This window comes from Ovis canadensis, chromosome 5, assembly GCF_042477335.2.
Source record: "Ovis canadensis isolate MfBH-ARS-UI-01 breed Bighorn chromosome 5, ARS-UI_OviCan_v2, whole genome shotgun sequence".
NCBI classification, from domain to species: Eukaryota; Metazoa; Chordata; class Mammalia; order Artiodactyla; family Bovidae; genus Ovis; species Ovis canadensis.
The window spans coordinates 35,302,890-36,456,322 of record NC_091249.1 but is presented as its reverse complement, the minus strand read 5'-3'; the positions used below and the strand labels follow the sequence as shown (position 1 = coordinate 36,456,322).

Below are 1,153,433 nucleotides of genomic sequence, written 5' to 3'. Positions count from 1 at the left end.
AGTTCATGAAAATATTCTCCTGTTTTCTTCTAGGAAAAGTCCTATATTTCTCTCTCTCTCTCTCTCTTTCTATGTATATGTATATATATATACACACACATGCATGCTAATTGTCTTATCCATTTATTTCCCTATTTCTTACACTGTATATTTTCTTTGGTCATATACTTCTTGAAACAATCAGACTTAACTTTCAAAAAGGAAGTTTAGAAGGCTGTATCCTACGTAAACCATGAACTTCCAGATGTTCAAGCTGGTTTTAGAAAAGGCAGAGGAACCAGAGATTAATTGCCAACATCGCTGGATCATGGAAAAAGCAAGAGAGTTCCAGAAAAACATCTATTTCTGCTTTATTGACTATGCCAAAGCCTTTGACTGTGTGGATCACAATACACTGTGGGAAATTCTGAAAGAGCTGGGAATACCAGACCACCTGACCTGCCTCTTGAGAAACCTGTATGCAGATCAGGAAGCAACAGTTAGAACTGGACATGGAACAACAGACTGGTTCCAAATAGGAAAAGGAGTACATCAAGGCTGTATATTGTCACCCTGCTTATTTCACTTATATGCAGAGTACACATCATGAGAAACGCTGGTCTGGAAGAAGGACAAGCTGGAATCAAGATTGCCAGGAGAAATATCAATAACCTCAGATAAGCAGATGACACCACCCTTATGGCAGAAAGTGAAGAGGAACTAAAGAGCCTCTTGATGAAAGTGATAGAGGAGAGTGAAAAAGTTGGCTTAAAGCTCAACATTCAAAAAACTAATCATGGCATCTGGTCCCATCACTTCATGGGAATTAGATGGGTAAACAGGAGAAACAGTGTCAGACTTTATTTTGGGGGGCTCCAAAATCACTGCAGATGGTGACTGCAGCCATGAAATTAAAAAACGCTTACTCCTTGGAAGAAAAGTTATGACCAACCTACACAACTGAAGTGACTTAGCAGCAGCACACAGCATATTCAAAAGCAGAAACATTACTTTGCCAACAAAGGTGTGTCTAGTCAAGGCTTTGGTTTTTCCAGTGGTCATGTATGGATGTATGAGTTGGACTGTGAAGAAGGCTGAGCACCGAAGAATTGATGTTTTTGAACTGTGGTGTTGGAGAAGACTCTTGAGAGTTCCTTGGACTGCAAGGAGATCCAACCAGTCCATTCTGAAGGAGATCAGTCTTGGGTGTTCTTTGGAAGGATTGATGCTAAAGCTGAAACTTCAGTACTTTGGCCACCTCATGCGAAGAACTGACTCATTGGAAAAGACCCTGATGCTGGGAGGGATTGGGGGCAGGAGGAGAAGGGGACGACAGAGGATGAGATGGCTGGATGGCATCACGGACTCGATGGACGTGAGTTTGAATGAACCCTGGGAGTTGGTGATGGACAGGGAGGCCTGGCGTGCTGCAATTCATGGGGTCACAAAAAGTCAGACACAACTGAGTGACTGCATTGAACTGAACCTAAATTCTTTACTAGGACTATTTTTCTATTCATGATATGGCTGGGATAGGTTTAACATGACAGTAAATAGTTCACTCTTTTTATAGACCATTCAATTGATAAGGAAAAAAATATTTGTCTGAATATTTGCATCATTCTCCAACTTGGGAACAATCATATATTAATCTTTCATGCAGTACATCTTCCATTAATTGTCTTCACTGATGTTCTTGTATTTTGTTGTGCCTGAGACCGCTAGTTACTAACCAAACATTTATTCTGCTTCTGTCTTAGAATTAGAACTCATTGATTTTTACTATGTGCATGCATGCATTTACAACCTATATTCTCCAGCTTCCTTAACAAGTGAGGTAGTCAATGATACGGAAGCAGATACTAAAGTGTAAGCAGATTTTTACGGAAAATTGTAAGCAGGTTTTTACAGAAAAGTTTTTAAAGAAAAGCTCTTTACCTTATTCCTTCATTCATACTTCAAGGGAGAGATTACTGTCACTAGCATTCCTTAAAGCTATTTTGAGAAAAGAATAAAGGCAAACAGAAGAGAAGTTGGATAATTGTACTGTAATAGTATACTCTGAAGTTGCCAACAATAGCATCCAATTTGATTCTCAAAACTTCCTTTCACAGCTATCTACATTAATTATAAACCACTAGCTCTGTGCATTTGCATGAACAAGTAAGGTTTATGTTTTAAAATATAAAAATTAAAGATGCAGGTTATTGTTCTAAAAAGATAGTTATGTTAATAATTGTGTTATTTAATGAGAAGTGCTAAATTATAATAGTTAATTTGTAATATAAGATCACAATGAGCCTCATTCTTTTCTTCATGGAACATATACATTGGTTTCAGGTTTTTAAAATTATTTTTGATTTGCCTATGTTCCAGAGAACACTTGGTTTACAAATGTAACATGTAACTACTTGCAAACCAGAAAGCAAGTTGTTTCCTTCTTTATTCTATTGTTTGCGGTATTGTCAGCATTCTCACTCCTGCTTGGTTTTTAGCTACTTAGTATTAATCTTTGTCAAGGTTATATCTTATGATATATCAGACTTCGGGTAACGTAAAGAAAATAAAACTATTAATATTTAAACTTGTGCAGTAATCAATATTAGTGAGAATATTTTCCTTTTGCATTAAGAATTTGTGAACTTATTCTTTCAGGGAATTATAATTCTCCATAGTAGAATTTTGAACTCTCTAAACTTCTTCCAATTCTCAAGTATTAGAAGAGTGAAGCCTCATTAATATTCATCCTTGGCTTGAGAACATTAATACTGTTTAAATGTCCATACTACCCAAACTAGCCTACAGGTCTAATACCTATGACAAAATACTATCAAAATACTCATGACATTTTTCGAAGAATTAGAACAAATAATCCTAATAGTCATAACAAGCCACAAATACCCTGAATTGCCAAAGCAGACTTAAAAAAGAATGGAGCTGGAGGTATAATCTTCCCACATTTTAGACTGTACTAGGAACCTGCAAGAATGAAACAGCATGGTACTAGAATTTAAAAAGAAAATGTTAAGTATATGGATGGTAAGTCCTGGTACAATGTAAGTATAAAATTACTTTTTTATGAGTTTGAAATCGTTATAATTCAATTGTTAAAATATTAAAACCAAAACTCATTGAGTTCATGAGTTTATTTTAAAAAATTGTAATAAAATACCAGGGAAAAGAGATCTATTAGAACAGAAGCAAAAAAATAACATTTTTTCCCATTGTTCAAACAGTAAAATCATTCAATAAGGCCAATATCATCTTTTTTAAAAATATAAGTACAGTTTTTGGAAACTTAAGGAAAAAAGGAGAAAAGACAGATTGATGATAGCACTAAAAAGGAAGTATAATACTAAGATGATAGAGGAAAATTATTGTAATAAAAATACCTACTTACAAAAATAAAATGGCAGAGACTATGAATAGTTATCAAAAGAGAAAATAAGTATGCCGTGATGTTAGCCCAACGATGGAGCAAGAATTCTGTGAATAAACTCTAAAATGAATTCAATAAAAATCTAAAATGTATACCAAGCCATTAAATACTGTATAGTCATTAAAATGTCATAGTGTTTAAGGATAGTTTTTAATACAGGGAAAATACTTACAATGTTAAAACATAAAAATTAGCAAATACATGATCTAAATATTTAAAAGTTATAGATAAAAAATAAAAAGGAAATATGCCTGAGTACCGACTAGATTCACCTTCAGTTGATAGGATCATCAGTACTTTCCCCCTTCTTCTTTATAAAATTTTGTTCTTTCTTTTCATATATTCACAAATGTGTTTAAAATTCTAAGCCCTGTCTATACAACATAAAGTCTTATTACTGTTAATTTTTAACATTTTTATTATAAATTATATGAAATCATCAAGCTAATTAGAGCATATTATTGGTGGGGGAAGAGTTGTATGATGCAGACTCATCAAGTGTGATCCAGATGTTCATCTGTGAAATGATGTCCCAGATTAGCAACAAAACACATGACATGTTCATTACAAAATATAATTAGTGTAAGTAACGGAGAGTTCATCTTCTAGAACAGAAAACCACTTGTATTGAGCAGAAATGAGGCACTGGTACTCTGTGGTAGAGTTTTAAAAAAAAACCTGTCATTGAAATGAAGACTCCTATTCGATGACTAACCAGCTGTAATGAACTGTGTAATCACAGCTGGGAGCCACTGGTATAATGAATGACCAGCAATGCTGAAGAAGCTATTTTAAGGCAATAGCAAACGGCTGTTCTATGAGCATTCAGACCATACTTATTTCATACTAAAGTTCCATAATCCTGAGAAATAGACCTGGACAATAGACAAAAATAAAGCTACTTTGTGACAAAGTCAGTGTGAGTCACTAGAAGACATGACATATATTTATGTTTTCTTATTCTGGAAAATTGTCCAACATTAGAAACTGAATATTAAAAAAGAACTTAGCCCATTTATTAGGAATATCACAATTACTTGGTTTGTATGTATGTATCTGTTCAAAACTAGTCAGCCATTTGCTCCTTCAGAAATTGTTCTTCCCTTGATTTTTTTTGGCTTTGCTTGATCTTGATTCTTTTGTCTTATTGTCAAACCATATTAGTTTTCTTCGCAGTATCCTCTTCTTCTGGCTATCCAATATGTGTATCCCTCCCACAATTAAAAAAAAACATATCTTTACTCCTTTTCTCTCTCCATTCCCTTTCCTGTCCTCACCTCTTTTTTTTTTTTTTGCCACCCCTCTTTTTTCCACATATTGTTTCAACTTTTACCTGGATTTATAAATATGTATTAGAGATTCATAGTAGTCTATTAATAAACATTTTTCTAAGTGCTTTATATGTACTATAAATCTCATTCTCTCACTTAACCCTCCCAGCAGCCTTATGAAATAAGTGTAATTATTTCCTCCTTTTTAAGTGAAGCAACAGACACAGAGGGATGAACGTACTTGTTCAGGGTAGCATAGGTGACAGAGCTGAGTTTAAGTGACAAAACTGTGGACGGGTAACTTCCTTGTGGCAAAAATATGTGGTTTTCTTTTCACCTGATTCTGTGATTCTGATGTCCAAGGTAGTAATTAGTAGATTTTCTTTTCACAAGGAAAAAAAGTGCTGCAGATCTTTTCTTTCGATGTGTTTGACTCCCTTATCTCCCATCCGTTGTCATGTATTTTGGCCACAGGTCTGAAGTCAAGATCCTTAAGCTGGTTCAATAGAATCTTTTCCGTTTATAACTTAATCTGATGCAGCGTCACTAATGTCCTTTATCACAGGTACAGCAACGATCCTTGCCACCACTACAGGGTTAGTATGCCTAAACTGTGGGCTTCCCAGGTGGCACTGTTGGTAAATAATCTGCCTGCCAATACAGGAGACGTGAGATGTGGGTTCAATCCCTGGGTCAGGAAAATCTCCTGGAGGAGGACCCACTCCAATATTTTTGCCTGGAGAATCCCATGGACAGAGGAATCTGGCAGGCTACAGTCTATGGGGCACAAAGAGTTGGACATGACTGAAGTGACTTAGTACGCATGCCTAACCCATACTCTGCTTAAAGAAGAGCTACAGTATATGACAGCAACTGTTTATGATCTATAAATTATTGATTCTAGTTTACCCTTTCGAACTTATAAGAGTTACTCATTTTCTAAACTTCAGCTTCCAAAAGCCTAATTCAGTTCAGTTCAGTCGCTTGGTCGTGTCCGATTCTTTGCGACCCCACGGACTGCAGCACCCCAGGCCTCCCTATCCATCATCAACTCCCGGAGTTTACCCAAACTCATGTCTATTGAGTAGGTGATGCCATCCAACCATCTTACCCTCTGTCGTCCCCTTCTCCTCCTGCCTTCAATCTTTCCCAGCATCAGGGTCTTTTCCAATGAGTCAGCTCTTCGCATCAGGTGGCCAAAGTATTGGAGTTTCAGCTTCAACATCAGTCCTTCCAATGAATATTCAGAACTGATCTCCTTTAGGATGGAATTGGATCTCCTTGCAGTCCAAGGGACTCTCAAGGGTCTTCTCCAACACCACAGTTCAAAAGCATCAATTCTTCTGCGCTCAGCTTCCTTGATAGTCCAACTCTCACATCCATACATGACTACTGGAAAAACCATAACCTTGACTAGATGGACCTTTGCTGGCAAAGTAATGTCTCTGTTTTTGAATATGCTGTATAGGTTGGTCATAACTTTCCTTCCAAGGAGCAAGCGTCTTTTAATTTCATGGCTGCAGTCACCATCTGCAGTGATTTTGGAGCCCCTAGAAATAAAGTCAGCCACTGTTTCTACTGTTTCCCCATCTATTTCCCATGAAGTGATGGGGCTAGATGCCATGACTGTAGTTTTCTGAATGTTGAGCTTTAAGCCAACTTTTTCACTCTCCTCTTTCACTTTCATCAAGAGACTCTTTAGTTCTTCACTTTATGCCTTAAGGGTGATGTCATCTGCATATCTGAGGTGATTGAAAAAGCCTGATTAGTCTGAATGTTATCGGCAGGCTGACTTTGCTAATTACTATTGGAAAGAAAACAAGAGTAGAAAACAATTCCTATCCGTAGGCAATTTCTGTTACTCAAAACTTGGTATTGTATGTCTTTTTCAGTTTAGCATTCCTGATGGTTATACATTTGTATCACATTGTAGTTTAAATTTTGGTTTGGTTTATAACTAAAGACAGCAAACACTTTTCATGTGTTTATTGCCATTTGAATATGTTCTTTTGTAAAATGTCTATTTCAGACTTTTTCCTACTGAATATTTTAACTTACTGATGTCCATCATTTTGCATATTCTAGATATGATAAATAATTCAAACATCTTTATCCACCCTGTGGTTTGCCTTTTCACTCTGTTAAGAGTATCTTTTGCTAACAAGTTCATTAAAAACATAGGTTCTTAAATTCAATGTAGTCCAGATTGTGTTTCCTACTTGCTTAGTTGTCTTTCAGAAATGGTCTGGACCTAACAGAAGCAGAAGATATTAAGAAGAGGTGGCAAGAATACACGGAAGAACTGTACAAAAAAGATATTCACAACCCAGATAATCATGATGATGTGATCACTAATCTAGAGCCAGACATCGTGAAATGTGAAGTCAAGTGGGCCTTAGAAAGCATCACTATGAACAAAGCTAGTGGAGGTGATGGCATTCCAGTTGAGCTGTTTCAAATCCTGAAAGATGATGCTGTGAAAGTGCTGCACTCAATATGCCAGCAAATTTGGAAAACTCTGCAGTGGCCACAGGACTGGAAAAGGTCAGTTTTCATCCCAATTCCAAAGAAAGGCAATGCCAAAGAATGCTCAAAACTACCACACAATTGCACTCATCTCACATGCTGGTAAAGTAATGCCCAAAATTCTCCAAGCCAGGCTTCAGCAATACATGAACCATGAACTTCCAGATGTTCAAGCTGGTTTTAGAAAAGGCAGAGGAACCAGAGATCAATTGCCAACATCCGCTGGATCATGGAAAAAGCAAGAGAGTTCCAGAAAAACATCTATTTCTGCTTTATTGACTATGCCAAAGCCTTTGACTGTGTGGATAATAATAAACTGTGGAAAATTCTGAAAGAGATGGGAATACCAGACCACCTAACCTGCCTCTTGAGAAATCTGTATGCAGGTCAGGAAGCAACAGTTAGAACTGGACATGGAACAACAGACTGGTTCCAAATAGGAAAAAGAGTATGTCAAGGCTGTATATTGTCCCCCTGCTTATTTAACTTCTATGCAGAGTACATCATGAGAAACGCTAGACTGGAGGAAGCACAAGCTGGAATCAAGATTGCCTGGAGAATATCAATAACCTCAGATATGCAGATGACACCAACCTTATGGCAGAAAGTGAAGAGGAGCTAAAACGCCTCTTGATGAAAGTGAAAGTGGAGAGTGAAAAAGTTGGCTTAAAGCTCAACATTCAGAAAATGAAGATCATGGCATCTGGTCCCATCCCTTCATGGGAAATAGATGGGGAAACAGTAGAAACAGTGTCAGACTTTTTTTGGGAGGGCTCCAGAATCACTGCAGATGGTGAATGCAGCCGTGAAATTAAAAGACACTTACTCCTTGGAAGAAAAGTTATGACCAACCTAGACAGTATATTCAAAAGCAGAGACATTACTTTGCCGACTAAGGTCCGTCTAGTCAAGGCTATGGTTTTTCCTGTGGTCATGTATGGAGGTGAGAGTTGGACTGTGAAGAAGGCTGAGCGCCAAAGAATAGATGCATTTGAACTGTGGTGTTGGAGAAGACTCTGGAGGGTCCCTTGGACTGCAAGGAGATCCAACCAGTCCATTCTGAAGGAGATCAGCCCTGGGATTTCTTTGGAAGGATTGATGCTAAAGCTGAAGCTCCAGTACTTTGGCCACCTCATGCGAAGAGTTGACTCATTGGAAAAGACTCTGATGCTGGGAGGGATTGAGGGCAGGAGGAGAAGGGGACGACAGAGGATGAGATGGCTGGATGGCATCACTGACTCGATGGATGTGAGTCTGAGTGAACTCCGGGAGTTGGTGATGGACAGGGAGGCCTGGCGTGCTGCGATTCATGGGGTCACAAAGAGTCAGACAAGACTGAGCGACTGAACTGAACTAGTTGTCTTTATGTCCTATGTTTTAAAAATAACTCCCAAACACAGTCAGTGTTTCCTTTCAATAACATTACTGTTTTACCTTTTACTTTTAAATCTATACTCCTGTAAAATTGATTCCCGTGTATGTTATAAAGTGAAAGGGCTAAAGTTCCCTCCATATATTTATTGAGTTGAACCAACAAAATTTATTAAAAAGATTCTCCTTGCCTCTACAACATTACACTGTTGGATTTGTAATAACTCAAGTGTCTGTATGAGTGTTTTTCTACGCCATCATTTCTGTAATAATCTTAAGAACACATAACTTCAAGCAAATAATGAGAAAGCATCAAACAAAAATTACAGGATGTTCTACAAAATAACTAACCAGTATGTTTCAAAAGTGTCACAAAAAAAATAAGGGAAGACTGAGTATCACAAATTGAGGGAAACTAAGGAAGGAGACATAACTAAATGCCACGGGGGATCCCGAATTGGATCTGGAAACAGAAATGACGTTAGCAGGAAAGGCTGTGCTCTGCTGTGCTGTGCTCCGTCACTTGTCGTGTCCGACTCTTTGTGACCCCAGGGAGCCCGCCATTCCTCTGTCCATGGAATTCTCCAGGCAAGAATACTGGAGAGGGTTGCCATGCCCTCTTCCAGAGGATCTTCCCAACATCTCCTGCATCTCCAGCATTGCAGGCGGATTCTTTACCCCACCAGAAAACTGTTGCAATCTAAATTAAGTTTGTATTTAAATGATGATATTGTACTGGTTTTAATTTTTTTATTGTCAGAAGTTTGGAAACCCATTTTTCCCTTTTTCAGGGAAAGGAGCATGTGCAGATTATAGCAGGAGGTCTAAGCCTGTAGCATAACTGTAACGTTTTGTAGTTAATATGATTTTTTTTTCTGGAGGATACACATTCTGTACACCTCTGGTATTATTAAATATCTGGAGAATTTATTTGAGTGTCTTTTATCCTCTTCCAATTATTGTTGTTGTTGTTCAGTCACTCATTTGTGTCTGACTCTTTGCGACCCCATGGACTGCAGCACCCCTGTCCTTCACCATCTCCCAGAGCTTGCTCAAACTCATGTACATTGAGTCGGTGATGCCATCCAACTATTTTGTCCTCTGTCGTCCCTTTCTCCTCCTGCCTGCAATCTTTTCCAGCACCAGGGTCTTTTCCAATGAGTTGGCTCTTTGCATCAAATGGCCAAAGTATTGGAGCTTCAGCCTCAACATTAGTCCCTCCAATGAATGTTCAGGATTGATTTCCTTTAGAATTGACTTCCAGTTTTATTGAGATGTAATTGACATATGGCACTGTGTAGATTTAAGATGTACAACATAATGATTTGACGTGTATACATTATGAAATGATTACCATAATAGGTTTAGTGAGCATCCATAATCTATCATGTAGATATAGCATTAAAGAAATATAAAAATAAATATTTTTACTGTGATAAGAACTCTTAGGATTTTCTGTCTTTCATATATAGTGTACATCAATGTTAATTTTATTTATCATGTTGTACATTATATCCCTAATAATTATTTATCTTGTAACTGGAAGTTTAAACCTTTTGAGTACCTTCAACCAATTATCCTTCCCCAAAGCCCACCATTGGTAACAAGAAGTCTGATTTTTCATTCTATGAGTTTGCTTGTTTTTGAAGTATAGTTGAACTACAATACTATATTGGTTACTGGTACAGAACACAGTCTTTCAATATTTTTATACATTTCAAAATGATCAGCATGGTAAGTCTGGTTGTCATCTATCACTAACAAAGATATTACATAGATATTGGCTGTGTTCCCCATCATGTACACTTCATACCTGTAAACCATTTACTTTGTAACCAAAAGCTGGTGCTTCTTAATCTCCCTCACCCATGTCTGTCCTCCTCCAATCCCTTTCCTCTCTGGCAACCAGATGTTTATTCTGTTTCTATAAGTCTCTTTCTGTTTTCTATTTTCTTGTTTTGTTTCTAGATTCCACCTGAAAGTGAAATCATACAGTATTTCTCTTATTCTGCTTGACTTATTTCATTTACCATCATACCCTCGGGGTTCATCCGTCTTGTCCCAAATGGCAAGATCTCACTCCAGTTTATGGCCGAGTAGTATTCCATGGTGTATACGCACCACGTCCTCTTTATCCATCCGTCTGTTGATGGGCATTTAGGTTGTTTCCCTATCTTGGCTTTGGTAAACAATGCTGCAGTGAGCATAGGGATGCATATATCTTTTTGAATTAGTATTTCCATTTCCTTACCATAAATACCCAGGATTTGAATTGCTGGATTGTGTAGTGGTTCTGTTTGTATTTTATGGGGGAACCTCCGTAGTGTTTGCCATAGTACTTGCACCAATTTACATTCCCACCCAAAGTATGCCGTCCGCTTTTCTCCACATCTTTGTAAGCACTTGTTATTTGTTGTCCTTTTGCTAATAGTCATTCTGACAGATGTGAGATGATACCTTATTGTGGTATCAGGGTATTTACATATCCCTGATGGTTAGTGACAGCATCTTTTCATGTGCCTGTTAGCTATCTGTGTGTCTTTTTGAAAAATTATATATTCAGATCCTTTATCCATTTTTAACTGGATTATTTGGTTTTTTATGTTGAGTTGTATCAGTTCTTTATATATTTTGGATATTAAGTCCTTATCAGATACATCATTTGCAAATACCTTTTCCCATTCAGTAGACAGCCTTTTTGTTTTATTGATAGTCTCTTTCATTCTACAAAAGCATTTTCATTTTATGTAGTCTCATTTGTTTATTTCTATTTTTGTTTTCCTCCCTTGAGGAGAGATATCCAAACAGTGTTAATAAAGGCCAGTGTCAGACAACATATTAGCTCTGTTCCCTTCTAGAAGTTATGTGGTTTCAGGTCTGACATTCAAGTCATTAATCCATTCTGAGTTTACTCTTGTATGTGGTGTGAAAAAGCAATCCACTTTCATTTTTTGCGTGTAGCTATCCCAATTTTCCAGAAAGCCTTGCCAGGTAGACTATTCTTGATTGTAGGTTTTCTGTTTCATCACTTTAAATAGATAGTCCAACTCTGTCTGGTCTTCAGTGTATCTGCTGAAAAGTCAGCTGATAGCCTAATGGGAATTTCTTTTTAGGTAGCTTGTGCTTTTCCCCTTTCTGCTTTTAATGTTCTCTGTTTATCTTTAATTTTTGACCTTTTAATTATAGTGTGTCTTTTTCTGGGCCTTTTTGGGTGGATCCTCTTTGGGAATCTGTGCTTCCTGGGCCTGGATGTTGCTTCCTGTTCCAGGTTAGTGAAGTTTTCAGCTGTTGCTGCTGCTGCTACTGCTGCTAAGTCACTTCAGTTGTGTCCAACTCTGTGCGACCCCATAGATGGCAGCCCACCAGGCTCCCCCATCCCTGGGATTCTCCAGGCAAGAACACTGGAGTGGGTTGCCATTTCCTTCTCCAATGCATGAAAGTGAAAAGGGAAAGTGAAGTTGCTCAGTCGTGTCCAACTCTTCATGACCGCATGGACTGCAGCCCACCAGGCTCCTCCGTCCACGGGATTTTCCAGGCAAGAGTACTGGAGTGGGGTGCCATTGACTTCTTCTCCACAAATATTCTCTACCCCCTTTCTTTTCTCCTGGGACTTCTATAATGATAATGTTAGTGTGCTTAATATTGTTCTAGAGGTCTCTTAAACTGTCTTCTTTTTTATAATTTTTTTTTTCTGTTCAGTAAGTGATTTCCATTACTCTGTCTCCAAGCTTGCTGCTTTATCTGTATCATCTAATCTACTGTTGATTCATTCTAGTATATTTTTGGCTTCAGTTATTATATTATTCAGCCGTTTGGCTCTTGATATTTTCCAATTTTGTTAAAGGCTTCTAACTTCTTACTCTGTTCATCCATTCTTCTCCCTAGTTCTTTGAGAATCTTTATGATCATTACCTTATGTGTTTAATCAGGTGGATTGCTTATCTCCACATCACTTAATTCTCCTTTTGGGATTTTATCTCATTCTTTCATTTCAAATGTATTCCTCCATCACTTCATTTTGTGTAATTCACTATTTTTATTTCTATATACTAGAAATAAATAAGGGAGTCATGGTCTTGATGGTAGCCTGCTGTTCGATGGAGCTGAATCATGTGTGGTAGCTGTCTACAGAGCCCCAGGGGATCCTGGAACTAGTGTGGGCCTACTGGTTTGCAGAGCTGGGTCCTGAGTTGGCTTGCTCTGAGACCAGGGTCCTAGAGCTAGTGTTGGCCTGCTGGTGGGCAAGACCATAGACTTTGGGTGTCTGAGGGCTGTTGTTGGCCCCCTGGTGAGTGCATTGGATCTGAGAACACCTGGCTGAAGGAGCCAAAGTGTCCTGTAGCTGGTGTTGCCCTATTATTAGCACGATGAGGGCTCAGGATGATCCCAGCCTGCTGGTGGACAGTTCAGTTTTAGACACAGCTGATTGCAGGTTTGTGGTGATCCCCAGGCCTGGTTTTGGCCTGCTGTTGTATGGGCCATGGTATTCCAGGTCAGGTATCTATCTGCCCACTAGAGGATGAGGCCAGGTCCTGGAACTTGTGCCTGTCTGCTAATGAGTAAGCCTGGCTCCATCACCTGGGTGTGGGACCCCAGGGCTAGTGCAGGCCCACTGGTTGATGGGGCTGGATCCTAGTCTCTCCAGTAGGCAGGGCTAGGTTGTGGGTTGGCTAGAGGCTCAGGTGTCTTATGGTAGCCAGCTTGCTGGAAGGTGGTTCTTTGTCCCCACCAACCTAGCTGTCCCAGGACTGGTGCTGAGCAGCTGGTGGGCAGGGTGAGGTTCCAGAACTAATAAGCTAGAGGGGGGATTTTAGAGTAGTCTTTGCCAGCCCCAGGGTCCTCATGGTGGGATGAGCTCCCCATAATGGCTGCCAGCAGCTGTTGTCACAATGTGCATTTCCTTGTTCCCTGCATCTCCATGAGGCTTTCCAAGATCATCAAATGGATCTGATGCAGGATGCTTTCAAATTACTGCTTATGCTCAGGATTCTAGAACATGTGAGACTTTGTGTGTATTAAGTAGAGTTTCTGTTTCCCATAGCTTTCTGGCTTTCCCACTAGCCTTGAAAGCCAAGCTTTGTGGGGGCTTGTCAGCCCAGAGTAGGACTACCAAGCTGGGGAGCCCAGAGTGGGCCTTGGATCCCTTGCTCCCTGAGGAGAACCTCTACAATCATGCTTGTCCTCCACTTTGTGGGTCACCTACTGCAGGATTATGGATCTTTACTATTAATATATTGCATCTCTACCCCTCTCGCCTATCGTCTTGTGATTCTTACCTTATGTTTTTAGTTGTAGATAATCCTTATGCTAGTTTTGGGGTCATTCTTATTGATAGTTGCTCCATAAATAGTTAATTTTGGTGTTCTCATGGGAGGTGATGGGCTCAGGCTTATCCTATTCTGCCATCTTTGCAACTCCCCGATGAGTCTTTTATCTTTTTTCATTAATCTTACTCTTTCCATCTGCAGATTTGTGTTTTCCTTCACTTTTTGGAGATTGTATCTCTATACTTATTTAGCCCTTTATTCGCCTCTGACTTTCTTTTCTGTCCTTTTTGAATGGGTGGTTGTTTGCATTCCAGGATTGAGTCTCAGTTTGTTTTCTTGCATAGCTGTGTCTTTGCATGATTTGTTCATTTACTCAGCACGTATTTATTTATTATTAAATGTAGTTGATATATACTTGTTATATGAATTACTGGTGTACAGTGTAGTGAGTCACAATTTTCAAAGGTTATACTCCATCTGTAGTTATTATAAAATGTTTGCTATATTCCCTGTGTTGTACAATATATCCTTATAACTTATTTTACACCTAAAAGTTGTACTTCTTAATCCCCTACCTCTATATTGTCCTACCCTCCTTCCCTTTCCCCACTGGTAACCACTAGTTTTCAACACATAGTTATTAAATGTCTTCAGTTTTAAGGCCTTTTCTTAGAAATTGGGAACATGCTAATAAGAAAAACAGATAAAAATGCCTATGCTTGTGAAAATAATCTTCTAACATTCTTGCACTGTGTTTTCTATGAATTCATCTTCTTAATGAGTTTAATTTTTTTGTCAGTGATTTGTTCTTATTTCTTGATCTTCCCTTTTCTTTACATTCTATTATTCTTAATTACTGAAGTATGTCCTAGAATCCTCTGTCTCCTGAGTAGTCTGTTTTCCCTTTATAGTTATTCTTCTTATTCCTGTTTTTTTATTTCTCATAAATTATTCTCTTCCTCTCCATTGATCTTGATTATCTGTTCACATTATTGATAAAGTATAGCATAATTATTCTTGAAAACGGATATGATTTCCTCTTGCTGTTGTGTGGCTACAGTTAAGCCCATGGCAGACTTCTCCTTTGGAAAGTTACCTTAAGGGAACATATGCTTGGAGCACAATTTGAGACTCAGCACTTTCTGAATCACAGAGTGAGGAAGGATTTTCTCTGGAAACGTACCAGTATCCATATTAGAAGCCATTAAAATAGAGTCCTCAGGCTTTCCATCTGAAGATAAAAGTGAATCTACAAGAGAGTCTGGTAATAAGGGAATGGGGATGTGGGGAGGAAAGATGTGGCAACTGATTTCTATAACTGTCATGCAGAAAGACCTTCCACTAATGACTACCTTTTGTTCCTCTTCTCACTCTTGAAACCATGCTCATAACTACAATTCTGCTTGAAATAGTTTCCATCACCTCTGATATGGGCTCTGGCTTCCTTGCTCAGATTTGCCTGTAAACCAACTTTAATTCACTCGTCTTCTTCCACAAATATATTAAAATTACTTCAATGATTATTTTCTCTTAATCCTCTTGCTATTATAAGCTAATTTTTTTTTGTTTTTCTATTTCCATAAAGTGTTTTCAAGAGGGGCACAGAAGGGTAGAGGAGAGTATTTGTGCATTTTAAATCCATTCCCTAGCCTGTATGTGTATGTATTATGTGCAATATACTAGAAGTCAAAGCAATAAATGATGTAAATGTATCAGTTATAGTTCCATTGTGAAAACCAACATATATAGGACTCTGATGCAAAGACTAATATGAGAATATAAAACATTAAGGAAATGAATCATATAAATCAAATATGAATTCTAAACAGTAAAACATGGAGGTGACAAGGTGAGGTTTTAACTTTCTTTTTTTAAGATAGGCTATGTATGTCTTTCCAACATATGTGTTCCAGCAGAGTATTGAGCTGGTTACAGAGTGCCACACGCTTATCATAAGGCAGCTCAAATCCCTTGTTAAGTTATCCCTAAACAGATGTCACTGGAGACATGGACCAGGAAGTTTTTATCATCTGTTCTATTTCCATTCCTTTTCTCTTTTGCCTGTTAGCTTGTTGAAGGGGATAAATGAATGAAAGTTGGTGCCAGTTTAGGAATATTTGTGTTTCATTTCTCTTGATGCTTGGCAAGTAAATTGTCATGTTGACCTTGAGATGTTGTTACAAACAGTCATTAGAAGTTGTTACATGCATCAATATGTTAAGTACCTTTAGAATGATGAATATCTACCACTTAATAATTAGGTAATTCAGATAGCAAAAGGTTTTCATTTAAGAGTAGTTTTATTCGATAAGATAAATGAGGAGGCTTGTAAAAATCCATCCAGGGATAGATCTCAGACCAAAACACACACACCCACATAATAAATAGTAAATGAATGGATCTCATACTTAAAAATATATGCATAATATATGGAATTCAAAATGACATCATTCATTAAGGGGAATTTTTTTCTTCAACAGTCTCACAGAAATTAAAAAATTCAGTTCCAGAATCAGCATTATTTATGTAAATGTTTTGACCAGAGCCTCTATTGACATTTTTTTAGTGGTCTATTCAAAATGTCTTATGAAAAATAGACATAGAATGGCTTTATGAATCTGGTTAATTTTTTCGGCCTTTGATTGCTCTCTAGCAGTCTCTACTAAACAAAGATCCATAGTGACCACTGAGTATCATAGCAAGAATAATTTCAGATATACTATTTCTTTGGTCATCTAAATGTTTAAACACTGACTAAATCTTGAATTTTTATTATTTGATTTTAAATATTTATCTTTTTAACTCAGGTAAGCTCTGGTGATATTGCATGGTAAGAAAACAAACAAATAAACAAAAAAAAAACAACATAGAATAAAACTTCCAGTGCTAATCTTAGGAATAAAAATTCTATGTCATAAAACTACTAAGTAAATTTCTCTAGAAGACAGTTGATTTTTGTTCAGCATTGTCAATTCTCTACAATAAAAATATGTAGAATTATTTAGTAATAGGTTAATAAAGATATTATTAATATTTCATTTATAGCACTCTATAGTTTTAAGACTTAATATTATTATCTCTGTAAGATTTAAGTAAAACTCTGAGGTAAATTTAAACAGATCCACTGTAGACATGAGGAAGGAGAGTTTAAATAACAATAGGAATCATATCTGAGTTTCTAAAACAAGGAATTTTTTTAATTAATTGAAAATCAAATGCATTCCCTGTTAAAGCTATCTTTATATGGCCTATTGGAACTTGGCATAAATACATTTCAAATTTATTTTAGTTTCCATCTAAATGTTTGATACAGTTTTCAGATAACCCTTCTCATCTTGTTCTGCATTAATGAACACAGAAATCTTTGCATCATACGTTAGCATGGTTTGTGCCATACATATCAAATAGTCATTAGTAGTGCTCATATATCATTTATGCCCAACTTAAGCCACTACTTGTGGCTTTAATTCTTTAACTTCCAGATGGGTTGTACTAAACAACTCCCTTCCATAGCTTTCCCCAAGTTATCTGAGGATGCATTTTCTGGCCCTGTTATCTTGCTTGGACTGTCAAGATAGAGTCCTGCTCAAAAACTGAACAGTTTATCAGAGACACAAACCATACCTCCTTCGTGGCGACAGAAATAGTAATATCTGTTCCTGAAATTTTTCTACTATGAACACTTTTTGTAGTTTTTATGAATACAGTATAGGTTCTGGACATTTAATTTAACCCATGTTGGGAATATAGGAACTTTGAGAAAAGTCTCAACATTGTATATGTTTTTGAAGCCTGTCCATGTGAAGAAATACCAGCTCAGTAAAGAAAAGTTCGTCTTTTCCATTTTAATTTTTTAGAAATTTGCCTTTGCTCTCCACACCTTTTACTTTGCATATATAAAGCAGTTAGTAATGTAGAATGTTGATAATTTACTACTTGGTAAAGATCTCATCATTCAGATGTCTTTATATAGTTCCTGTAAAAGTCTCCTGAAGATGACTTGTCTTCAGCAGAGATAATGTAGAAGATATGATCACTATTAGTTCATCCAGATTGTTTATCTTTATAGGCAAGATAAAGGTTATGATCATGACTGTGTGTGTGTGCATGTGTGTGCATAATTAGCCATGCCTGACTCTTTGTGACCCCCGTGGACTGTATGTGGTCCATGGAATTTTTCAGGCAAGAATACTGGAATGGGTTACCGTTTCCTACTCCAGGGGATCTTCCTGACCCAGGGATTGAACTGATGTCTCTTGTGTCTCCTTCTTTGGCAGGTGGAGTCTTTAACACTGTGCTGCCTGTTAAACTCCTAATTATGGTATAGCAAAGTTTTCCTTTTAAGTTTTCAGTTGGATCTCTGAAAACTATTCTCAGCTAAAGAAAATTCTCAGATTCTGTTTACTTGTGTTCCTTAGACATAATGTTCTATTTTTCTAGCGTAGTCTTTCTTCTCATCTTTGTAAGATTTGAACCTAAGAATTTGGGTCCAGAAAATTTCTTGGTTTTACTCAAGCAGGCTCTCTCCAAATGGCAACAAAGATGGCAATGCACAGCTCCAGGGAAACAATGTCTTTTTAGTACTCAGGCTCTCAGAAAGATAGCTAGCTTCCTGCACTCTTTCATGCATCCAGAACACTTCCTGAAAACACTCTCATTGTCCTTACCTGGTACATGCCAACTTCTGGACTGAACCTATAGGAGTAGGATGCTCTCATTGAATCTGTAGTTTCATAATGCCTTTTTTGATGGAGACATAGACTCAGTGATTGAAATTCTAACAAGATGAAAGAGAAGCAGTTCTCATAAGGAATAACGAGTTTCTCTTACTGGAAAATGGAAGAATGGGAAATGAACAGCCAAAAACATTTGTCTCCTTTATGCAAACATCTTTCAAGAGGCAAGGAGTAGCATCGTCTGTATTTAAGTCTTCCCCCACTGAGGCATGTAAAAATCGGTCATTTGTCTTCCTGAGATGCCTATGGAATATGTTTGAGTAAACATTCATCACAGCATAGTATACCACTTTTCTGCTACTCTCCCTCCCTCTCTAGACTGTGATTCCTTGAGGACACAGGCCAGCTCTTAGCCATTTTTGTATGCTCAGAGTGTTGTGGTGTTTAGGACAAAGTATATCGTAAAATTGTTCCTTATATTAGAACAGGATAAACACAAATTCTCCTGTCATCTTCTCTTGCACAGAGTTCAAAAGCAGACATGCAAAAACAATCATTTCATCTGTGTAGGGAAAAAAAAATCTTTACAGAGATTGATTTAAATGTAATGAGTTTGACTTTAAACAATAGATGATATGAGAAAGATTTCTTTATCTTTTATAGACTAGCTCCTGATAACACAGTACATTATATTCATCAGTGTCCTTTTTGAAAGCTTATATGGAAGTATTTAAAATCTGACAGAGATAAATTATGCTTCAAATTCATTGCTCTCATGAAATATGCCTCTATCATTTGTTATATCTTCTATTTCTAAATAGAAATTCAGTATTATTTGCTTCTATTTGGACTATCAAGAAACAGAAAAATAAAATTTAAGCCTAATTGTTTACCCTGATTTAACCTATTGGCTTCCCTGATAGCTCAGTTGGTAAAGAATTCACCTGCAATGCAGGAGACCCTGGTTCAATTCCTGGGTTGGGAAGATCCACCGGAGAAGGGATAGGCTTCCCACTCCAGTATTCTTGGGCTTCCCTTGTGGCTCAGCTGGTAAAGAAAGTGAAAGGAAAGGAAAGTGAAGTCGCTCAGTCGTGTCCGACTCTGCGACCCCGTGGACTGTAGCCTACCAGGCTTCTCCGTCGAACCCGGGTCTCCTGCATTGGAGGCAGACGCTTTAACCTCTGAGCCACCAGGGAATCTCCACCTGCAAAGGGGGAGACCTGGGTTTGACCCGTGGGTTAGGAAGATCCCCTGGAGAAGAGAAAGGCTACCCACTCCACGACTGAGCAACTTTCACTCACTCAAGCTATTTTCTAGTATAATTGTTTCTTAACCTGATTCTCAAATGTATCACAAAAAAATCACCCAAGGATCTTGTCAAAATACATTTCTTTACCCCCTGTGATTCTGATACAATCAATTATTACCTTGCTTGTTTTGACGTTGCTGCTGCTAAGTTGCTTCAGTCATGTCCGACTCTATGCGACCCCATAGATGGCAGGCCACCAGGCTCCCCCGTCCCTGGGATTCTCCAGGCAAGAACACTGGATGCATGAAAGTGAATAGTGAAAGTGAAGTTGCTTAGTTGTGTCCGACTCTTAGCGACCCCATGGACTGCAGCCTACCAGGCTCCTCTGCCCATAGGATTTTGCAGGCAAGAGTACTGGAGTGGGGTGCCATTGCCTTCTCCAATTGGCAAATAAATAAATGCATATTTCAACTTCTAGGATATTCATTAAATGTAAAGGAACACAACACATTTCCAACAGAGGAACAAAAAAATGAATGATTTAAAAAAAAAAGAAAACATGATTCAACCAATCTGAAAGATATCCAGAAAAAAGAGACAAAGAAAATAGCCCCCTTTGGGTGAATGGAAAGAGATATGTAAAAACGTATGTAAAAAGTTTTCCTCTAGAATATTGAGCTGAGTATTAATCAGTGAATGCATGTAGAGAAACTACCAGAAATTGGGGAAAGAATAACTAGAAAGAAATGAAGATAAAACTACCTCCATATTGAAATATGAGAATGGAGGATTTTTAGCAAGTCTTATTAAAGAGAATGGATTCAAAAATTGAAAGCAAAATAAGAACTCAAATGTAACAGTGTGTGAGAATGAGAATAATACCAGAAAAATAATTCTAACAAATATTAAGAAATAATTGATAAAATTCAACCCCCATTCATGATAGAAATGTTTGACAAATTAGGTATAGAAATTATATTCTTTACCCTGAAAAAGTGTACTGAGAAACTATTACCAAAAAATCATCTTAAATGGGACAGTATTAGAAATATTCCTTTTGAAGGAAAAAATGAATGAAACAATTTTGTAAATTTCTGGCTTGACAGAGAGTGAAGGGAAACAGGATGTAGGGGAAAAGTATAAATATCTTCCTGAATACATCTTTTAAAATGCCTTCAGAGTTGTGTTAACATGCTTTATGTTTTTTAAACTATAATTGTATCAAAAGATATGAGAAATATATATATATACACAGATAGGAACAAATGACTCTACATATATATCAAAAGCATAATATAACCACATCTTAAGCGAGATTTGGTAAATTTTGTTGGTTTGTTTCATATGTGTGTGTCTGACATATGTATGTGTACCAAACAATTAACAGAAAAACTCCTGGATCTCTTAAGTGATTATAGCTATGTTGTAGGATATACAGTTAATATACAATAGTTATTTACTTTCTTATATACCAGCAACAAAGATATGGAATATGAAGTTAAAACACATTTTACATTTACATTTCTCCAAAATGAGAGTATTCATTTTGGAGAAGTATTTATATATAAGTACTTCTTTTAAGTATACCAAAGTATTCAGATATAAATCTAGCAAAATATATGGAAGAGGAAAACTGTAAAACTTATAACATCAAAGAAGAACTAAGTAAGTGAAGAGATACTCCATATTCATGGATAAGAAGACTCAGTATTGTCAAGATGTCAGTTCTTCCCTACTTGGCTGATAGATTCGATGCAATCTCTGCAAAACCCCTACAAGTTATTCTGTGGATATTGACAAGCTGACTTCTCAAGTTTTTATAGAGAAGAAAAGTCCACAAATAACCAACACAATATTGAAGAAGAACAAGGTTGCAGGATTGACACTACCCAACTTTAAGACATACTGTAAAACTACAGTAGTCAAGACAGTGTGGTACTGGTTTTAAAAAAAGACAGATCAGTGGAGCAGAATAGTTACTCTTACGGTAACTGATTCAGGCAAGGATCATCAGTAGCTGTTAAATAACTAAATGAAAATTTATGGGCAACAATATAATAAAAATGTCTCAAAATATCTCCCAACTTTTCACTTATAAACTATTAAGGGGAGATATATATTTTATAATGGAAAAATCTGACTGATAATACCTTAACCAAGAAATGAAAGTTAACAATCAATATGACTGATATCAAATGCCTACTAACATGATGCACTGTGAAAGTCACAATATTACTTACGTAGAATTTCTTTCAACATAAATTAGAAGACATTGTAAAACAAAATAGAAGCTTTATCCTATTAACTTTTAAAATGTCAGTATTGTAAAAGACAAGGATAAAGGGAGTATCCTAGATTTTATTTTTTGTGTGTTAGAACTAAATTAATTTATTTTAATTGGAGGCTAATTACAATATTGAATTGGTTTTGCCATACATCAACATGAATCCACCACTTGTGTACACGTGTTCCCCATCCTGAATCCCCCTTCCACCTCCCTCCCCATACCATCCCTCTGGGTCATCCCAGTGCACCAGCCCCAAGCATCCTGTATCCTGCATCAACCCTGGACTGGCGATTCGTTTCTTATATGATATTATACATGTTTCAATGCCATTCTCCCAAATCATCTCACCCTCTCCCTCTCCCACAGAGTCCCAAAGACGGTTCTATACATCTGTGTCTCTTTCACTGTCTCTCATACAGGGTTATCATTACCATCTTTCTAAATTCCATATGTATGCATTAATATACTATATTGGTGTTTTTCTTTCTGGCTTACTTCACTCGGTATAATAGGCTCCAGTTTCATCCACCTCATTAGAACTGATTCAAATGTATTCTGTTTAATGGCTGAGTAATACTCCATTGTGTATATGTACCACAGCTTTCTTATCCATTCGTCTGCTGATGGACATCTAGGTTGCTTCCATGTCCTAGCTATTATAAACAGTGCTGCGATGAACATTGGGGTACACGTGTCTCTTTCAATTCTGGTTTCCTCAGTGTGTATGCCCAGCAGTGGGATTGCTGGGTCATAAGGCAGTTCAGTTTCCAGTTTTTTAAGGAATCTCCACACTGTTCTCCATAGTGGCTGTACTAGTTTGCATTCCCACCAACGGTGTAAGAGGGTTCCCTTTTCTCCACACCCTCTCCAGCATTTATTGCTTGTAGACCTTTGGATAGCAGCCATTCTGACTCACGTGAAATGGTACCTCATTGTGGTTTTGATTTGCATTTCTCTGATAATGAGTGATGTTGAACATCTTTTCATGTGTTTGTTAGCCATCTGTATGTCTTCTTTGGGGAAATATCTGTTTAGTTCTTTGGCCCATTTTTTGATTGGGTCATTTATTTTTCTGCAATTGAGCTGCAAGAGTTGCTTGTATTTTTTTGAGATTAATTCTTTGTCAGTTGCTTCATTTGCTATTATTTTCTCCCATTCTGAAGGCTGTCTTTTCACCTTGTTTAGTGTTTCCTTTGTTGTGCAGAAGCTTTTAATTTTAATTAGGTCCCATCTGTTTATTTTAGCTTTTATTTCCAATATTCTGGGAGGTGGGTCATAGAGGATCCTGCTGTGATTTATGTCGGAGAGTGTTTTGCCTATGTTCTCCTCTAGGAGTTTTATAGTTTCATCCGTTTTGAGTTTATTTTTGTGTATGGTGTTAGAAAGTGTTCTAGTTTCATTCTTTCACAAGTGGTTGACCAATTTTCCCAGCACCACTTGACTAAAGAGATGAAAGAAACCTTCCCTGGTGGCTCAGACAGTGAAAGCGTCTGCCTACAATGCGGGAGACCCGGGCTCAATCCCTGGCTTGGGAAGATCCTCTGGAGAAGGAAATGGCAACCCACTCTAGTACTCTTGCCTGGAAAATCCCATAGATGGAGAAGCCTGGTAGGCTACAATCCATGGAATGCCAAACAAGTCACACACAACTGAACGACTTCACTTTCTTTCACTTTCAAAGAGATGAAAATCACATTGTCTGTGTTCCCTTGTACTGGATCTTAAGAACAATTTTTATAAAAAACTGTATAGTAACAATAGAGAAATTTTTAGTATGTATTACATATTAGATAATAGTATTATAAAAATACTCTTGATTTTTCTCAATATGGTTAATTATTTTGGTTATTTCTTAGAAGTATTTAAGAGTGAGAAGTCATAACGTCTGAAATTTATTCTCAAATGGTTTGGCAAAAAAATATTTAAGGTTGAAAATTATGCTTACTCACACATTCTTCAGATTTTATGTTTGAATTTTTTCAGACATAAGGGCTTAATAATAGTTTAAAATATAACTAACAAAAGGAGGATCACACCATTGCCATACCTGTGTATTATTTTTCTCATGGCCTTATCAAGTACAGTTTAAAATATCAAAGTGTTAGAAATCAGAAGAATATAAAATTCTCATCATTTACAGATGACATGATTACATTAAATATTAGCAATGATATATAGAAAAGTACTTTATTTTAGTAGTCTTAAAGATTACACTTCTATGTATCAGCAGCAATTCAAATTGTAATCTTTTAAAAGCATCATTTATAATGGCAACAAAGTCACAAAATACCTAAGGTTAAATTTAACAACTATGTGTAAGACATATATACATAAAATTGTAAAATTTCCTAGGAAGAGACTATAAGTGCTAAAGAAAAACAGAGAGATATCATATGTTCATGGATGGGGACACTTGTAAAGATATCAGTTTTTCCTAATTTGATCTATACAGTCAAAGTATTTCCAGTAAAAAGCATATGAGCTTTCTTTTTTTTCCCTCTTGGAACTTGAGAGAACAGTTTTAATGACTACATGGAAAAGCTAAACAGCCATTACTAGGAAAAAACACTCCTGATAAAATAAGAGAAGAGAGAATGGAGAAGATCAAGACAAGAGAATGAGGCAAAATTTTACCTATTATATATCAGGACTTATCGAGATATAGTAAGTTTGACACTTGACAGTTTGCATGACTGATCAGTGGAGAATGGAGGAAAGCATTCAGTAAACAAAGGTTGAAAAAACAATTTTCTACTTGGAAAAGGAGAAATTGGATCCCATCCTCACTTCATGCACAAAATCAAATCCAGATGGAATATAAAATTTAAAGTGAAAAAGAAAAAACTTTAAAATTTGTTAGAATATATAGTTGAATAACTTTCTGACTTTGAGGTAGAGAACAGTATTTTAAGCAGGACACTAAAAAGCAATAATTCTAAAAAGAAATTAACCAGTTTAACTATATTTGAGTTAAAATATTCTGTTTATGAAAAATACCATAAATAATATATAAAGGAAACTTCATACTATAATGTTTTTAACAAATATGATCAACAAAGGATGAGTAACAGAAATGAACATCGAAGACAGTCAGTCATGCCCAACCACTGGCCTTCTTGGAAGTGCCCCCAAGCCTGGCCCAAGTCTGAACAGGGGCTCCCCATCCACTGGAGAACCCGCGGCTCTACTATAGTTACAACCCGCATGCTGGACCAAGCTTGTTTGGCTTCCACTGCCTCAGCTAGATCCTGAATGTCATATATGTGTCCATTTGTTAAGTTTGAGGAAAGGGAACTTGGGGTGACCAATGTGTTCTAGAAGAGAGCATCTAGACTCACAGATAAGATGCTAAACACATTAGCAAAGTGATTTTGATTGTTTGTTGAAGACCTTGCAAGCAAACATTACATGTTTAAGCACTCTTCATTCTTCAGATGCCTTACTGCCAAGATTACATGAAGACTGACTGGCTGACCTCATCATCTTTTTTGAACTGAGACTCTTTAAGAGGTAACATGAATGGTATCACACCCTTTTGAAAACATAAACACTTCTAAACCCTTTTTTAGTATCAAAGTCAACTTGAAATCTTCAAACTGAAATCCATCCCCCATTTGCTCTTTGTGACTGCCAAAATGTCCAGCAAAGGATAATCCAGGGCACATGGTGAGGCTTCTTCCATATATGCATGTTTATGTAAAAACATGTACAGATAGTCCCCATCTTGCTGTGCTCAGTCACTTCAGTCATGTCCAACTCTTTGCGACCCACGGATGATAGCCCATCAAGCTCCTCTGACCATGGGGTTCTCCAGGCAAAAATGCTGGAGTAGGTTGCCATGCCCTTTTCCAGAGGATCTTCCCAACTCAGGAATCAAACCCATATCTCCGGCATCTCCTGCATTGCAGGCAGTTTCTTTACCCACTGAGCCACCTGGGAAGCCCTTTAGCACACTAAGACCCCCTAAACCTTGTTCTCATTAGCTCATGGTGTCAGAATGTGGAGAAGCAAACCTACAGATCTGTCTCCTGACGGCCTTCGTAAAGCATGTAACTTGTCTGTTACCAACTGCACACAGGCCTGCTGAATGCATGGTTTCTCCAGCCCTGCAGAGCCCCTTAAACTGCTACTGTATGTGAACAATAAGCAGTAAACAAGGGCACCAGTATAAAGACATACGCTAACTGAATAGTATCAGAGCAGCATTTCACATACTTCCATCAAGCACAGGATATGAAGTAAGCAAAGAACAGAATCAGGAGAAATCCATGTCCTAGAGCAGGGCTGGTAGGCATTGTAAGTCCCCAACTTAGTGTTTCAATTTAAAATATTTTGACTTTATGATGGTGTGAAATACGCATTCATTAGAAACTGTGCTTTAATATTCAAATTTTGCTCTTTTGTAGGCTAGTAATACGTGGTATGGGGAAGTACCAGCAATCCCAAACTCCCAGTCAGTCACATGATCATGAGAGTAACCAGCTGATATAACCATTCTGTACCCATACAATATTTTATTTTTCACGTTCAGTTCACTATTTAATAAGCTACATGAGATATTCAATACTTTATTATGAAATAGGCTTTGTGTTAGATGATTTAACCCAACTGTAGGCTAAGTCAGGTGGTCTGAGCATTTAAGGTAGGCTTGGGAAGGCTGAGAGCCGAAGAATTGATGCTTTTGAACTGTGGTGTTGGAGAAGACTCTTGAGAGTCCCATGGACTGCAAGGAGATCCAACCAGTCCATTCTAAAGGAGATCAGTCCTGGGATTTCTTTGGAAGGAATGATGCTAAAGCTGAAACTCTAGTACTTTGGCCACCTCATGTGAAGAGCTGACTCATTGGAAAAGACTCTGATGCTGGGAGGGATTGGGGGCAGGAGGAGAAGGGGACGACAGAGGATAAGATGGCTGGATTGCATCACCGACTCAATGGACATGGGTTTGGGTGAACTCCGGGAGTTGGTGATAGACAGGGAGGCCTGGCGTGCTGCAATTCATGGGGTTGCAAAGAGTCTGACACAACTGGGCGACTGAACTGAACTGAACTGGCTAAGCTATGATGTGTGGTAGCTTAGGTGTATTAAGTGCATTTTCAACATGGTATTTTCAAGTTACAATGGGTTCATTGGGATGTAACCCTATGGTAAGGCAAGGAAGAGCTTTGTGTGGCGGGGGGAGGGTGTATATTTTAAAACTTAAGTTTCATTTAGTAACAGCTGCCAAAACAGTAAAATTTAAGTATGCAGAAGGATCTCCAAAGACTTTTCCAAAGACAAAAAGTGGTGGCGGGGTGGTGGCGGGGGGGGGGGGGGGAGGGCGGTGGCATGGTGGGACAGGAAGTCATATCTATAAACTGAATGATATAATAATCAAGGTCATGGAGCTAAGGAGGTGCTCTGTAAACTGACATGGGCCAGATAGATGAAACAGATATTCATATTGCGGGAAGAACCCTGATCCCAAACTTGGCTTAGTCCTAAAGTATTTGTCTACCTATGGCAAGTTTCAAAAACTCCTAGGGCCTCTATTTTTGTATCTGTTAATTGACCGAGATCAACTGGACAGAATATAGTTGATTTCTGCTTCAGATATTCAGTGTGCTCAGGCGGCCTAACAGGCTAGCTTTAATTCCCTCTGGGTAAATGAGGGAATGACAGCAATTTTCAAAGTTATGTGGCAAATATATTGTTATGGGTATTGCTCTATTGGAAATTTTGTTTTATTTGTATTAAAATAATCATTTTCTGCTCCCCTAATGTGCTAATAACCCTGTTACATCATGTTACAGTACCTCATCTTTATCTTTACTGACCTGCATTTTACATATGAAGAAATCAAAATTTTAATTAAAGCAAGTCAACCAAAGTTAACTTTTTTTTCTGGTTTTATTAGATTTATTAGTGGTAGATCTATATGAATATGTAGAAGATTTTGTAGTGGGTGAACAAAAACATACTGCATTATAGAACTAAAATTTTGACAATAGAAAAAAAATTCTAAATGAGAGTTTGCAGTATTTTTTTTAAGAAAGGAAAGTTTCTTTGAGTCCAGTGGAAATTTTTAAGTGTGCTAGGTCACTGCCTGTGGAAAAAAACTAATTAAATCCTATTTTTGGTGGGGGGGAGGAATATAAAATTCCTACAGAAAAAGTTTTTTTAAAAATGGACAAAATACACAATCAGCCATTTCATAGGAGAAATATATGTATAATCAAGGCAGGAAAAGATGTTCAGTGTCACTAGCAGTAATGGAAATGTGAATAGAAGTACATATGATACCATTTTGCACTCATGAAAATAGTATTGAGAAGTATGAACAGTAATAAGGTTTTGGGAGAATTTGAATTACCAGTCTTTCTTTTAAATTACTATTAAAGTATAAATTGATAAAATTCTTTGGAAAGCAAGTTTGGTCTTTTCTTGTAAAATTCAATATTTATATATTCTCTGACTTAGCAATTTCACTTTTATGTAAATATCCAAAAGAAACTCACACATGTATATTCCAGGAGACAAGGAGAAGAAAGTTCAGAGCAACACGGTAAAAGCAAAAACCTAGAAATAATTCAAAGGCCTATTAATAGAAGAATTGATAAATGATAATATATTCACACAATGCCATGTTATGCAACAGCAGGAATGAATTAACTATATCTATGTGCACAATATGGATAAATCTTAGGAATTTCTACACTGTAATGTTTTTTGATATAGTCCATTATTTGGCATAATGAATACAGTGAAATTAAGGGTACTTAATATTTTAGACATCTAGAGTTTTTATATATAGGTGTTTTTAGTTGACAGAAAATGACAGTATGGTTGGCTATTGTGCCTTGTCAGGTTGGTAAAGCTAGAATGTCACAGAACATAGACTTCTTAGGAAAACAAAAACAAATACCAAGTACAACTTAAGCAAAATAAAGCACAGCATTCACTTAAGGAGTGAATCTTAGCAGAAAATAGGCATTTTTAAAAGACATGTTTTATTATATATATGTGATATATTGAATTTTATCTCCCCTTTAGAACCTTATTTTAGCAAACATTTATAAATTAAAATAGCATCTTTTAAGCAATATTCCTATTTGGTTTTTATGCAAAAAAATCTAGTCAACATAGTCATAAGTTTAAGTAATATAATCAGAATATTTTTCAATTTCAGTTAACCCTTTCAAATGCCTTGCAAAATATGAGTAGGAAAAATTAAAATATCTTTCCTTGAACTAAAAACTGCTTATCCCAGTGGTTTTCAAAGTTCAGTGTACCTTAGAATGAACTGCAGGGCTTATTGAAACACAAACCCCTGGGCCCCCATCCCAGAGTTTATGATTCAGTAGCTCTGGAATGGGACCTGTGTATTTTCATTTTTAGCAAATTCCCGGGTGCTGCTGATGCTTGGGCTAGGGGACCAAATTTTGAGAACCAGCATCTATAAGTTTTTGGAGTCACATACCACTCGGCTCTTTTCCTGGAGTCAGTGAGCTACAGGAGTCTTATGTTGCACTGGAGGCCATGCAGCCTGAGTCCTGCCCACTGATGTGCTCAGGCTGTGAGGGCCACAGTATCAGCATCTACACACACACAAAAGAGGTTGGGTCCAGTGGTCTCTGAGGAAATTTCAGTTCTAAAACTTTATGAGCCTACTCTCTTTCAGAAAGTCAGCGAATTTTCTTATTTCTTGATATTTGTTGTTATGTCATAGGCAATATGAGTTTATAGAAACTTTGGTAATAGGTAATAAGACTTGTGAAAATCAATGTCCAGGAGAAAATTCCACATTGCAAATTCTATTATTTTCCTATAAAGTCTTGGTCAAAATAAGTGGTAGATATTTGTGAAAATACACTTAGGCATTTGTTAAAGGCCAACTTTAAATTTTTAGTGGGCATCATACCTCATTATGATATGGGAAGGAGTTCACCCTGTCTAAAAATGTGTCAAGTAACTTGTAGTTTATTTCCAGCATAAATTTCTCCTGGATGTTGACGTAAGTGATACTGAGCCCATGGTCAAGAAATTTTCTAAGTCTCAGAGATGAACAGTTGACTTTCAAAGGCGAATGAGAGTCTCCCTAGCTCTTCTACTGAACATGTACTGTAGATAACCTGAAGACAGAAGTCTAATGCTAGCTTTTGTATCTGTTTTTTGTGTCTGTTAAGGTAAATGAACCTAAAGGAATGGGTATCTTCTAAGTGGGATAGAGTCACTTTGGAGGGAAAAAAATGTGCAATAGAAGTAATATATGTAGGATGTTTTTACAAGCAGTTTATATTACCTCATAAATATGCTCCCTAAGAATCTATTAACATCTTTATATTTATAGATGCCATCAAGAGAAGATGAACTACTAGGTCCCCACATAGGTGTGATAAATGATAACTCGAGCAATGATGAGAATGCAAGCCAGACTTTAGTCATTTATTTCCAGCTTTACTGCTTAGAGGTTTCAGTCAACAATCTTACTAATGTCCCTTGGTGATTAAAAATGTCTGCAGGGGACTAAAGATGATTTGAGGCGTGAGAGTTCAGAATACTGATTCTTGTTTAACCGTATTTCTTGCTCCTTTATTATATTTCGTAACAGATTTGACATGGAACATTGTATGTGACTCTGATGCCACATACAGGCACGATTTCAAAATTATGAGAGTAGAAAACATTTTTCCAGTGAGTAGTAATTCTCTCCAGATGAGTAGTGAATTTTTATTTTTTAAAAGACTAATTTATAAGAAAAAACACTGCCTAGTAAAATTTCCACTCTTAAAAATGCATCAAATTTTTTTTGTATATCATGCTTCCCAAGTTATAAAAGGAAACATCATAATTTTGTGACTTGTTTTTAGGGCTACTAATTGGCCCAGAATAAGCTGCAGGAAATGAAGAGTGTGTTCAATAGTTCTACATCATATTATCATTTACTCCCAAATCATTTCTTCTCAGGTGAGCAATCTGCTGACTATAGCTTATTTTTTCTTCCAATTGCAGGCCTGGCTAAGCATCCAGAAGAAGAATAAACATACTTCTGACTCCTAGTGTTATCCATGAAACTAACAGGTTTGGAGTTCACTTCCCTATGTATTTTAACCCCTGATCAGTTTAAACCACACATGGGCATGTGGGTATATGTGTATATGTGTTTAGTATATGTGGGAATGTGTAGATGTATATGCCTGTGTGCGTGTAGTTGTGTTGTATCTATGTATGTATATGTGTCTGTCTTTACAGAAGGGCTAACCTTTCTCTGCAGTAGACTGAGGCAGTATCTGTAGATTTCTGTAGCCTACAGAGGATCTATGGACAGAGGTTCATGACATTGTACAAGAGACAGGGAGCAAGACCATCCCCAAAGAAAAAGAAAGGCAAAAAAAGCAAACTGGCTCTCTGAGGAGGCCTTACAAATAGCTGTGAAAAGAAGAAAAGCAAAAAACAACAGAGAAAAGGAAAGATATACCCATTTGAATGCAGAGTTCCAAAGAATAGCGAAGAGAGATAAGAAAGCCTTCCTCAGTGATCAGCACAAAGAAATAGAGGAAAAGACTAGAATGGGAAAGACTATGATCTCTTCAAGAAAATTAGAGATACCAAGGGAACATTTCATGCAAAGATGGGCTCGATAAAGGACAGAAATGGTATGGACCTAACAGAAACAGATGATATTAAGAAGAGGTGGCAAGAATACACAGAAGAACTATTCAAAAAAGATCTTCACAAGCCAGATAACCATGATGATGTGATCACTCACCTAGAGCCAGACATCCTGGAATGTGAAGTCAAGTGGGCCTTAGAAAGCATCACTACAAACAAAGCTAGTGGAAGTGATGGAATTCCAGTTGAGCTATTTCGAATCCTGAAAGATGATGCTGTGAAAGTGCTACACTCAATATGCCAGCAAATTTGGGAAACTCAGCAGTGCCCAAGGGACTGGAAAAGGTCAGTTTTCATTCCAGTCCCAAAGAAAGGCAATGCCAAAGAATGCTCCAACTACTGCACAATTGCACTCATCTCACATGCTAGTAAAGTAATGCTCAAAATTCTCCAAGCCAGGCTTCAGCACTACGTGAACCGTGAACTTCCAGATGTTCAAGCTGGTTTTAGAAAAGCCAGAACCAGAGATCAAATTGTGAACATCCACTGGATCACTGAAAAAGCAAGAGAGTTCCAGAAAAAACATCTATTTCTGCTTTATTGACAATGCCAAAGCCTTTGATTGTGTGGATCACAACAAACTGGAAAATTCTTCAAGAGACGGGAATAGCAGACAGCTGACCTGCCTCTTGAGAAATCTGTATGCAAGTCAGGAAGCAACAGTTAGAACTGGACATGAAACAACAGACTGGCTCCAAATAGGAAAAGGAGTACGTCAAGGCTGTATATTGTCACCCTGCTTATTTAACTTATATGCAGAGTACATCATGAGAAACACTGGGCTGGAAGAAGCACAAGCTGGAATCAAGATTGCTGGGAGAAATATCAATAACCTCAGATATGCAGGTGACACCACCCTTATGGCAGAAAATGAAGAACTAAAGAGCCTTTTGATGAAAGTGAAAGAGGAGAGTGAAAAAAAATGGCTTAAAGCTCAACATTCAGAAAACAAAGACCATGGTACCTGGTCCCATCACTTCATGGCAAATAAATGGAGAAACAGTGGAAACAGTGGGAGACTATTCTTCTGGGCTCCAAAAATCACTGCAGATGGTGACTGCAGCCATGAAATTAAAAGACACTTACTCCTTGGAAGAAAAGTTATGACAACCTAGACAGCATATTAAAAAGCAGAGACATTACTTTTCCAACAAAGGTCCATCTAGTTAAGGCTATGGTTTTTCCAGTAGTCATGTATGGATATGAGAATTTGACTATAAAGAAAGCTGAGCCAGTACTTTTGCACTGTGGTATTGGAGAAGACACTTGAGAGTCCTCTGGACTGCAAAGAGATCCAACCACTCTATCCTAAAGGAAATCAATCCTGAAGATTCGTTGGAAAGACTGATGTTGAAGCTGAAATTCACCTGATGCGAAGAGCTGACTCATTGGAAAAGATCCTGATGCTGGGAAAGATTGAGGGCAGGAGGAGAAGGGGACGACAAAGGATGAGATGGTTGGATGACATCACCGACTCAATGGACATGAGTTTGAGTAAACTCTAGGAGTTGGTGACCGACCGAGAAGCCTGGAGTGCTGCAGTCCATGGGGTCACAAAGAGTCGGACATGACTAAGCAACTGAACTGAACTGAACAGAGCATAACAAGCTATTGCTACTCAGTAATATATAAATCCAGTACCAAAGAGAGATAGCGCACATGCCAGGTGTAACATTAATAATCCTTAAAACAAAATGTTTTGGTGTTTGTTAAACAGAAATGAAATGTTAGTTGCTCAGTCATGTCTGATTCTTTGTGACCTCATGGACTGCAGCCCACCAGGCTCTTCTCTCCATGGAATTCTCCAGGCAAGAATACTGGAGTGAGTTGCCATGCCCTTCTCCATTGTTAAACAGAGTGCCCCATCTTTTCCAAAAAGAAAAGAAAAAAGTCTAGATGTCTGTTGGGACTACATAGAGAAAAAAATCTGTAAAACTGAAGGTTCAAATTATCATTTACTTCCAATAATGCCTTTTCTCTTTCACTGTCTTCATTGGTTATATCATTGAATGAGGTATATGTGAATTTTCTGAGCTGCTGTGCTCTACTGAATGTCTGAGCTTGCAATTCACTGTTAGGAAATTGAATAACAGGTCCCCAGATTGCACACAGAGACATACACAGTCTACGTACAGGATTAAGGTGGGCCATTCTCTGTAGAAATTAGTTAAGAATTCTGAGCAAGGTTTTGAAAGTGGTAGCCATGCTGTTGAAAACATAGATTTACCACACATGCATCGATTTCTGTATTAGAAACTAATGATGTTTACTGACTGCCTGTACCCAAAACTTAAAATGTTAATTGCATAGATATGTATTTAGGAATTTTTACCATAATCTGAAGAGAGAAAGGGAAATCTATTTCTTGTAGAACGATGGCAGAAGTCATCTCTGCTCACATTTTGTGCAGTAAGTGGTGAGGACGTTTCCCAGATCTTATGATTATATAAGAATCTAAGTTAGCACTCTTGCAGTCATAGTCATCATCGTCATCAATCCCAAAGTAAACCAGCACTTTCTTCATCGATATCCTCATGACTTCATTTGTGATAAGCCCCCCTGTAACACCTTTTCTACCACTTCCTTGGGTTGACCATGAGAGTTGGACTGTGAAGAAGGCTGAGTGCCGAAGAACTGATGCTTTTGAACTGTGGTGTTGGAGAAGACTCTTGAGAGTCCCTTGGACTGCAAGGAGATCCAACCAGTCCATTCTGAAGGAGATCAGCCCTGGGATTTCTTTGGAAGGAATGATGCTAAAGCTGAAACTCCAGTACTTTGGCCACCTCATGCAGAGTTGACTCATTGGAAAGGACTCTGATGGTGGGAGGGATTGGGGGCAGGAGGAGAGGGGGATGACAGAGGATGAGATGGCTGGATGGCATCACGGACTCAATAGACGTGAGTGTGAGTGAACTCCGGGAGTTGGTGATGGACAGCGAGGCCTGGCGTGCTGCGATTTGTGGGGTCGCAAAGAGCTGGACACGACTGAGCGACTGAACTGAACCGAACCACTAATTACTTAAAAATAAGATGTGTTCTCTTACTTCGCAAAGTTTGGTTCACAAGATTTCTCACTTATCCACCTGGAAAGAGAATTCTTTCAATGTATGACAGTCTAGCTTTACCCTCAGAAATTTTACACTGCACTTATACTAGATTATAAGTAAATATCATGGACCATACTAAATATAGTTGAATTGCTTAGACTTTAATAAGGCTATCACACTGTGTAAAGTGTTCACCATTCCCTTTTATACATTCTTTAACAGATTTTGTCTTTCTCATTTTGTAAACCGCTTATTCTGTGTCCAACTCTTTGAATTCCAGTTCTATTATTCTTCTATGTATCTACCCCTAAATGTTGACACTGTACGTACTGTCTAAAACCCCAGGCCTTGAAATATTAGGAAGTTTGGACTTGGGCCTAAAATCTTCACCAACTAGATCTGATATATAGTTAACTATTCACTTTAAAGCAGTTTAAATGGTAAGTAAACTTAAAAAAATTTTTTTTTCACATTCAATGGTGGGTCAGTCTTAACTCACATAGTACTTGTTTTGAATACCGAGTGGTGATGTTTATTTTCACTACCATGGGATCATCAGTTTTATACAAAACCATTTACTGCTGAGGTGAAAAGAATTTGAAAATTACTAATCCAATTTTGTACTTTTATATGAGTCATAAAGTCAGGTAAGAATTTCACTTTAAATGGACACCATTAAAATGGCATTCTGTCTTCCTCAGTCAAATGTTAACATTGTTAGTAGTTGAGAAAGAGAGGGGATTAAAAAGAGAGACAAATACCTCTTGCTTAGTAGATTTTGCTTTGGAAAAGAGGAACACCTCGCTCAGCTCTTTTTATACTCAGAGACTAGTACTTACTGCTGAATCATTTCTCTGCCATCTAGAGAAACAAAGACAACATTACAGGCATCCAGCCATCAAAAGCTGATTTGATTCATCATGGCTCAACCAATGAGACCTGAGATTCTCTAAAGTGCAAGAGAGGTGTCACTAGTGAATAAATGTAGAATCACTTGAGGCATGTCAGTTTTCTTAAGAGCCTCATTTTACACGGTGGATGGGCAGCACTGATACCATTACTTTTTAATTGTTCCCTCTGGTAGACAGGTGTCACCTCTTTGCTTGAAATAACTCTAGAGATTATAGATCCCTCAGCCTCTGTCTTGACAGTCTCATATTACAAAAGTATTCATGTAGCTGAATGGGTTTTTTTTATTTCAACTGTTTTCTCTGCTTCACTTTAATTACTTATTATTTTCTACTAATGACAACTTGTGCTTGTAAACTCAGTTCCTCCGTGCTTGCCTGTTGCTGTTCCCTTCTTTGCCAAAGACTTTCATTTCACTTTGCCATTTATGTGTGTGGTTTCTATGATGACACATATGCTCTCTGATGATTATATTTCAAATTTTAAAATTGTTTTAAGGATTTCCTCTTTGGGTTTTGTGAATTCTTTATGCTAGATAGAATGTTTTATCAGATATATGAATTGAAAATCTTTCCTCCTTAGTCTTTGCCTTATATTTTTGTTCCCTTAACAGTTTGTTTCACAATGCAAGCATTTTTAATTTTGATGATGTTCCATTTCTCAATTTTTTCTTTTCTGGATCATGTTTTTGGTGTCGTACTTAAGAAATCTTTGCCAGAATCATGTCACAAAGATATTCTGCTGTCTTCTTTTAGGTTTTACATTTACATCTGTGATCCGATTATGAATAGATTTTTGTATAGTGTTCAAGGTATGGGTTGAAGTTCATTGCATATAGATAGCCAACATATGCAGCACCATATATTGAAAGGCTTTCTCTGTTGGATTTCATTTGTACCTTTTAAGAAAATCAGTTGTCCATCTATGTGTGGTCTATTCCTGAAGATTCTTTTCCTAGAGCCATTGATATATTTTCAGGTTGACACAAATACCATACTGTCTGGACTACCAGATGTCCTGAAAACAGGTAAAGGTCATCTTCCAACTTTGTTCTTTTGAAAATTGTTTTGAATTGTAATTTAAATTGTAATTGAATTTCTATATAAATGTTAGAATTAGCTTGTCAGTTTTAAAAAACATCTTGCTGGCATTTCTGTTGGGATTAAATTGAATTTATTGAATAAATTTGGGAAGAATTTATGTTTGATAATATTATTGAGTCTTCTGACCCAGAATATGTCAGTGATTGGTATTTTTAGGGTTTAAGTCTTAAACATCTATTGTCCATTTTATCCCACAGGGTCTCCTACTCTCAATGTATTGTAAATAATACAATCTTTTTATTTCTATTTCTGATCATCTGTTGTTAAAATATAAACACAATTGTCTTTTAAAATATTGATCTTATATCCTGAACCTTTGCCAAATCACTCATTCCTTCTAGTAGCTGTTTTGGTCAATTCTAACAGATTTTCTGCATTGTAGTCTTAGCAGTTATGGTCTGCTGGTTTCAGAGAAAATGCTATGGCAATTCAGAGGTGGAATGTGGCATTCTTGACACATGGGTAGTCTTTAAACTGGCAGAAGGTAGAGCAGGATAATAAAGAACATCATTTACATTAACCTAGATGTATAAGGTAACATGGTAGTAAGAGAGTTAGATTCGGATCAGTTTTCAAAAGTCCTTGATTACCCGTCTAAGAAAGACATATCACAAATATTCCTCTAAAAAGTGACTAAAAGTCAGGTGTTGTAATATTTTTGGCAATTAGAATCTATGAATGTTGTTTTGGGCTAGTGGAGATAACCATGGTAGATTAAATGATTTCTAAAATGAGTCAACACAGCAAAAAATGGTTCTTACTTATGGTCCTACTACTGCCAGGCATGGAAGATTCATTATTCAACTGCAGACTTGTTTGACGCCAATGATCAATCACATGGATAGGGTCCACTGTGAGGTAGAGTGACGTATGTTCAAACATTGCTCATCCATCCTAGTCACTTTAACAAACCTGGGGTTCTAGTCAGATAATGACTGGTGGGTATTCCTTTTGATTTTGTCATATAATTCTATAAAGAAATACTGTGGAAAATTATCATTTTCAAATTTCAGTTTGGTCTCTGTCCTCTGCATACCTACCCCCTGCAACCTACCACTTATTACTGTATGTATTGATGAAATATAAACTTATTATCACATAAAAGGCAATTTGAACTTACTAGATCATGAGACCAGAACATGAATTCTCTACAGATTCGGTGTATGTCATATATCTGTGTCTTCAGATAATGCATTACTGTTTTTATCATTATCACAGAAGAAAAAAGCTTAGGTTTTACTCTTTGGTCTGAGAAATTCTGTTCTTTTTCCCTTAGAAGGGACTCTGTCTCTCTTTTGGTTTCCCGTGAGTGGGTTAAAAGTATTCCACTTGAGAGAAGGGATTCTTTGTGAGAGTCAGGTGAGAGCTTGTGAACTTTCTTTGCCTTTGGAATAGGGATTGATTGCATCTACAATATCTCTGTGCTTATAGAGGTTGAATTACTATCATGCTATAAAGATTATATTTGGCTCTTATGCAGTTCTTAGATTACTCTGTTTTGAAATACAAAAAGCTCCTGTCTTTGTGTTCATGAGCTCCCTGCCACGTAATCACACTACTACCCTGTAGATGCTGCTGCTGCTCCTATTGGCCAGCATTTATTAGACTATATGCCAAGTATTATGTAAGTGACTTTATAAAGGTATCTGTATTATTAAATCCTGTGTAGCAAGTTACACCAAATTTTAGCAGCTTAAAACAATGAATGTTTACTTTGTTGTTGTTCAGTTGCTCTGTCATGTCTGACTCTGCGATCCTGTGGACTGCAGCACACCAGGCTTCCCATTCCTTCACCATCTCCTGGAGTTTGCTCACACTCAAGACCATTGAGTTGGTGATGCCATCCAACCATCTCATCCTCCATTATCCCCTTTTTCTCCTGCCTTCTATCTTTCCCAGCGTCAGGGTCTTTTCTAATGAGTCAACTCTTTGCATCAGGTCTCCACAGTGTTGGGGCTTCAGCTTCAGCATCAGTCCTCCCAGTGAATACTAAGGTTTGATTTCCTTTGTCTCATAATTTCTGATGATCATAGATCTGGGAGTCATTTAGCTGGGTGGTTCTGGCTCAGGTTCTCTCACAATTGTAATAAAACTATCAGTCAAAGTCTGGAGGATATGTCTCCAGGCTTATTTACATGGCTGGATATCTGATATAAGACTCCAATAACTTATTAGATATGAGCTATTAATGTTCTCATATTACAGAGATGGATGCAGAGGCCTGTGAAGGAACTCACCCCAGATCTAATGCCATTGTCTTTGGTTTTAACCATAACGGTTGAAACTCCTTGTAGTTGGAAAACAAAATTCTTGGGTGTTTATAACAATTTTTTCTTTTGTTAGATAAAATAAAATGTAAATTTACTGTAAAGGGGGATCTGGCTTCTATTATTCATCAGAAAAAATTATTTGAGTACTTTTGAATGTTTAATATTGATATGTATTCATTTTTTCCTTAATACATATATGTATATGTATGAGGTATTCTGAATCAGAGATCGATTTCTTATTAAATACATTGCACTAAATAATAAATGATTCATTCTCCCATTGCCCTAGTCCCTACCTCTGGAGTGACAAGATGAGAACCAAGTTGGTTGTCTTATATAAGTGGATAGACTCATCCACAGGCAAGGAAGGAGAAAAAAAATTAAGTTTCTATGCTTACAAAGTGGTAGACGATAGATGTCTACTCATTTCCCGACAGGGTTTTCTTACTCCATCCCTTTGGTATGTAAATAATATCTTTCTAAAAGCCAGACACTGACTCCAAGTTCCTCAGCCTCATTCTTTCTTTAAATGAAAACACCTAGAAATTTCAGTCTTCTGGCATGTTGGGGATTTAACATAGGAACTTCTTGTTGCAGTTTTTCTTGTCAGCATAAGAGTTTTATTATCCTTTTGAATCAAAGCAATTTACTACATGAATGCCTACAGTTCTAATTCTCACGGTCTCTAAAGAGTCTCAGAGGGCTAGTGTGTTTACGAGAACACTGAGAAAGCAAGAGCAATTTTATTTCCCTATAGGGACCTACTGAGAGGCTATGGGGCCTCTGTCTTCTGAACAACTATGTTTTTTCCCCCTGTGTGTGTTTTTTTTAAATGATAGATACTAAAAGGGCTTATAAAATTTTACTTATGTATCACTTTGCATATAATTTGTTAATTAGTACATATGCCTGTGTGAAGTCCATCATTTATCATTAAAGCATTTCACAATATTTTTGCACATTCAGTTGAGTTCAGTCACTCAGTCATGTTCGACTCTTTGTGACCCCGTGAATTGCAGCATGCCAGGCCTCCCTGTCCATCACCAACTCTTGGAGTTTACCCAAACTCGTGTCCATCGAATCAGTGATGCCATCCAGTCATCTCATCCTCTGTCGTCCCCTTCTCCTCCTGCCCCCAGTCCCTCCCAGCATCAGGGTCTTTTCCAATGAGTCAACTCTTTGCATGAGGTAGCCAAAGTATTGGAGTTTCAGCTTTAGCATCAGTCTTTCCAATGAACACCCAGGACTGATCTCCTTTAGGATGGACTGGTTGGATCTCCTTGCAGTCCAAGGGACTCTCAAGAGTCTTCTCCAACACCACAGTTCAAAAGCATCAATTCTTCGGTGCGCAGCTTTCTTCACAGTCCAACTCTCACATCCATACATGACCACTGGAAAAACCATAGCCTTGACTAGACAGACCTTTGTTAGCAAAGTAATGTCTCTGCTTTTGAATATGCTGTCTAGGTTGATCATAACTTTCCTTCCAAGAAGTAAGATGGCTGCAGTCACCATCTGCAGTGATTTTGGAGCCCCCCAAAATAAAGTCTGACACTGTTTCCACTGTTTCCCCATTTATTTCCCATGAAGATGGGACCAGATGCCATGATCTTCGTTTTCTGAATGTTGAGTTTTAAGCCAACTTTTTCACTCTCGCCTTTCACTTTCATCAAGAGCCTTTTGCACAATAGTCACTTAAATATTTATGTTATTGGTTAATTAGGATGATTGATACTGAGTGAGTGAAACTGAAAGTCGCTCAGTCGTATCCAACTCTTTGCAACCTCATGGGTTTAGTCCATGGAATTCTTTAGGCTAGAATACTGGAGTGGGTAGCCTTTCCCCTTCTCCAAGGGATCTTCCCAACCCAGGAACTGAACCCAGGTCTCCTGCCCTGCGGGTGGATTCTTTACCCGCTGAGCCACAAGGGAAGCCCAAAGTGAAAGTTGCTCAGTCATGTCCGACTCTTTATGACCCCACGGACTATATAGTCCATATACTTCTCCAGGCCAGAAACTGGAGTGGGTAGCCTTTCCCTTCTCCAGGGAATGTTCCCAACCCACGGATAGAACCCAGGTCTCCCTCATTACAGGCAGATTCTTTACCAGCTGAGACACAAAGGAAGCCCAGAAAATACAGGAGTGGATAGCCTATCCCTTCTCCTGTGAATCTTCCTGACCCAGGAATTGAGTCAGGGTCTCCTGCATTGCAGGCAGATTCTTTATCAACTGAGCTATGAGGGAACCCAGCTATGAGGGAAGCCAGCTATGATTGATATTGGTATCTAAAAAGTGATCTCCCGATGTATAACTTGGTGTCCTCATCTCATTTTCTTATTAATGTGAATAATAATAGCAAATATTTACCACTTACTACATGCCAGACACTGTTCTAGGTATTTTACAGAAATTTATTAGTTTAATGGTCATAATTGCACACTAACATATGAGTAATGGTTTATTGTTATTTCTGTAATGAGTAAGCTGAAGTATGGAAAGTTATAAACTTGTTTAAGATGGCATACCTGAAAAGTTACGGTCTAGATTCAAATGCAGGTACTTTGGCTCCAGTTTGCAAGCTCTTGACTATTGTATGAGTTATATATGATTCATTATTTCATAAACAGACATGTATCTAACACCTTTTATAAAAGAAGCAGTGTTTTAGGTACTATGAACACATCATTGAACAAAATGCTCACAGCTTTTACATACATGGAGCTTGTTTCCTGGCCATTGCTAGGATAGGCAGATAAAGAACAAAAATTAAGCAACAAACATATTTATCATATAATGTTAAACTGATAAGTGGAGAAAAAATTAAACAGAGTAGGAAAATAAAGACTAAAGAAGCTACTCTTTTACAGTTGTCTCTGAAGTCTTAAAAGACACCGTTTTTGAAATATGAGATTCTACCCAAACTGTGGATGGTGTCATAAATTTAGTAAATCAAGAGCAACATTTCTAAACAAAGCATAGACTAGAATTAAATCAATTTAAAAAGAAGGTATCCGAGTTCACTGTCAAAGGAAATGTAGTTTTTCATAAGATATGCCCTTCACAGCATGTAAGTGTGTGTACTGGCTCACGATGTCACCTGTATTTCTGTGCATGAGTCATAACCAACCCCCCCAAAAAAAGGATATTTTGTTTGTTTGACATCCTGGGGAGCCAGCAAGGAGGGCACTGAGGCTGGTGCTAGGATTGAGAGTGAGTGAGTGGAAGTGAAATCAGAGAGGTGAGCAGGGACCAGAACACATGCAGAGCTCTGTGAGCTGTGCATGGTAAAATGTTTGGCTGTATCATAAGTGAGGTAGTAAGTTATCTGAGAGTTCTAAGCAGAATAGACATCTGATTTACATTCTAGAAGGGCCATTTTGGCGGCTGTGTGAGAAATAGTTTTTGTGGGAACAGAAATGAATTGAAAATGGAGCGTAATTTCACACGGCTGAGTTGATGGGAGCACAGATGCAATAGAGAATTCCTGACTCTTGAAATCACCAAAACAATTTTAGACCCGGAGTAGCCTAAAGAATACTTACCTACCCGCCAATTCTCTAACCAAAAGCTTTCCCTAAAGATGACTGACTGTGCCTCCGTCATTTTACTGCTGAAGATGAAGGTGTTCTGTATCATCAACTGAAAAAGAAACCCATCAGAGCAATAAAGTAGTATGCCCTGAAGGTCAGGATCAGAGCTGCAGAGGGAGTAGTATTGAAAATTATCAATGTGCTTTTTCTTTTACCTTTAGGAGCATCCATATCTGAATGGAGATTACAGTCTATTCAAGAAAGAATATAAATAAAAAGCTAGAATATAATTTTGGCTTCCAATTCTCAGAAACATCATTTTGAAGATAAGCAAGTTTATTGTAGAAGAATTGTTTCAAAATCCTTGACTTCTTGCTTTGATACTTCAAAAGAAAATATGGTAGGCAAGCAAAGAAGAGAAAGGGGAAAGGACCATTTGTTCAGTTATAATGAAAAACAAAGGGAGAGAGAAGAACAAAGAACATAAACTCATGCCTGAAAGTCCCATAATTCAGATTTTAACAGAGAGGGAAACATGTGTTAGGTAAGTGAGGGTGACTCAAGGGTAGGGAAGTTTTTAGCTCTTCAGTTCAGTTTCTCAGTCATGTCCAACTCTTTATGACCCCATGGACAGCAGCATGCCAGGTTTCCCTGTCCATCACCAATTCCTGGAGCTTGCTCTAACTCATGTCCATTGAGTCGGTGATACCATCCAACCATCTCATCCTCTGTCGTCCCTTTCTCCTCCTGCCTTCAGTCTTTCCCAGCATCAGGGTCTTTTCCAGTCAGTGTGTTCTTCACATCAGGTGACCAAAGTATTGAAGTTTGAGTTTCAACATAAGTCTCCAATGAATATTCAGGACTGACCTCCTTTAAAGTGAACTGGCTGGATCTCCTTGCAGTCCAAGGGACTCTCAAGAGTCTTCTCCAACACCAAAGTTCAAAAGCATCAATTCTTCGGCGCTCAGCTTCCTTTATGGTCCAACTCTCACATCCATACATGACTACTGGAAAAACCATAGCTTTGACTAGACAGAATTTTGTCTGCAAAATAATGTCTCTGCTTTTTAATATACTGTATAGGTTGGTCATAACTTTTTTTCCAGGGAGCAAGTATCTTATAATTTCATGGCTGCAGTCACCATCTGCAGTGACTTGGAGCCCAAGAAAATAAAGTCTGTTTTCATTGTTTCCCCATCTATTTCCCATGAAGTGATGTGACCAGATGCCATGATCTTCGTTTTCTGAATGTTGAGCTTTAAGCCAACTTTTTCACTCTCCTCTTTCACTTTCCTCAAGAGGCTTTTTAGCTCCTCTTCACTTTCTGCCATAAGGGTGGTGTCATCTGCATACCTGAGGTTATTGCTATTTCTCCTGGCAATCTTGATTCCAGTTTGTACTTCATCCAGCCTGGCATTTCTCATGATGTGCCCTGCATATAAGTTAAATAAGCAGGGTGACAATATACAGCCTTGATGTACTCCTTTTCCTATTTGGAACCAGTCTGTTGTTCCATGTCCAGTTCTAACGTTGCTTCCTGACCTGCATACAGATTTCTCAAGAGGCAGATCAGGTGGTCCGGTATTCCCATCTGTCTCAGAATTTTCCACCATTTATTGTGATCCACACAGTCAGTGGCTTTGGCATAGTCAATAAAGCAGAAGTTTTTCTGAAACTCTCTTGCTTTTTCTATGATCCAGCAGATATTGGCAATTTGATCTGATTCCTCTGCCTTTTCTAAATCCAGCTTGAACATCTGAAGTTCTCGGTTCACGTACTGTTGAAGCCTAGCTTGGAGAATTTCGAACATTACTTTGCTTGTGTGTGAGAAGATTGGAAACAAAAAGTCCTGTCACAGGCTACAACTGCCCCACCTGGGGCATAGCCACATGAACTTAACAGAACAGAGGTCAGGCAGAGGCAGGAGACTTCCCACCACACTTGTTTCCCGTGTGGCGGAAAAGCAGCTGAGAATCTGTCTGAAGCACTTACCAGAGTGTGTCCGTACTGGGCGGAGGAACAAGGAAGGTGACAGTACAAGCCATTGAACATCTCAGCCATACTTCAGAATTGCCTGTGGCCCCAGTGGGAACTGAGACCGAGGAATATGTGTAATGACTACCAGGTCCTATGACTATAATGGGATAGCCCAGATCAGGACTGAACAATGATTGTCCAGCAGGACAAGCGCATCCAGGTGGACCCCCGTCCAGAAAACCAGAGAATGATGATGGCATCATTACCAAGACTCAGAGTCTTCTCTACCCCTTTGAAACCATGCTATAGGGATGATGAAGGGGATTCTCAGAGAATCCAGGAATTTTTATCTGAAAGAGTTGGAACACTGCTATCTAAAGCATCTTTCTAAATGACCAGAGAGAGCTTGGACTAGTTTTAAATAGGGATATCCTCACGAACAAGAAGATAGTGGCTTAAGAGAAAGGATTAGATTGTTTTCTGATATAGTAAACAAAGTACATTTTTTCTGCGTATCCAAGGTGCAGTGTAAGTTAAATATCATAAAAGCATTACACAGTTTGCTACCTTTTATTGGATGTTTAATATAAGCCTGGCCTGATGGACCCCAAAGTCAGTTGCCTTAAACACCACACCCCATTGCCTGTTTAACAACAGAAAGCAAGAGATGCGTTACAACCCAAGAGCTGTAGGAGTACCTACGCTGGATTCATGGAAATACCTTCAGTTAGATAGACTTAGGCATGGGGACAGGGGAGTGAAATAAATATGTCTTTAAACACAAACATCTGGAAAGATATCAAATACATGTCTGAGAGTGTCCAAAGCGGGAGGAAGTTCAGAAGAGTTATTACGAACCTTCCACATGCCTGGAATTCCATCTGCAGGAATGGGGCATCCTGAGGGAGGCATCTTGAGGTTGAGAAACCCAGGTCTTCATGGAAGCCCACGGCAGAAGGTCCTGCTTTTTCTTCCACTGACAATTCCCCAACACAGCCTTCTAGCACCATAGCCTACACTAGGCTTCTCACTCATGCAGAAAATTGAGTCACTCTGAAAAAACAGATTATTTTTATCTTTAGGAGAATACATGTGAGCAAGCCACTCATGATTTTAGAATTGCTATCCCTTAACTCTCTCAAATAGCTCCCGCTCTACCAATTAAAAACTATTATTAGATTTAAAAAAAGAAGTTTCATTCTACAAGTAGGGTTAAAAGACTTACTATGTGAATTCCAGATTAATATATAAAATGGGGGAAATCACACTGAAATATAATCAGTATATAAGCATAAGCAGGTTTCTCATATTCTTTCTCTAGTTCACTGTGGTAGAAAGAGTGAAGAGAGGAAGATGCTAGTGGGTATCCTGCAGAGAAGAGAGGAGGGGTAGTATCAAGAAAGCAAATATTTCAACTTTATTTTCTTTCCCAGTTTGCTTTCAGTTGAGCCAAAGCAGAAAGAAACTGCCACAATCACATATTTGGAAGATTCAACTATGCTTGATTTACTGGTTTTGTTTTTTAACATTGAATCTCATCATTCAAAGGAAACTGTAATCCCACAAAAGTATCACAGTATTTAAAAGTAATCTTTTAACTTCCTCCTTACTTTTTCTATAACTTTACTTAGTATCAAATTTCCTATCAAGTTTTGGAGAGGCACATAAGACATCATCTCAAATTTCAAGGGTTTCACTATGACAATATCTAAGAACCCAGTGTTCCTCCATAAATGTGAAAGACTGTATATAGACCAAGGCATTGTAGAAGACAAACCCATGGGATTCAATTCAAGTCTTTTACTAGAGGGAGAATGAAGAAATCCAAAACCATTTGGAGAAAGTACATCTTTCCAGTTTAGCTGGGATGCATTCACAGACTGGGAAGGAAACATGGAATTTTCCTTTTGATGTTGTGACCTCCCATCTGTAACTAGTTTCATGTTGGGTAACATGTTTTCCATGGGACTGGTCATCTCTCCTGCCCTGCCAACTTCTCCTATTCACCTGGGATTACATCTAGAAAAATATGAAGGATAAGCTCGTCATTAATAAGGAAAACACTATAGCTACAAAGCAGGGAGTTTTAAACAAGGATCTTTAACGAACAAAAATTTCATATTAATTCTGTGTTAAAGGATGATGGTCTGTTATATTCATTATATTTAGTTTCCTTTAATTACATTTAATTATATTAATATAAAAATTGTTTTTATTATTGCAATTTAAAATTTTCTGTTTATAACAGAATAATCAGAAAAATAATCCCTAGTATGGTCTGGAAAACAATTAAAACATAAAATGGAAAAATAGAGAAAAGTATGGTTATATGTCTATGGGAACCTGAAATAAAACCATCACTGTAACTAATCATTAAGGAATAAATTAATAGCACCTTCTTGGCCCTGAAAGGAGACTTTAAGAGATAGATTCATCAGGTGGTTTTCCAACTTTTGAGGCTTCCCTGGTGATTCAGATAGTAAAGCATCTGCCTGCAATGAGGAGACCTGGGTTCGATCCCTGGGTTGGGAAGATTCCCTGGAGAAGGAAATGGCAACCCACTCCAGTACTCTTGCCTGGAAAATTCCATGGATGGAGGAGCTTGGTAGGCTCCAGTCTGTGGGATCACAAAGAGTCGGACACAACTGAGCAACTTCATTTTTGTTGCTGCTGTTGGCTCAGATGATAAAGAATCCCCCTGCAATGCAGGAGACCCAGATTTGATCCCTGGATTGGGAAGATTCCCTGGAGAAGGGAATGGTAACCCTCTTTAGTATTCTTTCCTAGAGAACTCCACAGACTAAGGAGCCTGGTGGACTGCAGTGCATGGCATCCCAAGGAGTCGGACGTGACTGAGGAACTAACACTTCTTTGGCTTCTAAATAGCTAATCTTTATTTTCCATCCAACAAATGCAAAATGGTATATATGTGACCTGGTAGTAGACTGAGGAAACCATGACTAAACTGCACAGATGTGAACTTTCTTTTTAAAAATGTATCAGCAGATGTTACTGTTTCCAAGGGTGTTAGCTTTTAGTCGTTAACATTACTTAGGAACTATTAAAGTGCTGATTTAGCATTCTGTTTAAAACTTGTCAGTGGATTTTTCAGGTGTGAGCATAGTGGAACACTCTGAACTATACCATGATATGTTTAACAATAGCCAACAAATCATACATTATGCATGAAATCATGACTAGCAACAGCTACATATTTTTTAATATGATAATTTTTTGAAATCCTAGATGCCCTCTGTACCTAATATATACCATATTACTTTCCAAATGTGGAATACTCTTCTTTGAAACTAGAAAACTGACGAAATAGTTTGTAAGTTTTGCCTTTTAAATTAATGGAAAATTTCTTTTTCTGAACTTCACTTTCCTATCAGCATTTTAAATTTAAGATGTATTTCATTTTCCATGAAAAAAATTTAGAACATTCTCTATCTAAAATGTCAGTGTATTTATATAAAGTATAAATTCTTAAATTTAAATTACCTTATAATTCACAAGATTATCAGAACTTCAGTGGTATTTTTTTTAATTAAGACTAAATGTACAAGGTAAATAATCCAGGAAAAACTTAATTATTTTAAACCACATATTTTAAACTTCAGAGCAATAGTTAACCATATTTTACCTTCTAAGTATAACTAAAATCACATTTTAGCATAATTTTGAAAAATAAATATTTTATATTAGGATTATTTCACATCCATGCCTATAGAGTACTTTCTTTAGAATGATTTTCAGAACATGGTAGAGCTTTTCAAAAATCCTGTTAAGATTCTAAATTGTGATAAAAGAAATTCAAATCTATTCTTTTATCTAAAATATAGTTTATAATTTTAACACTTTAAGAAACACTAGAAGTTTAAGGAAATATTTTGTAATCTCCAGGAATCTTATTTTAAACATATTTAAAACACGAGGGGAAAAAACAGCTGAAATTGGTACATTATTTTTTTTTCACTATACAAGCAATCAGCCAGTCAGGATTTTTTGTTTGTTTTGTATTGTAAGTACCTCTGAAACACCAGAGCTTTTTTAATGTATAAATATTAGGAAGGATTAATAACTATTAAAATTGTGTACTTACTTTTGTTTGTTGGTGTTTATCTACAAAGCTGGAGAGAAGTAGATTTCTCACTCCTGTTGAGAGTGGAAATGTTCTTGACAATGAGTAATAGTTTACTAAATGGTTGGCATGGAAGATCATTTATTTTAAGAATAACCTAAATCCAGAATGCTTCAGGATAGGGCAAAGGCAGATTTTGAAAGGAAATAGTCACAATGTTAATTTAGATCCGGTATTTAAGTGTGAACACAGAATCAATTTCTGCCCATACCTTTTACTGATACTAATTAGTGATCATCACTCTTCCTTCAATAAAATTTGAGGGGAAAGCTAATGCATTCCTTACTATTTGCAGTTATTTTTATTATCCAACTGCTTTGTGTTGGATGAGTGGGAATTCCTAAGAGGGTTCATCTATCTGCCTGACTTTCATAAAACTAAACACAAGCTTATATTCTAAAATTTTGATAGACTCCTTCAAAATATTTCAGCTTTATCTATAAAACAATAGGAATGATGTAATAATATTTACATCATAGAGTGAAGATTAAATGAAATGACTCAGTGCCTGGCATAAAGACTCAATAACTGTTAAGCTGAGTTTTTTTCCCCTTCTATCCTATAAGAATTGGAACATGTTACGGTAGACATTACCTTATCTCAAACATGCACACCATTAATAGGCACTTGATTGGTATTTTGCATTACTTAATAATATAGAGAAATTATATGGAGAAAAGTATTTTCACTGTTTGCTGTTAGGATCAGTAAACATTCTTTGATTCAATTAACAGGAATCCTTACAGAAGGAAAATGACTTATAGATTCTATTCATTACCTAATAAATTTATAGTAGTGATAATTTATAAGATTAATGTAATATTTTTCCAAGTTTCTAATATCCCAAGTTAATATACACTTTCCTAGTTTGTGTTTATAAATTCTGGATTTGTTTCTGAAGAATAAAAAATGCTCCTGTAAAACAGATGGCATACTTATTTAGAGTTTTGGGCCCTAAATTCTACAACAAATTATTTCACAAGTACATATAACTGTAAATAGCAACCCATGATTTATTAGGGGCAGTTTCTTCTAGTGTGCCTTCCCATGCAGCTAAAAATTTACTGCTGCCTAACCCAGACATTAGTTTTCACCCTTGGTTGTTAGGACTTTTCATAAGCTTGTGCTTTTCAAGAAAGAGAGACAGAGAGGGAGAGAAAGGGAGGTGGCAGGGGTATAGGGGGTAAAGGAGGAAGGAAGGGTAGAAAAAGCAGTTTCTCCTTTATCAGTTCCTCTCAATATGTGTGCCTACTATGCCTTGGGATTTCTAGTGAATCTGTTTCAAGTCCTGGATATCCTCTCTAACAAAATAGATTGATCTCTGTGCATTCTCCAGGAGACTAATATACTACCAAGTGGGATTATGCATATAAAAGTATAGGAAGAGAATTAAAGATAGGAACAAGTATTTTTAAAAAATAAAGAATTTATAAATACAGTAATTCTTTGGAGGGCAAAATATCATTTGCAGTTCCAAATAAATGTGTAACTCAGACCATGCCTACACTTGACATACTAGTCTATTTTCCTCCCTGTGATTAATTCTTCAAGCCTCCATTTTATCCAGATAACTTTCTGTAATCTCTAGTTTAACCAAGCCTTAGAGAATTTTCTGCTGCTAAACTGTCACTTGGAGAACCATTGGCATATGGCCAAACATCCCAGGTTATGCACTAATGCGCAGAAAACCTTCATCTCTGCACAGCACTATATATATCCTTGATCAAACCACACTCTCTAACTTCCGTTCTTCCTAAGTCTTCCTCTGTCTTTTGGCAACTTGGGGTGTATCTTCAGGTAACTCTATGTTATCTCGGATACTGATTATCTTGCACTAACTGTAACCAGTGTTCTCTGATGACATGACTTCCGTTTCATCTCTCTCACGTGTGGGCTGCTTTCCCAATACCTTACAGTTTTAGGGTGAACTTTCCATGTTCCAAACATTTCTCCCCCTACACTCTTCAAAAACATCATTAATTTGAATCTTATTGCATGAGTTTTTGCCACAAATGAATGCTACTTAACTGCTGTTTTCTGCTGACCTCCTGCTCAGCCTTTTCAATCATTGATGACTTTAGTATTGACTTATTCTTTCTCATTACCTTGTCCTGTTTTTCTGCTTGGTAAATTGAACATTCACAAGGAGGACCCATCTGACCTCTACTGTCTCTTTTCTTAATTTTCTCTCAGTTAATACTATTTTCCTATTTACTTCATACCTCAGCCGCTCACTCTCATGCTCATCTCTTTGTTTTATCAACAACTATATGTTGATTTCAAACACGCTCATTCTCTGTTATTTCTTATCCTTCTAGCTCCCTTAAGTAATCAAAAATTCATCAAATGAATCAAGACTTCTGTTGGTCCTGTCACTTTTCTGACATTTCTCCTTAACTAGGCTGTATTTCAAAGTCCATTATTTTAATGAAATTTTCTGAATACTTTAGACTTACCTCCTTGTCACTCTCTTTATCTGCTCTCCTTACCTAGTAACATCTCACCTCTAATTGAATGCAACAATCTGTTTTTCTCCATCTGTATCTGATTAATGATTAATGTGGACAAAATTATAGAGACCTGCTAACAAGTTTCACTGTAGATTTAGGAACACAAATAACTACTCAACACTATTAACTAATTCCATCATATTCTCTATCTTCGAACTTCTAAACCCCATCTTAATTCAACCTACCTAATTACTTCATTTCAGTAATCTAAGGTTAAATAGAAAGATTCAAATGCGAGCTTCCTCGCTTTCTGAAACCCACAGATAAAACATCCTTTTTGTATTTGTATCCACGTTCTCTGCTTTTCACTTGCTGATGTAGTTTGAAACCCTTCCATGTGTATTCCCTTCCAAGAAACGAATTTCCACAATCATCCCTCCTAGCAACCCACTCCAGTGTTCTTGCCTGGAGAATCCCAGGGACAGGGGAGCCTGGTGGGCTGCTGTCTATGGGGTCGCACAGAGTCGGACACCACTGAAGCGACTTGGCAGCAGCAGCAGCAGCAGCAGCAACAGCTGTATATCATAAATTTCTCTGCTCTGTTTTAAAATTCTTAATGTATGGTTCTAGTGTCTTTCTTCTGGCTATGCACCATTATTTTCAGCCTCTCATGGCAAAATTTCTTGAGTCTATGTTCACTTACTCCAGATCTTTCCTTCCTATTTTTTTTCTCAGTGACCCCAACTAGATTTTCACTCCCTTCATTCCATGATTACAGAAGACATTGTTGGTGCCCACAGTCACATTGGTCGTTTTTATGCTTTCATCTTACTTGAATTTATAAGCAGCATCCAATGCAGATGACCACTCTCTTTTTTAAAATCAGTTTTGGGGTTGTCCAAGATTCTGAGAAGCTTCTTTCTCCCAAATTTATTCCTATAAATTTCTCTTTCTTAGTGTTCTGAGAAAATTGGTTCTTCTTCCTAAGACTAGCTTGTAAATGTTGGAGTGCCTGAAGGATAGGTTCTAATTTAACCTTGTTCATCTGTGCTGATCTCCCTAGAGGACGTCATCAGTGACAAAGAATTATATTCCTCGAAAATAGGCACTCACTTTTGCAAATAAGTTATTTTTTTGCCCCTTTTTAGTGAGGTAACATTAATATATAACATTATATAAGTTTCAGATGTAGACCGTTATAATTAGTCCTCTGTACATTACAAAGTGATTGTTACTTTGTAATAATTACCATTCATCATCACACAGTTGTCCCCTTCATCCGTTGCAGCCATTTTCCCCACCATTTAAAGTTATTACAAAATGATGGCTGTATTAACCCTGTACTGTACAATATATCCTTGTTGCTTATTTATTTTATACACAGGAGTTTGTACCTCTTAATCCCATGACCCTATCTTGCCCCTTCCCTCTCCCCACTGGTATATCCACTAGTTTGTTTTTTTATTATATACATTTGGATTTTTTATTTTTTAATTTCTACATTTGTGTGATAACATATAGTATTTATCTACTGGCTTATTTCACTAAACATATCATCTGAGGTCCATGCACATTGTTGTAAGTAGCATTTCATTCTTTCTATGGCTTGGTAATATTCCATTGTATGTGCACATATGCATATACCAAAATATATTCACACAAGAATCATAAATATAGTGTATACATTTACACATATTGTATATACGTATACAATATTCTGCATCTTCTTTATCCATTCATCCGAAAATCAACACTTAGGTTGCTCCCATATCTTGTCAATTGTAAATAATGTTGATGTAAACCTTGGAGTAGATGTATCTTTTCAAATAAGTGTTTTTGTTTTTTCAGATATATACCCAAGCGTGGAGATTCCAGGTCAAATGGTAGTTTTTTTTAGCTTTTTGAGAAACTTCCATATGGTTTTCCACAGTGGCTGTACCAGTTTACATTCCCACCAACAACAGTGTATAAAGATTCCTTTTTCTCCACATTCTTGCAACATTTATTACTTGTGGGTTTGTTTTTTTTTTTTTTGAGGGGGGCGGGGATGATAGCCATTCTAACAGGTGTGAGGTGATATTGTAGTTTCGTTTTGCATTCCTTTGATAATTTGCAATGTTGAGGATCTTTTCATGTGCCTATTGGCCACCTCTATGTTTTCTTTGGGAAAACATGTGTTTAGATCTTCTGCCCATTTGGGGGGGGCGGCGCGGGGCGGGGGGCTTCCCTGATAGCTTAGCTGGTACAGAATCCACCTGCAATGCAAGAGACCCTGGTTCGATTCCTGGGTCAGGAAGATCCGCTGGAGAAGGGATAGGCTACCCCCTCCAGTGTTCTTGGGTTTCCCTGGTGACTCAGATGGTAAAGAATATGCCAGTAATACAGAAGTCTTGGGTTCAATCCCTTGGTTGGGAAGATCCCCTGGAGAAGAAAACGGCTACCCAATCCATCATTCTGGCCTAGAGAATTCTATGGACCCATTTTTTAATCAGACTTTTTTCTGAGCTGTATGAGTTCTTTACATAATTAGGAAATCAATCCCTTATTGGATATATGCTTTAAAAATATTTTCTCTCCTTTTGTTAATAGTTTCCTTTGCTCTGCAGAGGCTTTTTAGTTTGATTTAATTCCAGATATTTATTTTCTGTTTCCTTTGGTGTTTGGTGTCAAATCTAAAATTGTTTCCTTTAAAATACACAGATGTATTTTGTTTTATCAAGAATTTAACTTTTCAGAATAGTTTTTAAAATAGCTGTGTTGAAATATAATTCACATACCATAAAATTTACTCATTTTAAGTGTACAGTTCAATGTATCCTCATAGAGTTGTGCAGTCCTCATAATCTAATTATGGAATATCTTCATGTTCCAGAAGAGAAACCGAGCGTTGACTGTCACTCCTTACTGTCCCCCACCTCTAGCTCTAAGCAGTTGCTAATCAACTTTTTGTCTGTATTGATTTGCCTATTCTGGACACTTCATATCAGTGGAAACATATGAATTGTCATCTTTTGTGACTTTTTTTCATGTAGCATAATGTTTTCAAGGTTCATTCATGTTTAGCATGTATCAGTACATCATTCCTTTTTATTGCTAAATCGTATTCATTAGCCTATACATTAATAATGGCCATTTGGTTTTTTTCTACTTTTTACCCATTATGAATAATAATGTTATGAAAATTCATGTGTAAATTTTTTTCATGGACATAGTTTTATGTTCTCTTTTGTATGTATGTAAGAGTGGAATTGCTGGATCATATAATAACTGTATGTTTAACTTTTGAGTGGACGTCAAACTGGTTTCTATAGCACCCAAACCATTTTTACATTCCCACAAGCAGTGCATGAAGTTTCCAGTTTCTCCATATCCTTGCTAATACTTGTTATTACTTGTCATTTTGACTTTTGTCGTCCTAGTGGAAATGAGGTGTTGTCACATTGCAGTTTTAATTTGTGTTTATTAACGGCAAATGATGTTGAGCATCTTTTCATTGTTTTTCATTTTCAAAAAAACTATTCAAACTGTTGGACTATTTAAAATTTGGGTTTTTTTAATCAAGTTTTACGTTTCTTTTATATGTTCTTTATATAAGTCCTTTATCAGATATATGATTTTCTATATTTTAGAAATATTTCTAAATATTTTCTACCAATCTGTAGTTTTGCTTTTCACTTTCTTGACAAGAATTTTAAGTAGAGTTATTTTATAGTTTTACCAGTGTCGCCATCAATTTATAGGCCAATAAACAAACATTCCAAAATATACTGTACTAAAACAGTATATTTCTTTGTATACCTCATGTTACTTTTACAAGGTTACAGTGGAATAGCTAGGGGTAAAGGGTTGCTTCATGTTCATACTCAACTAGAGAATATCTGGATGTTGAGATTTAATATGAGCTTTGTATTTGTTTTATGTTTTGCTGAATTTCCTATTAAGAAAAGGAAAGACTTCAGAACTGGTGGTAGTTTTTTGCTTATAGTGAAAACTCGAACAAATATAAAAGCAGGCAGAATCTATCGCTAACCACGGGGGAACTCTTATGTAGGTACTCAGTTGAACTTGAGGCTGGGGGACAAAAAGCACAAAATGCCTAGCTCATTGTAAGTGTTCAGTAAGTAACAGTTAAGTGGATGCATGAATCAATGATAGTATGTGATTTGGATTCCTTAGGGCCCTAGGATTCTACTAGTTGAAACTGCGTGATCTTGAAAATACCTATCTAAAATTAGTGTGGACTTGGGGAACAAAAGATATTTCCATGGCAACCTGGAGTGTCATAAATAAGTAAACTGTTCAACAGTTACACAGAATGAGACTTTATTTTCTGAAAACTTTGGTCTGGGCACTTAAAATTTTTTAGCTTTTGTAAAATCTAGCTGGAGTAATAATCTTCTGGGTAGTTAATGCGAACTAAAAGACTTCCTTGGTGGTGAGAATTTCCAGAAATACTGCAATTCAGGGTGATATTGGAGCAGGATGTCTAAAGTGGTATAAATGGTCTTTGTGAGGTCTCAAGGCCAGTTTGAAGTCAGGGGCCAGTTTGGTACATGTAGGATGACACTGAGTGATACTGCATTAATTAAAGGGATCAAATAAATACTTTCTGGGCATATTCTTAAACATAATACTTTTAATGATACAAAACCTCCACTGGTAATAAATGTAGCAAGAAAAATGGTCCTAGTACGTTATATCCATTACTTTGATGTTCTATACCAAATGTCCCTTGAGAACATAGTATTTGGAAAAAAAATCATCTTCTGAAGGTATTTTATAAAAATTATCTGTTACTTTTGGCATTTTTTAGTGAATCTTAGATAACATATAGTTATGTTGCTGAAACACTGATATTATAAGAAAAAATGTTTTGAGGAGGCTTGACATCCTTCTGAGACTGATGTGCGTAAAATGAGTAACAGAATATTTGTTTGCCTTTGTTTGAAACTATTTCTTATAACTCTTCTCGAAACACTGCGAATTTCATTCTATACTGGTCGTGTTTCTATTGATTGCCTGGTCATAGACCAAGCAGTGATAAGTGTACCACCTGATCATTAGCCATCTCACTAGCCGATGGCATTCCTGAGCATGTCTGATGCAGGGTGAAACAATTCTAGCTCTTTAGTTCTCTAAGAGCTTTGCCCTGAAAATACCTCGGGACAGAAAGACATAAGGCCAAGGCTAAGATAAAAATTGAGGAAGTAATGGGTGTTTTGGGCAAATTAATGCCACCATGCCAATAGACTGATTTTGTTTTTCCCTGACCTCAACAGGTCCTGAAGCTCTGTTCCAAGAGTATATTTTTGTTGTGCTCAACTGGAACCATTGAAATGTCAGGCTAATAAATGTCACCTCACTAATTTGTCTGGATGTAGCTATGAAATTCATTGAAACTGAATCAAATCAAGAATTGTTGAATTTAACTGAAGTGTGTACAGTGTAGGACTTAAATTATTATTGCTCAAATACATTTTCCATTAGTATAGTTTGCTTTATAATAGGGTCTCAATTTATATTGTGTTAGTCTCCCTTTTATAAGCAGGTTTGATTTTAGTCTTACTGGAAAGAGACAATGTCAATTAAGAAGGGTATTTTTTGTCTTCAGTTTTTAGAAATTTTGATGGAAAAAAAAAGTTGCTTTTAGTGATATGTTCTTACTTATGGTTCTTATAGTTGCTCAGTAGATTAACTGAGCTAAAACTGAAGGCAGACAGTAGTGATACTAACACTGTTATAGTATATTTAATATTATAGATATACTATTATAGAATATTAGTAATGTTATAAACTGTTCCCTTACTAAGGGAATAGTGTCTTTATCCTCTCCAGTAATATGGAAATAAAATATATTGCTACCAAAAAAAAAAATAGAATGTTAGCAGAAAAAGTCTTAGAGCTCAGGGTTGATTTAGCTTTGCAAATATATATATGTATGTGTGTGTATGTGTGCATTTGTATTTTCAAATTAGGTTAAAAATTACATAAAGTGAAATGCTCAGATCTTTACTGTAACCTTTCAGTCTATTTTGATGAGGGGATATCAATAAATAGAGTATTTCCATCATTTTGGAAGTCCCCTCTGTCCCTTTCACAGTCAGTCCCCTCAGGAACAACCACTGAATTGACTGCAAAACCTCTGATGTTGGTTTGGATTAATCTAGAATTCATATAGTTGGAATCATACATATGTACTTTTTTGTGTCTGTTTATTTCACTTAGCATAATATTTTCATAGCTCAACTATGTTTGTGTATGTCAGTGACTTACTCCTTTTTATTGCTGAAAAGTGTTCCATTATAGGAATATCCTATAGTCATTTTTTAAAGAAAATCCCTTCTCTTGTTGGTGGTCATCTGGGTTATTTCCAGTGTGGGACTGTTGTTAATAAAGCTGCCATGAACATTCATGTATAAGCTATTTTTGTATATATATGCTTTCATTTCTTTGGGGGAAAAAGTTAGGAGTGGAATAGTTAGAGGAGTTCTGGGTCAGAGGATAAGTGTATATTTAACTTTTAAAGCAAATGCCAAATGGTTTTTTGAAGTAGTTGTAGCATTTTACCTTCTGACCGGAAATTCAGAATTTCACTTGCTCCATGTCATTTCAGACTTGGTGTTGTCAACCATATTTGGCCAGTTTTATCTGTTATGAATATTTTCTTCCAGTTTGTGGCTTTTTATTGAGTCATGCTTTTTTTTAAGAGCAAAAAATTTTAGGTTTTAGATAGTTTAGAAATAAAGCTTTATTGTTTTTGTATATAAATCTGTTATTCATCTTGATTCAATTTTCAGTATGGTATGAGGTAAATACCGAAGTTTTTTAATCCCTAATGGATAATCAGTGTTTCCATACCATTTATTGAAGAGATTGACCTTTCGCTCTTAATTTAGTTCTATTTTCAAATATCAAGGCTCTGTTTCTAGACTGTTCAGTTGCAGTTGATCTATCCTTTTGCCATACCATGCTCTTTTGGTAACTATGAAAATATGAAGGTGAAAATCACTCCGTCATGTCCGACTCTTTGTGACCCTGTGGACTACACAGTCCATGGAATTCTCCAGGCCAGAATACTGGAGTGGGTAGCCTTACCCTTCTCCAGGGGATCTTCCAAACCCAGGAATCAAACCTAGGTCTCCTACATTGCAGGTAAATTCTTTACCAGCTGAGCCACAAGGGAAGCTCAAGAATACTCGAGTAGGTAGCCTATCCCTTCTCCAGCGGATCTTCCTGACCCAGGATTCCCTAATAGCTTAGCTGGTAAAGAATCTGCCTTTAATGCAGGAGACCTTGGTAACTATAGCTATATAAAAAGGCTTAAAATTAGGTGGCATATATTTCTCCTTCTATTTCTAAGGCTATTTCAGGCTATTTTTCTTTTTCCTTTTTTTTTTTTTGCATTTTTTCCGCTTTAGCAGGTTGTAATTGTTATTTTGTCAATGGTTTCTTTTGCTCTATAGAATCTTTTTAGTATGATGTATTTTCATTTGTCTTTTTTGTGTTTGTCTTTGCTTTTGTTGTTAAATCCTATTTTAGTTATTTTTCATCCTTTACCTTTTAATATACATTTTTAATTGCCTTGCGAATTTAAAAAAATCTTTAATGGATTTTAATTGTGATTGCATTTAATCTACAAATATATTTGGAGGGACCAGATATGTTAACACCATTGAGTCCTCTGATTCATAAACATAGTATATATTTATTTGTTTGTTTAGTTTTCTCTAATTTCTGTCAGGAATGTTTTATAGTTTTCAGTGGGCCAGTGGTTATCCATCATTTGTTAATATTTATAAGTTTAGGAAAATATTTAGAAATATTTTTAAATATTTGGTGTTTTGATGCTATTATAAAAGATTTAAATTTTTATTTTCAAGTAGTTTATTTTTAACTTACTTATTTTTGGATAGTGAGTTTATGCTTTGCCATATTACTAAATTTGCTTATTACTTTTTGTGGTATTCTTAAAGATTCCTTAGGATTTTCTTTGTACACAATTATGTTATCTGAAAATAAAGACAGTTTATATGTTTGTAATCTCTATAGCTGTTTCTTGTTTTACTGCAATGACGAGGACCTCTAGTTGAATATTGTTTTAGATCTTTCTTTTATTACGGGAAGAATATAATTTTTTCTTTTGGGTCAACAATAGCAGAGACTATTGTCAGTTGGGGTGAGGGGAGCTTATGTCCCTTGTGCAGCATGGGAAGCATTGCCAATATATCCGAGATTGGTAACATGAAAATCCTATGTAATCCAGGCAAGTGCAGGGAATGATCAGTTTTCTTTCTTTTCTCTAGCTGGAGTTAACTCTTCTTTCTTTGTTTTACAGATATAATAAAAAAGCTAAAGTAATTATCCATTTAGTTCTACGTGCATACTTTTTCCCCCCAAAAATAAAAGTTTTCCATGCGAAGGTCTTTTTGTCAGATTTGACTTTTTGTCAGATCTATCTAATTTCTAAGTTTTTCCTTCATTGGAAGCCTTCAAAAGTCAGTTAAGCCACTTTGGTCAATGACTCTGGAAGTTGTCATCTCAAATACTTATATAGGGCAATATAACCTTTGAAAAATTTACCATCTTTGAACTTGTTTCCTCATCCCTCTGAAAAAAGAAAGAATAATAGAATACTTTCATTAAGTCGTAATATAGAAATATTTATATAGTTAGTGCTTTGATGGAGAACAGAGTTACAGAGAGTTAACTTCTGGTATTTATCTGGTTCAGTACCTATGTCAGAGAGACTTAAGTAATGGTTTGTATGACAGTTGTTTATCTCAATAATCAACTTCTAAGGTGTTGATTTGTAGTTTTAATTTGTATGAATTTAGTTATCAATTGCTACATTTGCTTGGATAGAAAACAAAGCTTTTTACAAAGCTATGCAAAGGCATAACTAGAAAGGATTCTTATAAATCTTTCTCAAACACATTTTTAGTTCAAATTAATAGTGTATTTATTTGGATCTTTATAATACTGTTACTCTACGTAGGAGTAGGTTTAATGCTTTACCTGTTTTTGTTTCAGTATTTTCATATTTGGTTTAGACATTTAAGTATTTGAACTTGCTAAAGTGGAGTAAATTAATTTTTAAGTATATAATTATTATTCGTCAGTCTTTCTAGTCAATAATTTTAGATGAGATACTTGCTACTAACTGTAATCTATTTAGTGCTGTGGGTTTGTTTCCTTTCTATTAGTGACATTGCTGTTTAACATGCCTCTAAAGTAGGGTCCTGAAGTGCTATTTAGTGTTCCTTAGCACATAAAAGCTGTGCTGTGATACACAGAAAATGCATGTGTTGAATAAACTTTATTTGCCATGAGTTACATTGCTATTAGCTATGAATTCAACGTTAATGAATGAACAATACATGTTAAGGTATCTTCAAAGAGAAGATATATAAAACAAGAATATATATTGATCAGATGATGAAAATATTGTGACCAGAGGCTTACAGGAGCTGAATTCTTTATTTCCTCTAGGAGCAATGATTCATTGTCTGCTAATTAGTGTTTTCAGCAACTTTATAGATTATAACTACCATGGATAACAAGAATTGACTCTACAGTTGACCTTTGAACAATGCCGGTGTTAATCTGCATATAACTTATAATCGGCCCTCTGTATCCTTGGATTCAACCAACCATGGACCCCATAGTATTGTAGTGTATACTGTTGAAAAGTATCTGTGCATAAATGGACCGATGCGGTTCAAATCCACGTAGTTCAAGGGTCAACTGTATTTCAGTTGTGATGGTAACTAAGCTTCTGTCTGTAACAATTTACACTGTGATCAAAATACGTAAGTGGTTATTTATTCACACTTTCATCAACAGTGTATATAAGGGAACTTTCAAATCTTTGTCAGATAGGTTCAAAAGGTATCTTACTGTTGTTTTAACTTCCTGTCTGGAGTTATATACATTTGTATTGGTGTGTGTAAATATGTGTGTATGAAGCGTTTGCCCATATCCTTTCTCCATGTTAACAATTACATTATTGGTGTTTTTCTGATAAATGTCTAAAGGCACTTAATATACAGAGGAAAATTATCCTTTGTGGTGTTAGTTGAAGATATTTTTTCCTCAGTGTCATTTGTCTTTTATCTTTGAGTAAGGTTATTTTTCTTTGTTTAACCATAACAACTCTAAGTTTTTGCATAGTGAAGTTTATCAGTCTTCTTTCTGATTTTTGTGCTTTTCTTAGAAAGACTGTCTCTAATAATGGAAATAAATTTTTTTTAAGTTTTAATATTTTCTTCCAGTCCTTTTAAATTTTATTATTTAGTGTTAAAATATTTTATCCTAGCTTATTTTTTTCTCTTTTTAAAAATAGCTAGTTGGTTGAAACAACCACTTTTCAAAAAATCTATTTTCTCCATCAATTCAAAATGCCATTTTGGTGTCAATATATCAACTTTCACTATATACTTAAATGTATTATTTTTGTACAACATATTTCCAATTTTGTAAAGTATACTCGCACAGAAGAGACCAGAAGAAAAATATGTCAATACATTTATACAAAATAAAAGAAAGTGAAAGTGAAGTCACCCAGTCGTGTCCAACCCTCAGCAACCCCATGGACTGCAGCCAACCAGGCTCCTCCATCCATGGGATTTTCCAGGCGTGAGTACTGGAGTGGGGTGCCATTGCCTTCTCCGACAGCAGTCCTAGTGAGAGGTAATTAGGGTGGTGGCGCTGGGCTGAGATAGGAGTTGTTTAGTTGGTAAGTCATGTCCAACTCTTCTGCAACCCCGTGGACTGTAGCCTACCAGGCTCCTCTGTTCATGGGATTTTCTAGGCAAGAGTACTGGAGTGGGCTGCCATTTCCTTCTCCAGGGGATCTTCCTGACCCAAGGATCGAACCCATGTCTCCTGGATTGGTAGGTGGATTCTTTACCACTAAGCCATCTGAGATGGAACCTAGTGAGCCCAACTGGGCTGGCATATGTTGTTTTCCAAATGTTTTAACCTATCATTTCTGTGGGAGATTCTGAAACCAGTAGAAAATTAATATCAGATGATGCTTCAATTCTTAGAGCTTTTGGTTGAAAGTAAAACAAAAGTGTCTTAAATTTACCAGTATAAATTTTATGAATTCTCTATATGCCGTTATTCCTAACAGGTCAGTATGGAGAAAAATAATTCAGTACTACATTCCTAACATTCAGGTCCAGTGAAATGGATTCACTTTCCTTAGCTAAGTCTCACATTGTTTGGAAATGCTAGTTTATTACACAAAAATCCACATTAACCTACAAGGCCAGTAATAGCCTGCTAAATATAACAAACCCCACACATCCCTGTAATTCTCCAAATTAATGGTTTCATACATAGAGAGAACCCCTACCACGGTCAAGAAACCCAAATTAGTTATTCTGCCTGCCTTTTCTAAAACTGAGCCGTTGAGGAGGTGACAAAGATTAGTGATATTGAGCACTAATAATGATGATCCTGCTGACAGCCCTCCAATTTTAAAAATAATTAGGTTTTTTTTTTTAATCCAGTTTTCTGTGCAGTGTTAAATGTTCACAGCTTCTTAAATAGCTATGTGACACCATTCTTGGGAGATATTTAAGACATTACCCTCCCTACTCCCCAAACCCCAGAACCAAACCACAAAGGAAGTAGTAACAGAAGTAAGATCTTATGGAAGGTTTTACATAGAGGCTTCCTTAGAACTAAAGTTAGCAATATTCTGACTCATTTTCTGCTGAGCGGCTGTATCGTTTTTGAGTAACTTAGATTTTCCATACGCTTAGTGATTTCACCAGCATCCACAACAGGCCTGAAAGCAGTTCATCAACCCAAGTGTTCTCTGTTAACACAACGAGGGGGTAGAATAATTAAGTAGATCTCTTTTGAGAAATCAACTCCAATTTATAGAGGATAATTTGTTTATCAAGTCCTGGTTGATTTTACTACCAGCTTGGTTGGAACTTATACACCAGTACTTCTAGGAATAACTTTTTTTTTTTACTTTATTTTACTTTACAGTACTGTATTGGTTCGTAGCTGGAGACCCGGTGGTTACTTGTGGTTTTGTTAACGGCAGCATCTTTACTTGCCTTGTTATCATACATATCAGAAAAAAAGCTTGATACTGACTGTTTGCCACATTACATTAATTTAGGTCTTCTCTTGGGTCAGTTAACGATCTGTCAGAAGCTGCTGGAGGTATTTGCTACTGAAAGCATTTACTGGATCTATGTAATGACTGAGATGTTATCGTTCAAATTCTCTGAACACTGGATAGAGAAATACCATGTTCTGTGCAAATCTTTTCTAGTGTCTTTCCCTCTGTGGGATTTGGTGAAGGATAATTAGATGGGGTTGAAGGCTACGCACATTCTTCTCCCAAAGATGGACTCTACATGGTGTTTCAGTTATATACCGCTTTGCTACACAGAGCCCCCAAATCTGGTTTTAATAAATTAAAACAGCTTATTATTATCTGATGTTTCTGCCCATTGATGGTAGTGGACATTTGAAAATCTAAATAGTTTTTACTTGCCGTCTTTCATGTGGCTACAGTCTGGTGAGTGGGCCTGGAGTCATCTGAGGGTTCTACTAGACATTCAAGGACTTCCTTCACACACCGAGAGCCTCTTCAGGGATGATTGGAACCACTTGGCACTGGTCAAGCAGACCTCTGACTAGGCAGATTTATGAAATCAAGACACGTGACTTAATCCATCTTTAGCAAATTTCTTCTTATCTAACTGTGATTTCAGTCCTGTTCCCCCTGCCCTGAAGTTTCATGCACTTAAAAGTTAAAACCTATTCTGTAAGACCTTTGATGCCTTTTAAATAGGTTTGAAGAGTCGCTCTAGAAATACAGTGGGCAAAGTCTTTCATTTTGTTTCAAATTGCACATGCACATTTTTACTGATGCTGCAAACTGAAGCCTTGGACACAATGTTTTTTGAGTGTTTAGAGGTTTATATTTCTTTTTATGGAGAATTAACAAAATTTTCTCATGAGCTCCAGATGGACGTACCCTTTAAAAATTCTTCTAAAAATAAAAATTACTAACTTTTCTTTTGGTATACTGATAGAAATTAGATTGTAACTGTGTTGAACTTAATTTTTTTATATTCAGTTTTTCTTAATTGTCTCAATTTTTGCTTGCAAGGAACTGTTACAAAGTCCAAGCTCACTCTGCTCACAGCACGATAGGCCAATAAATCCAAGCGGAGGTGTTGGGCAAGGAAGGGACTTTATTCAGGAGCCAGCTGACTGAGAAGATGGCAGGCTAGCACTTCAAAATAACCATCTTGTCCAGCCCTGGTTGCCAGGTTCTTTTATGGATCAGGGATGGAGGGAGGTGAGGAAACAAAGTAAAAAGACTTACTCAGTCTTTGCAAATGTTCCCTAGAATGGCAAAACTCAGGCAAGAGGATGTGTTAGTTTTATTTCCTTACAGTCCTTCACAGGTTATCTCCCTTGAGGCAGGCCATTATGTATGCCTACAGTAAAAAAAAAAAAAAAAAAAAAAGGCAGCAAGATGAGGGTTAAAGTCTTAGAAGCAGATCCAGCATGAATTCAAGATTAACCCGACTCGGTTACAGAACCATATGTGTACAAATTATTTGTTTCCTCTGGACCTTGACATCTTGGTTATTTCTATTCTTTGAGATTCATTTGTTTTTGAAGAATTACTGAAAGGCAAACTATGGTTATCACTATAATTTTTTCTTCATGACACCAAGACAACTACTACCTGGAGTAATTTTAAAATTAGATGTAAATGTGCTGCATCTTTACAATGCAGCAGAGGTTTAGTGTCATTACTGGTTTTGAATCATCTGGAAGGAAGGATTTTTGTGTGAATTAAGCTGTATGTTTTACCTTTGGGCTGATCATGTCACCTTTGCTACCATTTGGTTTGATATATCTAGCATGTCTAATCTTTAACACTTGAAAGTTTGAGGCGCTTAACTAGAAAGAGAAATGATATTTCATCTGCCTCTCCAGGCTTTGTCAGATGGGGGAATACATATGGTAAAAAATGTTTACCAAAGGAAGAATGAAAATTTTCAAGGGTGTATTCCCAAACTAGGTTCTAGTGATCACTTTCCTTTGCTAGTTCATTTGTGAGAGTTTTCCTGGATTTGAACACTTTGGTAAAAAAAAAAAAAAAAATGTATTAAAAAACTAAAGGCCTGTGTTGTGCCAAACTCACTAGCTATTCTATTTTGTGACTGACATTTCCTTGGCCACTGTGTTAGTGCAAGCATGATTTAAGTTTGGCAAAATAGTAATATTTTCAGAAACTGTCTCAATGATGACACATTGGTAGTGAAATAGTGGTTTTGAACATAGGCTGTGGACAAAGTTGAGTGCGATATGACTCCTTCACTTAGTAACCATCTGACCTTGAACTGGTTAATCTCTCTAGACCTCAATTTTCAATCTGCAAAATGTAGATAATAAGAGTTCTTACACAAAGTAAGAACTTTGGGCTTCCCTGGTGGCTCAGACGGTAAAGCATCTGTCTGCAGTGTGGGAGACCCGGGTTCGAACCCTGGATGGAGGAGCCTGGTAGGCTACAGCCCATGGGGTCAAAAAGAGTTGGACGTGACTAAGCGACTTCACTTTCACTTTTTCACACAAAGTAAATAAGACACACATGTGCCTCATTTGCCCCTCCAGATCCACTCTCTACCCTTCTCCCTGCTCTCTTTCCCAGGAAGCTGACCAGCATGGACCACAGGAGGCTTCCTTGCCCTTGCCTCGGTTGGTTTGGACAATAGAGAGCCCGGACAGAAGAGCAGAGAGAGGGCTGAAGCGAGGTTGGGCATTTTTTCTGAACCGTTGCCCTGCAGCATTCCCTTAGGCTTACTGTTTTTCCCCAGAAACTCAATTGGTAGAGTGTGTGCTTATATAGTTTCTTATACATTGTAAATGCTCCACAAAGTGATATTTATCCTTTAAAAGAGTTAACAGCCTGTAAATTAGTGTTACAATATATACAACCAGTATGTTGAAGAAGCACAGTGCTTAGATTGTGGTAAAAGCACAGCGTTATTTTATTTACCACTGTGTGTTGAAACGTCACTTAGAGGAGACATCTTCCTCTTTCCCTGGAGGAAAACTCCAGCAGTCTGCTGATCTCTGATTTCTCTGCTCACTGTTAAATGGCAACCCTATGGTCACTTTAGGCCACAGTGTGTGCCTGGTCATTCAGTCGTGTCTGACTCTTTGCAACTCCATGGACTGCAGCCCACCAGGCTCCTCTGTCCATGGAGATTGTCCAGACAAGAATACTGGAGTGGGTTGTCATACCCTCCTCCAGGGGATCTTCCCAACCCAGGGATCAAATCCAGGTCCCCCACACATTCACAAATTAATAATTAGAATGCCCTGGCCATGTAGCAATAAAGATCTGACCTTGGTCAATTCCTCTCCCATTTTGCAGGTTATATCTGGCTCTGGGCTAGTACCTGCTATTGGTATGAGGCGAGGTCCTGGCTCTCTCCCATCTCACTCCTCTGTGTCTCACTAATGCTATTTTAGAAATGCCAGAGTGTTAAGGATAGGAGAGAGCACTGCTTGGTTAGGAGGCTTCACTCTCTGTGGACTTAACAGAGCTGGTGCCCCAAGGTGGGCCTTGAGATGGATAAAGCTGCTTCTTCTCTCATGGATTCTTTTTGAGTTCTTCACACCTTTTCTGCTGGGGCTTCTCTCTCACAGTTCCCTTGGCCAGGACATAGGGTTACCTCTCACTCCAGTTTGCTCTGTCTTAACATATATCTGATATGAAACATGGAGGTATCCCTCCCCTGACTCCTTCTCTTGGCTTCTTCAACCAAGCTCTGAGTGTATAAAATACCAGGCAGGAGACAGACCCAGCCCCTAGCCCACTTGAGCTTTGAGGCACCAGGCATCTTTGTCCTCAATGGCTGGGTGCACATTTCAAAGCTTCAGTGCGGCTGCCCTGAAGCTCCCCCACCAGGCCTGGAGATAGAAGGCAGCACACCCCAATCCATCCTCAAAAAGTGTTGAAAGTGAAGATAGTTCACTCCAAAGAAAACATCACCATATTCTTAAACCTGCCAGCTTCTCTGGCCCCTTTTGTATCCATGGCTAGACTGAGGGATTCAAGAGTCAGGGACAGATACTGGTAGAGTTCTTGCTTAGTAAATCTGCATTAAGTAATTATTTGGTGTATGTTGAGTGTTTCCTTGGTGGCTCAGATGGTAAAGAATCTGCCTGCAATGCAGGAGAAAATGAGAAAGTGCTAGTCGCTCAGCCCTGTCCAACTCTTTTCGACCCCATGAAGCCTGCCAGGCTCCTCTGTCGATGGACTTCTCCAGGCAAGAATACTGGAGTGGTTAGCCATTCCCTTCTCCAGGGGATCTTCCCAACCCAGGCATATTCATTACAGTCTGAGGCGCCAGGGAAGCCCTCAGGGCAGCAGACCACACTCCATCTCTGGGTCGAAACAGTCCCCTGAATAGAGTCGCAAAGAGTCAGACACAACTTAGAGACTAAACACAGCAACAACATCATCATTTATCATATCAGCCTTATTCTAATACAGGAGATTAACACGCATTTTAATACATTTGGCAGCATTGTTTAGTGTTTTCTTTTTTCTTTAATTTTTATTGCTTAGTACAAAACTTTAATAATCAGGACCTGGCTAGAAGATAAGAGTTTTCTGATTGGTGGTTTGATGGTGCTGTTTGTGTTATTTTTGTTCTGCATGTGTTTGAGTCTTTTCACTATGGGTTCCGACTGAAGATAGGGAGCTAGGCTGAGGCAGAAATAGGAATGATAATACTGCAAACATCTAGAGTGACTGGTACTGACATCTGGTGCTAGATCTGTGGGTGAGGCAAAGGCACAGAGAGGCATCTTGCACCCCGGAATTTATAATGCAAAGGGGGAAGTAGAGAGGAATCAGTGTCACAGAAAGTAGCGTAAAGTGCCGTGGGAATTTAGAGGGAAGAAGGCGCTCATCCAGTCTGAGGATCTGTGGCCAGAACATACTTTTGCAAGTTTTTAGGTCATAGAAGATAAAAGGAAGCACTTGAAAGGCCCCAAACCTGACTCTTTTTTGTGGCATCTGTGTTTAGCTTAGCTGATAAAAAAAAATCCTCCAACTCAAACCCCTTCGAGCCAGCAAACATGGTCTGTGACTAAACAAGGATGGGTCTTTCCTAATCACCGGATATGGCAAGCATCCGTTTCGCATAGTGGACTGATAAAAAGTTGAGCTTAGACCCCAGTCCTGATACTTCCTGTGTGTGTTTGCCATTCCTAGATTTCCACAGCAGCAACAGGGTGTTTCAGTCGGGCAAGAGGATGAAACACAAGAATGGAAGCTCAGAACTCTTGACATTTTTTGAAGGTGATGCTCAGATGTTCCAGATGTGAATGCTTTTAGAAAGAGATTGAAGGCTGCATCAATTAATGTTAAGAATTGATGCAATTGATCATTCTTATTATATAATTGATATAATTTTTAATATCAGATATAAGGTCTGATTTATCCTTGTTTACGAAAAAGGGTGTTTTCTAAAAAATAAAATGTGTAAATTTTAAAATATACACAAAATAAAGACAGTGATCTAATGAACTCCCATATAGTCATCATCCTGAGAGCTCCAAAACAGTTGATATAATTATATTTTGTCCTAGGTTTTTTACTCTTCAAAAATACATACTACAAAACATAGATAATCTAAATGAAAAATATAAATGACACTGAAACTGAAATGTACTAATTAGTATTCTCACAAAGATGACCATTTTAATTTCAAAGATTAATTTATGATTAATCATTTGTACAAAATTTCTTTTGATAAATTCAACATGGCGGCATGATGTCTGATAAATCTGATTGCATGGCTAACTTTATTCTTCTCTTTATATATTAAAATTTTTTAAGTATATGGAATTAGTAAGCATATATCATTCTCATATTTACAGCACTTTTGTTGAGTAGTCATTAGATTGTCAGCTTAATTCACCAAAGGACAAACAAATGATGTACTGAGACTTCCCATTTCATCAGCCTGTGATATCTTTTCTTAATTATTCAGCAGTCAGTCACCAAGATTCCTCATTCTTCACTCTGCCTCCCTATGGCACTTTACATTCACAGTCCCTCATTCATCAAGCCTCAGTTTGTAACAGTGCCTCCTTAGCTGGCTACCCTTTGGCCTTGACTACCCTTCTTTTTCCTTAGACATATCATTTTAGAATTTAAATATTCTAGTCACAGCCTTCCTAGAGTGTATAGCATGAGAGGAGGGCTCTACATGGCTTAAAGAAATAATGTTTCATTACTCAAGATTGACTCCTCCCCACAAAGCAAAGACAAACAATAAATTTTAAAAATAAAACCCTGAGCTTCTAATACAGGAGATTAACATTAACTGTCATTGCCCCAATTTCCTGTGGGTCTTATTATAAAGAAAGCAACAGTGGAATAGTCTCATCTCAGACTGTGACCTGCCAATTAGGCATTTCTTCTCATCCTTAAAACTGTTCTCGGTACTCATTCTAAACAGATTTCACCTCTGTAATGTTTTATGATTTGCGTTAGTCAACAGTGTGTGATTTACCACTACATTCACATTTCTTCTTTTATTTTTGAGAGGCAGAAAGTGAATAGTCTAGGTTTTGATAGTGAGATCGGCATCTTTAATTAACCACCTTAGAAAATTTTAAGAGTCCACAATTTCCATCTCCCCAGCCAAGGTGGAAGACAATGTTTACAGTGTAATGAAAGATCAAGAAAGAATGATCTCAAGTCCACTTTGTTAAAAAGAACAAGTTATTGGAATAATAATTTGAAGTACAAGTAATCTAGAGAATATGAACAGATTTCCATGATGTTTTTGTTTTTGAAAAAACAGAATTGCACTGGACTGAAGTATGTTGATTCACTTTGTTGACTTACATGTTGGAAAAACCTGATGTAGTTAAACTATTTTGATGATGTTAGTAATTCTTAAGTCAGATATAGAATACTAACCGTTTGGTTCTTGATCACTGTTATGAGGGGCGGGGGATGCAGGACATCAGAGGAATGGCAAATTGTTAATGTTGCTTAGACCAGACCATGTAATTATATACATACAACAGTTGGAAGAGAATGCTTATAGGTGACATTCTGCTGTGTGGATAAAGAAGTTTTTTAAAGTTTGGGGAACTATAAGTAAAGTGAAAGAGTCTTCAGAGATTAGTCATACAACAACAGGTGAAAACATTTTAATTAGCATTTTTAATAACTTGCATTTGTCTCCTTCATGTGTACATATTTTAAGTGGGAGTAAAACTTTAAACATTGCTCAATAAAGCTGTTATGCACGTTTTCTCTGCTGTATTGAACTTTCCCTTTCTGGAATGCCTCTGTCTCCATTATAACTAGTTGTGATTATTCCCTCTGCTGCATTTTAGGCAGTGACACATGTATGCTTCCCATATAGGCCACGTGCTCCTCTTTACCCAGCCCCATGCATCGTATGGGGTGCAGTTATTTGTCCTCATCAAAGGGAATTGGGCAGAAATGATGTGTTACTTTTTGTATGAGAACACACCCTCACACCACACACAAAAATAAACCCAAAATGGCTTTATGACTTAATCATAAATCATGACACCATAAAACTCCTAGAGGAGAATATAGACAAAGCATTCTCTGACATAAATCATACCAGTGTTTTCTTAGGTCAGTCTCTCAAGGCAGTATTAATAAAAACAAAAATAAACAAATGGGACCTAATCAAACTTACAAGTTTTTGTACCTCAAAGGAAATAATAAAACAAATTATACACTCAATAACAACAACAGCAACAAAAATCCATTCGGAAAATAGGCAGAAGACCTAAAGATTTATCCAAAGAAGACATACAGATGGCCAACAGCCACATGAAAATATGCTCAATATCGCTAATTACTAGAGAAATGCAAATAAAAACGGCAGTGAGGTATATCACCTGACACTGGTCAGAATGGTTATCATTAAAAAGTCTACAAATGATAAATGCTCGAGAGGATGTGGAGAAAAGGGAACTTTCCTGCATTGTTGGTGGGAATGATAATTGGTTCAGTTCCTATGGAAAATAGTATGGAAGTTCCTCAAAAAAACTAAAAATTGAGTTGCCATATGATCCAGCAATCCCACTCCTAAGAAAATATCTGGAGAAAATTAGAATTTAAAAATATACGTGAACCCCTAAATCCCTGTATTCATAGTAGCATGATTCATAATAAGCAAGGCATGGAAACAATCTCTAAATATACAAACACAAATGCAGTATTATTCAGCCATAAAAAAGAACATCAGGAACATGGATGGACCTAGAGATTATACTGAGTGAAGTAATTCAGAAAGAGCACTACCATGTGATATCACATATTTAAAATCTGAAATATAACCCAAATTTATCTTCGAAACAGAAACAGTCTCACAGACATAGAGAACAAACTTCTGGTTGCCAAGGGGGAGTGGGAATAGCAGAGGAAAGGACTGGGTATTTGGGCTTAGCTGGTGCAAGCTATTATACATGGAACGGATAAACAGCATGGTCCTACTATTTAGTTCAGGAAACTATATTCAGTATCCTGTGATTAGCCCTAATGGGAAAGAGTATGAAAAAGAATGTGTGTGTATAACTGAATCACTTCACTGTGCGGTAGAAATTAACACATAGTAAGTCAGCTCTACTTCAATAAAATGCTTTTATTTTTTTTAAAGAGTATTGCAAACCTTCCCCTTGCTACTTCAGGTAACTGGGGAAAAAAAGACTGAAGACGACAAACTTGCAACAAGATGGGAATATTAGCTGGTCCCTGAGTCACTGGTAAAGGCAAGCCACTTCACTACCTATGTTTGTGATATGAGTGAGAAAGAAACCTTTATTATGTCGAGTTGTCAAGATTTATTTGTTACTGTAGCATGATCTGCTGTTACTTGAGTAACATGCAGGCACATTATTACATTACTGTGCTCAGTGCTAAATCATGTCTGACTGCATTACTAAGAAGGGTGTAAAATGGAATTACCTGTTTTGAAAGTAAGTTATCATTTGATACACTGGTTCTTTTCTGTTTATTCTGTTTTGACCTTGAAAATCTACTCCTAGAATTATATCCCAAGAAGATATAAATGTGCTGCTTTCATTCATCGAACTTGTATACTATATAATTCCAATTTTATTTTAAACAACCCATTATATGTCTATGCCCATATGAATTTTTGCAAATACATATTGCAAAAATTAGAAATACACAGAGTGTGTCATTATGGTTTTGTTACTGGGCCAGAAAATGTAATAGAAATTCAGGGATTTTTTTAATTAGAAAAATATTCTATGTTTTTAAAAATCCATTTAAAAGCATTAGTTTTATAATAAAGATATAAAACAACAGTCATAAAAGAAAAATGTTTAAAGTTAAACTGAAATATACACCAAAGAGGATATACAGATGACAAAGAAGCACAAGCAAAGATATTCAACATAATTAGTTATTCAGTTCAGTTCAGTTCAGTCACTCAGTCATGTCCGACTCTTTGCGATCCCATGAATCACAGCACACCAGGCCTCCCTATCCATCATCAGCTCCCACAGTTCACTCAGACTCACGTCCATCGAGTCGGTGATGCCATCCAGCCATCTCATCCTCGGCCGTCCCCTTCTTCTCCTGCCCCCAATCCCTCCCATCATCAGCGTCTTTTCCAATGAGTCAACTCTTCGCATGAGCTGGCCAAAGTACTGGAGTTTCAGCTTTAGCATCATTCCTTCCAAAGAACACCCAGGGCTGATCTCTATTAGAATGGACTGGTTGGATCTCCTTGCAGTCCAAGGGACCCTCAAGAGTCTTCTCCAACACCACAGTTCAAAAGCATCAATTCTTCAGTGCTCAGCTTTCTTCACAGTCCAACTCTCACATCCATACATGACCACTGGAAAAAACATAGGGAAATGCAAACTAAAACCATTCTATAATACCACTATATACCTAAAGTGTATAATATATACTCTATATAATGTATAGTGTATTATAGTGTATAATAGGTACTGTCTTTGTGAAATAACTAGAATTTTCTTATACTGCTGGGTAGGAGTATAAAATGGTACAGCCATTCTGGAAAATTATCTGGCAGTTTCTTGTCAAGCTAATGCTAGATTACTTAACCATACAGACCCAGCAGTCTTACTCCTAGGCATTTACTCTAGAGAAATGAAGTTATGTTTACACAAAAACCTCTGCACAGATTTTTATAGTGATTGTATTCACAGTATCCAAAATGTGAAAATGATCCAATGGACTTCAGTGGGTAAATAGATCAATCTACTGATCCATAGAACTCAGCCCCTCCCAGCAATAAAAAGGACTAATATATCAATATATGCAATAACATGGATTTATCAAAGGCATGTTGATTGAAACAAGCTCATCTCAAAAAGTTGCACACTCTATGGTTCCATTTATATAACTCTTGTAAAGGCAAAGCTATGTGATAAAGGTATTGACAGAGAACATATGAGTGATTACTAGGGGTTACTCGGAGGTGTTCTAAGGTGACGAAACTGTTCAGTACTCTGGTTGTGGTGCTAGTTATACAAATCTATTATTGTTGTTTAGTTGTTAAGTCATGTCTGATTCTTTGCAGCCCCAGAGACTGTAGCCGCTAAGCTCCTCTGTCCATGGGATTTCCCAGGCCAGAATACTGGAATGGGTAGCCTTATCCTTCTCCAGGGGATCTTCCCCACCCTGGGATCAAACTGATGTCTCCTGCATTGGCAGGTGGATTCTTTACTACTGAGCCACCAGGAAAGCCGATACAAACCTATACATGAGTTAAAAACCATAGAACTGTGTACCGAACAAGTTAATTTTATTGCATGTTAATTAAAGATAAAAATAAAAATCTGAAACAAACCAATAAATAATGCTGATCCTTCAAGCTTCACTGTCTTCATCACACCTACTTTTCAAGTTCAGTCTAGTCCACTTGAATTGCCCTTTTCTTCCTTTAAAGGGTATTAATGATTGCATCATTTATCATTTGGTTCTTAACAATAGAATTCACTTCCTAGATCAATAATTATACTTAAAATAACAGTGTTTACTGTCTACATCATTTATCAATGACACATCAGTTAATTGGTTTTACACTATTGCTTAGTCTTAAGGTGTTTGAATACTTTGGTTGGGCTCTACCCTTGTCCCTTAGACTCAGTGTTGGACTCTGATATGGCCAATTGCAATGTGGTTAAGCTGAAATAGCTGGGAAAATGATGTGTGGACTGTAGGGGCCAAGCCTAGGCTTGTTTCTTGATAATTGTATTGGAAGTTGGGAATCATATTGAAGAACAGAATAGAATAAAAGACCTGAGAAGTATGAGATTAGGCTCTAATGCCCTATGTCATTCATTGTATGTAACAAATTAATTTCTCTCCTATGATTTTGGAATGTGGCTAGTTGGTATCATCCTTGTTAGAACTGAGGAAATAATCACTCAAATTATTTTTCTGAATTCTATAAGTTCAAATGAGGATTCTCAGTTGAGAAAGACTAGAAATAGGGAGTTAGTAGGAGTGAAGTTCATGCTCTTCCATATAAGGGAAGGGAATTTGGGATAGATAGAAGGGGAAAGTTCTCTTGAGTGAAAGGAGAGGCCAGTACCACCCTGAAATCCACATGTTGGTGAGTGGTGGTGGGCAGTACTTTCATCTTGCTCTATCCACTGGCTGATCTGCCCAGTGCCCAAGTAGGATTAGGAATGTTGTTCTCCTGGGGTTGGCATCCAAGGCTTGAATTTATTTTTCATGAGCTCTGAGCAAAGTTCTTTGGTCTCAAAGGTGTCATCTTTCTTTTCTGTGGTATACAGTATAGTAAAGGATAAAGCTAAGTAAAACCACCTAGAAAGTTGTGCTTCTTTTAATAAGCCTTTACCAAGGTGTAACCGCAAGGTTTTCTGTGAAATCTTGCCTCTTATTTTTGCTGCTGCTGCTCAAATGTTCCAGAGTCGAAAACAATAGGACTTTGTGGTTTAGAGTATTATAGATATTGAAATGTCACTGTTAGAGGGCTTTTGTTCCCCTCATCAGCTTTGGTGCTATTTCATTCACATTGCAAATAGCTGCTGTATATCACTTTTCCCTTTCCCCTCAGCATCTGCCTTTCTGTGCTTAGATTTCCCAGATTTCCCTTATGTAACATCTTTATGTTTTACCCTATGTGCTGTTCTGTCCACATAGTATAAAATATCGTCCCATAACAGTCCTTCTGCTCCCAAAGCCCATTTTCTTTTTCTGCCTGTATTTTCAGCCTAGAACCTTTGCATTCTTTTTCCCTCTTCATGCCACTGGTGCCACACCTTAATCTTGTATCATTGACGCATGTAATTAATTTACTTCTTATATTTTGTTAGTTCATTAATGAAGACATTGAACAAATATATGTTACATCTTATTCTGTAACTGTTCATTTTTACTCTTTTGAACTCTTCTAGGCATTTTCTCTAGCTATTCACTCTTAATGACTCCTGACTTTTATAACAGCTGTAAGTATGGAACTAGTCTTGTAATGGGGTTACAGTCCTATCTATACTATTTATGGACGTGGGGAGAAATCATTCACTTTGGACTCAGAGGGAGAGGGAGAGGGTGGGATGATTTGGGAGAATGACATTCTAACATGTATACTATCATGTGAATTGAATCGCCAGTCTATGTCTGACGCAGGATGCAGCATGCTTGGGGCTGGTGCATGGGGATGACCCAGAAAGATGTTATGGGGAGGGAGGTGGGAGGGGGGTTCATGTTTGGGAATGCATGTAAGAATTAAAGATTTTAAAATTTAAAAAATAAAAAACTAAAAAAAAAAAATTCAGCATTCAAAAAAAAAAAAATAAAAAAAAATAAAATAAAATAGCCTTCCCTTTAGTATTATCTTTACTTTTAAAAGCTACCTGGGATTTTATCAACTGGGGAACTGGATATATGTAGACAATATACCCTTTACATATAAAGTACTCTTGGAGGACCAATGTAGGAAATAAATTTAATGATTAACCAAGTTGAACATTAGCTTGAAGTTTAAAGAAGACCTGAGGAGAAGGAGAGTTCTGATAAGAGAAGGAGAAATGAACATTACTTCTGGAATTTGGGCAGGGTACTGCTGTGAAGGGGAGGCAGGGGTCCATCTGCTTGGAGAAAGGAGAGAGCAGATGTAGCAGAAGAGAAAGGAAGGAAGATACCAGGTGATGGAAAAAATGGAAAAAGAGGCTACAAAAAATGAAAGTTCTGGTTATTTTTCTTAGCATTCAGAGTATAGTCATGGCCAGGTATAGAGAAAGAGAAAGTTGCACTTTCCATGGTACATATCAGGAGGGTTCCACCTCAGCCTGCAGAATAAAAATCTAGTGAGTGAAAACTTACATTTTCAGTAGTATCATAGATTGGATAGTTTATGAACTCTGAAAATGCTTCACAGATACACATACCCTCATACATGCACATAAATCTCTTTACATGCATAGCTGGGTCGACAAGGATGTCAAGGTAATTGAATTAAAAATGATAGGTATATATTCTCACAATTGGCCAATACTGAAGCTGACAGCTGCCCCAGTGGCCTGGAGCTTTAGTTTTGATAAGTCAAGGATGGGACACAGAGATCTGTGGGTTTATCAGAGACTCCAGGAGAAAATCAGAATCCCTGAAAAGTGATCCTTAGCAAAAGAGAGTACAAGAAAAAATTTTCTGAAGAGAGAGATAGTAAGGAATCTTGCCTGTCTTGACTGTGGCTCTGGTGGAGGGAAAACATCCATGAATATTTTGTAACTGTAAATCGGCCTTCATGATTATTTGAAAGCCAGAAATCACTTCACCTATGTGGAGTAATACACCTTAAGCCATGTATTTTGTTTAACCTGGTTATGTAAATACACATCCTCTCTAGAGGATTATACACTCAACTTACACTTCAAAAAATCTAATAGAAAGGTCTCAAATGTGAACTACCTAACCCTCTATCTCCTCTGGAGTTAGAAAAGGCAGAGGAAACAGAGATCAAATGGCAAACATCCGTTGAATCATCGAAAAAGAAAGAGAGTTCCAGAAAAACATCTACTTTTGCTTTATTGACTATACCACAGACATTGACTCTGTGGATCACAACAAACTGTGGAAAATTCTTCAAGAGTTGGGACTACCAGACCACCTGACCTGCTTCCTGAGGAATCTATATGCAGATCAAGAAACAAGAGTTAGAATTGGACGTGGAACAACAGACTGGTTCCACATTGGGAAAGGAGTACATCAAGGCTGTATATTGTCACCCTGCTTATTTAACTTCTATGCAGAGTACATCATAAGTAATGCTGGTCTGGATGAAGCACAAGCTGGAATCAAGATTGCCAGGAGAACTATCAATAACCCCATATATGCAGATGATACCACCCTTATGGCAGAAAGTGAAAAAGAACTAAAGAGCCTCCTGATGAAAGTGAAAAAGGAGAGTGAAAAAGTTGACCTAAAACTCAATATTCAGAGAATGAATATCATAGCATCCGGTTCCATTACTTCATGGCAAATAGATGAGGAAACAATGGAAACAGTTACAGACTTTATTTTTTTGGTCTCCAAAATCACTGCAGATGGTGACTGCAGCCATGAAATTAAAAGACGCTTACTTCTTGGAAGAAAAGTTATGACCAACCTAGACAGCATATTAAAAAGCAGAGACATTACTTTGCCAACAAAGGTCCGTCTAGTCAAGGCTATGGTTTTTCCAGTAGTCATGTACAGATGTAAGAGTTGGACTATAAAGAAAGCTGAGCGCCGAAGAATTGATGCTTTTGAACTGTGGTGTTGGAAAGGAGATCCAACCAGTCCATCCTAAAGGAAATCAATCCTGAGTATTCATTCGGAGGACTTATGCTGAAGCTGAAACTCCAATAATTTGGCCACCTGATGCGAAGAACTGACTCATTGGAAAAGAAGCTGATGCTGAGAAAGATTGAAGAAAGGAGAAGGGGACAACAGAGGATGAGATGGTTGGATGGCATCCCCGACTCAATGGACGTGAGTTTGAATAAGCTCCAGGAGTTGGTGATGGACAGGGAGGCCTGGCATGCTGCAGTCCATGGGGTCGCAAAGAGTCAGACACGACTGAGCAACTGAACTGAACTGTCTCCTCTCACTCTCCTTCCGTCCCCCTCCTTCCCTCCCTCCCTCCCTCCCTCTCTCTCTCACACACACACACACACACACACAGATCACAAAGCACATGGAGAAACAAACAACTATAGGTGAGAATTAAGTGTAAACAACCCGTTGTAGAATTAAAACATTCAAGACCTTAGATATTGGAATTAATGGAAATAGATTATAAAATTATGTTCAAGTTTACTCTTTTTTTTTAATTTTAATATCTTTAATTCTTACATGCGTTCCCAAACATGGACCCCCTTCCCACCTTCAAGTTTACTCTTGTTTTTCTGCTTTCTTAGGTTGTAAAGTTAGGTTGTTGCTTTGCCATCTTTCCTGTTTTTTTTGTGTGTGTAAGGATTTATGGCTATAAATTTTTGCCCTTAACACTGCTTTCACTGAGTCCCTTAAGTATTGGTATATTGATTTCATTTTCATTCATCTCTAAATATTTTCTAATTTACCTTGTGATTTATTTTTGAATCACTGGTTTTTAAAAAATATATTGTTGTAAAGCAATCACCAATCAATTAAAAATATAAATTTTTAAAAAGTAGATTGTTAATTTCCACAAGTCTGTGAATTCTCAACTTATACTGTGTTATTCATTTTTTATATTGAGGTATGGTTGATTTGGAATATATTATCAGTAGTTTCAGATATAGGACAGAGTGATTCAAAATTTTTATAGATTATACTCCATTTATAGTTATTATAAAATGTTGGGTATATTCTTTGTGCTGTACAATATATCCTTGTATTTCCCTCTTATTTCCCTATCCCTATCATGCCCCTCCTCACTTCCATCTCACCAGTGGTAACCACTAGTTTGGTTTCTATATCTGTAAGTCTGTTTGTTTTTTGTTATATTCACTCATTTGTTTTATTTTTATCAAAGTATAGTTCATTTAAAAGGTGTTAATTTCTAATATATAGCACAGCAATTCAGATTGATATATATTTATATTATATATATATGTTGTTTGCATATATATATATATACATATATATATATACACTTTTCCAGATTCTTTTCCTTATAGGTTATTATAAAATATTGAGTACAGTTCCCTGTGCTGGGCAGTATATCCTTGTTGGTTATCTGTTCTATATATGTCTGTATATGTTAATCCCAAACTCTTAATTTATCCTCCCCACCCCCATTCTTTCCCCTTTGGAGATCATAAGTTTGTTTTCTTTGTCTATGGGTCTGCTTCTGTTTTGTAAATAAGTCCACTTGTATCTTTTTTCTTGATTCCACATATAACTGATATCAAATGATATTTGTCTTTCTCTCCCTGGCTTACTTCACTTACTGTGATAATCTCTAGGTCAATCCATGTTGCTGCAAATGGCATTATTCTTATTTATGGCTGAGTAGTATTCTGTTGTGTGTGTACGTTTGTGTGTGTGTATATATACATATACACATACATACTATATCTTCTTTATCCATTCATTCATCAGTGGGCACTTAGGTTGCTTCCTTATCTTGGCTATTGTAAATAGTGGTATAGTGAACATTGAGATGCATATATCTTTTCACTTATAGTTTTCTCCACATCTGTGCCCAGGAGTGAGATTGCAGGCTCATATGGTAACTTTGTTTTTAGAGTTTTGACATTGATACCATCAAAATACAGAATATTTCCATCACTACAAAGATCCTTCAGGTTGTTGTTTTGCAGCAATACGTGCTTTGCTTCTACGCTACTCCCTTCTTAATCCCTAATAACCACCAACATGTTCTCCATTTCTATATTTTTACTTTAAAAAATGTTGTATAAATGAAATCATAAAGTATGTAACCTTTTGGGGACTTTTTTCACTTTGCATAATTTCTGTGGGCATCCATCTGAGTGGCTGCATGTATTGGTAGTCTGTGTATCATGTAGCAGTGTTCATGTTGCATGTACCCATTGAAGGGTCCTTTTTACTGCTGAGTAGTACAAGGCAATGGCACCCCACTCCAGTACTCTTGCCTGGAAAATCCCATGGAGGGAGGAGCCTGGTAGGCTACAGTCAATGGGATCAAAAGTTAAAGTGGGAATTTTTTTTTAATTATTTATTTTGCTGCATCAGGTCTTAGCTGCACACAGAATCTCTAGTTATGGCACGCTGGTAGGCTCCGGAGTGCTTGGGCTCAGTAATTGTGGTGTGTGGGCTTAGTTGCTCTGCAGCATGTGGGATCTTAGTTTCCTGACCAGGGATCAAACCTGCGTCCCCTGCATTGCAGGGTGGATTCTCAACCACTGGACCACGAGAGAAGTCCCATGTTCATTTTCTAATTAGATATTTTTATACTGTTGAGTTTTGTGAGTTCTATATAAATTTCAGGCACTAGTCCTTTTATGGATACATGACTCGGCAATTTTTTCCTAGTCTGTAGCTTATCTTTTTTATTCTTTAAATAGGGTCTTTCATAGTGGAAAAAATTTTTAATTTAGATAAACCTCACTGTATCAGTATTTCCTTTTATGAATCGTGCTTTTGATTTAAAGAATCAAAGAACTTTTTGCTTTGCTCCTAGATCCAAATTTTTCTCTTCAGTTTTTTCTAAAAGTTTTATGGTTTTTACATTTAAGTCCATTTTGAGTTCATTTTTTAAGGTATGAGATTTGTGCCTGGAATGCTTTTTAAAATTTTTTTGTGTATAGATATCTAATTGTTTGGGCTTCCCATGTGGCATAATGGTAAAGAATCCGCCTGCCAGTGCAGGAGACACAAGAGATGTGGGTTCAATCCCTGGGTCGGGAAGATTCCCTGGAGGAGGAAATGGGAACCCACTCCAGTATTCTTGCCTGGAGAATTCCTTGGACAGAGGAGCCTGGTGGACTGCAGTCCTAGGGGTTGCAAAGGGTCAGACACAACTGAGCAACTGAGCACATTGTGTATACACATACAATTGTTCATGCACCAGTTATTTCCTCCACTGAATTGCTTCTGCCCCTTTGTCAAAAATCACTGGACTTTTTTGTGTGTATCTGTTGTTTGGTTCTCTATTCTTTTTATTGATTTATGTGTCTATCCCTCCTCCAAAACAGTTTGATGACTAAGTCTTGAAATTTGGTAGACTTATTCATTCTACTTTATTCTCCTTTTCCAGAATTGTTTTAGCTATTCTAGTTGCTTTATGTTTTTATCTATATTTCAGAATAACCTTGTCCATATCTATTAAGAAAAACCTTGTTAGCATTTTTATAAGAATTGAACTAAATCTATTATCAGTTTTCCTCAAATTGATATCTTTTCTGTATTGAGTCTTTCAATTCATAAAAATGATATGTCTACATTAATTTAGATCCTCTATTTATCTTGTCACCATTGTCTTTTACAGCATACATGTACATGCTTTTTCAGAATTATGCCCGTCTTTCCATTTTTTGAGATTGTTAATTGTATTTTTTAATTTTGTAATCACATACTCATTGCTAATATATAGCAATTAATATAATTGATTTTTGTATCTTTATCTTATATGCAGTAACCTTGCTGAGCTTACGTACTATAGTTGACCTTGAACAAGATAGATTTGAACTGCAAAGGACCACTGACAAAGGAAATTTAAATATACATATATATATATACACACACACTATAGTACTATAGCCCACTGGCTTCCCTAGTGGCTCAGACAGTAAAGAATCTGCCTGCAAATGCAGGAGACCTGGGTTTGATTGCTAGGTTGGGAAGATGCCCTGGAGAAGGGAATGGCTACGCACTCCAGTATTCTTACCTGGAGAATTCCATGGACAGAGGAGTCTGGTGCACTACAGTCCATGGGGCCACAAAGAGTCAGACATGACTGAGCCGCTAAACGTAGCATAGCACTATATGATCTGTGGTTTGTTAAATCAAGAATGTGGATTTGCACATGGAGAGGACCAGTTCTAAAGCTGTATGCAAATTTTTCAGCTGCACGGGTGTCAGTGTTCTTACCCACCATGTTGTTAAAGGTTCACCTGTAGTTTGCCATGTTTGTGGGTCTCTTAGAACCTTTTATGCAATCATGTCATTCACAAACATGGAGAGTTCTGTTTTTTCCTTTCTAATCTGTATGCCTTTTATTTCCATTTCTTCCCTTGTTGTACTGGCTATAACTTCTAGCTCTATTATGAGTAAGTGGGGAAATCAGAAATCCTTGCCTTGTTCACCATCATAGAGGGAAACATTCCACCTTTCATCGTTAAGTATGATGTTAGCTCTAGATTTTTTGTAGATGCTTGTTACTAGATTGAGGAAGTTTGCTCTATTCTATTTTTCTGGATTTTTAAAGTCATGAATAAGTATTGAATTTTATCAGATACTTTCTCTGCATCAACTGATATGATCAAGTGTTTCTCTTTTTTAGCTTGTTGCTGCTGCTAAGTCGTTTCAGTCGTGTCCGACTCTGCGACCCCGTAGACGGCAGCCCATGAGGCTCCCCCATCCCTGGGATTCTCCAGGCAAGAACACTGGAGTGGGCTGCCATCTCCTTCTCCAATGCATGAAAGTGAAAAGTGAAAGTGAAGTCGCTCAGTCGTGTCCGACTCTTCGCAATCCCATGGATTGCGGCCCACCAGGCTCCTCCGTCCATGGGATTTTCCAGGCAAGGGTGCTGGAGTGGGGTGCCACTGCCTTCTCCGTTTTAGCTTGTTAATGTGGTGGAATCCATTGACTGATTTTTGGATAGTGAACCAGACTTGCATCCCTAAGATAAACCCCTTTGTCACAGTATACAGTTCTTGTTATATATTGCTAAATTCTATTTCCTAATATTTTTAAGGCCTTTTGTTGTCTAAATAATATGGTGGAAATGTTGGTCTATAGTTTTCATTTTTTTGTACTTTTTCTGGTTTTGATATCAAGATAACAGCCTCACAAAATGCTTTGGGAAGTAGTCTTCCTCTTGTGCTTTATGGAAGAGATCATGTATAACTAACATTAAGTTGACTTTAACTATATAGTAGAAATCTTCGGTGAAACCATCTGAATGTGGTACTTTCTTTTCTGGGAGTTCACAAATTATGAATTCAACTTTCTTAATAGCTATAGGGATTTTCTAATTATCTATTTTATATTGAATGAGTTGTAGTAATTAGTGTTTTTCAAGTTATTAGTCCATTTCATTTAAGTTGTTGAATGTATTTGTTTAGAGTTTTTTGTAGTATACCCTTGTCTTTTTGAGATCTGTGGAGTATGTACTGATACGGGCTGGTTTTATTCTGATACTAGTAATTTGTTTATTTTCTCCTTTTGTCTTTGTCAGCAGTCTTAAAGACTGGATTTTTGTTTTATTGATTTTTTTTTCTATTTCTCTCTTTTCGATTTTATTATTCATTTCTGTTTAAAAATTTTTAGTCATTGCTTTAGAATAGATGTGCTTGCAACAATTCTTTTTTTTTAGATTTTTTTAAAATTTATTTTTATTGAAGTATAGCTGAATTATAATGTTGTGTCAATTACTGCTGTACAGCAGAGTGACTCAGTTATAAAAGTATACATTCTTTTTCATATTCATTTCCATTATGGTTTGTCACAGGATATTGAATATAGTTCCCTGTGCTGTACAGTAGGGCCTTGTTTAACAAATTATTTTAGTTTAATCCATCTGAAGATGTCTTGATTTCTGCTTTATTCTTAAACTATAGTTTTGCTGAATATAGTATTCTGGGTTGATAGAATCTTTTCTTTCATCTCTTAAAAAATGTTGTAGCATGTTTTTCTGGCCTCCATGGTTTCTAATGAAAAATCTACTGCCCCTTTGAATTGTTTTTCTGTATATAGATGCTATCTCTCTCTTGTTATTGTCAAAATTTTTCCTTTGTCTTTAGTTTTCTGAACTTTGACTATGATGTGTCTTAGTGGGGATTTCTTAGGTTTATCTTGCTTGAGTTTACCCAGATTCCTAAATCAGTAGGTATGTCTTTTTTTTTAGCAGTTCTGAAGATTTTTCAGATGTTCTTTCTTTGAGCACTTTTTAACCCCTATCCTCCTTCTCCTCTCATTTTAGGATTCTTAAAACAGGAACATAGACCTTGGTGGAGAAACTTGGACTAAGTCTTAACTTTGCTTCCAGTACTCAAAATTGACTGTGTAAATTCCAGTTCGAAAGTTCAGTGTAGCAAATATATTTCTGTTAGTGTATGTTCTGTTAGAGGGAAGAATAGTGCCTTTTCACTATAACAGCTCTGAGTGTTTACAATTGTCTTATTCAAGAGCAGAAAGATTGGAAAACAATTACATATATCATTCAAAATTTGGAGAATGGAGATATTTCCATTAGAAGAAGAAACTGGATTATTTTAAAATTTTTCAGTGTTAACCTGACTCATCTGAAGGTGGTTAGAAGCTATTAAAATCTGTTCTCAAACTTTATTGAGAGTCTGAATCTCAGGAGTGGCATGCATGACTTTTCAGCCAGCTAGGATGAATGGGCGAAATTTAGCAGCAGTTCCAACTTCTGACATTTTATTGAAAAATGAAGACCAAATTCTGGCACTGCCTTTTTGCAGCCCCTCAGAATAGCACACCAGTTTTGATGTATTATAGCACATACACTGTGACTGGTATAAGGGACAAGAACACAACAAAGTTTCCCTTGAAGATAATATCCTTGAAAAAGTCGCTTTGAGATTTAGTTACCTTATTTATAAACAAAGTTAATAATATCTGCCCATTCCTTCTATGAGGAATGAAGAGTAGGGGTGGATGCTGAGTTATACATTCTGGGAACAGCTTAGCAGTTTGTCTTAGATATAGCCTTGAAAGGAGTGCTTTGTATGTATTGCAAACATTTCCCTATTTTTGTGACAGCTACATCATTAATATTGCTCTCCTAATATTCATTTCTTTTCCTCGGATTTATGTTTGACTACAGTAACTACTCTTTACAAAGTTTTCTCAGGAATCACAGTTTTTAGAGAGATTGTTCACCTTGTATACAGAGAATAACATTAAAGAGTTATATGTGACTTATCCTTTAGTTTTGTGATCAAGTTCTGGCTAACAGAATTAGCAGGAAAAAAGTGTAAACTTTATTCTTCAATAACCCTTTAAATACTAGTCAGTCTTAAGCGTTCTCTGAACAGTATATGAATATGAGCTGGATCAGTGTGATGAAGACATTGGGAAGGGAAGAGTGTTGGCAAGTAATATGGTGCACTTTTATCAATATAAAAAAATACTAAAATAAACCATTTGGAATAAAACAGAATAATAGTAGTGTTAGAAATAGTAGTAGTAGTAACAATAATAGCAACAACACTTTGGAAAAGGTAATTTATTATTACATTTGTGTTTTTCACCCAAGCATGGCCAAGATTGTATTTCCTGCTTATTCCAATGGGATGGGGTTTAGAATGAAATTAAATTGGTGCAAAGAAGAATAAAACTGTGTTATTTTTTCCTGCACAGCTAAACTTGTAGACCAAGTTAATACTCACTGTAACTTACTGAATTTGCCCAATGTGGGGGAATGTGCTTGTTGGGAGGCACAATTGCCATGGCCCCAAGTGCTTTTCGGAGAAGGCAGTGGCACCCACTCCAGTACTCTCGCCTGGAAAATCCCATGGATGGAGGAGCCTGGTGGGCTGCAGTCCATGGGGTCGCTGGGAGTCGGACACGACTGAGCAACTTCACTTTCACTTTTCACCTTCATGCATTGGAGAAGGAAATGGCAACCCACTCCAGTGTTCTTGCCTGGAGAATCCCAGGGACAGGGGAGCCTGCTGGGCTGCCGTCTCTGGGGTCGCACAGAGTCAGACACGACTGAAGTGACTTAGCAGCAAGTGCTCTTGCATGTTCTTGCTAGAGATGTCAGAGTGCAAAACCCTCTTTACCCAGGTCATTTCTCAGGGTTATGTTTGCAGCAAGTCACCTCGAGGGATGAAGTAATATCTTTCCCTAGACAAAGAGAAGGGTGGCTTCCTCTTACCATAAAAACAGTGACTATGTTAAGTTCGGTGTTCTTCTTCCAGTGAGACACAGAGATAGAGATAAGTGGCATTATATGTTTATCTTTCTTGGTCTTACTTCACTTAGTATGATAAGCACTAGGTCTGTCCATGTTGCTGAAAATGGCATAATTTTGTTCTTTTTTCATGGCTAAGTATTCCATTGTATGTATGTATGTATATATATTCATTCATCTGTCAATAAGCATTTAGGTTGCTTCCGTGTCTTGGCTATTATAAATAGCCTTAGCACATTTTTAAGTCACACTATTAGGTTTTTGTTAATAAGTTGTAGGAATTCCTTACATATTTTGGAGATCAACCTCTTATCAGACATTTTTGCAGATATTTTCCCCATTCTGTAGGTTGACTTTTCACTCTGCTGATTGTTTCCTTTGCTGTGCAGGAGCTTTTTGGTTGGTGTGGTCATACTAGTTTGTTTTAGGTTTTATAACCTGTGCTGTTGGTGTTATATCTGTGTAAGTATTGCCAAGGCCAATGCCATGAGGCTTTATTTCTATGCTTTCTCCTATGTTTGCCTATAGACCTTTTTAACAGTTTCAGCTCTTACTAAGTCTTTAATCTAAGTCTTTAATTTTGTGTTGATTTTTGTGTCTGATGTAAGATAAGAGTCAGATTTAATTCTTTTTTCATGTGAATATCCTATTCAGCTTTCCCATTACCGCTTGTTGAAGAAGATATCCTTTCCGTTTCATGTATTGTTACCACTCTTGTCAAAGACCAATTGACCATATACTTGTGTATTTATATCTAGGTTCTGTATTCTATTCCACTGATCTGTCGGGTTTTATGCCAGTACCATATTATTTGAATACTGTAGCTTCATAATATATTTTCAAATCAGAGAGAATGATACATATGACTTTGTTCTTATTTTTCAAGATTGATTTGTCTATTCATGGTCTATTGTGTTTCCATATGAATTACAGAATTGTTTTTTCTATTTCTGTGCAAAAAGAACTCTTTGGGATTTTGATAGGAATTGTGCTGAATATGTAGGTTACTTTGGGTAGTATGGACATTTTATTAACATTAATTCTTCTAACCATAAACACAATGTCTTTCCATTTTCCTCTGTCTTGTTTAATCGCTCTCATCAGTGTTTTCTATGTTTCTATATATAAAATTTTCACCTCCTTAGTTAAGCATATTCCTAAGATTTTATTCCTTTTGATACTATTGTCAATAGGATTTTTAAAAATTTCCTTTTCAAGGAATTTGTTGTTAGTTAGCTGTAGTTTGTTGCAGTGTATCGAAATGTAAGTGATTTTTGTTTGTTGTATTCTGCAACTTTACTGCATTTGTTTACTAGTTTAAAAGGTCTTTTTGCTTTTTACCAGTGAGTATGGTTTTAGTTGTGGACTTTCCGTCAGTTCAGTCACACAGTCATGTCTGATTCTTTGTGACCCCATGGACAGCAGCACGCCAAGCCTCCCTGTCCATCACCAACTGCCGGAGCTTACTCAAATTCATGTCCATTGAGTTGGGGATGCCATCCAACCGTCTCATCCTCTGTCATCCCCTTCTCGTCCTGCCTTCAATCTTTCCCAGCATCAGGGTCTTTTCCAATAAGTCAGTTCTTCACAACAGGTGGCCAAAGTATTGGAGTTTTAGCTTCAGCATAAGTCCTCCCAGTGAATATTAAGGATTGATTTCCTTTAGGATGGATTGGTTGGATCTCCTTGCAGTCCAAGGGACTCTCAAGAGTCTTCTCCAACACCACAGTTCAAAAGCATCAATTCTTCGGCGCTCAGCTTTCTTTATAGTCCAACTCTCACATCCATACATGACCGCTGGAAAAAACCATAGCCTGACTAGACGGACCTTTGTTGGCAAAGTAATGTCTCTGCTTTTGAATACGCTGTCTAGGTTGGTCATAACTTTTCTTCCAAGGAGCAAGGATCTTTTAATTTCATGGCTGCAGTGATTTTAGAGACCAAAAAAACAAGGTAGCCACTGTTTCCTCATCTATTTGCCATAAAGTGATGGGACCAGATGCCATGATCTTAGTTTTCTGAATGTTGAGTTTTAAGCCAACTTTTTCATTCTCCTCTTTCATTTTCAAGAGGCTCTTTAGTTCTTCTTCGCTTTCTGCCGTAAGGGTGTGTCATCTGCATATCTGAGGTTATTGATATTTCTCCCGGCAATCTTGATTCCAGTCTGCGGATCATGCAGCCCAGCGTTTCTCATGATGTACTCTGCCTAGAAGTTAAATAAGCAGGGTGACAATATGCAGCCTTGACGTACTCCTTTCCCAATTTGGAACCAGTCTGTTGTTCCATGTCCAGTTCTAACTGGACAGATTTCTCTGTCCAGAAATCTGGACATACATATTTCTCAGGAGGCAGGTCAGGTGGTCTGATAGTCCCATCTCTTTCAGAATTTTCCACAGATTGTTGCCATCCACACAGTCAAAGGCTTTGGTGTAGTCAATAAAGCAGAAGTTGATGTTTTTCTGGAACTCTCTTGCTTTTTTTGTGACCAAGCAGATGTTGGCAATTTGATCTCTGGTTCCTCTGCCTTTTCTAACTCCAGCTTGAACATCAGGAAGTTCATGGTTCATGTACTGTTGAAGCCTGGCTTGGAGAATTTTGAACCATTACTTTGCTAGTGTGTAAGATGAATGCAATTGTGCGGTAGTTTGAGCATTCTTTGGCATTGCCTTTCTTTGGGATTGGAATGAAAACTGACCTTTTCCATCTGTTGGCCACTGAGTTTGCCAAGTTTGCTGACATATTGAGTGCAGCACTTTATCACAGCATCATGTTTTATGATTTGAAATAGCTCAACTGGTTCCATAACCTCCACTAGCTTTGTTTGTAGTGATGCTTCCTAAGCATCTTTTCATGAAAGGACTTTTCATGTATAGCTTTTATTGTATTAAGGTATTTTCTTTCCTTTCCTAGTTTGATGAGAGTTTGTGTCATGAAAGATTATTGAATTTTTCCAAGCATTTTATCTCCATTTAGATAATCCTGATTTTTAATCTGTATTCTGTAATCTGTATTAATTAATGTAATCTGTATCTGTAATCTGTATTAATTGATTTTTGTATGTTGAACTGTCTTTGCATTCCATAAATTTCAAGTGGTTGTGATGCGTGATTCTGTTAATGTGCTTTTGTGTTTGAGTTGCTAGTGTCTGCTCTGTTATGTCTTCTTGGAGAATTGACCACTTTGACCCCTTTATCATTAAGTGAGTCCCTTCTTTATCCATGATAACTTTCCTTGCTCTGAAGTCTGCTTTGTTTGAAATTGATATAGCTATATCTGCTTTCTTTTAAATAGTGTTAATGTGGTATTTTTCTCTATCAGTTTACTGTTAATCTGTGTAGGTCTTTATATTTAAAGTAGGTTTCTTGTGTACAGCAAGCATATAGTTTAGTCTTATTTTTTGATTCACTATGAAAATGCGTGTTTTTAAATTGGTGAATTTAGACCAATTAAAGCTGGAGTTGGTAGTAGAAAGGGAGGTTGGGAGTGAGAGTGATGTTTATATTTCTATTCTATAACTCTTCTGCTGAATTAAATTTTTGACTTGGAATTAATTTTAATTAACCTCTTTGTGCCTCATCTTAATCTTTGTGTCTGTTTCCTCATCTCTAAATGGAAATGATAAAAATTGTATGTACCCCCATAGAACTGCTAGAAGTATTACCTGAGTTCATATTTGAAAAACACTGAAGAGTATAGCTTAATACATAGAATATATAAATGGTAAATATTAAATTTGAAATGACTTTAGCTTTATGTGTTTCCTCTATTTTTTTTCTATGAAAAGCTTTGAGAGTTTTTTTACACAGATAAAGAATCATTTAATGGACTTGAGGGGATGTGTATATAACACTGGAATTATAGTTTTGCTAGGAATTTTTGTAATATCACACAGGCACTATTATACCGGTTAGACATCCCCTTTTTCATTCAAATGTAATGTTTGGTTCTTGGTATTAATTTGTGTTTTCTGAAGGTTTTGCTGTTTTAGGGTGATTTAGGAAAATGCCAAGCTAAAGTGACAGATCTGCATTTATTTTTGAGCTTCTGGGAAATTAGAGTCAGGTTAACAGTTCTATTATAAGGCATTCAGTGTCCTAGAAGTAATCTGTCTCTGGTGTGGTTCATACTCTGCAAAATCTTCAGGAATTAAGTAGTGGCAAACTTATCTCAAGAAAGAGAGCATTTGAAACTTTATAAAATATCCTTCCTTTTAATTGATATGCAGATATCAAAGGTTGCAGATAGGACTCTGACAATGTGAGTCAATTTTATTTAATGGAATATACCACTTCCTTACTAAATTATTTTATTCTTCTTTCTACATGTATGAAATTTTAGATACAAATTTCTTTCGTTACAACTTTTTAATGAGAGCTATGAAAATACCCATAAAATATTTGGAAATCAAAAAAATGTGTTCAGTTTCTAAAAATGTTTCACTCAAGGTGTAGTAGCCTATAGAAATGCTGACATGTTATATTGTATTGGCATAACAAGAAAGTTGCCAAGAAATGCCCTGATAAGAGATTAGCATGCCAAGGTTTTGTCAGTGTTATGATGAAAAAGATGATATTGGCAAAAAGTAAAACCTCAGCCTGTGAAAATTGCTTCCAGTACTGAAGCTGCTATACCTTTGATTTTATTTTCTAGGTCGTTGTTTCCCAAACTACATGTTGAACTCCTAGTGGGACTGTGAAGATATTATGAGTGTTCCTGGTGATCAGAGCAGAAGAGATCCAGCAGTGGTAGGTGGCGGTGAAGGAATGCAAGCTGTTATATAAATGAACCAGATGCCCTGTCTCCTCTCGTTCCTCTCGTTAACTCCAAATCAGCCTTTTGTCCTAGTCTTTTCAGATTTTCTACCTTCCTCAGAGATGAATATTGGTAACTTTCCACTTACTTTTTTCTCTTTCCTTAATATTACAGCTAATGACTATTGAGTAATTGCTTTGTGTCATGAGATGGTGTACTGGGTGTATTATATAGCTTATTTCATTTAAACCTCAGCAGAATTCTTGAAGATAGGTACTGTGTTTTTTGGTTTTTTTTTTTTTTTTTTTATCCAGTTCATAAATGGAGAAGCTGAGGCTTGGGGAATTTCAGTGATTTGTATAAGATCATTTGGCAAAGAAGAGATGCTGCCAGTTTTGAACACAGGCAGCCTGAATATAAGATCCAGAGTCTTTTCTCTCTCTTCTCCTTTTGTTTATGTCACTGAATCTAATTGGATGAAACAGTTCCTCTCTCATTATTAACTATTTCTGAGGATGGAGAGCAACCCCTTTCAGTGGGGCAGCTCAGATAGCATATTCTGAGAAGATTTTTCAAATGGCAAAATGCTTCCTACAGAGATTAAGAAATGTCCTCTAAAGGACATAAAGAACCCTTAAGTTCTGCCTAAGAATTAGGCAGAAAGAGAAAGAGAAATTATTATTTTAAAACTCAGCAGAAATAAAGGGCATCAGTTCTGTCCAGTCACTCAGCTGTATCCGAATCTGCAACCCCATGGACTGCAGCATGCAGGCTTCCCTGTCCATCACCAACTCCTGGAGCTTGCCCAAACTCAGGTCCATTGAGTCAGTGATGCCATCCGACTATCTTATCCTCCGTCATCCTCTTCTCCTCCTGCCTTCAATCTCTCCAGCATCAGGGTCTTTTCCAATGAGTCAGTTCTTTGCATCAGGTGGCCAAAGTATTGGAGCTTCAGCATCAGTCCTTCCAACGAATATTCAGGACTGATTTCCTTTAGGATTGACTGGTTTGATCTCCTTGCAGTCCAGGGGCCTCTCAAGAGTCTTCTCCAACACCACAGTTCAAAAGCATCACTTCTTCAGCACTTAGCTTTCTTTATGGTCCAACTGTCACATCCATACATGATTACTGGAAAAACCATAGGGTTGACTAGATGGACTTCTGTCAGCAAAGTTATGTCTCTGATTTTTAATATACTGTGTAGGTTCTTCCAAGAAGCAAGCATCTTTTAATTTCATGGCTGCAGTCACCATATAAAGGGCATAGAGATTGTCAGAAGTTTAGAAAACTTATTAGTTAATTCTCTAGTTTCTCAGACTGCTTTGACATAGTTACATTATTTTTGGTGAAGATGATATCATTGTATAAGAATTCTTCAGTCTCTCTTTTGGAAAAAGTGTTTCCCTCTTGCCTCCTCATTGCTTCCTTCTGCTAACCGCTGCTTCTCAAGAAGATGACTGTATGATACTATGGTCACTGTTAAGAATTAAGGGACACATTTAACAGCTGAATTCTTCCAAATGAATTACAAAGTTAAATAGAAATGGGAATTCCAAAAACGATGGCAAAACTACCTGGGTCAGTTCCTTTCATAAACCATAGTTTAAAACAAAACTGGAAAATATTATTAAAAGCAGTTGGCTAAAGGCTGATAAATGTCCAAAAGCAAATAGAAACTGAGAAAAGGAAGTTCTTTTGGAGGACTGTCCTTGCATTGGTAAAAGTTGCACGTTTGTGGCTTTCTCACCTGCTGTGCATGCGTGCTCAGTCATTAAGCTGCATCGTGAACTGTAGTCTGCCAGGCTCTAGTTCTACCTAAACTGAATTCTAGCACAAGAAAAACCACACTTTGCTAGTATAAAGAGGCTACGTGTCAGAGTTCAGAGCAGGATTCCAAAAGTGAGAAAGCCACGTTTACCTAACAAGTGTTTCATTTTCCCCCTCCAGTAAAATTTTGGGTGCTTTCTTCCTGCTGATGGCCATTCTTTCAATGCTTGAAGATAGTCTGCAATTTCTGTAATTTTGGGGCTGCGTGCTAAGTCACTTCAGTCATATCTCTTTGTGACCCTATGGACCGTATGTAGCCTGCCCGACTTCTCAGTCCATGGGATTCTCCAGATAAGAATACTGGAGTGGTTTGTCATTTCCTTCTCCAGGGGATCTTCCTAACCCATGGATCAAACTTGTGTCTCCTGAGGTTCCTGCATTGCAGGCAGATTCTATCTCTTTCAAAATCGGAATTTTCTTGAAAGATTACATACATGTTGGGGTTTTTAGGGCAGAGCAGGCATGTCTGACCTTTATGTTTAACTTTGGTGGTGGGCTAAAGCTTTCCTTTGAGAGGTAAAGGTTTTAAGAGTATACACAGATACATTCTCTAAAGGAAAAACTTGTCTTTAGCCACTGTGACCATACTTTTGGTTGTTCGTATACAAAAATATCTACCAGAATCCATTGGGTACCCAAGTGTTATGTCTTATTAATTTGGATAGTCCTAGAATAAGCTGGGATGTCATTTATGCTTAGGAAGGTCAGTGGCTTGGAAAACTAAGATGTTCTTTGGAGTTGCATCAGTTTGGGGGCATTCTGTTAACTTAGATACACTTAGAGGATGAGCCTGACCTGGGCTCTTTACTCACCCTCTGTGCTTCATGGCCATCGAGTTGGCTAGATCTACACACATACCACTACACTAGAGACCCACTCAGTCTCTCTGGATGAAGGTAATAGGGTTCCTCAGAGAAACAGAACCAGTCAGATAGATACATAGATAGATAGATATGAGGAGGGCAGGAGGAAAGGAAGGAACAAGAACATTTATTATAAGGAATTAACTTTTGCGATGATGATATCTGAGAAGTCCCAAGAACTGCAGTTAGTAGAGACCCAGAAGAGCAGATGGTTTACTGCTAGTCTGAACCTCCTGAAAACCAGGAGAGCAAGTAGTGTAAGTTCTAGCCCAAGTCTGAGACTAAAGGCAGGACAAGACTAGTGTTCCAGCTGGAAGGCTGGCAGAGAGAGAGAGAGAGAGAGAATTCTTACTCAGCTCTTTTATTCTGTTCAGACTTTCAACAGATTGGATGAGCCACACCCACATTGAGGAGGGCAGTCTACTTTACTCAGTCCACCAGTTCAAACCTTAATCTCATCCAGAAACATTCACAGACACACCCATAGCATGTTTAACCAAATATTTGACCATCCCATGGCTCAGTCAAGCTTATATATAAAATTAAGTATCACAGTGACTCAGAGTGAACTGTCTAATCACTTTGGCCAAAGAACTGACCTTGGTTAGAAAAGCACATCTTATAACCTCCTGCTTATGGTGAAACAAAGGTTGGCCTGGACTAAATTCTTGTTACCTGACGGTTCAGTAACTACAGTGAGGATATTACAAAGCCATCCAGGCGTAAAATAAACTAGTTAACATTCCTGGTTAATACTCAGCCAGAAATATGGTTTAGATTTAAAGGTTCTTGAGCACATTATAATCTGCTTGGAGAAATACCAAGTAAACTATACCACAGGATACTCTTGATAAGGACCACAAGAGAGAAAGAGTACTACAGGAGTTCAGGGTGGGGATAGATAGAGGAAGGCATTTTTTAGGTCTGAATATTTTTATTATTTGTCTTGGCCTTTAGCTTGCTCAGTTGGGGCAACTTTTTTAAAAATTGAGGCATAAATAACATACCATGAAACCCACCACTTCAAACTGTAAATTTCAGTGACTTTCAGTGTATTCACATAGTTGTGCAACCATACCACTGTCTAATTCCAGAACATTCTTTTCATCCTCAGGGTAGCTTTTTGCAGCAGATAACATTTTCTTAAATTTTTTACCATCATACACACATCTTACAAATGCTACAGCACAAATTTATTGATGAAATATTGATATTTTGACTTAGCAACCTGGGGAAAGAAGCAGTTGCTTTCTAATATATACAGAACACCTATCTCATGTGATATGTTTTCAGTAAGTCATTGGGACTTATCGAAGTATTTGGGAGTGGAACCTTTTCAGCCTCTCATGCTACTTCTTTGCCCTAACATTTTTACTGTAATTTTGCGTATTAGTGGTATGTTCACATCAATTCTGTGACTTCTGCTTTTTAAGGAAGGAAGTTCTGTCATTAAATAAGTTGCGTCCTGAGCTTTTTTACTCAAAGTTTTACCCTGTTTTGAGTTTCCAGTTGTCGTTTAAAATAATAGCATCTTTACTTATTAAATGTCTGTAACTGTTTTTTCAATTTTCCTGGATCTACCACAGTAGATGGAAGCTCTTTGCCCCAGACCACATGCAATGGAAAAGAGCAACTTGACCCATTTAAAACCTGTGGACAAGTAGCTTTCAGTATAAAGATAGAATTTTTTTCCACTGTGTCTCTACTACAGTAGAGCAGCAAAATGGCTCAGAAGATTATAATTATTTATCACTAATTTTATCAGAATTTTCCATTAACATAGGCCTAGAAACCTTTTTCTTCTCAAAACTTGTCTTCAAAATTCATCGCATTGAACTCTCATAAATGTCTGCACAACACAAATACTATATAAAACAAGAAATTTTCAAAAAACACCGTGCAGTACAGTTTACTTCAGTTGACTTAGTGTATGCTTTGCACTGTTTACAATAGCAAGGTGTCAAGGGAGAGAGCTGAGCATGTGGAAGATTCCTTCTTTAGACTGAAAATTCCTGTTTGATTCTCTATTACACGGGCAGTGACTGTTGGCATTGGGTAAAGGGAGGCTAGGGGAAGTTATGAGTGAGAGAAGCTACTGTCTACTGTCCTCACTTCTGGGCAATATTCACCCTTTGTTACTGGCTGTCCCTTTCTCGTGTCCATGTCGGAAAAGGCCACACCCAAGAGTCCTGTGTTACCAGTTTCTAATACGTTTATTATGTATTTATTTAATATTCAATGCTGATACTTTTGAACCGGTATCAAATATATTTGAGTTATTTTTCTCCTCATGCTAATAAGTATCATCTGAGTTGCTGAGCCGTCTCGCCTTACATGCTGTGTGCTCGGTGGTGTGTGACCTAGATGGAATCATTGGGCCTCGGAGGCAAAGATCAGATAAATAAAAAACTCATTAGGACCTGACACTGACTTTCCTTTAGCACTTACCAACTCTAATTGTCTGTTTACTTGTCTCTCTCTTTTCCCCACTGAATTGGATCTTCCATGAAGGAAAAGTATTTGCTTATCTACTATTAATTTCCCAGTATGTTACATAACATCCCATAAAAGGTAAATGTTCCATAAGTGTTTGCTTTTGAGTAAATACTGAACTCCTTAAAACATCCACATCTTCCTGCTTCATACTCATTTGTGAACTATTCTAACAAAATGTCCATAATAATTTTATTTTAATAGCAACAAACCTAGTTAGGCACTGAATAAGAGCCTAACTCTGAAAAACGTGTTAAAGTCTCAGTTGCTCTGTGGATGGCAGAATAAATATAATTTTTCCTGGTGAAACAGAGGCAACTCATTGTTTTGTTTTGTTTTATTTTTAAGTAGTTCGGCCTGTGGGCTACAAACAAATGAAAAGTAATTTTATCCCAAGTAAACAATCACCTTTGGGGAATCCCAGAGCCTGTGGTATCCTGAATTGCTGAAAATATCTCAACTCTGTGGTCTCCTTAAGACATACATCTGTAGATGCTGCTCTGCCGGTGGGGATTATTTAGTTATTTGTAACACTGCATCATAGGAAGGGCACAGAGTGTTGTCCTCTCTTGCCTTAGACTCTGGGGATATTTGCAGGAAATTAGATACTTTACCTCTGAGAAAATTCACTGGCTCTAGTTGTTTGTTTCTTAGTTCAAAGCATTCCTTTGCCTTTGCCATGGGATGTTGTGCCCCAGGGCTTTTTTTTTTTTTTTTTTAATCAGAGCTACCTGTGTTGTCTTTTACCCTCAAGAACAAGTCATGCCCTGGAGGGGTAAGAGTTAAGAACTGAACCACATGTGCTGCAACTTGTCATGGCTTTACTTTAGTACAGTTTGGCCCATTTGTCTTCCTTAGTCTCTCTGATGTCTTCTTGATCAGATTATTGCTAATCATCTTGTAAATGTCTATTACCATTCCTTTGCTGATATTTCTTTTTTAACCTGTTTTGTGTCGATCATCTTCCAGGTTTACTATTTCTATTCTGATATCAAATTCTTTTTTCCAGCCCTTTTTTCTTTCCTAATTTGTGGATTTCTCCTTTTCAGAATTATACTTTGCACAAACTCTCAGGTCAGGTTGACTTGCTTCTCACCTGAGCTCTTGTTTAAGATGTGCTTGATTAAGAGCTTCCTCAACCACATTACATCTAGATCATGTGGATCCCTAGAAAAAATATTTCCTGAACTTAAAAAAAATTAAAGGGTGACTGTGGCTTTTCTCTCCCTTGAAATTGCTCAGCATTTGCCAAACCATTTTCATAACTCTGTGTGAACTTGGCCTCCCTCAGAATGTTAAGGATGAGAAGGAAGGAATAACCCATCTTTTCTCTTATACCAAAAATGAAGTGAATAATCTTCAAGAAATCCTGTGACATGGCTGCTATAAATAGCACCATTTTATGGCTGTAGAGATACCCAGGTCCTAGAAAGAAGGTTAACTTCCAGTCTATGTGGCTAAAAACTGAAGCAACTGAAATGCTAGCCAGGCAATAGAATTTCCAGTCCCAAACCCTACCTATTAAATCTCCAGGGCAGGTTTTAAACAAATGCATTTTCCAGTGATATAATTTTAGAAATAATCGGGAGAGGAAATGGGGAAAGAACTAAGTCAAATATTCATATATGAATATCTTATTAAATATTAATTGAGTCCAAGACTCTTGAGAGTCCCTTGGACTGCAAGGAGATCCAACCAGTCCATTCTGAAGGAGATCAACCCTGGGATTTCTTGGAAGGAATGATGCTAAAGCTGAAACTCCAGTACTTTGGCCACCTCATGCAAAGAGCTGACTCATTGGAAAAGACTCTAATGCTGGGAGGGATTGGGAGCAGGAGGAGAAGGGGACGACTGAGGATGAGATGGCTGGATGGCATCACTTACTCAATGGACGTGAGTCTGAGTGAACTCCGGGAGTTGGTGATGGACAGGGAGGCCTGGCGTGCTGCGATTCATGGGGTCGCAAAGAGTCGGACACGACTGAGCGACTGAACTGAACTGAACTGAAGGGCCAACAGTCCTAATGGATGCTGGGAATAGCTCAGTGGACCAGGCAGACCAGACTTGCCCTATTGGACTTTGCATTCAGAGAAAAGAGGCAGATGTTAATAGACAAGTAAACCACGTAGCAAAACAAGAAAGAACCAGACAGTGGTCAGAGCTTTGAGGGAAATAAGGCAAGGTGATTTTAGAAAACCTCTGGAGCAATGCTGTAGTAGTGGATGGCCTGGAAATAGCTTACAGAGGAGGTGACATTGGAGCTGAGAAGTGCATAGTTGGTGTTTTAGTCATTGTTGTTAAGAATTAGAAATAAATGTTTCCAAATGTGCCAAAAAGTTCTTACATAAAATGAAATCCTTCCAAAGCCAAAACAAAACCAAACATTGCTGAAACATCTTATTTTACCCCAGATAAATGGAGAAAAGCAAACTTCAAGTCTCTTTTCTCTCTCAAGTTTATCTTTCTCTCTCTCTGTCTCTCTTTTTGAGGATGAAGATTCAAAGTCACATATATTATGTTCAATTTAATACAACAAAGGACATTTATTTTTCTGTTTCATTTTTATAGGTAACATAGACAAAGTTTAGGAAGTAAGAAAATTTTCCTTAAAAAAGGAAAAAGAACTGTCTCCTGTTGCACCTGTCCCCACCTAAGATTCCCACACTGCAGTGATAATCACACTCAATCTTTGTTATTTTCTTAGATTTTTGCATCCATTACTGTAAAATAATGCATTTATACACTGTTTCTTTCTTTTTCAGTTTTATATATTATATATTCATTTATTCTTTTAAAAACTATAGACCCAGAGAGTTGATATGAGGAAGGTGGTGGGAGGGGGGTTCAGGGTTGGGAACTCATGTACACCTGTGGCAGATTCATGTCAATATATGGCAAAACCAATACAGTATTGTAAAGTAAAAAATAAATAAGAAAAAAATTTTTTTAATAAAAACTATATTTTTATGTTATTCTTTCCTCCCATATCTCTTCTCTCCCACTTTCTTTTAAAATAGTTGTATCATTTGTTTTAGTTAGATCAGTTAAGATCTGTTAATCTAGATATATTAAATCTGTTGTCAATTAGATCATGATTTAATGGCTCAGAGCTTAAGTTTAATGATGAATGATACAAATATTATTCACATATAGGCCATATTATTTACAATGATTATATTTCCTTTCTTGCATATCCTTTTCTCTTCACAAGTTTTAATAATCTGACTCATTTTAATTTTTTTTTTTTTACCAACCTATCATTAATTCATACCCAAACTCTTCCTCAGAACTATGAATCTCCTTTCAAATGTTCAAAGATCCATATGTTAGTGGTTTATCAGTTTCGGCTTCTTGGAAACATTTCTCTATAAGCTCTCCATTGTCTCGCTTTAATCTGAACTGGTTGATTATCTATCATTCTGACCCCCTCACCCCTTTTTTTTAATTGGAGCTCTGCTTCTTGAATTTAATGTCTGCCTTTTTCTTGGGTATGGTAAGCCAAATAATGACCCCTCAAAGATGTGCCCATCCTGACTGTTAGAACCTGTGTATACGCTGCCTGACATGGCAAACAGGACTCTATAGATATAATTAAGGACGTTGATACAAGGAGATTATTCTGAATTATCCAGATGGGCCCAGTGTAATTACCTTATAGAGGGGAGTAGCCGAGTCCTGTCAGAGCCCAAGAAAGAAGATGTTACGCTTCTGCCTTAGGAGATAGAGGAGGAGACTGTGAGCCAACATACGCAGGTGGCTTCTAGAGTGGAAGCAAGGAGACAGATTTCCCCCTTAGAGCCTCCAGAGGAGCACAGCTCTGCTTACACTTTAAATTTAAGACTTCCAACTTCTGGAACTGTAAGATAATAATTTTCTATTGTTTTAAACCACTCGGTTTGTGGTAATTGTTACATCACCCATAGGAAACTAATGTGGTGGCTTATTCTCTAATTTTGGCAGTCGTCTGACATCTTGAAAAAGAATGGATGGAAGATATCTTTTTGATGCTCCATATATCAAAAAATGGGCTTCCCTGTGGTGCTAGTGGGAAAGAGCGTTCCTGCCAATGAAGGAGACCTAAGAGATGCAGGTTTGATCCCTGGGTCAGGAAGATTCCTGGAATAGGAAATGGCAACCCAATCCAGTATTCTTGCCTAGAGAATTCCATAGACAGAGGAGTTTGGTGGGCTATAGTTCATAGGATTGCCAAGAGTTAGACACGACTGAAGCAACTTAACACACACACACATATCAAAAAATGTCTTCACTTTTACCTAAGAGTTCATCCAGGATGGAAATAGTTTTCTATCAGCATTTTGAAGGTATTTCAGTCCTGTATTCTTGCTTCCAGTCACAAGTTTGACGCCATTCTGATGCCTGATCCATTGTTTTGGCCCATTTTATTTATTTTTCTTTTAGGAAGCTTGTAATACATTCTTTTTTTCTCTAGTGTTGAGAAATTGCCTGAGGGTATGCTTTTGCTTTAGTGGGAGTCATCTTCTATCTATTGTATTAAGCACTAGTAATATGGAAACGATGGATGTGAGTCTGAGTGAACTCCGGGAGATGGTGATGGACAGGGAGGCTTGGCGTGCTGCGATTCATGGGGTCGCAAAGAGTCGAACATGACTGAGCGACTGAATTGAACTGGACTGAATATGGAAACATAACCTTTTCATTCTGGAATATTTTCTAAATTATGGATTTGATAACTTTCTTCTCTTTCTTTTCTCTCCTCTCTCTTTCTGGAACTCCTATTACTTGACTTTTAGACATTCTGGACTGATCCTTGGGGTTTTCTTTTCCTGCTTACGATTTCTGTTTCTGGCTTTGCTCTGCTTTCTAGAGGTTGCCTTATCCATATGCTCTAACTCTGCTGAAGTTTATCAGTTCTTCTGTCTGATTCTTCATTTTCAAGAGATTTTTCTTAAGGTAAAGTAATTAGCCTCCAATTAAAATAATTACTTTAAAAAAAGAATTTTTTTGATCTTTGAGTTTTCTTTAAAATTTGCCATTCCTTTTTCATAAAGATAGGATTTTCTCTTCCCTTTGAAAGGAAAATAATTAAACTGTTTGACTCTGTTATGAAATCAGTTTTGCCTTCCCAGTGATTTTGGTTTTTGCATCAGGTAGGAGGCTTTTCAAAATGCATGATGTTCCTTGTCTACCTAGTCACGTTTAAGACCAAGGCACTGGAAAACTGATTGGGAATTACATGCATCAGTTTGTATGCGTTTGTTTGCACCAGAGACATAGGCTGCTGATCAGTGCTCTTCGCTAAAGGCTTCTTTGGCTTGGCTCTTTCAGGAATGAAATTTTTACAGTTATCATAGGTCACCCTATCCTCCCAAATTTTGCTGATCACTTATTTCAGAGTGATCGAAATCAAATCCCGTATGACTGTACAGTGGAAGTGAGAAATATATTTAAGGGACTAGATCTGATAGACAGAACTATGGATGGAGGTTCATGACATTGTACAGGAGACAGGGATCAAGACCACGCCCATGGAAAAGAAATGCAAAAAAGAAAAATGGCAGTCTGAGGAGGCCTTACAAATAGCTGTAAAAAGAAGGAACTGAAAAGCAAAAGAAAAAAAGAAAGATATACCCATTTGAATACAGAGTTCCAAAGAATAGCAAGGAGAGATAAGAAAGCTTTCTTCAGGAATCAGTGCGAAGAAATAGAGGAAAACAATACAATGGGGAAGACTAGAGATCTCTTCGAGAAAATTAGAGATACCAATGGAATATTTCATGCAAAGATGGGCACAATAAAGGACACAAATGTAGGGACTTAATAGAAGTAGAAGATATTAAGAAGAGGTGGCAAGAATACACAGAAGAACGGTACAAAAAAGATCTTCACGACCCAGATAATCATGATGGTGTGATCACTCACACTCATCTAGAGCCACACATCCTGCAATGTGAAGTCAAGTGGGCCTTAGGAAGCATCACTATGAACAAAGCTAGTGGAGGTGATGGAATTCCAGTTGAGCTATTTCAAATCCTAAGAGATGATGCTGTGGAAGTGCTGCACTCAATATGCCAGCAAATTTGGAAAACTCAGCAGTGGCCACAGGACTGGAAAAGGTCAGTTTTCATTCCAGTCCCAAAGTAAAGCAGTGCCAAAGAATGCTCAAACTACCACACAATTGCACTCATCTCACACTGGTGGCTCAGAAGTTAAAGTGTCTGCCTGCAATGTGAGAGACCTGGGTTCGATCCCTGGGTCAGGAAGATCCCCTGGAAAAGGAAATGGCAACACACTCCAGTATTCTTGCCTGGAGAATCCCATGGACAGAGGAGCCTGGTGGGCTACAGTCCACGGGGTTGCAAAGAGTTGGACATGACTGAGCGACTTCACTTTCACATGCTAGTAAAGTAATGCTCAAAATTCTCCAAGCCAGGCTTCAGCAATACATGAACCGTGAACTTCCAGATATTCAAGCTGGATTTAGCAAAGGCAGAGGAACCAGAGATCAAATTGCCAACATCTGCTGGATCATGGAAAAAGCAAGAGAGTTCCAGAAAAACGTCTACTTCTGCTTTATTGACTATGCCAAAGCCTTTGACTGTGTGGATCACAACAAACTGTGGAAATTCTTCAAGAGTTGGGAATACCAGACCACCTGACCTGCCTCTTGAAATACCTGTATGCAGGTCAGAAAGCAACAGTTAAAACTGGACATGGAAGAGATTGGTTCCAAATAGGAAAAGGAGTGCGTCAAGGCTGTATATTCTCACCCTGCTTATTTAACTTCGGTGCAGAGTACATCATGAGAAATGCTGGGCTAGAGGAAGCACAAGCTGGAATCAAGATTGCTGAGAGAAATATCAATAACTTCAGATATGCAGATGACATCACCCTTATGGCAGAAAGTGAGAAAGAACTAAAGAGCCTCTTGATGAAAGTGAAAGAGAAGAGTGAAAAAGTTGGCTTGAAGCTCAACATTCAGAAAACTAAGATCATGACATCCGGTCCCATCACTTCATGGCAAATAGATGGGGAAACAGTGGAAACAGTGTCAGACTTTATTTTCTTGGGCTCCAAAATCACTGCAGATGGTGATTGCAGCCATGAAATTAAAAGGCGCTTACTCCTTGAAAGAAAAGCTCTGACCACCCTAGACAGCATATTAAAAAGCAGAGACATTACTTTGCCAACGAAGGTCCATCTAATCAAAGCTATGGTTTTTCCAGTAGTCCCATATGGATGTAAGAATTGGACTATAAAGAAAGCTGAGCGCCAAAGAATTGATGCTTTTGAACTGTGGTGTTGGAGAAGACTCTTGAGAGTCCCTTGGACTGCGAGGCGATCCAACCAGTCCATCCTAAAGGAGATTAGTCCTGGGTGTTCATTGGAAGGACTGATGTTGAAGCTGAAACTCTAACACTTTGGCCACTTGATGCGAAGAGCTGACTCATTGGAAAAGACCTTGATGCTGGGAAAGATTGAGGGCAGGAGGAGAAGGGGACGACAGAGGATGAGATGGCTGGATGGCATCACTGACTCGATGGACATGGGTTGTGTAGACTCCGGCATTTGGTGATGGACAGGGAGGCCTGGCTTGCTGCAGTTCATGGGGTCACAAAGAGTCGGACACGGCTGAGCAACTGAACTGAATTATTTCAGAGACGACTCCTTTAATCCCTTATCTGGGAGATATAAAGTGTCTGCTGGCATTCTTAAAGACAAATGGGAGAAGGGACCCATACATTTCATTGTTCACTATATACACTCCTTATTACCAAATTCAGACTTAAATTGAAGAAAGTAGGAAAAACCCCTAGACCATTCAGGTATGACCTAAATCAAATCCCTTATGATTATACAGTGGAAGTGAGAAATAGATTTAAGGGCCTAGATCTGATAGATAGAGTGCCTGATGAACTATGGAATGAGGTTCGTGACATTGTATAGGAGACAGGGATCAAGACCACCCCCATGGAAAAGAAATGCAAAAAAGAAAAAAGGCTGTCTGAGGAGGCCTTACAAATAGCTGTGAAAAGAAGAGAGGTGAAAAGCAAAGGAGAAAAGGAAAGATATAAGCATCTGAATGCAGAGTTCCAAAGAATAGCAAGAAGAGATAAGAAAGCCTTCTTCAGTGATCAATGCAAAGAAATAGAGGAAAAGAACAGAATGGGAAAGACTAGAGATCTCTTCAAGAAAATTAGAGATACCAAGGGAACATTTCATGCAAAGACGGGCTCGATAAAGGACAGAAATGGTATGGACCTAACAGAAGCAGAAGATATTAAGAAGAGATGGCAAGAATACACAGAAGAACTGTACAAAAAAGATCTTCATGACCCAGATAATCATGATGATGTGATCATTAATCTAGAGCCAGACATCTTGGAATGTGAAGTCAAGTGGGCCTTAGAAAGCATCACTACAAACAAAGCTAGTGGAGGTGATGGAATTCCAGTTGAGCTGTTTCAAATCCTGAAAGATGATGCTGTGAAAGTGCTGCACTCACTATGCCAGCAAATTTGGAAAACTAGCAGTGGCCACAGGACTGGAAAAGGTCAGTTTTCATTCCAATGCCAAAGAAAGGCAATGCCAAAGAATGCTCAAACTACCGCACAATCGCACTCATCTCACATGCTAGTAAAGTAATGCTCAAAATTCTCCAAGCCAGGCTTCAGCAATATGTGAACCGTGAACTTCCTGATGTTCAAGCTGGTTTTAGAAAAGGCAGAGGAACCAGAGATCAAATTGCCAACATCCGCTGGATCATGGAAAAAGCAAGAGAGTTCCTGAAAAACATCTATTTCTGCTTTATTGACTATACCAAAGCCTTTGACTGTGTGGATCATAATAAACTGTGTAAAATTCTGGAAGAGATGGGAATACCAGACCACCTAACCTGCCTCTTGAGAAATCTGTATGCAGGTCAGGAAGCAACAGTTAGAACTGGACATGGAACAACAGACTGGTTCCAAATAGGAAAAGGAGTACGTCAAGGCTGTATATTGTCACCCTGCTTATTTAACTTCTATGCAGAGTACATCATGAGAAATGCTGGACTGGAAGAAACACAAGCTGGAATCAAGATTGCCAAGAGAAATATCAATAACCTCATATATGCAGATAACACTACCTGCCGGGGGCCAGCGTGAGGAACTCCACCCATGGCAAAGGTCGTGAGGAAGGAGGTTTGGCATACGCAAAGGCGTGATCAAGCCTCAGGAAACCCCCTGTTCCCGAGCATCTACCCCCAAACCAGAGTCTGTTTTATGCTCTCCCCCATAGCCGTTTCTCTCGGAGAAGGAGTAAAAGTGCAGCTCCAAGGCAATAAAAATTCCTGGGCGTGACAAGAGTGTTTCAGCTTAGCGACTCCTCTGAAGGTTATCTAGCCCACCTGTATAGGTTCGTCTGGCCACATGTGATTGTTTACAGCCTCCCAATCTGAGAGGCACGAGATGTTTTAGACTTACTAAAGGCAAATTCTTTTGGGGAGTTGGAAATTATTAGTATAGTGGGTTGGTTAGGAATTATATTGGTGAAGGGTTTTTCATTTGTTGTGTCAATAATTGCTGCTAATTCCCTGCTCTGGGTGGGACAAGGATGTTTCAGCTCAAACCTCTCTGCTGACAGACTAGCTTGTGTGACAGGATTATCCGTACTCTTGCCACATGATTGTTTACTACCTCTCAACCATAAACAGCACAGAGAGTTTTGGAGTATTTTGAAAGTCTTAATTAGCATAGGGCTTTTTCTTCTTGTTGAATCAATGATTGCCGCCAGGCCTCCATATCTTTAGGCACCTGGGAATATATTAATCAATGTATTTGGAATATAGAAAAGGAAATATAGTAGTTTTTGATGTTAGCAATACTAGACTTTTTGAGTTAATGAATTTTCTCTTTTGTAATAGATCACTGTGTATTGTTGCAAATCACTGTGTCCTTGCTATGTAAAAATGTAACTTTATCATATCTTAAGACTAAATGGATCTTAAGGGGAGCATTGGTGAAAGGATTTTCATTTGTTGGGCTGATGTTTGCTGCTAAATCTCCATGTTCCCTGCCCTTATAATGAATATAACTAGCATATAGGAGAAATAAGTATTAACCTTTAAGCATATAGGAGAAATAAGTATTAACCTTTAAGATTAATCATGTTAACCTTGGGTTAAATAAATTCCTTTCTTGATTGTAACTCACTACACCCTCACCCTATAGGAATGTAACTTTATTTGGAGGGTGGTGCCTGGTTTAAGAAAAAACACCTTTGGAAGAAATAAGTTTTTTGGTTATCAGAAAGAAAGGATCATAAAATCCCTAAGACCTTTTTATGTAAAGCACCTGATTTTGATAAAGGTCAGGACTGCTGACCCCCACGTGACTCTCTATTCATCCCTATATGTAACAAAAGGTATATAAGCAAACCTAAAAATAAAGAAAATGGGATGAGTTTCCGGAAAGACTGATTCCTCCGTGTCGCTTCTTTCTTGCTCCTGTTTCTCTGGCTGAATTCCCATCTGGATTCAGCCTCCTTTTCTCCACTACACTGTCTCCTACTACACTATCTGTTTCTAATCTCTCTATATATCTGTAATTAAATATGTATTTTTCCAAAGACACCGACGCCGTCCCCACCTTCAAATTCCCTGGATCCACAGGGGCTGGACCCCGGCAACTACCCTTATGGCAGAAAGTGAAGAGGAGCTAAAGAGCCTCTTGATGAAAGTGAAAGAGGAGAGTGAAAAAGTTGGCTTAAAGTTCAACATTCAGAGAACGAAGATCATGGCATCTGGTCCCATCACTTCATGGGAAATAGATCGGGAAACAGTGGAAATAGTGTCAGACTTTATTTTGGGGGGCTCCAAAATCACTGCAGATGGTGACTACAGCCATGAAATTAAAAGACGCTTACTCCTTGGAAGAAAAGTTATGACCAACCTAGATAGTATATTCAAAAGCAGAGACATTACTTTGCCGACTAAGATCTGTCTAGTCAAGACTATGGTTATTCCTGTGGTCATGTATGGAGGTGAGAGTTGGACTGTGAAGAAGGCTGAGTGCCGAAGAATAGATGTGTTTGAACTGCGGTGTTGGAGAAGACTCTTGAGAGTCCCTTGGACTGCAAGGAGATCCAACCAGTCCATTCTGAAGGAGATCAACCCTGGGATTTCTTGGAAGGAATAATGCTAAAGCTGAAACTCCAGTACTTTGGCCACCTCATGAGAAGAGTTGACTCATTAGAAAAGACTGTGATGCTGGGGGGGATTGGGGGCAGGAGGAGAAGGGGACGACAGAGGATGACATGGCTGGATGGCATCACAGACTCGATGAACGTGAGTCTGGGTGAACTCTGGGAGATGGTGATGGACAGGGAGGCCTGGCGTGCTGTGATTCATGGGGTCACAAAGAATCGGACGCGACTGAGTGACTGAACTGAACTGAAATCCTTCTGGTTTTCGATTTGCCTGGAGTCCTGTAGAGTCTCCCTGATTTAATTTCTCCACGTCATCTCTGAGGATGGAGGATAGAATCTTTGTTTTCTACAGCTTCTTTAAAAAATTTCTTTGCAGTCTTCTGATATCAACTCCAGCTGTACCCCTGTGATTCCTCTCCGCATCTGAGAATTTCTTGGGTTATGAGGTCCAAAACAGCCAGATTCTCGTTTCCTCCGTTCACAGGTTTTCTTGCTCTCTAATTTTCCATCTCACTTCCAGAATTAGAAAGCTGTCATTCCGTCCTCTGTTCACTTTATTCTTATGGATTTCGTTAAATCTTTTCACTGTCATTTCACTAAATTTCACAAGAGAGCAGTGGAAACAAATTGTGTTTAATCTTTCATGTGTAACTGTAGTTCAAGAATTCATCTTTCTTTTTTTTTTTTTTTTTACAATCGTATTGATTTCTAGCAAACACATTTCTGTGGGCTCCTGTGCTTGGCTTCTAAGTCAGAAAGTTACTCCCTTGTTTACTGAGGGACATGACAGAATAACTGATGAGCCTGTAAAATTATATAGTCCTCTACCAATTTTCTGGCTTTGTTGACCATTGGTAATTTAAGTGCCTGTGGCAGCACCAGGGGCATCTTGTGCCCTGTCATTGCCATATCCATGTGTCATATAACAATGGTTTAAAATTGATGATTCAAAAATTAGAGAGTTTTTCTTAGGGATATATTTTACTCAAAGACTGCAAAAGATGCAATTTATTTTAATAGTATTGAGAAACCATTTCATTGTTTTCTTCTTTCTTTAGTAGAATTTTGTTTTTTAAATTTTGTTTTTTAAAATTCTAAGAGAATTTTCCTGATACTCCAATCTAATTTCTTTCCTTTTTAACTTTTTATTCCACAGTCTTCTGAATGTATATTTTCTGATTAAGAGGATACACTCTTCATATTGGGCCGTTGGATTTAGGATCTGTCCTATAACCACATTTTTAAGTTTCAGGAGAGGGCCTAGTTCTAATACTTTGGGATAAATTAAAGAAATTCTTACTTAACTTACTCATGTTTGGGGGATATTTATCTCTATGGCTCCTTAATCTTAACCTTTTTACAAGGGACGATCTTAATTCCTTTAGTCTGTGTTCAACTGACATCTTTTGTCATTTTAATTTTGTGTCTTTGGACCTTCTCCAGCTTCATTACATTTGTTTTAAGGTTCGTTAACCAGAAAGTCATATGGTAGTTCTGGTGTGAATGCTGTATGAGTTTTTAATCAGGATATAATTTTGTTTTCTGTTTGGCTCAGTATATTTCCTGATGAGATTCAGAGATGTTTTTGTTGTTCATGAACTTCATTTAAAAGTCTTCAGAGCATCTGATGGTAACTGGATTGACTTCCAGAACAAAAGTGGGATCTTTAGGTCTGTCATTTTTATTTAGACTAAAAATGAGAGACTGGAAGGCTTCTTAGGCGTCCTGTCACACAGTTTCATGTGAGGGAACAAAAGAGAGGATGCTAAGGATGAGCATAAGGATGTTGTGTTAGTCACTCAGTTTTGTCCAACTCTTCACGACCCCAGGGGCTGTAGCCTGCCAGGCTCCTCTGTCCATGGAATTCTTCAGGCAAGACTGCTGGAGTTGGTTGTCATTCCCTTCTCCAGGGCTCTTCCTGACTCAGGAATCGAAACTGGGTCTTCTGCATTGCCAGCAGATTCTTTACCGTCTGAACCCCCAGGTATAGGTCCCTCAAAAACCTGGACTCTTGGATCCTAACCAGGAATTTTCTCACTGCATACTTCTGCCTAGTAAATCATCGGTGGCTCAGACTGTAAAGAATCTGCCTGCATTGCAGAAAATATGGCTTTGATCCCTAGGTCTGGAAGATCTCCTGGAGGAGAGAATGGCAAGCCACTCCAGTATTCTTGCCTGGAGAATTCCGTGGGCAGAGGAGCCTGGTGAGCTACAGTCCTTGGGGTCACAAAGAGTTGGACATGACTGGTCAACTAACACTTTCACTTTCATGAATGAATTCAGAGTGCCATATACTGTTCTTTCCTTCCCTAATATTACCTACATTATTTCTATCCTCTCTAGTTTCCTTCCCTCTTGTCTGTTTATAGTTCTTGTAACTTCTCATACTTCTACCTACGATTTCCGTACTTCTCTCAGTCCCGCCTCCTCTGAATCTCTTATCCTTTGTGAATTTTTGTCCTCTCTGAAAATAAGAGGATTAAAGATCAGAGCTCTGATTTGCCTGATTTCCATTTTTGCCCCATTATTGTCTGTGTTCCATGCAGCAGTTTGAGTGTTTATAAAAAATAAAAAATCTAAAGAGAAAAAGCAAAGAATAAGGCAGATTCACTAAGATAAGCAGGAACTAGAGTTGGAGATGGCACCCCACTCCAGTACTGTTGCCTGGAAAATCCCATGGACAGAGGAGCCTGGTGGGCTGCGGTCCATGGGGTCGCCAAGAGTCGGACACAACTGAACGACTTCACTTTGACGTGTCGCTTTCATGCATTGGAGAAGGAAATGGCAACCCACTCCAGTGTTCTTGCCTGGAGAATCCCAGGGACGGGGGAGCCTGGTGGGCTGCCGTCTATGGGGTCACACAGAGTTGGACAGGACTGAAGTGACTTAGCAGCAGTAGCAGAGTTGGAGAGAAAGCCAGTGTGTGTTAGTCGCTCAATCGTGCCTGACTCTTTGTGACCCCAAGGACTGGAGCCCACCAGGCTCCTCTGTCCATAAGATTTCTAGTCAGGGATACTGGAGTGGGTTGCCATTTCCTTCTCCAGGGGATCTTCCCAACCCAGGGATTGAACCTGGGTCTCCTGCACTGCAGGCAGATTCTTTGCCAACTGAAAGCCAAGATGACTCTAATTCTTCCCAGGACTCAGCTATACTCTCATGTCTTATGATTGCATAAAACATCCCTCTCTCCTTATAATATATTTTGCTTCTGTGCTTGTGAAAGTTCATTTCAGTACTAGTAACTGAATCATCCTACTTAACACCCTCTGTTTAAAGAAAATGATGAACTATTTGAATGTTTGTATGTTGAAAATAATATTATGAGCTAAAACACCACCTATAATGTTGTTTCTGTAGGGAAAATGTGTGTAGTGTAAATAATAATGTAAATGACTCTTTGGAATTGAAACCTAAATTCCAAATTTAGGATTGCTGATTTTATTAACTGGGCCTGCCTGGTAGCTCAGCTGGTAAAGAATCCATTGGCAATGCAGGAGACCCCGGTTTGATTTCTAGGTCAGGAAGACCCCCTGGAGAAGGGATAGGCTACCTACTCCAGTATTCTTGGGCTTTCCTAGTGGCTTAGGCAGTAAAGAATCCACCTACATTGTGGGAGACCTGGGTTTGATCCCTGGGTTGGGAAGATCCCCTGGAGGACAGCATGGCAACCCACTCCAATATTGCCTAGAGAGTCCCCATAGACAGAGGAGCCTGATGGGCTATTGTCCACAGGGTCACAGAGTCGGACACTACTGAGCAAGTAAGCACATTTTTATCAATTACACCTTTAAAATCACATGTTAATGTCTTTTCCCCCTTTACTTTCTGTCTGTAGTGGGGGCTAGGCCCCACGTTCTGATCCTCAGAGGCAATCTTTAGCTGTTGTTGACTGTTAAAAATTCTGCCTTGGCCATCAGTCTATCCCAGTGAACTTATTAACATTTAAGGAATAAGTCAGTATCAGTTAAAAATTTGTCATGTGAAGAAGCACAGCATGATACTGAAGGAGAAAAGGCTTTTGCAGCATCTACTGCCCTCTTACCCAAAGATCCTCTTTGCCATAAAATTTTTAAAATGCACAGTGAAAAAAAAAATAAGATGGAAAATCTGGGCTTTAAATCAAATTGGCTCAGTTAATAGTCTCTGAATATTCAGCCTTGCTTTTAGGTAGCTGAGTTTTAGTGCATGATGTGTGTATATATGTGTGTGGCAGAGGGAAGGGGACTGGGGGTAAGCTTTGAGTTGCCAGTGAGGCATTTTAAGTCACATAAGGAAAAAAATAGATAAGCACTGTCTGTTATTGCTGAGGCAATATCCAGTGAACATCAGTTAAAACAGAAGGTTTTGAATCAGGGAAAAATAATTTTAAAGAGAGCTGTTGTTTTTCTTAATTATAGGGTAAGAATGAAGCTAATTCACTGCTTCCCACTCACCCCCCACCCCCCACCCATAGATAAAGGAATCTCAATAGCATATCATTCAGTACAAGAACTTTACCATCAGTTTTATTCATCAGCAAAACCAAAGAAACAATTGCAGGATGTTCTCTATTATTTAGTACGGAATGCCTGTATCACTTTATGTCCTTGTCTGACATTCCTCGTTGTTTGTTTCCATTAAATGTTTGGCTTTTAGTTTCATAGTGCAGTGCCAAATACTTAAGTCAGCACATAGGAGTTTATATTACTTAGAGCTTTACGTCAATGTCACCTCTTGCTTAAAACAGTTGGTCGGCACCACCTACTAAGTTGAGTATAGTGGAAACCATAGAAGGCCATTATTACTTTGGAAAGCAAAATGAATAGTAAACTATATTAAAAGTATTATTGAGAAGGAGTTGAGTGGCAGACTATCTGATACCAATGATGATTTCATTTTTAAAAGGTATAATAAAATCCTAAAACTTTCCATATGATAACATGTTAAAAGTTAATCTTTTTTTCTCCTTTTGCTACCTGTACAAAAGTGAAGGCAAATCCTTTTGCTGATAGCCAGGGGTGGAGGGGGGAGGACGTTTCAAAGAATTGCAAAGCTAATTATTCTGTTGTCATTTTTCTAAATTATTCTAATGTGACTTTCAGAACATGCCTTCCATAGATCATTTATTCATTTAGTAGTAATGCTTATGAAAGTAGATAAGCCAGATTTCCTTATGTGATTTTATAATTTATAAGGACAATTTGGCGATGATAAGTTTGGATGCTTCCCTAAGACACTTCGGCTATTTTCCTCTAACCATATGACAGGCCTCATTTCACATACCTTTCAAATCCCTCCTCTAAATCTTTTCCTTTGGGGATGATTTCAGCCTACAGTAAGAACCGTTTGCTTCTGAAAGTGGTTGTTTGGGACTAGATGCTGCTTGGGAGTTCCTTTTCTTTCTTTCTCTGTGGACTTTTAAGTGGAATGTCCTTGAAATTATAATGATACATAATTCTTTTTTCTACCATGTCCAGGATATTCCTGATAATTTTCAATTTACATTATTTCTAGATGCATGTACCAGTTACATTTGTATTAATTGCTCTGCATATCCTTCTTAAGTTTTTCTCACCTCTAAAGTTCACAGATGTAGAGAACAAACTTCTCGTCTCTACATCCCCCATCTCTGTAATGTAGAGGGGAATGGGATGAAGTAGGAGATTGGGGCTAACATATGTACATATTATGTATAAAATAGATAACTAATGAGACCCTAGTGCCTAGCGTAGGGAGCTCTACTCGATGCTCTGTGATGAACTCTAAATGGGAAGGAAATCTAAAAAAGAGTGGATATATGTATACGTTATGACTGATTCACTTCACTGTATAGCAAGAAACTAACAAAATGAAAGTATATTTCAATAAAAATTAATTTTAAAATAAACAAGTAAGATTAAAATAAAGCCAAATTATAGACACAATGAAGTTTGAATCTAATGTGGCTTATTTTAAATAAGTCCCTCCAAATAACTACTTTGTTTTTAATGTATTTTTATTTGCAAGCCTGTATTATCCTTTATGGTCTATGATTCACTGGCTTCCATTTCAGTTTTAAATAATCAATTGGGGTGCCTTTCAGTTGCTGATACTTCTGTTTATGTGACTTTTGTGTTTTTAAAATTTATACAAGACAGTATCTAGTGTTTTATATCTTGGAAGATTATTTTTTTGGTTTCCAGTACCAGAAACTTCTTTTTATTTAGAGCCAATTATCATGAGTACAGGGCTTCCCTCATAGCTCAGTTGGTAAAGAATCCACCTGCAATGCAGGAGACCCCGGTTTGATTCCTGGGTCAGGAAGATCCACTGGAGAAGGGATAGGCTACCCACTCCAGTGTTCTTGAACTTCCCTTGTGTTTTAATAATCAATTGAAGAATCTACCTGCAATGCAGAACACCTGGGTTCAGTCCCTGGGTTGGGAAGATCCCCTGGAGAAGGGAAAGGCTACCCACTCCAGTATCCTGGCCTGGAGAATTCCATACAGTCCATGGGGTCACAAAGAGTCAGACACAACTGAGTGACTTATGCTTTCACTTTCATCACGAATACAGATTTTTGTCCCACTTCATACTACTGTATTTTATAAGTTCTCTTTTTAAGACTGAAACTACGTCTTTTTGGCTAAATAGCAGTTTCCAGAGCATTGCGCCATTGTTGAGTCAGTATTTCTTGAACCTACATCGTCTGTCCAACCTAGTCTACTCACTCATCCATCCTCTTAGGTGATAATTTCATACAGCACATCCTTCCTGAATATCATTCTTAGCCTCTTATTTCACTGAGAAAAATAGAAGCAATCAGAAGCGAGCTTGAGCCAGCCACTACATCTATTCACTCACTTGTGTCTTTCCCCATACATTCTGCCCTCTCTGTTTATCCTAATTAACTCTTTATGTTCCAAGGAAACGTCAACATCTCTGTCTTGTGACGATCCTTTTTTTTTTCCTTGCCTACTTGAAATAGTTGCTCTAGAATTCTTTGCTGTTTCTCACTCATTCATAAGTTTTCCCCCTCAAGTGAATTGTTCTTATCAGCCTACAAGCATAAAACTTAGTTGTCCTACATCCTCTTTCAGTTACCATCTTGTTTCTATATTTTAATTTTTTTTTAATGTGTATATGATAAAGTTCACTCTTTCAGTCTGTTTTCCAGAGTTCCTGTATCATTTGCATTCCCACCAGAGAGATATACAGCTGCTCTGCTTTCTTGCTAGTATTTGGTACTGTCAGCTCCTTTTCCTTTTATCTTTCACCCTCTTGTTTTCTTCTTCCTCCACCTCCTCTTTCTTTTTAATTTCATATATTCTAATAGGTACATAGTGGTATCTCATTGCAGTTTTAATTGACATTTTGCAAATTAGCAATGACATTGAGCATCTTTTTGTGTGCTTGTTTGCCATCATATATTTTCTTTGATTAAATATCTGTTTACATTTTTTCTCCATTTTATGTTGTTTGTTTTCTTACTGTTGAGATTTGAGAGATTTTAATATACTTTACAGACAAGTCTCTGTCAAATATACTATTTCAGAATATTTTCTCCCAGTCTTTAGCTGCTCGTTCTTTCATTCTCTTATTATTCTTTGGTTAATATTTTTTTCAGAGGGAAAAGGTTTTAATTTTAATAAAACCCAATTTGTCTCTTTAAAAAATAAGAAATCACATTTTTGGTATCAAACCTAAGAACTGTTTAACACAAGATCAATACATTTTTATTCTCTGTTTTCTCTTTAATGTTTTATAGTTTTACACTTCACATTTGGGATTAATTATTTAGCAATAGGTGAGGTATAAGTTGAAGTTTGTAATTTCTTTTCATATGGATGTTCAGTTGTTCCAGCACCATCTGTTGAAAGCACTTTAGTTTTTCTATTTAATTCTGTTTGCATCTTTATTAAAAGCCCATTGTATCCTAATCTGTGCAGAACTGTTTCTGAATTGATTGGTGTCTCCCTGATGATCAGTGTGGTGTAGAGTATCTTTTTTTATGGCTATTGGCCATCTATATGTTGTCTTTAGAAGTGTCTGTTCAGATCTCGGGCCCATTCTTCACAGATTATTTGTTTTTGTTGTTGAGCTATAAAAGAATTATTTGCATATTTTATTAACTCTTTCCCTGATATATCAGTTCAGTTCAGTTCAGTCGCTCAGTCATGTCTGACTCTTTGTGACCCCATGGACTGCAGCACGGCAGGCCTTCCTGTCTATCACCAACACCTGGAGCCTACTCAAATTCATGTCCATCACGTCAATGATGCCATCCAACCATATCATCCTCTGCCATCCTCTTCTCCTCCTTCAGTCTTTCCCACCATCAGGGTCTTTTCAAATGAATCAGCTCTTCGCATTAGGTGGCCAAAGTATTGGAGTTACAGCTTCAGCATCAGCCCTTCCAATGAACATTCAGGATTCAGGACTGATTTCCTTTAGGATGAACTAGTCGGATCTCCTTGCTGTCCAAGGGACTCTCAAGAGTCTTCTCGAACACCATAGTGCAAAAGCATCAATTCTTCAGCACTCAGCTTTCTTTATAGTCCAACTTTCACATCTATATGAGACTACTGGAAAAACCGTAGCTTTGATTAGATGGACCTCTTTTGGCAAAGTAATGTCTCAGCTTTTTAATATGCTGTCTAGGTTGGTCAGAGCTTTTCTTCCAAGGAGCAAGTGTCTTTTAAATTTCATGGCTGCAGTCACCATCTGCAGTGATTTTGGAGCCCCCCGAAATAAAGGCTGTCACGGTTTCCATTGTTTCCCCATCTATTTGCCATGAAGTGATGGGACCAGATGCCATCATCTTCGTTTTCTGAGTGTTGAGCTTTAAGCCAACCTTTTCACTCTCCTCTTTCACTTTCATCAACAGACTCTTTAGTTCTTTACTTTCTTCTATAAGGTTGGTGTCATCTGCATATCTGAGGTTATTGATATTTCTCCCGGCAATCTTGATTCCAGCTTGTGCTTCATCCAGCCCAGAATTTCACATGATGTACTCTGCATATAAGTTAAATAAGCAGAGTGACAATATACAGCCTTGACATACTCCTTTTCCAATTTGGAACCAGTCTGTTGTTCCATGTCCAGTTCTAACCGTTGCTTCTTGACCTGCATGCAGATTTCTCAGGAGGCAGGTCAGGTGGTCTGGTATTCCCCTCTCTTGAAGAATTTTCCACAGTCTGTGGTGATCCACACGGTCAAAGGCTTTGGCATAGTCAATAAAGTAAAAGTAGATGTTTTTCTGGAACTCTCTTGCTTTTCTGATAATCCAGCAGATGTTGGCAATTTGATCTCTGGTTCCTCTGCCTTTTCTAAATCCAACCTGATACATAGTTTGCAAATATTTTCTTCTGTTCCATACATTGCTTCTTCATGTAGTTAACTGTTTCTTTTTCTTTGTAGAGTTTTCAATTTGATATAGTCCCATAGTCCCAACTGTTTATTTTTGCTTTTGTTGCCTATGTTTTTGGTGTCATATCCAAGACATAGAGAATAGGTGGAAGTGTTCCTTTCTCTTCAGTTTTTTGGAAAAGTTTGAGAGAAGTGTCACAAACTCTAAATGTTTGGAAAAATCACCAGTGAAACCATCTGGTATGGGATTTTTCTTTGTTGGGAGGCTGTTGACTACTGCTTTAGTCTCCTTACTCATAAATCTATTTAGACTTTCTATTTCTACACGATTCAGTCTTGTCAGGTTATATTTCTAGGAATTTATCTATTTCTTCAAAGCTACCCAATTTGTTGGTGTATAATTTTTCATTCTGGCCTCTTACAGTCTTATGTATTTATGTGATGTCAGTTGTGATGTCTTCTCATTCATTTACAATTTTGTTTATTTGAAACTTCTTTCTTTCTTGTTAGTCTAGCTAAAAGCTTGTCCGTTTTATCTTTAAAAAAAATATTAGTTTCATTAGTATTTGTCTATTGTTTTTCTTATCTCTATTTCATTTATATCCTCTCTGACCGTTGTTTCTTCCTTCCTTCTCCTAACTAGGTTTAGTTTGTTCTTTTTCTAATTCCATGAGACATAAAGTTAGATTGTTTATTTGAGTTTTATTTTCTTAATGTAAGCATCTGTCACTATAAACCTTCCTCTTAGAATCATTTTTGCTGCATCTCATAAGTTTTGGTATGTTGTATTTTTTTCATTTCTTTCAGGATACTCTGTGATTTCCTTTTTGATTTTTCCTTTGATCCATTAGTTGCTCTGGAGTATGTTGTTATATTCCACATACTGGTGAATTTTTCAGCTTTGTTCCTGTTATTGATTTCTCATTTCATACCTTTATGGTTGTGAAAAAGAAACACAATATTATTTCTATCTTCTTAAATTTGTCAAGGCTTATTTCATGGCCCAGCATGTGATCTATCCTTGAGAATGTTCTATGAAGAGATGCTTTAGAAGTATTTTGATTGCTTTGTAAATATTTGTTGGATGAAAGAATGAATCTACTTTTATTTATTTATTCCTAGGTCAAATTCCCCAGTAATCCATTCCCCATCTAATAGCCACAGTGATATTTTAAAAATATAAACTCAAAGATTTCCCTGATAACTTGGAATGAAAATAAAATTTTTAACCAGGCCTGAAAAGCCTTAAATGATCTGACCTCGCTGCTCACCTTGAAGACTGAGTCACCGTGGTTCACTCACATCCTTTTCTGCAATTCCAGCCACCTGCCTTTCTTTTCTACTGTTTTAATGTTTATTGGAGCATAGTTGTTTACAGTGTTGTTTATTTTCTGCCGTGCTGTGTGCTTAGTGCTGTGCTTAGTCGCTCACTTGTGTCTGACTCTTTGCAACCCCATGGACCGTAACTTGCCAGATTCCTCTGTCCATGGAGATTGTCCAGGCAAGAATACTGGAGTGGGTTACCATGCCCTCCTCCAGGGAATCTTCCCAACCCAGGGATTGGTCCCGGGTCTCCCACATTGCAGGAGGATTCTTTACTGTCTGAGCCACCAGAGAGCCCTTTTCTCCTGTACAGCAAAGCAAATCAGCTGTATATTTATAGGTATCCCCTCTCTTCTGAATTTCCTTCCCATTTAGGTCACCACAGAGCATTAAGTATAGAGTTCCCTGTGCTATACAGTAGGGTCTCATTCGTTATCTGTTTTATACATAGTTATATATATATATAATAATTATATAATATGTATATATATATGACATATATATAATGTATATACATATACATATACTATGCATATGTGATATATATATTACTATGTAATATATATAACTATATATTACTATGTAATATATATTACTATATATAGTACATATAGTATATATGTATACTCTATATATAGTTATATATAACTATATATACATATATTACTATATGTATATATAGTAATATGATACATATATAATATGTACATATATTAATGTATAAACATATAGTACATATAGTACATATGTATACTATATATATTACTATACATATATACACACATATATACATACATATATATATATATATATATATATATATATGCCATTCCCAATCTCCCAATTCATCCCACTCCTCTTTCCCCTTTTGGTGTCCACACTTAAGGTTCCTTGTGCTGTGCTGTGCCTAGTTGCCCAGTTGTGTCCGACTCTTTGCAACCCCATGAACTGTAGCCTGCCAGGTTCCTCTGTCCAGGGGGATTCTCCAGGCAAGTTGCTGGAGTGGGTCCCCATGCCCTCCTCCAGGGGAATCTTCCTGACCTAGGGATTGAGCCCGCATCTCTAAATGTCCCCTGCATTAGCAAGCAGCTTCTTTACCACTAGCGCCACCTGGAAAGCCAGAGCTTCCTTGAGGACACCAAATTCTTCCCCACCTCAGGGCCTACCCTTGCTTCCTGCCTGGAATACTCCCACTCCCTACTAGTCTTTAGGTACATTTATTCTCAGTCAGATCTTAGTTTCAAATATAAGCACTTTACTGTTAATACTGTTTTTTTTCTAATGTTAAAAAGTAACACTCAAAGCATCAGAAAATCTAGTGACAGAGAGTGTGGTGTTTCCTAACTTCATTAATTTTATTCAATGTGTTTAATGGTTTTCATCTTTATTGAGGATTTCAGTGTTTTATTTAAAAATACTATAGATTTTCACTTTAGGGTAATTATAGATACATTGGAATATCTCTATTTGTGGACAGAAGATTGAGAACAGGAGGAGGAGAGGGTGGGAGAGATGGTAAGATTGAAAGAAGCAGATGCTGTTTTAACCAGTCTCCTGCTTAAGCTAACAATATAAAGTGGAAAATGGTGCAATTTTTTACAAACAAAAAGAAGTATCTTTTATGCTCTGATCTTAAAACTGCCATATAATATTACTTTATTGATCTTTGCAATGTCAGTAAAGTAAGTAGGTGTTAGGAATTTTGACTTGCAGCTAAAAAAAGACAACGAAGAAGAAAAAGAGACGTTTGGAATTGAGCTTGCTGTGAAGACTGAATAAAAGATACTTTAATTTCTAACTCCTGCTGTGGCACTTCTTGGGTCTTATTTCAACTCTATTTGATTAAAATATTAATTTTTTTTTCTGCTAGTGTTTGGGGGAATACAAAGCTAAATGAATGAGTTCAGCCCTTAAGGACATCCTAATCTAGGTGAGGAGACAAGCACCTACAGCTAACCACACGTATATTAAGCGCTTTAGTCAGTGAATGTTGGCAGCAAACATGATAGAATAAGAATTTAGAAGCAATTCACTTGAACTGAGGAGAATTAGGAGGTATTTTACTACAGAAGTGGTTTTGGATCTTGGCCTAACTGAGGAGTTTGACAGATAGAGACAGAAGAGTGTTTTTTACCCTCTCAAAGTATGTGGAGTTATTCACAAGTATGATGTATTTTATGGAAGAGAATAAAATCTGGTGCTGCTGAAGCATGGAGTGTGTAGAAAGAGATGAGTTTTTCTACTGCCTACTTTGTTCCTCATGAAAAATTCCCTAGGCCGGAATATTCCTCCTCCTCTTGTTCCACGGGACATTTTCTGTAAGATGTTTTGTTGACTGTGTGTTTTCATAGAACCTGTGTTTCCTCTTTCATTTATTTTTCAGTCATTCACTCATTCACTTTGTAACACATTTAATTGAAACCTGTCATGTACAGATGATTTTGCTAAGTTAGCCTATAGGCACAGTGTTAAAGATGACAGACATAATCTCCTCTGGAGTTCATAGTCTAGTGGAAAAAGATAAGTAATAGAGGCTATTCATTTATTCAAGCAATATTAATTGTTGATCCCCTACTATGCATGATAAGAGGCGGAGATACAGCAGTGAACAAAATGGACAAAAGTCCCTGCTTGATGGAAGCAAGTGATAAAGCGATCTGACCTAGTGTGAGAATTGATGGAAAGTGCCCTCTAAAAGACCTTTACTTTGAAACTTGATTGTTGTGTTGTCTCCCCACTGTCTAGCATCTCACGCGAGGGGAACTGTTATACAAATGAATAAGAACAATTACACTACTACATAAACATTAGCTATTAATAGAAGGCATAAGAGTCGTAGTAGGGTAATCCTTATTGTGAGTTAGTTTACGCATGTACTCTAATACAGTTTATCATTTATTCCTTACCATTACCTTATAATGTAAGTATTATTATTCTTCCAACTTGCCAGTGCAGAAAATGAGTCTTAGCATGTGAAGACTTTTCCCCTAAGATGCCGAAACTTGTAACTAGGAAAGCTAGAAACTTGACCCACATTAGGTGACATCACATCAACATGAATCTAGAGTACATTCGCACGCTTTGCATGTTGTATAAAGTCTGCATTTGTCACCGTAGCGCTTGTCAAAGATCTCACAAGTGTCCTGAGGTCCCTTTGATGATATGAAGTAAGGGTTTAGAGAAGACATGATGAGAAAGATGTGTGCTGTGTATCTTCCCCACCCTCTAGAAGTTTCTGAATATCTCCTTGCCCAGTTAGGTTTTTAAAGGGTAACAGTGTAACGCTTTAGATTTTGAAATGAATTGGACTTAGTAATGAACTGGGCTTAGAATTCCCGGGATTATGAGTGAACTGTGTCTTCTGACATCACTTAATGGCAGATGCTAGCTTATAGCTCTGTGAGAGCAGGAACCTTCTCTGTTGCGTTCATGACTGCTGCCCAGTATCAAAGTCACTGCTCAGTAAGTGAAGCCCTACTACCATAATCTATAGCCTGAGAAGAAAGCATGCCTCATCCTGGGACTGAGTGTTCTTCCATGAGGGTCTCAAATATACTTAATGAATCAAAAGAATGCCATGCAAATATTGCTTTACTTTAGGTTTGAGAAGCATGTTCCAACCTATTCTGACCATGAAAAGGTGAAATTAGAAGTGGCTTCTATTCAGCTCATTGTTTTCTCCAATTGATCTGGAATCTCCTCTTTTAATATCCATGGCACTTACAAGTTTCCTTTCTCTTTCCATAGAGAAGTCTCCTCCCTTTGTAGTTTCTCTCTTTTCCACATGTCCCCTCTGTAATTTTACCCTTTGGATATCCTGTCTTTCTCTTCATTCTGCTCCTCTGAGACTTCAGGCTCTTAAGGAATTGTCAGATATTGAATTATATCTAGTACTAATAAGGAGCTGGGTTGTAGAAAGATTAACAAGATAAGCCCTTCCTGGGACTTATGTTAAGAATTTTATATAAAAGAAAGTCATGCTTATCAGTCTATAAAGGTTAACTTTCTTTTAATATATCTCCTGTACGTTACTTCAAAAAAAAAAATTCTGACCCATTTGTATCTCTGTCCTCAGTTGTAATACTAAGGATCCCTTTCCTCAATTTGACATGGGCTAGACAGATGTGACTGCAGCCATGAAATTAAAAGACGCTTCCTCTTTGGAAGAAAAGTTATGATCAACCTAGATAGCATGTTCAAAAGCAGAGACATTACTTTGCCGACTAAGGTCCGCCTGGTCAAGGCTATGGTTTTTCCTGTGGTCATGTATGGATGTGAGAGTTGGACTGTGAAGAAGGCTGAGTGCCGAAGAATTGATGCATTTGAACTGCGGTGTTGGAGAAGACTCTTGAGAGTCCCTTGGACTGCAAGGAGATCCAACCAGTCCATTCTGAAGGAGATCAACCCTGGGATTTCTTTGGAAGGAATGATGCTAAAGCTGAAGCTCCAGTACTTTGGCCAGCTCATGCAAAGAGTTGACTCTTGGAAAAGACTGTGATGCTGGGAGGGATTTGGGGGCAGGAGAAGAAGGGGACGACAGAGGATGAGATGGCTGGATGGCATCACCGACTTGATGGACGTGAGTCTGAGTGAACTCTGGGAGTTGGTGATGGACAGGGAGTCCTGGCATGCTGCGATTCATGGGGTCACAAAGAGTCGGACACGACTGAACGACTGAACTGAACTGAGACAGATCTAAGAAAGAAGAGGAAGATGGATGAAACAGATTTATGCCATCACAAAAATAATCATAAAGTGAAGAAAGCAATCCTCAAATATCTAAGAGAAATTAACATTCTTTATTCTGTCAGAATTGAGAGAAAATAGGGAAAGTATTAAATACAGGTGCTTCAAATTTGGAAGTCCTAAAACTGGGCTAAATTGTATGCAGAAGTTAGATTAAGCTGACGAGTCAGTGTTTATTTTACGTTTCTTGTGCACCAGATACTTCATTGAGTACAGATGGCATAAAGATGAAGAGATCATTCATGGCTATGCCGATTACAGTCTAACTGGGAACAATATGTGTAAACAGATAACTTCCATACAACACGAGAAGGACTAATATAAAATTATTCTGAGGACCTCCACAGTAAAACTCCAAACTAAATCAGTAATCATTCCTGGAGAAAGTGATGCTGAAGTGAGTTCTAGCCAAGTGAAGAAGATATGAAAAAAGTGAGTTGTAAGCAAGGAAAATGAAGTAGACAAAGGCAACGAATTGTGAGCAGGAAAAGTATGCACAGGAAGCTATTATTAGACATAAAGTTTAAAGGAAAAAGTGACAGAAGATGAGGATGGAGAATGGACAGGAGCAAGTTCACAGAGGATCTTGTGTGTCATTCTAAGAAGCTTGGACTTATAAATGATGAACCATAAATCAGGAACGGCGAAGTTTTGCTCTGGTTACAAATAACTCCCATTTTCACTGGCTTAAAATAGCTTATCTTTCTTTCACTGTACGTCTATCACAGGTGAGCAGGGGGATTCTGCTTGTTGTCACTAAGGAATCCAGGCTATTGAAATATCTTGAATGGTGGAAGTTACCTTGTCAGAAGGGAAAGAGAATTCTGGAGTGTTTCACATTAGCAACTAAATGTTCTTCGAGGTGACACAGATCCCTTCTACTCACAGTCCCCACATGTGCAGAAGGAATACATTCTGTATGTTTCTAGAAAATAGTACTAATGACTACCACAGTTGGCCTTTCTAGTCACCAAATATTTGATCTGTCCTCCGCCTAGCATGCAAACTGTGTTCACCTCCTCCCTAAGGGAGACGCATTTAGTCATGGCATCAGCTGGGTCTGGGGTCTTACAGTAGCTTCTGCATTAGGGTATAGTGTCTAGAAGTTTACCTGAGTTTGGTCCAAAGACTTTGAGGTAAGGGGACAAATTATCAGTTCTACTCCCCAAACCCAGTATCCACTGTTGGAATAGAAGTAAAACAATCACAGTACATAAATGCACACAGTGGAAAGAGAGAGATGCACCGCAGCTACTGATTAGTAGATTTCATGAAGTTCTGCTGGAGTAAGAGAAGAAACCTGTGCCCTGAAGATGAGATTGAGGTGGGGGATGGGGAAGAGTGCTCCTTGGTTAACTCCTAATTCTGACCCTTGAAAATGTCTTCCCAGTGCATTTCTCTGTGGCTCTATTCTCCACCCTCGCAGCTGCTTCCTCTTCATTATTCTCTTTGGGTTATGGTTCTGTGACAGCTACCTCAAATATTTAGCCAGCTTCTTATCTGTTTCATTTTAGTTATCTCTTTGTGCCATTAGCCATACCCACAGTTCTTTTTGAAACACAGTTCTCTCTCTCAGCATAGTTATGGATACTTTACTACTTATCGGTCTTTGGAGAAAGGAGACATAACTTCTGTCTCTCTTCCTTGAACCATTCTTGTCTAGCTGGGAAAATGTATTGGGCACACCTTGATCACATGGTTTTAGCAGTCATGCCTTTGTTTTGCTTGCAAGGCTGACTTCTAATCACCTTTTGCCACCCAAAGCCTACTCAGTTTTATATTTTACCAATGGAAAGGAAAACACAGTTGCTTCCTCCAACCTGAAAAGTCCCCTGATAATTTCCATTCTCCCTATTTATTTTAGGCTTGCTTATTGTCATTGTTGTTCAGTCCTCAGTCATATCTGACTTTTGTGACCCCATGGACTACAGCTCACCAGGCTTCCCTGTCCTTCACTATCTCCCAGAGTTTACTCAAACTCATGTCCATTGAGTCAGTGATGCCATCCAACCATTTCATCCTCTGTCACCCCCTTTTCCTCTTGCCCTCAATCTTTCCCAGCATCAGGGTCTTTAGCAGCTAATTTTTAAAATTAATTTTTATTGGATTATAGCTGATTTGCAATGATGTTAGTTTCTGTTGTATAGCAGAGTGAATCAGATTTATACACACACTCTTTTTTAGATCTTTTCCCATGTATATTATAATGGAGAACACTATTGAGTAGAGTTTCCTGTGCTATATAGTAGGTCTTTATTAGTTATTTATTTTATATATAATAGTGTGTATATATCAATCTCAGTCTCCCATTTTGTCTCTTCCTCCTTCCCCATTGATAGCCATGATTTTGTTTTCTACATCTGTGACTCTATTTCTGTTTTATGAATAAGTTCACTTGTACAGTTTTTTAGATTCCACATATAAACAACTTCATAGAATATTTGTCCTTCTCTGTCTGACTTAATTCACTCAGTGTAACAATCTCTGGGTCCATTCATGTTTCTGCAGGTGAAGCAGCCAATTTGTAAAGGTTGTTTTTTACTTATAATACCTGACCAAATGTAACCAATAGCAGTTAATGTATGTTACTAATGTTCATATGTCTAATCCTTGCCTCTAAGCTGCTAGTTCATTAGATCCATTTTCTGTACCTATCAGTTTTGCCAGTTGTTTTATCACTGTATTAACGGCCTATCCCACTTTCAATTTCTTCACATCCCCTCTCTGGGCCCCCAGACTAATCCTGTTTCTCAATGTTATTGTTCAGCAGCATCCTATTTCTGGAAACCAATTTTCATTTCAGTCAGGATAAGATAGGTTGTACTGTGTTAACGGGTCAATTAACTCGGTGTCTTAAAAACAACAAAAGTATAGTTTTTTGCTTACACTACATATCGATCATGAGTCATCACTCACAGATCTAGAGATCAAGGACCACCATCTCAAATATTGATATTACAGTAAGGGAAATAAGAGAGCCCCAGCTGGTCTTTCCTCAGCAGCTAGATGCTGTGGTTAAAAGTGACGAAACTCATTGTTCAGGAATAGTCACGTGGACTCTAATCCCAGCCATAAAGAAAGCCAGGAATTCCAATCTTACTATGTGCCCAGAAGGGGAAAGAAGTGGAAATATCTCCTGAAAACGTGAGCAGCTCTCACAGATGGTGAATCCCTGAATGGTTTTATACAAAAGTAGCACCTGGCAAGATTTCTACTTTATACGATTCTCTCTGGTTTTAATCAGAGGAAGTATCTGTAGAGAACAAGATGGGAAATAAACCATGCTAATTATGAAGCCACACTGTGATTTGGGAAGACTTAGTGATGAGATAAACAAGGATAAAAATGATTTCTGTGTTTCTGGACTTCAGTGACTGTGTCACGATTGGTACCATTAATTGAAGGGGCACAAGCAAAGCAGTAGACATGAAACGACAGAAAGACGCTGCGCCAAGCTGTAGATACACTAAGTCTTACGCATTTGGAGTAGAGACAACAAGCATTGGGTGATACGTTTCTGATGTTCAGGTAGAGGCCATTACTGGATATAAATTTGGAAGTATTAGATTTTAATTACAAGCCATGAAAAGGAAATAAAACCCCCAAGGGAAATCCTGGGGGAACCTAAATTTAGATGCTGGGAAGAGGATGAGAAGGAATAGAAGAAAGGTCAGAAGGCAATCCAGAGAGAGCTGTGCCACAGCTTAAAGGAGGGAACAGGCTTCCAAGGGGAGGATAGTCCACAGGTTAAGTGCTGAAAGGGAAATTCAAGATAAAAGATAGACTGAAGTATTGGGTTTGGCAATGAGAAAGTAGAAGTTTTGCAAGCATAGTCTCACTGATGTGTGTGTGTCTGTTGAAAGGGATACCTTACTTCAGTGAGCTAAGGAACAAATAGGGAACGTGAGGAAGTAAAGATGAGATGATAATCTTTCAGGAATATAACCTAGAGCCAATTTTGTGACTTCTCAGTAATGCAGTATTGCCAGTAAAGGAAAGTGGTGATTCCTCTTTAACAGTTTCTAACATAATATCCCTCACTGAGTGACTCAGGAGATCAGTGAATTCTGCCACTTGCCAAGTATGTCTATTCTGGGTTTAAATTCAGGAACTAGGAAATACCACTGGGTGAGTCCATGACCCTAGTTGGCCCAACTATGAGACAGTCTCGGGGCAAAACTCCATTTATTACCTGAGTACTATGAGTTTTTTTCTTTGGTTGCTGGACTGATATTTTTGGTTCACAAAAATTAGTATCAATTCAGAGTTAGTGTCTAACTCTGAAAGAATCTGTATATTTCCTTCCCCTCAATGCACAGTCTCCCTGATTTGTTAATGGCCTCAGGTACATTTGGAAAAGGCTTGGAGGAAGATTCATAGTTATTACATATGTCAGTGCTTCAGGATTTTGTTTTAAGGAGACCTCGAGTCCTTCCGGCCTTTCCTAGTAGCTCAGATGGTCAAGAATCTCCCTGAAATGTGGGAGACCTGGGTTCGATCCTTGGGTTTGGAAGATCCCCTGGAGAAGGGCATGGCAACCCACTGCAGTATTTTTGCCTGCAGAATCCCCATGGACAGAAGAGCCTGGCAGGTTACAGTGCTTGAGGTCACAAAGAGTCAGACACGACTGAGCAACTTTCACTTTTTTCCACCTGAGTCCTTTCAGTCAAGAGACACAGTTAAGAGGTTCATTCTCACCATGGAGGCTCAAGGCAAGTTTCTGGCCCCCAGATTTTGGAGGTTTTTCAGTTAGATGGATCACGTAATATTTTAGTAGGCTGCTTATCTATTTCATTTCTAGGATACCATAATCAATTAGCCACTGACAAAGATCCTTGTGGTCAAAACTTTGACTAACACTTTGTGGTAATTAGTTTCTACCACTGGGATTTCCATCATCCCCAGTGAAATCAAAGAGCCTCCTCAGTGGCAGTTTTGAGATTTTAAAGTGTAGTGGTGGTCCTTTTTAATTGTGTTTCTTAACTCTTTGGTGAAAGGAGTGTTCTCTGAGCCCCCTGGGGCGGCGTGGTTCCTGGAAGACAGCTATAAGTCATGCGTCATAAATTCATGCCAACATTCCTGTCTCCCTGAGGCTTTAGGATTCTTCCTTTATAATCTGGGGGATTTGTGGCATATCAGTCTCACATTAAATACATAATCTCTGGTGAATGTACTCATATCAATAATTTAGACCCCATTCAAAGTTATGTCTCAGCCTCGTCAACCTAGCACTCTTAGCATCCATGTTCATATATTGTCCAGTTTCTTTGTCAAAATAAATTAGCTAAGTTTTGTTTATCCTCTTGGGGTGTAAGTGATCTCCTACCTTGTCAGGCATTACATTTTCCCCCTTGAACCATTCAGCTCTAGTGGTAGGAGGGGATGTCCTAGAGAGGAATGGATGTGAACGTCCTCTTACAAGGCATCTGCTTCAGAAGGATTATTACAGGGTCTTAATGATCTCACCTAATGAGAAGATACATCTTCTCAGAAGACGCTCAGAGACTTGAGAGTTCAGGAGTCTCATTTTTATCTGTGTCTACCTAGATGTCCTCATGTCAGAGATCCAGGACCCACTCTTTTCCAGTGGATGCTCTGACTTTCACAAAGGAGACTCCAGGACTCAGTGAAATAAATTTATATTGTCATTCTTCAACCTGCAAAATTAAATTCTACATCTGATTTTAAACAATGCTTATTCTACAGCTATAAGAAATAAAAGATTATCTTAAGACTGCCTTAGAAGTTCTCTTTTTTCTTAAACTGAAAGTTTAAAAATTCTGAACTTATTTACCTCTTCTGGTAAATCCTCCGACAGGCATAAATAAAAAATGGTGAATTCTATCCCACTGTTTTGGAGCTATTGCTGTTACCGTAAAGGTCAAGTACAGGAGCCCCCTGGCTTCCCAAGACACTTGCTTTAATAGGCACCTTATTTTATTTATATTTACTGTAGTGATAATTTAGTAATTGTGATACCAATACATGGCAAAGATCCAGTTTTTAATTTGTATAAAGCTTGACACAATATTGAAGGCTAGGGGCATAACCAAGTTGGTCATAGGGTTTGTTGGTTTTTTTTTTTTTTTTTTTTTTTTGAGGCTTTGTTTCACTACCTCATTCATGGTACCATTTGCTGTATCATTTGAGTACAGTTAGGAAAAGAAATCACACTGGGAATTTCTACACCCTGGGTTTAACACTAGAGTTGAATACATAGATATAGGAGATTGACAAAATGATAACAAGGAGGTTATCAAATAAAACAATTTGAGGAAGCAGATGCCAGCCCAGAGCCTAGGTGGGATGGGGGGAGCTACCATAACCTAGGATTTTGGACGAGCAGCCCTATAGAACTGAATTTCAGGCCTTTGAGGAACAGGCCCCGCTGGCTGCTGCTAGTATGTCTGAGGTTGGTTCTGTGAGTGTTCAAAGTGGTTGGTGCCTGGAGCCAACTGCTGCTACCGAGGTGAGTTGCCACTGCTGTAACAGCACAGACAGGAACAGCAAAATAAAGGAATAAAGACCCTTCTCTATTCCTGCTGCCTTCCAATCTCGAATGCTTCCTGTTGACAGAATCTAATATGAACTGGCTAGCGAAAGATTCTGAAAACTGTAATTTGCCAAGTCCCAACCCAAGCATTATGTAAAACAATATAGAAGAGTGGCTTTGGAGCTGAGCTGCAGTAGATATATAAACAGCTTGCAGGATGTCAACGAGGATGTTATGGAAGCTGTGCTTTTTAAGCTGTCACCTAGAGGCTGAGCCTACCAGGCTTCTCAGTCCATGGGGTCGCAAAGAGTCGGACACGACTGAGCGACTTTCCTTCCTTCCTTCCTTCCTTAGAGGCTGAGAAGGAGTTAGGCCAAGAGGAGGGGAAAATGTTTCAGTCATAGAGGATGATATATGCTAAGGCCAGAAGAAAGAGAGAATGGAAAATTAAGGCAGGTGATAAAAATTCATGCCATTTTCTTTATATAACCCCAGAAAACTGGTTGATGAGCTTTCCTACTTAAAGATTAACATCAAAACAATGGTTCTTACATTATTAATGATATATCCCTGATATGATTACAATACCAGAAACTTATACGTTTACAGACCTTTTACATTTCCCAAGTTTAGCTCCTAAAGAAGCTTTGAAACAATTTGGCTGATATATGTAATTTTGTTCTTACCTGTATTCTTTTCCTTTCTAACAAATATTTGTTTTGAGGAATTTTTATTGAGAAATAATGGGTATAAAATACTGTGTTAGTTTCTAGTGTAAAAATAATTCAATATTTTTATATATGGTGGAATGATGACCACAATAGATAGTTTAAAAAATTTTTTTTCTTGTAGTGAAGACCTTTAAGATCTATTCTCTTAGCAACTTTCAAATATGCAATACAATATTATCAGTACTGTAATTGTATACTGCATTCCCATAACATCATTATTTTCTAACTGTTAATAGAAGTTAGTACCTTTTGACCTGTATATCCCATAGGAGAGTTCTCCAGTCTCCAACCCCTACCTTACAATCACCAGTCTGTTCTCTGTGTACCTATGGGCTTGTTTTGTTTTTGTTTTTGCTACTGTTGTTGTTTCCAAATTCCACATATAAGTGAGATCATATGTTATCTGTCTTTCTCTTAGTTATTTCATCTAGCATAATGCCGTGCAGATCTGTCTGTGTTATCACAAATGGCAAGGTTTCATTCTTTTTATGGCTAAGTGACACTCTGTTGTTGGTTTTGTATACCACGTATTCTCTATCCACTCATCCACCAGTGGGCGCTTAGGCTGTTTCCATACCTTGGGTATTGGGAATGATGCTCCAGGGAACATAGAAGGATACATAGGTCTTTTTGAATTAGTGTTTTCATTTTCTTTAGATAAATACCCAAAATGGGAATTGCTGGATCATATGATAGTTCTATTTTTAATTTTTTGAGAAACCTTCATACTGTTTGTCATAGTGGCTGCACCAATTTACATCTCCGCTGACAGTGTAGGAGGCTTCCCTTTTCACATCTTCCCCTGAGCTTGTTATTTCGATGATATTCATTTTAAATGGTATGAGATGATATCTCATTGTCATTTTGACTTGCGTTTTCATGATTATTAGTGACGTAGAACAATTTTTCATGTACCTAAGGACCATTGGAGGGCTTCCCTGGTGGCTCAGAGGTTAAAGCATCTGCCTCCAATGCGGGAGACCCAGGTTCGATCCCTGGGTCGGGAAGATGCCCTGGAGAAGGAAATGGCAATCCACTCCAGTATTCTTGCCTGGAAAATCCCATGGACGGAGAAGCCTAGTAGGTTACAGTCCACAGGGTCGCAAAGAATTGGACACGACTGAGCAACTTCACCTTACCTTACCTTAAGGACCATTGGAAAAGACTCTGATGCTGGGAGGGATTCGGGGCAGGAGGAGAAGGGGACGACAGAGGATGAGATGGCTGGATGGCATCACTGACTCGATGGACGTGAGTCTGAGTGAACTCCGGGAGTTGGTGATGGACAGGGAGGCCAGGTGTTCTGCGATTCATGGGGTTGCAGAGTCGGACACGACTGAGCAACTGAACTGAACTGAACTGAACTGGAGGACCATTTGTATATCTTCTTTGGAAAAATGTCTATTCAGATCCTCTGCCACTTTTTCACTGGGCTATTCATTTTCGTTATGTATTTTAGATATTAACCCATTGTCAGATACATGATCTGCCAATATTTGATTGCACTCTGTAGGTTGCCTTCTCCTATGCAGTGGTTTCCCTTGCTGTACAGAGCTTTTTAGTTTGGCATAGTTCCACTTGTTTATTTTTGCTTTTGTTGCCTTTGCTTTTAGATTCAAATACAAAAAAATTATTGCCAACATCAGTGTTGAGCTTACTGCCTGTTTTTTCCTCGAAGTTATTTGGTTTTAAGTCTTACATTTAAGTCTTTAATTCATTTTCAGTTTATTTTTTGATGTGGTTTGGACACCTCATGTGAAGAGTTGACTCATTAGAAAAGACTCTGATGCTGGGAGGGATTGGGGGCAGGAGGAGAAGGGGACAACAGAGGATGAGATGACTTGATGGACGTGAGTCTGAGTGAACTCCAGGAGTTGGTGATGGACAGGGAGGCTTGGCGTGCTGCAATTCATGGGGTCGCAAAGAGTCGGACACGACTGAGCGACTGAACTGAAGATAGTGGTCTAGTGTCATTCTTCGGCATGTGGCTGTCCAGTTTTCTCAAAGAAGCTGTCCTTTGCCTTCTACTCTTAATCCTCTCTTTCCTTTGACTTGGGAATAGAAACTTTAAGCAGTAAAAATCAGGTTCATATACATTTTCACTTTTTTTGTTTTGTTTCAGAGATTTATTTTTCATAGGGAATATTCTATGAATGGTTAATATGCCTTATATTTCAAAAGTTTTCATCTATTTTTTCCTCTCCTGATAAGAAGTGCCATCTTACCCACTTTTAGGGTATAAAATGGTTTCAGCTTACGTGACTGCATCCCAGTGTTTTCAGAGGTTTTAATCACCACACACTTTTAATTAAATCAAAGACTGCATATGCAGGGGTGAGCCCCTGAGAACAGGGGATGTATAACTCATGCACTTGATCTGCTGTGCCTGCCTACTTGAGGAAAGGGGAGCAGTGCCCTGATTGGTCGTCTAACTTAGGTCACTGTGTTCTACCATTTAAATCTGTGCCTAAATAGACTTCCAGAATGGATACTTTGGTAGCAATATCCTATGGCTAGTAGTGTCAGGCAGGCCATATCTAAATTTTACTCTCTTTAGAAATCATTGAAACCTCAAACTTCTCAGAGTTGGCTTGTTTTGTGTACTGCATACATGATACATGATGCACCAGCCATAGAATGGTGTGCCAGTTTATGACTTTATGACTTTGTTCAATCATGTATCATTGCTGACCCTCAGAGGTAATGGTTTAATGTGGTTCTATGACTTCTTGGCATCTCTGTCTCTTTGTTTTTCGGATTCTCCCCCCAAAATTGGCATTAATCTTGTTTTCTTTCTTTTTCTTATTGTAACCTTGTATGCATTGGCTACATTTAATTAATAAGAGCTTTTTGAATTATACTATTTCCTTTTTCAAACAATATGAAACTAAGGCATCCAGCTTATCTAATTTTCTCCTTTATTTTAAAGCAAAAATAAGTTCAATTAGAAAAAGGAAAGAACCCATCATGTTCCTTCCCAGGTGTCTGCACTTATTAGAAAAGATTGTTTTTAACAGAATTGGGAAAGAGAGATGAAAACACATATTTTAGGATGACTGGGTTAGGGGCTTAGTGAAAGTGTGACCATCTCTTCCTAGACAATATATTAAAAATCTTAATTGTTAATTATTGGTTGGCCCTGAATAATTAAAACATCAATTAGTAGGAGTAGGAATTGCTGAAATTCCAGTGAGGAAAAATTATACTAATGAATAAATAAATGTGTTCTGATGAATAAATGAACACATTCACGCTTTACTACATCTGAATTTCAATGATGAGTTTCATAGACAGTCATCAAGCATTTATTAATAGGTACATCACACACAGTGTACTCAAAGCAAAACACTTTAGGCTGTATTCAGTACAAAAGATTGTGTTGAAAGTGAAGGAACTGCTAAGTAGTTCTCCACTGTAAAGCAGGTCATTAGACATATTCCCATAGAACTTGATATGAAAAAACGACATCAATTTCTTTACTACACCGGTCAGACCTCTTTGCATGTCCTTATCAGTCTCCCTAAGTCTAGACCAGAGAATAACTGTGTTAGCAGCCTGTGAGAGAGTGCTGTACATTTTCCTCTTCTTCTCTTGAAACAAGGCAGGGATTATTTTGCTTCAGGTCAAGTGAGGAGGGCGGACACTTTAAGAGATGCACTCACAGAAATAAGGAGTATCTGAAGAAAATGTGAGTCACATCTGAATTACAGGCTGGATTTTGCTTAATGAAGTGGATTTATTAATCTCCCTGTGTGTCTATTTGAAAACAAATGTGGAAAAAGTAAGAGTAGAGGGAAGAGGGTCAAACACTGGGAAGTCACACTTTTGACAGTTGAGTAGATGAAGGATGATGATCCTTCCATGAACCAGGTAGATACCTGAAGAGGAACCAGGTTTCAACCATGTTGCTAAAAACCAGAGGTTACAGAATGTATCACAGAGTGAAGGTGGATTGGATGAGGTCACATTTGGTAGATGGTCTACATCAAGGAACTGGCTGTCCTCTGCAAGGCTTCCTATATAATCCTTGTATGCTCCTCACATGAGAGAGGGAGCTCTTGACTGTCAGTAATCAGGATGTATTCACAGTTGAGGAGGCCCAGCAATGATACCAGTGAAGTCAGAGTGCCCCCTTGCCTCCTGTCTTCCCCAAGACTTCAGAACCCTTGAGGAAGAAAGACTAGAAGAGGGAGAGGGAGGAGGTGGACAAATGAAACTGCTGATAGGTGTCCATCAGCCTCTGCTAGGGAAGAAACAAGCCACTAAACTACATTTGAGGGTTACGTTTTAGATTGTGCTTAATTCTACTAGACTGGTTTGTTTAATGCCTGAGATGGGTTGTAAAGCTATAAATTCTACCCGAAATGCCACTAAGGAAAAGGAATAGGGGCTTTATATAATATGTACAGGAGCAAAGGTTGGAGACAGAAAAGCTTTCCCACTCTGTACTCCATTGAGTCAGCTTCTTCGACACAGCCATGGGGAACTGCATCATCTTATTCCTGGCCATTTCTCTGGCTTCATCTTCTCCTTGCTCTCCTGAATTCAGATCATTTTAGTTTCACTGGTGCCAAGGTCTGTCTCACCTTGGGACTTGCTGTTCTCTCTGCCTGGAATGTTTTTCCTGGATCTTCACAAGGCTGGATCCAGGTCAAACATTCCTTCCTCAAAAAGGAATTTCCTGACTGTCCTATCTAGTATTGCTCCCCTCCCTTATTGAGTTACTTTATCCCATGCCTGGTTTATTTTTTTCATGATATTTAAACCATTTCTAATTACATTAATTACTTATTTGTTTACTTGTATATTGACAATCAGTCTGTTTTATGTCTGCATATCCCAATGTTTGAGCTATAACCACTCATTAAACATGTATTAATGAACAAATGACAAAAGCCTCAATAATTCAAGAGAAACTTAAGGTTACTGATAAACAGTCATAATCACCATGTCACCCTCTCACAAATGTAAGCTGATGTCTAACGACAAAAACTAATTAGACCTCTTTTCCAGGGCCTTCAATATAAGGAAATAGGTGCTTCAATCCACTCTCTTTTCCTTGTGGTAAGATCATTCCCTGAGAAAAGCAAAATACAGTAACAATTTATATTTACTATGTACCAGGTGCTTTAAACATTTACTCATTTAATTTCTAAAGCTCTTTAAGGTCAGTAATGCCATTTTACAGATTCAGAGTATAATGTTTCTGATGGGTTATGGGACTAGAAATTCATTGTGCCAACACTGCATTCAAGTCCGTTTTGCTCTGAAGCCCATGGTCTCCCTGGAACATCATATTACTTTCCATCTTAAAACTCTCAGGTCACTGGCGATAACATATATGACTTCATTAATGGCTTTATGGAGTTGAGATGCTTCTAACTCACTGTTTATGACTTTGACTGTAGAATCAGGGACCCATTATAACAAAGTCTTGGGTTTGTTTGATCTTTTCTACATGTATTGTTTGGACAGAACCATAAAGACCCACAGAATATAAACCATAGATTTGTCCTTCACAGACTGAGACAAAGATTGTCTGCAGAAGTAATTTACCAGTAAGTGTTCCCAGGAGAAACTGGTAAGGGCAGTGGTGGGGTAGGGGGAGAGGGGGAGCAGGACATAGCAGAGCAGAGTCAAACCAGGAACTAGACGCAGGTCAAGTCCCGAGGAGGGATTAACCAGTTCTGGCGGGTCAGGGTTGTCCTGACCTGAGGTTAAGAGATTGACTTCTCTAGTCCCCTGCCGGTCATTGGCTGGGGGAGGAAGGTGGAGAGGTGCAGACTGGAACTTGCGGGTGCTCTGGCTCTTTGTTTCTTCAGCCCAGCTATGCCAGACAGTCCTGTGTCCAGGCCTTTGGAAGCAAAAGCCCAGCAGAGCCTGAGGAAGGTTGTGCAGCAATGGCAGAAGGGATCCCAGGAGACCTGAGTGAAGCACTGACCAGTGTCCATTGTACTGATCGTAACTGTCTAATCTTCAAGGACAATTACATACATCCCTCCTGTACAAGGAAAAGTTGAGGGCTTATTTTTCACCAAGACTGGACTGTTTAATTTAAGCTCTAGTGATAATTCATCTCAGTTGAGTATTTTGAAATGAAGATGTAGGGTGATACGGTGGTTGCCAAATTGGATTTCACCAGAAAAGGAATATGGTTCTAGTTGAGACATGGGCTTCAGGAGCAAAGGATCAGAAAATGCATCATCACCAATTTATACACAGTTGACTGCACTCTGACTCTGTCCTTATTGTTTCCTCAGCCCTAAACCTCGGCACATTATTGCTTCAGAGGCCAAATGCCCTAAGGCAATCTATGGGATGCCTCTCTTTCCAGTGTCTTCTTTAAAGCTTGAAAATCTTTACAGTCCTTTCATTACTCCCAGTTTGACTTCATTTCTGTTTTGTAGTTTTCCGATCTTCCCCAGCAGTTTTTCCTTCAACATGCTGGAAGAACCTTTGGCTCTCTTATTGCTTAGCTGTCCCTGTTTTGTGTCCATTTATGTGTTCGAATTGCCATTGTGCCCTTATTTTTAGTGAAAGAACTTAAAATGACAACCTGGATAGTGCCACAATTAACCTTTATTTCTTTATATTCTTCCCCAAATAAAATACTTGCATTTTTCCTTTGAAGTGTGAGTTACTCTTTAATACTTTCAATTGATTTGCTTTCTGTTTTTGTTGCAGGTCAAATTAATTGATGTTGGGAAAGCCTAAAATTAAGTACAGTGGAATTCAATGGTTATTTGTCAGAGCTGAGTTCAATTTATAGTTATTTACCAGTAGTAATTTTTTATCTCAAAAAGAGATAAGCATATCATTCAAAATATTTTCATGTATATTTTGCAAATTTTTAATGAATGCTTAATGAGCTTGCAATATTATTAAGTACCCTACTATAGTGGTTATTTTTACATGTCAACTTGTCTGAGCCATCGTATCCAGATATTTGGTCAAACATTATGATTTTGTGAAAGTATTTTCTAAATGTGATTAACATTTAAATGATGAACTTTAAATAAAGCAGATTACAAAAAAAAAAAAAGCAGATTACCCTCCATAATGTGGATGGGCCTCATTCAGTCAGTTGAAGACCTTAATTTTAAAAAGAATGACATCCCTGAGCTAGAAGGAGTTCTGTCCCTGGTGGTTAGCAGACATTTGCTCTCTCCAAAATGTCTGTAACACATTTGGCCTTTGCCAAAATGTCCTTGATATTTGCTCCTGTTCAAATCCATATGGCATCCAAATGTCTTATGGACGTTTTGGACAAGACCAAATGTTGTGCAAGGTCCCTGGGGCTCTAGCCAGCCTACACTGCACATTTAAGACTTGTGATCCACAATCACATCAGCCATTTCCTTGACATAAATCTATCTATCTATCTATCTATCTATCTATCTATCTATCTATCTATCTATCCACACCCTACTGATGGTGTTTCTGTGGAGAACCTGACTAATATTCCTATCTATTTTAAATGGCCCTGCTAAAACCCCATCCTTTTATAAGGGAAAAAAAGAAATTTATATGTAAGAGCTAAATCACCAGTAAAATTACTTTAGAAATGATAAATGTGGGTGTGGTCTATTTTTGATGACCTACAGGCACACACAAACTATAACAAAGTAGTGTCGAAAGCTATTCCCTACCCTTCTTAGCCCTGACTGATTGAGTTTTATGCTGTGTCACCATTCAGCTCTCTCAACAGTAAACAGACTATGGACCATTTGTTCAACTTCTGAAAAAAGGCTTTATGTTGATTTTTTCTCATATTTATTTGAGTAATGTATAGGATTTTGCTAAAGAAAACTCCAGCATTGAACTATAGTTTTTTAACTAAAATAGTACTTTACAGAAAGAGAATCCTTCATCTTCAGTTGTAATGGAGAACCAGGTGGCTACATCTGTGCTTATATTTCTACTTTTATCTATATCTGTTTTTCCTCTTCTTGATCTAAGTAGGTTGGAATTTCTGCTTGAGGCCTGTACTTTCACACTAGTTAGGAACAACTACTCTTTGGTGACAGGCCGAGGAGGAATTCAAAGTGAGCACCACAGTGGGGTTGGGATGGATCATGTTAGAAGTTTTCCCTTAGAATTTTTTCTGTGGGAGACACTGATAGCACACAATTACTTTTAAATATTATTCCAAACCGGGCAGGATCCGCCTATGGATATGGCTTCAATTTGGAACCAGTAACTTCTGAAACCTTTTACATGCCTTAGCTCCTGTACACTCCCATGGAGTATAGAGCTAGAGAAAGAGGTCAGTATTTCTCTCAAGTCAGAAAGTGTTGCTGCTTCTTGAGATCACAGCTATATTGTTGCAGTTTTATGAGGCTGCAACTGCCGTACATGTTTTATGCTCCTATTTTTAATTTTGGAAAGTAGGTTCTCTAGCTACTGCTGTTCTACACTCTAATCCTGATTTTCTCTTTTTAATGTTTCATACAGAGTGATGTTTCTTTACATTACACAAGTAACTTAAAATGAAAGCACTGATCTCCAGAGGTTTTAGATCTTCTGTATTTTCCCCCTGTTTCGAACAAGAAATCTGTTCATGGAATGCATTGGCTTATTAATGAAGTTTCCTGGGGCTTTGGACCATGCTACTTTGAATTTCCTGCATTCTTTCTTTTTTGACTGTATGTGTGTGTGTGTGTTCTGTGCACCTTGAATATAGCATCAAGCTAAGTATTTTGAAAAAAATCAGTGCAAAGGATGTACCTCTCTGGAGAAAGGAAGTATGGGTAAATGGTCTCACTGGTTTTTCAGGCGCATTATCGTCTGTACTCCCTTTGTTGAAAACATTTACTTCCTAATAAATTGCTGTTCTGTGTTGTGCTTAGTCGCTCGGTCATGTCCGACTCTTTGCAACCCAATGGACTGTAGCCTGCCAGGCTCCTCTGTCCATGGGATTCTCCAGGCAAGAATACTGGAGCGTGTTGCCACGCCCTCCTCCAGGAGATCTTCCCAACCCTGGGATCAAACCCAGGTCTCCCACATTGCAAGTGGGTTCTTTACTGTCTGAGCCAAACAGGGAAGCCCTAATAGATTACCTCTAATACAATCTTTAAATGGCATTAGCTAAAGCATGGCATTTTCAAAAAATCACCCATATGAAATTATTTGAGGGAAGCTTATTAAAGTGAGAATGATAGTTAAATGATCTCTAATGATTCCTAAATCCTGAGCTAATATGACTCCCCTTTGCTCTGTACCCAGCAGTTTGAATTATTGGAGCGAGGTAAAAGCAGCATGAAAGAATGATTAGCATGGGTGGTTTCTGACATGCAGAGTTCACTTCGGCCCAGAGAAACAGGACAACAAAGTGGGAAAGAGCTCTGGCTCTGAGCTGGGCATTCCCAAGTTTGAATTCCTAGACCTGCGCTTAGGGCTACCTTGGGCATATTACTTAGATTCTCTGGGTCACAGTTTCCTCATCTGTGCAATTAGGATAGTGATACCTAGTCCACCAATGAAATACAAGCTTTAGCATTTAATGTGGTAGCTGACACATTTTTGTTGCTATGGTTAAAAAAAAAAAGTTATTGATTTCATTTGAGTTGTAGTACGAAGTTTTATTTTTCTTAATAGTAAGGAAGGAAAAGCAGAAGACAACTGAGTTGAGAAGTACAGGGAAGTACAGGACCGGGAAGCCTGCAGTGCTGCAGTCCATGGAGTCAGAAAGAGTCGGACATGACTGAGCGACTGAACGACAGCGACAACAAGCTGACGCTTTAAAGCGCTCAGTGAAGAAATAAAGGCGTATTTCCTCAGGAATAGCACCAGCGAGTGCAGGGGTGCAGGCTGGCCTTGCAGTACTTCTCAACTCAGTTTTCTTCTGCTGTTCCTTTCTCAGTATTAAGAAAAAAACAAACCTTGGCACTACAATTCAAATGAAATCTCTTAAAAGTCTGATTCTTTACCAGCTGAGCCACAAGGGAAGCCCTAGAAGTCTGAGGATTATTTAAATCAATAACTTATGTTGTTCTTTTTTTTTTTAACATTTGCTCATAATGCATATACCCTCCGAATTGTTGGAATTGCTTTATTAAATAAAATACCCCCCCCAGAAAAACTACTGCAGACATCCAGAATTGCATAAATCTACATAATACCTTTTTTTGTTACAAGAAGCGTGCATACTACTCTCAATATCATTAAAGCTCCTATTAAATAATTAATTTGTTATAAATAGTATTAATATAATTTTATTTATTTTAATAACAGTAGCTTGCATGCATTGCAGTGTGCCAGGTATAAATGCATCATAAGAATTGCAGTCTCACAACATTATTCTTTATTATATTACCCTGTTAAATTTGAGAAAATAATCTAAAAAAGATCAAGCTGTGGAGCTGGCATCTGGCTGGCATTGGCTTTAGAGTGTTCCCAGTGCTGAACAGGCAACTATACCAATCTGCCCAAACAGTGTAATTTATGGCAAACACTAGCTCTCCATCTGGTAGCCTAGGATTTTAGTAACTGAAGCTGGGCAGTGAGTACATGCAGGACCAGCCCCCAAAAATAGTGGGATCTGAGTCTTACCCAGGCTTCCTTGTACAGAAACACTGCAGATGAATAGCTGCATGTCACTGCTTGGAGAGAATGTGGTGTGTGTAGCCCCTTCAGGGAGAGCCTAAGAAACCTCCAGATTCTGCCTAGTTTATCTTTATTCCCTCCTGATCTCTCTGTGTAGCTCTGCTGTGTTGCTGTGTGTCTTGCCATGAGTGCAGCCACATGCTGAGATCTGTGCATCCTTCTTAGGAAGGACCAGATGTGTGGGTGGTCAAGGAACTGCTGAAGAAAGCGGAATCTGAAGTGTTGACGTAGGTGTTGATATAACTGCTGAGGAGAAACATTATCTGTGAGTCAAGGAACTGGCTTTAAATTATCTTCCTGGAACTTGCAAAGGTATTAGTTAGTAGGTCAGAAGTTGCAGCTCTTCTAGAAGTTTCCGTCCCAATGTCTTATCTTGGGTCAGTTCTGTGGCATATAATACGTATCTTATAAAACATATGCATATGGACACAATGGTTAGAAGATAAGCCAGTTTGTTTAACATCTGTGTACTTTGTATGTTCTGTGTTTTTATTGTTTTGCAGCAGAATGCCCAGTACTAAACATAATTGCTAATACCCAGCTGTACAAAAGGAGGTGGGACCTAAGTACAAATGGGAGACATGATTTTGAAAAATAAACGAAGCTAGTGTCCTGCAACACATGATTAATAGGTCTTTGTAGCTGAGCTGACTCACCTGTGAGCCCACAGTTTGTCAGGATATGTCCCTCCTCCCCACTATAATCAGTACGTGAAATTCAGGGGGCAGTGGTTGAATGTGTTCACACATTTCTAGAACTTTCCCTAGCACTTTACAGACAATTGCCTTTTTAAAGAAATTAGATGTTTTTGTTTTCTTCTTTGCATTTCCCTGTTATTTTCTAAACCACATACAATGTGTGTACATTGTTCTTATAATAAGAAAACCTGACATTTAATGATCAGTGTTATAGCATTTTGAATATGCCAGATGATCACAACTAAATTTATTTTTATATATACCAGACTGTGAGAAGGTAAACAGTAAAAAGTAACAAATAAAATCTCTAGGTCATAAGATTATGAAAAACCTGTTCTCACTTCCTACTTTTCAATTTTTCACAATTTTCATAAATGTTACTTTCACAGTGAAAAATCTTATTGTTATGAAAGCTAGAAATCTGCTTTGATCTTATGAAATTTATGCACATTTATCAAAATATTTCTTTTGTGGAAGAAGTTTTCAAGATCGTAGGTCCAATAATATGTGGATATGAGAGTGTGGAAGGAGATTGGAATAAAGACTCATGCCCCATAGAGAAGATAGCAAAGGATGCCCACAGCACAGCGTGTGAACATCCAAGTGGACCTTTCGGTGTGTGCTTTTAAGATTGGTTTGATTGAGAAAGTATCAATCAAGCTATTTAATAAACTTGCGTTTTCCAGTCACTAGTAAAGTGCTTTTATTTTGTAGGTTTTTATAATAGAACTTTAGGAAATATTTATGCTGATAAATACTTATTTTCCAAGATGGAAAGCCTTACACCCAGAGATTAAATGCTTTTCCCAGTGAATAATGGAAAAGTGGCAGGATCAACCTAGAATCGCGTTTGCCTGAATCCTCTATGAACGTTCCAAGCACTGCATGTGATCCTGCCTTGAGTAACACTCTTCACTAACAAAATGCCTAATTGACTTAGCTACCCTCTAGGCATTGCAGACCCAGCACAGGGAAGTGTTTCTTATTTTTGCTTCCAGTTGTCAAACCATCTGAACTAATTTACTCTTTTTATAAGAGGCTACAACAAATAGTTCTCAGCCTCAAGCCTAAAAATGCTGAAGCTGGACACTTGGAGAAAATAGAAATGGAAAATGAATCAGAAACAACTGATAAATTTTAGAGAAGTAGATCAAAAATCAGCAGGACAATTGATGTGTGATGTGAATTGTTCAAGTCAAGCATATGTGAACCCCAGTCGCTCCCAGTCACCATGAATTCAACTATACTGGTGTTGTGTTTGCAAAAATGTTTTTGCACAGTGCAAGCTGCCAATGTCCAAGGTATTAATGGTGTTAATAAAGAATAAATTCTCCCTATAGTTGGATTAGTGATAAATTATTTTTAATGATTTTTTCAAATTATGATTGAATCAGAAAACCATCATTTGACTTGTCCTATTGACTAAATAGGAGATCCAACCAGTCCATTCTGAAGGAGATCAACCCTGGGATTTCTTTGGAAGGAATGATGCTAAAGCTGAAACTCCAGTACTTTGGCCACCTCATGAGAAGAGTTGACTCATTGGAAAAAACTCTGATGCTGGGAGGGATTGGGGGTGGGAGGAGAAGGGGTCGACTGAGGATGAGATGGCTGGATGGCATCACTGACTCAATGGACGTGAGTCTGAGTGAACTCCAGGAGATGGTGATGGACTGGGAGGCCTGATGTGCTGCGATTCATGGGATCGCAAAGAGTCGGACACAACTGAGCGACTGAACTGAACTGAACTGACTGACTAAATGTTAAATGAATTACAGTAAATCTGTATCCACATTTTCTGGAACTTAAGAGTCAAACACATATCCTATTTCTGTCCTTATTTTGGGTGTAAGGAGCTTATGTGGCAGATTCCCTGGAACTGGACTCTCTTTTCCATTTCTCCTCCTCTCCTATCTCTCAATTTGTTAGCTATTTAAGTATTTAATGGCCATTCTTATTATAGATGCTTTAGTTTCTAAATTCCAAAGAGCCTTGGACTACTGAAAAATTTAAACCAAAACAGTTAAATGAATTTTGGGGAATTCATAAAGTTAGAATTTCAGTATAAAAGAAAAGGAAAAGACCCTTGAATGGTTATTGACTATGGTTTCATCAGATGTGTAATATAAATCACGTATGCGTTTTTTTCTGTCTGATGTTATGTGCTTATAAATTCATAAAAAGGCAATTCATAAGATGTTTTAACTCCTAGTTTGGGATATCTCTTTTTCCATAGAAGTACTAGAAAGTAGCAAGCACACCAAATTTCTCAGCACTTAATTTTGAATAATAACCGCAATTTCTCTCCCTCCACATGAAACTAATATAAGTAACCTCTTGGAAATTGGAATGGCCATGTTTTGAAGCACCATGTTCTCCATCTAATTGCTTTATGTTCTGTGGAAAGTAGTCAGAAAGAGAGTCAAGAAATCTCTTAGGCTGATAAGAAAGGATTTTCTTTTTTTACACTCTCTACAAGTATTGTCTTTCTTTATAAATTGTTGGAATGGTGCTTATTCTAGAGTATAGAGATAAGAGTTGTGAAGGAGGGAAAGGGAGATGGACTGGGTGATTTTAAGTTTTAACCTGCTCTGTATTGATTAGCAAACTATTTAAATATGATTCGGAGCATCTCTTGACTTCATTTATTTATATATTTATTTTTGACTGCACTGGGTCTTTGTTGCACAAGCTTTCCCTAGTTGCTGCGACCGTGGGCTACTCTCTAGGTGGGGAACTCGAGCTTCTTACTGCGTTGGCTTCTCTTGTTCTGGAACATTGGCTCTAGGGTGCAGAGGCTTTGGTAACTGTGGTATATGGGCTTAGTTGCCCCACTTTCCCAGCATGTGGAATCTTCCTGGACCAGGGATCAAACCTGTGTCCCCTGCATTGGCAGGTGGATTCTTAACCACTCAACCACCAGGGAAGTCCTGTGTTTTCTTATATTTTGATTTTTGACTCAGTTTGATTCAGTAGATATAGTCAGGGTTAAATCATCTAATTTTGTCCTTGATCTGAACCTTTAAGACACTTTCACAAAAAAATACCACATAAAAATATAACACAACAGTCCAAATAGGCAGTAATAACCTTCCAATAAAAGATATTCCAGTATTTAAAAGAGTAAGTCAGGAATGAATCCTAACATTCCCCTTTTTAAGACTTAGTCTCAGGTGGCACAGTGGTAAAGAATCCACCTGTCGAAACAGGAAATGCAGGAAACATGAGTTCGATCCTGGGGTTGGGAAGATCCCCTGGAGAAGGAAATGGAAATCCACTCCAGTATTCTTGCCTGGAGAATTCCATGGACAGAGGATCCTGGCGGGCTACAGTCCATGGGGTCACAAAGAGTCAGACAGGATCAGGTGACCAAGCAAACACATACATAGATTTCAAACAGAATGGCCGCTACCTGCTCTGGCAGACCCAAGAGAATTCCAGGAGTCTCCTTAAAAATCAAGACTGTTACAATTTAAAATTTGCATATAAACTTATAAAGGCAAGATCAAGGATTCCAATTTTGGTTTATATTATTATTTTAGAAAATGACTCAGAACTGTCTATTTCGTGACTAGCCAAATTATAGTGGCTTAAACATGATAGAAGCTTATTTCTCTAGCAGACGATCGTCCCAGGCTGGTATGACCAGCTGTCTTCTTGAGATCATCCAGAGACCAGCCTCTGCCCAGTATTTCTCTCAGCTTTCCCTGCTTGTGGTTCACTATTCTCTTGGTAAATGACAGAGTTTTGGTTTTATACCATCAGTCTAGCAGCAGGATGAGGGAAAGATACGTGGTATGGCCTCTACTTTAAGGACGAGTCTAGCAAGAGTCGATCACTATTAGTCTATTCCATAAAACATGGCAGTACCCAACAGAAGAGGCTGGGAAGTTTGGTTCTTATTCTGGGTATCCAGAAAGCCACAGAAATCCAGGATTCTATTCCTACAAGAGTAAAGCGGGGAATGGATCTGCGGGGAGCAACTAGCAGTCTCAGTGATACTGAGTCTCAGGTCTCAGTGATTGCTAGAGTCACTTTGGGAACTTTAAAAATATGTAATCCTGGGCCTCACCCCAGAGACTCTGATTCAGTGGTCTGGTTTAGGCTCAATGGCCAAATTATTCCCAAGCTGTATCTGAATGATAAGGTAAATCATCTGAAAGTTACATTTCAGTAGAATTTCCTTTGCAGAAGCCTATTATGCTCTCAGCTTTCAGAAGGAGAGATAATAAATAGCCATATGTAAGCTGTCTTTGCACCTTTTCATAAGAACTTTTGTCAAGGATATTATGCATCATGTTGTTCAGTCCTTCTGATAGAAAGATCCTTGTGACTAATTTCTTTCAGCACTCAAATCCAGGTAAACTCCTGGTTTAATTTTCATCCTCCTGAATATTTATTCTGCTTTACTAAATGATTGGACCCATTTTGCACTGAATTTTTCTTTCACCATAGCTGAAGAAAGAAAAGACCTTTGTTTTCATTCACCTATTATAGCACAGCTTAGTATCCGTGCAGTCAATTTCTTCTGACCTGTTTCTCTTAAATGTATTCAGTATTATTGGGTTTGGCCTTCTGTTTCTGTGCATCTTTTTATAGGTTTCCTTAAATTAAAATCAGATTTAGATTAGTCATATAAATAATAAAAATAAGAGTTTATAAACTGTACATTATAAATAATGACAATGACATTAGCTTTTTGAGTGCTTACCATGTGTGAGGCAGTAATAAGCATTTTACAACATAAACCTATGTGATGCCAACTCAAGAAATTCAAATAAATCCTGAGACCCAAATGGTTCAGATTATACACAGTGTAAGCTTCAAGAAAGCATAATTCACTTAACAAATACAATTAAACACAAGACCTAACCTTTATGTAGATCTCTCAAAAATGAATATTAATAGATACTGCTAATTAAACACAGCAAAGTTCCCTAGATTTTACTTTCTCCTCCAATCTCTTGCATCCTTTAGAGCTCAGCAATTGACAAATTTCCAAAATATAAAAGCAAGTTTTTTTTTTCTTTTTTTTTCTTTTCCTCATTCCTCTGTAATGCTTTGCATTATCTCCTTGTGAAAGAGAACAGAAGGCAAGATCACAGTTGTTGGCTAAGAGATGACACTCTAGGACACTCTAGGATGGCTGGAGGACCAGGCAGCTCTGTGCTCTGGGTGTTGCTTACTTCCCCACAGAGAGAATTTTTGGAATCCTCTGAATGCACTGATCTCCTCTCAGGGCATTCTTTCCCTCCTTACTCTTTTGAGGTAGCCCCTTTTTTATAAGACTCTGAGGCTTTATAAAATTAACCAACTTCCCCAAATTGCAAAGTCACTCAGCTAAGAGTATTGAATATAACTTCAAGGTCTGTATGCTTGGACACTCTATTCTGTTGTTGTAGTTTGTATGACTGGACTGATGGCACATTTATTCTTTCTATAGTTTAAAAGCACTTCCAATATTATCTGCTAGAAGCAGCTATCAAATTACTTATCACATTTTATTTCAATTGATTTTTTTGTTCCTATCTGCCATTGCACCTGGAGAAGGCGATGGCACCCTACTCCAGTACTCTTGCCTGGAAAATCCCATGGACGGAGGAGCCTGATAGGCTGCAGTCCATGGGGTCGCGAAGAGTCGGACACGACTGAGTGACTTCACTTTCACTTTTCACTTTCATGCATTGGAGAAGGAAATGGCAACCTGCTGGGGTCCAGCCCCAGTGGATCCAGGGAATTCGAAGGGGAGACAGTGTTGGCAAGAAGAGACTTATTTATTTAGAGCTATAAAGAGAGATTAGGAAAGAATAGTGTAGTGGAGAAAACAGAGGATAAAAGAGGCTGTATTCCTTGGTTTACATAGAAAGCCAATAAAGTCCCAAGACAAGGGACTTGCACCATCTACGTAGGCCGCAGGCCCCCACTTGAATAGCAGAGGGTGCTCCACCTTGGGCTCCCTCTCGTGTGGGTCTTAGAAGCCCAGGCAAATAAGTAGACATGGCGAGCCTCTATGCTCCAGGTGGGAATTCAGTCTGAAAAGGGAGAATAAGAAAAGAACAACATGGGGAAGCCAAGCATCAGTGCAAGACCCACAACTTTATTTTCAAAGGCAGCTTGTATACCCCAAGTTGTACATAAAGAAATAATGGAATATGCAGAGTTATGCAGGGGCAGCAGTCCTGACCCTTATTGAGATGAGGCTTTCTGTTTGCATACCTTCCTGCATACAAAAGGTCTCAGGTGATTTACATTATCCTCTGGCCAAGAGGCTTGTTAACATTTTTATGGCTCTTTTCCTAGATAAATGTCTGTCAACCAGAAAACTCATTTTCCCTTTAAGTGTTTTTTCTTTAATCTGCATCACCCTCAAAGTACTAAATAAAGCTACATTCCTGTAGAACAAAGGTGCAGTGGGTTATAACAAAGAAAGTACTTAACTCAAAGATCTAATGTTGCTAATGCCAGGGCTACTACCTATTTTTTCTACATACCAACTATATCTACAAATAAAAGACATGAAAACTTGGCAGCAAGTATTGGCTCAACAATTAAACCCTTAATCAGTCCTATTCTAATGATTTTGACTCCTCGGAAGCCCCTACATTCCTAGGATGTTTTAAGCTTCCTGTGCCTCTCGCAGTCGGAAGGCTGTAAACAATCACATGCGTAGCTGTAAGAGTCTGGATAAACCTGTCAGGCAGGCTAGAAAGCCAAAGGGGGTTTTGGGGTTGAAACACTCTTACTATGCCCAGGAGACTTATTATCTAAAAGCTCTAAATTAACTTTTTCCAGAAAAAGGTGGTGGGGGGACAGCCCCCTGTTAATGTCAGAGGAATTGGTGAAAGGCATAATACAGTAAGGCAGACAGATTCTGGTTTTGGGGTGGATGCTTGAGTAGGTCCAGGGAGGTTCCCTCAAGATCCGACTAGCCTTTGCCTGTCGGGTCTCTTCCTCATGACCTTTGCCATGGGCGGGATTCCTCATGCTGGCTCCCGGCAGCAACCCGCTCCAGTGATCTTGCCTGGAGAATCCCAGGGACAGGGGAGCCTGGTGGGCTGCTATCTGTGGGGTCGCATAGAGTCGGACAGGACTGAAGTGACTTAGCAGCAGCAGCAGCAGCCATTGCAATTATTGTAAAGTCTCTTCACTACTAATTATCACCTCTATATGCAGTATTTTGTACAGATAATAAATAATCATTGAATTAGTGACTGGATGACTGGATGAAAATAAAGTAAGCTGAATTTCTATGTGACCATGGACTTTTTCTGTCAGTAATTTACCCATCTCAAGACTCTTTGGAAATGAAAAATAGTTCTACTCACAAAAGTCTCAGAGATGTTTGGTGTATTGTAGTGAGTTAGCTTTCTTTCATGGCTCATAAATTGTTTCTGAAGAAAATTTCAAGAGGATAGTTCAAAAAAATGTTTTTGAGTAGTGGCAACGTTATATATTCTGTTATGACTTTTTAGGGGGAAAAGCTAGAATTTAGAACCAGAAAACTAAAGTATGAATCCTAGCTGTGAACAATATTTGGTAAGAATATTAAACAATTTAAACCTCAAATTTCTCCTTTTAAATTGAAAATACTACTTGCTGTAATTCATAGAGCTTTTTAAATGATCAAATGTTGGATGATGCATGAGAAACTTATTTGAAAAATCTTAGTATGATTATTATGTGAACTATTCAGTTTCCAATTTGTTTGTTTAATTGTCATAAGTAATAATTATCTTTGAGTGTAAAAGTGCACATTTGTGCCCCATCTGTGTTTCTACTGTTTTTACATTGCAGTTTCAGAAGGAAAGAATAGATGGGGCTTTGTTTTTAACTTTTCCATGTATTTTTGAATAATTACACCATCTGGACTTTTGGAAACGTATTTTGGTTGTGTTCTATAGTGTTATGTAGGGTATTTAAAATGAAATATTATTAATTGCAGTAAACAATTAGCAAAGTAAAAATCATTTTCTAATTCCTCATTTTTGCAAAAAGTAAAATGTTAGTAATATATAGAATATATCTCCATTTTGGTAGAATTGAACAGTTACAAATGTTTTGTTTCTTGTTTTATCAAAGACATTAAAAACCATTATGCATTAAATCTTTATCATAATAAAACATAATTTTCACCAAATGAACAATAAGTATACTTCTCCAGTGTCAGTAGTTCAGAATGTGTTAAATGAAATTAGGACTCAAGACAATTACTTTTAGTTAGGTTACAGAATATAAACCATAAAGAGGTAGGCAGTCCTCTTGTATTTCACTAGCAGTTATATTAAAAAGGTTACTTGAAAACAAATACAAGAAGGATCTAATAAAAAGAATAAACCCAGAAATTTCTTTAATATGAGTTTTGTGAAGTTCCAATTTTCATGGTGTTGATACTGTTCTTTCAGTGAATTCCAAGAATCTGACCACACTTTTATCCCATGCAGTGCAATGAAACAGTTGGCTTTCCGCTAAAAGTTATGGGAAAGCACAATTGCACAGAATGTTTGATATCCTTGTAACTCACTTTCGAAACTTAGTCATCCTGTGTGTTTTGCTAGTATAATACACACTGAAGAAGTGCACATGTCCAAGAGAACTACCTTACAAATATATATCAACTAAATCACTGCTGTCTTGGGTCCTCCATATCACTTTTTTTTAAGATAAGCATCATCCGTCCAGATTGCTTCAGAATAAAGGCACAACTCATCTCAATTTGTCCCCTCCCCCGCCCCCACAATGATCTTTATTATTAGAGCTTACCTGATTTATTATATATTATCTTTATAAATCTAGAAATTCCCAACAGTAGTAAGTCTTGTTTAGGCATCATTTCGTAAGGTTTGAACTTTCTAGACATTGAAGGATTCATTTGGTTAATCCTTCAAGGAGGATTAGACACACACCATGGAATAATGTACATAAAATAGACTGTTAATTTAAATGCACGTATGAAAAGACCGTAAATAGTTATATCTTCTAGATTTCTGTCGACCCATTACTAAATATCTCCTAATTAGGAGTGGGTAAGACCAAGTCTGTGTTTTCTGTTTATGTTTAGTACTTTGTTGTTAGATGGGGAAGTTTTTGCTTAGCATCATTTGTTCATTCCGTGGCTCACCTTCATTCACATCTCACATCATTCTGTGATATTTTACAGTAGACAGATATATTAGGTAAAGTTTATTTTATTGCAGTTAACAGAGAGAAAATGATGCTCAATATTTCAAGGAGAAAATGGATTTATTGGAGGGAGCTACACACAATCTGAAAAAGCCAAGCAATCATGCTTCCTGGGAGACAGGAATGTGAGTAGGGTCTCAGATCTCAGTAAGTGGTCCTAGCGGAGCTTCTTTCAGAGTGCTACTGTTGTTTTGACTCAGCACATGTCCCCATGGGGCCCCATGTCTTTCTGTTTCAACTCTAGATTCTCAGGAGAGAAGCCCTGGCTCATTTGGTTTTGTGTTCTCTTATCTGTACCTCTCTGTTCATCATCATCATATAGTTAGAAGGGTAGTGAGGTGAGGTGAAGTCGCTCAGTTGTGTCCGACTCTTTGCAACCCCGTGGACTGTAGCCCACCAGGCTCCTCTGTCCATGGGACTCTCCAGGCAAGAATACTGGAGTGGGTTGCCACTTCCTTCTCCAGGGGATCTTCCCGACCCAGGAATTGAACCCAGGTCTCCTACATCGTAGGCAGATGCTTTAACCTCTGAGCCACCAGGGAAGGGTAGTGGAGTTGCAGAAGTCACAGTAGTGCTGACATTGCTCTGATCCAGGATGCACTCTAATTTTGTGCGTGTCACAGTTGGTCACTCTCATCAGGGCTAATACGATCTCTGAAAGAATCTCTCTGCCTCATACCAGTCATTTCTCAGAGTTAGGTATTTGAGCACAGAATCTTTATCGAGTCTATGTCCACAACTCTACTTATTTCTGTTTCTGTCAGTTCTTGCTCAGATTGTGCAGTGCTACACTTATGACTGCTGCTGCCATCTAAGATAAAATGTTTGCTCCCATCTGTGCTTCTGGGGTTCCAGGTGGCGCCAGTAGTAAAAACAAACAAACAAAAAAAAAAACGCCTTCCAGTGCAGGAGACAAGGGTTCAATACTTGGATTGGAAAGATCCTCTGGAGGAGGAAATGGCAACCCACTCCAGTATTCTTGCCTGGAGAATCCCATGGGCAGGGGAGCCTGGCGGGCTACAGTCCATGGGGTCACAGAGTTGGACACGACTGGAGACTTAGCACATGCTTCTGAGGCAGGATGAACTCACCTGGCTATCTGAAAGAGTCTCCTGTAGAGAGACTTCTTCCTCAGAATAATTTATTTCTTACTCAGAAACATGTATACTATCATGTAAGAAACGAATCACCAGTCTATGTTCGATACAGGATACAGGATGCTTGGGGCTGGTGCACAGGGATGATCCAGAGAGATGATATGGGGTGGGAGGTGGGAGGGGGGTTCATGATTGGGAACTCATGTACACCCATGGTGGATTCATGTCAATGTATGGCAAAACCAATACAGTATTATAAAGTAAAATAAAGTAAAAATAAAAATAAAAAAAAGAAATAATTTACCCTGTGGTTAATTCCTATCTCCACTATCAAAAAATTTCCCCCAAATGTTAGAATATTTCTTCACAATAGCCTGTTGGCTTCTTAGGGGTTTTTTTTTTTTTACAACTTAATTATTTTATATTGATTAAAGCATGAAATTCATCTGAATAGTGCTTAATTTCAATCCATCTATAAGACCCTGGAGAGATTACTGAATATGACAAGCTTTGTTTTAATGTTCATTCGGTTCTTTCATGTCCATTTATTGCAGAGAAAAATGACTGAGATGAATAGTGGCCCCCTGGCATGATTACTCACTCAGGTGGGAAATTATTGCTGCAGCTTTCAGAAAAGCTTTCAAAGCTACATTAAGGCCATATCCCTATAAGTTAAAATACCAGAAAATAAGTCTATATATGCTATAAAATGAATTTTTTTTCTTTTTGAAATCATGTTCCTTGATCATTTCTTTCATTTTTATAGCTTTCTAGTTTTAATTGACTCAAGATGGCATTTTTGTTTTTTCACTTAAGGAATAACACTGAGAAGACAGTATCTATTTCTATTTCTGACTCATTTCATGATCTTAAGTCAGTCATTTGAGCTTTCAAGCACTCTGTTAACAAAATGAAAGTATTAATATTTATCTTTTCATGAAAACTAACAGAATTTTTATAGAAAACATCATTGACATGGTTGAGAAGGTATTGGTTGCTCCTACAATCCACAATGTTCCAATTTTCTTCATATTTTCAAATTATTTGACATTATTGCTGGCAACCCACTCCAGTGTTCTTGCCTGGAGATCCCAGGGACCGGGGAGCCTGGTGGGCTGTTGTCTCTGGGGTCGCACAGAGTCAGACATGATTGAAGTGACTTAGCAGCAGCAGCAGCAGCCTATTTTACAATATTTTTCTTAGTGAGACAGTTCTGCTGACTCTTCATGTTCACTTCATTGTTGTACTCAAGAGCTGTACATAAAGCAATTTGCCATATGATCCTTTAGTTTTCTCCAATATTAAGTCATCATTGCGCTTCCCTGGTGGCTCAGTGGTAAAGAATCCACCTACCAATGCAGGAGACATGGGTTTGATCCCTGGATCAGAAAGATCCCCTGGAGAGGAAACGGCAACCCATTCCACTATTCTTGCCTGGAAAATCCCATGAACAGAGGAGCCTGGTGGTCTACAGTCCATGGGGTGGCAAAAGAGCTCTACATGATTTAGCAACTAAACAACAACTACAAAGTCATCATTGCTTACCCTCAGGCTATAGATTGTAGGGTAATTTTGAATGGTTATAAATAACATGGTTTCTTGATATGAAAATCCTTTATTTCTTCCAGAGCCACATTAAACTTGATCATATTGATTATATTTTAAATGTTTCTTCTCCAGGGGATCTTCCCAATCCAGGGATTGAACCCAGATCTCCCGCTTTGTAGGCAGACACTTTACCATCTGAGCCACCAGGGAAGCCCAAATGTTTCTATGCAGCATGCTAAGTCACTTTAGTCGTGTCTGACTCTTTGTGAACCTATGGACTGTAGCCCTCAAAGCTCCTCTGTCCATGGGGATTCTCCAGGCAAGAACACTGAGTGGGTTGCCATTTCCTCCTCCAGGGGATCTTCCGAATCCAGGGATCGAACCCTCCTCTCTTAAGTTTCCTGCATTGGCAGGTGAGTTCTTTACCACTAGTGCATAATTCTCTCTATAATAAAAAGGTTAAAAACCAAAGATTACAACAAGCTGATACTAAAGTTGTATTTCTTCTGAACTACATTCTTTTGTCCTTTAGGAGTTTACAGTCAAATGACATTTATATCTTTTTTTTACTATCAGATTACATAGAATTTAATTGTATATACTACTGATGTTGTTCTTTGCTGTAGATGTTCTAGAATCTTGAGAACATTTAAATATTAAGAGTGATTTAAGAAAGACTAATACAGTAGAAGTATAGATCAGTGAAACAGACTATAGAATCCAGAAATAAACCCATATGTATATAGTCAATTAATTTAAAAAATGAATCAGTTCAGGTCACTTCAGTCACTCAGTTGTGTCTGACTCTTTGCAACCCCATAAATCGCAGCACACCAGGCCTCCCTGTCCATCACCAACTCCCGGAGTTCACTCAGACTCACGTCCATCAAGTCCGTGATGCCATCCAGCTATCTCATCCTCTGTCGTCCCCTTCTCCTCCTGCCCCCAATCCCTCCCAGCATCAGAGTCTTTTCCAATGAGTCAACTCTTCGCATGAGGTGGCCAAAGTACTGGAGTTTCAGCTTTAGCATCATTCCTTCCAAAGAAATCCCAGGGTTGATCTCCTTCAGAATGGACTGGTTGGATCTCCTTGCAGTCCAAGGGACCCTCAAGAGTCTTCTCCAACACCACAGTTCAAAAGCATCAATTCTTCGGCACTCAGCCTTCTTCACAGTCCAATTCTCACGTCCATACATGACCACAGGAAAAGCCGTAACCTTGACTAGATAGACCTTAGTCGGCAAAGTAATGTCTCCGTTTTTGAATATGCTATCTAGGTTGGTCATAACTTTTCTTGCAAGGAGTAAGCATCTTTTGATTTCATGGCTGTAGTCACCATCTGCAGTGATTCTGGAGCCCAGAAAACTAAAGTCTGACACTGTTTCCACTGTTTCCCCATCTATTTCCCATGAAGGGATGGGACCAGATGTCATGATCTTCGTTTTCTGAATGTTGAGCTTTAAGCCAACTTTTTCACTCTCCTCTTTCACTTTCATCAAGAGGCTTTTTAGTTCCTCTTCACTTTCTGCCATAAGGGTGGTGTCATCTGCATATCTGAGGTTATTGATATTTCTCCCAGCAATCTTGATTCCAGCTTGTGTTTCTTCCAGCCCAGCATTTTTCATGATGTACTCTGCATATAAGTTAAATAAGCAGGGTGACAATATACAGCCTTGACGTACTCCTTTTCCTATTTGGAACCAGTCTGTTGTGTGGTCCACTGGAGAAGGGAATGGCAAACCTCTTCAGTATTCTTGCCTTGAGAATCCCATGAACAGTATGAAAAGGCAAAATGATAGGATACTGGAAGAGGAACTCTCCAGGTCAGTAGGTGCCCAATATGCCACCGGAGATCAGTGGAGAAATTACTCCAGAAAGAATGAAGGGATGGAGTCAAAGCAAAAACAATACCCAGCTGTGGATGTGACTGGTGATAGAAGCAAGGTCTGATGCTGTAAAGAGCACTATTGCATAGGAACCTGGAATGTCAGGTCCATGAATCAAGGCAAATTGGAAGTGGTCAAACAAGAGATGGCAAGAGTGAACGTCGACATTCTAGGAATCAGCAAGCTAAAATGGACTGGAGTCTGAAAAAGAGTCTGAAATGCAGTATTTGGATGCAATGTCAAAAATGACAGAATGATCTCTGTTCGTCTCCAAGGCGAACCATTCAATATCACAGTAATCCAAGTCTATGCCCCAACCAGTAACACTGAAGAAGCTGAAGCTGAATGGTTCTATGAAGACCTACAAGACCTTTTAGAACTAACACCCAGAAAAGATGTCCTTTTCATTATAGGGGACTGGAATGCAAAAGTAGGAAGTCAAGAAGCACCTGGAGTAACAGGCAAATTTGGCCTTGGAATGCAGAATGAAGCAGGTCAAAGACTAATAGAGTTTTGCCAAGAAAATGCATTGGTCATAGCAAACACCCTCTTCCAGCAACACAAGAGAAGACTCTACACATGGACATCACCAGATGGTCAACACCAAAAACAGATTGATTATATTCTTTGCAGCCAAAGATGGAGAAGCTCTATACAGTCAACAAAAACAAGACCAGGAGCTGACTGTGGCTCAGATCATGAACTCCTTATTACCAAAAAATGAATCCGAAGTATACAATGAGGAAAGGATAGTCTCATCAGTAGATGGTGTTGGAGAAACTGGACAGCCACATCCAAAAGAATGAAACTAAACCATTATCTTACACCCTATGCAAATATCAACTGAAAATAGGTTAAAGACTTGAATATAAGATGTGAAACCATAGAACTCCTCGAAGAAGACATAAGCAGTAAGCTTTGTGTCAAAAAGCAGCTTTTTGACAGTGATCTTTTGGAATTGACACCAAATTCAAGGAAAACAGAAGCAAAACTGAATGGGAGTACATCAGACTAAAAAGCTTCTTCACAGCAAAGGAAACCATCTGCAAAACGAAAGGGCAACTTACTGATTGGGAGAAAATATTTACAAATTATCCAAAGTATATAAAGAACTTCTACAACTCAATAGCAGGAAGAAAGAACAGTGTGACTGAAATATGAGTAGAGGATCTGAATAGACATTTTCCCAAAGAAGACATGTAGATAGCCAACAGGCATGTGAAAAGTTGCTCAATATCACTAATCATCAAGAAAATGCAAATCAACACCAAAGTGAGATATAACCTCACACCTGTTAGAATGACTATAATAATAATAATAATAATAAAAGAAACAACAAGTATTGGTGAGGATACAGAGAAAAGGGAACAGTGGTACACTGTTGGTGAAAGTGAAAGTGAAGTCGCTCAGTCGTGCCCAGCTCTTTGCGACCCCATGGATAGTAGCCTGCACCAAGCTCCTCCGTCCATGGGATTTTTCAAGGCAAGAGTACTGGAGTGGGTTGCCATTTCCTTCTCCAGGGAATCTTCGCAACCCAGGGATCGAACCCAGGTCTTTCACATTGTAGACAGACACTTAACCATCTGAGCCACGGTAAATTCGTACAGCCACTATGGGAAGTAGTTTAGCAGTTACTAAAAATATTAAAAATAGATTGATTGTGATCCAGCAATTCTACTTCTGCATATTTATTCAAAATATATATATATATCCCCATGTTCATTGCAACAGTATTTATGGTAGTCAAGACATGGAAACAACCTAAGTGTGTATTGAAAAATGAGTGGATAAAGATCAGTATATGTGTGTGTGTGTGTATTTATATGTATATAAGCATATACAGACAGTGGAATATTATTCAGCCATCAAAAATGAAATATTGCTATTTGTGACAGTATGGATTGACCTAGAGTATATTATGCTAGGTGAAATAAGAGAAATACAAATACTCTATGATCTCACTTACACGTGTAACCTGAAAATAACAAAACAAACTCATATATACAGAAAGCAGACTGATGGTTGCCAGAAGCCAGGGGCAGGAGTGTGTTTGGAGTAGGGTATGTACCTAGAATTTATACCCACACAATTATGATCAATTAATTTATGAAAATGGAGAAGGACATGGCAACCCACTCTAGTTTTCTTGCCTGGAAAATTCCATAGACAGAGGAGTCTGGCAGGCTACAGTCCATGGACTCGCAAAGAGTCGGATATGACTGAGTGACTAACGCTTCCACTTTCAATTTATGAAAAATGAACCAAGAATATACAGTGAGGAAGGAACAGTCCTTTCAATAAATGGTATTGACCATAGTCAACTATTGGAGAAGGAAATGGCAACCCACTCCAGTGTTCTTGCCTGGAGAATCCCAGGGACAGGGGAGCCTGGTGGGCTGCCGTCTATGGGGTTGCACAGAGTCGGACACGACTGAAGTGACTTAGCATAGTCAACTATAGCATGGTGACTGTAGTTAATAATACCTTATTTTTTATTTACTCAGAGAGTAGATCCTAAAAGTTCTCATCATAAGAAAAAAATTTGTGACTATATGCGGTAATGGGTATTAACTAGAGTTCTTGTGGTGATCATTTCACAATATATACAAATATCAAATATACAAGTATCAAATATCAAATCATTCTGATGTACACCTTAAACTAAAATGATGTTTTATGTCCATTTAAAATTGCTTGTACAAAGGTTTTTGAAATCTAACTTTATAGTCTTCTATTCCAGTTTTCATTTTTAAAAACGCATTTGCTATGCTTTCACTGCTTATCTTTTTGAGTAACTTCATTTGTAACAATCACAGATACTATATCATGATTGACAGGGATGTGATAGGAACTGTGCTAACTATTTACACACATTACCTAATAGATAGTGCCACTATCTCAGTTGTTAAAGGGCAAGGTTATTATTCCATAGGCATTAGGTATGTGCTAATAACTAACTAACTAAATAACAAATAAGTATTATTTATAAATGAATAATAATTATTTATAAATGAATAATAATAAAATTATTATTTGTGATTGTGTTATCACTCTAAGTGGAAAATCTACTCAATGTTAAGAATACAGTAATAATAATTATTATTATTAAGTTATACTTTTATCTTAGTCTTAGGATAATTTTTGGTGCATAATCATGCATTAATAAGAGAGGACTATTCTGTTATAGGGCTTTTCCAGGGGGTGTTAGTGGTAAAGAACCTGCCTGCTAAGGCAGAAGACAGAATAGACACAGGTTTGATCCTTAGGTTGGGAAGATCCCCCTGGAGAAGGGCATGGCAACTCACTCCAGTATTCTTGCCTGGAGAATCCCAGGGACAGAGGAGTGATAGCTTATGGTGAAAGATGTTAGATTCATGATCTCCAAAGAAGATGATTTAGCTTCAGGACCAGGAACTAGGCTTGATCACTCAGAGCTTTTGTGTGACAGAAGTTTTATTTCAGTGAAAAAGGAGAGAGAAACCTTCTGACATAGACATGAGAACAGGGAAGGAGAGTGCCCTATCAAGTCTTATCAAGGCCTTAAATACTTTTACCAGACCCATTCCCACAACATACATTTAAATGAACAAGATTAGAACTAACAATAGAAAGGTCTTACCAGAGCCACTCCCACAACATACTCTTAAAATAACAAGATTAGTCAGAAGTTTCCTGTTAAGAAGAAGAAACATGTCCTTAAGCAAGATACATTGTTGTTATATAATCATTAGGTGGCACAGAGGTGCAATGTGGGAGACCTGGGTTCGATCCCTGGGTCAGGAAGATCCCCTGGAGAAGGAAATGACAACCCACTCCAGGATTCTTGCCTGGAGAATCCCGTGGACAGAGGAGCTTGGTGGGCTACAGTCCACTGGTTGCAAAGACACTGAGTGACTTTACTTTCACTTGAGGGAAAACATACCCTCAAGCAAGATGAGTTGTTTTGTTGTGTAATCATTAGCTCTGGGCTTAAAGAAAATAACATCTTATATGACTAAGATGAAGGAACATAGAGAAAAAAAAAAATCCTGTCCTTTTCTCCTCCTTGAGAGCCCTGGACACCTTTCTCTTCCTCAAGAGCCCTGGATCCCTTTCTCCCCCTTGGGGGCCCTGGACTTCTTATCAACCTACCAAAGAATTAACTCTCTCAGGAGCCTAGCAGGCTATAGTCCATAAGATCACAGAGTCAGACATGACTTAGCATGCACATTCTGTTATATTTTAAAACAGTTTTCCTAAGCTCTTTGGCTGTATTTAACTACCTGGCAACAGCATTCTATGACATTTAAAATTGTAGTTACTCATAAACTGCTTGATCTTATGGGGCTAAATAAGGAAATGTAGGTAAACAAATATTTTTGGAATAAACATTGCAGGAACACAGATTCCTGTTATGAACTCATGGATGTTTAATCTTATTCCAGTTGGAAGTCATTTTAGGAAATAGTTAAGTACATATAATCTGAACTCATATACTTAGGTTGAGTACATGAGTTCTGGACTAACAACTTATATTGAAATTTATGCTCTCACTTTCTTGCTCTATGACTGGGGAAATCCCATCACCTTTGTATACCTCATTTTTCTCATCAGTATAATAGAAACAGACACCTCTCCTTAATTGGTCTATTTTATATTACTGCTCTCTTTAATATGTGTTACACAGTTTCATTGGTTCCTTATATCTCTCATGATAGAATTCAACATACAATAGGCTAATCATAAGAAGCATGACACAATTAAAACTATTGTATCACTTGCAGTTCAGTCAGCAAAGTGGAACTACTAAGAATAATATGGAATGAGAGATTATTCTAGTAAAAATTTAAGAGTGTTTTCTACATGAATGGATTTTGAATTCTAACTAGTGTTTTGTTGCTTATTTTGTGATCTTGTTTGGTTTCTATGAATTCAGTGGATTAGAGAGTTAAGATAAAACATTAGAACTATCCCAGGTACATTTGAGGATATATTGTATTATAAAATTGGCATCTCAAATCACTGTAGAAAATATAATTAATTAATAAATTGTTTTGAGGAAATTGATTAACTGTCAGGAAAGAAATAAGGTTATGCTACAAGCTATTCACAAGAACAAATCCTACATATAATAAGGACTTTATATTTTAAAAAACTATAAAAGTAATAGTATAAAACATATGACTGTGTCTGTGGCTTTTGTAACATAACTCTAGAGACAAGGCCCAAAAGCCATAAAGAAAAAGGCTGATAAATCTGATGTCAAATTTAGAAGCTTCATTATGATGGAATGATATAATAAATAACAGACTAGATTTTGTAATGTATTTGTAGCAGAAATCAGATTTATATCAAGTATGTGAAAGTGAAAGTTGCTCAGTCATGTCCAGTTCTTTGCGACCCCATGGACTGCACAGTTGATGGAATTCTCCAGGCCAGAATACTGGAGTGGGTAGCCATCACTTTCTCCAGGATATCAAGTATATAAAATGCTAAAATTCAACAAGAAAAGATAAATTAAAATAGAAAGGCAGGTAAAAGGCTATGACCATAGTACATAAGGAGTTGATAATAGCGGTGTCCTCTGAGGAGGGACCTGGGATTTGGAGTGGTAATAAAAGGGAGATTTAATTTTGTGTATAGCACTATGATATTTTTCACAAGGACAATATATTCATGAATTACTTGTTGTTTATATATTCTAGGTGTTAATTCTTTGTCTTTATATAGAGAGCAAATAATTTCCTATGCTTTCCGAACAGGGACAATTAGTTAATTTCCAAATCTTTGCTATCCAAAGATTATTGCAATAAACACTCTTTATATATTGCCTTAAAAACCTGAGGGAGATTTTTCTCCTAAACTGGCTGTAGAATGGAATTGCCAGCTCATAGTGTACACTCACGTTTTAACTTTAGAAGATATGGCCAAACTGCTTTCCAAACTGCCTGTCTGTGACAGTTTACTGTTAACAATCAGTGTATGTCTACTGTAGTTTTTCTACACTCTGGCCAACAATTGAAATATACATTCAAAAAAGAGATAATATGACACCTAAACAGAAATATCAGCAAAGTCTCTGAATAATCATTTAGAGAAAAATAAACATCATGGGCAGTAAACGTATGAAATAATGCTTGTTTTCATGCCTAATCATGAAAACATCAATTATAACAACTGTGAGGTCCCTTTAGTCAACCATCTGTTTGGCAAAAGTGAAAAAGTCCTTACGATTCTAGAGAACGCATTCCAATATGTTCACTGTCCAGAAAAGTGAGATAAAAGACTTCCAGTGTTTGAAATTAGAAAAAGAAGTTTTATTTAAGGTAGTAGAGAGAAGGCCCATGGAACTTGTACAGAGAAATGAATAAAGATTAATCAAATGTTGGTGGAAGCCTAATACAGCCAAGCTCTGTCAGCAGACCGCAGGCAGCAGGGCCCTCCACAGTCTTTCTGTTATTACAATTAGACTGAGTGGAAGCAGAAAAAGCAGAGACAACTTAGTAAGAATTGGCAAAAAAAAATAATTGGTTAGAAGAGCTCAAGTCTTAGTGGTCAGTGTAGAAGATGTTGTGGAGTCAGGTTGAAATATTAGCATCCATGGAGGGGAAAATCCATTCGTGGATTTTTTTTTTTTTTTTTTTTTTAGTGGGGAGGAGCAGGGGAAAGATACTCCGAAGCAAATTCAGAGAGTTCTCTTAGCAATAAGGTCCTCTTTTTGTAACCAGTGTAAGAAAGACACGTATTTAATGGCGTACTGCATGTACTGGGGAGTTGTTATAATGTTGAAAAAATTGCAGAAGAGTTAGGGATATTGGGGAAGTGAGCTTGGCTCTGAAGGCAGTGTTTTCAGGGCCCTGCAGTGTTAGATTAAATCTTACAAAATTGTCTGGGCTATTCACTTGGAATTACGGCCGAGACGTTTCAGGATATTTCTTAAAAGATCAGTGAAACCACAAGTCTTACATTAAGTGAGTTGTACTAAGCGGTATTAGACAGTAGTTTCCAATCACATCACATTTTTAAGATTAGAGATCAGCCTGTATCCTGGATATACGGTGGACTAAAATTTCCAGAGAAGATTGTGGAGTTGAGATAATTAAGCTCATATCTGAGATGACATGTTCAGATTTCCACAACCCAGTGAGGCACAGGTGAGCTCATTGGGCACAACCTGAGCCTCTTCCAATCTGACTTTGCCGTCGGCAGAGTGAGGAGCGCATGTGGCTACTTCCCTAAATATTAGCCATGTGCTAGCATGAAACTGTAGATTAAAGAAAGAGGAAAAGGAGGAAGCTTCTCATGTGTCCAGTCTGGAAGTGGAGAATGGAGATGAGGTTATAAGTTAAATTCAAAAAAGAGGAGGATGGCCATTCTCCATAAATGGAACGTGGTGTTGTTGTTGTTCAGACACTCAGTCACGTCCGACTATTTGCCACCCCATGGACTGCAGCATGCCGGGCTTCCCTGTCCTTCACCATCTCCTGGACATTGCTCAAACTCATGTCCATTGAGTCAGTGATGCCATCCAACCATCTCATCCTCTGTCATCCCCTTCTCCTCCTGTCTTCAATCTTTCCCAGTATCAGGGTCTCTTACCATGAGTCAGATCTTTGCATCAGGTGACCAAAGTATTGGAGCTTCAACATCAGGCCTTCCAATGAATATTCAGGACTGATTTCCTCTAGGGTTGGCTGGTTTGATTTCCTTGCTGTCTAAGGGACTGTCAAGAGTCTTCTCTAATATCACAGTTCAAAAGCATCAGTTCTTCGGCACTCACCCTTCTGTATGGTCCAACTGTTACATCCATACATAACTACTGGAAAAACCATAGCTTTGACTATACAGACCTTTGTTGGCTAACTAACGTCTCTGCTTTTTAATATACTATCTAGATTGGCCATAGCTTTTCTTCCAAGGAGCAAGCATCTTTTAATTTCATGGCTGCAGTCACCATCTGCAGTGATTTTGGAGTCCAAGAAAATAAAGTCTGACACTGTTTCCATTGTTTCCCCATCTGTTTGCCATGAAGTGATAGGACTGGATACCGTGATCTTAACTTTTTGAATGTTGAGTTTTAAACCAGCTTTTTCACTCCCCTCTTTCACTTTCATCAAGAGGCTCTTTAGTTCCTCTTTGCTTTTTGCCATGAGGGTGATGTCATCTGCATATCTGAGGTTATTGACATTTCTCCTGGCAATCTTGATTCCAGCTTGTGCTTCATCCAACCCAGCCTTATGAATGATGTACTCTGCATATTAGTTAAATAAGCAGGGTGACAATATTCATGGAACATGGGCTGTGCAAATGGTGAGAGACACTGAATAGACCTGTAATGCCATGAAATTCTCTATACCAGTCTTCAGAGGGTCACTTTCAGAGGGTCACTTTCAGAGGGTCATTTCAGAGGGCCACTCACATAAGTCCATAAGATTAAGAAACCATTTTATACTGGTGTTTCAAAATCCTAGTGTATACCTAGTAAGTGTGTGTTATTCTGAAACTCAAAGTAGTAAGATTTGTTACACCTGACTTTACCCTTTACCACGAAGGGAGACGTGGCAGTTTTCTGTGTTGTTTTTAAGGAGGGCATATTAGCAGTTACATTTGGCTGAGGAAGGTAAGTCAGTTTTCCTTCAGATTTATCTCAGTGGAATAAATTTCATAGTCTTTTTTTTTTCTAAAGCAAAGTTATATTTCATTAGTTGAGAAAGACAGATTTAGGCTGTAAAGAGCTTTGGAGGTGCTGGTGTGATTAGATAAAACCGGCGTACTTGAGACTTCGAAGGAGCCCTGGGAGAAACAAGTGAAGGCCCCAGGAGCTGTGAGAAGCAAATCATAGCTCCTCTATGTGTAGGGGAAGGGAGGAAGGTTAATTTGTTTATTATTTGTTGAACTATAGAAACTTCTCTGGTGGCTCGGATGGTAAAGAATCTACCTGCAATGCAGGAGACCCAAGTTCAATCCCTGGATTGAAAAGATCCCCTGGTGAAGAGAATGGCTACCCACTCCAGCATTCTTGCCTTCAGAATTCCATGTGCAGAGGGGCCTGGCAGGCTACAGTCCTTGGGGTCGCAAAGAGTTGGACAGAACTGAGTGACTAACACTACTATGATAGTTGATTTGCATGGAGTTGTAACTGAGAAAAAGCACAGTTCCAGAACAGCGTTAGAGATGTAAAACTGTTTATGGGACTCTGTAGATATCTTGAATCAAAGAAGATTCTAGATAAACAAAAACATCTTGCTGAGTTGCCTCAGGCATACCTTACCAGTACAGGGCCTTCCCTCCTATGAGTCTGTAGCCAGGACATTGAAAGTGAGGTCCATGTTGGTGGGTGTACAATAATTCATATGTATAATGAGATTGAAAAAATTTTATATACAACTGAGATTAAGATTATATAAGCTATTTATTTGACTTTTCTTACTCTTTCCCCCATACAGGCATGCTACCCCATGCCTCCCCTCCCCACAAATAATCCATTCTGACAATTTCCCATCTTTTGCTCATGGAAAACTCTGTGAATTTGGTACAACTCTAATTTGTTTGTTTTCATGCCTGCATCATACTTCATGCTGTAGATGTAAAAATGTATTCAGTCATTTTTCTGTTGATAGGTATTTTATGTGTTATCCATTTTGTCCAAAATGAATAATACTACGGTGAATATCCTCTGCAAATGTCCCTTCAGAATGGAATATTTTATTTCTATGACATAGGTTCTTAGAAGTTGAAAAACTAGATTAAATGGTATAAGTAATTTTAATAGGTATTTACAGTGTGATGGTTCATGCTTAGTACTATATGAGAATACCCTTTTCTTCACAACCATACCAGAAATAATTATTCAAGCTCTTTTCAAGTTTGTTGGTTTGGTGGTTGTGATGTGGCATCTCAGTGAAGCCTGTATATGAATTTCCTGTCCATGTATACAGTGCTACTAGGAATGCCACCACTGAGTCTCATTTTTCAAAGTTTAAGTAAAGCCCCTGGCTCCCCAACCTCTGGTTTTGGGTATGTGACATGGGAACCAAAGGGACTCGTTTCCTTAAGTATATACTTCTAACTTAAGCACTAAACTCCAAATGGTAGTTGTGTTAGTTGTTGGATATGCTGGGTCAGCATAACAATATGCAACAGAAAGAAGAAAACCAAGCACTGTGACACCAGGATCAGTGACCTGGAGGCTCGACTCTTGCTGTGGAATTTAGGCTTCTTGATGGGCATGAAGTAGCTGTCTGTTGGAGGGTCTTTGTATCCTATAGTGAGTTGGTTAAGTTCCCTGTCACGTATGAATAAATGAGAGGGCTGATGTGGGACATGTTCCTTTAAGAGTGAAGAGTGGAAGATCCAGTCTTCATAGGACTTCTGTTAATATTCATGCCCAGATTAACAGGCTGACTTCTCCGTCTCAAGAGAAAAAGAAACTATTCTCCTGAAAAAGAAGGTAGGCTGATGATAGAAGATGTGGGACTTGATCTTGGGTAGGAGTGGGAAGCTCGACGTTCAATACAGTTAGGCAGAGGTGGACCCACCACAGCGCTTGAGCAGGATAGAGTGACAGTAGAACCCAAGGGACCAGCCAGTGTATCTTGGACAAGGTAATGGAGATCGGTTTTGGGAGACTTTAAAGAACTCAAAAGTAGAGAAATAAGTGGAAGATCCTGCAGCACAGCCTCTAAGAGTTGAACATACCAGGAGCTTAGGTTACCCTTTCCAGGCGCATATTGCTCACTGCCTGGCAGGCCAGTAAATCAAGAGACAGGTTGTTGAGGCAAAAATTAGTAACTTTATTCAAAAGCCAAAAGACTGAGAAGGTGGTGGGCTAGCGTCCCAAAGAGTCATTGTCTCCAGACTATACTAAAAGGGGAAGGGGTATGGTTGGTTGGTAGAAACTTCTTGGTGCCCGCATCCTTTGTTCTTGCAGCTATCCATGTGGGTCAGGTCATGATGTACCTGTAAACCTCCAAAAAGACAAATATTATTCTCTGTTCTACAACTTTTTATCTCTGTATGAATGGAAAAGTTCTATACCTTTAAAAAATCAGAGCCTTGAGAATGGGCTGTCCTGCATATTTCTTGCTATAGGCAACATTTTTAACTTTAAGCAAAAGCAACAGAATACAAAGGTTAAAATAAAAGAAACAGACCCAATATATGGAGTCATATTTGTTCTTTGCTGTTACACTTATCCCTGGTGTTAGGGCACAGACCACCTCAGCCTATCTTTAACCATTAGGAAGCAGAGAGCTATACCTCCCTCTGTAAGAGCTGTGTGAAGTCCATCAGAGGAGCCGTGGCAGGATGGGACTTTTTCCTTTTCAGCATTCACCCTTTCCAACATACACAAGCACAGCATGACGGGAAGAAGCCAGAGAGGCAAAGGATCTCTTGTAGTTGAGGAATGGATTGAAGTCTTTAAATATTGTAACTCATAGGAGAACTGCTGAGAATGGCCCATCTTGATTGTCTCAAAAGTCTGATTACCTCAAGTTCCAAGGAAGCTTGAACCCTCTTTGCCACACTCACTTGGTTACGTTCACTGGTTGATGGGCTGAACTTTTGTTGAAAGCCTAAGGGATCCTAACCCAGAACCTCTGTACCCACGAGGTTTTTGATGCTGGAACCTGAATTGGAGAACTATTTGAAGCTCTTCTGGACTTAGTGTGAATACATAATCAGCTAACAGCCAAGTTGTTATATAATGGAATATACTCTTCCTTTTCCCATTAAGCATATGGATCTGGAGCTTTAGTTGTATGATAAATGCTGTTGAATGTTTTCTGAGAACTGGAAATTTTTCTAGATACCTTGCATACTTTATATCATGTCATTATCACCAGGTGGCTCAGCTGGTAAAGAATCTGTGCGCAATGCAGGAGACCAGGGTTCATTCCCTTGGTTGGGAAGATCCCCTGGAGAAGGCAACGGCTACCCTCTCCAGTATTCTGGCCTGGAGAATTCCATGGATGGTATAGTGCATGGGGTCACAAAGAGTCAGACACGACTAAGCAACTTTCACTTCGCATTCACTTCAGATTATATATAGGAAACTAACCTCTGAGAGAGTAAGCACAGGTCCCTAAGGTCACACAGATCATGAGTGACAAAATAGAGTTTCACTTGCTGTTCAGCGTGACCCCAGCTCCATGTTCTTGCAACATTCTTTCTTCCAAACCATGTACAAATGCAGCAGCTCCTGGTGCTCACAGAGGGAAACCCCTGCAACTTCAAATAATGGATGCAAGGGCCTTGACATCCCTGCCTAGTGCCCAGGTGCACAGGATTCATAGCAGAACTCCGAAACAGTGCTGTCTTTGTTCAGCACATTGAATTTCCGAGCATAATATTAGCGTCTCAGGAAATCCTTCCCAACAAGTTATTTCCAGCCGGCAACCAGTGATTTATTCCAAATGTCTGAATGAGCCGAAGAGAGTTTCCTCTGGTCTGAAGTTGCTTGTCCTGGCAGACAGATGTCTTCACTGCTTCTTACTTTTTAACAAAATTTGTCTCTGCCACAAAGGCTTACAAATCTTTCCCACCTTTGTGCTGTTTACCTGGAGACAACAAAATAATGAATTTAAACATGAAACAGAGCCTATCACTACTCCCTTCTAAAACCGTTTTTCTTATTTTTCCTGACACAGTGATTTTATCTTCATTTGTGTCCCTCAATATGGATGTTTCTTTTACTTCACATGCAGTATTTAGCATTGGCAGCATCAACCCTACTGTTTGAAAAGCTCTTGGAATTTGAAGCAAAGCCACAGTCAGAGTTGACTTTGGCAGTTGTGTGTTTCAGACAGCAGCTCTCTCCAGTTTCCCTAAAGGTGTCTAGGGCACCGAGATGAGACCATGTCCTGAACAAGACACAGACCTCTCAATAGATGTGATGCATGCTCAGAGACAGTCTAAACACCAGACGCTTTTAAACTGAAGCAAATGAAGTATCTAAAGTGGCTCCCTAAAAACCAATCATTGCCTCACAGCTTCTGGAATTTGCCAAGTAAAGCAACTAGTGCTTGTCTTGAATAGGATATGCCTAGGTAATTTTCTGGTACTTTTGAGAGAGGGAACGATGCCATCATTTCATTAGGAAAGTTTCTGGGTTTTTCTTATTGGGATGCTGTAGAATGGGAGTTATGGATAAGTATTGTCAAGTATACTAATTAGCTAATACTTTGGATTCCCTCCAATCAGATTTCTTTGTAATCTGTGTATACATGTTTGTGAATAATCATATTTGCCTTTCCATCCTGACAGCACAGAGAAACCTGAGTCTTTTCAAAAGGTCTTCTAAAGGGGTTACAAGTCACCCATAGGATCCTGTAGGGTCCTGCAGGGAGCTTCTGATGGACGCCACTCTCAGGGCTCCTGCGATCACTGCAGCCCCCTGTGCTTCTCTTCCTCCCAAACCTTTCCAGGTGCCCTCTGATGCTTTTGTACACAATTGACAAATTCTACTACCCTTTCTCCCACTTTCTGGAACTCTTTGTTCCATTTTTACTTTAACTAAAACCCGGTTCTCCCTGAGGACCCTTCCTCTTGCATCTTTTTCAAGTGAATGCTGCTCCTTCTCACAATCACCCATATCGGCCCTGGCAGTAAAACTCACATCTTTTGGTTCCCCAGTGTCAACTCTGAGCTCCCATTCTTCTACTCCCCTGAAAAACATCCCGGTACCCTGATGCTCATAACCTTCTTTCACATGATTGCTTCTGATTGTCTGGTCAGTCTCTGTTGGGTGATGTACGTTTTGGTATCTGGCTCACAGAATTTCTCTCTGTCCCAGATCATGTCACTGCACTGACTTCAGAGCTTATAGAGATTGCCATCCAAGACAATATTCTTGACCTCCTCGATGTCACAGTCTTAAAACTGTGAGTATCAGCCCCTGTCCACAATGTAGACACTCTATCATTCTGGATTCCATAACAGGAATTACCAACTGTAATCAGTTCAGTTCAGTTCAGTCGCTCAGTCGTGTCTAACTCTGCGACCCCATGAATCGCAGCACGCCAGACCTCCCTGTCCATCACCATCTCCCGGAGTTCACTCAGACTCACGTCCATCAAGTCCGTGATGCCATCCAGCCATCTCATCCTGGGTTGTCCCCTTCTCCTCCTGCCCCCAATCCCTCCCAGCATCAGAGTCTTTTCCAGTGAGTCAGCTCTTCGCATGAGGTGGCCAAAGTACTGGAGTTTCAGCTTTAGCATCAGTCCTTCCAAAGAAATCCCAGGGCTGATCTCCTTCAGAATGGACTGGTTGGATCTCTTTGCAGTCCAAGGGACTCTCAAGAGTCTTCTCCAACACCACAGTTCAAAAGCATCAATTCTTCGGCGCTCAGCCTTCTTCACAGTCCAACTCACACATCCATACATGACCACAGGAAAAACCATAGCCTTGACTAGACAGACATTAGTCGGTAAAGTAATGTCTCTGCTTTTCAATATACTGTCTAGGTTGGTCATAACTTTTCTTCCAAGGAGTAAGCGTCTTTTAATTTAATGGCTGCAGTCACCATCTGCAGTGGTTTTGGAGCCCAAAAAAATAAAGTCTGACACTGTTTCTCCATCTATTTGCCATGAAGTGATGGGACTGGATGCCATGATCTTCGTTTTCTGAATGTTGAGCTTTAAGCCAAGTTTTTCACTCTCCTCTTTCACTTTCATCAAGAGGCTTTTTAGTTCCTCTTCACTTTCTGCCATAAGGGTGGTGTCATCTGCGTATCTGAGGTTATTGATATTTCTCCCGGCAATCTTGACAGCCTTTCTCATGATGTACTCTGCATATAAGTTAAATAAGCAGGGTGACAATATACATCCTTGACGTGTTCCTTTTCCTGTTTGGAAACAGTCTATTGTTCTATGTCCAGTTCTAACTGTTGCTTCCTGACCTGCATACAGATTCCTCAAGAGGCAGGTCAGGTGGTCTGGTATTCCCATCTCTTGAAGAATTTTCCACTGTTTATTGTGATCCACACAGTTAAAGGCTTTGGCATAGTCAATAAAGCAGAAATAGATGTTTTTCTGGAACTCTCTTGTTTTCTCCATGATCCAGCGCGATGTTGGCAATTTGATCTCTGGTTCCTCTGCCTTTTCTAAAACCAGCTTGAACATCAGGGAGTTCACGGGTCACGTACTGCTAAAGCCTGGCTTGGAGAATTTTGAGCATTACTTTACTAGCATGTGAGATGAGCGCAATTGTGTGGTAGTTTGGGCATTCTTTTGCATTGCCTTTCTTTGGAATTGGAATGAAAACTGACCTTTTCCAGTCCTGTGGCCACTGCTGAGTTTTCCAAATTTGCTGGCATATTGAGTGCAGCACTTTCACAGCATCATCTTTCAGGATTTGAAACAGCTCAACTGGAATTCCATCACCTCCACTAGCTTTGTTCATAGTGATGCTTTCTAAGGCCCACTTGACTTCACATTCCAAGATGTCTGGCTCTAGATTACAGTTATCACATGCCAGGACACTGAGCCATCACCTCTAGATTGATTGTTTCATTTAATTCTGAATCCAACCCTGAAAGGTAGAGACCATAATAACTCCCATTTTACTAAGAGGGAAACCAAGGCTCTGACTGTTTAAGTAAATTGTTTAAAGCCATACAGTAAGTAAATGACATAACTAGGGTTAAAAATAAAAAATGTTTGCTTTTAAAAGTTCAAGATTTTAATTCCCACAGTGTTAACAGTCTGCTTCTTGATCCTACCTCTCTCTCTCTCCTTCCTTCATTTGGTGCTGTCTTACCTGACCCTGAATCTCATGGTGAACACTAAGAGCTCCCAGGCCTGCCTGCGTCTCTCGACATGTTACCTTCTCTCTTTTTCATTTTCTTTCCTGGTAGGTCTAGATTCTGTGAAGTGTCATTGAACTGTGCTCTTTGCTGTGTTATCCCACCTTCTCTCTTGTTGTTCTCCCTTCACATCTCTAACCCACGAAAGAATGTCTAATCACAGAGAGGATCTAATCCACTCCTCATATGGGTTGCCAAGCACTTGAGGAAGAAAAAAAACAACACTCAAACTGTAAAAGATGCAGGTCTTGCTCCCCTAAATTAGTGTATACCAAAAGTGACTAATCTGCCTAATAAATTCGTTTCTAATTTAAACTCCCAGTTCACTGGGCAAGAAAAATTGTGTCTCTTTAAATATCTCTTTAAAGACTATACCTAAGTCACTTTAGGTATCTTTCCTCTTCTCCTGATTCTATCACATTTTCAAGGGGCTCACACATGCTAAAGTCCGTGGGATGGGAAAGGGAGAAGAGAACCTTTCCTTGGAATATTCAGAAACCCACGCTGGGATCCACTGAGATATCTTCATTCAGGGTGACTTCTGGCAGTTGTGGCAGCGCCCTGCTCACCCTGCCTCATTCCTGCTCCAAAGCCTCTATAGCTCTGTCACCCCTGGGCCATTTATCCATGGTAGGCTGTGGCACCAGAGGACCCAGTGACACCCAGCATGACATGGGTAGATCAGCAGTGGGTAGGTGATGCGTCTATGCACACAAGTGCTAAGCCGACTTAGAGCGCCCCTCCCACTGTGCTGCCAGCTGTGTCCCTCATTCCGCTCCTCTAGACCTTTGGACCTTGGTGCTCTTCAGATACCTCCAGGCACCAACTTTTTTATTTTATCTATGTCAGTCCCTCAGTGAACCGGTTGCTAGTGATGGTTTTTTGTTTTTTTTTCAAGTGGTTCTGTTTGTCTTTAATTCCCTAACCTCCACACGTTCACCTGTACGGAATGTCCTCATCCTTTGACATAACCTTAGAGCTCAATTTCCAGACCCCCTGAAACAGGATCATTGCTATCTTAAATGTTTCCATCAGCTCTTATCATGCTGCCTTATGAACACCTGTCCATTTGTCTACATCCACCTTCTTAACTATCCTAGGAGCTAGGCATCATGTGGGTCTTGATTATCATTAAGTCCTTTCAGAGAGTAGCAGATAGAAACCCAGTAATTTACATTCCTTTTTTTTTCAACTACACAAAGTGTAAGAGAAAAATGGTCTTAATTTTTACATAAGCTTCCATATATTTAATGAAAAACTTGTTTCTTGTTTCTGTTGAAACATGTTTTTCAGAAAATTGGTATGTAAATTTCTGTCATAGAACTTATATACTTAATATTCTTAAAACAGCAATAAGATATACTTTAGAATAGTTAAAAATAAAAGATTGATGCTAAATATTACCAAGGATTGATGAGGATGTGGAATCACTGTAACTTTCATACATTGCTGGTATATAAATTCGTATAATCATTTCAGAAAATTATATGACTCATCTACTAAAACTGAGTATTTGCATACCCATTAATGAGTAGTTCCCAATGGGCTTTCTTGATGGCTCAGTTGTAAAGAATCCACCTGAAATGCAGGAGACTCAGGTTCGATCCCTGGCTGGGGGAGATCCCCTGGAGAAGGAAATGGCAACCCACTCCAGTATTCTTTCCTGGAAAATCCCATGGACAGAGGAACCTGGTAGGCTATGGTTCATGGGGTCACAAAAACTCAGACACAACTTAGTGACTAAACCACCACCACCATATGTGCCAAAAGATGTGGATGATAATGTTCATAGGAACATTGCTTGTATTGTGGCCATACTGGAAACAATGCAATTGTACATCCACAATGGAATAGGTGAATGAAATAGGGTATGTTCATGAAATGCTATGAAATGCTATGCTGCAACAGGAATGAATGGACAGTCAGTTCAGTTCAGTCACTCAGTCGTGTCTGACTCTTTGGGACCTCATGAATCGCAGCATGCCAGGCCTCCCTGTCCACCACCAACTCCTGAGTTCACCCAAACCCATGTCCATCGAGTTGGTGATGCCATCCAACCATCTCATCCTCTGTCGTCCCCTTCTCCTCCTGCTCTCAATCTTTCCCAGCATCAGGGGCTTTTCCAGTGAGTCAGCTCTTCGCATCAGGTGGCCAAAGTATTGGAGTTTCAGCTTCAGCATAAGTCCTTCCAATGAACACCCAGGGCTGATCTCCTTTAGAATGGACTGGTTGGATCTCCTTGCAGTCCAAGGGACTCTCAAGAGTCTTTTCTAACACCACAGTTCTAAAGCATCAATTCTTCTGTGCTCAGCTTTCTTTATAGTCCAACTCTCACATCCATACATGACCACTGGAAAAACCATAGCCTTGACTAGATGGACCTTTGTTGGCAAAGTAATGTCTCTGCTTTTGAATATGCTATCTAGGTTGGTCATAACTTTCCTTCCAAGGAGTAAGCGTCTTTTAATTTCATGGCTGCAATCACCATCTGCAGTGATTTTGGAGCCCAGAAAAATAGTTAGCCACTGTTTCCACTGTTTCCCCTTCTATTTGCCATGAAGTGATGGAACCAGATGCCATGATCTTAGTTTTCTGAATGTTGAGCTTTAAGCCAACTATTCACTCTCTTCTTTCACTTTCATCAAGAGGCTCTTTAGTTCTTCTTCACTTTCTGCCATAAGGGTGGTGTCATCTGCATATCTGAGGTTATTGATATTTCTCCTGGCAATCTTGATTCCAGCTTGTGCTCCCTCCAGCCCAGCGTTTCTCATGATGTACTTTGCATATAAGAATGGACAGTAGCTATACACATAAACATAGCTGACTCTTGCAGCTGTTTTCATTTATGTGAAGTTCACTAACAGACAAAACTAACCTATGGTATCAAAAGTGAAGAGAGGATTAACCTTGAAGAAGGAGTTGTGATTGTGAAAGGGCAGGAAAGGAAAATTCTGGGGTGCTAGAATGTTCTGTCTCCTGACCTGGATGGTAGTTTATGGTACATTCACTTTGTGATCGCTTATATTTTGTGATTTGTGAATATTTCTCTGTGTGTGTTATACCTCAATAAAAACATTTTTAAAAATTCAAGCTGATGATTACATATCAGAGTGCCAGAGATATTACTGTACAGAAGTTAGAGGAGGTTGCCTTTACCATGTTCTTTATACAAGTTTTACCAGTGTAAGTTCATTGCTCTCCTTTGGAAACTCCACAGGACTCTATAATTGAAGTTGTAGCATAATTGCAATGTAAGCAGGAAAGCATTATACTAACACAGGGTTTCTTATTGTTTTTGATTCCTTGGCTGATTTGGCATGTCCTATAAACTTCTCATAAAAATGTTCTTAAATGCACAAAATAAGATTAATTCCCCAAAGGTTATAAAGGAAAACCCATTGTAGAAGAATTAGCAAAATATTAAAAATGGACTTTTACTAACACATTAAATAACATGATAGTGCTTTTTAAATACAACCAAGTCAAAATTTACTTTTAAAAGACAAAGTAAAGGCTATTTACACATTCCAGTGCAACATTAACCCCCTGTCCTGGTGGCTCAGATGGTAAAGAATCTCCCCACAGTGTGGGAGACCCAGGTTCAATCCCTGGGTCAGGAAGATCCCCTGGATAAGTGAATGGTTACCCACTCCAGTGTTCTTCCTTGAAGAATCCCATGGACAGAGGAGCCTGGTGGGCTATAGCCTATGAGATTGCAACGAGTTGGACACAACTGAGCTACTAACACTTTCAAAGACACAGATATTTGTGTTTACAGGGAGTTAAGAAATCTCATTTGAACTATCCAGTCAAACATCCAATCCTGGGTCACTAGGATGAGGATTTGCTACCATTTGGCAACGGAAAGACTGACTACTCAGTGCCATGTAGTTGTCCAGGCCTACAGGATGAGCAGCTGTAGGTAGAAAGATCACAATCACATATGATCTCCTGGCAGATGTAATAAGCCATAACTTTAAGCAGTAGTGAGGAAAAAGACAAATTTGAAGATACGTTAACAGCTGTAAATTATTACGTATAGTATCTTTTTGTGTATGATATAAAACATCTTTGGTTTCTATTGGTCTGTAAAGTCACAGGTACTGCTGGTACTTCCATGGTTTGTTGTCCGTATTTATAATGAAAGTAATGCTCCATGTTCAAAAGCCCCAGGTGCTTGATGGTGCATTTAGAGATTTCTAGCACCCTGGGCTTTTATAGAGAGTGAGCCCTGGTGGGCAGGTTTGGGGCTCAGTCTTTGTCAAATGCTGCTTGTAACAGTTTTGGTGTGCAGAATCAACAGTAAATGGTATACAAGGGAATGGGAAGAGAAAGTGATGCTACATTTTAGTTAGAGGTTAGAAAAGTAAAATTAAGACTGAAGTAAGGATGTAATTTTTTCTCATCCAAGTTATGAGTTCCCTGAATTGTATCTGGGGTCAGAACTGCTATTCTAAAGTAAAGGTGTGAATTCCTTGAAGAGGAATTGACTTTGTGTTGACTTTCCTTAAAGAGAAAGGTTGTAGGAAAGAGGCGATACAAGAAGTTTTCAATAATCACAAGTGACACTTCAGGCTTTTTTTGTAGACAAAATGAAGAACTTAGGTCAAGATTAAAGGGAAAACAAACATTTCATATGCTCAGAGCCCTCAAGAGAGTTAAACTTCAGAAAAAGAAGTCAGTGGCCCTGTTCCTTCATTCTTTATGCTAGAGCAGCTCTATGGGTCAGGACACTCAGGAGCATAAACTGATGAATAGAAACATTTATTTTTTATTTTTCTTAGATGAGGCCTCTTCATATAAATGAAGACTACAGTATAAGATTTCAAAACTTCCTTCAAGTCTCAGCTCAGCCTCCATGTAAGCCTTCTCATGGAGCCCTTGTGTGCACAGAGTGCCTCCAACTTCCCTCTGTGTAGCACTTACCACCTTGATAATACTTTTTAAATTTATTTCCTTTCAATTGAAAGATAATTTATTTACAATGTTGTGTTGGTTTCTACCATACACACCTTGATAATGTTTGGTTGAGGATTTGTTCTTTAATTTCACCAGGTTCTAAGCTACCCACAGACAAAGACAAATATCTGTCTTATTCATTGCTTTATCCCTAGCAATTGGCATAGTGTCTGGTATGTGGCAGGCACTCACCAAATACTTGCAGAGCAAACAAGTAAACAAACAAGTTATCAAATGCTCTTTGGAACCCTCTCTCTCCTGTTTGTTAATCAGGGTAAAAGAATCACAGGGAAAGGAATGAACCACAGCCCCATGTTTACAGCACAGTGGGAGTTTCGATTCGCAAACAGCACTGACTTAATGCAGAATGACTACTCGTAACAAGGGCTTTCAAAAAATTAGAGGTTGGAACATCAACACATCAAGCAGACACGACAACTTCATTGATGGAAGTGCCACAGAATTGAAAGTAAAAATGCCTCTTCTTTGATTTCCACAAGACTCAATCCTGTTGAGTTTTTCCTCAGTTTTACCTAAGAGATAGAAATTTTTATTATCCTGAATAAGTAGGTAACTAAGTTAATAAAATGTAGAACTGCATTTTGATGAAAGTAGCTATTTTCAAAGGGTCACTGAGAATTGCATTGCTGAGTGAATTAAATTCACTGTAGAAGGAGATCGACTGTGACTAATCTGAGTCTATTTTACCCAACATTATTCCTTGATTTATTTGTCCCAACTCCACCAGACAAAATCAGCTTTCCTCCTGAGTGATTGTGATTCATGTTTTCATGCAAAAAGATTTCTTTGTATTCCAAATGAGTAGCTCGTGTAAGGGATGGGATCTTTTTTTTTTTTTTTTTTCCCCACCCCTGCTGGTATTAACCAGTAGACAAGATTTGTGGCCTTAATACATAAGGCCATGTTGTTGCATGTTGTAAAATATGTATTTTTATAACACTACATGAATTAGGACAAGGGAGAATGACCCTAGGCACTATTCTTACCTTTAATTTTATCTTGCAACTTCATTGTTTGATATTCCTTTTATAACTTTATTGCTTGATTCTCATTTTAGATGAACTGGACCTATGCCCTCAATCCTTAAAGAAGAGCAAACATTTGCTGCCGTGTACTTGCAGTGTTGTTTACCATCATGAGCCAAGAATAAAGTCAAAAGGTAACTGACCTTCCCATCCACCTGCTGCCACAAAGAACTCCACAGTTTGAATTAAACAAATGTTTCCTGTGGCAGGTATTCTTCAAAATATGAAAAGCCAGTAATGAATAACTCTGCCTTGCAAGGAAGCTTATTTTCTGATCAGAGAAATACATTTATATATGGTGTAAAATTCATGAAGATGAGAAATATGTACCAAAGGAAAACAAGTAACGTTTGCCGCCATCTGGGGGAGCTGTGACTGGTGGTACCCCACATGGAAAACATTTCTTGATTCAGGCATTTCCCATGATCCATGAGGCTGGTTTCTGAGAACTCCTTTTAACACTTAGTTGTTCAAATGCTAGTATTAGTCACTCAGTCATGTCTGACTCTTTGTGACCCCATGGACTGTAGCTCACCAGGCTCCTCTGTCCATGGAATTCTCCAGGCAAGAATACTGGAGTGGGTAGCCATTCCCTTCTCCAGGGGATCTTTCTGGACTCAGGATCAAACCCAGGTCTCCTGCACTGCAGGCAGATTCTTTACCATCTAAGCCACACAGAGTGGCTAGACAGAGTCAAATGTTAAATCAGGTCCAAAACTTCCCAAAGAGGATCTTGGTCATGCAATTACTCCAGGGCTATACTTCCATATAGATATTCTTCTGTGGGAGAACACCAGCTAATTGTAGTTGGGTTTTATTTTTAACTTAGCAAAACCTTGCAAACTCTACTACCTGCTCTGTTGGTCTCCAGAATTAACAGGTTTCCTCTCAGGTAGCAATAAGCAACTCCATTACACTCATCACATCACTGAAATATTATGCAGCATCAAGTTAGCTGCTTTTCCTCCAGCTGAAATGACTTCCTTTTGTGGAAGGAATTTGGACGAGAGGTACCATTCGTCTCCTGTTGGTGCTCTTGGTCCTAGTCTGTGGTTCAGTTGTTAGTCATGTCCAACTCTTTGTGACACCACAGACTGCAGCATGCCAGGCGCTAGTCTAGGCTCCCTTTAGTCCTGAGATAGCTATATATCAGGATCATATCCACTTAGCTATTTATAGAATTATTTTCACCAACTTGTGCCTTCATATATTCCTCAAGGTTTTATTCAGGATTGTTTCAAGAAACAACCAAGCGGTTTCTTGTTTTTACTTCTGTTGCTATTTTATAAAGTGAATGCTAACAGTTAATTTTTGTAAAACAACACTCCCTGTATAAAAGTTCCACTAAGAAATCTATTTTAGAATTTATTAGCAGGAAAAAAAGTTTAAGCCAAAACTTTGTTTCCTCAGAAAAAAAGAAACTGTTTTGCTTCCACTTCTTTTAATGTACATTGTGATACCATATTTGCTTTTTTTAAAGATAACTCCTAGAAGGCTCAGAATTAAATTTAAGGTACAATTATAGTAATTATATTGAACCTTACATCTAATACATTTTGATATACTTTTCATTGGTTTCTATTTTTCATCTTCTATTGTGTTACCCAGGTATATATCAGAAACAATTCTTACCAAATTATGTTGGAAAGAAATTGTCTATTGTACTCCCAACTGACAACCTCCCACCCCAGACTGAAGGGACATGTATTTATTTAATGTATGGAAGAGAGCCTGGCTATTCTGGGTACTAACTGGATAAATATTGTATGGACAAGGTCTGTAATCAATGCATAAATCTGTGTGTCCGTGGAGGCTTGCTTTTCAAGATGGTATAAATGAATTAGAAACCCAAGAAAAGGAAGTAGAAAATTAGAGTGCTGAGGGAACTAAGAACATGTGCAAAGCCAGTAACACATGTCACACTTATGTAACTTACTAGAATTACAAAAGAGTGAACCCGAAGACAGCTTTCATTCAGAAAGAACTTTAGCCACTTTTAAATAGCAAAGGACAGGATGACAGATTGCATGTGTAGATGCTTATGTGTGTGCAGTTGTGTACATTCTCATACATGTGTATGTTTTTAGAAGATTAGAGGATGTTTAGAGAAAAAACAAAACGGTAAAATACAGCATTTTTATGACACATACCTATTCAGAGTGAGTTCATGTGCATGCAGGCTCAGTTGTGTCCAACTTTTGCAACCCCATGGAGTATAAGCCAGCTAGGCTCCTCTGTCCATGAAATTTTTCAGTAATTTTTAAGATTGCTGGTGTGGGTTGCCATTTACTACTCTGGGGGATCTTCCCAACCCAGGGATTGAACCCATATCTCCTGCATTGGCAGACAAATTATTTACCACTGCACCACCTAGGAAACCCATTAAGAGTGAAGGATACCAAAAATTAATTCTGTTCCACATAAGAAATTGTTCAGTCATTCAGTCATATCGGACTCCTTGCAACCCCATGGACTGCAGCACACTAGATTTCCCAGGCCTTCACCATCTCCCAGAGTTTGCTCAAATTCATGTCCATTGAGTCAGTGATGCCATCCAACCATCTCATCCTCTGTTGCCCGCTTTTCCTCCTGTCTTCAATCTTTCCCACCATCAAGGTCTTTTCCAATGAGTCAGCTCTTCACATCAGGTGGCCAAAGTATTGGAGCTTCAGCATCAGTTCTTCCAATGAATATACAGGATTGATGTCTTTTAGGATTGACTGGTTTGACATCCTTATGGTCCAAGGGACTCTCAAGAGTCTTCTCCAACATCATAGTTTAAAAGCATCAATTCTTCTGTGCTCGGCCTACTTTATGGTCCAGCTCTCAATCCATATATGACTACTGGAAAAACCATAGCTTTGACTAGATGGATCTTTGTTGGCAAAGTAATGTCTCTGCTTTTTAATATGCTGTCTAGATTGATCATAGCTTTTCTTCCGAGGAGCAAGTGTCTTTTGATTTCATGGCTGCAGTCACCATCTGCAATGATTTTGGAGCCCAAGAAAATAAAGTCTGTCACTGTTTCTACTTTTTCCTTATCTGTTTCTCATGAAGTGATGGGACCAGATGCCATGATCTTCCTTTTTTGAATGTTGAGTTTTAAGCCAGCTTTTTCACTCTCATTTTTCACCTTCATCAAGAGACTCTTTAGTTCCTCTTGTCTTTCTGCCATTAAAATGGTATCATCTGTATATTTGAGGTTATTGATATTTCTCCCAGCAATCTTGATTCCAGCTTGTGATTCATCCAGCCTGACATTTTGCATGATGTACTCTGCATGTAAGTTACATAAGCAGGGTGACAATATACAGCCTTGACGTACTGCTTTCCCAATTTGAAACCAGTCCATTGTTCCATGTCCGGTTCTAACTGTTCCTTCTTGACCTGCATACAGATTTCTCAGGAGGCAGGTAAGGTGATCTGGTGTTCCCACCTCTTTAAGAATTTTCCACAGTTTGTTGTGATCCAAACAGTTAAAGGCTTTGGCATAGTCAGTGAAGCAGAAGTAGATGTTTTTCTGGATTTCTCTTGTGTTTTTTCTATGATCCAACAGATGTTGGCAATTTGATCTCTGGCTCCTCTGCCTTTTCTAAATCCAGCCTGTACATCTGGAAGTTCTCAATTCATGTACTGTTGAAGCATAGTTTGAAGGATTTTGAACATTACCTTACTGGCATGTGAAATGAGTGCAGTTTGACTCTTAGGCAACTTCTGTGTTTTTCCCTTCTGGATACCTGACAAGAAAAAGTGTCATCTGTGTTATTAGGAAGCCATTGCTTCTGGTAAAAATGACCTTAGATTGGTAAATTACATCTGGACTGAAAAAATTATAAAGATCTAATAGTGTACTGAAACTCTGGGCCTCTATGGACATGATGACACTTACATTTTGACATGTCCCTTGGAAGACCTATGGAATTGTTCTAGAAATCCAGGGTCTCATGGGGCAGGAGGCTTTTAAGCCAGTGTAGTTCATCCCATTGCACCTGAACTGTCACCTTAGGTGACCCAGATGGCCTTAACATACCCTTCAGCTTCACTAAACTTCTGACAGATTTCTTCCTGAAAATAGGCCCGTGACCTCCGTTTTCTTAGAGCATTAACCTCAGAAAACTTGTAAATTCTTTGTCCCTTTGAAATGTAAATCTTCCACAACCCAAGAATGTCTTTTTCGAGGACCTAGAAGCCCTTCCTTTGAGACGTAATCATCAAGAAGGATAGGTCCCCTCTCCCCTGTCTGTTTGGCAGATTAGGAGCCTAACTTCAGTAAGCAAGAAGGGGCAGTTAGCAAGCAAAGATGGCATAATCATATCAAATAAATTCCCAGTTAAGAAGCTCTAGTACTTTCCCTTTAACTCACCCCAGTATTTGAAAATCTTTTCACCTTTTGTTTCAGGGGAGCTGCATTCAACAACTCTCTCCCCTACTGCAGTAGTCTTGAATAAAGTCTTCCTTTATTCAGCAAGTCCTCTGTTCAATTCCTTCACTGTTTTTCACAAGTGACCAGTACAGTTTTTCTTTTACAGAGGTGAGCTGAGTGAGCACAGTGGCAGTGTGGACTGCTGCAAGGACTTCAGCTGAAGAAGCAGCCCAGTGCTGCTCTTGAGTGAGTGAAGTCACTCAGTCGTGTCCAACTCTTTGCGACCCCATGGACTGTAGCCCACCAGGCTCCTCTGTCCATGGGATTTTCGAGGCAGTAGTAAGTACTGGAGTGGATTGCCATTTCCTTCTCCAGGGGATCTTCCCGACCCAGGGATCAAACCCGGGTCTCCCGCATTGTAGACAGACGCTTCACTGTCTGAGCCACCAGGGAAGTGCTCTTACCTGCTAGTAAATGGGGCTCTTACCTCTTACAGAGTCAGCTGGGGCCAGAAGGCCTCACAGTCTTACGAATCTGAATGTTTAGTTGAACGTTAAGACTCCCCTAATGGTTGGTGCTCTTATGATGACTCTCTTCTACCGTCTTGCTACTGGTTTTATTTTGTCTTCTAATGGACTTTACTTTCAACCAGTAAGGCAGGTTTTAACCAGGAAGTAAAATGTTACGTCCTTACTACCTTCTCCGTAGTTTGCAGCAACCCAGTCTTTTTTGTCGTTGTGTGATCATGAATTACCATTTTATGGCTTTTGAGAAAACTCTCCTGGAACCTTATAATGCTTGCTTCTACTGGGACTTTGAAGACCAATTCAGGCATTTTAGTTATAAGCAAAATAGCAGCTTATCCAAATGTAAAGGCAATAACTACTATACTGTCACCAAAGAATATGATTTATAAGTAACTGGGTAGAAGGTTAAAAAAAAAAAAAAAAGCCCTCAGGGATTCTGGGATCAGTGAGGCTTGTTTCTACATTTTGGGGGATGGTGATGCAAGTAAAACTGATGGCCTGGCAGCAAGTAAAGAGGCTGTTCTGGACAGTCTGCAGGCTGGGTGGGGTAATCTCATAAAAAATCAAAAAGCCAGTTTCAATTGTTTATGGATTCTTTGAAAAACCTTGAAGATCTAATGTGCACTGTCTCTTTGTATTGTCTGCTAAAGTGTTTTCATTGCTACCTTTCCTTTCATTCCCAAGTCTATACCATTTCCTCATCAGGATTTCTCAGCACATTTAGACAGCCTTGGCTTGGTCAGGATGATAGAAAACATTCCTTCCTGAGGGCTGAATATATTTTTCAAAACAATTATATACATTCAATTGATCAAGCCAGAAACACGGTTCAAAGATCTATAGACAGAACAGGGGAAAGCTAAAGAAGAAAAAAAGGAACTTTTTAACTCATTTTAACCCTTTTAATGATTCTCTAAGTGTAGTTCATATAGTTGAAGGGAAGTGTGTTTTGGACTTGGGGAAATTATTTCAAATATATTCTAACTCTAAAATTAAAGTACATCCAGGAAGATAACGTACTGCTGCAAAACTTTTATACACACTCTATCTAAAGAGCTGTCAAGAATTTATAAATGAATCCCACATTGTCTGAAGTTCTTAGAGAATACAGACAGCTTCCTTGGACTAATGCTAGCTGTCAGCTGTTAACGCATAATAATTATGTCTTCACTGATAATTCTTCCAAGAACTTGTTTTCTGTATCTTCTTATAATTCTTTTTCTTCTCCACCACCTCCTGCTTTTAACCTTTACTTTTCTGATTTTTATTGTGCAGTCTATGCAAAGATGGATTCTCTGGAATATGAAAGGATTTAATAGATGATAGGATTTGTAGAGACATGGATGGCACATTTAAATCTAGAAGACTGGCATTAGCTTAAGTGAGAAAAATAAGAAAAATCTTTGAAAATATTCCAGACATTTTTACATGTGACAAATGAAGGACTGTGTAATATTGTAGGAGAAATTTAGAGTTAAGCTATGAAGATATGGGACCCTCTCAGAAATTCAGTGAAGTTCAACGACATTCCCAAGCTCAGTGCAAGCATTATGATAGGAATTTGTGATCAAACTGAGTTCCTTACTACAGGAGTCCTCTCTTTGAGAGAAGAGGTAACTTGTAGGCATTTTAACCTAGAACCTAGTTCAGGGTCAGTCAATGACCAGGAAATAGTTACTGAACTGAAGCATGCAGAGTTGCCTTATGGAAATAAAAACGTGCGTTACCTAAAGTACTGAGTTACTCATAAGAAAACTGTCATCATGATTAACCAAGAAGTCTTCCCTTGTAGTACCAATAGCCTTTAAAAAAATATATCTCAGCTCTTTCTCTTTAACAGAAGCATCATCTTGATCTGAGAGATGAGAAAAGAAAACTAAAAGTAAAATAATCACTTGAGTCCTTATATTGCACTTAGCAGTCTACAAGGTGCTTTGCGTGTTTCGCCTGACCTTATTCTCACATCATTCTATGAAGATACTATGAAGAAACTGAAGCGCCTACCAGTAAATAATTTTTGCAGAATTGTTGTTGTTTGGTCATTAAGTCATGTCTGACTCTGTGACCCCATGGACCACAGCACATCAGGTTTCCTTGTGCTTCACTATCTCCCAGAGTTTGCTCAAATTCATGTCCACTGAGTCAGTGATGCCATCCAACCATCTCATCCTTTGTTGCCCCCTTTTCCTCCTGCCCTCAATCTTTCCCAGCATCAAGGTCTTTTCCAGTGAGTCAGCTCTTTGTATCAGGTGTGGCCAAAGTATTGTAGCTTCAGCTTCAGCATCAGTCCTTCCAAAGAATATTCAGGATTCATCTCCTTTAGGATTGACTGGTTTGATCTTCTTGCTGTCCAGGGGAGTCTCAAGAGTCTTCTCCAGCACCAGAATTTGAAAGCATCAGTTCTTTAGCTCTCAGACTTTTTATGGTCCAACTCTCACATCTGTACATGACTACTGGAAAAACCATAGCTTTGACTCTGCAGATATTTATTGGCAAGGCAATGTCTCTGCTTTTTAATACACTAAGTTTGTCATAGCTTTTCTTCTGAGTAGCAAGTGTCTTTTAATTTTGTGGCTACAGTCATTGTCTGCAGTGATTTTGAAGCCCAAGAAAATAAAATCTGTCATTGTTTCCATGTTTTCCCCACCTGTTTGCCAAGAAATGATGGGACTGGATGCCATGATCTACATTTTTTGAAGGCTGAGTTTTTTGTATAAATTTATTTATTTTAATTAGAGGCTAATTACTTTACAATATTGTATTGGTTTTGCCATACATCAACATGAATCCACCACGGGTGTACACGTGTTCCCCATCCTGAACCCCCCTTCCACCTCCCTCCCCATACCATCCCTCTGGGTCATCCCAGTTTTAAGCCAGCTTTTTCACTCTTCTTTCACCTTCATCAGGAGGCTCTTTAATTCCTCTTCACTTTCTGCCATTAGAATGGTAACATCTGCGTATCTGAGGTTGTTGATATTTCACCCAACAATCTTGATTCCAGCTTATGATTCATCCAGCCTGACATTTCACATGATGTACTCTGTATATAAGTTAAATAAGTGTGGTGACAATATACAGCCTTGACGTACTCTTTCCAAATTTAGAGCCAATCCTTTGTTCGGTGTCCAGTTCTAAATGTTGCTTCTTCCCCTGCATACAGGTTTCCTGGGAGACGGTAAGGTGGTGTGCTATTCCCATCACTTTAAGAATTTTCCACAGTGTAATCCACACAGTCAAAAGCTCTAGCATAGTCAATGAAGCAGAAGTGGATGTTTTTCTGGAATTCCCTTGCTTTTTCTATGATCCAACGGATGTTGGCAATTTGATCTGTAATTTGAAGAATTATAGAGCTAGTAAGGGAAGAAACTAGGATTGTAGCTCTGTTTTCTTTAACTCCAAAGCCCATATTCCTTCCATTGGTTTTCGCTATTTCTGAAAGGTGAAAAAATTACAAACAGACACTAAATACATGCTTCTAATAAGCTAGAAACTTTGACAAGTGCTCTTATTATAAAGTCAATGTATTCAAGACTTCCTGGGAATTGCTCACTGATAAAAAGTAAGGTATACTTTGATTTTCCTAAGTGAGCGATCTGAAGCTGATATGTGAGACAGCTGTTCCTCTCGTTTCCAGATTCCATTTGCAGTATGTGTTATGGCAAAGTATGTGTGAATCTTGACTGAGACTTCCAAATATAGGAGGGTCTGTACACCAACAAAGAATGGAGGAATAGTAAAGAGAATGGAAGTTAAAGCTCTAGGTGTTTTACTCTGTGCAAGAAGCCAGTAGTAACCACAGGATTTAATCTTCAAAAGCCATCTTCTGACCTTGAAGCCAATTTTTTTCCCACTCTACTACACCAGTTCCAAGAAGTTGCTAACAGATCTGACAGTTGAGTTGCGCTAGCTCCAGCAGAATCTAGCTGCAAATTTAGGGGCAAGTCTCTAAGCAACAGTGTACTCATCTGTAAAATGGGGATAATGGTAATGATTATCTCATACAGTTTGAGGATTAAATCATTTACTTTGCCAATCATCATGCCTAACAAATAGAAAGCCAGCCAGTCTTTCTATGACACTGCAGCCTAGTATATGTCCCATTTTACATTAGTCTAAATGAAATTAAATAAATCTTCAATTAACATTTGTATGCCAAGGTTGGCTGTATCTCTAAAATCAGTAAAATGTAAGAGTCCTATTCAGTTCAGTTCAGTCACTCAGTCGTGTCCAACTCTGCAACCCCATGAATTACAGCACACCAGGCCTCCCTGTCCATCACCAACGCCCGGAGTTCCTCCATTATATGGAAATAAGGTCCAAATTTTGCTCAGCTTAAAGAAAGTGAGGGGCACGTTCTCCTGTTTCTGTGGCCATAGTGTCTGCCCCTTGTGTTATGTGCTGCTCCACACAGCTCAGGTTGCAGGGAGGCCATGTTCTCAGCCTCAGACATCACGATGTCACTGGAGGGCCCAGGTCCAAGCTTCCTAGCCTACAGCCCACATCATCTCTCATGTGCTGTCCCCATCAGAGTTCTGCCAGCTTCGAGGAGCCCAAGGGGCCCAGGTAATGGAGGAGGTCATTGAGATCACTTGATGGCTGTTGACCCGTGATCTGGATCCAAGTAATTGGCGCCTCCTCCCAATCCTTGTGCAGGAGAGTGAATGTATGTTCTGTCCACCACTGTCAACAGTGGGCACCATTGCAAGGATGCAGCCTTGAGACAACAGTGTGGTATGTAGACCACCAGAATGGCATGCGTGACTGACTGCTCATTTTGTGACCGAAAGGCACTCCTTGTTTGTGAGTTCTCTTGCTTGTTAGAGCTGCTACCTATCAATCTGGAGTGCTCTGCCTTCTTCTTTGATCTTCCCTTGCCCTCCAAGTATAGGGGCCAATTTCAGATTTCAACCAACACCAAGTTGCAGCCTTCACCTCTCCAACCCTAGTTAAGAAGGTTGCCCATCTGGCTCCTTTTCTGTCAGGGACTCTGGAAGTCTCCACACCCTCCTCACTCAAACAGAACCAGGTCCTCCTAATAGCCCAGACTTTGTGAAAGGTGAGGGCACGTTTCTGCAGAGTTGCTTAATGTGAACTTTCCATTTCAAGTTTGAAACCCTGAGACATTATTAATAGACTCCCCCCATTCCTATCTGCCACTCTGTTCTCCGCACTTACCTTACCATGAATTAGTAATGCCTGTCAGCACACTGCATTTTGCATACAGCACAGCTGTACATACTTTTTATCATAAAGATTAATTTGGTTTTTGTCCATTTAACATTGGTGTCATGGAGCTCTTTCAATGGAAGTCCAAGTTAGAGCAGTGTATAGACCACATGAAACTCAGTAAAAAGAAAACATTTCTGTAAAGATATGTCTGAGGTTGTTTGTAACACAATATTGCCTAGTAAAGGCTGACTGATACACATATTTCTACTTGTATTTCATAAATATCATCTAGAGTCAGTCAGTGCTAATTACATTTCCCTGAAAACAAAGAAGAAAATTAATATTCTTTCCTGCTTTATTTGTTCAACATTGTTTTTCACACCCCAGTTTTTCCTTGTGAATTCTCTTTTCTTTTTGCTGAAATACATGGAAATACATGGTAAGATAATTCTTTCAGAGAAAGTCTATGAATAGTAAACTGAGTTCTTGTCTTAAATTGTTGAGATTTTGCCCACACACAAGTTTATTTGTACAGAAGTATCTAGGTGCAGAATTACTGCTTCTCAGAACTTTTGAGCTATTGCTTTTTTTGTCTTCTTGAGTTTGACATTGTCAGTGAGAAATCAGATGTCAATCTCGTTTTCATGCATTCCTTAATCTTATATTTTGATTCAGCATTGATTTGGATAGATTTTAGTTTCAGGTAGTTTTTTTATTCTCCTTAAGACTGTTTTTATGTGTGCTCAGTTCCTGTGTATTTGATAATGTATGCCAGTTGCTGTTATACCTGAAGGGTAATGTCACTGTTTTAAATGATTGGATGATACTTTATTTTCTTATGATGTTGTAGATATGCCTTCCTGGACTCCTGGCATGAGAAGTAGCTACTGAGAAGTCTGAAGTAACCTAACTTTTCCTCTATAAATAGCTTCCTTTTTTGTTTGGATGACCATATAGGTAAATTTTTTTCTAAGGTGATATCTTCACACAGCTAAATTCACAAACAGGATATAATTTAGTGTCTGTTATATTTTAAACAAATTTTCTTGAGACCTCTGGGAGATAGAGTGATCTTTAGATATGCAGATTAATACTTAGCTACAATTAAAATTTTTTAAAGATTTTTTTGGTGTTGTTTTTGAATGGTTTTTTCAGTTCCATTCATTATAAATTCTGCTTCCAAGCACTAATTATACATGTGATGGCTTTCTGTGTGGCCTTTCATCCTCCACCTCCTCCGTATTTATTCTTTTCCATTATTCTTTTTTTATAATTTAATCTAGGCATTCAACATCTACCTGGATGTGATTTAAGTCATCTTTATCTTATTTTTATTTGTTTTTAATGTATCTTTTTTCTCTTTGTGTATTTCTTTTTCATTTTATTGCTATACTCAACTAGCTCACCTCTTCTCTTCTGCTGTCTTAGGAACTCATTTCTCTCTTCTATGAGCTTTTGTTTTATGGACAGATAATTTCTTTGAAATTTATTGGAGGCCATGGAGGATTATATGTCTGAACTCCTACTCTATTGGGCAACTGTTCTTACAATGTATTTTCTTTACCTGCCTGCGTTATATTTTCCCTCCCTACTGGTGGAGTGTCACTGCATATTTAAATTTTTTGTTCTTCTTTTAATTGATCAAATTGTTTGAAGAATATACTGGATAACTGCATAGAGGTGGGAGTGATATGAGTTGGAATGCTGTAGGTTTAGATTTCTCATCTTAAAAACACTCTTGGAAGACCTGTGATTTCCTCTGCCCTGGGACGCCTCTGATTTCAGCTGAGTGTCCTAGCGGTCTTTATGACATATAAAGTCTTTTATGTCACAGCTCTGCCACTGAGGTCTGGTGGTATGTAAAACTGTTTCTCCTCTTGCCTTAGTCCTATTTTATCTGTCCATGAACTGTTCGGGTTGTAGACCAGAAAAACGACTTGTCAGCACAGTCATTCATTCTGTCCCACATTCCCTGTGTCCCTGCCAAGTTGACAGTCCCTGTTACTTTTGTTGGCCTTCCCATCCTTCCAGATCCTGTTACTCATTTAGGACAGAGTCATTTTCTTTTAGACAAGCGTTTCTTGTTCACAGTGTAAGCCAATGTGCACCTGTTCTTAAAATACTCCCTTGTCTTAGTCTAGATTTCCCAGTATGGCAAATATACCTCATATTTGTATAATTTAATTAAAGATGACAGTTTTTGGTGGGTCTCATGGAGTTGGGAATACATTAAAAAAAAAAAAAAAACACTTTTCTCCATTATCTTTAACTGAAATACCAAAACAGTTTTTAAAAGGTTGAATTGACATGATTAAAGCTCTCTCCTAATAATTCTCATTGATATAAATTATAGAGATGTTCAAAGTATAGAATCAGCAGAATTTGCTGATACACAGAATATAGAATCTGAGGAAATGAGAGGAATCAAAGACTATCATTACATTTTCTTGACTTGAGATACTAGGATGATGATGGTGTCAGTCTTTTGATGTTGAAGACAGGAAAACCAGGCTGCCATGGAGAGTGTATTAGAGGTTCTCTCCTGATGTATTATCACTGAGGAATGTCTGATATATCCAAGGGGGGATTTCTTTTAGATATGAGTCTGGAGCTTGGGGAAGAGGTGGATTAGCCTAAAGTAGATTAGCCTAAATACAGTAATTAGAGCCTGAAAGATGGATAAACTGATCATGGAGGTTATATAAATAGTGAAGAATAGAAGCCAAGCTCTGAGATATTCTTATCTATAAATCAGGTACTAGAGAAAAAGGAAAGGAGGCTGAGGTTGGAGGGAAAACAAAGAGAGTACAGTGTCTCTACAGGAAAAAGGTAGTATGATTTTGAGAGGATAGTTGATTGTATTAAATGAGTCTGAAAGGTGGAGTAGAATGAAGAAAGAGAGTTGGATTTGGCAACATGGAACTCACCAGTGACCCTGACAAAAGCAGTCTCAGTGTGTTGTTGGTAAGAAGCCAGATTGCAGTGGCTCGAATTAATGAGATAGGTGGAAGTGAGGAAGCAGAGGGAAAGTAGATAACATTTTTAAGAGGTTTATCTGTGATTGGCAGTTGACAAATAGCTGGTAAGTTGTGACATCAAGCTTTGCTGTTCATTTGGTTTTAATATGAAAGTTAATATGATGCTGCTGTTAATATGATGAAAGTTAATATGTTTGTGTTCTACTAGAAATGACACATAGAGGGGAAGAGATTAATCATGCAAGAGAGGGATGGATGAATGACATTGTATAGTCTTTGGAAGACAAGAGGGAATTTGATCCAGAGCGAAATTCTGTCAGTGGACAGAAGCACAGTCAGATCATTTGCTGAAACAGGATAGAAGAGAAAATATGGATGTTAATGTTAGAAGTTTCTCAAATTTGATGATGGTAAGATGAAATTTCTTTTTGATGGCTTCTGCTTCTCAGTGAAATTTGAGAGGAGGTCATCAGTACTCTTGCCTGGAAAATCCCATGGATGGAGGAGCCTGGTGGGCTGCAGTCCATGGGGTCACTAAGAGTCTGGCACGACTGAGTGACTTCACTTTCACTTTTCACTTGCATGCATTAGAGAAGGAAATGGCAACCTACTCCAGTGTTCTTGCCTGGAGAATCCCAGGGACGGGGGAGCCTGGTGGGCTGCCGTCTATGGGGTCACGCAGAGTCAGACACGACTGAAGCGACTTAGCAGCAGCAGCAGCAGCAGCATCAGTATGCTGAGGGAGAACCATTTTGAGAGCCTTGAAACAATAAAGATGTTAGAAACCCTCTCATTGTTACAACCTCAAACCAGCTGCCCTGTTAAACATGTTATATTTAAATGATTATTTTATATTCAGTGATTTTTCTGGAAAATAGTTAACAAAACTATAAAGCAAGACTAAATGCCTACCTATACATTGCGTTGAGTTAGTGCCTCTTAGTGTACCACTTTTACAGGTTTAAAAACTTGAGCCATGTGGATTTTAAATAATTTGCTCAGCGTGATATAACTGAGAGGTGAGGGAACTCAAAGTCAGTCCAAACTGATCTTAGAGCCTGTGCTGCTAATCACCACATAGAGTGCCTCTAGTCATCACTGCGTTTAAATCACCACCCTCACACATACAATGAAAAATGTTGTTTTTTTTTTCTCATTATTGACTTTACCTCTGTTTCAAAAGTTCATGTGACTCACTCAAAAAAAAAGTTTATTTAGATATTCTGGGTAGAACGAATACCTCATTTCTATACTACTGAGGTCAAGAGTTAGAAATAAAACTATACATTCTCACCTTAGCATTTTCCATGGACATTAAAAGTTTTTATTTTTAATCTTTAATAAATAAGCCATGATGAAATAACTAGAAATTTGACAGAACTCTGTAACTTACAGTGTTCATTTGTCTTCATGAATAATCTCTTCTCTCAATCTGGTGTTAATATTTGCCTTTATGAACATGTTAATTTTTTCATTCAGTGGTTTTCTTTCACTTTTTTTAATAAGACAAAAACAAGAATTCAGACATTTGACAGAGTATATAATGCAGAGAAGAACAAAAAGATACTGTCTTGGCACTGAGTTAATGAAATTGTTATTCAAAAAACCGTGAAAGGTGTTGGAATAATGTGGGTGTGTTATTCATGAATCCTGTTTAATTTTTGTTTTTCTTTGCTTAAGAGTGCTATCTACGATTGGAATGTGAAAAGTTTGATGCTTCAACTGCTAAAGATAATTTAAGAGCAGAGAGCAGATCTTCAAGTAAAGAGGGGAAATGCAGTACAAAGGAAGAAATCATTAACATGGGAAGGATAAAATAAGGAAACTGACAAAAGTTTCTGTGATTCCTGAATTTTATTACAAAATTCTGTGGAAGAGGCTTAAACTATTACTCTATTTTATGAAAGAGGAAAATAAAACCTCATATACATACCTATAATTTGTATTGGATACTCCAAATATTTATAATTTGGAGTAAATAGTATATTAATGACGTGTAGCACTTAAAATGTACGTCTCTCTCATTATTTTTCTAACATTCATTTTGCTTTTGATTCACAAAGTGTTGGTTATGGATAGGTTACTATACTAAAATTAATACTTGAAATTCATACCTGCAGTGGGAAAAATACAAAGATAATAATTAAAATGCAAATTTAACTAGAAGAATTTAACTATGGAAGTAAACTCATCCTGGAATTTCAATGATACTTTGATGTATTACTCAGTTTTTAAGACTGTCTTTTGCTGAGGAGAGAGTAGACATTCGGCCACACGTGTGGAGAACAGAGAGCAAGTTAAGAGTGCTTTATTAAAGGCTGAAGTGCCAAATTTGCTTATTTTACTTTTCTTCTTGGTAGACTGGCTCTGCCTGAGACCTATGTTATCCTAGACACCAGGACCCACTACAGGTGGCTTAAGAATGAAGAGCCTTAGACATATAGAAGAGAATCATATAATCTGCATTTCTGGGGATAAGGAGGAAGTCCTGAGCAGAGTCATGCCCTATCTGAGGTTGAAGCTTCCTGATTCTGCAAAAGGGATTTTTTTTTTTTCTTTCATAGGAAGTAACCACATCTTGGCCACATAATTTCACTTTGATGACATAGACTTTTTAAAGAAAAGCTAATTAAAGCTTATATTACTCATATTTTCAAAAAGCCCTCATGTAGTATACTATGTTTCAAGGTCGATTAATTAATTCATTCTTATAATTTGGTAAAATGAGAGTTGAATTTCATAATTCAAAAAAAATAAAAGGAGTCTAATAACACACTGATAACCACATAGAGATATTTATTTTATTGTCTCTGGCCTCATTGGAATGTCAACATGGCAGATGTGTGTGTGCTTTGCTTCAGGCTTTTGCTCATAGAAACTCCTTATCCAGAGAAATGTTGAAAAAATACCCCATTTTTTCCCTTTAAAAAATAGATATCAAAAAAATCAGAGGGCTACATTTTTAGTTATTCCACTCTTATCTCTTACCAGTATTCTTGATCTTGGATGTGCTACTTAAAGTTGGCTTTTGAGAGTCAAAACTTTGGGCAAGATTCAAGCCAACAAAAGGAGGGAGCCTCCTTCTCACTGAGAATGGAAGTAATTTTCCTGAATCAATAATGTTCGTTTCTAACAGATGATCCTTGAGATTGATAAAAGTTGATAACCCAGGAAATAGGAAATGCTTAAAATGTGACATAACCTAAGGGATTTAAAAGTAGTATCTAGGATTCTTATATATTCTAGAATCAGAATCGGTTCTTGTATCTTGTAGATAAATACTATTAGAAGAGATTTTTTTTTCTTTTAGACTCATGCTCTTTGTTATTTAAAAATTATTTCAGTTTAAACTAGTTTACTTATGTTTTTTCATATCAAGCCAATAAAATAAGTATGAGTTGGCATTATCATAGAAAAGGAAATCAAATTTCGCTTTGAGGTAAATCACCTCAAGGAGATAGTAAGAATTAATGGCAGCTCCAGGGTGTCAGATGTTTGAAATGCTCCCCACAGCCTCGGTTCATATACTTTCTTGTCACTGATCGAGGAGTAAGATATCAGTAAGCTAAAGATCAAATAAGCAGCACTGAAATTGAAGGGGCTTTAGAGAAAATGATGCATCCTAGAAGCTGAGCCTTGGGAGGAAATGGATAGATTTTATTTTCTATCCAGAATCGTGCCTCTGCTTCTTTGATAATTAAACTGTAGGCTAAAAGGAGTTGGGGAAGATAGTGGGGGGAGAAGACACTCACATGATAAAAGTTCAGACTAGCATCTATGATTTTAAATATTAATTTAAAATAGTTGTGCAAAGTATTAGCTTTAGATAGCATATTGACTTTCTGACTTTCAAGACAGAAAAGAATGCTATCTTCCTGTGCCTGAGGGGATGGTAATCAAGCTGGCACACTGGCAATCAATGTGAATTCATTAAAGAAAACAGAGTAGATAGGTGTCTTTAAAATTCTATCTCTGTTTATAAATTCTTTCAATATGAAATAGTTTTGATGTTGAAAATCAGCCAAAAAAGAAAAATGCATGGAAAAAGGCAAGGAAACAAATGGAAAAATCCTAAAAGAAGTCACCAGTCTCCAAAACCATTCTGGCTACCCAGCTCTTCAAGAGATACATAAAGCTTCTCTTAACTAATTCCATCCTTTATACATATCCATTTGCTGCTTTTTTGTTAATTACCAAAATCAACATACTTAGTGTAGAAAAAAATAGAGAAAAGCAGAAAGAAACTATCCACACTATCTTCCCTCAGGTATAACCAACTTTGATGTTTTGTAAGATATTCTTTTGTGTTTTTCCCTCATTTCTTTTTTCCCAAATTGCCATGAAATGCAGCACATTTGTGTGTGGATTGTCATGAGCAAATATACAGTTGATGTTGTTCAGTCGCTCGGTCATGTGCGAGTCTTTGCAACCCCATGGATGACAGCATGCTGGGCTTCCCTATCCTTCACCCTCTCCCGGAGTTTGCTCAAACTCGCGTCTATTGAGTCGGTGATGCCATCCAACCATCTCGTTCTCTGTCATCCCCTTTTCCTCCTGTCTTCAATCTTTCCCAGAATCAGAGTCTTTTCCATTGAGTCAGCTCTTCGCATCAGGTGGCCAAAGTATTAGAGTTGTAGCTTCAGCATCAGTCCCTTCAATGAATTTTCAAGATTGATTTCCTTTAGGATTGACTGGTTGATTCTCCTTGCAGTCCAAGGGATTCTCAAGAGTCTTCTCCAACACCACAGTTCAAAAGCATCACTTCTTCGATTCTCAGCCTTCTTTATGGTCCGACTCTCACATCCATACATGACTACTGGAAAAACCATAGCTTCGACTGTTTGGCACACACACAGAAATCCACACAAAATAATTGATAAGAATGAGAGCACAATATTTTAATATATACAATATATTATATTTAATAAATATTAGTACTCTTTCATATATTTGGATGCATCATAAATTACTTAACTATTCACCAGGTAAAGGACATTTAGAATATCTGTAACTTTTCACTGTTACAATGAAACTGTAACAGTGATACACTGGGCATATTTGTACATATCTGTGCCAGTTAAATTTTCTTCACATTTTCCATTTTTTTACCATTTTGCCATTTATTTTCTTAAATAAGTTCTTTTGTTCAATCTGCCATCTCACCAAATCATATTTTATCTGTTTCTTATTTTTAATTCATTATTGTATGTTTTTAAATTTCAGCACTCATTTGTGAAACTATAGATATATGTATGTATGTGTATCTACATACATTAAATATTTCACATATATTACATATATTTATATTATATAAGATTTGCATATAGATATATATATTTATATTTAAGCTATATGAAATAAATAATGTACAAATATGTATTAATAAAAATTATATATATTTAATCTCTACACAGCAGTATTTTAGAGCAGGTTTCTGTTATCATGGACAAGAAAGCCTCTCTGAGGGTATTAATTATATTTATTTAGAAAACTGGAACTATCAAAGGAACATTTCATCCAAAGATGGACACAATAAAGGACAGAAATGGTAAGACCTAATAGAAGTAGAAGAGATCTAGAAGAGATCTAGAAGAGATGGAAAGAGTAAACTGAAGAACTATACAAAAAAGATCTTAATGGTCCGGATAACCACGATGGTGTAGTCTCTCACTCAGAGCCAGACATTCTGGAGTGTGAAGTCAAGTGGGCCTCAGGAAGCACTACTGCCAGTAAAGCTAGTGTAGCTGACGGAATTGCAGCTGAGCTCTTTGAAATCCTTAAAAATGATGCTATTAAAGTGTTGCACTCACTATCTCAGCAAATTTGGAAACCCAGCAGTGGCCACAGGCCTGGAGAAGGGCAATCCTCATCCCAATTCCCAAGAAGGACAGTAGTAAAGAATATTCCAACTACTGGACAGTTGCACTCATCTTTCATGCTAGTAAGGTTATGCTCAAAATCCTCCAAGCTAGGCTTCAGTATTGAACTGAGACCTTCCAGATATTCAAGCTGGGTTTACGAAAGGCAGAGGAACAAGAGAACACATTGCCAACATTCGCTGAATCATAGAAAAAACAAGGAAACACCAGAAAAATATCTACCTCTGTTTCACTGACTGCTAATGCCTTTGACTTTGTGGATCATAAACAAATTGTGGAAAACTCTTAGAGATGGTGATACCAAACCATCTTACCTGTGTCCTGAGAAACCTGTATACAGGTCAAGAAGCAACAGTTAGAACTCTGTATGGAACAACTGACTGGTTCAGGATTGAGAAAGGAGTACGATAAGGCTGTTTATTGACTTATTCCAGGAGAACATCATGCGAAATGCTGGGCTGGATGAGTTACAAACTGGAATCAAGATTCCCAGAAGAAATGTCAATAACCTCAGATATGCAAATGATACCATTCTAAAGGCAGAAAGCAAAGAGGAACTAAAGAACCTCTTGGCAAGAGTGAAGGAGGAGAGTGAAAAAGCTGGCTTGAAACTCAGTATTAAAAAAACTAAGATCATGGCATCTAGTCTCATCACTTCATGGGAAATAGAAGGGGATAAGGTAGAAGCAGTGAGAGATTTCCTCTTCTTGGACTCTAAAATCACTGCAGATGGTGACTGCAGCCACAAAATTAGAAGATGCTTCATAACTTCTAGGAAAGTGATGTCAAACCTGCACAGTGTGTTAAAGAGCAAAGACATCACTTTGCCGACAAGGGTCCGTATATTCAAGGCTGTTGAGAGGGTAACAAGCAGGAAGGCCAGGGGTCTCCAAACGGAGGAAATAGCCTGCAAGTGTCAGACATTTTTGTCTCTCTTGAGCGGCAGAAGGAAACACACTAGCAATATTTTTTCCTTCTCTATACAAATTTAAAAGGAGGTTTCTCTTAAAATTCTGTGTTGCCATAGTGACACTTGGTTTCACCTGAAGTTAACCAATGCCTTTTTCTTATGGAAATATTTATCTTAAGCTATGCTAATATATTATGCATTTACCCCAAACTCTGTCTTCAAGTCGGTTCCGCCTTTTGGGCTCAGAACCTCCTTGATAAACCAGTATGTTATACTCCTATACTGTTCCTCTAATCTATGTAAATGAAACTATTTGTATGGTGCTCTGCCCTTCTTCAAGATTCAAGTTAATCATTTTATGGCCCAAGATAAACCATTTGGTGCCAAGATTATCCCAAAATATATCTTATGGGTGAGGGGCCTCCATTCTGAGTTTTGAGACATTCCTTTCTTTCATTAACAGACTGCTAGTGACTATATAACATCCAGCTGAAGACTAGCAGGGGGTTACTCTTTCTGCCCCCTTCTGATGCCTATGTCAGAAGCTTTCTCTATCTCCTTCATACTTTAATAAAACTTTATTACACAAAAGCTCTGAGCGATCAAGCCTCATCTCTGGCCCCGGATTGAATTCTTCTCCGGAGGCCAAGAATCCCGGCGTCTTGATTCAACAACAACCTTTCACTGTGGTCTTTCCAGTAGTGACATATGGATGTGAGAGCTGGACAGTAAAGAAAGCTGAGCACCAAAGAATTAATGCTTTCGAGCTGTGATTCTGGAGAAGACTCTTGAGAGTCCCTTGGAAAGCAAGGATATCAAGCCAGTCAATCTTAAAGGAAATCAACCCTGAATACACTTTGGAAGGACTGATGCTGAAGCTGAAGCTCCAATACTTTGGCCACCTGATGTGAAGAGCCGACTCATTGGAAAAGACCCTCATGCTGGGAAAGATTGAAGGCAGAAGAAGAGGGCAACAAAGGATGAGATGGTTGGATGGCATCACCAATTCAATGACATGAACTTGGGCAAACTCCGGGAGATGGTAAGGGACAGGGAAGTCTGGTTTGCTGTAGTCTATGGGGTCTGAAGGAGTTGGACACAGCTTAACAACTGAACGACAGCAAAAACTTTTGTCTTGTTTTTCTCTATTGTTGTTTAGTCACGAAGTTGTGTCCGACTCTTTGATCTCTGGTTCTTCTGTCTTTTCTAAATCCACCTTGTACATCTGGAAGTCCTTGTTTCAAGTACTGTTGAAACATAGCTTGAAGAATTTTGAGCATAATCTTGCTGGCATGTGAAATGAGTACAATTGTATGGTAATTTGAAGATTCTTTGGCATTGCTGTTCTTTGGGATTGGAATGGAAACTGACTTTTTCCAGTCTTGTGCCCACTGCTGAGTTTTCCAAATTTGCTGGCATAATTAGTGCAACACTTTAACAGCATCATCTTTCAGGATTTTAAATAGCTCAGCTGGAATTCCATCACCCCCACTAGTTTTGTTGGTAGTAATGCTTCCTAAGGCCCACTTGTCTTCACACTGCAGGATGTCTGGCTCTAGTTGAGTGACCACACCATCATGGTTATCTGGATCACTGAGAACTTTTTTTGTTGTACAGTTCTTCTGTATATTCTTGCCACCTTTTCTTAATTTATTCTGCTCTTGTTAGGTCTTTGCCATTTTGGTCCTTTATTGTACCTATCTTGCATGAAATCTTCCCTTGGTATCCCCAATTTTCTTAAAGAGATCTCTAGTCTTTCCCATTCTATTGTTTTCCCCTATTTCTTTGCATTGTTCACCTAAGAAGCCTTTCTTATCTCTCCTTGCTATCTCTGGAACTCTGCACTCAGTTGCGTATATCTTTCCCTTTCTTCTTTGCCTTTCGTGTCTCTTCTTTTCTTAGCTATTTGTAAGGCCTTCTCAGACAACCAGTTTGCCTTCTTGCTTTTCTTTTTCTAATCTCTTTAATGGGGCTTCCCTGGTGGCTCAGAGGTCAAAGCATCCGCCTGCAATGCAGGAGACCTGGGTTCAATCCCTGGGTTGGGAAGATCCCCTGGAGAAGGAAGTGGCAACCCACTCCAGTATTCTCTCGCCTGGAGAATCCCATGGACAGAGGAGCCTGGTGGGCTACAGTCCTCGAGGTCGAAGGTGAGGGATGGGCATAGTTAGTTGTTGCAGACTTCTCCTCACTGTCAGATCCTTTGTTCTTGAGGTCAGTTCATGGTCAGGTAGCAATGTTCCTATAAATCTTTACCAAATGAATGTTATTCTCTGTCCTGACAAGAAAGAGCAAGGTCCCAAAGCACAACTTTTACCCTCCCAGGTCCCAGTCCTGGCTAGGAGGAGGCAGAGCTCAGCTGGCAGCTCCTTCGGGCCAGGTTCCCACATCCTGCCCAGCTGTCCTCCCTGAGAGCCAGGCATCCTTCCCAGCTGGTCTTCAGTCTCCTTCCTCAGGCAGCCCAGATGGGGAGACCAGATCTCACAGACTGTGACCCAGACAGCCGGCCACTGCTAGGAGGTCTCAGAGACAGGGATAGAGGAGAGGTTCACGACTGCCTCAAGCCCAGGGCCCAGCCAGTGGGCGGTCTTGGTGAGGTCTCTGGAGCCCTGCAGGATGTAGTCTCCAGTCTGTTCCCAGAGCCCTCAAGCTCACCCGCCTGACCCAAGGCTGGATAAGCTGGAGGGCCTCCAGGAGAAGACCTGAATCTGCCTCTTACCTCACTCTCCACCCGATGAGCACCAAACCACCGACCCTTGACTGACTCTTTTCCCCAACTGTCCCTCATAAACGGTTGCCTGGGGGCAGGGCCCACAGCAGCGCTGCCCAGTAGCTGTCAGTGCTGGGAACGGAGTCTGTTATATCTGCTTAATTGTGATATTAATATTCTTGTAATTTAGATTTGGCAATTCTAGTGCCCTTAATCCTTACCAAGCTTTGTTGTCTTTTTTTGAATATCTGAAAATTCTTAGGAAGTCTAGACTGCAGGTTGAAAGGCAAGGAGCATTTCTTTGGTTTTCATGAGGGTCTCTGAGGCTTTGCAGTGAATGTTGCAGTGAAGGTTCTGACTACTGGAGATGCATCTTTGCTGTGTGCTCATGGTTAGAGTACTAGGGCAGGCATAGCCTGTGAGTCACTTATCTTCAGGATACCTCCTCCTCGAAATGTGTTTGTGGCTGTAAGGTGCTTGGGACACTGCTCAGATTCATTGTCCCAGTCTGAGAGTGTATAGTGTGAAAATGTCTCGTTCACAGAGTTGTGCCCTTTGGTTTATTGTGAGTTGCCTGGGCAGTCCTCGGAGTCAGTTATTCAGACAGTAGAGAAACTAGTTCAGCCAAAATGTGCGTTTCCCCCAGTGTCACTGGAGTCGAATATCTTTACATGTATTCACTGAACACTAGTGTTTACGTTTTTACGAGTCATATGTTTACATTCTTAACCATACTCCCTTGTTTGCATTGTGTTTGTTCTTAAATGATCCTAGGGAATATTACCGACTTTATATGTTTAAAATATTTCTTCCCACTTTATCACTCATATTTCACGAGTCATTTTCTTTTCACCCTTCAGAAGTTTCAAATTTTATTGAAGTTAAATGTGTCAGTAGTTCCCTTTGTGAATTTTTAATTTTCTAGCTTTTGCTTTTGAACATGTTTGAGACTTTCTTTCTCGCTAAGAGTAAATCATATAAGTTTTCATCACAGGAAAAAAATCTGTAACTATATATGCTAACAGATGTTGTAGTAACTAGACCTATTGTGGTGATCATTCTGCAGTATATACAAATATATACTTAATATATATTTGAATCATTATTTTGTACATCTGAAAGTGATATTATAGTCAATTATACTCCAATAAAAAATAAATACAAATTTAGGACTTTAATCTTCCTGGAATTTAATTTGGTAAATGGAGTAATAAAGCAAACAGTAAACATTTTATTTTTCCAAATGTGTAGTTAATTTATTGACCAGTTCATAACTTTCCCAGTGTCTTCTAATGTCATCTCTATCATAAACTGCATTTCTATATAATCACAAGTCTTAATATTCTGGACTTGTCAGTTTGATTTTGTTTACCTATTATTTAAGCATCAAAAGTTCTCCAATTTTATAATTTTCTGTGGGGATTGTACTTAGTTTTATTCCTTGATATCCAAATGTTTGTAGCTATTTTGAATAGATTCACTTAAATTGTTTATTTTCTAATGTTTATTGCTGATATAAAGAGATGCAGTTGACTTTGTAAATTGACCTTTTTCCTAGAATCGCTTGATAATTCTAATAATTTGTCACCACTTATTATTTCTAATGATTTAACTTTAGCTTTTTTAATTTTTGCATGTACAATTTTTTTTGAAATATTTCTTTTTTTTCTTCTAGTTGCACTGAGTTGTAATTGACATACAGCTCTGTATAAGTTTACAAAGTACAGCATATGATTTGACTTACATACATTATGATTACCACAATACATTTAGTTAACATCCATCATCTTGTATAGATACCAAATTAACTAGAAAAAATATTTTATCCTTGTGATAAAAACTCAGGATTTACTCTATTTCACAGCTTTATGTATAATGTGCAACGGTACTGCTTGTATTTATCATGGAGTCTATTACATATCTAGTTCTCATTTATCTTATAACTGGAAGTTTTTACTTCATTCACGTCTCACTCTTCCAAACCCCCACATCTGGTAACCACAAATCTGTTCTCTCTTTTTTAATGTGTTTATTTGTTTCTTGTTTTTGAGGTATGATATACCTATTACACTATATTAGTTCCTTGTATGTGACATGGTGATTCAGTATTTCTGTACATTTCAAAATGATCACCACAGTAAGTCCAGTTTCCATCTATCACCATACAAAGATACTACTTAGTTATTGACTATACTATAAATGTACTATGTCCACTGTACATTTCATCCCCATGAGTCATTTATTTTGCTCCTGAAAGTTTGTACCTGTTAATCTCCCTCATCTATTTCTCTCCTTCCCCTTTCCCCTCTGGAAACCATCTGTTTACTCTCTGTATCTATGATTCTTTCTCTTTTGTTATGTTGATTCCTTTTGTTTTTTAGATTCCTTGTATAAGCGAAAATATAAAATTTGTCCTTCTCTGTCTGACTTATTTCACTTATACCCTCTAGATCTATCCATGTTTTCACAAATGGCAAGATTTCATTGTCTTTATGGATAATATTCTACTGTATACATAGACCATACCTACTTTGTCCATTCATCTCTTGATGAACAATGCTGCTTCCATTGCTTCTGTAAATAATGCTGCAGTGAACAGAGGGGTGCATATGTCTTTTCAAATTAGTGTTTTCATTTTCTTCGAATAAACACCCAAACATGGAATTGTTGGATCATATGGTAGTTCTATTTTTAGTTTTCTGAAGAATCTCCATACTGTTTTCCATACTCGATGCACCAATTTACATTCCCACCAACAGTGTACAAGGATTCCTTTTTTCTCCACATCCTTTTCAAAATTTGTTATTTGTAGACTTTTTAATAAGTGAGGCTAGATCCCATTGTGCCTTGCTGAGGAGCTCAAGGTCTCCAAGCTGGTTTTGGCCTATTGGTGGACTGTACTGTAACCCTGGAGGATTCTGGGCGTGGCGTCAGCCTGCTGGGCAAGGGCCCAGGGAATCTTAGGCATGGTGTCCTCCCCCTGGTGGCCTGGGCTGGGGCCCACAGGGTCCTAGGGCTAATGCTGGCTCACTGGTAGGTGGAGCCATGTCCCAGGGTCTGTGATTACAGCACACTGAGGGTCCTAAAGCTGGAGCCATCTCCTGATGGGCAAGCTGAACTCTGACATAGCTGAGTCCTGAGATCATTAGCTTGCAGGGCTCCTGGGCACCAAAGTTGAGGTCAGCCTGTTGTTGGGGGTCGGGGGGCAAGTCCCAGCTGTTGACTTCAGAGCCCAGGGATCCTGACGCTAGTGCTGGGGCGCTGGTGGGTGGGACCAGGTCCTGAGTCCTCTGGTGGACAGTTAGGTCCTGGAAAAACTGAGAGGTCAGAGGGTGCTGAAGCAACCAGCCTGCTGGGGGGCTGTGTCCCTGCCTGACTGGCTGCTTGGTCTGTCAGCCCAGTACTGATGCTGATAGGCTGGCAGGTGAGGCCAGGTTCTGGCACTAATAAGCTAGCGTGAGGATTCCAAAATGGCCCTTGACAGCACCAGTGTCCTTGTGGTAGAAAATGCTCTCCAAGAGCTGCTGCCAGTGTCTATGTCCAGAAGGTAAATCACAATTGCCTCCTGACTTTCCAGGTGACTCTCCAAGATCAACAAGTGGGTCTGACCCAGACTCCTTTCAAATTATTGCTTCTTCCCTGGATCCTGGAGCATGTGAGAGTTTGTGTGCTCAATAGAGTCTCCACCACTCTCTGGCTCTGCCGAAAGTAAGCCCTACTAACTTTCATAGCCAAAAGGAAGTTCTAGGGAGCTTGCCTTCCCAAAGCAGGAACCCCAGGTTGGGATGAACCCCAGGTGGGACTTGAACCCTTCACTCCTTTGGGAATAACTTTTGCGATTATAATTAGCCTCCCATTTGTGAGTCATCCACAATATGAGGGCTGTGTCTCTGCACCTCCCATTCTGCCTTTTGTGATTCCTTCTTTCTATCTTTAGTTGTAGATGATTCTTTCTGCTAGTCTTCAGGTCATTTTAATAAATAGTTACTTTCTAAATAGTTGTAATTTTGATGTACCCATAGAAGGAGGTGAGCTTAGGGCCTTCCTACTCTACCATCTTTACTAGGTACTTCTATACGTGCACAATTGAATTGCCTGTAAATAATAGCAGTCATATTTCTAATTCTTTTACATTTTATTTTTCATATCTTATCAAATTAACTGGGACTACCAGTACAGTGATGATTTGGGGCATATTTGTCTCATTCCCAGTTTAGAGGGAAAGCTTTCAACATCACTGTTTTGAATGATATTCTCTGTACATCTTTTCATAGATATCCTTTATCTAACAAAAGAAGTTGTTTATTTTTTAATGTATTTAATATATATATTAGAATATATGACATATTAGAATTGATATTGAGAAAATGTTTTTCTGCATTGACTGCATCTACTGATGGCTGAAACTCCAGTACTTTGGCCACCTCATGCGAAGAGTTGACTCATTGGAAAAGACTCTGATGCTGGGAGGGATTGGGGGGAGGAGGAGAAGGGGACGACAGAGGATGAGATGGCTGGATGGCATCACTGACTCGATGGATGTGAGTCTGAGTGAACTCCAGGAGTTGGTGATGGACAGGGAGGCCTGGTGTGCTGCGATTCATGGGGTTGCAAAGAGTTGGACACGACTGAGTGACTGAACTGAACTTAACTGATATTTTGATAGTCTTCCTTGATTGTGGTGATGTGTATGAATGCACTGATAGACTTTAGGGGAGTAAGTCTACGTTGATTGAGTAAAAGTCACTCAGTCATGTCCAACTCTTTGTGACCCCTTGGACAGTAGCCCAACAGGCTTCTCCTGTCCAGGGAATTCTTCAAGCAAGACTACTGGAGTGGGTTGCCATTTCCTCCTCTGGGGGATCAAACCCAGGTCTCCTGCATTGTAGGCAGATTCTTTTCCATCTGAGAATAATCCCTATTTTGTCATTGCATCCTGGCAGGAAAGCAGTGATTCAATGAAATTGAGTGTTTTGAAGACAGATAAACAAAAGGGTGGTTTAAAAGGATATGGATTAAGAGAACGAGATAGCGGAGGAGTAGGTGGATGTGGAATACAACTTTCTCCACAGATTCATCAGGAATACAACCTCGGACTCCGACGTGCATGCAGAACACCAGCCGAGAGCGGACAGGAGTACCTGACCATTGGAAAAGAATATATAGACTCACACAAAAGTCGGTAGAAGAGGGAACTAGGGGGAGAGATCGGAGTGTTAGTAGGACTGGACCTGCCCTCAGCGGGTGGGGGAGCTGAAGCAGGGGCCCAAGCTCCATATCCGGGCAACTGTCTGAGTCAGAGGAGAAACTTTTAAGGCTGAGAGTGAAACAGCTGATCCGTGGCAGGCTAAATGGAATGAGAATCAGACAGTCCTTGCCGCAGACATACATACCCCAGACATGGACACAGGTCCCCTGGAAGGTGCAGCTGCTGGGAGCTGGAGTTTCGGGGTTGTGGAGCAATCCCAGGACGAGGGCTGCTGTTGACTGCGGAGAGAGGGATTGAGGGGATGTGAGGAGACTGTGGTGGGAACTGCCTTCGGAGGAAAGCAGGGCAGCCATGGAAGCAAGGCGATACTGCCGAATTACACATAGCAGGTGGAGCCATCACCATAGCCTCTCTCTCCCCACACGCCAGCACCAGCAGCTGTACAGTAGAGAGACTGGCCCATCAAACACATGGCGCACTGAACTGCAGAGTGGGACCCCACCCAGGGTGCCCCTTTAAGTGACTGATGTGCTGAACTACAGAGTGGGACCCCACCCAGGGTGCCCCTTTAAGTACCTGACACGCTGACCTACAGAGTAGGACCCCAGCCAATGGGGCTCCTCTATGTGCCTGATACTCCGAGCAACAGAGAAAGACCCCAGGCAAGGGAGCCTTCTAGTGCCTGAATGGGCGGAGCTACAGAGAAAGACTGGCCAAAGAGGCCTTCTGACTGCCAGCTACAAGAGGCTCGGAAAAAGACTCTGATAGGGCCATAACTCCTGCGGCAGAGGCAGTCCCTGTCCCTGCACACATGGCGCCGCCAGGGTCCCTGCAAGCCAAGTAGCTGTACCACCTTCATGCTCAACTCTCACTGGGGCAGAGCTGCCACAGGCAGAAGAAGTCTTGCATCTATGCATGCAGGGTCACTTCGGTTGTGTCCAACTCTTTGTGTCCCTGTAGTCAGAGGCCTGCCAGGCTTGTCTGTCAGGGGGTTTCTCCAGGCAGGAATCCTGGAGTGTATTGGCCAATACTGGTTGCCATATCCTTCTAGAGCACTATACTTCCTGCTGCCCTGACCACCAACTCCCCTGAGTACCTGGTGCTGCCAGAACCCCTGCAACCTAAGCAGTTGCACCTCCACAGCTGGCCCTCACGAGGTAAACCCAAGTCCTCCAGAGCAACCTCAGGAGAGAACCCCAGTGGACGACCCACATGCAGAGGTGGAAATAAAACCACAACTGAAACCCAGGGGCAGTGTGGCTAAAGAAGAAGACCCAAAACCCTCCCACCAGCTATATAAGCTACAGATTAAATCCACATGATCAACTAGGCAGACTCTGTGTCTATGGAATATGAGAACTCCCACAAAAGAAAATGCACTAGTTCTGATAGCTGGGACATTGGAGGCAAGAACACACAGGAATAGGACCAGATTAGAATCTGAGCTGCCCCCACATCAGGTCCAGAGATCAGCACAGTGTTGTAGGGCATCCTAGGGAGGTGAGGTGGATTATAACTCCCAATGAGGGAAAGGACTCTTAACAGCAGTGACTCAAGAAAAATGTTTATTATTCTTATGTTTTGACTTGTTCTGTAGATTCTTCTGGATTTTTTCCCCTTTTTTGCCCCCCTCTATTGTAGTTGTCAAATTTTATTGGCACCATGAAATCTAATTATGCTTTTGAGCTTTTTTTTTTTTTCCCCTCAGTCACATTTTTTATTCTTGTTATAAACCTCTGCCTCTCATATATTGGGCTTTTGCAGTTCTGTGGAGTTTTCCTTTTATTCCCCTCCCTTTTTTGATTTTGATTTTTTAATTTTTTAAACCTGCTATTATGTTTTCTACATTTATTCCTCTGTTTGCTTTTTCTACTGTTCTTTGCCCCTTTCAGTTAATCTTTAATGTTTATAAAACTTCCTTATCTACCTCTGTTTAACTTTGCAAATCTATTCTTTCTTTCTTTTCTTTCTTTCCTTTCCTCTCAACATATTTTTTGGTTTTATCTTCATTGCTTTATTCTCCACTTGGCACCTTGCTTTATTTTTGTTTTACAGTTTGTGCTTTAGTTAGTTTTGTTCTTAACTGGTAGATATAATTTTTTATTTCCTTTGTTTAGTGAGTCAGTCTCTTGTATTTTATTTTTTTGGACTGTTTTGATTTTGCTTATGGGTGCATGTATATATATATATATATATATATATATACACACACACATATATACATATATTCCATTATTTTAAGTATTATTTGCCTGATTTGTAACTGTCATTTGTCTGGGGTTCATCTTTAGTGTCTCGCTTTTGGGTATTTGTTTTCATCTCACTTAATGCCGCAACAGACTACTTGTGGATTCTTTGTTCCTGACTGGAGATCAAGCCCTGAGCCTTTGGAGTGGGAGCACTGACTCCAAGACCTTAGACTACCAAAGAACCAACCCTAAGGAGTACCAAATAGTGAGAACTCACTCAAAGGAAATCACTTGAATACAAGACTCAGCATCATCCAACCACCAGAGGCACCCTGTGCAGGACACCTCATCTAGACAACAAAGATACAAATGGAATCATCAGCAGACAGGATTAGCACCTCACTAAGCCTTGCCCATCAGAGGGAAAACAAACTAACCCCAAAAAATAAATAAATAAAAAATAAAACTCAGTACAAATCTCAACCTATATGAAGCTTTCACAAACTACTGGACCAACCTTAGGAGTGCAGAAACAAAAAGGAAGAAAGGATTCAACCTTGAAGCTTGAGAAAAGGAAACCTCAAACACAATAAGTTTTAAAAAAAATAATGAAAAGGCATAGAAACACTACACAAATGAAGGAACAAATCAGAAACACTGACGTCCAAATAAATGAAGAAGAAATAGGCAAACTACCTGAAAAAGAATTCAGAATAATGATAGTAAAGATTATCAAAAAACCTTGAAAACAGAATGGAGAAAATGTAAGAATCAATTAACAAGGTCCTAGAAGAAGTAAAGAATACAGAGACAAACAATGCAATTACTAAAATTAAAAATACTCTAGAAGGAATCAATTCAGAATATCTGAAGCAAAAGAATGAATCAGTGAACTGGAAGATGCAATGGTAGGAATAACTTCTGAAGAGCAGAATAAAGTAAAAAGGGTGAAAAGAACTGAGGATAGTCTCAGAGACCTCTGGAACAATATCAAATGCACCAACATTTGAATTATAGGGGTCCCAGAAGAAGAAGAGAAAAATAGTCTCAAAATTTTTGCAGAGATCATAATTGAAAATTTCCACAACATGGAAAAGGAAATAGTCAGTCAAGCCCAAGAGGAGCAAGTCCCATACAGAATAAGCCCAAGGGGAAACACACCAAGACACATAGTAATCAAACTAACAAAGACTAAACACAAAAAGAATGTTAAAAGCAGCAAGGGAAAAGCAAAAAGTAACATACAAGGAAACACTATATGTTTAACAGCTGATCTCTCAGCGGAAACTCTGCAGGCCAGAAGGGAATGGCAGGATATATTTAACGTACTGAAAGGGAAAAATCTACAACCAAGATTATTGTACCCGGCAAGGATCTCATTCACAATTGATGGAGAGATAAAAAGCTTTTCAGAGAAGCAAAAGTTAAGAGAATTCAATACCACCAAACCAGCTTTACAACAAATGTTAAAGGGACTTATATAGTCAAGAAATATGAGAAGAAAAAAAATCTACAAAATCAACCCCAAACAATTAAGAAAATGGCAATAGGAAGATATATATCAATAATTACTTTAAATACAAATGGATTAAATGCTCCAACCAAAAGATACAGACTGGCTGAATGGATACAAAAACAAGACCCAGAAATATGCTGTCTACAATAAACCCACCTCAGACCTAAAGACACTTATAGACTGAAAGTAAGAGAATGGAAAAATATATTTCATGAAAATGGGAAGCAAAAGAAAGCTGGAGTAGCAATCCTCATATCAGACAAAAGACCTTAAAATAAAGAAGAGTACTAGAGATAAGGAAGGACACTACATAATGATCAAGGGATCAGTCCAAGAGGAAGACATAACAACTGTAAATATCTGTGCACCCAACATAGGAGCACCTCAGTACATAAGACAAACACTAACAGACATAAAAGGGGAAATTGACAGTAACACAATAATAGTAGGAGACTTTAACATCCCACTCACTCCAATGGACAGATCATCAAACCATAAAATTGATAAGGGAACACAAGTCTTAAATGATACATTAGAAGAGATGGATCTCATTGATATCTTCAGGACATTCCATCCAAATACAGAATACACTGTATTCTCAAGTGCACATGAACATTCTCCAGGATAGACCACATCTTGGGTTGCAAATCAGACCTCAGTAAATTTAATAAAATTGATATCATATCAAGCATCTTCTCTGACTACAATGCTGTGAGACTAGATATCAGTTACAAGAAAAAACTGTAAGAAAACAAAACCATGGAGATCAAACAATACATTTCTAAACAACCAACAGATTACTGAATAAATCAAAAGAGAAATCAAAAAATTTCAGGAAACAAATGACACTGAAAACACAACTTAAAATGTATGGGATGCAGCAAAAGCAGTCCTAAGAGGGAAGATGATAGCAACACAATCCTACCTCAAGAAACAAGGAAAACATTGAACAGACAACCTAGCTTTACACCTAAAACAACTGGAAAAAGAAGAACAGAAAACCCCAAAATTAGTAGGAGGAAAGAAATCATAAAAATCTAGCCAAAGTAAATGGAAAACAAATGAAAGAAACAATAGTAAAGATTAATAAAAATAAAAGCTGGTTCTTTAAGAAGATAAACAAAGTTGACACACCTTTAGCCAGACTCATCAAGAAAAAAAAAAAAGAGAGAAGAATCAAATCAATAAAATTAGAAATGAAATGCAGGAATATCAACTTTGTTTATCTTCTCAAAGAACCAGCTTTTATTTATTTATTTTTTAAATTAATCTTTACTATTATTTCTTTCAAACAACTATAGGCTTCCCTGGTGGCTCAGAGGTTAGAGCATCTGCCTGGGATGCGGGAGACCCAGGTTCGATCCCTGGGTCGGGAAGATCCCCTGGAGAAGGAAATGGCAACCCACTCCAATACTCTTGCCTGGAGAATCCCATGGAGGGAGGAGCTTGGTAGGCTACAGTCCATGGGGTCACAAAGAGTTGGACACGACTGAGTGATTTCACACCATTCAAACACCATGAACAACTATATGGCAGTTAGAACTGGACATGAAACAATGGACGGGTTCCAAATCGGGAAAGGAGTACATCAAGGCTGTATAGTGTCACCCTGATTATTTAACTTATATGCAGAGTACATCAAGAGAAATGCTGGACTGCCTGAAGCACAAGCTGGAATCAAGATTGCCAGGAGAAATATCAATAACTTCAGATATGCAGATGACAGAACCCTATGGCAGAAAGTGAAGAACTAGAGAGCCTCTTGATGAAAGTGAAAGAGGAGAGTGAAAAAGTTGGCTTAAAACTCTTGAAAACAAAGATCATGGCATCTGGTCCCATCACTTCATGGGAAATAGATGGGGAAACAGTGGAAACAGTGGCAGACTTTATTTTGCGGGGCTCCAAAATCACTACAGATGGTAACTGCAGCCATGAAATTAAAAGACACTTGCTCCTTGGAAGAAAAGCTATGACAAACATAGACAGCATATTGAAAAGCAGAGACATTACTTTGCCAACAAAGGTCTGTCTAGTCAAGGCTATGGTTTTTCCAGTAGTCATGTATGGGTGTGAGAGTTGAACTATAAAGAAAGCTGAGCGCTAAAGGATTGATGCTTTTGAACTGTGGTGTTGGAGAAGACTCTTGAGAGTCCCTTGGACTGCAAGGAGATCCAACCAGTCCATCCTAAAGGAAATCAGTCCTGAATATTCACTGGAAGAACTGATGCTGAAGCTGGAACTCCAATACTTTGGCTGCCTGATGTGAAGAACTGACTCATTTGAAAAGACTCTGATGCTGGGAAAGATTGAAGGCAGGAGGAGAAGGGGACAACAGAAGATGAGATGATTGGATGGTATCACCGACTCAATGGACATGAGTTTGAGTAAACTCCGGGAGTTGGTGTTGGAGAGGGAGGCCTGGTGTGCTGCAGACCATGCAGTTGCAAAGAGTCGGACACAAATGAGGAACTGAACTGAACTGATATGGCAATAAAATAGATAACCTGGAAGAAATGGACAGATTCTTACAAAAGTTCAATCTTCCAAGACTGAACCAGGAAGAAATAGAAATTATGAATAATCCAATTACAAGTACTGAAATTGAAGCTGTAATCAAAAATCTCCCCCAAAACAAAAGCCCAGGACCAGATGGCGTCACAGGAAAATTCTGTCAAACATTTAGAGAAAAGCTAATGCTTATCCTTCTAAAACTCTTTCAAAAAATTGCAGAAGAAGGAACACTTCCAAACTCATTCTCTGAGGCCACCATCACCCTGACACGAAAACCGGACAAAGACAACACAAAGAAAACTACAGGGCAGTATCACTGATAAACATAGTTGCAAAACACCTCAACAGAATTTTGCAAACAGAGTTCAGCAACACATCAAAATGCTCAAGACACCATGATCAAGTTGGATTTATTCCAGGGATGCAAGGATTCTTCAATAAACATGAATTAATCAGTGTGGTACACCATATTAACAAATTGAAAGATAAAAATCATATGATAAACTCAACAGATGCAGAAAAAGCCTTTGACAAAATTCAGTACCCATTTATGATTAAAACTCTTCAAGAAATGGGCACAGAAGGAACCTACCTCAACATAGTAAAGGCCATATATGATAAGCCTACAGCAAATGTTATTCTCAGTGGGGAAAGGCTAAAAGCATTCCCCCTAAGATCAGGAACAAGACAAGGATGTCCACATTCACCACTATTATTCAACATAGCTTTGGAAGTCCTAGCTACAGCAATCAGAGAAGAAAAAGAAATAAAAGGACTCCAGATCAGAAAAGAAGAAGTAAAGATCTCAGTGTTTGCAGATGACCTGATATTGTACATGGAAAACCCTAAAGATAGTATCAGAAAATTACTAGAGCTAATCAGTGAATTTAGCAAAGTTGCAGGATATAAAATCAATACCCAAAAATCACTTGCATGTCTATATACTAAAAATGAAAAATCAGAAAGAGAAATTAAGGAATCAATCCCATTCACCATTAAAACAAAAAGAATTAAATATCTGGGAATAAACTTACCTAAGAAAACAGAATAACTATACACAGAAAATTATAAGACACTGATGAAAGAAATTGATGATGACATAAACAGATGGAGGAAGAATCAATATTGTGAAAATGACTATATTACCAAATGCAATATACAGATTCACTGTGATCCCTATCAAATTACCAATGCCATTTTTCACAAAACTAGAACAAAAAATTTCACAATTAGTATGGAAACAAAAAAGACCCCAAACAGCCAAAGCAGTCTTCAGAAAGAAGAATGCAGCTGGAGGAATCAAACTCCCTGACTTCAGATTATACTGCGAAGCTACAGTCATCAAGAAAGTATTGTACTGGCACAAAAAGAAAAATATAGACCAATGGAACAAGACAGAAAGCCAAGAAATAAACCCATGCACCTATTGGTACCTTATTTTTGAAAAAGGAGGCAAGAATGTACAACGGGGCAAAGAAAGCCTCTTCAATAAATGGTACTGGGAAAACTGGACAGCCACATGTAAAAGAATGAAATTAGAACGCTTCCTAACACCATACACAAAGATAAACTCAAAGGACCTAAATGTAAGACCAGAAACTATTAAACTCTTAGAGGATAACATAGGCAGAACACTCAATGACATGAATCAAAGCAAGATCCTCTATGACCCATCTCCTAGAGTAACAGAAACAAAAACAAAAGTAAACCAGTGAGATCTGATTAAATTTAAAAGCTTTTGCACAACAAAGGAAACTAAGCAAGGTGAAAGGACAACCCTCAGAATGGGAGAAAATAATAGCAAATGAAACAACCAACAAAGGATTAATTTCCAAAATATACAAGCAGTTCATATAACTCAATACCAGGAAAAAAAAAATCAAAAAGTGGGAAAAAGACCTAAACAGACATTTCTCCAAAGAAGACATACATGGCTAACAAACACCTGAAAAGATTGCTCAACATCATTCATTATTAGAGAAATGCAAATCAAAACTACAAGGAGATATCAACTCACACTGGTCAGAATGGTCGTCATCAAAAAATCTACAAACAATAAGTGCTGGAGAGGTTGTAGAGAAAAGGGACACTCTTGCACTGTTGGTAGGAATGTAAATTCATACAGCCACTATGCAAGATGGTATGGAGATTCCTTTAAAAACTAGGAATAAAACCGCCATATGATTCAGCAATCCCTCTCCTAGGCATATACCCTGAGGAAACCAAAATTGAAAAGACACATGTATCCCATTGTTCATTGTAGCACTATTTACAATAGCTAGAACATGGAAGCAACCTAGATGTCCATAGACAGATGAATGGATAAAAAAGTTGTGGTACATATGCACAATGGAATATTACTCAGCCATTAAAAAGGAAAACCTCTGAGTCAGTTCTAATGAGGTGGAAGAACCTAGAACTTATTATACAGAGTGAAGTGAGTCAGAAAGAGAAAGATAAATATTGTATTCTAATGCATATATATGGAATCTAGAAAAATGGTACTGAAGAATTTATTTTCAAGGCAGCAGTGGAGAAACAGACATAGAGAATAGACTTATGGACATGGGGAGAGGGGAGGAGAGGGTGAGATGTATGGAAAGAGTAACATGGAAACTTACATTACCATATGTAAAGTAAATAGCCAATGGGAATTTGTGGTATGGCTCAGAAAACTCAAACAGGGGCTCTGTATCGACCTAGAGGGGTGGGATGGAGAGGGAGATGGGAAGGAGCTTCAAAAGGAAGGGGATATACGTATACCTATGACTGATTCATGTTGAGATTTGACAGAAAGTAACAAAATTCTGTATAGCAATTATCCTTCAATTTAAAAAAATTAGCCTCCAATTAAAATAAATAAATTTAAATTTTAAAAAAAGTTAAGTAATTTTAAAATTACATTTTAAAAAAAGGATATGGATTAGAAAATGAAGAAACCACAAGAACTCTAATAGTGCAGCCCTCTCAGTCTCCCCCAATCTGAAGGCATGAATGTTGAGAGTGGTTACAGAACTACAATGAAGAGAGCTGATGGGAGAGGGGTGCCTGACAGAAGCTGAGAAATTAATAAACCAGCTTTAGTCTCCTTTCTTCTAATCTCCAATAGAGGTTTACCACTGGCCAAATTCAGATGAAAGCTTAAGGAAAGAGAAGTTCATTGATGCAGTCCTTGAGGGATTTTTTTTCCCATTGTACCAAGTAGGGGACATCTGAAAAAATGTTTAAATATGTCAAGTATGGTAATGTGTTGTTCTTTGAATTTATAATATTTCTGGCTTCAGTTTTTTCATTTACATTCAAGAATAAATTGACCTTGAATTTTCCTTTCTCATAATTTCCTTTATGCTGACCTTATAAGTAGGAATTTTAAATATTATTCTTTTCCCTCAAAAAGTATTCCTTGGTGGTTCAAACGATAAAGAATCCACCTGCAATGCAGGAAACCCAGGTTGGATCCCTGGGTTGGGAAGATCTTTTGGAGAAGGGAATGGCTACCCACTGTAGTATTCTTGCCTGGAGAATCCCATGGACAGAGGAGCCTGGCAGGCTGCAATCCATGGCATCCATGGGGTCACAAAGAATAGGACATGACTGAGTGACTGACACTTTCACTTTTTTCACACTTTTCATAAGTTGGAATTTTAAATATTTTTCTTTTCCTTTAAAAAGTGTTTAAAGATTGGCATTATTTATACCTTAAAATTTTCTTATAATTGACTGGTTGAAGACATCTTATATCAGTTGTATTTTATTATTATTTTTACATTGGTCTAAATAAGTGAGGTAGAAATCAGTAGGTAAACAGTGTAGAAATCTCAGAGAAGGCAATGGCACCCCACTCCAGTACCCTTGCCTGGAAAATCCCATGGACAGAGGAGCCTGGTAGGCTGCAGTCCATGGGATGGCGAAGACCTGGACACGACTGAGCAACTTCACTTTCACGCATTGGAGAAGGAAATGGCAACCCACTCCAGTGTTCTTGCCTGGAGAATCCCAGGGACAGCGGAGCCTGGTGGGCTGCCATCTATGGGGTGGCACGGAGTTGGACGCGACTGAAGCGACTTAGCAGCAGCAGCAGTGTAGAAATCTGAGACCTCAGTCTTGTCTTCAGTAAAAATCCTGCTCCATTGTCCCTAATTCCTACGTAGAGTCTTTGGTCAGATGAATTATCAGCACTCAGATCCAGGGAAGGGCAGTAATTAACTTCTATTCCATATTCCTGAGGAAAAACAACTGGTGATCAATTAGTCTTAAACCCATACATCTGATCCATTATAAAGTGCCCAAGGAGTTAGCTGAGTCGCTCACTCGAGTCCGACTCTTTGCAAACCCATGGGCTGCAGCATGCCAGGCCTTCCTGTCCATCACCAACTCCCAGAGTTTACTCAAACTCATGTCCATCGAGTCAGTGATGCCATCCAACCATCTCATTCTCTGTCATCCCCTTCTTCTCCTGCCTTCAATCTCTCCCAGCATCAGTGTCTTTTCAAGTGAGTCAGCTCTTCGCATCAGGTGGACAAAGTATTGGAGTTTCAGCTTCAACATTAGTCCTTCCAGTGAATATTCAGGACTGATTTCCTTTTAGGATGGACTGGCTGGATCTCCTTGCAGTCCAAGGGACTCTCAAGAGTCTTCTCTAACACCACAGTTCTAAAGCATCAATTCTTCAGCACTCAGCTTTCTTTATAGTCCAACTCTCACATCCATACATGACTACTGGAAAATCCACAGCCTTGACTAAACGGACCTTTGTTGACGAAGTGATGTTTCTGCTTTTTAATGTACTGTCTAAGGTGGTCATAAATTCCCTTCCAAGGAGTAAGTGTCTTTTAATTTCATGGCTGCAGTCACCATCTGCAGTGATTTTGGAGCCCCAAAACTAAAGCCTGCCACTGTTTCCTCTGTTTCCCCATCTATTTCCCATGAAGTGATGGGACCAGATGCCATGATCTTCATTTTCTGAATGGTGAGATTTAAGCCAACTTTTTCACTCTCCTCTTTCACTTTCATCAAAAGGCTCTTTAGTTCCTCTTCACTTTCTGCCATAAGGTTGGTATCATCTGCATATCTGAGGTTATTGATATTTGATATTTACCATCTTGATTCCAGCTTGTGCTGCCTCCAGGTCTGCATGTAAGTTAAATAAGCAGGGTGACAATATACAGCCTTGACATACTCCTTTTCCTATTTGGAACCAGTCTGTTGTTCCATGTCCAGTTCTAACTGTTGCTTCCTCACCTGCATACAGGTTTCTCAAGAGGCAGGTCAGGTGGTCTGGTATTCACATCTCTTGAAGAATTTTCCACAGTTCATTGTGATCCACACAGTCAAAGGCTTTGGCATAGTCAATAGAACAGAAATAGATGTTTTTCTGGAACTTTCTTGCTTTTTCAGTGATCCAGCAGATGTTGGTAATTTGATCTCTGGTTCCTCTGCCTTTTCTAAATCCAGCTTGAACATCTGGAAGTTCACGTTTCACATATTGTTGAAGCCTGGCTTGGAGAATTCTGAGCATTATTTTGCTAGTGTGTAAGATGACTGCAATTGTGCGGTAGTTTGAACATTCTTTGGCATTGCCTTTTTTAGGGATTGGAATGAAAACTGACCTTTTCCAGTCCTGTGGCCACTGCTGAGTTTTCCAAATTTGCTAGTATATTGAGTACAGCACTCACAGCGTCATCTTTTAGGACTTGAAATAGCTCAACTGGAATTCCATCACCTCCACTAGCTTTGTTCGTAGTGATGCTTTCTAAAGCCCACTTGACTTCACTTTCCAGGATGTCTGCTCTAGGTGAGCGATCACACCATCGTGATTATCTGGGTCATGAAGATCGTTTTTGTACTTCTTGTGTGTATTCTTGCCACTTCTTAATATCTTCTGCTTCTGTTAGGTCCATACAATTTCTGTCCTTTATTGAGCCCATCTTTGCATAAAATGTTCCCTTGGCATCTCTAATTTTCTTCAAGAGATCTCTAGTCTTTCCCATTCTATTGTTTTCCTCTATTTCTTTACACTGATCACTGAGGAAAGGCTTTCTTATCTCTCCTTGCTATTCTTTAGAACTCTGTATTCTAATAGGTACATCTCTCCTTTTCTCCATTGCTTTTCACTTCTCTTCTTTTCAAAGCTATTTGTAAGGCCTCCTCAGACAGCCATTTTGCTTTTTTGCATTTCTTTTTTTGGGGGGAATGGTTTTGCTCCCTGTCTCATGTACAATGTTATGAACCTCCATCCATAGTTCATCAGGCACTCTGTCTGTCATATCTAGTCCCTTAAATCTATTTCTCACTTCCACTGTATAATAGTTATGGATTTGATTTAGGTCATACCTGAATAGTCTAGTGGTTTTCCCTATTTTCCTCAATTTCATTCTGAATTCAGCAATAAGGAATTCATGATCTGTGCCACAGTCGGCTCCCGGTCTTGTTTTTGCTGACTGTATAGAGCTTCTCCATCTTTGGCTGCAAATAATATAATTAGTCTGATTTCTGGCGATATCCATGAGTAGAATCTTCTCTTGTGTTGTTGGAAGAGGCTGTTGACCAGTGCATTCTCTTGGCAAAATGCTATTAGCCTTTGTCCTGCTTCTTTATGTACTCCAAGGCCAAATTTTCCTGTTGCTCCAGGTGTTTCTTGGCTTCCTACTTTTGCATCCAGTCCCCTATAATGAAAAGGACATCCTTTTTCGGTGTTAGTTCTAGAAGGTCTTTAGGTCTTCATAGAACCATTCAGCTTCTTCAGCATTACTGGTTGGGGCATAGGCTTGGATTACCGTGATACTGAATGGTTTGCCTTGGAGACGAACAGAGATCATCCTGTCATTTTTGAGATTACATCCAAGTACTGCATTTCAGACTCTTTTGTTGACTATGAGAGCTACTACATTTCTTCTAAGGGATCCTTGCCCATGGTAGTAGATATAATGGTCATCTGAGTTAAAATCACCCATTCCAGTCCATTTTAGTTTGCTGATTCCTAAAACGTTGACATTCACTCTTGCCATCTCCTGTTTGACCACTTCCAATTTGCCTTGATTCATGGACCTAACGTTCCAGGTTCCTATGCAATATTGCTCTTTACAGCATCGTACCTTGCTTCCGTCACCAGTCACATCCACAGCTGGGTGTTGTTTTTGCTTTGGCTCTGTCTCTTCATTCTTTGTGGAGTTGTTTCTCCACTGCTCTCCAGTAGTATATTGGGCACCTACTGACTTGGGGAGCTCATCTTTCAGTGTCCTATCTTTTTGCCTTTTCATACTGTTTATGGGGTTCTCAAGGCAAGAATACTGAAGTCGTTGGCTATTCCCTTCTCCAGTGGACCACGTTTTGTCAGAACTCTCCACCGTGACCCGTCCATCTTGGGTGGTCCTACATGGCATGGCTCATAGTTTCACTGAGTTAGAGAATGCTGTGGTCCATGTGATTAGATTGATTAGTTTTCTGTGACTGTGGTTTTCAGACTATCTGCCCTCTGATGGAGAAGGATAAGAGGCTTATGGAAGCTTCCTGATGGGAAAAACTGAGGAGGAAACTGGGTCTTATTCTGATGGGCAGGGCCATGCTCAGTAAATCTTTACTCCAATTTTCTGTCGATGGGTGGAGCTGTGTTCCCTCCCTGCTATTTCAGTTCAGTTCAGTCCTCAGTGTCCAACTCTTTGCGACTCCATGAATCGCAGCACGCCAGGCCTCCTTGTCCATCACCAACTCCAGTTCACCCAGATTCATGTGCATCAAGTCAGTGATGCTATTTACCTGGGGCCACACTATGGTGGAGGTAATGAAGACAATGGTGACCTCCCTCAGAAGATCCCATGCATGTACTGCCACACTCAGTGCCCCCTACCCTGTAGCAAGCCACCACTGACCCCCGCCTCTGCCAGAGACTCCCGGACACCCACAGGCAAGTCCAGGACAGTCTCTTGTGGGGTCACTGCTCCTTTCTCCTGGGTCCTGGTACACAAAGTTCTGTTGTGCTCTCTTAGAATCTATTTCCCAGTCCAGTGTAAGTTCTGGCAGCTCTATGGTGGGGTTAATAGCAACCTCCTCCAAGAGGGTTTATGCCATACCCAAGTCTCTGCACCCAGAGCCCCTATCCCTGTGGCAGACCACTGCCAACTTGTACCTCCACAGGAGATACTCCAACGCAGTTCTGTCTCAGTCTCTGTGGAGTCCCTGGGTCCTGGTGCACACAAGGTTTGTTTGAGCCTTCTGAGCATCTCTGGAAAGAATGGGGTTTGATTCTAAGCATGAATTCGTCCCTCCTACCATCTTGCTGGGTCTTCTCTTTTGCCCTCAGACATGGGGGATCTCCTCACAGCCACTCCAGCGCCTGCTGTCTTACTGTGGTTTCTCTGACCTTGGACTTGGAGTATCTCCACATGGCCGGTCCAGCAAAGTGCTGCCGCCGCTCCTGACCTTGCACATGAGTGTCTCCTCACAGCCCCTGCTCCTGACCTAAAATAGCCAAGGGACAAGAAAAAAGGGTGGTGACGTAATCTGAAGATCAAGAGAGGCCATAAAGATGTTAAGTGTCTTGACATTTAAACTGATTGTTTAGAAATAACATGATTTAAGAACAGGAAACAACAAAAGCTGTACAGATTAATACTGGTAAAGATGTAAAACTGCAGTAATCCCCACCTTCTGGGGGACTCTTTACCCCCCCTCAGTGTCTATGCTGAGAGTTTTGGACTTTCCTCCTCTGTGATAAATCCTATTCTCTTTCTACCATGAGTGTCTGTGTGTTTGTGGATTCCATTCTTTGTTCCACTGACAGGATCTCGGATTCCTGTTTCCTAAGGACGTAGGGCTTCCTCAGTGGCTCAGTCATACAGAATCCGGCTGCAATGCAGCGTATGCAGGTTCAATCCCTGGGTCCAGAAGATCCCCTGGAGGAGGAAATGGCAGCCCCCTTCACGATTCTTGCCTGCAAAATTCTGTGGACAGAGGAACCTGATGGGCTGTAGCCCATGGGGTTGCAAAGAGTCAGACACAACTGAACTACTGAGCACATAAACAAGGACTTAACAATTTGATTAGTGTTATTGAGGTGGGAATCTGTGTTCTTATCTGCAGAGCCAGCAAATGCAATCCACAAACACACAAACAGGGTAGCAAGCAAGCAGAATTTATTAAACAGAAGGAAAGTACAAAGCTCTCAGCAAGACATGAGAGGGGTAAACAGTACCCACCACCCCCCACACACACCAAGGTGGGACTTACATAAATTTTTATGAGCTCCCTTAAATCACATTATTTCTAGCCAATCAATTTAAAGGTCAACATACATCACTATGAACAAATGACACAGATATGCAGATGACACCACCCTTATGGCAGAAAGTGAAGAGAAACTAAAAAGCCTCTTGATGAAAGTGAAAGAGGAGAGTGAAAAAGTTGGCTTAAAGCTCAACATTCAGAAAACAAAGATCATGGCATCCGGTCCCATCACTTCTTGGGAAATAGATGGGGAAACAGTAGAAACAGTGTCAGACTTTATTTTTTTGGGCTCCAAAATCACTGCAGATGGTGACTGCAGCCATGATATTAAAAGACGCTTACTCCTTGGAAGAGAAGTTATGACCAACCTAGATAGTATATTGAAAAGCAGAGACATTACTTTACCAACTAAGGTCCGTCTAGTCAAGGCTATGGTTTTTCCTGTGGTCATGTATGGATGTGAGAATTGGACTGTGAAGAAGGTTGAGTGCCGAAGAATTGATGCTTTTGAACTGTGGTGTTGGAGAAGACTCTTGAGTCCCTTGGACTGCAAGGAGATCCAACCAGTCCATTCTGAAGGAGATCAACCCTGGGATTTCTTTGGAAGGAATGATGCTAAAGCTGAAACTCCAGTACTTCGGCCACCTCATGTGAAGAGTTGACTCATTGGAAAAGACTCTGATGGTGGGAGGGATTGAGGGCAGGAGGAGAAGGGGACGACCGAGGATGAGATAACTGGATGCCATCACGGACTTGATGGACGTGAGTCTGAGTGAACTCTGGGAGATGGTGATGGACAGGGAGGCCTGGCGTGCTGCGATTCATGGGGTCGCATAGAATCGGACGCGACTGAGCGACTGAACTGAACTGAGGCTTCCCGTATAGCTCAGTTCGTAAAGAATCTGCCTGCAATGCAGGAGACCCAGGTTCAGTCTTTGGTTTGGGAAGATCCCCTGGAGAAAGAAATGGCAAGCCACTCCAGTATCCTTACCTGCAAAATTTCATGGACAGAGGAGCCTGATGGGCTGCAGTCCATGGGGTTTGCAGAGTCAGGCATGACTGAACAACTAACACTTGTGCATAATATCTGTATGACTTCTCTTGATCCTTGGATTAAGTCACCACCCTTTTTCATGCCCTGTGGCCATTTTACCATGGACCAGATGTATGAATTAAAGATTAATGATTGCAGGTTGGTTTTCCTCAATCATATGGAGCAGAATTTAATTATTGCCCTTCCCTGGAACCTAGACAGAGTGCCTGAAAAACTATGGACTGAGGTTTGTGACATTACACAGGAGGCAATGATCAAGACCATCCCCAAGAAAAAGAAATGCAAAACGGCAAAATGGTTGCCTGAGGAAGCATTATAAATTAGCTGAGAAAAGCAACAAAGCTAAAGGCAAAGGAGAAAAGGAAAAGTATACCCATTTGAATTCAGAATTCCAAAGTGCTGGCGACGGAATGAAACACCAACACTGCAGATTGGTTTAAATCTTTATATTTTAACACTTGCTTCTTACAGCTGCTTTATTTTATATCCCTTGCACAACAACCTACAGGGCAAGCTGCCAAGCACTATGATTCAGAGACTATACAAGTGCGCAGGCGCAGGGTGAGATAACCTTTACCTTGACTTATTTACTGCAGCTAAGACTTTGTTTTGGGGAACTTCCTAATCAACTTAGAATCCGTTTTGTCCCAGGGTCTGTTCCTTTTGAGGAATCAGAGAAACATCCTTGTGTGCAAGAAATGTTCTTTTCCCATGGGAACAAACAGGATTCTTAGCTGAACATCTCGTTTGCAAGAATGTTTAACTCAGGTTGAGAGTCTCGTTTGCAAGCACTTCTCAACCTTCTTTATACCTTGTTCCCTACGCAAAGAATGGCAAGGAGAGATAGGAAAGCCTTCCTCAGTGAACAGTGCAAAGAAATAGAGGAAAACAATAGAATGGGAAAGGCTAGAGACCTCTTCAAGAAAATTAGAGATACCAAGGGAACATTTCATGCAAAGATGGGCACAATAAAGGACAGAAATGGTATGGACCTAACAGAAGCAGAAGATATTAAGACAAGGTGGCAAGAATATACAGAAGTATATAAAAAAGATCTTCAGGACCCAGATAACCACGATGATGTAATCACTCACCTAGAGCCAGACATCCTGGAATGTGAAGTCAAGCGGGCCTTAAGAAGCATCACTATGAACAAAGCTAGTGGAGGTGATGGAATTCCAGTTGAGCTGTTTCAAATCCTAAAAGATGATGCTGTGATTAAGTGCTGCACTCAATATGTCAGCAAATTTGGAAAACTCAGCAGTGGCCACAGGACTGGAAAAGGTCAGTTTTCATTACAATTCCTAAGAAAGGAAATACCAAAGAATGTTCAAACTACCACACAATTGCACTCATCTCGCATGCTAGTAAAGTAATGCTCAAAATTCTCCAAGCGAAGCATCAACACAGTACATAAACCAAGAATTTCCAGATGTTCAAGCTGGTTTTAGAAAAAGCAGAGGAACCAGAGATCAAGTGTCCAACATCTACTGGATCATCAAAAAAACAAGAGAGTTCCGGAAAAACATCTACTTCTCCTTCATTGACTATGCTAAAGTCTTTGATTGTGTGAATCACAACCAACTGTGGAAAATTCTTCAAGAGATGGAAATACCACACCACCTGACCTGCCTCCTGAGAAATCTGTATACAGATCAAGAAGCAACAGTTAGAACTGGACATGAAACAACAGTCTGGTTCCAAATTGTGAAAGGAGTATGTCAAGGCTGTATATTGTCACCCTGCTTATTTAACTTCTATGCAGAGTACATCATGCGAAATGCTAGGCTGGATGAAGCACATACAACACTTATATATGTTTAGAGATATTATAATCAGTGTTAAAAGACAGGTAACAATCTAGAATTACATAAAAAAATCAAACCCAACTAATCAATTAGGAAAAGGTAAACAGCCAACCTCAAAATGGTCAAAGGATTTAGAACACGTCTCATTTACACTTTCTGAAGGAAAAATAAGGAAGTGAAATAATGTTTAACATGATTATTATTCAAGGAAATTCAAATTATATCAACAGTCAATCACCATTAACACCACTGACAAAAGCTAAACCCTGACAACATCAAATATTGCTTAAAACACTCAAATACCTGGTGATATAAAAATAGTTAATTTTTAATTAACTATTTTAATTTTCTTCCTCTGCTGACTTTGGGCTTCATTTGTACTTGTTTTTCTTATTTCTTTAGCAAGAAGTTGTTTATTTGAGATTTTCCTTATTTCTTGAGGTAGGCCTGTATCACTTTAGTGATACAATCACTACAATGTGATACAGTCACTACAATGTGATACAATACTATCAAAGGTAGTATTGCTTTTGATTTCTCCCGAAGATTTTGGAAGCTTGCATTTCTACCTTCATTCTTCTCGTTATTTTTTATTTTCTCTTTGATATGTTTACTGGTTGAATGAGTTTTTTCAGTAGTGTGTTGTTTAGTCTCCAAGCGTTCATTGTTTTTGTTTTCTTTGTGTTTCATACCATAGTTGGAAAAGATGCTTAATATGATTTCAGTTTTCTTTAATTTATTGAGACTTGCTTTGTTGCCTAGCATGTGGACTAGGTGATCTGTTCATTGATATAAGTGGACTATTATTATTCTGTTAGTTAATTATTCCCCTTTTATGTCCGTTAATATTTGCTTTATAAAGTCCCATGCTGTTAATCTGTTAATTTCCCCTTTCATGTCTGTTAATATTTGCTTTATATATTTAGGTTCTCCTATATTAGGTGCATTTACAAATGTTATAGCCTCTTCTTTGATTGCCTCTTATATCATTATATAATGCCTTTTTTTGTCTTTTGCTATAGAGTTTGATTTAAAGTCTGTTTTGTCAACTGTGAATATTGCTCCCCTAGGTTTCTTTTCATTTCTACTTGCATGGAATATTTATTCCACCCCTTCATTTTCACATGTATGGGTCTCTCAGGTCTGAAGTGAGTCTCTTGTGTGCAGCGTACCGAAAGGTCTTTTTTTTTTTAATCAATTTGGCTAACCTTTCTTTTCATTGAAGCTTGTAGCTCATTTACACTTAAGTGATTATTAATAGGCATGTACTTATTGCCATTTTAGTATTTATTTTCTGGTTGTTTTTGTAGTCTTCTCCATTATTTTCTTCTTTTTTCACTCTTTTCCCTTGTGATTTGATTTTCCCTTGTGGTTTTCTTTAGTGTTATACTTGGGTTCCTTTATTTTTATTTTCTTTTTTGTATCTGTTGGATAATTTTGATTTGCAGTTACCAGAGGTTAGTATGTATATATGTATATATATAATAGATATATAAATTATAAATATATATATAAATTTATATATGTATTAAACTGATAATTATTTAGTTTTAAACACTGTCTTAAATCTCTACTACTTTAGTCTCCCCTCCCATGTTTTATGTTTTGGTTTCATAGTTTACATCTTTATGTGTATTCCTTAGCTGTTTATTATAGTTATAGTTGATTTTACAGTTTTTCTTTTAACCTTTAGATAGCTTATTTAAAATGTTGATCCACTGCCTTTATTATATGTTTGCCTTAGCCAGTTAATTTTTGCCTTCATTTATTTTCTTATTTCTTGTTATAACCCTTTCTTTTTCACTTGAAGAAGACCTTTTAACATTTTCTTATAGGGCCAGTTTAGTAGTGATGAAGCTTCCCTGGTGGCTCAGGTAGTGAAGAACCTGCCTGCAATGCAGGAGACCTGGATTCAATCACTGGGTTGGGAAGATACCCTGGAGAAGAAATTGACTACCCACTCCTGTATTCTTGCATGGAGAATCCCATGGACAGAGGAGCCTGCCACGTTGCAGTCCATGGGGTCGCAAAAAGTCAGACATGACTGAGCAGCTAAGCACCTTAGTGCTAATGAACTCATTTAGTTTTTTAGTGCTTATCACTCATTTGAATGATAACCTTGCAAAGTAGAGTATCCTTGGTTGCAGGGGCTTTAATTTTTCTTTTAAAAAAAATATAACACACCACTGCTTTAAATATATCATGCCACTCCTTTCTGGCCTGAAGATTTCCTGCTGAAAAGCCAGCTGATAGCCTTATGGTGAGTTTCCTTGAATGTAACTCTTTTTCTTTTGCTACCTTTAAAAGTCTTTCTTTTATGATTTTAATTAGGATATGTTTTTGTGTGAGTCTCTTTGAGTTTATCTTGTTTGGGACTCTCCATGCTTCCTGGATCAGAATATCTGCTTTCTTCTTCAAGTGAGGTAATATTTCAGCCATCATTTCATCAAATACATTTCCTGCCTCTTTCTTTCTCTCTTCTTCTTCTGAGACCCCTGTAATGTGAATTTTAGTATGGTTGATGTTTTCCTAGAGGTCCCTTAAACTATCCTCATTTAGTTTTTCTTTTCTTTTTGCTATTCTGATTTGGTGACTTCCACCATCCTGTCTTTATATATCTCATATTCTTCTGTATCATATAATCTGTTGTTAAGTCCTTCTAGTGTATTTTTTATTTCATTGTTGTATTCATCAGCTCTGGTTCATTTTTAATGTATTTTAGTTCTTTGATGTTCTCACCATTTTCTGCCAAGTTCTGTGGGCATTTTTATGACCATTACTCTGAATTCTTTATCAGTCCAATTAGTTATTTCTGTTTCATTAGGGTTTGTTCCTGGAGTTTTATTCTGTTCTTTCATTTGAAAAAGTATTCTTGTTTTCTCATTTTGTTTTACCTCTCTGTCTCTTTGAAATTAGGAAAAACTGTTACCCATCCCAGTCTTCAATGCACATCCTTGGAGGGGAGTGTTTTTGTGCAGTCTGTATGTACCCAAGTGGCTTTGATGGGAGAGCTCAATCTAAAGCAAGCACAGGCTGAATCTTCCCTCAGAGTGCACTGGCCACCATTGCCTTGGCAGAGAGTAGGGCTGGAGCCTGAGGGCTAGAGCTAGTGCCCAGTTCTAGCTGGGACTTATCACCTGTGAGGCTGGATGTCATGGCCTTGGCAGGGAGCAAGGTTAGAGCTGGAGGGGCTGGAGCCTACGCCTGGTGTGAGCCACAGCTTCTCATGCAACCTGGTAATGTTTGTTGCCTTGGTTGGAGAGGGGCCAGGGCCAGAGTGTCTCGAGCAGCGGCTTAATGTAAATTTGTCATCTCCCCAGCATGATGGTGTTTGCCACCTTGGTGGAGAATGGGCAGGAGCTGGAGAAGCTGAAGCCTGAACCTGGTGTAGGCTAGGGGCATGCTGGGGCATCCTGGCAGGCAGCCAGAGCACCATGCCATCTTCAGTCTGCTGCTTCTGGGACCAGGAGCAAACAAGTCTTTGTGTGCCCTGTTCAAGAGCAAAGTCTTAGTTTCCCACAGCCCTGTGTTACGCCCCACTGGTTTCAATCCAGCGAAGGGGAGTGTTTAGCAGTCTGCTTCTTCATTTCCAAATGTATGGCCTTTGTTTTCTCTTTTACTGTACCTTTCCTTGTTTGATTTATTATTCCTAGTTTAATTACACTTTGATCAGAGAACATATATGAAATATGTGTGACTTCAGTGCACTGAAATTTGCTGAAACATGCCTTCTGACCTGGCATTGGTGTTTTTCTAAATGTTCTGTGTGTGCTTGAAAAAAATATTTATTTTATAGTATACATGTCCACTCAATCAATTTTGTTTATTATATTCAAATTTTCTATTTACTCTTTTTTCTTGATATGTCAGTTACAGACAAAAGTGTGCTTTACCTTCAGGAATGAGAAATGTCTTATAACTGTGAATATATTTATTTCTCCTTATAATTCTATCAGCATGAACATAGATGCAAAAATCCTCACAAAATTCTAGCAATCAGAGTCCAACAACACATTACAAAGATCATACACCATGACCAAGTGGGCTTTATCCCAGGGATGCAAGGATTCTTCAATATCCGCAAATCAACCAGTGTAATTCACCACATTAACAAATTGAAAAATAAAAGCCGTATGATTATCTCAATACATGCAGAGAAGGCCTTTGACAAAATTCAACATCCATTTATGATAAAAACTCTCCAGAAAGCAGGAATAGAAGGAACATACCTCAACATAATAAAAGCTATATATGACAAACCCACAGAAAACATTATCCTTAACAGTGAAAAATTGAAAGCATTTCCCCTAAAGTCAGGAACAAGACAAGGGTGCCCACTTTCACCGCTACTATTCAACATAGTTCTGGAAGTTTTGGCCACAGCAATCAGAGCAGAAAAAGAAATAAAAGGAATCCAAAATGGAAAAGAAGAAGTAAAACTCTTACTGTTTGCAGATGACATGATCCTCTACATAGAAAACCCTAAAGACTGCACCAGAAAATTACTAGAGCTAATCAATGAATATAGTAAAGTTGCAGGATATAAAATCAACACACAGAAATCCCTTGCATTCCTATACACTAATAATGAGAAAGTAGAAAAAGAAATTAAGGAAACAATTCCATTCACCATTGCAATGAAAAGAATAAAATACTTAGGAATATATCTACCTAAAGAAACTAAAGACCTATATATATAAAACTATAAAACTCTGATGAAAGAAATCAAAGAGGACACTAATAGATGGAGAAATATACCATGTTCATGGATCGGAAGAATCAATATAGTGAAAATGAGTATACTACCCAAAGCAATTTACAAATTCAATGCAATCCCTATCAAGCTACCAGCCATATTTTTCACAGAACTAGAACAAATAATTTCAAGATTTGTATGGAAATACAAAAAACCTCAAATTGCCAAAGCAATCTTGAGAAAGAAGAATGGAACTGGAGGAATCAACCTGCCCGACTTTAGGCTCTACTACAAAGCCACAGTCATCAAGACAGTATGGTACTGGCACAAAGACAGACACATAGATCAATGGAACAAAATAGAAAGCCCAGAGATAAATCCACACACATATGGACACCTTATCTTTGACAAAGGAGGCAAGAATATACAATGGAGTAAAGACAATCTCTTTAACAAGTGGTGCTGGGAAAACTGGTCAACCACTTGTAAAAGAATGAAACTAGATCACTTTCTAACACCACACACGAAAATAAACTCAAAATGGATTAAAGATCTAAATGTAAGACCAGAAACTATAACACTCCTAGAGGAGAACATAGGCAAAACACTCTCTGACATAAATCACAGCAGGATCCTCTATGATCCACCTCCCAGAATTCTGGAAATAAAAGCAAAAATAAACAAATGGGATCTAATTAAAATTAAAAGCTTCTGCACAACAAAGGAAAATATAAGCAAGGTGAAAAGACAGCCTTCTGAATGGGAGAAAATAATAGCAAATGAAGCAACTGACAAACAACTAATCTCAAAAATATATAAGCAACTTATGCAACTCAATTCCAGAAACATAAATGACCCAATCAAAAAATGGGCCAAAGAACTAAATAGACATTTCTCCAAAGAAGACATATGGATGGCTAACAAACACATGAAAAGATGCTCAACATCACTCATTATTAGAGAAATGCAAATCAAAACCACAATGAGGTACCACTTCACACCAGTCAGAATGGCTGCGATCCAAAAATCTGCAAGCAATAAATGCTGGAGAGGGTGTGGAGAAAAGGGAACCCTCCTACACTGTTGGTGGGAATGCAAACTAGTACAGCCACTATGGAGAACAGTGTGGAGATTCCTTTAAAAATTGCAAATAGAACTGCCATATGACCCAGCAATCCCACTGCTGGGCATACACACCGAGGAAACCAGAATTGAAAGAGACACATGTACCCCAATGTTCATCGCAGCACTGTTTATAATAGCCAGGACATGGAAGCAACCTAGATGTCCATCAGCAGATGAATGGATAAGAAAGCAGTGGTACATATACACAATGGAGTATTACTCAGCTATTAAAAAGAATACATTTGAATCAGTTCTGATGAGATGGATGAAACTGGAGCCGATCATACAGAGTGAAGTAAGCCAGAAAGAAAAACACCAATACTGTATACTAACACATATATATGGAATTTAGAAAGATGGCAATGATGACCCTGTATGCAAGACAGCAAAAAAGACACAGATGTGTATAGCGGACTTTTGGACTCAGAGGGAGAGGGTGGGATGATTTGGGAGAATGGCATTGAAACTTGTATACTATCATGTAAGAATCTAATCGCCAGTCTACGTCCGATGCAGGATACAGCATGCTTGGGGCTGGTGCACAGGGATGACCCAGAGGGATGTTGTAGGGAGGGAGGTGGGAGGGGGGTTCATGTTTAGGAACACATGTACACCCGTGGTGGATTCATGTCAATGTATGGCAAAACCAATACAGTATTGTAAAGTAAAATAAAGTAAAAATAAAAGTTAAAAAATAAAAAATAAAATAAATAAATAAATAAAAATAATAATTATATCAGCAAAATGTATGATTTTCTTAGTTTTTTTTTCAAGCTTATTGGGGTAAAGTTGTATATAGTATTCTATAATTTCCATGAGTTCAAATAGCAAAACTAAGGAGTACTTTTATTTTGATACACAAGAATAGAATTGTATGTGATCATAATAAACCTACATGGTGTTAAAATGGCAATCTTGTTCCTTCAGAGGAAGAGACATTGAAACAGTCGTTATTAACGTGTCTTTTGCTGAAATGCTGCCACAATTTCTTCCACCCCAGTATGTGTCCTTTTGCAGTGATTAAGCAATTAATTAATGCTCCCTTAACCTCTCTGCTAAACTAAATGCCACAGTGATTGAGAGGCTTTGAATTGGTTTATACTACTTTATCCTTCAAGTCATATGTGGTTCTTATAAACTGGTGGTGTTCTTTTTGACATTATACTTACCTATTAGAAGGATCATAAAGGTAGAAAAGACACATGGGTTTTGAGGTTTTTGGTTCGTTGTGTCTTTGTGTAATTTGACCCATTTTCTTATGAAGTTAGATCATAATTGATGTTTCCTGTGATTAATGATTTATAGGTCTAAGAAACTACAGTAGATTCCTCTTACCAGCTAGCATTCTCTTTGCTTTGTCTGTAGATATGTTGAATAAGAGATGTAACTTCTGTTGATCAATTCTGTCTTTTCAGATTTTTTATAGTATTTCAGTTGCTACATAGCAAGACATATGTTATACTTATAAAGCCATACCAGCTTGATAGTAAAGCTTATTGTATGTCTCAGGGGCATCAAAGCAGTGCAATCAGCTTTTAACCTTTGGAACAGAAAGCAGTTCTAATAATTAACTCATTGCATAACTGTATTTATAAAGGGACCTTCTTTGCTGTAATGCCACAGCATATTAATCTGGAAAGCCTTATGAACACTTGGCCTCATCACAGTGAAGCAAGCAACCAAGGCTGCCAAGAATGGAGGACACTGGTACTCAACAACCCAAAAGAAATGGCTTTGGCCTTGAGAGAACGTTGATGAGCAGAGAAATGACATATCAATGGGAAAACTGTTGATAAAGCAATAACCGTTATCCTTGAACTATTTAATCTGTCAGAACAATTTTATGGTTTCTTAGACCTGAATCATTTTAAATGACTCATAAACCTGTTGAATAGAAGTAAGATCATTTGGCTATTATTAACTTACCTAAAAATATTTTACTCAAAGGCAACCAGATTGCATGTCAAACAGGACTATGTAATAAAAATGCATTTTTCTACTCATTCGTACAGTGCCATTCAGGGACCTTTAGGTTGAGTGCCGTGTAATTCAGGTACATTTAAGGGAATGAACAATGAACATATTGTCATTAGAGAAATGTAGCCTCTCAGAATTACCTTTCTAGAATATATTAGGTTACACTGTTTTACTACAGTATTCAGTCAGTTGCCTAAAAAATTAAGTTCAAACTCTTTTAATTTAGTTTTCAAGTCTCTGTATAATATGACCACAATTTGCCTCTCCAGCTGAATTTCCTGTTACTCCACTCTGTATTCTGATCTAGCATTCTGTTGTATTTTCTGTTTCCCTTTCCTGTCAGATAATTCTGTATCTCCTTGTACTGCCTATACTGATTTCTCACTCTGCAGTGCTTTTTCTTTTTCACCATGTTCCCTTGCCCAAATGAAACGTTAGCTTTAAGCCTTGCTGGTTTCTCATGATTCAAATGCATAGCACAATGTTTGTATTTTCATTTGATGCTTATTTCACTGTTTTTTCCAAAGATTTGAAGGTCTTTATGAGTAATTGACGTTGTATTCCCAAAGCTTAGCAATAACTAGCATTTATTTTTTGGTCATTCTGTACAGGATACTATTTACTTAGGATACAAATATGAAAATACATTGTTCTTGTGTTTGGTGTTTAGTAAATATATGTGTAACTGAATGATGAGGGAGGGATCTTAGTTCTCAGTCACTTATAATGAGTTGCCATCATCTTAAATACTGTATAGTTCTAGAAAATCTTATAAACATTTTTATAAGGGGTAGAAATTTTTAAATATTCCATCTGGGAGTTCTTGTAAAGAAAATACATGCAGTTGGGGTGTCTTGAGATGAAAGAGCCTTGGATCACTAGTTTGGAGATTTCCTGTAACTGCTTTATAATGTAATTTGACAAGGGAAATTATCATTCATTTGGCTTGAGTCTTAAAGAAAAGAACCTGAAGACTTTTTCCCCATGGATGACTGAATCTTATCAGTCCCATACATAGTATTTTGGGGAATTTATAGCTCTTAGCCCTTGTGAAATTTTTTTTTAATTGTGAAAAAAAATTTTTTTAATTTTTTATTTTAAAAAAACATAACTTTTTTTATTTTAAAAAAAACTTGAAAAATTTTTAAGATTGTGATCATATTTACTTTTTCCTGAAAGTTGAATCATTCATTGAGGAAGCTGCCTGAAATATATGAGTTTGTAAAGTTTAGTGCCAGACAACATTGAGAAGTTAGTTTGGGGATATAGTACTGAAGGTTTTACTAAGGAATTTGAGTTTTTAATTAGCAGTAGTGATATGGAAAAAGCTTTTTCAAAAGTCCAGGCTGTTGTTCAAAGTATCCAAAAAGAATTTGAGTAAGGAGCACAAAGGAAACAGACACACATGCACACTGAGGAGCAAAAAGGACAAAGAAGCAATTTATTCAGGGCAAAAGTGAAAGGACACACAGAGAAGAGTGTGGATATCCTGGTGAGTGAGGAGCACCCTGAAGGGTTGTTGATCCCCTTTTTATATCTTATTTTTAGCCCTTTGAATGGGTAGGGTCTTTTTGACCAGGGGTGGGATATTCACTGAGGGGAGGGTTGGCATGTATCCTGGATTGCACTTGGTTGCATCAGCTCCCAGGCTTACATGTTTGTCCCCTGAAACCATCTTACATGTGCTCAAGGCTGTTTTCCCTTACTAGTTGAGCACACACGTGGAAGGTCATCCAGGGTCATTAGCAACCTGCGCATGTTTGTTGTGTATGCCCCATGGATTTCATGGTCAGAATCTCTTGCTCAGATGCTGTAGAGTTTCTGTGTTAGATGACATTCCTTCCTGTGTCAGGGCCTCATTAAGAACAAGGCAAGGAGGTGGCTTTGCCTTCTGCCTAATGCCTGTATCTGAGGAGGCTGTCCTTGGGCCTGGCCCTGTCTTTCCTGCCCCAGTAGCAAAACAGTGAGAGTTTGAGCAGTTGGATGACCTCCTGTCCATATATGCAAAGCATGTCACTGTGCCAAAAGAAAGACTAGCTATACAAAGTAGTGAATGGAGAGTCAGAGACCAGATATGAATATAATTTTATAGTTGGCAACAGATGATGAAAATCACAGTGAGAGCTACTTTGGAAATTTGAAAAAAAAAAATCATACAGCTGTTGGAACCCTTTCAGAGAATTAATCGATAGAATCTAGTCATTGGTGAGTCACGGGGAAAGGAATGTAATAAAAATGACAGGCCTGAGTGCCTGAGAGTGCCTTTTATCAAGAGAGACAGCACAGGAGGAGGAAGAAAATTACGAAACAGGAGTTTATCAGTCAGGGCGACCTAAGTTATGTTGTGTTAATGTTAACCTTTAAATCTCATTGAATTAAAATAGCAAAGTTTCATGGCTTTGCATTGTCATGTGACCATTTTGGCCTGGCTGAGGGTTTTGCTGCACATTTTCCTCATTCAGACAGATCAGCCACTGTCTAAAAAGCTGGCAGTTGCTGTGGCAGAAAAGAGAGTGCTACTTACTCCAGCAAGTAAATATTCTGGCCTAGAGGTGACACGTGTCATTTCCAACCACAGCTCATTGACCAGACTAAGCGCAACCCCTAGGGGACTGGCTACAAGTCGAGTCTTCCAGGTAGTGAGGAGGAAAGGGAAAGGGCAGAGGGGCGTGAGTGAGAAACTTGTTAGGTCTCCTGAGAGGCAGACCTCAGGATGCAATTAAACAGGCAAATTTTGTTTGTGAGAGGAAATAGGAAGGAAGGCTGAGAAAGCCATCAGACTGTCATTCACAACTTTCTAGTTTCTGAGGAAAGCTCCCAAGACTGTCAGGGAGTTCTGGAGTTAGTCTTCTGCAGAAGAATCCTGTGTTTCTGAGAACAAACCTCTCCTCCTAGCCTTGTTGTGCTCAGTCGTTGGTTTGGGGCAGCCTGTGAGAAGGGCTACAACTCCACGCATGCAGCCGTGGAGCTGAGAGCACAGAGCTCTGACCCTTGGTCAGTTGGGGGTCTGCAGATGGCATATCCTCATGGTAGCCACAATAGCCCCCCTCGTGGCTATCTCTGGAGTTAATAGAGTTTGATTTACACATTTTTATCTGAGATTCTGAGCCAGGGAATGTAGGGAAGGACAGTATAAGATGGCAGCTTTATTGTAGTGATGTCCAGCAGAAAGGTGACGATAGCATATGCAGCTTAGACAGAAGCTCTGGGGCACTAATTTGAAAGCCATAGGATAGGGATGTGGATTAAATTAACGAAAAATGCGTTCACAATAGCAAGGAAATTCCATATACTCCTGAATACAAAATTGAGCCTGAAAGCGCTAGAGTCTCTTGCACAAGATGTTGGTCACGTACCTGGGAGATGGAGGGACGTCTTAAGTAGGTGTTCACATGTCTGCCTAGACAGGGGCAAGCATGTCTGAGCAGAAGAAACGAAACTGGACTTCAGGTTCCTTGGGGCCAAGGAGGAAGGAAAGAGTATGTTTACACAGGTCAATGGAACTGTAGACGGGAGACTACCAGCAATGGAGAGGTTCTCCAAGTGCCCAAAGCCAAGTCCTCAGAAAGAAAACATCAGCTTTAACTCCTTTCAGGTAAAGCTTGTCTTTCCATAGTGCCAGTCAGGTGAGATAGACCCTGCTCATTCCCCTCGCCTCTCCTCTGTTTTGAACTTGGTGTATGAGAAACTGTAATTCCCATTGAGAGAGGAAAGGTTCACATCATAAGATGGGGTAGAAAGGAAAGGCCTAGACCTTCCATCTCCTGCTTCCTCTCTGCCAAAGACTCCATCTGGAGGAGGAGAGATTTAGTCTTGAATGAAACTAGAAGACTTATTCCATTGGATTGGATATTGCAGATTTCAAATTGAAAACTTGCCGCTTAAAGTACCCCAATGCTTTCTAGAACCAAAGAGTACCTATGGGATCTGAGTTTTAAGAACAGGGTATATGAACTAGCCCTACCGAACAAATTTTACACTAACATCTAGGACATAAAACTAAACTCGTCTTCATTACATCTTACTACTTTTGCTTTTTTAATAAATCTGTTAAATAAAAAAAGCATCATAAGTAAGATCTGATGATTGGGACAGCCTTGACTGCTATTTTCTAAATCATACAGGAAGGCAAAGTCTCTCAAATGCCTTGTTCCAAATAAGAAGATAGTTACGCACCAGTGAATTTTTTTTCCAGATTTATTCTTCTGGACGATTTTTCTCAATTGAATTTAAGTTCACAGGTTGTGAACTTAAGTATGGTCATTGCCATACTTAGTTGTATCCTGATGAAGCTGAAACTAAGATCTCCATCAACCTTCCTTTTTTTAGAAGCCATGAATTTTCTGCTACAGCCCTTGGCTTAAAAGAGTAACCAGATACCTAGAATGTAATTGTGCCTGGGATGATTTATTAAGTACTAGGGATTGGCTTTTTCTTTAAGTTAATGGCTGTTTTTCAGTTGCTGGGAATCTTTTGTGTTTTATCAACTCATTGGACTCCTCAAAATGTCAAACATATTTGAAGATTGATGTAACCTAATTCAAGATCAAGGGCACTGCAAGACCATTCACACCAGGGAGACAACACCAAGTGTTCACTGTTAGAAGAATTTCTGATTCTACCCAATCATCAGGAACTTTCCTGACTGAGAAGAAGTTGAACAGAGTAAGAATTTGGGTAAAACTTTTATTTATTTGGATATTAATTCATAATGGTTTGTTGGACAGTAACATAAGAATTTGGAGTTTCTACTTCTTTAGAACTTTAATTGTTGGATTCTAATTTCCTTCAGAAAGGCGTTTATAGCTTTATGTCTCTGTGAGACCTTTTGATTTTATTGCCAAACAGTTGATGTTGGGCAAGGCTGGAAATAGTTTTGCTTAAAAAATAGAATAGAGAGTGAATTGTCTACATTAATTCCTAAGTAGCTCTGGGGTTGATTTAATTAATATGTAGTTCTAGCATATTTCACTGTCTTTTGGGAGCAAAATTTTACTGTTCAAATATGGTCCAAAAAGGATGAGCAAAAGGGAAAGTTGTCTTAATAAGTAAGAGTAGATGATTTCAATAGACTGTTGGTCCCTTCCCTGGAGGGGTATGTTCCCACCCCTGCTTATGCATAAGCTCGTTTAAGCCTGAAAGGTAAAGATGACAGAAAAGCTGAGGAGTGGTAGGGAGAAACTCTTGTCTGTTGCCAAGTGTAGGGACATCCTTCTCCGCTGTGCGCCTTGCTTCTCCTTAAAAGAAGAGAGTGAACTACCCTCATGGATGAGTTTGGAACAACAAACAGGGCATGCTTGGCCTACCACTTTCTTCCTTGAGATTTGTTTCTCTGTAGAAACATGGGCTGCCCTTGGCTTTGTGGAAGAAGGACTGTCATTGTTCGCTGCTGCTAATTACTCAGGGGTATCTCGGGACAAGGTTGTTTTAGGAAGCTCTTTGTTTTCCAGAACCATGTCTCCCAACCCAGTTTCATTTACAATAAACTCTACCTAATATTTTGGTTCTTTGTTGACTTGCATCTAGCAGGGAAAAAGAAATATTATTTACTAGCATCCTTCAAACCTTGTCAAAGTTATTATTGGTAGTGATACAGTTTGTAAACCAACTGGTTGATCAGTGCTGGGAATGCTTAGGTGAAATTGGTGAATGTTTAATTTTTGGAACATTTTCAAATACTATTCCTTATTTTCAGAGGTTTCTAAAGAAAGATATTCAAATTCTTTGGTTGAACAAATAAAAGCTTAAGCATAAGGACAATAAAAGTCAAAATTACTCAGGACTTTCATAAGTGCATTTCTCAAACTCAAGGATGGTTTTGAGAGATTAGCTTTCTGAAAAAGGAAATGAATGAAGACTTTCTTATGTAATTGTGCAATGTCTGTGAGCAGGAGGAGGCATCAGTGATTGGAAGAAGAATATGAATGTGGCTTAGTGTAAGAATGCAGCTTTGTGTGAGTGTATGTGATTATCTTTGTGGGCATGTGGGTGAGTGTGTGTGTGTGTGTGTGTGTATTTGTGGCTAGGAGTACAGGTGAATGTGTATGGTTGTCGGTGTGTGTGATGTATTTTTGCATGGAATTCTATAGATGTGCACTAGTGTGTCACCAGGTTAGTGTGTGGATACTTGTGTGTGTACATGCACATGCTTGTGTGTGGGCATATGGGTATCAGTGGCTGGGTGAGTGGGTATAGATATGTCTAGGTGTGTACGGATGTGTTTGTGTGTGTGTGTATTGGTGTGAAAGGTACAAAGTGTGCAGTAGGAGGCAGATGAAACCAAAAGTTCTTAGAGAACAAGAAAATAACTGGTTCCTCAGGAAATTTCAAGATAAATTGTAAGGAAACATCAAAAAGGTCTTAACTTTTCAGAAATTTACATTTAGAATTTCACCTGAAACATTAGAATTTTAGTTAATCAGTTGTTGTTTTGTCACTCAGTCATGTCCAACTCTTTGCAATTCTTTGTGACCTCTTTGTGACCCGTTGAGACTTCTTTGTGACCTCTTTGCAGCATGCCAGGCTTTCCCATTCCCCACCATCTCCCAGAGCTTGCTCAAACTCATATCCATTGATTCAGTGATGCCATCCAACCATCTCATCCTCTGTCATCCCCTTCTCCTCCTGCCTTCAATCTTTCCCAATATCAGAGTCTTTTCTAATGAGTCAGCTCTTCACATCAGGTGGCCCAAGTATTAGAGCTTCAGCTTCAGCATCAGTCCTTCCAATGAATAGTCAGGATCGATTTCCTTTAGGATTGACTGGTTTGATCTTGCACTCCAGGGGACTCTCAAGAGTCTTCTCCAACACCACAGTTCCAAAGCATCAAACCTTTGGTGCTCAGCCGTCTTTATGATCCAACTGTTACATCCATACGTGGCTACTAGAAAAACCATAGCTTTGACTATATGGACCTTTGTCGGCAAAGTAATGTCTCTGCTTTTTAATATGCTTTCTAGGTTGGTCATAGCTTTTCTTCTAAGAAACAAGCATCTATTAATGATTGAAGTCACCATCCACAGTGATTTTGGAGCACAGGAAATAAGTTCTGTCACTGTTTCCATTGTTTTCCCATCTATTTGCCATGAAGTGATGGGACTGGATGCCATGATCTTCATTTTTTGAATGCTGAGTTTTAAGCCAGCTTTTTCACTCTCCTCTTTCACTTTTATCAAAAAGCTACTTAGTTCCTCTTCGCTTTCTATCATAAGGGTGGTGTGATCTGCATATCTGAGATTATTGCTATTTCTCCCAGTAATCTTGATTCCAGCTTGTGATTCATCCAGACTGGCAATTCACTTGATGTACTCTACATGGAAGTCAAATAAGCAGAGTTACAGTATACAACCTTGACATACTCCTTTCCCAGTTTGGAACCAGTGCATTGTTCCATGTCCAGTTCTAACTGTTGCTTCTTGCTCTACATACAGGTTTCTCAGGATGTAGGTAAAGTGGTCTGGTATTCTCAATTCTTTAAGAATTTTCTATAGTTTGTTGTGATCCACAGAGTCAGAGGCTTTAGCATAGTCAATGAAGCAGAAGTAGATGTTTTTCTGGAATTCTCTTGCTTTTTCTATGATCCAACGGATGTTGGCAATTTGATCTCTGGTTCCTCTGCCTTTTCTGAATCCAGCTTGAACATCTGTAAGTTCTCAGTTCACATACTGTTGAAGCCTAACTTGGAGAATTTTGAGCATTACTTTGCCAGCATGGGAGATGAGTGCAATTGTGCAACAGTTGAACATTCTTTGGCATTGCCTTTCTTTGGGATTGGAATGAAAACTGACCTTTTCCAGTCCTGTGGCCACTGCTGAGTTTTCCAAATTTGCTGGCATATTGAGTGCAGCACTTTATCACAGCATCATCTTTTAGGACTTGAAATAGCTCAGCTGGAATTCCATCACCTCCACTAGCTTTGTTCATAGTGATGCTTCCTAAAGCCCACTTGACTTCACATTCCATGATGTCTGGCTCTAGGTGAGTGATCACACTATCATGATTATCTGGGTCATGAAGATCTTTTTTGTACAGTTCTGTGTATTCTTGCCCCCTCTTCTTAATATCTTCTGCTTCTGTTAGGTCCATTCCATTTCTGTCCTTTCTTGTACCCATCTTGACATGAAATGTTCCCTTGGTATCTCTAATTTTCTTGAAGAGATCTCTAGTCTTTCCTATTCTATTGTTTTCCTCTATTTCTTTGCACTGATCACTGAGGAAGGCTTTCTCATCTCTCCTTGCTGTTCTTTAGAACTCTGCATTCAGATGCATATATGTTTCATTTTATGCTTTGCCTTTCACTTCTCTTCTTTCCTTAGCTATTTGTCAGGCCTCCTCAGACAACCATTTTGCCTTTTTGCATTTCTTTTTCTTGGGGTTAGTTTTGATCACCACCACCTGTACAACGTTACGAACCTGCATCCATAGTTCTTCAGGCACTCTATCAGATCTAATCCTTTGAATCTATTTGTCATTTCCACTGTATATTTGTAAGGGGTTTGATTGAGGTCATACCTGCATGGCCTGGTGGTTTTCCCTACTTTCTTCAATTTCAGTCTGAATTCAACAATAAGGAGTTCATGATCTGAGCCACCATCAGCTCCCGGTCTTTTTTTTTTTTTTTTGCTGGTTGTATAGAGCTTCTCCATCTTAGGCTGCAAAGGGTACAATCAATTTGATTTCGGTGTTGACTATCTGGTGGTGTTTGTGTGTAGAGTCATCTGTTGTGTTGTTTGAAGAGGTTGTCTGCTATGACCAGTGTGTTCTCTTGGCAAAACTCTGTTAGCCTTGGCCCTGCTTCATTCTGTACTCCAAGGCCAGACTTGCCTGTTATTCCAAATATCTCTAGACTTCCTACTTTTGCATTCCAGTCCCCTATGATGAAAATGACGTCTTTTTTGTGTGTTAATTCTAGATGGTCTTGTAGCTGTTCATAGCACCATTCAACTCAGCTTCTTCAGCATTAGTGGTTGGGGCATAGACTTGGATTACTGTGATACTGAATGATTTGCCTTGGAAATGAACCAAGGTCATTCTGTTGTTTTTGAGATTGCACCCAAGTACTGTATTTCAGACTCTTTTGTTGACTATAAGGGCTAGTCCTTTTTTTTTTTTTTTTTTAATCAGTACAGCTAGACAAAGCCTAGTCAAAGAATCTTGTGAATGGCTGTGTGGTTTCTGGGTGGACTGCCCAATTGCTTCTGGGAAGGGTGGGAGTAGGAACTGAAATCCAGCTGTATATTTGCTGAACCATGGGTCCTGCCCCCAGAGAGGACACCTTCTTTGTATTTTCACCTAGATGCCCTGAGGTCCTGAACAGCACAGCACATGGGATTTTCACACTTTATTTTCACATGTGTGACTTCAGTGCATACCAGCCTCTCTCTGAAAGTCCCTTTCAGTGGGTATCATTTCTCCTGGTCTTGAGGAACAGGTCTGTTCTCAAGAAAATGAAAGACTGACCTGGCATCTGAGAAAGTTGAAAAAGCTTACTGACAAGGACTTTGAAAGCCTAAGAGGACATTTATCCTTGGTCAAGGAATATGTATATGCTGCCTTTGAATTCCTTCTAGAGATTCTATCACCTTTTTCCTAGCTTTTCCCAGGTACATTTTATTTAATAACAGTCTTTGAGTTTTGCATTTAGAGAAGAAACTCTGGAAAAGTAAAACCCCTAAGAATATAGAATTGAGTTTCTGGTTGCAAAAAAGCTTCATGGGAGTGTGATGTTGGAGAATGGATGGGCTTCTGGATTTTCCGAGGGCCCATGACTCCCATAGTGACATTGATTTGCTCCTCCTAGGATATACAGATTCCATGTATTTTCTCTGGAAGTCCTGAGGAAGACACCTGATAAGTCTACCATTCAGGAAAGCTGACTTCAGATAACAGATGAGTGGAAGGTTTGGAGGCTAGAAAATGAATATGATGACGCAGCCAAGTATTGTTAGATGTGTCAAAAGTAAGACCAAGTATTTTGAAATTTTGAGCATGGAAAACTAATGCCTCTAGGAACTCTAAAGGGAAGATTACAGTTGAAAAACTGAGCTGGAGGTGCAATAGATCATCCTAAGGAGGTGTTTACCTTTCCCAGCCTTCCCAATGTGCTGAGCCTAGTGCAAAGAAAGTTTCCAAGCTTCATTTATCCTTTTATAGCACATTAATAAAGTGATTCACTTGTTTGTCAGCACTTTTTACTCTATAAAGCCTCAGATTGACATCAATCATACATGCCAAGGTGTACAGAATAATAAATGCACTTTCCTCCAGATCTAACTGCACTTGATTCATTCAGCTCCTTTTAATTTATTTTACCTCTGCCATATATTCTAACTCCTTAATGGGACCAGCTTTCTGCATGGGTAAGCAGTTACATGAAGGACACAGGATTGTTGCTTTCACCTCCCCCTTTCATCTTTCAGCTGTTCTTTCACTGGTATGTCACTGACATATTAATTCCTGTTGTGAATTATGTCTATGTCTGTGTTGAGGAACTCTAGGCTGCTGCATGATGTAGTATAAGAAGGTGACTATGTCAATATTGGACACAAGTTTAGGGCTGAGTCCTCACTCTACCAATTGCTAGCTGTTTGACCTTGAGCAAAAGTTTAAATCCACTGAACCTCAGCTTCCTTACCTTTGACACTGCTGTAATAATTCCTAAATTTCAGGGTTATTTTGAAGATCAACCTATGTGTGAGAATTATGGTGCATAATTCTCAATACCTGACACTATGGTAGAAATATATATATAACGAAAGTTGTAGAAACTTCCCATTTTTTGTAAATGTAATAGTAGAAGTGCCTCATTTTTACAAACACATTATTCCCCCTGGAATTTTACTTAAAGTTTATAATGCTGTTCTGTGTCCCATATAAATTTAGTAATTCTATTATTTTAACTGAAATGCTAGTATTTAATTGCTTTGCTCCTACCTTTCATCCTAAACTGGGGAATGTTCCTCTCTGTGAATCCATATCAGAGCACTCATCACATTGATTAATAATTTATCTATTTATATCACCATCTCTTGTCTTACGGTTAGCTCTTTGAAGATGTTTATTTTTTTTCTGCATCCTTTTTTCCCCAGATTCCTAAATCAAATATTTACTTAATGGATCATTATTTTTTAAAACTTGTTTCTTGCTTGGGTCTATTTCACATAAGCCACAAGGTACAAAATGGATAGGTGGACAGATTTATGTATAATATATTGACTCTCACAATAGCCAAATTTATTAATCTTTAATAGCTTCTGATTATGTGTTGTCAGGAAGATTCAGGGAGGACATCTTTAGAAAAAAAAAAAAAAAACAGCAAAAATAACAACAAAACCCTTCCCTGGAAAGAAAGCAGGAGGTCCAAGGTTTTAGGAGGATGGGTTCACTGAACAAAATATATGCAACCAGTATTTAATGATAAAGTCTGCAGTGTTCTGTTCATGGTGGAAAAGACAGCCCTTTTTTCACATGATTGTCTTACTCCCAAGGATCTTGACGTATCTTCATATGTCAGCATTGCATAAGTTAAAGATTGTTGTGAGAGAGGAAATAATAAGGGAGAAATGCTCCAAGTTGCAGACTTGGAGGGATAGAACTTGCCTGGGGACCCTGGGCTTGTGGCGCTGAGGGTGATGGATGCTATGGTTTACCTCAGGGACGTGATCAGGGTAACAGGGCCATCAGTCCCGTTCAGCCTTCCTCCTCATTCAAATCTCATTCTCTGAGTATAGGTATGACTACATAAGGCTGTTTAGTCATTTTTTAACTCAGTGTTACTAATTTGCTATTTTGGTTTTAGAGAGTATAACATGCTTGGTTAGAATTTTAACTCTCTTTAAAATCAGAGAACCTGAGAATCCTTCAAGGGCACTTTTTCTCATCCTAAAACATGCCATAGTTATTTAATTCTCCCTTTATAGTTTTATGCAGATTATTTATTGAAGTATTAAAGTAATAAAATGTACAAAAATCATGTGTACCACTTAATGCATTTTTACAAAGGGAATATACTCATGGAAACAGATTTAAAATCAAAACAGCACATGAAAACCCAGAAGTGTTTGTCTGCCCCTTTGAATCACTACCTTACCTTTTCTCCCTTACATCAAGGGAAATCATCACTTCTAACATGACTTCTAACATTATAGCTTAGTTTTTGTTCTTTTCAACTTTTATAAATAGATTTATACAATATGTACTCTTGTGCCTGACTTCTTTTATTCATACTATGTTCATTAGTTTTATCTATATTATGTGTAAATGTAAGTCACTCATCCTCACTGTGTGGTATACCATTCAACACAATACTATACTTAATATATCTGTTTCCTTATTGATGGACATATTGGTTTTATGAACATTTCCAGGTTGAAGTAGTTATTATGACTAGTGCTGCTCTGAATATTCTAGTGCATATCTTTTGTTGTCCTTATATTTCTTTGGGGGAAAATTTTCAATAATGCATTCAATATCTTTATTAATCTAGGATTTTTCAGACGCTCTGTTTGTAATTAGTCAACTTGGCTAATTATTTTTTAGGCATTTGTTCATTTCATAAACACTTGTAATGATCTTGAATAAAATTTCCCCTCTTTTTCTTGATCAATCTTGTTATAGGCTTATCGGTTTTAAAAGACCAGTGTCTGGTTTTGTTGATTTTCTTTTGATTTTTCTCTGTAGTTGATTTCAGCTCTTTTTGGTTATTTCTTCACTTCTCCTTTTTTAGGTTTAATATACTGTTTTTTTTTCTAATTTATTGAAATTGAATCTTAGATCATTATTTCTTAAATTTTTTTCCCTTTTTAATACATGTCTAAGGATTCTCATTTCCATCTAAAGGCTGCTTTAGTTACACCCACAAGTTTTCATTTTTGGTATCTTCTTGTAATTCAGTTCAAAGTATATTTAAATTTTGGATTTGATATTCTTTTCATACCAGTGAATTATTTAGAGTCTAGCTTTCAATTTCCAGCAGTTGGTCATTTTCTAATTATCTTTTTAAATTATTTTTTTTTTTTTTGCTGAATTTCACTGTACAATCATGAAATCATTGAGACTGGCTTTATGTTAAATTCATGACCAATTTTAGCAAAAGAGTTAAGTGGACAAGCTCTGGAATCAGATATCCTGGCTTCAGTTAGCCTCTGCTGTTTTCAAGCTTTGTCAAATTATTTAACATTTCACATTTGGTTTTGTCATAATAAAACATATCTTAATATTACCTACTAGTTTGTTAGCACTGTCATAACAAAATGTCACAAACTGAGACACTTAAACAACAGAAATGTGTCTTCTCATGCTTCTGAAGACTAGAAGGCCAAGATGAAGCTGCCAGCAGGGTTGGGCTACTCTGAGCCCTCTCTCCCTGGCTGCAGATGGCCACCCTCTTGCGGCCTCTTCACATGGCCATCCCTCTGTGTGCAGGTGCGCTTCCTGCCTCCTCTTCTTATGAAGACACTAGCCATCACGCATTAGGTGGTGGTGGTGCTAGTGGTTTAGTCACGAAGTCATGCCCAATTCTTTGCAACCCCATCGACTGTAGCTTGCCAGGCTCTTCTGTCCATGAGATTTCCCAGGCAAAAATAGTGGAGTGAGTTGCCATTTCCTTCTCCAGGGATCTTCCCAACCCAGGGATCTTCCCAACCCAGGGATCAAACCTGGGTCTCCTGCACTGCAGGTGATCTCTGCATTTGAGGAAGATTCTTGACTGCTGAGCCACCAGGGAAGCCCGTAATGGATCAGGCTCCGACCCTAATGGCCTCTTTTAACCTCATCATCGCTTCGAAGATCTTTTCTCCAAAAAAAAAGTCATGTTCTGAGGTATTTGGAGTTAGAGCTTCAATAAATCAGTTTTGTGGAAGGAACACAATACCTACCTCATAACTTGTTATAATTACATGAGATAATATATACTACATGGTTATATTAGTTGCCTGGCCCACGATAAGCATTCAAAAATATAATTGACTTTGTATGTTTATATTTATTTGGGTTTACACATGTGATCTTATATGAGTTTGTTTTTATAGTCAAATTTGTTGGAGTGACATACATCTTTGTTGTTAGCTATGTTATTCATATTTTACATTTTAATTTCTGAGGTTTTAAGTTTTATTTCACCTTATTTTCTATTACTGTCTGGCTGTGTTTTAACTGCTTTGTGCATGTGCATTTTCTTTCTCATAATTTGAAAGAGTAATAATTTTTTTCTTCATAACAACAAACATCTTTTATAGAAGCACTATAAAACAAATCTCCAAGACTATCAAAATGTTCTGTGTCTGTGCTGTTCAGTGCAGTAGCTATTAACCACATGTTGAATATCAAGTACTCGAAATGTGGCTACTGTGAGTGAGAAACTAAAATTATAATATGAAAGTGAAAGTGGCTCAGTCCTGACTCATTGCAACCCCATGGACTATACAGTCCATGGAATTCTCCAGACCAGAATACTGGAGTGGGTAGCCTTTCCCTTCTCCAGGGGATCTTCCCAACCTGGGATGAACCCACGTCTCCTGCATTGTAGGTAGATTCTCTACCAGCTGAACCACCAGGGAAACCTAAGAACACTGGAGTGGGTAGCCTATCACTTCTCCAGGGGATCTGCCTGACCCAGGAATCAAACTGGGATCTCCTGCATTGTAGGCTGATTCTTTACCAGCTGAGCTAATATAATTCATTGTAATTAATTTAAATTTAGATACTCACATGTGACTAGTGACTACCGTATTGGACAGCAGAGATCCATGGTATACTCATTTCTCTGTTTCATTAAACAGTATTCACCACCTCCCATCTATGAATAAACTTCCACTTCCTCCCATCTTTCTTATTTTCTCCACTTCCTAATTTTTCTCATTGCTTTTTCCTAGCCATTTTGGTGTTGTTTTTAATTTACTTAAATGTACTTAGGTCTTGATATGGTAGTGATCAGTGCTCTTTACATATTCCAATTATCTTATTCAAAAATAAGAAACTTTTCCAAAATTTGAAACTTTTTTATAACTTTGTGTTTTAGTTAAGTTCCTGGGATGAATTCTGGCTGATGAGTTGTGAGTAGAAATTGAGGTTACCAGTCTGAGACCCTTGTCACTACCATGAAGTCTGTTAATGTTTCAGGTTGTAATCCGCTGTCATTTTGTGAGAGTGAAGATAATAGAGAATAGTGTATCACTGTACCCATGATTGGCATCTAGCATGAGTGTGAAGTAAACATTCATTATGTTAAACCCTGAGATTTGGGGCCTAGTTGTTCATGTATCATAACCTAGTCCAGTGTCCCACAGGTTTTGGGTTGTTGGGTTTTCATTTTCATTCATTTCTAAGCATATTTTGATTTCTTTTTTGATTTCTTCTGTGATTTGTTGGCTATTCAGCAGCGTGTTGTTCAGCCTCCATATGTTGCCATTTTTAATAGGTTTTCTCCTGTAATTGAGATCTAATCTTACTGCATTGTGGTCAGAAAGAATGCTTGGAATGATTTCAATATTTTTGAATTTACCAAGGCTAGATTGATGGCCCAGGATGTGATCCATCCTGGAGAAGGTTCCGTGTGCGCTTGAGAAAAAGGTGAAATTCATTGTTTTGGAGTGAAATGTCCTATAGATATCAGTTAGGTCTAACTGGTCTATTGTATCATTTAAAGTTTGTGTTTCCTTGTTAATTTTCAGTTTAGCTGATCTATCCAGAGATGTGAGTGGGGTATTAAAGTCTTGACTGATGAACTCTGTTCCTTGATTTGTTAGCATGAAATCTGTTGACATTTCTATAGAAGAAATCAATTTATTTGCCAAGCTGTCAATTTCTCTTCTTTCTCTTTTCCACATGTTGTTAGTTATATTATTAAGTAATAATATTGTTAAAAATGTTGTTCTCTTCTGAGCTATATCTTCACAGTGATTTTATGCTTACAACTAAATGGATGCATTTGGCCATAGTCTCTATATCTGTCTTTCATTTAGGAGAAACATGGAATGATTCTTAGAAAGCAGTAAGAATTACTTTACTCTTGGTTACTTAATGGTGATAAAATAACAAAAGGCGGTAAGACTGAAACATTAAAAACTGGGAAGCCATAGGGACACTGTGTGGCAGTATTCGCTTAGTGATCTCCGAGACAGAGAATAACCTAATTTTTGGTGAAAGCTTCATGGAATTAAATTCCTTGATTATTCAAATGTGTGCTTAAAAGACAATTGTCTGGGTATAAAATTTTTGAGTTGACCCCCACTTTTGTTCTCTAGAGATGTGTAGGTATTTCTCTAAATTATCTAGCTTTCAATCAGTTTGAAACTCCCAGCTGATGTTTTTGCCTTGATTAGTAATTTAATTTTGTTTTCTGAACATCCAGACTGTCCTTCATTTTTGAAACCAAATAATTTTACTCATTTATGTTTCGATGTTGATTGTTCTGTGTTTGTTTTCCTGTGACAGACTAATTCCTTTTAATTCATATGTTCAACTGTTCTTTTATTTATGGAAAATTTTATTGATGTATATTTTTATTTCTAAATTTTTTGTGTTCTATTAATTCAGTTACCATCTTAGGAGACTCATTTATACTTATTAGATCTTGCATATCTAACACATTGTCTAATAATTTTAAGCTCCTAATTTGAATTTTTCCTAATTTGAGTAAAGAAAGCTGAGCGCCGAAGAATTGATGCTTTTGAACTGTGGTGATGGAGAACACTCTTGAGAGTCCCTTGGACTTCAAGGAGATCCAACCAGTCCATTCTGAAGGAGATCAGTCTTGAACGCCACTGGAAGGACTGATGTTGAAGCTGAAACTCCAGTACTTGGCCACCTGATGCAAAGAACTGACTCATTGGAAAAGACCCTGATGCTGGGAAAGATTGAAGGCAGGAGGAAAAGAGGACAACAGAGGATTAGATGGTTGGATGGCATCACCAACTTGATGGACATGAGTTTGAGCAAGATTCGGGAGTTAGTGATGGACAGGGAACTCTGGTGTGCTGCAGTCCATGGGATCGCAGAGTTGGACACAACTGAGCGACTGAACTGAACTGAATTTGAATTTAGTTGTGTTCACTTTTCTCAATCTATGCATTATAAATCTCATGTATCTTCAGAATTATTTATTCCACTTCAATTTACTCCACACTTATTATTTCAGTTCTGCCAGTTCCTATTTTATGTTTTATTTTTTCAATAATTTCTCAGAATTCTTGATTATTTCATCAAGTTCTTCAAGTTAATAGTGTTACAGTTGGTCATGATTTTAATCTGAGTGGTTTCATCGATTACTGTATATACCTAACTCAAGTGATACTGACCACATCATCCTTTATAACACTCACTATAACCCAGATTACCTATGTTCTCTTTTTTTAACCTGTTCATTACATGTCTTCCCAATATAATTAAAGATTATAGACAGAAACTCTCTTTGTCTTCACATGTAACACAATATCCTATAAGCTTAATTAGGACCTACACATATTAGGCCTAATTAATGGGTGCCTTCTCAGTAAATCCTAACTATGTGTGTGTGTGCTTAATCGCTCAGTTCTGCTGCCCCATGGACTGTAACCTGCCAGGCTCCTCTGTCCATGGAATTTTCCAGAAAAGAATACTGGAGTGGGTTGCCACGTCCTCTGCAAGGGGATCTTCCCAACCCAGGGAATGAACCTTCATCTCTTGCTTCTGCTGCATTGACAGGTGGATTCCTTACCACTAAGGCCACCTGGGAAGCCCCAATCTTAATTATATTGAGGTTCATTTTGATGCATAAGAGTCACAATACTTCCCAAACTATTGTTAAAGATTTGAAGGATATCAAATAATCCACAACATGGAGAAAGATTGTTACTTATTTTTAAAACAGTACTTGTAAATATTAATATAAAAGTTTCAGTCAGTGTTGAAGCATTGCATTAAGGAGGAATAATAACACACTTTTGTGGAACTCTAGCTAATGGAATGTTTGATGTGGCAATTCTAGGTACAACAGTTTTCCTCAAGAGGTCCATAAGCCAAAACTTTGAACTGGTGGACTCCCTTACCTACACAAATTGAAAAAAACATAACTACATCTCTATTTTATGAAAAATGAAATTCAATATCAAATCCTTATATTTTTCCATATACCATTTTTTCATATCATAAAAATTTGAATATACTTATTTAAGTAAAAGTAACATTTTTGGAAATCTACTCCCTTTCAAGTACTGGTATAAAAACCTTCTTATCTAAATAATAATAATAATAGTTTAGTCTATAATCAGTGTAGATTACTGGTAATATGAAAATTAGAATAGCCTATTTTCTATGGGCACAAAGCTAGCAAATAGAAGCATAAGATTCAGGCATACTTATGAATTAAAACTTGGTAAATGGCCTTTTAAAACTTGGTAAATGGCCTTTTTAATTTAGGTTTACATTCTTAGGTTTAAATTTTCTTCCAAATGAATATTGATTTTTATATATATTATTGACATAAAAAATTATTAATGGTTAGTAAACAGGTTTCTTTTATGTAGGCTAAATAACCTTCTAGTTCAAATATTAAATCTGTACTTTGAAAATAGCATCTATTTGCTCCTATTGGCTCAAAACTTTGTTAGCTCAAACCCAGTGCTCTGTGACAGTGTAGAAGGGTGGAATAGGGTGGGAGATAGGAGGGAGGTTCAAGAAGGAGAGGACATATGTATACCTATGGCTGATTCATGTTGATATACAGCAGAAACCAATATAATGTTGTAAAGCAATTATCCTCCAATTAAAAATAAAATATTTTAAGTATTTAGGAAAAATAAATATAGCTCCTATTAATCTTAAGTGGGTTTTTTTTTAATACAGAATATTGGATCTACTTGTTGCTGTAATTTTTTTTAATATTTACTATTTGCATCAGGTCTTAGCTGTAGCAGTTGGCATTTTTGTGGCATTATGTAGGGTCTTTCGTTGCAGCATGCAGACTCCCTAGTTGTGGCATGGAGGATCTTAGTTCTCTGACAAGGGATTGTACCCACATCCCCTCCATTGCAAGGCATTATCTTAACCATTGGACCACCAGAGAAGTCCCCTTGTTGCTGTAACTTAAGAGCAGTAGCAAGGGTCATAGTTCAGTTCAGTCGCCCAGACGTGTCCAACTCTTTGCGACCCCATGAATCACAGCACACCAGGCCTCCCTGTCCATCACCAACTCCCGGAGTTCACTCAGACTCACGTCCGTCGAGTCTCTGATGCCATCCAGCCATCTTATCCTCTGTTGTCCCCTTCTCCTCCTGCCCCCAATCCCTCCCAGCATCAGAGTCTTTTCCAATGAGTCAACTCTTCCCATGAGGTGGCCAGAGTACTGGAGTTTCAGCTTTAGCATCATTCCTTCCAAAGAAATCCCAGGGCTGATCTCCTTCCGAATGGACTGGTTGGATCTCCTTGCAGTCCAAGGGACTCTCAAGAGCCTTCTCCAACACCACAGTTCAAAAGCATCAATTCTTCGGCACTCAGCCTTCTTCACAGTCCAACTCTCACATCCATACATGACCACAGGAAGAACTATAGCCTTGACTAGACAGACCTTAGTCAGCAAAGTAATGTCTCTGCCTTTCAATATGCTATCTAGTTTGGTCATAACTTTTCTTCCAAGGAGTAAGTGTCTTTTAATTTCATGGCCGCAGTCACCATCTGCAGTGATTTTGGAGCCCAAAAAATAAATTCTGACACTGTTTCCACTGTTTCCCCATCTATTTCCCATGAAGTGATGGGACCAGATGCCATGATCTTAGTTTTCTGAATGTTGAGCTTTAAGCCAACTTTTTCACTCTCCTCTTTCACTTTCATCAAGAGGCTTTTTAGTTCCTCTTCACTTTCTGCCATAAGGGTGGTGTCATCTGCATATCTGCGGTTGTTGATGTTTCTCCCAGCAGTCGTGATTCCAGCTTGTGTTTCTTCCAGTCCAGCGTTTATCATGATGTACTCTGCATATAAGTTAAATAAGCAGGCTCCTTTTCCTATTTTTAACCAGTATGTTGTTCCATGTCCATACCATAATGTTCAACTATACTATTCTCCCAATAAGAACATATTTCTGCCTTTCAGGTCTTTTTCTTCACACATTCCATTGACCTGCATGGTAATTTCCATAGGCTTCATTAATTGTTTAGTATGCTGCTTATGTGTTGGATAGATATAACAATATTCCCAGCAGTATTAGAGATGTATTTACTGTTTTATTTTATAAAGTTATTTTTCTAAATAATGTGGGTTCATAAAAATGCTCAAACATTTTAAAGTATCTGTACTAAGCAATATATAATGTTTATAAATGTTTACTAGCTAACATTTTTATACCAATTATTATAAGCCCATATCAGTTCCAATGTGTGTTATGAAGGCACTTGATTAATCCAAACTTTTCTGTAAATCATCCCCTTGTAATAAGTACAGGCTACTTTTGCATACAGTGAACTGTACATGTAATTTTAGGACTGTCTAGAACTTGTCTGGTTTCTGAGGGGTTCATTAGCCTCTCTGCTTTCGTTGTTACTGTTTCCCAGATATCTGGTGCAGTCTCCTGGGAAAGGCATGTGGGCGTGATCCTTGAATATCTCTTCAAATTTTGTCTTTTATTCTTTCCACTAGTACTGGCACCTTCTCAAATATTCCCTTTAGTAAATTCTCAGATCAGTTCCGTCACTCAGTTGTGTCCGATTCTTTGTGACCCCATGGACTGCAGCATGCCAGGCTTCCCTGTCCACCACCAACTCCTGGAGCTTGCTGAAACTCATGTCCATGGATTTGCTGATGCCATCCAACCATCTTATCCTCTGTCGTCCCCTTCTCCTCCTGCCCTCAATCTTTCCCAGCATCAGGGTCTTTTCCAATGAGTCAGCTCTTCACATCAGGTGGCCAAAGTATTGGAGTTTCAGCTTCAGCATCAGTCCTTCCAATGAATATTCAGGACTGATTCCCTCTAGGATCAACTGGTTGGATCTCCTTGCAGTCCAAGGGACTCTCAAGAGTTCTCCAACACCACAGTTCAAAAGCATCAATTCTTTGTCACTCAGCTTTCTTTATAGTCCAACTCTCACATCCATACATGACTACTGGAAAAACCATAGCTTTCTAGACCTTACATTTATTCTAGCTTTGAAATAAACTAAGCACAGCTATTCAACGCCAGAGATAATGTTTGTGACTAGAGGTCAGTGCTGAAACTAATGTTTCTTTGGGCTGAAAGAAAAAGGAAGAGGAAGAAATACACACACAGACACAAACCCTTTTCCTCTCAGACACTTTTAAGAATTCCTTATTCCAAATAGCCCCACTATGAAGTTTAAACAGCCCTTTTAAATGATGGTCAACCATAATTGTATTTTCAAATGATTTGAGAGGAGAAGTATATTTCTTAAATATGAATAAACATAATTTGAGTTTCACTTCTGAAGATATGCAGCCCACAGTTCCCCAGCACTATAATCTCAAGCGCCTAAGAAACCAAAGATTTTAAAAATTTGCTTTCTTTTTATTTCTTAAATATAACTGGTCTACCTTAAACGTCATCTCATTAGAGTTATACAGAGACGGATTTAGCTTTCATGGTTGACTTTGGATTCTAGCAGTCACCTTTTTCCAAATCATTTTTGTCTTTTGCAGTCTTCTTAATATCTACTCAGTTGAGTGAAATGAATGTCAAAGAATAGTTAGACAGAATGATAGCTTAAATCTACAAGCTAAACAAATTCTGATATGTTCCATTTGTGTTGGCTCGATCAGAACACCACTGCCTTCTAGTGTTCATTTAGTAACACTTTTTTGTTGCTTCCAGAAATGCCTGGTTTACTCTTTTCTGATTCTGAGTTGCCCAGATGGCATATTCACATTGCTAACTCTCCATTCTCTATACACACTGACGGCTTCTACTGCATGTATTTTTTAAATTGGGTTTAGTTGCTTTACAATATTGTTAGTTTCTGCTATACAGTGACGTGAATTAGCTATTCAGTTCAGTTTAGTCATGTCCGACTCTTTGCAACCCCATGGACTGCAGCAGGCCAGGCCTCCGTGTCCAACACCAACTCCCAGAGTTCACTCAAACTCATGTCCATCGTGTCGGTGATGCCATGAAACCATCTCATCCTCTGTTGTCACCTTCGCCTACTACCTTCAATCTTTCCCAGCATCAGGGTCTTTTCCAATGAGTGAGTTCTTCACATCAGGTGGCCCAGGTTTTGGAGTTTCAGCTTCAAAACTAGTCCTTCCAATGAACATTCAGGACTGATCTCCTTCAGAATGGACTGGTTGGATCTTCTTGCTGTCCAAGGGGACTCTTAAGAGTCTTCTCCAACACCACAGTTCAAAAGCATCAATTCTTCGACGCTCAGCTTTCCTTATGGTCCAACTCTCACATCCATACATCACTACTGGAAAAACCATAGCCTTGATTAGATGGACCTTTGTTGGCAAAGTAATGTCTCTGCTTTTTAATATGCTGTCTAGGTTGGCATAACTTTTCCTCCAAGGAGTAAGCATCTTTTTATTTCATGGCTGTAGTCACCATCTGCAGTGAGTTTGGAGCCCCAAAAATAAAGTCTGACACTGTTTCCACTGTTTTCCCATCTATTTGCCATGAAGTGATGGGACCAGATGCCATGATCTTAGTCTTCTGAATGTTAAGCCTTAAGCCAACTTTTCCCCTCTCCTCTTTCACTTTCATCAAGAGACGCTTTAGGTCTTCATTTTCTGCCATAAGGGTGGTGTCATCTGCATATCTGAGGTTATTGATATTTCTCCCAGCAATCTTGATTCCAGCTTGTGCTTCTTCCAGCCCAGCGTTTCTCATGATGTACTCTGCATAGAAGTTAAATAAGCAGGGTGACAATATACAGCCTTGACGCACTCCTTTTCCTATTTGGAACCAGTCTGTTGTTCCATGTCCAGTTCTAACTGTTGCTTCCTGACCTGCATACAGGTTTCTCAAGAGGCAGGTCGGGTGGTCTGGTATGCCCATCTCTTGAGGAATCAGCTATTATGTATGCATGCATTTCCTCCTCCTTGGACCTCCTTCCCACCCTCCCCTCATCCTCCTATCTAGGTCACCACAGAACATTGAGCTGAGTTCCCTGTGCTATAAGGCAAGTTCTCACTAGCTGTCTGTTTTACACACAGTAGTGTGTATACCCACTCCAGTGCTCTTGCCTGGAGAATCCCAGGGACGGGGGAGCCTGGTGCGCTACCATCTATGGGGTGTCACAAAGTCAGACACAACTGAAGTGACTTAGCAGCAGCAGTAGCAGTGTTATATCAGCAATTCCACTACTGGGATACCCTGAAAAAAACAGAATTGAAAAAGACAGATGTGCCCCAGTGTTCATTGCAGCACTTTAAAATAGCCAGGACATGGAAGCAACCTAAATGTCCGTTGACAAATGAATGGTAAGGAAGATATAGTGTATATGCACAATGGAATATCACTCAGCCATTAAAAGAAACAAAATTGGTCATTTGTAGAGACATGCATGTATTTTTTACTTTCCTTTAGAGAACTTTCCATGGCATGCCTAACCCCTTCTTGGGGCAGGTCAGATGTTGGGGAGTTGATACCCTCAAGACAGACTCAGCCAATGAAGAAGGCAACTGAAGATACCAGTTTCCTCATCCTTCAGGTGACCTTACTGAGGAATGATCTCATCACTCAGAGATTCCCAGTGGGACTGAACCTCAGTCGCCCACACTGCTTACCTGCATAGTATCTTACTTTGTATTAATTTCCTTTCATTCCCTGTCTTCCTTTACCATCCCCAGTGGTGCTGCAGGAATCGGCTCCCTAATCAACCATTGTACTCAGGTCATTATCTCCAAGGTCTGTTTGTCGGGGAACTCAATTTAAGCTACTGGTTTTATTGGGTTACCTTTAAGAATGCTCAGTACATTTGGTCAAGGTCTTGAATTTTAAAAAAACCTTCATTTTAGATTAATAGTGTTGAGTGTGAAACAGATAAATGTTTTGGTTCTGCCAGTTTGCCTTTTAAGGACTCTCTTGCTGGAGCTCTCATACTCTAGAATATAAATTAACCCCCATCTAACTTGCTAATTTTGGAATCTGGATGTTAAATTGATCATATTTAGGGCCTCTTCAAATTCATGCCTTTAGGCTCTTTTGGACAAAAAAAAAAAGATAAATTGGTTTGACCCCTCTGCTAAGTGAAGCCCCAAAACTCAAGAGTCACAACACACATACATGTAGACACATTTACCATGAATGCATCATTCATTCTCATCAGCATTGGCTGCTGTTCCTTACAGAGCACTTGCAGGCAAAGGTCAACACATCCCTCAGAGAGTAACTCCAAGGTCAGCCCGTGATAATCCTGCCAAGCCAGGAACCTCTCCAGGTCCTCTTCTCTCGGAGGCGGGAGTAAGAAAACAGGATGCTGGGGCCCAGAAATGAGGAGCTTTAGCCCTGCAAATTGTCTACGCTTTGTTTTATCTGCTAAGGGGATGAGGAATGTTGTTACTGCTGCTATGACCACTCCTCTCTTCTGCTGCACCCAAGACAGATTAGATACAGTATACATGGTGTTGCTGATTGTTGAAACACTGACATTCTTCTTAAATTATTTGTAAAGAAGTGCTGCCCCGAACTCAGAGTAACACCCTGCTCCAGGGTCCACCCCAGACTTCCATAGTCCCTGCTTCAGTTCCAGCCATGATCAGGTTAGCCTGGCACATCAGGAAGCCTCCAGACCCTTCTGGTCCCCTTAATATTTGGAAGTACCAATTTGAATGCCTCTCTGAGTTATGTCCTCTTTGGCTTTCAGGATAGTGCAGAATATTTCAGGATATTGCTTTCCATCTGGAGATGTTTGATTGTCACTAAAGAGTATTGATAAATAAATATTGATCAAGGAAAACAATGAATGCATAGAACAGTATTCAGTAGCATTTTATACAGTTAATTTAAGACTTTTCAAAATTCTGACACAGTATATAATCTTGTAAAATGGTTTCTGATTTCTTATTCATTCAATGCAAGCCCTGAACTTTGGGAAAACCAGAACTTCTTGATTGGTTCTCCAAAGAGTAGCAAAAGTTGCAACTCAGATATGCAGGCATGTTAATTAATTATATGACTATCTCACCTTGCTCAATAGCCCCCATTCCCAGTCAGCTGTTGTTATTTAGCTTTAAGTCATGTCCAACTCTTTGCAACCCCATGGACTGCAGCATGCCAGGCTTCCCTATCCTTCACTATCTCTCAGAGTTTGCTCAGATTCATGTCCATTAAGTTGGTGATGCTATACAGTCATCTTGTCCTCTGTCATCCCCCTTCTCCTCCTGCCCTCAACCTTTCTCAGCATCAGGGTCTTTTCCAGTGAGTCAGCTCTTCGTATGAGGTGGCCAAAGTATTAGAGCTTCCGCTTCAGCATCAGTCCTAATGAATATTCAGGGTTGATTTCCTTTAGGATGGACTGGTTGGATCTCCTTGCAGTCCTCAGGACTCTCAAGAGTCTTCTCTAGCACCACAGTTCAAAAGCATCAATTCTTCAGCACTCAGCCTCCATTCAGTAGCAAACACTAAACCACCTTCACCACAAAACAGCCCATTCAAGATGACTCATTCTTTTTCATTTTAAAATACATTTTATTGGGGGGCGGGTGCTTAGTCTTTCCGGACACCTTTCCTTTTCTTTCTGTGAGGTTTCTTGACGCAAGGAGTCCGGGTAACACTGTGATGATGGGAGGATATATGTCTAGACCTCAGGTAGGCCTCCCTGACTTCAGACTAGGTGTGTGTCTGAATGGCTAAACCCCTGAGAGTCAGTGCATTTTCCACCTGCTCTCCAGCCACTTTCCACCCCATTTATTTTCTCCCAAAACCTCTGGAAGGCAAATTGCTTCTTAATTATTAGCTACCTGCCAGATTCCCCGTTCTCCCTCCAACCCGCACCCCATCCACAAGGCAGCAGATGAGTGAGTGCCTGAACATGCCGGTGTCTGCTCTACCGTGGCCAATCCAAGGGCTACAGGACTACTCTGAGGCTTTTTTTTTTTTTTTTTTTGGCTATAGCCTGAACTGGGAAAGCAGTATGTTCTCACAACTTTTCACTTCCAGCTGTCTCATTCCCTCTCCCTCCATCTTTGGTCCAGGAGCATCTGGCTCCATCTCAGGGACTCGGGGAGAGTTACTCTAATTTCATCTCCTCCAGAGCTCTCAAAGTCCTCTGTACACTAGAAAGGCTTCTTCATCCTTTATGTCCAAGACTTCCCCGATATCCTTCCTTCTCTGTATATTAAGACCGAGGGGAAAAAAAAAAAGAACCTCTGACACACTCGTTTTGCTTTTGCAATGTAAAAAGATTTTGCAATTTAGAAAACATATTCCTCCCAGAAAAGCTTGGTTCTCAAGACTATCATCTGACTGTGAACTCAGGAATAAATTAATTTTTGAAGCTCAAAGTTGAATAATGACTTACTTGTTCTAGGAAGTCTCCAACAACTCCCTGAAATAATGACTATTACTCATATAATGGGTGGGGAGTCATAGAGAAGTGGATTTATAGTGAATGAAAAATACACTGGATTCAAAACTATTATCCCTTTAAAAAATGTTATTTCAGACAGTGTGTCTTAAAATAGACTCTTATTCACATATCCTTTGATGAATAACCCAAATAAAACAAAGTATGTGAGGCTGACAATACTTAACTTTATAAAATTACACAGCATATAAATGTTTTGAATAAAAGAGGCAAATTTATAGTCTTTTCTGCTAATCTTGGCTGTTATTGCTAAAAAGTGTAATATACAAATGCATTCAAGTTTGTCCTTGAAAAATTAAAAGAACATCATTTTGTAAACCTTGAACCCTGTCTTTACACACAAAAATGATGACTCTAGTTGTGGTCAGAACAAGAGTTTTAACAAAAATAAAAATAAAAAAAAATAAGAGGGCACAAATTCTAAAATTTTGTTCTCTCTAATGTGTATATCTGCATTAATGCTTTGATGTTCATCTACCCCAGAAATGGGTGTTGTTTAAGCCACATTTACAGACACTTATGCACTCCTCTGTTTATTTCAGCCTGACTCAGTGCTTCTGGAGTAAGGAATGAGGACGTGAGAACTGGTCTGCTTCACAGCTGCTGTGTGGATGAAGTCAGGTAATATGTGAAAGGGGTTATGCTTCAGTGGAGGCCTGCATCCTGGTGAGGCACGTAAAGATCTGACAGGGAGTTCACATTTATTCAGCACCTCCTATCTGCCAAATGCTTTTGAAGAAGAGAGAGAAAGATTTCACATAACCTTAAAGACCAAGAATCCTTTTTAACCTAGAAGTTGGAAATATAAACAGAATGAAAGAGAGAGCTATCGTTAGTTGAGGGTCTACTGTATAGGTGTTGTGCCTACATTATCTTATTTAATCCTCAGAGCAATCCCATACAACAATTTTGCTCTACAGATGAGACCCGTAAGAGTTAATGGACTTATTAGGACCACATTGGTGGTAACTGACAGGGCAGAGAAGCCCCAGCAAGATGATAGGCACTGGAGCGGTGGCTGCATGGTGCTGGAGGGATTTTGAGAAGATACCTCACATCCAAGGGCAAAGGAGAAGTCCCAGCAACATGGTAGGAGGGGCGAAATCATGTGTAGGGTCAAACCCCATACCTGCCAGAGACATTCAGAGGGCTCAAACAAACCTTGTGCACACCAGGACCCAGAGAACCCGCAGAGACTGAGACAGAACTGTGTTTGAGTGTGTCTTGTAGAGGTGCAGGTCAGCAGTGGACTGCCACAGGGCCAGGGGCTCTGGGTGCAGCAGACTTGGGTATGGCATAAACCCTCTTGGAGGAGGTCACCATTGACCCCAGCATAGAGCTGCCAAAACTTACACAGGACTGGGGAAATAGACTCTTGGAGGACACAACAGAACTTTATGTGCACCAGGACCCAGGAGAAAGGAGCAGTGACCCCACAGGAGACTGACCCAGACTTGCCTGTGAGTGTCCAGAAGTCTCCGGTGGAGGTGTGGGTCAGTGCTGGCCTGCTGCAGGGTCAGGGGCACTGAGCGAGTGCATGGGGCCTTTTGAAGGAGGTCGCCATTATCTTCATTATCTCCACCATAGTTTGGCCGCAGGTAAATAACAGGGAGGGAACACAGCCCCACCCACTGAAAGAATATTAGATTTAAGATTTACTGAGCATGGCCCATCTGGTGATGTCCATGTGTAGAGTCTTCTCTTGTATTGTTGGAAAAGGCTGTTTGCTGTGACCAGTGTGTTCTCTCAGCAAAACTCTATTAGACTTTTCCCTGCTTCATTCCGTATTCCAAGGCCAAATTTGCCTGTTATTCCAGGTATTTCTTCACTTCCTACTTTTGCATTCCAGTCCCTAAGAAAAGGACATATTTTGGGGGTGTTAGTTCTAAAAGGTCTTGTAAGTCTTCATAGAACCATTCAACTTCAGCTTCTTCAGCATTACTGGTTGGGGCATAGGCTTGGATAATCATGATATTGAGTGGTTTGCCTTGGAAATGAACAGAGATCATTCTGTCATTTTTGATACTGCATCCAAGTACTGCATTTCGGACTCTTTTGTTGACCATGATGGTTACTCCATTTCTTCTACGGGATTCCTGCCCGCAGTAGTAGATATAATGGTCGTCTGAGTTAAATTCACCCATTCCCGTCCATTTTAGTTCACTGATTCCTAGAATGTCAATGTTCACTCTTGCTATCACTTACTTGTTTGACCACTTCCAATTTGCCTTGATTCATGGACCTGACATTCCAGGTTCCTATGCAATATTGCTCTTTACAGCATTGGACCTTGCTTCTATCACCAGTCACATCCACAGCTGGGTATTGTTTTTGCTTTGACTCCATCCCTTCATTCATTCTGGAGTTATTTCTCCACTGCTCTCCAGTAGCATATTGGGTACCTACCGACCTGGGGAGTTCCTCTTTCAGTATCCTATCATTTTGCCTTTTCATATTGTTCATGGGGTTCTCAAGGCAAGAATACTGAAGTGGCTTGCCATTCCCTTCTCCAGTGGACCACACTCAGTCAGACCTCTCCACCATGCCCTCCCGTCTTGGGTGGCCCCACAGGGCATGGCTTAGTTTCATTGAGTTAGACAGGGCTGTGGTCCGTGAGATCAGATTGGCTAGTTTTCTGTGATTATGGTTTCAGTGTGTCTGCCCTCTGATACCCTCTTGCAACACCTACCGTCTCACTTGGGTTTCTCTTACCTTGGATGTGGGGTATCTCCTCATGGCTGCTCCAGCAAAGCACAGCCGCTGCTTCTTACCTTGGACATAGTCGCCCCTCCTGACCTTGAACATGGAGTAGCTCCTCTCCGCCCTCCCGCACCCACACAGCCACTGCTCCTTGGGTGTGGGGTAGCTCTTCTCAGCCGCTGCCCCTGACCTTGGGCGTGGGGTAGCTCCTCTCGGCCGCACTTCTGCGCTGTCGGTCACAGCCAGTGCGCTTCTGCGTGGTCTGTTGCAGCCGGCAGACCCTGCTATTTAACTTATATGCAGAGTACATCCTGAGAAACGCTGGGCAGGAAGAAGCACAAGCTGGAATCAAGATTGCTGGGAGAAATATCAATAACCTCAGATATCCAGATGACACCACCCTTATGGCAGAAAGTGAAGAGGAACTAAAAAGCCTCTTGATGAAGGTGAAAGAGGAGAGTGAAAAAATTGGCTTAATGTTCAACATTCAGAAAACTAAGATCATGGCATCTGATCCCATCACTTCATGGGAAATAGATGGGGAAACAGCGGAAACAGTGTCAGACTTTATTTTTGGGGGCTCCAAAATCACTGCAGATGGTGATTACAGCCATGAAATTAAAAGACGCTTACTCTTTGGAAGGAAAGTTATGACCAACCTAGATAGCATATTAAAAAGCAGAGATATTGCTTTCCCAATAAAGGTCCATCTAGTCAAGGCTATGGTTTTTCCAGTGTTCATGTATCAATGTGAGAGTTGGACTGTGAAGAAAGCTGAGCACTGAAGAATTGATGCTTTTGAACTGTGGTGCTGGAGAAGACTCTTGAGAGTCCCTTGGACTACAAGGAGATCCAACCAGTTCATCCTAAAGGAGACCAGTCCTGCGTGTTCATTGGAAGGACTTATGCTGAGGCTGAAGCCAAAGTATTGGTGGCTCAGAGGTTAAAGCATCTGCCTGCAAGGCGGGAGACCTGGGTTGGGAAGATCCCCTGGAGAAGGAAATGGCAACCCACTCCAGTATTCTTGCCTGGAGAATCCCATGGATGGAGGAGCCTGGTGGGCTACAGTCCATGGGGTCACAAAGAGTCGGACACAACCGAGCAACTTCACTCTTCACTCATGCTGAGACTGAAACTCCAATACTTCGGCCACCTCATGCAAAAAATTGACTCATTGGAAAAGACCCTAATGCTGGGATGGATTGGGGGCAGAAAGAGAAGGGGATGACAGAGGATGAGGTGGCTGGATGGCATCACTGACTTGATGCACATGAGTCTGAGTGAACTCCAGGAGTTGGTGATGGACAGCAAGGCCTGACGTGCTGCAATTCATGGGGTCGCAAAGAGTCGGACACGACTGAACGAGTGGACTGACTGAGCGTGGCCCAACACATCAGAAGACCCAGTCAGTCTCTCCCATCAGGAGCTTCCATAAGCCTCTTATCCTTCTCCATCAGAGAGCAGACAGACCAAAAGCCACAGTCACCAAAAACTAACCAATCTGATCACATGGACCACAGCCCTGTCTGACTCAATGAAACCATGAGCCATGCCGTGTAGGGTCACCCAAGACGAACGGGTCAAGGTGGAGAGTTCTGACAAAATATGGTCTACTGGAGAAGAGAATGGCAAACTACTTCAGTATTCTTGCCTTGAGAACCCCATGAGCACTATGAAAAGGCAAAAAGATAGGACACTGAAAGATGAACTCCCCAGGTCAGTAGGTGCCCAATATGCTACTGGAGATCAGTGGAGAAATAATTCCAGAAAGAATGAAGACATGGCACCAAAGCAAAAACAACACCCAGTTGTAGATGTGACTGATGATGGAAGCAAGATCTGATGCTGTAAAGAGCAATATTGCATAGGAACCTGGAATGTCAGGTCCATGAATCAAGGCAAATTGGAAGTGGTCAAACAGGAGATGGCAAGAGTGAATGTTGACATTTTAGGAATCAGCAAACTAAAACTATTAGAATGGGTGAATTTAACTCAGATGACTGTTATATCTACTACTGTGGGCAAGAATCCCTTAGAAGAAATGGAGTAGTCCTCATAGCTAACAAGAGAGTCTGAAATGCAGTACTTGGATGCAATCTCAAAAGTGACAGAATGATCTCTGTTCGTTTCCAAGGCAAACCATTCAACATCACAATAATCTAAGTCTATGCCCTGACCAGTAAGGCTGAAGAAGCTGAAGTTGAACGATTCTATGAAGACCTATAAAACCTTTTAGAACTAACACCCAAAAAAGATGTCGTTTTCATTATAGGGGACTGGAATGCAAAAGTAGGAAGTGAAGAAATACCTGGAGTAACAGGCTAATTTGGCCTTGAAGTACAGAATGAAGAAGGGCAAAGGCTAACAGTTTTGCCAAGAGAACACATTGGTCATAGCAAACGGCCTCTTCCAACAACACAAGCGATGACTCTCCACATGGACATCAAGAGGTGGTCAACACCAAAAACAGATAATATTCTTCGCAGCCAAAGATGGAGAAGCTCTATATAGCCAGCAAAAACAAGACCAGAGGCTGACTGTGGGTCAGATCATGAATGCCTTATTGCCAAATTCAGAATTAAATTGAAGAAAGTAGAGAGAACTACTAGAGGATTTAGATATTACCTTAATCAAATTGCTAACAGTTATATAGTAGAAGTGACAAACAGATTCAAGGAATTAGATCTGATAGACAGAGTGCCTGAAGAACTATGGACAGAGGTTCGTGACATTGTAGAGGAGACAGGGATCAAATGCAAAAAGTCAAAATGCATGTCTGAGGAGGCTTTACAAATAGCTGAGGAGAGAAGAGAAGCGAAAGACAAAGGAGAAAAGGAAAGATATACCCATTTGAATGCAGAGTTCCAAGAATAGCAAGAAGAGATAAGAAAGCCTTCCTCAGTGATCAGTGCAAAGAAATAGAGGAAAACAATAGAATGGGAAAGACTCGAGATCTCTTCAAGAAAATTAGAGATACCAACGGAATATTCCATGTAAAGATGGGCACAATAAAGGACAGAAATTATATCAACCTAACAGAAGCAGAAGATATTAAGAAGAGGTGGCAAGAATACACAGAAAAACCATACAAAAAAAGATCTTCATGACCCAGATAATCACAATGGTATATCAGTCACCTACAGCAAGATTTTCTGGAATACGAAGTCAAGTGGGCGTTAAGAAGCATCCCTATGAACAATGCTAGTGGAGGTGATCGAATTCCAGTTGAGCTATTTCAAATCCTAAAAGATGATGCTCTGATAAAGTGCTGCACTCAATATGCCAGCAAATTTGGAAAACTCCAAGTGGCCACAGGACTGGAAAAGGTCAGTTTTCATTCCAATCCCTAAGAAAGGCAATGGCAAAGAATGCTCAAACTACCACACAATTGCACTCATCTCATACGCTAGTAAAGTAATGCTCAAATTCTCCAAGCCAGGCTTCAACAGTACATGAACCATGATCTTTCAGATGTTCGAACTAGATTTAGAAAAGGCAGAGGAACCAGAGATCACATTCCAACATCAAAAAAGCTAGAGATTTCCAGAAAAAACATCTACTTCTGCTTTATTGACTATGCTAAAGCCTTTGACTCTGTGGATCACAACAAACTGTGGAAAATTCTTCAAGAGATGGGAATACCAGACCACCTGACCTACCTCCTGAGAAATCTGTATGCAGATCAGGAAGCAACAGTTAGAACTGGACATGAAACAACAGACTGGTTCCAAATAGGAAAAGGAGTATGTCAAGGCTGTATATTGTCACCCTGCTTATTTAACTTATATGCAGAGTACACATCATGAGAAACGCTGGTCTGGAAGAAGGACAAGCTGGAATCAAGATTGCCAGGAGACGTATCAATAACCTCAGATATGCATATGACACCGCCCTTATGGCAGAAAGTGAAGAGGAACTAAAAAGCCTCTTGATGACAGTGAAAGAGGAGAGTGAAAAAGTTGACTTAAAACTCAACATTCAGAAAACGAAGATCATGGCATCTGGTCCCATCACTTCATGGGAAATAGATGGAGAAACAGTGGAAACAGTGTCAGACTTTATTTTGGGGGGCTCCAAAATCACTGCAGATGGTGATTGCAGCCATGAAATTAAAAGATGCTTGCTCCTCGGAAGGAAAGCAATGATCAACCTAAACAGCATATTAAAAAGCAGAGACATTACTTTGCCAACAAAGGTCCGTCTAGTCAAGGCTAGACGCTGGTCATGTATGGATGTGAGAGTTGGACTGTGAAGAAAGCTGAGTGCCGAAGAATTGATGCTTTTGAACTGTGATGTTGGAGAAGACTCTTGAGAGTCCCTTGAACAGCAAGAAGATCCAACCAGTCCATCCTAGAGGAAATCAGTCCTGAATATTCACTGGAAAGACTAATGCTAAAGCTGAAGCTCCAATACTTTGGCCACCTGATGCAAAGAACTGACTCATTTGAAAAAACCCTGATGCTGGGAAAGATTGAAGGCAGGAGAAGGGGATGACAATAGATTTTGGATGGCATCACTGACTCCATGGACATGAGTTTGAGTAAAATCTGGGAGTTGGCGTTAAACAGGGAAGCTGGTGTGCCGCTCTCCAGGGGGTCCCAAAGAGTTGGGCAAGACTGAGTGGGTGAACTGAACTGAACTGAACTGGTGGTAACTGACAGACTGAGAGTGGAACCCGTGTCCATTGGATTTCAATGTCAGGCTTTTTACCTACACCAAAATGAGTCTAAACATGCATTTGCTTGGGGGTTTGTTGCTGTTGTTTTCCATTTGTTATTTTTTTATTGGAGTATAATTGGAGAAGGCGATGGCACCCCACTCCAGTACTCTCGCCTGGAAAATCCCATGGAAAGAGAAGCCTGGTGGGCTGCAGTCCATGGGGTCGTGAAGATTCAGACACGACTGAGCGACTTCACTTTCACTTTTCACTTTCATGCTTTGGAGAAGGAAATGACAACCCACTCCAGTGTTCTTGCCTGGAGAATCCCAGGGACAGGGGAGCCTGGTGGGCTGCCGTCTGTGGGGTCACACAGAGTCGGACACGACTGAAGCGACTTAGCAGCGGCAGCAGCAGTTGCTTTACGGCGTTGTGTTAGTTTCTGCTGCATTTGTTGTTTCTCACCTTGGCTGCGTTGGTGTATTTTTTGCCTGAGAGGTCAGTTAATCAGGATGATTCCACAGTATGGAATGGGGATGCCAGCATGGTTGTTGACTGATCTTGTGGAGACTATGTGAGAACTGGAACTCAATATTCCTTAATAAAAGTCCTGGGAAATTGCTGTTAATACTAATAACTAACTGGAAAATCTTAGAGGCTTTAACATAGGAATTGATTTTTTTCTCCAGATTGTCATGGCTTATCTGATAAGTTTTGTTAGTTTACAGAGTACAATATCTAACTTGTGCTCACTGATAGCTATACTCAGAATTTATTATGCCTGGACCATTATCCAGCACAAACATGAGTTTTTATGTGGCTTGACCATGTAGAAACTATGTCTATGCCATAAATGTACTAATGGAGATGATTATTTCCATATTTCAGTCCTGTTTTAAACTTCTAGTAGGTTATAAATTATAATACATTAATTCAAGACAAAATTAATAAACCATTAATTCATACATGATGTATTATCTAATTAGAGCAGAAAGATGCCACATGCCGTTGGAAGTATATAGGGTTTGAGTCTTGCCCATAACTCATTTTTGGACTGATTTAGAGGTATAAACTTCTGAAAGTTAAAAAAATTTTTTTTTTCCTCTTCATCATTTTTTCATTTAATTTGGAGATGGTGTACTTAGGCAGATAAGTTTCATGTCGGAAGATGACGGAAGCAAAAGTAGTAGGTAGAGGAAGAAAATGAGAAGAGTAAGAAGGAAACACCCCACAATCAGTCCTACCTCGGACTTAAGGAAGACATTTCATATAGAAGCAGTGCTATCATTCTTACCTCCACCTTACCCTGCCCCGTAAAAGAAAGAGAGAAAAATCCAGAAAAAAATTATAATGCACTCAACTTTACCATTCAGAAAGACTGAATTCGAATAGTTGACTGCACCTTTAGCTTGATAGTTTTCCCCTCAGCTGATCACTTTAGTAGACCCTATAAGGTACTGTAGTAGGTTTCCTTTTGTAAACTTCTCGGTCTGGGGTGGCATCTGGAAGAGGAGAATTACACTTCAGCTTTATAACCTTACTGTGCAGCTTTTCTGAAAAGTCACTTGGCTTTATTTACACCTGCCTTGAAAAAATAAGCACTCAAACAGCAATAAACCAGATGGAATCAATAATTTACATATCTCCAGGGGACTCTGACAAGAAGCAAAAGAAGAAGAAATGATTGACCATTTTACAGAGATTATCTGATTTTAATATGTATGAGATACCCATATTTTGACTGAATTTAACCGATTCTGGTTTTGCTTTCAATTAATTGCCTATTACTGGGCACCAGTACACTGTGATAGAAAGGAAGAAAGAAAGAGAAGGTGAGAGGGAGGGAAGAAGGAGGAAATGAATCAGAAAAACTTAATTGAGTGTATTCCTTGCTCATGGTGAGTCTTTTCCTTGCCAGGAAATTTTCCAGTCCCTATGACTTAATTGCTTTGATCTATTCACTGTAACAACTGGATAAAATACCATGATTTCCCACCCTGTAAGAAAATAAATGTGGCCGTTTAACTTCTTCATATTGATCTCTAAATAATTGATTTTATTCATAAACATACGTTCAGTTGAGCTATTTAGAAAGGTGGCTATAGATACGTTATAAGCAGTTCTGAAGAACTAGCTCCTGCTTTGTGGAGAGTAAAAATTCCCTGCTCTTATTCTGCAGAGTCACTGTTTCTTGTTTTGGTTTGTTAGTGTTTTTTGTTTTGTTTTTTTTTCATTTCTTTGTTTCACTCTCACCCTTAATAGGTGTTTCACTGATCATAAACTGATTCATCCTAGCAGAAGGAGAGGCTGTGTCTCCAGCTGCCACTCTCTTATTCGTATGGAAATTCTGTGTTTTTCCTGTTGTGGCTCTAGGTGCAACTCATAGGGAATAGGTCTTCATGTTAATGTTATGCTACAAATTTAATCCCTGGGTTTACACTGTAATTTACCAAAAATCAGGACACCATTCTTTGGATCTAGCTATTTTTATTTTATTTAAAGATTGTTTCCTTTTTGTTTACCCTTAATAAAATTTGTCATATCAACAGAGAATGTACTTGAAAACAATATTTGTTTTTCCTACCTAACTGATTTGCTTAAAGGGACTCTTCTTCAAGACTGTGTAGTAGCACTAAAAACAAACAGCTGAATTTTCAGCAGCTCTGTTGTCACATTTGTGCTTTCCTCACCACCACTCTACTGATCGTTACCCTTTCCTTAATGCAAACACCAGCCTCTCTTCTTTATGTTGATCGTGTGTGGTTAAAGTCTCAGATCCATTTTAAAATAATGGGTCATGAAATAAGCTAAATTCCCATTGACTGAATAGAGTCTCTACAGTTATAAGTCATTGGCCTTGATTGGAAGTCATTTGAGATTTGTTGAAGTATATCACAAACAATAATTAATAAATCAACAAATTCAAAAGAAGAAACAGAGGAGAAATGGAACAAAGAAAAACAGGACAAATAAAATCAGGTAGCAAGATGACAGACTCAGACTCGTAGTGAGATGCCACGCACACCCGCTTGAATGGTTAACATTAAAAAGACTAACAGTATCGAGTTTGGGCAATAATAGTGGATAACTGAAACTCTCAGTGTTGCTAGTGGAAGTACAAAACATTACAACCACTTGGGGAAGTTTGACAGTTTGTTAAAATGTTAAACGTATACTTACCATATGATGAGTGCAACAGGGATGAATCTTGAAAGTATTATGCTAAGTGAAAAAAACCATACTTAAAGACCACATGCTTTGATTTCCTTCATGCGAACTTTTAGAAGAGGTGAAAGTATAGTGAAAGAAAGATGAGTACTTGTCACTGGTTTGGGTGAGGGAAGTGGATTGACCGCAAAAGTGCGTGAAGGAACTTTTAGGGATGATGGAATTATTCCATATCTTGATTGTAATGGTATTTACCGTTGTATACATTTGTCAAAACTCACTGAAGTGTACACTTGAAATTGTACACTATTGCATGTAAATAATCCCTCAATAAAGCTGACACAAAATAATGGAATAAATTGTACTGATCAAAGAGAATTTTCAGAAGGAGAATCTATTATGACAAAGGAAGGAACAGTATTTGGAAGGAGGGGAGAGAGTGAGAGAGAAAGATAAGACTATGCTTTGCTTTACTGCAGTCATGAAATTGTGGTCATATAAGAACACAGTAGGAAGTTTGTCAAGCAGAATTCAGTCCTCTCAATAAAGACTGAATCTTCAAATATACTTCTGTAGTGGGATATGTATTATGAGAATGAGGTTAAAATGAGATACTATTTGCAAACAATATAAATGCTAGTGAAAGGCAGAATTAAATGTGGTTCAATCAGTTCCTTTTGAAAAGATTTGGGGAGGAGTTGTTTTTCTTTGGAGATTTTTTTTTTTAATTTGTGATTGACATGCAAAAAGCTGTACATATTGAATATTTGCGACTTGAGTTTGGACATAAGTGCACATTCATGAAATCATCACCACAATGAGTGCCATAAACATATCCATCACATCCAAAAGTTTCCTCCCACCTTATTTATTTATTTATTTTTTATAAAACAGTATAAGATTTGATTTGACCTCTTAGTAAAAGTTTAAGTATATGGTAGGAGAAGGCAATGGCACCCCACTCCAGGACTCTTGCCTGGAAAATCCCATGGACGGAGGAGCCTGGTAGGCTGCAGTCCATGGGGTCGCTGAGGGTCGGACACAACTGAGCGACTTCACTTTCGCTTTTCACTTTCTTGCATTGGAGAAGGAAATGGCAACCCACTCCAGTGTTCTTGCCTGGAGAATCCCAGGGACGGGGGAGCCTGGTGGGCTGCTGTCTCTGGGGTCGCACAGAGTTGGACACAACTGAAGTGACTTAGCAGCAGCAGCAGCAGGGGAGTTTGAGAGGCCTTTGTACAGAAAACGAAGTGGTGATCCTATGAGGGAAAGAATTTGGAGTTTATTTAAAAAAAAAAAAAAAGGAGTGGATTTAACACTAAAGCCAATCAAGAAAAATCTTTGGGGGTTGTAGTACTGTTTGTCCGTTGGCTTTGTTTGGCTGAAGTCTAATATATCATGTTGTTTTCTTTATGCATTGTTTCTTCTGATCCACTCAGTGCATTCTTCATGGAAGAGCCTTGAACTAGAGAATGGTTGAAGGTCACCATGCTGGAGCCCCAGGTAAGTTTGCCAGAACTAGAACTACTCTTGATATTTATGGCTGAGTTTGCTGTCCTTTCCTTACTGCCCTAGAGGACTAGTATTGTCCAGAACAAGAACAGAAGAAGATGCTTTCTTCCCTGGTCTTTGGCAGTTTCCTATTTCCAGAGGCTTGACAGGATAATTCACTAATCCTCAGAATATTCTAAGTAACGTATTTATAGGAGAATTTGATTCAGTCCATTCTAATTTCAAGAACGGGTTTGGGTTTTTTTTTTTTAATCACACTTGAAATCTACTCAGTGTCATGGTGAATGAGAATTCTTTTTTTTTTTTTAAGTAAACTTTCTAGAGCAGTCTTAAAATCACAGCAAAATTGAGCAAAAAGTATAGGACATCTTACACACCCTGTCGCCATAAAGGCACAGCCTTCCCAGTGATCAACATTCACAACCAGATGTTGAGGTTAGCTATAGCCAAAATCAAAGCCCCCCCAGAAAAATTGTTTGGTGAATTACTGATTGTACTAAAAGATGAATTAACTTATTTTCTTGAATATTTCTAAAAGACCAAAGTTCTCTAAAGTAGACATTACCTATATATATTTTTTATCGTAAATCAGTGACTTTATCTAATGTTTGCTAAATTTGCTAGGCAGAGTTGTGATTTCTCTGTAAAACAGGGACACCATGTTTTTATCAGTGTTTGAGAGAGTATGTTGCTTCATGAAATTTAAGCAGAGGGGTGTCTGCAACTTCTAATGAAATGCTTGCTACTGTGACGTTTGTAATTATGATTTCACTCCCTACCACTTCACTCTCCCCATTAGGTAGAACAGCACAGTGATGATAACCTCTGGGATGCTAAACTGGAAAGTTCACTCTAGGAAGTCTCACTCATTCCCTTCCAATATGCAGTACCTTGAACGTTCAGGGTACATGGGAGCAAAAGAGTTGGCTAATACACAGGAGGAAAATGATTGCTTCTCTTTGACTGTAAGCTGAAGGTTCTAGAGTTCTTCCATATTAACCCTCCAGCATCAGTATGACTGTGGATTTCCTGGTTATTGTTTAGGCCTTCATAATAAAGGCTACAGATCTTCTCAGTCACCTGATCACTCAGCTTTCTAGTCCTATACATAATATGACTGGTCCTTTTAATTCTTTTGCCTGAAAAGTTAAGCACTTTGGGCTTCCCTGGAGGCTCAGATGGTAAAGAATCTGCCTGCAATGCAGGAGACCCAGGTTCAGTCCTTGAATTGGGAAGATCCCCTGGTGAAGGGGTTGGCAACACACACCAGTATTCTTGCCTCGAGAATCCCATTGTCAGAGGAGCCTGTCAGGATACAGTCCATGGGGTCATGAAAAGTCAGACACAACTGAGTAACGTTTTCACTCTAGGAGTCAGAGGGGACACCTTCACAGTATTCCGAAATCGTCAACCTAATTCTAGACTTCACACCAATGGATGGCTGTTTGATCTATGAACTAAAAAGCTACAAAGAGTATGCCTCTGGAGAACCTCTGTGATCCTCTGTGATCCTCTCAACCAGTCAGTGTCCTGGATCTGCCCTATGTAATTTAGGTTCCCTCACACAAATTGTTTTACCTTTCAGATTTAATTTTATGATTGTGTCAAGTAGATATTATGCTTCATGATCTCTTTCTGTGAATACTGAGTATCTTCATTGTTCAAACTCTCTCTTCTATCTCATTAGTCAGAACTGGGTCTTGGCCTGACTCCAGACCACTTACTGCCAAATGAAGTGAAATTTCCATGGCTAACATAGACCAGTTATGATTCATCCTCATGAACTGTGGGTGGAGACTCCCTTCCTCTGAGACCACTTGTTAATTCAGGTCAGTCACTCAGTTGTGGCCGACTCTTTGCAACCCCATGGACCACAGCACACCAGGCCTCCCTGTCCAACACCAGCTCCTGGAGTTTACTCAAACTCATGTCCATCAAGTTGGTGATGCCATCCAACCATCTCATCCTCTGTTGTCCCCTTCTCCTCCTGCCTTCAATCTTTCCTAGCATCAGGATCTTTTCCAATGAGTCAGTTCTTCACATCAGGTGGCCAAAGTATTGGAGTTTCAGCTTTAGCATCAGTCCTTCCAATGAATATTCAGGACAGACTTCCTCTAGGATGGAATCGTTGGATCTCCTTGCTGTCCGCAGGACTCTCAAGCGTCATTTCCAACACCACAGTTCAAAAGCGTCAATTCTTTGGTGCTCAGCTTTCTTTATAGTCCAACGCTCACATCCATACATGACTCCTGGAAAAACCATAGCTTTAACTAGATGGACCTTTGTTGGCAAAGTAATGTCTCTGCTTTTTAATGAGCTGTCTAGGTTTGTCATAGCTTTTCTTCCAAGGAACAAGCATCTTTTAATTTCATGGCTGCAGTCACCATCTGCAGTGATTTTGGAGACCAAAAAAATAAAGTCTGTCACTGCTTCTACTGTTTCCCCATCTATTTCCCATGAAGTGATGGGACCAAATGCCATGATCTTAGTTTTCTGAATGTTGAGTTTTAAGCCAACTTTTTCACTCTCCTCTTTCACTTTTATTAAGGGACTCTTTAGTTCTTCTTTGCTTTCTGCCATAAGAGTGGTGTCATCTGCATATCTGAGGTTACTGATTTCTCCCGGCAATCCTGATGCCAGCTTGTGCTTCTTCCAGCCCAGCATTTCTCATGATGTACTCTGCGTATAAGTTAAATAAGCATGGTGACAGTACACAGCCTTGAGGTACTCCTTTCCCGATTTGGAACCAGTCTGTTGTTCCATGTCCAGTTTTATCTGTTGTTTCTTTACCTGCATACAGATTTCTCAGGAGGCAGGTAAGATGGTCTGGTATTCCCATTTCTTGAGGAATTTTCCACAGTTTGTTGTGATCCACACAGTCAACAGCTTTAGCATAGTCAATAAAGCAGAAGTAGATGTTTTTCTAGATCTAAAACATCTAGAAGTAGATGTTTTTCTTGCTTTTTCAATGATCCAACTGATGTTGGCAGTTTGATCTCTGGTCCCTCTAAATCCAGCTTGAACATCTGGAAGTTCACGGTTCATGTACTGTTGAAGCCTGGCTTGGAGAATAATGAGCATTACTTTGCTAGTGTGTGAGATGAATGCAGTTGTGCAGTATTTTAAACATTCTTTGGCATTGCCTTTCTTTGGGATTGGAATGAAAAATGACATTTTCTAGTCCTCTGACCACTGCTGAGTTTTCCAAATTTGCTGGCATATTGAGTGCAGCACTTTATCAGAGCGTCATCTTTTAGGATTTGAAATAGCTCAACGGGAATTCCATCACCTCCACTAGCTTTGTTCATAGTGATGCTTCCTAAGGCCCACTTGACTTCACATTCCAGGATATCTGCCTCTAGGTGAGTGATCACACCATTGTTATTATCAGGTCATGAAGATCTTTTTTGTATGGTTTTTCTGTGTATTCTTGCCACCTCTTCTTAATATCTTCTGCTTCTGTTAAGTCGATACCATTTCTATCCTTTATTGTGCCCATCTTTACATGAAAATTCCCATGGTATCTCTGATTTTCTTGAAGAGATCTCTAGTCTTTCCCATTCTATTGTGACTGGTGATAGAAGTAAAGTATAATGCTGTAAAGAACAATATTGCATAGGAACCTGCAATGTTAGGTCCATGAATCAAGGAAAATTGAAAGTGGTCAAAAAGGAGGTGGCAAGAGTGAACATTGACATTTTAGGAATCAGCAAACTAACATGGACTGGAATGGGTGAATTTAATTCAGATGACCATTATATCTACTACTGTGGGGAAGAATCCCTTAGAAGAAATAGAGTAGCCATCATAGTCAACAAAAGAGTCCTAAATGATGTACTTGGATGCGGTCTCAAAAATGACAGAATGATCTCTGTTGTTGTTTCCAAGGCAAACCATTCGATATCACAATAATCTCAGTCTATGCCCCAACCAATAATGCTGAAGAAGCTGAAGTTGAATGGTTCTATGAAGACCTACAAGACCTTCGAGAACTAACACCCTAAAAAGGTGTCCTTTTCATGATATGGGACTGGAATGCAAAAGTAGGAAGTCAAGAAACACCTGGAGTAACAGGCAAATTTGGCCTTGGAGTACAGAATGAAGAAGGGCAAAGGCTAACAGTTTTACCAAGAGAATGCACTGGTCATAGCAAACACCCTCTTCCAATAGCACAAGAGGACACTCTACTCATGGACATCACCAGATGGTCAATACAAAATCAGGTTGATTACATTATTTGCAGCCAAAGATGAAGAGCTCTATACAGTCAGCAAAAACAAGACCAGGAGCTGACTGTGGCTCAGATCATGAACTCCTTATTGCCAAATTCAGATTCAAATTGAAGAAAGTAGAGAAAACCACTGGACCATTCAGGTATGACCTAAATCAAATCCCTTACGACTATACAGTGGAAGTGACAAATAGATTCAAGGGATTAAATCTGATAGACAGAGGGCCTGAAGAAGTATGGATGGAGGTTTGTGACATTGTACAGGAGACAGGGATCAAGACCATCCCCAAGAAAAAGAAATGCAAAATGGCAAAATGGTTGTCTGAGGAGGCCTTACAAACAGCCATGAAAAGAAGAGAAGCGAAAGGCAAAGAGAAAAGGAAAGATATACCCATTTGAATGCAGGGTTCCAAAGAATAGAAAGGAGAGATAAGAAAGCCTTCCTCAGTAATCAATGCAAAGAAATAGAGGAAAACAATAGAATGGGAAAGACTAGAGATTTCTTCAAGAAAATTAGAGATACCAAGGGAACTTGTTAATTTTAGTTCCTTTTATAGGAAAGAAGGTTGTCCCATTGATCTTGCAACAAACTGATTCTGCCGTAGATATATCCTGCAAAATGTTTATTTCTTGGACTGGATGTGGAGAGATCTAGTAAAAAGATAAATGACCCAAAATGAGAAGGCAAGAAAGGCAGCAAAATAACCTAGAACACAAAGAATTCCTATGTAGAATATGTTGTAACAAAATATGTGGTTAAATTTTGCTTACTTAAATATATATTTAAAGAGTGAAATTCCTAGATAGACTGGTTATTATGTTTATGATTTTCTAGCCAAGGGTTCTACATGACTGATGAATTGGTGTCAAGCAAGAAAATTAGAAAGAAAAGGCAAAATGTCTCATCTCAGATTCTTCACTTCTATACTCACCTCTGAACTTCTGAATTGATGAGGTTCTATGGGGGCAGGGGAGGGTCTCCTATTTAATAAATCTCTAACTTTTTTTAATCTCTTCCTCAAAGAAAATCAGAGAGAAAGGAAGTTACTTTGGTAGTTTCACTAACATGACTGAGAAATCAGCAGATGCACATAGCCACGATCTTGCCTCTTGCCTCTCTCTTCTAAGGCAAATATTTATGCTGAACAGGCATGTGGGATTGACATGTAATGGCAACAGGTACACCCATTTCATGAAACACCCTAAAAGACTTCAGCAAATAAAGTGAAGTCTGACTAGTTGTAATTATTTTTCTTCTTTAAAGTGGTCTGAGTGTTCAGAGATGCTGATATCCACACCTGATTATGGAATAGAATGACATCACCAAATATTACTTACTTTGGAGGAGAAAATGTGAATGTGAAACTGTTAGTCACTCGGTGGTGTCCAACTCTTTGCAACTCCATGGACTGTAGCCCTCCAGGCTCCTCTGCCCATGGAATTCTCCAGGCAAGAATACTGGAGCGGGTTGCCATGCCCTTCTCCAAGAGATCTTCCCAACCTAGTGATCAAACTCAGGTCTCTTGCATTGCGGGCAGATTCTTTACCATTTGAGCTACCCAGGAAGCAGCTCTAGTTGACTCTGTACTCTTTGTGTCTACCACCTCTTCGTACTAACTTTTATTAGTCTACCGGAAGCCAGAGTTTATGCTATGGTCGTAAATCTTTTAGACTAAAATTTATTTTATAGCAAATAATATGCCAGGGATCACTGAAGTTTTTAAAACTATTTTAAAGTGGTTTTATATTTATATATGTTCATGTTTTAAACGTTATAGTTTAACCCAGTGTCAAGCACTTTGACTAGTATTATAGAAGAAAGAGGGCAAAAAAACCTGCCACAGAAGACACTATACCAGGACCATAAATTGATAGGGGGATATATTGGCATTTAAGTGAAAAAATGTTAAATCTGAGAGCTCCTGTTTAATGTTTATAACCATTGTATGACTTTCTTATTTCCATAAACTAATTAGTAACTCAGAAGACATGATTTAGTCATGGTTGAAGTATTGGTGTTTATAGTGAAAAGACAAGGAGTTGGCCTAGATAAGTAGTTCTCAAACCTTAGTGTTCATTATTAGTACCATTTAGAGGACATGTTAAAACATGCATTGTTTGGCCCCATCCCCAGATTATGATCCAATAAGTGTAAACTGGGATATGAAAATTGGCATTTTGACAAGTTTCAGATGATGCTAATGTTTCTGGGCCAGGGTCCATAGTTTGGGAACCAATAGTTTAAAGTAAAAAGTGGCATGACTGCATGATAAAAAAAGCAGTGTGGCCCAGATTTTAAAGTTATGCTTTCCTTGCTCATTTATGAAGTGAAAGTGAAAGTGTTATTCACTCAGTCATGTCTGACTCTTTGTGACCCCATGGACTGTAGCCCACCAGGCTCCTCCGTCCATAGAATTCTCCAGGCAAGAATACTGGAGTGGGTAGCCATTCCCTTCTCCAGGGGATCTTCCTGACCCAAAAATTGAACCCACGTCTCCCTCACTGCAGGCGGATTCCTTAGCATCTGAAGTACCTTTACTCTGACTTTCTTGAGGCCAGAAGCACTGTATTACTCCCCATCTTTCACCAGTGTCTACTGGGATGTCTGGCACATAATAGGACATAGTTACTGGATAACTACCCTCACTGGCACCCTCTGTTGGCTCCACTGATAACAGATTAGAAGTCCCAGAATGTTTCTATTTAAAGCAGTTCAACCAACACAAAATTCTTCAAATTGCAGTTCAAAAGAATGTCCCAAAGATCTTGTCTTTGATTCCACTTTGCATTTTCTCCAGTTTGGGAACAAAGGGTCATTGCTGTGGTTAAAGTAAAACAAAATACAACTCTTAAGGAGTTGTTTGGGTGTAGATAAAAATAAGAATCTTCACTCCAAAAAGCAATGTCACTTGAATATCCAGACTATTTCATAAGGTATAATAGAAATTGATCATCTCTACCATCAGAAAGAACACAAATAACAAGTGTTGGCAAGGATGTGGGAAAAAGAGAGCCTCCTACAATGTTGATGGGAATGTAAATTGGTGCAGACTGTGGAAAACAATATAGAGGTTTCTCAAAAAAACTGAAAGTATGACCTAGCAATTCCACTCCTGAATATATATCCAAAAAAATAACCCTACAACACTAATTTGAAAAGATACGTACACCAGTTGTTCATAGCACCATTGTTTATAATTGCCAAGATAAGGAAGCAACCCAAATGTCCAACAGGTGAATAATTAAAGAAGATGTAGTATACACACACACACAAATACACACACACACAGTGGAATACTACTCACACAGAAAAAAGAATGAAATTTCTCCATTTGCAGCAACATGGCTGAACTTGGAGGGCCTTGTGCCAAATGAGATAAGTCAGGGAAAGAGAATTATTGTATGGTATCACTTATATATGCAGCTTTTAAAATGCAGCAAGCACGTGAGTATATTTAAAAAAAAAAAAAAACAGACTCACAGATACAGAGAACAAACTAGTGGTTACCAGTGGGAGGGTGGGGCAACTTGGCAGGGGGCGGGGAGATACAAACTATTGGGTATGAGATAGGCTCAAGGATGTATTGTACAACATGGGGAATATAGCCAATATTCTGTAATAATTGTAAATGGGAAGTAACCTTTAAAATTGTATAAAAAACAAAATAATTTAAGCTCTTAAATTTCAAGCTACTTCACTTTAGCATTTTTGTTCATTTATTCAACTAGCATTTCTTAAACTTCTTCCAGATGAGTTATTCTTTCCTTATCCTTCTTTGGTGTTTGATAACATCTCTGTTTTATCACTTATCACACCCTATTGGGGGGAAAAAGAACACTGTTTAATGCCTGTATCCCACAGCAGTTGTGTAGGCTCTTTGGGAATCTCTGTCTGGATTAGGCTTGACACTTGAAATATAAAAAAGGTATGTCACACAGTCATTCGCTTAAAAGACTTTCCAATTGAGAAGATGAGACAAAAGTGTACATTAATATACTCGTTTAGAACCACAAAGGCTTGTAATAGTCTATGTATATTATTACTCCGCTAGAAATTTCAAACTTTTTGGAGAAAAATCCTAATCATCTTAAACGCAAGGACAGACCATCTCATGTAGTTTTGTCCTATTTATAGTTAACGCTCATTGAGTCTTTGTTGGATATAATGATATAATTTGACAGACATATAGAAGGCTTCTAAGGTCAGGCACTATATCATACATACATACATCCTTTCCATCTTATATAATGTCCTGCATATAGTTAGGCAGTTATTAAACCTGGCAGTTCTCAGGAGAACTAACTTAACTCCGAAGTGTTTTAGCTCTATAAATGACTGATTAATCCAAAAAAAAGAAAGTCCTGGCTAATAATCTTTAAATCAGGTGCCTTGCCCAGAAACTGGGCAGGGCTGCATTTAAAACAGCAGCAAGTAAGTGAAATAGGGAGGTTAGAGTCTAAACTGACATTAAAAGAGAATGTGTTCAGATGAAATTATAGCTGGATAAGGGCACCAAGAATTTTATCGGGTCAAATTGTTCCCATAAATTATAGATGTTTTGCTGGGTAAAATGATCCCATGAGTCTCCTGAGCCACTGTGCTGAATCTGGCCCTTGAAAACCGGACCTCATTGTGCAAGCAAGGAATAGAATGATTAAAAGGAAACGAGAGCAAAGATAGAGACTTATTTCTGCTCTCTTCTGTAAACCAGAGGATGAGTGAATGCTGAAACTGCAGAAACGTTCACTGACTATTTCTCTGGCAGAATTATTCTAGAGTCATATTTCATTAGCTTTGGCGGTTTTCTTTTTCTGTTTAAGTTCAGGACAGGCTGGTATGCCAGGACTGATGATACTGAAGAATGCTTTAAAAAAGTCTGTCTCAAATTGCTAACTAACAAGGAAGAAAGATTTTTCGTAGCTACCTCTAAGTAACTAAAAACGTACTGATGTGTTAAAACAAAAACTAAAGCATATGAAGAAATGCACTATATTCTTCATTTTACCATGGAACTGAGATCGTATCAGTTTTTATATTTATAAATCACAGCACGGAAGGAAGGATCAACTATGCATATTGACCTAATTTGCTTTGTTTTCTGGAACTTGCTAGTGGAGCTGCAGGTGAGCTTGGAAACAGCCTGATTCTAAACATTGGCATTTGGAACCTCTTATGATCTATGCCACTGACTCTATGTGGTTGAATGTAGTGTATACCATCAACTTCTGAAGGTCTGGTCTTGAAGTACCAGTACTTTCAGGATATAAATACCCTGGACTAAATGAGAATAAGTCGTTTATCTGGTGAAAAGAAAAGTATAGAAACTTTAGATACTTAAACTTTGCAATCAGTTACACACCCCTGGTGATATCCATTCTGTCCATTTTCTATCATAGGAGACCAACTCCACTGTGAAACAAAACTGCATTGTAAATTACATGAATGTATCCTGTATCCTATATAACAACCATTAAACTTAGTAGTGCTCTCACTGCTATATACCTCCTCACTTTATTTCTTTAATCTATTAAAAACTCCACAGACTTTTTTAATTTTTAGAAATATTACCTTTTATGACATAGAGGTTATAGAAACTTGTAGTTTATAGAAACCAAACTTATCATCATCATTTGTTTTGCTACTTAATGTACCTTCGGTGGCCACAAGACTGGAAAAGGTCAGTTTTCATTCCAATCCCAAAGAAAGGCAATGCCAAAGAATGCTCTAACTACCGCACAATTGCACTCATCTCACATGCTAGTAAAGTAATGCTCAAAACTCTCCAAGCCAGGCTTCAGCAATACATGAACTGTGAACTTCCTCATGTTCAAGCTGGTTTTAGAAAAAGCAGAGGAACCAGAGATCAGATTGCCAACATCTGCTGTATCATGGAAAAAGCAAGAGAATTCCAGGAAAACATCTATTTCTGCTTTATTGACTATGCCAAAGCCTTTGACTGTGTGGATCACAATAAACTGGAAAATTCTGAAAGAGATGGGAATACCAGACCACCTGACCTGCCTCTTGAGAAATCTGTATGCAGGTCAGGAAGCAACAGTTAGAACTGGACATGGAACAACAGACTGGTTCCAAATAGGAAAAGAAGTATGTCAAGGCTGTATATTGTCACCCTGCTTATTTAACTTCTATGCAGAGTACATCATGAGAAATGCTGGACTGGAAGAAACACAAGCTGGAATCAAGATTGCCGGGAGAAATATCAATCACCTCAGATATGCAGGTGACACCACCCTTATGGCAGAAAGTGGAGAGGAGCTAAAAAGCCTCTTGATGAAAGTGAAAGAGGAGAGTGAAAAAGTTGGCTTAAAGCCCAACATTCAGAAAACGAAGATCATGGCATCTGGTCCCATCACTTCATGGGAAATAGATGGGGAAACAGGGGAAACAGTGTCAGACTTTATTTTGGGGGGCTCCAAAATCACTGTATATGATGACTGCAGCCATGACATTAAAAGACGCTTACTCCTTGGAAGAAAAGTTATGACCAACCTAGATAGCATATTGAAAAGCAGAGACATTACTTTGCCGACTAAGGTCCGTCTAGTTAAGGCTATGGTTTTTCCTGTGGTCATGTATGGATGTGAGAGTTGGACTGTGAAGAAAGCTGAGCACCGAAGAATTGATGCTTTTGAACTGTGGTGTTGGAGAAGACTCTTGAGGGTCCCTTGGACTGCAAGGAGATCCAACCAGTCCATTCTGAAGGAGATCAGCCCTGGGATTTCTTTGAAAGGAATGATGCTAAAGCTGAAATTCCAGTCTTTGGCCATCTCATGCGAAGAGTTGACTCATTGGAAAAGACTCTGATGTGGGGAGGGATTGGGGGGAGGAGGAGAAGGGGACGACAGAGGATGAGATGGCTGGATGGCATCATGGACTCGATGGACGTGAGTTTGAGTGAACTCCGGGAGTTGGTGATGGACAGGGAGGCCTGGTGTCCTGCGATTCATGGGGTCGCAAAGAGTCGGACACAACTGAGTGACTGAACTGAACTGAACTGTACCTTCAAAGTGCAACTTTTCTAGCCTGTGGATGCTTGAAAGCACTTTTCACTTTAGGAGGATTTCTCATATTCTGAAATACAAGATACCTTGGAGGTGGTGTGGGCTGTCAGAAGCATGTCCTGTGTGCGGCCATGCCACCTCCCACAACCATAGCAGATGCTGATTCTTTTTTTGGTAGCTTCAGATTCAGAATCCTTTTCTATCCATGCTTCAGGCAGCCACCATCAGTTGGTTAGTGGTTAACATTAAAAATCAAAACATTTTAAACACTGGTTCAAGGTTTCTATCTCTCAAGGATCAAATTTTGCCTTTGAGATCCAAAGATGTACCTACAAACTCAGACCCCCCCCCAATAAAAATTGATAAAACTGTAAAGCCCACAGGATTTTCCTTTCCATAAGAACTCAAAAAATACTTGGCACAATTTGCAATAAAGGGAAACAAATTTGGCATATTTTTACCTTTTCTATCCAACTTGGAACTGTGTGTTTAATTGCTACCCAGCCTAGATAGTGAATTGACATTTAGTTGATAATTTTCAACAAGTTCAGCAAGGTCAGCATTGTTGTTCTGAAGAGAGAAGAGAGGAAATTAACACTGAATATCTTCTATTTGTCAAGATACTATATTTTTTCAATTTTTATATTTTTTCCTTATAATGGTTTCTAGGAGAAATAAGAAATCTTGTTTACTCTTGAGGAAATTGAGACCTAGAAGATTAAATTACTTACTCAAGTCATACAACACTTGAGTGGCAATCCAGAATCCAAACAAATTTGTAACTCTCAACAAGGACCTTGGCTGTTTTATGAAACCTTGAATATTATGTTTGTTCATTTGTTTGAATTCTGTGTATTCCTATATAGAGCTAGCAGATTCTGAGTAAGTAAATCCATAGATTAGAAATTCTGGGTTGGTCTCACCAGTTCCTAGAGATCTCAGTTACGCTTTGCTCCTGTGTGTGAGTCACAGACAAGGAATTAAACCCTCCACTGATGTAAAAGAAATAAAATTTAATTTAAAAATGCCATGTAAACATAATGCCATGTAAAATAACAATAATACTCAATGTAGAGGATTTTCTTTTCAAATACTAGCTGTTTTTGTTTTATGAATTATTTAAATCTTAGAATTACCTTTCTCAATGAACATAAAAGTACCTCCTGGGATTTTGATTGCATAGAATCTATTGATTAGTTTATGAAGAATTGACATAGTTATGATATTATGCATTGTCTATATTTACTTAACCTTCAGTGATTTCTGTTTGTAATATTTTATAGTTTTCTATGCAGAGATTTTATACCTCTTTTGTTAAATTTATTCCTAGAATTTAAGGATTTTTATGTGTTTTAAAGTTTTATTTTCTACTTGTTTCTAATCATATAATAATTAATATTTTATATTAACCTTTTATCCAGCATGCTTTCTGAGTTCACCTATGAATTCCAGATTATAAATCTTTTGGATTGTGTACTTAGAAAATATGTAATTTGTGAATGCCCTTATACTTTTTGCTTTTTCTAGCTCATGTCATTTTTTAGGCCTGCCAGCACAATTTTTAATAAAAGTGGTAATATCAAGCATCTCTATCTCCTTTCTAGTTTCAGAGGGAAAGCTTTTAATATTTCACCATTGTTTTTTCATGTAGGTTTTATGTTGGCACTCTTTATTAGTTTAAGAAAATTCCCATTTTACTGTTAGTTTGTTAAGAAATTTTAAAATTATTTTAGCCATACGCATGCTAAGTTGCTTCAGTCATGTTCCAGCTCTTTTTGACCCTATGGACTGTAGGTTCCTCTGTCTGCCAGGCTCCTCTGTCCATGGGATTCTCCAGGCAAGGATACTGGAATGAATTGCCATGGCCTCCTCCTGGGGATCTTCCCAGCCTAGGGATCAAACCCACATCTCTTACGTCTCTTGCATTGGCAGGCATGTTCTTTACCACTAGCGTCACCTGGGAAGCCCCAGTTTTAGCTGTGCCGCTGCAAAGTTGCTTCAGTCGTGTCCGACTCTATGTGACCCATAGACAGCAGCCCACCAGGCTCCCCCGTCCCTGGGGTTCTCCAGGCAAGAACACTGGAGTGGGTTGCCATTTCCTTCTCCAATGCATGAAAGTGAAAAGTGAAAGTCAAGTTGCTCAGTCGTGTCCGACTCTTAGCGACCCCATGGACTGCAGCCTACCAGGCTCCTCCGTCCATGGGCTTTTCCAGGCAAGAGTACTGGAGTGGGGTGCCATTGCCTTCTCCTAGTTTTAGCTGTAGGTAGGTGTTAAATTTTATAAATTCTTTTTTCTTATCTGTTTAATTGATCATATGATTTTTATTTGTTAAAGTGAGAAATTACATTTGCTTATTTTTTTCATGTTAAAATAGTTTTGCATTTCTAAAATAAACCCTGCTTGGTTATGACATACTACTCTTTTTTTTTCTTAATTTGCTACTGGGTTTGATATCTTTTAAGATAAAATTGCATTTGTGTTCTTAAAATAGAAACCTTTAGTTTTCTTTTCCTATAATGTATCTGACAGGTTTTTGTAACAAGATTATCCTTCTTTTATATAATGAGGTAGGAAGCATTTCTTTCTTTTCTGTTCTCTTTAGAATATAAGATTAACCCTGTTCTTTATAGAGAGCAGCAGATGTGTTGGTTAGATAGCATCACTGACTCAACGGACATGAGTCTGAGCAAGTGCCAGGAGATAGCAAAGGACAGGGAAGCCTGGTGTGCTGTAGTTCATGGGGTTGCAGAGTCAGACACAATTAAGCAACTAAACAACAACAATTATTTATAAATATTTGGAAATTTTTACTGGTGAACCATTAATGACTTCAGTCAGTAGAGGTTTTGTCATGAAAAGATTAATTTTTACTGCAAATTTAGTTTTTAAAGTAAGTATAGAAAATTTTTAATTTTCTGAATCTTCTTGTGTAAGGTTTGGTACATTATACTTTTCAAGCAACTTGTTCTTTTTATGTGAATTTTTTAATTTAGTGGATAAAGCTAAATATCTTCTTTTGATCCTTTTAATTGAGTGCATAAAGAATCTGGAATGATATGTTACAGATGAAATGATTCATTTCTCATTTTGGTAATATGTTTGTTCTTTTTCCCTTTTAAATATTTTGCTAGTAACTTATCATTTTTATTAGTCTTTTCCAAAAAATCAACTCGTATTATATACTTTTGTTATACATTTCTTTCTATTTTATTTACTTCTGTTCTCAAAATTATTATCTCCTTTTAACTTCTTTCAGTAAAATTTCATTTATTTTCAAACTTCTTCAGGAAAGATACTTAAATAATTAATTTCAGGATTTTCCCCTTCATATATTTGGTACTATAAATTTTTTTCTAACTATATCCAAAAAAGTGATATATTTTCATCATTTTTCAGTTTAAAATTTTCTAATGTTCATAATTATTTCCCCATTGATTTAATAAGATGTATTAAATATTTTGAAGTATGTTTGTAGAAGTAGTTAGAAACTTTCTCGTTTTTTTGATTCTGTGTGTGCTCCATCTCTTAGTCATGTCTGGCTTTCAGCAACCGCATGGACTGTAGCCCACCAAGCTTCTCTGTCCTTGGAATTTTCCAGACAATGATACTGGAGCAGATTGTCATTTCCTACTCCAGGGGATCTTCCCAACCCAGGCATCAAACCTGCATTTCTTGCTTTGGCAAGTGGATTCTTAAATTTAGCTTAATTCCACAGGGGTCAGAAAACATATCTGAGTTAGTTCAACTTTTTAAATTGCTGTGACTTTTTCCCTGTGGCCCACCATTTTATCAATATTAGCAAGCTTTTCGGATGCACCTGGAAGGAATGTACACTCTGCCATTCTCAAGTGTAACATTTCATACATGTCATATCAAGTCTGTCAATCTTGTATTCAGATGGATCTTGTCTCCACTGATGTTATCTCATCCTATCACTTTGTGAGAGAGGTGGGCTAAAGTTTCCTGTTAAGTTTGCATATTTGTCTATTTCTGTTTTTAGTTCTTTTAAGATTTACTCTGGTATAATTTGCCTTACGTGTTTTAAAGTTTAGAATTATTACATCTTCCTGAAGGCCTGAACCTTTTAACATTATAGAATGACTTTTTTTAATTTCTAAAAATGCCTTTTGCTTCCATATTTACAGTTTCTACAATGGTTTTCATTCGGCTTTTTAAGTTACTATTTGTGTTATGTTCCCCTTTTGCTTTTACTTTTTGTTGTTGTTGTTCTTAAGCAACACATAGTTATTTTTAATCTTGTCTGAAAAATGTTTGTCCCTTAATGAGAGCATTTAGACCACTTACAATTGATGTAATTATTAGCATCTTTAGGCATGTCTACTGCCAGTGGTTTAATTTCTCTTGTTCTGCCTTTACATATTTCTTTTTTGCTTTGCTTTTATTAAACATTATCTTTTTTAATTTATTCATTTTAATTGGAGGCTAATTACTTTACAATATTGTAGTGGTTTTGCCATACATTGCCGTGAATCAGCCACGGGTGTACATGTGTTCCCCTCCTGAACCCTCCTCCCACCTCCCTCCCCATCCCATCCCTCTGTGTCATCCCAGTGCACCAGCCCCAAGCACCCTGTCCCATGCATAAAACCCGGACTGGCGATCTGTTTCACATATGATAATATACATGTTTCAATACCATTCTCCCAAAACATCCCGTCCTCGCCCTCTCCCAAGAGTCTAAAAGACTGTTCTATACATCTGTGTCTCTTTTGCTGTCTTGCACATAGGGCCATCATTACTATCTTTCTATTTTATCTTTATTAAGTTCTCTTGTTACACATCCTTTTACTTTGCTTTACCTATATTCTTTATATTTCTATTTTCAGTAGAGGTTACAACATGAATCCTTAGCTTTATTTAGAATCTAATATAAATAAACATTTTTGCCACTTCCTAAATATTTTTACAGCCTCAGATCCTTCTATTACCATTTACTACAACTGCCTTTTAAAATTAGTATTCCGTTGAATTTTAATTTCTGTATATATTTTAAATCCTGCCAAATATTATTACTCCTTTGTGTGATCAGTATTTATTTTTATCTGTGAATATTTTTGTTCATTCTCTTGGTCTTTATTTCTTTCTACAGTCTTGTATTTCCATCTAGGATCAGGACCGATTTTCTTCTCCCTGAAGAACTCCATTTATTATGTCTTTTCATACTCTTGCCTGGAGAATCCCATGGACGGAGGAGCCTGGTAGGCTGCAGTCCATGGGGTCGCTGAGAGTTGGACACAACTGAGTGACTTCACTTTCACTTTTCACTTTCTTGCATTGGAGAAGGAAATGGCAACCCACTCCAGTGTTCTTGCCTGGAGAATCCCAGGGACGAGGGAGCCTGGTGGGCTGCTGTCTATAGGGTCGCAGAGAGTTGGCCACTACTGAAGTGACTTAGCAGCAGCAGCAGCAGCAGCAGTCCATTTCTAGTCTTGACAAATTCTCTACTTTTTTCTCTCTGGAAATGTCTTCATTTCACATTCACTTTTTAAAGATATTTTTGCTTTGTATAGAAATCTGGATTGCTAGTTTTTTCTCTTTCAGTGCTTTAGGGATATTGTGCCATATCTTATGGCTTCAGTTATTTCTGTTGAGAAAATGTGTCTTTTATTCTGTGGCTATTTTAAGATTAACTCTTTATTTTGATGTTCAGCATTTTGTTATGTTGTGCCTAGGTAGATTTCTTTTGTGGTGAGATCATACTGCCTCTTAAATCTATAACTTGACATCTTTTTATAATTTTGAAAAAAACTCAGCCAAAATTTTTCTCGTTATCGCTTTTGCTCCATTTTCTCACTCCTCTCCATCTAGACTCCAGTCACATATTATTAAAAGTTTGCATTATGTTCTATATGTCTTTTATGCTCTGTTTTTTCTTTTTTTGTTTTTTTCTAAATCTTGTGCTTGAGTTTTGATATTTTCTATTAATTAATCTCTCAGGTCACAAAATCTCTTGAGTTCTGTCTACTGTTAAACCCATTGAATAGACTTTTAAAATTTAGTCATTGTGCTTTCTGTTCCTCAGCTTCCATTTGACACTTGTCATTTATTTTCTTGACTACATTAATAATCCCAGTGATATTTAAAGTCAGTGACAGATAGTGCCAATATCTGGGTCAACTGTAGATCTGTTTCTATTGCCTGTTTTTTTTCTTGATCCTGCTTCTTGCTACACTTGGAAATTTTGAATAAATGTGGGCATTGCGTATGAGACTTTTGAGGCTGTGGATGTTTTCTTCCTACTGGGAAGATTCTCCCATCCTCTTGCTAATATCAGAGGGGAAAGTTATCTCTACCCTGCAAGAACCTGAGCCATCTTGTAGCTCTTTTGAAATCTTTGTATGTGTCTTACTGTTTCTTTCCTGACTCCCCATTAGGAACTTCAAGGTTCCTAATAAGAGTTTAGGGTGCCCCCCACGGACCTTTTGTTCAGTAAGTCATGAACTCCAATTTTTATATCTCCAATACCTTGAGATTGTCAAAACCTTCTCTGTAGTTTTTAGCTGCTTTTTGTGGTCCTCTTAACCTTTTGCCCTATATAGTAAATGTCTTGAAAAGACAGCAGGTATTTGATATTGGCTACACTCTTTTGTGTGTATCTCATATCTAAAGATGGAGAAGGCAATGGCACCCCACTCCAGTACTCTTGCCTGGAGAATCCCATGGATGGAGAAGCCTGGTAGGCTACAGTCCATGGGGTCGTGAAGAGTCGGACATGACTGAATGACTTCACTTTCACTTTTCACTTTCGTGCATTGGAGAAGTAAATGGCAACCCACTCCAGTGTTCTTGCCTGGAGAATCCCAGGGATGGAGGAGCCTGGAAGGCTGCCGTCTCTGGGGTCGCACAGAGTGGGACATGACTGAAGTGACTTAGCAGCGGCAGCAGCATATCTAAAGAATATTGGCATCCTGGCTCACATCCACCGCCCATAGCAGCCTAAACCTCAAATTCTGTCTCTGTATTCCTGAGTTTGCGTAAAACTCTGATGACTTCTCTCCCACCCTTGTTCTGTAAGCCTGATACAGGTTTCTAAGAATTGGCAACTCCCCTGAGAGGAAAAGTGGCCTGAAGGAAATTGTGCTTCTCATCTTCTGCAGTGTAGATCCTCTTGTCTTGGTTGATTCATCCTGTGGTCATGTATGGATGTGAGAGTTGGACTGTGAAGAAGGCTGAGCGCTGAAGAATTGATGCTTTTGAACCGTGGTGTTGGAGAAGACTCTTGAGAGTCCCTTGGACTGCAAGGAGATCCAACCAGTCCATTCTGAAGGAGATCAACCCTGTGATTTCTTTGGAAGGACTGATGCTAAAGCTGAAGCTCCAGTACTTTGGCCACCTCATGTGAAGAGTTGACTCATTGGAAAAGACTCTGACGCTGGGAGAGATTGGGGGCAGGAGGAGAAGGGGACGACAGAGGATGAGATGGCTGGATGGCATCACGGACTCGATGGGCGTGTCTGAGTGAACTCCGGGAGATGGTGATGGACAGGGAGGCCTGGCATGCTGCGATTCATGGGGTCGCAAAGAGTCGGACATGACTGAGCGACTGAACTGAACTGAACTGATCCTTCAAATCATTTCTTTTTTGTAGCTTTTTTTTTTAGTTTTTCTAATTGTTCTCAGTGAAAGCACTGCTCTTCTACAAGCTACTCTTTCAAGCCAAAAGCAGATGTCTGTATAGTTACATTTTTTCCTCTATGCATGCTTCAGTTAACTAATGAGTTCTGAAGACTTTATTGTTGCTCCAGACCTCAGGACTCCTAAATGTTCTCTTTGCACGCATGTAAGAATTAAAGATATTAAAATTTAAAAAATTTAAAATTTAAAAAAAAAAAGAGAGTAAGAGATAATAATTCTTTATAGAACTAAACCCACAATTGCAGATACTGCTCAAGAGTGCCATTAAGGATGTAGGAAGGGTCAGAAGGAAGGCCAGTATTGCCTCATGACATAGGCCAAGAGGGGACATTTGCCTTTCCAACCTCCTGTCTTTATCTTCTATGCTTCCTTTTACCAAACTAATTAGTGTAGTGTCATTCTTTCCAAATTTTATCTTCTAGGGCACAGCCTAGTCTTGGTGACAGGAGATATGTTAAAGTGTTTATTTATATAGAGTATTTTCCAACAGATACCAGTTACATAGATTATAATATGAATGGGAACGCCAATGCTCATGCAGTTCAGTCCAGGGTTTTCCTTACTTAGATCATCCTAGCACAGTGTTCTGTGCCCCGCACCATGGTCCTTTATATCAGTTCCTCCTTGCCCCTTCCCCTGTTCCTGTCTGTACTTTGCCTTTTGTTTGCCAGTGACTAGAATGTTAAATTCTGTAGCTAATAGATAACGTAATCTTAATAGGTTAATATGTTACACTTCTCAATTTAGTTTTTTAAAGAGTTCCATTGATAGTTGAAAATTTTACAGTAAAAAAAAATGACTTTCACATTATCTGATTTTTATCCTGCATAATGATGGAGACAATAAAGGCTTTAGGTTGAATATAAATGGTGACTATTTCATCCCAAATAATTCCAAGTGGCGCTAATGGTAAAGAACCCACCTGCCGATGCAGGAAACTTAAGAGATGTGTGTTCAATCTCTGGGTCAGGAAGATCCCCTGGAGAAGGAAATGGCAACCCGCCCAAGTATTTTTGCCTGGAGAATCCCATGTACAGAGGAGCCTGGTGGGCTACAGTCCATGGGGTCACACAGAGTCAGACATGACTGAAGTTACTTTGCACATTTAATCATACTGGCAACCAATTATGCCATATGTGTCTCTAAGAACTAGCAAGAAGATGGATAGTTATCTGTTTTTAGTTTATTTCTCTTCAGTTTACTTTATTTCTTTTCAGTTCCCATACAATCCAAACAGTTGGATTTAACAGAATTTTACTTACAAATTTTTGAGTATGTATGGTAATGTTTAGTTTGTCATATTTTTTACTATACTAAGCATAATAGACGTTTATTTTTGAATATTTTGCAGCACATTTGTCAATGTTTGTGATATTTTTAATCATTCCAGTCAACTTTTCAATCACTTGTCCTTCTTTATCCTAGTACTTAATTATTCAGAGTGTCGGAAACTTAATTTAATTGCTGTACAAGGTAAAATTGAATCGCAGACTTCATGAGAAGCATATTATAAATGTCCTATTGCATTTAATAAAATGAATAACCTTGTAATCAATTTTGATGGCTTCTGTAAAGAATTATTTAGAACTATTTTTAAAAAACAGCTACATACAAACCACTAAGTGAAGTAAGTCAAAGACAAATATCATATGATATCACTTATATGCAGGATCTAAAAAAAAGTTATATAAATGAACTTATTTACAAAACAGAAACAGACTCACAAATTTAGAAAACAAACTTACCAGGGTGGAAGAATGGGGAGTAGGGATAGATGGGGAGCTTGAGATTGACCAGTACACACTGCTGTATTTAAAATAAATAACCAACAAAGACCTACTGTATAGCACAGGGAACTTGGCTCAATACGCTGCAATAGCCTAAATGGGAAAAGGATTTGAAAAAGAATAGATGCATGTATATGTATAACTGAATCATTTTGCTGTATACCTGAAACTAACACAACTTTGTTAACCAACTATATTCCAATATAAAACAAACAGTTTTAGAAAATAGTTGCCCACAACACAAATACTTTATCTAGTTCTATATGTAAATAACAAGTGAAAGAAATCGTGTCATCAGAAGGGTATATGCAGATATCTTTTAGTGAATCTGGAAATGGTATGTACCTTAATGTGGTGACATAGGAAGGTACTGAATATCAGGAAAAAGATGGTAAGATCTTTTCCATTCTTCTGAAGGTCAATTTTCTGCAAAATTAAATGTCGATATATAACCTTTGATGCATACTTATTTATAAAAACCATTTTTAAAACACAGATTAAGAAGATTAAACATAGATTAAGAAAACAGCTTATAGCATAATGATTATAATATTATGGATTTTTATAATGCTACAACATGGATTGTTATACATAACATAATGAATTGTTAAGAGGTGAGCCAATGCAAAGATCAAAGAATAGAGCTTTGGCAGCCATTCCAGAAGCTCTCCACATTCTCATTATCAATCACAAATCCTTCTTTCCTTCATAAAATTTACCTGTATTCTGGTTTTCATAGTGAAGCAACAGTTAGAACTGGACATGGAACAACAGACTGGTTCCAAATAGGAAAAGGAGGACATCAAGGCTGTATATTGTCACCCTGCTTATTTAACTTCTATGCGGAGTACATCATGAGAAACGCTGGCCTGGAAGAAACACAAGCTGGAATCAAGATTGCCGGGAGAAATATCAATAACCTCAGATATGCAGATGACATCACCCTTATGGCAGAAAGGGAAGAGGAGCTAAAAAGCCTCTTGATGAAAGTGAAAGAGGAGAGTGAAAAAGTTGGCTTAAAGCTCAACATTCAGAAAACGAAGATCATGGCATCCGGTCCCATCACTTCATGGGAAATAGATGGGGAAACAGTAGAAACAGTGTCAGACTTTATTTTTGGGGGCTCCAAAATCACTGCAGATGGTGACTGTAGCCATGAAATTAAAAGACGCTTACTCCTTAGAAGAAAAGTTATGACCAACCTAGATAGCATATTCAAAAGCAGAGACGTTACTTTGCCGACTAAGGTCCGTCTAGTCAAGGCTATGGTTTTTCCAGTGTTCATGTATGGATGTGAGAGCTGGACTGTGAAGAAGGCTGAGCGCCGAAGAATTGATGCATTTGAAGTGTGGTGTTGGAGAAGACTCTTGAGAGTCCCTTGGACTGCAAGGAGATCCAACCAGTCCATTCTGAAGGAGATCAACCCTGGGATTTCTTTGGAAGGATTGATGCTAAAGCTGAAGCTCCAGTACTTTGGCCACCTCATGGGAAGAGTTGACTCATTGGAAAAGACTCTGATGCTGGGAGGGATTGGGGGGAGGAGGAGAAGGGGACGACAGAGGATGAGATGGCTGGATGGCATCACGGACTCGATGGACATGAGTCTGAGTGAACTCCGGGAGACGGTGATGGATAGGGAGGCCTGGCGTGCTGCGATTCATGGGGTCGCAAAGAGTCGGACACAACTGAGCGACTGAACTGAACTGAATGTCTCTGCATTTCTTTAAACATTTCTACCCGAATGTGTGTCTGTGAACACTATAATTAATTTTGCCCATTTTAAAAATAGTATTTTAAAAGTATTTCTTAGTCTAAATATTCTCCCCACATCTCTTTTTATGTTCTTTATTAATTGGCTAATCCTAGGTTCTTTGACCTGTAGAGATCCTCCACTCTAGATTTTGCTGATTACAATGACATGTCCTTGTTTTGGTGTGTTAATTGCTTCCCAGAATGCTGTTAGGCAATTTGGAAGAGCTGTGAACTTTGGACTAATAAGAGAAGCCATTCATCATTCACTAGCATCTATACATTGTACAAAATCTTTTTGCCCAGTCACTAAAAAGCAGCGAGTGTGATTCAAATGGTCAGTTTGTGTGACACTTTCCAGCAATCCTTTTGTGAGGTGATCATAAATGAATACGATCAATGAAGCTTTCAGTTTAATAAAAGGCTAAGATATGTGTGCTTATGCACATGGACTTGATTTTCTGACTCCCCCTTCTTCCTGGCTGATTGCTCATTGTGTCAGTTAGGGAGACAATAAGAAGTAGATTAACAGAGTGAATTAATATCCCCTGGGACAGTATTTCTCAAAATGTGTGTTGGAGAACACTAATGGCCGTTGGTATATTAATACATGGCCCCCCAAAAAAGTCATCTATAGTTAGATAAGTTTGGAAAATGCCAAGTGACACTGCTCTTGAGCATATTAATGTTGCTGAAAAATCCTGCATTAAATAAAATTGTTTAATTTTGGCTAACTTATTTTTCCAAATTTCTTTGGCCAGGAAGGGTTTTGTTTGTCTGTTTACCCTGATTATCTCATGATATCTTATGATACACAAATTAACCATAAATTCAGTTGGAAAATTATGATCAAGATTGTGTTGAATCTATAGAGCAAGTTGAAGAACATGGCCATGTTACCAATATTAAATCTTCTGATCCATGAACACCAGCCTTTCCACTTATTTATATCTTCTTTAATTTCTTTCAACAATGATTTGTGCTTTTCAGGCTACAGGTTTTACACTTTTTGGTTAAATTTATTCCTATATATTTTATTATTTTTGATACTCTTGTAAGTGGAATTGTTTTCTTAATTTTCTTTTGGGATTATAAATTATAAGTGTACAGAATCACAGTAAACTTTTTGTGTGTTGAGAGTCTTTTCTGCCTCTTTTCAACCTTTTGGACTTACTTGTTGTAATGATTATTAAACAATTCCCTAGGCTTTTCTATACACAAGGTCATGTCAAGAATGGCATTTTATTTCTTCCTTTCCAATCTGGATGTCATTCACTTCATTTTTTTGCCTAATTGGCTTCATTAAGACCTTCAGTGTAATGTGGCATAGAAGTAATGAAAGTGGACATCCTTGTCTTGTTCCTGATCTTGAAGAGAGAGCATTCAGTATTCACCATTAGGTATGAATATTTTAGCTGGATTATATTCAGCTTGGTCATGGTATATAATCCTCTTTGTGTATTGCTGGACTTAGTTTGCTGGCTATTCTGTGAGTAGTTTTTTACCTATATTCTTAAGAGATACTGGTCTGTAGTTTTTTTCTTGTGATTTTTTTGTCAGGTTTGGATTACTAGAGCTTCATAGAATGAGTTGGGAAGTGTTCCTTCCTGTTCTATTTTTTATGAAGAATTGATATCAATTCTTATTTAAACATTCGGCAGAATTCAGCAGTGAAGCCATCTGGGCTGGGGCTTTCCTTTGTGGATAGTTTTTTGGTTACTAATTCAATCTCTTTACTTGTTATAGATCTATTCAATTTGTTTATTCCTTCTTGAATCAGCTTGAGTAGTTTTTATCTTTTCAGTAATTTGTCCATTTCATCTAAGTTATCTAACTTATTAGCATACAAGGTTCATAGTATTCCATAATAATCACTTTATTTCTGTAAGATGAGTAGTAATGTCCTCTGTGTCATTCCTGATTTTAGCGATTTTAGTCTCCTCTCTTCATTTATTAATAAGTCTTGCTAAAGTTCTGTTCATTTTTTCTATCTTTTTTGAGATATGATTGACATACAATATTGTATAAGTTTAAGGTATGCAGTGTGTTGATTTGATATACTTATTTATTATAAAATGATTACCACAGTAGCATTAGCTAAGATATTCTTCATATCACATAATTATCATCTATTTTTTGTGGTGATAACACTTAAGATGTACAGTTTTAGCAACTTTCAAGTGTAAAATACAATGTTAATAACTATAATCACTATGTTGTGTGCTAGATATCCAGAACTTACTCATTGTGTAGCTGGAAGTTTGTACTCTTAAAGGTTGTCAATTTTGATCTTTTCAAATAACCTACTTTTGGTTTCATTCATCTTATCCATTTTTTTCTATTCATTTCTTTTTACCTCTACTCTGGTCTTTATTCCTATATTCTGTTTGCTTTGGGTTTAGTTTGTCTTTTCTCTCGAGTGTCTTAAGGTAGATGGTTATAGTACTGATTTGAGATCTTTCTTATTTTTTTATTATAGGCATTTATGGCTATAACTGTCTCTCTAAGCACTGCTTTTACAGCTGCATTTTGTTAGTTTTGGCGTTCTGTGTCTTCATTTCCATTTATCTTGAAAGTATTTTGTAATTTCTTTTTTGACATATTGATAATTTAGAACTGTGTTGTTTATCTTCCCTGGTGGCTCAGAGGTTAAAGCATCTGTCTGGAATGCGGGAGACCTGAGTTCGATCCCTGGGTCAGGAAAATCCCCTGGAGAAGGAAATGGCAACCCACTCCAGTACTCTTACCTGGAGAATCCCATGGAGGGAGGAGCCTGGTAGGCTACAGTCCATGGGGTCGCAAAGAGTCAGACACGACTGAGTTTTGGCATTCTGTGTCTTCATTTCCATTTATCTCAAAAGTATCTTGTAATTTCTTGTTTGACATATTGATTATTTAGAACTGTGTTGTTTAATATCCATGTATTTGTGAACTTCCCAAATTTGTTTCTATTATTGAATTCTGATGTTATTTTATTATGGTTAGAGAATATTATGAGGTTTATTTTATAGCTTAGCATGTCACCTACCCTGAAAATGTTCCGCATGCATTGGGAAAGAATGTATATTCTGTTGTTGTTGAGTGGGGTAGTCTATTGCTAAGTCACTTCAGTCGTGTCCGACTCTGTGCGACTCCATTGACAGCAGCCCACCAAGCTCTGCCATCCCTGGGATTCTCCAGGCAAGAACACTGGAGTGGGTTGCCATTTCCTTCTCCAATGCATGAAAGTGAAAAGTGAAAGTGAAGTCGCTCAGTTGTGTCTGACCCTCAGCAACCCCATCGACTCCAGCCTTCCAGGCTCCTCTGTCCATTTCTAGTCAAGAGTACTGGAGTGGGGTGCCCTTGCCTTCTCCGGGGGTAGTCTAACAGTTCAGTTCAGTTCAGTCACTCAGTCATGTCTGACTCTTTGCGACCCCGTGAATCGCAGCACGCCAGGCTTCCCTGTCCATCACCAACTCCCGGAGTTCACTCAGACTCATGTCCATCGAGTCCGTGATGCCATCCAGCCATCTCATCCTCGGTCATCCCCTTCTCCTCCTGCCCCCAATCCCTCCCAGCATCAGAGTCTTTTCCAATGAGTCAACTCTTCACATGAGGTGGCCAAAGTACTGGAGTTTCAGCTTTAGCATCATTCCTTCCAAAGAAATCCCAGGGTTGATCTCCTTCAGAATGGACTGGTTGGATCTCCTTACAGTCCAAGGGACTCTCAAGAGTCTTCTCCAACACCACACTTCAAACGCATCAATTCATCGGCACTCAGCCTTCTTCACAGTCCAACTCTCACATCCATACATGACCACTGGGAAAACCATAGCCTTGACTAGACGACCTTAGTCGGCAAAGTAATGTCTCTGCTTTTGAATATGCTATCTAGGTTGGTCATAACTTTTCTTCCAAGGAGTAAGCGTCTTTTAATTTCATGGCTGCAATCACCATCTGCAGTGATTTTGGAGCCCAAAAAACTAAAGTCTGACACTGTTTCTACTGTTTCCCCATCTATTTCCCATGAAGTGATGGGACCGGATGCCATGATCTTCGTTTTCTAAATGTTGAGCTTTAGGCCAACTTTTTTGCTCCCCTTTCACTTTCATCGAGGGGTGGTCTATAGATGCCTCTTAAGTCTAGTTGCTTTGTAAGTGTTTTGATGTTCTCATTTCCTTGTTCATCTTCTGCCAGTTATTTTATTCATTATTTAAAATGAAATATTGAGGCCTCTAACTATCATTGTTTAATTGTTTACTTCTCCCTTATTTTCTATAAGTTTTTGCCTCATGTATTTTGGTGCTCAGTTACTAGGTACATATCTGTTTATAATTTGTTGTATATGCCTGATGGATTAACCCTTTTATAAAAGAATTTACTCTTATAAAATGCCTGTACTTATCCCTAGTAATATTTTTGTTTTAAAGTATATTTTGACTATTAACATAGCCACCATAGTTTTGTTATGGTTACTGTTGCATGGTATACAACATGCAACACGCCTTTGCCTTTTAATCTATTTGTCTCTTTAAGTCTAAAGGATGTCTCTTGTACATAGCACATAGTTTGATATTATTTTTTTATCCAGTTGTCTTTTGCATGAATTGTTTAATCCATACACATTTCATGTTATATTGATATAGTTAAGATTTGCATTTGCAGTTTTGCTTTTTGTTTTTTGTATGTCTCATGTCTTTTTGTTCCTCTACTCCTTCTTTACTGCTTTCTTTTGCTTAAACATTTTCTAATGTAATGTTTTCATTTCTTTAATGATTTTTTACAGTTCTTATTGGGGTTTTTTTCTTATTTATTGCTGTAGGGCTTAATATATACATCTTAAGATGTCAGCATCTACATCAAATTTATGTTAACTTAATTCCAGTGAGGTACAGAAATTTAATTCTAGGAAATCTGGTTTATTGGTTAGGCTAGTAATTAAGCTACTAGCTTGCTCTTAACTGCTTTCCACCAAAATCTCCATCATTTGTGAGTGCATCCTTAGGCTTAAATTTACTCACATTCTGTCTCAAAAAAAAAAGTTCTCTTGGGTAGAGCTTCAGCCCTCTCTAGTCTATGGCCTGCCTCTTACCCAGGGCAAAAATCTCTGAGCCATGAGCTAGAGCTGGGTTTAGGGACAAGTGGTATGCTTTTTCTCTGAGTGAGACTCCTGCTTTAATGGCTGGGTACTGGATGGAGGGTGATAGCCTCTGGTCCTCTTTGTTGCCTTTCCTAGTCTAGAACCTCAGACCTATGTATGAACTGGGGACCTAAGTGTTCTTAGGGTGTCATGCATACATAAGTAGGGCCTCTTCCCATGAGTAGGAGCTGGACAGAAAAAGGGAGGCCCCAAATTCTTGCTGGCACTTACCAGGAACTTAGCTATGCCACAAACATCTGTGAGGTGGGATGGGAAATGTGGCTGTTCTGCCCTCCTTGGAAAGACACTATAGCCCTTGACACGTAGCTGCAGCAAGAAGGAGTCCTGTGCTCCTGGCTGCCTAGAGTGGTATTTCTGTTACGTTGGACAGAGAAACAGGGAGAAGGAAGTGGGTTGTGGTTCAGCTAGCACAGATAATTGCTGTTCTTGCTGAGTTTTAGTAGATTTCTTGAAGATATGATTTTTCCTTTTCTGCATGTCTTTAGGATCATTTTTAGCAATTTTAAATGTTTTTCTTTTAATGACTTCAATAGTATATTGAACACCTATGCCTTTACCAAGAAACCTAAGAATTAAAACACTACAGAGGTGATCATAGTCCTCTCTATTCTTCTTCCTAATCCCATTTCTCTCTCTTTCTCCAGAAATAATCAATACCTTGAATTTAGAGTTTCACATTCCTATCATATGTTTATCTTTTATTATATATGTATACATTTTGAAACAGAAAACACATGATTCTTTAAGGTTTATATATGTATAAAGATATTGAGCCTGTATCATTAAAAAAGAGAAAGAAATTCAGCTCTTGCTTTATAAAACACAGATAAACACAGGAATATTAGCTGAAACTATCCCTTCAAATAAATTGAGCCTTAAAGTTCATCATTTGTGACCTAGAAGTAATTGTCTCATTGTTACGTAAAAATATCTGAAATAACATGATGACCTGCTGTCACTAATTGATAACCACATCTGGACTGTGAAGTGGTAGAGGTTTCCTGGAGTTACAAGGCCCCAGGATGACACTATAGATGGTTAATATGCATCTCTCTCAATACCTACCCAGCAAATTCCACTTTACATGGACACATGAGGCCTCAACATAGCAGTACTAACCTGGGAAAGTGGTGGGTGATGGTTTTCTAGAATAGAAAGCCATTCGAGGGAGACTTATTTTAGGAGGTAAATCAAGCAAGAGAGGAATGTATGGAATTTCAGAGTCAGAACTTTTGAAAAGCTTGAGTTGAGAACCAGAGAAAAAGTGGGATAAGAAAATGACTTAAGGTCTCTCTGTGACCTTATTAACCTGTGACATATTAACCTGGCTGAAAAGATAGATGGAGACTGGAGAAGAAAGAAGGTCTATAGTTTGTTGGGCATTTTATGTTTAAGGAAAGGGATGGGAGTCAGTAGCAAGTTCACTGGAAGGGGCCTATGATAGACCTGAGATAATACCCAATGACCAGGGTTCTATTCAATCCCCTAATGTGTACAGAGAAGGCAATGGCACCCCACTCCAGTACTCTTGCCTGGAAAAGCCCATGGACGGAGGAGCCTGGTAGGCCGCAGTCCATGGGGTTGCTAAGAGTAGGACATGACTGAGCAACTTCACTTTCACTTTTCACTTTCATGCATTGGAGAAGGAAATGGCAACCCACTCCACTGTTCTTGCCTGGAGAATCCCGGGGACGGCGGAGCCCCGTGGGCTGCCGTCTATGGGGTTGCATGGAGTTGGACAGGACTGAAGCAACTTAGCAGCAGCGGCAATGTGCGCAGTGTGAATGGAACCTGTTCATACGATGAGATATTGCTCCTATGGTTATATTATATGGAAGAGGTGAAGAAATTTTGCTAATGGGCCTGACATTATTAGGTGATCCACTTGAAGGCAAGCTCCCCTGCTGGCCTTGAAGAGGCAAACAACCATATTCTGAACTGCCTACAGAAATGGGTGGCCTCTCAGAGCTGAGGACCTCAGTCCTATAGTTACAAGAAGTTGAACTCCACCAGCAACTTGAGTAAACTTGAGAGAGGACTCAGCTCCAGAGGAGGATGCTTCCCAGCCAACATTTTGGTTGTAGGTTTGTGACACCCTGAGCAGGAGACCCAGTTAGATTATGCCCAGACTCCTGACCCACAGAAACTGTGAGATAATTAGTGTTGTTTTAAACCACTAAATTTGTAGTAATCTGTTACATAGCAATCAAAAACTAGCACAGATCTCTTTTAAAAAGTTTGCTTGAGACATCAAAGTACCTAATCAGGCTTCTAGAAAAAAATATCACAATGACTTGGATCATTTTGAAGTATATTTCACCTATGTGATTATCCCATTGGCCTGTCTATTCCTTTATTCCCAAGGCATGAGAAGTGCCAATCTTGAGCTAGTTTTTGAGACCATGTTTTAATTGCTTAGTTTTGTAGTGTTTTACCTATGGCTATCGACAAAAGGTTTCAGAATTTTATAGTAATACTGTATTTTCTGTTTACTAAATAATGGTATTTAAAAGTGGTAACTTTATGCCAAATTGGTTTTTCTTTTGTCAAAGGCTGACATCTTCATTTATGTAATTATGTTTTCAGTGGTCTCTCCTGGCTTCTTCCAATCACCCAATGGGTTCCGTCCTACAGCCATTGTTATTGAAGGAAACAAAAGTAAATGTCTTAATGATTTTCCCCTTAGCACTTCAGGCGATTCTAAGATGGATGGTGGAGAGCTTGGATAAAGACACAAATTCTTGGTGCTGATAAAATAAAAAGAGATATATGCTTCAGAAATTACTATTCAAAGGATGGTTTCGTTCACTTTTACCTTTAATCTTTAAAATTGGATTCTTTTACCCAGAATCTATTGGAAGCTTTACAGTCCCTGTATAACATTATATATTTAATATAAGGAAGTATTCTTTAATTTGGGTTTTTAATTCATTTTGTATGTGAAAGGAAAACAGTTTTTTCATTAAGGAATAAAGGAATCAGAAAGAATCAGACTTGCTCTGCCCTTTATATCATTTCTTCTTAGACCAGTGAACTATCTTCTAAAGAAACAAGGTTAAACAAATTTCTCTATTGATGAAAATGTTATATTTAGGTTTGTCAGGATGAATCTTATGTTTTAAATTTAGAAATTTACTGCATGCTAATGACACTGAATGACACTGAATTGAGAGGAGGCTGCTCCATCTATGGTGAGGTTGCTCATGAGTAAAGCAAGTTAACAAGTGGAGTGGCCAGGCATATACAGTTTATATATCTGCTCTTCCTTCTTTTCTATACCATTTCTTGCAAAGAAGTAAAGGTGGCAAAAATATCTCAAAATCTAGTGCCCCAAAATGCAGTGCAGAATCGCAACAGCAGCTCAGAAAAGCTCTGAGAGGTAGAGGGAAAAGTGCTCAGAAATGATGCTAGATTATCAGCACAAGAATTTTGAGAGAGTCACTAAATTGTAAAGCAGTCTGTTTCTAACGCTGCAAGGATTTTTCAAGTTGTAGTTGGGTGACTTAAAGTGACATTTGTGGACACTTAGGAGGTATGTGACGGAGAAGGCAATGGCACCCCACTCCAGTACTCTTGCCTGGAGAATCCCAGGGACGGGGGAGCCTGGTGGGCTGCCGTCTATGGGGTCACACAGAGTCGGACACGACTGAAGTGACTTAGCAGCAGCAGCAGGAGGCATGTGAAACAATTGTCATTGTTAGGATCTTAAAGAAGTTGCTGACCTGAGTACATGTAACCCTCTCATTAGAAAAAAAATAAAATAAAATCACCCCAAGTGATCCAGAGACACAGCCTTTCTCTCCAAGGGAAAAAGATACAGCAATACCCAAAGCATGGCTTCTGGTGAGACAATGAACTCAAGAGTCAAAAGTTAAGCTGCACCAGAGAGAACTAATGGAGCAGAACAGAATCTTTAGAAACAAGTCCCTTTTTGTTATTCTCGAGTTTCAACAACTCATTCTGCTTCCTTCCTACTTTCTGGTGCATTGGTAGAGACGAAGAACTGTGCCTTCGAAATAACCTGTGAAATAAATAGTTCAGTACCACTGAACTAAATTCACTGCAGTTTGTAACAGGTAACATTCTTTGCCAGCCTGTCCTACTTCAGCCAGGAGGATTTAGTGCACTAGCGCATATCATGTCGGACCACCTAGAAAGCAATAGTTTAATAATGTCAATGAAAATAATCAATAAAAAACCTATACTAGGAGTAGAAAAGAGTTTGATCTGAGCCACACTGAGGAATATAACTCAGAAGACAGTCTCTCAGAAAATTAGGAGAGTCTACCTCGGAGAAGCATTTTCAGCACAGTTTTATATCTTATCAGAACTAAAGAACATCAAACAAGTCAGGAATACATTCCTTCGGGGCTTCAAAAAAAGGAAACACAGATCAACATGTACACAACATTGGCACTGGGGAAGCTAGTCTTATAAGACTGAAGGAATACCAACATTGGACTCTCAGGAAGGGAGGCTTTTTATATTTATTTTCAGCATGGCTATTCTTTACTTCTGGCCAATGACAGCATATGGACAATGTATGTTTGATAGACCACAAACAGACTGCTTTAGTTAACATAAAATTCAAGTTAACTCATGTATTAGTCAGAATGACTTTCTTGTGCCTCAGTATGTGAACATTTCTTTTATCCATAATACAAGTAGAAAATAAAATTATACTTAGGACTATAAGTACATAAATGTTAATATTTGTAATACTCAAAGATCAAATTAGAAATAGCATGTCAGTCAACTTAAAAAGCTCACAAAAATACTTCATTTCAGAATTTGCATAGCAGATAAAGAAACCTCATTTTGTTGCCTCCCTTTTCTGTGTCCCAGGACAGTAGAGATACATAGAACATCCCAAACCCTAACTTGGTTAGTCAATTCAGAGTGCCTCCAACACAGTGCATCTTGAACCCCAGAAAGAAAATACCTTGTTTTTTTTTATTGTATAATGTTAAGGCTTTTCTTCTCTTGGCATTCTTGTGTAGTTCTATGAGCTAACAGTGTTGGAAATGACTTTGTTTAGGTAATTTACTTGCTATCACCACGGAGACAACTTGAATCTAAACTTGAATTATGAAATAAACTTCAGTCTTTATTTTTTGACTTTATCTACAAAGTACAGATATTTACATTGGATCCAAATAATTGTTTTTTCCTTGATAACATAGGTGAAATGCTTCTCTCTTCATAAATATTAAATGAAAGAAGAAGCCCAATGATGAAATAAATCAGCCATGTGTTTAAGCTTCCAACTTTGTCATTATGTTTTATCACATCTGGATCTTTTCCCAAGAATTCTTTCCCATTTTTATCCCCATGTCAACTCTAATTAATTTATTCAATACAGTTTGTAAAATGTTAGGAGGAAAGGACTTTTCTGGAAGCAGTTTTAGGTTTACAGAAAAATGAACGGAAAGTAGAATCCCCATATATGCTCTCACCACTCTCCTCAGTTTTTCCTATTATTACCAGTTTGCATTGGTATGATACAGTTGGTACAAGCAGTGAGACAATGTTGAGACATTATTGACTGAAGTTTATAGTTTACATTAGGGTTCACCTTTGTGTTATACATTATGTTGGTCTTAACAAATATATAATGACATGTATCAACCATTACAGTATCATAGAAGGAATCCAGGTATGACTTGAGAGTGTCACTTTTCTGGTTCTATAGATACTGTAAAACTTGTAAACAACAACAACAAAAAAATAACTATATTTGTTGTGATCAAGAAGAGCTATTGTCAAGTTACCTCCAAAGGTTAACTCCAGCACTGTGTATTGCTTCTGTTCAATGGAGCAAACACTGATGTAAAAGGAATGATTTTTCTCTAGCTTTTTCTATGCTGGAGATGAAAGCTACCTTGTGTAGGTTATCAGTTCAGTTAAGTTCAGCCATTCAGTCATGTCCGACTCTGCGACTCCATGGATTGCAGTACGCCTGGCCTCCCTGTCCATCACCAACTCCCGGAGTTTACTCAAACTCATGTCCATTGAGTTGGTGATGTCATCCAACCATCTCATCCTCTGTCATCTTCTTCTTCTCTTGCCTTCAGTCTTTCCAAGCATCAGGATCTTTTCCAATGAGTCAGCTCTTAGCATCAGGTGGGCAAAGTATTGGAGTTTCAGATTCAATATCAGTCCTTCCAATGAACATTCAGGACTTATTTCCTTTAGGATAGACTGGTTGGATCTCCCTGCAGTCCAAGGGATCTGAAGAATCTTCTCCAACACCACAGTTCAAACGCATCACTTCTTCGGCGCTCAGCATTCTTAATAGTCCAACTGTCACATCAATGCATGACCACTGGAAAAACCATAGCTTTGACTACATGGACCTTTGTTGGCAGAGTAATGTCTCTGGTTTTTAATATGCTGTCTAGGTTGGTCATAACTTTTCTTCCAAGGAGTAAGTGTCTTTTAATTTCATGGCTGCCGTCCCCATCTGCAGTCATTTTGGACCCAAAAATATAAAGTCTGACACTGTTTCCACTGTTTCTTCACCTATTTGCCATGAAGTGGTTGGGACTGCATGCCATGATCTTAGTTTTTTAATGCTGAGCTTTAAGCCAACTTTTCCACTCTCCTCTTTCACTTTCATCAAGAGGCTCTTCAGTTGTTCTTCACTTTCTCCCATAAGGGTGGTGTCTGCATATCTGAGATTATTGATATTTCTCCCAGCAATCTTGACTCCAGCTTGTGCTTCATCCAGCCCAGCATTTCTCATGATGTACGCTGCATATAAGTTAAATAAGCACAGTGACAATATATAGCCTTGATGTACTCCTTTTCCTATTTGGAACCAGTCTGTTGTTCTACGTCCAGTTCTAACTGTTGCTTCCTGACCTGCATATAGATGTTGTCTCCAGGGGCAGGTCAGGTAATCTGATATTCCCAACTCTTTCAGAATTTCCCACAGTTTCTGTGATCCATACAGTCAAGGCTTTGGCGTAGTCAATAAAGCAGAAATAGATGTTTTTCTGGAACTCTCTTGCTTTTTCGATGATCCAGCAGATTTTGGAAATTTTATCTCTGGTTCCTCTGCCTTTTCTAAAACCAGCTAGAACATCTGGAAGTTCACGGTTCACATATTGTTGAAGCTTGGCTTAGAGAATTTTAAGCATTACTTTACTAGTGTTATGTAGGTTATAAACAGATATAAATGAGAATTAAGAAGAACAAAACCATCCCCAAGAAAAAGAAATGCAGAAAGGCAAGACGGTGTCTGAGGAGGCCTTCAAATATCTGAGAAAAGAAGAGAAGTGAAAGGCAAAGGTGAAAAGGAAGGATATACCTATCTGAATGCAGAGTTCCAAAGAATAGCAAGGAGAGATAAGAAAACCTTCCTAAGTGATCAGTGTAAAGAAATAGAAGAAAAGAATAGAATGAGAAAGACTAGAGATGTCTTCACAAAAATTGGATACACCTAGGGAATGTTTTATGCAAAGATGGGCACAATAAAGGACAGAAATTGTTTGGACCTAAAAGAAGCAGAAGATAGTAAGAAGAGGTGGCAGGAATACACAGAAGAACTATACAACAAAGATCTTCATGACCCAGATTACCACAATGGTGTGATCACTCACCTAGAGCCAAACATCCTGAAGTGTGAAGTCAAGTGGGCCTTAGAAAGCATCACTACGAACAAAGCCAGTGGAGGTGATGGAATTCCAGTTGAGCTATTTCAAATCCTAAAAGATGATGCTGTGAAAGTGCTGCACTCAATATGCCAGCAAATTTGGAAAACTCAGCAGTGGCCACAGGACTGGAAAAGGTCCGTTTTCATTCCAATCCCTAAGAAAGGCAATGCCAAAGAATGTTCAAGCTACCACACAATTGCACTCATCTCACACTCTAGCAAAGTCATGCTGAAAATTCTCCAAGCCAGAATTCAACAGTGCATGAACCAAGAACTTCCAGATGTTCAAGCTGGATTTAGAAAAGGCAGAGGAACCAGTGATCAAATTTCCAACATCTGTTGGATCGTAGAAAAAGCAAGAGAATTCCAGAAAGACATCTACTTCTGCTTCATTGACAACACTAAAGCCTTTGACTGTGTGGATTAAAAGAAAGTGTGGAAAATTCTTAAAGTGATGGGAATACCAGACCACCTTACCTGCCTCCTGTGAAACCTATATGCAGATCAAGAAGCGACAGTTAGACTGGTTCCAAATTGCAAAAGGAGTACATCAAGGCTGTATATTGTCACCTTGCTTATTTAATTTATATGCAGAGTACATCATGTGAAATACTGGACTGATGAAACACAAGCTGGAATCAAGATTGCTGGCAGAAATATCAATAACCTCACATATGTAGATGACACCACCCTTATGGCAGAAAGTAAAGAAGAACTAAAGAGCCTCTTGATGAAAGTGAAAGAGGAGAGTGAAAAAACTGGCTTAAAACTCAAAATTCAAAAAACTAAGATCATGGCATCTGGTCCCATCACTTCATGGCAAATAGAAGGGGCAAAAGTGAAAGTAGTGACAAATTTTATTTTGGGGGCTCCAGAATCACTGCCGATGGTGACTGCAGCCATGAAAATACAAGACGCTTGCTCCTTGGAAGGAAGGCTATGACAAACAGATGTATAGAGCAGTCTTTTGGACTCTGTGGGAGAGGGAGAGGGTGGGATCATTTGGGAGAATGGCACTGAAACATGTATAATATCATACAAGAAACGAATCGCCCAGTCTAGGTTTGATGCAGGATACAGGATGCTTGGGGCTGGTGCACTGGGATGACCCAGAGGGATGGTATGGGGAGGGAGGTGGGAGGGGGGTTCAGGATTGGGAACACGTGTACACCCGTGGCAGATTCATGTTGATGTATGGTAAAACCAATACGATATTGTAAAGTAAAAATAAAAATAAATAATAAATAAATTAAAAATAAAAACCAGACACATCACTTTGCCAACATAAGTCTGTATAGTTCAAGCTATGGTTTTTCCAGTAGTCATGTATGGATGTGAGAGTTGGACCATAAAGAAAGCTGAGCACTGAAGGATTGATGCTTCTGAACTGTGGTGTTAGAGAAGACTCTTGAGAGTCCCTTGAACAACTAGGAGATCAAACCAGTCAATCCTAAAGGAAATCGATCCTAAATAGTCATTGGAAAGACTGATGCTGAAGCTGAAGCTCCAGTACTTTGGCCACCTGATGCAAAGAACTGACTCATTGGAAAAGACCCAGATGCTGGGAACGATTGAAGGCAGGAGGAGAAGGGGATGACAGAGGATGAGATAGATGGAGGGCATCCCTGACTTGATGGGCATGAGTTTGAACAAGCTCTGGGAGTTGATGGCAGGCAGGGAACCCTGGCTTACTACAGTCTGCAGGGTCACAAAGAGTTGGACAGGACTGAGTGACTGAACTGAACCAATTAAGTCTTGCTTTGCTTATGTGAGGCTTAGTACAAGTGAATCCACTTTGGCCCTGTTATTTCTTTTTAGAAATCCTCCCCCACCCCCCAAAATCCTCCCCTTTTGTTCAGACCCTCAACTCAACTGCGAAATGCAATCAAATTATAAGGCAATAGGGGCACTCTCAGCTACTGTTCTGTAGTTCTCAAAGCTTTTGTTGATCCTGTATGTGGTATCCACTGGTCATGACATTTCGCTTAATCTCTGTAATAAATGACAAGCCGCAACTTCAGGTTTTTTAATACGGTCATTCTCTTTGTTCTATTTTTGAAGTTCCAGTTATGGAGATCATTTGCTTAGAGGCCAATGGCTGTGAGCTTACATTTAAAACCTTTAAGAACCCACAAACTAACAGAAGGTTACTGTGTTTCTTATAAGCAGGATAATTCCAATCTGGATGCAGTTTGGAGCCATTGTCCCCAAGACCCAAACCAATCAAAATCAAATAAGTCAAAGGAAGTCCCCATTGAAGGAGTCACCTTTATAAGCCATGTGACTTGCTCAGTGATGTTATGAAACAGCTTTATCTTGCCCAGAAACATTAAACCAGGTATAGCAGATAGTATTGGCCACAGCATATATAACTCCTTATTCAGTTAAAAAATAATGGGCTATTGTATTATCAAGAAAACTTAGGCCAGAGAGTCTAAGGATTTTGGGGGTCATTTGTTGCTTTACATTCAAGATTCTGCAAACTTTCAACAGTTAAGAAAACATTCCTTATGTCTTCTTTGGAGAAATGTCTATTTAGTTCTTTGGCCCATTTTTTGATTGGGTCGTTTATTTTTCTGGAATTGAGCTGCATAAGTTGCTTGTATATTTTTGAGATTAGTTGTTTGTCAGTTGCTTCATTTGCTATTATTTTCTCCCATTCAGACGGCTGTCTTTTCACCTTGCTTATAGTTTCCTTTGTTGTGCAGAAGCTTTTAATTTTAATTAGATCCCATTTGTTTATTTTTGCTTTTATTTCCAGAATTCTGGGAGGTGGATCATAGAGGATCCTGCTGTGATTTATGTCTGAGAGTGTTTTGCCTATGTTCTCCTCTAGGAGTTTTATAGTTTCTGATCTTACATTTAGATCTTTAATCCATTTTGAGTTTATTTTTGTGTGCGGTGTTAGGAAGTGATCTAGTTTCATTCTTTTACAAGTGGAAGACATACGGATGGCTAACAAACACATGAAAAGATGCTCAACATCACTCATTATTAGAGAAATGCAAATCAAAACCACAATGAGGTACCACTTCACACCAGTCAGAATGGCTGCGATCCAAAAATCTGCAAGCAATAAATGCTGGAGAGGGTGTGGAGAAAAGGGAACCCTCCTACACTGTTGGTGGGAATGCAAACTAGTACAGCCACTATGGAGAACAGTGTGGAGATTCCTTAAAAAATTGCAAATAGAACTACCTTATGACCCAGCAATCCCACTTCTGGGCCTACACACCGAGGAAACCAGAATTGAAAGAGACACATGTACCCCAATGTTCATCGCAGCACTATTTATAATAGCCAGGACATGGAAACAACCTAGATGTCCATCAGCAGATGAATGGATAAGAAAGCTGTGGTACATATACACAATGGAGTATTACTCAGCCGTTAAAAAGAATTCATTTGAATCAGTTCTGATGAGATGGATGAAACTGGAGCCGATTATACAGAGTGAAGTAAGCCAGAAAGAAAAACACCAATACAGTGTACTAACACATATATATGAAATTTAGGAAGATGGCAATGACGACCCTGTATGCAAGACAGGGATAGAGACACAGATGTGTATAACGGACTTTTGGACTCAGAGGGAGAGGGAGAGGGTGGGATGATTTGGGAGAATGGGAATTCTAACATGTATACTATCATGTAAGAATTGAATTGCCAGTCTATGTCAGACGTAGGGTGCAGCATGCTTGGGGCTGGTGCATGGGGATGACCCAGAGAGATGTTGTGGGGAGGGAGGTGGGAGGGGTGTTCATGTTTGGGAACGCATGTAAGAATTAAAGATTTTAAAATTTAAAAACTAAAAAACTAAAAAAAAAAAAAAAAAAGAAAACATTCCTGGTTATAGCCTCATTTGCCTTTACTCCAAACTAAGGAAGTAGGGCCCTGCCATTGGGAGCAAATCCTGAATCATGAATGCCTTGATAATTTCTGTTTAAACCTATGACTCAGGACTGGAAAGGAGACAGCCATGGAGGCCATAAAATTTTAAGGGTCTGTAAACCACACAAGCGGATATCCCTGGTGGTCCAGTGGCCAAGACATCTGTGCTCCCAGTGCAGGGGGCCTGGGTTCAATCCCTGATCGGGAAACTAGATCCTTCTTGCTGCAATTAAAGATCCTGATCACTATCAACCACAACAGAATGATCTCGGTTCATTTCTCATAACTAATTTTTCAGCGTGCCGCAGAACATATTTACTGATAGATCTTTCTACTTCCCTGTAAAAGGAAAATAAAAGTGGATAAACCTGTGTTTAGTAATTAATAACTCATTTGGAAATGATTTGTATATTTAATGACTTGTTGTTCAGTCCTTCGGTCATGTCTATCTCTTTGTGACCTCATTGATGCTAGGCTTCCCTGTCCTTCACTGTCTCCCAGAGTTTGCTAAAATTCATGTCCATTGAGTCAATGATGCCATCCAACCATCTCAATATTCTCTTGCCCCTATCATTTAATTTAACTTAGCAAAACTTTGTTTCAGGATCTTAAAAAGATTTGTGAAAAGTTCACCTAAAACTCTTTATCGTACTTACATCTATTCAGTACTTGTTCTTCAGCAGTTATGTTTATGTTACCCACAAAAACTTCATGAGCCATTAGACAACATCAGCAATCATCCCAAATTTTTTTGTTGTGTTTAGTTTGACTCACAAATTTTCTAAGCTCTGACATGACCTAATGGACTGTTAATAAAGCTAGGTTAGAATGAAAGTTGTATGTCAGAATTATTTTTAATGTTGATAACCCTAAAGACATACCTATTTAATTTAACCAACAAACAAACTGGCTTTATTTACTAAAGCTTATCATCTCAGGTCATGTGAACCTGAAAAGTATTGCACTATGTTTTATTGTATTTTTAAGAATTTTGTGAATATGTAATTCATATAAGCATTTAATTTTCTTTGGAACAGTTAAATACCTTTACAGATTAGTTTTGGCATTACCAAGTGGAAGTACAAAGTACCACATATATACAACATGTATGGAGACACGTGTGAGCATATTGATGCATGAAGAGACCTCATAGCTTCAGTACACTTAAGACATCTCATTTGCCCACGTTTCAAGTGACCTTTCCCCAGCCTCCTTTTCTTTCACTGATAAGAATTGCTTCCTTGAAGTTTGTACTTTATCGTTTACATCTCAAAGGTACAGGGTAAGAACACAGGTTATAAGTCATTTAAGAGAAATAGAGGAGGTTTTGAAATTGGTAAAAAGGAACAGGTAAACTTTGGATTGCCTCTGCAGCTGCATTTCTAGTTTTGCAAAGATTTTTAAGGACCATTGCTCTCAATTCCTCAAGGAATTGGCTTGCAACTTAAATGACATCATAGGTTGACCCACCCATAAATTCTTTTACAGGGGCTTTGAAAGGTTTCTCTTTCCCTCTGGATATGTCGTTTTATTTTAGTTTAAGAGAGAAGGCTTTTAAAATGTTTCTCGTAGGCTTTGCAATTTGGCCAATTTCTGACCGCAGAGCTACTTTGTAAGTTTTTTAGTTAGGACAAACAGTAAACATTTCTGGCAATACTAAACAACCCTTTGGACTCAAAAAGCATTCCCAATGAGGTTGCAAAAGATATTTTATTTTCTTCTTTCTACTGAGTACTACAGACAGAGATCCAAGGGAGCTGATTCTGGTAAGGAATCTTACCCTTAGCTGGCTTGTCAGTTTTCTGAGGATCCTGTTGGCAGACTTTAGGCAAGTAAGGTTTAAACTAGGGGGTGTAGCTTCAGTGTTCCAGAATTTGACAAAGTTCTTCATTAACTTTTAGTTTACCTTAGCTGTTTAAGGGAATACCATAGCAATTTACCAGAAAAATCTCTCAGAGTTGTATCAACCCTGAAAGGGGCCAATAGGAAGGTTCTCCTTTAAGGGTAGATTAAGAAGGCATGTGAGTCGAAAAATTTGCATAACCCTTGGAAGATAATCTCTTTTCATGAGTTCCAGATGATAATAATTGAGACATTGATCCCTGGACCAGCATTTTAAAGATCAACCCCTTGGAGTGTGCAGTGTTGGGGATCCAGGTGTTAATTTTAAGTGTCTGACGGAGCTCTTGTAGCTGTAGAGTTAATGACTTGCTGCACTTTTGTTTCTGATCTTGTATTTTAAATTCTCATTAGCCTTTAGCAACAAACTTTCTAATGAAGTTCTTTGGGAGTCTTCCTTTTGAAATTTTTTGTATACCAATTAAAATAAGTATTTCATTCCATTTAATATGAAAGCCTATAAAGTACTTTCAGGTACACTACTTAGGCCAATTATCTTGTATATTTGAAATATGTACTACTGTGGGCAAGAATCCCTTAGGAGAAATGGAGTAGCCATCATAGTAAACAAAATTTTGAGTCTGACATGCAGTACTTGGATGCAATCTCAAAAATGACAGAATGATCTCCATTCATTTCCAAGGCAAACCATTCAATAAAACAGTGATCCAAGTCTGTGCCCCAACCAGTAATGCTAAAGAAGCTGAAGTTGAACCGTTCTATGAAGACATACAAGACCTTCTAGAGCTAACACCCTAAAAAGATGTTCTTTTCATTATACGGAACTGGAATACAAAAGTAGGAAGTCAAGAAATACCTGGGGTAACAGTCAAATTTGGCCTTGGAGTACAAAACGAAGCAGGGCAAAGGCTAATAGAGTTTTGCTGAAAGAACGCACTGGTCGTAGTGAACACCCTCTTCCAACAACACAAGAGAAGACTACACATGGACATCACCAGCTGGTCGATACCAAAATCAGATTGATTATATTCTTTGCAGCCAAAGATGTAGAAGCTCTATACAGTCGGCAAAAACAAGACCAGGAGCTGACTGTGTGGCTCAGATCATGAATTCCTTATTGCCAAATTCAGATTTAAATTTAAGAAAGTAAAGAAAAACACTATTCAAGTATGACATAAATCAAATCCCTTACGATTATACACTGGAAGTGACAAATAGATTCAAGGAATTAGATCTGATAGAGTGCCTGAAGAACTATGGACGGAAGTTCATGACATTGTACAAGAGGCAGTAATAGAGACCATTCCCAAGAAAAAGAAATCCAAAAAGGAAAAATGGTTGTCTGAGGAGGCCTTACAAATAACTGAGAAAAGAAGAGAAGTGAAAGGCAAAGGAGAAAAGGAAAGATATACGCATTTGAATACAGAGTTCCAAAGAATAGCAAGGAGAGATAAGACAGCCTTCCTTAGTGATCAATACAAAGAAACAGAGGAAGATAATAAAATGGAAAGACTAGAGATTTCTTCAAGAAAATTAGAGATGAAAAAGGAATGTGTCATGCAAAGATGGGCTCAATAAAGGACACAAATGATATGGACCTAACAGAAGCAGAAAATATTAAGAAGAGATGGCAAGAATACAGAGAAGAACTATACAAAAAAGATCTTCATGACCCAGATTACCATAATGGTGTGATCACTTACCTAAAGCCAGACATCAGAATGTGAAGTTAGGTGGGCCTTAGGAAACATGAACACGAGCAAAGCTAATGGAAGTGATGGAATTCAAGTTGAGCTATTTCAAATTACAAAAGATGATGCTGTGATAAAGTGCTGCACTTAATATGCCAGCAAATTTGGAAAACTCAGCAGTGACCACAGGACTGGAAAAGGTCAATTTTCATTCCAATCCCGAAGAAAGGCAATGCCAAAGAATGTTCAGACTACCACACAATTGCACTCATCTCTCACACTAGCAAAGTCATGCTCAAAATTCTTCAAGCCAGGCTTCAACAGTATATGAACCGTGAACTTCCAGAAGTTCAAGCTTGTTTTAGAAAAGGCAGAGGAGCCAGAGATCAAATTGACAAAATCCACTGAATCATTGAGAAAGCAAGAGAGTTCCAGAAAAACGTCTGCTTTATTGACTACGCCAAAGCCTTTGACTTTGTTTCACAACAAACTATGGAAAAATATTCAAGAGATGGGAATACCAGACCACCTGACCTGCCTCTTGAGACATCTGTATGCAGATCAGGAAGCAACAGTTAGAACTGGATATGGAACAACAGACTGGTTCCAAATAGGAAAAGGAGTACATCAAGGCTATATATTGTCACCCTGCTTATTTAGCTTATATGCAGGGTGCATCATGTGAAATGCCAGGCTGAATGAAGCACAAGCTGGAATCAAGATTGCTGGGAGAAATATCAGTAACCTTAGATATGCAGATGACACCACCTTTATGGCAGAAAGTGAAGAACAACTACAGAGCCTCTTGATGAAAGTGAAAGAGGAGAGTGGAAAAGTTGGCTTAAAACTCAATATTCAGAAAACTAAGATCATGGCATCTGGTCCCATCACTTCATGGGAAATAGATGGGGAAACAGTGGAAACAGTGACAGGCTTTATTTTTCTGGGCTCCAAAATCACTGCAGATGGTGACTGCAGCCATAAAATTAAAAGACACTTGCTCCTTGGAAGAAAAGTTATGACCAACCTAGATAACATATTAAAAAGCAGAGACATTACTCTGCCAACAAAAGTCTATCTAGTCAAAGCTCTGGTTTTTCCAATAGTCATGTATGGATGTGAGAGTTGGACCATAAAGAAAGCTGAGCACTGAAGAAGTGATGCTTTTGAACTGTGATGTTGAAGACTCTTGAGAGTCCCCTGGACTGCAAGGAGTTCCAATCAATCCATCCTGGAAGAAGTCAGTCCTGAATATTCATTGGAAGGACTGATGCTGAAGCTGAAACTCCAATACTTTGGCCACCTGATGAGAACTGACTCATTGGAAAAGACCCTGATGCTGGGAAAGATTGAAGGCAGGAGGAGAAGGGGATGACAGAGGATGAGATGGTTAGATGGCATCACCTACTCAATGGACATGAGTTTGAGCAAGCTCCAGGAGTTGGTGATGAACAGGAAGGCCTGGCGTGCTGCAGTCCATGGGGTCACAAAGAGCCGGACACTACTGAGCAACTGAACTGAACTGAACTGATTTGAAATGTTTCACATAATGGGCATAGTTCCTAGGTTGTGTCCTTGGTAGGACTTTGCCATGTTTGTAGATATTTCTAGCTTTGGGGACCGTAGTTATTAGACAAAATAAGCAGGTGTGCCAGCAGGTGGCATACTTAACATTTTGGATTTTGAGGATCCCATTTTTCACTTTGTTATTATTTTAATTACTTTTAGCTAAGCCTTTGTGTCTCTCAGAGCCAAACTAATACCTTAAAGTGATGTGCCACACAATTAGGAATTGTGTGATGTTTCACAGTTTACCTGGCATGGAAATTTTCTTCAAGTTGGCAGGTGACCTAGGATAAATCCAACTTGTTTTATGACCAACTTATTCTATGTAGTAAATGCTCTATGAACTCTTAAATACTCAACCAGTGCCCAACTTTTGTGGTTTTTTCCCCAAAGATTTCCATTAACAATAGACCTTGTCTAGACAAACCAAGACAAAGAAACATGCACCTTAAGATACCAACAATAATGAAGATGTTAGTGGACTAGACAAGAGAAAACCATACACACCACCACCAATTTCTAGTGTGAAGCAAACCAGCATTCTCCAGCAAATGTGGCCTGGAAACTAAAACTGGGGGAGTTCCAATCCGACTGAACCAAAGGTTTGGGACTCAGATTGCAGATGGAACTGTCTGCCAGCTCAAGCTGATCCGCTAAGCCCTGAACTGGAAAGACAGTTAGATCAGGAGCTCGACACAACAGAGTGGAGCTCAGAACCCTGCTGAACTTCGCCATGGTCCTAGAAAATGGCGAGAAAATGGCGATAATAAAGATAGTGAACTCAAAACGGGGTTCTAGGGTGCCACACCTGTGTTTCTCATTGTCCTTGAATGCCGTAAGAAGTTCTCCTTGGATGCCGTTGCTGCTACCAAACCTGTTGACAAGAGAAATGCAACTGGATAAAGATAAAATTTACTTCATTAAATGATTCGGGAAAGGGGCAGCATCCCATATAGCAAATAGAGAAAGACTCTCCACCAAGCTGAAGGAAAGGAAAGGCTTTTAAAGGCAGAAAGGGATTGAGTGTAACAGGAAATTATTAGCAAAAAATGCATTGTTTCAGGCAAGGTCACCCTTCTCAAGGGAATGGGAGGAATCTTTTGGGTAGATTATCTTACTAGTGCTGACTGGGTAATTCCAAGTTGACTGGTTAACGGTTACATTCTTGACATGGGCTGAAACAGCATTTAGGTTAGGTATTAAGTCTTGGTTTCCTCATGTAGGGCTTAGCAAAAGTGTCTCCATTTGGGCCTATTATTTCTTTTTAGCACCATGTTTATTTTGAGCTTTATTTTCTTATGGTCAGCTTCTGCCAAGTTTCAATATTTCCTTCTATAAAGCTACTGTGCAAATACCTCTCAAGTTTAATGTGTATCCAGATCACCTAGATATCTTTTTTAATGCAGATTATGTTTCAGTAAGTTTTGATACATGACTAGCAGGTTCTCAGATAATGCTGATACTTCTAGTTCATAGAATACACTTTGAGTAGCAAGGTCCCATTCCATTATTTCTATAGACTTGATAATAAATCCTGACCTTCTCTTTACCTGTTCCTTACTAAGTGGTCCCAACTTACGTTCACTATAACAGTAGCCAACAGTTTGGTGGTTTTTTTTTAAAAAAGGCTCAATCTTATTTAATCCTCACAGTACCGTCTCCGGTAGATTGGAAGTTTGGTTGGTTTGCCCAGTGAGAAAAGTGAGCCCAAGAGTCCAGTGACGCTTTCCAGGCCCTTCTCAACCTTGGCTTTTCTCTCATACGTCTCTGTACCAGCTGTTTCCGAAGGAATTGTGGACATGTGCAGAGCGTGGACAACTCCACTTGAGGTAATTTGCCTGAGAAGACTGTTTCTCTCAGTCTGTTGTGTCCTTATTTATCTCATGAGCTTGTTCTGCTTGCCTTTGGTGTTTTTTCTTTCAGATTGAGGTGGAAATTGGCTTGACCTCCCATGAAGCCCTCTAGTGACAGTTTTTCTGGGTGTTGATTTAACATTCGGGTGTCTCTTTCCAGCTGACTGGTTGGCATCCGTGAAGCTCCATTTTTTTTTTTTTATTACAGCTTTCTCTAGTGGGTTCCTTGTTATGCTCCGAGCCCGTATCTCCGAACCGACCGAGAGAGCAAGTCCACCACAGTGTTGCAAACGCAAGAAGGGAGTTTGTTTATTCCTAGCGCGCTAGGGCCCAAGTCTCATCCCACACAAGGGAATCCAACAAGAGCCCCGAACAAAGGAGTATGGTGGCTTATATACAGACAGTTCTTTGTCTCAGTTACAGGAGTAGCTGGCGTTACATGATTGGCCAGGCAGGATGAGCGCATATTCTGTCTCTTTCTGGTAAACATGACTCAAGTCCTAGAGACCATCGTTTGGTCCCTAACATTCCTAATGTGTGTTAATATAATACAAGTTTAAGGAAATCTTCAGTAAAGAAATCCATTTCCCTATGTTGAAACCTATATATATTTTTTAAACTTACATGGCCATATAACTCTTGGTTTTGGTGGCAAACACATTCTTTTTCCTTTTGCTAATGTTACTACGTTTTATATACAGATACAAACATATACTTACCAACCACTTTTCTAGATTCTCATTAAGTAACAAACGTTATAGTGAGTACTTTAAAAGACATTATGTCTTTTATACCCACAATCACCCTCTGAAGTATTATAAGCTCTTTTTGACAGGAGAGAATTAAATCGAGGCTTAATAACTTACACAAAATATTTAGCTAATTCAGGAAAGAGTTTGAATTCAATTTAGGATGCCTGGTTCGAGAGTGGGTTATATATCTCTTGGGAATACCTTAGTGCTTTTCAAGTACCCAGCATTGACACTTTCCTTAGGACTAGGACCATTCAGCTAATTCTGTCCTTGTTTAAAATAAAAAGATATCAGGGTGGAGGTACAGTTAGTGAGAGTTGTGGGAGAATATTGAGCTTTTGAGCATACTTGACTGATAAAATGAATGCCCAGAAGGGTGTTTGTCACATAGTAAATGTGGCTCGGTCCCAGAGAAAAATCATTCTCAGAAGAGTTTTTAATGCATTTTACAGGTGTTTCTCTGCTTGCCATGGCTCTTTCCCCAGGGCGCCTTTGCAAAACTGATGAATAAGAGATGACATGGCTGGGGATGTCTGACTGGCACACCTTATGTGAAAAGATGGAGAGCTCTGCTCTTAGCCAGTAAAGTCACATCTAATTTCTAAAAACTAAATTAGAATAATAGTGACAATAAAAGACCCAGAACACTACTTTATTACAACCCACAGTAATTATAGTTCTTGGCAACAACAGGGGGAAAAAATCCTGCGATCAAATTAGGGTGATCTGCACGACAAAAGTATCAGCCCAAGACAGCAGAAGCAGGAAATTGTTGATGGTTTTCGTTATCTGTAATACTGCTGAGAGCTTAGTTTGTTTTCACCTTGAAGCTTTGGAAAATCTGACTCTCCTTGGCATCATTAGCTTTTTCGACTGAACCATCTTGCTATTTAATAAGCATCAAGCCCTTGAGGTTACTTTTGAATGTTTTCCTTTCCCGGTGCCTGGGGTTTTCTGTTCCTAAAAGAGATACATTTGAGAAAATCTGGGAGGTTCTAGGTGCTGTTTATTATTTAGATGAACATTTTTTAAATCACAAGATTCCAGGGAACGTGAATGGGATTAAGAATGTTGGCTTCAACTGCAGTGTCTCACATTATAATGAGAAATGCTGGGTAGTTAACCTGATCTTGGTTTCCTCCCTGTGATGTGTGAGCATAGTACCTATCTCACTGGGTCGTGGCAAGTATTTGGAAGCATCTCTGTGATATCTCCAGCCACATTAGGCGTTCCATGATTAGTCACTTGTTTCTTGTAACAAGCCTAGTGAAACTGTACTGAGCGGAAGAACGTGCTCTGTTCTCCTGGACAGAGCTAATAGTCCAGATAATGGCCATGCTTTAGAGATGAACTTGGATGGTTCTTACCAGCTGGTATTTCTGTTTTTTCAGAGGTCAGAGATACATATATGAGCCAGTTCTGGGAGAAAATTGAATGCAAGAAGAATAAGCAATTATCAAGATTGACCAGAGAACTGGTTTTACACATATTGGACAGATATTCAGATTGCTTTTTGTATCTTTTGGGTTATAAGTCTTTACCATTCATGCATTAATAAATTTGTACAGAAGCAGAGTTTTTTAATATCTTTCTAAATTTGAAGTTGTCGCTATCATAGCATTGGTTTAGATGTAATTAAATGTCTCAGTTCCTTTCTATTTTTCTACTGTCTCTGATTGAGTTTACCAAAGTTAATACAGCAGGATTAAAAAGGATGGTTCTAGATAAGATACTCAGGTAAGCTAATTTCCAGTCTTTTTCAACATCTTGCCTTTTCTTTCTATTTTCTAACTTTTGAACATCACAGAGCTCCCGTCTTGGATACAGTTCTTTAAATTATTTATTCTCATTTATCTGTAATTTGGGAAACTGTCTGATAAGGTCATTTTGGCTTAGAGTGGTTCTGTCTTGGGAGGAGGTGGTGTCTATCATACCCTCCTCTGCTGCTGCAGGCTGGCCCCACGATTAGCCAACCAAGGCAGAAGAAACATACTTTTCATCATTGGAAAGCATGGGCTGAGTTGGACTATCACTTGAAACCAGAAGCTCCTACATAGCAACTGAAATTTTTCACATGGATCGCAAACACCAGAGCTGAGGGTGGGTGTTCCTAGGCCAGATGCTTAGAATTATAAAGGGAAATTTAAAAACTATATTAGGATCCTGAGAGATGAAATAAGATTCTGCTTTTATTTATGGGCTTGAAAGTTCTTCAAGCCCTTGTAAATCCAGACGTTAAGTACCTGAGTGCCTGTATATGTGTGTACATGTACATGAGCGTGTGTGTGTACATGTACATGAGTGTGTGTGTGTACATATGTGTACCTGTATGTAACAGTGTATGAAGTTGGGTGTGTGTGCATATGTATCTCTCAGCATGTGCATGGTCCCATATAACTGACCTGTTATTTGGAGAGTTTAAGCTCAGAAGTATCATAAACAGTCCATCTTTGATTCTGAGTATTTACTTTCTCTTTCTGATAATTTACAGTAATTACAAGTATTTCTATTGTTGTTTAGTTTTATGATATATCAGGAAATCAGAGTCCTGTGCCCACCACAGCTCTATTTAGCAACCCTTTTGCCCCAATATTACCAAATTTCTATCCGTATTATCCCCTTGGGAGGCCACATAGCAGTAATGTGTGTGGTCTGTGCCTCAGAGAGCTCTGTGTTAAAATCTCTGCTACTTAATGGTTGTATAATCTTGGACAGAGGTTCATTCATTCTTTACTTCATTAAAATTCACTTTCTTCATTTTCAGAACAGAGGAAAAGCTTGCTGTGAATTCTGCATTAAAAAAAGCCATATAAACTAGCAGAGTGTGGCATATATTAGGTGCCTAATAAATGTTAATTGGACTTCCTAGGTGGCTCAGACAGTAAAGAATCTGCCTGCAATGCAGGAGACCAGGGTTCAATCCCTGGATCAGGATGATCCTCTGGAAAAGGGAATTCTCCAGCATTCTTGCCTGGAGAATTCCGGGGACAGAGGAGCCTGGTGGGCTATAGTCCCTGGGGTCACAAAGAGTTGGACACAACTGAGTGACTAACAGAAACAACAATATCAAATGTTAATTAACTGTCTCCAATCTCTCTCTGGTATTAAATTTAAACTCACGGAATGCTAATTTTTCCCATATCTTTTTTCCAAAAGGTTAGTTGAGGGTCAGAATGTGTAAGTAAATTTTCCAAGGCCACACAACTTGTAAGAGGAAGATGGATGATTAAAACTGAAGCTCGTCTGATATGAAAGGTTTCTGGTGACTAAAATGCTGGTCTGAAACACAAACTTAAGGAGTACATATTTACATCTCCTTTTTCAGCAGGCCTATACCTACGCGATCTTAGCATCTTACCTCCCGCTCCAAAGTCTGAGAGCATTAGACACAGTTAACCGCTTGCAGATGCAATGGAAGAGGGAGAAGAAAACAATTTAACAAAAGGAATTAGGAAAGGGAAATCAGAATTTAGAGAGGCTTTTTTCTGTTTGTTTTTCATTTTCAGTTTCTACAGTCTCCTACTGTTCATTGCTAAAGATTTTCCGCAAATACTGAGAGCTGTTTTTCCCTCCACAGATCTTGTTCACTCTCCATCCCAGTAAAGAAGTATCCTTCTATTGTATTATTTTGATGTATACTTTGAATATGCTTGCATCTAAATACCAGATGCTGTTCATAATGTTACATAGACAGAAGAATGTTTAGTTCTGACCCAAGGTGAAGAACTAGCACTAAAACCTAACTTTTAGGGGGATGAATTTAATAAGGCTGGAATGGCAAGTTAAACTGTTTGTTATCAATTTCCATGGGAAGAAAGAATACCTTTTGTCAGTTTTTGTTCTGTGTCATCTTTAGGTGACAATATCTTTGATAAAGGCATTTTGGTTCTGTTTTCCTGAATTTAATCCCTTCTATTGCCAAGGAGAATCACCAATATGTTAAATGGTAGAATTAAATAGAATTACTCAATTGCCAAGAGTTGCCAATATGTTAAAATAGTCTTTATTTTTGCTTTTTACAATTCTACTTCAGTAAAAAAAAAAAAAAAGAGAGAGAGAGAAAGACAAGGTTGCTGATAGTACCCAAATATAATACTCTGGTACATAAATATGTGTGTCAAAACAGCCTTTCACAGTACTTTAGTAAGCCTGATATATATCAGGAGACTGCAGAACCCTGCTAGGTGTGTCCATCTCTAATGGTGACTTGTATGTGCTCAGTCATGTCCGACGCTTTGTGACCCCATGGACTGTAGCCTGTCAGGCTCCTCTGTCCACAGAATTCGCCAGGCAAGCAAACTGGAGTAGGTTGCCATTTCCTATTCCAAATGGTCACTTGGGGCCAGGAATATTCCTGTGATATTAAGTGTTGTGGAGAGGCTTGCATCACCTGTGAATGTAGTTTTTAGGACTTGGGGTCATGCGGGATGTTACCCTTGAGAGTGGCTAGAAAAGGAAAGCCTAGAGCCAGTGGCTGACCACTGCTAACTTATTTCCTGACCCTACCAGCAAAGTCACAGACTCCTCACTGGTCACGGTATATGCCTCCAAGTGCCTTGGTGTAGCTGAATCCTGGATCCAAACCTCCGGTCAGCGTTTGCCAAGAGAAAGTACTAGAGTTTGGAATAGGCTAGCCTCCAAGGAAGCTTTTGACAGCAGCTCTGCCCATGGCCATGCTTCCTGCTTCCGTGTCAGGAGGTGCTTAGGGAGGAAAGGGCAGGAACCTCCTGGATTTCTGTCGCTGTCCCTTTTCTTCCCACCTCCGTTGGCCTCCTGTTCTCTGGGAACTGAAATAACTAGAAATTTGCCTTAAATAATTGACTTCTTTTATTTTGACCCATTAAAGAATAAGAGAGAGGTCATAGTAGTAGGTAGTGGGAGATGTAGGAGAAGGGGAAAAAAATCAGTCTTTGTTGCATTCTTGCTTGTTGTCACACATTTTATGTACATGCTTATTAAGGTCTCATATAACGTAGGTAAGCATTCATTCAGTCATCCATTCATCTACATTTATGGTGTGCCTGTTGTATGCCATGCACCACTTTAGGCGCTGATTACTAAAAATTCTAAATTCAAAGAGTAAGAATCTGAGAGGTCAAGTAACTTGTTCAAAATTATACAGATAATAGTGGAGAAGCAAAATTCTAATCCAGGATAGTTCTTTCAAATGACCCCTAAGGATCTCCTCTCTTTAGGTGAGAGGCAGTAATTGTTAAGAAATTGAATGTGAAATTTAACTTGCCTTTATACAAGTTATAAAGACCCCTGTTAGCCTGATCAATTTTTCCTGAATGCTTAAAGCTGAAAGGATATTTCCACGCAGTTTATGCAGTGTGTGAAGAACATGACTGTTTCATTTTCTTTCTTTGTTTTCAGTTTCCTTCTACATCATCTCCACTCTCCTGATCTCCACTACTAGGGGCACCTGTGTCTTTAAGACCCCTCGACATCCCCCCATCAACTTTCCATTTCTTCTTCTTAGATGATGCAGATAGGTCACAGATTCTTAATGGAGTACAGAGTGCTTTGCAAGCTTAGCTTCAAGATCCCCTTCCAACCATATTATTAACCCCTAAAACCCTTTTGGGTAGAAGTTTGGAGATCCTATTATGAGTTCATTTGACTGATTCACCAAATAAAGTTCCATATCAAACTTTTCGCTTAGAACCAAAATAATTTGTAATTTGTTGCTGTGCTGTGCTTAGTCTCTCAGTCATGTCTGACTCTTTGCAACCCCATGGACTTTAGCCCGTCAGGCTCCTCTGTCCCTGGAGATTCTCTAGGCAAGCACACTGGAGTAGGTTGCCATGCCCTCCTCCAGGGAATCTTCCCAACCCAGGGATCGAACTGGGATCTCCTGCATTGCAGGTATTTGTTAAGCAAATAATTTCTGAGTCAAACTTGTTGTGTATTTGAATGATTCTTCTATTGACACTTTTCATCTGTAGTAATAATACTCACTGTGATTTGTGACATGTGGAAAAACATTAGACAAGTTTTTTTCTGCTTATGTTGTAGAAGAAATGAGATATTTTGTTCACTGTTTTTAAATTTTTTAATTTAAACTCTTGATGCATTTGCTTGGTTTTGATATTACTTATTAGCTACTCTTTCTAGATTAAAACCATTTGGCCATGTTTTTTTTTAATGGATTATTTATTCAGGATTTAGAAGAATGGACCTATTGCTTAGGCATATTGAATAACACAATGACACAGTCAGTCCTTTAAAATGGTAACTTTAAAAAATTTCTTTAGAGATTTAATGGGATTTCTCAACTACTCTGTTTTAATAGCATATCAAGAACAGCTTTGGTAGTACAATTCATAAACAGTTCTTTCATGAACCAAATGAATTTTTTATTGCTTTCAGAAATGAATCTCCACCCAGGAAACACTTATGGTAACAGAACAAATGAAAATTCAGTGTTTTTGAAGTAAAAATGCAGTGTGGGAATAGAACCGTACGGTATTATAGTGAAGGTAAGAAGGTTCCTTAGCATCTAACATACAACAGTAGTTCAAGTTGTTTGACCGTTGGATAAGAAACAATGCTTGTGAAAAAGTTCGCTGATTCATAAAGCAAGAAAAGGCAGGCAGGGCCTTCTGCCTCAGCTGGAAACCTGAAAGGGACTCTCTAGGTTATTTTTAATTTTTCCGATAAAAGTTATTTTTCACAAAGAAACAGGCAGGTGGTGAAGAACATAGATTTGCCTTGATTTTGCATATCACTTGCATCTCTGTCACGCTTATCTCCAGCTTCTGATCCTATCCTACAAGCAATGCTTATGTCATTGCTAACCCATGTCTTTACCAATGCATTAACACATTCTTTATTTCCCCAAACCACCATCACTTGTAAAAGAAATAGAGACCTCCAACTTCTCTGTTGGTCATAAATATGCCACAGTAGCTTCTGAAATATTATCACTGAGACAGGCAATGAGTGTTTTCTGTTATTTAGTCTAAGAATGTTAAACCCTAACTGAATGTTATTATATATAGTATTCATTAATTAAAAGTGAGATATTAGAAGTTTCTGAAATGAACATCTGCCTAAAACCAATATTTAAGTTGTAGTCTGTATCTATTCCAGTATCGAACAGTTTAGATACAAATCCTTCTTCTGTTGACATGGAAGAAATTTTGCCATTCAGTCTTTGAATAGAGTAAATGGAAATCTTAAAAAAGTAAATACAAGGAATTCACAGAACACATTCTATTTTCTAAAGAAATTAAGCTTATCTTTCTTAACCTAAATTTCTCAATTTGGAATATTCTCTGTGGGGTTTAAATTTAATCAGTAGAATTTTTTAATTTATAAAAAGCTATTTTTGGGGTGATTTTGTCAGGTGACCCAAAGAAAAACTACAGTTGCTTCTATACATTGGGTTAATCTTTTAGGATAAATATGTAGAGTTTGGGAAAGGGTAGAGGAGAGAAAGGTGAGCCCTTACCTAACATCTCATTAGATCTTAACGTGACCTACTCTAGGTGAATTACTTAAGTTCTTATTTTAAACAGAATGAATATTGAAAAATGCTTGCTGAATAAATTAATTAAATATAGGACACAAGCCATTGAGATGTTTGCTTAACTCCATATGACTTATAAAGGGATTTTTTGAGGTTTTTTTTTTTTGAGGTGAATAGCCCTTTACGCACGATATATCACTAAGCTAAAATAAATAAATTTAAAAGGTTTCATATAGACCAACTCTAAATTACTGCCCTATGTCCTACCCTTCACTGTATACATAGATTACTGCAGACAGTGTACAATGTTGGTGTCGTTGTATAGAATCAATAATAATTGGGTCTGAATATAAAACACCAAAAAAGACACACAAGTGCACAAGCAGAGGTGTACACATACCCAGGCATGTGTAAAATATGTATTCTCTCCATGTTAATACATACAGATTACATAGCTGTCATATTTTTCACATGTATCTGAATCACTTTATACCAGCATGAGCTTGGCTCAGCAGTTAGGTTGATTTAGACAGCCAGTCTCACGAAAGTGAGCATTCACTTGGTAAATTTCTGCAGATCCTAGGATAATGGTCTGCATTATCATTTCTTAAACCTAACTGCATACCAGGGGACTTCTTAACATCACAGGATGTTTAGTGATTGGAACCTGGGGCTCTGGGTATTAAAAAAAAATCTCCAGGTGACCTGGATGCACATTATGTTTGGAATGTTTTTTATATCATATCTGAGAATTCTATGAATTCCCTCTTTGACTTCATTTTTGGCCCCTAACTCTTTCTTTTTGGGGGGGAAAGGGATCAAATCATTTTAATGAGGGGCTTTGGGTAAGCTCAAATGGCTGGGAGGATAATGAGATCTTATGTCCTCAGCCTGGCTGGGATCTCCCAGCTTCATTGTTGCTGTAAGCCCCTGACCATTTCTTAGTTTCTTGGCAGATCAGGGAAGAATTTATACGGATTAATATTTATTTTACTTTTTTATTATTTTCAGTGGGCTTGGTACTGATAAACATAGAAGTCTAAGCACATATTCTTGGTGTGCTACCACAGATCGTTTCTGTGGATGACTTGAATGGTGATCTAACCACCTTCCTGGGATGGAAGAGGGGGAATACTTAGGGACAGAACATATATTTATATTTCACTGAATTATTTAGTCTCAATAAAAATCATAAAAGGAATGAAAATGGCACACAAGAGCAATAACTTTTAGAAATTTGCAAGTAAAAGTATTTCAATCAAAAAAATTAAAGATTAGGGAAAAGAATCATCACTTTATGTGAGTGATGAGAAGATTCCCTCAGATCCTTCTTTGTTGTTTCCTTTGGTGTTTCTATTCAAATGTGGCTTGAATTTGTCACATATACGAATTGCTGTAAGTTTTTTTTATTCTCCACTCTTCATCAGACTTTCTCCTTTTGGCGCCATGTGCTTATTTTTTTTCCAATCTTCTACTTCCTTTTAATTGATTCTGCTTAAAATTTACGGGGAAGGAGGAGGGAGGGGGGTTCAGGATGGGAACATGTGTATACCTGTGATGGATACATGTTGATGTATGGCAAAACCAATGCAATATTATAAAGTAATTAACCTCCAATTAAAATAAATAAATTTATATTTTTAAAAAAAACTGGTCTCTCAGTCAGTTTCCTTCTCTCTGCCCGTAGTAATTCTCCTTCCATTTGTTTCCTTCTCACTCACAGACACACTAGACAGACAGTTTGATCAGACATTTGCTCTTTCCCTTACCCTGTCTCCAACATTTTTATACTTCTCCTTTTCTTGAAGGAAAAAAAATGATTTTTATAGAAATGTTTCTCCTCCTTCTTCTCAATAAAAAGCAGGCAGCATGTAAAAAATCTTAGAAACCTGAAAAAAAATTAAAATCTTGCTGAATAACAGTTATTTTTAGAATGAAGAATGCCTGATAAAAGCACAGATCTCTCAGATTTCAGAGAGTGAAATCAATAGTTTTCTCCATGCTGTTTCAGTGTGAAGGTGACAAAAACAAAGATCTAAAGTAATAGCAGCAAGAGAGCTCACGGAACAGAATCGATTCTTACTGCTAACAGTCATGTAAACTGAAATGGTTGCAGGCCTCTGAAAGGATCTTGAAGAATATAGATCGATGCTGAGAGGCAAAAGTGAAAATACTGGACCACCATCTTTGGTCTCCTTGAGAGTAAATGCATTTCTAAGAGTAAAATGTGATTTTAAAAAACTACAATTTTGTGGAATCTTCTGTATAAACATTTAGATGCTTATGGTACTTTGCAAGTCATCACTGAATTAACACATTTAACTCACAGCTACTCCTATAAGACAGATTGTTTTCCCTTTCATTTTGCAGGTGGGGAAACTAAGGCATAGATCTGTTTGCCAATTTACTCAGGATTATGAAGCTGATAGGTGGAAGTGCCAATATTCAGACACAAGTAAGGAAATAGCAACCCACTCCAGTATTCTTGCCTGGGAGATCCTATGGACAAAGGAGCCTGGTAGGCTATAGTCCATAGGGTCACAAAAAGAGTCAGACATGACTTAGAAATTAAACAGCATTAACTGTCTGACTCATCTCTTCATCAAAATGCTGCCTCAGTCTTAAACCAAGGGTAGAAAAGAAAATGGCATCATGGGTGATGAGTGATTTTATGCCTTTGCACAGGATAGAGTCCTCAGGTGCCATATTTAAACTTAAATGGATCTTAGAGCAAATCTTGTCAGTCCTCATTTCATAGACAAGGAAAATAATTCTCAGAGACTAGAAAGAATTAGCTCAAGGATGTCCTTTGTCTTTGTGAGATTAAAACCCCGAATCCCTCTGATGACAAAGCCTTGACTTTTTCAAGCCCTATTCCCTATTCCTTCCCACACACTATCTTCTCCATTGATTTCTTACAACACTAGAAAGCCCACCACTGAGAATACTTTTCAATAAAGGTAGTGGCATTCAGAAATCTTCAACTGACACATGGATTTGTTACCCTGAGGGAACCGCACAGAGTTATTGTTTTTCTCTGGGTTTATAGTTCCATCAGAGGGCCGCTTTTCTGTTTTACTGGAGAAAGAGGCAGGGGAGGACACCCTGGGCCTTTACTGTCCCCGTCCACTCACAGATTTCCTGCCTTGGAAAAAAAAAAATGTACCTATAGTTGCTCTCTCAGTGAACAGGTTACTTGTTGCAAAATTGTTCTTGAACATTCAGAACATTGTGCTTTAGAGAATGGTAGCCTCTTAAGTGCAGGCATTGTACTGTTTGGGTTTTGCTTTGTTTTGTTTTTTATGTTGAAGAGGTTCTTTATTGTTGTTTTCGGCAACTACACAGATGAAGGTACAACCAATTCATTCTCACTGCATGACCGCACGGAGAGCTGGAGCATTCATGTTCAAAGAAAACTCTTTGAATTGAGTCCACAAAGACTTCCCTCCAAGGAGACAGAGCTCTGTAAGTTGAACTTTCTGTGTTCACGGAAAGTTGTGAATCAAGTGACATCTTCCAGTGATTTTCTCTGGCACCCTCATACTTCCCAGACTTTGTTGGACCTCCAAAGTAGTCATTTTTTCTATTATAGCTAAAGATGCCAGCCGTATATCCAATAGAAACCAGTACTGTCAGGAAACATGCTCTCTGTGGATCTGAGGCTCTATCGTTAGGCCTTTTAGATGGGCAAAGGCATTTCCCAATCAATGGAATGTCTTGATAAACAGTTCTGACACGTACCAGGGAAACATTCACCACAGTCATGACTCCAGGGAGTAGATTTTTACTTTACTTCAATCTGCATCAAGGAATCTGCAAGTTATCCCATATACTCATATATATACATACATCCCATATACTCATTTTTCTTGAACCACTTAGGTAGAATAATTTACATGGTGAGTGAAGGACTAGTTTAAACAGTGTTCTCCTTAGAACTATGACTGCTAACAACACTGCAAAAACAATACATATTGATTCCTTTTTTTGCTTTTTTGTTTTTCCTTTTGGCAGATTTCAGCAGGGTAAGATTCCTTCACAATAAAAATGTGATTGAATCATTAACCTTGCTCCACTCCACAGATGAATGTCAGTTATTGTCTGCTCCCAGAACATTGCTAAAACGTCTGAATTACTGTAATTTGGGACTCATCTTTCACAGCCATTCTTCAGGGCGCACAGGGCCGTGGCCAAGGGGCCTCGGCTTCCCTTGAAGAGAAGCACGGGCTGTGGCAGCGAGGCTGAGGCGCTGAGCTCTGTGTTTGTGGTTCCCTTGAGAGCTGCGATATTATCCTCAACTCCTCCCAATTTAAAGTGAAAAGGCCTGCTTTTAAATCTGCACTGTTGTTGATTTCAGTTCTTTTAAATCCACTAGAGCAGGGATTTTCAAAGTGTGCCCTGTTTCTCTATATGTTGGATTAGGGGAGTAGGAAGAGAGAGGGTCCCAGGAGAATCATTCTGTGAGAAACTGCATGTTTACTATATCAATGTATGTATAACTTTTTCTAATAGTTCAAAGTCACTTCTTTTTTATCTTTTTTTTTTATTTAGGTACACATCTACAGTTTAGTTTTTATCCTATAGCAGACATGCTTAGAATAATCGAACGCCACCAGAAAAAGTATAAATAGAGTCACTTACAGACAAGAAATGCAATATTTGTGTGTGTGTTTTTGTTTGTGGGTTGTGTGTGTGCCTTTGTTTGTGGGTTGTGTGTGTGTGTTTGTTTGTGGGTTGTGTGTGTGCCTTTGTTTGTGGGTTGTGTGTGTGTGTTTGTTTGTGGGTTGTGTGTGTGTGATTCAGATAAAAAGGTTTGCCTTTGACAAGTTGCCAGTCTCACCATAGAGTTTACTTAATATGTAAACTTTTCTTATAAACTTTTCTATAAAATTTTCTTTCTTCTATTATTTCTCTTTGTTTTCCTTCATTTAAAGAAAATTCAGTTCACCCCTTTACAATGAGTCATTGGCTACAAACTATTACTTTATTATGAGTTGTTATACATGTTACTTAAATGGCAATAGATTTTTTAAAAACCTATGTATATAATTAGAATACTGTGGCATAATCAAGTTTCTGAAGACATTTATTTCCAACATAAGGGAAACATTAAACAGTTTGAAAATTCTTGGTCTACAATTCATGTAACTATAGCTTTGGTCTCACAGTCTCTAGTTTAGAAACTTTTTGCACTGGTCTGCTTTCTTTTCACAATCTTTTACCACTTCCTTCTCCATCAAACTGACCTTTTATTTTAATGGGTTTTCCAGAGAGAACTTGCTGTAATAGAGGCAATCTATTGTTGGACATGATTTCGGATGACAACTTTGCAGTTTTGATGTACTTTATGTTACTTAATTGAACAGGAATAGACAGTTTAATGAGGCATTCTCTATATTATTTTATTTTTAATTGGCAAAACCAGGATGACTGACACCCAGGTTTTAGGTAAATATTAAACTAAAGAGACAGGAGGAGGTTGAAGGAGGAGTGGTTTCTGGTTTTGCCAAGATGATGAAATAACAGGTTTCAAGTTCTGTCCTCCTAAATGAATGCTGCAGAAATCATAGAAGCACAAGGGAACTATGAATTTAAGGAACTAACAGAGGAGAAACATTCTCCCCAGCCTCAAAGATGGAAGACCTTCTGAGAACTAGTCTGCACAGGATAACTGGGTGGTAGCAGCCTGGAGCAGAGGCAGAAAATGGGAGAATGGGATAGAACAGTGGTTCTCCAACGTGCTACAAAGACCAATAGCATCAGTATCACCTCAAACTTATTAGAAATGCAAATTATTGACTAATTCCAAACTTACTGAATCAGAAAGCTAGTAATACCCAACTATTTATGTTTAAACAAGCCTTCCAGGTAATGTGATACATGCTAAAACTTGAAAAAAGAAAGTTTTTATTGTTTATTTTTTTCCTTGTTGAGCTTCACTTGCCTTTTACTTGCTTTGAAGGCCTCATGTTGTGTTTTGCTACAGACGCCTGCCTTTCCCTGGCAGCTCAGAGGATCGGTGCTGTTGCCAACTCAGGGAGTAGTTCAGCAGTTTGAGGAAGGCCTGCTCCAGCCGTGAGTTACTCACGTAGGTGTGGACTGGCCAGCTCTTCTGCTGCATTTAGTTCCCTCTTAACTCTTCAGTTTTCAGCCTCGAGAGCAGAGTGAACCTGCCTCTGTTGATTCACCTCTATCATTCACTTTAAAGAAACCCTGATTGGAGTAGCTGCCAGCTGGAGGGCCAGCCAAAAGGTCACCAGGGATTCTGTATAGCCTGAGATACTCAACTGGGGGGACTCATCTCTGCCTCCTGAACTCACCTGGACTGATGGATTCAGTGTGTAATCTTGTGCCATTTTTCATAAACCAGACAGAATAGCTGATACCCTCAGGAAGACCTGGGTTCAGCAGATCCAAGAATGAGACCTCTGGAGAGTAATGTCAGCACGATGGTGACACAGGTGGTTTCTGACTTGGCTGTCCCTCAGGAGAACTGCTGACAGCTATTTATGAACAGGACACCCCTGAGAAAATCTTGAAACATGGGAGCATGACACTGAAGCACCCCGCTGCACCACAGAGGCTGAGACAGGCTACATTCCGAGATAAGAGAAGCGGCTGCAGGCTCACCACACTGCCCCTGTTGTGGCCAGCACACGCCACATGGGGAGCTCTGCTCTTAGTCTCTGGGGCCTTTGGGGCACAGCCAGCCCCTAGCCCTGCGGGCCGCATTGAGGGAGTCCCTACCGATGCTGGTCTCACTCCATGGGGACTATAGGGGAATCTATGATGGAGACTTCCAAGAACGGGTGGATCCAGGATTATGAGGCCTGTAAATTATACCATTTTATAGCTTACAAAAAAGAGAAACAAAATTACAAATACACAAAATCAGGTGTGAAAATGATTATCTGTTTAGGCTGATACAAGAAATAGCAATAAAGTACACATATTTAAAAACTGACAGATAAATATCACTAAATCTCAAAAAATTATTTATATTATTTAACCATGGGTTCAGTCCCTGGGTTGAGAAGATCCCCTGGAGAAAGAAATGGCAGCCCACTTCAGTATTCTTGCCTGGGAAATCCCATGGACAGAGAAGCCTGGCAGACTACAGTCCATGAGGTCACATAAGAGTTGAACATGACTTAGCGACTAAAGAACAACAATAACAGCAATAACTAGGAGACATATTCCTATAAAACTAGTTTCCATTTTTTTGTTTCTTTGTTTATTCTCTTCATTCACCTCTTTGTCAACAATTGTATTATCAAAGATAATTGCACTCAAAAATAAATATATTTTATCCTTTTCTATATGATTGTTCAAATTTTGATTTTCTTATTGATACCTGGCCATAAATCATACAGCTTCACAAACTTGACATGTTTTTGGTACTGCAATAGTTTGTGCGTTATAGTCACAGCACATCTGATTAATCCTATTTTGCATGATTGTGTCAAAAAAAGATAAATTGTATGCTGCACTTGAGATTATGTATTTTGAATTTTCAAGTATATTTCAAAGAACAGAGAGCTTCCATTTTGACTAGGCAGTCATTGGAAAACAAATTCTCATATAATTTTACATATCTGATGATTGGAGTCATTGTTTACATATTATTTTCTAGATTTGTGTACTTCGGACCACTTCCTTCATATTCTCAGTACTGGACACTGAAGCACATTCTCACATTACAGCACGACCTTTTTCACGTCATGATACAGACAGGATGAGTTGGCATGGTGCACTAACCTAGTATTCCCAGAAGCTTTTTTTCTTTTTAATATTTATGTATTTATTTTTGGCTTTGCTGGGTCTCCATTACTGCGTGCGGGCTTTTTATAGTTGTAACACCTTGCAGTGCTAGGGCTTCTCATTGCAGCGGCTCTCTCACTGCAGAGCACAGGCTCCAGGGTGTGTGGTCTCAGTAGCTGGGGTGCACAGGCTCAGCTGACCCCCAGCATGTGGGATTTTCCTGGACCAGGGACTGAATTATTAACCACTGGACCACCAGGGAAGTCCCCCAGAGCTACTTCTACACAGGTGTAGCTAGTAATGACTGTTCTCAGGATTTATTGTGACTCATATGTTTTAGAATAGAAATGGAAAGAGAGGAAAGAGACAGAACTCTTATCTGGTTCCATATTAAATATCTTACTTTTTCAAGATGTACAAAAATATACAACCATTTGGTAGTGAGAGTCCATGACTCAGGCTGTATTAGTGTATTAGTCATGGTTGAACAGAGAGGCAAAATCCATAGGAGATAAGTATGTATGGAGAGGGGGAGAAAAGGGGTGAGAGAGAGAAGAGAGAGTAGGATTTGTTTTAAGGAACTGACTGACTTAATGGTGGAAGCAAGCGCATAATCGGCAGAGTAGCCTGAAGACCCAGGGAAGAGCTGATGTTGCACTTTGAGTTCAGAGGCTGTCTGCTGATGGAATTCCATCTTCCTATCGGGAGGTCAGTCTTTTCATAAAAAGACCTTCAGCTGATTGGATGAGGTCCACCCACATTTTGATCTATTTTACTCAAAGTCTACTGAATTAAATGTTAACCTCATCTTAAAAATTTCCTTAGAGGAAAACAATAGAATGCAAAAGATTAGAGATCTCTTCAAGAAAATTAGAAATACCAAGAGAACATTTCATGCAGAGACAGGCACAATAAAGGATATAAATGATATGGACCTAAGCAGAAAATATTAAGAAAAGTGGCAAAAATACCCAGAAGAACTATACAAAAAAGATCCACATAACCCAGATAACCACGATGGTGTGATCAATCACTTAGAGCCAGACATTGGAATGCGAAGTCACATGATCCTTAGGAAGCAACACTACAAACAAAGCAAGTAGAGGTGATGGAATTCCAGTTGAACTATTTCAAATCCTAAAAGATGATGCTGTGAAAGTGCTGCACTCAATATGCTAGCAAATTTGGAAAACTCAGCAGTGGCCACAGGACTGGAAAAGATCAGTTTCATTCCAATCCCTAAGAAAGGCAATGCCAAAGAATCCTCAAACTACAGCACAGTTGCACTCATCTCACACACTAGTAAAGTAATGCTCAAAATTCACCAAGCCAGGCTTCAATAATACGTGAACCATGAACTTCCAGATGTTCAAGCTGGTTTTAGGAAAGGCAGAGGAACCAGAGATCAAATTGCCAACCTCCACTAGATCATCAAAAAAGCAAGAAAGTTCCAAAAAAAATCTGCTTTATTGACTACTCCAAAGCTTTTGACAGCGTAGATCACAACAAACTGTGGAAAATTCTTAAAGAGATGGGAATACCAGACCACCAGACCTGCCTCCTGAGAAATCTGTATGCAGGTCAGGAAGCAGCAGTTAGAACTGGACATGGAACAACAGCCTGGTTCCAAATCTGGAAAGGAGTACAGCAAGGCTGTATATTGTCATCCTGCTTATTTAACTTATATGCAGAGTACATCATGCAAATGCCAGAATGGATGAAGCACAAGCCGGAATCAAGATTTCCGGGAGAAATATCAATAACCTCAGATATGCAGATGACACCACCTTATGGCAGAAAGTGAAGAGGAACTAAAAAGCCTCTTGATGAAAGTGAAAGAGGAGAGTGAAAAAGTTGGCTTAAAATTCAACATTCAGAAAACGAAGATCATGGCATCTGGTTCCATCACTTCATGGCAAATAAATGGGGAAACAATGGAAACAGCTGACAGACTTTATTTTGGGGGGCTCCAAAATCACTGCAGATGGTGACTGCAGCCATGAAATTAAAAGACACTTACTCCTTGAAAGAAAAGCTATGACCAACCTAGACAGCATATTAAAAAACAGAGACATTACTTTGCCAACAAAGGTCCGTCTAGTCAAGGCTATGGTTTTTTCAGTAGTGAGGTATGGATGTGAGAGTTGGACCATAAAGAAAGCTGAGCACTGAAGAGTTGATGCTTTTGAACTGTGGTGTTGGAGAAGACTCTTGAGAGTCCCTTGGACTGCAAGGAAATCAAAGCAGTCAGTCCTAAAGGAAATCAATCCTGAATATTCATTGGAGAACTGATACTGAAGCTGAAACTCCAATACTTTGGCCACCTAATGCGAAGAGCTGACTCACTGGAAAGCACCCTGATGCTGGGAAAGACTGAAGACAGGAGGAGAAAGTGAAGTGAAGTCACTCAGTCGTCTCCAACTCTTTGCAACCCCATGGACTGTAGCCTACCAGGCTCCTCCCTCCATGGGATTCTCCAGGCAAGAGTACTGGAGTGGGTTGCCATTTCCTTCTCCAGGGGATCTTCCTGACCCAGGGATCGAACTTGGGTCTCCCGCATTCCAGGCAGACGCTTTAACCTCTGTGCCACCAGGGAAGATGAGAAAGAGATGCTGGGAAAGACTGAAGGCAGGAGGAGAAAGGGACGATAAAAGGATGAAATGGTTGGATGGCATCACCAACTCAATGGACAATGAGTTTCAGCTAGTGCCTGGTGTTGGTGATGGACGGGAAAGCCTGGTATGCTGCAGTCCATGGGATCAGAAAGAATCAGACACGACTGAGCGACTGAACTGAACTGAACTGAGAAACCTCTAGAATAATGTTTGACCAAATATCTGGGTACTGTGGCCTAGTCAAATGGGCACATTGTTAAGCATTACAATGGTGACCCTTCCTCTTTACCTGACAGGTTCAACTGCCTCAAAAGGAAAGCAATGAATAGAATAGTATATGTAATCTGAAACATAGGCACTGTCACAGAAGGACTCTAGTGGTGCGTAATGTTCATCCATATCAACTTCTTCCCTCCCAGTAAATAGAGTAATTGCCCATTTCCCCCTTTACAGTTAGGCAGGATCATGTGACCCGTCCTGGGCCACTTCTTTATAAGTCTGAGTTATGATTTATTACTTCTGTATGAAGCTTTTAATTGCCAGTTCAAAATTCTCGAGAGCTCTTTTCCCCTGCTGTGCTGGCCAAATGGATTGCATGCTCTAGACAGTAGAACTGCATGGTGGCCAAGCCTCCATCCCTCGGGGTTGGTGAAACACCGCATGCTGTTGCCTTGAAGCCCTGTTGGGGCTTGTAATGGACTTTGCTTGCATTTAACCACTGGGGCTGGGACTTTTTACTACTACATCATAATATGTTCTAATACATGAACCAATAAATTAAATAGCCATACTAATTTTAAAGAGATAAAGGATGACAATAGCAGTGTAAAACACAACTAGAATTATAAAAGGAGTAACCAAGTAGAAAATTTAGGTATAAAAAAATGAAGTATGGAACCTAATGTATGGGATGAATGTATCTGGTGGATATAGCTGAAGAACAATTTAGTTGAATTGGAAAATCAAATTCAGCAGCCCTCCAGAAGTCATTTGTTGTTGTTATCTAGTCTCTATCTCCAACTGTTTGCTACCCCATGGACTAGAGCACATCAGGCTTCCCTGTCCTCCACTGTCTCCTGGAGTTTGCTCAAACTCATGTCCATTGAGTCGGTGATGCCATCCAACCATCTCATTCTCCCTTCTCCTCCTGCCCCCAGTCTTTCATAGCATCAGTGTTTTTTCCAGTAAGTCGGCTCTTCTCATCAGGTGGCCAAAGTATTGGACTTCAGCTTCACCATCAGTCCTTCTAATGAATATTCAGGGTTGATTTCCTTTAGGATTGACAGGTTTGATCTCCTTGCTGTCCAAGGGACTCAAGAGTTTTCTCTGGCACCACAATGTGAACGCACCAGAAGTCATTAGGAAACAATAAATAGTTGAAAAATCTAAAAGAAAAGGATGAAGAGGTATGAAGGATTGGAATAGAAGATATAATGGAGGCTTCAGAAGGAAGAAGAAAAAGTAAAACTGGAGAGAAGAAAATATTTGAAGAAATAATAGAAGTAAATTTTCCAGAATGGAAAAAAAAAAAGCTTCAGATAAAAAAGGGTTCTATAGAGCATCAAGAGAAGACATAGAGAAAACTGAATATACTAAAGAAACCAAGAGAGTTAGTATTAAATTTGGATAGTAACAATTTTTACTTATCTCTCTACAGTTTGTTTTTACCTGTTGCTCTGTTTATGTTTCTGAGGTCCGTAGATTTTTTATTTTTTCAACACAGAATGAATCCATATGCCTAATTTCTCACTATTTCTGCAATGGCATGCAGCCTGCCTCTCTCTCTCTCTGTCACACATACACACACACACACACACACACACACACACAAATAATGAGGCCAATTATATTTATTTTCCTATCTGGATGATTGGATTGAGTTGAATTCATTTCCATGTGCCCACAGTTAAAGGTTTTCAGACTGACTTGATCCCTCCTTGTCTCATTGAATACATTTATTTTCCATTTTTAAAAAATTTTTTATTTATTTTGTCTTTTTGGCTGTCTGAATCTTAATTGTACCACCTTGGATCTTTACTTGCATCATGCAAACTCTTCGTTGTGGTATGTGGCATCTAGTTCCCCGGCCAAGGATTGATCCTACACCCCCTGCATTGGAGACATGGACTCTTAGCCATTGGACCACCAGGGGAATCCCTCCATTTAATTTTTAATGCTAATTCAACAAGACATCAGGGAAGCCAATGAATATAGTTAGCTTCTGAGTGAAAATATTCTCACTAGAGTAGTGAATATAAACCAACCACGGGAACTGCTATAGGTAGTCCTATGTATAATCACTGCAGATATCTGTAATTACAGATACTACTCTATAATCACTATGTGACTACTGTAGACACTTGCTACTAATATTAAAGGCAGATAAAATTTTAAAATTTATATCTATAAATTCATATAAATACAAAATAAGTAAACAAATATATGGAGAAGGCAATGGCAACCCACTCCAGTACTCTTGCCTGGAAAATCCCATGGACGGAGGAGCCTGGTAGGCTGCAGTCCATGGGGTCGCGAAGAGTCGGGCACAACTGAGCTACTTCCCTTTCACTTTTCACTTTCATGCATTGGAAAAAAAATGGCAACCCACTCCACCATTCTTGCCTGGAGAATCCCAGGGACGGCAGAGCCTGGTGGGCTGCCGTCTATGGGGTCGCACAGAGTCGGCCACGACTGAAGCGACTTAGCAGCAGCAGCAGCAGCAAACAAATATATATAAATTCATACTTTTTACGAGCAGAGAAAGACTGTTATTGTCAATTTATAGATAAGCAAATTGAAGTTCAGAGTGGTTGCTTTCCTAAGAGTCCAGTGTGAATATAAGACTTTCTGATTTCAAGTTTGATGCTCTTTATCATGCTGTGATTTCACGCAAAGTAGACTGAATATGTTTTTACTACTTTTGACCTTTCAAGCCAAATTTAATCAATCTTTAACATTCAGGTTTTCGTTTAAATCTATGTCTCTGTGACCACATGTGTAAACACAGGCATATACACACCTAAACATAAGTTCACATTCTGCCTGAATACATACCCAGAAGATGAAGAGAATGCATAATTTACCTAATGATTTTTTTCTTCCTTTATAATGAAGACCATAATTTACCAGGTGACTTTATATGCCAAATGCTTTATATATTAAATAATTCTTCTATAATCTTAATCCTATATTACTTATAGACATTAAGTCACTTACTTAAAGTCTTTAAGCTAATAAGAAGCAGAGCCAGAATTCAAATCAGTACTGACTCCAAATCCCTTGTGTTTAGTAACTTGGTCCTGCAACCAGCTGAACATAAATATAAAGCTCTGGGGATCAATTTTGTGAATGAGTTGAGAAACAACATACTCAAGAGGTGAAATTTGGAGAGACCAAGTCCACGAAGGACTTGGTCCTAACAGGGACAGTTCTAGGATAAGCCTGTGGCCTGGGCCCTCACAATCGCTGGCATAGACTTAGATCCATGCACAGAAGACATTCCAGGGTCTGGGCATCTGGACAGAGATAGTGGGGCACACAGACTTTACGTAGCATGTCCTCTTGGGCCCATGGATTCCTTGCTTTGTAGAGAGAGGTGCAGTCACAGAAGGGCCAGGGCCAGTTTCCAGGATAATAGGGGTACATGGTAAATATTTCACTGTCCGATTTTTACTAAATAGAAGGAAATGAGATTTCTTATTCCAGATGAAAAGACAACTTAATGGGGACTAAAATATTTTAAATTTTTTTACTTAAAAAAACTTCATGTTGGAATATAGTTGATTAACAATGCTGTGTTAGTTTCAGGTACACAGCACAGTGATTCAGTTATACATGTACACATATCTATTCTTATTCAAATTCTTTTCCCTTTTAGGTTATTACAGAATGTTGAGCAGAGTTCCCTGTGCTATACAATAGGTCTTTGTTGATTACCTGTTTTAAATATAATACTGGGTACATACATGTCAATTGCAAACTCCCAGTCTATCCCTACTCCCTAGCTTTCCCCCTTGGTAGCTAGTTCTTTTTCTAAGTCAGTGAATCTGTTTCTATTTTGTAAATAAGTTCATTTGTATCATTTTTGGATAGACTTTTTTTTTAATTTTTATTTTTACTTCATTTTACTTTACAATACTGTATTGGTTTTGCCATTTATTGACATGAATCCGCCACGGGTGTACATGAGCTCCCAATCCTGAACCCCCCTCCCACCTCCCACCCCATATCATCTCTCTGGATCATCCCCATGCACCAGCCCCAAGCATCCTGTATCTTGTATCGAACATAGACTGGTGATTCGTTTCTTACATGATAGTATACATGTTTCAATGCCATTCTCCCAAATCATCCCACCCTCTCCCTCTCCCTCAGAGTCCAAAAGTCCGTTCTATACATCTGTGTGGATAGACTATTTTAATTTCAAGAAATCTTTTTTGGAAATTAGATAATCAGAGATAGAACATTTACCATATGTAAATAATCATTAAGATAAATTAACCTCATTAGTGATGAAAGAAATGTAGATTAAAGCAATAATAATGTCATTTCTCCTCTTTCAGATCAACAGTCTCCTTTAGAATAAAACTAAGGCTTCCCAGGTGGCTCAGACAGTAAAGATTCTGCCTGCAGTGCAGGAGACCCAGGTTCAATCCCTCTGTTGGGACTATCCCCTGAAAAAGGGAATGGCAACCCACTCCAATTTTCTTGCCAGAGAAGCCAATGGACAGAGGATTTTGGTGGGCTACAGTTAGTGGGGTCACAAAGAGTCAGACACTACTGAGTGACTAACACTTTTACTTTCAAATGCTAGTGAGATGGAAATAAGGCTGTCACTCAAATGAAAAACTAGTGGAAGAATTATCGGTCATAAATTCATTTGGAAGGTAATTTGGGAATTTGAACATAATGTCTGAAAATTTCCCTTGTTTTTTGGCCCAATAATTTCATTTATGAGATATAGCCTAAGAAAACTATCTGAAATGCCTAAAACCAAAATATATGTAGATATGTGCATCATAGTACTATATATAATGACTTAAAATGGAAGTAACCTAGTAAATGATAATTAGGAAGTAGGTATATAGGATTTAGTAAACAAACTAAAAGATGACGTGTAAAAGTTGTTAATAATGAATATTTATATTCTAAATTTAAATTTCAAAAGCAATGATAGCTTTTTTTGTGCACAATATTATATCTACTCCATAAAAATATTGATAGATTAAAAAAACTAGAAGCAATTATATTAAAATCATAAATAAAAAGGATAATAATTAAACCCCATAAATGGTGGCCAGTGAAGCAGTTGTGGATCATGAAGTCTGTGTTTTCCACTGTTAGGTATCCATGAAATAAAGAACATATTGAGATTTTAATTTTGTGAACAACAACAACACAATAGGTATACTACTAAGCATTTAAGCCACTTTAATCATTAGGATAAGTTTCCACTGATTTGGATAGGATGATGTATGAGAAATGATCATTTTTATTGCCTATTTGCCTCTTAGAATAAGGGTTTCATGATTGATATCATAGATAGCAAGCTACCCTTTATTTTCTATTTATATTATACTGACATTAAAGCCATTGTAAAAATCCATGTTCTTTGACTGTTGAAACTTTATTTAAAATTTTGAGACTAGTTGGTCTTCAGTAGTTTTTATTACTTTATTCAACAAATCTTTATGAATATTTAACAAATCTTATGAAGCATTATATTCCAGTTACCTATAAAATACAAACAGAAATGGTCTGCATATTTTGGAACTCTTTAGAATTAATCTACCAAATGTAAAACTATTCCTAATAAGTTCTGTAATCGTATTAATTATTCCTCACAATTGTTTGAGAGTGTCGCATTTTGTGGGGACAAAAAATTACCAGATGAAAACTACCGGGTGTCATGGTGGGCAGAGAGAGGAGGTCTTGTCTGCCTCACTCAAAGGCAGTAGCTTCAGCATCTACAGACTGGGCTTCAGAGAGATTGCTTTTTCTTTTAATTTATTTATTTAGTTGGTGGATAAGTACTTTATAATATTTGATAGTGTTTGCCATACATCAGCATGAATTGGCCATGGGCATACGTATGTCCCCCTTCATCCTGAAACCCCCGCACCTCCCTCCCCACCCTAGCCCTCTGGGTTGACCCGGAGCACTGTGATGGTAATGAACTGGCTACTGAAAAAGACAGAAAACCTTGATTTTTTTGTTGTTCATAAGTGACCTTCACTGTGATCTTTTTTAGCTTGAGTTCCTCCGTAAATCAAATCTGTAAGTATATATCAATAAAGAAAAATTTTTTGAAAGCTGAAGGGAAATATCATAAATGAAATTATTAATTAAAGCATGAAAAAGATCTGGAAGAGTGGTAATTTTTCAATGATTCAGTTCTTAAAATTCAGTGTATTCTCTATGTGGATGCTCTATGTATTCGCTATGACTTTCACTACGTATATTCTTCATATAGTCTGAAGCCCTAAAAATGTGACATAATTGAAGCATCAAAAACAATTTTTAACCATTTTTATACTGAAGCATAGTTGATTTACAGTGTTGTGTTAGTTTCAGATATACAGCAAATTCAGTTATACGTACCTGTTGTTGTTGTTGTTGTTTAATTGCTAAGTCGTGTCATCTGCCAGGCTCCTCTGTCCATGGGATTCCCCAGGCAAGAATACTGGAGTGTGTTGCCATTCCCTTCTCCAGGGGATCTTCCTACCTAGGGGCTAAACCTGCGTCTCCTGCATTAGCAGGTGGATTCTTTACCACTGAGCCACCGAGGAAGCCCTATGCATACATACATGTATATATGTTATTTTCAGATTATTTTCCATTCGACATTATTAAATGGACTTTATACATATTAAATATAATGCCTTGCGCAATACAGTAGGTCCTTGTTTTTCTATTTTTTATATAGTAGTTCAGTTCAGTTCAGTCGCTCAGTCGTGTCCAACTATTTGCGACCCCATGAATCGCAGCACACCAGGCACCACTGTCCGTCACCAACTACCAGAGTTCACTCAAACGCATGTCCATCGAGTCAGTGATGCCATCCATCCATCTCATCCTCTGTCATCCCCTTCTCCTCCTGCCCGCAGTCCATCCCCGCATCAGGGTCTTTTCCAATGAGTCAACTCTTCGCATGAGGTGGCCAAAGTATTGGATTTCAGCTTCAGCATCAGTCCTTCCAATGAACACCAGGACTGATCTCTTTTAGGATGGACCTCTTTGCAGTCCAAGGGATTCTCAAGAATCTTCTCCAGCACCGCAGTTCAAAAGCATCAATTCTTCAGCGCTCAGCTTTCTTCACAGTCCCAACTCTCACATCCATACATGACCACTGGAAAAACCATAGCCTTGAGTAGACAGACCTTTGTTGGCAAAGTAATAGCTCTGCTTTTTAGTATGCTATCTAGGTTGGTTATAACTTTCCTTCCAAGGAGTGAGCGTCTTTTAATTTCATGGCTGTAATCACCAAAGTTTAAGCCAACTTTTTCACTCTCCTCTTTCGCTTTCATCGAGAGGCTTTTTAGTTCCACTTTCTGCCATAAGGGTGGTGTCATCTGCATATCTGAGGTTATTGATTTTCTCCCGGCAATCTTGATTCCAGCTTGTGCTTCTTCCAGCCCAGCATTTCTCATGATGTACTCTTCATAGAAGTTAAATAACCAGGGTGACAATATACAGCCTTGACGCACTCCTTTTCCTATTTGGAACCAGTCTGTTGTTCCATCTCCAGTTCGAACTGTTGCCTCCTGACCTGCATATAGATTTCTCAAGAGGCAGGTCAGGTGGTCTGGTATTCCCATCTCTTGAAGAATTTTCCACAGTTTATTGTGATCCACACAGTCAAAGGCTTTTGTGGTTTTTCTATTTTTTATACAGTAATATGTATATGTTAATCCCAAACTCCTAATTTTTCTCTCTCCCCAACCCACACCCCCGCCTTTTTCATTTTGGTAACCATAAATTTGTTTTCTATGTCTATGAGTCTACTCCTGTTTTGGAAGTAAGTTCATTTATATCCTTTTTTTTAGATTTCTCATATAAGTGATATCATATGATATTTGTCTTTGTCTGACTTGCTTCACTTAGTATGATCATCTCTAGGTCCATCCATGTTGCTGCAAATGGTACTATTTCATTCTTTTTATGGCTGAGGAAAATTCCATCATATATATGTACCATATCTTCTTTATCCATTCATCTGTTGATGGATACTTAGGTTGCTTCCATGTCTTGGATAAAAAACAGTTTAACATTCATTTGCTTAATATTTGTTACTTCATCTAGCAATGATAAGAGAGTAAGTAGCCCTTTTATTTTTTAATTAAAAAAAATATTTCAAATGATTAAAACATACTTAATGATTTTTTTGGTATTAACGTATTCTAACCAAGTAGTTACAAATGAAGTACTAATTGACTTCAGAGGAGAAACTTAGATTTTTTGTCTCCAGCAAGGTGGAACAATAAACTAAATTCCAATTTTTTGACAGTTCAATGATAAATACATTTACTCAGCAAAAGTATATCGTGTAGCTGTGACTGTAGCAGAAGTTATGCTGCTTGTCAATTTAAATCATATTATTTAGAAGAGCTCCTACATTGTGAAATTTAGTGTCATAAGTTGGAATAGTTTATTTTGAAATAAAAGTAAGTCTCATCATTGAAATATCCTTGTAAGCTCACCAACAATATTGACAAAAACAAACACAAAAATAAAAGAAAAACCCTAAGCTTTTTCCCTATTGAATTGACTTCTTAAACTATCATGAAAGAATATTTTTTGTGAATAATATCCTATCACAATTACTTGGTAGAGAGTCATGACACTTTATTAATAAGCAGATGGCATAGCATTAAAAAATATGCATTTTATACATACACAACAGACAGAGCTTAGTGATGAACCCATCTTATTAGTTGAAATTCTATTGAACTGAAACTTTTAAGCTCTTTGGTATTCATCCAGCTTCACCCATTACATCTTTTTTTTTTATGAGTTATAAACATTTTATCTACTTCTCTAAATGAGATTCCTTTAAAAATACTGCTTGTAGTCAATTTTCATCAATCAAGTTCTATGTCTTTCTTATCAGTTCTCTCCTAAAAAAAAAAAAAAAAAAACACAAAACCACCATTGTTTTGGATTACATTTGGTTCCTCTCAAAAATGTAATCACTTAAAGGAATTTTAAAGAATATGAAAGAATTTGTTGTGAGCTTCATCCATGGTAGATTTGACTACAAATAATCTACTTTTATAAAAACTCTAATTTATCCCAATACATTATGCTATGGTAGACTGGATTATTAGTCCAGCTCCTCACTTAGCATCTCTCCCATCCCTGCTCTGGCTGCTGCCAGTTCCCGAGAGGGCTGTACCTCTTCATCCTTGGCCACAGTACTTTTCAGTGACACCTCCCTCTATGACTGGAGTATATTTTCTTATCCTAGTGATGCTGGGATTGAGCATGTAACTTGTTTTGGCCAGTAGAAATATTTAAAAGGCATCATGTGTTTTTACTTGCCCTCTTATGCCAAGGTCATCACCATGAGATGGACATTCTTTAGTTAATTCACTGGTCCTGGGAAAAGGATAAGAATGAAGCAGAGCCATCCCAATTGACCTGCAGAGCTGTGAGAACAAATGACTTAAGCCACTGAAAACAAGTGGGTAGTTTGCGGGTGGTTTCTTTCACAGCATTCTTGTGGCAATATCTAACAGATTCCCTTGCTGATAAGCAACATTGAAGAAATTTCTGCAGTGTATTTTTTCTTTCGGTAGATATTTTAAGTAACCCCTTTCCATGGAGTTTTAAAAAAGAGTAACTTTTAGGAAACAAGAGACCTGGATTCTTGTCTTTTCTTAGAAAATAAGTGGAATGATCTCAGCTAAGTCTCTTAATCTTCCTGTGCTTCACTTGTAAAATGAAGATAGTACTACTTTGACATCTAAAGGCCAAGACCCTAAATTTGGTGATGTCCAGAAACAGATTTTGTGACTTGAATATTCTTATGAAATAAAGCCATATTGTTATTTAAGGACAGTCCAGCTCTATTACTTGATATGGTTGCATAGCAAATTAGTCTTTTGGAACTGCAGGAGTCCCGAAGCAAGACTTCAGGATGGGTGTGAAGTAGGAATACCCACCAGATAGGGCCAACCACAGACATTGAACTGAGATTTAGGGAACCAAGGTGAACAAAACTATTCTGGTGTCTGTTATAAGATCCAAGATCAGATTTGGCAGGAGGAGATATAGTTTTCTGAACCTTGCTTCTGACACTTCTAAATCTGTGATATATGCTTTCTTAACTCCTCTCTCATCTCAGAAGAGCGTGGATGTCTTGTGAGAAGTATATTGTAGCAGAAGATCATCTTTAGAGTTACAAAGCTGATTCCAGACGTGTTTGCTCTTTTTTGTCTTTTTGGTTATGGTTCATGGTAAGAAATGAGCGTATATGCATATGTTAAGGTCAAACAAACTTATTTTGCCAACCTCCGTCACCCCTTGTTCCAGAGGTCAGGCTAATGCGGTTCTTGGCTGAAAAGTAAGATATTACCGTCTTTCTGATGACCCTATATGCAAGACAGCAAAAGAGACACAGATGTATAGAATGGACTTTTGGACTCTGAGGGAGAGGGAGAGGGTGGGATGATTTGGGAGAATGGCATTGAAACATGTATACTATCATGTAAGAAACGAAGTGCCAGTCTATGTTTGATACAGGATACAGGATGCTTGGGGCTAGTGCATGGGGATGATCCAGAGTGATGATATGGGGTGGGAGGTGGGAGGGGGATTCAGGATTGGGAGCTTGTATACACCCGTGGTGGATTCATGTCAATGTATGGCAAAACCAATACAGTACTGTAAAGTAAAATAAAGTAAAAATAAATAAATAAATAAAATAAAATAAAAATAATAAAAAATAAAAAGACACAGCAAAAAAAAAAGATATTACCATCTTTCTAGGCTGGTATATCAAAGAGGTAAGCTTACAGATAATTTTTTCACATGTATTTATTCATCCTCCATTAGATTTTGTAGAAGATTTGAGGCAGGGAATTGCCACACGTTAGGGAGACTAGGGAATATAGGCTTTTAACTAAGTGGTAAGCTGCCCAGATAAAAATGAGCAGGAAAGGAGAATGGGGATTGAGAAGCAATTAACCATTTCTTCCATAGTGATAAATCTCTTATGTTTTGCTCCTAAATTTATGGCACTGTAAAAAAAAAATCTTACTTTGCTCTGACCTAAATTTCCATTTATTCAACATGTTCATTCTTTCAGATTGTAGCAGTTTGTAAGGGTGCACACCCTACGGTGCTATATTCTTATCCTGCATAGGTACTTCTCATCACACTAAACACATATGAGAGATGCCTGAGCAAAACAGTCATTCAGGTTTAGGACTTTTTAAGTCTTTTTGTAGCACACTATAGACATTTAGCTAGGTGACTTTATTTAAGATCATCTGCAGAGTGCTAGAAACAAAAGGAAGTTACCTGTGGCCATTTAATAGACATTATGAATGCTAAAGGCTACCGTGTACATTGGTATAATGCAGGCAGAGCATAAGCCAATGAACTGTTGATTTTCTAACTAAATTGTGGAATAATTTTACAGTTTGACCCACTACAGACAATTGTGAAGAGCCATTCTTTTCCCCTAATTTCACAGGGGAGATTTCTCTTCCCTCTGCAAGAGAATCCTAAGATGTTATACCTATCACACAGTCTCTGGTTTAGTCTTATGAAGTTAATGGCATGGGATAGAAAACTCAACATTATAAGCAGTGAAGTTATTGTAGGAATGTGCTCTAGAATGCTTCCAATAGAGGACAAGTTAGGAAAGGCTTTAGGACACCATGAAGCACAGCCTTAGGAAAGAACATGGTGCAGTAAAATGCTGAAAAAGTGTAGTAGGTGTGATTTTGATTGCTTTGTGCACATGGAGAGGGGTGAGTCCTAAAAAAAGAAATGTGGGTCTTGTTCTAGATCAGTGTAGTTACCCAGAACAGCAGTAGTAAATAACTTAATACTACTTTACATGTGTAAGAGTCCTTTCACATATATCATTTCAGGTTATGTGTTGTTATTTACAGATCACAGCCAAGGAAATTGAGGTCCCTTGCCTTTTCCAAGATCATGTAAATATCAACCAGTGCTTTGACAACATCTTGCCAAAATAGAGCCAGCCAGTGCCCAGGGTGCCTGTTGAAAACACCAGGCACCAGAGACTCAATCTCTTGCAGAATTAAGTTTTATCATCCTGTGTCTTTTCGGATTCTGAACCCCAACTTTTATCTACACAATTTCTGGCTCTCCACACTGAACTTCCATAGTAACTCAGTCCATTGCCCCCGTGGACTCTGGTGCTATGCCTTCTCTCCTGCTCCCCAGCCCAAGCTCAGTGAGCACTAGGTGCTTTCGGACCTTTTGTGTCTGTTACAGCAGCAGTCCCCTACCTTTTTGGCACCAAAGACTGGTTTCATGGAAGACAGCTTTCCACAAACCAGGGGTTAGGGGATGTTTTCAGGATAATTCAAGCACATTGCATTACTGTGCACTTTATTTCTATTATTGCATCAACTCTACCTCAGATCGTAGGCATTGGATCCTGGAGGTTGGAGACCCCTGTGTTATGGCATTAGCTACAAAACGATTAAGTGAAAGAGCTAAGCACCGACCCAAATCATAAACACCAAATCTGGTGTTTTTGCTGATTTATCATTATACTTTTCCGGGTCAGCAATATGATTGCCATTACTATTTTAAACAGAAGTATGACTTTGAGCAGATTTTGATTCACAGATGAAGGCAAACAATTATGCATTCTTATGTCATTTAAGTTGAATATCCTGCCGTTGCATTTTCAGTCTTCCAGTCTATCTTTTTCCCCTTCAAAGTAACATTTTAAATGTTTTTGAGATCAAGTCATGATCAGAGCCAAAGCCTGCATTCACTTAATCACTCATGTAGTTACCTATCACAATTTATATTTTTGTTTAGTCAGTTTCCAGTTTTTATTCCTTTCTGAAGCTGTATTGTATTCCATTGTATAGATATGCATAATTAATATCAGTCTCCTACTATTGAATATTTAGATTGTTTTCTTCTGTTTTAGCTGTGAATAATGCTGTACTGGTATATGTATAAGGTAAATTCCTAGAAGTTACATTTCTGGTTAAGAGGGTATATGCATTTGTATTTTTTAAAGGATTGCATTTTACTTTATTTTTAGATGGGATATAAATTTGTCCTTTATTCTTGGATGAGATATAAATGCATACTATATAAATTCAAAAGGTTAACAAAAAGGAAATAGTAAAAATATTTCTAGCTCTTCTTTTGACAAGCAACCACTGTTACCAGCTCCTTAAATATCCTGACAGAGATAATCTATGCAAATACAAACACTTATGTATATTAGGAATTAGGAAACTCCTCTTGTTTTGAAATATTTATGTTTTCTTCTGAGTTGGGCTTGTAAGAGCCCAGAGGGTCTTGCTAAGACGTTGGCTGAGAGAGAAGTACTCAGGCTTTTATGTTGCCATTCAGTTAGAAGCATATTTCTGTATTGTTTCATCAGTCAGTGTCTGACATACGTCATAATTATTGAAGATCCTATTTTTTAAAGTTGATCCATTGATTTGCACTATATCTGTCCATTCACTCTGGAGGGAAGGATGGCCATGGATACAGGGAGCAACAATGCTTGTCCACAAGTTTTAAAACATTATCCAGGCTAGACTGTTCTCTATGGCAGATTCTATATACAATATCACAAAGCCTTCTTTTCCTTTCTTCAATAATAGAAGAATTTAAACTGGACACATTGTATAACTAGGAAGTATATTTTGTAAGCTCGCTTCTGATAGATGTGATCATGTGACTAAGTTATTACTTACGGTCTAAGAGTGGAAGTGAGATGTGTAAATGACTAATTGTTTAATCTGAATTTATGCTCATTCTTTCTCCACAAGCTAATACATAGATATATCCTCAAGCTTTGAGTGTTTAGAATTGTCCAACAATCTGGATGAGCAACAAGGCAGATGGAAAGAGGGTCCCTGTATGACTGTGTGAAGCACAGATGTTCCACCAACCTTCATTGCTCAACTTGGAGTGTTACATGGGAGAGAAATAAATTTCTGTCATTTTAAGGCCACTATATTTGGGAGACTAGTTTATTACAGAACCCATCCTGTACCTTAAATAATTCAGAGCCATGCCTGGTTCTCAGCGGACAACCTAGGATTCATTTGTCTCTGCTGTATCTCTCTTAATCTGTTTCCTCACTTTGAAAGTGGAATGCAAAATATTGTCATTGTTTTTATTTGTGCATGTTTGAAAATATCTTTATTTGACACTTCTAGTAGGTGGATAGTTTGATTAAGCCTGGAATTCTAGCTGGAAAATGATTTCCCTTTAGAGTTTTGAAGTTATTACTATTTTCTTTGTTATTCTAGAAAAGTTCATTTTGATTTATTAATCTTTTTTCTCGCTTTAATAGAAGGTTTCAAGATCTTCTTATTCTGAAATTTCTTGGTACTATATTTTAGTATGGTTCTATCTTTATCCATTGTGTTTGGTGTTCAGTGGGCCCTTTCATAATGCCCTTTAATCCTAGGAAATTGACTTTAATTACTTGATGGATGATTTTCTCCTGTTTTCTTAGTTCTTTCCTTCTGAACTACTATTTTTTGGATGTTGAAACTCTTAAATTGCTCCTATTTTCTTAATTTTCCCTATCCCTTTCATCTCTTTGTCTTTTTGCTCTATTTTCTATGAGACTTCCTCAAATTAACCTTCCGTCCTGTCCGTTAATGTTTTTCTTTTCTGCCATCAAGTTTTTAATTTCTAAAATCTACTTTTCTGTTCTTTGAGTACTATTCCTTCCTGATTATTCCCTGATGTGGTCATGCCATCCTTATATTTAACAAGGTATCAGTAATAGTTGTTTTTCTTTTGTTTCCTTTTCCCATACAGTTCTTGTCCTCTAAGTGGCTTTTTTTCCTTAGTGATTATGATTATTTGATTGCTAACTTCTTATTTGGAGAAGGAAATGACAACCCAGTCCAGTATTCTTGCCTGGAGAATCCCTTGGACAGGGAAGCCCAAGGGACTACAGTCCACGGGGTCGGAGTACAGACATGACTGAGCAACTGAACAACTTCTTGTTCAGTTCAGTTCAGTTCAGTTCAGTCACTCAGTTGTGTCTGACTTTTTGCGACTCCATGAACCACAGCATGCCAGGCCTCCCTGTCCATCACCAACTACCAGAGTCTACCCAAACCCATGTCCATTGAGTGATGCCATCCAACCATCTCATCCTCTGTCAACCCCTTCTCCTCCTGCCCTCAATCTTTCCCAGCATCAGTGTCTTTTCAAATGAGTCAGCTCTTCGCATCAGATGGCCAAAGTATTGGAGTTTCAGCTTCAACATCAGTCCTTCCAATGAACACCCAGGACTAATCTCCTTTAGGATGGACTGGTTGGATCTCCTTGCAGTCCAAGGGACTCTCAAGAGTCTTCTCCAACACCACAGTTCAAAAGCATCAATTCTTTGGTGCTCAGCTTTCTTTATAGTCCAACTCTCACACCCATACATGACTACTGGAAAAACCGTAGCCTTGACTAAATGGACCTTTGTTGACAAAATAATGTCTCTGCTTTTTAATATGCTGTCTAGGTTGGTCATAACTTTCCTTCCAAAAAGTAAGCGTCTTTTAATTTCATGGCTGCAGTCACCATCTGCAGTGATTTTGGAGCCCAAGAAAATAAAGTCAGCCACTGTTTCCATTGTTTCCCCTGTTTCCCCATCTACTTCCCATGAATTGATGGGACCAGATGCCATGATCTTAGTTTTCTGAATGTTGAGTTTTAAGTCACCTTTTTCACTCTCCTCTTTTACTTTCATCAAGAGGCTTTTTAGTTCTCCCTCACTTTCTGCCATAAGGGTGATATCATCTGCATATCTGAGGTTATTGATATTTCTCCCCGCAATCTTGATTCCAGCTTGTGCTTCTTCCAGCCCAGCGTTTCTCATGATGTACTCTGCATAGAAGTTAAATAAGGATGGTGACAATATACAACCTTAACATACTCCTTTTCCTATTTGGAACCAGTCTGTTGTTCCATGTCCAGTTCTAACTGTTGCTTCCTAACCTGTATACAGGTTTCTCAAGAGGCAGGTCAGGTGGTCTGGGAATCCCTGTTCCTTCAGAATTTTCCGCAGTTAGCTTTCCTTAAATGTTTGAGATCCTTTCTTGTCTACTTACAAAATGAGGGTTTAAAAGCTGATTGAATGCTGTGAGTATGGGAACGGAGCTTGCAGATTTATAGTTTCACAGTAGGGTGGTCTTGACAGATCATTAGCTGCCAAGATCCAGATGTCAATGTCTTTATAAATTTCCTTCTGAATTGATCAGATGTCCCAGAGAAAGATCTCCCAGTCTCCAACCTAGATGTTAGATTTAGCTGCCAGAGTTCTGGGAGGTGAGGAGAGGATGAGGGCAGGGCTGGTGTTTCCGGCATTCAATAGCTCTGTTTATCCTCCACTTAGTCCCCCTACTTTTTTATTTTATTAATTTTTTTTATTTTAACCATGCTGGGTCTTCTTTGCTGTGTGGACTTGTCTCTAGTTGCAGCGAGTGGGGGCCACTCTCTAGTTGCACGGGCTTCTCACTGCTGTGGTTTCTCTCACTGCAGAGCACAGGCTCTAGGGCACGCAGGCTTCAGTATTTGCAGTGTGAGGGCTCAGTAGTTGCAGCTCTTGGGCGCTAGCGTACAGGCTCAGTAATTGTGGACCGCAGGCTTAGCTGTTTCACAGCATGTGAGATCTAACCATATCGCACATTGAACCTGTATCTCCTGTGTTGGCAGGTGGATTCTTTACCACTGAGCCACCAGGGAGGCCCAGTGCCCCTGCTTTTATTATTTTCCAGGCCCACAACTGTGCTAAGTATGACCAGTCCAGAGATCCAGAGATTCTCCACTTAAAACTTTTCTGAAGAATGATCTTTCATATTTCTGTTGGGGTAGGGGAGGTGCATTCACTCTATAGAGTGGAGTCTGGAAGGACATCTAGGGTTTTAAAAGATTCTCAACTTTTGCCATGTTTTTATTTTATTCTTTCACCCACTCAGTGTTCCCTTCACTATCATTTCCAGAAACACTGGAGGTCCCTGACACTGCCAGCAGCTGAACCTTTTGAGTGTAAGTTAGATATGTTTCTAGCTATTCTTCACTGCAGCTTTTGGAGTTTGTCCGTATTACATCTGCTTAATTAGTGGCCATTCATTTATTTGACTTTCAATTCAAAAATTAGTAGCTATTTTCCTGACATCTTTTTTGTTTGTATTTGGGGATTTTGGTTGTTTTTTTTGCTGTTGTTGTTTTTAAGATCCCATTTTGTTCTACTTCAGAAAGAAGCGAATTTAGGTGTGTATTTTCCATCTACCATTTTAACCTAGAACCTTAGTTATTGCTTTTATTAGTCATTCATTTTTCTCTTAAACTAGCAGAAAAGTTTAAAATGATTTATGTTGCTTTCCATATATTCATCTATGAAAAAAGAAAGTGAAATTTTATTATGAAAGCTGATGGAGATTATTAAGAAATAGTTATGTTCTCTTATTCAGAGAATTAATTTTGGACAAGAAGAATGCTATGAATGGGGATGATAAAATCTTAATCAATCTTTAATAACTTTCAGACTCTACCATTTAGTTGTCCATTTATTTAAAAGGACAGAACTTGTGCTAAACATATACTTGGGATAAGAAATGAAACTAGAAGGCTGACAGTAAACTGGTCAAATACAGAAATTCACTCAGATAAAAATTATGTAAAAGAAGTTAATCAAATGGATCAAAACTCAGAAAATGGATTTGTTTGCAGGCAGTAGTACCTCTACAGCTGACAAATTTGCAATAAAGTCTAAAGATATTGGGAATGCTTTCTCTGTTCATTAGTAATATGCCTTCTAGAAAGAGTCTGCCTATATGGATCCAAGTGAAAGAGAACCAGATCTATTTCTTCTACTTTTCTCTAAATTTTTTGTCTTCGTTAGTATTAGCCCCTAAATGTTTCTCTGTTTTAGTTCCATGGTGAGGCTACTGAATCACACTGACCAATGTAAATAAAGTTTCCATATCCACTTGCCGCTTTCAAATGAGAGGTTCCATGGTGTTCAGAATTACCTGACTTTCTGAAACCCGTTAAAAAGCATGTGAGGTAGAGAGGCTGTAATCACCCAGGTCCAGTATAATCAGCTGTCCAACTACTCACAGCTTTAACAGCAGCTATACCCCCACTGCCTCCTGGCTTCTGAGAAGCCTCTCTGAGGATCAGTCACATCTGCCAGGCCAGGAAGGAGAATGAATGAACTGGATTTGTAGTGTGCAAGCCAGCTATCCCACACAGGATGAGATCATTTCTAACAGAGGAGCAGGTGGGTCTTCTGATATTTGCAGGCTGTTAACCATTGGCATATTTGAAGTGGGCTCTGGGAACTTGAAACAGAGAAACCTAACATGGAATCCATTTACAGTCTCCTTCCAGGCTTATGAAGTATCAGTGAAGTGTAGTTCGTCATGATAACACTCTTTCTAAAACTGTATGAATGATTCACATGATCACTCAGTAGGACCCACTAGAATCTGTATTGTGTCCTGTTAATCCCCCTTTCCTGTGAGTGTTGTTCCAGAAAATCTGGCTACTTGGCTACTGAAGGGAGATAAAATATAATTCAAAAGGACCATTTGCCTTCAGGAACCCAATATATTTGGTGGAATATTTAGAATATTTGGAACACAGAGACATAGATTATGCCACTTGGAAAGACATTTTTAACCCAGACCTACCATAGTATTTTGTGCTTTTCAGTGCTTCAAGGTTATTCATAACGGATAGAATCTATTTACTGGTGGCTCTGACGGTAAAGAACCTGCCTACAATGTGGGACACCTGGGTTCAATTCCTGGGTGGGGCAGGTCCCCCAGAAGGGAATGGCTACCCACTCCAGTATTCTTGCCTGGAGAATTCCATGAGCAGAGGAGCCTGGCAGGCTATAGTCCATGGAATTGCAAAGAGTCGGACACGACTGAGCGACTAACACTCACTTTCAGAGTCTATTTCCAACAATCTTAGAACAGTTTTAACTAATCCCAGGCTGGCACCATCTGGAATGAAAAAGAAAAACAGCCTATACTTTTCACCATAGTAGTCTCCCCTTCTAGGTTGTCCAGGGTTGAAGAACCTCCCTTTGTACCTTGTGCAGACTGGCTTTCCCCTCTCTCTCTCCTTCTGTGACCCCTATAGCGTGAATATTAGTATAGTCGATGTCCCAGTGGTCTCTTAACCTGTCCTCATTTCTTTTCATTCTTTTTTCTGTTCAGTTTCAGTGACTTCCGCTACTCTGTCCTCCAGCTCACTGATCAATTCCTCGGTGTCCTCTAGGCTACCATTAATTTCTCCTAGTGTACTTTTCACCTTAGTTATCGTGTTCTCCATCCCCATTTGGTTGTTCTCTGTATTTTCTAACTCCTTGTTTAAAACTTCTAACTTCTCATTCTGTACATCCATTCTTCTCCTGACTTCTTTGATTTTTCTTTACGGTCATTACTCTGAACCCTTACTTGGGTAGATAGCCTATCTCCACTTCACTTAGTCCTTCTGCTGGGGTTTATCGTCTTCCTTCATCTGGAACCTATTCCTCTGCTTCATCATTTTGTCTGCACTGCTATTTATATTTTTATGTATGTATGTGTTAGTTACATTTCTCATCCTTTTATGTGTGTGTGTTACATTTCTCAACTTTGGAGAAGCGGCCTTCCGTGGGAAAGGTCCTACACATCCATGCGGTGCACTTTTTTCCTCTTGTTGCCCCAGGTGTATGCTCTATGGGTTCCCCTTATGAGGACTGTGTGGGTCCCTCGATTGTGGTGGGCTGACTAGGTGGGTGGTCTGGTAGGCTTGACTGGCCCTGAGCCTGGTTGGTTGCCAAGCCCTGCCTTGTATGGATGCTGCTGGCTGCTGTTTAGTGGGGCCTAGTCATGAGGCAACTGGGTGCAGAACCCTAGGAGGCCAAGGGGCTAGAGCTAGCTCGCTGGTGGGAAGAGTCAGGGTCCTGAAGACTCTGGGGCTGTTGTCTACACACTGGCAGGTGAAGCAGGACCTGGGGTTAATGCTGGATTACTGGGATAAAGACTGGTTGCAGTGCCCAAAGATCCCAGAGTTCATTTCAAGTCATCGGGGATTGCAGAGGGAGTTCCTGACACAGTTGGGCATGAGGTCTGGGATAACCCACTAGAGGACAAGGCCAGGGCCCAGCTGGTCCTAAGGTAGGATCTGGCCTGCTGTGGACAGACTGTGTCCACAGGCTACAGGATCACAGTTTTCTTGTGTCTAGTTTCTACCCTCTGCTTTGTGAGGCTGGTCTAGAGTCTTGTGCAGGCTTCCTGGTAGGAAAGGCCAGGGCCTGCCCACTGGTAGGTGGATCTCGGTCTTGGTCCTGCTAGGGTCATGTCTAGAGGTGTCTGTGGGCTCAGGAAGTCTTTAGGCAGCCTGTCTGCTGATGAGGGGGACTGTGTCCCCACCCAGTGAGGTGTTTGGCCTCAGGTGTCCCAGCATTGGTGCCTATAGGCTATTGGGTGGGGCCAGCTCTTGGTGCTAATGAATCAGTACAGCAGGAACCAGCAACAGTATTCACATGGTAGAATGGTCCTAAGTATGGCTGCCACCAGTGAGTGTCTGTGTCCCCAGAAAGGGCCACAACTGTCCCTTATCCCTCTGAGAGATTCTCCAAAGACTAGCAAGTGGTATATCCCAGACTTCTATCAAATTAATGCTTTGTACCTGGGTCCTAGTGCTCATGAGATTCTGTGTGTGCCCTGTAAGAGTGAAGTCTTTTATTTCTCCCAGTCCTGTGAGGCTGGCAAAATTAAGTCCCACTGACCTTCAAAGCCAAATGTTCTGGGGACTTATCTTCCCCAAGCAGGATCTTTGGGCTGGGGAGCCTAATATAGGGCTCAGAACTCTCACTTCTATGGAGAAATCTCTGTAATATAATTATTCTTCAATTTATGGATATGGGATTTGATTATATCTCAAGTCCACCCCTACCTGTCTCATTGTGGCTCCTACTTTATATGTTTAGTTGTAGAAAATCTTTTCTGGTAGATTTTGGTCTTGCTCATCAATGGTCATTCTGCAGAGTGTTGAGATATTCATGTGCTTGTGAGAGGAGTTGAGCTCAGGGTTTTTCTACTCTGCCATCTTTGCCATTCTCTGTAATGTGATAATTTGAGGCTGTGTGAATACCTCTTCCTCAACAAATTTCCATTCAGTGGGTTGAGCATTCATTAAGGAGGACGTTCCAGAATCCGTTATCAAATTAGTAGCTGTAAAACGGTGATTTTATACTTTATCATTTATTGTATATTTATTAGTTTACATTCTTCTGTAAATCACTTCTTCATCTTACTAAGACTCATGAATTCTTTTATGCAATATGTCATAATCTATTATTAATCTTTTTTTTAAATATTCAAATTGTCGAGTAGGAGCTCTTACAACAGAATTCCTTTGTCCTTTTGTCATCTCTTCATCAGTGTTTTGACACTTCCTTAGTTTCTTTACAATTTATTTCAGGCTTACTTTTAACATTTCCTAGCTCGTGTCTGGTATTAATTCCAAGGGGTCCTGGTTCCTTTTAGTGAGGAATTATATTTAGAATCATATATATATATATATATATATATATATATATATATTTCACATCTTTCTTGCAGAAGAGATAAAATAAAGTTTGATCCTTTTTACCTTAAATACTTTGCTTAAAAATATATTCCAGCAATTGCTTTGTTTCTATTCTTAGAGATCATTCTTATTTTTATATACAGCTGAACTGCATTCCATGAATCATAGTTTTTTCTCCTGTGTTTGGGCTTTTAGGTTATTTCCAATATTTTTCTATCGCAAATAAACTAAAATCAGTTAATGTGTGCTGCTAAGTCACTTCAGTAGTGTCTGACTCTGTGCAACCCCATACACGGCAGCCCACCAGGCTCCCCCATCCCTGGAATTCTCCAGGCAAGAACACTGGAGTGGGTTGCCATTTCCTTCTCCAATGCATGAAAGTGAAATGCGTTAAGTAAAGTTGCTCAGTCATGTCCAACTCTTAGCAACCCGATGGACTGTAGCCTACCAGGCTCCTCTGTCCATGGGATTTTCCAGGAAAGAGTACTGGAGTAGGGTGCCATTGCCTTCTCCAAGTAAATGTGTACATAAGTATTTTTAGATTATAGAAGTTGCAAATCATCAGTTCAGTTCAGTCACTCAGTCGTGTCCGACTCTTTGTGACCCCATGAATTGCAGCACACCAGGCCTCCCTGTCCATCACCAACTCCCAGAGTTCACTCAAACTCGGGTCCATCGAGTCAGTGATACCATCCAGCCATCTCATCCTCTGTCATCCCCTTCTCCTCCTGCCCCCAATCCCTCTCAGAATCAGGGTCTTTTCAAATGAGTCAACTCTTCACATGAGGTGGCCAAAGTACTGGAGTTTCAGCCTTAGCATCATTCCTTCCAAAGAACACCCAGGGCTGATCTCCTTCAGAATGGACTGGTTGGAACTCCTTGCAGTCCAAGGGACTCTCAAGAGTCTTCTCCAGCACCACAGTTCAAAAGCATCAATTCTTCAGTGCTCAGCTTTCTTCACAGTCCAACTCTCACGTCCATACATGAAAAACCATACGGAAAAACCATAGCCTTGACTAGACAGACCTTTGTTGGCAAAGTAATGTCTCTGCTTTTCAATATGCTATCTAGGTTGATCATAACTTTTCTTCCAAGGAGCAAGCATCTTTTAATTTCATGGCTGCAGTCACCATCTGCAGTGATTTTGGAGCCCAAAAAAATAAAGTCTGACACTGTTTCTACTGTTTCCCCATCTATTTCCCATGAAGTGATGGGACCAGATGCCATGATCTTCATTTTCTGAATGTTGAGCTTTAAGCCAACTTTTTCACTCTCCACTTTCACTTTCATCAAGAAGCTTTTTAGTTCCTCTTCACTTTCTGCCATAAGGGTGGTGTCATCTGCATATCTGAGGTTATTGATATTTCTCCCGGCAATCTTGTTTCCAGCTTGTGCTTCTTCCAGCCCAGCGTTTCTCATGATGTACTCTTCATAGAAGTTAAATAACCAGGGTGACAATATACAGCCTTGACATACTCCTTTTCCTATTTGGAACCAGTCTGTTGTTCCACGTCCAGTTCTGTTGCTTCCTGACCTGCATATAGGTTCGCAAGAGGCAGGTCAAGTTGTCTGGTATTCCCGTTTCTTTCAGAATTTTCCACAGTTTATTGTGATCCACACAGTCAAAGGCTTTGGCATAGTCAATAAAGCAGAGTAGATATTTTTCTGGAATTCTCTTGCTTTTTCCATCATCCAGCAGATGTTGGCAATTTGATCTCTGGTTCCTCTGCCTTACATCTGGAAGTTCACGGTTCATGTATTGCTTAACCCTGGCTTGGAGTATTTTGAGCATTACTTTACTAGCATGTGAGATGAGTGCAGTTGTGTGGTAGTTTGAGACTTCTTTGGCATTGCCTTTCTTTGGAATTGGAATGAAAAATGACCTTTTCCAGCCCTGTGGCCACTGCCGAGTTTTCCAAATTTGCTGGCATATTGAGTGCAGCACTTTCACAGCATCATCTTTCAGGACATGAAATAGTTCAACTGGAATGCCATCACCTCCTCTAGCTTTGTTTGTAGTAATGCTTTCTAAGACCCACTTGACTTCACATGCCAGGAGTCTGGCTCTAGGTGAGTGATGACACCATCGTGATTATCTTGGTCATGATGATCTTTTTTGTACAGTTCTTCTGTGTATTCCTGCCACCTCTTCTTAATATCTTCTGCTTCTGTTAGGTCCCTACCGTTTCTGTCCTTTATCGAGCCCATCTTTGCATGAAATGTTCCCTTGGTATCCCTAATTTTCTTGAAGAGCTCTCTAGTCTTTCCCATTATGTTGTTTTCCTCTATTTCTTTGCATTGATCGCTGAGGAAGGCTTTCTTATCTCTTCTTGCTAGTCTTTGGAACTCTGCATTCAGATGCTTATATCTTTCCTCTTCCTCTTTGCTTTTCACTTCTCCTCTTTTCACAGCTATTTGTAAGGCCTCCTCAGACAGCCACTTTGCTTTTTTGCATTTCTTTTTCTTGAGGATGGTCTTGATCCCTGTCTCCTATACAATGTCATAAACCTCCGTCCATAGTTCATCAGGCACTTTCTCTATCAGATCTAGTCCCTTAAATCTATTTCTCACTTCCACTGTATAATCACAAGGGATTTGATTTAGGTCATACCTGAATGGTCTAGTGGTTTTCCCTACTTTCTTCAGTTTAAGTCTGAGTTGGTAATAAGGAGTTCATGATCTGAGCCAGTCAGCTCCTGGTCTTGTTTTTGCTGACTGTATAGAGCTTCTCCACCTTTGGCTGCAAAGAATATAATCAATCTTATTTCAGTGTTGACCATCTGGTGATGTCCATGTGTAGAGTCTTCTCTTGTGTTGTTGGAAGAGGGTGTTTGCTATGACCATCGTGTTCTCTTGGCAAAACTCTATTAGCCTTTGCCCTGCTTCATTCTGTACTCCAAGGCCAAATTTGCTTGTTATTCCAGGTGTTTCTTGACTTCCTACTTTTGCATTCCAGTCCCCTGTAATGAAAAGGACATCTTTTTTGGGGGTTAGTTCTAAAAGGTCTTATAGGTCTTCATAGAACCATTCAACTTCAGCTTCTTCAGCATTACTGTTTGGGGCCTAGACTTGGATTACTGTGATATTGAATGGTTTGCCTTGCATATCATGATAGGGTCATAATTGTGGGATTTCTGGGTGAACAAATACATGTTTATCTAGTTTGCTAGATATTTCCAAGTTCACCTTCATAGGATTGCACAATTTGTACTCCAGCAAGTACATATAAGCAAGTGCTGTTTCTTTGCAACCTAATCAGCAAAATGTGTAATCAAGCTTTTAAATTTTTGCTAACTTGATAAGTGAGAAATGATATTGGTGTGGTTTAAATATGCATTTCTTTTACAGTGGGTCAAGTGCAGCAGTTTTTCATATATCTGAGCTATCTGTATGAAGTATAAATTATACCATACTAGAGATCTTTATGGGACTTTCAAAGTGGTGCAGTGGTAAAGAATATGCCTGCCCATGCAAGGGGCAAAGGTTTGATCTCTGGGTTGGGAAGATCCCTTGGAGAAGGAAACGGCAACCCACTCCAATATTCTTGCCTGGAAAAGGAGGCAAGGTGAGCAGCAGTCCATGAGGTCACAAAGAGTCAGACATGACTAAGTACAGTGTACTTGCCTATCACCAGCATTTACTTCTAATTAAACTTAAAAGCTTTTGCACAGCAAAGAAAACTATAAACATGGCAAAAAGACAACCCTCAGAATGGGAGAAAATAATAGCAAGTGAAACAACTGACAAATGTTTAATTTCCAAAATATACAAGTAGCTCATTTAACTCAATACCAGAAAAACAAACAACCCAATCAAAAAGTGGGTGGAAGACCTAAACAGACCTTTCTCCAAAGAAGACATACAGATGACTAATAAAAACAAGAAAAGATGCTCAACATTGCTCATTAGAAAAATGCAAATCAAAACTACCCTATCTTACTCAAACTCTGCCAGAAAATAGCAGAGGAAGGTAAACTGCCAAACTCATTCTATGAGGCCACCATCACCCTAATACCAAAAGACAAAGATGCCACAAAAAAGAGAAAACTACAGGCCAATATCACTGATGAACATAGATGCAAAAATCCTCAACAAAATTCTAGCAAACAGAATCCAGCAACATATTAAAAGGATCATACAGCATGACCAAGTGGGCTTTATCCCAGGAATGCAAGGATTCAATATTTCCAAATCAATCAATGTGATACACCACATTAACAAATTGAAACGTAAAAACCATGTGACTATCTCAATAGATGCAGAGAAAGCCTTTGACAGAATTCAACATCCATTTATGATAAAAACCCTCCAGAAAGCAGGCATAGAAGGAACATACCTCAACATAGTAAAAGCCATATATGATAAACCCACAGCAAACATTATCCTCAATGGTGAAAAATTGAAAGCATTTCCCCTGAAGTCAGGAACAAGACAAGGGTGCCCACTCTCACCACTACTGTTCAACATAGTTTTGGAAGTTTTGGCCATAGCAGTCAGAGCAGAAAACGAAATAAAAGGAATTCAGATTGGAAAAGAAGTAAAACTGTCACTGTTTGCAGATGACATGATCCTCTACATAGAAAACCCTAAAGACTCCCCCAGAAAATTGCTAGAGCTAATCAATGAATATACTAAAGTTGCAGGATATAAAATTAATACACAGAAATCCCTTGCATTCCTATACACTAACAATGAGAAAACAGAAAGAGAAATTAAGGAAACAATTCCATTCACCATTGCAATGAAAAGAATAAAATATTTTAAGTAGGTAGGAATAAATCTACCTAAATAAACAAAAGACCTGTATATAGAAAACTATGAAACACTGATGAAAGAAATCAAAGAGGACACTAATAGATGGAGAAATATACCGTGTTTGTGGATTGGAAGAATCAATACAGTGAAAATGAGTATACTACCCAGAGCAATCTATAGATTCAGTGCAATCCCTATCAAGCTACTAACAATATTTTTTGGAGAACTAGAACAAATAATTTCACAATTTGTATGGAAATACAAAAAACCTCGAATAGCCAAAGCAATCTTGAGAAAGAAGAATGGACCTGGAAGAATCAACCTGCCTGGCTTCAGACTATACTACAAAGCCATAGTCATCAAGACAGCATGGTACTGGCACAAAGACAGAAATATAGATCACTGGAACAAAATAGAAAGCCCAGAGATAAATCCACACACCTATGGACACCTTATCTTTGACAAAGGAGGCAAGAATATACAATGAAGAAAAGACGATCTCTTTAACAAGTGGTGCTAGGAAAACTGGTCAACCACTTGTAAAGGAATGAAACTAGAACACTTTCTAACACCATATACAAAAATAAACTCTAAATGGATTAAAGATCTAACTGTAAGACCAGAAACTTTAAAACTCCTAGAGGAGAACATAGGCAAAACACTCTCCGACATAAATCACAGCAGGATCCTCTATGACCCACGTCCCAGAGTAATGGAAATAAAAGCAAAAATAAACAAATGGGACCTAATTAAACTTAAAAGCTTTTGCACAATAAAGGAAACTATAAACAAGGTGAAAAGACAGCCTTCAGAATGGGAGAAAATAATAGCAAATGAAGCAACTGACAAAGAATTGATCTCAAAAATATACAAGAAGCTCATGCAGCTCAATTCCAGAAAAATAAATGACCCAAGCAAAAAATGGAACAAAGAACTGAACAGACATTTCTCCAAAGAAGACATACAGATGGCTAACAAACACATGAAAAGATGCTCAGTGTCACTCATTATCAGAGAAATCAAAACCACAATGAGGGACCATCTCACGCTGGTCAGAATGGCTGCTATCAAAAAGTCTACAAACAATAAATGCTGGAGAGGGTGCAGAGAAAGGGGAATCCTCTTACACAGTTGGTGAGAATGCAAACTAGTACAGCCACTATGGAGAACAGTGTGGAGATTCCTTAAAAAACTGGAAATAGAACTACCATATGACCCAGCAATCCCACTGCTGGGCGTACACACCGAAGAAACAAGAATTGAAAGAGACACATGTACCCCAATGTTCATTGCAGTACTATTTATAATAGCTAGGACATGGAAGCAACCTAGATGTCCATTGGCAGATGAATGGATAAGAAAGCTACAGTGCATATACACTACTCAGCTATTAAAAAGAATGCATTTGAATCAGTTCTAATGAGGTGGATAAAACTGGAGTCTATTATACAGAGTGAAGTAAGCCAGAAAGAAAAACACCAATACAGTAAATTAACGCATATATTTGAAATTTAGAAAGATGGTAATGATGACCCTATACATGAGACAGCAAAAGAGACATAGATATAAAGAACAGACTTTTGGACTCTGTGGGAGAAGGCGAGGGTGGGATGATTTGAGAGAATAGCATTGAAACATGTATATTATCATATGTGAAATAGATCACCCATCCAGGTTCGATGCATGAGACAAGGTGCTCGGGGCTGGTGCACTGGGATGACTCTGAGGGATGGGATGGGGAGGGAGGTGGGAGTGGGGTTCAGGATGGGGACACATGTACACCCATGGCTGATTCATGTCAATGTATGACAAAAACCACGATAATATTATAAAGTAATTAGCCTCCAATTAAAGTAAATAAATTAAAAAAAAGACTACAATGAGATATCAACCCACACCGGTCACAATGTTCATCATCAAAATATCTATAAGCGATAAATGCTGGAGAGGGTGTGGAGGAAAGAGAACCTTTTTGCACTATTAGTGGACATGTAAATTGATATACTGTTTTAATTACAGATAATTTCTAGCTTGCTTTACTATCTTACAAAGTTAGTCCTAGAGTTTGCCTACCTTTTCTCATATATTTTTTACACATGAAATCACAATGAATCTGTTCAGATCTAGAAAAAATAGTATTTTTATTTAGATCACAGAAAATTCATATATAAATTCAGGAATAATTGCTCTTTTTATGATGTTGAATCTTTCTGTCCAAGAAAAAGGAATGCATTTATTATATCTCTCAGAAGTGTTTCCTGGTTTCCTCATTAACTGTTATACATTTCTTAAGTGTATTTGTAAAGATTTTCAGTTGGTATTGTAAATGGGATTTTTTTTCTTCTTTGTAACTTCTAATTGATCATTGTTCCATAAGTGAAGGCTTTTAGTTTTTGTATATTAAATTTATACACTTCTAACTTAGTTAATTTACTGAGTAATGTTTACCTTTGATTTGTTGAGTTCTCCTGTTAGAACGTCATATCATCTTCAAAGAGATCTATTTCATTCTTCATTTCCAATTCTTTTTCCTCTGTTTTTTTCTTATTTGATTTCATTGATCAGTGCCCCAAGTACAATGTTTAATAGAGATGGAGATGGGGACTATGCTTACTTTGTTCCTTACTTTAGTAAGAATGACTGTTGTTTCCCACTAAGTGAGGTACCAACATTAAATAAAAATCTGGCTTCGTATAAAATCTCCATTTCCACCTCCACCTTTATTCCTATACCTATCTCTACCCCTGTCAATATTGTCCTCATTGTCTTCCTTCTAAATGGATAGATAATATCCAGAGTGGGATTGTAAAAGCATGCTCTATACAAAGTGTAGAACCTATGCAGTACTAAAATTATTAATAACTAAAACAGTGTAGACAATAGCAAAATATAGGTTCTGTTTTTGGAATGATCTGAGACTGTCAACATAATCTTCAAAATGTCCTTTCTCTCCCTTATAAAGGTGTCTTCTGGTTTGGATTTAGCATACAGACTTTTAAGGAGTGTATATGTAACATTACTTGAACAGAAAATCATTTCAGCCAAAGCAGACCCATCGTGTGCCCCTTTAAATAGCTTGTGTAACTTTTTCCAATAAATCATGCCCTACAAATCCATATCTGAATCGACATAAAATAAACAGTTATTCTACTGAAAGATCTATTCTTATAAAAGTATTTTATAGATAAAGACTCTTTATGGTCTTTCTGCTAGGAAGTACCACAGTTGTGTTTGTAGCAGATCAGCTTGTTGGCTGATCATTGGCTGAGATTGACTGGGTCACTTTTTTTTTCCTTTCTCAAAAATCTCCAGTAAAAAAAGAAGAATATGGTACAAACTTGTTGCATTTTTTTTTTAAACAGGACAAAGAAGTACCCTGTTGTTGAATGCTTCCATAAGGAATAGATGTTGAATTTTTTCAAAGACCTTTAAGCATCTTTTCAGATAATTATCTCATTTTTCTCCTTAAGTTTCTTAATTTAATGTATTGGTAGACTTCTACTGTTGAACTGTAGTCATTATAATTAGTTCATTGTGTGTTAATGGTGTTTGTGTGAGTGTGTGAGAGAGGAGATCTTACTCAAGTTTAGGTATTAGTGTTATATTAATATTAGCTTCATGGAAGGAATTTGGGAGTTATTTTTCATTTTTCTATCCTGTGGAACAATGTTTAAAATGTATTTTTTAGTTGTTCAGTTGCATAGTCATGTCTGACTCTTTTGTGACTCCATGGACTGCAACACGCCAGGCCCCCCTGTCCCTCACCATCTCCTGAAGTTTGCCCAAGTTCATATCCATTGCATTGGTGAGTCCATCCAGCCATCTCATCCTTTACCACCCTCTTCTTCTGCCCTCAGTCTTTCCCAGCATCAGAAACCTTTCCAGTGAGTTGGCTGTTTGCATCAGGTGACCAAAATACTGGAGCTTCAGCATCAGTCCTTCCAGTGAGTACTCAGGTTCCTTAAGATTGACTGGTTTGATCTCCGTGCCTTCCAAGGAATTCTCAGGAGTCTTCTCCAACACCACAATTCAAAGGCATCAATTCTTTGGCACTCTGCCTTCTTTATGGTCCAGCTCTCACAACCATACATGACCGCTGGGAGACCATAGCCTTGACTATACATACCTTTGCTGGCAGAGTAATGTCTCTGCTTTTCAACACATTGTCTAGGTTTATCATATCTTTCCTGCCAAGAAGCAATCATCTTCTGATTTCATGGCTATAGTCACCATATACCATGATTTTAGAGCTTCTAAGAAGGGGAAATCTGTCACTGCTTCCACATTTTCCCCTTCTATTTGCCATGAAGTAATGGGGCCAGATACCATGGTCTTAGCTTTTTAAATGTTTAGTTTTAAGCCAGCTCTTTCACTCTCCTCCTTCAACATCATCAAGAAAGTTCCTCTTCACTTTCTGCCATTAGAGTGGTATTATTTGCATATCTGAGGTTGTTGATGTTTCTCCCACCTGTCTTGATTCCAGCTTGTAACTCATCCAGCCCAGCATTTCCCATGATGTGCTCTGGGTATAAATTAAATAAAGGGTGCAGCAGACAGCCCTGTTGTACTCCTTTCTCAATCCTGAACCAACCAGTTGTTTCACATAGGGCTCTAACTATTGCTTCTTGACCTGCATACAGGTTTCTCAGGAGACAGGTAAGATGATCTGGTATTCCCATCTCTTTAAGAGCTTTCCACAGTTTGTTATGATCCACACATTCAAAGGCTTTACCATAGCCTATGAAACAGAGGTAGGTGTTTTTCTGGAATTCCCTTGCTTTCTCTATGATCCAGTGAATGTTGGGAATTCACTCTGGTTCCTCTGCCTTTTCTAAACCCAGCTTGGACATCTGGAAGTTTCTTGGTTCATGTAATGCTGAAGCCTAGCATGCCAGATTTTAAGCCTGACCTTACTAGCATGGGAGATGAGTGCAACTGTCTGATGGTTAGAATATTTTTTAGTACTACCCTTCTTGGGAATTAGGATGAGGATTGACTTTTTCCAGTCCTGTGGCCACTGCTGGGTCTTCCAGATTTGCTGACATGTTGAGTGAACACTTTGATAGCTTCATATTTTTTAAAACTAGGTTATATTTCCCTCTGAAATCATCTGGGCCTTGTGCTTATTTGGTACGGTAGAAATTTGATAACTTTATTTCTTCTGTGGAAAATGATTTGCTCAAGCTATCTTTATTGGACTCAATTTTAGTAAATTGTACTTTCTTAGATAGTCATGGGTTGTTTTACGTTGATATTAATTTTTTGCATAAGCTATATAGTCTATTTTGATTGCTTTATAGCATAGAAATTTCAGATTTTATTACCCCTTTTAAGAATTATTTCACACAGTGCTTCCATCAATAAACATCAAAGAATTTTCTGATTTTGTTATTAATTTTCTGTTTTCATTGCATTGTCATCAAAGAATTTTTTTCTTTTTTTTTAATTTTATTATTTTTTTAAATATAAATTTATTTATTTTAATTGGAGGCTAATTACTTTACAATATTGTATTGGTTTTGCCATACATCAACATGAATCCGCCACAAGTATACATGTGTTCCCCATCCTGAACCCCCCTCCCCTCTCCCTCCCCGTACCATCCCTCTGGGTCATCTCAGTGCACCAGCCCCAAGCATCCTGTATCCTGCATCGAACCTGGACTGGTGATTCATTTCATATATGATATTATACATGTTTCAGTGCCATTCTCCCAAATCATCCCACCCTCTCCCTCTCCCACAGAGTCCAAAAGACTGTTCTATCCATCTGTGTCTCTTTTGCTGTCTCGCATACAGGGTTATCGTTACTATCTTTCTAAATTCTGTATATATGCGTTAGTATACTGTATTGGTGTTTTTTTTTTCTGGCTTACTTCACTCTGTATAATAAGCTCCAGTTTCATCCACCTCATTAGAACTGATTCAAATGTATTCTTTTTAACGGCTGAGTAATACTCCATTGTGTATATGTACCACAGCTTTCTTATCCATTCATCTGCCAATGGACATCTAGGTTGCTTCCATGTCCTGGCTATTATAAACAGTGCTGCGATGAACATTGGGGTACAAGTGTCTCTTTCAATTCTGGTTTCCTCGGTGTGTATGCCCAGCAGTGGGATTGCTGGGTCACAAGGCAGTTCTATTTGAAATTTTTTAAGGAACCTCCACACTGTTCTCCATAGTGGCTGTACTAGTCTGCATTCCCACCAACAGTGTAAGAGGGTTCCCTTTTCTCCACACCCTCTTCAGAATGGGAGAAAAAATAGCAAATGAAGCAACTGACAAACAACTAATCTCAAAAATATACAAGCAGCTCCTGCAGCTCAATTCCAGAAAAATAAACAACCCAATCAAAAAAATGGGCCAAAGAACTAAACAGACATTTCTCCAAAGAAGACATACAGATGGCTAACAAACACAAGAAAAGATGCACAACATCACTCATTATCAGAGAAATGCAAATCAAAACCACAATGAGGTACCATTTTTTTCTATTTTTATGTTATGGAACTTACTGAGATTTCTTTATGACTTGATATTTAGTAAGTTGCTGTGCATATTTCATTTGTGTTGAAGAAAAGATATTCTGTATTTGTACTAGAAAGTGAAAGTGAAGTCGCTCAGTCGTGTCCAACTGTTTGCGACCCGTAGACTGTAGTCCACCAAGCTCCTCCATCCATGGGATTCTCCAGGCAAGAATACTGGAATGGGTTGCCATTTCCTTCTCCAGGGGATCTTCCCAACCCAGAGATCAAACCCAGGCCTCCCACATTGCAGGCAGACGCTTTAACCTCTGCACCACCAGGGAGGCCCTTAAATACAAGAATATAGTCTCTCAGAAAACCTCCTATAGAGACACAGAACTTCAGATCCAAGTACTAACATCAAAGATTTCAAGGGAGGAAAGGAAGCCAGGTTGAAAGAAGAAGGGGGAGGAGGCGGGAGACTGGGGGGATGAAAGAGGTGGCCTTACAGACATCTCCTGCCACCTACAGATACCCAGGCATTATGGGACTTTTCCCTGGGCCTCCAGAGAAGGGAGGACTGGAACTCGGCCCTACCAGAATTCAAGTTCTCTGCCAAGAGGAGGTGATCAGTCTCCAATCCTCAGCTCAGGCTGAGGGCCCTTCGACCAGATTCCTGGACCGGGGAACTAGAAAAACAGGGAAGAATAGGAAGGGTTAAAGAGAGGAAAGAGAGAGGGAAGGGGAGAGAGATCAATAAAGTCTCTTGTTCCTTACAGATCGGAGCATTCTGGCCAGTTGTCCACGTCAGGAGGAGACCAGGGACAAAAGTGTCCCAGTTGCGGCTGCTGGGTCTGGTCCATTGGCAGGCAAGCTGGCCCCTGAGTACCCCAAGTGGTCAGGATGTCAGTCTCAGTGAAGAAGAGTCCCTGCCAGAGTCGCCATTTGTTGCAGGAAAGGGGACCCAGTCCAGGGCCCAAAACTGGGTTCTTGTCTAACACTCAGAAATTAATTTTCCGAGGAGACACATATGCTGACAAAGCAAGAGATTTTATTGGGAAAGGGCACCTGGGTGGAGAGCAGTAGGGTAAGGCAACCCAGGAGAACTGCTCTGCCGTGTGGCTCGCAATGTCGGGTTTTATGGTGATGTGATTAGTTTCCGGGTGGTCTTTGGCCAATCATTCTAATTCAGAGTCTTTCCTGGTGGCGCATGCATTGCTCAGCCAAGATGGATGCTAGCGAGAGGGATTCATTTGTGTTGAAGAAGAGATATTCTCTATTTGGACTTACATAGTATCTGTTCTAATATGTCGACAGTGTTGCATAGGTCTTATGTATCCTTACCTACTTACTGTCTACTTGATTTTAGACTGAGAGTTTAGACAGGAGAGTTACGACACTCCCCTTTTTAGTGGTTTCTCTCTGTTTACCCTTTACTTCCTTTCAATTTTTGCTTTATGAAAATGATTTCTGTGTACATAGATTTCATGATTATTGTATCTTCTTTATGAATTTTGGCTTTTAGTTTGTCCAGAAAAAGTTCAGAGAGCTTTGCTTGATGTGAATTTTTTATTGAGCAAGGAACAAACTGTTCACAAAGAGGAAGACTTTAGATGGGAAAGTGGTATGAACTTCAGAGGCTTGTTATTACAGGATGGCTTATAAAATGAAAATGAATAACGTATTTAACTTCACAGTGATTGCTTTTCAGAATGATGTTTCCAGACAGCAAAGAATTGGTTAAAAGTTATTTTCTTCTATCACTTTAGGATGATGACTTATGTTTCCTTTGTGATTGTCAGAGGTATTTATAAGAAATAATCTAAGTTCCACTTTCATTCATTTACAGTAACCTATGTAAGTTTCACATGCATTAATTAGATTAAGTTTTGCATATGTGGCTAAACTAGTTTTGTCTGCTTGTGGGTCTTCAAGCCTAATTTCCACTTTATTTTAACAAGTGTTACGTGTTGAATTTTTTTAATTTCCAATGCCTTTTGGTCTGAATTTTAGTCTATTTGACTAAAATAGATTATTTGACTAGTCATTTCCTGATGGAAACAACTCCTATTTTCAATTGTTTTCATTTATCTTTCATACCTTTGTTCATCACTTTATTTTTAAGCATTCTGAATTACTTTATTAAGGGTAGTATCTCTTACATACAATATGAAGTTGGGTTTTGCTTTGCAAAAATTCCATGTTTTATTAAACAGATATCTAGGCAGTTGTCATTTTGTCTTACGGCAATGAGGTGTAGGGAATTGCAGGAATCCTGATAATTGCAGGGTTATCAATTACTTGCAGTAAGAAGAATGCATTATCTTACCACGTTGCACTGTTTCTTTCCCTTAATATATGTTATGTACTTGGTTTTAATTGAGTCAATTTAAAGGCAGAGTGAATTTTTTTAAGTTTTCATTTTGCAGGAAAATAAGCACCCAAAAAAAAGAATGAAAAATGGATTTGGAACATATTGCTCTTTTATATGAATATAAGGAGCTTAGAATAAGGGTGAATCTCAAGGGATATAAAGGGCTTGAAAGTTGGGAGATCAATATCTACTTCTGTACTCTCTATTTACTATCAATAATCTTTGGATAATCACTTTAACTCTCTAAACTTCAGTTTCATTATAGAGAAACTGAGGATAAATTTTGTCCTGCTACCTTCCTTTCAAAAAGTGTGTACCCAACAAAATGTCTGTGCTCGTTATCCATTTTTCTTTTCTTTTCTTTTTTTTTTAAGGTGTCATTCGGTTACCCAAACTCAGGTCTGGCTGCTTGCAGCCCAAAAATCAATACCTGAGAGGTAGTTGTTGATGGAGAGAAAAGTTCACATTTCATCAGAATGCCAGCAATCTGGGGAGAAAGGTAGACTCATGCCCCTCAAAAAAACAACTGCAAAGATTCTGCTCAGCCATGAAAGTTTTAAAGGGAAAGGGGAAAGTAATCTCAGCTAATCGTCAAGACAGAGGATCAGACTGGGAGCCATCTCCCTCTGCATGGAGGTTTGTGAGCTCCTCACCATCTTTATTTAGATGCTGTCCCTGGTGGCTTAGAGGATAAAGCGTCTGCCCACAATGCGGGAGACCTGGGTTCGATCCCTGGGTAGGGAAGATCCCCTGGAGAAGGAAATGGCAACCCACTCCAGTACTCTTGCCTGGAAAATCCCATGGACGGAGGAGCCTGGTAGGCTATAGTCCATTGGGTTGCAGAGTCGGACACGACCGAGCGATATCACTTCACTTCTTCACTTCTTGTTCACACAGTTTGTTCATGAGATTACTGAAGGGGAAGTCTGGGAAGAAAATTGATCATCTGTTAATTACTTATTCCTCATTTCTACTTCTTTGATCTCAGGGAAAAGTCAACAAGTTAGGCGAGGTATTCTGTGATCAAAAGATTTGAAAACTATGTTTGGGCCAGACATGAGTGGAGTGTGAGAATGTCTGGTTTAAGGTTAGTTATAATATAGCTTTGCTAAGGTGACGGGAGAAAACCGGTTTTCTGCTGAGGGTGGTTTCCTGCAAACAGCTGCTTACAAATTCCTCTCATCAGATATCATTCCTGTGGAATGGAGGAATTTCTGTGGGATGAGGATGAAGGTATATCTTATGTAGCTGTTAACTGCTTCAAGCTGAGAACGGACATTGAGGTCTTAGAGCAAAAGATACCGACATGGGTTTGAGGCATCTCTTTGCTGACGGTTTTAATTGCCCACTTAATATACAGGCAGAAAAAAACCTATAATATTTTGATGCCCACAAAGGTATAGATTGTCATGAGTTACAGTTTTAATCCCATTCTCTTAACACCAGTTCTTAGAATTGTGCTAGGCACAGATGCAGTACTATTCAAGATGGAGCAGTTTATGTCATGGCTATCGTCTGGTCAACTTGCAGTTAGCTTTTTCCCTCTGGTGGCAGTTATATGTGTGCTCAGCCACTTCAGTTGTGTCCAGCTCTCTGCTACACACTGGATGGTAGCCTGCCAGGCTCCTCTGTCCATGGGAATCTCCAAGCAAGAATACTGGAGTGGGTTGCTTTGCTCTCCTCTATAGGATCTTCCCAACCCAGGGATCAAATCCACAGCACCTGCATTGCAGGCAGATTCTTTACTGCTGAGCCACCAGGGAAGCCAAGTGGCAGTTCTAGTATCTATAAAATAACTCAGGAATACGCATCAAACACTGAATCTGTGATTCTGTTGTCCTAACCATTAACTGCAGTCCACAACTAAGCAACTTCACGTTCACTTTTCACTTTCATGCGTTGGAGAAGGAAGTGGCAACCTGCTCCAGTATTCTTGCCTGGAGAATCCCAGGGATGGGGGAGCCTGGTGGGCTGCCATCTATGAGGTCGTGCAGAGTTGGACACAACTGAAGCGACTTAGCAGCAGCAGCAACCATTAACTGCTTGAGCCTGCTCTTTTGTAACTCGGGGAGGCCTCGTAGATTTCAGCTTTTCTACAAACAACAGGCCAGGGAACATAGAGGCATAGAGGGCCTTTGTAACTAGTCAGGGCAGGGTGGTGGGGAGCCGGTATGTTGGGAGTTACAGGGTTCCACTTGGTTCCAATTCCCCAGCAAAGATTTGGTCATGCTACTTATCAATCTCCTATAATGACTTTCCTTTGTCCTTATGTGTTTAAAAAATTAAAATATTTTTATGAAGTAGTAAATCTAAACACCTTATCCTTGTTAATATTCTGCCCTGCACTTTTTCTGAGCTCTAGTCCTCTGGAGGTAAATACTCAGAATTTTCTGTTTTTAGTTTGGGAGAGGCAGAAGGGGTGCTCATTTACCTTCATTCCTCTAAGTAATATAAACATACTACCATACCTTGGCTTATCAGTTGGAGATAGTTGCTTCCTATTGCTTCTCTACTATGGAAAATGAGGTTTAATTCAAATGGAATAACATTTTTCCTTCCCTTCCCAATATTTAATAGTTATAATATTGTTTTTATTTTTATTTTTCCTACTTCTAACTTTAAATAATGTGCTTATATCTCTCCTTATTGCTCCATCACCTTATAGGCACAGGCAAACTTTTTCCTTGCTCCCTACCATTTACTGTCAGCATCCCTTCTGAATTATGTCTTCAACTCTTTCAGCTCTACCAGCCATAAATATTGTTATGGTTGATACAATCCACATTCTCCTCTGTTATCATAAATAATTATTTATGGAAGAGTCTTAAGAAGAGATTGTTTTTAAAGGATGAGCTCAGATGAACAGTACTTATATTATTGCCTTATTTTTATATTAGTAATATGTTCCAGTTACATTCCCTTTGCTGGGTTCTAATACTTGTGCATCTCAAAGGAGCATGTTCCTAGGATCAAGGTTAAATACTCTTTTCTTTTAAAATCTTCTTTCTTAGCTTGCTTCATTTTTGGACTATGAGTTTCTTACATTTCTGTTTTCTTGTTGAGAGAAGTAATTTTATTGTATCCCAAATATCTTCCAGTAGTTTTTCAGGAGTTACCAACTGTGTGACTCCATTTCATCTTTCTTCTTAGAGATATTCTTTTAGGAACTTCACTTTCTCTTCAAAACTGGATCCATTCAAAGCTGGTGTTCACCAGTACAACTGTACCCATTTTAAAATAATAAAATACTTGTGTATCAGAAGCAAAATATTTTAACAGTATCCATAAAAAATGGTAAAATTAGTTAGTAACATAAGTTTACATACAAATGCATTAATTCAAGCATTGTCACAAATGTTGTGATAACCACTGTAAATGGACCTGCCTTCTGTCAGAGCAACATCTAAGAAGCTGCCTGTCGCTCAGACCCAGGTTGGAGGTATAGCATTCTTTACAACACGCTGCAGTTTAAGCTTATTGTTCATTTTTATATTCTAAATAATCTTATACTCTGTGTGTTAATACTGTAATCCTGGCACAAAATTGTTAGCGAATTGTTTTGATATTTGTCAAATCATTAGAAAAGTACTGTATTTTCCCTTTTTTTTTTTTCTTTTTTTTGCCTCCTGGATTAGTGCCACCATTTCACTTAATCTTCAGATTTTCCTTTTATTTTCCAAGAGTACACCTGAGGTCTTCTCTTCATTAAGAAAATGAATAGATGATAAAATCTGAATCTTTGCTCTTTTGAAAATGTTTATCAAATATTCAAACAACTGATAGGTGGGCTGAACATAGAATCATAGGTAAAATATCTTTTTTTTTTCACACTCTAAAGGTATCACTTCATCATTTTTTAGCATCCATTGTTGGTGATTCTCTTAGCGGATCCAGATTGTTTACCTACTATATTTTAGGTGCTGATGCTAATCTGATCCTGATGGTTTTGATGGCATTGCTCAATGGGCCCTTTCAGTATAAATATTATGACTGAGATATTTTCTTGTATTCAGTTCAGTTCAGTCACTCAGTCATGTCTGACTCTTTGTGACCCCATAAATCACAGCACACCAGGCCTCCCTTTCCATCACCAACTCCCAGAGTTCACTCAGACTCACGTCCATCGAGTCCGTGATGCCATCCAGCCATCTCATCCTCTGTCATCCCCTTCTCCTCCTGCCCCCAATCCCTCCCAGCATCAGAGTCTTTTCCAATGAGTCAACTCTTCACATGACGTGGCCAAAGTACTGGAGCTTCAGCTTTAGCATCATTCCTTCCAAAAAAATCCCAGGGCTGATCTCCTTCAGAATGGACTGGTTGGATCTCCATGCAGTCCAAGGGACTCTCAAGAGTCTTCTCCAACTCCACAGTTCAAAAGCATCAATTCTTCAGCACTCAGCCTTCTTCACAGTCCAACTCTCACATCCATACATGAACACTGGAAAAACCATAGCCTTGACTAGATGGACCTTTGTTGGCAAAGTAATGTCTCTGCTCTTCAATCTGCTATCTAGGTTGGTCATAACTTTCCTTCCAAGGAGTACGTGTCTTTAAATTTCATGGCTGCAGTCACCATCTGCAGTGATTTTGGAGCCCCCAAAAATAAAGTCTGACACTGTTTCCACTGTTTCCCCATCTATTTCCCATGAAGTGATGGGACCGGATGCCATGATCTTCATTTTCTGAATGTTGAGCTTTAAGCCAACTTTTTCACTCTCTTCTTTCACTTTCATCAAGAGGCTTTTAGTTCCTCTTCAATTTCTGCCATAAGGGTGGTGTCATCTGCGTATCTTGTATTACTTGTTTGATAAATTCCTCCCTCTTTTTTTCTCCCTTCTTTCTTTTAGACTTCCTAACAGCTGAATTATGAAGTGAGATCCTATCTCTCATGATGATGTATTTCTCAGTATTTTCATTGTGTTTCAGTTTTTCCTTCACATGCTGAGAAATAGGTGCCATGAAATTATCCTGTTTTCTGTTAAATTTTTCATTTTGGAAATCATTACTTCTAGTTAATTATCCACTTTCTCATTGTCCCCTTTCCACAGCACAATGTAGAGATAAGCAGTAGTCCACTTACGTGCTACCTGAATTTGAAACCAGGCAACAAGTCAGCAGAATGAGAAGTATCCTAGTAAGAGTGTTTCACAACTTCTTTTCTTAAGCACATTATCTACTTTTCCTTTTCATCTAACTCCTTCATTTACTCTGCTTTTTAATTTTTTTCATTCTTCATCTAAGATCTCTAGTTTCCTTTCATTCTCTATAGAATTCTCTTATCCATTTTTTTTGTTTATTTCTTTAATGTTTGCACATAGTGGAATATCATGAAATCCAGAGTAGTGGCTATCTTAAAATGATTATGTATTCTGCATTTTATTTTTTTAGTATAACTTGACACAGCCTCTTCCTTTTTCTCCTTGCTTCTTTCAGTTTGAGTGTGAGTGAATCTTTGTGTGGAATTTTAGGCTTCCAGTGTCCCAGTGTTGTTTTGCAAAACACTTAGCAAATTTTCTGTAAAAGATGACTTAAGGACAGTTATAATATACATACTTTAGGTAACCTAAGGAAGCTTGGAAGCATTGAAAATGAGTACTGTTTGGGACTTCCCTGGAATCCAGTGGTTAAGACTCTGTGCTTCCAGTGCAGGGGGGCACAGATTTGATCCCTTGTCAAGGAACTAAGATTCCACATGCCACACAATGCGCAAAAAGAAAAAATGAGTACAACTGATTTTAGAGTAATTGTGAATCAGGAAGGGCATTTCCTATTGAAACAACGCATTTAATTTTAGAAGTTTGAGACGTTTTTAACTCTATTATCATGGCTTTGGAAAATCTGAATAAAGACGTAGGAAGTGACTTTAATAAATTGAATTTAATTATACATATAACTTTTTTATTTTCCTGGAAAAGTCATAATTATCTATTGAATATTATCTTCAATTAGGAATAGTTTTTTTCCCATTTCTGTCTACATTAATTTACATCACTGTTTTGCAATAAAGTAAGATCAGAGAACCACTGAGGAGAATAATCTTTTCTAACATACGTTAGTTGAAAATTGCCTTAATTAAGTCCAAATTACATACCTAAACACAAAATAACAGGTATCATAGCAGGCCTAACTGAAGGCCAAATGCAGTCCACGCATCATAATTACTAAATGTTGGCGTTCAAATGTCTCCTTCCTTTCTTTCCCTCTAAAAGTCGTTGCTCCTTTGATGGTCCTTCTGCAAGAGGTGAAATAAATGCACCAAAAAACGATTCGATAAGAAACCAACCTTTTGACTCCACTGCTTCACAGAGTGTTAACAGGAAAATTCACAAGAAAGCAGTACCATTAATCGTTGCCTCAAATGCCTCAGGACCCCACCAGAGCCTGCCAAAGGTCATCGTAAAGAACATACATCACAGTGCCATCTGATATCTCTTTATAGCCTGTTAAATAGAAGTTACCTATTTCAGTTGAGCCACAAATTCAATTCCCTGCAGTAATTTGGGATAAATTTCTTTAGTGCTCCTTGTATTTTCCCCAGTTTGTCATTTAAGACAGAGCAAAGAGGAATAGTTTGTGTAGCTGAATGCCTGGACAAATTTAAAATGAGGCAATGTATATGATTATTCCTCCTCCATGTGTGATATCGTCTGGCCCACAAAAGATGGTAATTCTTTGCTACTTGGAGCCATGAATTCTGCCACCAGATGAAAACTGCACTAACCGTCTGATGGACCCATCACCCAAACCTCAAAAGAGATGGAAACACCTTTCACCCCCAAGGTCCTTGAAATGTGATAGAGATACTGGCTGAAGGCATAGGTTTCTTTGTATTGTTTCAAGAAGAAAGATATCTTTCTTCAGGACAAAGATGAGGGGAGTTTGTAGCACTGATCTCTTACATAGCAAGTGAAAAACTTATTTCCTAGGGTACAGGGAAAAGGGAGTAAGAGAAAACTTGGCAAGAATCAGTGTCTGTGTTCCATAACTCAAAGACCAAGATGCAGTATCTTTCACTAGAAGATAAATGATTAAACTGCTGCTGCTCCTTTCTCTTCTCTTCATCTGGGTTCAAATTAATTATGGTTTTAGTTCAGGTCTATGATGCAGTGAACCTAAAATTCTCTTATCTACAGAGTCAGGCATTCAGGTCTAGGCTCTGGTGAGAAGTGCTTATCATGCTATATATTTCTCTTTAAAAGCATCTGTGCATGTGTGCCAAGTCATTTCGGTCATGTCCAACTCTTTGCAACCCTATGGACTAGAGCCCACCAAGGTCCTCTGTCAGTGGGATTCTCCAGGCACGAATACTGGAGTGGGTTGCCGGGCCCTCCTCTGGGGATCTTCCTAACCCAAGTATCGAACCCACATCTCTTAATGTCTCTTGGGTTCTTTAAATCATCTGTATTCATTTCAAATTTAGAGATTCCCACCCCCCCACCAAGATTTTGCTGGTCATAATTCTCAGGTAAAACCCCAGTCAGTGCCTATTTGAGCATCAGATAATCATATGAAAACCTGGGCACAGGGATTTTTAAACTGATGATCTGGATACGTTATCACTACAGACACACTGACCACATTGAATGTTTCTACCTCACCCACACTGACAAGTTTAGATGCCACAGGCCTGACCTGGTAGTTGATGCCAAGCATCCAGTATGAGTGTCCCCTGGACAGTAAGGGGAATCCCTTCCTGTCTCAGCTGGATCCAACACCTGATGTTGGAGAAGTTGTTGAGTCTGAGATTGCTCAAAATCTTCAGGAGCACAACTTCTCTCTATTTGTATTTGTAGAGAAAAAAAAAATGTGGTTCTCAGTTATTCTAGGCTCTGAATGCAAAAGCCTCCAGGAATCACATGAAAACAGTGCCTGGTTTTCTTTCTTTCTTTCTTCTTTTCTTTTTTATTAAAGTTGCTGCTTTCAGGACTCTGACAGGTAGTGTTTGGCTTGAGACATGAGTACAATTCAGAATATTTATCTATTCAGTCTTTTAGAAATCAATTTTGGAAGCTTTACAAAGATGACTCCTATTTTAAACTTAATGATACTTAAATATAAGAATTGGGTGTTTTTGATAGAGACTCCTCTGTAAATTGTTTTTAATAATGGAAAAGTATATGACTCTATGTCAAAATTTTAATCATTGGACTCAAATGTGATGTCTTAGAAGAATTACATTGCTGATTGTGTTTTTAGTGAAATATATTCATTCACTTATTTGATTAATATTTAGAAAGCAGTGAAATAAACACTTTTTGTTTGTGTACTATGCTAAGTCGCTTCAGTCATGTCCAGCTTTTTGTGGCCTGATGGACTGTCACCTGCCAGGCTCCTCTGTCCATGGAACTTTCCAGGCAAGAAGACTGGAATGGGTTGCCATTTCCCTCTCCAGGGGAATCTTCTTGACCCAGGGATTCAACCATGTCTCTTGTGTCTCCCGCATTGGCAGACTAGTGGTTTCTTTAGCGCTAGCGACACCTGGGAAACCCCGTAAAGAGCTCTAGTATGGGTATAATTTCTGTTTCATACAGGTAGCTCAGAGGAACCAATTCGAGCAGCAACTGCTTTCTGTTTGCTGTACCATCATTTCATTTCTTTGATATAGAAGGAATTATAGGATCCCTGGCAGACCTTCATCAACCTTGCCCACGGAATACTGACTGCTTTGCTAGTAGCATGATTGGTATTACGTTTAACATGTTTGATGAATTCTAGCTGTGACAACTGAGTTTTTATGTTCCTGTAAAATGGAAGGTCTCTGTAAACAGAAAGATGATTTGTTCTGTCTGAGAAGGAACAGACAAATGTTTTCACAGGCCTTCTTTTTCTTTCTTCTTTTTCTGAGTGGGAATGAAAAAAGAAACTGCCTAGGTGGGTGCTGTTCAGATTACACTGCCACCGTTACCCTGCATACTCTCAAACTGAGGTGCGGGCATGCATGTATTCTTGGCAAGTTAGAGCCAGTATCACCTAGCTGAGTACTGCTTTTCACAAAATACAGGGATAAAACAGCTTACCGCCTTAACTAACTTCCTAAGCAAGAGCATAAACACATGGCATAAATAGTAATTCAGAATTGACCTTCACAAAAAATCTCTATAAACTAATGCTTCACCCAGATGTTCTAAATTTAAAGATCAAGTGGTTTATAGTAACACAAAAGTACTAGACTCTGGTTAAACATTAGAAATCACTCATCAAGTCTATTATTCTTTCCCATCCTAAGAACAAATAATTTAGATCATGTTCTTGTTCCAGCTTCTCTACAATACGATCGCTAGGATATCTAGTTTTACCTCCACACATAGTAAGAGCTCTCTCTCAAGGCACATCAGAAAGTATTTTCTATGAAATTTTGTGATAAACACTGTAATAGAAATTCTGTTACTGTAATAAGGATAATAGACATCTTCTAGTTGACAACTCTGATGTATTAGTGGGAAAATGAATTGTGATTTGGAGTACAGTGAGTTAAATCAGCTGTAGATTTGACTTCTGTTTGCTATGTCACTGAATATTATTTTCAAACAGTATAAATTACTAAGAACAACTAATAATTTTAAAAGATTTAATATCATACAATGACAGGAAAAATACGGAACATGTGTAATGGCTCATTCATTTGTGCTGAATTCAAATTGAATTCTGTACGAATCTACAGATTCATTGGGGAGTTGGTTTTAATCTTTGCCACCATAGTGAATAAAATAAATCAATGATGGAGCACTGAGGATGCTGTCACAAGTGTTATTATGTCCTATAGGAAAGCAGCTGCTCATAAAAAAAGTTTCTTTGCAGGCAAAATGAAATTCATAATTGACAGCAAAAAGGCAGAAAGAAAGACAGTGTTTTGGAAGCCTTTTGCTCAGAATTCTAAATTAGAAAATCTTTCCTTCCACACTTTAACACCGTGGAACCTATTGAACCTCTATTTTTGTATCTGAAGTTCACTAATGGGAAGGTGCTGCAAAAAAAAAGGTAGAAATTTAGACTGCAAGTTTTAGGACAGAATATTCACATACATGCAGAGGCAAACAAATGCAAAGCATTTGAGGGCAATTGTGAGAGATTCTGGCTATCAAGCAGGCCCTACTCTAAGGTCAGGCCCTTCCAAGGAACAAACACACCTCTTTGACCCCAAAGTTCTGACTTCTTTCTTCTGATCCCATCAGCTTTTAAAATTTGATTAAAACTGGCAGGCCATCTCTCCTTTCTGTGATCAGACTCCTGGATTTTAATTTGTCGTCCTGTTCTCTTTGCTTCCCTTTCTTTGTTTTCTCTTGAAAGTCTTACCTGTCCTTGACCTGATGCAAACTCATCCGCTCAGATTCTTCCTTTCCAAGGAACCTGTGCCTCTGACCAGGTGTCTCTACACAACTATGTGTATGGTTGTAGCCACTGGGGCTTCCTGTTCTCCTCTGGTGTCTCCACCTCTCTTGAATGAATTCTTCAGGCTTAGTTTGGTGTTAACTCTAACTACACAAGGGTATATCTGGAAATGAGAAGCAACTAATACAAAAATAAAGGCTTGTGGGAAAGATGTGTAAATTCACTTAGAAATGTTAAGCAAATGTCAGTTTATTATTTTAAGCTGAAATGCAAATACATCCCTTCTTGATTTCACCTTAACCACTTGCTGAAACTTAGTGAAATTACTGGCATGTTAATGGATTTTCTGGCAGGTATTTCCCTTCTTCCATGAAACAACCTAGGCTATTAAAGCTTTCAGTAAATGATTGTGAGTCACTTACACAGGTTTAAATATGCATAATTAAGGCTTTTCTTATACTACATGGATTGCATGGAGATATAGATATAGTTGGCAGTTTAAATATTCCCTGAGTGGTTCCTTTATGAATTAGGACAGTGATGACATTTTCACTTTGAAATGGAGAGGAACAAACCTCACATTCAGCCATTGTCTTTCACTCATTTTGAGTTTGTGGATCTGTATGTTTAGTATTTTGTAAGAATAAAAACAAAGTATGAGAAAAAAGCTTAACAGGGAGGAAAATTAAAGAAATATTTGCTACTAGTAAGTTAGTTATTTTCTGTAACAAATGTATACATATATTTTTTTTTAATATATGTATTTGTTTGTCTGCACTGGGTCTTAGTACTGTCATGCAGGATCTTTGATATTCGTTGCAGCATGCAGGCTCTTTAGTTGTGGTATCTAGTTCCCTGACCAGGGATTGAACCTGGGCCCCCTGCACTGGGAGCATGGAGTCTTAGCCATTGAACCACCAGGGCAGTCCCTAGGTATATATTTTAACAAGCTTTCTCAATTTAAACTCACCATATAAAACTTATCAGTTCAGTTCAATTCAGTCGCTCAGTCGTGTCCGACTCTTTGCGACCCCGTGAATTGCAGCACGCCAGGCCTCCCTGTCCATCACCAACTCCTGGAGTTGGCAAAGTAATAGAAACTGACTATTTCTGGAATATATCCCAGGATGGTACTTACTAACATTTTCCTAGGAAAATCTGCTTTGACTTAAGCCTAAACTCTGGATCAGATATGTCTAAAAGCTATGAATATATGGATTCTTTGCCAGAGTAGGACTTTTTAGAAGTTGTTCATACATAAATGTCCCATCCTTCATACATAAACCTGAACTGAAAGTAAACCTGCAAGGTATTCATGACAATTCATGCAGTCACAATTATGCAAAAAAAAAAGGTGCACCCTTGCATACTAAAAATGGAAAACACTGTCTCTACCCAAGTCCCTGCTCACTTATAAGACAGGCAGCCTTTAGCAGTAAAAAGCTTTTCTTAAAGAAACTCAATATGCTTATTAAGCATCTGCACTTGGTGTCCCTTAGGGAAAGTTTACCTTCTTAGACTGCTCCTCCGTCTTCCTTCAGATTCTTAACTCTTCTTGATTACTTTCCCTCATTTTTCTGGGAATGTGCTGATTTTTTTCTGCCTGTGCATTTTTCTCAAACCATATGGAGTGTTTCATCATTAAAAGACCTGCTTATATTTTTCCTCTACCATGAAGCTCTGGCAGATCAACCCAGAGCTTGTTCCTCCAGCTGCATGGATGGGCTCTTGTGGTCTACACAGATCATTTATCGGCCCTTTATCATTAATGCCTAAGTATCACTAGATGTTTTGGCATTAGATTTTCTCTCCATTCAGATGGTAAAATTCCTAAAGTGGGCAAGGATCCTGATTTTTAAAATCACCACCGCCTTCTGTTATAGTGCCTTATTTGTTATGTATACAGAATAGACTCTAGTTTTTTGATTGATTGCAAGAAAGGATTAAAAACACCCTGACCATGTTGAGTCTAGCTTGAACTCTGCTTAGACTAAAATGTTAGGTATTTATTCAAACCCTGTGTGTTCAGTGTTACTCCAAGAATGCCCTGCAGACCCCTACCAGCATGAACGGTTTGCTAGCCATCCCTACCTGGATAAGGAGCTTCATCAGAATGTACATAGACTATGCCACTAAACACACGGTAGTGTTCAGCTAACTTTTTTTTTGAAGCAGGACTTTCTCAGTGAAGAATGCAATGACACACTGAGATAGAAATTCTGCTTTTATAATGAGGATAACAGACGCCCTCTAGTTGACGATTCTGATATATTAAAGGAACAGTGAATTGTGATTGATTTGATTCACATTCCTGAACAGACTTAGCTCATGGTGAACCCATAATAAGTGGTTCACCACTGCCACTTGAACAGCGCTGGTCTTACCTGATGAGTGCACAAGAGGGTGAACATACCATGTATAATTTGCACAACGCTGTGTGTAAATTGTACTTTCTTGAGTGTATAATTTCTTAAACCTCATTTCTTCATCTGTAAAATAAGGATAATCATACTTTCTTTACAGAATTTTCTTAAGGATAAATAATGTTTGAATATGTGAACAGCTTTTAGCCTGGGATCTGATATGTATTAACACTAAGTGAATAGACTCTATTTTTTTTGATTGATTGCAAGAAAGGATTAAAAATACCCTGAACATGTTGAGCCCAGCTTGAACTCTGCTTAGACTAAAGTGTTAGGTATTTATTCAAATCCTATGTGTACAGTGTTATTCCAAGAGTAACACTAGTGTTACTATGATTACTACTATTATTATTCATCATAACCTATGATTATTATTTAAGTTATATCCTATGTGCCATGTGCCATCCTAGCAGAATATGTGTTAGTTATGAAATGTTAACATATTTATTATTATATTTAATCATTAACATAATTAAAAGAAAACATTTAAGTCTACTGAATATACTTTTGAGAAATCAGCAAACGGTTTCTCATGGCAAGATACAGCCTTTAGAATATGTGAACAGATTCCATCAAACCTTAAACTTGTTTTTATAAAAAGGAAATCCTACCATATGCAACAATATGAATGAATTTGGAAGACATTATACTAAGTGAAATAAGCCAGTCACAGAAGGACAGATATTACATGATTCTACTTACATGAAGTGTCTAAAGTAGCCTTACTCATAGAAATATCAGGTAGAATTGTGGCTGCCATGAGCTAGGAAAAGGGGAAGTGGAGTGTTGCTGTTCAGCAAGTATGAAATGTCAGCCTTGCAAGATGATTTAGTTGTAGAGATCTGCTGTGCAACATTGTGCATATAGTTTAAAAGACTTTATTGTACATTTAAGATTTTGTTAAGAGGGTATATTTCATGTTGAATGTTCTTACCACAATTGTTTTGAAGGGTGTGTACAGCATTGTAGGCACCTTTACGCAGTACCTCAGGTTCAAAAATAGGTGAAACTATATTATGTATTGTAGAAATTCTAAAGTAAATTTTTAAATTTAATTTTAATTTTTATTTTTAATGAGGTATTATTAACATATAGCACTGTATCAGTTTCAGGTGTACAGCATGATAATTCCATATTTGCAGATATCATGAAATGATCACCCCAGTAAGTCTAGTTAACATCTAGTTAACATCCATTGCCATACATAGTTACAGAATTTTTTTCTTCTGTTAACCTTTAAGATGACTCTTTTTTGTACTTGTATTGCAAATTTGTATTGCAAATTTCAAATATGCAATACAGTATTATTAGCTGTAGTCACCATGCTGAATATTATATCCCCATGATTTATTTACTGCATAACTTAGACTTTTGCACCTTTAGACTCCCATCACCCTTTTGCCCCACCCCCCACATCTAGCAGCCATCAATATGTTCTATGCATCTGAGATTGGTATTTTGTTAGTTTATTTAGATTTTACATATAAGGGAAATTGTACAGTATTTCTCTTTTCTCTGTCTGACTTACTTCATTTAGCACAGTACCCTCATAATTCCATCCATGTTATCACAAATGGCAAGATTTCATTCTTTTTATAGTTGACTAATATTTCATTGTGTATGTGTTTCTGTGTATGTGTGTATACACACCACATCTTCTTTATTCATTCATCTATTAATGGACATGTAGGTTGTTTCCAGATCTTGGCTATTGTAAAGAATGCTGCAGTGAACATACAGGTGCATATATCTTTTTGAATTTAGTTTTTACAAAAGTAGAATAGCTAGACTATGTGATAGTTCTACTTCTGATTTTTTGAGGACCTCTATACTGTTTTTCTGCTTTATTGACTATGCCAAAGCCTTTAACTGTGGATCACAATAAACTGTGGAAAATTCTGAAAGAGATGGGAATACCAGACCACCTGACCTGCCTCTTGAGAAATCTGTATGCAGGTCAGGAAGCAACAGTTAGAACTGGACATGGAACAACAGACTGGTTCCAAATAGGAAAAGGAGTACGTCAAGGCTGTATATTGTCACCCTGCTTATTTAACTTGTATGCAGAGTACATCATGAGAAACGCTGGACTGAAAGAAACACAAGCTGGAATCAAGATTGCTGGGAGAAATATCAATAACCTCAGATATGCAGATGACACCACCCTTATGGCAGAAAGTGAAGAGGAACTGAAAAGCCTCTTGATGAAAGTGAAAGAGGAAAGTGAAAAAGTTGGCTTAAAGCTCAACATTCAGAAAACAAAGATCATGGCATCTGGTCCCATCACTTCATAGGAAATAGATGGGGAAACAGTGGAAACAGTGTCAGACTTTATTTTGGGGGGCTCCAAAATCACTGCAGATGGTGACTGCAGCCATGAAATTAAAAGACACTTACTCCTTGGAAGGAAAGTTATGACCAACCTAGATAGCATATTCAAAAGCAGAGACATTACTTTGCCAACTAAGGTCCGTCTAGTCAAGGCTATGGTTTTTCCAGTGGTCATGTATGGATGTGAGAGTTGGACTGTGAAGAAGGCTGAACGCCGAAGAGTTGATTTTGAAGTGTAGTGTTGGAGAAGACTCTTGGGAATCCCTTGGACTGCAAGGAGATCCAACCAGTCCATTCTGAAGGAGATCAACCCTGGGATTTCTTCGGAAGGAATGATGCTAAAGCTGAAACTCCAGTACTTTGGCCACCTCATGCGAAGAGTTGACTCATTGGAAAAGACTGTGATGCTGGGAGGGATTGGGGGCAGGAGGAGAAAGGGACGACCGAGGATGAGATGGCTGGATGGCATCACGGACTCGATGGACGTGAGTCTGAGTGAACTCCGGGAGCTGGTGATGGACAGGGAGGCCTGGCATGCTGCGATTCATGGGATCGCAAAGAGTCGGACACGACTGAGCGACTGAACTGATCTGAACTGAATACTGTTTTTCATGGAGAAGGCAATGGCACCCCACTCCAGTACTCTTGCCTGGAAAATCCCATGGATGGAGGAGCCTGGTAGGCTGCAGTTCATGGGGTTGCTAAGAGTCGGACACGACTGAGCGATTTCACTTTCACTTTTCACTTTCATGCATTGGAGAAGGAAATGGCAACCCACTCTAGTGTTCTTGCCTGGAGAATCCCAGGGACGGGGGAGCCTGGTGGGCTGCCGTCTATGGGGTCGCACAGAGTCGGACACGACTGAAGTGACTTAGCAGCAGCAGCAGCAGCAGCATACTGTTATTCATAATGGCTGCACCAATTTACATTCCCACTGACAGTGCACAAGGGTTGCATTTTGCTCCACATTCTCACCAGTAGCTGTTATATCTTGTCTTTTTGAAGATAGCAGTTGTAATAGATGTGAGGTGATATCTCATTTTGATTTGCATTTCTCTGATGATTAATGATATTGAGCATCTTTTCATGTTCCTGTTTGCCATGTGTATGCTTTCTTTGAAAAAATGTATATTCAAGTCCTTTCCCCATTTTTTAATCAGATTGTTCAGGTTTTTTTCTGGGCCATGTGTGTTCTTTATATATTTTGGATATTAGTGCCTTATCAGATATGTGATTCTAAAATATTTTCTCCCATTGGGTAGGTTGCCTTTTCATTTTGTTGATGGTTTCCTTGGCTGTGTAGAAGCTTTTATAGTTTGATATAGTTCTAACTTGTTTATTTTTGCTCTTTGATTTTGGGGTCAAATCCAAAACAATGTATTGCCAAGACTGATATCAAGGAGCTAACTGCCTATGTTTTACTTAGAGGTTTTATTGGTTTTAATACATTTTGAGTTAATTTTTGTATATGATGTAAGACAGCGATTGTTTCTTTCTATTGTATGTGTTGTGTGCTTAGTTGCTCAGTCGTGTCAGACTCTTTGCAACCCCGTGGACTGTAGCCCACCAGGCTCCTCTGTCCATGGGATTCTCCAGGCAAGAATACTAGAGTGGGTTGCCATGCCCTCCTCCAAGGGATCTTCCCAACCCAGGGATTGAACCCAGGTCCCCCACATTGTAGGTGGAATCTTTACTGTCTGAGCCACCACGGAAGCACAAGCACAGCACGCATTTACCAAAGAGACTGTACTTTTCCCATTGTATTAGGTTCATTAAAGAAACACATACCCAATATGTCTGTGTGTCTGAAATCGCTGGGTAACCATCATGCCTCAGACATTTAATGTGTATAAAGCAGACATTGTATAATGCCTATCAGTGTGGCCAGACTGGTTATTATGTAGAAGGTAGAGATTTAATCATAAGATATTTATTGAATACCTATCCTGTGCCAGGCATTATTCTGGGACCTTCCTAGTGAATAAAAAGTCCTAAGTCCCTTCCCTCACACAGCCACTCTCATCATTTTTGCATCTGCAGTGGGTTACGGTGGCCACCAACAGCCCTTGTGCCTAGACTCATTAGTGTCTGGAAGATTTAGCCTGGGCTAGTGAGGTTTGGGCCTTGTCTTTGTATTTCTGTCTGTTCGGCTACTAGGCCTGGATGAAGTGTCCTTCTTGGCTGGTGGGCTGGTGGGACTGTAGACCAAAGACAGCCATTGCTGGGGTGTGGGGACCGGGGTGTGAGGCTTCAGGTTCCCACAGGGACTCAATTCCATGCCTTCCCTGTCGCATCCACTTAGCTCAACCCAAAGCAACCCCTTATTCCCAAATCAAATTCCTTTAGTCCTTTTCTTTTTGCCCTAGTGAAGGTTAAAGTACTTTTTCAGGTGGCCATTTGTAGACCATATCATCTCTTCTAATGCACTGTACTTGATGATATATGATTATGTGTACTGGCTCCTGGATGTTTTAAGGATCATGCTTTGCCCCACAGAGCAGCGGTTTGGTGGTATATTAAGCCCATCAATGAGATCAGACTAGTTATTATGTAAAAGTAAAGATTGCTTTCTTTGCTAAAAAACAGTGTTTATTTCCTAAGCCAATGGAATCTCTTGGATTTTAAGTCTATTCACATGAAATCACTAGGAAGTAATATCTAGGGATATATATTTGTATCTCCATTTTGCAATTTAGAAAATTGATAAACATATATATACATACAGAATTTCTCCCTCCATGCATATTACATCTTGTCCAGAACTATTGAAAATTTTATTTTACAAGTCAACTATGAATCAAATGCTAGGATACAAGAACCTAGGAGTAAGCATGTGTTTCTCTGATTTCTATTTGGTTATACTATTTAAAAATATACATTTTAAGCTGTAAATAAATTACTGCAGTGATTTTGTATGTTTTCCCTTTGTAGCTGAAAATTTTTAACTTGGGTAAATGTCATCTTTGCTAGTTTCCTTTTCTCTCCTTATTGGAACAATGTCACACACTCAAAGTGAGAGACTCCTCAAAGAAGATACATGAGTATCTGTGGCTTACCTCCAAAAGTGTGACAAAATTTGTGTTAATGGACATCTCTGGTGACAGTTCAGGGAAACAAAATAAGTAGAAGATTGTCAGATAATGTGTTACAGTCATAATGATACTTTCAGAATTACATAATACCAAAGTAAATGTCATTGTAAGCAGGGGGATAACAAAGAATGAGTATCTACTTTTTCATTGGTAATTAAACAAAATCAAAGTCATTGAGATCTCTGGGGATGATTATAGGCTAGAAGCACTGAAGACTAGGTTACAGGAACAGGCTGATTAGAATTTTAAAATATCTAATTACCAGTCCTGTTGTTACACTGCATACTGCCGACACACATCCACCAAGTTTTAGTGTTTCTTTACAACAAAGCAAAACCATAAAGGAAATAGGAAGGTATTTACAATCTGTGTTAAGGACTCTGATACCCAGAGATAGACTCTAAGCTCAAATGCCAGGGCCTTGACCAAGCTGTAGATAACATTTCACACATTTGAGAAGTTCCACCCAGGTGCAAGTGTGTGTTTCAGCATCCTTCTAGAAACATACGTCCCTCAAGGAAATCATGACATGTATGAAAAGGACTGCTGTCTGATATGCTCAAGTATAAACAAGGTAGAATGAGTCACCCCTGGAGGATGAGTGACTGAGGGGCCATTTGGAAGAAGGCATAAGAGCATGAGTCATTTGTGGGTGTCTTGGAAAAGGAAGAATACATCATATGAGGTCCTAATTTTGAGACCTAGAATCTGACCGCCGCAGATGTTGCTGTCTTTTAGCATTCACAGTGCACCACTGCAGTCTACCATAAGTCAGGATTGCTTTTAGTCATCAATTTTCAATCCTGAGACTCACACTCTAGCACACAGGATTTAAATCCAGTCTTCCACTGGGTCCTAGGTGGACCAGTCTTCCACTGGGTCCTCCTTTTTTTCCACTTATGGAAAATGCAGGAGAAAGCCTGGAAATTCTTCAAATACTACCCTGAGAGTAGCAGCAAATTTGAGAGATTGGTAACCCTTAAATATAAGATCAAAAATATGAGCCTCACCAGAGAAGTTGTAGAGTGTATCACAAAATAAATTATGATTAACATCCTTAAGTGACTCAGTAATGGCATGCTGCATGCTGAGCTCAGTCGCTTCAGTCGTGTTCATCTTTGTGCGACCCCATGGACTATAGCCCACCAGGCTCCTCTGTCCATGGGATTCTCCAAGCAAGAATACTGGAGTGGGCTGCCATGCCCTCTTCCAGGGGATCTTCCCAACTCAGGGATTGAATCCACTTCTCCTGTGTCTTCTGCATTGGCAGACAGATTCTTTACCGCTGAACCATCAGGGAAGCTCCAGTAATCCCATATATGTGTGCAAATGGCACATTATTATCGATATTCCACATTATTATTCAATTTCCCTATCCCCGCTCCAAGCCTAACTGGAGAATATTCATAACTCAGCAACTCAACAACCACACTCTCTCTTCTTCTGTTCCTGGGATCCCTGAAATACCTCACATATGCTCCAAGTCAGCAGCCTCATGCCCTCCTTTCAGTGATTACCCCTCTACCTCCCACTCCCCAGGTGCTGAATAATGCACCACCTTGTCACCTTCCCTCTGCTCCTGGAGCTGTCTTGCATTTGATTTTTTTTTTTTTTATTTCTCCTATCTGATTTCAATGGCCACAGTGTTGCATTTGATTTAGAAATGGGACAGTGGCTGCCCTGAAGTTGCTCTTAAGCTTGAACCCTTGAATTCCAAAGCAGCATGGGCCCTGAGTCTGTTGTAAAAAAAACCTTCATCTGCTTACTGCTCTCTCTGAGAATCAGACCTAGTACCTGAGACCGCCTAGTGGTCTTCATGGGCGTAGCTTCCTTATCTGTTACCTGGCATCCACACACTAATGACAGATTTTACCCAGGGACCCCCTAACCCCCTGCTTACCAACTGAAACCAAGTTGGGCCCCAGTGATACCCTGCTGTCAATTCAGCATAGTAAGCTGATGCCACTGAGCCTACACTAAGATGTAAAATCCACAGATCCATGTGGACCAGTAAACTTTTGTTGTGGCTGGGGTTAGGCAAGCATGGAATGAATGAGGAAGGAGAAATGATAAAATATGGGGTGAGAAAATGAATTAATTTGAGGCAACACTATTAAGGCCTTGAACACCATGCTGTGCTTGAATATTACATCTGGTAGATAAATGGAAATCATTAAAAACTTTTCATACAGGTAACTATTATGGTTAATTCATTTTTCTTTAAAAAAAAAAGAAAGATATTCTTGGCAGCAGTGTGAGAATGATTAACCTGGGGACATGGAAGGAGAATAATGCAAATACTTATGTGATAGTGCAAGTAACAAATGATGAAATTTGATAAAAGGCATGTGTTTGTATTAATAAGAATGCTGATATTTATTGTTTACTACATGGTAGATATCAAGCTGAAAGCCCAAAATAAAAAATGAAGGGTAGACTAGGTTTGAATTCTGGCTGAACAGAATTACTATTTATGTGACCTTTGTTGAGCTCTTCAACCTCTGTTTATCAGTTTTCTAACCTATAAGATGAGATTATCAATAGGATCTATCTCATAACTTATAATAATTGAATTGATATGTGTGAAGTATTTAGAATAGTGCCTGGCACAGAGCCTCATTCTTATTTGTATTCTTATTTTAATTATTACCATTATTTCCCAAGATCACATAGCTAATAAACAGTGGGACTGGGATTTACATTTTGGTTGTCTTGATTTCAAGTCTCTACTCTTAAATCCTCTGCTTTACAGTAAGACAAATCAGAGAGAGAATTAAAGTAGTAACATACACCAAATATAAAACCTAGGCCAAAGGGAGGTGTCCTGAATACCTTAAGGTTTCTTATTTGGGCAGCTTTCCAAAAGAAAGGTGAAAATAGAAAACCAAGGGGGGAAAAATACTCATTAAAAAATGAATTGATTAACCATGTCATATGCAGTGGCATATGGCAAGTTCAATTAGTGCTAACAAGTGACTAGATTTCTGAAAGGATAGATGGAAAGAGAAGTAGGTGTCCTTGATCAAAGAATTATATGTGTGTATACCATGTTTTCTTTATCTGCTGATGGGCATTTAGGTTGCTTCCATGTCTAGGCTATTATGAATAATGCCGCAGTGAACACGAGAGTGTGGATAGCTCTCTGAGATCCTGATATTAATTCTTTTGGATATATCCCCAGAAGTGGGTAGGCTAGATCATATGGTAGTTCTATTTTTAATTTTTTGAGGAATCTCTGAACTGTTTTCCATAGTGGCTACACCAATTTATATTCCCACCAAGAAAATTATCTTGCCAGTTGCATTATTTTTGTAATGAACCCTCATGAGATCTTTAACCATAGCCATTTTAAGTCTGATGTCATCCGCAGATTTTTTTACTCTGATGTTTCCCTGAATTTGGGCTGAGTCCAAATTTCCTTAACTGTAGTAGAGATGCTGATGGGCTCATGAGAATGCTAACCTAGGACAAGAATGCTAACCTAGCAGGGCAAGAATTAGTTACATAGTACTGAATGAACTGATGAAGGAAGATTATGGGTTTTGTTTGGAATATTGTTGATATTTTCATGTTCTCTTTTCTCTTAATCTATCTGTAACATAACAATTTAGTAGAATATAGTTGTATAAACAGAAAAAAAATTCATCTTTTTCTCCCTGGCTGATTCCTCCAGAATTCAGAAATTCTTATTGAGATTACTTATTTTCATTGCAATATAATTATTTTCATTGGTTCAATAAGAATCTGTCATCCTTGTAGCAGGACATAATTGGAAACATTGGTTATGTAACCAAGGCTTTAACTGGAATGGCAAATCTGAGAATGATGTGCATAGAATTAGATATGAACAAAGATATTTAAGAAAACAGGGTTTACTTTATGGAGCCAATGCTTACAAAACTCTCTTAGGAACTCTGGCCTGGTGTCTAGCTTACAGGATGCCCAGCCTTAAAGTGAGTGAGAAAGATCATTTCCTCTCAGGAACAGGATTCTTAGGGTATTTAGGGAACCCCAAGAAGAGAGAGAGTCACCCAAATCTATAGGTGTGTGCATGCTAAGTCACTTCAGTCGTGTCCAACTCTTTGTGACTCTATAGACTGTGACCCACCAGGCTCCTCTGTCCCTAAGACTCCCTAGACAAGAATACTAGAGTGGGTTGCCATGCCCTCCTCCAGGGGATCTTCCCAACCCAGGGATCAAACCCATGTCTCTTAAACCTTCTGCATTGGCAGGCGGCTCTTTACCACTAACTAGCGCCACTACTGCAGGTGAAACCTAGTAATAAGTTTTTGCTTAGCTTTCTAGTCTCGCTGCTTTAAAAGACCAGTCTGAGAATTTTTTGTGACAAATCCCAGGAAAGTAAATTTTAAAAGGTCTATGTAGTCAATTACATATGGGAATACCAGAGCACCTGACCTGCCTCTTGAGAAACCTATACACAGGTCAGGAAGCAACAGTTAGAACTGGACATGGAACAACAGACTGGTTCCAAATAGGAAAATACATCAAGGCTGTATATTGTCATCGTGCTTATTTAACTTATATGCAGAGTACATCATGAGAAACCCTGGGCTGGAAGAAGCACAAGCTGGAATCAAGATTGCTGGGGGAAATATCAATAACCTCAGATGTGCAGATGACACCACCCTTATGGCAGAAAGTGAAGAGGAGCTAAAAAGCCTCTTGATGAAAGTGAAAGAGGAGGGCGAAAAAGTTGGCTTAAAGCTCAACATTCAGAAAACGAAAATCATGGCATCTGGTCCCATCACTTCATGCCAAATAGATGGGGAAACAGTGGAAACAGTGGCTGACTATTTTGGGGGGGCTCCAAAATCACTGCAGGTGGTGATTGTAGCCATGAAATTAAAAGACGCTTACTCCTTGGAAGGAAAGTTATGACCAACCTAGATAGCATATTCAAAAGCAGAGACATTACTTTGCCAACAAAGGTCCATCTAGTCAAGGCTATGGTTTTTCCAGTGGTCATGTATGGATGTGAGAGTTGGACTGTGAAGAAGGCTGAACGCCAAAGAGTTGATGCTTTTGAAGTGTGGTGTTGGAGAAGACTCTTGAGAGTGCCTTGGACTGCAAGGAGATCCAATCAGTCCATTCTAAAGGAGATCAGCCCTGGGTGTTCTTTGGAAGAATGATGCTAAGGCTGAAACTCCAGTACTTTGGCCACCTCATGCGAAGAGTTGACTCATTGGAAAAGACTGTGATGCTGGGAGGGATTGGGGGCAGGAGGAGAAGGGGACGACCGAGGATGAGATGGCTGGATGGCATCACGGACTCGATGGACGTGAGTCTGAGTGAACGCTGGGAGTTGGTGATGGACAGGGAGGCCTGGCATGCTGCGATTCATGGGGTCGCAGAGTCAGACACGACTGAGTGACTGAATTGAACTGATATAGTCAATTACCATTCTTGCTGCATCTACACAAATAATCAAATCTAATGAGACTAGACTTTACTTTGAGGATAACCTTACTTTATCTTTGAATGAAAGCTGGACTGTCAAGAGAAATTTTATATTTCAATAGAAAAACTATAGCTTGCCTTTGTGAGTTATTAAATTCTAGTCCTGGTTATTGCCTTTGATCTATTATTTACCTCTCTGTAAGTAAAATTATTTTGTTACCTACCTATACATTTTACATGAATTGTCAATTCTTATCAAATTTAAATTTTCTACAGTTGCCTTCAATATCAGACTCTAGGTCTACAGACTGATGTTTCCAAATTTTCTCCCATTCTCCTGACTTGGCATCATTGAGAACTAAAATCTGCCCAGATCTTTATTGGGATTCTGTAGTGTTTCACAGCTGGCCTGTCCCCCCAGGACCAGAAGTAGTCCTGAGAACTGAAGCTGGCTGACTTGAGGTTTATATCAGAGCAGATCACATAAGGGCAGATTTTATGCCTGAAGTTGCTGTTCTGTGGGCCACTCAAGAAGTCCATTGGAACTGTTTGCATCTTCCATTCTCTGCTGCAGAAAACCCAGGCCTCTCTGATGTTTCTGTCCTCACCAAAAACTTTCAGAGTGCAAATCAGAAAATGCACTGAATCACCACTGAATCTTTTCAACTATGTCAGCTTTGGTCTCCAAAACTAGGTTTGTTTTTTCCCAAACTTTAAACTTTTCATTTTGTACTGGGGTATAGCCAATTAACAATGTTGTGGTAGTTTCAGGTGAACAGTGAAGGGACTCAGGCATACATATACATGTATTCATTCTCCCTCAAACTCCCCTCCCATCCAGGCTGGCACATAACATTGAGCAGAGTCCCATGTGCTATACAGTAGGTCCTTGTTGGTTATCCATTCTAAATATAGCGGTGTGTACATGACCTTCCCAAAGTCCCTGACTGTCCATCCCCCCCCCACCCCGCAACCGTAAGTTCGTTTTGTAAGTCTATGAGTCTCTTTCTGCGTTAAAGTCTGCTCCAACCACTAATGTTTGTTTTTCGTTGAATTTCTATTGAAACCCCTTCATTAAATGCTTCATTGCTTGTACCATCCAGCAAATATTCTCTACTATCCGGGCTCAGCAGATGGTTCAACTAGGTCCTCAACAACAGAAATGTGCTGAAATCAGCTCCATGAACTAGCTTTTCTCAGAAGTTCAATGGGGAACTTAAATTCCCTTGAGCAAAAAGAGGGGACTAACCAAGATGATATTAACCTTCTCCTCAGTTTGGCCAGTCTTTGGATAGGATTTTTTTCTGCCTCTAGATCCCTGACCTCTCTTTGCTTAGAGCATTTACTTCAGAATACTGATAATTTTAAATTATTTTCTGTTCCTTTAAGTTGTAAATATTATTCAAAAGCCTCTTGTCAGTTTTACAATCCAGAACTGTCTTTCTCAAGGACCTGGGAGTCATCCTTTTGAAATGTAATCATCAGTGAAGATAGCAAACTATTTTCCAGTAAAGATAGAAACTATTTTCCAGTTTCTGTGGAAGAGTAGGAGCCTGACTTCGGTTATTACTTTCATTCAAATTATAAAACTACTTTCTGTCACAAAGATGCAAGAAAGTTTATTTTTCCTTTGAGTAAAGTCAGTTAGCAAACACAGCTGGCCAATGTTCTGCTGCTCACCTCAGCATTTAAAAACCCTCCTGCCCTTTATTTCAGTAGGGGTGAGTTCAGACAGCTTGTGCTCTCTCTTCCATATTGGTAATAAACTTGAATAAATTCTCTCTTGCCTGCTAACTTTGTCAACTTTTGCTTTGACATCATGAAACCCACAAGACCTTTTGGTTGTCCTCAGATGTCCTTAGGTGTCATATCAAACATATAAATTATTTGGGATCCTCAAGTCTAGAGTTTAAAATTTAGCCAACTATAGGCAATGAACATTTCTAATTCAAATAAAGGAAATTACTCACAAGACAGGTAATTTTTTTCTTTCATTTACTTGTGGCTCCATATTACCATATGGAGTGCTGTTTTTCAATCCAAGCAGGATTATTTGTGATTTGGACAAAAATATTTGTACTTCCTTTTTTCTCTAAATGATGGAGTTGAGGTTTTTGAAACCCTGAATGCTGCTTCTTCATAAGCATCAGCACCCACCTGGGTCCCTGAAAAGCCTATGGGATTTGATCACATACCTGGACTCCTACCTTAGCTAGTTGTGATGGCATATATATATGTATGTATGTATGTATGTATGTATGTATGTATGTATGTATGTGTGTATATGTTTATATGTATATATATAAGCCCCAATTTTTCCTTTCATTCTTGATTATAAAGCTTAACATGAAGGCAGACTCATGAAATCAGCCTTAATGTTTAACACCAGCAATATACAAAGGATAAGGGAGCGGGTAGGTGGAATGATGCAGGAGAGAACAGTAGGGGAATGTATACTGTGCAGTGACATAGCTCCTTCAGCTCAGTTCAATTTATAACTCATTTTCACTGCCCCCTTCATTTAACACCCAGGCATAATTTCTTTTCTGTAAGGGTTGAAAGTCTGATTTTGTAGAATGCATCATGAATAACATTTGAACAATCTTCCATGAGAAACTACTTCTAAGACTTTTGTAATAGTAATATTCATTACCTGTTTTTAGTGTTTTGTCTTTAATGCTTAATTTTCTGTCCTAGCTTATACCCTCTTAAATTTTTTACTTGCTCTACTCCATCTTCTGAATGCAAGATTTTTTTCACTGTTATTTAGTTATATTAATTGAATCCTAAAATTAAAATGAATTTTTCTAAATGTTATTTAGTATAAATATAAATTTGGTTTTCCCATAGGTGTTCATAGGAAAGACTACATGATCAATGCTTTATGAAAAAAACTCAGCATAATCAAACTACAAATGCCGTTCTAATAAGCAGCAAGGCAGCTGCAATGATTCATTCCCTTGAGACTGGAAATCTTCACAGAATTCAACACTTGCCAAGAGAGACTTTGAAAGATATAGTTTTGTTTTCTTTGCAGCTTTATTTCTTAAACTACACAAACTACTTAAGCAATTATTCATTGCTCCTTCGCAGCCATTTCCTTCTTGATGAGCAGTTGACTTGTCTGATAATTTCATTAGTCAATGCATTTAAATGGACATGCTTTGAGAAATATTAAAGGAAAAAGCCAAACCAAATGATTTTTCATTGATTAGCACATTGCTTTCTCCTAAACTTGTTGATCTCATTCTCTTCCTACCTCCTCTCCTATTTTCTTGTAATACCTATTTATACCCTGCAGTTATAGTATTCTAAAAAACATGCTTCTGGAAACACTGAATTAGATACAGTCAGTCAAAAAATAGAATAACTTCAGGCACATTTTTTCATTAACATTCTTTTGTTGAAAATATGCAATTTCAGTTCAAAATTACCTGACAGCATTGTAGCAAAGATAGTAAGGAGAGAGAAAAACACAGTGCATTTGTTACGCAACTGTGACTGAATTTTCAGGGTGTCTGTACTTTACTGGGAAACTAAAGATTCAAAATTGGATCGTCAGCATCGTGCATTCAGTTGTTCAGTTTTATCAGCTTCATTCATGCCCTGTGAACATGAGTCACATGACCAAGCTCTTGAGACTTCAATTTAGAAAATGAATTATTACTCATAATTAATGATATATTTTTCTAGTCCATAAAAATGCTTTATATAATACATATTTTTCAAAATATTTCTTTTATCTACAATGAAAACATTTCTTTATTAAATGATCTATTAGAGACTTTATTTCATTAATCGCACTGTGATTTTTCCAGGAAGAAATATCAAATATGCAACTTTAGCAGTTTTTGTGGGATAGACTAGAAAATATCTCTGATAACATTTGGGAGTTAAAGAAGTCACTGATGTTAACGTCAGACCTTTTTTTCATTTTTGTCAGTGAAATTAAATCTGAAATCTAAGGCCTAATTAGAAAACAAAAATTAGAATGGGAAGTAGTCCTGTAACAACTGGCATGACATTTTGAAAGGCCTTGAGAACAAAACGAGGCAGGCCCCAAGTAAACTTACGGCCCTCCAGATCAAAAAGGTAGGTGACCCACTTCCTAACAGACCACCTATTAACTAGGACAGCTATAGATATTATAAATAAAAAGAGCACTAGGTAAAAAACATTGATCCATTTTACAGAAGAAAACCAAGACAGAAAAATCCCTCGATTCAGATCAATGAGAATACTCCAGGAAAGGAAAAAGCACCCAACATACTGCCTTCATCTGACACACTTAAGGTGAATCAACTGTAAATGCAAACAGTCAGCTTCATCAGTACTTGGTAGATACTAGCACTGCTCTTTCTATAGCAAATCCTGCCCCCTTTGCTCAAGCTTTTCCTTGGAGTAAACATACCACGCAGGTCATGGATATTTTAAATAACCCACAGACCCTTCCCTTTTTCTAAGTCCTTGGGTAATGACTAAAAAATATTTCTTTCTGCTTCATGACACAACTCCTCCAATAGAGATAGGCTTGCTTTGCAAATGGAATTGTCACACTAACTACACACCAAAGGGATTGTTTCTAGGGGTTCCAAAGGACTCTTCTATCCATAGTCAAATGTATCTGCTTTGTTTTCTTTCTTTCTTTTTTTTATTTTTTTGGCTGCAAGGCATATGGGATCCTAGTTCCCCAAACAGGAATCGAAGCCACACACTCTGCATTGAAAGTGTGACATCTTAACCAGTGGACCACTAGGGAAGTCCCAAGTGTGTCTGCTCTGGATATACCTTTGTCTTCTCAATTACATTTGACCCCTGTTGTTGTTCATCTGTAATTATCCTATTTCTCTTTTCTTTTCTCTCTCTGCTGTTAGGTCAGAACAGTTATTCTAATGCCTTTCTTAGGTCATCCCAAACAGTAGCCACTACTTTTAATCTTACCAACTGCTGGATATGCCATCAGACCCCCATGACAAGGGGAAAAAAAAAAACTGCACAATTCTGGTCTCATTAAATGAGACCACAGGAAATTGTAGCCAGTAGCATTTCCACTTGCACCTACATAAACAAATGACCTTAAAAATCTACCTATGGACTTTGATGGTGACCCCCTCTCAGAAAATGGACCAATTATTACAACTAATCAGTTAGAGGTACTTTTAAATCTGAATTCAACAACCTCCACTGAATGATGAGCCAAGAAATTGTCACTTAGAACAGACTAATAGAGATCCAAATATGTAATCAAACTAGTGGAAGGCCCAAGTTCTGATCTCATGTATGGGACAACTCCTTTTCTCCTGTGCTCCTCCTGGCTACCAATTCCTTTACAGCCAGAACCTCTGGTCCAGTTTGCCTCAGAGTAGCACCTCGTGTGCTTTAGGAACACTCTGAAATATAATTATATAAATCACCAAAGATGAAAATTCCGACTTAGACGTGAGTTCCAAAATGTGACTACCCCTGATTATTCAGACACTCTACCTGAAGGAGTTACTAACTCAGTGTTTGTACGGTAAGAGCAGCATTCCCAGTGGTGAGCATCTTACAAATAGAAGAGTCTGAAAGAAACTTGTCGCGAAGTCTGGCAGAAGTTATTAATGGTACCACCTCTTCCTTAGATGGACTATAAATCATTCTCAATGGATTGGCATGAGTAATTCTAGATTTCTTGTTGACTAGTCATGGTGACATTTGTGCCATTGCTAAAATTTCTGTGGTGGTTGGTCCGTTAGGAGCTTACTCTGATATGCCAAAGAAGACACTCCTGGAATAGATATACTATATATTGGAGATGCTTAGATTTATTATTTTTTCATTTGTTTATTAATTGTTCATCTGAAGTTTGGGGAAAACACTGTTCTTTTCTAGCTGTTCTGGAGTGAAACAACATGTAGACTAACCCTATATGTGTTTGTTATTTTTTATTCAGCTTCTTATTCTGTTTTGCTGTTCAGTTTATCAATGCTCATTTAATATCACACTGTCATATTTACAGTGAATGTCGTAGTCACTTTCTCTTTGCAATAAGTCTTGATATCTGGAAATACAATATCTCAAGCTTTATTCTGCTTTTTCAGGGTTATCTGTATTCCTTTTAGTCCTTTGCATTTCCATATACATTTAGAAAGAGCTTGCTAATTTCTGCCCAAAAAAATCCTACTTGGATTTTGGTTGAGATTATACTGAATCTATAGACTTCTCATTTTTGAATCTCCCAATTCGTGCACCTGGTATATCCATCTAAGTCTTTGGTAGGTTTTTTAAAACTATGTAGTGTCTGTCTCCAACAAACTACCTTTATTTTCCTTTTTGTTGACTTTTTTTAATATGTCCTTCTGCTGAAAGTTTAAAAAGCTGATTGAAAGCCCATAATGAGTAAATTAACTTGTGGAGTTTAACCTTTTAAAGTACAGTGATCTAGTAAGTTGTTCACAAAACTCTAATGTACAGTATTTGTTGTTGAGAGACACTTATTTGTTTGTTGAGATCCTCTGAGGTACAGTATTCCTTATATTTAGGAAGATGGATTAGGCCTTGCCCAAATCAAACTCTGGGCCTAATCCGTTTTCCTAAATACAAGACTTTCACCTTCTCTTCGGAGGGTACAGTGCTGTCTATTAGAGTTCTAGGGGATGAGGGAAATTGAGGTCTCAGTAAACAATCTGCATAAGATCACTTAAGCTACCTATTTTTGTTACGGTCCCAATGCCATTAACTCTGCCTTATGTTCCCTAGGCTAGAGGCCCTGTATTTTACTCTCTCCAGTCCTGAACTGTCGTGGGTAGAGTGGAATCCATTGCCCAGAAACATATAATGGTAACTTCAGAAATATCTTTTTCATTCAGTTTTCATCAAATCAGTATTATTTAACATTCTCTTTGAGCTCCATTTCAGAGGTATTTTGTACTTTCAGTTTATGAGTCTTTGAATACCCTGCAATGAAAATCAGATTGTTTCTCAGTTTTTGCTCTTACTGGCTTAGTATTCAGCTCTGTACTCTGCTAAGTTGCTTACATGTATCTGTCTCTTTTCTAGCTTCCAAAATTTTGTGTACATTTTCTCTTTTTTTGTGTTCTCACTGTCTTTCTTTATCTTTTAAATCCCTTTAAAGCATTCCTTGCTGTTTAAGCATGCTAAAAAAAATGTTAACCCCTTACTGAATTTTTAGTTGCATTTGAGGAAGAGTAAAATTTGATACCTTTGTTCAGTTAGCCACCTTAATTTGGAATGTAACATCTCCATTATCAGGGATGTTCCTAAGACTCCTTACTGAGATGTACTTAACATCCTAGTCATACCATTGTTGTGCTTACAAATTGATGTTTAAATTAGCTATATTCTTTTAACAGGGAATCAGATATCCATATTACAATCACCTCTATGCTGTTTAAAAGGGGACAGTTTTTGACCTTTCTCTAAAATTTCAGATGTATGATGAGGTTAGCTCTTATATTTCCCTCAGCACTGCCTGCACACTCACACACCAACACACAGACACACACAGACACACACACACACACCCCATATAGATTGTCACTTTTGACTACCACTTACTTTTTAGTTTTTATTGCTATTGTAATTATATGAGATTAAATAATCATTTCAGAGGTCACTAGTATTAAAAACAGATACTATTTCTGAAGTAAATAAATAATTGATCAAATCATAGTTGTTTATATTATTTACACATAGCAAGAGTATGTCATATTGAAGATGTTGAGTTATAATTGTCCATCAGTAATACTGTCTTGTTTAACAAAGTAGTGATTATAGAGGTCAGGATAAAAAATTATATAAGATAGATTATAAAAGGCTTCCCTCATAACTCAGTTGGTAAAGAATCTGCCTGCAATGCAAGAGACCTCAGTTCGATTTCTGGGTCAAGAAGACCCCTGGGAGAAGGGAACAGCCCACTCCAGTATTCTGGCCTGGAGAATTCCATGGACTATACAGTCCATGGGGTCAGAAAGTCAGACACGACTGAGCAACTTTCACTAAGATAGAAAAAAACGTAGTTTGGGCAAAGAGTGAGGTGGGCAAATTCAAGAGGTATTTTGGAGGTAGACCCCAAAGTATTTGCTGATGGATGTGGAAGGTGTTAAATGGAGAGAATACAAAGATAACACCTAGCTTTTAGTCCTTGCCATTGAGGGGACGGTGCTACCATTTATTAGAATGGAATAGACTGTGAAAAGGTAACCTGGGAAAGGATTAAATTAACACTTTGTTGTACTGATAATTACATTTAAGGTGCTTTTTAGACACTAAGAGATGTGAATAAGAATCTTAGGGGAAAGGGACTGGGATTTAGAGACAATCTCCTCCTCTCTTTTTCTCTCTCACCTATGTATATAATATATATATATATAATACATATAATTTGCTGCCTTTATAAGTATATTAAGAGAAACTACAACTTCTGTCTTCCCACACACCCAAGAGACAGCTTCCCAGGTGTGGTAAATCAGATGCGGTGCTACTCAGAATAGCAAAACCATATGAGCACACAAGCCCAAGGAGGGTGACAATGATATATAATGAGGCAAATTTTAAAAAAGGAAACTGCTCCCGCACACAGTCACTGTTTGCCTAAAACCAGTTTTCTACATCCTTTAGTACAGATCAATACAAAGTTTATATGAAAACTTTAACAGCAAATATCAGGCTGAGTTTCAAGCAAATCCTGCATCGTGAGATCTGGGCTGATAATATAAAACTCATTATTGTTCCAGAAGAAAAAAAAAATGAGAAGTCCCCCAAATCTGCATGCATCAGATGAGTTTAGAATCAGTCTTGCCTTGTCTCTTATTCCTCCATCTATTTGACTATGTGAATTATAAAATTTATATTAATAACTTCAAGTTGAAAGCAACTAACTTGTGATTAAGACTTATATTACAACTACTGGCATTTAAGACATTAAAATAGATCCCAATTTACACAATAAAAGTGCATTTATTCGTTCCTTTTACAGCTAAAGAGTAGAAATGAGTGCGGTGGCTGTGCCTACCTTTTTGGTTTTTACTGTTTAGTATTTCACTCTTTCAGTACATCCAGAATTTTATGGTTACTCACTCCAGATAATTGCATAGACTAAGAGTTAAGCACAATTCCCTGAAAAATAGTTATAACCCAAGCCCTTCCTCAAGCCTGATTCCTACACCTTACTGGGCTAGGATACTTCTGTGGAGGACTACTGATCTAGGTGAGAGAAACAAGCATGTAAATAATTCCAATAAAGTGTTAAAAGTTCAAGGGCATTGCAATCAAAATCAATAGAATCTCTCAACCCAGCCCACTTAGACATTTCTGGCATGTGCCTTCCCTCCCTGCCACTTCAACGCTGTTAGACAGAAGCAAGTAATAAGTCAGGGTATAGGACGAAGAAATCTGACCAGAAACTCATCCACTGAAGCATCTGTGGAGCTATGAGGGAGCTGGGGAGTGAGAAGACTGCAAAAGTGGCTTGTCTGAAAAGCAGTCCTGTGGATTTTGAATTGAAAGTGAAAGTTGCTCAGTTGTGTCCAACTCTTTTCAACCCCATGGACTATATACTCCATGGAATTCTCCAGGCCAAAATACTGAAGTGGGTAGCCTTTCGCTTCTCCAAGGGACCTTCCCAAGCCAGGAATCAAACACAGGTCTCCCCCAGTTTCAGGCAGATTCTTTACCAGCTAAGCTATCAGGGAAGCCTGAATTTTGAATTGGGTCTCCTTTAATGTTCTTCATGAGACATAAATGAAGATTCAAAGTAATTTTCATTACTTCTGGTTGATCCAGTTCTTTGAATGTGACAGTGCTGAGGCTGGCAATGAGGAGCCTTTGGATTCACTCAGGTTATAAAATAAATACATACGAAGGTCTAGGACATGATGAAGAGAAAGAGTGGAAAGGAAAAGTCAAGAAGAGCAAGTCAGGTTCTTCAACATGAGCAGTGGCAGAGGTGAAGAGGCAAAGAATGGTGAGCTATGACTCAGCTTCATGGTTCATGGCTCAAGCCAGACACAGCGAAAGAGATAGGGGAGTAACAAGTCAACAAGCCTAGCAACAATCGATAATGTTCCTTTTCCTACCTCCTCTTTAGAAAAGCACATATTTGAGTGTTCTGGGAACACTCTAGACTTAGCAAGAAGCCAAGCCACCTAGAAGGACAGATAGTGGAGACAAGCATGGGTGAGACTAACCTATGTCTATTTGATGGCCCTAATCCACTCCAGTACTCTTGCCTGGAAAATCCCATGGGTGGAGGAGCCTGGTAGGCTACAGTCCATGGGGTCACCAAGAGTCAGACACGACTGAGCGGCTTCACTCTTCACTCTTCAGTGTGTTTTAACTAGAGCATTTGTAAGCCCGACAGGACAAACTCAGATTTTGCTCTTCCTTTGAAGAAATAACTCTCTATAAAATACCAAAAACTCATTGGAGAATTAAGAAGAAACTAAAGTTCTGTCAGAGGAAGCTAAAACTGCTGTAATAGGATCCTGGGCATCCATCCCAGTTGCTTTTAATGGCACCAGGAAACAAAGATAATCCTCTTCCTCCTCACTTTGGCTAATTTTACCAGCCCTGAGTCTTTCTGAAAACCAGCCCTTTCCACTTTTGTCCAATAGCATTTCTTTGTGTTTAGCTGACCAGTTTAGGTTATTTCCTACCTCCTTGGGATTTTTCACTCCAACTCCCCTATAGTTTTAAAATTACATTCTTACAACCAACATTTATCTTTCATTTTCATAATCAACTTTTATTCACACTTTACACCTAATCACACAAACTAGAAACCAAAGAGTCATCTTTGCCTTGCCTTTCTCTGTTGCTGGACTTCTTCAGTCAAGGGAATTTAACCTCCTGAGTATCTCAGATTTATCCCCCTGCCCCCACTGCCTTGGTTTAGTTCATCATTGCCCCTGGTTGAGTGCAGCCACAATCATGTCACTGACCTTTAAATCCTCTAATTCTCTCCCACCCTACAGGGCAAAATCTCAGGCCTGGTCCCTGTATCTTCTGACACACTCCCTCTGTGAGTCAGTAATACTGAACCTCTGGAGATTCTCCACGTGCACCTGCTCCTTCCTAAGCCCTGCGCTTTTGCACATGCTCTTCCCACAGCCCAAAGTGCCCAGCCTCAATTGTCTGCCTTCAGGTGACAAAACCAGCCTAGTTGCTCAAGTGGATTTAGGAATGTCCCCCTGAACTCCTCTCACCTCATGTCTACTCTGCTGCTGCAGCACTCGTCACCAGTAGTGTCATTATCTGATTGTGAACTCGGGTTTTTCTCGCACCGTGACCTCCTTAAGGGCAGAGACAGCATGGTGCACAGCACAATTGTAGACTGAGTAAATAAAAGCAGAAAGGGGAACACATAGAACTCATAAAGGCAGTTTTATCACAGACCCAAAGCCTCAGTTCAGAGTCCCCAGAGATCAGTGACACATCAGAGTGATGGCTTAGGGTTGTCCCTATGTCTTTAAGGAATAAAATCTAGACAGATGGTCTCTGACATGAGCTTCTATATGGCTCTTGTTTGAGTCTATTAGATCATTTTTATGGTCTCTTGTTCCTTGCTCATATTTTCAGGTCACCCTTTTTTTTTTTTTTTTTTTTGAGGGAAAATTTATAATAAAAACATACCTTGTCTCTTCTACCTGCTGTAGCAATCACAATAAAAGTTCACAGTCACTAAGGTTGAATAGATTCCTTCAGGCTAAACCACTCCCCAGGATTTCTTCTTTCACTTTATTTTTTGGCTTCTTGGATTTTTTTAATTTCTTGCCATCTCAGCAACTCGTTTAACAGGGTGGTTGTGTTGTATTATGTAGCTTTTACAGTCATTTCATTGGAAAACTCCTTTGGATAGCTAATCCACAAGCTTGCCTTCCATTTATCCTTGTAAACACACCCAGACCATCCTAACCGTGGAATAGACACATAACCGAGACTGAGACACATAACCGTGGGGTAGACACATAACACAGACTGAGACTTAGTCTCCAATCTCTGGGCCCTTGATTGCTCCAGACTGAGCATGTGTCCCAAGTGGAAACAATCAGAGACCTTCCCCAGGAATTTTCTAACCCCAGCCAAGAGGTAAAGGATGTTTTTTTCCTTCCCTCTTGTTTTAAGCTGTGAGAATGTGATACCAGTCCTTTTGGTACTGCCTTTCCCCTGCCATGAGACATCATTTAGCAATATATACATATATCAAATCCTTATGTTGTGTATGCTTTAAATGAATACAGTGTTATTTGTCAATTATATCTCAGTAAAACTGGGGGATAAAGAAAATAATAATTTAAAAGCTTTTTTTAAAGGCTCAGGAAACTTCAGACTAAAAACTTCTTTTGCAACCTCATATTATATATGTGTATGTGAGTCTGGGATAAAAAAGACAGGGATTTTTTTTCTAAAAGTCCCCAGGCAACCAAAATAAAAAATAAACTGTAACATAGTATATGTCTAAGAGGCCTTTTACTGAAAAAGCATCTATCAAGAAAATGGACAGAGGAGTCTTACAGGCTACACAGTCCATGGGGTCGCAGTCAGACATGACTGAGCGGCCAACACAAGAAAATGTGAATATTGCTAAACTGAGAGGGACGGGAAGCCCCACACAGTAAGGCAGGCAAGACAGGTTTGACCCAGGAAATAATAGGAGGGGTGGTTTGTAAGGGGTGCTCAGGGTTCTTGATGGGCACCACAGGGAGAAAGGCTTGTTTGATCACCAACGTATAGAAGGTGTGGGTGGCGGGGGGGTGGTGGTGGCGGCAAGAAAAGAACTACTAAACAATTTGTGAGTGAAGCAATCTGACCGTCAATCCAGAAGATGTTTGTCCTAAGAAATTGCTTCTGGGTGAGGAATAAGGCTTTGCATAACTCTAGGAACTCATTTTGCGTAAATGTCCATATTTTACATAAATCACAAGAGACTATGAAGTCTATGAAGACTTCCATTCATAGAGAAAGGAAGAGAAACAGTACAGTTGATGATCCTAGACGAGAACCCAAAATCTCAATTACTCTAGATTGGTACCCAGCTACTTAAGCTTGGAAAAGAAATGAATTCTATATTTCATGCTGTCCAAATCTGTGGGAGAGCAAACTGTCCCATAATAGGATTTTTACTGCATTAAGCTTTGTTGCAATCCATAAGGCTAAGCCATTGATGTAGGGTGTGTGTGTTGTGTTTGGGGAAATAGTGCAAACATACTACATGCAGAAGCAATTTGAGATTTCACAGTTTGTTGTGGATAAGTCATGGATTGGATAACAAACCTACTGATAATTTTGGTTTGGTTGTCTTAACATTTCCAAGGGCCCGTGAGAGCTTGGGATAAAATTACTATGGAAAGTTGAAGTTAATAAAATATATTGTTTCAATTGCAGGGGCTTTGGGTTTTGTTTTTCTCCTTTCTATTTCAAGTATAGAAATAGGATATACTCTTTTTTTCTGGTGTACATGCTTAACTCCACTTCTTTGATGGGTAATTTTCACCTCAAAAACATCAAAGGACTTTCCCACCTCATCTAAAACTAGAAAACTTGTAACCTATGTTTTCAGAGATTTTGGAGTATAAACTACATCCAGCTGTAGGAGCAATGTGGAAATGGATTGATCACAGTTTGAAAAAATCAAGCTAGAAAAATCTCTAGCCAAAACCTGTAGTTGATTCTACTATCCCATTGGTATTATGAGCTATTAAAAAGTGAAGAGTCTCCCTGACTGCAAAATAAGTATGCCAGTTCCCCACTTCATTCCATTTCTGGAAACTTCACAAAAATATAAATGCACAGAGGGAGAAAATATAATAAATGTGCTCCCTTGGTGAGAATGGAGGAAAATTTAGGCAGTAAATAACTCAGTGAGTTCACTGTAAATAAAACCTCTCAGAATCATATTCTTTTAAATGCAAACTCAAAGCAAAAAGGGAAGTTTATCTCAGATTTGTCATTCATGACAGCAGTATAGGGGGATTAATAAGTGTTATGAGACTTCCTGAAAAATAAAGGCACTTTTCAGAGTGAATGAAGAGTACTTTTAATAGATACCATTTTCATCTAAGTTTTGGATTTCCCCCAAGGTGAATACAGAGATAAAGGAGACAGCCCGGATAAACAGTTGTAGTATATACTCCAATATAAGTGGCAGTTCAGGGGTTCAGTTTTCAGTATTAATTGACATTGTACCTTCTCCATCTCCACACTCCCTGTTTCTAACAGTTTCTCCCTTCTAACCAAGTTGATGCTTGAGAAGTGAAGCCCAGAACACTTGCTTCAAACCTCCACATATATTCTTTTTTGAGGTGGTGTGTTGCATAGAGAAGTTTTGCAAACCTCTGGACCACATAATGAATATCCCCGTGGCCTGGGATCCTTGCATGAACATTCTCACCTCTATGTGAGGCTTTGTTGTCAGCTCGAATGAGGCTTGTTAGTTGATTCTCTGCAATGTAAGCCTGTGGTCTCAGATGGAGGACTCTTAGAGCTCTTTTTTTTTTTCTTTTATATTCTTCATGATATAATGTCACCAAATGAATATGCTTCAGTTGCATGGAACTTTTACTTGCATCTGGGATGCATCTGAAGGTGATTCATTACTGTCTCTATTTACTTCAGAATATTTACTAACATGTACCATTCAAACATCCACGTAAACCCTCTTAGGAGGGTTTTTCATGTACATATTTCAAATGCTTGGGAATTATTCCAAATTATACAGAGCCAAATAAGGTCTGCTAGTGTATGACAAGGTCGATATGGGGCTGAAAGGCTCAGTTATCTAAGAAGCATTCTTGAAGTATCAATACACCCTAATTTATTGCATATTTGTCTCTTCTGTAATCTTTCTTGAAATTGGTATGTCTGGATTCATTCATTCTCACTCAGGGGAAAATTGAATTGGGTGAAGCTGGAAAGGAGTGACTGTGAGTGATATTTCCTGCTTATGTGGAAGTAAAGCAACAGATAAAACAGCTTAATGAATACAACCCATATAGTCAACTTATATGTTTTTGTATACATATTTTTTAGCATGATGTAATCTATATGCCATAAAATGCACAATTTTAATGTGTGCAATTCAGTAGTTTACTAGCACATTCACAAAGTTGTACAACCATTACCACTATTTAGTTCCAGAACATTTTCATCATCCTAGACTTCTTTTTGACCTTAAAGTATACATGCTTTGCAGCGGCTTAGGTAGAAGATCGTGTTTTTGGCAGAATGATGCACCCCACCCTAAATGTCTATGCTCCTGATTCCCAGAGCCTGTGAAGGTGTTAGGTTACATGGAAAAGGAAGGTTAAGATTGCAGATGGAATTAAGGTTGCTAATCAGCTAACCTTGAGGTGGGGAGATTACCCCAGTTTATCTGGCATGGGCCCAGTGTAGTCATGAAGGTTCTTAAAAGTGAGAAAGGAAATCAGAAGAGTCTTTGTCAAAGTCAGAGAAGATGTGATGACGAAAGTAGAGGTCAGAATGTTGCAGTTGCTGATTGGAAGATGGCTGGAGAGGCCAAGAACCAAGGAGGACAGGTGACCTGTGGAAACTGAAAAAGCTGAAGGGAAATATTCACCTCTAGAGCTTCCAGAAGGAACGCAGCCTTGCCAACATCTCGGTTTCTTCCAGCAAGGCCCATTTTTTGATCTCTCACCTGTAACATAACACATCTGTGTCATTTTTAGCCACTAAGTTTGTGGTAGTTTGTATAAGAAACCAGTACCAGTGGGGAAGAATAGTAGGTGGGAGAGCAAAGAAAGGAGAGAGAGAGACAGCGTCAGGTACTGTTTGCATATCTAGCCCCTTTGATGATGTCCCAGACTAGGAGCTAGCTTTGTCTTTCACTTAACCTTGTATTTCTTTGGGAGAGTGCGTAAGAGTAGAGTCACTTTCTTCATAGGCTTGTAGATCATTTGATGTGCTTTGCCTGGTGAGGGTGTAGGAACTCCACAAATGGTGGTGAAAAATGAACTAGAATTTTGACTGGCCTTGAGCATTTACTGGATCTCTCAGAAGCTGTTAGGAAATTGAGCAAATTAGTCAAGGAGAAGAAAGCGGTACACACTTCCGTCTCCACCTACTGACTCCACTTCATGTGACGCTAACTGCACGAGGGGAAACCCCTGACAGCATAGGGAGTCAGGTAGCTAACTTGATTATAACACTGTGACTCAGTTCATCAACTGTCTAAAACCTCAAATCTGAAAACCTTAGACTTAGGTTAAACTTAAAGTAGAAGCAATGTGACTACTGATGTAGTGTGCTTCTCATTTCTCTTTGAGAAAATCTGAAAGGCTTTGTAAAAAAATCTAGTGTTCTTTTTTTCTAAAAGCAAAAAAGAAAAAAAGGAATAATCTTGAAATTATTTATTTATATACACTTTTGAAATCATGTTAAGTATTCATCATGAATCAAGATAATACTTAACAGTCACCATGTTAAATGAGTGGTTGAGATGGCAACAAAGTAAAGAATCTACAAAAGGCAGAAAAATAAAGTGAAAGAAGAAAATATAAGGAATGATTTAGCCTGAAAAAATTCATCTGACCCTGGTGATCTAGTGCTTCAAACAAGCATACTGGGTTAGGGAAACAGGATTGCAGGAACCCAGGCTGACAGCATCAGAGCTGTTATCAAGCGGTGAGGACAGTGAAAGGTTAGCAGAACCCAAAGAAGAAAGAATCATGAAGAGTAAGCCATTCAGTGGAAGCAAGGACCTTAGTTAAGGCACATAGCCCTTGCAGAAAAGAATCCATGTGAATAATTAGCCTCAGTCTCTTTCTCTGATCTCCAAGTGAGTCTTGGTCAAACTCTACTGAAGCCAGTGGGTATGGGAACACTGTTGAAGTAACTCATAATCAGTTTGGGCACAAAGAACAAGTCAGGGTATAAGGTAAATCTTTAGGGGCAAACAGAAGATGTTCAGTACATATATGTCCTAACTGGCCTGTTTCTAACCTTCTCTGTTCCCACATCTTAACAGCAACCAGAATGATCTTTCAAAATAAAGTTTACTTCCTACCATAACCCTGATTAAAACCATTAGTCTTTGCATTTTACCTTGAATTCCATAAAGAGCAATTTCTATACCTTGTCCTCCAAGATTCAATAAACATAATTTAGATCATCCCCACTTTTCCCTTTTCCCTTAAGATCCAGCTTATCCGGTTTCACTTTTCCTTTAAGATCTTGGGAATCTTCTCCTTGGCTTTTCACATGTCTAGCTTCTTTATAGCCATCAAGTCTCAGTATAAATGTCCTCTCCTCAGAGAAGTCTTCTGTGACCATCCAGTTGAAATGTAGAGTTATTTCCTTCACTTCAGTTCACTTCAGTTCAGTCGCTCACTCGTGTCCGACTCTTTGCAATCCCATGGACTGCAGCACACCAGGCCTCCCTGTCCATCACCAACTCCCGGAATTTACCCACACTCATGTCCATTGAGTTGGTGATGCCATCCAACCATCTAATCCTCTGTTGTCACCCTTTCCTCCTGCCTTCAATCTTTCCCAGCATCAGGGTCTTTTCAAAGAGTCAGTTCTTCCCATCAGGTGGCCGAAGTATTGGAGTTTCAGCTTCAAAATTAATGAACACTCAGGACTGATCTCCTTTAAGATGAACTGGCTGGATCTCCTTGGAGTCCAAGGGACTCTCAAGAGTCTTCTGCAACACCACAGTTCAAAAGCATCAATTCTTCAGCACTCAACTTTCTTTACAGTCCAACTCTCACATCTATACATGACTACTGGAAAAACCATAGCCTTGACTAGACAGAGCTTTGTTGTGAAATAATGTCTCTCCTTTATAATATGTTGTCTAGGTTGGTCATAACTTTCCTCCCAAGGAGTAAGCACCTTTTAATTTCATGGCTGCAGTCACCATCTGCAGTGATTTTGGAGCCCCAAAAAATAAAGTCAGCCACTGTTTCCACTGTTTCCTCATCTATTTGCCATGAAGTGATGAGACCAGATGCCGTGATCTTAGTTTTCTGAATGTTGAGTTTTAAGCCAACTTTTCCACTCTCCTCTTTCACTTTCATCAAGAAGGTTTTTAGTTCTTCTTCACTTTCTGCCATAAGGGTGGTATCATCTGCATATCTGAGGTTATTGATATTTCTCCCAGCAATCTGGATTCCAGCTGTGCTTCATCCACCCAGAGTTTCTCATGATGTACTCTGCCTAAAAGTTAAATAAGTTAATACAGCCTTGACATACTCCTTTTCCAATTTGGAACCAGTCTGTTGTTCCATGTCTGGTTCTAATTGTTGCTTCCTGACCTGCATACAGATTTCTCCTGAGGCAGGTCAGGTGGTCTGATATTCCCATCTCTTTAAGAATTTTCCAGTTTATTGTGATCCACACAGTCAAAGGCTTTGACATAGTCAATAAAGCAGAAATAGACATTTTCTGGAACTCTCTTGCTTTTTTGATGATCCAGCGGATGTTGGCAATTTGATCTCTGGTTCCTCTGCTTTTTCTAAAACCAGTTTGAACATCTGGAAGTTCAGGGTTCACGTATTGTTGAAGCCTGGCTTGGAAAATTTTGAGCATTACTTTGCTAATGTGTGAGATGAGTGCAATTGTGTGGTAGTTTGAGCATTCTTTTGCATTGCCTTTCTTTGGAATTGGAATGAAAACTGACCTTTTCCAGTCCTGTGGCCACTGCTGAGTCTTCCAAATTTGCTGGCATATTAAGTGCAGCACTTTCACAGCATCATCTTTCAGGATTTGAAACAGCTCAACTGGAATTCCATCACCTCCACAAGCTTTGTTCATAGTGATGCTTCCTCCTAAGGCCCACTGACTTTGCATTCCAGAATGTCTGGCTCTAGGTTAGTGATCACACCATTGTGATTATCTGAGTCGTGAAGATCATTTTTGCATAGTTCTTCTGGGTATTCTTGCCACCTCTTCTTAATATCTTTTGCTTCTGTTAGGTCCCTACGATTTCTGTCCTTTATTGAGCCCATCTTGACATGAAATGTTCCCTTGGTATCTCTAATTTTCTTGAAGAGATCTCTAGTCTTTCCCATTCTGTTCTTTTCCTCTATTTCTTTGCACTGATCACTGAGGAAGGTTTTCTTATCTCTCCTTGCTATTCTTTGGAACTCTGCATTCAAATGCATATGTCTTTCCTTTTCTGCTTTGCCTTTCACTTCTCTTCTTTCCTCAGCTATTTGTAAGGCCTCCTTAGACAGCCATTTTGCTTTTTTGCATTTCTTTTTGGGGGATGGTCTTGATCCCTGTCTCCTGTACAATGTCACGAACCTCCATCCATAGTTCATCAGGCACTCTGTCTATCAGATCTAGTCCCTTAAATCTGTTTCTCACTTCTACTGTATAATCATAAGGGATTACATTTAGGTCATACCTGAATGGTCTAGTGGTTTTCCCTACTTTCTTCAATTTCAGTCTGAATTTGGCAATAATGAGTTCATGATCTGAGCCACAGACAGCTCGATAACACATAAAACAATGTGGAGTTATCTTATTTATTCCCTTCCTGCCTGCCTATAATCTAACTTGCATGGTACAGCATAGATCCATGAAGGCAAGGAATTTTCTTACTTTATTCAGCATTGTATCCCCAGTTGCTCTAATGGTACTTGGCACAAAGTAAGTGCTAAGGAATTATTTGTGGAATTAATGAATGGATGATTCCTTGTCAAAATGATCATCTTTAGTATCCCATACGTTGTGTCAATCATTTATTAATATTGCTAATTTTTTCATGTGCTTCTGTCACCATGATGGTGCTGATATTAAGCAGTCATCTGTTTCAAACTGACAAACTCATCAGAAAGCATAGCACCCTGGAAATCCTTCAAGACTAGGAACCGTAGTACAGTTCTTCAGGAAGATTTTTTTAGAGGAAGAGGCTGAGCAAACACATTGCTTTTGCTTGGGCTTTAAAGCAGCAGCAAAAGCAGAGGTTCAGATACAGTGATCTTCACTGAATTTCCTAAGAAAAGGAAAAACAAGGAAAATTTACAGGATCAGAATACCTGCTGTTGAGAACATATAAATCATGTATTTATTCTTTGTTTATTGTGGAAGCCCAGCCTCACACTAATTCATTGTCAAAGTGTCAATAAGGGCTCCTTTCCTTCCCAAACAAGAAATGTGTGAAGGGGGAAAGGAAATCCCCTTTATCCCACTGTATAGAAAGGCAGCATAATTAGAACTCCTACAAGTCAATTTATTCAATCAATAACCTCACAGATCAAAGCAGTGCTGCTTATGAAAAGTTGGCCAAGGGGAAATATCCTAACCATGTACACAGATAACTGGTTAGTAATAGAATGAAGATCTTCAGTCCGATTCTTTATTTCCATTTTGGAACCTCAGTACAGTAAAACAATCTAAAAATAAAATAGAATAAAATAACTTTTTAATATTTCATCATGCTTACTCTATACAAATGTACAAGCCTAAATGATAATAGTGTCAATAAAGAAGATACAAAGTAAGTTAATCAATTTCCCTTTCAATCCCATTACCCTTATGAAGTTATTCAGTAAACATTCATGTACTCTGTGGACTGTTATGGTGTGCTAATCCAGGCAGATAAACTCTTAGCCTTGTACCCCAAAGTAATTCTCATCACACCATGCCCTTGGACATGGCATGCCCTAATGACAAGGTGTTCCATACTGAAGCTGACAGCTCTAGTGATGAGTATTCAACACAGGTCAGTGGATTTTTGTCAAAATTTCTTGACCGAATGCGGAGGGAGGCTTGGTGCCTTCATGGTAGAGGCATTTCCCAGAAGCCTGGGAAGAAGATCAAGGATATTAAATTTTGGTTTTTGATTTTCTGGGCAGGGCAAAGGCAAATCTTGAGCTCTTTATTTCTCTGTGAATGTTTTGTATTCTTTGTTGATTCTTCAGAGACTTGAGGCTCAGAGAGATCTAGGACTACAAGTGTTCCTTGGGCACTCCAGCAGAAATTTCCTAACTCCCCAAACCTTTCATTTCCTTCAGAAGAACAGGTGATGCCTTCTTCCTGACTTGACTACAGTCCAGTCAAAGCATTTGGGGAAAACATAAAGCCATTCTTGAAGTTTTAAGTGGTCAAAATCATATTCAAGACTTTGAATTCAAGTCAGTTTAGCCTAAGTTTTCATTCATTTTCCATTTATTAAATCATTCTTTCAGTTGGCTGATCAACAGATACATGCTGAGAGCTGCTTTATGTGCCACAGAGGATATAATGAGCAATGGAAAGTCTCCATTTAAATAGGAGAACTATAAACATCATACATACAAAAAAAAAAGCCATATATAAGCACAGGCATTGCTATTGATTCTGCCAATGGGAAAAGATCACTGCAAACAGAGCAGTTAAAGAAGATTCAACTGACTTCCCTGGTGGCTCAGATGGTGAAGCGTCTGTCTACAATGCGGGAGACCTGGGTTCGATCCCTGGGTCGGGAAGATCCCCTGGAGAAGGAAATGGCAATCCACCCTAGTACTATTGCCTGGAAAATCCCATGGACAGAGGAGCCTGGTAGGCTACAGTCCATGGGGTTGCAAAGAGTCAGACACGACTGAGCGACTTCACTTTCACTTTTCACTTTCAACTGAAAAAAGCAAAAACAAAAATGATACCAGGGATCTGCTTGGACAGATGATTAATATGTAAATGCAGAGAAAAAAAACCAACAGATAAGCAAAATGGGGAAGAGTTCTAGGGCACAAATGTGCCGTCAGACATGTTGCAGAGTCCTGATGTGGGCACAGTGGAGGACAGTATTAGAGATATGTGTTTGAACCAGACTGGAAATCCTTGAATGCCAATTTACGCTTGATCTTCTAAATAACAGGGAAATTCTAAATGTTCTTGAATAATGGAATTATAGTATCTTTGAACTAGAGGTACCTTTAGAAGTCTAAGTAGTGCTCTCAGAAGATTGCTATGAAAAGGATGGCTAACGAGATTAAAGGACAGAGTGGAAGTGAGGGGATAAGACAGATGATAGGAGCTTAAACTTAGAGTGGGGACTCCAGAAGTCAAAAGGAGTCTAATACGAGAGAAGTTGTGAAGTAAGAATTGACAGTCTTTAATGACAGATCATGAGATATAAGGAAGAAGAAGGAGTCTAAGATAACTCCAAAGTTTCAACCTTAGGTGAGCACAACAATGGTAGTACTCATCATCAGAGAAGTCTGTTGGGGACTGGGGCTGGGGGCAGATGATAATGATACTTATGGTTAAGTTCAGCTGAGGTGAGCAAGGATATCCAATGTATTTCCACTGAGTGGTTGAATTTTTTTACTGGAATTCAGATGTGTTCAAAGCTAGGGATGTGGATTTGGAAGTCATTTGTGTGGAGGATTGTGCCAATATTGAAATTACAGTCTGAGAATAACCTCTGACTTCTAAGAAGCCACAGATATTGTGGCTCTCTTATGTGGACACACAAGAGAATCATTTCCTATGTTTTTGTTATCCCAAGAGAGAGAATAGTAGGCAGAGTATATTCCACAGTTAGTACTTTTCCTTAGAAATCACAATAAATATAATAAAGTCAATACATATTATATAGAATAGTAAAACCTATTTCATATTTGTCTTTGCATTCCCTGTACCTTGTACACAGTATGGCCCCCCAAAAATGTGATGATTAACTTAAAAGCTAGCTTTTAAGATCGTATCCTTTGAAAAGGCATTAGGAAGGGTTTACATTGCTCAGTTTTTATCCTAAGTACTTTTTGTTGAGAATATAGTAAAAAGCCCACAGAAAATGGAAAAACTCTGGTTATTTTTTCCAAGCGGAATGAGAAATATGAAAATTCTTTCTTTTACATCTTAATTTATAGTTAGTAAGAGTTTGAGGGGCCAGAAAAATCAACCTTGAATCTTTATTGTTACTGTTAATTTTCCATGGTAATGCTGATGCTTTGCCATAAAAGTTAGGACCTGCTTATATATTCTTTTTATTTGTCCTATAAATCATAGAATCAAAATTTTTGAACTGGAAAAATCTTAGTGCTTGTCCACTTTCGATGGTAAAAAATGTAGAATGCTAATAAATGTTTAACATCTATAAGTCTTACCTCCTGTGTCTTATCTCTCAACCCCAATCTGGACATTTTTAAAGTCTACATTCTTTGCTTGTTTGAAACCCCCTGTATTAGCAGTGTATTTAATACATGGTGTTTAACAAACACTTGTTGACTTGCATGCAAGTCTGCCAGACAGGCCCTAAACATGTAATCACACACATATACACCAGGATACACACAGTAAAACTTGCTCAAAATAGGGACTAGAAAACCATTAAGGGTGGCTTTTAATTAAACAGTAGTAAAATACTGTTGGTGTCAGTGAAGGTACTAGACTTTTTGGAGAACAGGGTAGCAAATAAAACGCTATCTTTCACAGGAACTTTTCTGAAAGCATTGCCAAGCAGGATTGAAAAAAATAAAAGTTTCATGATATGGTTTATAGCTTGTCATTGAAAAATTTTGCCCATATATTTTCATTTATATAGTTACTTTTTATTTCTTTAATTTACCAGTGTTTCTAGAGAAACCTACCTATAGATTGCTCTAGAAGTAGCAAGTTGATAGTTTCTCAAACGAATGTTCTCAGTCACAAAAGCAAAGGCAGTGGCTCTCCCAAGCATGAGGCCGGGTTTCTGTTACCCTTCCATGGAGGATTGCATCAGACAAAATGAAAGGCAGTTCTACATACTAAACAGTAAATTGTCATCCTCTGATTCTGTTGAACATATACACACACAAAATGCTCAGAGGGTATGAACATTTTTCAGAAGGACCTGTGACTTTAATAAGCACAGCTTCAGACAGAGCATTTGCAGGGTCTCCTATGAGCCTGCAGAATCCAGTAAGGTGAGGGCCAGCCGACACGCGTTCTAACGGCTCAGCCTGAGTAGTGTTCATTTTATGGTGCTGCTCTGCCCTGCTGTGGGAACACTGAGAAGTACATGAGGGGATGGTGCTCAGAACTCGGAATCAGCGAAAATAGATGCCTTTCGTCAGAGAAATAGGCAGAGCACAAATTAAAAAACAGAAGCTTCTCTTTTAATCAGAAATCCACACTAAATATTCACATTTTATGAATATAGTATTACTATATGCAAAAAGATAAAATACAGGTAACTTAGAGGAAAAGTGATTTGCCAACATCAGATGGCTTTTAAGTCATCCACTTACAAAGCTGAATTCAATGTTCAACTTATCTTCTGATTTTCCCAAGGTGAAATGTTTTTTGATGGTGTACAAAAGAAGGTATGGGTTTAAATGTAAGTAAGGAGAATAAAGATAATTAACGTGTGCTGCACAATGACTACACATCAGGAACCAAATAAATGCTAATTTGTTTAATCTTCACAGCAAACCCATGAGATGAGTACTAGCTCTCTGTACTTTTCCAAGTGTTTTCACTTAAGTGTTTTCTGTTGCTCCTTACACAGTCCTCTGAGGGAGATCAAGAGTCTCATGGTGCACAAGAGACCTCGAAGACCCTGAGACAAATAAGTAGGACCCAAACTTGCCGTGAGATTCCGAATCTGAGTTCCGGTACCCTAGTTCCCAGCGCAGCATTTACTTCACTTACACCAAGATGTACGGTTTACAGCCCTGAAGAAAAACTGTTTACCAGACTATCTTAATTAAGAAACACCCATCAAGATCAAATAAACAAAAAGCATTATGACTGCATCTTACATGTTTTCTGTGTACTATGTTTAATTTTTACCACTGTCGGAAAAATGATGCAGACTAAGTTATGAAAACAGTAAACCATAATTATTTATTTATTATTTACTAAGCAGACTTGTTTTCAGGTAAGTTAATTAGCATTAAGTCCCATATAAAGGCCAACAGTAAACTTTTGAACTTTCTCAAAGCTCCTCCCCCCTCCCTATTAGTCTGACCTATTTATTTCAACCCTGTTCCTAAAATCTAGACATGAGATTTCCCAAGGGACTAATATGGCTTGATGCTAACCAGCTATTCACTTCCAACCTGGTTTTTGTTGATTTGGAGGTTTGTTTATATTTTTGTTTTGTTTTGGTTTGATTTTCTGTTGCATTGGAATGAACAACTACCACCATTTAGATTTGTAACCTTCAATCTTGTGGTAAATTGTATTTGAAAACTGCATTCTAAATTTAGCTTGATTTCACCAGCAAGCTTCTCAAGATCAAGATAGTTTATATATTTTCAGACAGACTGTGCTCATGTGAGAGTTTACAGTGACAGCCACATATTAACAAATGTGAGGGCAAGGATCAAATTAACATGGACTTGACAGAGCAGGGTTCCACACTTATAACCGGGCTATGAAAGGTTATCTGCAGGTTAACTGTATGGAAACTGTTATGTGTTTCCCACCTAAAAGTTAGTATTAAAAAACATTTATTTTAGCATTGCATTTTGTGTTACAAAATTATTAACCACTGGATCCCTGCAAGACCTATGCAACAAGGGGCCCTGTGTGAACTGTGAACCTTCATTTGGTTCACCTTTCTGCGTGGAGCATGGAGCAATGTGTCCACAAGGCCACGAGGATGAGCCCACCCAGAGTCTGTTACCATCTACTGGCACCTGGCTCCCAGTTCACTGGGGATGAGGGTGAAGGGATCTTTGTAGGGAGGTGGAAGGAGTGTGGTTATGAGAGCCAGGGTATAGACACCCTGTGCACTGCCTCAGGGGAAAAGGGAAAGAAGTGGGAAGCCTGTAGACCTAAAGCCAGGCTGAGGACCAGCCCTCCATGCAGTGCCATGCTCTAGGAAACTGAACTTAGCCTTCCAGGTCCTTAGGAAGGTGTATCAGCCAAGAAGAAGGCCAGAACAGAAAATTTTGTTGAAATTTTATTAGATTAAAAAAAAAAGGAGCAAACCAACAAAACTTGGCAAAATACAGAACCAGGCAACATACATTAGAAGCACTCATAATACCTAGTAAGTACATAAAAATGTGTTCAACCTGGACAAAGTGCAATACAAATCAGTCAGTGAGACACTTTTTCTGCCTATCGGATTGGCAGTAATGAAAAGATTGATAAAATGTAATATTGGAGTGAAAATACCTCACTCAGAATGGGAAAAAAATATTTGTAAACCATATATCTGATAAGGGACTTGTATCTAGAATGCATAAAGAACTTAAAACTCACTAGTGAAAAGATCACCCAAATGATCAGCTGTCATTGAGGGGTGTATGTGTGCTGTGTAATCAGCAAAAAGAAACACAGGAATACACACAGTAATAAGTCTTAACTAAATTCATTGACTAAAGTTCCTAGTAATAAGCAATACATAGTGGGGAAGAGAAGAGTCCCGAATCTGCCACTTAGCCTCTGAGGAAGAGGAGGAAGAAAGTAAAGGTGACCAACTGGCCAGATGGGCAGCCTTGGGTGAGCCCCCCAACCTGGGCGTGCTGCATATCTCCCCGACATTGTGGGTCACCCAGGTGAACAGCTAGTCCTGCACCCCTTCCTTCCTGAGGTTTGCTCCTCTATTTAGTCTCTCACTTGAACCTCACAAGATGCTACATTTCTAGCCTCTTCTATGAAGAAAAACAGGTTAATTACAGCTTCCTATCAGATCTAGTAGTGAGGAGCCTGGCAGGCTACACCCGTGTGGTCACAAAAAGTCAAACATGACTGAGAGACTAACACACACACGCACACACACATGAAATTTAATGAGACCCCAAAGTACATGACTATGGTTTATGAATAGCACTCACCAAAAGTGTACTTGTTCTATATAAGAAGTGGCCTACTAGAGCTTCTAACCGTATACTGCACTTGGAAAAAAATTACACTCTAGAAAATTGACACTCTGCTACAAACTATGAACAAAATAAAGCCTTCTTTGCTCTACTTTGAGTTATATCTTTATTAATTATTAAGGCTCTGTCTTCCAGTTTGCAGCGGAAGCAGAAATTCTCTAACCTCATTAGCCATTCGGAGAAACTAAAGGAGTTCACAAAGCCTCCGGGGATGATTCCCTCCATCTAAAGACTGGCATTATCTATAAGGTGAAAATCACTGTTGACAAGTGAAAAGATGTCCATAACCTGCAATGCAATTGATATAACAAGAAAGATGTCCTCTCAAGGCACAGACACACCTTCTCCAAGATAAGAGCTCCAGAAAGCATAGGGCTTCCCTAGTGGCTCAGTGGTTAAAAAAAAAAAAAAAATCTGCCTGCAAATGCAGGAAACCTGGGTTTGATTCCTGGGCTGGAAAGAGCCCCTGGAGGGGGGCATGGCAACACACTCCAATTTCTGCTTCTGCTTGCTTGGAAATGCCATGGACAGAAGCGTCTGGTGATGCTACAGTCCATGGGGTCACAAAGAGTCTGGCTTGGCTTAGCAACTAAACAACAAGCATCAGTTCAGTCACTCAATCATGACCAACTCTTTGTGACCCCATGGACTGTAGCACGCCAGGCTTCCCTGTCCATCACCATCTCCTGGAGCTTGCTGAAACTCATGTCCACAAAGTCGGTGATGCCATCCAACTATCTCATCCTCTCTTGTCACCTTCTCCTCCTGCCTTCAGTCTTTCCCAGCATCAGGGTCTTTTCCAGTGAATCAGTTCTTCACATCAGGTGACCGAAGTTTTGGAGTTTCAGCTTCAGTCAGCATCAGTCCTTCCAATGAATATTCAGGACTGATTTCCTTTAGGACTGACTGGTTGGATCTCCTTGCAGTCCAACAGACTCTCAAGAGTCTTTTGAACACAACAGTTCAATAGTATCAATTCTTCGGCACTCAGCTTTCTTTGTGATCCAACTCTCACATCCATACACGACTACTATAAAAGCCATAGCTTTGACTAGACAGACCTCTGTTGGCAAAGTAATGTCTCTGCTTTTTAATATACTGTCTAGGTTTGTCATACCTTTTCTTCTAAGGAACAAGGGTCTTTTTAAATTTCATGGCTACAGTCACCATCTGCAGTGATTTTGGAGTCCAAGAAAATAAAGTCTGTCACTGTTTCCATTGTTTCCCCATCTATTTGCCATGAAGTGATGGGACCAGGTGCCATGATCTTAGTTTTCTGAATGTTGAGTTTTAAGCCAGCTTTTTCACTCATCAAGAGGCTGTTTAGTTCCTCTTCACTTTCTACCATTAGGGTAGTTATCATTTGCATATCTGAGGCTGTTGATATTTCTCCCAGCAATCTTCATTCCAGATTGAGCTTCATCCAGCCTGGAATTTTTCATGATGTACTCTGCATAGAAATTAAATAAGCAGGGTGACAATATACAGCCTTGAAGTACTCCTTTCCCAATTTGGAACCAGTCTGTTGTTCCATGTCCAGTTCTAACTTGCTTCTTGACCTGCATACAGATTTCTCAGGAGGCAGGTAATGTGGTCTGGTATTCCCATCTCTAAGAACTTTCCACAGTGTGCTGTGATCCATAGTCAAAGGCTTTGGTGTAGTGAATAAAGGAGAAGTAGTTTTTCTGGAACTTTCTTGCTTTGTTGATGATCCATCAGATGTTGGCAATTTGATCTCTGGTTCCTCTGCCTTTTCTAATTCTAGCTTGAACATCTGGAAGTTCTCGGTTCATGTACTGTTGAAGCCTGGCTTGGAGAATTTTGAGTATTACTTTGCTAGCGTGTGAGATGAGTGCAATTGTGCGGTAGTTTGAACATTCTTTGGCATTGCCTTTCTTTGGAATTAGAATGAAAACTGACCTTTTCCAGTCCTGTGGCCACTGCTGAGTTTTCCAAATTTGCTGGCATATTGAGTGCAGCACTTTCACAGCATTGTCTTTTAGGACTTGAAATAGCTCAACTGGAATTCCGTCACCTCCACTAGCTTTGTTCGTAGTGATGCTTTCTAGGGCCCACTTGACTTCACATTCCAGGATGTCTGGCTCTAGGTGCATGATCACACCATCGTGGTTATCTGGGTCATTAAGATCTTTTTTATATAATTCTTCTGTGTATTCTTGCCACTTCTTAATATCTTCTGCTTCTGTTAGGTCCATACCATTTCTGTCCTTTACTGTACCCAACTTTGCATGAAATGTTCTCTTGGTATCTCTAATTTTGTTGAAGACATCTCTGGTCTTTCCCATTCTGTTGTTTTTCTCTATTTCTTTGCATTGATCACTGAGGATTGCTTTCTTATCTGTCCTTGCTAACAAGCATAGAGCCCAGTATTAACAAATCATCCTTCTATAAAAGGAGACAGGAATTCTGTTGTTGACTATCAGAAACATCCTTGCAAAACGTACAAGGACAAGATGCTGAACTGTCAGGGACACTGGCCCCGTCTCCAAAGATCAACCTCAAGAATGTAGAGAAGGAAAATTATGAGAAATCCTTTATAGCAGGAGTGCTTTAAACTGGCCAGTGCAGGGTATAGTGGCTTTAGCCTTAAACAGAAGGCAGCCCCAAATGGGACACATTAGAGCTCCGGTTCTATTTCTCCTCTGCTGTTGTCTTGGAAGAAATACTGCGCATTCCCATGCCTGAAGTGACTCAGATCCACTGGTGTGCTGAAGCTGGTACAGGGGTTCTCAATAGCCAATTGTTAAATTGTCAGTAATTTTGCAAACTAGTTTTTAAACACAGCCATTGTTAAAAATTAAATTATACAAACTTACAATTAAATAAGTTATATTAAAAACAAAGGCAACATTCATGTTCATAACAGCATTATTTACAATAGCCAAAAGTAGAAACAACCCATGTAGCTATCAATAGTTTATGTATAAATAAAGCATGGTATATACATGCAATGGGATAGTATTCAGCCTTAAAAGGAAGGAAGTTCTGACACATCCTACAACATGAATGAACCTTGAGGACATTATGCCAGTGAAATACGACCGACACAAAAAAGACAAATTCTATCTTTTCTACTTAAGTGACATATACAGAGCAGTTGAAAAACCATCGCGTAGAATGGCGGTTTGCCAGGGCTCAAGAGGTAAGAGGAATGGGGAGTTGTTTAATGGGTATAGTGTTTCAGTTTTGCAAGGGAAAAATTCTGGGGATTGGTTACACAATAATGTGAATCAACTTAAAACTTACTGAACTATCCACTGAAAATGGTTAAAATACTGTTTTCTATTATGTGTATTTTACAGCAGTTAAAAATTTAACAATTTTTTAAAAGCAAAGGTAATACAATCTCAATTTCCTGGTTTCATAATAGTTGATAGTTACGTAAGGTATTACCTTGGGGGAAATGGGTAATGGGTACACAGAACCCTCCTCTGCTATTTTGCAACTTCTGTGAGTCTATAATTATTTTTAAAAGATTTTTTAAACAATATATACTCAAAAGTTATCACTTCCTAATTATTATACTACAGTTTGCAATAATCTATATTCTTGAGATTATTTATAACTAGGTGGAAACTCTAAATGTTATGCTACTGCACATCTCAGTTGGCAGCTTAAAACTGGCCCTGATTTTACACCATGAAAATCAGCAAACCCTACTGATCAGGGCTTCCCCCTATCAACCCCTAACTGGTTGTTACACCTTTACCAGCAGCCCATGGTCCAGGGGCCCTCATATGAAGTCCTGGGCTTTTAAGAGGATGAGACAAATAAGGGGACTAACAACCTCAAGCAGTTGCTTAGAAACTTCAGAGTTGGAGAATTACAGCCAAGTTAATAGTTAATTAAGCTGTGATAGTTAATTCTGTGTGTCAACTTGACTGAGGTAAGGGATGCCCAAAGAGCTGAAAAAAAAAACATTATTCAGGGTGCATCTGTGAGGGTGTTTCTGGGAGAGACTAGCATTTGAATCAGAAGACTTAGGAAAGAAGACTCTTGCTCAGGAATGTGGGTATCATTTTACCATATCATTTTTCAAGGAGAATTCTCTCTCCTCCTCTCTCACTCTCTTCCTCTATCTTTCCTGTCTGTCTACAGGAGCTCGGACTTCTGTCTTTTCCTGCCTTCGAGTGTTAGGCTATCAGAGCTCCTGGTTCTCCAGCCATTGGGATTTATACCAGTCTCCCCCTTGTTTCTTAGGGTTTTGTATGCAGACTGAATCATACAGCCAACTCAGTGGTTCTCCAGCTGGCAAATGACAAATCATGGGCCTTCTCGGCCTCCATAACCATGGTGAGTCAATTCTTATATTAAATCTCCTCTTAATCTCTTTATCTACATATATTCTATTGGCTCTGTTCCTCTGGATGATTAGTAGAGGCAAAAGAGAAAGACCTGACGAGCAGGTTTGTGAGAGGTGAGGGCCGACTGACTGTGGGTTTTCTTGGCAGTGGGTTTTCTCCTGCTCGGAGCTTTATACCCCGGGGCTCATCCACTCCCTACCCCGAGTTCACTGGCACTAAAGCAGTGCATCTGGCTTCCCCCTATTTCCTGCTTTTGGAGTGGAGATAATCTTTTTAAAATTTTGGTTATGATGGGGCCTATGGCCACTTTCGGAGAAGGCAATGGCACCCCACTCCAGTACACTTGCCTGGAAAATCCCATGGACGGAGGAGCCTGGTGGGCTGCAGTCCATGGGGTCACGACGAGTCGGACACGACTGAGCGACTTCATTTTCACTTTTCACTTTCATGCGTTGGAGAAGGAAATGGCAACCCACTCCAGTGTTCTTACCTGGAGAATCCCAGGGACTGGGGAGCCTGGTGGGCTGCCATCTATGGGGTCACACAGAGTCAGACACGACTGAAGCGACTTAGCAGCAGCAGCATGGATACTTTAAACTTTCTGAAGTAGGAGATTCAGGAGAAATTTGGCTCTGAACAGGGATTACTTCTGAAATTCTGAAGAAAATATACTCCTTCCATTAGAGCTTCAGGAAACCATTGCTATAGAAGGAACCCCAGTCCCGCTCAAGCATCTAGTCCCTCACTAAAACCAGTAGGAAAAGAAACTTGAATAATTTTAAACTTTGTGGACTTTTAAATCACAAGACCAAGAGATTTGATTTTGGGTTTTAATTCCTTTATTCAAATTGTCTCTGGGCTTAATCTTATTAGACTTTCATTTCTCTCTGAGAATTTGATAACAAGAAAAGACTAATATTCACATTATATATAGTTCCATATTTTTAGAGTTTTTATTATTAGAATACCTTACTATTTTTATTCAGTCTTATGCAGAACCTCTGATGTGCTGTGTTGGCGATATAACTGGACATAGTTTGGCATGGAAATATGAAATTATTTTCAGCCTTTGAAATGAATTATCTTTCGTGTTGACTGATTAGTGTATTTTCTTACCCATTTCCTAGCCTTCTGGGATCAAAATCTACACTCCCACCAACAAATCCAGAATAGTGCCTAAAAGAGAAGTAGTTAGTTTGGCAAGAGCAGCTTATGAAAGGGCAACAAAACTGCGAACAGCCTATGGTGGACCACAAGCTTAATAATTCAGCCAGTGGATTAGAAAAACAAAAAGCCAAGGAACATGGGAATGGAATTCCTTTCCTCGACTCCTGGCTTCCATGAGGAGGGCTGAGGTTGGAGTGATTTCTCTGACTGGTAAATCTGTAAAGAATAACCACCAATGCAAGTTCTCAGCTCTGTCCTTCCTCTTACAAGCCAACGGCCCACAAGAGGCTCACATCCCCTGCTACCCCACCAAATCCCTTTACCCCTCTTTGGGTTAATCTCCTTAATTGTGGGTTAAGTATTAGCAGGGACACATGGTTACAGACCTAGAGCCACATCCTCCAACCTCCCAACAATAATGAAGATGTGATTAAAATGTTGGCCTCTATATTTACCCTTTTGTTTTCTCAGTTTGCCCAAAAGTTGGGCAAGGAAAAGGGGTGTTAGTTATTTGGAATCCTCTAGGGAACTTAATGCAAAGTATTTCCTATCTTCCAAAGAGAAATGCTATTCATTAGGCTTTCAAGAGAGTAAATAACAAAAGCTATTATAGAATCATAAATACACCTCGTAACTCAATCTCGACACACAGTGTCTTGAGTAAGAAGGGTTATGTCCTCCATTTAGCAAACATGAGCTTTCTCTGATAGCTGTCTCCTTTCTCTGAAACATTTATAACATATTTAATGAAATAATATAAACTGCAAAATACATCCTACATGCAGAATATGCTTAATTATTTCCAACAGAAAAAAAATCATCCTTTGTCTTCTGCCTAACCATAGTTAGTAGGAAACAAGTTTGAATGAGACATTTCATAAACTTTAGAAAAGAAAATGCAACTCCTATTTACTAATAATATAGCATATTTTTTTAAATTCACAGCATTAACAAAAGTTCTGAGAAAGACCTTTTGAAGTGGAACATAATTTATTTTAATAACAAAAATGTGCTCCATTAAAGTCTTACTGAATGACAAAATGCAGTCCACCAAAAACCTTAATACCCTCCTGAATCAAACCTGTACTGTGTGGCCAAATATAAGGTGATGTGATAAAATACAATTTTAAAAGGATAAACTCTTGCTCTCAAGAGTAACATTCTTATCAGTCTCATAGCTGGTGATGGCCTTTGGACTGTTTTATTTTTAGATGCTGCTGATGCTGTTCACAGAAGAGCAGATACATCATATAAAGAGGAAATAGGAGAAAGAATAGTGACAGGATGTCTTTTTAATTTTATTGGAGTGTAGTTAATTTACAGTGTTGTGTTAGTTTTGGACATAAAGTTACTCAGTTATACATATACATATATTCATTCTTTTCAGAGTCTTTTCTCATATAGGTTATCACAGAATACTGAGTAAAGTTCCCTGTGCTACACAGTAGGTCCTGGTTGGTTCTCTCTCTTACATGTAGAAGTGTGTGTATGTTCATCCCAACCTCCTGCTTCATTCATCCCCATCGTGTTTCCCATTTGGTAACCATGTGTTTGTTTTTGGTGTCTGTAAGTCTGTTTCTGTTTTGTATGTAAGTTCATTTGTATGTTTTTAAAATTAGACTCCACCTATGAGTGATATCATATGATATTTGTCTTTGACTTACTTCACTTAGTATGATCATCTCTAGGTCCATCCATGAGCTTGCAAATGGCATTATTTCATTCTTTTTATGGCTGAGTAATACTCCACTGGGTATGTGTACATCCTCTTAATCCATTCCTCTGTCAGTGGACATTTAGGTTGCTTCCATGCCTTGGCTATTGTGAATAGTGCTGCAGTGAAATCACATGGTTTTTATTCTTCAGCTAATGTGGTATGTCATGCTAACTGATTTGCAGATATTTAAGAATCCTTGCATCTCTGAAATAAAATTAAATCTCACTTGATCATGGCACATGATCTTTTAATGTACTGTTGGATTCAGTTTTCTAGCATTTTGTTGATTATTTTTGTGTCCGTGTTCATCAGTGATATTGGCCTTTAATTTTCATTTTTAGTGGTATCTTTGTCTGGTTTTGGTATCAGGATGATGGTGGCCCCATAGAAGGTCGTTCTTTCTTTCTCAGATGTTCAGCAGTATTAGAAGCAATCACAACACCTGTACAATCCTGAATTCTGCTCACCTTTCATATCTTCCTGGGGCAGTAGGACGTGAAGTCCAGTCTTGCCCTCATTTGACATATTTAGTACAGATGCTCCATGGAATGTTTTAGCTATTTTAGTACTAGTTACCATGGGCTGTGAAAATCCATTTTGTTAATGGAATCTGGATTCTCCCTGTCTTCATCTTAAAATTGGCCAAGTAGCTAATCTCAAGTCTCCACCACCTCACCCCATCCTTCCTTGAGTATCTACTGCGTGCAACCTTTCATGGTAAAAATTTCTCCAGCATTTAAGTACGTATATCAATTTTTAATGTCTAGCTCACAGATTACTGGTAAAACAGGCAAGAATCAAGAGAACCTGTGCAGATAATACCACAGCCAAAAACAGAGCCAGAAAGGTCGTCTGTTGGGGCCCTTCTGCTGCTGCCACTGCACACAGGAACTGCAGCTTGCTCTGCTATCGTTCCTGGATCTAATACTGGATCCGACAGTTGGCAGCACAAACGCTGTTGTGTCTGCCAACTGGATGCTGCTGCCACTGACACCAGAAAGCAATCTCCACTGTCTTTGTTTCTTTGTGTCATTAGTTTCAAATTCAAAATCTCAGGTGAATCCATCTGATTGGCAGGGCCTAAGTGAAGGGCTTACATCCTAGCTGGCAGAGGAGCTAGAATACTAGATGTCTTTTCACTTGGGAGATAAGGAATCCCTTAAATTCAAAGGGAGTTTAAATGGTGAACATCAGAGATTACAAGTATCCATTACGCATTTGGGCTTCCCCGGTGGCTCAAAAGTTAAAGAATCCACCTACAATGCAGATCTGGGTCTGATCCCTGGATCAGGAAGATCCCCTGAAGAAGGGAACGGCAACCCACTTCAGTATTCTTTCCTGAACAATACCATGGACAGAAGAACCTGGTGGGCTGCAGTCCATGGGGTCACAGAGAGTCAGATACAATTGAGCAACTAACACTTTCACATTACACATAAAATTTCTGAGTAAATGCTGCAGGATGTTATAAGATGAACAGTTTGGTTTTTATCGATAATATATTTAATACATAGAGCATAGTGCATATCTTGTCGGTGTTGTTGTTCAGTTGCTAAGACCTGTCTGACTCTGTGACTCCGTGGACTGTAGCATGCCAGGTCTCCCTGTCCCTCACTATCTCCCAGAATTCACCCAAGTCCATGTCCATTGAATCAATGATTCCATCCAACCATCTCATCCTCTGTCGTCTCCTCCTCCTGCCTTCAATCTTTCCCAGCATCAGGGCCTTTTCTGGTGAGCCATCTCTTCACATTGGTAGCCAAAGTATTGGAGCTTCAGCATCAGCCCTTACAATGAATATTCAGGGTTGACTTCCCTTAAGATTGACTGGTTTGATCTCTTTGCTTGGACTCTCCTTGAGGGTCCAGCACCACAATTCTAAAGCATCAATTCTTCAGTGCTCCGCTTTCCTTAAGATCCAACTCTCACATCCATACATGACCATAGCTTTGACTATACAGACCTTTGTCAACATTGTGATGTCTCTGCTTTTTAATACACTGTCTAGATTTGTCATAGCCTTCCTTCCAAGAAGCAAGTGTCTTCTAATTTCATGGCTACAGTCACCATATGCAGTGATTTGGGACCCCAAGAAGAGAAAATTTGTCACTGCTTCCACGTTTTCCCATTTGCCATGAAGTGATGAGACCAGATGCCATGATCTTAGTTTTTTGAAAGTTGAGTGTTAACCCAGCTGTTTCACTCCTCTTGCACTTTCATCAAGAGGCTTAGTTCCTCTTCACTTTCTACCATTAGGGTAGTTATCATTTGCATATCTGAGGTTGTTGATATTTCTCCCAGCAATCTTGATTCCAGCTTGTGCTTCATCCAGCCTGGCATTTCACATAATGTACTCTGCGTAGAAGTTAAATAAGCAGGGTGACAGTATACAGCCTTGACGTACTTTTCAATTTGGGACCAGTCCATTGTTCCATGTCCAGTTCTAACTGTTGCTTCTTGAACTGCATACAGGTTTCTCAGGAGGCAGGTAATGTGGTCTGGTATTCCCATCTCTTTAAGATTTCCAGCTTGTTGTGATTCACACTATCAAAGGCTTTTGTGTACTCAATGAACCAGATGTTTTCTGAAATTCTCTTGCTTTTTCTATGATTCAACAGGTGTTGACAGTTTGACCTCTGGTTCCTCTTCCTTTTCAAAATCTAGCGTTGGAGAGGGAAATGGCAACCCACTCCAGTGTTCTTGCCTGGAGAATCCCAGAGACAGGGGAGCCTGGTGGGCTGCCGTCTATGGGGTCACACAGAGTCAGACACGACTGAGGTGACTTAGCAGCAGCAGCAGCAGCAGCTTGTACATTTGGAAGTTCTTGATTCATGTACTGTTGAAGCCTAGCTTCAAAGATTTGGGGCATTATTACATTTTAAAATTTTGTATTTTTATTTATGTGGGGGGCTGCACTGGGTATTTGTTGCACGTGACTTTTCTCTAGTTGGGGGGGGGGCAGCTACTCTCTAGTTACAGTACGCAGGCTTCTCATTGTGGTGGCTTCTCTTGTTGCAGAGCATGGTTTATAGGCACCTGGGCTTTAGCAGTTGTGGTACATCAGTTTAGTTGTTCTGCTGCATGTGGGATCTTCCCAGACCAGGGACTGAACCTGTGTACCCTGCACTAACAGGTGGATTTTCAACCACTGGGTCACCAGGGAAGTCCCATCGTTATTACATTTTTTACAGGGGCACAAATCCCTCCAAAAGTCCTCCCCTGCCCCAGACCTTCCCTCATAAAGTAAGTCATAAAAATACATAAAGCTATACGGTATCAGGGGAAAAAAAATTTTTTTTAATAAATCCCCCTAGAGTGGGAAAGACTTTTAAAAATGTGAACTGAATTAAAATTTGATACATTAACTTTATATTTTAAATACCATAAACAAAATAAAAATGACGGAAAAAAAACTCCCTTGTAAGATATACAGCCAGTATCTCTAATCCACCCCCCCCAAATTTTTTTAAATCACCAATAAATTATAAATCTAGAAGAAAAACAATTCGTAATAAAATGTGTCAAAATCTACTAAAATGGTCTTGGGGATTAAAAATGGAAGGAACTTATAAAGAAAATGAGCAAAGAGACAAAAGCAGACAAGGAATATTAAATAAATTTTAGAAGCTGGAAAGTGCCTGTGTTAAGGAAAGCAGAGAAACAAAGCCATCTGCCCTGTACAACCTCAGAAAGGCTAGGGTATGTGGCAAGACCAAAAATAAGAGTCAGTCTACATAAGATCTCAGATCCTGAGATTTACCTACCTCAATTCTACATAGCCAGATTCGTGCAAAACTTAAAAATATTTTTGCTAGTGTGCACATATACATTCAAAACAATGAGTTTTCAATTTGGAGAATTAATTCTAAATAATATATTTTCAAAGTCTTTATAATAAATACTCAGAGTAATAAGGAAACACTACTGTATACCTTCATATGATCATCAAAGTTTCTGTGAGAAACCTACTTTCATCCCTTCCAAATTATCTCCAATAGTCCAGGGAAAACATGTGAGCTGGACACCAAGCATTTGTAGTGCCTCAACTGTCACTTTCTAGATCAATCACATCACTTCCTTTGTTCTTAGAAAAAAAAAAAATTGGATTAGATAATCTTCTCCTGGACTAATATTTTACTCTAAAAAGCATATTTCAAAGATGAAGCTAAGTTTATGAAATTTTTTAATTTGTCTTCAAAGATCAGTCACACCATTATAACCACATACACAATGCTGAGTCCTCCCTGGGGAGAAGAAACAAAACCTCCTCAGGTATGAACTCTACCTTCAAACATTCCAAAAACATATTTTTAAAAGTAAGTCATATACAGAATTCAGGCCATGCAATGATGTCTTTTATTATGTATGGGTTTTTAAAATTATTTTTGCAATATCTCCATACACAGGCAAAAAAAAAAAATTGTTTAGCATATTGGAACTTGCAAACCTGATCACTGCATAGAGAAGGCAAAATTATCCCTATAGCACACTTAACCAGGAGGCCAGTTCATCTGCCGACCTCCAAGAACATGGAGATGAACATGATAGACAGACTGGCCCCCATCTGAACCTTCATTCACCACCATTCGATAGCCCTTCTTCAGGCCCAGATCAGCAGCACATTTCTTGCCAACAATCATCAAATGCCCAAGAAGCTGGAAAAAAAAAAAAAGTTTCTCAAGCACTAGTAATTTATGGCTTTATAGTTTCTTGTCCTCATGTAACAAACTACCAAGTTGAAAAATTTAAAAGCTGCTAAATTGAAACAGACTTTGGGCAAGTATTTGGAAACATTTTGAATCCTAATATAATCCTATTAGGTATTTATTAATTACTAATGTCAATAAACAAATTACAGGCATAAATCTGCTCAATTAAAACAATTTTAAGATCATACTCCAAGTGGTAACTTACGTTTTCTTAGTAAAGCAGACACCTTGCTTGCTTGTTATGGGGGCATATTATCAGTTGGGACAGATTTGGTTATGCTGTGGTAACAAACCACCCAAAAACCTGGTTTACATCAAAGATACGTTTCTTGTGTTTACTCCATGTTGATCACAAGTTGACCAGGCTATATATTGCAGATCTTTTTCACTTTGAAACCCAGGTTGATGGAACAGTCTCTATATGATCACAGTGGCAGAGGTTAGAGAATAGGGCAGACCAGGTATTAACTTCTTTCAAAAGACATGTATCACTTCTGCTTGTACTCATTGGTCAAATTAAGTCATAAAACCAGGCCCAACATCAATGAGGCCAGAAGTATAATATACCCCTACAGAGAAGAGTGAGCAGTTATGAACAATTACATGATCTACCACAAAGAGCACTAAGAAAAATTTTAATTGAGGCCTGTACATCCTGGTAAAATCAAATTAATTTTCTTTCCTTTAATGGCATTAATAGAAGAGCTAATGAACTCTCTCCTGTATGATACACTATTTCTTATTAAGGAAAAATGAGTCTCACCAACTAATCCTTGCTTAGAATCCTTTTTGCTTAAGAATTTGTGGTGATAGATGTTAAGAAGACTTGCTGTGATAATTTTGTTGTATATACATAAATCAATATGTTGTATACCTAAATCTAATATAATGTCATGTCAATTATATCTCACTTTAAAAAATGACACTATTTATACATTGCATTGAAGTCCTAATGATTTTCTATTTTTCCTCAGTATGCCCTTAGAAAAACAAACATGTGACATAACCTTAAGGGCAATATTTTGTCTCCCAATTTAAAAAGCAAAAAAAAATTAATGATGTTAATAAATGTACTTACACTTTCATCATCATCTTCTGCTGCAGAAATCTGGGATATATGTTTCTTGGGTATCACCAGAAAATGTGTTGGTGCTTGAGGGGAAATGTCATGGAAAGCAAGACACTGGAAAAAAAGGGGGAAACAAATCAAAGTTTCCATATATAGTCTTACAGCCTAAATTTATCACTTTCACACTAACCCCATGGGAGAAACACTGGGGTTCCCCAGTGGTAGGAGATCAGAAGTGGACACAATACTTTTCATGGAACTTTTCATGGAACTTACAGTCTAATGGGAAGACTGACTTTAAACACATAAAAGTATACTTAACCAAAGATTGGACATGTTATAAAATACAACAATAAAGATCCTACAAGTTACAAAGGAAAAGGAACAAGTGCAGTAAATGATTATCACAGAAAAACCTAATTTTGATTGGGTGGTCAAGGGCAACCATTCTGAGATAGCTACATTTTAACCAAGATCCAAAGATTAAGAAGCAATTAGGCATGCTAATCATTGTCTACTATTCCAATATATTCTCATGCAACTTTTCCTGCTCAAGTCATACTGTCCACCTCTCTCCACCCTCAAGGCTTTCTCAACTGATTTTCCCTCTACTGCAAAGATCCTCTTTTTCTACAACCCCAACTTTTGTCTAACTTAAACTACTATTCATTCCTCAGCTAGTAGCATATACATCATTTCTAAAGGAGATTTTTTTTTAAATTTTGAATTTCATATTTTTTATTGAAGTATAGTTTGGAGGGGGGTTGGCTTTCCTGATAGCTTAGTTGGTAAAGAATCTGCCTGCAATGCAGGAGACCCTGGTTCAATTACTGAGTCAGGAAGATCTGCTGGAGAAGGGATGGGCTACCCACTCCAGTATTCTTGGGCTTCCCTTATGGCTCAGCTGATAAAAATCCGCCTGCAATGCAGGAGACCTGGATTCAGTTCCTGGGTTGGGAAGACCCTCTGGAGAAGGGAATGGCTACCCACTCCAGTATTCTGGCCTGGAGTAGTCCATGGACGTATAGTCCATGGGGTCACAAACAGTTGGACAGGATTGAGCAACTTTCACTTTCACAGTTGATTTATAGTGTTGTGCCAGTCTCTGCTGGACGGCAAAATGATTCAGCTATACACATACACATTCTTAATACTCTTTTCCATTATAGTTTATCCCAGGATACTGGATATAGTTCTCTGTGCTATACAGAGTAGGACCTCGTTTATCCATTCTAAATGCAATAGTTTGCATCTACAAATCCCAAACTCCCACTCCACCCCCTCCCTCCCCTCTTCTCCTTGGCAACCGTAAGTCTGGATCTCTGTCTGTGAGTCTTATTTCTGTTTTGTAGATAGGTTCATTTGTGCCATATTTTAGACTGCACATATAAGCGACATCATATGGTATTTGTCTTTCTCTGACTTAATTCACTTAATGTGAAGATCTCCAGTTGCATCCATGTTGCTGCAAATGGCATTATTTCCCTCTTTTCGTGGCTGAATAGTATTCCTTGTATATACATGCACCACATCTTCTTTATCCATTCACCTGTTGATGGACATTTAGGCTGTTTCCCTGTCTTGGCTACTGTGAATAGTTTTGCTATGAACACAGGGGTGTATTTGTCTTTTTGAATTATGGTTTTGTCTAGGTATATGCCCAGCAGTGGGATTGCTGGATCATATGGTAATTCCATTTTTAGTTTTCTGAGAAACCTCCATACTGTTTTCCATATGGCCATACTAACAGCCTAAGACAGTTCCCTTTTCCCCATACCTTCTCCAGCATTTTTCAGAGTTTTTAATGACAGTCATTCTGATTCATTACAGTTTTGATTTGCATTTTTTAAATACTTACTGATGTTGAACATCTTTTCATGTGCCTACTGGCCATCTATATGTCTTTGGAGAAATGTCCCTTAAGGCCTTCTGCCATTTTTTGACTGGGGTATTTTCTGTTGTTGAGTTGTATGAGCTATTCATCTATTTTGGAAATTAAGCCCTTGTCAGTTGCATAGTTTGCAAATATCTTCTCTCAGTCATAGGTTGTCTTTGTTATGGTTCCTTTGCTATGCAAAAGCTTGTAAATTTGATTAGGTTCCATTTATTTTTTTTATTATTTATTTATATGGCTGTGCTGGGTCTTTGCTGCTGCATGCAGGATCTTTAGCTGTGGCATGCAAACTTTTAGTTGCAGGATGTGGGATCTGTTGTGTGTGTGCTTAGTCACTTAGTCGTGTCTGACTCCTTGTAACCCCACGGGCCCCATGGACTACAGCCCGCCAGGCCCTTCTGTCCATGAGGATTCTCCAGGCAAGAATACTGGAGTGGGTTTCCATGCCTTTCTCCAGAGGATCTTCCCAACCCAGGGATCAAACCCAGGTCTCCGGCAATGCAAGCAGATTCTTTACCATCTGAGCCATCAGGGAAGCCCATTCCCCGATTAGGGATCAAACCCAGGCTCCCAACATTGTGAGTGCAAAGTCTTAAACCACTGTATCTGTTTATTATTTTTATTTCTATTGCCTTGGGAGACTGACCTAGGAAGACATTGGTATGATTTATGTCAGAGAATGTTTTGCCTTTGTTCTCTTCTAGGAGTTTTATGGCGTCATGTCTTAGGTTTAAGTCTTTTAAGATATTTTGAGTTTATTTTTGAGTATGGTGTGAGGAGGTGTGGTCACCTTCATTGATTTACATGCAGCTGTCCAACTTTCCCACAGAGTCCAATACAACTGAAGCGACTTAGCAGCAGCAGCAGCAGTCCAACTTTCCCAGCACCACTCAAAGCAAATCTTTTGATTCCAGTGCCCCCCCTTCCAGAGGGTGGGAGCCCTAGTTGTGCAATTTCCTGGTTTTTTCCTTTATGGCAGTGGTCACTTTTATAATGAGAAATTTGCTGATTATCTAACACTGATTTCTTCCCACTTTACTCAACTACTTAGGAAATATATCTATTTTGTAGAAATGAAGAGGATAGATAACATTTAGACTAATTACATACCCCTTGAATAGTTTTGAATCTTGTTCTCTAGTGAAAGCAGAAGCTTCCTAATAGAACCTTTTCCTGCTTAACTGTCTCCAGGTAATTATACTTGGTGCTCTGTACAAATATGCTGTATCATGATTGCTTCTTGCTGTTATACTGTTGGAACTCAGATGGTTCAAAAGTCAGTATTTCAACCATCACTTATTAAAAGCAACCAGAAGTATTTTTGGAGAAGGCAATGCCCACTCCAGTACTCTTGCCTGGAAAATCCGATGGACCGAGGAGCCTGGTAGGCTGCAGTCCATGGGGTCGCTAAGAGTCAGACACGACTGAGCGACTTCACTTTCATGCATTGGAGAAGGAAATGGCAACCCACTCCAGTGTTCTTGCCTGGAGAATCCCAGGGATGGGGGAGCCTGGTGGGCTGCCATCTATGGGTTCGCACAGAGTCGGACACGACTGAAGCGACCTAGCAGCAGCAGCAAAAGTATTTTTAAAGAAATACACATTTTCTAAAACAAAAGCATTTCCCTAACAGATAAAAAGGGTATTTAAATAAATTCACCTCGAGGAATTACAACTTAGGTGTTTTGACTCTAAGAACACTACTAGTAGCATGTTTCCTTATAGTCTGTATTTCATAGTGAATTTATTAAAAAGTTTACAAAACTTTTATGTAAATCAGCCATCCTGTCCAGCTTTATCTGAGATCCAAAATATAACCTCCCACCAAATATTTTACACAACATGTCTCAAAGTCAAATGAACTCGGCCTTTCTAAAACAATTTCAACCTACAGTGAGGTCAAGAAAAACGACACTCAATCTTTTGGCATAAAACTACTTCCTGTAAAATACTGAAGGAATACTTCGGTATTCCTTCCTGGGAGGGACTAAAGGAAAGCAAATCCCAGAAGCAGGTTCACTCTTGGGAGTTCGAGGCCCAAGAAGAGGCGAAGGAGAGTAGGGGTCAAGGGGTGGCCGTCGGTGAGCGTCCCTCGCGGAGGCCCAGGGCGTCTGCGCCGCCCCCAGGCCGTGCGCCCCCGGCCTCTAGCGCAATGCGGCGGGGAGAGGCGCCCGGAAACGTCCCCTGCTGTGAGCGGGAGATCGCGGAGATTGGGCCCGAGTCAGGGTGCGATCGGGTTTCTCCCTGTCAGGCAGAGCGCTGGCGAGATTGTCAGATTCCTTAAACAGTCGAAGTACGAGGCAGCCCGGGAGCCGGCGGGCGCCCGTGCCGAGGACCCGGAGCGGTCCCCCCACCCACAGCCCAAAGCGCCCAGACCCCGCGTTGCGGGCCCGCGAGCGCCCGGCGGCCTGGCCCGCGCCCCGGGCTGATAACGCGTAACCGGAGCGCCGGCACGCGCCGGCCGGCCACCTCGGAGCGACCGCGGCCCTGCCCGCTGGCTGGGGGCCCGAGGCCGAGGCCGCAGGAGAGGGCCCCGTGTCTTCCCTTCTCCCCGGCGCCCGCCGACCCTTCCCATCCCTCCCCTCCGCGGGAAACCCGCGTGTCCACAGGCGCCTGCCCCGCCTCAGCCCACGAGCGAGGCGGCGCCCGGAGCCTACCTGGTCATCCTCATAAATGATTTTGGCTGGGATTTCCTTGCGAATGATCTTCCCGAAGATCGTGTCGCCGCCAGGCCGGGCGACCTGAGCCTTGGCGATCTCATCTGCCATCTCTGCCTCCCTCCCGTGCAGCCGGCGGGGGAGAAGGTCGGGAGGAGGGAGGAGCCGAGGGCGCCGGCCGAGGGCGGGAGCGCGCCGACAAGCTTGCGCAGGGATCGCCGCTAGCACGCCCCAGCAACTCGTGCGCATGCGCACTGGCGACTTGCGCTCGGGTGTTGCCTTGCGCGCCGGAGCTCTAGGGGAACCCGGGAGCGAGACCCAGCCAAAGAGAGGTTTTCGATATCAGGACCCAGCAATCGGCACCAAGGTCGTTTTTCTTTCTTCCTTTCTTGTCTCTCGAGGAGCGTAGTTACTGCAGTAAGCCCTTCGCTTGTCTTATGGACGCTTGTAGGAAAAATTGGATACTGTAACTGAAAAGATTTGAAACTTAAGCAGTGCTGGCCGTTTTTGCTGGCAGAGACACCGTGATACTTGGTTTCTCAGCTACATAGGTCTTAGCTCCAGCAAGTAAGCCCCCTGCATTAATTTTCTTTTTCTAGCAGTGGTTCACAACCTTGACTGCACGTTACAGTTAGCTGGTAGCATGTAAAAAAATCTCTGAACTTCGCCACACCCCAGATCAGTTAAATCAAACTTTGGAGGCATCAGTAGTTTGTAAACCTCCCTAGGTGGTGGTGGTGGTGGTGGTGGTTTAGTCACGAAGTCTTGTCCGACTCTTGTGACCCCATGGACTTAGCCCACCAGGCTCCATGGGATTCTCCAGATAAGAATACTGGAGTAGGTTGTCATTACCTTCTGCAGGGGATCTTCCCCACCCAGAGATGGAACCCATGTCTCCAGCGTTGCAGGCAGATTCTTTACAGATTCAGCCACCAGGGAAGCCAAACCTACGTGGACTGTTCTGCAAAGAATTATTCCCAGCGGTAATCAACATAATGTAAGATGCCCCACCGTAAAGGAGCAACACCTTTCTTAACCCCCACATACCCCTCCATATCTTTGCTCCTTTTAGGAAGAGTTTTCTATATATTTTGTCTACTTTATAGTTCTTTTTTGAAATTATTTGCCGTTTATCAAGATCACTAAGGACCTCCACTTACAATATCCTATTCAGTTCAGTCGCTTGGTCCTGTCTGACTTTGCGACCCCATGAACTGCAGCATGCTTCCCTGTCCATCACCAACTCCCAGAGCTTCCTCAAATTCATGTCCATAGAGATGGTGATGCCATCCAACCATCTCATCCTGTCATCCCCTTCTCCTGCCTTCAATCTTTCCCAGCATCAGGGTCTATTCCAATGAGTAAATTATTTGCATCAGGTGGCCAAAGTATTGGAGTTTCAGCTTCACTATCAGCCCTTCCAATGAATATTCAGGACTGAATTCCTTTAGAATGGACTGGTTGGATCTCCTTACAGTCCAAGGGATTCTCAAGAGTCTTCTCCAACACCACAGTTCAAAAGCATCAATTCTTCAGCACTCAGCTTTCTTTAGAGTCCAACTCTCACATCCATACATGACTACTGGAAAAATCATAGCTTTGACTATATGGACCTTTGTTGGCACAGTAATCTCTCTACTTTTACTATGCTGTCTAGGTTGGTCATCGCTTTTCTTCCAAGGAGCAAGCGTCTTTTAATTTCACAGCTGCAGTGATTTTGGAGCCCCCCAAAATAAAGTCAGTCACTGTTTCTCTTCTTTCCCCATCTATTTGCCATGAAGTGATGGGACTAGATGCCACGATCTTCGTTTTTTAAATTTTGAGTTTTAAGCCAACTTTTTCACTCTTCTCTTTCACTTTCATCAGGAGGCTCTTTAGTTCTTTGCCTTCTGCTATAAGGGTAGTGTCATCTGTGTATCTGAAGTTATTGATATTTCTTCCGGCAATCTTGATTCCAGTTTGTGCTTCATCCAGCCTAGCATTTTGCGTGATGTACTCTGGATATAAGTTAAATAAGCAGGGTGACAACATACAGCCTTGACGTGCTCCTTTCCCAATTTGGAACCAGGTCACACAACATCCTATAGGCAATTCCAATTGCCATTATACTTGACCTCTTGGCAACATTTGCCTCTGTGACCATTCCTTCTTTTCAGCAACAGCCTTTACCCTCCTACCTCTCTGGATGCTTTTTTTCCTTCAGAGTGAGCCTTCTGTTCCAGGCCTCTCAGTGTGGATTCCATTCCTGGCCCTCTTCTCTAGCTAACACCTAATCTCCAAGTGTCCCTATTATGAAAAAGTACACCTTTACCACTTTGCCCTGGTGAAATTATTGATGGTAGCCCTCTTTAATCACAAAAGTGTCTCATTTGGTATTTTTGGTATCAAAGACATTCCTGGAACAATTTGTGAAAGCTAAATAATGTGTACCAATTAGGAAACAGTTTTGAAAATCTTGTGAATTTTCCCACAGACATACAGCAAAATTATCAAAATCAGTTGATGTGGGGTGGGGCCCTGTAATTTATTAGTAGGTTTCTAACAGTTTCCAGGTGATACAGTTGCTGCTAGCTTGGGAACTACACTTTGAGAACCACTGATGCCAGAGAATGTCTTTTTTTTTCTTTCAGAAAGACACCTACTGAAGTGTTTAGGAGTAGAGGGGTATGGTGTGTGCAATTCACTGTACAAACAGTAAAGTGAAAGTGTTAGTTGCTTAGTCGTGTCCAATTCTTTTCGACCCTTGGGCTGTATTCCCCGAGGCTCCTCTGTCCATGGAATTCTCTGGGCAAGAATACTGGAGTGGGTTGCCATTCCCTCCTCCAGGGATCAAACAGTAAAGACATCCTCAAAAATGTCAAGATACAGATAAGTAGAGAAAAGAGGACAAAGCAACTGTTGTAAAATGTTAACATTAGGGAAAACTGAGTGAAAGGTGTTTGCACATTCTATCATTCCTGCAACTTTACGACTGAAATTGTCAAAGTTAAAAATGGAAGAGTTTGTACGGGTTTGTGTAATAAATATTATGGTCATCTTTCACTAAATCAGAGGCTTTATCATCTACAGAGTAATGACTGTCTAGTATTTATCTCCCAACCTCTTAATTCCAGATTGGTGTATGAAGCATATTTCTGCCTACTCACTACCTTCAGTAGGATGTCTACCAAGCACTTCCAGTTTATTTTCACTCCCTCCACAACAATCTAAAAACCTATTCCAGCAGCCTTCTGCCTCTACTGTAGTACCGTTCACCAAAGATTACTCAAGCCAAAATCCTTGAAGTCATCAACTCTTCTTTGTGGATTTTCAACACAGGTGAATCTAATCACTTCTCACATCCCCTTCTCACTCCTTCTTTCCAAGTCACTACCATATCTTGCTTGGAGTACTTCGAGCCTCCTGGTTTGCCTATTTGCTTCTACTATAGTCCATTTGCTATATACTACCCAAAATGATTTTTATATAATATAAATCATATAATATTTTTATATAATATAAATCATGATGTCAGTCTCTTGCCTGTAAGGCATTTCATCATAGAATTAAATATAAAGTCCTTAACTTGGCTAATAAGCTCTTAAGTGATCAGGCCCATTGCTGCTTCTCCTACTTCATTTCCTTCCATTTCATCTTTATTGATAAGCTTCACCCAAACTGGTATGGTAGGCACATGATTTCCATGTTTTAATCCCTGGAGCCTGTGAAAATGTTACTTTACATGGTAGAGGGGATGTGCAGATACAATTAAGTTAAAGGTCTTCAGGTGGGGAGATTCCTCAGTTATCCAGATGGGCCAAATATAATCACAGGGGCGCCTTTAAATAAAAGAGGGATACAAGAGAGTGAGACTCAGACAAGGAGATTTGATGATGGGAGCAGGTGTGAGAGTCAGTGATTGAAGATGCTCTGCTGTTGGCTTTGAAGATGGAAGGGGCCACAAGCCAGTGACATTCTGGAAGTCAGAAGTTCAAATTGGGTTTTACTGGGCTTAAAATCTTGGTGTCCACAGGGCTGCATTCCTTCTAAAGTCTCTAGGGAAGAATGGTTCTCTTGCCTTTTCTGGCTTCTAGAGGCCACCTGCATCCTTCTTCCACTTCCTCCATCTTCCAAGACCCCAGGGGAGCATCTGCAAACCTCTCCCTGACTCTGCTTCCTGCTTCCACTTACAGGTATCCTTGTGATTATTACATTGTGCCCATCAGACAACCCAGGATAAACTTCCCATCTTAGCACATTATCGACTGGGGATTTTTGCAGAAACTAACTTAACGCCTGTAACCAGAGATTTATTATGCAAGTGAATATTGAAACACTCCAGTCAGTAATGTTTGGGTAACAAAAGGCATCATAATATCTCTGTGGTCAATAAGTTGTTAAAATACTTAATCATATCTGCAAAGTCCATCTTGTCATGCATGGTAGTAATATATTCAGAAGTTCCTAGGATTTAAAGAGGGGCATCTTTTGGAGGCCATTATCCTGCCTACCACATAGTTCCATGACTTCCTATAATGAATATGTTGGAATTTCTTATTCAGTTCTGGGTCCTACACTTGGAGATGCCAGCAAACCAGGACCTATTCCCAGAACAAGCAGAATAGTCATCTCATTTATGGAACAGTTCAAGAAACCATACAGATTTACTGAAGAGAAGAGAAGCTTGAACTGAATTGATTTGGGCACTATGAAAACTGTACTTTCAAATTTTGGCACATAAGTAGTTTTGAGTAACTGAATACAGGACCCTGCTGCAGCTGCTGCTAAGTCGCTTCAGTCATGTCCAACTCTGTGCGACCCCATAGACGGCAGCCCACCAGGCTCCCCCATCCCTGGGATTCTCTAGGCAAGAACACTGGAGTGGGTTGCCATTTCCTTAGCCAATGCGTGAAAGTGAAGTCGCTCAGTCGTGTCCAACTCTTAGCGACCCCATGGACTGCAGCCTACCAGGCTCCTCTGTCCATGGGATTTTCCAGCCAAGAGTACTGCAGTAGGGTGCCATTGCCTTCTCCATACAGGACTCTAGTTAGCCAGAAATTATAACAATAAATTATGAATTTCAGGAAACTGGGCTGTGATTCTAGACTGAAAATGAAAATTAGCATCTTTGAATCATTCATTAGCAATCAAAAGGCAGTACTATACAGTATCAGAAGATCATCTAATTTATTGTTTCCTGAATAAGACTGTATTCAGTATATTTGGCTTAATTGCTTATGGTTAAACACTCTTTTGCAACTCTGGTGCATTTTATTTTTTTAAAAATAATATTATCTTGTTATTCTCATGATGACTTGGAATATTCTGTAAAATGACATAAATCACAGAGAAGGAAAGGGGTCTTAAAGATCCATTGGTCCAAATCTTCATTTCTAATAAAAAGCCAATTTTACCTAAAGGTTAAGCTGAAAAAAAGTTAATTTTACCTAAAAGTTTAACTGCAGGGAGTAGGGAAGACAATGATTATGCAATGGGAGAAAGGTTGAGATTTTTTTTCTTGATGCTTGCAAAGTCTTAAGTTACATGTAGTTAAACGTTTTATGATATTTTATGATCGTGATGCTTCTAATAAACTATTTCCAACCTCTTGACCAGCAAAACGGAATAGGGCATGTTGAATAGAGAAGTAACTCAGACTCACCCTCTAGAGGAATGAAGTGGGATAAAGTGTGAACAGTGCTTTTGGAAGCCGGCGTTCCAATCAACACCTGCGATAGTTGTTAGGGCTTGGCTCTTATTTGTGCACTGTTGCAAAGACAAAATCTGCAACTCCGAAACGTTAAAATAATGGTTCCTTAATAGATAACCCCAACCCCCAAACAAGAGGTAAGGTCATAAAGTACCGAAGCTATTTATCAACCAACACTCTACCACGAGAAGTTGCTTCAGAAGCGGCCGGAAGTGCCTCTGCCCCTAACTAATATGGCGTTCATTTTATTTCCGTTCTTGTCTTTGCCGTAAATAAGCTCGGCGGCTCCTCCCGGTTTTCCCAGAGGCCACGGTCTTACCCAACTCTCTTAGCTTGTTCCTTCGCGGGGGGGCGGGGCTACGAAGGAGATGCTTTGTGGTGATTGGTTGCGGTGAGTTAGGAACAATACTACGGGGCGGGGACCGGCGGATGATGAGCAGTGATTGGTTGCCGGGAGGCGGGGCGACTCCACCGCTGGAGAAGTGGCCGCAAGCGGAGGCGAGAGCCATGGGTCAGGCGGCCAAGGTGACTGGGTCCGGGGAGGGGTTGAATGCGATGCCAGCGGGGAGGGTAAGAGAGCGGCCTTGCGAACATAGTCTGGAGTCTCTGTAACTGAGGTTCAGGACCCTCCGTGGAGGATGTGGCCTTTACACCTGAGAAGCCTGTAACCAGCCCTGGGGGGCAGGCGAGGGTTTGTGCAGGTGCGGAGGAGGGAGGGCGGTACAGGTGGTCCTACTTCCTCGTCTACCAAGTACAGAAGGTTTATCCGTGATGCACGCCAGTGACTTGGGTCCTGCCCTTTCCATCTCCACACCGGGCGTTTCTGTGAGGGACCCATTTCGCGTCCTTGCGAATTGTACAGGACCCCAAAGTCCTACGCTGAAACCATCAGATGAGGTAAAAGGTTTCGTCAGATAACCAAAATGTTCATAGGTAACCAAGGATACCGAATCCCGGCAAAAACACTTGTTTAAAGTAGCACTTAACGAAACAGAGCAGAGACCTGAGATTCCTGAGTGCTCTGAACGAGCTTTGGGAGGTGATGCCCCCTTCAGGATCGAGATCACAAGTTTCTTATCAAACTGATGCGCATTCCTGGCTAGCGTACAATTCTCTGGGACTAGCCATCCCTAACCAACATTAAGTATTATCAGTATGGCCGGTTGAGACATAAACATGGAAAAGGGAAATTGACCTGCTATAGTATAGTGAGAAAAAAAACAAACAGTGCTTATAACTGGTTGGTCAATAACAGGGAGCTGCCAAGAGTTCTCTTGTACCACTGAACTCTGTTCCTAGTACATTTTAATATATGTCACAGGACTGATAGAATTGTAAAGGGTTATTCTTTCAAAAAACTTTCGGAGTGTCCATAATAGCTTTTAGTAGCACTTAATGGCCAGCATTTAGCTTGTACTTTCTAGGCATGGTGGATGTAACAGTAACTTCATACAGAAGTCTGGCAGGTAGGAAGAGTTTAAACAATTACTTAATTACAAGTATTTATTCACTATTTTGAATTGAAAATACAGTGTATTTTTGTGCGCATACAACAGGTTTATCCTGTCTGGAGAGATGCAAAAGAAAAAAAAAAATCCCTCATGTAAATTGAGACCTGAAGTGTTATTAGAAATTAAGTAGGACTGGAAGAGAGGTTTAAGAGGGAGGAAACATATGCATACCTATGGCTGATTGATGTTGATGTATGGCACAAACCAACACAATATTGTAAAGCAATTATCCTCCAATTTAAAATAAATAGTTTGTTGGGTTTTTTTAATAAATTACCTAGGAGAAGAGAGGAAGGAGTATTCTGTAAAGAGGAAGTGGCGTATGGACCATCCTTTAAGTGGGAAGTTGCTTGGAAAACTTGAATACAATGAAATTAAATAGAATTCATTCCTAAAGTGCTTTTGATGAGAACGATCATGTGTAGAAGACACTTGTGCTAAGTGGAAGATACAAGGTGACCAAGAAGCCTTTCAGGAAGTAGGGGACACTTAAAGAAAGTGTAGTAAGTGCCTAGTACTGTGGATGTATTCATGAGGGGAATATAACCCATACTTAGAAGACAGAAATGATAACCAGCTAAAGTGAAACCTAGTACAGAAATTATATCACCCACCCTTAAAACTAGCCTATTATTCAAGAAAATTGAAGCAAAAGGCTAATTTGCCTAAGCTTAAAATAAGTGGTAACGTCAGATTTAAACTGATCTTACTGCAAAGAATTGACTTTCCATATACACTACCTAAATTTGTTTAATCAGTATAAGTACATCAAAACAAGAAGACAGTCTGACCTAGGTTTCTTTACTTTAATAAAAGTTTATTAACTCCAAGGTGATATTAGTTCCGAGGCAGTAATGAAGGCATTTTCTTAATAGTAGTTCTTAAAGTAGGGATACTGGTTGTTGTACTAAGTGAATTGCTTTCTTTTTTCCCTAAATAGCATGTAAAATAATTAGGCATACTTACTTTTCACTTCCTTCTTAATCCCTTGCAGCCTCTTCGACTACTCTTGTAGTATTAAACTCCCTGGTTTTCTCTGACGTTCCACTACCTTTAACAACCCTGTTTGCCAACAGTCTTTTTCAAGATAATCTCGGCCTTCACTATCAACCGCCTCAAAAATTTCCTGTCTCAGCGTATTGCTCAGTTTCAAAGTCACTGCTACATTTTTAGATATTTGTTAAAGAAGCATCCCACTTCCAGTAGTAAAATATGCATTAGTTTCCTATGGCTACTCTAACAAGTTACCACAGTTTTTATCTTGAAAATACAAAATAAGGTCACATTTACGTGTACTGAGGATTAGAACTTCAACATGTCTTTTGTGGGGACACACAATTCAAGCCATAACAAAATAGATACACCACATTTTGTTTATCCATTTGTGTTCTTTCATGCTACTATGAATATTCATATACAAGTTTTTGTATGAACATATGTTTTCATCTTGGTTGTCTACCTAGGTGTGGAATTGCTGGGTCATATGATAGCTGTGTTTAACTCTCTGAACAACTGCTAAACTGTTTTCTAAAGCAGCTGCAAGGTTTTCTATTCCTATCAGCAATGTGTAATAGTTTCAGGTTTTCCACATCTTTGCTAACACGTGTCACTGACTGTCTTTTTGATTGTAGACATTCCACTGGGATGAAGTAGTATCTCACTGAGATTTAGATTTGTATTTTTCAAATGGCAAATTATGTGGAGCATCTTTTCATGGCCTTAATAGCTATTTGTCTGTCTTCTTCTGAGAAATGTCTATTCAAATCCTTACCTGTTTTTAAATTAGTTTTTTTTTTTAATTTTAAAAGTTCTTTTTACGCTCTATGGATAGTAGGCCGCTATCAGATATATGACATAAATATTTTCTTTCATTCCATGGGTTGTCTTTTCTTTTTGTTGATAAGTGTCCTTTCTCTTTCTCTTTTTAAATTATATATATTTTTAGTTTTTATAAAGGAAATAAGTGTATAAAATTTAAGAAGTCAAATGGTGTTATGCAGAAACCAGTAGGTATCTACTTCTTCCTATATACTCCCAATTCCTGCTCCCCAGATAAGCACTTTTTAATCATTTTAGTTATTTCTTCTTAGATTTCCCTCCATGTTTATAAATAACATGTTTAAACTACTATTGATTTTTTTTTTCCTCTTTGGAGTTATTTACTGACCTTTGTCTGCAAAAGTTGAGGATTTTGTTGTTCAATTGCTCAGTTGTATCTGACTCTTTGTGACCCCATGGACTACAGCACACCAGGCTTCTCTGTCCTTCACTGTCTCCCAGAGTTTGCCCAGACTCATGTCCGTCACTTCTCTTCCAAGTGATGCCATCCAATGATCTCCTCCTCTGCTGCCCCCTTCTCCTTTTGCCTTCAATCTTTCCCAACATCGGGATCTTTTCCAATGAGTTAGCTCTTGTCATCAGGTAGCCAAAGTATTGGAGCTTCAACTTCAGCATCAGTCCTTCAAATGAATATTCAGCGTTGATTTCCTTTAGAATTGACTGGGTTTGATCTCCTTGTAGTCCGTGGACTCTCCACAGTCTTCTCCAGCATTACAGTTCGAAAGCATCAGTACTTTGGTGCTCAGCCTTCTTTATGGTCCCACTCTCACATCCATACATGCCTGCTGGAAAAACCATAACTTTGAATATGTGGACCTTTGTTGTCAAAGTGATGTCTCTGCTTTTTAATGCCTTGTCTAGGTTTGCTATAGCTTCTCTTCCAAGGAGAAAGCGTCTTTTAGTTTCATAGCTGCCATCACCGTCTGCAGCGAGTTTGAAGACTGCTGCTCCTGCTAAGTCACTTCAGTCGTGTCCTACTCTGTGCAACCCCATAGACGGCAGCCCACCAGGCTCCCCCGTCCCTGGGATTCTCCAGGCAAGAACACTGGAGTGGGTTGCCATTTCCTTCTCCAATGCATGAAAGTGAAAAGGGAAAGTGAAGTTGCTCAGTTGTGTCCGACTCTTAGCGACCCCATGGACTGCAGCCTACCAGGCTCCTCCTACCTAGGCTCCGTCCATGGGATTTTCCAGGCAAGAGTCTGGAGTGGGTTGCCATTGCCTTCTCCATTTGAGGATTAAGTTCCCCCTAATACCCTGTTTCAGTATACAAATTTTGGTGAATCTGTTTTCGTCTTTCATATAATTATACAAAATTTGTCCAAAGCTGAGCCTTCTAATATAAATATATGATTATGTTGACTTTTTTTCCTAAGTCTTAGTGTTTCTTGAAGTTAATAACTGCTTTGTTTTTATTATCAGTTTTCCTTCTTATCTATTCCCAAACTATGAGCAAAACTGTTATCTACTAGCTTCATTTTTTTTTCCTAGCATCATCATTTCTGAATCCAGCCTTTTGCTCTAGTCCAGAATAGTTGCTTTCTTTGCTGGCTACACAAATGCTGACCTATATTTGTCCTTTACCATCCTCTCTGTCTCTCTTGTGTTGGATCACCTGTCTCCCTCATTCCCACTGTGTGTGTGCCCGCGTGTGTGTGTGTGTGAGAGAGAGAGAGAGAGATAGCCCCTTGTTTTGATGGGGCACAGTCGTCTTCTATAGCTTTCCAAGAAAGAGCATATAGCAAATAAGAGACTTTGCATTTCTGAAAATAGCAATTTGTAATTGCAGTTAGGTGATAGTTTGGATATGTAGCTTGAAGATTTTGTACCATTGTCTTCTCACAGTGATGCTGTTTGGAAATCAGGTGGCTTTCTAATTTTCTTTTTTTTTATACGTGGACTGTTTTCTTCCTCCAGGATGTCTTTATTAGCATTGTGCTGCACTTACATCATGATATGCTGCAGCACGGGTTTGTGTTGAGCACTTGGTGGAATCTGTGTTCTCGGTTCTCTCTTGTTGGAGATCCTGTGACTGTAACTGTTGGGCCAACTCCTTTAATTTTATTTTCCTTTCCTCAACTGCCCATTCTACTTTCTGGGCCGTTTTTCTGAACTTAATCCTTGCTGTCACTCATTTGATATCCAAGAGCTTTGGGGCATTTTCTGAACAATCCTTTTTAGATTTACTATAACTTCTTTTTTGTTGTTATTCTGTGTTTGCAAAAACTTATGTTTCTGAGAAAGTTCTTTGGTTAATTTTTGTTTAATTTTTATGTTTTCTGCCTCCTATTTCTCTTTTTGTATCTGCCTATGATGCTATAAGTTTTCTCATATATGTAAAATGCTTGAATCGTGCCTAGCACATAGGATGCACTCAGTCAAGTTTCAGTATTGTTATCTGGGAATGGTGGCAGAGTGGCAAATCTTTGTCAGTAGTCCAAGCACAAGATAGGGAGAGATCTGAATTTAAATTGTTTTGGGTGATGGAGAATATCCAAAAGATTAGAGAGAAATCCCTACGGTTTCTCCGTGAGGAGTAAGGTAGATTTAAAGAATGACCTAGAGATTTCTGGCTTCAGAAATTCATTGTTTTCCATACTGAAATTGAGAGGACAGAAGAGAGAACAGTGTTGGGGGGACAGTATTGCATACGCTTTTGTTGTTATTGTTTAGCACAGTCTAAAATATTCAGAAGTCTCAGCATTCTACTTCTTTTTTGAGAAATCACAATTAAACTTTCCTAAATTATCTAAAACATCTTCCTTCTGGGCTCTTTTAAGATGTAGTATATTCTTGAGTTTGTATGCATGTGTATATGACTTTTAGAGCAGATGAAGGTCTATGTTAAGAAAAATGAGAACAAATACATACCACACTAGCAAAGTTGGTTACCTTAACAAACTAATTTTGGCAGGGGGATCATTAACTTTTTAACCATTCTCATATTATTTTGTTTGAAAGAATTTTGTTTTATTTTTGTAAATACATAAGGCTAATTTTTTAAAATCTAAAGATAAATAATCAAGGGAGTTATTTTGACCAACTCTTGTTTTCACCAGCTACTTTGAAAAATAATCTAAGAAATAAATGCTGTTTAATCCTTGTAATTATGTAAAATGTGAAAATTTTTTCTTTTGAGGTGTGAATTCTGATTTTCTTTTCAGGTTTTACAGCTCTTTAAAACATTGCACAGGACCAGACAACAGGTTTTTAAAAATGATGCTAGAGCATTAGAAGGTAAGTTTATACTTTGCCACTTTGAAGCAAGTCCAATTTTCAGTTGGCTGCTAGTAGTCCAAGAGACCCTGTAAGGTTAAGACCTGCCTTGGGCGATGAACCTTCACTATCTCTCTCTCAATGTTTGTTTGTTTTAATGAGTTTATATTACACTTGTTTGAGAAGTATTTACTTAAAGAAAAATTGTAAAAGATCATGTTTTCATAAAGAATAAGGAAAAAAAAAAGGATCAAAATTTCACTGTGCTCCATTGCTTACCTTACATTCAAGCCATGGAACTCATTTCCCTATTATATAATCAAATTTTCACATTCTCTAGGACCAGATACTACCATATTGTTAATGCCTGTGTCTTTCTAGAAGTGGCAGCAGCTATGAAACTATGAAAGGGAATCTATCACAAATGGTTCCAGATTCAGTATTTCACTGTTCAAAGTGGTTTCTGTCTTTTCTGGAACTCAGAGCTCTAAAGTACAAGTTCTGTGTTGGTCATACTCAGTTTCTAAAGCTGTTTAAGAGGATACCTTAGGAGGGAGAGTATATAAGTTGGGAGATTGTTACTGACATATGCGTACTACTGTATATAAAATAGATGAATAATAAGGTATGGGATAACTAGTATAACACAAAGAACTTTACTCAACGCTCTGTAATGACCTGTATGGGGAAAGAATCTAAAAAAGGGTAGATACATGTATATGTGTAACTGATTCACTTTGCTGTACAGCAGAAACTAATACAACATTGTGAATCAACTGTACTCCAGTAAAATTTGTTTTTAAAAATTCAACCTCCATTTTAAAAAAGGGAAAAAGAAAAGGGCATCTAGGTAGTGTCCCCACTGTCCCTATGAATTCAAGTTTTTGTAATTTACCAAAAACATTTCTTGAATATTAAAGTATATGCTTCATATTATATGTATGTTACACAAATTCCTTATTTAATTCTTATCACAGACCTGTTAGGTAGTCACTATTATAATTTCTAGTTTTGCAGATGAGAAAACTGACAGTAATGCGAAAAGATAGGTGGAGCTGGGATTTAGCTTCAGCATTCTGGCTCCAAAGCCTGAACTCTTAACCACATTACATGTTGACATGTATTGAGCATAAAAGGAAGGTTCTATGGCTTATCTACATCACCATAGCATATTTTTGTGCCTTTAAATGTTTTTAAGTGAAATAATTATAAGAATAGCTAACAGTGCATATTTACTATCAAATGCTCACAGCAGCAATATAAGGCAATTTATCACTTATATTAAATTATTCTGCTGTAGTGATGCCAAAGCACTGGATTATATGAACAAAAGTTTCATTTGTTCATCACTTTACTTGTCAGCCAAGGCACTCAAAATTATTTACATATCCTCTTTGCTGCTGTATCTTCATTTTAAGTGTTTTGGAGGAGGGATAGTTAAACATGCTTATATGTATTGAGTTTTGCCATCTTAAAAACAAAAAGCATTTTAATTCAGATCCTTATATTTACAAAAGCAAAGTATCAATTTGAATTTATTAGGATCTCACAGCTAGAGGGTCAAATGAAATTAGAAATAAAAAGCAGGAAACAAAAATATTAGAATGCTGAAAATATATATTAGGTTTAATTACAAATTGCCAGCCTGTAAAAAGCTCTCCAAAAGACTTTTAAAATAAATTTCTTAGTTTTTACTTTGTTTTACACATGGCAAAATTATTTTTTTCTGTTAGAGAAATAATAGATATATATGTATATAGCATATTGTACTGTAATATAATGAATACTATGTAAGTTATTGGAACAAGAATTATAAATTAGAAAAGCAGATAACTATATGCATACTTTTTCCTTTTTCTAGCAGCCCGAATAAAGATAAATGAAGAATTCAAATGTAATAAAACTGAAACTTCTCCTAAGAAAATAGAAGAGGTACAGTATTAAATGTTTCAATTACAATAAAACTCACATTTTAGCAACTAGAGGAAATGATAAAAATGGAGAGACTTTATGAAATAAAAACCATTAGTTGATAGTTAAAGCCATCACAACTGTAAATGACCTTCACTTGTTTGGTATGGCTCACCTCCTCAAGGGTCATGTGCCTACAACTATAAGATAGCAAGTTGCCTAGTGAAAGGAACATAAGTGTAACCATGATCAAAGCCAGAACAGCTGAACCAACCTAGAAACTCACAGAGATGCTCTCTGTCTAAGGCAAGTGACAAACCAAGAAGAGTGAGTGTGATAACTCTCTCTTAAGTTATGCAGAGAAAACTTCTACTCACTTAGGTCAGCTGGACAGAATTTTTTTTAATTCATATCTTGGCTGTGGAAGTTGAATAGCTGGGGTTTATGAACTGTTCTCACTTTACCTTCTGTATTTGCATTTTAGTCACTTCCTTAGTGGAAGATAGTCTACTAACATTATTCTGTGAGCTCCCTAGTATTCCCAGTGCTTGTTCATTGAAAAAGTGCACACTGATTCTTTTCTTGTGTAAAGTCATATGCATACATACATTGTCTCTGTCTTAGGAAGGAACACTGCTTCCTAAGTGGTCCTGGACCTAACTTTGTATAAATGTAGGGGAAAGGACCCTTAGGAAGAAAATGAAAAATTATTTGCTGGGTTAATTAAGATTCCAAGAATTGGTTTAGTAAAGAAGAAGGTACAATTTAGAGAAATTCTTCTATGTTTAATAGAATTTCCACATAATGAAACAAAAAATTTTATGCAAATACTTTTATACTTAGTAGAGAAAATGCTATTTTTGAAGTAGTGAATATCTGTAATACAATAATGAGACAAAATGAGATAGCCTAAGGATTTCTTTCCCTTTAACATAAAACAGGAGAGATTTAACCTAATCTTATGATAGGACAAATGGGGACTGTGTAATTTTTATCTATGGAAGCAGTTAAAATGACATTATAATCAAGTCATGACTTGAAAAGAAGTTTAAAGATGTACTGCTATTCAGAAAACTGATTATTAACAATATGGTACATGTATACCTCATTTTATTGTGCTTTGCTTTATTGCGCTTCACACAATCTGCGTTTTATACAAATTGAAGGTTTGGGGCAATCCTGCATTGTCAGATGCTGGTTAGCATTTTTTAATAATAAAGTGTTTTTTAAGTAAGATATGAATATTGTCTTATTTATTTAGCCACGTCAGATTTTATTTGTGGGATCTTTTGTTGCAGAGCTCAGACTTAGTTGCCCCAGGGCATGTGTGATCCTAGTTCCCTAGGGACTGAACCCACATCCCCTGCACTGGAAGGTGGATTCTTAACCACTGGACCGTCAGGAAGTCCCCATTATTTTCTTTTACACATAATGCTGTTGCATACTTAATAGACTAGTGTATATTGTAAATATAACTTTTATAGACAGTTGGAAACCAGAAAATTCATGTGACTCACATTATTGTGATATTTGTTTTATTGTGGTAGTCTGGAACTGAACCTGCAATATCTCTTGAGATATGCCTGTGTTTCTAAATTTTGAGGTCATGATTTTAAAAATATTGCAGTCAGTTTATATCAACTAAACTGGAAAAGTGAACTATAATCTCCAGATTAATTTCACATATAGAGCACTAACAGTAAGCACTCTTGAAATTAGATACTTGTTATATGTATATATATATACACACACACACACGTGTGTGTACATATATCTATATATTTTATACTTTCATATATTACATATTTAGTAATTTGTAGGTAATTAGTTACATTGTCACATATTGTGATGAAGTCTTGGCACCAAAAGGAATCCTAGGTGGCCTCTCAATCAGCAGTTTTCAGACTTTTGGGTCTCAAGACCACTTTACCTTCTAAAAAACTGAAGACTCCAAAAAGTGTTGTATGTATGTTATACCTATCAATATTTACCATAATAGAATTTAAAACTGAGAAATTTTTAAAATATGTTAATTAAATAATTAAAATTGATGTTTATTATGTGCTAACATATATAGTCTTCATGAAAAATAACTATTTTCAGAAAAATATAGTGAGAAGAATGGCATTATTTTATGTTTTTGCAAATCTCTGTAATGCCTGGCTTAATAGGAGTCAGCTAAATTCTCGTATCTGCTTCCTTATTCAACCTGGTGCAATGTGTTTTTCAGACTCAATTATACAAAGAAAATTCAGCCTTATATAGATACATAGTTGGAAGATGGTAGGTGTATATATTATCCTTTTCAAATAATTGTGAATATTCTTTGATACCATACCTAAACAAGCGGTAACTTTCTTTAAAGGTTAGTTGCAGTGTGGAACTCTGTTATCTGTTAGACCAATGGATGGGTGTGTGTATTTACTTGCTTGGCTGGAGTGGTTGGGAGGGAGTTCCAGTTCTCATACATAACCACATCCTGCTTATCCCCTCTCTTCTCCCCTAATCCCTTGTTTCTGATCTAGCTTTGTTTCCAGCCTTAAACCTAAACCTCAGCTCAATTTTTGCACCTCCAGTTAGTGAGAAGGCTCATTGTTTTGCTTTCTCTACCCTACTAAGCCCCTTCTCAGGTCTGTCAGGAGGTGAGGCTTTGCCCCCTACAGCATTCTCCATGTCTATTAATGGCAGCTTCCTCCTTTTTATGTTCAGACCAAAAACCTTGGTGTTCTCTTTTGTGACTACTTTCCTTCTCTCACATCTACATACAACCTGACAGCAAATCCTATTGACGTAACCTTCAAAATATACCCAGACTTTGACCATTTCTTATCTTCCCAGTATTATTTCCTATTTCAAGCCACCATTATTTCTCACTGGATTTTTACAACAGCCTCCTAGCAGCTCTTGTTGCTTCTGCTCTAACTCCCTGCATCCCAGTCTCGATACTTAAAGACAGTGAGCCTTTTAAAAAGGCATATCCCATGGCTCCTCATCCCATTCAAAGTAAAGTCTAAAGTCTCTGCCGGCCGTGACCTTTAGCACTGCATCATCTGACTCCTGTTAACTTCCCACCTCAACTCACCACGTACCTTACTCATCCAGCTTAGTGCCTTCTTTGAGGATGCTTTAATTTACCAAGAGCTTTCTTGTCTGAGGCCATTTATGCTGTGGCTTCTTTCTAGGATATTCTTTCATATGTCCTCATGTCTTCATTTCGTAGACCAGTAGATTTTAATGTTTTTCCCGTTGAGTGGGTCTTTTTACCCATGCATGGCTTTGTAACGTCATGCACTAATGATGTGAAAAACATAGGTTTACCACATAATGCAGACCTTCCAAATATTGACATAGTTCAGTATGTAATATTTTTAAATTGCATCTGTTAATATCCATCTCATCAGAAAAATCTTGAAGTATTGGGAATTTGTGAGGCTTAAAATTACAGATAGAAGTTCTTCAGAATTGTGATTTTTTTGCTTAAAAGCTTAAATGTTGTCATTGTCAGCAAATGACTGTCAGTTGTTTTCTTGAAGTAAGGTATTCATATCACTCATCTTCAAGAAAACATCTGCCAGTTACCCAAATCTGAATAATCAGAGTTTATCTGTCAGTGGTTCATTCAAGTATAAATGGTTTTCCAAAGAGAAAGCTCTACTGCTCACAGCTTAAACAGTACAGATGGCTCTAGTATTATGAGAATAATTTTGACATTATGCCTTCCCTGAAAGGGTCTCAAGATCCTCCCAAGGATCCACGGCTCTGAGAATCACTGTTTTAGCCCGTTCTTCATTTTGGGATGATGAGGTCTGAAACTTAAAGAGAGTAGATATTAACCCACGGCCACACACTCAATGACAGAGCCAGAGCTGGAGTCCAAATATTCTGACTCCTAATACAATGCTTTTATTAGTGTTCAGAACATCCAACTCTATAGTATAAGAAAGATTCAGAGGCACTCAAAAGAATAACAAGAAAACTGCACATTTTAAGCGTATTGTAAAATATATGTTATAACAAGAAATATTCCAAATCTGTTCTGGATCAAAATATGGAATGGATAGATAAAAGGTAAAAGTATATGCATGTCTAAGCTTTCTATAAGCTTGGAATGGTTACAGAAAGTTAAAGGCAAGGAAATTCCCCATCAGTCTGATGGTTAGGCTCCACACTTCACTTTTGGGGACTTGGGTTTGATCCCTGGTGGGGAACTAAGATCTCACAGGCTGCAAAGCACAGCCAAAAAAAAAAAAGGTTAAAAGCAAGTATCACCTAAAAAGAAATTGTAGTAGTAAACCTGTAGTATTCAAAAACAGTACATTAATGTGAACCATTGAAAAAATATGCAAAGGATTTATTCTTTTTGTTTTGTTTTCTTAACAGCTAATAAAAATAGGTTCTGATGTTGAATTGATACTCAGAACATCTGTTATACAAGGTATTCACACAGACCACAATACACTGAGTAAGTAATATTGAAAAAGAATGTTGCTTGCAATGCATTTTAAACTATTGAGCAATTACAGTGCATTTAATGCTAATTAGTAAAACATTTTGATTTTGCCAGTGTGGTATATATTGTACACATTTGTAAGGCTGTATTTAAAAGTGCTAAATTACGAAACTTTGCTTTACTAGACATTTTTCTTTTTCTTTTGTTGTTTTTTCTTTTTAATCTTAACCACTGGTTGTATTGCAAAACTTCAGTTACAAAGACAGTACAGGCATACTTCAATTTATTGTACTTCCCAGAGAATGCATTATTATAAACTGTCAAGCAGGCAAGTCAAGCAAGACTACTGGTGCCATTTTTCCAACAACATTTGTTCACTTGTGTCCCGGTGTGACATTCTGGTAATTCTTGGAGTATTTCAAACTTTTTCCTTATTAACTGTGTTTGTTATAGTGATCCATGATCAGCGCTCTTTTATGTTACTAATACAACTTGCTGAAGTCTCAGAATATGGTTAGTATATTATAATAAAGTCTTTTTAAATTAAAGTATTTGGACATAATACTATTAGACATTCAGTAGACTATTAGTATAGTGGAAGCATAACTCTTACATGGTTCAGGAAACCAAAAAATTTTTGTGATTTGCTTTATTGAGGTACTTTATTTGTAGTGGTCTGGTACCAAACCTGCAATATATAATGGGTTTGCCGGTAGGACTGTTTTTGTAATAATTTATTTGGCATTATTAATTTTCATAGTATAATTTGTCACCTATCTAGACTAAATCTGTTTCTTTATCTTTTCTTCTGTGATTCAAGTTATTTTAATTTAGGAGAATTGGGGTTATACAAAATGGGAATATAGTTGAGGATCCTCTATTATACCTCCAGACTCCTGGTGGGGCTTCTCATTTTATGTAATACTTGGTTTTCTTAGTTTTCATTCCTTAAAGTATTTGAGGGGACAATAACAAAGATACAAACAACATAAAAACAGAAAAGTACACAGTTTATAATAGTACAGCTCAGTGAATTTTCACAAACTAAAATACCTATGTAACCAATCTCCACATCAAGTTATATAATGTTGCTGCTATCCCCAGAGACCCCTCATGCCCCTCCAGTCAGCCCTTCCCCCGCAAGTATAACCACGGTCTTGACTTTCAACAGTATCAGTTTTTAACCCAATATAATAAATTGGAATCATATAGGATTTCTATATTCTCTGGCTTCTTTCTCTTTCTTTGTGCCATTCATCTGTATTATTGGATATAGCAACATTTCTATGAATATTATATGAGTGAAATGTCCGTGTCATATGGTATATGTTGATTCAGCTTTAATAGGTACTGCTGACCAGCTTTCCAAAGTAATTAGACTAATTTACATTTCCAGGAGCAGTGTCTGAGAACTCAAGTTGCTTTATATCCTAACCAGCTCTTGATACTGCTGCTGCTGCTGCTAAGTCACTTCAGTCGTGTCCGACTCTGTGCAACCCTAGGGACGGCAGCCCACCAGGCTCCCCTGTCCCTGGGGTTCTCCAGGCAAGAACATTGGAGTGGGTTGCCATTTCCTTCTCCAGTGCATGAAAGTGAAGTCACTCAGTCTTGTCCGACTCCTAGCGACCCCATGGACTGTAGCCCACAGGCTGCTCCGTCCATGGGATTTTCCAGGCAAGAGTACTGGAGTGGGGTGCCATTGCCTTCTCTGGCTGTTAATACTAGGCATCTCTTAATTTTAGCATTTCTGGTAGTTGTATAATGGTACCACATTGTGATTTTAATTATCATTTCTCTGGTAATTAACAAAGTACTAGCACTTTTTCAGGTGTTCAGTTGTCATTTGGATATGGCTGTTCAGGTCTTTTGTTCGTTTTTCTAAGAGGTTACCTGCCTCTTTATTATTGATTTGAAGGAATTCTTTATATGTTCTGAATATAAATCCTTTGTTGGATATATATATTACAAGAATCTACTTTTAGCTTTTTCATTTTGCTGTTTATTTTTTATTTTTGTTCTCTGTTTTTTATCTTTTGGCCACACCACATGGCACGTGGAATCTTAATTCCCCAACCAGGGATAGAACCTGCACGCCCTGCACTGGCAGCACGAAGTTTTAAATACTGACCGCCAGGGGAGTCCCTCGTTTTGCTGTTTTTATCTTTTGATGAGAAGTTCTTAATTTTAATGTAGTCCAGTTTAATCTCATTCTTCTTTTATGGTTAACATCTTTTATGGTTTTTTGTCTTGTTTAAGAAAATTTTGTCCATCTCAAGCAAGGTCATGAAGTGATCATCCTGTGCTTTCTTCCAAAGCTTTATTGTTTGATATTTTTCATTGGTTGTGTCAACTAGAGTTGATTTTTTTATATGGAATAAGATAGGAATCAAGATGTAGTTTTTAAATATCTGAATATTCAGTTGATCCAGCATTATTTATTGAAAAGACCACTCTTCTCCCCCTGCACTATAGGGTCACCTTTAGCATAAAATCAAATAATAAATATTTATGCATCTGTTCCTTGACTTCATAATTTCTCAGTTAGTTTGCTTTTCTGTCCTTGTATCTCTACCATAATGTCTTGATTACTGCAGCTTGATAAATCTGAATGGGCTTCCCTGGTAGTTCAGTGGCAAAGAATCTGCCTGCCAGTGAAGATGTTTGATCCCTGGGTTGGGAAGATTCTTTGGAGAAGGAAGTAGCAGCCTACTCCAGTATTATTGCCTGAGAAATCCCATGGACAGAGGAGCCTGGGGGACTGTAGTCCATAGAGTCACAAAAGATTTGGATACAACTTAACTAAACAGCAACAGTAAATCTGAATGTCCAGTACTCTAATTCCTGTACAGCTTTCAAAGTTATTTTTAGTTTATGAGCATCATCAGAAATTATTTGATCTAAGTAATATTTCTAAGGGCAGCAAACATGGTTAATCCTAAACTGAAAATTTATAGTCATTAGCTTTAGTCTTAATAATAATCTTTAGAGTTTCTGTGTACTATAGCAATTATAGCAAAATGTAATCTTTATTACATGAATAAAAGTTTAGTTAATATCAGATAGCTAAATTTGATAACTGTATTTCAGAAGCCTAGTTTTAAGTATGATAATATTAGTTTAAATTTCTTTTTTTTTCTTTTACCTTTCTGTATATTTAATTTTGCCCCAGGATTGGAAACTTTTGACTCTTACATGATTATAGGGTATAATGCTATATTGCCTTAATAATGGCCTCCTTCTTTCTGTTAAATTATATATGGATCTCTTCTTTCTACTTAATGCCTGTGGGTTCAAGACAGAACAAATTTGATTCTCTAATCTCTGTTTTAAAAAGTTACTCTAGCCATGACAACATTCATTTCATGAACGCCTTCAAGAAAACAGTGGTGCTTTTTTATAAAGCTGAAGTTCTGAGTGAAGCACGCATTCTGAAGTGGTATAAAGATGAACGAGGGGAAGTGACTGGTTTCATGCTTCTGCATGTGACTGTCCAGTTTCCCCAGCCCTGTGCATTGAAGAGACTCTTCTTGCCTCACTGCACATTCCTTACTCCTCTGGTGTAAATGAATTGACCATGTATGAGTGGGTTTATTGCCAGACCCTCTGTTCTGTTCCATGGATCTATATGTCTGTTTTTATGCCAGTACCATACTGTTTTGATTGTGACTGATTTGTAGTAAAGTCTGAAAGAAGAAGTGTGATGTCACCAGTCTTGTTCTTCTTTCTAAAGATTTGTTTTGCCTATTTAGAGTCTTTGTGTCTCAAATTTAGGATTGTTTGTTCTGTTTCTGTAGAAAATGCCATTGAAATTTTGATAGGAATGGCATAAAATATGTAGACAGGTTTTGGTAGTGTGGACATTTCAATAACAATATTAATTCTTCCCATCCATGAAAACACAGTATCTTTCCATTTGTTTGTGTTTTCAGTTTGTTTCATCAGTGTCTTATAGTTTTCAGGTTAATAGTCTTTCACCTCCTTGGTTAAATTTATTCCTAGCTATTTTATCCGTATGTACGTAAATAGAATGTTTTTCTTAATTTCCCTTTCTGATATTTATTCTGTTTATTATCAGTATATAGAAATGCAGCAGGTTTTTTTGGTATTGTTTTTGTTATCTCACAACTTTACCAAATTTATTACTTCTAACAGTTTTTTGGTGGAATATTTAGGGTTTGCTATATGTTATGTCATGTCATCTTCAACTAGTGACAGTTTTACTTGTTTCCAATTTGGTTGCCTTTCTTTCTTTTTCTTGCCTGTTTACTCTGGCTAGGACTTGCAAAATTGTATTGAATAAGAGTGGTGAGAAGGCATCCCTGTCTCATTCCAGATTTCGGAGGGAAAGCTTTTGGGTTTTCACGATTCAGTATGATGTTAGCTTGTCATACATGGCCTTTATTATGTTGAGGTTTATTCACTCTTTACTTACTTTGTTGAGAAGTTTTTGCATAAATGGATATTGGATTTTGTCAAATGCTTTTTTGGCGTCTGTGGACATGATCATATGATTTTTATTCTTCATTTTATTAATGTGGTGTATCACATTGATTTATTTGTGGGTATTGAAAAATCCATGCATCTCTGTAGTAAATCCCTTTTCATCATGGTGTATGATCTTTTTAATATATTGTATTTTGGATATTTACCAGTTTTTAAATAACCTTGTTGTATTTCAGGGATTTCCATCTCTATGAGTTCTAAATTCCCAAAACAGAATCTAGAATATTCATTTCCTTAGTTCCCTTTGCAGCTCAGGCATGGATATGTAGCACACTACATTACCCATATTCCTAAATGAGCTTGAGAAAAGAGACTTGGCACAAAACCCATTTTTCTGGCAAGAGTTAGCATCAGTGGTTGCAGAGTCAAGTTACTGTTCCAGAAGTGTCATTGGTATAGCAGGAACAGATGTATTAAAGTTGAGTTTCTGGCAACATCCTAAATATAGTGTGTTGTGCTCCACGAGTGTAGAAATGGTGGTAGTTTTTTCTAGTGCCCTGTAGGCAGTAGCAGTTTTCATCATCAGACCAGTTCGTGATATTGCTTTGGACAGTGTTCCTGAAAGCTTAGCCTCAAGCCTGCCTGATTCTTAAGCCCTCACAGTAATTCCTTGAGTTAGACCAATAAACTGTTAATAAATGCCTTTTCTGCCTAATTAGCCAGTCAGCTTTTGTTACTTTTAACTAAGAACAGTAAAAGCTGTTGCCAAGAAGTGAGATACTTGAGATTACACAACATAAAATATGAAATGAAAGCAGGGGTTGGGGGGAGTGTTGTTAACATGGACCTGACCATCACAGGCCTTAAGCTGGTGGCCCTTGTTATGTAGTGATGAACATACCACTTCCTGTTTCTTAGGAGTACAGCTACAGCAATAAGCAGTGTAATCAGAATGTCAGTATGTGCTCGTTATTTCTTTCTACTTTCAGCAAAATATTGAAAAAGAGGATTAATGCAGATTAAGCTAGTCAGTCTGTGAAGCAAAGATGAAAAGAAGTACAGCTTTGCTAAGGGACATTTCTCGCCCCATCCTAAACTCTAATTGATTGAGAGCCCTTATAATTTAGAGCCTTGCAGGCCTGAAAAAATGCCAGCTGCTACAAAACTAAAGCCAGTACAAGCAAGGGACCTCTTAGCTCTAATATGAAATAAGATCGGTATCCCAAATCTTTCTCATTTGCTGGACAAAGATCAGATATAGGGTACATTTATTCACCTGAGCCTGTAGATTTTCATTGTGTTAAGACATGTCCATTAAACGACGGGGTAGGGAGGTTTGGGACAACACAGAGACCATTGCCAAAGGATGAAAATATTCATGCTTAGTAATTGTCAGGATGTTTGCCTGTGGCTACTTGTACATGAAAATGACTGGGAGAAAATAGATGTGTAGCTTATAAAATTTTTGAGTAAATTGTGTGGTCAGAAACCCCAAGCATAGCTAGGTCTCGTCAACTCTTAAAGGCTATCCTGATCCCTTAACTCATATCAACAGGACGTAAACTATGAAAACTTCCGAGTGTCAAAGAAGAGCATTTTCCCTAATATCCCCACATCTGGATCCCCTAGAGGACAGACCAGGAGCCTTGAAGGACAGTGGATAATAGAGGGTCTTTGGGTCTCCCAGAAAACAGGATGAGCTATTGCCAGTTTGGCTGACCAGAATTTATTGCTTTGCCATGAGCAAGGAGCTCTTGCTCTTCCTGTCCAGAAGGATTTAGGATTTGCTGTGGAGCAGTAACTGCCATGTATTTTCCATTCCAGGTTTTTATTGCTGTGTCCTGTTTGTTCTTTACTGTGGTCCAGTAGGCAGCTACTGTGTGAACCTCAGCTGGACCTAATGGAAAGGCCATAGCATATCATCTGCAGATCCTGGTTTTGAACCTGGATGAGACCTTAGGGGTCAGGTAGCAAACAGATGTAGCTTTCTGCGTGTGGGAAGAAGGATGTCTATTCACGTTGTGCAGCCAAAAGGGTGGTAGGCTTGTTGCCTCTCCAGTGTCTATTCTTTCTTACTAACTGAAAAACTGTGTTCAAAGTAGAGTGTGACAGGCAGGGAGAGGAGGGGGATGATTTTTCAGACCATGTAACACCTTTCTGGCCAGTGCAAGCAGCTGTCTGCTGAATGTTGCTTCCAATAAAGCTATTGTTTTTCAGTTAAAAAGGCATAGGCCAAGCCAGCACTCCGCTTTTTGGCCTTTCCCCCCTTCCTGCCTGGAATGCAGAGGTGATCTGGCAGCAGCATTGAAGGCAGACACCACACACGAAGAAAAGGAAGAGAGCCTGGGTCCTTGGAGGTGGCACTAAGGACCTGCCTTAGCCTAGGGTCGCCTTAATCTGTATTTCCTGATAAGTGAGAAAATTAAATCTCTTACTTACTTAAACCATTTTTTGTTGGACTTTTGGTTAATCTGTCTTTTCCACTAGCTTGTGAACTATTTAAAGCTGAGGAGGCTTTTTTTTTTATATATAATTGAGGTGTAGTTAACATGTAACATTATATTAGTGTCAGGCATACAACATAATGATTCTATATTTATATATATTTTGAAATAATCACCACAATAAAGTGAGTTAATCTGTCCCCATACATACTAACAAAATTTTTTTTCTCATGATGAGGACTTTTAAGACTCTCTTAAGCAAGTTTCAAATATGCAATACAGTGTTATTAACTGCAGTCACTGTGCTGTACTGAGGTGACTATTATATATTCATCTGTGTATCTTTCTTTCTTGATGAAATGCCCAGGAAAAAATAGGCACCTATATGTTTGATAAGTGAAACAATTCAGTCGTTAATAAGTTAAAACCTAAACTGTAATATGCTCTCTGATGAAAGCTGCAAAGATTTGGAAGCAGCAAGTGAGATATAAAAAATGGCTAAATAACGCTTATTTAACGGGTTCTCATTTCAGTAAGCCAGATTTACCATGTGGCTCATAAGAGTATTTTCTCTAGTCAGATCGCTTCTCTTTTTTGTAAGAATTTCAGTTTTCCTTTTGAATTGAATTCATTGTAAGAGTTTTTTAATGATTCAACTTTATAGAAAAGATACAAGAAAAGCTGAAGAATATGTCCATTCCCTTTATCCAGATTCTACAAATTCTAGCAGTTTACCACATTTGCTTTATCATCTCGCCCTCATTTTTTCCCTGAAGTTTCTGAAGGTACATTGCAGACAAAATGTGGCTTTTTTCCCCCCAAATGAGCATTTTTCAGACCATAACAGTCTGCTTGAGTTTAGAGCTAGAGAAATACTTCAGTGTATATTTCTTTAAAATACTTCTTTGTGTATTTCCTAAATTAGCAAAGGCATTCTCTTACATAACAACAGTATAATTATCAAAGTCAGTATATTAATGTTGATTCAGTTCTTTTATTCAAATTTTTCTGTTTGTCCTAACAGTGTCCTTTATAGCAGAAGAAAAAAAAAATGGATTGGATAGATCTCTGGTCTAAGATCCAGTTGAGGATCACACAAATGGCATTTAATCATCATGTTTTTTAGTCTTCCTTTAATCTGGAGCAGTTCCTTGGTCTTTCTTTGTCTTTCACAACCTTGTTGTTTTTGAAGAATATAAGCAAGTTACTTCATAGAATTTGGTGTGAGCAGCTTTGATTGTAACAGTTCCCTTGATTCCACTTAACTCAGTTCTTCTCCTTAAAGTTTTGTATCTTACAGGCTTTACCTCTGTTGACTTCAGCAGGATGTCTTACCTAGGGCTCAGCATTCGTTGTCATCATCATCATTGTTGTTGAACAGTGTTTCCCAGTCAGGCCCTACTGTCATTTTAAACAGCGAGTTCTTCACTCCACAGCCTGTCCCGCACATACCTCGCTCCTCCCTGCTAAATTCCAGGAGCACTCTTCAGTTACTATAACCACCCAGAACACCTCCAGTTGAGAGCCACAGTTCCGTCAAATTTGCAATTGCGTGTGGGATCTTAGTTCCACCAGGCAGGGAAGTGGCACCCTGCAGTGAAAGTGCAGAGTCCTAACCCCTGGACTGACAGGGAATTCCCTGAAATCTTTAAATTAGAAAAGTCGTCGTGCTTTTTATAGAGTTGGTACTATAAACTAATTTTCCAGTTGATAGTTTTAATTATCATTAACCTGCAATCTGCTACTGACAAGGTGTTTTGTTGTTATTTAATTATATTTAATAATGATAAAACGTTAAGTTGGCTGTGTATGTTTTTATATAACCTGAAATGACAATCCTATTAAACTATCCATTTAATATAAAGAACACCACCTTAGAAGGTAACTGAAATAAAATATCACTGGGAAGACTTATCTTAAAACTAGATATTTTACTGTTATAAATTTTAGGGGGAAAAGAGTTTATTTGAATTTAATTTTAATGATATTAAATGCTCTCTTTGTTTTTCTTTCAGAATTGGTCCCTAGGAAAGACCTTCTTATAGAAAATGTGCCATATTGTGATGCACCAACTCAGAAGCAGTGATTTTTACTAAAAAAAAATAAAATCAAGTCTTTGTCATTTTTTAATTTTAAAATATACAACTCTAACCAAACTCCTGGAAATGCAGATATTTTCCTCTAAAATGGCGTATTGAAAATGAGTGAATTATAGTTTCATAACTAGCTTTCATGTTGAAAGGACATTGCTGAAAACTGTGGAACATAGTTAAGTATTTCTAAAGAACATTAGGTAAGAAGACATTTCATTTTCATTGAAAATCAAACTGCATAAAGTGAAATATATGGCTGGGGAGTTATATGTACTTCTCTTTGACCTTGATGAGCATTTTGGTTTTATCATAGCTATTTGAGAATGAAGTGTTTTGGCAGCCTGGTGGCTTTTTTCCCACGTGAACGGAAACTATTAGATTAAAATTACTAGATTAAATGAATGTTTAGTCTCCCAAAAGATTAAATGGGTCTAAAAGTCACAGTTGTGCCAACACTCCATAAAAGGTGGCCTTTGTTTCCTAAAAGACTGAAATTATATCAGTAGCTAAGAAATAACAATACAGTTTCGTTTTAGAGACAGAGTATATCTCTGTGTTCCTAAAAGAAAACTTTGAATCAGTCTTCTGAAGATAGATGAATAAAATGTCAAAATCATGTATGATAAAAGGAATAAAGAAATCCTAATTTCTTAAGGAAATAGCAGCCATTGATCAAACTGCATAATATAGGCTTAGTAGAGTTAGCTGCACTTAGACCACAGCTAGACCTTATTGTGAAAATATAATATGTGGTGCTTCCTCTCCATTATAAACAGTAAGATCTAAATAGCTTTTTTTCTTCAATGTGTTTCTTTCCTGACAAGACTGACAGTATCACAAAACAGCTTGGCATTCTACCATCTAATGGTGGGAACTACAGAATTGTATTTAATATTCTTCTTGTTTCTCTTTTATCTGTACATCTTTACCATTCTGTTTGCTCAGTGAACAGTGTGTTCTCTTCATTCACTGGTCAGTTCTCCCGTTTGATGACACAGGGTTTTTAATTTTTACAAGATTCTCAACGCAAAATGCTTTGTTTGTTGGCAAAAACATATTGGTGTAGTCATACTGAATATAAATGTCATATTTTAAAAATTATTTAATTTTAGTAAGTAAATTGTTGAAATTGTTTTGACATAGTATACTTAACAGTAAACCATAGAAGATTCATTACATAATTTTTATCTCTCATACATATTTCTTATTGTGTGTATGGAAATTAAACCTACATAAAAGTAAAAGTTGCTTCACATTTGAAATTTGCCCTTTTAAGAAGATGCTGAAAGTCTTCTTATACAGTCACTGAATTCTCTGACTTGCTATTATTATTACCGTTATTATATCTCTAAATGTCTGTATTTTATATATTGGGGAAAGCTGAAGAAGTTTGATATATATTTTAATTGTTTCAGTATTATTTAACATTTTTAGAAGTTTCTGTCTAGCTTTTTTCTTTAATCTGAATCCCCTTGTTCTGTTCTTCACTCATGTTAATTTAAATATCTCATCAAAAAGTAGTTCTTTATTTTTGCAATGTAGTTTGCATTAGGAACAATAGAGATTAATAATTAACATGTAAAATAAAGTAGTCATTTAAATGTTTATTAAAGCTAGTAGCTTAGACATTTTAAGACATATACTATATGTGTATAATATATTCATCATATATATGTATATACATTACATATGTGTGCATGTGTGTATAGACATGTGTGTATGCATTATGTCTCTGTGCCTTAAGACTCTGCCATAAATTTCATTTGTAATAGACCAGGATATCAACAGTAGGTTTCACTGTCATGACATTTTTAGATTTGGCACCCCATCCTTAAATAGCATGTATTTATATTTCAAATGAATTTTAACATTGTTTAATAGTTTTATTAGTTCAGTTAAAACAATTTATGAGATTTTGGCCTGTTGTGAAACAAAGATTTTCAGTACTCTAGAGAGTAAATTTTGAGAATGATGAATACCTTAGTGCCTCACTTCTCAGGTACGATGTCAAATTTAATTAAATCTCTTTTAGTTAGTTAAAAAAAAACTTCCTATGTTTCCAAAGGGAATTACCCACATCTAACATTTCACTTTGACTGTTGAAACCTATTGAAAGAAGATGGTACAAACTCTAATTGCAGATATCTAGGCTCAGAGGCCCAGCAGGACTTTGTAAAACAATCTTTTGGCAGAAGTTAGAAAGGGTGTATGGCAGGAGAATCAGATTTGGCAGGCATGTATGAGGAAGAATCCTCCACTAAAGATTTGAAGCTAAGGGAAATACGAGAGAGAGCTTGCATAACATTTGGTCCAGAACATTGAAATAAAGACTTGAGTCTAATTGTGTTTAACTTGGTCCTCATTTTGCCTGCAGTTGCATATTTTAGCATTAGTACAATGTCCAAAAAAATGCAAAGTAATAAGAATAGGTAGAATAACAATCATTTCCCTGTAAGCACAAAGCCATAGATCAACAAAGAAATGGAAATTCCAATTCTTAAGCAGAATTTTCTAAAGTGAAAGTAGATAAATACAAAATTAATTTAACTTTACTATATATCAGGAGTAACCTATGAGAAGTGAAATGGAAAAAAGATCCTGTTTATAATAGCAAACAAAACTATAAAATAAGAAGCAACTTTATATATATATATAGAACTAAAAAATGAAAGACAAACTCTGTTTTCCTAGATGGGATAATTTGTAGTTGGTGGATATCATTCCCATACTTATTTTATGCTTTTATTAAATGTGTGTGTATTTAGAACAATATGTAGTTTTGTTCTGTGGCTTTAAAATGCAAATGAATAGTGTTATGCCTCATATATTCTGCAGCTTACTTTTTACCACACATTAAGTTTTGAGATTTATCTATATTGTTGGATAAGTATCTAGGTATTTCAGTTTTGTATCTTATTCCATTGTAACAATAAGCTAATTTATTTATCCATGTCTCTTGATAAGCAATAGCATTGTTTCTTTTTTTCTTTGATATTGCAAAAAATTTGCTGAAAATGCTGGCACATGGATTCTTGCACCAATGTAAAAGTTTATCTGAATATATACCAAGAAGCAGAACTGTTAGGCATAGTGTATGTACATATTTTAGTCTTCTAGGAATTTAGTAACTTTACCAATTGATACTCCAATAACATGTGTAAGATTGCTTTTCTCCATATCCCCACTGTTGTTATATATGACTTTTCTCACTTTTGTCAAACTGATAAATATGAATAGGTATCACATTGTTTTAATTTGCATTTCTGGATTACTGATGAGGTGGATCGTCCTGTCATGTTTTTGGTCGTTACAGTTTTCCATTATGAATGTGTACTCGTATCCTGTGTTCACCTTGCTCTGTTGGGCTATCTGGCTTTTCTTACTGCTTCCTTATATGCTCTTGCTATTACTCCTGTGTTGGTTATCTGTGATGCAACTGCCTTTTTCCAGTATGTAATTTGTCTTTGAATTCTATGATAAGCCTGTAGTTTGGGGCTTTATTTTTAGTGTATTCCTTTAAAAAATATTTTCCTTTATTAATTTTGCATTTATAGCTTTTTAAGAAATTCTTTTCTACTCCAAAGCCATTATAATGTTCTAGTGTACATTTTCCTATGAATATTGATATTTTGCTTTTTATGTTTGGGCCTTTCTTCCATCTAGAATTTATTTTTGTTTATGATATGAGCAGGATATATATATATATTTTTTTAATAAGGTGACAGTTTGCTTCACCATCATTTATTGAATAGCCCCCTTTTTTTTCTGGTACCATGTAAAACTACTTTGATCATATCCCAAGTTACTATTGAACTCAGTCTAACCCTCTTAGCTATTCAGGGACTTTGCTCCTACAATTCTCCTCTGTCCTTTGCCAAATATTTTTTCCCCTCTGTCGACTGGATTGTTCTCAACAGCATTCTGAAATATTTCCCATCTAAAAAATTTTTTCTTGAACCCCACCCTCAAGCTTCAGTACCACTATTCTGCTCTTCCTTGTCCTAAGAAGTTTCTATATTTACTGTCTCTTCTCCATACCCATTCTCTCTTATACAGACCTCAGTCAGAATTTAATCCCAACCACTCCACTAAAACTCTTCTTGTCCCAGTTACTGTTGACCTCTGCTTGGAAAGTCTAAAGGTCAGTTCTCAATTCTTGTTTCATTCATTCTATCATCAGCAACTGGCATCAATTGATCATTCCCTCTCTCTTGAACAAAGACCTAGACACATGTCTATTGTAGACTTACCACAAGTAGGATACAGCCATGAACCAAAGCAAAAAAAATGCCTACCTTGTCATCTGTTTATAATTTTAGATACACTCTCAGCCCTTCTTGATGCTGCTCTTAGCCTTCTCTGGGAAGAATCACCTGTATGAACTGCCTGAAATGGCTCCTGTACCCTATGAGCTATGATTGGTTCAGCCAATGGGGGACCCTGAACCAGAGATCAGAAGGAGGGAAGAGAGCAACGGCAGGTATTTCTTTTCCTGGCTCTGTCCCTGAGAGATTGCCTCACGGGGTGTCCCTCAAAGTTTCTCTCAGGGCGACCTCTGTGCAGTTCTTTCCTTCCTGCTTGGATGAAAACTTCCCTCTCATCTTCAGATCTGGGGGAGCAACATCTTATCTGCTACTATCCATGTGAGTTCCTTTACACATACAGTTTTGTAAACAGTCCCTTTATAAATAAATCTTCCACAAACATAAATACAAGTAATCATTATTTCCTTTTGAGACTGTCACTAATGCACTTCCCTGGGAGAACTTAACTTTCTGTAGGTGAGAGACATATTATAATAAACACAATTTTAAAATAAATTAGAAGGTGATAAGTAATATGGAGACAGATAAGGCAGAAAAGGGAGAGAGGAAAGCTAGAACAGTGTTGCAATTTTAAGTCCTGAGATCAGGGAAGGTCCAACCAAGGAAGTGATAGTTGAACCAAGATGAAGGATCTGAGAATCGAGCCCTGCAGATATCTAAGGGATGAGCTTTCCAAGTAGAGGAAACTGCTAATACAATGTTCCTGAGACAGGTTCTCGTCTGCTGTGTTTTAGGAGTCAGGAGCAAAATGATTATAAGTGGGGAGTAGTAGGAGACAAAGTCATAGAAATGATACGGCAGAGGAGAGTAGATGCCAGATTATATAGACCGTTTTTAAGGACTGGTTTTTGCTCTGAATAAAATGCAGAGCCATTAGATGGTTTTGGGAAGAGGAGCAATGTGATCTGATTTTAAGTTTTAAAAACATCATTCTGGCTGTTGTGCTGAGAATAGATCATGGTGGCAAAGATGAATGCAGGGATTCCAACTAAAAGTTTCTCACATATTATTCTAGGTAAGAGATGATAGTGGCTTATACCAGAGTGGCAGTAGGAATGGTGATGAGAAGTGGCAGAATTCTATTTCAATAGAGCTCCTAGATTTACTGATGGATTGAAATGAGGCGAAAGAAAGGAGTCAGGCCTGAATCCCAAGGGTTTTGGCCTGAGAAGGTGAAAGGATATTGTTGCCATCAATTGTAATGTTGAAAAAAACAAGATTTGTGAAAAAAAAGATGAGGTGTTTCATTTTGGGCATGTATTAACTGGGTCAGGAAGATCTGGAGTAAGAAATCGCACCCCACTCCAGTATTCTTGCCTGGAAAAATCCATGGACAGAGAAGCCTGGCAGGCCACAGTCCATGGGATTGCAGTGTCGGACACTACTGAGCACATACATACATTATTCATTGAAATACCTGAAAGATGATCCAAGTGTAGATGTTAATAAGACATTGGGTTAAGATCTGTAGTTCAGAAAGTGGTCTGGGCTGGAGATACAAATTTGGGAGCCATTAATATAAAAATATTTGCTATCATGATACTGGATATAATCACCAAGAAATTGATTTTATATATATAGAAGAAGAAATGGAGAAGGAAATGGCTACTCACTCGAGTATTCTTGCCTGGGAAATCTTACGGACAGAGGAGCCTGGCAGGCTATAGTCCATGGGGTTGCAAAGAGTCAGACATGACTGAGCAACTGAGAATGCATGCACAGGAGAAGAAAAGTCAATGATTGAGTCTTTTGGGGCACTCTGATGTTAAAAGTTAAAACCATAAGAAATAACAAGCACAAGAGACAAGTTTCCAATAAGGTAGGATGAAAACAAAGAGAATGTAGAGCAAAAGTTATCAAATTATGGCTCACAGGGGCCAAATCTGACCCACTGTCTTTTTTTGTAAATAAACTTTTATTGGAATACTACCAAACCTAACTCATTTACATCTGCTCTTTGGCTGTTTTCATACTACAGTGGCATAGTTGAGTCATTTCAACAGAAACTGTGTGATCCACAAAGCCCAAAATTGCTATCTGGCTCCCTTACAGAAAAAGTTTGTTGGCCTCTGGTGTATAGAATCTTGGAAGTCAAGTCAAAACAGTGTTTCATTGAGAGGGAGTGACTGCATTGTGATCATGATTAAAATTCCATTAGAAAAACCAACTTGGAGCTGACTTTGGTGACCTTCAGCAAGATAGTATCAGTGAAATAATTGGAGAAACATACTCTTGTTGATTATTCCCACGTCTCTAAATTTATTGTAGTCACAGTTAAAATTGCAATAGCTTTTTTGTAAGGAACTGGTAAAATTTACTCAACTTTATGAGGAATAATAAAGGTTCTTAATCAGCTAAATCAGCTATGACAAAAGAGTAAAATTGGGTATCTATATGCAAAAAAATGGAGCTCTGGTCCATGCTTGGCACCATATACAAAATAATCTCAAAATCAATCATAGATCTAAATATGAAACCTCAAACTGTAAAACTTACTGAATTAACAGGAGGGAATCTTTGTGACTTTCTTTAGGCCAAGATTTCTGAGCTATGACACCGAAAGCACATACATAAAAGCAAAATGAATGGGATTTTGTCAAAATTCAAAAAAAACTTTACTTTGTAAAAGATAGCTGTTAAAAGAATGAGAGAAAAAGCCACAGACTGGGAGAAAATATTTATAAATCATAAACTAATAATAAACTTTTATCCAGAAAATATAAAGAACTTTTAATCATAAGATAATAAAAAATTTTTAAATAAATATTTAAGTAGATACTTCATCAGAAAATATATAAATGGAAAGCACATAAAAAGATCTCAACATCATTTGTCATTACAAATTAAAATCAATGAGATACTTCTACATATTTAGAAGAGCTAAAATTAGAATGACTGAACATATCAAGTCTTTGCAAAGATGTGAAAGAACTGAAATCTTCATTACTGGGAGAAATATAAAGTGGCAGAACAACTTTGGAAAAATATTCAGCTATTTCTTACAAAGTTAAATGTTCACTTCCTTTATAAGTGAAACCTCTCACTCCTAGATACTTACCTAAGAGAAGTGAAAGCATAAAGATTTACAAGTTTATATTACACCACAGAGGAAACCAACTAAATAAAAAGGCAACTTCCAGAATGAGGAAAATGTTTACAAATAATATATTGGTAAGAGGTTATAATATAAAGAACTCATACAACTGAATAGCAAAGAAAAGTAATTTAAAAATGGGCAGTGAATCTGAATGGATGTTTTTCTCCAAAGAAGACATTCAGACGGACAACAGGTACATGAAAAGATGGTTTTGGGGGTTTTTTGTTGTTGTTGTTGTTGTTTTTGCCGAGCTATGTGGTTTGAGGGATCTTAATTCCTCAACCAGGATTGAGCCTAGGCTCTCAGCAGTGAAAGTATGGACTCCTAACCACTGGACCACGAGGGAATTTCTGAAAAGATATCCCATATCACTAATCATCAGGGTAATGCAAATCAAAACCACAGTGAACTATCATCTCACACCTGTTAGAATAGCTGTTAACAAAAAGGTAAGAAATAGCAAGTGTTGGCAAAGGCAGCTCTTGTGCACTCTTAGTGGGAACGTAACTTGGTGCAGCCACTACGGAAAACAGTATGGAGGATTCTCAAAACAGTACAACTGTATGACCCAACTATTACATTTCTGGGTATTTATCTGAAGAACATGGAAACACTAATTTGAAAAGATACATGCACCCCTGTGTTTATTGTACCATTATTTATAATAGTCAAGATATTGAAAAAGCATATGTGTGTATCAGTGGGTGAATGGATAAAGATGTGACTTACATATGCAAAAGAATGAAATCCTGTTGCAACAACATGGATGGACATTCCTTGAAGGTATTATGTTAAGTAAGTTGGAGAAAGACGAAACACTTATGATTTCACTAGTATGTGGAATCTTAAAAAGTAAAACAAAAATGAACTCCTAGATACAGAGATTAAATTAGTGGTTACCAGAGGGAAAGGGGGCCAACTTATGGTGATGAATGGTAACTAAATTTGTGATGGTGCTCATTTTGTAGTTTATACAGATGTTGAAGTATAATGCTATACTCTTGAAGTGTATATACCTTTTTAAAAATAGGCCTACACCATATGATCCAGCAATTCTGTTTCTGGATGTTTATCTGAAGGAAGTGAAAATGCTAACTGGAAAAAAATATACTCATCCCCATGTTTGTTGCAGCATTATTTATTATAGCCAAGACATTGAAGCAACTTACGTGTCTTTTAATGAATGACTGGATGAAGAAAATGTAAATATGTGTATATATGTACATGTGTGTGTGCATATAGACAATGGAATATGATTCAGCCATTAGAAAGAAATCTTGCCATTTATGACAACTTGGGTGGACCCTGTCTGCTGAGTCAAATGGAGAAAGAGATATCAGATGTGCTTACTTATATGTGAAATCTAAGAAGAAGACAAAAAACTCAAACTTGGTTTGAGGAGTGGGAGAAATGATAGAAGAGAATCAAAAGATACAAACTTAGAGTTATAAAATAAACCATGGGTTTGTAATGTACAGCATGGTGACTATAGTGAATGATATCGTATATTTGAAAGTTGCTAAGGGTATGTCTTAAAAGTTTTCATCACAAGAAAAAAAGAATCTGCAGCTATGCATGGACTTATATGTACAAACTGAATCATATTGTGTGCCTAATATTAGTATAATGTTGAATATCAATTATATCTCAATTAAAAAAAAAAAAACTTGCTTATAGCAACTTTGTTTGTAATGGCCCCAAACTGGAAACAATACAAATATCCATCAGCAGATGAAGAAAGAAACAAATTAGTATATCTATACACTGGAATACTTCTCACAAATAAAAACAAATGAACTATTGCTCAGTTCAGTCACTCAGGCATGTCCAACTCTTTGCGACCCCATGAACTGTAGTACGCCAGGCCTCCCTGTCCATCACCAACTCCTGGAGTCCACCCAAACCCATCTCCATTGAGTCGGTGATGCCATCTAACCATCTCATCCTCTGTCATCCACTTCTCCTCCTGCCCTCAATCTTTCCCAGCCTCAGGGTCTTTTCCAGTGAGTCAGCTCTTAACATCAGGTGGCCAAAGTATTGGAGTTTCAGCATCAACATCAGTCCTTCCAATGAACACCCAGGACTGTTCTCCTTTAGGATGGACTAGTTGGATCTCCTTGCAGTCCAAGGGACTCTCAAGAGTCTTCTCCAACACCACAGTTCAAAAGCATCAATTCTTCTGCGCTCAGCTTTCTTCATGGTCCAACTCTCACATCCATACATGACCACTGGAAAAACCATAGCCTTGACTAGATGGACCTTTGTTGGCAAAGTAATATCTCTGCTTTTTAATATGCTGTCTAGATTGGTCATAACTTTCCTTCTAAGTAGTAAGCTTCTTTTAATTTCATGGCTGCAATCACCATCTGCAGTGATTTTGGAACTATTGCTACAAACAAGAAAATAGATGAATCTCAAAATACTTACCCTGAGTGAAAGAAACCAGACAAAAACAAGTACATATTTTATGATTCCATTTATGTAAAGTTCTAGAAAACGAGAATTAATTCATAATCACTGAAAGCAGATCAGTAGTTCCCAGAGAAAGAGCAGGGAGATGGGTGGAGGGAGGGATTGAAAAGGTGCATGAGGAAATGTCAAAGGGTGATGGATATTTTTATTATTTTGATTGTGGTGATGGTTTCATGGGTGTATGTACATTTTTAATATGTACAGTTAGCTATTTCAATCATAATAAAACTGTTTAAAAAGTACTGCAAAGGTGTAATGATCTTTTTTTTTTAAATTGTTGTCTTGGTGAAAGAACTAAAGAATGGTTAAGCAGTTGACCAGAAAAGAGAGCTCAGGGGTAAACTTACATACTCTCTTTCTGTACTAATATATACATTTTATATTCTATACATTGTTAATAGTTCTTTCAGTGGATCTCTGTGTGAAAACATGTGTTTTCACCCTTTCTCTTGAATAATAGTTTCACTAAGTACAGAATTCTATGGCACCATTATTTCCCTTAGCACTTCACAGATACTGTGGCATTGTCTTTTAACCTCTTATTTTACTGCTGAGAAGTCTATTGGCAATCTAATTGCAGTTCGTTTTGGCTAATTTGCCCTTTTTTAATGATTGCTTTAAAGATTTTTGCCTTGTCTTTGGTAGTTTAGGCAGCGATTTTCTTTTCATTTATCCTGCTCAACACTTGGTGTACTTCATCTTTCTGAAGATTGATATGTATCAATTATGCAATTTTTTTGCCATAATATATTCAAATGCTGCCTCACAAGCACCCTCTCTTTCCTCTTACTGGAGCTCCTGTGAGGCCTCTCATGCTGTGCTTCCCTCTGGTCACTTTCCTTACTTTCACTGGCTTTCTCTCTGTTCTGGTTCACCACCACTTTCTTCATGGCTCAGAGGTTAAAGCATCTGCCTGGAATGCAGGAGACCTGGGTTCAATCCCTGGGTTGGGAGGATCCCCTGGAGAAGGAAATGGCAACCCACTCCAGTACTCTTGCCTGGAGAATCCCATGGAGGGAGGAGCCTGGTAGGCTACAGTCCATGGGGTCAAAAAGAGTTGGACATGATTGAGCGATTTCACTTTCACCACTTTCTTCAGCTGCAGCTGTCTTATCTGGTGTTTGTCCACCCCATGTATTTCTCTTTTAATTTCAGTAACTTTATTTTTCATTTCTAGGCACTGTGTATGCTTTTTATATCAAATGCATTGTTCCTTTCTCACAGTAATATGTTCCTTATATCTTTTACATCTTTTTTTTGTACTCTTTCAGAACATGCTGTTTTGTCAAGCATTTAGGTTGTCAATACTCCTCTTTGTTCATGACACAGTCTTTCCTCATGTGTTTTATAGTTTTTGATCGTATGTCTATCTTGAAGAGCAGTTCCTAATTCACTGAGGATCCTATATGGAGCTGTGGGCTGTGATATAGGTGCTAGAGATTCAAAGAAAAGGTAGTTTAGCAGGAAAGACTCTCAGAAGGTAGACAATTATAGTGTAATTAATGCTACACAGGAAATAAATAAAATTTTAAGAATATAAATGTATTAGTGGTTTGCAAAATATACAAGATAGTACACTTTTAATCTCTTAAAGAAGTTAACATAAAATAACTCATACCTAACACCATTTAAAATATATAAATTGGAATGAAAAAAATAGATTTTGTGAGGCAGGCATAAGTTTGGGGGAACCTTAAGCTTTATGCCACAAACGTCTTTTGTACCTTTTTTGTCCCCTTGTATCTTTTACTCTGGCAACAGAGTGAAAAGCATACTGTTTTCAGTAAGATTTCCAGAGAAATAGATGTCGAGACAGATGTTGAGGCAGGAGGTTTAAATTAGAGAGTACAGTCAGGAATAACCTCTGTGAGAGTGAGAGTAGCAAGGTTGGGCAGAGGGAGTTGTTGAATTCTGCAATGCAGCTACAACGGAGCCCTGGAACTAAAGTGGATATCAGACTTGTTCTGAACTAAGGACTGGGCTATTATTCTTTAGTATCAATAGTCATTGAAGGTAGGGCAACGCCAGGGAAAAGAAAAAACCTTAGTAAGGCAGTTTCCTTCAATGGGACAACTCCTAGAAAGAACAGTAGCTGTTAACAGCCCCAGAACTAGGGAAAAGAATGCCTCCTTCTGAAGGGGACATCTGGGCCATGCACAGAATCCACTATACCAAATAAGGCTTTTCCATAATTAGCTCAAACTGCTTGAGCAAGAGAGGCAAAATTCTAAAGCTGGGTGTTTCTCTTCTGAGAAATAAGTATCCCAGGGATAGTTTAGTACCTATTCAGACCAAAAGAAGATGGCATGCCCATAAAAAAAAAAAAAAAAGCTAATTATGAGTTGAGGTTCAAAGTGAGATAATGTATGGGGTCATTATTCATTTAATAAATTATCTAACATCATCTGGAGATAAGCCTACTATAGAGTGAACAGGAAACTAAGTTCGGATAATAGCTCTTTCAGTGAAAATTGGGTCTTTGAATAAATCATTTATCATCCCTAGATTTCAGTTTTTTTGAGGAATCTCTCTACTTTTTCATGGCTGCTGTATCAATTTACACCCTACTAAAAGTTTTTAAGGGTTCCCTTATCTCCACATCCATGCCCACATTTATTTGTCATCTTCTTGATGCTAGCCATTCTGACAAGTGTGAAGTGGTATCTCAATGTGGTTTTGATTTGCAAAGTGATTAATCATCATTTTGATGATTAATTATTTCAAGCATTTCTTCATGTGCCTGTTGACCATTTGTCTTTCTTGTGTGAAAAAAAAAAAAAACACAACTCTTCTGAGCTTCTGCCCATTTTTATTTCATTTGGTTTTTTGATGTTGAGCTCTTTGAGCTGTTTCTACATTTTGGATATTTGGGTATTGGTCATATCATTTGCAAATATTCTTTCCCAATCAGTAGATTGTCTTTTCATTTTGTCAATGGTTTCCTTTGCTGTGCAAAAACTTTTAAATTTTATTACGTCCTATTGGTTTGGTTTTGCTTTTCTTTCTTTTACTTTAGGAGACATATGCAAAAAAATATTGCTACAATTTATGTCAGTGTTCCACCTATCTTTTTTCTGGGAGTTTTATGGGTCTTTATCTTGTTTATTTTTGTGTATGGTGTAAGAAGATGTCCTAATTTCATTATGCTACATATTTTCCCGGAACTTCTTATTAAAGAGCCTGTCTTTTCTTCATTGTATATTCTCATCTTTGCTGTAGATAAACTGATCATAAATGTGTGGATTTATTTATTTATTTCTATCCCGTTCCACTGGTCTGAATTTCTGTTTTTGTGCCAGTACCATTCTGTTTTGATTACGGTAGTTTTGTAGTCAATGGCTTATAATTTTCTCTTTGTGATATACTTGTCTGATTTTGGTATGAAGGTGATGCTGGCCTCGTAGAATGAGTCTGGAAGTCTTCTTTCTTCTGCAGTTTTTTGGAATAGCTTGAGAAAGATAGGTGTTAACACTAAATGTTTGGTAGTGAAGCCTTAACCTGTGAAGCCTTCTGGTCCTGGACTTTTGTTTGTTGGGAGTTTTTCAATTACTGATTGAATTTCACTATTGGTAATTGGTCTGTTTGGATTTTCTGTTTCTTCTTGGTTCAATCTTACAAGATTGTACATTTCTAGGAATTTGTCCATTTCTCCTAGGTTGTCCATTTTATTGGTATATTGTTCTTACTAATGTCTAATGATCCTTTATATTTCTGTGGCACCAGTTGTAACTTCTTTTTTCATTTCTGATTCTATTGGTTTGGGCCCTCTTCTTTTCTTGATGAGCCAGGCTAAAGGTTTATCAATTTTGTTTATCTTTTCAAAGAATCAGCTTTTAATTTCATTCATCTTTTATATGTTTTTTTTTTCAGTCTCTATTTCATTTGTTTATGCTCTGATCTTTATTATTTCTTTCCTTCTCTAACTTTGGATTTTGTTTCCTGTTCTTCTAGTTTCTGTAGATATAATGTTAGTTTGTTTATTTGACTTTCTCCTTGTTTCCTGAGATAGGCTTGTGTCACTGTGATAAACTTCCCTCTTAATAACTGCACACAACATAAACAAGCAGAAATCCATGAGACACTAAAAGGCCCATGGGGTTTTGAGGCTACTGCTGGCTCACTGGTTGGCAGACCTAGGCCCCTGGATCTCTAACTTCAGGGTCCCAGGGGTCCTGGAGCTGCTGTTGGTCCATTGGCGGGCTGGGCAAGTTCCTGACACAGCTGGCTGCAGAGTCCGAGTGTCCTGGAGCTTGTGTCAGCCCACTAGTGAATGAGGCCAGGTCCTGGGGCAGCTGGGTGAGGACTCCAAGGTGTCTCAGAGCTGGTGTTGGCCTCCTGAAGGGTGGGCTAGGTCCTCTCACAGAAGGCTGTGGGGCTGTAGTGGTCCTGGAATCAGTGTCTGCCTGCTGGGTGGGGCCTGAGCCCAGGAAATCCTGGGCCTGGTGCCTGCCAGTGGTGGGTGGAGCTGGGTCCCAGGCTCTCTGGCTTCAGGGCCCATTGCTGGATCAGGCTGAGGCCTGAGGGTCTAATCCCAGGGTTACTGCCATCTTACTGGTAGGCAGAGCAGGGCCAGATCCTATAGCTTAAGCTAGAGGGAGGATTCTAAAGTGGTTCTTGCCGGAACCAGTGTCTACGTGGTTGAACAAGCTCCCCAAAATGGCTGCTACCAGAATCTGTGTCCCCAGGGTGACTCCAGTTGCCTCCATGTGTCTCTGGGAGACTCTCCAAGATCAGCAGGTGGGTCTGACCCAGGCTCCTTTCAGATAACTGCTTCTGCCCTAGCTCCCTGAGCATGTGAGATTTTGTGTGCATCCTTTAAGAAAAGAGACTTTTATTTCCTACAGCCCTCTGAGTGTCCTGAATGTAAGCCCCACTGGCCTTCAAAGTCAAACGTCCTGGGGATTCATCTTCCCGGTGCAGGACCTCTGGAATGGGGAGCCCAGTGTGGTGCTTGGACCACTCACTCCTTGAAGGAAACCTCTGCAGTTGTCATCATCCTCCCATTTGTGGGTCACCTGCTCAGGGAATGGGTATCGACTATTCTGTATCTCTGCCCCTCCCCTGCACATCTTGTTGTGGTTCCTTTATAACTTTAATTGTAAACCATCCTTTCTACTAGATTCCAGTCTTTCTCATATTGATGAGAATGTGAGACTGATCTCATTCACAGCTGCTCTGTGAATAGTTGTCATTTTGCTCTGCCCATGACAGGTGAACTCAGGGTCTTCCTACTCCACCATCCAGGCCAACGAAAGTTTTTATTTAAAAAAAAAAACACAGCACAAGTATGTTACATTGTAAGTCCCTATGATCTTGGCATAGTGACTTGAACATGATGTAGTCTAAAAACAAAAGAAATTGTTGTTGTTAATAATGGTGACAAAATAATGATGTACATTATATCAGTAAGTGGTCAACTCAACTATATCTATTATATAGATATAATCCTGCTGTATTTCAAAATTTTTAAATAATCAATTACCATTCAACTAAGTCTGGCACCAGGAAGCTCCCTGATTGATAGCAGCTTATATATAAGCCCACATTTGCTTCTAATTCTGAATGTATCTCAGTATACCCTTTCTGAAGCCTGAAGTTCTGACCTTTTACATTAAAACATAAGGTCTGGCCATTTTTCCAGAAACTAGAGATTTATTACTTCCCTCCATAATAGCGAACCAGTAAGGCTGAAAAATAAGAATTTGGTGAGATGGGTCAGTAACAGTTGTATTCAGGACTTAAACTGCAATAGACACCATTTGCAAACACGTCTTGTTATAGCTTTGATACACAGTGCAGGGAAAGAAAAGCTGTGGGTGGCCACAGCATCTATGATGTTAGTGTCAACTGGAATAAGATCTTGATTAATTCTGCTTATGATTTCTCTAATTCATCTGTATTTTATATCAGTGTGGCTGTGTAATGTTTGGTACAGGAATTAGAAGTACTGAATTTCTATAAACGAAACCTATCAGCACATCATGCTCTGATCACATGCTTGCAGTTAATGATGTCATTTGTTTTAGGAATAACCCAACTTAAAAAATACTTTTGACTTTTTTCTCAGAAAGTATTTCCAAGCAAGCAGCACATAACACTTCATCTGCAGTGGCACATTTAGCTAATGTGACTTTGAAGTACCTTTATAGAACATCTAATTATAGATATAGAAAATGGGGTAGAATGGCAGGAGATAATAAATCATTTAAGATCACAAAGTGAATCAGGGAAGAACTCTGTTGTTGGTTTTGTTCAGGACAAGCCATTCTCAAAGTGGTAGTTTGTGAAACATGTCCGACGCCTGATCGCTTGAGCACAGGTCTACGTTATCCGTGCCCCTGTGTATTTGACTTTAATCTTCAAGTTGTACACACTTTGTGTGTCTCCAAGGCAGAAGTATTTCCAGGAGTGCCTCACTTGAGACTTAAGTGTTTTGCTCATCCAATCTTATCCAGTGTAAATTAGTCAGGGTTTTCTAGAGAAATAGAGTGATACATTTAAATCCTGATGTTTATTATAGGAATTGGCTCATGCCAAGTTATGGAGGCCAAGTCCCATGATCTGCCATCTCCAGGCTGGAGAACCAGGAAAGCCGGTGATATGGATTCAGTCCCAGTCCAAAGGCCTAAGAATAGGAGTGGGAGAACCATGTGGTGTCAGTCCAGATTGGAGTCTGACCAGGGCCAGGAAGTCCGTGTCTGAGGGCAGGAGAGGATGGATATCTCAGCTCCAACAGAAAGCAGATTTGTCCTTCTTCTACCTTTTGTTCTGTTGGCCCCTGCCTCATTGGTAAGGAAAACCATCTTTACTCACACTGCTGACTCAAATTCTAGTCTCTTCTGGAGACATCCTCACAGAAATACCCAGAAGTAGGGTCTTACCAACTATCTGGACATCCTTTAGCAAATCAGGTTGACCCTTGAAATTAATCATCACACTCAGCCAACTCAGCATTTATTAACTACACCCTCTCCTATGCAAAGTACCAGATACTATGCAAAATATGCATGAAGTGAGAAATGTAAACCTTAATTACCCTCAGAATTTACAATGCAGTACCCCTTTGTGTGAGCGCACCATCAGTGGAAAAAACAGTCACAAGGCCCAGAATACCCAGTTTCCCCAGAAAATGACCCTTTCATGAACTGCTTGTGTTACAGGCAGGAGGACCTTCATGCCCAGCAGAATATCCTCTGACTTCTTTGTTTCGTTTTTCCACCTCTATCTATAGTTTATAAGATAGGAAAATATTTTTACTTACTTGCAGAAAATGAGCTTTTCTTTCTCATTTTTTTTCTCTATTTGTAGCCCTCTTTTTTCCCCACTTGGCATCAGTTGTTTTCCATAGGTGAACTGTGTGAATTTTAATGTTTTATTAATTGTTAAATACTGGTAATTGAAAAAACACAGCAAGTCAGCATTGATTCACATGTATACATAAAGTCAGAAATAGTTTGAATAGTTAAACTGCACCTGAAGCATTATTCACAATAAACGTTGTACCATGTTGTAAGTTTAGTGTGATAATTAGCAATATAAATAATGTGTCACCCCCAAACCTTTCAAGCAGTTCTGACTCATCATTACATAAGGCTCACAATCGTTAACAATCCCAGAAAATTGTTTGGCTGCATAAGAAACAGTTGCTAAGTTTTCCTACCTTTAAATCTCGGTGAAGACAAGAAATTTCCACTCAGTCAAATTTCAGTATTGAAGTGGAATCTCATAATACAAAGATAAAACAGATTGTTCACAAACCCACAAAGTAGTAAGAAGTTCTTAGCAATCCGGAAGTCCCTGAGTCCTGAGATAGAATATTCCAGAGTAGATGAGATCACTGGCTTTTGTCACTAGACTGCATGGACTACTCCCAGCTTACCCACCAGCTCTGTGTGCAGTGTCTGGTTATCTAACCTCTCTGTTCCTCAGCTTCCTCATCTATAAAGGAGAATAATGGTCCTACTTGGAATTAATTAAATACATTTTAACTACTTAGAGCAGTGCCTGGTGCTGTTCATAATATGTTAGCTGTTATTTGTGTTATTTGATGACAGTTAAAGAGAACAGAGCTATTGCTAAATTAAATTTTAAACAAGATGAATGCAGGTGAAGACTCACACATCACTGCACTTGTATTTGCATTTCTACTCTTTGTCGGTTGCAGATGAGTACCCTGTGATCCCGTTTGGTATCAGATGACATACTGTCTGCTTCTTGTCCAGATCTTGTACTTCGTCAGGCTTCTTTAACAGAGTGATGGTGACTGGCATGAAAGCAGGGAGGACGTGAGTGTGGGGCACAGCACCCTTCACTTCTCAGTACCATTTCCAGCGTTTCCCTCAGAAAGACAATTACAGATTGCGGTGTCATTTTCTACCTTCATCCTACGGCTTATCCAGCCTTGGCTTCTTACTCTGCATGCTACCAAGCTTCTAGATTTGTCCAAGATTCAAGTCTTCAGGCCTCTCTCCCTGAAAGGTACAATAGCGCTGACTGGTTTCTTAGCTAATGTGATGAAGTCATTGTTGCCCCATCCATTTTCTCAAAATAGCAGGTTATTTTCTTTCCTTCCTAGCAGTGTTTCTTAGCTAATTTATTGACTCATCATCACCCTATTTACTTAAAATAGAAAATTGTTTCTTTCTTCTTCCTTTCTAGTCCTAAATGGAACTCAATTGACTGTAAAACTTAAGTGTTTCTCTCCTCGTTTTCACTTGATGTTTTAATCAGCTCAGGAGCATCTTCAAATCAGAAGTGAATGTCAGTGTTCACCGTAAAGACCTTTCTTTGGCCTTCCCTAAGTGTGCCTGGGGCCTCGACATCCCCTCGTGGAACTGGGCATGTGTGTGCAGGGTGAGTGCTGGGGGAGGGTGTGTAGGGGCACAGCTGCCAACTTGAAAAGCTGACTGTCCATGGATCTGACAAACACTCTGCTTGCTTAGGACCAGTAGGATAAACCATATTTTAAAAATACAATTTTCCATATAAAGAAAAATGTCCTCCTCAGTAACTTATTACCATAGATGAATTATTCATGCTCTGTTTGAGTCCATTCTCTCAGCTTATGTACCAGGTCTTATTCCCTCTCACCCAATAAAAGATATCATGCTAACAGTTTCTGTTCCCAAGGCCCTGTTACCAATTTTTCACTCTCTACTAAGTCATTCCCATAAGCCTACAAGGGTGCTAATATTTTTACTGTCTTCAATAAAGTGAGCAAAACACCTTTGACCTACTTTTCCTTCCACCTGTCCAATTCTCATCCCATTTCTTTACAGTTAAACTCCTCAATAGCCATTTATAGATTCCCTCTAATTTTTCCCTTTACACTCTGTATTGAGCCAACTTTTGTGAAGGTTCTGCCTACACTACTCCACCAAAATTGTTCTTGTCAAGGCCATCCAGTGACCTCATATTGATCATTCCACTGGTCAATTATCAGCCCTCATCTTTCCTGACCAGCAGCATTTTATGGCATTGGTCACGCTCTTCTCTTTGAAGTACTTTCTTTCGGCCTCCAGAATACCACAGTCTCTTAGTTTTCCTCCTACCTTCTTGGCTATTTCTTCTCAGTTTCTACCCAAGTTGATGTCTTCTCTCTAATCTTGTAATGTTGGAGTGCCCCAGGCTCAGTTGTTGGGCCCTTTCTTCTTTATCCAAGCTCACTACCTTCATGATCTCATCTGTTCTCTGGGCTGTAAATGCCACCTCTTATCTGACAACTCCCAGATCCCTCTCTTCAGCCCAGTTCTCCCTCCTGAGTTAAATATCCAACTGCCTGTTTAACATCTGCCTGAATATCTAAGAGGCATCTCATACTTTACAGGTCTCCAACAGAACTCCAGATTTTTCTTTTTAAACTTGGCCTACCGCAGCGTTCCCAATCTTGGCATCTTGAAAGTTCATGATGGTGCCTTCCTTCCAACTGCTCAGGTAAAAACCCTCGAGTTAGCTTTGACTCCTATCTGTCTCTTATGTCCAGGTTGTTGGACTATGTGACTATCCCTTCAAATATTACCAGAATCTGAGTGCTCGTCAGCTCTTTGGTTACTCCCTTGGTCTGAGCCATGATCCTCCATCATTTGGACTAATCTCATAACTTCTTCACTTTCTCTCTTCCTATAACCTGTAAACCTCATAGTTAGAAGCCAGAGCTTTAAGAAATGTAAGACAGATTATATAATTTGCTTGCTCAAAGCCCTCTAAAACTTCCCACTTTAGTCAGAGTAAAAGTGAAAACCTTTATAACAGGTTCAAGGTCCAGCTAAAGCTGGCATCCCGTTCTCTCTCTGGCCATGTTTCTTTCTGCTCTGCCCTCCTCTCTGCTTCACTCCTCTTCACCAGCTCCCTTGCTGTCCCTCCATTACTCCACACGCATACTCTTGGGGAATGACTGCTCCGGCTGTGCCCTCTCCCTGAGATGGTCTTCTGAGCTAACTTTCTCTTTTCCCTCTTGTCTTCCCTCAGTGAGGGAATCTTCTCAGTGAGACTTGCCCTAACCAGGTGGTTCACTACTGCAGCTCTGCCTGTGCATGCAGGCACACACACACACACACGTGTACACACACCACTGACACTTCTGGCTATCCTTAACCCTGTTCAACTGTTAACATTTTTTTCTGCATCCATCAGCTACTAATACATACTCTACTTATTTATTGTTGTTGTTGCTGTTTAGTCTCTCAGCTGTGTCCAGCTTTTATGATGCCATGGACTGCAGCATGCCAAACTTCCCTGTTCCTCACCATCTCCTGGAGTTTGCCCAAGTTCATGTCCGCTGAGTTGGTGATGCTGTCTAACCAGTCTCATCCTCTGTCACCCTCTTCTCTTTTTGCCTTCAATCATTCCCAGCATCAGGGTCTTTTCCAATAATTCGGCTGTTTACATGAGGTGGCCAAAGTATTGCAGCTTCAGCTTCAGCATCAGTCCTTTCATTGAAGGACTTATTGCATTTGTTATTTATTGTCTGTCTTCCCACTAAATGTAAGCTCTTTTTACATAAAGAGCTAGTAAGATGAAACAAAGGTCTTTGTTTTGCTGTAGATATACTTGGAGCATCTGTCACAATCCGTGTATTTGACAAATGATTGTTGATACACACACAGATAGACATACACACACATACATATAAAATAAAGTCATTTCCTTCTGATAAAGCCTAATGAGAGTTTCAGATCCCACCATGGAGTGACTGTCTATATTCTAGAGTGGAGCGAGGCCCTCGCACAGCACTGGGTCTGTTTGTATACACTGGCATCTTTGAGGACAAGCATTTGAACTGTGCTCATGACGGGAACTCAAAGTGAGTAGAAAGTAGGTAAAAGAGAAGTAGGTTATGCAGCTCCTGTTAAGAAATCTGGCGCAGTCTTAAAGGAAAGAAGCCTAGCACAATAAACTATGCTCAGTAATAAGTGAGTCAACCAAACTAAACTAAACTCAGTAACAAGACCTGTGATTTCAGGAGGATTTCTGGCTGTAGCGCAGTGCCTCTGACACAGACTCCCCACAAGCTCTATTGCTGTCCTAATAACCAGCGTGATTACCCTGTCCATGTCACCGTACAAAGACAGGGAAGTGCGCAGATAACACCGAAGACTTCTTAAACCGTTCACACCTCAGGCCCCAAGCAGCCGTGAGGCAGGATTCTGTAAGAGGACAGAACACAGGCAAGAGGAAAGTGTTTTTCTGCCCATTTTATAGAAGGTGGGTACTAGCAGCGTAAGGCAGGTTGGCGAGGACAGTGAAGGGTGTTGACTGGCTGCAAAGCATAGGGTGACCACAGCAGAAGCAGGAGCCGAAGCCGGAGGCCCGGCGGTGAGTAGGACAGAGCAGCAGAGCATGCAGAAGGAGCACAGCGGGCCCAGCAGCAGCCCGCATGGAAAGGCCGGCTGCACCAGCATGAACAGCAGCCCAGGGGAAAGGGCTTGGGTATCTGGGGGAAGCAGCTATGGCAGGCAAGACAGTGTGTGAGTACTGGCCCCGTGTCATCAGTGGCTTAGGGGGAGCTCAGGGAGCTTTCAGAGGAGGGCCGCGGTGCCAGCTCCAGCCGCAGCCTGCTGGGAGTATGGCGTGGTGGCCCAGAGCCAACTGAAAGCAGTGCCACACATAGTGGCCAAGCATGCCTTGTGACACTGTGTGACAGCCTGCAAAAACCCCAGAGACATGTCTGTAAGAGAGAACCTCAGCAGAGGCCCAAGGTTTTACAGTTATGTATGTGAGAGCTTTCAAACTAGGGGAATTTGGTTTTTAATATTAAGGTAACTTTGTTTGTACAAGCCACGGAATTCTAGGGAAGTTCAGAATTACAAACTTGTTTATGACTGTCCTGAAAGAAACTCTTATCTCATGCAGAAGCAAAAGTTTCTGAATTTTTTCTGAAAAACAAAAGGCTAATCCTGTGGGTGATTAAACTAGAAGGCAAATTGAACTTATCACTCTCATGGGGTCTTTTTTTGTTCAAGTTGGAGCATTGATTGGGAAGAAGAGGGACTTTGAAAATTGCCAAAGAGGCTTAATGGGCAGATTTGAATGAAACTTAGTCCATGACCTTTAAATTCTGCCATACCTTCTATTCTAGTAGAAATAGCCCTTCTTTCTGCACAAGAAGGTCAGTCTCCCCTTGCCCAAAGAACCTGAGAGAGTGGTTTTGCAGGAGGCAGAGCCTCCTTAGAACTTATCCCCACCCATCCCTCATTGTTTCTCAAACTAGATTTAGACTATAATCCTGGCAGACCTTAGGAGGTCACTTATAAAATAACCTATAAAATGAGGTCAGTTATAACATGAGAAAGAACCAAAAACACCAAAAGAATAGCAAGATTTTGCCAATTTCAACTGATAAAAATGTAGAATATGTTTGGGATTTTAAGTGTTAGATCAGGGTTTAAAGAATGTAAAGAAGGATCAGGTCAAATTTATTAATTTGGGTGTACAAAGGAGACATTCTGGATCTGATTTGTTAGGCTAAGAAACTAAGAGTGGATTTCCAATAGGTGACTCATTGGTTCACTAAAACCTGGAACCAAAGGATGATAGGATGAAATGACAATGCTTCATTGCCAAAGACAGGGTGGGCATGGTTAATATAAAAGATGGATGTGGTTAATATAATGGCAGCAAAGCCCAAAGCAGTCATCAGAATGAGATGACCCCTAGAGATCTTTGTGTGCCTGTGTGCTAAACCACTTCAGTCGTGTCTGACTCTTTGCAACCCTATGGACTGTGGCCCTGCAGGCTCCTCTGTCCATAGGATTCTCCAGGCAAGAATACTGGAGTGGGTTGCCATGTCTCCTCCAGGGAATCTTCCTGACTCAGGGGTTGAACCTGAGTCTCTTGCATTGGCAGGCGGGTTCTTTACCTCTAGCACCACTTGGGATGCCCCATAGAGATCTTTGGTGTTGGCTAATTGCTCATGGTGTCCTTCGGTCAGAATTAAATAAGCAGTGTACTGAAATCTTCCTTCAGTAAATTACTGTCATTTGTATTTAATATGATTTGGATAAGCAGGAAACTCTAGCTCTGATGAGTCAAAGTCACCTAATACAGAATCTTGGCTCCTGAAGCAATCCCCAGACCTGAGCCAATTCACAGACCCAGAGGCCTTTAAATAAATGGAAGACCAGGTTCCCCTGGGAACAACCCTAATACACAGCCAAAATATACACTGTAAATCTTGCTCCTAAACTTACCCAAAGGGACCTGCAGTCATTTACCAGGGTGATGTGCATTGAGGAAGGTGAAATAATGAAACTTTCATTGGCTCTGAACTGTCACTAATTCTTAGAGAACCAAAGTACCAACTGTGGTCCATCAGTCAGAGTAGGGGCTTATGAAGGTCAGATATTTATTGGAACTGGGTCTCTAGTCCATTTCACTGCAAGCTCAGTTCAGTTCAGTTCAGTCGCTCAGTTGTGTCCGACTCTTTGCGACCCCATGAATCGCAGCACGCCAGGCCTCCCTGTCCATCACCAACTCCCGGAGTGCACTCAGACTCACGTCCATCGAGTCGGTGATGCCATCCAGCCATCTCATCCTCTCTCATCCCCTTCTCCTCCTGCCCCCAATCCCTCCCAGCATCAGAGTCTTTTCCAATGAGTCAACTCTTCGCATGAGGTGGCCAAGTACTGGAGCTTCAGCTTTAGCATCATTCCTTCCAAAGAAATCCCAGGGTTGATCTTCAGAATGGACGGGTTGGATCTCCTTGCAGTCCAAGGGACTCTCAAGAGTCTTCTCCAACACCACAGTTCAAAAGCATCAGTTCTTTGGCACTCAGCCTTCTTCACAGTCCAACTCTCACATCCATACATGACCACAGGAAAAACCATGGCCTTGACTAGATGGACCTTAGTCGGCAAAGTAATGTCTCTGCTTTTCAATATACTATCTAGGTTGGTCATAACTTTTCTTCCAAGGAGTAAGCGTCTTTTAATTTCATGGCTGCAATCACCATCTGCAGTGATTTTGGAGCCCAAAAAAATAAAGTCTGACACTGTTTCCACTGTTTCGCCATCTATTTCCCATGAAGTGATGGGACCAGATGCCATGATCTTCTTTTTCTGAATGCTGAGCTTTAAGCCAACTTGTTCACTCTCCACTTTCACTTTCATCAAGAGGCTTTTTAGTTCCTCTTCACTTTCTGCCATAAGGGTGGTGTCATTTGCATATCTGAGGTGATTGACATTTCTCCCGGCAATCCTGATTCCAGCTTGTGTTTCTTCCAGTCCAGTGTTTCTCATGATGTACTCTGCATAGAAGTTAAAGAAGCAGGGTGACAATATACAGCCTTGACGTACTCCTTTTCCTATTTGGAACCAGTCTGTTGTTCCATGTCCAGTTCTAACTGCTGCTTCCTGACCTGCATACAGATTTCTCAAGAGGCAGGTCAGGTGGTCTGGTATTCCCATCTCTTTCAGAATTTTCCACAGTGTATTGTGATCCACACAGTCAAAGGCTTTGGCATAGTCAATAAAGCAGAAATAGATGTTTTTCTGGAACTCTCTTGCTTTTTCCATAATCCAGCAGATATTGGCAATTTGATCTCTGATTCCTCTGCCTTTTCTAAAACTAGCTTGAACATCAGGAAGTTCATGGTTCATGTATTGCTGAAATTCACTCTATGGTTTTTTCAGTTCTGACATGCACCGTTGGAATAGACATACTCAGGAGCTAACAGTAGCCCCACTTTGGTTGCTGTATTCTTGGAATAAAGACTGTTGTAGTAGGAAAGGCCAGATGGAAATCCCCACAAACTCACCTCTACTTACCAAATAGATACTTACTGGTTTGCTTGTCTGAACAAACCCTAACTTATACAATTATTCAGACCACTTTAAAGCTGACTTGGAATGCTAACATTATTCTGGCTACATATATTTAGAATATCAGTCAGCTCAGGAACTGGCTGTTCAGAAGGGCACCATTACCATCGGTAATATGGTATTTTTAAAAAAGATCCTTTTACAAGATGTGGTCTTATAAAGAAGTAGTACTTTATAGTTATGAAATCTAACTTCTATATTTGGTAGTTAATGACTCGTCATCAGGTTGAATACATTGCTTTATAAAAACTAAAACTGAGCATTAATTTATAGACTTTTATTTTTACTTTTGTATTTGTCTCCATTAGCAACCTTTCTCACCAAGTATAAAAGTGAAAAATTCTGTTTATTTGAATTATTAAAATCTTGTGTCTTTCGAATATGGTATAGTTCACCAGTTTCTAGAATCCTGGAATTAAAGGTAGTACAAAGAAGTTTGGAAAAGGAAACTTTAGAATTAACAATAGCAGCCACTGTTTTACTAATATTATAGTAATTGTGAGTAAGTTGAATATTTGTTAGAAATTCATAACCAACTTCATGGTTAGTAACGGTGTTAAACGTGTCTTGTATTGTCTGCCCAACCTATAGCACCGTATAAAGCTGCTCCATAGACTGTAAACGTAGAGCAGCCCTGGTTTCTGGTGGTTCTCTAGTTCCCATGAAATCCATTGGAATTTTGGCTTTGGTCTTTGGTTTCTGTGAGACTTACATCCTTTATCAGAGTTATTCAGGGTCTCTGTTCCCTTCAGTAAAGGACACTTGCCTCTAAAGGTAATTAAAAAATTCCTTAGTTTTAGAGTGCAAACACAAACAGCCTAGCTCCTTGCCCCTTTTCAGGGCACATATCCTTGCTATGATTGTGTCCCCCTCAAATTCATACTGATGCCCTAACCCCTGGTGTGGTATACTTAGGACCTCTGAGGAAGTAATTGAGGTTGAATGAAGTTATCAGGGCAGGGCCTTGATCCTGTCAGCTCAGTTTCCTAGAGAACCCCTGTGCTCCCCCTAATCACTAATGGTGCTTGTTGCAGAGTCTGGTGGATACCTGTATCAGTTATTAGTCAATTTGAAAACCAGAAACTAGTTAGGGATGTTCAGAGGGACGTTAACACAGGGAACTAATTACAGAATTTTTGGAAAGGTTAAGGAGCAAAAAGGTGAAAGTGCTGTTAACTCAGAGCCCAGGAATGCTGTGCTTCTGGGCAGCTGGACTCCAGCTGTTCCAGCTGCTCCTGCTGCTAAAGCTAGAAGCAGGAGAAGGAAACAAATAGCTTCTCTCACTTTGCCCCCTTTTAAATCCTCACTGTTGTCTCCATTGGCAGAATCTAACCAAACCACAGCCAGGGTGCATGGGAAATAACAGTTGTCAGTCTTCCAGCTCTCCTGTGATATAGAGAAGAGAAGCAGGAATGAAGCTAACAGCTAAAAGTGAAAAAAGCTGTACAATGTCCTTACTGAGATTAGGAAAGTTTCTACTTATTTATAGTCTTCTAGGAGTTTTCTTTTCCTGCACCTAATGAGATAAAATGACTTTTAAAAAAAATCTTTTAATGAGGACAATAATGAATTATGTTAAAGAGTTGTCATTGTTGAATCTGCTTTGCATTCTTGCTATAATATCAACTTTCTCATGATAGATGTATAAACATATATACACATATATTAAGGGTTCGGTCCCTGGGTTGGGAAGATCCCCGGAAAAGGAAATGGCAACCCACTCCAGTATTACTGCCTGAAAAATCCCACAGACAGAGGAGCCTGGTGGGCTACAGTCCATTGGATCACAAGAGTTAGATATGACTGAATGACTAAACAGTGCACATATATATGTTTTCTGTATATATATGTGTGTGTATGCTAGATTTTATTTGCTAATATTTTGTTTAGGACTTTTGCATCCATGTTTATCAGCAGAATTGACCTTTAAGTTTTCTTTCTCCATATTCTTCTTGTTTAAATTTATAACAAAGCTACACCAATTATACCAGGTTGTGCCTTTTCCCTACTTTTTAATTCTCTGGGAAGTAACTGTTACTGACGTTTGATTTTTTAAAAATCTCATGTAAACTCTAAACCTAGTGTTTTGAATGAAGATACATTTTTAGATAAATAGTTTATATTTGTTTATAGTTTCACTTTCTATCACTTTAAATCTGTTTCTGGATGGAATTAATCATTTTCCCCAAAATTGTCTTTTTTACAGATTTTTAAAATGTATAAGCACAAAACTGTGACAAGTATTTTATTATAATTTTTAAAGTCCAAACTCTATAACTTCTACTGCAAAACATAATGGCTTACCATATATTATTGTTCTCATTTGTGGGTTACCTGCATGGTCTGTTCTGGTCTTGGCTAATTTGACTGGGATTAAATGATCTTAATGTGACTTTTCTTGCATCTTTGGTGATTGGCAGCCTGCTCAATCAAAAAGAGCCTATTTGAAGTTACCTTGTCTTCTGCTTGTGACTTTCCATCAGCTTACACTCATTTTGATTTCTGATATATTTGACTGTATTACTACCAATCCTATTCTGTCCCTTTTATTTGGTTCTTCCTTTTTGCCTTCTGCTGAAGTAATTAACTTTTTTTCACTCATTTTCTACTTTAAAATTGTACATTTTATATCTGTTCTTAGCAATTGCCTTATAATTTTATCCTGCATACATGTCTTTAAATTATTTCGGGTTTAAAAAGGTATCTACTCTCTTCTTGGTTCTTTCTCATAACTGCATTTCTGCTTAACTCCCACCATCTTTCATATTATTATTGTCTGGTATTTTTGTATATTTTTACGTATTTTGTTTTGACTAGGATGTACGTAATGAAAATTATTTTATTGATTGTTGGCTGTGCTGGGTCTTCTGTTGCTGCGTGCAGGCTTTCTCTAGTTGTGCTGCGCAGGGGGCTACTCTCCAATTAAGGAGCATGGGCTCTTGGACACGTGGGCTTCAGTAGCTACAGCCCCTGGGAAGGCTCAGTAGTTGTGGCACATAGGCTGTGATCCTGGACCAGGAAGGAGCCCATGTCCCCTGCACTGGCAGGTGGCTTCTTAACCACTGGACCACCAGGGAAGTCCAAAAACATTTTTTTTTTAAAGCTACAAAAAGCTATACAGTGAAAAGTTTATTCGCATCTCTGCCCCTTGCCTTCTAGGACCCCTCCCTAGAGGCAATTATTAGTATCAGTTTCTTGTATATCTATCCCAGAAGCAATATATGCATATACAAGCATATAAGGTGTGTACACATTTTTCTTTTTTTTTCACTTTACAATATACATTTTTCTTTCTGATGTAAATGACAGCATATTACCCACACTGTTCTGCATGTTGTTTTTTATCTAAAAAGATTTCTTTGAAATTATTTCACATCAGTACATATTCAGATCCTTCATTCCTTGTAGTGATTTATATAATTATTATTTATAATATAAATATATTTTTCATACTAATTATATAAATATAGTATAATGGCTTTGTAATTCTTATAATAGCCATTAGATACATGTATCATAATATATTGAGCCAGTCACCCTACTTTGGATATTTAGGTTGTTTAATGTTTTTTGCTACTGAAAACAATTTTGTAGTGAGTATATTTCTATAGACTTTCTTTTCCACATGTGTAAATATAGTATAAATTCTATGATATTTCTGTAGTATAAATTCCTCTAAGGGCATGCATTGACAGGCATGTGTTTTTTGAGTTCAATAAATTCTTCTCCAAAAACATATAATTGTCTTCCTATCAGTGCCCCATTAAAATGCCCTATTGTGAACTGAATGTTTGCAAACAGTCAAGATTTGTTAAGTTGAAAGCCTAATCTCAGTGCAGTGGTAATTGAGATGAGATTTGGGAAGGGGACTGGATCATGAGGATGGAGCACTCATAAACAAGATTAATACCCTTATAAGAGCCCTGAGAAGTAGCTCCCTCTTCTTCTGCCATACCAGAAGTGAGCCATTTGGAATCCAGAAGAGGGTCTTATCAGAACCCAGCCACGTGGGCATCTTCTTGATCTCAGACTTTGCAGCTTCTGGAGCTATGAGAAGAAAAATTTTGATGCCAAAGTCACCCAATATATAGTATTTTGTTAGAGCAGCCCAAGCTGGCTAAGACATTTCCCATTCAGTCTTCTCCATGTTCTTTCTGCTTTCTTTGGCTGGGTGTCACTACTCCAGGCAATTTGGAAAGCCACTTTTTGAAGAAACAGAATTACTGTCAACTTAGGTCCCTGAGTGACTTCATGAATGATCAGACCTCCACTCCTATACCTCCCTTACTCCCCTCACTAGGAAATCCTGCACTGGACTATTTCATGTATAAGAAGTATACTTCTCTTGTAAGAAAATGAAATTATGGATTCTATCTGAAGCAGCAATTAACATTTCCCCATCAAGTTACTTTCAGTTTATCAAGTACATTTTAAGCAGAAATGAAGGAATGAATGAATAAAAATTTTAAAAAAAGATTTACCTATTCCCTTGTTAACAATGTGTTAGAAACTCTTTTGTTGCTTACGAATTAAATAGGTGAACAATCCATCATATAAGTTTCAAGTTGCATTTCTTTTATTATAACTCAAGTCAGAAGTCTTTTTGGGAAGTTCCCTGGTTCAGTGGTTAAGACACCACACTGCCAATGGAGGACACCTTGGTTCCATCCCTGGTCAGGGAACTAGATCCTGCAAGCTGCAACTAAAGATGCCGCCTGCTACAACTAAGATCAGATGCAGCCAAATAAATAAATAAATAATTTAAAAGTTTTTTGTATGTTTACATATGTTGACAACCATTGGAATTTCCTTCTCTGTGAGCTGTCAGTTCACGCCTTGTGGCCATTGCCCATTTTTCTGTAGGATTGTTGGGTTTTCTTTTGTTTATATGAATTGCAAGTATTTTTTCCTGTTTGTCACTTGTCTCTTTATGTATTTTTTTAATCAATTTCTTTTAGTGTCTGAGGTGGTTTTTTTTTTTTTTTGTCAGTTAAAAATGTCTTCTCCACTTCAGAGTTTTTAATAAGTATTCTCTCATATTTTCTTAAAGATTTTTTTTACATTTTGGTCACACTACACGGCATGCGGGCTCTTAGTTCCCTGACCAGGGGTTGAACCTGTACTGCCTGTGGTGGAAGTGTGAAGTCTTAACCACTAGACTGCAGGTAAGTCCCTCTTACAGTAGTTTTATAGTTTATTTTTTTTTAACATGGAAATCTTTGATCAACATAAATTTTATTTTGCTGTGGAGTTTCAGGTAGATAGAAATTGAATTTATTGTTCCCCGATAGCTAACAGTTATTCTTGCACACTAATTGTTTAATCTCGCTTTTCCACAAGACTTAAAGTGCTACCATTGTCATATACTGAAATCCAGCATATGATACAACAGTTTCTGTGCTTTCTAATCTGCTCCACTGATTTGTCCGTGTCACATTATTCTGTTATCTCTATGATAATATTTGAATGTCTTGTAGAGTGTGTTCCCACACTGTTCTTCTACTGTATAATTTTACCAACTCTTTTGGCTTATTTTCCATATAAACTTTCAAAAAGGTTTATCTAGTCATCTCAGATGCTAGTAAAGCAATGCTCAAAATTCTCCAAGCCAGGCTTCAGCAATACGTGAACCATGAACTTCCTGATGTTCAAGCTGGTTTTAGAAAAGGCAGAGGAACTATAGATCAAATTGCCAACATCTGCTGGATCGTGGAAAAAGCAAGAGAGTTCCAGAAAAACATCTATTTCTGCTTTATTGACTATGCCAAAGCCTTTGACTGTGTGGATCACAATACACTGTGGAAAATTCTGAAAGAGATGGGAATACCACCACCTGACCTGTCTCTTGAGAAATCTGTATGCAGGTCAGGAAGCAGCAGTTAGAACTGGACATGGAACAACAGACTGGTTCCAAATAGGAAAAAGAGTATGTCAAGGCTGTATATTGTCACCCTGCTTATTTAACTTCTATGCAGAGTACATCATGAGAAACACTGGACTGGAAGAAACACAAGCTGGAGTCAAGATTGTGGGAGAAATATCAGTCACCTCAGATATGCAGATGACACCACTCTTATGGCAGAAAGTGAAGAGGAACTAAAAAGCCTCTTGACGAAAGTGAAAGAGGAGAGTGAACAAGTTGGCTTGAAGCTCAACATTCAGAAAAAGAAGATCATGGCCTCCGGTCCCATCACTTCATGGGAAATAGATGGCGAAACAGTGGAAACAGTGTCAGACTATTTTTTTGGGCTCCAAAATCACTGCAGATGGTGATTGCAGCCATGAAATTAAAAGACGCTTACTCCTTGGAAGAAAAGTTATGACCAACCTAGATAGCATATTGAAAAGCAGAGACGTTACTTTGCTGACTAAGGTCCGTCTAGTCAAGGCTATGGTTTTTCCTGTGGTCATGTATGGATGTGAGAGTTGGACTGCGAAGAAGGATGAGTGCCGAAGAATTGATGCTTTTGAGCTGTGGTGTTGGAGAAGACTCTTGAGAGTCCCTTGGACTGCAAGGAGATCCAACCAGTCCATTCTGAAGGAGATCAGCCCTGGGATTTCCTTGGAAGGAATGATGCTAAAGCTGAAACTCCAGTACTTGGCCACCTCATGCGAAGAGTTGACTCATTGGAAAAGATTCTGATGCTGGTAGAGATTGGGGGCAGGAGGAGAAGGGGATGACTGGGGATGAGATAGCTGGATGGCATCACTGACTCGATGGATGTGAGTCTGAGTGAACTCCGGGAGTTGGTGATGGACAGGGAGGCCTGGCGTGCTGCGATTCATGGGGTCGCAAAGAGTCGGACACGACTGAGCGACTGAACTGAACTGAACTGAACTGAGTTCTCAAGAAAATAGCACCTGTTTTTTTGTAAGGGAGGGGGAATCACCTTATTTTAAACATCCAAATTAGTCATTTTTATTGTTTTCTTTGGTCAACTGTTTCCAGTCCTTTGATAACTGTTACTTCTCACATCTTACTCTTCCTTAATTCAGTTTTCTTTTTTGTTAACAAAGTTCTTTCTATGAACCTCTGTGAGAGGCAAACGCCCTTAACCCACCTGTCTAAAATGCCATTATTTCTCTTTCTCTTGAGAAGAAAATTCTTACTTGATAGAGACTTGTATTCTGACAGTTATTTATCTTCAAGACTTTGAAAGTATTTATTATGCTCTGCTCTCTGGTTTTTGTAGTGGCCATTGATATATCATTTGTCAATGATATTGTTCTTCCATTGCCTTTCAGGGTTTTCTTTTTATCTGAGAAATTTTGTAGTAATCATTTATCTCTTTTGTACTATCACTGTTATGTGTCTGGATATGATTTACTTTTATTTATTTACTTTTATTCTTCATCAGTCTTCTCTGATTTGGAAATTTATATATTTCATCATTTCTGGAAAATCTCTTCCACTATGTTTTTATATATGGCCTCTCCTGTATTTATTCTGGTCTCTCTAAAACACTTTTCAGACTATACTGGGGCTTTCAGTATATTCTTCATGTCTCTTAATCCCACATTCTTACTTTCTATCCTTTATCACTCCATAACATATTTTGAAAATTTCCCCTACTCCATCATCCATTTTGCTATTTTGTTTCAGCTGTGTGTAATCTGTAATTTATTAACAACAGTAATAGTAAATGTATTGCATTTTTCAATTCAAATGACTGTTCTTCATTTCTAGAAATCATATTTTTTAAAATCAAAGTTACCCATTCTCTTTCATATGTATTATCCTATAATTTTGGTTCATGTTTTTTCTTTAAAGATTCTTTATTATTCTTTAAAAATTAATTTTGTATAATTTTTAAAACACTTTGAAAGGTAATAATTTTGCAAAATATTTTTCTATAACTTAAGTTCATAAGGTTGCTTGTGTTCCTGTTTGTTATGTTTTTGTGAACTATAATCTAATTGCATATGTTTTGTCATTTTTTATTGTGAACGCTGAGTGCAAATTTCATGTGACCACTGTTGCAGAAGCATCCCTGTAGAGTGATTTGGGGTTTGTTACTGCTGGACATGGAACAACAGACTGGTTCCAAATAGGAAAAGTAGTACATCAAGACTGTATATTGTCACCCTGCTTATTTAACTTCTATGCAGAGTACATCATGAGAAACACTGGGCTGGAAGAAACACAAGCTGGAATCAAGATTGCCGGGAGAAATATCAGTAACCTCAGATATGCAGATGACACCACCCTTATGGCAGAAAGTGAAGAGGAACTAAAAAGCCTCTTGATGAAAGTGAAAGAGGAGAGTGAACAAGTTGGCTTAAAGCTCAACATTCAGAAAAAGAAGATCATGGCCTCCGGTCCCATCACTTCATGGGAAATAGATGGCGAAACAGTGGAAACAGTGTCAGACTTTGTTTTTGGGGGCTCCAAAATCACTGCAGATGGTGATTGCAGCCATGAAATTAAAAGACGCTTACTCCTTGGAAGAAAAGTTATGACCAACCTAGATAGTATATTGAAAAGCAGAGACATTACTTTGCCGACTAAGGTCCATCTAGTCAAGGCTATGGTTTTTCCAGTGGTCATGTATGGATGTGAGAGTTGGACTGCGAAGAAGGATGAGTGCCAAAGAACTGATGCTTTTGAAGTGTGTTGTTGGAGAAGACTCTTGAGAGTCCCTTGGACTGCAAGGAGATCCAACCAGTCCATTCTGAAGGAGATCAGCCCTGGGATTTCCTTGGAAGGAATGATGCTAAAGCTGAAACTCCAGTACTTTGGCCACCTCATGCGAAGAGTTGACTCATTGGAAAAGATTCTGATGCTGGGAGGGATTGGGGGCAGGAGTAGAAAGGGATGACAGAGGATGAGATGGCTGGATGGCATTACTGACTCGATGGATGTGAGTCTGAGTGAACTCCGGGAGTTGGTGATGGACAGGGAGGCCTGGCGTGCTGCGATTCATGGGGTCGCAGAGAGTCGGACACGACTGAGCGACTGAACTGCCAGGGGCCCTCAGTGGTTTTCACTAGGGTCCAGCTCCAGTGTTAATGTCTTAGCAGGGAGTTTCCACACTACAGGTGTAGAATAAATTCTGATTCCATATCTGAGAGAGGAGCTTAGCTTCATTTTGTTTTCTCAGTTGGGGAATGGGATCTTTATCCCAGAGTCCTGCTAAGAGTAAACTTCCTTCACTCTTCTCTGGTATGACAGTGTTTCTACTCAGAGAGGAAATCCTTCTGCAGGTCGTTGCTTTTTTATAGGAAATAACAGTTTCACAATTCTGCTTTGAAAGGATGAAGGCGTCTGTTGTTGTTACATTCTCTTATGATTATTAAACCTCAGTCTCTGGTTATGAGAGTCGGCATTTTTATCCAGTAATCTGCCTTAGTATCACTTAATACACTTCCCACTCTATACATGAGTTATCTTTAATTTCTGGCACCTGGAAATTTCTCTCTCTGTGTGATAAGCTTAATTACAGATTTTAAACATTTCTCTGTTTTATGCAACATTTTTTCTGAATTTCAAAATTCATGTTATGAGTTTTTATTATGTCCTGTCTTAGCTCAGAATATATTAATAAATACTTTTTAATTTTATTCTTTCATTCATAAACACAGCAGAATTATGTTTTTCTACTGTTAACATTCCTTGTGTGTTTATTTTTGCCTAGTTACCTCTCAAACTGCGTGTATAATTTTTACTGACAGTTTTTTTCAGGACGTTATAAAAGCTGTCAGGAAAGTGCATTTATATATACTGAGGGGTAACTGGCTAGATCTTATTCAGAATTTAGGAAGATTCTCTAAGAGTAAACACTGCTATATTGTGTGATCGTCACAAAACAGGTGACTTAGATCCTTGTTTACCTGTAATCTGATGTTGTGTCCTCTGGTTTACAAAATTTTATATACCAATTCCCTAATTTTAATTAAATTATGGTAAAAATACTATCTATTATGTTATCGAATTCCCCTTTAACATAAAAGGCTTATGGTAGATTTGTCCTACAGTTAATTCTAACAAAATAAGTACTTATATCAATAATTTTATATATATTCTTATAGAATAACATGAATAATATATGCCATAATGTATGTAATTGTTGCCTTCACTGCCAGGGACCATGGAGTCCACACCAGCGTTTATCGACAATAAATAAATTTCTGTTGCATGCTAGATAATTTCTACCCCCTGAATTTCCTTCATATATTCTATGTTTTTCTGTTTTCGACTTAATTTTATTGAAAAACAGTTGATTTACAGTGTTGTGTTGATTTCTGATGTATAGCAAAACGATTCAGTTTTATATATACATATATATACTCTTTTTCATATTCTTTCCCATTATGGTTTATCTTAGTTTCCTGTGCTATACAGTAGGATCTTGTTGTTTATCCATCCTATATATACTTATTTGCATCTGCTAATCCCAGACTCCCAATCCTTTCCTCCCCCATATGTTTTTCTTAAGATTATAAAATTATGGTCTGATTTTACGTGATGCTTCTTTTATAAGCTGTGGTACTAATAATTCATTAAACACTGTCTTTGCCTTTATTATTCTCAATAAGCTCATTTTTCCTTTATTCCTTTCCTTATTCTAACTTCAGCTCTCAAATTATATATTCTTATATTATTACCTAATGCATTTTCTTTTCTCTACTAATATCATCCTTTTTTCCTTGGCCTTTGCCTTAGGTCGGATAGGATTAAGGTTGCCAATATCACCTTAACTCTGTATGAAAGTCAGTAATCTACAATTCCCCTTTTAATTCTGAATTCATTTTTAGGTCAATTTCTCTGATCTCAGAAAATGAATTGTCTTTCTCTTTACAGGGCCAGATCCTTAATCTATATGTCCCTTGTTCCACGCCCTTACCCCCTCGCAGACCATCTTTCATGATTTATCTCTTTTCTTTCAATCTCTTCATATCCACAAACGTACTCAAAATTCTCATAGTACCTACATCTACTTCAAGCATTTCCTCAAATGTCATCTTCTCAGTAAAACCTACCTTGACTATCACCCCTTTAATCCTTCTTTGCTTCCTATTCCTTTTAACTGCTTGTTTTTCTTATCACACTAATATCTGATATATACATTTACATACCTACATATATGTGAGGTGGTGGTGGTTGTGTTGTTGCTAAGTCATGTCCAACTCTTTTGCAGCTGCGTGGACTGTAGTTATTATTTCCACAGTGAAATCCAAAGAAGTAGCTATGGGAAAATGTTTAAAAAAACATAATTGAATTCCAAGATATTTTTTCCTTCCACCTTCTACTAAGTGATAATATTTGTAGTAAACTAATCTCTTCACCTCTTTAACATTTCTGCTTATTTACTGTAATTAGGATAAGTTGTCTTCTGAAGTCAGTAGCTGAGAATTCATTTGTGTATTCTTTCTAGAGAAGTCCATGTATGTTTACAAGAAGGTTATCAATTGCTTTCCAAAGAGTTTCATGACGCATTTTTTAGTATCAGCTTTCTTCTTTGAATTTCACTCAATTCCTAATGGAACAAATGGCTCCGTTTGTACAGAAAGGGGATTCAGCTCAGCAAGCAGTGTCCATCTCACTCGGGGCCAATCTCGTGGTATGCTTCCTGTGCAGTCACACAGGCCCCGTGTTCAGAAGGAGGCTAAACGTGGTTTAATGTTCTGCTGTCACTGTCTTGATATTCTTAGTTTTTTAACAAAAAGTCACACATTTTCATTTTGCAGAGGGCTGCACAAATTATGTAACCAATTCTGACCTCACAACTTAGTCATTTCTACCATATTTGTTTTTCTGGTTTAGCTCAGCAGGCTTATTATAACTTTAGCCCATAAGAAAGTACATTTTTTTATCTATGAACGGTTGTTCTGAATTGTCTGCTGCCCAAGTTTATACCTGCAGTGTTTAGCCTTTAAAGGAGCCACAGTTAGATCCCTACAACAACAGAAGTCAGCAAACAATGAAATGATAGATTTTATGTACTGATCCAAATAGCTGTTAAATTAGAACTCAATAAACTCCCATTGTTTTGAACAGAGATCTTAACGTTGAAAGCAAAATAATGGCAAAAGTTAGACCATACAAATACTAACCAAATGAAAGCTGATGTAGCTTTAATATCAGGCTTTAAAACAAAAAGTACTACTGGAGATAGAGATACACTGCTTAATGATAAAAAGTCCAGGCCCCGTTTGCTAAGAAGTACACCATGACTTCATGAAGAACAATCAAAGTTATTCCTGTAATACACAAATAAAAGAGAGAGAAAGAAAAAAAATTGACTATTGATGACTCCAACTTGAGCCAGCCAAATAGGTTGATACAAATAGCTGGAATGGATTTTGTTGCTTCTGTAGAGCACATCCACAGACAAGCAAATAAGCTGATGGGAAGACCCAGAACAGAGTAAGAAAATTATGGGACTAGGAAAGAAAGGACAAGGATTAAGTTAGTCCTCAACTCCTCTTCTTCCAAGAGGAGACCGCAAAGACATTCTTAAATTTGAAATTTGCTGGATACCAGGGCTTACAGATGATTACCTCTGTGTTTTTGTTTGTTTTCTAACTTATTTGATTTTTGGTCCTGTCTATGCTCACTGTTTCTTTCTTTCTTTTTTTTTTTAATCAGTCTCCATGATATGGATGTTCCAGATACAGGGTGTACTGTTTGGATTTACTCATTGTAACTCTTATTGGTGATTTCTATAAAATTGTCCAGATTCATAATCAAGAACAGCTTATTCTTGCCAAGATTGTATACTAAAATAATATCTCATACAAAGGAGGAAAAAATACTTAGTTTTCTCATACAGGATTTTACTCATGGATTATTACACATTGGTATCTCCTTGTTCAACTGCCCGGAGACTGGTAGAAATCAATAGTGTTTGATGTACTTACCATGTACAATTGAGGCTTGAAAAGGAGAGTAAATAACATTATTCCCATAGTTCATAGTGGTTCCTAAATCTAGCTACCTATTAGAATCACATGGACACATTTTAAAAATTCCCAATGCCAGATGAATTTTCTTAAACATATTACTTGAGTCTTTATCTTTTCCCTTCCTGTCCCAACTAAACAAGCAGTTTAAAAGCAGTTGTACTTCTCTTGCTTTTATACCTGAAAAGCAATTTACTAGGCATAAAATTCTTGAGTCACACTTTCTTTCCATAAGGACTTTGAGTTCTTGAGGACATTATTTTACTGACTTTAATCAGGGCTATGGAGAAATCTGAGACGGTTATTGTACCTTAAACTTTTGTCTGGCAAACTAAGGTTTTCTTTCTTCATCTTCGATTCTCAGTAACTTTTTTGCTAGGAATATGTCTCATATTATTTGATCCACAACGGTCAAAATACCTTTTATTTGGAGAAAAAGTTGTCTTGATTTATGTGTTTAAAAACTTAGGATGGTCATTTGTGGGGGAAGAGTTTTTAATCTTTGAGGATGCCAATTATATATATGTTGGGTCTACTTTCTTATCTTCCTTAACTTGATTAAGAGTACTATAGATGATCTAATGGAGAAGGCGATGGCACCCCACTCCAGTACTCTTGCCTGGAAAATCCCACGGGCGGAGAAGCCTGGTAGGCTGCAGTCCATGGGGTCGCGAAGAGTCGGACACGACTGAGGAACTTGACTTTCACTTTTCACTTTCACGCATTGGCTAAGGAAATGGCAGCCCACTCCAGTGTTCTTGCCTGGAGAATCCCAGGGATGGGGGAGCCTGGTGGGCTGCCGTCTATGGGCTCGCACAGAGTCAGACACGACTGAAGCGACTTAGCAGCAGCAGCAGCAGCAGCAGCAGATGATCTAAAGCAAGCATCAGTCCAAGTGGAAAAATATGAGAAACATTCCCTTACAAAACAGGTATAGAAAAAAATGTTTTTCTCTGCTAAACCTTAGACTGGTAGTCCTAAGCAGTGTGGAGGCATAAGAGTTGGCAAGGAAGAAATTAAGTGGTCAGTTGATATGCCATTAATATGATTATTGTTTACGTAGACAACCTAAAATAATCTAAAATTAACAAGATGTTTTATGTAAAAATGAGTTACATTCCTATATACTATTGGTAGCAAACAACTAGAAACATAAAGAAAAGTAACTTCTAATGTAATATTAGAGAATATCAAGTGTGTGTGTGTGTGTGTGTGTGCGCGCGCGCGCGTGTGTGTGTGTGTCTGTGCATGCACTCAGTTGTGGCCGACTCTTTGCTACCTGGTAGAGTGTTGCCGACCAGGTTCCTCTGTCCTTGAAATTTTCCAGGCAAGAATACTGGAATGAATTGCCATTTCCTACTCCAGGGGATCTTTCCGGCCCCAGGGATCAAAGCCTCATCTCTTGCATTGCAGGCAGATTCTTTCCTGTTGAGCCACCAGGGAAGCCCTAAGGAGTAAAACTAACAGAAGGTATCCAAGAACTCTTAGAGAAAAATTCAAAACTTTGTTGAGAAAAATATCATTCGTAACAAATTACACCACACTAATGCAAGGTGTTAATAACAGGGGGAGCTGGGGTGGAGGATGAGAACTACATGGGAACTCTGTACTTTTCAGTCAGTTTTTCTGTAGACCATAAAAAAAAAAAAAGCTCTGTTAATTTTTTTGTTGTTCATTTTAGAAATGCACTTTTAAAGACTATGTAGAGATGCACAAAACAAAGACAAAAATAATGAATAAACATAGCTGCTTATCACAATTCTTAACAGTGACTTTTAATATTTTGTATCTCTTATTGATTTAATATATATCAGTTAATAGAATATAAAAGTAGAACTGAGTAATTTTTGATGAGCAAAAGGATATGCTGGGCAGATCTTGTCTAGAGCAGGAAGGTGTAATTAACATCTTTGAGTCTCTTTCACTTTTCTAAACCAGGAAATGACTATGGAAATCATTCTCTTTATTAAGGATAACTAGAAAAAGGAAACAAACTTTCGTTTTCCCCAGTTGAGGAAATTCCCATGAATATGTCAAATGGCTAAGATGTTAATATCACCCACCCCCAAATAAGTTAGTTTTCTTTCTAAGATACCATTCTCTTTTCAGAGAGTCTCATATTTTTTTTCTATTTGTATTTAACCTATTTTTAATAGAGTATGCAATTTATACCATGATAGAAGAGAAAAATGAAAAAGAAAAAAATTGTCTAGGAGACAATACATGAATAGCAAAGTAACTCATGGAATTGACATTGACCCCTGAATTTCAGGTATGTACAATTATTGTTCATAAGGAGACAAACTTTAGTTAATAATAAAAACTGTTCAGATTAATGGGAAATTAGGAAGAAATCAACCTTCACATGCTTTTTTAAAAGCAAAACAGATAAGCATGAAATAATCGTGTTGGTACTATAATTCCATTTCAGGTTTTCACATACTGCCCTTTATGAGTAAATGCTACATGCAGCTTGTCAAGTAAGTAATCAAAACAAGGATATTTTGAAGTTCAAAGGTTATATATGATACACTGATGATATGTCCATATATGTAAACTTTATTCTTTTAAAGCAGCATCTTTGGTACATTTTGTCTTTCTGCTCTACTTCTTATCATCTTCTGAAAAAATCTAAACTCCTTCACACGCTCTAGCCTCTTTCGGTAGGTCCAGAATCATTTTCTCTCTGTGCCCACAGTAACCCTTCTCTGAACTGCTCTCATTCTCTGGTTCCCTAAAGGCATCGTACTCTCATCTCACCCTGATTTCAATCAGGTTGTTTTTCTATGCCCCCCCCCCAAAAAAAATTTCACCCTTCCTTTCATTCATGGATAATTCTTCTCAAGCATCTGCTCTCTTTGGAATCCCTTTCGTATCATCACAGGCTGAGTCAAATGTCCTCCACTAGAACTATGTCTGTGATAATACTTAGCAAACTGTGCCCGACTTCCTCTTCACACCCGGGTAATGCTGGAGCCGGAAGCTGTGGTGGCAGCTTCTTGCTTCTGTAGCTTCCTGACTAGAGCTAGAGCCGGAGCTGGGGGTGAGCAGAGTCTGTGTGATTGCATGGTGAGGGGTCAGAGGATGAAATACCTCTTATTCTGGAATCCCACATCCTATTCTAGATGAAAGGTCAGAAGCAGAGAAAGAGATAAGAAGTTGTTTGTAGGTTCCAGAGGCAGAGCCTTGAGAGACTTCAGAGGCCGAGGGACGTCAGAGGCAATGTGAGATGGAGAACGTGATTGGAATCCAGAGCAGTGCTGTATTGCTGGTTTTACTTGTCCTGTACCATTCCTCACTCCCATCCAGCTTAAATGCAGACTTGCATCAATAGATCCTCCCTGCCTACAATGGTGCCTTCCACACAGTAGGTTGGCAACAAGTATCTGTTGAATTGAGCCCTATTAACCATCCTTTAAAGACCATTCTTTAAAACCGCTCACAAAGAATACTTTGCTAGGAAACCTTTCCTATTCCCCACCGAGAAGGATTCTGTTTTTACCAGTACTTGTGGTGTGTTTTTTGGGTATCTCATTTTCTTGCCGTGTTATACCTTGTATTATATGTGTTTGGCTATGTCCTGTGTTTTCCTGTGTATCTGCTCTAGGAGCAAGATCACTGTCTGGCTCATCTTTGAAGATCCTCATAGAAGTGTCACAGAGTTCTGGCAAGTCCTTCCATGGTTGCTGTGCAGTGCCTACTGTTTTCTATAGTTCTGATTTGCTTTAGTCCTCATTCTCACATAACAGAGACAATGGCTTAGAAAGGAAAAAGAAAAAAAAGCTTCTGTAGAATCCGAAAGTCTATACCATTGTCTTCAGAGAAAAAGCAAAGGAAATAAATATATAATCTTTTATTAGAGTTACTTTGAAAATCAACAAGTATTCTTTTATGTGAGATAGGTTTTTGTTGTAACCCAGCTCTCATGGTTGCCCGGTATTTTTATTACTTTGACTATGTAGCTCTGATTTGCGGTATGTTTTGGAATTTAAAATTAGAAACCCATGTACCACTGATACCCTGCTCCGCTGACTGAAATATGACTCACTGCAACTAAGAACTGATGGTAAAACAACAATGACAAAAACCCAAATCATCTGGGTTTGGTATGTGCCAGAGTATAATGTGTGTGCGTATATGTTCTCATACCTCTGTAATTACCTATCAGTCACCTATTTATGTTTATTTTAGATTATTCCAAAGAGTAGAAGAGAGCTAAGCGAAATATTTATCTAGAGGTCTAGTACTGAGCCGTCCAGTACTGTAGCCACTGGCTACACGTTGCTATTGAATACTTGAAACACGGCTGTACTGAATTGAGATGTGGTATTAGTTCCATGTTTTTACTTTTTTCTTCCTGTGACTACTAGAAAATTTTAAAGTGTGGCATGCATTATATTTCTGTAGGATGGTATTAATTGCATATATGCCATAATAACTAGAAACATCGCAAAAGGCACTGTGAAAAGGGTGGCCAGTGGTGAAAAAAATCCACCTGCCAATGCAGGAGACACAGGTTTCATCCCTGGGTCAGGAAGATCCCCTGAAGAAGGAAATGGCAACCCACTCCGGTGTTCTTGCCTAGAGGAGCTTGGCGGGCTACAGTCCATGGAATTGCAAAGAGTCAGATGTGACTTAGAGACTAAAAAACAATGGAGATAAACTATTGATAATCTGCTGTGCACAGGCACTGAGGTTTTACATGAGCTATTTTATTTAATTCTCCCCAATCTTATTAGATAGTTGTTTACATACTTTAAGATAAATAGTCTTGGGTTTGAAGAGGTTAAGAATATTTCCAATAAGTCCATGATCAGACAGCTACTAATCTGCAAAACATACTCATATCCACTTGTCCCAGGAGATCATTCTCTTTTTACTGGAGAACACCACCGTTCCTCTGTCTTTTCTTTCTCTTATGCTACCTGAAATTCTAATAGCACCCAAAACTGGTAGTCTCACCATCCAGTTATTTCGAAATAAGGTCATATTTCCTTTTTTACCCAAGTGAAAATAATATATAAGTCCCTCCCAAGCCAAGTTATCAGGAATTCCAATCTTTTCCCTTAATTCCCCTCCTCATATATTCATAAGTGACACAGGCTTATTTACTAATGCCTGAGAATTGATCCATTTGTCTATGGATTGACCAGTGGCAGTTCCTAGAGTCTTGAGGCTGGAGCCTGTCTAGAGAAGGGTTAATTCAGTGACAGGCATTATGTTAGTTTTCTATTGCTGTGTGACAAATTACCATTGGTGGCTTAAAACAACACTCATTTATTAGCTCATATTATCTGTAGGTCAGAAGTCCAGCATGGTATGGGGTTGCTGAATTTTCTGCTCACAGTATCACACAGCTGAAGTCAAGGTGCCTGCCAGTCAGAGTTCTCATCTAGAGACTTGAGGGGGTGGAATCTGTTTCAAAGCACATTTTTGTTGTTGACAGAATTCAGTTTCTTATGGGTACAGGACTTAGGTCCCTGTTTCCTTGCTGGCTACCAGCCAGGGGCCACACTGTTTCTAGAAGCCTTCTGTATTCCTTTTCATGTGCCCCATTCCCTGTCTTCATGCCAGCAATGGCAAATTGAATCTGTTTTGTGCTTTAAATCTCTCTGGCTTCTTTTTCTGAAACCAGCCATAGAAAATTCTTTGCTTTTAAGGGCTCAGGTAATGGGATCAGGTCCACCCGGATTGTCTTACTTTAAGGTCAACTATGACGTAACTCCCAGGTAGTGCAGTGGTAAGGAATCCACCTGCCAATGCAGGAGATGCAAGAGACACAGGTTTAAACCCTGGGTTGAGAAGATCCCCTGGAGAAGGAAACAGCAACCCACTCTAGTATTCTTGCCTGGAGAATTCCATGGACACAAGAGCCTGGAAGTCTACACAGTCCATGGGGTGGGTCACAGAGAGTCAGACATCACTGAGCATCCACGTATGAGGTGTGACATAACATAACTGTGGGAATGATATCTCATTCTGCTTACAGGTTCCCAAATTTAGGGAATGGGATATTGAGGGTGGAGTGGGTGATGTGTTCTCAGCCAACTGCCTGCCTACTACAATCCCAGGGATACACAGCACATGGACCCTACTACAGAGGTAATGACAGAAAGCAAGCAGTGAGAATCCTCCCAGCTGCTTAGCTTAGCTAATCCCAGGGCCAGAAGCAAGAGCTGAAACACTATTAGGCAGTAACACTCACTGGAGGAGAATGGAGGATGGGATGTGAAAGTTCCTAACTTGGCCTCCTATTTCTTTCAACTGTACCGCCAAATTTTACTCACCATAACCTTTCTTAATGAAAACACACATAGTTCTCTGTGCTAGGGGGAGGTGTACCATGTCTGTCCTGCCTGTTTTAAGTGCAGCCGTGTGCAGGCACTTTGAGGTATGTGGAGTCTCCATGTCCCATCTTGCTGGAGCCCTGATAAAACACAGAGATGGGAGTCCCCCTGGTGTCTGCTGAATGGCTTCCCAGCAGGTTCTGGGGGCCAGTTCTGCTAGTTCCTCTGGGCCAAGGAGCTTCCTCCAGGTGCAGAAGGAGCACTCCCCGGCCTGTGGCAGACTTCACCCCCTCTAGGTTACCCGAATTTTGAAATCTTGCTTTCCCCATGCTTGTATGCCAGTACTCAGCTCAAGATTCAATATGGCTCCCGCTCTCCCTGGGAACACACCTTTAATGTGCCAATTACGGAGCCTTGGCTCGCCAAGCTTTGTACTCCCTAAAGTGCCACATCCCCTTTCTCTTTATTGCCTCTCTTGTTGACTTGAGAGATTTTTTTTAGCTGATTCATATTTTAACCTTAACAGACATATAAAAGAAACTTTGATTGCTATCACATGTGGGAAGTCTGAATTACCTGCCATATATAACAGTTATCTATAAAAGAGAAACAAAAAAAGAAATTCTTCATTCCTTGTGGTCTCTCACCTGACATAGCAGAGTGATTCTCAAAAGGTTCCATTCCTCCTCTCTGGTTGTCCCCAGAAGGCATTTCTATTACAATTCCTAGCTCTCTTTCTGTTTGTTTCTGTTGTGTTGTAAGCTAAGGAGCTACAATGTAATTCTATTATAGGCTACATATTGAAGCTCTGTGAGCTGCATGTATCCCAGGCTACTTCCCCTCTTCTTTTCACCCCTACCCCTCTTAAGTGTGCTACCTGAAGTCATCTCCCACGCCACCAGAGATGTACAATCCACAGTTTAGAAAACACACACCTGGCCTTTCTTCTTCCCAGAGACCCACCTCAAATTCCTCTCCCTCTAAGAAACCAGTATAGACCTCAGCGATCCCCTCAGCTACTACACTATCTAATTATTCAAATGTTGCTGTGTGACATTTCATTAAGGACAAAGACCATGCTTTATACTAAGTTTCCCCCCTCATTTGGTATGCTACCTGGCAAACAGCAGGCATGTAACGGATATTTGTGGTTTGATGAGCAGCAAGGGTCAACTCTGGCTAAGAGTGTGAAGCGGGAGTCTGACTTAGGTTCCTCTCCTACCTGGTTGCTCCACTCACAGAAGGGCCATGGCCTGTGGTCCTCCTTTGAGGCATATTCTCCTTTCTCAGTAAGTTCCGTGTGCTTTGTGATTTTCCTCAGTCTTCCCAAACCACACTTTGTGTGCTGTGTCCCATTATCTTGTTGACAAATTAGCTAAGGAATGTGGTGTTGACAACTAGATTTTATATTGCTTGATTCTGTCTTGTAAATCTTTTTGTTATTCTCTATCACACCAAAGACAGATCACATATACTTAGTAGATGCTCAATAGATATTTGTTGTGTAAATAAATGAATACCAGTTGTGTAGTTCATGTTTTGGAGTGTCCATGATATACCTTCAGGAAAAAAATACAAGATCCTCAAGCTAAGTCATATAACATTGGTCAAAGGGATTTCCTAAGTTTGTTTACAAGTATGGAAAAGTTTTGACTCAGAACAGAACAAATGAAATCTTCCCTCTGCCTTTTCTCCCTCCTTTGATCCACTTCGCCAAGTTAGATATTCATTTCAAGGAGCTAAAGCCTCTTCAGCTTTACATGAAACTTATGGTTCCTTCTCTGTACACCAAGCAATTTATACATACTTGTCATTCAAACCTGGATGTATTGAGAATGAGAGTGAGCACAAATAACTTTTAAGCCAGGTCGAGAAGTACACTGAAGTGTACAAGGAAGTATGGCCATACTATTTTGAAAGTAGTTATTTGGTAGTGGTGTGTCTCCTTTCAGTTAACTGTTAAGCTGTTGCAGGTCTGGGCCTTATTTCTTTTAGTTTCCTTTGTTGCCTAGAACTGTGCCTGGGATGTAGTGGTGGTAAAAGAAATGTTAGTGCAGTTTTTAAAAATATTCATGTAATTGCATATAATACTATCTTGATGTAGAACTCAAACAGTCCCATTTGGGGCCTATTATGAACCATTTTCTCAGTATTACAAATATAGGGGAATGAGCTTAATTACATGCTTGTGTGAGGATAATAGCTAGCATTTACCAGCACTGAGCATGTGCCAGGCCCAGGGCTAAGAATTTTGCTTGAGTTTTCTCATTGATTTCCTGCAACAACTCTTGGAGGTAAGTACTACCCCCCATTAAATGAGAAGAAAAGACAGGTTTAGAAAGGTTAAGAACTTTGGTCAGGGTCACCCCGCTAATTATGCATCAGAGTTTGAACTCCAGACTCTAACCCTATATACCATCTCTCCTATATGTGATAAATAGCTGGTACTGAATTTTGGAAAGCAGTTTAAAAAAAAATACTAGTATACTTCTAGGAAAAATCTACTTCCTGTAAAAATTTTAAAGGAAAATTTGCTTACCTAAGAGATTGCATCATTAGGCTAGTGTGGTAGCTACGCAAGCTCATGAGTAGTGATAGCAGTTCGTTAGACCAACAGATTGCTTTTTGTTGTCCTTGGTATTAATGTTTCCATTGGTTAAGGCACAAATACACCATGTTAGTTTTGTTGAGATCATTTTCTTGTTTGTGGACTAGTACGTGTGGAAAACATTTTATTTTGTACTGTAACAATTGCATTTAACTTAAGCAGTATGTGGATGAATTATGAACACTGTCTATTTTCTATTGTGTCTTTTTAAAATTTATTTTTGGTTGTGCCATGTCTTCATTGCTGTGCAGGCTTTTGTCTAGTTGCAGCAAGCAGAGGCTACTCTTCCTTGCAGTGAGCAAGGTTCTCATTGCAGTGGCTTCTCCTGTGGCAGAGCACAGGCTCCAGAGTGAGCTCAGTAGTTGCAGCCTGAGGGCTAAGAGTTCCCCGGCTCAAGAGCGCAGGATGAGTCATGGTGGCACAGGGGCTTAGTTGCTCCAAGGCATGTGGGATCCTTCCGGACCAGGGATCAAACTCTCTTCTGCACTGGCAGGTGGATCCTTTACCACTGAGCCACCAGGGAAGCCCCCTACTCTGTCCTCTTCAGATAAGCTTTTACTTATCAACAATTTAAAGAACAGTACAGACACATCATCATAATGACTTCAGAAAAAATTGTTTGGTACTATTGTAATTACAAACCATATTTTTACATTAATGAAATATATAATCAGTGTTTTTTCAAATAAAAGCAGTTTATTCAATTTTATATAAAAGTTATCTAAATTATAAGGGATCATCTGTAGCCTTAGTTTTAAATCAGAAAGGATAAATTATATATGTGAAGAGACTATGCCATAAGTATAATATTGAGCAAATAATCATGCACAGACTTTCATACAAAATGTATCCTTTGATTGAATGGAATTGTCTTCTTAACTGACTTTTTTTTCTACTGGCAAGCGGTATATAGGAATAGCTATAGCAACTGAAATTATGTTAAGATATTTGATCACACATGATGTGTTATAAACTAAGTATGAAATATCTGGAAATAAATAATTTTATATAATAAGTTTACATAATAAATTCTATCATGAATAAATGATAGGAAATGTTATTACTTAAGGCCTTCACACAAAATGACTACATTTGTAATTCAGAGGAAGGATTATAAATGTATATATCAAGTTCAGGAATTAGCTGTTTTCTTTTTGTCATAGGACTTTTTTAATTTTATTTTTTAATTGAAGTATAGTTGATTTACAATGGTGTGGCAATCTCTGCTGTATAGCGGAGTGACTCATATATATATACATACATATATATATATACATTCTTTTTTTAATATTCTTTTCCATTATGGCAAGATATGGACATTTTTACAATTAATATGTCTTTTTAAGTTTTACACCAGAAAGTTTCCTCTAATTTATGTTTGTCTTCTCCAGTGAAATAGGATACCATGATCTCAGTGATTAGAAAAACTGCATTGAAGGTCATCACTGTACTGAGAGTAATCAGAAAATCAAAATGCTTGTGTTATGATGCAGATAGGAGTCTTGTGGTTAATTGATATAAACAGGAAAATATAAAATTGGTCATTTTTTGATGCTTTGTACTTTTTATTACCTAGAAGACCTAAAATTTTTTTTTTCCATTTAGGCACTTGATAGATCAGTTGAACAGAACAGACGAAAATCTCATCTTCTGTTTGGGAAGACAGACATTAAAAAATAAACATACATAGATATATTATAAAGATTTTTGTAAGATTTTAAGTGTCATGGGAAGAGAAGGAGCAAGCTGGGAGGATTGAAAGTTGGGTTTGAGGTGGTTACAGTTTTTTTATTTTGGCTGCTCTGGGTCTTAGTTCTGGCTTGCCGGATCTTTACTTGTGGCATGTGGGATCTCTAGCTGCGGCATGCAAACTCTTAGTTATGGCATGTGGGATCTACTTTCCTGACCAGGGATCAAACCCGACCTGCTGCATTGGGAGCATGGTCTCTTAGCCACTGGATAACCAGGAGAATCCCTTGGTTAGTTTTAAATAGTGTGGTCAGGCTAAGCACCATCATTTAAGATAAGATTTGAGCCATGGGAAGAATGTTACCTGCCGAGAGAAAGCTCTGCCAAAGACCGTGTCCTGGAGTATACAGGCGATTGGAACTGGAGTCAGAAAATAAAGCAAAAGACCAAATCCAAGGGCTTTGTAAGTCACTGTAAAGACCTTAGCTTTTACAGTTTAGGAAATAGGGAGGCAATGGAGGATTGTGACCAGATGAAACAGCAGCTGACTTTTCCTGTAGGAGGATATTCTGGTGGTGGTGGTCCTTGTTTTTTTAGTTCTACCAGTTTATTGCTACCAACCCAAATCCCTCCAACCCTCTTCAGGTGTGCCTGCTCAGTCGCCTAACCCCATGGACTGCAGCCCCGCTAGGCTCCTGTCCATGGACTTTTCCAGGCAAGAATACTGGTTGGGTTGCCATTTCCTTTCCATTTGTCTTTCTCTCTTTTTTTGGTTGTTGTTGTTTTTAAATTAATTATTTTGACTGCCTGGTCTCTCCATTGCAGTTTGTGGACTTCTCTGTGTACCAGCTCAGTAATTGCCTGGGCAGATTTAGTTCCCCCTGTCCTATTTGAGCGTGGGACCTTAGTTCCCCTGCTGCTGCTGCTGCTGCTGTTAAGTCGCTTCAGTCGTGTCCGACTCTGTGCGATCCCATAGACGGGGGCCCAGTCTCTGGGATTCTCCAGGCAAGAACACTGGCGTGGGTTGCCATTTCCTTCTCCAGTGCATGAAAGTGAAAAGCCAAAGTGAAGTCGCTCAGTCGTGCCCGACTCTTGGCGACCCCATGGACTGCAGCCTACCAGGCTCCTCCCCTACCAGGGATCAAATCCTGTGTCCCTGCATTGGAAGGTGGATTTTTAACCCCTGAACCACCAGGGAAGTCCTTTGGATGGTTGTTTGATAATAGACTGCAGTAACAGTGGGCAAGATCATTTAGTAGGCCACCAAAATATAGGTCAGAGAAGATAAAAGTGATGCAAGTGAGAAGTGGTCTGAGTCTGATTTATTACAAGAGACCTTCTTGACAGTTTGGAGCTGAAGAGAGAATGAGGAGCCAAAGACCAAAGTTTTTGACTTCAGTAACTAACCAGAAGGACTGCAGCATGGTTTTGAGTTGCTTTTTGAACAAGGGAGAACTGACTATAATTTAGGGGGAAAAGAAAACTCATGTACTAATATCAGTCAAGATGGGGAAGACGTACTACGTTATATTCCAAGTATTGTAGGCATTTTGGTGGAGGGTTGGCTGCTAGAAAGGGGCACTCTTGTGTTTGATTTCTAAGACATATAAAATATTACAGATAAGGGAGTCTCACAGATCCAGTGTGTGCGTGTGTTCGTCACTCAGTCGTGTCCGACTCCACGAACTGCAGTAGTCCCCCAGGCTTCTCTGTCCGTGGAATTCTCCAGGCAGAAATACTGGTCAGTCGCCTGCTCATCCCTTCCCCATTGGATCTTCCCGACCCAGGGATTCGACCCTGGTCTCCTGCATCGCAGGCAGATTCTTTTATGCCCCGAGCTACAGGGAAGTCCTAATTTTATGCATATCAAATGCCAGGTGGATACTCTCGGCCTTAAGACAGGTAATGATGGATGCAACAATTCTTAAGTTTCCTTTTTTTTTTTTTTTAAAGCGTGGTTTAGTGATTTCAGGGCATGTACCTCTCAACTGCTACTGAGAGGCAGACAGCTCAGCGCCGACCCTCGCCCGCCTGGGAACGTCTGCACTACGAGTGCAGGCGCCGCCTCTCCGCGCTGTCTGGGGAAGGGGCGCGAGCCGCCGCTGCGGGCCGCCGGCCTGAGCGTGGGGAGGGGCTCCCGAACGTTCCCACCCAGCCCCAGTCGCCATCTTCCGGCGCGTTCTTTCCCGCGCGGGCTCCAGCCCGGACTCTGCCCTCTGCTTGTCCAGGAAAGGGCTTCTAGCCCGCGGAGGTCGCGGGCGGGGCGCGTCGCGGAGGTGCGGGCCAGAGCCCATCCCCGCAGGCGGGGCAGGGGGCGGGGCCAGCCGGCGGCAGCTGCGCGGCGGCGCGGCCCTCCCGCGGCTCCCGGAGCGCGCGCCGCCTCTCGCCCCGCCTGCGCGCGAGCCTGGGCGTGGAGGGAGGGGCCAGGAAGCGGCGAGCGCGCCGGGGAGCGCAGCTGCGGGCGTGGGGGGACAGCAGCCGCGGAGCCGGCGCCGAGAGCGGCTGCTGCCGGAGCGAGCGGCGGAGACAAAAGGCTACGGTGAGTGCATCTCCGGCCCGGGGCGCGCCCCGGGCCTCCCACCTCGCCCTCGCGGCCCCTGGGGCGGAGGCCCGACGCCCCGAACCCCTACTGCCTAGGGCTCCGGGGCGAGTGCGGCCCGGCCCTGCCCGCCGTGCGCTGCGGGCTGAGCCTGCGGCTCCATTTTCAGGTTTGGGCGACGTCCTCCTGCGGACCCTGGCTTTGGTTTTTCTTCCATTCCTTCTGGGAGAGGGTTCCAGACTCTGTTCCGGATTCAAGGCTGGCGGACGGGTGAGAGCCCACTGCCCCCCTGTTGTGAAATGGAAATGAAGGCTCCCCCTCCCCCAAACTTTGCCGGTCTGGAAGTCGGGAGGGTGGTGCAGGGGGCGGGTGGAGAGGGCCCGGGTCCTCCAGGTGAGCGTTTCGGCGGGGCGGGGCCCGCGGCTCGGAGTCGGACTCTGGCCAGGGGCGTCCGGCGCGAGCCGCCCGCGGGTCTCGCCGCGGTTCGCTTTGGGCAGCGGAGAAAAAGCCCTGACCACCTCCGAAGAGGAGCTCGTCCTACTCTTACAGGTTGTTTTACCCAGCGCTTGCCGCTTTGCTAGTGATTTTTTGGTAGCGGGTGTGGTAGTTAGCGGCTCGCTGATGCCGCATGAATAGTGAAAAGAGCCTCGATACGTTGACTTAAGGTGTACCGGAAACATTGGGAGTCCTCTTTAGCTGCTGCTCTTATTTTAAGTGACACATTTTTGAAGGGGACTTTGGTGCTAATGTTCAGTTTACAAAATTAACATTTTGTTAAAGGGCCTGGCGTATAGTAGATATTCAATAAAACGCATGAAAGTGAATTTTGAAATGTCAGACAAAGCTGATCTCATAGCTAGTAAAAATTTAGGCACAGAACCTCTAGCTTCAGATGAAGGAAAAAATTGGCAAACACGTTATTTTGGTTTATAAGCTTGTTTTTTTATTTCATCCAAGATAGTGTTGAAAAATCAGTTATTTCCAATATTAGGAGCATAGAGAATACGTTTGAAATGTGAATTTTTTTTTAATTTTGAGGAAAGTTGGTAGACATTTTGATATTTCTTAAAAATCAACATTATTGATCTAATTTTGTTTTGAAAGAATAGAGAAGGTGAAGAGGAGTGGCTTGTTTTCTGTTGATATTTGATTCTTTTGAGACCCAGCTTTATATCTCATTATGAATAGAGAAGTTTATGTGCTTTTGAGGGAATCTGGCATGGTTTTGAGTTGCTTTTTTGAGGAAGGGAGAACTCTAAAGGGAAGAGAGCTAATGTTGCTGTAATATAATTAAACCTCACCACTTACTCTACAGATATTCATTAAGCACCTATTTTATGCTGGCACCTGTGTTGGGTGCTGAGTCTTCGGAGCAGACAAAACCCACAATTATCTTTTTCTTAAGCTTAAGCTGAGTGTGTTCTTTCCTCATTATTGATGTTGCAAGGACTGTCTGTCTTACACCCTTAGTGCCTATTTAAAATTGGAAAAGATGGCAGGTGAACAGGAGGAAGTGTAGATTCATAGCAGTCTATTTAAAGGTTAATAAGTAACTTTATAGGGCTAAGATTATTACTGGGTTACATTTTCCTATTGTCAGTTTAATAAAATCCATGTTTTTTTAATGAAGGGAAGAAGACTTTTAACAAACTAGTATTTCTATTCTCTATCCCATATTAGATGTTTTTGATACAGTGTATTTACTGAATAGTAATATATTTCTGGTTCTGTTTTATGTAAATAATCTTTGCAGTACAACATGTTCTGCTTTTAAAAATTTCCCAGGGGCACTAGTGGATTCCTTTTCTATAAGAAGTATTTTTAAATAAAGCACTTTTTCAAAAGTTTTATTTTGACGTTTTGGTCACTGTTTGCAAATAAATGTAGTATTGCATTGATAGTAGTGACAAGTGAAGGACTCTGAGTAATGATTTGTGGTTCCACATTTGAACTTTCCATCTAGTATTAAAACTGGTAAAACGTGCTAAAAAGAGAATGATTGGTAGTACTGCATTTATTCTTAACATAAAGGTTGTGTTGTCTGCTTTTTTCTTATTTACATATAATAAGAAGGTACTTATTTTTATTTGGATTCTTCAGAAGTCCAAATTAATGTGGTGCAGAGTCAACCTTGATAATTACAGTATAAAGAATATTAATTTTTTTACAGATAACTTTTGAATTTAGGTGGACATTTTTGATGTGTTAACACCTTATTTGTTGAAGATTTTGTGTGCATTTAAATAGAATTTTCAGATTTTTAGACTTTACTGATAGTTTTGTATGGTTCCTACAAATAATAGGGAGAGTAATCTCTTAAACTTTACTGTTAGAGTGGTGTATTAGTTTTTCTTTAAATATGTAGTTCTTACAGAAAGAATGAGTTGGTAATGCACATGTGTACTCCTTGTAGTCTGTTGAGAAACCTAGTGACAAATGATAATAGTGACGGTAGGAATAATGTAAGCATTATATGTTGAGCAAAAAGTGCTTACTCTATTTTATTTGGGGTAAGAATTTTATCAGGGTTCTTGACAGTCAGCAGCATTGAGACATGTTAAAATAATTTTACCAGTAAATTATAGCTCATAATGACTGGGTTTTTTATTGTTGTACCTTAAAAAAAATACTGTATTTTCAAGGCATTATTCCTACCTTGGAGTAATTTATAATGTTCTGAGGCTAAATAAATCTGAGGATCATTCCGCTTCATAATTGTTGGAACACTTGACCTGTGTTGATGCTTTTTTTGTCAAGATACGTTTGACTTGTAGGCAGTTGTCTTTGTTGTTGTTGTAATATCCTTTAGAATAGTTTAGAAGGTGTGTTCGTTATCAGATGTAGTTAGTAAAGTTATTAAGAAGCACACTGGTGAGACATCGCAACTGTGCCCATGTTGTCGGAATAGATTGTGAGAGACTATCAATTAACATTCGTAAAGTGCTTTAACCTGATGTCACGTTTATTCAGTAGGATCGGTTGTTAGTGTGTTTTTAGGTCCCAGTTGTCTCTGTTGTGAAAGAAGATAATCATGAAAGATAACGCGTTTAGATTTCTCATCTGCTTTAGGATGAGTCTCAAATACTTTGTTAAGGCTCCATAAGACTTTTGTCTCAGTTGCAATATTGCTTTTCATCTATTTCAGTGTTCTTAATCTCAGTTCTTATGAAAATAATATTTTAACATTTATTGAATGTTAATTGTTAGTAAAGTTTTACGTCTGTTTCAGAGGGGGACGTTATGGGTTCCGTGTGCATTCTTGAGAGGAACTGAGTGAAACATGGTGCTTATCTTCAATAGTTTGGTGAGAGCTTTTATTCTGATTTTTTTCGTACTACCTGGAAAAACTTGGAATTTAGCTTGTTAATTATTAACTTTATACATTCTGCTACCTCAGTTCAAAGCTTAAGTATAGTTGCACTTTCTATAATACTGACAAGTAATGAACAGGGCAAGATTTAGCTGAAACTGCTCTGGGACCTCATCCAAAAGGAGTTTTTGAACGGAAAGCCCCAAATTTGATGATGAGTTATCTTTATCATAACACCATTAAAATACCTGCAAATCTGTTTTAGTCAAAATGGATTGTAATAGAACAAACTCCCTCTTTTTCCTAGAAAGCGTTAGATAATGCTGTATTCAATTTAGGTGTATTTGAGGATGACTGAATTTTGAGCACTGTTTCCATTTGGAAGCTTACCCAGAAATTCATGCTAAGATTGCCTTTTTTTTTTTTGTCTATTATAATTTCTTGAATAAGTATTGATTATTTTATTTTTTAATGAGCATTTCTTTTTTTAAAGTTATTTCCTTATTTATGTGCATCAGGTCTTAGTTGTGGCATGCAGGATCTTTAGTTGCAGCATGTGGGATCTGGTTCCCTGACTAGGGATCAGATTCGGGCCCCCTGCATTGGGAGAGAGTGTCGTCTCAGCCACTGGATCACCAGAGAAGTCCCAACAAATAAGTATTGATTTTAAATGTGTTTAAATTAAGCTTGTAATTCACAAAGTTAGAAAAATAACAAAAGAGTTTCAAGAAAGGAGAAGACTAAGATTTTTTGTTAAATCTTTAGAATTGAATATATGTAAGCATCTTGTACTAAACCAAAATCGTTTTGTTTCATTTAATTTAGTCTGTGTTTACTTTTTGCTCAGTAAAGCAAAAATGAATTTTTTGGATATATTTAGTACCTAATAGTGGGAGCCCTTTGATATTTGTAGGGATGCAATGGATGGGACTTGATAAGAGTTTAAGCAGAAAACTACTTTCTCTCACTGTACCTTCAAGGCCTCCCTAGAGATTGTCTTTCCCTGAATTTCCAGCCCTTAGAAAAACCAGGTAGCTTGTCTAGTTCTAGGTGGTAAAAAGTCTGCTTATTTGTCAGTAATAGTCTTATTTTAGGGGCTTCCTTAGTGGCCCAGACAGTAAAAAAGCTGCCTGCAATGCAGGAGACATGGGTTTGATCCTCGGATCAGGAAGGCCCCCTGGAAAAGGGAATGTCTACTCACTCCAGTATTCTTGCCTGGAGAATTCCATGGACAGGGGAGTCTGATGGGGTCGCAAAAAGTCGGACATAACTGAGTGACGAACATGTACACAGTCTTATTTTTGTCATTAGAAGCCGTGTGTTAAGAATAACAATGTATTCAAACTCTTAACCATGCCATAGAACTTTTCTTCGTAGCTCCGAACTGCTTCAGAGCAAGAGGTCTACTTTGGAGGAAAAGTCCTGAGAATCAGCTTCTCTTTTTTACTTCGCCAGTTCCTCTTTAGTATGCTGTTGGAATCACCTGTCCAGGGTCCAGCTCAGTGGGGAAAGGGGCCTGGGGGGACAGGTGTGGTTTTCATGTGGCCGCTGTGCCTTCTGAGTTGGACAGTTTGTTAAAAACTGGCTCCAGAGGAGTGCTGGAAATGGTTTTCTTGGGGATTCCATGTGTGGGAACCTCCAGCTACGATTCCTGTGGTATTCTTCAGCTCCAGTCCCTTAGGCTTCTAGTTACCCTCATCTGCAGGCTCACTTTGCCTGGGGAGAGGTTTTGCTTTAGTCTTTAAAGTAGTTCTGTTACATTTTAACCAGACCCACCTGTACTTTATTATTTCACAGGACACACTTTCAAGCATTCTATCAGGGCTTCAGCCTGCTCTCTCTAGCTCCTTCTGTTGAGGACCCCCCAACTTGAACTGTGCTTCTGTGTCTGGGACCTACGATTCATTGCTGCTGCTCCCTTTTTAGGTGCCCTGAGCCCCCTTCTTCTACATGCTTACTTGATTATTTACCGTACTTTGAATCCATAGTCCACCGTTAAAATTTTTCGGTTTTGTATATCAGTTCTCTTTTGGACTTCCCAGGTGTCAAAGAATTCACCTGCCAATGCAGGAAATGCAAGAGGCGTGGGTTCAATCCCTGGGAAGATTCCCTGGAGGAGGGCTGGCAACCCACTCCAGAATTCTTGCCTGGAGATTCCCATGGACAAAGGAACCTGGTGGGCTACAGTTGATGAGGTTGCAGAGGGTCTGGCACGACTGAGCACGCAGATCCAGCTCTTATTTAGCGCCTCTCATTTCATGTGTACCTGGTAATCACCAACCTCCCTCCTCCCCCTTCCCCCCCCCCCCCATCCAGTTCTCCTTCCAGTCCAGCTGATACCTGGCAGCTGGGCTTGAATCAAGGAAGACATTCCTATGCTGACTTGTTGTCCATTTGTGTTGGCCAAGGAAGGTCCTTTGTGCTTAATCGTAGTATCAATGGATCCCTGGTGGAATTACTCCGCCAGCTGCCCAAATGACTATTTTGCACATCTCCACAAACCTTTGGTGCCTCTTTTCTCTTCATTTTCAGCTGATGACCTTGTTTCCTGTGTATTAAAAATGAAAGCAATCAGGCAAAAACTTTTCATGTCTCCTCGCATCGATACCCAGACTGTATGCGCTTCCTGTTTGCTGTGATCATCACCTCTCTTGCTCTTGGTTCTGTCCACTTCCTGTCAGGACCGTGGCACTGCCTCAGGATTCATCCCATTCTCCTGCCAGCCAGTGAGCTGTCTCATTAGTGTTTCCCATTTGTATTGCATTATTCCTGTCAGCATGTAGATATGCTAAAATATCTCCCATCTTTAAAAACAAACGTACTCCAATAGCACATTTTTCTTCAGCCGCTGTTCTTCAAAAGAGTTGTTATTTGTGGCTACCAGCACTCCCTCTCTGTCTTGGATGCAGCACAAAATTTCTTTCTTTTTTATTTTTATTTTTCCATCTTCCCTGCTACCTAAACAGTTCTTGTTGAGATGGCTTACTGGTGACCTCCTTGGTAACAAATTGCCTAGTCAGTTCTCAATCTTAATCTCACTGGATGTAGCAGCTAAAGCGTTCTTTGAAATCTTTCCTCCCTTTGTTTCTGGGGCACTACTGCTTATTTTCACTTTCTTTTACTGTTCCTTTTTGTTGCCCCAACTTCTGAAAAATAAGGCAGTGTCCTAGACCTCTATGTTTGGACCTCTTCTGTATTTATGCATAGTCTTCTGTGATTTCATCTCAGCCTCTAGCTGGAATTATCATGTATTTCAAGCTAAGAATGTTATCTCTCACCTGGATCTCCTTCCTAACCTTCCTAACCTGGCTAGTCAACATTTTCAGTTAGATATCCCAGATTTAACCTGTCAGAACTGAACTCCTCATTCTCCTTCTCCCTCTCCCACTCCAGTGATTGTTCCTATTCCAGTGTGCCTTATTTTATTAAATGTCAACTGAACCCAAGCCAGGCTTCAACAGTACATGAACCGGGAACTTCCAGATGTTCAAGCTGGATTTAGAAAAGGCAGAGGAATCAGAGATCAAATCGCCAGCATCCGATGGATCATCAAAAAAACAAGAGAGTTCCAGACAAACATCTACTTCTGCTTTGTTGACTATACCAAAGCCTTTGATTGTGTGGATCACAGCAAATTGTGGAAAACTCCTAAAGAGATGGGAATACCAGACCACCTGACCTGCCTCTTGAGAAATATGTATGCAGGTCAGGAAGCAACAGTTAGAACTGGACATGGAACAACAGACTGGTTCCCAGTTGGGAAAGGAGTATGTCAAGGCTGTATATTGTCACCCTGGTTATTTAACTTATATGCAGAGAACATCATGAGAAATGCTGGGGTGGATGAAGCACAAGCTGGAATCAAGATTTCCAAGAGAAATATCAATAACTTCAGATATGCAGATGACACCACCCTTATGGTAGAAAATAAAGGAGAACTAAAGAGCCTCTTGATGAAAGTGAAAGAGGAGAGTGAAAAAGATGGCTTAAAATTCAACATTTAGAAAACTTAAGATCATGGCATGTAGTCCCATCACTTCCTGGCAAATAGGTGGGGAAACAGTGGCAGACTTTATATTTTTGGGGGCTCCAAAATCACTGCAGATGGTGACTTCAGCCATGAAATTAAAAGACACTTCTTCCTTGGGGAAAAAGTTATGACCAACCTAGACAGCATATCAAAAAGCAGAGACAGACATTACTTTGCCAGCAAAGGTCTATCTGGTCAAAGCAATGGTTTTTTTCAGTAGTCATGTATGGATGTGAGAGTTGGACTATAAAAAAGCTGAGTGCCTAAGAATTGATGCTTGTGAACTATGGTGTTGGAGAAGACTCTTGAGAGTCTGTTGGACTGTAAGGAGATCCAACCAGTCCATCCTAAAGGAAATCAGTCCTGAATATTCACTGGAAGGACTGATGTTGAAGCTGAAACTCCAGTGCTTTGGCCACCTGATGGGAAGAGTTGACTCATTCGAAAAGACCCTGATGCTGGGAAAGATTGAGGGCAGGAGAAGAAGGGAATGACAGAGGATGAGATGGTTGGATGGCATCCCCGGCTCAATGGACATGAGTTTGAGTAAGCTCCAGGAGTTGGTGTTGGACAGGGAGGCCTGGCATGTCGCAGTCCCATGAGGTCACAGAGAGTCTGACACAACTGACTGAAGTGAACTGAATCTCTTGTTTCTCTGTAACCTTGTAGACATTCTTGATTCCTCTTTCTTACACATTCACGCTAATTCAAAATAGTGTAGCACGAGAATGTGTCCTTTATTTACCTTAAAATCTACCATAAGAATAAATATGGGAACTTCCTGGTGATCCAGTGGTTAAGAATCCTTCCAATGCAGGGGATGTGGGTTTGATTCCTGCCCCGGGGGAGTAAGATTCCATATGCCATGGGGCCCATGTGCCACAATGAAATTTTGTGTGTTTTGCCAGTACAGCAAAAATACAAAAAAACTTTTTAAAAATTAAAGAATAAACATGACCACAGCTTTCTGTCTTCATCTGCGCCCTCCCCCCCCATCCCCACCCCCGCCCCGAACCCCACGGAGCCATCATCTCTCACTGTGTTATTAGTCATCTCCTGTCTGGTCTCCCTGCTGCTTTTGCTCTTCTCTTTTCTCATGAACATAGCAACCTGGGCAGTCCATTTGAAATGAAAGTCTAATTATTTTGCTCCTGTATTCAAAAACACTTTGGTGATTTTCCCATATCATTTAGAGTAAATGCCAGAATACAACAGTGCCTACCAGGTCTTCCATCACCTGTGTGGCTGACCTCTCTGATGACGTGTCCTACTAGTTTCTCCTTGGCTTGTCCCACACAAGAAACGTAGGTTTCCCGGTACCTGCCAAGCACAATCCTGTACCTGATGGGCAGTCACATTTGCTAAGTGAATGACTGCCTATTACTCATGGCTTTGATAACAGTTTATATGTATGTTTCTCTTAAGTAAAAGTATTTCACCTAAAACCATATAGTCCCATCAGAATTAAGTAAACACAAATTTAGATACAAGAGAAAATGGTAAGTTTGACATGGATTTTTATGTGTAGAAGGTGAGAATACCCAGGAAAATGGTAAACCACAGAGGCGATGAGAAAGGAATGGAAAGAGAATAAGGTAAATGGAATAAAGAAAAGGAAAGCCAGATTTCAAAGTAGGGACCCACTTTAAAAAGAAAACTATTGTTTATTGTTGGCTTGCCGCATATTTCTTTTGGGCTTCCCTGGTGGCCTGCGGTGCAGGAGACACAGTGCAGCGTCCTGCAGTTAGAAGACACAGGTTCGATCCCTGGGTCGGGAAGATCCCCTGGAGGAGGAAATGGCAACCCACTCCAGTATTCTTGCCAGGAAAGTCCCATGGACAGAGGAGCCTGGTGGCGTGCAGTCCATGGGGTCGAAGAGAGTTGGATGCGACTGAGCACGTATTTCTTTAGGCTTTGTTTCTTGAATTCTGAGTCTTGTTGGTTTACGTAGATGTAGACACTGGGACTGCACTTACCTTTGTTTTATCAGGAATATGGGCTCAAATGAGACTTGAAACCAAAACTAATTGTTTTTTTGTTGCCAAACTCCTTTTATTAAAGGAAGGCAGTTGCCATTACCAAAAGAGTAGTTTTCCTGACAATATTCTTAGCTTTTTTTTTTTTTCCTTCTGTAGACCGCTCAAGCAGAAATCTCAAGATTTGCAGGAGGGATGTTTAGGGTTCAAAAATTTGCTACTGGGCCTTCTCCTTTCGGTACTGCGCTGCCTGTTTACTCACCCTCAAAGGCGAGGGGGAATCTCTCAGCACCGTTAACTGTATTCAGTGGTGAAGCAGCAGCTAGGTATGTTAGTGTACATGCCTGTTGAGTCATACTATATGTATATTTGTGTTCTTAATGAAAGATACTGAATATATTTAAACTTCAGCTTACCTGCTGTTTAGGTAGGAAATGAGAGTTCAAGAGTATATGCAAACTATTTCATTCTGATGAGACAAGATTTAAAAAGAATTTTTTTTCTGAGTTACAGGTCTCATTTCCTATTGATTTAAAAAAATCTTCTAAAATAAATTATTGAGATAGGTGGCTTAGGTGCTCCTGAATGAGTAATTTTTTATGTGCAAGCATATATTCCCTATAGACCAGTCTTAATTTGTGTAATATGTAGTAATTTCTGTCTTGATTGTCTTGTCTGACAGATTGTTCTGTGGCCAATAATATGGAATTAATTTTCATGATCACAGAGGTGTAGACATGTATGTATCTTTACAGATTTTGTAGTATGCAAGTATAATTTAACTTGTTTATGCTTGTTACATACTTTAACTCCTAAACAATAATATCTATAAATCAGGCTTGGTATTTTGTTTTTCTTTCACATTAAATATGAAATTAAAATGTAATTTATATGAACACATATGACTATTATAATTTTTTAAAAACTTACCTACTGTGTAAAGTCATTTCAGATGACATGCTAGCAAATGTTTTCCTACAGTACTGAATTTGTCATTCCGTACTTTAAGCAGCTATCTGAATTCATATGTTAGTATTTCACATATGAAATAACCATCTTGGATTAATAAGATAATTATTTCTGAACTGATGGATAGTCTGTTTTGTTTTGTTTTGTTTTGAACTTGTTTCTGATGGATAGTCTTAACCACTATGTTTATTTCAGCTATATTCATAGGTTCATGCCCATCATACTTACACTGCTTTAACTTCATAGCGTTCTACATAGATTGTGAAGTAATCAGAATGATTATATTGAGAAGGGTAATAAGATTAATAGGCTTTGACCTAAGTCTCATAAGGGATTGTTAAAATGATTCACTGAAGTGTGCATTCATTCGTTCTTTTAACATTTATTGAACTACTGTGTGCAAGTGCCTCCAGTCTACTCAGTAGAGTACAAGCTATACTCATCCAGGAAAGAGAACCACGCTGTGTATACGCCGCAGCCCTGCCACCCTCTCAGGAGTATTTCATCTGTGCTCACTACGTGCTTGCCACGTTAACGCTTGTTTTCTTAAACATGTCCTGCTTGTTCTTTCCTTATTAAGGCTTTTACATGGGTTGTTTCCTCTGCCTGAAATAGTCTTCCCCCTACGGTTGGCCTCTTATCTTTAAGATCTCACTGAAATATCAACTCATTTCCTCACTGCTCAGTTTAAAATAGCCCCTGCCCCCTCATCACTGTTTTACTTTCTTCATAGCATAAGTGGGAAACTGGATAATTCAGGCAACAGATTGTTTTAGAGAAGGAGAAGATTTTAGGAGCCATGCTGATGATCCTTTGATCAGAGCATTCGGTGGAACCAGTGGTGTGTTGGAGCTGGTGAACTGATGGTGTGATTGTGTGCGTCTCTCCAGCTTCCTGTTCAGTGATGGTGTATTGATAAGCTACAATGGAAAATGGGCAAAAGCTATAAACCAGGGCCTTTTTTCCGCCAGAGAGATGGTGGTTAAATATCGATCACTAGACCTCTTGAGTGGGACCATATGAAATTGCTGTTTTCATAGATTTTTAAAAAATGCTTGAATATTGGCCGTTTCTTATGGTTTATCTTAGTGGAGTTACTTATTATGGTTGAAAGATATTTTCTTTATGTGAGTCAGTAAAATTAGCTTTGTGCTTTTACCCTGTGTGTTTTTTCAAAACCGCATTCCCTTCACATCTGACGATTACTTCTAGATTGATTTAATATGTAAAAATTGGCTGTTTACATATTAATTGCTTAGCTGTTTACCTCGTTTTTAACTAGTTCTTTCCAAAAGTAGGCACAAAATGTCTTGAGACATTTCTTAGGGTGGTGTTGGCTCTGCTACTGAGTCTTAATTGAAAGGCATGCTTTTTCTGGTGAAGAAACCAGAGTTGGTTCAATTTGAGTTATAAATTGTTAGATAATTTTTAAAATTTGCTTTTCAGAATGGTTTGCATAAATATACGGGCATTCCGTTTTTTCTGGCTTTTTCTTTTTCCCATTATCATCCTGTAGGTATTTACTATCTCTAATTTATTTATTTTCTGCTCTTCTGTGATTTCCTTTACGAATCAGTGTCTAAATCAATGAAGTTATTTTGTCTTGTTTCTCCAGTGTTAGTAGTTTTTCCCTATGATCTTCCTTATCTCTGGTCACCTGGGCATTCCAAGCCATTTTCCACCTTTACCCACCCAGTTGTAAAAACAGACATGAAGTTACATCTTTCTTATAGGCACCATTTTCCTGTTTGAAGGAATTTATTGTTTAAAAACTGAACCTTGTTGACTGAGGAGATTTCAGTAACATTTCTTGAGTTGCATTATCTTAACTCTGAATATATGGGTTTGAATTGGTGGTATTGAATAAAACGTGGCTCACAGGTTTCTTTTAATTCAAATTGTTCTGTCTTAAGAACAAGCTTAAAAAAATAACGTGTTAAATGCAGATAATCAGAATACACATAAAATCTAAAAAATAAAAGCACATCCATAATCCTTAAGATAACTGCTAAGATAACTGTTACTTAGTCAGCATAACTGCCTGAGATATCTACTAGTTTTGATGAATGTCCTTCCAGACAAATCAACAAATAAGTGTTTTTCTACAAAACCAAGATCTCAGTACATATACTATTCTGTAATGTCGTACGTTACCAGATAGTGTGATCTTTATAAAAGCATTACTTTTTATTATTTGTTTGAAAGGATCTTACAGAGTGGAAATTTTGTTGATACAGGGTACAACTAAAGTTGTGATTGAAAACAGTGGTGCTTATGGAGAGTAGAATGTCGAAAGTTACCTCCAGACAAGAATTATTTCAGCATTAATTTTTTTCTTAAGGGCCCTCTTACCATTGCACAGTAGCCTGATTGTATTATACCAGCTCAGGAAAACAGTACATGAGTCTATGTAAGTAGAATTATTTTAATAATAGCCCTAGTATAAAGTAGGGGGCTGTACCTAAGTTCCTATGTTTTGGTTTGCCCCAAATCATATTGATACTTTAATACTAAGATATTTTAAAAGAAAAATGTGTTTTATTGAAGGACTTCATCTAATTTTATCAGATAATGCTACCCTTTTTAAATGAAGAGTGAATGAGTTCTTGGAAAATGAAAATGTTGGTATATGTACTCTTGTCTTAATGCTCAGGTTACTTTTTTGTTTCATGAGTGTGAAAATCTTTGTGGGATTGTAAACTGGTGTCTTGTATCCTTTGGATGTCAGTCCTACTCTTGTCAGGTAGATGGTTTGGTCTTAAAATAGCAGTTTTTAAAGCTAATGAAGGGTCCTGTAAGAGTTGTATAATTCAAATGACTTTTCTGTTACCACAGTGGTATCTGTTACATAGGGTAGAGTAGATGATTTCTTGGTCTGATTTTGTTCTTCTCGACCTTGTCCTGTTCGGTGTTGTGTTACTGCTTGCTCACCAGGCCCTGAAGTCTTTATCTCTTAGGTAGCTAATATAGCCATTTCTGCTGCTCCACACGGTGCTACTTCCTGGATGGTACATATATTGCTGAAAACATCTGTCATGTGGTAAAGGAGAATAAAAAGCAATGTAGTTGATGTGGCTTTTTCTGCTGAAAAAATGATGCATAGGTTGGCTAAAATGAGGACTGGCAGTCAGTCCCTAAAAAACGGTTTTTCACCGAGTGATCCACATGTTTGTAAATGGATATGCAAGGACCTTTGCTTGTTGGTAGGTATCTTGGATCTTGATAAATTCAAGAAAAGTGTTTAGAATTATTCCATCTTGCTGTTTTAAAAATTGGTATTTTTAAAAAGTTCCATTTTGCAGTGAGTTTTCAAGCCTCCCATTTTTATATTCATTTTGTGACTAATGACTTTGTTTTTGTAAAAATGACGCATATACACTGAGGAAGCTTAGAAATGATTAGTCGCGTTGTGATCGGCAGAACTCGTATTGAAAGTCCTGTCTAACTGAGCTTGGGAAGAGCTGTGAAGTGGCACGGAGAATGTGGACTGGAGAATCAGGCACACCTCAGCTTGATTCATGACTTTGCCGCGTATTTTCTGAATGGCAGGATCTTACCCTGGATTTTTATGTTCTTTTTAGATTAAGTGAGGGTAGTAGATTTGTTAGGATTAAATGAAGTACACAGTACTTCTACTTTGGCCTGTAGAAGATGTCAGTAGTTTTTTCTTTTTTACTGCTCGGTATTATTTGAGAGTATCTCTGTAGGTCACTTTGGACAATTACCTTAACAGTGATTTGCGTTCAGGAAGGTGGAAATACATGTAATCGAAGTGGACTCATGTTGTAGTGCCACATCATCCTGCCTATTTGAGGGGGAGAGTGGTTACTGCAACTTTTTTAAAGAGTATTTTGACCTCAGTTAGCCGCTCAGTCGTGTCCGACTTTGCGACCCCATGAATTGCAGCTCGCCAGGCCTCCCTGTCTATCACCATCTCCCGGAGTTCACTCAAACTCACCTCAAGGAAAACTTTAAAGTTAAAGGCTGAAGTAGAACTCAGGATGAGTTAATTATTGCTGACCAGAATGGTAAGAAAGTAACTGATCTCTCTGTTTAGTGAGAAAAATGTTTATGTGTAACAGTTGCATACATAAAGATGTCTGTATTAAAGGCCAACAACTAACCAGCTGACCCTTTGCAAAAGAAAAATGTGACTGAAATAGGGAAGAAGTGTTCAACTTTAATAATAATCAATAGCCAGTCTCTTTTTTTCATCTTTGAGAAATGGTGCTTTTTCACCCCAGTGCAGTGACATAGATACTAAATACTTTGCTGGAGAGAACATATAAATCTGTAGAACCCTTTATGAATACAGTTTGGCGCATATCATATTTGCTAGTCGTATTTCTGCCTCTAAGAGTAAACCCTCAGGAAGTAACCTTCCTCTAACGCCCCACCCTTTTTTTTTTTGGAGGGAGGATGTTAATGTCTTTTTTCGTAACAGCTTTATTCGGATACTGTGATTTGTAATAAATATTTATTTGGTCTTAGTCCCTGTTTCTGGCACTGAGCTCCTAAAACCATTGGGGTTTGGAAGAATGAGGAGAGCGGGTAAGGTGTCTTTTGTTATGTTAATGAATGACTTTGAAAGGCTTGTGAGGTTGGGGAATGGTTGCCAGGGAAACCGAAGGAGTGATTAGAGGAGGGTTGGAACTTTCAGTCCTATACCCCTCTGACCTGGAGAGGAAGGGGGTTGGAGGTTGAATCGCCAGTGCCATGATTCAGTCAATTTCCATATAGTGAAACTTCCATAAAAATCTGAAAAGATGGGATTCGGTGAACACGTGGAGGTGCTGAATGCGTGGAGTCCTCAGAACATGGAAATGCTGTGCCCTTTGCCCCATGACTTGCCCAGTGTATCACAGGACTGTTCTTGAATTATACCTTTTTTTTTTTTTTAATAAGCTGGTAGTCTAGTAAGTGAAATATTTCTCAGAATTCTGTGAGTAGATCTAGCAAAGTAATCAAACCTTTGAGGAGTTTCGTGGGAAGCTCAGAGTGACAACCAGGGTTTGTAATTTGGCTTCTGAAGGGCAGGGGAGCCGTCTTAAAGGACTGAGCCCTTAACTCACAGGGTGTGCTGCTGTCTGTAGGTAGATGCTGTCAGAATTGAAAGTGTTGGAGAATTGCTTGATGTTGGTGTTCTCTTCACGTTGCAGTTGGTGTCAGAATTGTAATTTATAAATCATAATTCACCTTTTAAGAGTATATATGTAAGTTCTGTGCATGCATCACCACTATCTAATTTCAGAATATTTTTATCACGTCTAAAAGAAGTCAGCAGTCATTCCCCATTCCCCCCTTCCTCCCAGCCGTGACAGCCACTAGTCTGTTTTCTTTCTGGGTTTACCTCGTGTGGACCTTTTATGTGAGTGAGTTCATACCATTTGTGGCCTGTTGTGCGTGACTTTCTTCACGTAGCGTTATGTTTCAAGGTTCATCTCTCCTTACCATTTATCAGCACTTCATTCTCTAATATGGCTGAATGTTACTCATTTGTATGAATCTATACCACATTTTGTTAATCCGTTCATCAGTTAATGGATATTTGGTTTGTTTCCACATTTTGGCTATTATGAATAATAGTGCTATGAATATTTACTTCGAACTTAGTGTGGGTGTATGTTTTAATTTATCTTAGATATATACTTAGGAGTAGAAATGCTAGGTTATGTTGTGACTTGATGTTTAACATTCTGAGGTACTTCTGAACTTTTTCAAAGTGATTGTACCATTTGCGTTTTTTATAACTGGCTTCTTTCATTTAATGTTTGTTTTTCAAGGTTCAGCCATGTTTTGGTGTGTGTAAGTAATCATCCCTTTTTGTAGTGAATATTATTCCTTTGCATGGATCAACCATGTTTCTTTTATCCTGAAAAAAGCTTTCTATCCAGAAATGTTCAATGATGCATTATTTATATTGAAGAAAATTGAAGATTACCTAAAAGTTTTAGTAAAGAGAAGTGGTTAAATTAGGTACACCTCATGTACCATCTATTTTGGAGCGTTTCAAGGGGAAGTCGTCATCAGAGTGCTATGGTAGGTACAAGGTTGTACACGTACAACTGTTATTCAGTGTCTGTAGCTTTGGGGGACAGTGAATACCAAATTTTAAAACATTTCTATATTTTCACAATATACAATAAAAAGTATATTTCTTTACTTATCACAGCATCTATTTCTTTATCAGAGTAAAAGAAACATTAGGAAAAAATGACCATAGCTATAGCTCTGTATGTTACTGATACAAATTTGTTCAGCCAAGAAAAGCAAGCTCACTCACTGTTCGGAATGTTACTGTTTTGTGTTCAGCCAGTATCATATTATCATATTATAGCATTTCAGACTACTGTTAAAAAAGAACTTTTGGTTCTTCATAATTACACCAGATTGTTAATTCATAAACGTAGTGTGGAACAACTCTAATTCTTGGGAATTTTATTTCTAAAATGGGGAGGAGGAGGATAAATATAGGCTGTGCACTTGTTTGTTTGTTGGCCACACTACTCAGCATACAGGAATCTTAGTTCCCCAACCAGGGTTTGAATCCATGCCTCCTGCATTGGAAGCCTGGAGTCTTAACTGCTGGACTGCCAGGGAGGTCCAGGCAATGCATTTTTAAAAAGAAATTATTGGAGTATAGTTGATTTACAATGTTGTGTTAGTTTCTGCTGCACCAAAGTGAATCGGTTTTTATATATATATACATATACACACACACACACACACACACTCACACACATATCCACTCTCTTGTAAAGATTCTTTTCCCCACCTGTGTCATTAGGGAATACTGAGGAGAGTTCCTTGTGCTATGCAGTAGGTCCTGATTAGTTATCCATTTTATATATAGCAGTGTGTCTATGTCAGTCCCAATTTATCTCTCCCACTGCTCTTTCCCTCTTGGTAACCAAATAACAAATACAGAAAACAAACAAATATAAGTGTGTTTTTGACAACTGTGGCTGTTTCTATTGATATTTTGTAAATAAGTTCATTTGTACCATTTTTTTAGCTTCCACACCCATGGTATTTGTCTTCCACTGTCTGACTGACTTCTCAGGGAGAAGGCAATGGCACCCCACCCCAGTACTCTTGCCTGGAAAATCCCATGGATGGAGGAGCCTGGTAGGCTGCAGTCCATGGGGTCGTGAAGAGTCGGACATGACTGAGTGACTTTACTTTCACTTTTCACTTTCACGCATTGGAGAAGGAGATGGCAGCCCACTCCAGTGTTCTTGCCTGGAGAATCCCAGGGACAGGGGAGCCTAGTGGGCTGCCGTCTGTGGGGTCGCACAGAGTCGGACACGACTGAAGCGACTTAGCAGCAGCAGCAGGTCCATTCATGTTGTTGCAAATGGCATTATTTTGTTCTATTTTATGGCTGAGTAATATTCCACTGTATATATGGACTTCATCTTTATTTCTTCCTCTGTGAAAGAATTTAGCTTGCGTCCATATCCTGGCTGTTGTAAAGAGTGCTGCAGTGAACATCGGGGTGCATATATCATTTTGAAGTTACGTTTTCTCTGGATATAGGCCCCAGAGTGGGATTACATACAGTTCTATTTTAGTGTTCTGTGTTTCCTTTTTACTTTTTGCTCTTCTCCATAGCAGTTATACCAGTTTACATTCTCATCACACTTTCCCCAGCATATTTTATTTGTAGATTTTTTGATGGGCATTCTGATTGGTCTGAAATTATACTTTCATGTGCTTTTGATTTGCATTTCTCTCGTAATTAGTGATGTTGAACATCTTTTCATATGCTTTTTGGCCATCTGTATGTCTTTGGAGAAATATCGGTTTAGATCTTCCACCCATTTTTTGATTGCACTGTTGTTGTTTTTTTTTTTAAATATTGAGCCGTGTGAGCTGTTTGTATATTTTGGAGATTAATCCCTTGTCAGTTCCTCCATTTTCACCCATCCTCTGGGTTGTCTTTTCGTTTTATTTCTGGTTTCCTTTGTTGTGCAAAGGCTTTTAAGTTCAGTTAGGTTTCATTTTTTTGTTTTGTTTTTATTTTCATGTTTCTTGGAGGTGGATCAAAAGAGATCTTGCTGCAATTTATGTCAAATAGTGTTCTGCCTTTGTCTCCCTCTAAGAGTTTTGTAGTATCCAACCTTTATTTCAGGTTTTAGTCCATTTTGAGTTTATTTCTGTGTATGGTGTTAGAGAGTATTCTAATTTTATTCTTTCACATGTAGCTGTCCAGTGTTCCTAGCACTGCCTGTTGAAGAGATTGTCTTTTCTGCATTGTATATTCTTACTTCCTTTAACCATAGGTGCATACGGTTATCTCTGAACTTTCTATCCTTTTCCATTGATTTGTATTTCTGTTTTTGTGCCAGTACCACACTGTCTTGATCACTGTAGCTTAATAGTGTAGTCTGAAGTCAGGGAACCTGATTCTCCAGCTGTTTTTTTTCCCCCCCTCAAGATTGCTTTGGCTATTTATGGCCTTTTGTGTTTCCATACAATTTGTAAATTTTTAAATTCTAATTCTGTGGAAACTTAAGCAGTGCATATTTTGATCTTGAAATACCATATGCATCAGAGTTCGTTGCAAAAAACAAACGCTATTTGCCGAAAACCTTGACCTCATGGATTCTGCTGACTCATTTTCATGGAAAATGTTGCTATGAAACTTGTTAGTCCTTGTTGTCAAACCAGCCAAAGTGGATATGTTTTCTTGTCAGAAATATCTACTTTTTCAGTTCTAATAAAAATGACAATTTCTGCACTGAACAACCACTGGATAACTACTTTCACTTGTGAATTCTAACACTGATTGATTAGGTAAGGAGTCTTGCCATTAATTGATTGATCAGGTAAGGAGTTTTTTGCCATGAGTTTCTTTCAGTATTTCTTTCTTTGCTTGTATGAGACTCTTCCGTATCCTCCCAGTTATCCCTTTGGTGCCCTGGCAATTTCTTGGAAGCAAAGTTCCTTACTAAGCTTTATGACAGGTAAAAAGTATGACTGTCTTCTGTCACGTCGGGAGAGCTACTGTGAAAGGGGAGGTGGTAAGAGAATGAATGATGCGCATCGGGTTTAGTAAAGGGTACAGGAGGGAGTTGGAGATCTGGAGATTGATCTCCTTAAAGCTGTCCAGATCTGTGTCTGTACCTCCTCCTGGAAAGTACCACACCTTGCGCTAGGTTGCAGATCCTTGAGTTAGCAGAACAACATTATCTTCTGCTTTAATTGGTGTTGTGCGTTTATCCTTCTAAGTAAATTATCTCATTTGCTTTAAAATTTTGCCTTGAAAGCTTTGACAAATTTATAATTGACCTTTATGGTGAGATAGAATAGTCTTTATAGTAGTTCATGGAGCATTACTTTCCCAACAAAGGTCCGTCTAGTCAAGGCTATGGTTTTTCCTGTGGTCATGTGGTCATTTCCTGTGGTATGGATGTGAGAATTGGACTGTGAAGAAAGCTGAGCACCGAAGAATTGATGCTTTTGAACTGTGGTGTTGGAGAAGACTCTTGAGAGTCCCTTGGACTGCAAGGAGATCCAACCAGTCCATTCTGAAGGAGATCAGCCCTGGGATTTCTTTGGAAGGAATGATGCTAAAGCTGAAACTCCAGTACTTTGGCCACCTCATGCAAAGAGTTGACTCATTGGAAAAGACTCTGATGCTGGGAGGGATTGGGGGCAGGAGGAGAAGGTGACGACAGAGAATGAGATGGCTGGATGGCATCACGATGGACGTGAGTCTGAGTGAACTCCGGGAGTTGGTGATGGACAGGGAGGCCTGGTGTGCTGCAGTTCATGGGGTCGCAAAGAGTCGGACACAACTGAGTGACTGAACTGAACTGATGGAGCAGTGAACATGGTAATCAGAACCTCATGGAAGAGATTGCTAAAATAGAAAAATTAGGAGAAGAAGAAAAGAAACTGGATCTCTATCTCATACGGGACAGCAGGATGAATTTTTGATTTTCCAGAGATGAGTATAAAAAAAGAAAACCTTAAACATATTAGATGGAAATGTATCAGCATAAAAACTTTTGGGTGTTGGGAAAGCCTTCATAAGCAATCCAGTAACACTCCTTTTTCTCATCAAAAAAGTCTCTAAGTTATTGTTATGTGGCCATAATTGTTTTCAAAAATATGTGAATTATTTTTCAGAAATCCAATTTTCAGAATGCATATAAGATCAAGATTGTCGTTTACATCTAAGTTACCTTGCAGTTTCTTATATCATGTTTTCCCTTCTGCTCTTAAGCATAAAGAACTTTTCAAAGTGCTGCTGTTGTAATAAACATGACCCAATACCCATGAACCTTCCTAATGATTGCTTTGCTAGATTTAGGGGTTACTTGGCTCTTGGTTGCAGACATGATTGGTTGTATTTGTGCAGAAATGTGTGGAATTAAAGTTGTTAGGAAACCAGTCTGCTGCATTCTCTTGAAATAAACTATTGGTTGCTGGTCTTCTTTCAAATGGAGGTCTTCGTAGTAAATAATAATTATATATATACCTATAAAGTTGTATATTGGACAGTTGAACCTTTAGAGAGTTTTATAGTACAAGCAGCAGGTTTGTCAGATTTTAATCTAAAAATGGCTAAGAATCTATTTTCTGTTTGTTGTTATTTTTGTTAAAAGTCTCCCCCTGGCCCCCACAATTTTCAGTTCTCAATGAACAATTTGTTGTACTTTTAGGCCCTCGTGTGCTTCTCTGCAAGACAATGATGCGACTTATCACATCTTCATTCCTTATTGGGCAATTGGGACAAATTAAAGATGTTCTGACTTTCTCAGGATGAGTTGAGATTTCAGCCCCCTCTGCACTTACCAGAAATAGCGCCATACTGAGTCACTCTCTGAGAAGGCACAGCTGGTGGAAGAAACTGCATGCTGATGATGGTGTCAGTACAGGAGGGCCGCGGCATGTAGCGAGGCAGACTCAGTTGAGCGCCTGTTATTTGGGTTAATGTTCTGAAGGGGCAGAAAGCATCCTTGGTCAGATGGGCTCAGTTAAGTTCACAGGGTGTGTCGAATCTGAGTCAAACTGAAATGTGACAGCTTCATTTGACACGATGGAAAATTAATACACGATAAAGAGGACAAGTTACTGATGCGTTTGGAAACTGTGGCTTATTTTGCCTTGAAAGGAAGATGTAGTTTTTAGTTACATAGTGTTTTTTTTTTGGTATATGTGCTCCCTAAGTGAGCACTGTGTTTTTCTTATGTGGGCTTAAATAAAACATTCAGTTATTCAGTAAACACTAACTGCTTTAGCTGTGTGGGAGTCACTCAGGTATTAGGTGTTCAGCTGCAAACTATAATAAAAATATGTCTCTTCATAAGACCCTACATTCTGGGGGGTGATGAAAATAAGTGAGTTGTATTTAATACATACATTATATATAATGCATTTACAGTGCCAAACAAAACTGAAAGCACTGTGAAGAAAAAGGAAAGCATGGGAGCAAGATAAGGAGGGCCAGGCTAGGGAGTAGGGAATGCCATTTTAAATAGGCTAGCAAAGAAAGGGCTCAGTGGAAAGATAACAGAGATGGCATCATTTGGATTACTGTTGGAAACACTGGCGGCAATCTAGATAGCCATCCCTGTGACATTGGTTGCACGTGTGGTGCATCTGTAGAGTGGAGTACTGCGCGGCAAATAAGTCCTCCACACACAGGACGATCGCCACGTGCACGAGGCAGTCAGAACAAGGTGCAGAATAACACGCGGAGTAGGTTACCCTGATGTCTCTCAGGTTCACGATACATTTTTCCGAATGAAGGGAATCTCAGAGGAAAGATACATAACCGATTAATGGTCATCTTTGGAACGAAGGGTGTTCTGTGGGCAGGAGAATAAGGGTGAAACATGTTCTATCCCATTTTACTATGTATTTGTACCGTCTAGTCAAAATAAGCGATTCAGATATAAGTACGTGGAAAACTGTCCAAATAGAAGACGATGGAAAAACACACACATTTGTAAAACCTAGTGGCCTAGATAGCCATCTCTCCTAGATGATGAGTAAATGGGATAGTGAATAGGGACGTGCGTTCACTTCTGTGATGACTGGAGGCCTTGTTGGCGGTGACTGTTCGAAAGGAAGGCCACGTCCTGTTTTAGCTGGCTGATGAGTCACAGTGATTATGACTGTAACATTGAGCTTTCTCTTGACTTTTTCACTCTTCTAATCAATGGAAGCTATATTTATTTCCTGGAGTTTCCACAGTGAAGTATCACAGAAACTTGTTCTCTCACCATTGTGGAGGCTGGAGGTCAAAAATGAAGGTGTCTGCTGGGCCACGTTTCTCCTGAAACCTGTCGGAGAGCCCTTCCTTGCCTTGCCCTAACCTCTGGTGGGTTGCTGGCAATCTTTGGTATTCCCCAGGCTTGCAGTTGCATAATTCAACCTCTGATGTCAGCGTGTGGTTTTTCCGTTGGTGTTTTTCTTCACAAGGCCAACTTCTCATAATGACACTGATCATATTGGATTTAGGGGCCCACCCTACTCCAGTATTACATCACTAACAACCCTGTTTCCACATAAGGTCACATTCAGAGGTACTGGGGGTTAGGACTTCAACATATTTGAGGTGGGAGGGGTGGGCTTAGACAGAGAATGGGACAAAATTCAGCCCACAGCAGTCTTTCCCAGTGTAGGTTGCTTCCGTGTTACAGCCTGTCTTATATGCAGAAGTGTTTTGGAAAGTTGTACAGAAAGATAATGTTTTACAGTTTATTTTACTCTTACTGTAAAGTTGTTCTCGTGGAGAGGAAAAAAAAATCTCATCATGCGTAAGAGTGCAACATATTTATTGAAGCTGACGTTTTAATGAAAATAAATTTTTTTTTCCTATGTGGTAAAAGGAGAGTATAGAGATTATAAGTAGTAATGCGTTAAACATGACAGTGAGTTACTAACTTAGACATTTTATGTGCTCTTTTTTCTTAAGTCATACCATGAGGATAAATACCTTATATTCTTTTTTTGCGTTTTTATTCTCACTCATGCAAAAATGGCTTCCTTTTCAGAAAGGACAAACCCCCTCCCCCCCCATTCTTAGTAGTTTTTCTTGTGCCCATAGCCATTACACTTCTGTGAAACATTAGGAAGCCTTTTAAAATTCTCCCTTGCCTTTTTCCTCTTTCCCATGTATAAATCAGAAACCAAATACTTGTTAGCCTCCAAAATCTTCTTAAAAGTTAGTATGTCCCAAATAAGCCTTTTTAGATGCTGTTTTACCCTTGGAGAAATGTGTTGTATATAAACAGATTGACAGATTGGCGTTTCGGTGTCTCTTTTTTTTTTCACAGAGTCAAAAGAGAAAGGAGACTCTCCTTTCTTTCATTGTAATTGAAAATGTCTCATTTTTTCCCTTTAAAGAGTTCATTTAAAAACAATGTATTTAGTTATTTTTATGATTAATAATTCCTCTGATTTTTTTTTTTTTTATGAAACAGGCAGTTAAATCTCACATCTTAGAAAGTTACTCTTATTTGGGAGGGCTAAGTAATGTAGTTTAATTCAGTTGCTACCTAGTCATGTTCTAAATATTTTATGAATTTAGGTGTCTTAAAATCTTGAGGATTCATTTGGTCTTTAGATACTGTCTAGTCTGACCTGTAGGAATATTTTTAGTGTCCCTGATCTATAAAATTTCTAGTGACTGTGAATTCACTACTTCTCTAGACAACCCAGTATCTTTTGGAGGCCTCTCTGAAACTTGTACGTTAATGGCTCTTGATTCATCTTCTTTGACAGTCAACCCACAGTAAGTCTTTTTTTTCTCTTTTCACATGCTGTATACTAAGACCCACGATTATTTGAAGGCTGTCGTATCTTTCCCTGTGCTTTTTGCTAGGCTAACTCTCTTACGTGACACAGCTTTCAGACTCTGCACAATCCTGCTTTCTCTTCTTTGGATGCATTCTAGTTTGTTAATGTCTCTGAAGATGGGGCACCCAAAACAGGATGGCATATTCTCGAACTTCTATATCAGAAATTCTGGGCCTAAGTAACACCTCCTTTCCCGGTTTGTAGGTACAGCCAGAACTGATAAACTCTGCAGTGTAAGTGCCCACAGGATACATGGGAAGAGTGCCCATCATAGGTTTGGAGGGTTGGAGAAGGCTTCCTAAAGGAAGTGATGGCCATGTCAAGTCCTGAAGAGTATGTCCTGCAGAGGTGGTCAGCAAATATGATGCTCCAGAAGCGAGCAAGAGAGAGAGTGAGCCTAGTGTTTTTGAGAAGCAAAGAGAAATTGAGAATGGTTGAATACTGAAGAGGCAGTAAATGAGGTTGAAGACCAAAATGGGGACCAAATCATAAAGGCTCTTGGAAATCATATTAAAGAACTGAATTGTTCTTAAGGATAATGGGGAGTCATTAAAGGGTGTATTAAAGTAGGGAGAAAACACAATCAGCCATTGATTTTAGAAGGATCATTCTAGCTGAAATGGGAATGAATTGGAGGGACCAAGACAGGCAACCAGGAGATCAGTTCGCAATTATTATGGAACTTTTCAGACATAGTGGTGGTGCCCAGACCTTGACTAGTGGCTTTGGGGTTGAGAAGAAACAGGTTAGAAAAACTGTTGAGAGAATTTGGTGACTTGGCTGTGGAGGGAGAGAATGAAGGGCAGGAGGCAAGGATAATAAATACCCTTGTTTTTGGTGTGGGGAACTGGGTAGATGAGGGAGCTGAGTGGGAATGCAATAGAGCTGGCGGGGAGGAAGCTCAGTGAAGCTAGAGGCAGGGCTGAAGTGCTGGACGCAGCTGGGCATGTGAGGCTGCAGAGCTCTGTGCTGGAGATGGGACTTGCATCAGTATCTAAATAGTAGTTGAACTCACGGGTGACTGAAATGACCAGGGGAGTGTTTGTAGCATGAAAGGAGGGCCCTGGACACAGCCGTCAAGAACTGTTGTCTAGTATTTGAGCTGCAGCCTTTGGTGTCTTTGGATTATTTGGGAACCTGCAAAGAAGGAGGAAATCCAGGCTTACGACATATGTATTTCGTAGAAACCCACCTAAATTTTTTGATTTGTGGAAAGAAAATGGTCCTCAAATGATCTTCCCTACTCACCTGTCACAGTAACTGAAATTCATGTTATTAAACATTCTCTTCTTTGGATTAAGGTATCATCTCTCTAGGAGTTAAAATGCAGATATCCCTAAAGAGCGCTAAAGTTTTAATACTTCGGTGGTGTTTTTAGGTTCTTCAGTTCAGTCGCTCAGTCGTGTCTGACTCTTTGTGACCCCATGAATCGCAGCACGCGGCTCCCTCTCCACTGATATCCAGTAGCGCGTTGGGCACCTACTGACCTGGGGAGTTCCTCTTTCAGTATCCTATTATTTTGCCTTTTCATACTGTTCATGGGGTTCTCAAGGCAAGAATACTGAAGTGGTTTGCCATTCCCTTCTCCAGTGGACCACATTCTGTCAGACCTCTGCACCATGACCCGCCCGTCTTGGGTTGCCCCGCGGGCGTGGCTTAGTTTCATTGAGGTTTTATTTATTTATTTTTTAATTAAAAAAATTTTTTTTGGCCGTGCAGCTTGGCATGTGGGTTCTTAACTCCCCTGACCAGAGACTGAACCGCCACCGCTGCAGTGGAAGCACAGAGTACTAACCACTGGATGGCCAGGGAAATCCCAGCTCCCCAAGTTTGGATCTGGAATTCAAATCAGAAGAACAGATAGGGATTTCAGAAAGATTGGTTTCGGGAAGTGTGACCTTGCTGAGGTGTATGAGACCAGAGAGGGAGCGGGACTTGAAGCACTGAGGTCACCAGTCACTTGGATAAGGAGATGAGAGCCTGGGTGAGTACGTGAGTGTGTGCGTATTTGTGTGTGGAAAGTGGATGGTGCTTTGAATAGCAAAGAGCTAGTGTCCCTAAAAAGGGAATAAGGGCACATTAAGAGGATGAAGATCTAGATAGAGGGAAAATGTTGAAAGTATTTTAGTTACATATTAGGGTGATCATATAATGTATCATCTAAACTGGGACGTACTGAGATAGTTTATCATCTTAAACTGGGACATACTGTGATAGAAAGGGGAGTGGCTTTTAATAATTACTTTGTGAAAACCTGTGCAAACTGGGACAATCTAAGCAAATAAGGAGTGGATGGACAGTTAGTAATGCTCTAGTTGTAATGTGCTCACACAGTATATACGTATTATATATATGGACCTGTATACAATAATAGCATAATGAGATAGTATCAGTTTGTAGGTACCATGTGCCAAGCGTGTAAACACTTGATACGTGTTATTTCATTCTTACAAGAATTCTCTGAAGTGGCCTTGTCCTCATTTATAGTTGATGAAACTGTCATGAAAGTAAAATATTTTGCTGCAGTTCTCTATGGCAGTCAAAATGGAAAATAATGAAATGGCTTAATACTAACCATAAACAAAATACAGGTAAATTCTTATCAAACACTACATCATACTGCAGTTGCTGCAAATCCGTATATGTATTTAAAAATGTCCTGTGACTTGCTGGGAAAATTACTCTCGTAATGTTGTATCATGTGTTAAACCCTGTTCCCCTCTGATGTCCACATTCCTGAGGGCTTACTTTATGCCAGACCATGTTTCAAGCACTTTACATGTATTAACCTAATTGAGACTGCAAAATTGCCTTATGAATTATACCCTATTTTACAGTTTAGCAAAGTGAGGCATGGTGAATAACTTGCCAAAACTCAACATATCTAATAAGTGGCAAAGCCAGAACTCAAACTTTGGCAGTTTGACTCCAGGATCTATTTTCTTATTGAAGTGTAGTTGATTTACAGTGTTGTGTTAATTTCTGCTGTACGTCAGAGTGGTTCAGCTACACATATGTACTTCTTCGTATTCTTTTCCATTACGACTTGTCATAATGGAATTACGACAGGACATTGAATGTCGCTCCATGTGCTGTGCAGTAGGACCTTGTTTATTCATTCTGTGTATGACAGTTGGTGTCTGCTGATCCGAGCTCCCAGTCCTTCCCTCTCCCATCCCTCCTCCCCCTTGGTAACCACTAGTCTGTCCTCTGTGACTCTGAGTCTGTTTGTTTCTTCGGTATGTTCACGTGTATTTTGGGTTCCACATATAAGTGATATCAGGTGGTATTTGTGTTCCTGTGACTGACTTTGCTTAGTATGATAATCTCCGGGTCCGTCCGTGTTGCTGCATATGACATAGTTCTTTTTATGGCCAAGTAATACTCCATTGCATATGCATTACCACGTCTTCTCTATCTGCTCACCTGTCAGTGGACATTATACTGCGGCAGCGTCTTGGCTGTTGTGAGTAGTGCTGCTGTGAATATAGGGGCCTGGATATATGCTCAGGAATGGGATTGCTGGATCACATGGTAGTTCTGTTTTTAGTTTTTCTAGGAACCTCTGTACTGTTTTTCATAGTGACTGCACTAATTTACATTGTTACCAAAAGTGTAGTAAGGTTCCCTCTTCTCAACACCCTTGCCAACATCTTTTAATGGTAGAATTTTTGACGATGGCCATTCTGACTGGTGCGAAGTGAAATCTCATTGTAATTTTGGTTTGCATTTCTCTAATAATTAGCAATGTTGAGCATCTTTTCATGTGCCTGTTGGCCATCTGTATGTCTTTGGAGAAATGTCTGTTTAGATCTGTTCTTTTTTTATTGAGTTGTTTGTTTTTTGTTGTTGTTGAGTTGTATGAGCTGTTTATATATTTTGGAAATTAAGCCCTCAACGGTCACATCATTTGCAAATATTTTCTCCCAGTTTGTAGATTGTCTTTTGTTTACGCTATGCAAAAGCTTATAAACTTGATTAGGTCTTGCTTATTTAGTTTGCTTTTATTTCTATTGCCGTGGGAGACTGACCTAAGAGAATATTGGTATGATTTATGTCAGAGAATGTGTTGCCTCTCTTCTCTAGAAGTTTTTGGTGTTTTATATTTAAGTTTCTAAGTCATTTTGAGTTTTTTTTTATGTTCAGTGTGAGGGTGTGTTCTAACTTAATTGATTTACATGCATGAAATATATATACATATAACTTCTGAAAGAGTTATTTCTAAAGAGAGATTGTGACCATAATTTTCTTTCTTTTTAGTTTTTCTGAAAAGTTTTTAAAGTTTTGTATTGGAGTGTAGTTGATTAACAATGTTGTGTTAGCTTCAGGTGTACATGTGGCCATGGTTTTCAAACTTAATGCATTAAAAGGGTTCTATTTTTCATATTAATCAGTCCTGCTACCGATTACTGACTTGCAATGAATTAATTTATCTTAAAATTAATTACATATATTGAAAGTATGCCATTTGGTTAATTTATACACACCCACACACCTCCCCCCCCCCGCCCCCCGCCCCATGAAACTATCACCACACTCAATGTAATAAAAACATCTCCAGCAAAAGCTGTTTGTAGGCCTTTCCTCTTCTCTTGGCCACATACCCTGCCTGTTTCCAGGCAGTCAGCTGAACTGCTTTCTGTCACTTGTGGTTCTGGAATTTTATATAAATGGATTCTATACTGTATACTCTTGGCTTCTCAGCGTAATAATTTTGAGATCCATTCATGTCAGTGAATGTATAATATTTTTTACTGCAAGTAGTACTGAATTGAATGTCTTTATATTTTGTTTATGTACTCATCTGTTGGTGGAAAGATGAGTTGTTTCTAGTTTTTGGCTCTTAAAAATAAAGCTGCTTTGTAGATGTACACTTTTTCTTAGATAAATACCTAGGAGTGTAATGGCTGGGATATAGAGTAAGTGAACAAATGTTCTATAGAAAAGAATTGATTTTTGAGTATTGATTTTGTATCCCGTAACCTTCCTAAACTCATTCCATTAGTTCTGGTCATCTTTCTATTTTCTTAATTATTCAAATTAAGCATAATGACCCATCTTATTGTCAGCTTAGCTTCCCTGGTGGCTCAGATGGTAAAGCATCTGCCTGCAGTGCGGGAGACCTGGGTTCGATCCCTGGGTTGGGAAGATCCCCTAGAGAAGGAAATGGCAACCCACTCCAGAACTCTTGCCTGGAAAATTCCATGGACAGAGGAGCCTGGTAGGCTACAGTTCATAGGGTCACAAAGAGTCAGACACGACTGAGCGACTTCATTTCACTATAAGCTTATAAAATGTAATGTGTCACTTTGATTTGTAACATCCCCAGTATTTTCTTTTTATGGAATACTAAATATTCCTTACAATATGGGACCTTGAAATTTCAAGCTATCATTATTTAAATAGTTGAATTTATAGGCAATTTCAAGAAGGTAACTGATTCTGAGGGAGGAATTGCTGTTTGTTTTTATGGTTTTTATGAGACTCTTAGAATCTGTTCAAATTATATATCTAGAGAATCAACCATTTTGATGATTTTTGGGAGGATGAGGGAGAGTATACGATAAAGACTTTGAGGTTTGCGTCTGGAACTGAAACTGCAAGGATTCCAGGCCAGTTTACTGAAATGAGAAAGACTGTCAGAAAGCAGTGGATTTGGGGTTACCAGTGCAGCCTGGACATGTTGGATTTTAGACCTGTTGTTTGTTGACTGTTTTAAGTGCTTATATGTTTATTTGGAGGACTATAAATGAAGAAGTATATACTTTAGGTTAAAAACAGACCTGAGATCACATAAATAGTTACTTTGCAGCATTAGATCTCAAACCTAGCGACCTCTGACTCCCGAGCCAACGTGGTTATTCTTATGCTGTATTGTATCCACAAGGCAGAAAAACAGATTTGGCTTTGATAGTAATAAATATTTCCCATGAGCTATTATAAATATATAGCAGAGTTTGCAAGTTCAGATGCTAGCAGACTCCAGACAGATAACCGTGAGCTGGATTATGATAGAAGAGAGTGATGACATGTATGCTGCTGCTGCTAAGTCGCTTCAGTCGTGTCCGACTCTGTGCGACCCCACAGACGGCAGCCCACCAGGCTCCCCCGTCCCTGGGATTCTCCAGGCAAGAACACTGGAGTGGGTTGCCATTTCCTTCTCCAACGCATGAAAGTGAAACGTGAAAGTGAAGTCGCTCAGTCGTGTCCGACTCTTAGCGACCCCATGGACTGCAGCCTACCAGGCTCCTCTGTCCATGGGATTTTCCAGGCAAGAGTACTGGAGTGGGGTGCCATTGCCTTCTCCGGATGACATGTATGGAGAACTGCAAAACCCATGTCCCATCTGAAAGATTAGCTGCTGATCAGCTCCAACAGATTATTACCAGGTGGGAAAGTGGGCCCAATATTGCCAGATCTTCTGGGTTTTTTTCTTTTTCCCTCCAAGAGAGATCAGATAATTTGATTTTTATGTGAAGTCTTCTAAGTGTCGGCAGCTCTCCTTTAGCCCCCTATGTAAGCCAACCCTGTGTGCTGCCACCAAACACAAATGTGTATTGGATTCCACCCGGCACACGAGAGTTCCACCTGGTATATTGTGGACACTACAGTAAATTTACATGATGGGAAAGGGTGGTAACTGTAATAAGCACGTTACACCCTTTGAAGTATAAGTTGCTTAGTTCGAACATTGGACTTAGTGAATCTGGTGTTTAAATTCAGTTTTCACGTGGATCAGTTAATCATAGGTGGGTGGGGGAGGAAGGAATTGCTCCCGGCAGCTTTTTGCCTCCTAATTGCATGCTTTCATTTGCAGATAGGACCAGCTGTGAGTGTGTGGATTTTTGAGTAAAACCTCGAACCCAAATGAACAGAAACCATCAAGGAACAACTCCCACTGACAGTGAGTCTGCAGTCATCTGTATGCATAATACGGAATGTTCTCAACCCAGAGAGAGCTCTTTTGAAAGGAGTGAGTGGTGAGTCTGACTGTCCCCACTGGTGATTAATCTAAATCCTTCCCATAAAGAGAGCGCTGCTCCTCGTGCATGCTTAGCGTTTACTGACTGTCGAATAGTAAGCTAGTCTTTGTGTTACAGAGAATGACTCCAGCATGGTTTCAGAGAATTCTTTACTGCTAACAGTATGTTTAATGTATGTTTGCAATTCGACTTTCTTCTTCAGTTAGACACATCCCTTCCTTTGCCTATGTATTTTCTGTCATTTTTTTTTTGTCACCAGTCCAAATCATACCATCTTCCAAGGCTTGTCTTCCTTGATATATTCAGCCATCTTTAAAGAGATGGTCCTCATAGTTACAGCATCCAGTCTAATCTTCCTTACGTAGGTCTCATTGCCTTTGGAAGTGATTGTTCCAAAGGACTGGGCATGAGATCCAGTTTTGGAAATAAAAGGAAAGTCAGAGAGAAGCTATTGGGAAAGGTTTTCTTGCTTTTGAGAAAGAGGAAAAGAAGTGGTCCCTCCTCCAGAGTTTGTTTTGTTTGAATGTGGCATCTGGAACTGTTGCAGCTCTTGTGCTGCCAGCCTGAAGGGTTATCCCCTTACCTAAAGGAGGGCAGAGTTAGGAGAATTACAGAGAAGTAGAACCGGGCCACCGGAGAAGGCAGTGGCACCCCACTCCAGTACTCTCGCCTGGAAAATCCCATGGACGGAGGAGCCTGGGAGGCTGCAGTCCATGGGGTCGCGAAGTCGGCACGACTGAGCGACTTCCCTTTCACGTTTCACTTTCCTGCATTGGAGAAGGAAATGGCAACCCACTCGAGTGTTCTTGCCTGGAGAATCCCAGGGACTGGGGAGCCTGGTGGGCTGCTGTCTATGGGGTCGCACAGAGTCGGACACGACTGAAGCGACTTAGCAGCAGCACTGGGCCACGTTCACTATTCCTTCACATTCAGTACTCTTCACAGTAGACTCCTTTATTATGTGGTAAAGGAAACTGTCTTACTGTTTAAGCAGTTGTGCTTTTAGATTTTCTGTTACTTGCTGTGGAAATCATCCCAGTTCACTGATTCTCCTCTTTGTTTTTACGCACTGGCATTTATACGTCATTATGTTCTGAACTGTCTAGTAATGTTTGTGTGTATTGCCTTTGTAGCACATTACACACTCTGTGATGTCAAGGACTGTGTTTATGTCCCTGATGTGTGTGACACATTTATGTCTTCTTAAAAAAGTCATCATTGTACATTTAACTGAACTAAATTATTTGAACAGTAGAGAATTTGGAAAGTCAGTTCATAGATTTAAATCATTATGTTCTTTTTATGCACGTTTCTTTAACCACACTGCTTTCCTCTAGTGAAGTTTGGCTTATGATTTAAGATGACTTGTGTGTAACACATTTCCAAGTGGTTAGTTCTACTCAATTTGCTGTTTGTTTTTATTCAACTTTGCCATGAAAATCAGCTCCTCTCTTATATGTTTGGAAATTGGCTTTTAATCCCATGAGGTGAAGAGGTGAGGTCGCTCAGTCATGTCCGACCCTTTGCAACCCCATGGACAGTAGCCTGCACCAGGCTCCTCCATCCATGGGATTTTCTAGGCAAGAGTACTGCAGTGGGTTGCCATTTCCTTCTCCAGGGAATCTTCCCGACCCAGGGATTGAACCCAGGTCTCCCACATTGTAGACAGAAGCTTCACCATCTGAGCCACCAGGGTTTTGCGATCTTCTCTGTCAGTAGAGATGGAATCCTTTACCTTCTGTTTTCTGTGCTAGTTATAGGAATGAGACATAGTAAGAACTTCATAAATGAGGAATAATTTGCATTTGGCTTTGCAATGCACATTGACAAAAAGACTTCGTGATGTGTGCATCTCTGTTCTGTTTTTGTGCACAGGGATTGAGGAAGGAGGGTTGATGATGATCTAGTGTCTTTGAGGAGCCTTGAGTCACAGGATGGAGTATTTAACTGATTCTATTTTAAATTTATTTATTTTATTTTTTAATTTTTTGGCTGCTTCTGGTGGCAGGCAGGATCTCAGTTCCCCAACTAGGGAACAAACGTGTCTCCTGCAGTGGAAGTGGAGTTTTAACCACTGGACCCAGGGAAGCCCCAAGATGATTCTATTTTAAAACTCATTAAAACCTCCTTTCCTCCTCCTCTAACTCAAGATATCCATGTAGTTGTTTTCTTTAGATTCTGCTATTATAATCTTGAAAAAGTGAAATAAGAACCTTGTTTTCTCCCTGAAAATCTAGTTTTGATTTCAGCTTTGTTAAGGAATATCATAAACCTTTGTTGTAGTCTGCCAATATATTCTGAATCCTTCAAAATGATTTATATTCAGGGAAGAATTTACTTTTTTATTGTTGTTCTGTGATTAAATGGGGGGTAATAACTTTTTAAGAAGATAGGGAAAGTTGAATAATGTGCTTGAACCATTATTTTTAATTCAGTAATGTCATTATTTAGTAGAATAAGTTCAGATCACCACAGTACTTTATTTCATGTAGGAATAAAACATGTCTTAACTTCTGGCAGTCGTGGCAGACATGATCGAAATCAGTCAGAATGATCTTCGGACATTTGCTAGAAATACTGGGATCAAGGTCCCTTTTTTCCTGCTGAATTTCAGCCCGGCAGCTATCTTCCAACCATAAAAGGAAAGTCAGTTGAGTAAGAAGCCAACAGGGAAGGAAGAGAGAGCAGAAACACACGCTGATCACCTTTGTTGAGATGCTGAAGCAATTCTTCCCTAAAGATAGTATAAGTGAAGTTGCTCAGTCGTGTCTGACTCTTTGTGACTCCATGGACTGTAGCCTACCAGGCTCCTCAGTCCATGGAATTTTCCAGGCAAGAGTACTGGAGTGGGTTGCCATTTCCCTTTCCAGATGGTATACCTAGACTTTATGCAGTTACATACGCCAATAAGTCCCAAAGCATTATAGCATCAGTTCAGTGCAGTTCAGTTTGGACTCTTTGTGACCCTGTTGACTGCAACACGCCAGGCTTCTCTGACCATCATCAACTCCTGGAGCTTGCTCATACTTATGTCCATGGAGTCGGTGATGCCATCCAACCATCTCATCCTCTGTTGTCCCCTTCTTCTGCCTTCGATCTTTCCCAGCATCAGGGTCTTTTCCAGTGAGTCAGTTCTTCACATCAGGTGGCCAAAATATTGGAACATACACATCATAGCATATACATCTTTGTTATAACGTATTCTCTACCATATAATGATAACTCAAAGGACTTGCTAAGACTTGAATTGTGAATTAGGCAAGTCTCTGATACAGGTGTGCAAGGTGGCAGATAATGCAGTCCTTTCTTTGATTTTTTTCAGGTATTAAGTACAAGAGTTAAGGTGGTAAACAAATATGTAATCTGTACCATTACTGGTGGAGCTTAATGTGACGGAAAGAGGCTGACAGTATCGGAACAGCCCTCCTAGTGAATAGGTTCCTAACTGTGGTTTAGTCCTAGAGGAGAGGGAGTAGCCATCATCCATACTGATTTAGCTCTTTGGGGGAGACGCTTGCTGAACCCTTGACTCCTTTGGAACTGTAAAATAGTTGTGCAGAACCAGGGTTTTGGTTGACTTTTTAAAAAAGTAATATGTTGTTATTGGGTTTTTTTGTAAGAAGACATGAGAAGCGTACAGGACAATCATTTATTCCAAATCTTGGGGCCAGCTGTAGTTTGAAATTTTGTACTTTTTTAGATTTTAGAAATGTTCGTGTATGTTTAATGTAATACCTCTTTTATTTATGGAAGGGGCACGTAACTTTCTATTATTGATAATACAAATAATAATGTCTTTCATTAAATGACAGGCTTGGTGTACTTTTCAGCATTGTCTTAACTGTTTGATAAATTACATTCATTTTTACACTTGAGAAAATTAAAGGCGTTAGGTGACTTCAGCTAGGAAGTAGTAGAGTTGAGATTTCAACTCATATCTGCTTGACTCTGAGGTCTGTGTCCTTAACCACAGCTCTACTGTCTCTTTAGTGTGCTATTACAGCTTAAATTTATCTGTGTATTGCTAACATTAGGAAGATTATTACTTTTCGATAAATTTCATCTGTTAATTAAATTCACTTAGAATTTCTGATACACTTAGCTTTTCTGGGAGTGCAGTCCTTATTTGTAATGAAACATAATTTGCTTTATCCTTTCCAGATTTTATATCTTACGTGGTTTGCTTACCAGCTGCATTGGCTGGAGCTCATAGAACATTGTGATTACAATGAGCATCTTGTCTTGTTCATCAATTTAATGCCTCTGATGTTTCACAAAACATTACATTAATTGGAACGTCTGCAGTGTTCACCGCTGAGCATGAAGCCAGCCTTTTGGTTTTCTTTATAAATCAAATGTTAAAGAGATCAATTTACTTCCATTTTATTAAGAAGTTTTTAAAATTCTGTTTTAACTTCTGTAAGGGCCATATTTCAAAGTGTTGATTGTTGCCATGTCATAATTGCTCAAAATTAAAAGTTCAGTTATTTCTATCTACTTACCCTGTGTTTCCATTTTAATCTCTGATAGTCTTTAAACGTATCTTTGGTAAATTATTAGTATGCATTAAAAATATGTTTATTATACTTTATAATTTGCTGACTTATATTTACATATTGTTTTTTAAATATGTGAGCCTAGCATATAATAGGAGCTCAACAAATATATGTTGAATAAGTTAATTTTTGTGATTATCTAATTAGGCATCATGATAGCATGTTTTCGTTAGTGATAGGGAAATGTTATATTAATTTTACCGAGTGAAAAAAATCAAGAAAATACATGTTTAATATTAAATTGTGGTTTTCTGATTTTTTTGTTCATGTGACTGATTTCTCATCCTATAATTTTCATTCTGAGTGATAGCATCTTGCTATAGGATACTAGCCTACTTGAAACTGTCAGGTGGTTTTAGGAATCACACACACACACACACACACACACACACACGAGGAATAATTTGCTCACCAAATGTGAAAGAATGAAGAAATGTGTACCTTATAGAAAATGATTAAGCTGTGAAGGTTGAATAGTATATTCATTTAAACAGTGCCTCTGAATGGCTCCAAGTTTCTCCTATAGCTTGCAAATATCAATCAAGAAGGAGCTTAGGTTGCCTGGAAGATCCCATGGACGGAGGAGCCTGGAAGGCTACAGTCCATGGCGTCACTGAGGGTCGGACACAACTGAGCGACTTTACTTTCACTTTTCACTTTCGCATTGGAGAAGGAAATGGCAACCCACTCCAATGTTCTTGCCTGGAGAATCCCAGGGACGGGGGCTGCTGTCTTTGGGGTCGCACAGAGTCGGACACGACTGAAGTGACTTAGCAGCAGCAGCAGCTCTTCAGTTTTGGCAATGAGAGCCAAAATATCTATCCTTATTTACGGCTAGAAAATATTATTGAAAGTCTGATTAATTTTTTTTAGTTTTGGGAAATGGCAATTGATATTAAGTCTCTGGTTTTTTGGTTAATGGTCCAGGTATAAGCACCCAGAAACAACTGCCATCTGAGGCGCAATGCCATGCTTATGTGAATAGAATTGGTAGCCCCAGCGTTGGACCACTTAGCAGCTAACATCCACATATATCATAAGCCTTATCGCAAGAGAAGACTCTACACATGGGCATCACCAGATGGTCAACACCAGAATCAGACTGATCATATCCTTTGCAGCCAAAGATGGAGAAGCTCTATACAGTCAGCAAAAACAAGACCGGGAGCTGACTGTGGCTCGGATCATGAACCCCTTATTGCCAAATTCAGACTTAAAATGAAGAAAGTAGGGTAAACCACTAGACCATTCAGGTATGACCTAAATCAAATCCCTTGTGATTATACAGTGGAAGTGAGAAATAGATTTAAGGGGCTAGATCTGATAGACAAGAGTGCCTGATGAACTATGGACGGAGGTTTGTGACACTGTACAGGAGACAGGGAGCAAGACCATCCCCATGGGAAAGAAATATAAAAGACGCAAAATGGCTGTCTGGGGAGGCCTTACAAATAGCTGTGAAAAGGAGAGACGCTAAAAGCAAGGGAGAAAAGGAAAGATACACCCATTTGAATGCAGAGTTCCAGTGAATAGCTAGGAGAGATAAGAAAGCCTTCCTTAGCGATCAGTGCAAAGGAATAGAGGAAAACAACAGAATGGGAAAGACTAGAGATCTCTTCAAGAAAATCAGAGATACCAAGGGAACATTTCATGCAAAGATGGGCTCAATAAAGGACAGAAGTGGTATGGACCTAACAGAAGCAGAAAATATTAAGAAGAGGTGGCAAGAATACACAGAAGAACTGTACAAAAAAGATATTCACAACCCAGATAATCACGAAGGGGTGATCACTCACACTCACCTAGAGCCAGACATCCTGGAATGTGAAGGCAGGTGGGCCTTAGAAAGCATCACTACGAACAAAGCTATTGGAGGTGTGGAATTCCAGTTGAGCTATTTCAAATCCTGAAAGATGATGCTGTGAAAGTGCTGCACTCAATATGCCAGCAAATTTGGAAAACTCAGCAGTGGCCACAGGACTGGAAAAGGTCAGTTTTCATTCCAATCCCAAAGAAAGGCAATGCCAAAGAATGCTTCAACTACCGCACAATTGCACTCATCTCATATGCTAGTAAAGTAATGCTCAAATTCTCCAAGCCAGGCTTCAGCAATACGTGAACCGTGAACTTCCTGATGTTCAGGCTGGTTTTAGAAAAGACAGAGGAACCAGAGATCAAATTGCCAACATCTGCTGGATCGTGGAAAAAGCAAGAGAGTTCCAGAAAAACATCTATTTCTGCTTTATTGACTATGCCAAAGCCCTTGACTGTGTGGATCACAATAAACTGTGGAAAATTCTGAAAGAGATGGGAATACCAGACCACCTGATCTGCCTCTTGAGAAACCTGTATGCAGGTCAGGAAGCAACAGTGAGAACTGGACATGGAACAACAAACAGACTGGTTCCAAATAGGAAAAGGAGTACATCAAGGCTGTATATTGTCAATCTGCTTATATAACTTATATGCAGAGTACATCATGAGAAATGCTGGGCTGGAGGAAGCACAAGCTGGAATCAAGATTGCCAGGAGAAATATCAGTAATTTCAGATATGCAGATGACACCACCCTTATGGCAGAAAGTGAAGGGGAACTGAAAAAGCCTCTTGATGAAAGTGAAAGAGAAGAGTGAAAAAGTTGGCTTAAAGCTCAACATTCAGAAAACGAAGATCATGGCATCTGGTCCCATCACTTCATGGGAAATAGATGGGGAAACAGTGGCTGACTGTATTTTTCTGAGCTCCAAAATCACTGCAGATGGTGATTGCAGCTATGATATTAAAAGACGTTTACTCCTTGGAAGGAAAGTTATGACCAACCTAGATAGCACATTAAAAAGCAGAGACATTACTTTGCCAACAAAGGTCCATCTAGTCAAGGCTGTGGTTTTTCCAGTAAGTCATATATGGATGTGAGAATTGAACTATAAAGAAAGGTGAGCGCCAAAGAATTGATGCTTTTAATTGTGGTGTTGAGAAGACTCTTGAGACCCTTGGACTGAAAGGAGATCCAACCAGTCCATCCTGAAGGAGATCAGTCCTGGGTATTCATTGGAGGGACTTAGTAGAAGCTGAAACTCCAATACTTTGGCCACCTGATGCAGAGAGCTGGCTCATTTGGAAAGACGCCAGTGCTGGGGAAGATTGAGGGCAGGAGGAGATAGGAACGACAGAGCATGAGATGGTTGGATGGCATCACCGACACAATGGACATGGGTTTCGGTGGACTCCGGGAGTTGGTGATGGACAGGGAGGCCTGGCGTGCTGCGGTTCATGGTGTCGCAGAGAGTCAGACACTACTGAGCAACTGAACTGACAGCACCTGGGTTTTATTGTAGCTGTTGCTCTATGTCGTTACTGTAAAGGCCGTGATTTCCATGAGGAAATCAAAAAAGCAGCCCTCCTTTGGTTTTGATTAAGGAGTATTTTCTGGCAGCATGAGAAAATACACTCTTCTGTGCTTTATGGATGGAAGACATCCATTTCTTCTTTGAAGAGTAGTCATGCAGGATACCTATTTTCATTTATTACTACTATTTGTTAATATTCATGAATGCTTTTAGTGCACATGTTTGCTAAAAAATGCTTGTAGGGAATGATACTAGATGAAATGTGTTAATCTTAAGGTAGAGATAGGCATTTCCTGTCCAAGATCATATTCCCATGGCTCTCTATTTCTGTAGTTCTCTTTAAAGATGGTTGCCTTAAAAAATAAAAAGTTGATCTGTAAAACTCAATGAAAAGTTCAGTGCTGTATATTGTCATTGAGTTTTAATGCCCAATAAGAAAGACTAAATATTGCAGCGCTTTCATACCTAATTATTTAATATCTTTAGACCCTTCAGACTTTTCTCTGATTCCCTCAGGTACTTCAAGCAGTTAACAAGGCAGATTTATCAGTAGAGCAAACAAATCTTTTTAAAATTTATAATTCTGAAAAGTTTTAATAAATTAAACTTGGAAATTTAGCATATCAAATTTTATTGTCTTTCAAATATCTTAGTAGATAGAGCATAAAGTACGATAATAAAAATGTTACTACGGATACATTTAATAGCACGTGACTATTAATACTGATTGATTTCTATACTTTCCCAGAGTTAGAGATTTATCCACCCAAATGTAAAAAGTTACTGTCTTAGGCCAGTTAAATCAGTTTGATTAAAAATCATAACTATGATGCTGATGTAGATAAAACTGTTTGGGTCAAAAACTATAGAATAAGAGTAGATTTCTGGGGAAAGAAATGTGAGACTAGCAGAGGCCTAGCCAAGACTTAGCTGGCGATTGTTAGGATGAGTGCTTTTCTTAGGCTGCAGATCAACCCTTGTAGTCTTACTCAGAATTGTAGATTTTAATTTTATGGAACTCAGTATATTTACCTGATATACTGGTGTGTTTTTTTCGTTCTCCAGGGAAGAAGTTTTTTTCCCTTTAAAATGCTGGAGTCGGGAGCCTTTTAGGATTGGTAATACAGATGTTCTAATGTGTTGCTTTTTTTTGTTTTTTAATGTATTTGTTAATTTTTGGCTGCACTGAGTCTGTGGCATGTGGGCCTGTTAGTTCCAGGGATTGAACCCAAGTCCTTGCACTGGAAGGCAGATTTTTAACCACTGGACCACCAGGCAAGTCCCTCTGATGCCATGTTAGTGGGAGTGTACGTATGTACATTTTCTTAGAAGATTTGGAAAATATCTGTCAAAACTTAAAATGCCTCCCCCAAATTAAAATATATAAACAGACCCTTTGATTCATCAGTTTCACTCCTTGAATTTATCCTAGAGATAAATCCCACTGTCTCATATCCCACATTTGTGAATTTACAAGATAATTTCTTGCAGCATGATTGTAGTCGTAAAAAAAATTAGAAACAACACAACTTCTCACCTGTTGACAGTGGGTTACACCTGTAAGACAAAATACAGCCTTTCAGAAGTGAGAGGCAGTATTTTTTAAAGGTTCTGAAACTGCGTGATTTCCAAGATAAAGCGTTGAATCAAAAAGCAGGGTGACAAATAATGTATTTGGGCCCTTGAAAATATGTTTTAAAGGGAAAAATACGTATTTATATTCTTGTGTATCATTAGAATTTCTGTGAAAGGCTATTTATACCAGAAGCTAATATTGACAGCTGTGCCTTGGGAAGATAATTTTTGTGGCTAGGGATAGAGATGAGAAGAAAATTTAGTTTTCATGATTTACTTTTGTTTCCTTTGAGTTTTACACCATGATGGTATATTACCTACATACCTGACCAAAACAAGCAAAAACCCAGATTAATATGCAGTACTTAGTTTAAAAAAAAGTTCATTCCATTTTTCATGTTTACTAACTCATGAAAGTCTGTAAGAGTGAGACCTCCAATTACTTTAAAAATGCTTTTTATTGTGGTAAAAGACATGTAACATAGAATTTACCATCTTAGTTTTAAGTGTATAGTTGAGTAGTGCCAAGTATTGTCACATTGTTGAGAAACAGATCTCCATAACTGTTTCATCTTGCAAAGCTGAAACTCTATACCCATTAAACAACTCCCTTTTTCCTCCTGTTGCCAGCCCATGGTAACTACCATTCTGCCCTGTTTTCTGTGAATTTGACCATTTTAGCTTGGGCCTGGGTTCAGTCCCTGGTCAGAGCGCTAAGATCCTACAAGCCATGCACGCAGTGTGGCCGAAAAGAAAAGAAAACAAAACAACTTTGAGTATTTTACACCTCTTGTAAGTGGAATCAGATGGCATCTGTCTTTTTATGACTGGTTTATTTCACCTAGCATAATATCCTCAAGCTTCATCCATCCATGTGATAGGATTTCCTCCTTTTTAAGACTCCTCTGTATGTTTGCATATATCACGATAATACTTTGTGTATATCGGATTTCGTTTATCTGTTCATTGGCTCAAAGACATTTGCCTTGAGGCAGCCTCTTGTTTTGGGTGGATCGTGCTGGTGACAGCATGGATGCACAGTACTCTTCCAGACCCTGCCCTCGGTTCTTCTGAATACGTGGCCGGGCGTGGGAGTGCTGCTCCATACAACAGAATTATTTCTACATTTTTGAGGAACCACCTTATTGTTTACCATAGGAGCTGCACTGCTTTGCCATTTTACTAACAGTGCACAAGGGTTCCTTCCAGATTTTTCACATCCTCATCAACACTGCTATTGTCTGTTTAATTTTTTTGATAGTAGCCATGAAAATGGACAGGAATTGATCTCAGGCAGCATTTTTAACAAGTTTAAAGTCGTTATATAATGTACTTCTTCTGGTACATTTATTTATTTTCAGTTCGGTCATCAAAAATGCAACGAGTGGTTACTTTTTAGAACTCCTTTTTTTTTTTCTCCAGTGTGATTTGTTGCTGTAACTTCAGGTCTGTGTTGTATAATGAGGTCCTCAAAGGTCTCTGCCTCCCTCTCTCTGCCTCCCCTATTTTTTTCTTCTGTTTAACCAGGAATGAAATACGCAGGGAACAGACTAGCTATATTAACCCCAATGAATTTTGCTAACTTTACTTCTTTTCTCTAATATAGTTAAAATTTGAAGGTTCTGCATGTTACAAGAATCCCAATGGTGTATCAGCATTAAAAATGTTACGTTTTGATTTTAAAAGAAACCTCAGTTTTACTTTGCAACAGACTGACTAACCACTCTTAATAGTTTCCATTGAAAATAGTTTTACCTTCATGATCTTGACAATCTTGTGTTAACTTTTCTCATAAGATGAATTTAGTCACAAATTGTCTTTTAAAAGTACAGTTAAGCAGTGTTTAAGCAGGGGATTTTTTATCCAGAGCACGAAAGTACATGAGATTCTATTCTAGTAAGAAAAGGAAAAATTGTGTAAATTGTTCTTCAGGTTTTTTCTTCTTTTACAAAAAAATTTTAGAGGCATGAGTAGTTCTACAACAAAATTAAGAAGAGCTAATAAGGTATTTTACAATTTGAGTAAATTACTTGCAGTTTTTTTCTTAACTTGAAGTTTCTGAAATTATCATCACATAAGTGTGTATTGTCTTGCAAATGTTTGTTCTTTAGAATTATTTAGTAGTAGTGTTTAGAAGTGTTATTACTCACATTGTGTGAGTATCCAGCTATATAATTACATCATACTCACTGGAAGTCACTTTGAAATAATTATTATACATCGTATGTATTTGAAGTCATTTAAAAGTATTTTTTGCTAGACATTAAGTTCTTTATTATGCAGTTCTCCTTTATGAGTTATTTGAGTTATTTAAAACAGCTGCTGCATTTGTTATATTTGATGTGTGAGTTGATGGAGAAGGCTGCTAAGTAGTGGAATGGCTTGGAAAGGTTGGGGATGTAATCCTCGCTGTGAGTTTTGAGAAAAGATAATGAAATCCTTTATGTCCCTTTCCATAGACCAGCATTTCAAAGACTTACATTTTAATAAGAATTGGTTGTGCAGCTGCAACCCTGGCAACAAGGCCTGGGAGAGAAGAATTGGGGCAGCCTTCCAGAAATCGAAGGCAGGCAGTAGTCTCGTGTGGAGCCGAGCTAATGAAAATGATAAAACTATAAAGCACTTAGTAGAAATAAGACCAAGTACTTTCTTTGGCAGAGTAGATGTTGAAATTTTCCATACAGTATTTTATTAGTTATAAAGTCCAAAAGCTGCCATAAGCTACTCGTGTGCAATAAAGAGTAGCTATATTATATTCTCCTTTAGTATAAAGATACCATAAATACTTTCAGAAGCTAATGTTTCTGTAAATTCTATCTGAAATACGATTGTTATTGGCTGTTTCTTGATGAAGTCTAGACATTATCAAAACACAAGCTACCAAGCTTATCAGATTTTTAAAAGCAAACTTTTAAGTTTTAATAATTAGAAAATTAAATACTCATAGTAGTTTTAATGTAAACTTCTCATGTTGTTTGGATTTTTTAGATCCCACTCAAATAGTAAAATTTGTTAGACATACCCTCTTTTCAACACTATGACGATGGCTATAAATACATCCTTAAACCATGAATTATTGCCTGGTTGTTAGGTATTTAGGTTGTATCTGGGAGTTTCCCTCTTACCGTAGTAAGTATTGCAATAAAACATATTTTTGGCATATAGGGTTGTTGTTTTTTTTTCCTGAGTTACTTGGGATTACTTCTGGATTTCCAAAAGTGATATTTCTGTATTACATGTAAATTTTTAAAAGTACTGTCAACTCACACAGTATTCTTAATATTACTGATGGCTCAGATGGTTAAAAATCCTCCTGCAGTGCATGAGATCTGGGTTCGATCCTTGGGTTGGGAGGAACCCTTGGAGAAGGGCATGACAACCCATTCCAGTGTTCTTGTCTGGGAAATCCCATGGACAGAGGAGCCTGGTGGGCTACGGTCCATGGGGTCTCAGCGTCAGGCATAACTGAGCAACTAAACATTTGAACTTTCAAGCTCAATATTTCTGGGAATGAGCTTTTTCTTACATGTTTGGCTCTTGACACACTTAAATCTTCACTTCTGTCTTTAATTCTGGGAAATTTATTCTCATTGTTTCCTAATATGTTTGTTGTTTTTTTGAAACGTTTTATTTTTTCCCTTCCTTCTGAAACTCCTATTATCTTGATGTCTTCTTTTCATACTCAGTACTTCCCCTTGATTCTTCTTTTTTCTAAGATTATCTTTTAAAAAAACATTATTTAATTTGGGTACTCCAGTTCCTAGTTATGGCACTCAGGATCTTCTGTCTTTGCTGTGGCTCTTGGGATCTACCTTCTCAACCAGGGATCAAAGCCGGGCCCCCTGTGTCGGACATGCGGAGTCTTAGCCACTGGACCATTAGGGAGGTCCCTCCACTTGATTCTTTTCCCTAGATTCTTCTGAGTTCATACTGCTCATATCCCCCCTCGGTCTCTTCATTCCTGGAGCATCTAATCCACTAATTCTGCATTAGTGGTTGGGTTGTTTGGTGTTATTATATGCCTTTTATAACTGTTTTATGGCTTGCTCCAAATACTTACTTTAGCTAGTAAGCTAATAATTCTTTGGGAAGGAATATTATCCACTTAGTCTAATAATATGGATTAGGGAATGGCCAACAGCCAGACCTTCATTTGTATTGGTCTGAGTGAGTTTAAGAGAGGAAGGGCTTGATCTCGGGTCAAATAGCCACCTGGCATTGAATTGCTGTTGTTTTTCTGTTGGCTGCTACTGCGTTAGGCTGCTTCTGATCGGGGGTTTGTTTTTTAAACTCTTAGAAATTTTAAGAGGTGGTTTCCTTGTATCCTAATTCACCGCCAGTTCTCTAGTGTTTTCTGAGAGGAGAAGGACTGAGAAGAGTAAATGGCTTCAGGGTAGTCTGTTTGTACCAGTTTTTATGAACTTTCCCCTCTTAGGCCTTTTGTGCTGTCCTGATTTCACCCTGCTGACAAAGATATGAGCTGTTCGGCTAATTTCTGGTAAGGGGCAATCAAGGGAAGGATACAGGCAGACTGAAAAAAGCTTTTTAGTTTTTTAAAAACTAAAAAAAAACAAAAACGAGAAATCTTGCCTTTTGACTCCTGCCGCCCTTTGCTCCTGACTAGAGGCCTCAACACAATCAGTGGAAATTTCTCCCCATCAGTTTTTGTGCTTTTTGTTATGCTGGTCCTGGAATCCAGACTGACTGCTTGTTTTCTTCCCTCAGGGCTTTATTTTGGGGGATGAGGCCAGTAGCACATGATTGATTGTCATCTTGATAGAAATTGGGTGACCTCATCTGAGTTAATAACGATAAATTTTAAAGATTTTCTTTAAAACATGTGAAACTCTTTAATGGAAAGGTAGAACTTCACTGGTACTCCAGTGATGGCGAGTCTGCCTGCCATTGCAGGGGACACGGGTTCAATGCCTGGTCCAGGAAGATCCCACGTGCTGTGGGGCAGGCAAGCCCGCACGCCACAACTGCTGAAGCCAATGCCCCCAGAGGCCGAGCTCTGCAGCAAGAGAAGGCACCACAGTGAGAAGCTTGTACACTGCAGCTGGAGAACACTCACACAACTGGGAAAAGCCCGCGCACCATGGTGAAGCCCAGCGCAGCCATAAATCAATAAGTAAAGTTGGGGAGGCAAATGTCTCTTGGGGGGAAAAAAGAAGACAAGTATATGCATGAAAAATAGAACAAATTATGTGAAAACAATTTATCTGAAACCTTAGTGGTTTAAAATGACAGCTATTTTATTAAATTTAGAGGATCAGGAATTTGAGCAGGTCTTGGCAAGTCTTCTCTTATATGAGGCATCAATGAAGGTCATTGGATAGTTTTAGCTAGCACGTGGTCTGGACTGGAGGCTCATCCACCTGTTGCTCTGGCTAAGGAGGCTGGCAGTCCGGGCTCAGCTGGGACTCCTAACCTCTGTGCCTACACTTGTGGCCTTCCCAGCATGGCAGTCTTAGTGTTGTTGGACTTCTGAGCACAAGGTACCAGGCTTTTTGTGACCTCATCAGTTCGAGATCATGCCTTCAGCTTCATTCTTTTGGTGAAAGAAGTCACCTAGGTTGTTTGAATTTAAGGTAGGAAATTTCTTTCTCTCTCATTTGGAGACATGCAGCCATCTTTACTAGACCACATAAAGTTACTCGAATTTTGTGTTGCTGATTGTTGTTTTCAGAAGTATTTATCAGCGGCTTGGCTCAGGAAATTTTGCCCTTCTCCCATCTCAAGGGGATTCTCTAGAGTAGAGAAAATCACATACTTTTCCAGTTCATTTTTATAATTCTTTTACCTACAGCAGTGGTTCTTGAATACTCCATTCTCCATCATTTTGACTGGAGACAGTGTGGTTGTCACAACTGGTAGAGAGGGATGCTACCGGCTTTTTGCCAGATAAGGGCTAGTGAAAGTGAAAGAAAGTGAAGTCGCTCAGTCGTGTCCGACTCTTTGCGACCCTATGGACTGTAGCCTACCAGGTTCCTCTGTCCATGGGATTTTCCAGGCAATAGTCCTGGAGTGGGTTGCCATTTCCTTCTCCGGGGGATCTTCCCCCAGGGATCGAACCCGGGTCTTCCGCATTGTAGACAGACGCTTTACTGTCTGAGCCACCAGGGAAGTCAGATATGGGCTAGAGATGTTGCTAAGTGCCTTTCAGTGTACAAGACAGTACCCACCCCCACCAAAAAAAAGAATTATCTGGCCCCCAAAACTAGCGTGGAGGTAGAGAAACTAACCCTTTGGTGGTGTTGTTCAGTTGCTCAGTTGTGTCCTAACTCTTTGTGCCCTATGGCTGCAGCACACCAGGCTTCCCTGTCCTTCACCATCTCCTGGAGCTTGCTCAGACTCATGTCCATTGAGTTGATGATGTCATGCAACCATCCCATTCTCTGTCGTCCCCTTCTCCTCCTGCCTTCAGTCTTTCCCAGCATCAGGGTCTTTTCTAATGAGTCAGTTCTTCGTGTCAGGTGGTCAAAGTATTGAAGTTCCAGCTTCAGCATCAGTCCTTCCAGTGAATATTCAGGATTGATTTCCTTTAGGATTGACTGGTTTGATCTCCTTGCTGCCCAAGGGACTCTCAAGAGCCTTCTCCAGCACCACAGTTCAGAAGCATCAGTGATTTGGTGCTCACCCTTCTTTATGGTCCAACTCTCACATCCATACATAACTACTGCAAAAACCATAGCTTTGACACTGTGGACCTCTGTCAGCAAAGAAACCAACCCTGTCTCACAGTAATCTTGAGTGTTGGTATAATCCTTATGAGAGAAAACTTTTAACGCAGAGAGGTTATAGACTAATGCCACTCAACTAATAAGTGGTAGAACCTAGTTTTAATTCATTGTTGTTTTTTTTTTGCAAATATTGGGGCACATTACCATGTTAAGTGCTTTAAGAGATAATAGTTTGGAGTCTGTCTTGATGGAGTTTACAAGAATCTGTATGTCATAAATGTTATTTAATACAGCATTGAACTATACCTTAAAAAAGTAAGAGAAAGTGGTCTGCCATTAAGTTACTTAACATATCTGAGCTGTGGTTTCTTTATTTCCAAAGTAAGGATGATACTTAACCTCTTAAGGTTATGGAAATTAGATAGTGTTTATTGAAATACACAGTGTAATATCTGACTAGTGCTCTTTTTTTTTTTTTCTTTATTAGGGGTTTACAATTTAGTTGAACCTTTCTTTATAATTTTCTATCAGTGATTTTTCTTATATAAAACAAAAACAGACTGGAAAAATCCAAGAATATTGAATTTCTCATGTATGACCTGCTATGATTTCAGTTTATGGACCAGAAATAGTCCAAATTTTTTTCATTTTTTAAAAAAGATTGAAGTATAGTTGGTTAACATTTTTTTTGGCTGTGCCACTCTCCTTGTGGGATTTCAGTTTCCCATTAGGGATTAAACCTGGGCATGGCAGTGAGAGCCCAGAATCATAACCACTAGGCTACCGGGGATCTCGATGAACAATATCACATCAGTGTCAGGTGTAGAAAATAGTGAATCCAAGAAAAAGTAGTGTTTTTATAACTTGAACTCAATTTAAAGTCACTACAAAACAAAGCTATATTTCCCTGTGCTGTTCAGGATATGCTTGGTGCTTGTCTCGTCCATGTTGTTGGGTGGTATTTTCTGTTTCTGAACTCATTTTCATCATCATACCATCGTTATGAAAGTTTCTATTACTACGTGCTTTCCTTTGAATATAAAAATGAAGATATTGTTTTAAGCGGAATTAGAAAACTCCCGCCATTACTGTTGAGAGTTATTTTATAAGGTGATTCAAAAGGTTTGAACATTTAAAACATTTATTATTTAGTTACTGTGTTATACTTCGGCAAGTAATCACGCTTGTACTAAGGGACTGCCATGGCTCCTGTAATGCTCATTCGGTGCCTTGTGTGAAACACAGCACGTGGCTGTCTTGTGGTCTGATTCCTCCCCGGCTTCTCGTCGGTAGCACATGACCTTTGATGGTTGAAATGGCAGCCAGGTTGAAGGCCTTTAGTCCCTCAAGTCTGTAAGGAATATGTGGTCCCAACTCGGTGGTTTTCTTTTTACATATCCCCACTAGAAGTATGGTGTAATAGTTGTGAATGCTGATGGCTGTTATTTCAAAGGCAATCCAAACTTTGGATCAGAATGGCCAGTCCAGTGTGATGATGGGTATTCGTTAAAGAGCCTCAGGATTGTGTGAGGCAGGAGAAATTTTCCTGTTGGAAAATGAAGTTGTGGAGACTTACATAGTTGTAGAAAAAAATAGCAATTTTTTTCTCACTGTGTTTTTCTCTACAAAAAAGAATGACTGAAAACCCAGTGTGCAATATTATATGGCACAAAAACAGTAACTTTTTGGTGAATTCCTTGTATGCTCAGTTGCGTTCAGTTCTCTTTCATTGCCACATATGCAGGCATTCTGGAGATTTACTTTTCCCCTTAAATAGAGCTTTGTCTTCTCTTTGAACCTTGAGCAACCCTACAGTTATCCATATGATTTTTATCTTATCTGACTCCATCAGGGGCTGAAACAGATGGGAATACCAAGAATTCTATGTCCGTACTTCAGTGAATATGCCCCAACTGTGAACTACTTGAATGCCTAGCTCTCCTTGTCAGAGTCCTGGGACTTAACCGAATAAAACCTAAAAGTGAATTAGAAACAGAAGGCGACCCTGCAGTTCGGTGCTTACTGCGTATTTATGTTCAGCCTGGTTAGTGAGTAATAAAATTTTTAAAACTTTTAGTTCTGTTCTGACTACTCCCTTTTGATCATTACCGTGTTCAGAGGGCCTAGTACATAGCAGTTGCTCAATAGTATCTGTCAGATACAGGCATGTGGTCAGTTGACCCTTGAACATGGATTTGAACTGCTTGGGTCCACTTATATGGGGATTTTTTCCCCAGTAAATATGTCCTACATGATCCATGGTTGATTGAATCTGTGGATGTGGAATTGTGTATGAAGCGCTGAGTCTAAAGTTATACTCGGATTTTCTACTATGGGAAGGATCTCAACCCCCTAACTCTTTGCCTTGTTTAAGGGTCAACTGTATTATATCAATAATACATGTATCCGTGTATGGTGAAATCCTGCATTCAGAATGCATGCTAAAGTTTATTTCTGTTATTCAGTTAACAGGTGTTACCACAAAGGTATTGATTACCTGCTTTAATTTGAAGAAAGAAATACCAAAAAAAGAAGCTAAATGTACATGTGCTTCTTAATTTCCTTATGGTTACACTGCACTTACAGTTTAATAGAGCAATGGAAGACCCTTTTTTCAATAGATAATACACACAAGTATTATAAATTTTCTTTGTGGCAAGGTGTTCTTTGTGTTGCCCCCAAGTTGAACTACCTTCACTATTACATTTGAGATTAGCATTCTTTAAGATGACCTGTTTTAAAACATCATTCCTGTATTTATGTTTACATGTAAACTGTTAACACTTTTTATAGAAATATATTAAATTTCATTCTGGACCTGAAAGATAAAAAGGTGATAGAGAAGTATTTTTACCTTACATTGTTTTGTTTAAGCAACCAACAAGACTTTTAAACCACCAGCTGGAACCCCACATAGATATATTTTCAACTTCTTGTTTAACGTCACAGCACTAACTTGTCCGTAGTCAAGTCTGTGAATGCTTTCATAGGCCTTTCAAGTCTCTTTTATATAGTCTGGATGCTCAGTGTTGGTTTATGTAAATTCCTTTTTTTTTAGTTAAAAGTACACCTTATTCTTGAAATTCTGTTTGGGCTTACCAAGGAGAATAGCAGATTGGTTTAATAATTTTTTTCAAGGTATTCTGAAGATCATTTAAAATATGAAAATACCTTATTTTAACTTTTGGGAATGTTATTTTACCCTGTTTTTAAAAAATAATTATATAACTTGACTTATGGTTTTGATAAGAAAACTTTTAAAAGCTAAAATAACAGCAAGTTTTCCCCTGAAGAGCTTAGTGATTCTTCTTTTGGAGAAACACAAACTCGTTCTGAGTAAGGGCAGCCTATTTCTTCTGTGTGCACCTTAGAACACAGGTCAGAATACCAGGTGCCTATTCGTAATTGAAAGCATTGATTCACATTTTCTCTGGAAAATTCCCAAGGGGTTTTGGTGTGGTATTTTCTTTTTTTTTTTTTTTTTGGTGTGGTATTTTCTAGATTTTTTTTTTTTAACCTGTAGATTCAGTTCTGTATGTATGTGTGGATACTTTCTTGTTCCTTTTTTAAAGTCATTTGGCTCTTTTAAACTGTAAATTTTATCTTACTACTTGAAGCAGTAGTCCAGTTACCATTATTGATTTTGTTTGAGGATTCTAATGGTTTGTATTTGTAAGCAGAGTTTGACTTATTTTGATAGGTTTTATTTGTAGTGAAGTTAATAGCAGTGTATTTGTTGAAATCTTCTGGAATTTTCCCCACTTGTCACTTCAGTCCCATGTGACTCTACTAAGGGCTTATCTTTTCTGCATTGATTTCCTTTCTTCCACACTAAGAATAGGAAAACCTGTTTAGTCTTAAGGATAAGCTTGTGGAGACCTAAGCAACTGTGGGAAAAAATGATAATTTATGGTAAGTTTGAGAGTGCCAAAGCTGTATGTAAATTGGTAGTCTGACTAGTCTTTAGCAAAGGACATATGTTTGTCTTGGGTATTGTTCATCTGTGTGAACTGTATAAGTAAAATGTATTCTATGTGGCTTTTTTGTTTGTGCTAGACGTTTGGCTTGAGAAGAAGCTTGATAACCTAATAACCTTAGTCATCTCTTGTAGGGTATTATAGGCACTTTGATAATACAGTTTGAAGTTAATTTTTGTGGCAGTGTTGGAGCAAAGAAATTTGAACAACTAAGTGTACTCTTTAGCTTGACATAGTTCTGTTATTATAACAAATCATGTAAACTTTTTTCTCAGCCAGAAAATATCACTGGTTGCTGAAAATATATCATCCCACCTCCTCCAGGAAAAATAGCAGGTTGACAAAAAGTCCCGAGGCAGTAGTCTCAAGGCAAGTAGCAGTCAAATGGAAAGCACAGTGAGCTTTGATGCTCTCTGGGGATGAATCTGAAACACCGTATCAAAGCCTGGTCTGAACCTTACCTTGTTCCACACCCAGATAAATGATTGTACTTTGTGCCTAATCAGCTTTCACATTCCCAAGGGATGGATGGGGTGGTACTCCATGCTGGACCAGGAAGCTTGGATTACATACTCCTCATTCTTCAAGCCTTTAATTAACTGCCCTCCTCCTCTTGCAAAACAGACAAGGCAGCCAGTTCAGGTAGTAAGTAGGTATTGTATGCATTCCCCTCAACAAGTTTAATCTTCTGATATACATAGCCTTCTACACTAAGTGAAAAACCTTACTAAATATTATTTATTATGAGTGTATTTTTTTTGTAATTAGTAAGTGACAGGTAGAGTAAGGTAGAATTCCTTATTCACCTATCAACTGAAAACCCTCTATTAATCTTACTGTATGCTCTACTACCTTAGTACTGCTTTTGCTTTACTTATCTTAATACTTGCCCTCTTAAATATAAAATTATAATAAACATACTCAGGTAGTTCTGTATGCATGCTGCTTTGTCTCAGAAAGATAGATGAACTAGAAAATCTTTGTCTGCTTGCCTAGATAAGCATCAAGGAAACTCGTCTCTGCTCAGTTCTCTGGGCCTCCCTGGTAGCTCAGCTGGTAAAGAATCTGCCTGCAGTGCAGGAGACACTGGTTTGATTCCTGGGTCCGGAAGATCTGCTGGAGAAGGGAACGGCTACCCACTCCAGTGTTCTTGGGCTTCCCTTGTGGCTCAGCTGGTAAAGAATCTGCCTGCAATGCAGGAGACCTGGGTTTGATCCCTGGGTTGGGAAGATCCCCTGGAGAAGGGAACGGCTACCCACTCCAGTATTCTGGCTTGGAAAATCCCATGGACTGTATAGTCCATGGGGTCGCAAAGAGTCGGGCACAACTGAGCGACTTTCACTCTCACTGGGGGAAGGGGAAGAAAGAATGATGGAGTTGTGATGACAATGATGATCATTTGTTTTTTGTTCAGTTGCTAAGCCATGGGATTCTTTGCGACCCCTATGGACCGTAGCACTCCAGGCTCCTCTGTTCTTCACTATCTCCTGGAGTTTGCTCAGATTGATAGCCGTTGAGTCAGGGATGCTATCTAACCATTTCATTCTCTCCTTCCCCCTTCTCCTTTTGCCTTAAGTCTTTCGCAATATCAGGTCTTTTCCAGTGAGTCAACTCTTGACATCAGGTGGCCATAGTATTGGAGCTTCAGCTTCAGCAACGTCCTTCCAGTGAATATTCAGGGTTGATTTCCTTTAGAATTGACTAGCGTCATCTGATCATCTGATCATGCTAACAATGAAAACCTATGCTGTTTTTTTAAATTTGCTGTATACGAGGCATTATTCTAAGCAGTTTAAAGTTATTCATTTAATTCTCACACACACCTTTAAGGCAGATAGTTAAAAACTCCATTTTATAAAATTGTGAACTGAGATACACAGAGGTTACGTAACCTGCCCAGGATCATTCATCCAAAGCATGGAGGAATGCAGGATTCCTATGTAGGCTCTCTAGTATCTGAGCCTAAATTCTAAGTCACTACATTATTACTGTTTCTGAGCTTGCATGTAGATAACAGTGTGTAATATGAATGTGACTGTACATGTGATGTGAGAATCTCAAGCTGAGAAATTAAATTTAAAAATGTAAACTTGAATTTTATACTTCACTTTATGGGTTTCTAAGCACTAGAAAGTGCGTACGGTGTTTCATGGGTTGTTCCTCAACCAGGCAACACTAGGCTTTAACAGAATAATCTGAAAAACACTGTAAGTCTAAACTGTCTGAATGAAAGACACTGAAGGAAATTAAAATTGTGATTATTGAAATGAAAGTCACTAGCTGGGGGAAAATATTAATAGCAAAAGTTAAATAGCAGTAGAAACAGGTAAAAGAATCATACATATATAGAAATGAATCTGAAGTTAGAGAGTCAGTGAAATTGGAGTCAAGTGCAGACAATCTTAAGCGCCTTCGTAGCGAAAAAGTAAATTTATGTTTAAAGGATGGTAAATTAGATTGACAGTTGACTTCTCATCAACAACAGTAGTGGTCAGAATAACGTGTAAAGGACTGAAGGAAAAACACCGTCAGCCAAGAATTCTGTACTTAGCTAAACTGTCACACCAGACTAAGGACAAAAGACAGACCTTGAGTTAACAGTGTCAATTGAGTGAAGGGTACATGGCATATTTCTGTTCTGTTTTAGTAGTTGTATAAATTATTTCAAAATTAAAATGAAAAAGAAAATCCACAATGTTAGAGAGACAACTGAGAAGCTTACCACTTGTAGCTAAATATTTAAAAAGATGTCCTTCCCAGATGGCGTTAGTGGTAAAGAACTGACCTGCCAATGCAGGAGACAGAGGTGTGGGCTCAGTCCCTGGGTGGGAGATCCTCTGGAGAAGGGCCTGGTAACCTGTTCCAGCATTCTTGTCTGGAGAACCTGATGGACAGAGGAGCCTGCTGGGCTACAGTAGAGTCTCAAGAAGTGGACACATCTTAAGAGCCTTAGCATGCACACACTACTGAAAAAAAGTCTTAAAGCAGAAGAAGGAAGTTGAAAGGAAAAATTGGGAGGCAAGAAAAAATGGTGATCTAAAAATTGGTAAATGTGGATAAATATTGATAATCATCAATATCATTTACACCTACCTATGCTAAGCATGGGCTTCCCTGGTGGCTCAGAGGTTAAAGCGTCTGCCTGCAATGCGGGAGACCTGGGTTCGATCCCTGGGTCAGGAAGATCCCCTGGAGAAGGAAATGGCCACCCACTCTAGTACTCTTACCTGGAGAATCCCATGGAGGGAGGAGCCTGGTAGGCTACAGTCCATGGGGTTGCAAAGAGTCGGACACGACTGAGCGACAAAGTGCTAACTACTATGCTAAGCATAAGTACTTCGTGTAATTCTCTCAACAACCATGTAGTATACTTAGTAATATTTTTCTTCAGTTTGAAAGAACTCATCCAGTTCCCAGCACAATGAATGAAAAGGACCAAACCAAGTTACATCGCTGAAAAACTTGAGAATTCCCAAAGTAAAGAGAAAATATTTCAACTTCCCAGAGAAGGGAGAAATATGTCACCAGAAAAGAAAAGAAATTATGTCCCCAGACTTATTAGCAGCTACTCTTGAAAGTAGTTAATAGTGAAACATGGCCTTTAAAATCCTGAGTAAAAGATCCTTAACTTGATATTCTGTGTTTAACCAGTCAATTAGATGTCAAATGCAAGCGTTTAAAACGTTTTTCTTCCCTGTACCCTTTCTTAAGAAGCTACTAGGATGTGTTGTTCACTCGCCAAGTCATGTCAGATTCTTTGCCACACCATGGACTGCAGCATGCCAGGCTGCCCTTCGCTAGGGAGATAGTGAACTGGAATGTGTGATTCTCTACAAAATAAGCTGAGGAGGATGAAAAAAAGGAAGAGGTGATTCTCAGAAAGAGGCCATCAACCTAGGAAGGGGACCAAAGGAAGTATGCCTGGAGAGCAGCTAGTAAAGACTGAAGCAAGAGGCTAGATAGTCACGTGACGAAATCGAAAGAAAGTTTGACTCCGTGCATCTACTCACATGTTCAGGTATTTGGAAATTACAGGTCTTGTGGAGAGCTAATTAAAGTGTTTTGCAGTCCCTGGTGCCTCAGTGGTAAAGAATCCACTTGCCAGTGCAGGAGATGCGGGGTCAATCCTTGGGTCAGGAATCTTCCCTGGGAGAAAGTGGAAACTGTTAGTTGCTCAGTTGTGTCTCTTTTGTGAACCCACTGAGCTATAGTCTACCAGGCCCCTCTGTCCATGGGATTTTCCAGGTAAGAATACCGGAGTGGGTAGCCATTCCTTCTCCAGGGGATCTTCCCCACTCAGGGATCAGACCTGGATCTCCTGCATTGCAAGCAGATTCTTTACCATCTGAAGGAAATGGCAACCACTCCACTATTCTTGCCTGGAAAATCCCAGAGAGAGAGGGACCTGGTGGACTACAGTCCCTGGGGTCACAAAAGCGTTGGACATGACTTGGTGACTGAACAGTTCTGGTATATGTACAAAGAAAAACCAAGCAAACACAAATTCTCAGGAGTTATTAACCACAGAAAAAACAATGATTATTTAAGAAAAAATAGCTAATTCTAATAGATGACTTGTTTCAGCAGTGGCAGTTGTAGTAACAAACATTGATTATTGATTCAACCAAAAACTATTAATTATCAGTGTTGATAAGTAAAAGGTAGTTTGAGGGTAGGCAGTGATTTTAAAAAAGACATATTCTAATCTATTTTAACAGAAAATCAGGTTAAATTATCTAAAAGTCAATAACAAGAATTAGCAGTTGTCGTCTTATTCATAAATACCAGAAGAAACCCCTTGATAACTTAAAGATGCCTACGAACAGAGAGGTATGTGCTAAGTCACTTTAGTTGTGTCCAACTCTTTGTGACCCTGTGGACTTTAGCCCTTTCAGTCTGCTCTGTCCATGGGATTCTCCAGGTGAGAATACTGGAGTGAGTTGCCATTTCCTCCTTAATTGAGCTCATATCTCTTATGTCTCCTGCGTTAGCAGGTAGGTTCTTTACCATGAGTACCACCTGGGAAGCCCAAAGAATTGTATTACAACATTTCCTGTGCCATGACTGTGAAAGTGAAAGTACTAGTTGCTCAGTCGTGTCCTACTTTTTGCAACCCCATAGCTGTAGTCCACTAGGCTTCTCTGTCCATGGAATTCTCCAGGCAAGAATGCTGGAGTGAGTAGCCATTCCCTTCTCCAGGGGGTCCTCCCAGTCCAGGGATTGACCCAGGTCTCCCGCGTCGCAAGCAGATTCTTTACCATCTGCGCCACCAGGGAAGCCCATGAAGTGTTGGTCGCTGTATGTCATGCTTGCCATTTTAAACAGCTTCTTATTGCTCACCCATACTTTAACGATCTTTGTGCTTGTATTAATTTTTTAGTAAGAGTAAGGTAATATGGATGTGCTCAGTCGTGTCTGACTCTCTGCAACCCCATGGACTGTAGCCCACCAGGCTCCTCTGTCCATGGGATTTTCCAGACAAGAATACTGGAGTGGGTTGCCATTTCCTTCTCCAGGGGGTCTTCCCAGCCCAGAGGTCGAAACCATGTTTCCTGCATTGACAGGTGGATTCTTTACAGCTGCGCCAGCTACGAAGCCCCAAATAAGAGTAAAAATTTGTTTAAATATAAGAAAGTATTTTACAGTATGATTTTTAATTCCCTGAACTGCTGGTAGTGGAATAGAATTTGAGTATGTATTGGCTTGGTAAACCTTGTATGATGATGTCACCCACCAAGAAAGGTAACATAGGCACAGATGTGGGGGGAAAGACAGTGAATTCAGTGTCACAGATAATGTTAGCAAGGCGACCACATGAGATGTTCATTAGGAGGTGGGTATAAATATCTACCTAGACTCAGGAGAAAAGATAGCTTTCAATCCATGAGCTAATAACTGAGAACCTACTCTGTCACAGAATTGTTATTTCTAACTCTGTATCGCTAATGAAGGGTTTTAGGACAATGGATGAAGAGATAGAAAAGGGAGAGAGAGAAACTGGAAATAGGAAAGAAGGAGCGTAGCAGGAAAGGAAAAGGAGGATTTATTGTTAAAGCTAGAAAAGGTGGGCGTGGTGTTTGTTCTTATACGAGGGTGAGAGGTGTGGGCGTTCAGAAGGGAACAGTAGTTTTCTTGTGTATTTCTCTGTTTACATTGCAGACTCTGTCAGGTTTGAGCCAACATAAGAAGCCCTCCTGTACATATGTATATGTTTAGGTTAAGTACTTGAGTTTTAATTAAGGGGAAAAGGAAGATGTTAGAAAGGAAAAGCCTGGGTAGACTGAAAATGCTACCTAACTACACCTATAAAATATTAATGTCCGAGATAATTTGTAAAAGTAAACCTAAATGAAACTATGTGGGATGATAGCTTTATTATCCTGGGAAAGGTAAAATAAACCAATTCATGATGAAAATTTGTCAAAAGTAAGATAAACCCCCTAATCTGTGATGAAAATCGACTTTTGACTTTCTGACTGTCGAGCTTTCATACGGAGAGTTCCCTGGCTGTCCAGTGGTAAGGACTCTGCACTTTCATCCAGATTCAGTCCCTGGTCAGGGAACTAAGATCCATAAATTACGCAGTGCAGCCAAAAAAGGAAAAATAGAAGCTTTCTGAGGAAGGCTATAAACAAAGTTCAAAAAACAAAGTGATGCAATGGAAAATACATAGGAAACCTGTACAGTCTAGACTTTTGGATGTGCCATGTTAATGGACTGTTGCTGTTTAGTTGCTAAGTTGTGTCTGACTCCTTTGCAACCCTGTGAACTGCAGATGCTAGGTTCCTTTCTCTCTGGAATTTTCCAGGCAAGAATGCTGGAGTGAGTTTTGCTCTTTCCTCCTCCAGGAGATCCTCCCAGCTTAGGGATGGAACCCATGCCTCCTCCATTGGCTGGTGGATACTTTACTGCTAAGCCACCAGGGACGCCCCATGTTAATGGTTTAGATACTCAGTATTGTTAAAATGTAAATTTCCCAATGTCAGGAAAAAGTGCACTCCCAGTCAGATTCAGAGGCAATTTTTTCTATTTTGGACATTGACAAACTGATCCTCAAACGTGTATGGAAATGTGAAGCATCTAGACAATCCAAGGTAATCTTGTAAAAGAATGCTTGGGAAGATTTATCACTGTCTGACTAAAGTCGTAGTATAGAACTACAGCGGGCTTCCCAGGTGGCGCTAGGGGTAAAGAACCTGCCTGCCAGTGCAGGAGGCATAAGACACGGGTTCGATCCTTGAGTCAAACCCTTGGGTTGGGAAGATTCCCTGGAGGAGGGCAGAGCAACCAACTCCAATATTCTTGCTTGAAGAATCCCATGAATGGCGGAGCCTGGCAGGCTACAGTCCATGGGGTCGCAGAGAGTCGGACACAACTGAAGAGACTTAGCATTCGCAAACATGTATCAGAAAGGCAGTCTGGTTCTGGTATAGGAATAGGTCAGTGTAATTAATAATCAGCCCAGAAATAGACCCAAACTTAACAGTTATTTGATTTTCAGTAAAAGGTACCAAATCAAGTCAATAAGCAAAGGGATGCATCAGGAAATGATCTGGAGCAATTGTATATCCATGTCAAAAAAAGGAATCATTAACCTTTACTTTGTACTACCACTAATAACTAAAAGAGGATTATAGACTGAAGGTAAAAAATGAAAGTTATGGGTGAAAAAATAACTGAAGAAAAGCTGTTTGGGGGAATATGCAAACATTTCTTAGAACACAGATCATAAAAGATGAAATAGATAAACTTGACTTTATTAAAAAAATAAACTTAAACTATCTGAGATCTCTTGTTTTTTGAAAAGTGGAAAGACAAAGACCAGGAAAAAAATACTCACAATATACTATCAGACAAAGGACTAGATCTAGAATATGGAAATAGCACAACTGGAAAAGCACATAAATTTAAAAAATGGGCAAAAGATCTGATTATGCCTAGCCAAAGAAGAAAATATATGAATGGCTTGCTGTCACAGCAAGATAGTACCTCATACACAGGGAATGACTGAAATTAACAAGGTTAACGACACAACTTGTTGGTAGGAAGTGGAACAGTTGGAACTCATACGTTGCTGGTACAAATGCAAGATAGCCAATCCATTCTCAAGGAGATCAGCCCTGGGATTTCTTTGGAAGGAATGATGCTAAAGCTGGCCACCTCATGCGAAGAGTTGACTCATTGGAAAAGACTCTGATGCTGGGAGGGATTGGGGGCAGGAGGAGAAGGGGACGACAGAGGATGAGATGGCTGGATGGCATCGCTGACTCGATGGACGTGAGTCTGAGTGAACTCCGGGAGTTGGTGATGGACAGGGAGGCCTGGCATGATGTGATTCATGGGGTCACAAAGAGTCGGACACGACTGAGCGACTGAACTGAACAACCAAATTGGAAAACTGGAAAACAGTTTAAAGTTCAAACTGTTCTTAAAATATGACTCAGTAGTTCTCTTTCTAAATATTTACCCAGGAGAAATGAAAATTTCTGTTCACATGAATATTTGTATATACTAATTCACAGAAGCATTTCTAATAGCCAAACCTGGAAATAACAAGTAGAAGCAGTTACATTGTGCTGTGTCTATACAGTGGAAGTCTATATGAATTAGCTGATGGAGGCATCATGGAAAATCTCAGAAACGTGCAGAATGAAAAAAGCCAGATTTTTTTTTAATACTATGTGATTATATTTACATGAAACAATGGGAAAGAATAAACCTTAATCAGTCATTCTAAGAAGAAAAACTAACCTTACTTCAGTAGTTGCATATGCCCCCAAAAGTGCCTTTTATAACTGAGTTCAGGGAACAGTGGCTTAATTTTGAACTTTAGCCACAGAATAGTAGGTCTGTGATAAATGCATAGTTTGAAAGCTCTTTACAGAATGTTCCCCCTTGCCCACCCCCCCACCCCCCACCGCTGCTGGAAGAACTTTGTACCACGAGTCACTATCCAAAGAATGATTTTAACTAGATTGAGACAGATTCAGTGCTGGTGAAGCTATGATATAGCTTTACTGAGAACTCAGACTTGGTCATGGGTTAGTAGGTTCTGCATTTCTGTTGGAGACCTCTTTGGCATCTGGTAGAATTTCAGATCTTACTACCCCTCTCCCCGCCCAAACATCCCAAATTTTACCAGGTCCTTCAGAGTCTCTAGTAAGGATGTTCATTTTTATTTGATTTTTTTTTTTTTTTTTGCATTTCCGTGACTCCAACAACTTAAAATTGTTAGTACTTTCTTCTGTTACTTATTTATTTAAATTGTTATTTAAAGATATATGTAGAAAATTGCATGGACCATAAATGTACATTTAATACAAAATTATAAAGCAGGTACTCGAGTAACTACCACCTAGATCGAGAGGTAGAATGTTATCAGCATTCCAAGAGCCCTTGTGCATCTCTTCCTATTCTTAATTCCTGCCCTCGGCCGTAGAGATAACCACTTTCCTGACGTGTATTGTAATTTTCTAGCTTTACTTTTTTACACTTCCTTATGCATCTCTACACAAAATAGTTCAGTTGAAGTTTTCTTTTTGAACTTTCAAACTTCTTTTGAAGTTTTCTTTTTGAAGTTTTGTTTTTTGAAATTCATATACATGAGGTCTTTCCATGTGCATTATTTTGTCCTCGGTAACATGGTAGTGAGAATTGACCAGTGTGTTAGATGAAGCTGCCATTTATTGTAGTATTCTTTTGTGTGAATGAAGTACAGTTCATTTTTCTTCCAGTTTTTTATTGAGGTATAGTTGATTTACAGTAGTGTGTCAGTCTCTACTGTACAGCTAAGGGACTCAGTTATACGCAGTTACATATTCTTCTTTATATTATTCTCCATTGTGGTTATTTAGGATGTATAGTTCCCTGTGCTGTACAGTAGGGCCTTGTTGTTTATCCTTTCTATGTGTAATAGTTTGCGTCTACTAACTCTAAAGTCCCGTCCAGTCCTCCCCAGCCCCCATCCCTCTGGCAGCCACAAGCCTCTTCTCTGTGTCTGAGTCTTGCGACATAGATACGTTCGTTCGTGCAGTGTTTTTGGTTCCACGTAGAAGTGATAGCGTACGGTATTTGTCTGTCTCTTTTTGACTTACTTCACGTAACGTGATGATCTCGTTGTGCCGTGTTGCTGCAGATGGCATCATTTTGATCTTCCCTGTGTCTGTAGTATTCCATTGTATGTATGCACCACGTCATCTTTACCCATTCATCTCTCGATGAAATTTTGGTTGTTTTCATGTCTTGGCTATTGGAAATAGTGCTGCTGTAGAGATAGGAGTGCGTGTGTCTTTTTGAATTATAGTTTTTTCAAGTATATGTGCAGGAGTGGGATTGCTAGATTATATGGCAATTCTATTTTTAGTTTTCTGAGGAACTTCTATACTGTTTTCCGTAGGAAAGTGAAAGTGAAGTCGCTCAGTTGCGTCCGACTCTCTGCGACCCCATGGACTGTAGCCTATCAATCAGGCTCCTCCGTCCATGGGATTTTCCAGGCAAGAGTGCTGGAGTGGATTTCCGTTTCCTTCTCCAGGGGACCTTCCCAACCCAGGAATGGAACCCGGGTCTCCTGCATTGCAGGCAGACGCTTTACTGTCTGAGCCACCAGGGAAGCCCGTTTTCCATAGTGGCTGTACTAATTTGCATCCTTCCTACAGTGGAGGAGGGTTGCCTTTTCTCCATACCCTCTCCAAAGTTGGTAGCCTTCTTGATGGTGGCCATTCTTACCGGTGTGAGTTGGTGCTTCACTGTAGTTCTGGTTTGCATTTCTCTAATGATAGCAGTGTCAGGCATCTTTTCATGCACTTCTTTCATGTGCCTGTATTTCTTCTTTGGAGAAATGTCTCTTGAGTCTTCTGCCCATTTTTTGATTAAGCTGTTTTTGTTGTTGTTGAGTTGTGTGAGCTGTTAGTATATTTTGGAAATTAAGGCCTTGTGGGTCGCATTGTTTGCAAATATTTTTTTCCCACTCTGTAGATTGTGTCAGTTCTTTAAAAATTGTTTTATTCTTTTTGTGTGTGTGTGTGTGGTGGGGAATGTAGACTTTCAGGTTGTTTGCTAAAAATTCATGACTGTTACACATTCTTTTTGTTATGTCATTGTACTGTTTGCTATTTTAATTTTCATAACAAGTAAGAGCATCTTATATCAGTGTAACTCTTTGTAATATATGCACTACCCTTACGTACATCCTAATTTAGCCCTCATTTCAGACCTGTGACATTGGCAGTGTAGTATTCCATTTTTATAACTAACAGAGCTCTTCAGTTCCTCAGGCTAACATTGTGAAAAATTAAGATAGTTTTAACAATTGCCACCGTTATTTTATTTCAAAGTCTGAATTCTAAATTTTATCCAATTCTATTTCACACAAACTAAGCATGCTCTGTACCTCAACTGAGTCAAAGTATTTCACAAAAAAAGGAAAATAAATTATTTGGTTAGAGATATGCCTCGTTGCCTTGTTTTTATTTTTCTGAGTCATGGCCTTACTGTTTCTTTGGAAGTTGACCTAAGAAGTTTTGTTTTATTGATTTGTGTGTAGGATGCTGGGACATAAATTCTTTAAATTGTCAGCAGTGAAACTGTTGACACAAGTATGAAGCTTATATCTGCAGCATTTGATTTAGGTGTGGAAAGGGAGGACAAGGGGAAGGGGCTGAGGAGGTTATATTTTTGCCAGAGCATACTGCTTACTTCTATACTTTTTTTACTCAACGCCAGTCTCTGAAAGTCAAGAGACTGAGCTTTTAATGCAAGGAAGCTCTGCAAATCACTAACTAGCCTGACAGTTCACATAAGCTTTTCTAAAACCTTATGTCTAATGAAACTATGGTTTGTGAAATGCTCTGGTGCTGTAGTCCAGTATGACCCCTAATTTATGTGTGGAATCTGCTGAGTTGTGTTTAAAGCCAAGTTTAGTTGTTGATGTTGCAAAGTGACACTTCTTTTGTTATCTTAAGGTATTAAAAGTAAGGTTTTCAGTGTGGATGTGATTTAAGCAACACTGAGCTCAGGAAGTGAAAGTAACTATGAGTATATTTATTATTAGTGTCTGGAAATTTTTGTGACAAATTCAGTACTTCTCTAAAGGTGTTATGTATAAATGTGTTTTAAGAATATACACATTTGTAAAAAATTCTAAAAAGAACTTTTGTTTAGAAAAGCAAGAAGATGGAAAGTATATTGGTATGATATTCCAAGGCGTGTTTGAAACATTTTTAGACTTAAATGTTTACTTAACAAATAAAAACCTGTGGAGCTGCAAACATCCCCTTGGTTTGAAAATATATTTCATCCTATCTGTTTTCTAGGTGATACACTTAAGTATCTTTTATGTCTTATCTCTAGCAATATAAATTCTTATACTTTAAGCAGTCATTCTTCAACTAAACATTAAGAATTATTGTGAATATCACTTTCAGAGTAGTACATGTAGTGGCAAAGATAAATTATAAGTAAAAAGGGTGTTGCCTGGCATTGTATGTAGATGAGAAAATATGATGATAGAATAAATCATATAATAGATTTTAAAACCTCAGATTTCAAATCCAGTAGAGTTGAAACATTAGAGTAATTCAGTGCTTGTATGTGCTACAGTAGCAGTGGTGAGCATAAAGAATTTCAGTGTCAAACAAAGGCATGTTTGTTTTCATAGAATTGGTTAAAAGAGATTTCACAGTAATTTTTTAATGGCCAAGATCTTTGATTCAGGGTGGAATTAAGCTTGTCAAGTAAATAATAGCTGAAATAATGTTGATGATGTTGTAAGTACAACCCTTTGCTCTAATACTCTTGCTGAGGAAATAAATGAAACGCACTTTTCTTTTGAGCTTATAAACCTTGATAGTATTTACTCGCTTCATTGGACAGAGTCAGCTGCAAGACTGCTACTTCTTTGTTTCAGAGTTTGGGTGAGGTGAGAAAAGTTCCTCTCTCCTTGAAAATGCATTCAGTTTCTGAATTTTAAGTGTGGTGATAGTGTACGTTTTCTTCCTTCTTATCGTCTCTGAACGATAGAATGAGGGTCCCAAATTCATGCCCTGTTACGGCCTGCGTTTGTGCCATTGAACGTGTATGCATTAATCTTCACTGAAGATCTTCTATGCAAATATAAAGACAGCAGTCATTTATGTCTTCCTGGTTTAGAGTCATGGCTTTGGGAAAAGCTTTTATAGCCACAAAACAGAATGCTCTGTGAAGGCAAGGATTACTGTTTCCTTTGAGTTCCTATGTTACTAATACACGACACTCAGTACTTAAATATTTTTTTGTTGAGTGACTTATCAAAGTCTTGATTTTTTTTCAGTGTTTAGTGTTTTTGAAATAATTTTATCAGAGATTTAAGAAATAAGCTTCTAAGGATAAGTAAAGTAACTTGTTTTCTTTCCTTCTTTTTTCTTTTTCTAGACCACCTGTTGAGGCCCTGAGTCAAGACAACAATTTTTATACTTTTCCTGGTGGTTCAGAAACAAGTCTCTGTAGAACCAGAAACAAAGAAAGGAAATAATCTGACCTTTTCTTTATTAGACTGACTGTAAAAGATACTTGACTTCCAGGAACAAGCACAGAGAAGTAATAATTATTTTGGCATCATTGGACGTTGATCACATTGAGAAACGTGCTTTGTGAAGCTTCCCGAGTTGAGATTTGGAAACCTCATTGGTGCTCGTTTATAACTTGGACTATCAGCATGAGTGAATTCTGGTTGTGTTTCAACTGCTGTATCGCAGAACAGCCTCAACCCGTAAGTATGAAGTGATATACATACAAATTGGGTGGGGTACTTGTTATGCGTACTGTCGATTCTCAGGTTAAAACCAGGATCCCAGTAGTGATTGCAGGGCAGTTCCAAGGCCTGTCAGTGAAATCCTAAACATCTGGTTAAAGAAAGAAAAAAGTAAGTTTGCTTTTGAGTAAATGCTATGTGTGAAGAACTGTGCTAGACTGCCGTGTGTGATTGAGAAGTTGTAGGCCACCTTCTGGTGGACCCGTGAGAGGGGAGGGAGACACCCTGCGGCAGAACAGCCGAGTCGGCTTCGCAGATCAGTGGGTGGAAGACGGCGAGCCAGGGCTGACCGTCTCCTCTTCCTCACAGCAGTTCTCGGGGGAAGATGCCGTTACCCTTATTTCTCTGTAGACGTAGGTTCCAGTTTTTTTGCCCTGAGTGGACAGTAAGTCGTCTTCGCTGGCCATTTCTTGGTACCGGCCTCACTTTTGTCCCTTCTGACCTGTGCATTTTGTCACCTCTACCAAAATTCTTCCTCCCCCTCCAGTGTCCTCTTCGTCTTTTAAGATGCCTGTGTCGAATGTCAACTCTGTGAAATCTTCCCCAGCCTTTTCCTGACGTAGGGGAAAATCCCTCAGCAATATTTCCAGCAGCTCCTTTGGTTCATTTTCCTGGGCTAGGATGGAACTTCTTGCGCAGTAACCACCTTGGTCTCTTCTTTAGGGGCTCTGACCGTGTTTACCCTGTGTCTTCAGGATCGCATCTGATGCCTTGGAGAATGTGGTCATACATGCTAGCTGGTTTGCTGGCTGACTGGCTGAATAAATGAATTTCTATTGTATTCTGCTTGGCTTAACATTTGTAACAATGTGAAAGGAAGAATGAGGTGTAATCTTAAGGTCTCTTCAGATCTTTTCTGAGCCTTTCCCTGATCATACATACACAGTCACTTTTTAATTTTCCTTGTATATGCGGTTGTTTTTGAATGTCCTAGTCTTTAATGTCTGGCTCTGGAAAAGGGAAAATATGAAAAAGTGAGGGCAGGGAGGAGAAGAAAGGGCACTGGCCTTTTAAACCCTCTGAAAGTCACTGCAGCCAGAGGATGAGGGGCTTGCAGCAGCTGTGGAGTTGAGCACCAGCAGTGGCGGCCCATCTGCTGGTCTGGTCCTCTGCGATCAGAAGTGGAGCTGTTGGGAGGCTGGCTCCCCAGAGGTGGTGTGCATAGACCTCAGCTATGGGAGGAGGGGAGCCCTGCTCTGCTCCTCTGCTGAGAGCTGACGCCGACCAAAACTAGCTGCAGTTTACCTTTCAAGTTTTCCCCTGGAAGTGGCCAGCCTTAAAGAGACTCCAGAGTTCCAGAATAGATACAGCAGAAAGATAATGCCTGTACAGTGGTGGTGGGGATGCAGATTCCACCATCTTCCCTTTTACTACTTTTGTGATACTGTTTTTTACATTTAGCTCTTTGATCCATGAAGTATGGAGAGTTGCTTTGTGTGGGATGAGGTAGGGGTCTGACTATTCTTTCATGTTAAGTCAGCTATCTAAAAACAGTTTATTAAATAGCCAGTCTTTTTATTAGAGATATGAAATGTCACCATTATTATACACTACATTTTCATACGTTTAAAGAGACTACTCTTGAAGCCTGTTCGGTTCTTTTGGGTCACATATGTTTACACCTGTGCCATTGTACCTGCTGCTGTTCCTTAGTACGTAGCTCTTCTTTTTAAACTATCTTGATAAGTCTTATTTTTAAGCTGGATTGTTATGACATGGGTTTTTGCTGTGTTATCTTTTGTATTTTTTTCTTTGAATGAGATATATCATGCATCTTTTAAATCATTTAGGTGTTTACCTTAGAACTGCATTGAATCTAGATGTAATTGGATGAGAATGGACACCTTTCAAATTTTGAGTAATTCCATTGAGAAGCATAGCATACATCTTCATTTGTACAGACCTTTTCATATTCTTTTAGTAAGTTAAATTTTTCATCATGTAAGTTTTGCATATTTCTTGCTCAGTTTTTTATAGATTTTTAAAAATGAATTTTCCTTGCTATTCTGAATGAAATTGTTTTGCTGTTACATTTCCTAGTGGATTTTTTTTTTTTTTTACTATTTTGTAAGCAGTTAATTTTATACACCAATTTTTTATCTAGATACTATACTGAGCACTTTATATTTCTTAAATTTCTCTTATATTTCTTAAATTTCTCTATATAGTGACATTTTGTTTGTCTTAATTCTCATATGTAAACTTTCTTCCCTATTGAAATCTTTCTGCATTGCTTAGACCTCCAATATAATATTGAATAGTGTCAATGATGGTAGAACATTCTTGCTTCTCCTGACTTTTAATGAGAAAGGTTCAAATTTACTTAAGCATAAAATGAATATTTATTCCAGTAACCATGTTTACCTGTGCATTTGTTATTGTATATAATTTATCATTTATGACTTATATTGCCAATGATTGCATTTTCAGCAGTTTTGAAAGATTTTAGAATACTTGAATCCTGTCACTGTACTGTTTTTACTATGCCTTATAATTTTTGTTGAAAGTCGTTTGTGATAATATGCTGAGTGAAAGAAACTGAGGGTAACAGGTTTTTATATTTATCTGTGGGGGATTAGGCTTTGCTTATTTCTTTGCTTGTAGTTGTAGGTGACCCAGGATAACATTTTCTGTGGTGTCCTTGCTTTGTGCCCTGTTGTCTTAGGTTTCCCTAGGACTTCTGTCTAAGTAAGGTCTGAGAGGTCCAGCGCTTTTGGTCGTATTTCCCTGCATTTTCACACAGGAGTGTTGTTGATGTACTGGTGAGGTGTTGGAGACGGGGAAGCGTGACACTGCTCTGGTTAGGTCTCAGTCTTTTAGTGAGCCTGTGCTCCTGCACTGTGACCTACACAAGTGCTTCTCAGTTTTGTTTTTTTACTCCTTAGTTGAGACAGGCTGGAGGAGGCTGCAGTTGGATGTTTCCCTTCCCCAAGGCTGGTTAGTTTCTGATACAACCCCAGTCAATTAGGAGCTGGCAAAATAGGTTTCTTTTGAGGGGAGGCTTTGTTAAGAACAACAGGCAAATTTCCATAGTGCCAGATTGCAGAAGGGTGTTATATATTGCACTTCCCTGGTGGCTCAGTGCTAAAGAACCTGCCTGCCCATGCAAGAGACGTGGGTTTGATCCCTGGTCCCAGAAGGTCCCTTGAAGAAGGAATGGCACCTCCCTCTAGTATTCTTGCCTGGAAGAGTTCCCATGGACAGAGGAGCTTGGTGGACTACAGTCTGTGGGGCTGTAAAGAGTCGGACACGACTGAAGTGACTGAACAGCAGCAACGATTGTAAGTTGCTGTGAGAACCCTACCTAGGGCCTGTGTGTGGCAGTGGTCTAGGTGTGGTTTTTTGGTGTGGTCTGAGTCAGAGTTCAGGCGAAGTGTCAAACCTCCCCTGATTGCCTTTAGTTCACTGAGAATATGGAGATTGGATTGGGTGAAGTGTTAGTTACCTAAGATGATGCAAGTTAGCCTAAACCATAGTGGCTTAAAACAGACTTGTTACCTCACAGATGCACTTAGTTGGTGTTAGTCGCTGAGTCTTATCTGACTCTTCGCTGCCCCATGAACTGCAGCCTGCCAGGCTCCTCTGTCCATGGGATTTCCCAGGCAAGAGTACTGGAGTGGGTTGCTAGTTCCTTGTCCATAACTAAGATGATGCAAGGTAATCTAAACCATGGTGGTTTGAAACAGACTTTCATTATCTCGCAGATTCTGTGGGTCAGGAATCCAGGCAGTGTGCAGCCAAGTCCCCTGAATTAAGGTATCTTCTAGGTGACAGGGTGTCAGCTGAGGCCATAATTACCTCAGGGTTCAGTGCCAAGCGGACCTGCTTTCTAGGTTACTGAAGCAGTTATTGGCAGGGTTTGCTACTGCTATTGCTAAGTCACTTTAGTCATGTCCGACTGTGTGACCCCATAGACGGCAGCCCACCAGGCTCCGCCGTCCCTGGGATTCTCCAGGCAAGAACACTGGAGTGGGTTGCCATTTCCTTCTCCAGTGCATGAAAGTGAAAAGTGAAAGTGAAGTCACTGAGTTGTGTCCAACTCTCAGCAACCCCATGGACTGCAGCCTACCAGCCTCCTCCGTCCATGGGATTTTCCAGCCAAGAGTACTGGAGTAGGGTGCCATTGCCTTCTCCGGTTGGCAGGGTTTAGTTCCTCTCTGAATCCTGACAAGAGTCTCGGTTGGAATAAGGGCCTCGGTTCCTTGTTGGCTGGAGGCCTCCCTCAGTTTGTCGCCCACTGGTCTCGCCATCGGAGAAGGCGATGGCAACCCACTCCAGTACTCTTGCCTGGAGAATCCCAGGGACGGGGGAGCCTGGTGGGCTGCCGTCTGGGGGGTCGCACAGAGTCGGACGTGACTGAAGTGACTTAGCAGCAGCAGCAGCAGGTCTCGCCACAGAACAGCTCACAGCGTGGTGACTGGCTTCCGCTAGCGTGAGGAAGAGGGCAGGCACGGTAGACGTCAGAATCTTTGTGACTTGCCACCACTTTTTGCTGTACTCTGGCCTGTAGAATTAACTTGCTAACTCTAGTTCACACCCAAGGGAAGGGAGTAGACAGAGGCATGAATTCCAGGAGACGGGGATCGTTGGGACCAACTTCACAGGCTGCCTACCACAGATTCCCTCCAAGGCCCCTCCCAGCGCTCACATTCTGTGAATGCTTCCCTCTCTCCCCCAGAAAGAGGCCACGCATTCCGTTTCCAGCCCCAACTTCAGAGACTCCCAGTCAAGTGCCTGGATAGCTGTGACACATTCTTTAACTGTAGCTAGCCAGCATGAAAAATGTAGTCAGAGAGGAAAATCATCTTATCTAAAAGAGTTAGACTGTGGAAGGAAAGAGGTTGGATCTGATCTGTTTCAGTGGCATAGCTCCCATCACAGTACTCTCTGGATAGAAAAAATACCCTTTTAGAGGAGACGGGGAAGGTAGGCATGTCTCTGTTCAGATAACAGCAGAACCAAGCGCATTGAACCAGCGTATAGTGTTATAGCTTATTTTAAAATGTCTGCCTTCCCCTCCACTTGGCTGAAGGAGAAGGAGAGTTTTCTCTGGCATTCACTTTGAGAACACGGTCGAGTTCCTGGTGGTGAAACTCGCAGGAGCATGGGGGCTCTCCTGAGACAGGCCCTCCTAACGGCTCCAGCTGCCCGCACCCCTCACCCAGCAGCTCCTCAGACAGTCTTCGGCTGTCCTGCGCTGGTTCTGCATGACCTGGAGGTTTCCACTCTAGACCCTGGTGGTTTTCTGTGCAGGCCTGTCTCTCCAGTTCTGGAGGCAGCGGTTGGTTCTGTGATCTCAGTTTTCTAAAGGACCTGAGAATTGTTGATTTTCAGTTCAGCTTTTTGATTGTGTAGATTGGCACGACATCTTCTAAGCCCCGTACATGTCAGACAGGAAACCACAAGTTCTGTTTCCATATTGTTTAAGGTTGATTTGTTTATTGCCAGCATTCATAATGCGGAAAACATTCTGTTTTAGAGGTATACTCAAACTAGAAAGGTACAGATTGGGAATTTTAAAGAGTGGGCGCATGAGACTTTAGAATTGTAAGTACAGGACATTAGAAATACATTTTCTGATACACAAAGTGTTTGCAGTTTGAGTGTTTCTGTGCACATATAACATGTCTGTCTTGTGTTATTGTTTAATAATATGTAATTGTATGAAACATTCCACATTTTTGACTCGCTGAGAAAAATGACACACTTCACGGGGCCACATGGTTACTGTAGTGGAAAAACAGCTGGCTTGTTGGCATTAGGAAAAAAATGGGTGCGTTAATAATTTTGTGTGTGCTTAGAGCCTACAAAAAAAAGCATACCTTGCAGCTCTAGTCGACAGTTTCAAGAGTGCCTTATTTGGAAGCTGCTTGGTCATCTCTAAAGCTAAAGTCTGTACCAAAATTGAGTGCTATGCGCCGACTCTCCCACTCCATTACCACCCCTGCTCTTGCGCATTCCATGTGTGGAAAAGGAACAACTCAGTATTGCGAAGAACTTAGAATGCATTTTTCTGAGTAGTAGCATAAGAATCATACTTTCCCTTCCTACTCTTTAGTTTTAGCACAGTATAGTACAGAATAAAATAGAGTCCCATTTTTTTGAGCCATCTAAACCTTTAAAATTGGATGTAGTGTAAATGCTGCGGTTGTTGCTGCTACATATATGCTAAGGTAGGAATCTTTAAATGGTTGCTGCTTTGCACCTTAATCTTTTTAAAAAACAAGATCTGTCAGCTGTTTACAGGACTTTAGTGAATTTTTCACCTACTTCTTATTGTGCATTAAAATGCTAGTGGACTTTTTCACCAGCTCTTTTTGGAGTCATAGTTGGTATACCCGAAAAACTGTGTGCAATTAATGTATTCTATCTGAGTGTGAATGTATGTACACACATGCTGCCATCACCACGGTTACGGTAATAAACTTCTGCGTTATCCTCAGAAACAGTAAATACTGATTTACAACCTCCCCCCATTCTATTCACATTACATGCTTTCCCTATACAGTGTTTCCCCACACGGTACTGGTGTTTTGTAGTGGTGTTTATCTCTGAAATGTGTTACTTTATTTAGACACCTATGCCAGTCGTCATATATTAACACCGGTACTTCTCCAGCAAGCCAGGTTCTGGTGAAATAACAGTGGGCAAAACAGACCTTATGACTTAATTCACTGTCATTCTAGTGGAGGAGATATTCAGTGAATCGATAGGTGTCTGTGATGTCAGGTGATGGTAAATGTTTTGTGGGAAAAGAAAGCAGAAAAAAAGGTAGAGAAGGGGAAATGGGGGAGGGATTAAGAGTGTACAGGAAAGACCTCTTTGATGAAATGGTATTTAAGCTAAGATTTAAGGCACACAGGTAGGTAGGGAAGCGCGTTTCAGTCTGAGGGACTTGAGAGTACAAGAGTTCTGGAAGCGCAAGGGTTGTATGTATAAGAGGAATATCAAAGAGGGCGGAGCGGCTGTGAGCCAAGGCCACAGTGGTGGGAAGTGAGGTCAGAGATAGTGAAGGGCCAGGTCATGTATGGCCTTCCAGGCCACGGAAAGACTGGTTTTTACACTTTGGAAATGGGAAATCATTGGATGGCTTTGTTCTTTGAGCGGAGCGCGTGTGCTTTTCTCAGTGGGTTGACTGTTCCTGTGTGCCCAGACGGAGAGGCAGTGCTGCTTGACCCTACTGCATCCTGCAGCAGCGCATTACCTGCTCCTCCTGCGCTGCCAGCCAGGGAGTCCTCCTCTGCCGTCCTCAGTCGTGTGCCTAGCATGTTCTGAAATAAGATTGCTTATTTCCTGCAGTAACTTTTCTTACTTCCACCTTTATTGTTATTTTGATGTGCAGTTCTAATCCATAATAGTAGGGGTTGTGAATGTAAGTGATGAAGTGGTTACTGCCATTAAAAAAAAAAATGAAGGGCACTGTTCTCTGTGTATTAGAGTCTGAGGTTTCTTCAAGGAAAATAGGTGAAGAGTTGGAGGGAGATGGGGTGGGTCAGTAGACAGAGGCTGCTTGCAGACCTTAGACCTAGAGGAAGAGCCAGTAATAGTTCAATGAAAGGTGGCTAGAGGAAGCTCTCAGTAAGGGCACTCTGGAATTTCAGAGGATTTATGCCAGGCAAGACTGTTTGCTCAAGTGTGATGCGTCTCCATCAATACTGTGCGATGATGACCCCAGATGGCATGATTCATGTAGAACTTCCTTTTTCAGGAATCACATTCCCAAACACCCTAAATGAGGTGTGAATTTGATTGATATGGTGTCATTTTTCCCTTTTCTGAAAATGCACATATGCATGCTCTTAATTTGTTTAACTAAAAAATTCACGTCTAACTCTAGTCCTCTCAAACCATTTAACAGATGAAGTTATGTAAATGAAAATTAAAAATCACCCTTATCAGGAGAGAAATAAAAAAATGTTCCTATGTTGTAGAAAGGGAGTGCAGAGGACTGATTCAAATGTCTTAACCATCTGCTAAACCTGGAAATGAAGCAAGATTATCTTACTCACTGGAACTGCCTGTCCTGTCTGAGGAGCAGCTTCTGATTTCCTCCTAGAGACAGTAAGCTGCTCTCAGATACGGTGGGTGGTACTCCCTGTGTCCTTTCATATACCTGTGGGGAAAGTGTGGATTTGTGTACATAAACTTTGAAGACAAACCAGAAAGGCTCTTGGCATGAGGTGCGCCTGTCCCGTTTTGTGCTGAGAGCACGGTCAGGAAGTGCTCAGTTCGTGTCCCTAGCATTCCATGTGGATGCCAGCTGGAGAAGCGCACGGATGCTGGCGGGTGCGAGGCGGGGGGAACGTGGTAGCAGAAGGCCATTTTTCTTAGAAACTAGAAGGCTTTTATGTTTGTTGATGTCAGAAAGGAAATTGTTTTCTTTAATGCTTTTATTAAGTTGCTCTTGATTTAATTTCAGTTGGAGTTTTTTGATATACACAAGAAAATAAAGCAAGCTATTCCTTAGCAAGCCATGAGGTTGCTGCCATTTATCATTTCTTAAAAAGTGGCATCAACAAAAATAATAATTCAAAAGTAGACGGTAGTATACTCAACCTCATGCACTCAGCTTCAGCAACATCAGTTCTTATCTGATCAGTGCGTCTACTTTGCCTTGTTTATATTTTGAAGTCAAATTCCAAGCATTATTTCATCTTATCTATAAATATCTATAGTTTTTATCTCTGAGGTAATGACTGTTATTTAACATAAGCACAGTACCATTATCATACCAAAAAATAATTTAAAAGTTTCTTTTACTTATAAATGTACTATATAATAAACAGTTATAAAACAATTGTATTATGAATCAACCCAAGTCAAAAAGTGGAGCATTGCCAACACCCCTGGAAGGACCCTAGCATTCTCATTTACATCTCTTCTCCAACAGTTGGAGGAGCTGCTGCTCTGCTTCTTATGGAAATCATTTCCTTACTGTGTTTTATGATTTTACCATTTGTGTGTGCCCTGAACACTATAGTTGGTTTACCTGTTTTAACTTTAAATGAGTGGTGTTGCACTGGATATAATTGTGTTTTCTTCTTTAATTCAATATTAAATTTAAAAGACTAATCTGTATTGAGATCGTTCAGTTCAGTTCAGTCGCTCAGTCGTGTCCGACTCTTTCTGACCCCATGAATTGCAGCACACCAGGCCTCCCTGTCCATCACCAACTCCCGGAGTTCATGCAAACTCACGTCCATCGAGTCGGTAATGCCATCCAGAGTCGGTAATGCCATCCAGCCATCTCATCCTCTGTCATCCCCTTCTCCTCCTGCCCCCAATCCCTCCCAGCCTCAGAGTCATTTCCAATGAGTCAACTCTTCACATCAGGTAGCCAAAGTATTGGAGTTTCAGCTTTAGCATCTGTCCTTCCAAAGAACACCCAGGACTAATCTCCTTTAGAATGGACTGGTTGGATCTCCTTGCAGTCCAAGGGACTCTCAAGAGTCTTCTCCAACACCACACTTCAAAAGCATCAATTCTTCAGCGCCCGGCTTTCTTCACAGTCCAACTCTCACATCTATACATGACCACTGGAAAAACCATAGCCTTGACTAGACGGACCTTTGTTGGCAAAGTAATGTCTCTGCTTTTGAACATGCTATCTATGTTGGTCATAACTTTCCTTCCAAGGAGTAAGTGTCTTTTAATTTCATGGCTGCAGTCACCATCTGCAGTGATTTTGGAGCCCAAAAAAATAAAGTCTGACAGTTTCCACTGTTTCCCCATCTATTTCGCATGAAGTGATGGGACCAGATGCCATGATCTTCGTTTTCTGAATGTTGAGCTTTAAGCCAACTTTTCACTCCTCTTTCACTTTCATCAAGAGACTTTTTAGCTCCTCTTCACTTTCTGCCATAAGGGTGGTGTCATCTGCATATCTGAGGTTATTGATATTTCTCCTGGCAATCTTGATTCCAGCTTGTGTTTCTTCCAGTCCAGCGTTTCTCATGATGTACTCTGCATAGAAGTTAAATAAGCAGAGTGACAATATACAGCCTTGATGGACTCCTTTTCCTATTTGGAACCAGTCTGTTGTTCCATGTCCAGTTCTAACTGTTGCTCCCTGACCTGCATACAGGTTTCTCAAGAGGCAGGTCAGGTGGTCTGGTATTCCCATCTCTTTCAGAATTTTCCACAGTTTATTGTGATCCACACAGTCAAAGGCTTTGGCATAGTCAATAAAGCAGAAATAGATGTGTTTCTGGAACTCTCTTGCTTTTTCCACGATCCAGCAGATGTTGGCAGTTTGATCTCTGGTTCCTCTGCCTTTTCTAAAACCGGCTTGAACATCTGGAAGTTCACGGTTCACATATTGCTGAAGCCTGGCTTGGAGAATTTTCAGCATTACTTTACTAGCATGTGAGATGAGTGCAATTGTGTGGTAGTTGGAGCATTCTTTGGCATTGCCTTTCTTTGGGATTGGAATGAAAACTGACCTTTTCCAGTCCGGTGGCTACTGCTGAGTTTTCCAAATTTGCTGGCATGTTGAGTGTAGCACTTCACAGCATCATCTTTCAGGATTTGAAATAGCTCAACTGGAATTCCATCACCTCCGCTAGCTTTGTTTGTAGTGATGATTTCTAAGGCCCACTTGACTTAACATTCCAGGATGTCTGGCTCCAGATGAGTGATCAGACCATCGTGATTATCTGGGTTGTGAAGATCTTTTTTGTACAGTTCTTCTGTGTATTCTTGCCACCTCTTCTTAATATTTTCTGCTTCTGTTAGGTCCATACCATTTCTGTCCTTTACGGAGCCCATCTTTGCATGAAATGTTCCCTTGGTGTCTCTAATTTTCTTGAAGAGATCTCTAGTCTTTCCCATTCTGTTGTTTTCCTCTATTTCTCTGCACTGATCACTGAGGAAGGCTTTCTTATCTCTCCTAGCTATTCTTTGGAACTCTGCATTCAGATGCGTATATCTTTCCTTTTCTCTTCTCTTCTTTTCACAGCTATTTGTAAGGCCTCCCCAGACAGCCATTTTGCTTCTTTTATATTTCTTTCCCATGGGAATGGTCTTGTTCCCTGTCTCCTGTACAATGTCACAAACCTCCGTCCATAGTTCATCAGGCACTCTTGTCTATCAGATCTAGCCCCTTAAATCTATTTCTCACTTCCACTGTATAATCACAAGGGATTTGATTTAGGTCATACCTGAATGGTCTAGTGGTTTACCCTACTTTCTTCATTTTAAGTCTGAATTTGGCAATAAGGGGTTCATGATCCGAGCCACAGTCAGCTCCCGGTCTTGTTTTTGCTGACTGTATAGAGCTTCTCCATCTTTGGCTGCAAAGAATATAATCAGTCTGATTTTGCTGTTGACCATCTGGTTATGTCCATGTGTAGAGTCTTTGCTTGTGTTGTTGGAAGAGAGTGTTTGCTGTAACCAGTGTATTCTCTTGGCAAAAGTCTGTTAGCCTTTACCCTGCTTCATTCCGCATTCCAAGGCCAAATCTGCCTATTACTCCAGGTGTTTCTTGACTCCCTACTTTTGCATTCCAGTCCCATATAATGAAAAGGACATCTTTTTTGGGTGTCAGTTCTAAAGGTCTTTTAGGTCTTCATAGAACTGTTCAGCTTCTTCAGCGTTACTGGTTGGGGCATAGACTTGGATTACTGTGATATTGAATAGTTTGCCCTGGCAACGAGCAGAGATCATTCTTTCGTTTTTGAGATTGCATCCAAGTACTGCATTTTTGACTTTTTTGTTGACCATGATGGCTACTCCTTGAGGCCGTTGGCTGAACTTAATTTCCTCTTCTCTGATGTGTTCTGTTGTACGACTACACCATGTACATCCATAGAGTCCTTTTGAAATTCTGAATTTCAAATATGGGGCTGTTACATATTAATATTACATATTACCAATATGGGGCTATTACGAATAATGCTCTTTTGGGCCTTTTTGAATGTGTTGCCTGGTGAACACATGTAAAAGTTTCTCTAGAGTTTAATGGGTGAAATTCCTGTTTCTAAAGTCTTAAGGACACTAGTGTTTACCATATAAGACACAATTGTTTTCAATGTTATTGTTAATTCAAGTTGCTAAGTCATGTCCAGCTCTTTGTGACACCATGGACTGTAGCATGCCAGGCATCCCTGTCCTTCACTCTCTCCCAGAGTTTGTTCAGTTTCATGTCCGTTGAGTCAGTGATGCCATCCAACTATCTCATCCTCTGTCACCCCCTTCTCCTCCTCCAGTCAGTCTTTCCATATCAGGATCTTTTCCAATGAGTTGGCTGTTTGCATCAGTTAGTCAAAGGATTGGAGCTTCAGCTTTAGCATCAGTCCTTCCAATGAATAGTCAGGGTTGATTTCCTTTAGGATTGACTGGTTTTATCTCCTTGCAGTCCAAGGAACTCTCAAGAGTGTTCTCCAGCACAATTGAAAAGCATCAATTCTTTGACGCTCAGTGTGGTCCAGCTCACACATCTGTATGTGACTACTGGAAAAACCAGAGCTTGGACTCTTCAGACCTTTGTCACCAAAGTGATTTTTAATATGCTATCTAGATTTGTAATAGCTTTCCTTCCAAGGAGCAAGCATTTTTAATTTAATGGCTGCAGTCACCTTCCTCAGTGATTTTGGAGCCCAAGAAAACAAAATCTGCCACTGTTTCTAATTTTTCCTTATCTAGTTGTGTTAAAGTGATGGGACCAGATGTCATGGTCTTTTGTTTTGAATGTTTAGTTTTAAGCCAGCTTTTTCACTCTCCTCTTTGACCCTCATCAAGAGGCTCGTTAGTTCCTCTTCACTTTCTGCCATTAGAGTGGTATCATCTGCATTTCTGACGTTGTAGCTATTTTTCCTGGTAATCTTAATTCCAGCTTGTGATTCATGCAGCCTGGCATTTTGCATGATGTACCCTGCATGTAAGTTAAATAAGCAGGGTGTGACATATGACCTTGACGTACTCCTTTCCCCGTTTTGAAACCAGTCTGTTGTCCTGTGTCTGGTTCTAACTTGCTTCTTATCCTGCATAAAGATTTCTCAGGAGACAGGTAAAGTGGTCTTATATTCCCATCTCTTTAAGGATTTTCCAGTTTCGTTGTGATCCACTCAGTCAAAGGCTTCAGTGTGGTCAGTGAAGCAGAAGTAGGTGTTTTTCAGGAATTCCTTTGCTTTCTCTATGATACCCAGAGGATGTTGGGAATTTGATTTCTGGTTCTTCTGCCTTTTCTAAACACAGGTTGTATATCTGGAAGTTCTTGATTCATGTATTGTTGAAGCCTAGCTTGAAGGATTTTAAGCATTACTGTGCTAACATGTGAAATGACTGCAATGGGGCAGTAGTTTGAATATTCTTTGGCATTCCCTTTCTTTGGAACTTGGATGAAAACAACCCTTTTCCAGTCCTGTGGAAAACGCCAGTGCTGAGTTTTCCAAATTTGCTGGCATATTGAGTGCAGCACTTTAACAGCATCATCTTTTAGAATTTGAAATAGCTCAGCTGGAATTCCATCACCTCCACTAGCTTTGTGTATAGTAATGTTTCCTAAGGCCCACTAAGCTTGACACTCCAGGATGTCTGGCTCTGGGTTTTTGACCACACCGTCATCGTTACCCAGGTCATTAAGGACTCTTTATATTCTTGCCACCTCTTCTTAATCTCTTTGCTTCTGTTTTAAATGTGTTTTTACCAAATTTCGTTCTTGCCAGCAGTTTGAGCGGACCAACCATTGTTCCATAAACTCATCAAATGCATGATATTTTCAGACTTTCAGTTTTTATCAGTCTGAGAGGAAATGTTTAATTTTGCATTTTAATTTGATGAGAATGAAAAGTAACCTGATTTTTTTTTTTTTAAACTTCTGGTTGTGAGTTTCAGGATTATACACAAATCAGAGATTTCTTGAAATGAAATTCTCCGATCTAGCTCTTCCACACTGTCCCCTCTGCATATTGGTATTATACCATGAGTTCTTTGAGAGTACACAGAAAGACACATTTAGATGATTTGAAGCAGAGTAAGTCAAGATATTATGCTATAGGAGCTTTCATTCTTTCATTCTAAGCTTTCATTCTTAGATTCAAGTATGATTAAGTATTAGTCTGAGTGTGTTCTATTTACTGTGTTTCTAGTAACTATTATAGAAGTGCACTGAGAAACCACCAGGCATGTCTGTCATCCTGTATACTAAATATTAGTAAAATTTAATTAAAAAAAAAAAAGATGAAAAGTAAAAATAGAAGGTTAAGTCTTTCCCTCTAACATTACAACACTCCCAGGTGAGCGCATTCACATTTGAGACCTGAATACAGAACAAGTCAGGACGTGGAGCTCTGGAGGTGAGAAGCAGGATAATTTTACCTTTTTTGCGATAAAAATAATTATCACTGGGGGAAAAAAATAGGAAAGAAACTCAAGGAAATATGTTTTCGTGGAGTAGGAAGAGAAAAAAATATTGTGGTCAAATAGTTAAAAAAAAATATATATATATATGTATGGTGGATAAGTCCTAACAATTTTTTTCTCTATGCTCATTACAAAATACTGTCTCTATCTTCATAAAGAAAATGTTCCTCATCTTTGAGGTCATTTTTTTTTTTTGGAGGTCACGTTACGTAGCTATCGTGAGTGAGCTCCTATGAACTGGCAGCTTATGTGAATGCTGAAACATTTCTTAAAAGATCCTTTTTGCAAATCATCTCACCATCTGAGAGAAGATAGGAAACCCTTTCTTCAGTACATGGTCTGTCATTTGTGTAAATGCTGTGAAAGTCGGCATCTTTTCATAAGGCATGGAATTTTTAAAATGGCTAAAACTAAGGTTCTTCTGAAACGTCAATAGCATGAACCTCTGCATTGTTTTGTTTTTTACTGATTGTTGGGTTTTATAAACGCAGAAACAGCAAGGATAAAGAGGATTAAGCCTTTATTTGTCCAGAGTTGGTGGTTTGGGTCCTGATTCTCACATGGCCTTGGTATATACAAATGGGATAGAAAGTTAAGGACCTCAATTGTATTATTTTTAAAATCAGAAGAAAAAAGAAAGAAAAGAAGGCAATGGCACCCCACTCCAGTACTCTTGCCTGGAAAATCCCATGGACGGCGAAGCTTGGTGTGCTGCAGTCCATGGGGTCGCTGAGAATTGAACACGACTCAGTGACTTCACTTTCACTTTTCACTTCCATGCATTGGAGAAGGAAATGGCGACCCACTCCAGTGTTCTTGCCTGGAGAATCCCAGGGACGGCAGAGCCTGCTGGGCTGCCGTCTATGGGGTCACACAGAGTCGGACACGACTGAAGCGACTTAGCAGCAGCAAAGTCTAGGTAATAAACTGTTCATAGCTGTAGAAGAGTAAAATGTTTATGCAAACTTTATATAATTTGTGGTTAAAGAGGAATTAGAATTTAAGTAATTTCTGGGACCTCATATTGTACTGTAGTAATATTTTAGTAATTTATGGGACATATTTATAAGTACCATGTAAGACCTTTTTAAAAGCACTTAATCTGTTCATCTGCGACATAAACACATAAAAGCTAGTCTGTTTTTCATCTCTCTCTGCTTTAAACATGTTTATGATGGGTAGAAGATGCTACAGATCAATTTTGTTAGCTCTTGTATGCAAAACAGATTCTAAGATCTCACCCAGTAGCCCCTTTCAGTACTGAGTGAAGTTTGGTTTCTTATCACCTTTGTACATAGTGAAGTGCTTCCAGTTTTTTAGGAATTTCCAGGGCTCGTGTGCCACCTAGTCTTGTGGACTCACCATTCTTTCAGTTGTTTGAAGAGGTGTTTCAGTGCTTATGTCCCTGTTTTAACTGGTTGGACCACATTTGTTTTATTTTTATGTGTTACTTGTCACTTGTTTTCATTTGTGAGTTGAGAATAATTTTCATACAATCATAAAATTATAATGCATTACACACAGATTTGGAAACTACTAAGAAGTGAATTAGTAGACTGGATTAAGGCTAGTGAATTAATGGGCGGAACCCTACCATTTTCAGACTAGTTTTTTACTAGTATGTGTTTCAATAAATTAAATGGAAGTTATAAACACATTGGATATCGACCTTGAGCAAATTAGTTAAATCTCAGCAAACAGAAATATTGACACAGTAGACTTCAGTATATTAAAGTAGATGTTGTATTTGTGACCCCATGGACTGGAGCCCACAAGGCTCCTCTTGTCCACGGGATTCTGTAGGCAGAAATACTGGAGTGGGTAGCCAAACCCTTCTCCAGAGAATCTTTCCTACCCAGGGATCCTTATCTCCTCCAGCCCCCGCATTGGCAGGCAGATTAAGTACTTAGCATAGTGCCTGGCTTGCAGTTAAGTGCTCTTTTGTTTTTCTTAATCTGTATTTATTTGGCCGCATCAGGTCTTAGTTGAGGCAGGCGGGATCTTTGTTGCGGTGTGCAGGCTCTAAGAACTGGGGTTCAGTAGTTGGGCTGCATTGGGCTTAGTTGCCCCGTGGCATATGGGCTCTTAACTCCCTGACCCCGGGGATCAGAGCCGCACCCCCTGCACTGGAAGGCGGATTCTTAACCCCGGACCATCAGGGAAGCCCCATTAGTGTGCTTTTTATGGGTGCTGAGTTGATGAATTGTAGTTTGCTCTCATTTTAAATAATGGTTGTTTTTGTTTTGTTGTGCTTTAAATCTCCATTGGTAATTTTCAAGCACATTCTATCTGAAATGAGTGGGACCTTCAAAGCTTGAAAAATTGGCCTCTTTCTAGAAGTATTTTGCTTCGGTTTGGTTTTCAGTTACCAGGAAGGGAGATCCAGGTATGTAACAGAGAGAGGATATTGGACCAAACACATCCACACTCAGTCGTCTCCCTCCTGAAACTGCGCTTTGTATGACAGTAAAGGAGTCTGAGGACTTCCCTGGTGACTCAGTGGTAAGGAACCTGCCTGCCCACACGGGAGACGCAGGTCTGATCCCTGGGTTGGGAAGATCCTCTGGAGAAGGAAATGGCAACCTACTCTAGTGTTCTTACTTAGGGGATTCCGTGGACAGAGGAGCGTGGCGGTCTACAGTCCCACGGGGTCACAAACAGTCGGACCTAGGGACTAAACAGTTGCGACCACAGAGGAGTCTAAAATACAGAATGGAATTCTTTTCCACCAGGAAGAGAATTCAGAGACAGCAGTAAGCATGAGTGACAGGTGATAAAACAGGTGATAGACTGGGAGTTTACAGAACATAGCCACACCCAGCTGTCTGCAGAGAGGGATACTGACCTGAAGCAAACCGGAGGCTTTAGCTGCCTTGTTCCTGCAAGGCCTGAGCTAGGTTTGAGCTGCCCAGGCTGGCCTGAAGCAGGTTGTTCCCTAGAGAACTGACTCTACAGAAAAGACCCAGTGATGTGTGTAGTTGTGGACTCCCCAAGGGAAAAGTCAGTTCACCATTATTTCATCTGTTGTTGAACTCAACAGTCAGCATGCCTAGAGCCACGTGTACTAACCCTCATGTGCACGGCCCAAATAATCCTCAGGCATGAGGAAAGCTAAAGGAAATTCACTGAAAGCATGGAGGAAATTGATGATACAGGAAATAAAAAAAGAACTACAGTGAAACTGTCAGTATTCCTCAGATGGTTGAGATGTTAGGCCCGTGAAACAAGAGCAGTGTGCCTCCAAAGGAGGGAGGGCGATGAGAGAAAGAACGAGTTGAGAAGAACACATAGTGTTTGGAAATGATCAGTATAGCTGAAGTAAGCCTCGTAGGAGGACTAGAAGATAAATCTTTTTCTAAAAAGTAAAAAGTAGAAACACAATTAAAAAAAAGAAATAGGTGGGAAGTACAAGGGAAAGGTTAAAAAAATTAGATGGTCAATCCTGAAAGTTCAGGTCTGCCACAGAATTGCACAAAGTAGAAAATAGTCATTAAGGAGAATAAGTTATCAAAGTAATAATACAGGAACATTACCCTGAAGTTTTTTTGTTTGTTTGTTTGTTTTTTCTAAAGATGTTTGGGGCCTTTTTAAAGGTCACTTGAGTGAAAGATACTCATTCATTTAGTGAAATTTCAGACTATATGGGTTAGTTGTTCAGCGTTTTAACTGCAAGAAATTTGTGGATGGTGTTGAAACAATACGTTGGTTTCATAGGAAGTTAAGCAAATAAGAAGTTCAACACAAAACGTAGTACAAGAAAAGTAATTATAGAACATTGCTTGACTTAATTGTGAATAATATTTACAAAAAGTTAATACAAGCATTTTATTTTCTTTTTCTATTTTACATATATTTTGGGGGGGATTACTTGACTATTTCTGAAACACCAAGGTGTTTACTTTTGAGTAACTGTGCATGTGGTGGTGGAAAGAAAAGAAAAGAGGACAGGGAAGACTCCCAGACCTGCTTTCGTTGCTGTGGGTCCTTGGCCAGCACTATGCCCTCTCTTGGTACAGTATTGTCCTGTGGCTTGCGGTAGGAGATTATCACAAGCTTAGTGGCGTAAACAACACGGATTTATTATCTTTACTTCCAGAGGTAAGAAGTCCAGTTCAGGGTTCACTGCTGTAATATCAGTGTGTTACTCCACATTTTCTTTGCTCAGTGTACAGTCATTTCCTGAAGTTAGCTCTTCTTGGTTAGTTGCTGAGTCATTTCTGACTCTTTTGCGACCTCCTGGACTATATCCCCGGGGTCCTCTGTCCGTGGGATTTCTAAGTCAAGAATACTGGGAGTGGGTTGCCATTTCCTTCTCCAGGGGATCTTCCTGACCCAGGGATCAAACTTGTGTCTCCTGCCTCGGCAGGTGGGTTCTTTACCACTGAGCCACCAGGGAAGTAACTATGTAACTCAGATTGGGACTCCAACCTGGCCAAAACCCACACACCCGATTTCAGGACTTAATGAAGCTGAGGTTCTCGGTTGTCTCATCGCAGAAATAATTCAGTAAGAAACAAAGTGATAGGTAAAAATGGATTTATTTAGTGAGAAACATACTCCACCGACAGTGTGGGCCATCTTGGAAGGTGAGAACATCCCCGAGATATGGCTGGTTAGTTATTATGGGTTGGCGTGGGAGGATTATCCCCACTGTTTCAGGGAGGGGGGTAGCAGGGATTCCCAGGAATTGGACTACTGCCCACTTTGATTAGCCTCGAAACTGTCGTGGCATAGGGTGTCAGTTAGCTTGCTGATGCGTTACAGTGAGCGTACACTGAGGCTCAAGGTCAAGTGAAAGCTGACTCGCCTGCCCTTCTGTACCTGTTTGGTTCTGATCAGCTGTGTCATGTCCTCAGGCTTTACCAGTCTTCTGATGTGCCTGCCCTGCCCCCTTCCCTCCCGTTGCATGCGCATGCGTGCGCTCACACACACCCGCACCCCCGTATACGTATGCTTGCATGTACAGGGACAGTCTCAGGTGGGCGTGTGGTAGCAGAAACCAGTGTAAAGACTTCAGCACTCTTGAGATTGCAGAGTATATCACTAGTACTTAGAAGAGCTATTTCAGGCTTGTTCTGAAGCCTGTTTTGAGTTTCAGTATTCATACTTGCAGTATGTGGCTTAAGCCAGACACTAACTGAAGAGAAAGGGAAGTCACTGTTCACTTGAGGTTTCTCACTGAGAGATGACAACAGCCAATTCCTCCAGTTTTGCATTTAACAGTTCTGCCCTTGAAAAGATCCCTGTAAACTCACCTTGAGATTCCCTATAAAAAACAAATTTGGGGGCCTCCTGTGAACTTCTCATCTGTTACCAGCTTTGAAATTTATACTAGGTGGGAAAAGGCTGTTTCTCTGCTCAGCTCTGAAGGGCCAGATGAAGACAGCACTTAGGACTGAATTTTGAGTGTGTTACCAGCAACCCACCTGTGTGTGAATATTTCCAATATGAAATCCCTTGCCTTTCTGTGCCTTGGCTTAGGTCTCAGTCCCTGTTTGTAACGCTAGCTGGGAGTTTGGATTTCTCTGTGGTGATTGATGACATACCTCTCATCTTCTGCAGAACTCACTCTTACATAAGCCTCTGCACCTGAGGACCACTGCCGGTGTTCCAGCGCGTGCGCACACTCTGGAAACCAGCGAAGTAGAATTACCGCTTATTCCCAGAGTGTATCTTCATACAGTACAAGTCGGCATACCGAAAAGGTTTATTATTTTCTGAAACTTTGGCAGATTTTTTTCCCTTCAGTCTTTGCAGTCTACTCCTTGCTTCTCTCCATTTTTCTTACTTATCAAGGATCAATACTAATTCTGACATATTAATTAGAGATTTTTCATTATGATCTTAGAAACCAAACTCCCATAGGTGGTGGTATCAGTGTATAGACTACCCACAGGAAAGCTGGATCTGGCTACTTAAACATTTGTTTAAGAAAAAGAAACATTTGTTTAATAAGAATCCCCAAGACCTGGGGCTTCTCAGCTCTCTTGATTCTTACTTTCTGACGAGAGGTGAGTGTTCTGTTTCCCGTGGTTGCCCTCAGCTCCAGGCTCATCATCTCACTTTAGCAGCCATGAGGAGGAAGGGGCATCTCCCTGCTGGACAGTCCTTCCCGGGGAAGGACTCTGGCGCGGACTGTGTCCTGCGCACACACCATGGTCATGGTCGTGGACTGCTCTGGTTGACACCCTAGCAAAATCGCATGGTGGGAGTCAGGAAGAGGCGATTTCTCCAAAGGAAAGGAAGTGGGTTTTTGCTTCTAGAAGAAAGTATACAGAAAGAAATGGCATATGTCCACAATAAAGACTTATGCTTATTTATGCAGGATAAAAATAAAATGTCACTTTGTTGGTCTGAATACCTATTAACTACTCTCGTAAATAGATTATATAGGGGACTGGAATGCAAAAGTAGGAAGTCAAGAAACACCTGGAGTAACAGGCAAATTTGGCCTTGGAGTACAGAATGAAGCAGGGCAAAGGCCTGTAGAGTTCTGCCAAGAGAATGCACTGGTCATAGCAAACACCCTCTTCCAACAACACAAGAGAAGACTCTACACATGGACATCACCGGATGGTCAACACCGAAATCAGATTGATTATATTCTTTGCAGCCAAAGATGGAGAAGTTCTATACAGTCAGCAAAAACAAGACCGGGAGCTGACTGTGGCTCAGATCATGAACTCCTTATTGCAAAATTCAGACTGAAATTGAAGAAAGTGGAGAAAACCACTAGACCATTCAGGTATGACCTAAATCAAATCCCTTATGACTATACAGTGGAAGTGAGAAATAGATTTAAGGGACTAGATCTGATAGAGTGCCTGATGAACTATGGATGAAAGTTCGTGACATTGTACAGGAGACAGGAATCAAGACTGTCCCCAAGAAAAAGAAATGCAAAAAAAGCAAAGTGGCTTTCTGAGAAGGCCTTACAAATAGCTGTGAAAAGATGGGAAGCGAAAAGCAAAGGCAAAAAGGAATGATATACCCTGCATTTAAATGCAGAGTTCCAAAGAATAGCTAGGAGAGATAAGAAAGCTTTCCTCAGCTATCAATGCAAAGAAATAGGGGAAAACAATAGAATAGGAAAGACTAGAGATCTCTTCAAGAAAATTAGAGATACCAAGAGAACACTTCATGCAGACATGGGCTCGATAAAGGACAGAAATGGTATGGACCTAACAGAAGCAGAAAATATTAAGAAAGGTGGCAAGAATACACAGAAGAATTGTACAGAAACGACCCAGATAATCATGATGGAGTGATCACTCACCTAGAGCCAGATGTCCTGGAATGGGAAGTCAAGTGAGCCTTAGACATCACTACGAATAAAGCTAGTGGAGGTGATGGAATTCCAGTTGAGCTACTGCAAATGCTGAAAGATGATGCTGTGAAAGTGCTGCACTCAATATGCCAGCAAATTTGGAAACCTTAGCAGTGGCCACAGAACTGGAAAAGGTCAGTTTTCATTCCAATCCCAAAGAAAGGCAATGCAAAAGAATGCTCAGACTACCGCACAATTGCACTCATCTCACAGGCTAGTAAGGTAATGCTCAAAATTCTCCAAGCCAGGCTTCAGCAATACGTGAACCGTGAACTTCCAGATGTTCAAGTTGGTTTTAGGAAAGGCAGAGGAACCAGAGATCAAATTGCCAACATCCGCTGGATCATGGAAAAAGCAAGAGAGTGCCAGAAAAACATCTATTTCTGCTTTATTGACTATGCCAAAGCCTTTGACTGTGTGGATCACAATAAACTGTGGAAAATTCTTCAAGAGATGGGAATACCAGACCACCTGACCTGCCTCTTGAGAAACCTGTATGCAGGTCAGGAAGCAACAGTGAGAAGTGGACATGGAGCAACAGACTGGTTCCAAATAGGAAAAGGAGCACATCATCACTGTGCTTATATAACTTATATGCAGAGTACATCATGAGAAATGCTGGGCTGGAGGAAGCACAAGCTGGAATCAAGATTGCTAGGAGAAATATCAATAACCTCAGATATGCAGATGACACCACCCTTATGGCAGAAAGTGAAGAAGAACTAAAGAGCCTCTTGATGAAAGTGAAAGAGGAGAGTGAAAAGTTGGCTTAAAGCTCAACATTCAGAAAACGAAGATCATGGCATCTGGTCCCATCACTTCATGGCAAATAGATGGAAACAGTGGCTGACTATTTTTCTGAGCTGCAAAATCACTGCAGATGGTGACTGCAGCCATGAAATTCAAAGATGCTTACTCCTTGGAAGGAAAGTTATGACCAACCTAGACAGCATATTAAAAAGCAGAGACATTATTTTGCCAACAAAGGTCCATCTAGTCAAGGCTATGGTTTTTCCAGTGGTCATGTATGAATGTGAGAGTTGGACTATAAAGAAAGCTGAACACCATAGAATTGATGCTTTTGAACTGTGGTATTGGAGAAGACTCTTAAGAGTCCCTTGGACTGCAAGGAGATCCAACCAGTCCATTCTAAATGAGATCAGTCCTGGGTGTTCATTGGACGGACTGATGCTGAAGCTGAAACTCCAGTACTTTGGCCACCTGATGGGAACAGCTGACTCATTGGAAAAGCCCCTGATGCTGGGAAAGATTGAGGGCAGGAGAAGGGGATGACAGAGGACGAGATGGTTGGATGGCATCGACTCAATGGACATGGGTTTGGGTGGACTCTGGGAGTTGGTGATGGACAGGGAGGCCTGGCGTGCTGCAGTTCATGGGGTCTTGCAGAGTCGGACACGACAGAGCAACTGAACTGAACTCTGGTAAAACGTTATAGTGAAAGTGAAAGTCGCTCAGTCATGTCTGACTCTTTGCAACCCCATGGACTATACAGTCCATGGAATTCTCCAGGCCAGAACACTGGAGTGGGTAGCCTTTCCCTTCTCCAGGGGATCTTCCCAACCCAGGATTGATAGCAGGTCTCCCACATTGCAGGCAGATTATTTACCAACTGAGCCACAAGGGAAGCAAAAAATGTTACAAAGTTGCTTTAAATCCTTTAAGAACTATTTAAAAATTTTAATCACTGTAGGTCTAGAATACCCTAAGCTATTGTTTAGATGTAAAAAATAAAATGAGAAGTTAATCCAAATCAGTAAAATAAATTAAAAACTAAGGATATGAGAATTATACAGCTTTAAGAAAGAACAGTTTTGAATGTCAAAACGTTGAATATCTAGCGATGCTGAAGTAAAGATGGATAGAATTGTTCGGTTCTAAGTTGTATCTCTTTGTGACCCCATGAATTGCAGCATGCCAAGCTTTCCTGCCCTTCACCATCTCCCAGAGTTTGCTCAAGCTCATGTTCATTGTGCCAATGATGCCATCCAGCCATCACATCCTCTGCCATCCCCCTCTCCTCCCGCCCCCAGTCTTTCCCAGCAGCGAGGTATGTCCTTTGTGTCAATGATACCATCCAGCCATCTCACCCTCTGCTGTCCCCTTCTCCTCCTGCCCTCAGTCTTTTCCAGCAGCGGGGTCTTTTCCAGTGACTGGGTGTTTCGCATCGTGTGGCCGAGGTATTGGAGGTTCAGCTTCAGCATATGCTCAGGGTTGTTTTCCTTTAGGATTGATTAGTGTGACCTCTTTCTGTCCAGAGGACTCTAAGTCTTTTCCAGCACCTTTCAACGCAAGTTGAAAGCATCAGTTCTTTGATGCTCAGCCTTCTTTATGGTCCAAATCTCACATCCATCCATGACCGCTGGGAAAATCGCAACTTTGACGATACTCACCTTTGTTGGCAAAGGTGTGTCTGCTTTTTAATATGCGTTCTCGGTTTGTCATAATTTTTCTTCCAAGGGGCAGCCCTCTTCTGTGTTCATGGCTGCAGTCACCAAAGTGAAAAGTAAAAGGCGGCTGTATTCAGTGCTGGTTATGTACACCTTCATCAGCATTCTAGTTAAGCTCAGGTCCATAAGCACTTACTTCAGTTGTCTGTTGGCTTTTGTGCCATGTTAATTAAACTTGATATAAAGATAATGAGCAAAAGGTAGAGGCCTATATTAAGCTGTTTATTCACATGGTTTTCATCCTCTCCCCCAAATCATAACCACTGCATGTCATTTTGAACACTCTTATCAGAGCTCATCAAATATTAATAGGTAATAAAATCCTCTGTCAGTCATATATTTTTGTATATTTTAAAGTCATGTAATCATGTCTTTTCCCCACAGTACTTTATTATGTCTAATGGTTTTTCATGTTTCCTTTCTCTGTTATGTTTTGCTTACGATTTATAGAATATAAGGTAATGTATTTTATATATTGCCTCCAGTGTTCATCAGACTTGGCATGAACTTGGAGTTCGTGGACACAGATAGGAGATAGTGAGTTTAGTAACTCAAGTCATCACTGGTACCTGTAAATAGATACATGAACTCTGTAATCATCTTGGTATGCTCAGGACGTATCCAGTCGTTACTGGAATAAAACCATGACTCACGCTTGTGGTGTGTTTGTGGAAATCTTGGTAGAGTCCAGAGGTAAGGAATGAATATGGCGAGAAGCAGATCATATGAGGGTGATGGAGCTAACGTTTATTTCACTACTTCCGATCTGTAAGTAGGACAAGGTCCCCACATTCCAGTTTTATTGAAGTAATTAACATATAGGATTGTGTTTGTTTAAAGCGTACAACATAATGATTTGATATATGAATATATTGTGAGATGCTTACCACAGTAAATTCAGTTGACACTCAGCACCTCATATAAATTTTTTGTTACTTTTTATGACAACTTTTTAAAGATTTATTCTTAGCAACAATCAAATATACAAGACAGGATTGCTAATTACAGTCATGTGCTGTGCTTCATATCCCAGAACTTACAGTGGGGAGTTTGTACCTTCTGGCCCCTTAACCCGTTTCTGCCACCTCCGCCCCCGCCCCCGTCCCTGACCTCCTGCCTCTGGCCACCACCAGCCTGTTCGCTGTTTCTGTGTTAGTTTTTTTTTATTTTCAGATTTCAGGTACCAGTGAGATTGCACAGCACTCATTTTTTCTTTCTAACTTAGTTTCACTTAGCATCATGGCCTCCAGTTTCGTCGGTGCTGTTGTGAGTGGCAGTGTTTCCATCTTCTGTTTTATAGCTGAATAAAATTCCAAAAAATCATTGCCAGGAGTGATGTGAAGGAACTTATTCCTGGTTTCTTCCAGAGTTTAATGGCTTCAGGTCTTGCATTCAAGTATTTAATCCATCTTGAATAGATTTTTGGATGTAGTGTAGGGTGTTGGTCCAGTTGGATTCTTGTGCATGTGGCTGTTCAGTTTTCCCAGCACCATTTATTGAAGAGACTATCTTTTCCATTGTTCCATTCCCCCGTTCATAATTTGCTTATGAGTTCCAGCAGTTTTTTGGTGGAGTCTTTAGGGTTTTCTGTATATAATATCATGTCATTTGCAAATAGAGACAGTTTACTTTTTCCTTTCCAGTTTGAATGCCTTTGCCCCTCTCCCCTTGCCTAATTGCTCTGCGTAGGATTTTCAATACTATATTGAAAAAAAAGTGGTAAGAGTGGGCATCTTTGTCTTGTTTCTGATCTTAGAGGAAAAGCTTCTTGCTTATCACCACTGAGTAAATGTTAACTGTGGGTTTGTCACCTACAGGCATAATAATGGAAAAATATATATATTTTTTCTTTTTTGTTTTTAAAGTTTTATTTTTACTGTATTTTACTTTACAGTACTGTATTGGTTTTGCCATACATTGACATGAATCCACCACGGGTGTGAAAGTTGCCAAGATATGATACAGAAACACAAAGTGAACAGATGTTGTTGGGAAAATGGTGCCAATACATTTGGTCAGTGCCTAGTTGCCACAAACCTTTACTTTGTGAAAAATGTGGTATCTGTAGGGTACAATAAAGCACAAAGTACAATGAAATGAGACATACCTGTACAGTCTTTTTTATGTCAGAGTATGTTCTTGCTGCATACCTACTTTGTTTGAGTATCCCATCATAAATGGATGCTGTGTTTTACCAAATGCTTTTTCTTCCTTGAGATCATGTGACTTTTTCCCTTCATTTTGTTAATGTGGTATGTCTTATTTTGTGATTGCAGATGCTGAACTATCCTTCTGTCTCTGTAATAAATCCCACTTGACTATTGAATTCAGTTTTTTAAGATCTTTACATCTGTTTTCATCAAGATTATTGGCTTATAATTTACTTCCCTTCGTGGCCTTGTGTGGTTCTGGTATCAGGATTATGCTGGCCCTGTAAAACGAGTTTGGAGATACACGCTTTTATTTTTTTTGAAGACTTGGAAAGGATTGATATTGATTCCTTTCGTTTATTTTTTAATTCATTATTTGCTCTGGGGCTGTGCTGGACCATGCAGGGTCGTCTGTGGCTCTTACTTCCCTGACGAGGGATCAGACGTGTGCCCCCTGGATTGCAAGGTGGGGGCTTAACCACTGGGCCACCAGGGAAGTCCTGGTATTAATTCTTTTTAAATGTTGGTAGAGTTCACTGGTGAATCATCTGGTCCTGTAGTTTGTTGGGCGGTTTACTGATTCAGTCTCCTTACTTGCTGTTAGTCTGTTTGCTGCTGCTGCTGCTAAGTCGCTTCAGTCGTGTCCGACCCTGTGTGACCCCGTAGACGGCAGCCCACCAGGCTCCCCCCACCTGGGATTCTCCAGGCAAGAACGCTGGAGTGGGTTGCCATTTCCTTCTCCAGTGCATGAAAGTGAAAAGTGAAAGTGAAGTCGCTCAGCCGTGCCCGACTCTTCGCGACCCCACGGACTGCAGCCCACCAGGCTCCCCCGTCCACTGCTTAGATGTTCTGTGTCTTCATGTTTTAGGCTTGGTAGATTTGCATGTTTCTGGGAAGTTACTCCTTTCTTCTGGGTTGTCCAGTTTTTTCACATGTAATTGTTCTTAGTAATCTTGGTGATTCTTTGTATTTCTATGGTTTCAGTTGTGATGTCTCCTCTTTTGTAACTTAATTCTTTCTTTGATAAGTTTAAAGAGTTTCCTATTTTTAAAAGTAGCTCTTTGTTTTGCTAATCTTTTCTGTTGCCTTTTTATTTTATTTTTCATCTACTTCCACTCTTATTTCCTTCCTTCTGCTAACGGTGGGCTAATTTATTCTTTTTCTAACTACTTGAGAGGTGTGTGTGTGTGTGTGTGTGTGTGTGTGTGTGTGTGTGTTGCTCAGTCGTGTCCAAGTCTTTGAGACCTCATGGACTGTAGCCTGCCAGGCTCCTGTGTCCATGGAATTCTCCAGGCAAGAATACTGGAATGGGTTGCCATTCCCTTCTCCAGGGGATCTTCCCAACCCAGGGATCGAACCCTGGTCTCCTAAATTGCAGGCAGATTCTTTACCATCTGAGCTACCAGGGAAGTGTCTCAGCTGGTAAAGAATCCACTTACAGTGTGGGAGAACTGGGTTCGATCCCTGGGTTGGGAAGATCCCCTGGAGAAGAGAACAGCTACCCTCTCCAGTATTCTGACCTGGAGAATTCCATGGACTGTATATTCCATGGGGTCTCAGAGAGTGGGACACGGCTGAGTGACTTGAGGTATAAAGTTACATTATGTGTTTGAGTTCTGTTGTTGTTAGCGTAGTTGTTTCTATGAACTTTTTTCTTAGTACTGCTTTTGCTGCATCCCAGAAGATTGGTATGTAATATATCCATTTTTGTCTCAAAATGTTTTTTGATTTCCCTTGGAAAAGTTTTGTAACATTTATTTTGTTTTGACTTTGCTAGGCTGAGCCTGGCGGGCTACCTTCCGTGAGGGCTTATTCTGGCTGTGGCGAGCAGGCTCCTCGTGGGGGCGGCTTCCGTGGTGCACCAGCTCTAGGCGCGTGGCTTCAGGAGCTGTGGGGCCTGGGTTTGGTTACCTTGTGCCATGTGGCACCTTCCGGGGCCAGGATCCAGTGCCACCTGCGTTGGCTTGGTTTCTCTCTCAATTTTTTCGGTGACCTGTTGGTTAGTCAGTAGTATGTTAAGTGAGTTTCCCACTTTTTTTTTGTAACTGATTTCTCATTTCATATTTTCATGGTCAGATAAGAATGCTTGATAGGACCTCAGTCTTTTTAATTCATTAATACTTGAACTGTGATGTAACACATGACCTGTCCTGTAGACTGATCCATGTGTACTTGAGAAGAACGTGTGTTCTGTTACCGCTGCGTGGAGTGTCTGCAAAGGTCTGTGAAGGCCGTCGGACCTAAAGGGGCATCTAAGCCCAGTGTTTCCTGGCTGATTTTCTGCCTAGGTGATCTCTATATTGGAATGTGGGTTATTGAAGTCTCCTACCGTTATTGTATTGCTGTTTCTCTCTTCAGGTCTGTTAATATTTATATATTATAAATATATATAAATTTATATATAATATAAATAAAGATTTATATAAATATATTAAGCTTTATATATGTTAGGGGCTTCCATGTTTGGTGCATAAATACTTAGAAGTATTGTATCCTCTGGCTGGACTGACTCCTTTTAATGACCTTCTTTGTCTCTCATAACAACCTTACCTGTTTTGTTTGATATAAGCATAGCTATCCCTGCTTCCTTTTGGTTTCTATTTGAACAGAACACCTTCTTCTCTTCTCACTCTCAGAGCTGAAGTGCTCTTGTTGCTAGTATATAGCTGAGTCTGTGGTTTCTGTTTTATTCAGCTCCTCTGCGTCTTTTGACAGGAATGTTTAGTTCATTTACATTTAAAGTAATTATAGGCATGAACTTAGTATTGCCATTTGGTTGTTTTCTGGCTGTTTCATAGCTCTGGTTTCTTCTGTTTCTCTTCCTTTGTGACCTGATGATTTTGGTCCATTCTCTCTCTGTCGTGTGCATCCATTGCAGGGTTTTGTTTTTGGTTTGTGGTTATGATGAGACTTGTTTAAGACATCTCACATTTATCACAGTCTGTTTTAAGCAGGTGACGACTGTAGATTGAATGCATCCTAAAGCTTAATATTGTTGTTCTCCCCATTTTATGTTTTTGATGTCATAATTTATATATTTTTACCTTGCATAATGTTTTAAAAATTATGATAGTTCTAGTTCTTTGTATTAATTTTGTCTTCTAATGTTTATACTAGATTTATAAGTATTTATAAGGATAAATTATTGGTTTATCCACCATCATTAATTGTGTATTTACCTTTACCAGTGGTAATTACACGTTAATATGCTTTTCTATTAGTAGCTATCATTCTTTTGTTTCAGTTTTAACAACTCCCTGTAACTTCTTTTTGTCTGTTCTAGTGATGATGAATTTCTGCAACTTTTGTTTGGCTGGAAAATTCTTTGTCTTCCACTTCTGAAAGACAGGCTTGCTGGTAGATAGTCTTGGTTAACGGTCTTTTGTTTTTTTCCTTTGGCACCTAAAATATACCTTCCCACTAGATTCTCTAACATTTCTATAAGGGATGGAGGATTACTTTATATTACAAGTTGCTTTTCAAAAATAATTTTTTTGGGGGGGTTCTTGCTCCTTGTGTGTATCTGTATGTCTTTAAGGTTTGGCAGTTTAATTGTAATGTATCTCAGTGTGGGTCTTTTTATATTAATTTATTTGCAACTCTCTAGGTTTCCTGCATCTGGATATCTGTCTCTTTTCACCAAGGTTGCAGATTTTTCAGCCAGTATTTCTTCAGATAAGCTTTCTGCCTTTGACTCCGTCGTCTTCTGACGCTATATAACGCGCATACTGGCCTGCTAGATTTTGTCTCTTGTTCATTAATCTGTCTTCACTTTTCCTTCCTTGTTTTCTTCTCCTTCTGTCGAATTCCACTGCACTGTCTTTGCGTTTGCTGATCCCGTCTTTCACATGAGCTTGTCTTTCGTTGGCCCCTTCTGTTGAGTTTTCCAGTTTAATAACTGTGTTCTTTCAGCTTTGTGATTTCTGTTTGGTGCTTACATTTTCCGTTGCTGTTGAAACTCTCACTCTTTTCCGGTGCTGCCCTCCTGATGTCAGCCAGCGTCTTTATGACTCTCAGTTTGAATTCATTATCAGGTAACTCACTTATCTCCATTTTGCGAAGGTCTGTTTTTCGGGTTCTACTTTGCTCTTTTCTTTGGGACACGTTTCTGGATTTTCCTGGACACTCTTGGTTTCTTCGGTGCGTTTTATGCCGCCTCTTCCGGGTGTGACGTGCTGGCCACGTGCAGGGGTTGAACATTATCCTCAGCCTGGTCCAAGTTCTTGGCTGGCTCTCACACCTAGCGATTGTCCAAAGCCACATTCTTTGCTGTTGAGGGTATGCCAAAACCTCTCAGTGTTCAGAGGGGAGGATCTCAGCCAGCACCTTGCAGTCACCTGGATGCAGGCAAACTGGAAGTCAGACCCTCAGGCAGCATCTTCTGAGCTACAGAAAAGCTGGGAGCTAGGGATCTGTCTGTTCTGTATGCACTGAGATGTTGCGGTGATAGCTAGGAAAGAATTAGTCGATCGCTTTCTTGTTCCGGGACCCATGACCTGGAGCCCAGCTGGCCACCAAAGCCAGGCAATCAAAAAGTGTGTCCTCTGGGAGACACTTGGGGGCCTGGAACAGGCAAGAGGAAAACTGTGGAGATGGTGCCCACTGGCCTCGTTTCTGAGCAGTATCTTAGTCTATCTGTGTGTGTGCTAAATTAGAAGCTTGACCCCCAGGTAGCAGCTGTTAAAGTATACAAGTAGACCTCTCCTCAGGAAGGACTCGGGAGATGGGCAGGCCTGACTGCTGCCTGTGCCCTGAGCCCTGTGGAGTTCGCAGGTTCGGAAGTGTTTCTTTGCTACAGTGAACAGGCTCTTCTTTTTGGTGGAAACTGTGGATTAAAACACATTCTTTGGTGGCTGGGTTCTTGTTTTTAATGAAAAAAACCATTCAACCCAATGGCTTTCCAAATAATTTAAACACACACAAACTTTAAAATAGTGTTTAAGAGTTCAAGAGGTTAACTAATGTGAATATAAGGTGGGAACGTGAGCGCTGGCCGAGAGATTCCAAGTGAGGGTTTGCCAGAGTTTCTTGGATTTGAAGGGAGTGTTAAAACGTAGCATACTTCTTTTCAAGGTATTATCAGATGAGTTCCTGTATTTAAAGTGCTTAGAAATATGCCTAGCATATAGTAATACTCTTAAGAATTGCCTATTGTTTTAAAATATTCAGCTGTAAATCTTCAGAGTCAGTATTTCTAAACCATTGAGCCATTGATATCACTGTTAGCCTTGAACATTCCAGGACCTGCCCCAAACTTGGTGAATCTGAAATTCTGCAAGGAGAGGTCAGCAGCCTGTGTTCTAACAAACCCTCACAGAGATTCTGATGCACAGTAAAGCTTGCTTTCCTATTAATAGCCAGCATAAAAGCTGGGACAGTAATGACGGTGCAGCTACTCTCTGGGAGATAGCATTATTGTGACGCAAAAGCAAAAAACCCAACAAAACAGTTAAGTAATTTTCTTGCGCGGAAATATAAAATCCACTAGAATTTTCATCTTTTTTTTCTTTTTTTAACATCTTCCATATGTGGTAGGTCCTTGAGAAATATTTGGTCATACTATCGGATAAGACAAACAGTTTTTAGAGAACTGAGCTGACATTGTTTCTTTAAAATCCTTTTATTCAGCAGCCATTGTCCAATGTGTCAGGCACAGCTGTGGTCAAAGAACTCTTAGCATGGTAGGAGAGTCCAGCTGTGGGCAGATAAATTATAAGCAGTATTTTTAAGCATTAAAATTGAAATAATGAGCCTTGTGCTCTAAATGCTTAGACCAAGGAACGCCCAGCAGCCTCATCTCCGAAGGTCGTGTTTGAGCTGAGTCTTAGGAGTGAATAGGCAGTGCCACACAGCGGGGGTTTGGGAGAGGGCATTTCACATAGTTTGTTGATGTTACGGCCGTCGCTGCTGCTTTCATTTTTGTGTGAGACCCACTAGCAAAATCCTTTTCCTTCACTATAAAAAATACCAAATCTCTTTTTGTGTTACAGCTTTTTCTAGCTTTCGTTAGTCGTATAGACTGGATGGATAATAGGGTGCAGTTTGAAAGTACTTAGGGCATCATGTACTGTCGGTGGCATCATAGGGAAAGTCACTGTTTGCTTTAGAAATGCCCAGTGCCTAGTGACGTTGTCGATCCTTCAGAAGGTTAACCTAGCTTATTTCAGGGGCTCCCAGACTTTTGTTTTTGTTTCCCGTAACACTTCAGTAATTTTTTCATGGTGTTCGCAGGGCATTTGCTTATTAGGTTTGGTCTAAACAACTTAGTATTTACGTTCTAAAAACTGAGCTGTCATTTGAAAAAGTTATACACGTACATAGGAAGAAAATAAGTTTTTATTTCCCTCCCAAATAACCATGATTACTTACGTGTGTGCCTGTGTGGCGTGATAGAGCTCTTCAAACTCTGGGATCAGGCGGGACAACCCCAGCGCCTTCTCCGGTTCCGTACCTACTTCTCTCCAGTACTGGACTTCATGCACAGCGGCTGCTGAATAACTCTGCTTTGCAAATACATGTCATTGTGAAAAGTGTGTGCTCTAAGATTGGAATTTTGAGTTATCTTGGACTGGTTCACACAGCGTTGTACATATATCAAGTATCATTGTGCTTCCCTCACTCTGAGGATACCCCACGGGGCCCCTGGATGTTTGCCTACTGCTCGACACAGTCTGGGAATCATGGGTTACTTGATACATTCACAGGTAGGGGATTTGGTTATACTTCTCTCTCAACTTTCTCTCTCCAGGTCATAAAGTTAAGTCAGTAGTCTGTCTTTGTCTTTTAGCCTCCCGAATACTTGGTCCACTTGGGTAAGTGATTGCTGTCTTGCAGCCTGAAAGGGCGAGCCTTTTTCCCTTGCTCCGGCCGGCAGGCGCTCGTGTTCTTCCTTCATGCTTCGTGTGCGTTCCTTGAAGGACCTGAGGCTGTTCCACCTGTGCTTTTACCTCAGGCCTCCTGTTGCCTCTGGAACCTGGCCTTAAAGTGCTCCTCAGTGGCATGAGTTTGTGCATGAAGCTGTCCAGAAAAAAGTCTTAGAGGGACTATTAAGTGATTAATCACTTCCTGGAAGCTATATTTGATCAACATGGGCTTCCCAGGTGGCGCTAATGGTAAAGAGTCCACCTGCCAACGCAGGAGCTAGAAGAGAAGCAGGTCTGATCCCCGAGTCGGGAAGACCCCCTGGAGGAGGGCAGGGCAGCCTGCCCCAGTGTTCTTGTCTGGAGAATCCCATGGACAGAGGAGCCTGGCAGGTCACAGTCTGTGGGGCTGCAAAGAATTGGACACGACCAAAGGGACTTACCACGCATGCATGCACATGGAAACGTGAGGGAGGTGGGACGTTTTCATTACTCCAAAAATGTTTAAAAAGTTAGGCCTAAAAAAGCATGTGATTGTGATGTTTATATATTCATAAAAAACCATGTAACTGTGATGTTTATATATTCATAACAGTATTCATTCAGAAAACGTGTGTTGATGAGTTGCTCTGTGCTGTGGATGGCGCTGGCCCTTGGTGGGCTGACGTTTTATATGCCCTCTCCGTGAGGAACACATGTGCCATCCAGTGGACACTTTAAATTTGGTGTGAGATGCAAATTTTACTTTGGTAGAGGTGAACACAAGGTTCTGTGGGTACAGAATGGAGGAGCATGGAACCTCAGAGCAAGGGTATAGAGAAGAGGTGCCCGAGTTAGCCGCGGAGCAGTAGGAAGGGGCCTTCAGGTCGAGGGCAGAGAAGTGAGAAAGTTTGATCATAGCATATTTAAGGAACTTCGAGTAGCAGACCGAAGCTTAGAATGCAAGAAAACATTAAAGGATGAGGCTGGAGAGAGAAACAGGATTTCATAGGCTTCGAGATTTTGAGTTTAGCCTGCAGGTTTCGGAAAGCCATTGAGGGATTTTTAAAGTGGTGTGTGCCGTCAGTTTTGTACTTTGGAAAGGCAGATCTAAGTACAGGGCAAGGAGCATCGGGCAGGGAAGGCAGGCTGTGAAGCTCTGGCAAATCAGTTAGGCAGCGACTGCAGCGATGTAGGTGGAAGGCGGTGAGGGCTGAAGGAAGGCTGTGGCAGTGCCGGGGGCGGCGGGGGGAGTGGAGAGAGTAAGGGGAGCCTGGAATCGCATCCCCAGGTTGTGCTGTGACCTGATGTTGTGAGGAGGAGCAGGAGCGAGGCAGAGCCCTCAGCCCCGGCTTGGAGTACTGCTAGGAATGTTGCCTACCCCAGGGGGCATGGAAAGGAGGGCCAGGCTGCAGAAGCAAGGTTACACGCTCACTTGTGGACACTGGAGGAGATGGCGGCCCCCTCCAGCATCCTCGCTGGGGAATCCCACAGACAGAGGAGCCTCGCGGGCGGCGGTCCCTGGCGGCACAGGAATTAGACACGAGCTAGTGGCTAAACCACCATCACAAAGTGGGATTCCCTGGCCACTCAGGGACCCTGCCTGCAATGCAGGAGACCCAGGTTCGACCCTGGGACACATCCCCTGGAGGAGGGCATGGCAGCCCACTCCAGTGTTCTTGCCTGGAGAATCCCATGGACAGAGGAGCCTGGCGGGCTGCCGTCCGTGGGTCACAAAGAGTTGGGCATGACTGAGCGACTAACGCTTTACACTTTGTGAACATAGGAAGTTTGAGTATCCTGTCAGCATTCACACGGGCGTGTCCAGTAAGCAGTTGAATATGTGTCCAATGCTCAGAGAAGAGAAAGCAGACTCATGAATCTGTTAATAAGGGGAAGGCATGGGGAGGAGGGAAAAGGGACCCTAGGACACCCTGGAGAAGGCCGCCGCGCGCAGGGCACACAGGCGCAGAGGGGCGGAGCGGGCATCAGAGGCGAGCGGGAGACCAGGGAAGAGAGATCCTTTGGAAACATAGTCTCAGCGTGATCCTTTGTCCGAATTTTATATTCCAGATTTTTACTTCTGTATTGGCCTGCTGCTGCTGCTGCTGATATTGGCCTAGTAGTTTTTATTTTCAGAGAAGGAACATGATGGGAGTGCGTGAATGATGCATATAGATAGCAGCGTTTTAAACTAAATGGGTACTGCAGTTCACCGTGTGTTGATGTGGTAGCTCTGCAGTGTATTTTTTAAAAACTTCAAATATATCTCCTAAATAATCTGTATGTCTCTTAGAGTTAAGGGAGGAAGACAGGAAGTGCATAGTGAATTTTAGAATTGTAAGGCCTGAGAAAGAGTACAGATAAGATTATGTTCTAATGAAAATCAGACCTGAAAGTAAATGTTTACTGTTCATATTTGTGACACAACCATTTTTGCTAGTACTCAGTGCATACGTTTTTATGTAAGTTGTAGACTAGGAGGAAGACAGAATGAACCAGCATATCTTTTTAAAAACTTATTTTTAAAAACTAATGAGGGAAAGGAGCGCCTCCCCCCACCCATGTGTATGTCCAGCTTCAGTTGTTATTGATGGGGGAATCTGGTTTCACCTGTGAACCCTCACCCGCTCTGGATACATAAAAGCAAATTCTGGATATCACATTTCCTGGAACAAGTGTTTAGGATGTAGGATTTCGTCTCTAAGATTGAAGTAACGGTGGTGGCGGTGGTGGTGTAGTCGCTAGCCGTGTCTGACTCTTGTGACCCCGTGGCCTGTAGCCCGCCAGGCCTCTCTGTCCATGGGATTCTCCAGGAGGGACAGAGTACCGGAGTGGGTCGCCATTCCTTTCTCCAGGGGATCGTTCCAACCTAGAGCCCAAACCCGGGTCTCCTGCATTGAAAGCGGATTATTTTATCAGCGGCGCCACCAGGGAAGCCCTGAAGAGGTTTAATGAAGTGTAGTTGACACACATTGAATGGGAAGAGACATTTTCCCTAATACAGCTACTCATTGGTTTTACCCTTTGGGCCTTGGCCTTACGCAGAATAACAGTTAATATTTTAAGGGTGGCAGGAATTATTCAGAAGGTTGACAGTTTTAGTAAAGTTCCCTATAAGGAATAAAGAAGAATAAAGCATGTTTCCAGGAAAGACTGTGACTCTGCTACTGACAACAGTGAGTGCGTACTGAGTGGAGCACAGCGTTTCCTGTTTTTCTTTGCAGAGGCCTGACTCTGGAATCCCCCTGTTTGCCCACGGTTTAATCCTAGTCTCTGCCCTGTGCTCTCAGTACAGCACACCGGAGAAGTGGGCTTTTCTTCACATGTCTGACTTGTGCCTGAGAAATATTTCAGTTTTGTGTCTTTAAATACTTAGTTATACTTGGAATCTAGGTTTTTGACTCAGAAAGTAGTAACAGAAGTCTGAACAACACCTCAGCCCGGGTGTGGCTCCTGTCCTTCCTACCTTCTCTGGAGCACTTATAATATTGATAACCCTTCATTTTTCTTCACCTTCCATTTCTTTTCTGATCTATCACATCAGAAACTAAGCAAAATCAAGTCTTTCTCATCTTGAAGGGAAAAAATCCAGTCTGTGCTGGTTTCCTCTTCTCCCTTGAACTACAGCTGTCTCCTCCCCGTTCAGAGGCCAGTCGCTGTCCCAGCCTCTGTGTTGGAGTCCTCACTTCCCCGTCTCCTGGCAGCCCCTCACTCCCCTGATGTCTGGAGCTCCCGTCACTGTGGGCACAGGATCACCAACGTGCTGAGCAGGCGCTGAGCCCAGGGAGCATGCTTCTCTTCTCCTGGCCTCCCCCCAGCTTTGCAGCGCGCCACTGAATCCCCCTTAACGCCTGGAAGAACCCACGCCTGACTTTGCTCCTGACTTCTAGGCTGTTCCTTGCTGGCTCCTTTAATGGCTTGTTTTCCTCATCCAGCCTTATAGGGAGTGTTTTCTGTGCACTTTTCTTCCTGGGAGGTCTCATCAGCTCAGGGCGCTCTATTCTGGTGACTGCTTCTCATCTCTAGTTAGCCCTTCTCAGAACCCTGTGTCTGTGTACTCAGGGCACTTGAACGTGAGGCACGCTGAATGTCGTTTGACAGGCCTCACTTAAATGCCTCATCGATATCTCAGACTCGGTGTGTCTTTTTCCCCATTTGTTTGTTTGGCTCCCCGGGTCTCAGTTGTGGCCCGCGGGATTGTCCGTCTTGGTTGCAGCGTGCGCAGTTTTTGACTGTGGCACGGGGACTCTTGGCTCTGTAGAAGCTAGCTCCCTGACCAGGGATGGAGCCCAGGCCGTCTGCACTGGGAGAGTAGAGTCTTAGCCATGGGCCCCAGGGAAGTCCCAAATTCAGTGCGTCTTAAACGGAGTCTTTCATCTCCTTCCAGTGTGGCCCTTCCGGCAGGGCTCTCCCAGTCTTCTCTCATCCACTGGATCCTGTGCTCTGTATTCAGATCTGAAAGCTGTGCATCTTTCACAGCTCTCACCTTTCCCTCGCTCTCAAATGGCTTTGATTGTAGCTTCAGTCTGAATTCATTTCGGTTTCTGCTACTGTTAGCTGAGATTAAGCAATCTCCTTTAACCACCATCGCTATGATGACTTTTCCGTTGGTGCCCTCCACCGTACTTTCCATTATAGCTATCATGGAGTAGCCTTGTAGAACCATTCTGACCATTCATTCCCCTGCTTAACAAGCTGGGCTCCTTCTACCTTAAAGAAGGGAGGACTGAAACTTCTGCTTTTTTACCCTAAAACCAAGGTTAGACTAGATGTCATGAAGTAAAGTCTAAAGGAAAAGTGTGATGCCCAGCTCCAAAAGGTCAAGTTGAAAAGTAGTCGTTATTTTCAGATTATGAATTAGCCACGCAACATAATCACTATGATACAAGCAGGTTGAGGTCTTCCTGTCCTTTGAGTCAGTTCAGTTGCCCCTCCTGAGCCTCCTCTCTCAATCAGCATGCCTGTTGTGTCGCTGTTGATGAGTGCATGTTACTATGCCTGCTTCAGGAGCACACCGATCTACAAGCACACCGTTCACTGACCTTTCAGGGGACGTTTCTGGGTGAGATGGCTGGTGGCCTCAGTGCACCATGGCGACTGCGCTCTCCCTGCATCTCGCAATAAGTCAGCTGTTGGAATAACTCACGTAATGTGGATTCATGGGCCCGGTGTAGCCACCTGCTAAGCCCCAGACACAGCCTTCTGAAGGAGGAGATGTGGATTCGGAACTTGAGGAGTCTCGTGTATTCCTGGGGCAAGAGTGATACGGAAGTAGACCTTATTCTCTGAAATGCGCTGGTCTGTGGCCTGCTTTAGAGGGCCCTCTGGCTGAGCCAGGTGGCACCCTCCGTACTTGGGAGCTGCGGCCCCTTCAGGCTGGGGTCTGCACAAAGTGCGCAGTCCCCAGATGCCACGAGTCCAGCGAACGTAACTGCTGACCGTTGTCTTCATCTGTAGACATCTCCCCTTTCCTGCGTATGTCTGGAGTGTGCCAAGAACCTGGAAGCCGCCTCCTTTACTGTCAGTCAAGGGGCATCCTGGGGAAGAAACCCCAACAGGTTGTCCTGATCTGGTGTCAAGAAAGTTCGTGTCCTGTTCTGGTGCTGGTGCACTTGGATGTAGAAACATGGTTTTCTAATAAGACGAGTTTACTGGAAACGTAGCAGTGTATTATCGAGAAAAAATAGGCACAAAACTAGTATTTGCATTGCCTTTTCCCTTCCTTAATCCCAGGAGAGAGAGGCAGCACCGCTTCTCAAGGATCAGTCAGGGACTTGCGCTGTAGCGTTTCGGATGGGAATAGTATGAAGGGAACTTTGTTGAATTTGGTGGATAGAAATAGACTCAGAGTCTAGGGGCAAAATAGGGAACCGGGTGGAAGAGACTGCGTTGTGGCACTTGGCCTCCCGCCTCGAAGGAGGGCTGCGGGTGCCAAGTCTGTGGTCGGGGCATCTGTGAGCTTCCTTAAGTGGCACTGCGTGAAGATAGCAGCAAGGTGGTATGTTTGCCAAGAAATAGAAGATTGAAGAACACAGACAAAGGCTCTAGACCCGTGTCTGGCTTGCTGCCAAGCCTTTTAACCTGAAGTCTCTGTATAACCCCAGGGGACAGGGCCCCAAGGATGGTCGACTCTTAACCCTTTAAAAGGGGGCTTGGAGTAATTAAATTCGGAGAAGTAAAGGAATGGATATTTTACTCCTAGGTGTTACTGTTGTTGTTCAGTCGTGTCTGACTCTTTGCGACCCCGTGGACTGCTGCGTATCAGGCTTCCCTGTTACCATCTCGTCTGATCAAACTCATGCGCATTGAGTTGATGTTGTCATCCAACCGTCTTACCCCCTGGCACCCCCTTCTCCTCCTGCCCTCAGTCTTTCTACCATCAGGTTCTTTTCCAGTGAGTTGGCTCTGAGATTGTTATAGACTGTAATACCTGTTGTTACAGACTCTTAATTTATTCAGTCAGGCATTTTTGCAAGAAAATTGGAAATCATATAATACAAAGTCTCAGATTAGAAAATAACTGCAAACAAAGAACTTCCCCCCAAAATTATAATGGATAAAATAATAACGTATCTACCACTGAAAAAAAATCCTGATCTAGGGCTAAGGTCACTAAACCAGAACTTGCGAGCCACCCTTTCTTGTGCTTAAAAGTTAAATGGAGCACTGCTATTCTCACTTGCTCTCTCAATGTCTCCAGCTCCTTACCTGCTGTGATAACCGCGGGGTCAAAGCTCTGCCAGACTGTGTGGCCTGCAGGCTTAAAATATTTACTCTCTGGCCTACAAGAACACATGTGGATTCCTAAAGAGGATGAAGTGGAGTTATTTTCTAACACAGTGAAATACACAAAGGACACAACTGATGAAACTAGGAAAATCACACACACTCTCCCTTCCTCCTCACCCTGCCCTCCTTAGGTACACAAGCACATTCAGATAACAGAAGCTCTAGAAATTGCAAACAAAGAACATAAGGAGAAGTATCAAAGACATAATAGAAGAAACTTTCGTACACTGTAGCAAAATTTGTGTGCAACTAGAGAGGGATCCCCATATGCCATACAGAATACTGGAAGGGAAAATCAATGAACCTTGAGATGGTCAAGTCACTGTTGAACTCTGAGACTTCTTTTGGGATTCTGTGGCAATACAACGTAGAGACAGTAAAATAATACCTATTTTAGCTCTAAAATTAATGTGTGAACACGCCACTTCCGTGGTTCTACAGAAAGTCACATTCTGACCCTGAAGAGCTGTCACTTGGATAAGTTTTTAGGGTTTATCACATGCATAGCAACATTTCAGGGGATGGCAACATGAAATACTATGTTCGGAGGCAGCCTGACCTAGTTCCACTAGTTTGCAACTTGCCTGAGTTTTGATGCAGGTGATGTTTTCAGGAGAAGTATTCTGTTGAAAGTGAAGAAGATGGGGCTACTCAGAGTTGGCACTGGGACACTAAGCGAGCTGTGCCCGTGGCCTCTTTCAATCAATCACAGAATCTAAGGCGTCATGGAAAACTTGGGTCTACTTTAAAATTACCTTCATCTCTTGAAAAATCTTGCATGGTTCAGTTGAACACAGCAGCAGGGTGAGGAAGTGTCCCTAGTGCGGTGGAGCAAGGACGGCTGCGGCCTGCAGCTGAAGTCCTGGGGGGCTGCTGGGACACGGGTGTCAGGAATGCAGGGGAGGCGGTTCGTAACTTACCAGCCAGAAGAGACTGGAAGTCAGTGGCTGGACTAGAGCCGAACCTACCCCTGCCCTGTACCACCAGCTGACAGATTCACTCCAGCAGGAAAGGGCAGTTGGCTACAGTCTAAGTAATAACCATCAGAATAGCTCAGTGTTTAATGACGGGATGTAGAATTCAGTACTTATGTCATACTGTCGTCTTTGTTATGAACGATGGTTACAGATGATACTTCTACATATCTTTTTTTTTTAGGAATAAAACTTAAATGGTTATTATACAAATACATAGATGGCCAAAGATAGATCAAATAATCTATTTTAAATTCTAAATATTACTTTGCTTTGCCTTTTTTTTTTTTTGGTGCATATATTTCTCTGGGGGGTTCAGCATAGTAGATGGTTGCAGTGATACCAAGATTTAGGTATTTTTCTGTCCTGGGCAAAAACATTTTTCATAGTCATTTGTGCATAAAGTATAAATCTACCAGAATAAGTTGTTGTTACCAAGACCATTTTCTGAACATTATTTCTTATATTTTAGAAGAGGCGCCGGCGGATTGACCGAAGTATGATTGGAGAGCCCACAAACTTCGTGCACACAGCTCACGTGGGGTCAGGTGACCTGTTCAGTGGGATGAACTCTGTAAGTACAAGGGTGGACCAAGGGGGTGGGGCCTTGGGGCGAGGTCACATGTGCCTGTCTGGCGAGTGCGTGCATTCCTAATGACTGCACTGTGCCCAGTGAGTTACAGACGCTTACTGCGCATGCTTGATGTGAGCGTGAAGAGAAGGAAATGAACAGTGGGGAAATCTCTTAGTTTGCAAAGCCATGTGTTTTTCTGTTTTTACTAAATTCTTTGTAGCTACATTTCTTCTGAATAACTGCTTTAAAATTTTTAAAGGATTTGAGTTCAGAAAGGAAGTTACTGTCACGTGGATTCTCATGCCACCATTCCCCCATCCCTTCTACCCCCCACCCCCCCAGCAACTTTGAGGTCAGCTTTTTAGTAATATTTAAGCTCCTTTTTGTTCTCTTAAGTTCAGTTGGTTGCCTTTGCAAATGTATTTGTCCCATTTACCTTAGAAAATATTATCCTGTATCTGATGTTACAATGTTTACAGTTTATTTATTACTGTAACATAAGTTCTCATGCACTTAGCAGAGGATTAAAATTTGTACATATTTGCCCTTTGTTACAGAGGTTTCGGTGAACTTCAGAAGAGACTTTAGATACACTCAGTTGAACTCTTACTCCCTAATTTGCATCTAAGAGAAACAGAGAGTAGTAGTAGCCAGTCTCTGCGGGGGTTTTGATTGGGGCTGTGCCTCATCCTTGCCCTGAAGCAAATGACCGTGTATCCAGAGCTGCTTTCCCCCCAGACCTCAAGTACACACGTGTGTCTGAACGTTCCCTCAAGTGTTTAGAACCAGAGTCAGTAAGGCTTTCCTAACACAGATACGCTGCCTTGTGTGCTCACTGCCTGGACACTGTTCACAAAAAACTGAACAGGAGAACAGACTTGCAAAATAGGTAGATGGGTATCCTGGATACAGCAAACAAGTCTGTCACTGCAGTTACTGAGTAAGCTAAGGGATGACATTTGTAGCTTCCTGGAAAGGAAACAGCTTGTTTGTTTTAAGTCTGTAGGAAAAGTACACTGAACGGCTTTTGTGGAAATGTAAGAGGCGTCAGGTTGCTGTTAAAATACAATTCAGTAGCTTTGTTTCCTGGATCAGTGTGGAATGATGAGCCGTTGTTAATATTAAGGTCATTGTGACAAAGATAAATAGAATGAATGGTTTCAAATTTATTATAACTGATGAATTTTATTTCTCATCAGCACGTCTTCTTCCCTACTTGTGTTCATAAAAATCTAACTATGTAGGCAAAAAAGAGCTTCCCTTGTAGCCCAGTCGGTAAGGAATCCACCTGCAGCACAGGAGACCCGGGTTCGATCCCTGAGTCAGGAATATTCCCCTGGAGAAGGAAATGGTAACCCAGTCCAGTATCCTTGCCCGGGACATCTAATGGACAGAGGAGCCCGGTGGGCTCCAGTCCATGGGGTCGCAGGAGTCGGAAGAGCCCAAGAAGAGGAAATCTGCCCTGTCCCTGCGTCCACGTTTTCCCCTTCTACCTGCCATGAAATGATGGGACTGGGTGCCATGATCTGACTTTTTTAAATACTGAGTCTTAAGCCAGCTTTTTCACTCCTCTCCTTCACGCTCACCAAGGGGCTCTTTAGTTCCTCTTCACTTTCTGCCATTAGAGTGATGTCATCCACTTACCTGAGGTTGTTGATATTTTTCTCGGGAATCTTGATTCCAGCTTGTAACTTATCCAGCCCGACGTTTCACAGGAGTGATGAGGGTTACTTACTGGAAATCCAAATTCTTTTGTTTGAAATTAAAGAATTGACTTTTGGAAGAACCAAGTTTGTGCCACAAAACCTGGTGTTCACAAAACCTGGTGTTGCCAAAAAGGAGCAGAAAGTGAACTGACAGGCGGTGGGCCGTAGCCTCCTCGGGCGGAGCAGGTTTGCTTAAGCAGCCCTGTAGATTTTAGTTTCTTTTTTAGGATACTCTCACCTAAACTAGTTGTTCAGTCATGTGACTATAGATGTTGCAGTAACTCATGTGGTATCACTGGAGTTAATTCCACGTAAGTGAATTTTTCAGTGAATGAGTGCACTTACCCATTTAAGATCCAGTCACATGTTCTCGCCTTAAACATACTGGACCCGAATAAGCTGTGCACTTTATGTCCTGTTATTACCTTCAATTAGAATGTGTTTAAACCTGCCTCACTCTGAATCTGTTGGGCCATCACCTCCTGTTCCTCCTGCTCCTAGCAATCTAGCGTGACTCTCATTCTCTGTTTCCAAAAAGCTTCTGACTGGTAACAGACTAAGATAGGATATACTAAGAGCACTTTTGAGTTTGCAGATAACCTTGTGCCTTTGTTTTGGTGAAGTAAGAGAATACCTCACTGGGACTTCCCCGGTGGCCCAGTGGTTGAGACCCCACTCTGCCACTGCCAGGGGCCGTGGGTTTCATCCCTGCCTGGGGAATTACGATTCCACATGCCACACAGCACGGCTGGAATAAAAAAGAAGATAGCCCAGCATTTTTACATCTCACTAGAATGGTTAGGAGAGATTATCATCTTTAATCACTTTACAACTAGGAAACCTGATATTCACAGAAGATAAATAGTTCATCCAGAGTTACAGTATTAATGAATAAATCAGGATTACAGTTGAAGTCTTTGGATTCTACTTTCGGAGTGTAGTTGGTTTACAATATTGTGTTAGTTTTGGTGTAGAACGAGGTAATTCAGTTATACATATATTCTGTTTTACAGTCTTTTCTCGTATAGATCATCATGGAATATTGAGCAGACGCCCCTGTGCTGTTCAGTAGGTTCTTGCTGATGACCTGTCTTAAATACACTAGTGTGTGCGATTTATCCTTTCCTCCTGTGTTTCCCCTTTGGGAACCATTAGTTTGTATTTGGTAGCTGTCAATATTTCTGTTTTATCAATAAGTTCATTTTTTTAAATTAGATTCCGCATGAGTGATAATATTTGTCTCTGATTGACTTCACTAAGTATGATAATCTCTAGGTCGGTTCATTGGACTGTGAATGGCATTATTTCATTATTAAAATTATTTTATTGGAATATAATTGATTTACCTTGTAGTAGTTTCAGGTATACAGCAGAATGAGTAAGTTATACACATATCCACTTTTTAAGATTCTTTTCCCATATAGGCCATTATTTTTAAGTTATCTATTTTTTACATAGTCCCAACATCCCAGTTTATCCTTCTCACCCCCTTCCCCCTTGGTAACCATAACATAGTATTTTCTACACCTGTGACTGTTTTGTATATAAGTTCATTTGTACCATTTTTTAAAAAGATTCTGCATATAAGAGATATCATATACTTGTCTTTCTTATTTTGCTCAGCATGACAATCTCTAAGTCCATCCATGTTTCTGCAAATGGCAGTTTTATTCTCTTAAACGGCTGAGTAATAAAAATCCGTTGTATATATACACCACGTACTCGGTATCCACCCGTCAGGGGACACTTAGGTCGCTTCCGTGCCTTGGCTGTTGTAAATACTGCTGCTGTGAACACAGGGGCGCATGTGTCCTTTTGTATTCATTTCCTCGGGACAGACGCCCAGCCAGGAGTGGGATGGCTGGGTCATACAGGAGTTCTCCTAGTTTCTAAGGACCCTCCGTACTGGTCTCTGTAGTGGCTGTGCCAGGTTACATTCCCATAAACAGCAGGAGGGTTCCCTGTTCCCCCCACTCCCTTCCCAGCAGTTACTGTTTGAAGACTTTCTCCAGTGATGGCCATTCTGACCCTTGTGAAGTGGTAACCTCGTCGTAGTTTTGATTTGCATTTCTCTGATAGTTAGCAGTGTTGAGCACCTTTAAATGTGCTTTTTGGCCATCTGTGTGTCGTCTTTGGAAAAAGGTCTGTTTATATCTTCTGCCCACTTTTTGTTTTTTTTTGTTTTTACATACAACTGCATGAGCTGTTTGTATATTTTGGAAATTAATCCCTTGTTGGTTGCCACATTTGCAAATATTTGCTCCCATTCTGTGGTTGTCTTTTCATTTTGTTTATGGTTTCCTTTGCTGTGTAGAAGCTTTTGAGTTTAATTAGTTAGGTACCATTCATTTATTTTCTTTAGAAGGTGGATTCAAAAAGATCTTGCTGCAATTTAGGTCAGTGTTCTGTCTTTTCTTCTAAGACTTTTATAGTGTTTGGCCTTACTGCATATAAGTCTTGACCCATTTCCAGTTCATCTTTGTGAGCGGCGTTAGGGAGTGTTCTGATTTCATTCTTTTACGTGTAGCTGTCCAGTTTTCCCAGCACCGCTTACTGAGGAGACTGTCTTTTCTCCAGGCTGCACTCCTGCCTCCTGTGGTGGATCAGGTGGCCACACACGGGTGGATTTATTTCTGGCTTTTTATCCTGTCCCACTGATCTGTGTTTCTGTGCCATGCCATATTGCTTCGATTACTCTTGCTTTATAGTAGTCTGAAGGCAGGGAACCTGTTTCTTCCAGCTTTGATTTTCTTTCTCAGGATTGCTTTGGCTATTTTGGGTCTTTCCTGTATCCATATAAATTTAATAACTTTGTTCTAGTTCTGTGAAAAATGACACTGCTAATTTAATAGGAATCGAATTGAATATGTAGATTGCCTTGGGCAGTATTCTCATTTTGACAGTGCTGATTCTTCCAAGAACATGGTACATATCCTTCTATCTGTGTCATCTCTGATTTCTTTCATCAGCATGTTACAGTTCTTAGAGCAGAGGTCTTTTTTCTCCTTAGGTGGACTTATTCCTGTGTTTTTCATTGTTTCTGATGCGGTGGTAAATGGGATTCCTTATTTTCTCCTTTTGGTCTTCGTTGTTGGTGTATGGGAATGAAAGAGATGCTGTGTGCTCCCTTTGTACCCTGCAGCTTTACTGGACTCATTGATGAGCTCTAGTAGTTTTCTGGTGGCATATTTAGGATTTTCTGTGTATCATGTCATCTGCAAACAGTGATAGTCTTACTTGTTTTTTTCCAGTTTGGATTCCTTTTATTTCTTTTTCTTCTCTGTCATGGTTAGGACTTCTGAAACTATGTTGAATAAATGTGACAATGGATTGTGACATAGATTTACAGATGTTTAAAAAGTCTTTTAACCCTGGGATAAATGTCACTTGATCATAGTATATGATCCTTTTAATATAGTTGGAGTATTTTTGCATCTGTGTTCATCAGTGATATTGGCCTGTAATTTTCTTTCCTTTTTTTGTGTGTGGTATCTTTGTCTGGTTTTGTTATTAGGGTGAAGTTGGCCTCATAAAATGACCTTGGGAGTATTTTTCCTCTTCATTCTTTTGGAAGGAGTTTCAAAAGGATAGGTGTTAACTCTTTTCTCAACATGTGATGTAATTTGTCTGTGAAGCCATTAGGTCCTGGACTTCTGTTTGTTAAACATTTTCTAATCATTGTTTCATTTTCATACTCATGATTGGGTCTAAGGTTTCCTTGCTGCTGCTGCTGCTAAGTTGCTTCAGTCGTGTCTGACTCTGTGAGACCCCATAGATGGCAGCCCACCAGGCTCCGCTGTCCTTGGGATTCTCCAGGCAAGAACACTGGAGTGGGTTGCCATTTCCTTCTCCAATGCAGGAAAGTGAAAAGTGAAAGTGAAGTCTCTCAGTCGTAACCCCGTGGACTGCAGCCCACCAGGCTCCTCCGTCCATGGGATTTTCCAGGCAAGAGTACTGGAGTGGGGTGCCATTGCCTGCTTAGACAACCACTTTGCCTGGCTGGATTTCTTTTTCTTGGGGATGGTTTTGATCATGGCCGCCTCCTGTATGGTGCTACGAACCTCCATCCACAGTTCCTCAGCCACTCTGTCAGATCTATTTCTCACTTCCACTGTATAATCTAAGGGATTCAATTTAGGTCATACCTGAATGGCCTAGTGGTTTTCCCTACTTTCTTCAATTTAAGCATGAATTTTGGGATCAGGAGTTCATGATCTGAGCCACAGTCAGCTCCCGGTCTTGTTTTTGCTGGATGTATAGAGATTTTCCATCTCTGTCTTTCATTACTTTGAATATATAATGCTACTCCCTTCTGGTCTGCAGAGTCTATATTGAAGAGTCAGTGGATACATTTCCGGGGGTTCCTCATATATCATGTGTTGCCCTTCCTTTTTGTGTTGATATTTTATCTTTTGTCAGTTTGATCAGTGTGTCTCAGTGTGTTTCTCCTTGCGTTCATCTCCTGTGAGCCACTCTGCACTTCCTAGACATGAGTGTCTCCTTTCTCATTAGGGAAGTCTTCAGCTATAACGTCCTCATTTATTTTCTCAGGCTGTCTCTGTCTTCTCCCTGTAGCACCCCTGTAATGTACGTGCTGCTGTGTTTTATGTCCCAGAGGTATCTGAGACTCTCCTTGTTTCCTTCTGCTGCTTTCTCTTCGGTTTGTTCCTTAACAGTGATTCTTACCATTCTGTTTCCAGCTATTTATTTTTCACGCCTCATTTATCCTGCCGTTGATTGCTTCTAGTGTATTTTTCATTCCAGGTATTGTATTCTTTGTATCTCTTTGTCTTTACATCTTGTAGCTCTTTGTCAAACATCTCTTGTAAGTTCTCAATCTGTGCCTTATTCTTTTTCCAAGATCTTGGACCATTTTCACCATCATTACTCTAAATTCTTTTTTTTTTTTTTTTTTGGTAGCTGTCTCTTCATTTAGCGGTTTCCTGTTTTTATCTGTTCCTTCATCCCAAACATTTCTCTGGCATTTCGTTTTGTCTGTGTTGATGGACTCCTTTATGCTGGCTGCAGGATCATAGTTCCACTTCCCCGAGTGGTCCTGAGGCTTGTGGAAGCCTCCTGGCGGCAAGACCGGTGCTTTCCGCCTGGTGGGTGGAGCAGGGGCTTGTCCCTCTGGTGGGCAGGCCTGTGTCAAGGGTTTGTCCTGGAGGGTATATGGCACACCTGGGGCCACACAGCAAGGTCACAGGTAGAGGGAGTGTGCAGGCCTAGGGTTCTGCCTTTATCAGGGTTGAGGGTAAAATGCCTAGGCCTTCACAGGTTCACTCTTCACTGCTTCCCCTTGGCACTGTTGTGAGGGTTACATGCTGTCATATTTTGAAGGGATTCTGTAAACCTGAGAGCAGCCTATTCTGAGGGGATTAACTCATTATTGACTAGAGATGTTTCAGTCTTCTCTTACATAACCAATTGCTGGCCACAGGTTTCTGCAAAAATGCCCCAGTGTATTAAGGAGACATCATAGGCTCAGCAGAGGATGAGTCGAATAAAGTTCAGGGGCTCTAATCATGTGATAAAAGCTGGAGAGGATGATTCCCCTGGGCTCAGAGGAGAAAAGGGTATACCACTCAGCTCCTCAGTATGCAGACTCGGCTCTTGGGGTGTGGCCTCTGGCTAAGCTTCTTTTGAATATTCCACGTCTTTGAATGCTCATTTGAATTCTTACACCTTTTCATTGTATTAATTTTACTGACTATATTAGGGCTTCCCAGGTGGCACTAGTAGTAAAGAACCCACATACCAATGCAGGAGATTCCTGAGAGATGCAGGTTCGATTCTTGGGTTGGGAAGATTCCCCTGGAGGAGGGCAGGGCACCGCACGCCAGTATTCTTGCCTGAAGAATCCCAGGGACAGAGGAGCCTGGCAGGCTGCAGTCCATAGCATTGCAGAGGGGAGGACATGACTGAGGTCATTTACAGAATAAGAATACTTCCATTATGTGAATTTTACTACGTGGATTTTTAAAATTTATCTTAGGTTCACTTTCCTACTTTTTGTATCTGATTCTAATCCAAGAAATTGAGGTGATTGAATATGTGAGGTGGTTGTAAATTAAGGTGGTTGAGCAACAAAGTTGAATTCATCAATTCATCTGTATCCTTTTGACTGGTTTTGAAATGTAGCCAAGTACCTTGTGAACTACAAAACTTTTTTGTAATAGGGAAGTGGAGTTGGGGGCTGTTTTGGCAAAAAAAAAAAAAAAAAAGAATTGTTCAACCACCAGCACTCCCCATATAATGAAAACAATTTCTAAGTCTATAAAAAGATATATATATATATATATATAATTTTTTTTTTTTCTATAAAAAGTACCCTTCTGGGAAAAGCAGCCCAGCCAAACTGTTAAAAGCACTGACTGGTTGCATTGGCCCCAGTTCCTGACCCGTGCTTCTCCTTTCTTGTCTCAGGTCAGCTCCATTCAGAACCAGATGCAGTCCAAGGGAGGCTACGGGGGTGGCATGGCTGCCAACGTGCAGATGCAGCTGGTGGACACGAAGGCCGGATAGCCCCGGACTCCTCCTCAGTGAGTACCTCAGAGCCCCATGGCCCCTGACTGCAAGGAGAAGCTTGGTTCAGACTCCAGTTCAAAAAATAAAAGTCTTATTAAAAAAAATTTGTGAACTTACTGGAAAAGGCAAAAACAGTTTGTTCATAGTCAGTTACAGCATTTGGGTATTAGTTTCAGATTGCTGTTTCCCTTATGAGAAACTTTAAATGCTTTCAGATGTCTTGCTCTGAGGGAGCCTCTGACTGAGATTCTAGTGACAAGATCTCTCTTATGTGTTCTTTAAAGATGAATGAAGTTACTGAGTACTGATACTGTGTGAAATCCCATGTGTGGTGAAGTAATTTTATATTTAACACATTATGGTAAATCATTCATAATAAATTTTTCAAATTTAAAAGACAGCTTCTAAATGGAAGCATGAAACTCCTAAAGTATAAAAATAATTTGGCTTTTTCTTTTGGTTTTATAGGTCATTGTGAATTTCTGTGTTTTGTTCCAACTGTTAATTTTTTTTTTTTGTCATGGTTGCTTTTCTTTCAATTACAAAAAAAGAAGTGTGATGGCGTCTTGTTCACCCTGTTGTGATTGCTCCAGTGACACGTTCCTGTTCTGCTCTGAAGAAACTTGTCAGAAAAATCCTGCATTTCCTTCAGCTGGCATGCATGCCTTTGGACTCATGGACAGAGTTCTTTGGATTGTGGCTTAATTCTTGATTTTTATGAATATGGGTCTGATTTTAGCATGATCTTCTTTTGTGAATGCTAGCACTGTTTTGCATTCTTCCCCCCACAGTTTTCTTTCCGCCTTCAACCCCTCTGCCTTATTGATTTTATTGGTAAGCAAAGACCTGCTTTTATTTGTTAATTTGTCGTCATTTATGTATATTTTGGAAGGTATGCGGCCCGTAAGCACAATGGTCATTTCTATTCACATGAAACTGCAGCAGAGTAGCGTCTGCATGCTCTGTGAAACTGCTTGTGTGGGACCCCACAGGATGCCAGAGAGGGAGAGTGCCTGGCGGCCATGGGTGGATGATACTGCTGCTATTAGAGAAAGGTGAGCTGTGGCGCCGAGTCACATCAGTTTCACAGAAAAAGGCAACTTGTAGCTTAGTTTAGAAGTATGACTTTAATTTAGTTAGAATTATAATAAAAGAAAAGCTTGCATTCATAAGGCATTCATTCTGTTGTAAATGTTCGATCTATTTATTTGTGAGCAAGGACCTGGGATTGTAAACGAGTGTGTTTGAGTGTGTGGTAATACCCTCCTCCAGTCTGACTCTGAGCATCATGTTCTTAGTAGCTGTCCATTTCTTTGTGCGCTTGGTCGCAGTTTTTACTTGTTTATGTTGAATACTGTGGTATCCAGCTGGCTTTCAGTAGCTGAGTTTCTTAGCCTCTACTTCTAAGCATGGACCCTGGAGTCATTGGCCTCTCCATGTTCACATTTTGGGACAGTGGAAGTTTCCAGGAGCAGCGGTTGATCTGGCTGTGTGGTTGCCTGTGAGAACAACCTGCATGGTGACTTAAGGTATTGCCAAGAATGCTTGGGCTTCAAAGTGTGTGTTGTTCACAAATTGTATGTCTATAAATGCTCCTCCTAAGGGTGTAGTGCTAACCATTAGAAATTTAAAATCCTATGTCCAGAAAACAGTAAGGAATTAGGTAACTGCGTAGAGCGAGATCGATCTACATCTGTTCTCTTCACCTTAGACATAAGTTCTTACTAAATAGGTAAGCGAATAAATACTGGGTTTATAGAGGTGAAACATGGCAGGATTTCTTCCCCCAGTTCTTCCAAGTTACCCTATATAGCAGGCACTAGATTATTCAGTCCTTTATTTCTGCAGTTTTGATCTCCATAGGTGTCAGTCTCAGAGAATCTGTCAAGAAAAAACATTTATGCTTAGCAATCAGAATAGGCATTTTGCAGTTTAATACCTTCTAAACTTGAATTCATTCAGTGCCATCAGTTGTGTTGATGCGACGTTCGGGATGTTGCCTGACTGCCAGTGTCCTTGTGTCCAGCAGTCAGGGTCCTGACGGGGACGCTGCGGTGTGCGCGCTCTTTGAAAAACATGGGTTGTTTTAGTGTTGTCAGTGATAATGCTAGTCAGTCTGCTTCTGTTTTGACTTTAGTACAGAGTTTATAATTGTGTAACTCCTAGAACAGTACAGGGAGCCCTGGTCCCTTTTCCCTACTTGATGATTTGATGTTAGTCTTTTTCTCAATCGCTCACTTTCCTGATTCTCCAAGGACCAAATTCTCCACTGAGCACTGGAGTGTGTCTCTATGGTGAGCCGAAGGCTGCACTCTTCAGCCTCCAACTGTTCTGCAGCTGCCTCTGGCAGGCACAAGTAGCCACACTGTGTGCAGGAACACATGCCAAGGAAGGTGCCAATAATGACTCAAGAAAATTACCAAGAATTTTAAGATACTAACCTTGGACACAGTTTTTTAAGGGAGTCCACTTTCCCCTGTTGATAAGTAGGTTTTTAAACCTTGGGATGTCATTTGCTCCTGATAACAATGTGTCTCCTTTGAAAATTGAAGCTAACTAAATAGAATTGACTGTTAATATTTTGCTGAAACATGTGCTAACAACTGTTAACTAATGACAGCATTCTTAAAAGAGGTGCTTTCCTGTGATGTAGGCGTGAAGTGGTGCCAATGAGCATAGAGTGGAAATGTGAACTGTGCTGATTGGGTTCAGCATTTCCGATGCAGCATTATCAGTGGGCCTTTAAAGATACTTTGTGAGTATATATTAGCTCTCACTTTTGTTATTAAATTATAGCAGTTCTATTATAGAAAGCAAGTTTGCCTTGATTTTGTTTAAAATGACTTCTGCTCAGCACCCAGGAGATAAAATTGACATATTTTTATAATATAAGCATACTTTTTTTGTACATTGTGTTCATTCTTGAATAAAGTAAGTTCAGTGTTGGCTTGTAGATAATAAAAAAGTATTTGATTTTGATTCAATAAATGTTTTTCAATCCTGACTTGGTTATTTTCTTTTTAGGAGATAAATGCTAAAACGGTGCTGTAAGTGAATTTTGAGTTATGACTACTAAACAGAGGTAGCTACCTCAGTGTTTCATGCTGAAGCATTTTGTCCTCACAGTATAAATGTAGGATTTAATAGTAAAGGTAAGAATTCTATTTCCCAGTCACATTATCGTATTAGAGAGTTACAGAATATTTCCATTGTCACAGAAAGTGTGGGCAGTTTTGAAAATGGCTGGAGGTACTTTTTGTTGTCGGAGTGCCCTAGTTGGGAAACTGTGATTTAAAACAGAGCACATCTATATACTCACCAGATCACTTAGGTGTGCCGTATCATGATATTCTAAAATAAAAGCATCAGAAAATGGTTTCTTAAATCTTTCCTCATCTCACGGCCAGGGACTCTAAAGGGAAACTGGGTTAAGTGAAAGGATGTGAAGAAAGTCCTGTTGGTATATTAATGAGGAACTCTATTTGGAGTGCATGTTTTCAAGGCATACGCATAACATGTGTGCAAAAAGTAGGACAATCTATAAACAGTATCAGAATGCAAAACTCTTACATGCCTTCTGCTTCAAAAGATGCTTTTAGCAGACTGGAGAAAAAGCAATTTAAATTTCACCTTTAACTTACTGTCTCCATCCAGACTGGTCCAGTAAGAGAACTTAATCTGACTATTAATATTTAAGTACCTAAGCTTTGAGGATGTTTCTGAGATAAGGGTTTTGTTGTTGATAATTTTACCAGCTACAAGGAGCCTGTGGGTTGCTTTCGCCCCTACCCTTCTCTTCTCCATCTCCTCATCTTGATAGTTTTAGCTGGTCTGTGTACTACAGGATCAGAAGATCCGAGTGTTTGATCTGGGACTTAACACTTGCTGTAAGAATGGTGATCCTGGTATTAAAGGATGGTTTTAGGCTCACTGAAAGGTAAGAGCAAGAGAATAAAAACTGTCAATTCTAACCCCAGATTCTCTCCTCTGTAAATCCAGGCTCCTGAGTTCACTACACCTCTGTTCACCACCTTTAGACCAATGATACGCTGAACACCTAGGCACTGGTTTTTACTCCTTTATAGGAGCAGAAAGTAAGATGCTTTTCTAGAAAGAGCTTGGCCTGATTACCTTTTTTTGTAAAGTTGCTAATAGAAGCCATCTAAACACATCCAGCTTTTAAAAATCTGTGTGCCTTGCCAACGTCTTACCTTTACCCCGGCCCACCCACCTCTGAGGAGGTGCCAGGGCCACGCTGTTGGCTGCAGTGTCAGGAAACATTAAAAACATTGTAGTTTTCAGAAATAGCAAAAAAAATTTGTTGTTAGGGATCTTGAAATAACCTAGATTCAGGTGGCTTAGGAACAAAGTTACTTCTTAGAGCTCTGGAGGTGTCCATGATCAGGGTGCCAGTGCAGTGAGGGCCCTCTGCCAGGCACTAATCCCATTCTTGAGAGTTACTTATGACTGAAGCACTCCCAAAGGCCATACCTCAAGAACTTCAGTGTGAGCTCCAGGGACGGGGCACACTAACATTCAGATCATAGCAAAACAGGAATACAAAAAAAAAAAAAAGGTTAAAAAACTCAAAGTAGGATACAGGAAAAGGCAAAGTTAACAGCTCTCACATCACACATGGCATGATCTTATTAAGCAGAAAGTCCTGACAATCAGATCACACACACACACTTGTTAGAACAAATAAAGTGACAGGATACAGGATCAACACAGAAATTATGTTTTTGTATACTAAGGAATAAATTTAACGCAGGAGGCAAAGCTAGTGGAGGGGATGGAATTCCAGTTGAGCTATTTCAAATCTTGAAAGACGACGCTGTGAAAGTGCTGTTCTCAATATGCCAGCAGTGGCCATGGGACTCAAAAAGGTCAGTTTTCATTCCAATCCAGAGAAAGGCAATGCCAGAGAATGTTCTAACTGCCGCACAAATGCACTCATCTCACACATGCTACTAAAGTAATGCTCAAAATTCTCCAAGCCAGGCTTCAACAGTATGTGAACTTTCAGATGTTCAAGCTGGTTTTAGAAAAGGCAGAGGAACCAGAGGTCAAATTGCCAACATCTGCTGGACGTGGAAAAAGCAAGAGAGTGCCAGAAAAACATCTATTTCTGCTTTATTGACTCTGGCAAAGCCTTTGACTGTGTGGATCACAATCAACTGTGGAAAAATCTGAAAGAGATCGGGAATACCAGACCACCTGACCTTCATCTTGAGAAACCTGTATGCAGGTGAGACGTGGACATGGAACAACAGACTGGTTCCAAATAGGAAAAGGAGTCCGTCAAGGCTGTATATTGTCACCCTGCTTCTTTAACTTCTATGCAGAGTTCATCATGCAAAATGCCGGGCTGGAGGAAGCACAAACTGGAATCAAGATGGCCGGGAGAAATATCAATCACCTCAGATATGCAGATGACACCACCCTTACGGCAGAAAGTGAAGAGGAACTAAAAAGCCTCTTGATGAAAGTGAAGGAGGAGAGTGAAAAGGTTGGCTTAAAGCTCAACATTTAGAAAATGAAGATCATGGCATCTGGTCCCATCACTTCATGGCAAATAGATGGAGGAACAGTGGTACAATTTATTCTGGGGGCTCCAAAATGACTGCAGATGGTGACTGCAGCCATGAAATGAAAAGATGCTTACTTCTTGGAAGAAAAGTTATGACCAACCTAGACAGCATATTCAAAAGCAGAGACATTACTTTGCCAACAAAGGTCCATCTAGTCAAACTATGGTTTTTCCAGTTGTCATGTATGGATGTGAGAGTTGGACTATAAAGAAGGCTGAATGCTGAAGAATTGATGCTTTTGAACTGTGGTGTTGGAGAAGACTCTTGAGAGTCCCCTGGACTGCAAGGAGATCCAGCCAGTCCATCCTAAAGGATGAAGCTGAAATTCCAGTACTTTGGCCACCTCATGCAGAGAGTTGACTCATTGGAAAAGACCCTGATGCTGGGCTGGGAAAGATTGAAGGTGGGAGGAGAAGGGAACAACAGACGATGAGATGATTGGATGTTATCACTGACCCAGTGGACATGAGTTTGGGTAAATTCCAGGAGTTGGTGATGGACAGGGAGGCCTGGCATGTGCAGTCCATGGGGTCGCAAAGAGCTGAATGTGACTGAGCGACTGAACTGAACTGAAGGAGGCAAAAGACTTGTATGTTGAAAACTACAAACCATTAGTGAAAGAAAGTTAAGACTCGAAGAAATGAAAAGATATCTTGTGTTCATGTACTCTATAAAAATCGATCATTACATTCATGTGGAATCTCAAGGGACCCTTGAGAGAGCCAGAATAATCTTCAAAAAGAACAAAGTTGGAGGTATGATACTTCAGAACTTCATACAAATCTACAGTAATTACCACAGTGTAGTACTATCATAAAGAGATAGATAGACCAGTAGAACAGGAAGCCCAGAAATAAACTTTCCTGTGTCTGGTTCAGTGACTTTCAACAAGGATGCTAAGGCCAGTCTCTTCAACAGATGGTGCTGGGGAAGTTGGATATGCATACAGAGAAGAAAGGTGAACCATGTCAATCTGTTCAGGCTACTACAGCAAAATACCACAGACTAGATACCGTATATAAACAACAGAAACACATTTCTTACCGTTCTGGATGCTGGGAAGTCAAAGATCAGTGCCAGCGTGGCTCCTGCTGAGGGCCCTCCTTCCTGGCTCACAGCAGGTGCCCTCTTCTGCGTCTTCACAGGGTGGAAGAGCACGGGATCTCCCTGGAGCCTCTGAGAGCAGCAGTTCCATTCAGGGCAAAGTCCCCAGGATGTAAACAATTCCCGAAGGCTGACCTACTAATACCCTCGCGTTGGGCATTAGGGTTTCAGCATACCAATGTTGAGGAGGACACAAGAGTGGACTATCAAATACACAACACACAGAAATTGGATCAAATACATTAACCTAAGACCTAGAACAATGAGACTCTTAGAAGAAAACATGAGAGAGAAGGTTCATGGTGTAAATTTGCAGTGACATTCTTGGGTAAGACAAAGCTCAGGCAACAAAAGTAAACAAAAACCAGACCACTTCAAAATTACCTTCTGTACATCAAAAACATACAATCAACAGAAGAAAGTAACCTACAGAATGGGAGAACATTGCAAAGCTTGCATCTGACAGAGGATTACATCCATTGTATACAAAGAAGTACGAGTCAGTAACAAAAAACACAACTAAAAAGCGGTTGAAGAGTAGACATTTCTGTAAAGATAAACAAATGGCTAATAAGCACATAAAAAGATGCTTAATATCACTAATCATGAGGGAAATGCAAGTCAAAATCACGAGAGAGCACCTCACACTCGATAAGAAACATGGCTTTGGTTAAAAACAAAATTAAAAAACCCAGAAAATAATGTGTTAGTGAAGATATGGAGAAATTGGAACCCTGTGCATGCTGCCGGGAGTGTAAAATGGTGCAAACGCCATGGAAAACTACAGAGGGTCCTCAGATAAAACTTGAAAATACCACTGTATGATCTTCTGGTTACATATTCAGAAGAACTGAGCAGAGTCTCAGACATATTTGCACACAAGAATATAGCAGCATTATATACAACAGCCAAGCTACAGAGGTGGCACAAGGGTTCACTGACAGCTGAATGGAAAATGTGCAGTATATACTAAACAAGGAAACACTCAGCGTTAAGGAAAAGCCTGACACATCCAACAATGTGAGTGGACTCTTGAGGATGTGACCCTGAGATTGTAAGTGACTGAACTGGAACAGGAGCCACTGGGGTAACCACACAGAGTGAGCAAGGGCACCGCCAAGTGGGGGACAGGCCGCCCACGTTCTGCCTGCTCTCCAGTCCATGAACCTGCCCTGGTGTTGCTCCATTTAAGGACCCAAGCAGCTCCTCCTGGGGAGGCAGGCAAGGATATGTTTCTCACTTTGACTTGCTTGTGCTACAATGTGAGCTCTGATAAAGCCTTGCTTGAAATTCTCAGGCCACTTACCAGTGTGAATTGATTGGAGTCCAAGAGCCCAGGTTGGTAACAATTTTCACTTAAGCCAGCTGCCTCAGGAGCTCCGTGAGTGGCATGTAACAGACCTTCTTGACTTGGGTTCTACAGTGCGGGCCATTCATTTTGTCCCCTGATGCTGGCTCCTCTCTCTCTGCGTGGTAGTGGTGACTGCATCCTGCCTCGCAGCCTCTGCTATGGCTCTCAGATACAACCACCACGCAGAGAGCAGCAGGTGTGAGAGTCTAGCTCAGCGCCACCCTCGGTGGTTCTCAGAATGAAGGACTTCCCAGGCTTTGTATGAGAGAAAGTCAGTAGCGTAGGCTTCCGGTGAAATAGGTGGTAAAAACAAAACTATGATTTCTATTTTCTTGCCAAGTTTAAGAAATATAAACTGTCTTATCTATCAGACTTCAGTTAGTTCCAGATTGCCAAAAGCACTTTACATTCCTAGCCTCACAGGGAAGGGAGGATGGTCTGGCTGTGGGGCTATGTAAGAGGATGGGGCACTGGAGGGAGAAGCTGAGGAGACATTTAGTAAATACTGGTCGCCTGTTAGGCTTGGGCTTGGCTCATTCTCCAATCCATCCTCGTACACAGTTTTACTCTTCCAATGTCATATATAGGTGATGGAACAGATGATTAGAGGATAAATGACTTGCTCAAGGTCAAATAAGCCAATAGCTGGTCATAGTTATCTTACCGTTTCTGATTCAACATCACGGGGTCACACAGAAAACTGGCCTTGACCTCCAGGCTAGGAATTCTAACGAACACCTCACACAGACCCGCATGCAGCCACATACCCACGTGTGTGTATAGGGGCAGGTGACTTTGACTCTCAGTCCCACCCAAACCCCATGGACTGGGAAAAGAATAGTTGCCTTTAAAAGAAAAATGGAGAGTTCTAGTAAGACAAACACAGGAAATCTTGTAGGGCAACATGCAGGAGGGGGTTAAGACCTTATCTGCCAGCTGTCTATTAGTGCTTGTTTCAAAGAAGACAAGATTTACAGGTGAGAAGAAAGACAAAGAGGATTCTAAGCTACTCTGCTGGACTCTCAGCTCTCCCTCCCTGTCACCCAGATGAAAAACACCCAGCTCTGAGGCCTCAAACCCTTTGCTTCTCAGGACCCCAGATCTAACACTGTATTCAGACCCTGGAGACCTGGGAGGATGTCATACTCTTTAAACCAAAAGGTATCAACAAGATAGGGTTCAGGATGACCCAATGCAAAATATTTTTTAAATTGGAAAATTAAAAATACTGAAAAGAAAATAAGTAGTAACCCAGAATGCCAGGAACCACCTAGCAGCTGAACCTACCCTGAGTTCCAGGTTGCAGTGGGCTTGCCAGCTGTGGGAAGGTCAGAAGCCAGAAAGGAGGCTCAGTGTTTGGGTGCCAGCAGTGAGAGAGTCCACACGGGATCCCCAGCCTCCCACCATGCTGAGCACTTGGGTCCCCAGCCGATCTCCAGACGACGACTCAACACCTACCCCTTGTGTGCACTTCCTGGGACAGAAAACCATTCTTTAGTTCATCTTGCTTATTACTCTGCCTCTCAAAGGAAGTCGTGAGCTCAAATAGGATTTAAATATCTAACATTGGTGATGATAGAAAAATAGCTGCTTTCAGGTTTATTGGCTCCTCAGCATTATTAAGCCCCAGGGTCTTAGTGAAATGATTGCTTGACAAGCTGAAGTTAAAACCCAAGGTCAAATTTCCCTATGAGTTTTGGCCCTTGCTGCAAATCTCAGTGCTGACCAGCAACTTGATCTCTAGTGCCCTACAGATTTTATGGATGAGACCCAGGAGGAGAGAGCGTTTGGAGTTTGGATTTATTAGGTGTATACAAACTGCCCTTAACATACTTCTGGTCTCCCAGGAGTTGAAACCCTCTGTTAACGCAATGAGTTTTCCTCTCCTCCTCTAGCAGCCACCACAAATATTTCATTTGTTAATCTTTCTTGGGTTAGATTTTAAGGGGGCATTTTAAAAAAAACTGGTAAAATACAATCTGATTTCGGTGTTGACCATCTGGTGATGTCCATGTGTAGAGTCTTCTCTCGTGTTCTTGGGAGAGGGTGTTTGCTATGACCAGTGCATTTTCTTTGCCCTGCTTCATTCCGCATTCCAAGGCCAAATTTGCCGGTTACTCCAGGTGTTTCTGGACTTCCTACTTTTGCATTCCAGTCCCCTAAAATGAAAAGGACATCTTTTTTGGGTGTTAGTTCTAAAAGGTCTTGTAGGTCTTCACAGAACAGTTCAACTTCAGCTTCTTCAGTGTTACTGGTCGGAACATAGACTTGGATAACTGTGATACTGAATGGTTTGCCTTGGAAACGAACAGAGATCATTCTGTCGTTTTTGAGATTGCATCCAAGTACTGCATTTCGGACTCTTTTGATGACCATGATGGCTACTCCATTTCTTCTAAGGTATTCCTGTCCACAGTAGTAGATATAATGGTCATCTGAGTTAAATTCACCCATTCCAGTCCATTTTAGTTCGCTGATTCCTAGAATGTCGACGTTCACTCTTGCTATCTCTTGTTTGACCACTTCCAGTTTGCCTTGATTCATGCACCTGACATTCCAGGTTCCTGTGCAGTATTGCAACAAAAACAAGACCAGGAGCTGACTGTGGTTCAGATCATGAACCCCTTATTGCCAAATTCACTTAAACTGAAGAAAGTAGGGAAAACCACTAGACCATTCAGGTATGACCTAAATCAAATCCCTTATGATTATACAGTGGAAGTGAGAAATAGATTTAAGGGACTAGATCTCATTGAGTTCCTAATGAACTATGGACTGAGGTTCATGACATTGTACAGGAGATAGGGATCAAAGACCATCTCCATGGAAAAGAAATGCAAAAAAGCAAAATGGCTATCTAAGGAGACCTTACAAATAGCTGTGTAAAGAAGCAAAGCGAAAAGCAAATGAGAAAAGGAAAGATATAAGCATCTGAATGCAGAGTTCCAAGGAATAGCAAGAAGAGATAAGAAAGTTTTCCTTAGCGATCAATGCAAAGAAATAGAGGAAAACAACAGAATGGGAAAGACTATAGATGTCTTCAAGAAAATGAGAAATACCAAGGGAACATTTCACACAAAGATTGGTTCAATAAAGGACAGAAATGGTGTGGACCTAACAGAAGCAGAAGATATTAAGAAGAGGTGGCAAGAATACACAGAAGAACTGTACAAAAAAGATCTTCACGACCCAGATAATCACGATGGTGTGATCACTCACCTAGAGCCAGACATCCTGAAATGTAAAGTCAAGTGGGCTTTAGAAAGCATCACTATGAACAAAGCTAGTAGAGGTGATGGAATTCCAATGGAGCTGTTTCAAATCCTGAAAGAAGATGCTGTGAAAGTGCTGCCCTCAATATGCCAGCAAATTTGGAAAACTCAGCAGTGGCCACAGGACTGGAAAAGGTCAGTTTTCATTCCAATCCCAAAGAAAGGCAATGCCAAAGAATGCTCCAACTACCACACAATTGCACTCATCTCACATGCTAGTAAAGTAATGCTCAAAATTCTCCAAGCCAGGCTTCAGCAATACATGAACCATGAACTTCCAGATGTTCAAGCTCGTTTTAGAAAAGGCAGAGGAACCAGAGTTCAAATTGCCAACATCTGCTGGATCATGGAAAAAGCAAGAGTTCCAGAAAAACATCTATTTCTGATTTATTGACTATGCCAAAGCCTTTGACTGTGTGGATCACAATAAACTGTGGAAAATTCTGAAAGAGATGCGAATACTAGACCATCCAACCTGCCTCTTGAGAAATCTGTATGCAGGTCAGGAAGCAACAGTAAGAACTGGACATGGAACAACAGACTGGTTCCAAATAGGAAAAGGAGTATGTCAAGGCTGTCTATTGTCACCCTGCTTCTTTAACTTCTATGCAGAGTACATCATGAGAAACACTGGGCTGGAAGAAGCACAAGCTGGAATCAAGATTGCTAGGAGAAATATCAATAACCTCAGATATGCAGATGACACCACCCTTATAGCAGAAAGTGAAGAAGAACTAAAAAGCCTCTTGATGAAAGTGAAAGTGGAGAGTGAAAAAGTTGGCTCAACAGTCAGAAAATGAAGTTCATGGCATCTGGTCTCATCACTTCATGGCAAACAGATGGGGAAACAGTGGAAACCATGTCAGACTTTATTTTTTTGGGCTTCAAAATCACTTCAGATGGTGACTGCAGCCATGAAATTAAAAGATGCTTGCTCCTTGGAAGGAAAGTTATGACCAACCTAGATAGCATATTAAAAAGCAGAGAGACATTACTTTGCCAACAAAGGTCTGTCTAGTCAAGGCTATGGTTTTTCCAGTGGTCATGTATGGATGTGAGAGTTGGACTGTGAAGAAGGCTGAGCGCTGAAGAATTGATGCTTTTGAAGTGTGGTGTTGGAGAAGACTCTTGAGAGTCCCTTGGACTGCAAGGAGATCCAACCAGTCCATTCTGAAGGAGATCAGCCCTGGGATTTCCTTGGAAGGAATGATGCTAAACCTGAAACTCCAGTACTTTGGCCACCTCATGCAAAGAGTTGACTCATTGGAAAAGACTGATGCTGGGAGGGATTGGGGGCAGGAGGAGAAGGGGATGACAGAGGATGAGATGGCTGGATGGCATCACTGACTCGATGGACGTGAGTCTGAGTGAACGCTGGGAGTTGGTGATGGACAGGGAGGCCTGGCGTGCTTCAATTCGTGGGATCGCAAAGAGTCGGACACGACTGCGCGACTGAACTGAACTGAAGGTGTCAGCTGGGCTGTGCTTAATCTGGAGGCTTCACTAGGGGAAAAGCCACTTCCAAGTTCAGGCAGGTGGTTGGCAGGATTTTTTGCTTGTAGAACTGAGGGTCCCAGCTCATCGCTGACTGCTGGCTGAAGAGATACCTGCTTCTCCATCTTCATTGCAGCGTTACTGACAAAACCTGCCAAGATTTGGAAACAATGCAACTGTCCGCTGACAGATGAATGGATAAAAAGTATGGGGCACGTGTACATAGTTTGCTGTGCATACACACAGTAATGTTATTCTGCCTTAGAAAAAATCCTGCAATTTGTGACAACATGCTTGAACCTGGAGAACAATATGCTGAGCAAAATAAGCCAAGCACAGAAAAATCCTGCATGATGTCACGAATATATGCAATCTGGTGTTTACTCAGGGGTGAGGGGTGAAGGGAAATGGAGATGTTGATCAAAATGTGCAGAGACTTAGTTATGTGGGATGAGTAAGTTCTGGAGTGGTTCTGTATACCATGATGGCCACGGTCACTACTACTTACTGTGTTACATACTTGAAATCTGCTAAAGAGAACCTTGAGCGTTCTCACCACACACACATGTGAGGCGATGGATATGTTAATTAGCTTAACTATAATAATCATTTTACAATGTATACATGTATAAAATCATCACACTGTACAGTGTACACTGCTATACAATAAATCTTTGTGACTCCTGCCCCCAGTTTCATATGTTGATATCCTAATCTCTGAAGGTGATGTTAGAAAGTAGGGCCTTTGGAGGTGATTAGGTCATTATGGTGGAGCCCTCATGAATGGGGTTAGTGCCCTTTATAAAAGAGGTCACAGAGAGATCCCTCACTTCTTCTGTTCCCTGAGGAGATACTATTTATGAACCAGAAAGCAAGTTCTCACCAGACCCCAAATCTACCAGCATCTTGATCTTTGACATCTCAGCCTTCAGAACTGTGACAAATTTCTTTGTTCATAAGCCATCCAGTCTGTAGTATTTTGTTACACCAGCCCAAATGAACTAAGACACACATCTAAAGCATACACAATATTTATCCGCCAAGTATTTAACTCAATAAAGCAGGACAAGAAAAAAAATACTTCGAACACTTAAAAATAAATCTTATATGAGAATATGAAACCCTTAACCCAAAACAGTTAGAACAGTGACAGCAATAGCAAATCTGCGTAAATGGAGACATACACCGGGATATGGGAGACTACATTTTATAATGATGGCAATTTCCTTCAAGCTGATATACAATTTCAAGAAAATCCCACTCAAAACTTCACATGCTTGTGTGTGCATATGTATGTATATAAGCTGATAAGCTGGTTGTAAAATTCATTTGGAAATGCAGTGATACAAGAATAGCTAACATATCCTTGAAAAAGAACAGTGTCAGAAAACTTTCTCTACCAGGTATTAGTACGTATTACAATACTAGAGTAACTAAGACAATGAGGTGTTGGGAAATGGACGAACAAACAGGCTGATGAAAGAGAACATACCCCAGATGTACTCTCATATACATATGGACAGCTGATGTCATTCAGGTGCCAAGAACTTATCTTTTCAACCTGGCCTCTACCTCAACAATACACACAAAAACCTATTCCAGATATATTTCGGAGCTAAATTTAAAAGGCAAAACGTCCAAGTATCTAAAAAATACAAATATGTTGGAGTAGAGGAAGACTTCTTTAACAGATTACAATGCACTACCCATAAAGGAGAATAAATTTCTCTAGTCCAAAGTTAAGAACTTCATCAAGTGACACTATTAAGGCTATGAGAAACAAGCCAAGAGAGAGGATATCTGCCACAGATGTAACAGATGAAGCAGCCATATCCAGAAACATATATATATATACACAGAATAGTTACGAATTGATAAGAAAAATACTCATAAAGCATTCATAACAGTACAAATTAAGTGGTTCACATAAATATGAAAAGCTCAACTCTGCTAACAATAATGGAAATGAAAACTAAAACCACAATAAAACACCATTACATACCCACCAAAATGGTCAATGTTAAAAAAATTAAAAATACCAAGTAGGCAGAACAGATGAGCAGCTGCCAGGAGTCTGTGGAGATGTTGGTCAGTGTAGATTTTTAGAAGTTTAATTGGCTCCTTTGTCTGCTTCTCATTCCTGGTCAGAGTTGGCCATTTGTATTTTCTGGAAAATTTCCCTTGGGGGGCCTGGAGAAAACCACCACTCATTAAATATTGCAAGTCCTATGTTTAAATGTACAAACTGTATTAGGAAATAGCTATATTCACACTGACCATTATCATCTGAAGATTTTGCAAACAGAATATCTAAAATTCTGTATTTCCTCATTGGAAATGCTTTATTTCATTACCTCTGTGAAGAAGTCTTCTGAAATATTTCACTACGGAACACAGACATATCTGGAAACATCATTAAGAAATTACCTTGTTCTACCTTTTTTGTTTTTGATGAATTACATCACTTAGCAAGCAATCTGAGGAAGGTGAGCTTGCTAAAGAGATGAAAAAATTATTACTATATGTACACACACATTTTCCTTATCCATTCACCCAGGAATAGATACTTAGCTAGTCTCCTCCTACTGTGAATGCTGCTGCAAAAACAAAAAAGATAACTATGTGAGATGATGAAATGTACTGACTCTGGTTATCCATTTCCCAATGTGTATGTAAATAAAATTACATTATAAACTTTAACAATTCACACTGCACAACCTAAATAAACAAACTTAAATATAAGGACAAGTCTGGCTCTCACTTTTTTAAACTTAAGACCCCAGGCAGAGTCACATTGTAGCGTGGCGCCATCTGGTGGTTCCTGTGCACTGTACAACTTCCCCTAGATTTAGCCCTGTTACTGTTTCTTCCGAGAGTAACTTTGGACTCACCATCAGTTCAGTTCAGTCACGTCCAGCTCTTTGCGATCCCATGGACCGCAGCACGCCAGGCCTCCCTGTCCATCACCAACTCCCAGAGTCCACCTAAACCCCATGTCCATCGAGTCGGTGATGCCATCCAACCACCTTATCCTCTGTCGTCCCCTTCTCCTTCCGGCCTCAATCTTTCCTAGCATCAGGGTCTTTTCTAATGAGTCAGCTCTTCACATGAGGTGGACAAAATATTGGAGTTTTAGCTTCAGCATCAGTCCTTCCAATGAACACCCAGGACTGATCTCCTTTAGGATGGACTGGTTGGATCTCCTTGCAGTCCAAGGGACTCTCAAGAGTCTTCTCCAACACCACAGCTCAAAAGCATCAATTCTTCTGTGCTCAGCTTTCTTTATAGTCCAACTCTCACATCCATACATGAACAGTGGAAAAACCATAGCCTTGACTAGACGGACCTTTGTTGGCAGAGTAATGTCTCCGCTTTTTAATATGCTGTCTAGGTTGATTATAACTTTCCTTCCAAGGAGTAAGCATCTTTTAATTTCATGGCTGCAATCACTATCTGCAGTGATTTTGGAGCTCAGAAAAATAAAGTCAGCCACTGTTTCCACTGTTTCCCCATCTATTTCCCATGAAGAGATGGGATGATCTTAGATGCCATGATCTTAGTTTTCTGAATGTTGACCTTTAAGCCAACTTTTCCCCTCTCTTCTTTCACTTTCATCAAGAGACTATTTTTTGTTTAATGGAATGCATTTTTTAAAATTGGAGGTTAATTACTTTACAATATTGCATTGGTTTTGCCATGCATCAGCATGAATCCACCACAGGTATACACGTGTTCCCCATCCTGAACCCCCCTCCCACTTCCCTCCCCGTACCATCCTTCTGGGTTGTCCCAGTGCACCAGCCCCAAGCATCCAGTATCATGCATTGAACCTGGACTGGTGATTTGTTTCATATATGATATTATACATGTTTCAATGCCATTTTCCCAAATCATCCCACCCTCTCCCTCTCCCAGAGTACAAAGACTGCTCTATACACCTGTGTCTCTTTTGCTGTCTCGCATACAGAGTTATTGTTACTATCTTTCTAAATTCCATACCTAAGACCAGAAACTATAAAACTCCTAGAGGAGACCATAGGCTAAACACTCTCTGACATAAATCACAGCAGGATCCTCTGTGACCCACCTCCCAGAATATTGGAAATAAAAACAAAAATAAACCAATGGGACCTAATTAAATTTAAAAGCTTCTGCACAACAAAGGAAACTATAAGCAAGGTGAAAAGACAGCCTTCAGAATGGGAGAAAATAATAGCAAATGAAGCAACTGACAACTAATCTCAAACGTATACAAGCAACTCCTGCAGCTCAACTCCAGAAAAACAACCCAATCAAAAAATGGGCCAAAGAACTAAATAGACATTTCTCCAAAGACATACAGATGGCTAACAAACACATGAAAAGATGCTCAACATCACTCATTACCAGAGAAATGCAAATCAAAACCACAATGAGGTACCATTTCACGCCAGTCAGAATAGCTGTGATCCAAAAGTCTACAAGCAATACATGCTGGAGAGGGTGTGGAGAAAAGGGAACCCTCTTACACTGTTGGTGGGAATGCAAACTAGTACAGTCACTATGGAGAACAGTGTGGAGATTCCTTCAAAAACTGGAAATAGAACTGCCTTATGACCCAGCAATCCCACTTCTGGACATACACACTGAGGAAGCCAGAATTGAAAGAGACACGTATACCCAATGTTCATCGCAGCACTGTTTGTAATAGCCAGGACAGGGAAGCAACCTAGATGTCCATCAGCAGATGAATGTACATATACACAATGCAGTATTACTCAGCCATTAAAAAGAATACATTTGAATCAGTTCTAATGAGATGGATGAAACTGGACCCGATTATACAGTGAAATAAGCCAGAAAGAAAAACACCAATACAGTATACTAACGCATATATATGTAATTTAGAAAGAGGCTCTTTAGTTCTTCTTCACTTTCTACCATAAGGGTGGTGTCATCTGCATATTTGAAGTTATTGGTATTTCTCCCGGCAATCCTGATTCCTGCTTGTGCTTCCTCCAGCCCAGCGTCTCTCATGACGTACTCTGCATAGAAGTTAAATAAGCAGGGTGACAATATATGGCCTTGACGTACTCCTTTTCCTATTTCGAACCAGTTGTTGTTCCATGTCCAGTTCTAACTGTTGCTTCTTGACCTGCATACAGGTCTCAAGAGGCAGGTCAGGTGGTCTGGTATTCCTGTCTTTCAGAATTTTCCACAGTTTATTGTGATCCACACAGTCAAAGGCTTTGGCATAGTCAATAAAGCAGAAATAGATGTTTTTCTGGAACACTCTTGCTTTTTCGATGATCCAGCAGATGTTGGCAATTTGATCTCTGGTTCCTCTGCCTTTTCTAAAACCAGCTTGAAGATCCGATCATCTGCCACCAAACCTTAAACAGGAGGCAGCATGGCTAATACTTCCTTCATCATTAATTCCAAACTTATGCAGAGCTTTTCATTAGAAGACTAAGCACTTTTTCATGTTTATTGCACAGTCTTGCCTCTTAATGAAGTGCTTATTTCTTTTACCCATTTTTTTTTTAAATTTAGGTGCTCTTTTTCTTTTGATAGAAAGAAGTACTTTATATATTTTGGATACCTGTGTGCTGAAGTGGAGAAGGCGATGGCACCCCACTCCAATACTCTTGCCTGGAAAATCCCATGGATGGAGGAGCCTGGTAGGCTGCAGTCCATGGGGTCGCGAAGAGTCGGACACGACTTGAGTGACTTCCCTTTCACTTTTCACTTTCACGCTTTGGAGAAGGAAATGGCAACCCACTCCAGTGTTCTTGCCTGGAGAATCCCAGGAACGGGGGGAGCCTGGTGGGCTGCCGTTTATGGGGTCGCACAGAGTTGGACACGACTGAAGTGACTTAGCAGCAGCAGCAGTGTGCTGAAGGGCATATGAATTACAATATATTTTCCAACTCTGGCTCTTTGTTCTTTTAAATGGTTATTTTTTGATGAACATGTTTTTAAGACAGTGAAATATCCCATTTCCTTTATTGTTAGTACTTTCTCATGAGAATCTTGTTTAAGAAATCCCTACTGTTGCTGAGATTTTGTTAGCAATACCAGTGTTACTTCTTTTCTAAGTGTTGGGTTTAAGTTACAGACAGTGCCATCCAGGACAAGTTTTCTCAATGGAAAAGCTTTTAAATGAGACTCAACTTTAGCAGTTATGGGCAAACTGAATTTTCCTTATTACAGTGTTGCTAAGTTTTGTTTTCCTGTGTTTATTTCATCCACATTTTATTCAAAGTGTCTAATGACTATAATAATGTTTTGTTTCTAACATTGGTTAGTTTTCCTTTTTTTCTTTTTCCTTGATCATTCTCACCAAGAGTTTAGAAATTTTATCGGTCTTACTGCTTTGCTGGTCCTTTTTTGTCATGTTACATATTTCACTAATTGCTATTATTTTTTTCCATCTATTTGAATTTCATTTGCTATTATTCTGGTTTCTTGAGGTTTTGCTAATTCCTTTTTAGCCTTTCTGCTTTCCTAATATGTGCACTTTAATGCTACACTGTTCCCTTTAATCACATCCAAAAGGTTGTGACATGATATTCCTGTTTTCATTTGGTTCAAAATAATTTCTACTTTCTCCTGGTTATTGGGAGGTATATCCTCTTTAACTTTCAAATTTTGTCATTTTTGTTACCAATTTCCCATTAATTCTGCTGCAGAGAGCCTTCTCTATGAGAATCCAATTCTTTGAAATTTGTTAATAGTTTCTTTATGGCCTAACGGATAGTCAGCTTTGATAAATGCTCCATAATCACCTCAAAGTAATTATCCTTACACTTTTTTTGGGGGGTGGTGGTGGGGGAAGACTGTGTCTGCTCTCATTTACTGAGAGAGCTGTATTAAAATTTTATTATTTTTTATATTAAAATGTTAAATATGAACTTCTGTTTCTGATCAGTATGGAGAAATTAGCACTTCATCTTCCTCCCTAAAACAAAATACTAGACAAAATATATAAAACAAAGCCACAACCACTTAAGACCCTTGACACGAGGCACTAAAGCACGTAATCCTTCAGCGCATAAGCCCTCCACAGCCCCAGCTCACTACCTGTAGAAAATTTCCAGAATACAGAAAATTCAGAAGACTCTAAAAGCTGCTAGAATCAATAAATGAATCGAGCAAGTCATTATAAAACAACTGTATTTCACTACATTAGCAACAAATAAAAAACAAAAGACCTAGAGACACCTCACAAAAGACAGTATCCAAATGGCCAATAAATTTGAAAAGATGTGGCTTCCCTAGTGGCTCAGAGGTTAAAGCGTCTGCCTGGAATGCGGGAGACCTGGGTTCGATCCCTGGGTTGGGAAGATCCCCTAGAGAAGGAAATGGAAACTCACTCCAGTACTCTTGTCTGGAGAATCCCATGGGAGGAGGAGCCTGGTAGGCTACAGTCCATGGGGTCACAAAGAGTCGGACACGACTGAGCGACTTTCCTTACTTTTACTTATTAGCATTACTAGTAATTATAGAAATTAAAGTTAAAACCACATAAAGATAGCAGTACATACTTACCAGAACTCGTGAAAGTAGAAAGAAAAACAAAAAATATTAACCGTGGCAAGCACGATAGCAGCTGTCCCTTCTGTAAACACTTGGAAACACAACAGGCTGACCAGCCAGTTGGAAAGGAAGCCTCTGGGCCTCTCTTACCTTTGTTTAACAAATGCTTCTTGAAGGCAGTGAGATGGGGTGGTTCCCGTGGTGTACTTATGAACACTATATCCTTTACTTTAGACAAAACCAGTAGCAGCCATTAGTTTTCTAGGGTGGCCATTAACACAATACCGAAAGCTGAGTGGTTAAAACAACAGGCCAGAAGACCAACAGCAAGGTGTTGGCTGGGTGGCACTTCCTCTGAGGCTCCAAGGAGGGATCTCTTCCTAGTTTCCGCTCCTTCCTGGTGACTGTAGGCATTCTTCCACCAGTGGCCACAACTCTCTGCAGACTTCAAGTTGCCTTCCCCTCTGCGTTACTTTCCTTTGCCTCTCTAAGGACACTCAGTACGACAGTTTTGAGGTGACAGGTAAACAGAAATTATGCAAGTGGAGTTCTTGAAAAGCTGTTTTGCTAATAAAAGGGACACACATTTGCACCTTTGCAGCAAATCCTTTCTTCTTGAAACACTTGGTGGCGTCCTCAGGTGTCTCAATAGCATGCAGAATCTCTGTACCAGCCCGACAGAGTCCGCTGGCAGACTCTTCTGTTATAAAAGAAAAACAAGCTCCAACAGGGTTTAAGCCACTGATAAAGCTGGTTTGTAGTTGAATACACTTTTTAAACCATACTTGGCTGCATCAGGTCTCAGGGGCACCATGTAAGCTCTCTGGTTGAAGGCATCGACTCTCTAGTTGTAGCACGTGGGCTTCAGCTGCTGTGGCCCTCAGGCTCTGGGTCACAGGAGCTGAGCAGCTGTGGTGCATGGGGTGAGTTGTTCCCCAGCAAGTGGGATCTCAGTTCCCTGACCAGGGGTCAGACCTGTGTCCCCTGCACTGCAAGGTGGATTCCCAACCACCAGACCACCTGGGAAGTCCCCGAACACACTTTTAAAAAACTAAACAACAGCTAGGTGTTTGACAGATACCATAATGTCAACTGCAATTGGACAATTCCAATTTCTCTGGAGACTAAAAACAAAAAATGCCTTCATACCAAGGCAGGTCCCAGACTGGTCCTCTTGAGTGACTGGGTATAATTACCTGACCGGCTCCCACACATTAGCAATAACGTGCAGAGACGACTGATTAGATTCTTTATTGATTCCACCAACGTATTTGTAGATATGATAATAAATGGTACTTTTACATTCTCTTAACCAAAAATATAACAAATATTTACACTCAATAAAAATACAAAAAGCATACAGAGGCACTGTCTTTCTAAAAGACATAAGTTTAAGAGGTATCAAAAAATAGGAGACAAACATTGCTTGTTACAGGATACTTTACAATCACTGAATTGTGCAGTATAATTGCTATTTGATTATTATGACTGTGCAGTTTTGTCTTTTGCTGATAAGCTCACGTTTTAATTTTAAAAGGTCAAGTACAACTGCATTCTGTGTATCAAAAGTAAAGAAGCCTTAAAAAAGTACAACAAAAATTAAAGATGAACTGGGGTTCAAATTTAAATCTGAAAATGTACTTTAACACTTTTGAAGATTTATCCCTTTGCTCTAGCCTTTATGGTAATACTAAAGGGATACATCTATTTTAATATCACATGTTTTAGAAACATTTATCAGAATAACAATCAGTTTTAAATACACAAGGAAACTCTCCCCTTCTTCTTGAAGGGGAGAGAACACTTTATAAAACTTAGGTTTGGATATCTCCATGATTACTGTCATATTTCAAGCCTGGGAGATTTTCAAGGTGGTTATGCAGACTTATCACCCTCACAAAAAATCATTTAAAGGTTTTTCTCTCCCCAAATACCATACTAAAAGTAATCATTTGGAGAAAGTAATAATCTATTAAATTACAATAAACTTTTATGGAAGTACATATTGGAGTTATTAATTCTCCATATCTTTCATTATGAAGAGTTTTTTTGTTGTTGAAATTCATGATTTGGCAAAAGTTGCAGCTTCAATATTCCTGGCTGATTCAGAGTTGTGGTGTGATGAGGGCACAAGTCTCTTTAGTATGCTTATAAATTCATAACATAAAAACAAAAACAAATGGGGACTTAGAACGGGAACAACTACAGTTTAAGGCTTCTCTTGTTCTAGTCATGTGACAAACTAAGAGAAGGCAGGAATGTACCCGATATCAAAACATAAAGATCAAAATGCCACGACGTTTTTAAGGGATACATACATATCAAACTACAAAGCATTTGGCTAGTTCCTGATCAATGTGATCAGCTAATCCAAACACTCACAGTTCAAGCTACAGGAAAACAAAGGCAGCTACAAGATGCAAGTCCAAAACCACAAGCCTCTGACTCTGTGCAAGATGATTATCGATAACATTAAGGACAACAATTTGAAAAGACCTGTTAAAAAAACAGATACTGTGCAAACAGCACATTTTTCTGGGGAGTGGATACAAAATGGTGAGAATAAATACCCAAACTTGAAAAAGATGGTTATAGCAAAAATATCTCTCACTTTCTTTGTTTTGTTCTGGACATGAAAATAATATTGTGTAAACCAGAGAAAGAAAAATGTATGATCAAAGGACCACTGTTTATAGATCACACCTTTACAGTGTGACTTTCAAACTATTATTAGATTTTTGATCCAGGTTACTTTCCATTTCAATGGGCCAAGATAGCTATGGAGCCAACTAGCCTCATTCTAACATACCTTAAATTTCTAAGGCTTAAGTTTCTGATTTACAACTTTTTGCCCATGGTAATTTTTCAGACATGTGATCTTTCCTAAGATGAAGAAACTGTCATCTTGATAGAAAAGATGGACTACTGCCATTTACCAGCTGGAACTGATTTATGATTTTAAAATAAAGGAAATAGGAGGATGATAGAAGGGAGAGAGAGCTAGGAAAAAAATGAGAACAAACTTTTCAAAAGGAAGTCATAAGACAACTAAATCCTATAAATTCACATATGGACAACCACTCAGAAGGAAACCTATTTTTGGTTGCAAGTTGATCCGGGTAGTGCACATTAATGGCTTTGGCTTTTGTTTTTTTGGTAGTCACAGAAGTTTATTAAACTTTCATTTGCCTTTTTACTAAAAAACAAATGAAAATACTTAAACTAAACATATAGAAAACATTATACCTAATTTTTTTAAATGTTGGAAAGTCTGCTTCATCCAGTAAACAATTACTGAAATTTTAATTAAATATTTAAGCGTGTCATGCCCAACAGGAGATATATTTTATATATATATACATGTGTATACATATACATTTTATATGCATATATGTATATATGCATATAAAATGTATCTCCTTCCTCTCAAGGCCTGAAGTGAGAACCAAGAAATAATCATTTCCATAATTCTAGCTCCTCTTTCCCCCACAAAATTTTCAACCAATCATTGGCTCTGGCATGTTGAGCTTTATCTACAGTCAGCTGGGAGCTGCAGTGTTTACCAAGATTGAAAACAGCCTTGTGCTTTGAGATGGAGGTGGGGGTGGGGAATGATGCAGAACACTTAGCACAAAGCTAAATTGATCTTCATGATTACTCTGCCAACTATAACACATCCATTAAGAACGAACTCCATATCTGAGTTGTAAAAAATTTTAGTTACAGGTTCCTACAGCGTGGAACTGTCTAGAACTCAGTTTCCATTTATTGGATTTATACTTACAGTTAGATAGAGCATGACGTTCACTTCAGAAAGAATTTCTATACGTGTTAGGTAAGATAAAAATTTCATTCTCTGGAAATTAGAATTGCTACACATGCCATCATACCCCCTCCTTTTCCTAAAAGGCTGTTGACTCTGTGGTAGCTTCATTCGGCTTTCCAAATCCTAACCAGCAGATGGCAGTATTTTTCCTTCCTAACATCTCAACAGCAAAAGGATTCCTGTTCCATTCAAACAGACCCACACTGCATTGGTGCTATACATGATTACATATAGTCAAAGGTATTATCATCCTGTAAAGATGGCTTCTGTTTGGTCAGATCAGAGACAGTTTTATGGCCTCAAACGTGAACATCAATTAACAAGAGTTCCTAAATACAAAGAAAACCAGAAAACTTCAAATAATAAGTTACTTTTCAAATACATAAAAATATCCTTGGCATTGGCAGACATTCTGAATTTGTCTGTTAACCCAAGCTATGGCTGGAAAATACTACCACTCTACTATCTTAAAAATAATGTGTTAAAGGAAAATCTATAGTGATATATATATGGGTAGGACTCGAGTTTGAATTTGTTCTAGTAACTGTGGTCCCAAGGCAGATCTGGTGTGCAAAGCGGAGACTGGTATCCAGGCACAACATCCATAGCTGTGGAAACTATGCATCTGCAGGGATTAAATAAAAGGAAACATGATTCAGGCTGTCTCATTGCTCAGAGTACAGGAACAAAACCTCTGGGTTAGCAGCAGGAGCAGCGTGCTATGGGCTGGAAACGGCCTGCAGAATCACGCGATGGTTCTGCCCACTCCTCCTTCCAGGACTTTCAGTAGACTTCAACCAGGTCAATACAAAGGCTACACTGCTGAAACTTGTTCATTTTCTGAAAACCAGAGAAACACAGTTAAGTGGTAGATCTGCATATTAATAAAGATCAACTAACAATCTAGTTATCTTTTAGAAAATTAGTCAATTTCAACAAAGAAATCTTCTCAAATATCCCATCAGAGGCCAGATTTTACTGTAATGTCGTTTTTGAGTTCTGACCACATTGAAGACTGACAATCAACTGGAATTCCAAAGTGCTTTGTAACCACTTTATTACTACAGTTTAAAAGGATAAAATTCATTTATTGCCAACTTTGTCAAGTCAGTCAAGTTTTGCTAATAAGAGGAACTCTATCAAACAGCATGGCTTCAGATAATTTGACACTGGGATACTTGCAGTTTCAAGTGCCCAGCATTAACATATAATACAGCTCCACCAATGTCATGTGTCTTTCAAAATTATCCCTTTTGGCTGAGCTGCCATCTGAAATGTAAGAATACTCCATTTGAGCTGGAAAAAGGGTATCGGGCACAGAGAAACAACAAGCTTATTCTCTCTGTTTACAAAAACACACCATCATATTTAGGCTTTTCTCTTTTTTTAAACAGAGATTTCTAAAGCAGTGAAGAAAACATCTCTGATTACATGAATACCAGAGTAAAGATCATTCAAAGTGTTAAGCAATTTATTTAAGAGCTACTAAGGTAGTTTGTCAACATACCATCTGCTTCACTATCTGCATCAGTCACATCTGGTTTATGCCTCTGAGGCTGAATTACAATCTTCGATGGAACACAGGCCACAGGGCTGCTACTGAGAGAAGCTGGTGGCAGTCTAGAGAGGCTGTTATGCATCATCTTTGACCTCTGCACCGCCACACTATACTCTGGAGGTTTTAGGTGGAGGTGGGGTCCTTCCTTTAGGTCCGCTAAAGAAATCCCCATGTATCCTGGAGGAGTGGGAGGTGGCTCCCTATACCTATCCTCCTTCTTGGGTGAGGTGACACAGTACACTGGCATGAAAAATAAGCAATGGAAACGTTAATGAAAAACAGAAGAAATGAAAATAAAAAACACAAAACTTATTACAATGATAAAACAGAACTTAAAAAACTGACAAAATGAATATATTTGAACACAATGGCAGTAGATTAAAAACTTTTTAATAAGCTTAATAAACTTGATACTTAAATGTGTTTAAAATACATAAATTACACTGGGTTTTACAAACATTAAACAGCGAGACAGTTGAAAGCGATGACCCTGACGACAAACTTCTTCCTTTCACAGGTTGGCCTGCGAATCACAGAGGTGCGTGACAGACTCCTCAGGACACCAGCCCCAAAGGGAGTCAGAAACACTTACGAATTCATCCTGAATATCTGAAGTGCATTTAATGGGGAGATGTTCAGAGAAATGACATTTAGGCCCTCTACTTAAGTGCTATTTTTCCCTTCCTCTGACATGAAACACAGTTTCCTGGCACTCCAGGGTAGATAAGTTGTCATTGCTGGCATATAAATAACTTTAGAGAGGAACTAATTCCTTCTAGGACCTTATTCCTAACCTCTGCTTTGTGCTTAAGTGAAGAAGAAAAACCATAATTTTAGGAAATCTACTTTAAGTTAACTTTCTCTGATTTTCTCAGTGGGCATTAAAAATAATAGTGACTTAAAATCTTTTCCCCTACGTTTGTACACCCTCAGTCTAAAGCAAAGCTTCAAAAAGCACCAGAAATAGGTTAAACAGGAAGGTTTCATGAAATTAAGACCAATCCATAAGACTCATAGGACCAGTAACTCTGAATGTCTTGATGATATCAGTAACTTTTAAAATACAAACACTATCTATATATGGGGAAAGAAATGGCTGCCTACTCCAGAATTCTTGCCTGGAGAATTCTAAGGATAGAGGAGCCTGGTGAAGAGTCAAAAATAACTGAGCGACTAACACAAATCTATATGCAATAAGAAGAGACTAAATTCAAAAGGATCATTAAAATCCTCCCTACAGAGAATCAAGTTTATCCATGCTGAAATTTCTACAACTCTACCAGCAAAATCTGCAGATAATATCAAAGTCAGAAGGATTTCCATTCCCATCTGAGGAGAATGGAGGAGAGGGTAGAGAGGTTGTTAAGAGAACACAAGCATGAAGAACATTAAGAGATTTGCCCAGAGTCAACTAGAAATGAACAACAACAAAAGAACACAAAAAAAACATTTTAAATCTATTTTCCCAAATGGATAAGAGAAAGATTTTACATCCATGCACACACATGCTTGCATATCAGTACAGTGGTTACCTAAAAGGCTTTAATAAAAAAAAACCGTTATGGGGAGGGAGGTGGGAGGGGGGTTCATGTTTGGGAACGCATGTAAGAATTAAAGATTTTAAAATTAAAAAAATAAAAAACTAAAAAAAAAAAAAACACCTTGGAAAAATGAATGAACTAAAAACCCAATGTATAATGAAATGAGCAAAAAAATATGCTATAAAAACCATATCTTTTACATTTAGTAATTTAAATTGATACCATGAATATGATATAAAAGTAAGAGTTGATTATAATATTGATTCAAAACAGTCACTTCACACAAAAAAAACCAGGTGCTATTATGTCCCAGGACTTACATAACTCAAGAAAGAAAGGGGAAAATTTATTTGATAGGCAAATACTACAAGAATACTCCAAGAAAGCTGTGCGCAGTTACAACAGAATCCACCACAGGAGTTGGCACAGGCATAATATGCACTAGGCAGGTATAATGAAAAATGTTTTGGACTTCTTTCTTTGCTTTTGTTGGCCACGCTGCGCAGCATGCACGATCTAAATTCCCTGACCAGGGATCGAAACTGTGGTCCTTGCAGTGGAAGCTCAGAGTGTTGACCACTAGACTGCCAGAGAAGTCCCTGCTTCAGACTTCTTTATCACACATTTTCCCCCACCTGTAATACCTAAAAGTTTTATCAGATTCAAAGCTTCTAACCATGTATGCAAAGCAAGAGGGGTTCAAACAATTTAAGAGGTAGCAAAGAGAATAATCCCTTTATTACTACTGCATAGTAATGTAATATTTCTTAATGAAACCAAAAAGATCCCCAAAGCAAAACCAGACATATAAACCTGTCTCCCTAATTAAATTACTTCATGTCACCCTTTTCATTTTAAATGGCTTGACTATCTGCCCCAAAGCCCTTGAGAAATCATGAACTTTTTGAAAATAATTTGCATATGGAGGGAGGAAAGAGAGAGTAGAATAAGAGAAAGGAATTTTGCAAGAATAAAGTTCTGGGCCATGGTCACGGTTTACCACTTAAATTCTAGACGCCACACATATGACAAAGAACACATAACTTACCAATCAAGCCCTTTTCTGTACTTGAAGTAACAGTTTTATAAACTGGATCGATGCCCTCTTTGTGGTCCAAGCCTTCAGATGGTTCAGCTGGGGTGTTCTCCAGCACTCTCCGTTTAACTGTCCCATAGTTTGGTTCATATGTGTCAGACAGAGAACTAGAGGAAGCCCAACTCTGCCTCATCTGATTAGTCTCTAGGCTTCCTTTACACTGACCACAAGTTCGAGAACAGCCTTTGGGACAGCTGTAGTGCTCACAGTCAGTGGGTTCAACTTCAGCTATGGGACCATCCAAATGGGTAGGTCGGTAAGAGTTCAAAAACTCCCAGCCTTTGGGGTTTGGAAGACTTTGGAAGTTGTCATGGGAACTGCTTGAGCAGGAAGTCCAACTTCCACGACCACTATCAGCTGTTTCTATAATGATGTGCTCATGAGAAATCTCTTCACTGCTCACAGAAGATGAGACAGCAAAACTCTTGTTGATTAGAGATGGCTTTGAGAGTGTCCACCTATAATCAGAGACACACAATTAAAAGTAATTTACTGGCTTAAAGGAAAAACTGCCTTCTATCGACTGCCAACAAGAGACTATAGAACACAGGTCACAAGTCCTTAATGGCCACATAACCTTGTGAAAAAATGTCACTGTAATCAATCATCACTGAACTTCTACTGGCATTAATGTTTATACTTAGCTAGGGACTCAAATACTTAGCAAGGTTTCCTCAGCATTCTTCTTGAATAAAATTAAGTATACATTTCCATTCTGGGCCACACAATGCTAGATTCTCTCTATGCACACAGAATTAAGAATTTCAATTACAGGAACCATGTTTTATTTTTCAGCATGTCTCTGAGGTACCAAGTAAACAGCAACTTCCCCAATTACCTACAACTAAATGAGTTCTATCATTTCTAGCAAGGGTTCTCAAACTTACATTCATGGGCCAAATCCAGTCAAGACTGTTTTATTATGGTCTTGGGCAAAGCATGGGTTGTTTGTTTTTTTTTTTACATTTTTAAACAGTTTAAACAAAATAGAACAAAATACTCCACAGATTTTGAGACAGGGACTGTCTGCAGTCTACAAAGCCTAAAATTTGTACTCCTTTAAATGGGCCTTTACCCGGTCATCCCAGATAAGGTTTGTGAAGTCCTGATATTTGGTACAGAGGATAGACCAGGATCTGCAAAGTGGAGCCCAGGGGTAAATCTGGGCCTCAAAACCTGCTTTTGCATATGAAGTTTTACTGGGACACAGTAAAACTGTTTGTTTACAAACTGTCAAAGGCTATTGTGATCCAACAAGAGCAAGGTTGAGCAATTGCAACAGAGACCTTACCACCTGCTGTGTCTAATGTATTTACTAACTTTTACAGAAAAAGTTTGCCGATTCCTGGTCTAGATAACCACTGTTTAGAAACCTTACAAATATGATAACGCTTTACTATTGAAAGTATACCAGATTTAACAATATCAATTCACAGTGGACTTTCTCAATGCTTTCTGAAGACTTTTTTGTTTGATTCGAAATAGAAATAGAAGACATTTTGTTTGATTCGAAATAGAAATTTAGAGTTCACTTTTTTTGGGGGGGATTGCCTTTTCATAGCTGGTAATTCTTATGCTCCAAATCACACTTCGCAATAACAGGGATCAAGGACTAGTCCTACTCTCACAATCTGTCCACAGTGTGTATAGCACTTTGAGGGTACTTCCCATTACACACTCTGTTTCCGAGCAGTCTCTAACCTTACAGCCAGAATGCAAGACACTTCCCACATACCAATAGCATCTTCACGTGGAATTCTTGTGGATCAAAAAAATATGAGTTATGTGATTTTGGTAACACTTAAAAAATGAGCACCAACACATCTTTCAAAACAGTCCTTATTTTCATACAAGTATATATAAGATATCCCCTTTGGCGGGGGCGTCCATGGTCAAATTAGGGAGCACTACTTGCTGTAGCCACTTGGCTTGAGTTTCGTGATGTGAACACTGGCAAGGATGTTTACCCAGGGCCAAGCTGACTATGGTCTCCTATCCCTGAGGAGTGCTCTGTCTTTTCCAGTGTTCCAGTGGATTCAGGGACTGCCACAGCCTGGGAGGAACACCGTTCATCCTGTAGAGCTGTAGACATGGAGTCAACAGAACAGTTGCTCACAATGCTGGACCGTGAAGAAATCTCACTGTGGCTGGAGTCAGACAAGTTGTCAGATTTAGCTGATGGTATAAGTGTATAACCTGAATGAGAGAAGACAGCTGATCAGACTACAGAGCAACTGAACTGGGGTGGGGAGGGTCAGGGAGAGGATTAAAAAAACATAAAAAAGAACAAAAACATAAAGTGAATATCAGTGTCAATTTCCATCTACGGAGAAGCAATGGTGCCAATCTTCTATCCATGTCCCCTTACATATCCATTCACCTACCTAACTTCATGGCACCAATCTAATTCAAAATTCAAGAAACAGAACATTAAAACACAGTATTACTGGGAAAACTAGTTCAAAGGTAAATCTGCCCCTGGCTCTCACAGAGCTACAAGCATTTAATAGAATAAGAGGCATTAAATATATTACAGAACATTAGAAAGAAGACATCCTGAACGTCTCAGCTTCTTAACTCTATGTCCCCTCCCCTATGATTAACATAAATATTTCAAGGCCTGACTTAAGTGTTCAAAACACCACCTTGGTCTGGGGGTATGTAAGGGGAGTTAGGACTCAAGGGAAATAATTTTTTTTTTTTCAAACTGCAAATACTTACCCTAGATACTTTGCTTTAGTCACCTAAGAAGTCTTGCCCGAGCTGAAAGCCACTTGTTTTAGTATTTGTAAAGAAATTGTTTTAGATTTGTATTAATTTATACCTAGTTTCCTTTTTCTTCACCAATTTAGCAGAGTATTAAACAGCTGAACTGACAGATTTAGAAAAATGCATCATGAAAAAAACCAGCATCTACCTGTTTTAATTAGTTCTATAACTTACTGCACAGCAGATATAACTAGAGAGATTTTCTTTAGCGTTTTCTGGAATGAAGGGGTGAAGATGGAGTAAAGTAGAAGGATCCAAAATCAAATCTGCAGTGTGATACTTAATGTACTCAGTCATCTGTTTTGGTAATTGTTAGAAAAGTGCCAAACTTCTGTTGTTGTGAAGTAAAAGAAAATGCTGTAGTGATCCCAGCAAGGAGTAGGTCGCAAAGAAGTAAGCAATTATCTTCTGGTTCACTATGAGAATGAGGTTCTATTAGATGCATGACCTTTGGGTCCACTCCTAGAAACCTTAAAAACTGTAGCCTCTATACTCACACATAGTTCAACAACCAAAAAATGTGTTAATCAATAACCTAATTAAGTAGTTTCATTAACTACTTCAAAAAAGAAAAATTAAGACTCAGAAAATGCGGGCCAGGCACAGGACAAGCCAAGACAAGTCAATCATTTGACTCCTCCCCAGTTCTCTGATCATGGGATCACTGCTATTCCTCAGTGTCCCTCATGAAGTGATGGGTCAATTTTCAAGAGGACCAAGAAAATGGATGTGGTAAATTAAAAACAAAATTAAAAAATTCTTCCTCAAAAGAAAAAGTCACTATTCTTTTATCCTGGGGCACAGACTTGCTTTACTGTTTTAAAAATAATTTCATTCCTATGTCTGTTAGATCAGTATTTCTCAAATATAATTAATTTTAAGAATCATCTGGAAGGCTTATTAAAACACACATTCTTGGGCCAACTTCTAGCAATTCAAATTTATGAGGTCTGCAGTGGGACAGTAACTGTATTTTTTAAAAACAAGTCTCCCATATATTTTTTAACTTGCCAGGTTAGACTATCTCCTCCTCCTCTAACCACAGTGTATATGAAAAGTGGATGATTAAAACAAAAAGTTTACATGGACAAGATATTATATAGTTTCTTGCCTTCCAAACACTTCTCTTTAGCTTATAACGTAGTTGCAGTAATAAGAAAGCAACACACTTATGTAAGGCAAAGGTTTTGATCAGATCATTACCAGGGTTTTAATGTAAAAGTAAATACTGGTTCCTAGAAAGCCTCCTCTACTTGCTGCACTCACAGACCCAGCTGTTACCAGTAGAAAATAAAGCCAACCACAGAAAACGAGAATATTAAGTTTACTAACATTAGCAAAATAACATACATACAAATAAGGCACTTTAAATGAATACGATTTGGTTGCTGGAGGATACTAATCCATAAAATGCTCAGAGAAAATATTTTAGTAGGTTGGCTACCTCAGCCTTGTTTGAAAAATGACTTAATTTAAGCTACATTTACATTAATAAATGAAAACAAATTTCACACTAAAATTAAGTAAAGAACTTCATCAGAGTGTCTTTCTCCTTTTAGACGTGAACCGCGTATAGAAGCAGCTTAAAGTGTTACTGTTGCCTCGGCTATTTGAATTGAAGACGTCACTCCCTTTCTCATCTTTGATGTTGCTTCCAACATCCTTCTCTTTCTCACAGCTTTCTGTAGCTTGATTGTGATCTGCGTCCTCTTTTCTGCTGTTGGCTAGTCTCTCCCTTGAAAGAGTTCTTTCCCTAAATCTTCTAAACGGGGATGTCATTCTTTTTCTGGCTGTGTTCTCACAGCTTGTCCTGTCTCTATTCTCCTCAGTGGCCTTCTCAGTCCTGTCTGTTCTTTTGGCTGTGCTCCTGGTAATCTGAAGGATTTTCTTTTGCAAGTAAACCCCACCTATTCCGGGGCAGCTCTGGCCACTGATGTTGGTGCTGGACTCACGGGGAGGGGATGAGGAAGACCCTGAGAGGCGCAGCAGGATGCTGTGATCAGATAGGATACTGCCAACTGGAGGGAGAGATGCAAAAACCCTGTCATGGTCAATTAATTCTTTCCAATTAATCACAATTTACCTGGTTTATATAACATTTTACTATTAAAAAACTTTAACATCTTGACAATATCTGAAAAATTAAAGTTGAGTAACATACTTATACTACATGGAGTCCCTACTACATAGCATAAATAAGACAGAACACAGGAGAAAGGTTACCTTGATTAGAATAAGCTGGTAATAAAAAACTGCTGAAAGTAACCCAAGCTGCTAAAATCATAAGCTAAAATATGACAAGAGTACCCAATAACCAGAAATATTTCTTGAAAGTAACTATGTCTAGAATTTCCAGGCAGATTCTACTAACAAAAATTAGACAGGACTTCATCAGAGTCTCTTTCTTCTTTTAGACTTGAATCGTGTATAGAAGCAAAAATCAGAAAAGATATATAAACAGGACATACAATATATGTATTTATAAAGCACAATGTCCGATCCAATTTTCTCTCCAAGGTGGAGAGGTTCTCTGCCTTAAGCATCAGGGAAGATAAAGGTTAAGGTCTCTTGACGTCTCACTTTTTCAATTCTTTGTTTAAATTCTCCTGTTAAAAATCATGAGTGTAGGCCTTTTCTCTTTTTTTTAGTTGAAAAAAAATTTTGGCTTATTTTCTCAATTGTTAGAAAACAAAGAACTATTTCAAAGCATAGCAAGAACCAAGAACAGATTCTAATAACTTTTAGTTTAATGGCATTAGTTTAATTCTTTTAGTTTAATGGCATTTTTGTTCAGTCACTGACCACTGGCAAAAATCTGTCTATGGAAATAAACCACCAGAAATAGTTTTGAAGAAAAGACTTTCTTCAGATTTCTAAGACTTTGAAACATCACTATGTTTCTCACAAATCTATAAATATCATGGTCACAAATCTATAAATATCATGATCAATTGTTGGCCACCCACTGAAAGACACAACAGAGAGAAGCCTTCTCTATTCCAGTGGTTAAAATGGATTTCTGTTGGGAATAAAAGCAGTGGGGAAATTCCTGTTCTTGACCTCTTCCCTCAAGTCACACTGATGCATAAAACAAAAAATCCAATTCAACTAGTTTCCCGGTTAGAGAACTGTCTATAATGAGACCACTGGAGGGTGTGAAGGTGTTCGTGAAAGAGCATTAAAAGCATACAAACACTGTTCATCTGGAACCATGTGTGTGAATAAGGCACCGTTCCCAGCCCCAATCCTTGGGACCTGATTACCCACTCGATATTGCCTGGAGAATTCCTTGGACAGAGGAGCCTGACAGGCTGCAGTCCATGGGGTTGCAAAAAATCAGACACAACTGAGTGACGAGTGCTTTCACACACACACAAGGGATACTCTGGCCAGGAAACACACACAACAGGAGAGGAAAGAGATCTGTGTACTTTCCTAAATCATATACAAGCTACATACAACAGGAACAGAAAACTGTGCTTTATAAACACATCTATCGTGAATACTTTTATATGTCCTATGTGATTGTTTACTAAGTTTTTCTTAGTAAAATCTGAAAGAAAATTCTAGCCAGTCTCAGCTATGTGAAGAAGGTCAGTAATGGAGTTATATTGCCCTGGTGTGGCAGCAGTGATAAAGAAGAGAAATTCCAACTTACTAAACACCCACCATCTATCAGACATTACAGGTATTATTTCATTTAAACTTTAAATAAGGTCCCTAAAATAGGTGGTCCCTATTCAATCTTGCAGACAGAAGACCTGACCTTATAAATCTGTTGTTTCTAGTAACACAGCTATGACCGGGGACAGAGTCAGGAATCAAACTAAGGTCTGACATCACTGTACCACACTGCTGTCACAGAGGTAGCAAAAATAAAAAAGAATCCTCAAAAGTGAAAGGAAACTTAGAACACAGGAGCTAAGGAAAGCTCTGCAAGTTTTCCTTCCTGCTAGAATTCATAAACTTGTCCTCCCTCTGACCATGTATTATTCTGTACTGTGATTATTCAAAGACATAAATCTTTTATATCTGTGAAATTCCCACAAATCATGTTCATGCATACACACCAAATCCAATTCAACTAGTTTCCGGTTATGAAACTAAGGAGTCTTTTCACCAGGGTACACAGAGAATGTGGAGGGGCCAGTGGAAGAAACATACACATTATTTAGAATGCTACATTTGGAGCTGGTGTGAAATGGCATCTTACATTCATACTACCCAGGCTAGTCAGAAAAAAAAAAAAAGCAAAGCCTCGGTCTGAATTATGAAAATATAGGTAAATAAACAAGAGAAATTTCACATTTTTTTTTAAACTCAAGAGGTTCTATATTAGCATAAATGTAAAAATCCACAAGGGTACTGTGCAGATTATTGTAAATTTTGATTAATAAAAAGGTAGCAGCAACACTCCATTAGAAAGAAAGGAATGTATTACCCTAAATATTAGTTTCATTTCCTAAATCTTGTAAATGGGTTATAAACAATTTCCTAAAGAAATTCTTACTTTAAAATACTTCATAGAATTATCTGAATTAATCGGTAATTTGAATAACAACATCAAGAATCTGCACAGACCAAAACAACTGACTTCTGCCTTCATTCTTATCTATGCTTGTCCTCTACCAAAGAAGGGCCGCACGCTGAGTGCACGAGTCCTAGCTCCACGCTGCATAACACCTGGAAGCCATGGAAATGATGCAGTCCAAAACATGAAAATTCAGGAGGTAGTGTGAGCTTCACTTTTCTTCACACTTTCTAAATATTATCACCACAGACCAAAAGCAAACTGTGTGCCCCACAGTGTTGTCTGGTGTTAACAAGAGCTCAAAGTGTTTTCCCTCACCTTTGCGGGGGGAACCCTGAGGAGACACAGGAGGGCTGGAATGTAAGGATGATGCCACAGAAATAGTATCTTCTGTGTGTTTCTTACCACCACTTACTTCTTCAGCTGTTCCTAAAACTTTCTGAGGTAAACCTGCACCTAAAAATGAAATCAAAGAGGTAAATAAGCATCACTTCACAATTAAAATGTCTACAGTTGCCTCAATTACTACATAACTAAAAGCCACGATCCACAATGGCTAGTGCAGTCAACTGAAATGCGTGCATGACAAACGGGGACTAAATGACTGGGTAATGGCACACAGAGATTCTCACCTCTAGGTCATTTGTTCAAATTCAGCCAGTCAGCACAGATCAGATTAGAATAGCTCTTTCTTTGCTTGTTGTGCGGCATAAGGGACATGGATTTAACAGTCTGGGTATAGTGTGCCACCCCCCACCACTGACACACGTGTTGGAAGTCTCAATAGAGAAGGCATGGATTCAGACTCTTCCTTCCCCTCTAGAGGTGGCCTCTCCAAGTCAGGGCGAGGCATGTGGCAGGGGCAGCGGAGGGATGTTGGCACTGTCACTACCTGTGGTGCATCTGTGCTGTGGGGATACAGAAGAAGCTGCAGGGCTGCCAGTCCAGCCCTTTTCAAGAGCACTAAATTCACACTACAGGAGAGAAGTAGACAACAGAAAGATTCATGAATTTATAGGAAAAGAGTATGGAGCCTACTGGAAACATTCCTGCAAAGTTCTGTCATCACTCTTGTCCAACAGCTGGTCCTTTTTGGCATAGGTCAAACTTACCAATGTTTCCACTGTTGAACCAGTAAAGAAAGCCCAACTCTGATGAGTACCCAGCATAGTAACAAGCACTCCTTTAATACTGAAAAAATTTAAAACTTGGTATACTCACACTACTCTTAGTGAAGTGCCATTTTAATATGTTTATCACATAACTAATAGGCATATTACAGGAAGAAGGAAGATGGCTACCTGGCACAAATTATTCTGCCTCTCAGGTGATGACGTCTAAGTAAGAAATCAGAGTTAGACTATTCTCATTTCTCATTCTCATCACCAAATCAACTTCACCCATTTTGCATCCAATTTTCTCTTCATTCCACAGTCACCAAACTAGATCAGGTTTTGGTCAACTTCCCATTGCTATATCAGCTTTCCACTCAGACTCCCCATCTCCAATCTCACGCCACTTTCCTACTATACACCTCCTCAAACATAAACTGGACCAGACCCTGCCTTGCTCAAACTGCTTCCTATAGGTATCTATTGACAACTTTCCTTCAGCATGTCATGTTCTAATTTTGGCATGTCTATGGCTTGACTTCTCCTCATCCTGGGACACTGTTTGTTTAGTACAGTGTTAAACGTAAGGACTTTGAGCCAGTTAACCTGAGCTCAACTTCCAGTTCCATCTCTTACTGAGGATGCTTTAAGTTATTTCGATCTTCTATGGAATGAGAGTATTCTTTATCTTTAGAGTTCTTAAGATTCAATGAACATATATACATAAAATAGTAAAAGCACTTGAACTGTGTCTGGCATTCAGTAAGTGTTCTCTAAGTGTTACAATTAATTATTATTGTCCCTCAACACTCTGCAGCTTTGTACTCAGAATAAATCACCTGTAGCTCCATGTAGCTATCAAATTCTTCCTCTGCCTGAAGCAACTTCTCTGGAATTTTTGCTTAATTACCTCCTTCCTAGGCTAAGCTAAGTCACTTCAGTCGTGTCCGACTCTGTGCGATCCCATAGATGGCAGCCCACCAGGCTCCCCCGTCCCTGGGATTCTCCAGGCAAGAACACTGGAGTGGGTTGCCACTTCCTTCTCCTCCTTCCTAGTCAACCTTTCATACTCTGCTTAGGTGTTATCTCCAAAAAGTCTTCTCTAGAGCACTGTCTTACCTCTCTCAACCCTAAGAGCCCGCTCTCTTTTGTTCTTTTCTATGCTCTATACATGCTCCTGCAGTAATAGTGGACACATCACATATACTGAAGTTATCTATTTATGTGAATGTCGTTACCACCAGACTGAAAACCTGGCAAAGGAAGAGGAATTCCTTATTTACCTTTGGATTTCAAAGCAAAATCAAGTTAAATTCTCAAGGTTCTACTGAGTATATTCTATGTATAATGCATGGGCTAAATGATAATGTTGGGAACCAAATGTAATCTAGCTTTCCACCTGAAAGCTAAAATAGTGATACTGCTAAAACAAGTAATGAAAGTAATTTGGACCACACATCTCGTGGTCCAACAGAGGAAAAAAGAGTGTGACCTATACTTTGTGTATTTTACCCTGTTTCTTTCTTGTTTCCTAGCTAGGTTTCCATAAGTGGTCATTAATGAAAAACCAACATACAGGCTTTTTTTTTTTTTTTTTTTTAAAGAAATAAGCAATTTCATTCTCAGAGATTGCATTTTCATTAGATAACTGAGTATATATATCACTAAATGCAGTAAGCCCTTGGTACTCAAGTAAAAATAAGTTTTTGGTTGATATTATAGGAACTCCCACATCAACATTTAAAATATGCATGCAGTCATCAAAGACTTATAGGCAAAAAGAAGCATTTCTTGACTCATGAGTGCTGCTTATACTACACAAACCATGACAGCAGATCTCCAAAGCATTTATAATTACTTTCCAAACTAACTCGCCTGGAAATTTCAGTTAAATGAATGCAGTATTAATTGTGTATACTCACTCAATGTGGCAGGGTCTTTTCCTTGGCCCTTCTTCCTGATAGGGTGCAAATTTACAGCTGGCACCTGAAGCACCTGGCTTACTCTGTGGGGCTGATGCAAATGAGCTTTAGTTGTTTGGCCAGCTGACCTCAATGGCACCGGAGACATTTCTGATGACTTCATTGATTTTTTCTCATTTAAATTCTTGGTCACTAATAGGAGAGAGTAACAAAAACATACCTCTGTACTTTATAAGGCCAAGTTATATGGGATGTTTTCGTGGTGTGGCTCCTAAACTTGGGCATGTGTGCACTAAAGCCCTGAAGCACTTGAGACCCAAGCAGTTAACATCTTCTCATTTATAATGTTGAAATGCTCTTTTCACTCTATCAATTCTAGCATGCCTTCAAGCCATTCTCCATACATCAGCATGATGACCCTTCCATCATGAAAATCTGATCTGATAATGCTACTTTTCTTCTACAAATGCCCTGCACAAACCTTCAGATGACTTGCCACTGCTCTCAGGATAAAGACAAATCCTTAAAGCAAGGTCTATTAGACCCTGCATGATCCAGCTTCCGCAATAACCCACACTCTGTTCTCAAGACATCCTGTATCCTTCCTTCACAGCAGTGATAATTATAATACAATTATCTGTGCAATTAATCAATCAATGCCTCTTCCCTCCACAAGGCTATAACTAACAAGGTTATAAGGATGGTATATCTTGTTTACAACTGTATGCCTATGTGTTCAGTGATATAAGTAGGTACTGAATAAGTGAAATTATTTCAACAGCTATACACAGGAATACCAAATTTGCTAGAAGTGTTCAAGATATTGTTTTTATATCAACATTTACTGAATGGCTCATTACCCTACATTTGAAAGTTAACTGTGAATCTGAATTTTAAAAACACTACTTAGTTGTATTTCCATTTTATCTTTTCTACTCTATTGACATACTTGTCCCATTACTATGCAAATACTATACCATTTATCAATCTCAGGGTCAACTCATGATGACTGCCATTTCTCCCTATTAACTAGGAACACGGAAATAGAAAATCTGAACCTACCCGCCCCCTATACTCTGTCAACACTTAAATCAATTTCTATGCATTATATTGGGATTTTCACTGGCGTAACGTTTAATCACATATCCAGATAAGTAACACTCATAACAGATGTACGGTCTTTGATTTCTTCTTTCACAACTCATAATGTCTTTGACCCAGAGATACAGGCATTCTACTGTTTGTACTTAATTTAAATAATTGAGTATTGAGAATAGGCTCTATTTTGTTCATCACATTTTCTATTCATAAATAACATCAGAAAAGCTAAGATTTTTCTTGTTTTTACCTTCGGTACTGATACCTAAAATTTATTATATTTTTTCAGTTGGTAAATATCTGTAAAATTCTTAGTAGAGGGGAAATTTTCACTTATTTTACTCTTCTTTTAGGGATGAAAGTAAGAACATTCTCAAAGAGAAGGACTCCTCTATAATGTTTCAGTCTCTGAGATTTTATAATGCTTTTCAAAGAACTCTATTTAGACTCCATTTCCTGCACAGAGAAACCATCAGGAATGGATAAGAATTCAGTATCTGACTAACATGATGACATGATGCTTAAGGTATGTCAGTAAACTTTTGTGAGCGAAAGTTAATTTTCTTGGGACTTCAGCATAATACTAGAAAAATAAATTTCTATTTTGTTGTGCTGTTTAGTATCACATAAGTGAAAGCCTGTACTTACAGGTACCATATGCAGGCTCCCACTGCAATGACATCATCTGGAACTTCTCTTCATCTGTCTCCACATCCAGACTGGAAAGATACTGCTTCACTTTTCTTGCCATTTGGGCATCTTCATAAAGCTTCTTGGCATTAAGCAGAGAGCTACGGCGTGCCCTCTTTTTGTGACCACCTCCCTGAACATCCAGCATGTTTGAATTTGTGCTGCCTTGACTCAGTGACCTATAGGATGAAGATCACAATAATGGACTATAAAGATGAGAATTAAGTATGGCAGACTGAAGATTAAAAAAATTCTGTTCTGTTAATGCGATTGCATGCTGATGCAAATGAGTTAAAAGATGAAAAGCATTAATGCAAAGTAATATGTCACACACGGCAATGTTCTGAGTTTTAAGATTCAGCAAAGTGAAGAACTCAAAAGGATAAGTTGACAATCCCCCACAAAGCAACAAATTCCATCAGACCTATGTTTGGTGCCTTCCAACCCCTAGGACAATTGTGACAACTGAAAGCATTCCTTGGCCCTGTGGCCATCCACACTCTGAAGATATGTCAAGAGCCTAACTGGGCAAGTGCACCCTGAGCCAGATCTCTGCACCAGGGTTCTTCGGCACGGGAGTTTCTAGAGCAGCTCTGGTTGTATGTGCTGCTTTGGACGTGCTACTAACATCATCATTTCTGTGTACAGCAGACCTACTCTGAGCACGCTCCAATGTTACCTGTAACCAGATTTTGGCCAAACTTTAAAGAGAACAACCAATAAGAAAAATAACACCAGTTATAGTCAAGTTAATATAGTCAGAGATCAGAAATAGCAGTAAAAAGCTATTCAACGTTTCCACTCACATATGAATTGGTGAGGCAACATGTGACCTCTAGGGCTGGGGATATGGGATCTTTCTTCTGTAGTGCCTCTAAATGTGATGGAACTACAAGCTGGGTAGGAATTACTACAATTCAAACAAGCTAATAAAGTTTCACATACAACTCTACTCTTTTCAGCAAGATTTCTTCTACAATAACTATATCTAGAACCACTGGAAAACAGGAATTGCAATGCTATTTGTCCTTTGTAACAAAGATAGCAAACACAAGGTTCTAGATGATTTTTATTTTAAAGGCAGTTGCCGTTCTAAAATAATAAAGGTATCTATGGGTTTTCAATGTTAGCCTCCCAATTACCCAAAGATATTAAAAATTGGACCACAATCATATGATGTTTTTTCCGTGTTCATATAGCCCATTTAAAAAACACACTAAAATCCTAATATTTTCACTTCAGATTAAGTGAAATAAAGCTGTAAAAAATGTTATTTTTCTTTCACAATTTTAAGATCTTTAAAAGACTGTCTTACAGTGGATGGAAACTTGGAATTGTTACTGGTCAGGCAGAAACTGTGATATGTTTGTTGCTACTTACACAGCAGAAATTTCAAAATCTGCAGAACAGTTTGGAAAAAATCCAACAGCATTAGTGAATACTCCCTTAACCTTCAGGAACCAAAGGATTATAAGGCTGTAGTGACTCTAAAGTTCAATAAGATTCCTGAATCAAGTGTCAAAAGGAAGCTAGCCCTGAATATTTGCAAAGCCAGCCTAAGAGCCCAACATCAGCAGCTTTTTGTTCTTTTACGGCTTGTTTAAAGAAATGTGGCATTACCTAGGGCTCTGATGGCACAAAAGGCAACACTGTGCATGGGAAAAAACCCCAGAAGCTAACAACTCTAAAAGTGACTCAGAAGATTCATATTCTAAATAGCAAAAAGTTTTAGAAAGACCTAAACCAATTTAATTTGCTTAATTTTTCCTTTTTATTAATGCAAAAAAGGTGTTATGTGACAAAAATACATACCTAATTTATATAAGAACTCTTAACAAGTAAAAAATTCTGAGTATTAAGAAGGCATTGCAGTGATTTTTCTTAGTGGTACATAAAATAGTAGTGGTCCTGACAACTGATGTTGTCTTAGATTCAAAGAAATGCAGTAAAATCAATTCCCAATATTTGAGTGCAAATTTTAATACAAATATTTAATAATTTTACCTAAGTTGATATAAAAAGGTGCCTAGAAATCTAGGATACAGACAAAATTTCAATAAATGAAACATTGATAAATGACAAAGAAATGTCTTTTAATCTACTTTCAAAATGCTTTGATATAAAAAAGAAAATGTCTAGTGTCTGCAAACACCATACAATGCAATCAAATGTTGAATGAATAGTGAGTGTGTTACACAAGTCATTGAAACACCCCAAATACCCACTAAGATACAGCGTCCAAGTATTCTTCTTCATCACAGTAATGTTAGGAATCAATTTCTGTTTTCAATTAGAAGAACCAGAAAGACCAAGACATAAATGTACAGTACAGAAGAAAACACACGAGAAACACACAGAGAAGGGAAGAAGAAAGTAGAAGAAAATTCAAGTTTACCAAGCTTCAACAGAAAACAAAAGACCACAAATAAGACAAGACTCAAAGTGGCTCACAAAAAACCTTTCATATATGTATTATAAAAGCATCTAACTTCATGATTCACTGTAATCTTAAAATAGCACATTCTTATTTAATCCATTCATCCACATAACCCATCTTTTCCTTCAACTGAAATTGAAAAGACTAGATATATGACTTATAAGATACCTAACGAACTACGACAGATCTGTAAGTGGAGATCTGAAACTACTTGAAAAACAAAAGGTGTCATTTTCTGAATCTATTTCAGTTTAAAGAGAGGTAAGGGAGCCTTTAATTAAAAGTGGTAGGAATTTAAAATAAAATTCTATCAATGCTGTATATCTCATAGTATTAGTGGATCTGAGAAATTAAAATAATCTTCTATTTCAATTATTTACTATCTCAATTCTACAGTATAGTTTGGATAAAGGCTATAGCTGATGGAAAACGTACCCTTTATAAACAACTTTCTTATCCATTTTAATTCACTTAAATATTTATTTTTATAAACATGGCATGTAAATAAAATGGTGTGGACTCTGGAATCAGACTATCACCAATAATGAATTAGAATCCACTATAGTAAGCACTAGGAATTAGGACAATTCTGTCTTCCCCAATTGTACCATGGGAATACCAGTATCTATTTCACAGAGCAGCTACAGAATTCAATAATTCACATAGAGTGCTTAGAAAAGTATATAGGAAGCACACAACAATATATGCTATCATCATCATAAAACTGACCCGCTAAATTAAAATCTAAAGGGACTTACGGGATGTCAATAATGGAAAAGTAAAGGGAGAAAAAAGCTAGCTCTGTCACTATTTTCTCCTTGTTAGCAAAAGGCATTTGGTCAGGAATGTAGGTTGACAGGGTTAATAGAACACATGCTACTTTACGTGCGTGCATTAATGAAGAGGATGCAGGATGCGTTAAGAGCTGAGCAACCTTCATCCCAGGTGCATTCATCTCTACACTTACCCCAGACTCCGCCACCTCTTCTTCCTGTAAGCAAGAGCCACAAACATTGAAGCGTGTGTTTGAATAGGAAAGCACAGAAAAAAAGACAACAGTTGAAAGTCAGAGAAACTATGGAGACAGAACAGAACAGAAAAATTTTACTAGAAAAAAATGGTAGCTTAACAGTTAAATGACTTTAATGGAATACAAGGTGGTAAAATGAATTATGACATGTACTGAAGGCCAAAAAACTCCACAATATTTAAAAGTGTGCTTTCAGACCAATTATGTTTTTAATACCTAATTAATTTAGAGGCTTATGTTAATAACAAACTTAACGGAAAATATTTATTACAAGTTTCCAGGGAAACTTTAAAAGATAGAACTTTTGAATTTTTTTCAAAGGTATTTTTGAGCCATTCATTTAAGTCAGAGGATGAAATTACAAGGAACATAAAGATTTATAATTTCATTTTTAAGTGCAGAAATTTCTCTGACAATGTATTTGTTCAAGATATTTTGAACAAAGCCAACTTAAAATATAAGTATTAATATATCATGAAAATCTTTATGATCCTGTATCTCCTTATACTATAATTGGGCTGAATCAAGATTCTTTATAACATTTTTATTCTCATTTTTTTGGCACTTTCCTCTCTACCACCTGATTGGTCTGAGCATATCCCAGGCTTGTACCCAATAAGCTTCAGCTGTGGCCAGCCCCAAATCTGTTTTTTCAGTCAGCACACTGACTACTGTTGCGTTACTTTGTCCACACTATATATTACCAAAATGGCCAAATATTTGCTTAAAGAAAGCTACACGTTTCAGTACTAGCTGACAAAATCAATTTATGAAAAGCTCAGTCTAATCTAACTATAAATGTTTTATTTTTTCCTATACTGTATTCTACTCTAGGCTAGGCCATTCAAGGGAACAGTCAAGTTTATTGATTTTCTCCTTTGCTCATTTCTGAGACATAGCTGGTACCTAGAAAATTATCAACTGGTCTGGCAGGCTCACAAATTCATTCAGGAACCAGGCTGCTAAAATACATGAGTAGACGAATGTCTGTGTAAGGTAACAGGGAGTGGTGGAGCCACTGTACAGGGACATATAACAGAAACAAAAACTCAGAAACAAAGAAACAAACAAATCCTCCAGGTTTGCTTTGGTCCCTGGTTCTTAAGTCTTCTGCTTCTACGCTGCTGAGCAATGGCACCTCTCATTACATGCAGTGATTCTCAGGGGCAAAAGTGGGCAACCGGGTAGGGATGAGGAGATATGACACACTCCTTCCTTCATACTTTGAAGAATTTCTAAACTAGAGCAACCATCAGGTCAACTACTCCTAAAGACAGACTCCTGAACTGTGGTTTAAACAAAACAAAAATTAAGAAAACAATCCTGACATACGCTGATTCTATCGGGTTACAACAACTCCATGTCTAACTTTTTGTTTCCTTAGCAGACTGTATTTCTTTTAAGCCACTGAAATTGTGTCTGCTCTGGCAAACATTTTGTTTTTAAAGTCCTTAGGTACTAAAGCTATACACACAGGCCCAGAAGAAAATCAGATAAAAAATGGAAACCCTAGTATCTTTTCATCCTAAAAATTACTAGGAAAAATAATTTAAGTTTTATATAATTTGAGGAGGCATTTGTTACTACATGAAAGGTGAATTTTAAAAAGCACTCATAGAAGATCAGGTTAATAGTGAACACAATATTTTCATTTTTATTAAAGATACAGCATCCTTAAATCTGCACTTTCTAAACTGCTGAAGAATTTACATAAGCACCATGACTTGAGACAAAGGAATATATTTTAGAAGAATAAAGCAGAACTTATATAGATATGGAACTTTAAAAATATTTGATAAAAATCAAAGACATGCAGACTAATACTTCACATATTTGGTTAGAACCAGATGAAAGTGTCTGTTTTCTCTGACAACTTCAGTAAAGATCAGCAACTTACTTATATTTAAGTTAGATGACATTTTAAGTAACAATAACAATACAGATCTATGTACTCAAAAAAATTAATAGAGAAGTAGGGTTCAAATCTCAGTAATTTATGTCATCCTGGACACATTATCTAATTGCTCTGAGCTTCAGTTTCTTTGTATGTAAAGGGCAGGCCAATACTACCAACCTTTAAAGGTTTTTATAATACACTATTATTTGAGATTGACATCTATAAAGCACTTAATACAGTGCACAATAAAAGGCAGATGGTCAATAAATGAAAAAGATCACTTTCAATGCCACTCTGTAACACTTACACACTTCAATGCCATACCTCTGTCGGAACATCATAGCTGGGTCCATGTTAGCAGAAGTCATTCGAACAACCTGACGAATTTCCTTGGCAATCATTCTGAGTTTCTCAAAATTTACCAAACCATCAACTTTGGAATCATTTCCTATAGAATAAAAGTAATTTTTTTAACTCCCCAAATTAAAATATCTATATAAAGGTAGCAGAAGTCAAGTCATTATTCCGGGAGGCACAAATCAGAACCTTTATCAAACTGCCACTTTTGGTTTTTAGAATTGATAAACCCATATATGGTTTAATCCTGCTCCCAAGGAATGACCTAATAGGAGGAATTCTATTCCAATGGAAATAATGATTACGAATATTGGAAAGTGATGAACTGTGTATAGCTTCTAAAAGCCATTTCTTCATTGCATTGTAGGCACACCTAGTAAAAACTGCAGCCCCTCAATTCTAGCTCTCCAGACGCTTGGTTCACTCAGGCAGGTACCTGCATCTATTTTTTTGGCAGCAAAGTTAATAAGCACTTGAAAACTTAGGTTTCCACCAGGGGTCATAAAGAGTGACCTTTGGGCTTACCTAGTCCAATATGGTTGCTACGGTTTACAATGATTTAAAAAATTGTAAAATGATTTGTCGACACTTAAGAAGTGGAAGGCATGCCATGAAAATAAGAATTTCTGCGTTATATGGAAGAAAAAGAGAGCGGAATGTATGTGGGGGATTAAATAATAGTACGTCTGTTTTCCAATAATTCGTTAAAATTAAGAGAGGGATGGCTCATAGGGACAGACATCTTCAAGTCTACCATGCACATGCCCTTCCCCAGAATTTGAATTTACAATCATGACTTCAACCATTAAATACAAATTTGCTTGTTCATAAGTTACATAATTTTTGTTTGTTTTATTAAGTAGTTCTCTGAGAAAAAAATTCACACAACTTTCAAAATGGTCTACTTTTCTTTGACAAGAACAGGAATGACACCAGACTTAACCCACACGTGGGCTTAAGCAGTTCAAACCACAAGGCAAAAAATTATATGTTCAAAGGGTAATCTAACTGTCTTTTTTCCACACCTGTCTTTAACACTTGGTGTGACCCTATTTATTTCCCATGGTGGGCCCTGAGGTGTCCCTGTGGAACACCAAGTCCCTGAAGCCAAGATGGAAAAAGACATGTATCTGAACACAGTTGGGCTCCCTTTTTGTAGTAAATGGTACCTATCTATTGGACATATAAACTGTTCAGGGTCTCAAAATGAGATGGAAACAAAATGACAACGCAAAATACTTTCAAGTCATATAAACATGTTTTGAGGGAACATGTAAGGAAATATATATTTAAAGCCTCTAGTAATATTTTCTTAAGAAAAAGAAGTAATAATGAAATTAGGGGCAGTATAATTAGTTAATTGGTACAACACACCTGATGAGAACAGTTCAAAAAGTTCAACAAAAATAGAAGAAATACGCTGAGTCATAAAAAAAGCTGTCAAGGCAGTGAGGATCTGAAGAAATAATGAGGACGTGTGGCAAGTCGAACATTTCCAGTGCTCCACCTACAGGCCTCTGCTGATTTCAGAAAAGTGATCCTGAGCTGCAAAACTGAGCAGTGCCACCCTGACTTCTGAAGTTAGGGAAGAACTGAAGTCTAGATAAATCTTCAATTCTTTGGGTTGGGGTCTTTAAGAGATACACACACACACAGACACACACACACACACACAGACACACACAGAAACACAGACACACACACAGACACACACACACACACGTATATCCTGGAACTAAAGATTAACGAAATGTAGACTGGATAAAAGTTCAGTGTTACATTATCTCAAAATGTGAAAATGGTTTAAAGTGATATTTGCGTTGCTAGCACTCCTAGCTGCCTGGCAGAATCAAGTTTTAATTCTCTTTGGAGAAAGAGAATATTGTCTGAAATCCTAGATTATTTCTGTAATTTTTTTTATATACAACATCCATTTGGCCAAAAATAACCAGGTACATTTGGTGAAAATGTAACATGATTGAAATGCAAGGGGAAAAAAAAAAAAAGACAGAAAGACTCATTAAAAAAAAACACACACACCTAGATTACAGAGTTACTAGAGACAGACATTAAAGTAACTGGTGAATATGTGCAAGGTTATAAAAAACAACACTGACAACTCTGGTAGAAAACATGAAGATAAAAAATGAATTTAAATTTTAAGTCTGGGGGGAAAGCCCAATAACTTAAATAAGGAATATGATGTTGAATTTAACAGTAAGTCAGACATAGCCAAAGAAATAATTTAAAAACTGGTTATTAGGCTAGGAGGAAATTCCAGAATAAATAAAAATATCCAGGTGAGACAAAATCAAAGTGCTGTACACAGTCATATAATAGCAAAACTAGAGAAAAACAGAGATAGAGAGAAGAGAATGTTTTCAAGCAGCTATTAAAGGAGGGTTGATTATTGTCAAAGGAACAACAAATAAGACTGACAGTTGACTTCTAAAAATAACAGTGGAAGTCAGGAGATAATTTTGTTATCTTAAAATGTTGAAAGATAACTGCCAATCAAAATTGTGCCTTAAGAATGAATATTAATTAAAGACATTTTTTCAGATAAACAAAAACTAAGATCTTATCACCAGCAGACTTGCACATAAGAAAATAATAATCACTGTTCTTACAGGGAGAAAAGTCCTCAACCACAGGCAAACTCTGAAATTCAAGAAGGGGAAAAAACAGTAATAATATCATCACACTAAATAAATATCGACTTTACTAACCAATATTAGTACCAAGTGGGATTTAAAGGCATGGCAACAACTGTATATAAATCGAGAGGTGACAGAATGGGTATTTGAATGGTCTAAGTTCTTGCACTGCCTGACACACAGAAAAGTACTAATGGATACTACTCAAATTAGTATAAGTATCAATGTTGTAATGTATAGTGTAACACTAGAAAATTAGCAACATAGCGTGTAGTCAGCAAGTTAATGGAGGACAAATACCACTCACAAAAAAACAATTAAGAGAAGTATAAACTACACGGCTGACTCTGGACATGAGTCTGAGCAAGCTCCAGGGTTTGGTGATAGACAGGGAAGCCTGGCATGCTGCAGTCCATGGGGCCAAAGAGTCAGACACAACTGAGCGACTGAACTGAGACTACATGGCAAAAGACTAACGAATTAGGTTTTTAAAACTCAAAACATGTTGTTCATCAGAAGATAATCTTAAGAGAGCCAAAGGCAAGTCATACTATATATATATACACATATAGGACTTACACAAAATCCTTAAAAGGTGTATTAGAGAAAGAGAACCTTATGAAACATAGGCAAGAAATTGAACTGAATGGATAAAAGAGGACAAATAAATATACAGAAGGGTGTCCAGCCATATTAGTAATCAGAGAAATGAACATTAAATCACATCAAGATATAATTACACACCTACTGAAATGGGTAGAAATAAAAAGAATGATTGACCAGGTACTGGAGACAGCAAGGAACAATAAGAATGTCCGTGTCACTGCCAGTGTTCCACTTTAGTGGATTAACACCAAACTGTCTCCCAAAGTTGACTGTATGAATATTCATAAATTTCACTGTTAATTATATTGAACAAAAATGCATGTGTACTATGAGATATGTGAAAGAATATTCACAGCAGCATTATTTGCAACGAGTAAACAGTGGAAACTATCAAATGCTCATCAACAGATTGAATGAATCCACTGTACTGCATTTATGTAATGCAATGTCAAATAGTTTTGAATAATGAATTACAATTGCACTCAAAAACATGTAAGAATCTCATCACGCAAGTCTAATGTTCACCAAAATAATCCAGAAGCCAAACCAAAAACTAAAAAAACAAATGTACTCTGTGGACATATAAAGCTCAAGAACAGGTAAAACCACCATATTAGAAGTTGACACAAGTATCTTTGGGGAAGATGAAGGTGGTAACTGGAAAGGGGCACAAGTGGGGCAGCTGGGAGGGAGGCAATGTTTTTTCTAGACTGGGTGTTGGTTACCTGGGTGTTTGCTTTGTCATAATCCATTAAGTTGTTCACTTGTTTGCGGTACTTTTCTGTATATGTTCAGTAACTAAAAAAAGAAGTTGGGAGTCTGATCTTGGTTATGTGTGAACTGCATTGGGTAAACACCGACATCTGTTCTTATCAATAATGTGGGTTTTTCCTAAGATTTACTACATTTAATTGGGTAAAGCTTTTAGTGACTTATAATCAATAGACTGAAAAATATATTAAATACATTATAATTCTGTAGAATTAGCTGAAGTTAAGCATGCTAATTTTCAAGTAACTTTCAAATACCTTCATGTAGAAATGTCATATCTTTCTTGACAACAGGAAAGAGTGGAATAATTGGAGGCTGCATGCTTTGACTACTAAGAATATTTCTGTATTTTGCCATGTTTCTGGATGGATCAAAAAGGTCTTGCAGATCTTGGAAGTGTTTCTCATACTTGCTTGGTAACTTTTCCCAAGTACCTCTGAGTCGTGCTACAGATGCCAAGTTCAAACCACTGCCGAAGATGAAAATAAAAACATTAAAGAGAGGCTTGCAAGACAGGCAGGACGCAGGTCAGGTTAAGTGGATAAAGCAATTTTTTTGAATGAAGCTAAAGTAAATAGACACATTTTATATAAACAGTAGAACCATAAAAATAAATAAATAAAAGGGACCCCTTGATCTTAAAACAAGAAAAACTTTCTTCAAAGGAAAGTGCCAATGGTTGTATATAGCCTTTTTTTAAGGATGCATGTAAATGACAAATATGGTAAATCCATTAAACATACATTTAACTTAAAAATAAACTTCAAGCATCACAATGTTTTTGTATGTTTTACTTAGGAATAATTTTATGGAGACATTATTTATTTGAAAGTGGTATAAGTGATAACAAGTTCTATATAAATAAAAGTGAGTCAAGTTCTGAGACTGAAAACCTCCTTTCTTTGAGATTTTGGCCATTCATGTCCCTGATTTCAATACTTCCATAGGTTTTAATCCTGTTGTCTGTCAGGCGTCTATATACTCAATGTCTCTTTTGTTCTTGGCTACCTAACTTTTACCTATACCACAGAATTTAAAATGTTCTCTTGACTTATGATTTTAAACTGTGGAATTAGGATATCTTTGTTTCCTCTGTTTCTCAGAAATCATCTCAAAAACTATAAGGATGAAAAAGAGAAATGCAGACTTCATTTCCACCAAAACTTAAGAGATATGTGTAACTTCTAAACACATTAGAATGGCTATCAAAAAACAGTCAAGTCAAATCTAAGTATGCAAAATGCTGAAAAAGGAGGCCTGCCACTGAAGATTTCAACGAAAGCTATAAACGATAGCACTCCAAAGCAGGTAACTTACTCCAAAGACAAAACCAGCAATCCCCTATTTGGAACAACAAAGCAGGGTCCATAGACTGATAGAATTAGGAAGGGGCTGGACTCTTGTTCTTCCCCAGGGAATGTCAGGAAAAGTAAGATTTAAAACAGTGTATGCAGTGATATAACATCTTGGCAAGAAGCAGTTTAATAGTGACACAAGACAGCAGAGAGAAACTGAGTTGTAAGCAGCCACAAAACTGTGTATCTCCATTTGCTGGAGAGAAGTTATAGGTAAAAAAAAAATTCACATGCAAGCTCTACTTCTGCTAGCCTGGAATACTTCCCTGGCTCTTCTCCCATGTGAATCTCCTGCAGATAAGATGGTATAGGAAAACTCACGTCCTTCAAAAACAAAGAATGAATAAAGGAGCCATAACATGCTGCTACGAGGAAAAACACAGACCATAAAGAATCCGACAATAAAAACTGGAACTGACTAATGACCCTAGTATCCATGATTCAAATGAATTAATAAAGTAAACAAAGAGCAATGAAGTGATATAAGAGTTTAGGGAAAATATCTATTGATTTAAAAAATTAACAAGTTCAGGAAAAACTGGAAGAAAAACCACAACTATCAGAAAAATGAAGGCAATACTGGAACCTACATAAAGAAAAAGATACTGCAGATCTTGAGCAAGTATCTTAAAAGGACTGACAAAACCAATCAATGGAAATGGTCACAGTTGAGAAGAACGACAGAGAAAATGAGCTTCGCTGGTGGCTCGGATGGTAAAGACTCTGCCTGCAGTGAAGCAGACCTGGGTACGATCCCTGGGTCAGGAAGTTCCCCTGGAGAGGGAAACAGCACCCCACTCCAGTATTCTTGCCTGGAGAATCCCATGGACAGAGGAGCCTGGCGGGCTACAGTCCATGGGGTTGAAAGGAGTCGGACACGACTGAGTGACTTACGCTTTCACTTTCTTTTCAGAGAAAAAATAATGGATATGGAAGACAAAGGCAATCTAAAATTTATATAATTGGTATCCTTGAAGCAGGAACAAAAATAAGGGAAGTGAAAAAAATCTTCAAAAGTACAATTTGAGAAAACCATCCAGGAACAAAAGAACAATCTATAGAATAGGTACCACAGTTTCAGAGAACCTGACACAGAACTAAATGAGATGTAGAAACACCCATGTGAAGGTAAATGACTTCCGAGATAAGGGAATAAAATGAGAAGTAAACTCTGAAACCTGCACAACTATATAAAACACTAGCTGTAGAGCAATTATCTATGAGGTTCCCAAGAAATAACAAGTTAGAAAAGAACTTTAAAGCCAGATAAAGTGACAGCGAAGTTCAAAAGCAACAGAAAAATATTTTGAATATGCTTAGGATAAATCATTTCCAAAAGCACTTTTAAGAAATCACTAGAAAACAAAATCCAATCAGGAGATAAGGGGAGAGAGTGATGTCAACATTATAGTGTCATAAGACATCCCTACCCCAACAACAAAAATTCAGCATCTATCCACGAACAGTGGGACCCAGAAGCATGGACCAAGGGACCGGAGAGGAGACTTACCCCCCAGTGTACTGGGTAATAGGCAGGCAGATTTGGGTATGGGAGTGGGGAATCTAGAGGAGACTATGAAATGGTTCTGGCCCCTTTCAGCTATGGACTGGGAACATATGCAGAACACTGACTTGGGTGGTCACCTTCAGACAAGAGGGACTTCGTGAAGTCCAGGTTTCCAGAGGAGAAGTTTGAGCACTCCGCTGAAGTAGACCAGAACAGAAGAGTGTGAGTGCAACGGGATAGGAACAGCTTGACTTTGTTGGCATCACTCCTCACCCAAGAAGCATTATTGTTGTTGTTCAGTTGCTTAGTCATGTCCGACTCTGCGACCCCATGACTGCAGCACGCCAGGCTTCCCTGTCCTTCACCACCTCCCGGAGCTTGCTCAAAATCATGTCCATGGAGTCAGTGATGCCATCCAACCATCTCATCCTCTGTCGGCCCTTCTCCTCCTGCCTTTGGTCTTTCCCAGCATTAGGGTCTTTTGTAATGAGCCAGCTCTTCTCATCAGGTGGCCAAATTATTGAAGCTTCAGCATCAGTCCCTCCAATGAATACTCAGGATGATTTTCCTTTAGGATTGACTGATTTGATCTTGCAGTCCAAGGGAGTCTCAAGAGTCTTCTCCAACACCACAGTTCAAAAGCATCAATTCTTTGGCACTCAGCCTTTTTTATGGTCCAAATCTCACAACTGTACATGACCACTGCAAAAACCACAGCTTTGACTATACGGGCCTTTGTCAGCAAAGTAATGTCTCTGCTTTCTAATATACTGTCTAGGTGTGTCATAGCTATTCTTCCAAGGAGCAAGCATCTTAATTTCATGGCTGCAGTCACCATCTGCAGTGATTTTGGAGCCCAAGAAAATAAATTCTGTCACTGATTCCACGTTTCCTCTTCTATTTGCCATGAATTTGATGGAACTGGATGCCATCTTAGTTTTTTGAATGTTGAGTTTGAAAGCCCACTTTTTCACTCTCCTCTTTCACCTTCATCAACAGGCTCTTTAGTTCCTCTTCACTTTCTGACATAAAAGTGATGTCATCTGCATATCTGAGGCTGTTGATCTTTCTCCCAGCAACCTTGATTCCAGCTTGTGCTTCATCCAGCCAGGTATTTCACGTGATATATTTTGCATATAAGTTAAATAAGCAGGGTGACAATACACGGCCCTGATGTGCTCCTTTCCCAATTTGGAACCAGTCTTTTGTTCCATGTCCGGTTCTAACTCTTGCTTCTTGACCTGCACACAGGTTTTGCAAGAGGCAGGTAAGGTGGTCTGGTAGTCCCATCTCTAACAATTTTCTGGTATGTTGTGATCCACACAGTCAAAGGCTTTAGTGTAGTCAATGAAGCAGAAGTAGATGCTTTTCTGGAATTCTCTTCCTTTTTCTATGATCCAATGGAGGCTGGCAATTTGACCTCTGGTTCCTCTGCCTTTTCTAAATCCAGCTTGAACATCTGAAAGTTCACATACTGTTGAAGCCCAGCTTGGAGGATTTTGAGCATTATTTGCTAGAATGTGAAATAAGTGCAATTGTGTGGTAGTTTGCATATTCTTTGGCATTGCCCTTCTTTGGGACTGGAATGAAAACTGACCTTTTCCAGTCCTGTAGATACTGCTGAGTTTTCCAAATTTGCTGGCATATTGAGTGTAGCACTTTAATACCAGCATCTTTTAGGATTTCAAATAGTTCAGCTGGAATTCCATCACCTCCACTAGCTTTGTTCATAGTGATGCTTCCTAAGGCCCACTTAACTTTGCACTCCAAGACGGCTGGCTCTAGGTTAGTGATTCCCACCATTGTGGTTATCTGGGTCATTAGATCTTTTTAATATAGTTCTTCTGTGTATTCTTGCCACCTCTTTTAATAGCTTTTGCTTCTGTTATATCTGTACCATTTCTCTCCTTTATTGTACCCATCTTAGCATGAAATGTACCCTTGATATCTCTAATTTTCTTGCAGAGATCTCTAGTCTTTCCCAGTCTATTGTTTTCCTTTATTTCGTTGCACTGTTCACTTAGGAAGGCTTTCTTATCTCTCCTTGCTTCTCTTTGCAACTCTGCATTCAGATGGGTATATCATTCCTTTTCTCCTTTGCTTTTTGTGAAAGGCAAAGCAAAAGGCAAGGAAGCATAACTCAAGCCTAAACTAGATGGCTCTTGATCTCTCCAACAGGGGAAAGGGAGAGCAAGCTGGGAATGTCTGGCTGCTCAAGCCATGTGGGGTGTTGCTAAAGACACTCATTCTCTCTTCCAGCATCCAGAACACTAAAGTGGGAGCTCCATGAGTGGGAGGAGGGAACAGATCAGAAGAGTAGCATGTAAGATTCCAAAAGGATATTAAAGGAATGAAGTTCCTGCTAACTGCCTCTGGATTCCAACAGGAAGCCCATCCAGAAGACACATAAATTGAGTGTTAGCTGCTCAGTTGTGTCTGACTCTTTGCAACCCTAAGGACTGTAGGCCACCAGGCTCCTCTGTCCCTGGGATTCTCCAGGCAATAATACTGGTGTGGGTTGTCATTCACTTCTCCAGGGAATCTTCCCGATCCAGGAATTGAACTCAGGTCTCCTATTTCAGGCAGATTCTTCACCATTTAAGCCATCAGGGAAGCTCCCCAGGAGACAAAGGAAAACCTCAATTGTAAATCCTCCTGATGTACCCAAGAGTAACTGCAGCTCACTGTGCTCAAACCCACACCTTCCACCCCTCTGATACTGGCTCCTGTGCAAGGTGCCAAAAGAAAGCTCTGGAAGAGAGGAAAAACATACAGAAAACAGGCTGTAGTCTGTGGGTGAAGAAGAAACCACAAATCTGAGCTGTAGCAATACCTTTAGGAAAATAAAAGAGACATACTGGCATTTGACATGGTACATCCTAGGATACAGAGAAAACATACAAGCTTCAGAATTCTGCCCAAGAGGGAACAAGAAGCCTGGAGCAGGTGTATCTACACAATGCCAGAAAGAAAGTCTCAGAATCTGTATTAGGAATGACAAAAGGATTTTTTTCTCCTGAAGGCAACTCATAAAAATTAGAGAAGATGAAAGCAATTTCAAATGCAGAAAAAGCAATGCAAAACTCCCTGAAACATGAAAAAACAAGGAAACATGACATCACCAAAAGTTCACAATGATCTTCCAGTAATCAAAGACACGGCAATCCATAATTTACCTAATAAAGAATTTAAAATAGGTGTTTTAAGAAAACTCAATCAGCTATAAGAAAACAGAAAGATGAGTCAATGAAATCAGAAAAACAATACATAATCAAAATACAGACATCACAAGAAAGAACCATGTGAGTACTCTGGAATGGAAGAATTCAGTGAATGAAATGAAAAAAACTGCAATAGAGAGTAGCAACATCAAGGAGACCAAAGAGAAGGAAAAATCATAAATGATAGGAACTTTGAAATAACTCAGTGTGAGGAGGAAAAAAAGCATGAAAAAAAGAAAAAAATGAAGAAAGCCAATGAAGAGAAAAAAGAAAAAGAATGAAGAAAGTTGGGAAACCATTATGGAAGAAAACCCAAAACACCCAAGATACAAACCCCTGGGGTTCCAGAGGGAGAAGTGAGGAGAAAGAAGACCACTAAAGAGGCACAGCTGAGAAATCTCCAAACCCGGGAAGAGGCCTCGACATCCAAGTTCATGAACCTAACAGATGACCCCATTATTTCGATCCAAGACAACTTTCTCCAAGACACATAATAATAAAACTGTCAACGTGAAAGAAAGAATTCTACAGGCAGCAAGAGAAAAGAAGACTGTAACTTACAAGGGAACTCCCGTTAGACTACCAGTAGACTTTTCAGCAGAAAACTTACAAGCAGGAGAGTGGACTAATACACTCAAAGTGCAGAAAGGAAAAAATTATCAGTCAAGAGTACTCTATCTGGCAAAGTTATCCTAGAGAAACAGAAGACTTTCCCCGGAAATCAAGAGCTGAGAAGTTCATAATTACTAGATCTGCCTTATAAGAAATGCTAAAAGAAGTTCTTAAAATGAAATGACACTAATAATGTGAAAACATATGAAAATATACAATGCTCTGATAAACATAAGTATACAGTTAAAAAATACTCTCAACAATGAAATATGATGTCATATTAACCACTAAACCAGAGAAAAAAGGTTAAATGATGAGAATATAAAAAACAACACTTGCTATTACAATCTGCAAATGAATACACTACATAAAAAGGCAAACTGTGACAATGAAAACATAAAAGAGCGGGTAGAGTTGGATGTGACTGGAATTTTATCAGTGTCAAATAGACTGTTACATCTCTAGGAGGTTTCATGTAGGTGTCATGGTAACTAACCACAAAGCAAAAACCCATAGTGGATTCACAAAAGGTGAAGAAAATAAAATCAGAGCATACCACCAGGAAACTCAGTTCACAAAGGAACACAGCAACAGAGTAAAGAAGAAAGAAGGGAATTACAGAACATCCAGGAAACAGTACGATGGCAGCAGGAAGCGCTTACATAGCAACAGCTGCTCTAAGACCCCCCAGCAATGCAGTGGCAAGAATCCACCTGCCAGTAGCGGGGACTTGGATTTGATGACTGGTCTTCAAGGATTCCACATGCTGCACAGTGGCTGGGCCTCAGCGCCACAAATACTGAGCCCACGCTCCAGAGTTGTGAGCCTCAGCCATTTAAATCTGCTTGCCCTCCCATGGGCTCCAACTACTGAGCCTGTGTGCTACAACTCTGAAACCCACGTGCCCAGAGCCTGTGCTCCGGAACAAGAGCAACCACAAGGAGAAGCCTACACACGGCAACAAAGTGCAGCCCCCACATGCTGCAATCAGGGAAAGCCCGCAAGTAACAGAGGAAACTAAGTCCAGCCAAAAATAAATGAATAAATAATTTTTAAAAATTACTCTAAATGTCAGTGGACCGAATTTTCCAATCAAATGGCACAATTACTGGTAAATAAAAAAGGATCCAACTATATACTGCCTACTCAGCTCAGCCCAAAGGATACAATCAGGTTCAAAGTGAAAGGATGCAAAATTATATTCAATGCAAATGGAAACCAAAAGAGAAGACTGATTTATACCAGATAAAATAGACTTTAAGCCAAAAATTGGTAATTTGAGACAAAGGAGGTCATTATATACTGATAAAGGGGCCATCTCAGCAAGACATAACAAATGAAAATATGTATGCACTCAACAGCACAGCACCTAATTATCTTAAAGCAAATACCAACAGATCTGAAAGGAGAAAAAAACAATACAGCAATAGCAAGGGACTTCAACACCACACTTTCAGCAATGCATCAATCACCCAGACAAAAATACCAACAAGGAATTGCTGTGGATTTCAGCCGTACTCTAGATCAATGGACCTATCGGATGCTGGAAAGATTGACGGCAAGAGGCCAAGGGGTGGACAGAGGATACGATTGGGTGGCATCACCGACTGAATGGCCATGAGTCTGAGCAAACTCCGGGAGACAGTGATGGACAGGGAAGCCTGGCGTGCTGCAGTCCATGGGGTCACAAACAGTTGGACACAACTGAGTGACTGAACAACAGATACATAAAGGGTATTCCATTCAATAGCAGCAGAACACACATTCTTCTCAAGCACACACAGAACATCTTTCAGGTTAGGTCATGTAGGCCAAAAACAAGCCTCAGCAAATTTAAGACTGAAATCATACCAACTATCTTTTCTGATCACAATTTGTGAACTAGTTAGTAACAGCAAGAGGAAAAATAAAACATCTACAAATATATGGAAATTAAACAATACTCCCTTGAACAAACAATGGGTCAGAGAAATCAAAGGGGAAATTAAAATCTGGGGGATACTTCAAGAGCAGTTCCAGGATCTAAACTGATAATGAGCAGTTCCAGGACCTCAAATAAATTACTTAACGTATGTAACAAGAAAAAGGAGAAACTAAGCCCATTTGAGAAATAACAAAAATCCAAGTAGAAATAAATAAAAGATCAGAAAAAAAAACAAACAGAAAAGATCAATGAAACTAAGAAAAAGTATTCGGAAACAATAAATAAAACTGACAATTCTTTAGCTAGACTTAGGAAAACGAGAACTCAAATAAATAAAACATGCTATAAATTCCAGTCATAGGTGACTGATTCACCTGTTTCATCTCAGCTGTAAAGTTAATATGTCCTTTATATGTTGTAATGCATTGTGATATAAAATGTAGGAATACTAAGCAATTAACTTTACATGAATTTAATGTTCTTCATAACAAAACCAACCTAACCAAAGCAAAGCTTCCTAACCAAAGGTCTGGCCTTTTTTACACCCATCTTGGGGCTGCTCTCCACCGTCCTCTCTCATTCTACTTCCTTGACTTTAATGACACTATCCTAACTATGCTGTCTACTATCTCTTGTATTAGTACTCTAGTTCTTTGGATGGACTCGCTTCTTTACCCTCACCTTGAGGATGGCCTCTAAGATACGGTTTTTAGCCCTTTGCCATATTCTTTGGACACTCTACACAGAGATCTCTTCTGGAGTCAATCAGGTTTTTTTTTTTTGTTTTTTTTTTTTAATGGAGTACTCCAAAACTGAGCTGGTAACTCTCAGATTCTTTACTCCATGTTTCCTATACGAACAGTTTCAATTTCTACCCTTCTAATTGTTTATCGATGGAGTCTGTGTTCCCTTGTTTTAGACTCAGCTGTTAAAAACTGTGAGGTAGTTGGTGTAAGTCCTGAATTCCACAAGGAGAAACTGGTCTTCAGTTTTCTCTTGACACACCGCTACCACATGGAAGAGGCAAGATTCAAATACAGATGCACCAGATTCTAAAGGCCACTCTATTAATCTCTAGTCAGCGCTTCTTCCACAATGTCTAGTTCTACTGCATCCACTGGTTAAATTTCATAAAGGAATTTTCTATTACCATGGCAGATTTATGATTTAGAAGTTGCTATAAAGATTTTAATTTTATCTCTTGTGAATACTAGAAAGAAATCACAAGTAATTTTTGGGAGAGTATGCACAGATGGGATTAGTTACAGTAGTTATTATGCTACCACGTACAAGTACATGACCTTTAAAAGGACCACACTACTACTACCGTCCACCTTTAAAATTAGACTTGTTTTAGGAGGAATCCTTCTGTGATCAGCATTGTGCTGGATGAGGGTCAGAAAATAAAGTACCTACACCTAGATTCTCATAGTAAGTGAAGAGAAGGAGGAAGGTTCCTAGAAGCTCATGTAACCACCCACACTTCCTGGGTTTATAAACTTTGAAGGATTTTCATAATTCTAATGGTCCAGCTTGTCTGAGTGGGAACACATTCAATGATACCTCATATAGTCTGTGAGAAACAGGAAGAGGTCACCAAATGGTTACCGTTATTATCTGTTGCTGTTGTGGTCACTTCAAAATAGCAGTTTTAAATTAGTGCATTAATATCAACAATTTGTAGTGCATTGATTTTTCAATGTCAAATCACAGTGAATCAGGTAATGCCTCATGCACAGTAGGGCATATACCCAAGAGCGTATAATCCCCCACGGGGGAGAACACTGGGCAGGGAACCACCTATACTTACCAAAATTGTTTAAGTGACTGAAAGATGGAAGAAACAAAAGGAGAAAAAACCAGTATCGCCAAAACGGAAAATATGTTCAATCTAACAACACTTATATAAAAATATATTCACTGAACTTTTCTTCTCCTGCTCATTTAATACCTAAGAAGAAAACCAGCTTCAAGTTCAGTATCATGACAAAATCATACAGAAATATTTGTACAAACTTACCTTATTATTGCAAACATGGAATTGAAGTTCTTACATTCTCGACAATGAAGTGCAATTTTAATAAAATGTTTAATAATCTTCATTCGTTTAAGCTGATTTGATTCAGTTAAAATTTCTGAGGCAACCCAGAATGTCTCTTGGTTTACAATGTCTTCAAATTCTTTCAAGTGAGTATTTCCTGTTTTGGACTCTAACTTAAAAAGGTCATCAATATATTCAGTAGGCTCAATATTACGAAATAAATCAAAGTCCCTCATTGACAGCTGAGTGGCCACCTCAATAGTACTTAGTTGTAGCATGGATAGCTGGCTTTCCTTAACTAGTTCTTGAGCATCTTCATCTGAACATAGGGTTTCTGTTTCCATATTATTTTTCAAATAATACCTAAAAGGAAAAAATTGCTTTTATAAGTGATTCCACATTTATAAGAGCACATTTCCTCTTTATCACTGTTGTCAAAACATCATTATACTGTTAATGATTTTTTGTCAGAAATGACAGCAGAATATTTATTTAAAAATAAAATGGAAAATTAACATTTTAAATGAGAAGACTTTGAAGAAGTTATCTTATTCTACCATTTAACATCTATGAATTTAAAGTGTAAAAGTAATGTTGATTACACTGTAAAACTTAATGATTTTTAAGAAATTATTCACATGCTGTGTGAACAATCATGTGTATACTCTTGAGAACCAAAGTTTTAATCAGGGCTCTATAAGGATGCAGGACACATAATAGGTACTATACAAAATACTTGTTCATGGACAGCATGAGTAAACTCCTGAATCAAGACTGTCTACAGTTCTATTTGGAAGGTGTTGCTACGCTCACTTTCTTCTTAACTTTAAATTTTCAAGAAAAGCAAAGAAGAATAAAACCCATACAGAATGGAAACTTCCACTACTGATTTCTCCCTTGATAAATCCAAAAATTCATTCCAGCAAATGGCATTGATTGGTAGCCATAAAAAAGATCTTCATTTGCCTTTCATCTTTTTAGATGAACAATTTTATGACACTTAAAAGCTAAGAGACAAGTAAAGAATTCATAATTAGGAAATATCTTCTACAGGACTGTTGCTGCAGAAGAGGTTACATTTTGTATCACAAGTGGTTTTTACTTCATTCTTTTCTATTAATAATATACAACTTGATCTAAGCCTGAGTTGTGTCCATCTATTTTATACTGTCAAGGAACTATATTTATTTTTCTTCTACCTTTTAACTATTCACATGCCTAAGAGATTACCATAAATAATGAGTTGAAACTCATACTGTAGATAGTAAAATCAGATCTAATTATGTTATGTTTATTAACTCAATTCTCTTAACATTCCTCTGCAGTTGGTTCTATTACTATCATCCCATTTTATGATGAGAAAATTCAGGCACAGAGGAACTAAATAACTTGCTCAAGATCACACAGCCAGACCAGGGATTTGAATCTGGGCAGTCTTGCTCCAGGATACAATCAGCAAAAGCAGAGTTAACCTATTCTCTCTTAATAGCAACCACAATGGATAGTCATTTTAAGGCTTCTAAGGATCTCATCCTACATATGAATCTGGGTTCACTAAAAAGATTGTATTATTGCCAGAAAAAAATCACGAAAATACAAATGTTACTGAAACTATTTCCAAGTTGAAAATAATTTTCAGAGCACATTTAAAACATTTTTAGAGTTTTCATATATTCATAAAATGAAAAATACTTAAAACAATTATGTAAACTATGGTTTCTTTTCCCCAAAGTCCATACTGATCATTTAAAAAGCAAATGTATAAATTAATATATATATTACTCAGATACATATAATAAAGATATGTATCATCTCCCTCTGTAAAAAACAGAGTTTGGACTATACCACTGGTTCAAAGACTTTATTTTAGCAGGAGGGCTAGAACATTTTGATCCTTTCTCTCACTTCTGGGTAGCACTTATGAGTGCTAACACTCTTAAGATCCTATTTACATAATCATGGAGACAACAGAAGGCTAACAAAAAAAAAAAACACTATGTTAATTTTAGAGAGAACTCAGTGGCCCTAAAACATGATGTTCCTATTCAACGTTATGTCTTTTAACATGGAATCTTCAAAAACACATGCAGAAATGAGTATTCATTAATAAGCACATTCACCTTCCATTGAGCTGAATTCTATCAGCTAATTTGGAGAATTGGTCTGGAAGTCTTCTCTGTTTTATAACACCCTCAGGAGTAACAGAAACTTCACAGAGAGAGTATGTGTCAGATGCACCAGTCAAACCAAATTCATGAATAGCTTGACAAACAACTTCTTTAGCTGTAGTGTCTTTACTGATGATAATGTAGCAACTTTGCTGATCTGCTTTGAAAACTCTTATAACTTGATCAGGAATATCTGTATAAATACAAAACAGTATTCTGTTATTCTACAGAAAATGACTCAAACTCTTCAAAACATAATTTAGAAAACAATGATCTCTCTAAACAGTTAAATATATATTTCTCTTTCAAGGACGTTAAAAGAAATCATAGCTGCACTTATTAATTTAGGAAGATGGCAATGACAACCCTGTATGCAAGACAGGGAAAGAGACACAGATGTGTATAACGGACTTTTGGACTCAGAGGGAGAGGGAGAGGGTGGGATGATTTGGGAGAATGACATTCTAACATGTATACTATCATGTGAATTGAATCGCCAGTCTATGTCTGACGCAGGATGCAGCATGCTTGGGGCTGGTGCATGGGGATGACCCAGAAAGATGTTATGGGGAGGGAGGTGGGAGGGGGGTTCATGTTTGGGAATGCATGTAAGAATTAAAGATTTTAAAATTTAAAAAAAAATAAAATAAAATAAAATGTTAATACTCATAAAGAAAAAAAAAATAAACAAATACTAATAGAAAATAAATAAATAAATAAATAAATGTACCTTTTCTGGTGTCAAAATACTAGTGTATGTTCACAGAAAAACACCAAGAAAAAGAAAATAAAGCCATACTATGCATATGATTTGAAAGCCATGAAATTTTCATTTTTAGATACATTTTATGTCATAAAATATTCTTCAACAAAACTTTTTATGGAGGCATAGGACTCCACAATCTGTATTTCCTAATTTGAAATGAATCAAGTCCTAATCACAAATCATTTAGCTTGCATATCACATTCCTTTATCATAAGTAAATTATGATAAATAATTTCCCTCCATCTCAAACTCTCCTGTAGATAAATCTTTGTAATCAATCTGATTTATTTCCTCAGGGAAAATCCAAAACAAAGAGAAATGTTGAGTTAGAGGGCATGCATACTGTTACGGTTTTGGAAATATACTTCTGAACTGTTCTCAAAACATTATAATGTTTTATCATCCTAGGGTATAAAGACAGCAATTTTAGTCACATTCTTATCAAAACTGTTTATGAATTTTTTTTTCCCATTTTGAAAGCCCTATGCATTTCTTCCCTCCAAAAATGTGTCATTATTTTGTATTTCACTTCTTTGGTTCATGGTGAAACTCACTGGTTTAATGAAACATTATTCCTTTTTAAAAATATTTTTTGTTATTCTTTATGCTTTTTCCTACCGAATTATACTAGGTGCCAATAGAATCTGCTATAAAGTGGCCAATGTCTTTTCAGATTTTATATTTATATATTTTAACACAGGAACATTTAAAATATTCATGTGGTTAAATCTCAGTGTTTGTGATGTTTGCTATTAGTAGATTAATGCTACTTTAAAATAAATGTTCATGCAGTACAAACATGTAAATAATGATATTTCCCCTTCCTACTCTACATTATTGCTTTTTCTATTCATATGGCATTGGCTAAAGCTTCCAGAACAAAGCTTCCTGAACAATTAGCCCATATGATGACAGTGGGCTAATTTTTAACATAATTAAATTGAAAAGTGATTTTACAACACAAACAACTGCTAAATATTTCTTCATGATAATAAATTACAAAAATTTCTTCCATTTTTAATTAGGAAAAATGTATTGTTGTGGATATTTGTATCATGTGTGTAATGGGGATGAGCTAGGAATATTTTGGTGGCTCAGGTCACTGTATATCATTTGTGTAGCATTACCTTCTTAGCACTGTATACACTGTAAATCTAAGAGGAAAAGAAAAATTAGAAATTTGTCTCAAAACCACCAGAGGCATAATTCTAGCTAAATGAAAGAGAAAAGTAATGAAACAGATGTGGGAGGAAATAATTTCACGGAATAAAGTTCGCAGTGAGGCTACCACACAAAGACTGACCCCCAGTATTGGAAGAGTCAACTGAATACATGTGAATACAATTCCAGGAAAAGGATTCTTAGCTGACAAATGTTGAATGTTCTGGGTTTACTGTCAAACTGGAAGCACAATGCTTCATCTATTCAGGCCCCTTTTGTAAGATATACACGCCAAACTGCCTTTTTTTGAGGTATGCAAAGGTCTGAGTCACCAAACACCTCTTTGCCTCCTGTTCATACATCTCTGAAAATGAGTCAGTCCTTCAGATGTTGCTGACATTATCAGGTTTCTAAGTCTACAGGCATAAGGTAGGCTCTTATGGCATGCTAACGAGATTGCTTCTCTATTCTGGGCTAGAAAATGCAGGAAGTTGGAAATTTCAGTTTTCCAAAAGAAAGATACTGGACAAGAGTTTCATTATCCCTTTTAACCCAATAAAAGATGTCAAAAAACTACTTATTATCTGTATTGTTCCTATCCTCTTCACAAAAATAGGTCTCAGTTGTCCAGGGCTTAGAGGTACATTTGTTTACTAGGTTTTTAGGGGTTGAGCAGCTGCCAGCCAAGCTGGCTGACCATGAGGGAATGAAGAGATGCTCTGATTCCTTTTATTAATTTCTTCAGAGAAATTTATTCAAACAGACAGATTGGGAGTTTGCACACATTTCTTCTCTTGCTGCTAACATACTACGACATCAGGGAAGGAACCTTGTGCATCCTTCCAAACGCTGTATTCTGTTACATTCTCTTATATTCACACTGTTAAAACCACTTGTTTCACATGCAAAGGACAAACTGTCATATAGTCATATAAGAAGGATTCAGGCATCATAAATGGATAGCTCTAGAACAGATCTGCAAATGGAATTACCCAAAGGATATTACATAACCCAAATCCTGGTGAATTTGCCAAGATAATAAATGCCAATTTTGAAAACCAAACTTGAAAATTTGAGACACATTAGAGGAAAAAATATCTCCACACTGATATCAGTGTTGGGGTAAATCTCTCTTTCCATTTTAGAACTGTTACCTGTATAATACATATATTTTCTTCACAAAAGTATTAGTGGGAAGACACCATAATTAATGCTAAACATAATATTTGAAACACGGCAGACACTCAAACATTAAATGATTAGTTAAATGATAAATATGAAGTTAGAATAAAGTTGAATCAAGAACAAAAACGATCTAATCATTTCAAATTTTAGGTATGAAGCTACAATACACATAAAAATATAATCCTGTAAGGAAAACAGACATTTAAAAACAATCTTGGAGAAGTACAGCATTTATTAGTCTTATGATTAATATTCCATACTAAAATTCTTACATAATAGGTAAATGAATTCAAGAACTGAAATTCACATATATCCATACTTTCAACCCAAGGCAAAATTTCTAGTGTTAAGTAAAATTTAAAAGTGAGATAAGGACACATGTTTTGACCCTGTTGTTATTTAGTTGCTATGTCGTGTCTGACTCTTTTGCAACCCCATTGACTGTAGTCTGCTGATGATGTAACAGGTACTCCATAAATATTTGTATAGTGATTAACAACTTAAAGCAGAATGAAGAGGCAGTCTTTTGCTGTGTTTTTTTAAAGATCATCTAAAATACCTAAAAAGTTCTTCTATTTTTAGTGTCTGACCCTGACATTATACTAAAAATGGAAGAAGTTTTTAGGTATTTAAGATGACCATTAAAAGAAAAACAAAAAAACAAAGGAATACCTCTTCATTCTGCTTTAAACTGTTAATCCCTGTACAAGTATTTATGGAGTACCCGTTACATCATCAGTGTTCCAGATGATGAAGCGAAAGTAACAAATGAGATGGAGAAAGTCTCTGTTTTGCAGAGATTTTCTTATATTCAAGAGAGTAGGTGGTAGTTCAAGGAAAGACACAATAATGAAGTAAATAAGACAATCCATACAGTAAAAAGTTCACAAAGCAAACACAAGGTACAAGTATAATGATATGGTTTAAGGACTGGCAAACTCGTTCTATGAAGGGTCAAAAAGCAAATATTTTAAATTCTGGAGAAACTTAGATAGATAGAAAATAGATAATATTTCATAGATACTTATATAACAAGAAAGAAATTTATGACAAGATTTTTTGACAAAATTCAAAGTATATTAATAATGTAAATCTAAAGCATGTAAAGATATGTAATCCCAGAGGTTTAGGCAAACATCCATTAAAACAGAAATGGTTAAACAGAATGTTCAAGATATTGTGGCAAAATACATCCTGCTGCAGAAAGGCATTTAGGGTATATTACTAGGTGAAATGGGCTAAATGGAAAAGAAATTATATCATTTGGAGTGAAAGAAACAGTACATACATTTTATGTGCTCTGAAATTTCTGAAAGGATATAGAAGCAAATGAACAACTGTTAATTCTGGAAAGCAGAGACTTTTATATTTTATCCTTTCTCTGCAAATAAAAACTGTAATATATGTTCCTTTACAATTAAAAATTAGTTAAAATAACTCAGACTTGCAATGCAAAATGAGTATGAAGTTTACTGAATATTAAAGATGTCAAATTAAAAGTTTGTGCTATTAAATGAAAAAGAGTAAGCAAAAAGTTCCATATGCAAACTTAGAAAAAAAAATCAGTTTTCAAATCCTTTTAGCTACACTCTGAATTATTTTAGGCCTCATGTCACATTAAACCCAAAATTCTGAAACACTTTTTACAAGTTACAGAACAGTATGTCTACTCTGAGTCAATGGGTATAAAAGACATATATATTCAAAGAAAATGGCTAAAAGAATATATGCCAGTTTACACTGGCAACCTTTGAAGTGTATGGAGTTCTGCTGCCTACTTCATTCAATTCTGTATCATTTGACTTTTAATCATATAGTAAAACACTACACACAAACATAAGCAAGAAAATACCAAGTCTTCAAGATACTTACAGTACAAACCAACAGCTGTAGGCAGCAAAAACAAAGCAAAACCATAAAAAAGTCAGCAAACAAAAGCAAAGTATTAAACAGTTCTGTAGCTTTGTCCTTACTTTCTAATAACAATTTAAAATATGCAGCAAAAACATAACTGAGATGTAGACTGATAAAAGTTAGTCATACTTGGCTGATGTCACACATGTACTACAATACACATATGTGATGTACACAGCTAAACTAAAATTCAGTGCTGTCATTTATGATTCACCAAGCTGAATTTGGAATTGGTAATAAATATTTTATTCACCATAAATATAAACAGCACTACAGAAGGCTTTAAATAAAGTTGCTTATCTGGAGATTTAAAAATATAATTTGAAGTTAAATTCCTCTTCTGTGTGTTCATTCATATTGCTGATATGGACAAAGGCTGCAGACTGAGCTTTGCAGACTGACTTTCTCTGAACAGACAGTAAAAGGGCATCTCCAACACTTTCAACATGTTCTCAAAGAAGGAATTATGCCATCAATCTTGAATAGTATATCCTCTTCAGAGATCAGAACTTCAGTGCCATGGGGTTTACAGTTTCTAAATTTTAATAATTCTAACCTCTTTCATTTCCCTAGCTAAATCCCCAAATTCTCTCTCTCCTCTCTACCCATCCTTTACCTCCCACCCTGCCTCACTTCTAAATACACCAGTGGCAAAAATACAAACGTATAACTGTAAGTCAATCAAGTTATAAATCATACATCCCTAAATACTTGTCTTATGAAAGTACAGATGAATATTTAATTTGTGCTTTGGTAGTATTTAAAATTTTATTTGTGAATGCAGTTTAAGAAATACTGCTATGGAACATACGCACACAGACACAGAAATAAATTCCCATGCTACCACAGGACAAAGTCAGACAGACAATGATAATGTGCTAGAAAAGGAGAGAGCAATTCTGCATCAGAGGAACCTGAGATCCCCAGATGAGGTAACCCTTGGGCTCAGCACTGAGGAATAAAAAAAATTTCCTGGGATATGCAAGGAGAAAACACTAGAGGTAGCAAACAATATATGCACAGAAAGAGAGTTCTGAAGGTATGTCCCATAATCAGGAGAGACAGAGAAGTAACAGTTTGGAGAATGGTATAACAGGAGGCTAGAAAAGGGGTTTATAATTATCCTGTAAAAACTGGATACCAGCTGTTATTAAGTTACTGTGTTTAGGCTCCAAACCTACAACTACCCTGCTACAATGGGGCTGGGACTCTGCAAACCATATTTTTTTCTTGCCAAAAGGGAGCACCGAAGGTAGACTGCAAGGTTAAGTATGCGACCTGCTGCCTTATTTTCTTACGTGTGGGTATGTGGCTCCTGTATCTCTCAAATGATACTCCTTCACCCTGGTGGTGGCATTTCCTTCATGCACCAGAAGCTGAATCCACTTTGCAGCTTCCTCACTGTGACACTTTAGTGCTTGCTTTCTTACCTTTTTATGTAAAACAGTTTACTTTATACTTGGTAACAATATCTGATATTAACTTCTGATCAAATACATGGAGTGGTTTCCATCTCACGACTGAATCCAGAACAAATAAAAATCACTAGACATTTCTAAGTCAAGTAACAGGTCATTAAAACCTTCATTCCAGAACAGGGGTCCTCAGCCTCCAGAACCTAATGCCTAATGCTCTGGGGTGGAACTAATGTAATAACAGAAATAAAGTGCACAAAAATGTAATGTGTTTGAATCATCCCATAACCATCCCTGCCCCCTAGTCTATGGGAAAACTGTCTCCCACGAAACCAGTCCCTGGTGTAGAAAAAGCTGGAGACTGCTGCTCTAGAAAGGATGCTGGTAGTCACGTAGAGAGTAGGATGTATCAAAGACAGATCACTGGGCCTAGGAATCTCTCGAAACAGGTGAAGAATAACAGAATTCTTCCCTTTTCCCACTAGCTGTTAGAGCTTTAACATCAAAACTGAAGCTTATCATAACTATATGCATCTTTGAGGAGGTGCTTTTTTCCCTCCTCTCCTTGGATCAAATATATGCTTCAGTTTTTAACTGTATGCATCTTTTATTGAAAGCCATCTCAAACCCATTCAAATAGTAGATATATAAATAAATCTTCAAAATGTTCCATCCTTATAAAGAAATTTTAGGTTACACAGTTAGATGACAATTTCTGCCTCTGAGCGTAAATAGATACAGAAAAATAAACTCAATGCCCCACACCAAAAGTATGAACACCAATGAAAAAGATGCTACAGTACTTTAACAATATTGGATGTAAAAAAAACGTTGCAGGTAGTGGAGAGAAAAATCAGTGTTTCTAAAAAACTGTTAACACATTTCTGTACATCACAGAGGAAGGTAAGTGAGACAAGTTAGATTAAAATAATTTGCTTTATTCCTTTCCACACTCTGGGTAACATGTTTCTTGATTGAGAAGAAGTATCCCTGTTTTCATCCACTGCTTGGATTAAGGTTACCAAAAGATACGTACTTCTCTTTCATACTGAAAGTACCATCACTCCAGTTTAGAGAAAAAGGCATCATCTTTTTAGTGTTTCTGCATTAAGTCAAAATATGGAGGTGAAAAAAGAGGGCTGCCAGCAAATCTAGTATTTGTTACACATGGCTCAACCATCTACTTATCTATTCAGTACAAATATGGCTGTCTAAAATAAGCAACAATTACCTGAGGGATTAGAAAAATCCAGCATGCTGGTGGTAGGCTGGAGGAGGTCGGGGCTGCTGGACGAGAGTGTTCCAGGGATAGGCATTATGGCCAGACTGTGCCTGCAGTGTCTTGTCCCCACAATGCTGTCATCCTGTGACTGGCTCAGGCCTCCATCACTTCAAAAGAATGCCACATATCACTTTAAAGTATTTGAGGAGCCTTAATAGTAAACATTTTTGTTCTCTGTGCACAAGGCATAATAGGACCAATTCAAAGTGGTGATTTTTAAAAAAAGGCCACCCCAAACGCAGCAATATAACCAAAAGTAAATAAATAAATAAATAATAAATTAATTAATTAAATAGTATAGCAATTAAAAAAACAGGACAGGTATAATACTGAAAACAACACTAAATTATTTTTAATAATTATACTCAAATAAAATTTTATTTATACATCTAGATAATTCTATTATGGCTGACCCCTGAACAATCCAAGTATGAACTAAGCCGGTCCACTTATGCACAGATATTTCTCAGTGGTAGTCAGCATTACAGTACTACACAGTCCCTGGCTGGTTGAATCCACAGATGTGAGGAACCACAGGTGAGCAGGGCCAACTATAGATTTTACATAATTAACTCCAGTGTTTTTCAAAGGTGGGATCTACATGACACAGAAATGCTTCTATTTCGTATTTAGTTTCTGCTGGTTTTGGTAGAGAAAATGAACCTGAATAGGAAGATCTTGAGATTTGCCAGCTTCATTAGACACTAAGATATGTATCCAACAATGCACAGCCACACCACTGCAAGGTTCTTCCTTTCGAAGGAAAAGCTTGGCAACCTTTGAGGCAAAGGATAGAGCTGGTCTGCACCCAAGACAAAAATATGGCAGATTGTAGAAAACAAGGGGGCTAGGCTCAAGTGACAAAGTAAGATAGGTCTTCAAACATATGAGTAACCTGGGAACCGCTTCAGTCACCAAGTACAGAGAAGAGAAAACAGGAAGATGACACAGAGAACAGCAGCAAAGGACAGTGGCGGTATATGTGACAAACCGAAAGCAGAAGAGAAAAGGCGACCAAGGGAGAGAGACACGAAGAGTTTCACAGGCTCTAGCTTATTCTAAGGGCGCATTATTTCTTGTGTGATCTCTCAAGTCTAATTACTTGGCTGTTCCCTAGATGACACAATCAAAACCAAAGCAGAAAGCCAGCCATTGAAAGTTAATTCCCTTTAAAGGTTTCAAAAACAAGTAACATTTATTAAATGGCCATGTTAAGCAAATACCCTTCCTTTAAAATATTTCAGAGGTGTTAAACAGGCAATTCTAAAACCAAGAGAAAAAATAAAACCAAACATAACCCTGTTACTTAAAGTTTAGATACCCCTCAAATTCTATAAAACACAGGGTAAGAAAAACAGTTCCATACAAACACAGGACAGTAGTGAAAAGTAGATTCCATTAGCATCAACAACCAAAATACTACTTATTTCTAAGCACTGGTTAAAATAAATGTTTTAGGTTAATATTAATTGCCATCTATATATATTTTTTTTCAGTGTAGCATTCTACCCAGTATTTGCTACATATACAAATAATTATCACAGAATACTTACCTATGATCTTGGGATGGATTAAGATCTGAATAATATAGGGTACTTCCTAGATATGTTAGGAGTTAAAAATAGGACTTAGACAGATTAGAAAACTATGCAAGATGGAATTTAGAGGATTGCTAAATAAACAGCTAAAGGACTGTTAGTAGCCAGCAAAGGAAGAGAGCCAGGATAAGACAAAGAGAAGTCAGGGAGAAGCATGAGAACACGGAAAAAAGCAGTTAAGTGTTTCAAGAGCAAGCTATGTCAAACAGACCTAGGTTATTAGCTGTGTGACCTCACGGAAATTTCTTTGCTTCTTGGTTACCTCATCTAAAATTGTGAATACTACTACTGATACCCTAGGACTATGGCAAAGATTAAATAAAATAATGTAGGTGAACATTTTGGCACAGAGAAAAATAGGATTCCTACTTTTTAGAAGATAGTAGCACTTTTACTGAAATGAAAATAGAACAATACATATCTAGAAAGGATTTTACCTAATTCAAAATGAAAAACAGAGGGGGTAGTATGTGCATAACAGGTAAAGGCACTACAGAGAGAGGAAATGCTTTCCTGGGGGAAAGAATGCAGTCTAATCTTATGATAAGGCAAAGGGAATCAAATTTCTTATTTGATAAGAAATTTTTATTTCTGCTAAGTTGGTTCCTTATAATTAGGGGTATAACCCTAAAGATCAGAGCTAAATAGCTCATGATAAGAGAAAATACGGGGGGGTGGGGCTTTCGCACACATCTTATAGTTTTGTTTAAATATTTCGGCAACAATTCACACTTGCTGCTATTGTTGTTTAGTTGCTAGGTCGTGTCCAACTCTTTTGCAACCCCATGGACTGCAGGCTGCCACCAGGCTCCTCTGTCCATGGGCTTTTCCAAGCAAGAATACTGGAGTGGGTGGCTATTTCCTTCTCCAGGGGATCTTCCCAACTTAGGAATCGAACCCATGTGTCCTGCATTGGCAAGTAGATTCTTTACCACTAAGCCCAGGGAAGCCCTACAATTCACACTACATAAATAATAAAGAATTTAAAAAAATACAAGTCTTTCTTTGATTTCTGAAAATAACCTGCCAGTTCTTGGACATAGTCAGGTTAACTAAATCCAAGGAAGCAAACTGTTAAAAAGATTAGCTGTTTCTACTAATAATCAAAGTCTAAACAATTTTAACAATATTAAAAAGTTACAATTTACTATTTCGGGAATTGGCTGTCACTTGCAATAAACTCAGAGAAGGCAATGGCAACCCACTCCAGTACTCTTGCCTGGAAAATCCCATGGATGGAGGAGCCTGGTAGGCTGCAGTCCATGGGGTCGCTAAGAGTCAGGTACGACTGAGCGACTTCACTTTTTTTTCACTTTTGCAATAAACTAGAATTTACTACAGAGACTAAGAAGTACATGAAATACTAAAAGTCTTTTTCTCTCTTACTGATGTTATTTAACATTACTTTTGCTTTTTAATAAGCAATAGATACGACATGGAAAAGCTATAATAAAGTAAAGCTGGTAACAAATTCATGGTAACTAAGGTGAAAGCATATACAAATGAAAACTATACTAATGTTATGTACAACCCATGCTATGACATGAAACAGTATCTAATTGGCAAAATATCCATGCTTGTTTGGAAGCTGAATTAATAATGCCTATTTGCAAACATGTCATTTCTTACCAAAACAGTCTCCTGAGAAGATGATGCAGTAACAGAAACAAGATAGTTTTGAAAAATTCCTCAGTAATTCTTGATACTGAATTTACTTAAAAGTATATTTTAGTTTCAGAGTATGAAACCAAAAAGGCTGCATAAACATCAACAGTTTGCAAACAAAAATAATACCAATATTAAAAACAAACACAGAATGAAAGCTAACAATAAATGGAGAGGAAAAAAGTAATTTCTAATAACCAAACAAGGCAATCTACTTCCGGGACTGTTACAATGAATTAGATACTTGATTGGGCAATCCGTGATTAAATAAAACAAAATAAAAGCTATAATTAAAAAAATAATAGGAGATCAGATTTCCTGATTTTCAGGCCAAGAAAATGCACATTGCTATGTCTTAATTTGAGGATATTATTCAAAATCAGTTAGACCTTTTTTTCCACATGTAATTTTTAGGAGCATTCTTTCATTTTAAAATGTCATGGTTAGGTATTTGGGGAATTACTGAGTCTTATATTCAGTATCCTTCCTCCTTCCTTATATTCAGTATCCTTACTCCTCTTATAGATGTGGACATTCTCTCTTACAGTATTTCTATGACAACTCTCGTGCTACAAAAGCCAGAGCCAAGTGCCTATTCCAGAAAGTCCAGACACAGAGAAGCCATACTGGAAACTGCGGAATTAAGCTCATGAAAAATTCTTCCTAATTAAAAAATAAATATTCAAACCAAAAAAAAAATTTTAATACAAAAAACAAGGAAGCAAGCAAGAAATGGAAAATTTACCTATAAAGCTACTTAGAGAAAACTATAATCAACCTTTTTCCTTCTAGTCATTTCACAGTAAATAGCACAATTTAATTTAACCAGTTTCTTGTAGCTGGACATCTCCCGAAAATTTTGCAATTTTATTATACTATGGATAAAGAACAACTAATGATGACGATGATCATTTTAATTTTTTGGCCTTGCTGTGCAGTTTGTGGGATCTTAGTTCCCTGATATGGGGTTGAACCAGGGCCCAGAGTCTCAGGGCTGTGAAAGCGCTGAGTCCTAACCACTGGACCACCAGCAAATTCCCTATTCTTGATTATTACTGATGCAGAACATCTCATTCGTGTTCTGTGCCTACTGAACTTCTACTCATCTCCGTGTGTGCATGTGTGTGTAGCAAAAGAGGTTGTCTGAATTCATCTAATGATTAAGTACCAAGAAATATGACATATATAAGTATCTAATCTAAAACAAATTCATTTTCCCTGCAAAATAGGGTCCAGTAGAAAACTGTTATGATTGCTACCAAAATAATCTGGTTTTTTGGGGGGTATTTTTACAGTTGAAATTATTAGCATTATGTTTAGAAGAGATGATCCGTTTAATGTTAACTCAAGAAAGGCAGCATTTTATTCATATTTTATTCACAGCCAACAAACTTCTGCTGCCACAAGGGAGAGACTCAATAAATGCTTGCTGACTAACAACAAAAATCCCTCTGAGTTTAAGTAAAATAATTTTTACTAGATCTTTCATTTTAGAGGGGTCCTAATATAAACAAACAGTGCTTGAACACACTCAAAAGACTGCTCCCAGCCAACTCAATTTCCATGCCTCCTGCTGTAGGCAAAGATAGACACCAACTGGAGTAACCAATTCCCACTTCCTGAAGGAAACACTATAGAGATGAGATATTGATTTAGATGCCCGACAACTGAATATAGCTGGGTGAAACGTGACAAACTAATTGCAATCATGGTGTTCTCTGGCTTTTGATGACACATGTCACAACTATGCCACGAAGTGCTCAAAATGAGACTGTTACAGGAAATACATGTTTTCCAGATCAAACACCCCAAGGGCTTCTGGAAATGGAACTCTGGGCATTACTCCTGAGGAACGCCCTGTGTGAATTCTTCTCCCTTCTGACCTTCCATTCCTTTTCCTTTTCCTCAGTGTGTTCATGCAGACTTCTGGTCATCCCAAACTGTCTCCAATCTCTTCAGTGTGAGCTGGTCCCTCTAATAATTTCGTTATTGAAATCTCATTTGTGAGAAAGTTTAGTCTTATATAAAAGTGTTTCCCATGCTGCTATCATACTACAGTATGCTCATATTAAAATAATTTTGCTAAAGTTATGATTTTTTTAAAGCCTCAAGGAGAACAGTCACTCAAAAAAGAATGACTAATAAATTTTATAAAAACAAGAAACATTATGAACACAGCTCAGGATGTTTCAATTTTCTGTGAGCTCCAAATTAAATGAAGAATAAATGTGTTTCCCAGAGTTGAAAATAAAAACTGATGAGGCATTTTCTGATCAGAAAATTCTTAAACATTTTTAAGTAAAAGATAAGAGCTGACATTCACCTCGTTCCTAGTTAATCTTGCTGTTATTGCTATACTGTGTTGCACTGTCAACCCCAAATCACTACCACAGCTAAAAGATCTTCAAAGAGTAAATCTTACCACATCACATGTCTTTGATGGCCCCCTATTATGACATGAAGTCCATACCTTTAGCATAATATTCAGTCATTCACTAACCTATCTATAATGCTTCATCGTTAGGTATGCACTGAGAAACACAGTCTACCCAAATCTGCCAAGCTTGTTTCTGCCTTTGTACGTATCAAAATAATTACCACCCTGTAATGGACCACTTGCTCATTTTCCGTTTTAGATGACCAGGTCTTACAAGGGTAAAAAACTCGTTCTACTTTCACTATTTCTATCTCTGGATATTGTGCCTAGTTTATAATAAATGTGTGAAGAATAAAAGGGTCCTGCTATGAATCCCCTAAAGGCAGGGACTACCTCTTTGCAGCTCTGTAATTATCACCTGGCACAGTACAAGGTACTCTCAAGAGCCAAACTCAGTATTTTCTTTGAATACACTTTCTTTCCTTTCACTGATTCATTGCCTTACTTCAGCAAATATTGAGTGACTACTATGTGCTAAGTACTTTATTTGATTTTAACTTTTCTGATTACTTTAGAAAGTGGACACTATAAAATATACACAGATATAATATGTATTACAGTAATTCCCAGTCATGACACTGGATTCATTTTATCAGCATTTAATCTGCATTTAAAATCCTGAGGTTCTACTCAGATTTGGTGATATTTTGTTTTGAAAACAGAAATAGATTTGATATAAAAGGTTAGCTTTAGAATTCAAGAGGGAATAAATAATGCAATAAAAGAAAGATTTGAAAGACAAAAAAAAAAATAGTATCAGTGAATATGTCTCAAGTTTGAAGATGTCCAAATTTGTAGATCATGGGACTGACAGTGGACCAAATGTATACAAAAAAAGAGATTTCATAAAATAAAATGAACAGTCTTTTCTAAAATTCAGATCAAGGTTAATGGAAGACTATATAATCTAACAATGATAACTTCATGGAAGTAATGAGACATTTAGAATTTATTCTTAATTATTTATGGATTGCTTATAGATTGCATGATGCAATAGCTGTATAAAAACTAAAAGTGACCCAACTTCCCTTTTTCCATAAAAAACTTTATAGTCAATAGGAACATGCCTACATTAGAGATTGTCATTACCTACCTAAACAGTTTTGGAGGCAAGATACTAAATCGTGTTTTATCCAAAATTTTCCTGATTTTGTTTCTTCCACCTGAAACAGTATTTGCTTTTATTTTCTTATTTCCTTTCTCCTGTGATGTCTGTTCAAGATCTCCTGGTACATCCTGGATTGAGTGGCGATTACTTTTTTTTTCAGCAATTTTGGGAATATGAGGAACACCAGATTTCTCTTGTTCAGTTCTACTAAGTAACTCTTTGAACACTGTGGAAATAAATTAAAAAAACTGTCATTTCTTTTCATTAGAAAGGTTTTATATCAATGACAAATTTTAGATAAACATAGTTGTTTTCTATCATCCGGCCTTTCACAGCATTATTCATTAAATCTCACTGCATTATAAAATTTATACTCACTCTTCATTAATCAGCTATATTCACTTTTCATCTTTTATACCTGACTGCAATTCTGATGCTGACCAATAGTGATAAAAGAAATTCACTGGTGAAAACAGAAGCGAAGTGGGCAGATTGCCAGCATGTTTCAAAAGCCCAAGGTCTCCTATTTAGGTAATGAACAATTTAATTGCTAATCAATTCAGATTTTATAGAAAAAGGTACTTAGATTCTATGATTTATATTTTATCCCTTATCATTTGAGATGAGATGTAAATACTACAAGTCAGGCCTCGTTTTGCAAACTTTAACCATCAAAATACAAAAAAAGAGGAGGAGCCCTTCTGGACCTGCTTTTACCAGAAACAAATAATACTAAATTTTGTAATATATGACAATTTCCTCAATGGAACATCTATGAGACTTAAGTCACTCAGCAAAGTGAAAGTCACTAACAAGCATTTACTATAGTGGTCTGAAGTGAAAAACCAAGCATTTGTAGATAACTTCCTATCAATCCTAAGTCTGGTGAGTTATATTTCATCCTCAAGGAGGGTGCAAGCACAGTGGAGAACTTGCCTTTCCAGCAATCTCTTTGCTGAGATCCAGTTTTTCACCTTGTAAGAGGGCCTGTACCTCCCTGGGATGAGATAAAACAAAGATAAATCTTTATAAAGCTCTATATCTAGAAGTTTTAGGCATCTCATTTACCAGTTAGGAAAATCTATGTGAACTGCTTTTCATTAACTAATGTCACAATAGTTATTCTTTGGCTGTCCTGTCCTAAATGTGTTCTCAAAGAAGACAGATCAACTGCTACAGGGGAAGGAAAACAACAACAACAACTAAAAAGATAAATGCTAAAGTAGAAGACAACAGTCCTGAAGACTGATGATACCTGGGAGGGATGGTGGCTGCATACTTTTGAACATGCAGGTCTTTAGCCACCTAAGACTCAGACCTCAGCTTAACAGGAAGTACAGCTATGAGTAGTATGACTCTGTACCGTTATAAAAGAAAAGCTATAAATTATATAAATGTACCCACTGAAATCTCAAACACAGCAAATTGTCATCTTTTCTGTTGTTTCTGGAATAAATCCATAGTTTCCTAGAACATCAAAGGACTTACTAGTAAGACTCAAGTAGAGAAAGCCACTGAAACATTACAACGTGAACAGCTTGGTATTTAATTATTGACTTGACCATTTTAGAAAGTTTCAACCAGGATGATATCACATTACCAAAGTACATTGAAAGCTTATGAAAAAGCACATTTTCTGTCTTCAAGAAACTGGAAACCTTCAGGAGTCACCTTTCAAAGATAGGTCAACTTCTAGAACTAACACCAAAAACAGATGTCCTTTTCATCATACAGAAATTGGAATGCAAAAGTAGGAAGTAAAGAGATCCTGGAGTAACAGGAAAGTTTGGCCTTGGGAGTATAAAATGAAGTAGGGCAAAGGCTAAGAGAGTGTTGCCAAGAGAACACACTGGTCATAGCAAACATCCTCTTCCAACAACACAACAGAAGACTATACACATGGACGTCACCAGATGGTCAACACCAAAATCAGACTGATTAAATTCTTTGCAGCCGAAGATGGAGCAGCTCTATAACTGTCAGCAAAAACAAGACTGGGAGCTGACTGTGGCTCAAATCATGAACTTATTGCAAAACTGAGACTTGAATAAAGTAGGGAAAGCCACTAGGTCCTTCAAGTATGACTGAAATCAAATCCCTTACAATTATATAGCGGAAATGACAAATAGGTTCAAGGCATTAAATCTGGTAGACAGAGTGCCTTAAGAACTGTGCATGGAGGCTCATAACACTGTGCAAGAGATGGTGATCAAAACCATCCCCAAGAAAAAGAAATGCAAAAAAGGCAAAATGGTTATCTGAAGAGCCTTACAAATAGCTGGGAAAAGAAGAGAAGTGAAAGGCAAAGGATAAAAGGAAAGATATACCAATCTGAATGAGGAGCAAGGAGAAATAAGAAAGCCTTCCTAAGTGAACAATGTGAAGAAATAGAGGAAAAAAATAAAATGGGAAGATGAGAGATCTATTCAAGAAAATCAGAGATAGTAAAGAAACATTTCACGCAAAGATGGGCACAATAAAGGACAGAAATGGTATGGACCTAACAGAAGCAGAAGATATTAAGAAGAGGTAGCAAGAATACACAGAAAAACTATACAAAAAAGATCTTTATAAGCCAGATAACCAAGATGGTCTGATCGCTCACCTCGAACCAGACAGCCTGGAGTGCAAAGTCAAGTAGGCATTAGGAAGCACCACTACAAACAAAGCTACTGGAGGTGGTGGAACTCTAGTTGAGCTGTTTCAAATCCTAAAAGATGATGCTATCAAAGTGCAGCACTCAATATGCTAGCAAATTTGGAAAACTCAGCAGTGGCCACAGGACTGGAAAAGGTCAGCTTTCATTCCAATTCCAAAGAAAGGCAATGCCAAACAATGTTCAAACTAACGCACAATTGCACTCATCTCACACACTAGTAAAGTAATGCTCAAAATCCTTCAAGTGAGGGTTCAACAGTAAGTGAATGGAGAACTTCTAGATGTTTAAGCTGAATTTAGAACCAGAACCAGATGTTTAAGCAGAAGAACCAGAGATCAAATTGCTAACATCTGCTGAATCACAGAAAAAGCAAGAAAATTCCAGAAAAAACATCTACTTTTGCTTCAATGACTATGCTAAAGCCTTTGATTGTGTGGATTACAACAAACTGGAAAATTCTTCAAGAGATGGGAATACCAGACCACCTTACCTACCTTTTGAGAAACCCGTAGCAGGTCAAGAAGCAAAAGCCTGAACTAGACATGGAACAACAGACTGGTTGAAAACTGGGAAAGGAGTATGTCAAGGCTGTATATTGCCACACTGCTTATTTAACATAAATTCAGAGTACCTCATGTGAAATGCTGGGCTAGTAGAAGCACAAGCTGGATTCAAGATTGCCGGGGGAAAATAGCAGTAACTTCAGGTATGTAGATGACACCACTCTTATGGCAGAAAGTGAAGAGAAACTAAAAAGCCTGCTGATGAAGGTGAAAGAGGAAAGTGCAAAAGCTGGCTTAAAACTCAACATTTAAAAAACTAAGATCATAGCATCTGGTCCCATCACTTCATGGCAAACAGATGGGGAAACAATGGAAACAGAGACAGACTTTATTTCTTGGGCTCTGTTCTTTGGAAGGAATGATGCTAAAGCTGAAACTCCAGTACTTTGGCCACCTCATGAGAAGAGCTGACTCATTGGAAAAGACTCTGATGCTGGGAGAGATTGGGGGCAGGAGGAAAAGGGGATGACAGAGGATGAGATGGCTGGATGGCAACACCGACTCGATGGACGTGAGTTTGAGTGAATTCCAGGAGTTGGTGCTGGACAGGGAGGCCTGCCGTGCTGCAATTCATGGGGTCGCAAGAAGTCGGACACGACTGAGCGACTGAACTGAACTGAAAATCACTTCAGATGGTGACTGCAGCCATGAAATTAAAAGACTTGCTCCTTGGAAGAAAGCTATGACCAACCTAAATAGCATATTAAAAAGCAGAGACATTACTTTGCCAACAAAGGTCTGTACAGTCAAAGCTATGATTTTTCCAGTAGTCATATTTGGATGTGAGAGTTGGACCATAAATCAGGCTGAGCGCTCAACAACTGATGCTTTTGAATTGTGGCTTTGGAGAAGATTCTTGAGAGTCCTCTGGACTGCAAAGAGACCAAACCAGTCAATCCTAAAGGAAATCAACCCTGAATAGTCACTGGAAGAACTGATGCTGAAGCTGAAGCTCTAATACTTTGGCCACCTGATGCAAAGAGCTGACTCATTAGAAAAGACCTTGATGCTGGGAAAGACCAAAGGCAGGAGGAGAAGGGGATGAAAGAGGACCAGATGGTTAGATGGCATCACCAACTCAATAACATGAGTTTGAAAAAGCTCCGGGAGGTGATGGACAGGGAAGCCCTGCATGTTGCAGTCTGGGGGTCACAAAGAGTCGGATACAACTCAGCAACTGAACAACAACAACAATGCAGTTTCTAAAAAAAATTCACTTTAAGTCATGTGGTAAAAATAAAAATGCTTTTTTGAGCTAAAGTCAAGATACTGATTCATTCCAAAAATATTTACTGACCTTTGAATAGTCGAAGACTATGCTTGATGTTTGCAGATTGTTTCAGTTATGAAACATACAATCAGTCAATGATAAATGGATCGGACAGAACACAACTAGAGGAACTAGTTAAGACAGCAAGAGAAAGAAAATCTTCCTTCATTAAGTCACCATGTAAGAAGAGATCAGTAAAGTGAGTTGATTTTAACTAGGCAAAGGGAGTAGGAGGAGTAATTCTAGGTAGAGGAAATCTCAAGTTTAAAGCACCTGTGGCAGAAGGAAAGTTTAAGAAAAAAGATGACCGAAGAACAAGGAAGAAAAAGGGCCTGATAAAGTTACTGTAAGGTGTTTGAACTTCCTGTTAAGAGCAACAGGAATTTGCAGGCAGCAGATATCGCTGGCTGCAGAGTGTATGTAAGGTGATTCAAGAGTTTACAAGGTAATTTATATCTTTACTGGACTTACGTATATAATATTAAGTAAAATTCTGCATCTTTTGTGGATAAAGAAATGATTATGTTAAACTAAAAAAATAGTGAGGAACAAAAATTAATGGACGGAAAACTAACATAATTAGAAAACATTAAGCATCAATATTAGATATAACATATGAACGTAAGATGAAAGTGTCCAAGAATAAACGAAATGCTTAATAAATTTGACTATACAAAAACTAAAGATTTCTTAGTGTCTATATATATGTTTATATGTATTTACACACACAAACCAAAACAAATGAACATGGAAAGTCAAAAGATAACCTGGGGAAAATATGTGCAACCTACAGACACAAGAAAACTTTTCTTTACTTATTAGACATTCAAACAAATCAATAAAAGATGAATAACTTAACATATAATGGACAAGTCAAAAAGACTGTTTGTAAAAAAGAAATGTTAACACATAAAAACGGAGAAGGCAATGGCAACCCACTCCAGTACTCTTGCCTGGAAACTCCCATGGACGGAGGAGCCTGGTGGGCTGTAGTCCATGGGGTTGCGAAGAGTCAGACACGACTGAGCGACTTCACTTTCACTTTTTTTTAAAAAAAAATTATTTTTTAAAATATTTATTTATTTATTTGGCTACACCAGGTCTTAACTACAGCATGTGGGATCTTCAGTCTTCATTGCAGCATCCAGGATTTTTTAGTTGCAGCATGTGGGATCTAGTTCCCTGACCAGGGCTTGAACAGGGGCCCTCTACATTATGAGTGCAGAGTCTTAGCCACTGGACCACCAGGGAAGTCTCCACTTTCACTTTTCACTTTCATGCACTGGAGAAGGAAGTGGCAACCCACTCCAGCGTTCTTACCTGGAGAATCCCTAGAACGGAGGAGCCTGGTGGGCTGCCGTCTACAGGGTCGCGCAGAGTCAGACACGACTGAAGCGACTTAGCAGCACATAAAAAAGGTGCTCAACTTCCCTCATTATTAAAGGCAATAATACGAGAAATTAAAAAGCTTATTAAACCCACTGCAGAGGCATTCTTATACACTGATGAATGAAATTTATAAACAGATTGGGGAACTTTAACAAAGTAAAACCAAAGTAACTATAACGGTAATTCCACTCAGAGAAATTTATCTTATATCTATATCTACATAAACATAAAAGATAAATACAAAGGATATTTATTACATCATTGTAAATAGGAAAAACTATGAACAATCCTAAAACATCCAGCAGCATGAAACACCAGATTAATAGATTATGGTAACAGTGTGATGGAATTTGATGCAGTAACAATTATAAAAGAAATAAACTGGTACAAACTACTGTGGAAAGGTATAACACACTGTACACCCAATATGGTCCCACTGGGTGTCCTTCTTTAGTATAATTTGTAAAACATGTATGTATTACTTTTATTAAATGATTAAAATGCTTATCATAAATTATCTGAGTGGTGGGATATTTACAGATGTTAGAAAGTTGCAGAAAGTAAGAGGAACAGATGAATGCAAACTCCAGAGCAGGAAGAGGGTAAACAAGAGACTGCCAGCTGTTTTCTTCTCTGGGGACATTTGCTGAGTCTAAACATAAACAGGAGGTGAGGATCAGGTAGAGGGACTCCTAGAGGCAAAAGAAGCTTTGATGGGTGCAAGCAATGGCAACAAAACTGGAACACAGAGAAGCACCAAAGCAGCGTCACTTCTCTTCATGAAATATCTCTACTGTAAGACAAGGCATGAGGCTGGAAATTTCTTAGAATCTCATGGTACTCGGGAAACAAAATCACACAACAGGGAGAGACGACCAACAAACACACAACAGATTTATTGGCTTGGGGTGGGAAGCTGAAGAGCTAGGCTCAAAATCTCTGAAGGAAAGAATTATGAAAAAGGAGACAAAGCTACCAGATTCTGAATCAAGAGACTTTGGAGGTGGGGAAGTGGTTGGGAAGACAAAGGTGAAAAAGCAGTGAAATTTTTCAGTCTCTGCTTAGAGACCAAGTTCCACTAGAGAAGGGGCCTATATCAAGCACATGACAAGTTTGCTGTCATCTTGAAACCAATGGACACAGCTTAAGTAATTCTGCAACTCAGCCTGACCCAGCTCAATTCCCCTTACTCTATGTGATTAAACAAAGGAAATGGCAAATCCTATCTGTGAAAACTAACTTTACTACTAAGGTTTCTTTATATACAAAGTACAGCATACAGTAAAAAATTTTAAGATTCAAGGAAAGAAAATAGCCAGAGGGAAAAAAAGAGTAAAAGATAATCCAAATGTTAGAGTTAATTCACAAGGATTTTATAATCTTTACATTGAAGAACACAGAGGAAAAGAGATAAAATGGATTAAAAGATGAAGAAGTGCAACAAAGAACTGAAGTTTATAAGAGATTCAAGTAAATATTCCAGAACTGAAAAATATCTAAAATTAAATTCAAGGCATGCATTTATCATCAGACTGGGTACAGCAGAAAATGGTGTAACTTTCTTAAACACAGGTCATTAGAAAATATCCAAACTGAAACACAAAGCTAAAGTTAGAAAGAACAGAACAGAATGTAATAAATAGTTGGGACACAAATATTCTATTATATAAGTGACTGATTTCCCACATGCAAAGGAAAGAAAGAGGGGCAGTAGTAATTAATAATGGCCATGAAATTTTGAAAACTGATGAGTAACATCAATGCAAAATTCAAACGCTGAGCAAACCCCATATAAAATAAATACAAAGAAAACTGTAACGAGGACTCCTTGCTACTGTCAAAACTGCTGAGTCCTATCTGCAACCTATGGAAAATGTGGGTATTTCTGCTTAGCCTCCTTTGAGTTGCGGTCCAGTGTTTAATTTTCAAACCCACTGCAGTGCTATACAGATGAGTCCACTTTGTACCACCTAGTGCTCAGGCGGGGACCTAAGCAGAGGTCTGCTTGTGCCAGTTCTCAAAGTCCATGATACGCTAAACAGAACCAGATTCATGTACCTATAGCATGTGGGTGAGCCTAGGATTTCATAAACAACTTTATGGGATTGCTTCCTTCATGTCAGTTAACAACCTGGTACACTTTCTAGTTCCTTAGGCCTCCAAACTGTCTGCTGCAGTGCCTCAGGGGCCAAACAGAAGAGGACAGTGTGTGTGTGTGGGGGGGGGGGGGGGGGGCGGGAGGGGGTGTGAAGGGGGAGAAGCAGTGACCTTGGCCTTGCTTTCTTGAAGCCTCAGCTCCACTAAGGGGTGAAGAACATTTTGTGAGGCAATGCCACTGGATTGCTTGGAGGCTGGGGCCTGAGAGAATGGAAAAACAAGAGTCGGGGAAGGAAAAAAAAAAAAAACCTGTGGGAATTTTCTAACTCTGTCTGAGCTTTAGGAGTTTCCCTTCCCATTCCTTGTCAGGCTTCTTCTGGGTCCTTTTTGGTCTGCATTATAATATTCACATATGGGTTTCATGTTGCCTTGAGTATAGCCCTGGGGAAAAAACATCCTTTTGAGGGGGAGTGTACAGTCTTAGACAACTGGTAACAGATCACACACATCCAGTTGCTTTTAGCAACTACAGGATTCAAAATCTTTGCCCTTTTCCTGGGAGTCTATTGCTAAAAAAAAAAAGGCTCAGTCTCTTAGTTGCTTTCCCTGTATTGTACTGGTAAATGCTCTGCAGCAGATTTAATGGCTCCAGTTTACCTCTCTGAGGTCTAATTTCTCTGTTTAATAACACGTAGCTCTTCGCTAGCCAGCCCTTTCAGTTGTTCTCAGTCAACACCAGAAACAGTAAGTTGACAAGTTTTTTAAATTAATTTTGCTCAGATTACAGGTGGCTCTTTGAATTGGGAGTCACGTCCTGATTTTTCATTCTGACATGGCCTCTGCCATTGTTTTCTAAATACTTTCTTCTTCATATTTTCTTTTAGATCTCTTGGAATAGTACTCAATTGCATTTTGTATTTTTTTGTTCCATAAAGGTGATTTCTTCAACTCATCTTTTCCTTCTATTCAGTGTCTGTCTTTTTTTTACTAAAATATGTCTCTGCATGCTTTAAGACTTATTTTTCTCAGTAACTGTCTTTCATGTAATGCCAGAGTTACTGGGACTTTATTCCAGACATCACAGCCAGACTAAAATACTTCCTTTCAGCAAGTGTTTTACTTATATTACTTTGAGATACTCTTCAGCATTCTGCATGGGGAGAACGTTGGCTGACTACACTCTGGCTGGGGCAAGTAGGGAGCTCTTGAGGGTATGGGCCGCCTTCTGTGGCACCACAGAACTCTCACGCTCTGCAACATTCAGTCTAGGGTTCTTTGGGCAATTGTTTCTCACTATTGAAAGAGTTCGGAGGCTGTGGTTTCTCTTCCTCTTGCATCCTTCAGATCAATTTTGTTTCCCAGGGTCTATGATGTTAACCACTACATTATACTATCTCCATGTTTTTATACACAACCACATTTGATACTAGTTAATAATTATTATATGCCAGGAACAAAAAAACTTTAAAAGATATTGATGTTTTTAAACCTATGAAACAGAGCTGCAGAAACGGAATTGAGAAACTAATTTGCTTTAAGTGTCAGAATAACCTCTGCTTCCATATTTTTCAAAATTAGAATCCTTTCAGTTTAACCCAAAAGATGGCACTTCTAGATACTAGCCCAAAGTCTAGGAAATTCAAAAACTATGAATTTTTAGCATAGGTTTATTATGCTAAAAATAAGTAAGCTTATACAATATTTGTAAATTCCTAATAGACTGCTATATGCCAGATTTAGCATGATGTCATTTAATAAAAGGGACTCAAGTAAAAAGAGGAAAAACACCAAATGTTTCCTTTTCCATTATGACTAAGTGCAGTATTAGGAGAAGCCAAAGTGAGGGGAAACGTACACACACACACTTTTCCATAGGCAGAGCTTTCAAATTCAACTCTTATTTCTCAAAATTCAACCTAAATAATGTAGAGAATTTTTTCATTCTTACTACGTAAAGACTCTTAAATTTTCTTTGATAGTTTCCAACTGTTATATTGTTTTTACTGTTGCCCTTCTCAAAATTTGAGAGAAAATCCTATGAAGACTAAGTTGCAGTCTTTCTCAAAAGCTTAAAAAAAAAAAAAAAACCACCAAATAGTAGATTAAGTTAAAAGCAGAAGCTTAGACTTGCTGAATTCAAATAGTTACAAAATCAAAACACACTTAAAGTACCATACTGAAATCAGATTGATTATATTCTTTGCAGCTAAAGATGGAGAAGCTCTATTCAGTCAGCAAAAACAAGAACAGGAGATGATTGTGGCTCAGATCATGAACCACATGATCTGCCCAAATTGCCAAATTAGGACTTAAACTGAAGAAAGTGGGGAAAACCACTAGACCATTCAGGTATGACCTAAATTAAATCCCTTATGATTATACAGTGGAAGTGAGAAATAGATTTAAGGGACTCGATCTGATAGACAAGAGTACCTGATGAACTATGGGTGGAGGTTCCTGACACTATACAGGAGATAGGGATCAAGACCATCCCCATGGAAAAGAAATGCAAAAAAGCAACATGGCTGTCTGAAGAGGCCTTACAAATAGCTGTGAAAAGAAGAGAAGTGAAAAGCAAAGGAGAAAAGGAAAGATATAAGCATCTGAATGCAGAGTTCCAGAGAATAGCAAGGAGAGATAAGAAAGCCTTCCTCAGTGATCAATGCAAAGAAATAGAGGAAAACAACAGAATGGAAAAGACTAGGGATCTCTTCAAGAAAATTACAGATACCAAGGGAACATTTCATGCAAAGATGGGCTCAGTAAAGGACAGAAATGGTATGGACCTAACAGAAGCAGAAGATATTAAGAAAGGTGGCAAGAATACACAGAGGAACTGTATTAAAAAGATCTTCACGAACCGATAATCATGACGGTGTGATCACTCACCTAGAGCCAGACATCCTGGAATGTGAAGTCAAGTGGGCTTTAGAAAGCATCACTAAGAACAAAGCTAGTGGAGGTGATGGAATTCCAGTTGAGCTATTTCAAATCCTGAAAGATGATGCTGTGAAAGTGCTGCCCTCAATATGCCAGCAAATTTGGAAAACTCAGCAGTGGCCACAGGACTGGAAAAGGTCAGTTTTCATTCCAATCCCTAAGAAAGGCAATGCCAAAGAATGCTCAAACTACCACACAATTGCACTCATCTCACATGCTGGTAAAGTAATGCTGAAAATTCTCCAATCCAGGCTTCAGCAATACATGAACTGTGAACTTCCAGATGCTCAAGCTGGATTTAGAAAAGGCAGAGGAACCAGAGATCAAATTGCCAACATCTGCTAGATCATCAAAAAGGCAAGAGAGTTTAAGAAAAACATATATTTCTGCTTTGACTGTGTGGATCACAACAGACTGTGGAAAATTCTTAAAGAGATGGGAATAGCAGACCACCTGACCTGCCTCTTGAAAAACCTGTATGCAGGTCAGGAAGCAACAGTTAGAACTGGACATGGAACAACAGACTGGTTCCAAACAGGAAAAGGAGTACGTCAAGGCTGTATATTGTCACCGTGCTTATTTAACTTATATGCAGAGTACATCATGAGAAATGCTGGGCTGGAGGAAGCACAAGCTGAAATCAAGATTGCCAGGAGAAATATCAATAACCTCAGATATGCAGATGACACCACCCTTATGGCAGAAAGTGAAGAAGAACTAAAGAGTCTCCTGATGAAAGTCAAAGCAGAGAGTGAAAAAGTTGGCTTAAAGCTCAACATTCAGAAAATGAAGATCATGGCATCCGGTCCCATCACTTCTTGGCAAATAGATGGCGAAACAGTGGCAACAGTGGCTGGCTTTATTTTGGGGGGCTCCAAAATCACTGCAGATGGTGACTGCAGCCATGAAATTAAAAGATATTTGTTCCTTGGTAAGAAAAGCTATGACCAACCTAGATAGCATATTAAAAAGCAGAGACATTACTTTGTCAACAAAGGGTCATCTAGTCAAGGCTATGGTTTTTCCAGTAGTCATTTATGGATGTGAGAGTTGGACTATAAAGAAAGCTGTGCACCGAAGAATTGATGCTTTTGAACTGTGGTGTTGGGAGAAGACTCTTGAGAGTCCCTTAGACTGCAAGGAGATCCAACCAGTCCATCCTAAAGGAGATCAGTCCTGGGTGTTCACTGGAAGGACTGATGTTGAAGCTGAAACTCCAGTATTTTGGCCACCTGATGTGGAGAGCGGACTCACTGGAAAAGACCCTGATGCTGGGAAAGATTGAGGGCAGGAGGAGAAGGGGACGACAGAGGATGAGATGGTTGGATGGCATCACTGACTGAATGGACATGAGTTTGAGTCAACTCCGGGAGTTGCTGATCGACAGGGAGGACTGGCGAGCTGCGGTTCATGGGGTTGCAAAGAGTCAGACACAACTGAGCGACTGAACTGAAGTGAACCAACAGTTTGACAAAGAAAGGCAGAGTATATTGCTCTTAAAAATCAGCAATTCACTGATTAATTACTTCAATGTTTCACTCTATTCATTTCCATAAAACAGCTAACTGGCACTGATAATGCTATTTCACTAGAGGTAGACTGATTTGCACGTTAGCAGGAAGAAAAAAAAGCCTATGACTTCTATGTTTCATTGAGTATTTCCAGGCGAAGTACAGTGCATAATACTGAGTAGACATTTCATAAATGACTAAGTGCAGTTGTATACTTATTTTAACAAAGAATTCAAAATAATCAAATACAAATAAAAAATGAAAATTCTAGAATACAGAATATTATATTCAAACATTAAAGATCCTATAATTTTCAAAAAGCTTAGATGGGAACATGTTTTAAGTATTTTTACTATCCTCCTTATCATTGTTGACTTTTTCTATTACCAAAAAAAGGGGTCAAATAGATTTTTACAACAAAACTCACCAAAAATGTTGGTCTTTACAGTAAGTGCAAGATGAGTATTATTCCTCAAAATTTCAAGGGCCTTCACAAACGTTATATTCTCAAAATTTTGTCCATTTACTTCCATTATCTTGAAGAAAGTGTTCAAAAAATACAAAGAAAGACAGAAACAGTATTAGTTATTTCTGCAGCCATAAGTTTAATGGGTAAAAAAATAAAACTTAAATAAAATGTACCTATATGTGAACAATAGTTATCTGTGAGAAGTTAAATTACTGTCTAATAGCTTTTCTCTATATTGTGGTATTTTCCTAAATCTCTACTAAAAACATTATTTTTTTTCAGTTCATTTCCTCTGGGATAATACTGGAAAAAAATTTAAAACATAATGTTATCAGCTCATAAAAATTATCACCTGTGTGTATGTGTATACAAATTTTAGTGAAGTATTCTAAATGCAAATTTATTGCATTTAAAAAAGAGGTAAATTCATTTAAAAGTGGTATTCTAATTATAGCTCATACCATTTCCTGCCACTGACTGAATCAGGCAGTCAAAAAGCAACAAGCACAACTGTTATGGGCTCTTGTTCCATCTGACATTGTTGATCGTTCATACCAGGGCTTCACAAATCTGGCTGTACCTCAGAATCATTAGTTTATTTAAAAAGTACTGACTCCAAGGAAAAAGGATAAAGAGGTAAGACATGAAGAGGGAAAAAAAGGCAGCACAGAGGATAGATCTTGAGGGCTGACACAGAGATTTCAAAAGGATAAAAAGGAGTGAAAAAAAATATTAGGAAAAGAAAAAGAAAAAAAAAATCACAGAAGTTAAATTTCCAGAGTTTAAAAAAGTCTAAATACTGTCATGGATCATCTAATATCAGGGAATAAAATTAAAAGATCTATTTTTTGTTTTTAACAGATCACTTGAATATTCTGAATTCCAGGGACTTAGAATAAAGACTCTATAAGCATCACTCTTGGGGATTTGTGGAGGTGGCCAAAGGCACCTAAAAAAGGAACAGAATGGCTTAGGCTTCTTTGGGACCATATTAAGATGATGTGATACCTTTCTGTGCTATCAATGTTCTGAGAGAAAAATGACTGTGATCAAAGATTTTTATCCTTCATTGAACAAAGATATCATTAGACATGTAAGGGACACAAAGCTAGAGTACTCATTCGCCCTTTCTGAAAGAAGTCCTAGAAAAGGTACCAGAAGTACAGGAAGACAACTATGAAATAAATAAAAATAATGGCACCATGTGGCATAGACGAAGTAGAGGTGATCAATGCAAGCAGTATGCAGGTGCAAAATGATTCTTAGTAATAAGCTTATGAAACTTTATGCAGATGCCAAAGTACTCTTAAAAAAGAATATTCACAATATTAAAAAATGACTTATTGAAAATCTCAGATAATTTCAACCATACTTGGAAGGCCTGAGGGAAGAAGTAAAGTAACAATAAATTTCTCTCCTCTCTCAGGAATGAAACTGCTGAAGTATTCTTTTCTTTTTCTTCTTTGAAGAATGAGATTCTTAAACATATTTACGAAAAAATACTTGACCAATAAATATATGACTCCAAATTCCTGGCAACTAGATATTCTTAATGAGTAGTCTGAGTAAAGCCCAGAAATCTCTATTCTAAAAAGCTCCCTTACAGGAAGGAGAGTATCATTAAAACTTTGTGTCAGAGTTTCTTTTTTAAAAGTATATCATTTATTCTTAAATTTTAAAGTATTTTATTATAACATATGATTCACTTATATTAGTTTCTTAACTCCCTGCACTACTGATATTTAGATACTGATATTTGGGCTGGATAACTGCCATGTGGCTGCTTTGTCACGGGGTGTTCCTGGCTATTCAGCAGTATTCCTGGCCTCTATCCACTACATGCCAGTAGTAATTCCCAAGTCATGACAATCAAAAATAACTCCAGACATTACCAAATGTCTCCTGGGTGACAAAATTACTGCTGGTTGAAAGCCACTGTTTTGAAGTACAGAACTTTTAATAATGTGAATGCATGCCTGCTTGCTTGATTTATGTCATGCCATGTGGCATGTGGGATCTTAGTTCCCTGACAAGGGATTGAACCTGTGCCCCTTGCAGTAGAAGCACAGACTCTTTTAACCAGTGAACCACCAGGTAAGTCCCTGTGAATGCCTTCTTAATTAAAAAACAAAACCCACCACGGTGTGGTTATAAGTAAAATAAAGTCACATTCTAAATGAATGCATAAACAAACAAAAATTTTAAGTGGAACAAAGTCAGCTTTCCAAATGATTTAGCTAGAAGAGAAACCACTCTGGTATACATGAGACTTTGAGAGCTTTGTTCAAAATACAAATGCCCAGTCCTTAACTCTGCAGAATGTGATTACTATGATTACTAAGACTGAGGTATTGTATTTTTTTTAGTAACAAAGTTGTCAGCAATTTCATTTTTGAAAATATATTTTTCTATAGTTTACTAATGCCTCCATGGAGAGAATAAATCCCTATCTACTTACTCCCAGTATCTCCCCTTCCTTTTCCTAATCCTTCAACCAGCTCACTCTACTTACTGATGTACCGAATAGTTTTGTTACCATATGAACATTATTTAAAACAAAACCATCATTTATGGTAAATCTTTGGCCACTTAATTTTAGAGTGGTATGGATAAAAGTGCTTACTCCTTTAAAACATGCAAGGGTGCTAACTCTCTTACTGACCTTTCTGGAATACTGTGAAGTTGCCAAACGACAGAGTTTCCTAATACTAGGAGGATGGGCAGGACCATTCAGATTGATAGTGGCCAGACTACCAGGCTGTTTCTGGACCTGCTATATCGAATTTTCCAGTAAGAGTAATGGATATATGACAAACACATTTTAAAAATAAACCATTTAAAAATACCACCTCTAAAAAAAGGTTTCAAAGGTATTTCCTTAAATTGATCATGCTTACTAGAATATTAGCATATAAGAAAAGTAGCACTCCTATTACTTATAAAAAGGCTTTAAATGGTTGTTATTTACTTACTTGATCACCACGTTTCAGTCCTGCATCAGCAGCTTTGCTACTAGGTTCCACACTTTCAACAAAAATACCAAATCCCTTCTCACTCCCTCCACTTAGGCTGAAATGCAGAGGTGACTCCCGGGAAGCTTTCTGCAGAACAACCTGTCTCCATTTAGCCTTTGCAGCACATGCAATATTCAATAACCGGAGATGACCATTCATTTTCTACAAAGTAGAAAGGGGTAACATATATATATATATATATAAATGTATATTATTTTTTTCTAAAGGCTTTAAAAAATATAACCTAAAATTATTACAACTAGAGTAAATAAAGAATATATAAGTATGGGTAAATAAAACTGAAGGAAAGAAACACTTCCACCCTAGAGCACTCTCAAGAATAAAGATCCCTTGATATGGTTTTTTAAAATTTCTAGATAATCACAAGTTAGAAAAGATTTCAAAGTGATGTCTTACTCAGATAGTGATGACAAAAAAATTTCTTCATTTTCTGAATCTAAGTAATAACACATTCTGTATTACCATCCTGCTTATCTCCTAGCTGTTACATAAAACGAGAATATTTTTAAACTTTTATTTAAAACCTTAAAGGACTTCAACCACCTTCCCAAACATTGTCTAATACTCAGACACATGCAAGTCTCCATCTCTTTCAGAAATATTATTCTTATAATTTAGATCTTCATCTTATAATTTTAGATCTTCATTAAGCTCAGCAATATTTTAACTTTCAAGTTCTATATCAGTTTAATGTATCAGCTGAGAATTCAACTATTCTCAAATAGTGTATCAAATTAAATCTCATGTCCATAACAAAAAGCTAAAGTTTTTCTCAGGGTAGAAACCAAGTTTTACACCTCTTCTGATCCTATATAACAGCTTGGAGTATACAGCAGAATTCAGTAAATATTTGATGACTGACTTGATAACTGGGGGAAAAAAATCCCATGATTGCAAGATAGTTTCTATTTTTCATAAGTCCCTGGAATATTTATAGAGCCAGCAATGGAAGCACCAAATGATGTTGGTGAGCCTCAATGGGCCTCTTAATCAAGTTCCCTGTTCACTCTCCCCATTTTGCATAGAGCAGATGTGCTGCTGAATAGGCTACAGGAACCAAGAGGTAAGGAAAGAGACAAAACAATCTGAAATTTCCCCTTCTTTCTTCAACTTAATCCACTTCTACTCTGTAATAACAATGGTGCCGTGCCAGGTTTTGTTTGCAGATTCTTATATTCATAGCTCACTATAACCCTCAAGACAATCCCAACAACCTAGAGGCTACTATCTATAAAATAAGACAATGGAGGCATATAAGGTTGGACAATCTTTCCAAGTTCACGTATCTACCAAGTGGTAAAGTCTGAATGTTGTTAATTCAGGCAATCTAACTCCTGAGCTGCATTATTATTTATTTCCTAAAAATTTAAGTTGCTTGGAACAGACAACTGAGTTGCAGTTCAAAGTTTTTATATCTAATATGAAGAATAAATAGATTTATAAATAGCTACCATCAAAGTTAAGAAGACCTTGAGGGTATTATCTGAGGTGTTGTATATTAAAAACAAATGGAATCACATGCAGAAGGGAGATTTAGAAAGTCTAATGTAGGTCTGATAAATATGTGTATTTGAATGCCTAAATCAGTGAAGACTCTGGAAGAAGCATGATCTTTGTTTGGGTTGAAGCAGCAGAGGATGAGCCCAAGTTTAGAATACAGATTTGAAAGTTCTCAGAAGACAGGAAAAGATGAAAGCTATTCTGAGTTGCAATTCTTCAGCAGGGGGACAGAAGAGATTGGTAAGAATCCCCAAACCCTGAAGAAGATAAAATTCTGAGCCTTACTGTATCTTCCAGATTTTTTTCAAATTCCTCTAGAAATCGAGTCATAGCAGGATCACCTTCAAAATCATTGAAATGATTATTTACCCATAATAATACAATCCGTGTTACCTGTGGAAACATGGAAGAAGCAGCATACGATTATATGAGAGGAATTCTTCCTGCAAAAATAAAGTCCTAAAAGCAAGTCCTAAACTGAGGAACAACTGAGCTTTATGGCTAAGCCCTCTGCCCACCCTCTCACACATGAAAGGCTCATTCTAACAGAGAGGAACATTTTAGTTTGAGCTTTTGCTTCCTTATATAATAGAGAGAACCAAGCCTCTGCTTTCACTGAGAAGACAAGCCTGTACACTAACATGTAAGAAGTACATGGGAATGCAAACTTCTAAGGGCAGGCAAATGTCAAGTATTTCTTTAGCTGAGAACATTTCACTGAAATTATAACAAAAATTTGAAATCTCCTTTGTAAACACTATAATTTTCAAAGTTGGGAATTTATTCCTTTGTTAACCTGTGCTACAGATTAACAAAAAAGTTAAAAACAAACAAATGAATGTTCAATTAAATACTGTGCTTACAGTGAACTCTACTCAATGCTCTGTGGTGAACTAATATTGGAAAGAAATCCAAAAAAGGGGGAGATATAGGTATACTTATATCTGACTCACTGTGCTGAATCAGTACAGCAGAAACTAATACAACACCATAAAGCAACTATAGTCCAACAAACATAAAAAAAATTAAGAATATTAAGAAACATTCTGAGCATTAAGAAAACACAGGAGCCAAGATAAATCTAAAGAAATAAACCAGAGATTTCTCCAAAATCCAGATTTTAAAAAAAGTGCCTAACAATACAAATAATTTAAGTCACACACTTTTAAAATTGCGGTAAAATAACACATAAAATCCACTATTTTAACCATTTTAAAGTGCACGACCCAGTGGCATTTAGCCCATTCTCAGTCGTGGACAGTCATCCCCAAGTGACCTAGTTCCAGAGCACTATCACCACCACAAAAGAAAATCCCATTCCCAATAAGCAGCCACCTACCATTCTGGCCTCTTTCCAGCCCAGAACAGCCTCTATTTGCTTTTCTGCCTCTCTGATTTGTCACTCAATATGTGATCTTTTATGACTGGCTTGACTTAGTACATTTTCAAGGCTTATAACATGTTGCAGCACGTATCAGTATTTCATTTTTTTTAATGGTGGTGGTTTAGTTGCTCTGTGTCCAACTCTTGTGACCCCATGGACTGCAGCCCGCCAGGATCCTCTGTCCATGGGATTTTCCAGGCAAGAATACTGGAGTGGGTCGCCATGTCCTTCTCCAGGGAATCTTCCCTACTCAGGGATTGAACTCGGGTCTCCTGCACTGCAGATTCTTTACCAACTTTTTTATAGCTGAATAATATTTCATTATATAGTATGCAATATTTTGCTTATCCATTCATCAGCTGATGGACATTTGGGTTGTTTCCACCTTTTGGCCATCATCAATAGTGTTACTATGAACACTTGTTTACAAACTTTTGTTTGCACACCTATAACCTATTTTGGCTATATACTTCAGGAGTAGAACTACTGGATTACACCGTAATTCTATGTTTAACTTTTGGGAGAACTGCTGAGCTGTTTTCCATAGCAGCTATACCATTTTACATTACTACAAGCAATGTATGGGAATTTCATTTCCTCCACATCAACATCCTTGAAATCATTGGTATTTCCTTTTGTAAGTCATCTTAGTAGGTATGAAGCAGGATATCACTGTGGTTTTGATTTGCATTTCCCATGTTTAATGACACTGAACACCTATTGCATGTGATTGCTGGCCATTCATATCTCTTCTTGGGAGAAAAACCTATTTGAGTCCTTTGTCTATTTTTAAATCATACTGGCTTTTTGTTGTTGAGTTGTAAGAGTTTTTTCATACATTCTGAATACTAGATCCTTGTCAGACATACGATTTGCAAACATATTTTCCTATTCCATGTGTTGTTCTGCTTTTCCTGATAGTTCCTTTAATGTGAAAATGTTTTAATTTTGATGAAATTCTATATATCCATTGCTCAAGTCTGTGCTTTGCACTAAAAAACTATCGTTTAATCCAAAGTCTTTTTTTTTTTTTAACTCCTTCTTTTCTTTGAAGAATATTATAGTTTTAGCTCTTACATTACGTCTCTGATCCATTTTGAGCTAACACTGAATATGGTATAAGGTAAAGGTCAAACTTCATCCTTTTACACATGAATATTGAGCTGTCCCTAAGTCATGTTTTTGTTCATTCTCTAGCATGCCTTTATTTCCTCAGCAATCTAAGTAACTATATATAATTTCAAAAACAAGGGAAAGGCAAGCCTGTAGTTTTGGACACTTACTGTATCTAACGTATTTCCTTTAAAGTATAACTCAGAGCTTCCCAGGTGGTGCTAGTGGTAAAGAACTCGCCTGCCAATGCAGGATACAAAAGAGATTAGGGTTTGATCCCTGGGTTGGGAAGATTCCCTGGAGGAGGGCATGGCAACCCATTCCAGTATTCTTGCTTGGAGAATCCCATGGACAGAGGAGCCTGGGAGGCTACTGTCCATAGGGTTGCATAGAGTTGGACAGGACTAAAGCGATTTAGCACAAACTAGAACTCAGAAAGATATGCCAGGCAACTATGGCTCTACTTTTATTTTTCTTAAAATAACTAACTTCCTATTACTGAGGTAGTTTATCGGTAGTTATGTACCAGTAAGCTGAAGTATTACTAGTTTTTCCATGAAAAGTATAAACACTCCATTAAAAAGTTAAGATAATCTATTTAAATGTTAAATGCAAAAAAAAAAAATCCTCAATGCCACAACTAAATGTGTTACAGCAGTGATAAACTCAAAAAGATAAAGTTTTTAAATGATTATGAAGTCTTTTAACTCAGAAAAAGCAATGTTTTTCTATTTAGATTGTTTCTAAGCCTTCTTGAAAAAATGTACTTGGTGAATATTCTTTCCAAACTTTTAAATGTTTTACTGATTTCTGAAACCACCAAGTATTTTGATTGCTGCTGCTGCTAAGTCACTTCAGTCATGTCTGACTCTGTGTGACCCCACAGATGACAGCCTACCAGGCTCCTCCGCCCCTGGGATTCTCCAGGAAAGAACACTGGAGTGGGTGGCCATTTCCTTCTCCAATGCATGAAAGTGAAAAGTGAAAGTGAAGTCACTCAGTCATGACCGACTCTTCGTGACTCTGGACTGCAGCCCATCAGGCTCCTCCAACCAGGCGATTTTCCAGGCAAGAGTACTGGAGCGGGTTCCCATTGCCTTCTCCAAAAGTGCAAGACTATTATCCTGCATCTTCTGAATTTATAACTACAACACAGCCTGATTTCAGTTTCTGCCTTTTAGAAGGCAAAATAATCTACTTTTTACAAGCTATTTTGTCATAAAAGTAACCAGATATGTCTACTGATTCACTATTTTTTTAGGTGAATTGAATCTTATCAAAATAAGCATTTAATTTGTCAACTGCAAAAGGTTTTGGGGGAATATAAAGGTTAAAATCACTTTCATGCCCTTTATAATACCAACCTTATCCCTTAAGCTGTCAATTTTAAACCATTCCAACAGTTTGGTCCCAACATCCAAAGGACTTGCAAGAAATGTTCTATAAGTTAATAGGAAATCTTCTATATAAGTTGGGTCCACAATGGAATGTTCTTCTATTAAATGCATGATGAGACGCTCAGGTGTTCCCTAAAAATCAAAACAAAGAAAGAATTAGAAAATAAAAAAGTAGCTCAGGAACCAAGTAACTCCTATTGATTACTTCCCTTTGTAGCTCTCGATTATAAAGTCCTCAAAGTAAAGTTTCATCTTTAAAACTCTCAGCACTGGAAGCAGGTAGTGTCTCTAGGTCGTAGACCATCATCACGGAGAAGTTTAGAGAGAAATAAGGCAGAGGAATAAACATGCACAACAGCATTACCTTGGCTATAGTGGTTTCATCCGTATTTCATTATAGCTATGGGGTGATGATATAATGACGATCTTGAGTAAAGAGAAGGAAGAGGGACGCCCCTGCTAGTCCAGGGATTAAGAATCTGCTTGCAAAGCAAGGGAAATCGGTTCAATCCCTGGTCTAGGAAGATCCCACATGACATGTTGCAACTAAGCCTGTGCACCACAACTACTAGCCGTGCTCTAGAGTCTGAGAGCCCTAACTACTGAACCCACGCACAGCAACCGCTGAAACCTGTATGCCTGCAGCCTGTGTTCCACAACAAGAGAAGTCACCACATGACAATAAGAAGCCTGCACGGAACAATGAAGAGCAGTCCCCTACTTCCACAACTAGAGAAAGCCCCTGTGCATCAACAAAGATCCTCCACAGGCAAAAAATAAAATAAATAAGTAAGAGAAGAAAGAGGTGAGAGTTAAAGAAAATAAATAAGCAAAGCTTTCTTCCGAATTTAATCATCCTAAATTCCCTTCTGTTCCAGGTTATGGGAACAACAGAGTTCAAGATGGCTTGTTTTATTACTGCCACTTCTTGAACAGAGGTTTCCTCTTCTGTGTTTCTCCATTCCCGTTTGCCAGAGGAACCAGAAGTCCTACAGACATTTTTTACATGCACTCAGTTTAACTGCTTGCCTGTTTCCCAATTTATAAGAAGGAATGAAAGTAAAATTTATCTGTTGCTCCTCTCTGAATTCCTGAATCACTGTTAAAATTTATTACCCTAGCAGCATCTTAAAAAATGGGTACACAGAACAAATACAGAAATAAACCAGGTATTAAGCCAAATATAAAAACCAATTGTTGTCCATAATGTGAGATTTCAGTTTGGTGCATTCATCCTAACGATTTCATTGGCCAGAATTACTGCATGACAAATATACATTACTACTAACAATGTTCTTGTTTAAAAATTTATTATAAGATTAAAAAAGGGTACCCACTGCTAATCAGGTATGTAAATCATTTCTCTAGAAGGAAGTCAGAGGAAAGGCTCTTCAAGTTACCTATTTAAGGGACAAGACAATCACAGGTCATTCCTATTCTTCTCCCACCTTCAAAAACATTCTAAGAATTCCAAATTGTGTCTGTCATTCAGGCAAATCACAATTTGACATCACTCAAATCTGGTTCTCAGATCATACATAGCTACGTCAGTGGTGAAAATGATTGACATATTAAAGAAAAGCTGTTATTCTGATTAGGTAAATAACTGAGGAGGGATATCTGTGGAGATTAGGTTGTATTTTAAAAAGCAGTATTTAATGCCAAGTTCCATAATCATGCAGAGGCACCTACCAAACTGCTCACTAGCATCCAATACGGTGGGATGCTGGGAGACAGGTATGCCGAGTGGGCAGGTGAAGGAGATGGCTAGCTGGTAGAGTTTGGTTACGATGAGCAAGCAAGTAAATATACAGAGCATAACAAGAGCCACTGTTATTTACAACGAAGGAAAGGAAAAGGCTACAAAACTGACTCTGTGGGACAGTACTAGAACTGGGAGTCCTGGTATAAGCTCATGACTGAGACAGACAGATATATAAAGGTACAGATGTGCATGAATTTACAGCAGTTAGATACATATTCCTACCTCCCTGGGGAAAGGCTTTAGAAGTAATGACACCACAGTAGCAGTGAACAGAGTGAGTGCCCCGATTTGGGTTTTTAAATGCTATTATCTACTAGGAGGATCCAGGGCTCTTTGGAGCAATGACTGATTTCTAAGCAGGGGCAGGAAAAGTAAAAGATGACCCTGGAAAATCTTGTTTTGCCAGGTAACAAGGAAGCTCTCAAAAATGATGGGAACATATCAGAAGAATATAGGAATCAACAACCTTAAGAGGGTCCCACCAGCTAAATCTGGGACAATCAGATAATCAGAACAATGCTGATGGTAAAGAAATAGAAAAATCACCATTTCAGGCAGGAGTAGTCAATCTAAGAAAGACTGGTGAATAGAGGTCTGCAAGACATACTAACACTATCCTAGAACATAAATGCTTCAAATGCTTATCAATTACAATGGGTAAAATGGTGATTTCACAGTAAGGAAACTTGACAGACACCAACAGGACCAGGTGATTAAGATTAACTTCACTAGTGGTAGCAGGGGTGGACACTGTGCCCCCTGAGAAGATGTACTGAGAAGAGCAGGACATTATTTCTGCGGGGTTCCAGCCAGGAAAGTATAACTTTAGTCTGGGCATGAGGAAACACCGCACAGATCTAGTCGGGGATCATACTGCACACTATAAGGTCTATATTCATCAAAATTGCTGAGAATGTGACAAGGGAATAACTATTCCTGGAGTAGACTTAAGTGACATGACAACTAAATGCAACTGTGTGCCTGGATGAGACTGAGCCAAAAATGAAAAAAAGCCAAGTTTGGGGGAGAACTGGTGAAACTCTAAACGTGGTCTGTGGGCTGAATGGCTTTACTTTATCAATGTTCATTTCCTAACTTGAAGGGTTCCATGGTGTTTATGTAGGAGACTGTTCTTCTTAGGAAGTACACAATGAAATATTTTAGATTAATTATGCATCACATTTGCAGATTGCTCTCAAAAGACTGGAAAAAAAACTGATGAAAATGGAGAAAATGCAGGGAAATTGTTAACAGTGGGGGAATCTGAGTCAGGATACTCTATACTGTTCTTGCAACTTTTCTGTAAGTTTGAAAGTATTAAAAAAAGGGGGGGCCTCAACATGAGCCTTCATAAAGAGACAGCCTGTGACAATCCACACATATATTCGAATTTTTTCCTACACAGAAAGCTTACACTCATCAGCTTAGGAAAAAGAGTGTTTAGAAATAGCCTGACTCTTAAAGAATATCTGATCTGACCAACCAGTCCCTCTTATTGTTAAATAAACAGTTGCACTTATAATGAAAAATAACACATTTAGTTATTTTGCAACCAAGACTAGCTTGAAAAGAAAAAAAAGGTCAAGCATTTATTTCCTGTCTTCCAACTATAATTGCTCTATTTTACATCTGTGTGTGCTCAGTCATGTCTGACTCTTTGTGATCCATGGACTGTAGCCCGCCAGGCTCCTCTGTCCATGGGATTTTCAAGGCAAGAATACTGGAGTGGGTTCCCATTTCCTTCTCGAGATTCAGATGCCATTAAGACAGGCAGATGGGAGAGTGGAAGGCAAGGGGGCAAGGATCAGAGGGGAGAGGGAATCAGAGAAGGGAAAACAACATGGGTATTAATACTTAGACTTACAGCATGCTAAGGCTTTTGATTTGCCACATTTAGCCCTAATAAAGACCTGCCATAGCATCCCCATTTTCAGATAAGAAAACTGAGGTTCAGAGAGGCTAATGTCTGTTTCAGTGACAGAGATCCCATAAGCACTCTCCATCTTCATCTAGGATTCTTGTATGCTGATGGCTGCTCCTTTCAATTTCTGTTTTGTTTCTAAATATTGCTATCTTTGATGAAATTAACTCCCATTATTGATGAATCATAAATTTGAGAAGGAAAATTTTGATTGGCATATTCTAAGTAATATCCTTTCATACTGATATTACACGGCAGTGCCTTCCTTACCCAATAAAATACTGTTAAAAACCAACTAAGAAAAAGTCAAAATTTCACATTTATATACACTGGATCCCAAAGTTAGTGAATTACCTTGCACTACTTAATAAGCACTTCAAAGTCTTTTAAACAAGATGAAGGTTTTATTCTATCGATAAGAATAGTAAGTAAAACACACTCACCTTAATTACAATGTGTCCTTTCCTGGTTCCACTTCGATCCAGTTCACGATGCTCATGTACCATAACAATTTCTCCCTTTTCCTCAACTTTATGGGTATTTTTTTCAACATGATTTAAAATTCTCCAATAATCCTGCTGGGCTATGCAGACAAACTGTCCAAGAACAACGTGGGGACAATTAATAAACCTATAATACATAAATATATCACTATGCACCAAGGCAGAGCACAAAGGTAAGAACTCAAGTGACATCAGTTCTTTTTTATTTATCCCCTTTACTCCTTAACAAAAATCAAGGTAAAAAAGAAAAATAAATCATGCACAAAGAGACCAAAGAAGTTAAATCCGTGTGAATTCTGTTCTAAAAGGAGAAGTAAGCATATACTTCTTTCAAAACTGACACTATGCAAAGAAAACATGAAGCAGGAGTAAGTTAGAAACAAAAAACTCAGAAGTTCCTATTTCTTCCTCCACTGGAAAAAAAAACAAAAAGGAGACTGAGCTGGCTAATATCACATAGATATTTAACAAATAAATTATTGGGTATACTCTCTTTAAAATATGTATAGTTTAATTCCACAAATATTTGGATCAGATATAAAATCTACTTTCCTTTATTAACTGTGAGTTTTTCAAACTTGTAATTCTCAAATCAAGCTATTTTATTTTGAGGAAGGAAAAAGGCTCAGCCATTTAAAATCAAGAAACAGGAGAACCAAAAAAAAAAAAAAAAAAACAAACCACCCCAGAAACAAAAGAACATACACTGCTATATTTAAAACGGATAACCAACAAGGACCTGCCATACAGCACAGGGAACTTGGCTCAATGTTATGTGGCAGCCAGGGTGGGAGTGCAGTTTGAGGGAGAGTAGATACAACGTTTATGTGCGACTGAAACTATCCTTCGCTGTCTACCTGAAGCTATCCTAAATAATCCCCTTTACTCCAATATAAAATAAAAAAAATTTTAAAAAAAGAAACAAGAGAACATGACCAGAGATAAGCTTACCTGACAGTCATCTACTTTAGTCCTAACAACTCCATGCATGTACTGTTTATCCAGAGTGGGTGTGATTCCAAAACTATTTCCCATAAAGAGATTGTCAACTTTTCCATCTGGATAACTGATTTCCACAGTGCCATTTAAAATAACATACCATGAATCAAGCTATAGAGAAGACGACAAGTTTTAAGAATTGTTGAGAAAAGATGATTATATGTTAACTTTGAAAAACAATCAATACATATAACTCGTAAAATTTATAAAAGATCTCATTATATTATCAAATATTCCATCAGATCAGAATATATTACTAAATAACACCCTGTTTCTGTTAAGCAAACGACTACAGTTTATTTTACTCTTTCTTCTTTTAGTCACCCAATGAAATCAGGGACCCTTATAACTGACCAAAATACTCTAAGACAAAATAACGTTATGGCTAAGGCCATAGTTTAGTCACTTAGTCTTGTCTAACTCTTTGAGACCCCATGGACTGCAGCATGCAAGGCTTCCCTGTCCATCACCAACTCCCGAGCTTGCTCAAACTCATGAGCAAGCTCATGAGCAAGCTTATCACCATTGAGTCGGTGATGCCACCCAACCATCTCATCCTCTGTTGTCCCCTTCTCCTACTGCCTTCAATCTTTCCCAGCATCAGAGTCTTTTCCAGTGAGTCAGCTCTTCACATCAGGTGGCCAAAGTGTTGGGAGTTTCAGCTTCAGCATCAGTCCTTCCAACAAATATTCAGGACTGATTTCCGTGAGGACTGAGTAGTTTCATCTCCTTGCAGTCTCAAGAGTCTTCTCTAACACCACAGTTCAGAAGCATCAATTTTTGGTGCTCAGCTTTCTTTATAGTCCAACTCTCATATCCATACATGACCACTGCAAAAACCATAGCCTTGACTAGACGGACCTTTGTTGGCAAAGTAATGTCTCTGCCTTTTAATATGCTGTCTAGGTTGGTCACAGCTTTTCTTTGAAGCAGCAAGTGTCTTTTAATTTCATGGCTGCAGTCACCATCTGCAGCGATTTTGAAAATCACCAAGAAAATAAATTCTGTCACTGTTGCCATTGTTTCTCCATCTATTTGTGATGGACCGGATTCCATGATCTTAATTTTTTGAATGTTGAGCTTTAAGCCAGCTTTTTCACTCTCCTCTTTCACTTTCATCAAGAGGCACTTTAGTTTCTCTCCACTTTCTGTTATTAGGGATGTATCATTTGAGTATGTGAAGTTATTGATACTTCTCCCAGAAATCTTGATTCCAGCTTGTGCTTCATCCAGCCCAGCATTTCACAAGATGTATTCTGCATATAAGTTAAATAAGCAGGGTGACAATATGCAGCCTTGACATACTCCTTCCCATTTTGGAACCAGTCTGCTGTTCCATGTCCAATTCTAACTTGCTTCTTGACCTGCATACAGATTTCTCTGGAGGCAGGTAAGATGGTCTGGTATTCCCATTTCTTAAAGAATTTTCCTCAGTTTGTTGTGATCTACACAGTCAAAGGCTTTGGCATAATCAATAAAGCAGAAGTAGATGTTTTTGTGGAATTCTCTTGCTTTTTTGATGATCCAACAGATGTTGGTCATTTGATCTCTAGTTCCTCTGCCTTTTCTAAATCCAGCTTGAACATCTGGAATTTCAGGGTTCAAGAACTGTTGAAGCCTGGCTTGGAGAATTTTGGCATTACTTTGCTAGCGTGTAAGATGAATGCTATCGTGTGGAAGTTTGAACATTCTTTGGCATTGCCCTTTTTTGGGACTGGAATTAAAACTGACCTTTTCCAGTTCTGCGGCCACTGCTGAGTTTTCCAGATTTGCTGGCATATTGAGTGCAGCACTTTCCCAGCATCATCTTTTAGGATTTGAAATAGCTCAACTGGAATTCCATCACCTCCACTAGCTTTGTTCATGGTGATGCTTCCTAAAGCCCACTTGACTTCACATTTCAGGATGTCTGGTTCCAGGTGAGTGATCACACCATCGTGGTTTTCTGGGACATGAAAATCTTTTTTTGTATAGTTCTTCTGTGTATTCTTGCCACCGCTTGTTAATATCTTCTGCTTCTGTTAGGCCCATACCATTTCTGTCCTTTATTGTGCTCATCTTTGCATGAGATGTTCCCGTGGTATCTCTAACTTTCTGGAAGAGATCTCTAGTCTTTCCCATTCTATTGTTTTCCTCTACTTCTTTGCATTGATCACTCAGGAAGGCTTTCTTATCTCTCCTCCTTGTTTCTGGAACTCTGCATTCAAATGGTATATCTTTCCTTTTCTCCTTTGCCTTTAGTTTCTCTTGACGTACTCCTCTGGAAGTAAGGCCACAAACTCTCGGAATTTGAATCCACTGACCAGCTGAATGAGTCTGGGAAAGTTGCTTCAGTTTCTCTACTGCTATAATGGGTGTAACAATATCACCTATCACAGAACATTTGTGTCAATTAAAAATGAGTTTATTACAAATCAAGTAATAAATAGCAATAAATTCCAGACTGGAATAATGTCTGGCAACATTATTAATGGCAAACATTGAAAAGGAAAAAAAAAAAGGAGCTACTGATTAAGAAAAGCTATTAAAAACCTGAATTTTAAGGTATACCTAAAAATATACCAAAAATTTCTAATGTTAAGAAAATACTGCTCTCAATTTATACCAAAGTATTTAATGCTCTAAAGAGACATATTGTAATGCCTACTGCATATCCATGAAAGACTACTTGTTCTCATTTAATATCCCTTTTATTAGTCTAAACTTTCAACAATTTTAATGTGATTTAAGGAAAATCTGGATTATCAATTCTTAAGAAGAATCAGTGGCAACAAGAAATATTTTTTCAAACCTGTGGGGTTTTGTTATTTCAAATATAAAATATAATTATTATGAAATTTTACAATTACACAAATTACTTAAGGATAGGGCCCGTGTTGGGTTTTCCACCACTATCCTCAGTGTTTAGAATAGTAACTGGCAAAAGCAGGCACACAACAAAGTTTTGCTGACAGAACTGTAAAAAATTAAAAGGACAAAATTTGTGGAAAAGTTATTTAAAATCCTACTGTTTGTATAGTTGTCATTAAAAGCTTAGTATTTTCCTCCCATGCTTATCTTATCTCACACTGTTGAACTTTTATTCTATGCTTTGAAAAAAATTTAATACTATATTCATTTGTTTAAGCTTTTTTTTTTTTTTAGTATATCCCATGTGCTAAATGTTTTCTAGGATACGGGGAGAAAGCATGTAAATGAAGCTAGAGGTAAGGCCCCACCTTCAAAGACTTCTATCAAATCAAAGATTTCTATTATGATAATTTGAAAATCTATATGATATTATAACCTGTGGCCATATACTCATTTAGCTAACCACTGCTTATTTGGGGGATATATTTTGGTTATTTTCAATTTTTAATATTATACATACGTCACAATGAATACGTTTTGCCATAACTCTGAGTTTTATATTGTCTGGAGGAGAGACAGTCAGAAGGGTAATAATAGATCAGAGACTGTTAAAAGCCCATGTTAAAAATTGCTAAATGATTTTCCAGAAATACTGCTTATATTCCTGTTAACAGTATCCATGACAATGTTCACTGACTGATATCTCACTATCAATTTTTATCAGTTCAATAAGAAAACCAGTGAAGTGCTACCTAATAGCAGTAACACATTTCAATTCCTCTGAATCCTCCCCTCCACCCATCCATAAGTTGCCATCCAAGCATTTTTGAAAACAAAACTGCCACATAAATGCCTCAACTTACAGCAGTTCACTAGAAGGCACAGGTATGAATACACTTCCTTCGTTTAAAAAGAAAATGGGTAAAATAAAAAGGGTAAGGAGATTAAATACTTGATAAACATTTAATAATACTATAAATATACTAATAAAATAATAAGTAAGAATATCTTCAAGTCCTACAACTTAATTTGAGAAGTTAAAAACAAATTTGGTCTAATGAATAACTGAACATCTATTCTGTGTAAGGTCCATGGCCAGGAAATCGAAATTTAGACAAAATCAAACAAAATGAAACTCATCTCTTCAGAAATTGTAACTACCCCCAAATCAGCATTCATTTAAAAAACTGTGTAACTTTTAAGTCAAGATTTATACAAGTTTATGAAAATTAAACATTCTAAAAATTAGCTCCCACAACCAAGTAATGTGTAACAGTTATTTGCTAACCTACCTCTTGCCCATCTTCAAGAATAACAGCTCCAGCCTGCTCTACCACTTCAAAAATCATCACTGAGCAGAGTTCTCTCCTTACAGACATAGTCATATTTGCAAAAGCAGGCAGCTGGTGCATAAACTCCAGCAATTGTTCTGTTCAAACACAGAAATTCTAGTTTAGTGCTCATCAAGGACTACAGTTTAAAGATACAATAAAATCTAGAATCCAATACCCAATTTCCTAATCAACTTAGGAATTCATGATGCTTACTTAACTAGAGAAGCCAAGATGCAAGATTACTGTTGCTTAAAAAAGTCTGGTTAATGGATACATTCTGACTCATACAAAAATATAGGCATAATGGAAGACACCAGAATTCACAACCTCTAGAGAAAACCTGGAAACTATAGGTTCAAATGAGGCTGGAGAGTTTAGCTAATTTTCCTTGCAGGAGATGCTATTTCATGGTGGTTAGCTTTAGTGATGCCCTTTGAGCTAATAAATTACTGAAAAGAGCTTTTGTCTGTTTCTTATGGGCTAGAGTTTTAAGTAGTTATTAATAAATGTCAGTAAGTAATTAAATCAGGGATAACAAATGTGAATACTACTTTAAGATTTGTCAAAGCAAATACAACGTAACTGTCTAATTTAACCAAGAAATGTTTGAGTGCCTAAGTCTCTTTCCTTGTATAGATATGTGAGCAACAAAGACAAATATAAAGAAAAAAAGATACATTTAAGCAGTCAGCTAAAGCTGAAATAGAGGAAAATTATAAGAAGTTATCAACCCACAGAAAACTGTAAGTTAATTATATTTCATTTTTTAAATAAACCTTGTAAAAAGTGCACAGTGTACAATTCTTTATCACCACTGAAAACGCACTTACAGTTTCTGTCCAGAAAGCATTCACAACATGAGTCTCAACTGTAGGCTGCGTAACTATATGTTATTACCATGATAAAGAATGTTGAAACGTACTGATCTTCACTCCCAGACTATAATTGTTACTAGCAGTATTTCCTGATCTGAATCACAGCAATATAACTCTTTTAAAAGAGAAATCTAGGATAAAATCTTAAATGAATCATAATATATAATGATACTAAGTAATCTTTGTCCTTAAAGATGACATTAGCATCTTTAGTATTATTCAATCTCTAATGTAAAGTACAAGAAATTAAAGAAAAATTCATAAAATTTGAGCTGGAGAGGCAAAACTATGATTTCCTTTTTTAAATAACATTTGAAATCTTTTAAAATTCACAGACACTGGACACTGATGTCCTGTGTTGTAAATGTCTTATGGACATGAAAGGGAAAACCACTTTAATGCAATCAAATCTTTTGTTTTATAAACTGGGGCAAACAGAATGTTAGGCCTCTCATCACCCAAAGATCATCAGGGTTGATTCAGCTGATCTGGTTGTCCAGGCAAGTGTCCCCTTTGTCCCTCACCGCTTCAAGCATGTGTCCCTCCTGAAGTTGTACGCTTAGTCAAGCTGCCCGTTACAGGAGTATCTTGAAGAGAACATTCCCTGACAAAGGGTAACCGTCCTTTGGTTACGGGTATAGGAGGAGCTACGTTCCACAGCTATTACCTCCGAACAAGCTCTCCTATCAGGGCAGCTAGCCTCAAAGATGTCCCTAAACAAATCCGGCCTCTTGATGGTGATGTCTGGATGCAGTCCCCTCCCTTACTGCATGAGGGTTGCTTTGTGTGACAAACATAATTGGGAAGAAGCAATGACGTGTCATTCCTGAGGCCAGATCAAAAAAGACACTGTGGCATCTTCCTACTTCTCCCCTGAATTATGGCTTTGGGAGAAACCAACTGCCATGTTGTGAGAATTTTTAAGCCATCTCTGGAGGGGCCTGCGTGGAGAGGAACTGAGGTTCTATGACCAAAACCACATGGGCAGCCACCTTGGAAGTAGATCCTCTAGCTCAGCCCAGTGAAGCCTCAGATGACTGTAATCCCTTCCACATTCTGACTACAACCATATGAGACAGAATGAGCCAGAATCACTCAGCTAGGCTACTCCTGAATTTCTGACCCACAAAAAATTTTCAGCAATAATCTGTCATCCACCAACAGGTTAACTATATATAAATTAAACTATAAAATTCCTATTGTGAACAGATGTATTTCTTACCAATGTCATCATCAGTTTTATCTGCAGGTTCTTTTTCAAGACATTCTCGGACAAGATCCCGCCCCTGCAGAGGATCTGTTCGATCAATGTCTTCATCTTCCTCTTCTTCATCTTCAGAATCAACAGGTCCTTCTGGAAGACGTGTTAAATCGACATCTCCTACCTCACTTTCGGTAGCCTATAGGAAGAAATCTTGATCACATCACTTCATGTTATAGAAATTATGTATTATAATTATGAATAAAATAAAACTATCCCTTCTACTAAATATCATCAAGAATTAGGCAACACTGTATGTTGTACCAAAAACAAAATGATACTTATTAATAAACAGTTCTCTGCCCAAAATACAGGCCATCATTTCAGTGTGACATCTAAATTGATAAGTCTAAGCCAGTAAGTATAAAATGGTCAAGAGATTAACACATCACTAAATGTATTAATACTTTTTTCCAAAAAAACACTTATATTCCTTAAAAGTACATTTCTTAAAATATGAAGTGAAAGAAAAAGACAGTTTACTAACAATCATTTTAGGAGTACCTTGTTAGTTTATGTTGGCTATTTTAAATAAGGTTATTATTCTTTCACCACAGGTTTAAAGTCTAGTAGAGGAGGAAGTCACATAAATTAAGAAATAAGTATAAAACAGGTAAATAACAGTACTGAAAACTGCTAAAATGCAACAACTATGAAGGACTGAACAAATACTTATCTCTTTCCAATACCTTATTACGCAATCTAACAATAAGCGTCACTCTAGGCAATCTTGAAGAAAATAAACTTATACAAACAAGCTGAACTTTGCAAATATACTGGTCTCAGATATTTGTAAAAGGATTACCAGATTGTAAAAAAACTGTAAATGTCACTCATAGAAAACAATGAGAATGTATTTTGGGAAATAAAACTCTGCTGAAGTGGACTATTTGGCAATATTTCTAAACATTATACTCACTTGATTCATATTATAACTGAAAAAGCATGAATACTGAAGCAGATATGAAAAAAAGTGAGTAGAACATACAGGAATTTTCATAACAAATAAGCACTCATATATGAGTATTAACTGAAAACTACAGAACCTTCATTCAAATATTTAAGTCTCATCTCCTGTATCAAACATCCACTCACTTGTTCCTCTCCAACTTAACCATTTCAAAAGGAAACAGTGCCCTGTTTCCGGCTAGGTAAGCTAACAGAGAAAGTCCTTTCCTATGGATTTTTGCAACTGGAGCTGGAGAGTAGAGCATCTTTTCTTCCCTGGTTGATGAACTGGAAGAATGTGATGCAGGGCAGCCCACAGCCACATGGGAATGCCTTTCTGTGGTAGGAGAAAATGGAATCAGCTGGCAGAGAAAGGGGTAGAGGAAGGCAGAGGAAGAACACTGAACAAGAGAGCAGACAAAAAAGAAATCAAGACAGACACAAAGCAACAAAAATGAAAAATCAAAAATGTGTCATGCAGGACAGAGATGGACAGGGCAGAGCATGTGCAGCTAAGATGACCTCTGACAGCAAATGTCACAGAGGGCGAGGGAGGAAGAGCAATCAAGCTTCCAGGAGTGAAACGACTAGACAGACAGGGGCAGACACACTTGCAAGCGTCCAGGTTCCTTGAGGTTGGAGCTGCCTCTGCTTTCTCTGGGGATCAATAAATTATCCTTTCTGGCTTTTGTTAATACAAGTTAAGGCTCTGATACCTCCAACTCAAAGAGTTCTGATTTGTTTTAGAAGACCATGTTCTATACTTCCTGCACAGCTTTCAGTAAAAGTTTTAACGAACAGTTAAACTAGATTAAAACACTTGGCTTGAAATCTTTAAGATTAGACAAGCTGGCTCTTAAGGATCATAGAGGGGCAATCCAATCTTACATTGACTAGCATGTTCTCTTAAGTCATTTTGACTATGAAACGTTAGTATTCAAGTGAAATGCATTTCTAAATGATGTATCTTTGGAACTAAAAACTTGCTAGCAAGTTACAACCTCTTTTCAAAAATAAATAATCCCACTGCTGGGCATACACACCGAGGAAACCAGAATGGAAAGAGACACATGTACCCCAATGTTCATCGCAGCACTGTTTATAATAGCCAGGACATGGAAACAACCTAGATGTCCATCAGCAGATGAACGGATAAGAAAGCTGTGGTACATATACACAATAGAGTATTACTCAGCCGTTAAAAAGAATTCATTTGAATCAGTTCTGATGAGATGGATGAAACTGGAGCCAATTATACAGAGTGAAGTAAGCCAGAAAGAAAAACACCAATACAATATACTAACACATATATATGGAATTTAGGAAGATGGCAATGATGACCCTGTATGCAAGACAGGAAAAAAGACACAGATATGTATAACGGACTTTTGGACTCAGAGGGAGAGGGAGAGGGTGGGATGATTTGGGAGAATGGCATTCTAACATGTATACTATCATGTAAGAATTGAATCGCCAGTCTATGTCTGACGCAGGGTGCAGCATGCTTGGGGCTGGTGCATGGGGATGACCCAGAGAGATGTTGTGGGGAGGGAGGTGGGAGGGGGGTTCATGTTTGGGAACGCATGTAAGAATTAAAGATTTTAAAATTTAAAAAATAAAAAACTAAAAAAAAAAAAAAGTAGTTTTAATTTAAATGTGTAGATACTAAAATGCCTTTTCCAAAACCCAATCTATTTACAAACACTGATTTTAACCTAAGAAATGAGTGTTAGAAAACCACTGAAGTAATATTTTTCAAACAATTAAATTTTTCAGAATTTAAACACTCACCTCTGGTATAATAGTCTTTTTCTCTTCTATCAAGTTTTAAGGATAATCTACCTTAAATTTGAGTTCTTAACTACCTTGTCTTCAACTCAAGCTCAGGTTTTCATCCTCTGACCCAGATTATTTCAACTCATCTCATTCTTACCTTTTAGATTTTTTCTGATAAAAAGATGGATAACTCACAATATTAATAAAGGCAAGATGCAATTCAGTTCTGTGGACAATAAGGAAGTCACTTGCATCACTTGCATGAAAAATGAAGGTACTAAAGAAAATAACTTTTTAGGGAGAATGAAAATCATGGGTAGGGACTGGGAGAAGGCTACTAAGATAACTCTTCAGAACTTTTTAAGGCCATCTGAAAAGGAAAGAAGATAACCATTTTTATCATGTCTTCTTTTACTTGAACATTTTTTCAAAAGAAAAAGAATAAATAAAATTAGTTAAGAGAATATATTCAACTGCTAAAGCATTCAGAGCCTATAAGAGGGATGATGTGGTAAAATAAGAATTAAGAATAAAAAATAATCAAAGAGTGACCAGAAAAATGCTAGAAAATTAAAAAGGTTTTCTAATAAGCAAACAAAAAGTTCGATGTAGAGTCCAAGGTCTTAATCCCTGACTAAACAAAGAGAACCTAAATCTTTAAGGTAAAGGTAGGTACGATGACCGTCAAGACTGGAAGTCACTATATGATGCTGCTCAAGATGCAGTTCCTAGGAATGAAGTTTCTTTAATAATTAAATAGTGACCATAACCTGGAGAAAAACCAACATAAAAATATCCAAGAATGATGAAATTAGGAGACTTGAATTTTTGACATTTAAGTAAATTCAGGGATTTAAGGTCTGGCCTTTGAACTATTTTATCCCAGAAGCTGGGATATAGCAGACCCTCAGAAAGATGATGATAAATGGATTAAGCCCAGGGGGAAAAAAGGTATACTGGTCAAAGGGCTAAAAAGTATTACACTTTTATGTTTTTCTTTTCTCATAGTATGAATGTGTCTCTGTGTATATGTATAAATATAATTTGGTGAGGTAGACAGTCTGAGATGGTTTTCTCTTGACTTGGCCTTCTCCAAATAAACCACCAGAGGATATTCTTTCTCTGTCTGCATCTACATAAACAAGAAGCTACTATGAGAAGAACAGATTAGAATGAGCAGTTACACAAATTATAGAAGCCACATTTTCAAATTTAGAGCAAAGATTAAGCAGAACCTGAGATTTTCAGTGCTTATCTTTACTGAATTCCCATTTGCAATATTTCATTCAATCTTTTTCATGGATCATTTACTCCTTAAGTTTCCTCTTAGTCTTTCTAGTCAGGGCAACATGAAATTAATCCTTCACAGTAATGCATTCTAGGCTGGCCCAGTCCAGTATCTCTACAACAGGTCAGGTAGGAAGGCAAGGTCTCCTTTGTTCTGGTTTATCAGTTAGTAGTATCCTATGCATTTTCCCTGGAAACAATATTGATTTCTATTTTCAAATGTAATTCAACTAAAAAATTTCTAAATTGCTTCTTAACTGCCAACACTGTGCTTAACTCAGCATGAGATACAAAAGGAAGAAACTGCACACTAAAAATAAATTATGATGATGAAAAGATCAAGCTTACAGGTCACTACACTAAAAAGTTACACTATAAAGTTTCATATAGTCAAACCTATGGTTTTTCCAGTAGACATGGACAGATGTGAAAGTCGGACCATAAAGGCTGAGTGCCAAAGAAATGAGAGTCCCTTGGACTGCAAGGAGAGTAAACCAGTCAATCTTAAAGGAAATCAACCCTGAATATCCACTGGAAGGACTGATGCTGAAGTTCTAATACTCTGACCACCTGAGGTAAAGAGCTAACTCATCGTAAAAGACCCTGATGCTGGAAAAGAACTGAAGGCAGGAGAAGGGGATGACAGAGGATGAGATGGTTGGATGGCATCACCAACTCAAGGGACATGAGACTGAGCAAACCCCAGGAGATGGTGATGGATGCCAGGGAAGCTTGGTGTGCTGCAGTCCCTGGGGTCGCGAAGAATCAGACTCAACTTAGCGAATGAACAACATCAACAACAGCAGCACAACATAAAAAAGCAGAGTGAAAAAACTGATAAGACCCACAGAAAAACTGCTGTGGGTTCCAACATGTGAGAGGCAATACAAAAATGTCATCTACATGGAGCTGCAGGAAGGACAAAATTACGAAAGTAGGACTAGGTAAAGATAAGCTCATTTGGGGAATAGCATATGTATTTGTCATGGACTAGAATTTAGAATGTGTTAAGTGGAAAACAGTGGAATATAAAACCAGACTTGCAGATTGTGGTTAGAAATTTCGAACTGGAACTGAGGCTTGTGATTTGAATATAAATTTAAAATGAAGAGTGTAAATTAGATAATGGTGAAGCACTGAAGATTTCTAAGTAGAGAAGGAAAGTCATATTCTTCTTACAATGAAAGTGGAAGTTTAAGAAATGGAGATAGGCAAAGGTAACTGAGACTTTGACACAGATAATATTCTTAATAGAAATATTAAGACAAGTGGAAGAAAACATGTAGCAGCTCAAAGTTAGCTGAAGTATCAAGGAACTTCCTGGTGGAAATGTGGCACCAGAGTTTTGGAGAGATTGGCAGCAGAACTCTGAGTTAAGGAATCATGCTGCCATGAAGGGGGATTTTAGCATCACATTTCCTTTCTACATCGAAATCAAAAAGCTAAGTGGGGGATGTATGCGTACCTCAAGTTATTTAAAAATAGACTGATGCAAAGTGGTTTAGTTCAATAATTAACTTTTATATTCATCCAGCTCTTAGAAAAGGAATCCAGAAGGTAACACTTACACTCCTTATTTCTCCTCAGTATTCTTTTAAGATACATAAAATACTCTATCCAAGAACATTCTAACATCTTAATGCATCCTCTTGGCTAAATTTTAAGTTAATCTGATTAAAAACATATTCATACTGAACCAATTACTTGCATTTTTTCCAAACTGTGATAAATGCTTTATTTTGAACTTTGAGATCTACAAGCGTTTTATTTTTAAACAAGAACACATGAAAGCTCTCAAGGAGGAAATGCATAGGTGCATAGTCACTCACTGAGTTCAGTTGCTCAGTTGTATCCGACTCTTTGCGACCCCATGAATCACAGCATGCCAGGCCTCCCTGTCCATCACTAACTCCCAGAGTTTACCCAAACTCATGTCCATTGAGTCAGTGATGCCATCCAGCCATCTCATCCTCTGTTGTCCCCTTCTCCTCCTGCCCTCAATCCCTCCCAGCATCAGGGTCTTTTCCAATGAGTCAACTCTTCGCATGAGGTAGCCAAAGTACTGGGGTTTCACCTTCAGCATCAGTCCTTCCAATGAACACCCAGGACTGATCTCCTTTAGAATGGACTGGTTGGATCTCCTTGCAGTCCAAAGGACTCTCAAGAGTCTTCTCCAACACCACAGTTCAAAAGCATCAATTCTTCGGTGCTCAGCTTTCTTCATAGTCCAACTCTCACATCCATACATGACCACAGGAAAAACCATCGCCTTGACTAGACGGACCTTTGTTGGCAAAGTAATGTCTCTGCTTTTTAATATGCTATCTAGGTTGATCATAACTTTCCTTCCAAGGAATAAGTGTCTTTTAATTTCATGGCTGCAATCACCATCTGCAGTGATTTTGGAGCCCAGAAAAATAAAGTCTGACACTGTTTCCACTGTTTCCCCATCTATTCACACATTAGGTCATAGAAAATGGTATAAATGATGTTCCTGTTAAGAACTGTTCTTAGGATGTATCTCTTCTCTTTCCCTCATTCCTCCAAATTAAAAATACAGCTGACTCTTGAAACACGACTGGTATTAGTAGCACCAACCCCCCCACCCCAATTTGAAAATCTACATATAACTTTACACTCCATCCCCTGTATCTGCGGTTCAGTACATGTAGCATCTATTTACTGAAAGAAAAAAATAATCCACTTATAAGTGGACACGTGTAGTTCAAACCTATTTTGTTCAAGGGGTAAATGTACCTGCACATTTTGTAAGGCTCTGCTTAGACTGTTACAAGCCATGACTGATAGAGGAACTCACTTTTAAAATCTCTCAAATGCTGAAATTTGGATAACCAGGAAAACTACTTCACATGATGTTGGCCAAGTATATCAGGCAAAAGTCTGGGCTAGATAAATCACAAGCTGGAATCAAGATTGCCAGAAGAAATATCAACCACCTCAGATATGCAGATGACACGATTCTAATGGCAGAAAGTGAAAAGGAGCTAAACAGCCTCTTGATGAGAATGAAAGAGGAGAGTGAAAAAGCTGTCTTAAAATTCAACTTTCAAAAACTAATATGGCATCCAGTCCCATCACGTCACAGCAAATAGATGGGGAAACAATGGAAACAGTGGCTGACTTTCTTTTCTTGGGTTCCAAAATCACTGTAGATGATGACTGTAGCCACGAAATTAAAAGATGCTTGCTCTTTGGAAAGAAAGCTATGACAAACCTAAACAGCACATTAAAGCAAAAATACCACTTTGTTAACAAAGGTCCATCTAGTCAAAGCTATGGTTTTTCCAGTAGCCATGTCCGGATATGAGAATTAGCCCAAAAAGAAGGCTAAGCGCCAAAGAACTGATGCTTTTGAACTGTGGTGATGTAGAAGGCTCTTGAGAGTCCCTTGGACTGCAAGGAGATCACACCAGTCAATCCTAAAGGAAAGCAACCCTGAATATTTACTGGAAGAACTGATGCTGAAGCTCCAATATTCTGGCTACCTGATTCAAAGAGCTGACTCACTGGAAAAGACCCTGATGCTGGGAAAGACTGAAGACAGAAGGAGAAGAGGGTGGCAGAGGATGAGATGGTTAGATAGCCTCACGGATTCAACGAACATGAATCTGAAAAACTCCAACGAGAGAGTGAAGGACAGGGAAGCCTGGTGTGTTGCAGTCCATGGGGTTGCAGAGCTGGATATGATTTAGTAACTGAAAAATAACTATAATTCCACAATTTTATTCAACTTTTATTTTTAACTATATACTCTATGCCCTCCTTAAAAAACTGTAAATGTAAAAATAATAAAGTCCATTGAGAAAAATACAAGAAAAGCTCAAGAAACTTACTAAAAACTACCCACAAACCTACCATCAGCAGAAAACAGGTATCATTTGGTAACACATCTCTTGAATTCATATTTACATTCCATGTATGTAAGACAAATATGTATATACTTAAGATTCTGATTTCTTTTCCTTCTGTTTTTATTTTCGTCCATTTGTTTAGTTTTAACCTTTACACTGTTTCTATCCTTTGGCTACTATTCTGTGCTTACCTTCTTTGGCTACACTTCAAAGAGCTTATCTTACATTTTTGCATATCTTACTTTAGTATAGTTTTCTTCTTTAAAATTTCTGAATTTCTGGTTTAGTTCTTGACTTTCATTATTTTGGCTCATCTGTTTACTCTCCCTCAATTATTAAAACTTATCTTATTGGTTACTTTCTTTGTTTCCAATACCACCTTTTACCTATGTTTTCATTCATGTGACCTTCTAGAAAATGTTAAACTAAAAGGGCAGAATACAGATTGATGGCTGCCAGCGCTGAGGGATCAGGAGAAGGAACTGACTAAAAAGGAGAATACAAGATACTTTTTCAGGTGATAGAAATACTGTATGTCTTCATGTAGGCTATACTACAGAGGGTAAATTTTGTTATTTGTAAATTATATCACGGCATCAATCATATATACAAACACACTGATGCAAGAAGAAGTGATGTGACTTAATGGTGAATTATGACGATCAGGGGATGAGGCCAACGCTAACTTTCAGGTTTCTGGGGACATGAAATGGTATCTTCTTCATTTTGCAATGAAGGGACTTCTTTGCTGTGCAGGAAAGCTGGCAAAGGTATCTGTCCACATTTTATGCTATGTTAAAATGAATCACTTTAAAGGTAGAATGAACTGTGGAAAGTACTACTGAGGAAGGAAAACATATAAAAGGTTGAAGCAGGGCAGCCATACTCATGGTCAGGGTCCTACAGGAGAAGACTTCAACCACCCAGCAAACAGGCTCTAGCCCCAGCCTCAGGTGGGCCATTCTGTAGGCGAACATCCTATAGATGCTCATGTAAGCACAATTCTTCAGAGGCTCCTCCAAAATCTTGCCAACGATACAGAATCCTGTTGTGTACAGCCCATCTTTTATTAATAGTTCAGGGTAAAGAACTGGTCTTTCCAGGTGACCTTGAACTTCAATTTGGTGCACTATGCTTTTGTCCCTTTTCTCATAACCATCGAGGGCTCTGCTCCTTGCTCCAAAAAGGGGATCACATCTGGTCAGAGATGGATATACTAGTGAGATCAGGTATCATTAACACTACATCTCTGCTTTATGGTCTCTTTTTGCAAGGTCCAGACATTCTCACCAATCTTGAGAAAAATCTACAACCACATCCCTTAACTTCACTAACCCAGGGTCAATCTTCCTTAGGGTTCCTTCTCTAGGAAAAACAGAGTCCAGAGAAGCACAACTCTACTCTGACTTTTAGGTATGCAACAATTCTAACTTAATGCACAAGATATGTCTTTTTGGGAGAAGGTGGGAAACGCACGAAATCCAACAACTCCATGAACACAGTAAGTGGCCCCTGAACCACCACACTGTCTTTAAGATAATTTTTTTAAAATTCCCTGTTCTATCTACAATAAAATGCTGAAGAAGGAGAATTCCTTGTTCTACTAATAAAGGGCCAAACAATGGGACATAGATGGCAAGATCACAACAATAATCTTTGTAGAGAAAAACCTCACACGAATCAAACACAGAGGCTTTTTTCCATTTTGCACCTGCCTGAAAACTTCCCTTAACAGAGGAATGTAAATTAAAAAAAAAAAAAACAAAAAAACAGCTAAATCCAGGTAACTGAACAGAACCACAGTCTAAAACGTTTTCCTTAGATAGCAATGATTGTATTTCAAAGATCAGTACTATATGGTAACCATTAGTCACACGTGGTACTCGAAATGTGCCTCATCTGAACTGAGACATGCTGTATGTCAATATTCTTTGCCTTTTGAAAACTTAGTTTGAAAAAAATAAAGTATCACATTCATAATTCTTAAAAACTGATTACATGTTGAAATAATAATATCCAAATATACTATGCTAAAAATATATATTATTCAAATCAATTTTATTTGTTTTAAACTGTGGCTACTACAAAATTTAACAGTCTCTACAATACAAAGGCAACTCTAATTTTCTTCATGACTTTACTTACAGAAGACTTAAACAATCAACTATCATAAAAATCAGTCTTTTTGTAAGTTCAGTTGTCTCAAGAATCATTTTCTAATGAAAACAAATATATATTAATACAGATTCACCTGGGTAGAAGAAATTAAGAACACTATATTCACATACTGTTGGACCATATTTAATCACTCTCAAAAGATAGATCACCTCTTTCATTAGCCTTGTAAATCTGAAACGTAAATAAAGCACATTTTCTCAAATACTTTATCTCTGAATTTCATAATCTAATTAAAAGATATATGAACACCTAAGGCATAAGCACAAGGTATTTTGCAGAATTTAGAAAAAACATAAGCATAGCATATAAACTCCTAAAGCATTACCTGATAGATATCAGATAAACTGCTGCTTCCAGAGTCACTGGCGATGCTACAACCAGACTGACTAGAAGACACATGAGTCACCTGTGGATGAGGGCTGTCTGCAATGTGCATCTTGGTAAGATCGGCTGGAAGCTGAAGACGAAGAAAAATAGTTTACAATAATCTAAATATCAAACATTAGCATTAGAGAGTTCTTGACACACTGTGTAACTTCTGCAACAAATTTATATGTACATTTCTCTGCAACCTAATTTCTAATCTAAATTCTCCATTTTTAGAAAAATCTCAAAAAATGGTAAGAACCAAATTAGTATTCTATTAAGCAAGCCTACAGTGGAAGCTCATTGATCAGTTTTCAAAAGAGATTACCATAAATAAGGGTATTTTAGAGGGAAAAACTGCCTTTTCCTTTTCTTCAAATAAAAATAATTGGCTGTTGCTTCTTAAAGCATAAGAATACTATCCCCTCCCCACCCATAAGCACACACACCCCTAATACAAAATGGTTGGAATACCAGAATAAAATAGCAATATCTTGGATTAAAGTACAGCATCTAACATCAAGACTTCAGAAAAGCAAGCATTCAATATTCCAAAATTTTAGTAAGCCTTTTTTTTTCATTTAATACTGTATTAGCTTATAGTTGGCCCCTAAAAAAACTTGTTAGTAATCATAATGATGTAATGAATGTCTCTGCTAGGTATATGGCTACAGAGACACAGAACCCAATGCTTAATCCCTCCATCTCATCTTTCATATGATTATGCTTTTATCAGGGATGAAAGTTGTACAATATAATTCACACCATAAAACATTAATAAAAAATTTTACAAAATAAATGCTATAGGAATTGAGACAAGATACAAACCACTGTGGTCCAAAGCAGTGAGAGCTTTACACTGCAATTTGATGACATATTTTCCAAATAATTTCTCTGCAACTTGCTATTCAGGACCATTGAGAGAAATCTACATTTTAGAGCAGGGTTTCTCACTGCTTTATTATACAAAAATGTTAAAGAAACATGTGAATGATAGTGGAAGCTAAATATACTCTAAAGAAAATGTCCAAACCTATGGTCAAATACTAAAAATTACACACAAAAAACCTACATCACTAATGTCCCCTGCTGGGACAGGTGATACAGATGAATCCTGTAATGCTTTGGATTTGGACCCCAGGCACTATTTGTTGCTGTTGTTTAGTCGCTATGTCATGTCCAACTCTTTTGTGACCCCATGGACTGTAGCTGGCCAGGATTCACTGTCCATGGGATTTCCATGGGGTGGGTTGTCATTTCCTTCTCCAGGAGGTCTTCCAGAACCAAGGATCAAATCTGAGTCTCCTGCACTGGCAGGCAGATTCTCTACCACTGCAACACTCAGAAAGCATGTTATACCCTATCTGGAACCAAGATTGCTAGGAGAAATATCATCAGTCTCAGATATGCAGATGATATGACCCTTATAGCAGAAAGCGAAGAGGAACTGAAGAGCCTCCTTCCTGATGAAGGTCAAAGAGGAGAATGAAAAAGTTGGCTTAAAACTAAACATTCAAAAAACTAAGATTATGGCATCTGGTTCCATCACTTCATGGTAAATGGATGGGGAAAAAAATGGAAACAGTACCATTTTTTTATTGGGCTTTATCTTCTTGCGCTCCCTGCTGTTCATGACTACAATCACAAAATTAAAAGACATTTGTCTGCTCCTTGGAAGAAAAGCTATGACAAACCTAGACAGCATATTAAAAAGTAGACATCTCTTTGCTAACAAAGGTCTGTGTACTCAAAGCTATGGTTTTCCCAGTATTCATGTATGGATATGAGAGTTGGACCATAAAGAAGGCTGCATACTGAAGAAGTGATGCTTTCAAACTCTAGTGCTGGAGGAGATTCTTTAGAGTCTCTTGAACTGCAAGGAGATCAAACCAGTCAATCTCAAAGGAAATCAACCCTGAATATTCATTAGAAGGACTGATGCTGAAACTGAAGCTCAAATCCTTTGGCCACCTGATGTGAAGAGCCAACTCACTGGAAAAGACCCCGATGCTAGGAAAGACTGAGGGCAAGAGAAGGGGGCAGCAAAGAATGAGACAGTTAGATAGCACCACCGATTCAATGAACATGAGTCTGAGCAAGTTACGGGAGATAGTGAAGGATAGGGAAGCCTGGCGTGCTTTAGTCCATGGGGTCGCAAAGAGTTGGACATGACTTAGTGACTGTACAACAAGAACAAAATAAGTGTGATCCAAAAGAAAACTAATGTTCAATTTAAAATCATCTCAATCCCTGATTTTGAATTAAAGTTACATAGGATTAATAGTGCTTCCAGTTAGCTACTGAAAGCAAACACAAAACTTTACCGTAGGAAAAAAAATCATCCTGGGCTATCAAGATAACAGGACTGCCTGGTGGCTCAGCTCCTCCAATGCAGGAGGCACTGGTTTCATCCCTGGGTTGGGAGATCTCCTAGAGAAGGAAAAGGCAACCCACTCCAGTATTGTCTAGAAGATCCTATGGACAGGGGCACCTGGTGGGTTACAGACCATGGAATTGCAAAAGAGTAGGACACGACTTAACAGCTAAACAACAGGCCTCAGATTAATTAAAAAAGAAATTCACGCACAATATCCATTGCTCAAATAAAACCAGGCACATTAAGAGACAAGATGGCATTCATGCAAACTAAGTAATAAAATCTAGAAATCCATGAAGAAAAAACTTTCAAATAATGGAGTTATCAGATACAGATTCTAAAACAACTGTATTTAATAACAGATATCAGGGGTAGACGGTAAAAGCATCTGCTAGCAATGCAGGAGACCTGGGTTCAATCCGTGGGTCAGGAAGATGCCCTGGAGATGGAAATGGCAAACCCAGGCAGTTTTCCACTACTCTTGCCTGGGAAATTCCATGGATGGAGGAGCCTTATAAGCTACTGTCCATGGGGGTCGCAAAGAGTAGGACATGACTGAGCAACTTCACTTTCACCTTCACCAGGGGTTGGCAAACATTGTCTTTAGAGGACTTAAGAGTATGCATTTTAGGTTTTTGTAGGCCACATAACAACTCTGTGGCATTACTTCTTCTGACATTTTTTTTTAAAAAAGAAATCAGCAAAATGGAATTCCAATTTACTGTTGAACAACACTGTCTCACAAACACATTAAACAGGCCAAAAAATAGAAGGCAACTTCAGAGACGAAAAAAAAAAAAGAAAAGAACCTTTTTATCTTTGGCCTTTCTAGCCATCTCAGACAAACCAACTACTTATTCTACAGCTAAGTACATACACAAAATGCTCAGAATAAAATTGTTTTGTTATTGCTGTTTTTGCTTTTTTTCACAAGATGTTTTTCTCCTCTGAGATCATAATGAACATGATCGCACCACAAGTGAAGTCAGAGGTAGGACAGAGACTGCTCCTAAGGCTGGTTTGGTCATCCAGGGTCATGAAAAATGACTCACTCCTAACAACATGAACAAAAATATAAAATGTAAATGAAAACACAAATTTTCCTTTAAAAAGCACTTTAAGAAGAAAAGCAGGGCCTTGGAAATTTGGGTTCTTTTTCCCTTCCCTGCTGCAGATTCATGTTTGGCCGGGTTGGAGAGAACCTGTGTCACCTGCAGGGGGCGCTGGCGTGGCAGGAGGGCAGGCCGGCAGGACGCTACTGGAAGCCGGCCATGTTTAGACTGAGACAGGAAGTGGAGGGTGAACAGGTAGGTCATGGTGGCCTCTTTCTTTAAACTTTTGTTTTTTTTTAATGTGGACCATTTTAAACGTTTTTGTTTTTTAACTGAATTTGTTACCACCTCACTTCTGTTGCTTATGTTCCAGGTTTCTGCCCTGAAGCATGTGGGATCTTAGCCCCCCAACCAGGGACTGAACCCATACCCCTTGCACTGGAATGGAGAGCCTTAATCACTGGACCACGAGGGAAGTCTCACGGGTAAGTTTAACTTTTCCCTTTTTTTTTTTTTGCTGTCTAGTCATCCTCATCAGTCTTGGTGTCAACACCATCCTCCTCATCATCTTCAGCTGCCCCTTTGACCGTAGCTGCTTCAGCCTCCTCACCTTCATCTCCTTCCTCTTCCCCACCATCACTTTCCTCCTCCTGCTCTCCCCTCCACACCTTCTTCCTCTTTTTCATTTACCTCTTTGTCAACCTCCTGCTCCCCACTTGGTCATTAGCAGGTGCTTCTCCCCCATTCTCTGCCTCCTCCACAGCTCCCCCCTTCTCCTTTGAGTCCCTGTTGTTACATTGAAGCTGCTGTCCACAGCCACAGCTGACATGATGGGGCAGGCCAGTGATCCTATGTAGTGGTTTAAGAGGAAAGAAAGCTAGAGTCTGAGGAGGCTCTCCAGAAAGCTGCTGGAGGCCAAGGCAGAGGTGGCTGAAGCACATGCGAAATCAGACAAGGGAACAATGTAAAGATGGCATTTCAAAGCAGCCAGTGGGGCAACATATTTTTTTTAAACAATCTTTAAAGAAAAAACAAAAAAACAAAAAAAAAAAACAACTTGGCTGTGCCATGCAGCACGTGGGATCTTAGGTCCCTGACCAGGAACTGAACTTGTGACCCCTGAATTGGAAGAGAGGAGTCTTAAGCACTGGCCCACCAGGAAAGTTTCATAAACAACCTTTCAAAAACGTAAAACCTGGGCTTCCCTGATGGCCAGTGTTCAGGAGTCTGCCTGCTTGTGCAGCAGACATAGGTTCAATCCCTGGTCCGGGCAGGTCCCACATGCTGAGAGGCAGTTAAGCCCATGTGCCACGACTACTGAGCCCGTGCACAGTAACTGCTGAGCCTGTCTGCTGCGACTACTGGGCCTGTGTGCCTAGAACCCACGCTCTGCAATCTGAGAAGCCACCGTGCTGCAACAAAGAGCATATCCCATTCAGAGCAGCTACAGAAATCCTGTAGACAGCAGCAAAGAACTAGCAGAGCCATTAGTTAATTAATTTAGATGGGCACTGTCCTTTAAAACATAAAACTAAATAAAAATGTAAAAGTCATTCTTAGCTCAAAAGTAATTAACAGCTCAATGGCAATATCTGGCCCAGGTTAGCAATTGGGACATACATAAAGAAACATAGGTCTAAGAACTTTAGCAAAGAAAAAAACTAACAAAGAATGAAATGAAAGTTCTAGAATTCAGAAATACAATTATGCAAATTTTAAAAGTGAACAGCTAGATTCGGTAACAAATTTGACAGAGCTAAGAAAGAAAAAAAGAAAATAAAGATTGGTTTCAAAAAATGTCCAGTAAGAGACATGAAGAGGAAGAAGAATGAAGTTAGGAAAGAAGGGGCAAGAGCCACAGGAGATACAGTGAGAAAGTAGCATCAGAATAAGCAGAGTCACAGAAACAGAAGAATACTTAATGCACAGAAATGATGGCAGAGCAACTTGCAAAGTCAACAAAAGATACAAAGCCATGGATCAAGTAGCTTTAAAAATTACCAGTAACATACATAAAAGCCAAACCATATTATATACACCAGGGTAAAAGTGTCGGGGAGGGGAGGGGGGCAGTCAGAGAAGAAGTCTTAAAAGTAGTCTATAAAAAGAGAGGTTACTTTGACAAGAACAAAATTAAACTGACAGCTGACCACTCAACAATTTGGAAGCCAGACAATGGAGTGTTATCTTCACGAGCTAGAATTCTACACCCAGTAAAAACAGTTCTCAAGATGAACAAGATAGTAATTTTCAGAGAAACAAAAATGAAGAGAAATACTCCCACAGTATACCTACAGTGAAGAAAATCCACTAGGAGACAGAAAATGATTCTAAATGAAAACTTCTAGATGAAGGAAAGAAGGAAAACCAATGAAAATTGGCAATGTGTGGGTAAATCAACATGAATATTGATTATATGAAACAGTAACACAAACCAAAAGAAAGTTTATATAGTTTTATTAATGTCAGATAAAGTAGACTTGGAGGCAAAAGCATTAACAGAAACAAAAGAGGATATTTCATAATGATAAAAAGTTTGACACTAAATAGATATGCACTTAGTGAGTAATATAGCCTCAAACTGTATTAGATAAAATAATGATAATAATAAAAGGAGAACTACATGATTCTACAAATATGCTATAAAAACTTTACCACAGATCTCTCATTAACAGAATAAGTGAATAAAAAAACAAGTAAAGATACAGAAGATATGAACAAAATACACAAACTTAAAGGGTATATACATAAAACGCTGCAATCAAAAACTACATTTTTTTTTAGGATTCATACATAAACATTCATAAAAACTGACAATAAGGCAGGCCCCAACATAATTCAAAAGCTTAAAATCACAGAGAGGCTATCCCATGATTACAGAGCAAGTAAGGCAAAATAATAAAACGATAACTAGAAAATTATTATGCACTGGGAAAGTATAAAACAAACCTCTAAATAGCCCAATTTGACTGTGTGAATCACAACAAACTGTGGAAAATTCTTAAAGAGATGGGAATACCAGACCACCTGACCTGCCTTTTGAGAAATCTGTATGCAGGTCAGGAAGCAACAGTTAAAACTGGACATGGAACAACAGACTGGTTCCAAATTGGGAAAGGAGTAACCATCTCATCCTCTGTCGTCCCCTTCTCCTCCCTCCTTCCTGGCATCACCGACTCAATGGACATAAGTTTGAGTAAACCCTGGGAGTTGGTGATGGACAGGGAGGCCTGGCGTGCTGCAGTCCATGGGGTCATAAAGAGTCGGACATGACTGAGTGACTGAATTGAACACTGAAATAGCCCCCAGGTAACAAAGTCACATCAGAAATCAGAAAATATTTAAACAGAATTAAAATTAAAATGCCATATATCAAAACTTGTAGAATAAGCTACAAGTTATTAATGATGAGAACTAAAAAAAGAAGCAGAAAAACAAAGAGCTGCCAATAATACAGATATGGTTTCAATAAAATGGTTTCAATAATACAGAAGATAGGAGTATATTTAAGCCCAAAGATCTTCCTCTACTTAGTTTCTACTGTTTAGATACAAAAAAAAAAATCTTATCTAGTCGTGAAATAGATAGAAAGGCAAAGACTGAACATATTAATAGTTTTAAAATGACAAATGACAGGTTGGGGTTTTGGGATAAGAAGATAGAATTCTATATTCCAAGATTCCTACAGAGGTAAGACCAAGGAGGAGGTCATCCGTAAAAGTAACACAGTGAACCAAAGCCACAAGAGCATGTCTACAAACTAGCTTGGTAATGATGCTTATACTGTACTGAGTAACTGTCATCCTTACTAGATCCTAAACCTCAAGCATTATTATTATCATCCCTACCTTTCTGATGAGGAACTGAGGCAATCAGATTAACCGACCTGCCCTAGATCACACACTCACGAAAGCTGTGTAGCTGGAATTCAAATCCAAGTTTATCTGATTTTAGTACTCTCCGCTATTCTCTTACTTTATGCCAGAACTCTGCTGGTAACATAAAGATGAAAACAGACGGTTCTTATCTTTAAGGAGCTCAGTCTAATAGTGGAGAGAACAAATTGAGTTATATGCTTTCTAATTCATGAAGAAAATGCAGATCTTCATATAGGAATCCCCTTAATCTTGGCTACCCGATGGGAATAATGATGATGGTGAGTAAAGCTAGCATTTGAGTGCTCATTATATTTACCAGATATGTAAATTATAGCAATTAAATCCTTCTACATGCTTTTTACCAGTCATTTAATCTGAGTAATGAAATGAAAGTGAAAGTTAGTCGCTCAGTTGTGTCCGACTCTTCGTGACCCCATGGGCTAAAGCCCATCAGGCTCCTCTGTTCATGGGATTTCCCAGGCAAGAATACTGGAGTGGGGGAGTGGGTTGCCATTTCCTTCTCCAAGGGATCTTCTTGAACCGGGGACTGAACCTGGGTCTCCTGCTTTGCAGGTGATTGTTTACTAACTGAGCCACCAGTAAGGGTTATTGCAAATTCAAGCACAGTGAGTAAAACAAGAATGATAAATGTGATAAATGAAGAAATGTGAAAAATGAAGGCTGTAGTAATGCTTATAAAGGCTAGGGTTGCCCAGATAATTATTATTTTACCCAATTTACAGATTAAGAAACCAACACCCAGAGAAGTTTATAAAAGTTGCCCATCATCACATAGCTAGGAAGCAGGAGTATTAAAAGCTGAAACTCAGGCTGCCTGACTATAAATCTGTTGCTCTTTCCGATGAAGTTGTTTCCTGATATTAAGTTGAAAGTTCATAACACCCAGAACTTACTATTTTCTTTATAACAAAGAAAACACAAAGGAAAAAGTTTTCTTCCCATAGGAATTCTTGATTTCTTAAATCTTCTCCACTGTCTTTCAGCTCATCTGCCCTTTTTCCTTTCCTGACTGCAGCCAGGACTTAATAGCTGACTTTTCATTAGCAACCTCAATTCACTTACCCCATCATCTTCCAGCCTACCACATCTGGCAAAATCTCCCATTTTTCCACACACATTTTCTATACCTGAGCTTCTGAGCTCTGTTGGAGCTCACTAATCCATGAAGACTAGTGTCAAAGTTTTGTTCGGAGGTTGAGAAGGCAGCTTAGCTAATGGCTTAAATACAGACACAGATTATGAAAGTACATAGTTTTTTGAAGGGAAATGCTTATTACATGAAAAGGGAAAGCGATGTATTAAGAAGAGGCTAAGAGGCAGAACATAAAAAATGTCAAGCTACGTATTATGAAATTCATTTCTATAGCCACAGAGAACTATTGCAATTTCTGTGAAAAGCAGTGATGTAAGATCTACATAGTATGTCTCTGACAGGCTTAACTCAGCAAAATGTATTACTCTGCTGACTCAAAATACCCTATCAGTTCAGTCGCTCAGTCGTGTCCAACTCTTTGCGACTCCTTGAACCGCAGCACGCCAGGTGTCCCTGTCCATCACCAACTCCCGGAGTTCACTCAGACTCACATCCATTGAGTCAGTGACAGATCCAAGTAATTCTCCGGGCAACTGTTTCACATGCAGATACTCAGACATCCGGGCTGCTTTGGTTTCTTGGCTCTGCTATCTTAACATGGGGTCACTTAAGCAATCACAACAGAAGAAAAAAAAGCTGGAAAAGAGTCAACACTGCCATCAATCACAGAAATAAAAATTAATACAAATAAGCTTTTCCCCCATCAGAATGGGAGAAAGAAAATTTGACACTACAAAATATGGGCAAGATAATGGAGGAAAACAATATTCTTATAAATTGCCAGTGGGAGTTATGAACTGATACAGCTACTCACAGCTACTCTGGAGAGTCATTTGGGGAGTAGCCACTTTGAGGGAGAAAATGTAAGGAAATGGGCTTATTACATTTAAAATATATAAACTTTAATCCTCAAGAACTCCTCTTTGGGTACCTACTCTAAAGCAGCATACATGTGTCTAAGAGGGAATGTACCAAGACATTCATTACAATGTCAGTAATAGTTCAAAAAAAGAGATAAATTTAACAGGAAGAACAGCTAAATTACTATATAGCTCATTATGGAATAAAAGTAATATTTCAAGGTATAAAATAGATCTATATGTTCAAACCTGGATAGTTCTTGACTGAAAAACCAAGATTCATGATAAATGTAGACAATATGACTCATTTTTTTAAAAACATAAACACAGTATCATGTATTTTCTGGATATATACTTATCTAGGTTTAGGGGGAAAGATTTGGAGGAAAGTATACTAGATAGACCAACAGGAGCACTCTATAGTGAAGGTGGAAGATTGGGGCTGGTGGTCTAAAAGGAATTTTAGTTTTATTTGCAAAATCTAGCTGAGATGTTATTACTTCCATATGGAGGAAAAACTTCCCTATTTATTTCTAAAAATAAACCTTTTGAAAAGTTTCAGAACTGAAAACAAATATATACAAGTGAGTACAATAATTTCCCACCTTCCCATTTAAAAGTGTCCACAAACACTGGAATGTGCTGAAATTCTGTAACCCTTAACAACTAGGGGTTGCTATACACACAGTATACATTTTTTATAAATGCTGAAATATTAAGATCCAAAGATGAGTTTTATCAGAATGTCTTGTGAGAACATGACAAACACTGATATACTTTATTGAAAGTAGAGCCCAGAATGAACATTTAACTTAAAAGCACTGGAAACAAAATAGAAAGTGATATAAAATTAGATTTACAACACAAACTCCCAACATAAGGACTTGAATGTGAAGCTGAGAAATGAAGTGAAATAACCCTACGTTTTCACTTCACTCCTTTGAATGCAGCATTCACTGTATATATTCCTATTATATATCACATGTATAAACATTAACATATTGTTATACATATATATTTCACTTTTACTACCTAATGAAAGCCTACCATAGTGATGCCTACCCCACATATATCACCTGCTCATTAAGTATCTGTAGAAGAATGGAGGGAATATTTGACTTCTAAACACTGTCACTATTGCTCAGATGGTTTCCATGGATATCTGAATAGATAAAGTCTTAGCACATACACATTCAGTATTTCAGGGTGAGTAGCATTTCCTAAACTGTGTACTGAGTTTTCTGGATCTATTGGGGAGGTAGGGGAAGGGCAGGGTTTGATGGCTGAATAAATCAGCAAATAATGGTATAATGGTATACTTAGCTCTTGACAGCAAGCATAAGTGTATTTATGGAGGGTCAAAAAGTTCATTACTTTGCCAACAAAGGTCCATCTAGTCAAAGCTATGGTTTTTCCACTAGTCATGTATGGATGTGAGAGTTGGACTATAAAGAAAGCTGAGGGCCAAAGAACTGATGTTTTTGAACTATGGTGTTGGAGAAGATTCTTGAGAGTCCCTTGGGCTGCAAGGAGATCCAACTAGTTCATCCTAAAGGAAATCAGTCTTGAATATTCATTGGAAGGACTGATGCTGAAGCTGAAACTCTAATACTTTGGCCACCTGGTGCAAAAAACTGACTCATCTAAAAAGACCCTGATGCTGGGAAAGATTGAAGGTGGGAGGAGAAGGAGACAAGAGAGGATGAGATGGTTAGATGGCATCACCAACTCGATGGACATGAGTTTGAGCAAGCTTTGGGAGGTGGTGATGAACAGGGAGACCTGGCATACTGCAGTCCATGGGGTTGCAAAGAGTTGGACACAACTGAGAGACTGAACTGAAAGAAGTCTGACAAAGTAGAAATTTGTTTCACCCAGCATTTTCAAAACTTCTTTTCCCCCAATATTCATCTTATCAACATTCTGCCAATATAAGAAATCATGCTATGGGCCAATACCATCCATCTATCCAAGAAACATTTATAGGGCAATTAGTTTGGGGAGCAGTGGCAAGGATCTACTTGAACTTAGACTGGCATGAATACAGGTCTAAGTATAGCATAATAATACACAAATGAACACAGTACATATATATACATCTATCTATCTATCTATATACTGTATACTTGCCAAAACTCAGGGGTACCTGGCAGGTATTACACAAATGTTGAAGACTGTACTACATATATTAAAACTTGGTCTGCAGGAATAACCTGCCACAGCTAACAATCATAGTAGGGAAGATGTACCCTTTAACAAACTGCTATCTGAAACATTTTGCCCCTTATAATCCATACCCAAGAGTTATTTCATTTAGAGAAGGGCATTCAAAGGGCTTTATTAAATACAAAATAATATTTACTATTAACTTTAAAAATAAAGTTTAAAAATTATACAATTTCCGAACAGAACATTATTCCTCAAAAGTTACTATTAAATTCCAAACTGCATTGTTATTACTTTCTTTTCAAAGTGTAGCTACATGTTACAGAGGAACTGTGCCTATCCAGAAATCACTTATCCATTAACTTTAAAACTGTCAAAGAACAAAGATGATTTGTGGGCACATTGCAAAGACTTTAAGCTCCTTGTGCTACTCACAGTAAGACATTTCAGAACCACATACTCATTTACTGAATATATAAATAAATTTCTAACAAGCTTAGTGGTCTAATTTCCTAATTACTCAATAAACAGCACTTTGTGTATATCTAATGCTAGTCATAACATTAGTTGGTATCATGGGTTTGGGGAGACTTTAAGAAACAATTAAATACTAAAATAACAAATGCAACTTAGAAAGAAAGACCTCATTCTCACTGAAGGTAAAGAGCAGATTAAATGTACTAAAGAGTCCTGACAAAGACCCAGAATCACAATGTTCATTGTGGTAGCCCTAGTCAAACAGGGCTAAGTGAAATGTGACTAGTCAAACTGAGACATGTTCTAAGTATAAAATGCAAATTTGGATTTACTAAAAACAAACAAAAAGCAAAATCTCATTAATAATTACATTACATATTTTAAAAACTCAAATTTCACCTTAAAGTTATCTTAGAAAATAAGGTAACCAGAAGGTTTAAAATTACATATGCAATCCACATTAGGCCAGGAAACAGTACGCAAACCAGTATAGCTCAGGTAGAGATGTATACTACAGGAGCATACAGGAGACGAAGGGCCGGACACAGCATTTTGGGGTGCTTGGATTCCCGGTACTAGAAAAGAGCGATTGTAGAGTGTTAAGTAAAAAAATGACTAGAAGAAATATAGCTTTAGAACATATTACTCTGGAAGCATAGAATATGAAAAGGAAGAAAATCATACATACAGGAGACAAGAAAATTAGTCAAGGCACAAGAAGATGGAAGTCTTACAGTTAAAAAGCAAGACACCAAATTATACAGTACTAGACGAGAGTATCAAGTGTTAGCTGACAGTGAGAGAGAGAGAGTTAAAAACAGATCCTAAGGCCCCCAAAGCCGTTTGGAGCCTGTTTTACAGAAACTGAAGTGTAAACTTCTCAAAAGCCCTGAAGGAAACAGCTATAACTAATCACAGCAGCCTGGGGTATATACAGCAGCACTGTGCCTGAGGCATGTAAAATTGCATTTCTAACTCATTATTTTTACTGAAAGATGAGGATGGGGGGTATCACTGTTAAATAACAATAAATATTAGTTATTCAAATTTGAGACACATTTCTCCCCACTTTTTAACATTTTTAAAATCACAGAATTCAATCAATATTTGCAGTTAACAGTGGGTTTGTTTAAAGGGCAAATAGAATTTTTGTGAAAATAGGAAATCAGTTTAAGAGTACCTGGCAATATTAGGGAGACACAAGGAAACTGATGTAGTTGGAGTGAACAAGGAGAAGCATAGGGGAAGATGAAGGGAAGAAGAGACCACATTGTCTGGCAAGTCATGGTTGATTTCTACTCAAAAGAAAGAGTGTCAAGGAGGAAGAAGTCATCAACTGTTCAAATGCTGCAGACAGGTAAAATAAGGGAAAGGTCAAGAAACAACCTATAGAAAAAAAAAGAAACAAGCTATATAGATTTAGCTGTGTATGAAAGTGAAAATGGCAGCACTTTCTAAACCGGTGACTGCAGGCGCACCTCAAGAAAGAAGATGGAAGCCAAGGCAGTAACACCTCTCTTGTCCAGCAGTCACCTTGGGCAAGCAACTCTAACAGAGCGGATGGTGAGCTCTTAACTAGCAATCAGTCGAGAAAGGTCAACCTCACCAAAGAAAAACAAAAACAAAAAAGCTCACCTAAGAGAAAAATTTAAACTTAAAGAAAGAGCTAGTAGACAATCAGGAAAAAAGAACAGCATCCATAAAATGAAAACAAGTTATTAAACAAAGGTGGTTATAATGAAGCATCACTAAGAGATTTCAGAAATGAATAACACAATTATTAAATTTAGAAACTTAAAAAATACACAGCAGGACAGAAACTGATCACAAGTGGAGGATAAGTTAATGAGCTATAATATCAAACCAGGAACACACAGAATGAGAAAAAGTACGAAACAAACGTTGAGAGACATTATGGACAGTCCAGAGTTCCAACATACAGAGTGACAAGGGAAAAAAAAACAAGTTGCTGCTTTCAAAAAATAACATAGTTCCCACAACTGAAGACAAATGGGAAATCTTCAGTGTGAGAGAGACTTCCAAATGTCAAAAAGGAAAAAGAAAACAAAAAATTAGATAATCCATAATAAAACTTTATGACATCAAGAATTAAAAAAAAAGCAAAACACAAATAACAACCAACTAGGAGAAAAGCAGATTTCTTAACACAGGAACAAGAATTACAAAGATCCCAGACTTCTCATCTCTAGTAATGGATGCCAGAAAACAGTGCATTAACTTTTTCAAAGCACTAAAGGGAAGAGACTTTAGATTTATTATTTCACACACAAATAAGCAACTGTTTGAAGGGTAAACATAAAAGATGGCATTTGAACATTACTGCTAAAACTATTTATTGATCAAGACAATAAATCAATTCAGAAGTAATGAATCTGAGTACTAAAATGGGCAAAATACATGAATTAATGAATAAAATGTATTAGAAAACCAAAAGCAACAAGTATGAAAAATTAATCACAAGTTTAATTAATCACAATCCAGAGTTAAAATTCCATCAACAGTGAAATGAGAGTTGGGGGCAAGGGTAGGAGACATGTACTTTATCCTAAATACTTAATTTACTCAGTAAATTAACAATCACAAAATCCAGCTCAGATAATATCTGCTGTCATTTAATGAAACCTTAGAATTTAATGTTTAAAATCCTCTTTGGGTCTTCTATACTTATTCAATCTTAAATCAAATGTAGATTATCAGTATCTCAAAAGGCTATTTTTTGTTAGTATTCTAAAGAATAACCTCTATATCTCATTCTTTTGTTTCAATCTTTTTCACCTGGTTTCCTCCATTTCCTTTCTATGTGTCATTTTAAACCTCAGTGCCAAGTACCAGCAATGCATGGGCCCCACAGGTGGCATCTGCACTGAAAAGATCATCCAGATTACAGTACAGATGAAGTGTGAACCTAGGCATCTTTCTATTCTTTACATTTCAGTCAGCTGTTTGCCAAAATGGAGAGTGAATTTAAATGTCCTTCCAGAAGCTGCCTTTAAGGGAGATACCCAATGAGCTATCTTTCAGATGAAACAGTACACCATGATGCTATCATAGTATTTCTTCCTTAGTCACCATCAATAGGACAACCTTTAAACAAAGACATGATTTCAGATCATCCTAAGAGATGCTTCCATTGTGTCTGTCTCTATCCAACAGAACCATAAAGCAATCTTTAACATAGTTACTGTTACAATTAAAGTGTTTTCTAAAACACTTGGTTTTATACAAAACTAAAAATTTAGATTTTACTGTTTTTGTTTTGAAATTTATATAACAGGAAAGATAACTTGAGTGGCATCAAATTCCAGATCTCTATATTAATAACCACTGTGAATACAATTTATTAAATTACAGTGTATACTTTCCTAAAACCTAGCAAATCCTTCTGTGTAGCAATTTTGCTTTTTTGTGAGTTAACATGCTTGCTTTAACATGACAAGTATAATAGACAGTCCTGAGCAATTCCAAACTACTAATGGTTCATTTACTACTATTTTGAAAATAATTAAGATCATTATTAAAAGATTTTTATATAATTACTCTTCATAATGAGTATTCTTCATACCATTTGGCTGCATATGAATTATTATCCAATATTTGTAAAATAATACAATTCAACAATTTATTTGATAGTACCATATTACCGGAAAATGTTGTATAACACAGACTAAAGATTAGACTAACATAGCTAAATACATCAACCCTTGAAGAAAATGAGGAAATACAATATATTCAAGTTAGAGTATGATCACAGAGATGTATAGAAATAGGCATAAACAAATGATCATTCAGTCTGAAAACAGTATACTTCAAATGCACTACACATTTTGAGTCTACAGATTAATTAAGAAAGTATTTTCAAATCCTCTTAGAGGTACATGAAAATATTTAAGAGATTCTTACAAACTGAAAAACAAAAATGGCCACGAGAATGAGTTTTTTAAACTGCTCTGCAGTTCTTAAAGTTTAAAAAATGTAACAGTATAATACAGCTTATTTAAAATTCAAAATAGAATTTAAATGTAATAGTGAGATTATATCACTCTCAAAGAAAATAATAATTACTTACTTTGGAGGCCCATGGCTGAAGACAATTGGCATAACAGCGAACAAGAAAAGCCATTTCCTGAGCTGCAAAGGATAGTTTCCTTTTCAAACCAGAGCCACACCGACGAGTATGTTGACAAAATTCTGTTAAGTTTCCTTTTTATAAATCATACACCATTTACAGTGTAAACTGCAGTATAAAGACAGCTTCTCCAAATCCCTTTCAAACTGAAATCAGGATCTTTCAGTACCTTAGAACTGAGCTTCTAAATTACTGGAGCAGTTTTCATCAAAATGTTCACTTTTAATAAGCAAGTCACAGTAAATCAAGATGTTTGCGTTTCTGGCTCAGAACATAGAGACATACACATGCTTCTTCAGGCACCTGGCACAGACATGCACACAGTGGTAACACAACAGTTAATACTGTATCAATCAAAGCAAATAAGGCAACATGCACCAAATCTGTGTTGCTAGATTCTGAGAAACCTTTCCAAAGACAGCTTTGTCTTTTCTTCAATTTATTTCATTCTGTAGAGCAAGCACTGCAGTAATTCTTCTGCCTCAGAAGCAAACCAGAACACTGTATCCTTAAGATGAAAGTTTCTTCTTTATATTGTTAACCATCAGAGGTTAAAAAAAAAAATCAGCCACTGAGCAAGCGGTAGTTAGAAGATGTATGTTCTAACAGGTTTGTCCCAAAGAATGCCTGAGAATCTTCAAAATTAAAAATTTCTCTATGCACAAGCACTATTTACAGCTCTGCAGCACTGCTCCTTGTTCTAATGCATCAGTAAGACAGTACTGTGGATCTGACGTGCTGGTTGAAATTTTATATATGATAGGGTACAAAAACACTACATCGTCTGCTCAAGCAAGACTATATGTTAGCGTCGTAATTCCTACTGTCCTTGCCTGTTTCACAGAAGCTCCCTAAGGAGAAGCTCCTATTGATTCTATGCTCTGCAGTAAGATGAAATATCTAATAAGAAGGAAAGAGAGTGGGAGGAGAATAGAGCTAAAAGGATGACATCACCTGTATAGAAAGCCTTCAGAAACTGCATTAGATCAATTGGCTACTGTATCTGCAGATGTAGCCCAAAGAGCAGTTTACTGAAAACACACACACACCCTTCTATGAGACCTGTCAACAAGCTAAATTCTATAAGAAAAAAATTGGCTCAAGCATCTCTGTTTCAGTTTTAAAATTCATTTTTATTTTTAATTCTGTTCACTGATGCACAGCTTTATTTGGGAAGCCATATTTCCTAATACTACTATTCAAATTTAACATAGGCTTATCCTCCCAAGAGAAAAACAATCAGCTCTAGTAAGATACTCTTGCACTGCAAATACAGAAGGCAGCCTAGTTCTCAGATGTCACATATGTATTCGGCTTGTAAAACTTCCTATTTATCAAGTTAACTGTTCTGAAAGGTGTAACCCTCAAGATTATTCTAAATTAACACTAAAAACATCAAAATTGGCATGAAGATTTATATGTGAATAATAAATTTAAATGGAAACAACAGAATTTCATTGTGCAAAGGGAAACTGGAAAAAAAAAATCACAAGCAAAACAGCTGACATGTAGCATTTACCAACTCCCTCTGAGGAAAAATCATCTATGCAATATGGTACTTTCCTACAGCCCAATGCTAGATTCCTAGAAAGAGACAAGCAGTAAGTAAAATTCAGAAACAATCAGAAAAGAAAATGATTCAACCTGCTTCCAAATTGAGCTTGGACTAAAAGGAAGCATCATTTTTCTATAAAAATTATAGGAAAAAATGAATTCTTGTCACACCCTCACCAATCTGAAAACACAATTCCTCTAGTACCCACCCTACTCTTCAAGATTTTGTCACAAGGCATCTAAATGCAGGTACTACCACAAAGAGTTTCCACTAAGCTATAATGGTGCTTTCCAATAGCCAAAGTAAAACATAGTTTCCAGCGGTTTAAAAAAAAAAAAAAAGGTACCACCCCTCCAGGCAGTAAAATTATAAGAATAACATCAGTATATAGCTCAAAGTAATAGAACTACCTTGCTTTATTGACCTAACACCATTTTAAGGGGAAGAGTATGTGCAACATTAGAGAAATTATTACCTGAGAGACAGGTGTTATTACAAAGGACTCTACTGTCAAAGGGATAAATACCTCATTATTAGCCAAAAAGAAAGAGGCAAAGTAACAAAAGATTTCCAATACCCCTGGGCAAAGTATAAGTCACTTTCTGAACAACACTTTGCTGCCAATCTGAATTATGTTGCTACTTACAAGAATAGAACTGACTTTAGTAAAACTGTTATTCTGACCAAAATCGTATTTTCACAGTAAGTGATTATAAATGAATCTGGGTTTCCATAAAACTTAAGAATTACTTGCTTTCTGAAAATATTTCAGAAGAACATACAAAATGTACATATAAACATATAACTAAGTCTAGCAAATGAACATGACTCTGGCTTTCAAAGCCTGAAACGCAGGAAACATTGACAGGCTGACTTTCCCGCACCAATGTATTTTTTCAACCCAATTAATTTAAATAAACTACAATGAGTTGGAATTTCAACAAAAAGTTAAGTATTCAAGAATAAATTAACTAACATCTAATTTTAACAGTCATTTTTAAAAACAGGATAATGATAGTAGGTATCTTGTATGTAAATGAAGCTGAACATTTTCTAAAGATAATTTCTAAAAGATATTTTGTACATAAACATTAATGCCGCTGAAGAACATTGTAGTTTCAATGTGAGCTAATAATTCTATTCATGTATAGAACCAACAGGATAAATTACAACCAAATCAAAAAGCAAAATCCTAAAGGGCACCTTTTCCCCTTTTTATAAATCATGATGATAGTGCACAAAGAAGGACCTCAAGCTGAGCGAGAGAGAGACAGCCATCTCTTAGCTGCTTTAAAAAAACACCCTGCCCTGTATCTGAAATGCAATCCACTAAGGCCATATGTTAGAATTACTGTAGTAAACACTGGCTCAATAAAGGAACAACTCTCTTTTCCTTTAGTTTGGCCTGGGAGTGAAGATGACATCATCCTTTCCCTTGTTCTACCAATCGTCTCACAGCATCTGCCATTCTAGGGAGCTGTGTGGTGAGCCTGGCATGAAGACTCTCCTTGTGCAAGAACACTATGAGAGAAGCAGGTCAAATTTTATAGTTAGCATGTGAGCCCATCGCCCCTCTGATGATGCACTTTACCACAGTTTCTTCAGAAATAATGACTCACTCTCTTAACTACTGATCAAAAATATAAGCATCCTTTAAAAAGTCAGTAATTTATCAAATAACTAAAATATATGATTAGGTGAATAAATGACTTTTCACTTTCATTACTTAAAAATTTTTATCATGGAGGTCATTCCGTCACCTCATCAATTCAAATAATTGAAGTAACTCAGGCAAGGGAGAATGCCCTGATGTACACATTGTCTAGGAATCATCAACATAGGATAACTATTCAAGAACACATTTTCCCTGCACGTGAAATGCCATAATGATGCTAAGCCACACTGACGAAATCTTTAGCTTTAAAAAAATCTTTCAAACTACTACCAAATAAAGCAATCAATGTATGCATCTGCAAAGCTTCAAACCATTTAAAACAGATTTATAAAAATGTAAATGCTATATAGTTAATAATTATTCATATTATAAATTACACTGTGTAAACTAATTAAAATATATTACCTAAACCATTTCTAAACAAAAATACAAAGCAGAACATTTGAAATCATATTGTATAGAAAGCCAAATATGAAGTTCTAATAGTTATTAAACTATAAATATACCTTTTATTTCAATAAGTAACAACACAGAAAAGGAACAGAAAAAAGGTAATCATGGAAAAAGCGATCAGAAAATTAAAAATGAGAATAAGTTATCATTTTGAGACATTATGGAAAACAAAAACCCAACATTAACAAAAACCAGGTTTAATCTCAGGCACAGTCATACATAACACTTTATTCCTTATCTGCAAAGTGAAGTATTATAACCAGAGTTTAGAGAAGTCAAACTCAAAAGGAGATGAAGATTAAAAGAAAAATTATGTAGTTTTACAAAACAAAACACACAGGCCACTCAGTTCTGTATTTTAGTTGTAAGCATTTGGTCTTTAAAATATAAACTATTAAATGTGCTTATATATATAGTAAAAAATACTTTAATCCTTTTGAAAAATGAATGAATAGATGACACTACCATAACGTCTGAGGCAACATGCAAGCCCTTTTAAAGGATCACAGTAAGCTTTCCTGCTCCCCCCCAGCTCCTGTCCCTTGCTTAACTTCAACATTTGAAATGAATTTTTGTAGTTATCAGACATGGTTAACTCTAATTACTGGTGCCCTTCAGGAATTCCTGCTTTGAAACTGCATCCCCTCTGTTCCTCAGCCTTTTTGGAGACAGAAACGCCACAGTGGCAACCCTCTCCTTCTATTCTATAAGGAATAGTGTGCTGCAGCGTCCTGTCATCTACGCCCACTAAACGACCAGCATCACGCTGCTGAAAGCCCTGTCAGAGCCACCAGCAGGACACACATGCACTATGAAATATCATCCTCCCTTCGGGAGTGATGGAGGAAGAAAAACCAAAGAGGGAGAGGGAAGCCTTCATCATCAACTAAGGTGATGTAAGCTTCTATAATTAGAATCAGTGAAACCGAAGGAACAATAAAAACGCACCACTAAGCTTCTACTTCCACTATAGAGTGCAGTCGAAGCAAGCATTTTTTTTCACTCACACACACATACAAAAACACACTATGCATTTATAGTAATCAGTCAAGTATGCTATATACTGTATGCAAAGTTAATGCAAAGTTTTAATCAAAGGTATTGTTGTCTACAAAAAATGAGACCTGCCCAACAATGAAAATAGATACCTGTATCTATAAACATGAATGAAAAAAGAAATCTCACTAAAAAAAATTAAACTACTGAGAATATTCTGTCCATCTATAAATTCCTGGAATATATTAGAGACTATTTTTGTTATCACTTCTGTAATTTTAAATACTGCATTTTCTGATATTACAAAAGCTAAATGTTAAACAGTACAGTTACTGAGTAGATAACAAATCAAATTAAAAGGCAGTAACAGTCAGGATTATTAATCTATTTGCAATGTCTGAGTAGTTATTTCCCTTGGAATGCTCTAAAAAATCATTATCTTAGGCCATTGGTATGTGTATATAGTATCAGACTTGTTTCACACAATCTTCCAAAGAGCTTTCTATAAAGTGTTTCATGTGTGATAAATATCTTTCCGATTCTGGTTCCCTGGGCAGATCCACAGGAATCAGTGTCATCTTAACAAAAGAAAGAACTGTCTCAGAAAAGCAGAGGGGCATGCCCCTGCCCTCCTTCCAACGCTCCTGAAGCTCATACAGGGTGAATGATAAAGTTTTTTAAACTACTAATTAGAAGTTAGAAATATTTATGTAAAGCATTAAAATAACTTTCATACCCACATGAAAAATAATTTTCATACACTGTGAATCAATCCTAAGGGGAAAAAAGATCAGTCACAGATATATTCATACAAGTTGTAGTAGGAGGGAAATGAAACTGCATGAGAATACTCTGTTGTAATATTAATATTAAAAATAATGTTCAGGGAAAAATTTAATTCCTTGAGAAGTAGAAAGACAGGATAACTAAATATTCAGCATTATCTAAATTAGTCAAAAAGATATTGATGATTTAATCAAGAAACATACATTTAAAAATCATTAGCCACATTTGCTATCTCTGGTTTTGAGGATTACAGTAAACTTATTTCCTTTTTAATATTCTTCTATATTTTTCGACATTACTAAAAGAAACTTTTTTCCCCCTGTGAGACACAAATTTTTTAAATCTGATTTAGGCAGGCATTTGTCCTACTTAGTTTAATTACAATAACACCCCTTTGCTTTTTCTCTGTCCATGTCTGAATTCATGACCCTGTAACTAGGTACAAAAACCTTCTATTGAGAATTCTACATTGTTTCACAGAAGACAATTGAGAAAAATTCTCCTAGGAGACGATAGATGCCCATGAATAAAAAGAGAAAAATCCTGCTCTTTTTTTTAGGTATAAAGCACCATAAAGAACTTATCTGTCCAGAGCACTTTGGCTTGCAAATAGGGTGAAAAGCAATACTGAAAAGCTGCAAATTCTCAGAGGTTGGACTCCAAATTTCTCAGTAGTAACCTGGTCAACACTCACTGTGTTATACACAAGTCAGACTGGCAAAGGCTCCAGATATACAATCTTTACTTCAGAAGTGATAGAAGATTGTTTACTCACTTATCCTTTCATTCTACAAGTATTTACCAAATACAAAATATTTATTTAAGAACAATCAGGATCCATCAAGTGTACAAATAAAGTTCACACTGCTGGACAGTTTCTTTATCAATCAGTGACTATGACTTTAGCAGATCAAGCTTGAAATTATAATAATATATGCAGCAAGAGTGTATATACTTCCTCCATTTTGACTTGAATAAATGATTAAACTAGTTGTTCGCTGGTGCTGTGCTATGGTCTAAAGGCCTGCATTCCACTCCCACCCCTCTCCCCAACCCCCCTACCTCCTTCTGCAAATTCCAGTGTCAAAAATCTAATCTTCAAAATCATGGCACTAGGAGGTGGGGCCTTTGGGAGGTGATTAGGCCATGAGAGATCTGGAACTAGGATTGCATATAAGTGCTAAGTCACTTCAGTCATGTCCAGCTCTTTGTGACTCCTTGGACTGTAACCCACCAGGCTCCTCTGTCCGTAGGATTCTCCAGGCAAGAATACTGGAGTGGGTTGCCAGGCCCTACTTCTGGGGATCTTTCAGACCCAGGGATCGAACCTGTGTCTCCTACAGCTCCTGTACTGCAGGCAGATTCTTTACCACTGAGCCACTGGGGAAGCTGAAGCTGGGATTAGTGCCTGTATAAAAAATGCCTCAGGGAGCTTCCTAGCTCTGTTCTACCACGTGGACACAGAAAGGGGTTGGCAGTCCATAATTAAAAGGGACCTGGTAGCTAGTTCAATTCCTATACATGATGCAGGGACTGAGGGTCTTAAAAACATTGAAAATTAGCACTTGAAATAGAAAAGGAATTCATATCATCTGATTCCTAGTTTAATGTCTATTATATCATATTAAATTGAGGGATCTGGCTCTTATAAACCTGACCATTTCAAGGATGTGATTTATTTCAAAGTCCAAATGGGTGGTCCTGAGACAAATACTGAGATGCCCCTATGAAAGTCTGTGTTCCTGCATAATTCACATACTGAAATTCTAATTCTCAAGATGATGGTATAAGGAGCTGGGGTCTACAGAAGGTGATCAGATTATAAGGAAGGAGCCCTCATGACTAGGGTTAGTGCCCTTAAAAAGGAGGCTCCACAAAGCTCCCTAGCTCTTTCCACCATGTGAGCAGAAAGCAAGAAGTAAGCAGTATACTATCCAGAAGAGGGCCTTTACCAGAACCTGAACATGATAACTGCTAGAACCATGATCTTGGGCTTCTTAGCCTTCGTAATTGTGAGGAATAAAGTTCTGTCATTTTTTTAGTCACTCAGTCTGCTACCCTGTTATAGCAGCCTAAACGGACTAAGACTCATTCCATGAGATGATCTCAGCAATCACCCTCAAACTCTTATTCAGGAGCACTGACAAATGTCTTAAATCTCTCTCTGTACACTATAAATCCAAACAAAACAAGGAGCACTGCAGGAGAGAAAGGAATATAAGGCACAATTACATAAGCAGCAAATGAGAAAGAAATACTTGTTGCATTACTAATTTGTGAGCCTAAAATGAAACCCTAAAGACTCCACCAGAAAATTACTAGAGCTAATCAATGAATGTAGTAAAGTTGTAGGATATAAAATCAACACACAGAAATCCCTTGCATATATATACTAATAATGAGAAAACAGAAAGAGAAATTAAGGAAACAATTCCATTCACCATTGCAACAAAAGGAATAAAATACTTAGGAATATGTCTACCTAAAGAAACTAAAGACCTATATACAGAAAACTATACAACACTGGTGAAAGAAATCGAAGAGGACACTAATAGATGGAGAAATATACCATGTTCATGGAATGGAAGAATCAATACAGTGAAAATGAGTATAATACCCAAAGCAATCTATAGATTCAATGCAATCCCTATCAAGCTACCAATGTTATTTTTCACAGAGAGAGAACAAATAATTTCAAGATTTGTATGGAAATTAAAAAAACCTTGCATAGCCAAAGCAATCTTGAGAAAGAAGAATGGAACTGGAAGAATCAACCTGCCTGACTTCAGGCTCTACTACAAATCCACAGTCATCAAGACAGTATGGTTCTGGCACAAAGACAGAAATGTAGATCAATGGAACAAAATAGAAAGCCCAGAGATAAATCCACACACCTATGGACACCTTATCTTTAACAAAGGAGGCAAGAATATACAATGGAGAAATGACAATCTCTTTAACAAGTAGTGCTGGGAAAACTGGTCAACATTTGTAAAAGAATGAAACTAGATCACTTTCTAACACCATACACAAAAATAAACTCAAAATGGATTAAAGATCTAAATTTAAGACCAGAAACTATTAAACTCCTAGAGGAGAACATAGGCAAAACACTCTCCGACATATATCACAGCAGGATCCTCTGTGACCCACCTCCCAGAATACTTGAAATAAAAGCAAAAATAAACAAATGGGACCTAATTAAACTTAAAAGCTTCTGCATAACTAAGGAAACTATAAGCAAGGTGAAAAGACAGCCTTCTGATTGGGAGAAAATAATAGCAAATGAAGCAACTGACAAACAACTAATCTCAAAAATATACAAGCAACTCCCGTAGCTCAATTCCATTAAAATAAACAACCCAATCAAAAAATGGGCCAAAGAACTAAACAGACATTTCTCCAAAGAAGACATACAGATGGCTAACAAACACATGAAAAGATGCTCAACATCACTCATTATCAGAGAAATGCAAATCAAAACCACAATGAGGTACCATTTCACCCCAGTCAGAATAGCTGCTATCCAAAAGTCTACAAGCAATAAATGCTGGAAAGGGTGTGGTTAAAAGGGAACCCTCTTACACTGTTGGTGGGAATGCAAACTAGTTCAGCCACTATGGAGAACAGTGTGGAGATTCCTTCAAAAACTGGAAATCGAATTGCCTTATGACCCAGCAATCCCACTGCTGGGTATACACACCAAGGAAACCAGAATTGAAAGAGACACGTGTACCCCAATGTTCACTGCAGCATTGTTTATAATAGCCAGGACATGGAAGCAACCTAGATGTCCATCAGCAGATGAATGGATAAGAAAGCTGTGGTACATATACACAATGGAGTATTACTCAGCCATTAAAAAGAATTCATTTGAATCAGTTCTGATGAGATGGATGAAACTGGAGCCGATTATACAGAGTGAAGTCAGAAAGAAAAACACCAATACAGTATACTAAAGCATATATATGGAATTTAGAAAGATGGTAATGATAACCCTGTATGCAAGACAGCAAAAGAGACACAGATGTATAGAACAGTCTTTTGGACTCTGTGGGAGAGGGAGAGGGTGAGATGATTTGGGAGAATGGCAATGAAACATGTACAATATCATATATGAAACGAATCGCCAGTCCAGGTTTGATGCAGGATACAGGATGCTTGGGGCTGGTGCACTGGGATGACCAGAGGGATGGTACGGGGAAGGAGGTGGGAGGGGGGTTCAGGATGGGGAACATGTGTACACCCGTGGCGGATTCATGTTGTTATATGGCAAAACCAATACAATATTGTAATTAGCCTCCAATTAAAATAAATTTATATTTAAAAAAATAAAATGAAACAGTAGATTCTAGAGTATCACACCATGCTTACCACCTGCCATACTATGCTAAAACAATGAACTGGGTGGTAGAAAACATGTAAAGGAGGGTGAGCAAAACAGCAGAGGATGCGATGGTTAGACAGCATCACTGACTCAATGCACATGAATCTGAGCAAATTCCAAGACACAATGAAGGAAAGGGAAACCTGGTATGCTGCAGTCCATGGGGTCTCAAAGAGTTGGACATGACTTAGTGACTGAACAACAATTAAAAATTCAACTCATTACCTATGAAAAAGGTTCACCACTGTAGGTTATTTAAAACACAGCAGTCAACTTTCCATAAAAAAACACATACACTTAAATTCTTAAGTAAGTTGTGGTGGCTCAGATGGTAAAGAATCCGCCTGCAATGGACATGATCTGGGTTCGATCCCTGGGTTGGGAAGATCTACTGGAGAAGGGAACGGCTACCCTCTCCAATATTCTTGCCTAGAGAATTCCATGAATAGAGGAGGCTGGCAGGCTATAGCCCATGGGGTCGTGAAGAGTAGGACATGACTGATCGACTTTCCCTACTCTATCTTCAGAAGAGAACATAATTATGAGCAAATGCATATAAGTATGTGTATCATCTTATGGGTTCTACTTCAATCAGAAGCAGCACAGTCTAGGAACATGGAAGTGTTAGGGAAGGCTTCTCTAAAGAGTTCATGGATGACTGGAGTTGTAGGAGCTGAGCAAGACTTTGTCAGGAGGACATGGTAGAGGCCATTCTGGATAAAAGGAGCAAATAGCACGCTAAGATTCAAACTGAATCATCAAAGGACAGAATCACATTAACAAAGAGGACTGTAAGAAACTACCAGGGTGAGAGAAGAACCAAAGGAAGGAATAACCTACACAATAATGGGGCCAGAAGGCTGAGAAGGTAGGCTGGGGGCAGATGAGAACGGGTTTTACATATCAATTAATCTCAGTACTTTAAAAATTAAATATTTCTGAGCTGTATTTCTTAGCTATATAACTTACTCATAAATTAATACATTACCAATATATAATTTATTTATTAACACATAATTAATACACATATTCTAAAATATATAATCTATTTATAAATTACTACATGTAAAAACATGGTTAATAAATATTTATAAATTAATATGTGAATTTATACATGCATTAATACATGTAGTATCAGCAAAAATGCTTTGTGTTCACTGTAAATAAACAGAAAAATGTACACAAAATCTTAAGAGGATTACAGTACACATAAACTCTATTTTCTTCCCATGTCCCATTTTGCAAACTACATTTTAATGACCTAATTACTAAAAGAAAAAAGGTCTTCAAGTCAATAATTCCAAAACCAGTCATCAGTTTCCAGCAGACATCCTTTGTCATCATTTAATTGGCTTCTAGTCATTTATTATTATATGTTGTAAGGCAATTAATTCAGCGACTTTCATATACATTTATATAAGCACTCTATCTTGTAGGGTTGAAAAAATAAATTATTTAAAGTGAACCACAGCAAGTACAGGCTACAAGAAAATTGTGAAAGGCATAGGTGGCTGATTGCTGCCTGCCTGATTTTATATTTCCTACCTTTTTTCTCCCTTTGATACTTTATCCTACATTTTTCAGTTATCTTTACATTTATACATATTTTGATAAACATGTTTTATGGCCAGGAATCAATAAATAATAAAATTGTTAGTAACAGGAACAAACATATTTTTTGAGTATTTTAAATAACAGTAACAGGAACAGGAACTGTTGACATTACTGCATGTTTTTCAATGCACGAGACAATGAGCAGAGCCTCTTATACATAAAAAATCACTAAGAAGGATACACAACTTGCCCAAGTTACACAAGAAACCTCAACAAGCTTATAAAAACAGGCACTCTCTTTTCTTTAACAGGCAATATGCTCTGAGGAATATAAGCATGATGGTTCCCATTTTCAAAGCATGTACACTCTGATGGGAGAAACAGACATATGAATAAAAAAAAGTACAATGCAGTATAATAAATGGTAACAGGTATATACACGGGATACTACAGCAATGTAGATATGTATACCTAATCCTACCAAGAAAAATTCATAGATTCCTCCCATGAGATGATATAAAGTATTTAAATTAAAATTTTAATTTTAAATTAAAATTCTCAGTCATACCAGCCACATTTTAAATGCTCAAAAGCCACATGTGGCTGGTTACTATCAGTTTGAAAACCACAGATATAAATCATTTGCATCATTGCAGAAAGTTCTATTAGACAGAACTGGTTTAGCCTACATGCCAGATAAATATTCTAGATCATTAGACTTTCTAATAGGTGGTAGTAGGCCATAAAAAGACTTAAGAGTTTAAAAGAAACAACACTGTTAAAAGATTCTTTTAGGACTGATAAAAGTAAAATGAATGAATTATTTGGTAGCAGGGGATAGTGGAGTACATAAAGAATAGGGCTAGGAGTACACACCAGAGAGAAGAGAAAAACTGAACTTGAAATAAACAAAATGATTAAACTATTTTAAAATGCCAAAATTATATAATACTTTTCAATTAAAAAAATTTTAAGTTCTTAAAATGAAAAATTATTGCTTTTACAATAAAAGTTGTTGGTGGGGGGGGCGGGTTGTTGGGAGATGCTTCTACAACATTTCTAAAAAGAATGACAGTGAACACTAAAGCAATGACATGTGGAAACTGAGATAAGGGCACAAACATCTGAGAGAAAGAACCTAGAGATATCATTAACTGATTAAACCTCGAGTGTGCACATATGTTCTATCAGACCATCATGCAAGACAGGCAAACTCAATACTGTCATCCTCATTTTTAGAGCAAAGCAACCAAAGCATTAACAGTTCAGATAAAATGCCCCAATCACATAATAAATGAAAGGAGAATTCAGAGAGATGGCTCATCTAAATAAAAGACTATTTTTACTTGTCTTAATTACCTATCCTATTCACTGAATATTGCTTCCAATCACCTTTATGCTATTTTCAAATATCAAGTATATCCTCCCCAAAGATTAAAGTCCTGAAATCACTGAGAATATCTGAAGATATTTAAATGTGTTGTGAGCTCTGAGAGCAATACCCAAAGGAGTTTCAATAATGTTATTACTGTTATAGAAGTGCTCTTTTAACACTAAAAAAGAAAAACTTTTTAAGTTTAGAGTGTGGTTCTCATCTTTATACAAAGCAATGTACATGAGTAGACTGAAAATATTTCATAAAAATGAATCTTTTTTTTCAATCATTCTAGGCATTCACTTAGAAAGTATCTTTCAAACATATGCAAAATTTTTAATGCTCATAAAATTTGATGTACAGGTTTGGATTAATGATACTTAAGAAAACTACTGTAAAAAAATATTCCATACATCTTTAATAATTTTTGACCTTTAGCACTCTAGCAAGAAAAAGTTGATGGCTTGCAAGTGCAAAAAGAAACTGTCAAATTTCCACTGCTATCTTAAATAATGATTCTGGGACTTACATGGTGGTCCAGTGGCTAAAAACTCCATGCTCCCAATGCAAGGGGCCCAAGTTCAATCCCTGGTGGGGTAACTAGACCCCACATGCCAGTTAAGACTGAACATGCATGTGCCGCAACTAAGACCTGGTGTAGTCAAGTAAATATTTTTTTTTTAAATGAGTCCTCCTGATCTCTCTGAACTGCTGATAATACCCACAAAAGAAATAAAGATCCTATGGTAGTCATAAAACCAATTATCTACTGTATCAATACTGATTAAGACTTTTGCTATTAAAACTTATACCCATCCTTATCTAACTATTCCAAAATAGAAGGAGGAACACTGCCAAATTCACTGTAGTAAGCCACAATCACACTGCTATTAAAAGCAGCCAAATACACTATAAGAAAAGAAAATTACAGGCCAATATCTTTGATGAATACAGATGTTAAAACCCTCAAAAAATATTAGCAAATCTAATCCAAAAATATATAAAAAGGATCATACAGAATGATGAAGCTGGATTCATTTCGGGGTTTCAAGGATGGTTCAACATACACAAATCAATCACTGTGATATACCACACTAAACAAAAGCAGAGAAAAAAAGATGGAAAAAAAAAGCATTTGACAAAATTCAACATCCCTTCATGCAAAAACTCTCACCAAAGAGGGTAGAGAAAGAACATAGCTTGACATAACAAGAGTCATTTATAACTCTTATAACAAAATTCATCACACTCAACAGTGAAAAGCTGAAAATCTTCCCACTAAATTCAGGAATAACAGGAGGATGCCCACTCACCACTTCCGGACAACACACTATTGGAAGTCCCAGTCATAGAAATAAGACAGGAAAAAAAAAAATAAAAGGTATCCAAACTGGAAGGGAAGAGGTAAAACTGTTACTATTTCCAGATGACATAATACTTTCTATAAAGAGCCCCAACTTTTCCACACACAAACCCTTTTAGAACTAATAAATATATCTGGCAAGGCAGTAGTATACAAGATTAAAATATAGATATTGGTAAAGGAAAAAAATTCCTGTTTAAAATTATGTTAAATAAGCAAAATACCTAAGAATAAATTTAACCAAGGAAATGAATGACCTATACACTGGTAACTATAAAACACTGATATGGGAAAATGAAGATGACACAAAGAAGTGGAAAGATAGCTCATGCTCTTAGACTCCAAGAATTAATATTGTTAAAATGGCCACACTATCCAAAGCAATCGACAGATTTAATGTAATCTCTACCAAAATACATAGGAAATTCTTCGTAAAATTAGGGGAAAAATCCTAAAATTCATATGGAACCACAAAAGACCCAGAAAGTTCTATCCAAGAATATATAAAATGTCATTAGTAGTTCCATAAGTGAGTGATGGGACTAATCAACTTTTAATTTTTCAAAAACAGATAATCATTTGTGCAATAAGTCCAAACTTAATTAAAACTTGAATTAGCTAAAATTAATTAGTGACAGGGAAAGTTACTATATAAAACGTGGGAATTCCCTGGCAGTCCAGTGGTTAAGACTCGGCACTTTCACTGCCATGGTCCCGAGTTCAATCCCTGTTCTGCAAACTAAATGGTACAGCCAAAAAACAAAACAAAAAAAATCATCAAATAATAAAAACAGGAAATGAACTTTTATGTAATAAAAATGTGAGGACTACTTCATATGTTATTGCTTATTGTCAGAATGTGTTCAATCAAAGAAATTAGGCAAATAATGACTAAATCCTTCAGTTTAGTCGCTCAGTCGTGTCTGACTCTTTGCGAGCCCATGAATCGCAGCACTCCAGGCCTCCCTGTCCATCACCAACTCCCGGAGTTCACTCAAACTCACATCCATCGAGTTGGTGATCCATCGAGTTGGTGATGCCATCCAGCCATCTCATCCTCTGTCATCCCCTTCTCCTCCTGCCCCCAGTCCCTCCCAGCATCAGATCCTTATAGCTGCTCAAATTTAACACTCTAACACAAACAACTCCCTAAATAATCCTCCTTATTCCTAAGATGGAATGAATTTCTGTTTCTGACAACCAAAAGAACATATACCCTTGGGAATTTTGATACCCTAAATCTCTAGGCTGTTTTTATATTTTGGGGGATCAAGTTTCCTTTGAAAACTTATAAAACACACCTGGATTTATTCTTTCTTAAATTATCCTTATTCCTTGATTCAACTATTGGATCATTCAAAAAGTTTCTTCAAGTATTTCCCGTAAGATCGTATGGGAAATTCTGAAAAAACTTTTTGGCCAACTCAATACTTTTCAATCTGAAAAGCAGCATCTATCATTACAATATTAAAGACTTAAGAAGATTTTCTGGTTTTATGGAAGTTGTTTATTTCATCATCATCTTTCAGTAATTGCCTGTGAAAACATACCTTTAACAATTGCATGTATTTCTGCACTAGCATACACTAGCATAACTGTCCCACACCTGAAGGGAAGAACCGACATTTTCTAAATTTCTTTGGCATGCCTTAGTTCATAAAACAAAAAAGCTCCCAAATGAGTCTGTTTTCTGAGTTCTCTTGGCACACATACACTCAGGGCACACCGTTCAAGCAACAGAAAGGTAAGAAAATCCACAAGCATGTCTAAAAAGACACATTTAAAAAATTCTTTTACACCATTTAAACAAAAACAAATATCCCACTGGTAAGACTATTTCTATCAAAGCCAACACAACAGAAACATTTTTAAAAATTATATAGATATCTTTACATGCCCCAAACTTTTATCTGTAGTGCCCAAGTGTTGATATTACCAAAAATATATGCTGATATTACCAAAAATGTTACGTTCATACTGTATATGAACATTAAGGAATATCAATGAAATGTTCGTAAATATACTCACAGAAAGATAGTTGTTAACATCCACATCATCAGTAATAGTCTGGCGTTCTCCTTTACAATTAATTTTCCGAAACCTTCTTCGAGACTGTCTGGCGGGAATTTCTCTTTGTAGAATACTATCTTCATTATCTTTGGAATTCTCTACCTGAAACACATGTTCACATTCCTGATTAAACATCCAATTTTTCCATATTACTGACAGTCTGTGGAGTTTTAACAGGCTCATAAGGAGGCTTCATTTACTTCAAGCAAGAAAACTGCCTCAAGAAAACAGTCTGTATAGGACAATGCTCATGAGTACAAAAAGATTAAAGGTGACATTATAAAGATCTGGAGACCACAATTTCCTCCCAGGAAATAGTCTCTCTTGCTTACATGAGCATACATCCTCCTAAGTCACTTACCAGAAATGAAGGCTGTTAACTACACCTACACATATCACAACATCTGAGTTAGTCTAATTACAAACTGCCTGGTTATACACATATTTTATTTAGCAAACAATCATGGTTATGCCTTCAGTGAACTGCTAAACAATGAAACAAAAATGCTTTATGTGTTATTCTTTGATGTCCATCTTAATGTGTGAAAACAGTCAAGAGTAACTAAGGCTGGCATCTTCTACGGAGGAAGGGAAAACTAACATTTACTGAGGGCTTTAGGCCAGCATGTATATACATTATACTATATAGTTTACACAACAGCCCTGTAATCAGATATTCAGTGCAGTTGCTCAGTTGTGTCCGGCTCTTTGCAACCCCATGAATCGCAGCACGCCAGGCCTCCCAGTCCATCACCAACTCCTGGAGTTCACTCAAACTCATGTCCATCAAGTCCGTGATGCCATCCAGCCATCTCATCCTGTCATCCCCTTCTCTTCCTGCCCCCAATCCCTCCCAGCATTCAGGGTCTTTTCCAATGAGTCAAATCTTCACATGAGGTAGACAAAGTATTGGAGTTTCAGCTTCAGCATCAATCCTTCCAATGAACACCCAGGACTGATCTCCTTTAGAATGGACTGGTTGGATCTCCTTGCAGTCCAAGGGACTCTCAAGAGTCTTCTCCAACACCACACTTCAAAAGCATCAATTCTTTGGTGCTCAGCTTTCTTCACAGTCCAACTCTCACATCCATACATGAACAGTGGAAAAACCATAGCCTTGACTAGATGGACCTTTGTTGGCAAAGGAATGTCTCTGATTTTGAATAGGCTATCTAGGTTGGTCATAACTTTCCCTCCAAGCAGTAAGCATCTTTTAATTTCATGGCTTCAATCACCATCTACACTGATTTTGGAGCCCAAAAAAATAAAGTCTGCCACTGTTTTCACTGTTTCCCCATTTATTTCCCATGAAGGGATGGGACCAGATGCCATGATCTTAGTTTTCTGAATGTTGAGCTTTAAGTCAGCCTTTTCACTCTCCTCTTTGACTTTCATCAAGAGACTCTAGTTCTTCTTCACTTTCTGCCATAAGGGTGGTGTCTTCTGCATATCTGAGGTTATTGATATTTCTCCCAGCAATCATGATTCCAGCTTGTGCTTCTTCCAGCCCAGCGTTTCTCATGATGTACTCTGCATAGAAGTTGCAGGGTGACAATATACAGCCTTGACGTACTCAGGTGTTACTATTTCCAATTTAAAGGTGAACAAGGGAAAATCCAAAAAGATCAGTGACTTCCAAGTCTCATAACAGTGATACTTATTAAAGGGGATCTAGAATACAAGCCTGTTTCCAAAACTTATGCCACTGATACAAGACTACATTGCCAAGGGAGGAGGGGAAGGATAGAAATAGCTCAGGGATATTAACAGGTACAAACATCCAGCTGTAAAATAAATGACTCATGGATATGAAATGCACAGGGTGAAGAATATAGTCAATAAATCTGTAATAACATTGTATGGTGACAGATGGTAATAGGACTTATTGTGGTGATTATTTTGAAATGTACAGAAATACCAAATCACTACTTTGGGTAAGAGGAACTAACCTAACACTTAAGTTAGTTTAACCTCAGTGTTCTGGGTTGATTTTACTTCAAAAACAAACAAACTCACAGTAAAAGAGATCAGATTTGTGGTTCCTAGAGATGAGGGCTGAGGGAAGAAGAACGGAACTGGAGGAATCAACCTTCCCAAATTCATACTATACTACAAAGCTACAGTCAACAAAACAGTATGGTACTGGCACAAAAATAAAAAAATAGATCAATGGAACAAAACAGAAAGCCTGGAGATAAATCCTTGCACCTATGGATACCTTAACTTTGACAAAAGAGGCAAAAATATACAATGGAGAAAAGACAGTTTCTTCAACAATTGGTGTGGGAAAACTGGTGAACTACGTGTAAAAGAATGAAATTAGAACACTTTCTAACACCATACACAAAAATAAACTCTAAATGGGTTAAAGACCTAAATGTAAGACTAGAAGCTATAAAACTCTTAGAAGAAAATATAGGCAGAACATTCTCTGACATAAATCACAGCAACATCCTCTATGACCCACAACCCAGAGTAATGGAAATAAAACCAAACAAATGGGACCTAATTAAGCTTAACAGATTTTGCATAACAAAGGAAACTATAAGCAAGGTAAAAAGATGGCACTCAGAATGGGAGAAAATAACAACAATGGAAACATCTGCAAAGAATTAAATCTCCAAAATATGAAAGCAGCTTACGCAGCTTAATATCAGAAAAACAAACAAGCCAATCAAAAAAGTGGGCAGAAGGCCTAAACAGATGACATACAGATGGCCAATAAACACATGAAAAGATCCTCAACATTGCTTATTATTAGAGAAATGCAAATCAAAACCACCATGAGGAATCATCTCACACTGGTCAGAATGGCCATTATCAAAAAGTCTACAAACAATAAATGCTGGAGAGTGCCCAGAAAAGAGTTGTAGAGAAAAGGGAACCCTCTTACACTGCTGGTGGGAATGCAAACTGATAAAACCACTATGCAGAACAGTATGAAGTTTCCTTAAAAAAACTAGGACTAAAACTGCCACACAACTCAGCAATCCCACTACTGGGCATATACCCTGAGGAAACCAGAACTGGAAAAGACACATCACATGTATCCCGATGTTCACTGCAGCACTATTTACAATGGCTAGGACATGGAAGCAACCTAGATGTCTACTAGCAGATGAATGGGTAAGGAAGTTGTCATACATACACAAAATGGAATATTACTAAAAAGGATGAAAACGCAAAAGGAATATTACTCAAAAGCTATAAAAAGGAACACATTCTAGTCAGTTTTAATGAGGCAGATGAATCTAGAGACTATTAAAGTGAAGCAAGTCGAAAACAAAGATAAATACTGTAAATTAATGCATGTATATGAAATCTAGAAAGATGGCATCAGTGATCCTACATGCAGAGTAGCAAAGGAAACACAGATATAGAGAACAGACCTTTGGACTCGGTGGGAGAAGGAGAAGGTGAGATGATTTGAGAGAATAGCACTTAGACATATATGCTACCATATGTAAAATAGATAATCAGTGTGAGTTTGATATATGACACAGGGCACCCAAATCCAGTGCTCTGTCACAACCTGGAGGGATAGGGTAGGGGGAGGTGGAAGGGACACATGTATAACTATGGTAGATTCATACTGACGTATGACAAAAACCATCACAATATTTTAATTATCCTCCAATTAAAATAAATAGATTTAAAAAAAGAAAAAATAAAACAGAAACTTCCAGTTATAAGGCAAATAAGTACTAGGGATGTGATGTCAACACGATAAATAAACACTATTGTATACAACTCAGTGACACACATGTTATATATGAAAGCTGTTAAGAGTAAATCCTAAGCATTCTCATCACAAGAAAAACATTTTTTTCTATTTAACTTTCTATCTACATGAGATGATGGTCAGTCATTAAATTTATTGTGCTTTATCACTTCATGATGTTAAGTCAAATCATTATGCCTTAAACTTATACAGTTGTATATGTATAAATTTACATATATAATAAATAAAACTGGAAGGATAATAAAATATTTATTATTATCCCTCAATATAACTGGAAGGAAAGAAAAAGACTATCTTGCCTATCTACTAAAAATTACAAATTATATCATAACTTTAAAAAATCACTTTTGCAAAGGTATACTGACATGTTCTAAAGTAGACTTATAATTAACCTCACATTCAATAAATAACAAACAACAATTTCAGCTTTTTCCCACAACTACTTCTCCTGCTAAAATTGTATCATTTGCTGATGATATCAAAAATATCCGAGTCATCCAAGAATGAAATTTCAACATTTCCAATTCCTCTGCTTATCTTCCAAATCTTATCTTCAATCATTTCTTCAAAACTGTTGAATGGGTTTTTTAGAAATCCCTTTCATGATGCCTTTTCATTCCCACTATCACCATTCCTTAGTCAAGCCTTCACCACTTCAGTCCTAAACTTACTGCTTCTGTCACGGTCTTCTGCAATTCCATCTGGCATGGTCAGGTAAATCACCTAGATAAAACAGTATGTCGTCCCCTGTTCAAAATGCTACAGTGGACCTCTAATGGATACCAAATACATTTAAACTATTACATTTGCTATCCCAAGCCATATTTGCTCCATTGCCGAAATATTTTTAGCACTTTATCTTACACAAGGAAGTCTGGAGAAACTGCTCCCACATCCTCCTCCTCACAAAAAATCCTCTCACTTAAAAGCTCCAATGAGATATGCAAAACTTCCTGATGATTTCTCAGAAAGAATCAATGTCTAAACAGTTCTGTTTCCAATGTGAGTGTTCAGGAGTAAGTAGCAGTCAAAACACTGACTATTCATGATTCCCTACTTTGGCCACCTGATGTGAAGAACTGATTCATTTGAAAAGACCCTGATGCCAGGAAAGATTGAAGGCGGGAGGAGAAGGGGATGACAGAGGATGAGATCGTTGGATGGCATCACGGACTTGATGGATGTAAGTTTGAATAAATCCCAGGAGTTGGTGGCGGAGAGGGAGGCCTGGCACGCGCAGTCCATGGGGTTGCAAAGAGTCAGACACGACGGAGCAACTGAACTGAAACATTAATAAGTTACATTCTGCTAAACAAGTTTACCTACTTCAATTTCTGTTATTCTATCCATTTTATCTTCATATGCTACCAATCATGTGAGAACATCTCAACTGCCATCTCTTCAATGACCACGAGACATTCCTGACTGGTTGACTACGTGTACCTGACCCAGAGTTCTCATAAATAGGACTGCTTTCAGGCCTTTGCATTCATTTGTATTATTTCTGCCTAAAAGTCATTCCTCCTCTGCTAAAATCTTGGCAAGCTATATACTTCTCATAACCCAGTTCAACTAACCCTACCTCTGCCCCAAGAAGGTATCACCCCTTCTACAGCACTAAGTATATTAGCCATAATTATTGGATAAGCCCACCTCACTACAAGTTCTCTAGTATAAGAACTGTATTATATTCATATTCATCTTTGCTCACTTATTAAAAATCTTTGCCAAAATGGGCATTAAATTCTTTCTCCCTACAGATTTTAAGCCCTTTCAAGTATGTGTAAGATACTCAACAAATACACAGGCAGGCAGGATAACTTACTGAATATTATTTTTTTGAAAGGTAAAATCCAGAAGACTCATGTGTTGACAGCCTAATTCAAAACTACAGAATTTTGTAGAGGCAGTAAATACATGTCACCTCCTTGACATTAAATTTCCTCTTTTAAAAAATGATCTTATTTACTAAATCACTACATTGGGCCAAGTATCAGAAACTATAAGTTATATCCTTTAAGGCTCACAGCACAGCTACTCTTTCTGTTAACAGATGCTATGGAGCCTCATAAAGCTTTTTATTTCACACAAATGGATGAGCAAAAATTCAAAAATTAAGTGTGACTGAAAAGTTCATTGCCTTCATACCATCCTATTGCACAGGATGTTCTAGATTATTTAGGTGAAATACCAGTATAATGATTCTTAGATCTTTTATTATCTACCATTTATCTAGCAAAAACAGTGATTTAAATGATAAAGGATTTTCAAGACAGAAATAGTAGTAAATTAAAATTAGGAAAGGAGTTTCTAAGCCTCAAAAATGTGGGGGAAAGTACCAAATGAAAAAAGCAAACAATGTATAAATGATTAAACGCTCACTGAACACAACGGAAATGTGAGATTAGATTTAAAAGTGAAATCTCATAAACACATACTGAAATGGCACAAAAGTAGGAATCCTAATGCAAAGAATGAAGTGAAGGCAAAATACCAGGAAACAGGCTAGCAACAAAGACCCAATCTATCAGATGATTTCTCAACTTTAAAGGCAAGACTTTCCACTTTGATGGTTAGTTCAGTACAGTCACTCAGTCATGTCCGACTGTTTGTAACCCGATTAATCACAGCACGCCAAGCCTCCATGTCCATCATCAACTACAGGAGTTCACTCAGACTCAGGTCCATCAAGTCAGTGATGCCATCCAGCCATCTCGTCCTCTGACGTCCCCTTCTCCTCCTGCCCGCAATCCCTCCCAGCATCAGAGTCTTTTACAATGAGTCAGCTCTTCCCAAGAGGTGGCCAAAGTACTGGAGTTTCAGCTTAGCATCATTCCTTCCAAAGAAATCCCAGGGTTGATCTCCTTCAGAATGGCCTGGTTGGATCTCCTTGCAATCCAAGGGACTCTCAAGAGTCTTCTCCAACACCGCAGTTCAAAAGCGTCAATTCTTCAGCGCTCAGCCTTCTTCACAGTCCAACTCTCACATCCATACATGACCACAGGAGAAACCATAGCCTTGACTAGACGGACCTCAGTCAGCAAAGTAATGTCTCTGCCTTTCAATATGCTGTCTAGGTTGGTCATAACTCTTCTTCCAAGGAGTAAGGGTCTTTTAATTTCATGGCCGCAGGCACCATCTGCAGTGATTTTGGAGCCCACAAAAATAAAGTCTGCCACTGTTTCCACTGCTTCCCCATCTATTTCCCATGAAGTGATGGGACCCGATGCCATGATCTTTGTTTTCTGGATGTTAAGCTTTAAGCCGACTTTTTCACTCTCCTCTTTCACTTTCATCAAGAGGCTTTTTAGTTCCTCTTCACTTTCTGCCATAAGGGTGGTGTCATCTGCACATCTGAGGTTACTGATATTTCTCCCGGCAATCCTGATTCCAGCTTGTGCTTCTTCCAGCCCAGCGTTTCTCATGATGTACTCTGCATATAAGTTAAATAAGCAGGGTGACAATATACAGCCTTGACACACTCCTTTTTCTATTTGGAACCAGTCTGTTGTTCCATGTCCAGTTCTAACTGTTGCTTCCTGACCTGCATATAGAGTTCTCAGGAGGCACGTGAGGTGGTCTGGTATTCCCACCTCTTTCAGAATTTTCTACAGTTTATTGTGATCCACACAGTCAAAGGCTTTGGCATAGTCAGTAAAGCAGAAATAGATGTTTTTCTGGAACTCTCTTGCTTTTTCGATGATCCAGCAGATGTTGGCAATTTGATCTCTGGTTCCTCTGCCTTTTCTAAAACCAGTTTGAACATCAGGAAGTTCACGGTTCACGTATTGCTGAAGCCTGGCTTGGAGAATTTTGAGCATTACTTTACTAGCGTGTGAGATGAGTACAACTGCGCGGTAGTTTGAGCATTCTTTGGCATTGCCTTTCTTAGGGACTGGAATGAAAACTGACCTTTTCCAGTCCTGTGGCCACTGCTGAGTTTTCCAAATTTGCTGGCATATTGAGTGCAGCACTTTCACAGCATCATCTTTCAGGATCTGAAATAGCTCCACTGGAATTCCATCACCTCCACTAGCTTTGTTCGTAGTGATGCTTTCTAAGGCCCACTTGACTTCACATTCCAGGATGTCTGGCTCTAGATGAGTGATCACGCCATTGTGATTATCCAGGTCGTGAAGATCTTTTTTGCACAGTTTTTCTGCGTATTTTTGCCACCTCTTCTTAATATCTTCTGCTTCTGTTAGGTCCATACCATTTCTGTCCTTTATTTTGCCCTTCTTTGCATGAAATGTTCCCTTGGTATCCCTGATTTTCTTGAAGAGATCTCTAGTCTTTCCCATTCTGTTCTTTTCCTCTATTTCTTTGCATTGATCGCTGAAGAAGGCTTTCTTATCTCTTCTTGCTATGCTTTGGAATTCTGCATTCAGATGCTTATATCTTTCCTTTTCGCTTCTCTTCTTTTCACAGCTTTTTGTAAGGCCTCCCCAGACTGCCATTTTGCTTTTTTGCATTTCTTTTCCATGGGGATGGTCTTGATCCCTGTCTCCTGTACAGTGTCACGAACCTCATTCCATAGTTCATCAGGCACTCTATCTATCTATCAGATCTAGGCCCTTAAATCTATTTCTCACTTCCACTGTATAATCATAAGGGGTTTGATTTAGGTCATACCTGTATGGTCTAGTGGTTTTCCCTGTTTTCTTCAATTTGAGTCTGAATTTGGTAATAAGGAGTTCATGATCTGAACCACAGTCAGCTCCTGGTCTTGTTTTTGTTGACTGTATAGAGCTTCTCCATCTTTGGCTGCAAAGAATATAATCAGTCTGATTTCGGTTAGTACCATGTTTTTGTTTCTGAAATTGTCATTTTGCTCCAATACCTTTCTTATGGCTGCTCCATCTGTCTAGTTATATTGTCCACATTTTCTGCTGATACCATTACCATATTAATTATGGTTTTAAATTCTGTCTTATGTTGATCTGGGTCTTAATTTTCATCAATGCTCTGTTGATTGCTTTGTCTCTTGGCAGTGGATTGAGTAGTTTTTTAAAAATTGTTTTTATTTTTATGTGAGTTACTGTTTTGTATTTGATCCTAAATATTGTGTGTTAGGGCAGTAAAGACACAAGGTAGATAGTGTTTAGGCCTGGAGAGGAACACATCTTTTCTGATAGAATTGAGGTAGAACAGTAGTTTCAATTTTCTCTACTGTTACTTTTGTGTTCAGGGCTGAGATTGGTTTTCTGAAAAATTTTTCTGAGTGTTCGTCTTCCACCCTCACTTTTAGGCCTTCTCTGTGCCCTTGTGTTTCAGACAGGATATATCTCCATGTTCTCATCCTTGTTTCTAATGTAGACGGCTATTTCTTGTTACTCACCATTTGCTAGCCTGGCGGTTGGGAGGGAGGGCACTTGGGGAGGATTTTTTTTTCTGGTCTTTATCTGTTTGGTTGCTATTCATAATCTCTGGCTCATTTTCAACTTTTTGTTTGTTTGTTTAAAGTTGTTTTTTTCTTTATCATAGCTTTATATTTTCTGATACTTCCAATATATTGGAATATTTGCAGATGTGATTCTTTTACCTTTTCTGTCCATAGTTGTTCATCATGTCTCTTAGGTTTTCTTGCAGTTGAGGTTGTGTGTGTGTGTGGTTTTTTTCTTTCCGTTTTTAGTTTTGGGGTTTTTGAGGGGGTCAGTTATTTGTGACTTCATGTGTCTTGAACTTTTAGGTGTGGGGATTCTTTGGTTTGGGTTAAAGTTGCATTCTTGCAAAGAGGTTTTAGATTTGCTTTTGTCTCTTGCATGTATGTTTTTTTTTTTTTGTCCTAAAATTCTTTGCGTTTTCTTATACACTTAAAGTATAATGAATTGAAACTATAGACCTGCACTAAGGATGGCCTCTCTCTTGAATTTCCCCAACCCTCAGCAGGTCTTTTCTCAGTGCCAAGCAGTTTTTCTTCCACTCCCTTCTTCAGGATAGACTTAAACCTTACAGTGAGCATGGAGCTCTTTGCGATGAGTGAGTCTCTTATGCATTCCCTGTCTTTGGTGGATTCTCTAACCATCAGTGTGGGATAGTTCCTCTAGGCCTTCCTGCACCCGCGCAGTGGTGGCTGTGCGGGCACAGGAAGGCATAGAGGAGCTATCCCACGTTGAAGGTCAGGAAGGGCGGTGGTGAGGAGATACCCCTCGTCCAAGGTAAGGATCAGCGGCTGCGCTTTACTAGAGCAGCCGTGAAGAGATACCTCACTCCCAAGGTAAGAGAAATCCAAGTAAGATGGTAGGTGTTGCAAGAGGGCATCAGAGGGTAGACACACTGAAACCATACTCACAGAAAACTAGTCAATCTAATCACACTAGGACCACAGCCTTGTCTAACTCAATGAAACTAAGCCATGCCTGCAGGGCAACCCAAGATGGGCGGGTCATGGTGGAAAGATCTGACAGAATGTGGTCCCCTGGAGAAGGGAATGGCAAAACACTTCAGTATTCTTGCCTCAAGAACCCCGTGAACAGTATGAAAAGGCAAAATGATAGGATACTGAAAGAGGAACTCCCTAGGTCAGTAGGTGCCCAATGTGCTACTGGAGATCAGTAGAAAGAATGAAGAAAGAAAGGAAGAAAGAAAGAATGAAGGGATGGAGCCAAAGCAAAAACAATACCCAGCTGTGGATGTGACTGGTGATAGAAGCAAAGTCCGATGCTGTAAAGAGCAATATTGCATAGCAACCTGCAATGTCAGGTCCGTGAATCAAGGCAAATGGGAAGTGGTCAAACAAGAGATGGCAAGAGTGAACGTCAACATTCTAACAATCAGCGAACTAAAATGGACTGGAATGGGTGAATTTAACTCAGATGACCATTATATCTACTACTGTGGACAGGAATCCCTCAGAAGAAATGGAGTAGCCATCATGGTCAACAAAAGTGTCTGAAATGCAGTACTTGGATGCAATCTCAAAAACGACAGAATGATCTCTGTTCGTTTCCAAGGCAAACCATTCAGTATCACAGTAATCCAAGTCTATGCCCCAACCTGTAACACTGAAGAAGCTGAAGTTGAACGGTTTTATGAAGACCTACAAGACCTTTTAGAACTAACACCCAAAAAAGATGTCCTTTTCATTATACGGGACTGGAATGCAAAAGTAGGAAGTCCAGAAACCCCTGGAGTAACAGGCAAATTTGGCCTTGGAATGCGAAATGAAGCATGGCAAAGACTCATAGAGTTTTGCCAGGAAAATGCACTGGTCATAGCAAACAACCTCTTCCAACAACACAAGAGAAGACTCTACACATGGACATCACCAGATGGTCAACACCGAAATCAGACTGATTATATTCTTTGCAGCCAAAGATGGAGAAGCTCTATATAGTCAACAAAAACAAGACCAGGAGCTGACTGTGGTTCAGATCATGAACTCCTTATTACCAAATTCAGACTCAAATTGAAGAAAACAGGGAAAACCACTAGACCATACAGGTATGACCTAAATCAAACCCCTTATGATTATACAGTGGAAGTGAGAAATAGATTTAAGGGCCTAGATCTGATAGATAGATAGAGTGCCTGATGAACTATGGAATGAGGTTCGTGACACTGTACAGGAGACATGGATCAAGACCATCCCCATGGAAAAGAAATGCAAAAAAGCAAAATGGCAGTCTGGGGAGGCCTTACAAAAAGCTGTGAAAAGAAGAGAAGCGAAAAGGAAAGATATAAGCATCTGAATGCAGAATTCCAAAGCATAGCAAGAAGAGATAAGAAAGCCTTCTTCAGCGATCAATGCAAAGAAATAGAGGAAAAGAACAGAATGGGAAAGACTAGAGATCTCTTCAAGAAAATCAGGGATACCAAGGGAACATTTCATGCAAAGAAGGGCAAAATAAAGGACAGAAATGGTATGGACCTAACAGAAGCAGAAGATATTAAGAAGAGGTGGCAAAAATACGCAGAAAAACTGTGCAAAAAAGATCTTCACGACCTGGATAATCACAATGGCGTGATCACTCATCTAGAGCCAGACATCCTGGAATGTGAAGTCAAGTGGGCCTTAGAAAGCATCACTACGAACAAAGCTAGTGGAGGTGATGGAATTCCAGTGGAGCTATTTCAGATCCTGAAAGATGATGCTGTGAAAGTGCTGCACTCAATATGCCAGCAAATTTGGAAAACTCAGCAGTGGCCACAGGACTGGAAAAGGTCAGTTTTCATTCCAGTCCCTAAGAAAGGCAATGCCAAAGAATGCTCAAACTACCGCGCAGTTGTACTCATCTCACACGCTAGTAAAGTAATGCTCAAAATTCTCCAAGCCAGGCTTCAGCAATACGTGAACCGTGAACTTCCTGATGTTCAAACTGGTTTTAGAAAAGGCAGAGGAACCAGAGATCAAATTGCCAACATCTGCTGGATCATCGAAAAAGCAAGAGAGTTCCAGAAAAACATCTATTTCTGCTTTACTGACTATGCCAAAGCCTTTGACTGTGTGGATCACAATAAACTGTAGAAAATTCTGAAAGAGGTGGGAATACCAGACCACCTCACGTGCCTCCTGAGAACTCTATATGCAGGTCAGGAAGCAACAGTTAGAACTGGACATGGAACAACAGACTGGTTCCAAATAGAAAAAGGAGTGTGTCAAGGCTGTATATTGTCACCCTGCTTATTTAACTTATATGCAGAGTACATCATGAGAAACGCTGGGCTGGAAGAAGCACAAGCTGGAATCAGGATTGCCGGGAGAAATATCAGTAACCTCAGATGTGCAGATGACACCACCCTTATGGCAGAAAGTGAAGAGGAACTAAAAAGCCTCTTGATGAAAGTGAAAGAGGAGAGTGAAAAAGTCGGCTTAAAGCTTAACATCCAGAAAACAAAGATCATGGCATCGGGTCCCATCACTTCATGGGAAATAGATGGGGAAGCAGTGGAAACAGTGGCAGACTTTATTTTTGTGGGCTCCAAAATCACTGCAGATGGTGCCTGCGGCCATGAAATTAAAAGACCCTTACTCCTTGGAAGAAGAGTTATGACCAACCTAGACAGCATATTGAAAGGCAGAGACATTACTTTGCTGACTGAGGTCCGTCTAGTCAAGGCTATGGTTTCTCCTGTGGTCATGTATGGATGTGAGAGTTGGACTGTGAAGAAGGCTGAGCGCTGAAGAATTGACGCTTTTGAACTGCGGTGTTGGAGAAGACTCTTGAGAGTCCCTTGGATTGCAAGGAGATCCAACCAGGCCATTCTGAAGGAGATCAACCCTGGGATTTCTTTGGAAGGAATGATGCTAAGCTGAAACTCCAGTACTTTGGCCACCTCTTGGGAAGAGTTGACTCACTGGAAAGGACTCTGATGCTGGGAGGGATTGCGGGCAGGAGGAGAAGGAAACGACAGAGGATGAGATGGCTGGATGGCATCACTGACTCGATGGACCTGAGTCTGAGTGAACTCCTGTAGTTGATGATGGACAGGGAGGCCTGGCATGCTGCAGTTCATGGGGTCGCAAAGAGTCAGACACGAATGAGCGACTGAACTGAAAGATGAGGAATGCCTTTGATCACTAGACCTGATGCAATCAAGTAAACAGAAATTACCCAAAGTGAGAGAGAGAAAGTAAAGAAAAATGAAGAATAGGTCTTTAGATAGTCAGATACTTACAGCAGCCAACTTTATGAGCCCATTTCTTATATCTCATATCCAGAAAAGCACTAACATCCTCATGAGGAGCTTCAGACTAGCTCCTCTAGCAGACTAGAGGAGTCAGTCTGCTCCTCCTGACTAGCAGAACGCTTCTGCACAGTAACACATGCTTGACTGCAAGGATTCTCCCTTCACCCAAATCACCAACATACTGACCTTCCTCCCTGCCTCTTTGGAGCAGTTTATCAGAGCTATCTGAGGTGCTATCTCCTGGGTTACAGTCCTCATTTTGCCCAAATAAAACTTAACTCGAAACCCTCACATTGTACATTTTTTAAGTCGACATTAAGAAGTAACTAAACAGAGAATTCGGAGAAGGCGATGGCACCCCACTCCAGTACTCTTGCCTGGAAAATCCCATGGACAGAGGAGACTGGTAGGCTGCGGTCCATGGGGTCGCGAAGAGTCGGACACGACTGAGCGACTTCCCTTTCACTTTCATGCATTGGAGAAGGAAATGGCAACCCACTTCAGCGTTCTTGCCTGGAGAATCCCAGGGACAGGGAAGCCTGGTGGGCTGCCGTCTACGGCGTCACACAGAGTCGGACACGACTGAAGTGACTTAGCAAACAGAGAATTAGTGAACTAGGAAAACAGAGCTAAAAAATAGCAGTATGGAGTACAAAGTGAGAATGAGATGAAAAAGAAGAAAAAAAAATCTTAAATACAGAGAATTAGCTGAAAATATTTAACATATTTAAATAAAGTTCAAGAAGGTGATAATAGAAAAATGAAGATGATGTCCAAAGAGAAAATAACTGAGATTATTTTTACTAAGCTATTCTAAAATGTCCATGAAAGGGAATTCCCTGGTGGTTCCGGGGTTGAGAATCCACCTTCAAGCACAGGGAATGATTGTTTAGTCACTGGTTAGGGAATTAAGATCACACGCTCTGGGGTAACTAAGACCACGTGCTCTAGAGCCAGTGCTCCATAACTATAGAAGGCTCTGTGCCACGACAATGACCTAGCACAGCCAAAGTGAAAAATAAAACAGCTCAAAACTCTCCAACAAATCTGAAGCAGTGTACTTATGTTAGGTAGTCAGAATAGGAAACAGTAATCCAAACCGGAGGACCAGAGTGAGGATCTTGGGGAGAACAAACAGCACTCCTGGCTAGCCCAATTTACATAGGGCAGGCCCAGGGGGAGGAAAAAGCATATAAAGAGAGGAGCCAAAGGGCTCTCGCTCTCTCTCCCCCTCTCTCCCGTGCGCTGGTTCACGTTTTTGGGTCGGCATCTCCTCACGCCTGGAGGATGGCATTCTCTTGCTATTTTCTAAATAAAATAGAGCTGTAACACTGATTTGTCTAAGAGCTATAACACAGTCTGTTCGAGACCTAAGAGCTATAACATGGTCCGTCCAAGACCTGAGAGCTGTGACGTGCCGAGGGCTTTAATGTCCGTCACTTCAAATCTTTGTTGTGACGCAACAGAACCAAGAAGAATACACTCACCTGACACTTATAAACTACAACTGCAAATTCACACAGAAAAGATAAACAGATTTTCAGTGCAGCCAGAAAAAAAATAAAGATCAGCTATAAGGAAGGGCAATTAAAGTAATAACTGACTTCTCAAAAAACAATGGATACCAGAAAACAGAATACATTAACTGCTGATAAAAAAAAAGATTTTTTTCTCCTAAAAGTGCATTCATAGCAAAATAATCCTTAATAAAAAATAAAGGTATTTCCAGGCAAAAGAAAGAAAAAGTAAAAAACAATATACCCAACTGAAATGTTTACCTACAAAACCCCTTTATTAAAGAAAAATTTAAAAGGATGTGCCTCAACATGTAACACAAATGGCACCATAAGTAAAGTCTCAAATCCAAGAAATAACTAAAAAGAAACGTTAAATACATGGTTAAACTGAGCAAACAAAGGCTGCATAAAATAATACTATCAGACAAAATTTGTGAAATCAGTATGTATTACTAAAATACTGGTCAAAAGCAATTATGTTTTGTTAATAGTCACCAGTAATAACCTTTTATCAACTTTGCTAACTTATTAACTTTAGTTATTTTTAAGTAGCCTAGAATTAGCATGAAAAGAACAGACCAAATACACTGTATCTAAAGGAGTATTGGGGGAGGGAGTTGAGAGTGGAAAAAAGAACACACTATCTTATATAGAGAACAAAAATAATAAGAGGGAAAAAAACAGAATATATACAAATGACAATGTGTTAAAAGTAAACCCAAACCTGTCAGCAATCACAATGGATGTAAATGGAAGAATCTTTTCAAGTTAAAAAAATAAATCTTCCATCAAATGCAGAAAAAGAGTTAACAGCCTTCAAGTACTAAGGCCGACAGAAACTGTTGTTTAGCTGCTAAGACGTGTCCGACTCTATGCAACCCATGGACTGTAGCTCGCCAGGTTCCTCTCGTCCATGGGGTTTTCCAGACAAGAACACTACAGTGTGTTGCCATTTTTTTTCTCCAATAGATCTTTCCAACCAAGGGATCAAACCAAAGTCTCCTGCATTAGCAGACAGATTCTTTACCACTAAGTCACCTCTGAAGCCCCAAGGCCCACAGAATCTGAATACATAAATGAAAGAGAGTCCTAGAAAGGAAATCACAAGGTAACATCTCACTGCGAAATAATGAATGCAAGAATCCTAAACTCAGTTATCAAGTTAAACCTAGAAGAACAGAAAAAATATAACAAATAGCTCAGGTCAAGCCTTTACTGGGTATATAAGGGGCTTTCCTGGTGGTTCACTGGTAAAGAATACGCTTGTCAATGCAGGAGATATAGATGTGACCTCCCAGTTGCCAAGACCCCCTGGAGACGGAAATGGCAATTCACTTCAGTATTCTTGCCTGGGAAATTCCATGGGCCGAGGAACCTGGCAGAGTGCAGTCCATGGGATCACAAAGAGTTGGAGACAACTTAACAACTAACCACCGCACATTCCCCATCACTAAAAACAGACTACTCAATGTTGAAAACAGTGTTACCATTAACAGTCATGGTCTGCGTTAATGGGATTTGTGTCTGTTAAATTACACCACAGCCTTTAAGCAGTACAAGAACAAAGGGTAGTTTAATATTATAAAAATCTATTAATAATAATATTAAGAAATCAAAGGAGAAAAAGGCACAGATCACTGTAACAAATGTAGAAAAAAGGTTTTAATCAATTTCAATATCCCCTCTTGCTAAAAGCTGCCCTGGTGGCTCAGACAATAAAGAATCTGCCTGCAAAGTGGGAGACTCAGGTTTGATCCCTGGCCTGGGAAGATCCCCTGGAGAAGGACATGGCAACCCACTCCAGTATTCTTGCCTGGAGAATTCTATGGACAGAGGAGCCTGGCCGGCTACAGTCCAAGAAGTCACAGAGTCAGACACCACTGAGTGACTAACACTTTCTGCTAAAAAATTTTAACACTATTTTTTGATAGTCAAGCTATCCCTTTTAAGTTACAAACTTCTGATGAATTCTCGATGGTTTTTTTGATATTTCTTTGCTTTCTGACACGAACTGCTAGCCTAATACATTTCCTACTCCACATGTGACATATAATCTATTTTTTCCTTGGTGGCTCAATTGGTAAAGAATCTGCCTGCAATGTGGGAGACCTGGGTTCGATCCCTGGTTTGGGAAGATCCCCTGGAGAAGGGAAAGGCTACCCACTCCAGTATTCTGGCCTGGAGAATTCCATGGACTGTATAGTCCATGGGGTCGCAAAGTCGGACACGACTGAGCGACTTTCACTCTCACTATATCCTTTTAGTGGGGAAATAATATTTACCGACCATACTCTGGGCTCGCTCTTATAGCCACAAAAAATTAATAAAACTACTTCTAAGCTTTTTCAATGAACAGCCCTAAGAAACACACTTTTTCATAAAGTGAACCAACCTGGGAAATAATTTTAAGACAAATGATGATATATTCAAATTTTGCCCTATAGCTTTACTTAGTCATTGGGGAAAAATGACTCTTAAAGATCTTAACATACATATTACTGTTTTATATTAATTACAAATCTTAATGACAAATCATTTCTCTTCATACTATACACATGTATATTTACATACGTAATAGCTTTAACCATATTAACATTACCATCAATTTCCTGATACTACATAATCTTGGTTCCTAGTGATGTATGTATAGATGATTTATAAGTTTATGTATATATTGATTATAATTACATGTGACATACACATATGTGATTATGTGTGTCTCTACAGACACATATAAAAAACTTCTATAATACTGCCATTACTACTAAAAATTAAACTACTGACTCCTTCACTCCTCATGGATATCCCATTAAAAAGACATGGACAAAATAGTGTTTTTTAAAGTCAGCAGACTACATCATGCGAAATGACAGGCTGGATAAAGCAAAGCTAGAATCAAGATTGCCAGGAGAAATATCAATAACCTCAGATATGCCGATGACACCACCCTTACGGCAGAAAGTGAAGAGGAACTAAAAAGCCTCTTGATAAAGGTAAAAGAGGAGTAAAAAGGTGGCTTAAAACTCAACAGTCAAAAAACTAAGATCACAGCATCTGGTCCCATGACTTCATGGCAAACGGATGGGAAATAAATGGAAACAGTGACAGACTTTTATTTTCTTGGGCTCCAAAAATCACTGCAGACAGTGACTGCAGCCATGAAATTAGAAGACGCTTGCTCCTTGGAAGAAAAACTGTAACAAACCTAGACAGAATCCTAAAAAGCAGAGACATCACTTTGCCCACAAAGGTCCATATATTCTAAGTTATGGTTTTTCCAGTAGTCATGTACAGATATGAGAATTGGACCATAAAGAAGGCCGAGTGCTGAAGAATTGATGCTTTTGAACTGTGGTGTTGGAGAAGACTCTTGAGAGTGCTTTGGACTGCAAGGAGATCAAACTAGTGAATCCTGAAGGAAATCAAACTGAGTATTCATGGGAAGGACTGAAGCTGAAGCTCCAATGCTTTGGCCACCGGTTGCAAAGAGCCAACCCACTGGAAAAGACTGATGCTGGGAAAGATTGACAGCAGGATGAAAAGGGGATGACAAGATGAAAGGGCTGGATGGCATCATCGACTCAATGGACATGAGTCTGAGCAAATTCCAGGAGTTACTGAAAAACAGGGAAGCCTGGCACGGTGCGGTCCATGGGGTCGCAAAGAGTCAGACATAATGGAGCAACTGAACAACAACAAAGTCACCAGAAATAAAAATTCCCGGTAGAATTAAACCAACTATTTTACATATATTAAATTCACTCAGGTTTTTTAAGAGTACATTTTTTTCCCCTTTTTTTTTCTGAATTATTTTAACTATTTTTAAAACTTACTAGGTCCCACAAAAGAGCTCCTTTTTCTCAGGTTTGTTCAAGCTCTTGCTTTTTTATTGTTCCAAATGTATTAGGCACAAAACCACCACCATTCTGATGGTAGTTTTCACTGGACTCTAATTAAATTTACAAGATAATCTAAGGAAAAGAAATACCTTTATGAATGATAAAGGTCCTCCTTATTTGAGGACATGAACAGCAAAGTTTTTGAAAATTGTTTGGTTTACACCAAAGTATTATATATGCATGCATGCGTGCCTGCGAAGTCGCTGCAGTTGTGTCTGACTCTACGACCCCAAGGACTGTACCAGGCTCCTCTGTCCATGAGATTCTACAGGCAAGAATACTGGAGTGCGTTGCCACGCCCCACTCCAAGGTATCTTCCAGACCCAAAGATTGAACCGGTGTCTCTTTTATCTCCTTCATTGGCAGGCAGGTTCTTTACCACTAGTGCCACCTGGGAAGCTTAGTATTAAATACAGTTACTATAGAAACTATTACCTGACATAAACATTGGGTTGGCCAAAAAGTTCACGTTTTTCTGTAAGACATTATGGGAAAACCCAGGCAAACTTTTTGGTCAACCCAATTTTATGTCAGGTCAATTTCTTAATCTCCATAAGACAATCTGCTGGGATTTTCATGGGGATTACATTGAATTTTATATCAATATGGAGACAATTTATATCATAAAAATGGATTCTTTCAACTGACTTAGAGCTAAGAGCCCAAATTTTGTTTATGGTTTTCTTCATAGAGATCTCCTATACTTTTGTTAGATTTATTCTGATGAATATGGATGTTTTGGCATAAGTGATTTGCCTACTAAATTCTATTTTCCTAATATTTTATTACTCGTAAATACAAATAGAATTGATTTCTGTATATGAACAAGTACTGAAAGACCTTGCTGAAATGATTATTAATTCCTAGAGTTCACATGTGGCTTCTGATTTTCTATACGCAAATCACATCATTTGTGAGTTTTATATTTTCATTTCAAATCTTTTTCCTCTTACCTAAATGCACTCTATAAGGTTTTTAGACATTGAATTTGGAACTGGTGAGCTCTAACATATTCCCAAGTGCCAGGAGAAGGTTTTGAATGTTTACTGTAGAGTTTGTGCAGATACTTTCAATAAGGTTCTGAACATTTCCCTCTTTTCCTAGCCTGCTAAAAATTTTAAAAGTCTTCATGAATGAACTCGGAGTATTATCAAGTGATTGTTTTTCTATCAATAGAGATGATCATCTCACTTTTCCCCCTAATGATATTAATATAATGAATCACACTGATTTTCAAATGCTAAATCAATCCCATAGCTCTGGAAATAAATTCAACTCTGCCATATGTATGGATATATGTATCACTAGGATTTGATTTTCTAATATTTGAAAATTTTAAAATATACTTTCATCAAAAAAAAAAATGACCTGTAATACTTTTTGAGTAATATTGCTAGGTTTTGCTTTCAAAGTGTTTCAATTAAAAGAAATTAAACTGGGCTAAGGAAACATATTCAATTTTTCTGTTTTCTGTTAGACTTTATGTGTCATTTCTTCTTTAAATGTTTAAAAAATTTATCAGTGAAACCATGTGGGTCTGAATTTCTAAATGAGAAGCTATTTAATTTCAGGTTCATTTTCTTTCTAGATATTGGATTATGCAGATTTTCTATTTGTGTAAGGGTGTGTGCCAGTTCTGTTAAGCTGTGTACTTTGAGGAATTTGACTCTAAAATTTCAAACTTATTTGCTTAAAATATTCATAATATCCTTTATTACTTTTTTTTTAAGTTCATTAGATCCATAGCACTATATTCTTTTTTACTCCTGACACTGGTTATGTAGTATCTGTTTTGTTCTTGATTATTTTTGACAGGGATTTATCAATTTTATTATTCTTTTTGGAGAACCAACTTACGCCTTTGCTGATTCTTAAGTCTGCTTGACAGGTCATTGATTTTAGTATTTATCTTTATTATTTCTTTGCTTCTCATTTATGTTGGTATAGTTTGCTGCTCTCTAATTTCATGATGTGAAAACTCATGTAATGTCAGCCTTTAATCCTCATAGCATTAAGGTTTAAATGCTACCTTTCTTGCTCAGCAAGAACAATGTAAGCTGAATTCCACGTTTTCATATGTCATCTTCATTCAGCTAAAAATATTTTCTCATTTTCACAGTGATTCTTCTTTGACAACTGATTTAATATACACTCCTAAATTTCAAGTTGTATTCTGTTGCAGTTCTGTTTTTGTAATTGTTTTTTAAATTAATTCCATGGTGGTCAAAAACTATAAATTATAAAATTTAAAATCTTTTTTGAGTCTGATGTTCCACCTATGGTCAACTTTTAAAAATATTCCATGTATACTTGAAAAGCAGATGTATTCTACTGTTGATATAGTGTTCTCTATATAACTATTATGCAGAGTGTTGTTTCCCTAAACTTCATGAACCAACCTCTGCTAGCCTCAAACATGTCTTCTGCATCTTTCTCACTTCTTTTAGCCTTTTAGCTAAAAGAAGAATTCACAGAATTAAAGACAGTTCGGACCTTGCACTAGATTATGTTTTGGCTTAAGGGAATGTCATAGTTGGTTTGATATTCTCTATAGACCACTAAAACTTTCACCTTATAAGCAATAAGGCAGTTTCATTTTCTTACTGTAGTGCTATGTTCACTGTACAGATTTTTCATTTCCTTTGAGAACTTGTCCTTTGCCATCACAACTTGGGTAAGTGTTTGTAAGAAGCCTAGCTTCCAGCCGATCTTAATTTCAACATGCCCTCCTCATTAAGCTTAATGATTTCCAGCTTTTGATTTAATGTGAGAGATGGACAACTGTTCCTTTCACTTGAGCACATAGAGGCCATAGTAGGGTAGTTAAATGACCTAATTTCAATATTGTTGTGTCTTAGGGAAGAGGGAAGCCTGGGCATAGGAAGAGAGATGGGGGAACAGTCAGTTTGGTAGAACAGTCAAAACACAACATTTACCGGCCATCTTATATGGCTGTGGTTCATGGTGCCCCAAAACAAGCATAATAGTAACATCAAAGATCACTGATCACAGATCACTGTAACAAATATAATAATAAAAATGGCACCAATGGACTAGGTTGATGTGGGGCTGCTACAAACCTTCAATTTAAAAAAAATTATTAGGAATATGCAATTAAAAAAAAAAAAAGCATACCTGTAGGCAACACACATTTGAAAGCAAAAAGTGTTAGTTATTCAGTCGTGTCTGACTCTTTTTGACCCCATGGACTGTAGCCCACCAGGCTCCTCTGTCCGTGGGATTTTCCATGCAAGAACACTGGAGTGGGTTGCTATTTCCTTCTCCACAGGATCTTCCCAACCCAGGGATTGAACCCAGGTCTTCTGCATTGCAGGCAGATTCTGTACTCCCTGAGCTACCAGGGAAGCCCAACACACATTTACATGTACCCATATATTTATTTTGTCCACTGTCCTTTGTTCCACATCTCTGTGCTTCCATCTGAGATTCTCTTCTGCCTGAAAAATTTTCTTTTAGTAAAATGAGTTCTGGTCTACTAATGAAACATTGGATGTGAGAGTTGGACTGTGAAGAAAGCTGAGCGCTGAAGAATTGATGCTTTTGAACTGTGGTGTTGGAGAAGACTCTTGAGAGTCCCTTGGACGGCAAGGAGATCCAACCAGTCCATTCTGAAGGAGATCAACCCTGGGATTTCTTTGGAAGGAATGATGCTTAAGCTGAAACTCCAGTACTCTGGCCACCTCTTGGGAAGAGTTGACTCATTGGAAAAGACTCTGATGCTGGGAGGGATTGGGGGCAGGAGGAGAAGGGGACGACAGAGGATGAGATGGCTGGATGGCATCACTGACTCGATGGACGTGAATCTGAGTGAACTCTGGGAGTTGGTGATGGACAGGGAGGCCTGGCGTGCTGCAGTTCATGGGGTCGCAGAGAGTCGGACACGACTGAGCGACTGAACTGAACTGAATGAAACATTTTCTTAGCATCTATGTGAAAATCTTTAAATTCTGTAACTAATGAAGGTAAAATCACTGCTGTATTTTACCACTGTTCCTTTGGAAGTGTTTTTTCTTCTTCTGTCTTTCTAGCTTTATGACTTTCTCTTTACTTTTGTTTTCAATAGTTTTACTATGATGTGCTTATGCATAGCTTGTATTTATCCTGTTAGAGTTTATGTTCATCCTGTAGAGTTTTTAAATCTGTGAGATGACATCTTTTTGGTTTTGGAAAAATCTCTTACTTATAATAATATGGTTATTCCCTCCTGTCCTCTATGACTCCAATTATACAAGAATATGACCTTTTCACTCTGAGTCTCCCAAGGAATAGAAATAAAAATGAAAACAAACAACTGGGACCTAATCAAACAAGCTTTTGCACAGCAAAGAAAACCATAAACAAAACAAAAAGACAACCTATAGGATGGGAGAAAATATTTGCAAATGATGTGACCGACAAGGGCTTAATTTCCAAATTATACACACAGGTCATACAACTTGACAACAAAACAACCCAACAGATCTGGAGACATTTCTCCAAAGAAGACATACAGATGGCCAACAAGCATGTGAACAGATGCTCAACGCTACTAATTATTAGAGAAATATAAATCAAAACTATAATGAGGTGTCATCTCAGAATGGCCAAATAAGTCTACAAATAAATACTGGAGAGGGTGTTGAGAAAAGTGAACCTTCCTACAGTATCGCGGAAAACAGTACAGATGTTCCTCAGAAAACTGAAAATAGAATTACTATGTGATCCAGCATTCCCACTCATGGGTATCTAGCCAAACAAAACTATAATTCAAAGCATACATACATGCATCCCCCTGTGTTCACAGCAATACTATTTACAACAGCCAAAACATGGACGCAATCTAAATGTCCATCAATGAATGAATAAGGAAGATGTGGTACATACACACAATGGAATACTCATGCAGCCGTAACGAGTAAAATGCCATCTGCAGTAACATGGATACAACTGAAGATTATCATACTGAGTGAAGTAAGAAAAAGACAAATATCACGATATCACTTACATATGGAATCTAAAATAGGACACAAATAAGCTTATCTATGAAACAGAAACAAAATCACAGAGAGAGATTAGACTGGTGGTTGCCAAGGGGAGAAGTGTGGGAGAGGGATTAACTGGGAGTTTGGGATTAGCAGACACAAACTGGTATATGCAGAATGGGTAAACAACAAGGTCCTACTGTATGGCACAGAGAACTGTACTTAATATTCTACAATAAACCATAATGGAAAACAATATGAAAAAGAATGCATATATGTATAACTGAGTCACTTTGCTATACAGCACTAACTATACAATTAACTATATTTCAATGTTTTAAAAAATTAGTCCAGAAAATAAAATGAGGGGAAAAAAAAAACAAATGACTTTTTCACTGTATTGCCTGTCTATCTTCCATTCTATTTTATTTTTCCTTGGACCTGTATACAGTTGACCCTTCAGCATTGCGGGGCATAGTAGCACTTGACGCTCCATGCAGTTTAAAATCTGTGTATAACTTTACAGCTGGTCCTCTGTATCCTTAGCTCTTACATTCACAGATTCAAGCAACTGTGGATCACGTAGTACTGTAGTATGCACAAAATGAAAATATACATGTAGGCGGACCTGCCCAGTTCAAACCACTATTGTTTAAAGAGGTGACTCTTATCTTCTTCCTGCTTATCATTCAATTCCCTAAGTCTCTATTCAGCTAAGTTTTACCTTCTCTTTAACCTACATGAGATTTTAAGTTATGTTTCAAGTTGTAGAGTTTGGGATTAATTTTTTCATTTTATATTTTCTAATCTTCCGCTGAAATGTCTATGTGTTATCTGTAATATTTGGATCTCCTGAGAGTTGGTTCATATTGTCTGCTTTTTATTCCCTTTAGTTTCTGAGCACTTTTAGATGTATTCCATAGGTTGATATATTCCATAGGTTGATAGTATATTTTTACTATGGTTATTTTGCAAATTCTATCAATTCAGTGTGTATTCACTTATCTTTTGACAGAAAGTTGTTTGATAGGTTTAAAATTTTCAAGGTGTAGCCTTAAGGTGGATTAAGCACATTCACATTTACTGGTATGACTAATCTATTTTCAGTCTCAATTCTGTGACAATATTTTAGGTGTATTTTGTTATACTTATTTCTCTGAGAAACAGGTATTCCTTGCTTTTTAATAAAAAAAAATATTTTTTGGTGCCTAGGAAGACCTGTATTTTTATTTTAGGATCACTTCTGTACTTAAACATTTAAAATGTCCTTTAATCCTTGTATTGTTTTCCTTATTTATTACAATTATTTCTCACACTATTTTCTCTGACACTTTTTTTCCAGTTTTAAGACTAACAGAACAATGTATACTTAAGGTGTACAACACTGTTGATATATTTACATATTACAAGGTGATTACCACCATAGCTTTAACTAAGAGCTCTATGTCACACAATTACCATTTTTGTAGTGAGATGGTTTAAGATTTGCTCTCTTAGTGACTTTCAAGTATGTAACCATATTTCTGACACTTTTACTTTATCCTGTGTGTCATTTTCATTTACTTGGTTCTTTCCTGACCTTCTTTGATACACCTTATTAAATTTTCATTTGACTTGATTTTCCCTGGGAGAAGCTTACAATTTATTTTTTTCTAAAAGATTTGTTATCCATTCCTTACTAAATTTATACTTTTTTACTCTTTTTTTGGAGGGGGAGGGGAAGCATTTTCTTTTCTTGGTTTTTAAATTTCTGATTCTACATGCTTTTTGTTTTTTTAATACTTCAATTAGTTGACTGAATATATTTAATTCTGTCTGGAGTGCAGCCATACTTTTCATCTGCATGACTAGGATAGGGAGAAACTTTTTCTTAGCTGACATGTAAGAATTATCATGTTTATAATATTGATACATAGATTTGTCAAGTTTCCTTTTTTACCTTTTTGTGATACTAGGATGTCTTATGAAATCCCTCATTTAATAGCACCTCTTTTGTCAAACAGGCCTCCTTGATAGCTCAGTTGGTAAAGAATCTGCCTGCAATGCAGGAGACCCCAGTTCAATTCCTGGGTTGGGAAGATCCCCTGGAGAAGGGATAGGATATCCATTCCAGTATTCTTGGGCTTCCCTTATGGCTCAGCTGGTAAGGAATCCACCTGCAACACAGAAGACCTGGGTTCCATCCCTGGGTTGGAAAGATCCCCTGGAGAAGGGAAGAGCTACACACTTCCAGTATTCTGGCCTGGAGAATTCCATGGACTCGATAGTCCATGAGGTCACAAAGAGTCAGATGTGACTGAGTGACTAAGCACACTCCACTTTTGTCAAATACTTTGAAGGACAGATGTTTTAAGCTATTTTTTTCATTTTGCTAGTGGAAGCAGAGGTGCAAAACCCGATTTTGTGTTCACTTCAGCTTGCAGGAAACTAAAATTTACCCATGTGCTTCTTTAGCACTTAAATGCCAAAGGGAGCTTGTTCCCTTTTTTAAACCTTTTGTCTTAATCCTGAACTCTGCATGTAGATGACTATTCTGCAATCACTCATAATTTCAAATAACATAGTTTCTGTTCTGACCCACGCACAGGTACACGCGTATTTCACACTTAGTGTAGAATTAGTCTTCTTGCAATGTAGGCCAACCATTTCTCCATTTACTAGCTTCCATTTTCTGGGTTTTCTATAGATCTGGATGGTTGGCCTTTACTCATCATAAAGTTTTGTTGGAGGGTTGGGAGTAGAGATGAAGTGAGAGATAGCAAGCTGGGAACTGGTGATTTCTCTCTTTATATTTACAACTATTTTCAAGCTTGTGGGCACGGTTTGTGCATAGATTTCTTACACCCTGCTTTTAGTACTACATTGCTTTTGGAGGAAATTTATTTGGAGACAATTAAGTGTTTACCACTGTCTTCAGTTGCCCAGAAGAAGTTAAGACTTAAAAGTTTACTTAAAACAATGAACTGATAAAATTCAATAAAGTAATACAGATTTTAAAACTTCAATAATCCTGTCATCAGGTCTTTCTAGTATGACTTCAAACCAAAAAGTTGTAAGAGTTAAAAAACTCAGTAGATTAAAAAAAATAAATTGTAATAGACACAAAATTCACTTTAATTTTTTGAGAGTTATGTTTTACTTGGTAGGAATTTTTTAGGACTTCAAGCCTGGGAGACAGCATCTCAAGTAACCCTGAGAGAACCTCTTCAAGGAGCAAAATTCACTTTAGACTAGTTATAAAATGATAAACAACCTCTTATAACAAAAGTGTTCATTTATACAGTAATAAAAAGTTCTTATGAACACAAATAAAGAGTAACCCAAGTAGAAAAACTGGAAAGAGACATGGATAATAAAAATAAGCCTTCTGTAAAGCGTATGAGAATATGCACAAATTAAAATAAGATTTCATTATTATGTATCAGATTGAGATGATTAACCTATCAGGTAACAAGGAAGGTGTTCAGAAACAGGCATTCCCAATCACCAGCAGTTACTCACGACATTTGTAGAAATATATACATAATAAAACCATTTGATAGCACTTGTCAAAATAGTAAACATGTTACTTTATGTATACTCAGACCAAATACCTATGTACATACTTGTCCAAGTACACACTGGGACCAAGCATTTTTATGAACTGTAAATAATTTCACCTAAAAGATACACTGAGGTATCAAAGATCTGTACTGTTACAAAATGTTAAGTACAATTTTGTATTTCAAGGATGTAACAGTAGTGAAAAACTAAAAAACAAAATTAAGATTCATAAATGGTGGAATGAAAATAAAATCCTCAAGAACTTCAGAAAGAAAAATCTTAATATTATTTTAGATTATTTTCTATTACTCATAATGCATTTTTACCTATTCAATATGATAGAGTTATGGAATTAAAAAATTACCAATCATAAAGATATACAGTTGATGTGACTTTTGGGGTGATTTTTAAAATTGTATATATGCACATACTTTTTCTGAAACACTGAGCATAAATTGAAGAGAAAGTGATTCTTGACCCGAAAATGTATCAACATGTATTTCCTTAGAACAAAGACTTTACCTTATACAACCCCCAAAAAATAATCAAAAAGAGGAAATTCAATAGTATCTAACTCAGGTACGCCCAACCTCTGGGATTTAATGCCTGATGATCTGAGGTGGAGATGATGTAGTAATATTAAGAGAAATAAAGTGTACAATAAATGTAATAGTTTGAATAATCTCAAAACCATCACCACCAACCCCAGTGGCTGGAAAAATTGTCAGCCATGAAACTGGTGCCAAAAAGGCTAGGGACCACTGACCACAGTCCAAGTTCAGATCTCAACTGTGCCAACATCATCATTTATAGCTACGACCCTCTCCTGCCTCCAAGATTTAAAGCAAGATAAAAAGCATTCCATTTAGTTATATCTTTTTTTCTCCTTTAACATGAAACAGTTTCTCAGTCTTTCTGTGATGTTTCTTGACATTGGGATATTTGAAGAACATAAGCCAGCAATTTGAAAAATGTCTTTTTGGTCTGATACTTCTTAGTGATTAGTTTCAGGCATGCACTTCCAGCAGGCATATTTCTCAGACATAATGTCCTGTCCTCTTCAGTGCACTGTATCAGGAGTAGTATGGTATCACGTTGTGTCTATACTGATGGCAGGAGCAATAATTTTTGTTACAGTGGTATCATATCCTTCTGTTTCCCCATCAAAAATTTGGTAATTTTTCCCTTCATAAATGATTTGTGGGGAGATAAAAAATGAGATTATGTAAGTATCCCATTTCTCAACGAACATTTGCTTTCCTTGTAGCTCAGTCGGTAAAGAATTTGCCTGCAGTACAGAAGACCCGGGTTCGATCCCTGGGTTGGGAAGATCCCCTGGAGAAGGAAATGGCAACCCACTCCAGTATCCTTGGCTGGAAAATCTCATGGACAGAGGAACCTGGTGGACTGCAGTCCATGGGGTTGCAAAGAGTCGGGCATGACTGAGCGACTAACACACAATTATTTTCTAACTGAGTCATTCCTTTAAGACATATTAGTTGGCATTTGACTATCAGGAAGAAATTCTCCTTTTCATTCATTCATATTAGAATTTATAAATTCTTTATTATACAGGAAGTTACCATTAGTTACTACACATTTCTATTTGGATTCTCATAGTTCCATATTTGGCCAAAGGGAGATCCTTTAACTTAGTTCTCTCACTGGCCTTTCTCTGTCATTCTGCAAAGCCCCTATAATTCTCTGAATATTTCCTTACTTTGTAAGGTAGGTGATGCAAATATTTTATATTCTGATAGACAGATAGGTTATAAGTGGTACACATTTGTAGTATCAATAAATTGTACACCTGAAATAAGTATATATGTATATGTTAATACTCTAGTTAGTGGTACTTTCTACACTGTTATGAGCAAGCAATTTTAAAACTGTCTTAGGTAAATATTTTGATGATAATGGAGACCAAGTTTCTCACCATTTAGTGAAAGAAGGTACAAATAAAAGAATATGAGAATTAACTCTAGGTTTTATAGATATATATAAAAGAAATAAATACAGAGGTGTATATGTAAGTGTGTATGTATGTGTGTGTATATATATACACTCAGATGTATATTTTCTAGCTCTGTTCACTGAAAGGCCTTACAAGCACTGAGGTACCTGAAGCAATGAAAACAATCAGCTACCAGATTTTGGCATCTTAATACTGCTTTCCACTAAAAGCAAGCAGATCTCCTCATAGAAAAGGTTAACTCCAGGCTTGGGGCAAGATAAGTACAATTCTTCCCTTTAATTAAAAATGAAAATTGATAGATATAAATTTAATAATTAACTTAATAAATTGAACTCTACATTTAAAAATGGCTAAGACAGTAAATTCCCTAAGTGTATTTTACCACAATAAAACAAAAGTATGTACAAGGTGTTGCTTAATTCACATATAACTTATAGTCTGCCCTCTGTATACATGATTCAACCAACCACACTGTAGTATTGCAGAATTTACTACTGAAAAATACCTGCATAAGTGGACTGAGCAGTTCAAATCCATGTTGTCTAAGGGTCAATTGCATACAAAAACACTATGGCAAAAGCACCATTCTTTTTCCATAAAGCATGAGAAACACACATCACAAATAAATGAGAAAACCCTACTGCCTGAATCAGTTTTCCTAGCATGTCTCTCAATGCACTTATTTAAAAGAAAGAGTTCTGAGGCCTTAATAGATATGCCATGTATACCAACACTTAAAGAAAATAAACATAATACAATACACAGTTTAAGCCTTGAACAAACTTGAGAACCAGTAAAATTTACTGAACATTTATTTACTATATTGGAAGTACTCTGCAATACTATCGAAGACACAAATGGAAAAAAAAAAAAAACTGATCTCAGCCTTTTAGGAGCTTAAAATCCAGTTGCTTATATGAAATTTAGGACACTAAGCTCATGACAATGTAGATGATCCAATTTGGCAAAGAGATCACAGAATCTAGCTGAAGATGTCAATCTGACTATAACACTATGAAATAAAGTAGTTTAGTTTTGAACCCTGATATTAAAAGGCTATACTAAGAATTCAGCCTCATTTCTCAATAGTTTAAATCAAATCAGATGACACGATCATCTACATGAGACGCTAGTGGGACAAAGCGTCCATTCAGTATTAGCTGTTTCCTAGTAAGGTCATCTCAGAACAAGGTAAAAGAGAGCTGTGTTCTGGATTCTTCAAATGGTGAGGGAAAAAAGTCTTATTTTCTAAAGTTAAATTAACTACCTAGCTTTCTTGGGAAAAAGTAAAGAACTAATCCTTAAATATACTCTTAAAATATTAAAATGTAAAGCATTTCTTAGATATAATTGTCTCTTTTTTTCTATCTCTTTCTCTCTAGTCCAGGGTACAGAACACAGATGCTCAAAGATTATTACCTATATTGAATAGGAAAGTCAGGGTTCCCTTTCAGAGCTCTTATTTAAATTTTCTGGTGAATGTAGTAAAGGAATTACCAAATTGGTAATACTTTAGATATAACTGCATCATGTTTCAAATTCTCTCAAGAATCAGAAAAAATATTCTAAGTGGGTGAAAATGCATCAAACTAGGTATATATAAATATATACGGTTTGATGCTGCTTAGTAAAACATTTAAAAAGTCACATTAATGGAACCTTTTTGAGTATTTAAAAGATCACTACATTTAAAGATGAAAGTCAAGCGTAACAAAAAGGAATTCAACATTTTTTAAAGTTCTTACCACAATCATTTCTGAAGGTTCTAATACAAGACAATCACATCCTCTTTTTCCTCCAAACTGCTTACCAAAACTATAAAAACAGAAAAATATTTCTTTAGCAAAGGTTATAAAATGTATCAATACAGAAAAAAAAAATGAACCAAAAAAACTTAGATGTTAACCAAAAAATTGTGATTCTATCACTTCAAGATTTTCTTAAAAACAAACAAAAAAACCCCCCTTCTTTTACTTGCCCAGATATGTGGCCTCAATACACAGTGTGATAATTATTTTAAAAATTCTGCCTTTAACCATTCTCTGAAACTGATTATAAAAGATATCTACCTAATCTCAAATTTTGAACATCTATTAGTATGTGTTGAATTAAAGAAAAACCACACTTGCTGCTGCTGCTGAGTCGCTCAGTCATGTCCGACTCTGCGACCCCATGGACTGTGGCCCACCAGGCTCCTCTGCCCATGGGGATTCTCCAGGCAAGAACACTGGAGTGGGTTGCCATGCCCTCCTCCAGGGGATCTTCCCCACCCAGGAATTGAACCTGGGTCTCCTGCATTGCAGACCGACTCTTTACCACTGAGCTACCAGGGGAGCCCCAAAACCACACCTACTGAAGAGTAACGCTAAAATTATGGAAGATTTTTTTTAATAACAAATTTTTGAAACTGATATTAGATAACAGACATAAAAAAACTTTAAAGATATTATTACTTGAATATATTAAAAAATGAAGTAAAATACAGAAGTGACTCATTAAAAAAAAAAAAAATAGTGTTAGAGGCCCTGGATAGCTCTTTGGAAAAAATAAAAATGGCAGCAGTACTCAAAGAAAATTTGAGTTTTTATGTATTTGTCTGGAAGAAAGAATTCTATGCAAATCAAAAGAAGAAAGCACTCAAAATACTGGTATTTTCATTTGAAAAGATGAACTGAATTTTTTTTAAAGGTGGGGTATAAAAAAATACTAGACACACAAAAGGTTAACATACTTAATATGTAATAAAAGCAATCTAAAATACTATAAAATAGAAATTAAGTACCATGGTTAATTATAAAATATATAAATAAAACACTATAGAAATAACTTTAAAATTCCACTAATAATGTAAGCAAAACTATAAATACCAAAATATAAACTATTTAATAAGGAAATACAGAAATACTTATAAAAAACTATACAATTCTATTGATGAATTGAAAATAGGGCTTCATAAAAGAAGTGATATAGCATATACTTACAAGGAAGCTATTATAAAAATGTCAACTTTCCACAAAGTATATGATTATATACAAATATTAGTTTACAACAAAATACTAATCAAAATCCAAATGAACTTACTTTTTAACATAACAAAAAAATCCCTGCTGTTTTTTCTTAAGCACTAGCCTGTATTTTTTTGTTGTTGTTCTTCCTCCCACCAAAACTCCTACCTTATGTAATACATAAAACAATAAAAGCAAATATGTGAAAGTTTACTTTCAAGATGGAATAACAGGGAATAGATTTACTCTCCTACATGAAAGAAAAAACAAAAAACAACAAAAAAGGAAAATCAGACAAAACACATTAAGCAACAGTTTCAAGATTCTGGAAAGTTGGTAGGGCATGTATATGGATGCTTTAGAGAGGAAATTAAAAACCTAAGATGACCCTTACAATATCCCAATTTTACTAATTACAGGTAATCTCCAGGCCACAATGCAAAAAGGGAGAAACCGAGCAGAGTCTGCCAGTGTCACTGAATTGAAAAGACAGAGACAGATTTGGGGTGTGGAAAGACCGGGCTTCCCGGTGGCTCGGATGGTAAAGAGCCTGTATTATGTATTCTATATAACTTGTATTATGTGGAAGACCACATAATACACAGGACATTGGGTAGGATCTTCAGAAATCTATTTCCTTTGCAATGTGATAAATTAGTCTAAAGAAGTGCTGCTAAGTCAACCCAGTCGTGTCCAACTCTGTGCGACCCCATCGATTGTAGCCCATCAGGCTCCCCAGTCCCTGGGATTCTCCAGGTAAGAACACTGGAGTGGGTTGCCATTTCCTTCTCCAATTTATGAATGTGAAAAGTGAAAATGAAGTCTCTCAGTCGTGTCCGACCCTTAGCGACCCCATAGACTGCAGGCCACCAGACTCCTCCGTCCATAGGATTTTCCAGGCAAGAGTACTGGAGTAGGGTGCCGTTGCCGTCTCCAAAGAAGTGCTACACTCACTCAAACAAATTCCAATTAAGTGAACTACATGTCAGAAGAAAGCCTAATACTACTCTGCTGCTAAGTCACTTCAGTTGTGTATGACTCTGTGCGACCCCATAGATAGCAGCCCACCAGGCTCCCCCATCCCTGGGATTCTCCAGGCAAGAACCCTGGACTGGGTTGCCATTTCCTTCTCCAATGCATGATAGTGAAGTCACTCAGTCATGTCTGACCCTCAGCGACCCCATGGACCGCAGCCTTCCAGGGTCCTCCATCCACGGGATTTTCCAGGCAAGAGTACTGGAGTGGGGTGCCATTGCCTTCTAAAATACAGCAACACAGAAATCTGTTTTGGAATACAGCAACACAGAAATCTGACATCCAGTAAAACAAAAAAATATCATGCAAAGAGGACTATATGATCCATAGCCAAAGAAAAACCAATCTATAAAAACAGATCTACAGCTGTCAGCAGTGAGAGAATCAACAGACAACACTGAAACAGCTATTTCTAAGTATGCTCCAAATGTTTAAGAAAGTGAGATAAACATGAATTCAACAGAGAAACAGAAGTTTTTTTTTTTTAAGACCTAGTGGAATATTCTACCACATCACATAGGTAGACACATAATGTCTGATTGTGCCAGTTTTTAGTAGTGTTAACAACAGTGAGTGGTTTCAGACACTGTCAATTTAATATGCCCACAATACTATAAATCTTCCTATCAATTTTCCATCTATTAGATTTAGTATCCTTTTTTAATTGGTGACCAGACCTCAAGTGTTATTAGGGGCTACTGAAAAAGCCATTTTATAATTGTATCATTCCTTCTGAATTTATCAGCTAAAGTACTGACGTAAAGCAACATTCTCCAACTATTTGAATTCCTAGAACAATAACTTAAACAAGAAAGGCATGAGAAAAGCTGCACTGGAGATGACATGACTATACATTAAGTAAATTCTATACATTCTGTTTTCAGGGAATTCCAGTCCAGTGGTTAGCGCTCGGGGCTTTCACTGCTGTGGCCTAGGTTTGATCCCTGGTCAAGGAACTAAGACGCTGACTGCAAGCAGTGTGGCACAAATTAAATTGGTATGGACAAATTATTATTATTATTTTTTAAAGAAACAAGTGAATTTACCAAGATTGAAGGCTTCAAGCTCAATATTAAAAAATCAATGCTTTTATTGTATATTATCAATGAACAATCTGAAAAAAAAAATTAATTCCATTAAAGATAGAATGAAAACCAGAATACTTGAGATAAGTTTATAAAAACATGCACAAAATCTCTATAAAACTGCCAACTAAAAAATCTATAAAACACTGACAAGAAAATTAAGATGTCCTAAATAAGATATACTTCATTTATGGGTGGAAATGTTCTACAAACTCAATGTAATCAACAAGTTGCCTTAGAGACACTGACATGATGATTATAAAATTTACATAGAAATGTAAAAGATCTAAAATAACTAAACTAATTTTGGAAAACAAGAAGATGGAATGTTTATGTTACATTTCATGGTAATTTTATAAAGCTAGATGGTAACCCACTCCAGTATTCTTGCCTGCAGAATCCCAGGGGTGGGGGAGCCCGGTGGGCTGCCGTCTCTGGGGTCGCACAGAGTTGGACACGACTGAAGCGACTTAGCAGCAGCAGAATACTCAAGACAGTATGGCATCAGATTATTTTATAGATCAATAACACAGGACTGAGAGAACAAAATCAGACCCACACATATATGTTCAACTGATTTTTGATAAAAGTGCCAAGGGAATTCAATGAGGGAAAAGATACTATCTACAAGTAGTAATCCACTCCAGTGTTCTTGCCTGGAGAATCCCAGGGACGGCTGAGCCCGGTGGGCTGCCGTCTATGGGGTCGCACAGAGTCGGACATGACTGAAGCGACTTAGCAGCAGCAATAGCAGCAAGTGACAAAACAACCATATATCAATACAGAAAAAAGGAAGATTTTAATACCATAATCAAAAATTAGAAATGGATCAGAGATATAAATGAAAAAATGGAAATTAAAAACTTCTCACAGCAAAGAATTTTTGTACATGTCCTAGACAAGGGTTACTGAAGAAGTTTCCTTCCATATAGTTAACTTTAAAAAGTTTTATCAAGAACGAGTTTTGAGTTTTGTCAAATTTTTTTTTTCCTGCTTTCTGAAAGGATCATGTAGCTTCTGTCCACTCTTTTACTAATGGAGAATACTACATTAATTGTTTTATGGATTTTAAACTTCCTTGCATTCCTAGGATAAACCCAACCTGATCACAAATGTCTAATACTTCTAATATATTCATGGATTTGGTCTGCTATTATTTTGTTAATTTCTACATGTATGTTCATGAGAAATGCAGTTTTCTTACAATAGTACATCATCATGATAATACTATATTCATAAAGGAGACTGAAAAATTCCTTCTTCCATTTCTCAAAAAAGTTTACATATGTATTAATGTTAATAATAATGCTTCATTAAATATTTCTCTGTGGGGCCAAGCTGGCGTGAGCGTTCGAGGCCCATTTCCAGCGTTGTCCCATTGGTAGAGCCTTTGGCTATCCCCAGGAGGGTGAGTTGGTACTAATGGTGAAGTATTAGTGGGTCGGGGCAGCCCACATGGTCCTCACCCTCTGGCTAAGAGGTCTCCTACCCACCCTTGGGTCCTCCCACCTCCGCTGCTGAGGGCCCCGTGCTCCCCCAGCCTCTCCACAGGGAAGCACTGGTGAACAGGGTGGCTCTCAGACCCCACTGGCTCTGAGAATTAAAACTGAGTCAACCTGGAATCAAGATGCTGGAAGTATCAATAACCTCAGATATACAGATGACACCACCCTTATGGCACAAAGAGAAGAAAAACTAAAGAGCCTCTTGATGAAAGTGAAAGAGGAGAGTACATGTTTAACTACTTGAGTATCACCGACTCAAGGGACACGAGTTTGAGCAAGCTCTGGGAGTTGGTGATGGACAGGGAAGCCTGGCGTGCAGAGTCAGACACGACTGAGTGAACTGAGCTGAGTTCTGATAAAAGCTTGTTGTCTAAAACATATAAATAACTCTTAAAACAAAGATACAAAAACAAACAACATAATTTAAAAATGGGTGAAAGACCTTAACAGACACTCAAGCAAAGAATGCAAATTAAAGTAACAAGATACACTTTATCAGAAACACCGAAATCCAGATCCCTGACAATACCAAATGCTGCAAAGGACGTGGAGGAACAAGAACTCTCATTCATTGCTGCTAATAATGCAAAATGGTACAGCCACTTTGGAAGACAGTTTGGCAATTTCTTACACAACTAAAAATACTCTTACCATATGATTCTGTAATCATGTTCCCTGGTATTTACCCAAAGGAGCTGAAAATTTATATCCACAGAAACACTTGTACCTCGATGTTTATAGCAACTATTCACAAATGGCAAAATATGGAGGCAACCAAGATACTCTTCAGCATGTGACTGGATAAACAAACTGTGGTACATTCAGATGACAGACTATTATTCAGTGCTATAAGAAATGCACTATTAAGCTATGAAGAGACACGGAGGAAGCGTATTATGTATTTCTAAGTGAAAGAATCCAATCTGAAAACACTATACATGGTATGATTTCAACTATATGACACCGTGGAAAACGCAAACCTATAAAAAAGCCAGGGGTTGGTAGAAAGGTGGAATTCAGAGGAATCTGAGGTCTGGGAAACTACTCTGTATAATACTATCATGGTGAAAATACAGCTTTATATGTTTGTCCAAACACAAAGAATGTACATTACCAAGAGTGAACCCTGATATAAACTGTACTTTGGGTGAAGTTCATCACCTCTAACAAATGTACCACTTCTGTGAGAGTAGCTCATAATGGTGTAGACTATGCATGAGCAGGGGCAGAAAGTACATGAAAAATCTGTACACCTTCCACTCCATGGTGTAAACCTAAAATTGCTGTAAAAAAGTCCATTATGAAATAAACAATTTTTTTTATGAGAATCCTATCAGGATTCATAAAACAAGCATATCCTTACATTCATATGGAAAAACAAAGAACCTAAAATAAGCAAAATCACTCTAAAAATGAACAAAGCTGTAAGACTCAAGGTACTGATTTGACAACTTACAACAAGCCACAATCATTAAGGTAGAAGATTAGTACCAAAATAGAAATATAGTTAAATGAAAGAGAGTAAACATTAGTTCAGCAAAAGCAAACAAACAGACATACATATGGTCAACTGATTTTCAACAAAAGCAATTCAATGCCTTCTAAAATGGCAATGGGTCAACTGACTATTCTTAAGCAAAAACACAAAAAAAAGAGAAACAAAACCAAAAATGAAGTCATAATGGACTAGACCAAACTATAATAGCTCAAACTGAAAACCATCCAGAAAAAGTCATAAGAGAAAAGCTAAACAAAGATTTCCTAGATACACCACCAAAATCTAGGTCCTCAAAAGGAAAAAAAAAACTGAATCTCATGAAAACATAAAACACTCATGCTTCAGAAGACACTATTAAGGAAAAAACAAGCCACAGAAAAAAGAAAATACATGCATATCATATATCTGACAAAGAACTTGTAACTTTTATCTAAAATATCTAAGTTCTTAAAACTTGGTAAAAACAAACACAATTAAAAATCATACATCTCATGAAGAACTTATATCTAAAACACAAATTCTTACAACTTAAGACATAATATAAATGAAAAATGGAGAAACGCTTTGAACAGACATTTCAACAAAGGTACAGGAATGCTTAATAAGCACATAAGAGCCTCAACAGTAACAGTCACTATACTGAAATACAAGTTAAAATCACTGAGATAGTTAAACACATACTAGAAGAGTAATAATCAAAAGACTGTCAATACCAAGTGAAGGAGAGGATGCAAAAAATGATATCCATGGTATGTTCTTGGTCCGTATGTAACATAATAGTGATCTTTTAAGCAATTTGGACCTTTCCTCAAAAATTAAATATATATTTATATGACATAGCAATCCTCTCCTACATATCTACAAAAGAAAAAATAAATACACAGCCCATGTAAAGACATGTATTTGAATCTTTATAGCAGCATTATTCATAAAAGCCCCTAAACTAAAACAATAAAATTTCTAACTTTTCATCTTCTCATGAATGGCTAGACAAAATGTGAAATCTTCTTAGAATGAAATACAATTTAACAATTGAAAAAAATACACATGCTACAACTGTTATAGTCTAAAACAGCGATGAACCTCAAAGACATTATGCTAAGTGAAAAATGCCACAACAAAGACTACTTTTAAATATCTGCACAAGGTAGATATTGAGACAGAAAGTCTGTCAGATTTTAACTGCAAAAGAGCATGCAGAACTTTTTCAGGTAAAGGAAGTCTAAAACTATGGTGTACCAATGTATATATTAATCATAAATTATTAGAGTAAAAACTTATGGGTGAATTTTATGGTATGTAAATTATACACCAGTAAAGCTAGTTTAAGAAAACTGTCTAAGAACACACAGAAGAGAATATTTACAAACTTGGAATAGGCAAAGATTAGCAGAACACGTTTAAGTACTTCAAATAAATTAGTAGAACACTTAAGTACTTTGGACCTCTCACACTTAAAGAAGTTATCATTGAAAAACAAAAAGGCAAGACATAATCTGGGAAAAATACTGAAGAATTGATGCTTTCAAACTGCGGTGGTGGAGAAGCCTCTTAAGAGTCCCTTGGACAGCAAAAAGATTAAACCAGTCCATCCTAAAGGAAATCAACCTGAATATTCATTGCAAGGACTGATGCCAAAGCTCCAATACTTTGGCCACCTCTTGCAAAGAGCCAATTCATTGGAAAAGACCCTGATGATGGGGGAAAGACTGAGGGCAGGAAGAGAAGGGGGTGATGGAGGATGCGATGGTTGGATGGCATCACCTACTCAATGAACTTGAGTTTGAGCAAACTCTGGGACACAGTGAAGGACAGGGAGGCCTGGCATGCTGCAGTCCATGGACTGCAGAGTCTGACATGACTGAGCGACTGAAGAGTTAACTACTTCAAATTCAGAATGACAATGGGTCACAGTTTAAAGGTGAGTTAATACAGGAGTTGCCCGGGAACATAATATACAATGGATCTTTCATATTTCTTATTATCCTCAAGCTGCTGGTTTGAAAGAATGAATGGTCTGCTTACACAGCAACTCATTAAACTTGGAGAGGGCTCTTATAAAAACCAGAGGACTAACTTAAATACTGACTTCAATATTTCAAGTAACAGCCCTATAAGAGAATCATAAACTCCTTGGATGAAGATGACTATACAAAACTCACAAATTCATAGAACAGACTTTTGTCCTGAAACAACTGAGTACTGAGAAATTATCCCAGGGGCATTAGCTTCTTTCTGAGCTACTCCTGAGGCCACTGGGCTGGATTTGACTCCATATCCAAACTTGGCTTTATTAAAGTTTTGATATGGGCTATTCCAACTGGTATAGGAATTAGAATGCCTTGGGGGCACTTTGGATTAATAAAAAGAACACTTCAGTTTAGTATTAAAAGGGATCTGTGTCCATGGGGGCAGTTACAGACCCAAGCTACAGACCCCATTTCTCCTTACTACCAAGGAGTAATTCTACAAAATGAAGGAAAAGATGATTTACTATAAACATGATTTACCAACTGCTCATTCTTCCACATGTAACTGACAAAGTACAAAAAGGAGAATGTTCCTCCTTACTAACAGAGGTGATGGAGGGTTTGGATCCACAAATGAAATACATGTAATTGAAGCTAAAGTCTGAGTAACGCAGCCTAACAGTCCTCCCTTACCTGCTGATTTTACTGAGCAGGGGAAGGATAATACCGTATTAGTAACGATTCCTGGACAAGAAAAATGAAAATACGTGCCACTAACCCACTACTATTCTTGTGAACAGACATTCTTGGAAGTCTGACCGTAATGTGGAATGTCATCCACGTCTGAACTTCTGGCCACTGTGCTAAGAGAACATAAAGAAAGTCACCGGGGAACCTATAGCTGGAGAAATGTGAACCAGACCTCAACTCAAGGTAACTCTGCCTGCCCTGCAAGCAAGGCCTGTCCTTTCTTAACTTTGACTTTTTATGGACAAAACTTATGTCTACTAGATCACACTAATTTCACATGTTATCCATTGTATCTGGGGAAGAGTACTGGTTGACATATTTTACTGGAAATTATCTGGACTTTATTAGTCATACCCACTTACTGATAGAGTATGACAAGGCTAGCAAGGGATTGCTATGTGGATCAAGATCTTGCATTTGGGAACCCTAATTATAGGAGAACTCCATCAACTATTGTGAATGGACTATCTTCCCTAAATCCTATGGTGTTTGAAATAGCCCCTTAATTTGTATGTACTGTAACCAATGAGGTAGAAACTACTACTACCTATCAGTTAGGAACCCCTGTTTCCAGATGCCTAACACATGCTGATCATTTGTATTGGAAGAGAACCACCTACTACTGTCCCCTCATGAGAACTCAAGTATTATGGATTCAAACATTATTCCCTACTCTTTCTGTTCCCAATATTAGCTTCCTCTTAGAACCATTATGGAAGATTTTGCAAGGAACCAAATAGTTGAAAAATGTCACAGATACACATAATCATATCTTGATAGAACATTCTGTTCTTACTATTATTGCTATCAGTAAGTTAATGGATGTAGGAATTGATGCACAAAAACATACTTCTCATTCATGGTGGAACTTTTTCTTTACTAAATCCTCTACTGCTCAAAAATTGTTTTCTGCATTATTTAACCCATTACTTGTTTCTCTGATCACTTTATTTCTACTGACTCTCTGGAACTGTTATTTGACTTACAGAATTAAGGAGACTTCTCATGTTACTTAGCTTATTTCTATGCTCTTCAGCCTGAACAACCGTGAGGCCGTCTGTTAAGGAAATTAAAATGGAGGAAGTCTTGTTCAGAAGCGAGAGAGCAGACCTCTGACCTGCTTCTGACTTTCCCGGACAATGCCCATATTCTGTGCCTGCCCACAAGCACAGAAAGTCAGGTGGCACTTTAGATAAGAAAGGGAGTGGGTTTTGGAATTCTTGAGCCCCTGGAAGTCTGGCCAACATCCCTGGGGAATATCAACATCCTGTGACTCATAAGATTAAACATACAGCACTGTAACAAGGTTAAAGTAAAAGGAGAGCTGCAGTTTTGCTTGTAAACTGATAATGATATCAGTTTGTGGCCTGAGATTATAAATCAAAGCCCCCAAAGCTACAATTTGAAGTCTCACCCATGGGGTGGATGAACTACCCAGACTGCTGTTAACAAGGGACTTCCCAGCACTGTTCAAGGCTGAATGCCGATTATTTATGCTGGACCTTTTCTATCATGGAGGAGGAATATATTTGTCCTCATTGGAACAAACACATATTCTGGACATGATTGGCTTTTGCCATCTACAATGCTTCTGCCAGAAGCACTGTCCACAGGCTCACAAAATGCCATTGATAGCCTCAGCACTCTAGACAGCATCATTTTCAATCAAGGTATTCATTTTGCAGCAGCAGAAGTATAGCAATAATTTCTGTCTGTCCCAACAGGCAGAATACATGGATTTCATATTCAAGGCATGGAAGTAACAGTGGTTCTTCTCAATGTTATTATACTTAATAACTCATTCACAGAATTTATACTTCCTCTTCCTAAAACTTTGAGCTCTGCTGGTTTTGAGTCTTAGTCCTGCTAGATTATTTCTAGCAGGAAACACAGCAAGTCACTGAATTAGTGACTTCCACCTGGGCACTGAACCGAAAGGCAGAAAAGGGGCTTATTCTACTAGCCTGAGTGATTGATTACAATCACCAAGGAGAAACTGAGTTGCTGCATAAAATCGAGGCCAGCAGAACTACATCTGAAGCCCAGGAGGTTCTTTTGGACTCTGTCCAGCGCTTTCAAGTCCACTATTAAAGTTAATAGAAAACTAACAGCAACCCCAAGTGGCGGGTGAGGGGTGGGGTGGGCAGGGAAGAACCAAACAAGGCATAATTAAGGACCCTTAAGAAATGAAGGTTCTGTGCCCGTTATCAGGTAAAGAACCCGGAACAGCTGAAATTCTGGTTGAAGGCAGAAGTACTGAATGGGTGGTAAAAAGAGGAAGCAAGATCAACTACGGATTTGTGACCAATGATGGAAACAGGACTATATGTGGTATACATGGTCCGGGGTTGTATATGTTAACCATTTCCTTCTTCCCTCTCTTCCCCATATCTATTTTATATATAAGTTGTTGGAAGTGAACTTTATAAGGTAGTCTGGAGTTAACAGAATATTCAGAGGCACTGTGATGAAAAGTATAACTAATACAGCGAACACTGACGATTGGGACTGTGCATCCCCTTGTTTCAGGGAGATGGTAAGAACTTCTTTACTTACATGAAGGATAGCCGTATCTTGTTAAATGAAAAGAGAATTGGGTAGAAGCTCAAATGTGTTCAGAAGCATTCATATGAAAACTGAGTAACCAAGGGAGTGGACTGTACCGGGGTCCCCAACCTCTGGCATCTAACGCCTGATGATCTGAGGTGGAGCTAATGTAATAATAGAAACAAAGTGCCCAATAAACATAATATGCTTGAATCATCCTGAAACCACCTTCTCCACTCTGGTCTATGGGAAAACTGTCTTGCACAAAATCTGTCCCTGGTGCTAAAAAGGTTGGAAAGCATGGCACTGTACCATTTATTTATTGCCTCTCAAGTTCAAATGTATTTGCTCTCAGTTTCAAATTTACTTTATAATAAAGGATCTGGATTTAATAAAGATTCTCCTTTGGCTGGCTGTTAATATCAAAACTTCGTCAGTAGAGGGGGCTAGTACAAAGAAATGGCAAATACTTTCCTACACTTGGCAGGGTAGGCGTGTGTAAGGCAAAGGGAAGTCCCATCTCCAGCCTCAGGACCCATCTGCACCCTGAGTGGGCTGGGGGTCAGGAAGGACTATACTGTTTACCAGTCCTAGTCAGACTTTCTCTCCCTGACAGCTTTGACCCACTAACCATGGACAGCTCTGGCCCAGAGCAACCAAGTGAACTTTGTCATTAGCTACTGGGCTACAAGCAACATATTCACCAACAAAAGTTCTGAATTTCAGTTTTGGGGAGAAAGCTCCCCTTTCAAGTTTATTCCTTCCTGGGGTACTCTCCCTTAGCACCTTTATTCTTCTTAGTACCTAATTTCTTGAAAATTAATAATTCTTTGAAGGGTCCCTGTTCAAATTACCATGTGGTTTCTGTCTATTCACTGATAAAGCAGTAACAGACAGCTTGATAGCTAAAGAAACAGTTTATACTTTTATAAACAATACTATTATTCCTCTTATATTCAGTTCAGTCGCTCAGTCGTGTCCGACTCTTTGTGACCCCATGAATCACAGCATGCCAGGCCTCCCTGTCTATCACCATCTCCAGGAGTTCACTCAAACCCACGTCCATTGAGTTGGTGATGCCATCCAGCCATCTCATCCTCTGTCATCCCCTTTTCCTCCCGCCCCCAATCCCTCCGAGCATCAGAGTCTTTTCTTTTATTAGGGAGTGCTATATTCTATAGATTATCATAATGATGACATCTCAATGCCATTATATTTGCAGAAGCCAAAAATCATTTGATGTTTACTATATGCTAAATCATCTACATCATAAGACGGCAGAGCAGAAGGTCGTGTGCTCATCTTCTCGTGCAAGAACCTCAAAACTGCAACTGGCTGCTGAACAACCGTCGACAGGAGAAAAAGAACTGCAAAAACATAAAATGGTTGTCTCAGGAGGCCTTACAAATTGCTGAGAAAAGAAGAGAAGAGAAAGGCAAAGGAGAAAAGGAAAGATATACCCATTTGAATGCATAGTTCCAAAGAATAGCAAGGAGAGATAAAAAAGCCTTCCTCAGCGATCAGAGCAAAGAAATAGAGGGAAAAAACAGAATGGGAAAAGACTAGAGATCTCTTCAAGAAAATTAGAGATACCAAGGGAACATTCCATGCAAAGACGGGCTCAATAAAGGAAAACAGTATGGACCTAACAGAAGCAAAAGATATTAAGAAGAGGTGGCAAGAATACACAGAAGAACTATACAAAAAAGATCTTAATGACCCAAAAAAGATCTTAATAACCATGATGGTGTGATCATTCACCTAGAGCCAGACATCCTAGAATGAAAAGTCAAGTGGGCCTTAGGAAGCATCACTGTGAACAAAGCTAGTGGAGGCAATGGGATTCCAGTTGAGCTATTTCAAATACTAAAAGATGCTGCTGTGAAAGTGATACACTCATATGCCAGCAAATTTGGAAAACTCAGCAGTGGCCACAGGACTGGAAAACGTCAGTTTTCATTCCAAACCCAAAAAAAGGCAATGCCAAAGAATGTTCAAACTACCGCACAATTGCACTCATCTCAAATGCTAGCAAAGTAATGCTCAAAATTCTCCAAGCCAGGCTTCAGCAATACGTGAACAGTGAACTTCCAGATGTTCAAGCTGGATTTAGAAAAGGCAGAGGAACCAGAGGTCAAATTGCCAACATCTGTCAGATCACAGAAAAAGCAAGAGAGTTCCAGAAAAACATCTACTTCTGCTTTATTGACTACACCAAAGTCTTTGACTGTGTGGATCAAAACGAACTGTGGAAAATTCTTAAAGAGATGGGAATATCAAACCACCTTGCCTGCTTCCTGAGATATTTGTATGCAGGTCAAGAAGCAACAGTTAGAATCGGACATGGAACAAACTGGTTCCAATTTGGGAAAGGAGAACATCAAGGCTGTATACTGTCACCCTGTTTAACTTATATGCAGAGTACATCATGAGAAATGCTGGGCTGGATGAAGCACAAGCTGTAATCAAGATTGCTGGGAGAAATACCAATAACCTCAGGAGCAAAGAGGAACTAGAGAGCCTCTTGATGAAAGTGAAAGGGGAGAGTGAAAAAGCTGGCTTAAAACTCAACATTCGAAAAACTAAGAATCATGGCATCCAGTCCCATCACTTCATGGCAAAGAGATGGGGAAACAATGACAGACTATTTTGAGGGGCTCCAAAATCACTGCAGCCATGAAACTAAAAGATGCTTGCTCCTTGGAAGAAATGCTATGATAAACTTAGAAAGCAAAAACATTACTTTGCCAACAAAGGTCCACCTAATCAAAGCTATGGTTTTTCCAGTAGTCATGTATGGATGTGAGAGTTGGACCATAAAGAAAGCTAAGTGCCAAAAAAATGATGCTTTTGAACTGCGGTGTTGGAGAAGATTCTTCAGAGTCCCTTGGACTGCAAGGAGATCAAACCAGCCAATTCTAAAGGAAATCACTTCTGAATATTCATTGCAAGGACTGAGGCTGAAGCCCCAATACTTGGGCCACCTGATGGGAAGAACTGACTCATCAGAAAAGACCCTGATGCTGGGAGAGATTGAAGGTAGGAGGAAAATGGGATGACAGAGAACAAGATGGTTGGATGGCATCACCAACTCGATGGGCATGAGTTTGAGCAAGCTCCAGGAGTTGGTGATGGACAGGGAAGCCGCCACGCTGCAGTCCATGAGGTTGCAAAGAGTTGGACACGACTGAACAACTGAACTGATATGCTAAATATTAATCTAGGTTATTTTATTTGCATTGACTCATTTAATCCTAACAATCACCCTCCAATAACCTCTCAAACAAGCATCTCCCAAACACAAAATATAAATCTCCTACACAGGAACTGTTCTCTAAATGACAATTAAATACACTTCTATAATCATCTTTGCTGTGAAGTTCATGATGGTTACATTAAAGCATACCATGGCTTTGTTTTAAAAATCTCATATTATTGGGAGTTCCCTGGTGGTTCCATGATTAGGATTTGGTGCTTTCGTTGCCATGGGCCCAAGCTCAATACCTGGTCAGGGAACTAATATTCCACGGGCCGAGTGGTACAGCCAAAAAAAAAAAAAAAAAAAAAAATTCAAACAAAAAAACAAAACACTAACAAAAAAGAAAACCTCATACTATCCATTATTTAAAACAAACTTCAATGTCTTGGTTACAAACTAACGGTGAATCATTGTGACTGATTAATGGCTTGATAAAGTGATCACAACAAATTCTTAACTACTCATTAACAGCAGAAAAGAGTGATAAAATAGTCAAAAGAACAGTACTAGTAATCCTAAAATAGAACTGTAATCCACATCAACCAAGCTTATTCTATTTCATGAACTAATTCACTCACTACAAAGCACTCAAGTGTCTTTCAGAAACATAGGGGAAAGGAACAACAGCCAAAAGGGTTAAATAGGCAAGAATTATTATGTATTTTATTTGTAAAAATAGTCAACAATATGTTTTATACTACTAGTCAGGAAGTACATATTTCATTTAACCAAATATTGATGATAAAGTTTCAAGACTAAAGACATAGCTTTAAAAATGGCCTCAGAACTGAGATGTTCCGTACTATCTATCTAATAGAATGTACCTTGATACTTAAAATATTTTTAAAACTAAATTAATTGAGCTGCAATTAGAAGTCCTACCTTAAAAGCCTAAAAATCTCTTCTCAACATTACTAGAGAAAAGTCACCAAAAAGTTGTATTTTTATGTCACCAAATTATAATTTCAGGCCCCCAAATCTTAACTAACAGACCACATTCTCTAAGAATATTATATCTAATCATCTTGCCAATGACTCTTCTTTTACTTACTAATTCTGGTGATAATTAAAAATTACTTATAAAAGCCAGGCACTGTTCTAAGAGCTATAGATATATAAACTCACTTATTTCCCAAAACTGGTTTATGAAATACATCTTATTATTGTTCCTATTTTAGAGGTGAGGAAACTGAGCCACAAGACAATTAAGTAATTAACCCAAAAAGCAGTAAAGCAAAGAGATGAACTCAAGCAGTCTAGCTCTAAAATATCAACTTGTACAAACTTCCACTGAGAAGTATGAGTAGTAGCTTGCTATAACCTCATAAAACACATAAGTGGGTACTATTAGTATCCTTATTTACACAGGAAAACTAAAATTTGTCCAGATTCAAACATCTAATAAGTGACAGAATCAAGACACTAGCCAAACTCCTGTTAGTCTAAAAGATGATTTCTTAACTATAAAGCTATATTGCCTCCCTATAACTAAGAGCAATGAATCCATGAAACATCGGATAAATGATATCAAATCTCAAACAATACAATAATATGTCATGGGATAAACAAAAGATTACACCCCAGACACAGGTGAAAGAGGAGAGTCATAGAGCTGGCTTAAAATTCAACACTCAAAAAACTAAGATAACGGCAACTGGTCCCATCACTTCATGGAAAATAGATGGGGAAACAATGAAAACAATGACAGACTTCATTTTCCTGGTCTCCAAAATCACTGCAGATGGTGACTGCAGCAATGAAATTAAAAGATGCTTGCTCCTTGGAAGAAAAGCGATGACAAACCTAGACTACTAAAAAGCAGAGACATTACTTTGCCAACAAAGGTCCATCTATTCAAAGCTATGGTTTTTCCAGTAGCCATGTATGGATGTGAGAGTTGGACCATAAACAAGGATGAGTGCTGAAGAACTGATGCTTTTGGACTGTGGTGTGGGAGAAAACTCTTGAGAGTCCTGTGGACAGCAAGGAAATCAAACCAGTCAATCTGATAGGGAATCAATCCTAAACATTTTTTGGAAGGACTGAGGCTGAAGCTCCAATACTTTGGCCACCTGATGCGAAGAGCCGACTCACCAGAAAAGACCCTGATACTGGGAAAGATTGAAGGCAGGCAAAGAACAAGTGAGATGGTTGTATGGCATCACTGACTCAATGGACATGAATTTGAGCAAGCTCCAGGTGGGGGATGGTGAAGGACAGGGAAGCTGGCGTGCTACAGTCCATGAGGTCACAAAGAGTCAGACACAACTGAGCCACTGAACAACAACATATTCCAGAAATATGAACTATCAGTTGATTCTTGCCAAGTACTTCGTGTATTATCAAAAGGCAAAGACATCTATAAAATGTATCATCTACTAAGATAAAATACATATTCTACATAAAATAGTTTAACATAAAACATTTGTAAACTTTGTCTGTCAAATACACTAAGCGGCCAATGTAAACATACCTGCAAGGAGGCAAAACCATGGAGTCTTTCATAAGCACAGATCCAGAAAGCAGGATATACCAACATCTGGCAATAGTTTCTGAACTGTTTAAGTGAATAAATAGATGAGTAAATAAAGATACATATTCAAGTGTATATATGAATACAAAATACAAAACATGAAAAAAATTCAAGTATTATTATAAGTAGTTAAAAATTAACAGTCCTTGGAAATTTCACTTATCGCCGAAGGTTTCATACAGACCGTGTTCACATCTTACATAATAACTATCCTAAGGTATAGGTTTCAGAAATACATTTTTTTTGGTTCTTCATTATTAACTTATATCAGTAACTTCCCATTCCTCATTTTTGTGTACTGGATCACCATATTTGATGAAGATCAACTCAAATAGTATACTAGATGTACATATTAAAAAGTTCTATTTCTGGTAAGTTTAACGTATATTAAGGACAGTATTGTTTCGAATTCACATCAATGTTCCATCTTCATGTTCAACTATAATATGGGTCATAATGATCTACTTCTTTCACTTTAATTCTATTCTGACATAAAAAAATGTCTACCCAACCTTTCATTTTATGTGTTTCTGAAGGATAAAAAATATCAGATGACTTGAGTTCATCATCAGTTTTAGTTCAGTTAAATCACCAATGGAAACCCAGAATACCGTTAGATGTTAAGTTCATAATCTAATCATTTTGTTTTTCATATATTTTAAATTTACCATACCTACAACTTCAATTAATTCCAATATGTAGACAATTCTTAATTTTATATAAAAGAAACATTCCCTCTGAGCTGGAGAACTGTATATCTACCTAGCTATTGATACGTCAACGTGCAACTCAACCTCAACATGTTCAAAATCTACCTATCATTTCCCTCAAGCTTGATTTTCTTCTAGGGTTCTCTGTTCTCAGTGAATAATATCATTCATCGTCCAGAAATCTAAGCATCTGAACCATTCTATGCAACACCCAGGGTGAGCTTTCCAGGTAAATCCTATTGCTTACCATGAGAAGGAAAAATTAACATCAACTTTCTAGAAGATATTTTAAAGTTCTTAATATCCCTCCCCTCTGTCTTCACTGAGGGAAAATACAAATGGCTGAAAGTCTCCTACTTAAAGTTCTTTGTTTGGAAATTCCTTCTAATTCTTTTGAAATATGACTTTCATACAATCATAAAGGAATTAAAATCAATAAAAGAAAAATTTGCCCAAATCAACACATAAGAAAGTTACGATTAAATGCTACCACAAGTCTTCAATTTTTATCTCTTTACTGAAACAGTCAGAGTTGTCAGTAAATTCTACTATAAATACAAGAAAACTCCTGATGTTCACTCCTAACACCAAGAGAGCCATGCCAGCTCGTCAATCAGAAACGGTTCAGACCTTGCAGAGAACTCCACCCTTCGCGCACAGTCTGGCACGGTATCTGATGAGTAAACATAAGGAAAGTGAAAATTTTTAAACATGGGTCCACCTATCTCCTTTCTTTGCACAAGTGAATAAATCTAACAATAACCTAGCCTGGCGAAAAGTGCCATACATAATCTTGACAGATTTTACTCCTGCAAAGGCTTCACACTGCTTCTAAAATAAAGAACAAAAACTATTACGGTGGCCTCTACCTACCTCTCTCCAGATCTCTCTCTTCCCATTTCCTCCTCTCTGCTGGTGGCACTGAGCATAGTGGTTTATTTTCACTTTTTCTATCATGCTGCTTCCCAGTTAAGGTCAACTATATGCATTTTTCCCTCTGCCTCCACTAATCTCTGAATTTAAACTCTTTAATTTACATATTCATTTTTCTAAAAATTCTTTGGTTTATGATTAGCCAGATAGATTTGGATAATTCTTAATATTAATTTTTAAACAGTTAACTGAGGTATAATCTACAAACCATAAACTCACCATTTTAAGTATACGATTCAACGCTTTTTATGAAGCTGAAAAGGACTGTGCAAACATCCTCATAGGGAGACCCCTCATGCCTTGTTTGCAGTCTATCCCTGCCCCAGGTAAACAATAATCTGCTCTGTCTCTACAGATTTCTATTCTGGATAGTTCATGCAAATAGAATCATGTAATGTGATGCTTCTAACATACATCTTCCATTTAGCATAATTTGTCTGAGCTTTGTCCATGTTGTAGTATTTATCACTTTATTCGCTTTTATTGACAAATAGTATTCCACTAACCAGATGCAGAGCATTTTATCTACCCATTCACTGGACAATTTCCAGTTTTAGGCTACAATGAATATTGCTACTAAGAAAAAACATCTGTGTACAGTCTCTGTACGCACATTTTCATATTTCCTTGGTAAACATATAAAGGCAGAATTACTGGGTTACATGGTAATATTTTAAGAAACTGCCAAACCATTTCCTAAACTGGCTTTGTTGACACTTGGGATTGTCATATATTGTACCACAAATATAGGACAACCCCAGGTGTCAACAAATCCTAATCAAAACTTGTTACTGTCTACCTTTTTGACTATAGCTATTTTTCAAAATTTGTTTTTAACTGAAGTAATATGGGTTTATCAGTTCAGTCGCTCAGTCGTGTCTGACTCTTTGTGACCCCATGAATCGCAGCAAGCCAGGCCTCCCTGTCCATCACCAACTCCTGGAGTTCACTCAGACTCACGTCCATAGAGTCCGTGATGCCATCCAGCCATCTCATCCTCTGTCGTCCCCTTCTCCTCCTGCCCCCAATCCCTCCCAGCATCAGTCTTTTCCAATGAGTCAACTCTTTGCATGAGGTGGCCAAAGTACTGGAGTTTCAGCTTTAGCATCATTCCTTCCAAAGAAATCCCAGGGCTGATCTCCTTCAGAATGGACTGGGTGGATCTCCTGGCAGTCCAAGGGACTCTCAAGAGTCTTCTCCAACACCACAGTTCAAAAGCATCAATTCTTCAGTGCTCAGCCTTCTTCGCAGTCCAACTCTCACATCCATACATGACCACAGGAAAAACCATAGCCTTGACTAGATGGACCTTAGTTAGAAAAGTAATGTCTCTGCTTTTGAATATGCCATCTAGGTTGGTCATAACTTTTCTTCCAAGGAGTAAGTGTCTTTTAATTTCATGGCTGCAGTCACCATCTGTAGTGATTTTGGAGCACCAAAAATTAAAGTCTGACACTGTTTCTACTGTTTCCCCATCTATTTCCCATGAAGTGATGGGACTCGATGCCATGATCTTCGTTTTCTGAATGTTGAGCTTTAAGCCAACTTTTTCACTCTCCACTTTCACTTTCATCAAGAGGCTTTTTAGCTCCTCTTCACTTTCTGCCATAAGGGCGGTGTCATCTGCATATCTGAGGTTATTGAGATTTCTCTCGGCAATCTTGATTCCAGCTTGTGCTTCTTCCAGCCCAGCGTTTCTCATGATGTACTCTGCATAGAAGTTAAACAAACAGGGTGACAATATACAGCCTTGACATACTCCTTTTCCTATTTGGAACCAGTCTGTTGTTCCATGTCCAGTTCTAACTGTTGCTTCCTGACCTGCATACAGATTTCTCAAGAGGCAGGTCAGGTGGTCTAGTATTCCCATCTCTTTCAGAATTTTCTACAGTTTATTGTGATCCACACAGTCAAAGGCTTTGGCATAGTCAATAAAGCAGAAATAGATGTTTTTCTGGAACTCTCTTGCTTTTTCCATGATCCAGTGGATGTTGGCAATTTGATCTCTGGTTCCTCTGCCTTTTCTAAAACCAGTTTGAACATCAGGAAGTTCACGGTTCACGTATTGCTGAAGCCTGGCTTGGAGAATTTTGAGCATTACTTTACTAGCGCGTGAATATTGGTTTATAGCACTGTGTGTTTCTATTTCTGTATATCCTATAGCATGCTCACCATCACAGAAACACACAGTGATATTGGTTTATAGCACTGTGTGTTTCTATTTCTGTATATCCTACAGCATGCTCACCATCACAAGTTTACTTTCCACCTATTACCATATATATGATCCCTTTTACTCATTTTGAACCCCTGCAACTGTAGCTATTCTACTGGGTTTAAAGTGGTATCTCAGATTAACTTTCTGTATGTAAATACTCTGTACCATTTATTGAAAAAACTGTGCCTTCCCAACTGAAATGCTTTAGTACCTTCATCAAAAACTGTTCACTGGTGGTTCCTTTTTAATACTCAGTTGTGTTATACCCACATTGTGTGCATATAGCTAGCTAGGTAGCTAGAGGTCCATTAAAAAAAAAAAAGCAGAGACTATTTATAAATATAGGAGGTTATTTTTGGGCTCTCAATTCTGTTCCATTTATCTATAAATCTATACTTTTCCTTGATAGCTCTTATATATGTGTAGTTATTTTAATGAACTTTTTCTCCTCCATTACATGTTAGACTCTAAGGACAAATCTCATATCTTTTCACCATTTTATACCAGCCTAAGCATAATATAAATAAACATTTACTAATAAGTTAATGAATCAACAACTGAACAAATAAAACTATAAAAATCCATATGAATCCAGAAAATACTTAGAAATAATGATAAATGCAATGTGCAATGAAACACTGCATTCAATACCAGAAAAGGCAGAGGAACCAGAAGTCAAACTGTCAACATTTGCTAGACCACAGAGAAAGCAATGGAATTCCAGAAAAACATCTATTTCTACTTAATTGACTATGCTAAAAGGCTTTGACTGTGTGGGTCACAACGAACTGTGGAAAATTCTTAAAAAGATGGAAGTACCAGACCATTTTACCTGCCTCCTGAGAAACGTGTATGCAGGTCAAGAAGCAACAGTTAGAACTGGACATGGAACAAAGGACTGGTTCAAAACTGGGAAAAGAGTATGAGAAGGCCACATATTGTCACTCTGCTTATTTAACTTATATGCAGAGTACATCACGGGAAATGACGGGCTGGAGGAATCACAACTAGTATCAAGACTGTCACAAGCTGGAATCAAGATAGCCAGGAGACACATCAACAACCTCAGATATACAGATGATACCACTCTAATGTCAGAAAGTGAAGAAGAACTAAAGAGCCTATTAATGAGGGTGAAAAGAGAAGAGTGAAAAAGCTGCCTTAAAACTCAACATTCGAAAAACTAAGATGATGACAAAAAAACTAAGAAGTCCCATCACTTCATGGCAAACAGAAGAGGAAAAGTGAAAGCAGTGACAGACTTCATTTTCTTGGGCTCCAAGATCACTGCAGACCATGACTACAGCCATGAAATTAAAAGATCCTTGCTCCTTGTAAGGAAAGCCATGACAAACCTAGACAGCATATTAAAAAGCACAGACATCCCTTTGCTGACAAAGGTCCATACAGCCAAAGATGGTTTTTCCAGTAGTCAAATATGGACGTGAGAGCTGGACCATCAAGAAGGCTGAGCAGTGAAAAATTGATGCTTTTGACTTGGTAGTGCTGGAGAAGACTCTTGAGGGTCCCTTGGACTGCAAGGAGATCAAACCAATCAATCCTAAAACAAATCAACTCTCAATATTCACTGGATGGACTTATGATAAAGTTCCAATACTGTGGCCACCTGATGCGAACAGCCAACTCATTGGGAAAGACCCAGATGCTAGGAAAGACCGAAGGCAAAAAGAGAAGGGCATGGCATTAGATGAGATGGTTAGATAGCATTACTGACTCAATGGACATGAATTTGAACAGACTCCAGAAGACAGTGCGGGACAGAGGAGCCCAGCGTGCTGCAGGCAATGGAGTTGCAAAGAGTTGGATACAACTTAGTGACTGAACAACAGCAACAAATCAGCTGCATACCTAAAGTAAAAGAGGTCCCTGCTGCCAAAAACTATGGAAGAAAAACAGAGAAGAATTATCTTCATAATCTGAGGAACGTAAAGATTTTGTTTTTTTTAAATAGGACATGAGATGCACTAATCACATGGGAAAAAACAAAGAATCTCTTTTCTTCAAAAGCCGCCGTTAATGGAATAAAAAAAGCAAGCCACACAATGGAAGAAGACATTTGCAACTTGTGCACCCAACAAAGGACTTAGATATAGCATTCATAAAAATTTTATACAAACTGATAGAAATAAGATAGCCCAATTAAAAAATTCAAAAACATGAATCAAGATTTCAGAAAATAGCTATCCAAATAGACTATAAGAATAGGAAAATCATTCACCATCATTGAGCAGGAAAACAAAAAATAAAATCACGATGAGATAACAAAATGAAATATATATTTTAGATTCTAATTCACTAGAATCTTCTAAATTTGAGCACATGTATTTCCAATGCTTATTCCTAAGAATATTCCCCAAAGGAATGAGTACATAAGGGTACAGGAAGACATGAACAAAATATTCATAGAAACTTACTATTTATGATAGGAAAAATACTGTAAACAATCCAAATATTTATTAGTAGTGGGAAAGTTAAATTATTGTTTTCACATAATTGTATACTGTAAAGCACTGAAAAAGAACAAATGCAAAAACATGGAAGAATTGACATGTGTGAAGTATATAAAGCCTGACCAAAAGGTTTTGTGTGAAATTTTATATGAATTTTTGTATGAAATTCAGAGACAAAACTAATCTAAGGTGACAGCCATCAGAGCTAGACTATCTTCCCAAGATGGCTGCCTGAGCCCTGTGCAAAGCTCGCATGTGCTGTGCACTCACTGCACAGTAGCCACACATAGTAGTGTGTTGCTTATTAAACTTTATTGCACTTACTTCTCCCCTGAGCTCTCTGTATGTTATATTTCACAGTTCAGGAATGTATTTCAATCTCTTCCACAGAAACTTTCAGAATCAAATGAGTTTCCCCGCTAATAGTCCAAAGTTGAAACACTGTTAAGTTAATTAAGAAGTGAAGTTAAGTCGCTCCGTCGTGTCCAACTCTTTGCGACCCCATGGACTGTAGCCCACCAGGCTCCTCTGTCCATGGGATTTTCCAGGCAAGAGTACTGGGGCGGGTTGCCATTTCCTTCTCCAAAATACTTACCAAAAAAGAACTTGATTGCCACTGTATCTCTCATAGCGTGCTCTTGTAGACATCAATCTATTTTTTAAAAAGCAAAAAATTTTTAAATTATCTTAAATTGTTTTAATAATTAACAGCTACCACAACAGAAAGTTATCAGATCTACCACTGAGTTTTTCACTAGAGTTTAAAAATATAAACATCACACACATACAAATCTGTTTAATAAATACAAATTTGCTTACATTTAAAAATACTCTATTACTAACATTCTAGTTTTCAATTTTCTTCTTTCTTCTTGATACACTTATTTGACATATACTAACATCTGAATTGATGCTTTTCAACTGTGGTGTTGGAGAAGACTCTTGAGAGTCCCTTGGATTGCAAGGAGATCCAACAAGTCCATTCTGAAGGAGATCAGCCCTGGGAGTTCTTTGGAAGGAATGATGCTAAAGCTGAAACTCCAGTACTGTGGCCACCTCATGCGAAGAGCTGACTCAATGGAAAAGACTCTGATGCTGGGAGGGATTGGGGGCAGGAGGAGAAGGGGACGACAGAGGATGAGATGGCTGGATGGCATCACCAACTCGATGGATGGGAGTTTGAGTGAACTCCGGGAACTGATGATGGACAGGGAGGCCTGGTGTGCTGCGATTCATGGGGTCGCAAAGAGTCGGACACGACTGAGCGACTGAACTGAACTGAACATCTGAATAATGTTACACAGAAAACAGAAAATAATAAATCCTAAACAGTCATATTTTAGCAATTTGGTCCATAGTCAGAAACTTAAAAGAACAGCCAGAAAAGTTATGGTTGAGCTCGCCATTGGAAAGAAAACACAGTTTAATCAAAATTTATGCAAAGTTACAACAGTTAGTACTTACAGCACTCAAAAGTGCTTTTACAAATATAATCACAATGATACAAGGTGGCAAGAAAGTGAACTCATTTTATAGAACAGAAAAATGAGGTTCAGAAAGTTCATGGGTACTGTCCGCAGGAGCTTATACCCAATCGAGAGTCTCGCTCCTTCTACTTTAATAAAATACCACATCATACCAAGTCCATCTTAAGCATTTTATATAATAAATATCAATACAAAGTACAAAAAGAAAACAGTTCTGTTTTCTCTAGATAGCACAGACTGAGCACTGTACGTTGCTTTAAATATTCTCATTTAATCCTCAAAATGTTGTAACAAAGTTAATCTTTTTATCCCTATTTTATGGAAGACTAAACTATAGCTTAGATGTTAAGACTTGCTCAAGGTCCCCTGACTAAGAAAAACTGGAATGAGAAGGGCCAATTGCTATGCATAGCCTATAAAAAGCCCCTAAATGATTTGGCCCCTGCAACTATCTATCTGAACTCATTTGAATAAACCTCTTAGCACATGCTCTCAGAGCATCACACTTACCGAAGCTGATGTTCCCTGAGATTTGATAATATTTCCATTCCATGAAGATAAGAATAAATAGTATTTAAGTCCTGTAAAACAGAGAAGATTTTAGATTAGTAACTTTGAATACTGCTAAAAATATTTTCCCTGGTGTGATTCTGGCCTGTGTGGCTGTTTTCCTCAACAGTAGTTGTTTATTTCCACCTGGCTTCTCTCCCACCTAAGTGCATGCCTCCAACCCATGGACATGAACCCCTTGAGGCCCAGAACTATCTTTTTGGTTGTGAACTAAAGGCTGACAAAGACTATCACTTTAAGGTGGATAATGATGAAAATGAGCACCAGTTATCTTTAAGAATGGTCAGTTTAGGGGCTGGTGCAAAGGATGACTGCACAGTGCTGAAGAAGAGGCAATGAATCATGAAGGCAGTCCAATTAAAGTAACACTGGCAACTTTGAAAATGTCTATATAGTCAAAGGTTTCCCTTGGGGGCTTTGAAATAACACCACCTGTGGTCTTACAGTTGAAGTGTGGTTCAGGGCCTGTGCATATTAGTGGACAGCACTTAGTAGCTATGGAGGAAGATGCAGTCAGAAGATGAAGAGGAGGAGGATGTGAAACTCTAAGTATATCTGGAAGGCGCTCTGCCCCTGGAAGTGGTAACAAGGTTCCCCACAAAAAAGTAAAGTTTGCTGCTGATGAAGATGATGATGAAGATGGTGATGGTTGACAACTTTGATGAGGAAGCTGAAGAAAAGGCTCCAGTAAAGACATCTGTATGAAATATTCCATCCCAAAATGCACAAAAATTAAACCAGAATGGAAAAGACTCAAAACCGTCAACACCAAGATTAAAAGGTCAAGAACCCTTCAAAAACAACAACAACAACAAAAAAAACAAACAAACAAAAAAAAAGAGAGAGAAAAAAAATTCTAAAACGCTGAAAGGACCTAGCTCTGTAGAAGACATTAAAGCAAAAATGCAAGCAAGTGAACAATCTTGGGCAGTACTGGTAAATTAAACCCAAAGATGGGGAGAGAGGAAAAAGAAAGACAAACATAGTCTGAACTGAGTACCAACAACAATCCAGACTGAAGTCTTCTATTTTCATCTCAATCCCCTTTCCTGATCGGCCACCCAACCACGCTCCCTTCCAAGCTGGAAGCAATTTCTTGGTCTCCTAAGGCTCTTCTGACTGCTGTGATTCAGTGAGCCTTACACTTTGCTTTCTATTATCTGTGCACCTGCCTCACTTCTGACCACGTTTTAATCACCTTTGCATTTCCCTAGCTGCTCAATAAGTATTTAATCAAAAAGTTAAAAATATAATAGAAAGAAAAGAAGTCGCTCAGTCATGTCCGACTCTTTGCAAGCCCATGGACTGTAGCCTACCAGGCTCCTCCATCCATGGAATTTTCCAGGTAAGAGTACTGGAGTGGGGTGCCATTTCCTTGCCCAGGGGATCTTCCCAACCCGGGGATCAAACCCAGATCTCCCACATTACAGGTAGACACTTTACCATCTGAGCCACCAGGGAAGCCCTATATACATATATATACACACACACACACCCATCCACCCAGTGAACAGTGAACTCGCTCAGTCGTGTCCAACTTTTTGCAACCCCGTGGACTATAGCCTACCAAGCTTGTCTGTCCATGGGATTCTCCAGGCAAGAATACTGGAGTGGGGTACCATTTCCTTCTCCAGGGGATCTTCCCAACCCAGGGATCAAACCCGGGTCTCCCGCATTGGAGGCAGACGCTTTAACCTCTGAGCCACCAGGGAAGCCCCTATATATATATATATATGTATAAAATATATATATAATGATATCCCACAATTATGTAAGCTACAACCACTTATGACACAATTGTTACCATGGAAGAGTCACAAAAATCTCTGAATAACAACAGATCTGAAAAGGTTGAGAATTCCCTCAACTCATACAGGAACCCCTCCTCAGCATGGTTGACAAACAATGCCAGAAATCAAAAATTCACTATTTCATACCAAGGTCTATTTCACTTTGAAATATATGTCATCTCTCTTCTTTAGTGACCTTCAAACATTCGAAAAGTTGTCCCATCCTCTTAAATCTTTTTTTTTTTTTAACCTCCAGATAACACAGTCTCAGTATATGCAGGTTCCAGATCTTTAAGCATCCTAACTGATCTCCTCTGTGGAGATGACTCTGCTTGTTCTTACTCCTCTTAAAATATGGCTTTCTTAAAAAAAAAAAAAGTCTCTTTCAAACAGACTGAAGGGGCTTACCAGGTGGGGCATTGGTCAAGAACCTGCCTGCCAATGCAGGAAATGCAGCAAATGCAAAAGATGTGGGTTCAATCCCAGGTGGGGAGGATCCCCTGGAATAGGAAATGGCAACCCACTCCACTATTCTTGCCTGGAAAATCCCACAGAGGAGCCTGACGGGCCAGTCCATGGGGGTCACAAAGAGTTGGACCCAACTAAGCATGCACGCACACACGACACAGCGTTATTAGTCAAGTGAAGGGTTAGTTGCTCAGTCATGTTCTTTTCCTCTCTGAAAGAACTGGGAAATGTGTCTCTAGCCCTTATTCAGACAATTAGATATTAATAAATCCAGGTTAATACAGAGGTACAGTACAACTTCTAAGTGCAATGGCATAGCAAAAGGAAAATGTAGAAGCAGGGAATATTCCTGACGGAACACAGGATTTTACTACAGAATGCTAGTGCACAGCAATTACAAATAAGCTTAAATTCCTTAGAAAAAAATGTACTTCCTTATTTTCTTACAAGGAGTAATGTCTTTATACCAAGGCAGACTGCTCCCAAACACCACCCTCCCTCTTACTGACATGTAACTATCCAAGAATTATCAGATGACAAAGAAGAAAAAGAAGACACAACCGCTTTTTTCCCAACTAAGAAAACATGCAACTAAGACAACAAGAAGTCCTAAGGAAAAAAGCAATAATCTCTGATTCCAAAGATTACAACTGCCAATTAACCATGATGGATTCCATGACTACGCATATCGCTGTTAAACCCTTAGCAAAATAAGAGTGAAAAAGATTTTTAAGTATATTTTTTTAAAAAAGAGACATGAACAGATTAAAAGAGGAAGCTAACAAATTAGTCTATAGACCTAAATAAGGTCTATAAAATTCTATAAGACAGCAGATGGAGCAGTGATATGATAAACTGTACTTTTCAAAGAGGGCTACAATGACGTCTTATCACATATGCTCTTTTGCAATCAGACTTTGTCACCCCCTCATCAAAACTGACAACTAGGCACCCTCCCCACGGATCTGAGTTTGGTCCTGTAATTTGTTCTGATTCAAAGAATGTGGTAGAAATGAGGTTGTGTAACTTCTAAGATTCAAATATCCTGAGACCATCAACACTGTGAGGAAGCCCAAAATAGCCTCACTGAGAGAAAAAGGCCAATGGAACAGCACCAAAGTACCAAATATGTGATTTTTTCTGAGACCAGACGAGCTGAATGGAACTAAGAGAATGATCAAAGTCAAGGTTCTATGGGGCAAAAGAAATAACCTCTCAGCCAAAACCTTCTGAGTTGGGATAATAAGCAGAGTACTGGCAAAAGTCTGGTTCACAGTGAGCTCTCACTGAGCCTGCAGACCCACCCTAATAGTCTCTCTCCACTCCCAAAGTTTATAACTAGATTTATACAACTGGCAGTTAGAATAACGCTCACAAAGGATCCTATGAGTAAAAGCTGTCATGGTGGAAAGGGCTAAGTAGACCCTCTGTGTGCATGCATGCTAAGAAGTCGCTTCAGTCATTTACAGCTCTGTGTGAGACCCTATGGACTGTAGCCCGCGGGGTTCCTCTGGCTGTGGGATTCTCCAGACAAGAGTACTGGAGTGCACTGCTGTGCCCTCATCCAGGGGATCATCCCTACCAGGGATCAAACCTCTCTCTCTCTTAGGTCTACCTGCACTGGCAGGTGAGTTCTTTACCATGAGCACCACCTGGGAAGCCCTCTGAAACTGCCCCATTCCCCAGAACAAGACAGTAAATAAAAGACAATATTGCTTATCCAAAGGGGCAAAGAAGCAAAGACTAATGCCACCAGTAAAGACTTTAAAGTATGCAGGGTGCCGGTACTTCCCATGCATAATCTGCAAAAAGCAGATAGATCCTAAAAACTGACTACAGACTGCCAGACACTTAACCAAATTTAAGCCCTGGGCACAACTGCAAGTTCCAAACATAATACTGTTGAAGGAACTATTTAATTAAGCTTCGGGTGTTGATTTGGTCAATGTATTCTTTTCCATTCCAGTTAGTAAAGTAAAAAGTACAAAAAACAGCAACTGTGTAGAACCATATTAATTTACAGTTTTGCCTACGGGCTATTTTAACTTTCTCAAGTTTCTGTCGTAATATAACCTGAAAACATCTAGACCACCTGACACATATACATATTTTGCTCACTGGACAGAACCAACAAGAAAATAAGCAAGAGGTACCTGGTACTGTGGAGTCTTGGAGAACACACTCAATTCCAGAAAGTGAGATATTAATTCTATGAGGGCTCCAAGACCTGCAACTTTAATGTCTCAGGGGTGCAGTGGTCAAGAGCATTACAAGACATCCCTCCAAAGTGAAACACAAACTGACGAGACTTAAGCTTTCATTCAAGGTGGCAAAAAAAGGGCTGGACTTACCTTCCACCTAAAACAACAAAAAGTCATAATAAATAAATAAAACAACATTTTTCAAGAGATAAAGACATCAATTTAAAAAACAGAAAAAAAGACAGTGACACTTCAAGAGAGGGGAAAAAAATGCTTGGTGGTGTCTTGAGAAGAGGGATTCCCAGTGGCTGAGTGGTAAAGACTCTGCCTGCAATATGGGAGACCTGGGTTCGATCCCTGGGTCAGGAAGATCCCATGGAGGAGGGCAGGGCAACCCACTCCAGTATTCCTGCCTGTAGAAACCCATGGAGAGAGGGGCCTGGCAGGCTACAATCCATAGGGTCACAAAGAGTCAGACATGACTGAAGTGACTGAGCACATCTTGAGGATTACCTGGCCACCAGGGAGGAGAATGCAGCTGAAGTTTGCAGAGCAGGATAGAGGAAGTGCATAGGAAAAAAGAATGTTCTGCAAACTTCCAGAGGGTTTCACTTGAGTCTTAGGTTGAGTACCAACCATTTTAAGCACAGGAAGAAATTTCTGAATTCAGGGAAAGAATCACCTTAAGGGATTAGAATAGTGGTCCTCAATCAAGACTGATTTTGCTCCTTGGGTGACAGTTATGTCTGGAGACATTTGGGACTGTCATCATTTTTGAAGGGGTAGGGGAAGTGCTCCTAGCATCCACTGACCATAAGCCAGAGGTGCTGCTAAATATCCTGTGATGCCCAAGACAAAGCCTTAGAATAAAGAATTCTCTGCACCAAAACAATAGTTCTCAGGTTGAAATTTCCTGGATTAGAGGAACAATACCCAAAACTCACACTGGAACCAGAAGAGTTGCTACTCCCAACAGGGAGACTGAAAAAAATCTCATAATTCAGAACACATTTAGTAGAATACTCAGGAGCCTTTGGATTCAGTATTGGGGCAAAATTAATGCCTCATTAAATGCTACTCTGGTGCTACACAGCATAGTTCAAAAAACAGCCCCAAAAGGGTCAAAAGAATTTCCAAAGTACTTAACTCTGCCCCAGAAAAATAAATATTTACAAGAAATAAAAAATACCTAGCACATAAAAAAGTAAACTTCACAATCTCTGGTAGTCCATCAAAGATCATCAGGCATGCAAAGAAACAGGAAAAATGACCCATAATGAGAAAAAAAAAAAAAAACAAAATCAACTTGGTAATTATCAAATAACAGAATTCATACAAAAAGACATTTAAAAACTTATTAAAACTATACTCCTTATGTTCAGGAAAATATAGAAAAGATCAACCATATAAGAAGGGGTATTAAAAAAAACTCCAGGACTTCCCTGGTGGTCCAGTGATTAAGAATCTGCCTGCCAAAGCAAGGCAGATGGGTTCAGTCCCTGGCCCTGAAGATTTCACATGCCACGGAGCAACTACTGAGCCACAATTACTGAGCTCACGCTTTAGAGCCTGTGAGCTGCAGCTACTGAAGCTTGTGCACCCCAGAGCCAGTGCTCTGCAACAAGCAGCCCGTGCACCACAGCTAGAGTAGGCCCCACACGCCCCAACTAGAGAAAGCCCAAGCGCAGCAACAAAGACCCAGTGCAGGCAAAATAAATTAATTTTTTAAAAACCAAGGGGAAGGAAATCAAAATGGCAGATTTTAGGAGAAGTCTGAACTCATCTCCCCCAATGAACACATCAAAAATATCTATTTACATGGGGAACAATTCTCACTGAAAACAAACTGGAGACTGGCAGAAAGGCTCATACAACCAAGGCTGTAAAGAAAGATCCACATGAAGTCAGGTAAGAAGGGAAGAATCAGGTCAAGACCTGAAACACAAACTGGGAAACCTAGCGCTGGGGTCCAGCACCAGACAGATAAGTCCACATGGCTGGCTAGAAGACCAGTGGGACTAGCAGGGGGTGCTGCGAGAAATCTAGACTCTGCTAGTGAAGAGCATGCACATGCTTGCTTGCTTGCTCTCAAAACAAGATGGAGAAAGCAAATGAAAATGTCAGAGACTCCAGCTGGCTTCCTACATCGGTCCCAGAGTGTACCCTGGCCCATGCTGGGGGCAATTTCAGCCCCTCTTGCTCCACAGCACAGCTCCCCACTAGGGCAAAGGCTGACACTGTCAAGGAGATTAAGTCACTGTGACAGAGTCAGTTCAGACCCAGCACTGCATCTGAATGGGGTGAAGGCAGTCACTACTGGCGTTCGTGGGGACAGAAGGTCAGAAGCCGCCTGAACTCCAGTGTGCTGGGACTGCCCCAGCATGCACCTGGACCTACACTGACTGCCCACTCTGGCCCCTTGTGCTTCAACACTGCTACCCTCTGGGGTGAAAATGCCAAAGTTGGGAGGGATGAGGAGACATGCTTAGAGAAAACAGAACCAGCTCAGACCTAACCTTAAGCACTTCTGCTTCAGTACCTTGGAAACTTGGGAAAAAGGATTTCCACCCTTGGTCCTTCTATTTAACATAGTATTACAAGTCCTAGGCACAGCAACCAGACAAGAAAAAAGAAATATAAGACTAAACTGGAAGAGAAGAAAAACTGTCCCTATCTGCAGATGGCATCATACTTTAGAAAACTCTATAAAGACTCCATCAAAAAACTGTTAGAACAATGAATTCAGTAAAGTTGCAAGATACAAGATTAACATATAGAAACCTGTTGCTTTTCTATACACTAATAATGAACTACTACAAAGAGAAAACAAGGTAAACAATCACATTTGAAACTGCATGAAAAGAATAAAATACCTAGGAATAAACTTAACCAAGGAGGTGAAAGGCCCATACATTCAAAATCATAAAACACTGATAAAGGACATTGAAGACAATAAAAAGAAATGGAAAGATGTTTTGTGCTCATGGACTGAAGAACTAATATTGTTAAAATGTCCATACTACCCAAAACAATCTACAGACTTAATGCAGACCCTATCAAAATAACCATGATATTCTTCACAGAACTAGAAAAAATAATCCTAAAATTTATATGAACTGCAAAAGAACCTGAATAGCCAAAGCAATCTTGAGAAAAAAGAACAAAACTTGAGGTATCATGTTCCCTAACTTCAAACTATACTACAAAGTAACAATAATCAAAACAGTATGGTACTGGCTCCAAAAAAAAGACACAATAGATCAAGGAAATAGAATAGAATTTCTGGGTTAGAGAACCCAAAAGTAAACCCATACACCTATAGTCAATTAATCTAAGTCAAAGGGAGCAAGAACATACAATCAGGAAAAAGACACTCTCTGCAATAAACTGTGCTGGGAAAACTGGACAGCTACATGTAAAAGAATGAAATTAAAACATTTCCTCAAACCATATACAAAGAAAACTCAAAATGGATTGAAGACCTAAATGTAAAATCTGAAACCATAAACTCCTAGAAGAGAATATAGGCAGAACACTGACTACAGAACTCTCTGTAAATCAAAGCAATAATTCTTTTGTATCTGTCTCCTATGGCAACGAAAACCAAAGCAAAAATACATAAGACCTAATTAAACATTCAGTTCAGTCACTCAGTCGTGTCCGACTCTTTGCAACCCCATGAATCGCAGCACGCCAGGCCTCCCTGTCCATCACCAACTCCCGGAGTACACTCAGACTCGTGTCCATCGAGTCGGTGATGCCATCATTAAGAGTTAATAAAAAAAACTTTCTATTTTATGTTGGAGTATAGCCGATTAACAATGTTGTAATAGTTTCTGGTGAACAGGGAAGGGACTCAGTCATACATATAAATGTATCCATTCTCCCCCAAACTCCCCTCCCATCCAGGCTGCCACATAACACTGAGCAGAGTTCCATGTGCTACACAGTAGGTCCTTGTTGGTTATTCATTTCAAACACAGTGTACATGTGCATCCCAAACTCCGAACTATCCCTTCCCTCATCCTTTCCCCACCCAAACCATAAACTCATTCTCTAAGTCTGTAAGGCTCTTCCTGTTTTGCAAATTCATTTGGACAATTTCTTTTGAGATTTCACCTATAGGGGATGTGATATAATGTTTCTCCTTCTCTGTCTGACTTACCTCACTCTGTATGACCATCTAAAGGTAAGAGCTTTCGCACAACAAAGGAAACCATCCATGAAACAAAAACAATCAACTGCTCAATGAGAGAAAATATTTACAAATGATATGACTGACAAGAACTTAATATCCTAAATATATAAATAGCTTATATAATTAATTATCAAAGAATTAAAACTCAGAAAATGGACAGAAGATATGTAAGACATTTTTCCAAAGAAGATATACAGGTGGCCAATAGGCATATGACGAGATGCACAACATCACTAATTCAGCAGAGAAATGCACATCAAACCGCAATTAAACACTACCTCAGTTCTGTCAGAATGGCTATCACCAGAAATATCACAAATAACAAATGCTGGCAAGAATGTGGGAATAAGAGTCCTAGCAAGGAAAGGGAATATAAATTAGTGCAGCCATTATGGAAAACTATCATAGGGCTTCCCTGATAGCTCAGTTGGTAAAAAATCCATCTGCAATGCTAGAGAACCTGGTTCAATTCCTCGGTCAGGAAGATCTGCTGGAGAAGAGATAGGCGACCCACTCCAGAATTCTTGGGCTTCCCCTGTGGCTCAGCAGGTAAAGAATCCACCTGCAATACAGGAGACCTGGGTTGGATCCCTCGGTTAGGAAGATCCCCTGGAGAAGGGAAAGGCTACCCACTGCATTATTCTGGCCTGGAGAATTCCATGGACTCTATATATAGTCCATGGGGTTGCAAAGAGTCAGACACAAATGAGCGACTTTCACTATGAAAAACAATATGGAGTTCCCTCAAAAAAAGAAAAACAGAGCTACCATATGATCCAGCAATTCCACTCCCAAGTATACATCTGAAGAAAATGAAAACACTAACTCAAAGAGATACATGCACCCAATGTTTATAGCACTATTATTTACATACAATAGCCAAGATACTGAAGCAACTAAGTGTCCATCAACAGTTGAATAAAGACGTGGTATGTGAATGTGTGTACACACACATATGTGTACACATATGGAATACTGCTCAACCATGAAAGGAGTGAAACTTTGCCATTTTAAAGAACATAGATGGTATTATGCCTAGTGAAATAAATCATACAGAAAAAGACAAATATCATATATTATCATTTACATGTGGAATCTAAAAAATAAAACTTATGAATACATATAACCAAAACAGAAACAGACTCACAGATATAGAGAACAAACAGTTATTACTGGTGGGGAGAGAGGCAAAATAGGGCTAGTAGACGACTAAGAAGTGCAAACTACTAAGTATAAAACAAAGAAGATGCAAGGATGTAATGTACAGCATAGGAATAGAGCCAATATATTATAATGACTGTAAATGGAGGATAACCTACAAAAATACTGAATGGCTACGTTGTATGTATAAACTAATACTGTAAATCAGTTATACTTAAATTTAAAAGAATAAATATAAATAATTAAAACACAGGGAGAAAAGACAAAAAAAAAAATCTGAACAGAGCACCAGTGAGACAGGGAACAACTTCAAACAGTCCAACAAAAGTATAACTGGAGTTGCTGTGAAGAAAAAGAACAAAAAAATAATTTGAAAAATGGTGGAAAGTTCTCCTTCTTTGACAAAAACTATGAGCTTGCACATCCATAAGGCTCAACAAAACTCAAGCACAAGAAATATGAAATAAACAATAGCAAAGCACCTGAACTGCTTAATAAATGATAAAGCAAAAATTGTAAACGCAGGTAAAGGACATCCCTGGTGGTACAGTGGATAAGAATTCACCTGCCAACACAGGGACACAGGTTCGATTTCTGGTCTGGGAAGATCCCACATGCCACAGAGCAACTAAGCCCGAGTGCCACAACTACCGAGGCCGCACTCTAGGGTTCGTGAGCCACAACTACCAAAGTCCACGTGCCTACAGCCTGTACACTGCAACAAGAGAAGCCACCGCGATGAGAAGTCCATGCACCACAATCAAGAGCAGTCCTCACTCACCACAACTAGAGAGAGCCTGTGTGCGGCAACAAAGACTCAGGACAGAAAAAAGAAGAGCAGCAGCTAGAGAAAGAAGGTAAATTACACACTGTGAATAATAATTAGAATTACAGAACACTTCTAGGCAGAAACAATGCAATCCACACAATACTGTAGTAACACACCTTTAAAGTCACAAGAGAAAAAAAAGTATCTAGAATACTCTTCCAGTCAACATACCTTTCAAATAGGAAAGCAAGTATTTTTCATATATACAAAGATTGAATCAATCAATCACCAGCAGACCTGCTCTACAAAAATTAAAGTCATTTCCATAAAAGAGGAGAACAATACTAGATGGAAATCTGGAGCTATACAAAGGAATGAAGAAAACTGGAAATGGAAACTACAAATATAAATCTTTTTCATTATTAAAAAAATTGGCTATTTAAAGAAACAGCAACAACAATGATAACGTATTATGAGCTTTATAATATGTGTACAAGTCAAATGCATCACAATAGCAAAGGGCAGGAGCTAAAAATGTAGGTATAATATTGTAAGGTTCTTTATTATATGAGAAACAGTATAATATCACTTGAAGGTTGTGGTAAGTTTAAGATATATACTATAAACCTTAACAAAACTGATAGTTTGCAGATTCTTTTGGATTTTTTACTATACAATAAAATCTCCTGTGAACAAGAACAGTATTGTTTCCTCCTCCATATATATAATGCAGGTAATTTTTTCCCCTAGCTTTAATGCATGAGCTAGGGCTTCCAAAACAATGGCTGGTAGGTGTGGTCATAGACTACAAACACAGCTGCTGGGGCCCCACCCTTTTAGTTAAGAGTCATCATAACCTGGCTAGACACTCACAAAATGCCTATCTCATGGAAATGTGCTTGTTAATTTCTGACATCAAGACAACTTTTAGTGGCAAACAAGTTTTCAAAACTGTAACACAAAAGGTTATGTCATGACAAACAAAATTAGAAGTCCCAAAACCTGATCTGCCAGATGAGGGCAGACTAGAGTCCAGGAGTCCCAGAGTTTTCTGAGATTCTCAAATGAACTATGTCATATAATTTCCTGTTTTCAAGTCAGAGGATATCTTTGGTACGTCACTGGCGATGGTACATCAGTAGCTGACAATCAGGAATTCACTTTTCAATTTTAAAGTCTGTGAGAATATAATTCACAAGTTTTTTAATACATATGGTTCTCCAGTTCTCTGCCTGAATAAAGGCTGACAAAGTTTCTGAACTTTAGATTCTGCAAGTCCTTCTTCAAATATCTAAAAGTTCACCCTTTATTGGTCTCCAATCTTCTCTTCAACAATTTGGTCACTTTACATTCTGTTCTCCAATGGCATCTGTAAATGGTGACCGCAAGGATTTGCAGAGAAGTATTAGGATTATTCCTGTCAGGAGTTAGCAAACTTTTTCTATAAAGGGTCAGATGGTAAACATTCTAAGTTTTCTGGGCCATAGGGTTTTTGTCACTACTACTAACCTACCTTGCCTTTGCAGCATAAAAACTACCAAAAAAAAAAAAAAAAAAGGTAAATGAGTAGGGGTGGGTACATTCCAACAAAACTTTAGTTACAAAACACCTGGTAGGCTAAATTTGGTCCCTAGGGAATACTCTGTAACGGCCTAATGTGTGTTTGTGTGTTCAGTCATACAGTCGTGTCCGACTCTTCGGGATCCCATGGACTGTAGCCCATCAGGTTCCTCTGTCCATGGGATTTTCCAGGCAAGAATACTGGAGTGGGTTGCCATTTTCTACTCTAGGGGATCTTCCCAATCTAGGGATCAAACCTATGTCTTGGGTCTCCGGCACTGGCAGGATTCTTTACCACTGTGTCACCTGGGAAGCCCAACTTCTAATGCATATGGTCAAAAATATCTACCAAGGAAGTCAAGCCATGAATGAGGTGGAAACTGCAAACATCAGATTTCCACCTTTCCAAGCTTCCATAAAACTACGGCACAGGCATATGACCCAAGTGCTACCCATCAAATATACTCATCACAGACTTTTAATCGAGTGATACCAAGAAGCAGGACTGTGGTTGAGGCTCTGCCAACACGTGCACTGCACAGTGCACACGCTCAGCACTGCAAGCTACGCTATCCATGCGTTCAACGCCAGCAGCAGTATGTCTTTACCAAATATGCCGTAAGGAGTATGGACCATGACAGTCCAGCTCCACGTCTATTTCTCCAGCATTCCCACTATCCTTTCAATAAATTCCTTTCCTCTAAATTGACCAGAACTGGGTTTTTCTGCATGTAAGTTACAACCTAAAAGACTCTTACAGTAGCACCATCATCATCACTTGGGAACTTGGCAAAAATTAGGAATTTTCATACCTAATGAATCAGAATCTCTGGGGCAGGCACTAGCAGTCTGTGGTTTAATGAGACCTACAGGTGGTTCTGATACACATTAAAGTTTAGAACAAGTAGTTTATTCGTAGGATTTATGCCACTCTGGGGGATTCCCAGGTGGCCCAGTGGTAAAGAACCTGCCTGCCAATGGAGTTGCCACAAGAGACATGGGTTCGATCCCTGGGTTGGGAGGATCCCCTGAAATAGGAAATGGCAACCCACTCCTGTAATCCTGCCTGGAAAATACCATGGACAGAGGAGCCTGGAGGCTACAGTCCATGGGGTCAAAAGAGAGTCAGACATGACTTAGCGATTGAACACACGCGCGCACACACGCCATTCCAGGTTATCTAGCTGATAACCTATCAGAGGAGGGACATAGCACTGAGATGTCTAGTAAACCCTGGTCCCTCCAGAGCACCTGGTTTTAGGGTCACAAGATGCTAAGCATTTATGAAACAACAGAAAATCATCTTTCAGAACAAAGGATGGTTTTAATAGCAAACTGATAAATTCTCTCATATGATGTGGTTGGTTATGGGTTTTGGTCTACATGGGACAATAAGTATTTATAGTTGTTGACTGTGTAATGTTGGTCTTAGAAAGGGGTTTCTTGTGGTTTCTGCACCAATTATTGCTGACACAGGCTTAAGGTACTGCATTGTTTGTCAGGCTGCTGGTGTGTCCAAGATCAATAAAAGCTATTATAGATACCAAAACAACCGCGACAGAGGCAGACTGGAAGTCTTACAGACATTTTTTGGTAATAAAAATGTAAATGCTATATTTAAAGCAATGTTATTTACATTGTGCACTTCAAAGTTGCTCTACTGAAACTCAAAAAGGGAAATCATGAAGAAGATGGAAAACTAGGAATTTATGACATTCCAGATCAGTAACACCTACATCAGACCCTGGTTCTGTAACTACAAAGTAGTGAAGAAATTATCCAGGGGCATGAGGTCACAAAGAGTCAGACAGGACTGAGCGCACACAAATTAGAAGAACAAATACCAACTCAGGATTAGAGAATAAAAATAATTAGTCCCATTTGGGCAAAAAGGTGAGGAAATGGTGATGACTCAGCACGTCATAAAACACATCAGCAATACCCTCTCAGCCAGTCAGTTATGCGAGTGAAGGTGGACAAGCTGAGGTAGGTGAGACCAATGTCATCCTACAAGCTGCCCTTCAACGACCCACACCTAATGCATTCACTGTAGGTATATTCTATGGCTTTTCAATTTCACTGTAAAACGGCATATTCAATTCATGTTTGTAGCTCTGTATGTATGAGGAATTCATAATTCTGTTAAGTTCAGTCGCTTAGTTTTGTTCGACTCTTTGTGACCCCATGAACTGCAGCACACCAGGCCTCCCTGCCCATCATCAACTCCCAGAGTCCACCCAAATCCATGTCCGTCGAGTTGATGATGCCATCCAACCATCTCATCCTCTGTCGTCCCCTTCTCCTCCTGCCCTCAATCTTTCCCAGCATGAGGGTCTTTTCCAATAATTCATCTCTTTGCATCAGGTGGCCAAAGTATTGGAGCTTCAGCCTCAACATCAGTCCTTCCAATGAACAACCAGGACTGATCTCCTTTAGGATGGACTGGTTGGATCTCCTTGCAGTCCAAGGGACTCTCAAGAGTCTTCTCCAACACCACAGTTCAAAAGCATCAATTCTTCGGTGCTCAGCTTTCTTCACCATCCAACTCTCACATCCATACGTGACTACTGGAAAAACCATAGCCTTGACTAGACAGACCTTTGCTGGCAAAGTAATGTCTCTGCTTTTTAATATGCTGTCTAGGTTGGTCATAACTTTCCCTCCAAGGAGTAAGCGTCTTTAATCTCATGGCTGCAGTCTCCACTTCTGTTAAGTACATACTTCTAGTTAAGTGCTATGGGACTTCTATCTCCTTCCTCAATGCTGTACCGAGCAGTGTGCTGCTCTCAACAGCTGTATATCTCAGTTCAGCTGTTCCACACACGTTTCTAAAACTAAACTTGGAAAACTCAAATTGGAATGCTTAGAGCAAGTCTGAATTTTTCTATTTCTCAAAGTCTAAATCTAGTGAATTTCTTACCTATGAAATGCTTGTGATCACAGACAACATTCAATACAACATCAATTATCTAAATCATTCATCAACCAAGGTATTTTACTCATTACCTCAGCAATTAAAAAGAAAACTCTCAGGGGATTCTCTGGTGGCCCAGTGGTTGAGAATCTGCCTTACAATGCGGGAAATATGGGTTCAATCTCTGGTTGGGGAACTAAGATCCCACATGCCATGAAGCAACTAATAAGCCCATGCCCTAAAACTACCGATCCCGCGTGACACAACCAGAGAGCCTGTGTGCCACAACTAAGACCCAATGCAGCCCAGTGACTAAGCGCTGAAGAACAAAACAGAAACCCTCTCAGGATGGATCTCCACGGCCAATACAAACTCAAACTCAAGATACACATATTCTGCAGCTACAGTTCTATAATCAAAAGTTATGCTGAAGGATCTTCTCCAGATTATTTTTAGGCTGCCTTCAGCTAACAGTGCAGCTAAAAAGTTGGAGACAGCTGTGTTTCAAATCCTGCCTCTATCAGTTATTAACCATATAGCAATAGATAATCTGCTTAACATTTATTTTTTGTACAACTGGGAATGTAAACAGCTTCTTTTCAAACATAAATTTTTAAAATAAATCTACTAAATGTGTAGCACAGACACACGGTAAAGGTTAACAAATATTAGTCTTACGTTTTATGTTTCATTATGAAATTACAAAAGTTAAATTATATCAGCAGACTATTAAAACTATTTGAAAGATTTTCAGCAATATCTCCAAGTTAACATGCCCATACATTAAATATAGAATTCCATTCCATTGGTTTTATCATCCATGAAGGTGTAAATATATTCTGCAAAATGGCAATGAAAAGCTGTAACACTTACCACACCTGAAGCTCACACCACAGATTCTAAATGCCATTTCCTACTAAAAGGTACCTGTTTCTAGATATATGGCTAATTTCTAGTAGTAGGGCAAGGAAAGTAAAAGCCTGGAACACTTTTTGGGCCAGAAAGTAGGGTATTACTTAAAGACTCTTTCTTGTTGTTGTTTAGTTACTGAGCTGTGTCTGACTCTTTTGCAATCCTACGGACTGTAGCCCACCAGGCTCCTCTGTCCATGGGATTTCTCAGGCAAGAATACTGGAGAGGGTTGCCATTTCCTGCACTGGGGATCTTCCCAACCCAGGGACTGAACGCGCGTCTTCTGCTTGGCAGGCAGATTCTTTACCACTGAGCCACCTGGGAAGTCCTAAAGACTACTGGATCATGCCAAAGTTCTCAGGAGGAGGAGGGTGTAAAGTAGGAAAGGTTCTTCCAAACAGAACATCAGCTAATAAACGGATGGAAGGAACAAACAGCCTACCCTTTCCACTGCTCACTGAACACTGTTACCTGGTGGCCCCGCAGCACCTCAAATGCAATGTACCCAAAGCTAAACTGACTGTCCATCCCCCAGCTGTGTCTTGCTCCTAGCTTCCCTCATTTAGGTGACAGTACTCACCTTCAACAGCTCATGTGAGCAATCTGTCAATTCTACTTTTTAAACATCTCCATTCACCATCTCAGCTGAAGAGATTCAGAGTCCTTCCCTGGTGGCTCAGACAAGAGTCTGCTTGCAGTGCCGCAGACCCAGGTTTGATCCCTGGGTCAGGAAAATTCCCTGGAGAAAGGAATGGCTACCCACTCCAGTATTCTTGCCTGGAGAATTCCATGGACAGAGGAGCCTGGTGGGCTACAGTCCATGTTTATACATCATCCAATGTTTATCTGCCTTCTTAGCACAGTAGGCAGCACTTCAGTCTCATAATGTGAAGGTCCTGAGTTCCAACCTCAGTGAGCACAGTTTGGGCTTCCCTGGTAGCTCAGCTGGTAAAGAATCCACCAGAAATGCAGGAGACCCTGATGTCAGGAAGATGTGTGGGAGAAGGGATAGGCTACCCACTCCAGTATTCTTGGGCTTTCCTGGTGGCTCAGACGGTAAAGAATTCACCTGCAATGTGAGAGATCTGGGTTCAATCCCTGGGTTGGGAAGATTCCCCTGGAGAAGAGAATGGCAATCCACTCCAGTTTCTGGCCTAGAGAATTCCATGGACCAGGGAGTCTTGCAGGCCACAGTCCATGGGGTCATAGAGAGTCAGACACGACTGAGCAACTTTCATTCACAACAGAAAACAGCCTTCTTGCCTCTAGTCTGGCACCCTATAATCCATTCTTCAGAGCGCTCCCAGAGTGATCTTTCTAAAAAGAAAATACAAACTTAACAAGGAGAACACAGTCCTTCATGTTCCGAATCCTGACCATGCCTCCAGCCTCATCTATTTTACTACTTAGTCTTGTCCCACTATTCCAGCTACCCAGGCAATGTGCATGTTCATACCAAGCTCATCTGTGGCCCTGAAAATGCTGCTCCCTTTTCTGGAAAAACATTCAGTTCCTTCTTCACCTAACTTTTATATATTCTAATTTACACTCAAGTCAGGGTTCCCTTTGGAAAACAATTTGAATGGCACGTGCCTAGCCTTTACTCCTCTCCCCCAACAGCCCTCCTACAAACTCCTGAGCATCTGATATGTGCAACTGTCATGGTACTTAACCAGGCGCTATTTTAATTGTCTGTGTACTTGTCTATCTCCCCCTCTAAGAATCTTTTATGCCTAGCACTTAAAAACGGGACTTGAAAAATACATATCACACAAACATTCATTAGGAAGTCTTCTACAAAAATGTATGCTTTCAAGTCTGCCTCAGAGAGTCATCTGAGGAGCTCATAAGCAATCCAAACTCCAGTTGGCACCTGTGACACTTATGAACTCTTCTTTATGATAAAGTCTTCTTGTATTAGTTGAATGCTCTTAAGAAACCAAACTAGAATAGACTATCAACTTCTGAAAACAAGTCATAAAACAGAACGGTATTAAAAAAATCACGTAACAAACACACCTGTTTTCATTCTACATAAAACTTGAGAAATATACACTTAAATAGACACAGGCACCTTAAAATATTATACTTCATACAATACAGGCAAGATTAAATAAGAGGCATTTATTTAGGAAAATATTAGGCTCTGTATAGATATCAATAAGAAACAAAGAAGATCAAAGCTTAAAATGTAACCTAAAGTTCACTGATAAAGAGAAAGCACTGGGGCACTACTGGACAAAGGAAGTAAATGATGAATCATGTGACCCTGAGCAAGACATTTTACCTCTCGCAAGTTTAGTTCCTTTATCTGTATGTAATCCACTTCACCAGCTCTTGAACCATCAGCTGAAGTATTTTTGGAAATCATATATGCGTACATTCACAAATACTTGCTAGGTGGTGCTGCTGCTTCTGCTACGTACTAAGTGCCCCGTCCACCAAGTCCCACGGTCTCTGCCACATGTCAAAGCTGCCAAAGTTTCCGTTTGGGGCAAATAATGGAGAACATCAAACAAGGGCTGCTTATGCCTTCGCAACCTCAAGTTCTTAACAACGAAGGGGCTCCTTCAGTTTTTACCTAAGCCAGATCTCAGTTTACACCAGCTAGTTCAAGGTAAAGCCAAAAGGCAACTACAATGTTACAGAGCTCACAGCTGTACATGCAAGAGTATGACTTTGTCAGAGTCAAGTTCACCACACCTGGCTGCTACTGCTCTGCAGAATTCTCTCTCAGGGAAGCTCCTTATCACTCAAAACCAAGATTTTATGGTGTCGAAACTACTGAATGGCCAGAGTTTTGTTATTGTTTTTGCTTTTTTCTCACGTTGGGGATCTCCAATACAGATATGAGGTGTCTTGGAAGAGCAATTATCCAATAAAGGCCCCATCCGGGTCTAGTATTCCCTTTCTATACAGTTTAGTTTACAGACGAAGGTCAGAGGGCCCCGGCTGCATAAATAAGTTCTTGCTTTCCAAGGAGCTCTCTAAATGTGCACCTGCTGTTTTAGAAAAACACAACAGATCTCTGTTCTGCCACCCTTAACGATGCACACAGTGACTCCCTCAAAATTCTGAGTACAATGGTGCTCTTTTGCCAATTCAGAAGGAAAAAAAACCCTAAACTGTACATTTAAAGACCATTATTCTAAACTATGAAAAAGATTTAATAAATAATTACAAGAACACTAAACTTTATATTCTTTCAGTCCAAGCCCCCTCTAAATTTTGGTAACACAAACAAGCTAGATTTTTTATAAAATGATTTTCTGGATTGTAAATAGGCAATTACATTAACATCTAGCTGAGCATGAAATATTCGCCCAACTAAAGTTTAAAGTCATATGCTTCAAAACACATGGAAAGGTAAAACTGGCACTGCAGGTAAAGCTGCAAATGTGTTTTAAAGCCATACAAAAAGAAGTTCCTCTTTCAAAGTATGACTTAAGTTCCTCTATCTGAACTGTCTTTGAAGAACTGCCAGGTAAAACACATAGTTTCTTTATGGTCAGTGTACATTATTTACATCTTAATAAGAGAATATTAACAGCAAATTTTGCTCTGTGCCAAACTTCAGTCTTTTTTCCCCAGCACTTTAAGTATCAGACCAACAGAAATTACTACTAGAAAAACATGAAAACAGTGTTGTTCAGATTCTTTTCCTTTTTAGAGTCATTCACTCTACAAATATTCGGCTACCTACCACGTAACAAGTACTGCATGATGGAACTGGGAGATAAAGATACAGCCACTGTCTTCAAGACGCTTACAATCCAGCCAGGGTGAGCGAGCCAGCAACCCTAACACAGAACAAGAAATGCTCTGAGACAGGAAGGGACACAGAGGAGTGGGAGATCAGATCTCAGCGAGCCGTCGGCGTTTGTCAAGTGAGAGGATGGTGTTCAAGACAAAGGAAATAGCAAACTAGCATGTACGGCTACTGCTGAGTGTTCATTATGGTTGGCACCTCGTTAACTACTCTGGGGCTTCCCCGGTGGCTCAGAAGGTAAAGAATCCAGCTGAAACACAGGTGACCCGGGCTGGATCTCTGGGTCAGGAAGATCCCCTGGAGAAGGGAATGGCTACTCACTCAAGTATTCTTGCTTGAAGAATTCCATGGAGAGGAATTCCAGAGGAGCCTGGTGGGGCTATATAGTTCACTGGGCAGCAAAACTTTACGTATCTCATTTAGTCCACATAACAATCCCCCAAAGATATTCAATCTTAAAATTAGGTAACTTTTCCAAGGTCACTAAAATTCTCAGTGCTATAGCCCAGATCTGAAGTAGGCATGTTTAAATGCAAAATTCCATGACTGTAAACACTTTTCCATCCTACATAAAAGCAGAGACAGGGAAAATGGCACAATGGACATGTTTCTAACCGCTATCTATATATCATAATTACTTAAGGAGTATAGAATTACTTCTATAAATACCAATGCTTGACACTCCGTTCCAGAAGACTTTAATTCAAGAAATGAAAGATGGGCCTCAGCATTATTTAAAAAAAAAAAAAATTCCCTAGGCTGAGAGACATATGAAGCCCAGGTTGAAAAATACTGTTATGACACTCACATTTCTCTGATCATCAGTGATGCTGACCATCTTTTCATGTTTGTTGGCCATCTGTGTGTCTTCTGTGGAGATATGTCTCTTTAAGCCTTCTGTCCATTTTTTTCATTTGAGTTTTTTTTTAATTGAGTTGCATGAGCTGTTTATATATTTTTGAGATTAGTCCTTTGTCAGTCAACTCATTTGCAAATATTTTCTCCCATTCTGAGGGTTGGCTTTTCACCTCATTTATGGTTTCCTTTGCTTGCAAAAGCTTTTAAGTTTAACTAGGTCCCAACTGTTTATTTTTGTTTTTATTTTCATTACTCTAGGAAGTGGGTCAAAAAAAGACCTTGCTGCGATTTACGTCAAAGAGTGCTTTACCTATGTTTTCCTCTAAGAGCTTTGTAGTGTCTGGACTCACATTTAAGTCTTTAATCCATTCTGAGTTTATTTTTGTGTATGGTGTTAGGGAATGTTCTAATTTTTTTTTTAATTGAAGGATAATTACTTTACAGAATTTTGTTGTTTTCTGTCAAACCTCAACAGTCATAGGTATACATATATACCTTCCCTTTAGAACCTCCCTCACATCTTCCTCCCCAGGAGTGTTCTAATTTCATTCTCTTACATGTAGCTGTGAAATTAAAAGACGCTTGCTCCTTGGAAGAAAAGCTATGACAAACCTAGACAGCATATTAAAAAGCAGAGACATTACTGACAAAGGTCCATATACTCAAAGCTATGGTTTTCCCAGTAGTCATGTGTGGATGTGAGAGTTGGACCGTAAGGAAAGCTGAGTGTCAAAGAATTGATGCTTTTGAACTGTGGTGTTAGAGAAGACTCTTGGGAGTCCCTTGGACTGCAAGGAGATCAAACCAGTCTATTCTAAAGGAAATCAGTCCTGAATATTCATTGGAGGAACTGATGCTGAAGCTAACGCTCCAATACTTAAGGCCATCTGATGCGAAGAACTGACTCACTGAAAAAGACCCTATGCTGGGAAAGACTGAAGTCAGGAGGAGAAGGGGACGACAGAGGATGAGATGGCTGGATGGCATCACCGACTCGATGGGCATGAGTTTGAGCAAGCTCCAGGAGTTGGTGATGGACAGGGAAGCCTGGTGTGCTGCAGTCTATGAGGTCACAAAGGGTCGGACACAACTGAGCGACTGAACTGAACTGTCCAGTTTTCCCAAGACCACTTACTGAAGAGATTAAGTCTTCTCTCCATTATCTATTCTTGCCTCATTTGTCATAGATTAGGTGACCACAGGTGCATGGGTTTACTTCTGGGCTTTCTGTTCTGTTCAGTTGATCTAAACTACAATGAGCTATCACCTCACACTGGTCAGAACAGTCATCATAAAAAAATCTACAAACAATAAATGCTGGAAAGGGTGTGGAGAGAAGAGAATCCTCCTACACTGTTGGTGGGAATATAAAACAGTACAGCTACTATAGAGAACAGTACAAAGTTTCCTTAAGAACAGAGCTACCATGTGTCCCAGCCATCCGACTCCTGGGCATACCTGAGGAAAACCATAATTCAAAAAGATACATATACCCCAATGTTCACTGCAGCACTATTCAGATTGGCCAGGACATGCACGCAACCTAAACATCCATCAACAGAGGAATGGACAAAGAGTATGTAGTATAAATGGCAACCCACTCCAGTGTTCTTGCCTGGAGAATCCCAGGGACGGAGGAGCCTGGTGGGCTGCCGTCTATGGGGTCGCACAGAGTCAGACACGACTGAAGCAACTTAGCAGTATATATATACAACGAAATATTTCTCAGCCATATAAAGGGACAAAATAGTGCTGTTTGCAGGGATGTGGCTGCATCTAGAGACTGTTGCAAAGAGTGAAGTGAGTCAGAAAGAGAAAAACAAATATTTTATAATATCACTTATATGTGGAGACTTCCCCGGTGGCTCAGACGGTAAAAGTGTCTGCCTAAAATGCGGGAGACCTAGGTTCGATCCCTGGGTTGGGAAGATCTCCTGGAGAAGGAAATGGCAAGCCACTCCAGTATTCTTGCCTGGAAAATTCCATGGACGGAGGAGCCTGGCAGGCTGCAGTCCATGGGGTCGCGAAGAGTCAGTCGGACACAACTGAGCAACATTTACTTTACTTTACTTACACGTGGAATCTAGATAAATAGTACCAATGAACTTATTTGCAAATCAGAAATAGAGACACAGATGTAGCGAACTTACTTACAGGAGGAAGGGGAGCAGGGCGGGTGTGGGATGAACTGGGAGACTGGAATTGACATACGTGCACTACGTTTAACTGACACACACGCACTACTACATATACGTAAGGTCACGACAGAGCACCAAGTAGAGCTCCTTGTACCATACAGTAGATTCTCATTAGTTACCTATTTTCTACACAGTAGTGTATGTATGCATGGTTTGAACCCAATCAGAAGTGGGCAGAAGACCTGAACAAACATTTCACCAAAGAAGACATGCAGATGGCTAAGAAACAGGAAAAGATGCTCAACATCACTCATTATCAGAGAAATGCAAATCAAAACTACAATGAGGTTTTCACCTCACACCAGTCTGAATGGCCATGGTCAAAAAAATCTACAAACAATAAATGCTGGAGAGGGTGTGGAGAAAAGGGTACCCTCTTGCACTGTTGGTGGGAATGTAAATTGGTACAGCCACTATGGAGAAGAATATGGAAATTCCTTTTAAAAAACTAGGAATAAAACTACCATATGACCCAAGAATTCCACTAGTCAGCATATACCCTGAAGAAACCATACTGAAAAAGACATATGTACCCCAGTGTTCACTGTAGCACTATTAGCAATAGCTAGGTCATGGAAGCAACCTAGATGCCCACTTACAGAAAAATGGGTAAAGAAGCATATATACAATGGAATATGACTCAGCCATAAAAACGAGTGCATTTGAATCAGTTCTAATGATGTGGATGAACCTAGAGACTATTACACAGAGTGAAGGAAATCAGAGAAAAACAAATATCGTATTATGCACATAAATGAACTCTAGAAAGAAGGTACAGATGGACCTATTTGCAGGGCAGCAATGGAGACCCAGACACAGAAAACAGACTTGTGGACACAGTAGGAGAAGGAGAGGGTGTGCCCAATAAAGAAATTAGCACTGAAACATACACATTACCATATGTGAAACAGATAGCTGGAGCTGGTGGGAATTTGCTATATGATGAAGGGAGCTCAAACATGGTGCTCTGTGACTACCTAGAGGGGTGGGATGGGGTGGGAGGTGAGAGAGCTTCAATAGGGAGCAGACACGTGTATATGCCTATAGCTGATTCATGTTGACGTATGCCAGAAACTAACACAATATTGTAAAGCAATTATCCTCCAATTAAAAATAAATAAAAATAAACTCAAGTAACTCCAAAAAAAAAAAAAGCCGTGTGTCTGGGGGTGTGGGATGATACGGCTGGAGTGCAAGGCAGAAGATAACGGACGACTCTACATCTTTCCCATTCCCATCAGAGCCAAATTCATGAACTTGCAGCCTTCACTTTCTTGGGTCTTCCTCTCTAATCCACCGCAGTCAGGCTCTGTATTCAGTCCACTGAAAGCATTCTGATGGAAGCAACCTGAAGAATATAGGAGTCTTCACCTTTCTTGAACTCTCTATAATACCTGATGTTAATAATTAGGGATTTCTTTATGAAATGTCTTCCTGTAAGTTCTTCCCCCACCTCTATAAACACCTTCTTTTCATTGTCTGGCAGTTTTCTTTTCCTTCCCTCATCCCTTTAATATCAGAGCACTCAGAGTCTGTCCTCCTTTTCTCAGTTGACTTCACCTATGATCCATAAGCTGTAGACTCTCAGACCAACTCAGACCATTAGCTAGTTTGATCTGAAGCTCCAAATGCTTTCTGAACATCTCTGTGTCCCCTGCAGGGAGCCTCAAACCTTCTCTAAAACTGAATTCTCTTCCGACCCTAATTCTGCCTTTTAATAATGTGCTATTATTCACAGTTACCCAAACGAGAAACTAAGAAATTATCTGAACTTCTGCTTTGCTCTGAAGAGACCCAATCCAAGTCTGTCCCAACAAGCAAAAGACAGAAAAGTTTGCCACATTTGCCCCAGAGCTACTGTGGACACTTAAAAGAACATAAAGACAGAGTGTCTCCTGGCCTGAAGTGCAGCATCTGAAGTTTGAGGCAGTTGCCACAAGAGTAGGGTTGGAAAGAATGAGGTGGCCATTCCAAAAAGGGTCAGGTGAGTCAAGGTATAAAGGATAAGCAGACGAAGATCAAGAAAAGCCAAGATAGGAGGTTCAAACTCCAGCCCAGAGATTAAAATGCAAAGAAGCAAGATAGTTTCCTAGTTCTCTTGGTTACTGAAAGAATACACACTGTATGATCCCACTCAAATGAATGCAAAAACATCTTTCATGGTGGAAAGATATCAGAACAGTTTCCTTTGGGAAAAGCTACTGAGTGGGAGAGGCAAAGGGGGAGTTTCTGGAGGGCTGCTAATACTCTATAATAATGATTTGGAAGGTACCTAAATATATTTGTGAAAATTAGGCTGGCTATACACTTGAAAGCATGTGGAATTTACCGTATGTGTATTACGTTGTTGTTTAGTTGCTAAGCCATGTCTGACTTTTGTGAACCCAAGGACTGTAGCCAGCCAAGTTCCTTTCTCCATGGGATTTCCCACTCAAGAACAATGGAGTGAGCTGCCATTTCTTTCTCCAGGGAATCTTTCCAATGCAAGGACTAACCCCGTGTCTCCTGCATTGGCAGGCAGATTCTTTACCACTGAGCCACCAGGGAAGCCCCCATGTGTGTTATAGTCAATTTCAAAGACTGAAAAAAAAAGTCTGGCGGGATGTACAAACTCGCATTTCAATCAATGACCATGTTGAGACAACTCTACTTCACTATTCCACTATCTCATATTCTGCTACCTTATTTCACTCCTAAACTATTGCATTTGTTTCCTATAACTAGATCCGTATCTCCTGATTTCCCAGTTATCCTGATATAATCATTAACAGTCTTGCCTTTCACACTGAAAAATACTCTGGTGCAGACAAAATGTTGTTTGTTCATCCTACTGAAAACCACCTGCCTCTAGTGTAGCCAGCCTGTACCGCTTCTTTACCCATCCCCTGGCTTCACCTACACCTTCAACAATGCCCACAGAGTAATCTTTGTAAAAGTGACCCTATTTCTGGGCTAAATAGCTGTTCAACCCTCCAACAGTTCTCCTTTATTTACAACATCCAGTCCAAATCCCTGAAATGATCCAACCCTGCTATTATATGCAGCTTCAACATTTAACATCCAACACCACACACTGTCTCCTTATACACACAAACCACCATACACTAGTCCAGTGTTTTGCGACCTTTCTTCATTATCACTTCTTTCCAAAGAGTATTTTTCTTAATCGCCACCCCATCTCCAATTAAACATTAAGGAATAAGACACTGTTCAGTAACGATGAGTTTCGTGTGATATTACTACACAAACCATAGATCTAAGTTTTTTTTTCATTTTCCATTCCCCTAAAGGACCCAATTTTTGTCCCACTGGGAACACCATCATCCCCACTGGGAATGCATGCTCACAGACTGGCTACTTGTTCTACAAATGCACCTGGCTTGTCACCATTAGTGCCTTTGCTCCTGCTGCCCTCTGCCTGGAATGACCTGCCTTCTGGATATCATCAAGAAAGCTATTCATGATACTATGGATTTAATTTAAAGGTCCTCCACAGAGCCTTTCCTTTTCTCACTTGCAGCTGTAAAGTGCCCTATTCCCATCTTCGTTACCACTAATCTTAACGTTTTACTAATGTCTTGCCTGTCTCCTAAATCATTGAAGAATAGGGACCATGTCCAATTTCTCCCTACAACCTTGGCTTTTAGTATTCTAACATATCTGCTTACTGACTGGATAAATTAATGTTATCATCTGCATGCGGTAACCAAACACCTCAGTTTGCTGGAGACAAATGACTTCTTTAATCTGTTTTCCGGGTGTACATAGTAATCCACCTCTTCTAATTCTCAAAAATAATTTGGATGACAATTTATACTGCTAACCTATCTAGGCAATGGGAAATAATTCTGAGCAAGAATAGAAGATGATCAGATCTCAGTATTAGAAAGGTCACTCTAACCAAATATAACAATAAGTAAAATGACTCAAAAATTCAGGGGTGAAATGATGAAAGTGTGAACTAGGGTAGTTGAGCTGGACAGGAAGTAGAGAGAGACTCAAGATGTAAAATCAATAAGGTTTAGTGATCAGTTAGATATAGAGAAGAGGACAGCAGGGAAAATTGAGTCAAGACCCCTATTCTGAACTGAGAAACTGAGGCAGTCAGCAGGAGAATATTAAAGAGTAAGAATGATGATGGTTTCTATTTCAGACAAATGGCTTAAGAACCTGGAGGACAATTCAGCAGTTATATAATGAATCTGAAGCACATGAAAGGTGGTAAGATGCGACAGACTTATGTGACAGACTCAACCTATTAAAAACTAACAGAAGTCACACTGCTGAGTGAGACCACCCAGGTGTACAAAATCAGCAGTTCTAATGAACAGAAAGTATTATCTTTTAAAATGAGGTCTTTACAAAATTAATTCTAAATTTTGTTCTGTTTAACATATTGATTGTTTAACATGTGCAAAGCGTGGTATTAAGCAGTTAGAGATGGAAATATAAGAGAAATATTGTGCTCACTCTGAGGTAGAAAAGAAATATTACAGAGAAAGAATGGCATTGAATATGAACTGAGTTGAGAGAAATGCAAACTCAGGTCTCAATTTTGACTGTGGTGTCTTTAATTTTGGTATAAGGACTCAAAATGAGTACCTTAACAGCTTTCATTGTTTCAGAGCACTTAGCTTCCCACAGAGTAGTTAAGCCTAAAATTTTCCATTAAAAAAACAAAACACTTTGTAAAGTGAAAAAGGAAATCAGAGGACTAGCTCAAGAAAGCCAGTGTGCTATGGAAGTTGAATCTACAAAGTAGGATAACTGGCCAGAAAAGTAAAAACTGCTTTAGAACACAGTTCTAAATGGCATTCTTCACAAAACTTTCCATTCTCAGCGTCTGGCTCACTAGGATTATGCTTGAGTTGATAGTTTCATGTAAGGACAACAGATGGTTCAAAATAAAGGAACCATTAATTTTGCCCAGAAACAAACAGAAGAATTCTTTATTCATTAATTATATGATGCAAACATCTGATTACAAGATTGTAAGACACTGATTCTTAATCTATTTGTATATTTTTCATAATGCTTTGTACCCAGTAGGTATTCAAGGAAAAGTAAGCTGAATGAACGCATTTCACCCCTTCTATTATACACTCTCTTGACTTAGCTCCCAGGACATCATCCCTCAAGCCTGGCTTTCCTTCGGCTGCACTGCTGGCTCCCACGCACTCTCCTTCGCTGGCCTCTGCTCTTCTCCCAGGCACGGTCTTTGGTCCTCTTCTATTCCCATGTATGCTCACCACTTTGGGAATTTCATCTAGTCTCATGACTTTAAACATTATCCTTAAGCTAATAACTATAAAGCTTCTATCTGCAGCCCAGCCTTCTCTTTAGAAATAATTATAAATTGTATACGTGACTCCTTACTCAACATTTCTAACAGACAGTTCAAATGTGACATGTTCAAAACTGAATTTCTGATCCATTCCCATTCCCCAAACTACTCATCCTGCAGCATTCCCGGGCTCTTTGACACAGCTCAAACTCTTTGATTGTTAACTCCAACACTCCAGTTATTCTGGCTAAAAACTTTGAAATCATGCTTGATGGCTTTCCTTTCCCTCAAAGCACAAATCTAATCCATTAGCAATCATGTCTGCTAAACCTTTAAAATATTTCCATAATTGACAACTGCTGGCGACCCACTCCAGTACTCCTGCCTGGAAAATCCCATGGACAGAGGAGCCTGGTAGGCTGCAGTCCATGGGGTCGCTAAGAGTCAGACACAACTGAGCGACCTCACTTTGACTTTTCACTTTCCTGCACTGGAGAAGGAAATGGCAACCCACTCCAGTGTTCTTGCCTGGAGAATCCCAGGGACGGAGGAGCCTGGTGGGCTGCTGTCTGTGGGGTCGCACAGAGTCGGACACGACTGAAGCGACTTAGCAGCAGCAGCACCACCACCACCAGCATTATTATCCTTTAGTCTGAGCTATGATCATCTCTTCCCTGCTTTAATGTGATAACCTCTAACTGATGTTCCTGTTTCTATCCTTGCTCCCACAGTCTATTCCCAACCCAGCAAGCAGCCAAGGGATGCGTTAAAAAGTAGGATTACATTGCTCCTCTGCTTCAAAACATTTTGGTGGAAAACAGAACTCTTTTTCATTCAAAATAAAAGTCAAAAATATACAATTAAGAGTCCTGCATGATAAGCTCCATCTTACATCACCATTGCCTCTCTGACTTCATCTCTTACCACTCTGCACTAGTCGCTCAGAGCTCCCTGCTATTCCTTGAATGCACCAAACACTCTCTCATCTAAGGACCTTTGCAATGACTATTCTACTTGGAAAGCTATTTCCCAATATATTCCTATGGCTAATTCTATCACATGAATCAAAGCTTTAATAAAAATTCATCTCAATCAAGACACCAACTACCTTAAACTGCACCCAGTCCTTGTCCATTTCTTCCAATTCCTTTATCCTGATCTTTTTAAAATTTGCAATTATCAGCTAACGTATTATGTAGCATACTTGTTTCCTGTATTTATCTGTCCATCTCCCTCCCTCTTCAGTTAGAATATTAATAAAAACTCCAGCAGGGTAGGCCTGTTTAGTTCACTGATACACCCTAGTGCACAAAATAATGCCTTGAATTGGTAAGCTTTCAATAACTGAATATATTTATAATAGATGCTTAACAGTCCACTAAAAAGAATAAGGAACTTCTGAAAGCAGAAATGATCCTGTGAGAATTTCATCAAATTATTTATCACAAATAAATCATCACTAGAATTCAATTTATCACTTCTTTATTGATACTTCTGTGCCCCACCCCCAAACAAATTCTACACTCAATCAAAAGCACCGCCAAAGATGAAACTTCCCTTAGGACTCTACACTTTCCCTGCTAAGGGCCAGGGTTCAATCCCTGGTCGGGGAACTAAGATCCCACAAGTCACGTGGTATGGCCATAAATAAATATAGATAGTTTAAAAAGCACTGCCAATGAATCAAGAAGTTAACGTGTTATATGCTGCTAGATGTCAGAGCTCCAGTCTGGGTACTGTGGGCAGCTGTTTCAGCATTCATTCCCTTAAACAATGCTGCTGTTCCAGTAAAACAAGATGAAGTACTTAACACAGCAAACACTAGCCAACATAACTTTGTGAACAGTTCAGAAAACTTCCTAAGGCTCAAAAATAAGCAAACTAGGTAATTTTGTTGATAAAGAGAATTAGGATTTTCCCATTAACATGCTCTCTTATCACTGTGGAATTATGTTAGGTATCAAAATGTATGTGAAAAATAACCCATTTATTTTCAAGTGCAATGTGACAGTTAACCAAAAGGGATCTGACTGAGCCACTGAAAGCCTCAAAAAAGTCAGAAGCCTGAAAAAACAGAGGGTGAATGAGAAGACAGAAGAAAGTATTACTATCACAGATACTTTAGAAACTTTACGCATTTGAAAATCAAATGTCCACTTTTAAATGACGGGTATATCTAAGAAGCCATAACAAGGAAAATCAGAAAATATTTTTAACAGAATAAAAAGGAAAAGAATTTACCAGAATTTGTTGCATGCAGCTGAAGCTGCTTGATACTTTCTAATGATATAGAGACTATGGTAGGTTCACCTGTTCAAAATGAACGCTTTCAATTAACTCACAATGACCTCAAGAATCATCAGGGAAACTAAGACACCTAGAATTACAAATTCAAGTCTTGAAAAGAGGGCTGTGGCAAGTGGTAGAATCTGCTTTGTTTCTATGCAAAGATCAGGATCCCCAACAACAAAGTCTGATCCATCAGCTAAAATTACAGCTTGACTGTCAAGTCACAAAAGGTCAGTCCAAATTACTGAAGTCTACTATGCAAAACATTATAAACCTGAAAAACACAAAAGTGAATTCGGAAGAACTAACCCAAAGCACTTTCTTTCATTTATTTCAAATACACACAAGACAATCCAACAATAATTCACAACATTGTTTTTACCTTTTGGTTTAAGAAACATAGCACTTATTACGGAAATTTCTCCAAATCAAGGAAAACCTCACTCCGCCCCGTAAGCACTCTACACCGACCGGCAAGGTTAACACGTTTTAGTTATTTGCCTGAAAACTAGCCTGCAGGTCAAATGAAAACCATTGAAGCTGATGCCATTACTACTAATTCAATACAGCAGGTTTTGGATCCAAGCACAAAATACTGTAAAATTTGCCAAATACACAGTCTGAAAAATTACCTCCTGAACTGATCTTTAAATACGCAGAATTCTCCACTAGAGTTCATCACCTGAACTGGACGCAAAGTTTTAAACTGATGTTGAAAACTTCATCGTTCAGGCAACCGAACAGTATTTAAAGTGCCTATACGGTAACTTTAAGAGAAATTATTAAATTTTAAGTAACTTTAACAGAGGTTTTTGGGTTTTCTCGTTGTTATTGTTAATGACACGGCAGTTACATTTCACTTACAACTTCCACCTCCTTTTTATAGTCTACCTAGTTACGGGACAATCTCACTCCGAGAACCGGCATTTTACCCTGAAAAAATACCATTTAGTAATGGGGCTTTCTTGTCGAAAACACTGGAAGTCACCGGGTGTGCGGGGAAGGCAGCTTTTCGAGAAGGAAAGACGGCCGTCACCCGCCCGCGAAAAGGGCCCGGTTTAGGGCCGGGAACGCAGAGAACAGATAGCCTGGCAGCAGGTGCGAGGCTCTGGCAAGGGGACAGTCGCCGCAAGTTTCGGACCGACAGCGGGATGCCGTCCGCTGGACAGCGGGAGGCTCGACGGGTCAGCTGGCCTTACCTCGGGCGTCCGCTCTGGCGGCTTCTTCTTCAGCGCCTGCCTAGCGCCAGGGTCCACAGGTGAGTTCATGGTCGCGGCCCCAGCCCCCGTACTCCCCAGCCTGCCCTTAGCAGCCCATGCGACAGGCCATTTACCCTAGGTAGCGGGGGGCTACACCCTCCCCCGCGCAACTCCCCTGTAGAAGGGAACTCCGAACTGCGCCGGGGACCTAGCTTTGGCAAACAAACCTTCGCAACGCCCGCCGAGGGCCTCAGCCCACGCGCGACTGGCCAGAGGGAAGCCCGCGCGGGGGCGGAGGGAAGGCGAATGCGCGTGCGCAGCACGCGCAAGCGCGCAAACGAAGGCCTAAAGGCGTGACTCCGCGGTGACGTAAAAACTGGGGCGGTGCCCCGAAGCCGCTCCCAACGCTTCTAAGTGAGAGTTGAGGAAACGTCGCGAGACTTCACTTGAACCTGTCACTGCATCTGCCTCGGAGTGGCGGTTTCAGCCGCTCCAGCTTCCGGTGGCGAGGCCGGAAACGGGTTGTGACCGACTGAGAGAAAATAGTGTGTGGAGGATCAAACCATGGGGTAGGCGTTCTGGGTGGAGAGTTGTTTGTGCCAAAATCCGGAAGTTCAGGGCGTGGCCAGCCTCAGGGCCGACTTCCAGTTCTGCAGCTCCGACACCGCTCCTCTGGAGAATGTGCGGAAGTCGAAGCTACCATTCAGCAAACGAGGAAGTTCCTACCCTGTCTTCCCTCCCTGTCTTCTAATAAAACGAGTCTCTTGTGGAAGGGGCCCGCCAAGAACCTACCCTAAGACGGACGCCCTGACATCAGCGTAGAGAAAAAGCTTCGTGGTCTTGAGCAGCAGTGGGCAGTCGCCGAGTCTGCAGCCAGCTCAGAACTAAGCGCTGGTTGGCGAAGTCAGTCTGGACTACGTTCACATAACCAACGCTGAAGCCAGCCCTCCCTCCGCTCAACCCCTTCTCAGGAGTGTGCGCTTTTTACATTTTGTACACTAGTCTGTTTACCAACAGGCCGAATAATGCAAATGAACATTTATTAGCTAGTACCTTGGTAAGAAAAACATCTTTTCTCCAGGGCAGCCAGACATCTGTAGAGGCTGTTTCCACGTCACTGACAGAAGTCCAGAATCCATCCTTCTAACAGTCCTATCTCAGCGCACAGATGGGCCGCACTAAGTCACAGTTTTCCTTGGAGTGTCATAATCATGTCCTTTCCACTGAATATAGTTTTTTTTTTTAACAGTACTTATGGTTCACTAAGTAATTCTGATATAAGATTATGACGTTGTTCCCATTAATTTTTTAATGACATGGTAAGAAAATTTTAGAGTAACAAAAGGGAAAAGAGAGTTCAGGCTGCAACATTCACCATTTCGGGATCCAGTAATGATGGATGACGGTAAGGGGCTTTGTTTTCCGTTGATCATTCAGCTTGCCCAAACTTGGAAGTTTACAACATAATAATAGTTGAAGTTTACAACAACATAATTTCTTTTTTGAGTAGAAGGCAAAAACTTTATCACGGAAGTTACAGCTCAGCCACTCAAAATTTTCAGTTGGTCACAAATAACTGCAATAACCCACTTTCGTCATTCTTGTGTGTGTTTATTCTCTCAAAAATCTTACTAAGATCACAAAAGTTACCCCATTTTTCAAGCATGTTTTCAAAGCCACATCAGTTATTTTGAAAACAGAGAAAAGGAATTAAAAGTATGACAACCATGAGCTTGGACTTTTAAGGGCAAACATTTATATTTGTGTCTTTAATAGGCCGTTTCTAGTTAAATAACTTGGTTATTTCTGAACTTCAGTTTTCTTATCTGTAAAATGGGACTAGTAAAAGAACTTTTACTTTGGAATTTTCTGAGGATTTCATACATAGACTTCCCTGGTGGCTCAGACGGTAAAGCATCTAACTACAACGAGGGAGACCAGGGTTCAGTCCCTGGGTTGGGAAGATCTCCTCAAGAAGGAAATGGCAACCCACTCCAGTATTCTTGCCTAGAAAATCCCATGGACAAAGGAATCTGGTAGGCTACAGTCCATGGGGTTGCCGAGTTGGACATGACTGAGTGACTTAACTTTCTTTCTACATACATGAAATAATTTACGTGAACAATCTGCACAATCCAAGCACTCCTATTATTTCTTTTACCTCTAAGAAATGATTTCTCTAAAGCATAAATTCAAATTTGAAGAACTGGATAGGGTTTTTTCCATCTGCTGTTTTTTTCACCAGAACTATTCAGAAACACATTTAAGTATTCATGAAGATGTGGAGCAACAGGAACTCACACAAACTGCCAGTTAAGCATATATTGGGAAACCACTTAGAAAAAAGAAGTTATCTAGTAAAGCTGAAATTTAACATACCCTTTGACAGCAAGCCCACTCCTTGATGTTTGTCCTAAAGAACACCCAGAAAAGATGAACAGAAATGGTCACTGTTCGTATTAGCCAAAAATCTGAATAATCCACTTGTCCATCAACTATAGAATGGGTAAGTTGCTGTATATTCCTTCAGTGGAATACCAGCCACAGAGCACAAGAATGAATCTCCAACATAATGCTCACAGGGGACAAAAAAAAGCAAAATATGGAGTATCACTACACAAAGTTCAAACACAAGCAAATCTGAAGAATACCACTTAGGGATGCATACAAAGAAGTAAAACTATAGAGAGAAGAGCAAGGAAATGTTCATGAAAGTCAGGTTGGAAGTCACAAAATGAGAAGGCAGAGTATTATGATCAGGATAGGGCACGTGGAGATGGGGTGGGGTGGGATTCTGGGTTACTGAAAAGGATTTATTTCTTCATCTAAGTGACGGTTACAATAGTGTATATTTATTCATCTCATACTTGACAAGGAAAATGAATTGTCTACAAAAATAATTATTAATATAGACTTTATTGTGATAAGACAGCAACAGTAAAAACAGTATATTAATATCCATAGTACACCCAGCTAAATTTGAGCATATTTTCAAAGTCTATATTGTCCTTTACCATCCTGTATTATGCTTTGGTATGCTAAAAAAAAGTGAAGAGACAAGAGTGAGAGCTCTAATAACTATTTTCAGAGAAAAGCCAACCTCCAAGACAGGATTCACCAGTATTAACATACATCTCAAAGGAAAAAATAATGGTTCTTAAATTCTAGGTGCTTAAATCTTTAAAGATGGTTAAATATTGCTTCCCTGGTGTCTCAGTAGTAAGGAATGCGCCTGCCAATGCAGGAGATGGAAGGTTCAATCCGTGGATTCAAAAGATTCCCTTGAGAAGGAAATGGCCACCCACTCCAGTAGTCTTGCCTGGAAAAATCCCATAGACAGAGGAGCCTGGCAGGTTACAGTCCATGGGGTCGCAAAAGAGTCAGACACAACTTGGCATAGACAGCGGAGCCTGGCGGGCTACAATCGATGGGGTTGCAAGAGAGTCAGATACAACTTTGCTATGAAACAGAAACAAGTCTTTAAAAAAAGAAAAAGTAGCTTAACTCTTTACCCAATCTTAATTTTTGTCATATTTGGCACAACCTGACAGCTTAATATTCTTGTCTGTCTCAGCCACCTGCAGGAAATATGTAAACTTCATGAGAAACTTTGTTATTTACTGACTTATTCCTGGTACCCAGATCTGTGTCTAGCACGCAACAGGTGTTCAATCAATATCTGCTAAATGAATAGAACTATCTAAAGACTAAGTGATTAAGAGATTTTGCTGTTAGAAAGATAGGAACTTGATTGCTCTCCTATGGAAAAGATATATGTCTGGCTAAGCAACTACTCTATTATGTAAGACTGAATGCATACACAATCATATTACCATCTTTGCAGAACAGCAGCAGACCAACAGAATCCCAGGGACGAGGGAGCCTGGTGGGCTGCCGTCTATGGAGTCGCACAGAGTCGGATACGACTGAAGCGACTGAGCAGCAGCAGAAATGGCATAGGAAGTGAGATTTGGGGTTGCTGGGAGACTGAGTCACTACTACTGGGGAAATAAGAGCACTTGCTGGCCTAAATCCAGAAGGTCACTTTCTATCATTGAATAAGAATCTTTGAGGGTGGGGTCTAGAAATACTTTCCAAGCACTATCTAGATGTTTCTCATACGAAACCAGGTTTGAAAACTACTTTAAATTGTCTCAGGTTCTGGCTAGTCAGACCCATCTTATTAATTCCAACGTTGAAAGATATTGACTTCTGAGTGCTGAACCAAATGTGTGACACAAAAATGGCATCAAAAGTTTCTTGAGGATATAATAGTATCTTCCTTATATTTACATGAGACGTCAACAATGTTATTCCCTTTCAGAAAATTTAGGTATCACTGCTTTTATCAATAATCTTACTTTGAGTGCTGGGGTGAATATAAAGACATGTTTTGGAATCCTCCTTGATACAATGGTTACTTGGAAAGGAAGGCATCTCAAACCTCAACTTAATATCCTCCTTAGAGTAAATACACATGTATCTATGGGAGGTCTAGTCAGATAGTGTTGACCTGGGCAGAGAGCTGTGTGCAACCTAATAAAGGAATCAGTCTAGGCTCCCACTTTTATGAAAAGTGGAGTTCCTTTTAAAGGAAAGGTTATAAGAGGACAAAGTCCTGGGGTGTGGGCAAGAAAGGAGCCTCTGACCCAAGCATATGTTTTAAGACCAAAAGTTCTCCTGGGGAAAAAAAAAAAAAAACAGATGGAAATTTCATCCACTTAAAAAATCTGTTTAAAATTTCTTTTAAAACTTTAAAAATCTTTGAAAAACTCTTTTGGATTGTCAGTATTTTGTTTAGGGAAGTTTAGAACAAACATAGTCAAGTCCACAATCTGAACTATAAAGCAACAACAGGAAGCACTACACTCTCCAACTTCCCTCTTTTCTATCTGCCTAAATCCTTCTCACTCAGAGTTACAATTCCCCAGCCCCCAGTGCACCTTCAGCTCATGTTTGGTTCCACTTGCCATCCCACCCCTACCTCCTACAATGGCAAAGACAAACAAAAGGAATCTCAGATAGCTTTACAACGCATTTGTCACCACATCCTAGTTGGAAGCATTCTGGTCTGAGATAGGAATTTAAAATAAGTAGTAATTTTAATTGGGCTTCCCTGGTGGATCACAGGTTAAAGCATCTGCCTGCATTGTGGGAGACCTGGGTTTGATCCCTGGGTCAGGAAGATTCCCCAGGTTTACATGGCGGCTTCTAGGTTTTAAGTAATTTTCAGTTGTTTTTATAAAAGCATTTAAAGAAATTTCCAATTTGTCATCATGAAGATTAGGTTAAATATAAGAATAGATCGTATTTTTTGGTTACTATATTTTAACTCAAAAGAATGTATGTTAAATTCTGCCCACAATAAAACAAATAGGGGCTATACAGGAAAGGCTGGACAGATTACCTAGCAACCATGCTGTGTATGCGCGAAGTCACTACAGTCATGTCCGACTCTTTGCAACCCCATGAACCATAGCCCACCAGGCTCCTCTGTCCATGGGGATTCTCCAGGCAAGGATACTGGAGTGGGTCGCCATGCCTTCCTCCACCTAGCAACATACCAACATTACTGAGTGTACCGTCAAGCATTGAGATAAATTCTTGATATTCATTATTTCATTTGATTCTTACCACCTCATAAAGTAGATTCAACTAAATTACCAATATAGAAATTTTGGATTAGAGAAGGACAAACTTAGAGGACATTTGAACAAGGTCCCTGCCTACAGGTGTCACACATGGGAAAAGAATCCAGATGGGCCGGCAACAGAGTCCACAATGTTACATATACCTTATTAAATGTGAAAAAAAGACCCAAGATCATCCATCAAATTGACATGTGTATTTATTGCACAAATATCCCCTAGAACTGGGAGGTTATTATAATACAGGCGTACATTTGAGAAATGTATACAGAACAAGGAACACGTATTTACATTTTACATCTCCCACCATCTAAATAACTTAGAGAAAGCAAAACAATCTCATAAGACATCTAGCAGAAGTAGGCATTGTATAAAATGTTTGTTTTTTTAAGTGATCATCCCCAGTGTATGCCAATTGCAACAAAATGAAATCTGTGCTACTATGTTTATTGCACTTAACATTGTCAAACTCAAAATTAAGACACATTAATAAAAGCCAGGAACATTTAAAATCAAAACAGTTAGTTTATATACAGGAAAAATTAGTTTTAAATCTATAATGTAAAAGATTCCTTTTTCATTTCCTGCTGCAACAAATAGGTTTTTAAAATGTGTACTACATATCTGTCTGTACCATAAGAGGTTGAAAAATTATTTTGAAAAGGCCAAAATTCTTTTCACATTCATCATAATGACTATACTTCAAAGAAGTAGCAGTTCATTGCTTGGGCTTTGTGTAATGAAAGAATAACTATAACAAACAGAGCAAAAATTACAGGATGGTAAATTGTAAAACTCAGGAATCCTATAAGGATTAATGATTCTATACGAAGCTTAGTTTTAAGAATTACAGTAGCATGAGCCATCCATTTGTTGAAAACCAGATTTCCAAAATGGTAATTTATTACAGATTTCAAATAAATAGGACTGTGAATAGTTTGATGATTAATTTAAAAAATAAGACACAATAACAGACATTGTTTACCTGCTACGTATCCTGAACTATAATGAGAAAAAATGTAAGTGGCCCACATACAATCTTTTCCATATTCTGAATTCAGAAAAAGAGACTGATTCATAAAATTCAAAACAACAGATCAGATAATGTCTTTAATGAATAGACTAAAAAAACTATGCCAATGAAAATATATCCACAAACACTCTTTGACAGCAAGTCACCCATGGGAGAATCAGGCACTAAAACAGCTGACAGGATACAGGGGCCAAACTGCCTGCAGGCACACCAACTTCAGGTTTACATTCCATTAAAATAACCATTTCATCTCAGTCTAGCTGGAGATTAGAACAAGGTAAAATGTGACCCAATGCTATAAATTTGAGGTCAAAAACTAAATAAACCACAGAAATTTCCTTAATTACTGAAAATTTAAATAGCAAGAATGGATGCATTATACAGAAAAGATACTTAGTAACAGAATAAGCAAGTGGTTTTCAGTTTTAAGCTAATCAGCTGATTATGATGAAAATAGTTCATGAAAGCAGAAACCAGTTTCACTTCTTACATTAAGAGCATCTTAGACCAGATAAGTAAAGGATAAACTATTAATATAATGTAGTATTTCAAGTAAACTGAGGTAGTAGAGCATATTGAAAACTTTATCTACCCATCTTTCTATTTACATTACTTACAAGAGTTTGGTTCCATATTAGCCTTTCGCACAAACAACCCTCCCCAGTATATACAAAAACAATTACAACTGAAAAGTTGAAATCTTTGAAAAACAAATAGCTATTGGAAGGGAGGAGCTATTAGAGAAAAGAAAATTTTAAGAATTAATGAGTTTTGTTAGTGTAAATTGAATATTATGAAGCAGTGAAACAAATATTCAGTTCCTATGGGTTCAAGAAGGGCTTGATACCGAAAACCAAGGGCCTCGGCTACCTGAGCACTTTTAAAGAAAATAGTATTATTTCTGCCAATGCTTTGGTGCAATTTTTAATCCCAATTTTAATTTATTAAATTAGATGCAAATATGTAAATATTAACATTCATAAGAATTAGCTTATAAACAAAACAAATGGTATAAAGTAGTATTCTTATTTTGGGAATCTACATTCCTCAACCTTAAAAAAAGATTGGCTTTACTTATAGTTTAGGGTGTGTGAAACAGAAAAATCACCGGAAAGTAATATTTCAACACTATATACAATTACTACTAGTTGAAAATATATCTTTAAAAAGGCATGTTTACCAATCTTGTATTTCTACCTCTGGTTTTTTAAAAAATAGATACATATGTACACTTGGGTGGATAACATAACACAAATTTATATACTTTATTCTGAGTTTATTTTAATTAAAAGTTGTTTAAAATATTGAGAAATACTTAGAAATTAGCTATTTTGAATTGAAAAACAAACAAACAAAACCAAATAATCACAACTCTATAGATCTCTGTACCTTAGAAACAAAGAAAACTAGTGAAATGACTATTTCTGAGCCATTTAGTGAGATATCTGTTGCTACTTATGAGCTGTGGCAAGAATGTAGTGATCATAATCAAATTCTTCAACGTTACTCATTTTATAGAAACTTCTAAGTTACAATGTGGCTTCTTCGAATGCTTTTCCCCCAAATGCTTTTTTTAGTTTCACTTGGTTAAAAATCTACCACCAGCCAGAAGTCCAATTAAAATGAAAAAGTCATCCAATGGTGACACGATATGCACTGCAATGCAGAATACCAAGGTGACTGACTCATTCAGATGAAAGTCTGAAGGAGAAAGAAAACTGCCATAAATGCATGTTGTGACTGCTTCCTTGGTTTCTACGTAACTTTTCACTGAAGTTAATTTCCAACAGCCTTTATGTTAGAGTAGTATCTGAGCAACATACGGGGAGTGAGTGCTTGCTACAGCAGCCAAGAGAGGAAGATCGCTGGATTCAATCCTAGAAAAAAAAAATCTCAGTTCAGGTTTTTTGTGCCCAGTACATAAGTCCTACATGCAAAAGACTGCTACCTGTAAGATCACTATGCATCTCCAATCAAGGACACTGGCCACCATGGTCAAAATGAAAAGGGGAAGAGAACTCAAGATAATGAAAATAAGAAATTTTTCCGTAAGTAAAAACCATAACCAAAGATTTTTTTAAAAAAGGAAACCTCTGAAATGCAACAGAAACGAAGTCTTAATGTAGAAAACCATCTCGGTGATCTGCTGATGGGCCATGCATCAGGAAAAGTGATGATGTCTATGAAATACTATATAATAACAGAATGATAGTATGCAGCCCTATTGTTCTGGATACGAATGTTTCTATAGTAAGATTCACTGGAAAGAAGTAATGGAAGCCTCTTAAAAGTATAATCTACCACAAATAATGTACAGGAAAAGAAAACTGGCCAATAAACATCAAAATAAGTTATGTAGACTCACTCATGGTTAGAGAATAAATCTGAATAAAATCAGATTTCATTTTTCAGCAAGTAGCTTAGCAAAAATTAAAGTTTGGTAATAAAAGTAGTAGGAAGAGTGTGCTTCCCACTGTTTGTGGGAATTTATTCTGGTACTTTCTGAATAGAATTTACTATTGCTTGTCAAAATAAATACCAAGATCTATCAACAATTTAATACACATGTCCTTTAATTCAAAAATTCTACTTCAAATAATGTATCCTATATACTTTAAAGAATTATACTGATTCCAGCACTGATCTGTAATAGCAAACTACTGAAAATAATCTTAACACTATATAATGGAATGCAATATAGCCTTTAAAAATTATATAGACCAGTATGTGTGGGATGTGCTTAAATGAACATTCAAGATTCATTAAAAGGCAAGTTGCAGAATGGCAAATAGAGTACAAACGAATTTGTACTTTTAACCCTACACATTTAAAAATTCTAGAAGAAACAATCATTAACTGTGTTTGGATGAAAACATAAATTGTGGAAAAGATGATACAACTTACTTTTTACTTTATGCCAAAATGCATGTACACTGTATATACATTACCTTAAAAATTAGTTTAAACTTTTAAAAAATAAAAAGCTTCACACACACAGAATCATTTCCAATCTGGATGCTAAGGAATAACATTAATGAAAGAATTTAATCTGGTTTCAGACATACAGTAGTAGCTCAATATTGGCTGTTTCTCCCTTCATAAAAGCTAAAACTAGACAAAAGTTCCAGCTTGTTTTAATTTATTCAACCAGCATTTCAAGAAATAATTCATGCACCTGTGCGCACACACACACACACACACACACACACACACACACACACATGAAAAGTGGGCAAAGAACACAGGGAAAGTGGCCACAGGACGTAATGAAAGGGGCTATACTATGACTCCCGCCAGCTTCCTCTCTGTCCTTCAGTTAGCGTTTTACATAACTGGCTTCTTCCCAGGAATAACTGCAGAGCATTAAGACATAATATATAAAAAATGGAGAAGGAACAATAAATACGTAGATAATATACCACCATCCACAGAGGGCCATTACTTCTTCAATTAGTTCATCTGGATGACAGGGCAAATGCTGGGAATGATGAGTTTATAATATATTTACTAAATAAAAATGAATATTCAACTTTTCTAATGCAAAAATTTATATTTTAATTCATTTCTATTAAACTATATTCTCAATCTAGTGAACTGCACAGGGACACTGCCTTTCACATCAGTCCAAGACAAGGTTCTGCTTTTATATTGTAGAGCACAACCCAGATGATAATACTGTACAGCTTCTAACAAGACAACAATTTAAAAAGAAAAAGGCAATTTTGGTGAATGTTCCTTGCCTAAATAAAGACAGTGCAATTAAAAAGCAAAGCCAGAGAAAATCAGGAACATACCCTAGAACCACTCCTAGCTCCTTGACATGAACACGCATCTGCCCCCTCAGGTACTCAGACAGCATTTTGCTCTTGAAGTACAGCTCCTGTAACCGATCTTCAAGATGCATTACACACTGCAGTTAGGAGGGAACCAAGAACAAGGTCAGAAAACACACAACTCAAAGTAATGGCAAATTCCAAAGCATTATACTTTGACAATTCTACTTAGCTATTCCAACATAATCTAAAATTTGGAGCATATTTTTAAAGCATGCAATTTTAGCTAAAGGAGTGTAAACTCACTAGCTTGTATCAAAGATTTAGATTCTACAGAACTATTTTTTTAATGTGGTAAATTACATATAATATAAAGTTAACCATTTTACATATGAGTTACCATTTTAACTACTTTATACAACTGAGGCATTAAGTACATTCAAAAGGTTTCGCAACTTATCACCACCATCCATATCCAGAACTTTGAAAAATAAGTTTTTATTCCAAATTTGATAACTATAACACTCTTATAAATTAATATACTTCAAATATATTTACATTAGAAGGCTGCATTCTCCTATGTAAAGCAAAAGAAAATATTTCCAGCAGCTCATAGAGAATGCTCTATAGGCCTCACTAGAAGAAATGTTTCTAGGCTGGAATATTAAAAACTAACACATATACATTTTGTTTCTTGTCAATTAACTTGCACAAGTCACTAAAATAAGTGTCTTTTTATGTGAATTGTTAGTATATATATATATATATATATATATGAAGAAAAAGCATGAGGGGTAGGTGCTAAAATACTAAATTCCTGCAGAGTATTTCTCTCGTATGAAAACTGGCTGCTGTTAAAGCTCCTAATAAAAACACATTTTCTTTTTCTTCAGGAAAAAAAAAACTGAATAGATTTCTTGGCACACATTCTTTTGTGGTGTATTTTTGGTAGTATTAATATAATACTCATGTAGACTGAAAATGCCTTAAGTGAAAAAGAAAATATCTATAAAACATATGTTAGCAATAGGATTCATACACACAAACTTGCCATATCACCTGTCAGGCACACAATTCAATGTTATTAAGTATATTCACAATGTTGTACACCATCATCACTATCCATTTCCAGAAGATTTTCATTATCCCAAACAGAAACTCTATACCCAGTATTCAATAGCCCTTTATGCCCTCCTTCCCCAACTCCTAGTAACCTATCTATTCTGTTTCTATGAACATGCCTATTCCAGACACCTTATGTTAGTGGCAGAGAAGGCAATGGCACCCCACTCCAGTACTCTTGCCTGGAAAATCCCATGGATGGAGGAGCCTGGTAGGCTGCAGTCCATGGGGTCGCTAAGAGTTGGATACGACTGAGCGACTTCACTTTCACTTTTCATTTTCATGCATTGGAGAAGGAAATGGCAACCCACTCCAGTGTTCTTGCCTGGAGAATCCCAAGGATGGGGGAGCCTGGTGGGCTGCCATCTCTGGGGTCGCACAGAGTTGGACACGACTAAAGTGACTCAGCAGTATGTAAGTGGACCACATAATATCTGTCCTTTTTTATTTTGCTTATTTCACTTAGCATAACGTTCCAACCCTGCTGTACCATGTATCAGAATTTCCTTCCGCTTTATAGCTGAAATATTCCATTCTGTGTATTATACATCATTTACTGGTGGACATGAGTCATTTCCAATTTTGTCTACTGTAAGTAATACTGCTGTGAAAAACAGGGAACAACTGTTCAGCCCCTGCCTTCAGTTATTTTGATTATAAATATAGAAGCAGACCTGCTGGACCACATGACATTTAATACAATGTTAAACTTTTTGAGGAACTGCCAAACTGTTTCCACACCAGCTATACCATTTTACTTCCCACCAGCAATGCATAACAGTTCTGATTTCTCTGTATTCAATATTTGTTATTTTGGGGGTTTATTTGATCAAAACCATCCTTATGGGTGTGAAATGGTATCTCAATGTGGTTTTGATTTTCACTTTCCTAATAACTAATGGATGTTATTGAATATCTTCTCATGTATTTACCGGCTATTTGTTTATCTTCTTTAGAGAAGTGTCTACTCAGGTCCTTTGCCTATTTTTTGACTTGTTTCTTTGCTGAGTTGTACGAGTTCTCTATGTATTCTGGATATCAATCTCTTTTCAGATGTATGATTAGTAAATATTTTCTCCTGTCCTGTCATTGTCTTTTCCCTCTGTTGATACACAAAAGTTTTTAGCTCGATGAAGTCCCAATTTATCTACTTTTCCTTTACTGTCTGTCCTTTTGATGCCACGTCCAAGGAATCACTGCTAACTCCAGTATCATGAAGATTATCCCCTATATTTTCTTTAGAGTTTTACAGTTTAATATTTAAATTTAGTTGTTTTTTTTAAGTTTAGATTTAAGTTAAAGTCCATTTTTATTAATGGCGTAAAGTAATGATTCAACTTCATTCTTTTGCATGTGGATATCCACTTTTCTCTAGGCTGGAATACTGGAGTGGGTAGCCTTTCCCTTCTCTAGGGACACGCACACATCCTGTTTTCTCAGTAGGATTTGCTGCAAAGACTCCTTTTCCCCTTTGAATAGTCTTGGCTTCCTTGTCAAAAATCGATTGACTATGTATGTTAGGGTTTATTTGGGGGAATACTATAATCAATTGGTCTATATGTCTGTCCTTATGATACTAACACACTGTTTTGATTACTGTCCCTTTATATAAAGTTTTAAAATTAGGAGGAGTAACTCCCCCAGTTTCATTCTTAGAGTCTTCCAAACAATGTGAAATGACTTTCATTTATTTATGTCTTTAATTTCTATCAGAGATGTTTTGTAGTTTTCAATGTAGAAGTATTTTGCCTCCTTGGTGAAATATATTCCTAAGTAATTTATTCTTTTAATGCTACTGTAATTGCTTTCTTCATTTCTTCTTCAAGACTGTTCATTCCTAGCATATGTGAATGCAACTATCTTTACATGCTGATTTATCTTACATCTTTGCTAAATCCATTTATTAACTCTATCAGAGTTTTTTGGTGGAATCTTAGTTTCCTACATATAAGATCATATCTGCAAACACATATAGTTTTCTTTTTTTCCAATTACGATACCTTTTGCTTCTTTTCTTGCCTAACTGGCTCTGGTTATGACTTTCCAATACTATGTTGAGAAACAGTGGTGAAGGTGAACAACCACATTTTCTCCCTGTTCTTAAGGATAAAACTTTTATTAGTCTTTAATCACTGAGTATAACGCCAGCTCTGTGTCTATCGTTCATAGCTTTTGTCTTGTTGATCTACAAAGGTCTTTAACTATGCTGTATTACAGTTCTCCTAACCAAAGAAGGAAAGAATCTTGAAATCTTAGAAATGGCATCTTCAGAAAAAGGTTATCAGTGTTATAAAAAAGGATCACCCAGGGACTTCCCTGGTGGTTCAGTGGCTAAGACTCCACACTCCCAGTGCAGGGGCCCTGGATTCAATCCCTGGTCAGGGAACTAAATCCCAAATACTGCAACTAAGACTTGGCACAGCCAAATAAATAAATAAATAATTTTTAAAAAAATCATCCAAAGTCCTAATATGAAAATGAGGCTACACAATGCACTGACATTCTGCACAGAGCTTAGGGCTTGTTACATGTCATTACTTCACATAATACTAAGCCAGGTACTGCAGAAGTAGACTATATAGACAAGTACGTGTACATATCCTTTTCTGTCTTAGCTTGAGTTGCAATAACAAAGTACCACAGACTCAATGGCTTAAATAACAGATAATTATTTTCTCACAGCTCTGGAAACTGGGAGTCTGAGATCAGGGTGCCAGGATGGCTGAGTTTTAGTGAGATCTCTCTTCCTGGCTAGCAGAGGGCTCCCTTCTCCCTGTGTCCTCACACGGTAGAGTAAATGGAATCGCTCTCTTCCTCTTCTTTTAAGGCCACTAATCTCATAATGAGAGTCCCACTCTCATAACCTGCTGCTAAGTCACTTCAGTCGTATCCGACTCTGTGCGACCCCATAGACGGCAGCCCATCAGGCTCCCCATCCCTGGGATTCTCCAGGCAAGAACACTGGAGTGGGTTGCCATTTCCTTCTCCAATGCATGAAAATGAAAAGTGAAAGTGAAGTCGCTCAGTTGTGCCCGACTCTTAGCGACCCCATGGACTGCAGCCTACCAGGCTCCTCCGTCCATGGGATTTTCCAGGCAAGAGTACTGGAGTGGGGTGCCACTGCCTTCTCCGTAACCTAATCTAACCCTAATTATTTCTCAAAGGCCATCACATTGCAGAGTATGGCTTCAACATATTGATTTTAGAGGAACACAAACACTGTAGTCCATAACACCTTCTTTCAAGAAAATAATAATGAAGATAACAGTAGTATTCAATGTAGGCACATGAATAACAATAGGGTTAAGTTAGCTATCACAGTGCCCATAGTAATTCAAGCCTTACACATACTTACAAAATTTGGAGACAGGTTATGTTTATAAAGCTGAAGAGTGGAATGAAGCAGATTGGAAACAAGACTGGAAACCAACACTTCTTTTCCCAATTTATTATCTGTCATTCGTCTCTGGCTACTGGCCACTTGAACAGTCCATTTATCCATATCTGCTATAATACAGACAGCTTCTGCTATTGGTTCATCCAATACTGGATGCTGGAAAAAAAAGAAAAAGAAATCATCTTAAAAAAAGAAAAGTTTTCAAAGATACTGTTAATGGGATGGGCAAGGAAGAGAAACTAGACAAAAACAAAACAAAGGAATATGAAACTTCTGAGAGCTACTGCCAAAGAATCCTTGACGGTGAAGAAAGTAGCTCAGTAACAAATACCCTGAGATATCTTATAGAAATCATAAAACATTCATTACCAGAATTTTAATCCAGAACTTGAATTTTACCAGTATTTTGATCATTCAACAGATTTACTGAGTGACAACTATGCGCCAGACAACTGAAAGAAAATACTTTTACTTTGAAAGAGCTAAATATTTTAAAAATAGGAAGGAAATAAATTCACATGAAAGGTCAATGGTAAGGTTCTGTGCTAACTATCCCATCTAGTCAGGCATCAATTTGTTTGAGCACCTCAGAGGCTATCCCTTGATTATCTCTTCCTAGGTATGTGTGCTAGGTTTTTCTATTTTACAAAAATATATATCCAGAGTACAGATACAGCAGTTAAAAAGGAGACAAATCAACACATACTAACGTGTTTCATCTCAGGATACTTGGTTAAATGGGTGGGAGAAAAGTGACCACACGCAGCTTCCCAGGTAGTATAGTAGTAAAGAATCCACCTGCCAAGCAAGGCAGGAGACACAAGAGATGAGGGTTTAATCCCTAGTTTGGGAAGATCCCCTAGAAGAGGAAATGGCAACCCACTCCAGTATTCCTGCCTGGAAAATTCCACAGACAGAGGAGCCTGTTAGGCTACAATGGAGCTGCAAAGAATCAGACATGACTGAGCATGTGCACGCACACACTATATCCCAGTTATGTTCTTAAAAACTCAGATCTTTATCTAAATGAAAATGTATAGAAAAAAGAAAATACTCAAATCAAACTGTTTATTATAAAGTTTTCTGTGAAGAAGTACGAAATATTAAGAGTATAGAGAATTTTCACTTTTTGCTTTGTATATCTTTATATTGCTTAAATTTCTATCAGAAGCATTCACCTAAATGATATTTAAATAAGAAAATTTAAGAAATAGAGAGAAAACATTTTTAGCTCACATATGTGGATAAAACCACCACAGGCATATGCCTGTGCCCTTGGGTTCCCATGGTTTACCCACGAAGAATTAAGTACACAGTACCACCATAAATAAGAGATGCTCAATACGTCTTTCTGTATTCAGAAAGGTAAGGCTTTCTTCACCATTGGCCATATGAATTAACATATTAGCAGTAAGACTGAAATATAAACTACAACCTGAAATACTTAAACCCTATGGCTTTTCTCCTTTATAACTCTCACTATTACTAAAATTTCACAGCAAGAATGTAACAAGTTTACTCCTGGAAAAACCCAAGTTTGGCATCCCCGCCCACCCCCCACAGGGATATCTCCTGGTCCAGAATAAAGCTTTTTGCTTGATGCTAAGGAAACAAAGAGAAGGGAGCTCACAGTCCTATGAAGGAGATAAAAAGAAATACATATGCAGCTATGAAAACACTTGTGTAACAAATTAAACAGTCACCAAGTGCTGGGGTACCAGAGGAGGGCAACAGTGGGTTCTCTATGACTGGAAGTTACACAGTAGAAGGAACACAAGGATATGACACTGCAGTATGAATAGCATTCCTAATGAAAAATGGAAGAGGATTATGGATAATTCTGTAAAGGGGAATACCATGAAAAGACTCAAAATGAGAAGTAGATGCATGTAACCAAATTTGTGAAAAATGATACTGAGAAGTGGGAAACAAAAGAATGCAGAGGAGGAGGCTAGAAAGCTAACACTGTGAAGACTTCCCATGGAACTCTAAATTCTGTATTTATTTTTATAAATGGTAGTTAAATATTTCTTATTCAACTCTTACCAAGGATATAATACTTTTCATCAACTTCAATACTGAAACATAATTTTGGAAATGGTATATACATGTAAAGAGATAAGGTAAATCTTACATTTTTAAGAAACAAGAAAAGAGTGAATATATGTTCAATGTAATTACTTTTGTTCTTATAAAAGAAAAATACAGTGGGAGATAGGATTAAATAATTTAAGTGGAAAACAAGCTGTTAAAGGAAGATACTTCTTGCAAAAGCAGAGGGCATCTTCAGGAGATGAGAATTACAATGGAAGTCCATCTACTAGCCTCACAAGGAAATGCCTAAGCAGGTAATGAGGAAACTGCTATGAAATAAACATATCTCTTTTTTAAAGGCTTAAAAATTACTTTAGAAATTCACTTTATAGCTCCTCAATCAAAAGTCACATGGCTAAGATTTTAAAAGCCATTTTTTCTGTTAAGATAAAGGAAAATGAGCCCACATCAGTAGTTTCCAAAGAAGTATTAGTTTCTCAGTCATGTCCAATTCTTTGCAACGCCATGGACTCTACAAGCTCCTCTGTCATGGAATTCTCCAAGCAAGAATACTGGAATGGGTTGCCATGCCCTTCTCCAGGGGATCATTCTGACCCCAGGATCAAACCCGGGTCTCCCGCATTGCAGGCAGATTCTTTACCCTCTGAGCCACCAGGGAAGCCCAGTTTCCCAAGAAAGAAGGGCCTAAAACCCAAGTCTGAGACTACAACTGATCCAAATCAAACTCACTTACAGTTCAGTTCAGTCACTGAGTCAGGTCCGACTCTGCCACCCCACGCACTGCAGCACACCAGGCTTCCCTATCCATCACCAACTCCCGTACCTTGCTCAAACTCATGGTGATGCCATCTAACCAACTCATTCTCTGTCATCTGCTTCTCCTGCTGCTTTCAATCTTTCCCAGCATCATGGTCTTTTACAATGAGTCAGTTCTTCACATCAGGTGGCCAAAGTACTGGAGTTTCAGCTTCAGCATCAGTTCCTCTGTTGAACATTTGGGACTGATTTCCTTTAGGATAGACTGGTTTGATCTCCTTGCAGTCCAAGGGACTCTCAAGAGTCTTCTCCAACACCACAATTTAAAAGCATCATTCTTTAGCGCTCAGCTTTCTTTATGGTCCAACTCTCACATCCATACATGACTACTAGAAAAACCATAGCTTTGACTATATGAACCTTTGTCAGTAATGTCTCTGCTTTTTAATATGCTGTCTAGGTTTGTCATCATTTTTCTTAAAAAGAGCAACTGTCTTTTAATTTCATGGCTGGAGTCACCATCTGCATTGAGTTTGGAGTCCAAGAAAATAAAAATAAAGACTGTCACAGTTTCCATTGTTTCCCCCATCTATTTACCATGAAGTGATGGGACCAGATGCCATGATCTTAGTTTTCTGAATGCGGAATTTTAATAAAACCACTTTTTCGCTCTCCTCTTTTACTTTCATCAAGAGGCTTTTTAGTTCCTCTTTACTTTCTGCCATAAGGGTGGTGTCATCTGCATATCTGAGGTGACTGATATTTTTCCCGGCAATCCTGATTCTAGCTTGTGCTTCATCCAGTCTGGCAGTTCACATGATGTACTCTGCTTACAGTTAAATAAGCAAGGTGACAATATACAGCCTTGACGTACTCCTTTCTCAACTTGAAACCTGTCAGTTGTTCCATGTCCAGTTCTAACTACTGCTTTTTGACCTGTATCAGGTTTCACAGGAGGCAGGTCAGGTGGTCTTGTATTCTCATCTCTTTAAGAATTTTCCAGTTTGTTATGATCCACACAGTCAAAAGCTTCAGCATAGTCAATGATGTAGATGATTTTCTGAATTCGCTTGCTTTTTCTATGATCCAATGGATGGTAGCTGGTTCCTCTGCCTTTTCTAAATACATTTTGAACATCTCGAAGTTCTCAGTTCACATAGTGTTGAAGCCTACCGTGGAGAATTTTGAGCATTACTTTGCTAGCGTGTGAGATGAGTGCAATTGTGTGTTAATTTGAACATTCTTTGTCATTACCTTTCTTTGGGATGGCTTCCCTAGTTGCTCAGCTGGTAAAGAATCCGCCTGCAATGCGGGAGACCTGGGTTTGATCCCGGATTGGGAAGAAGAAGGGAAAGGCTCCCCACTCCAGTATTCTGGCCTGGAAAATTCCATGGACTATATAGTCAATGGGGTTGCAAAGAGACAGACAAGACTTGACTGATTGACTCGCACTTTCTCTTCTTTGGGATTGGAATGAAAACTAAACTTTTCCAGTCCTGTGGCCACTGCCGAGTTTTCCTAATTTGCTGGCATATTGACTGCAGCACTTTAACAGCATCATCTTTTAGGATTTCATATAGCTCAGCTGACATTCCATTACCTCCACTAGTTTTGCTCATAGTGATGCTTCCTAAGGACAACCTGACTTCACAGTTTCGGATGCCTGGCTCTAGGTGAGTGATCACACAATCATGCTTAGCTAAGTGATTGAGATCTTTTTTGTATAGTTCTTGCCACCTCTTCTTAATATCATCTGCTTCTGTTAGGTCCATACCATTTCTGTCTTTAGTGTGCCTGTCTCTCTGCATGATATGTTCCCTTGGTATCAATTTTTTGAAGAGATCTCTAGTCTTGCCCATTTTATTGTTTTCCTCTATTTGCATTGATCACTTACTTAGGAAGGCTTTTTTATCTCTCCTTGCTAGTCTTTGGAAATTCTGCATTCAGATGGATATATCTTTCCTCTTCTCCTTTGCCTTTTGCTTTTCTTCTTTTCTCAGCTATTTGTAAGGTCTCCTCAGACAACCATTTTACCTTTCTGCATTTCTTCTTCTTGGGGATGGTTTTGTTCACTGCCTCCTGTACAGTGTTACATAGTTCTTTAAGTACTCTATCAGATCTAATCCCTTGAATCTATTTGTCATTTCCACTGTATAACAGTATAAATTCATTTTAGGAGTTGTTAAAGGAACAAGGGGGCAGTACCAGTGATTTATTCTGAAGCTACTTCTTTTCACTCAATGGATTATCATAAGCAATGTCCTAATCTGATAAAATTTCAAGTTAGTCAAATTCAGTCCTTTCCTTAATCATCAGCTTCTGGAAAGAAACAGCCTATACCCAATAGGAACATATTCTAACTTGAGAATACATTTCCTATTTTGTGACCTGGAAGTATTTGAGGTTGGATACAAATACTTTCCTCAAAACTAATCAGTTTTCTTCATTTATCTTTTTTTTTTAAGAGAGAGAACCCCAATATTTTAAAGGAAACAGGTTTTAGGGACATTACAAACTGCTGTTCAAACTAGCATTGTCTTTGGAGAAGAAAATACCAAACATGCAACAAGAACATGAAAATAGTTCTAAATTTAAAAACTGGTCAATATCTTCATTTCTGGGAATCTAGCCTAAAGAAATAACCTTAAATTCATAAAACGCAGCAACAGTATCAATGTTATTTGTAACAATAAAAGGAAGAAAAGTTGTTTTTTAAATTTGAGCAATGAGAGACCAAAGAGCACAGAAATAAGCCCATGTATATATGCTCAATTAATCTGACTAAGGACTCATGAATAGTTTCTTCAATAAATGGTGCTTAATGAAACTGGACTATCTTACACCACACACAAAGTCAATTCACATGCTAAATGAGTTCTATACACCATAACCAAACGGGATTTTTCCCCCTAGGAATACAAAGATTGGATTAACATCTAAAAATCAGTCAATGTAATCTATCACATTAACAGAAAAACCCACATGATCATTTCAACAGAGTCACAAAAGTATTCGACAAAACCCCACACTAGGTCATGATTTAAGGGGGTAGGGCACAGAAAACTCAAAACACTAGGAATAGAACTTTATCCAGCTGATAAAAGAGCATTGTATAAGAATCCAACAGCTAACATCATTACACTTAATAATTAAATGCTTGATGTCTTTTCCCTAAGAAAAAGAACAAGATAGAGATGTCTGACATCAGCACTTCAATGCAACACTGTACTAAACGCTCTAGGCTATATTATCAGGCCAGGGCAAAAAAGAGGCACCCAGACTGGAAAGGAAGACAGTAACATGAAGCTGTATGTAGAAAACCTCAAAGAAGCCACACAAAGAACTATGAAAACTAATAAAAGAGCTCAGCAAAGCATCAGGATACAACAGCAATATATAAAAAATCAACTGTAATACTATATGCCAGAAATGAAAATTAATTCCATTCACATTTATGCATTTGCAATATTCTGATGTTATAAATAACTTGGTGATGAACACCTAAGAATACACATAGTATTTTCCATATTTTCAGATTTCCAATTTGACAGATTCAGTAATTTTCACAATGACAGGTACAAACATACAGGTAACCACATATAAAGTGACGGATTTAGAGAACAACTGTGTTCTGTGTGTGCATCCGTGTGTGTTCAGTCGTGTTCAACTCTTTGAGACCACCAGGCTCCTCTGTCCATGGAATTTTCCAGGCAAGAATACTGAAGGGGGTTGCCATTTCCTTCTCCAATTTCACACTGAAGTGTGACCAAAAAAAGGCAACTCTGGGTTCTACTGGTTAATAGTTTGTCCGAATAAATTTAAGAGCAGTGAAGGCCACTCACCTGCACAGCATGAGATAAATCTGACACCAGACACTGACGGAGCCTCTCATCATTCCCGATTCCTTGAAGAACAAAGTCAGGGACATAAGAAGAGCAATAGCCACCCAGCAAGGATCTCCCAAAGTTGGCAATGTTTGGCTGAACAGCACTCACTTCAATTAACTTCGACCTGGGAGAAAAGTTCCAAAAGAAGGCGCATCTATTCAGTAATAAATATATTTTACAAACATACAAAAAAAATTTGGACTCTACTAATCCACATTTCCAGTACCATCATTCTCTATAAAACATACTAAAAGTAAAATCATCCTTAAATAAAAACTGGCCTAAAAACAAACAAAAAAAAACACACTGGCTTAAGGGCTCAATGAGAACACAAAACACTCCTTCGTATCCAAAAAGGGTTTGATGGGCAACTGTAATGAGATGAGCATGAATCTTTCACAACAGACTTTAGGAAGGCTATCCCTTGTGTATCTGTAACACACCCTTAATACAATCAAATTACAGAAACCATCACCTAAAACCAAGTATAAATAATTCACAAACCCAAAGCTTGGTGTGTAACATCTCAGGTATGAATCTCTTCCTTGTATTCTTGACCGAGAGTATATGTTCTATGCTTTCTTCTTATCTCCAAAATTATTTCTAACAGCTATTTCCTACCTTCTCTCAGTGATCACCTCTCCCTAGTTGCCAGGCTCAGCACAGGTTCTCTCTGAGGAGCATAATTCTATCCTAAATGGCTTGAAAACTCCTAGACAGTAGGGAATCTCCCATACACCAACATAACTTTTCTTTAATGTCCTCACAAAGCTTTTCCACAGTACCTATGAGTCTTAGCCTTTGATCCTTCTTGGAAGAGCACATCATAATCAAAGAAAATTTGTCCAGAACAATAATCTCTTCTTTTGTATTAGCTACAACCAACTTTCAGAGACCAGTTAAAAAAAAGAATGGTACATATTTTTATAAGTTATATGAAAGGTTAAAACTGTGTACTCACCCAGGAAAAGGTATCTCATCTTCTTCTGCCCAATCCTCCTGCTCTCCTCCATAATAACTGTTTCCTTGTCTGGCTACATCTTGACCTGTATCTTCACTTTCACTGTCCCCAAGGGCACTATCTGAACTTTCATTTCTTGGAATGTCCCATTCAGCTCCCACAGCAATTTTTTTCTCTGAACTCTCTTTATCCCCATGGGGGACAAGAATGGAGAGTGTATCTCTTTGGTCTTGTTGAGGAAAACAGGTTTTACATGAATCTTGGTGAACTGTTCCTACACATTTGCAACATTCATTGTTTGGTTTGCTATTTTTTGTACACAATCTTTTTGAAAACTCTAACATACAGCAGTGTCGTTTACTGTCTGTACTTGTTTTAAGTGGAATATCATCAATAGTCCTAGTTTCAATTGAATCATCATTAAAATATTCATCAAATAAACTCATGCTTTCTAGGTCAGAATGATTCCAGCAAGGGCGTTCACAGGGTTCTCCAGATACTATGTTCGGTATATCAGACTCTTCAGATTTAGTTGTTTGTTTAGTTTCTTGATGCTGATCAACAGCCCCTCTTTCTTCTTTTGGTGATTTGGTGTGATGCCTGGTAATCTGATCCACTACTGCCTGACTCCGAAGTTCAGTATCTGAGTCAGGTGACATAGAATCCCCAATCAAGAAAGTAACCTTTGTCTGGGTTGCCTCACAAGAAAATGCAGCTGTCACAAGCTTATCTGGAGGTTTTTTTTCCACAACCATTCCTGCAGATCTCAACGCTTTACCTGCGTGATTACCTGAATCTAGCAACTCCTCATTCTGCCACGTTTCCTCTGCTAGGTCTAAGCCTGACTTTGACAATGCACATCTGTCTACTGGAGCAGATCCTGTGCAAACAACTGTTTCTAACTTGGTATCAAGGCAAGTTCTTGACTTATCTCTGTACTGTTTAACATCGGGAGCATTTTCTTCTTGGCAGTCCAGAGAAATCATTTGGCACTCATTTGAAATTCCAAGCAGCTCCTTAGAGCTGTTCTGAATATCTTCTCTCTCTTGTCGCAAAACATTCTCTGTATTTTGCCCAAGGAGTGGACGACTGCAATATTTACAGTTACAATTAGGAGTCCTTGTCTCTTCTGACTCTTTAAAGAGCAAACTGCTTTTGTTTCTATGCATTGTGATCAGCACATATTCAGATTCTTCTATTTCCCCTTTCTCCAAAGTGGTAGTAATTACTGTGCCTGGCATAACAATGGCTTCATCTTCTCCATTTTCTAAAAGATGGGTTTCTTGAAGTTCAGAGCATCTTATGAAATAAGTAAGAAAATAAAGCAGCCTCTGGACCATGTCTTGTCGTTTGCCAACTACCACAGTCCTTGCTAACCGTACAGGAGAGCCAATAGCGCCATATAAGTCTCCTGAAATAGAAAAATCAGTTAATGGACATATCCTCTACTTATACAGCTAAGCAGCCTATTTTCAATTAACAGAAACCTACTCTTGTTGTCTGAGGGGTAGGTCAGGTTTTACTTTTGGATACTTCAGAGATGAGTTATTATTCAGGAGTAGGATGAGATGAATGATCTTAACCAAAAAGAAAGGTGAATGGAGGGGCTTTCTAGCTTCCTCCTGAAGCAGCTGCTTTGGTGCTGAAACCACAACCAGTCAGTCAGTTGTGAAAGTCACATTTACCAAGAACATGTTCCATGCCAGTCCCCTTGCAGAGTACAGGGTAGACAAGTACTGACTAAAGTACTTATGTGCAAAAGCACATCTGTTGAGGACCAAGGAGAGGAAGGCAGTAGAAGTAAGAATGAGCAGAGCTGAAGTAGTCACATCACATACTTAACTTTCCTTCACTGAAATTATATTCCTGAACCTCAACTGTTGCTGTCCTACTCAGGACCTCACATTAACTTCCATGTTTTTAAAAGTTCATTTTCCTTTCCATTCCATTCCCCAGAGAGCTGGATACTCACAACAGACCCAAAAGGGCAACATGTTCAGCTTCATCATTCATTTTCACCTCTGTGTCCAAACTATACATGAGCAGCTATTACATTTTAAAAGGGGGGGAGTGGAATTTAATCCAGCTTTTGAAAAACCTCTATTTTTACTTTACAAAAATCTCATACTTTTTAAAGGAACAAACATAAACAGGTCTCAAATAATATATAGACTGTATTAACATGATACATTTTCTCCTCTAGCTAAGACACTGACTCTAGCACCACGATGCCACTGTTCAAACTACTCCCGAGGTTTCCACTAACAAGCAACTACATTGAAACTGCTTTGGCATGGAGTCTTTCATGACTGGTTTCACTTTACTTTTCCAGGTTTATCTTCTGATAATTACCTTTTCTCATCTTTATTCATCCAAAGTCCAAGTTAAAGTGGGGTACTTAAACTGGACCCCTGAATACGCTCAGCACTTTAACACCTAGGCCCCTTTACTCATGCTATGTACTTTCACGTCCCTTTGTATCTCTGTCAGCTCAAAGTTTCCCACCCAAGCATCTTCCCTGGGACAAAAGTAAGCTTCTGTAACTGAACTCCCACTCAACTTTTAACTTCTTATAGCTCCTATCTGAATTATCCTCATTATCCATATACATTTTACCTAAAGTATAAGACTATCATTTCCTAAAGACAGTCATCTTTATATCCTCCAATGCTCTTTGTACAGAGCCTTAGATATATTGTGCATTCAATAAATGACTGTGAAACTGAAAACAGATTTGAAATGTTCAAATTAAAAAACTGAATCACTTGATTTGGAAAAACATATGTTAAATATTCATACAATGAAATGCTAGTTAGCATTTATAAAGAATGAATTAGTAATACATATAGTATAGGTGAATCTCAAAATAACTATCCTGAATGAAAGAATTCAGACCAAAGAAAAACACTTAAGTGTTTGATTCCATCTATATAAAATTCTAGAAAATGCAAACTAATCTACAGTGATAGAAAGCAGATGAATGGTTGCCTGAGTATAAGGGAAAGTGAACAGGCAGAGTAGGGAGGAAGTGATTACAAGGGGCATGAGGAAAATTTGTAATGATGAGTAAGTTCACCATAATGATTTTGGTGATGGTTTCATATATATTTTGCATATATATATCAAAACTTACAAAACTGTATACTTTATACGTGTGTTTGTTATATGCCAATTATTCCTTAATTATGTAGAAGAAAGAAAAGGGAGGGAGGGAGGGAGGGAGGGAGGGAAGGAAGAAATAGAGTGGGAATGAGGGAGGGAGGTTGATTGGTCATATGATTAATAAGCCACATGACAATCTGCCTGGCAAGCTCACGCACCCTAAGCTCACGCACCCTAACAACTAAGAGAAGTTAAAAGTTTCTACCACAATGTTCTCACTAGTTCTTTCCCCATCACCAAATAGCAACAGAGTAACAGCAGGGATAACATCAACTACATGTATTTACCGGCCACTGTCCTAAATACTATACTCATATTATTTCATTTCCTTTCCACATTATAAAGTATGTACTATTTATTTTTTATTTTATATATTTTTGGCCACTCCATGCATCTTGTGGGATCTCAGTTCCCCAACTAGGGACTGAACCCAGGCCAAGGCAGTGAAAGCACAGAATGCTAACCACCAAACCACCAGGGAATCCCTATACTATTTATTATCCCTACTTTATAAACAGGGTAACTGTGATTCAAACATGGTATGCCTGACTCCCCAGCCTATGCTTAAATTTAAGCTCCAGGCTACACTGCCTTTCTAACGACTGTCTACTCATCAGTTAAACCCTTTCTCCTGTTACCCATTTATTTAGTGGGGTGTGCAGCACTAACGGCAACATTTTCAAAATTTACTCAACAAAAGAAACAAACATGGTACAATGGAAAATTCGATGACTGCTTCTCAGTTAACCAGATTTATTCTAGAGATCACAGGTAACTTTGTTCATTCATTCTTTCTGGGCAAAGTACTGATATAAAAAATCCAGAAGCCCCCAAAGTTAGTAGTAAATTCTGCTCCTTTGTTGCAGTTGCAGGTCTCTATCCATAAGGAATATTATACATAAGACGGGGATAAGACAATGTAGCAGTCATGAAACAACAAGGAAGAAGTGCTTTAGAAAGGAAAGGGAAAAGAGAGCACTTAGTTTTTCTCTATTTATTTTTGCTATAAAATAACTCCAGATAGTTACACAAAAGTCTAAGTATAATGCATTAGGTAAAGGTTTTTAGAATACATACCCAATTGTGCCCAAAGTGGATTATACGGATGAGTCTTTGCCAACATGTCCACACTCTGAGAGGAATGTTTTTCTAAAAATATTTTTATAGGTGGCTGTCCATTTGGCATGACTGTTGGAACCCAGGCAAGATGATTGGTCAAAACTGCAGTAATGAGTGCTGGCAAGAATCTGAAAACAAAATGCATCCTATCAGATTCTAACCTGCTTTCATAAAACCTCAAGCAAAAAGCAGGTGATAGAATAAAGCAGAGAGGGTACATGGCCAATCATCATAAAAAAGGGAAAGAATAGAGGAAAGGCTAGCTAAAGGATAGGTATATCACCAAGATGAAAACAAAAGTTAATAAATTTTTTGTTGTACTAGTTAAAAGAAAATTCCTCAAAATAAAGATAGCATTCACAAGGAGCTATTTTGACTCATAATTAAAAAACAAAAATGCCATTTTATTGGAAAAACTATGGATTCTTTTCAGTGTTTATGAATCAACCAGTACATCTATACATTTCCCAATTAGTGAAAAGGAAAATGAAGGAAAGTATTAAGAAAACTTTGTTTAGAGAACATAAACAGTTAAATTACTCATCTAGAGTCGAAGAATTTGATGAATGATTAGAAGAAAGCAATATGATAAAGTACCATACTGAAAACATTGTTACTGGCATTCTGGCACTTACCTATATATTTTTTAAGTTATTTTCTATAGAATGAAACTGCATATATAGATGTAATTATGAAAAATGAGAAGCCTCACACAGTTTCGTAAGATGTCAGGAGTTTTAATACAGAAACACGTTTCTACTGTTTCTCAACATAAGGTTCTTTGGCCTTCTTCTATATCTTTTAATTATATTAATTACCTTTTATAATTCTGTCTTGCTCATTAATAATATGAAAACTTCCAAAGTCAATGATTAACTCTTTCATTTTTATAACTGAACTTGATCACAATCTAGATATCCAGTTATTATAAATAACAGCTAAGACAGTTAAGATAGCTTAGATGGATGGATAGATGCAAGAAAGGGAGGATGGGAGGGAGCGAGGGCCATACTGATTTTTTGAAGCACTTTCCATTAGAAAAGTGAACTCCTTCATGAAACGATGGCAAAGCTGGTTCTTTTCTGGAGTCCCCGACATCATTGTAAGCCAGACAGGCTCTCCAATTCGTGGCATTGTATAAAGATTACAAATTGTTGTTCTAAAAAAAGAGGAAATCACATTATAAAACTCAGTTCACAGAATTACATACTCTTAATGTTGCTGGCTCCCACCTAGGTTATTAAAAGATTTAGAAAAGAGGTAATGAATGAATCAAGTCTTTCCTTCTTTGTCCTCAGCATAGTACCAAGGGAAAGGGGGAACATGAACTCAAAATGTTTTGGTCCTATAACTGGATCTGTGCTCAAAGACTGTGTGCCTTTGGATAAATTACTGCCCTACTTTAAGCATCAGTTACCCTTACCTGTAAAATGAAAGGGAAGGACTAGATGATTTCTAGACCCTTTCTAGCTGTACACTTCTAAGGTATAAAGCTAGACTTACATTTATATTACAAATCATCAACAACATAGAAAATTATTTTAAATGGAGTAACAGCTTGCCAATAGTACCCACTCAGAACAATAGTTTATCAGCATCATTTTGTTGCCTGTGCTGAGACTCTTCCACTGGGATGAACCGGAGGGATGGTACGAGGAGGGAGGTGGGAGGAGGGTTCAGGATGGGGAACTCGTGTATGTCCGTGGTGGATTCCTGTTGATGTGTGGCAGAACCAATACAACATTGTAAAGTAATTAGCCTCCAATGAAAATAAATAAATTTGAATTTTTTTAAAAAAGAATACCTTTAAGATGGCAATTATTATTTTTTTTACATTAATATCTGTTTGGTAAAGTACTATACAGTCACCAGGATAGGCAATTCCCACAACGTTGGGGCTTAAGAAACTGGTCAGTCTCGTAGAAGTCACAGAATGGTATCTGACTTACTACTCTCTCAAACGGTCCTCTCTAATAGAACTTTTAGCACTAATGGGTATGTTCTATTATCTGCACTATCCAACTTGGTAGCCACTAGCCAGTCATATGTAATTACAAAATAACTAAAATATGGTCAATGTAACTGTGGAATTGGATTTTAAATTTTATTTAGTTGTAATTGAATTAATTTAAATAGCCACAGGTAGCTAATGGTTATTAATGTATTAGTAAGGCTCTAGAGATTTCCACAAAGCTCCAATACCTACCTTAATATAATTTAAAATAACTAGAATTCTGGTGGCTTCCCTGGTGGCCTGCAATGCGGGAGACCTAGGTTGATTCCTGGGTGGGGAAGATCTCCTGGAGAAGGAAATGGCAACCTACCCCAGCATTCTTGCCTAAAGAATCCCATGGACAGAGAAGCCTGGTAGGCTACAGTCCATGGATTGCAAAGAGTCAGACACGACTTCACTTTCACTTTCAAAATTCACAAAGAAAAAGAATTCTGTTCCTTGTTCAAGTTTTACTGAATCTCAACCTAATATGAATAGGATATATTACCATAAAGTGACAAATACAGGTCACATTAATGAATTATTGGTAGGGCACAAAATAACTGCTGAGAACTTAAAAATGTATGAATGGAAAAAACTACAGGCATCTTAAAGAGAAAAATAGGAGTAGGATATAAATGAGGGATATGTGATAATGCTTATTTTTAAATGACTATTAAGGATATCCAGATAGGATAAAACATTGAAAACAAAAGTTTATCCACTTTTAGTTCTTATGCCCCAAATGAACATTACCTTAATGATTTAAAAATCAAATGAACTACAACAACAGATAGAACTTTAGTGAATTTTACTGAAACTTAAGTGAAAATTAAAATTACAGATCTAATAAGATTCTAGAAGACAAAACAGAGAAGAAATGTTCACTGAAGTAGCAGGGTAGAGACAGATGATGGATTATGGTGCTCATAACGGGCGACATGTACAAAGAGAAGCTAATTTGCCCCAGTGAAGCGAAGAGAGTCTAAGTTTTCAAAAGCAGGTCAGGAGTAATATAGGACTATAAACTGACTGACTAATTCAAGCCCATAAATGGTTTGTTACCCCTACCTTTTACCCCATCAGAGGTAGCAACGGACCTGCCCAGGGAAATGACATCCCCAAACCCTCCCTGATATTTGACTCTTTCATAGTACATAAATACATATATAGTAAATCTTGTGGTATTAAAATTTCATGGCAGAGGCAGCAATTATGGGGGAAAAAATGTTTAAGCTCCTTTAGGCAGTGAAAATGAAAAAAGTTGAGCAACACTGCTCTAAAGTAAGGTTCTCCAATCTGTTCTCCCAACCTTTATTTTGGTTCCTCGCTCTCAATTCTTAATGGGCAACCAACATTTGATACTAATACATAGGTAAAGCCTCCAAGGAGAGAGGGACACAAACAAAGACAGAAACACGCACACAAAGGACTCCAGAGGAAATAGGAAATAATATATTCAGAAAAAGAAAAGAAAAATATGAAAGAAAGACATACAGATGATCAATTCAGGAGTGTCAATTTCTAATAAAACAAACTCGAGAGAAAATAGAGGAAAATAAATTATCAGAGAAACTAATTTACCAAAGCTGAAAGACAGTGCTAAAACCATACTGCAAGGCTAAAGGAACAAAGATCAAGTATGAATTCATGGCAGGAGATAAATATGCCCTACAATTGATTAATCAGGAAACAGCTACATTAAGTATACTGTTTAATAATATGGAGATAAATAACAAAATAAATACTTAAAGAGTTCAAAGAGGATGTTCTTCAGAAACAAGAATGGGGATAGGAGAGGTAGGATAGCGTTCATTTACTTTTCATTATTGGAACTGTCAGTATGTAATTTTTGTTTCTTAACCATGTGAATGTCCTTTTTGATTAAATGAATGAACAAGCTGATCAACTCATTTTTCAGAAGTTTCTTCAGAATAATAGTGTCTACCATTCAGTTCAGTTCAGTCACTCAGTCCTGTCCGACTCTTTGCAACCCCATGAACTGCAGCATGCCAGGCCTCCCTGTCCATCACCAACTCCCGGAGTCCACCCAAACCCATGTTCATTGAGTCGGTGATGCCACTCAACCATCTCATCCTCTGTTGTCCCCTTCTCCTGCCCCCATTCTTTCCCAGCATCAGGGTCTTTTCCAGTGAGTCAGCTCTTCACAGCAGGTGGCCAAAGTATTGGAGTTTCAGCTTCAGCATCAGTCCTTCCAATGAACAGTCAGGACTGATTTCCTTTAGGATGGACTGGTTGGATCTCCTTGCAGTCCAAGGGAGTTTTCTCCAACACCACAGTTCAAAAGCATCAATTCTTCGGCACTCAGCTTTCTTCACAGTCAAACTCTCACATCCATACATGACCACTGGAAAAACCATAGCCTTGACTAGACGGACCTTTGTTGACAAAGTAATGTCCTATTTTTTAATATGCTGTCTACCATTAGGTTGGTGCAAACACAACTGCGATTTTGGACTGTGAATTTTAAATTATAACCAGGCTCAAACACATCTTTATTAATCAAAACAAGAACCACTGCAATCAACACATTTTTGCCAATGATAACTAAGTTTGTTTATTCCTACAGTGTAAAACTCCATTTCAGGATTCAACGAACACTTGGAAAGCATTTTCTGCCTTCTGCTAGTTGTGGAAGCATTTTCTCTGTAAAAAGTTCTCAAGAGGCTTGAAGAAATGGTTGTCAGTTGGCGAGAGGTCAAGTGAAATGGCAGATGAGGCAAAACTTTGTAGTCCAGTTCATTCAACTTTTCAACTGTTGTGCAATGTGGGGGTAGGCGTTTTCATGGAGAAGAACTGAGTCCATTCTGTTGACCAAAGCTGGCTACACGCACTGCAGTTTTCAGTGAATCTTATTGATCTGTTGAGCATACTTCTCAGATATAATGGTTTCACTTGGATTCATAAAGCTGCAATGGATCAGACCAGCAGCAGACCACCAAACAGTGACCATGACCTGTTTTTGGTGTAAGCTGGACTCTGGGAAGTGCTTGCAGCTTCTTCTCGGTCCAACCACTGAGCTGGTCGTCACATAAAATCCACTTTTCATCACACGTCACAACCTGATCAAGAGATGGTTTGTCGTTGTATAGAATTAGAGAAGACAACACTTCAAACCGATAATTTTTTTGATTTGCGGTCAGCTCATGAGGCACCCATCTATTGAGCTTTTTTCACCTTTCCAACTTGCTCAAATGCCAAATGACCATAGTATGGTCGATGCTGAGTTCTTCAGCAACTTCTCATGTAGTTTTAAGAGGATCAGCTTTGATGGTCCTATCAGTTGGTGATTGTCAACGGCCACTAGGCTCCTCATCTTCAAGGCAATTGTCTCCTTTGCAAAACTTCTTGAACCACCACTGCACTGTACATTCATTAGCAATTCCTGGGCAAAATGAGTTGATGTTGTGAGTTCTCACCACTGCTTTATGACTTATTTTGAACTCGAATAAGAAAGTCCTGCAAAATTGCTTTTTGTCTAACATCACTTCCCTAGTCTAAAATAAGTATAAAATAAATAGCAAGTAAAAAGCCATTAGCAAAAAATAAAGAAATGCACATTAAAATGATATATAACCCACCACATTTATTTAAGGATGTACTACAATACCAAATAGTAAAGTTCAACAATGCAAAATAGCAATAAAATTGCTTTTGTACCAACCTAATACAAGTCTATGCCACAGTCATACTGTTAACATTAGCATAGCCGAGTCTCTGAGGACATTCTTTTTAGAGTTTTGATATATAAAACTATGCACCATGACTTTGAAGTGTATCAAGTGAAAAGAAGGCAAAAAAATTACATGATACAGCTCTCACTACACAAAATTCTGTGTTATCATTAACAACCTAGAAATAATAGTACTTGCTCTCTAGCCCCTCTAATGATTATTCCCTACTGATGAATGGTAAGAAAGGCAAGTATTTTCAGTCCTCTGACCCTTTATTTTTCTTCATCTGTCCCTAGAGAATGAAAAATTCTATTTACTTAGAAGGGAACTATGACATGATTTAGTTTTCATTGATATACATGAAATCTAAGTAAAAATCCAAGGACTTCAATGTATACATATGGCTGATTCACTTTGCTGTACAGCAGAAAATAATACCGCACTGTAAAGCAACTATATGCCAATTAAAATTAAAAAAAAAAAATCCAAGGACTTCATGTCTGCCAGGCAGCAGTGCTAACTAAACATAGTTCTCAATTCTTTAGCTTACAGGACTTCAATACACATGTGAATCATTTCCTTCCTCTTCCTTCTCAACTACCCAAAATTCATTAATCATCTCATTTCAAATAAACACGTACTTTAAAATGCTTCTCATTATTTGCAGCAATGATCTATGAAGTCAACAGAAACACTGAATTAGTGAACAATGAATCACTGTTCATGAGGAAAATGCAGGGTCATGTTCTTGTGATCCACTGGTCACAGCACTTTTGTCTATCAGTATATAATCTTGTTTGATGTTTTTGTTTAGACACTTTACTTAATATTCTGTCAAGTCACCAATAATGAATTCACAGCCAACAGCACTATGATGCATACCTTGAAAAAGCTTATCTAACACATTTTCTCTGTAAGGCACATCATAACCTTCTTGCATTTATGAACATTAGCTAGCATTTCAGCAATGTGCTTATGGATCATTGTTTTAATATAAATTTATTTTAATTGGAGGCTAATTACTTTACAATATTGTGTGGTTTAGCCATACACTGACATGAATCCACCACACGTGTACATGTGTTCCCCATCCTGAACCCCTTCCCACCTCATTCCCCATACCATCCCTCTGGGTCATCCCAGTGCACCGGCCCTGAGCACCCTGTCTCATGCATCGAACCTGAACTGGCAGTTCATTTCAGATACGATACATGTTTCAATGCCATTCTCCCAAATCATCCCGCCCTCGCCCTCTCCCTCAGAGTCCAAAAGACTGTTCTATACATCTGTGTCTCCTTTGCGGTCTCGCATACAGGGTTATTGTTGCCATCTTTCTAAATTCCAAATTCTAGTATGTGTTAGCATACTGTATTGGTGTTTTTCTTTCTGGCTTACTTCACTCTGTGTAATAGGCTCCAGTTTCATCCACCTCATTAGAACTGATTAAAATGCATTCTTTTTAATGGCTGAGTAATACTCCATTGTGTATATGTGTACCACAGCTTTCTTATCCATTCATCTGCTGATGGACATCTAGGTTGCTTCCATGTCCTGGCTATTATAAACAGTGCTGCAATGAACATTGGGGTACACGTCTCCTTCAATTCTGGTTTCCTCGGTGTGTATACCCAGCAGTGGGATTGCTGGGTCGTATGTCAGTTCAATTTCCAGTTTTTCAAGGAATCTCCACACTGTTCTCCATAGTGGCTGTACTCGTTTGCATTCCCACCAACAGTGTAGGAGGGTTCCCTTTTCTCCACACCCCCTCCAGCATTTATTGCTTGCAGACTTTTGGATAGCAGCCATTCTGACTGGTATGAGATGGCTCCTCATTGTGGTTTTGATTTGCATTTGATAATGAGTGATGTTGAGCCTTTTCATGCATTTGTTAGACATCTGTATGTCTTCTTTGGAGAAATGTCTGTTTAGTTCTTTGGCCCATTTTTTGATTGGGTCATTTATTTTTCTGGAATTGAGCTGAAGGAGTTGCCTGTATAATTTTGAGATTAATTCTTTGTCAGTTGCTTCATTTGCTATTATTTTCTCCCATTCTGAAGGCTGTCTTTTTACTTTGTTTATAGTTTCCTTCATTGTGCAAAAGCTTTTAATTAGGTCCCATTTGTTTATTTTTGCTTTTATTTCCAATACTCTGAGAGGTTGGGTCATAGAGGATTCTGCTGTGTTTTATGTTGGAGAGTGTTTTGCCTATGTTTTTCTCTAGGAGTTTTATAGTTTCTGGTCTTACATTTAGATCTTTAATCCATTTTGAATTTACTTTTGTGTATGGTGTTAGAAAGTGTTCTAGTTTTATTCTTTCACAAGTGTTGACCAGTTTTCCCAGCACCACTTGTTAAGTTCAGTTCAGTTCAGTCGCTCAGTCGTGTCCGACTCTTTGCGACCTCATGAATCGCAGCACGCCAGGCCTCCCTGTCCACCACCATCTCCCGGAGTTCACTCAGACTCGTGTCCATCGAGTCAGTGATGCCACCCAGCCATCTCACCCTCTGTCGTCCCCTTCTCCTCCTGCCCCCAATCCTTCCCAGCATCAGATTCTTTTCCAGTGAGTCCACTCTTCGCATGAGGTGGCCAAAGTACTGGAGTTTCAGCTTTAGCATCATTCCTTCCAAAGAAATCCCAGGATTGATCTCCTTCAGAATGGACTGGTTGGATCTCCTTGCAGTCCAAGGGACTCTCAAGAGTCTTCTCCAACACCACAGTTCAAAAGCATCAATTCTTTGGTGCTCAGCCTTCTTCACAGTCCAACTCTCACATCCATACATGACCACTGGAAAAACTATGGACCTTTGTTGGCAAAGTAATGAAGAGATTGTCTTTTAACCATTGTATATTCTTGCCTCCTTTGTCAAAGATAAGGTGTCCATAGGTGCGTGGATTTATCTCTGGGCTTTCTATTTTGTTCCACTGATCTATAGTTCTGTCTTTGTGCCAGTACCATAGTGTCTTGATGACTGTGGCTTTGTAGTATAGTCTGAAGTCAGGCAAGTTGATTCCTCCATTCCATTCTTCATTCTCAAGACTGCTTTGGCTATTCCAGGTTTTTTGTCTTTCCATACCAGTTGTGAAATATTTGTTCTAGTTCTCTGAAAAATACCATTGGTAGCTTGATAGGGATTGCCTTGAATCTATAGATTGCTTTGGGTAGTATACTCATTTTCACTATACTGATTCTTCTGATCCATGAACATGGTATATTTCTCCATCTATTTGTGTCATCTTTTGATTTCTTTCACCAGTGTTTTATAGTTTTCTATATACAGGTCTTTTGTTTCTTTAGGTAGATTTATTGCTAGGTACTTTATTCTTTTAGTTACAATGGTGAACGATATTGTTTCCTTGATTTCTCTGTTTTCTCACTGTTAGTGTATAGGAATGCAAGAGATTTCTGTTTGTTAATTTTATATCCTGCAACTTTACTATATTCATTGATTAGCTCTAGTAATTTTCTAGTGGAGTTTTTTGGGTTTTCTATGTAGAGGATCATGTTATCTGCATACGGTGAGAGTTTTAATTCTTCTTTTCCAATCTGAATTCCTTTCATTTCTTTTTCTGCTCTGATTGCTTGGCCAAAACTTCTAAAACTATACTGAATAGTAGTGATGAGAGTGGGTACCCTTGACTTGTTCCTGACTTTAGGGGAAATGCTTTCAATTTTTCACTACTGAGGATAACGTTTGCTGTGGGTTTGTCATATATAGCTTTTATTATGTTGAGGTATGTTCCTTCTACTCCTGCTTTCTGGAAAGTTTTTATCATAAATGGATGTTGAATTTTGTGAAAGGCTTTCTCTGTATCAATCAAGATAATCATACGGTTTTTATCTTTCAATTTGTTAATGTGGTGTATTACATTGATTGATTTGCGGATATTGAAGAATCCTTGCATCCCTGAGATAAAGCCCACTTGGTCATGGTGTATGATCTTTTTAATGTGTGGTTGGATTCTGATTGCTGGAATTTTGTTACGGATTTTTGCATCTATGTTCATCAGTAATAGTGGTCTGTAGTTTTCTTTTTTTGTGGCATCTTTGTCTGGTTTTGATATTAGGGTGATGGTGGCCTCGTAGAATGAGTTTGGAAGTTTACCTTCCTCTGCAATTTTCTGGAAGAGTTTGAGTAGGATAGGTGTTAGCTCTTCTCTAAATTTCTGGTAGAATTCAGCTGTGAAGCCGTCTGGACCTGGGCTTCTGTTTGCTGGAAGATTTCTGATTACGGTTTCAATTTCCGTGCTTGTGATGGGTCTCTTAAGATTTTCTATTTCTTCCTGGTTCAGTTTTAGAAAGTTGTACTTTTCTAGGAATTTTCCATTTCTTCCAAGTTGTCCATTTTATTGGCATATAGTTGCTGATAGCAGTCTCTTATGATCCTTTGTATTTCTGTGTTGTCTGTTGTGATTTCTTCATTTTCCTTTCTAATTTTGTTGATTTGATTCTTCTCCCTTTGTTTCTTGATGAGTCTGGCGAATGGTTTGTCAAAATTTTATGTATCTTCTCAGAGAACCAGCTTTCAGCTTTCTTAATTTTTGCTATGGTCTCTTTTGTTTCTTTTGCATTTATTCTGCCCTATATTTTACAATTTCTTTCCTTCTACTAACCCTGGGATTCTTCATTTCTTCCTTTTCTAGTTGCTTTAGGTATAGAGTTAGGTTATTTGGACCATACCTTTTTAAAGTGAAGTACAGCTGATTTACAAAGTTGTATTAGTTTCTGATACACAGTAAAGTGATTCCTAGATATATACATATACATATATATGTATATATCTAGGAATCAATATATATATATATACACACACACACATATATGTATATATACATATTCTTTTCCACTCTAGTTTAATCACACAATACTGAATATACTTTCATGTGCTATAACAGTAGGACTGTGCTGTTTATGTATCATTTTTCATATAGTAATGTGTATCTACTAATCCGAAATGCCCAATTTTATCCTTCCCCTCTACCTTTCCTCTTTGTTAACTTTAAATTTGTTTTCTGTCCATGAATGTGTTTCTGATTTGTAAACAAGTCATTTGTGACATATTTTAGATTCCACATGTAAGTGATATCACATGATATTTGCCTTTCTCTTTCTGACTTATTTAATTTAGTATGATAATCTCTAGGTTCATTCATGTTGCTGCAAATGGCATTACTTCATTCTTTTTTTTCTTTACAAGCAGTAGTCCACTGTGTATATATACCACACCTTCTTTATCCATTCATCTATCTATGGACATTTAGATGTTTCTATTCCTTGGCTACTGTAAATAGTGATGCTCTGAACACTGGGGTACATGTATCTTTTAAAATTAGAATTTTCTCTGGATATATGCCCACAAGTGGGATTGCTGGATCATATGGCAATCATATGGTTGATTCCCTGGTGGCTCAGACAGTAAAGCATCTACCCACAATGCAGGAGACTCTGGTTCGATCCCTGGGTCGGTAAGATCCCCTGGAGAAGGAAATGGCAACCCACTCCAGTACTCTTGCCTAGAAAATTCCATGGATTGAGGAGCCTGGTGGGCTATAGTCCATGGGGACGCAAAGACTTGGACACAACTGAGTGACTTCACTTTATGGCAACTCTATTTTCAGTTTTTTAAGGAACCTCCATACTGTTCTCCATAGCAACTGCACTAATATAAATTTCCACCAACAGTGTAGGAGGGCTCCCTTTTCTCCACACTCTCCAGTGTTTATTAAAAGCCTCTTAAATGATGGCCATTCTGACCAGTAACTCGTCATTTCAGTTTGCATTTCTCTAATAATTAGTGATATTAAGCATCTTTTCATGTGTTTCTTGGCCAGCTATGCATCTTTTTCAGAAAACTGTCTTTGGGGCCAATTTTAATTGCAAAATCACTAAAAAATAAATAAATAAATAAAGGTACAAAATGCTTTGAAAAAAGCAGCACTATATAGACCATGAAAAGTACACTTGTTATAAAACTGAGAGCTGAAACAAGGAAGAGTACTCCAAAGAAGATATACAACCAACCAAAAAACACATGAAAAGGTGCTCAACATCACTCTATTAGAGAAATGCAAATCAAAACCACAATAAGGTATTATTACCTCACATTGGTTAGAATGGCCATCATCCAAAAATCTACAAACAACAAATGTTGGAGATGATATGGAGAAAAGGGGACCTTCCTGCACTGTTGGTGGAAACATAACTGACACCACCACTACAGAGAACAGGATGGAGGTTCCTTAAGGAGCTAGGAATAAAACTACCGTATGAGCCAGCAAGCCTACTACTGGGAATATACCATAGGAAAACCATAATTCAAAAAGATACATGGACCCCAATGTTCATTGCAGCACTATTTACAACAGCAAGGACACAGAAGCAATATAGAAGTCCACTGACAGAGGAACAGATAAATAAGCTGTGGTATATATATATTTATATATACACATATGTGTGTGTGTGTGTGTGTGTGTGTGTGTGTGTGTGTGTAATGGAATATTACACAGCCAAAAACAGGACCAAAATTGGGTCATTTTTGTGATGTGAATGAACCTAGAGTCTGTTAAACAGAGTGAAGCAAGCCAGAAAGAGAAAAATAAATATCATATATTAATGTATATATATGGAATCCAAAAAAAAATGGTACTGATGAACCTATATGCAGGGTAGGAACAGACACACAGACACAGAAAACAGACTTGGGGACACAGGCCAGGGAAGGACAGGGTGGGATGAATTGAGAGAGTGGCACAGATACATATACTCTACCACGTGTGAACAGATAGCTAGTGAGAAGCTGCTGTAGAGAACTCAGCTAAGGGTTCTATGATGACCTAGAGGAGTGGGATGGGTGGGTGGAGAGACTTAGGAGGGAGGAGATATATGTATACTTATATTTTATTCACTTTGTTGTACAGTACACACCAACACAACACTGTAAAGCAATTATACTCCAATTAAAATAAACAAAAAGAAGGGAGAATACTGTGTTATTTGACTTCATCTGGAAATGTGTGTGTCACAGCACTTAAAATTTTCACTGCTCTGCACATGTCCACAAATGATCATATAATCACTATATTTTAGGTTTGTAAATAAATTTCAGCAAGCAGACTAATTCACAAATACAGAATGTGTAAATAATGAGGATCAACTGTACATATTAAAAGTATGTCTACAGATAGATTGCTTAAAAAAAACTGTAAGCACTTCATAAAATATTTTTTAAATATTATAAGAATGTTTAACTGATATCATGCAGTCATTCAGATTTTCACAGACTGAAGTAAAATATCAGACTAATACAAAAAGGAAAATATACAATTAAGACATACATTTACAATGGTTTTCTGATTTTTTTCTTTTTGTTTGTTTTGTTGCCTGCTCTGTGCAGCATGTGGAATCTGTGTTCCCTAACCAGGGATCGAATCCAAGCCCTTAGCAGTGAGAGCATAGAGACCTAACCCACTGGAATGGCTAGGGAATTTCCTACAATGATTTTATAATTCATACATGTTGTAAATTCCAGGCAATGTTAACATTTTAAGGGGAGGCAATTCACACTACTTTACATCACAGCAATTATCTTGTAGGTATTTAACTCAAAAATTCATTAATCAAAATACTGAGTTTAACCTAAGAGCAGAAACAGTATTATACCAGGAATGAGTCCCATGACAATATTTACTATTCTGGTAACCTCAGCTGGACCTATGATGACAGTGCCTCCTCAGAGCTCAAAAACAGACTCTTGGCCTTTTGCCACAAAGCTTGTGACTAAAGAAAAGAAACTAATCCAATAATGAAAGATACAGCTCAAAGTACAAGGGCGATGATTCAATGCTGGGTAATATCACAAAATGTGAATGTCAAAAAAAAAAAAAAACGGCAGGGTTATTTTTGGCAATAAGCAAAAAGAATTATTCAAAACATATACCAATCCCAGCCCAAAGTCAACGAAACCTTGAATTAAACCATATTCAGGCTCATTTGACAGCACATATAATAAAAATGAAACAATACAGAGAAGACTAGCAAGGCTACCTGCCCAAGATGACACACAAATTCTTGAAACATTCCATATTTTTAAAAAAACAAACAATAAAAAATCATGTTCATACTATCCAAAGCAATCTACATATTTAATGCAACCCCTAACAAGATTCCAATCTCGTTTTTCACAAAAATAGAAGAGACAATCCTAAAACTTGTATGGAACCACATAAAATGCTGAATAGTCAAAGCAATCTTGAGAAAGAAGAACAGAAGTGAAAGCAACATGCTCCCTGGTTTAAAACTGTATTACAAAGCTATAATAATCAAACAGTATACTACTGAAATAAAAACAGAAATAAATCAATGGAACAGAGAGCCCAGAAATATACCCTTGCATATATATGGTCAATTAATTTATGACAGAAGAGCCAAAAACGTAACATGGAGATAGGATAGGCTCTTCAATAAATGGTTCTCTGAAAACTGGACAACCACATATAAAAGAATGACTGGACCTTTATCTTATACCACAAACAAAAATCAATTCAAAATGGACTAAAGACTTAAACTCAAGACCTGAAATCATAAAGCCCCTAAATGAAAACAAAAGGGGTAAACTCCTTGCCATCCATCTTGGCAATAACTGAAGATAACAAACCTTAACATGTATGTACTTAAGAGAGCACTGACATATGTAAGCTGTAAGGAAGGAGAGGAACTGGAATGAAGGCAGTCAAAAGGTACTACAAACTTCCATTTATAAGATAAATAAGAACTCAGGATATAAATGTACAAGATTAATATGATTACCACTGCTGTATGTCATACATGAAAGCTGTTACCAATGAATCCAGAGTTCTCATCATAAGAAAAATATTTTTTTTAAGTTCTTCTATTTTTAATCTATAGGAGATGATGGATGTTCACTAAACTTGCTGTGATAATGATCTCATGATGTGTGAACATGCGTATCACCAAGTCATGTCTGACTCCTGGCAACCCCATGGACTGCAGCCCACCAGGCTCCTCTGTCCATGGGATTTCCCAGGCAAGGATACTGGAGTCGGTTGCCATTTCCTTCTCCAGGGGATCTTCCCAACCCAAGGATCGAACCCATGACTCCTGCTTGGCAGGTGGATTCTTTGCCACTGAGGCACAGGGGAAGCCATGAAACTATTAGAGGAAAATGAAAGCATTAACACTCTTTGACATATATCGCAGCAATACCTTTTGCAATCTGTCTCCTAGAGAGAGTAAGAGAAATAAAAGCAAAAATAAACAAATGGGATCTAATCAAATTCAAAAGCTTTCGCACAGCAAAAGAAACCATAAACAAAATGAAAAGACAATCCACAGAATGGGAGAGAATATTGACAACACTGTGACCCACCTGGGATTAATCTTCAACATTTACAAACAGCTCACGTAGCTCTACGTCAAAAAATGAAGTGAAAGTCAAAGTGCGAGTCACTCAGTCGTGTCCAACTCTTTGCGACACTGTGGACTACACAGTCCATGGAATTCTCCAGGCCAGAATACTGGAGTGGGTAGCCTTTCCCTTCTCTAGGGGATCTTCCCAGGGATCGAACCCAGGTCTCCCACATTGCAGGTGGATTCTTTACCTGCTGAGCCATAAGGGAAGCCCAAGAATACTGGAGTGGGTAGCCTACCCCTTCACCAGTGGATTCTTTCCAACCCAGGAAGTGAACTGGAGTCTTCTGCTTTGCAGGTGGATTCTTTACCAACTGAACTATCAGGGAAACCCTATGTAAAAACAAACAATCCAATAAAAAAATAGGCAGAAGACCTAAATAGCCATTTCTCCAAAGAAATCATACAGATGACCAAGAATTATAAGAAAAGATGCTCAACACTGCTAATCATAGAGAAATGCAAATGAAAACTACAATGAGGTACATCTCAAACCAACCAGAATAGTCTACAAACATTAAATGCTGGAGATAGTGAGGAGGAAAGGGAACCCTCCTACACTTCTGGGGCAAATGTAAATTGGTGGAGCCACTATGGAGAACAGTACAGAGGTTCATTAAGAAACTAAATATAGAGCTACTATATGATCCAGCAATTTCATTCCTGGGCATATATCTGGAGAAAAACATGGTTCAAAGGATACATGGACCCCAATATTCACAGCAGGGCTATTTACAATAGCCAAGATATGGAAGCAACCTAAATGTCCATCGATAGAGGAATGGATAAAGACACGGAAGTAAATACAGACAATAGAATATTACTCAGCCATTAAAATGAATGAAATAGTGCCATTTGCAACAGTATGAATGGACCTGGAGATTAACATACTAAGTGAAGTCAGTCAGACTGAGAAAGACAAATATATATCACATCACTTATTTGTAGAATCTTAAAAAAAAATGGTACAAATGAACTCACTTATAAAACAGAAACAGACTCACAGACTTAAAAGAATGAACTTATGTGCTACTGCATAGCACAGGGAACACTGCTCAATACTCTATAAAAACCTAAATGGGCAAAGAACTTAAAAAAAGAATATATATATAACATGTATATATATAATATATATAGAACATGTATATATATATATATAACTGAATCATTTTTCTGTTCACCTGAAATTAACAACTTCACTCCCTTATAAAATAAAAATTTTTTAAAAGAGAAAGATATGTGGAAAATCTCCAAATACTTAAAAAAGATTTTTAAAATATATATTTTTAACATAACAGTCAAAGAAGAAATCTCAAGAGAAATTTTAAAATTTTTGAATTAAACTTTCATTCAATATAACAAAACCTGTGGAATCCAGCAAAAGCAGTGTTTAGAGGGAAATTTATAGCATTGAATGCATATATTAGAGAAAAAGATAATTTGAAAGCAATAATCTAAGGTTTAACTTCAGGAAACTAGAGAAAGATGAAAAACTTAAAACTAAAGCAAACAGGAAAAAATAAATTAAAATTAGATTAAAAATTATTGAAATTAAAGAGAAAAATCAATAGATTAAAAATCAATAAAATAAAACCTGGTTCTTTGAAATGATCAAAGGTTCTTTGAAAATTTATAAATTTCTATCCAAGATAACCAAGTAAAAAAGAGAAATGACACAAACTACTAATATTAGAAATAAAAAAGGATCCATCACTATTAACCTATGGACATCAAAAGTATAATTAAGAAATAATATGAACAACTCTATGCTTGCAAATTCGATGATTTAGATGAACCAGAACAATTCCTTGAAAGATACAAGCTACCAAAACTCACACAAGAAGAAATAGATAACCTGAAGAGTCCTATACCTATTTTTACAATTGAATCAATAATTAATAATATCTCAGCAAGCCAGGAATAAAGAGGGAACTTCTTCAGTTTGATAGACAGTGTAAGAAACTGAACTTCATATTTAATGGTGAAAAAGTTGAAGCTTTTTCATTCAGATCTGGTATAAGGTAAGGATGAACCTTCTCATCATTGCTTTTCTACACCATACTGGAAGCCCTTGCTAATCCATTAAGCCAAGAAAAAGAAATTAGAGGTAAACAGATTGGGATGGAAGACATATAAATCTGTCTCTATTCACAGATGAGCACTTATGCAGAAAATTTTAAAGAAATGGCAAAAATCTCCTAGAATTAATAAGCAGTTATAACAAGGCTGTGTAATATAAGGTTAATATATATAAGTCAATTGATTTCTTATGTATCATCAATGAACAGTTGAAATTTGAAATTATAAACAAGGTATCACCAATATTAACAACCAAAAAAACCACCCTGAAATATTTACGTATAAATTTTTAAATGTGTAAGATTTACAGGAGGAAAATCATAAAACTCTGATTAAAGAAATCAGAGAACATACAAATAAAGAGCAAGCTATTTCATGTTAATGGACAGGAAGTATTACTATTGGTGAGATGTCAACTTTTCCCAATCTACAGTTTCAATGCAATCTCAATCAAAATCCCAGTAAGTTATTTTGTAAATATCAACAAACTGATGTGTTGGAGATTTGATACAGTTTGGAGAGGCAAATGATCCAGAATAGTCAACACAACACTGAAGGAAAAGAACAAACATGAGGACTCATATAATCTGATTTTAAGAATTATTATAAAGTTACGTTAATCAGGACGGCGTGGTACTACTGAAAGAACTGACAAATAGATCAATAAAACAAAACAGAAAGCTCAAAAATAGAGCCTCTGAAATATATTCAACTGATACCTGATAAAGGAATAAAAGTAATACAAAGCAAAGACCGTCTTTTCAACAAATGATGCTATAACAAGTGGACATTCATACACAAAAATATGCACCTAGACAAAGGCCTTATAGCTTTCACAAAAGATAAATAAATAAAAATGGATCATAGACCTAAACTGTAAATGTGAAATCATAATACTTCTAGAGTATAACATGGCTGAAACTTAATGATCTTATGTTTTATTTCATCATAAATTCAAAGATTCTAGAATAAGGCTGAAGCAATGAGATCTCTCCTTTGAGAGAGGATTAAAAGAGGACACCAGATTTACTTTCACTGTGGTTTAACACAAAAAGAGAAAAATTAAGAATATAAAAGGATCAAAGTTGAAAACAAACGAGTTCTCCTATTGTCAAATTTACTAAATACATGACTTCCTAGCCATTTCCATTAAAAATATATATATATATACATGACATGTCTACAGTTTCACAGTAGCAATCTTGCAGTATCACAGGCTAAAACAGCCTTTTACTTCAAAATGCAGTAACTCATATTTAAACAAATAATCCAGAAGATCCCTGACCCAATAAGGTGCCATACAAGACGAGCCAATGAACAAAAGCGAGGTACATAGACTACTGGAGATAATAAACTTTAGGTGGTACACAGATACATATTTTAAATTTTAATTATTATGCATGCATTTTATAGCTTACTTATCATAGCAAAGGATGTTGATTTCCCATTTAGGGTAATAATGCATCAAGTTTCATTTTTTAATACATTTATTTAGGTAGCAAAACAGGATCAATTTAGATATGGCAATACTATGAACATCAACTATGAATGACCTTTGAAAATCACTGATATAGGTTATATTTGGCATGTGTAATAGTGATCACATCAATGTTGGGCATTCTGCTAAGTACTTTACATATATTATTTTATTCTATCTTTACAACAATCTATTCAATCATCACTAAATTGAATTCATAGATTTTATGTTAGAAAACTAAGGGTCAAGAAAAGGCTAAAAAATCCACCCAAGGTCATCAGGGATAATAAAAGGCAAAGCCACAGGTCTCCGTCAGATACTAAAGTCTTGAGTTCTTGCCCTACATGTTATACTATTTCTCTAGTGTAAAGGAGGAAAGACTGAGAATATAAGAGGACAAAGTAAAACTGAAGTGAATCTCTCTGAGACAGAAACACATCAGTCACTTAGTGTGATTCCCGACATAAGGTCATATGCAACATGTTTCCTTGCCTTAACTACAGTGCAGTTACAGCACTTGCTTGAACTTCAGGGACCAAGTTTTGTTGTGCCAGAAAATACTGCTAGAGAAAGGATTAAGCAACAAAGTTATATGGAACATCAAAGTTCATACTCCTTATATCCATGTATATTTTTGTATTCCATGTATCTAAGAATGTGTGATTACCGTCACTTAACCAGTCCCTACATCTAGGAGCCCAACAAAGGACAAAGCACATTTCTGCTAAAACAAGGGTCTCTTCTGGTTATAGTGGTCCAATGCTAGCAACAATACTACTGACTCCTCCCAAGTGTGCTTGAATTCCAAGCACTTTTGATATTTAATAATAAAAGGAGTCAATGGCCTACTGAATTACACCTTCATTTGACTATGGGACACAGAAGTTCAAAGAATTATATTTTATCAGAGTGAGTAAAGAAAATAAGTAAATTTTCCAGTGTACACCATGAAACAATTCTATATTATGAAAGGCTAGAGAAAATGTACCTGAATTCATTTAGTGCATCAACTATTCGATTATATGCCAAACTCCTCTGACTGGCATCAGCTGATCTCCGGCTCATTTTCATAGCCTTGAAAGCAATCAAATAGTTAATTCTTATACTGACCACGGGCAAAATATGGGGGGAAAAAGTAAAAGACAAAATCACATATTTCTATAACATTTTACCTACCATTCTTAACTAGATATGTATAAAGAAGGCACACATATTTCTAGTGGCTTGTTTTTGCACTTTGGGTCATTAATGAGTATAATAAAATTCAAATTTTTCTGACGTTGGGCCTCTTAATTGAAAGAGAATATCAAAACACAAAGAATCTGACGTTGACAGTTTCTGAGTTACATAAAACTTTTCTCCCAAACAGATCATAAAATGCTAACTCAGTAACAACAACTCCTGAGTTTCGCCAATATTCCATAAACAGTGGTTCTGTTAAGTAAATCCTTTTTTTAAACCTAAAACATAAATATTCTACTGAAAGAAATCTCAAGTTATTAGTAATGTTTGCTTTCTTAAAAAGATACTTAGCCAACGTTGAGAAGTCCTACTTCAGGTAGACAAAAAGATCAGGATTAGAATATGGTTATCCAAAAGAACTTTGAAATTTTTAAAAGTTTTTCAAAGAGAATGTAATTCTACATTACTTATGTAATTACACATTAATTTTTAAATGTTCAAATATATATTTAAGAGAAGGTTAGACTACCTCAGGCTAGAATCATTCATGTACATCTGAAAGCTTCATAAGGTAAAAGTGACAATTTTTGTTTTCACAAACTGCTGAGAGACTCCTAATTTATAAAGAAGTAAATATTCTTTGGCTAGAATTGAGCAATATTCTTCCTTAACTTTATGAAATAAAAAAATTTAACACTGTAGATCTCAAAAGGTAGTGCAGACTTTGAAATAACTCCCACAGTGCTCAGAAACAGAATCTATAGTTTTTCATTTAAAATATAAATAAGTGACAATTTGAAAACAGCCCTAGAATATAACTTATGTAGGTGTTTCAATGTTTACTATAGTCTATGATTAATTAACTATGGAATAACTTTATTCATTTATATGAAAGTATTCACTCAGCTCTTTCAGTTTTATAAAGAAATGAGTTGTTAAACATGAACAAATATACAACTGCAATGTGCCCTTTAGGGTGCAGAATGAACAAAGCATTAAAACATTTAAAAAGTAACCTCTAACAAGTTCTGTATTGCTTGATTATTTCAAGTTTTACACAAAGTTTAAACACTTTTCCCTGTAACTGAAATGTCAGTTCAGCCACGGCTTAATATTCTGTGTACTGACTTTGGCAAAAACTGACTACAAAAAACACAGTAGCAAACTGAAGAAAATGTCAGGAGCGCTGAACTTCTGAGAAACGAAGATGGACTTTACTCATCGCTCACTAAAAAGGTATTGCTAATGATCTATTTGTCTTTTAACAGATTTAATGTGAATAACTAACACAGTGCCTTCTTTAGAGGCACATGATCCTCAGGCACTAACGAGTTACTGAAATGTACCCTCTGCTTTCTAGACCATTCTAATTGCTCCTGCATCTCTTGTTTCTTTTACTAGTCTCTTTCAAACACGCTGCCATAATAACCTTCTTAGAGCACAATTTGAAGACAGTCTAACAAAGCCAAAAATCCTTGCAAGCATTCTAGACTCCTTGTGATCTGGTCCACATTAACTCTGTTAGCCACACCAATTACTACTAACTCACTGTATCCTTTCCTTTCTGAATTTTGTCACAGGGATTAAGAAATATAGTTATTTTCAATGATTCAACTTATAGGAATCTCATAAAACATAATCTGGAAAATTCACCAAGATGTTAACTGAAGTGTAGCTATAGCTGAGAAGAAGCAGATATGGCCTAATTAACTTAAATGGAGGGAAGCCACTAAAATGTATTTAAGAACCATTTATAATGAGAAATGTACATGTTAACAAGGATGAATTTTTCAAAACAGGCACATAATAAAAAACAATATGAACACAGCACAGTCCCAATCAAGTAAAATACAATATGCATAGAAAAGGTCTGAGTAAGAGTTTCAGCAAAATGTTAATGAGTTATCTTTGGGTGGCAAAGATAGCAATTTTCCCTGTTACTCTGCTGTATCCATTTTTCAAAGCATTATGTTTAAAAAATCCTACAACTCCTTTAAGATGTAGTCCAAATGAAATATCTTCCCAGAAGGAAGTCATTTTTCTTCCCTATTAACTCCTTAAACATTATGGTTTTCCTTCTTTTTTATTTACTCTTACGTTCTATCTTATATTCACAATTTTCTTTACATCAATTTATTACATGCACTATCAGCAGCATTTGACAGAATTGATCACTCCTACCTTCTCTGACCACTTTCTTCACCAGGCTTACACTGAAAGTACTCTCTTGTTTTTCCTTCTATTTAAATGGGCAATCCTCAGTCTCCCTGGCTAGTTCTCAGCTCCTCCAAATTTAACCACTGAAATGCTCCACAAATTAGGATCTCCTCTCCCTCTCAATCAGCTTCTCAGATTAAAATACCATCTATATACTGGTGACTGCTCAGCCTGGACCCTAAACTCTAGACTCACAATTACCTGGATGTCCAGGAGGCATCACAAACAAACTCCTGATCTTCCTCCACCAAACCTGTTCCATTTGTAGTTTTCCCATTTTAGTTCTGGCAATTCCATCCATCTTACTGCTCAAAAGAAAAATCCCAGTCCATCTCCATGATTCTTCCTTTTACAGCTCCAACTCAGTCCATCAGCTAATCTCATTAGCTCTATTTTCAAATATATCCAGAATCCAACCACTTCTCACCAATTCCATCATGAAACTGGTTTGACTACCCATCATCTCTCACTTGAATTATATTTCAATTGCCTTGTAACTTGGAGACGGCAATGGCAACCCACTCCAGTCCTCTTGCCTGGAGAATCCCATGGACAGAGGAGTCTGGTAGGCTATAGTCCATGGAGTCGCTAGGAGTCGGACACAACTGAGTGACTTCACTTTCACTTTTCACTTTCATGCCTTGGAGAAGGAAATGGCAACCCACTCCAGTGTTCTTACCTGGAGAATCCCAGGGACAGAGGAGCCTGTTGGGCTGCCGTCTATGGGGCTGCACAAAGTCAGACTCGACTGACCCGACTTAGCAGCAGCAGCAGCAACAGCCTTGTAACTGATTCCAAAGCATCCAACATCGCCCCTGGAAAATCTATTCTCCACCAGCAGTAAGACTGATTCTCAAGAATCATGTCATTTTCCTGCTCAAAACACTCCCATGGCTTCCTATCTTTCTTAAGTGCATATGCCCATGCTCATACAATGGTATCCTGTAAGGCCCTACATGACTTAGTCCTACTTCTAACCTAGCCATTTTGGCCTCCTTACTCCTCCTTACTGATGCTCAAGCATCAGGCTTACTCCTTTGCCTCTACCTGTAAAGTTCTTGTCTCAGATGGTTATACCAAATTTCCTCTGTATCTCTGGGTCATATGTGACTTTATCAGGAGCCTTCTTGACGATCCTATAAAAATTTGTAATCCTCCATCCAGCACTCCATAAAAACCTTTCTCTTCTTTTTCTTCATAGTACTTATTACCATCTAAAATCTTATACATTCATTTGTTTATTTGCTGCCCCATGATCTAGAGAGTTGCTTTTTTCCACTCTTATCCTCAGTTGCTAGAAGAGGCCTGCCACATTACAGGCCCTCAAATATTTATTTATTGAATAGATAAATGACCTTAGATCTTTTTTTAGGCAATAAGCTCCTTAAAAAGAGCTAAAGTCAATATTATGTGGCAGCCTGGATGGGAGGGGAGTTTTGGAGAATGGATACATTTATGTATGGCTGAATCCCTTTGCTGTTCACCTAAAATTATCATAGCATTGTTAAATCCGCTATACCCCAATACACAATAAAAAGTTTAATAAAAAAAAAAGAACTGAAGTCTACTTTGCGTCTCCCAGGTCACTTTGTAGGGTACCTGCAGAGTCTGTTAATTTCTCTGCCAAATGAATAAAGACAATGCTTAAGCAAGAGAATAAGATTCAAAGGAAAATAAAAAATAAAAACAAACCATAAACATGGTTATGCTTACCTGTTCTATTGCACTCTTTAATTTGTTCATGTGGCTTTCAAACAGAGGAAAATGTGAAAAAAAGAATTCATTAAACTTGTTACTTTCATCTTCATCTTTGGATAATGAAAAGATTACCCCAATTGCAATCTTCTTTTTCCTCACAATTCCTGGGTTAGGGCCACAGCTTTCATCTGACAGATTAAAGCTTTCTTCTACAGACCTTAAAAATAAATTTTTTTTGAATTTTAAAAATATGAAAATGATTAAATTCACAATTCAATCTCCTTGGTAATTAAATGTAGGCAAACTAAAGGTCTTGCAGTGTTTTATTAAGTAAACATAAAAATTCATATCAATTATATATATCTTTGAGAAATATACTGCCAATTCCTTTATATTCATATTTTTCTAAGAAACTTTTAATAAGAGTCAGATTGGAAACATTTTTGTTCAATTATGGACACCGTGACAGACTTAATTTTGGGGGGCTCCAAAATCACTGCAGATGGTGACTGTAGCCATGAAATTAAAAGACACTTGCTCCTTGGAAGAAAAGTTATGACCAACATAGACAGCATATTAAACAACAGAGACATTATTTTACCAACAAAGGTCCAACCAGTCAAGGTATGTTTTTTCCAGTAGTCGTGTATGGATGTGAGAGTTGGACTATAAAGGAAGTTGAGTGCCAAAGAATTGATGCTTTTGAACTGCGGTGTTGGAGAAGACTCTTCAGAGTCCCTTGGACTGCAGGGAGATCAAACCAGTCCAACCTAAAGGAAATCACTCCTAAATATTCATTGGTAGGACTAATGCTGATGCTGAAACTCCAATACTTTGGCCAGCTGATGCAAAGAACTGACTCACTGGAAAAGACCCTGATGCTGGGAAAGACTGAAGGTGGGAGGAGAAGGGGGTGACGGAGGATGATATGGTTGGATGGCATCACCATCTCAATGGACGTGAATCTGAGTAAACTTTGGGAGTTGGTGATAGACAAGAGAGGCCTGGCGTGCTGCAGTCCATGGGGTCGCAAAGAGTCAGACACAACTGAGCAACTAAACTGAACTTAAAAAAAGTAAGTAACTCCAGTGCAAAACCAACCTAAAAGAGCCTGAATTTCAAGGTTTATAGACAAGTGTAATCTCTTCATTGTTCAAGAATCTAATTCTCTTTCGACTCCAGAAGTAAAGTCAAAGATGAAGGAATAAAGGGAGTGAATAAAAAAGGAATCAAGCTTCATCATCTTTACTTATACTTAACATAGATTAAAAACAAAATTTTAAGAATGAATTAATTGGCCTGAATAGAAACATAAAAAACTAGAATATCAAAGCATGCAATAAATGGACCAATGACCAAAACAGAAGAGTTAAAACTATAAAACCTTTAAAAGAAAATATAGGATAAAAGCTTCATGACGTTGGATTTGGCAGTGATTTCTTGCCTGGAAAATCCCACGGATGGAGAAGCCTGGAAGGCTGCAGTCCATGAGGTCGCTGAGGGTCTGATACGACTGAGCGACTTCACTTTCATGTTCAGGATAACACCAAAAGTAAGGCAGCAAAGGAAAAAAATAAATCGGGCGACACAGAAATTAAGAACTGCTGTGTACAAAAAAGATCTTCACGACCCAGATAATGATGATGATGTATTCACTAATCTAGAGCCAGACATCTTGGAATCCGAAGTCAAGTGGGCCTTTACAAAGCGTAACTACGAACAAAGCTAGTGGAGGTGATGGAATTCCAGTGGAGCTCTTTCAAATCCTGAAAGATGATGCTGTGAAAGTGCTGCACTCAATATGCCAGCAAATTTGGAAAACTCAGCAGTGGCCACAGGACTGGAAAACGTCAGTTTTCATTCCAATCCCTAAGAAAGGCAATGCCAAAGAATGTTCAAACTACCACACAATTGCACTCATCTCACATGCTAGTAAAGTAATGCTCCAAATTCTCCAAGCCAGGCTTCAGCAATACGTGAACTGTGAACCCCCTGATGCTCAAGCTGGTTTTAGAAAAGGCAAAGGAACCAGAGATCAAATTGCCAACATCCACTGGATCATCGAGAAAGCAAGAGAGTTCCAGAAAAACATCTATTTCTGCTTTATTGACTATGCCAAAGCCCTTGACTGTGTGGATCACAATAAACTGTGGAAAATTCTGAAAGAGATGGGAATACCAGATCACCTGACCTGCCTCTTGAGAAATCTGTATGCAGGTCAGGAAGCAACAGTTAGAACTGGACATGGAACAACAGACTGGTTCCAAATAGGAAAAGGAGTACGTCAAGGCTGTATATTGTCACCGTGCTTATTTAACTTATATGCAGAGTACATCATGAGAAACACTGGACTGGAAAAAAACACAAGCTGGAATCAAGATTGCTGGGAGAAATATCAATAACCTCAGATATGCAGATGATACCACCCTTATGGCAGAAAGTGAAGAGGAGCTAAAAAGCCTCTTGATGAAAGTCAAAGAGGAGAGCGAAAAAGTTGGCTTAAAGCACAACATTCAGAAAACGAAGATCATGGCATTGGGTCCCATCACTTCATGGGAAATAGATGGGAAACAGTGGAAACAGTGTTAGGTTTTATTTTGGGGGGCTCCAAAATCACTGCAGATGGTGACTGCAGCCATGAAATTAAAAGACGCTTACTCCTTGGAAGAAAAGTTATGACCAACCTAGATAGTATATTCAAAAGCAGACATTACTTTGCCGACTAAGGTCCGTCTAGTCAAGGCTATGGTTTTTCCTGTGGTCATGTATGGATGTCAGAGTTGGACTGTGAAGAAGGCTGAGCACCGAAGAACTGATGCTTTTGAACTGTGGTGCTGGCGAAGACTCTTGAGAGTCCCTTGGACTGCAAGGAGATCCAACCAGTCCATTCCGAAGGAGATCAACCCTGGGATTTCTTTGGAAGGAATGATGCTAAAGCTGAAACTCCAGTACTTTGGCCACCTCATGCGAAGAGTTGACTTATTGGAAAAGACTCTGACGCTGGGAGGGATTGGGGGCAGGAGCAGAAGGGGACGACCGAGGATGAGATGGCTGGATGGCATCACTGACCCGATGGACGTGAGTCTGAGTGAACTCCGGGAGTTGGTGATGGACAGGGAGGCCTGGCGTGCTGCGATTCATGGAGTTGCAAAAAGTCGGACACAACTGAGCGACTGAACTGAACTGAACTGAATTGAACTGTGTATCTAAAGCAGTTTCCCAGGTAGCTCAGTGATAGAGAATCTGGCTGCCAGTGTAGGAGATGCAGGTTCAAGCCCTGGGTCAGGAAGATCTGGAGGAGGGAATGGCAACCCACTCCAGTATTCTTGCTTGGGAAATCTCACGGACAGAGGAGCCTGGCGGGCTACAGTCCATAGGGTCACAGAGTCCAGAGTCAGATACGACTGAGTGACTGAACACAAACGCACGAGTAGCAAAGTCGTATCAACAAAATAAAACGGCAACCAATGGAATGGTATAAAATATTTCAAAACATGTATCTGATAAGGGATTGATATTCATTCGTATATAAAGAACTCCTACAACAACAACAATACACCTGATTAAAAAATGAGTAAAACACCTGAACAGACATATCTCCAAAGAAAACATACACATGGCCAATAAGCATATGAAAACAACATCACTAGCTATTAGAGAAATATAAATCAAAATTACAATGAGATATCATTCTATACCCATACAGATGGTTATTAATTTTAAAAAATGGAAATTAACTACTGATGAGGATGTGAAGAAATTAGAACTCTTGTGCATTTCTAGTGGTTGGGCAGGGGGGTGAAGAGGTGGGACGGGGGAGTGAAATTCCCTGGCAGTCCACCAGTTAGGACTTCATGCTTCCAATGAAAGGGGCACAGATTCAATCCCTAGTCAGAGAACTAAGATCCATCACGCAGCTTGGCACGATTAAAAAAAAAAAAAACCTGGCCATTTTTAGTGAGAATGTAAGTAAAGCAGTGGGGCGTTTTGGTGAAAAATATAGCAGTTCCTCAAAAACAAAGAATTATGATACAATGCAGGAATTCCACTTCTGGGTATATAAGGATAAATATTTTATGATTCCACTTATATGATATGTAGTCAAATTTAAAAAGAAAAAATTGCATAGTAGTGGCCAGGGGCTAAAGGGAGGAAGGAATGGGGGAATTACTGCCTAATGTCTACAGAGGTTCAGTTCAGTTCAGTTGCTCAATCGTGATCCGCTCTTTGCGATCCCATGGACTCATGCCGGGTTCAGTTGGGGGAGATAAAAAAAGTTCTGAATGTGAATGGTCATGGATGCACAACAATGTGAAGGTACTTAACACCATTGAACTACACTGATAATAATGGTTAAAATGGTATATTGTATGTTATGCATAACATAACACAATTTTTAAAAAAGTAATACACTTTAAAATTTTCCAGTTGCAGACTTTAAAAATACAAAATATATGTCCAGGCTCTTAACATACAAAATTGTGTTTAAGGAACTATTCAATCTTGTGGTAAAGTAAAAGTTCCAACTTACCATCTAGGAAATACCCCATTCTCTAAACTTGTTGTTTGGCTACGTCGCCAGCGTCGCTGGTAGCTGCTGGCACAACTTCGGGTAAGTGAGGAGTTTGGAGAGGGAAATGGTGTAATAAGCAAGCTGCTGAGAGATGCTGTCAAGTCAGAATAAGAACAAGTACAAAGTTAATAATAACTAAAAACAGGAACAAATTTCTTTTTAATAAATTTAAATGTTGACTCAAAATTTCCATTTTGCTGAATGAAGCTCTAAAATCTCCATTAAAAAAGTATATATATCATTGTTGGAGCAAGGTCCCAGAAAAAAAATCACATAATAAAAGTGATTCAGCAAGAGATCCTGATATCCTTTTGCCATCCTTTTTCCCACCCCACTCCAGAAGAAAATGCTATTTTGAAATAAATCTTTATTCCTTTGATGATGGCACTGTCTCCAAGCTTAGATGAACCTCTCTGCACAGGTTTATCTCAGAACACCTCATACAATAAACTAAGATTATTTTTCTCGCTAATCTCTCTATCATTAGAACCTGTGCTCTTTAAGGATATAATCTGAGTGGGTGTTTTTTTGTTTTTTCTTAAATCCTCAGAATGTTTCAATAAAACTTCGTCAGACAAATTTTGGAAGAGTAGATATCTCAAAGAAATATGTATAACACTGGTTCAAAATACCTAAGTTTCTCTGGGCAAGAGACAGTCTGACATTTTAAACCCAGTTAGGAGAAAACACGGAGAAGGCGATGGCACCCCACTCCAGTACTCTTGCCTGGAAAATCCCATGGATGGAGGAGCCTGGTAGGCTGCAGTCCATGGGGTCGCTAAGAGTCGGACACGACTGAGCGACTTCCCTTTCACTTTTCACTTTCATGCATTGGAGAAGGAAATGGCAACGCACTCCAGTGTTCTTGCCTGGAGAATCCCAGGGACGGGGGAGGCTGGTGGGCTGCCGTCTATGGGGTCGCACAGAGTCGGACACGACTGAAGCGACTTAGCAGCAGCAGGAGGGAGAAAACAGATGTAAGCAAATGTTTTTCTACTATGCTATTTAAGTAGTCTCTTGAGCAATATTATTTTTCTGACTGAGTGTGTATTCATCCAGGCCATGTTCCAACAGGCACATTTTTACTATTAAACATGAAAAAAAATTTAATTTAAAATACTTATCTCTGCTGTTTCTACAATTCTCTTGTTAGGCTAATATCAATACCAACAAACTGTACACATAAAATTAAATGATTAAAACAGATTAAAAAGGAAATCAATGTCAGGTAACAGTGATCTCATAAAAACCAGATTAACACATGAACCTATCATTACCAGAGCGTGCTATGCCACTGTCTCTGTCCTCATTCAGGTCTCTTCCAGGCATGTCCATTGGGTTGCTGTGAACTGTGAATCAAGACAAAAGTGTGACTTATAAAACATAGTGCTGTTCAGGTTGATGTTCCTTTTAAAATAGCAAACTAAATCATGCTCATCTCATTGCATTCCTTTATTTTTTTCAACAGCATGGCACAAACCCAACACCAAGAGCTATTCTTCAGTTGAACAAGCTTTGAGATCTATGTGTAAACAATCTGTGACATAATATATAAAGAAGCAAAGGGTGACTAAAATAAGCATTTTAGAAGCACATTCAATGACATGAATATATTCACAATATACTACTACATGATAAAAAGGCGAGATACTGACCAGTAAGAACAATGGCTGCTGAGGCTAAGTGATTGGCATATGATGGTTAATCTACTGTTCTGTCTATATAAATGTATGCTTTAAAGTTCTATAATAAAAATTAAGAAAACTGAACAGTATAATCCCAATTTCGTTTTAAAACAAACAAAAACTAAGGAGGTATTTCTGGTTGACAAGATGGCTAATACATATTTTTTGCCTATTTCTCGTATTTTCCAAATTTTCTATACTGTATATACATTGTTTATATTTCTAAGGAAAATACATACTAATTAAAACAGGAAGTTGGATACAACTTCCTGGATACAGAAGCATGAACACAGTCTACAATCATCTATTTAGTGATATCAATATAAAAAATTATAGTCAGAGATGCCTTTTATAGAATATAATGGTGCTTGTTCATCTGAATCTTAGCTCCAAGAGAAATCATTTTTATGGAATAGTGTAGATCAGAAATTGCACAACAACAGTATTTGCTGTGATTGATGAACTATATGATACAAAAGCTACTCAGCCATGGAAACAAGATAGTATCACATTAGAAATTCAACTGGTATTTTAAGAAATACTGTTCATACTATATTTTGGTTTAGGATTCTAAAGTTAAAATCATTATTACATAATAAGGCAAGAAATCACAAACTGAAATTTCATGTAAATGTCATTTCTACTCATAAGTTAGTTTCTGGAAACCTTAACAACATATTCAATAGAAAGATATTAAGTTCTTAACTGCACATCTTCCCCAAATGCATTTCTCTACTCTCTTGTTTCCACAGCGTAACTATGAATTCTAGCCGCTGGGGCACACCAACTAGTCTACCCACACAGCACATGGCAAACCTGCAAAGAAAGAGGCGCTCCTGATCAGGCGGAGCGGACCCTGTTCAGAGAATGCCCGCCTGGGGCTGCAGAACTGTGAAAGACCTACATGGCAAAAACGTAAAATACATATGAAAGAGGGCTGTTAGAGAAGCCACAATGCGTCAGGAATAAAAGGTGAGCTAAGGCAGCACAAAAGCAGACCAACAGATATGAATGGAAATCTTTAAACTAAGTAAGAATAATTCAAGCTGACTTCCTATTTTTGAAACAGGATGGTTTCCCTCTGGCCATGGCTTATGACACCATAACAATTTCATGCCTATTAAGTCCACATATAGTAATAAAATAAGCTTCCACTATGTAAGGTAAAAATTATTTTATAAGCTTCCACTATATAAGGTAAAAATTATTTTAAATGTTCAATCCTTTCTCATCTAAAACAATATTTTTGAAGATTAAAAAAGCACAGTGATGTTATATATATAATTTGATATTTGCCAAATGAATTTATCCTTTAAAAAATCAATTTTAATATTATAGTACTATGTGACTAAAATTAAGAAGAAAACCACCTAAGCGCTTGGCTAAAAAAAATGTACACAACATAAAACAAAGGGCAAATAAAGAAAAGCGGTCTACTGACAAGTAAGTATGGATCTGATTTTTCTAAACTAGTGCTAAATTATAAATTAATGGGAGAAACCAGAGCTCCTAGAGCAGAGGTCAGCCACTATGGAAGCAGGAAAGCCAATGCAGCCTGTCAGGGCCAGACTCCCAGCTGCTCAAGGCAGTAGCTGCCGCACACTTGACCAAGAGAAGGCAAGAGTCTGAAGACCAAGAGAGAGTAACATTAGAGCCTGGAAGCAAGCACCTGAGTTACTTTATTAGTTAGGGTTAGTCCAGATGGCCTGAAGAGCCACCTAGGAGGGTGATCCAGGACACAACTGACAGCTTTACTGTTTTAAAAAAGTGACAAATGTATTTTTAAATTGTTAACAGGTATTTTTCTATAACAAGAGTTTCTATAATTACAGTGAATGTGCAGCAATCCTTCCATGTTTCATTGTTCAGTTCTTCCTTCAACTTTTCCTATCTACCTCAAAACTTACCTGCTCTCTTTAATCTCACTCCTTACTCTTCCTTACTCTGAGTATATGACTTTGTCTCCTACAGTATGTGTATGTATATGTGAGTACACAAGAAGAATCACCATATGGGAACTCTCGTTTTCCTACACTGCTATCTCCAGACTTAATTCTTACTCATCCCTGCCTCCTTCCTGCCTGAGCGGTAATAATAGGTAACATCATTCAAGCCTTTCTTTGTGCGAGGCCTTAGTGAAAAATTCCAAGATGGGTCTCTCTCCCTCCCTTTCAAAGCTAATTCTAAATCAGCTAGACCCTTCAAAAATTTTACTTTACCAGTATCACCTCTATTTCCAACCTCATTTTCCTTGTAAACCTCCTTTTCCATCAACATTTAAATACTGTCAGAACTCTTCTCCCTTCTCCCCATATATCTAATCCTGTAGTTCAACAGTTCTTAAAATGTGGTCCAAGCACCCTCTTCGGGGACCCCTGAAACCCTTTCATGGGATTACATTTTATTACTGGTGTACTTCTCCCAACAAACTTCTCAACAACTCTTTATCCTCACTGACACAGTCTTATTCCAGGTCCCCATTATGTGTCACTGGACTATTATAAGCAGTCTTCTAATATGGGTCTTTTCTCAATCCCACTGGCTCATCTGAGTCCTTTCCCAAAGCAATTAGAATATTCTTTTGCAGATACAAATCTGATCTGATCATGTTTCTATATTCTGAAAACTCCTCTGTGGTGGCCTTGAGAATGCACCACAAAGCTCTCCAGCTATAAGAATGGAAATTGGCCAAGCACCCCAGCTGCTGTGTTTTTAAATCCATTGCCAGATTTGGGCAAGGTCACATACCCCATAGCCTGCTCCTAGTCAATGACTGAACACAGCAGGTATAACAAGGTAAAGCCCACTTTAGCAAGACATGGGTCACTTCTGACAACCATGTATAACTCAAAGACTTGTCCACAGCCTTATCAAACCTTCCCTGGACTAGTGTGGCATGCTAAAACATGTCCACTCAAGCTTTTATTCCTCTCCTTCAATTAAGGTCAAACTTACACCATAATCTGAGGGCTCTCTGAACCCTTCTCAGCTTCCTCTTCATTTCTCTCATGAAATAATAATAAATATTATTATTTATTAATTCTAAAATCTGTGCATGTTTAATCTTATCTTGGGACCTGATAAAAATCAGGTGGAAGACCCAAACTAACACATTCTTCCTGGCACCCAACTGCTCAAAGAATAACTTGAAACTTCTCAGTGTGGCAGCCCACAATCTCCGTCATGATCTGACTCTTGCTCATTTCTTTACTTCTTTTCACTTCCTTTAACTCATATTCACACCGTGCTCCACCCACACTGATGTATTCACACTCTTTCTACACTCACTGTACCTATTGCACTTAGGTCTATGAACATACTATTGCTTTTTCCTAGGACATTTCTTCTCCCAACTGTCAGGCAAATTCTTCAAGTTTAAGCTCACTTATTTAAGAAAGCCTTTTTTGACTCTCTTAAAACTGAACACGGTGTTCCTGCTCATTTCTAACACATCATGCTCTTATTCTTACCCAAGAATTAACTACAGTATACTATAATTGAATACAGTATCACAGTATACCATTTCACTAACTATAAATCCAATGAGGCAGGAACTGTGTTCACCACTGTTTTCTCATGGCGTAGCAGAGTGCCTGGCATATAATAAGTGCTTGATAAGTATTTGCTGATTAATTGAAAATTTAAAGAAAATAAGAAATGATATTCAGAGATCCTTGATTCAATTAAGAATGTACAAGAAAAAGCTGTTCATGAAAAAGTCTATGCTTTGTTAAATGTATTACTTTTGTATTCCATATTAAAACAGAAAAGCTGAGTATATCTACCTCTATGGTGTACTTTACCTTTATACATGATAATGGATTTATATTATTAAACAGCTTTTAATAAGCCCCTTTAACTTTGAAAAGTGTCAAATTATTTTAAAAAGCACTTCTGTCATATTTTTACTTTATTAAAATGAATGAAATAATCGAGTTAAGAAAAAGTAGAACTTCTATTTTTCTATAAAATGCATGCTTTCTAAATCACATGCCAGACATTGTAACTAGCCCACAGTAGGTAGTTAATAAATGGTTGCTATTTGAATGAACATGAGTTATTAAAAATATATAATGCTATAATGTTAGAGTTGGGAGAAAAAAACTTTTCAACTAATATGTATAAATGATATCTATTGACTGAAATTACAAATAAAAGTTTTTACTAAACAGGGAATGAGGAAAATATTCATCCTATGCTAACTGCTGTCTACTCTGACACACTATAGTTCTTTATGCACTGGAAATATGGTCAGAAGTAATTTAGCTGATCTTTGTAAGATACAACAAAGGACCAGATACTTTAGAAATAGTTTGTCTCTTTAAAATGCTGAACTTAAATAACAAATGGCTTCCCCAGTAGCTCAGTTGGTAAAGAATCTCCTGCAATGCAGGAGACCCCAGTTCAATTCCTGGGTCGGGAAGATCTCCTGGAGAAGGGACAGGCTACTCACTCCAGTATTCCTGGGCTTTCCTGGTGGCTCAATTGGTAAAGAATCTGCCTGTAATGGGTTTGATTCCTAGGTTGGGAAGATCCCCTGGAGGAGGACATGGCAACCCAGTCCAGTATCCTTGCCTGATGAATTCCATGGACACAGGAGCTTGGCAGGCTACAGTTAGTCATGGGGTGGTAGACTCAGACACGACTCAGAGACTTTCACTTTCAAATAATAAAAACAAACTAACCAAATTACCAAATGAGCTACTAAATCTCTTAAGAAACATCAAATTTTGAATATCTGCTCATCTGAATTACAAGTCACAAAGACAAGCACCATTTTAAAATTACTTTATATGGTTGTGGAAAAGGAAAGGGTGAAAGTATAATCCCTGTCTCCCTCAGCTGAACTATTCAAGAGAACTAGTAAGGGCTTTTTACCCCAACAAAAGCACTTTTCAAGACGCATCAAAATTAAAAACAAAAAACAAATCAGATATTTCTTCAGCTGTTCCCTTTTTTCAGACACAAAATAAACACTAACTTCAAATATAAGAAAACTATATTTTTCAAATAATACAAATATTATAAAACTTGCAATTTAAATCCCTTTTCCACTTCTAATATTTGAAATCCTTTGGTCTTCTAAGAGATCTATATTAGTAAGAAGATTTTTAAAACATACAAAACCATTTTACCTATATTTCCAAGTAGTCCATTAATGACTGTATTATCGGCCTTTAATGTACTGTTGTCCTGATTAATGAATTCAAGACTGTCTTGAAGCCTAAGGGGAAGGAGGAAAAAAATGAATACCAAATTTATTTTATGCTCTTAATGGCAATTCTTTGTATACCTCAATAAAATTTTAAGTGTAAAACACTGTATTTAAGTTTCCCTATCAGTACTATAAATTAGTCATTTAAATTAGGGGTTGGGTACAGCATGAGGGTTAAATTAAGCCTGCTGCCTGTTTCTATAAATTAAATTTTACTGGAATACAGTTACACCCAAGTGTTTGTCAACAGATGAATGAATAAAAAAGATTGTCATGTTTATGTGTGTGTATAGACACTGGACTAGTATTCAGTCATGAAAAAAAGAGGAAAGCCTGCCATTTGCAACAACATAGTTGTTCCTGCAGAATGTAGAGCTAACATACTGGGAGCTATGAGGCACAACCAAAAAATTAAAATAAATACAAATTTTAAACTTATTTTCACTTAAAAATTAAAAAAAAAACATGAAAAAGTGATGGTTACCAAGGATTGGGAGGAATGGAAAAGAGAACATAATGGTCAAAGGGTTCAAACTTTCAGTTATAAAATTAACAAGTTCTGGGAGTCAATGTACCACTAACTAATAACAACACATTATCAATACTGGAAAGCTGCTAACAGAGTAAATCTTAAAAAATTCTCACCATAGAAAAAAGAAACGGTAATTATGTGACAATGGCAGTGTTAGCTAAGGCTATGGTGTAATTATTCTGCAACATTTAATTGTATCGAATCATGGTATGTTTCAATAGAGCTAGAACGGAAAATCTGGCTTCCATTAAACTTTCAAACTTAAGGGATAGAAGAAAATCTGAATTTACGCTGCAGTCCTAAAAGCAGCTTATTAGCTTTCATACTTTGCAGATCTTAAACAATTCCTTTCTCCTTTCACCCATAACTACTTACGTATTGAGACTTCCACAGATGCTGCTGCCAGTCCGTGCAGTAAAAACTTTGCTGAGCATGAGCTGTGGAGGGGAACTATGAAGAAAAAGAGAGGGATAGACAGAAATCAAAACTGAAACACAAGGATCTCTTCAATTTATTATAAATAAAAATGTTTAAGTCACAGAGATGTTATAGCATAGTTATAATAGCCATGAAGTAGCATTAAACCCATAAAACATCATAAACTGAGTATCTGGCATGCTCTGAGTGGAGGCTATAAGAAATTCTCCCATCTTTAAGAAAAACTGAGTATTTTTAAATGGATTCATTAAGAAAAATCAGAAAATCCCTCACCGGATCTGATGAATTTTTAAGGTGGATCCTTTGTAGCTCATTGCTACTGAGCCAAACATCATCTCTCCAAGCATATTGGCATCAGAAGAGCACCGAGAACCCTGAACAATAAGCATAAACATTAACAAAATCATTGAATTTAAAACCTATTTCAAATACTAATTTTTATTAAAAATTTCTCCCCGATGGCTCAGTGGAAAAGGATCTGCCTGTACTGCAGGAGACGCAGGAGATCCAGTCCCTGGGTTAGGAAGATACCTGGAGAGGAAAATGGCAACCTACTGCAGTATTCTTGCCTGGAAAATACCATGGACAGAGAAGCCTGTCAGGCTACAGTCCATATGGTCGCAAAGAGCTGGACACGACTGAGCACACACAGAGTTCCACAGCTCTCGCTGCAGTTATTCTACACAATGTTTTTTTTAAGTTATTTGACATTGTATATATACTGCTCTGCAGCTTAATTTTCTTCATTTTACACTGTCTTACAGATCTAAGCATACTGTTACACACAGAGTCTTTTTAAGAGCTGCATAGTGTTCTGCTATATGAAAATATCAGTTTACCAAGCCAGTTCCCCTTACTGACATACTGCCAGGTATTTAAGTCACTTTCTGTTTTTTGCTACTACAAATAATGCTCAAATATCCTTAACCATATATTATGCATATGCAATGTTTCTCCACGACAGATAATAAGAAGTAGAATTCACTGAACATGCAGAACAGATTTTATCATTCCTACCATGCAAAAACAGGCAATCACAAAAAGGGTAATTTGGACATATTCTGCATTCTTTAAAAAACATTTACTTTAAACATCAGAACGTCTTGTTTATAAAGAATTCTGTTTTTAAAATTATTTCTTTCAATTATTCTTTAATTGTCCTCATAGGAATCAAAAAATCTAAAAACTGACTCAGGCACTGGTTACTATTTAGATACTATCACAAATACTACTAGTTACCCAACAACCCACCAAATATCTTATTTCTTATTTTCTGAAGTCTAATTTGTTTCAGGGAAGCAATGTGCCCAAGTGAAAAAAAATTGCATTTCAGAGCCTCCCATGCAGACAGAAGGTTTAGAGTTGGTCTCTATATTCAAAGAGTTAAACCAATGGTTATAGTGGTAGCTTTCAGAACTATCCATTTATATGCATCCAACACAGTCCTGGTCAATGGAATATAAATAGAAATCACTGTAGATAGAGATGCTATAAGAGGACCACAAGCCAACAAGTATGTACCTGTTAGCTCTAAGTAGAAAGATAAGCAAGCATCAGTCTCTGAGGCCATCCTGAAGCCCATACATTATCGTGCCTAGATGGCCTCTCTCCAGACTTGCCATATGTAGAAAATCACTGTTTCACTGGATGACCCAATGCAATTACTAACCAATACAATTATATAATATAACAACTGATAAGGAAGAGGACCTATAACTAAGATAGCAAATAAGGATCATGCACAAATTTCACTAAGCCATTCTACCACAGGAAATCAAAAATTAGAGGAGTTTTTAAAAATAACTAAAAGATTCTTCTGAAGATAACAATAAAGTGATGACCACGATTTTACAAGTGGAAGCCAGGGAATAAATATAATGTGATTCTCTTTTACTCTTTTGCTTGTTACTACCTGCCTTGGGTTCAAAAATCTGTATATTTACATTCTGTCATCTTTCTTAAGAGCATCTTCAAACAGCAATCCATTTCATTATACATATTATTTTTTATATTTGTTTCTATACATTCATTGACATTTTTTCTTTCTTAGTGCTGTAGTCTTAACTTTGTTTTAATAAAGGCACAAAGTTATTTTTTAAGGAAAAAAAGTCACTTTTATACACCTAGGTTACTAAAAGAAGCAACTCATCTATTCTTGGGATTTGGTTAAGACAACATTTTTTTTCCAGGCACAGAAGTTTGGGAATTAAGAACAGTTTAGAAAGAGTAGAATAATTGTTTAAATGATGAAGTGGTTTGTTTTTCTTTTAAGATCAACAATGCCAATCTTTCTTGGCAACCTAAATTGCTTCTGGATAACGAGAGAAATAAGAATTTTCTCTTACAAGCTCATTTCTGTTACAATGCATCTAATACATTTTATTTTGACTAAAAATAGTATTTCTTATATTAAGCAAGCTACACAAATTTAAATATCAAAGCATTTATACATTTTAACACAAAAGTAGAAAAGAATCCTCAGGAGGCAAAATTCAGTAAAAACTAACTGGTACCTAAATTTTATAAAACCAGGTATCAATAGCTTGCTATCAAAGGTTCTCTCTACCTGTTCTAATACATACCAAATAGTTATCATGACTGTCACTGATGTGTTATATATTTTAATGTGTCATAATCTATAATTAAGGTTATAATTAAGAAAATAATTTTTTTAGAAAGTTTTTTTTATTTGAAAGGTCAATTCTTTGTAAGTACTCATTGCTGAATCCAGTAATCTGTAATACCCTATAAATCAAAGATGATGTTCTACTTACCTGAAATAACATTTTATCAAGTGTAGTGAACTATATGTTATAATAATTCAATGCCTTCTTGCTTAAAAAAAAAAAAAAAGAAAAGCGGATTTCCAAGACCATGAACCTACTCTCAAAACATCTGGACATATGACCTGGGAATCGGTACTTAAAAAACTTTAGGAATTTTTAATGCAAAATGAGAATTACAATCACACACTGCTTCAGAGTTTCTACTATCTGGATCCATTTGTTAATACTCATATTTAACTGCATAACATTAGAAAGAAAGGAAAGTTTCTACAATTGATCAAATGAGAAAACTTGCAAACTGGTGTAAGTATGATGATCCTATATAACATAGCACAGCACTATTAAGAACTTGTTACGGTGTCATACCTAAGATGGAAGAAGAACAGAAAAGAGCAGAGAGAACTATGTAGTACCTCGTAATATCTGGATTTTTATGACTCAAATCTCTTTCATATATGCCATTTATGTTGATGTTGTATAAGGGTTAGTTTCTATCCAGACACAATTACCTAACTATAAACAATTTAAAAATCCAGGATTCTATTTTAGTACTGCTAAATATAATATACCTGTGTTTCATTCATGTAAGCCTGAATGACACAAATAAATTCACGTTAGATGACATTTGCTTAGTTTGATCGTATGTGAAATAAAACAACTTGTTCTTGTTTAGTCGCTAAATCGTAAGTTTATACAGAAGTTCCTATGTAGTCAACTGGCTGGTTAATTCTATATTTTAAAAGAAGAGCCACACTAATTTTCAAAAATGAAAACTTATTTCATACCAAAGCTGAACTCTATTATTTTATATTTATCTTAATATTTCAATAATTTAAAAGTACATAAAGTAAGGAATGATTCTGGTGGTCTAAAAAATATGAAATGGGAAATAAAGAGGAGCAAATACCCCTGGCTACCTGTGCCTGAAGCTCTCTATACTTCCCCTATCCTATCAAAGTTCATAAACTTACTTATTTAATATGTCTCTCCAGCTATACTACAAGCTCCAGAAGGGTAAGGACTAGTCCCAGTTATATCCTCAGTCCCGAGGATGATACACAACATATTGTAGGTACTCAAAAATACTTGTGAATAAATAAATAAATGGCATCAGCGATCTTACCTGATACTTAGGACACTGGTCTTTCACATCTGAAGATGCAGTCAGGGAACTGTCTAAAGAGGAAGAACTGTCTCCTCCAGGTTTCAGCTGGCAGCATTTCCCAAAGACTTTAACTTGAGCGTCGCTACAGAGCTTCTGAAATGGAGACATTACTCCCGTTCATATTTTAACATATCTTCCACCATATTAAATTATAGTATAAAAATTTTTAGAAAAACCAAGGATGAAATAATGTAAAATAATATATCTACATCATAATGGTTAATTGCATTTTACTGTATTTTCTCCAGAACAGTTTTCTATTCTTTACCTCATAACTATGATAATATTTGTGGAGTTCTTTTTTACTGTATTTTTCTCATAAAAATTATTAAACCAGGAGAAATTTTCTATATTATAATGGTCTACACGATGCTCACTGCTAGGGACTTAATTATATACTGCAGCAGTTTTCAAACTATTTGATCTCAAAAACCTCTTCATGCTCTTAAAAACTGTTTAGAATCCCAAAGGCATGTTTTGTTTATGTGACATATATTTACCAGTATTTTCCCATATTGGAAATAAAAAGAGAAAACTTAAGTATTTATAAATTTATTTAAATATAACAATATATCCATTATAAGCTAATATAAGTAACATATTTTTATGGAAACAAATTTGGAAGATGTAGGAATCTGAAGAGAAATGCAAAGGAGACATATTTTAACATATGTACATATATAGATGTGGGCTTCTCTGTTGGTTCAGTGGTAAAGAACCTGCCTGCCAATGCAGGAAACATGGGATTGATCCCTGGGTTGGGAAGATCTCCTAGAAAAGGAAATGGTTAACTCACTCCAGTGTTCTTGCCTTGGAAACCCCATGGACAGAGACACCTGAGGGCTACAGTCCATGGGGACGCAAAGAGACAAACATGACCAAGTGACTGAGCACACACATATATATGTAAGTCTAAACTTTTGAAATAAGAATGTATCCACGTACTGGACAGTTATATTTTCAGTAAGAGCTGAGGTCAGGACCAGAAGGTTGTACTGTCTAGTATGGAAGAAGAATGTATTTCAATTTTTTGCTTTATTCATCTTATTTTCCTATCCCTCCACAACAGGTTCTAGAGCTGTCAGTACTCATAACTACCAAAGTTGTAATCCACCAAGGTCCTTGATACTCCTAAAAGAACTGAAATGTTAATCACATTTACCAATTGTTCATTCTTCAAACCCAGCTGGCCTAACTTATCTACTATTGCAAACCACCATTTATCAGTCAACAAAACTGGTGGCTCAGATGGTAAAGCATCTGCCTGCAATACAGGAAACCTGAGTTCAATCCCTGGGTCAAGAAGATCCCTTAGGGAAGGGAATGGCAATCCACTCCAGTATTCTTGCCTAGAGAATCCCATGAACAGTCTCAGTGACTAACACTTTCACTTTTGGGGGCTTCCCAGGTGACACTAGAGGTAAAGAATCTGCCTACCAGGCAAAAGACATAAGATATGTGGGTTTGATCCCTGCATCAGGAAGATCCCCTGGAGGAGGAAATGGCAACCCATTCCAGTATTCTTGCCTGGAGAATCCCATGGACAGAGGAGCCTAGTGGGCTACAGTCCATGGGGTCACAAAGAGTCAGACGCCACTGAAAGTGACTTAGCACACATACAAAAGTAGTAGAGTACTGTGTGTACCAAGTACTAGACAAAAGAAGTGAATAAAACAGTTCTTTTCCTTGTAGAACTAAAAATCTAACAGGCAAAAGAGACATTTAACAAACAGCCAGACAAATTAGTATAGTTAAATATATATTTCAAATATGTCTAATAACAGTAACAATAATGATAGTAACTGCTAACTCATATAGCACCTAGTATTTATTCTAGGTATTATTCTGTTTTACATATATCTACTCTTTTATTCCTCACAATTCTATGAAGTAGGTACTAATACTAATCCCATTTTACAGATGAAGATGTTAAAGAGCAACGATGTTTATATAAACTTTCCAAGAAAGAACTTAAGTTAATCTAGGCAGATGAAGGAAGTGACATTTAAACTGGGACTACAAAAAAAGCACTGGAGTTAAACTGAAAGAAGAATGAGAAGGCAAGAAAGACATTCCACGCTGAGGTAACTATGTATGTCCAGTCTCTTAATCAAAAAGCAATTTGCTAGAGGCAAGAAAGGGACAAACATACAGGAATTCCAAGACTAAAGCATGACTTCTGATGCTAGAAGGTTAATGTCTACCATGCCATGTCCCCTCACTAGACCATCATACAATGAAGTTGCTGCTGTTTGGTTTCAAAAAAATTACAACTTCAGAATAGGAAAGAGAAAAGATACTGTATAGCTGGGAAGTTGATGGGAGAAAGGGGTGGGGGGCGGGGTGGGTGGGTGTGGGTGTGGGTGTGTGTGTGTGTGTGTGTGAGAGAGAGAGAGAGCACGCTGTTACGTATATATCTATGCACAATATCTTATCTTCTCTACAACAGGATAATGAAACTAAGTCAGAATTTACATACAGAATACCTTTCCCAATGTTCAATGTGTATCTGCATTATACATTAACCAGATTCCCTCAAGGTAGGAGGATGCAATCAACCTTTGAGAAAACAGTCCCTTTCTTCTGATGCCAGCACTATAATTTTTAAGATTATTATTTCTTTCTCATCTTGTACAGGGGATCACACTGACTAAAGGCTCATTCTATGCATTCATACCTGACTCTAAAAAAAATCTCTGATGAAGTTTATTTATAATTTTAACTTGCCAATATGATACATGATTGTCTCAAAAATGTGTAAGAGCTGAGCAGCGGAACAATTCTCAAAATTTTTGAAAATCTGTCTCCCAGGTTAAAATCCCCAATTTGGCTCAAATAAAATTCTCTTTATTTCTTCTTGACTGTTAACTGAATTTTCATTGACACAAAGGAATCTAGGTCCCACTCTGTCTTTAACTACCCTTTTCCCCTCTCCGTACACTGCTGGTAAGTAAAATCAGTTTTAATGGTTTACTATTGTTCTTCCAGTATTCTTTTTTCAAATATAAGCATATTCTTTTTCCTCTTCTCTTTCAGAAAAAGTGATTCAGTTCTGCCCTTGCTTTATTTTCCACTAATATCATAGAGAATCATTTCATCTGTCCTTAGAAATCTTCCTCATTCTTTCTGTTTTAAATACAGTTGCATAGTATTCCAGTGTGGAAATATACTATAGCTTATTTAACCAGGATTCTGTTAATGACATTGCCAATGGAACTGCTGGGTCAAAACATAAATACATAAAATTTTGGTAGATACTGCCAGATTATCCTCCATGGATATCATTTCATTTACTTTAACAGCAAGGTACTGTCACTTAATAATTGGGTTTTTCCCAATCTAAAAGAAAAGCACTAAAACCACGATACAGTTTTTCTTTTCATTTCCTTTATTATGACAAAGAGGAAGAATCTCATTGAACATGGAAGGCCATCTGTACATGAACTCCAGTTTTCTACTGAGCAGTTCCCGTCTTGATTTACAGGAATTCGTTATATAGAAACATTACCAGCTGATCTTATATCCCATACAAGTATTTTCCCAGGGTATCATTTGTCTTTTAATCTTCCTTATGGTAGGCTTTTTCCTTTTTGGCTTGTTTGCCTTTACTCTGTTTTGTTCATCATCCAAGTTACTTCCTTTTCTATCAGGTTGTCAAATTTACAAGCCTTTTCCTTATGGCTTCTGCATTTTGAATAATAGTTAAAAGGTGTTTTCCACTACACAGATACATAGAAACTCATGTTTTCCTGATAATGTTCATTTTATTTTTTACATTTAAATGTCTGATACACTTGAGACATGAATCTAAGTTGATTTCTCTTATAACTGGCTAATTATCCCAATACCATTTATTAATCTTTACCCTACTGATTCAAGGATGTCTTTATCATATACTAAATTCCTACACGGATTTAATCTATCTGATCTTTTATTTCCATTAGTCTGTTGGCCTACTTATGCTCCAATAAAATACTGTTTTAATTATTGAGACTTTATAATGTATTTTTCAAATCTGATAGAATTAACTCAACCTTACAAGTCGTCTTTTTCAGTTTTCCAACCTATTATTGCTATTTTTTTTTCCATTTGAACTTTAGAATCTGCTGCCTAGTTCCAGAAATGACCACCCACCAATAATATTAATAGTTATGGTTGGTATTTTTATTGAGATACATTTTTTAAAAAGCAACTTAGAACAGACAACGTTATAACCAAAAGTACATTACCGAGAAACATATTTTGCCTTTTGATTTGTTCAAGCTTTTATGTACTTCAGCAGACTTAAAGTTTTAAACATAAAGATTTTGTTAAGTTTATGAAAAGGAACTTTCAAAAACTGCTGTTTTAAATGGAGCCTTAGATTCCTTCATACTTCCAACTGGAAGTTATTTGCATATACTGAGTTCACTGATTTCTGTATATCAACACTGAAGAAGATTCAATAACCTAACCAAATCCTATGTTCTAAATCTGGAATCACAATTACGATTCTACTATTGGCACTTGCAGAATTTCAGTGTGCAAAACTCTGACATGTTAAAATTTATATTCACCTTTCCAAAGATAATATGAGCCTGTGAATGTGAAGGCTGAAACATGGGTTACAATGCAACTTCACTGGCAGTATATAAAAAAGCATTAGATTATTAACACAAAAACAATGTCCAGGATAAAGATAGCAGCATATGATCAAATCACACTTGATCCATCTGCCTACATCAGTGTTCAAAGAAACCACATCTCAATAAATTTCACATTTCAACTAGATGATGAATAAGGTCTGAGGATCAAATGTAAAAAAATAAAAATAAACTTTTACAAACACTTGAACTCTCTGGATTAAATCCACTGAATACCTGACTCATTTGCCACAGAATATAACCGAGCTGGAATGAATAAATGTTCTGAGAAAGCTATACATTAATAAAATTTTATTTCAGCATTTTAAGACAATAATCAGGAAGCTGCTGATGCCCAAACTATCTCATCATTACGCACAGACCCAAATGTCGTGTAAAAAGTTCAAAATTAGCATTTACATCACACTCTTTGCCTATACAGAACTCATAATTTAATGCTTTTTTCCCCAGTAGATGAAAAAAAAACTTAATGATTCCATCAGCTCACAATCGGGGGGGGGCGGGGGACGGGACATGCTCTCTGTTGTTCAAAAGGAATATATAAAATCTTCATGAAAGTATTTATAGGATTTTGAATAAACTTCCTAACTTATAACCTACTTGCAGGTCAGGAAGCAACAGTTAGAACTGGACACGGAACAAAAGACTGGTTCCAAACAGGAAAAAAGAGTACATCAAGACTGTATATTGTCACCCTTCTTATTTAACTTATATGCAGAGTACATCATGAGAAACGCTGGGGTGGAAAAAGCACAAGCTGGAATCAAGATTGCCGGGAGAAATATCAATAACCTCAGATATGCAGATGACACCACCCTTATGGCAGAAAGTGAAGAGGAGCTAAAAAGCCTCTTGATGAAAGTGAAAGAGGAGAGTGAAAAGTTGGCTTAAAGCTCAACATTCAGAAAACGAAGATCATGGCACCTGGTCCTATCACTTCATAGGAAACAGATGGGGAAAACAGTGGAAATAGTGTCAGACCTTTTTTTTTGGGGGGGGGGCTCCAAAATCACTGCAGATGGTGACTGCAGCCATGAAATTAAAAGACATTTACTCTTTGGAAGGACAGTTATGACCAACCTAGATAGCATATTAAAAAGCAGAGATAGGCCGGCGGTGGGCGCTGCGGCGCTGCAAGGCTCTGCAGCATGTGCCTGTGCTGTAGGGAGGACGAGTCTGTCCAAGTCAACCCCGAAAGCTCGAGCTGGCGGCATCCTGCAGAAGTCACTCAAAGGCAGTCCACAGCTAAACGTATTGAGCATATGAGAAACCTTTGGAAACAGAAGAGGAAATTTAATAAACGGTTTGCAAGGCCTGCGCCTGTTCCAGAACCAGGACTCCTATGGACATAAAGTTGAAGTCTGTGTGGAAGAAATCATGCCAGACCACAGATTTCTAACATCAAGTGGCATTTTGTGATTTGATGTCATTCGAAAAAATAAAGACAGTGCTCCTCCAGTTCAGCAAAATAAACACAGTGCAACCATTTAACACCTAAGCTACAGGGTCTAGAATTTTATTAAATATGATATCTTACTACCACTTTCTCTGGTAATTTGAGATTGTTTCTTTTCAACAAATAATAATATGCATATGCCTTTGTAAGTGATGTATTCATGCTTACGTTTTTGCAGCTGGATTTACAACTTATTTAGAGATTTAGCATTATACTTTAATAATAGGGGAAAATACATTTCCTCTGCTGTATATTTATAATGACTTGTGTTTAAATAAGATGTTTAAAATCTTTAAACAAGTCCTAGTAGAGTTTTGTTTTGGTTTGTTTTTTATTGAAGTATGACGTATTGCGGTGTAGTTGACTAACAATATTAGATTCAGGTGCACAATGTAGTGATTCAATATTTTTGAAGATTATACTTCATTTAAAGGTACTTATAAAATATTGGCTGTTTTCCATGCACTGTACATTATAACCCTGTATCTTATTTATTTTATACTTCATAAGTTGTACCTAGGAAAGAGTTTTAATATAACTAATGTCTGTATCATATGTTGATATTGCAAATAAGCTATAGTATAATTAAAATTTTCATTTAAGGTATTAGTAAATAAATCATTACCATATCTGTAAAAAAAAAATAATAAAAAAAAATAAAAAAAAATAAAAAGCAGAGATATTACTTTGTCAACAAAGGTCCGTCTAGTCAAGGCTATGGTTTTTCCAGTGGTCATGTCCGGAGGATGTGAGAGTTGGACTGTGAAGAAAGCTGAGCACCAAAGAATTGATGCTTTTGAACTGTGGTGTTGGAGAAGACTCTTGGAGAGTCCCTTGGACTGCAAGGAGATCCAACTAGTCCATCCTAAAGGAGACTAGTTCTGGGTGTTCACTGGGAAGACTGATGTTGAAGCTGAAACTCCAATACTTTGGCCACCTCATGGGAACAGTTGACTCATTGGAAAAGACTCTGATGCTGGGAGGGATTGGGGGCAGGACAAAAAGGGGACGACAGAGGATGAGATGGCTGGATGGCATCACCGACTTGATGCACATGAGTTCGAGTCAACTCGGGGAGGCCTGGCGTGCTGTGATTCATGGGGTCTCAAAGAGTTGGACACGACTGAGTGACTGAACTGAACTTATAATTAAAGCTGATCAAAAATATGTACTGAATAATTAACACATGTGAGGCAGGGTACAGTTTAGGAAACAAAAGTGAATAACAGACAAACTTTTTACTTTTTTTTGCAATTTAAAAACAAATACAACTATGACACAGAAGTCTATGAAAGGCTATCAATATAAAAAAGGACCATGAGAATTCTGATGTAGGAGAAAAGATATATACCTGGAACAATCAGAAAGGATTCATAAAATTGTGATAAAATAAACCTGAAACAGGGTAGATCTTCATCTAGGTTGACAGCACATAAGATGAGGATATATAAAACAAATGAGACTGCAAGTACTCAAGGCTGTTTGATTTCCAGTCACTGATGAGACAAAAGTTCAAAAAGAAGAAGCAGGCTTATAAGAAAATTTCAGAAGACTGAATGGATAGTATGAGATTAGAGCCAGTAGACAGACTGAGAAACATAGAGACTAAGAGACTCAGAGATAAGACCAAGAAGAGATACTAAAGAGATACAAAGAGATACAAAGGAGAGACTGAGATGAGACACTGAGGAGAGCCTGAGAGACAGTGAGGCAGAGAAACTAAGAGACACAAACACACACTGACAAGGACAAAAAAAAAGAAAGACAGAGACACAAAAAGACAGGTCATATATACAAGAAAGTAAAAGGATAATCATATATTTGGTGTTGGGTAATGAGACTTTGTGAAGACTTGCAGGGAAAGAAAAAGAGCTAACCAACAGAGGAGATAGAAGACTAATCAGACTAATGAAGCATCATCTCAGAAAAGGTGGACAGGAAGGGTTCAAGAAACACCATGAAACACCATGAAAAGAAGATTCATAGCGATGTTTAAAACAGAAGGGAAGAATGCTACAGAAACACAATGAATAGCATTAATCAAGAGAAACAGTAAAGAGGTCGGTCATATCCTGCAATTCAATGGAACATCATCAAGAAGCACACAAAAAATTTCAATAAATATTTGCTAAAGAAATAATGAAGAGTATTAATTAATCAATCATTGTCAACCTGTCAAGTCTTAGCCAAGTTCTGCTGAACTATTAGCATTCTAAATACAAAGATGGCATGCTTATCACATTTGCAGCTAGATTTAGATTTCAACTGTCTGCCTGACCAGCTACAACTTTGACTCTTAGGCATCTCAGTTCAGCTCAGTTCAGTTCAGTCACTTAGTTGTGTCCAACTCTTTGCGACCCCATGAACTGCAGCACGCCAGGCCTCCCTGTCCATCACCAACTCCCGGAGTCGACCCAAACCCACGTCCATTGAGTAGGTGATGCCATCCAACCATCTCATCCTCTGTCGCCCCCTTCTCCTTCTGCCCTCAATCTTTTCCAGCATCAGGGTCTTTTCAAATGAGTCAGCTCTTCACATCAGGTGGCCAAAGTATTGGAGTTTCAGCTTCAATATCAGTCCTTCTAATGAACACCCAGGACTGATCTCCTTTAGGATGGACTGGTTGGATTTCCTTGCAGTTCAAGGGATTCTCAAGAGTCTTCTCCAACACCACAGTTCAAAAGCATCAATTCTTTGGTGCTCAGCTTTCTTTATAGTCCAACTCTCACATCCATACATGACCACTGGAAAAACCATAGCCTTGACTAGACGGACCTTTGTTGACAAACTAATGTCTCTGCTTTTTAATATGCTGTCTAGGTTGGTCATAACTTTCCTTCCAAGGAGTAAGCGTCTTTTAATTTCATGGCTGCAGTCACCATCTGCAGTGATTTTGGAGCCCAGAAAAATAAAATCAGCTACTATTTCCACCGTTTCCCCATCTATCTCCCATGAAGTGATGGGACCGGATGCCATGATCTTCGTTTTCTGAATGTTGAGCTTTAAGCCAACTTTTTCACTCTCCTCTTTCACTTTCATCAAGAGATTCTTCAGTTCTTCTTCACTTTCTGCCATAAGGGTGGTGTCATCTGCACATCTGAGGTTATTGATATTTCTCCTGGCAATCTTGATTCCAGCTTGTGCTTCCTCCAGCCCAGCATTTCTCATGATGTACTCTGCATAGAAGTTAAATAAGCAGGGTGACAATATACAGCCTTGATGTACTCCTTTTCCTATTTGGAACCACTCTGTTGTTCCGTGTCCAGTTCTAACTCTTGCTTTCTGACCTGCATACAGGTTTCTCAACAGGCAGGTCAGGTGGTCTGGTATTTCCATCTCTTTCAGAATTTTCCACAGTGTATTGTGATCCACACAGTCAAAGCCTTTGGCTCCCACTACTTAGCTATTCAACCATTTTGGCTGAATTCACCAAACACTTCCTTCTCCCTCATTCCTCCCACAACCAACATGGTGGTGTTTTTCAGTATATTTTAAAAACTGACATATAAGTGAGAACAGAATCACATTCCATTCAGATGTATGGCATAATGATGATGCGGCGGTTGTATGCATTATGAAAAGACCTCTACAATAAGTCTAGCTAATATCTCCAGAGACGACATACAGATAGCCAACAAGTACATGAGAAGAGGCTCAACATCACTCATTATCAGAGAAATGCAAATCAAAACCACAATGAGGGACCATCTCACGCCAGTCAGAATGGCTGCTATCAAAAAGTCTACAAACAATACATGCTGGAGAGGGTGTAGAGAAAAGTGAACCCTCTTACACTGTTGTTGAGAATGCAAACTAGCACAGCCACTATGGAGAACATGTGGAGATTCCTTAAAAAAATGGAAAAAGAAGTGCCATACGACCCAGCAATCCCACTGCTGGGCATACACACCAAGGAAACCAGAACTGAAAGAGACATATGTACCCCAGTGTTCATCACAGCACTGTTTACAACAGCTAGGACATGGAAGAAATCTAGATGTCCATCAGAAGACAAATGGATAACAAAGTTGTGGTACATACACACATGGCTAAGCAGTCAGTTCTAATGAGGTGGATGAAATGGGAGCCTATTATATAGAGTGAAGTAAATCAGAAAGAAAAACACCAGTATATTAACGCATATATATTTTTAAATTTAAAAAGATGGTAATGACCACCCTATATGCAACGCAGCAAAAGAGACACAGGTGTAAAGAACAGACTTTCGGACTCTGTGGGAGAAGGCGAGGGTGGGAAGATTCGAGAGAACAGCACTGAAACAGGTACATTACCATATGTGAAACAGACTGCCAGTCCAAGTCTGATGCATGAAACAGGGCACTCACAGCCTGTGCACTGACACAACCCAGAGGGATGGGGTGGGGAGGGAGGTGGGAGGGGGCTTCAGGATGGGGGGACACATGTACCCCCGCGGCTGATTCATGTCAATGTATGGCAAAAACCACCACAATACTGTAAAGTAATTAGCCTCCAATTAAAATTAATTAAAAAATATAAGTCTAGTTAACATCCATCATTATGCATAGTTATGAAAATTTTTCCAGTTATGTGACCTTTTACATTTTAGCAACTCTCAAATATACACTATAGTGTCATTACCTACAGTGATCACAATGTACATGTCATGTATAGCCCCATGACTTATTTTTTTTAATAACTGGAAATCTGTACATTTTGATGCCCCTTCACTCATTTTCCCCACTCCCCACACCCTGTCTCTTGCAACAACCTATTTGTTCTCTGTATCTGTTTTTTTTTTTTACATTCTACCTATAAGTGAGATCATACAGAATTGCCTTTCTGCGTCTGACTCCTTTCACTTAGCATAATGGCCTCAAGGTCTATCCAAGTTAACAAAAAGAGCAAGGCTTCCTTTTTTTTTTGGCTGAATTACATTCATTCATCTATTAGTGGGTGCTTAAGCTTCACCCATGTTGGCTATTATAAATAATGCTGCAATAAACATGAGAGTGCAATGCACGTATCTTTTCAGGTTAGTGTTCTTATTTTCTTCTGATAAATACAGAAGCAGAACTGCTGAACCACGTGGCAGTTCTATTTTCAATTTTCTAAGGGATCTCCTCATTGTTTTCAATTGTGGCTACACCAATTTCCACGCCCACAAATAGTGTACAGGGGTTCCCTTTTCTCCACACCCTCGTCAACATTTGTCATTTCTTGTCTTTTTGGTAATAGTCATCTGACAAGATGATACATCACTGTGGTTTTCATTTGTATTTCCCTGATTATTAGATGCTGAGCACCTTTTCATGTATCTGCTGGTCAACACTATGCCTTCTTCGGAAACTGTCCATTCAGATCTTCAGCTCACTTTTTAATTACATTGTTTGTTTTCTGCTACTGAGTTACATGAATTCTTCATATATATTTGATATTAACCCCTTATCTGATATGATTTATAAATATTTTCTCCCATTTGGTACGTTGCCTTTTCATTTTGTTGATGGTTTCTGCTGTGTGGAAGCATTTAAGTTTGATGTAGTCTCATTTGTTAATTTTTACTTTTGTCATCTTCGTTATCAGTCTCATATACAAAAAAAAAAAATCACACCAAAGACAATGTCAAGGAGTTTACTGCTTGTTTTATTCTAGGGGTTTTATGGTTTTAGGTCTTATATTTAACTCTTTAACCCATTTTGAGTTAGCTTTTGTGTACAGTATTAGAGAGCAATCTAGTTTCATTTTTTTGCATGTGGCTGTCCAGTTTTCCAGCATCATTTATTGAAGAGACCATCCTATCCCACTGTATAGGTCTTGGCTCCTTTGCTGTAAGTTAATTGACCACATATGTGTGAATCTATTTCTCGACTCTCTATCAAAGTGAGTTTTTGGAACATGAACCAGATCCCTACAATGGTTTCCCTCTGCATAGGATATAATCTAAACTTCTAACTCAAAGACCTATAAGGCCCTATTCTACCTCGCTCCAATTTCATCTCTCAACAAAGTTACATACTACTTTACTATCATTCCAGCCAGACTGGTCTTGTTTTACATCCTTCAATTCACTGAGCTCCTAAAGTCACTCTATAAAATGCATTTGCTGATTCTGCTAAAAGGAATACTCATCTCCTATACCATGCCTTTAATTTCTTCAGATCCCACGTTGAATGTCACTTCCTCACTGAGACCTTCCTTAATACTCCTACACCCAAACTGATAAGAAATAGGTTCCTTCCTGTGGAATTTCATAAGAATTCTGTATGTTTCTTTCACAGTTGTTGTTATTGTTGTCGTTTAGTCTCTCAGTTGTGTCCAATCCTTGGTGAACCCATGGCCAAGGACCCCACACAGCACGCCAGGCCTCCCTATTCTTCACCATCTCCCACAGTTTGTCCAAGTTCATGTCCATTGCATCAGTGATGCCATACAACCATCTCATTCTCTGCTGCTCTCTTCTCCTTTTGCCTTCAATCATTCCCAGCATCAGGGACTTTTCCAGTGAGTCGGCTGTTCTCATCAGATGACCCAAATATTGGCGCTTCAGCATCAGTCCTTCCAATGAGTATAGAGGGTTGATTTCCCTTTGGAATTATTTATTTGTTCAATCTTTACCTCTGTAAGAATGTCTAATTGCAGGCAACAAGAGAGGTAGAGACATAGATCTCCAAGTGCCTAATGCTTTGTAGATACTTACTTATATGCACAACTAAATAATACTTTAAGAAAATGTTGCCATTTTATTTGTCAGACTGAAAAAAAAAAATCAGGTAACAGCTAAGAAATCTAAACAAAGCACAATCTCCAGAAAACTAAATGTGTTACTGATCAGAGGAACATCATAAAACCTGACAATCAAAATAACTCAAAAATTACCAAGTACTTATTATATGCCACTTAAATAGACCATGAAGATGTTACTATAAATAAGACAATAGACCACATGCAATAAATCAGATTTTTATAAGAACACAAAACCTCAAGTACAAACTCCCAAGTAGCTGTATGCCTATTAAAAAATAACTCTTTGTCTATTATAAGTCAATTCTATTGGTAGAAAAATCTTTCCCAAAGTATTCTGCTTTGAGTTGTTTGTTTACTGAAACGTTAGTGAAAATTGTCAATTTAGGGGAGGAGAGAAAAGACAGTTCCAGGCTTCCACTTCCAGATTACAGATCCAGGAGATGGAGAGTCCTTATGCCTGAAATGGTAACAGAAGTAGCAGTAGCAAAATGACAGCCATCACTTGCATTTACTTGGATGACTAAGTGAATGGCCATGTACTCCTGCTAAACTAGTCATAAAATATTTCAAAATATGATAGTCAAAGTCAACCGAATAAACATTCTTGCTACTGCTGTATAGAACGGGAAAATATGATGGACTAGGGCCTAAGATTTAACTTGCTTTGTACCTTCAAACAAATAATGTCACCTCTCTGGTCACACTTTCCACAGCTATATAAGATGGGAGATTTATACAGGTCCTCTTTAAGAATCCCTGTAGCTCTGGTCATACCTCACAATACAAGTATATAAGTCAATGTCAAACTAAAATTTTCTCTGGTACTAGACCAATCAATGCAAATAAGGCAAATATTTTTTCCTTTAAAAATTCTCAAAATCAGTGCTCTAAATTTTAATAACATGCTTAAAGATGTTTTATACTGACAGATAAAAGTACCATAATTGAAATCTGACTCACTCTTTCTTGAATTAGAATATTTGGCATTAAACGTGAACCAAACCAATAACAATGCTCACCGATACTGATATGTCCTCATTTTTTCTCTTAACACTGGAGTCAAACAAGACATTTCTCCCTCGTCTTTCACAGTCTTGATATACAATCAGTCGAATCTGGCTTGGATCAAATTCTGGCAAAGGCCAACTTTAAAGAAAAATAAAGATTCATTAGAATTACTTTAATAAATGTTCCACATAAACACCTGGAAATAAAAACCTATATAATGAAACCCTAAGTTGTAGTACTGCTGCTCAAGGTAATACAGAGGATCTTTATATAAAATACTACCATTTAGTTTAGGGCTGAAAATTTACACAACTATGGCACTTTAGGTTAAAAAGAAAGAACAGTTGTGGCAAGTATCATTCAGTGTATATAAAATATAGTTATCCCACATGAATCTAAATATAGCTAATAAAAATATGTAAAAACATTTACTATAATGAAAATATATACTTATTTCATGGCATGGACTCAGATGGCATGAGATTAATAATCCTTATTTGTAAATACTTTTGTTACTTTTTTTAAATATGGAAATGAAAAAAACAGATCCAGTTTTCAGTTTAAATAACAAAAGCTAATTACTTATAAAACAAAAACATGTAAAAAGGTGGTGAACATCCAAATGGGATAGAAATTCCTCATATATATTTGATACGAGTGAAAACAGCATAATCTTTTTGAAGAATAGGTTTTAAAATATATACACTAATTAGACAACATCTAGTAAAAATGAAGTTGACCCAACAATTCTATTCCAGAAAAGTATGCCATTATACAAGAATGTTCAGAGCAGCACTGTTCATAATAGTTGAAAACTGCAAACTATTCATATACTTACCAACAGAATGGGTAAATATTCATACTATGAAACGCTACACATCAAACATAATGAATGAATCTCACTTGCAGGCAAAAACACCGATAGACCATGAGCAAAAGAAATTAAAACAATTACACACATACACACAGTAGTGTATTTTGTCATTTATAGAAAGATTCAAATCAAGTAAAGCTTTGTCAAGTAATGCACATTTAGTTTTTTAAACTATCAGGAAAACAAAAGAAATGATGGCTTCAAAAGCTTGGAGAGTGGTTATAGCTCAGAGTTAGGTGAGGGTGGTGAGATTTCACCAGGAAGGGACATACCATGAGGACTGGGGCACTGATGATGTTCTATTTTTGACCGGATAATGTTTACACAGATACGGTACCAAAAAGAAAAATGCCACTGCATTTGTCCTGTGTACTTTTATACAGGCATTGCATTTCACAACTTAAAAAACTAATGGAATGAGTGAGATGAGAGGAAAAGAGAGGAAGCAATGAACTGTATGACAGAGATACTAATCTCGTAAACTGCATGCACCACAACTTACGGGACAGCTGCTGAGAAAGAAGAGAACTGTCCTTCCAGGAGCCGCCTGTTGTTGGTTAGGCCAAGTGCTCAATTCCTCACAGTGACGGCTTTTGATTACATTCCTTCATTTCCTTACGAGAATCTTAACCCTAATCCTAGTACTTCCCTGGTGGCTCAGTGGTAAACAATTCGCCTGCCAATGCAGGTTCAATCCCTGAGTTAGGAAGATCCCCGAGAAAAGGAAATGGCAACCCACTCCAGTATTCCTGCCTGAGAAATTCCCCATGGACCGAGGAGCCTGTCCATGGGCTTACAGTCCATGGGGTCGCAAAAAAGTCGGACACAACCTAGCAACTGAACAACAACAGCAACTCTAACCCTGTCAATGAATGTTAAAAAAAAAAATCCATAACCGGCAACATAAAACATCTTCACCCCAATCTTGACAGAAAATATAATTTTAGTTTTCTTCTATTTAATCCTTAGCAAATGTCTATGAATTGATGAAAAACTTATCCCAGACAATCAAACTAAACCAGGGATTCATCCTTAGATCACAATGATTTGCATCCCGCTGAACAGCTTTTATTGAACTATGCTTTGATGTTATGCAAAGGAAACCATAAAAGGACAGACTGATAGAGAAAATCAGGAGGTTAGTCTCAAGGAAACTAAGACAGAGGAGCACTTAAGAGAGGAAGAAGAAATATCATGGCTGTTACTAAAAAGTACCCACTAGTTTTAGAAACAAGTCACTGGTGACCATGATAAAGACACTTCTAAGTACAGGGGTCAGACTGCAGAGATTTGAGGACCGAATGAGGGTAGAGAAAATAGAGATTTTAAGACAAATGTCAAAGAAAATGAAAAAGAAAAGGAATCATGAACTAGAAGACAGCTATTTTGTTATTAAAAAGGACACGTGAACATGTTTACATATTGATGACAAGTGTGAAGTGGATGGGAGAGGCAGACTGACAAAGTAAGGTGTCTACGGAAGTGGATGAGGATAGAATATAGAGTACAGATGAAAAGAACTACCTCCGAAGAAAGGATAATCACAGCGCTAGGACAAGAAGAAAAGATGGACACAGATAAAGGAAGATTCATAGATATGAGGGTAAGAATGGGGGAGTTCACATCTAGAAGCCCTGTATACTTTCTAAAGCAGGTGAAGGAAAATAAAGGACAGGTTGTAAAATGTGGGGACAGTAGACAGCAAAAGAGAGCAGTCTTTGTAGCAAAAGAAAATGTGCTGACTGGGAAACATAAGATTTCTTGGCAATTATGGAAGTCTACCTGAGACTGAAGGCTACGAAAATATACCAGTCACAAACTACACAGTTGGGTCATTTTCTCCAGCAATCATTCACATTCATGTGCTTGGATATGGATCAGACTGAGATAATCTGCAATCAGGGGACATGGGTTCAATCCCTGGTCAGGGAAATAAGATCCCACTTGCTGTGGAGCAACTAAGCCCTTGCACCACAACCACTGAGCTGGTGTGCTCCTGTCCTCCACAGCTAGAGAGCCGGCACGCTGGAACTACACATTTTAAATGGATGCATTTTGCAGTAGGTAAAACTTACTTCAATAATAATAAAAACAAGTTAGAACGCTTTGCTCCTTTTCTTATTTAAGTATTTGTATTCTTCCAGTGAGTACATGGATTAAACTATCATATTCCACAACCTAAAAAAATAAAACAGAAACTTCCTTTGGAAAGTTTAAAGGTATGCCTATCAACTGATGAATGAACAAACAAAATGTTATACCTATACAATGGAATATTACTTGGCTATAAAAAGCTGCAATATGGCTGACCCTAAACATTAAGCCAAATGAAAGAAACCAGACACAAAAGGCCATACACCATAAAATTCCATTTATTCCCTCTGACTTGTCCAGAATAGTCAAATCCACTGTGGCAGAAAGTAAATTAGTGGTTTCCCAGGAAGGATGCCAGGGGAGAAGGGAGATGACTGCAATGTATAAGGAGTTCTTTTTTTTAACTGAGGTATAGTTGATTTACAATATTTTACAAGTTTCAAGTGTACAACATACTGATTCACACTTTGTAAAGGTTATTCTCCATTTATAGTTTAAGATTCCTTGTGCTGTACAATATTCCCTTGTAGCTCACTTACTTTATATGCAGTAGTCTGTACCTCTTAACTCCCTGCTCTTCATCTTGCCCCTCTCCTTTCCCCACTGGTAACCACTAGATTGTTCTCTGTATCTGTGAGTTTGTCTCTTTTTGTTATATTCAGTGGTATATTTTATTTTTTACATTCCATATATAAATTATATCATATAATATTTGTCTTTCTCTCTCTGACTTCATAAGCATGTGGAGTGATGAAATGTTCTGGAATTTGATAGCCAATGATAGCTGGATAACTGCTTGACTATACTAAAAAACCCACAGGATTGTACATGGTTAAAAGGTAAATTTTACAGTGCATGAAATTTATCTCAATAATAATAAAAAGAGTAAGAATGCTTTCTCCTGAACTTACCTAAGCATTTGTAACTTAAAATGTTCTCCACTGACTCAAAATAAGACTACACAAAAGCTTAAATTCTAAAGCTTCTAGAAACATAGAGTATCTATACAATCAAGGGGTACAAAGAATTCTTATGCAAGTGACAAAAATTATGCATAAAAAATTTAATAAATTGGAGGGAGTTCATTAAAATTTAAAACCAGCACATTAAAAGGCAAAGTTTTTTTTAGAAAGGCTAGTCATGAACTGGAAGAAAATATTTGCTATATAAACGACAAAGAACTTGTAAATAGCCTATACAAAGAACTCCCATAAAGCAGTTAAGATGAACCATTTGTCCAATTTTAAAATGGGTGAAAGGCTTGGGCATTTCAGATAAGGAGTATATGAATGATGAAGGAACAAAGCACGTGGAAAGGATGCTAACAAGATTAACTATCAGATAAATGCATATGAAAACACTTCCACAAAAGACCAGTAACATTTGTCGTTGGTAAAAATATGAGGCATGTGGAATCTTTCACACTGCTGGCATGAGTATAAAAGGGTATAACCATTTTAGAAAAAATTCTGGCGCTATAACCAAGCAATTCTTTTCAAAGATATTTACCCAGTAGAAATGAGAACATACGTTCAAAGAAAAAGTTTTTGTAGCTTTATTCCTAATGGCAAAAAAACTGGGACCACCACAATGACCATCGATGTGAAAATGGATAAACAAGCTGTGGTACATTCTTACACTGAAATACTGCGCAGAAATAACAAGGAATGAACTACTTACTAGTCATAACATAGATGAACTCTGAAACAACGCTGGGTGAAAAAAATTTAAGACACAGAAGCATACATATTGGTAATCCCATTTATACGTAGTTATAGACCAGGTTAAAAAAAAAAAGATTTCTATGGTGACAGAAATCAGAGCAGTGCTTGGCCAGCGGCAGGATGGAAGGGAATGGGCTAGAAAGGTTTTTGGACTGACTGATATGTTCTATGTATTTACTGGGGTTGTAGCTAAACAGATGCATTTTTCAAAATTAATCAAATTATACACTTAAAATGTGTGCTTTTTACATAAACTGTACCTCAATCTTTAAAAAGGAGGATTATGGGGGAAAACCACGATACATATAGTGTATATGCTGAAGTTAAAGCTCCAATACTTTGGTCACCTGATTTAAACAGCTGACTCACTGGAAAAGACCCTGATGTTGGGAAAGACTGAAGGCAGAGGGAGAAGAGGGTGACAGAGGATAAGATGGTTGGATGACATCACCAATTCAGGCACATTTGCCCCATTTCTGGAATAATGACCTCAACCCCTGCACGCACGCACGCACGCGCGCGCGCACACACACACACACACATAATGACCTCAACCCCTGCACGCACGCACGCACGCACGCGCGCACACACACACACGCTTCCCTGGTGGCTCAGACAGTAAAGAATCTGTCTACAATACAGGAGACTCAGGTTCGATCCCCGGTCAGGAAGATCCCCTGAAAAAGGGATTGGCCACCTACACTCCAGTATTCTTGCCTGGAGAATTCCATGGACAGAGGAGCCTGGCGGGCTATATAGTCCATGGAGTTGCAGAGTCAGACATGACTGAGTGACTTGACACTTTCACTTTTCATAGTGTATTTATATTATTTACATTTTAGACATCTCAATAAAACAGAGATTAAATATTTACCATCCTCAGAAGCACAATGCCAGGCCCTGGGAATATTTATGTGCATTCATTCACTGACTTAAAAGCATTCATTAAGTATGAAAAGAAAAACATGACTGTGAAAGATTCACAGTCTAATAGGAAGGCAAATAATTTTATCACTGTAACACAGTCTGTAACTGAGGCAAGATTATAATGTAGACAAGAGGTCTGCATAGGAAGGTCAGGTACAGACTCACTAAAGAACAACAGTAAACGATACACAATGGATAATAAATCATAGGTAACAGTTATTATCTACTGTATACCAGTTACTATCCTAAGGGCATTGCACATGTTAATTCATTTACTCTTCACAGCATCAATTCATCTTCACAACTTCATTCCTATTTTACAGGCAAGAAAACTAAGGCATAGAGAGATTAAATAGCCTGCCCCAAATAACAGAGCTAAATATACACAGTAATTGGCAAAGTTCAGTTTAGATTCCAGGCACTAGGCCTCTGGAATCCATGATCATAACCATTATTCTCTACTATCGATGAAGTACTTAAAGTCTGTATGAGCTCCAAGTTGAGAAGAAGGGATTCTCTTCCCTGCAAGAAGAAAACATCATAGGTTATAATTCTTAGTGACCCTCGCTCTGGAGTGTGCAGTGAAGTAACAAAAGCTGGAAAGGCAGACTGGCGCTAGATCAAAACTCAGAACTATTTCACACAAACACGTAAGGACTTCATTCAGACAATGAGTAAACAGTGTGTTAAAATGACAGTAAGATCATCTGTGCCTTTTAGAAAATCACATTTACAAAAACTTAGAGAACTGACTAGAGAGGAAGGTGTGAAGGTAAGAATAATGTTCTAACCTGAACCAAATATAGCACTGAAGACAGCAAGGGAGGGAGCCAGATGTTATTTAGGAGACCAAGAAAGGACTTGGAGACTGGATATGGGGAAGAGGGGAAAGGAAAAAAGGATGCCTGATTCTCAGGTTTCAGATTTGATGAATAGAGTAGTAGAGAAAGAATACAGGAGGGAAAGCAAGTTTGGAATAAGGGTGTTTACAGATTTAGTTCAGTGGGCCTATGAGATGCTACAGAAGAAACACCTCTGATATTTTGATGAAAAAAAAATGCTCTGGAATTCAGGTGAAAGGCTTAGACTAGAGTTCTAGATAGAGGAGTTATTGATACATAGTTGGTAGTGAAATTATTCAGGGAGAACATATTAATGGAAAAGAGAAAAGATACACATAAACAACAAGTTCCTACATGGAACTACATTCAAAATCCTGTAATAAGTGATAATGGGAAAGAATATGAAAAAGCATGCCTGCATAAGTGTGTGTGTGTGTGTGTGTGTGTGTGTGTAAACTGAATCACTTTGCTATACACCAGAAACCAACACAACATTATAAATCAATTATACTTCAGTAAAATAAATTTTAAAAACGGAAAAGAGAAAGCAAAGAATCAATAAGCTAGAATTTTACAACACAGTAATATCTGAAGGACAGAGAGTAATCAGGGAAGATCAGTAAACACAGACCACAAAAGAGAAAAGAGAAAATCAATGGTAAAATATTATTTCAAAAGTCAAGGAAGATGAAGATGAAAAAAGGAACAGGGCATAGTGACAAAGGCTGCAGAAAAGCCAAAACATTTATAAAGACTACACGCATGCATGGGATTTTCTAATTTGGTGGTCTTTGGAACTCTTGCAAGAACCATTTCGGTGCAGAGTTGGAGTCAGGGTAGTTACACAAAAGCAACTAGAAAAAAGAAATGAGAAAGTGAGATGGTAAGTATATACTATTCAGAAAGTATATACGGAAGTATATACTATCCCTTTAAAAGGGGTAGAGAGAAAAATAATGTGACCATACAAATGACCATCTAAACTGTAAAATTTTGAAAGCAAAGGAGAGCCCTAAATGCACAAAAGACACCTGAGATGATCTTGGGCAACCAAGATCCACGGTCACCCAGATAAGTAGAAGAAGTAAGGCCACAAAAGGCTATCTCTTAAAGGAAAAAGACATATACAAATATATATTATTGTTTGCATTTATGTATGTATGTATGTATCTACCTAAAGAAAAAAGATACATACTTAAATGTATTTCCAAACTGAATGGAAGAAATCAGCGAAAAGAGTCTAACTGGACAGCTATGTGTAAATCAATGAAATTAGAGCATTCCCTCATACCATATGGGGCTTCCCTGGTGGTTCAGACAGTAAAGAATCCACCTGCAATGCAGGTTCAATTCCTAGTGATCAGGAAGATCCCCTGGAGAAGGGAATGGCTACCCACTCCAGTATTCTTGCCTGGAGAATCGCACAAACAAAGGACCCTGGAGGGCTACAGTCCACGGAGTCATTAAGAGTCAGACATGACTGAGGGACTAAGCACATGTGTGTCATCGCTCAGTCGTGTCCTACTCTTTGCGACCCCATGGATTGCAACCTACCAGGCTCCTCCGTCCATGGGATTTTCCAGGCAAGAGTACTGGAGTGGGTTGCCACTTCCTTCTCCAGGGGATCTTCCTGACCCAGGGATCGAACCCGGGTCTCCTGCATGTACTCCATACAATATACACACATAAACTCAAAATGGTTTAAAACCTAAATATAAGACATAACACCATAAAACTAGAACAGAACAAAAGCTAAACATTCTTTGACACAAACTGTAGCAAAATTTTCTTAGATCAGTCTTCCAAATCAAAAGAAATCAAAGTGAAAATAAACAAATGGAGCCTAGTGAAAGTCACTCAGTCATGTCCGACTCTTTGCAACCCCATGGACCATACAAGTCCACGGAATTCTACAGGCCAGAATAATGGAGTAGGTAGCCGTTCCCTTCTTCAGGGGATCTTCCCAACCCAGGGATCGAACCCAGATCTCCCACATCGCAGGCGGATTCTTTACCAGCTGAACCACCGGGGAAGCCCCAAATGGAGCCTAATCAAACTTAAAAGCTTTTGTACAGCGAAGGAGACAATCAACAAGACAAAAAGACAACCTACATACTGAGAGAAAAATACTTGCAAATGATGCAACTGACAAGGAATTATTATCCAAATTACACAAGCTCAATCATCTCAATATCTAGAATAACCAAAACCCAAACAACTCAATCAACAAATGGACAGAAAACCTAAACAGACATTTCTTCAAGGAAGACATACATTGCCTCATCAGTGTGGATGAACCTAGAAATTGTAACACCAAGGGAAGCAAGTGAGATACAGAAAGACAAATATCATATCACCCACATGCAGAATCTAATTTTTTTTAATGATACAACTGAACCTATTTACAAAATAGAAGCAAATTTACATATATTGAAAACGAACTTATGGTTACCAAAGGGGAAATGTGGTGTGGAGAAATGAAATCAGAAGCCTGGAATTAACATACACACACTACTAAACAGATAAGCAACAAGGACCTACTGTATATCACAGGGAACTCTACTCAATATTCTATGATAATCTGATAAGAAAAGAATCTGAAAAAGAATATATATACATGTATGTGAATCACTTTGCTGTACACCTAAAAATATTAATTATACGACATTGAAAATCAACTATTTTCCAATAAAATTAAAAATAAAAATAAATAAATTTACAGGGAAAAAATATTTTTAAAAAACATACAGATGAAAAGATGTTCAACTTCACTATTAGAAAAATGTAAATCAAACAACAAAGAGGTATCATCTCACACCGGTCAGAATGGCCGTCTACAAAACATAAATGCTGGAGAGGGTGTGGAGAAAAGGACCCCTTCTACACTATGTATGATGGGAATATCTACTGGTGCAGCCACTCTGGAAAATATGTAGAGGTTTCTTAAAAAACTAAAAATGGAGCTACCATACAATCCTAGAATCCACTCTCCTGGGCATATATCTGAAAAAAAAAAAAAAACCCTCTAATTCAAAAAGATTATTCACCCCAATATTCACAACACCACTATTTACAAAAGCTAAGACATGGAAAGACAAAGACTTAAGAATGATCTTTTATTAACTGGAAACTAAATTCTGATATCTAATTCACCATATTTTCCACTTTATCATGCTGCCTTTTATCAAAATTTAACTGAAAATATGATTAAGCCTCATCATTAAGAGTGGTAAGCACACTATCACCATTCACAAAAATTGTCTATACACAATAGCAAAGCTATCCTCAGTAAACACATCTGACCTATGTGGTTTTTAACTTTCTGACATTCATCCTACATACCTGAGAACTTAAACTGCAGTGAAACACTGCAAAAAGTTTAAAATGAGATGAAACAATTGAGAGAGCCTGTATCCACGTTGTTCATCTGGGTGACATATATTGAAAAAAGTATTTTTAAGTATTTTTAATCCTACTTTCATAGCAGGATTTATTTAAAACATAGAAACAATGTACTAAATTCACTACTAATTCAAATTAAGTCAAGTCATAAATGATTAAATGGAGACACACAGTTAAGATGTTTACAAAAGCATCAAAAATACTACCTGATAAATTCAGGTCTATATCTGTAAAATTTAAGAACATCAACTATAAAATAATTGAATTATGATCAATAAGTTAATACAATGTCCAGTTTTTAATTTAAATTTTACTTATATACATGAGATACACAAAAGCACACTGCTCTTCAAATAGCTGTATTTAGTTTTCCTATGTAATGAGTATGAGAAGGGCAGTAAATGACAAAGAGAATAAGACATACATACACCAGGGACTGATATGTAGTGTCTATAAATTAGACTTTAAAATAATGATTACCACCTGTTCTAAACATTCTCAAGTCCTTCTAATTAATCACCATAATTCTAATCAACTATTCATAAAATGTCTATCTAAAAACTCAGCATTAAAATTGTTACATCACTAAATTTACACCTGATTTGGGCTGATTTTGATGTTAACAACATTTGAAAATAGAATCTTAAGCTGTATGTTAGTAGCATCTCTGTTTCTCTTAGGCAATTCTGTTTTTCAAAATCCCTAAAAACTCCAGTTATGTACAACTGCCAACCCAGGTTAATAATAGCAATGAACCACATTCATCTGAAACCACAAGACTGTCCCGTGACATACCAAGAAGTCTGAATTAAGTCAAAAGCCCCTCCATGCTGCAATGCTAAAAGGCTTAATCCTAACAACAGGACCATGGGGGCCTGGGAACTTTTAAGAAACATACTGCCAATGACAATATCTATTTCTGAAAAGGTTCATCTACCCAGTTCTGTCATTTCACAAGTGACATCCTGTTCTCTAGTTCCATCGAAGACTTTGCTATTTTTACAAAAGCAAACCATGACTACTTTTCAATTCCTCATCTCTTCTACTAAAAATATGCGATTAAAGAAAATCAACCTAAGTATTCAATAAACCAAGTGCTGTCCTGGCAGCTGGTACAGACTAGAAATGCCAACATGTTTTAAGGGTTCTTTAACTCAACAAAGGCAGGTCCCAGGCAGAGGACTCAGTCGACCCATAGCTAGAACCCAGCTCTTCAACCATTCCCATTTATGAAGAACTCAGGATCATTTAGTGAACAAGAAAACAGAATAGCTCCTCTCTCAACTTCCATGTCCCAACCCTGTCATTTCAAACAAGTGTACACACACACACACACACACACACACACACACACACAGCTGAAAGCCACAAGGTTGTGTTCCACCCAGATCACAATCAACCTAAAAGCAGGCCCTAATGATCACAGAAAGGTTAATATGAAAACTGGTTCACGAATCTGAACCCTATGTTAAATTTAGACAGACAAGTCTGACACAAATTACTACCTCTGAATTTATAATCTTCAATACAACTACCAAGTTATATTATTTGGCTGGTTCATGAAATAAACATATTTCAACTTGCTTTAAAAACAATGTCTTTCACTGAGTTTTTGCACTTTTATATCAGCAAGATCTTCCAGGAAAAAAAAAAAAACACAGAGGGTACATCTGGGGTATTATGCTGATGTGATAAATACAATAAGCAACAGAAATGCCTTAATGTAGTGGGCTATTATCCCAAATCCTAGCAGACAATATATTAAAACCAAACTCATTCCCCACACCCAACATGAAACAAACAGAATGAGCTCTGAATCAGCCAAACTTGAATTTAAATCCCAACTCAGCCACATACTGACTGTGATCTTAGAAAAGTGTCTTAATTTCTATAGTCCTCAGATTCCCCATCTATTAATATAACAGAGGACCAGCTCTGTGATTAGTATAGGGAGACTGTTTTATCTCAACACTTAAAACACTGTGTCACACATATCAAAATTTCAATAAACACTTGAATTACTGACATTGTTACTAGAAGTATCTCTTCCATGTACAATGCCTTCTTGTCCTAGTTACAAAAACTGTAACTTCCTTTATTTTAATTGCAATAGTTTATAATTCTAATAATCCTGGCACTTGTTAGGATATATAAATATCTGGCATAATGGTTTTAGAGTTTCACCACAATTCATCAGATAGAAACTTCTAAAATCCATCTTTCATATGTGGGGGGCAGAGGATATATGGGAAATCTCTATCTTCTGCTAAATTTTGCTAGGACATAAAATTGCTCTAAAAATTTAAGTTTATATTTTTCAGTTGTATTCATATTTTTCAATTATTTTCCATTATAGATTATAAGATACTGAATAAAGCTCCCTATGCTATATAGTAAATCCTTGTTGCTTATCCATTTTATAGCAGCGTACATCTGTTAATTCCATACTCCTAGTTTATCCTCCACCGTTTTCCCTTTGGTAACCATAAGTTTGTTTTCTACGTTTGTGAGTCTGTTTCCATTTTGTAAATAGATTCATTTGCATTGCTTTTTAGATTCCACATAGATATCATACAGTATTTGTCTTTTTCTCTGACTTACTTCATTTAAAACTTGTTGCTGCTGCTGCTGCTGCTAAGTCGCTTCAGTCGTGTCCATCTCTGTGCGACCCCATAGACAGCAGCCCACCAGGCTTCCCGTCCTGGGATTCTCCAGGCAAGAACACTGGAGTGGGTATTTAAAACTTAGGTCTAATTTTAAAAACCCATCCTTGATTGTTGAAGTTAGAAGCCTACATAAAGACATAAAAGTTCACTGAATAATTTTACAGACCTAACCAATCTAACATTTCAGGGTTCATTCTTGACAGACTTGTGATACGAATTTGGATTTAACATAATCAGGGTATAAGCATGTTTGCTGAGGCACTAAATGTATTAAAAGGAAAAAGCAAAAAAACTAAAATGCCCATCAAAAAGAGACTGATAAATATGCTGCAGTATATTCATTCAAGTGGAACACTGGTAACTGTTTAAAAGCATAAGAGCTATATATAAAGATCTCTAAGATAATTTATTACATGAAGAAAACAAGGTTCAAAAGGGCATGTATAGCATCAGACTTTCCTCGAAGGAATACAAAGTAACTTGATAACTTTCATAATCTTATGGCAGAACATGATCTGCTTTTCCACTGCAAAGTTTCAGATCAGAAATGAACTACCCAGAAAAAAAGTCTGATCCCCACCAATTCAAAAACCACCAAAGTACCATAACACTAAGAAACAGCAGAAGAAAAAGGACATGTTCCAAAACAGGAAAGCCAACAGTTTCTTTAATGTCAACCTACAAAATCTGTTCACCTAGATACTCAAACAAAAATCCAGAAGTCATCAAGTTCTGTTTATCCTATCTCCTAAATGTCTTGAGTCAGACCACTATCACTCGAGACTTCCCTGGTGGTCCAGGGGCTGAGAATCCATGCTCTCAATGCAGGGGAGCCCAGGTTCAGTCCCTGGTCAGGAAACTGGATCCCACATGCTGCAACTAAGAGTTCACATGCTGCCAACAAGAGTCAAGATCCTATGTGTCACAACCAAGACAGTGCAACCAAATAAATAAATATATTTTTAAAAAATTTTCAAAAGATCACCACCATTACCACACTGCCACCATCCTAGTCTGAGCTACCATAATATCTCACTGCTTAAATTAGTCTCCCAGTCTTTCCTGCTTCCCTCCAGTTTATTCTCCAGTGTACCTAAAGTGGGAAAACCTCAACATGCCACTCACCTACTTAAAAATTCTTGGTTAATAACCTCATTGCTCTCAGGATAAAGATCTAACTTTTTAATAGATTTGGCTCTTGCCTAGTCTCTCCTCCCACCTCCTGTCATATCCACTTAAACAAGTTCTTTAAATGATTCTTTCACTTCAGCCTTTTACACTGTGCTTTTTCTTTGGTCTAGCACACTTTTTCTTGTCCTCCCCCTATTAGCCCGATTCATTCTTCAGGTTTCAGTTAATGCCTCTTCTCATGAGAAGTATTCCTTATCATTCCATCCTCCACCCTACATCTGGAATAGGTTCCCTTCCCATTTGCCTCCACAGCATCCCTCTCTCTACCTCAATAGAGCTCTAAACTGACATTCTGTACATCCCTCATTCTGGCACTTAGCAGACTACTCTCATAATTTCCTGCTTATTATCTCCATTTCTACTGGACCACAGGCTCTATGAGAATGGGACCATACTTCTCTTGAGCACAGCTGTATTCTAGTGTCTGGTACCATGGCTGACATTTAGTAGCCTGTCAATAGGTGAGTGGTAAAGAATTTGCCTGCCATTGCAGGAGACACAGGTTTGATCCCCAGGTTGGGAAGATTCCCGGAGGAGGAAATGGCAACCCCCTCCAGTACTCTTGCCTGGAAAATCTCATGCAGAGAGGAACCTGGTGGGCTATAGTCCACGGGATCGCAAAAAGGTGGATGGGACTGAGAGACTGAGCATGCACACACACAATAGGTCAAAACTAAAAACTAAACTCTGACAAATTTCTTTAATCTTGAGATCAGTGTAATGTTAACAAAACATGAAACAGGATTTTATTATTATGTTTTAATGTGAATGAAATATCTCAGTACTTATTTGCTTATACTTACTCTGAAGTACACAGTCATTTCAGGGGGTAATGCATTCAGTGTTCTCTCCCAACTCAATCCTCAAAAAGGAGAATAATTTTTCTAAACATAATATAAACTGACTATACAAACCTATGAGAAGCTAACCGAATGTTTAACTTTATTTTTTGATGTGGATCATTTTTAAAGTCTTTAAAAGTTGTGAGGGGAATCAAATAAGATAATATACATGAAAGCAATCTATAAATTACTACTTCTGGTTTTGCCTTCGTGGGGACACAGCATTCATTCTATAAGAAACCTAGAAAATCAGCGTGAATAAAGCCAGTGAAGAACATCCAGAGAGGACTTAACATGGCAAGTTTAAGACTGAGATCCTGAGAAAGGCCTGCTTGTAAAACTGGCCTTTATCTGGCATCTGGGAACTTGACTAGTAAATAGTTTTCTACAATGATGTGAAACTTTCTTTAAGTGATATGTGGCTTACTATAACTAAACAACTGTACAAAATGGTTTATGCTCATGATCTGCTTTTCTTCTGAGAGTCTGGATTTGGTACATGCTGTCAGAGGTTCCATGACCAGTATCTAATAAAAACCTTGGGTACTATCTGATCAGTCCCCAATAATAGGACATCACTGCTGAAGAGTTTAAATGCTTCTTGGGTGACTCCACTGGGAGAGGGTACTTCGAAGTCTGCCCTGGTTTTCTCTGGCCCTTGCTCCAGGTGCCTTCTCCTTTGCTGATTTGTATGAGCTTTATATCCTTTCACTGTAATAAACTTTAGCTCTGAGTTTGACTATATGCTGAGTACTGTGAGTTCTTCTAGTTAATCAATGAACCTGGGGTGGTCTTCAGGGCCCCTAGAACAATAAAGAAAATGTATTCACAGGGTAAATACGTCTGTCTGTCTGGAATGAGAATACAGCTGGCAACACAAAAACAGGAGTCTTCTTTTGCCCAGTGTCATTAAAAAGCAAAAGCAAAAAGTGGGGAATGGAAATTGATGCAGCCCCTATGCAAAACAGTACTGCAGTTCTTCAAAAAACTGAAAAAAAAAAAATCACTACCATATATGATTCAGCAATCTCACTCCTAGGCATATATCCAAAGAAAATGAAAACACTAATTCAGGATCTTCCCAGATCAGGGGTCGAACCCATGTCTCCTGCACTGGTAGGCAGATTCTTCACCACTGTGCCATCAGGGTAGATCACTACCTAGCTAGAGACAAAAATTTCCAGCGTCCTTTCCATCTAAGTGTGGCCATATTACTAAATTCAAGTTAACAGACAAGAGGAACTGGCATGTGCAACTTCAAGGCCATCTCCCTGAATACAAACTGTTTCTTCTTCTCTCTTTGCCCCTTTGATAGCTGGGAAACAGCAACAATTAGTGCAGCCCCCTAGATTCAGAAAGGGAAATTACAGGATAAAGAGGCAGAGCTGTCCTAACAGACCTACCAGTTTGGATCACTGGGTAACTTCCTGCAACTGCACTGTCTACTGGCCAAGAACTACCTATCTCTTTTTAAAAAATTAATATACATGAAAGAGGTTATTTTATTTTACTGTATCTTGCTATTTCTATTATAAACCTTAGCTTACACCCCAATACAAAATCACATAGTCTGGGTCTGAGTCTCACTTCTTAGGCAAATTTTCCCTTTCAAGGGTCAGAATCCCTAGAAGACCACTTCTAATTCTATAGTTATGACTAGTATACACTGCCCTCTGATACTGATCAAATCAGACTTTTTATTAACAGTGCAATGAGTAGGCAGATCACTATGTTTTATTTCAGGAGTGTAAATTTACAGAGTAAGCCTCATATTTATGATCATGCACTTAAATATGAGAGTGTCTTAGGATAATATAAATTTAGAAATTTTAAAAACATAAATTCACATAAACACATTTTTTATGAGGAGTATAGCAATTAAGTGGTTTTAAAACAGAGAGACCAAGGTACAAGTCCAAGTTCAGTCATGTAGTAGCTGTATAGGGACATATTATAACTATTAATGTAAATAATAATACATACTTCATGCTGCTGTTATTTAGATAAATAAATTAAATTATTAAATTTCATAAACATAACGCATTTAGTACAATGCCTGGCATATTGTAAATACACAATAAAAAGTGGCTATTCACAGCAATCAAAGAAAGAGAAGTGAAAGGAATCCAGATTGGAAAAAAAGTACAACTCTGTTAGCAGATGACATGATTCTTTACATAGAAAATACTAAAGATGTCATCAGAAAATTACCAGCATTAATCAATGAATATAGTAAAGTTGCAGGATATAAAGTTAATACATGGGAATCCCTTGGATTTCTATACACTAACAAAGAAAAATCAGGAAGAAAAATTAAGGAAACAATCCCATTCAACACAAAAATAAGATACTTAGGAATAAACTTACCTGAAGAGACAAAACACCTGTATGCAGAAAACTATAAGACACTGATGAAAGAAACTAAAGATGACACAAACAGATGGAGAGATTATACCATGTTCTTGGATAGGAAGAACCAATACTGTGAAAATGACTATACTACCAAAGCAATCTAAAGATTCAACGCATTCCCTATCAAATGACCAATGGTATTTCTCACAGAACTAGAATAATTTCACAATTTGTATGGAAACACAAAAGACCCTGAAGAGACAAAGCAATCTTGACAAAGAAGAATGGAACTAGAGGAATCAACCTTCCTGACTTCAGACCTTACTACAAAGCTACAGTCATCAGGACAGTATGGTACTGGCACAAAAACAGAAATACAGGTTAACTGAACAAGACAGAAACCCCAGAGATTAATCCACACACCTATGGGCACCTTATGTTTGACAAAAGAGGCAAAAATGTACAATGGAGAAAAGACAGTCCCTTCAATAAGTGGTGCTGGGAAAACTAGGCAGCTACATGTAACAGAATGAAATGAGAGAACTTTTTAACACCACACACAAAAATAAACTCAAAATGAACTAAAGACCTAACTGTAAGACCAGAAACTATAAAACTCTTAGAGGAAAACACAGGCAGAACACTTTCTGACATAAATCAGAGCAAGATCCTCTATGACCCACCTCCTCCTAGAGTAACAGAAATAACACAAATAAACAAATGGGATCTAATTAAACTTAAAAGCTTTGCATATTGAAGGAAACTACTAGCAAGGTGAAAAGACAATCCTCAGAATGGGAGAAAATAACAAATGCAAATGAAACAACTGACAAAGAACTAATATCCAAAATATATAAGCAGCTCATGAACTTCAATACCAAAAAAACAACCCAATCAAAAGTGGACAGAAGTCTTAGAAGTTTCTCCAAAGAAGACATACCAGTTCAGTTCAGTCGCTCAGTCGTGTCTGACTCTTTGCGACCCCATGAATTGCAGCACGCCAGGCGTCCCTGTCCATCACCAACTCCCAGAGTTCACTCAGACTCACGTCCATCGAGTCCGTGATGCCATCCAGCCATCTCATCCTCTGTCGTCCCCTTCTCCTCCTGCCCCCAATCCCTCCCAGCATCAGCGTCTTTTCCAATAAGTCAACTCTTCACCTGAGGTGGCCAAAGCACTGGACTTTCAGCTTTAGCATCATTCCTTCCAAAGAACTCCCAGGGCTGATCTCCTTCAGAATGGACTGGTTGGATCTCCTTGCAGTCCAAGGGACTCTCAAGAGTCTTCTCCAACACCACAGTTCAAAAGCATCAATTCTTTGGCACTCAGCCTTTTTCACAGTCCAACTCTCACATCCATACTACTGGAAAAACCATAGCCTTGACTAGACGGACCTTAGTCAGAAAAGTAATGTCTCTGCTTTTGAATATGCTATCTAGGTTGGTCATAACTTTTCTTCCAAGGAGTAAGTGTCTTTTAATTTCATGGCTGCAGTCACCATCTGCAGTGATTTTGGAGCCCCAAAAAATAAAGTCTGACACTGTTTCCACATCTATTTCCCATGAAGTGATGGGACCCGATGCCGTGATCTTCATTTTCTGAATGTTGAACTTTAAGCCAACTTTTTCACTCTCCTTTCACTTTCATCAAGAGGCTTTTTAGTTCCTCTTCACTTTCTGCCATAAGGGTGGTGTCATCTGCATATCTGAGGTTATCGAGATTTCTCCCGGCAATCTTGATTCCAGCTTGTGTTTCTTCCAGCCCAGTGTTTCTCATGATGTACTCTGCATATAAGTTAAATAAGCAGGGTGACAATATACAGCCTTGACGTACTCCTTTTCCTATTTGGAACCAGTCTGTTGTTCCATGTCCAGTCTAACTGTTGCTTCCTGACCTGCATACAGATTTCTCAAGAGGCAGGTCAGGTGATCTGGTATTCCCATCTCTCTCAGAATTTTCCAGTTTATTGTGATCCACACAGTCAAAGGCTTTGGCATAGTCAATAAAGCAGAAATAGATGTTTTTCTGGAACTCTCTTGCTTTCTCGATGATCCAGAGGATGTTGGCAATTTGATCTCTGGTTCCTCTGCCTTTTCTAAAACTAGCTTGAACATCAGGGGGTTCACGGTTCACGTACTGCTGAAGCCTGGCTTGGAGAATTTTGATCATTACTTTACTAGCGTGTGAGATGAGTGCAACTGTTCGGTAGTTTGAAAATTCTTTGGCATTGCCTTTCTTAGGGATTGGAATGAAAACTGACCTTTTCCAGTCCTGTGGCCACTGCTGAGTTTTCCAAATTTGCTGGCATATTGAATGCAGCACTTTCACAGCATCATCTTTCAGGATTTGAAATAGCTCCACTGAAATGCCATCACCTCCACTAGCTTTGTTCGTAGTGATGCTTTCTAAGGCCCACTTGACTTCACATTCCAGGATGTCTGGCTCTAAATGAGTGTTCACACCATCGTGATTATCCAGGTCGTGAAGATCTTTTTTGTACAGTTCTTCTGTGTATGCTTGCCACCTCTTCTTAATATCTTCTGCTTCTGTTAGGTCCAGACCAAAGAAGACATATAGATGGCTAATAAACACTTGAAAAGATGCTCAACACTGCTCATTATTACAGAAACGCAAATCAAAACTACAATGAAGTATCATCTCACATGGGTCAGAACGGCCATCACCAAAAAATCCACAAACAATAAATGCTAGAGAGAATGGGGAGAAAAAGGAACCCTCTCACTGTTGGTGGGAAGGGAAACTGATACAGCCACTGTGGAAAACAGTATGGAGATTCCTTTAAAAACTAGGAATAAAACTACCATATAACCCAGCAACCCCACTACTGAGCATATACCCTGAAGAAACCATAACTGAAAAAGGCACACAGACCCCAACATTCACTGCAGCACTTTAACAATAGCTAGGACTTGGAAGCAAGCTACATGTCCATCAACAGATGAATGGATGAAGTTGTGGTACATATACACAGTGGAATATTACTCAACTATAAAAAGGAACGTATTTCGGTTGGTTCTAATGAGGTGGATGAACCTCTGCTCTCTGCTAAGTCACTTCAGTCGTGTCCGACTCTGTGCGACCCCATAGACGGCAGCCCACCAGACTCCCCCATCCCTGGGGTTCTCCAGGCAAGAGTACTGGAGTGGGTTGCCATTGCCTTCTCTGCGGATGAACCTCTAGCCTCACACAAAGTGAAATAAGTCAGAAAGACAAAGTATCATATATTTATGCATACATATGGAATCTATAAAGATGGTACCGATGAACCTATCTAAAAGGCAGCAATGGAGAAGACACAAAGAACAGACTTCTGGACACAGTGGGGGAAAGAGAAGGTGGGATTATTTGAAAGAGCAGCACTGAAACGTACAGATTACTATATGTAAAGTAGATAGCCAGCGGAAACCTGCTGTGTGACACACAGAACCCAAAGCCAGTGCTCTCTGATAACCTAGAGGGGTGGGATGGGGAGGGAAGTGGAAAGGAAGTTTAAGAGGAAGGGGACATGTGTATACCTATGGCTGATTCGTGCTGACGTATGGCAGTGTGTGTGTGTCGCTCAGTCATATCCGACTCTTTGCGACCCCATGGATCGTACAGTCCATGGAATTCTCCAGGCCAGAATACTGGAGTGGGTAGCCTTTCCCTTCTCCAGGGGATCTTCCCAACCCAGGGATTGAATCCAGGTCTCCCTCATGGCCATTACTTCTATAAAAGTCCATTTTGACTTTTATGTATAATAATAATAAATGTAGATAACTACAATGCTAATATTTCTGGAAGCATAAAATAGATATATGTATTTTTGTATCTTTACGCTTATTGTTGTGTCTGGTACAGAACAGGTCCCTAGTTTAGGTGTGTTCAGTGAGTAAAAATGAATTAATTAGTTAATAGCCACTTCTTTTTAATTTAGTCTTTTATTTTTATTGGAGGATAATTACTTTACAATATTGTGATGGGACGTATGGCAGAAATCATCACTATTCCTCAAAATAACCCAATGATAGAAATAAGAAGCCTAAACAAATTGATTCTGTTATTATCCTAAGGCACTGGAAGGATGTCAAAATGAAGATGTCATCCTAAAGGAAGCTAAAATGTGTGTCCACACGTATCTCTGCTATGAAGTCAGGGTCAAAGTAATTTTGAAAATCAGCATCAGGGAACTGACAGCCTCTACAGTAAAATCTTTTTTTGTTTCTCTTCCTGTTATTACCTCCACTTCTAAAATGATCACCACATTATTTTTAGGTTGAGAAAATCTTAGCATTTTTGAAGCTTTGGAAAAATGAACAAAACAGACAGATAAACCAAGTAGCATTCTTTTCTTAAGCTAGAGTATGCCAGTAAGTTTAACTTATAGGTTACAGAAGAAACAGAACTGTTCAAAACAGCCTGCTGGAATTTCATTAGGAAGTGTCAGTTGCTCAACTGCGTCCACCTCTTTGCCACCCCATGGGCTGTAGCCTGCCAGACTCCTCTGTCCATGGGATCTCCCTGGCAAGAATGCTGGAGTAGGTTGCCATTTCCTTCCCCAGGGAATCTTCCTGACCCAGGAATCGAACCCCATTCTCCCTCATTGCAGGCAGACACTTTACCAGCTGAGCCACCAGGGAGTGTTAGTCGCTCAGTCGTGCCCGACTTCTTAGCGACCCCTATGGACTGCAGCCCACCAGGCTCCTCTGTCCATGAGATTTTCCAGGCAAGGATACTGGAGTGGGTTGCCATTTCCTTCTCCAGGGGATCTTTCCAACCCAGGGATAGAACCCGGGTCTCCTGCACTGCAGGCAGATTCTTTACCCACTGAGCCACCAGGGAAGCTCCATATAATTATTAATTTCATATATTTTTAAATAATAGTCAACCTGAAGGCCACTGTTTGTTTGTCTGGATTCAAACACATTTATTATGTTTTCATCCAACACCTTTATTGTCCTGTTATTTTTTTAAGATTTTTTTGAGGACTTCTCGGGTGGTACAGTGTGTAAGAATCTGTCTGCCAATGCTGGGGACACAGATTCGATCCCTGGTGCAGGAAGATTCCACATGTGGTGAAGCAACTAAGCCCATGTGCCGCAACTACTGAGCCTGGGCTCTAGAGCCTGCAAGCCGCAACTGAGCCCAGGTGCTATAACTACTGAAGTCCGAGCACCCTAGAGCCAGTGCTATACAACAAGAGAAGCCACTGTAATAAGCCTGCACACCGCAACTAGAGAAAGCCTGTGCACAGCAACAAAGACCCAGCACAACCAAAAAAAATTAAAAATTTTTTGTGTGTGAACCATTTACTGAATTTATTACAACACTGCTTCTGCTTTAAATTTTGGTTCTTTGGCCTTGAGGCATGTAAGATCCTAGCTGCCTGACCAGAGACTGACCCCACGCCCTCTGCACTGGAAGGCAGTCTTCCATGGAACTGCCATGGAAGTCCCCTGTCATTACTGTTGAGGTTCAAATTATCCCAAATTTGTCTTGGGGGAGGCTTTTGAAGTTAGCTCTTGAATTCCCTTGCCCTGTTACAAGGAGTCTTTGATAGCCTTCTTTATTTGGGGAGGACAAGATTTTCTATGTTCATTTTGTACATTTTCTGCCCCAGACCTGAAATCATCTATTTCTCCAAAGAGCCCTGATTCTGAAGGCCATTGTTTTCAATGGTCTTTTAATTCACAAAATGCATCTGGGACTTATGAGAATCAAGAGGTTAGAAAAAGAAAGCAAACATCACTCAATCATCATATTAAAGTATTTTGAATTCTCAAAAAGGAAAAATTAAAAGGATTCTTTTTTCATTATCAGTCTAAAGTTAATTCTTGAAAATTGAGATGTCTAAAATATGGGAACAGATTTTAGAGGAGTCTGTGTACTATAGGTCACTCACAAATAGGAACTAACACAAGTCAATTTAGAATCACACTGATATCTCTATAGGCACATATAATAAAAGCAAATGCTTGGAAAATTAAGCATCATCTCAAGAATGACCTCAATTCTATTAGGTCATTCAATCTTCCTTCACCATAAGTTTTTAGCTAATAGCTTAAACTGCTAACAATTCTCAAAATAACCTCTAAGCCACACACAAAAAAATTCAAATAACTCTAGTATCTGTCCAGAGAAGGCAATGGCACCCCACTCCAGTACTCTTGCCTGGAAAATCTCATGGATGGAGGAGCCTGGTGGGCTGCAGTTCATGAGGTCACTAAGAGTCGGACACGATTGAGCGACTTCACTTTCATGCATTGGAGAAGGAAATGGCAACCCACTCCAGTGTTCTTGCCTGGAGAATCCCAGGAACAGGGGAGCCTGGTGGGCTGCCATCTATGGGGTCACACAGAGTCAGAAATGACTGAAGTGACTTGCAGCAGCAGCAGTATCCGTCAGTTTCATTTCTCATGACAATCCTAAAAGGCCAAACCCTCAAGATGTCATATGTAGATATAGTTATTTTTTTAACTTTAGGCTCTCCTATTCCAACTCATTTCAGGCTCACCTTCCAGGAATATAATGATTCATCAAGTCATTCCATTACTTCGAATCTACTGATGATTCTTTATTTCCTTTCATATCAATGGTCACAAGTTTTCTAAGATAACCATGCCTCCATCATGGTAACAGAGCCCAATCCTATCACCTTTCCTTTACCTTAATGTCTACAGAGTTGATTCTACCCTTTCTGGTCTCTTGTTCAATCCTGCCAGTTGCTTGTTAACTCTGGTTTGTTTCTTCCACCCATTTATCTCTAAAAATCTCCCTGCTGTGTTATTGCCACTTTTCCCTCCCTTCTAAATTGATGTTGAAAAATGTGAGTTACCTAAAAGCAGCCTCTTTAATGCCCTAGTCAACCTTTGAACGTGCACATTTGACACTGTCACCGCTATTCCCTGATAGTCTCATCTCATCCAATTTCCAACATATTACCATTTTAAAGCTATCATTTTTAATTCATATAAAATATTTGGGGCCCTGGTATACATGTTTTTCAAAAACTTTCACACACATATTACAATACTATTCAGCAACTAAAACAAATTACTTAATATACACAATAACATGAATGAATAACAAGAATGTTTAAGTGAAACAAACTGATACAAAAGGCTACAAATACATGACTTTATATGACATAAATGAACAAAACTATAGGGACAAAAACCAGATGAATGGTTAGTTGTCAGGAACTGGAGTGGAGGAGGGGAGAACCACAACAAAAGAGTTACAACGGAATTTTCTGACGTGACAAGAATGGTCTGTACCTCTATTGTGGTGGTAACTGTATGACTATATATCTGATGCAAAGAACTGACTCATTGGCAAAGACCCTGATGCTGGGAAAGATTGAGGGCAGGAGGAGAAGGGGATGACAGAGGATGAGATGGCTGGATGGCACCACCGACTCGATGGACATGAGTTTGAGCAAGCTCCAGGAGTTGGTGATGGACAGGGAGGCCTGGCGTGCTGCAGTCCATGGGGTCACAAAGAGTCGGACATGACTGAGCAACTGAACTGAACTGAACATTTGTCAACCCTAAAAAAAAAAAAATGAAAACCTAAAAAAGAGAATTTTAATACACGTTAATTATATCTCAGTAAGTGTGTTAGTTGCTCAGTCATGTCCAACACTGTGCGACCCCATGAACTGTAGCCTGCCAGGATCCTCTGTCCATGGAATTCTCTAGGCAAGAATACTGAAGTGGGCTGCCATGTCCTTCTCCAGGGGATTTTCCCAACCCAGGGACTGAACCCAGGTTGACTTCCCTGGTGGCTCAGATGGTAAAGCGTCTGTCGACAATGCAGGAGACCCGGGTTCAAGCCCAGGGTTGGGAAGATCCCGTGGAGAAGGAAATGGCAATCCACTCCAGTACTACTGCCTGGAAAATCCCATGGAGAGAGGAGCCTGGTAGGCTACAGTCTATGGGGTCACAAAGAGACGGACACGACTGAGCGATTCCACTTTCTGCATTACAGGCATATTTTTTACTATCTGAACCACTGGGAAGCCTATATTGCAATAAAACATGCCTTAAAAAAGAGTATTTCACAGGTGATTGCAATGCACTGATCTAAAGATTTCAAAATCTCTATCTCCAGCCCCAATTATCTGCCTGAGAAACTTCCACCTGAACCTCAAGGTAGCTCAAGCTTATTGAGTACAGCTAAACTTCCTTATTTATTCCACCTTGCCTACTCTTCCCTCTTGTTACCTTACCTCAGTTAACGGCACTACCATCACCCACATCCCAGTCTCCCAACAGAGTAGATTCAGCTGCAACTCATCTTCCTTCACATTTCATATTCAAACACTGAATCTTTTTCTCCCAGATATACAGCACCTCCTTTCCCATCCTTCTGCTACTGTTATGACCTACTTTCTCTAACCTGTAATAAATTTAATAGTGCCTTCACTGGTATCTGCTTCCAGACTCTCCTCATTCTGTCCCATCTGTCACAATGCCATCTGAGACAGCATCCTAAAACACAAAGCTGATTACAGTATATGCAACATCAGTTCCTAGCTACATAGTATACGGAGAACTCTGCTTATAATGTGAGCTCCAGCAGGATCCCCCAGCTTCTCATTTCCTGTCATTCCCTTACATGCATATCCTGAAACTCACTAATCACTAAATTTGCTACAGTCTTTCCTTAGGCTATGCCTATGAGCATATATAGCTTTTCCATAGGCTATGCCTATGCCTATGAGCCACAGGACTTCCCTACAGCTCAGATGGTAAAGAACTGGCCTGCAACGCAGGAGATCTGGGTTCGATCCCTGGGTCAGGAAGATCCCCTAGAGAAGGAAATAGCAATCCACTCCAGTACTCTTGCCTGGAAAATCCCATGGACAGAGGAGTCTGGCAGGCCACAGTCCATGGGGTCACAAAGAGTCAGACACAACCAAGTGACTAACACACATGAGCACAGACTAACACACATGAGCATATCTACACCCCCCCTTACTTCATTCAACCTGAAATTCTAGGGTGTCTTAAATTTAGGATGAAGCTCAGTGTCATCTCCTCTAACAAAAACAGATGTAACCACTAAACTAAACCACTAAACAAAGGTAACGTTCCCTTATGCAGCCTCAGAATTATTTACATAGCTATATCAGAGCACATTATAGTCATCTGATTATCACTTACTGGGCATTGTGGGATTATGAAAATACAAAGATGGATGAAACAAAATCCCTGCTCAGATCTCAGCTTTAACTACCTATTCAAGTATTCCTTTGGCAGCTTGAAAAGCCTTACAGATCTGTTTTGTTTTGTTTTCAGGACTGTAAAGGAAACTCATATGGAAATAGTTGTAAAAACGTTAAGTTTGTGGTATAATAATGTGTTCTGAATATTAACTCAAATATTGAGAACAATTAGTGGATCTAGTAAGTACTGTAATTTTGAAATAATGAGCATAAAGAATTTTTCTCAAATGTCTGCATCAATCAACTGTAGTGTGTTAAAACTATCTACGATTCCTCTTGGTGATCAAAAGTTATGGGAACTACTAATACTATTGAGGTTTGTTGCCTACATTTTAACTGAAGAAATTGCTAAATTGTGGTTAGAGTTAGTAAAAGTAAATATGTCATTTTTCCCCCTCTATCCAAGTCCCTTTTGCACAGTGAACCACAGATCCTTTGTGCGCTTGTCAACTTGACATTAAGGACTCTTCCTTTAGGAGCTCTTAGTTTAGGCTGTGAGACTGATCTATAAGCCTTTCCAAGCTGCCAAAGGAATAATTGGTAGGAAAAATGATTAAGAATCCCTGCCTTAGAGAATCTCATTGTTTTTCTTAGGCTCTTCACTGAATCTGGCATTTAAAAACAAAACAAAACAAAACCAAAAAACAGTGCACAAAAGGTACTTACCAAATGAATGAACCAATATATGTTTGAAGTTAATTTTTTAGTTCCTTTGCATTTTTAAAACAAAGTCAAGTCTTTATTTTATGAATAATATAAAGGCAGGTTATCGGATACAACATCTTCAATTACCTCTAAAAAAGTTACACTGAGCAAGTTTTGGGTGGTATCTTTTTAAGAGCTCTAACTTTGTCAACTTTGAAAGTGACACAAGTGATGTCTTTTCATACTTTTCCACTATGTAAGATTTTGGAAAATTCATTCACAAACACTCTTTCTTACTGTGAAGGAGTAATGAGGAGTAATGAGGCCAGCTAACAAAGGTGACTCCCAGCATAGGTCTGCATGTTAGAGGTAAGCAGGGTCAGATGATAAATAAATTCCAAGAAAAGAATAAATGCAAGATTAAAATTATATAGTGATATGATTTTTAAATAGCCACAAATTCTTACAACTCTAGAATATTTAAATATACCTGAAATATTTTAAGAAATACAGTCATCAGATTTGTGATTCCTCCCAGCAAAAACTCTTTTTCTGGAGAGAAAGAAGGGTCTGAGAACCATCTACAGCCAGACAAGTAATAATGTTTTCTCATGATCTCTCTCCCAATTAACTACTAAAGATCATTAAGTATCTTCTATTAATTTATACCTTGTTATAAAATTACAAAACTTTTACAAATATCATCTAAACAAATAAGTACATTTAAATATGCTATATATTGTTTCTGTATTAAGGTATATAGGAATGGACTGAACTCAAGCAAGTTGCCCGTTTCTCAGAAGTTCCTAGTTTCATGAAAGTATGTGTACAAGTAAAAATAATTATGACCAAAGAAAGACTCTAATGCATAGTTAAGCTACAGTGGAACATCAGTGTTTGTTTAGTATCTAGTTTCCAGCTCTGAACTACTATAAATAAGATATGAGACACCAAACAAACCTACGTAATACCAACTGGTACTAGAAGACAACAGGGCTTTTTTTTTTCCTGGCAAACAGTTATTTTATTGTGCATGCTATGTTTTCAGAAAGCTGAACAATCTTTCCTCTCAGTTTTTAAAAAAACATGTAAAACATATCAACATATATTTAACTGAAGAATTTGGCAGTTAGAAAATATAAAATCCCAAGATATTTTTTGTATACAACCAAACAAAACAGTAAGGATAAGGCACAGATCACTTGAAAAAAAAATCCAATCTAATAATTTCATGTTGAATCTATGAAATATTTTAAGATAGCATTCTTGATGGTTAACTCTGCTCTAAGTACAGAGTTTCATGCTAGTAATTTTAATTTACTCCTTATAAGTTGGAAAAATTGAATTTAGTAAATATATGTAAGTATTTCTAACCTCTGGCTTCTAAAACATTATCTCCAATTCTAAAAATTTACCTCCTCAGAAATCCGTCACATGCTTAAGGAAAGAAGTAGCTGAGATATTATTTAAATATACTTTAATACACAGCTGAGATATTAGTTAAATTTCCTACTCCTATAGAACCATCTGCAGTTGTCAGCAGTTACAAGGAAGAAGGTCAGACTACAGTGGAGCAGCAGAAGGGAATTCTTTGAGGCACAGGCATTATTCTGTGTTGGTGGTGGTAGTTGTAATAATCTAGTCATGTATTTGAAATGAAAATAAATACATGTGGAGGTTCTTACCAGCACTATTCACAATTGCCAAGAGATGGAAAAAGCCTAAATGTCCAGCAACAAGTGAATGGATAACAATCTGTGGTATATAAATACAATGGAATGCTATTCAGCCATAAAAAGGAATGATACACGCTATAACATGGATGAACCTGGATACATTACACTAAGTGAAAGAAGTCAGACGTGACAAGTCATTATTATACAATTCTATTAATATGAAATATTCAACATAGATAAATCCAGAGACAGACAACAGACTGGTGGTTGCCAGTGGCTAAGGGGGAAGGAAAGAAGAAACCACTTAATGGATGAAGTGTTTGCTTCGGAGATGTGGAAATGTCTGGAACTACTTAAAAATATAGGTGATGGCTGTACAATATATGATGAATGTACTAAATGCTACTGAACTGACTTTAAAAATGGTTAATTTTATGTTATATGAACTTCACATCAGTAAATTATATACATATACATGAAGCTTCATACAGAAGCAAAATGGTGATAATGATGGTGTCAGTGAAAATGATGATGGTACAGCTGCAGCGATATGGTACAGCCTGTGGCGCTTCAACAAAACTTAGGAGGATATAGCATCTGCCTTCAACATGCTTACCATTTAAGGTATATGCACAATACCTGAACAGTTAAACTATCACTTTTAAAAATTTCCATCCCTCTGAAAATACAGCCACAGATTCTCATTTGACCAGCAAGTCTTGTTTAAATGACAAAGCTTGAAAACAGTTTCAGTAAATCTCTGCTACCACAGTTACTGACATTTGGCCTTGACAGTTGTGTCACTTCATGAAACTCATCAAGAACATGAACACATGGCCTTGTCTGGAGACCATTAAGCTGTTGGTGATGGTGGGGAAGGAGACCTTGTCATCAACGTAGAAAAGAGCAAGTCTGATGGGTAACTAACTGCTTCCCAAATGCCAGAGCTGAGGCATATGTCATCAAGATCACAGGACAGTAAAACAGAAGGCCATGCCTTCATTCCCTCAGCAACTGGCATCTTCTGCATGTGCCATCCAATGGGTGCACTGAAAAGAATAAAACCCAGGCCCTAACCAAAACAACATAGTTCAAATTCAAGCCTTGTGAGAATGTGGGAAATGGAATTCTTATATACGACTGGTAAAATGAAAATTGGTACAATCACTTTGGAAAACAGTGCGATAAAATCCAATAAAGCTAAACATAACGTATCTTATGACCTATAAATTCAGTTCAAAGTACATATGCAACAGAAATGTGGACATATCTTCCCAAAAAAACTTATACAATAACATTCATAGCAACATCATTCTGTACAACCTTAAACTGGAAACGATCCAAATATCCATCAACAAAGTAGCCTGGGTAAATAATCTGTGGCATACTCACACAAAGGGAAGACTGTACTTTGGCAGTTCTCAACTAGATTCTGCCCCCTCTCCAGGGACATCCAGCAACATCTAGAGACATTTTAGGTTGTCATTATGGGTGGTAGGGGGTGGGGGTGGGGGAGGCTGCTACTCACATCTTGTGGTTCGAGTGGGGGATGCCAGTAAAATCCTTCAGTGCACAGAAGAGCCCCCCATAACAAAAAAATTACCCCATCCAAATGTCAGTAGGGAAATTCTAGCCTACAGGAAGGAGAAGGAACTAGACTACATACACTACAAAGGAAAATGCAAACATAACACTGAGCGAAAAAGAAGCCAGACAAGCAGAGAGTTTGTAAATGGTCCCATTAATATAAAGCTCAACATCAGACATCCCTGAGGTATGAAGTCAGGATAGTAGGGGTTGAAAGGGTCAGGAAGAAGATTATAGAAACACAAGCAACATTCTATTTCTTGAACCGGGTACCAGTCACCTGGCAGCATGTCTAAATTCATTGAGCTGAATAGTCAAAATGTGGACACTTTTCTCAATTATATTATTCTTCAATAAAAAGTTTAAGAAATTCATAGGACTTTATACCACAAAAAGGGAATTACTGTATGTAAATTTTTAAATAAAAAAATTTTCAATGCTTTTCTACTACAAATCAGTGAAAATTCATTATCACATTGGCTAATATTTCTCTGAAAAATTTCTCCTTTGGACTCTGATAATTCCAAGTCCTAGCTATGCCACTTATCGTTTGTGTTGATCTTGATCAAATTACATATTTCATGTTATATCTTTTTAAAATTACAGAAGAAACAGATCTTACTGCCAGGTGAATACAAAATAACAAACAAGTATATAAAATATGAAAAACCCATCCTAGCAAGCCTTCTTCTCAGACCTAGCCACTTTCAACATTCGACACTTCTCTGTTTCCATCTAGACTTTTTCCTATGTATGTACAAATAAACACAATAATAGTGCTGAACGTTTAAGTCTAATGCAACATCACATTGCACACTATCTTGTAACTTTTAAAACTTGTAAATCTCCACACCAGGGAATACAGATTACCATGTTCTATTTAATAGCTACACAGTATTCCAATATATAGCCATAACTTATTTAATAAATCTAATTATGGCCACAGTAACAAATTGGAAATAACTTCAAATAAAATTTTAATAAACATCAGAATATGCTTACATGATCACTTTTGCACAACTGCAGCACTCTAAAATAGTTGTACCCATATACACTCTCACAATCACAGAACAGGGCTTGCTTTACCACTCCTGCTGTAATAATATATCACTGTTTTTAACCCTTATTGGACTGACAGCTTAGTGAATTGGAGATACAATATCTTGATTTGCAATTTTTAATTAATGAGGTTAACCATCATTCAGAATGTTTAAAGGTCATTTTTTTAATGTCTTCGTAATTTTCTTGTTTATATCCCTTGTGGAGAAAGGTATAAAATCACATTAAGTTTTACCTTCTTCATGTGCAAACTGACCTGAAACTACTTATCTCTTAGGATGATTGAGAAATTAAATGAGAAAACGGGAGTATAATCAGTGAGTGATAACTTGGGCTTTACATCAAGATCATGCTGGAGAGTTTCAAAGCAAAGCAAAATAATCACCTGTCCAAAATCCTACCCTATAAGATTAAGAATTAATTCCAAGTAGGGCAATCTGACGCAGAAGGCGATGGCACCCCACTCCAGCACTCTTGCCTGGAGAATCCCATGGACGGAGGAGCCTGGTAGGCTGCAGTCCATGGGGTCACCAAGAGTCGGACACGACTGAGCGACTTCCCTTTCACTTTTCACTTTCACACATTGGAGAAGGAAATGGCAACCCACTCCAGTGTTCTTGCCTGGAGAATTCCAGGGATGGCGGAGCCTGGTGGGCTGCCGTCTATGGGGTCGCACAGAGTTAGACACGACTGAAGCGACTTAGCAGCAGCAGTGGCAACAGCAGGGCAATCTGAAAGGTTTAAAGAAGATCACAGGTGATTCTAATGTATACATCAGCTTGAGAATCTAATTTGCTGATGAGCAAATTAGAAAATGAAGGTCACTCCTTTTCTGACATGCTACCTATGTGTTCTCTTTTAGATATACACAGAATCCCTGCCACTGGATTCAACCTTTCTTGGGAGTTGGAAATTCTACTAAAAGCAGCCTCTTACTGCTTTTCACTCCCTAGACCACTAAAACAAAATAAAAATATTTTCACTGTTTATGTACAGCTAAGACTAAATCCCAAAGTAAACATTCTTACTTACTAAACACATTATGTAAAAGGGCATTGTGCTTTGGTTGATTATCAGAATAAAATTTCATAATTTACCGTACCATATGTATGTTTCAAAAACATGCATAATCTTATACTATATTATTGCAAGTGTAGAATGGATGGCATTTATTATTATTTACTGGGAAATTCCTCCAGAATCGGAATATATCAGCACAAAGAAAGACATGTTAACACACGGTAATTAAGCAAAAATGAAAAGATAGCTTCTCCACAGATGGTACTGGATAAGCTAGATATCTGTGGGGAAAATATTAAGCTCAGCCTATATGTAAAAATTAACTCAAAATGTGTTGTAGACCTAAACATAAAACCTCAAAAACGATAAAATTTATAAAAGAAAACGAGAAAAATCTTGTTGACCTTAAGGTAGGATAAAATTGCTTAGAACACATACACACATAAATATACACATAAAATCTTTAAAATATAATAAACTAGAAACTTCACCAAATAAGACTTCTGACCTTTGAAAGTAGATACCATTAAAAGAAGAGATGCAAACCAGAGATGGGAGAAAATAAGCTAACAAAGAATTTTTATCCAAATAAATAAGTCTATAATACATAAGAACCACTCCAATTTTTAAATGGACAAAGTAGTTGGAGACTTTACAAAAGAATGCATACAATTAGGCAATGAACACCAAAATCTTTGCTCAACATCACCAGGCATGAAAGAAAGGCAAATTAAACCACAAGATGCCACTACACACACCCCCAAGTATTGATAATAACTGGAATTATCATACACATTTTTAGGGAACTGGGGCAACCGCTTTGGAGAACAGTTTGGTGGTTTCTTATTAAGTTAAATACACATTTGCTTAAAAACCAGCAATTCCACTCCTAGGTATCTATCCAACAGAAGTAAAAACATTCTCATACAAAGAATTATACACGAATGTTCATAGCAGCTTTCTACATAATACCTCCTCAAGCCAGAAGTAATTCAAATATTCATCAACTGGTAAATCAATAAACAAATTTTAGCATATTGATAAAGTGAGATATTAGAATACAATAATAGAATAAAAAGCAATGAGCTACTGAAATAAGCAGAAACATGGATGAATCTCAGAAACATTCTGCTGAGTGAAAGAAACCAGATATAAAAGAGTATATATGGTAGGATTTCATTTACATGAAATTTTAAGATATGCAAAATTAATCTGCAGTGACAGAAAGCAGATTAGAAACTGTCTGCTGGCAGGGTAGGCAGGGGTTGGCTAATGACTACAGAAGATACAAGGGAACCTTTGACGGTCATACAGAGCTCTACATCTTGATTGTAGTGGTTGTCAACACGGCTGTATACATCTGTTCTAACTCATAAAACTATACCGGCTTTAAAACGAACAAGGATTTGTTTTAATGAAGTATGGTAAGACACAGACATGGAAATAACTACCATGAAGGAAGAAATTTATACTCACAATTCCCTAGAATTAGGAAGAATGCCACACCACACCTGGCCATCATGGGTGGGTAAGGAGGCGGAAGGAAAGACAGAAAAAAGTGGCAAGAACTTTTATTGTGTTTTCACAGGAAAGAATGGCAAAGTAAACAAGCTAAGCAGGTTTAGGATTGACTAGTCTGAGTAATTTTAGTGGTCTCCACAGTACAGAAACTGTCCCCAGTTGGCTGGTACCTGGCCCTGGGTGATTAGAGCAGGGAGACAGTGGCCCAGGAGTGTAAGAACTCAATCAAGGAGGTGGTTGAGGGGTTCCTCAACCAATCCTCCAACAAAGGGAGGACTGGCTGGTTTGCATGTGAAAGGCACACTCCTGGAGTTGTCCTTTGCTATCTCTAAGAATTAGTTAGCCCTGGAAGGGGCAGTTGACCATTCAACTAACTGAAATAATCTGATAATCAGCATAAATAGACAATAAATCCATTAGGTAAACAGTCGATGGACAACTTTAAAATGGAAGAATGAATCAGGCACATACTACCTCAATCTGTTGATCAAACTTAGCGCCACTTAAAGTGGGACAACCAAAGTTATGTGCTTTGTGATAAAATGCAGTAACAAGTACACATCACATCTAAACACAAAACTCTGCACCTAAATTCAATCAAGTCTCTAGATCTAACTCTCAATTTAAAGAAAATAAGGTGGAGAGAGGAACAAGGAAACGAACACAGTGAAGATGAAATCAGATCCAAATCAAAGTGTACAATATTCTACCAACAAATTGGGCTTCCCTGGTGGCTCAGTCAGTAAAGAATCCACCTGCAACATGGGAGACCTGGGTTTGATCCCTGGGTTGGGAAGATCCCCTGGAGGAGAGCATGGCAACCCACTCTAGTATTCTTGCCTGGAGAATCCCCATGGACAGAGGAGCCTGGCAGATTACAGTCTATGGGGTTGCAAAGAGTCGGACACAACTGAATGACTAAGCACAAAAACAAATTAGAATCCTACATCAAACTCTAAAAGGACATTTCCAAGACAATCAGGGGAAACTGAACATGGACTGAGTATTAAATACTAAGGAATCATTGCTCACTTTCAGGGTAACAGTAATGTTTTAGAGATTTATACTCAAGTATTCATGAATGAAATGACAGAACGTCTGGAGTTTAAAATATTCCAGCAGTAACAAGCAACAGTATTAAGTCCCTTGTGCCTCAGATAATAAAGGATCCGCCTGCAATGAAAGAGCCCAGGTTGATATTGTTATTGTCTCTTCACTTTTCTGTTTGGAATTTTTCATAAGAAAAAGTTTAAAAAACTTTTTTAAGAAATCCAAGTTAAACACTGGTGCAGCACTAGTGTGCTGATATATTAAAAGCCCATTCAAATGATGGTAAATGAAGTGTGTGTGCAAATGTGTGTAAATACACACACACACATATATACACACACACCACACAGATATATACACATATATTTAAGACAAAGAGAATATGAAAGGAAAAATTTCAAGGATAAAGAGACTTCAATAAACATTTGAAAGATGAAAAGCAGCAACTGACTTTTCAAAAACATAAGCAGTTACAACCTAAATGTCAATGAATGTCCTGGAGCAACCAAAGAATTCATCTCCTCAGAGTATCTAAGAAGCAAAGACCTTGGAAACATAAAGTCCTTTGGAAGGTGAAGGAGAGGCAAAGGAGCAAAAAGCATATCCTCCACAGGATGTGAAAGTGACTTTCTCCATCCTCTCTTAACTCACTCCTTATACATAACAAATCTTTATTTTCTAGGGAAACCTGTCCAAGTTGCAGCAGCCTCACAGTGTCTCTAGATTGAAAGGCCCATCAGGTATAAACAAATGAATTTTTTTTTAAAAAAAAGGTATATCACTGTTAAATTTCAGAACAAAATAAAGAGAAAACTGAGAAAATTCCAAAAGTTTCCCAAGGGTTGAGAGTTATGGCTCTGACCTTCTCAGCAGCAATACTGGGAGTCAGAAGACCAGGGAGCAATACCTTCCAATTTCTGAGTTAAAATGATTCTCCACACAGAACTCCACATCTACTAGATGGGCCAAACATAAAAATAAACACTTTTTCAGATGAGCAAATCTCAAAAAATTTATCTCAAGCAATCACTCTCAGGAAGCTCCTAAAGGGATAGGTACTACAAAAACAAGGGAACAATTCAAAAAGGAAGAAGTCATGGAAGCCAGTCTACAAGAGATCCTAACTTTAAAAGGTCAAAGGAATTTCCAGGAGGAAGGCTTATAACAATGCTATGGAGCAGAACTACAGGGCAGCAACCCAAGCTAGAGCCAGAAAAGGTCAGAGGTCTCCAAGACGGATATATCCATGAGGAAAAAAAAAAATAACTAACCAATTATTGAGAAGCTTTCACTAAAAGAAATAAGTTGTTTTGAGAGATATTTTATGGAGTTCTTAAGCTCAAGATTCCAAAGAAAATAAGGTGAACCAAAAAAGTAAAAAGAAAAATAAAGGCAATTAACTCCAAGAGATTTTTTTAATACAATAAAACACATAAAATATATTTAGTTCAGCAGTGAATGTTTTATAATACAACAAAATAGTTAACCTTGATTTTTTAAACTAACCAAAAATTGTAATATTGGAAGAATGAAGAAGAAAGGAAAGGGCATACATGGGTATGTGTATATGTATGCATGCTTAAGACCTAAATCTTTACCAATACAGGAAATTGATAATGTCTAAAATGAATAAATTTTTTATAAAACAGTATATTCATATTATTTATAGACATAAAAACAACTACTCAAAGAAATACCACACAATTAAAAAAGCAGTTGAATCCAGGATCAGGACTGGGTTGGAGTAATTTACTCTAAGTAAATTCCTGTCATAATATTGTTGGGCTGGGGGCAAAACATTTCATCTCTTAATTTAGAATCAGAGTCACAAATGAAGAGCATGCCAAGCTAGCCAGTCAGAAGTTCCAAGGGTCTAGAAGTCATTCAAGGAATACTATATACTGGGTAATGTAAGTACAAGTGGTGCATTAACATGGGGTTTTACTGTCTGATGGTTAAACTATGTTCAGAAATTTCTTTGAGAAAATTTAAAACATGACTTTATTTTCTTGGGCTCCAAAATCACTGCAGAGGGGGACTGCAGACACTTGCTCCTTGGAAGAAAAGCTATGACAAACCTAGACAGCACAGTCAAAGTTATGGTTTTTCCAGAAGTTATGTATGGATGTGAGAATTGGACCATAAAGAAAGCTGTGAAAGCGAAAGCAAAGTTGCTCAGTCATGCCCGACTCTTTGCGACCCCATGGACTGTAGCCTACCAGGCTCCTCAGTCCATGGGATTTTCCAGGCAAGAGTACTGGAGTACAGTGCCATTTCCTTCTCCAGGGGATCTTCCCAACCCAGGGATTGAAGCTGGGTCTCCCACATTGCAGGCAGACGCTTTACCGTCTAAGCCACCAGGGAAGTCAAACTGTGGTGTTGGAGAAGACTCTTGAGAGTCCCTTGGACTGCAAGGAGATCAAACCAGTCCACCTAAAGGAAATCAGTCCTGAATATCCATTGGAAGGACTGATGCTAAAGCTGAAGCTCCAATACTTTGTCCACCTGATGTGAAGAACTAACTCACTGGAAAAGACCCTGATGCTAGGAAAGATTGAAGGCAGGAGGAGAAGGAGACAATAGAGAATGAGATGGTTAAATGGCATCACCAACTCAGTGGACCTGAGTTTGAGCAAGCTCCAGGAGTTGATGACGGACAGGGAAGGCTAGCATACTGCAGTCCATGAGGTCGCAAGGAGTCGGGCACAACTGAGCAACTGAAATGAACTGAAGTTATTCACAAATAATTTTATTATATTTCTGCATTCTATAAATGTATAGTATATATGTTTTATATTCTAATCAGGAATTAACAGAAATCAATATAACACTAAATATCGCTATCTGTGGGAATCCTATCACAATTCAACTTTACTCACCTTGCATTAACGTCACAATCTATAGTTTCTTGCTATAAATAGAAAACTTTAAAAATCATATAACAGACCACAACAGGGTGGAAAAGCAGGCCAAAAAGTTGCAAAGAGCCTGCCAGCTACATCCTACAAATGCAATCACAAATATAAACAGTACAAACTGAAATGGCTCATAATCCCACACACTCTTAACACCAACTCTGCCACTCTAACTATCAGGATTATACTAAGGTGTAATCTCTCTGGGGTGACTTGGGATAAAATGCTATTGTGTCAAGGGATACTATATACTGGGTGATGGGAGTACAAGGAAGTAGATCCCTAGAGCTCTGGCTGTATCCCCAAAGATCTACATTAAATTGTTGCCCCATTTCCCCATAAGGTCTGCTTAACAATCAAAAGGCCTAAGGACAAAGAATGCTCAAATGGAAAAGAAATTCCATGGTACCTCAAAACCTCTTGTGTTCTTGAAATAAACTCCTGCTACCAAAAAAAAGTACTTGAGTTCATTTACTCAGTTTTTTATCCACTCAGCATATACTGAGTATGTCAGAAAAGACTCTGTGTACATACACATACACAAATTTTGAATGTGAAAAATGGTAGAAAGGGAAAGTATGAGGTGTTATAGGGGATATAAATAGAGAACCTAACCTATTTCTGCGAAATCAGACCATTCTTGCCATCTTAAAAAGATCAAAATAATAATGAAATTTTCCTTTAAATCAGTAAACATTGAGTCAAAGAAATATGTGCTTAAATTACAGAGAAATGACTAGGCAAATAACCCAAAACAGAAACATCTTTGTTAAAGGAAATGAAATTTCTTCAATTCAGTGACTATTTTTATTCATCACTCATTCATCAAATATTTACTGAATGCCTTCTGTGAATCAAACACCAGGAATAAAGCACGAAACAAGTTATACCATGGAACTTGGTCCTAAGTACCCTATGGAACTTAAAATCTTCTAAAGCATTCAGATACGTAAGAAGCAGTTGCCACCCAAGAAACTGTCATAATGGTAAATAGTTTCTATTGGAGCTTCAAAGACAGATGTGTTGTAACCATATAATTCCAAGGAATGTGCAAACATATGAACCAGAATAGTCTAAAGAAACATCAAACTTCTAGTTAATTCAGAGCCCACAGCTGGAGGAAAAATTAGAAAGAAGACTGGAAAGAATAAACTGACGGGTGAGGGAAGTGTGAGAAGGATTCTACCATTTAAGAGACTACCATGCCATTAAATCCTCAAACAACTCTAAGATGGTAGGTACAATGGGTATTGGGACTCTCTCTTCAGTATCCACTGCTCTACTCTGACATGTGTACACACACAGCATCTTTAATGACGACACGATACTATTTCCCAAGGTTACACATACAGGACACATTGGGAACAACTCTACAGGAGGCTGACATGACAAGCTGAAAAATTTGGACATTATTACAAACAAAGGCATGGGTGTCTGTGCCAAGTCGCTCCAGTTGTGTCTGACTTTTTGCAACTCCATGAACCACGGCCCACCAGTCTCCTGTCCATGGGATTCTCCCTGCAACAATACTGGAGTGGGTTGCCATGCCCTCCTCCAGGGGATCTCCCCACCCACATACTGAACTCGCATCTCTTACATCTTGTGCCTTGGGGAGGGGGGTTCGTTACCACTAGCGCCACTCGGGAAGCAAAGGTGCTGGAACTCAAATGTCTGAATTTGTATCTTAATTATTTGTATCTTGATCACTTACTGTGTGATCCTGAACAAGGTCCTTAACTTCTCTCTCTGCCTCCATTCCCTCATCTATGAAAGAGGAATAATCAGACCTACTTTATAAAGCTACTGTGATAAATAAATGAATTAGTATGTGTAAAACACTTAAAACAGTGCCTGGCACAGAGCAATCCTCTATTAAGCAACAGGGAGTCAAAGGAGATTTCTGAGTGCACTGATCAGAGTATGGTTTAAGAAAGTCAATTTAGCAGAATGGTATAGAGGGGAATACACACAAGGTGGGCAAGTTATGCCAAGTTTTTACGAAACCCATTCAAGGTCTAAATGAGATGGTGGCAGTGGGAAATGGAGAAGAACTAACATACTGCAGAATCGGAAGCGACAGGATTTAACAAATGACCAAATGAGGCAACCAGAGAGAAGAAAGAAGAAAAGATGATTCTCTGACTTTCAACTTGGGAGACTAAGAGAACGGTAGTGTCAGCAATAGAAATAAGATTGTGTAAGGAGAGTTTAGGAATCCTGTTTTTTGTTTTAGTTGGAGGATAATTGCTATGCAATGTTGTGCGAGCTTGTGCCACACATCAACATGAATCAGCCACAGATACACACATGTGGCAGTTATGTTTTACATGGGGAGTTTTTTTTTTTTTCAAACAAGTCTTTCCAAAAAGATAACTTAAAACTCAGCAAGACTTAAGACAATAATTATTATATTAGTAAGAAATAAGGTCCAAAATTCACAAGTTGAATATTAAAGCTATATTTTTATTAAACTATTTTCTTTCAATAAATATGGTTCTAAAAAACTAACCTAATACAACTACTTTGAGATGGAATAGTAAATCAACAAAATATCTGCATTTCCTAGAACAAAATTAGATTCTTAGAACCAAATATTGATACCACGGAGCATTAACATGAAGTTTAACTTAAAATTTTCAGCTTCTACTTTAATAAGAAAGATATGATCTCACAGAATTCTCTGTAAAGAATATTATAACTTTCTACTATTTCTAACATAAGAATAAAAGGTATAATTTAAGGAGGGGTGTTATTTTTTAAACAAAATCTTGTGAATAAACAAACGTTTAAAATCATATTTTGAAAACTTCTGAAATATGATTTTTATGAACACTGATAATATTAGGAAACCAGTCTTTAAGAACTTCAGAAGTTCAAAATGCAATCTAAAATCAGAATACTGAAAGCTTAGATAACACAGCACTACAGATTGTTTTCCCTACAGAAATAGAAAGCTTTAGCAGTGAAACCATTTCCTCCCTTTTCATTTAATACACATCTCACTTTTCCCCCAAAACATGGCCCCCCAAAAAATAAAAAAAACTCATTAAGGTCACTAGTTATCTCCAACTTGACAAATCCAACAGATACTTTTCTGTTTCTCACCTCACAACCTGTCAGCAACCAGTTAACACAACAGTTTATCACTTCACCATTTTTTAAACACTTCCCTTTCTGAGCTTTCCCAACACCACACCGCACTGGCCTCTCCCTATGTCTCTGGCCATTTTTTCTTTGCAGACTTTCCTCTCCCACATTTGTACATTTTAGATTTCCTCAGGACAAAATCTGTTCTTTGCAATTCTCTATCTACATACACCCCTTTTCCTATATTATCTCATCTGTTCCCTTAGTGTTAATATTGACCATTGACCATAAGCCCAAGTTCATTATCTCCAAGCCCAACCTCTATCATGAACTCTGGATATACTTTATTAAACTATCAAATAAATCTCTCAATAACAATTAAAACTAGACCAAATCTCCAAAACAGAACTTCCGATTCTCTCTGTTCTTAAAATTAATATGTTCATTCTAAAAATATTTACTGAGCACAGACATAGGCATTGTGCTATATACACTGACTCAACAATGTGAACTTGAGGGAGAGAGATGATAAACTGTAAAAAGAACCATGGAGGATATAAACAGTGTGCTCTGATATAGACTAGGGGAGAGGGCTGCTCCTTCGGACGAGGAGTTCAAGACAGGCCTCCACAGTATTATAATCTCTCCCTGGAAAACGGCATCTTACCTGAGCTGCTCCAGACAGAACCTAGGCATTTGTTCCCCACAAACAACTCATCATGTGGCTTACAAAGTTCTAACTCTACAATACACCTTGAAGTTGAAAAGTGCTCTCAAGCAAGCAAAGGAGAGAGATGTGGACAAGTAATGGCAGCTGTGATACATGTCACAGAAGGAAATACAGAAAAATATGGAAGAAAACTAAAGTGAAATCTAACTTAGACAGGGAGAAATCAGAATAGGCTTCCTGGAGAAAGAATAATTAGGATAAGCCCAGATGATCACTCCAAGAAGCTAAACAAAAAGCTATGTAAAATTATGCCCAAAACAAAGAACACCACAGCATGGCACCCCAGAACCTAGAACAAATCCAAAGTGATAAAATCATAGAAAAGGGAGAGGGCTAGATTAAGACAAGGCCAGAAAAAAGCAACAAAATTATCAAAGATTAATGAGATCAGATCACGTCAACTTAAGAAGTCTTGCTCTGGCCAAATATGTGGCCAATTTGACTGTAATGGATTAAAACACATCCAAGAGGTGATACTAAAACATGATAATTAAAATGGAGACATTCATCTAACTCAGTATAAATTATTCTAAAAAGTGATACACAAACTTTGGTGCTGACGTTCCTATAGCAAATAACCAAGCAAGTGGTAAGAGAAAGTTCACCAAGAAATAAACACAGAAAGAACTAAAGAATCAGGATATTACCATTCTGCATCCCCTGATGCTGGGAGGGACTAGGGGCAGGAGGAGAAGAGGACAACAGAGGATGAGATGGCTGGATGGCATCAATGACTCGACGGACATGAGTCTGAGCAAACTCTGGGAGTTGGTGATGGACAGGGAGGCCTGGCGTGCTGCGATTCATGGGGTCGCAAACAGTCGGACACGACTGAGCGACTGAACTGAACTGAACAAGATAGTGGTTTCAGGCAATAATCAATAAAAAATGCTAAAACCAATAGTGAAAGAGGAATTTTACAATGTAAGAACAGTCTGAAACCAACTAATAACCTTAGCATCACTAAAAATGGGGCAACCAGACACTATGTATGCAATACAAAGTACACTGCAAAATCTGTTGAATATTTTAAATTAAAAAAAAAAAAAACCCTGAACCCAAGTACCCAAGTTTTCAGGAAAGAGAGAGTAAGTTGTAGCAGTGGTTCTCAAACTTGAGCATTCAGAATCATCTGGAGGGTATGGTTAAAATATGGACTGCTGGGAACCAGTGAATTAAAGGAAATCATTAGAGATCAAACAGTCAAAAAGAGAACATGGGAAATTTCATAGAAAAAAGGATCCATTTTAAAAACAAAAACGTTTTTAGGCACATAGTTACAAACTCAATATGCAGACTGATTCAAACAAACCTACTATAAAAAAAATCTTGAGAAAATCTGAATATAGACTAAGAATAGACAATATTAATAGATATATGAATAATATACAATATTAATAAGTAATAAAACATAATAATAATAGAATAATAGCTATGTTAAAAATAACCTCATTTTTAAAAATTAAGAACTCAAGGCTACAGATTTCACAAAAGCCACACAACAAGCCACGTTAAGGAGTTTGGTCCTAAACTGAATGGCTTTATACATAAGCATGAAATCATCATAGTAACAACTTCTGGTTGTGAAAGCCATGTGCTAAGCACTGTATAAGTGTTCAACATGACTTACCTCTTTGAATCCTTAAAATAACTCTGTGTTGTGGAGATTTTAAATTCTACATCATTTTGCCTGCTTATCATGATCTGAATTAGCATTTTTTTTAAGGGATGAATGTTGAAAACAGTTTGCAGAAAAGCAACAGTGATGACAGAAAAACCAATTAAGAGGTTGTTACTCCTGCTACAGACAGTGTAAGAACAAATGTTCATGCATTAGGAATAAAATGAAAATACAGAAACTGCTTTTTGAACAAAACATGAATTATATCCTACAGACATTTACCTTTAAACAATCTTCTTCATGAAATTAGACTTCTTTCAAGAATTTTTTTTAAGACTTAGTTTATTAACACAACACAATTTACTGTTACCTTCACTAATATACCTCATGACAATGCCACACAGTTGCTATTAATAACACCATTTTCAGATGAAGATAATTTTTTAAAATATTTATTTGTGCTTGCCTGGTGGCTCAGAATGTAAATTAATCTGTCTACAATTCAGGAGACCCAGGTTCAATCCCTGGGAAGATTCCTCAAAGAAGGAAATGGCAACCCACTCCAGTACTCTTGCCTGGAGAATCCCATGGACAGAGGAGCCTGGCAGACTACAGTCCATGGGGGTCGCAGAGTCAGACACGACTGAGCAACTAACACACACATTTATTTGGCTATGCCAGGTCTTAGTTGAGGCATAAAGGATCACTGATTTTTGTTGCAGCATGTCAGATTTGTAGCTGAGGCATGTAAGATCCAATTCCCTGACCAGGGATCAAACCCAGGCCCCCTGCATTTACAGTGTGGAGTCTTACCCACTGGACCACCAGGGAACTCCCCAGAATTCTATTTACTCGTGCTAATTTTTATAATTTTATTTATTTTCAGCTGTGCTGAGTCTTCGCTGCTGAGTGGGCTTTTCTCTCGTTGCAGTGAGCAGGAGTCACTCTCTCGAAGTGCGCAGGGTTCTCATCGTGGTGACTTCTGTTGCAGAACGCAGGGTTTAGGGCTCCAGGCTTCAGCAACTGCGGCTCCAGGCTCTAGAACACAGACTCAATAGTTGTGTCTCACAGGCTCAGGTGCTCCACAGCATGAGGCATCTGCCCAGATAAGGGACTGATCTGTGTCTCCTGCACTGGCAGGTGGGTTCTTTACCACTGAGCCGCCAGGGAACCCCCTGAGAATTTTATTTTTAAAGTAATTATTTTATGTGTACTGAAGTTATTGAACTTACACTGAATTCTCACTTCCACTGAAAAGTATCCTGGTGGAGAAAATTTAAGAGTATCTTCCCCTAGAAAGCACTGTCTTTCCCAAATTCTTTAAAAGATGAAAACAAATTACTGTTTCACTTCTATAAATGATAACAAATATTCTTGTGATATGCTACACTCATCTCGAGCTCTGGAAGCTTAGACAGGACAAGCACCAGAAATTTGTCAGGTAAGGAACTTAAAACTGAAAGGAAGTAGGTAATCCCTGACCATATTTTTCAATGAAGTAACTATGAAAGGCAATATTGAAAAGCTCCTAAGGCTTCTCTGTCTCAAGTCTTTCCTATCCTTTCCTGGCTTATCACCAATGGACCTTGTATATTGCTTACTCTAGGAACTGACTCTTACAGGCTGAGCTATAGTTAGCTGCCAATGGCTAACTGTGTCCAAGCCTGATTTAACAACTTAAGCTGACTAAAACAAAACCAAAAAAGGATTCTAGAAAGGAAAGCATTGTGTACTGGTATAAAAACTAAATTTTAGTCTATTCAAAAAATTGAGCTACATAAAAAGATGCTAAACATCGTTTATTATTTAGGAAAGGCAAATTAAAACCACAAGATACCACTAGACCAATTAGCATGGGAAACGAATCTAAAAAGAGTGGATGTATGTATATGTATAACATTCACTTTGCTGTACACCTGAAATTAACACTAACACTGTAAATCTACTATACTCCAAGGGAAAAAAAAAGTTAAAGATTCTAAAATGGTTAACAAGGAAAACTTTATGTTAGGTATTTTTTACAATACAAAAAAAGTTTTTTAATTTAAAAAACCAGACTAATGGGATTTCACTGGTAGTCCAGTGTCCAAGACTCTAAACTCCCAATGGAGGGGGCCCTGGTTCCATCCCTTGTCAGGTAGCTAGATCCCACATGCCACAACCAAGATCCAGTGAAACCAAGTAAATAAATTAATTTTTAAAAAAAACAACAGACTAACGATATCTGGTTTTGAAGAGAATCTGAAGCAACTGTAACCTTCCTACATTACTAATGGGACTATGAATAGTACAACTACTTTGGGAAAAGTTTGGCATATTTTTTTTAAGTTAAGCATATGACCCAGCAATCCCACTCCAAGAGAAACGAAAATGCACTTCCACATAAAGATTTGTTCACAAACATTCACCAGCAGCACTCTTCAATACACCCCAAATTTGAGAAGAATCCAAAATGTCTGCCAACCAGCAAACGGATAAACAAATTGTGGTATACTATTCAGCACCAACCCCCTACCCACCCAAAAAAACTGAAGGAACTACAGAAAAAAAACCCAACAACTTGGATGAATCTCAAAATCACTCTGAGTTAAAGTAGCCAGACACAGAAGCCTATAAACAGTATGTTTACATTTACATGAAATTTTTTAAAAAATCGAAACTTCTGTCATTAAACAGAAAGCAGGTCAGTGATTGCCCTGGGTGAGAAGGAGTTAAGGAATGATAGCAAAGGGGCATGAGGAAATTCTTTGGGTGATGAAGTGTTCTAAAAATTCATACACAACTCTGTGTGTGTATGTGTGTGTGTATATAAACAATAAAATTGTTTAAAAAAAAAAACACACAACTTAGGTTGATCAAATTTGCAAGTTGCTAGGTATATATATGACATTACTCAGTTTTCATTTTCTCACATGTACACTTCTACATTTTTTAAAGTACTACCTTCCATATTGCACTGCAGTTATTGTGCTTACACATCATTCTTAACACAGAAAAAAGGATCATGTAGTTATCTATACTGCTACTTGCCCTATCTCACATGGTGGTTGTGAAACATCACATGAGATAAGTGATGAGAAAGTGCTTTGGCAACTCTAAAGTAGTATTACACAACCATATTGTAGACTTACATTAAAAAAAATAATAACCTTTTTTTCACAATTACTTGAGATGCTTGGAAATCTAGATACCTCAAAGTAAATCTTTGCCTAGAAATAGAAAGCCTATTCAAATGTCACCTTTTTAATATAGCCCCCAAACTTGCTTTCTACTGACCCTTTCAATGTAGTACTATCTAAACTGCAGTTTCAGTTTTCAAAAGAAAATCACTAAAGAAATCTTTAAAGAAAGTCATTAGATAAGCATGGCAAGACACTTACTTCCCAGTAGAAAAAAACAAAAGCTAGATAACTCTTTATTAAGTACTGTTTCAAAATGTTCACCTCTGAGATTTTTTTCCCTCTAAAAGTCAGTGAAATTTCTTTCCATTTAGTACTTCAATTCTACATATTACATAATGTTCTACTAACGGGGCTTGCATTAGTGAGAGAGGGTGAATAATTTTAAAGTTAGCAAAACCTTTTAAACCGGTGCGGTACAGTCATTTCAGAACGTGGCTGTTCCAAAATTTAACAGATTCTCATTTTTTCCTAGTACTACTGTACCACTAGGCTCTTTGCTATCCTACCAGGTCTGAGTGATATTTGACATTCAGCCTACTTACGTTCACAAGTTTCCACACTGCAACAAGGCTGTGGAAAGACATAATTAAGGCTGTCTGAAAGACATAATCTCTTCATCAAATGAAGTTTCGAAACTAAACTTTATCTAGAAGTCAGGTTTATATTACAGGGTCTTACAATCTTAAAAAAGTTTTTTTTTTTTTTAACCAGCAACAGGTACTGTAACAAAAAAATAACCAAGCCTGTAGTACCACAAAATATCTTGGTATCGTTGTCAATTTTTATAGACTCGTTTTTAGGAACGGGTCACCCAGTTCCAACGGGATGGTCAATTCTAGGGCCATGCTTCATTTGACTCAGCGCAGCTTCATTCTAGTCACAACCTCTTAGGTTTCACATTTCTCCTTCGACAATATTCAGGCCACAATATTCGGTCCGGTATCTGCACACCTCTAATTTAGATTTACAAGAAATCTGAAAGAACGGCAGCTTGCCGATACGCTCCTCCAGCCTTCTCTACACTCCGAAGGCTGGCCGAAACGTGCTGCTCTCGCCACAACAGCGACCAAGCTGGAACCGAGCACCCAGAGGACGACCGGCCGCGGGGAGGAGGGGAGAACTTTTCGGCCCGGAGGACGGCGGTTGAGGTCCAATCCAGCCCGCACCCAACTCTACGCTCGCCAGGAGGGCGTGTGGCCCCTAAGCTCAGGCCGCGATGCTCCGCCTGGAGTGGCAGAGCCGCGCGTGGCCGCCGAGCAAGACGTAAACAAACCGCCCGGGACAAGGGGGTAAGGGGCGACCGTGGGGGAGGGTGCAGAGGACCGCGCTCGAACCCTCCAGCGCTGGTCTGCAGCTGCCCTGCCCCTCCCGACCCAGGCCCTGATCCCGGGCCCGGGGCGACGCTACTGCGCGAGCGTGAACTTCGAGAAAGCCTCAGCGCCTCTGGAAGCCGGAGCCCACTAGGCCATCGGCTCCGCGCCCCTCGCCCCTCGCCCTGCGGCGACCTACCTGAACGCGCAATCCGGGTCCCTCGCATCCCGACCGGGCGCTCCCAGGCCGTTCCTCTTGCTGAAGAGCTTCTGGAACAGGGTAGGGGCCATGGTGGCCACGGCCAGGCCGGGGTCGCTTCTCAAGGAACTCGCCAGGCCCCCGCTGCTAGAGCTGCCCCGCCACCCCCATAGGCGCCTCAGTCATATGACAGAAATTAGTCACTTCAAACGGCCACGGCGCGCGGGGCGGGGCGCGAGGCAAAGCCGGCGTCCATTGGCTGGCGATGAGCCGCATCACGTGGCGGCGCGCGGAGCAGAGTGCAAGGCGGGGATCCTGGGCGGAGTTGGCGCCCATAGGCTGGCTGCTGGAGGGCCTCGCGTGGCAGCTCACGGGGCGGGGCATGCGCGGAGGGGAGGGGCGGGGGGCTGGTTGTGTCTGAGGATGTGGAGGAGGGACGCGCTCCGGTCCTGGTCTTTCTCCGTGACGCCTTCAGTTGCTAGCTGAGCCTGAGGCGGGGTGCTGCGAGGACCACGCCAGGGCCTGTGGAGTACAGAAGCCTTCACCTCCCGCACCCATGACGCAAGAGAAGTTCAGGGCACCACTAGCAACCGACCCTTTCCCGCCGTCCTCTCCTCAATCTATGTGGCTTAGCACCTCCATACATAGGCGCCAGGTGGAGTCTGGCGGCCCCCGGAGCAGAAAAGGCGCGCGAGCCTACCCCGGGGACTGCGGCACGGACTGGACTTAAAGCCCGAGGCCACAGGCCCGCCCAGGCGGGCCACGGAGTGGTTTTTGCTCAGAGCTTGACTGTGCAAGACTGGCTCTTGGGTCTGGTAGAGGACCCTGCCGCGACACTCCGCGGGCAGCGGGCCCCCCCCACCAATATTTCCCGGTAGCGCCTCGAACCCTGACATACCAGAAATTAGCCCCTTGGAAGAGTTAACCATAGAAGGCTCGAGATTTACACTCAGTGACGAGGTATGGAGAAATGACGAGGTATGTGAAATTGTGAGCAAATGAGTTTTAATTGGCAGAATACCTTTTCCAAAGAAAAACATTGCTCATAAATGACCTTACAGCCTACTTAAATTTGGCTTCCCTGGTGGCTCAGACGGTAAAGAATCTGCCTGCAATGCAGGAGACCCGGGTTTGATCCCTGGGCCGAGAAGATCCCCTGGAGAAGGAAATGGCAACCCACTCCAGTATTCTTGCCTGGAGAATCCCATAGACAGAGGAGCCTGGCCAGCTGCTGTCCATGGAGTCGCAAAGAGTTGGACACCACTGAGCAACAAACATTTGAACTTCCACACTACTTAAACCTAGGGAACCAAAGTTTATCAGGATTTGGATCAAATTGGTCTTACAGATCTTAAGTACCCCTACCCTTTCACCCACTGCCACTCCAGGATGAGGAATTTTGTACCATGGGGATGCAATTCTCTAACAGAGATGGATGTCGGGAAATTACTGGTATGTGGTTTGGAAGGTCAGATTAAAACACTTCGTTGAGAATTTCATTTACCTAAGCATACAAATCAAATTGTTTTTTCTTTAAGTGGCTACCAACTCACATGATTTGCAGCTTGAGTTTATGCTATAAAATAAGTGGTCTCATATAGAAAAAAAGAAAAGTAATAGGCAGAGTATATATCGCAGAGAATATATCAGTGGTCATATAACAATCAAGTTTCAATGTTCAGTTCAGTTCAGTTGTTCAGTCGTGTCCGACTCTTTGCGACCCCATGAATCGCAGCACACCAGGCCTCCCTGTCCACCACCAACTCCTGGAGTTCACTCAGACTCATGTCCATCGAGTCAGTGATGCCATCCAGCCATCTCATCCCCTGTCGTCCCCTTCTCCTCCTGCCTCCAATCCCTCCCAGCGTCAGAGTCTTTTCCAATGAGTCAACTCTTCGCATGAGGTGGTCATAGTACTGGAGTTTCAGCTTTAGCATCATTCCTTCCAAAGAAATCCCAGGGCTGATTTCCTTCAGAATGGACTGGTTGGATCTCCTTCCAGTCCAAGGGACTCTCAAGAGTCTTCTCCGACAACCACAGTTCAAAAGCATCAGTTCTTCGGTGCTCAGCCTTCTTCACAGTCCAACTCTCACATCCATACATGACCACAGGAAAAACCATAGTTTCAATGCTAATAATTTTTAAAATGCTATTTGTAGGCAGTTAAGAAACTAATTTCAAGACTTCCCTGGTGATCCAGTGAAGAATCTGCCTAACAACACGGGATAAGGGTTAGACTCCAGAGAGGGTCCACATGCCCTGGGGGGAACTAAACCCATGCGCCACAACTACTGAGCCAGTGTTCTGCAATAAGAGAAGCCACTTCAATGAGAAGCCTGTGTCTCACAACTAGAGAGCAGCCCTGCATGCTGCAACTAGAGAAAAGCCCACATGCAGCAAGGAAGAGCCAGCACAGCCATAAAGAAATAATTTTTTAAAAAACTAATATATTCATTCCACAACGTTTAAGTGCCCCTGGCCTAGGCACTGGGGATCCAAAGTAAACAAAAAAGACAGGGCTAAATTTCTATATGTTTTTGGGTTTTGGAGATTTGATTTAGTTGCCAAGTTGTGTCTGACTCTGTGATGTGCCCCCCTCCACCCCCACCCCTCCATGGACTGTAGCCAACCAGGCTCCTCCAACCATGGAATTCTCCAGGTGAGAGTATGGGAGTTGGGTTGCCATTTCCTTCTCCAGGGGATCTTCTATATGAAGAGACAATAAGTAAAAGGTAGTTTGAAACTACTACTGTTGTGAGTGAAAATTGCGCAATAAAATGAGTGAGTAGGGGAGGCCTCTTTGAGGAGGTGACATCTGAAGTGCTCGGGTTAAGAATCACTCAAAGTTCCTCCATACATTGCTCAAGCTCCAGAATTACTGAGCAATACAAGCTCAAAATAGTAAGACTGTATTCCCCTATAAACTTAAGATATCTTAATTCTGTAGTGCCAAACACTGAAAGATTTCTAATGAGGCAAAATACACTATGTATATTTTTCTCACAAAATATGAATGCAGAATAAAACTTTTATAAACAAAAAATGAAGTCAGTGCAATTTTTTAAAGTGAGAAAATGCACATCCTATAAGTCAATTAATGAAGCAGTCATTTTGGGAAGTTTTGTTTTTACACTAGCAAGTATCACTAAATGAGTGTTAGTGGAAATGGACTCAAGTCTGTCTATATAAGGCAAATGACATGATGAGAAATCATGGCTGATTCATGGCTGGCACAGAGAAGTCTAGAAGTTCCATGTCCCCTCAGAAGTTTCTAAATACAATAACCTTTTGTGCTTTCATCTTGGGAAAAAGTTACTTCATGGATAATTATAGGTAATAGTAAGGAAAAGAACATAAACTTGCGTAAGAGATACTTTTAGTATTCTGTATGAAAGTGAAAGTGCAGAGTGAAAAAGTTGGCTTAAAGCTCAACATTCAGAAAATGAAGACCATGGCATCTGGTCCCATCACTTCATGGGAAATAGATGGGGAAACAGTGGAAACAGTGTCAGACTTTATTTGGGGGGGGGCTCCAAAATGACTGCAGATGGTGATTGCAGCCATAAAATTAAAAGACCCTTACTCATTGGAAGAAAAGTTATGATCAACCTAGATAGCATATTCAAAAGCAGAGACATTACTTTGCCAACAAAGGTCCGTCTAGTCAAGCCTACGGTTTTTCCAGTGGTCATGTATGGATGTGAGAGTTGGACTGTGAAGAAAGCTGAGCACCAAAGAATTGATGCTTTTGAACTGTGGTGTTGGAGAAGACTCTTGAGAGTCCCTTGGACTGCAAGGAGATCCAACCAGCCCATTCTGAAGGAAATCAGCCCTGGGATTTCTTTGGAAGGAATGATGCTAAAGCTGAAACTCCAGTACTATGACCACCTCATGCAAAGAGTTGAGTCACTGGAAAAGACTCTGATGCTGGGAGGGATTGGGGGCAGGGGGAGAAGGGGACGACAGAGGATGAGATGGCTGGATGGCATCACTGACTCGATGGACGTGAGTCTGAGTGAACTCCGGGAGTTGGTGATGGACAGGGAGGCCTGGCGTGCTGCGATTCATGGGGTCGCAAAGAGTCGGACACGACTGAGCGACTGAACTGAACTGAATCAAGTAACATCTTCATTTCTGTGGTCTCATTTTATCTTATACTTGAAAGGTACAGAAAAAAGACAAAATTTATTGGGTTAGCCAAAACGTTCAGTTGTTTTTTCCCATACATTGGCTCTAGCAATGCTTCGTTGTCTTTCACTTAAAACAGTTTTATTAGATTGTCCTGTGACAACTGTCATATCAGCATGTGTTTTTTAAAAAAACATAAAAATTGGTGAATTTTTGTGTAGTGATTTTAATATTGAAGATGGAAGGAAAAAGCAACATTTTGACATATTATGCTTTATTATTTCAAGAAAGGTAAAAACAACTGAAATGGAAAAAAAGATGTATGCATAATTATTTTTGTATGGAGAAGCTGCTATGACTGATTGAATGTTTCAAAAGTGGTTTACTATGTTTTGTGCTGGAGATTTCTCACTGGATAATGCTCCACAGTTGGTTGGACAAGTTGTAGTTGATACGAGTCAAACTGAGACATTAATTGAGAATAACCAATGTTATACTACATGGAAGATAGCTGACATGCTCAAAATATCCAAATCAAGTGACGAAATCATTTGTACCAGCTCAGTTATGTTAACTACTTTGATGTTTGGGTTCCACATAAGTTAAGCGAAAAAAAACTTCTTGACCGTATTTCCTCATGCAGTTCTCTACTTAAAAATAATGAAAATGTTCTGTTTTAAAAATAAACTGAAATGGGCAATGAGTGGAAGAGATCATAGGGCAAGTGAAATGAACCACCACCAAACATGCCAAAGGCTGGTTTTCATCCAAGGTGTTGTAAAAATGGTGGGATTGGAAAAGAGTCCACTATTATGAGCTCCTTCCAGAAAGCCAAATGATTAATTGCAATAAGTACTGCCAATAAGTACTCCCAATTAGACAAGCTGAAAAGCATCTGCAATTAGTCAACAGAAAACGCATAACCCCCCATCAGGGTAACAAAACACCGCACATTTCTTCGATGACAAGGCAAAAACTTTTACACTTGACTGGGAAGTTCTGTCATTCACTGTATTCACCAGACATTGGACCTTCAGATTTCCATTTATTTCAGTCTTTGCAAAATTCTCTCAGTATCATGGTAATCCAAGTCTATGCCCCAACCAGTAACGCTGAAGAAGCTGAAGTTGAATGGTTCTATGAAGAGGTCCAAGAACTTCTAGAACTAACCCCCCCAAAATGATGTCCTTTTCATTATAGGGGACTGGAATGCAAAAGTAGGAAGTCAAGAAACACCTGGAGTAACAGGCAAATTTGGCCTTGGAATACGGAATGAAGCAGGGCAAAGGCTAATAGAGTTCTGCCAAGAGAACACACTGATCATAGCAAACACCCTCTTCCAACCACACAAGAGAAGACTCTACACATGGACATCATCAGATGGCCAACACTGAAATCAGAGTGATTATATTCTTTGCAGCCAAAGATGGAGAGCTCTATACAGTCAGCATAAACAAGACCAGGAGCTGACTGTGGCTCAGATCATTAACTTCTTATTGCCAAATTCAGACTTAAATTAAAGAATGTGGGGAAAACCACTAGACCATTCTGCTGCTACTGCTAAGTCACTTCAGTCGTGTCCGACTCTGTGTGACCCCATAGACGGCAGCCCACCAGCCTCCCCCATCCCTGGGATTCTCCAGGCAAGAACAATGGAGTGGGTTGCCATTTCCTTCTTCAATACATGAAAGTGAAAAGTGAAAGGGAAGTTGCACAGTCATGTCCAACTCTTCGCAACCCCATAGACTGCAGCAGTCCAGGCTCCTCAGTCCATGGGATTTTCCAGGCAAGAATACTGGAGTGGGGTGCCATTGCCTTCTCCGAGGCCATTCTGGTATGACCTAAATCAAATCCCTTATGACTATACAGTGGAAGTGAGAAGTGGATTTAAGGGACTAGATCTGATAGACAGTGTGCCTGATGAACTATGGACGGAGGTTCATGACATTGTACAGGAGACAGGAATCAACACTATCCCCAAGAAAAAGAAATGCAAACAAGCAAAAGGGCTGTCTGAGGACACCTTACAAATATCTGTGAAAAGAAGAGAAGTGAAAAGCAAAGGAGAAAAGGAAAGATACACCCATTTGAATGCAGAGTTTCAAAGAATAGCAAGGAGAGATAAGAAAGCCTTCCTCAGTGATCAATACAAAGAAACAGAGGAAAACAATAGAATGGGAAAGACTAGAGATCTATTCAAGAAAATTAGAGATACCAAGGAAACATTTCATGCAAAGATGGGCTCAGTAAAGGACAGAAATGGTATGGACCTAACAGAAGCAGAAGATATCAAGAGGAGGTGGCAAGAATACATAGAAGACTGTACAAAAAAGATCTTCACAACCCAGATAATCATGATGGTGTGATCACTCACACTTACCTAGAGCCAGACATTCTGAAATGTGAAGTCAAGTGGGCCTTAGGAAACATCACTATGAACAAAGCTGGTGGAGGTGATGGAATTCCAGTTGAGCTGCTTCAAATCCTGAAAGATGATGCTGTGAAAGTGCTGCACTCGATATGCCAGCAAATTTGGAAAACTCAGCAGTGGCCACAGGAATGGAAAAGGTCAGTTTTCATTCCAATCCCAAATAAAGGCAATGCCAAAGAATGCTCAAACTACAGCACAATTGCACTCATCTCACATGCTAGTAAAGTAATGCTCCAAATTCTCCAAGCCAGGCTTCAGCAATACGTGAACTGGGAAATTCCAGATGTTCAACCTGGTTTTAGAAAAGGCAGAGGAACCAGAGATCAAATTGCCAACATCCGCTGGATCATCAAGAAAGCAAGAGAGTTCCAGAAAAACATCTATTTCTGCTTTATTGACTATGCCAAAGCCTTTGACTGTGTGGATCACAATAAACTGTGGAAAATTCTGAAAGAGATGGGAATACCAGACCACCTGATCTGCTTCTTGAGGAACCTGTATGCAGGTCAGGAAGCAACAGTTAGAACTGGACATGGAACAACAGACTGGTTCCAAATAGGAAAAGGAGTACGTCAAGGCTGTATATTGTCACCGTGCTTATTTAACTTATATGCAGAGTATATCATGAGAAACCCTGGGCTGGAAGAAGCACAAGCTGGAATCAAGATTGCCGGGAGAAATATCAATAACCTCAGATATGCAGATGACACCACCCTTATGGCAAAAAGTGAAGAACTAAAGAGCCTCTCGATGAAAGTGAAAGAGATTGAAAGAGTTGGCTAAAGCGCAACATTCAGAAAACAAAGAACATGACATCCAGTCCCATGAGTTCATGGCAAATAGATGGTGAAACAGTGGCTGACTTTATTTTTGGGGGGCTCCAAAATCACTGCAGATGGTGACTGGAACCATGAAATTAAGATGCTTACTCCTTGGAAGGAAAGTTATGACCAACCTCAGTTCAGTTCAGTTCAGTTCAATCACTCAGTCGTGTCCAACTCTTTGCAACCCCATGAATTGTAGCACGCCAGGCCTCCCTGTCCATCACCAACTCCCAGAGTTTACTCAAACTCATGTTCATCGAGTTGGTGATGCCATCCAGCCATCTCATCCTCTGTCATCCCCTTATCCTCCTACCCCTAATCCCTCCCAGAATCAGTCTTTCCCAATGAGTCACTGTTCGTATGAGGTGGCCAAGTATTGGAGTTTAAGCTTCAGTAACAGTCCTTCCAATGAACACCCATGATAGATCTCCTTTAGAACGGACTGGTTGGATCTCCTTGCCATCCAAGGGACTCTCAAGAGTCTTCTCCAACACCACAGTTCAAAAGCATCAATTCTTCGGTGCTCAGCTTTCTTCACAGTCCTACTCTCACATCCATACATGACCACTGGAAAAACCATAGGCTTGACTAGACGGACCTTTGTTGGCAAAGTAATGTCTCTGCTTTTTAATATGCTGTCTAGGTTGTTCATAACTTTCCTTCCAAGGAGTAAGTGTCTTTTAATTTCATGGCTGCAATCACCATCTGCAGTCATTTTGGAGCCCCCCCAAATAAAGTCTGACACTGTTTCCACTGTTTCCCCATCTATTTCCCATGAAGTGATGGGACCAGATGCCATGATCTTCATTTTCTGAATGTTGAGCTTTAAGCCAACTTTTTCTCTCTCCTCTTTCACTTTCATCGAGAGGCTCTTTAGCTCCTCTTCACTTTCTGCCTTAAGGGTGGTGTCATCTGCATATCTGAGGTTATTGATATTTCTCCCAGCTATCTTGATTCCAGCTTATGCTTCTTCCAGCCCAGGGTTTCTCATGATGTACTCTGCATATAAGTTAAATAAGCAGGGTGACAATATACAGCCTTGACGTACTCCTTTTCCTATTTGGAACCAGTCTGTTGTTCCATGTCCAGTTCTAACTGTTGCTTCCTGGCCTGCATACAGATTTCTCAAGAGGCAGGTTAGATGGTCTGGTATTCCCATCTCTTTCAGAATTTTCCACAGTTTATTGTGATCCACACAGTCAAAGGCTTTGGCATAGTCAATAAAGCAGAAATAGATGCTTTTCTGGAACTCTCTTGCTTTCTTGATGATCCAGCGGATGTTGGCAATTTGATCTCTGGTTCCTCTGCCTTTTCTAAAACCAGGTTGAACATCTGGAATTTCCCAGTTCACATATTGCTGAAGCCTGGCTTGGATAATTTGGAGCATTACTTTACTAGCATGTGAGATGAGTGCAATTGTGCTGTAGTTTGAGCATTCTTTGGCATTGCCTTTATTTGGGATTGGAATGAAAACTGACCTTTTCCATTCCTGTGGCCACTGCTGAGTTTTCCAAATCTGGTGACATACTGAGTGCAGCACTTTCACAGCATTATCATCCAGGATTTGAAATAGCTCAACTGGAATTCCTTCACCTCCACTAGCTTTGTTTGTAGTGATGCTTTCTAAGGCCCACTTCACTTCTCATTCCAGGATAGACAGCATATTAAAAAGCAGAGACATTACTTTGTCAACAAAGTCCATCTAGTCAAGGCTTTCGTTTTTCCAGTAGTCATGTATGGATGTGAGAGTTGGACTATAAAGAAAGCTGAGCACCAAAGAATTGCTGCTTTTGAACTGTGGTGTTGGAGAAGACTCTTGAGAGTCCCTGGGACTACAAGGAGATTCAACCAGTCCATCCTAAAGGAGATCATGTGTGTGTTCATTGGAAGGACTGATGTTGAAGCTGAAACTCCAATACTTTGGCCACGTGATGCGAAGAACTGACTCATTGGAAAAGACCCTGATGCTGGGAAAGATTGAGGGCAGGAGGAGAAGGGGACGACAGAGGATGAGATGCCTGCATGGCATCACTGACTCAATTGATATGGGTTTGGATAGACCCTGGCAGTTGGTGATGGACAGGGAGGCCTGGCGTGTTGCTGTTCATGGGGTTGCAAAGAGTTGGACACGACTGAGTTACTGAACTAACTAATTAAGGGAAAAAATTTCAATTCCTGAAGACTGTAAAAGGCACCTGTAATAGTTTTGCTCAAAAAGATAAAAAGTTTGGGGAAGATGAAATTATGAAGCTGCCTGAAAAATGGCAGAAGGTAGTGGAATAAAACATTGAATTCATTGTACAATGAAGTTCTTAGTAAAAATGATAAAGTATCTTCTATTTTTATTTTAAAACTGAAGGAACTTTTTGGCCAACCCAATACTTGCTATCATTCATCACATTTCCTTTACGTTATAGTGTAATATTCAAATTATAGACTTAGAGGGCACTGAAATGATACAGGTTTGCCATAAAAGAGGACATATAACTATACCTAATTATGCAGATTAAACTGAAAATATTTTCAAGTTCAGTGACAGTGTAGATTATCTTTGTTTCCCCTTTTACTCAACATGACCTCTTTTCACAGAGAAACTGAGGTGTCTTAAAGTAGCCTCTTTATATTTAGGGGCAAGAAGGAAGTGTGAGAAATAAAATAAAATAATTATTCATTAATAACATATAAATGTGGAGCTGTTGGGTTAGAAAGTTAGACATAAGGCCCACACTCAGGAGTAGAAAATTTAGCCTCTGTGCAAACCCCAGCGGCCTTTGGGTCTCTGTCCACCTGATTCCAATAACATAGAAAAGAGGCACACTCCTCCCTACAGCCATTTTCTAGTTATCAGATACAGGGAAAGGTACCAATAAAACAGCAATCTTGCTCCTTTAACCACCATGCTAATAAGCACAACCCCAATTGTGCTGAATTCTGAAACAAATTAGATTTCATTGATAACATCTCAGAACAAGATAGTTGAATCAAGACGATCAAGTAAAACTTCTTGAATGACACTTAGATGGACTCAGAGTACCTCAGTTTTAAAAACTGTTAAGCCAACCAGTGATTTACTGCTGTATAATATAGGAATGGCAGTCGTTTGAGGCAACAGAAAACAAACAATCATTATTTAACAAATATTTCTTCAGTCCCTCAAGGGTCTTAATTCGATGTTCTGGCTGTCTATTCCTACTTTCAGAAACTTAGTTCTTAGTGGGAAGAGGCGAAGTAAACAAAATGTTTGCAAGTAGTGCTAAAAGTTAGGAAAGAAAGAGTTAATAGTATACAACTGGAGGGAGCCAAATTTAGATATGGTGGTCAGGAAAGTCCTCTCCAAAGATGTGGGATTTGAACTGAGGTCTAAAGAATGAAAAGGGACAAGCCATGGGAAGATGATGGTAAATAACATTATAGAAGAGAGATGAAAAATACAAACATTCTGAGACAGGAAGGGGTTTCTCCTCTCTGAAGAGAAAAAAAAAAAAGAGGCTAATACAGCTGAATATACTCTGGGAGGGGGAAGATGTTTGAGATATGGTTTAAATGGCGACATGGAGCCAGATTATATAGAACCTTATAAATCATGCAAAAGAGATTGGATCAAGTGTGATATAAACTACTAAAGGAATTTAAAAACAGGAAAGGGACATGATAGAATTTATGATTTTAGAAGATTACTCTGGTTTCTCTGTGGAGAAAGAAGTATAAAAGAATAAGAATGGTAAGAGAGAAACTATATAGGGGTAGACCATGTATTTTAGGCAAGAGTTGATGTTAGCTTACCATTTTGAAGACAGAACTAATAGGATTTATAGTAGAAGTGAAAGAAAGATAAACTAAAGATTGACTCCTAGGTTTTTGCCTTGAGCAACCAGCTGGAAGTAATTTCCTGATGGAAAGATGAGTGAAATTATAGGTTTAAAGAGGAAAATCTAGCATATTCAGTTTGGCTATATTAAGTTTGAATGACTACTAGCTATCCACCTGGAGATTCTGAGTCGAATATATGAGGAGAAGGCAGGACTGAAGAAAAATTTGCTAGACATCAGCTCATACACAGAATTCAAAATAACAGAATGAATGAGTTTTCCTAGACAGAATATGTATGTATAGTAAAGAGTCCAGCACTAATATTCAGAGAGGACACCACTTACAAGTCTTTACGAGAAGGACTCAACAAAGAAGGATGAGTAGTAGTAAGACAAAAGAAGGAAATAACCCCCAAAAGGAAGAAGACATCAACTGTGTTGAATGTTACTGAAAGTTTAAGTGTCCATTAGAATTGTCAACATAGACATCTTGACAAGAACAGTTTCAATAGAAAGCAGAGCAAAAGCCAGAATGGAGGGAACTCAAAAAAGGAAGAGTAGGGAGGGAGTAATAAAGCAAGTATAGAGAACTACTCTGCTTCACTGAGATAAGGAGCAGAAAAAAATGGGGATTGAGAGGAGATGGGAGAGGGAAATTTGTCTTTTTTTTTTTTTTTTTGAGATGGAAGATATTAGAGAACTTCACATGGTAATCTAATAAAGATGATGAAATCAAACACCTGCTTAGTTCCAGGTGCTAAGAATGCAATAATGTACAAGACAGTTAGAGCCCTCACCCTTAAGAAACCAACAAGTAAATAAGTTATTACAGATTGTGATAAGTGCTTTTAAGGAATCAAACTTTTATCTTCAACATAAAATTGGCTTGAAATCTTCACATGGAATTCTACTGGAAGTATACAAAAGGAAACAGAACTTGACAGGCAATTACATGATGTTATATTATAATAAATGCTATGATATGGGCAAGTACAGGATGAAAATAAGGAAAAACAAGTAACCTTTTGGAGGAATTAAGGGGAGTTTTCTGAAAGGGGGAATAAATCTGGATTAAAAATTAAAATGGGATATGCTAAAAAAAGAAGATGTGGGCATAGAAAGTATGTACCAGGCAGATGGAGCAGCACATTCAGGGCTTGGAGGCAAGAGAGAATTTAAAAATCCAGTGACCTACAATATAATCTAATGGTAAAATTGAACTAGATTAATAAAACTATGTAAAAATCATTTAAAAGACTTTACCTAGAGGACATGGGGAGCTATCAAGGGATTTTAAGCAGAAAACGACATGATCAGATGAGCATTTTAGAAAGTTCTCTCTAGATGCATTGTGAAAAATTGACTATAGCGTACAAGAATAATGACTGAGAAACAAGTGAAGAGGTTTTTATTCTAAGCCAGGCAAGAAAATACTGGCATGAACTCAGAGAACAGCCACAGGAATGGAGGAATATGGAAAATACTGAGGACTTTTAGGATTCAAAATCAACAGGACTTCATGATTGCCTGCCTGTGAGGAAGTAAGAGAAAAAGGGTGATAGCAACTTTCTAGCTCAGGTAACTTGGATAGATGAAGCTATCTAACACTGAAACAGATGACAGAAGACATAACTGCTTCAAGGCAATAAAAATTCAATTTGGGATATGCTGAGTATGAGATACCATGAGAATCCCTGTGGTGATTACAAGTAAGTAGTTGGCTATAGAGACTTAGAACTCAAGAAATATCTCATGTAAGTCGATTAGTCAGGATGTTCTGTGTTGCACATGATAGAAAACCCAAACTAAACTAGCCTAAGCAAAAAAAAAAAAAAAACTGATTAGCTAGCATAACTGAAGCTAAAGTACAGAACAGTTCAGGCACAGCTGTATCCAAAGACTCAACAATAATATCAAGAATCTAGCTTCTCTATTCCAGTTCTAATTCCTCTGTGTGAACTCCATTCCCAGACAGTGCCTCCATTTGTGGACACAAGATGGCTGCCAGCAGCTCTCCTTAGAGGAATAATATAATAAAAAGGCTATATCCAGTATTCCCAGAAAAACCGCTGAGATTTAACCCAATACATTATTTTAGGCCTTGCCCCTAATCCTAAACCAATCCCTGTGCCTGAGTTAGGGGGGCCATGTAATTGATTTGAGCCATTAAAGGCCCACCTCTAGAACTAAAGGTGGGATCAATCCCACCTAAATCATGTGACTTGGAAACTTAAAATCCAATTATAAGGGAGGTAGAAGGGAACAGAAATACAGTGGTGAACAAGATGTAGTTTCTACGTTCAAGAATCTTATAGTCGAAGGGAGAAACTATAGAATTTGAAAGGCAATTACAGTACATTGTGATAAATAGTATGATGTAGACAAGTACAAGATGCTGTGGGAACACAAGGAAAGACAATAAACTTCTGGGGGACACAGGCAGGGCCAGTCACCACACATATTCACTACCAATATCCATGGCAGTTACTCACAAAGATTTGGGGTCAACTGCACAGAGATAATAACCAATGGCAGTGGTAGATGAGATCACCAAGAGAGACAGTGTAATATAAGAAGCCCTAGAATATGGGACTTCCCTGGTGGTTCAGTGGCTAAGATTCTGCACTCCCAATACAGGGGGCCTGGGTTCAGTCCCTGGTCAGGGAACTAGATCCCACATGCTTCAACTAATAGTTCACAGGTCACAACCAGAGATCCCAGTGCAGACCAACAAATGAAGATAAACTAAGAGGAAAAAAAAAAAAAAGATGTCCTAGATTATAACTCAAACAACAAAATTTAAAGACCGGACAAAGGAAAGTAAGGAGAAATAGAAGAGAAAGAGATCAAAGATGGGATGAGATAAGAGATGAGATGAAAGCCTGCAGAGTAATGTTTCAGAGGAGTCATTCCTTACTGTAGGATTTCAAGAGGAAAGTAATAGCCTACAACATCATTAGCTAGGAGAGGCTGGGTAAGATGAGAACTGAGAAATACTCCATCAAAGGAGTCCTAGTAGCCTTGAGGGGACCAGTGTCAGTGAAGGGTCCAAGGTGAAACCAGACTTTCTGTGTGTTGAGGGTAGGGGAAGGAAGAGGAGAAAGGACTGAGCAGTGAAGGGAATCAGTGAAAAAGCAGAAAGGACTCTTTTCAGGAAACATGGATACAAACAGGTAAGGAATTATTACATAAGTAGAAGAATATATAGAATCAAGGGAGCATTTAAGATATAAGATGATCCAGTATTTTTAAATGAAGGTTAGAAAGCTATAGTAGAGCCAGAGACTGAAGATAACTTCTACCTGGAAAGTCTAGGCATCACACCCTCATATAAACATACGTGCTATATGCACAATATGAGATAAAGAAGCTATTCATAACTGAACAAACCTTGGAAAGGTGAAAAAAACTTTAGTTAACATTTTTTAAATGCAAAAGGCATCATGATTGCTTGGCCTTTCATGAATTTTTAACTGAATTTTCTGGGTACTTGTGACATGAGGGTTTGTTTTTTCTTTTCATGAACTTGAAAATATAATTTTAAGTGCTTAGAAATGAAATGTAATTAGTTGTATGCTAAAATAAAGTGGCCCAGTCCCATTGTTAACCTTTTAAAAAACATAGACCACTTTGAAAATATGATGAAAACTATGGAGACACTCTCCCCAGAAAGATATGAACTCCTTTCCTGATAGTCTTCCAGGGAGGTTCACTGAAAGATGTCTGGAGCCTACCCACCAGTGTAAAGTTATGAGTATAACCTTCTAGGATTTGCCAACAGGAATCTTCCTGGAACTTCTCACGTCTGGCAGATAACAAGTCGGGTTATTCTATTTTCCTTCCTCTTAATCATAACTAAAGTTATGTCCTTTACTAGTAAGCCTTGAACTTCAATTGCAACTCTTTCCTCCCTCCCACCTTTCCCTGTGCTCCAACTGATAAAAATAGTGGATTCACATAGTCCTACCTTCATTTCCTGGCTATCTCACTTTCTAAATCACATCAGCCTGGCCAAGTCTTTATCTCTCTAAGATAGTTTTATTTTTCTTATCAGCAATATGAAACTATCAAATGTTTATTTCCTCCAGCCCCACTAGGCCCAGTCTAAGAATCAGGTACCATTTTTTCTCACAAGAACCTACCACCTGTTTAGGAACTATCAAATACTTTGTTCTCATTCTCACCTGTCTCCCTTGGATTATAAACTCCTTGAATGCAGGGAATAAGCCTTCTATTTAATTTCATATTCCCCCGCTGCTTATCACATTTCTGCTTTTTAAAACGACCACAAGAGTTGCTGACTTAGTTGAGTACTGATTGAGAAATCAGTTCTAAATTTGGTTCTAACCTCCATCATTAATGATCTCTTCTATATTTCCTAACAGCTTTCCTGTATTTTACTTCCAAATTAGAATATGAAACCAAAATCACAAGTAATTTTTGTTAATGGCTTAGGGCCTTGTGAAATTATTTACAAGAATATCTTCATGAGACTCCTATTTTAAAATGAGTATTATATGGGTTATGTAACCTCCGTTAATTCTTCAATTTTAGAATTTTTTTTCATACTGAAGCAGCTCTGAAATTTTGCCTCACTTACTTTTATGTCTAATAACATTAGTAAAACCATCAGAATTAAAACCTCACCACCAGTTATACACTATACTGTGTTCACTGACAACAGGATTGCTGCTTTTTAGGAAGGTCATTTCCAAGATACCATAATTAGCTACATTACCCCTCAAAAAAATCCTACAGATAGATAGTATTAGCTAAAGAAGGTTGTTTGGGATGAGGTAATATATTAAATACTTAGTATCTAATTGATTGAAAGTATTACACAATCCCTGCTTCAGCAAACCTTGAGTATAGAGTTTCTTTCAGTCAGACCTGGAATTAGGTCTCTCACTCATGTGGTTTCAATTAAGTTCTGTTAAAAATAGCTTGTAATATAAGCATCAACAATTTTACTACTGTTAATCCATACAAAGGATAAACTTGGGAAAAAACCATCAAAGGAAGTTACCTGGTATCCTGGTATTGCATCTTTATAAATAGCTGAAGTTATCTATTTAGTGTACAGTCTTCTAATATAAGCTGTTTGTTATTTTATAATACAAATATATATATATATATATATATTTAAGAAGCAGATAGAAGAATGATTCTTTCTCAGCTCATTAAAAGTAATTTATAAGACTCTCAGTAGAATTTCAACATCAAGATATAGCACAAATAATTAGAGAATTTTGATTTTTTAATTTTATATAATTTCAAGCAGATATTCTGCTTCACGGACTTTGACTTCACATCCAAGTCTTCAAAGCAGTGAAAATTCAGCCACACGTGCTACATCCTTCTACTTGTTTTTATTATAATATCTGGAGAAAAAAATAACAATAGATTATTTCATATACATCACAAGCATGTGTCCAATAGTTATTAACAATCAGTCCCTAGGGGAGAGAACACTTGATGTCCAAGCAACTCTAGTTTCAATCCATCAATTCTTAGGAAACAAATCTAGAGGTCATTAAAAAAGGAAAAAAAGAAAAAGGAAAAGCTGGCTCACTCCCTCCTGGACATACTGAGGATACTTCTCTTTGGAGACACAAAGAGACCTGTCTGACATTCCAACAGAAAGCCCAGCAAAGACAGCTGTCAGTGGCCATCATAGCCTGCTAACTCCAGCCTGGTAACCTGGTGGAATCCATCCAGTTGTGGTTCCCATCCCAGTCCTCCACAGCCTCCAGCTAGTCAGAATCTCCTTTTCCAGGCTATCTCTCCTTTCATTCTCCTTCTGACCTGTTGTAGCTGAACCCAGGTTCTTTCCAATACAGGATTCTGAGGACTTTCTTCTTCCCAATATCTTGTACCTTTTGGAAAATCAAACAAAACCTATAGCTATCCTTAGATTTTGAGATTTTTATTTTCTTTTTCAGAAAAAATGATAATTGGTATGTTATAAATTCATATCTTAAGCTAACAGAATAACAACTTTTACCTGGATATATATCTTTAGTGAGAATTTGAATTTTTAGATGATAATAACAGGTGGAGTCAACTTTATGTATTTCCATTGTCACACTCATACTGTGATACACCTTATGCCTGGCCTAATCAGCCTATATCAATGGTTTTCAAGCTCTGCTGCACCTTAGAATTATTTGAGCTTTTAAAAATGCTGATATCCAGGCTACACTCCATACCAAATAGGACAGAACCTCTGAATAAGGGACTCAAATATCCAGGAAAGTCTGATGTACAGCTGTTTGAGCACCAGAGATGTGTATCTTTAGTGGTCCATGGATCAGTAACTTCAATGTCATCTAGGAGTTGATTAGAAATGTAGAATCTTGGGTTCCATTCCAGACCAAGAGAATCATAAATCTCCATTTTTAATAAGATCCTCAAGCAAGTCACAAGTAAAGTAAAGTTTGGAAAGTACTGGCTATTCTACCCTCTACTGTTCCTTATTGTTATCTTCACTGACCTCAGATACTGTTTGCTCACTTGTTGATCACTTTGGAAACTGGGCCACAGTCATTCTCTCCATACAACTTAAACTTTCCAAGTGGCAACCAGCCCATCCAACTATGTAGTCTCCTCCACTCCTCCTTGGCCTTTATATATACATCCAGGGGCATGCTCTATATTTCCCCCTGACATCACCTACAGCATATCAGCTCTAAAACTTTATAATACTAGAGACCTAGGAGTCATCCCTCTAACTGCCCTTCTCTCTCACTACCCTGAACCAGTACCTAAACAGTCACTAAATCCTGGTAATTATATCAATGAACATTTTAGGTTACACCGGTTCTCAGTTCCCAGAAATCTTGAATCAGACTTCTGAAGCAATGACACAGGAATCTGCATAATTTATAAATTTCCAATGTGGTTCCATACTTAATCATATTTCTGTGTGATACTTCTGCCTGCTAATATTATCTAAAAATTCAAACTCTCACTTAAGATATATATCCAGGTAAAAGCTGTTACTATACTAGCTTAAGATATAAATTTTTAACATATCATTTATGTTAAAAAAATGAAGAAAATAAAAATCTTCTGAAGAAAATAAAAATCTCAAAATCTAAGGATAGCTACAGGTTTTGTTTGATTTTCCAAAAGGTACTGTTACCTTGGAAGTCTTCCCTGACACTTCAAAGTTAAAAGCATCCTCTCCTGGGCTCCTAGGATGCTTTGCTCCACTTCTAACTTATCACTTTAGAGAGAAGACTGTGAAGTCTACCTCATGACGAATTTGTAAGCTCTAGAGGACAAAAGCTGTAGTCATATCCGTAGCTAATAATCCAATGCCTAATGCATGCTTGTTGGCTGAATTAAAGTAACAATAACTTAGACCTCCATTGCTGTAACTGTAACAGTATAAAGCAATGATTGGCTGGCTCTTCTTATTGGTTTAAAAAAAATTAAGTCTCTGTTTAAATAGAATATAGAAATCCTATGTGTAAAGCAAAGAAGAGCAAGACTGCTCTGTCTGGATGAGCTGAGAAACTCAGAGCCCTATCTACTCTTACATTCCCTATATGACAGCTACCCAGTCAAATATCAATAATCTCAGATATGCAGATGATACTATGCTAAAGGCAGATAGTGAAGAGGAACTAAAGAGCCTCTTGATGAGGGTGAAAGAGGAGAGTGAAAAGTCTGGCTTCAAACTCAACATTCATGGCAAATAGCTGGGGGAAAAGTGAAAACAGTGACAGATTTTATTTTCTTGGGCCCCCAAATCACTGCAAATGGTGACTACAGCCATGAAATTAAAAGATGCTTGCTCCTTGGAAGAAAAGCTACGACAAACTATACAGCAAATTAAAAAGCACAGACATCACTTTCCCAACAAAGGTCCATATAGTCAAAGCTATGGTTTTCCCAGTAGTCACGAATGGATGTGAGAGTTGGGCCATAAAGAAGGCTGAGCACTGAAAAATTAATGCTTTCAAATTGTGGTGCTGGAGAACTCTTGAAAGTCCCTTGCACAGCAAGAAGATCAAACCAGTCAATCCTAAAGGAAATCAACTCTGAATACTCATTGGAAGGACTGATGCAGAAGCTGAAGCTCCCCTCTGGCCCATGATGCAAAATTGGAAAAGACTCTGATGCTAGGAAAGACTGAGGGCAGGTGGAGAAGGGGGTGACAGAGGATGAGATGGTTGGATGGAATCACTGACTCAATGGACATGAGTTTGAGCAAACTCTGGGAGATAATGAAAGACAGGGAAGCCTGGTGTACTGCAGTCCATGGGTCACAAAGAATTGGACATAACTTAGCTACTAAACAACAACAGTCAAACTTAGCAAGAACCAGGAAAGTTAAGTTCTAGTTCTGATTCTGCCAGTAACTACCTGTGTGACCTTGGACAAGTTACTAATCAATATAGCCAGGTCATTTTTGTTGTATGCAAAATGAGTAAAACAAACTAGATTATCGTGTGGTTCTCAAATTTTAGTGCTTATTGGGATCACATAGAAAGCTCATCAAATTGTAGATACTTGTGCCATATCTCTAGAGATTATAATTTATCAGGTCTACAGTGATTCTGGTACAGGTAGTCAGAGGACCACACAATGAGAAGCCTTGGACTGGATGTTTTATAAGGCCTCTTCTATCTGTCTGTCTGTAACCATTCTCAGATCTCTACTTACCCACACCACCTCTTCAACCATATCTGTTTTGGACTCATGGCTTACTTTCACCAATTTTTTTCTGTAATCAGCATAATACCAGTTATAAATGAACAGGCAGCATACTGAGCAGGGGTCCTAGACCATCAAAAGTGAGCTTCGTTCTGTCCCTGATTAGATTACTGCCAAACTAGCTAAACTGTTAAATGCCAGGACTAAAAATAGGCTGCTGCATGTTTAAAATAACATGCTCACAGTTAGCTTGGGGCCTTGCTATTTTTACAAAAGGAAAGACAGAGACAAGTGCCCAGAGGTTGAAAGGGAATTACTTAAATATGGAGGCTGCTGTATGAGATGAGAGCCTAGAAAGAAGCCAGGAGGTGGCACAACTGGTTCAATATGCATCAGTGGGACTCTGAATTAAACTAAAAAATTTTGTCTTAACACTAGAAAGAACCTCCTAGACACAATTTAGTTTTGGTTTGTTGCATAATTAAACCCTGAATTATGACATTGCCTGATGAATTATTATGACAGGCCAAAAAGATCAAGCTAAGAGATTATTTTAATGTTCTATCAATTTACTGATATCAATTTATCAATTTTTTATCAATTTACATACACACAGAAAAGTACTATACAGCTTCTTGGGCCTTCAGAAACTTAACACATCCATATAACTACCATTGGGATAATGAAACAGAACACTACCAGGACCCTAGAATTCCCTCTTATAACTCTTTCCAATTAATACCAGCTCCCTGACAAGGACATCTACCATAGTGATTTCCATCATAGTTTATTTTTGCCTAGTTTTGTACTAAATATAAGTGATATTAAATGTACTCTATTGTGTTTGGCTTCTTATGTGGGACTCATCAATACTCTTGCAAGTAACTGTATACTGTTGATTCTCAGTATTATATAGCTCTTTAATCAGTGACTATATCACAGTTTATTTATCCATTCTACTGTTGATAGGCATATTCAAATAGTTTCTGGTTTGAAGGTGTTACTAATAGTGCTGCTATGAACATTATAGTATATTTCTTATGAGGAATATATGTACACACTACAATGGATATATTCCTCAGAATAGAAATTCTGGGTCTCTAGGGCACAAAGAGTCGGACACGACTGAGCGACTGAACTGAACTGAACTGAGGGCCCAGGGAAATGGAATTGCTGGGTTTCTTTCCATTTCAGTGAAACTTCTAGGGGTCCAGTGGTATGAGAGATCTGCCTTACAAGGTAAAGGATAAATTGTTGCATCTGGACCCTCCAACAACCAAAAACCAGACAGAATACGTAGATGGCCATTTTAGATTTTGGAGTCAATATATCCCTCATTTGTGTGTACAACTCCAGCCCACTTACTGAGTGACCTAAAAAGTTGCTGGTTTTGAGGGGGTCTCAGAACAAAGAGAAGAGTCTGCAAAAGGTCCAGGCTACTGTACTGCTTGTGCCATAATGGTCCAGAAGATCAAATGGTGTTTGAAGTGGCAGTGGCAAAAAGAGAAGCTGTTTGGGGCTTGCAGATGAATAATCACAGTATAGGCCCTGAGGATTTTTCAACAGAGTGCTACCATCCTCTGTGGATAATCACTCTCTTTTTTGAGAAATAGCTTATGCTCCGCTACTGAGTCTTAGTAGAGATCAAACACTTAACCATGGACCACCAAGTTACAATCAGAGCTGAGCTGCCCACCATGAATTGTGTGTTGTCTGATGCACCAAGCCATAAAGTTGGGTGTGAAGAGCAGCACACTGTTAGCAAATAGAAACATGTTTATGAGATTGGGCTCAAGCAGGCCCTGAAGGCAAAAGTAAGTTATATGAGGAAGTGAGCCACACGCCATGTCCATTATTCCTGATACTTTATCTTCTCTTTCCCTGCTTGCTTTAATGGTATCATAGGGAGTTCTGGACAGGTAACTGAGGAAAAGAAAGCTCAGGCTTCATCTACAGATGGTTCTCCATGATATGCAGACACCACCTGAAAGTGGACAGCTTTAGCACCTATCGTTTCTTTCTGGGACATCCCTGAAGGAAATTGGTGAAGGAATATCCTTCAAGTGGGCAGAGCTTCAAGGACTAAATCCGGTTATTCACTTTATTGGAAGAAATGGCCAAATGTGTGATTATATACGAGGTGGCTCAGATGGTAAAGAAGCTGCCTGCAATGCAGGAGACCTGGGTTTTTATCCCTAGGTCAAGAAGATCCCCTGGAAAAGGTAATGGCTACCCATTCCAGTATTCTTGCCTGGAGAGTCCCATGAACAGAGGAGCCTGGCGGGGCTACACTCCACGGGGTCGCAAAGAATTGGACACGACTGAGTAACTAACACTTTCACTTTCATTGGCTGTGACCAATAATTTGGCTAGGTAGTCAGGTCCTTGGAAGATACATGATTTGAAAATTGATGACAAGAAAATATGAGAAGAGGTATGAGGCTAGAACTCTCTGAATGGGCAAAAAAACATGATAATATCAGTATCCCACACGAACACTCACCAAATGTTACCTAAGCAGAGGACAATTTCATAATCAAGTGGATAAGATTACCTGTTATGTGGACACCAGTTAGATTCTGTCCCCAGGCACCCCTGTTATCACCCAATAAGGCAATGAACAAAGTGGCCATGGTGACAGGGATAGAGATTATGCATGGTCTCAGCAAAACAGACTGCTTCTCACCAAAGTCAGCCTGGCTGCAGCCACTGCTGAGTACCCAATCTGTCAGCAGCAAAGACCAACACCTAGTGAAGATACCCTAGAGAGAGGAAAGGCTACCCACTCCAGTATTCTGGCCTGGAGAATTCCATGGACTGTATAGTCCATGGGGTCACAAAGAGCAGACACAACTAAGCGACTTTTACTTTCCCTGGAATGGTCAGCGAGCTACGTGGTGGGTTGAGTACATTGGTCCACTTCCATCATGAATGGGGAAACATTTTATTCTTACTGGAATAGACAATTATTCTGGATATGGATTTGCCTTCCCTGTACATAATGCTTCTGCCAAAACTCACCAACCAAGGATTTACAGAAGGCCTTATAAACCATCATGTTATCCCAAAACATGGTTTCTGATCACGGAACTCACTTCACAGAAAAAATAGTTTGGCAATAGGCCCAAGCTCTTGGAATTTACTGGTCTTATCATGTTCCCCACCACTCTGAAGCAGCTGGCTTGACAAAATGGTGGAAAGGCCTTTAGAAGATTCATTATGGCATCAACCTGCAGATCTGGGGCAACGTTCTGCCTAAGGCTGTGTATGCTCTGATTCAGCATCCAATGTATGGTGGTACTGTTTCCCCATAACCATGATTCACAGGCCCAGGAATCAAGTGGTAGAAATGGAAGTGAGACCATTCAACCTTGTGACCCACTAGGAGAATTTTTGCCTCCTGTGGCCGTAACTTTATGCTGTACAGGTCTAGATGTCTTAGTTCAAAAGGGAGAAATGCTGTTACCAGGAGTCAGAACAATGATTCTATTGAACTGGAAATTAAGACAGCCACCTAGCCACTTTGGGCTTCTCACACCTCTGAGTCAACAGGCAAAGAAGAAACTTCTTTGTGCTGGCTGGGGTGATTGATCCTGACTACCAAGGGGAAATCGGACTACTGTGCCATGATGGAGGTAAGGAAGAGGATGTCTGGAATATAGGAGATCATTTAGAGCATCTCTGGGCTTCCTGGTGTAGCTCAGTCAGTAAAGCATCTGTCTGCAATGTGGGAGAGACCTGGGTTCAATTCCTGGGTTTAGAAGTTCCCCTGGAGAAGGAAATAGCAACCCACTCCAGTATTCTTGCCTGGAGAATCCCATGGACAGAGGAGCCTGGCAGTACTAAGAGCATCTCTTAGTACTACCATGCTCCATCATTAAGGACTATAATAACACAATCTAACTGGGACTACTGATGGCACAGGCCCTTCAGAAATGAGGGTTGTGTCACCTGACCAGTAAAAGAACCACACCCAGCTGAGGTGGTTGCAGATGGTAGAGGTAGTATGAAATAAGTAGTGGAAGAAGGTAGTTATAAGTACCTGTTATGACCACACCACTAGTTAAGCAAATATCTTTGTTTTCTTCCCTCTTTCATGCCTATATCATGTAACATAAGTTTTATTAATAGCACTTAACTTTATGTCATAGTACCTAAGTTACAGGATATCAAGGAGAAAAACAAACATCACCCAAGGACTTTATCCTCTTCTGGGGAAGGAGTGATCACATTTTCGGTTTTATTTAGAGTAGCTTTAGTATGTTAGGCAGAAGTATTACTTTGTTATTGTCTTTATTTAGACATTAAATATGGTTTAAGGAGATGTGTATGAATGCATAGTTGACATGGAGTGGACTGTGATGGTAAGTTGTATGCATCAACTTGGCTAGGTAACATTACCTAATTAAATTAAATACTAATCTTGGTGCTGCTACAAAGGTATTATGGTTAACATATGTAATAAATAACTTTAAGTAAAGGAGATTATCCTTGATAATGTGGGTAGGCCTCATATAATCAACTGAAAGGCCTTAAGAACAAAACTGAAGTTTCTCTGAAGAAAGAAGACTTACCGTATCATTGGCTCCTGCCCAAGAGTTTTTAGCCTGCCCTACAGGTTGCAATCAGAACTTCCAATTGCATAAGTCAATTCTGTAAAATAAATCTCTTTATATACCTATACATATATGTGTCTCTCTATATATACCACTTGTTCTGTTTCTTTGATAGAACCCTGATTGATACAGCATCTACTATTCCCTACCACTTTGCAAAGTTATCAGAGATTGAGGTAGAAAGAAGTCTATTATGTGATATCTGTCATTTGAAACTTCATAACCCAAAGAATATAAAAAGTTAGCATTATGAATTATGTCAGGCAGACTGCCAGGCTCCTCAATCTATGGAATTCTCCAGGGAAGAATACTGGCATGGGTAGCCATTCCCTTCACCGGGGGATCTTCCCAACCCAGGAATTGAACCCAGGTCTCCTGCACTGCAGGCAGATTCTTCACCATCTGAGTCACCAGGGAAGCCCAGTAGTATATTATTAAGTGTCAAATGAGCATCACTAAAGCAAGTAGTCAAGGAACTTAATGAAAAAGATCTCTGTGGACTTCAGGAGTACTCTGGGCATGTTCTGTGGAGGAAACAGGGACAAGGATCAAGTTATACATAACCTATTAAGTTTCAGTTTCTTTACTGCTTGCTTACCTTTCAAAGGTTCCCAAGCTTCATTGAGTAATTAGAGATTCTGTCTGATATGCAGTGAGAGAAGTACAGAAAAATCTAAATTTGGAGCGTAGAAGCCTTGAGAGATTGAATTCCTCTCCATTACTTGGTACCAGTATAAGAGGAAGGATACTAGATAAATACACTTTAAATCAATGGCATAACCTAATTTTTTAAGAGATGACAGTAATAGACTTTCAAAAACCTATTTTATTCAGGTTCTGAAAACTGACCAAGCTTTTTAATAATTTTACCATTTCCACTTCATGGAAGAACTCTCAGAACACAATTTATAACTAATTCCTGGGTACATAAGGAATTTACAATGAAAAAATTGTTTGTATCTTTCAAAAAGTAGGTTCTACATTCATATTATAGTACCTTGAGGTATATCTTTAGGAAGAGAATATTTCTTCTTTACAATAATTCCTTTACTTTCCACTTGTCTAGTTCCTGGTGATGCTTTAATAATATAACATATTTCTGATGCATTTGAAGGAACCTGAAAAAACATATTACATAATTTTTTCAGGTAATAAACCTATAGATTGTTTTATTTCAAAGACAAATAGTCTCAATATTGATATATTTCATGGACATTCACAATATAAAGCATTTAGGAAGTGCTTACTTCACTCCAGACACTATATAATTGGTTTTAAAACATTTGCTTATTTAATATTCACAAGAACCAGCAAAGGAGATTATATTATTCCCATTTGTAAAACAAGGAAACAAGTTCAGAGAGGCTGGATAACTTATTTAAAAAACATAGAGAAAAGTAATGGTAGAGTTGAGATTCAAGCACTCCAAAGTTGAAGAGAAAGTTTATAGGATTTACTGAATTAAAACATGAATTTAAGTATGAGTCAAACAATAGATTCCTTGATTTCCTAACTCAGTTAATTTTTTGGAAATTTTATGAAGATATTTATTTATTCTATAATTGATGGATTAAATTAAATAAGCCTTATATACCACTTTACATCTCTTCCCCCAAAGCACTAATGTTTAGTCTTTCTAGTGGTTACTTTTATAACTTTTTAAAAAGTTGAAGTATAGTTATTTACAATAACATGTTAGTTTTAGGTATACAGTACAGTGATTCAGCACAGAAAAGTACATAGTACAGAAAAGAACCTGAAAAGGAATATATATATATAGTATAGAATCCTTTTCAGATTCTTTTCCCTTATAGGTTTTTACAAAATATTGAATATACTTCCTAGTGCTTTACAGTGGGTCCTTATTGGTTGTCTATTTTATATATTTAGTACTGTATATATGTTTACCCCAACTTCCTAATTTGTCCCTCCTCTCACCCCCTTTAACCACTGGTAACCATAAATTTGTCTTTTCTACATCTGTGAGTCTCTTTCTGTTTTGTAAATAAGTTCATCTTTATCACTGTTTTAGATTCCGCATGTAAGTGATATCATATGATGTTTGTCTTTCTCTGTCTGGCTTACTTCACTTTGTATGATAATCTCTAGGTCCATTAATGTTACTGCAAATGGCATTATTTCATTCTTTTTAAAATGTTTTTTATTTTCTATTGGCATATTAACCAATAACATATTGGCCGATTAACAATAGTGTGATAGTTTCAGGTGAACAGTAAAGGGACTCAGCCTTACACATATATGTATCCATTCTCCCCCAAACTCCCCTCCCATCCAGGCTGCCACATAACATTGAGCAGAGTTCCATGTGCTATACAGTAGGTCCTTATTGGTTATCCATTTTAAATGTAGCAGTGTGTACATGTTCATCCCAAACTCCCTAACTATCCCTCCCCCCATCCTTCCCCTGGCAACCATAAATTCCTTCTCTGAGTTTGTGAGTCTGTTTTTTAAGTAAGTTTATGTGTATCATTTATTTTTAGATTCCACATATAAGGGATGTCCAGAGAGGGCAATGGCAACTCACTCCAGTACTCTTGCCTGGGAAATCCCATGGATGGAGGAGCCTGGTAGGCTACAGTCCATGGGGTCACAAAGAGTCGGACACAACTGAGCGACTTCACTTTCGCTTTTCACTTTCATGCATTGGAGAAGGAAATGGCAACCCACTCCAATGTTCTTGCCTGGAGAATCCCAGGGACGGAGGATCCTGGTGGAGTGCCATCTACAGGGTCACACAGAGTCGTCGGACATGACTGACGTGACAGCAGCAGCAGCATAAGGGATATCATATGAGATTTCTCCTTCTTTGTCTGACTTACTTCACTCAGTGTGACAATCTCTAGGTCCATCCATGTAGCTGCAAATGGCATTATTTCATTCTTTTTAATGGCTGAGTAATATTCCATCGTATATATGTATCACATCTTTATCCATTCCTCTGTTTATGGCTATTTAGGTTGATTCCATGTATTGGCTATTGTAAACAGTGCTACAGTGAACACTGGGGTGCATGTATCCTTTCAGATCATGTTTTTCTCCAGATATACGCCCAGGAGTAGAACTTCAGGGTCATATGGTGGCTCTATTTTTAGTTTTTAAGGAATCACCATACTGTTCTCCACAGTGGCTGTACCAATTTACATTCCCAAGAACATTGAGGGGTGGCTTCCCAGCTGGTACTAGTGGTAAAGAACCTGTCTACCAATGCAAGAGACACACGAGACATGGGTTAGATCCCTGGAGGAGGGCATGACAACCCACTCCAGTATACTTGCCTGGAGAATCCTATGGATAGAGAAGCCTGGAGGGCTACAGTCCATAGGGTCACATAAAGTGGGATACAATGGAAGCAACTGAACATGCATTCACAACAGTGAGGGAGGGTTCCCTCTCTCCACACCCTCTCCAAGATTTATTGTTTGTGGATTTTTTGATATCAATTCTGGCTGGTGTGAGGTGATACCTCACTGTAGTCTTTGCGTTTGTATTTCTCTAATAATTAGTGATGTTGAACATCTTTTCATGTGCCTGTCAGCCATCTGTGTGTCTTCTTTGGAGAAATGTCTATTTAGGTCTTCTGCCTATTTCGTTCTTTTTAATGGCCAAGTTATATTCCATTGTATAAATATACCACATCTTCTTTATTCATTCATCTTCCCCTGGGCAACCATAAGTTGGACATTTAAGTTACTTAATGTCTAGCTACTGTAAATAGTGCTGCAATGAACACTGGGATGCATGTATCTTTTCAAATTATAGCTTGCTCTAGGCATATGCCCAGGGGTGGAATTGTAGGATCATTCGTTCAGTTCACTCGCTCAGTCATGTCTGACTCTTTGGAACCCCAGGGACTTCAGCATGCTAGGTTTCCCTGTCCATCACCAACTCCCTGAGCTTACTCAAACTCATGTCCATTGAGTCGGTGATGCTATCCAACCATCTCATCCTCTTTCATCCCCTTCTCCTCCTGCCTTCAATCCTTCCCCACATCAGGGTCTTTTCAAATGAGTCAGTTCTTCACATCAGGTGGCCTAAGTATTAGAGTTTCAGCTTCAGCATCAGTCCTTCCAATGAATATTCAGGACTGATTTCTTTTAGGATGGACTGGTCTTATCTCTTTGCAGTCCAAGGGATTCTCAAGAGTCTTCTCCAACACCACAGTTCAAAAGCATAAATTCTTTAGTGCTCAGCTTTCTTTATAGTTCAACTCTCACATCTGTACATGACTCCTGGAAAAACCATCGCTTTGACTAGATGGACCTTTGTTGGCAAAGTAATGTCTCTGCTTTTTAATATGCCATCTAGGTTGGTCATAACTTCTCTTCCAAGAAGCAAGTGTCTTTTAATTTCAAGGCTGCAGTCACCATCTGCAGTGATTTGGGAGCCCCCCAAAATAAAGTCTGTTACTGTTTCTATTGTTTCCCCATCTATTTGCCACGAAGTGATGGTACCAGATGCCTTGGTCTTAGTTTTCTGAATATTGAGCTTTAAGCCAACTTTTTCACTCTCCCCTTTCACTTCCATCAAGAGGTTCTTCTTTATCTTTATTCTTCTTTATTCTTCACTTTCTGTAGGATCATATGGGAGCTCTATTTTTAGTTTTTAAAGGAAACTCCATACTGTTCCCCATAGTGGCTATATCAATTTAGATTTTCATCAACAATGTGGGGGGAGAAGGCAATGGCATCCCACTCCAGTACTCTTACCTGGAAAATCCCATGGATGGAGGAGCCTGGTAGGTTGCAGCCCATGGGGTCGCTAAGAGTTGGACACGACTGAGCGACTTCACTTTCACTCTTCACTTTCATGCATCGGAGAAGGAAATGGCAGCCCACTCCAGTGTTCTTGCCTGGAGAATCTCAGGGACAGGGGAGCCTGGTGGGCTGCCGTCTATGGGGTCGCACAGAGTTGGACACGACCAAAGCGACTTAGCAGCAGCAGCAGCAACAATGTAGGAGGGTTTCATTGTAGTTTTGATTTGCATTTCTCTAATTAGTGATATGGAACATCTTTTCATGTGCTTTATAGTCACCCATATATCTTCTTTTGAGAAAAGTCTGTTTAGGTTTTCTGCCCATTTTTTGATTGGGTTGTTTTGTTTTTTGATATTGAGCTGTGTGAGCTGTTTTTATATTTTGGAGATTAATCCCTTGTCACTTCATTATTTGCAAACACCTTCTCTCATTTTTTGGGTTATCTCTTCGTTTTGTTTATAGTTTCCTTAGCTGTGCAAAAAGCTTTTAAGTTTAATTAGATCCCAATTTTTTTTTTTGTTCTTATCTCCATTACTCTAGGAGAGGATCCAAAAAGACATAAATACAACTTATGTCAAGAGTATTCTGCCTGTGTTTTACTCTAGGAATTCTATAGTATCTGATCTTACATTTTGGTCTTTAAATCATTTTTAGTTTATTTTGTGCATGGTGTTAGAGAATATTCAAATTTAATTCTTTTACATGTAGTTTTCCAGTTTTCCCGGCACCACTGATAATACTTCGAAGCATCAACATGGTCACAAGACCCAGTCTAAACAATCGATGTATTCTATGCCCCTGGACATAGTGACTGGCTCAGTAAGGGGCTAACAGAAAGAAGGGAATGCTGAACATGAGATTCTGACACAAAACCAGAATCACTAAAGGGGGGCAGAGAGGTCCTAAATTGATACACAACCTGGACCACGCCTGTTGTAGTAGAAACAGATACAGATCTTAGGAGGATGAGATCATCAATTAGATCTACAAGATTCTCATCAAATAAGAACAACAAAATAGTGGGTTAAATGATCAGGGTCAAGGTCAGTGTCAGAGTCATTCTTTAAGATTCAGCTCAGAATAGTTCTAAGCAGAAATAGTGACAAAATACACTTCACATCTTCCTATAATTTCATTATAACAACAAAAAAGCAAGTACCAAAAGTGCTGTGGAAAATGCCACTGGTAATTTAATAGTAATTGTCAGTTAATTTTGACAATATCCCATCAAGCAGACCATCTCTAGATTAAAGAAATGCCATTTCTTTCAAACATATCTTATCTCTTAGAATTCAGAAGCAGAGATACATATGTATGAAGGGCACCTCATATTTTAAATAAAGTTTATACAGAAGCCTATTCTAATGTAAAATTTATACTCTGAGGTGGACATCTATAATTTTCCTGCCCAGTATTCATTTTCCATCCTTCTGATATGGAACAGTACCAGAGTCTTCTTGGGAGAACCTAGTCATTTGGTCCCTTTGGCTGGTTGGAGAACCACTGGAAGAGATAGGAAGGTTGGAGAAACCTGGACTTCACTCATGAGGAGTGTGCGGGAACTGGCTTGATGCCAGGCAGGGAAGACAAAGGTCTGCCCCAGCAAGTGCTGGGTTTCCAACAACTGCCTCACAGTACTCTCCAGTTGAGTCAAGTGAGCACCCTGGTCCAGCTCACTCCATGTCACAGAGTGGTACTGGATCTGTGACAGCCAGCACAGGGGAAAAGACTCCACCTTGGGATGCAAAGGTGACCCAGTTCTAGGGTAGAGCCTAGGTGGGACAGTGGCGGCGGCTGCTGGTGCTTACTCAAGCAGTACCCCAGAAGCAGTCTAGATTTCTGACGACAGCAGAGTCACTGGGTTTGCCCAGATGGGCAGTTCACCCAGATGAACTCAAACAGACCCTTGCCAGGACATGTCATACCTAAAATGGCAAAAGTTAAAGAGAGAATTTCAAATGTAGCAAGAGAAAAACAAAAGAGTCATACACAAGTGAATTTCCATTCAGCTATCCCCTGATTTCTTTGCAGAAACTTTGCAGGTCAGAGGAGAGCAGCATTATATTTTCAAAGTCTTAAAAGGAAAAAAACCCTGCAACCAAGGATACTTTACTCAGCAAGATTATCATTTACAATAGAAAGAGAGAAAAAGATCTTCTCAGACAAGGAAAAGCAGTAAGAATTTACCAATATTAAACTTACCCTAAAAGAAATGTTGAAAGGTCTCTAAATGAAAAAGAAGTAAGAATCTAGAGGAAAGAGAAAATTCCAGTAGGAAAGACAGATACATAGCAAGCAGTGAAGATTACTTAATTAAGCCAGTGTGCAGATTAAAAGACAAAATATAATGGTAAAAGCAACTACAACTACAATTATCAGCAAAAAGATAAACACGAAGATGCAAAATATGACATCAAAAACACAATGTTGGGGAGAAGAGTAAAAAAAATTTAGATCTTTCAGAATGTGTTTGAACTTAAATGAATACAAATTTAAAACAAATCGATATAATTATAGGTCAATATTATTTCTGCGGTAAAGTGCTAGTTGCTCAGGCATGTGTGACTCTCTGCAACCCCGTGGACTGTAGCCCTCCGGGTTCTTCTGTCCATGGGATTGTCCAGGCAAGAATACTGGAGTGGGTTCCATTTCCTTCTCCAGGGATAACCACAGATCAGAAACCTACAATGGACAGAGAAACCAAAAAGAAATGTACCAAAAACACCACTAAAGAAAATCATCAAAATATAATGGTAGAAACAAAAAGAAGAAAAAAATGAACAGAAAGCAACTACGGAAACAACTGTAAAAAAGTAATAAAATGGTAATAAGTACATACCTATAATAATTACTTCATATGTCAGTGAAATGTGCCAGCCAAAAGACACAGGGTGGATGATTGAAATAATAAAGTCTCTTCAATATGCTGCCTACCTGAGGCTCACTTCAGTGTTAAAGACACACACAGACTGAAAGTGAGGGGATAGAAAAAATATTTCATGCAAACAGCAAGAATGTAGGGGTAGTAATATTCATATCAGATGAAAGATTTTAAAACAAATGCTATACTAAAAAAAGGATTAATTATCATGTATAATGATAAAGGAAACAATACAAAAAGATGATATTATATCATTAACATATACAAACCCATACAGGAGCACCTAAATATATAAGCAGACATAACTAACAGGCATAAAGGGGAAAATTGGCAATAATACAGTAATATTAATAGAAGAGGACTTTTAACATCCCATTGACATCAATGGACAGATCATCCTTACAGAAAATCAATAAAGAAACAGTGGTCTTAAATGGCCTAATGGACCAGGTGTACTTAATAGACATTTATAGGATATTAAATCCCCAAACAGCAGAATACACATTCTTTTTGAGTGCATATAGCAAGTGCTCCAGGATAAATCACGTACTGGGCCACAAAAGAAGCCTGAAAAAATTTAAAGGGACAGAAATTATATCATGCATTTTTTTCCCAATTACAATGGTATATAAATAGAAATCAACTATAGAAAGAAAAATGGAGAAAGAACAAATGCGTGGAGACTAAACAACACGTTACTAAACCAGTGAGTCAATTATGAAATCAAAGAGAAGACCAAAAAAAATCTCAAGACAAATTAAATGGAAACAATTTCCCAAAACCAATTAGATGCAACAAAAAACATCTATATGAGGGAAATTTATAGCAATAAAGGCCTTCCTCAAGAAATAAGAAAAATCTCAAATAAACAATGTAATCTTTCACTTAAAAGAATTAAAGGACTTCCTTGGTGATCCAATAGTAAAGAATCCTCCTGCCAATGCAGGGGATACAGTTTAATCCCTTGTCAGGGAAGATTCCACATACTGCAGGACAGCTAAGCATGTGTGCCACAACTACTGAGCCCACCTAGAGCCCATGAGCCACAATTACTGAAGCCCACTTATCCTAGAGCTCGTGCTCCATAACAAGAGAAGCCCTTGCAGTGAGAAGTCTACAAAACCACAACTAGACACCAGCCCCCACTCACTGCAAGTAGAATAAACCCATGTACGGCAATGCAGACATAAATAAATAAATAAATATTTAAAAATTTCACTCTTTATTTAAAGATTTTGAAATGTAAAAGAAAAAAAAGATTTAAAAAAGAAGAAAAGGCAAAGCCCAAAAACAGCTGAAGGAAGTAAATAATAAAGATGAGACGAAATGAGTAAAAACAGAGATAAAAAAAGATCAATAAAACCAAGAGCTGTTTTTTAAAAAAGATAAAATTGATAAACTTTTTAGCTGAGTTCATCAAGAAGAGGCCTCTGCCTCAAAATAAATAATGAAAGAGTAGAAATAATAACTGATACCACAGAGACATAAAAAGAAAAAAAACCCATAATACTATGAACAGGAGAAGCAATAGAAATAGAAACAGACTGTATTTTGGGGGGCTCCAAAATCACTGCAGATGGTGATTGCACCCTTGAAATTAAAAGACGCTTGCTCCTTGGAAGAAAAGTTATGACCAACCTAGACCGCATATTAAAAAGCAGAGACCTTACTCTGCCAGTAAAGGTCCATCTAATCAAAGCTATGGTTTTTCCAGTAGTCATGTATGGATGTGAGAGTTAGACTATAAGAAAGCTGGGTGCCAAAGAATTGATGCTTTTGAACTGAGGTGTTGGAGAAGACTCTTGAGAGTCCCTTGGACTGCAAGGAGATCAAACCAGTCCATTCTAAAAGAAATCAGTCCTGAACATTCATTGGAAGGACTGATGCTGAAGCTGAAACTCCAATACTTTGGCCACCTGATGCAAAGAACTGACTCATTTGAAAAAACCATGATGCTGGGAGATTGAAGGTGGGAGGAGAAGGGGACAACAGAGGATGAGGTGGTTTGATGGCATCACTGACTCAATGGACCTGAGTTTGAGTAAGCTTCAGGAGTTGATGATAGACAGGGAGGCCTGGCATGCTGTACCCTGTTGGGAGCCGCATTAGGCATTACTGACAAAATGGAGGCATGGCCCCAACTCCCTCTCTTTGTCCTGCAGGCACAAACCCAGGATGAAGGAGCTAGGTCTTGTGATTCTGACTTGTTTTTTCCTTTCCTTGGCTAAGTTGACTGAAAAGAATATTAAGGTGCTTATTGCTCTTGAAAGAAGCATGAGAAGGCACAAAGCCTTCTGCAGTTGTGCTCAGAGAATAATTCATAAAGTTAATCATTGTCATTTGTTCAAGGATCTTTACAAAAGTGTTCCAGGATGAGCACGTAGGCTGCAGCTTGAGGTCATAGGAAGGATTGTTATCTGAAACTTATTTGTGAAGGAAATGTATATAGCAAAGGAGTCTGCTGAATTCAGGGCTTAGGAATAATTAAAAATAGTTAGAAGCTTAAGATTTAAGGAATGTTGTAATGTTAGCATATTTTACTATAGCTTATAGAGATTAGGAATTTTAGAGATATTAATAGCTGGAAGCCTTCTTAAGAGATAGTGAGATCAGGACACTAGGGGCAAACAGGATTTAGAAAGATAAGAAATAAACTGAGGTTTGTGGTATGCAGCCCAGATATAAGCACAAGTTACAATGTAATCACAAGCTAAAGTAAACACAATTCTGAGAGAACCACTGAAGCAGAAACTCTGCTTGAAGGGCAACAATGATTTATGGAGACAATAAATGTGGGTGAGGGGAAATTGAAAATGTCAAACCTCTGACCTAATGCTTTTGTCAAAGTATAAAAGAGAACCTAAAGCTTGAAATAAACATGCAGTCCAAGAAAGCTGAATGAGAGGCTGCATCGTCACTTGCTGACACCGCTCATCCCTTCAGGCTGATTCCCTGGCTGCTAGAGCTGGACTCCAGCAGTACCCACAGGGTTGCAAAGAGTCGGACACAACTGAGCAACTGAACTGAACTGAACTGAACTGAATGAACAGTTAGTATGCCCACAAATTGAACAACCTGGAAGAAATTAACAAATTTACAGAAGCAAACAACTTGCCAAGGCTGAACCAAAATGAAACAAATAACTTAAAAAAAAAAACAAATCATTAGAAGTGACATACCTTTTATTTAAAAAGCTTTTGTTTGATAACAAAAATCTAGGACAAGACAGCTGCACAAGGGAACTTTACCAAACATACAAAGAACTAATAGTTATCCTTCTCAAACTATTCAAAACAATTGAAGAGGAATGAATACTCCCAAATTCATTCTATTATAAGGCCCCCGTTGCCCTGACACCAAAACTAGATAAACACTTCAAAAAAAAAAGAAAATTACAGACTAGTATCCTTGATGAATACAGAAGCAAAAATCCTCAACAAAATTTTAGCAAACCAAATCCAACAATATATAAAAAGAATCATATACCATGATCAATTTAGTCTAGGATTTGGATTTTAGTCTAGGGTCATGAAAACAGTTTATCATTCATGAATTAATCAGTGTGATACAGCACAGTAACCAAAATAAGGATAAAAATCATGTCATCATCTAAACAGATGCAGAAAAAACATTTGGCAAAAATCAACATCCATTCATGATAAAAACTCTCATCAAAAACTCTCAACTTACTTAAAGTCATTTATAACAAGCCCACTCAATATCATATTCAATGGTAAAAAGCTGAAAGTCTTTCCTCTAAAGTGAGAAACAAGACAAAGATGCCCACTCACACCAATTCCATTCACTCAGTCATGTCCGACTCTTAGTGACCCCATGGACTGCAGCCTACCAGGCTCCTCTGTCCACGGGATTTTCCAGGCAAGAGTACTGGAGTGGGTTGCCATTGCCTTCTTTGAAAGTTGCATTATGTGAGATTAAAACACAGAAACCTGTTTTTTATAGAACAGATTTTTATTTCTATACAAAAATAATGAAATAATGGAAAGAAAAAAATCCTGTTTAAAACTGCATCAAAGAGAATAAAATACATAGGAATGAAATTAACCAAGGAGGTAAAAGATCTATACTCTAAAAACTATAAAACACTGTTGAAAGAAACTGAGGATTATACAAAGAAATGGGAAGATTTCCCATGCTCTTGGTTTGAAAGAATTAATATTTTTTAAATGGCCATATTACCCAAAGCAATCTATAGATTTAATGCAATTCCTATCAAAATTAACAATATTTTTCACATAGCTAGAACAAGTGATTGTAAAAATCATATGGAACCACAAAAGATCTCAAGTTGCCAAAATAATCTTGAGATAAAAGAATAAACATGGAGGTATAACCCTTCCAGACTTCAGACTATACGACACAGCTATAGCAATCAAATGGCAGAGTACCAGCACAAAAATACACACATAGATCAATGGAACAGAATAAAAAGCCCAGAAACAAACCTACACACCAATGATCAATTAATCTATGACAAAGGACACAAGAATACACAGTGGAGAAAAGACAATCTCTTCAACTAGTGGTTCTGAGGGAAAATGGAAAACTACATGTAAAAGAATGAGATTAGAACATTTTCTAACATCATTTACAAGATAAACTCAAAATGGATTAAAGATATAAATCTAAGACCAGAAACTGTAAAACTCCTAGAAGAAAACAAACGTAGAACACTTTTCCACATAAATAGTAGCAATATTTTTTTTCATTTTTTTTTATTTTTACTTTATTTTACTTGACAATACTGTATTGGTATTGCCATACATTGACATGAATCCACCACGGGTGTATACAAGCTCCCAATCCTGAATCCCCCTCCCACCTCCCACCCCATATCATCTCTCTGAATCATATTTTTTTTTAATCTGTCTCCTAAGGCAGAAGAAGTAGAAGCAAAAAGAAATTAACAAGACCTAATTAAAAAGCTTTTGCATAATAAAGGAAACCATAAACAAAATGAAAAGACAACCTATAGAATAGGAGAAAGTTTTCTCAAATGATATGGCCAACAAGGAGTTAATATCCAAAATATATAAACAGCTCATATAACTTAGTATCAATAAAAACAAACAACTCAATTTAAAAAAAGGCTTAGAAGACCTAACTAGACATTTTTCCAAAGATGATAAACAGATGGCTAACAAGCACATGAAGAGATGCTCATCTTGGCTACTTATCAGAGAAATGCAGATTGAAACAACAATGAGACATTACCTCACATTTGTCAGAATGGCTATCATCAAAAAGTCTACAAAAAGCAAATATTGGAGAGGATGTAGAGAAAAAGGAACTCTTGCACACTGTTGGTGGGAATGTAAATTGGTGCAGCCACTATGGAAACCAGTATGGAGACTTCTCAAAAAACTAAAAATTGAACTACCATTTGATCCAGTAATTCCATTCCTGGGAATACCTGCAGGAAAAATGAAAAGATACATGCACCCATGTGTTCACAGCAGCACTGTTTGCAATATCCAAGACATGTGAACAACTCAAGGGCCCATCAACAGACAAATGGAAAAAGAAGATGCAATACATATACACCAAGGACCAATAGCCATAAAAAAAGAATGAAATTCTGTCATTTGCAGCAACGTGGATGGACCTAGAGAATATTATGCTTCGTGAAGTTAAGTCAGACAAAGACAAATACTCTATGATATCATTGATATATGGAATCTAAAAAATAATAATACAAACTGATATATAAATGTAAAACAGAAACAGGTTCACAGATACAGAAAGCAAACTTGTGGTTATCAAAGTGAAGATGGTAGAGAAGGACAAACTAGGGGGATTGGATTAACAGATGAAAGCTACTATGTCATAAGTAGATCAGCAACAAGAACACATTATATAGCACAGGAATGAGAGCCAATGTCTTATAATAACTTATAGTGGAATATTGTTTCTGAGGTGCAGTGGTCAGCACGTTCACCTTGCTTATAGTAGAATGAGTGAGTGAGTGAGTGAGTGAAGTCGCTCAGTTGTGTCCGACTCTTTGCGACCCCGTGGACTGTAGCCTACCAGGCTTCTCCGTCCACGGGATTCTCCAGGCAAGAATACTGGAGTGGGTTATCATTTCCTTCTCCAGGGGATCTTCCCGACCTACAAAAATACTGAATCACTAGCTATATAACTGAAAACAGTATATTTTAAGTCAACTCTACTTCAATTTAAACAGTTACTTTAAAAAAATTAAAACAAGATAAAATCAGCAAAAGGAAAAGGCACATAAGGTGGAGTCCAGAAGAAAAGGCATACAGATTTGAATTCAGGAGGATAAGCTTCCAGTTGTCCACTCATTGCTGAAGTCAAATGGAGAACATTTATTTCTCCCGAGTGCAAAGTACTGCCAACCAGGGAAGCTCAGTGAGCCTTATGGTATCAGGGTTTCTATTTAGAGTCAGTCACATAAGTACGCAGTGCCTGCAGGACTGACCTCAGCTACTCAGACCCCAGTCCCCCAGAGGTCAAACTGATTCAAGGTGGCCCAAAACCTCAGGCAACAAAAGCAGGTGTTTACCATAAATCACTTGTTAGCATAAACTATCTGGCCTGGCTCAGGACATACAAAAACATTGCTATCCTAGTATCCACTGGTATTCCAAGGCCTTAGAGGTCATCTCCCAGGAGCCTCATCCCAGGATAAACCTGAGGAACTTGGGAATGTGCAGGCCTGATATTTTTAACCCTCTCCTGCATACATATAGTTTACAAGGAAATGACATTAGGCTATCAGAAGTCATAGAAAACTTGAAATAGAGGTAAGTTCTCAACCTAGTAAAGGATGGTGATGGTCCTGAGGTATCGTTTCTCAAAGACTTTTTGTTTTTCTGGAGAAGATGTACCTCCAGCCCCCTTCTGATTCAGTAAGGTCATATGAGTATTTCTGGCCACCGAGTTTTGAGCAGAGGTAATGAATGTCACTTCCAAGCCAGAACATTTAATTGCCAGTGTAAGGCATTTCAGAGCTTTCTTTTTCACTGGCATAATTTCTAGAAATATTCAAGATGGGGCTGCTCTATGAGCAGGGCCCTACGTCAACTCAATGGAGGTATGTATAGCATGAACAAGAAATGAAACTTTGTTGTTTTAGCTGCTAAAAATTTTAGTTATTTCTTACTACAGGTTATCCTGCTTAATACAAGTTGTCTATAAAATAAGTTTGTACAAGCTTTAAGCTTAACAATGAAACTTTTTAAACAATTTCCTTTTAGATCTTAAATAAGAAATATGTTGTACTAGAGGTCTTATCCAAGACAATAAGGGACAGTTCTCATGGAAGAAACAAAACTGTTATTATTCAAAAATGATATGATTGTCTACATAGAAAATCAAAAAGAATTCAACATATATTAGCATTAACAAGATTCATCAGGGTTCTGCATATACACAAATATACACAAATCATTTGTATTTCTATACTCCATAAACAAATTTTTTAAATATAATGATAAAAAGACACAATTTGCCAAAGAATCAAATAATATACCTAGGAATATATTTAACAACAACAAAAATACAAGGTTATTCTGGTTAAAATAATAAAACTTTATTGAAAAATATTGAGTAGCACTTAAATTAGGAAATATATGATGCTCATGGAATGAAATATTTAGTAAAGATGTCAGTTGTAAAAATAAAAAGAAATTAGAGGAATGAATGGCACAAATCTCAGGACAGTCATTACTTATAGGACAGGGTTCATGGAATCATAGTGAGATTCCTTGGGTTTCGGGGAGACAGTATTTGTAATGTTCTATTTCATTGTCTGCATAGTGGGTAAGCACAAGGGTATCCATCTAATTTTTTCTTTAAACTACACATACTCTCTCCAGTTGTGGTGCACAGGCTTCTCATTGTGGTGACTTCTCTTGTTGTGGAGCACAGGCTTTAGGGCATGCAGGGTTCAGTAGTTCCAACTCTCAAGCTCTAGAGAGTGGGCTCAGTAGTTGTGGCTCAAGGGCTTAGTTACTCCCTGGCACGTGGGATCTTCCCATACCAGGAACTGAACCTGTGTCCCTTGCATTGGCAGGTGGATTCTGAGCCACAACATTAATACAAAATTGTCAATAAAAGATGTGGAAGATAAAACTGAGGACATCTCCCAGAGAGCAGAATAAAAGGATAAAGATATTATTTTAAAGATAAGAAATAAAAAACTAAAAAAAAAAAAGAAAGAAAGAAATTGAGAGGGCTGGTATAGGAAGTCCACTATGCAAATAATATATGTTCCAGAAAAAGGGGAAAATGCAGAGAGGAGATTATTGAAGAAATAATATGAAAAAATTCCCCAAACCAAAGTATTTGTTTCCAGGTTAAAAGAAATCCACTGTGTTCTACCACATGCATGAACAAAAACATATACCAAAGTGTTAATACATGATAATGAAATTTTAAGACACCAAGGATAAGGAAAAATCCTTTAACCCTCACAGAGAAAAAAATATTTAAAAAAATTTTTTATTTAGTTTTAGGCTGGCATTTCACATGATGTACTCTGCATATAAGTTAAATAAGCAGGTTGACAATATACAGCCTTGCAGTACCCCCTTCTCAATTTTGAACCAATCAGTTGTTCCATGTAAGGTTTTAACTGTTGCTTCTTGACCCCCATACAAGTTTCTCAGGAGACAGGTAAGGTGGTCTGTTATTCCTCTCTTTAAGAATTTTCCACAGTTTGTTGTGATTAACCCAGTCAAACGCTTTCATGTAGACAATGAAGCAGAAGTAGATGTTTTCCTGGAATTCCCTTGGTTTCTCTATGATCCAATGAATGTGGGCAATTTCATTTCTTGTTCTTCTGACACTTTTCTAAACCCAGACTGTATATCTGAAAGTTCTTGGTTCACATGCTGCTAAAGCCTAGCTTGAAGGATTTTGAGCATAACCTTACTAGCATTTGAAAAGACTGCAATTCTTTGGTAGTTTGAACATTCTTTGGCATTGCCTTTCTTTGAGACTGGAATGAAAACTGACATCTTCCAGTCCTGTGGCCACTGCTGAGTTTTCCAAATTTGCTGACATATTGAGTACAGCACTTTAACAGCATCATCTTTTAGGATTTGAAATAGTTCAGCTGGAATTCCATCACTTCCACTAGCTTTGTTTGCAATAATGTTTCCTAAGGCCCACTTGACTTCATACTCCAGGATGTCTGGCTCTAGGTGAGTGACCACACCATTGTGGTTATTCTGGTCATTAAAACGTTTTTTGTATAGTTCTGTGAATTCTTGCCACCTCTTCATAATATCTTCTGCATCTGATAGGTCCTTAACATTTCTGACCTTTACTGTGCCAATCCTTGCATGAAATGTTCCCTTGATACCTCCAATGTTTTTGAAGAGATCTCTAGTTGGTCGCACAGAGTTAAACACGACTGAAACGACTTAGCAGCAGCAGCAGCAGCAATTAGTCTTTCCCATTCTATTGATTTCTTCTACTTCTTTGTATTGTTCATTTAAGAAGACCTTCTTACCTCTCCTTGCTATTCTCTGGAACTCTACAATCAGTTGGATATATCTTTCCCCTTCTCCCTTGCTTTCACTTCTCTCCTTTCCTCAGCTATTTGTAAAGCTTCCTCAGACAACCACTGTGATTTCTTGCATTTCTTTTTCTCTGGAATGGTTTTGGTCATGGCCTCCTGCACAGTGTTACAAATCTCTGTCCAGAGTTCTTCAGAAACTCTATCCACCAGATCTAATCCTTAGAATTTATTCATCACCTCTACTGTATAATGATAAGGGATTTGACTTAGGTCATATCTAAATGACCTAGTGGTTTTCCCTGCTTTCTTCAATTTAAGCCTGAATTTTGCAATAAGGAGCTGATGAACTGAGCTACAGTCAGCTCCCAGTCTTGTTTTTGCTGACTGTTTAGAGCTCTCCATCTTCAGCTGCAAAGAATATAATCTATCTGATTTCAGTATTGATCATTTGGTGATGTCCATGTATAGAGTCATCTCTCATATTGTTGGAAAGGGTGTTTGCTATGACCAGTGTGTTCTCTTGACAAAACTCTGTTAGCCTTTGCACTGCTTCACTTTGTACTCCAAGGCCAAACTTGCCTGTTACTCCAGGTATCTCTTGACTTCCTACTTCTGCATTCCAATTACCTATGATGAAAATGACATCTTTTTTTTTTATGTTAGTTCTAGGAGGTCTTGCAGGCATAGACTTGTGATCTTGAATGGTTTGCCTTGGAAACGAACTGAGATCATTCTGTCATTTTGAGATTGCACCCAAGTACTGCATTTTGGACTCTTTTGTTGACTATCAGGGCTACTCCATTTCTTCTCAGCTATTCTTGCCCACAGTAGTAGATATAATGGTCGTATGAATTAAATTTTCCCATTCCTATCCATTTTAGTTCACTGATTCCTAAGATGTTAATGTTCACTCTTGCCATCTCCTCCTTGACCACATCCAATTTACCTTGATTCATGGACTTAACATTCCAGGTTCCTATGCAATATTGTTTTCTATAGCATCGGACTTTACTCTCACCACCAGACACATCCACAACTGAGGGTCGCTTCTGCTTTGGCCCAGCTTTTTCATTCTTTCATGAGCTATTATTAATTGCTCTCCACCCTTTCCCAGTAGCATATTAGATACCTTCCAGCCTGGGGGGCCCTCATCTTCCAATTTTATATATTTTTGTCTTTTCATACCTTTCATGGGGTTCTCACAGCATGTATACTGAAGTGGTTTGCCATTACCTCCTCTAGTGGGCCACGTTCTATCAGAAGTCTTCACTATGACCCATCCATCTTGGGTGGCCTTGCACAGATGGCTCATAGCTTCATTGAGCTACATAAGCCCCTTTACCATGACAAGGCTGTGATCCATGAAGGAAATAAATCAAACTAACAAAATTAGGTACAAAAAATATTAAAAGCAGCAAGAAGAAGAGCAACAAATAATATACAAGGGAATCTCTATAAGGTTACCAGCTGATTTTTTCAGGGAAAACTCTGAAGGCCAAAAGGGACTGATATCAATTTAAAGTAATTAAAGGGAAAAATCTACAACCAAGAATACTCTACCCAAAAAGGCTCTCATTCAGATTTAATGGAGAAATCAAAATTTTTACAGACAGGCAAAAGTTAAGACAATTCAGCACCACCAAACCAGCTTTCCAACAAATGCTGAAGGAACTTCTCTAGGCAGGAAACACAGAGAAGATAGCAAAAAATAAAGGGAAGAAAAAAGGCCTACAGAAATAAACCCAAAACAATTAAGAAAATGGCAATAGGAACCTATATCTGGATAATAATCTTAAATGTAAATGGATTACATGCTGCAACAAAAACACACAGGCTGGATGAATGAATACCAAACAAGACCTGAATATATGCTATCTACAAGAGAATCACTTCAGACCTAGGGACACATACAGACTGAACGTGAGGGATAGAAAAATATATTCCACGTACATGGAAATCAAAAGAAAGCTGGAGTAGCAATACTCAGACAAAATACACTTTAAGATAAAGAATGTTGTAAGAGACAAACAAGGCCACTACATAATGATCAAGGGATCAATACAGGAAGAAGACATAACAATCGTAAATATATGTGCACTCAACATAGGAGCATCTCAATATATAAGGCAAATGCTAACAGCCATAAGTGGGATATTCAACAGTAAAACAATAATAGTAGAGGATGTAAACAACCCATTTATGCCAATGGACAGATCATCCAAATAGAAAATTAATAAGGAAACATAACCCGTAAGTGGGAGAAGGCAATGGTACCCCACTCCAGTACTCTTGCCTGGAGAATCCCATGGATGGAGGAGCCTGGTGGGCTGCAGTCCATGGGGTCGCTGAGGGTCGGACACGACTGAGCGACTTCACTTTCTCTTTTCACTTTCATGCATTGGAGAAGGAAATGGTAACCCACTCCAGTGTTCTTGCCTGGAGAATCCCAGGGACGGGGGAGCCTGGTGGGCTGCCATCTATGGGGTCACACAGAGTCGGACACGACTGAAGCGACTTAGCAGCAGCAGCAACCCTTAAGTGACACATTAGACCAAACAGAATTAACTGATATTTCTAGGATATTCCAATCAAAAGTGGCAAAACATACTTTCTTCTCAAGTGCACACAGAACATTCTCCAGGATAGATCCCATCTTGGGCCATAAATCAAGCCACAGTAAATTTAAGAAAACTGAAATCATATCAAGCATCTTTTCCAACCACAATGCTGTAAGATTAGAAATCAATTACTTGAAAAAAAAAATCCACAAGCACGTGGAGCCTAAGCAGTATGTTACTAAATAATCAATGGATCACAGAGGAAATCAAAGAGGAAATTTAAAAAATACCTAGAGACATCAGATACAGGAACAAGACAAGGATGTCCACTCTTGTTATTATTATTCACCATAGTTTTGAAAGTCCTAGCCCAAAGACAAATGACAATGAAAACATGATGATCCAAAACCTACAGGACATAGCAAAAACAATTCTAAGAGGGAAGAACATACAGAACAATCTTAATAACAAAAATTTCATATAAGCAACCTACCCTTATATCTACAGCAACCAGAGAAGAAGAACAAACAAAACCCTAAGTTAGTAGAGGGAAATAAATCATAAAACTTAGAGCAAAAATAAATGAAATATGAAGAACACAATAGCAAAGATCAATGAAACGAAAAACTGGTTCTTTGAGAAGCTCAACAAAACTGGTAAACCTTTAGCTAGACACATCAAGGAAAAAAGGAGAAGGCCCAAATCAATAAAATTAGAAATGAAAAAGAAAAAGTTACAACAGACACCAAAGAAATACAAAGGATCATAAGAGACTACTATAAGCAACCATATGCCATAAGAGACTACTATGAGCAACTGTACACCAATAAAATGGATAACCTAGAAGCAATGACAAATTCTTATAAATGTACAACCTTCCAAGACTGAACCAGGAAAAAGTAGAAAATATGAACAGACCAGTAACAAATATTGAAATTGAAACTGTGAGTGAAAATCTTCCAACAAACAGAAGTTCAGGACCAGATGGCTTTACAGGTGAATTCTATGAAACATTTAGAGAAGAATTAATACTTATCCTTCTGAAATTCTTCCAAAACCCTGCAGAGGAAGGAAGACTCCCAAGCTCATTCTACAAGCCCATTATCACTCTGATACCAAAATCAGACAAAGATATCACAAAAAAAGGAAATTACAGGCCACTGATGAACATATCATATAGACAAACAAGTCCTTAACAAAATACTAGAAAACCAAATTCAACAAAAAGTTAAAAACATTGCATACAATGATCAGGTGGAATTTATCCTAAGGATACAAAAATTTTTTAATGTCTGCAAATCAATCAATGTGTACATCACATCAACAAACTGAAGAATAAAGACCATATGATCATTTCAATAGAAGCAGAAAAAGCTTATGACAAAATTCAGTACTTATTTATGATTAAAACACTCCATAGAGTATACATAGAGGAAATCCAAAAACAGGAGGGGCTACCTCATCATAATAAGGCCATATATGACAAACCTACTGCAAACATCATTCTCAGTGATAAAAAGCTGAAAGTATTTCCTCTGACATCAGGAACAACACAAGGATGACTACTCTTGCCACTGTTTTACAACACAGTTTTGAAAGTCCTAGCCACAACAATTAGAGAAGAAAAAGAAATAAAAGCAATCCAAATTGGAAAGGAAGAAGTAAAATTGTTACTGTTTGTGGATGACATGATACTATACACAGAAAATCCTAAAAATGCTACCAGAATACTAGAATTTATCAATGCGTTTAGTAAAGTTGCAAAATACAAAATTAATACACAGAAATCTCTTGCATTCCTATACACTAGAAACAAAAGATTAGAAAAATAAATCAAGGAAAGCAATCCTATGTACCATCACATCAAAAAGTATAAAATACCTAGGAATAAACCTATCTAAGGAGGAAAATGACCTGTACTCAGAAAACTATAAGGTACTTTTTTCCTGTAAAATTATTTATTGGAGAAAAATATTAATTTTTCAAGATATTCCCAGTAGTTTAAAGTATATTTAACTTTTTAAAAAATTTGAGTATAATTGCTTTATAATATTGTGTTAGTTTCTTCTGTAAAGCAAAGTAAATCAGCTGTATGTATACATATATCCCTTCCTTTTTTGGATTTCCTTCCCATGTAGGTGACCACAGAGCATTGAGTAGAGTTTACTGTCCTTTACAGTCCTATACAGTTTACTGTCCTATACAGTCTGTTCTCATTAGTTATGTATTTTATACATAGTAGTATATATATTTAGGTTTCTCAGGTGGCTCAGTGATAAACCAATGCAGGAGGGGCAGGTTCAATCTCTGGGTGGGGAAGATTCCCTGGAGAAGGAAATGGCAACCCACTCCAGTATTCTTTCCTGGGAAATCCCATGGACAGAGGAGTCTGGTGGGCTACAGTCCATGGGGTCTCAAAAGAGTTGGACATAACTCAGCAACTAAACTATATGTTAATCCCAATCTCTCAATCCAGCTCTACCCCTCTTCCTCCTTTGGTATCCATATGAATGTTCTCTACTGCTAAGTCACTTCAGTCATGTCCGACTCTGTGCGACCCCATAGACGGTAGCCCACCAGGCTCCCCCATCCCTGGGATTCTCCAGGCAAGAACACTGGAGTGGGTTGCCATTTCCTTCTCCAATGCAGGAAAGTGAAAAGTGAAAGTGAAGTCGCTCAGTCGTGTCTGACCCTCAGCGACCCCATGGACTGCAGCCTTCCAGGCTACTCCATCCATGGGATTTTCCAGGCAAGAGTACTGGAGTGGGTTGCCATTGCCCTCTCCGAAATGTTCTCTACATCTGATCTATTAATTTTTAAAAGAATGACAATTCTAACATGATAACTGCAATATCATTCCTGCAACCATATACATAGATGTGGTATCACAAGTGTTTAAGAGGTTGATGGAGTCAGCCAGCATGATTATCAGAGCATAACTTCTCTGACACGTCCTTTTCATGGCCAAAGTCAAGAAAAGTCCTCAGTCCTTGGATTCTGCCAACTTCCTAGTTGCTTTACTTCTGGGAAAACTTACATAGTTGAGAATACGTCAGAGTGTAAAGCACTTGAAAGTCATAAAGCCTGACAACTCATATATTCAACAGCAATATCTAACTGATGATACTAATAATGTTTATTAAGACTAAGTGGCAACATCAAAATGCCTATGTTGTACTGAATTCACAAAGAATAACACAAGGATGCAAAATATTAGGGCATGAAACAATAATAAGAGTGTGTTGTTAATTGAGTGTTATGATTAATGTCTGATTCTCAACATCTGTAGTCCTAAAAACATCATTATGTGTATAATTTGATTGCAATTACAGTTAAAACTGCACTTGAAAATTTAACAAGAAAGAAAGAAGACAGGCAGAAAAATTCAAAAAGAGAGCTGTAATGTCAAGATGCTGGGATATGTGTGATTATAACATGTGTAAACAAGTTTCACCATTTAAGGGCATTTTTTGGAAGGTGATCATTAATCATTTGATTGTTAAATAATGATTCTATGTAAGTAGAAACTGAATCCTTGGGTACAGCAAACATCTTTTATGTTGTAGGCTGAAATATAAAATGAGGAAATTAAGCCCAGAAATTTGCTTAAGTTCTATCATCAGTAAAACCAGTACTAATATGCAAAGCTCAGGTCTTAATTCTTTTCTTGGGGAAACATTTCTAACATTGACTGTCCCAGATCTTATTGAAATTCTTACCTATAGACCTCACTAGATTGTAAGTAATGTTCTTCTGAATCATTTCTATGTCACCAGTACTCAACCTGGTCCTGATACATAACAAATACCCAATAAACAAACAAATGGTTTCTATTCAATAGCAAAAAAAAAAAAAAGAAAGAAAACTATAAAACACTGATGAAAGTAATTACAGATGACACAAACAGAAGGAAAGATATACCATATTCTTGGATTAGAAGAATCAATATTGTGAAAATGATTATACTACCCAAAGCAATCTATAGATTCAATGTAATCTCTTTCAAATTACCAAGGGCATTTTTCACAGAATTAGAATTTTTTTTTTACTATCTGTATGGAAACACAAAACACCATAAATAGCCAAAGCAATCTTGAGAAAGAGAAACAGAACTGGAGGAATCAGGCTTCCTGACTTAAGACTATACTACAATACAAAGCTACAGTAATAAAAACAATATGGAACTGGCACAAAATCAGAAATACAGATCACCAGAACAAGAGAGAAAGTCCAGAGATACACCCATGGACCTGATCTATGATAAAGGAGGCAAGAATATACAATGGAGAAAAGACAGTCTCTTCAATAAGTGGTGCTGGGAAAACTGGACAGTTACATGTAAAAGAATGAAATTAGAACACTCCCTAGGGGCATCCCTGGTGGATCAGTGGTAAAAAACCTTGACTGCCAATGCAGGAGACATAGGTTTGAACCCTGGTTTGAGAAGATCCTACATGCTGTGGAGCAACTAAGCCCATGGGTCACAACTGTTGAGCCTATGCTCTAGAGCCTAGGAACTGCAACTACTGAGCCCACATGTCACAACTACTGCAGCCTGCACCCTAGAGCCCATGCTCTGCAGCAAAAGAAGCCTCCATAATGAGAAATCCACACACCACAACTACAGAGTAGCCCCCATTACTGCAACTAGAGAAACCCTGTGCAGGAATGATGACCCAGTACAGTCATATATATAATTAAAAAAGAAAACTCCCTAACACCATACACAAAAATAAACTCAAAATCAATTAAAGACCAATGTAAGGCCAAAAACTATAAAACTCTTAAAAGAAAACATAGGCAGAACATTCTCTGATATAAATTACAGCAATATATTTTCCAATCCACCTCCTAGAGTAACAAAAATAAAACAAAAATAAACAAATGGGATCTAATTAAACTTAAAAGTTTCTGCCTAGCAAAGGGAACCATAAACAAAACAAAAAGACAACTCTCAGAATAGTAGAGAATATTTGCAAATGAAGCAACCAATAAGGGATTAATCTTCAAAATATACAAATGGCTAATGCAGCTCAATATTAAAAACAAACAATCAAAGTTAGAAGATCTAGACACGTTTCTCCAAGGAAGACATATGGATGGTTAAAAACCACATGAAAAGATGCTCAATATAACTAAGTATTAGAGAAATGCAAATCAAAACTACAATGCAGTTATCACTTCCACTAGTCAGAATGGTCAACATCATAAAATCTACAAACAAATGCTGGAGAGAGTGTGGGGAAAAGGAAACCTTCCTACACTGCTGCTGGGTACAGCCACTAGGGAGAACAGTATGGTGGTTCCTTAAAAAAAACAAAAAATAAAATAGAGGTACCATATGATCCAGCAATCCCACTCCTGGGCATATATCCAGAGAACACCATAATTTGAAAAGATTCATTCACCCCAATGTTCATTGCAGCACTATTTACAACAGCCAGAACATGGAAGCAACCTACATGTCCATCAACAGAGGAATGGATAAAGAAGACATGATACATATATACAATGGAATGTTGCTGCTGCTGCTGCTAAGTCGCGTCAGTCATGTCTAACTCTGTGCAACCCCACAGACGACAACCCACCAGGCTCCCCCGTCCCTGGGATTCTCCAGGCAAGAACACTGGAATGGGTTGCCATTTCCCTCTCCAATGCATGAAAATGAAAAGTGAAAGTGAAGTCACTCAGTCGTATCCAACTCTTTGCGACCCCATGGACTGCAGCCTACCAGGCTCCTCCGTCCATGGGATTTTCCAGGCAAGAGTACTGGAGTGGGGTGCCATTGCCTTCTCCAAAGGAATGTTACTCAGCCATAAAAAGAACAAAATATTATAATGCTATTTGCAAGAACATGGATAGACCTAGAGACTGTCATACTGAATGAAGTAAGTCAAAGACAAATATGATATCTCACTTATATGTGGAATCTAAAAAAGAATAGAAATGAACTTATCTATAAAACAAATATAGTTATAGAAAATAAACATGGTTACAATGGCTTCCCTTATAGCTCAGTTGGTAAATCTGCCTGCAGTGCAGAAGACCCAGGTTCAATCCCTAGGTCAGGAAGATATCCTGGGGAAGGAAATAACAACCCACTCCAGCACCCTTGCCTGGAAAGTCCCATGGACAGAGGAGCTTGGTGGACTACAGGGGTCGGGCACCAGTGAGCAACTAACACACTAGAGAAGACTGGGATTGACATATACACACTACTATATATAACACAGATAACTAATAAGGATTACTGTATAGAACAGGGAACTCTATTCAATACTCTGTAATGGCCAATATAGGAAAAGAATCTAAAAATGAGTGGATATATGTATAACATATTCACTTTGCTGTGCACCTGGAACTATTCAATAACACAACATTGTAAATCAACTATACTCCAACAAAATTTAAAAAAAATTAAATGGAGGAAGATATAACATGCTAACACTAATCAAAATAAAGTGGGAGTACTTATATTAATACAGATAAAGAAGACTTCAAGTAAGGAAAGTTATAAGGGTTAGAGTAAGGCATTCAGTTCAGTTCAGTTCAGTCGCTCAGTTGTGTCTGACTCTTTGGGACCCCATGAATCACAGCACACCAGGCCTCCCTGTACATCACCAACTCCAGTTCACCCAAACTCATGTCCATCAAGTCGGTGATGCCATCCAGCCATCTCATCCTCTGTCATCCTCTTTGCCTCCTGCTCCCAATCCCTCCCAGCATCAAGGTCTTTTCCAATGAGTCAACTCTTCACATGAGGTGGCCAAAGTATTGGAGTTTCAGCCTCAGCATCAGTCCTTCCAATGAACACCCAGGACTGATCTCCTTCAGAATGGACTGGTTGGATCTCCTTGCAGTCCAAGGGACTCTCAAGAGTCTTCTCCAACACCACACTTCAAAAGCATCAATTCTTCAGCGCTCAGCTTTCTTCACAGTCCAACTCTCACATCCATACAGGACCACAGGAAAGACCATAGCCTTGACTAGATGGACCTATGTTGGCAAAGTAATGTCTCTGCTTTTTAATATGCTATCTAGGTTGGTCATAACTTTCCTTCCAAGGAGTAAGCATCTTTTAATTTCATGGCTGCAATCACCATCTGCAGTGATTTTGGAGCCCCAAAAAATAAAGTCTGACACTGTTTCCATTGTTTCCCCATCTATTTCCTATGAAGTGATGGGACCAGATGCCATGATCTTAGTTTTCTGAATGTTGAGCTGGCATTACCTGAGATAAATAAGTCAATTCTTCATTAACACGTAAAAAATCTTAATGTGTATGTACCCAGCAAAAGAGGATCAAACAACATGAGGCAAAAATGGATAGAACAGAAAGGAGAAATGGATAAATCCACTATAGTACCTGGTGATTAAAATCCTCTCTCAGAAATAGATCCAGTAGGCAGAAAATCAGTAAAGACATAGTTGAACTCAATAGCACCATTAATCAACTGGATACAATAAACATCTACAGATTATTTCATCCAACAACAGCAGGTTAAACATTTTTATCAAGTTCACGTAGAACATTTGCCAAGATAAATCACATTCAAGGCAAGAAAACATATTTTAACAAGTTTAAGATGATAGAAATCATATAGTATGTACTAACAGACCACAATGGAATGAATCCAGAAATCAGTAACAGAAAGACAGCTGAAAAATTCTCAAATACGTAGAGATTAAATAACACACTTATAAATAACACACAGGTCAAAGAAGAAATCTCACATCTATTTTAAACAATTTTGAACTAAATGAAAATGAAAACACAAAATTTGAGGGATACAGCAAAAGTGGTACTTAGAGGGAAATTGATAGCATTAAATATTCACATCAGAAAAGAAGAAAGACCTAAAATAAAGAATCTATGTTTCCACCTAGAAAAATAGAAAGAAAAAAAGACCAAATTAAGTCCAAAGTAAGTAGAAGAAAAGAGATAAAAATTAAAGCAAAAAAACCCCAGTGAAATTGAAAAGAGAAAAGCAATAGAGAAAAAGAAAAAAAAAAAAAGCTAGTTCTTTGGAAAGATCAATAAAATTGATAAGCTATATAGGCTAATGAGGAAAAAATAGAAATGAAACAAATTATTACTATCAAAAATGAAAGAGAAGACAGAACTACAATACAGCCCACAAAATTTAAAATGATGAGAAAGGAATACTGTGAACAACTTTATGCCTACACATTTGATAACTCAAAAGAAATGGACCAGTTTCTTGAAAGGTACAATCTTCCAATGATTGCACAAGAGAAAAAACAGATGACCTGGATAGCCCTATATCTATTTAAGATATTGAATCTATAAGTAACAACCTTCCAAAACAGAAAGCATCAGGCCCAGATGAGTTCAATGGTGAATTACACCAAACATTTAAGGAATAAAGTATTCCAATCCTCTACAATCTTTATTAGAGGACAGAAAAAGAGGGGACACTTCCCAACTTATTCTCCAAGGCCAGTATAATCCTAACGCATGCATGCTCAGTTGCTCAGTTTTGTCCAACAACTCTGTTAATGTGATGCTCCATTGTTTAGTCAGTAAATCACGTCTGACTCTTTGCGACCCCATGGACTGTGCCATGCCAGGCTCTCTGTCCATGGGATTTCCCAGGCAAGAATACTGGAGTGGGATGCCATTTCCTTCTCCAGGGAATCTTCCCAACCCAGGGGTTGAACACCTGTCTCTTGCATTAGCAGGCAGATTCTTTACCACGGAGCCATCAGTTCAGTTCAGTTCAGTCGCTCAGTCGCTCAGTCGTGTCCGACTCTTTGTGACCCCATGAATCACAGCACGCCAGGCCTCCCTGTCCATCACCAACTCCAGGAGTTCACTCAGACTCACATCCATCGAGTCAGTGATGCCATCCAGCCATCTCATCCTCTGTCATCCCCTTATCCTCCTGCCCCCAATCCTTCCCAGCATCAGAGTCTTTTCCAATGAGTCAACACTTCACATGAGGTGGCCAAAGTATTGGAGTTTCAGCCTTAGCATCATTCCTTCCAAGGAAATCCCAGGGTTGATCTCCTTCAGAATGGATTGGTTGGATCTCCTTGCAGTCCAAGGGACTCTCAAGAGTTTTCTCCAACACCACAGCTCAAAAGCATCAATTCTTCAGCACTCAGCTTTCCTCACAGTCCAACTCTCACATCCATACATGACCACTGGAAAAACTATAACCTTGACTAGATGGACCTATGTTGGCAAAGTAATGTCTCTGCTTTTGAATATGCTATCTAGGTTGCTCATAACTTTCCTTCCAAGGACTAAGCATCTTTTAATTTCATGGCTGCAGTCACCATCTGCAGTGATTTTGGAGCCCCAAAAAATAAAGTCTGACACTGTTTCCACTGTTTCCCCATCTATTTCCCATGAAGTGATGGGACCAGATGCCATGATCTTCGTTTTCTGAATGTTGAGCTTTAAGCCAACTTTTTCACTCTCCACTTTCACTTTCATCAAGAGGCTTTTTAGTTCCTTTTCACTTTCTGCCATAAGGGTGGTATCATCTGCATATCTGAGGTTATTGATATTTTTCCTGGCAATCTTGATTCCAGCTTGTGCTTCCTCCAGCCCAGCGCTTCTCATGATGTATTCTGCATAGAAGTTAAATAAGCAGGGTGATGACATACAGCCTTGATGTACTCCTTTTCCTATTTGGAACCAGTCTGTTGTTCCATGTCCAGTTCTAACTGTTGCTTCCTGACCTGCATACAGGGTTCTCAAGAGGCAGGTCAGGTGGTCTGGTATTCCCATCTCTTTCAGAATTTCCCACAGTTTATTGTGATCCACACAGTCAAAGGCTTTGGCACAGTCAGTAAAGCAGAAATAGATGTTTTTCTGGAACTCTCTTGCTTTGTCGATGATCCAGAGGATGTTGGCAATTTGATCTCTGGTTCCTCTGCCTTTTCTAAAACCAGCTTGAACATCTGGAAGTTCACGGTTCATGTATTGCTGAAGCCTGGCTTGGAGAATTTTGATCATTACTTTACTAGCGTGTGAGATGAGTGCAATTGTGTGGTAGTTTGAGCATTCTTTGGCATTGCCTTTCTTTGGAATTGGAATGAAAACTGACCTTTTCCAGTCCTATGGCCACTGCTGAGTTTTCCAAATCTGCTGGCATGCTGAGTGCAGCACTTTCACAGCATTATCTTCTAGGATTTGAAACAGCTCAACTGGAATTCCATCACCTCCACTAGCTTTGTTTGTAGTGATGCTTTCTAAGGCCCACTTGACTTCACATTCCAGGATGTCTGGCTCTAGGTGAGTGATCACACCATCATGATTATCTCTGATATTATAATTACAGAATACCTAGTTTTATTGCTTCCTGCTTTACTGCATTTTGCTAGTACTATATATAAATTTTTTTTTACAAATTGAAGTTTTGTGGTGACCCTCTATTTAGCAAGTCTTTTGGCACCATTATCCAATAGCATTTGCTTACATGATGTCTGTGTGTCACATTTTGGTAATTCACAAATTTTTCAAATGTTTTCATTATTATTATATTTGTTATGGTGATCAGTGACCATTGATGTTACTATTACAATTGTTTTGTCATTTTTGGCCAATAAAATTCTTTTTGCAGCCATTAAATTCAAAGATGCTTGCTCCTTGGGAGGAAAGCTATGACAAACCTAGACAACATATTAAAAAGCAGAAATATCACTTTGTAGACAAAGTTCTGTATAGTGAAAGCTATGATTTTTCCAGTAGTCTTGTACAAATGTGAGAGTTGAATTACCATAAAGAAAGCTGAATGCCAAAGAATTGATGCTTTCAAATTGTGGTACTAGAGAAGACTCTTGAGAGTCTCTTAGACTGCAAGGAGATCAAATTAGTCAATAATAAAGGAAATGAACCCTTAATATTCATTGGAAGGACTGTTGATGAAGCTGACGCTCCAATATTTTGGCCACCTGATGTGAAAGGCTGACTCATTGGAGAAGAGTGTGATGTTGGGAAAGATTAAAGGCAAAAGGAGGAGGTGGCAGAGGATGAGATGGTTAGATATCATCACTGACAAATGGACATGAATTTGAGCAAACTCCGGAAAATAGTGGAGGACAGAAGAGACTGGTGTGCTGCAGTCCATGGGGTTGCAAAGAGCTGGATGTGACTTAGTGACTGAACAACTTTTTAATTAAGATACATAAAACAATTGCGGGACTTCCCTGGTGGCTTAGATGGTAAAGAATCTGCCCACAGTGTGGGAGACCCAGGTTTGATCCTTGGGTCAGGAAGATCCCCTGGAGGATGAAATGGCAACCTACTCCAATATGCTTGCCTGGAGAATTTTGTGAACAGAGGAGCCTGGTGGGCTACAGTCCATGGGGTCGCAAAGATTTGGACACAACTGAGCAACTAACACACACAGAAAGCTATTGCATACTTAAATGACTACTGTATATTATAAACATAATTTTATATACACCATGAAACCAAAAAATTTGTGTAACTCACTTTATTGTGATATTCACTTTACTGCTGTGGTCTGGGACTGAACCTGCAATACCTCTGATGTATGCCTACAATATTCTTATACTTTTGTCCAAACCCACAGAATATACAACACCATGAATGAAGTCTAATTTAAACTATGGACTTTGGATGACTATGATATGTTAATGTGGGCTCATTCGTGATTTTAAAATGTACGTTCTGATGAATGATATTAATAATAATTATGGCTATGCATGTGTGGGAATAGCAAATATGTGAGAGTTCACTGAATTTTCCTCTCAATTTTGCTATAAAAGTAAAACTTTTCTAAAAAACAATTTAAAGTAAAAAGATACAAAAATAGACACCATGTTAACAACAGTCAAAAGAAAGCTAGAGTAGCTATATTAACTTCAGACAAAGGAGATTTCTATGCAAAGAATATTACCAGGGATAAATAAGACCTTTCATGATAAACAGGATGAATTAATCAAGAGGATATAACAATCCTAACCACTCTCAAATGTTTATACATCTAGTAACAGAGGTTTTGTTTCATATATAAAACATTTTTCACATATAAAATATTCACATATTTTACATGTGAAACAAAAAAGGATAGGACTAAAAGGAGAAAGAGACAAATCTACCATTACAGTAAGAGATTTCAACATCTCTTAGTAATCAATAGACCAAGTAGGCAAAGGATATAGTCTACTTGAACATCACTACCAATCAACCCAACTGATTGACATTCATAGACCACTTTACCCAACAAAAGCAGAATACACATGATTCTCACATACACAGAACATTCACCAAAATAAACCATATGGGTTATAAAACATATCTCAACACTTTATGGCAAACAGATGGAGAAAAAATGGAAATAGTGACAGATTTCATTCTCTGGGCTCCAAAATCACTGTGGATGGAGACTGCAGCCATGAAATTAAAAGATGCTTGCTCCTTGGAAGAAAAGCTATGACAAACCTATACAGTATATTAAAAAGCAGAGACATCACTTTGCTGACAAAGGTCCATCTAGTCAAAGTATGATTTTTCCAATAGTCATGTACAGATGTGAGATTTGGTACATAAAGGAGGCTAAGCACCAAAAAATGGATGCTTTTGAACTGTGGTGCTGGAAAAGATTCTTGAGAGTCCCTTGAACAACAAGGAGATCAAACCAGTCAATCCTAAAGGAAATCAACCCTGAATATTCACTGAAAAGACTGATGCTGAAACAGAAGCTCCAATACTGTGGCCACCTGATACAAAGAGCTGACTCATTGGAAAAGACCCTGATGCTGGGAAGGATTGAGGGCAGAATGAGAAGCGGGTGACAGAGGATGAGATGGTTGTATGGCATCACTGATTGAATGGACATGAGTTTGAGCAAATTCCGGGAAATGGTGAAGGACAGGGAAGCCTGATGTGCTGCAGTCCATGGGGTGGCAGAGTTGGACATGACTTAGCAACTGAACAAAAACAACAAATTTAAAAGGAATCTAGGCATATAAAGTATAGTCTCAGATCACCATGGAATGAAATTTAAAATCTGTAACAGAAATACCTCTGGAAAATTTTCAGATACTTATATAATAGCACACTTTTAAATGGCCCGAGGATAAAAGAATACATACATAGGGAAAATGGGAAGTAGTTGAACTGCATGAAAATGAAAACACATTGTGTCAAAACTTGTGGGATGCATCTGAGCAGTAGTTGAAGTAAATGTATAGTTGAAGTAAACTGTGCTGTGCTTAGTCACTCAGTCATGTCCAACTCTTTGCAACCCCATGGACTATAGTCTGCCAGGCTCCTCTGTCCATGGGGATTCTCCAGGCAAGAACACTGGAGTGGGTTGCCATGCCCTCCTCCAGGGAATCTTCTCAACCCAGGGATCGAACCCAGGTCTCCCACATTGAAAGGTGGATCCTTTCCTGCTTGAGCCATAGGGAAGCCCATGAATACTGGAGTGGGTAGCCTGTCCCTTCTTCAGAGGATCTTCCCAATCCAGGAATTGAACTGGGATCTCCTGCATTGCAGGTGGATTCTTTACCAGCTGAGCTACCAGGCAAGCTCAGCATTAAAACTACTATATTAGAAAAGAAGAAAGGTCTCATATCAATGACCTCAGCTTTCATCTTAAAAAAGTAAAAAGAGAAGAGCTAATTAAACCTAAACTAAACAGACTAAAAAAAATAACATCAGAGCAGAAACCAGATTGCTCAGAAAAAAGAGAGAGAAGACATAAATTATCAATACCAGGAATGAGAAAGATTATATCACTACAGATGCCCATATATTAAAGAATAATAGGAGAATATTATAAATATTTGACAATAAATTTACAGGAAATGGACAAATTCCTTGAAATACACAAACTACCAAAGTTTTCTCAAGAAGAAAGAGATAAGTTGAATAGCCCTAAAGAGGTTATACATGCTAAGTCGCTTTAGCCGTGTCTGACCCTTTGTGACCATATGGACTGTAGCCCACCAGGCTCTTCTGTCCATGGGATTCTCCAGGCAAGAATACTAGAGTGGGTAACCATGCCCTCCTCCAGAAAAAGGTAGTAATTGTAACATTTCTTTACAACAAAGAAAATTCCAGGCCTATATGGCTTCAATAGTGAATTCCGCCGAACAAAAATAATTTAAGACAGAAATAATACTATCTTTTCTCCAGAAAACTGAAGAGGAATAAATACTTTCCAACTTGTTTTATGAGCTTAATCATTACTCTGACACCAAACCCAGACATACACTTTATTTTTTTAATTAATTAATTTTAATTGGAAGCTAATTACTTTACAATATTGTAGTGGTTTTCGCCAAACATCCACATGAATCAGCCACAGGCACACATGTGTTCCCCATCCAGAATCCCTCTCCCACCTCCTTCCCCATTCCATCCCCCAGGGTCATCCCAGTGTACCCGTCCTGAGCGCCCTGTCTCATGCATCGAACCTGGACCGGCAATCCACTTCACATATGATAATATACACATTTCAATGCTGCTGCTAAGTCACTTAAGTCGTGTCCGACTCTGTGTAACCCCATAGACGGCAGCCCACCAGGCTCCGCCGTCCCTGGGATTCTCCAGGCAAGAACACTGGAGTGGGTTGCCATTTCCTTCTCCAAGGCATGAAAGTGAAAGTGAAAGTGAAGTCGCTCAGTCCTGTCCGACTTTTCATAACCCCATGGACTGCAGCCCACCAGGCTCCTCCATCCATGGGGTTTTCCAGGCAACACTGCATACACTTTAAGAGAAAACTACAGACCATCATGAACACTGATGCAAAAATTGAAGCAAATCAAATCCAACAATATATAAAAAGAAGAATACATTACAACCAAATAGGGTTTACTTCAGGATGCAGAGTTGGCTTAACACTAGAACATTAATCAATACATTATATTCAATTTGCAATCATCAATTCACCATATTAACAAACTGAACAAGAAAAACCCTACAATCACCTTAACAGACACAAAGCTATATTTGGCAAAATCTAGCATCTATTTCTGATAAACTCCTCAAGCATATTAGGAATAGAAGGTAACTTCCCCAAACTAAGAGAAAATATACAGAAAACCTACAGATAATATCATACTTAAGAGTGAACTACTAAATGCTTTTCATCAAAATACAGAAACAAGGCAAGCATGTCTGCTCTCCTTACAGCTCTCTTTCAACATTGTACAGGAGGATGGAATCAGTGCAATTATGTAAGAAAAAACAAAAGGCATCCATATTGGAAAGGAAGAAGTACAACTGTTTTTATTTACAGATGATGTAATTGCCTATGGTCAAACAGAAACTTTAGGGGGAAATACTACTAGAGCTAATAATTAAGATTAGCAAGTTTACAATATCTTTATCATGAAATGAGTGTTTGTGTCCCTCCAAAGTTTATATGTTCAAGTCATAACCTTCAATGAGATTGTATTTGGAGATAGAGTCTATGAGAGGATGACATGAGTTCATAAAGGTTAGGCCCAATCTGAGAGATCTGGTGCCCTCATTTAAGAAAGAAATACCAGAGCCCTCTCTTTCTTTGCGTGGAGAGAAAAGGTCATGTGAAGTCATAGCAAGATGGTGGTCACCTACAAGACAAGAAAAGAGCCCTACCAGGAAATGAATAGGCCAGCACTTTGGTTGTGGACTTCCTGGCCTCTAAAACTTTGAAAAAGTAAACTTCTGTTGTTTAATCCCCCTCCTATTGTATTTTGTTATGGTAGTCCAAGAAGACTAATATAAAGATCAACAAACAAAAAGATATATTTATTGGACTTCTCGGTGGTGCAGTGGATAAGAATTTGCCTGCCAATGCAAGGGACAGGGGTTCAATCCCTGGTCCAGGAAGATTCCACATGTCTCAGAGCAACTGAGCAACTCAAGCTCAGTGCTCAGAGCACAGAGCAACTCAAGCCGATGTGCCACAATTTTTGAGACCATGCTCTAGAGCCTGCAAGCCACAACTACTGAGACTCATGCTGCGGCTACTGAAGCCCACATCCCTAAGACCTGTGTCTGTGAGAAGAGAAGTCTCTGTGATGAGAAGTATGTGCACTTCAACAAAGAGTAGACACCACTCATTGCAACTAGAAAACACCTGGGCAGCAACAAAGACCCAGTGCAAACAAAAATACATAATTTTTTTTAAAAAGGAATCAGTTGGATGGGAGGGGAATTTGGGGAGAGAATGGATACATGTGTATGTATGGCTGAGTCCCTTCATTGTTCACTTGAAGCTATCACAACATTATTAATCGGCTACACCCCAATATAAAATAAAAAGTTAAAAAAATAAAAAAGGAATCATTTTTTAAAAAGGTATATCTCACTGGAGCCGATTATACAGAGTGAAGTAAGCCAGAAAGAAAAACACCAATACAGTATACTAACACATATATATGGAATTTAGGAAGATGGCAATGACGACCCTGTACGCAAGACAGGGAAAGAGACAGAGATGTGTATAACGGACCTTTGGACTCAGAGGGAGAGGGAGAGGGTGGGATGATTTGGGAGAATGACATTCTAACATGTATACTATCATGTAAGAATTGAATCGCCAGTCTATGTCTGATGCAGGTTGCAGCATGCTTGGGGCTGGTGCATGGGGATGACCCAGAGAGATGTTATGGGGAGGGAGGTGGGAGGGGGGTTCATGTTTGGGAACGCATGTAAGAATTAAAGATATTAAAATTTAAAAAAATAAAAATAAAAACACAAAAAAAGGTATATCTCTATATGTTAGCAATGAATAGTGAGAAATAGAAATTAATAGCATAAAAATATGAAATATTAAAATTAGGTGAGAAATAATGACATCAGGTGGGAATAGTGACCTGTACAGTAAAAATTTTAAGGTATTAAAAAAGACCTAAATAAAATGGACAGATGCCCTTTTTTCTTAAGATAGGAAACTCAGTCTTGTTACGATGTCAATTATCCTCAAACTAACCTATAGATTCAACGCAATCCAAATCAAAATCCCATTAGAGTTTCTTGTGTTTTTTTGTAAAGATTGACAAGCTGATCCTAAAATTCATATACAAGTGCAAAGGACCTAAAAGCCAAACCAAGTGAAAAAGAATAACAAAGTAGAGAGCTAATACTATCTGATATCAAGAATTACTATAGTGTCACATTATTCAATACTGCATGGTACTGGTATAAAGATAGACAAGTAGATGAATGAAATGATATAGAGAATCCAGACAGAAACCCATACATATATATGGATAACTTTTTGTCAGCAAAGGGGCAAAGGCAATATAGTGAAGAAAGGATAGCATTTTCATAAATGGTGCTAGAATAATTGAATGTCAATATAAAAAAAAAAGAACTTGAATCCATATCTTACATCATTTAATAAAATTAACTCATAGACAAAAATGTAAAACTTTAAGAAACTTCTAGAAGAAACCACAGAAGACCTTTGTAACCCTGGGTTAGGCAAAGATTTCTCAGATATGACAACAAAGGCATATCCCAATAACAAAGTGACAAGTTGGACTTCATCAAAGTTAAAAACTTATGTTCTTCAAACTGTTTCACAAGCAATTACATATTATATGATTCTACTTATATGAAATGCCCAGAAAAGGAAACTCAAGAGACATAAAGTAGATCAGTATTTGCCTGGGGCTGAGAACGGGGCTTAAGTGTAAATGGGCATAAGGGATCTTATTGTGGGTAAAAAAATGTTCTAAAACTGACATATGGTGATGCTTAAACTCTCTAAATTTACAAAAAATCATTTAATTGTAAAACTTTAAGTGGGTAAGTTTTATTATATGTAAAATATACTACATTAAGGTATTTTTTTTTTTAAGAAGACGGTAGAAATAGTGTGAAAAGACAAGGCGCCCACTGGAAGAATATTCTTCAAAGCATATATCTCATAAAGGATTTGCATCCAGAATACACAAAGAACTCTAAAAATTCTACAATGAGAAAATCAAATAATTTTTTAAATAGACAAAATATTGGAACAGATATATCACCAAAAAGGATATGCAGATATCAAATAAGTACCTGCTATGTCGCTTCAGTCGTGTCCGACTCTGTGTGACCCCACAGACAGCAGCCCACCAGGTTCCTCTGTCCCTGGGATTCTCCAGGCAAGAATATGGGAGTGGGTTGCCATTTCATTCTCCAATGCATGCATGCATGCTAAGTCACTTCAGTTGTGTCCGACTCTGTGCAACCCTATGGACAGCAGCCCACCAGGCACCTCTGTCCATGGGATTCTCCAGGAAAGAATACTGGAGTGGGTTGCCATTTCCTTTTCCAAAATAAGTACATCAAAAAGTGATTAACATCATTAGTCCTTAGGGAAATATAAATTAAAATCACATTATGATATCACTTCATATCTATTAGAATGGTTCAGATTAAAAGACTGGCCATACTAAGTGTCACATGTAAAGAAACAAGTTTCAAACACTGCTAGTAGAAATGTAAGATGGTATAACTACTTGGAAAACAGCTTGGCAATTTCCACTTTTAGGTATTTATCCAAGAGGAAAGAAAATCTATACCCATAGTGTAAAAGAGTGTGTATTATAACACTTACTAAAACAATAAGGAAAGTTTTATACAAAACTTGCAATAGTGGTATTGCAATAGCAGAGAGAGGTTGTGTCCAACTCCAAATACAGCAAAGATAGCTAGGGATTTAAAGCCAATGAACAATGAAAGCGCCAGAGGATGGGGAAACTGCTAAGAGGAGAGACATCAAAGGTAAGGTGATTCTTGCTAAACTGATCTAAGATACTATGATTTATGATAGGAAATATATATTTGATCTTTGCCCCCATTTCTGGCATAGAGCTGAAATTCCCTAGGTGATAAGAGAAATGAGGTGTCTTTTGTTACATTAATAGAGTGACTTTCAAACTATAGTTAAGATAGGGGCTGGTTGTGAGGGAAACCATCTATGTAATTAGAGGATTGGGACTTTCAGGCCCGTACCATAACATCTTTTCATAAGGGAGGAGAGAGTAGCTAGAGGTTGAATGAATCACCAATGACCACTGATTTAATCAATCATGACTATGCAATGAAGTCTCCATAAAATTCCAAAAGGACAAGGTTCAAAGAGCATCTTGGTTGGTGAGATTGGGGAGAATGGCACTCCAAGAGAAAGCATGGAACCTCTGCACCCTTCCACGATACTTTGCTCTACGCACCTCGTCTATCTGGCTGTTCCTGAATCATATCCTTTTAAAATAAACCAGTAATTTAGTGAGTAAAACGTTTTTCTGAGTTCTATGAGCCACTATAGACAATTAATCAAACCCAAGGAGAGAGTTGTGGGAACTTCTGATTTACAGCCAGTAAGTTAGAAGTAAAGGACTTGTGACTGGAGTCTGAAGTCTCGGGAGACAGGTCATGGGAACCTCCAATTTATAGCCAGCCTGTCAGAAACACAGGTAATAACCTGGGCTTGGAATTGGTGTCTGAAGTATAAGGTGTTCCTATAGGACAGAGCCCTTTACCTGTGGAATCTGTTGCTGTTTCTGGATAGATAGTGTCAGAATTGGGTTGAATTTCATCCACAGCAATGTAGAAGACTTGGGTTCAATCCTTGGGTTGGGAAGATCCCCTGGAGAAGGGAAAGGCTGCCCACTCCAATATTCTGGCCTGGAGAATTCCATGGACTGTATAGCCCAAGGGGCCACAAACAGTAGGATACAATTGAGCGACTTTCACTTTCACTTTCTAGGATACCCAGCTGGTGCCTGGAGGTTGCTTGTTGTTAAGTGTGGGAAAACCCTTCCCATCAATACACTCATTGAAACTGGGTCCAGGAACTGAATTAGACTTAATATGCCAGCATGCTAAAGGCTGAATGATCAGGTATCAGAGGTGGAGGACTTTCTGTAAACTGGTGAGCAGAATTCTTGCTAAAATCATATTCAAGGATGGACATGGAAGCCCAAGGTCAAGGCCTAGTTTAGAAGAGAGCTCAGGATAGCCTCACTAAAGTTTGATTATGGAGAGATTCTTTGTTAATACAAATACTTCACTGAAATGTTCCCAGCGGCTAAATAATCTAAATGTTCATAAATAGATGAATGGGTAAATAAATTATGGTATACCATGCAATGAAGTATTTAGCAATTAAAAGGAACAAACTATTCATACAATCAAACACAACAAACTGATACACAACAAAATGTGGAAAATTCTTCAAGAAATGGATACCAGATCACCTGACCTGGTTCCTGAGAACTGTATGTAGGTCAAGAATCTACAGTTAAAACTGGACATGAAACAACAGACTGGTTCCAAAATGAGAAAGAAGTACACAAAGGTTGTATACTGTCACCCTGCTTCTTTAACTCATATGCAGAGTACATCATGAGAAATGCTGGACTGGATGAGCACAAGCTGGAATCAAGATTGCCAGGAAAAACATCAATAACCTCAGATATGCAGATGACACCACCCTTATGGCAGACAGGGAAGAAAAACTAAACAGCCTTTTGATGAAAGTGAAAGACAAGAGTGAAAAAGTTGGCTTAAAACTCAACATTCAGAAAACTAAGATCATGGCATCCAGTCCCATCACTTCATGGGAAATAGATGGGGAAACAGTGGAAAGAGTGACAGACTTTATTATTTGGGGTCCACAATCACTTCAGATGGTGACTGCAGCCATGAAATTAAAAGACACTTACTCCTTGGAAGAAAAGTTATGACCAACCTAGACAGCATATTAAAAAGCAGATATATTACTTTGCCAACAAAGGTCCATCTAGTCAAGGCTATGGTTTTTCCCATAGTCATGTATGGATATGCGAGTTGGACTATAAAGAAAGCTGAGTGCCAAAGAATTGATGCTTTTGAACTGTGGTGTTGGAGAAGATTGTTGAGAGTCTGGACAGCAAGGAGATCCAACCAGTCCATCCAAAAGGAAATCATTGCTGAATATTCATTGGAAGGACTGATGCTGAAGCTGAAACTCCAATCCTTTGGCCACCTGATGTGAAGAACTGACTCATTGGAAAAGACCCTGATGCTGGGAACGATTGAAGGTGGGAGGAGAAGGGGACAACAAGGGATGAGATGGTTGAATGGCATCACTGACTCAATGAACATGAGCTTGAGTAAACACTGGGAGTTGGTGATGGACAGGGATGCCTGGCGTGCTGCAGTCCATGGGGTCACAAAGAGTCAGATACGACTGAGCGACTGAACTGAAACTGATTGATATACTCAACAACATGGCTGAATCTCAAAATAGCTATGCTGAGTGAAAGAAGTCAGACTTAAAAATAAAAAAACTCTCCTTTCTTGAAGGACTCCAAAATCCAATCTGTTATGACAGTAACTAGATAAGTAGTTGCTTGGGGTGCATGAAGAAAGAAACTGTAATATTATAGGAGGAAACTTCTGGAGATGAATATTTTCACTATCTTGATTGTGGTGGTGGTTTCAAAGATGAATACAATCTTTATATAACAAAGATATACAATCTTTTTTATATACAGGAAAACATTTTTTTTTAACTTTTATTAGAGTATAGTCACTTTATAATATTGTGTCAGTGTCTACTGTACGTCAAAGTGAATCAGCTATATATATAGATATATTCCATTTTTTGGATTTTCTTCCCATTTAGATCACCATACAGCATTGAGTAGAGTTCCCTGGGCTATACAGAAGGTTCTCATTAGTTATCTATTATATATGGTATCACTAGTATGGGCTTCCCTGGTGGCTCAGAACGTAAAGCATCTGTCTGCAATGTGGGAGACCTAGGTTTGATCCCTGGGTCAGGAAGATCCCCTGGAGAAGGAAATGGCAACCCACTCCAGTACTCTTGCATGGAAAATTAAACAGACAGAGGAGCCTTGTAAGCTACAGTCCATGGGGTTGCAAAGAGTTGGACACGACTGAGAGACTTCACTTCTTCATCACTAGTATATCTATGTGAATCCTAAATTCCCAATTCACTCAATTCCTCTCTTTTCCCCTTGGTATCCATAGGCTTGTTCTCTATGCCTGTGTCTCTATTTCTGCTTTGTAAATATGATTGTGTATATCAATACCAGGCTTTCCTGGTGGCTCAGTTGGTAAAGAAAACGCATGCAATATAGGAGACCGCCTGCAATACAGGAGACCCAGATTCGATCCCTGGGTTGGGAAGATCCCCTGGAGAAAGAAATGGCAAACCACTCCAGTATTCTTGCCTGGGAAATCCCATGAACAGAGGAATCTGGTTGGCTACCATCTATGGGTCACAAGAGTCAGATATGACTTAGTGACTAAACCACCACCATACCAATGTCAACTTTTGGTGATAAATATTTTCACTATCTTGATTCTGCTGATGGTTTCTAGGGTGCTCATATATGTAAGAAATTTAAATTGCACACTTTAAATATGTGTAGCTCATTGTATATCAATTATATCATGGCTCACAAAGAGTATTTTTTTTTAAAGCAAGAGTTCCCAGTCTCAAAAAGGCTCTCAGCAATGGGCTATAATCTTGGGTTTCCCTAGTTCTTCCATTCCCCTAAACTCCTATTTTAAACCCTTTTTAATATCCTTAAGCCTCTTATCCTATATTCTTCCTTTCTCTGGAAGATTATCCTTCAAGTTGCCTCTAGTCTCAGCCTTTCTCCACCCTGGGAGCCAAAATAAACTTTATACGAGAACATTCATATCTCTTGTTTACAAGTTCTTACCAGCAGCCCCTCCAGAAAAAATCCAAATTCCTTCAGTTCAGTTCAGTTCAGTTCAGTTGCTCAGTCGTGTCCGACTCCTTGCGACCCCATGAATCGCAGCACGCCAGGCCTCCCTGTCCATCACTAACTCCTGGAGTTCACTCAGACTCACGTCCATCAAGTCAGTGATGCCATCCAGCCATCTCATCCTCAGTCATCCCCTTCTCCTCCTGCCCCCAATCCCTCCCAGCATCAGAGTCTTTTCCAATGAGTCAACTCTTCGCATGAGGTGGCCAAAGTACTGGACTTTCAGCTTTAGCACCAAATTCCTTAACAAGGATTATAAGACCATCTTTAATGTTGGCCTCTCCTTATCTCTACAATTTCATCTCTAGCTTTTTCCTCACCATCTGCATCCCCATCTTCACTTTAGGGTCACACTGGGGTCTAGCTACAATAAACTACTACCCATTCCTAAGTTCTGCATTTTTATTTCTTCATCTCTCTGCCCTTTTCTTGTCTTATTCTTTCTGTCTCTCTTGTCTGCCTTCTCTCCCTTTTTTCTGTCTCTTTCTCTCTCTCTCTCTCCCCCTCTCTCTCTTCTGTTCTCCTCTCTTTTTCCAGTCATCCTCTCTCTTTACTCCCATCCCCCCATCCCCCCGGCCATGGCTCTTAAGAGTTATGAATTTTATTAGTACTTCCATATATTCTTGCTAACACAACTAAGTTGATGTCAACAATTTCTATGCACAGACATACTGAGTTTGGGATCCAAGTAGGATAATACTATTTCCTCTGGGTTTTTTATATTCCTAGGTCTTGATGACGCAAAGTGACAGCCTAATATCCTTTATTTGGAATTATATCTGATAGCTGACTCCACATGTAGATGATGTTAGCCTCAACTGAGTTACAGATCTCTTAAAGTATCTCATATACAAAGTATCCAATATAAAAGTAATTATTTCTTTTAGTAAGTGAAGGAAAATTTGAAAGTACTACCTCATTTGAAGAACTGTCTTGCAAAGTTGACACAGGAACAATTTCATTTGAATTAACATAAGTGCTGACATTTGGAAATAGTTCTTCAAAAGATGCTTTTTGCACTGAGGACAAATCAATCTATAAGAGAATACATTACTCTTGTAGAAGTACAATACTGCAAAACAATCATTTTTAAGTAACCAAGGACAAGTTGAATTACTCTCTCAATTGAATGATTTTCTTGTGAGCTTGACATATGAATAATTTGATCTGAATTAATATAATTGCTGATATTTAGAAATACCTCTTCAAAAGATGCATGTTTAACTGGGAACAAATGAATCTATAAAGAATAATACAAGGTTCTTTAGCTTTAAAATTATTTTTAAATAAGAATTTTCATTTGCTAAAATATCACTTAATTTATACATATCAAGTAGTCCCATCACTTCATGGCAAATAGATGCAAAAACAGTGGAAACAGTAACAGACTTTATTTTGGGGGTTCCAAAATCACTGCAGATGGTAACTGCAGCCATGTAATTAAAAGACACTTACTCCCCAGAAGGAAGATTATGACCAACCTAGACAGCATATTAAAAAGCAGAGACATTTGTCAACAAAGGTCTGTCTAGTCAAGGCTATGGTTCTTCCAGTGGTCATGTATGGATGTGAGAGTTGGACTATAAAGAGGGCTGAGAGCAGAAGAATTGATGTTTTTGAACTGTGGTGTTGGAGAAGACTCTTGAGAGTCCCTTGGACTGCAAGGAGATCCAACCAGGCCATCCTAAGGGAAATTGGTCCTGGGTGTTCATTGGAAGGACAAATGTTAAAGCTGAAACTCCAGTATTTTGGCCACCTGATGCAAAGACCTGACTCATTTGAAAAGACCCTGATGTTGGAAAAGATTGAAGTCAGGAGCAGAAGGGGACAACAGGATGAGATGGCTGGATGGCATCACTGACTCAATGGGCATGAGTTTGGGTAAACTCCGGGAGCTGGTGATGGACAGGGAGGCCCGGCATGCTGCAGTTCATGGGGTCACAAAGAGTCGGACAAGACAGAGTGACTGAACTGCTCCAGGCAAGAATACTGGAGTGGGTTACCATTTCCTTCTCCAGGGGATCTTCCTGACCCAGGGATCGAACCCGGGTCTCCCGCATTGGAGGCAGATGCTTTAACCTCTGAGCCACCAGGGAAGCCCCCTAAATGAAATTCACCTACCCAGCAACTACGCCTCATGGACTAATTTCCCTGATCTTCCCTTAACTGTTAGCCTTCCTCAGTGTTCTGCCTTTGCCTTCTTTTTGCCTACCATTGTACACTAGAGATTTTTAAATCTCTACCTTGTTCCAGAGCACCATACCCATATCATTATCAGGTTTCTCAACTTACCACATATTTCTACATCAAAATCAAAATATTTAAAGCCAAATTCATGATCCATACTCCTTAGTTTTGGATTTCAAGAAGCTCTGTCATGTTGACACTCCAGATCTGACTAGAGTAATATCTGGCCTGAACCTAGGCTATACTACATGTATGAGTGCCCAGAGTGAATTATCGACTGACTGGGTGGGGATTGGGGGCATCTGCCCTTGCCCAGCTCCTCTTCCTCGTAGGGAGACAGAACAACTTGAGACCTATCAATGTGTATTTTGAAACAGTGTTAAGAAGGTCACCTGAAAGTGAGACCCTAGAAAATGAAAATCCTTAGAAGCCCTTGAGTTAACTAGCCTCCTTTCAGGGAAGCCAGCCAAGGAATGACAGCTTGGAATTGAGGGGAATCTAAATGACTCATTTGGTGGCAGCAAGCTATGGAATAAACCAAAGGGCAAATAGACTCATTCAATAAAAAAAGAAAAAAAATGTAGACCTTAAAATGTCAAGCCATTAAATGCTCTCAAAAGTATTTTCATTTATTAAAAGACACTAAATATTTACCTACAAAATGGGAGAAAACATTTGAAAATTATTTATCTGATAAGGGTCTAGTATCTGGAACATATAAATAACACTTACAACTCAACAATAAAAAGACTAATAGCCTAACTTTAAATGGCAGAGAATCTGAGTAGACATTTCTCCGAAGAAGATATATGTATATGTAAGGCCAATAAGCTCTATTGCAAAATCACAATGCGATACTACTTCACATGCCAAAAGATGGATGATAGTAAGTGTTGGTAAGAATACAGACAATCAAGACACTCCTACTGCTGCTGGGAATGTAAAATTGTTCAACCATTTTGGAAAACAGTCTATCAAACTTCTAATTATTAACCACAGAGTCACCATATAACTCTGCAATTTTACTTCTAGCTATATGCTCAAGAGAAATGAAAACACACATCCACACAAAAGTTGTATCTGAATGTTTATAGCTCCTCACTATTAATAATAGTTCAAAGGCAGAAACAACTCAAATGGCCATGAATACATTACTATTATTAGGCCACAAAAAGGAAAGTACTGGTATATACTAACCTTGAAAATATGCTAAACTAAGAGAAGTTAGTCACAAAAGGCTACATATGATTTTATTCACATAAATGTGAACAAATATCTAGGAAATCTATTGAAATAAAAAGTGGATTAGTGGTTGCTTGGGATCAGATAGTGGGATGGAAGAATAAAGTGAAAATGGCAATGGTTAAAAGGAATGGGTTTTTTTTTTGTGAGGTGATAAAAATGTTCTAAATTGACTGGGGTGATGATGGTATACATTTGTGTATATACTAAAAAACATTTTATACTTTAAATAGGAGAACTGAACCTCAATAAAGCTGTTTCTAAAAGTCCATCACAAAAACATGTTAAATGTACAGTTACCATGTAACCCATTAATTCAACTTCTACTTCTAGGTATACACCCAAGAAAACTGAAAACATATATCCACACAAAGACTTGTCAATGAACACTCATAGCACTGCTATACATTCAAATACCCATAAACTGATGAATTAGTAAATAAAATGTGGTATAACCTTTATATGAGATGTTATTCAGCCATAAATAAACAAAATACTGATAAATGCTGTAACATGGGTGAATCTTAAAAATATTATGGTAAGTGAAAGCAATTAGACACAAAAAGCCACATACTATATGATACAATTTATATGGAACAGCCACAATAAGCAAACTTTAAAGAGACAGAAAGTAGATTAGTAACTTCTAGAAGCTAGAGGATGAGATGGGAGGAATGATAAGTGACTGCTAAGGGGGAGAGCCCTTACAAATAGCTGTGAAAAGAGAGGCGAGAAGCAAAGGAGAAAAGGAAAGATATAAGCATCTGAATGCAGAGTTCCAAAGCATAGCAAGAAGGGATAAGAAAGCCTTCTTCAGCGATCAATGCAAAGAAATAGAGGAAAAGAACAGAATGGGAAAGACTAGAGATCTCTTCAAGAAAATTAGAGATACCAAGGGAACATTTCATGCAAAGATGGGCTCAATAAAGGACAGAAATGGTAGGGACCTAACAGAAGCAGAAGATATTAAGAAGAGGTGGCAAACATACACAGAAGAACTGTACAAAAAAGATCTTCACGACCCAGATAATCATGATGGTGTGATCACTAATCTAGAGCAAGACATCCTGGAATGTGAAGTCAAGTGGGCCTTGGAAAGCATCGCTACGAACAAAGCAAGTGGAGGCGATGGAATTCCAGTTGAGCTGCTTCAAATCCTGAAAGATGATGCTGTGAAAGTGCTGCACTTAATATGCCAGCAAATTTGGAAAACTCAGCAGTGGCCACAGGACTGGAAAAGGTCAGTTTTCATTCCAGTCCCAAAGAAAGGCAATGCCAAACAATGTTCAAACTACTGCACAGTTGCACTCATCTCACATGCTAGTAAAGTAATGCTCAAAATTCTCCAAGCCAGGCTTCAGCAGTACATGAACTGTGAACTTCCTGATGTTCAAGCTGGTTTTAGAAAAGGCAGAGGAACCAGAGATCAAATTGCCAACATCTGCTGGATCATCAAGAAAGCAAGAGAGTTCCAAAAAAACATCTATTTCTGCTTTATTGACTATGCCAAAGCCTTTGACTGTGTGGATCACAATAAACTGTGGAAAATTCTTACAGAGATGGGAATACCAGACCACCTAACCTGCCTCTTGAGAAATCTGTATGCAGGTCAGGAAGCAATAGTTAGAACTGGACATGGAAGAACAGACTGGTTCCAAACAGGAAAAGGAGTTCATCAAGGCTGTATATTGTCACCCTGCTTATTTAACTTCTATGCAGAATACATCATGAGAAACACTGGGCTGGAAGAAACACAAGCTGGAATCAAGATTGCTGGGAGAAACACCAATAACCTCAGATATGCAGATGACACCACCCTTATGGCAGAAACTAAAAAGCCTCTTGATGAAAGTGAAAGTGGAGAGTGAAAAAGTTGGCCTAAAGCTCAACATTCAGAAAACGAAGATCATGGCATCCGGTCCCATCACTTCATGGGAAATAGATGGGGAAACAGTGGAAACAGTTTCAGACTTTATTTTTGTGGGCTCCAAAATCACTGCAGATAGTGACTGCAGCCATGAAATTAAAAGACGCTTAGTCCTTGGAAGAAAAGTTATGAGCAACCTAGATAGCATATTCAAAAGCAGAGACATTACTTTGCTTGACTAAGTCTAGTCAAGGCTATGGTTTTTCCTGTGGTCATGTATGGATGTGAGAGTTGGACTGTGAAGAAGACTAAGCGCCGAAGAATGGATGCTTTTGAACTGTGGTGTTGGAGAAAACTCTTGAGAGTCCCTTGGACTGCAAGGAGATCCAACCAGTCCATTCTGAAGGAGATCAGCCCTGGGAGTTCTTTGGAAGGAATGATGCTAAAGCTGAAACTCCAGTACTTCAGCCACCTCATGCGAAGAGTTGACTCATTGGAAAAGACTTTGATGCTGGGAGGGATTGGGGGCAGGAGGAGAAGGGGACGACAGAGGATGAGATGGCTGGATGGCATCACGGACTCAATGGACGTGAGTCTGAGTGAACTCTGGGAGTTGGTGATGGACAGGGAGGCCTGGCGTGCTGCGACTCATGGGATAGCAAAGAGTCGGACACGACTGAGCAACTTAACTGAACTGAACTGAAGGGGGTGATGAAAAATGTTCTTTAATTGGATTGTAGTAGTGGTTGCACAAGCTTATGAGTATACTAAAAGTCACTGAATTCATACTTCAGCAAGGTGAATTTTAAAAATGTGAATTATAGCTCAATTTAAAAAAGATGTTGGTATTTACAAAATAGTCAATTAATTAGTTTTGTAGGGGAAAAATCATTTTTAAACACATTTCTCATATATATATATATTAACCCAAAAGATAAAACAAAAATGAATAAAAAACAGTCATTTTCTAGGAAAAATATTAATCTTTAGAATACTGGAAAGACTGTGACCAGAGTGTTCACAGAATACCTTTCTCCCATCTTGCAAAAGTGATCTTTGGTTAACTCTCCAGCTCTGTTCCACTAAGAATCTGATAAAGGTAAGAATGTCAACTATATTACTAGGTGACACTGCTTAGGGTAAAAATGATATCTAATTGTGAGGAATTATACATGCAATGTAAATTTTTAAAATGCTAGAAAACACACATTTTGGGCTTCCCTGACTCTTGTAATTAGGCATATCCCTTGTGGGGACCCTGGAAGCTACATCTCGGTGTTATTATAAAAGATACAGAATCTCATCTTCTTGTATCTGAGCTCTCTCCAGACTACTATGCAAGCTACAGTATGAGCTTCTGTGAGGACTGCTTGTACTGAAGAGGCACACCTGATCTTGCTCTACTTGCAAGCTGTATACCTGCTGTTCAGCTGAACCTCAGAAGAACTCAGGTTGGATAAGAGGCAAATTATGAATTCTTAGAAGAAAATACAGGGAGAAAACTTCATGAAATTGTATTTAATAATAACTTCTTTGATATGTCACAAAAGCACAGGCAACAAAAACAAGAACAAAAGATAAACTGGACTACATGTCAATGTATGGTAAATCCCACCACAATACTGTAAAGTAATTAGCCTCCAATTAAATTAAATAAATTAATTTAAAAAAATTTAAAAATTTGTGCATCAAAGGGTACTATCAACAGAATGAAATGGTAACCCACAGAATGGGAGAAAATATTTGTAAACCATATATCTGATAAGGGCTTCATATCTAGAATATATTAAGAACTCTAACAACTCAACAACAAAAAAATTAACAACCTGATTTTAAAAATGAACAAAGGACTTGAACTGACATTTCTCAAAAGAAGATATAAAATGACCAATAAGCATGTGAAAAGATGCTCAGCATCATTAGCCATTAGAGAAATACAAATTGAAACCACAAGGAGATACCATCTTACACCTGTTTTTTTTTTTTTAAAGAAAAACACAGAAAATAATAAGTGTTGACAAGGATGTAGAGAAATTGGAACCCTTGTAAACTGGTGGGAATATAAAATAGTGCAGCTGACATGGAAAAAAGTATGGTGGTTCCTCAAAAAGCTACAATGACAGTTACCAAAGGACCAGCAATTCCACTTCAAATAATACACCAAATGAATTCAAAACAAGGTTACAGAGAGACATTTGTATACCCATGTCCATAGCAACATTATTTACAATAGCCAAAAGATGGAAGCAACCAAATGTCCAACAACAGAAGAATGGACAAACAAAATGTGATACCTTCATACAATGGAATATCATTCAGCCTTAAATAAGGATGTAAGTTCTGACATATTCTTCAACATGGATGAACCGTGAAGACATTATGCTGAGTGAAATAAGTCAGTCACAAAAAAGACAAATACCATATGGTTCATTTATATGAAATGCCTAGAACAGTCAAATTCGTAGAGACAAAAAGTACAATGGTGGTTACAAGGGACTGGAGGAGGAAGGAATGGGGAATTTACTATTCAATGAGTATGAAATTTCAGCTTTGCAAGATGAAAAATTTCTGAGTATGGATGATGGTTACAACAATGTGAATATACTTGAACTGTACATTTAAAAATGATTACAAGGGCAAATTTTCTGTTATGTATTTTTGCCACAGTAAAAAAAAATTTTAAAAGAAGAAAAATATTTCTTTCATGTATAACAGTATATAGAGTACTTCCAGTGAAAATATGTTTATGCAACAGAAAATACAGACATTACTGACTATGTGCAATATTCCCCTAGTCTGGGAGAAATAGAAAAAGGGCGAGAACAGAGAGCCAGAAAATAGATACTACAAGTGCTAAATGATAATAATAACACTTACCACTAAACCAGGTGTTTGCGAAGATGGAGTACTTGTTAACAGGCCTCTGCTTTTCTTATCAGAAGTACCGGAATGTGTGTTCTATCAATATTTTGTGAAACAGAGAATTGAACAGCAGAAAGAAATAATACGGTAAACACAAAATTTTATAATTTTATACTAGATCATAATGTGTCACAGTAATAACATTTTAATCTACTAATTCAATTTTAAACCACTAGACAGGTAACTAAAGAACTGTTTGACTTGAGCTAGGTTAAACAACTTCAAAAAAAACTCCAAGTGGTACAAATGATAAACCTCTTTGAAACGGTGTCAGTATATGCTGAGAAGCCTGGAACCCAAACTCATAAAATTTGAACATTTGAACATAGGGAAGTTGTGTTAGGTTTCTTTTTTTCTTTCACCTTTTCTTCCTTTCACTCTTCTGGCTTAGAAATCTCTTAAACTAGTTGTTCAAGACATAATTTGGAATATTTATTAGGAAACTTTTATCAAAAAATTTATAGGTACATTTACCTAGTACACTAAACCTGTTAGCTCTCTAATTTATTAGCTATATAATCTTTTAATATGTTCATCTGAACAACAGGGATTATTCTACCCTAGGAATTGTCATGCAAATATTACATATGATACACGCTGCTCCACTGAAGGAGCATAGTTACCTGATGATAGCTCCCAGCTGCAACATCTTTAGAATCTGCTTCAGCTTTTAGGTTGAGGCCATTACCTTCTTGGGCAAGCCTCAGCCAACATTTGAACATAGCAGCCCAGTGTAAGATTCCTGTAATGGACAATCTATGCTCCAGACCTCCCCACTGGGAGAGCTTTTGTCAGCTCTGCATTGAAGACTAAGGCTATTTCACCCCAATCTTCCTTCCTCCCTGCTTTCCTTTCTCCAATATTACCCCCTCCAATATGGCACTTGAACTCTTAATTCTGCTGAATAATCTTTCCCAGTGGTCTCAAGCAAACCAATTGTCAACTGTCAGTCCATTTAAAACATACCTGCCTATATATAGCTGTAAGTATATAGATTCTCTGCAATTTTTCCTAGCTTTGCTGAGAAATTATGTACATCTAAATCTTTCTAATAAGCACATTTTCATTTTACAATCTTTTCAAGAATCAGCTAATAAAAGAACAGTGCTTACCAATGCAGGTTTGAGAGGCTGCGGCAGCAGAACTTTAGCAACTGATTTACCTGCACTGCTTTCCACAACAGACCTCTGGTGAGATGATGGAACCTTGATTTTTAGATGACGAGAGCTTAAGGTTGTTTGAAAATTTGTATCTCTAGGCTCAGGATCTTTTTCAGGCTGAAACAAATTCAGAATCCTAAGACACATTTCACAGTGCTATAAAAACATTTGTATCACTTCTCAGATGTCCTATTTTTGTTATAGGGATGTGTGTTATAATTTAAGTGGGATATGTATTTCTATCTATAATTCTCTCAACTTCAAAGTTTAAACTTAAAGATAAAACTTTTTCTTAAAATAGGTAAAGTATTCTTCATTTCTGCTATAGTATTTTTGATCTCAAGCATTCCTTTTCTGATTATTTCTTAGAATTTCCATCTCTCTGCTTATATTGCATGTTGTCTACTTTTTCCTGTAACTGCCTTAGCATATTAATTAGTTATTTTATATTTCTGGTCTGATAATTCTAACACTACTGTAATATCTGACTCTGGTCCCAATGCTTATTCAGTCTCTTTAAACAGTAATTTCTGGCCTTTAGTATGGCTTGTAGTTTTTGCTAAAAGGTGGACATGTTGTACTGAGTAATAACAACTGTGGTGAATAGTCTTTAATAATGCACTGATAAATTGTGGGGGGAGAGGGGAAGCCTTCTACAATTCTATGATTAAATCAGTATTTTATTGAGCCTATGCCCCTGGACTGTGAACATCACCAGTCCTTCTTAGTTCCCCTCCCCGCAAATTGAGACAGGATGGCTAAAAAGGACCATCCTGTAGTAGTTGGACACTTCCATTCCCCAATGTAGAAGGCTAGAGGGAGCTCAGTTCAGTTCAGTTTAGTCGCTTGGTCATGTCCGACTCTTTGCGACCTCATGAATCGCAGCACGCCAGGCCTCCCTGTCCATCACCAACTCCTGGAGTTCTCTCAGACTCACGTCCATCGAGTCAGTGATGCCATCCAGCCATCTCATCCTCTGTCGTCCCCTTCTCCTCCTGCCCCCAATCCCTCCAAGAGGGAGCTAGAATTGGGTAATTTCCTTTCTCCACTTGGAAGGGCAGAGCTGGCTGGAATCAGGTATTTCCCTTCCCCAGGTAAGTTAGGCTCTGCTAAAACCCCAGCAAGTTAGGATCTTAAACACCTTCTGCTGAGAGCAGGCTTTGTTAAGAAGAATAGAATATTTTAAAATGATTGAGGTATTTCAACATGGTTTCTTTTCCCTTCTCACTACCGGAACCATGAGGGTATTCTTCACTGATATTCTTTATGAGGATCTGGCACAGTTTCTGCAGGTAAAACTCACAGAAGTGTGGAGGTTCCTCTGATGAATGGGTTCCTCTTGAGTTGTCCACAATGAGCCTTCAGAAATTCATCAATGACATTTTTGGTTTTCCCACCCCAGCACTGGTTCTCAGGGAGGTTTCTGTTCATGTGTTTCTGCTCTGGTAAGTCAACATTCTCTGTATCCACCTGTCTGTCTTTCCATGATCTGGTGTAGCAGTTTACCAAGTGACCTTACTTCTTTGACAGATCTATAAAGCGTTGCTGATTTTTCAGTTTGTTCAGGTTTCTACTTGTTAGGACAGAGCAATGATTTCTAAATTCCTTTCATTTTAGACCAGAAACTGGAAGTCCTTCAATTTCCCAAAATTCTTTATAACATGACCTGCAAGCAGCACTTGGCAAAACTGGCCACTCTCCTTTTTAGAAGCAAAAGTCCTCCTCCCTTATCTTCTATGATACCATACGCTGTTTATTCTCCCCTCCTCTCTGTCCACTCTTTCTTTTCCACCTGACTGTAGAATTTTCCAAGAATTGATCCTGGATCCCTTTCTCTTCCTTACTCTGTAGATACTCTTTCCCAGGTGATTTTGTCCAATACTATGCATTCTAAAATATCTATAATATTGTACACTCCTCTTTTATTTTTCTGACCTGAAAACTTGCAGCCAGTGGTGCTTCCAACATTTTCACCTTCATGTGCCTTCAGACCTCCTGCTTTTCCTGTCACATTATATAGCACCTTTCTCCCTCAAAGCTGCTTAAGACACAAACCTAGAAGTCTTTCTTGACACCACTCACTCTTTCTGCGTCTATATCCAATCCATGAACTCTACAGGCAAACTATCTTGAATCCATGCATATTTTTTCATATCTCCTACAAAACACCCTAGTTAAAGCTACCAAACTTTCCCACCAAAAATCTTTGTAACTTCGTATTTATGAATCTTCTTGCTGACACTCTTGCCCTCTTTTAATCTGCTCTCCAGTTATACAATGATAGTATGGTATAGTGAAAAAAGTATAGGCTTCAGATCAAGGAAGACTTGCCATAAATTCCTCAAGCATATTGGTTAACACTTAAACTTCATTTTTCTCAGCTATCAAATAGCTAAAAAATAAAACAAAGGAAAAACTTACCTAACAGGAATGCTATAAAAACATATAATTAACAAAAACTGCTTAGAATAATGCTTACATTGAGTAGCCACTCAAATAGTAGCTACTGCTGCTGTATACAAAGTCAAGTCTGAATTCCTCCCCAAAGACCACTAGATTCCAGGCCTAATGTACTGATTTATAATTCTTTAACACAGAACACTGTTTTGACTACAAAGCAAATGCATTATTGTCACTTTAAATTACTAACAGATATCCAATTATCCAAAAAGCAACTGGAAAAATTGTACATTTTAATCTTCTTTCATTAAATTTATATAGAGTATATACGCATGCAACAATAATGTAATCTGATAAACTCCAAAAATGTTTTCAATTATTGGTTTAAATACCTGAAAAATAATTCGTATAAAGTATTGTCTAAAAGAAAAAAGTATTTTCTATATTAACGAAATTTATGGTTTATAAGGTTATTCTGCTTCAATACTTACTTCTTCTCTTTTTTCCCCAGGGGTCGAAAGGTAATTTTTCTCAGCAAGTAAAACTCCACAATATGCATTATCTAAATCAACAATATACGTTAGTGTTAGTTATTTCACCTGTTGTTACATCTAAAGTACAGAAAAGAGAACTCAAATTTAAAAACAAAATTGATTTTAATGACTGATTTTGTAGTAGTTTTAGAACAACCTAACTTGAACAACGTAACAGGAGAAAGAATTCTTAAAAATGTCTTTATCTCAAAACCTCCAGGTTTCATAGGAATAAATAAACTGTATATAAAAGATTTAGCTTTCAATTAGTAGAAAAAGTTGAATGTAACTTGAATTCTTAATTATCCTTCCATTTCCACTCTCTTTCTACTATAACTTTTTTACTAGCATTTAAAACACACTCAGGCATCTTTATTTTTAAAAAATTTATTTTTTAATTGAAGGATATGGAGATGCAGATATGCAGATGACACCACTCTTATGGCAGAAAGTGAAGGAGAACTAAAGAGCCTCTTGATGAAAGTGAAAGAAGAGAGTGAAAAAGTTGGCTTAAAGCTCAACAGTCAGAAAATGAAGATCATGGCATCTGGTCCCATCATTTCATGGCAGATAGATGGGGAAACAGTGGAAACAGTGTCAGACTTTATTTTTCTGGGCTCCAAAATCACTGCAGATGGTGACTGCACCCATGAAATTAAAAGACACTCCTTGGAAGGAAAGTTATGACCAAACTAGACAACATATTGAAAAGAGAAACATTACTTTGCAAACAAAGGTCCATCTAGTCAAAACTATGGTTTTTCCAGTAGTCATGTATGGATGTGAGAGTTGGACTATAAAGCAAGCTGAGCGCCGAAAAATTGATGCTTTTGAACTGTGGTGTTGGAGAAGACTCTTGGGAGTCCCTTGGACTGCAAGGAGATCCAACAAGTCCATCCTAAAGGAGATCAGTCCTGGGTGTTCATTGGAAGGACTGATGTTGAGGCTGAAACTCCAATACTTTGGCCACTTTGGGCGAAGAGCTGACTCATTTGAAAAGACCCTGATGCTGGGAAAGATTGAGTGTAGGAGAAGGGGATGACAAAGAGGATGAGATGGTTGGATGGCATCATCAACTCGATGGACATGGGTTTGGGTGGACTCCAGGAGTTGGTGATGGACAGGGAGGCCTGGCGTGCTGCTGTTCATGGGGTTGCAAAGAGTTGGACACGACTGAGCCACTGAACTGAACTGAATTGAAGGATAATTGCTTCACAGAATTTTGTCGTTTTCTGTCAAACCTTAGCATGAATCAGACATAGGTATACATATATCCCCTCCTTTCTGAACTTCCCTCCCACCTCCCTACCCATCCCACCCCTCTAGGTTGATACAGAGCCCCCTGTTTGAGTTTCCTGAGGCATACAGTAAATTCCCGTTGGCTATCAATTTTACATATGGGAATGTAAGTTTCCATATGACTCTGTCCATATATCTCACCCTCTCCCCTTGTCCATAAGTCTATTCTCTATGTCTATCTGTCCACTGCTGCCCTGTAAATAAATTCTTCAGCACCATTTTTCTAGATTCCGTATATATGGGTTAGAATACGACATTTATCTTTTTCTTTCTGACTTACTTCACTCTGTGTAATTGGCTCTAGGTTCATCCACCTCATTAGAACTGACTCAAATGTGTTCCTTTCTATGGCTGAGTAAAATTCTATTGTGTATATGTACCACAACTTCTTTATCCATTCATCTGTCGATGGACATTGAGGTTGCTTCCATGTTCTGGCTATTGTAAACAGTACTGCAATGAACAATGGGATTACATGTGTCTTTTTCAAGTTCGGTTCCCTCAGGGTATATGCCTAGGAGTGGGATTGCTGGGTCATATGGTGGTTTTATTCCTAGTTTTTGAGCAATCTCCATACTGTCTTCCATAGTGGCTATATCAATTTACATTCCCACCAACAGTGCAAGAGCGTTCCCTTTTCTCCACTCTCTCTCCAGCATTTATTGTTTGTAGACTTTTTGATGATGGCCATTCTGACTGGTGTGAGGTGATACCTCATTGTAGTTTTGATTTGCATTTCTCTAATAATGAGTGATATTGAGCATCTTTTTATGTGTTTATTAGCCATCTGTATGTCTTCTTTGGAGAAATGTCTGTTTCGGTCTTTTTCCCACTTTTTGACTGGGTTGTTTGTTTTTCTGGCATTGACTTGTATGAACTGCTTGTATAGTTTAGAAATTAATCCTTTGTCAGTTGTTTCATTTGCTATTATTTTTTCCCATTCTGAGGGCTGTCTTTTCTCCTTGCTTGTAGTTTCCTTTGCTGTGCAAAAGCTTTTAAATTTAATCACGTCCCACTTGTTTACTTTTGTTTTTGTTTCCATTACTCTAGGAGGTGGATCATAGAGGATCTTGCTTTGCTTTATGTCATCGAGTGTTCTGCCTGTTTTCCTCTAAGAGTTTTATAGTTTCTGGTCTTACATTTAGGTCTTTAATCCATTTCCACAACTAAGTATTGTGTTTTGCTTTGGTTCCATCCCTTCATTCTTTCTGGAGTTATTTCTCCACTGATCTCCAGTAGCATACTGGGCACCTAATGACCTGCGGAGTTCCTCTTTCGGTATCCTATCATTTTGCCTTTTCATACTGTTCATGGGGTTCTCAAGGCAAGAATACTGAAGTGGTTTGCCATTCCCTTCTCCAGTGGACCACATTCTGTCAGACCTCTCCACCATGACCCACCCGTCTTGGGTTGCCCCGCAGGCATGGCTTGGTTTCATTGAGTTAGACAAGGCTGTGGTCCTAGTGTGAATAGATTGACTAGTTTTCTCTGAGTATGGTTTCAGTGTGTCTGTCCTCTGATGCCCTCTTGCAACACCTACCATCTTACTTGGGTTTCTCTTACCTTGGGCGTGGGGTATCTCTTCACAGCTGCTCCAGCAAAGCACAGCCACTGCTCCTTACCTTGGACGAGGGGTATCTCCTTACTGACCCCGTTCCTGACCTTCAACATGGGATAGCTCCTCTAGGCCCTGCTGTGCCTGCTCAGCCACCACTTCTCGGCCCTGGCTTCAGGCGTGGGTGGTTCCTCCCAGCTGCCACCCCTGGCCTCGGGCTCGGGGTGGCTTCTCCCGGCCAATGCTGGCCTCGGACATTGGATGTCTCCTCCCGGCTGCCACTGGCCTCGGACGCAGGGTGTCTCCTCCCGGCCGCCACTGACCTCAGACGCAGGGTGGCTCCTCCCGGCCGTTCCTGCACTGTCACAGCCTTGCACTCTGGGCCGCTGTCCCTGACTTCGGACGTGGAATAGCTCTCGGCTGCGCTTAGTGCGCCGGCCGGCTGCTGCCACCTGCACTAGTCCATGAATCGAGGCAAATTGGAAGTGGTCAAACAAGAGATGGCAAGGGTGAACGTCAACATTCTAGGAATCAGCGAACTAAAATGGACTGGAATGGGTGAATTTAACTCAGATGACCATTATATCTACTACTGCAGGCAGGAATCCCTCAGAAATAATGGAGTAGCCATCATGATCAACAAAAGAGTCCAAAATGCAGTACTTGGATGCAATCTCAAAAATGACAGAATGATCTCTGTTCGTCTCCAAGGCAAACCATTCAATATCACAGTTATCCAAGTCTATGCCCCAATGAGTAATGCTGAAGAAACTGAAGTTGAACAGTTTTATGAATACCTACAAGACCTTTTAGAATTAACACCCAAAAGAGATGTCCTTTTGATTATAGGCGACTGGAATGCAAAGTAGAAAGTCAAGAAACACCTGGAGTAACAGGCAAATTTGGCCTTGGAATGCGGAATGAAGCAGGGAAAAGACTAATAGAGTTTTGCCAAGAAAATGCACTAGTCATAGCAAACACCCTCTTCCAACACCACAAGAGAAAACTCTACACATGGACATCACCAGATGGTCAACACCAAAATCAGACTGATTATATTCTCTGCAGCCAAAGATGGAGAAGCTCTATACAGTCAACAAAAACAAGACCAGGAGCTGACTGTGGCTCAGATCATGAACTCCTTATTACTAAATTCAGACTTAAATTGAAGAAAGTAGGGAAAACCGCTAGACCATTCAGGTATGACCTAAATCAAATCCCTTATGATTATATAGCGAAAATGAGAAATAGATTTAAGGGCCTAGATCTGATAGAGTGCCTGATGAACTATTGAATGAGGTTCATGACATTGTACAGGAGACAGGGATCAAGACCATCCCCATGAAAAGAAATGCAAAAAAGCAAAATGGCAGTCTGGGGAGGCCTTACAAATAGCTGTGAAAAGAAGAGAGGTGAAAAGCCAAGGAGAAAAGGAAAGATATAAGCATCTGAATGCAGAGTTCCAAAGCATAGCAAGAAGAGATAAGAAAGCCTTCAGTGATCAATGCAAAGAAATAGAGGAAAAGAACAGAATGGGAAAGACTAGAGATCTCTTTAAGAAAATTAGAGATACCAAGGGAACATTTCATGCAAAGATGGGCTCGATAAAGGACAGAAATGGTATGGACCTCACAGAAGCAGAAGATATTAAGAAGAGGTGGCAAGAATACATGGAAGAACTGTACAAAAAAGATCTTCAAGACCCAGATAATCATGATGGTGCAATCACTAATCTAGAGCCAGACATCCTGGAATGTGAAGTCAAGTGGGCCTTAGAAAGCATCACTACGAACAAAGGTAGTGGAGGTGATGGAATTCCGGTTGAGCTGCTTCAAATCCTGAAAGATGATGCTGTGAAAGTGCTGCACTCAATATGCCAGCAAATTTGGAAAACTCAGCAGTGGCCACAGGACTGGAAAAGGTCAGTTTTCATTCCAATCCCAAAGAAAGGCAATGCAAAAGAATGCTCAAACTACCGCACAATTGCACTCATCTCACATGCTAGTTAAGTAATGCTCCAAATTCTCCAAGCCAGGCTTCAGCACTATGTGAACCGTGAACTTCCTGATGTGCAAGCTGGTTTTAGAAAAGGCAGAGGAACCAGAGATCAAACTGCCAACATCTGCTGGATAATGGAAAAAGCAAGAGAGTTCCAGAAAAACATCTATTTCTGCTTTATTGACTATGCCAAAGCCTCTGACTGTGTGGATTACAATAAACTGTGGAAAATTCTGAAAGAGATGGGAATACCAGACCACCTGACCTGCCTCTTGAGAAATCTGTATGCAAGTCAGGAAGCAGCAGTTAGAACTGGACACAGAACAACAGACTGGCTCCATATAGGAAAAGGAGTACGTCAAGGCTATATATTGTCACCCTGCTTATTTAACTTCTATGCAGAGTACATCATGAGAAATGCTGGACTGGAAGAAACACAAGCTGGAATCAAGATTGCCAGGAGAAATATCAATAACCTCAGATATGCATATGACACCACCCTTATGGCAGAAAGGGAAGAGGAGCTAAAAAGCCTCTTGATGAAAGTGAAAGAGGAGAGCCAAAAAGTTGGCTTAAAGCTCAACATTCAGAAAACGAAGATCATGGCATTTGGTCTCAGCATTTCATGGGAAATAGATGGGGAAACAGTGGAAACAGTGTCAGACTTTATATTTCTGGGCTCCGAAATCACTGCATATGGTGACTCCAGCCATGAAATTAAAAGACGCTTACTCCTTGGAAGAAAAATTATGACCAACCTAGATAGTATATTCAAAAGCAGAGACATTACTTTGCTGACTAAGGTCCGTCTAGTCAAGGCTATGGTTTTTCCTGTGGTCATGTATGGATGTTAGAGTTGGACTGTGAAGAAGGCTGAGCGCCGAAGAATTGATGCTTTTGAACTGTGGTGTTGGAGAAGACTTTTGAGGGTCCCTTGGACTGCAAGGAGATCCAATCAGTCCATTCTGAAGGAGATCAACCCTGGGATTTCTTTGGAAGGAATGATGCTAAAGCTGAAGCTCCAGTACTTTGGCCACCTCATGCAAAGAGTTGACTCATTGGAAAAGACTCTGATGCTCTGATTGGGGTCAGGAGAAGAAGGGGACGACCAAGGATGAGATGGTTGGATGGCATCATGGACTCGATGGACGTGAGTCTGAGTGAACTCCGGGAGTTGGTGATGGACATGGAGGCCTGGCGTGCTGCAATTCATGGGGTCGCAAAGAGTAGGACGTGACTGAGTGACTGAACTGAACTGAACTGAATCCATTTCCAGTTTATCTTTGTGTATGGTGTTAGGAAGTGTTCTAATTTCATTCTTTTACACGTAGCTGTCCAGTTTTCCCAGCACCATTTGTTGAAGAGGTTTTGCCACATTGTCTTTGCCCCATTGTATATTTTTGCCTCCTTTGTCAACAACAAAAAAAGATACCCATAGGTGCATGGGTTTATTTCTGGGCTTTCTATCTTGTTCCATTGGTCTATATTTCTGTTCTTGTGCCAGTACCATACTGTCTTGATGACTGTAGCTTTGTAGTATCATCTGAAGTCAGGAAGGTTGATTCCTCCAGCACCATTCTTCTTTCTCAAGACTCCTTTGGCTATTCACAGTCTTTTATGTTTCCATATGTTTGTGAAATCTTTTGTTCTAGTTCTGTGGGAAATGCCCTTGGTAATTTGATAGGGATCTCATTGAGTCTGTATTTTGCATTTGGTAGTAAATCATTTTCACAATATTGATTCTTCCTACCCAGGAACATGGAATCTCTCTACACCTGTTCATGTCATCTTTGATTTCTTTCATCAGTGTCTTATAATTTTCTGTGTATAGTTCTTTTGTCTCCTTAGGCAAGTTTATTCCTAGATATTTTATTCTTTTTGTTGCAGTGGTGAATGGGATTGATTCCTTAATTTCTCTTTCTGATTTTTCATTGTTAGTATATAGAAATGCAAGTGATTTCTGTGAACTGATTTTGTATCCTGTGACTTTGCTGAATTCACTGATTAGCTCTAGTAATTTTCTGATAGGATCTTTGGGGTTTTCTATGTACACTATCTATCATGTCATCTGCAAACAGTGAGAGCTTTACTTCTTCTTTTCTGATCTGGATTCCTTTTATTTCTTTTTCTTCTCTGATTGCTATAGCTAGGACTTCCAGAACTATGTTGATTAACAGTGGTGAAAGTGGACATGCTTGTCTTTTCCTGATATTAGGGGGAATGCTTTCAGTTTTTCATCATTGAGAATAATGTTAACTTTATCTGTACCCCTACACTCACCAGTTAGATAGCTTCGAATAATCACCTCCCTCTAAAGTCCACTGTCCACATTGTATACCCAAAATATTAATACAAATCTAAAACTTGCTTAAAACCCTTCAGAGGTTTTTTTATTACCCTCAAGTTAAAACTTAACCTCTTCAAACTGGCACACAAAATATTGTTTTTCTTATCCTTGTATTACATATTATAGCCTCACTGCAGAGGCTAATATGTTGCTAAATTAAATACAGGATGCCCAACCAAATTTCAGATGAATGACAAATTTTTTTTTTTACTATAAGTATTTTCCATGTAACAGTGCAATTTATGCAATGTTTATGATACAATTCTATTAAAAATTATTTGCTGCTTTTCTGAAGTTTCGGGCATTGTGTAATTTTGTTTGCTAAATCTGGCAACATTTGAGGCTAATTATTCCTCTCACCTTCATCTTCCAATGTAAGGAGAAGCTGTAGGTTTGATAGTTCTGTAAAAGATAAAATTAGTACCAGGACTTGGAAACAGATTAGAGACAGGAATGACAAAGCAGAAGGTTTTGAGGATGGTCCCATGTTTCAGTTTACTAAGCTACATTTGCTGAGTTGGAGGACACTGGACAAGGAAGACTAGGCTAAGTCTTGGTTGTGACAACTCATCGACTATTTCTGTTTAACCTCTTGGAAACTTCTGTTATAGCTGCTTCTAACTGTTGAAGTGTTCCATTCACATTCTTTCTTACATATCTTTTTAAAAATTTTCTCTTCATACATGACTCAACTACTCTTATGGCTTCGAACCTCTATGCTGCTGCTGCTGCTAAGTCGCTTCAGTTGTGTCTGAATCTGTGTGACCCCACAGATGGCAGCCCACTAGGCTCCCCCGTCCCTGGGATTCTCCAGGCAAGAACACTGAAGTGGGTTGCCATTTCCTTCTCCAATGCATGAAAGTGAAAAGTGAAAGTGAAGTCATTCAGTCGTCTCCAACTCTTCCCGACCCCATGGACTGCAGCCTACCAGGCTCCTCCGTCCATGAGATTTTCCAGGCAAGAGTACTGGGGTGGGTTGCCATTGCCTTCTCCCGAAACCTCTATATCGGACTCTAAATGTTTATCTACAGCCACAGTCTCTGCCTTGAACTCTGGGCTCTTGTGTCACAAATTGCTTTCATGACATCCCCAACTGAAGGTTAATAAGCCTCTTGAAGTTTTAATATTTTCCAACATAATCCATATATACAGTAGTGGGGACAACTCTTGTATTTACATGGATTCGTCCACATAGTTATCCCCTAGGTCAAGACATAAAATATTTCCAACACCGCAGAAGTTTCCTACATTTTCTTTCCCAGTTAGTATCTCCCCAAGAAAAAGAAATGCAAAAAAGCAAAATGGCTGTCTGAGGAGGCCTTACAAATAGCTCTGAAAGGAAGAGAACTGAAAAGCAAAGGAGAAAAGGAAAGTTATACCCATTTGAATGCAGAGTTCCAAAGAATAGCACGGAGAGATAAGAAAGCCTTCCTCAGTGATCAGTGCAAAGAAATAGAGGAAAACAATAGGATGGGAAAGACTAGAGATCTCTTCAAGAAAATTAGAGATACCAAGGGAACATTTCATGCAAAGATGGGCTCAATAAAGGACAGAAATGGTAGGGACCTAATAGAAGCAGAAGATATTAAGAAGAGGTGGCAAGAATACACAGAAGGACTGTACAAAAAAGATTTTCACAACCCAGATAATCACGATGGTGTGATCACTCACCTAGAGCCAGACATCTTGGAATGTGAAGTCAAGTGGGCCTTAGGAAGCATCACTACGAACAAAGCTAGTGGAGGTGATGGAATTCCAGTTGAGCTATTTCAAATCCTGAAAGATGATGCTGTGAAGTGCTGCACTCAATATGCCAGCAAATTTGGAAAACTCAGCAGTGGCCACAGGACTGGAAAAGGTCAGTTTTCATTCCAATCCCAAAGAAAGGCAATGCCAAAGAATGCTCAAACTACCGCACAATTGCACTCATCTCACATGCTAGTAAAGTAATGCTCCAAATTCTCCAAGCCAGGCTTCAACAATACGTGAACCGGGAACTTCCAGATGTTCAAGCTGGTTTTAGAAAAGGGAGAGGAACCAGAGATCAAACTGCCAACATCTGCTGGATAATGGAAAAAGCAAGAGAGTTCCAGAAAAACATCTATTTCTGCTTTATTGACTATGCCAAAGCCTCTGATTGTGTGGATCCCAATAAACTGTGGAAAATTCTGAAAAAGATGGGAATACCAGACCACCTGACCTGCCTCTTGAGAAATCTGTATACAGGTCAGGAAGCAACAGTTAGAACTGGACATGGAACAACAGACTGGTTCCAAACAGGAAAAGGAGTACGTCAAGGCTGTATATTGCCACCCTGCTTATTTAACTTATATGCAGAGTATATCATGAGAAATTCTGGGCTGGATGAAGCACAAGCTGGAATCAAGATTGCCGGGAGAAATATCAATAACCTCAGATATGCAGATGACACCACCCTTATGGCAGAAAGGGAAGAGGAACTAAAAAGCCTCTTGATGAAAGTGAAAGAGGAGAAGTGAAAGAGTTGGCTTAAATCTCAACATTCAGAAAACAAAGATCATGACATCCAGTCCCATCACTTCATGGGAAATAGATGGGGAAACAGTATCAGACTTTATTTTTTGGGGCTCCAAAATCACTGCAGATGGTGACTACAGCCATGAAATTAAAAGATGCTTATTCTTTGGAAGGAACATTATGGCCAACCTAGACAGCATATTAAAAAACAGAGATATTACTTGTCAACAAAGGTCCATTTAGTCAAGGCTATGGTTTTTCCAGTAGTCATGTATGGATGTGAGAGTTGGACTATAAAGAAAGCTGAGCGACAAAGAATTGATGCTTTTGCATATGGTGTTGGAGAGGACTCTTGAGAGTCCCTTGAACTGCAGGGAGATCCAACTAGTCTATCCTAAAAGAAATCAGTCCTGAGTGTTCATTGGAAGGACTGATGCTGAAGCTGAAACTCCAATACTTTGGTCACCTGATATAAAGAGCTGACTCATAAGGGGATGACAGAGGAGGAGATGATTGGAGGGCATCACTGACTCAATGGACATGAATTTGTATGAACTCTGGGTGTTGGTGATGGGCAGGGAGGCCTGGCATGCTGCACTCCATGCTGCAGTTGCAAAGAGTCAGACATGACTGCACGACTGAACTGTACTCATCTCCCTTTCTAAAGATTATCATTATTCTGACTTCTGTCTTCCAGAATAATCTTGCCTGATCTTGAGCTTCATATATATTGAATATATTGAGTATATGCATATTTGTTTATTTATTCTTTCATGGAACATTATGTACATGAGCTGACAGAAAGAAGTTAATATGTGCAAATCAAAGTCTCTTAGTCACTCTCCTAACTTGCTCTGCCCTACAATGTCCCTATTGCAAGAAATGATATCAATAGTCATCTAGTTGCTCAAACCAATAATTTAAGAGTCATTCTTGACTTTTCTCTCTTACCCATTAAGGAGTCTAATCAGAAAACCTGGCCCATCTGCCTTTAAAATATATTTCAGATCAGACCACTGCTACCACTTAAGTCTCAAACACTATTATTTGACCATTCCAGTAGTTTATCTGACAATGTTTTCTTGCCTCTACTCTGCCCCCTTAGTCTGTTCTCCACACAGTAGCCAGAAAATAATTCTAAAATATGTACCTTATCATGTCCTTCCTCTACTCTAAATGCACTTATCAGAACATTCAGAAAAAAATTCCTCCTCCTTGTGATGGCATATAAGACTACCTTATACTACTTGCTCTGTGACCACAATTCATCCATTCTTTTTTTTTTTTAAGATTAACACTCCATCAGAAATTTTTTAAAAATATTTTTTAATTAATTCTTTTTATTTTTGGCTGCTCTGTGTCTTTGTTGCTGCACATGGGCTTTCCTTGGTTGCAGCAAGCAGGGTCTACTCTTCTTGTCATGAGGGGGCTTGTCATTGCAGTGGCTTCTCTTGTTGAGGAGCACAGGCTCTAGGTGTACTGGCTTCAGTACACACCGGCCCACTAATTGTGGCCTGCAGGTTCCAGAGCCTGGGCTCAGTAGTTGTAGCACATGGGCTTAGGTGCTCTGTGGCCTGTGGAATCTTCTCAGGCCAGGGACTGAACCCATGTTCCCTGTATTGGCAGGTAGATGCTTATCCACTGAGTCACCAGGGATGTCCTCGACTATTCGTTTTTACTTCCTTATTTTGCTCCTCTTTTCACACTAACCTCTTTACTTCAAACATGCTAAACACATTCCCATCTCATGGCCTTTCCTCCTATTATTCCCTTCGCCTGGCATGCTCTGCCCTCAGATTTTTCACATAGCCCACTCTCTCACTTCATTCAAGCTCTGTGCAAATGTCCCGTCCTCAGAAAGGCCTACCCTGATTAACTTGTCCAAAACAGCATCCCTAGCCACACTCTGTGTTTGTACCTTCCTTTTTGTCCTACATTACTCTTATTTCTGACATTGTTATATGTACTTGTTTATCTGTTTATTATCTTTCTTTCTCTACTATAACATATACTATGTTAGGGCACGGAATTTGTCATGTTCCCCAGCAACTAAAATAGTTTGTGTTACACCATGAGTGCTTAATAAATATTTGCTGAATGAGGGAAATTAATGAATGATGAGATAAGGTATCTCTACATCATCCAAGGGGAGATGTCCAGAGGCAGCTGCATCCAGAGAAGAGAGTCTAGAATGGAAAATTTGGAAGTCCTGCCTTTTATAGGACACTTATACATATCAATGGGTAGACTGAAAGGAGATTAAAATCAAGGAATCAGCCTTTAAGAACTCCCACATTTAATAACCAATAGTAGTAGGTAAGTTTGCAAAGAAGGTTGAGCAGAAGTCTGAGAAGTAATTTCTTGTTTGTTTCTATTACTAGACTATTGGATCCTTGAGGTCAGAAATATAGCCATTTCTTGGTTTCCTAACATTTAGTTTAGAGCCTGACAAACAACTGGAACAAACGGATATGCTGAATTAAGGAATATGTGAAGAATACCGCTAGAGCAAAATGTGATTTATTTAATTTTAAAATTTAAGTCAATCAACCACATAATAATAAGAATACAAAAGCATACATAATTACAGAATGACTATTCAGCCTTACTGCCAGGCTTTATAGATATTTTCCACTGCAAATCGAAACTTTTTATTTGCCAAGATCTAGATAAAATCATGATTGTTTTTGGTACCCTTACCAACTTTCCCTTTCATACCTTTCTTCTCTTGTTCACAAGCTCCTTAATCTTTTATCTATAAAACAAATCTTTCTTCTAATGCTCATCCTCCAGGGTAGTAGGTGTTACTCTTTTCAAGGATGTGTGCTTTTACAAGTTTAGTTTTTATCACCGATCCATTTCCCTTAGGATGGAAACCACCTTAATCATTTTTATGCCCATACTTCTTAATACCTAGCATTTTCTAAATGCTCATTAAGATACCTGCTTAAAGTAAAGATAACACCAAAAATTCTTTTTTTTCCAGCTTATACAGACTTTTATAAGCATTAGGAACAAAGCAAGCAATTCTTTAAATTTATCCCTAAACAAATGCTATAAAACTTACTGCAGGAAATAAAGAAAATAGAAATCTGAAATGAAGCAGATGTTAATAAGGTTGTAAATGTCTTGCTAAGTTCATTCTAATAATAAACTGCATAATAGAGGGCCAAAAAATGCAAGGCATTTTGTTGTTTCTTTTATTTTTCAATCATCACGCATAACTTCAATGTATCTGTTAACTGATTACCTTCTTCTCCTATGATTGAAATTTACAAGGACAGGAAAAATATATCATTCCCTGTTGGTATATATCAGTAATGCCTAGTATAGAATATACACCCAGTAGATGTTTATTAAATGAATTAATGAGAGGTACTGTGGGGATAGTTAAGAACTAACCTCACACATCTTCATTTCTTAAATACAACCACACACTAAAAAGCACTCAATTTCCTGGGCTACCAGTTTTCTTAACATATATCATACTGTGACAAAAATAAAAAAATAGACGATTATAAAAATGATTAGTTACATTATTAATTACATGATTCTGAATGTGAACCTGATTCAAATTTCATTATTAATTACCTGATTCTGCCTTTGGTTCTGGAGAAATACTTTGGTCTGCTAACATCGTCATGCTAGAACAAGAACAAATTAATGGAATTCTTTTACTGTTTGAGTAACTTTTGAGAATCTTCAAATAATACTTAAAGTAAGGACATTCCTATGCAATCAATTATCCTGTAGAAAAAATACAACTAGTTAGAAAAATGTTAATATATCTATATGAACTAATAGTTTTTTGAAAAGGCAATATGTGTATCCATCAGTGTGAGACAACAGGTACAAAGCATAGTATTTATTTTTTTATTTTTTCATTAATTAATTTATTTTAATTGGAGGCTAATTACTTTACAATATTATAGTGGCTTTTGCCATACATCAACACAAATCAGCCACGAGTGTACACATGTCCCCCATCCTGAACTCCCCTCCCACTTCCATCCCCATCCCATCCCTCAGGGTTGTCCCAGTGCACTGGCCCTGAGCGCCCTGTCTCATGCATCGAACCTGGACTGGCGATCTGTTTCACATATGGTAATATACATGTTTCAAAGCTATTCTTTCAAATCATCCAACCCTCACCTTCTCCCACAGAGTCCAAAAGTCTGTTCTTTATCTCTGTGTCTCTTTTGCTGTCTCGCATACAGGGTCATTGTTATCATCTTTCTAAATTCCATATATATGCATTAATGTACTGTATTGGTGTTTTTCTTTCTGACTTACTTCACTCTGTATAATAGGCTCCAGTTTCATCCACCTCATTAGAATTGATTCAAAGGCATTCTTTTTTAATGGCTGAGTAATATTCCATTCTGTATATGTACCACAGCTTTCTTATCCATTCATCTGCTGATGGACATTTGGTTGCTTCCATGTCCTGGCTATTGTAAACAGTGCTGTGATAAACATTGGGGTGCACGTATGTCTTTCAATTCTGGTTTCCTCGGTGTATATGCCCAGCAGTGGGATTGCTTGGGTCGTATGGCAGTTCTATTTCCAGTTTATTAAGGAATCTCCACACTGTTCTCTATAGTGACCGTACTAGTTTGCATTCCCACCAACAGTGTAAGAGGGTTCCCTTTTCTCCACCCTCTCTCCAGCATTTAGAATCAGACAGATCTCGATTTAAAGCTCAGGTCTGCTACTCACACTTAAGAGTCCTTGGGAAAGTTACTCAACCTGTTTTGAGTCATGATTGTCTCATTTATGCAAAAAGAATAGCAGTCTTGTCTTCTAGGATTCTGCTGGTAAGGATCTCAAGTAACATGAGAGATAATACTTAAAAAAATTAATATTCTTTTTCTATTTCATACTTTCATAAATGAGACTGCCCCCAATCAAATGTGTGAAAGAGGATTATTTATTATAAGAATACAAAAAGACTAAAGCTCAGCCTTTGATCACCAAAGTGGGATTTCTGAGTTCCCAGTGGACTTGAAAACTAAATGTGAAAGGATTATTTTAAAATTCCTATTACTGCTTTAGTGAAAAGTTGAACTCAGTAAGCAAAAAGAATTTTACTCCTTCATATTTCCCCTTTAAATTCATCCTGTCAAAAAGACAAATTTAAAACTATAATGCAATTCATGGGGTCGCAAAGAGTCGGACACGACTGAGTGACTGAACTGAATTGAACTGAAAACTATAATTCAAAGACGCACATACCCTGTGTTCATAGCAGCAGTATTCACAATAACCAAGACACGGAAACAACCTAAATGTCCATCAACAGCTGAAAGGATAGAGAAGATGTGGTGTGTGTATACAATGGAATATACATATATAAAATACTACTCAACCATAAAAAAGGATAGAGTAATGCCATTTGCAGCAACATGGATGCAACCAGAGATTATCATATAACTTATATACGGAATCTAAACTATGACACAAACGAGCCGATCTATGAAATAGCAGAATCAGAGACACAGAGAACAGACTGGCGATTGCCAAGCAGAAAGGGGTTATAGGAGGAATAGAGTGGGAGGTTGAGCTTAGCAGATGTAAGCTTTTACATATTGAATGAATGAACAACTGCATAGAGAACATACTGTATAGAATAGAGAACTATTAATGTATTCAATATCCTATGACAAAGCATAAAGGAAAATAATACTTAAAAAACAATATGTATGTAAAACCAAATAAATTTGTTGCACAGCAGAAATTAACACAACACTGTAAGTCAACTATACTTCAATTGTAAAAATAGAAAAAAAAGAAACAAATACAATACAATACAAATACAATAAATTCATCCTGTCAAAAATAGTACTTTTTTGCCCCAAATAAAATTTCATGTGTATTCTACTGTTTTTGTGGTACTCTCTGGTAATAAACACACAGTTTTAGGTAATAAAAACCCCACTATTGGTCTTCTTCAAAACTAGAGGCACTGAAACACAGTCTGAAAATAAAAACCCAGCCTTTTAGCACAAGTAGCTTGAGAAGCACTGCACGATTATGCTGATGCCTGCTGAAGAGAAGGTGTGTTACCCATGCCCACACGGAGAGCTTGCTCCCACTGCCTACCTACCATTCAGCCTGTCTACTCATATTAACAGCATAAAACATTCCTCATTACTTAAGCCTCTTTAACCTGCTGGATGTCTTCAGAATATGTCACAAGAAAACCTGGATTCTGCACTATCACCATCTAGTGGCTAAAAGCGGACAATGTCAACTTCTACAGGCTTCTCAGGAAGATTGCTCAGGGAAACTGTTTTGGATTTCCAAAACTGCACTGGGGTAACAAGCAGAAACTCCTGTGCCAGGTTTGTGATAACTGTAAATCACAGAACTTGGCTGCAAAGCAAAGACAAATGAGCACCTCCTTACCTGGGACTTAAGTACTAAAGCAAGATTACCAGTTACAATGTTTCCCTGGTGGCTCAGATGGTAAAGGATCTGCCAGCAATGCAGGAGACTGAGGTTCAGTCCCTGGGTTGGGAAGATCCCCTGGAGAAAGAAATGGCAATCCACTCCAGTATTCTTGCCTGGAGAATTCCATGGACAGGGGCCTGGCAGGCTATGGTTCATGGGGTTGCAAAGAGTCGGACATGACTGAGCAACTAAAATACATAATATCACAACACCAAACTCTTATTATTTAATTTAAACCTCTTCCTTTTCCCAACCTAGCTCTGAGTTAGACTTCTGAAGTGAGGGCAACTATAGTCTTTTTTTCCCCTTCTATTTTTTGTTCTTTTTCCTCCCCCATTTGCTAACTACTCTTTAGGATTCTCTGGCATTGGAGCAGCAGGAAGGAATTGTAGGAAAAAATAGGAAAGGTCTATCCTGATCTTAATTGATATTATTATAACATGTCCTTGGTGCCCTTTGGGCATGACAGATAACCAAATGCTGACACTTTCAAACATGAAGTATTATATTTTGAAGGGTTCAAGGTAAAATTGCCCTACATTTCATGCAAAGATGGGCTCGATAACAGACAGAAATGCTATGGACCTAACAGAAGCAGAAGATATTAAGAAGAGGTGGCAAGAATACACAGAAGAACTGTACAAAAAAGATCTTCAAGACCAAAATAATCATGAGGGTGTGATCACTCACCTAGAGCCGGACATCCTGGAATGTGAAGTCAAGTGGGCCTTAGAAAGCATCACTACGAACAAAGCTAGTGGAGGTGATGGAATTCTAGTTGAGCTATTTTAAATCCTGAAAGATGATGCTGTGAAAGTGCTGCACTCAATATGCCAGCAAATTTGGAAAACTCAGCAGTGGCCACAGGACTGGAAAAGGTCAGTTTTCATTCCAATCCCAAAGAAAGGCAATGCAAAAGAATGCTCAAACTACTGCACAATTGCACTCATCTCACATGCTAGTTAAGTAATGCTCAAAATTCTCCAAGCCAGGCTTCAGCAATATGTGAACTGTGAACTTCCAGATGTTCAAGCTGGTTTCAGAAAAGGCAGGAGAACCAGAGATCAAATTGCCAACATCTGCTGGATCATGGAAAAAGCAAGAGAGTTCCAGAAAAACATCTATTTCTGCTTTACTGACTATGCCAAAGCCTTTGACTGTGTGGATCACAATAAACTGTGGAAAATTCTGAAAGAGACGGAAATACCAGACCACCTGACCTGCCTCTTGAGAAACTTATATGCAGGTCAGGAAGCAACAGTTAGAACTGGACATGGAACAACAGACTGGTTCCAAATAGGAAAAGGAGTACGTCAAGGCTGTATATTGTCACTCTGCTTATTTAACTTATATGCAGAGTATATCATGAGAAACGCTGGGCTGGAGGAAGCACAAGCTGGAATCAAGATTGCCAGGAGAAATATCAATAACCTCAGATATGCAGATGACACCACCCTTATGGCAGAAAGTGAAGAGGAACTAAAAAACTTCTTGATGAAAGTGAAAGAGGAGAGTGAAAAAGTTGGCTTAAAGCTCAACACTCAGAAAACAAAGATCATGGCATCTGGTCCCATCACTTCATCGCAAATAGATGAGGAAACAGGGGAAACAGTGTCAGACTTCATTTTTTTGGGCTCCGAAATCACTGCAGATGGTGACTGCAGCCATGAAATTAAAAGACGCTTACTCCTTGGAAGAAAAGTTACGACCAAACCAGATAGCATATTGAAAAGCAGAGACATTACTTTGCCAACAAAGGTCCGTCTAATCAAGGCTATGGTTTTTCCTGTGGTCATGTATGGATGTTAGAGTTGGACTGCGAAGAAGGCTGAGTGCCAAAGAATTGATGCTTTTGAACTGTGGTGTTGGAGAAGACTCTTGAGGGTCCCTTGGACTGCAAAGAGATCCAACCAGTCCATTCTGAAGGAGATCAGCCCTGGGATTTCCTTGGAAGGAATGATGCTAAAGCTGAAACTCCAGTACTTTGGCCACCTCATGCGAAGAGTTGACTCATTGGAAAAGACTCTGATGCTGGGAGGGATTGGGAGCAGGAGGAGAAGGGGATGACCGAGGATGAGATGGCTGGATGGCATCACTGACTCGATGGATGCGAGTCTGAGTGAACTCTGGGAGTTGGTGATGGATAGGGAGGCCTGGCGTGCTGCGATTCATGGGGTCACAAAAAGTCGGACACGACTGAGAGACTGAACCGAACTGAACTGAGGACGCTCTCACTTGCTGCTTTTATGATGTTCTCAGATTTTGCATTTGATGATACAAGTTCCAGCCTTCTTTTTTTAAAATACGTTTTTCATTGTGTTTTTAAAAGTTTTTATTTATTTGGCTGCACCAGGTCTTAAGTGTGGCATGCAGGATCTTTAGTTGCAGCATGTGGATCTAGGTCTCTGACCAGGGATTGAGCCCAGAGCCCCTGCATTAGGAGCCTGAAGTCTTACCACTGGACCACCACGGAAGTCCCTCCAACCTCTTTCAGTCAAGTTTATTTTGTCTTTTCTAAGAAGCCACACTGGACATGATCCCTTTCAAGATGATCCCTTCTGCGGGATCTAGGTCTGACATTTGGGCAATATGCACAAATCTTTGCTGTGCAAAACTCTGAAAGTATATCTAGCGTCCTCTTTATCAGCCACTCCACAGCATCTAACTGACCTTGCTTTGAACCTTTCCAGATGTGAGTCAGAAACCAAATTCCAGAGAATACATGCTGAACTTTCCAAATGGTTCTCTGGGGGCTTCTTCTCTTGTGTTGTAGTGAGGGAGAAGTTTCTTTCTCTCCTTGCATATGACACCATCAACTCTTATCAAAGAAATAAACAGTTTTTAAAAATGTATTCATTTTTTTAAATTGAAGGATAACTGTTTTACACAATTTTGTTGGTTTCTGCCAAACATCAACATAAACATTCTCAATCATTTCATCCTCTCAGTGCATTCTTATCCTTTTTTAAAATAACTTGGAGGTTGGTGATGAGCTAATGATGAAAGAATTAGGTTTTGATCTCATCTATTACAAGCTTGACATGCACCGTTCTACACAGAATGGGGGATAGAGTAGTTGTCATTTTATTTTGTTCTCATCTATTGAGGTCACTTTCCAAACTCTAAGACTACATGAAAGTACATTTAACATCTTGCTAGTTCAAAAGGTTTCACAAACCAAAGGCAATGCAGAGAAGGTGGTCAAATTTAGAACCAAAATACCTGGTACAGGACTATTGTGTCTAGGAGAGTTTACCATGAAGGTTGCAGAAAGAAAATGAAGTAAAAGTCTGGGTGGAGAACTTCAGTGAGATTTAAGGGGTTTAGGGTGGTAACGAAAGCTAAGGTGAGGAAGAATCAGCAATGGAGAACTTCAGGCCCCAAAAAAGGCTGTAAGTTCATCAGTGACTTTATCAGTAGAGTCCAGCCTAGGTATAGAACTAGGCTTGAAACCTGCAGCACAGATTAGTAAAAATTCAGAGACAACTCATGGGTCCCAGACACTCTCAAGACCCAGCTTCACTTCTCCCCCACCTCTGGCCTATACATCTATATTTACAACGATGATTTGTCCAAACTGGGACCTTTCTGAGAGTAAAAGTCAGCTCTATTAAAGATTATGTCACAATAGCAGGTACATACTGGGACTGTCTCAGGTAAATCATGAGGCATGACCATCCTCAGGAATAGTTTCATACTTCCCCATTCACTTCAGTGGATTCTGTTAGCCCTGCTTTGAAAATATATCCAAACTCTGACCTCTCACTATCTCTTCTCTTGCCACTCTGGTCTGTAGTCCAATATTTCTTGCCTAGTTAGGGCAGTATTCTCCTAACTATAATTTCCCTAATTCTTTGCCTTATCATAGTCTGTTCTCAACACAGCAGCCAGGATGATTCTTTCAAAACATAAGCCATATTACATCATCCTTCTAAACCATTCAACAGCCTTAAAATTCACTTATACTTGCCTAAAATGCTTTATATGATTTGGCATCTTGATTCTCTCACTTATCTCCTAACTCACTACTCCGCCTCACTTCACACCAGGAGCCCAAGCCCTCCTGCCTTGGGTGTGGCTCCAGCCAGTCCCTCTACCTGGAATGTTCTTTTCTCCAATGAATTACACAGCTTGGTCTATCTACTTCTTATGTCTCTGCTCAAATACTACCTTTTCAATGGTGAGTCTCTGACCACAATACTTAAAAGAGCAAATCTCTACCCTAATATTCTGTAGTCCCCAATCATGCTTTATTTTTCTCCATAGCATTTATTACCATATGAAGTGAAGTGAAGTCACTCAGTCGTGTCCGACTCTTTGCGACCCCATGGACTGTAGCCTGCAGGCTTCTCCATCCATGGGACTTTCCAGGCAAGAATACTGGAGTGGGTTGCTGTTTCCTTCTCCAGGGGATCTTCCTGACCCAGGAATCGAACCCAGGTTTCCTGCACTGCAGGAAGATGCTTTACCCTCTGAGCCACCAGGGAAGCCCAAGTGAAAGTGCAAGTCACTCAGTCATGTCCGACTCTTTGGGACCCCACGGACTATACAGTCCATGGAATTCTGCAGGGCAGTATACTGGAGTGGGTAGACTTTCTCCTTCTCCAGGGGATCTTCCCAACCCAGGGATTGAACCCAGGTCTCCCACATTGCAGGCAGATTCTTTACCAGCTGAGCCACAAGGGAAGCCCCAATAGCATGGTATAAATTTACTTGCTTATTAATTTCTTGTTAATATCCTCCAACTAGAATGTGGACTCAATTAAGGCAGAAATTTTGTTTCTAATCAATTTTGTTACAACAATTATATAGTCAGACAGACAGACAGATGGATAGATAGAAAATATACTCTGGTAATCAGAACAGTCCTGGCATATAGTGAGTCCTCAACAAATACTGAATAAACAAACACCTGAATTTCTGGGCTACTAATCATACTTGCTATATAACTATGAGAACAAAAAGCATTAAAAACACAACAACTTTAAAAAATGTTAGTTCTTACACTTTTCTGTGGCATTTCTGATAGTCTTCTGAAGAGGTACCTAAGGGGGAAAAAAGATCTATTAGGAATATAATTCAGGGGAGGGGAATCAAGATGGCAGAATATGAGAAGATGGAGTTCACCTCCCACAGCAAACATATAAAAAAATATATCCACATGTGGAATAATTCTCATGGAAAACTAACTGGAAACTGGCAGGAAAATGTTAATACAAACAAAGCTGCAAGAAGGATCTCCACATAATCAGCCGGGATGGAAAAAAAAAAAAAAAAAGAAGGCATCAGGTCAGGACCTGTGCCCCTGGGAGGAATCTGTAATGAAATAAAACATCTGTGTGGGTAGACCCTTCCCCTGGGGAGCATTAAGTTAAGCCCAACCTGGGCATCACAGTCCTGGGGTCCTGTGTGCATGAGACAAACTTCCTTTCCTGCTCAGAAATCCACTGAGATGACAGTAGGGCTGGAATAAGGAGTACACACATGCTGGCTTGCCAAAAATCAGGGCAAAGAGAACTTCATGGCACTTCCCAATCCAAAAGGGGAAGTACCCCAGCCCCACTCACTCTGCACCACAGCCTGAACCAGGTTCTGGGCAAAGACTTGGTCTAGCTACACAGAGACACACTGGAGTGCCTGGGGTGTGATCTGGATGGAGCTGTGGTGGCCACTATCTTGCATGCATGTAGGGTGGCATCAAAAGAGTGTGAAGAAAGGCTTTGGGACCCAGGAGGACCACACAGGTCCCACCGGATTTCAAAATCTTCAAATAACCAGAGGATCATCTAAGAGAGAGGGCTATTCATCAAGGAGGCTGACTTTAAGGGATGACTTCAGCTGGAGGATACAGATCTTGATGCCAGTAAAAGGGTCTGCAGATGTGGCACAGCATGCCTTCGGAGTAGATGTTGTCACCACTCCTTCTTGACTATTGAGGAAACTCAAGCACAGGGGACTTCAGAGATCAAGCCCTGAGCCTTTGGAGTGGGAGCACTCACTCCAACACCCTAGACTAACAGAGAACAAACCCCAGGGAGTATCAAACAGTGAGAACTCACACAAAAGAAACCACTTGAATACAAGACCCAGCATCACCCAAACACCAGTAGCACCCTGTCCAGGACGCCTTATCTAAACAACAAACAAAACAAAAATACAAACCCAATCATTATCATACAGGATTACCACCTCACTCAGCCTTGCCAATCAGAGGGAAAACAAACAAACAAACACTCAGCACAAATCTCACCCTATACAAAGCTTACACAAACCACTGGACCAACCTTAGGAGGGCAGAAACCAAAAGGAAGAAAGAATTCAACCTTGACGCCTGGGAAAAGGAGACCTCAAACACAATAAGCTTTTTAAGAAATGAGAAGACAGAGAAATACTACACAAATGAAGGAAAAACTTAAAAACACAGAAGTCCAAATAAATGCAGAGGAAATAGGCAAACTATCTGAAAAAAAAATCAGAATAATGATAGTAAAGATGGTCAAAAACCTTGAAAATAAAATGGAGAAAATGCAAGAATCAATTAAGACAGACCTAGAAGAATTAAAGAATAAACATACAGAGACAAACAACACCATTAATGAAATTAAAAATACTCTAGAAGGAACCAGTAGCAGAATATCAAAGCAGAAGAATGAATCAGTGAACTGGAAGATAAAATGATGGAAATAACTTCGAAGAGCAGAATAAAGTAAAAAGAATGAAAAGAATAGAGGATATTCTCAGAGACCTCTGGGACAATATCAAACACACCAACATTCAAATTATAGGGGTCCCAGAAGAAGAAGAGAAGAAGAAAGGGTATGAGAAAATCTTTGAAGAGATTATAGTTGAAAATTACCCCAACATGGAAAACGAAATAGTCAATCAAGTCCAAGAGGCACAAAGAGACCCATACAGGATAAACCCAAGGAGAAACACACCAAGACACATACTAATCAAACTAACAAAGATTAAGCACAAAGAAAGAATATTAAAAGTAGCAAGGGAAAAGCAACAAGTAACATACAAGGGAAACTCATACATTTTACAGCTGATCTTTCAGCAGAAACTCTGCAGGGCAGAAGGGAATGGCAGGATATATTTAAAGTACTGAAAGGGAAAAATCTATAACCAAGATTACTGTACCCGGCAAGGATCTTATTCAAAATTGATGGAGAAATCAAAAGCTTTTCAGACAAGCAAATGTTTAGAGAATTCAGAACCACCAAGCCAGCTTTACAACAAATGTCAAAGGGACTTATATAGTCAAGGAGGAGAAGGGGATGACCCAGGATGAGATGGCTGGATGGCATCACGGACTCGATGGACGTGAGTCTGAGTGAACTCTGGGAGATGGTGATGGACAGGGAGGCCTGGTGTGCTGCAGTTCATGGGGTCGCAAAGAATCAGACACGACTGAGTGACTGAACTGAACTGAACTGATAGTCAAGAAATATAAGAGAAGAAAAAGATCTACAAAATCAAACTCCAAACAATTAAGAAAAGGGCAATAGGAACATATATAGCAATAATTACTTTAAATGTAAATAGATTAAATGTTCCAACTAAAAGGCATAGCGGAGAAGGCAATGGCACGCCACTCCAGTACTCTTGCCTGGAAAATTCCATGGACGGAGGAGCCTGATAGGCTGCAGTCTATGGGGTCGCGAAGAGTCGGACACGACTGAACGACTTCACTTTCACTTTTCACTTTCCTACATTGGAGAACGAAACGGCACCCCACTCCAGTGTTCTTGCCTGGAGAATCCCAGGGACAGGGGAATCTGGTGGGCTTCCATCTATGGGGTCGCATAGAGTCAGACACAACTGACGCAACTTAGCAGCAGCAGCAAAAGGCATAGACTGGCTGAATGGATACAAAAATAAGACCTATATATATGCTGTCTACAAGAAACCCACTTCAGACCTAAAGACACATATAGACTGAAAGTGAGAGGATGGAAAAATATATTCCATGAAAATAGGAATCAAAAGAAAACTGGAGTAGCAATCCTTATATCAGACAAAATAGACCTTAAAATAAAGAAGATTACAAGAGATAAGGAAGGACACTACATAATGATCAAGGGATCAATCCAAGAGGAAGACATAATAATTGTAAATATCTATGCACCCAATATAGGAGCACCTCAATACATAAGAGAAACACTAACAGACATAAAGGAGGCAATTGACAGTAACACAATAATAGTAGGAGGCTTTAACACCCCACTCACACCAGTGAAGAGATCATCAAAACAGATAATTAATAAGGAAACACAAGTCTTAAATAATACATTAGATGATATGGATCTCATTGATATCTTCAGGACATTACATCCCAAAGTTGAAGAATAAACCTTCTTCTAAAGTGCACATGGAATATTCTCCAGAATAGACCACATCTTGGGTCACAAATCAAACCTCAGTAAATTTAAAAAAATTGAAATTGTATCAAGCATCTTCTCTGACCACAATGCTATAAGACTAGATATCAATTACAAGAAAAAAAACCCTTAAGAAACACAAACACATGGAGATTAAACAATATGTTTCTAAATAACCAGCAGGTTACTGAAGAAATCAAAAGGGAAATCAAAAAATTTCTAGAAACAAATGACAATGAAAACATGACAACTCAAAACCTGTGGGATGCAGCAAATGCAGTCCTAAAGGGGAAGTTTACATCAATACAATCCTACCTTGAAAAACAAGAAAAACATCGAATAGACAACCTAACTTTACACCTAAAACAACTGGAAAAAGAAGAACAAAAAACCTCCAAAACTAGTAGAAGGAAAAGAAATCATAAAGATCCAAGCAGAAAGAAATGAAAAACAGTAATAAAGATTAATAAAACTAAAAGCTGGTTCTTTGAGAAGATAAGCAAAATTGACAAACCTTTAGCCAGACTCATCAAGCAAAAAATTGAGAAGAATCAAATCAACAAAATTAGAAATGAAAAAGGAGAGGTTACAACAGACAATGCAGAAATACAAAGGATTCTAAGAGACTATTATGAACAACTATTTGGCAATAAAATGGATAACCTGAAAGAAATGGACAGATTCTTAGAACAGTTCAATCTTCTAAGACTGAACCAGGAAGAAATAGAAAGTATGAAAAACCCAATTACAAGCACTGAAATTGAAGCTGTGAAAAAAAAAAAAAAATCTCCCCCCAAACAAAAACCCAGGACTAGATGGCTTCACAGAAGATTTCTGTCAAACGTTCAGAGAAAAGCTAATGCTTATTCTTCTAAAACTCATTCAAAAATTGCAGAAAAAGGAACATTTCCAAACTCATTGTATAAGGCCACCATCACCCTAATACCAAAACCAGACAAAGACAACACACACAAAAAAAACTACAGGCCAATGTCACTGATGAACATAGATGCAAAAATGCTCAAAAAATTTTAGCCAACAGAATTCAGCAACATATCAAAAAGCTCATACACCATGATCAAGTTGGGTTTATTCCAGGGATGCAAGGATTCTTCAATATACACAAATCAATCAATGTGATACACTGTATTAACAAATTGAAAGATAGAAACCATACGACATTCTCAATAGATGCAGAAAAAGCCTTTGACAAAATTCAGCACCCATTGATGATTAAAACTCTTCGAAAAATGGGCACAGAAGGAACTTACCTCAACATAGTAAAGGCCATATATGAGAAGGCTACAGCAAACATTATTCTCAATGGTGAAAAACTGAAAGCATTCCCCCTAATATCAGGAACAAGACAAGCGTGTCCACTTTCACCACTGTTAATCAACATAGTTCTGGAAGTCCTAGCTACAGCAATCAGAGAAGAAAAAGAAATAAAAGGAATCCAGATCAGAAAAGAAGAAGTAAAGCTCTCACTGTTTGCAGATGACATGATAGATAGTGTACATAGAAAACCCCAAAGATCCTATCAGAAAATTACTAGAGCTAATCAGTGAATTCAGCAAAGTCACAGGATACAAAATCAGTACACAGAAATCACTTGCATTTCTATATACTAACAATGAAAAATCAGAAAGAGAAATTAAGGAATCAATCCCATTCACCACTGCAACAAAAAGAATAAAATATCTAGGAATAAACTTGCCTAAGGAGACAAAAGAACTATACACAGAAAATTAAGACACTGATGAAAGAAATCAAAGATGACATGAACAGGTGTAGAGATATTCTATGTTCCATGTTTCAATATTGTGAAAATGATTATACTACCAAATGCAAAATTCAGACTCAATGAGATCCCTATTAAATTACCAATGGCATTTTTAACAGAAATAGAACAAAAAATTTCACAAACATATGGAAACACAAAAGACCCCGAATAGCCAAAGGAGTCTTGAGAAAGAAGAATGGCACTGGAGGAATCAACCTTCCTGACTTCAGATGATACTACAAAGCTACAGTCATCAAGACAGTATGGTACTGGCACAAAAACAGAAATATATAGACCAATGGAACAAGATAGAAAGCCCAGATATAAACCCATGCACCTATCGGTATCTTTTTTTCGTTGACAAAGGAGGGAAAAATATACAATGGGGCAAAGACAATGTGGCAAAGACCTCTTCAATAAATGGTGCTGGGAAAACTGGACAGCTACATGTAAAAGAATGAAATTAGAACACTTCCTAACACCATATACAAAGATAAACTGGAAATGGATTAAAGACCTAAATGTAAGACCAGAAACTATAAAACTCTTAGAGGAAAACATAGGCAGAACATTTGATGACATAAATCAAAGCAAGATCCTCTATGACCCACCTCCTAGAGTAATGGAAACAAAAACAAAAGTAAACAAGTGGGACCTGATTAAATTTAAAAGCTTTTGCACAGCAAAGGAAACTACAAGCAAGGAGAAAAGACAGCCCTCAGAATGGGAGAAAATAATAGCAAATGAAACAACTGACGAGGAGTAATTTCTAAACTATGAATAATAGCAAATGAAACAACGGACAAGGATTAATTTCTAAACTATACAAGCAGCTCATACAAGTCAATGCCAGAAAAACAAACAACCCAGTCAAAAAGTGGGAAAAACCCGAAACAGACATTTCTCCAAAGAAGACATACAGATGGCTAATAAACACATGAAAAGATGCTCAATATCACTCATTATTAGAGAAATGCAAATCAAAACTACAATGAGGTATCACCTCACACCAGTCAGAATGGCCATCATCAAAAAGTCTACAAACAATAAATGCTGGAGAGAGAGTGGAGAAAAGGGAACGCTCTTGCACTGTTGGTGGGAATGTAAATTGATATAGCCACTATGGAAGATGGTATGGAGATTGCTTAAAAAACTAGGCATAAAACCACCATATGACCCAGCAATCCCAGTCCTAGGCATAACACATGAAAAACACTCAATATCACTAATTATTGGAGAAATGAAAATCAAAACCACAATGAAGTATTACCTAACACCTGTTAAAATGGCTATCATGAAAAAGTATATCCAAAAAAATGTTGGAGAGAGTATGGAGAAAAGGAACCCTTCTACACTGTTGGTGGGAATGTAAACTGCCACAATTAAAATGTAGCCACTATAGAAAACAGTATGTAGATTCCTCAAAAAACTTAAAATTAAGCTACGTATGATCCTGCAATCCCATTCCTGGGTATATACCCAGAAAAGATGAAAATTCTAATTTAAAAAGATACATGCTGTTGAAAAGCAGAGACATTACTTTGTCAACAAAGGTCCATCTAGTCAAGGCTATGGTTTTTCCAGTAGTCATGTATGGATGTGAAAGTTGAACTATAAAGACAGCTGAGCACCAAAGAATTGATACTTCTGAATGATGGTGTTGGAGAAGACTCTTGAGAGTCCCGTGGACTGCAAGGAGATCCAACCAGTCCATCCTAAAGGAGATCAGTCCTGGGTGTTTATTGGAAGGACTGATATTGAAGCTGAAACTCCAATACCTTGGCCACCTGATGGAAGTGCTGACTCATTTGAAAAGACCCTGATGCTGGGAAAGATTGAGGGCAGGAGGAGAACAGGACGACAGAGGACGAGATGGTTGGATGCCATCACCAACTCAATGGACATGGGTTTGGGTGGACTCCAGGAGTTGGTGATGGACAGGGAGGCCTGGAGTGCTGAGATTCATGGGGTTGCAAATAGTTGGATACCACTGAGCGACTAAACTGATTCAGCCAATGGACATTTAGTCTGTTTCCTCTTTTTAGCTACCATGTAACAGTGCTACACAGAACTTTATGTACACTTACAAAGGCAATCTGAATGGTTAATCCCATGAAGTGAAATTAATGAATCAAAGACCTGTAATTTGGCAAAATTATCCTCCAAAAATGTAAACCAAATGCAAGGTATGAGTGCCATTTTGTTATACCTTCACAAGCTCTGAATGTTACCAAGCTGAAAGGTATTTGCAATACAATCAGAGAAAACTGAAAAAAAAAAAAAAAAGATACATGCATCCTAACATTCACAGAAGCACTATTTATGATAGTCAAGACATGGAAACAACCCAAGTGCCTATCAACAGACGACTAGCTTAAGATGTAATATGTATGTGTGTGTATATACATACATACACACACACATACACATATATATAATGGAATATTACTCAGCCATAAAAAGAATGTAATATTGCCATGTGCAGCAACATGGATGGATCTAGAGAATATTATATTTAGTGAGGTAAGCCAGACAGAGAAAGACAAATATATGGCATCTCTTATATGTGGTATCTAAAAAATAATACAAATGAATCTATTTACAAAACAGAAACAGACTCACAGACATAGAAAACAAACTTATGGCTATAAAAGGGGAAAGGGAAGAGGGACAGGGACAAATTTAGAGTATGGGATTAACAGAAATAAACTATCATACCTAAAATAGATAAGTAACAAGGATTTACTCTATAGCATAGAGAATTATATTCAATATCTTGTAATAATATATAATGGAAAATAATCTGAAAAATACATATATACATAACACCTTGTTGTATACCTGAAACTAACACAATATTGTAAATCAACTATACCTCAATTTAAAAAAGAAAGAAAATACACAGGGCTTTGTTCATTTGTGTAAAAGAAACACAAAAAAGATAAAGCATAAATTAAAGAGACTCCTTACCAAAATGGGGTGGGTGGAAATGGGTAGAAAGAAGAGGACAAAAGCATCATGGTAGCAGTAGAAGAAGACAAAGCAATACTCTTCTGATAACATTTTTGTATAATTCTTAGAACCATAGTAATGTTTCACATACCTTCAACAGCCCTCTCCCCCTGAATAAATAAACAAAACCAAACAGGAAGCGGGAATCAAAAACTGAATTCAACACTACGAAAGGAATGTATTAATTACTACATAACAACTGAATAATAATTTCAGTGAAAGTGGAGGAAAAGAACTAACCTACCTAATTTTGGAAAAGAGTCTGTTGATAGGACACTGTAATGCTAAAGACAAATAGAACCGTACATAAATGCTGTAGTAATCTACTAGTAAATGTATTTCTCACAGGGATCTGGGTTAACAAATCTGAAACTTCTCTGTGTGTATAATAGGATAAAGGAAGGAAGGGAGGGAGGGAGGAAGAGAGAGAGACAGACAAAGCAAGAAAGAAGTGGATTTTAACCCATAAAATAGATATCCATGAGTTCATACTGATATAAATAACTGAATAAACAAATGGCAGAAAATAGTTATTTTACAAAAAGAAATTTCAATTAATAAATGTAACAGGTAACAACAAAGTATTTATTGAAAATCACCATTACATGAACACCACAGTAAGAACTGTTGCAGTCAAGTGGATAAAAGTTTGAGGAGAAACAGGACTTATGGAGTCATAAACTATCTTTTTTTTAAGGTATTTATTAATTACAGAGGGAAACTAGTAACTTTACAGTGGAGAAAACCAGATATCACATTAATATGACCAATAATAACATAAATGCACTAACATTAAGAATTCCTTAGTACAACACCATTTCTGTGGTATTCTTATCAAAAATTGCATAATCTCTTTCTAATCATGAGAAAACACTAGACAAATTCAAATGGAGGGACATTCTACAAAATAACTGATTAGTAATCTTCAAAAGTATCAAGCTTACAAAAGACAAAGACTGAAGATCTGTCACAGGAGATTAAGGGAGAAATAACAATCTAATTTAACTTATATGCAGAGTACATCATCAGAAACACTGGGCTGGAAGAAGCACAAGCTGGAATCAAGATTGCCGGGAGAAATATCAATAACCTTAGATATACAGATGACACCACCTTTATGGCAGAAAGTGAAGAGCTAAGAGCCTCCTGATGAAAGTGAAGGAGGAGAGTGAAAAAGTTGGCTTAAAACTCAACATTCAGAAAACTACGATCATAGCATCCAGTCCCATCACTTCATTGCAAATAGATGGGGAAACAGTGGAAACAGTAGCTGACTATTTTTCTGGGCTCCAAAATGACTGCAGATGGTGATTGCAGCCATGAAATTAAAAGACACTTACTCCTTGGAAGGAAAGTTATGACCAATGTAGACAACATATTAAAAAGCAGAGATATTACTTTGTCAACAAAGGTCCGTCTAGTCAAGACTAAGGTTTTTCCAGTGGTCATGTATGGATGTGAGAGATGAACTATAAAGAAAGCTGAGTGCTGAAGAGTTGATGCTTTTGAACTGTGGTGTTGAAGAAGACTCTTGAGAGTCCCTTGGACTGCAAGGAGATCCAACCAGTCCATCCTAAAGGAGATCAGTCCTGGGTGTTCATTGGAAGGACTGATGTTGAAGCTGAAACTTCAATACTTTGGCCACCTGATGTGAAGAGATGACTCATTTGAAAAGACCCTGATGCTGGGAAAGATTGAGGGCAGAAGGAGAAAGGGACAACAGAGGATGAGATGGTTGGATGGCATCACTGACCCAATGGACATGGGTTTGGGTAGACTCCGGAAGTTGGTAACAGACAGGGAGGCCTGGAGTGCTGTGGTTCATGAGGAGGAAAGAGTCAGACATGACTGAGCAACTGAACTGAACTGAACAATCTAATGTAATGTAGGATCTGAGATAGGATCCTGAATCAAAGAAAAGACATTAGTGGAAAAACTGATGAAATGTGAATAAGGTCTGTAGCTAACAGTTTAACACCAATGTTAACTTCCTAATTATGACCATTGTATTATGCTGAAGAATTGATGCTTTTGAACTGTGGTGTTGGAGAAGATTCTTGAGAGTCCCTTGGACTGCAAGGAGATCCAACCAGTTCATCCTAAAGGAAATAAGTCCTGAATATTCACTGGAAGGACTGATGCTGAAGCTGAAACTCCAATACTTTGGCCACCTGATGCAAAGCCCCTGATGCTAGGAAAGATTGAAAGCAGGAGAGAAGGGGATGACACAGGATATGATGGTTGGATGGCATCACCAACTCAATGGACCTGAGTTTGAGCAAGCTCCAGGAGTTGGTGATAGACAGGGAAGCCTGGCGTGCTGCAGTCCATGGGGTCACAAAGAGTCGGACATGACTGAGCAACTGAACTGAACTGATTACGGTTATAGAAGATAACATTTCAGAAAGCTGGATGGGAGGTATATGGGAACCCTTTTTATTATTTTTGCAACTTTTCTGCAAGTATATTAATAAAATTCAAAATAAATGTTTTTAAAAAGTAAACCCATATATGCTTAAGTTACTTACTATTAGTCAGATACTATGTGTAGCCAAAAGTAATCCTAATTGAGTAATTTAGCTAAAAAATCATTCAAGAGAAAAAATACTTTGCTTTTTCAATACTGACAAGGGTTTTTCCCTTTGTGACATGAGGAAAAAGAATGTGAAACTTACCTAAAATTGCAGAGAGATTTGAAAACTCAGGTACCTTCTCTATTGCTACTGCTTTACTTATGTCCAAAAGAGTAGAATTCTTACATGGCATGTTTTCTTCCAACATGGGACGCTCCCATTCTAAAAGAAGCAGGGAGAAATGGCACAAAATTTTGAACAGCACACAAGTGGCAGGTTACCTTTTTCTCCCCAACTTAGGTTCCTAGCCCATACAAAGCTATGGTAATTGAAGAAAGTTTAGGTGAAGCATAAAAAAAAGCCTTGAGGACATCAGGATATTAAATAATCTTTGGGCTATTGCAATGCCCAAATACTCTTATTTCCTTTTCCCCACTTTTCCCATTATCCTCATATTATTATATGGCATAGTTAGGCCAGTATTCATTGCAAATGTTATGATGATAAATTGTCATAAAAATGCTGTCTTTAACTCTTTTGGTATATATACAATGACCACCTCTTGTTTTTCCTGGAGCCAATAAAGTGTTCTTTGTTTAGATTTCTCTGTATTCTTCATCTATTTAATCCTAAACCCTACCAAACTGTATAAATCCATTCTATTTATTCCATTCTCTGATGTTCTAAAATTTCATATTGTTCTGTCTTGGTGTTTTTCATCTATGTGCTAGACACTGTATGGCCCTTTCAACCCAGAAATCATACTTCTTAGATCTAGAAACTGCTCTTGAGTTATATTTTTGCAATTTTCTTCCTCCTGTTTATTTCATTATCTTTTTCTGAGACTCCTATTATTTGCTATAAGATTTCATATACTACTTCTCTAACTAATCTTTTTTCTCCTTTTTTTCCCTTCTGACTTTCCCCTCCTCTGGGAAATCTCAATTTATTTTCTAATCCTTCTACCGAGTTTTCCATTCTGCTATTGCATTTAATTTATTCTCTGAATATTCTCACTCCCTTTTTTTTTAAACAGCATCCTGTTCCTATTCAATGGATGCAATATACATATTTTTATCTCAAGGAAAACTTTTCCCTGCAGTATCTTTATTGTATTCCTATTTCTGTTTGGTTTCTTCTCTTATTTTTAATTTTGCTGTGGTGGGAACACTTAACATGAGACCTACCCTCAAATTTGAGAGTACAATAGAGTATTGTTAACTATAGGCACAATGTTGTGCAGCACATCTCTAGAACCTATTATTCATCTTGCATAACTAAAACTCTACCTGTTGATTAGCAGCTCCCCATATCCCCTTCTCCTTGGGCCCTGGCAACCAACATTCTACTCTCAACTGCTATAAATCTAACTACTTTAGATATCTCATACAAGTCGAATCATACAGTATTTTTCTTCCTGTGACTGGCTTATTTCACTTGCCATAATGTCCTTGAGGTTCTTCTACAGTGTTGCATATAGCAGGATATCCTTTTTAAAGGCTGAATAATATTCCATTGTATGCATATACCATATTTTCTTTATCTATTTATCCATCAATGGTCATTGGGCTATTGTGAAAAGTCTGCAATGCACATGGGAGTTCAAATATCTCTTCTAGATCCTGTCAGTAATTATTTTGAATAAATACCCAGAAGTGGGATTGCTGGATCACATATGTTACTTATATTTTAAATTTTTGGAGTAACTGCCATACTCATTCATTGCAGCTTCACTATTTTACATTCCTATCAACAGTGTAAAAAAGGAAATTCAATTTCTCTACATCATTGCCAACACTTACCTTTTAAAAAAATAATAACAACCATCCTAATAGTTGTGAGGTGGTATCTCACTGTGATCTTGATTTGCATTTCTCTGACGGTTAGTGAGTGATCTTTTCATATACCTGTTGGCCACGTGACTGTCTTCTCTGGGGGGAATATGTTTATTCAAGTTCTTTGTCATTTTTAAAAATCAAGGTGTTTGGATTTTTTCCTATTGAACTGTGGGAGTTTCTGATATATTTTGGATATTAATCCCTTATCAGATATGTGGTTTCTAAATATTCTCCCTTTTTATAGGTCGTTTATAGGTTATTCACTTTGTTGTTTCTTGTGCTGTACAGAAGCTTTTCAGTTTTATCTAGGCCTACTTGTCTAATTTTGCTTCTGTTGCCTGTGTTTTGGTGTCACATCCAAGAAATACCTGCCAAGACCAATTGTCATGAAGCTTTTCCCCTATGTTTCTCCTAGGAGTTTTATAGTTTCTGGTCTCACATATAAGTTCTTACTATATTTTGAGCTGACTTTTTTGTATAAGGTAAGGGTCCAATTTCATTCTTTTGTATATGGCTATCCAGTTTTGTCAACATCATTTGTTGAAGAGACTATTTCTCCCACATTGTGTATTCTTGGCACTCTTGTTAAAGATCAAATGTCTTTATGGATTTAGTTCTGGGCCCTCTACTCTGTCCTACTGGTCTATATCTCTGCCTTTATTCCAGTACTATAATGTTATGTTTACTATAGCTTTGCAATATACTTGGAAATCAGTTAAGTGTTAATTTTCTGTCCAGATGTTCTATCCATTATTAAAAGTAGGAGTATTGAAGTCTCCTACTATGACTGTATGCCTATTCCTACCCTCAGTTCTGCCAGTGTTTACCTTATATGTTAGGTGCTTTGATGTTGAGTGGATATTTATTCATAACTATTGAGTGTTTTTGATGAATTGATCCTTTCATAATTATGCAACATTCTTCCTTGTCTCTTATAAAAGCTTCTGACTTAGTCTATTTTTTATCTGATATAAGTATAGCCCCTTGTGCTCTCTTTTGGTCACAATTTACATGGAGTGCCTTTCCCCACCCATTTACTTTCAGTCTATGTGTGCCCTTAAATCTTAAGTGAGTCTTTCGTAGAGAGCATACAGTTGGATTAGTTCTTCAACCCATTCAGTCATTCTTTGTCTTTTGATTGGGTTTAATTCATTTATATTTTTGATAGAGGAGGATTTACTATTACAATTTTGTTAACTGTTTTCTGTTTTATAGTTATTTTGCCCCTCTTTGCTCTCTTGCTATGCTCCTCTGTCTTTCATTGATTCTTTTATATTGATATGCTTTGACTCCTTTCTATTTTTCTTTTATGTGCCTTCTATAGGTACTTTTGTGTGTGGTTACCATGGGGCTTACATAAAACATAGTTTTAATAGTCTACTTTGATAACAATTTAACAAAAACTCTATGCTTTTACTTCACCCCTTAAACATGTTTTGCAGTACTGAGGTTATAATTTACCACCTTTCATATGGTATATCCATTAACATATTTTTGTAATTATATTTAATATGTTTGCCTTTTAACTTTTATACTAGAATAAAGAGTGATTTATATGTCACTGTTATAGTATCACTGCATTTGTCTATATACTTACCAATGAGTTTTATACTCTCATATGCTTTTATATAGCTGTTTAGAGTCCTTTGTTCTAACTTGAAGAACTCCCTTTAGCACTTCTTGTAAGGCAGGGCTAGTGATGATTAAGTCCTTCAGCTTTTGTTTGTTTGGACTTACCTTCTCTTCATTTATTAAGGACAGTTTTGCAGGTTTGGGTATTATTGGTTGGAAGTTTCTTTCTTTCAGCCACTTTGTCTATTTACTTCCACTCTCTTCTAGCCTGCAAGGTTTCTGCTGAGAAATCCATAAACAGTGTAATGAGGTCTCACTGTATATATCAAGTCGCTTTTTAAATTGCTGCTTTCAAAGTGCTTTTTCTTTGACTTTTGACAATTTGACTATGTGCCCCCATATGAATTTCTTTGGTTCATCTTATTTGAGGTTTGTTGGGGTTCTCCAGATTTAGGAAGTTTTCAGCAACCATTTCTGTGAAGAAACCTTCTGGCCCTTTCCCTCTCCGTCCCTCCCTCCCCACTTCCCTTTTCCCCTTAGGACTCTCACAATGCATATACTGATCTGTTTTCTTGTGTTCTGTAAGTCTCAAACTTTCTTCATTCTTTTATATTATTTTTCCTTTTAGCTCCTGTGACTGGATAATTTCAAATGACTTATTTTTGAATTTGCTGATTCTTCTGATTGATCTTTTACTGTTTTTTTTTCCTTAGTGCATTTATTGTTTTTCTCAGCTCTAAAATTTCTTTTTGGTTCTTTTTAAAAAATCTCTTTCTTAAAATTCTTTTTCCATACATTGTTCTCCTGAGTTCTTTATGAACATTTGTTGAACATCTTTATGACAATCATTTAAAATTCTCTGTCAGGTAGTTCATATATTTCCATTTAATTAGAGTCACTTTCTGGAGCTTTATCTTATTCTCATATTTTGGACCATGTTTCTCTGTTTCTTCTCTTTAATCATTTGTGTTGGTGTCTGCACATTAGATAAAACAGCCAGCTTTCCCAGTCTGTAAACAGATAGGCCTCATACAGGAGAAGACCTTTATCAGTCTTTCCAACCAGGATCTTCTCAAACCTTCTTGCTAGTTCAAACCAGAGTCTTTGTTTTCAGTGGCCATGAGGCATCTAGAATATAACAAGTCCTATCACTGCTCTAAGACAGATGAGACAAAAGCTAGTCCCTTGGGCAGCCCCAGAAATGTTGGAATGTTGAACACAGTCCAAATCTTTCCCTCCCCAAAGAGAAGCCGGGATCTAGTGAATGTTCTCATGCTAGGATAAACTGGTATCTTTGTTTCAGCACTCATCAGACTTCGAGAGTATGTCAGGTCCCACCAGCACTCTGAGGCAGACAAGTCAGTAGTCCATTCTTTGGTTATCCCCAAATAATTGAGAGCTTTTGGCACATGGTTCAGTCCTTTCCCTTCCTCCCTAGGGAAAATCTGGGAGCTGAAGGTTTCCTGCCAATTGTATGGTGCTGCATGGCGGATGTGAATTTGATGAAAGGGTGTCTTGAATTTTTCTACTTGCTTTGATGTGATCGGTTTCAAGCTTGCCTGGGGGTGCAGGAGTCACTCAACTAGTTTTGAGATTTCACACAAAGGGAAATTTCACAAAGGGAAATACATGGACACAAATTAGTCCATGTATCGTTGTTGAACTGGTATGTCCATGGGGTAAGGCAAGTCTACGGTTTACTACTCCAACACCTTACTGACTTACTACCATATTTTTCTGTTTTGACCTCTGCTTTATGTTAGAGAATTCATCAGAAGTCTGGTAGTCCTTGTCTTCTGCTCATATTTGAGAGGGGGCCCTAAATGGCTAGGTGGGATCTCTATGGCTTAGCTGGGGCTGACCACATAGGCAGCTTCACTGTAGGGTTCCTGTCAGTTTCACTGAAGCACTACTGAAGTCAGTATCTTTTGATATTTTCTTTAGGGTTGATCAGATTTCTCAGGAAAAAAATCTTCCATTTTCCTGCCTGGAAGTTTCAATTCTGGATGCTAGCATCCTAGAAGCTGAATAGAGCAATGGACTATTGGGTTAGGATGAGACTAAGCATTTGGTGAGCAGTCCCACAATTTGGAATATACATTTGCATTTAACTACCCCTTTCTTCATTCACTGACTTCCCTGGTAGCTCAGACAGTAAAGCGTCTGCCTACAATGCGGGAGACCCGGGTTCAATCCCTGCGTTGGGAAGATCTCCTGGAGAAGGAAATGGCAACTCACTCCAGTATTCTTGCCTGAAGAATCCCATGGATGGGGAAGCCTGGTAGGCTATAGTCCATGGGGTTGCAGAGTCGGATACGACTGAGCGACTTACTTCACTTCTGCATTCACTACAGTATCTGAAGCAGTTGGCTTTTTCTATATAATAAATAAAACTGAAATCTCAGTGGCATAAAATGAAAGCATTTCTTTCTTACACCTGTCTACTATTTGGCTCAAGCAGCTCCGCTTCAGGCTATAGGTTGGCTAATCAACTGGGGCAGCTCTCTGAAGTCTGCAGTCTGCCCAGGGCTATCCTGCTCTGTATCTCTTATTCTGGAGTTCAATAATAGAGGTAGAAGCTAATTAGGATGTGCATATGGTCCCTGACTCACAATGGTTCAGCTTAAGAGTTTTTTCCATCATAAGTGGATGAAGATTTGTATTTTCCTCATGATAGCAAAAGGATAGGGGGACAAAACCAATTATGTATGCACATATCAAAAGTTTGCTTCTGTTTCACTTACTGATATCCATGTTGCCCAAAGTCATATGGTCAACCCCAGAGCCAGAGAGTGAGAAAGCAAACTTCACCCACCATGAAGCTATGACAAGGTAAATGACAACATTTCAAAATACCATGGTATCCCTGCTATTAACAGTGCTTAGTTCAGGGTCCCTCTGTTTCAAAACACCCCAGAGAATAAATTTCTAGGAAAGGAGAGAGAAGTCACCATAATTTCTGTATTTTGGATACAGCTTTTTACAAGTATTTTACAAGCCACATTGAAAGCTTTTCTGGGATACTATAGTATTGTACAAACTAGCTTGTTTCAGGGGTATTCCCATTGTTGATTCAGGATTGAGCTTTTTCAAGTCCACTTTATCGGACCATTTGCTCTCTAGCTTTCCAAACTTTATGCTTTATTCTTTTTCATTCTCTTTACTCTTATGTGTTTACGTCTTTTTTAAAAAAGTCATTTTCTGCCATTGCACAAAATTGTGGAGGAAGGCATATGTTCAATCTGCATCATTAACCAAAGGCTGTTAATTATATATATGGCAAACATAAGTAACTGATAATTTGTAGAAAAAATTCAAGCAGGGAGATGGTCCAGTCAACCTCTGATTTACTGAAAAGTAAGAGAAGCATAGGAAATAAAAGATAACCCATAGTTCAAGAGAACAAATATACATATGTTATGTATAAAGCTGCTCAATATTAATAACTGGATATGTATTACATGTAAATGCTAATCTCTTCATCTTTTTCTGATCTGGGGGGTTTTATCTATAGTCCTATGTGACTGAGTGTGGAACACAATGGATACTGGGTAGAGAGGTTTTGGTGAGGAAGATAAGCATACCTTCTCAAAAGCAACATTATTCATTGCAGCATTTGTAGACAAAGGAGTGGTTTCTATGGAGGAGCAACTTAAGGTTGAAATTTTCTCACCTAAATAATCTGATCCTCTGAAGAGCTCAGGTGATGGGAAGCTACTTAAATTCTCTTCAGAACTGTTGTATTCTGTAGAAGAGTCTGTAAATGAATAACTTAGAAGAGAGCCAGAAATATCGTGCTGCAAACTTAGTCCTATAGAATAAACAAGCAAAAAGGGTAAAATGTTTCAACAGTAAACAGATTCAAAATCCTAAGAACTTAAACTTGTAGAAATATACATGCAGTTGTATACTAGTAATGTAAAATTACACATACAACTGAAACGGCATGCAATTGTATACAATCTTAAATTGTACGTGAATTTCAATCTTAGAAAAGAAGTCTATTTTTGATATGAAGAAAATGCAATATAAACCCCTTCAATTGTTTTTCAAAGTTTTATAAATTTATTCCTTCCCTACTTTGGTTCAGTTATCATTCTTGACTCAAAAATACAAATTTTACCAAGTATACCTTAATAATAAATATAAATAAATAAAATGTACACCTAATTTTTCAAGTCCAAGTTTTATATATAAGTAACCCATTAACTGTAAGCTGACTAGCTGAGAAGAAGAAAGGATGATTCTAGTTATTCCACTTAAAAAACAATGAGCATAAACATAGATTCAAGGGAACATAGATCAAAGGAAGTGAACAGAGTCCAGAAATAGACTTACATGGATAAGAGTAATTTATTTTTTACCAAGATGCAAAGGCAATTTAATGGAGAAGGGATATTCTTTCAAAAAAATTATGTTGGAACAACTGTATATCCACATGCAAAAGCAAAACCAAATAAAATAACCTGCACTCATATCTTCCATCATATAAAAAATTAACTATAAATGCATCATGATTCTAAATGCAAATCTTAAAACTACAAAACTTCTACAAAAAATAGAGGATAAAATCTTCATGACACTGAGTTAGGTAACAATTTCTTTAATGTAAAATTAAAGAATGATTCATAAAACAAAAGCAGTGATAAACTGGGCTTCATCAAAGTTTAAACCTTCTATTTCAAAGAGACAAGCCACAGAGTAAGAGAAAACATTTGTAAATGGACTGGAATCCAAAATACAAAGAACTCTGAAAATTCAATAATAAGAAAACAAACATCTCAATAGGAAATTGGGGGAAATAATATGAACAGAAAATCTCTCTAATTCAGAAGTCTTAAAGTCATCCCTGTGAGAGTAGACTAGAATGAAAATCTTTCCAATAAATGACAGGGATAGAACTTAGTATTTACTTGAAGAACCAGAAGGTCGAGTAAGAAAAGAGAAAATATACTCTACTATAGACAGTCAGCATTTATGAAACATTCCTAACATGATAAAACAGAGGTCAACACTAACAGAAACTGGTGGAGTGCGGGATAACGGATGAAAGGAGAGCATCACTCTTAAAACCCATTATCTTCTGCCCTGGAGTTGACTTATATCTATCTCTGCTCATTCATTACCTACCCGAGACTACTAACTCTTTATCCTTCCCACTTTGATCTCACCACATCTTTTTCTTTCGCTCCAACCCTCTCTTTAATGTTGACAACTGTTCCCAATGTGCCCACCTCCTCCAGCCACCAGTGCACCACTTAAATTGACTGACTCAAGCTACCATCCTTCTTCCCCTCTTCAGATGTCAGAGTCAGGCTATTCCTCTGAGTATGTTTCTCTTCCCGTACTTCAGCTGTCCCAGAGTGTCCTTCCCTGTCCTTGCTACTTCTCTCACCATCTTCATCCTTCTCATTCTCGGTTGCTCCATCTCTCGTGCCTTCTATCTCTCAAAATTCTATGAATACCACTCTCAGGAGAGAAAATCCTTCCACCAAACTCCAGAACTCAAACTGGGCTCCGAAACTAGGAAAGCTCTGTACTCACCCCCTGGGTAACTTGGCAGAGAAAAGAATAAACAAATGTTCCTGACTATAATAATAGAAGGCTGCTCCTGGTGTCACAAGTAAGAAATGTAAATGCATTTTAAAATTACATTTATATCAAATTATGCTATACATTTAAAAAAGTCAGTTCTACAAGCTTTTATCAAAAACTACCACCTCTTAAAGGAATTAAAAAAAAACTGCAACCTCTTGTCTCATAACTCCCATCATAAGGAGACAACTGTTTTCAACCCCATTAACTCTATTGTTTTCATATGTTTATATTTATAAATTAAATGTATTCAATGATTCTGTTATTATAATTGCTTAAATATATTTACAGCTGAACCATGTACTATGAGCTCTATTATTTATGTTACATTTTTGCTATAAGTTCTTATTTTTCCTTTGAGTTACTGATTACCTAATTTTCAATTAGTTTTCTAAGTACCTATCTCAAATCAACTTTTTGCAAAAGTATAAATTTCCTCTCAATAATTTTTTTTTTAAGTGCCAGGTTCTCTATCAGTTCTTTTTTTCCCTTCCTTTCTTCTTCCCTTCCTCTTTCTCCTCCTTTTTCTTTCCTTCCTTTTTTTCTTTTTTTAAAGTACTGCTACTGGAAATCTCAACACACTTGCTCAAATTGGGATTGACTGTCTGTTAGACGTGCTGCACAGGTGTCTTCCTGGGATTTCCCTTTACCATGATCCTAAGAAATTCTTTTATATATTTCATGATTTCTTCCTTATTGATTTCCTTTCTTGTTTTATTGGAATATCTTCTTCACTTCCTGAGAAAAGGTGCATACAAGACCTGTTTGAAAATTTCTTTATACTATCTTCCTATCTGAGTGAGTGTTTCGCTGAGTACAGAATTCTAGGCAGTATATTAAAAAGACTGATGCAGTCTTTGGTGTTTGACAGATTTAAACCTCACTGTTCCAAGTTCCCCTTCTGTACCATATCTGTACTAGTTGATGAGCCCTGGTGCTCCATATTCTGGCAACAATGGCAAGTTAAAGCCTCATCCCAGCCCCACCCTAACCACCTAAACATCCCAACCCAGTCTCCTTTCCCTGCTCTCTCAAGCCATTTTCAGTCCTGTTCAGGAAGAGAGTCTCCTCTCTACGTGGCCTCATTATATCAGTAATAAACTTTTTCACACCCTCTTGGTATGTGAGTGGCATCATTAATCTTGAAATTTAAAACAAATTTTTGGTGAGGATTTATCCTGTCTCTGCAAATCAGTTCTCTTCAGAAAAAGTGCACTTTTCCACCATGTTTTAGCCTCTAGAGTTGCTTCTGATATGTTCAATGTTATTCACATTCTTGATTGCTTATTTGCAATAGGTAATTTTTTTAATCTGAAAAACTGAAGGATTTCTCTCTTTATCCTGAAGATTTTAAAATTATATGACATTATGTCTTGGTATGGGTCTTTTTCATTCATTGCGATGGGCAGTTGGTGGGCTCTTTCAGTATGTACACTCATGAAGATAGCGGAGGAATAGGATGGGGAGACCACTTTCTCCCCCACAAATTCATCAAAAGAACATTTGAACTCTGAGTAAATTCCACAAAATTACTTCTGAATGCTGCCAGAGGACATCAGGCACCCAGAAAAGCAGCCCATTGTCTTAGAAAGGAGGTAGGAAAAAATATAAAAGATAAAAAGAGAGACAAAAGAGGTAGGGACGGAGATCCATCCCGGAAAGGGAGTCTTAAAAAAGAGAAGTTTCCAAACACCAGGAAACACTCTCACTGGCGAGTCTGTGGCGAGCCTTGGAACCTCAGAGGGCAACATAACTGGGAGGGAAAAAAATTAATAATTAAAACCCACAGATTACATGCCCAACGGTAACTCCCAGCAGAGAAGCAGCACAGATGCCCACATCCGCCATGAGCAAGCAGGGGCTGGACAGGGAGGCGCGGGCTGCATTGCTTTGAGTAAGAACCAGGCCTGAATGCCCCAAGGGCAATCTGAGGGAACTAACTTGAGATAGCAAACCAGACTGTGGGATAGCTATCCAGCAAAAAGCCCTAACCTAAGACACCGCCAGGCTGGCTCACAGAACAAAGGACTGAGCAGAGCTAGCCGGCTGTGGACCGGCCCATCCCCCGCCGGAGACAGGCAGGCGAGGGCAGCCAGAGCTGGAAGTGGGTAATCACGGCCCCAGAGAGGCATCATCTACCAAACTGCAAGCAGGCTTCGTTGCTAACCAAGACTTCTTGGGATTCTGCACGGTCGACATCTGCCAGGAGAGCCACAGCCAGAGATCAACTCCTCAGAAGAGACACAAGGCACACCTGAGAAGGGGTGCCGGTTGTACACCCAGAAAACCAAGTGACAGGGACGGGGGAGGTGATAAGTCGAAGTGACCGTGCTCGCCAAGTTCCTGGTCACCTGAGCTGCTTGGACCTGGGAAGGGCACAAAATGTAGGCCCAACCGAGTCTGCGCCTTTGTGGAGTTCCCGAGTACCTGAACCTGAGCGGCTTAGACCTGGGAAGTGCATACAACCCAGGGCCACCCTCAGACAGTTCCCGGCAGAGCAACATAGAGCCTAAGCAGTGTAGACAGGGAAAGCACACACGCCGTGAGCGGGGGCAACTCAGTGTGGCCGAGTCACTGTGAGCACACGCCAGTATTATTTGTGTGCAGTGTTCTTCCCTCCCCACAGCACGACTGAAAAAGTGAGCCTAAAAAAGTGTCCACCACAGCCCCCTTGTGTCAGGGCAGAAATTAGACACTGTAGAAACCAGCAAACAGAAGAAGCTAAAACAAACAGGGAACTGCCTTGGATATGACAGGTACAATAGATTAAAACCCTGTAGTTAGCACTGACTACATAGGAAGGAGCCTATAGATCTTGAGAAGTATAAGCTGGATCAAGGAACTATCTGAAAATGAACTGATCCCACACTGTCCACAACACCACCAGAGAAAGTCCTAGATATATATTTACTATTATCATTTTTTAAATTAAAAAAATTTTAAGTCCTCTATTACACCTTTAATTTTCATTTTTATAACCTACTATTACTTTGCAAAAAAAAAAAAAGACCCTATTTTTTGGAGCAAACTTCATATATATGCTGCTGCTGCTGCTGCTAAGTCACTTCACTCGTGTCCAACTTTGTGCAACCCCATAGATGGCAGCCCACCAGGCTCCGCCATTCCTGGGATTCTCCAGGCAAGAATACTGGAGTGGGTTGCCATTTCCTTCTCCAATGCATGAGAGTAAAAAGTGAAAGTCAAGTCGCTCAGTCGCGTATGACTCTTAGCGACCCCATGGACTGCAGCCTACCAGGTTCCTCCATCCATGGATTTTCCAGGCAAGAGTACTGGAGTGGGGTGCCATGCCTTCTCAATTCACATATATATATATGTATATATACTATAATTTTTATGACTTCGTTTTTTTCTTTAATATTGTATGTTTGAGAATCCAACCTCTCCTCTAGATTTTTAAGCTTTGCTTTTTGGTATTTGTTATCAATTTTGTACCTTTAAGAACCCAATTTTCAGTATCATTTTTACTGAAATCAATTTACTGAGATCACTGGCTTGACTGCTCTCTCCTCCTTTGGACTCTCCTTTTTCTCAACCAGGTCATCTCTATCTCCTCCCTCCCCCTTCTCCTCTCTGCCGACTCTGTTAATCTCTTTGTGTGTTCCAGACTGTGGAGAACGCATAGGGAACTGATTACTGGCTGGATCTGTTTCTCTCCTTTTCATTCACCCCTTTATCCTCCTGGCCACCTCTGTCTCCCTCCTCCCTCTTCTCTTTTCTGTATAACTCCGTGAACATCTCTGAGCTGTCCAGACTGTGGAGAGCACATAAGGAAGTGATTACTGGCTAGCTTGCTCTCCCTTCTTTTGATTCCCCCTCTTCTCCTCTTGGTCACCTCTATCTCCCTCCTCCCTCTTCTCTTCTCCATGTAACTCTGTGAACCTCTCTGGGTGTCCCTCACTGTGGAGAAACTTTTCATCTTTAACCTAGATGTTTTATCATCAGTGCTGTATAGATGGAGAAGTCTTGAGGCTACTGTAAGAATAAGACTGAAAACCAGAAGCAGGAGGCTTAAGTCCAAATCCTGAGACCATCAGAGAACTCCTGACTCCAGAGAACTCCTGACTCCAGGGAACATTAATCAATAGGAGCGCATCAAACGCCTCCATACCTACACTGAAACCAAGCACAACCCAAGGGCCAACAAGTTCCAGAGCAAGACATACCACACAAATTCTCCAGCAACACAGGAACACAGCCCTGAGCTTCAATATACAGGCTGCCCAAAGGCACACCAAACTCATTGACATCTCATGACTCATTACTGGACACTTCATTGCACTCCAGAGAGAAGAAACCCAGCTCCACCCACCAGAACACCGACACAAGCTTCCCTAACCAGGAAACCTTGACAAACCACCCATCCAACCTCTCCCACAGCGAGGAAACTCCACAATAAAGAGAACTCCACAAACTGCCAGAATACAGAAAGGCCACTCCAAACACAGCAATATAAACAAGATGAAAACGCAGAGAAATACCCAGCAGGTAAAGCAACAGGATAAATTCCCACCAAACCAAACAAAAGAGGAAGAGATAGGGAATCTACCTGATAAAGAATTCTGATTAATGCTAGTGAAAATGATCCAAAATCTTGAAAACAAAATGGAGTTACAGATAAATAGCCTGGAGACAAGGATCGAGAAGATGCAAGAAAGGTTTAACAAGGGCCTAGAAGAAATAAAAAAGAGTCAATATATAATGAATTATGCAATAAATGAGACCAAAAACACTCTGGAGGGAATCAACAGTAGAATAATAGAGGCAGAAGATAGGATAAGTGAGGTAGAAGATAGAATGGTAGAAATAAATGAAACAGAGAGGAAAAAACAAAAACGAATTAAAAGAAATGAGGACAATCTCAGAGACTCTGAGACAATGTTAACAATCTCTGGAACAATGATAAATGCCCCAACATTCGAATCATAGGAGTCCCAGAAGAAGAAGACAAAAGAAAGACCATGAAAAAATACTTGAGGAGATAATATAGTTGAAAACTTCCCTAAAATGGGGAAGGAAATAATCACCCAAGTCCAAGAAACCCAGAGAGTCCCAAACACCCCAAGGCACATATTAATCAAAAGAACAAAGATCAAACACAAAGAACAAATATTAAAAGCAGCAAGGGAAAAACAACAAATAACACACAAGGGGATTCCCATAAGGATAACAGCTGATCTTTCAACAGAAACTCTCCAGTCCAGAAGGGAATGGCAGGACATACTTAAAGTGATAAAAGAAAATAACTACAGCCCAGATTACTGTACCCAGCAAGGATCTCATTCAAATATGAAGGAGAAATCAAAAGCATTATAGACAAGCCAAAGCTGAGAGAATTCAGCACCACCAGACCAGCTCTCCAGCAAATGCTAAAGGATCTTCTCTAGACAGGAAACACAGAAAGGGTGTATAAACTTGAACCCAAAACAATAAATGTCAATGGGATCATACTTATCAATAATTACCTTAAATGTAAATGGGCTGAATGCCACAACCAAAAGACAAAGATTGGCTGAATGGATACAAAAACAAGACCCCTATATATGTTGCCTACAAGAGATCCACATCAAAACAAGGGACACATACAGACTGAAAGTGAAGGGCTGGAAAAAGATATTCCATGCAAATGGAGACCAAAAGAAAGCAGGAGTAGCAATACTCATATCAGATGAAATAGACTTTAAAACAAAGGCTGTGAAAAGAGACAAAGGACACTACATAATGATCAAAGGATCAATCCAAGAAGAAGATATAACAATTATAAATATATATGCACCCAACATAGGAGCCCTGCAATATGTAAGACAAATGCTAACAAGTATGAAAGGGGAAATTAGCAACAACACAATAATAGTGTGAGACTTTAATACCCCACTCACACCTATGGATAGATCAACCAGACAGAAAATTAACAGGGAAACAAACTGTAAATGATACAATAGATCAGTTAGACCTAATTGATATCTATAGGACATTTCACCCCAAAATAATAAATTTCACTTTTTTCTCAAGCACACAAGGAACCTTCTCCAGGATAGATCATATCCTGGGCCATAAATCTAGCCTTGGTAAATTTTAAAAAATTGAAATAATTCCAAGCATCTTTTCTGACCACAATGCAGTAAGATTAGATCTCAATTACCAGAGAAAAACTATTAAAAATTCCAACACATGAAGGCTGAACAACACACTGCTGAATAACCAACAAATCACAGAGGAAATCAAAAAGGAAATCAAAATATGCATAGAAATGAATGAAAATGAAAACACAACATCCCAAAACCTGTGGGTCATGGTAAAAGCAGTGTTAAGGGGATGGTTCATAGCAATACAGGCATACCTCAAGAAACAAGAAAAAAGTCAAATAAATAACCTAACAACACCTAAAGCAACTAGAAAATGAAGAAATGAAAAACCCTAGGGTTAGGAGAAGGAAAGAAATCTGAAAAATTAGGGCAGAAATAAATGCAAAACACACAAAAGAGATCATAGCAAAAATCAACAAAGCCAAAAGCTGCTTCTTTGAGAAGATAAATAAAATTGACAAACCATTAGCCAGACTCATCAAGAAACAAAGGGAGAAAAATCAAATCAATAAAATTAGAAATGAAAATGGAGAGATCACAACAGACAACACAGAAATACAAAGGACCAAAGAGACTACTATCAGCAACTATAGGCCAATAAAACGGACAACTTGGAAGAAATGGACAAATTCCTAGAAAAGTACAACTTTCCAAAACTGAACCAGGAAGAAACAGAAAACCTTAGCAGACCATCACAAGCATGGAAATTGAAACTGTAATCAGAAATCTTTCAGCAAACAAAAGCCCAGGGCCAGACAGCTTCACAGCTGAATTCTACCAAAAATTTAGGAAGAGTTAAATTCCTACTCAAACTCTTCCAGAAAATTGCAGAGGAAGATAAACTTCCAAACTCATTCTATCAGGCCACCATCACCCTAATACCAAAACCTGACAAAGATGCCACAAAAAAAGAAAACTACAGACCAATGTCACTGATGAACATAGATGCAAAAATCCTTAACAAAATTCTAGCAAACAGAATCCAACAACACATTAAAAAGATCATACATCATGACCAAGTGGGCTTTATCCCAGGGATGCAAGGATTCTTCAATATCTGCAGATCAATCAAGGTGATACACCATATTAACTAATTGAAAAATAAAAACCATATGATTATCTCAACAGATGCAGAGAAAGCCTTTGACAAAATTCAGCATTCATTTATGATAAAAACTCTCCAGAAAGCAGGACTAGAAGGAACATACCTCAACATAATAAAAGCTATATATGACAAATCCACAGCAAACATTATCCTCAATGGTGAAAAATTGAAAGCATTTCCCCTAAAGTCAGGAACAAGACCAGGGTGCCCACTCTCACCACTACTATTCAACATAGTTTTGGAAGTTTTGGCCACAGCAATCAGAGCAGAAAAAGAAATAAAAGGAATCCAAATTGGAAAAGAAGAAGTAAAACTCTCACTGTTTGCAGATGACATGATCCTCTACATAGAAAACCCTAAAGACTCCACCAGAAAATTACTAGAGCTAATCAATGAATATAGTAAAGTTGCAGGATATAAAATCAACACACAGAAATCCCTTGCATTCCTATACACTAATAATGAGAAAATAGAAAGAGAAATTAAGGAAACAATTCCATTCACCATTGCAACAAAAGGAATAAAATACTTAGGAATATATCTACCCAAAGAAACAAAAGACCTATATATAGAAAACTATAAAACACTGGTGAAAGAAATCAAAGAGGACACTGATAGATGGAGAAATATACCATGTTCATGGATCGGAAGAAGCAATATAGTGAAAATGAGTATACTCCCCAAAGCAATCTATAGATTCCATGCAATCCCTATCGAGCTACCAAGGGTATTTTTCAGACAGCTAGAACAAATAATTTCACAATTTATATGGAAATACAAAAAACCTCGAATAGCCAAAGCAATCTTGAGAAAGAAGAATGGACTGACTTCAGGCTCTACTACAAAGCCACAGTCATAAGACAGTATGGTACTGGCACAAAGACAGAAATATAGATCAATGGAACAAAATAGAAAGCCCAGAGATAAATCCACGCACCTATGGACACCTTATCTTTGACAAAGGAGGCAAGAATATACAATGGAGAAAAGACAATCTCTTTAACAAGTGGTGCTGGGAAAACTGGTCAACCACTTGTAAAAGAATGAAACTAGAACACTTTCTAACGCCATGCCAAAAAATAAACTCAAAATGGATTAAACGTAAGACCAGATCTAAACGTAAGAACAGAAACTATAAAATTTCTAGAGGAGAACATAGGCAAAACACTCTCCAACATAAATCACAGCAGGATCCGCTGTGACAGACCTCCCAGAATATTGGAAATAAAAGCAAAAACAAACAAATGGGACCTAATTAAAATTAAAAGATTCTGTACAACAAAGGAAACTATAAGCAAGGTGAAAAGTCAGCCTTCAGAATGGGACAAAATAATAGCAAATGAAGCAACTGACAAAGAATTAATCTCAAAAATATACAAGCAACTCCTGCAGCTCAATTCCAGAAAAATAAAAGACCCAATCGAAAAGTGGACCAAAGAACTAAACAGACATTTCTCCAAAGAAGACATATAGATGTCTAACAAACACATGAACATTCAGAAAACGAAGATCATGGCATCCGGTCCCATCACTTCATGGGAAATAGATGGGGAAACAGTGGAAACAGTTTCAGACTTTATTTTTTTGGGCTCCAAAATCACCGCAGATGGGACTGCAGCCATGAAATTAAAAGACACTTACTCCTTGGAAGAAAAGTTATGAGCAACCTAGATAGCATATTCAAAAGCAGAGACATTACTTTGCCGACTAAGGTCCATCTAGTCAAGGCTATGGTTTCTCCTGTGGTCATGTATGGATGTGAGAGTTGGACTGTGAAGAAGGCTGAGTGCCGAAGAATTGATGCTTTTGAAGTGTGGTGTTGGAGAAGACTCTTGAGAGCCCCTTGGACTGCAAGGAGATCCAACCAGTCCATTCTGAAAGAGATCAACCCTGGGATTTCTTTGGAGGGAATGATGCTGAAGCTGAAACTCCAGTACTTTGGCCACGTCATGTGAAGAGCTGACTCATTGGAAAAGACTCTGATGCTGGGAGGGATTCGGGGCAGGAGGAGAAGGGGACAACCGAGGATGGGATGGCTTGATGGCATCACAGACTCGATGGACATGAGTCTGAGTGAACTCCGGGAGATGGTGATGGACAGGGAGGCCCGGCATGCTGTGATTCATGGGGTCACAAAGAGTCAGACATGACTGAGTGACTGAACTGAACTGAACAAACACATGAAAAGATGCTCAACATCACTCATTATCAGAGAAATGCAAATCAAAACCACAATGAGGTATCATTTCACGTCAGTCAGAATGGCTGCTAGCCAAAAGTCTACAAGCAATAAATGCTGGAGAGGGTATGGAGAAAAGGGAAGCCTCTTACACTGCTGGTGGGAATGCCAACTAGTACAGCCACTATGGAGAACAGTGTGGAGATTCCTTAACTGGCATACGGCCCAGCAATCTCACTGCTAGGCATACACACGAAGGAAACCAGATTTGAAACAGACACAATGTTCATCGCAGCACTGTTTATAATAGCCAGGACATGGAAGCAACCTAGATGTCCATCAGCAGATGAATGGATAAGAAAGCTGTGGTACATATACACAATGGAGTATTACTCAGCCATTAAAAAGAATACATTGGAATCAGTTCTAATGAGGTGGATGAAACTGGAGCCTATTATGTAGAGTGAAGTAAGCCAGAAAGAAAAACACCAATACAGTATAATAACGCATATATGTGGAATTTAGAAAGATGGTAATGATAATGCTGTATGCGAGACTGCAAACGAGACACAGGTGTATAGAACAGTCTTTTGGACTCTGGGAGAGGGCGAGGATGGGATGATTTGGGAGAATGGCATTGAAACATGTATATTATCATATGTGAAATGAATCACCAGTCCAGGTTTGATGCATGATACAGGATGCTCAGGGCTGGTGCACTGGGATGACCCAGAGGGATGGGATGGGGAGGGAGGTGGGTTCAGGATGGGGAACACATGTACACCCATGGCGGATTCATGTCAATGTATGGCAAAACCAATACAATATTGTAAAGTATTAGCCTCCAATTAAAATATATAAATTTATATTAAAAAATTAAAATGAAAAATATGTACACTCATCATCATTTTTAATTCTAAAAAATTTCTAGTTTCATGTGGTTAATAATTCCATCCAGTTTACTTTATAATATCTGGAACTACTGTTTTTTAGATATTAGAATGCCTGGGCTCAGGTTATAATTTTTCTTTTTAAAATTATAAAAATTTTTATAAAAATTTATAAAAATTATAAAGCAGCTTTATTGAAATACAATTCATATTCCATAAATCCCAATGTTTTAAAGGATACAATTTTGTGGGTTTAGTTTACTCACAGAGTTGTGTCACCACTATTTCTTTTATCTTCTCTTTAACATCTGTGCAAATTTTGGAGTTTTTCCTTAAATTGATCACCCAATCCTTCATAGAATGTTTTATTCCTGATTTCATATTTTTAAGTTTTCTTTTTGTTCCCTGAATGCTCCTTTTTTTTGTAGCCTACACTCATTTCATGGACATGTTTCTTCATCACACTGAGAATAATAATGAAAATATGACTTAAAAGGTTTTTTTCTTGCATTGTCTGTGTTCTTCAAGTTTCTTTTTATTTGGTATCTAACTTTTATTTTATACATATTAAATTTGTATAATTCCTTAAATGTCTGGTAATTCTTGAATGTTTAAGAATGAGGCACTAAAGAGCTGCTGGAAACTGGATTCATAAGTGAGGTTTAGGAAGCAGTATGGGCTTTACTGAAGTGTACTTGGACAGGAGCCAGGTCATTACTGCCAGAATATAGGTCTTCTCCTGGTCAGAGAAGTTTCCAAGAGAGGAACTCTCCAGGCTTTTAACTAGGGTGTATTTTCCTGAGTGTAATGAGTCTGAGGTAAGTAAACAGACTTTACTTAATTCCCTTCCCTCCTCCTCCCACCTCTCACTGCTAGTTTTCAGTATAGCACCCCTGCTCTCAGCAGTACTGAGGATCCCTTTGCTTCAATGTCTCTGGACAGCCATGGTGGGAATAAGGGTAGCTGCCTGGCTACATTGTCCTGGGGGAGGGATCATAGTATCTAACTGCTACTTTTAAAGATTTCCAAAAATCCTATTTTCAACATTATCTCTACCTATTCCTTCACAAATATGTGGAATATGTGATGTCTCTAATTCCTGAACCTTCAGCCTGCATCATTTCACTTCGTGGTTTGTCCTAGTTTCAGCCTTTTTTTATCATTAGGACTATTAAACTTAATTCATTTATATTGCAAATTCCAAACTTTTGTTGATTATCTCTTGTCAGCTAAGGTTTCTTCTCTTTTTCTCTACATTATGGCCTCATGCCTTTTTTATGCCTTTATTGATATTTTAGTGTTTTCAGAAGGAATAAATAAATCTGTTCAATCCTTCATATTAAATATGAAATCCTGAGTTAATTTTAATCATGTTGCAAAACTTCTAGATTCCAAGACAGAATTAAAACAATTATATGTTAAATAGAATTCTGTGGGTTGCTCAAAACCTAACCATTTATATTTTATTGTAGTATAAAGTATTCTATGTCTCAAATATCAATCAAATATCAAACAAACTCAGATACAGCTAGTTTGTTAATTAGAGACAGTCTATCTTCTATTTTCTCATACCTTTCACACATCAACTTGATAAAGCTAGTAACCAAGGACATTTATCATATATTTAAACTACAATTTCTTAAAATATTGATTATGATAAAATTGTTTATTTCCTTTAAATAGAGTAGAAAACTCATTCAACAAACATTTAAAATTATATTATGTCTCAAGCATGGAATAGGAAGATAAAAGGCAGTGCTTATTCTTAACAGCTTTAGGGCCTAGAGGAACAAATATTATACTGTTGTTTTGAGTCCTATGACAGTGCCATGGAACTACCAGGGGAGAACAACTCATCTAGAAAGAGAGAAGAGCAGTCAGGAGAGGCTTCCAAAAGAGATGGCACCTGAATCTGTATTTGAAGAAGTAGCAGAAGTTAACTAGGCAAAGAAGGAAGAAGGAGGGAAAAGCATTTGTCTAGATCTGATAAATAGAGTGCCTGATGAACTATGGACTGAGGTTCATGACACTGTGCAGGAGACAGGGATTAAAACCATACCCATGGAAAAGAAATGCAAAAAAGCAAAATGGCTGACTGGGGAGGCCTTACAAATAGCTGTGAAAAGAAGAGAAGTGAAAAGCAAAGGAGAAAAGGAAAGATATAAGCATCTGAATGCAGAGTTCCAAAGAATAGCAAGAAGAGATGAGAAAGCCTTCCTCAGCGATCAATGCAAAGAAATAGAGGAAAACAACAGAATGGGAAAGCCTAGAGATCTCTTCATGAAAATTAGAGATACCAAGGGAACATTTCATGCAAAGATAGACTCAATAAAGGACAGAAATGATATGGACCTAACAGAAGCAGAAGATATTAAGAAGAGGTGGCAAGAATACACAGAAGAACTGTACAAAAAAGATCTTCAAAACCAAGATAATCACAATGGTGTGATCACTCACCTAGAGCCAGACATCCTGGAATGTGAAGTCAAGTGGACCTTAGAAAGCATCACTACGAACAAAGCTGGTGGAGGTGATGGAATTCCAGTTGAGCTATTTCAAATCCTGAAAGATGATGCTGTGAAGTGCTGCACTCAATATGCCAGCAAATTTGGAAAACTCAGCAGTGGCCACAGGACTGGAAAAGGTCAGTTTTCATTCCAATCCCAAAGAAAGGCAATGCCAAAGAATGCTCAAACTACAGCACAATTGCACTCATCTCACATGCTAGTAAAGTAATGCTCAAAATTCTGCAAGCCAGGCTTCAGCAATACATGAACCGGAAACTTCCACATGTTCAAGCTGGTTTTAGAAAAGGCAGAGGAACTAGAGATCAAATTGCCAACATCCTCTGGATCATCAAAAAAGCAAGAGAGTTCCAGAAAAACATCTATTTCTGCTTTATTGATTATGCCAAAGCCTTTGACTGTGTGGATCACAATAAACTGTGGAAAATTCTGAAAGAGATGGGAATACCAGACCATCTAACCTGCCTCTTGAGAACCCTATATGCAGGTCAGGAAGCAACAGTTAGAACTGGATATGGAACAACAGAGTGGTTCCAAATAGGAAAAGGAGTACATCAAGGCTGTATATTGTCACCCTGCTTATTTAACTTCTATGCAGAGTAGATCATGAGAAACGCTGGGCTGGAAGAAGCACAAGCTGGAATCAAGATTGCCAGGAGAAATATCAATCACCTCAGATATGCAGATGACACCACCCTTATGGCAGAAAGTGAAGAGGAACAAAAGAGCCTCTTGATGAAAGTGAAAGAGGAGAGTGAAAAAGTTGGCTTAAAGCTCAGCATTCCGAAAACTAAGATCATGGTATCTGGTCCCATCACTTCATGTAAAATAGATGCGGAAACTGTGGAAACAGTGTCAGACTTTATCTTTTGGGGCTCCAAAATCACTGCAGATGGTGACTGCAGCCATGAAATTAAAAGACACTTACTCCTTGGAAGGAAAGTTATGACCAACCTAGATAGCATATTGAAAAGCAGAGACATCACTTTGCTAACAAAGGTCTGTCTCGTCAAGGCTATGGTTTTTCCTGTGGTCATGTATGGATGCGAGAGCTGGACTGTGAAGAAAGCTGAGCACCAAAGAATTGATGCTTTTGAACTGTGATGTTGGAGAAGACTCTTGAGAGTCCCTTGGACTGCAAGGAGATCCAACAAGTCCATCCTAAAGGAGATCAGTCCTGGGTGTTCATTGGAAGGAATGATGCTAAAGCTGAAAGTCCAGTACTTTGGCCACCTCATGTGAAGAGCTGACTCATTGGAAAAGACTCTGATGCTGGGAGGGATTGGGGGCAGGAGGAGAAGGGGACAGCAGAGGATGAGATGGCTGGATGGCATCACCGACTCGATGGAAGTGAGTTTGAGTGAACTCCGGGAGATGGTGATGGACAGGGAGGCCTGGCATGCTGCGATTCATTGGGTCGCAAAGAATCGGACGCGACTGAGAGACTGAACTGAACTGAAGCACTTTCCATGTTCTTTTACACTATATTTTAAGAAAATTCCTGTATTTTCTACCTAGCTTATTTGATTTTCAGCTGAATACATCCCAATATTAGGTTGATTTATTGTTTCAAAATTTTATATTTTTAGTTTCCTGGGACTATAATTTTTTATAGCAGCCTATTACATTATGGATTCAATTACCTCTTGTCTCTAAAGAGTTATTTAAAGCTTATTATCATCCCTTCAGGTTTTGATTCTTTTGTTTGGTGCATTTGTGATCTCTCTTCCATGGCATTGGTATTCTTCAAAGATTTGACTGTTTTTGATTGTCTGTTCATATGTCTATTTGAGAATTTCTGTTTACATGGCAGAGAATATAAATTCCAAAAAAACAACCTACCTCTGGAGATTTTAGAAGAGTGATGCGACATTCTGGGGACTTATGTTCTGAGTGGGGATGTTCTCCTGTATTTTCTGGGCATTGTAGGCTACACGGGAGTGCCTGCAAGCTCAGTTGCTAAGCTGTGTCTGACTCTTTGTGACCCTATAGATTGTAGCCCATCAGGCTCCTCTGTTCATTGGTTTTTCTAGACAAGAATACTGGAGTAGGTTGCCATTTCCTCCTCCAGGGGATCTTCTCGACTGAGGGAATGAACCCACATCTCCTGAGTTGGCTGGCAGGTTCTTTACCACTGAGCCACCTGGGAAGCCCTAGGTTGCATGGGGGCACTGCCCTATTTGGTTAGTATCCACACTGGAAGTCTCCAATATCAGAATTCCCACTTCAGAGAGCCATTATGTATCTTTTCCCTGGGATTAACAAGTATAGCATAATCTATATTTTTTAATTTTTCTGCCCCTTTGCTATCCGTATGGCAATCTGGAGTTACTTCAGACTCTTCTGGTTCTCTCTCCAGCTCCAACATTGATCCTAAGGAGCCAAAATGAAGTCTTAATTCACTTTGCTAGGCAGTAACTCCTAGGGTTCTGACCTGGCAGCAAGCACTAAGTTGTCAGTGTTTCCAATATAAGAAGGGGATGAGTAGGGGGCCAGGTCACACACTGCCTAAATGTAGTGCTTAATCCATCATTTTGACAACTCCTTCAGGGTCCCATCTATTATAGTGTTTCACATTTCTTGACCAAGTGTTTTGAGTTAAGTGTATCTCCAGAGGTACTCTTACCTCTTCAGTGGTTTTTCTCTACTCTTCATATATGTATCAGTCTGATCTCATCTGTCTTTAAGAATTCCTCAGGCTTTCTGGTGTAGTAATGACATCCTTTTTTGTTTTCAAAAATAAGTTCAATTACACCAAATTTTTATCAGCAGCCCTCCATATTCAACTCCCTATTTGAATTACTAGTCATCTTAAAGGCACCCATTACTTAATATATTAAAGAGAGAATTTATGATTTTTCCCTCAAACAAGATTTTTTTCAGTGAATGGCAGCACCACCTTACACTCAGTTATGCAGACCAGAAACACGTGTCACCTTTGACACCTCCATCTTCAAACTTCATCTGTAAATTCTGTCAATTTCATTTCCCACAATAACCATACATATATCCACTTCTTTCCATTTCCACTGTCATCTGTTGGTATAAAGTGCTATCATTCCTCCCCTTTACTATTGCAGCAGCCTCCCAAAGGACGCCTATTTACATCCACTCCTGCTTCTTCGCATACAGTAACGAATATGATCATATTATTCCCTATTTAAAAGACTTCAGCAGCTTCCTGCTGCTCCGAAGATAAATATCTTTGGCATGGCCTACAGGGCTATGGAAGGTCTTGTCTGTCCAACCTTATCTTATTATCACATTTCCTCCTCTGTTCCCTCTGCCTGGATTTCTCTTTATTCATCTTTCTGTTTAGTTAAGCTCTACTTTTCTTCAGATCTCAAGTAAATTACCACTCCCTCATGAAAGCCTTCCCTAATCTCTTCAACTAAATTCAGTTACAGTCAAGTCTACCTCACTTTTGTAACACTTATCACAATTGTGTTTGAAGGCTTTGAGGATGAAGTCCAGAGCACAGGCAGAAGGACCAGGAGAAAGACATCTTTTCTACTGAGATGGGAAGATAAGACAGACACAAATGGATGTTTATGTTTGTAAGAAAGTAAGTTGAAGGAGTTCACATTGCCAGTCTTACCTGTTACTTGTTTACTATTTGATGAACTACTGTCAGCCTGGAGGTCATCTGTCACTGACTCCTATGTGAAATAAGAATTAAACATATAGCACAAATTATGAGATGGAATATTTTTATATTATAAAAACATTGATTTGGTTATTTAAAAAATGCAAAACTAATGTTAACTTTGTGTATCACTTTCATATTTAAAACATTTTTCAGCTTACTGATATAAATGTAATCTGATATATAATATTAAATCTTAAAATATAATACTGTGGACATACCCAGGGTGTCAAAAATATACTAGTCAGTAACTATTGTGGGATAAACCAGCAAAGTGAAAATGAAAGTCACTCAGTTACGAAAATCAAAGTCACTCAGTCATGTCCAACTCTTTGTGACCCCATGGACTTATTCAGTCCATGGAATCCTCCAGACCAGAATACTGGAGTGGGTAGACTTTCCCTTCAGGGGATCTTCCCAACCCAGGGATAGAACCCAGGTCTCCCACATTGCAGGAGGATTCTTTACTGTCTGAAACACCAGGGAAGCTCAAGAATACTGAAGTGGGCAGCCTAGCCCTTCTCCAGTGATTCCTGACCCAGAATTCCAACTGGGGTTCCCTGCATTGCAGGCAGATTCTTTACCAGCTGAGCTACCAGGGAAGGGAAGTCCCTGATAAACCAGCAACGAGAAGATAAAGATGAATATTTTTCTAATCCCCTAGGCAAGAAGGAATTTTTTCCCCTCTAAATACAAAAGCAAAATAAATAAAAAGAAAATGATTGATAAATAAGTCTAAAATACCAAAAGTAAAATAAAAGGCAAACAAACAAATGTGGAAATATTTGTTACATATGTGTGTAAAGTACAACTATCTTCAATATATAACAAATAAGTATTTCAAAAAGTTACACTAATGACCAATAAAATGAGAAAAAGTATCAACTTCACTAGCATTCAAAGAAATGGAAAGCAAACAACATGCTATTTTTCATTTATCAGATATATCTATATATCTACATCTATATATATTTTTAAGTTTCAGATAAGATGGTGCCAACTGGACAGAATGAAATAAATAAAATAAAAAGTTTAAACATAATCCAACCCTTGACCCATTACAACATATTTATCTTAGGATAACAATTTGAGGTATATAAAAACAATTTCTGTGGTAGGATATCTACTGATATCTAAAACAGCAAAACCTTGCAAACAATCTCACCCTCTCAACCACAAAAAATAGTTATAGAAATTACAGTATGCCTGCTGCTAAGTTGCTTCAGTTGTGTCCGACTCTGTGCGACCCCATAGATGGCAGCCCACCAGGCTCTGCTGACCCTGGGATTTTCCAGGCAAGGATACTGGAGTGGGTTGCCATTGCCTTCTCCATGATGACTTCTATCACAGCACAAGTGAGCTTGGCTGTCTCTGTGCTCCGCATCAATGCTGCTGCTGCTAAGTCGCTTCAGACGGGTCCGACTCTGTGCGACCCCATACTTAACACCGTTAAAATCTGGGGAAATGCATTTTGTCAAAGTTGCCCTCCCCAAAAAAACATGTCATAGAGAAATATGCAAGCTAAAATGTTGGATTATGACTATCAAATTTAATGCTAATATCATATGCTGCTGCTACTGCTGCTAAGTTGCTTCAGTTGTGCTTCAGAGTACTGGAGTGGGTTGCCATTGCCTTCCCCAACGTCATATGAGTCACAAGCAATTTTTAAAATCTGAGTTTCTCCAAACTACTGCTCCAGGCAAGAACACTAGAGTGGGTAGACATTTCCTTTTCCAGGGGATCTTCCCCACCCAGGGATCAAACCCAGGTCTCCTGCATTACAGGCAGATTCTTTACCATATGAACCACCAGGGAAGCCCAAACTACTGCTATACATCTGTAAAATATTTACAGAATCCATATTAAGTACAGTAGATCAGGAAGTTGTATAATATTCTAATGATAAGGAATCCTCTGTTTCTAATTGTTAATGTAAGTCAAATGAGAAAACATGAAAATGGCTTTAAAATGCGTGCTAACAAACATAGCAGAATTACTGCTGCTACTGCTGCTAAGTCGCTTCAGTCATGTCTGACTCTGTGCGACCCCATAGACGGAAGCCCACCAGGCTCCCCCGTCCCTGGGATTCTCCAGGCAAGAACACTGGAGTGGGTTGCCATTTCCTTCTCCAATGCAGGAAAGTGAAAAGTGAAGGTGAAGTTGCTCAGTCATGTCTGACTCTTAGCGACCCCATGGACTGCAGCCTACCAGGCTCCTCCGTCCAAGAAGCACTTTATATCTGTCACACAGAAAATTAGCCAGTAATGAATATTTCTTAAATCTTTTACAAAGGAAAGAAAAATAAAAATGCATGGCTATGAGTCTACCAGAATCAGAAAAAGGCCCTATCTAAAGCCACAGCATCAGTATGTATAAAAACACTGGAAAGTTATGTAGTCTCTATTGAACAAAGATTACATTATACTTTCTTTCAGAGGTACATTAGGTATCACTAGTCTCTACACTGTTTATCCAAGGACCAGAGGAGAAACATACGTACACTCAATAGAGCAATCTTCTCATCCTGGGTCTCTTCACTAGTGCTATTTTCAGGCAGGCTTTTCTCTCCTGTAACTCTTAATTTAGTGCTAACAAACAAACAACACAATTAGTTTGTAGTGTCTGGACTTGGCTCTCCACACTCCTGATCACTGTTCACGCTGTTTAGAATCTGAAAGGCTCTATGGGGGTCATCATTAGCCACAAGAACATAGTTCCTGAATTTTATCAACACCCAATACCCCGGGAAGGCTTTCCTGGAGATTATATCTCACTTGCCTTTAGGCAACTTGGCCGAATTTCCCTCTTTAAAACAAAATATCTCTCTTTCCTAAGTCAGATTCCCGGTTCTGTGTTCTGAGAAGAGCCAAATCAGAACACATTGCCTTCACTGACTCTTCTTTATTGACTCTTAGAATGAGAGGTTATTAGGATCAAATCAGGACTGAAATTTTGAGGTGGCCAGAGGTATGGGGCTGTTACTTGTGTATACACACCTCGGTGGCCGAGAGCTGACACCTCCCTGACCACTCCGCTCAGATTTTTCCGCGATTTTCTGCAAACCACGCGTTTTGCCATTTCTTTTCAGGCCTACAGATAGGGTGACACGTTTCAGGATAAAAGCCCTAGAGGCCTGCCTGCAGGCCTTGGGGAGCCTTGGGGCTGAGGCCCAACTGCCCCCGCCCTTGGCTCTTGCCCACCCCGCATCCTGCGCCATGACCCAGCCCCGCGGAGCTTACAGTGGGCAAAGAGCTTTCGGCCGGGCCGTGACAGGGCCTCCGCCTTGGCCCGGGCACCTACACCTGGCGTTGGGGTTAGGTTGAGCCTACCGCCGGCCTGCTTTTTGCGGGTATATACCCCTAGTGACCACATTGCCACCCCACTGCCAGGCCCCAGAGGCCTCTTAGCCCTGGACGGCCTGTCTCGTCGTCTTTCTGCGGAACCGAGCTACAGTCCTATGGAACCAGAGTCCAGGCCTGCGAGGCAGCCAGAGAGGAACGGAAAAAGTGAGAAAAACCGAAAGGCCTACAGCGCCAACCCCCACCCTGGCCTGGAGCGGCCTGCCTCACTCCCGCCTTTTTATCTCCGCCGAGTCGCGCGGCGGCTTCTGGGAAGACGCAGTAACGTGGTGGCTTCTGGGAAGACGTAGTTAGCTGGGCCCAACACCTGGTACTGATACTTGGGCCAGTCTCCTTAGCAACATTACCAGGAAGGCCATGGTAATGGAGTTTGAGGTCTCTAAGCACACAGAGTCTCTCCAGAGGGAAGCCTGACTCAATGCAGGAAGGTGAGAGAGGACTGAAAGCACATTACAGTGACAGCGAATGTTTTCTGAGCACCTCAGTCCCTAGAGCCGCCAATTTGCTGTGGAGCCTTGGTAACCTGAGAGTCTAACCAAGCATCAGAAGTGCTTAGGTTCCAGGAGGTTTCTTCTTAGGGACAAGCAGAATCTCTGAGCCCCTGTCTAGAAGCTACCTCCTGGACATCTCTGAGTAGCTTTGTGGTTAAGGTAGAGAGTTCCACAAGGGCTCCCCTCCTAGTGCCCTGAGGCTCAGGTCTCTTTCTCTGCCCAAAGGGAGTAACATGGGAATGACCACTCACTCCATACACTGAGGATAGACCATCTGGCTGCATCTGATAACGTACTGTGTATACAATAACCATCTTATTTTTAAAAAATGACATTTCACAACATTAAAACACACTATCTGTACAGATAAAATTAGAACAACTCAGACTTCTTCTGTGATGCTCCAATACTGTTTATGTTCTTTGGAAGGACTGATGCTAAAGCTGAAACTCCAATACTTTGGCCACCTCATGTGAAGAGTTGACTCATTGGAGAAGACCCTGATGCTGGGAGGGATTGGGGGCAGGAGGAAAAGGGGACGACAGAGGAAGAGATGGCTGGATGGCATCACCAACTCTATGGACATGAGTTTGAGTAAACTCTGGGAGTTGCTGATGACAGGGAGGCCTGGCGTGCTGTGGTTCATGGGGTTGCAAAGAGTCGGACACAACTGAACAATTGAACTGAACTGAAGCACACATATAGCCACAATATTTTCATAATAAAATCACTGGATTTTTTAATTCAAAATCTGATCATAGAAAGTCACTTATTAATTAATAATTAATCATTAAAACTTAACTTTGTAAAGAATAGAGGGCAGTCATTCTTACTTTATTACATATAGTGCTTTGAGTCACTGAATTAGTACTTACTCAGCACCTTACTCTGTGTCAGGCATTATGGTAGGTCGTAGGGTACAGAAGTGAATTAGAAATGATTCTAAATAGTCAAGGACCTCACAGTTTTGTTGTTGTAAGAAGCAATTATCATATTTCAACATCCTTTCTCTAGTCACATCCATACATGCTGACAGGCAGTCTGTAGTTTACAAGCCAGGTTTCCAGGCTCCCTTATCTCCCATTGGAGAATGTTTTTTTAAAAAAATTGTGGTGTCCTTAAATGAATTTTAGGAGGTATGGATCCTGGAATGCCTAAGACATAGAAATGGAAGAAATGGTGAAAAAGGAAAACAGCTTGAAGCAAAAGCTGATCTGCCTTTTGGTGGCCCTATTCTCTAGAACCCTCTCTATACTTAATTACATTTGCTGAGGTGCCATCAAGTTAAAATTTATTGGAGTTAATGCCCAGGGCTTCAAAACTTGAAATAACCTTTGGTGTCATTTCTTGAGCCAAAAGTGTCCTTAGAGAATGATCTGGTTGTCCCCTCAATTCAAAGGTGAACAATTAGGACACCTATCTTAGGAGGCTCATTAGGACAGGAGGTTGGCATAGGTGGCATGAGTCTCCTAACATTTAGCTAGTGTGCTTGTCATGCTCCCATTCCTCCCAATACATGGCTGGGAAAGGGATAGGGGAGGAGAGCAAGGAAAAGAGCTTGAAGCCTTAAGTAGTAAGGGGAGAAGAGACTACAGTCAGACTTGGTCAATTTAAAGCTCCGCTTGCCCAGCCTACACAAGGAGAAAGAAATGTGTCCCCTACAAAAGGGTGAAGTAGGGCAGAGATATCTCAACACAGTCATCTATCTCCCTCCACTCTATGCTAAAGCACACAAATGCTATTTCAAGCATTCAGTCCTAAGTGTTAAATTGAACATCTTCCATTTCCCTGTTATATTGCTTCCATATCTATACTTAGAATTCTGCTTTCAGTGTTTCAGTTCAGTCATATGATTGTTTTGACTAGATTTGGAAGTCATTGAAATGCTAACTTCTATGGGCAAACAGATTCCAAATTTTAAAGAGATTTCTGAAGAAAGCTTTTGGGAAAACAGCCAGTTCATGGATATAGGATTCCCTGGAGCCCAGAGGAAATCTTTCAGAATACCATTTTCTTATCAAGTGACCCCCACCTCCCCAAACCCCTGCAATGTGAGCTCTGAGCAATTCCATTTGTGGTATCATCCACAGGATTTAGGGTTCAACTGAAAATCAGCTTATTTTTGCTTAGTCCACAGGACTGGGAAAAAATAAGTGATAAATGAAAAGTATCTTCAAGTATTGCAGTCTTAATACTATGCAACATATGTAAAAGGGCCAAGGGGATTTTTATTCAACAGACATTTCTTGAGTCTCTATGATGGAACAGACTTTCTGTGCTGGGGCTACAACCACAAGCAACTTAGCCTTAGTGGGCATGTGGCAGAGGGTCAGTCAACCATATGGGAAGCAACCATATGGGAAGCTTCTTAGAGAAAAGGGTAGTTGGACTGAGATATAAGAGATGAATGATAGAATTAGGGAGATTAAAGGAAAGGGTATTCTATCAAAAGGAGACTAAAATCATGATGCTTTTAGGCTACTGCAAAAAGTAGTTGGCATAACTGGAACCAAGATTCTTTGGAGGAAGGACTGGAGAAGAGACCCTGGGCCTTATGTGCTGAACCAGGGAGTCTGAACTTTATCCTAGAAACTATGGGAAGTCATTGAAGGAATACTAAGCAGGAGAGTGGCATGACCAGATTTTCAATTTAGAAACATTGCCCTGACTCAAATGTGAGGAAGCTGACGTGGAAACAGAAAGACTAACTTTAAAAGCACTGTAATATGTCAGACAAGAGATGAGAGGGGCCCCAGCTACACTAAAAGCTTTGAAAATAGAGTAGATGGTAGCAAATATATGGAGAAGGCAAAATCTGCATAATTTAGACACTGCAGAATATACCATTTCAAGAGTGTACTCACTGTGTATGAGTAAAAGACATGGAAATACTGTTTAAGGACCATCGTGATTGAAAATTTGAATACAATCATGTGTTCTTTTAAAATATAAAAATGAACTAAATCCTGGATACACTTAAATCCAGGACACATTTGATAATAGCAAATGTGCAAAGCACAGGAGAGCTTCTCTGGGGGGACCATAAGTCTTTGGAGTTTGGGGATCCTTACAAAGGATGTAGAGTATGTTGCCTAGTGATATAGCTTGATTCTATGTTTACCATAAGCACTATGACCAGTGATCACCAAATATACTAACATCAGAGGATTATGCTAAATAAATTTATAAAATAATAATTATAAGAAACTTTGAGAAACAAAAAAAATCTTTATTTTTTACAAAAGTTTTCATAAATGCATCATATATTTGATATGCATGCTATTATAACAAAGCAACTAAAAATATAATTACAGTTAATATTCTTTTAGGCATATTTAAAAGGTAACTTTTAAATTTCCTCAATTTTTAAAAATTGAAAGTAGAATAAGCAATTCTTCAAAAAATATCCATTTCCCCTTCATGCAACTGCTGCAATGACTTAACAAGAAAAATAAAAATAATCAGTCAAATGAATGTTTAAAAGCCACTGTCACCCCATGAAAACCTTTTGTTTGGACCAAGTTTAGAAATGCTTGCCTCCAGGTAATATGTATCTATTGCCTCTGGGTTATAAGCACTTTTGTGTTCTCATTAGGCCTTTGTCCTCACTTGAACGCTAATTCCATTCCTACTGTGGTTAACTGTCGATTCACAGAAAGGACTGCGCAGCATACTTGAGAGAAAATTCTGACTACTGGGATCATTTTTTTCTTTTCACGTATATGCGTTCTTAAAATGAAAACAGGCAAGAAAATATACCAACTTAATTCAACATACAGTTTATCAATTTTATATATAATTTTTCATTTTTCCTGAGATATTAAGTTTGTAAGTGGTTTGTTTTCATGCAAAAATAGTTTTCCATTCTTTACATTCATTTCATAGTATTTTGTATTCTAAGTAACTACATCACATTTGTGCTTTATATTAATACATTTGGAAAATAAAGAATAATTCCTTTACTGCTAGAAACAGAAAAGATTAGAGACTCTTTGATGGGTAATACAATCAAATTAAGTGCTGACTTCAAGTTGCTAAAACATTACCTGACTATAAAAATTGCAATGAAAAATTCTATTTTTTTCATGCTTGCAGTTTTACCTAAATTTAGAATGGAAAGTTGACCTGCTCATGTGAGGGAAACTGGGTATTTATTCCTTAGATTCCTGAGTTCTTGAGTTCCTAATATGTGAGGCTAGGCCTGCACACCACACCTGGTCAGTTTCCTCTCTCACTTGGAGGAAAATCACAATACAATACAAAGATGACTTTTATGGCAAAAGGAAAGAAAATGGTATATATTCTACTTTATATCTTTATAAACAACATCAGTTTGTAAAATGCGAGAATTACCAACAAATTTGAATGAGAAACAGAAAAAAGGCCAAACATTTAAGAACATGTTTATGCTTAAGTAATTGATTGCTGTTATACTTTTGGATTTAAATTGGATCTGATGTCCACTATGAATGTAAATATCTTAAGTACATAGCCTTTTTCTATATTGGTTAAAAAGAAATACCAACTTTTTCCCCTCAAAATTAAGTTGGGAAATCTGAGGCAAGAAGGATTTTCTTTCGTTAACACAACTGTTTCATTTCTATTTTATTAAAAAATTCAGTAGTCAAACAGAGGAAAAAATAAATGTACATGCAATATATTTAAGGCTCGCTGTTTACTTTTCTCAGCACAGCTTCAAGAACCTGTTTATATGCCGAAGTGTGACGATTTTCATGAGGATTAGGAAGGCTAAATAGAAACTTAAGATCTTTAAAGTGAGGAAAAGAAATCTTAAGTTACCCATAATCCATTATCTCTATTATTAGGTAAAAGTGGAATCAAAATAAAATCAAAATTATTTGCTTAAAATTACACTGTCTAAAATCCTTTGTAAACAAAGATAAACATAAAATTTAGTTGAGTGGAAGGACAAAGGGAAACAGCTTCATTTTCTTCAAGATGTGAAGCTACTCGCCTTTAAGATAGTATGAATATCCAATTCAGGTAGCGATTTTTTTTTATTAGTCAAATATATATTAAATATAAAAAATTAATGTTATATAGATGTGGCCTTGGACATTTTTAGTATTTGTTTGTTTAGAAATGCCTTTAAAGTTAATGTGCAAAGAACTGGGTTATTTACCATAAGTCAAGTCTTAAGTGTGAGCAGTGGGACTGCAGAGAGACTCCAGTAAAGGAATATGTAGAAGACTGGATAAATACATCAAACAAAACTGGGGTTGGTCCACTACTGCAAAGACTGAAATGTATCATTTCTGGTGCAGATTCATCTAGTAAGCCTGTGTGATTATGCAGTTTCTAACCCACAGCCTTATTGACAGTATGGATTTGCTCCTAGTGAAAGGAGCTTCTGGACTGGGACCACTGCCCCCGTCTATTTTCAGATCCTGGCTCTACAGATTAAAACACTTTAAAAACACTTTCCTAGGGACAGTTTCTTCTTCAGATGCAGTCTGTAGCTTGGGACTTAATTGCTGTTCATGCTGGGCTTTAATTATATGACATTGTTGGCACCCACGTACAAGAAGTATTTAAGCACGTAATACGAGAGAGGAGGTTTTCATGGGTACTTAGAAGCATTTAGAGATTCTATGCATGAAATTTTTCCCCAAGGAGACAGTTATCTATGATGGACTTAAGTAGTTTTTTAGGGGTATTTTGAAGAGGTTCTTCAAACTTACATTGTTGAAAAATTATTTTATTCGGAGATGACATTCCCCTCCTCCCTACATCCTGCCTTGACAGTCTTATTGGAAGAAAGAGAAACTGTTCAGAATTATTGCCACCTATGTCTCCCAGACCTGGCATAGACATGTTGAAAATGGAAGACTGGAAGAACCCAGCAAGGAAATTTGGTATATTAATTGCTGCCCACCATGAGAAATAATTCTGGGTTTCTTATCCCAAGTCTTCCCTAAAGCTCCATCCAATGTAGAGTCAACAGACATCTTTCATAATACATGTGGTAAGACATCCATGAATATGCACATACTATCCTTGAAATAGTTGTATATTACTTTACTTCTGGGTAGTTCCTAATATTTTAATCAGCTTAATAAATAAGGAAATGGATTGAAAAGTCTTTGTAAAATGTTATGTAAATATAACATTTGTTTTAAGAATGTTTGAATTTGCATTCATCATAAATAAAAGTAAAAATTGGACAGAAAACGTTTTCACACCAATAAGGATTATTATGTTTAAAGAATCTGATGTAGCTATGAAGTTATGTAGAAGTTATGTATCTTGTCTGTTTCAGCAAGATTCTGTATTAGTTTTCATTTAAGTCTGATTTAATTGTGATTTTGTCCATCAGTTATCGAATAAGGCAGTCCACCTTGCCTCAATATTTGCCATACCTGTTTACTATTTCAAAAATAATTAAGTACAATGTATCAGTTATGTTTTTCCTTTATATTTAATAGAAGTTCTGTGAACATTGAGAATATATTACTTTTAGTGGTACACAGTTCTTAAGAAAAGTCGATTTTTTTACAATGCCACTTGTGATATTTTTAGCAGCTTGCTACAATATCATTGTAATAAAAATAAAGTGTACTCAGTGATGAGAGAGAAAATATTGTTAAAGACCTCTAGAAACAGGAAAAGGCTCAGGCATAAGGTCACGTGCTTCTCATTTTCGGCTGCATCATTCTGACTTGTTACTTTCAAGAACAACTATAATATTGCTACATCGTCCATTATACCGGGAAGAACTTTCCTTGAACTTCACATGGAGGTTGAGTAAAGCTCTTCTATTTGTTTTTTGAAGTACTCTCTCAGCTCAGGTCTCTTAGCCTTTAGGGTCGGTGTCAGCAAGCCATTTTGAACTGAGAACATATCAGAATGGATGTGAATGGCTTTAACCTAAAAACCAAATGCAGAATACATCTTTATCAGGAGTATAACAGCATTCATAGCATACATGGTAGAAGTAGACAGGCATGTGGGAATAGAAACACTGATATAAAAACAGGCCTATTTAAAAAGTCAGAGTTACTGTAACACCATGTCAGCTTATTTGATGTATCTGAAAGCTACCTCATCCCCTTCTTACTCCTCCATTTAGCCAGTCAACAGAAATGAATGAGTTCCTCACTCTGTGCCAGGCACCGAGGGCACAAAGAGGAATCACGAGTGCCCCTGCCCTTGGGGAGTGCACAGTGGCATTCAGCAGAGCAGACACATTGGGCAATTATTAGAGAGAACGGAATACACAGGAGGAAGGGCACCTAACTCAGGGAAGCCTTCCCAAATTAGGGGAGTGTTAAAGAATAAGCAGGAGTTAACCAGCTAAGAAGGAGAGGTGGGTGAAGGGCATTCCAGGCAGAGGCAACCCCATGAACACAGCTACAGGAGTGAGAAATGGCAGAGTATGAAAAAGAAATCCAAGTGGTTTCTTTTGTAGTTTCGTGAAATAGGAGGCCAAGGAGGTGACAGATGAAGCTGAACTGGTAGATGGGGCAGTTTTAGAGGAAGATAGTAGGAAGACACTGAAGATTTTTATACAGGGCAGTAACACAGCTGAATATACATTTTATAAAGTTCTTTCCAAGAGAAACGTGAACATGGTTTTTAAGAATGTTAAGACTAGACGCAGGGAAACCAATCAGAAGGATCTGACCAGTCCATAGGAGAGCAGATAAGGGCCTACGCTTAGAGTGGTGGCAGAGACAGAGTCAGGTAAGCAGTTCTAAAAGAGATTCAGAGAGAAATGAGATGAAATAAGGAAGAGGCAGTTTTGAGGACTCCCAGGCTTCCAGTTTGGAGGGCTGCATGGAAGAGATGCCATTCACAGGAGGAATATAAAATCTAGGTGGGACATGGTGAGTAAATGTTAAAAAAAAAAAAAAAGTTCTGCCAGAAAATGTTATAGCATTATTGGAAGGAGGAATGGAGAGACCAGGTTTAGTGTTCATAGTGCTTATTTCCATGAGGCAGATCCCAAGCCTCCTCATACAAAGTCTGTTTGCAATGCTGAATGGGGGGCCAGAGAGATAGATCAACTATTCTGGGAAGGCCTGGACAGGCTCCTCTCATGTGGGATTCCAGCTGAAAAGGACACTGTCAATTCAACGAGAACTTTTATCATCTGGGCTTGAGCTGAATCCTGGAATGACAGTCTCTCCAAAAAATTGTATCCTGACTGACAACTGGGTCTATCTTCAGTTATTTTGTTGAGATAACAGATCCATATTATTAAAGAGCAAAGGAATCACTATATAAAGACTTAAAAAATTAAATGTGCTAAATACACTTATACTTTCACTTGCTGTTTCACTGAACTGATCATTTATTGAGCAACTACTATGTGTCAGGTATGGTATAAGGCACCAGGGATACAAAGAACAGGACACAGTCTCTGCCCACATGGGCTTACAGTCTAATGAGAGATGCTGCCATGAGAATATTACTACTATAGGGACAAGCAGTGGTCCATTGCTTTGCTAGTATCATTCCCCATCTTCCATGCTAATAAAACCAGGTTTTGTTTGGGGCCAAAATGGTCTATATGTAAACTGCTGCTGCTGCTGCTAAGTCGCTTCAGTCGTGTTCGACTCTGTACGACCCCACAGCCCACCAGGCTCCGCCATCTCTGGGGTTCTCCAGGCAAGAACACTGGAGTGGGTTGCCATTTCCTTCTCCAATGCATGAAAGTGAAAAGTGAAAGTGAAGTCGCTCAGTCGTGTCCGACTCTTTGAGACCCCATGGACTGCAGCCCACCAGGCTCCTCCATCCATGGGATTCTCCAGGCAAGAGTACTGGAGTGGGGTGCCATTGCCTTCTCCAATATGTAAACTATGACAATCCTATTCCCTATTTCCAAGCCTCCCTTGAGACTAAGTGGGTAATCATCAGATCCATTTTTGGCTACTGAGAAGGGAAAGTTTTTGCCTTCCTCACGAAAGTTTCAGATATACCTATTTCTACCCACTCCCCTTTTTTACTTCCTTGAATATGGACAATGTCCAAAGCTGTAGCAGCCACCTTGTGACCATAAGGTGATATGCCAACATACCCAGAATGGAGAGTGGGAAGAGAGACGGAGTGCCTAGGGCTTTAAAGACCTGCACCTGCCTTGGACATCTTATCTTTGGACTTCTTATGTGAGAAAACCACAAAAACACACCCTATGTATGTAACATACTGAGGGTTTTCTTTTAGAGTTGAATGCATTTCTGACATAGCACCTAAGCCCACTGGGGTCAGGATTCACTGGAAAGGGATGCTTGAGTTAAACTCTGAAGGATAAGTAGGCTTTGGCCAGAGGAAGATAGCAAGGGGACGGGAGAGGCTGCTCTACGGCTCCAGTAATGGGGGTGTGGGTTACAGAAGCCAGGAGAACAAGAGTGCAAGGTCCCTGTGGCACACGCTACTGCCATGGGAGAACTGTTACTTAAACTCCATGGATACAATCAGGAAATGACTTATTGAAAAACAAAACAAAACACTCTCACACCCATTAGGATGGCTATTATCCAAAAAAGAGAAAATAACAAGCGTTGGTGAGGATATAGAGAAATGGAATCCTTGTGCACTGTTGGTAGGAATATAAAATAGTGCAGCCACTATGGAAAACAGTATGGCAGTTCCTCCGAAAATAAAAAACGGAATTACCACACGACCCAGCAGTTCCACTTCGGGGAGTGCGTGTGTGTATCCAAAAGAATTGACAGCAGGATCTCGAAAAGGTATTTGTACATCCGTGTTCACAGCAGCATTATTCACAACAGCTAAAATGGAGAAGCAACCCAAACGTCCACAGACAGATGAATGGATAAGCAAAGCGTGACAGAGATATACAGTGAAATTCTATTTCATAAAGGAAGGAAATTCTGACACATGCTACAACATGGGATGAACTTTGAGGGCATTATGCTAAGTGAAATAAGCCAGTCACGAAAAGGTAAGATACCTAGAGTAGTCAGAGTCACAGAGACAGAAAGTGAAATGGTGGTTTCCAGAGACTGGGAGTAAGGAAGGAATTAAGAGTTACTGTTCAGTGGGTACAGAGTTTCATTCTACAAGATGAAAAGAGTTACAGAGATGGATGGTGATAACGGTTGTACGTTATGAATGTACTAATGCCACTGAACTACACATTTAAAAATGGTTAAGATGGTAAACTTTATGTTATGCATATTTAACAATCAAAAAAACTTGGGGAAAAAATCAATGCATGCAAACAGTCACAAAAAATTCAACATGTCAAGGATTGTTTTCAAAATCTCTGATGCCAATTGTCTAGTGTTGTGGCAGGTGGATACTGTGATATGACAAAGAATTCTTTGCCCAGAGAATTCTCCATTGCATTCACTGATTTTTCAGATCAAAGACTCAATATTCAAAGAAGACCCCTAAAACAGCTACACTTTCTACTTCTTGAAAAGCTTTCAAGAAAAATTCTAACAAATTCTGGCATTTTTTAAATGCATGCTTGTAATTTTAAAATGTGATGATTTTTAAATGAGCACAACATTAACAAATGAGACTCATCTTTGCCTCTTAGAAATTTGTTCAAATGAAGGATTCACTTTTGCTACAGAAAGAATAGCATTTGAAGGGAACCATGTGTGGTGAGAAGGGGAGGACAGGGCTCCACTGAAACTAAAGCTGGCATTACATGTAGCCGCTTCCACTTTACTTCACAAATCTGAAGGATTTCTACCAGGATATCCAATATAAATAGGTGGAAATCTGAGGCACCTGCCCAAAAAAGAGGCATTATCTAATGTTTCAAAATTTGTAAAGGTCCTCATAATGAGTGTTTTGTTTGAAAATTCCCTCAGTGATCTTGATATTCAAAGAAGCAAGTAAGTTGGTTGCTGAAGTTGGTAAGGAGTAGGGCTGCCAGTTTTTGTACCCTCTGGAATATACTTTTTTCCTAATTTGCTTTTATCAAACACAAACCATCGTAGGGGATCCAAAAGTCACTGGAAACAGGTCCCAAGGGAGATGTTTTTGGACCACAGTGCACTGAGGACCAGGGGTTCTGCAGTGGCCACTGCTGATGGGTGTGTGGAGGCGGGCGTGGGCATGAAGGTGGGGTGCTGACAGGCAGGGGGGGATGGGGTGGGGGAAAAGCAGAGGTGCATGAAGATGGGGTCGGGGAGGGGCAAGAGAGGGGGTTGGGTTGAAAGTGGGGGTAGAAGACAGGTTCTGCCTCAAGCCCTGGGTCTACTAGAGCAGCTCTGCTCTTATGTCTGGTACATGTTAGCTAAGTTCTGCTACTTAAGTTTGGAAATCACCATTTGGTAACAAGATGAGTTAGCATGAAGAAAATATGAACAAAATCCAAATAAAACTTAATCCAGGATACAGTGATTTAACTTAGCAACTCATGTTTACTGTCATGAAATGAAAACCTGAGAAAGTGACAGAGCTAACATCCTTAGCTCCTTCTGATAGAAACGGCACCACGGGAAGACTTCTGACAAGTGTAAACAACGTGCCCACCTTCTTCTGTAAATGAAAATAATAATATAATTTTAAAAGGAGATGCCAATGCCAAAATATAAATGTCTACAGTGTCCCTGCAGCCTGGGTTTCAGCTTATGCGCCTTCCTAACAGCATGTGGAGAACATGTGTAACTGAGACAAGAGTTTATATTCACTGCAGGGACCTGGGTGAACACCGCTGAAAATCCAGCAGTGATAAGCAGAAGCTTCAGACAGAACAGTACAGGGAAGATGACTCTCACAGGGAGAGCTACCTGTGCTATTATGCTATTAAGATGCTAAGTAGAACGTAAAAGAAACATTATGATCTTAGGAAGAAAGAACTGCATCAGCTGGCAGATTCCGAGTATCTGTCAAACCAGCTACCTGCAGCAAGCCTAAAGTGCTGACTGGGGCATCTGCAGTTTAGTGTGGCTCTCTGCAACACAGTCTCCTCCTGAGGAGAGGAAACAAATACAGTCTCGCAGGAAGCCAAGCAACATGGCACTCAGCGCGCCTTTCAGCCACTTAACAAGCAGGTCAAAGTGGCACTGCTGCCAGTCCCTGCTCCACT

The 1,153,433-nt window shown here is 38.6% G+C and overlaps 8 protein-coding genes, 1 long non-coding RNA gene and 2 other non-coding genes across 49 annotated transcripts in view; 5 read left to right on the top strand and 6 right to left on the bottom strand.

Moving 5' to 3' along the window:
• The first annotated feature begins 209,566 nt into the window (after positions 1–209,566).
• TRNAP-GGG (transfer RNA proline (anticodon GGG)) lies at positions 209,567–209,638 on the top strand. The gene has a single exon. It is a non-coding gene; the product is annotated as a tRNA-Pro (tRNA).
• A 221,373-nt stretch (positions 209,639–431,011) lies between these two features.
• On the bottom strand, positions 431,012–437,439 carry HINT1 (histidine triad nucleotide binding protein 1). Of its 2 annotated transcripts, XM_069591624.1 has the most exons (3): positions 437,175–437,439; positions 432,633–432,737; positions 431,012–431,500 (listed from the first exon to the last, which is right to left on the bottom strand). In XM_069591624.1, exons 1-3 carry the CDS (start codon positions 437,421–437,423, stop codon positions 431,336–431,338), a joined length of 519 nt encoding a protein of 172 aa, XP_069447725.1. In that variant the 5' UTR covers positions 437,424–437,439; the 3' UTR covers positions 431,012–431,335. The 2 variants fall into 2 exon arrangements, 1 of the variants encoding a protein (XP_069447725.1); XR_011257250.1 differs by lacking the exons at positions 431,012–431,500; positions 432,633–432,737 and adding an exon at positions 434,252–434,945 and having other exon boundaries at positions 435,719–437,421.
• A 5,857-nt stretch (positions 437,440–443,296) lies between these two features.
• LYRM7 (LYR motif containing 7) lies at positions 443,297–467,113 on the top strand. 6 transcript variants are annotated; one of them, XM_069591630.1, is made up of 5 exons: positions 443,297–443,388; positions 449,375–449,447; positions 451,288–451,358; positions 455,718–455,799; positions 464,690–467,113. In XM_069591630.1, exons 1-5 carry the CDS (start codon positions 443,371–443,373, stop codon positions 464,758–464,760), a joined length of 315 nt encoding a protein of 104 aa, XP_069447731.1. In that variant the 5' UTR covers positions 443,297–443,370; the 3' UTR covers positions 464,761–467,113. The 6 variants fall into 6 exon arrangements, with proteins under 6 accessions (XP_069447731.1, XP_069447732.1, XP_069447729.1 ...); XM_069591631.1 differs by having other exon boundaries at positions 443,308–443,388; positions 451,291–451,358; XM_069591628.1 differs by having other exon boundaries at positions 443,325–443,433; positions 451,291–451,358.
• Positions 467,114–515,766: 48,653 nt separating this feature from the next.
• CDC42SE2 (CDC42 small effector 2) lies at positions 515,767–658,107 on the top strand. Of its 16 annotated transcripts, none has more exons than XM_069591611.1 (7): positions 515,782–516,004; positions 516,174–516,274; positions 546,925–547,087; positions 580,638–580,974; positions 622,400–622,501; positions 630,634–630,749; positions 656,967–658,107. In XM_069591611.1, the coding sequence occupies exons 4-6, from the start codon at positions 580,921–580,923 to the stop codon at positions 630,730–630,732; spliced, it is 255 nt and encodes an 84-aa protein (XP_069447712.1). In that variant the 5' UTR covers positions 515,782–516,004; positions 516,174–516,274; positions 546,925–547,087; positions 580,638–580,920; the 3' UTR covers positions 630,733–630,749; positions 656,967–658,107. The 16 variants fall into 16 exon arrangements, with proteins under 16 accessions (XP_069447707.1, XP_069447722.1, XP_069447714.1 ...); XM_069591615.1 differs by lacking the exon at positions 656,967–658,107 and adding an exon at positions 631,287–633,739 and having other exon boundaries at positions 546,925–547,011; XM_069591618.1 differs by lacking the exon at positions 656,967–658,107 and adding an exon at positions 631,204–633,739 and having other exon boundaries at positions 546,925–547,011.
• On the bottom strand, positions 631,844–641,653 carry LOC138441120 (uncharacterized). Its single transcript, XR_011257249.1, has 3 exons — positions 638,737–641,653; positions 637,371–637,633; positions 631,844–632,616 (listed from the first exon to the last, which is right to left on the bottom strand). It is a non-coding gene; the product is annotated as an uncharacterized lncRNA (long non-coding RNA).
• Positions 652,301–872,854, bottom strand: RAPGEF6 (Rap guanine nucleotide exchange factor 6). Of its 5 annotated transcripts, XM_069591597.1 has the most exons (29): positions 872,304–872,854; positions 840,674–840,744; positions 839,272–839,328; positions 832,285–832,368; positions 814,903–814,972; positions 783,828–783,971; positions 751,544–751,675; positions 741,119–741,296; positions 738,980–739,116; positions 734,790–734,948; positions 733,779–733,931; positions 729,617–729,781; positions 726,041–726,148; positions 724,193–724,396; positions 721,179–721,287; positions 708,308–708,548; positions 701,464–701,621; positions 693,744–693,984; positions 691,603–691,986; positions 681,221–681,432; positions 676,897–677,020; positions 674,613–674,636; positions 671,167–671,387; positions 669,421–669,612; positions 666,705–666,842; positions 661,054–661,282; positions 659,039–659,544; positions 656,399–656,689; positions 652,301–655,731 (listed from the first exon to the last, which is right to left on the bottom strand). In XM_069591597.1, the coding sequence occupies exons 1-29, from the start codon at positions 872,370–872,372 to the stop codon at positions 655,706–655,708; spliced, it is 4,827 nt and encodes a 1,608-aa protein (XP_069447698.1). In that variant the 5' UTR covers positions 872,373–872,854; the 3' UTR covers positions 652,301–655,705. The 5 variants fall into 5 exon arrangements, with proteins under 5 accessions (XP_069447698.1, XP_069447699.1, XP_069447700.1 ...); XM_069591598.1 differs by lacking the exon at positions 674,613–674,636; XM_069591599.1 differs by lacking the exon at positions 832,285–832,368 and having other exon boundaries at positions 872,304–872,650.
• Positions 872,855–878,133: 5,279 nt separating this feature from the next.
• FNIP1 (folliculin interacting protein 1) lies at positions 878,134–1,001,274 on the bottom strand. Of its 2 annotated transcripts, XM_069591603.1 has the most exons (18): positions 1,000,954–1,001,274; positions 953,220–953,346; positions 939,334–939,468; positions 935,698–935,798; positions 935,362–935,436; positions 934,375–934,463; positions 930,056–930,139; positions 928,832–928,903; positions 927,513–927,648; positions 922,997–923,198; positions 918,873–918,958; positions 900,229–900,375; positions 899,175–899,344; positions 894,936–896,346; positions 893,930–894,098; positions 887,235–887,432; positions 882,779–882,894; positions 878,134–880,861 (listed from the first exon to the last, which is right to left on the bottom strand). In XM_069591603.1, exons 1-18 carry the CDS (start codon positions 1,001,043–1,001,045, stop codon positions 880,783–880,785), a joined length of 3,489 nt encoding a protein of 1,162 aa, XP_069447704.1. In that variant the 5' UTR covers positions 1,001,046–1,001,274; the 3' UTR covers positions 878,134–880,782. The 2 variants fall into 2 exon arrangements, with proteins under 2 accessions (XP_069447704.1, XP_069447705.1); XM_069591604.1 differs by lacking the exon at positions 930,056–930,139 and having other exon boundaries at positions 1,000,954–1,001,222.
• LOC138441880 (U6 spliceosomal RNA) lies at positions 912,886–912,989 on the top strand. The gene has a single exon (XR_011257455.1). It is a non-coding gene; the product is annotated as a U6 spliceosomal RNA (small nuclear RNA).
• Positions 945,136–945,450, top strand: LOC138441119 (coiled-coil domain-containing protein 179-like). Its single transcript, XM_069591622.1, has one exon. It carries the CDS (start codon positions 945,167–945,169, stop codon positions 945,368–945,370), a length of 204 nt encoding a protein of 67 aa, XP_069447723.1. The 5' UTR covers positions 945,136–945,166; the 3' UTR covers positions 945,371–945,450.
• A 16,110-nt stretch (positions 1,001,275–1,017,384) lies between the features above and the next one.
• Positions 1,017,385–1,140,921, bottom strand: MEIKIN (meiotic kinetochore factor). The gene is made up of 14 exons (XM_069591595.1): positions 1,140,810–1,140,921; positions 1,140,546–1,140,639; positions 1,140,050–1,140,137; positions 1,137,502–1,137,562; positions 1,119,179–1,119,316; positions 1,112,198–1,112,317; positions 1,101,349–1,101,388; positions 1,093,482–1,093,534; positions 1,080,154–1,080,224; positions 1,077,215–1,077,379; positions 1,076,058–1,076,138; positions 1,068,800–1,068,919; positions 1,026,423–1,026,543; positions 1,017,385–1,017,526 (listed from the first exon to the last, which is right to left on the bottom strand). Exons 1-14 carry the CDS (start codon positions 1,140,919–1,140,921, stop codon positions 1,017,495–1,017,497), a joined length of 1,296 nt encoding a protein of 431 aa, XP_069447696.1. The 3' UTR covers positions 1,017,385–1,017,494.
• Positions 1,140,922–1,147,819: 6,898 nt separating this feature from the next.
• Positions 1,147,820–1,153,433, bottom strand: part of ACSL6 (acyl-CoA synthetase long chain family member 6) — a 62,841-nt gene continuing 57,227 nt past the window's right edge. For all 13 annotated transcript variants that reach the window (XM_069591498.1, XM_069591503.1, XM_069591499.1 and 10 more), the window contains one exon: positions 1,147,820–1,148,287. In XM_069591498.1, coding sequence (XP_069447599.1) covers positions 1,148,150–1,148,287 — 138 coding nt within the window. In that variant the 3' untranslated portion in view covers positions 1,147,820–1,148,149. The remainder of the gene's footprint in view (positions 1,148,288–1,153,433) is intronic.

Bases quoted from the DNA above. Each gene is read 5' to 3' on its own strand.
- HINT1 (XM_069591624.1), bottom strand. From the start codon at position 437,423: ATGCGCACGAGTTGCTGGGGCGTGCTAGCGGCGATCCCTGCGCAAGCT. The intron at 432,738-437,174 runs GTAGGCTCCGGG...CTTTTTTTCCAG, and splicing joins TCATTTATGAGGATGACCAG to TGTCTTGCTTTCCATGACAT. The intron at 431,501-432,632 runs GTAAGTACATTT...TTTTTTTTCCAG, and splicing joins CAGAAGATGATGATGAAAGT to CTTCTTGGGCATTTGATGAT.
- LYRM7 (XM_069591625.1), top strand. From the start codon at position 443,635: ATGCACGCCAGTGACTTGGGTCCTGCCCTTTCCATCTCCACACCGGGC. The intron at 443,761-449,374 runs GTAAAAGGTTTC...TTTTCTTTTCAG, and splicing joins CGCTGAAACCATCAGATGAG to GTTTTACAGCTCTTTAAAAC. The intron at 455,800-464,689 runs GTAAGTAATATT...TTTTTCTTTCAG, and splicing joins CACAGACCACAATACACTGA to AATTGGTCCCTAGGAAAGAC.
- CDC42SE2 (XM_069591621.1), top strand. From the start codon at position 580,921: ATGAGTGAATTCTGGTTGTGTTTCAACTGCTGTATCGCAGAACAGCCT. The intron at 580,975-622,399 runs GTAAGTATGAAG...CTTATATTTTAG, and splicing joins TCGCAGAACAGCCTCAACCC to AAGAGGCGCCGGCGGATTGA. The intron at 622,502-630,633 runs GTAAGTACAAGG...TTCTTGTCTCAG, and splicing joins TGTTCAGTGGGATGAACTCT to GTCAGCTCCATTCAGAACCA.
- RAPGEF6 (XM_069591597.1), bottom strand. From the start codon at position 872,372: ATGAACTCACCTGTGGACCCTGGCGCTAGGCAGGCGCTGAAGAAGAAG. The intron at 832,369-839,271 runs GTAAGTATTTTG...TCACTTAAACAG, and splicing joins GGCAATCAAGTTCTTTTTTG to TTCAGAAACTATTGCCAGAT. The intron at 741,297-751,543 runs GTAATGCTTTAG...TTCTTCCTATAG, and splicing joins GTTTATCTGATATCTATCAG to GCTACCGAAAGTGAGGTAGG.
- LOC138441119 (XM_069591622.1), top strand. From the start codon at position 945,167: ATGTGCCTGTGCTGTAGGGAGGACGAGTCTGTCCAAGTCAACCCCGAA.
- FNIP1 (XM_069591603.1), bottom strand. From the start codon at position 1,001,045: ATGGCCCCTACCCTGTTCCAGAAGCTCTTCAGCAAGAGGAACGGCCTG. The intron at 900,376-918,872 runs GTACATTTTCTC...CTCTTTTTTTAG, and splicing joins GATGCACTAAATGAATTCAG to AACAACAATTTGTAATCTTT. The intron at 887,433-893,929 runs GTGAGTGGCCTT...TTTTTTTTCCAG, and splicing joins ATTTATCTCATGCTGTGCAG to CATCCAGTATTGGATGAACC.
- MEIKIN (XM_069591595.1), bottom strand. From the start codon at position 1,140,921: ATGTGGTCACTAGGGGTATATACCCGCAAAAAGCAGGCCGGCGGTAGG. The intron at 1,140,138-1,140,545 runs GTGTGTATACAC...TTTGTTTGTTAG, and splicing joins GTCAGCTCTCGGCCACCGAG to CACTAAATTAAGAGTTACAG. The intron at 1,080,225-1,093,481 runs GTAATTAATAAT...TTGTTGATTTAG, and splicing joins AGAACCAAAGGCAGAATCAG to ATAATGCATATTGTGGAGTT.